Source organism: Camelus dromedarius, chromosome 11 (assembly GCF_036321535.1).
Source record: "Camelus dromedarius isolate mCamDro1 chromosome 11, mCamDro1.pat, whole genome shotgun sequence".
Taxonomy (NCBI): Eukaryota; Metazoa; Chordata; class Mammalia; order Artiodactyla; family Camelidae; genus Camelus; species Camelus dromedarius.
In genome coordinates, this window is record NC_087446.1 from 20655953 (window position 1) to 21789533 (window position 1133581).

At 35.3% G+C, this 1133581-nt stretch overlaps 3 protein-coding genes, 1 long non-coding RNA gene and 1 other non-coding gene across 8 annotated transcripts; 2 read left to right on the top strand and 3 right to left on the bottom strand.

The window, feature by feature from the left end:
• Positions 1–46095: 46095 nt before the first annotated feature.
• LIN7A (lin-7 homolog A, crumbs cell polarity complex component) lies at positions 46096–252441 on the bottom strand. The gene is made up of 15 exons (XM_031463079.2): positions 252342–252441; positions 243212–243326; positions 237703–237817; positions 236110–236326; positions 235860–236010; positions 233816–233930; positions 223434–223536; positions 165927–165982; positions 165512–165547; positions 161075–161510; positions 124004–124122; positions 84891–84962; positions 82434–82643; positions 53695–53913; positions 46096–46221 (listed from the first exon to the last, which is right to left on the bottom strand). The coding sequence occupies exons 10-14, from the start codon at positions 161154–161156 to the stop codon at positions 53695–53697; spliced, it is 702 nt and encodes a 233-aa protein (XP_031318939.1). The 5' UTR covers positions 161157–161510; positions 165512–165547; positions 165927–165982; positions 223434–223536; positions 233816–233930; positions 235860–236010; positions 236110–236326; positions 237703–237817; positions 243212–243326; positions 252342–252441; the 3' UTR covers positions 46096–46221.
• LOC116156456 (uncharacterized) lies at positions 236094–241626 on the top strand. The gene is made up of 3 exons (XR_004140274.2): positions 236094–236138; positions 237286–237410; positions 241510–241626. It is a non-coding gene; the product is annotated as an uncharacterized LOC116156456 (long non-coding RNA).
• A 129-nt stretch (positions 252442–252570) lies between the features above and the next one.
• ACSS3 (acyl-CoA synthetase short chain family member 3) lies at positions 252571–386074 on the top strand. The gene is made up of 16 exons (XM_010975095.3): positions 252571–253033; positions 284106–284250; positions 303822–304010; positions 307652–307786; positions 312253–312393; positions 320804–320884; positions 320969–321064; positions 336868–337019; positions 345000–345103; positions 360037–360132; positions 362896–362959; positions 370950–371031; positions 372666–372788; positions 383827–383926; positions 384009–384184; positions 385036–386074. Exons 1-16 carry the CDS (start codon positions 252726–252728, stop codon positions 385102–385104), a joined length of 2061 nt encoding a protein of 686 aa, XP_010973397.2. The 5' UTR covers positions 252571–252725; the 3' UTR covers positions 385105–386074.
• Positions 386075–387940: 1866 nt separating this feature from the next.
• PPFIA2 (PTPRF interacting protein alpha 2) lies at positions 387941–777781 on the bottom strand. 4 transcript variants are annotated; one of them, XM_064491562.1, is made up of 33 exons: positions 777665–777781; positions 776842–776948; positions 772357–772607; positions 704043–704096; positions 555446–555547; positions 542081–542245; positions 536009–536083; positions 506606–506722; positions 488903–489124; positions 480550–480696; positions 479412–479546; positions 473988–474071; positions 473420–473551; positions 471778–471840; positions 467608–467699; positions 463136–463271; positions 461162–461382; positions 456616–456853; positions 454887–454916; positions 451536–451666; positions 449144–449298; positions 442643–442736; positions 419472–419553; positions 416044–416244; positions 408265–408327; positions 406991–407020; positions 405280–405473; positions 401638–401735; positions 396917–397092; positions 395962–396030; positions 392648–392807; positions 391360–391451; positions 387945–389338 (listed from the first exon to the last, which is right to left on the bottom strand). In XM_064491562.1, exons 3-32 carry the CDS (start codon positions 772603–772605, stop codon positions 391393–391395), a joined length of 3774 nt encoding a protein of 1257 aa, XP_064347632.1. In that variant the 5' UTR covers positions 772606–772607; positions 776842–776948; positions 777665–777781; the 3' UTR covers positions 387945–389338; positions 391360–391392. The 4 variants fall into 4 exon arrangements, with proteins under 4 accessions (XP_064347633.1, XP_064347632.1, XP_031318930.1 ...); XM_031463070.2 differs by lacking the exon at positions 777665–777781 and having other exon boundaries at positions 405280–405455; positions 776842–777147; XM_031463072.2 differs by lacking the exons at positions 391360–391451; positions 777665–777781 and having other exon boundaries at positions 776842–777147.
• Positions 777782–1016307: 238526 nt separating this feature from the next.
• On the bottom strand, positions 1016308–1016379 carry TRNAI-AAU (transfer RNA isoleucine (anticodon AAU)). The gene has a single exon. It is a non-coding gene; the product is annotated as a tRNA-Ile (tRNA).
• Positions 1016380–1133581: the final 117202 nt, after the last annotated feature.

Genomic DNA, 1133581 nt, shown 5'->3' on the forward strand with positions numbered 1-1133581 from the left:
GCCAACATTTTTAGAATCATTCTTGATTCCTTCTTTTCCCTCAAAGCAATTGACTGAGTTTGTCTAGAACATAACACAAGTAGGAATTGTAAAAATAATAGTAATAGCGATAGAAACAACAGCGTATTTCCTCAAGAAGCATGATTTTCCACACTGTAATCTAGGAAATCAGTCTGAGTTTTATAGTCTATGCCTATCTTTCCTCAAAAAGTTTCAAATTGAACATCTTATAATGAATGGGATTTTACGGTAAAGAAAATGTTGACCCTGAATGATGTTTAAAAAGGGACATTTATTAATCACTTCTTTTATACTAGAAACTGAGTTTTACAGGTATTATTAATGGTGATCATGAGTAGATAAAAACAGTATCTCTATTCATAGGGCGACTACTATGTTTCCGGAACAGTTTTCAAAGTCTGATAGGCATGAAACATAGCTAAGCATCAAAACAGATCAAGGAGTTGAGTATTACCCACTCCAGGCTGCACCTGAGGAAGGCCTTACACAGAGAAAGTAAATAACATGATCACTTTATAGGTGGAGTTTTTGTAAGCTCTCTTATTGTAGACTCATGCAGCAACGAGAGAGTTCAGTGAAACCCCGAGGCCAGGAAAGCCTCTGGAGCAAGGAAGTAAGAACTTGACAATGGTGTTTCAGTATTCTGGTTGTCGGGAATGGAGAGAAGGTGAAGTTAAGAAAACTAATTAGGGGGATATCATAGTAGCCCATAGACGAGGTGACGTTTCCCTTTAGTCCTTGCTGAGCTGTCCAGCACAAGGGGGGTTCTCAATGAAAGCTGTTGACGGACTGAACCACGGAGGTTGTGTCTGCATGATGCCAGACATCTGGATATAAAGACTAAAACCCAGTCACCCAGATGTTGAGGTTACTTGATACACGGCCATCAAACATTTAAAACTTTTAACTGATTGACTGCCTTTTTTACTTTTTGCCCAGATAAATGACATTGAGTTAACTCAGCTTGAGCCTGGACCGATTGCTATTCCTTGGTTTTTTTTTATTAAGGAATGGTTAATCAGGTTATCAATGCTGACGAATCACTAAAATAGGAATGGCACTCTAGGAGATAGGTTAGTATCAAAATAAGTGAGAACTGGTAATAATGAAGAAAAGTGAAATCTTCATATTATCAGAGATGCATTTTAAATACTTTTTGTGGTTACCCTATTTTTATTCAACAGATTTTCACTGGGTTGGGTGTCTCAAGCTTACAGCATTACAGTTCTCTAAGTAACTATTATTTTTTTCACATCAAAGCTGATTCCTTGAAAATATTTCACAGACAATTAAATGGTAACACTTTCCTTCTGTGCACAGTAAAAATGTGATATAAAAGTGAAGCACTTTAATACCATATTCAGTTCAGTAAAAGGAAATTTTATCTTCCTAAATAACTGTATTACATATAATAATGTATTTTAAAAATCATACTGTCACAATTAAGTAATGACAGTAATAGAAATATACCTTTGTTCTTTGAAAAATTATCTACAAAGTAAATATAACTTGAAAATAAAAATATTAATTTATTATTGAAGATAATGCCTTTTACTCAAATTCACTCTGTCCAAACGCTAGCCTGGCTTGTTGACAAGTGAAAGTATGAGTAAAACAACTGGTTAACTGGGTGGCTTGTGTGAAGGATGATAAAGAGATGGACTGTTATGGGGTTGGCCCTTTTTTCCTTCTTGAAAAATTACTGATTTTGAAGTTACTTCTTGAATCACCTGACTGGCTTCACATTTTGTGAGTAGGGACAGTGCTACCTGGGAAGACCGGCTTTCTCCACAGGAAAGTGATCAAAAGAACTGAGATGATTTCCTGGATAACTAAACCCAAATCTCCACTGATCTAAGCTGTCAATATTTTTTTGGAAGGAATGTGTGTTTGTGGCTAAACAATACTAAAAGCACGTGGGTTTTGTTTTTCCTACTAGGTTATGAGTTCCCTCAGTGTAGGACTGTTCTTTGTATCCCCAGCATCTGGTCTTACTTCAGGCATGCAAAGGATATAAAATAAATGCTCATTAAATAAATGTCTGTATTCTCATATCAATCTGTATACTTGTGTAGAACCTCTACTGGAGGCATTCAAACTTCTTTCCATATCTAATTGTAGATCAGAACATCTATCCTGTTTTAAGTGTTATAATCTCTTTCAGAAAGACAGGATATACGATATGAATAGTCTCATACAAATTTAGAATCAATTCAACATGAAGAAATGAGTATCCACTACAAAGACATCTCTTTACAATCACAGGCTTAATAACAGAGCTAGAAATAATTGCATAAGAACAGATTGCCAATATTTGAATGGCAGAAAGAACTATTTTTAAAGTTACACAAAGAATTTCTAAAGTCTTTCAGGCTAGCTGTGCTGGAAGGATAAATGTCTTTTATACTGACATATTGCCAACTCAAAGCATCTAAGGGCCCTTTCAGAACTGCATATAAACACGAATCGAATCATTTCACCCACCTCTGGGCTGGAATGTGACAGCTGGTTAAAGTGAGCATAGCAACACCATGCAACAATGTCAAACAGGATGAATGGCTTAACCAATCAAAAATAGAGCATCAAAGTGAAACTGCTCAAATTAGACTTCTGGCCAGGACAGAAAGGTTAAATGTTCTGTACTGGTATAAAGTCGCCGAGATCCTTGATGACCACAAAAGTCATGTTAGTACAACCAACTGAATTCAAGACGTGACTCAGCAGCTTAAGAGTTCTTTAATACTATCACATGGGGGCTTTTTGTCATTTTCTAATTCAACGGAAAGAATGTAGAAAACTAGGTGTGTGGTATAGTTAAGGGAGTGACCTGTGAAGTAAGGGCGACCTTGGTCAAGTCACAAGTTCCCAGTTAATAAGCGGATCAAACTACTTTCCCTCTCTATGCTCTCTTTTCCTCAGTCACAACAAAGTTCTTAACACCCATCTCCACAAGCTATGTTTAGGGTTAGCTATATACATGTGTATGAAGCTCTGAAATCAAGTCCTAGGACACAAACACACACCATACACAGAGAAACTTATTTTGCCTATTAATGGTCAGCAGAATTCAGACAAAATGCTGGGGAGGAGATTATAAGAATGATTTTCTAACATACTAAATTATTCTTAACCTAGGGATGTGACAAGTTGTTGACTCAAGAGGTAGTCTGGTTTAATTTAAGCCATTACAGGAATATTGATAGATTAAATACTATAGCCAAAAGTTATGTTTAGGTGGAACTAGAGAAAACATAAGCATACGAAGTTTTTCCTTTTTTGTTTCTGCCTAGCAATAAATATTAATCAAATTTGATTAATCAAGTTTAATCAAAATTCCAGAATGAATTATTTTAAGCTCAGTCTGACAAACTGCAGGATTTTCAACATTGATGTTTACATCGGAAGTTACATAATGCTGTGATATTAAAGCTATTCAAATAAATTACCTAAAATTATTATTCCTTTTATTTTGGTTAATTTGCAAGTTCTAATAAAATCTACTTTCAACTCCAGAGTCTTATTAATCTTTTCCATTTCATTTCCCTTCTAAACTAAGGTCTTCATTCTTTGCATGAATGACTAAAGCTATAACTTTAAAATGTTTTCACAATATAAAGTTCTGAAATATGAACAAATATATATGAGCATATAATACAAAAGTGCTACAAACACTATTTTCTACTAATCCTTAGAGAAAAAACACCTGAGTTATATATTGAAATCATATACTAAGAATTGGCATAAGTGAACTATAGTCATATTATAATCACAATGTTCTTCTATATATGTAGGTTAATATGGTTATTTCACCATATATGAGATCATTTTTAATTCTTACTTGATTGTGGTAGACAAAATCATCCCCTTTTAAGTCAATGTATAATAAAAGTTGAGTGGCAAGACTTATAGCTCACCAAAACTAAAATACGTAGGATTCTAATTATCAGTCTAATCCTCTCCGGAGGTTAACTCTTAAAATCATGGCTATCAAGTTTCATGTGTTATATTTACTGTGGTGCTTGGGAACATTGACAAAGGGTTGAGTATCTCTGGTATGTCCATTCTAGCTTTACTCACTGAGCCATGTCACTTGCTGGTAAGTTATATAAAAGACTTCTATTTTTATGGGGGGTATTTTTTCAATTACTTTATATATTAGCTCCCAGTAAATGTTCAGTCAACACAATGACATTTTATAGAATGGCGCAAACTCTTCCACTGAGTACTTGCAGTACAGATTTCTTTGTATTACTGTACAAAGAGTGACAATGTTTTTTGATGAGGGAGCTATAAATTTAATTGCTTCATTATTTTTTCCTTTTTAGCTTTTTCCAAGTTTTCTAAATGGACACTTTAATTAAAAACAAAAAGCAAAACAGTGCACAACAACTTATACGAACTAGTCTCATATCAACATTATCCAATCTGTAATTTCTGTTTTACAGAGTTAGTCAACTTTTAAAAGCACCCCTAATACTTCCTGTGCTGTTGGCACGTGGATACAACTACTCCCATTAGATTTGACCATAAGAAGGAAGAATGGGTTGGAAGAGACAGAAGGTGCACATGAGGGCAGGTACTGGGATACTTACCCAACTGCTCAAACCCATGAAGCTCATACTGAACTCTGACAAAAGGCTTTGTGAAGGCTAATTGGAGTGTATGTCTTTCCGTACTGCCCCACTGATCATTCAGACGCCCTATAAAATTGTCCCCACCATATATTATTTATACTCAAGACATCTTTGAGAAAGATCATGCTAATTTAAAGACACAGAAAAATACTGATTTCAATCCAAGAGCTCATCCCAAGTCTATTTCAGGGCCAAGAATTGGTGCTAATAATTTCAATTTCAGTCCTTCTGCTTCTCACTGACTAGCTTTTAGCTTTTAAATACAATTGTTAGTTTTAGCTTACTGCAGTATACAATAGCTTATGTTAATACCTGTTGCATAATTTGTATTAATTTTGACAGTTATAAAACAAGTCTCACTCATATAGCCAATAATTTAATCAGCATTCAGATGTAGGTTTATTACCAGTATATCCCTAGTATTTTTTTATTTTCAATAGATAGAGCCATCTCCCCCTGAGAAAGACAGGTGCTCAAAGTCTTTTGGAGGATATTCCAGAAGTCTTAGGAAAAAAATTAGTTATTACTGAAGACTGGAAATGAAGGACTTGTAAATACTTCATGAAGTCCCCAAAATAACATGAAGATGCACACTTTGTGTTATTTTCTCTAACAGGTTTACAGAAAATTTTCTAATGAAAATGATGGTTTGGCTATAAATCAGTGATGAAGAAAAGAGAAGCTGAATGAAGAAAATGTTTTTGTGAGAGCTTGCTCAAGTGAAATATAGGGGATTACCAGGGACAAAATCGTGTGGCTTCCATAGAAAATCTTACCAGAGGTGGGAAGGGACACAGAGGCACCTGGACCACATTTCTTCACTGTTCTCCCCCTCCTAATCCATTTCTAGGTCTTTGCTCTTGATTTGACTATAGTGGTATATACCTTCATATTTCAAATATTCTCTCTGTGAATTATGAACCCCAAATAGCTGTGAGTAATGTCTGTAATGCTTGCCTTCTAAAGGACTTAAGAAGGCTGCATAGTTTATAGCTGATAAACTGGGAGTCAATCTTTCACTGCAATGATGTATTCACTGCACTAAGAACCATTTCCATTGTAAATTAATTCTCGAAATGTTGGACCATAAATGTCACCAGTATCATTCCCACTCTGCTCCCAGAAGCAGCGGCTCTGTCAGTCTGCTGCAGGTGCTGGCTTCTGAAGGCAAGGTGCTCCAAACCAAACACATTAAACCATGACTCCATTCTTAAGGGCAACTCCTTTCAAAGGCCTCTTTACTTTATGCCTCTTGGCAAAGAGATTAATGGATGCCATTTCTGATATGCAACTGGCTTTGGGGTTTTCCTTTTGCCCTTTCAGAATGAGGTACCTCTGAGTGCCCCTTCACAAATATATTTCCCAAATGTGCCTTTTTGAGAAGGTTACCCTAGTTCAGTTAGTATTCACCCTCTTTCTGCCTCTGTTTGGAATATATGGACTTAAAATACAACCAGCTGTCAGGTCTTTATTGAGTCATCAGTCTGCAGAGAACTTACGTGGAGACATAAAAGAATCAAACAACATAGGGCTGCCCTTGAGGCGTTTAGGTTTTTGTAGGGTGAGAAAAAATTCTACCATGATGAGTCAGGCAACAAATAATATATGAAGCCAATTTCAGGTATTAGTTACTTAGGGCCCTCATTAGGCATTTTGCAGTGTTTACTAGGGGGAAATGTTCTTGGGGAAACCAGAGCAACATGGAGGTTTAAATTTCTGGCAAACATTTTGTTGACTAGTACATCATTTGGAATATTAAATTGATTCCACAATTGCTATGTAGAGTAGAGAAGAAATGTAAAGGTAGTTTTCTTGTTCGTCTTTAGAAGATGCTCTTTCTTTTCAAGCTGTTCAGATTGATTCAGTGGAGTGTGTCTAAAATCTAAAGCTCAGGATGCATCAGTCTGGTGAGAAACTGCAGGTGCTGTCAAAGAAAACTTATTTCTTTAATCTATCTTCTGATTTTGTATCCCAGGTAGCACTAAAGAATTGTTCTGTTCCTTTAAGAAGTCGATAGGGAAATTTAAAAAGAAGAAAAATTACCTGAAAGCCAAAGTGTGACTGAGCAAGTCTATATTGGTGTATGACCAGTTTAAGTAATGAGTGGTTAACTGGAGCCCCTCAGCTCCTGACATCTATCTATATGGCTACCACCAGAAGGATTTTAATGTACCACCTTGTTTTAATACCAGGTTTTTAATGAAATTTCACCTAAGGACAGTCACTGCAATCATTCCTTCATATGCACTATTTTACAAATTATGAAACCATGTGAAGTTAGATTAAGAAGTTTACTCAAATGTTCGACTAGCATTCAAGCTCAAGGTGTATGAGAGAATCGTTTCCTTTTTTCCTACAGTTAGACTATCTATATTAAAAAGAAGGCAGAGTAAAGCTAGTTACGGATTATCTAAAGAATCTATGTTTTGTCTTTTTTTCTTCCACCTTTCCCAGTTCTGACCTCCTCCTCTTCATCATCTCCATCATCTCATCACTATTAATTTAACAAGTCAACATAAGTGCTATGTCAGTACTACTCAAATTGTGCACACCATCAGTGAACACATGCAAAATAAGTGCAAAGGAAGAATTAGCTGTCCTGAGCACTTTTTTCCTAACAGATTAACACTATTTGACTGTTAACAAATATCTTATGAACGCTTCCAGAATGAACAAATTGTGGTACCTATTTTCAAAAGGTTTACAATCACATGTGGAGGAAAGAAACAGACATCTTTTGCTTTTGAGCTTCATCCTGATTCTGACAATGTTCTTCAAGCTCTAATTACTGAGCTCACTGATTAATGTCATTGTAGGAAAGAAGGATCCTTGAAGACTGCCAATATTTAGGCATCAGGGAAAGGAAGAAAAATTGGTGAAGGAGGTTGGGAAAGAGCAGTCTGAGAAATCTGAGAAAATTAGAAAAGTGCTGTATGGAAGCCAAGGGTCCAAATATTATACATGAGGTTGCTGTTACATGTTTGGTTTTGTGGCAAGCAACAGTATCAGTTGATCTTGATTTGATGGTGCAGTAAAGATGGCGTTATTTACTACCAAAGCTTGTGCTCAGTAATGCCTCTAGATAGTTGGTATTCAAGAGGTGATCCTTTATAAAATGGGTGGCATGGGAGTGAGTGGCACAGGACTCTAAGGAAAGGAGTTGGACTTCTGGTTTCAAAACCTTGGAAGTTATCCACCTGTCCTTTACTTGCACAAATATGATGGCTGTATATAAATCTTAGATGTTATATAAATTATTAGAGCTAGTCAGAGTTCAGGCAGGTGGCTAACTGTAAGATCAATACCTGAAAATTCCTTACTTCTTGGGAGAAAGTTATAAAACTTTATTAAAAGACATTCAGAAATATCTGAATAAAAATAAAGGTATACCATATCCATAAACAGGAGAATGTGATATTTCAATGATGTCAATTTTCATCAAATTTAATCTCTAAATTTAGGACAATGTCATTGGAGAATATGACTCTAGCATTTGTTTTGAATAACTGGGATACAACTGAAGCAGCCAAAGGTGGGGTTACTTGCTCCAGCTGATAAATACTATTTACTATGGAAGTTATGGTAATTAGATAGTTTGATATTGATTCAGGAACCAGTAGAGAAGTGGGGCAGAGGAAGAGGATAAAGAGCCCCCAAATAAACAGACCCACTCATATATGGACGCTTAATGTATTACAGTGATGGTATTCGAAATTCAGCGGTCAAATTATGGCTCTTCAATAAGTTGTTCCTGGACATTTTATTATCCTAAGAAAGAAATAAAGAGAGAGAAGAAGGAAGGTAGTGGGGAGGCAAGGAAGGAAGGGAGGAAGCCTTCTAGGTAGAATGTAAATCGGAAAAGCAAAACTTTTAGAAGAAAATATAGAAGAATATCTTCATGAAGTTCAGGTAGTGATGGATTTCTTACATAAGACACACAGCACAAGGAACAAAAAGAAAAAGTGATAAATTTTTCTACATTACAATTTTAAGAATATTTATCAAAAAACATAATAAAAAGTGAAAATATAAGCCACAAACAGGAAAGTTTTACATCAACCAACAAAGGATTGTATCTAATATATATAATATGTAAGTGTATATACGTATATATATATCCCAAATAATGAAAAAGGCAATCAAAAACTGGGCAAACTATGTAACTCAGAAAATTATTTTAAAAAGGAAATGGGAAACATGAGTGGCCAATAAACACATAGAAAGTTGCTCAACTTAATTTGTAATCAAGGAAATACAAAATGAAACTACAATTGGCTCTCATTTTATGCATACCAGATTGGCAAATGCTGAAAAATCTGACAATTCCAGGTACTGGTAAAGATGTGGACTAAAAGGAGTCTAACACACTACTGGTGGGAGTGTAAATTAAAGAATCATTTCTCCTTAATTAATAATGTTGATTGTGCACATAGCTATGACAAAACAATTTCATTCCTAAATATATAAAACCTAGGGCAGAAGTCTTCAGACCAAGTTACTCGTATGTCTCAAAGTATACAAAGACTTTCCAAGATAATTTCAAAGGAACAGATTTTCAGATGCTCACTTCCTATATGCACACTTGCTTAAAACTGTGAATATAAGAACACGTCTCAGCAAGCCTCTTACCATCTACCCCCTCACAATAGTCTTTCTTCTATTTAATGAGTCAAAGATACCCTCTCAACCATCCTGAATCCTACTAGGGTTCACTGATCCCAGGTGTAAAAATCACCAGGGAGCCAAACAATGGAACACATTTAAATATTGGTGTATGTATTAGGAAAGTGAATGACTGTAATAACTGACGAACATAGCTTTATGATGACAGATGGTTTCTAATCGTCTTCTTTCACTTATTCAATGGAAGACCTAATCAAGGTATTTACTAATGGGTCATTAAAAATAATGTTTTATTGTAGGTCACTACATGATTCTGACATGTAACTCAAACAATTCAATGAACTAAATGACATTAGTTAATAGTCATTAGTTATCTTCTTCCATTCATACTTGTGAATATGATTTCTTAGTGCTTATTTGTATGAAAAAATGGATCTGAACCATATTTTACTTTAACCACAACTAATGGTCATTCTTGGATACATGAATTGACAAGGAAGCCTGCCTCCAGAAAAGTATGTATTTGGGGAGAGGATATACCTCAAGCGGTAGAGTGCATGCTTAGCATGCAGGTCCTGGGTTCAATCCCCAGTACCTCCTCTAAAAATAAATAAACCTAATTACTTCCCCCATTCCCACCAAAATAAAAAATAATTAGATAATACAATGACAAAAAAGTATGTATTTCATTAAAGGATATTTCCAATATAATTTTACTTATGTTTAAGAATAATTATCAAAATGTGTAAACATTAGTTATTTTGATCAATTATGCACTACTGATAATTGTAAAATAGTAACTTAATCTGAAAGAAATTTTTAACACTTAAGATTTTATAGTCAAAGGAAGTTTCATTTTTTAAATTTAATTTTATATGTACCTTTGTTGTAGGAAATTATAATAGTGAGATCAATAAAAGACACTGAGTCATAAAAATTATAATGCATTAAGATTACATGAGCAAAATGAATAGAAGACAAGATTGAGGAAAAGGGCTATGTTTTAAAGTTAATGTATTTTAAGTAGAATCAAAATATGAAATGGAATGCAAAACATCAGATCATATTATATGTCGTAAGAGTAAGTATTGTTTCTTAAAAATGTTATTTCAGTTATATATGTGTGTATATACAACTGTGTAGAAATGTGTAGGCATCTATGCATATACCATGATGTAAAAATAATTTTCATGAGAGTAACAGCAAAATCACCCCACCCCAGGTCATTCTGATGCAGCAATCTACATAATCAGAAACAATAACTTAGGAGCAGTGAAGGTAAAAGAGAAAGGGTTTAAGACTTTTTCCTATCAAACAGATATTTTAACATAGATGCACTTAAATGTGCATGTATATATAAAAATTATTTAAGGTCTCTAAAATACATAATAGGCAATCAGACCTGAACTCTTGAGAAAGAACTCGTAGCAAAGAATATAGTTTTCAGGAGGATGTAGAATGCTGGCCACATTCACTAGCCAGAAGAACCCTGAATCTTAGAGATGAATTTCAAGAAACAGAAACAAACACACAAATATACCACAGCATGAATTAGGTAGATGGGGAGGAAAAAAACACAACCCTTACAGGCTCACAGATGTGAGTTGGGGCTGAGTTTGGAGAGACTCTTAAGCTATAAAGAAACTGATGAAGATCTATTCCTTCATATCTTAGGTTAGGAAGTTGGCATCCCCAGAAGTAAATCTCAAGATGGGGATTCATGTGCAAGTAGTTTACTAAAGGAGTGTTCCCAGAAAAGTCTGGTATGAGTGGGTAAATCAAAACAGGGAAGGGGAAGAAGCCAAGAAAAGAGGTGATTTCAGACAAAGCTCCAGCATCAGCCAGATTTCAGTGGATTCTATCTCAGAATTTGTCCTTACTGCAGGCAAAGGATCTAGGATTTTGTATTTGAGTATCAAGTCAGTCATTCTCTAAGGGCCCTGCTGGGGACCTCCCAGGAACTTCCTGCCGTCTGCACTTGCAGGCAAAGTGGCTCTAGCCAGGGTCAGTACTTTGTGTAAAAACAAGGCACACAGAACGTGCAGGTGGACACACAGACAAGATCAAAGGGATGTGAATGGACCTGCGCAGAGAGCACCAATGACAGGATCCACTACCCTTTGAAAATGTTTTCTCTCAGTAGGAGACAATGCTATAGAAAGGACCAGTCAGGGTCTATCAGGAGAGTAACATGGATCATAGATAGGAAGGCTTCCAGGGGCTCCTAGGACGTTTAAAAATAAAATCAACCAACTACCCCCCAATCAAATAATTTTTAAAACATGAGAATGGGAACTGGGTTAGAGTATTTAAGGATATATTATTCTCATCTTTTATATTTTCTTTAATAGTGTAGGAATGAAATAATTTGGCATGCCAGTCATAATACATAAGCATGGTTTAACTACAGTGCATTTTATAAGCTTATAAAGGAACTGTTTGGCATTATTCAGAGGTAAAAGGAGGCTACAGGGGAGAATGTATATCCTGAGTCTAGCCTGAGTCCAGCTATGATGAATCTGCCAGTTTGCAACTAAATCTCTAGCTGCTGTATCTCTACCTACAAGAAAACAAGACATCCAGGAAAAGTATGTAAGTGCAAATGTTGATTTTTTCAGGTTTATTGAGGTAAAATTGACAATAAAAATTGTTTATGTTTAAAGTGTACTGCTTGTTATTTTGATGTATGTATACATTGTGAGGTGATCACCACAACAAGCGAATTTAACATACCTGTCAATCCATCACCTCACATAGTTACCATTTTCTTTTTTCCTGTGGTGAAAATCTACCTCTTAGATTTTAAGTTTACAAACATTTCTTGGCTGCTTTCAGCACCAGGTGAGAGAAATGCAAGTCTGGAATTCATGTCTTCGTAAGGATGCAGATATAAAAGTGAAACACCAATAGGAGTTATAATCCGGTAAAGAGGAAGATGTGAGTAAATAGCAGTTTGATCAAAAGGTTTAAAAACTAATTTTCTTTGGAATAATCAACTATTATTTTAAAGTATCAAAGTTGATCCTTCCAATCATATATCAGCTAGAAATTCTTTGGGCTGAAAGTAACAAAACACTCAACTTACAATGATTAAATAACTATGATAGTATAGTGGTCAAAGAATAGGTTCTGGACATGAATTTTGTAGATTCAACTCCTAAGTAATAAACCCAAGCAAATTATCTAATTTTTCTGTGCTTCAGCATCCTCATCTAAAAATGGGGACAATAATAGTATGTACTTTATATTTAGTTGTGAGAATTAAAGTCAATACATGTAAAGTACCTGAAGTATACATGTACATAAACCTGAAATACAGTGAGTAATACATAAATAACTTAACATTTGTTTTGAGGTTATGTAAGACAATAGAGATGGTTTTCTTGTTATAGTTTTTTTATTAATCCCTAGAGTAAGTTACCAAAGGAGGTAGAGACTGTGTTCCCTCCGCCACCTACAACAACCCAGCCTTTATTTGTAGGAATGGGATAAATCATTCCGTGCCTGTTCGTTTTTTATACAAGTGGAATACCATCTATTTTTTTTTGTCATATACCTTGCTTAAAACAAAAGTCCATATAAGCACATGTAGGTCTCCCTCATGCTCTTTATAATCAGTACAGTATTGCATTAATGATGGTCATATAATACCATCATTTACTTTACACTTTCCATGCTGATGAGCATTTGGGTTGTTTACAAACAACACTGCAATGTATATCCTTGTATACCTGTTTTGGATATTTATATGAATATATTTGGATGGTAAAATTAAGAGATAAAGCATTTGATGTGCCCCTACTCTAAGCAGACTATTATGGTAAGGATTAAGAGGAATTCAGGAAGATGAGAAAAATGATAAAACATGTTAAAACCAGAAATTTAAATACATCTCATATGATTAAGAACACTCTGCAGTTAAATCTAAGTAAATGTGTGCTAAAAACTGAGACTGAACACTTTAAATTCTGACTAATTCTGTAAGAAATCCACTGTCAACCAGTTCTTCTTGTGTACATAGAGCTTCTGATCAGCTTTTCAGAGTCGAGCTTCTAAATATGAGCAGACAACTAAGAATCAGCAGATGTACAATGAAAGAAGCCAAAATAAAAAGAAAGTAAAATTTTGGAGGAAACAGACACTATGCAGAGAGAAGAAGAAAAAAAAAAAAACCTTCCTGAAAACCTATAAAAATAGTCCCATGGAGAATCATTAAGCACATATTTAAGGGCCTACTGTGTGCCAGGCACTAGGGATGCAGCAGTAGGTGGAACAGATAAAACACTTAACCTTTTTGATGCTTAGGAATTATGTACATTGAAGTAAGAAAGAATCCTTAAAAAAAGGAATATTTGGAGAGCAAAACAGAGATCATGGAACTATAAAATATAACAACGAAATAGTCAAGAGAACTGAATAATAAAGTTAAATATATCTCCTAGAAAGTAAACAGAGAGAACAAACAGCAGAAAAATGATGAGACTTTTTATTGGACCAGGCCAAGTGGTTTAACATCCAAATAATAAGAATTCTAAAAGAGGAGCATAAAGAAAGCAGTAGAAAGAAATAATTTTAAAAATTCAAGAAATTCCCCAGAAATAAAGAACAGAATTGTCAGAATGAACATGTCCACTGGGTGCACAATGGGTGAATACTGACCCAAATCAAATAACATCAGTATGCAGTTTCGGAATATCAACGACAAAGAGAAGATTCTAAAACCTTCCGGAGAGAACCAAATTTAGACACAGGATCACCATCCGAAAGGCAATAAACATTCAAGAGCAACTGCAAGATAGAAGAAAGCAGAACAATGCCTTCACAATTCTGTACAAAAATCATTTTTGACCTAGACTTTTTTCAATTAAGTGTGAAGGCAGAAAAAGGACATTTTTAAAAGGTATGCATGGCTTCAAAACAATTTACCTTTTTCAGAAAGTTATTAAAGGATTCATTTCACTAGTAGGAGGGTCTTACAAAGAACAAGTGAGACATACAATCCATGAAACGAGAAAGCAAACACCGGAATGGGTCAATGGGAAATTTCAAGGGGACAAATGTTAGGCCAGTCAGATTGGAGCAAGACAGAATTCACCAGAATAAATCTCTTCAGGAAGAGAAAACTGAAGGATACCTTCTGTTTTTAAATGTATCAAGAGGCAGTAACATGAAAGACAGTAAGGGGATGGACTTAATATAAACATACCAAAAAATGCACACAACAGTGAAGGAAACAAAAATTAATTCTACAGAAAACAAAAAGTTGTATGGGAGTGGGAAGACTAACCCATACAATGCATGGCCACTCTGTGAGTAGCATTTACAGACGCCTAAGACCTAAGACTGGGAGTAATCCGGGGATGGCATCACAGGCTGCTCAGTGGATTTTAATTCAGACACTTGAGGTCAGTTCTCGACTGATTTTCATCACAAAATATCAAAGGTTTATTAATTGGTTAGGCGGACTGAAAACATGGCCACAGTATTTGGCCACATATGAACCGTGGGCTGATCTTGTGGCTTGCTCTGATGAATAAAATGTGGTGTTAGTGATGTGGCACAGGTTCTTGAACCTAGAACTCACGAAGCCTTGCAGCTATCACCTTCCCATACTTGGAACTCAGACCCTGTAAAGAAGCTCAACTGAGCCTTCTTGAGGATAAGAGTACAGAGCAAGACCCTGCCGTTCCAGCCGCCCCAGCTGAGCACGCTCCCCAGGCAACAAACCAACTCAACACAGTCCCGTGAGAAAGCTCAAGTGAGACCAGCAAAAGAGCCACCCAACCAGCACAGAGAATCATAAAAGTAGTGAATTTTTGTTGCTTTAAGCTACTAAATTTGGGGGCACACTGCTCTCACACGGCCACACAGCAACAGACAATGGTTATAGTAGATGTAATTAACTTGCCACTTCCAGGGGCACCTCTTCCCTTCCCAGCTCAAGTTTATCAATCTCACCATGAACACTGCGAGCTGCTGCTTTTCCTAAGACACTTCCTAACAACAGAAGTATTTCCACTATTAAAGCTTAAAAAAAAAAAACTTGTTTGCTGTTTGGTTTCATATTGCCTCCTAAAATATACCTAGTACCCACTGTGGATCAGGCTTTTATTTTTTTTTCCCTCTCCCATGAAATCTGGCCTCTGACTTCATTTCTGACCATTACCCCCTTTCCTGGCTTGACCTAGTTGCAATCCTCCAACTGTAACATTTATGTCACACTTCTTAGTCCTGAAGACACCGTTCCCTTTCTCTGGAATAATTTTCCTTTCTAATCAGCCTGACAAATGCTTACCTAGACACAAGGTAATATTGCTATTTCCTTGTAAATTTTAAAAACTTGCAATGTGGGATTCCCAGTGACAAGGTCTAATTTGTTTTTGTTCAGAATATTCAAAACATCTTTATTTTCATCTCCCACTAGACTCTGTGCCTCTTGGGCTGTGATTCTGAGCTAATTGACAAAATCTCCAGTTTCTCTTGGGCACAAGCATAGTGGCTGCTCTTACTGCTTTCTCATGGTACTTTTGTGGCTTGTGAAACCAGCAGGGTTGGGAAGGTTTTCAACTGATCACCACAACCGTTCAGGGGCAGAATCACCCTAAGCAGATTCCTGAACTGATGCTGCTGTCGAAACTGTGAAGCTTGTGTCCCAGGGTCCAGTAAAGACCAGTTCCTCTGCCATGTACTCCCCCAAGACATTGTCTTCCTGAAGCTTTTGAAGGTTCCAGATCCTTCTCATGCATATTTTTTACAGAACTGTGATATTTTCTTTATGTCCTGTTAATATTCTCCTACTCTTCTTACAAGAGTCCAGCTCAGCTTTTATGGTCTACCTGATCCTTAAACTGCTCCCTTTTCTAATTTAGTTAGATAGAACTAGCACTGATGGTCAAATCTGAACATCTCGTTCTTTCCCTTCCTTTCTTTGTTCTCTGGCTCAGGCTTTATTTTTCTTACATATTCCTCCAGATTTCTGTCTTATCGGTGTCTGCCAGAGACAGAAATATGAAGTGTGTGGGGCTGCTAAAAGCTTCCACAATTCAAACAAATTATGTCCACCTTCATCTTCCCCAAGCCCGGTAATCTCACCTGGGAGACACCCTTCTATCAGACAAACATTCAGGTCAGGCGTGGACTCCATTCTTGCTCTGCCCAGTTTTGTTTAAGTCTCATCTGGCCTGTGCCTTCACTTGGACTCACAATGTCAAAACTTCCTGGACCCTTCACAGTCACCTTGAAAGTTTACCAAGCAAGCCCTGAGTTTCTGCATCAATGTCCCTAGTTCGTCTTTCTTAATAGGTCCAGATTCTCTATATTAAAACTGTATGATACAGGTATTCAAGGGGTTTTCCAAGTGAGCTCACTGTGGCTCTGCAGCTCTACTTGAACTAACTGCGTGGTTCAAGGTTAGTAATTTCCTGAATCCTGTTCTTCGTGCAGCATTTTAACCTGTTCCTTAAGATCTTGCTTCTCTTCCTCTACGAGAAGTTATTGGATCCCAGTTATTCTTTGTGAACAACAGGAATAATTCCTTTATTTTATATGTTTTTTTAAAAGAAATGAGATCTGGAAGCATTTTCTTTTTCTTTTTTAATATCTGTTATACTGTAGCCTTGAGGATCTAATGCTGCTTTTTCTTCATATCTGTCTAGATTAACATCCACAATCTTAAAATTAAGGAATGCTTTCACTTCCTCAAGTTTACTTATTTGCCCTCTTTTATTTTTATTCTTCTCTTGCTCCTTTCTGAGTAGATGGCTAAAACCTTTGTTTCCAAATCATTTTCTAACGTCTTAGGAACTGTGATTCCAAGAAATATGTGGTCCCAGGTACAGGCCTCTTTAATTACTTTCATAACCTTTAGTTTTGCAAAGTTTCTTTGGGTTGTTTTCTGCCTCTAACCAAGAAGGAATATTCTCTTTATGGTAAGGAACTACATAAATTTTTTTTTTCATGATTTCCAAAATTGACCAACCTAATATGAATAAAATTACAGTTTGGGCCCCTGAAATTTAAAACTAAGGTCAGAACTTACGTAGTGAACAAAGCCACAGCCATTCTGAGACCCTGTGGTGATGGCAGTGGAGGGTATACACGCACGAACGTGTGGACAGGAAACAGGAATCAAAGGGGGTAGCTCTTACTTTGAGAAGAATGCAGTTAAAGACAACAAAACGAAAGATGGAATTCCAGGCAGCTGACCTAGCTCTGTCTAGGCCTGGCATTAATAATTCTAAGTCTGAAATTCACGAGTGGAGTCCACTTGGAACTCAACAGCCTCTGCTCTTCAAAGTCCCAATCCGAAAGCTTGGCCAAAAAAAAAACCCAAAAAAACCAAAAAACAAAAAAAAAAAAACAACAAACCAGAGCATAAGCAGCAAATATTTCTCTCCCTATCAATGTGCAAAAAGAATGAACCCACTTTTCTGTCTCCTTTGCAGAGATATGACAGAATACAATTTACAGTCAAGCGACAGCAGCTTGCATTCTGGAGCCCAAGCAGCCAACATCTGCCAAGGCGATCATGGTCCGTTTTTGCTGAGATACAGTCAATTGCCTGAAGATAAAGCCACCCTAAGCTGATGACCTGTCAAGGTCAAAATAATCACGTAGCTTGTAGCTTGCACTCACAAAATCCCACATTCCAGAGCCACCCACCTAAATCATGCCAGTTTCAAGTCTACTACGCAACCTTCATGTAAAGAATGCCCTGTTGTGCAATTCTGACTATCAGCTAGGTTTACAGAAGAAAAATGAACACTTAACTGAGTAAACCACCACTCTAACTTCAAGCCCCAATTGTACTACCAGAAGCCTGAGGGCAGACCATCATATATTCTCTGGGAACAAACAGATTCCAAAGGGAATGTAGAAGGCACAGGCTCTGCGCCTTAGTTCTTTCCCTCAAAGTCTCCAAACAGCAAAGTCACTTTTCCTTCCTAAGAGGCCCGGAATCTTACTCTTTATCAGTCACATTCTACTGCTAGTTCTCAATGGGGACACTTTGGCCCCTGGGGCAGTATCTGGAGAAAGTTTTGGCTGTTAAAATGGAAGGGTGTTACTGGCATCCAGTGGGCAAAGACCAGGGATGCTGCCAACCATCCTACAAAGCACGGGACAGCTCTCCAACAAAAAAAGGCCAGATTCAAAATGTCAGTGGTGCTCAGGCTGAGAAAGACTGCTCCATATAGAAACGTAAAAGTTGGGAAACAATGTTTCTCCCTAATACTAAATTTGCCATCTCACCTACATTATGCACCAGGGAGGTAGACCTGGAACTCCTTAGGGTAGCAGAGTGCTGGTAGGAAGGGGAAAGATACCAGAAGATAAAATGACAAATACCCGTTTCAAAATTATATGCACTTGCTTGAATTTGGAATTGTTAAGAGTAACTGTCTGCATGGCAACAGTTTAGGTGATTTTAATTCTAATGTTTCTCAATTTATAAAAATATAAAATTTTATTTGTATTTAAAATTTCCTCCAATGGTTAATTAATATTTCTGCAATGATACATTTTAAGGAGACAGTCACTTTCTCTACTTGAGACATCCAGTCTGAGGCCAAGACAGGGGAAAGAGAACATACCCTGACATGATTCTGAGCCTCCCAAAGACACCAGGGAGCCTGTATCCCCAGGTGCAAGATTGCAGAAAAGTACAATTCAGATTCTGACAGCCCTGCTGGGAATAAAGAAGAACATATTACAATTATTATTATTTATCTTTCAAGTGGCAACAGAATTCTCTCTGCTCTGCAGAACATAAAGGAACACATGACTCGGCAAATTTTTCATCATGAGTTCTCCCTTTTGTGTGGCATAACTGGGAAGACAGAGTTGCTTGATTCTTACCATATTATTAACTCTAAATCACATCTGAAACAGGAGCCCTGCAAGGAGGATTCAGATAACGGCACATCAAAGAATAAATGCAGTCTAAAAATATTTGGTTCAAAATCTCATTCACAATGTGCCAAGTATTATTTTCCTTGACATGCTCTCTTGCCTGCCTTTGCAAAACTATAATCAGAATAATTTCCCACCCATATTCAGTGGGGAAGTGGGTGGGGATTTCGTGATCTGGCTGGCAAATTTATAGAAATTGAGGAAAGTCCAGCTCAAAGAACTCTAGAATCATAAATTTCTAGAATAAAGAAAGTGATGGTTATCCAAACTAACTTCTCTGTTTTTAAAAACACAGAAACTGAGACCCTCGGATGGCATGTATCTTGCCAAAGATCACACAGCTCATTAACATGAGAGCCAGACATCCTAACTCCGATGGCAGTCCTTTCTCTACTCTGTGGCATTCTCTCATCTACAGCATTATCTTTCCATCAGATATTCACTGAACATCATGATAGGCCCTTTGGAAATCCAAAAATGAAGCAAAGAACTCTTCTAGAGCTAAGAGTTGAGTAAGAGGAAGAACTTGGATTGATAACTACAAGAGGAGACATTCAGTGACATACGCCCTAAAAGATACACAGGCACTCAAAGAGAAACCAGAGAAATGAAACTCAAACTTCTATAGAAACTAGATAGATAATGTAAACATGTGAAAGAGTCTGTGTGTGATTAAAGGGATTAGTGAGGATTGGGGCAAACAGAGAACCCACGGAGCTTACAGTGCCGGCCCTTGCAATTTAATTACCATCAAGAAAGAAGGCAGGCCCAAGTTTTCTTAAGAGAAACTAAGAATCTCAAATTTTGTGTAAAACTGTTATATTTTTAAATGGTGTCAACAAAATAAAATTGTTTTAAAGTTCCTAATTTTGTACGTGTTCTGCGGGGAAAGGGAGGAAGGATGAGGAAAAGAGAGAAAAGGGAATGAACTGGAGATGATTAAAGGCCATGGGGTTGAGATGGCCATGACGGTAGGATGCTAAATGTTATGTCAGTTTATAACTGACCTCGTCCCAGCAATTCCTCTCCTTAGGGGCCTGTTCTATTCCATATGATTTTTGTGGTTTTGTCTTAGAGTGAAGGAACTATTGAACTACGTGTTTTGGATGTCTTTTCATGATCTCCATAATAACTGGCACATTTTCTGACTAACAGGCTTCCTATGTTCCCTGGGTACTAGCATTTGCATTTTTCTTACAGATTGAGATGTGAAACATCTCCACAGCTTTTGTGCTACTCCTTTGAACCTTAGGTAGGCAGTGAATCTCTTCTGTGACAAGTTCCTACTGAAACTACAAAACAGATGGGAGTTGGCTAGAAACCATAAAGAACAGAGAGAAGCTAGCCATGAATTATGATAGCCAAGAAATCCTCCAAAGTAATTCTGAATTAACTAGCATGGAATATACTGAAGACCCAGGATACGGAACGAGTAATTGAATTTACTGTTTTTGCCGAACAGTGAAAGCTTTTCGATAGGTTTTAAGCACCTGCTTTCCTTCTCCTAAGACAGAGGTGGGTGATGAACTCCCTTGAGACATGGAGGGTCTGGGCTGGGAAACTGACTGGTATTCATGTCCTTCTCATCATCCATAACAGGAGCTGCTGTGCCATCAAAATGTGAAGTGTGATGCAGCAATGGCACCACATATAAGACACAGACTCTGCCCTATAAGATATTTAACATAGAATATGTGTAGATGAATGCTATTCGGCCATGTGTTGATACAGCAGGAGACAGAAATTATATAGATCTTAAATCAAGGTAAGGAGAGCACAGAATAATTCATTATGGATGATGGATGATTTTTTTAGTTTCCACAATTATTCTGTTTTTCAGTGAAGAAACCATACAACTATTGTGGTAAATATTTACTGAGTACTTACTATGGGCAGTGTATTGTGTCCTTGCTGGGATTTGTCAGATGAACAACATAGCTCTCAACACGTGCCAGGCTCTATTTTAGCTTTGGAGTTGCTGTTTCTTCTTCCTGAAATGCAATTCCCTTCTATTCACTCTTCAGATCTCAGTTTAAAGGATCTCTTCTCTAGGAAGCCTTTTCTGCCCCTGCGAGGCTGGATTAGTAGCTCTTTCCTATGCACTCGCAAGAAAGCCTGTGGACATCTCTATTACGGTCCGGCACTTCCTGTCTCCTCTCCAGACTACTGCAAGCAGTTTTCTTCAACCATATAGCCTCGTCGTTTCTCAGAATGTTTAGCATCCCCCACACACTCAGTGAATGATTGTTGCAGGAATAAATAAATGAGTGAACGAAGGAATGAACAAACAAACGAATGACTGGCTGGATGGATGAATGAAATATACTCCAGGATAACTTACAGAGGGAATGACTTAACAGAGAAGATAGAAATATATATTGGGACTTCAAACATGTTTTAATTCCTTTAGTAAAGTTTTCTTGGGGGTCTACTCAGTGCCATATGCTTTTCTAGGTAGTGGGAATACAGTTCAGAAAAAAACTGTCAAGGACAGAGTAGAGCTAAGGAGACTACAGACAATAAACTAACAAGCAAATAAATGATAAGCAATAAAATAATAAGCAGGTAAATAAGAACATTTTAGGTAGTGATAAGTGCTATGATGAAAATAAAACAGCATTACACGAAAAGGCACAAATAAGGGCAAAAATGAGTGCAACTTTTTCAGAGTCTAGCTTAATTAAAGCTTTATAATTTTGCTAACAGAGTCTGCTTGACTGTCAAGCTTGCTGCTTTCTCGCAGTGAGAAAGCTGTCTTCTGGAAGGCACGCTGCCCCAGTGGGGCAAGATCTTCAGTTCTTTGCTGTTCCTAACTCTCCCCACTTCAAACTTTCTGCCCTTTGCTACCCCACACTCGACAAGACCCCTTCCTTTGACTCATTTAAGCCTAAAATCAACTCCAAGTCTCTTAGCCTACAAGTTGTACCCCATTTTGTCTCCCTACCCAAATGATCCAAGGAGAAGGCAAGGAAACAAAGAAAAAAGTGGGTGTTTGGGCTTAGAGTTAAAAAAAGGGGGGGGGGGGTTGTGGAGGTGGGCAGTCAGTAGGCACTGAGGCAAAAATGTCTCCTCTCAGACAGGAAGAACAATGCTGTGGTTTTCCACGCAGATATGTAATAAATCTTTGGGCAGCATGATATCAATGGCAATCCAGAATTCTTCTGCAAGCCTATTTAACAATAATCAAGGAATCTGGACGCTGGTCAGCCCAGAATATATATTACAATTTAAAAATATCTAGTGGAAGCATTGAAGTGTCAACAGAGTTGTCAAAATTCTCTCTTTGATTGAATGTGAGCATATTCGATTCAGGCATTTCATGACTCATACCCACAAGCATTGTGGTTATGTTCTATAAAAATCCCAAAATTCATTATAAGAACTATGGATGAGTCAAATTCCACTCACATTTATTTCTTGGTAAGCTGTGCTCTTCCAAAAGTAATGCATAGATTTTAGAACCTAGACTGACAAGAGGTCGTATTTGTTGTCTGAAAGCTCACTGTGCATGAATGACAAGTATCCATTCTCCAAACTTCTGCATCACTAAGGTAAAAAATTCAGTTTTGTGGTAAATGTGAGATGCCTATATTACATGCAGAATTCCTCAATGTAACTTGCTCTTTTCAACTTGGATTTTTTAAGTGAAAAAAATAAACATTGTAAGAAAGCTGTGCTAAGAGATTAGATCTTACAAGTTCTCATCACTAGAAAAAATGTAACTATGTATGTAAATGTAAGTTATAGACTTACTGTGGTGATGATTTTGCAACATATACATATACAAATATTGAATCATTATGCTGTATCCCTGAAATTAATATTATATGTCAATAAACATAAAATAGGAAGAAAAGAAAAAATGAAAAATGAAAAGGAAAAGAAAGCTGTGCTGTTCCACTAAAACCCAATGACAAGTACTTTCTGTTTATTAATTCATTCAACAAATATTAATAAAAACCTACTAGGTAACATGGCATTGTGCTAACTGCTGGAATGCAGTGGAGTGTACTTTCTAATTGGGAAGGTATTAATCAAATAATTATTCAGATAAAAGTTTAATTACAAAGGATACAGTCGTTAGAAAGGAAAAACATATGGTGCTTTAAGAGCAAGAGATACAGTCTGCAGAGTCAGGGAATGCTTCCCTGAGAAAGAAATAAAATGATGGGAGATTTAAGGGAGTTAACTGGGTGAATGGAGGGTAACTGGGCAGTGGGTTTAGGCAAGAGATTTCCAGGCAGAGGGAGCTGCATACAAAGTCCCTGCACTGAACAGGGGTTCAATCAGTGTGGATGAAAAGGATTATTTTGAGATGAAACTAGAGACATGCTGAGGTCAGACCTTGTAGGATCCCTGAAGCCACTTTAGATATTTCGGTCTTTGTCTTAAGAGTGACAGGAAGCCCTTGAAGAATCTGAAGCAGAAGAGTGATAATAGGGTCGGTCATGGGTCCTGTTTGAAACAATATTTTAAATATGTCAAATATGCTTCATCCTACAGTTTAACAGAATGAATAAAAATCTGTTTTGCTGTGCTTAAAGTGGTAAACAAGCTTACCCACCAAAAGTGGTTTTTTTTTTTTTTGCTTGGAAACATGTTTCTCTAACTAGTTGTTAAAGTTATAAACATGTTCACTCTATTTCAAATGAGCAAAGAGCACCTTAGTCAAAGGAGATAAACACCTGCTATGCCTCAAGGATGTAAGTACATTTTGAAAAGTAAATAAAGGAAGTTCTGGACTATATTCATAAGGAGTGACACCACTTGCAAAAACTTTCTATAATCAATGATGTAATAATGGCTTATGTAACTTTGGGTCTAACCAATAAAGGAGGCTGATACAACTGCAAAGCAACCAAATGGGAGGCCCTTCCAGAGTGCCCAGATTCCCCAGTTAGCGCCTGGGTCTGCTGGCCAGACGGAGAGGCACTGAGTCCCTGAGAGTGTGCAGAGCTGCCTGCAAACTGCCACGTGCGGACAGACTATCAGGTAAGCCTTGCAAGTGAGACGGAGAGACGCACCTGCTGGTAGTGAGCAATGGCTGAGCCGGAGAGAAAGACTGTCAATCACTGGACATGGACTCGTGCCCTCTACCCCCATCCTATTTTGCTTGCTTGCAGATGTCCCTTAGCTTTTTATGAAATTTTTTTTAAAAAGTGAAAGCTTTTTAAGCTAAGTGATGTTCATGTGCAATTTCTCCTGATCTCGTCAACTCATCCATCGTTGTTTTGACCTGAGGTGTATTTCTGTAAACTGAACAAGGCATGTCTTTAGAAAATCTCTCATAGACTAAATGAAGAATTGCCTCCCTGGACACCCTTAATTTTTTTTTTTTTTTGCTATTTTTTCTTCATCTCCCTAATCTAAAAATGTTAGGATGACTCAGGCATCAGTGTCTTATCTGCTACACTTATTCCCTTAGTGAAATCATTCAGTCTCATGGTTTTACATATTACCACATGGTGAAGACTCCCAAATTTATATCTCTAGTCTAGCTTTTTCCCTCTGAACTATAAAGTCATAAATCCAATTGTCTGATCAACCACTCCACTTAGATGTTTAATAGGCATCTCAAACTGCACGTGGGCAAAACTGAATTTTTTTATCTTCCCTATGCAGTAAATGACAATTTATTATTTCAGTTGCTCAGGCAAAAAAAAAAAGAAAAGAAAAAGAAAAAGAAAAAAACCTTTGTGTCATCTTTGACTCTATTTCATGCACTACAATGATTTATCAAAAAATTCTGTTGGCTCCACCTTTGAAATATATCAAAAAACCAAAGAACTTCTTGTCCCCTCCACTGCTACCATGTTGGTTTAAACTACCATTTTCTCACATAAGATTACTGCAAGGCTCACTTACCTAGTCTCTCTGTTCCTGCCTTGCCCTTTTCCATCAATTCTCAGTATCAGGAAGTTCCTGATGGAACATACATCTGATCATGTTATTCCTCTGCTCAAATACTGCAATAATTTCTCATCTAAATTCAGCACAAAAACTAAATTCCTTGAAGTGATCTACAAAGTGCTAGAAGAGCACTCTCCACATTCTCTCCTCTCACCTGCACTGTTCTTTCCCTGGTTCACTCTGCTCCAGCCCATCGCCTCCTTGCTGTTTCTTGCACACATTTGCTCCCTCCTACCTCAGGACTTGAAACTTAGTCCTGTGCCTGGAATGCTCCTCCTTCAAATACCCATGGCTCATACCCTCACTTCCTTCAGGTCTTACATGTCACCTTCTCTGAACACAGAGGTGTTCCTTGACATCCTCAATACCTTGCACACTTCTTACACCTCCTTTCCTGCTTTACTGTAATTATTACCATTCAATATAATCTATATTTTACCTATGCATCTTGTTATTATGTCTCTACCACTAGAATACAAGCTTCTGAGGGCATTTTTGTTATTTTATTTGCTCTTATTATCTCCAATGGTCTAGAAAACTGCCTGATCCTTAGTTGCTGGTCATTAAATGCACACTGAACAAAAGAATTCGGGTTCATGGCATGATGAGTAAAAGTGCAGCGAATGCATTCAATAAAGTGCTAGGCAGCAGGCAGGGGTCCTTAATTAGATGCAAGGACAGCATCCTGGATAAATCTTAAAAGCATAGTATTGAATGAAGAAAAAATAAGATACAGAATATAATCTTTGCATAGTAACATTTATAGTTTTAAAACCCATTATGCTGAAATAGTATCATATTTATTAACAAGTATATCTACCTCCATGAATAAGCAGAATGAGAAGAGGAAAAATGGGATGGGAAATACAGGGAAGAAATAATAAACTGTAAAATAAGAGAAGAACACTGCATGGACTGATGATGAAGTGAGCCATGAGCTGAGAAATATGTCACCCGACTCTTAACGCCTGGGACCCCAGAAGAACCACGCAAACAAATAGGAATCACTCTTAAAGCGGAGAACGACTTGTAGGGGGCAAGAGTCAATGTAAAATATCCAGATACGAACCCACTGTGATTTTCCAGGTGAGATGCAGTGTTTGGTAGGTTGGACTAGAACAACAGTGGAGATGGAGAGAAGTAGATGAATTTGAAAGACACTGGAGAGGTAAAAATCTGTAGGATCTGCTGCAGTATTGGCTATTGGATGAGAGGAAAGATAGGGAGATTTCAAAGCTAATTCCTGAGCTTCTAATTCTGATGTTATTATTCTGATATAAAAGAGCAAAAATTAGTGAAGGAGTTTCCTCATCATTTTTGACTTGGTTGTGTATTTATAATTTTGATCATCTACATAAAATACAGCCAGATTGTAGTATTCATGAAGGTTAACACTACAGCATTCTTCTATTGATAGATGCTTGAATTGTGTTTTATGGAATTCATACTTCAGATTCTGATTCATTTCAACTTCAGACAAAGAGATGAATTAAATCGAGTCCAGTTAGCACTTTAGATCATGGGAAGTTACTAGATTAAAGAAATAATCTTTCAAGCTCCCCAATTCAAGGCTTTGTACTTTGCACGCGGAGCATTACTTAAACAAACTGAGATTGTGACAAATGAAGAGCACAGAACCTGATAACATAAAACAAAACCCACAGCAATTATTCGCGGTTGACTGAGGTCAATTTAGTTGAGCACCTTGCAAGAGATAAACACACAAGCAAATTTAAACTGAAACTTAAAAGTGAGTATCTCTAACTATTGGAATGAATCTTTTCCATTCCCATCTTTCTATTGTGCTCCGTACCTTTATGATGGCATTTACCACGTTCTGCGGTGAATTATAATTATCGGTGCTACATATTTTGTGTCTTCTACCCAATTATAACCTCTGACTAGAAAAGGACAAGGCTTCACTTTTTGTATCCCACTCACCTCTCACACATTGCTTAGTGCATAATGACTGTTCAATCTATGTTTGCTGAATTTAGGTATCTTTTAAGTCATCAGTTTTAACTTCTGCTGAGACTTCTTTTTAATAGTTGGATCCACACCAGTTTTCCTAAGAAAATTAAAATGACTTGACAAGCATGAGCTTATATTTGATAAACCCAAACTGTGGACCCTGGAACACTGTAAGGGCTGTGCTAACATACATTTTGAAACTCCATCCAAAGAACTCATCATGTTCTTTTCTTTTTAATTTTTACCCCCTATTCTTGTTACTGTTATTGTTCTGACCCAATTATATACAAAGAGGTGACTATTATATTTCAGCATCTACTCCTGGCATCTGAAAAGCAACTCCTTGGCAAGAAATGATGATACAAGTCTGTGTCAACAGGGGTTTGAATTTTGACAATCTCACAGAAAAAGAGGAAAACAAGGGAATTTGTATGCGAAAGTGCTTAGAACAGTGATCAATAAATCCTCTACGTGTCTTAACTCTTCTCTACACACCACCTCTCTCCCCCTACTCCAATTTACTCATTCAGCAAATTCAGAGCATTTTAGGTAATTGGGACACATCAGTAAATAAAACAAACCCAAATCCCTGTCTGTGGAGCTTATATTCAGGTGGATGGGAATAGACAAAATGAAGTAAGCAGCATAAAAGATGGAAAGAGAGCACACTGACACACATAGATGTTGTTGGGGGTGATGAGTACTAAGGAACAGGAGACTGAGTAGAATAGGGTAACACGGGCTGGGGATGTGCGGAGTGTGGACAGGCAGGCTGCAATATGAAACAGAGTGGTTAGAGTAGACCACGCTGTGAAGATAAGGCCTGAACACAGCTTTGAAAGACCTGCAGGAATTAGTCAAACAGCAGTCTTGGGGGAGATCATTCTGGGCAGAAAGGCCTGAAGGGAGACATGCCTGGCATTTTCGAGGAACAGCAAGAGGCCAATGTGACTGGAGGGGAGTGAGCCTGTGGTGGGACGTGAGGCAGAGAAGTGAGAGCTGGGTTACAGAAAGCCTTGAGGGACGTTTAAGAACCTTGGCTTCTACTTTAGATGAAGAGTCATGACAGAGTTCTAAGCAGAGGAGTGACACAATCTGAGTTGTATTTCTAAAGTACCTGGCTGCTATGCTGAGAACAGTCTGGGGGTGGGGATGTGGAACCAGGGAGACCAGTTAGTTATCAGAGTAATTCAAGGGAGAGATGGTGGCTGGGACCAAGATGATGGCGATGGGATTAGTGAAAGGTGGTCAGCTCCTGCATATATTTTGAAGGTTGAGGCAACACAATTATCTAACAAACTAGATGTTGGATGTGAGAGAAATAGTGGAGTTGGGGGTCACTCCAATGCATATGGCTTAAAAAACTGGCAGGTTGAAGCTGCCATAAATTAAGATTAGGGGGCACAGAAAAGGGGGGTGAGGTGGTCAAAAGTTTGACTCTGGATGTACTAGGTTTGAGAGGTCTATTAGTCATCTGAGATCTTACCTTTGAACTTAGTTGAAAAAGAGCTCTGCGACTACAGTAAACACAGTATTTGACTGTCTGGGTTCATTTGTAGAAAGGATCGGATGCCTTGCACAGGGCGACACAGCATGACAACTGTTGCCATGAACAGTTGTTTTTTCAAACTGCAATCTAGGCATTAACTCATACCCACGCTCAGAATCCTCTGGCCTATTTAAGGGAAAACCCGAGAAGGGGCTTATTAAAAAACCTCCCTTGTAATGAAGACATACAACGAACACTCATTAAGAGATTGCATCATGCCAGACTTACTGTCCCATGATCTCACTTAAGGCTCGCAGCAGCCCCGTGAGCTGGTCCTGTACCTCCCTCCCTTTTCTCACATAAAAGGCAAAGAAATCATACAGAGGTTAAGCAATCTGCCAGTAGGCAGCAGAGCTGGAATTTAAACCCAGCATTCTGATTTCCTAGTCTAAAGTTCTCCCTTCAGCTTAAATAGTCAAGCCCTATAAAAATGCAGTCGGTGCTTGGAAGGGTAACTTTGAAAGCAGGTCACCATATCTTTTATAGCAACTGAGGCTGTGACAACAGGTGTGGAGAAGGGGAATTAGGGCCAGTCATGTGAACACTCAGCACTCAGGGAAGATGGAGAGTTACAGAGAGTGTAAGAGTTAAAGACCTGGGAGAGCGATGGTTAGAAATCCCAGATTTCACAGACAAGTTTTCCAACTTAATTCTTCCTAAGACTAATTATCCTTCAGAGAAGCTTGTTTAAATAAAACCCAGGGGAGGTATTTATAACATTAAGTGATTACAGACATACCTCAGAGATACTGCAGGTTTAGCTCCAGACCACCACAATAAAGCAAATATCTCAGTAAAGCGAGCCACAAATTTTTTGTTTTTCCAGTGCCTATAAAAGTTACATTTACACTATACTGTAGTCTACTGAGTATGCAATAGTGCCATGTCTAAAAAAAAAATGCATATATCTTAATCAAAAAATATTTGATTGCTAAAAAATAGTAACCATAATCTGAGATTTCAGTGAGTCATAATCTTTTTGCAATAGTAACATCAAAGATCACTGATCACAGATCACCATAATAAATATAAATGGAAAAGTTTGAAACTGTGAGAATTACTAAAATGTGACACAGAGACACGAAGTGCAAATACTACTGGAAAAATGGCACCATTAGACTCGTTCGTCTGGCACCATTAGACTCGTTCGTCTCAGAGTTGCCTCACGTTTTCAATTTGTAAAGGAAGCAGTATCTGCAAAGCACAATAAAGCAAAGAGCACTAAAACGAGGTATGCCTGCACTTTAAATTAAATGAAAAGTGCACATCTTGTTGATCTTGTGTATGAAAGAATAATTTGTTCAAATTTGCCTACAAACAAAAATTTTATACTGCGATTTTTTTGATTTTGTAGTTGATGGACTGGAGTTTAATTTAAAATGTGCCAATGACTAAACTAAACTCTGATAGCACTTACGTACCAGGTTAAATTGAGAACTCACCTTTTTTTTCTTTTTTACAGCTAGCTTTCCTGTGACTAAAGAGAATTTCTAGGGAAGTCTCTGTCAAATAGATTAACTATGGTAACATTTCACAGTGTTCACCTTCTTTAGACAGGTTATCTAGTCAGGTAACTCCAGGAAACAGGTGGTGTACATGCGGACATTTCTCCTCTTCTTACTACTTGCTCACTTTCAGTGAAAGGAGACCCTGCCTCTTCAATCCAAACCCACAAAGTAATTGATAGTTGATAAAAACTTTTAAGTATACTGAGATGGAAAAATGGCTGAGATGTTTTATTTTAGCATATGCCTTCTGACATCTTTTATTTTTAAAAAGAAAGAACCAATGTGCTTATCAATCACTTTCTTTGGCTTAATTTACATTCCTTTTGTTGTAAGTTCATGACATTTTCAGGTTCGAGTGATTGAAGAGCCCTTCTTGCAAGGCATTTGTCTGCTACCTGGTGGTCAGATAGAAAATTGCACTTTCAAGCACGGAAAAATCATAGGTCTATTTCTGAAGCACATTAAAAAATAATAGTAATAGTTCAAATTGGCATTCAGAAGTCCATTGTCTCTCATTTTATCATGAGGTTAAATCATTGTTTTCTTTTCCTAACATTTTGTTTTTTATATTTTATTTATTTATTACTGTATTATTTAATTATTTTGTTTTGGCAGTGGCGGAGGGGGGGTAATTAGGTTTATTTATTTTTAGAGGAGATACTGGGGATAGAACCCAGGACCTCATGCATGCAAAGCATACACTCTACCACTTGAGCTATACCCTCCCTCCAAATCATTGTTTTCTTAATTTCATTGAGGCTTTAAATATTTCTTTTATTATGATAGCCTAATATTTATACAGAAAAATGTTTCTTTGCTTAATTTCTAGTATTCAGAGCTATAATCTGGGACATCAATCATTAGGGAACAAAAAAGGAGAAAAGTAAGATTAAGAGTCACTCTTGGAACTAGGAGGGAGACTGGTGTTTCCCAAGATGCTTCTGAATTGCTGGGATGACAGGTAAGACCAAGGCTCTCCTCTCTTACTCTTTTTCATAACACACACACGCGCGCACGAAGAGGACAGGCTTTTCTTGGCAGTGATTATTCGCTTTTTATAATTTTCCATTTTGGTATCTAGCCCCAAAGCGGTGTGGTAACTGCTCAGTCCAACCCAGAATTCCTGGAAAGACAACTGCTCAGCTTCTCCTCTCTAGGTTTTCTCTCCTGCACGTTAAGTCCCCAAATCCCCTAAGACATATGCACACCCAACAGGAGGTAGGTTTACCCTTCCCATCTGTAAGTAGCTCTGCAAATCCATAAGCAGAAGCAGGATGACTGTGAAACGAATGAGGCTTAAGCTCTGGGTTCCTCACTGGCAGCAGCCAGCCCTGTAAGAGGCCCTAGCAAATGTTTTCACAGCATCATATGTTTCGATATGATTTGTAAAAATAAAGTGTTCTAATGTAATCTGTCAAAACCATTTTTCACTACGACTGGCCTTTCTTTATACTTCCTCTATGGTGGCCTTGGGCATTTTGGGTTTGGGACAAGGGCACGCTGAACAGCAGATACTCCATCTTAATTGTAATTTATAAAGACAGTTTGGAATGTTTCAGTAAAACAAATGAGAAATTATAAGCTCTTGATGTAAAAACATGTGGATATTATTTTGCTATTTCAAAATGTATTTAATAATGAACCAAGAGAACATTCAGATTCATATGAGGGACATATGAAAAGAAAAGATCACAAAAATAAGTGACAAAATTAATACAAATTAATCTGATATTGAGGCATAACTTATAACAACGAAAACAACAAAAATCAGATCATATCCAAAAGAGTAGTCATTAAGAGGAAAAGATAAGCTTGAATCAAAGTAATAAGTAGGCTCCTAGTTTGATAGATTATCCAAAGGGAAGTATTTCCTATGAACAGAGTGGGAAAAGATAAACATTTCTTTCTGATTTGAAAAGAAATACTGACAGAGGAAGAAAATCATAAAAACTGATCATGCATGATCACTACAGTAAGGACATCAGTAACAAACTGTTTAGAGAGTGTTGACCTAAAGTAAATAGACTGCCAGATTATTTCTCTAGCAAGGTTTACTCATATCAGCAGAGAATTGCAATACGGGTTCTGTAACCACAGAGAGCCACGTGCAAGTCTCTGCATAGCAAGGGAAGAACACTTCTATAGAGAGGAAAAGGAAGTTGGGAGGCTGTACCAAACAGAGTCCGTGGCTCTTCACTGGCTGAGTCCTTGCCAGGAAAGAAGAGGAGTCTTTCTTCCTCCTGTTGGGCTCCTTCAGGACATAAGACCTCTCTATTCTGGTCTCTCCACTTTATTTAACTGAGGTTTCTTTTTATTAATTTTTTACAAGTATTGTCGATTCAAACAGAATTAATGTTAAGAGAAATCACTGAGCAAAATCTGTCCTGAGAATTTTTAGCTTATATATGACAGAAGGTTTTCCAAGTCTAACCATGGTCCTAAAATATTAATTTGATGTCCCAAACATCACGTTATGAAGTTGTAAGAAACTCTTCTAAACCACCAAAAATAAAAAGCAAAGTTTAATCAACCAGTTTAGAGGAGATTGCTGAGTTTTCTATCTATTCTTTCCATGGAAAATGTTATAAAATCAATGTTGTATCAAGAGGCAATTCAAAAGCAAACAGCAAAAAGAAAGAAAAGAACATGAAAGGGAAAGTTAGGGAAAAAAATGGTCACTTCAGGTCATTTATAAATACAATTATATAATATCTGGATTTTGTGGTATTTATCAAGTTGTGAAAATTTAGAATTTCTTATGATTCTAGTCTCACTCTAATTGCTCAGTTTTTCCACCTATTATTTATTTGTGATTTTTCTTAAAATACTTCGTTTTCTATCTCCCCTCAGTATAAACTTCAGGCCCCTCAAAACCAGAATCTACCCCTATATACACCTTCACTGTATCTGTTACCAATTGTGAGTCTCTTCTCAACTCTTATAAAGCAAAGTCTCTCTCTGTCTCTCTCTCTCTTTTTCACATACACAAACACACTCAATTGTGATTCAGTTTCCTCTAAGGATAAAGACCTGGGGGCTTTCTGAAAGTTATCTCATTAACATAACAAAAAGACACCTTTCTTGCTCTCAGCACAGGAAATACCAAGGGCTTTAGGATCTTTGTGCTAGGAAAGGGTTCACAGAACAAATATAGTCTTCCCCAGGTATTCAGGGGGGATTGGTACCCAGACCCCCAGGGATACCAAAACCCAAGGATGCTTAAGTCTCAAATAAAATGGTTTAGTATTTGTATATAACCTATGCATCACATCCTTCTATGTACTTTGTCATCTCTAGATTACTTTTAATACCTATTAAAACATAAATGTTACGTAAATAATTGTAAATAAAATGTAAATGACATGTTTGCATGTGGCAAACTTAAGTTTTGCTTTTTGGAAATTTCTGTAATTTTTTCCCCAATATTTTCTATCTGAGGTTGGTCAAATCCTTGGATGCAGAATAGGAAGATACATACGGCTGACTGTATTTTTGTTACAAATAACAATACCACCCAGGGCTGTATGGCAGGACCCAGCAGTAAAGTAAGGCTAAGTAAGAACCACGAGATTGGAGATACACAAAGTGCAGTGAATATTCAATTGACAAATCACTCAGTTTATGGCACACAATCACACAAGACAGGCTAGTCATGTAAAGAAGAAAGAGAAAAGGAGGTAACGAACCACTCTGCAGAGATCCAGGAAGGAGGTGTCTCAGCAGGAGAGGTGGTCCCCCAGTCCAGCAGCAGGTCTCAGGATCACTGAGAAGTTGCCTCTGCTCTCTCAGAGCAGAGCCTCCGGCGTGGAGACCCGCTCTCAACAGCTTAGAGTCCGGTCAGGTATCTCTTGGTCTCATTTAAAGCAGTCTGCTAGTCGGGTGTAATAATTATGCCCGGTGGGGTCTAGTCTTCATGGGATCTCCTTCTGGTCCAGAGAAGTCGTTCCATTGATATTACCAAACACATTTCTTATCTCAGGTAAGACTTTAACATTCTCACAGTCCTATACCGGATGTTTCAAAACATCTAATATGCAAATTCACATTGGCCACCGCGACTCCATCTTGAAGTACTTAGGTTAAACGCTATGAGTTTCATACACGATGAAGAGAAATAACACAAAAGAAATCGCATCACAGCAGGCTGCTGGTAACCACCGTACCAGCCCTCAACTGACCTTATTCTGTTTGTAACAAGATACTGAGTTGTCTTTCAGCCGCGAAAGAACAAAACCGCCAAGTCATGCAGCCGGAGCATGCGCAAGAGGGAGAAATTCTGACAACACCCGGAACCAAAGTTTCGGAGAACCAACGGACCAGGCCGTGACCGGAACCTGAATGCAGGAACACTTTCAGAAGCTAGGTCTCCGCTGTCCAGGAAGGTGTGGTTCTTTACCGTATCTTACCGTAAAGGGCCGAGTTTCAAAGCCCTCCAAGGAAACCTGCCCTGCCAGTGCTTGCACATACCAAACCTCCTCCCCTAACTCGTAAGAGCTTGACTGCCTCCCAGATCGGGACTGAGATTTGAGCTGCACCTCTCAGCTCCTGCAGGTCGCTGTAGTACATTGGCTTCTCTCAGCTTGGGGCAGCGAGCCCTTTGCTAGGTCACACTGCTACCTGACTGGTCAAATTTTGAAGCAAGTCCTTTGCGGGGGTTGGACTTTATTCACAGGTAAGCACTCACAAAAGGAAACCGTAAGTTTAAAATTAGAATGTAAAAGAATTATGATAGGTTTATGGGTTTATTGAAGAATCTCTAAATTTTGTGGGTTTTGTTTTTTTGTTGTTGTTTTTTGGTTTTTTTGCTTTTTGTTTCTAACCTTTTCCCAGCAATGCTTTGTTGAGTACCCCCCACCCCACCCCCGCAATCATGGCAATACCATGGACAGTTTCCACAATTTTCTGGTAGCTTATTTTATTGAAATTAAATCTGATTCTATTTAAAACTACAATCTTTATGTTTGATACACAGTTCTTCTGCACAGTGTACATAAGCTGTGCTCTTCAAAATGTGGTCGATTAGACTTAATTTAACCCACAGGGTTTGCTACTCAGAGGCAAAATAAGTGAGAATGAGCATTTAGAAGCTTGTACAGTAACTTGACATTGATGTAACATCCAAGCCCCTCCTCTAAGTTCTGTATTCCATCACACGGACACAGTGACACTTCTGAGGCCCTCATCTGTGAAATCTGAGAGCCACAGGGAATTGGAATGAAGTGATTTGTTTCCATCTTCTTCCCATGTACCACATTCTCTTCAAGCCTTGCTGGCACAACCCTGCAGAAGTTCTCCCTATCTTCAATCTCTGTTCATATATATCCCCACACCTCAAGGGATGTATTTCAAAGCTCTCCTAAGAACCATCTCATGGTACTCAGCTACAGAACCAGTGCAACATCAGAGAACAACAGATTTCTACAACTCAGCAATCATTCAGCTGAGGAGTGGGTTTCTAGTGATGCTTTTTTTTCTTAAAGTCATCTTTGCATCTTTATGAGAGATTGTATTGAAGCTACCCTCTCTCACATGGCTTGGCCTAGATGGGAGTGAAAGTGGAGATGGTAAACTCTGTCTCCAAAAACTACATTCTCTCTCTCTCTCTCTGTCTCTCTGTCTCTGTCTCTCTCTCTCTCTCTCTCTCTCTCTCTCTCTCTCTCTCTCTCTCTCTCTCTCTCTGCATTTGTAATGGTATGAGAGGTATTGAAGTGAGTTGACAGCCCAAGGCTTTCTTTAGATTATGGGAATAATGGTAAATTCTGATTTCAGCTTCAGACCTTGGCCAGAATTCTGGCCAATAGAAAAATAATACTCTCAGTTTTGTATTATATCTACCTCAGTAGATTGCATTCTGTTTGAGAGGAAAAGATTGAAACCACCTGTGACGCCCAGAAGAGACCTGGTAAAATACTGTTTCTGGGAGGGATTAGTATTTGAATCAGTAGACGGAGTAAAGATCACCCTCACCCCTGCTGGTGGGTAGTCATGCAATCCATTAAGGGCCTGAATAGAAGAAAAAAAAAAGCAGAGGATGGGTGGATTTACTCATTTTGCTTGGGTTGAGACATCCATCTACTCCTACACTCTGACGTAGATGCTCCTGGTTCTCCAGTTTGCAGAAGGCAGATCATGGGACTTCTAGGCCTCCATAGTCACACAAGCCAATTCCTATAATAAAGCTCCTCTTATCTACTTCTCTCTCTAAAATATATCCTATTGGTTCTGTTTCTCTGGAGAATCCTAATGCATCATCCTATTAGCTGTCACATTCTACACAGGCAGCTGAGACCCCACGCAGCTACTATGCAGGGCAGGGCAGTCTGACTGATGAGGGACAGGAGCCCAGAGTTCAGGAATTCCTGACTTTGGACTCAGCTGTTTCCTTTCCTAATAATAAGCCACATGTAGACTTCCATATGCAGGTAGTCTTTCTCTGTAATGAAAGATGTTGCAGGAATTAAAATGTGTTAATATACGTGAAGCTCTTAGAACAGAGCTTGGCACATGATAGGCACTTTATAAATGTTAACTGTTAACTATTACTTTACCTACCTAGGATGCTTCCCCATTTTATTTCCATAAAAGTACTTATAGAATGTGAAAAATGCATTTTTTTCTTGTCCTCTTTGCAATGAACTTCTCCTTTCAAAAAATAAAAACATTATCCCACCCCCCCACCCCCCCACATTCTTGAATCTCGGCTCGCCTTGTGGCTTGTTTTGGTCAATAGATTGTGGTGGAGGTGACACTGTGTCAGTCTGAGCCTAATTCTCAAAAGGCTTTGTGGACTTTTGCTTTCTCTTGAATCCCTTCCCTTTGCCATGGGAGCAGGCACCAACCAGCCTATTGGAGGAAAGACACCATGTGTAGGATTGCTGAGGCACCTTGGCTGGGAGTCTGCCAACCTAGCAGCTGAGCTGCTGGTGCTGAGCTGTTATGCAACTGATTATGGACACACGGGGAAGCCCAGCCAGCCAAACCCACAAGAGCTGCCTGTTTGAGCCCAGCCTAAATTGGCGAGCTTCAGAATTAAGAACTAAATAAACGAGTCTTGTTTTCAGCCAAGGTTTGGGGTAGTACTCCTCCTCCAATCAATGTCTATCTTAACACTCTTCTAGACTCCTTCCATATTTGTCAAATCTCATGCAACGTTTTACCATCTATTTCAACTAGTATCTCTTCTAAGATTTTTCTAATTTCTTTGGGTATCATATTATCCATCTGTAATTGAACTGCCTTTTTGATATCTGTGTCCAGTTTGTAGTTCTCTTCCTAGCTTGCATTGTAGTAGAACTGTTAGTGTGTGACTCTTCATGGTTTCCCTACAGCTAACAATGATGCTTGGTAGACATGAGGCTGTGATCAAGCCTGGCCACTCATGCCGTTTTTTCCCATAGTGCTTCCCTCAGAAGATAAGCACCAGAGCCAAACAGGGCCATTCAAAGGCTACCTGTACAAAATCGACTCTGAGAAAAAGTCTAATTTTCTTCTTAGATTAAGAGCTATAAGGATATATATCTGGGGCTGCAAGGACTAGGAGAGGAACAGACAAGTGAGAGAAACTGACAAGCAAGGAGATTAAGGACCACAAACCAAAAGAGGAGACAAAGTTGAGCTGACAGAGAGAGGTAAGAAGAGGTGAGAATTCTATCAACATTGAGACCCTGGGTCTGGCCTGATTAAGCAGTAGTGAATTCTCTTTTTTACTCAAGTTCTATTGAGTCTTGTTTTGGTGCCTTGCAGCAATATGGAATCCTTCCAATCATCCTGTGAACTGAAGAAGGTTAATAGAAACCATCATCCTAGAACTTTATCATTTCCAGGTAATGTGTTATCTAAATTGGGTACTTCTGAGAGTTAAAGGGGGTACTGTTTAGTAATTATTCTGAGAAAACAGGTGTTAGATGAGAGTGTCCCTGGGTTTCCTAGAAAAAACAAATGAGCCTGGATCTGCAAAGCTGAGGACCGGAAGCTGGAAAGTTCTGTTATAAAAAATTCAGATACAGACCCTCTGTGGGTCTCCTTCTGCATAAACCAGTCAGGCTTTCACACTTGTAGCCTTTTTAGATACAAAATGCAGTTAATGTACAAAAGCCCACAGGAAGCAAGATTTATTGGGCAGGTAGCAATTAAAGTCTTTGAAATTATGTTGTATTCACATGGGATATTTCTTAAAGTTCTGTTTGTGATCATTCTAACTTACAGAATGAAAAAACAGTACAGGTCTTAGTCTATGTGTGGAGAGTTTCCTTTAGGATATTGTGTTTTTTGCCCTTGGGGCCGGGGGGTGCTAAATTAATATCATGTTGAACATGTTTGTTATATAAATGTCATGCTCAGGTAAAACTTTGTGTTGGCAACACAAAAGAACACAATGTGTGACTAAGGCTTAGTTAAATGTTTTGGCTTCAATTAACTCTTATTTTTCTATATAAGCTAAAGCAGTGGAGACAATAGTAATTAGTTTGCAATCTCCCATTCCTCATGCAGTGGCTTAGCGGGTATTGGGGGAAGACTAATGAAGAGTGGGTAGTTTGTGTTCTGTGGGAGAGCAGCAATAGACAGGACCACCACACAGGACTGTTGTCCAGTTGAAAGTAATATTATGGTGCCCGTCTTGTTTGTCTGACTGCTGGCTTGAAACCCAACTTTACCCTTCATCGTTTTTCCCATGGAATAAGCAACCAAGTATGTGGGGATAAATCAGCAGTGATAAATCAGTCTATGTGTGTAGAGGTGGTGGTGGTGGTGATGGTGGTCTTCTAAAATGTTTACATCAACCTTCACATTCATCCTGAGAATAAAAATCAGATCAGAAAAACCTAGGAAATAAGTGATAAGGATTACCACTTTTATCTTTATGTTCTTTTTTTTTAAATCAAAATACTCAATAATTAAGGCTTTTTTTCTCTTCAAAAGTATCTGGTATTCAGTTCTCTTTTCAGATGAACTTCGTGGGTGAGCTACCGAGAACTGAGATAGACCCCAAAATAATCCAGATGCCATTCTGTGAAGTTGACAAGTGAAAGGTAATTCCTTTTATGAAATATTAAGCGCCCACTCCATATGTAAGTACTAACTGCAGGGGAAATTAAAGTGGTAAAGACACAAAAGGGTATATCATAAGACAAGCTAAGAAAAAAGCTAAGAAGGCGAATAAAGATCACAATGGGATTTGATGATGGAGTTGATAACTAACATCAACCTGGAAAAATCAGAAGGAGCTTCTTGGAAGAAAGGACCATCTGAAATGGGCCTAAAAAGTTGAGGATTTTTTTCAGGGGAAGGAAAGAGGCATTTCAGAAATAATCAAAAGCTCAGGGGAAGAAAAGTTTAGGATAGTTTCCAGGACTAGGTAGTGGTCAACTTGGATGACAAGATAGAACAAGTTTAAAAAAGCAGTGCTGTACAGTCACGAAATACACATTTCCAGCCAAACTTGTTCCTAATGTTAGCCTGTTAGTCCACACACTATGTTAGCCCTGCACATTCTCACACACGCACACACCCTATCCCAAACAAATACTTTGGAATTGGTGGGTCATAATCGATACTTTCTTGTATCTTCAACACAAACACTGCTAGTCTTTGTATTCAATTTCATCCTGAAGAAAAACTTGCGATATTTCTCCATGTCATGGAACCCTGTAGCTTCTATTTCACAGTCCACGTACTGGAGTTCAGCATCATCACATTTCATGTTCTACATTTTGCCCTTGTGAATAGGAGGGCAGTATAATGTTCTTCTGCAACATCATGTCAGTGTTTTGGTTCAGAGACTCTTGACTAGAAATTTTTTTTTTTTTTTTTTTGATGGGAGACCCTTTGGAGGATTTTGAGCAAACTCATAGCTTCAGGGGGAGTTATCAAGCATCAATATATAGGAAAAAATATTTATGTGGAGGCATGGTAATTAGGAAAAGTTAAAAGTTCACAAAAGTCCTAGTAAAAATTACTGCGGTTCTTTTCAAAGGTAGCAACAGCAAGAAAAGGTAAGAGAAAATAGTTTCAAGAGACTTTGTCAAAGTAAAATCTAAAGAATCTAAGACCTGATGTGAATGGCAAGTGAGAGAGATGACTACATTTGAATAGAGAATGGTAATACCATCAGTAGAAATAAAGGAGTCAGAGGGAAGCAGAGAAAAGCAAAGTTTGATTTTGGACAAAAGGCATATGAACTTATTCACTGGTGTATTCTGTGTAAAGCTAAGCTTTCCAAAATGTTAATTATTTGAAGGAATTAATTAGTCTGTCGTAGGAAAGAACGATGACGTAATAAAAAGTTTTCTTAAGAAGACTCCTTTCTTCCACCAATATGAACCAGCATTTATGCTGTACCACGTGCTACACTATAGCTGGGAGGGCAGGAGACAAAAAAAATTTTAATAATGAGTATGATTTCTCTTTGTTAGTGAATGAGATGAAAGCCATGAGTTTACTGTTCCCACAGGCGTGGACACTGGTCTACCTGATTGTGGTAATCATGTGAGACCAATCTCAATTTTTGCCTTTCATATTGTTTGTTTGTTTGTTTTGTTGTTGTTGTTGGGGGGAGGTAATTAGGTTTAGTTATTTATTTTTTAAATGGAGGTACTGGGGATTGAACCCAGGACCTTGTGCATGCTAAGCACACACTCCACCACTGAACTATGCCCTCCACACCCCCAACACCCCCATATTGGTTTTAGAACCTAACCCCCCAATAGCATGTGTGGTCTGGAATGGAGAAACACAAGGAACTTCACATCCAAATATTCAGGTGCCTTCAGCATCTGGAAGTTTCTCTATCTTCATGCTTTAAAAGAACTTAAAGTCATTTGATAATGAAGACAATACTTCCAGTCTGGTATCTGATACTTTTACTTCCCAGCAGCATAATACCACTTTGGTCAGCTTGAACCACTGCACAATTTTGCAGCTCTTTCAGAAAAATAACAAAAACAAGTAGACAAGATCACATGCAATGGTGAGAAAATAGTACTATCGCCCAATCTTTCCCCATAAATGCGAAATACCCTTGATTCATCTCCACACTGTGTATTTATCATAAGCCCTTACAGCAAGGGATTTTGTTTCTTTCCATTTTTTTTTGTAGCACCAAATAGACACAGTGGCTAACAACAAATAATTCTGAAAAGTCAATGCAATATTTATCACGTCAGAAATTTTCTAGATCTGTACTTTTATCCATGTCCCTGGCCTGAAATAGTCTTCGTGAGATTAAGCTGTAACGTAAGATTGAGATCTCACTCTGTTTCTGCCACTGATGTGGATTGTTGATCATAATTTACTAGTATCTTTTTGTATTCTACTTTACAATATCAAAGTACTTTTACATACAGTGACACTTATTTTTCTGACATGTATTTTAATGTAATGGTGTCCACCAAGCCACTGATGATGCTTATACACATGAGCTCTTGTGTTATACTGTGTGGGGTCAAACCCCAGTTCCATGTGCTAACTCTGTGACCTTGGAGAGGTCACATAGCTGTGCTTGTTTTCTTGTCTATAAAACAGGACCTACTGAACAGAGTTGTTGAAGGGATTCAGTGAGATAGTCTACGAATGGACTGAGCACAGTCGAACCTCGTAAGAGCTAAGTGAGTATTAGTTATGGATAAGCTGTCACTGGGGTGTGACTATGGTGTATGGATAAATGGAGCAGCATTCTTGAGTAGGGTGTTTAGAAATGCAGCCTTGAGTAGATATGCACAGGGAGTCTTTTATGATTTCCACAGGATCGGGGATTTTATTTCTTCTATCAGCTGTGAAGAAGGACACAATGGACAGTCAACTCCAGTTACCACTAGAGTAAATGTTGAGGAGTTCCTCATGGCAGACTCCCTGGGGGCACCATGTCTGTCTTGTTGGCTATTCTGTTTCCAGAACCTAGCATGTACCAGGTGCACAGTAAGTATCTGTTAGATGAATAAACACATGGAGAAGTCTTAACAGCTTTGTGATTAGGTACATTCTAGGAAGCAAATAAGAAGTGATCTTTTGAAAGCAGGAGAGGATTTAGAGATGGTGTCTCCAATTATGATGAACTTAGAAGTTGCTAATAAACATTGAAGGGGATGTTAGTAATATGCATGATGATGTGAATTTTCTTTTTTTTAAAGATGAAAACATAATAGTTCACAAAATTTATAAATGGAGTTCTGTGTTTGGGTCATCCTTGCATGTAACTCAAGGGGCTTTCATAAATAACTAGAAAGGCTGAGTTTTACTCACTGTAAAAACTCCGAATCCCCAAACATTATTCCTTATCTAACTGTCCTCAAACCCTTGTTAGTAGCCTTTGAAGTAATTGGTTCCAAATTCAAATGTCTAAAAAGTATTTATGAAGAGTCAATTCTAGTTCTAACTATATAACTCAGAAATTATAGTGCCAATCAGTGTAAGTTGCTGAAATTTTTCAGATTATCAGAAGACAAACTTCATTTACTTGTCTATCCACCTATTTAATTGTTCATTCATTCAACAAATATTGAGTGCCTATATTGTGCGGGGCATTATCCCAGATGCCAGGGATACAGCAGTCCACAAGGCAGGTTCAGCCCTTTCTCATGGATTTTGACCTAGAGAGGGACGAGATGAATAGGAGTACCCCATGTTTGGGGAGATTTTGCCTTATGTTGGCCTCCCTGAATCTTTAGACCATTGAGTTTTACCTCACATTGTTGTTAAAGCTGGTCTTACTAACAAGCTGTGTCTGTGTGATAAACACAAACTAGCCCAAAGATGAGAAGTTCAGGCATTATCCACACATCCACAAATATCTACGGATGTTAAAAATAATGCAGGTAAAGTATCCCAGTGTCTCAGAGTCCTGCAGGCACAGCCGAGTGAAATGAACTGAGATCAGATCACTTTGATTTTGCCATGGTTGAAAACTGCATTTGTAATTTGGTGTAATCCATCTCTAACCAAGTTCTTCAGAGACAGCCTTGAATTCTTAAAAAGCCCCTGAATGATAGATTTTTGCATTTAGATCTCAGCATTGTCTTAAAAGATAGTGGTAGCTCGCATAACTAGAGAATTTCCTATTGATTACGTGATTGAGGAAGCACAAAATCTGTTATTCTTTCCAAAGTCAATTGTAATTTAAGCTCATTATCTCTCTGTGGATGTTCTACTTCAAATGGCAACAGAATCAAAATGTAAATGCCTCAGTGAAGAGGTTGGGGTATTCTTTTACTGAACTATGTTCTGTATATTTGCCTTCAAAATCAGAGCAGGAGAGCGTTTGGAAAAATCTGGGCACTAACCCGGCCAAGGGAAAGAACTAAAATTTACCAGGGTCACTGATGAATAAATAGTAACGATTTTTCCCCTAGCTTTTAATATCTCATTTGTTTGTAGTATTAAAGATTGAGCTTCATGCAGGAGCAAGCTGATACATCTTTAATGTGATTTTGGACATGTCAGTGGCTCTAATATGATCATTAATAATAAAAAGCATTAACACAAGTTCTGGTAATTTTTTTCTTCTTCCCTCTGGCTTCAGTGAACCTTTAGAGAACCACATGGGTCCTCTCTAAGTCTTAGGAATGGCTACTTTTGATTAAAACTTCAGGAGAAGGCTTACATTTCAATAACTACATTTTACTGAAGAAAACTGGCCATTCAACTGGTCATTTGTATGAAGGGCCAGCGTGACATGTAATCTGTCCTTAGATGCCTTAGGTGTGATGGACTGCCCCTTCACTTGGACAAACAACTGGGCATACATTTATTATCACTTAACATTATGCAGATGAAGCACAAAATACAGACATCTAGAAAACACAAATGTATTGTATCTGCGCATCTGATAGTTGCTTCTTTAAAACCATGACAATATTTATATTGACGTGAAAACATATAATTTAGTATTAAGCAACCACTTAATGGCTAAATGAAAATATACCTTAAGCTTCAAATTTATACAATGTATTGAGATGTGTTGAAAAGACCATTTTCTCATTACAAGGGTGCCATGATTTCCCTTTATGAGAATCTGTGGCATAGCCTGAATAGCTTTAATATTTTTCTGTTACATGATAACTAAAATATATGTTTTATTAAATTTTTCTTATAAAAATGAGAACTACCTCTTAGAAACTGAATAATACTCACATATTGTCCATTCATTCCTTTTAGTCATGCTTATCTCTTTTGTAAACCTATTTTTACATAACATTCAGAGCCCTCTCCCACAAGTTCTCATGAGTAAAAAATGGTATGTATTCAAGGATGGGAATCTGTTACCACAGCAGGACGCTGCTGGGATTGGCGTACCTCCTTGGCTCCTTGCTGTTCGTCCTACGCTGGGTGAGGGGCTATGAAGACTAGGCAGAACTTGGTATTGACAATAATACCACCTGACAGGGCAAAAGGAAATGCGCGGGGTCGCTTATTTTATTCCCAAGAAAACAAGTCCTAAACTGAGCTTCATAAATTGCTAATTTGGGGACCCATCTGAAATGGGAAGTTTATTGTATCTTGGGGAACCAATTTCTGGCTTTGAGAAAAGGGATTGTTCAAATATTTGCCTCAGTTTTAATGATCTATCTAGAATGTTTCAACTGGACATTTATTTTTTTTTTCAGGTACACTTGTGTGGTTAAGGTATTTAAGTGCCCAAATAATTATTACTGCCTGTTAATTCCATAAAGTAAAATCAGATTTATGCTCCTAGATTAGCCATAAGTCAAAAGTTATAAACAGTATCAGCAACTCTAACAGATAATTTTCCAGGAAATGATACTCTTCTGAAAGATGATGTCTCATTGTCTATTTACCTATGTGAAATATGTGTAATGAAGTAGGTATAGTTTTACCCTAGAAGCAGCAGCATCTCTTCATTCACAATATTAATATCACTGGTTTCCGTATGCCTAATTTTAAGAGGGATAATATTTTTGATCTTAGATTGCCAAAAATATCCAGTGTATATTTGGGAAAACTGACCTAAACTTTGAATGACATATATTTGTGTGTGTGTGTGTATATATATATATATATATATATATATATACACACACATATAATTTAGTTTTGTAAAGCCCTCAGCTTTAAAATATCAAAATTTAACTTCTATGACAGCACATCAGTGTAGGTAAAAAGAGTTTAGAATTCTCTAGAGTTTATCAATCAAAAATATAAAACTCAACTAAAAATATCGAGAGCAGGGTTATATATAAATATGAGGATGAATTCATGAAGCTAGGTCCTTTCATTGTATTCCCTTTCCAGATTCCTAACACTTGGTTAAAAAAAAGACCTAAGTTTGTTACCAAACTCTGATAATATACATTTTGTGGAATAAATAAAGATTACATTCTGTTAGAATTAATAAGAATAGATATGAGTAAGACTTAAATAATAAAAAAAAAAAACAGTACCAGAGTTCTCTATTCTTGCTTCTAACCAACTAAAAGTTGAGCTGAAATTGCCCCACTCTGTTCATGCATAATAAAATTCATGGAAACAGAAAATAAAAAACCAACTGCTTCTGGAAACTGAAGCGAGTATAAATATAGTGTAACAACTTGCCGTTTTCAAGAGGGGAACAGAGGTTGAATTTGCAATTAACTCAAATTCTAATTCAGACAACTCAGCAATATGGATGTGGAACAGGTCAGGGTGAGGGGTAGTGTGTAGGTTTCTTTTAAGTGGCGACAACCTTGAACTGATGCAGTTTGAACTATTGCCTAATGAGGGATCCATTAATCTCTGTAAAAGCTATAGACCCAAGATTCACTTAACCCTGGCCCTGGTGATTTATGTGAAAGTCATGGACTTTATTCTTCTTATACTGTTTCAGTCTGCAGACTGGAAAACCTCTCCCTTTACACACTGAGAATTCCCACTGCAGCGAATGGAAGGTCTGTGTGCGTAAAGAGCTGGTGAACGGTGGGGGGTTTAGCCCCAGAGAAAGAAGGTGTCGAGTTGCCTTGGCAAAGATTTTATACACCACATGTTCACAGTTTCTTGACAGGTATAATTATCAGTGTTGTCTTTTCCTTTACTATGTGCTGGGATTCTGAAGCACGGTTTCAAATTTGTGACTATTGGATGTTTGATCAAGTAGCTTTTCTTCAAGGACCTGGAAGGCGGAGAAGAGCGAAGAGAAATCGGTGATTAGTATTCATTTGTCAACTACAATGTGCTAAAAATATCAAAGGAGCATGTGCTATGTGAGAACAGCAAGGTTTATTTTGGTCTTTATCATTCATGCAGTCTTCCACATGTGAAAAAATTGTTCGATATTTGCAAAGGAAGTAATTATCAAATGAGGATGGGAAAGACACAGTTATTCCCTAAAATTAAATAAAAAAACACCAGTTTGGAAACATTTTAAATGTAAGACATTTCTTCCTCCCAATTCCAGATGACTCTGTTTTTCTTCGTGGAGTCAAAGGAGAGAAAACCTTTACAGTATGACTCTTCGGATGACCGGTAGCGCTCTTGTTGAGGTACATGTAAGCAAAGCCTCTCTTTGATAGGCTGGAAGCACCAATATCCCTTCCGTGAAGCAGATGGTAGGCTCATTTCCTCTCCCATGAGGTCAGCCTGACATGGAGCAGAACAGAGTAGGCAGCTGCCCTGTACGGTCAGATTTGGGGGAGCAGTCTCCCCAAACACTCCCCCAGACCTGTCACTCTTCCACCATTATAGAGTCATTTCTTTCAGAAAGAACAGCTTTCGCTCTTTGTTTTTAAAGCTGCAGATGTTTTTATTTCAATGAATGCCGAGCACCATATACAAAAACATTTTATTTAACAAATTGTTCCAGCTGGCATGAAAATGGGGGGAGGGGAATAGGTTTGCAATCTACCACCTCTGCATCCACACTCCCCAGTCACCAAGCCTTCTGAAGATTTGCCTAAAAGCACCTTGGGCCTGCAGAGTGGAGCTGAAAGTCATACATGAAGTCATTGTCCTTCTTCAGGGGTCACCTGACAGGATACTGCATAGAAGTATCATCTGTCGTTACTACTCTACTATGCTGCTGTTACTATTGAGTGTTCACTAATTGCCACATATTTTGTTAAGAGTTTTACATATTTTTTCTTATTGAATCTCCGTAACAGATCATCTGACTGAGTCGTATATTGAATAACTTCCTTCAAGTCCGTTAGCTACCAAGTGATTGAATTTTAATAAATTAATGCACCATATAGTTACATGGGAATGGGACTCAGAGCAGGTGAATTTCAGAAAGAGTCTCAATCTCTTCATCCATCCAGAGGAGGAGTAGGCCTGCGGGATATGCCAGCAGCTGAGAGCACCAGGCATCCAAAGCGTGCGGGATTGAAATACCCACTGGGAAGAAGCACTGGCTCCAAATGTTCTCATTATTCCCCTCATTCCCATGACTTATAATTCAACAGATTAATAATTTTTTTTTCCACATTAGTTTAAATTTGTTGATCAAATTGCTTTGCTAATTTCTAAATGAGTCATTGTGGTAGACAGAAGTAATGCTCCCCTCCCACAACATGTCCTTGTTCTAATCCCTGGAACCTGTGACTATGTTAGATTCCATGGTAAAGGGAAATTAAGGTTGTAGATGGAATTAAGGTTGCTAAACAGCTGATATGGAGAGGATCCTGGACTGTCCAGGTGGGTCCAATGTAATTAAAAGTGGAAGAATGAGAAAGAAGCAGTCAGGGAAGGAGATGTGATGATGGAAACAGAGATCAGAGCAGTGCACTGTGAGGGCTTGACCACCATTGCTGGTTTTGAGGATGGAGAATGGAACCAGGAGGCAAGGAATGCAGGCGGTCCCTAGAAACTGAAAAAGGCAAGGAAATGAATCTTTCCTAGAGCCTTCGAAAGCCTAGTGAGACTGTCTTGGACTTCGGTCCTACAATATTACAAGAAAATTAATTTGAATTCTTTTAAGCCGCTACAATTGTAATTTTTTAGAGCAGCAGTGGGAGAGCTGCGATGATGAAATATTCTGAAGCATGGGGTGCTGGGAGGTCCATGGTAAGGGTTAGCACCAACTCTAAGCAGAGACTGAATTCCTGGAAAGCTCATGTGAACATATCTATGAGGAAGGACGGTTAAGGGGAAGATGCTTTGAAGCCCACACCTCTGGGTTTGTATCATGGCGCTATCACTTGCTAGCTATGAAATGAGTAGACTTTAAAAAAATCCTACATAACTCAGTTTCTTCTTAAAAATGAGATTAAAAACAGTACCTAATACTCATAGGATTATTGTAAAGATTAAGAAATTTAATATATGTGAAGCACTTAGAAGAGTTCCTGGCACATCCTAATTGCTCAATAAATTTTATCCAGTATTATGATTATTATTTCTGGTTCAGTTTTCTGCTTGATACTCTGGAGTTCTTGAATTCAGTTTTATCAGAGTCATCCTTTAGGAGCTCTCAGTAAATGGGCTGGCAGGTTCCCTGGTTCAGGTCATTAGGCCCCTGGTTGTGGCAGTGTTAGTGAAAGGTACAGAACAGTAAGTAATGGACAAAATAAGGGAAATGAGGGCCTGAAGAGGAGAAAAAAGAAAGTCAGTGAGGCTACCGGCAAAGGCCAGCTGCTTCCATAAACCTGCTAAGATCCAGCCTGTATTTGAATGTAAATGAATTCTTCACCCTGGATCCACCAATAGGAGGTCAGAGAAATTAAACAAACTTTAAGTTTCAACTTCTTCAGATTGCTGACATCTCAAAACACATCCCTCTTCCTTCTTACTTTTATTCTTTGGGAATCTGAGTGAAATATGGATTTATATAAAGTCATACTTTAAAAAATGAGATGCTTATAGGGTGGGGGCTTATTTGGGCAAATTAGGTGAAGAGGATTAAGAGGTACAAACTTCCAGTTATAAAATAAATAAGTCAAGGGGATGTAATGTACAGCATAGGGAAGAGAGTCAATAATGCTGTAAGAACTTTGTATAGTGACAGGTGGTAACTAGACTTGTGATAATCAGTTTATAATGTATATAAGTGTCGAATCACTATGTTGTATGCTTGAAACTAATATTCTAAATCAACTACACTTCTTGAAAAAAAAAGAACAGAAAGAAATCCTTAAAGCTGAATAAACATAACACTTTCAAAAAAAGTGGCTATAGCATTAAAAAAAACCTATATTCATATCCTCTGCTTAGGTTTCTGTAATATAATATATAGTGATCATATTTACTGCCTTTTAGAAAATGTAATCTATTCTTCATGATTAATAAGCATGGAAGTTAGGGGAAAAGACAACTGAGATTTACTTCAGTAGAGTTTAAAGGAGTAGGCGTAAGATGCATTGTCCACACGTTACTTGCATTCAACCTATTTTCCATCTGTATGTGCAACTGACCATTGTGCATTACTTCATAACCTCTACCATCTCAGATACAAAATATTATTTCTAATTTAGAGAACAGACATTATATTTCATGTGATAAACAATAAGACAATATCTGACAAGCATTTTTGCTTTACCTGGTCTTTGCTTGACTTGTCAAACTTAAAAAAAAAAGAAATCAGAGATCTGTTTAAAGTAAATAGCTTCAGATTTTTTCCCAGTCAAGATGGCAGAGCAGTAGGACCAAGAGCTCGCCTCTCCTCGCAACTACAACAAAACCACAACTGACTGCTAACAACCACTGGAAAAACAAGACTGGAACCCAGCGAAACATATTTTCTTCAGCTTAGACATGAAGAAGGAACTACAGTGGGACAGTAGGAGGAGCGTGCTCACCATATAATTGGGCCTCATACCGCCCACAAACTGAAGAATTAAGTCTCAGAGGCCCTCCCACAGGAGTGAGAGTTCTGAGCCCCATGGCAGGCTCCCCAGCCGGGGGTTCTGACGTTGGGAGGAGGAGGAAACCCCAGGCCATCTGGTTTTGAAGGCCAGTGGGGCTTAACTCCAGGAGCCCCAAGGGACTGGGGGGAAACAAACACTTCACTTTCTTGGGAATCATACATAGAATCTCGCGTGTACCAGGTCCAAGGGCAGAGGCAGTGTTTGCATAGGAACTTGGGCCAGGCCTGCCTGCTAGTTTTGGGAGGTCTCCTGGGAAGGTAGGGGGCAGCTGCAGCTCACCCAGGGGACATAAAAACTGGTGGCGGACATTCCGGGAGTGTTCATCTACATGAGCTTCCCTGGAGGCTGACATCTTGATTGGATCATTAGCACCCAGACCCAGCCCCACCCAACAGCCTATAGGCTCAAGGCTGGGATGCCTCAGGCCAAACAACGTACTGGGTGGAAACACAGCCCCACCCATCAGCAGACCTCCCAAGCCACAAATGCCTCTAGACATGGCCCTACCCACCAGAGGTCCAGAACGAAGCTTCACCCCGCAGTGGGCAGGCACCAACTCCTCCTGCCAGGAAACCTTCATAAGCCTCTAGCCCAGCCTCATCCACGAGGGGGCAGGTACCAGAAAGAAGAAAACAACAATCCTAAAGCCTATGGAAGGAATCCATAAACACAAGCCAGACTCTACACTGGGACCAGCTGGACCCTGGCCCTTGAGTGACAAGAGGAGTGTACTGCTGGGACGCATAGGACATCTCCCACAGAGGGCCACCTCTCCAAGGTCAAGAAACGTAACTAACCTACCTAAAAATACAAATAGAAAGATAGACAATTTGAGGTGGCAGAGGAATATCTTCCAGGCCAAGGCACAAGATAAAATCCCAGAAGGAGAAATAAGTGATGAGGAGATAGGCAATTTATCCAAGAAAGAGTTTAGAGTAATGATGGCGAAGATGTTTAGAGAACTCAAGAGGAATATAGATGCACAGAGTGAAATTTTTAGCAAAGAGTTGGAAAATATAAAGAATACCCAGAGTTGAAGAATAAAGTAAATAGCTTCAAATCTCCTCTCCAAAGCAACCATAGTATGAGTCAGCAAGTGTAACAAATCCCATTTAATCCTGAAAAATCTAATTAATTAAAAGTTGAACAAGAGCTAATGTAGGTCTCTTTGACTGAATACACCATAAAATCCATGGATGTCATGACTTGGTTGTACTTTGCTTATACTTGAAATGGTCACTACAGTTTCATCTCATGGGGCCATGATCCTGGGTATTGCAAGTGCTCTCTTGGCAGGCATACATATACATTTTGTGTTCACTTAAACAGAGCTTAACTATATCCTGTGTAAGAAAAAAACATGGGGGTTTTAAATGTCTTTTATTTAAAATGTTAGTCTTCGGTAATGAGATAGTAGGAAATTCTCAAGTGATTTAATGAAGACTGATGGAACAGAGAAATGGAGTTGAGCCCAGCAAATTATTTATGACCAAGTTGTATACTTCCAATGATGACTGAATGAGCATAATGTTGGAAGCTTACAGTAAGACCTCAGAAGTCTAAATGGCAGCATATTTCTTTCAGAACACTTTTACAACAATTTTACCATGGGCCAGTGTGGTAAAGCAAATAGGAGAATTGGTTCAAGACTGTGTTATTGAGAATGGATAAAAAAAAATGAGTTAATGAAAAGAGTGTCAATGTCTGACTAAAGAATAGTAGATTGTTATTATTAGAAAAAGACCTTTGAAAGGATTCTGAAAGTACAAATGTAAAGGGCCTTTACATTTGGGATAGATAAGAGAGGAGAAAGACAAGGAAAAAATGACTTGTCCACATGCATCCAAATCATTCCATCATCCCAGTCCAAGCCACCATATCTCTTGCCTGGATGACTATATAATAGCCTCCTAATGGGTCTCTTTTCACATTTACCCTCAATAATCTATTCTCCCCACAGCAGCCAGAGTGGTTCTTTTATATAGATAAATCATATCATGCCACCCCTTTGCTTAAAAACCTTCGATGGTTTCCACCGCAATAAAATCTAACTTCCCTCAGTGCTTTAAAAAGCTCTCTGTGCTCTGGCTCCCATCTGTCTCACTGCCCTTCTCACTCTTTATTCCCTAACCACCTCGGCTTTCTATGCCTCAAACATCAAATAGCTCACATCTGCCTTAGAGCTACTCGACTGTCTGTTTCCTCCTCTTCTTATGCTTGTTTCATAGCTTTTCCCTGTCATTCAATCTAGCTTAAATGTCACCTCTTTTGAGAGGTCTCCCCTGATCACCTCATCGAAAGTCATCACCTCGCCAGTCTCTATCAAAGCGCCCTATATTTAAAAAAAAAAAGCACCCTATATTAACTCTGCAAAGTATTGATCTCAATAGGATATTCTTATCTACTTGTTAATTAACTATCTCCTCCAACCAGAAGGTAAGCACCATGAGAACAAGGACTTTGCTTGGTTCATGCTGTTTCTACAGACCACTGAACAGTGCCGGGCCCATCAAAGTCAGAAATAAATATTTACTGCTGAATAAATGTAGTTTTTAGAATGAAATGTAATTTCATATAAAGACACCAAACTATGCTATATATAATAAAACCAGCAGGTTATAAAAGACAAGTAGATAGTTGAATTCCCAGGCCTCTTGGGGGACAAATCCCAAACTCTTTTACTTCTCCTTTTCATGAGTGCCACAAAAATTTGAAAATCTCTTCTCACAGCCACTGTTTCTGCTTGTGCAAGTAGTAAACTGATACTGAATGAGTTTAAACTACCATCACCCGTTGTTATCTTCCGAAGAGCATCTGAACCTCATTTCAAATACACATTTGCAGACATCATAGTATCTAAGGATATGAACTGTCTCTTCCAAAAAATAGCAAAGAAGATGTAATTTCTGACGTTCTGTTTGGTAGAGTAAGAACGAAAAATAATTCTATGCTACTTGTCAGAGTGGTTTTGGGGGATCCACTGAAGCTATTGCAGTTTCATACCATTCATCTAAAAAGTGGTGTTTTAATGATACTTACTATGAAGGGTTTTTTGAGGGTTAGGGATACCATGTGAGAAGGACCTAGCACATAGCAAGAACTTCAAAGATGGCGATGTTTAATATTTTTCCGAGAATTTTTTTTAATTTTCTTAAAAATATGTAGCAAAACCTGACTTAGCATTCATTGTCACAAAGTGGAATTTAGAAAAAGGTAGGTACATCTTAAGACACATTTTAAGTGAGCACTCAAAGAGAATTTCAAAATCTCTCAGCACATAAACACTGGCAGGTCTCTACTTCATTCTTTTCAATGGAGTGGTTTTCTAGTAAACTCTGTTTCAGTATTCTAAAGGGGATCATTCCAGGATCAGCACTGTATGGTTGCTTAGTCTGTACACTGTGCAAAGGCAACTGGGCAGGAATCCAGCCCGCACCTGCCATGTAGCCACGCGTCTGACAATCTGGGTTCGCATGGATGCTGTATTTTCGTAATTTATATAAAAGCATCGTATAGTCTGTACCTGGCCCTCCCAAAGTATCTTGTTTTCTAAACCATCTTATATTTGAAAGGAATATGGCTGAATGACACATAAAGTAAGCAACTGTCTTGTTTAAATTTTCTGAGGTCATTGTTCTTTTATGTAAAATACCTGATTGATTTTGTTTGGATTATTAAATCTAATGATTATGTTCCAGCTGTCAAAGAAACTATGTTTTAAAAAAAATCCAAAACAGACTTGCACGTGCAGGGGACTCTCCTTGTAAGAAGGCGGCACTCCTTACCTACGACATGTGGTTTTGCTGTGTCTGTTGCTGCTGCTGCTGTTGCTGCTGCTGGATTAGCAATTGCTGCTGCTGCCGACGCCGGGCTGTCCGTAGCTTTTCAAAGCGAGCCTCCATTTCTTCCAGGACTTTCGGGGTGTACCGGACCACCAGCTTGACGCTGTCCTTAGCAGCCTTGAGTAGTTCCACAGCCTTCTCATGGTGCTCTCCTTCCACACTCTGAAAAGACAGTGGTGTCTCTTAAAGGGAGAGCTTTCTTGTTCTTTTGAGAGTCCAGTGTGACCTTAGGATCACAGTACAATCCCAGTTTGAAATGTCAACAAGATAATGGCAAATGGGATTTACTGCCATTGTTGTTATTATTTGTTACATCTGGAGTTGAACCATAAGCAAGTTAGGCTGCACTAGGGCGGGTACAGGATGGATTGAATGGAGGTTCAAGTTAGGAGGGTGAGAAACAATGAAGACCTAAAAGATAACACTACCACTTAGAAGGAAATGTTCAAATCTCATCTGGCAGAGTGAATGCTTTAGTCAGAAAACTTCAGAAAAAAATTTAAAAAGAGCAATAAAGGGTGACTTTTCCTATCAGATATGAACGTTTATTAAGAATCTACACTGATTAAAGCAGTGTCTTACTGGTGTAGTAAGAGATAGTAGAACAGAACAGAGTCCAGAGGCAGATCCATCATATTTAAAACTTTATTATATGATAAATGTGGAATTTAGACCAAAGGAGAAAAGGATTGTTAAATAATGATGCTGGAACAGATAATTAAATGATACAAAATAATGTGGATCCCAATCTCATAGTCTATGCCAAATATAACACGCTGATTAAAAATTTAAATGTAAAAATAAAACCATGAAACAATTAAAATGAAGTCAATGTTCATCATCTTGTGATGCAAAAACAATTCTTAGAAAAAATGCCAGGAAACCACTCCCCACCCCAGTCAGATTTAAAAATTGTAAGTTTCTGTATCTCACACACCATAAAAAGGTCAAATAACAAACAGAAAAAAGTATTTTAAATATATGACAGTCAATCTGTTAATAGTCTTCGAATGAAGAGCTCTTACAAGTCAATAAAGATTTAAGCAACATGGGCAAGTGAACTCACAGACAAATAATTTTTTTAAAATGGCCAATAAACCTACGAAAATATATCCAAGCTTCCTAGTAATCAGAGACATACAGATGAAAAAAATTTCACTTTTAATTTTAAAATGGTAAAGATGTATTTTTAAATATGGTGTATTGACAAGACTATAGGGAAAAGGGATTCTCATATGCCACTAATAATGTAACAAAAACTGGTACCATTTTTCCGGAGAGCACTATTGTTATGCATTGACTAAATCCTTTATAAATGAAGGCTTCTACTTTTGGAGAAATTTACTAAGGATATAGTCGGATATGCACATATACCTATAAAACAGATATAAGAAAAAGCAAAAAACTAAATTAATTCTTGGTTTCTGAGTTTCAAAATACTTTTTTGAACATCATGGCATAGATAATAGTTGGGGAAACTATGTTTACTACAAGTAAACTCCAAGAGGCTTCTCCAAACCTTCTCAAGTTGGGACTAGGGAGAAGCAAAACAGAAGAAACTTGTAATCAGACATTATAGAACCTTGAGAAAAGGAGATAGTCCATCCCTCTCAGCTGATGCACAGGGCGGATGACATAACCCCTGTTTTATAGGATCCAAGTGCAAAGGCCTTTTGACTTGCTTCCTGGGTAAAGCCCAGAGAAGAAAGGTGTATGTGATGTGACAGAGGACTGAGACAGGCTTAAACACAGCCAGAACACGGAGAGTGCCACTAAAGTGGCAGAGAAGGCCGCCTGAAACTGGTTGCGATTACATTTTCACAATCCAAGCAGAAGGGAGACTAAAATGAATATTATATTGAGTTACAAAAAATAATTTGCATTTCAAGCATGCTTAAATTATATCTTGAGATTCATTAGTGACTATTATACAGATTTGGAGACTTAAGAACTGGTGTTACATTCTTTCTATCATTTGCTTCAGCAAGGTGGGTGTGGATTGAGAAGGAAAGAAAAAAAAAAACAACTTTGAATTTTGCAATGAGACAGTCATCAGTGGCCTTCAGTCATCTGTCTGAAAACCAGGCAGATACTAGGGGTTTCAGAAATGACTACAGAGAGCCCAAGAGGCAACTTATATAACGACTCGTTTGCCAAGTCTGGGTTAAGTAGAGACCAAGGGGTTATAAATAGCTGATGAGCCGAGTGCATTTTTATCTGTGGCTGAAGCCTAAGAAAATATGCTTATTCATTGATTAACTCATTCCTTTAATTATTTACTCAATCATTGACTTGGTCACTCAACAGATGTTTACTGAGCATTTATTCCACTAGTTACATTCTACTAAGTTGTTCCGAAACATGGAGATGGGAAACTTTGACAACTTCATACCATGTAAACTCTGTTTTCAGTGTCCTGGCAATTTCTTTGTAATTTGCCCCAAGATGAATTGTTAATGTACAGAATTCTCCTTTAATTCTGGGTGATTTGCTCATTCACACCCTTCTCTAATTTCTTTCCTAATATTAAAACTTACACATTTGTATGTTTTAATAACAATGGTTCACCCATTTTCCGGGCCAGATGATTAGTCTCCAGACATCTTTTTGGCTTTTGTTCTATTTGCTTTCATTTATTAGGGTTGGAAATTCTAGGCCAGACCTTTAGAGGCCCATTATCCCAGATTAGGCACTCTGCCTGCAATTTAGAGTTGCCACAGGAGGGCTGTGGTACTAATACCCAGGACCAAGAGGCTCTCACCACAGGGAATGGCTGAGAGAAATATGGCTGGTGGGGCATACTCGGCCCTGCAGGGTTACCTCTCCCATCCCCTCACAGTTAGCAGTTTATAAAAAGCAGACTGCGCAGTCTTTGAATCCAGAATTTCTGCCTCAATGTTCTATCTTTGGTTTAGACCACGACTCAGATTCTTCTGGGCTCAGCAGAGTTAATGGGTCTCCTGGTCTGACTCTACCTGTCACTCTGTCTTGCCCATCAGGGCACAGAACCCACATGGGATCTGGTCATGCTTTCCTCATTTCTACTACTAACAATCCTGTGTTGAAAACAACACAAATTCGATGATTAAGCAGTATAATAGAGACTAAAAGGTAACTCCTAGAGATTTGAAGAAATATAAACATGTTTGTACAATGTATCATTTCAAACACTCAACTTTGATTTTTTAACTATTTTCAGAAAAATACCTTAATTCTCATCTCAAGGATTGTTCTGTGTAGCTCTTCTTTCCACTGGCTTTGCCTACTTTACAAATACTTTTGAGGGCCTATGTTTGTCTTCTTAACCTACAGTTTATCTCTGTAATGCTTTTAGTCCTTCGGTAGGAATTTTTAATAAGAAGAAGGCAGTTTTCTTTCCTTTCTTTCCCTTTTAAGGTAAGAACAAAAGAGCAGAAGACTCTACCATGGAATCCTTGTTCCATGCTTAAACTAAAGCCAAGCTTTCTGCTCAGTTAGGGTATACATTTTCATGTACAAACACTTGCCAGTAGGTATTCCTTTAGCCCTGAAAGTTTATCATTTATTCCTACTTTTAACTTGGTCTGTTTCTCACTCTTAAGGAAAATATGCCTTATATCAAGCTAAATATTTAAAACATGTTTTGAAATGTAATAGTTTTTTGTAAATAGTTCAGCTGTTTCTATCACAGATATATATATATAAATAATATAAAATATAAATAATACAAAATATATATAATATAAATATGTATTTATATTTGAAAAACCCTCCTGATTCAGGAATTGTCCTTGATAACAATGAACTCAGCTGAAGCAGTCGCGGAAACCTGTAGCACCAGCTTTCCACATAGGATGAAAATGTGGCCCTTATGTGATTTGAGGAGACCTAAGAAGACTTCCAATTTTAAAGTGAAATCCCCATCTCCATTAATAAACCTGAAATTCTGTATTTTCTAAAAGAAATTCTATACTTTTAGATTTCATCATCTTGCTTTAAGAGTTCTGTTGTACCTGCTGCAATCTGAGGCAGTCATTAGCATGGGTTAATTTAACAAGGCTTTCCAAGAGACATCTGGTAAAAGCTGGATGTCATTAAGGAGGAGAAGGGTGGTGAAGAAGGCATGGGGGGTATACAGGGCATCCAGGAAATACTTAGAGCAAAGAGAAGTGGTCCTAAAAGACAAAAGCCCCTAAAGAGAAATATTACCCCACAGTTGTGCCTAGTCTGGCCATGAGCCTTCACCAAAATGAATTAAAATGTACAAGGAAGAATGGATATTCCCATCCTGAAAATATTTCTTTCCCCTGCTAAATTTTTTAAAAAATACACGGAGAAATCAATATGAAAACGAGAGTTCAAATGTTCTTATTATCATTTCCAAATGCATAAATACAAACTAAAAAAACACTAAAATGATTTTAAAAAACCATAAGAAATGAATCTTCTATAATGTTAATATATAAGACTATATATTTTCATTCAAGAAGCCGGGAAAAATTAGCTTAGTTAATAACCAGATACATACTTGTTTATTAGTAAATTCATGCAGGAAGTAGTAAGCTCCAGGAAGCTTTAAAGTTAATTTGAATGAAGTTTAGCAAACCAGCAGCTGGTAAATGAACTAACTTTTAAACATGACTGCATTCTGATCTTTCAATCTTTTTTTATTTCTATGTATTGAGTTATCAAAATGGCTGCTGTTTCTTGGTATGCTCAACATCCTGCTTGATTAAAAATCCTCTCTAATAAGAGAGAACTTTGGATTACACTGCATATCTGAATTTGCTCATGATCTGTGCTCTCTCCCCTGCTATTGAGAAACTAGTTGCTAAATTTTGACCTTGGCTAGAACTCAGATGGAAGAAATGCCTGCCCTGAAAAGGAATCTTGTTATCTGTGCACAATCAGTTGCCAAATGGCTGTTGCCTAGGTCTTTACTGTGGCTCCTTCTCTATGAGGATTACACAGACATAATCCTGACCCAGTTCACTGATAGATAAGTTGCTTAAACACTGTTGGATAACCAAGAGCTGGCTCTACCTCTCAGTTATTATTGTATGAATATCTAGAGCCAGGTTTATGCATAGGCTCCTAAATGACAGCAGTCATTCCTCTGGATTAAGGACCAAATAATGTTATCAGGGAATAAATGATACCAAGGATATTGGGTTATGATAACTTAGTGCAGTTAAGTAGCTCAGAAACTCAGAACATTATACCTGTGAAGGTCCTTAGGGACAACTTTGTTTATCTCCTTGCATCTTTATACACAAGGAAATAAAGACCAAGAGTGGCTGTGATCTGGTCCATTTTATATACTGGTTAATTGCAGGGCTGGATTAGAACTCATTATTATTGATGACTGCTCCTTTAACAACTTCATTCTGCTTTTCCAGATTAAATAATTCAGACCATGGTGGATCAGTTTTTACATGATGTGAGAGGACAGGAACTAACGACAAGGGTAAGATCTGTTAACTCCCAGCTCTAAAGGGTATGTGTTGGACAGTGAAGCAGCAGCAGGAGGCTACATGCTCACCATTAATGGGTTATTATTCTCAACTTGGAAAAGGCCCAACATAGCCAAATACAGACCTACTCCTTTCCCACAAAGGCAATGGTGACTGAGCATTTTTTTCTTATAATAGTTTTGCTCTTACTCAATTAAGGTGTTTTGATATTATTTTAAGAGTGTGCATGTCTGTACACATGTGTGTGAGTGTGTACTCTTAACATTTGTATGTGTGTATGCTAACATTTATTGAGCACTTATTAAGCACAAGGCAATGCTAGCTGCTTTGTGTACATTATATCTAATCCTCATAACAACTCTATACGGAAGTTAATGGAGAGCTTAAGAAATTTGTCCCAGGTCCCCTAGGTAGTCAGTGGAACAGACAGAATATAACTGAGACCTGTCTGTTTCCAGATATCAGGCTTTTACCTACCAACCCATAGTCTTAAACAAGATAATAAGGAGAAAGTAAATACCATATAAGTGGCTTTCCTATGCATGGGTATTTTTAGACCAGTTGTTTTTAAACATGGATGTACACAGAAATCAACTTAAGCACCTTTAAAATATAGAGACCTAGGCTGAATCCCAGATTTACCATACCAAGACCCACAGCAATATGACCCAGGAACATATGACATTATAAAACTCTGATAAAGCCAGCCAGTCACTGATGTGCAGATTAGTGTTTGGACACAGTGCTCCAGACTGTAACTGCCCCAAATAGTAAATGCCACCTTAAGAGTTTCTCCACTCCTGGAGAGTTACTCCAGGAAAGGGGGCTGGGTAGGTAGGTAAGGGAGGTCTTACTGTTTTGCCTTGGTGTAGCCCTACAGTCAGAATTTGTGGTCATTTAAAGAAAAAAACTATATTGATTAGGTGTTTAATTAAGAATGGAATATCTCTGCACGAGTTACAGGATATATTCAGAAAAAAATCTTTATGACTCTTTGATCCTTTCCTTTTCTCAAACATGTTAATTTTCTGTTCTAAATGTATTCTCTTTTGCCAAAGTAAAGTGGCAAGTATAAAAAGTATTACATTTATCCTTTGAAAAAAATATGCTAATGCTCTCCCATAGTACTTTGTTCCTGCCTAAATGCTAACATCTATTTCAGTGCACTGTAATTTATCAGTTTACAATCATTCTGCTGTCACTAGACTCTCCAAGGGCAGGATGCATCTTGTTTATCTCTGTGCCCAGCATCTACTGTGTGCTCAATAAATACTTAGTCAATGAATAAACCACATGCACACACGCACACACATATTTTTTTTTTTCTGTTAGGCTAAGGACCCAGTACTGCTGGGTTTGAATTTGAGCTTCTTCACTTATCAGCTTTGTGAGCTCAGACAAGATGCGTAGCATCTCCGAATCTCAATTTTATCATGTGTAAGAGGGTATCAGAGTAATGATTCTACTGTATAGAATCATTATAGGCATTACATTTAATAAAAACAAAAGCAATTGGAAGAGTGCCTGGCACTTAAAATGGGTCCAACAAATGTCAGCTCTTTGTTGAACTATTTCCTGTGTGAGCTTGCTACTGTAAGGCTTCAGGTGCTTATAGACAAAAACAGCAGCAACAAAATACAATTTACTTTAGGAATAGGTAAAAGTTTCCTTTATATTATCTAGGAAGCAAAAGAAAATGTATTTACTAAGTAAATTAATAGTGTATGGAGTTTGTTGGAAGAAGGTTTAAAACTATTTAGGTAAATCAACTGCTTATAATCACAGTCAAGTAATTTAGAAGAATCATTTCCATACATACAATTGATATGCTAATTACAAAGAATTATTATTTATTCATGAAAAACTGCTCTCTCAGTCCCTCCACAGTGTCACACTTTGTTAAGGAAAGGAGGAATGTGCCGGAGATTCACTTGATAGGAGCATGCATAATGTGAGCAGACTTGAGAGGGAAAATCATCAAATAACCAAACACTACAAGACAGCAAGGAGGAATGGGGAAAAAGAAGTGTATAAAATTACACATATTTTTATCCTGTGAGAGTAGTTACATAAATAAAAGTTTCTGAACTATGAAAGTGGAGAATGCAGAGCACTAGCTGTCGGCCCAGGGGGCAGAAAACTTAAAATGAGCAAAAGCTTTAGAGAAAAAAATCAGTGCTGGAAACTGCAGATCTAACATTTGGTTGATCTGAGCCCACCAATCACATCTGGAGACTAAAACTGGAAATAAACACAGCTACGACATCTCAGTTGTGATGCTTTATAGTAACTCTGCTCAAGCTTTGATGATCCGGCACCAAAAGGAGGGGAAAAAATTCCTGATGGTTGCTAGAATAGATTCACACACACACACATATACCTGTGCATATATACTCGTAAGTATACATACACACACACACATACACACGTGCACACACATATACACATATGCGCACACACACGTACACACAGGGTCATCTTCAGGAGTACAAATGTGAACGCTAGAGATCTGAAACCAGAACAGAGCTATGTGGAAAAATATTCCTAGAGAATGAGGTCTTTAAATTGGTTTGTTAACTTTTGAGTGGTAGGTTTCACCTGGTAAACTGATACGACAGGAAGTCTTTCCAGTCATGATACACACTGATTTGTGCTTCTAAAATGCATGCTCGACCCACCCACACTCTCCCAAGCCATGACACTCCATGACACTAAACCCTCAAGGAGACTCCTTCAAATGTTCAGAAGCAGGAATATCAAAATTGCCAATTCTCAATATTTGCTTCCAGGTCTCGTTTGGCATAAGGGAGGGGCTATGGAGGTAGGGATAACCACCACCCTCCACATACTCACCACTATTCCAGCTCCACTTAAACATACAGATACATCTCAAAATCTAGTGTGATTCCTTAATCAAATCATCAAACCTACCCTTAGCACAGTCAGCATGACAGAGCAGAAAGGCCAGGGACTGGGATGAGGAAGATCTGGGCTGAGTCATAACATATCACCACTAAAGAGTGTGACATTCAGAAGATGACCTCTCCTCTGTGTCTCAGTTCCCAGATGGACACTGTCCTGGTTTGAGCACTGAAAGTCCCAGAAAATGCCTCAGCCCTGGGCAAACCTAGACAGCTGGTCACCGATTAAGACACAGGAAAATGTTGCAAAGACTGAAGAGTGTGTAGTAGTGCCTGGTACATGATATCCCTTCAATACATGTTTGTTTCTGCAGTAGCCCTTGAAGAATTCGAATTTCAGTGAACATGAGGGTGAGCAATCTTATCAAAGAAGGATGGGTCTGTTGAACACCAAAGGGAAGCATAAGGGGGAGGGAAGGAGAAATCAGAGGTAAGAGAAAGGTTTGGAAGAGTAGGTTCAAGGGCACGTGAGTCATTTTTGCTCACTCTCTAATTCTGCCAACACTCTAAAGACAGACCTAGCTTGATGGAGAATTATCTTCTCCATCCCAAGGATGATGAAACCTGGCTTAAAATAGCAAAGCTAGTTTAGAAGGAGTACCTAGACTCAGGTAAGGCTTTTCAACATTGCGGAACCAGTGCTGCGTACCTGGACACTGGCTGAGATCCCTGAGGACAAGTACCAAAGCCCATTCTTCAAACAGTTCCCACTGATTTTTGTGGCAGGTGGGTTATGACGTGATGGGGACAGGACTAACACTGGAAGGTTCTTTGAAAGATTTTGCAACCTGGAAAAAAGCTTAGCCTCTAGGAAGTTTTTGGGAGATCTTCTTTCACTAAGCAAGGCATACATCACCCTATCTCCGCTTCCTAGATGTCAGCCTGTATTGTGTGCAGTAACATCAGGATTCTCTCAACCAGAATCATTCTTTTAACCCTCAGTCTCTTCCTCTGGTAATCTCACAGAAACCACAGTTTTCTAAGCGGTGCCATACAGACAAGAGTAGGTCCCTACAAGTATTCAACCCAACACTTCAAAGGACACACTTTATTATTTAATCTGTTTTCAAATCCTGGAAGCTCTACCAGTTAATATAAAGCATAAGAGAGAAACATAACAAATCTAGGCAGAAGTTGTCTGGGTCCAGAGCTGTCAAATGTATTTCTTGTGAAGAGTAAAGCAGGAGGGACTGTTATGTTGCTCTTTACCATGAATGATAAACATTAATAACAGCTACAAGGCTTAGTTTAATTACAGAGATTCAACATTACAGATGCCTTCCTTCAGAAGGAGTGAAAATTTAAGGGCTATTTCAGGTTTACTGTCCAATATCTCTCCGGCTCTACGAATACATGTCTTTTCCAATTAAAAGCACACCCATGGAAAATTCCTTGGATTTTTCACTAGTGGCTTACACTAAGATTTTTCAGGTACTTCCACAAAAGAAAATGCTACTTACTTTAAATGCTCTAACTGACTCTAACCTCCAAAGGGTCTTTCCATCCCTCCCCTCTGGTTCCAGCCACCACTAGCCACGTAGCCACCCAAACTAGGCATCCGGGGGGCATGATTAACTCTCCCCTCCACCCATACCCAGTGAACCATGGAGACTGCTTAATAGTCATTCCCCACTTACCATCCCATCTCATCCTCTGCTCCCTCTTATTTCTTATGATTTTAAAATATCCTCTAGCTTCTCTCTTGTCCAAATCCTTCTCCAGATTCTAGCCTGAGTCACTTGGTCTTTCCCCCTTGCTGACAATCTAGTGAAGGGCAGGAAGAACACAGCTCTGGTCGACACTGTCCTTGAAGGCAGGGACTGTGCTCCATTGACTGCTTCTCCCCGGGACCCTGCACAGTGCCCAACACCCATTCAACCAACGTTTACTTAACTGATCTGGGGAGCACTGGCTCTGAGGCTTGGGCCCCAAGATTACTATCTTTATGACTTAGGGCAAGTTGTTTCATTCCCTAAGCCTCAGTCTCAACATGCAAAACAATGTGAGTAACTTTTCCTTTAAAGAGGTCATTTAAGATTTAGTGACCTGCCCCCTCATTCATACCCAGAGTTACACTGGAGTTCTTTTTTGTATTGTATGTGCCTGGTTCATATCTGCCAGGATTTTGTATGACTGGCTCTCTCTCATAAAGTTCTCACATAGAAGATGTTCAACTTCACTATTAGTTAGGGAGATACAGATTCATTCCAGAAAGGAATAAAAATTGTTCACTTATTTTAAATATTGATCATGTATCACCAAGGATTTGGTGAAATTTTTATTTTCATACAATGTGGAAATAGAAATTGGAGGTCGATTTGGCAGAATCTAATAAAGTGTGCCCATATCCTCCTACCCTGGTTTGCCACGTATCGGTATTCACCCTAGAAAAACAGTCATTCATATACATAAAATTTTTTATTGAAGCTGTGTTCACATTAACAAAAAGAAAGAAAACAAAACAAAACAAAAAACAATTGGGTAACAAGCTAAATGTCTATCGATAGGGGAATGGTTGAATTAATTATGGTACCCACATACCGTGGGATACTACACAGCAGATTAAAAAACTTATGTGCTGAGAGGACAAGGTATCCAAGACATAGTTCTTAGAAAGCAAGTCATAGAGAAATAAGTATATATGAAAATATTAGTGTATTTAAAAAACTTAAGAACATTCATTGAGTGTTTACTATCAGGCACTGTTCTAAGTGCTTTAAATTGATATAGATAGCTACTTTAACAACCCAGTGAGGTATGTAATGTTACCATCCTAATCTTATATACGAAGAAACTGAAACACAGGAAGTTTCCACAAGTGCACCACTGATGGATGACAAATCTGGCTCCAAGTCTGGTCTCTTAATCACTGCTCTACATTGTCTCATACATTTTATATCTAAAAATAAACAAACAGTTGAATAAATGTGTGTGTGTGTGTGTGTGTGTGTGTTATTGAGGGCAAAGGAAAACATCTGGATAAATACTTGCTATCCATGTTTCCTCATGGAGGCAGAGGAAGAAAGAGGAAAATGATTAAAGGGGCTTTTTAAAAAATCTGAGTTCAGTCTTTCCACATTGAATTCTTTGGAAATTTTATAAGGATGCATTCACATATTTCTTGCATAATTTATTTTAATACAATAGCCCAGAATCATCATGAGGAAAGTGAGAGGGAAAGTCATTCTAGAACAAACTGAAGAAGGTTGGACAAAGGACAATGTTGCTTAAAAAGTGCTTTGAGACACAGCTTTGAAGTAATCTGAGAAAAAAATAAATTATAACTACAAGTGCCTGGGTAATTTAGGTGAAAGGAAGGGCTTTTAGCTACATCACCTCAGAAGTTATGGATGCGGAAGTGTGGTTTGTGGAAGCTTCAAACCCCCAATTACAAGGGATCGGCATGGAGATTCCATTTGAATGACCCTGACTGAATGCTTTTTCTCCTGGTATGGTTAATTTGCTGAAACCTGAGTTTCCCTTTCCTCCATCTCCTCCTGGTTGTTTATTTGTCCGAGCTGGCATTTGAGCTAGACGGCGTGCTAGATCACTCGCGTTTAAGTGGGAATGCTAAAAATCCAGGATGTTTGACTGAGAAATGGTGAGGAAGAATTCTGAAATACTGCACGTTCACATTTTTGTTTTTCGCTAATGGCTCCTGAGATGAAAAACAAAGAAAAACCTGCAGTGATTTTGAGCTTGATAGAGGTGAGATCCCAGAAAGTTACAAATCAGTCAACCTAGAAATTCTTTTGAAAACGAAATGGGTCGGTTTGATATTTCCTCTTTGGTATGATTATTATTGATCCTCTCCTCCCAGTTCCCCAAAGAACAACGTGTTGTAACAAAGAAACACAACTTTCCCTGCATAACAGATTCATAATGAAATCGGTTTCTTCTCTCATTAAACATGAAGTTATAGCTACCCCTGGTTGCCCTGCCTCAAATTCCAGCCCCTTCTGGACCACTCTTTACATTGAAATCATAGTAATCCTTCTAAAATGCAAATTGGATCATGTCACCCTCTTGCTTAAAATCCTTCTGAACCCCCATATTGCTCAGATAGAGCCCTGAGTTTTCCGTCCAGTGTTCCTTATTACCACCCGGCCCCTGCTTATCTTTTCTGCCTCATTTGCCAACTCTTCAGGGTCCACACAGAAGAACTGGCAATTTCCTGCAGTGTCTGGACTCTAGTAAGGTTCCTCTAAGGCGGCTCCTTCATCTTCCTCGCTGCCTCCATTCCCCTACCCAACACCGCCTGACCTATGAGCTTTCTTCACAGAAGGGACCACCTCTGGCCCTCCCATGCCTGGCCTAGATGACCCGTTTAGCATCTCCCATGGAACCCATGCTTATCCTTATTTACAAAGTAACCTATGTTGCAAAGATAATCATCCTCCCTGCCTATTTCCTCCTCACATCTATAAGCATGAAATCAGCGGTGTTTACTTTTTATTTCACCCGTGACTAAGACAATGCCAGGTCCAGTGATATTTTGTCAAGGGAATGAATGAATAAATATCTCAGTTTTATGGACTGGCTAATATTCACCAACAAATTTGTAACTTAACTATGTTGTCACTTCTCTGAGAAATCATAATGACTTCTTAATTTAAACCAATGGCTGCAGTCATCTCTATTTATGAAAAACGTAACTTGATGCTTCTAGGAGAATTAGATAAAAATAAGTAAGCTCCTTTAGGGTAAGATCTATGATTTGGTTAATGTTCATCAATAAATTTGTAACTTAACTGTGTTGTCACTTCTCTGAGAAAACATAATTATTTCTCATTTAAACCAGTGGCTGCTGCCTTAAAGATGAACTAGTATCAACCAGCACGACTACCTGATGTAGCACCTACTGTGTGTCAGGAACTGTATTATAGTACTTAAGCACCAAAGCAGAGAAACGAGGTGGTCACTGTTGTTATCCTCTCTTAGCAATGAGGAAACTAAGGTTCAGAGAAGTTACCACATTGCTCCTCAGACTCCATAAATTACACTGAATTAGTTTGTGAGAATGAAATGGCCCAGTGCATTTAGAGTGCAAAGGAGATGCCTGTCCTGTAAGCTCTCAAAGGAAGCCTTTTCTGTTACTTCTGTTATCAATTTTGTTACTATACTTGAGGGGGTGCCTGCTTTATTTCTAAACCTATTGTTTGGGGATTTTTAAATTACCATTCCAATGTAGTGGAATCTACATTGAGCAGAAGATAACATTTCTGAAAAGTTGCATTTTTTTTTAAATTAGCAAAAACTTCCAAAAATAAAAAAAAATTTGTGAGCTACCATCACTGGATTCATCTCTAGCATCCTTGTTGCTTCCTCCACATGCCAGTGCTCCTCCATCGTAGGGACTTTGCAGTGACTCTTTTCTCTGCATGAAATGTTCTTCCCTAGACACTCATGTGGCTCATCCCCTCACCTCCGTGACTCTTCTTCTAAATATCACCTTCTCACTGAGGCTACTCCACCCTGCACTGCACCACCCCATTGTACCTGACACTCCCTGTCCTCCTGCCATGGTGTTGATTTCTCTTTTTTTCCTTAGTTCTTGCCACCATCGAACATTATATTTACATATTTATTTATTTTGTTCATTGGTTATCTGCCTTATTAAAATATAAACTTCATAAAGGAAAGACTTTTTCTTTTTTTTTTCACCAAAGAATCCAGACTGTCCCAAATAATGCCTGGTACACTATGAATGTATAATAAACACAATAAAAATAAAGACTGAATGAATGAATGAATATTAGGACTATGTCCAGGCAACATGGATGGACCTGGAGATCGTCATTCTAAGTGAAGTAAGCCAGAAAGAGAAAGAAAGATACCATACAATATCACTTATACGTGGAATATAAAAAAATGAGACAGATGAACTTATCTACAGAACAGAAGCAGACTCACAGACATACAGAACAAACTTATGGTTACTGGGGGGTAAAGGGGGTGGGAAGGGATAAATTGGGAATTTGAAAATTTGCACCTCTTGGGGAGTGATGGAAATGTTAGCTATCTTGATTGTGGTGGTTTCATGGGTGTACACATCTATCAAAATTCATCAAATTGTACACCTGAAATATGTGTAGTTTACTGTACAGGAACCATACACAGTAAATGTGCTCAAAAAAAAGACTATGTCCAGGCAACATTATATAACCTTCTTTGGCCACATATGTGCTCCAGATACAGGGCATTTACGTACATTTTGTCCGCATATTGCCCTATTTGATATCTCTCAAACTTAGGGTTTGGTGGAATAGCTGAGCAGATAATCATGGTTTGATCTAGGCACGGCAACACAAACAAGAGAGTTAAAGCTGAAAGTTTGACTCAAGTCCCCACATTCCTATAAGTAATTGAAAGTGCATCAGAGAATTTTAATGACTATATTTGACTTGTTTTAGTCACAGAGTAATCAAACATGCGCACTAAAAATTGCACATAATTAAACTCTTGATGACCTTCTTTAAAATTAAATAAATTTATTAGAGGCCAAGCAGGTTAAAGTAATTGGACTTCTTTGTGGAACACTCAATGTGCAAAATTATATTCAATGCAACTAGAGGAAATCGTATTTTTATACCTATAAATGTTGATACCATAAAATGATGTGTGGTCTGATAACTAGCATCAGACAGTTTTGCATTCTCCCTCCTGCCAGTTTCATCCAACAAAATAGGATCCATGTGAAATGGTGCATACAGCAGGTTCCTGTGGTAATTAGCTGCAAGTTGGTACAGCCTGGTCGGCAGTATTTAAAGTGGCTTTTTACATTGTGTTAGAATGAACAGTAACATAATGATGATCATTTAATATAAACTTTTAAAAGTTCAAACAGATCATGGACACAAAAATAAAAGAGAATTTCATGATTAGCAGCTGTCCCCCTGCCAGCCTTGCGGCCAGCCTCACGCCAGACCCACAGTAAAACTCAGGTTCCCTGTAGACCTCACTTTCAGACTTTACTGAGTAGACGAATACATACTGTGCCTTCTAGACTTAGGCTGCAGAGAAAAGTGGCGAAACCTTATGACCTATCGACACAGAATTTCTACAAATCACCCAAAGCTAAAGCTAAGACCTATTATGAGGAATTGCAGTCATCTCTATTTATGAAAAACTTAACCTGCTATTTCTAGGAGAATTAGATTATAAGTAAGCTCCTTTCGGGTATGATCTATGATGTGTTTAAATGGTCTCTTTCCCAGTGCCAAGCACATGGCACATGGTTAATCATTCTTTTTTTGGCCGACTGATTGAAGTCTTTAAAGTGATATTCTTAACATACTGTTTGCCTGTAGAGACAGGATCAATAATGGTGAGCTGTCAATCTCTTTGCCTTTGTTATTTATGGTATTTAGGGTCAACTGCAGGGTTCCTCCTCAAAGGTTCTTGATTCAGAGACAAGCCTTGGATAAAGTCTCTTCAAGAATTGGCCACATCTGTAGAATTCCCTGCATGCTATGATTTGGTAGAAGTCCATTCTACTCGCATACACCATACAGAGTAAAATGTATGCAATTTAGATTTTAATGGTGCAGCTAATACTTGGTTTGTATCAGTCTCCATGAAATTGGACAAGTCTCGTTTAAGATAATGGTTCTGAACCAGGCATGATTTCACCCCTTAGAGGACAGCTGGCAACGTCTGGAGACATTTTTAGTGGTTACCACTGGAGTGGGGAGTGTGACTGGCCAGGGATGCCGCTGAACACCCTACAATGAATGGAACAGCCTCTCTAACAAAGAATTATCCAGTTCAAAATATCAACTGTTCTAAGGCTGAAGAACTCTGGTTAAAACATTAATTTACTGAAAAATGTACATGGTAGGATTTTTCTTTTAATAAAGTTTTCTTCTTTAAAGTGCTGTCAATTTGCTACAGCTCAGTAAATTCATTTAAAATTACCCCCTGCCTAAAACCTCTGCCTTTCTCCAAAACCAGATGAACTTGTTCTATTTTGTACACTTTACATGGATAACCCACAGACACCACAATTTGCGGAGTACTGGGCTCCTCACTTTCCTGCCTGAAACATCATCTCTCCTGTATCAACAGGATGCAGGATCTATCCAGAAACTTGAGACGTCCTTGGTAATTCCCTCTCCTCTATCTCTCACATCCAGTCAACCATCAGGTCTTGCTAATAGTAGCACCACCTCTAAAACAGTTTTCAAATCTCTTCCTCTCTCTCCATCCTAATTCTTTTCTCTCAGGTAGAACCTTCATCATCTCTCTCCAAAACTCCTGAAAGTTTCCAAGTTTATCTCCTCACCTCCCGTTTTCTCTCAAGTTTTCCACACACTCCCACTCCGACATGCTAGCAGTTACAAGAACAACTTATATCCAAATGCAAATAAGACCATATTATGTTGGCCATTTCCTACCACCTTCAAATGGTAAGTCCAAGATCCTTTTCATGGCTTATGGGGCACGCTATGACATGGACCCTGACCATCCCTCCAAACCCAATCCCACCAGACTTTGCCTTACTCTAGCTCCACACATCATGCTGTTTCCTATATGTTTGTGCATGTTATCGTTTCTGCCTGGAGTAACCCTCCATCGACCTACTCACTCTGACGTTTTCATAGATAACTACTATTTAACCTTTTAAGATTTTACTTCTATATCATCTCCTCCTCAAAGCCAGAAGGTGCTTTTTGGTTGTTTTTGTTTGTTTGTTTGTTTGTTTTGGTTTTGGTTAAATACTGAACTATCTGCCAATACTGTCAGGATTACCCAATGGTAATAACTGGCTAGAACTGTGATGGGGCACTTCCTCTCTAGATTGGTACTTGGTCATCTCCATTCACTTATATAATCTCTTGGACCCACTGTAGTCAAATTTATCACTCCTACTTCAAGACGAGCCCTTATAAAACCAAATCTACTACAACATTGTGCTCCTTTGGCTTTCTAGAGGTAGAAATTTAGAGACTGTCTAGAATCCTCAAATTTTCCAGTGTCACATTTTACTAGATTTCTGAACATGTACTGACTACTGCATATGTAGTGATGAGTTCAGAATGAACAATTTGAGTTCAGATGCAGGTGCTGGGTGATAAGCTCAGGATGATGCTAGGTCAAATCTTGTACAGATTTAAATTCACGGTCCATCAAAAACATAATTGCAACCTATGTAGACTTTAACTCCAGGATGTAAAGTCTCATGCTTTGCTTCATATTCAAAGTTACATTCCTAAGTTATGCTATATTTGCATAGTCGCTGGTGATAACAGGCACATCTATGAATAGAAACATGACTTCTCCTGAGAAGTGTTTAAGTGACATGGAAGGGCTATAATACAATTTACGTTTCAAAGTAAAATCAGCAGTGATAAAATGACCAACTAATGATTCTGTATCTATGAGAGAAAAGAGAGCAAACCAAGGAGGGAAGGCCTATGGCTCAATATGATACACTTATAACTTCATTAAAACTGGCCAAAGCCAATGGCTAAACTTAGAAGGGTGTGGTTCAGGCACCACAACTGCCAAGACTCTCTCACTGAATTTCCCGTATCTGAGGCTCAGGAATTAACATTTCAGTTAAAGTTTGGGCATCTTACATGAACCTCCCAGTAATCACATGTAGATCATCAAGTGTTATTTGATTCCCATATGAATCAATGTCTTCTTTCTTTAAGTACGTAATCAAGAACAAGACAAACTTATGGTTACCAAAGGGAAAAAGATAGGGGAGGGATAAATTAGGAGTCTGGGATTAACAGATACAAACTACTGTATATACAATAGATAAATAAGAGTTGTATAGCACAGGGAACTGTATTTGATATCTTATAATAATTTGTAATGGAAAAGAATCTAGAAAAGAATATTTATATATGAATCACTTTGCTGTATACCTGAAACTAACAGAACATTGTAAATCAACTATAATTTAAAAAATTTACAAATTTAAAAAAGAACAAGACAACTTCAAAATCCATTATAGGAAACCAATTCTGAGACTTAACTTGGTTTGCATTTCATTAGGTATACCTGTGGAGCTGGGAAATATTAGCAACACTCCAACTGTGCTTAAGGCTGGTACCAGCAGTCTCTAGACCGACATTTAGTAAGTTAGAGGAATGTTCCTTCTCAAGCAAGTTGGGCTTAAATTGAATTATACAGCATAGCTGTTAGGCTTCTCCACTAATGGTTAAAACAATAACTGGTAATTGGGTTTGGTGAGTTCCACAAAGTGTAAATGATGCCAGAATATGACCGAGAACAGAATTTGAAGACAAACACTGTATTCCTTTGAGATGAATCACTTATTCCTCAGCCAACAGAAGAAGGATCCTTACTCTATTTACATTTCCTGCTTTTATAAATAAAGACTTGGTTGTAATAAGAAATTTGAAGACATCCATCTGGGGGTTTAATGAAAAGGCTGTTCAGTAATAAAATACAGCAATAATGCTGTATTTTTGTGAAAAGGTAAAGTCTTACTTTTGCCTCTGCTGTATTTATCAATTCTCTTTTTTACCTTCATTAGGAAAGGTAGATAGAACAGGTGGTGTCACATCAGTTTTGCAGATGTAAGGACACAAAAAAATCCAATGACTTGTGAGTAATCAGCTAGCACATGAGTGAGATCCAGCCACCTCTGGAATTATATTTAATGAGGGACTTTTATTTTCTCTTGAAAATAAATAGAGAGCAGAGGAAACGACTTCATCTGAACTGAAAGCTTAAATCTACATGCAGGCAAAATTGTAAGAAAGGAAGGAGACTGTTAACCTGCCCTAAGGAAAAAAAAATTACATTAATAGTGAATAATTAATAGCTAATAATAATTAGCAGTTATTGGGTTTTCAAAAGAGATCTGTCACCAGTGGCAGATACTTTCACATACTCTTTCTTCAGATCAGCCATGTGAAAAGTGTCATCTCTGTCTTACAGGCGATGAAAGAGTCCCCAGATTGTAAATGATCATATTATGGCTGAACTATCCTTAAACTCCTTAGACGCTCTAAGAACTTGAAACTTAATGACTTATTTGAAATGCTGAAAATATCAACTGACAATAATGTATAAGTTTTCTAATTTCCATTAAAAGTAGCAATAAAAAGACAGAAAAAGACTTCTAAAATTGTTATCAGATGCCGGATCTTAGATAAGTGGTTTAAGGGTACAAAAAGAAAACCTCAATACACAAAAAAATAATACTACCACACTAAAACAGAGACAAAGTACAATATACTTCACTTTGTAGTGACTAGTCATAGTAGGTATCGGTAATTCTTAGCATATCACCAGACTTCAGAATTGACGGACATCAAGAATCCTATTGCACAATAAAATAAAATAAAATAAAATAATCTTTTCAGCTGCACCTTTAAGAACCTGCCCCATCTGGCTGCCAACCAGCTCCTCTTGTCCACCTCTCCATGCCCTGGTCCCTCTGCTTTTTTCAGACACTCCTACATGACAGGTCGTGGACTTTCTTGTCTGGATACCTTCACACAGGTTCTTCTGAGGATGACTGACTCTTCCTTGCCCTCAGTCTCTGCTTAAATGTCACCCTTCAGAGAGTCCAACCCTAACTGTTAAAAGTAGCCCCTCTTATTCTTTTACACAGCATCTTGTTTCCATTTCCTTTTTCCCCTTTAACACTTGTCACAGTATTTAATTATGAAGCAGTGTTATATTTTGAAGTATAAATCTGTGGGGTTTTTTTGTATTCCCCCCTGCCCCTACTTCCTTCAGTTTACACCCAGGGAGCAAAAAAAGAATATAGCTCAAAGCCTTTGACTGTAAGGCAGAAGGAGATGGTTGCATTTTTTCTCCCCATTATTCAAAGACTAGATAAGATTGGGGCCGAGGGAAGGAAGAAAAGGATGAGAAGCTTCACTGACTGTCTAGGCAGAAGTAGAGGAGAAAAGTACCCAAAGTGGGAGGGGAAAAAGGAACTTACATTGTCAGCACCAGCAGTACGGTGGACAATACTCAGTACATGCTGTCCTGAGAGTGGAAAACCATTGTGCTCATGGCCTGTGGGCATCTGATCCCTTTCCATTGCCCTGGAAATTTATGAGCCCTCTGAATTTAGAATGATGGTCCTCAAAGACATCAGGTCTTATTCCCTGGAACCTGTAAATGTTGCCTTATAAAGAAAAAGGACCTTTGCCAACGTCCTTGAGATGAGATAAGGAGATGATCCTGCATCACCTAAATGTCCTAAGTGCAATCAGAAGTGTCCCTGTAAGAGAGAAGTAGAGGGAGATGAGAGATTTGAGGGCACAATCAGGAGTGGCCGACAGACACCGGAAGCTGCAAGAAGCAAGAAGAGGATTCATTCCTAGAGCCTCTGTAGGGAGCACAGCCTTGCTGACACACTGGTTTGGGGTCATCCAAACTAATTTCTGACTTCTGGCCTCTAGCACTGTGAGAGAATAAATTTCTATTGTTTAAGGCATCAAGTAGGCAGGAATTTGTTACAGCAGTCACAAGAAACTAATACACACATGGAGTAAAAATCTCATGACTCTGACCAGCGTGGAACTGAAGTGAATCCCTGAGGGAACTTCCTTCATGCCGGGATAGGTGGTGGCAATGCCAGTTACATGTACATTTATATGTGGACAGGTATACCTCAGAGATACTGAAGGTTTGGTCCCAGACCACCACAATGAAGCAAACATCACAATACAGTGAGTCACACATATTTTTTGGTTTCCTAGTGTATATAAAAGTTATGTCTACACTACACTGTAATCTATTAAGTGTGTAATAGAATTATGTCTAAAAAAGCAATGTGTATACCTTAATTAAAAAATACTTTATTGCTAAAAAATGCTAACCATCATCTGATAATGCAGAGCTGCCAAAAACCTTCAATTAAAAAAAAAAAACCCTCAATATCTACAAAGCACAATAAAGCAAAACACAATATAACGAGGTATGCCTGTTTATTTATTATCATCCTCATTAATTTCTTACTCTTTACCAGGAAGAAAGTTCCAGGAAGGTTACAACTCCTCTTTTGCTCACCATCTTAGCCTAGCAGCTGTCACATAATAAGTGCTTTATACATAGCTGTTGAATGAATGAAAAACACAGCTAAAATAATAGCACAAAATGAGAAAAACACAAGCAACAAATGGTTAAAATAACCATGAAGAAGACTGCACCAGAAGATAACTGGGTAGTCAAATACCCATTACTAGCAATTACTAGAGATTTAGGTCAGTCTGACCCCATGCGTGGGAACATTTTCCAGCATCTAGGGACTTGTACTTTAACACTTGCTAATGTGAGTGTGTTCTGGCACTGACACAGTTTCAGCGGATTTTATCAGTACAGCCTCAGCTCAAGTTGGTGCAGTAACGTCTGAGGGCTAACGTACCGGTGCCCATTACTGTAGACTGAAATCAGAGGGCGGGAATGCAGCAGTTCTAGCCTGTGAGCTATTGTTACCTGTTCAATTGGGACAGCGCAGTATTCCCTTGTTCTGCTTTTTGACTGAGAAGACCTCAGATCATGAGCCGATTCTGAATGAAGAGGTCTAGAACATACCTGTTCGGTGTTGTAAAATACCCTGGATTATGCTGCCTTGTTTGCGCCTTGCCTAAGGTGACTGGGATAAAACAACATAATTGTGCTTCTCTTGGTGCCTCACAATGGTGAGTGGGATGTCACGTGATGTTGTTCAAAGAACAAAAAATTTTCGTCACTTAACTGAAGTTCCAGCTTGCACTCCTATTTAATTATAACCCAAACTGTCTCCCACTCAGCTACCCAGAAAGGTAGAGAATCTGGTAAGGACTCATAGGTGGAGAGAGGATTTGAGAATAGCTTTCCTTGAGGCCTCTCAGCCTAGAAGTTAGTTGACGATGCTCATACAAGGCCTGCGAGGGACCCGCAGGCTGAGGCCCTGCCCTGCCTTCCCCGCCTTTCTGCCTGCACAGCTCCACTCTGACAGCCGCGTGGACCCCGGGAGAGGCGGTGGCTAAGGGCTGTAACAGGCGGCGCGCACCACGCTCTGGCCCTGTGGTTTCTAGGCCTGACACGAGGTGGAGGGATATGTTAGGCAGGAATGGCACCATCAAACAACACTCACCCCCTCAGTACCCTGAGCCATTTGAATTCAAGTCAATGCCTCTGTTTTCAAAATGTTACTGTCTTTAGGAACGGTTCTTAACTTTTTAAAGGTCAAAGACCTTTATAAAAAACTGAAGGAAACAACAGACCCTCTCCCAACCAAAAACGCACTTATGTAAACCCATAAATGCTAAGAAACATCGGTCTTTTCTACACCATATAGGAAAATACTGATATTTTAAGGGCTAAGATACCTGTATACCCTTAAATTAGAATGAGTAAGGCCAGACTGCCCCAGTTAGGCACCGCAGCTCTTTCATTCAGTAGCTGTATAACCTTAGGCAAGTTACTCCAACTCTCTCTTCCTCAGTTTCCTCATTTGTGAAATGAGAGTGATCATAAGAGCACCTACTACAAAATATCATTATGATGGTGCCTGGAGTTAAACAAATACATACGAAGCTTTGACTATGTGTAGGGACTGTTCTAAGACTGAAGAGAAGGCCATGATCAAAAATTACTGCTGTCAATGGGGCATGCATTTCAATGTAGAGCTTAAATTTTCATAGACATCTGATAGTGTATTTCATTGTAATTTAAAAAATCTATTTATATTTTCTCTTTGTTCAGGTAACAAATAAGATGTAATACAGATTTCCCATCTGGGATGCTGTAGCTTCACAGAGCTCAAATCCAGAGAGTTCTAATTTTTGTTTCATCCTCATTCCACACCTGACAGCCTCTCTGCATAAATAATTTTGGCTGTGAGTACTCACCCTTAATTTGGCATGGGTATTTATAAAATGGGAAAAAAGCCAGATTCCAGGAAAACAATTTATTCTGTTTCATCCCTAAACTTTTACTCATTCATCTGTTATGCTTAAAAATCAATTAGCACTGTGCATACACTGTATCAACAGCTTTATTCAGGATTACCTACAGAGCTGGGTGAATTTAACCGCAATTTTCCCACCAATGATGCTCTAAAACAATGCTTGGATTTCAGAAGCTAATGAAGGTCTCTTTTCACTGTGACATATTTTTAAAGTTCTTGTGCTTGGATTTTATCTTTCTGCCCTCTGCCTTCCTGTTCCTCTCCTGTCCTCTCTCCCATCAGTACCAGAGAGCATATTTCAGGTGAATTCTTTTGGATTTTCTCCCTTTTATAAAATTATTAGGAAATAATTATTGAGTCACAGGAAGTTGCAGGGAAAGAAATGTACAGGAAGTCCTCTGCACACTTTACCCAGCTTCTCCCAATACTAATATCTTGTAAAACTATTGTATAATATTAAAACCAGGGCACTGACATGGGCACAATCTATGGAGCTTATTTGGATTTCCCTGGGATTGACTTTTTAAAGAACCAATTATTATATTTAGCAAGCACCAGTTAGGATCACAATAAAGGTTGAAATTCAGTTCATGTGTGTGTATTTGGGTGTAGGTCTGTGTGTACATTTGTATTAGAAACATCATAGGTGGACTGCTAACCCTCTTCAGCCTTCTTCAGTAACCACACTTTCCTATCAAAGGTGCGGAAGATCAAATTATCACAGGATAATTCTCAACAGATATTTTGCCTCATTTAAATCTTCATCAGTCTTTTAAATTAGCTACTGCTCCCTATATTCATTTCTCTCTGTGTGTGTGTGTGAGTGTGTGAAAGAGAGAGAGAGAGAAAGAGGAGAGAGAGAACAAACTGTGGCCCTATCCATTTCATGAGACTTTTCTGAGGAACAAATGGGAGAATCTCATGTAAATATTTTTTATAAACTATAAAATAGTAAATAAATAAAAGTATTACGTTGTAGATATCTAATCCTTCTGTTCAAGAAAAAATGTCTCATCAGTAGAGTACAGAGAGTAGGCAGAGCCTACTTTTTTGTATAAGGAGTGTGTGTGTGTGTAGGGGTATTTAAGAGCCTCAGAAAAATCCCATCTGAAAACACAGAGTCACAGAGTTAGAATGGACTGTGGGGCAAATAGGTCTCTGATTAAAACTTCAAGTGATGGGCACATACTGACTTATGATTCAGTCTTTCCCTATGTATTTAAAGGCTCTTTCTTACCATAAACTGTAATCTGCCTCCTCTGTGGCCTTTACCCACTGGTCTTGGTTCTGGCATCTGGTACCTCACAATGGAGGACAACTAAAGGCAGCCATCATTCCCCTGAGTCATTCTCTGTCCTAAACAAGGCAAGTCCTTCTTCCTATACAAGGCTGCTTGTTTCTGGACGAGCTTATTGTTCTTTGCCAGGATGGAGCCAGGATCATATCAGAGTACAGTGGGGTGTGAGCTGAACATCACACTCAAGAGCTGGACCAGTCTCTTCCTCCTTTGGTGTCTGTACACGATATTTGGATATTTGTATTAATGGCTCCTACAACCACATTAACATTTTTTGTGTGTTTTTCTTTCTTTTCCCCAACCTGCTTCATACTCCTCTTGAAATCCTCCAGGTTTTTTCCTTTCAGATTTTGATATTTAGCCATTCCTTCCTGATTTTGCACCTTGGTAGCTACTTTTCTGGGTGAATGAGCAGGACTTCATGTAGATTCTTATTGAATTAGGCTATTGTACCATTCTATGGAGTTTTTTTTTTTTAATATCCAGACTCTCTCATTAAATGTATTTACTATCCCTGCTGGCTCCACATTGGCTGCAACCTTTATAAACAGTGTTTAGTTCTGTCTCAAAATTGCTGATAAAACACTTAAAGATACAGATAAACAGATAAAAGGTGAAAAGGAGATCATTCGAAAGCTATAAATTCTAACTGTTACATTTTGACCTTGTGTTAATGTTAAATTTTAATTGAGCATTCAGCTCTTAAGTTTTTACTGACAGTTGACATTAGAAGTAGCCATGTGCAAAATGCCTCTGCATTTTCTATAAAATTGTATGAGGTGATTCAATGTCTCATTTGTAAAAATCCCACGGGAAATTTCTCCTGGAGCTCAGGGATAGAGAAAAAAACACTCTCCCAATGACAGCTGAGCTGGTATGGGCTTCCTTCTGTTTGGGTTTCTAAGATGCTAATGGAAAAAAAAAAAATCACTTGCTCAACTGCTGTATCTCTTCTTGATTTCTAGTTATTGATTTTCTCCCTTTACATCCCACTTTATTGCCTAATATACCATGTTAACAATTCTGTATTACCATATTTTACTTTTTACCAGGCATCATGACATATCCTTCCTAAAAACAGGCAGGGAATAAAAACAAACATATATAATTAAGACATCCTTTCAGGTGACTTTTCAGATGTTTAAAGGTCCATGCAATAATTTTTTTTATTTTTTAAGTAGAAGAGTAAGAAATCTTCCCCAGAGTACTTATACTGAAGTAGTTAAGGTTTGTTTCAGCCCTCCAAATCACTTCCTTCCAAAATGTGCTTTAGAATGGCATGTTCTGAAAATCTTCCATATTAATTTCCCCAAATGTTACTTTATTTTAAAGTGTGAATTTGATCATTTGCTAACATTTTTTTTTCTTTTTGGCCCTTCCATTACAGTGTAATTTTTTTTTTTTCCATTAAGTGCTGTGCCATCTCCCTGGAGTCAGTCATACTGAAAAGAGTCTTGGATTTGGCAGTCAAACCCCAGCATTCTTACCTTGGATTAACTACTTTCTGTGACTACTGGAAACCCACTGGGTCATAAAGTTTCTCATTTACAGAAGGAAAGCTACTTTTGATGAATACTTCATAACTATTAGGCACTGTTAAATGTATATGACTTACTTTTAAATACTTTAAAATAGGTAATTTACAATGGATCGTTTGACTGTACAGGTGTTAATATTTTAAACTTCAGGAGCTTAAACCAGTCTAGGTGGTCCAGCAAAAATTGTATCAGAAAGGCAACACTCTAGAGGTTGGTCATTACAAAAGCATTTGTTATACCCATTTCAATGAACAATGCTTTGTTTACTAGCAACAATATGTCAGAAATGGATTCTCACTGGCAAAATTAGCAAGTCATTAACTAGCATGACAGATGGAACTTAACTGACAAAATTAAAGGTTTTAAATCTTTAGGAAACTAAAGATTTTGGAGACATTCCCCACCTTTGCATGAACAGGTTATAAAAATCTTAAGGAGACCCAATAGCCTGCACGAAAGTATTAGTGGCCTAAGTTTGATCACTAAACCTTATTTCCAACTGTCAGTTTAGTAGAATTTCTGGTTTTCTAATGCTGAATATAAAGATAACAAAGTCCTGGCTCTGGAATGCTGTTTTATCTGCCTCAAGTAAACCTTTTTTTCAAGGTACTGACTGTCAACAGCTGAATGGACAGAGAACCAGGATGTCATCAAACTTCTGAAAGAGGGTTATGAGTCTGTTAAAACCTCTATGCTAATAATGTTTGCTAAAATATGCCTATATGTGTAGCAGAATTTGCTTTAAGACTTACTTTTAACATAACTAGCATTAGAAATATCACAGGAGGACTGCTAACCCTCTTCATCCTTCTTCAGTAACCATACTTACCTATCAAAGGTATGTAAGATCAAATTATCACAGGACAATTGTCAACAAATATTTTGCCTCATTTTAATCTTCATCAGAACACTTCAAATTAGCTACTACTCCCTGGACTCAGATTAGGAAATTCAGGTTTAGAGGATATTAAATCCATAATCATAATGATATTTAGGGCCTAATATGTCTGTTCAATACCCTCTGCAGCTTCCCAGGTAAAGTGACATGGTCATTGTAAGGAATGGATGAGTAATTATGAAATGCCAACAGCTATGTTCCTTGCAAATTTTGGGTTGATAAAAATAGGCTCTTGAGCCCCCTGACAGATAGCTTAAAGTCAACTACGTATTAAACTGATTTCATACATATTTATCATTGCTTTATATGACAATTACTATTACTATATTTTTAGGTTTTTTTCTCTTTTCATGTTTTAAAATCTATACTCTCATTTGATCTACCCAATATACTCAGAGACACTGTAAATTCATACACTGAGGCACAGGTTACTTTGTGACATAATTGCATGGCCTGCTCCAGAGCCCACTCCTATAAAATCTGACTACAAAATTATCAGTTGAAATATGCTTTGAAAAAGTCATAGTTATCTAAAGCTCATCTCAAAGCATTGTTGCACAGAAAAAAATCGATGAAATGATAGTTTTAGCATGGGAATGCTGAAGGTATATAAAATATTCATGGATTGATGATTTTGATGTACGTCAGAGATCAGCAAAGTTGAATGAATAATTTTGGGTTCTATAAAATCACCAGTCAGGCAAAAGATAAGAAAGAAACAAACAAAATGCAAGATACAAATACAGAAGGATTTACTCCATAGTTACCAACAAAAAATCATATTTCAAATGCATTTATTTTGGCTATTGCCTTCATAGTAGAAATTAATATGGCCACAAAAAGCCCAAATCTAGCTTATTTTTTTAAATCTTAAGCTAAGAAAAAAGATCCTAGATGAAAATTAAAGTAAGCTCAATATGTTCCTATTTATACTTCTGAAATTTATGCTTTTAGATGATTTATTTTTGATGTAAGTAGAAGTTATGGGCAAAACTTATTCATTTCATACGAAGCCATTTCATTAGCAACTCACTGTATGTGGAGGTAATGGCATGCAAAGAATATGAAGTTATGAAGAAATGTATGTTAAAATGTTATTTTAACTTCATGTGAAAACTGAAATATATATGATGAATAGATAATATAACCAAACTTTTTTCTGGAGAGAGGCTAATATATTTTTATTATACTATAGCTCTATATCTGGCTTAAAGAAATATCTGAGCATTAGCCTTTTCCCTGTGTGTTATTATTATAACACATATTAAAATTATCCTTCCTCTCTAATGAAAATAAAAAATATATACAGTGAGGAGTTTTAGGTTTTTTTTAATGTACATATTTGCTTATAGTCAGTTTGAATAAAAGTGACTTAAAATTACATTCTTCTAAACATTAATTCAATTAGAGTATTACATGGGGGAAATTCTACTAGTTGGGATAATATTTTGGGATGATCTTCCCACTAGGTCACACTTATCCCTGAACAGGCCAAGTGAGAGATCAAAAGTATAAGTTACTGCTTTTGTAGGCTTAATATCCATCAACGCTTAGGAAGCCATTTGGACACAAAATTAAGATTTGTTTTAGGATTTCAACACTGACTTTGGTGAGGGCAGCGGGGGAAAATAAAAGAATGTGCTTAGAGAGAAAAACCTCTGGTTATGTTATGAACATACCACTCCGTTCACTGACAGCAGCTGGTCTCCTCTCTTGAGGCCTCCATGTCTTTCAGCCACCCCTCCAGGAATGATGCGAGAGATATAAATGGGGGAATTTTGCTCCTTTCCTCCCATCACGTTAAAACCAAGGCCTTCATCCGTCTTTGGCAGTTCGACTACCCGGGGGTGGGAGTGGCCTTCACTAGCTGCAAAAGCTGCAACTGTGGCCTGAAAGAAAAGATAGTCATTTGGTAATAAAATGAGGGAAACGAAGCTAATCATACGACTTGCAGTGGGAAGATCAGGCCACTCCTCCTATTTTATAGCACTCTCCTGTGAAAGAAAGAACTCGAAAGGGGCGTGGGGGGCCTTTCCTCACTTAGATGTCCTCCATGGTTCCTTTCTTTGGTAAAGCGCAGCCCAACTATTTCTACCTTTCCAGAACTTAGCCATCAGGATAAAAATTTCCCTTCCTCATAAGGATCTTTCCATATACATATATTACATATATTACCTAACATACAGTACAGATGCCATTATCACTGTATATATATATTATAAATGTTGACCAGGAGCACATGAAGTGCTGAGATTGTGGCTCCCACTTCTCTGTATGACACACAGTCTATCCCAATGCCTGCACATTAATGTTCATACCTATTTATGCAATCCACTGAGGAGCACTTCTACGCATACATACTCACGTATACATCTATAATTTTGCTAGTACCAAACCACTGGCTTAGCAAATTTAGTACTTTTTTTTAATGGAAAATGCCTAAAAGAAAAAAGCTAAAATAATGATTCAAACAGATTATAATTATTTCACATCAATATTCCATATTATTATGAGAGGTCCTCTTATCTGTCACAGATTTTTTCTTCTACATTTTTACACTAAGATTTCAATGACTACAGCAATGTAGGCAAAATGAGCAGTCTGTAGTTTTATACCTAGGTGTACAAAATATCATTTAATATGGACACATTACTGTAAAATTGATATCTATTAATATTTTAAAAATAAGTTGAAGGAAACAACTTACCATTAGTGTTCACCCCCTCCCTCCCCACGGAAATAAGAGCATTTAGATAGTTTCTATTAAGAAAAGATTCTCTGCCTGCTCCTTATTTTCCACCTCCAGCAACCTGCCTTCACCACAGCTGATTAGATGCCTACTATAAAGCGATTTACTCAACACTGAAAATATCGATTCCCAACGACTGTACATTCTTTTCCACACACAGCATTATCGCATCAATTTAGCATTATGCTACTGTCTGCATTTAGTGAAAGGTAGTGAATGATATGGAAATAATGGCTTGTCTTTAGCTACATGCATTTGCTCATGCACCTTGTTGTCATGCATAGATTCTAATGGCTGACATGGATGCAATGCAGACAGCCCAGAAACAACCAGAAAATATTGTGCTATTGCAACATTATGCTGCTATCCTGCTGTTCTACATGAATAAGAAATGAGAATGGTAAAACACTACGTAATTCACTTTCCCCTTAATTAAACCATGTAGGGATCATTTTTCGGTGTGTGTTCCACTTCAGTATAAGCAAAGCATGATGTAATGATAATAATACCCTTTTTGGCCTGGGTTAAAAAAAAAAAAAGACAAAAAACCCCCCCAAAACTCACAAATCTAAAATGTTCAGTTACAGAATGAAAACTAAAAAAAATCAGGAGAGAAACCAAACACAAAGGGATGTAACACAAAAGAATTAAATGGAAAATTCTGATTATTTTCACCAGTTTTTATTTCTTATACATCATTAGAAAGAGAAAAGCTTTTAAAAAGCATACATATGTCTATAATAACATTTCTGTATTTGTAAAATAAGATTTGCATCAGTGATTTCAGTTTAATGCAATTATTTCCTAATGGCCTATTTTCCAGATAATTTCATGATCCTATTGCTGTAACAGTTTCATTCGTAGCGTCTCTGCAATCTCTGGATTTGAGTTTTTCAAGAGCAGATGTGGTCACAACCACAACAGGTCACAGGCTTTCCTTTTAGTTAACACCATATTCTTTTAAAAAGGTAACAACAAAAATCCTGCATCAGTGGGTGTCAGCTGAGTTCTCCTCATATCTAATCTTTAGACTTGTGCAAATAAACTTTTCTGCATTGAACAGGGAACAGGGTCTTCTGGATCAGAGGAATGTGTCAGAAAACCAAGAAACATTGCATACAGTGAAGCAGTAGATTTGCTTGTGCCAAATGAACATTTAGTGAGTTTAATGACATCATTCTCCTTTCTTAAGCTACAGAAGCAGCAGACACGTTCAGTTTTCCATTAGGATTTTTACCTGGGAAGTAGTACTGGTTCTAGACTCTGGGCTGCCACTGATGTCTAAATTCTCTTAGTGTACACACGAGAACACCTGAAACACACACGCGCACAGTCAATTACTAGGTCGCTGGGCTTGAGTACATTTTTAAAGTTACTCAAGTCTTACCTTTGCTGTGGCCCTGGCACGGAATTCGGGACAGCCATTAACAGTTATCGTTTCATGCATATATTGATACACCTAAAATGTTCACATAAAAGAAAAGAATGTGTAAGAACATTAAGAATATCGGTTTTTTCATTGCAGAACAGGACAATAAATTTTCACTGCAAGACAGACGTTCCCTATCACAAAGTGAAATAGGTCTCAATTATCCTGATGATTTGGAACAAAAATCCCGCCTAATTTTTTGTGGTGAGGAGAGAAAGGAGGGTGGGACAGAGAAGAGATAGCAATCACTTTTATTACCTATAAAAGTCTCTAATTTGGTTATCTGTTTATCAAGTAGTAAAACTATTTTGCATTTGGTTTTATAAAAACCACTGTTGGTTAAAAAAAATACCATTATTTATAGTTCTCTCTCTTAAATATGAATAAAATGATGTATATAGCTATCTCCTGAATCTAGGTAACACTTTAAAAAGTTTACTAGATTAATACTCCACAAAGCTGGGATAACAATATCTCTTCCTTGCATGTTGGAAAGTATGTGTGTTGGAATGTGGTATTGATACACATTCATGATTAGTATCTATAGAGATGTAGGAGCAAAAAGACAAAGTAAGAGATTCTTAGAATTAGTAACAGAACAACATATCAACTATGGGTTCATGTTAACATTTAGATAAAATAGAAAGAAAAGGGGTAAAATCTGGACCCACAATGATGTTACAGGAAGCACACAGGTTTCGTGGACTAATGGACCTACGTTTGAGCCTTATAATATAATACAGCTGGAAAACTATGAGGTCTCGGTTGAATAACTTCACCACTTTGCTCTTTTTTTTTCACCCATCTGAAAAATGGGTAAAGAGTATTTATTTACTATGTTTTTTTTTTAATTTGACTTTCAAAACACATCCCCTAACAGGCACTCCTTAGACAGCAAATATTATTACTAATTATGATTTTAGACACAACTATAGAAATTGTTGAAACATAATAGAAAAACATTTTTCCTCTAAACTACCAGGGACGGAATTACAATCAGTGGTAAAATAATTTTAAATAAACTGAAGTATAGAGAATGACTCTTAAAGGGCAGTTTAAAGAAGATATTTTGAAAAAATAACAAGATTAAATACGGTGTATTATACGCTCATTTTTCAAATTTAAATAAACAAGTTGTACACATCTACTGCATAAGGCACAGAGGTAAAAGTCCATTTGGTATTATGCTGGAGTATTTTTCAGGAGTGGCCCACTAGCTATTTCAGTAAAAGATGAAATAGGAAAGTTTCAGTTGAAGATTTTTTTTCCTTTCTATTAAATCTTATTTTACATGCTTAAGTCAAAAGTTATTAAAGTGAATTCAAAATTTTATTAATTCATCCATTCAACAACCATTCACTGAGTGGCTGGGGCTAATTTCACAACATTTTTTAATTGGGTAATTTCTCAAATACATTTGGGTTGAATCTCCACTAATGCTGATCCATCTTTCCCAGGTGACATATTTAGAAGGGAAGGGACAAAGCGGTCTTGGCTAGAAGGGTAGAAGGACTACTCAGAACCTACGTCCTATCCTTACACCTCCACTAAATAACTGGGGTGTTCAATTTCCATAGGAAATCTGAATAGGGAAGAGAACACGTCTCCAGGAGAGCATTCTGTGGAACTGAGATCTGTTAATACAAATTCTTCAGGTTACCAAAATAACTGCTAAAGATGTTCCCATGTTATTTCCTTGAAAGCACATCACTTTGTTTTGTAGAGATAGCCCTTCCACAAATAAACGCTACTTATTTGCCTTACAGTCCATTTATTTAAGAGAAGGATTTTCTGTAGCCTATTTCTCTTGTTAATAAACTCTCTCAACTCTGACCCCTTTGCTCCATCCTAGCTCACTATCTGTTGCTCGAAGCCCTGCCATTAGTGTCTTAATCGGGTCTCTCCACCACCAAACACTATAGACTTTTGTTATCATTAAGTACCTACCTGACCATGGTGCTACTGTGCTTGTGGCTTTCTGCTCCCCTAACAGTGAAGATTGCAAAGTCAAATACTTAGAAAAGTCAAGCTATTGAAAATAATGGAGAACCCACCCTTCTCTTTAGTCATATTTTCCTACTTCCTTTCCTCCTCCCTGACCATTCCCCAAACATATCACACCCTCTGAGTTGCCCAGGCCTTCACACATGCTTTATGTTCTGTTTGGAATGCCCTATCCCTGGGAAAACTCCTATTTATCCAAATTTAACCCAAACATTAAAGGCTTGATTCAAATATCATTGTCCCCGTTAAAAATTCTCTGCCTATCCCAAGCAGAGTAAATCTCTCCTTCCTCAGTTCCTGGCCAACTGAGTTTGTCTGAGGTGACTGTGGTCATCTTTTCCAGGGGACGTGACATTTTGTTTGCATCCAAGGATGTTTATAAGAAAAATCACTTAGCAAATAATTGGGGGGTTGTCATCAACTAATTAAAACAAAAGCTATTTTTATTAACCAAAGAGGTGAAAGACCTGTACACTGAAAAAATAGTAAGACACTGATGAAAGAAATTGGAGAAGACACAATTAAATGAGAAGATATTCCATGCTCATGGATTGGAGAAATTAATATTGTTAGAATGACCATACCCACCTAGAACAATCTACAGATTCAATGCAATCCTTATCAAAATTCCAATGGCATTTTCACAGAAATAGAACATGATCTTAAAAATTTATATGGAACCACAAAAGACCCTGAATAGACAAAACAAACCTGAAAAAGGAGAACAAAGTTGGAGGCATCACACTCCCTGTTTTCAAAGCTATAGTAATCAAAACCATATGGTACTGGCATAAAAACAGACACATAAGTCAATGGGCCAGAATAGAGAGCCCAAAGTAAATCCATACATACATGATAAATTAATTTATGACAAAGGAGGCAAGAATACACATTGGGGAAAGGAAAATCTCTTCAATATGGTGTTGAGAAAACTGGACAGCCACATGCAAAAGAATAAAACTAAACTATTACTTTAGACCAGGCATAGAAATTAATTCAAAATGGATTAAACACTTGAATGTTTGACCTGAAACCATAAAACTCCTCGAAGAAAACACAGGTGGTAAGTGTCTTGATATCTTATCTTGATATCTAAAAGTAAAGGCAACAAAAAATAAACAAATGGGATGCCATCAAACTAAAAGCTTCTGCACAGCAAAGGAAATCATCAATAATACGAAAATGCAACCTACTGACTGGGAGAAAATATTTGCAAATCACATATCTGATAAAAGGTTAATATCCAAAATATATGAAGAACTCATACAACTCAACAGCAAAACTAAAAACAAAACAATCCAATTAAAAAATTGGCAGAGGATCTGAATAGACATTTTTCCAAAGAAAACATATAGATGGCCAAAAGGCACATGCAAAGATGATCAACATCACTAATCAACAGAGAAATGCAAATCACAATTACAATGACATATCACCTCACACCTGTTAGGGTGGCTATTACCAAAAAGACAATAACAAGTGTTAGAGAGGATGTAGAAAAAAGGTAACCCTCATGCACGGCTGGTGGGACTGTAAATTAGTGCAGTCACTATGGAAAACAATACGAAGTTTCCTCAAATAATTAAAAATAGAATTACCATATGATGCAGTAATTCCATTTCTGGGTATTTATCCAAAGGAAATGAAAACACTAATTCAAAAAGATACACTCATGCCCATGTTCACTGCAGCATTATATACAATAGTCAAGATATGGAAACAACTTAAGTGGACATCAGTGAATGAATGGATAAAGATGTGGTATATACATACAACGGAATACTAGTCAGCCAAAAAAGACTAAAATATTGCCATGTGCAACAACACAGATGGACCTTGAAGGCATTATGCTCAGTAACATAAGTCAGACAGAAAGATAAATATCACATGATCTCATTTATATGTGAAATCTGAAAAAAAACAAAACAAACAAAACCAAGTTCATAGATACATAACACAGATTGATGGTTGCCAGAGAGGGGAGTTGGGGGTGGGCAAAAAGGTACAAACCTCAGTTATAAAATAAGTCATATGATATAATGGATGGCATGGTGATGGTAGTGAATAATACTATATTGTATATTTGAAAGTTGCTAAGAAAGTAGATTACAAAAGTCCTCATCATAAAGAAAAAAAAAATTGTAACTGTTCATGGTGATGGATATTAACTGGACTTACTGTGGTGATTATTTCACAATGTATACAAATATTGAATCATTATGTTGTACATCTGAAACTAACATGTCAAATATACTTCAATAAAAAGGAAATATAAAGAGGAAAACTGAAGCACAAAAACAAAACCTAATTCTGCAAGTGCATGAGATAAAGTAAATACAAATTAAGAATAATTATCCTTAATACCACAATTTGAATTGTAAATTTTATAAGCGGGCTATGCAAGAAGTATTACTGTATATAGACAATTGCACAGGCTCTGGAGATGACTTGGAAAGAAATCCTAGGTGACTTATTAATTGTATGATCTTGGTTAGTTACTTCATTTCTCTTGAGCTCAATCTTCACATTTGAAAAATGTGATTAAAGCAGTTATCTCACTTCTAGGTCTTTTATGAAGATTCAATGAGATTAAGAACAGTTTGTAGCATGTACTAAGTGTATAAAAATTACCTCCTCCTCCTACTACTAGTATTATTTACTATTTCCCGAAGTATTTGACCCTGGAATCTTTGGGGAAGACTCTCCCAGGACTAGCAGTCTGTGAACACTTTTAGAAAGAATTGATCAAAGACTGTAGTTCTCAACCAGGGGTGATTTTGTACCCCTGATCCAAGACATTTGGCAATGTCTGGAGACTTTCTGGGTTGTCACAAGTCGGAAGAGGGATGGTGCTACTGGCATGTAGAGGCCTGGGATACTGCTAAACATCCTACAATGCTCAGGGTAGCCCTCCACAATAATGAATTATCTGCCAAACTGTCAGTGCTATTGAGATTGTGGAACCCTGAACTCACAGATCAAGCCAAATGTTCACTTCTCGTGTGTAATAATTAGTGAGCTGTAAAACAACACCTGTATAGAACTGAGTGACAGGTCTTGTAAATGCTCAATGAATAATTTTTGGTGTCAGTTATCATGATTCTGGTGTGTATTTAATGAGGGCTTACTATATAGGCCAAGCGTAATGCTAATAAGCACTTTATATTTATGAGTTCACTCAATTCTCACAACTTTGATTCAGGCATTCTTATACACAAGAAAACAGCCATGGAGATGGTAACATGCTCATAATTGCACAGCTAGTTAGTGGCCAGTTTGGTACAGAGATTCATATCTAATTGCCTCCAAAATCTTTCCTCTTTTAACCGCATCAGGTTTTCTTATATTGAGACAACATCAGATGACGACTATTTTGGCAGGATGTGTTGAAACAGATGTGCCGATGGGCAGATGTCACAAGTATTTATATTTAGAATAAAGGTTTCTGGGTTTTACATGGTGTTTACCATTATACAAGCGGTGGCTACAAATGTACAATTCTGAAACCAACAAATGCGTCGCTCCAAGTGAAAGTAAAATAGCATTTGAATCCTCTTTTATGACTATAACATACTAAGATTAAGTGAAGTAAGACCACTATTATTGCCAGTCTTTTTTCCTATAAAGTACAATAGATTCTGATTAGTTGGTTTTCAAAAGTGGGCTAAAAAGCTCATGGTCTCGTATAGGGTCAACTCAAAGCTTGGAGATATCGATTCTATTTCCATTAGCTGTGCCATTGTATGAACATTTCTTACCCCTTTACTTCCTAAGGGACAAAACCTACCCCTGCCTATCTAACTTTTCAAGGACAATTGTAAAAGTATAAAATTTTGAAGAAGGTTGTTATGGGAAAGCTGAAGTATTTTACCAGATACTCTAGATACCCTGAGAAATTTCCTAAAGGGAAAAAGAAAATGATTGTACAAGTTTCTGCAAGGGACAATGCCTGGGGTTTATAGTCTTCTGAACCTTTTGGGTCCCCAAATGTCGGGCAAACTTCAGCTACAGCATTTCTAAACACATTCTATTGGGTACAATGGGTTTAATTCCTAGTGAAAGTCAAATAATTTATAAAAATTTTTGTACAGAGTTTTAGCTTACATTTTATCATCAGTAATTTTCTAACCTTGAATAAATCCCACAAACCCAATAGCATTATGAATATTTAGAACTTGAATATTCCAAGCTATGGAAAATTTACAAATATAGATCATTTCAATAAAGGCAATGGAAATGTAGTGAGTTGGCTCAAAAAGACTAAGTCACTCATTCATTCAGCTAATATTAATTTTGAAGCTATTTAGTCAGTATGTTAGGCACCTGGGCCAAAATATGGGGGGGAAATGGTTGTTCTAAAACTTTGATTTACATTAATGTTCACTATAGAAAGGCTATTTTAAAATATTTTGAATAAATAATTTAAATTTTACTTTTCTTTATATTAAGAGCAGATAGACTACTTTTTCTGAATGGAAATTTTGTCACTCAGAAAATAACAAGTGCAAAAGTACTAAAAGCTTCTCTTGCTTACAAAGTTTACAACAGATAGAGTTCAGACAAACAGCTAAAATCCTAGGGCAAGAGGATATTTGCCCTGGGCTTTCATTTATCACAGACTATAGATAATATCACAATATAAACTTACCTTGAACCATTCTTCTTGTTCTTGAAAACCATGATTGCTACAGAGAGGCAGGAAAAAGATGACAAATCTGTATCATGAATTTCCTGTCCTTAGTCCCTTTTCTCTGTGACTTTAAAGGACCTACTCTCTATACATTCTATTTCTCAAATATGTAAAACCCTATCTTCAAAAGTCAGCCAAAGAAGATTAAGTATTGGCTTCATGAGCCATAACTCATTATTCTTATACTTTTACTGTAACAGCTGTTATATTTCTATTACTACTACTATATGCATGCTTAAGATTTGGATAGAATGATGCCTTTAGAATTTGGTTGCTTGGCCAGTGGTGTGGAAACAACTGAGTTCAAAGCTAGATTCTGACTGTTCTGTCTTCTGCTTTTGCACATAGTTTTACTTACTTTTGTATTTTGATGTTATTTTTAAACTGCTGTGTTAGGCAGACACTGGGTAGGCTCACCTTAACCAACCCCCATTTTCAGCTCCTTCCTCCCAGCAATGCCTGGCCACCTGACCCAGTTCTGTCCAGTGAGAATTCAACAAGAAGTGGATGAGAGGCTTCTGGGAAAGTGTTGCTGTCTTGCTACAAGTCCTGTCCTTTTCCCTCCTCTATTTCCTGTTCTGAGTGTGGATATTATCAACTGTAGCAGCAACCTTTCACTGCAAGAGAAAGGCCAAGGGAACACATAGACATCAGCTCTGATCACATGGAGCTCCTGAATCCCCGAAAGCAGCTGCCTATCTCTCAACTTACTGTAATGAAGAAAAATAGTCTTATTTGTTTAAGCCACTGAAGTTGGATTTTCTGCTACTTACAGCCAAAATAATACCTCATTGCCATATTATTCAAGCAAATGTTATACAGAAGTATACTATCTCTAGAGTTTGTTTCCTTCTAGCCTCTTCCGATTCCAAAAATTATATTATAATTTGTTCATTAGAAATCAGAGTAAATTTGTTAATATGAAGGTATAGAAACTAAGAGAGGATAGACTAAAGTCGTTATTTGTTTTTTTTTTAAAGAGAGATACAGAACCTAACTCTTAGTTAGGGCACTACTAGGAACATGAAAAGACAAGCTGACTGAGAGAAAATGTTTGCAAACCATATAGCTGATAATTGCCCCATATCCATAATATATAAAGTGCCCTCAAAAGTCAATAACAAGATAAATTAATTAAATTCAAATTAAAAATTAAAAATTAGATGAAGTATTTGACCAGGCATATAATCAGGGAAGATATATGGGTAACAAATATGAAAAGATAATCAACATCGTAAGTCACTAAGAAATTCAAATTAAAAACCATAAGAACATGTATACATTTATTAGAATGTCTAGATTTTTTTAACATACTGACAATAGCTAGTATGATCAAGAATGTTGAACAACTAGAACTCATATATATTGCTGGTGGGAATGGAAAATGGCATATCTACTTGAGAAAAAATAATAGTTTTCTACAAATATAAACCTACACTGAGTCACTTATCTATATTTAGCTATGTCTCCAAAATAAATAAAAATGTATATTCATATAAAAAGGGGATGCAAACACACTTTATTCATAATTGCCACAAACTGGAAACAATTCAATAGCCCTCAGCTGTGAATGAATACTCAAATGGAAGCACATCCAAACCATGGAATACTACTAGGCAATAAAAAGGAACAAACTACTCACACATGCAACAATGTAGACGAACCTGAAATGCATGTTGCTAAGTGAAAAAAAGCCAGACTCTGTGATGATTTCATTTATGTGAAACCCAGGATAAGGCAAAATTATAAGGACATAAAACAGATCAAAGGTTGCCAGAAGCTGGGGGTGGGGATGAATTGACTACCAGGCATAAGAAAATCTGAAGGAGTGTTGGAACTGTTCTATACATCTTTATTATAGTTATGGTTAACATGTTTGTGTGGGATTATTAAAACTCTTAAAACTGTACATTGAGAAGGGAAAATATTGCTCCATAGTAATTACATTTCAATAAACCTGACTTTTAAAACAGCAGAGGGTATTCTGGGTATTTTTTAAGAGATAAAAATATTTGGAAACTAAAACGTGATTTTGGAAACTAAAGACTTTGAAACATAAAGACCTACATATATTTAAGAAAAGTATTTAAAATAATAAAAAGATGACATTAGCCCCCATTCCTCAAAGTTTATATATGTGGAAAGCAAGATATGTATTTTAATGGATGGTAACATCTTTCAAACATAAGATGCTCCAGTTTCTCATTATGGATAGGCTAGCCTCTAAAATGTCAATAGAATTATACTCAGGTTAAATAAACTCCTCTATATCAGTGACTGGAAAAAAGAAATCTTTCAATAACATTGTGAAAAAGAAAACGACTTTAGACCAAGTTACCTCGAGAGGAAAAAAAGTAGAAAGACATATGATCAGAATTATTAGAGCAAATGAATGAGAAACAAAGTCCAAATGGGAAAATTGCACAGTCCAAATCCTACCACATTATAATGTTCTTAAAGCTTGTTAAATGTATGGTTTTCATTAAAAAGCAAGCAAGAATGTACTTTTTTTCAAAAAGAAAAAAATGTAAATATTAAGATTGATATTTAACTATAGCTACCTATAATTTTTAAATGAATTTATGCATTTTTCAAATTTGGAAACTCAGATAAGAGGTGAATAAAGAAAAGCTATTTGCTGTGGAATCTGACTTTACAATATTTAAATATTTTTATAACATTAAAAGTGACAGTTGAGCCCCTTCATATCCTTTTATAATTATAGGCCACCTGGGAAGCTGGACCACATTCACAATATTAAGCCATAATGTATTTATTGTAATGTAATAAAAACTAGGCAGTTTGTCTGAAACAACATTTCAACCAAGGGAGGTATCTAAAATAAATTTGTGGTTCTAAATTTAGTTGCATTTAGTGGAGTCCATGCGTGCAAAAATCAAGAGCCCTGATGTGAATGTGCATACTGTACTTGATATGACAAGAATAAAACAGAAATAGAGCTTACGTCACCAAATACATGGTCTACTTATTTTAGGAGGGTTTGTAGAAATAATTCCAGAGCAATTGAAAATTGGCTCATCTATTACAGAAGAGATAGTCCCAAAATATCTAATTTTTACCTTGAATTTCTTCTTCCATTTTGGAAAAATGGCACCCATAAATACATTTTATGCATTTAAAGGCATAGCTATCCATGTATCTATATAGTTTCCATATGCTTTTCTAACTGTGGAGACATTTTGTTTAAAATTGCAACATTACAATTCCTATTAAAAAACAAAATTTAGGGTATGAAATTTAATGTCTAGAACCAACCATCTTTTGAAAAAAAGAAAAGAAAAGAAAAGAAAATGGCATACACTGGCTACAAGTCATGTCTGCTACAGTAAGATCATTAAGGGTCAAATCAATCCTGTGAAAATCCAAGAATAAAATGTCTTGAGTAATGCTTTTTTTTTTTTTTTCACATCTCTCTATGGCCATCAGCTTTGATGAAAACATGCCACCCACTGGACAAGAAAAATATTGACAGAGAAAAGACCATCCCTATCAGTTTGAAATGATTTAGAAAGGAGGGTTCAGTCATTAAAGAAGACATTTGATGGTATCACTGATGGAATCAATATGGTGACTGACATTCCTTTCAGAAATGGACCATGGACTTGAACAGGAAGCATTCCTCCATGGTTTCAGTGACAACTGTGACAATATAACTACTGTCTTCAAGAAATAAAATCGGCCTCAACCTCAACTGTCTCCTAACAAGATGCATCTGACAACCAGGCCATCGGTAAGATGACATTACTTAGTCAAAAACAAAAACAAGAAAGCACTGAATTTGAAGATTGAAAACAAATGTGGCATCTTGGGACTAAACACTTCTTGCCCTCCCTTTCTCATGTTAGCCTCTGCACACCTGCTTACGTATGGTCTCAACATCCCCAGGGAAGGAAGCCCCATCTGCTCACGTGATTGGTCAGCACCCAGGAACTATACGGGCCTCAGTTTTACAAGGATTACTAATAGCGTCTCTAAAAGTTTAGTAGCCATGAGACATGTCTTCTTCTCTTTCTGCACCCATGTCAAAAAAACTCAGGCAGGGGCTGCCTGCTTGTAGAAGATGTAGCTGATCCTCTTGTTTTCTCTTCTACCTTTTTAAACCAAACCTGATGTCTCAGATTCAGACTGGAGGAAAATCAGGGTTCACTTACGACATCTGGGCCAAACTTCACTCTCCAATCCATATTTCACCAGAAGAGCTGTGCTAGAGAGGATCTGGGTGTTTTCCACGCTAATAACAAAGTGACTATTAGTTTCCTATTTGGCTATGAGCCTTTCACCTTGCTTCCTTGGTGGGTAACTCCCTGACAAGAAGGATGGGAGTTAAGAAGATCTGAGTACTCCAGGACTCAGAGTACTGGAGAAAGAAGATCTGAGTACTCCAGGACCACTAACTATGATACCACCTTAACAGCACTAAAACCCTAAGTCTACCTCTCACAGCCCATACATGTATTTCCAAGCTCAACTCCGTGACTCACACCTACTGTTGCAATGTGATGCATGCCATTTATGACTTGCTGTAAAGGACATTAAGCAGTTAAAAAAAAAAAAAGCTGAATTGAAATGGTGAATTTGTGACCTAACTCGTGTCTTAAAGTGAATTTATGAAAATGGTACTACTAGAATGAAAAAAAAAAAATACAGTCTCCAATTGCAAGTGAACACCAGTGCTTGGATATGAGGAATATTTTGGACAAATTGATACCTTTAAATATCTACTCATCTGTCTAGCCAAGTTACAAAGGAACGGGGACATTTTTTAAAATGTTGTTCCTGAGCTAATGAGAAGGGCACATTAAGAAAGTTCTCCAGAACTACTTCCCAAATGATGTGGGAGGGATGAGAGGCCCCTCAAGGAGAGTATTCTGGGATCACTTGCCAATGAGGATTAAATGCCCCTTCATGCCTGACAATAAAGGGCACAGCCTTTTTTTTTTTTTTTCCAGTTCTGTAGAAACTCAGCAGGGAAGCATCAGGACTATTGATATGTTACATACCACAGTCTTCAAAATCTCCATCAATTATGAAGTTTCCAAACTTCCATCATTTGTTATATCACCTGTTTTAAGTGAATTAAAATGAGTCTGCCATATACTTAATTTTCCAAAGGAAAAAGAAAATACTTTGTTCAGTTTTACAGTTTCACCACTAATTATAATTATTCTGTTATATAAAAGCAGAACTATCATTTGTGAAACTATAAAACTGAAGGATGACTATAATTTTTAAAACTGTGCCGTTAACCATTAATTTCTCTTATTTTTATAATTGGCTTATATTTCCTAGTGGGTTCTTAACACATATAGCTTTCATAAGGTAGTACAAATTAAATACTTTGTACAAATTGTTTAATGACTGCAAGGGAAAAGATGAGATCACAAATAAGAGAGCATTTCCACAGGGTCCCCATGGCAGGTGGCCAAGCCACCAGGGAGAAATCTCTTTCCTACGGTTGTCTAAAAAAGAATTCCCTTAAGGCAGCTGTTCCTGTTCTGTCCTTGTTACACAGCCAGAGTCCCCTGTAACAGCAAACGCCTGAGCAGAATTTTGGGAAGATGTCATTTCCAATTAGTATAGCACCATTCAAAAGAGCTGGATTATCTCTATTTGCTTATTTGGGGTAAAATTCAAACAAGGTTTGGGGATCAAAATCTGTCTCTTTTTCTGACTGGATTAAGATAATATGAAATCTCATGAAGGAACTCAAAATTCCAGGATATTGGCTTATTAGCAGGGTTGAAATTTACCAGTGTACTTAAAAATTTGCAAGCATCGTAAAATCAATTTCTCCTTCTTAAAAAGGTATTTATCAGGAAAATAAACTAACCATTTTGGATCAGTTGGTATATATTGTCAATGTCATATGAATCATATCAGCTAGTTAAATGAACACTAAAGAAAAGATTTAACTCAGTTAATAAGAACAAACCTAATTATCCAGTTGACTGAATTAAAATTATGGCTAATAATAAAGTTGCCAGAAGTGGCAGTAAAAATACAAGAGGCTCCGTTAGATTGGCATCTCAGATAAACACTGAATCAGTTTCTAGTTTAAGTATGTCCCATGCAATATTTGGGACACAATCAATGGGTTATAGTTGAAAAGGAGACTAATAGTAATAAACCATATTGTTCAATATAGTTCAATATTGTTTGGCAGGCAAGAGATGTTGGATATAATTTTGAATGGAATCGTAAATATGATTAAGGAGTAAATGGAACAGAATGTGGTGGTGGTGGCCTCTGAGTGAGAAAAGATGGAAAGAAGGTTAGTCTTGTGGTGTAGGCAGGGATGCAGAATAATGAATTTGACTTTGGACAACGTTTGAGTCACTGTGTGATCTCCAAGAGATGTTCAGTAGACAGCTAGACATGTAGGTCTGAAGATCAGAGAAGAATATAGCTTGTAAGATATGATTTGTGAGTTATCTATTTAGTTGGCAAATGAAGTCATTTGTTTATATGTTACCCTCTGGGAGAAATTTAGAGAGAGAAGATATAAGGATCTTGAGGGGTTCCAACATATATTTATGTAATTTATAGGCTGAGCCTTAGTTTTATATTTAACCTGTAGAGCTAAGGCATCTTTTTTTTTTTAAATTTAAATAACTCGTATGTACTCCTTTTCAAATAAAATATATTCAGGAGAAAGGGAACACAAAGAATTAAATTTTTCAAAAGTGAATTGACAAAACAAGTAATTGATATACACTATAGAACATTTGTACAATAGAGAACTGTACAAGCAAGAAATTAAAATCATCTGTAATTCCATACCAGGATATGACCACTGTTAACATTTTGGGAGATTTATTTCTAGTCTGTTTTATTTATTGATTTTTAAGAAATAAATATCAATTCAGTCAAAACATACCTTTTATAATCCGAACTTTCACTTAAAATATTGGGACAATTCTCCCCATGTATTAAACACTTTTCTACATTATTTTAATGGTGCCAGCACATTTAATCTTACAAATGTGCCAAGAGTATTTATGAAAAGATTGAAAAATGAAAGGTGCTCTAAGTATTGATCTTATCACCTGTCCATGTGAAAGACTGTATACATCAGTTACCCTTTTCATTGTCACTTTTATGATTCACACTTGACTATTTTTAACTCTTCTCCCTTATGTTCAGGTAGACTAGTTACTGGTAACTAGAAGTCTGTTAAAAAAAAAAATGGAAGAAATGGGATAGGGTTGATATAAAAGAGAAACAGACTACTTATAATTATTTCCTGATCAATTTCAGGATGTTCACTGCCAAATTCCCATTAGACTCATTCTGATTTTCTTTAACTCTTGAGCATTAAAGTATATACCATAAAACTTAACTCAGTATTTTACCAATTAGGTCAGAGCCAGATCATTAAAATACAAAAAGACTGTATATATAAGCATTATCCATCAGAATCCTGGTGGCACAGACATGTTAAAGAGTGGGTCCTGATTTCCTAAGAAAATGTGGTTTAAAAAATCCTATTGGAGATAAACAATGATTTTTTAAACCACAGAATTTCATTCCTAAAGCAAAAAAAAAAAAATTGAAATCAGATTGTGTGGACTTATTTTTATATCTACTAATTATTTTGTTTTACTTTGCTTTTTTGCTTTCCATTTTGACTACTTAAAAGTTGACAGTTAAAACTGAGTTAATGACAGTTCAATAAAAAGAGAAGACATTAACAAGTTATAGTTCAAGTAATTCCCTATCTAGTTTTCTACCAATTTATGTGGTGTAGACAAAGTTCTTTTACACTTAACTACAGGAAGCAATTCTTCCTATAAGGTAGATTTTTCTCTAACAATTAAATGTGAAAATTACTAAAAACAGGTATTTCTGAAATTAGAATGACTGTTTACAAAATGAAGCTTCAGAGTGGAATAGGTTTCAGATACATGTTGGGAAATGAGTTAAAAAAAAAACAACCCTGACTTCTGGTCTGGGTTTTAAATACAAAATGACTGCAGTATTACTTAAATTTTTCAAATGTTCCATAGTTCCTCCTACTATTTAGAAAGTGTTTTTAAAACATGTGCTAACTCACCATTTAAAGACTTTTTTAGATAGTGGTTTTGCAGCCTTCAAAGCAGATCTTCAAAATAGAGAAGCAGATTTGGTGCTTTTCCAAAGAAGTTATCAAATGGCAGAAGTTACAACTGTCTCAGCTATGACCAAAACCCTCAGTTTATACTAATCCTATGTGAGGTACATTTTGGTAATCTCTGTGAAACCTATAAAAAATAGTTTCATTGTATTTTACAATGTCTAGGTATCCTGGAAAACTATGAATTATGATCCTTTATATTATTTAACTGCATTCGGAGGCCTGATCGCTCTTCTTGAACTGACTATATTGAAAATGAACACTACTACTGATTCGTGTTTGTTGCACCAGTTATGGCCTATAAAGTTTCTGTAAACATTGAATCAGCAAATGTTGAACCACTGCTTCTATGGAAAATTCAGAATTAGGTTCCTGCAAACCTCTGGTTACAACAGTTCCATCAATAGATCAACTTATTAGTTTGTTTTATGTGTGTTTTTGTTTAAAAACACCTTATCCAATACATATTGTTGACCATAAACCCAGGACTCAAGGCCAACATCACTGTAACTCAGGCTTGAACAAAGTTAATCCAGCAAAGCATTCTCTCTGAAAGGTATATCACAGTCTTCTTGCCCTTAGGAACACCAGACAGCACCCACCTATAGGTGCACAGAAACTTAATCAAGCTGCAACTAATGACAGATTTCACCTGGCCTGAATTATTCAGATTGCTTAGGTCCCTTCCCATTTCATTCTGATGAGTCATTCACTTATATGTCCCAATGACTATCACATCACCCCCAAATAACTAACAACTTCTTTATTCATTCATCTGTTGATGGATGTTTAGGTTGTTTTCATGTCTTGGCTATCGTAAATAGTGCTGCTATGAACATTGGGGTGCATGTATCTTTTCCAATTAGAGTTTTTGTCTTTTCCAGATATATGCTCAGGAGCGGGACTGCTGGATCATGTGGTAACTCTTATTTTTAGTTGTTGATGGAACCCCTCTGGCGGTAAATAAGTCATAAAATGACTTATTTGATGAGGTCCATCTGATGTGGCATTTTGACATAGTCCTCCTAACAAAGACAAATAAATTTAAAACACTACTTTTTATGACTAAGATATGGGCACAGTAGACTTCTCCAGTCCTCATCACATTCTGTACCTCATCTGGTGGTGTGCGTCCAGCTTGTGGTGAGGCTCAGTAATAAGACTGTCATGACTTTCAGGGCATGCATGATGCTTAAGAATAGGGTGAGTGCTAATATCACTTCAAGATCCTAATTTCAATTCTTTTGGATAAATACCCAGAAGCAGGGCTGCTGGATCATATGAGAGTTCTAGTTCTAATTTTTTGAGAAAACTATACTGTTTCCATAGCAGGTGCATCATTTTGCATTCCCACCAGCCCGCCAGCAGTGTGTAAGGGTTCCAGTTTCTCTATATCCTTACCAGCACTTGTCTTTTTTTTCATGCTAAGTGAAATAAGCTAGTCACAGAAGGACGAATACTGCATAATTTCACTTAAACAGGTATTTAAAATAATCAAATTCATAGAATTAATGAGTGGAAAGGTGGTTGCCAAGGATGGGGTAATGGAAAAATGGGGAATAACTAAACAATGGGTATAAAATTTAAATTAAGCAAGATGAATAAATTCTAGAGCTCTGTTGTACAACATTGTGCCTAGTTAAGTGTGTTGCACACCTAAAATTTGTTAAGATGATGTATGTCTTATTATCTTAATACAATACAATAAATTTTTAAAAAAATACGGTAAGGATATCTCTTGTGCATTGAGCTAGAAATTCTTTTTTTAAAGCTAACTGATGAAGGGCTTTTTTTTTTTAGAACACATTAAAAATGTTCCTTTGAAGAAAGGGCAGCAGCAAACATTCACGTAAACCCAAAATGTATCTAGAGTTCAGTTTAGAAAAATCTCAGCTGCATTTTTGCAAAATTTCACATTTTTAAATAAAAAGACATTAAACTATATGTCAATTATACCTTACTTTTAAAAAGATTTGTTTAATATTATTTACACAGATCTTTCATTATTTCCTTCTCTGTCAATCTCTAATGACAAAGTTACACTCATAAGTTAAAGAACATAATACTTAGAGCAACTGTATTTCTTTCTTTCTTGAAACCAAATGAGCGTACATAGACATAAGGTTCAAGATGTCATGGCAAATCAGTTTCAAGAGCCAATTCACAAGGCTTAACCTCTGTGCTCTAATTATTACCTTACTGCTCTAAATATCCCCATTCCACTTGGAATCCATATAAAATTTTGTAAAAGTTGCTTCCATATCAAGACCAGAAAGAAAAGTTTAAAAAAATCAATTTATTGCTACAACAGAACACAGCAAAAACAATATGAAGAAAATAATGGACTGTTTACATTTGCCATCTTACAATGAAGGCATTTGAATTATGTTGTTTTGAAAAATGATTTTTTTAATTTGCCAGGAAGTAGGCATGTGTTTTCATTAGGGATAATGTTGGAAGATTCCCATATAGAAAAACATCTGCATCATTATCACTACTGTCAGAAAAATTCTCTGGCATGCAAAGCAGTGACTGTCACTTGTCTCAGGCAGCAGAGATGCTAACTCATTAAAAAGCCCAGACCTGAAAATGAACTAAACTTCATTTAACTTTTGGGGTGATGTGCCAGGTTTAATTATAGAATGTAGAAAGAAAGACACCAAAATGCAACATTTTTACGTGAAAATATTTCATAAGATTTTTTCTCTCAGAAAGAAAAAGTAGGTCAGTTTTATCAATGTGGAAGATGATTTGAATCTGAATGCATTATTAACCTGTCCTTAGGCATGACAAAAATATGCCTTTGTATTTCAGTATCCTTCAAATTAAATCGTATAAAAATCTTAGTTTTGAAAGAGGGGAAAAAAGCTCAGAAAGTTTTAATTAGGTTAAAGTGCTTCCTTACAACGTACCCTCAATCAGGTGAAGCGCCATCAGTTCAGACTGATGCAAAGAATCTCTTTCTCTCAGCCACCGATTATTCCTGTCACACTGCCCATTCATTTTTATCAGAGATAATTGTCAGTATAACCCAGCATTAAAGGAAAACAACCTTCTCATTCCATGCCTGTTTCAAAGTCTACAGTGTCCTCTTTAGTTTCTTACTGCCTATGTAAATGTGTATTTTTAAAAGTCCTTACTTAAAGAATAAGATTGGATAGTTACTCTTCTCATTTGTTAAGCAAATCATAAAATTAAAGAAATTCTACATTGATACAACCAATGAAACGAAAAGTCCATTTATCTGCCAATTTGTCAGGCTTGTCTTTTAAAATGAGTGGCCTATCCTGTCATCTAATGAGACTAGGGATGACTACATACTGTATAATATCTATCCAGTTTTTATTACCCTACTTGAAGACCAAGTAGGAGATGAAAACCCCAGTCCAGTGACTGAGAGATGGAGAAGAGGAATGGAGCAATGATGGCTGTGTGGTATTAAGAACATCGTCGAAGAGGCTGTAAGTTTCCTCCGGCAGCTGTCATATTAGATCATGATGTAGTACAATCACAAGCAGTCAGGATGGAGAGTACCAAAAATATCTATTCTTGCACAGCAAGGTGACACAGAGATTCTCAGCAAGATTCTGAATACACTGCATAGTGTGTTATGAAAGTGTGAGGAGAGAAACAGGTCACTGTCCTCTCTTGGCTCTTAGACACAGAAATGAACTGAAGAGTTACTGCACTGTGATCTCCACCCTGATGAGGAGGATGACAAGAAGCTGCCCTCCTCAAAATAAGAGGAAGGGCAGCCTTCCAGAGAGTGGAAAACGTTTCTTCTGTAAAATGGTTTGGCCACAGAATTGTTGCCATGTTTCAACGTGAGCTTAGGATTGTTGTCTGTGTCTCTCTCCACGTGGAACATAAGTCACTATGGACCATTTCTTAGATGGTTTCCTAAATGAAATAATATGATAATCATGGACCAGGCAAGTAGGTAAGCTATCAAAACGCCTTAAACTAGTTCAACAGTGGCTAAAAAAAAAGTATGTGTGTGTGGGGGCAAGTTGGGGGTAGGGGGATTTGTAACAGTTGACAAAGATAATAAATCTTCCTTTCTTGAAATTATTTATAATAAAAGCCAATATTTGTTTCTGTTATGTATGCATATTTTTCAAAGACCAAATTTAATGAAGATGAAAGGATTCTTTCACTTTTAATTATTTTACATAAATTAAACTTCAGGTTATTAAATAGATACAAAGCTTTATAAAGGGAAATAATCAGTAAGACTACTTATCAAGAGTAGTAGGTACTTGATTACATTTGAATATAGTTCAATTAGATTGCTAAGTAACTGACTTAGAGTTCCCTTTAAAAACTGTTAAGCATTTTTCTTACTTTATTATACTTTTCTTACTAATATTTCTGTTTTTTTAATCCAGTGTAGTAATTAATACAAATAATGTATTTGGTTTCAATTTTTTTTTTTAATTTAAATTCTGTTGTTTGAGCTAAGGAGCACTCAGATGGTAATAACAAAAGATGTCATTCAAAATGACTCAAACCAGATGGTTCCCAAATGGTGCTACACAATAGAATCACCTGGGGATCCTTAAAATATACTGATGTCTAACTCCTATCCAACATTCTGATCAGACTGCAGGGGAGTGAGAGCTGGGTATTAGGATTTTTAAAAGCTCTCCAGTTAATTCTTATGTGTAGCCATGTTTGGTAACCATTGGCTCAAAAGGTAAGGCAAATCTAGACAGCTGGTTCAGAGATTTCATTGGGTCATCAAGGACCAGGTTTTCACTCCCCTGGGACGCTCAGAATGTCAGCTTTGTCTTTGAAGGCTTGTTCTCTTCGTAGTCCTTGGATGGCTCTTATAGTTTCAAATATTATATCCAGACAGGACAACATCCAGTAGAAATGGGGGAATTAACTATTTTGATGTCTCTTTTTAATAGCATTGATATCTTTCTCAGAAACTCGTTATTGGACTTCAACCCATGCTGCATTGGCTAGATGAGGGTGACTTCCCCAACCTGCTAACCCAATTACTCACAAGAGGAATGATACATGATACCTGCCTTACATTAAAGCCATCTGATTTACCCTTCTAGCTTAGGCTAGGGTCACCCTTCCCTGAGTCACGATGGGGCAGGGCTGAAGAGGAAGGGGGTGTAGCACCTGAATGAAATCGTATTTCTGCTAGTTAGAGAGACGTAAGGGAAGCTGTTTGATAGGAAACCTGGAGTAACTGCTCTATTCCTTTTGTCTTTTCTACTCCAGAGACTGCCATCTCCCTGGATAGGTTTTCTCTTATGAAAAACTTCTGTGAATTTTTTTCTTACACTCTTCTCTTTAGATGAACATTGTGCTCCATAAAAATGAGAAATCGTGAAGACGTCAGGGCTAAGAGGAGTTATCAACAACCTGATTCTCAAAGCTTGCTTCCTTGGTGGTAAGGTCTCTTTATAGTAAATTTTAGGTCTTTTTAATTTACACTTTGCTAGTATTTGCCACCCATCCCCTTCACACCTAGAAACGCGTAAAGAAACTTCCATTGCATGTGTTTTATATTGCCAACTTAACATATTAGTTGATTTTAATTTTCATTTGTGTATACTTCAGATTTATAGCCCACAGGAAGAAACTTTTCTTTGAAGTGTTACTACACTGATGGCAGAGCAAAGAGAAAGCTGGAAGCAGCTATTTTAAGCCTCCCATAGTAAAATAATGAATGGTTAACAACTTAACTGCACCTTGGTAGCTTTTCTTCCCTCTGATAATGCTGAAGGTGCCTTCCACTAGAGTGGAATAGTAATCAAGGGGGGCCAGGCACCCAGAAGCAAGGTAATCACTCACAAAGTTCTTCCAACACATCATTGGTTGTCTACTCAAGGATAAAGAGACACTAGCCTGCTGGTAAGAGAGGAAAGAAACTGACAGGAGTGATGTATTTCTTCACAGTTGCATGTTGTCTCTTGGTATCATCTGGGTCAAAGTGCCCAGGAACTAATTAATTCAGAAACCAAGAAGTGGCTAGTATCTCATTTAACTGTACCCTGACAAGACAGACCAGAAATGCTACCTGCTATGCTGCTCAGCAGACTTACTGCTCAGCTTTAATTAACTAAGTGAGAATATACCACCTTTAGGATAAGATCACTGGAGGTCAGGACATGCCTCTGGGCTGGTTTCACAAGGGGCTCCTCCTATCACCCATAATCACTATCAGGTAGCAGGGCAAGCGCACCCCTGAGGAAATCCTAGAGCAGAGACTGCTTTCCAGTGTCAAAAACCAACCTACTGCATCTCAACTGCTCTGCACCTGACACTTAAGGAAGATGGATAAGGATGTGATACCTAGTCTAAATGATGACACAACTGGCATCAAAGCTGCAAGGTAGAGCATGAGGTGAAGTTAAGGTGGCCTAAGTTTTGGCTTAGGTGGAGACCGGAGACACTGTCATTCAAGTTAAACCAAGGTATTTTAATCTTCATCGAAAAAAAAAAAACAAACAGTCCTTTAGTTCATGAGACAAATGAGCAGAAGTCTACAAAGCTCCAGAGAAGATCTCATGGGAACTCACTTCGGTATTTAAGATGCCTATGTTTTCTGGTCACACACAAAGAGAGCATTCAATCCGAAACAGAGGGTTCCTCAGTGGGGGGAGTTCTGTGGACACCTGGACATGTCTGTCCTTTCTACTCAATTCAAACTGCCTGGTTACACTGTTTAGTTGGCTACGTGTGGGGTCCTCTTCAGGCCGAGGGCACTGCACTCCATCAGAGCACAAGGGAGAAGCCTGGTAAAGATTCCCACAAGTTTGGGCTGAAAACCGTGTCTGTTGGCCCCTTCTGATTTTTTAACATCTGCCTCTCAGATGTCATTAGAATAGACACATCCTTAATTTTAAAACTGTTGGGAATCATTTCACTGAAAAACACGTTTTGGAAGATTCTAAGAAGTAGACGGCTATAAAATAGTCTATGTATTGCTAGAAATTTAAATGACTATATAGCCACTAAGAGCTCAACTCAACTGAATTATCCCTTAGGTAACATTTTTTCTTGCAAATTTTCTTCTTTTCCATCTATGAGAAGGTCACACTTGAATACTCTTAAATGTGGCCCATGGAGTACTGAGTATAAGTGGACATGAATTATATAACAGTGTTGCATACAAACCAATCATGCAAAATATAAAATTATAGAGTCAAATATTTCCAGTAAGTATTTCTCATGAACTTTGGAGTTCTTTTGTGGAGAGGAAGGTAACTGGATGACTGAAAGGAAGGGAAATCTTGCTGCACGAGGGAAGTTACAAAGTATGAGGATGTTTAAATCAGGGAGAGGAAACTTGCTGGTGGCAAGGCTCCAAGAACTTCTGGAACTTCTGCTAAATTCTAATAGATTTGGGGATCTTTTAGAATGGCAGGGTACATAGGATCGCCCCTCTGTGATAAATGCACAAAATGACAAAGAATGTTATGAGAAATCTAGTTCTATACTTAGCACAATTGGTGCTTCTATGTTTATTAGAAAAAGCTGGAGCTTCCTCAAGACAGAGACATCTGCCAGGAAATTGTAATAACAAACATTCAGATTCAGAATGACCACAGAAATGAACGGTGTTCCTAAAAGGTTCAGTGCACAGTCTCACTTGGTACCCTTGAGAAGTTCAAAGGAATAACTAGTGTAAATATACTCTCCTTTTTAATAAAAAGAAAGGTGAATCCTGCTAGTCCCCATGATGAGAATGGATGCCATGTACAAAAACTGGGCAAGCCCTAGGCAGAGGGTGGAGGCTAAGCAGCTGCTGTAAAACAAACAGAAGCAGGGAGCACAGCAAGCACAGAGGACTGATGCAACTTTCCAAAGGCGCACCAAACCGTAACTATCCTCACAAACACCTACGAGGTTTGGCACGATCGTCTACGGCTTACTGGGAGGCCACAAAGGAAGACGGTCTCATGTAACTAGGCCCTACGAGCAGGAGGAACCTCTCCAAGTTTCCACTGAACCTAGACTATGGCCAGACCAGGTACAGATGAGTCGCGAACTTCACCAAGTGCTCCTCCAGGTAGTAGCTGCAAATTGAAAATTAACATTTCTTTGTATCAGGTATAGTATTTTTGTTGTACTATTATAGGCACATCCCGATTCACTAATTTGGGGCCGAATTTACCATTGTACTTGAAACCTGTAAATGTGATATGTTTTATCATTTTTAGCAGCAAACAAGGATTCTGAAGAATTACTTGTATACCTTAGGAAAGGTCAATGGAAAACTCTGCTATAAATGGGAAAAACATTCACATAGAAATGATCTAAGCCCCGAGGTCATAAAACTAGTAACTGCTACTACTTCTTCTTCTTTTTTTTTTTTTTTTAAAGAACCAACATCACACACAGAATGAAGGAATCTTAGGCTGAACGTGGGTGGGTGGGGGATGCATCCATCTCATTCAGCTTTTTCCCTCTTCTAGACACAAAAGGGTAAAGGCAATGGGAGGAGAAAAGGTAAAGAGAACATATGGGTGGTTACTTGGTTTTTAGGGGCCAAGGGAAATGAAAGGTGATGGAGAAGAGTGCGAAATAGGAAAAGGCCCTGAGTTAGCACAGCATATAATGAATTTATTTCCTAAATAACTTGCTACATTAAAACAAAATTGTATATTTTGAATTGCAGTATCTGAAGTGCTATCTCTAAAAGGTTATTTCTCTATCAGGAAAGTAAGTCAACAAGTCTAATTCCAATGCAACTGCTTCTAAATCCAATTAAATAATTTTATATATTTAAATTAGTCACTGTATTGAGGAAAACTCTCCTTTTACTCTTTTTTCTAGTTGCTAATAGGTACATCAACACCAAATATACTGAAATATAGTTCAATAAGCACATGTTTTTCTAACAGTTGTTAAACATCGCTTTCCTCAAAAGAAATCAATATTTGTAATCATGTGAATATTTGGCATTAAATAAATAAAACAGCCAGATAGATGATAAACTGAAATTTTTGCTTGTAAACTCATGTTTAGTCAAGTATCCACTGTAAAACATCTCTCAAAGTTAAATATAAGTATTTGATGGTCTGGAATCTTATAATAAAAGAACAAATGTAAACCTTTATATCACTGGAAATTCAAAGAGAGGAAAATATCATTTTATCTTCTACAGAATGCAAATATTTTATAAAATATAATCACATCAGTTAATGTTTCTTTTTCTTATGATTAAATCACTATAATTAGCTAACTAAAGATAGAAAAATGTTCTGAGATTTTTTTTAAGCTATAGCCTAACAGTGTCCAATTTTCATTATATATGAATTCAAATTGGGGAAAATTCATACGTGTAATCACATGTTCAAATATGTGGACACTTCAATGTGTCTTTGCATTTGGCAATGCAAATATTTTAAAGCCCTAATTACAACAGTCGATTTAATTTGTTTTTATTTTTATACCATGATGACTAAATCATGTTTTAAATGAATTCCTTATTATCCAAGTTTATCCTTTCTAAGATGAAAATCTGAACATCAACTATGATTCAGTGATTCTGTTACTTTCAGTCCTTAAGTCATGGAGAGCTTAAAAATTTCTCCCTCCCCTAGATGTAATCATGTGGCACAATTAATTAAGGCAAATGAATATTCTAAATGAACTTCTTAAGTATTGTTTAAGTAATTGCCTAAGCTTGACAAGGTATTTTGCATGAAATATCAACAACGGATTTGAATCACACTCGTAATTACAAACTCTTCAACTGTGGTAATTAATAAATTATTGTCCTCTCATGGGACTATCTTCAAACATTTAAAATATTTATTATTGAAAAGTTCTGTTGAACTATTATGGTGCCTTCATAATTTTCTATGACTTCAATTTTCTTCCAACTGAATTATTTGGCCATATTATTTATTGAAATATAAATGACACAAATCTTTGTCACATCTCGAGGAAGGATCTATTTTACAGCTTGTTTAGGAAAGTCTAATTTACTTAGCTAATGTCTAGCAATCCCAGTTCTCCCAAGGTGCATCGGTAGTTGGTTAAGCGCTATTCTGGACACAGAAGTAATTGCTTGCCCATCTGTGAGGAAATTGAATGATTTCAAAGAAATTTTAATAGAATACAGTTACAATTCACTTTATAAAATAATAAGTCAAAAATCTCTCTCAGTTAAGCAGGTGGTCATCGAGTAAATTTAACAGAATATTCTTTCAGTCAGAAACTCCAATGGGTAGTATCCTTTAATTTCTCTACACAGTCAGTAAACATTCCAACGCTGACTCCATATGGGTTTATAGTTATCAGAATAGTTAGCCTTGAGTTTTCTTTAGAAAGATATGTTTTAGCACGGTCATCCTTGTCTGGCTGCATGCCTAATGATATTTCCAAGTGGGTAGGACCTGAAAATTGTGTAGGAAGGTATGTAAAGAAAATCGTATCAAAGGAATCAGTGAAAGAGAAATAATCTTTCTATTGGGTGTTCCAGAGAGACCAATTTTCCTTTCCTTTCTTGACCTTAGAAAAAGAGAAATATTACTGCATTTAACACTGAAGATACACATCTATCCATTGTCATCAAGGTGATGCTTCTGTGGCCTATCCAGACTTCCATGATTTCCCTGTCACTGGTGTCCTTGGCAACTTGACCCATCTTCCCAGAAGCAAGATGGAGAGGAAGAATATATGTCCCTGCTGGGCCCTAATCCCTCACTCGGTGACTCTAAGGTAAATGGTTTATTATGCTGTTTTTATTGTTGTTTCATTCGTTCTTTGTTTATTTTTTATATTTGCTTATGTATTTGCATAGCACCTGAGAAACTTGGAAAGATGCCTTTAAAAACGACTGCTGTCTCTTGCCTATTAACTGGTGGGACTGGATGCTATGACTGCACCTCCAGATGCTAGCAATTGGGGAATAGACAGAAAAGGAATTCTAAAAATTTAGTCAGTAGGACAAGTCTGGGATGCACTACTGCTGACCTATGGGAAACAGCAGCATGGAGACACTTTAGTTCAAAAGTTTCCAAGTATCAGGCTTAATAAGTATTGGGGTCTTTTATTGTATAGCCAACAGGTGGACTTGAGAAGTACAAGGCAGTTTTGGGACACATTTCTTTTCTCTTTGTCTAGGAGAGCAGGCCTTTTCCCTAAAGTTGTGGCTACTGGTTGAAATGGTTTCCTTGGCTCCAGAGCTAACTTACTAAGAAAAGGATGACGGGCACCTTTGAATAGATATTTGCGATAAATCCTGAAACATACTTGCTAAAGCTTGGCCTTAAAAATACTAAATTAAAACAGGAACAGACTCTAAGATCCAGAAAACAAGCTAGCAGTTACCAGAGGGTAGAGGGGTGAGGAGAGGGGCAATCTAGGTGAAGGGGACTAAGAGGTATAAACTACTAGGCATAAAATAGTCACAAGGATGTAATGTACAGCACAGGGAATACAGCCAGTATTTTATAATAATTTTGTATGGTGTATAACATATAGAAATATCAAATTACTATGTTTTGCCTCTGAAACTAATATAATGTTGTAAATCAACTATACTTCTAAAAAAAACCTAAACTTTTCATAAGGGACTAAAATTTTCTGGAAATGTCATATTTGTTTTGGTGATATAATGCCAATTATACAATGCTTAGTAACTAATTGTTTTACATTGCCTTCTGGAAATTCGGATAACAATTATATGATGCAGTATATTACTAAAATGCAATACATTGTCTTGTGTTAAATGAGGCAAAGAAAGAACTCAAAGTAAAAATTTTAAATAATGCTGTTGGTATACTTGGAACACTGATATGAACAGGAATTCTGGAAATGGAATCATGATGCAATTTTCCAATTATTTTAGCTCATTACCTATAAGTAGTGAAACAATGTTTCATTGTTTCCACATTTCAGAATGTTCTATTTTTGCCACTGTCCATAACAAGTGGAACCAGAACTAGACTAGGATTCAGGAGACTTTGATTCTGTACTAATTCAGACACTAACTAGCTTGAAAGACCATGTAAACTTTCCAGAGCTTATTTTCTCATCTATAAAATTAAGAGGTTATGATAAATCAAGATGCTAAATGGATCAGTTTCAGAGGACTTACCAGCCCCTGAGCTAAAAAAAATTTTTTTTGCACATGTATGTATTCTTGGGAAAATGGTGCATAATTTTACCAGATTCATAATCACCAGAATTATAAAGAAATTTATAACTCCCCAAAGGTAAGAACACAGGCCTAGGTGCTTCCCAAGGTTCATCTTACACCCTATATGTACTACTTAATTCATGTCAAACACAATATATATACAGTTACTACATGATAACCCACATGTTACATATTTGTACCTTCCCACCAACATTTGCATATATTTATACAAATACATAAAGAACCCTGAGAATCTGATTCTAATTACAGGTCAGTTTTCAAGATTGGAAACAAGTTTTAAATGTAAATAAAATTTTGGTTCTAATTACGGGTCACCTTTCAAAGCTGAAGGGCATTTTAATGTAAGTAAGATCTTACTCTGAACTAGAGGGGTTATCATGTTCTGTCTGTGTTTGTATGAATTCAGTCCCATTTGAAATTCAAGACTTACGAAAATCAAATATATGTTTGCCTATTAATGAAAATGAGACACCTTAATGAATTGCTTCATGCATCCAACAAATACTTATTAAATGCTCATTATTTGGCAGACACTGTGCTAGGTGCTAATTTTACTCTGATTGAAATGGACGTTCTCTCTTCAGTCCAGTAAGACAGATCACTTTACTTAAAACCTTAATTAACCTTGATGAAAGAAATAGAAAGAGACCCACAAATCATGAATGTGAAACTATTCTCTGTTTAAGAACATTAGGCTATGTTCTTTTCTTTTTTCCCTTCCCTCCTTGGACCTCAGGTGCAAAGAACAGAACTGGAGTTATCATAACCTTTAATTCATGGCACATACCATCACTGTCCACTGATCCATGACTGGCTTGCTCTCATTAATTTACTTCTACACACACAGTAAGCACTCAAGAACCTCCTAATGAAACAAAAGCGAGGATCACAACTAGGTAAAATTAAAACTATGCCTCGCTCCCTCCCTCCCCCAATATTCATTGCCTTGGACTCTCCCAAATGAGATAAGTAGGGAATTAATAAACGGAGAGATAAACTGACCAATTATTCAGAAAACCCAGAAACAGATCCATGTGTATAGTCTTTGGTGTATATTAATGTGACAAATCAAGGAGGAAATTATGGATTACTTAATAAATAGAGCTGGAAATAAATAGGTACCCTTACAGATAATAAACAAAATTGGACTCCCAGCTCACACTATATACAAAAATCAACTCCAGATAAATTAGGGACATATTATAAAAAAAAAATTTTTACTTTTAGTAGAAAATATAAGTGAGTATTTTCTAGACTTTGGGGTAGGGAACTATTTCTGAGGTGAGACACCAAAAAAGCATTGACTATTTTAAAAATGATTACTGTGAATATTTAAAAATTAACAATTGTAAGACATCTTAAAGACAAGTTATAAAATAGAATATATTCACTATATACACAGCCAGTAAAAAAAAATGGTAATAAGAATAGATTAAAAAAATATATATACACACACATATATAAAAGCACAAACTAGTAGGAAAATACATGAACAGATGTTTCACAGAAAAATAAATATTTAGGGCCAAAAATCAAAAGAAAGCATATTCAATAATTTAGTGATCAATTAAATGCAAATAATTACTGCAATAAGATACCATTTAAGTACATTCAATTGTTAAAAGCTTAAATGTCTCATACGTCAAGTGTTGGAGGTAATGTGGGTACACAACTTCCATACTGCTTTTTGGGGTGTAAATTAGATCAGCCAAGTTTAAAAACTGGCGTTATCTCTTAAAGTTGAGTACTTTTAAAACTTATGATACAGAAATTCCACATCTATGTATATATCCAAGAGAAGTCTTAGTTATCTTACTAAAAAGTGCATGTATGTTAGTAGCAGCACCAATGATCACAGTGAAAAGCTGGAAACAACTCAATGCTCACCAATGGGAGAGTGAGTTAATAAACCGCAGTACCCGTTACACAATGGAATATCACACAGCAGTCAAAACAAGTGAAATATAACACAAAAAAATATGTTATCTTAGCAGTATGATATTAAGTGAAAAAGAATATCCCTGAAGATTTTATCAGCATGGTATCTTTTTATAACATTTTAAACACATAAAATTAAGATAAATATGTTTAAGGAATAAACACAAGTACTCATAAGATTACATAAAAGTCAAGGAAATTATTAATACAAGATGTAGTAGTCAGTTTCCAACCCTAAATCTTATATGAAAGAAAAAAAGGAAGATAAGAAGAAAGGAAGAAGGGAAAAAAAGGAAGGGAGGGAGGAAGCTGATAATTGCCTTGCATATACTTGAAGTATAAGTGGTACTAATTCTATTTCCTTTTGTATTTGCAAATTACACTCAGGGATAACAACAGGCTGGTTTTAAAAAATGCTGATTTGCAACCTAACATTTATTTTAGATGGCTTGTAAAAATGGACCTGTCTCCTCATATGTTGGCAATACTGAAGCAAGAAAAGGTTAAATGACTTGTTCACGGGGAGAAAAAATGTTGTCATCCATGGTGCCAAAAATAGAAGTTCTGATTTCCAGTCCTATGATCTCAACAGAAGACAGAATGTTCACTTTATCTGACTGATATAAAACACAACTTCTCTGGGGGCTCTATTATTCTGAACTGCTGTGAAAGTACATGTAATTACAAGCTTCTGGAAATATGTACTGTTTATTTTATCATTTGTAGTAGCAAATAGAAAAGCTGGAGCTGAGTATTTATCCAACAGTGATGCTAACAGCTTCCAGAGTCCTTATGGACTACTGGTAAGGGTCTGTTTAGATATCTTTAAGATCAATGACCCAATAGTGCATTTATAATCTAAGATGGTTCTTGCCACAAAGACCCTGTTCTTGCTACCAGAAAGTGACATGTTGATGTTATAAACACTCCTCACATTGTTAAAAATGCACCTTCTCCCTAAAAAAGATGCAGGAATAGAACTGTAACTATAGTTTACAAATTCTGTATCCAGTGAGTGATTCAGTCATTCTGTTTTTGTACATTTATTTTTGTTATTATTGTTATCAGTTTAAAAATCTTCACAGTATCTGCCTTCCCCACCCCCTTCATACAGAGCCTCCTACAGTCACATATTCCTACCATGCATATATGCTGAGCCTTACATAAATCCATGTAATCTACATGAAGAAAAACGTTAATTACTTGCTACATAACTATAGATTCATAGAATTGGAAAGACCTTATAGTTAGACACCAGCTAGTTATTTCGCACTTCTCAACTGACACCATCATCCTTGATTAGGGATTTTTCTTCATTCTTTGAGGGATGAGGGTGGGAAGAGATATCATGGACCCTTCTGTGAATCTAATGAAGTTATGGTGTTATCCCAAGAAAAATAAACTTGTGTGTAAATGTTCATGCCATTTTTTGCCCTTGACATTGAGTTATTTCATAAATTACAAAGGATTATGTGACTTTTTTTGGTAAAAATTAATGGTTGCTTCCTGGAAATATAATAATCCCAAATTAAACCAATTACATAAAAAAGAAAACTTTGCATCTGCTTAAAATATATTTCAATAAGAAGGGTGTGTTATTTGGTTTGGAAGAAGTTAAACTTTGGAGTGATCTTTTACATAGAAATATTTATATCATTTTTAGTATTCAATCAATTTGAGTCTGTTTTAATAGCAGCAAGTGCTCAAAGGTGCAGCTCATATCACTTTCGACAGCAGTCAACTTCTTTATCAGAGCAGAGTAAAGGTATGTGGACTCCTGAGCTTTCTCTAACACACTTTCAGCTGAATTCAGGTTCTACTCAAATCCTTTGTCCTCAAGTCAAATGAGGTTATTTTTGGAAAGGTTGGTGTCAACAATGCAGCCTCTGTCAGTGAGGAATGACATTTGAATCCTTTTTTTTTTTCATTGAAATCATCTAAGCACAAGTAACCTTTAAGAGTTTTGCTGGCTTTTCAGTTGTTGCAGATCTTCCCCACGGATAAACTGACAAGTCTTTCTCTGTTCAACTCCCTTTCCCTCACAGATTATCTTCCTTTCTACACAGGAAATGTCGCAATTCTGCCTCTAATTTCTCCCTCCAAAATGGCAGTGTTTCCAATAGCAACCATACCAGACCAGCAAATCTGGAATCAAAGGACTAGCCTTCTTCTTAGGGCCTAGCATTCTCTACAAGTCTGTGAATGAACTTCTCTTGTCAAATTTTTCTAAGACACAGCAATCCTTTACTTTAAAAAGGAAACAGAATGAAGTGTCTGACCTAAGTTCAACCAAGCGCATTAACACTTATCCTCTGAAAAGCCAAGAAACTTTGACAATAAAAAACACGTTTTGTTCCATTTTTAAATAAAAACTTGAAAACATGGGTTCCAGGCTATAGCTGTGAAATTACTAGACCACTCTGCACAGAGCAGGCAAGGCATCTTTTAGGATAATTGTCAGAGTGCGTGACACTAATGCACCCTAATGTTGAAAGTAATAAATCTCCATCAAAAGTAGAACGTCTGTCTTCTTCACCAAAGTAATCAAGCTTGATGTTGGACCCAGAAATTCCATATATAATCCACGTGTACACACAGTATTAAGATTTGTCTTCCATTAGAAGTTTTGCTTGACAAAGAAACATTTCACTGGTGGAACAACCTGACCTTTAAAATATCCATGAGGTGTCTCTCTCTCTCTCTCTCTCTCTCTCTCTCTCTCACACACACACACACACCCATAGGACATCAGAATTCACACGATAAAAATCAGAGCTTGACTGAAACAGCCATGGCTTTCACCCAATTGCATGCCAAGTGGGAAGGGCACAGCTATTATTTTCACCATAACTAGCTTCAAAATATATGCAAAATGCCAAAGTTCAGAAGTAGGTTATATCAAGTGAACAGAGGCACTCTTTTAATTTTGTTGTTGTTCTGAACAACCCACCAGTTCAAACATTTCCTGACTGCACGGTCTGGTCAAGCTTTCTTCAATTACTTATGGTTCTTTTTGCTTGGAAACGTTTCAAGACACATTGGGGGCAAATATGTTGAGCAAATTATCACTTCTTAAAATTGAGCTTTTTCTGCAGAAAATAAAAATTCTGTATTGTGTGAAGTATTTTCAGGATGCTCAGAAATAAGCTTTTCTTGACTTCGTGCTCTTGTTGGCAGGAAACTTACCACCCAAGAAACAGTCTGGCTTTTGTGTCCCAGCACATTTAGCAATGCAAATAAAATCAAAGGAAATCTAAGAGCCACCAAGATTTCTTTTCTTTGTCATCTGCCAACTTAAGCTAACTTCAATATGAATAGAAAGAGATATGCATAAACATCATGTCAGATACATTTTGTTAATTTTAATGAATATAGCTCTATTCTAGATGCCATTATATAACAAGGATGATAATTTTACACAATGAATCCATGCCACTCCCTCCACGTTCAAAGTAAAACATTAAAAACACATTTTGCCATAAAAGTATTTGCACATAAAAGGAAGGAAACAAAAATTACAAATTATGTATTTGCTCTTACTTCACCTACAACGTAAGGCCTATATATGACCTCAAGTTAAGAACTCTTTGTTCTAAAGTGATCTGAAGTACGACCAACTAACCTCTGTTGCTATTAACTTCTTATCATATGACAGACTCCTTACTTATACTGGTTTATCCTAAAACCACCCAACTGTAAACATCATTCTTAAAATGTGGAGCTTCCTATTAAGAAAAAAATTCTACATTTGTTTGGACGTTTATAGCTACAGAACTATTACTCTCCACATTTGTAACTAATATTTCTATTAGAACATATTAAAATTTTTGTGTCATCACTAAACCACTAAATTTTTCAGCAGAATAGGTACCATTTCCCAACTACTTACTCTCTTAGCTAGGGACTATATTAGTTAAGGTTATTTTACACTTTTTATCTCATTTGATCTAATCTTCCCTACAGTCCTGTAGATTTGTTATTTAATGTTAAAAGAAAAAGGATCTACCAAACCAAGATCATAGAGGTTAAGTAACTTTCACAAGAACACTTAAGTGGCCAAGCAAGGATTTGAATCCATTGTCAATGTTCTTTCGCTCTCCATCTACTGTTTTTTCTTTCCATTATAATGCATTATACCATGATTCAGCTTCAACCACCCTTCCTTCTTTTTTTTTCTCTTCCTTTCTTGCGTTTTCTTCCTTCCTTCCCTCTCTCCCTTTCTACCTTCCTTTATTCTCTTTCCCTTCCTCCAATTCTTCTTTCTCCTTCCATGTATCCTTGTTTCATTTCATCTTGTCACTACTGATCCAAGTATATGTTTTCTTAAGGTAATTAGAGATCTATATTCTATCAAACAACCAATCATTAGCTTTTTCATAAAACTAATTACATTTGCCATCTGTGTTTCTGTCCACAAAAGAAATTACGATGTACAGAACAGCATCAAGAACAAGCACTTGTGTCATAATGCTATGACCCATACAATTGTGGAATTAGGGTGCAATAGCTCGATTTATTTTGTTTTAATGAATGATGGCGAGGCAATGAATATGTCTGTTAGTCTTATGGGCTTTCTTAGATCTAGTCTATGGAAACTACCATTTCTCTTCCCATCTGTTATCCATTACCTGACTTACCAATACATTATACCTAGTGATAACTGGGACCCTATGCTTTCATAATAATAGCCCTCGATTGTATAATTATTAGCTGCTAGACTCTGTACTAGGTGGCTTTACATATATGATCTCTAACGGTCTGAGTCACCTCAAGACTGATGTAGTATTACACCCACTATTAAAAACTGACAAATAAAATTTAAGTAGGTGAAAAATAAGTAGCTAAGTTGGGATTTGGACACTGGTGCACTTGACTCCAATGCTGATCTAGTGACTTTGCTGCTCCCTCTCAAATGACAGAATGTCTCACAGTGACATTTCCCACATTTTACTGGTGGGAGACATTGTGGTGATAATTCCCAATCTACAGATTCCTCCAGGAAAAAAATCTCATCGGAGACTGAGAGCACTTGAATAGCAGACTGATATATTCCAATTATTTCTTCTATCTTGATTATACCTTTATAAAGAAATGATGTGAGGCTGAGATGGGGTGGGAGGTAGGACTGGAGGGTTAATGACCTCCATCCTCAGAAAGGAAAAAAAAAAAAATGAGAGTAGGGGCAAATGGGAGATAATCTAGAAGCAAACAAAATCTATGACCAAAGTGTCTCAAAATTTAAAAATTTATGAACCACCTAATGGGCATTAGTACTTATATCAAAAAACAATTTCACATAGTTTTAAGAAGATATGCCACAGCCTACTGAAAATACAACATTGTTCTTAAAAATTAATTTGGTTTTACAGCAGTAAAAAGCTTGTTACTGCTTTTAACCTTTTTCTAAGGTAAATTTGGCTTGATGACTGTTTTATTATCGGTCAGGACAGCTTAGGTTTTGCTGTGGTATGATAACCCCAACATCTTGGGGGCTTATAGTAACAAAGACTTATTTCTTGCTGAAACTACATGTTTATTAAAAGTTGGCTAAAGCTTATAATTCTCATTTTCGCACTCTGCAATCCAGGCTGATTGATCACTTATCATAGAAGACATCACCAGTCACAAGGCAAAGGAAAGGGAACACAGCAAATAATGCACTGACTCAAAGGCTTCCCCAAGCAAGTGGTACACATCACTTCCACACGCAATTCCTTAACCAAAGCGGTTGTCATAATCACACGTAGCCTTAAGGAGGATGGAGAAATCCAACTGTAACATGTGCTAAGAAGGAGAGGAGAAATGGAAAACTTTTCAACAATCCACCATCACAGAATGATAGTTTCTATGGAGATAATGATAGTGAACAGATGGCTAATTCTATTTTTTATTATTTTAGTTTTAGAAAGAATTTCCTTGTATTCTGGTGCAGAAATTGGATGTCCTCTTAAAATATGACCATTCATATACTATTGACTTCTTTCTCCAAGGCACTGAGAATATAAAGTGTTGGGGAAAAGCCCATCTCTTGGCAATTGAGCAATTTAATTCTCTTAGGAAATTCTCTTATCCAAAAATCAACATTTTATAATCCTTATATTTCAATCTTTATTTTTCCTTATATTTTGATTTGTAAGTTTGGGTCATTCAAGCTAATTCATACAGTGATGAACTAAAACTTGAGGAAGCCACTTAAAATTGCAGAATTGGCTTTTAGCAGAAATATCAGTACCCTAAATGTTTCAGTTTTATCTCTCATTCAAAAATTTGTGTGAGCTTTCTTCTATCAGCCAGTGTCTCTCACTTTGGAAAAGCAGTATCATGTCTCTGCCATGCACTCCAAAATTACTTGCACCACATAGGTGCAATTTAATTATTAACCACATTCTTTAAGACCATTGGGCAAAAAAAAACAAAACAAAACCACCACCACTAAAAAAACCACACACAATCAAGATAAGTATTGCCAACTACTATCTGTATTCTGCAGATAAAACTGGGTGTGGATTGTCATTCAAGGGCAACTTGATAACATATCGATGCCTTTCTTAGTGGTATACATAGACGGTCTTGCTTTAGTACTGAACACAAAAATTTTCAGTCTTTATTACAGATTACAGAGAAATAATTAAGTAGAGAAAACACCTAATCTCTTCTAATCTCTCTTCATTAAAAAACAAAGTAAAATTTTACTATTCTCTTCCTATAATTGCTGCACGTATGCCAGGAGGTGATTCAGTGGTTTCATCCAAATGTGAAGCAAAATATGGGTGTGCTCAACACGAAACAGCAACTGCAGTCACTCTTATGTATTGCAAATAATAATAATAATAATAATTAGCAATAGCTTGGCTTGCCCTGCTTTCTTTTTAAGCATAATTTGGCCTTTGTAGTCTTGTTGGCAAGGGTGTGACCTGTACCTGGCTCTTGCTCTGGGGAGTGCAACTAAGAACGACACCTCCGTAGTTCTTGTTCATTTCTCCACCTGTCATGACAACACTGACAACTTTCACACTGGAAAGTATTACCTGGCAAATATTTCTGAAAACCCAAGTAACTTAACACCAGAGATTCTGCACGTTATCTGAATAAGAGACAAAAAACTTCAAAGGTTTCAGACCAGCCTAACAATCAGTACCCAAGAGACTAGGAGTGAAATAAAACAATTTTCAGGTATTTATCATCAAACAGCTTCATACTTCTAAGTTGTGTTTTTCTTTACTGGCTTATGGGCTCACCTGTCTGGCCACATGTATTTATCCTTTACATTTTTATTGAAGACCTTTTCACTAGATGGATTCAAAATATTATTCTATGATTCAAATTTGTTGTAGACACACTGGCTTACTTTTATCACTACTTCCCACAGTGTATGTAAAACAACACTGTAAGAATAATAAAAATTCCAAACCTAACAAAAATAAACAACACCATGCAATGGGTATGAAATGTGAGCCAAGATGAAGGGACCAAATCAATTTCTATGTAACATGTATTGCCTTTAAGAACAAAATTATTACTAAGACCATTACTCTGAACATAAAGGTAATCTTATTAATCTTATCTACCTTATAAAATGTAAGGTAGATATGTCATCTTTTCTTTCTCTGAAATTTTTGGATTGCTTATAGTTATAGATTTCCATGCACCGTTAATGACACACATAGTGACAGAGTTTGTAAAATATATTTATAATACCTATATAAGCTCTCCATATTTCTTTGCTTTTTTTTTTTTTTTTTAAATTCTCATTCTCTTTTTTCCTTAGCAAACTCTTTAAAGAAAAAGGCTTGTGTGTTTATCTGAGCTGTAAAGTATTTACATCTCCAGCACCAGCTTCTCCTCTGAACTTCAGACTTAAGATGCCTGCTGGACAGCTCTCCTTGGATGTCTGAAAAGCATCATCAGTTTACTACATCCAGACAGAGGTCTTGGATAGTCTTCTCCAAACTGGTCCATCCGCAAAGATTCCCAAATCATTACATCACCATTCATCTGACTGTTCAAGCCCACACCTAAGAATCAATGGAGACTCCTCTCTCTCACCCATGTATCTGATACATCAACAATTCCTACTGTCTTTATTCTCAAAAACACATATATTGAATCTGACAACTTCCCACTACTCACACCGTTGCCACCTTCATCCGAGTTGCCACCTTCATCCGAGCTGCCACCACCTGATCTCTTACTTGGCCAACTCCTTATGTTGTTACTGGTCTCTCCTGCTTCCACTATTGGACAGACACTTGTATTCTCACAGCAGTCAGAGAAACCTTTTTGCAAAGCTAATCAGGGCAGGTGAAAACTTTCCAAGGGCTTCCTATCATGCTTAGGATAGAATCTAATGTTTGCACCACGGCCTGAGAGGCCTTATGTGATCCTCTCTCCCACTGCTTCTAAGCAACCTACCTTCCTTATTTCACTGCAGGTGTAACTGGCTATTGGGTTGTTCCTTCTACAGATTAAGGTCATTCTTGCCTCTGGGTTTTTGCACTTGTGGTTTCCTCTGCCTGGAATACTACACCCTCTTAGTATCTGTGAGACTTATTCCACTACTTCAGTTAGATTATTTTCTGACCACCTTAATTTAATAGAGCCTTACCCATACTCCCCTAATCCTACTTCATTTCTCTCCGTGGTCTTGTCATTTTCTGATATTTTGCTGTATATTATTTATCATCATTTTTTCACTAGAATGTAAGTTCCATGAAAGGAGAGACTTTGCATTGATTACAAGCCAAATTCCCAGTGAGCTGAGAGATATATTTGATGGTTCCTATTCTTTAGTTCTGTGGAAAGCAGAAAGGTAATAGAGTATCTAAGATGAAAAGCCAGCCACCAAATCTCAGGGGAGGAGCACCCTGTGAAGGAAGAAAAGAGTGTACAGGGGATTTAGCTTTGGTCTACCGAGTGACTACAGGAAGCCCACGGGGTTTCTACACATCGTATACCTTTCCCGCTGCGCAGCCAATGGCCAAGAATTCATACACTTTGAGAAATTTCCTTTGAGTCTTTAGTCAAACTCAGACGTTAAACCTTAGAGCTAGAATTATGATTATTTCCTTAAGCTATGTTCATTACAAACAAAAATTAAGTAGTGAACTTCACTTGATAAAGACTTAGCACAAGCAGTCTAAGTCAAATCTCAGCAAAATCCAAATATTAACCGCACTGGGTAGGCTCTGGTTTAAATATGCAGTGAGAGAGGTTTTGTATGTCTCTACTGCAGTCACATGAGTCCTTTTCACTTAGTGACAATTCACACTAGAACTGCTGAGGCATAAAATATTCCTTAACCACAAGTAGAGTTTCAAAGAGTAAGGGAGGTTGATACAAGCATCCCTTGAGAGGCGTGTGCCCTCTGCTATAACAAATTCTCTGGCAGTCATTGCTGGGGACTTCTAGAAGGACAATATGCTGGATATATGGACTTTAGGTTGTAATTAATAAATTGTTATTTAGCATCTGATAGGCAGGGCGCGATGGGCTTACTGAATAAAACAATGTAGTATGTATATATCTTAAGTGAACTATCTTGTAACCAGTGAAATTCATTAATTGGTCAATTCCACCCAAGGCAACATGAAATTCAAATAGTCATTTTACACACACGTGATTCACCACAGGCTTTTTGAAACCACACAAATGAGGAAAGCATTATAAAGATCTGTTGAAGGTTATATCAACCTGTTCAATTTCCCATTTATTGCACTAAACAGTAATGTCTGGATTACTACACCTTTAGTCACTAGGAAGTTACTGTTTCAGATGTACCCGTGAAAGATTCAGTTGAGTGTTCTTTTAAGAAAAGCTCAGCTCCTATTAATTATGACTATTTCTACCTAAATTTCCAGATGGTTTCACGTGACTACTACATAGTTTCGACATGTCACAGGCATCTGCTGAGGCAGCCACTTCATTGGTACCATAAGATTAACATTTGGTTTTATATATGAATGCATAAATCCTAATGGGTTCTAACTTCAGAATTTAGAAGACTATATTTTATCATCTGTCTAAGCAGTTAAAAACAGAAGGCTAAGATGTAGTTATAATCTTAACTATTTCTACTGTTTGTGTGGAAAAGACATGCTTTCTAGTCATAAGACATATGGCAGAATATTATTATTATTAAAAGTATTATTAAAATCTTAGTGTCATACCTCTCGAATAGCAGTACAAAACTCACTCTGAAGGACTTTTTTGAGAGATTGTAGCTTGTGCACTGGTACTTCTCCAGATTCCTGTAGTTTTTCCAGTAATTCAATTGCTCTGGCAACATCTGAATAAAAATAAAAAAGGAGAGACATGGAGTAAACTGTATTTCATCACCAAAGTACCATCATTCCAACTGAACGGTGACAATGAAAAATAAGTGGTAGTAATTGCAGAAATCAGAATTTACAATTCATAGCTTATTGATCTCATCTTTTGGTAAAAGGTCATTTAAACCTGTTCTGCACAATTTGTCACTTAATACATCTTCTTCTCATATGTTATTTCTGTCACACAAATTAGTTTGAATATTCTTTCAGGAAAGTAGGGCAGGGAACATGTCTTTGGTAGATTCTGAAATCCCAGTAACTAAATGAGTCCTGTCAATTTTACCTCTGAGATTTTTTTTTTTTCAGTTTGCCTTTTCTCATTCCACATTTGTTACATCTGCATTTTTACACTTATTAGTATGATGATTTGATTAACATGCATCTCCTCTACCTTCTATAAACTCCTTGAGGGTGGGAACTTACTTGGGTTTACTCACCACTGCATCCTCAGAGTCTGGTGTACTACAGTGAATAAATATTTGATAAATGAGTGAATTAATTAATTGGTTCTCTCCATTTCACTCTCATTGTATTATTCTAGACCCTAATCTCCACCTCTCCTCTGTCCAACTGGAATCACTTTTTCTCCTCCAGCCTCTTGATACAGTTCATAAAGTTATCTTCTTAAAATAAAAATGATCATGTACCCACCTACCAGTTTCTAGGACAGTACCAAAAAGAAAAGAGTTTTCAATAACAACTAACTGAAACACTTCCCTTTCACTTGACAGAATCAAAGGTTAATATATCAAAAAACATAATCTTTTATAGTCATACTTTTCAAATTCCCAGGGTAGTTTTGTATTGCCAAGAAAAAATATAATGAAGGCCATTTAAAAAATACTTACGGTGATCTCTTCTACCTCCGTTACTGTAGTCAATAATTCACTGAAAAGTCACCTAGGCATTTATGTATAGGATAGAGATTTTCAATTCCTAACTGACTAGTTCCAGAAAGTATTCTATATCCCTGCTATCAAGATTATAAATTCATTCATTCATCTATTCATCCACTAACTTCTGTTTCTGTTAGATTTGGCATCAAGCTTAATAAAAAGAATAAAACACATTTCCTTTCTGAACTCACAATCAAATGGCAAAAAAATACAACAGCATAGCTACCTGTAATAAAATTGTTACCACCTCAGAATCTGAGTGGGGTTGGCAGAGGTGTAAGTATCTAGCTAAAGAAAATAACCAAAAAGTGGCTTTAATGGAGACTCTTCCATGAAGTATTGCCAATTTATTGCTGATTGTGGTCCAAAGAAGCACAAATCATGAAATCAATACGACACTGACAATTTCAAAAGTCTGTCTTTTTTGTATATAAACTAGAAGTCAACATAACCAATTGGACAACACCAGCCACAGTCACAATCAGTAAGATACCGAGCTAATAATTTTATGGATTTCTAGCTGCAGAAAAGACTCTATCTAGATGCCAATGGGTACTTGGAACTCTCAACATGTTTAAAACTGTGCACATTATATTTTTTCCTGAAACTATCTCGTCTAATCCCTATATTCCCTATTTCCATTAATAGCATCTCCACCCATCCTGTCTTTCAAGCTAGACTGTAACATCATCTTTCACATTCACCTCCACATGCAATTAGTCAGCAAGTGCTGTTGATTCTATCTCAAAATGCCTTTTGAATGGAATCCCTTTGCTTCGTTATTTCAGGGAAGCCTCTATTATTTCTCACCTGGGTTACTGGAACATCTCCTAACTGTTCTTTAAATGGCTTTTCTTTTTAAGTCCATCCTCCACGTTGCTCCCAGAGTGATGGATCTCACTGCATAGAACCCTCTCTGGCTTCCTCCTGCCTACAGGGTGAAGTTCAGACCACTTAGGGGTACATACAAGACCCTTAACAACAGACCTCTTCTAACTCATCTCTAGAAACCTTCTCCTGCCCATCCAAAATTTTTGCTACTCTAGGACATGCCACGGGTCCCTATGACTTTGTACATATCATCCCCTGTTCCTGGAATGCAATTTATTCATTCATCCAATAGTGCCAGGCATAGTGCTACACGTGGGAGACACTGTGGTAATGGAGACAGCCTTGAGTTCTTGCTTTCATGACACTTACAGGCCTGAAGGGTCACAGATACCCATTAAGTGGGTGTGAGCTATAAAAGAAGCACAGGCCAGTACACGGATGTCTAACCAAGACTCGTATCATCATCCAGGAGGTCAGGGAGGAACTCTGTGAGAATAACAGCTAGGCAGAGCCCTAAGTACGAGGTAAGGGTGAGGAAAGGGGGGGGGGAAGTTCCAGGCAAATGAATGCAGACTGAAGTATTGTGGGGAATTTAAAGAACTGAAAGTTCAATATGGCCGAAGCTGAAACCAGGACAAGAGTAGCAAGAGAGGCAGAAGAGAGAAATCACATCATGGAAGCCATGTTAGGCCATGTAGGGAAGACCTGGCTTAAACAACATCTCCTTAGACATGCCTTCCTTGACTCTCCAAGGCAGATGTAGTTGTTATCACATCTGTGTTTCCACAGTTCTTTGTTCACACATCCACGGTAATAATTACTACTCTCTGTTATACCTCTTTTTGCATATATGTCTCCTTCCTTCACCCTTGCAAATCTATAAGCTTCTTGAGAGTTCAGGAACAATATCTTATTTATCACTGTATCCATAGTTCATTGAAGAGTACTTGACAAATATTAGGTGTTTAAATATATATTTATTGAGTGAATAATGAATTAATTAATGAGACTGGCTAGAAAGGCAGGGTTTAGAGGTCTATGTCTAGTTGGACATACAACTTCTCATGAGACCAGACCTCCAGATGACTGCCAACCCTGGTCAAGACTGGCTTGGGTCTGGTGTTGGGGAAGGATACAAGCCTGAACCTATAGGCTAAAGGCTGTTGAGTGACTGACTGTACTGGAAGAAGTACAGAAGAGTTGAAAATGACTATTCAGTTCTTACCCTAGGCTGCACTTTAAAATTATCTGGGGTACATTTAAAAATTATTTATTTATTCCTCCCCCTCCTCATTTTATTGATATATAATTGACATATAACACTGTATTAGTTTAAGTTATATAAAATAATGATTTGAGCATATATATATAGCAAAATGATTACTACAGCAAGTTATTAATGTCTGAGACTCACCCCAAATGAACTAAACCAGAATATATAAAACAGTGGTCCTCAACCTTGGCTGCAGACTGGAATTACCTGGGGAGTTTTTAAAACCATGGATGCCTGGTCTCACCCCAGAGATTCCAGTGTGATTGGCAGAGGGTGGGGCCTGAGTCTGGGGCTTTTGAAAGCCCTCCAGGTGATGCTGAAGTATAGCCGTGGTTGAGAATCACTGGTCTAGTTGGCATGGGTATTTTTATAGCCCAATGTGAAATGTGCACGTAGGACTGAGAATCTCTGCTAGAAATTAATGGTTTTAAAACATGAGTGGGCCTAAGAATCACCTGGGGAGATGTATTAAAATGTAGGTTCCTGACCCCCTACCCGCACTTGAGGGACATGGATTCAGGAAGGAAGAGAAAAAGGACCAGGAATTTGCCTTTTAAACAAATGATTCAAGCGATTCTCAAGTTGTTGCTTCACAGATCCCACTTCAAGAGACAGAGAACAAAGTGATAGTTCACGGTTTTTTTCAGCCCCAGTGTTCCAGAAACTCTTGCATGTTCTATGATCCTCTGATACCCTGTGTAACAGGGTACTGAATGGGATTCTTCTGGGAGTCTCAGAATTATTGATAAAAGCCCATGAACGAAAGTAATTAGTGTTAAGTACCAGCCCCATTCCGAAACAGTGCTTCTAGCAAAGGCTGCTTACTAGAAACACCTGTGGAAGTTTTAAAACCAGCCGGCTTCCCCTGACCAATTAAATCAAAATCTCTAAGAGATCCAGTCATCAGCATTTTTGTTTTTGTTTTTAAGCTTCTGATTCCTATGACCATCCAAAGTTGAGAAATAGTGTTCAAAAAAGATCTATCAAGGAAACTAGACCCCCACCCCATTAAGACTTATTAAGCTGCACTAGCCCTATTAGGTTACACTATTGGCCTTTTCCCAGTCCTTATTAAGAGGTAATTGTGAGATGAAAGAAAATTCGTGAAGAATTGTTAAGTCACTAACTTTGGACAGCATACTAAGTCTTTGGCTTCTCTTCCATTAACTAAGCAAGGAGTGTACCAAACAGAACCGACTGGAGCTGTTGGGGGTGCCCGCACAGGGAGACCAGACTCCCTTTCCTGGGTGCACAGGCAGCGGATTTGGTGATCAGCCTGTCCTCTGTGCCTGTCTGTTCAGAGGGAGAGAACTGGAGAGCAGTGCCACTGGAGCTTGAACCATTTTGCTGGCACCCACCCACGGGAATCCAGCCGTGTGAGGTCACAGGGGATACAGCAGTTAGTAAAAGCCAAAAGAAGTCTAAAAACCAAAGGTGGGAGAGATCAGATCCCTTCAACCCAGGCCTAGCTGGTGCTGCAAACAAAGATGGGTTGAGCGATAAGCTGGATGTTAGACTCGAGTTTCAAATGAAATTCTGATTCCCCTTAGCTCTACAAAAATACCAGAAATCTGCAAGGCCAAGATCTAGAAAGAAGCGAAAGAAGCCTGTAAGTAAAACGCTCATTCTTAAAATGACTGCAGTTAAGTGTGTGTAGTTTATTTATGAGTCCCCTCAAGGTTCTTATTGAGAATCTCCATATACTTATTTTATGGAAATATTCTACAAAAGTTGGTTACTAGCACAGAAGTCTGGGTTTACTAGGATAGCTAAGATTAGAAGGAGTATTAGATAAGGACTGTGGAGGCTGCTTGACAAACACGATGAAAACAAGAAGACGTCAGAATTTTTTCCTGAGAGACTCTTGTCTGCCGACTCTCAAGTTCATACCTCTACCATCTATCCCATTATCTAAACAAAATACTTTGATATTACCTTTGCCCCCTCACTTTCCCTCACACCCTGCTTCCCATTAATCCTCACTTCTAAAAGCGACCATAACAATAAACTTTTACTTAAGGTTTATGACGCAGGAGTCATTGTATGCTGAGAGCTTTACATATTTTAGCCCCTTTTATCCTTATAACAACTTTATGTGGTAGTCAATATCCACATTTTCCAATGAGAAAATTGAGGCTTATAGAGAGTTTAAGGATCTCATTAACAAATAGGGGATCTGGGTTTGGAGTCTGGATCTAAGTGATTGTAACCCTGTACCTTTTATTTTTATTCCAATAATAGCTTTTCTTTTAGCAGCTTTTCCCTTCAACATTCAGTACTTGTATAACATCCCTGTGCTCTGCAGGATTTCTTGGTCAGAGGCCGAGATCTTAATCATATGTCTCTCAATAAAGATTAACCTCTATTCCATTTACCAGGATATCTCTCTCAGTAATTCTCATTGACCATCAGAATTATCTGGAGAGCTTTTAAATGATAGGGAAGAGTGTTTTTCAGCCTTGGCTATCCACTGGAATCACCTGGGTGAACTGAAAACAAAACAAAACAAAACAAAACAAAACAAAACAAAACAAAACAAAACAAAACAAAACAAAACAAAACACAAGATACCTAGATCCTATCTACATATATTTCTGATTTCACTGTTCTGGGATATGGCCTGGGCATCAGGACCTTCAGAGCTCCCCAGTGATATAATGTGAAACCATGCTAAGAATCAGTGATATGGCTTGTCAAGGTACACCATGGGGATTCTAATAACACTGTTACTTATAATACTAATTGCTGTCACATATAGTGTTTAGTATGGCATGGATTTTCAACATTTTACTTCTCTTAGCACTATGAGGTATCTCCATTTTATAGAAAAGGAAACTGACACCCACAGAGTTAGAAGTATTTCTCCAGGGAAAGAGATAGTAAGTTGTAGAGTTAGGATCTGACTCCTGGCAATATGGCTCTAGAATCTGAACTACATTCGATACATGACTCAGGAATCCACATTCTTAAAATCATTCCCAGCATTTCTTCTCCAAGGTTGTGAACAGAGATTAAGCTAATCTGATCAACAAATCCTTGCTTGAGAGCTGAAAGCAGTGGTTCTCAAATATTAGTCAGCTAAAAATTTAACCCTGGACCATTAATTAAAAATCGATATTAAAAAAAGGAGGCTGAGGGTGAAGCCTTGAAATCTGCCCTTTCATTAGTCATCACAGATGGTGCTGATGTAGAAAGTGGTTCACAAATGCACTTTACAGATTACCAATAGTTTAATATGTGATCCAAAACAAAATGAGTTAATGGACATCATTTATTCAGTGTTTACTTGCCTTACTTAAGTCATCTTATAAAATTCTCACAAATATATAAGGATTACTATTGTTTCCATTGTACAGTTAGAGAAAAATAAAAAACAACTAAACCTCAGAAAAATGAATTTTCTGGCTCAACTAGTAAATGGTAGGGCCAGGATTCAAAACCAGATGTGTTTGACTCCAGGGCCCATGCTCTTATTTATTTCTCTATCCTGCTATGGAAAAGGGATTAGAAATAAAACAATAAAGGTATAGGAAACTTATTTTTTAAATATAGCATCATGGAATGGACCATCGCAAGGTAAGGCAAACAGATACAATACTGCCCAAAGCTGTAGATGGTAACTCTTTGATTATAGTATAATCAGTGTGTTCATATTGATAACATATCTTAATCATCAAAATGATCAGATCATCAATTGCCTGACAGTAAGATAATATATTTTGGACAGACTTCCTTTAAAATACGTTGAACAGTATAACCAAAAACAACAATAAAATACTGGAATTAAAGTGAAATGAGCCTCCAGTGATCAGGAATAGTTCAATTTTCACATATTCTATCCTTAATGATAAAGTTTTATTACCTGAGCTGACATTTAGACTGCCAAGTTTGACCCATGATTCATTTGCATCTGGAACTTGGATGAAGATGGCACTGGGTCATTTAAAGCATACTGCACCCTATTTCCATAAAAATCTATTGAGTGCTATGGAAAACAATGTGAATTACCTACCCCCTAGCCATCTAAAACCCTCATATTCCTTACCTTCTACCACAGAAGCTGGGAAGCAAACATACTTCCTCTTTCCAGACTCTTGTCATTTGGCTAAGTTGCTGTGTTAAGTCTCTGGCTATGGCTTCCAGGAAGGCTCTATGATGGACAAACTGCTGGCATATGCTTCAGTGTTTTGGTCTTTGCATCCTTCCTCCTTCCCCAGTCTCTTGCCAGCTATAATGCTTTAATGTGCCTAGAGATGAATTGGCCATTGTGTGATCATGAATATGACTGTCACATGCTAACAAAGGTGGAGTAGGAAGAAGGAAGGAGCGTAGCCCTTGAGGGCAACACTGCCCTGTGTCCTAGCCTTGAACTCAGCAACCCCATGATCCTTGTCTGTGAGGCAAATATATCCTTTACTATTTGGTTTTCTGTGACTGGCAACCAAATACAAAATAACTGATACAAGAGGACATGACTTTAAAGGCACTATTCTGAGGTTGCAGGGACAAGGCTGATATTCTTGAGAAACTGGAGTCACATATGGTAGTCCTTGTTAAGATAGTCATGGAAAGCCTCTCTGACAAGGTGACTTTAGGACTGAGACTTGAATGTTGAGAAGGAGCCAGCCAGATGAAAACCCAAAGGAGGGGCATCCAGACAAAGAGAACAACAAGGGCCTAAACTGAGCGGACCGAGCCTACATATTAGAACAGAGAAAACCAGTGTCAGTGAAACACAATGAGGAGGGCAGATTAGCAACAGCAAGCACAGTGTGCCAGTAAATGATTAACAACTAGCTCTTCAAAACACAGGGACAAAACAGAAAAGGCCCTGATTTGTAGCATTTGCCGATTCTGTAGTGTAAATATTCCTACCATGGCCAGTTTCAAGCCACCAACGTGGTATCACTGGCTTGCAAAATTCTCAACAATCAGCAATCCCAAGGCAGAAAGTACCATTCCGAGCACACCACTGTACAGGAAACAAAGTCTGAGACGTAAACAGGGGCTAGATTGGGTGCAAAGATTTTGTAAGAAGATTATATGTTAGTGTAATTACTAAAGAAAGCCACTGGAGAGTTTCTGGAAGAAGAATGGTATGATTTGATTCACATTTTATAAGTATCACCAACTATTGTTTGAAATACTAGATACTGTGGATCAAAGGTATGTGCAGGAAGCCAGCTAGGAGGAAGGCTGTTATAGTGGCCTGGGTAAGACATGGCGGAAGCTTAGACTCAGTGGGGGCAGTGGGGACAGCAAGATATGGACAGCACAGGTGGGGAGAAGAATTAGGACCCCAAGGGGGTGCACAGGTCTCAACAGATGTCTCTCCAGCAGAAAAGGACTGACTAGTGAATACAGCCACACGACTTAGCCTGTTTCATCAATATTTGTGGCTGCTGTTTTACTTATTTAAGCAAATGGTGTCAACAAATTTAGTAAGTAACAAGAATAACCATGTAGAAGAAAAGTATCACCACCTCAAAGATAAAAATTATTTTAAAAGAAAATAATAAGAGGGTGACACTTTTCCCTGTTTATTCTTTTCCTGTCTAAATAAGATCCCTCCATGCAGGATTTATTAGGGATTATATAAAGTGATTTACCATTGCACCAAGCAGTTGGAAAATATGGATATAAGCTAAAAGTGAGACCTGGGAATATAAAATTTGGTAATAGTGATTTTATACAGTTATCTTGAGGTATGAATGAGAATATAATCATAATGAGATTTGCATATAGAGTGCCTGGCACATGAGTTGTAGGTGAGATCAATACCTACCATCTTTTCTTATAACCTTTCTTTCTGTGAGTCCTCACTTCCTGTTCTATCAGTGGCAATGTTTGAAAAGGAAATTAAAATTATAGGAATGGAATTATGCTACTCAAATTTCCTTTGATAAGGTGACTAGGTGGTCCTCTTTTTAAAGACATACTCTCATACTTGAATAACTAAGTTTAAGTAGAATGGCTATGAACAACAAAATCTAGCCATAGGTCAGTATTTTATGTACAGTACTGTACAAGTCATTATTAAGACTACATTTTAAATAGTGTACATGAAATATTGACTTATTGCTAGCTTTATGATGTATCTAAAAATTGGACCAAAGAATGCTCAGTTTAAAAATCTAATGCTGCACAACAGAACATGTGTACCAATAAATTAAAATAGCCGATTATTTTTTGCACTTCTATTGCTGTGATAGGAAAGGAAACTGTCAATTTACAAGTTACTGAGACATGACAACCAGTGTGTCCTTCTTATTCAACAGTCATCTCCGTTTTGTTCCAGCCACAACTTGCCACGTTCCTTAAATGCAGACCAACTGAAGAGCGAGGTCAATTTAAATGTGCTCAAATTTAAAACTTCATCTACTATGCTGTTAAAAACAATCCCACTTCATGTGTATTATCAAATGCTGAATGACTTTTCTTCCTGGGATTTGGGATGACACTGCAGTGTATCACAAAAAGTTTGACAATACTAGAATTTTTAAATCATGAATTTATAGAATGAAAAACGCCAGCCCAGACTCTGCTCAAAAAGTGTTTGCCAAAGCTACTGCAACCAGAGCAACACTTTATGCTATAAAGGGAAAAGCTGTAGTTGCTAAGAGTCTCTGAAGTGGTAGGTACCTGTTTCATTTGAAAGTGATTAGGTACCCAATAAACAAATCTTTAGGTATACAAAGCTTAAGATGGCTTTCTTTGTTAAACAATTCCTGTTCCGTGGTTGGAATGAGTAATGTGTTCCCAGTTTTTCTAGGAACTATATTCAGTGTTTTCTTCTTTCTCTTTTCTTCTTTCCTTAAAAAAATGTCATCTAATTTTCCCCAGCAGCTAAAATTAAAGCTTGATTTGCCCACCATTACCTGAGATCTCAGGAAATCAAAAGTTTCACTTTTTTTGTTTGAGCTTTTAACTCTATTACATTTGATGCCTTTCCCTTTCTTCTATATTTTCACCTCACTTTTCTTTTTAATCTTGCATTTATGTCTCTCCATAATGACAGTCAATTATAATTTTATCCCTAAGAACAGTGAAATTTCTTGTTTTCAACCTTCTTGGCATCCATGCAAATGAACACCTGACTTGACTGTGTTTGGGGAATCTATGAGGAATTAGACACGGCCAAAATCTGTTTTTGCACGTCTGGAAGAAGTTGAACAACCTACTGCCCTTTTTAATGCTAAATACTAAAACACTTGTGTCCTGTCAGTTTTTGTATACTCCATTGTATGCAACACAGAATCATGACAATTGGGAGCACTTAAAAATTGTTTGTTGAATAGAAATGCTTGTATGGAATTAAATGTTATTGTTATATTTATATAAGTATTTGTATTCACTAGTTAACAATGGTACTACATCAAGCCCTATTTGACAAGATTTAGATTTCTCACAAAATGTGAATTCTGAGAAATGAAGATTTAAGGGGCTGGACTCCATCTTTTTATAATGATCAAATTTAATCTTCTACAAGTGGGTGAAGTAAGAACCACGGGTATGACTTGGAAAGTGGATCAGAGTTTATTTTAGCACTTGTGAAAATGTTTAGGGAAGGCTTATTTTAAACTTTCTGGGGAGGTATTTTGAAGTACACGGTCCAAACTACACTTTGTAGGCAAAGTGTGAAATTTCTCAGAAAATGAATATAATGAGCACTTCTTCATTAGCCAATGAAGTACCGAGTGTACAGCTGTAGGTATACAGCCCTCACGCACAGATGAGCAGCGTGACACTTCAACAGTGCATCAGCAGCTACGCAGCTTCTCCATCCACATTCCTCCTTATTTACACTTCACTTATGACCTCAACTGATTTTAGATGCAGTTGGGTGAAAAAACACCTTTCACAGAGCTTTAAATTTAACTTTAAATTGAAGTCTATGCATTTATCTTCCCTTTCATAAACTTCTTACCTGTCTAATGTTTTCTCAATAAAAGTTAAATAATTATTGTCTGGTATCTTATAATACTAGTCTCAAAAAGATAAAGATTCTTGGGCTCCATGCGTTTTAGCATTTCCCCAGATTAGTACCCAAAAAACAAGCAAGCTTTTATAATGGTAGTAATTCCACCTATGTATATTGTAAAATTGGGATTGTTTTCCTGATTATTATGGGTACATCCCAATTTCCTTTTTCATAGTGCTCAGGAAATGAGAAGGGAAAGATTTTATCAGGAAATTGCTGGAGGGTCTCCCAATCAAGTTGAGTGTTTTCAAAGAGCTCCTTATAAAGAAACCTTGTAAATTTAACTTTTCATGTCCTGGCATATCTCCTGTACTAGAGAATGGATGAATGTTTTTATCTAAACTGACACTTTGATATATTATTCTGCTATCAAGCTACTTAATAATATGTTTCCTCTGTTATCTTATCACTACTATATCATACTGTCATCAGTCTCTTAGATACTTTGAGAATTGTATGCTGAGGTTAGTGCGGTGCTATCTGTCTTTAAAAGTTGATTAGAAGACAAAGTGAAGCTTGGTGTTGGCAGAAATTGCTGTGGTGAATAGTTTATGTATTTTGTTGAGAACATTATTATTATTATCAAGCTGTATAAAAGATGATTTAAAATTCCAAGCAAAAATTATAAAATAATGAGTTTCTCCTCATTATGTTAGACTCCCTGGGGCTGCTTTGTCAGACTTTCTATTGATGTTTCTTTTATAAACCAAATCTTGGGAATAAAGAAGAAGGAAAAATAATTGTTTAGTAACTTACTGCATTTGCAAAGCAAACTAATATTGACTAATGAAGAGTTATTTGGTTGTACAATTACATAATGTATTAAATAAAATTTAAAATTATAAAAAACAAACTTGAATACTTTTTTTCCCTAATTATAAAATAAATTCGTATCTTGGGGAGGTTTATAAGGTAAATGTGAATTCCAGTCCTTTACTTTACTTTTTTTTAGTTTAAAAAAATATGTAAAACTTTTATTTATATTATCAAGACTATTTTCATACATTCTTTCTAAAAATGATTCAAAATAATTTAGCTAAATGAATAGCTTAAGACTGAAGTAACTATTTTACTTAATTTTCTCTAACTCCTCAAGTTCACTATTTTACTAAGAATTTTAATCATAGGTATTAGTTGATTTCATTTCTTTACAATTTAGTTTTCTGATGACTTTTCTTTGTCATCAGATCATTCTTTATATTACAATTAACAGAATTCTATTTAGTATTTTACTTACTGAGTTACCAAATATGTTCCCATTATTTTTAACATAAGCTCTGGAATAGTTAAAATATTTTAGAAGTGCCTGTTATTTGAAGAACAGATCTTTGTACCTTCATCTGGACATGAGGCCTTCATTAAAGATAAGTTTTAGCTTTTTTTTTTTTCATTTTAATTTCCTCTGTTTTGGGGCTATTATGATTTTCTACCAGTTTGTGGTCAGTTTAGAAAATTTCTATGGTTTTACAATGTACATTTCACCTAATTTTCTTTTTTTTTTTTGCTCTAAAGTTGTATATATTACTTGATACTTTAAAAATATCTCTTCAATATCTATAGTTATGTTCTAGTTCTCATTTCAAGGTTATTTATTTGTATCACTATTCTTTTCCTTGATCAAACATGAAAATATATTCATTTTACGTCTTTTCAAAGATCTAGCATTTGATTTTATAAAATATATTTTGTTTTATTGCCACTTATATTTAGTAACCTGCTTTTATTCATATTGCTTCCTTCTTTATCATTTGCTTAGATGTGTGTGTGTGTGTTTTAATGACCCTATTTTTTTCTCAGAATCCCACTGTAGCTGTATCTTGCTTCTTTTGATGGATCATTTCTTTGTAGTCCACCATTTAATTTTAATTTGTTAAGGTAAATGTTGTTTAGAGCAAAACAACTTTTTCTAGGGGCATGTTTTTAAGAGGATTATACCTGTATTCTTTACTTTTGATGTCATATATTGATCAGAGAAAATTGCCCTGTGAGTTTTCATTTTGGATTTTAACAATATTTTTGGAATCATACATGATAAATAATCCACAGATGGCTGAAAACAATGGATACTACAGATACAAACATAAATAAAATGTGTGCTCAAGCTTAAGTGATTTATTGAAATTTCAAGTAGTTTTCCTTTTTACTGTCTATTAACTGTCAATCTCTGAGAAAGTTGTGTGAATTGCTGATTTTTTCCACTAACAGTTTTTGCCTCACACACATAATTTCTAAACTGATGGTAGGTACAGAAAGGTTTAGGATCCTAATAGTTTCTTAGTAATGTTTCTCTACTAAATATCACCCTCTGTCACACTTAATTTTGGCTTGAATTCTATTTGAACTGATATTTTAATATTATTCTGCTATATTTTTGTTCTGACTTTTCCCAGGTATTACACCTTCCATCTCTTTTATTTCCAAACTTTCTCTTTGTGATTGTCTCTTTTTCTTATCAGCTTATTATTTTCTTGATTTTCTCTGATACTTTAATTAAAGCATGTATTCTATTTATTCTAGTAATTCTACTTTTTTCTGAGGTACTTTTTTGAGATAGGTGCCTTCATAAAAACAGTTGTTCTCAAAGAATGGGTGTTTTTTTGTTTGTTAGTTTTTATCTATTATTTAACTTCAGGATTTAGATTAAATTATACACTTCCATAACCAAATAGGTATTCTCATCCAACATTGAATACAGTTTCTGATAATAGAGCCTCGTTTCAGGATATGGTATGCAGGTGTCTGAGAAATGGCCACTTCAGCAAGGAGGAAAAAAGATGCTTTGTCACTGGATGTGATGGTTCATCATATTTAAGACTTTGTAGTCTGAAATGTCAGTGATGAAGCCAGAACTAGGACTAAGATACTCTGAAACCCAGACCAGACTTTTTTCTACTACACTACTCAATATTTAGTTGAAATTGTTCAGACTTGTTTTTGTCATTGGGTCCTAATTAAAAATAGTTTGCTGTATACACAAATGTGTACCAATCATAAAAATGTTTCCAACATGTTCTAAATCAATATTCACATCTCTACTACATCTTTCATCTTCATATGCTGACTTGCCATCTGTACATCTTCTTTAGTGGAGTGTCTATCCAAATCTTGTTTATTTTTTAATTGGGTAATTTATTTTGTTTAATTGTTGAGTTTTAAGAGTTCTTTACATATTCCAGATACAAATCATTTATTAGATATGTTTTGCAAATATTTTCTTCTATTCCTTGGCTTGTCTTTTAATTTTTTAACAATATCTTTTAACTGCAAATTTAACAATACCTTTCTTAACAATACCAACAATGTAAAATTTATTATCATTTTCTATTATGGTTCATGCATTTTCCATTCAGCCTAAGAAATTCTGGATTAGCCCAAGGTCTCAAAGAGTTTCTTCTATACTTTCTTTTAAAAGAATATAGTTTTAGGTCTTATATTTAGACTTAGACCCATTTTGAGTTGATTTTTGAGTATGATGTGAAGGGTTAGGTTCAATTTTCTGTATGTGAGTATTCAATTTTTATAGTACCATTTATTGACAGGACCAGCCTTTCCCCATTGAGCTTCCCCAGCACAACTGTTGAATATCAATATACATTTGCGGGCCTATTTCTGAACTCCATCCGATTTTTGATTGATCTGAATATCAATACTTGCACTAATATCACACTTTCTTGATTTACTATATCTTTATAGTCAGTTATGAAATGAAATAGCAACGTAAACCCTCTAACTCCATTCTTGTTTTTCAATTTTGCTCTTCTGCAACCTCTGCATTTTCAAATAAATCTTACAATTAAGTTGTGAATTGTTATTCTGCCTAAAAAAGACTGCTAACATTTAAACTGGAATTGTATTGCATCTATGTAACAATCTGGGAAAAACTGACATCTTTACAGTGTTGAGTCCTCCAACTCCAAGAACATAGTATACAACACCATTTATTTAAGTTTTCAATTTCTCTCAGCAATGGTTTGTAGTTCTTAGGATCTAATTCTTGCACAAATTTTGTTAAATGTGACTATTTCATGATTCTAATGCTATCATATTACTTTTTAAAATTTTAGTTCCAACTGTTTATTGCTGTTATATAGAAATATGATTGATATTTTCATGTTAACCTTATATCTTGTCTCCTTACTAAAGTCATTTATTTGTTTTAGTAGCCTTTTTGGTAGATTTTGTAGGATTTTCTACATAGACAGTCATTTTGTCTGTGAACAAAGACTAACCACGCCAGCATCTTCTGACACCATGTTCTATTCTGAACTTCTATTACAGAATCACTTTTTCATCTGCCATGGTCTATCTTGCCAAAAAGCCTTGTTTTTATTTTTGTTTGAGACCCTCTTTCCTATACTCTTTACCAGCTGAATGCTTATTCATGCTTCAGATCTCAGCTCAAACATAACTTCCTCAGGGAAATGTTCTCTAGGATAATTTTCCATGTTATCCTTTTCATTCAATCATTTTTCACTAATCTGGCCAACAAATTTGTTCCTACTATTAAATTCCTACCATGTGCCACGGTTCTTTCAGAGTACCATCTGTCTTTGTTTCCCAGTACTTACTGTTACTGTAATTTTACATCTATCTCTATGATTATTTGACTATTGTCTCTCTCCCTCTCTCTCCTAGAGACTGTAAGCTTCATGAGAACAAGAACCACGATTGTTTTTGGTTCTCCTTTGATGTCCATGCCTTGCTGAAGGCCTGTAACTTGACAGGTATTCATTAAGTATTGACTGAATTAAACAAATGAGTCAGAAGAAGATACCTGTCCAGAAGATGGAGGAAATATTTTGGAGCAGAGTTGACTTGCTCAATGCTATTCAACACATACTGCTCAAAAGACTGTTCAGAACTGACTCTAAAACTGTAATTCAATCTCTGTACACATAAAAATGTTATCAGAAACATTTTTTAAATGTAATTTTAAGGGAGTTCTAGGAGATGAAGTTTGGAGGCTGGGTTGTAGACTCTAAGCCTGAGGAGTCAATTTTAAAATTCACAACTAAAACCTTCAATTGGGTAAAAACAGATGCTGCAACTTCAAATTAGATTAAAAATAACTTAATATAGTCTTGTCAGAGGAAAAAAAATGTAATCCCATAGACCACTAGATGTCCTTAAAATTATACTTGTACCTTTTCTAGTTCATGAGTCATTAGGATCTAATTGACTCAAAACAAACAGGCAAATGCAATAAACTTGAAATGATTTGTTCAACAAGCTCTTGCATTTATAGCAAATAACTGGGTTTTTTCCATTTGAGAAAAGATTAAATAAGCTTAGCTTTGTTTCATCTTTTGAATAAGATAATATCCCAACACTTAAATCTGAATATGAACTCACATTTTTAAATGCAAAACAAATTACTCATAAACAAGTTTAATTTGAAAGGCATTATTTTTCAAATGGCATTAACATAAGCCACTCCTGCCATAATTTACTGAGCAGATATTTTATATTATCTTTAATTACACACATGCTGAATACCTTAACTCAGGTGCAAGAACTTCATCACAGTTTAATAATGCTTTAAATCCATTTATTTTTGTTACATTTATCAAGGCTATCTCTGACAGGTAAAGAAAAAGACTAATATGTCTCTCTCAGGGATCCCTTTTCTACATGCATCTCAATATCAACACATTAATGCATATAAACGATGCAAAAGAAAGAGGAAATTATTGTGTTGGTTTGTTAAGCACTGATAGATGTAGCCTTACTATTTTTATCTGACATTTTGATAGTAGAATGCCAGTTCAAATGCCATAGAAGTTCGAAAGCAGTGACCGAGAAAAACCACATTGTTTACTTAAATCATGGTGTATTTTAAAGGCATTATATTCTTTTTATGTATGGGGGTGGATGATGTACTTAACATGTGACTGTCACATTCAAGAAACATTTTAAACTAAATGAGCTATGAAATCAATATGGCTATTTTTATCATGAATCACAGCTCTCCTTTAAAAAATACACCCTATAGAAAACATACATACATTTTTTAATTGAATTAGTTCTTTAAAATTATCAAGCCAGTCTCCTGAGAAGCGCAAAAGAAAATCCTTTATGGGAGTTCAACTACTATCATACCAGGCAATCAACTGTAAAATTCAAATAAGCATTTTAGGAATTTCAAAATATCAATAAATGTTATTTCATCCCCAGAAAAAATCAGAAACATGAGGGTTTTAGGGGTGGAAAAAAATCAGGATTTATTGTTTTTATTTGCAATTAAAATGTCAACTGCAAGAATTCACAGAGCAGGGAGTGAGCTGAAGAAAACACAGGTGCCTAATTCACAAACTACAAAAAAAAAAAAAAAAGAAAACAGTATAAAACTGACCATCTGGGGAGAGCTGGCTGACTTCATTTTCCTATGAGCTTACCGTCTGCTCCATCTTTTTCTTCCAAACTCTACATTCTGACCTTGAAAATGCATCTACATGTTTGCTACGAGCATTTCCTTCTGCACATAAATGCAGGTAGACTTAATTATGCAAAGGATATTAAACAACAAAGGACATACTGTATTGTATTTTATTTAATCTCAGGTTTCTGATTTTTTTTTAATGGTTCTATTTCTGGTGGTGATGCTTTTTCAGCCTTTCAGCCATCCTATAAATTCCTCCACTTTTCATGATTTACCTGCAAGTGCTTACAAGCACATTTATAAGAAACAAGTGCTTCTTTGAGAGCAATGGAGGCCCCAAAAGTAGACCTCTGAGAAGGTCAGGGAGAGGAACTGTAGGATTGTGGTCCCGATGTGCACACAATGGCTCTTCATGAAGTAATACTCACAGGACGGATGACAAAACTGAACTAGTGAGGAACTCCTGACTTGTCACAAAACACTGACTGCCCTAAAGTATGCTGAGGATGTCAGGATTTCTGAAGGAGGTATCCCACTTTACTGACATGGGGAATTAATATGCTGAGCATAAGAACAGATTTTACATTGGTTTTCTTTTTATAGCTCAGTCTGAATACTGAAAATGATGCTTACTTTCAAGTACTTGTTGCCATATCGTTTCTAAAACTAGTCTTTTGCTCTAGCCTGCATTTTTTTCCGGGGTGGGGGTGGGGGATCTACAGCTACCTTTTCTTCAACATCCCTAACTCATGCTCGAATCATTTCCAGATTATTCTCCTGCACTATATACTATATGGTGTCTGTGCTTCTGAAACTTGTTTCCAGCCTTGAACGTTTCCCAGGTTAAAGCCCTAATTTATACTTGGTTGTCCTCCAGCATCTTAAAGTTCGTTAAGCTAAGCCAAGCTCATCAAGTTTGTGGACCCACGTGCTTCCCCTGTGACTTTCTCCTCTCCCTGTTTTCAGCACCTATTAGTCAATAAGGCATGCTCTTTATTATCTCTTCCTTCCTTTCCATTCCCGTAACTCCTCCTCAAATTCAGGTTAGGTCATCCAGATTACAATGATAATACAGTTCAAAGCTGTCAAACTGTTTCAAAAGAATAGGGTTCCTGAAACAAAGAGTTCCATGATCTGCATATTCCATACAACTTGGAGATTCACAACATATATCACAGGCTAAAGAAACATCTTACAGTTTTTTTCTTAACCTGATGTTTGGGAAACCCAGTATTTCCTAATTCATTTTACCATCGAAACTTTTTCAAGGAGCATCCAATAAAATCTCCCACAGTTATATCTGTAAAACACTCGTCTTCCCCATGCATTCAATCCGGCAGCCAACTTCATATTAGTCAATAAATATACAGTTCAGGTGATTTCACTTCGCTGCTCAAAATATTCACTCTCGATTACCCATCAAAGCTAATCACCTCTGTCTATCTGCAACCTGCATGTTTAATCTTATCTTTTCATGATTTCACTCATCTCTGTAGTTCACCAGATGTCAAGCCTAAGTTCTACGGTACTACAATCACTCATCCTCAAACCAAATAAATGTGTTCCACCACTTAGCAATGAGTCAACCTTTCACACAAAACTCTGGTACTCTGCACATCTTTTTAAATACTTAATCGTTTCCTGATGCTTTCCAAACTTAAAGTCTACTCTGCTAACGAGAAATACATTTACTTTCTTCTCTCCACAATCTGAAAAACTCTGCTGTAGATAATGAAAGCTACCTGCACTGAAGCTTCTTTTTTAGCAAACTGATTTGTCATTATTGCATGGTTTTCTTGAAATAAAGGTGGTATGTGGTGCTCAGCGTAATTGAGCCAGATGGGAAATTGGTGAGTGGATGTGAAATGATCCTATTATCTGTGATCACTTCATTTGTTCTTGTCCAATTAAAACAAAAAGCAACATCTATTGAAATATTTCTAAACATTAAAAAATTATAGGTTATTATTTTAACTCAAATGGTACTTATTGTTCCAGAAATATCTAATGGTGCATCTGCTTTGGGTCAAGCATTGGTACTAGGCAAAAAGCAGTCAACAAGCTGAGCACGTTTGTTATGACACTGTAGTTCTATCATTCTTACAGACACAGGAGTCTCAAGCATGCTGAGTATTACATCTCCCTCCAGCTACTATGCTATTCTGCTCCCTTTGAAAGCAAAGTTCTTCAAAATGCTGTTCATAATGTCCCTAAAATACCTGTTCTCACTCTCTGTTTTTCTTATTTTTTTAATTGAAGTCTAGTCCGTTACAATGTGTCAATTTCTGCTGTACAGTATGTTTCAGTCATACATATACATGCATGTATTTGTTTTCATATTCTTTTTCATTATAGGTTACTACAAGATAGTGAATATAATTTCCTATGCTATACGGAAGAAATTTTGTTTTTTATTTTATACATAGTAGTTAATATTTGCAAATTTCGAACTCCCAGTTTATCATCCTCCCTTGAGACTACACCAATAAAGCTTTTAGCTACTATTATAAAAAACCGTCAGGACCATCAATGACCTTCACACTGCTAATCACAATGGTCAATTTCCAGACAACGTCTTTCCCCACCTGTTACCATTTCACACAGATAATCCTTCCTAGCGTCTTAAAAGATTTCGTTTACTTGGCCTCTGATCACCACTCTCTTGTCTTCCCTCCCTGGCTGGTGCTTCCTCATCTTCTCAACCTTTAAATGTTGGAATTACCCAAAGCTGAGTCATCAAACATCACATCTTTCCATCCTCCAACTGGGCTTTAAATACCACCTATACGTTAGTAATTCCCATATTTTATCTCAATCCTGGCCTTTCCCTTGAGCTCCAGAATTTTATATACAGCTGCCAACTCAAACTCTTCATTTGAGTGTCTAGTAGATATCTCAACATGTCCAAAATCTATATTCCTCCTGGACACGACCCCTCCCGCCCTCCCTTTTAGAGTCTTTCCCACCTCAGGTGAAACTTCATCTTTCTAGAGTCTCAGGCCAAACACCTGACTCACCAGCAACGGCTTTGTTTCTCCTACACCTTATATTCAGTGTTTCATCCAATCCTGCTGGCTAAGCCTTCCAAACGTGTCCAGAATTTGACCACTTACCACGACCGTTTCTGTTACCAGCCGGATCCCAACCACCGTCATCTCTGACCCAGATTGTTTTAATGACTAATTTCCCTATAGAACATTTACTCCTACCATCAACATAGCAGAGAGAGCCCCTTCCAACGAAAAACCATTCTTCCCGCGGCTTTAGTATCTTAGAGTCAAAGCCAAAGGCCTCAAAATAGCAAGCCTCAGCCTCATCCAGTCCGGGGGCGCAGGGGCCTACCTCGAGTGCTCGGCTGGGCTCCCCGAAACCGTCCACGTCGCTGTCCTCCTGGAGGCGGCGAAGTGGCCCTGGGCAGCCGCTGGCACAGGGCCCGGCGGCGGATTCCTTACAGCTTCGGTGTAGTGACCGGGTTGCTTGGGCCCCCCCCTGCCCCGACCGCCCCAAGGGGCTCGGAAAGGAGCTGGGCGTGGACCTCTGCCCCGGTGGCTGCGCTGCACCCAGTCCCCCTGCAACAGATGGGCACCACAAGGAAAGGCCCCGGGCTCCGACCCAAACCCCTCTGCGGCTCGAGGGAAGGGGCTCCTGAGCCCGCCAGCCCTGGGGAGGGCTGGGCCTGGCGTCCCGTGGAAGCGCCTTGACGCCCAACTCCCAACTTCCGGCCCCACACGCTCGGGCGTCCTGTGCAGACTGGCGCCACCTCGCGGCCCCTCCCGGGGATGCACCTGCAGCACCCGGCGTTCCGGGCCGATCCAGCCAGAACCCACAGCCAGTGCCTCCCCGCTCGGTCCTGCCCGTCCCAGTGGGAACTGTAACGCCTAAAGCGAAATCACCTGTCACAAAAAAAAAAAAAAAAAAAAAAAAAGCCTATCTTCGTCTCTTTCTACCCTTTCACTTGTTCACACGGGGCTCATTGCTGTTTCTACAAGACTTTCAGAACATTACTGCCTCAAGGCGTTTAACCTTGCTGTCCACTCTGGGCTTTTCCCCTATTATCCTCAGAGAAAACTCCTAATTTACTTACATCTAATGCAGGAGGACTTCCCTGGTCCCCTGTATAAGACAGCCCCACCCCCTACTCTGCCTGTCCATCTCTTCCCTCTAACCAGTCTTCATGTTTCTTCTCGTCACTTCTCGTCATAGGAAGTACTAGGTACTTACTTGTGTAGGCTTTGTCTGCCGTCCACCCCTATCCCACAAGAATATACGCTTCACAAGAGTTGAAATTATGTCTATTGTGTTCACTACTGTATCCCCAGGGTCTAGAAGTGCAGTTGGGCATAGTAGGCACTCAGCAAATATTGATTGAGTGAATAATTGAGTGAATTTACAAAAGGGCATTGTTAAGTGCTATGGAAACATAAAACCAAGAGATCTAAACTAGGCTCAGCGAACAAGAAAAGATTTCTTGAGGAATCTGAAACCTAAATGCTAAGAAGACAAGTAGGAATTTGCCAGGAAAAGGGAGGAAAAAGAAGGGAAGAGCTTTGCCACAAAGAGGACAACACTGCCAAGACCCCAAGTTTATCTGTTCACTCAACAGTTTTTTTAATTAAATACCTGAAGTGTACCAGGCTGTGTTCTAGGGATTTGGGACATAAGCGGGGAAAGGGGAAAGACTATTCAGAAATAATTTTTAGCATATGATCAGTTAATAAAATTAAGAAAATATGGAGATATTTTAAGGAATGTTAGAAAATGAAATCACTGAGGAGTATAATTCAAGGAGTGACATGATCAGATTAATATCGCAGAAAATCAAAACCAAACATAAGCCTCACCCCCAGTTCCTGGCTGTATTAATACTTAAACAACAATAGCTTCCTTTCAGTTTCCACAGTCATCTCTAATAAAAGCCTACAGCATCAGATAACATGAAGATGGTGCTAATTTTTTTCTATATGTCAATACCTAAAAATGGTCTTATAAAGAGAAGTTTTCAAGTTTTCAAAACTTTAACAGAATTTAATGTCATTTGACTTTTAAAAATCTTCTTTTAGCATTTTTTTCATATTTTTCAAAAATCTTTTTCAAATTTACCTATTATTTTTCAGTGTCATGTTCTTTCCTTATAGTTTCTATTTTTAAAGTGCATTTTAAAATCATTATAAATATGCTTATTTTCTCATCTCTTTCTGATTTCTTCTATATCAAGATCTTTTAGTTTTTCTTCTACCGAAACTACCTTCTCTCTGAATTTCTGTTCCCTCCGCCCGAAACACAGGGCTCACTCACCCACTGGTTTGTTGTCAGCACTGACTCACTTCAACGTTCTCTCTCCTTCTCATCAGTTTCTACCGTTTAATGGTGAGCTCACCTTTGGCAGGGATGATTTGTTCTATAAGAAACCAGTGTAGCTGGATGCTTTCGTTTTAGTTCCTCTAGCCTGTCCCAGGCTAGGACGCATTTTATGCAAGTTTCTTGAAAGTTCCCTGAACCAACTCTGTGGTATATATTCAGACTCTAAGCTAAGTAATGAGGTTTAGAGTATGCATATAGTGAAGATCTAACACGTCACCCCCAGTTCCTGCTTTGCCCACAGCCATAGGGCCTCCTTCTAAGTCTGGGACCACTTGGCATCCCTGTCATCTGCCTCAGTCCACATCTACCAAGATGTCAGCTCACTATCACTGCCATTCCAGCCTCTACTTCCTCTTTCATTCCTGGCACCTGGCAACGTGGATTATGCTATTTCACGTGCAATCTAAGATACAGACAGTTTTTTAATTGTTAGATTTTACCTGGCACATTTTGATGTTTGTAATGGGAGAGGTTCTATGTTAGCTCAGTCTGACAGATTACAGATTCACTCAAATTTAGTCTCTAAATTGGATTTTAATTTGAAGTATGAGCAACAGCATAAAGACAGTCTGCCTAACCAAATAGTTGCTCAGATGTGCAAATAAATGCCAAAAATTAACCAGGCTGCAAAAATGCTTTCAAAGTCTGTCTTCCCAACTGGGAGGACAATTTCTTACTCAATTAGGTTAGTGTGAATTATAGCTCACATAGGATGAGTTAACTTTGCAAAACAGTAATAGTAATGGATAGAGAAACCCATCCAAGCAGAGAAGGGCAGTGAGCCAGGCCCACTTACAGCAAGGGTCCCTTATCTGTGGCCGAGCATGGGCCGAAGAGACACTGGGTACAATACAAGTGGGTTAGGAGAATTCAGCTAAAATGTTTAACTGAAACAGTTGATGTCAATGTTTGATAAAAGTCCAAATGTGAGCTAGCATGAGAATATAAAACCTCTGGGAGTAGCAAAAACTCACAATCTCTTTTTCACAGACATTTACTGGGAGCTCATGAGAAAGAATGGATCAGAGTTCAGAGGAGAGTTGAAGACCCACTCAACTGGGAGACGGATAAAAGCAAAAGCCCTGTACCCCAAGGGAGAGGGGCAGGGAGGCAGGAAACAGTCCCAGTTCCAAGATCCTATACCAATACTGTTAGAGGTCTCTTACCACCGGGGGACGGGCAGGGAGCTCTTCCACACAAGACCCTCCAACGACCAAGGCAGAGTTTAGTCTGGTTGACCAAGGAGAGGCCGGATCACTGAGAAAGCTCCCGGCACAGGGTCTTTCCGAGACCTAGGCTGGGCCAGGATAACAGAGAAGCTCCTTTGTCCGGTACCCCGGGCAAGTAGGTACCAAGAAACAAGCAACAGTGCTCTACTCCCGGGGGATGGTAAAGAGTAGAGATCAAGAACCATCTAGGGCACCAGTGCACAGGGAAGACAGGCTGAGGGCCGAGCGACTCAAATGGTTCCACTGAATGTAAATATGAAAGACGTTTTCTCTTTTCCATTTTTTTTAATGCTCTAAAAGCAGAGGTTGGCAAGCATTTCCTGTAAGGAGTCTGCAAGTAAATAGTTTAAGCTTCATAGACCAAATGATCTCTGTTGCAATTACTCAACTCTGCCATTGTAGCCCGAAAATGCAGCCACAGACAATGTTTAAATGGATGAGCATGGCTGTGTTCCAATAAAACTTTACTTTTAAACACGGAAATTTGAATTTAATACAATTTCCATGCGTCACAAAATATTTGATGAGTTTACTGATCATTTAAAATAATGTAAAAAAACATTCTTAGCTTACAGGCCAGATTTGGTTTGGGGGCTTTACCTTGTGAGCCGTGGTTAGAAGCACAATTAGCAGCAGGGATGATGGGTTTATAGCATAGATACAGTAATAGCATGACAAGCAGGAGGAAGCAAGTGTAAATGTATTGTTTGAAGGAAGACTGTGACCAGTTAAAGGTACACACTATCAACCCCAGCCCTCCTCCCCCACTACAAACAATGAAAGAAAGACTTACAGCAAAATAAGCAGAGGCCTACGTCAATACTAGGTCAGGAAAGTATTGTTTGAATAGATGGCAGTTGATTAGTTACAGCTCCTTTACCTTTGGAAAATGTACAATTTACAAATAAAAAATCTCATCTTGAAAAATATCCAGGAGAAACTTCTAAGACAAATATAATTAAATATATTTAAATAATTAAATGCATTTGAAAATAATGGAGCGCAATTCAAGAGAAGCAGTTTTGAAAATGTGTTCATACAGAGATTTTTAAACCCACAGGCAGGGGGTGTGGTTGGGGGAATGAAACTAAGCAGGAAATTGGGGATACCTCAATGTGTATCTGTGTACAACTAATCCTGCCCGTAGCTAATTTGCTCAACTACTCAGGATCACTGAGGCCAAGATCATATGGTGACTGCTATACTGTCTTAGCTCAAACTGCTATAACAGAATGCCCTGGCTTAAAAAACAGATGTTTTTTTCTCACAGTTCTGGAGGCTGGGAAGTTCAAGATCAAGGTGCCAGCAGGCTCAGTTTCTGGTAAGAGTGCCTTCCTGGCTGACAGTCTTCTGCCTTCCGGATGTGCATTCACATGGCAGAGAGAGAGAGAGAGAAAGAGAGAGCTCTGGTCTCTCTTATGAGGACACTAATCCCATCGTGACCCCCACTCTCAATGACATCATCTAAACCCGACTACTTCCCAAAGGCCCCACCTCCAAACACTATCACACTGGGGGCCAGGGCTTCACGGTGTGAATGAGGGAGGGAGAGACACACACATGCAGTTCATAGCATGCAAAGTCTTAATACTTTGCTATTGGAAGTTGTCATTTGAATGCCAAGCTATCAGTGCTTGGATAATGTGTGACATCAGAAGAAATGAGTGTCCAACGTGATCCAGAATGCCTTATTCATCCAGAGGTGTGTATCTGCCAACTTTAACTAACTACAACAGATCTGAGAAGCTGGAGCGATGCAGAATTTCCCTCTGAGCCACCCAAATAAATACCGCATCATGCCTTTAGTAACTACCTTACTTATTTTATCTTCCACTATTCACTTACAAAACCCCCATTTTCTACAGAACGTATGCTGGACCAAAGAAGGAAAGGAAATGGATCCTTTATTTTCTGGTTAAAAAATGGTTAAAAATGAATAATTTTGGCCCAAAGCAGTCATTTTCAGTTATCTGTAAGGTTTACTTAGGTGGACCATCTCTCGCACGTTGAAAGCTAGACAAATACGCGTTGCTTGGGCTACTGAAACACACACTAAAACCTCAAGGCATTTATTTAATGATCATGGGTAAGCACGGTGTGTTTTGCCCTTCGGGACATATAGAGCCAATGTTGAAGGAGGAAAAGAAATCACAATTTTCTCTTTGTTCCTGAAACTCAGGTTCTGCCATAGGCCAAAATCCCTCTCACTTGTCCCACTTAACGGCAAAGGCTGCAGGGAAAGGGACTTGGGGCACTATTATCACATTCTCAACTCCCTCCTGTGAGCCTGTCAAAATTCCAGGTTTATGAAGAAGTTTTATCTGCATGTGAAGATCACTGAGAGGGATCCGAATGTCACAGTCATTATCTCTTGGTTCACTGGTACAGCATGGGAAGAAGGAACAGAATATTGCTAGTACTTCCTTATAATTCAATATATGTGTATTTTGATCTTTCGTACTAAGAAATAACCGTGATTCATCATAAGCACAACCATTTATTAAACACCTGCTCTTTTCAAATAATTGTGCTAGACTTTTAAAACACATCACTTAAATTAGTCTCTACCAGTATCAGTATACATCCCTTTTATAAGCATTGGATAAAGTTCTTTCTCTTCTTTCCAGGCAACATACTCTCCTAGTGGTGCCTCCTACCTATCTGCCTGTTCTTTGAAGCCTTTGCAAGCACCTCTGTGTCTGCCATCCCTTACAAGTCCAAGTTCCTCAAGGCTTGCTACAGACCCATGCTCTTGCTCTCCGCAGTGCAGCACAGTCATTAAGCTCAAGGCCTCGAATGTCAACCAGCCAGAGCTCCAGTCCCTTTATTTAGCCTCTTTCTGCCTCAGTTCCCACATCTTCAAAACACGAATAGCATCTGCCTCAAAGGTCTGCCGTCAGGACTAATTGAAATGAAACATGAAAAGCACAATGCCTGGCACGTAGTAAATGCTTAATACATGCGAGCTGTTGTAATACTCAGACTACGATGTCATAAGTGATCTGCACGCTCCACCCCTAGCCCTCGGCTTGGCACCTGGCACTTGGTGACTCCCATCCACTCTCCCTTGAGTGGCAAAGTGAAGGAGGAGCCAAAGGACTGTATCACCACACAAAGTGGGCATCATTATTCCTATATTAAGAATGAAAGAAATAGACCGTGGAGAGAGTAAACAGCATTCTAAGCTTCCACAGATAGTAAGTGGCAGAATTGCAATTCAGATCCATATCTGTCTAAATCTGAAGCTTGTGCGCTTTTCGTTTATTGCACTGGGGAAAACATGCCCTGGGGAGAAGAGGTGGAGAATATTCAGTACTGAGTACTGCCTGCGGACCTGTTCAGTGTTCATAGGCTTATGTACATTTGCTCAGTTGATTTTTACAGACAACTCAAGAGGTAGATACTATGAATATTTTCAATGTTATAGGTGAAAAGCAAAGAACAGAGAGGGGATTATTAAGAGGCCAAGGTTACAGAGCTAAGGAAGAGGCAGGCATAGGTAAGATTTGAACCCAGATTTCTACACCCGGTGCTAACACCCCTGACTGGCAGGTGTATGCCTCTCTGTGCATCATATGATGCTTCACAATTAAACAGCACTAAACAGGAGTCAAAAAGTCACACTCTTGGTTACATTCTCCCCAGGCAACTGTTTGGTACACTTTTGATTAATGCATATAAATAGAATCAAACAAAACCGCTGAAATCTACACAGACTCCAGTCCCTGTCTTTAACAATGACTGAATCTTCAAGTCCATCTGTAACAGCTTTTCCAATTTGTCATTCAAGTTTTGCCCGTACATTTCCAGTACTCGGTAATGGGATGTTCTGGAATTCCCGGAAGGCACCCCTTCTAATTTTGAGCAGAATACATGTAGAGAATTTTTTCTTGAATAAAAAATCTGTCATCTTGTATCCTTTGTGACATACCTAGTTTTGCCCCCGAAGCAGTATTTGAAGAAAAAAACCACTAATATATTCAGCACACATTTGAGCACTTATCTTTCAGACGCTGTGGTAGGCAATGGGTACACAAAGGTCAATATAAATAAAAAGAAAAAAATCTGTATTGTGTTTTAAGCACTCTAGTACAATTATGGGGTGGAGGGGAACGTTATAGAAGCATCAAGAAAGGAGTGACTTGGGAAAAGAGTGAGCTGGCAAATTAGATGTTTATACAGGAAACTTTTTGTTTTGACCTCCAGGCATCTCATCTCCAACTACTTCCTGCTTCTACAGAATACCAAAATAAACACTGGTCGTGACCTCTTAATATAGTTTGAATGCAACAAACATCTCGGGTCCCTGCCCCCTGGCAGGAGGGTCGGGATACAGCTGGCCCTCTGTAGCCATCAATTCCACATCCACAGATTCAGCCAACTGGGGATGGATGGTTGTTGAATCCGAGAATGTGGAACCCAAGGATATTATACAGATGACTGACTGTACTACACCTTTTCCTGTAAGGGACTTGAGCATCCTGGGATTTTGGTATCCGCAAGAGGTCCTGGAACCAATCCCTTGTAGATATCCAAGGGCAACTTCCCTGACTTCCAGGACTGGGGGAAGAAGTAATCATCAATATTGAGTGGTGACTAGGTAGGTGCCAAGCCTGTTCTAAGTACTTCCTACATATTAACTCGTTTAAAGTCAATATGCTATGAGGTCAGTGCTATTTTTATCATTTCCCATTTTACAGACAAGAAAGCTGAGATTCAAAACCATCCTAGTCACACTAGAATTTGCAGAGCTAGTAAGCAGAAAAGCTAGGGTTCAAACCCAGGCGGGCTGGCTCTGGGGTGCACGTTTTAAGTTCTGTGCTAAGCCACCCCTGTCTCAGCCCAGGACTACTAGAAATCCAAGAGTCACATACCTCACAGTTTCCACAAGGCTTCTGTGACAGCTGCAATGGTTTGAGTTCGTAGTAAGGCTATGGCGCATGCCTGAATTCAAGAAGACCTATTCTTAGAGACCCCGTGTAGGCTCTGTGGGATCACTACTTTCTTTTTTAAAACGCCAGTATCACATTCTTCTATGAATATGCCTTAGATTTTTTCCCTCAGGAGGCAATAACAAGTAGATTGGTCTATAGTTTCCCAAAACATCTTTAACACTTTTTTGAAAGGCAAGATATTTGTCCATCACCAATTACGGCTCTTCTACAGTTTTCCTCAAAAATCACTTTCAGTGTTCTCTAAGCCATATTCTCGAATTCATTACCATTAGGTAGACTCAGCTGTGATTTAATGGAGTTCTTTTTCCCCCCTCATCTAACTTGGAGGTTTAAATTTTTTTGCCATTCTGTGATCCCCATTATTCTATTCTTTTTTGGTGAAAGATGATTCTTTGATAGAATAAAAAGATTTTATACTGAAATATCATAGCTATCACCATAGTAGGCAAGTAAACAAAAATAGCAGAACTAGTTGGACTTAGAATAGTTCCTGTGTTTCTCGGGGAAATTATCACTGGTTTAAATTAGAAGCCCTCGTTTTCTGTCCAAGACAGATACTATCTGAGTATAACTTCAATATAAATTTCAATTCAACATAATTTCTTTCAAGTAGTCTTTGGGCATATTGCTTTTATTAGGCGAGTCTTCAAATTCAGCTAGCATGTTACTTAGTAAAACTCAGTCATGGGGAGGAAACAAAACAAAACAAAAAGCTATCACCTAAACCAGAAAGTAAAGCCTTGATGCAATCAACATGACTTTTTAAGGTTGTGTTTACATTGGCCAACACGGAGTGATTTCAAATTAAATCCATATTAACTTGTTAGTCAGGACATAACTCTATCATTCATCCATTTGTGGTTTTTTAAAAAAGTAAGACAACGTAGCTTATTTGTGCACACATGTGTGTGTTAGGCCCTCTTCTTTTTTTTTTTTTTTTAACCTTTTCAGTTTTATTCTGGCACTAATTTGCGTGGTTCAATTAAATTAACCAGTTAAAATAGCAGGTGGATGCAGGCAATGGAAGTAGAACTACAAGTATCAACACCAGCACCTCATATCCTTTCTTGGCCCTGGAAAGTATTCCACTTTTAGGTCTGCTACACACACACAAAGCAAACTGAGAAAGTAAGGTAGCCACTGCTTCTACATATAGTGAGTTAGAAGGCTTTTTTTTCTTTGTCTTTTCTTTCTTTCTTTCTTTTTTTTTTTTAGCAGTAAGAATAACTCCATGATAGCTAGTTTGGCTAAGTCAGTTTCATTCACTCATTTATTCAATCAATCAATCAATATTGAGTGTGCCAACTATAAGCCAGACAATGTGTTGGGCTCTATGTAAACAAATCCAACATAGTTTCTGACCTGATAAAGACTATATCCTAATAGACAGATGTCAGGACAGAGAAAAGAACTTTCTCCAAGAGGTATTGACTTTGTATCTACAATAGCATCCCTAATACTCAGTACACATATCTTCCCATTTGGTACTACTCTCTAAATGTTCCCTTTTCCCTATTAAATAGCTAAGCCCCCTTTGTAATTCTGAAAAAGCACCCAAAAGTAAAAGAATTAATTTCATTGATGACCAGAGCACAACAAATACATCTCAGAGCTTGGATAGCTGACACATCAAACTAAAAGGTATTCACCAAATTTCTTTTTCTTTTTCTGGATGCTCAATCATTATTTTTTTTTAATTGCAACTTTAAAATTGTGTGTAAAGCTCTCATTAAATAGAAAATATGTTTTTCCTAATCAAGAATACGTATGTATATATGTTTATATGTATATGTAACTGAATCACTTTGCTGTACAACTGAAATTAACACAATATTGTAAGTCAACTATACTTCAATTTTTAAAAATGGACAAAAAAACTCTTCAGAAATTTGGTTCCTTCTCTTTGCAACTTTTCATTCTCAAAGAAAAAGAACAGGTGAATGTGGCATGATTCTGACTCTTGGAAAATATTCTGTAACTATATAGTGCAAAAAGAAACTCAAATATTGATCTGCAAAAGAAAATTCAATAAAAATATATTTTTAAAAATGTTCCGTGAAGCTTACAGAAAACAGGAGAAAGAAAGCAAACACTCAAAGTTTGTAGACTGAAACATCTGGCTGCTGATGTGAAAAGGCTTTAGGACAAGAGTCATAAAATATAGTCAGCCTCTCTCTCCTCCCCACCAGGGCATACAACTTTAAAACAACATAAAGAGTGGCTTAATTTTTACTTTCCTTCATCTTTAATCTCTCCGTATGCCAAATAAATACATAAATACATAAATTAATAACAAAGAGAGAGAAAGGGAAAGCCTCTTTGGACTATGAACAAAAGCAATTTTCAGGCAAATGCAGATTTTATAAAAACTGGTGAATATAGTTGATAAGAAAAGCTATAGGCTGCCCAAGGCTTGAATTGGGAAGTACATAAAGTAATAAGCTCTGCTTGCCCTGAAAATGGAAAAGAGAGACATTTTTAATGTATCACAAATTCTGTGAAAAGTTTGGCACTCATGGGACTTCCATTTGCATTCAACTTTTGCTCTCATTTTTTTTTTCATAAGGTTGCTATCCACAAAACTAAAAGCTCTTGGCTTTATATTAGAATTTTTTAAAGGGCGAACATCTTAATGTTTAAAAGGGAAAACACAAGATATTTTTCAATCAATATTTTAGATTATGGCTTCTTTTAGAATCCAAGAAATCAGGATTTCCGTTTACATTTTTGCAACGTATCCAAGTTGAATTTAACTCAGAAAAAAATTAGGTGACTTTGACATCAGCATTCTACTTTATATAGGTGCCTGGATACAGATTAGAAGATACTGATCATGTTATAAGCAAAGTCTCAAGTACTTTAAATTACACGGTTTCGATTACTCTCAGACATTGTCTTAATTATTCATTTTCTCCAAGAATTGATTTTGTAAATCTTCTTTATAAGTCATATAAAGACTTCTTTATAAGTCATGATTATTTAAAAAGCTATTCTGCTTAAAAGCAGGGGGAAAGGTAAGCAGAAGCAAAATTTTGAAGAATTCTGTTTGTATTGTCTATTCTGACCTTGAGATGTTAAATGAAGGAGACTTGGAGCTGCTGGACTTAAGAAAACTGCCTAAATCCACGCCGTCTTTAACATAGTGGAATATTTCAATGTTCTCTGTTATAAGGGTATTAATTATCATGGATTGCAACCTGCTTTGTTCCCTAGATTTTAGCTGAAGGTCATTCCTGGTTTTAGAGATTAAAATTGGGCAAAAGTGTAGGGAAGAATTGCTCTGAACATTTTAAATATTGAGGAGAGAAGATTCCACCCTTAATCTCCTTATTAGCATCTTCTTGCCACAAGGGTAAGTTACCGGTACTACTTTCTATATTATAATCTAATATAAGGTATTAGACTGAAAATGAACATATCCCATATTATGACCACTTGGGTTCAATAATGGCATGTAAATTACAACACTCAGTATATCTTTGAAAACCTAATTATAATGTATGGTGTTTTAGTCTAGCAATAAGAAGGAAAAAGCTTGGTCTATAGATTTTCTTCGTATACTTATAACCAAATTTCTACCCCAGATGAACACTTAGCATGTTGTTATTTCTCAGTAATTTTTCTTTTCAGTCATTTGCTTGGTTATGGATGTATTCGTGGGATGGTGGCCAAGTTGTACATGGGGAACCGCTTTTATGTGTATTCTTTCCTCTGTCCAGGCTGCTTTCCCTCAGGATCTTATTAATACATCAGAATTCAGTTTAAATGTTGCTTTTTCAGTGAGCCTTCCTTGACTAATGCCATCTAAATAGATGCTTCCCCATTATTCTCTAGCCTCCTGTCATGTTTATTGTTTTCAGAGCCCTGCATATTTTTAACTAATCTAAAATCGTGATTATAAATTACATCACCTGTCCCCTAGTGACCAATTCACAAACCCCATCTTGCGCCACTCTTCCCCGGGATCACATTTTCACACTGACTTTCTTGATGCTCCCAGGATGCACATGTGAAGGCCCTTCTCCAGAGCACATTCTTCCAGATACCTGCAAAGTTTGCTTCCTCACTTTTGTCAGGTCTCTTCTCCAGTGTCACCAACTCAGAAGAAAGGGCCTTCGTTGACTATCATATTTCAAATAGCAGCCCCTGTTACTCTACTTGATCTAGTCTTAGTTTTTCTCACTAGCACTTATCATTGTAATGGATGTGTTCAGTGTGTGAGTCTCTCATTAGGGTGTAAACTCCATTAGATTTTATCTACTTTGTTCATTAGGACTGCCACATTGCTTAAAATGGTGCTTGCCATAAGGCTGGCACTCAATACTTACTAGATGAATGAATGAATGAATTCCTTACTTATTATGTTTCCCCCACTTGACTCTTAAGGACCATAAAAGCAGAAACTTTGTCTCTGGTATTCCTGTAGCATCTTGTATATAGTTGGTGATAAATGAATATTTATTGAATGAATGAATGAATGGTTTGCATGAGTGTGTATCTGTGTGTTTAATCTCCCTCCTGCCCCCTGTAGGCTCTAATTACCATGAAGACTGTGATTATGTCTATTTAACTCACCAGTGTATACCAATCCCACAGTAGGGTCTGACTTGTAGTAGGCACTGAACAAGTAAATGATGAATCCCAAAGATGGGGCCAGAGTGAACAGGAACCTGCTCTCACCATAGCCACCCAGAGGCCTCCACAGGCTTAGTCTGAGGTCTTTATGGCAGACAGAAAAGAGTTTAGGATACACACAGAGAACTGAAAACTTAAAGACACCCATGTTTGTCCTATCAGAGCCCAGGCTGGTTCCAGCAAAGGCTTGCTTCCCAGACAAGACCTAAGAAGCTAGTGCAGACTTCTGAGTTTCTTACTTTCAGATAGTATCTTTTGAATTCTGAGACAAGTCCATCTTAATTTCGATCCATAATTTTCATTTGTTTGCTTAAAATCTCTGCCCTGAGGATTCTGGATGAATCAGTTTATAATGCCAAAAGGTATCAAACAAGAAAAATTGATTTTAGCATAAAATTTCCCACTAAGTAGTAGAGTACCCTTGAAAACATCTACCACTGCTTCATTCATGTTTTTCCTTTGAAAGATGAAGACTCTAGAAAAGAACCAGCAGAATACATATGGATTCAGGTTTGCTTGATGAGATGCCCTTGGGAGTCTTTATTCAGCATCTTCTTTCCTTTCTCTCCTTTGCCTACCTGGCCCCACCCACGCTGGTTAATCATCACAGCTTAGTGAGCTATGGTTCCCATGGGAATCCTTCAAGCGCATGGGGGGAATAAAGGTTAAGAACTCCTGGCTTATGTCCTCCCTGCCATTCTCCTCAGGGCCCAAATGATGTGAGTCTATGAGCCGTAACTCGGTTCACTATGAAATCCCCATATTTTAACAGCGCTTAAGTTATTGCAGTCCTTAGTTCACTTACACTCGTTTACATTCACTTTTGATGTTCTACTGTGATCAGGGACTATAGCGGGCACTGAGAATACAAAGAAGAGTTTGGGAATGGCTTCTTCCCTCAAGGAGCTCTGTTCAATAAAGAGATAGCTGGAAGAGAGTTCGAGAAAGGCTTTGATGAGGCATACGCAGTAGGTGACCTCAGAGCACACCTGGAAGAGGTGGGAAAGGAGGTGATCTGGAAAACCTCCCAGTAGGTGACTGGAAACTGAGTCCTAATTTTAATTCATTGATTTATAGACAGTTAAAGCTGCACAGTGGCAGAATTATTTAATCCAAACTCCTTATGTGGCACGCAGGAAAACTGATGCTGGAACGGACTAACCAACTCATCCAGAGTGATCATCAGAATCACATCTAGGAGCCAGGTAAGTACTACTGGGCTCTCTCTTTTAAGAAGTTTTTATTTTTTGTAGGAAATTTTTCATCAGTTTATTTCATCAATTTAATGATGAAATTAATCAATTAATCATATTTTACAAATGTGGAGAGAAAATTGTTTATATGTATTGATTTTATGCACAGTAATGATGCCAATAACCCACAGACTGGGCAGTGAGTTGCTGGTGAATTTATTCCGATACATCCCCAGTCCCACCCAACTTGCCTCTTGAGCTAACTCCATACACCCAATTACAACCGGGAAGGACAGGTACAGTCTGGCTGTGAACAAGAAAAAAACTTTAAGGATAGATCTTAGTCGGATTACATTTCCTATCCACAACTGAGCCAGGCATTTAAGAGCTAAGGCAAGACCCCCAAAGTGAAATATTTTCAGTGCTAGTAGTATCTAAAATTGCTCAGGTATGCAATTTTCTTGGAGTTCGTATTCTCTCCTAATGTAGTCGTTTTACTTGGGATGTTTAAAGACTGGGATTTAGTAATAGGACAATATAAGAGCTCATTACATTAAAACAGAAATACTTGGGAAATCCACAATTTCTAATGGCTTGCCATCTGTTCGGTTCTTAGAAGCAATGGATTTATCCTGCTTAGTGCAGATGATGATATTGGGGTGAAATCGTGGATTATGCAATAGATTTCTGACCTGTTTAACTACTGTTACTAATTTACTAGTTTGCAAACTGTTATTTCCCAACATAAAATCAATTACTTTATTTTATTTTTATTTTTCAACTCACCCCAAGTAAGGTTGCTATAGGCACCACAGAACATCTGTTCGGCGCCAACAGATTGCGTTAAAGTCACCCACAGTCTCCAAATTAAAAACCTCACTGAGTATTCCCTGTTTTTTTTTTTCCCCCACTGTACTCGCAGCAGGATGCTCTTTTGCCTTGCCCCATAGTCCACTTTAATCCGCTAGAAAGAAATTTTTAGAGGCACATCGGACTAAATCATTTTCATCTAAGTACACCATTTCCAAATGGCCGCCCAGGGTCCTAAATCCTGCCGCTGCAGATCAGGACAAGCAGGTGTCCTCCGCTGCAGAGTCGTGGGACTCCAGTGCATCCATAATTGGACGTTGGAAGCCAGAAAGCAAACTCGAACACACAAGGACAGGTATAACCCCCGCACGGGTGCACAGGAGAGGGCCGCGATCATAGGGGAGGATTCCATCCTTCGGCTTGGGGAGGTCCTTGGAAGGAAGCAAACACTGCTTCCCCAGTCAAGTCAGCGAGCAGGACGCCCCGGGTCGCAGGTCAGAAGTTGAATTTCAACCCAGCCTGCGTTGCGTCCCAGCGATTTCCGCAGCCCGGGAACCACGGCGCACCGGCTGGGAGAGAACGAGGCTGGCTGGGGCAGGAGAAACTGTGAGTTGCTACTGCCAGAGAGCTGCCGGCGGCGGGGGCAGACGCGACTCCCGCCGCCTTCGGAGCGCAAAGCCGGGTAGAGCGGGCTCCGCGGCCCCGACGCTGCACCCCTGGCCCGGGCGCGGCTGCCTGCGCTCCGCGTTGCCCTTTCGGCCGAGGGCATCTCCCCGTCACGGCAGCCCAGCCGCCGTGCGCCGGGGCACGGGCCAGCCCCGGGTACGCCTTGCCCGCCCGGGGCGGTTGCCAGGGCATCCGAAGCCGAAACGACCCTCGCCCTTCGGCGCCAGGACAAACTTCCTTCCTCCCGGCCCCCGGGCGCGCTTGCTGGCAGGCAGCTCCGTCTCCAGGCTTCCCCAGTCTGTGGCTGCAGGCGCCCTCGCCCGGCACGGCGAGCTTCCTCCCTGCCCCTCTCCAACCCCCGAGCTCCGGGAGGGCGCCTAGCGGTCCCCGCGCCTCCGCTCCAACAAAGCCGGCGGTCGGGAGGCGATCCTGAGAGGGGCTGGGAGTGGCGGCGGGGGCGCCGGAGCCCAGCGCAGGCACCCCTGGGCCGGGCGAGTACAGCGCGAAGGGGCAGCAGGGACGTGGCGGGCAGAGAAAGGGGAAGAAAGTATCCTGCTCTCGGCGCGAAAGGCTTCTTCGCTCGTCCTCGTTGCCCTGCTCCCCCTGCCCGAGCGCGTACCGCAGCCCTGGTGGGAGTTGGCCGGGGCAGAGGGGGAGGCAGAGGGGACGCAGTGGCCTGGAGGGCGAGACGCTCCCTTACCTCTGTCCAGAGTGAGCGGCTGGACCACTGTCAATGTCGCCATGTCTGCCGTGGGAGCCGAAGTGACGCTCGGCTTCAGCATCAGCAACCGCTTGTAGTGAGAAAAAGAGGAGGAGATTGGGGGCGGGGGTGGAAAGGGAAGACGGAAAGGAGGGGGAGGTGGGGGGAAGGAGGGAAGGTGGTGGTGGTGGAGGAGAAGAAAGCTTGGGTGGGTTGGCAGCCAGATGGAGACGCAACTGTTCCGCGGCGGGCAGACCTTCAGATGCGGCGTGAAGCTGAGCAGGTATCCGAGAGCGAATGCACCGCCGGCTCTGGGAAGGAAGGCTCTGCCCTAGAACTTTGCTATTCCACCCCAAGGAGCGCTGGATGGGTATAGCTGGTGTGTTGCTTTCTTTCAACTTTCCACTCAAATAAAATGGTCAGAGTATACGTATGTCTGGGGGAAGGGAGACAAATAAAAGGGGATACGGGAGCGAGAGATGAAGAGATGATTTTTTTTTCTTTTCAGATAAAGGGTATTGGTCAACCCAGTAATCCCATCCCCTAGAGAGAAAATGCTTCTAGTTCAGAAATGTTGGGATTTAATTGCAGTTGCTGTTAATTTCTGTTAAAGTTTATTTTGGAATGTTGACTTGTAACTGTACACAAGATAACTGACTTAAGGCCAAGGTTCCATCACTAGGTCTCCATTAAGAACTTGGGTATATTGCCTAGAAAATAACTTTCCTTAAAAGCAAACTTCTTAAAAATGGCTTTAAATTAAAAATCACAAAGAGACAAAGAAGAAAGAAAGAAAGAAAGAAAGAAAGAAAGAAAGAAAGAAAGAAAGAAAGAAAGAAAGAGAAAGGAAGAAAGGAAGAAAGAAAGGAAGAAAGGAAGAAAGGAAGGAAGGAAGGAAGAAAGAAAGAAAGAAAAGAAAGAAAGAAAGAAAGAAAGAAAGAAAGAAAGAAAGAAAGAAAGAAAGAAAGAAAGAAAGAAAGAAACATAAAGAGAAGTTTCTATCACTAAGTTTGAAAAACATGTCCCTAGCACTTTTCCAGGTTGATAGATACAGTCAGTGGTTACTCAGAGTTGCCACTTACTGATTAACATATGTGACAGAAATTGAAGGAGGCCACCGCCTGACTTAGGGGATTCAGTACAGTCCCTGCTTTCCAGTAGCCTGAATCTGCTGAGATGATGTTATTAAAAGGGTGACTTCAGAGTCAGTTGATCAAGGTGCAGTTACTAGACTCTTCAGATATTGGCTGAGACCCCTTCACCCCAACAGACTGCTTTCACTATCTTGCCACTGTAGGGACTCTCATTTTTTGATCAGGAAATTAAGAAGCATATAGAAATCTTATATAAGCAGAATGATGATGACTTTGGGTTTGGGACTGGAAGTGACAAAGCTTCCTCCATCCCCTTCCCCTTCCCTATGACAGAGCAGAATTATTTTGGCTAGCAATATACTCTTAAAGACAAACACTGTTTTACAGAAATATATTTGCATATAATCTATGTCATTGTCTTCTGGTTACCATATGGATGCTTTCTGAAGATCTTTTCCATCTCATGGTTTACATTTGAAAAAACAAACAAAGATTTCACCAATGATTTGAGAAAGTCAAAAATGACTGGCGAAACACCCTAACAGACCATAAAGACATACCTAAAATAATAATTCAATATTTTCATTTAGTGTTTGAGAAAGAACCCCGATCTTGAAATTCAAGTCTTAGTTATGTGCTCTTCAGAAATCATTCTCTCACCAATTCCCCAATTTCTTCATCTGTCAAACAAGGGCATTCATAATTTTCAATCTCATTGAGTGTCTTTAAAATATGAGAACTAATTCTACCCTGCAATCTTACCGAGTTTTGTGAGGGTCTGATGAGATCATGCACATGCATGTGCTTTTATATGAATACAGGTGTATTCATATTACAAACACACATCCCATCCAAAGATAAATGTAGCATGGCCTTTTTTATGGACAGTGCTCAGTACAAGTTGGGAGACAAATAATGAACAGGCCATGAGAATATGAGCAAGGTCTGAGCAAGAATAAGAGTGGTGAGTGCTCTAAGTACTGTAGAAAGAAAGTGCTGTGGGAGAGAGGAAGAAGCCACAATTCTGGTTGATTATAGTTATTCACATCCCCTAAATCAAACAACAGGGAGAAGTTGAATTGTGCACAATAACAGCAGAGTATGTGCCTAGGTTTTGCACAAACTATCAAACTTCATTCAATATTTGAGGATGAAAAGAACATACAAATCCCTTGGCCACTAACGTAGTTCTTAACAACATACTTTGTTATGAATATGTATTGGAGTGATTTGATTCATAAATCTAAAAGCCATGATTTCAACACAAATCCCAGGTAGTGAGGTCCGTGAAGGTAGGGTTTTTGTCTTTTTGTCTCCTGGTGTATCCCCAGCACCAAACATTTAATAGCATGTTTCTGGACTTACGTTTTGAGCTCCCTAATCGAAAATCTACTCAACCATTCTCCCTCTGTGTTGACTCCCTTTGTGTTGTAGGGTTTTTGTAAGGATTGAGAGAGAAAGCACAAATCACTACATATTCATCAGTTATTATTTCTAGTAGTGGCAAGTTCCATGTCTTTAGCTTATGTCTGTACAGGTGTAGAAAATGAGTAATAATACATTACCTGTTCAATTTTTTAAAATGAAGTATGAATAACAAACTACTGTCTCTCCAAATACATTTGTGAATTTCTACTTGAGACATGCAAAAACATAAGAAAATGTCCTTAATCTCTTCTTTTGCTTTGGTAGATATGACTACCCTTATGTCTCTCGAATAACAGCCCGAACTCCTGTACCAACCACAATGTTTCATCAAGGTCAATATACTTGATCTATTCATATGTGTGTTGCTTTGCTGATCATGTATCAGTCAGAGAATTGTTAAAAACACCTGTTATTATACTTGTAGCTATTTGGTTACACAACCAATGCAATTTTTCATTAAATGATATATAGTAATTTAGTCTTGGTACCTTTGTTTTTAAAAGAATTCATTAATTCAGTAAATACTTACAGAGCAATTTATATGTGCTAGGCTTGGTGCTAGATTGGTTTCTCTTGTTACCCATTTTATAGATAAGTAAACTGAGACTCAAAAAGTTTAAGCAACTTGCTTAAAAATAGTAGCACCTGTATTCAAGAGCCCCTGTGCTTTCACCTAAGAGACATACCTCATTTTGTGTTACTCAAGATTTAGTGATGTCAGGCCTTTTATTTCAGAGTTCCATATATATATCCTTTATCTTTTTTTATGCTTCAGATATACTTGAAGAGAGAAACGCATGGAAGAAACTTAGGTCAAAGGAGAAAAAAAACTATGATACTGGGTCCATTGTATATAAATACAGGTTAATATTAAAATGACTACCTACTTTGAATGTAAAATCTGTTCTTCTTAAAAATTTCATTTGAAATTACGTTAAGGTCTGTTTCACTTAATTGAATCTTTGTGAATTATATGACAAAAATCAAGAGAAGGTTTGCATAAAGCATTAGCGTACCAAGAAAATGTGTTTAGTTAGATTATAAGTGGAGTATATTAAGTACAGTTTCATATGAGGAAAATAGCACCTTCAAACTAGAATTCTTTCAGCCTTGGGTGTTAGAAATTATTTTTGACTGATTCAAGGTATCACGTTATCTTCTTTAATTCTCACAGCTTTGTCAAAATAGCACTAGATTAAAATGAAGTTCCACCCTATACTTTGAAATATAAATGTGGGTTTTCTGAATAATCATAGAGACTCTTACTATGTTAATTTTATTCTTAGATTTTTTTTTAAACCTAGCGACAAACACATCCATGGTAAAATATCTGAGTATCTTAGACTTGTTTTGGTAATTAATTATTTGTCTGTTCATTCAACAAATACTGTGCTTACTGTATCCCAGACGCTGTTCTAGGCACTAGGATATTGCCGTGAACAAGAAAAAGCCCTCTTCTTACTTGGCTTATAGTCTACCCGAGAGAGAAAGACAATAAACAAACTGACAAACAAGAAAGAGATCATTTAGTGACTAAGTGTTGTGCAAAGAATGAATAATTTGAGGACTGAATTGAGTCTAGAATAATGCCAGGATTACAAAAGACAGAGATAAGGGAAAAGGGCATTCTGAGAAGCAGGAGAGCAAAGCCAGGGATGGGAGAGCAGACATGGTGTGTGTTTGGGCAAAATAGGCAGTTCAATTTGGAGCACAAGAAAAACAAGCCTAAAGAGGGCCATTGAGAGTCAGGTTGTGAAAGATAATGTAATTAACAGAAATGTAATGAACCTTTTATGAATTGCTCTGCACACATCACACAATGAAATGGACAAAGACGATCTAGGCTAAGAAAAAAACATTGTGTCGTAGCATCTACGTTCAAAATTACTAACATCAGAATGAAATGAAGACTTACCAATTCAGAGTTGGATGTTAGAAAATTGAAGATGAACTAAAAACATAAAATGTCAATTTTAATTATTTTTTATTACTTTCAAAATAAATTTCTGAAAAATTTGAGAGAAAGAAATCTGAAATCTGAATAATGAATCCTCACTTGAAGGGTCTTATTTGCATTTTTTTTACATTGCCTGTTATCATGCAAACAGTAAGTATAATAATTAACGTTTGCTATATAGTTCTGCCATAGGCAATTGCACATATAATAAGTGCAAAGTCTTTCTGGTACTAGAGTGTTTTATTTATGCTGATTTAACTAATAGACTGTAAAATGATGTTTTTGTTTCACTTTGAAATGAACACTTTTCTATTTTCACAGTTGGAAGTTATGATTGATCTTTATATAATGAAATTTTAAATTCAAAGCTTACGATTTTCTTCTTTTTCTTTATGCACTCCAACCTCATATTTACACCATTGGGGAAGCCTGATAAAAACAAGAGAGGCAAGATAAAATGATTTTTAAAAGTGGTACTGGACTCATCTCTTTCTCACATCTACTCAGGAGATATTTCTGAACTTTTAAAACCCACAAACTTTAATGGTTTTTACATTAAATATTTTTATTACCATTGCATCTTAAAAAGTTTAGTATAATCAATTTTAAGTCTGCAATTATATCTTTTCTAACAAGTATTTATGGTGCACCTGCTGTATGCCAGGCACGGTTCTATGTTCAGTGGTAAACATGGAGGGAGCGCCTTTTCTATAGAGCTTAGTTTTTATGAAGGGAGACAGACAAAACACAAATAATAAATCAGGTAATCTCTTAGGTAGTGGTAAGAACCTCCAACAGTGATATACCAAAGCTGTTCACACTGTTATGTGAGACCCAACTATGTGCATCTTGCCCCAGTATCAATTTTAGTGACATCACGTTGTTATCTTCAGATTGGCTATGGTGGGAGTATTTACACGATGGGTATTGGCAAATACTACATATGAAAGTTTTATTTTTCCTCTGAAAAGCCAGTTGTTGAACATTTACCAGCATATCACAAAGTCCACAAAGAAAATAAAATAGGAAATTGTGATGAAATATGCAGCAGCGAGCAAGCAACATTAGAATGGTCAGAAAATAAGTCACATTGTATTTGATAGAAACTTTGTTTTTTCAAATAAGAAAACTACACTGTATTTGTTGGAGTACTGACTAGGACGCTGGACCTGGGATGGAATTAGAAGTAGGAAACAGTCATATTATTTTTGAGGAGTTTACAAAACATTTTGGGAAGGAGATAGAAGCATCAATGAAAAGGCATAGAATGAATTACAAAATGATGTATCAACAAGAATGATGCTGTAAATCTGTATGTGTTAAAAGCATACAAAATAAAAGGAAAGTCTAGAGTCTGTGAATGCTTTCTGGAGATAGTTTACATTCACTTTTAGAGGAAACTGGAGAGAGATTTTCTTTTCTGCACGTAGATAACAAAATGTCACACCTCTGAGCAGAAAGCTACTCTTTGCAATTTTGAATCAAAAGATTGCTAACCAAATGGACCAAGATCTTCTAAGAGATTTCATGAGAAACTAAAGAAAAGGAGGGACATGATTATTATAATTGGGTGCCTATGTTGCTAAGAAATCTTTTCATGGTAAAGTGAGAACTCTGTTACCTTGATCCTTGAGAAGCACACTAATGATGGTCAAGGGTTATTTGTTTTAGACTTTAGCTTCATTTAAAATATGATTTTCTCCTGAAAAGCACCTTAATTCCTGACTTTCATTTTTTCCCCTTAATCCAGGCCAACTTATTTATTTCTCTCGAATTCTGGTACTATGGAATTAATTAAGGATGTTAGGGAGACACAGATGAAAAGGCCTTCAAATTCTTCCCAGATTGTGACACAGTACAGTAATTGAGGCACTAACTGAATTTACCGTAGGTGTGCTGAGGGCCATACAGCCAGTAATTAGCAAGTTTGGGAGCAAAATACATCATTCGCATGGACAGCACATTCAGAAGAGAGTTATAAACTCTTGTTTTTATCCTCTGGTGCTCTAATTTAAAGCAAAAATTACTACTAGCTTAATTGGTTTGCATTTCAATATGATCTTTCTGGGCCCAACCTGAAGCATAAAGTATCTTAAAGCATAAAGTATCTTTTCAATAGGAACAAATTATGCTCTTCTAAACTCAGTGCCTCACTCTCAGCACCTCTGCCTCCCCTGATTTTCTGGTCCTGGATGAACCCCTATCTCCTTGCCAACGTAGGTAGATCTCTCTGATGCTTATAATTGTATTGTGCCATTCCCTGAGTCTGCAGCTGTGCAAGGTAGATCTGCTTCCTGAAATATAGTGTCTCCAAGAAATTTCCTCTTTAAAAGATTTCCTAATTTTAATTCTTGCTTTACTTGCATAATAAACCCAATGATGACTTTATTTTGGCCTCAAAGGTTTAACTAGAATAAATTAAAAAGAAAAAAAAAACCCAAGACAACACAACATTGTAGATCAACTCTACTTCAATAATAAATAAATGAATAAATAAATAAATAGGGGAGAACCCAAGAAAAATGAAAAAGGTTGTAATTCTAAGTATCTTCAGGTTCCTGTCACCTGGAATTTTGCATTGATCAGCAGTGGCAAAACAAGCCAAATCAAAGCAGTCTCAAATAAATGGAGAAAAGTAAACAAATCTGTGCCATTTTTAATCTGGGACAAGCAAGTCAACTATTCTATTAAATCTTTTCTCTACACATTTTCTTTTTAATGGGGAATCTTGTTTCGAAATTTTAAGTGTAAGACAACGCACAGGGAAAAAGAATCTCAGTGGGTATTACAAAAGCTCACTCACCAGAAGTAACCAATGTTAACCAGGGATTTTTTTTAAACATTTTTTTTTAAAATGAGTTATAGTCAGTTTACCATGTTGTGTCAATTTCCAGTGTTGAGTACAATTTTTCAGTTATACATGAACATACATACATTCATTGTAACATTCTTTTTCGCTGTGAACCAGGGATTTTTTTCATTTGGTGTTATCTCTCAGAAAGTGTATATATACATATACATGTGTATACACACACATACACACGTGTTCACATATTTTTTTAAAAACTCACATAGCATTATACTATACACCCTGATTATTTTATCTAGTGATACAATCACTTCATATCAATATATTTTATACATAATCCTTTTTCAAAACATTCTGTTGAAATCATCTCTTACAGATGAACTCTCAGTTTGTTTCTAGGTTTCTGCTGTCTCAAAAACTGTTAAGAATGAAAATCTTTCTTGTTTATATCATCTTTATGAACATGAATTCCACTCAGTTATGGCTCTGTGCTGTATAATCCAGTGTTAACAGTGGCCATTTGCCATTTTCAATGACATGCTTTCAGATTATAATACCTGTGACCATTTAATTCCTGCTTCATTTATGCATCCTCTCACATGCCAGTTGATACCTCTCATCTATTGAAATGTCATATTTAATTGAATTTCTAAAACCTAAGATGCCAAAATTTTAAAAATTAGTTGCCACAGATTGATGACTATTTTTTTTTCTATTTAACATATGTGATATGATGATGCACTGTCCAGCAATCTGGTAAATCGCTGATGATGACCACAACTTTCAACTAAGAAGCTAACAGTGTATTTGTCTAAAGCAAGTTAAAAGTTAAGAGCCTTAAAAAATCCACTTTCGGATATTTGTTTCATTGAAGATTTTATTTCTACCAAACAAAGAGACAGGAACACAATGAAAACACAAGATGTTTATTTTTCAAAAAAAGTGATGCATCGATTTACTAATTGGAGAGAACTCTAAGTAAAATTTAAAATGAGAAATACTATTCTTTCATTAAGTGTTGTCACTAGTTAGTAGTCAAAAGAGTATTTAAATCTTAGTACATGTAGCGCTCTCTACTGGTCATATCTTTACTGCAACTACACTCAGTCTCAAATCTGTATTCACATCAAGTCATAAAAATCATCTCTATCCCAAAAGACTACTAGTATTTGTATTTTAATTTCTGCTTGGTTTCTACTTTTAACTGTGTGTGTGCATGCACACAAATGTTCATTTTGGAATTTCTATACTGAAGTCAGTTTTGAACTCTGCAAATGAATTGTTAGCATATATTATAACAATTAAGTGATAAAGAGATCAAAAAGATGGATATAGAGTTTTAATGCAAGGCATAATGTTTCTGTGTACCTTTAATAGGCAGTGGCTGCATCCAAGGTGCTTGCTTCCTCTGACCCCTGGAGAAGACAGGTAAAAGCCTCCCAGGGGAATACTGAATGGCTGTGCATATTCAGCAGTTCACAGGAGTCCGTGACCACCATCACGAGCTCCTTTCCTCTCTCTCTCTACGACTTCTTCCTGTACCACTCCTCAAGTATTAAAAAAAAATCATCTTACTGGTGCTTTTTTTGAAAGCTTAGGAGGAAATTTTATTACTAGTAGTGAGGAAAGCCATTTGCTTCAGAAGTGTGTGTGTGTGTGTCTGTGTGTGTGTGAGACAGTGAGAGAGAGAGAGAGAGAGAAAGTACATTCATTCATTCATTCTATCGTTTCATTTCAAGTGGCTACTGTGCACCAAGCACTGTGCTAAGCACTGAAGATAAAGCAGTATTCAAAACCACCAGCCCCCTACTGGAATTGCTGGTGTTGGTAGAAATATTTCTCAATTAAAATAATTATAAATGCTGTTAAGGAACATACATGGTACAATGGGCATCTATAACTTAAACCAGTCTGGGGGATTCAGAAATGACTTCTCAAAAACGGAACATTTATGATGTGTTTAAGAAGAGACTTGAGCATGTTTAAATACTAGCCGACATGGAGGGTTGAAGAAACAGGAGAAGCAATGATAGATGGCATATGGTTACCAAAAAAGTGAGAGGGAACCAGAGGCATCCGGGGAAAAGCTGGCGGGATAGGACGTGGTGAGAGGAAGATACTTCCTTCTGTGGAGCCAGAAGATGAGAGCATGGACACCGTTGCAGGTCAGTTTGTAGAATGCAAGAGGAGACTGAGGGAGTTACCACTGGAAGGCTTATTATTTCAGTGATGGAGGCAGCAAGGCTGTCTGCTAAGACTCCGAGTGGGTCTGAGAAGAGCAGAGAGTATTAGCAATAGCTATTTCACAGAGTTGATAAAAGTGGGCCGAGACCCAGGGTTAGTCAGTCCTGGAGGGGTTTTCTACTGAGTTGATTGATTCTGTCTCAGTCACGTAAGTTCTTCTGCTTTCAAGTCCTTTAAGTGTCTAACTGTGGACTCTGTGAATGACTTTGTGAAGTATTCTCTTTAATATTGTTTACAATAAATCATAACACTCTATAGTCTAGCTATTGTTTCTTCTTAAAGCACAGAATTGATTTAGGAAAGTTACCATTTCCATCATAACTGCCTGACTGAGTGAACACAGATGATACACTCATAACTCCTGGAAACTTCCTGGTCAGGATTTTTCAGTATGGTCATCATTTGTCAAAAGCAATACACATTAATCCTGTATTTATTATTGACATTTTTGTAAATAATATTAGGCCTCCTAAAATATTTTTTGAAGCTGATTTCTATTTTTTATGACTATTTGATATCACTCAGTAAAATACCCACACATGCTGTTACTGTATTTGGTTCAAATAGAGAGAAAACAACTTAATTCTAACAAAAAGACAGCACTGATATTGACATAAGTATTATTGAACACGTTGCACTCACCCAAATGTGTTCCTCCAGAGTAAAAATAAAATATAATGATATTTTTGAGCCATAAAGGATGTTAAAGAACAGCAAATCTAACCAGCAGTAGAAAATGAGATCCAGAGAGATTATATCAACTGCCCAACTTTTCCTAGCTAGTGAGGAATGGGGCTCAGACTCAAACTCAAGTGACAATCAGTTTAGTGCTTTTTATATTACACTATGTTATAACACTAGATTGTTAACTTCATGAGCAGAGAGACAATGTTTGGTTTGCAACTATATACCCTATATCCATTGCTTGGCATAAAACCAATGCTCAATAAACATTAGCGAATGAAAGAATGAGTAAAAGAATCATTTTTTTTCCTACAAGATAAACTTCATTTAAATACATTTTAAAGTGAAAAATTAGTTCAACTATATTTACTGATTGCTTAATTTGGTACAAGATATTTGTTCTACTATGTTCTATGGAGATTTACAAGAAAAGGGTAAATAAAATGTGGCCCTTCCTCTACAGGAACATATAGCAGTCATAATTATCTCCAGAAAAAGGTAGGGCTTGGTAAATGACACAACGTTAAAATATATGAACAAAGGATTACATGGAACATGAAAGGCATTGTGCTAGGCAGAGATGGCTTTTATGCTAGGTCCTTAAAAACATGAGGGTTTTTTTAGATGGAGGTAGAATTGAACAGACATTTCAGCTGAACTGCGGAATGTATGAAGTCAAGAAGCAACGGCATGTTTGTTCTTATTGAAACAGTTCACTTGACTGGAACATGGAAGACATGAAGGAAATAGCAAAATATTAAGATCAGAAAGAAGCTGATAGGGAAGGGGAATGTAAGGGGCTTTGGGAGTTAAAGAATTTATTCAGAAGTTTAAGGAGTTTAGAATTTATTCAGAAGACTATTAAAAGGGTTTAGAATTTACTCAGAAGGCCATTAAAGCTTTCTGAGCAAGAAGGTGAAATGAGGTTCTTCCTGAAATAGTGTATTAAAATTTATTACAGAAAAATGATTACAAGTTCTAAATAGATTTAATAACAGGAAGTCAAAATTATCCCTATCAGCTGATGATGTTCTAGTCACGTGTGAAGAGAATAGATTCACTCTGAGGTCACACTGATAGGTCTTCACACCAAACTATGGCTTGGTTGTTTGGCTGGATAATAGTCAATGCCAATTTCTTCATCATCCATAATGGAAGATATGAAAAAAAATTACTTTTTTGAGGATTTTGATTCTGGCTACAGAAGTATTGCTAGTAGACAAAGGAAATTATGTGGTGGCCTAAGTCTGAAATTCTGAGGACTCAGTTTTCTTAACACCTCACAGCTTTCCTAAAATGTCACTGTGTATATATCCTCAAATAACTCTCTGCTCTTTTGTGAACTCCTACTAACTGCAGTAGCTTATCTTATCTCTAGGTAGTATAAAAAGAACAATGAAATAATGCAGGGGAAAGATGAGAGGTTTTGTTACGGACAGGATGTAACAAAAATACTGCTATTATATCAAGAATAAGGTGTTCATTAGGGGAGGTTTTAAGGAATGAGTGAGGAAACCTCTTCATTCCAAGATAAGTTTTGAAATAATGATAATATGTTCATTTAGTCAAAATGTTTTGAAGAAAATGAACTAGATGAGGACAGAGAGGGGCTACAGAGATTTAAATGGAGGTGCCTACACTGTGTCATTCATGCCAGTTCTAATTACTATTAACACCAGTTTTAAAATTAGAGGCAAAGCCTGGAGAAAAAACTGGAACATGTTACTGAGCCTGTGGAAATTATATTATCAGATGAGAGGAATCTTCTCTACTTACTTCAAGCCTTTTTTTGGACAACTTTCCCGCCCTAAATTTTTAGCGCCATGTAAATCTTAGTCCATAGTGATTGGCATTTTTATTCAGGCTAGTGGTCATGTAAGACAAATTTTCATATGTGTGTAAGACATATTTAAAGCATAGACATGAGATTTTTATCTTTCATTTTCATATGGGATGTATATAAATGTTACAGCTCTTGGCATAAAGTATCTGCATTTGATGTCAGTGGACCTTTCACATCAGGAGAGAAGATAAAATATTTAGGGACTAGAAGAGATGGTAAATGAGCAAGTTAACACTTTTGTGTTATGTGCAGCTCATAATTGTAGCTCTGTGAAGAGCTCCCACTGAGCCAATGGGAGGTGTGGGTGGAGGTTAGAGCCAGGTTAATTGTTGTATTCAGCATCATTCAGGAGAAAAAGTGGAGATAAAATTGCAGCATTTATATTTCTGCCCTTCAATTTTCCTTCATCTCTATACTTGTATTTTCTTTGCTTGTTATTATTTATATCCTACGTCTGAATTTTTTCCTCCCTTGACTCCTTGGGTTATTGAAGAGATACAGTCCATAAAGTTGACTTTTCAGGCATTCTAAAAACAAAGAAAATGCCATTCATCTATGCATTTTTAATACAGAGTTGGAAATATAGTTCCTTGGAAAATATTGCCAGGTAATCTGATGGAAAAATAGATTTTGTGAGGAAAGAGGTATTTTACTAGATGTCTCCCCGGCATGCTAGGGACTGTGTACACCATCAGTGCTAAGCCTGCAGGTAATTTTAATTATCATCTGACAGGTCGTTTTTCTTTTTTAGTAGTTTTCTAGTCCTTTGGGATCCACCAACTCAATGACTGATTAGTTTCTTCTAGGTCAGGAAAGAACCTCTGACTTCAAATATGCAGCTTCAATAATTTGGCTTTCATATTCTCTGAGTCCTCATCTTCACACTGTGATTTAGATCTGGGTTATAGTATAATCACATATCAAGAATACCACTGCCTAACAACCACCAACCCCGGGGAGAAATTCTCCTCAAATTTGAGACTTTAAATTCCTATCCACATTTTTTTCACTACTTCGTTAATTTAAAAGTTAACATTCATGCAAGTTAAAGAATGCCTGTATTTTGCTTCTCATCTTCTTAAGTATCCTTTTATTCATCTTCTTACTCTTCAAATCTTCCACTTCTGTTTGTTTTTATGTTCATCTCTTTTACCAATATTAATACTGCCTTTCCAAATTTTTTGAGACATTCCATTGATAAATTTGGAAGCATTTACACAAATCCTGAGGGAACTGAAGGTAGCAAAAAGACATATAAAACAACTCTTTGTAGACTGTAAGTTGTCAAGCTTATTAAATGCAAAAATCCTTTTTAAAGAGGAAATAAACAAAACTTACTTTTCTTTTGTGTCTTTGCCTTTCAAAGAGAGCTCTGGAAAACAACTTTCTATCAGGCCACACATATTATTGCATAGTTTAGTGAAACAAACAGTCCAACTAAATTTGCAAGCTTTGGTCATCATTTATATGTATAAAATGATCATTACCTTGCTTACCTCACAATCTAAGTTTTTTTTGACAGAAAAAGACTATTTTGATTTTAAAAATCACTTAAATTATCTTTTATATTTTACAAACCTGAGTGCATTCTATGGTAGAAAGACATCTTTGTTTCAGAGGCTTATTGGTGATTTTTATATTTCTTTTAACTGTATAGAGAAAATGGGTCATATATTCATTTTCCTGGATATACAAAATACAAGTTAATTATAAAATTTAAACAAATATGTTAAGGTGTTTTTCTAACACTTGGCAATACCTCCATCAGGTGAGCTCTTCTCAGATAGGCATTACCTTATTGCATAGAGGGACTATAGCTGTGCTTCTTCCAGAATGTGGTGTAGGTTGAATTAGTTCATCTTATTGGCTTGGAATCTCTGCTTCCCACAGGATTCATTTAATAATATTCTGGATTTAGAAGTTTTCACTTGGATACAATAGCATTTGGGCATCAAATTTGTCTAATTCTATTTGTATCAGTGGAACATTTTGGAAGTTAAAATCCAGGAATTTTTATTAAGAGAACTTTAAATGTAGAAATGTAAAAATAGAATATAGACAACTGTAATTAGTCCCCCAGCTGGATAACAGATGGACATTTTTAGACCTAAACACATTACTTCTATTATCCAGCAGTAAAAGAAAGTATGATGATGATAAACAAATGCATTTACCAAGTTCAAATGAGTCTTATCATCCTTATCTTGTACCAGAATTTTACCTGTTAGAGTTCTAAAATATAAATATGAAGACATAATTCCACAAAATCAAAATTTTTCTATGGTTTCAGGCAAAAGATCGAGTTCCTTTTATTAGCACTGGGCATGCTTCTAAGAGGTAAGCCAATACTGAGAAAAGTGGAACCTCCTTATTCTTTTAAAGGGCAAAAGCTGAACATGGACAAGACCATGTTTTAGTTTCATTTTGTTTTGTTTTGTTTTGTTCACACACCTAACACACAGTAGTGAATGAATAATGAACAGATGGAAAGAAAGGCAGGAAAGAGAAAAGGGACCAATGAATGAATGAATGAATGAAGAGTGATTAAAACTTGTCTGAAGAGGTAACACTGCTAATAAAAATACATTTCTATGTATTTATTTTATATCTTGAATGTCATATACTAACTGCAATACAGTAAGCAGACTAGTGTTACCTAAGAACTTCTGAACCCTAATGAATAGATAACTTATCTGTAACTAGCAATCCCAGCACCCTGTTAGGGAGGGCTGGCTTGTACTTGCATTGCATTTGCTTCACAGGCTGCCTGTGATTTTGCAAATTACACTGAGATTGGTTCTTCCCAGGGTTAAGTCCTAAAGTCAGCTAGTAAGGCAACAATCACCCTTGAAAAACCCCTTCTATCATCTTTAAAACTTGGTTTGGGGTCTATACCCTTCTATAGCAATTCTTCAGCACATTAAATTTGAGGAGTACTGTGCCAAACTTGAGACAAAACAAAGTGGAAATCCTCCAGAGTGAGTGACTCAGTGCTTGGTGAGAGAATGGCTTGGAGATGGAGTCCCTGCTGTGAAATCAGCCTGCTGAGTTTGAATCCTAGATCCAACGATTAGAACCTGTGTGACCTTGGCTAAATGGCAATAGCTCTTGCTCTGTTTCCACATCTGTAAAATTGGATTATAATTGTACCTATGGAATAGGTTGTGAAGATTGAATGAGATAATCCGTGTAAGCCGTTTGAAACAGTGCCTGGCATGCACTAAGATTATTTGCTCTACTTCCTGACTTTATGACAATCATAAAATTCCTAATAGAGAACAAATGATGGATGAGAATTATAAAATGTTTCTGTTTGCCAGGAGGATTTACTCTATTCTGTTTTAATAAATCAGCCTCTGTAAACTTAATGAAAATAAATAAATTGTTTCCTGGGAGACAGTAACAAGATGAAGTGTCACTGGCACACAGTAGGTAATGCTTACTGGATTTCAATCTAAATCTTGCATGTGAGCAGATGGATATGGCATCCTATTCTTGGAAAAGATACGGAAATGACCTTGACTGCTTACATCTTTCTTTCCAGACTGTCAGTACCTTCTGAGGCCTCACTGAATAGGAATCAGTCTCATGCTTTTGGGCATTAAATGCAAATTAAATGAGGGTTAGGTTCCATCTCCCACTCAAAAGTTGTGTTCCTATAATGTAACTCTACTGTATTAAGACCTACTAGTTCACTCCTGCATAATTTTTTTTTTTTTGGCTTCTTGGCCAAAAAGCCTCCCTTATCATTATACCTGGTCAAGTTTCAATCACATATGTAACCCCAGGTAGAATTCCAAAGAAATGCTTTCTCTAGGTGCTCTGCCTTTAAAGCCTCTGATTCCATTATCTACTCTGCACTTCCCTGCCTAACACACACACACACACACACACACACACACACACACACCCCTTCTGTAGTTGCAGTTCCTTAAACTCCTACCCCTTTGTCACCATCACCTCCATTGAGCTTTTGTCTGGTAGAGTCATCACATATGGGGGTGTCCCTGCCTCTCTGTGTATAAGGGCAACTTGTGTCCTTTGCTACTGAAACATGGTGGCAAGTGTGTTCCTTGCATACCATAGTCTGAGTATCTCATTCATTCAACCAGTATTAATTCAGTATTGAAGCATACCAGCTGTTGTATGATGCACTTAAGATACTGGCAGGTGAAGAAGATACACTGATCTTTTGGCACCTCTGAGCTGGGAGGGAAGAATGAAGATTCTATGAATGAAAATTTGCTGTAATATATGCCACCAATGCAAAGCTGAAGCTGACGATCTTTTGTAGGATAGCAAGGTCAGAATCCATCCTACATAAGTATGAATTACCTGTGAGCATTCAGACAGATGCCCTATTTGTATATAAGTGACAAGTATAGTCATTAGAAAAATAATCATTTTTCCCTGCTCTACTTTTCATCTGTGAAGAAGAGAAGGTCCAAAAGAGTTTGACATTTTTCTCATTCTAACAGGTATGATTTCATTTGAGATGAATATTTCTTTCTTATTTTAAATTGGAAAGTGACGAAAACACTGTTTCCTAGACACTGTACTTCATATTTAAGTAGAGATTATTATTTTTCCATCACTTTTCCTCATGCATACTGAAGCCAAGTTCTTGAAATACAAAACTGTTGGCAAAATCTGATGTCAATGATTTATAAACATCTGGAATTTTTATAATGTCACAACAGTGTTGCTTTTTTTTCCAATGCTTTTTATTGCTATGATATAAATTAAGATTCTATAATAGCAGATATAATGATAGTTACAGTGATTGAGGGCCCATTTACATGGCAGGTACACCCAGAGTGCTAACTAACACTTTTTTAAAATTAATTCTTTCCTGAATCTCTAGGAAGAAGATATTATTATTCTTTATTTACAGATAAGAAAATCAATACACAGAGAAATTAAGGAATATATCCACTCTCCCTCATGAACCTAATTTCAAAGCTCATCTTTTTTTCACTCTGCCCTACTCTGACTTCTCAAAAAATTACATTTAAAGACCCACCATGGACCATATCAGCCTTTCATCCACTGTTCAAAAATGAATTCACCTATCACCATCCCAGTCTGTTTCTTGTTGATAGTTTTTATGCTAGTATTCAAGGCTGGCAATTATTTAAATGCCAGCGGGTTACCTGGCCAAGAGGATTTAAATTCACATGAACACATCTTAAAATAAAACTCTAATGTGGACAAAGCAGATAGAGACACTATAAGTTGTATAAGACAATGAGAATTAATGAGGAGATTGTTTTATTTGATGCTGCAGTATTATTTCGTGTATTCCTTGCAAAAAAAAACCTAAAACACTCAAAATGTGGTTTTCAGCTTTTCTTACAAATGTACATAATTGGTCCTAAGAATTGTCTGGTGGCTTGAATGTACCACATATATAAAGAGAAAGGTTTTTTGTTTTCTTACATTTAGATCTCTTTTCTTTACCCAAATAAACTGTGCCCATCTCTAGATCTCTTGAAAAAACTTCAGGCATTCTCAAAGCACAGAACCAATGCCTTAAAAACTATATGCATTTTGCATTTGGCTATTTCAACTACTGAGAGTAGCTCTGCTTAGTTTTTGCTCTGTCTTTATGCTTTGTTCTGTTACCCCAAAGCCTTTGAAAAGTCTAGAAGTTTGGGAAACAGCAAAGGACCAGATGCTTTAATCTTCTTAGCTGGCTACTTCTATCTTAATAACATTGCTTGCCTCGTTTCAAAGTAACTTTTGACATATTTATGTTCCCTAATATGATAGCTTTAAGCCAGTGTAAAGCAGGGGCATACAGATAATGTCTCCAAGATGTTCTCTGCAACCATTTCCTCATAGAATCCTCGACCCCAGATCTCTCCTACTTTACTTTTTGCATTCTTTTTAAAATTTGTAATCTGTAACTTCAGTATTGATATGAATGCACTGAATGGGTTTTCCCAAAATTCAAATGTTGAAATTCTAAACCCGAGTGTGATGGCTTTTGGATGTGGGACATTTGCGAAGTGATTAGGTCATGAGAATGGAGTCCTCATGAATGAGATCAGTGCCCTTATAAAGGAGATCCTAGATAGCTCCCTTGCCTCTTCCACTTTGTGAGGACACAGGGAGAAGATGGCCATCTGAGAACCAGGAAATGGGCCCTCACCACACAGAGAATCTGCCAGCACCTTGATCTTGGATTCCCAGACTCCAAGACTGTGGGAAATATATTTCTGTTTTTATAGGTCACCTACTCTATGGTATTCTGTGATAGCAGCATTCATGAACTAAGGCAATTATGAAACTTTATCACCATATCAAAAAAAGTTAACAGAAAACCTTCTAACTTGTATCCAAAGTGATTATCTTTCTTCCTATAAACATCAAACATTGAAAATTATCATTTCATCCTTTTTTTTTTTTTTTTGGTAAGATTCTTGTTGAGCTACAATTCACATGCCATAAAATTTACCCATTTGACGTATACAATTAAGTTTATTCACAAAGCTGTACAGCCATATCTGCTATGTAATTTTAGAATATTTTCATCACCCTAAAAGGAAACACCATACCTGGTAGCATTCACCCCTTGTTCCCACTTCCCCCAAACCCTAGCAACCACTACTCTTCTACCTTTCTAGATATCCCATTCTGGACATTTAATCTAAATGGAATCATATACTACATGCCTTTTGTGTCTGATTTTGTTCACTTAGCATGATGTCTCATGGTTCATCCATGTTGTAGCATATATCAGTACTTAATTCCTTTTTATTGACAAACACTATTCCCGTGTGTGTGTGTGTGTGTGTGTGTGTGTGTGTGTGTATGCCTTATTGTTTGTTCATTCCTCACTTAATGGATATTTGGGGTTTTCCCCCCACTGTTTTACTATTATAAATAACATTTCTATGAACATTCAGGTATGCATTTTTGTGTGGAAATAGGTTTTCACTTCTCTTGGGCATATACCTGGGAGGAGAATTTCTGGGATCCTATGGTAAATCTATGGTTTACAAGTTTAGGAACTCTCAAACAGTTTTCCAAAGTGGCTGCAACACTTTACAACCCCACCAGCAAAGTTGTATGTTGAGTGACTTTCTTGGACTAATTTAGTCTGTGTTCTTCATTGTGGGCAGCCAATGAATTCTATTCTCAGTTAACTTAGTGATCAGCTAATGATTAGATTTTCTTAACGGCCCTGAACTGGTAAGTCTCCCAGTCTTGCTGAAGGGCTCTGTTTGTATGTTAGGGTATGCACTCAATGCTCCAGCACACAGTTGAAACCCTGCCTTAGTCTTTGCTTCCTACTGAGGCAGAGCATCAACATCAGCTAAAGGTGAGAGATATAAATTTTTGGGTATAAAATATGCACACCCCTGCATACGAGCATCACCTTCTAGATTTTCAGGAATAACATCCCCCAATGAACATCTCACTCCCCCATTTCTCCTTTTGAGATTTTCAGTCAACTTCTTGTTAGCGACAAGTGGTATCACTGCCTCAGGCAGCTGCAATGTTAAGTAATTACCACTAACTATTTTCTACAATTACCCTGGAGATGAGACTCACACATAGGGAGCTCTGAGTTAGGTCAAAGAACAGCAGGTTCTAAGAATGAAGCTTTACCTAGGAGCTGCTAGCAAAGTCAAATAAAGATATTTCTCTGGAGATGAGACCTTAAGTAACTCCAAAGCCACTCTGTCCCTCCGGTATCTGCTAGGCTGCTGGCTGTTACAACTGTCTAGCTGTGAGCCCATGGGTTTTCAATGATGCTATGGAGGTGGGAAGAGGATGATGGGAATGAGGCAAGTTAAAATGCCACAGTGCTCACTGTTCTTATTGAGATTCAGCCATTTTTACTACATAAAGTCTTCTCTAATTGTTGTAAGCCGTTAATTAATTTCCAGAGATTTACAAGTTGATTTTGACAGTTATTGCTAGTGTTCTCATTGTTTTTATGATAGGGGAGCAGATTTTTGGAGATCCTTACTCTGTCGTTCTAAAAGCACTGTTCAGGTCAACCCTCAAGAAAGTGCCTCAGTGGCATCTTAAAGTCAACATCCCAAAATGGACTCATCAATTCCACATCATATTTCCCCACATTTTAATAATCTTCTTTTAAACTCTGTCTTAACGATAGCTCCAATACCCATTAGCCAGAAATCTCTTTTATCTAGAAATCTCTTTTATCTCTCACCCCTGTATTCAACCCATAACCAAGTCCAGTTCATATTATTTCCTAAATGGCTCTCAGACCTATCTACTGTTTGGCATTTCCAAGAAAAACATCATGACTCAGCTTCTCAAAAACTGACTCCTGACTGCTGTAATAACTCTTGGACTAATCTGTCTGCATCCAGGCCAGCCTCATCCTACCATTTATCCACATAATAGATTACATGACATTTTTAAAATGCAAAAATAGTTATGTCACTTTAGGTTAAAACTCTTAAATGCTCTCCTACTCTCTTAAAATAAAAGCATTTTTACTATGGTCTTCAAAGTTCATTCATGGTCCAAATTATCTTTCACCATAAGTTAGTAGCATACATTCTAACTCTTTATATCTGAACCCAACTGTGAATCTCAGAGAAGATTTTTCCAAGTCTGACTAAATCACATAGCACCAAGCTCTTGTCCTTTCTAGCAGTTATTACAAGAGCAATTTCACATTTGTTTATATGATTATCTAGTTAATCTCTCTCTTTTTCATTAGACTATAAGCTCCATGAGGACAGAGACTCTTTCTGATTTTGTTTACAGTTGTATCCCTGAAATTTTAGCACAAAACCTGACACAAATTTTGCGATCAATAAACATTTGTTAAATAAATGAATCTTGATAAATGGCTTGTGCTAAGGCTATAATGGAATAAGCAAAATTAATTCCTTACCCTTTAGCCAAGAAGTTAAACAATGTAACTGTCAAGCAATCAAAGGAATCAGTCTGTCTGTTTCACCTTTACTCATCATTAAAAAAAATAATAGTTGCTTCTGAAAAAAATGTTCAAATTATAGACATCAGGCCAAAGCAAACATGTGTAGAATTTATATATGCAACTTGGAGTAAACCAATAAAATCAGATTTTGAAAATTATTTTGACAATTAAGTTCCTAACAGTACAATGTACAGATTTTCTGTATTTAAGTATTAGCACATAGTAACTCACAGCGAAAAAAGTGTGACAATGAATATATATATGTTCATGTATAACTGAAAAATTGTGCATTACACTGGAATTTGACACAACATTGTAAAATGACTATAACTCAATAAAAAATGTTTAAAAAAGTATTAGCACAGAGTACCAATAAGTTAATAAATAATTTTCTGTGTAACAGGTATTCTCAGATCTAGCATGATGAAATGGATAAGTTAATTGCTTTATTATCTTGAGCTGCTTGAGGACTGTTTTAAAAAATAATTTGCTAGGCAAAGACAATGGTTCTAAACATTTTTTTTCTGTTGTATTAGGAGAAACAATTCAAATCATTGATTTGTGGTTAACTACGTTCCTAATGCGTCTTTCAAAGGGAATATCATAGGTCTTCTAAATGACTGCATTGCTTCCTTATCTTCAAATAGATTGAAAAAGGTATTTCCTTAAGATTAAGTCAGGGTGTATCACTTTGCTTCTTGCATTAGAGGCCCAAGGTATTTATGATACTGTATTCCAACATGACATGACACATCCCTTGTGAAATATCAGTTTCTCTTTCAGTAAGATCCCCAGTATGGCTTAATTTGGCTTAGAACCATCATTTTACAACTAAGCATGTTGTCATGGATTTAAAATGCTTCAGATGACAGCTTTAGATTTCCTTGCTTAACTGTTTAAAGCATTCAAACTTTAGCTATCTCCGCAATGAACTGGGTGTCAATTTTAGATGTATTCTTGGCATAGATTGCCCTTGCATTTCAACCTGCACATTATAAGCCGCACATTTTCCACCTGGGAGATAGTTATTTCTTTGGGAAAAATGTTTACAGTGTGGAGTATTTTTTTCCCTTTAAATGCAGGAAAACTAGTTTTCTTTCTCATTATGTTGATTTTTTTCCCCTCCAAATATACAAGTGAGCTGCCATTCTATTGTATTGCTCACCCTGATTTCCCAGACGTTGTGCTAACTCTCTTACTGCTTTTGGGTAGTTTCCAAAATGCAATACTTGAATTAAATATGTCCCCAGTAGATTTTACCCTTTAACTGTGTCCTTCATTCTCTTTTGTACTGCTATTGTATAGAGCCTCTGAATGACTTTATTATATTTCAGAGTATGGCTGTTATTTCCTGCTAATTTTATCTTTTCTCCCTGAAATAAAATTTCTTACTTCTTTAGCATTTTTAGGATCAAAGCCCATTGTTACATATGCAAAAGGTGCAGACATTTTCAAGCAAAATATTTTAGCATGGTATATTACTGTAAGATAATAAACATTTGGAATCTTTCTTCATTTTATGCTGCTCTGTTGGATCTATGTGATGAAATAAATTCCACATCTAACTGTGTAAGATATGGTCATCCAAATATGAAAACTTTTCAAGTGTTTTCTGCCAAATACTTAATAAACACTTTGTTTTAGAATAGTTTTAGATTTACAGAAAAATTACAAAATAGAACAGGGTTCCTATATACACCAAACCTAGTTTCCTCTATTGTTCATATCTTATATTAGTATTATACATTTGTTATAATTAATGTAGCAATAAAATTGAAACATTATTATCATCAAAAGTCTACAGTTTATTCAGATTTTGTTAGCTTTTACCTAATGTCCTTTTTCTTTTCCAGAATTCCACCCAGGAAACCGCAATACACTTAGTAGTTACGCTTTCTTCTTAGCTTATTTTTGGCTGTGACAGTTTCTCAGATTTCCCTTGTTTTTGATGACCTTGACAGTTTTGAGGCATCCTGGTCAGATATTTTGTAAAATGTCCTTCAATTGGGGTTTATCTGATTTTTCTCGATTAGACCCGGGTTATATATTTTGTGGAGAAAGACCACAGAGGCAAAGTATCATTCTCATGACACCACATCAAAGGTACGTACCATCCACCTGACTTATCACCGTTGATGCTGACCCTGATCATCTGGTTGAGAGAGTGCTTGTCAGGCTTCTCCATGAGAAAGTTACTCTTATTTCCCCTTTACTGTACTGCACTCTTTGAAGGAAATAGCTATGTGCAGCCCCATTTAAGGAGTGGACAGTTATGTTTCACCTTGAGGGAAGAGTATCTACAAAAAGTATTTGGAAGACTTCTGCACTGGAGAGTTTTCTATTCTGCCCCCATTATTTGTTTAGTCAGTCAGTTATTTATATCCATATGAGTGCAGGGAGATTTGTTTTAGACTTTGGGTTAAAATCCAATACAATTTTTAATTTGTTTATTTATTTATTTACTCACATTGTTCCAGCTTTGGACACTGGGAGCACCTTCATTTGTCTCCTACATCCTGTTGACATACCTCTATTTCTGTTTGTTTAGTTTATTTTTTGCGTTTCTTTGCTTTCTGGCACTACAAGATGCTCCAGGCTCCTCCTGTGTATTTCCTGCCTCAGCCCTGGGATCAGACAATGCTCCAAGGAGCCCTGCTTCTTTTTATTAGAAACCAAGGTCTGGGCACTAGATGCTCTGTCATATTTTTTTAGCTTAAGAAATGGGACTAAAATTCCTTGAGCTTCTACTGTTATCTAAGCCAGAGATCAGCACAATATTTTCTGTGAAGGTCCAAGTATTAAATACTTTAGGCTTTGTATTTGTATTATCTCTGACAACTACTAAACTGCCTTTGATGTAAAAAAGTGGCCATAGGCAATATGTGAGCAAGTGGGTGTGGCTATTTTCCAATAAAATTTTACTTACAAAAATAGGTGGCAGGCTGAATTTGGGCAGCAGGTCATAATAACTGGCTGACTTTTGATACAAGCTGTAGGTATGGCTTGTGTGGCGTGTGTGTATGAGGAGAGGCAGAGGGAAAAGAGAGAGGCAGGTAAATTAAGATATGAATTCATTCTTAGAGTGAAGGGTCAAGGACTGAGCTTAAGTGGTCTGATTACAAAGCCCTACAGTCTTTATTTTGCCCTACTGTCTTCTAGTCAATGATTCTTCAAATCATATTGCAGCAGTTCTTTGTATTTTCTTTCTCCAGCTTTTAGAAAGTCTCCCATGTAGACTAATCAGATGTCTCCGGTGGTATCACTGTAACAAAGATGCTAGTGCTACAGGTTACACCTGCATATTGATCTTATTTACTTTTAGTCACATGTTGTATAGTTATGGACCCCAGTTTACTAATAAAGAGATCAACCTAGCCAAGGAAGCTGTTTGCTGAAATAAGCCATTGGAAAGAGTTGTTCAAAGGGAAGCCATTTTCCAGCTAATGTGGCCCATGGCCAGCTATACTGTGTAACTGTGTAATGAGGAGTCTCTTGTCTGCCAGCAAAAACCAGAGCATGGAGAGGACACATTCAACAGTAGTCTTCTCCAGAGACTAACGGAGGAAGACAATGAGGAAAGACAAGTATGAGAGGGTTAAACCCTTAAAGAAATGGAAGAATTAGAACCAAGAAAAAAATGTGAGCCAGACTGATCTCTCAGTAAATTTTAAGCTCAGTGCTGAGCCAAATACTTTCTTTCTATATCAATTCTGCCTTTTCCAGACCATTTTTTTTTCACATTATTCCCCTGTTTTAAGACCCCACATTCACAGATCCTTCTATGAATTTATAATTAGGGGTGCTAAATTCATTGATCAGTTTCCCTTACAAAGGCAGTCCAGCTATTGGAAATAAACTACATGGCTTCAGCTGTGAAACAAGGTAACCTGTATGGTATATATTTTCTCCTTCAAACTGTTAGAAGTCATGGATAATCAACAGAAAGCTGAAGAAAGATAATATATTGAAGATAAGTCACACAATATTTCTAGACACGTTTGCCTTATGTAGAACATAAGAACTCTCCTATTATTGATTATACATTTTTCTAATTGTTCAAAATCTGTTCTCCAAAATAACATGATCTTTCTTAGACTGGCGTCAAATGAAATAAATCTCTCCCCCCACTAAGCCATAGATCAGTGATAGATATAAACCTATAGCGGTGTATTTAAATGATACACCAGTTCATATAACTATTTGATCATTCATTACATATTCTTCTGCATCAAGAATGAGGGAAAAAGGACTAGAGTAGTAGATTGGAAAAGCTAGGTAGGAAGGCTATATCGTTAGACTTTTTGGTTCCTAGATAATGTTTCAGAGAATACTAATAATAGTATTAATATCATAATTGATATGAATAATGGAAGTAATATAATAAAATAATAACAGCTGTGTCCAGATACTTCAAGTGTAAAGGGATTTACTGCACAGAAGTAGCTCCAAAGTTGTTGGAGAGGCTGAAACACAGAGTACAGTGCTTTATCTGTTGATCTAGAGCTGGTACCATTGCTGGACTGAAGCCCTGCTTTGGCACTACTCTGCTGGAGGCTCTGTCCCTGCTGTTATTGTAGCTGAGTGGGCACCTGGGAGCCACACTCCCACTGAAAAGCCTATATGACACTATTGCTACTACTTCTGCGGAAGGCATCTCGAAATGCAAGGAAAGACAGCATCTCTCATCCTCTTTGCGAAATTCTGAACCCGACTGACAGGGGAAATATAGTTTGCAGGCTACCACTTCTACAATTCAAAAGCAAATGCAGGAAGGCAAGAATAGACCTTATGCCAAGAGACAAACTGCATACAATATGATAGGCACCTACTTAAGTATTTGAAGATAGGTAGGTAGATAGATATTCACTTCGTTCTCCTAATAGCCCTGTGTGGAGGAACGTTTTATACCTATTTCACTGATATGGAAACTGAGGCAGAAAGAAGCTAGGTAATATCAAATTCATATAGCTATTAAGAGATGGAATTAGGATTTGAACCCAGATAATATGAGTTCATAGCTGCAATCATTGTACTACAGTTCAGTAAGCACAGGTGCTCTGGACCCTGTTACATATGTCTGAAGGAAAAAGCTAGTCTTTTCCAGGGCCCCCTTCCAAGTAGTTCTGATACACACCTGCCCAGGTATTTCATATGACCTGATCTTCACTTGCCACTAGTATTGGCCAAGTCCAATCAATATAGCTCTTTCTTTTTGTATAATCAACAATGTCAGTGGTAAGTAATTTCATGTAGGTTCTCTTTCTGGTCATCTTCCCTTGAGCCACTGATGCGATCACAATACAGGCTTCAGTGTGAGGAAAAACGCTGCCCCTCCCCTTTTTCTCCATGCCTAACATGAACACCCACCGAAACATTAAACAGACCCCCTCCTTAAGTTTCCAAAACACAGCGAACTATCAGGCTACCACTTGGCTGGATTTTACTGAAGGCTAGAGATAAAGAAAGGATTTGAAGACACAGAATAAATTACAACTGCAATAAAATAAAGTTGCTCTTGGAGCATGCCAGTCCAGGCCCATCCCTGAAGTGTCCCAGTCACATAGGGTACCACTTGTCCTGGTTTCAGACCTGCCTGTAAGTGGCCAGGGCCAACTTCCTCTTACCACATGGTATGTTTCTGAGCCTATCTCTATTGCTCAGAGTCATGGCCCACTGCCCCAGCTCCAGTTAGAGAAGAAGTCCCTCTCACCCTAATTTAAGACTGAATTTCTCAGCTTTTTTTCCCCTTTCCCTTACTAAGAAAAAGTATCCAAAACTTGGGAGACAAAAGGATGACAACACATCCCTTCCGTGACATACTATAATACTGGTTAATCGGTCTGCTCAAGGCTTACCTAATTCTCTAAGAGGACTCAGTTTTGTCTGATTTACTATTTACTATTGTTAAAGTTCCAGACACTATGCAGTTAGATGTTAACCTTTAGATGACTGGTAAATTGTAAATGATTTTTGTCCAGTTGAGATACAAATGATTTCTGTCTGATAGAAAAAATAATCCCAAAGGTTACATTTTATGGCCCTGGAGGCTATTAAACAGTTTTGAACTTCACTTAGCAATGTCATTGCAGCATTTTTTCTTTCTCTGACTGTAGTACATACACTCGTCTTTCTTATACTCCATTGAACCAGTTTAACCTTTGGCTTAATCTTTCATTAATGTGTTTGACTTGAGCTTACTTTTTGTTTTTTTGTGAGTTACATATTTAACATTTAGAAAATTAAACTTTGATACTCTGGCTTCTTCACAAGACTGGTAAAACTAGAAACATCCACTTTCTTTACAGTAAGTGTGATCCCCAGGTTTACACCTAGTATTTGTGGAACTTGGAAAAGATTACAAAAGTAGGTCCATATACAGTAAGACTAAATATTTGGAAGTTATAACTATGACTACAGGCTATTAAATGAAATATATTCCTCTCTTCTATCTTGACAAGTATCCCTTCATAATGAACATATAGAAAAATATGCATTAGGCTTTGGTAATTTTTGTTACCAGTCAGCAAAATATCAAAAGTGAACCAATTTAAGTATTATGACACATACTTGGTTATTCTGTTGAAAGGAGGAAAGTATTTGGATGAGACATAAAGCAAAACAAACTACAAATTATATATTTATTTCATATAATTTAATTTTTTAGCCTTCATTTCAGCAAAATTACTCATTATGTTGTTATAAAGATTTTCACATAATTTGTATTCTATTGACAGTATGCTGAATTAGAACTTTGCCAAATCATCATAGTGCTTAATTAAGTATGTCTATCTTACTTTAAAAACTTCAGTTTGGAAAAATTTGCCTGGCATTGTTTATAAAGTTGTAATGCTGGGTCCACCATTTAATTGCTGGTTAAGGGTCACATACTGTGGACTTTAAATAACTAAGACTCAGCTCTTTTTATTTCAAGGGTAACTTCCTAAAGAAGAATATGCAATTTTTACAAAGGCAAATACTTTGCCATTGCATGGCATCCTGCTGCAAACTTATTCAAAACAAAACAAAACAAAACAAAACAAAACAAAACCAAACCAGAGAGAGAGAGACATTTCAGACAAAGGAAAGAACAAGCAGAGCTCTGATTTAAAAGGTCCAAATTAGCACCCGTTTCCTTCAAGAACAAAGAACAGGAGGCAGAGTACTTGCTTATGAATAGCCCAGTAAGGTGTTCCTCCTTCCCCAGTGAAGCAATCTATCTTTTTAAGAACTATTTAAATTCCATCATTTTCTCCCAAGTTCTTTTCCAAGCCTCCTTTTCTGATTTTACCTGATGTCAGAATAAAAGAGTAACATTTTTTCACATTGAGATTTAAATTGGTTAATGAATATTTTTTTAAGTCATTCATTCATATAAGCATATTTAATACTACATTTGTTTCATTCCAGCCACTATTCTAGTTGCTGGGGGTTAAAGTGCACATTTCATGCTTTTGCTCTTTTAAAGAATATAGCCATTGTCTAGTTTATTTGTTTATCCAAGTGAAAATATTTCTGTAGGCAGGGTGCCTTGGGAGCACAGAAGAGGGATCTATTAGACAGGCAAGCATAACATCCATTCCCAGTGCTATTTCTCCAGAGTAATGAGAATTAAATTCAATTCCCTATATTAATCTGCATTCATTTTCTGACTGTTAATGACCTTGAAATCATGAATAGCCACAATTTAACTGGACGAAGGAGGTTGGAGAGCCCAGCTGGGACTCCCCTCCAATAATATACTAAAGCCATAGAAAGAATAAATCCAACCCAGTTACAGCCATATTTTTACAATCCCCACGACTGTCCACATTGCACACAACTGCTTATTCTGCTGGAGGGATCAATGGATTATCTGTTTCTGATAACTTGCATCATTACTCCTCTCTATGGGTAAAATGGGGGATGGAAAATAGCACAATTAAGATTAAAGATAACAGCATAATAGCTTTTAGAAATTATCGTGAAGAATGTTAGAACTCTAGATAGCCACTGACTAACTTTTATAGTTGTAAACAGACTAGGAAGGTGTGTTTCTGAATTTAGGCTCACCAGACCAGAAAATGTGTCAGTGAGTAATGGCCCATGAGGACTTACTAGAGTGATCAGAAAAAAACAAAATCAAGAGGAAAAAATCAATAACATTTATTTTGAATCACTTGAATTAGAGGATGTGGTAAATCACTGGTTCCTTTATTGAAGTATGTTGAGTATTTTTATGAAATTTTATTTGAATTAAAGTATAAAAATCTTATTAAGTGTTTAGTCTATAATTCCTCAACAACAATTAATATTAACCACATTCTAATTTATATATATATATATACATATATATATTCTTTCAAATCAATATATGTACTCTTTCAAATAGCCCAGAGCATGCTCACATATATTATTCCATTTATCTTCATAATGGCCTCTACGAGATACAGAGGGGTTATTATTATCACCTCCCTGGAAATAGGGAAGTGAGGGAACAATAGGTTAAATGAATAGAGGCAAACATAAACTGATTTATAGCTTCAAAGCCCTGCAAAATAAAATCATGCTTAGTTTACAGTTTATTTTGAGAAATTATAGCTTCCCAGGTGTTTTAAAGGCAATATTTATCACCATAGACTTTTTCTGATAATTGTAAAATGTGTGGCTTTTCCATTACCCTAGAGGCTCATATTTTATTTCAGGAGATGCACCTCACATAAGAAAAAAATGCCTGAATGATGTGCATCTAAATATGAATAAGATTTTGGTCAATAATTAACATCTGAAGAAAATTCAACAATTTCTCCTTATGCATGAATGCTTGAGTAATTAATTTATGGATAAATGTCAAAAATGCAATTCACATTTCCCGGTATGGCTTTACGATTCTAAACATACCTCATATAATCATTCACTTTCAAATGTGTCATATTGAGAGATTTCATGAGGATATAAAATGGCTAATATACAATTCAGATCACTTTTATAACCTTGGCTCAAATGAAAATATAGAAGAAACAGTCCATTATGCTTTAGTTACAAAAATAAACAACAAAAACCCAGACAATAAATAAGACAGTTTCTCAACCTAGCCTTAATAGGCAGTCGGCTCTTGTAAGACAGCCCTTGGGGAATGGATTAATTTATGCCCTAGCCTAAGGGGGTACCCTGCAAAGGCTCTCAACCTGCGTTCCAGTGTTTGGTTCTTCCCTTCATCCCCTCCCAGTATAGACATTATCTTTTCTTTGCTGATTTTACTGTATAAAAAGCTAGGAAAAAAAAAAAATCAGAGGCAAGATGATAGAATCCTTTGTTTACTGTCTTTCTTTGTTCTTTCTATTCTATCCTTTTTTTTTAATCAAAGAAGTTGTGCAAGTATATTTCAAATATGGTTACAGCACAGAGTTCTCCATCTTTTAGATACAGTCTCTAGGAGGGGATTCTGTAAAAATGCACCTTTAGCCTTCAATGAGTTTGCATTTACTTGTCTTGTGGGGATATGCACCCTGCTCTCCTGCACTGATAAACTATAGCTGCAGCCGTGGAAGCTCCACGTCTGTATCCCAGTAAATGTTGCAGAATGACTTGAACATAACTGAAGAATGTATATAAGGACCAAGGTTAATGCCCTGGTGACATGTTCCAGTTGGAAATGGAAGGGTACCTGGAATGAGGAAATACATGTGAGGTATCTAGCACATTGCCTGAGTAACCACCAAAAGCATGAAATAAACTGTGGTTACCTTTTCCTTCTTTTCTTCAGCTTGTAGGTGTCAGTTAAATGATTGTCCAGCTTATGTGGAGTCACCCTCTGCATTAGCATGAGTGAAGAGCCCAGAGGGAGAATTTTTAGCTTTCCTGCACTGAGGCTCAGTAACTGCCCTCCTAGTCCCCAGGGAAAGACTCAAATCACTGTGCATTAAGCCTCCTTGACCATCTAATCCACACATTGTTAGTTTTCTTAAATGACTCTTTCATTTGCTGTCAACAAAGCACAAAGTATCTTTGGTACTCCAAGGCACTTGAACTTTTTCTCATTGACTCTTTAAAAAATTTGGTTTTGATTAGAATAATTTGCCTTTTCATATCTGTCAATAAAAGCACTGTGATAAAAATGAGGGTGTTTAGTGAATATAATACTGATGATATTTTCAGATCTGAGTGAATTGGCTTTACATGTCTCCATGCCTCAAGCATCGCTCAGAGCCAAATGCAGAGTCAAATGGCAGCGTGATTCACCACAGTCACAAACTCCCATCCTGATCTGACGGAAACTGTTTTGACTGGATTTCAATCAGGCCTGACTGCTGGAAGTGGGGACGGGATAAGCAGTAAAACAGAGGGAGCTGATTAGTTTCTCTGGAGTCAATTTGGTCACCACTCTTCCCCAATTCACTAATACCGTGCAGGGCAATTTTCTGTCTTCTACTATTTTTGTTTTTGTTTTTCTTCCAGGTGTACGCTCACCTGGAAAAGTTCGCTAATAAGTGATAAATCACACTGATAAAGTAAGGAGTCCTCCCTGACCACCCAAACTAAGGTGACTCACCTCAGGCACCGCCTAGTCCCATATCTGTTTAATTTTATTTGTAGCCCTTATCACTTATCTGACACTTACTGGTTCATTTCATTTCCTGTATACTGTCTGGTGTCTCCATGAGGGCAGGACACCCAGTACGTAGAAAACTGCCTGCACTACTATCATCATAAAGTAAATATTTGTTCAATGAATAAATAAATGAAAAATGCTAAGGTTCTTAAGAGTTTCCTCATCAGGAACGTAATTACTGTTGTCAGGCTGATGTGTTTAATTTAGTTTAGAACTACAGACACATCGCTGGGAAATAATGAAACAGTTCTGCTCCAATCAAACCCTTGATTTTTCCTGAAACAAGAAAAAGGAAACCAGAATGACCCAGCCTCCTACATTTCATAAAATCTGTGAGTAACTCCAGCTGACCTTTATTACTATGAAACAGCAACCAAAGGAATGCTGGACTGTATCAGATCTCAGGAGTTAGGCTGGAACTGAGTATAATTAGGAATACAGTGAACCAAACAAAATTGGATTAACAGCAATCATTTTTCAGGAGGCAGAACTTATTTGTAAGAAGGGTGTTGGACTAGGAAAGAATTCTTTGAGTCATTTGAATCAACCTTTTATCAGGATAAAAGTTAAAATAGAAATAGTGGCTATTCTACTTGAAGTGGCTATTCATTGTAAGCCAGAGATTTTTCTATGTTATTGCTTCAAATGGGGCATGCAACCTGGAAGCCCTTCCTTTTCACTCACAAGTACAGAGATAAAGAATTTCTGCCAAGATCCTGAGAGACTGCCCAGTAATGCTGTGAGGTCAGACTGAAACTCATTGTAGCTAATAACTTGTGCAGCCCAAGTGATCAACCTTATGAAAAAGAAGTGTATGTCTAGGAAGTTCCCTCTATCTATGGTCTGATAGATAAAATGGGGTCTTTTACTGGCCTGAAAGGACTGATGTCTGTTTCCAATCCATGTGCATAAAGAAAATGTATATTTGTATTATTCAGAACACGCAAGATTATGTTACAATAGTAACATCTTGGTCGCTTAAAATAACATTTACCATTTATTTATGTTATATATGAACTTGGATTAGCCAGAAAGCTGTGTAGATCACGGTGACACAAGGATCTGCGAGTTCACAAGTAAAGGCACTCTTTCAACATGGTGCTTCCACATGTGCCTTGGGAAGGAGAGCATCAAAGTTCGCCCTCTACTCGGCAATGCTTCCATCCAAAATAAACAAAGAGGCACTCCTTCCCGCTGCTCACAGTTAATGGACCTAAGCAAGTCACGGAGGCATTTGTGACTTTAAGAGGTTGTGTTTTCTTCTTGTCTATCCAGGAAAGCGCTAGTTATGTCTTTCACGGCAGCTCTGGGTAGAAAACAAGGGTTACAAATAGACACTGGCTGCAGCAGGGTAGTATAATGCAAAAGGGTGTGGAGAAAAAAAACTTTTTAGTAGAAAACATTCCAGAGATATAGGAAGCAGGAAAATGAAAAAAAGCTGTGGTGTAGTCAGTAAAAAGGAGAAATGTCACCTCCAACCATCCCTTCCTTTTCCTTCCTTTCCTTTCTTTACCTTAACTTTCCTTTTCCTTTCTCTCCTTTCCTTTTCCTTCCTTCCTTTCTTTCTTTCCTCCCCCTCCCTTTTTTTCTTTCTTCTTTCCTTCCTTCCTCCTTCCTTTCTCTTTCTTTCTTTCTTTCTTTCTTTCTTCTTTTTTTCCTTTTATCTTTTACTCAGTGTCTGGTTTGGGACCAAAATACTGCTAAGAATTACGGTTATAAAGATAAAGAAGATAGTGCATTAGTAATGCCGGTTTGTCTCAAGTTCTTTTTATGTTTTAGGATGACAATGTCATGACAGATTCACATATACGTACTTATTTTCAGTCTAAGAACCTGAGGCCACTTTACTATTGGCTCTGACTGAGGACACACTGCCTGAGCTCCACTAACAGAGGGGAAGGAATTAGAAGTCTGCCTTAACAGTCTGTGAGTTCCACTGTATCCTCTTCTTCATTTTAGTGAAGAGATGGTACCTTCACCAGCACGCCTGGGTGGCAGCCAACAGAGCAGGCAAAGAGCTTGTGTGGCTTTATCAAGCTGCCTCCCAAAGCAGGCTGAGCATCACTAAATTTTAAATAACTGAACAAGTGAAGTGATGGTTCTTTTCTGCCATCACCAGAGATCCTCGGGTCCACTTTGATTCTTCCCAAGCATACTATTTAAATACAAACCAACGTGTACATCATCATAGCAAATTACTTCCATTTGAAGGCCTAAAGTCTTTCAAATTTGGTTTGGTAACCAACTACACAGTTTCAGCAGGAGGTAAATAATAGCCAACAAGCCATGCCTAGAATATTCCCAGGGCCTTCTCTCTGGTCAGAAACACAAACACTAAGTAGAAGAACTTATTGTATAAAAGGTAGAACAATAAAAAGTGGATAGCTATAGAAAAAGTAAATAAAATTGCAATGCTCTAGTTTTATGTTTTTGGATAATGCTCAGTAATAAAAATGCAAAAGTAACTAATATTTTGATGAGCATTTACTGTGTGCTAGGTGTTCCATTGGGTCTTGTACATGGATAATCTTATTTCATCTTTACAATAAACCTACGACTAAAGCATAATTTCCTCAGACAAATATGCAAGAAGCAATGAGAGTAGAGGTGAAGTTATGTCCAAGTCTTCCTGAAGAAATTAAGTTTATAAAACCTTCACAGAGAAGGTGAGGTTTGGAGGTAAGGCTTGAAGAATGATTATGAGTTTCCAGTCATGTAAGCATTCCAGACAGAGGGAAAACATGTTACAATAACATACAGTTTGGAGGAAATAAGGGGAACTAAGACTCAGTAGGTCCTAGGGGTCAAATCAGCAAGTGGCTTTTGAGCCATACTAAAGAGTGTAGGAGGTAGGGAACCACTGAAAACTTATGAGCAAAGGTGACTATATGATTTGCTTATAAAAGCCAAGCACCCGTGGCAATGGACGGTGGATTGGAATAATACAGAAGAGAGATATAAACTGCTATAATATATGTACAAATGTAAGTCACAGCATTGACTGACCTAGAAAATATGGGCTTCAGGGCTATACAGACCTGGGTTTGAAAACCAGTTCTGTGACATAGTAACTCTGTGATTGTGGGATATTATTTAATCTTTTAAAGTCTGTTTTTCATTAATAAAATTGAAATGATAAGAGTACCTACCTCATAAAATTAACAAGACAATAATTACAAACTCCTTAGCATAGTGCCTGGTGTTAAGGTAGTGTGCACTAAAAGTGGTAGCTCTTTTTAAAATAAAATCATCGTACAGAACCTGGAACAGAGTTGGTAATCAGAAAATGTAGTCTTTAGTGGTGTATTTATAGACATCAACACCTCCATCAGTCTCCATTATCTATGCACCTCGGTTGTAGTACCTGAATGTATTATACAGGAGGGAGTGGGACAACCAGCTGAAAAATAAAATGAACAGAGAACAACACTCTGGGAGCTCTTTTTCCAAGATGAAAAATAGAAACCAGGGCTCTTCTCACTCCATGCACTCCCACAAAGACTCAGTCCTCCCATAAGGAATCAGAGAAGGTTCTACACGTTGTCCATGAGGAAACATCTGGTGAAAATACGAAGAAAGAAAATAGGAAGAAACTTTTGTGGGCTGTGATTTTCCAGGGGACAGAAAGTGGAGTCCACCCATTATGCACAGGCCCCTCAGCAAGGAGCATGAGTGGAAAACTTTCCTTTTTGGAGATATTCCAGACGAAGCCCCAGCAATATCAAGGCAAGGGAGATGGCAGCATGAGAAAGCCTCTTACAATAGTTAAGGTTTCCAAAAAATCTGTTAAACGTGTGGATACAATTTTGATTCCATAGTACTTAAAAATATGTGTGTAGCATATCCTCAACATAAATATATCAGTTATACTTCAAAAAGAAACAAAATTGCTCTAAATAATCCAAGAAGGAAGAGATTTAATACAAAGAATTGGAAGCCTGGAAAACCACTGTGTATGTTGGAAGAGTAAAGGTAAGGAAAAGTCATCATAACTTTCAGATTCACTGCTAGCTTTCTGAGACTCAGGTCATTTCAGAAAATGTAGGGATACACTGTGCATCTTTACAGGTGCTTGAAACTCCAAGGCAGATAATTTTCAGGGAAATTCTCAGAGGCTATTGCAAAACTTTACATCTGCTGAAGCTCAAATATATCCTACTGTTGACCGAGAGCAATGCTTTTTGTTTCTCACATGAGTGCCTTTGATTGGTAAATCTAGGCCATAATCCTGTTGGCAAGGGAAACAGACACAGAATTCAGGAATGGTTGCTAAGCTGCCAACAAACATAGATAATAGAAAATAACTTTTATACTAATCCAGGTAGGTACATGCAGAGAGAGAAACAGTCATAAAAAATTTTAACCTAGGTTTTTAAAAAAAATTTTGTCAAAGAGGAGAGAAATTTATTTATTCTGATATATATTCTTTCAGTGTATTTATTTATACTATTATGCTAAATATATACATATTTCATAGATGAGAAACAAATAGAAATGCTAGTTATAGACATCGACAACTGGGATAGTCTTTTCAATAAATAATACTGGATATCCACATGCAAAAGAATGAAGCTGAACCCCTACCTTACACCATATACAAAAATTAACTCAAAATGGATCAGAAACCTAAATGTAATAGCAAAACCTATAAATCTCTTAGAAGAAAACATGAGTAAATCTTTCTTATTTTGGATTAGGCAATGGTTTCTTAAGTATGACACCAAAAGCACAAGCAACAAAAAGCAAAAACAGATAAATTCATCTTCATCAAAGCAAAAACTTTAAACTTTAAAAAAGCAACATCAATAAAATAAAAAGACCTTCCAAAGAACGGAAGAAAATTTACCAAAGGGAAGAAAATTTGCAAATCATATGTCTAATAAGTGACTTGGATCCAGATATACAAAGGACTCTTACAACTCAAAAACAAAATGACAAATTATCTAATTTAAAATGGGCAAAAGATGTTAATAGGCCTTCCAAAGAAAATAAACCAATGGAAAACAATACACATGAAAAGGCACAACATCAGGGAAATGCAAATTAAAACTACAATGAAGTGTAAAACTACACTTTTCACACTAAAGGATGGCTAAAACAAAACAGACATAATATCAAGTGCTGGTTTGAGTGTGGAGAAATAGGAACCCTAATACATTGCTGATGGGATTCTAAAATGCTATAACCACTTTGTAAAACAGCTGCACATTTTCTCAAAATGTTAAACACAGAGTTACTATATGATGCAGCATTTCATCTTTGAAGTATATATATACCCATATATACTATGAAGTATATAAGACAATTGAAAGCACAAGTCCACATAAAAACTTGTGTATGAATGTTTAGTGCAGCATTATTTATAGTAGACATACTGTAGAAACAACCTAAATATCAATCAACTGATGAATGGATAAACAGAATATGGTATATTCATATAGTTCTATTTGTCCATAAAAGAATAAAGTACTGGGTACGTGCTACAATATGGATGAAACTTGAAAATATCATTGTAAGTGAATGAAACTAGATCAAAAAGACCACATGTATGATTCCATTCATATGAAATGTATAGAAAAGCTAAATTCCTAAGGACAAAAAGTGGATAGTGATTTCTAGGAACCGAGGTGAAGGAGGAATGAGTAATTATTGCTATCAGGTTTCTTTTGGGAGTGATCAAATGTTCTCAAATTAGACAGTGCTGAATATACTAAAAACTACCAAATTGTACACTTTAAATAGTTGAATTTTATGGTATGTGAATTATATCTCCATAAAACTGCAATTTTAAAAAATAGAGCTGAGATCTGAAAATAAAACAAAACAAATCTAAGAACAGAATGCTAGCGATTTAACCTCTTACGTTGACAAATACTTAGAATTGTAAGTTATAAAATACAAAACAAGCTATAAAACAATGAAATGACATTAAAATCATTTTATTCACAGATGTATAAAATGAGGAGAGATTCAGAATGTTTTGTAAATTAGATTATAAGTTACCAGATGAGAGCATTTATGCTTCATACTGGAGTCAACGTGACGTTAATCCTGCTACATGGATGCCTAACACAAACTTTTAATGATGCTTCTTTCTCGATCCCTTACAGAACTGCCACATTAAGAATGTGGAATGCTGACAATTTAAGACTTAGTAAAATTAAAGAATCTAGACATATATTCCAATTTTTAAAAAAATCTGTTAAATGTACATTACCATAAAACAAACGTCGTAAAATGTGAAAGTTAAAATACTAAAAGAGTTATTAAATAATGTTAAACTAGAAGAAATTTGGGGGGAAATACATGTTTTTGTATTTATTAATGTTTGAGCTGAAGCAAAGCAAGCTATTTCTAGAACCAGCAATATCATTCTAATTTACAGCAGTAGCATGAAGGAGACCAACCTTACTAGGAGAGAACAATACTAAATTATTCAAGAGAAATACTTAAATTTTTTTTCAGAAGAATAGCAACCACGAAAATGAAAATAATGAATCAGCATATTTGAGTTTTAAATATCTACATAAAGATGAACATTGGGCACAATTAAATTTCAGATAGAATCTACGTTTTTTCTGGCATCAGCACTGCAGCAAAATGTTGTTTTTCTTCTATACCAGTCATATATGCTTTCACCACTGTGGATATTTTTCTTTCATAGTTACTAATTTAACAAGAGAAATACTTATGGTGGACAGAATCACTCATGAGTAGATCAACCTAGCATTCTTTGCAATCATTGTTTTATTTTTCTTTACCGTATCTGTACTTGTGTCTCATATTCATTAGCTCACTAAAATTCATTTTTAATTTCTAACTTCTATCCTACGATCCCACTTTGCCACTTCTTGACATTTTACATGATTACTTATTCTTTTTACATAACACTCTTATTTTTGGATATCACTTTTATTCACCAGCTTTGTTTCATAAATCTGCTTATTAGATATGAAAATATTTTTCTTTTCAACCAAGTTTGAATCTTCCTAAAGCAGTCACTCACATAAATGAAAAGCTTTTAGTCTCTCTTTGAAGTGAAACCCACAAAAAATATTACTAGTAGCAGTTTTATTTCACCTACCAGGGTTATTTTAATTTTCTGACTCACCACAGGAATTCTCTACAGGACTCTTAAACATCTCTTCAACTCATAGGGTTTGGGGTTTAGCACACTGAAAATATCCTCTTTAGATCCGGTTGTCAAGAATCAACAAATACCTCAGATGCCTTGGCATGACACACAATGTGCCAGAAGTTGGGGAGTAAGCTGTATTGATTATTTTGGGGCCTGCTATCTCAGTGAAGTTTCCAAAGTGCCAGTGGCCTAGGTCATGCTGACATATTCCCTCCAGAGTAAAAGACAGATTACTACACCTTACACCTCACCCCCTGCAATAGAGAAAAAAAACAAAACAAACAACTTTAGATTCTGCAGGCAACACACATTGCCACCTCTCCCTTAACATGCATTGCAACTTCATGGGGAGTTTCTTATAGCCAAATGAGTAAGAAAGGAAACTTTCAGGAGTGGCTTACACGTGAAAACAGATTTGCAACCAGTTAGAAGTACACAATATAACATAACAACTCCACTCAGTCAGGGTCCTGGAAGACAGTGGGAAATCTTCCTAGTGCGCAGGACCTTGAGCAGGGCATTTAGTGTTTTACTTTGCTGGTCATGAAGATGACAAGATATGTGGATAAAGATCTTCCTTGACTTACGATAAACCCATTGTAAGTTGAAAATATTCTAAGCTGAAAATACATTTAAACCCCTAACCTTCTGAACATCATAACTTAGCCGAGCCTACCTTAAACGTGCTCAGAACACTTACACTAGCCTACAGGCAAATCATCCAACACACAGCCTATTTTACTACAAAGTGTTGAATACCTCATGTAATTTTTGAATATTGTGGTAAAAGTGGCAAACAGAATGGCTGTACAGGTACAGAATGGTTGTGGATGTATTAGTAGTTTAACCTCGTGTGGCTGGCCAGGAGCTGAGGCTCACCACTGCTGCCCAGAATCACACGAGGGTATCATACAGCACTTCACTAGCCCAGGAAAAGATCAAAATCTAAAACTTGAAGTACAGCTTTCACTGAATGTGTACAGCTTTTGCATCACTGTAAAGCTCAAAAATCGTAAGTTCAACCATCAGAAGTCTGTATATACCCATTAATAGATGGTTTCAGTGGATTTACTGAATACTGATGAACATGGAAGAGATTTGGAGCATTAGTGACAAGGAAGTCAGAGGAGGAGGTCAATGGGAGAGCGACAGAAGAGGATCTTTTAGGTAATTACTGAGTGTCAGGATACTTGTATCTCATATATATACTGCCTCATCATGGGGCATACACTGCAGAGACTCTCAATAATCCAGTAGGGAAGATGACCTGACTTGTGGATGTTAATCAGTCTCTTTCAACAGCCACTCCAGTGTTTGCTCAATGAATTCAAGAACAAAGAGTCGAAGGTTGTTTAGGTGGAAGTTGTACAAAACTTAAGCCACATGGGCGTATCTTCTCCACGGCTAATCTGGCCAATGAACACTATTGCTACATACCCAGTCTGTCAACACTTGGAATGAAAGCTGAATCCCCAGCATGGCACTGTTCCCTAGAACCAGCCGGTCAGCAGGTGGCAAACCGATACACTGAATTTTTATATCTTATGAAGGGTAGCAATTTGAGCTCTGTGAAATAGATACTATGTACATGGATATTCCTTCCCAGTCCCATAATCTTTTCCCAGAAGCATCCACCTTGGACTCACAGAATGCCTTACTCACTGTCATAGAATCCCCCCAATTTTTTCCCATGCAGTAAGTGAGGCAATAAACTGATACCCTGGGATGCACCTTCACCCAGTCACCTAAAAGTACAATCAGAACACATGGGTCTGGAATTAAGGGAATAGGGGGAGTGATTCATCTCCTTATTATTGTTGTCTCAATTCCTATCCTAACAACTTTGGGCTCCCTGATTCCAAGGAAGGAATACGCCTACCATGGGACCAAACAAAATTTCTCTAAAACCAGAAGTTGAGATGGCCAATGAGCCAACAGACAAAGAAAGCATGTACTGAACAGTTTGGGGTGAATGGTTCTCATTACTAATGAAAACAAGGTCTCTGATACACAATGGAGTGGCCTGTGAAACAGAGGGGATTCTCTGGGAAACGCTCACTGCTTCCATCTGTGGTGGGAGAAGTTAATGGAGGACTGTAGCCACCAAATGCAGGTGGAACCACTGAAACCAAGGGCATTCCAGCAGGTAAAGAACCACAAACAGCTGAGGACAAAAAGAACACAGAAGAGTTGTCAGAAAAAAGGAAGTTTTAATATCAACTACTGATTCACATCCAGGTGCAGACATCACTATAGTGCCCAGATATAGTTTCTTCCTTGATTTCTTATGAACATATTTATATATATTAACCTACATTATTTTTCCTTCTCCTATTTTATACAAAGTAATTTGGTGGTGGTTAACTTTATAATTTATTGTTTAGGTTAATGTTTGCTCAAAAGGGATTGTGACCCAAGTAGAAAGATTAAGTATATCACCCTAATTTGGATAAAGTAACTGATGGAATTTGGGATCTTGCCTTTATAGGGAGAGAGTGAGAGCACTTATTTATTTGAATAAGAAGTAATTGGAATACATTAGATTTAAGAGTGTTATTTTTAAATTGGAATTTAGGTAGAAGGTTCTATGTGAACGCTGAACTGTCAAAGGAATGACTAGGTTGCCTATTATTTTCTTTGAGACCAACCAGCCTGAACCCTTGTTTATTTCCCTTTCTGTCCTCATATCACACAGTCTAGGAACTGCAAGTCCAGGAAATACATTTCCTAGAATCTCTTGCCAGTAGGTTTCTGGGATTAGAGTCCACCAAACAAAGGCCACAAAGTTTGAAATATCAAAGAGAAGCAGATATCATTATTCTTCGTCCAGAGAGGAGACCCCATGGGCTTCAACAGATGTGTTGCTTTGCAGCTCATTTGGATCCCCTGAAAGTTGGTCATCAGGTGTAGTGGTGAGCTGAGATCAGTGGTGGAACTTTCCTGTGATTCCTGCACTTCCTAATCCTCTCAAGGCTGGTGTTACAACTCAGTAATAGCGAGTAACAGTGAGCTCTTTCCACAGTCACTGCTTCTCCAGCACCTCCTGTGTACTTTTCAGTCACTAGTTCACTGTATTAAATGTATTCCTGTTTGAAATATCAGAGTGGTTTCTTTATTTTTTACAATTGAATCCTGACTAATACCATGGAATTGCTTAAATCAATCCTAAAAATCTGAGATTTGGCAACACTGCATGTTTTAGCCTAAACTTTTGAATGAAAATTTGATAGATGAGCTCTTGCGACACTGAGCAAAATCCTTAAACAGGCTTTATAGGATAAGCCATGAGAGGACACTATTGATTCTGGGGTAGAACATCAAAAATCTATGATATCCTATAATGTAATTATAATTCATTAACATTTCTTAAGTGTTTAACTTGTGTTGGGCTGTGTTCTGAGAACTTTACGTACGTTATCTCATTCAATCCTCACAACCCTATGAGGTAGGCACTATTCTCACTCTTGCATTAAGGATGTAATAACAGGCTCGGGGAGAGGCAACTTGTCTGACATTGCAGAGCTTGCACATGGTAGAGACTGCATTTATATCCAAGTATTGTGACTCCAAAGAACTTACTTTTAAATATTGCAATGTGCTGCTTTGTAATGCAATAAATAAATAAAGGTCAGTCCAAAGATGCATAGTCAATGAACGTGGTTAAAATGTATAATGTGGGTGAACATAGGTTTTATGTAAATTAAAATGTTTTCAGAGGCTGCCTCTGTAACGTGACTATGTTTCTGTCTCTGTCTATCTTTCTGTGTCTCCCCTTCCCCCTCTCTCCCCACTTCCACCACTCTTCTGGTATTGGCTGTTTGTAAAAGATAATAATGATGGCTATGTTAATAGCTAATGCTCATTGACCGATATTGCCCAGGCACTGTGCCAAATACTTCAGAAATACATTTTATCCAATCTTATTGCTCACATTTTACGGACTGGAAAGTCGAGGCCTAGGTGATTGAGTGGTTTTCCCATGTAGGTGACAATATAAGTAATAACTGAGCCTACTCTCTCCAGAGCCTGGCGCTTAACCCAGCTGTTATGTTTAGGAAGCTGTCACTACGAAGGAAATACATTCATGTCTCTTAGAGAAAGCCCTGATATCTTGAAGGCATTGGAGAAATTCAAATTTAAACTCCTCTGTCTTTCCTTCTTCTCTCTATAAATACCTCTGTGAAAATAAACTCAGGCCCAAGAACCTAAATTAAACGAAAGTGGCAAAGAAAACGAGGACACTAGCCTAAAAGAGAATCTACTTTCTGCTTTGTGGATAGTGGATTTTTATGGCACTCTGCTTCTTAAGGAAAATTCTGGATTTATTTACTGTAGGTAGGAACTTTCATCCTTTTAGTTTAAAAGGAAGTGAAAGTAACCAGAAGGAGAGGCTGCACACATATAAGGGAGAGTTTTGCAGATATCTCAATGTTTGAAGCAACCAGAAGGCATCTGCCTTTTCATTCCTACGTTTCTCAAGTGATATAAACACCTATTTGGGACTGGTGAGGGGAGGAAACCTGGATCTAAGCCCTTTGAGGTTTCAGGTTCCATAACTCCAAGAGGAAACAGGGATTAACAAAGCGTTTTGATGTCAGCAGACTGGCACCCCACACATTACCCTGAGCTTCAGTTTGGTCTGCTTTAAACATCAGCTGGAGAAGCTCTGTACTCTGTCAGCTGCCAGCCTTAGAGTGATGCAGATTTCACCTTTAGCATGTCTCTGAAATATACATTGCCTCTTTCAGAAGCAGGTATCTGTCAGGTGCTTCATTATGTAATCTCAAAGCCACCCTATTAGACTTTGTGGCACTTACCACAATTGCTGTGATATATTTGTAAAATTATTCTGTTTATATTTGTCTTCCTCTTTGCCCTGGAGATTGTTTTATTGTAGACTAAAGAAGTTGGTTTGTTGTACCTGTTGTACATTAAAAATCAAAGCCTTTAATCGCATGGTTAAAAATAAATAGGGAGAAACAACTTTTTCAAGAGATAAACTGGTGAATGTAGTTTCATGTTTTAGAACTTTGGTGAATATATATGTAATTAAGCAGAAAAATAAAAAACCTCAGGTTTAGAGCAGGCTTTGACAATAATTCTAATTCTACTAACATGTGAATATTTGGGGTGTGAGCTGACAAACCACTGGGTTAAAAGTAAATGTACTTTGGAGAGACTAACATATAGATCTGTTACGATGTAAAGAATCAGGAATTTTAGATTAGGAAGCAAGCCAAACAACAGTGAAATGTTCTGATTTTACAAGTGAAGAAGGTAGATGCTCAAACCCACACAGTTATTTAGTTTCAAAGATGAAATTAAAAGTGGGAGTATTCTTACAAACATTAGTACCCTTTCCAATCAGTTAAAGACATTACTACATTTCACAAATCTAAATCAGCCAGTAAGCACCCTCTGTTGTGACTCTGGTTAAATTCAGCAGAAATGAGATTTACAGGTAATTTCAGGAGTTACAAAATAAAATCACTATGAATTTGGCTTTCATTGGGTCAGCCAAGAGGCAGACTTTGGTCAGAACTCCACCAACCCTCTGACTGTAATAAACTCTCATTCTTACTGGCAGATTGCAACGGCAGTCTGGGATACTGGGAATTAACTTGGGTCAGTGCACCAAGTCCCTGAAAGGTCTGAACAAGTTATATGGGTAACTAGTCACAAGTCATTCTAAGGAAGCCAATAATAAGCCAATAATGTCAGCTGATTAAGACAACACACCGAGTCAAGACTCTCTGAGACGTGTGCTCATATTGATACCTTCGGCCCGATTTCAGATTATATTACTCCCTCTTTTGTGGCACACCCTTGGATTCTATTTTCACTCATGTTCCCACACATTTATACACATATGTGTCAGAGTTCTGAAACTCTGAGCCTGTAAGATACATGCTGATATATGGCCCTAGAGGAAGCCTGGAGACCTTGAAGGATGGACCACTGGATATGAAGGAAATCGGCTTAATTGTCTACATAACAGTCTCATGCAAGGGAGTTATAGTGTTTTAAGTAAATGGAAGGGAATTTCTTTATCTGGTTAATGGGATTGGACAATGAGGGTATATTTTCAGACCCTAAGAATTTCACCCCTATAACCATCCCTGTTGTCTCCTCACTCTCTCTCAACCAATGTCATAAATTGTGAACCAGAAATGCTAGTCTTCTATAATTTTAAATTTTCTAGAAGTCACATTATAAAAAGTAAACACATGAAATTAATTATTTTATTTAATCCAATGTACCTAAAATATTATCATTTCTACATATAGACAGTATACCAATTAGCAATGAGATATTTTATACTGTTTTGTTCCAAAGCAGTAAGTCATCAAGTATCCAGGGTTTATTTAGCGGTATGGGGATAGTGGCTACCAAACGGACAACACAGGGTTTATCTTCTTTCTCTCTCTGTAAGCTTTCCAGTATAAGTAGCCACTCCACCCTACAGTCTTGAATCCTTTACACCTTATGTAACCTCATTGCCAGATTTTTCACCTATGATTAGAAAAGGATATTTTCATTCCCCTTCAGTTTTAGGCCAAAGGTAACCCAAGAATCCTCACTTCACTAAGCATCTGCTATCTACAATCTACTCCCAAATACCAATGTCTTAACCAGAGTTGTTATCATAAGCAACAAGACCAACTCTGAAGAACTTAAGGAGAAATTATTTTCCTGAGTGAATAATGATTAGTAAAACACACACACACACACACACACACACACACACACAAACACACAAAACCCTTCAGTTAAAAATCTGGAGAATCAGATTAGGATTCAGGGAATACAGTCCAGTTCCTTCTAAGAATACCTCTCTTGGCACCTCTGCAAGCCTCGTGACACTGCTATGCTAATGTCTTCAAATGCACCTGCATCTTTGCAGATTTCAATACCAAAGCTAAAGAATTTCACTGGTTCAGCATCAGGAGCCAGTGCTTTAAGGGAACAGGGAGAGGTGATACAGAAACCCTTCAGTTTCTGTAGCAGAAGACAGAACTCTCTTATCACTTAAATCAATCAGGGGAGTTCTTCCTAAATAAGATGGGCACTAGGATGATGCATGGTGGGATAATGGGCAGTAGGATAAAGTAGTCAATGGTCCCCTAAAAAAACACCAAGAAAATAAATACAGTGGAATAATAAGTGCATTTTCTTGTTTATGACAAATTTATGGACTGTTATAAATGCTTTCAATAAAAACTAAGGGCTTACTAACTTCTTTGAAGTGAGAGTTTATCATTTTTTTTGTGATCAAATTTATGGTGTCAAATATTTTTAAATTAAAAAAATAATATTTCTGGTTTTAACAAGTCAAATTTTAAAAAGTTATAATCCTTCCTAAGGTAGTCAGTGTTAATAGTTTGGTGCTTTGTTTTGTTTTTCTGTGCCAGGAGTAAAATTTTAGAGGCTCTCTGACTGAATCATCTTGAAGTGATAAAAGCCTTTATCAACTCTTTATAATTGTAATACTGATGTCAGAGTTATAAAGTCTAAGAAAAAAAATCATTTAGTGCTGAGAACAGCTTTTAAAAAGCATTAAATTTTTTTTATTATTGTATCAAGGTAGTAGTATTCAATATTTATTTTTGATGGAAGAGGAAGACAGTCACAGAACTCAACATTTACATTAATTTGAAAGTCACTATACTAGGATAAAATGCATTTTTATTGCCGTTTGTCATGTCATCAGTTTCAAAGGTTAGAAAAATGATGTATATACCATGCCCTAATCTTTCCCATGTTTCATTTTCTCTATGTAATGAAATGTGAAAATAGCAGGACAGTAAGCTCTGTGGGATCAAGGGACTGTGTAAAACCTCATCACAACCAGCCAATAGAGCCTCTTAATCCAGAGGCATGCATGCAGGACAGAGCACAGCTGAATTGTGATTCAGGGGCTGGCAGATATATAGCAACGAAGAACTAGGGAAACTTAAAAAATGAGTTGTAATCTAATTTTGACTGCCTCTAAATGGAAAATGACACAAGGAAATTCAGGTGTTAAGTGTTACAGGTTGCGATCTGTTTTCCCTGATTTTCTCCGCCTTAGCAGAGATTTTAGGGTAGTGAAAAACATTCACTGATAACAGAGTTTATGATTAGCACAACATTTCAGAGTGATAATGTAAAGATAAGTGTAACATTACTGCAAAATCAGCTATGATTTTATTTGTTCTATTTTTTTCCCTCCGTATATAATGGTTAACATTTTCATTAAGTGCCTGCTACGAGCACACAATGAACACATAATATTATACCATATAACTAGGTAATTAACACAACTTCCTTATAATGATTTAAAATGACAGTTTGGTAAATGTGCCCCGGGTGATTATACTGGGAGCAGTTTGATGCAATCAGCCAGCTAAGTGACTTATCTCCACCTGGCATATTGCTACTTTCTTCCTCCTGCATCAGACACTAGTGCCAGAATGAGATATGATGCCAGCTGCTTTGGTATTGATGCCCCTACCTACTCAGTTATAGAACACTTTGTTTCATTAGACACTGAGGAGTGCCTTAAGTAGTAGAGGAATCAACTATATTGGGGGTCTTTGTTTCCCAGAGTACCATGTATTTCAGAAGACAAGAAAAAAATCAATAGAGACAGAGCTGTCTTATATTTTTCAAGCAGAGTAGTCTTTACAGTGAGAAGCAAGTCACAATGAGGACGACTGAATGAGACCCAGCTTCTGAATGGAAATGGAAAAGCAGAAGCATATGTGATTCAGCTTTCTAGCTTCTACTAGATTCCTCATAGCACATGCTCAGCTCATCATTTCACTACTAATTTAACGCCTTTACTGTAAACATGAACCCAGAGTAGTAAGAACTTTATTCTTATTTTCTATCTCAAGATTATGTCAAATATTACTTTTTTTAACACCTCTGGCATTTTCTATATATCTTCTCCTATAATGTCTATATTATTCTGGGTTTTGTTTTTTGTTTACTCAACAAATATCTATTGAGAACCTACTACATTCCAAGAACTATTCTAGTAGTAGCAAGTAGAGCATGAATAGGGTGCATAACATTCCCAGTATCAGAAAGTTTGAATTCTAAAGAGGAAACGCAGACCATGAACAAACAAATAAGTAAAATACAAAATATCAGAGGATGCTAAATGCTATGGAACAAAATAAATCAACTTAGAGACTAGGGGACATTGGAGGTATATTTTTAAATGGGATGGCTGGAAAAGACTTTGTTAAGAAGATAACATTTGAGTTAAGACCTGAAAGAAGAGAAAGATCAAACTTTGTAGATACCACAACTAAGTTATTTATAAGGAAATGGGTGTGTGTGGCTGGAGGTGGACTACATAAAAATTCATTAATTTAGGTATCATAGAAATTATTAATACAGTAACCACAGTGCTGATCTAATACCTTTGACAAGAGTATTCGGTTTACTTTTAGAAGTAGATTCCATACAGCACCTGTAAACTATTAATCAAGCAACAATAGAAGAATTTAATCAAAATTGTGAAATAAGTGTTAAAAAATACATAATATGTTGTGTTCAAAATTGTAACCAAAATACAGTGTTGGAAATTAACCAAGTAGAAGGTAGCAACTTTTAAAAGTAATGATACATGATACTTTGAAATATACATGCAGTTTAACATTATGAGAGAGGTTAGTCCTCATTAATATAAATCTACCACTGGAATTTTTAGAGACAATTTTGTTAGCAGGAAAAGAGACTATGCAATTGTGGTAAATAATAAGTTTACACGTAGAAAGCTTACATGAAGCTTCAGTAAAAGTGGATCTTGTATATAGATCATCATTTAGAACCTATTACTAACAACATGAAAATTAGGATCTTGATAATTCTTTTTTCATGGAGAGATATTTTAAAAATTACATTAACAAATATTAATTTGCTTCCTCAATTTAAAAAATCTAGATGGCCTTGCATTTTATATTTAAAAGCTAAAAGACTCTAAGACACAAGTTGATTTGATCATATCATACATACAAATCAAACTCACAAAATAAGTCACAGAAAAGTTCAATAGGTCATATGAATAATAACGCCAGGAAAAAAATAGATTATTCTAGCAATTTACCTAGTTTTCCAAGTATTGAAGACATTTAAATAGGCAGCTCACTGTTTTCTCCTGAATTCATTTTATTTTTATCATTATTCTACAAAATACCTTGTAATTCCAGCTACCACTGTTGGTATAATTCCCTAGGTATAAACTCAATTTAGCTTTTAAAATGTTAATCACACATTCTTTGTAGACACCGGATGCCCGAGCATTAATTAAGGTTAGATTAGTTGATGAAAAAGTTTAATTTAACATTAACTTTAGTAGTGATGAGATGCTATAAAAAGTATATTCATATACTCAATGAGCAGAGACTTCAGCGGAGAGAAGACATCCTTTCTGCCACAGCAGATTTATTAAGTCACTATAAATATTTTACAAATTCAGTCTTCAAAAAAAGTAACAATGGCTTAGTTACTTATCTTCCCATTGCTCTCCAAGGAACTACACACAGTACCAAATGGAATGGAAGGGGAAAGAGGGAGACTCACAAACTATATTTTCTGCAAAACTAGGAAGCATAGAAATTCTGGAAACTATATGTAAATAAAACAAAAGCATATGAGACCTGTATAATCTGTAGGAGAAACTGCTGAGTGCGAGGTGTCAGGGAAGAATGGCAAGTACTGATTGGCAAGTATCAGACATTGATAGGAAACAATCTCTCTCGGGAGAGAGTCCTACACAGAGTAAGAATTTAAAAAATTTAATTAAAAAATTCCCGAAGTAATTATTTGTTCAAATAGAAAATTACATCTACATTAATAAACTTAGATATAAAGGCAAGAAAAGTGAGAACTTGGGGCATACAGCCAAATGTAGACTCAGAGGTAAAGTAACATGCTTCAAAGGGGGCATCATGTTAAAGAAAAGAAGACAATAAATTATTCAAGTAAAGCACACAGAAAAGATGAAAATAGTTTACAGAAACATGAGGATGATGATAAATGGGATCAAAGTAGAAAAATGGCAATTTTTAAAAATTAGGAGAGAAACATAATTCTTAAATAAATTTAAAAATTGTGATTGCTGTTGTACTTTGTTTTTGCATGTGTGAACAATGGGGGTGGGAGGAAATGTGATAAAATTGAGTATAAACTCTGACAAATGTGATAAAAAAATTTTAGACATAAAACAGGAGATAAAACAAGAGATATGAGTTTTAAGAGACTACTTTTCATAGACACACTAATAAATTTGAAAATATTGTTGGAATAGGTAACCTGAAAAATCATCAATATTGACTCAAGAAAAAAGTTCTGAATAAAAACCATGGACAAATAAAAATATATTAAATTTATTAAGTAACTTATTAAATGTATTAAGTAATTCTTCATTTAATGGCTTAATTGCAGATGCAACTAATTCTATACTACAGGTTAGAATAATAGAAGGCTTTTTCTGTCATTTTCGAAGTTAACATCCTTCTGAGGTCAAAACATAGCAAAGCTCTCTCTCCCTCACTCACTTTAGGAAAACCTGCTTACGAATATCTAGAATGAAAAAAAAAAAAAAACTTCTGGGATTGATCACAATAAACTAATAACCACATAGAGTTATTCACAGAAATTTAAGGATATATTAATATCAGGAAATATATTGACATTATATCATCAATGTATTACAGAAAAAAAAAAACCCAACCATTTCAATAGACAACCAAAACAGTATATATTAGAATGACATATTTAGAAGATGACAAACTAAGAGGAAAATGAGGCAAATATGGTATTACAAAAACTTAGGGGAAAAAAGTTTCAGTGACAGGTTGAGTGCTGGTTCTAAGAGCTGGAATATGATGAAGACAGAAACAAAGCCATTGCTTTCATATATTGAAGAAATTTTTATATTGCTTTTCTTTTTTCTAACTATGTTTTATAGAAGAAACTCTGGCTGAGAAATGTTAAAAGTGGATTTGTTAATGCAATGACTGTATTTGCTCCTTCTCTACTGTTGTTTCATTTGCTCATTCAACAGACATTCTTTTGTGCTCTTCTTCATTGAGAACTAAAAATGTGACAGTTCTTTTCTTAGGGAGTTCATAAGCTAGATGGAAAATGGTATGTATTAATTACACATAATAAAACGTAATGTACAATGAGTACGTGAGGGAATAAAATGAATCACATTTGAAAGCATGCACGAACTACTTGGCATATATTAATTTGAATTAAATGAAACTGCCAACATTTTAATGGTTTGACTTTTTAAATGGCAATTTTATATGATTCAAAATAATAACAGATAATAAAAAATACATTCCATGTACCAGAAAAATATGTTATTCAGAAGAGGGGAAAACTTTCAACCAGAATGAGCAAATAAAGTTTTAGAAAAAGAGGCAATTGGAATAGATTTGAAGTAGATAAGGGAAAAGCAGTTCAAAACAGTGATTCTTAAAATGTTGTCCCACAGTCTTAGATGAGCATAGAAAGTAATGCTCAAAATACAGCTAACTTGAAAGAATAGTGGTCAGGTATTTTTTTTAAAAACAGTTATTTTATTTCATTGACTTTATTTTCCGCATTGTATCCCACTGTCTGAAGTTGGAAGAAGGAAGGAAATTGCTCAAGACAGGGTATCTCTAACTAGTGAGATAAACATTCTTATAATTAGTAAAATATTATAGATCTAATATTTTATAAATCTAATAATTTAAAACATTTATTCTATGTGTTTTGTGATAATACTCACCCCCAAGATAATTTTTACTTGAAATAACCTCTAAAATTCCAAGTGACTAAGCTGATTTCATTCTCTATTGTGTGGCACTAAAATATTCTCTGTTAAGTCAGAAGAATTTAAATTTATTTTCTTGATCTGCTAGACACTCACTTAGTGAAATGCAACAACACACTTTTCAAGGAGTCAGCTCTTTGTTCAAAATAATTCACTTAATGAACAGAAGGATAGGATACCAGAGCTGTAGGACACTCAATTCTTAGAGCACTGCATAAAATTAAAAACACTGTATCAATTTAAAAGAAGGATTTTCAGTAACATTTTATGCTTTAAAGTGCAAGTTACTTGAACTTTCATTAAAGTTAGACTGTTAGTATTTCTCACTTGAAGGCTTGGGTTTATGCTTTTTTAAAATAGAAGTTTCTAGTGATGTGTGTTATTTCTGGTAACTCCACTTAGCCAAGGGAGAATGAGAATTTTGACTGGATTTCATATTAATTTGTATGCCTTTAATATTGATATCATTTCAGCATTTCCACATGACATGAAAATAAGGAAAACCACTACTCAGTTTTTGAACAAAATATATACTAAAAGAATGTACTTTGTCTAAAACACTTATTCAAAGATTACTCCAACATGGTAACTAATCTGAACATTATTCTTTTTACAAATATCAGTTCTATTCCTGAAACAATTATAAATAAAAATGAATATGTAAGGAGACAATGGCATTTTGATGCTATGGAGTAACCTCTGAACTGAGATTTGGGAGATCTTTGTTCATCACCTGGGAAATAAGGGGTGTAAATTAGATTGTGTTTATCAGCTCTAAAGTTCCATGATACTAATAATTAGATTCACAGAGATTCTGAAACTGCTGTAACAAGGGCTTAATGGAAAATGCAAAGGGTTTGCAGAAGATAAGCTATGTGTCTTGTCTTTTTTTCCCTCACAGTTTAATCTCAATCTGTACACATCTCCTGTGTTTAGGGGGGAAAAAGTCTTTTATACTCTTTTAAGCAAAGAGGAGAGATATCTGTTTAATTGAAAACACTTCCAAATATAGCAGAAAGGAGAAATAACTCTTCTCTGCATTTGGATAACCCATATGAAAGGATTAAAAATATATTCTGCATTTTTTTATCAAAGCAAAATAAGTATACAACATTTTGCAAAATGAACCATGGCAAATCTGGGAAGAATCTATAGGAAATCATCTTCCTGCACCCCAAACATTTCACCTTCATGCTGGGCTCCTGCTTCCATTATCCTGATCTCTTTTCTAACCTTGGCAGTTGTTCTTTTTGCCCATTAATACTGAAACTAGTTTTCAATTGATTCTTTCCTAAGGGCAAGAGGTTAGTAGTGCAAGGTATGACCCTACCCAATAAAAAATACATGGATTTTAATACTGAGAACACAAAGGACTGAACACCTAGGTGAAGAAATCTCAATATTATAGTATATTTAAGCAAAGTTCTCATCCATCAGACTGTCAAGTAGATACCTACAGGGAAAGCTGGTCATACATTTGCACCTCTGTATTAAATACTTACAGATCTGTTTCCCTGGGTTTTGGGCACAAACTCATATTCACATTGGCATAAGAAAATAAATGGTATAAGCCATTTAACCTCTCTAGAGAGAGGCCATCAGAGGGATTTGGCAGTAAGAGGAAGGAGCATTTGTCATGTCAATTGAGCATTCACAGGAACCTACCCAGGCAGAGGGAGAGGAGAAAGCAGCAAATGCACAAGAGGAGCGGTCTTCTGTTGGGCTTCTGTGCAAACACTGTATATTTGGTGTGTGAAACATTGATGACGCTTAGCACACAGCTCAGAATAATCAGCTTATACTTGTGCAACACTGTCCTTGTTTGAGCATGCATGCTCTCTGCTGGTCCTTCACTAACCCGACCAGTAACTTTGTATGCCCTTCCAAGAGTATTCAAAACCAGGCAAGAGAGTGAAAACACCAATCAACCAAAGAACAAAATCAAATAATTATTTGCCTGATTTTTTTGTGACTTTTAGGATGGTATAAATTGAAAACTTTACCTCTTTATGTTTGATGAAAATATCTCTGGCTGATTAGACAAGAAGAAGATACAGTATTGTAAGTCTAGTTTCAAATAAGTAAAATTTTGGTAGAATTTTAAGTGTCTGTAATAGGTAAAAACTATCTAAGACATAATAAGGAAATAAAAGTCAAAATTCCCAAATGTTTAGTCTAGTATTTCACAGATTAATGAATTATTCCCAATCTTTTAAAAAAATTTAAATATATTTTATATAAGTATTGACTATATCATAACAAATTCCATATTCCCCCAAATTCAGGTATATTTGCTAATACCTTAGTACCCAGGTATTGAAGTGTCTTTAGAATTTCTTGAAAATATATATCCATATAAAGAATGAAATGGTCAAAAATTGTGTATTTTAGGTACAAGCTATCAATATTCAGATGGTCACTTGGATTTTCCACATTCTATTATGATGTTCTGACATTATTAAGACATGAATAAGTTCATTTTTATTATAAAACATAGCCACATCGGTGACTTATTGAGGGGATGTTTAGATGACCAATTGGTGACAAATTGCAGTGGATAGAATCACATACTAAAAGGAGCCTTCAGTCTTTTCAAACTTTTTACTAGCTCTTTCACTTCAGCTACTGAGTTTTCACTAGCAAAATTTATAGAAACCAAAACCTTTCAGAGAAAATGTATTTAAAAGACACAAAATACAAATAAACATTTCTTGATTATTGGTTATGTTTGGTTGGTTATGAGAAAGATATGGAAAACTCAAATATATCAATCATTATTACTTAGTAAACTTATTTAACAATTTCAAAAGAATTTCTGTTAATAATTAACTTACTCTGTCATTGGTAGCTGAGTGGGGGTGGAGATTCTGGAAGCCTGGCCTGAGACCAACACAGAAGGAAGATAGGATACACGACTAGAAAAATTCCTTAAGAAAGACAACTTACCAAAAGTGACATAATAAAAAGTGATGTCTGAACAGTTCTGTATCTACTGAAGAAACTGGATCTATATCTTAAAATCTTCACAAATGATAAAATGCCAGCCATTACTTGTGAGTTTTTCTAAACATATAAAAAATAAATAGTACTAATCAAAGCAAAACAAAACAAAAAAATTCCTTGGCATATAACAAGAGGAAATACTTTCCAATGTATTTTAGAGGTTAGAATAAATCTGATATTAACAATCTGATAATAAATCTGATACCTAACAAGGTAACATAAGAAAGCAAAATCACAGGCCAGTATCTTTCATGACATGTAAACAAATCCTTACATAAACATTAGCAAGTCAAATAAAGTAACACATAACATATATGATGTGTTATCATGATGAGTAGTGAGTTCTATGTAGTCAAGAAATAAATACTGATTCTTGACCTCTGAGGGCAGACCTAAAGTAGAAAGAGACCCAGGCCTCAGGTTAATGGAGAGAAATCACATAACCAATGAGCTGATGAGAAACTTCATGGCATTTATCATGTTTAATGCAGGGGTCAAGTAAATGTTATCCCCTCAATGATCCAGGGTACAATCAATTTCCAGATTCACCCTGCACAGATAGATAGTCCAGTAGTTTCTAGGGCTCATCAAGAGCATTGAGGCTGATGTGTTTCATGTATTGGGTGCCTTTGACCCCTGTCCATCAGTCCTGATGACAGTGAGGCCTTGGGTTACCAGCTGCTTCACCAGATCATGCAGTCCATCTTCCAGGAAGTTAATATTGCCCCTCAGGTACTTGTACTGGAAACATAGACAGCTGAAACTATATGAGCCTCACCACTGGCATCTCCTTGTTCAGCCCAGTCTACCTCCAGCCTCAGGGCTTCAGTAGAATCCAAGGAATCAGCAATACAATCTCAGGTCAAGCCTATGAATCCCATATGAAATTTATTTTTGAGTTGATCTAAAATATTGACACAGGCCTGGGGCCAGTTTTTCATGTGTACAAACTGTTAGGTTGAAGAACCAGCTGGTTTAGGTGTATATGATCTTAGGCCAGGACTAACCCAAAGGGGAAAGCCAATGTAGGTGAAACTTTTGTCAAAACCACATTGTAATACATTGCCCACTTGCTCACTCCTCAACTCAACCAAGAACAAGGGAGTGAGGGAGGGCCAGCAGGAATCTGGTTCTCCCTCCTCCCGATTTGACTTCTCCATCCCTTGACTGCCCTCCTATCTTAGAAGGTATCTGGCTTGTCTGTCTTATTCTGGTTATTTAACTAAGCCACCCACTAGGCCTGACTTACCAAATGTAGTTTTGAAAAATCTCAGCCAGGCTTTACCTGCTGGAAGTGTTTAATTTAAGACACTCTCCTTGGGCTGCTTTCTCCAGGGCTTAGATATTTCTTGCTGTAAATTCCTTTCCCCTTCTCTTCTGCTCCCCATCCCCTCCTCTCCCCTCCAATTTATTTTACATCTGGAGCAAAACAGTCCAACTGTGATTCTACTGTACATATCACAACAATTAGTCAAATAAAGTGAACTATGCAGCAGAGAGGAAGGAAGGAAGGAAGGTAGGAAGGAAGGAAGGAAGGAAGGAAGGAAGGAAGGAAGGAAGGAAGGAAGGAAGGAAGGAAGGAAGGAAAAGAAAAGAGAGAAAGAAAGAAAGAAAGAAAGAGAGAGAAAGAAAGAAAGAAAACTTGAATGAGAACCCTGAGTTTCAGATCAGATTCCAGACTGACAATTTGACTACAGCCTAGTGAGCCCTGACCCTGTGTAGAAAACCCAGATAAACTATACCTAGACTTTGGATTATGGAAAATGAGATGATTAATGAGTGTTGTGCTAATTCCCTAAATGTGTGGTAATTTGTTACTCAGCAACAGAAAACCAAAACACTAAAGATTTTAACTTACTCTATATTCGACAAAATTGCAATCAAAACCCCAGCAGATTTTTTTAAAGATGAAAATTAAGAAGAAAATTCTAAAACTTCATGAGGAAATGCAAAGAAGTTATATGAGTCGAGGAAATCTTGAAGAAGAATAAAGCTGGAGTACTTATATTCCTATATATCAAGATTTATAAATCTATAGTACTTATGAATATGTGATATTGGTGCAAAGATAAACATATAGATTAAGAAAACACAATAGAGTTCAGAGATAGATTTCACACGTGTGTGTTCATCAGTTTTGTGATAAGAATACCACTGGCATTGTACAAAAATAATCTTTTCAATCAATAGTGCTGGGTCAGTTGAATATTCAAAAATAATATGGATAAATCTTGACTCATAAAAATTGACTTGAGATGTATAATAAATACAAATATAAAAAATAAAGTCATAAAGCTTCCAGAATAAAATACAGGAGAAGGTCTTCAAGTGTTTGAGGTACGCAAAGATCCCTGAAACAGTTCACAAAAAGCAAACAATGAAAGAAAAAACTGATAAATTAGTTTTTATAAAATTAAGAATACCTATTTCACAAAGAACGTTATTTTGAGAGTGGAAAAATAAGCCACCGACTGGAACAAGATGATTGCCTCACATACATCCAACAGAAAGCTTGTCTTCAGGATACATCTTATTCAAAAGATAACCAATCCATAAGATTAAGAAAGTCAATCTATAAGAAAAACATAGACCCCAATTTTATAAATAGCGAAAAGGTAAAGGTGCACAAAATAGAGGAGATTCAGGTGGCCAAAAAACAGGAAAACATGTTCAGTATCATCAGTCATCAGGGGAATACAAATTAAAACTGTAATGAGGTGTCACTGCACAGAAACTGGAATTGTTAAAATTAAAAGACTAGTAATACCAAATGTCTTCTTTAAAAGAACCTGGATATGAGGTAAGATTCAGATTCATGATTTGAGATTAAGTTTGGATTGATAATGCAGTATCTTTTTCTTTCTTTTACTCTACATGTTAATAATTCACAGGGGCTGTCACAAACTAGCTAGCTTCTTAAAAAAATAAATAAATCTGTGGTTCTTCACATTAACAAAGAAAACTATGGTGCTTAGTACAGTGGAGAGAAAGGGCGAACATACCAAGAAGAGAGAAGCTCACAGACAGCTTCTGACCAGAACTCAGTTAAAGCGGGACTCTCTATGAAATGATGTGAAGAGACTTCTAGAGACATCACGTCCAGGGAACTGATCACTGCAGTTGTTTTTTGTTTTGCTTTGTTTTTATAGTCTCCTTCACTTCTTTTCTTGTAGAAATAGCATTTAAAAAAAGAATTACTATTATGGCAGAATACTTGCAGACAGCAATGTCTGATTGCTGCAGTATTCTACAAGTTTTGCTACTTAATGTGTTCTGCTCTAAGTATATGTATCTTAACTATAATTTCTGAGGGAAGTCCCTATTTCAATACAACTTCATAATAATATTAGGAAGGTTGCTTTGACTCAAATTATGAGAAATTGAGTGAGAATGATTCAGCTCACAATGCAGAGAAAACCAAGTGTGTTGTGCAGTTAAACACAATTAAATAACTATAAATAATTCATACATTTACCATACTCATTACTAAAGCACTTGCTCAGATCCTTAGGCATAAAGCTAAGAAACTTTCTCTCTACAAGGTATCTTTCATTTTCTTTTGTACACCATCTGCTGATCTTTGTATTTCCCAATTTCCTCTAATCCTGCTAAGCACAGATATAAAATTGCTTCCTTTTATCAGGGACATTATTACTCATAGCAAAAACTGATGGGTCTATGATATATTTTATCCTTCTTTTCCTCCTCCTCTTTCCTCTTTCTTCCTCTTCCTCTTCTTCCTCCTCCTTTTTCTTTCCTACAAGATTCTTCCTCCTGGATATAGACTAGTGAATCATTTATGGACACTTGACCCTAGCTGGGCCAATCAGGTATCTTTTCTACGATCTTGAAACTGATTCAGCAACGGGTAGGCAGGCTTTATGTGTGCATGAATCCAAAGCTGTAAACTCAGGAACTATGGGGCTCCTATGTATGGAGACTCATGCTAGTTAAAAAGCTCTAGACTCAGCACTTAGTAGGGATGGATGTGTATGTGTGTGTGTGTGTGTGTGTGTGTGTGTGTGTGTGTGTGTGTGTTTTGATGGATGACTATATAAGCATTCTTTCTTATAGTGATTTATTCAAACTACAAATATAACTCCTTAAAGCATATATTACTACAAAAGACAGACATACTCAAAGATCTGCAGTAATAGTGGGTGCTGCTGCATAAAGGATCATAACAACCCTGCACCATTTTGAGGATTAAAAGAATTAATACATGTAAAAAACTTAAAACAGTTTCTGGGAAGTTATGGACACTCAATAGGTTTTAGCTATTATTATCATTATGGAAAGCTGGTTTTGGAGAATCTCTTACAAGAAAAAAAGAGGTAAAAGGAAAGGGAAGATAAAAAAACAGATATGACTTTTTTTTTTTATCAGAACATGCATGAAAACTTTGTCTTGCAAGTTCACAAGAGTGTGGTCAGAGTAGAAAATAAAACTACACAGTGGTTCAGCTCTGAAGAGCATAGCTGAATAACTGTGAAATGAGGGGATTTCTTCCCTTCATTTTTCTAAAGTGTGCTTTAAAAAAATCACCCACTTTCTTTTAATCCCTTTAAGTATTCAGGCAAAATTGGTGCATTCGAAAGTATACAAGCACATGCAGCTTGAGAACCAACGGACTAGTTAATGAAGCTATTCTACTGTGGTTTTTATTGCCAGATCAACTGTTGCTGAAAGATTAATTTAATTTATAAATATTTTTCATGGAGAAAAATTAGGCAGGATGAAAGCAATGAATTGCTTAAATCAAGATATATGATTTGGTTCTCTTTTAAACCCAAATTTAGCACATAAAATAACAACAGTCTGATTCAGTTATATAGAATTATATCCTAGAACAGTTATTTCTAAGATACTGTATGTAATCTTTCTGTCAATATTTTTGATGGCTTACTCATAAAATTATCAAATAAAATAAAAGCATTAGAAGAATAATATTATCTAGTATTCATGTACTTTTTACTGTGTCAGAAGCCCTGCTGGGTGCATTATATACATTATTTCCTTCACCCTACAACCACCCTACAAGGCAGGCTGCAGAGGACATTGATTTTGGCATTGTCAACTGCCCTTTCTGTCTCTTTCCTCACTGTGAAGCTGCTGCACGGTCTGTTTAAGACTGAACCCAGTCCCAGATCAACAGATTGGCCTAAATCAGTGAGAGTACTCTTTGCCATTCTCCCTGCTACAGAAACAACTTTAAAGAGTAGGCATGAACCTCTAGACGATTAAATCCAGATGAAGCTTGAAGGGCTTGTATTTGACATTTGTGGGACGAGTAGGGCTCTCCTTCTCTGGAGAGAACAGTGTGAGATGGGAGGCTGCAGATTGCAGACATTTGGCCAACCCAAAGTAAGCCAATATTGGCACAAACCCTTAGAAAAATGGAGCCAAGGTGGTGATCAAAACATTCTTGAAACTTCTGAACTCTTAATTTACATGGGCTAATGCATTTTGATTATTTAAATTTGTTTTGAAGTTTATAATCAAGCATCCTAAATGGTTCTTGGGAGTGTTATTAGCCCCATTACACACAGGGGGAAAATTAGATTAGCTATGCCATCACTTAAGGAAATAAGTTCTAGAATTAGGATTTGGATTCTGGGAGTCAGAACTCTAGAGCAATGGTGTTCAACTGTTAAGATAGACGGCCTTCCTAAATAATGATTGGAAACATTGTAGCATTGGCTATTATCACATTCAAGAAAGTTTATAGGAATGTCCTTTATTATTTCTTCATCTAATTGAAAAAATTTTGATGATGAGTTTTTTTTTTTCCACTTAATTTCTTTGAGCAAAGTGAAAGAAAGGACTGAGATAATGATTTTGATGTTTCGGAGTCCAAATAGTTGGGTTACTCTGTATAAAAAAGAAATTTTGAAAGTATGATTTTTCCATTTTGATAGAATAATTATTGCTCACAATAATTGTTCCATTTCTCTAACTTGGAATCATCGTTGGGCTCTTGAGTGCCCGCTCTATTAGATGTATTGAGCATTTAGCTTAGAGTAGCGGAAAGAGTATGAGTTTGGAGGATTAGACATATAGAGGCCTTACATTAAATTCTGATGAATCCTTGAAGGGCTCTATGATACTGATCAGTCTTTAAACCTCAGTGTCTTCTATAAAGATTGGTTAATAATACTTTCCTCACTGGCTTGTTGAACAGATAAAATGTGATAATAGACCCATGACTGGCAGAAAATAAGCCTTTCATAAATGCAGTCTAAGTCACAAAAAATATTTTTGTAAAGTTTATATCACTATGGGGGCATTAGTAGTAGTATCCAATATTTTAACATTCTCTAAGGAGTTTGTGTTCCTTAGGTAAATGGTGTTGGCACATTTTCATTCCTTCTCTACAACACAGAAGAGCACTAAGAGTACACTTATGCTCTTATTGGACACATTTGCACATCTTATCACCCTTAGTCAAAATTCTCTGTTTACTTCTCCTTGTTGCATGGTATGTTGGATAGGATATTGACTTCGTAGTCATACAGACTAAAGTTCAAATCCCAACTCTGATCCTGATTCTGATACCAACCATGCAAAGTGAGCACTCGCTAACTTTTCTCAGGTCGTTTGCCAAAAAGGAAGAATACTTTTTTCTTTTTAATGAAATAAATGCATAGATTACAAGAGACAGCATCAACCAGTAATAATATAAATATATGTGTAAATTAGTCATTAATCATTAATGTTCAATCTTATTTGTCCCTCTCTCCTATCTCCTTCCTCACTGTCACCTAAGAACCACATCAGAGTATTTTTTAATGTGTGGTATTATCAGCACCTCTCTGCTTTAATGAGTAAAATTTATTCTCTTTGAAATCCGAGGAAATTGGGAAATTTAGATATTCATCTTAAAGTGCTAAATATAGTTCAAAGTGATCAACAATAAATCAAACAGTATTTCCCCCTATGTTTCAGATAAGTTAATAAATTCCTTCTAAAGACCATTGGATAATATTGTTTCAAAAACTTCACCTGGCTTAAGAAATTAGGGTTCTTTGGAAATCTTTTGTTTCATTTTTACTGTAAAATTAAAGATCGAATTTTTCATAAACATTAGAAAATCAAGATTATAATTCTGTGTATTTCGCTGTGAATGCATATGCGCATGCACACATACATAAAGAAACTGTACATAAACTAATGCATCTAAATTATACAGATCCAGAATCTTTCTCTTTTTACTTACACATATATTGGAATTTTTAATCTAAAAAGCATGAGCAATTGCCTTAGTTCTCCATTTTTATGTGCTTCATAGATGAACTTTAAATTTCTCTCTCTTAAATTAACTTTGCTTGCTGTCCCCATAGACTAGCACTCCACAGCATATATTAAATATGTAAAAAAGGTGCTTTATAATGCATTATCTTCACCAAAGTAAATTAAGGCTCTCTTTCAAAGAAAAAGAATGTCTGTGTAGAATGTTAATAAGTTAAATGTTTATTTTTATGGCAACCGTTTCTATTATAAATAATAATGGTTCTTAAAAAAAAAAAAAAGAAGGGAAAAAAGCAGCAGAACAAAGCAATAGTCTATAAAATAAAACCTGAGCAGGTGCAGACAAATACAGTATTTAGAGTAGAGTAATGGTAACTTCTACCTTTGGGTATTTGTCATTTATATATTTAGAATTAGTGTGGTGAAGAGTAGGAGATTAATTTATACAAGGAAAGCCAAATTGGAAGTAAAGGCCTTTCTAAAGGAAATGTATCTTGTGTGGGGACTATCTATCATCTTGTGTTCTGAGATTGGTTCTAACAGGGGCCCATATTAGTATGCAGGCACTTACATTTTATTCCTTTTCCAGTTTTTGTTCTTGGAATGAGGTATCCCCATGAAACTCATTAAACCTCCTATTTCTGCAGCTGACACTCCACTCAGGCATGAATAATCTAAGGGGTAAACAGAAAGTTGATATAAATATGCAAAGATTTTTGATGAAACATAAAATAATAGGTAACCAAAAAAACTGAAAGTGATTCACTGGCACAAACACACACACAAATTTATCACTTTTATTAATATTTAGTTATGAGAAACTCTAATCAAATTTTAAATTCTTGTTGAAACATATGTTAGAACTCTTTAAAAAATTGTCAAGTGCTCAGGCAGATATGTTAGTAGTAGTATGAATATTTAAAGCATAAGGATGAGAAAATTCAAATAAATAACTACAAATTCTTTTTCCTTGATCATCTTTAAGATAGTGTCTTCATACAAGGTAACAATAGGGGGAAGGAAGCATTATTTAATACATTTTTGGGGGGATATTGGCTTATTGCTCTGGAAGAAATAGGCTAGGATTCACAAATCATGTAAGCTCATAAAATAGTCCACTTTGAACAAGTAATTGTAAACAAACTGAAAGAACAAAAGCTTTGCAAAATGACTGCTCAGAACAATTAACATTCATCAGCTTGGCCCAAATTAATGTTTGATGATACTCACAGGGAAGTAGAAATCATACTTTACTGGTGATAGGGTCAATCTGAAAATTCCCATAGGAGAATATTTTTGCAATAGCTAGTGAGTATGAAAATGTGCATACTCTTTATCCCAGTATCTCTATTCTAGGTGCTACCATAGAGAAGCAAGTGCTCAGGCACACAGGGATGCCAGTGATGTCATTGTTCGTGTTAGTGAAAATTGGTTTCAATGTGGTTATTGATCTACAAAAATAAATCATTAGAACCATACCTCACATTACATCTAAGATCTAATTCACATGGGTAAAAGACTCTAATGTAAAAGCAAACCTTTATAAAACATTGAAGAATGTATAGAACATTTATTTTTCTTACTGGGGTAGGAGAGAAAAGAAAGCATAAAAACATTATGCCACCAACCACGTATGAAAACTTACTGAAATGCAGACTATATTAAAATTACAAGTTGTGTTTTGAAAAGAGATATTGTAAACTAAAAAGATATATCTAAAACTTAAAAAAAGATACTTAAAATGCATACAATACAACAGAGTATTGTTTTTCAGAATAGATGGAAAAATTATTGTGAATCAATAGGAAAAACAAAACCAACCCAGAAGAAAATAGATAAAGGATATGAGTAGGTAATTCAGAGAAAATTTGATAAAAATTACATTAACAATCACAGAGACAAATTTTAAATAATATTTTGATGCCATTTCACACCCAATAGTTTGGAAAAATTTAAATAGGCTGACATTATAAAGGTGGGTGATATATAAAAAGCTGTTGATTCTCCTAAGATATTGGTAGGAATATAAAGTAGCATATTCATTTTAGATAGCAATTTGGCAATACTTAGCAAATTTGAAGATCTATACATACTTTGGTGGGCAATTCTACGTCTAGGCTTATTCCTCAGTGAAACTCTAGCACATACGTTCCAAGTTAAAGGTACAAGATATTTATAAGAGTATTTAAAAAATAAAATCTGAATTTTTTGAGTTTTGTCATATCATTGCTGAGTCTAATTCTGATTTTTATGTTGTATTTTTAAAGTTTATTTCCTATGTCTTTTTCTTAATATCTTTTAGCTCACTTTGAAATAGTTATGGTTTTAATATTTATTGGTCTATCATCTATCTATTAATCATATGTCTTTTCTGGGCTCTTTTAATTGTGTGGATGTTCTTCTGGTCCTTATTTTCTCTTTACTTATGGGATTCAATTTTTTTTTTAATCACTTTTGTGTGATACTAGTTTTCCTGAATTTTTAAAGGAAGTTTGGATTCAGATTTGTTTTCTAATTTCATAGAGCTCCCTCATCTGTCCTTTCCTGTAGTAACTTGCTTCCTGAGATTCCTAGCTCTGCCCTCTCCCCTACTATTACCTGAGTGTCCAGCAACACTCCCTTTCCTTCCTTTGTTACCTGTGTCATGCTAAATTTTGATTCCACTCCCAGCAGTTACTCCCTGGGGCCTGCCCTGAAAGTTGGCTTTGGCGTGTCAATTTCAAGCCTTGTTAAGGCTAGAATGTCCCCACTCTCAAGCTTCCTTACTGCAAGCCTTTGTATTTACCTACATTTGGAGCATGCCAAAACTCCTCCCAGTGTCAGTTCTGAATGCTATTGCCTCGCAGTGTTTTCCAGGGACCATCTATTGGCTGTGTGCGTTCTTTTCTTACACCCATCTGTGGCTCCACTGTTTTCTTCTACTTCTGCCTCCCCTGGCAGGGTCTCCCTTCACACACACAAACACACACATGTATGTGCACCTATTATTTTATTTCTTATACTTTGTGACTCTTTATTTACATTGCATTCTCTCACAGAGCCCTTGCTCTGGAAGAAGCAAGCTGTCATGTTGCTGGCTGCCCTATGGAGATGTCCATTTGGCAAGGAAGTAAGGAAGGTCTCCAGGCAACAGTGCCTGAGGAACTGAGGACCTCGGTCTAAAGGTCTCTGAGGAACTGAATCTTGACATCACCTATGTAAGTGAGCTTAGCAAATCCTTCCCCAGTTAAACCTTTAGACCAAGACACAGACCTGGCCAATCCCTGAAATTAGCCTTGTCAGACTTACTGAGGCAGACAAATCTAGCTAAACTGCCTGCATTCTGGGTCCACAGAAGATGTGAGATAATATTTACCAATTTAAACTGCTAATTTTTTTTTTACTGTAATAGATAACTAATATTATTCACATGTACAAAATTATGTATGTGTGTTATATGTTGTTCATTATTTGTAATTACTAAAAAATAGAGATAATTTAAGTCCACATCAATAAAATAGTAGTTAAATCATTCATAAAATAAAACATGACACTACACTAAGAAAGGATAAGAGTGCTCTTTAATGCACTGACATGAAAAGATAATGTTTTTATTAAGTAAAAAAGAAGTGTACAAAATAATGCTTAGCATGGTAACATTTATCTCTAGAAAGATACAGAAAAAACTAGTAACCATGGGTACCTATTTTGGAAGACGGAGGTGGATGGCAACTGAGTAGCTTTAAGTACAGAGGTAGGAGGGATGCTTTTAACTCTACAGTGTTTTATGCTTATTGATTTTGGAGCCATAACAATAAATTAGCTGTTTCACAAATTAATTAATTGCTTAAATGTTTTAAGGGAAAAATAAGTAAAATGTTTAACAGACTTGCATTTCCTTTTTTGAAAACAAAACATAAAGTTGAGTAAGAAAAAGAAAATTGCATTCTGTGTGGTGCATGTATATGTTTTTTACCATAGGCAAGTTAGTAATATATAACTTACTGATACTTGCTTATGTAATAATAATTTTAAATACACACGAGAATGATCTGTTCCAAATTTAGGCTAATGGTTATTTCTGGAAAGAGAAAGGTGTGAATAAGATTGGAGAAAAGGAAGCTAGGTGGCTTTGTATCTTCCACATTTTTATTTCAAATTAGGTCACATAGATTGAAAAAGTTCAGAGAAGGGCAGAAATAAAGAAATACTTGAAGTTTTCAAGTAAAGGAATTATTTTAGGAAAGTCATTTAAATATTTTTAATGACATTAGCATGAACTGGAATTCTATTAAAAAATCACATGAAATTTAAAGATGCATATACATTGAATAGTCATTGGACCTATTTTGAGAGGGTTCCTACAAAGAAACATAAAAGATCTTGTATCTAGTTTTGATATTAGGAACTATCAAAGTAAAAATACATCAGTCTGACATATAGAGTGAGAAAGTGAGCACTGAGCATCATATGGGAAATTTTTTCAGCAGCTACTCTTTCTAACTATATTTGATTGATTGAACTCAATCAAATAGGCATGTAATTCAGTTTTGTGCACAGGGAAAAAAATAAATGAGATTTAGTGGATACATGGCGTTGTCTCTTCTACAAGGGATGACAGCTTCTCAGCATGTGGGAATGTTGGCCCAGTGATGCCAGAGCTTTGAATTTTTTCACTTTTTTAAATGTGACATTGTCTGATTTTTAAATGTTGGCAGCTAATTCATTCTTTTAATGATCTTATATGAGCCAAATAAAATATGTCTACAAACTAGATCCAGTCTGTAGGCCAATATGCTGCAAACTTTGACAGTACCAAAATATCCTACCCGTGATCAGTGAGGGAGATCAGGGTTCGAGATCTCTTTTCTTGTGGACTGTGGGAACATAGTGTTCTAAAACTAACACATTAGTTGATACTCATAGGAAGAATTGGTGAGTTGTGCCACAGAAGCCAAGGGGTGGGATGAATTTTTGTAAACAATAGTGGTCAACAAGGTTACAGCTAACAAATTAAAATGAGGACTCAAAGGCCATTTGATCCACCAAATCAAGAACTAGGGCAGCCACAACCCTGTAATAAAGTTATGCTCCCTGGCATCTTGAAACTGGCAATGCAGCTGAAGAAAGGCTGCGTAAAAACAGAAGTGCCTATAATATAGTACAGTTCAGACTTTGTGGTATAGAGGGAATACATCAAAATTCAGAGAGCTAAAGCATCATTTTGAGATGTAGTTGTTAGGAAAAGCTTTGTGAGGTAGGGGAGACTTGAAGTAGGGCCTGAAGAATGGAATAATAAAGAACCTTGAGGAGATTCACATAGTACGTGAAAATGTGAGAAAGAATGGAGTTGAACTAACTCTCAAGGTCTGCCTTAACTAGGTACCTGAGTTCAGAGATTTATTATTTTTTAATTACTATTATCATTTTTTACCCTCATATTTTAGGGGGACATAGAGCTTCGTTGCCTTTAGGTCTCATCATATGTCTAAATTCTAGCTAAGGGCTGTGGGAAAATAGGGTGTGTAGCTTCCAGAAGATGCTTTTAAAGAGGGTCCTTTTTATTCCTCTCTTCTTCTTGCTGGTTAAAATAAGCATCTAAATTCTGACTCCAGCAACTATCAGTGACCTTGAGGTGGCTTTGGGAATGGAAGTCCTTTATAGCATAGTAACAAGATAGGAAGTCTGGCCCTGGAAACCTTTGAACTCCTTGGATGTGAGAGAGAGATAAACTTCTCATTTATGCCCTAGGTATTCTGCTTGTTTGCTGTGGTTTTCTTGAAATGTTTTGCTTTTTTAAAAAATAACTCAAAATTGAACATATTATTTTACCTCCCTGAGATTAAATTTCCTTAAAATGAGGGAGATAAATTTGTTGAGACAGCCCCATTGATGTCTTCATACTTCAAGATTCTGTATGATTCAGAAAGAAATTTTTAAAAATCTGTTTGAACAGTTGTGCCATGTCACCATTTACATCAACACATCTCACATAAAACGTGAAAAACTCAGCCACTGACTCAGATATTTTCAAATGTATAGGAGTTTCTCTTCAAGACATACCTGATGGCATGCATCACATCTAAGATGGAAGATACAGTGTCCCCCGCTTTTTGAAAGTTCACTTTATGGCACTTCCCTTTTGTGAAAGACATACATTAGTAGCTATTTTCACTAACTGAAGGAAATCTTAAGAGAATTTTTCCTTTTAGGAAAAAAGGTAGAAAGCAACAATAGTGTTCAACTTTTGTTTTGCAGGGAATACTACCTCCTGCAGTGAGAGTGGCACCTCCAAGCTCTTTCCCCAGGAAATACATTCAGCATCCCAGCATCTCAGCATCAGGTGGCCATAACTTTGAATTGTGCCTGTGAGCACCTGCACTTTATCTCAGCTTATTCTCTGTGTCATTAGCAAGATGTGTCCTAAGGTAATTGCTTCTTCACTTTACTCCATTTCGGCTTACCAAACTTTTCACAGGAACACTCTACTTTCAGATAGCAAGGGAAACCTTTATTCCAATAGAAATTGGAATGGAAAAATATTCCAAATCTGCTCATTCATTAATATCACACTTCAAAAAAAATAATTATGCCATTAATGATATTATTGAAATTTTTATAATTGACTCCTTAAAACGGATGGTTCACATCACCTTTCACCTGGTCATCTTTTCCCAAAGGATAATTTCTTTGAATAGAAATCTTCATAAGAACTCAACAAAATATGTATGCTGGGGTGAACTAAATGTTTATACTACTTCTATCTATATTTCCTTTTCAGAGATTCACCGACCTCATTAGGGGAAATCCTGAGCCATCTCAAACAAGCAGATAAACAAAAACATTTATCTTTGTTTAATCAGCTGTTTCTACAATGTCTTTGCCAAAATAATATTTTTCTTCAGAAGAGGGCTTTGGAAAGAGTTCTAGATGGTAGACTTTTCCAGAATTCTTTCTTTTTATCCTGCTGTTTCTCCATTTAGGAAAGTAAACAAAGACCCAAGGTAACTGGTAAGTTAAATTCCTTTTGCTATTTCACAGCATATCCCACAAGAAAACTGTTTGTAAACCACAGCTTGAGGTTCTCAGAGGAAAAGAAGAATGATCAGTGAGCTCAGTTTAGACATTGCACATTTAATTTTGCCTTTTGGGCTCTGCCTCTGGTAGTAAAGCTCAGCTTTGAATCAGAAGTACCATTATCATATTATGAGATTTTAGTAAGACACTTGACATTCACCCTGGACTTTATGTTCTTGGTGAGAGATTCAAAAAAGACAATTTTAGCGGCTGCTTCTAGAACTTTCATTGTCTGTAAACCTTGTACAGTTTACATAGGCAATAAATATTTGTTTTTTTAATACCAGGAAAAATAGAAGCAAGAGACTAATCAATGAGAAAAGTGTAATACAAAAATAAGCAGTTAGTACTTGGAAATGCTTCCTTTTTGGTAGAGCAAAATTTTTTTGTGTGTTCTTTTAAATGTTTTGTCTACCAAGAGAACAAAAATCTTATACAGGGACTAGGAGATACCATCTGGTGATTTTATACAATATTACTACCAAGAAAGCTCTATTTTCGCCAAATGTCATAGATTTAAAAACTCATTCTTTTGAGATTTCTGTGATAGTGCCCTGAAAAAAACAGATTCTTCTTTAATTTTTCAGCTTTCAAGAAAATAAGCTAAAAGCTGTTTTTATTACTTAAATAGCACCCCTATAAAATGAGGACTAGAAAGAAAAATTAGCATAGATCAAGAATCATAAATTCATAAAATTGCTGAGAATCTAAAATATTTTGAGAAGTATAATAAAAAATTAACTTAATATATTTCTTCTGGAAAATATAGCTATCAAAAGGCTACAAAGGGTCATGTTACAAACACATGGATTTGGAATAAACAGAACAGATGGCAGGTTTTCATTTTATTCAATTGTTTTACAAATGGATGAATCAAACCTCAGGTAGAGTTTTTATTTTTATTTCGTTTGCACTTATAACTCTAATTACATATAATGGAGTGTTAAGAACAGTTAACAGAATGCTTTATAGAAACATAATAACAATGTAGGATTATTAATTCAAAACTGCCATTTCTGGGAAAAACCTAGACATTAGTAGGTGGCAAGTAAAATATAAAACATTTGCTCAGAAACAACTGTCAGCTTTACATTTCAAAATACATGGATGGTCATGCCTATCTGTTTTTGGTAATGACTAGCACTGATGTATGGTGTTAGCTTAAAACAATAGATATTTTGTACAGGGAAGAAAGAACAGCTACAGAAGATCAGATAGGAGACTGCCAATTTTGGTTTTTAGACAAATGAATTTCACTGGGCTGTTAATAACTCGATTGGAGGTGACTGTGTTTATTTTGGGAATCTGTACATTTTATATGATTACAAAATGTGATAATGCATATGTAACTCAGACTGAAAAATACATGACGCTGTAGACCTGAGGGATATATTTTCAATTTTTTATTTAAATGTTTACTTGTCCACAGCAGTATTTTATGAAGCCCTTGAACTTATGAACCCATGCCATTCTACATGGCTGGCTTAACATGTGCAATGCTTGATTGTTTTTCTGAATGATCACTAACACTAATTTGTGTACATAATTCCAAATATTCCATTTTGAAATCCAGTATAACATTTCATTTCAATCTACTGATTTAGTCCTCTCAGGAGGACAGAGACTATTAAATTTTCAAAGCTTTTCAGTGCTATTCCTGTATCTAACAGAAATACCCAATTGAAAATCACCGCTGTGGTTTCTCCAGGGAACCTCGCTGTACCTTATTTCACAATGTCCATTTTCTGAGACAGAATGTAATCATAATTAATCTCAAGCCTATTAAATTGCTGGACTGGCCATTAGAGATGACTATTTTTATGAGAATAAATTCTAAAAATTTCTAAAGAAACAATGAGGCCCTAACTGTTATTACTGCCACACACTCACTGCTGTTTGAATTACATTGTTTCCACAAATGAATTTCAGATAGCAAATTGTTTAAGTATCAGGGATAACCTTTAATATGTATTTCAAGTTACAATCCTACTAAAATGAAGATAAAATAAAACTTACTAAAATAAACACACCTGCATGCTAAGAAGCATGTTTATGAAAAACAAAATATCAAGCATAATTTAGCTCTTCTTTCAACAATTTAGAGTCATTTTCATGACCATCAGTTTTATGCTTGGCTTTAGTATCATTGCTTCTCTGTCTCCTCCCTTACTGTGATTTGGTTATTATATAAAAATTTATTTTGTCAGTGAAGTGCTGAATACATGGGAATTTAAAAAAAAATTGTGCAACGGATAAACAAATTTTCAAATGAAGATTTCAGTGCTCTTCTAATATGATGTGGGCAGAGAAGATACCCAAGTGTTAAAAAGGTGCATTCATTATATATAATATCGAATCAAGGGTCTACTCAGTAGACAAGATGCATGAATCTTAGACTCCTAGGTATTTCAGTGGGTCAGAACTTTCTCAATCTACTACCAGGTTCTCAGATTTGTTACAGATACTGAAGTTAACAAAAGATGAACCACTGAATAAATCAGATGTTATTATCAATGAGAAAATGACATGTGGAAATAACATACTGTGCTCTTGGACAGTACTATTATGTTAACAAACATATGCCTTGCCTTGAATGGTTTTTATATTTAGCTATTGGTTTAGGTAGAGAGGAAAAGTCAAATATTAACTTTAGAATCTGCTGTCTTCCCACACGTGAGGCCAGAATCAATTTTAAATAACATTATCCTGAGAGAATCATGTGGCATAAGCTGAAAACTGCAAGACTAGTGAGCATTCCTTTGTGAACTCCCTAGGTTTATTTATATATTTCCAAACCGTTTTCTGTGATTTTATTCTTACCAATATTTCCTGGGCTGAATATATTGATACCTCGCTATATCTACATTATAGAGGACTTCTATGTATCTCTAAAAATCATTTGTTTTCATATACCTGGAGTCTGTTCTTGGACCCTAATGATGTTAACTTGATTAGGTTATTGATTAATTAGAGAATGGTGGCCAAAAACAAACAAAAAAAGCAATGTTGTTAGATAATTATTCTTAAAACGTATTTGGATACTAAATCAATAGTTTTTTTCATCCAGTTTGTTGAAATCCTTATAGAATATAATTTAATTGGGATAATTATATTTCTATTCATGTTTTTTTTCTTTTCTTCTAGCTTTGGTACATTTATTCTTTATAAAGTGTTAAAGAATTGATTGACACTAAAGTACTAGAAGTTGTTCTGAATGTTAACCTAAAATGCTGATCGTTATCATCTTAATTTTTATCATGATTTTTCCTGGAATTTCTAAACAAAATGGCAGATAATTTAGAAATAGGCATAACTATTTTAATTTTTAAATGTATCTCAGAAAAACCTATTTTGTGAATAGTAGTACAGACTTACTCTATGGGGACTGATGCAGTCTCCAGTTCACAGGCTATCTTGGATTTAGATGGCACCTAGCGAGAAGCTAGACAGCATGCTGCTTACAGAGACTGAAGTTGGGGTCTGCGGTCCCCTGGACCTGAGGATGTATTCTGTGGATTTTACAGTCATTTCACTATACAGTTTTTAAAATTTGTGCTTCATTCTGTGTATGTGTGCTGAGTAGTAGTTTTCTTATTAAGCCTTAAGTTCAACAACTAAAAACCCAAGACTGAGAAAAAAGGAACATCAATTCTCTGTATTTTAAAAAATGCTGAAAATAATGAAGAGGCCTTGAGCTCCCTGATGGCTGGTTATAAGACAAACAGATAGCTCTCCCATCCCGTATCACTGCCCTAGTCGCTATCCCAACTCCAAGTCTGTTTAAGCAGAATCCCAGGAAATAGGGAGAGCCGAAATTTACTCAAGTTGCACATGACCCTAGGGAAGAAACTATGGGTTTTCACTTCCTTGCCTTAAGAGTAAAGAAATAGTGCTTACCAAATCCAAGGGAGGGCCTCAAGAAATGCCACCACCAGAATTAGAAGCCAATGTTGGTATCTTACTCCACAGGTGCATTTTTTCTCATGCAGCATACTTGTTGATTTATGCCTGTCTATTCAGAGGTAACAATTAGATTGTGGATATGAATTCAATGTGGTTTATTAAAAATTTCCTATAATTGTAGATTTAATATACATTTTTTCTGGGCTGAGTTATTTCAATATGTTCTTTAATTTATCAAAACACAATAGCTAAAAGTAAAATTTTATTATAAATATATAATAATTCATTAGAAATTAATCCCTTAATGAGATTGAGTTATTGTAGAGTGTTAATTAATGTATGCAGAGATGAATGTATCTTATATTCCTTAGCATTAGAATGCAACAAATTCAGGGTCAGTTTTATTTCTATTTTTAATTTTTACGGTTGTACGGATCAAAACATATGACTTCATAAATATTCTGACAGAAATGACAGTAGCTTTTAGTATAAATATCACTCAATTATTTGTATTCTTTTCATAAGTAAAAAATAACATAGTAATCTATCACCAAAAATTATTTTTAATAACCTATTTACTCATTGCTTAATTAAGTACTCCCTCAGTTTTGTCAAAAGCAAAGAATTTGAAAACCACTGATTTGCAAAGGGATTTGGTACCTAGTGGTCAAAATCATTTACTCTCTTTATTTCTTGGAAGTTTATTAGGAATACTAATTATATTCCTAACTGTATTATGAACTATATGAAGTTGATTTCTTTATAGTTCAAAAGTGGTTGAACACAGAAATTTCATACACTTTAACTTACCTGTTAACCATTTAATCCTCATCACAACCTTATGGATAGGTCTTGTTGATAGCCCACTTTAAAGATGAAAACTGAAGCACAGAGGGGTTAAGTCATTTGCCTAATATCTCTTGCCTAAAGGTGAAGTCGGGATGTGAATTCAGGTCATCCTGCTTGGTCTGTTCTCTTATCTACTAAATTAAAAACTGCTCTTCAATGTACTCAGAAAGGTTCGAAAGATAAAAGACATTCCAATTTCAATACCAATATATTTACCAATATAATATTTTTATAGTATGTTTTTATCTTGCCATGCACTTTAAACAGTCAATAGAAACTCTGAGCTGCAGATTTAGCTAAATTTAGTTACCATGCAACTTAATTGGTAAAGCCAGTTCTCGTTATTAAACCAAAAGCTATTATCAAAAATATTTTCTGACAAGGAAAGTCTAGCTTCATTTTTCTACTCAAATAAGCATGCTAATACTCATTTTGAAAAGTATTACCAAACCACTGAGAAATATGGTATAGAACATGTAAGATAGTGTCCTCTGAAGATTATTTAATGCAATTTTATAACTTACAAAACAAAATTATAGATCAATGTGCTATTTCTCATTACTTATTTTTAATAATGCAATGCAGTACATAGCTCAGACCATAAATCATTTACTTACCCTTGTTAAATGTGTGTACATACATGTATCAAACTCTGATGCTTGGGTGGGAATAATTAAATTAAGTAATGTATGAAATCATAAAAGAACTCAATTTTACTTGCTGTTATGATCAAACTTTTCTTGTACTTAAAATAGAGAAGAGAAACTCTTCTACTGCCAAAACTAACAAGTCTGACTAGCATGTATTTTTACTTTTTGTTAATAAAAGCTAGAAAATATAGTCATTTTATAAGATGAAAGAAGAGGAGGATTAAATAATTAAGTATTTCATGATATGACTTGATAAAATAGATTTTAACTATATTGTTGAATAATACATTCCAAATCTGAAAGAAAGCATAAAAATTTTACACATGAGTTTTATCCAATGTATCTTAAAAGTATTGGCGGTCTCAAAAAATATTCCAATTATGTTAAAAAGACCTACTTCATTAACCTATACTGCTTCAAATTTTCAAAGTTTTTCTTTTTAGCTAATGTCCCAAAGAGGAGGCTTGAAAATACCTCAAAAGAACTGCTTATATTTAAATACATGAAAGAAGATGTTCTCAATTTTTAGTATTTCTTACCTGTATGTTATTTGCTTTGCTCTTAAGGAACTCCTTCAAAAGTGACGCATTCTTTGACAGTGTGAAAAGGTGGAAAAGGTGAGATCTTTAAATAACAATTATCAATACCAGTCCATTTTAAATGCCAGTTTTTCACTTTTAACAGAAATATCTGTAAGATAGAAAAAGATACAAATCCTAAGGTAGTTTATATTTCCTTGGTTATCCATTGACACTGGTTTGTTTTCTTACCACAGTATTTTGGAGTTACCTTGTTTGATGTCTGGAGAGATTTTTGAGGTATGTGTCTTTCTTCTGTGAAGCAGAATAGAAGAGATGGGGAGAGGGAGGCGGAAGGGAGGAATCTGCCTCTTCCACAGCTTCACTCTTAGCTGCATCAGAAAGAACACATCTTTGCTCCATTATTCCTTCTAAAGTCTTGGTGTAGTGGTTTGCATACCGAGGTTTAAAAATTGCTCCAAAGAGTACTGTAAAGGCAGTGATTAGAGAAAACTGAAACTTTCTATTTGTATCCACCCAAGTCCAGACTCTTCAGTAACTGAATAAATAGATGAACAGATACATAGACATGCGTGTATGTATACCACATGTTTTAGATCATCTGATAGATTGTTTTATCATCATGCAACTGCTTTGTACTTTCTATGTAAATTTGTGTTTATGGTTTTATTAGATCAAGATACAACATAATAAGACTATGTTTAATATTTAATTGTAGTACTTCTCAATCTAGGCCATAGATGCTTAGGGATTCACAGATATATTCTCAACAGTCTGCATGGTCTCAAGTCTGAGATATTCTGGTTAATGGACTTAAGTCATTAAGAGCTCGGGCCATAAAAGCCAGTCTCATCTGGGTCAAATTGCAACTCCCCCACTTACTAGCTGTGGATCCTTGGGGAAGTTACCTTTCTTCTCTGAATCTCAATTGTTTCATCTATAAAATGACAAATAAAATGCAATATAAAATGCTCACTTCCTCTTAGGTTGGATTAATTAAGATAAATATTTCAGTCACTTATAACATCAGTAAACCAACAATGCTATTTCAGAATAACGTAGATTCATTATTCTGATGTTTGGGTTCTGGGTATAATTAAAAATAATGTACACTACTTCAGAAATAATTGTACTACTTTTGTTAGCCACCACAATCAAACTTTTTTAGTGCATTTAAAGAATGAGAAACGTTATATTGCTAAAAAATTAATCAGTCTGGTAGCTAGCATAGAATTTTTGTCTTTTAAAGAGGAAATATATTCATTTTATAAGTTGAAATAAGATGAGGATTAACGCAAATTGAAATAAGCACTTCATGATTGATTTGATAAAATGGGTTTTAACTGCCAATAATCGATTTTCATTAAATCATTAAAACATAAATCAGACTCCCTAGAATTCTAAATTGTTCTTTTTCTACTGATAGAAAATTACCTAATAGAAGAATCTTAGCAGAAAATATGGACTTTGTAGGAGAAGAAAACATCAATAATCATTAACAAAAGCATTTCAGTGTTTTGTGGGACAAAGGGAGAATACTTCAGCTCTTTGGTAAGTATTGTATACTTTTAATTTAGACCCACATTTCTGGTTGTAGAAATGCTGAAAACAATTGATGAACAGATTTTACAGCAGTATCTAGATCAAAGCCACCTTTATTTAGACCAATTTGCACACGGTTAATAATAATATGCAGCAAGGTTGAGGATGTTCAGAGGAAAGCATGAGACAAGTTTGGGGTTTTCCTCATGCCCTCTGTATTATTCAGGTTAGACTATCTATTATAACAAACTATCTCTAAATCTCAGTTGCTTAACACAATAGAGGTTTATTTTTTACTCACCTCGCATCTAACCTAGGAAGTGGCAGACTCTGTTCTTTATAGTTTATCAGGGACACAGACTCCTGTCAGGTAGCTCCACCATTTCCTAAGGTCTTGGAGTCTTCCACAGGATTTCCTGCAGCCAGATGGCAGAGGGGTGGGAAAAAGTACCTGGAGATCTTATCCAAGGGTTTGGGGCCCAGCTCATTCATTCAAGACCACATTTAAAAAAAAAAAAAAAGACCACATTAACTGGCCAGAACTTGGACACTTGGCCCCACCTCATGGGAGCCTAGAAATGCAGTCTAGCAGTACACCAAAAAAGAAGAGAACATAGGGATTGGTCCCAACTGGCTGGGCTCTCCCAATCCTCTATAGGAATTCAGGAGACTTGGTTTAAAGTCATAGATTCTTGCTGATATGGTAATGACATTTTTTTAATAAATGTTTCTGTTACCTTCATACACTATTTTCATTTAATTATAAATGATGTTAATTCATTGATCTCTAACTCCACGAAACTGAACAATCTTGTATACATACTGACTTATTTCTATGGTAAAGAAATTGCATCAGTTATAACAAGATCAATTGAGTTATTCCAGCATGTTAAATATGAATAATTTAAAATCTAGCTTCCTTAAAAAATCCACAAAGATTAAGTACAATTTTCTGTATAACAGTCAAGTAAACAAGCATCAAAATGTCAAGTTTAATAATAAAAATATCATAAAACTAAAATCTCATAGGAGATCTTCTTGCAAATAAATTGCTACATATATGGCTGATAAGATATAAATCTTATGACAAGATCTAACAGGAAAGGGACATCACCCAAACCTTGCTAATGTTGTATCTTAGTGTCTTTGTAGGTATTTGAGTTGTAAATGTTCTTCAAACTTCTATCATTTACTAGGTATTAAATCCTAGCCCATTTCTTTGTATTTTCAAAATACTCATATTGAGAACTTATTTTCTTAAGTTTCTTATTCTCTCAATACTCTAATTACTCAAGCTTGGGGGTTGTCACTTACAATCTATTTTAACTGATGTGCATTAAAGATATTGAGATTTCGATTTTTAAAAATTTCCACTGTTAATGATATGTTTGCTCTGAGAAAAACTGGGCAAATGCTGCTGGTCAAAAATGCTATTTATTTATTAGGAGATGCAGGATATCTGGAGCTGAATTTCTAGCTCTCAGCTTTCCCATAGTGAAATAAATCACAACCACATGACCCAGGCAGAAAAATGTATGCTTTACCCAAGATTTAAATAACAGGCCACAATTTTACACACATATATTCAAGCATTAAAGAGTATAATTATTATATCATGTCCATAAAACATGGACATCTTTGGAACATCTTACACTGACATCAAAGGTGACCATGTTTATCTCACTGTAAATATCAATGCAAGTGAGTCTACCCAGTAACTTATCTTTTTCTATAATCCTTTAAAATATTTTCGTACTTGCACTTTACTCTCCAATTCAAAATCTTACAATTTCTAATTTGATTCTAATCCAAGCTCTTCTACATACTATCTGTTTAGTCTTCAGCAAGACATTAATATTTCTGAGGCTTAAATTCCTTGCCTACAAAACAGGGATAATTATATCAATTGAGCAAGATTTTATGAGACTTAGATAAGATAATAATGAGCCATAAACAATTTGTAAGCACTATGGGCAAAGCACCAACCAGTGTCTTGCTCTTCCTTCTTTCTTTAATCGGTGCTCTTGACAGTTGGCTGGAGTTTTGACTTTTGTTCTGTGTGTGTGTGTTTTTGCCTTATTCACCCATCACTCTTTAGGTCAACTGGCAAAAAAGATACAGTCTCCAACAAACACTTATTAAGTGCCTACTAGAAAACAGTACTATGCTAGATATCATGGATATGAAGGTAAGCCAGATCCTTACCTTCACAAGCTAGAGTTTCTCTGTGTAGAAAGTAAAGTGTGGTAAGTGCTATAAAGTTGAAGAACATAAGCAGAGGCTCTTACTGTACTTTGAAAAGGCTTTCAAGAAGAAGCAATGTACAAGGAGAGATCTGAAGGCTGAGAGGGAATTATCCAAGTGAAAAAGAAAAGGCCGGTCCAGCAAAATGAAGCGATGTGTATTAGCAGAGGAGGGTGAGAACCAGACATAAAGAAACTGAAACTCCAGGGAGCAACTTGGGAATGTGGTAAGAGACGAGGAAGGGGAAATAAAGAGAGGATAGATCATGGAGGGCCTTGTAATTTAGATCCAGGAATTTGGAGTTTATTTGGAATGCCACAGGCAAATCAAAGTATGTTCCCAATTTCTCTTCTGTCTCTGACCTACATGGTCCATTTCTTGGGTCATAATTTGGCATAAAGGCCTCTGAGATGTACACACTTTCTCAGTGTATAGTCATGCTTCTATTATCACTACTGCCATCACTGCTGTATCTTTTGGACTGCACATTCTCCACATTCCTTCTTACTAAACTGTAAGTTCCATGACATCAAGAATCTTGTTCTTCCTATATTCCAGTTAGCCAGCAGAATGTCTGGCTTATCCATGATGCCTAATAAATACACGTTGAATGAATAAATGGAAACAACCCATGTTTAGTACCTACTGTAAATTAAACACTGTACTAAGTGCTTTATACACATTGTCTCACTTCAACTCCCCAGTGTTATTCCCATTTTACACAGGAGGAAACTGAGTTTCAGAATAAGAGACTAGCCTCAAATTACACAGCTAATAAGAGACAGAGCAAAGACTAAAATCAAGGACTATCTGACTCAGGAGCCTGAACTCCTAAACTCCCTACTATAACAATTTCTTCCCAGTTTTCCCTATTATATTTACTCCTTTGTTTTTGTGGGCCTGGAATTTACAAATTGTTTGGCCTATATCAAAGGCTATTGTAGGAAGTGGAAAAAAATCATAGTTTTTAAATGTTAAGTTTCTTTCTCCATTTCTCTCTTCTTTTCGATAAATGTTAGCTACACATGCTCATTATCATTGTTTCCTCATGTGTTTTGATCAATTGTATTTTCAAAGTGTGGACCTTGAATTTTGTTAATTTGCCTCTACAGAATGGATAAAAGGTCCCTTCATTCTTCTTTTTAATATGGGGGGAGGTTACACATAAGCTTAGAGTTCAAATAGTTATGCTCTTTTGTTTTTAATTAAATCTGTTTTAAATGCATGACAATGGTATTGTTATTCTTAAATGATTTTTAACCTACGTCTCATCTCCAAAGAGAAATCTGAAGTGGGTTGTGTTATTTCCTTGGAATGCTTACTGACTTTAGTTTTCTAACCTAAGCTGATTAAATGTATTTTTGAGAGATGAAGAATAATGCCTACAAATCCCAAGTCTCTTACATGGAGATCTTGCATAAAATCTTGATCAAATTACCAAAAGTAAAATTGTAGCAGTTCAGTTAAACAGTCACAGGATTCTTTATTTTGAATTAATTTAAATATACATTACAAAAAGTCACTTGAATGTTATTTTCCAATGATATTTGTGATGATATTTGTGAAGAAACAACTCAACTTTGGTGTTACCATAACAATCACAAAAAATCTGATTACCATTCAGTTATACATAACATAACTAAATCCTTAGGATAGATTTAATTTAGTTTTACTTATTTACTTATTGTAAACTAAATTAAAAGTGAGTAAAGTCTTTGCTTTGCTCTACTAATTATTTTGGCTTTCATAAACATTTAAGAATTTTGTTACATAACTTAATTACAACTAATATAACTATTTGGTCTTTTTAATTACCACAAATGCATTTACAATGTTGAGATTCAAATTTCTTGTCTTTCTACAGACTTACAGAGCGCTGTTACATGCAGCATTGTCAAAATCGATGAGCACCGTACATGTGGTAAGAAACAAAGATGTATACAGGGAAAAGTTAGGCATTTTTCTGTTATTGCTCATCTAATCCAAGAAGAATAAATATCCATGTTTAAGGAAATTGCATGTTTTTTTAAGCTAAATTTTTAATTCAAATATTGATTGTGGTCTAAGTGTCGTTCAAAACAGTGTTACTCAAAGACTGCAGACTTCACTGAGTTCTGCCTCCACTGTACTGGTTTATACAAGGTAATTCTTGTGTATTTTTCATGTTTACCCATCACAGAGAACTTACATGGGAAAAGCATGGTCTTGATAATATCTCAGAGGACATTTTTTGAGGAAAGGAGTGAGGAATATCACTTAAAAATGACTGATCTTTTATCTAAGGTTAGTAGGTTAAGAACTTTCTTAAGCTGACTAGATGTCCTGAATCTGGAAGAGCCATTCAGTGTACTCCAGTTTGGAAGATGGTTATCAATTACGACAATAAATGAATAAGGGGTATTTGGCATTATTTGGCAGTGTTAAAATTGTATTGTTTTGGGGGGGAACATAATCCACTTAACTTTTCTTGAACCTTATGAAGCCCAGAAAAGTGTTTAAGATGTTGAAGTTTTGGAGTTTTGTTCGTATTTTCAAGGAGAGAGGGTGAAATTTCCTTATAGCTCTCTAGTATGGACCTGACCAGGGAATTAGCAAAGGCCGAGAGTGACTGATGAATTAACTGCCTGCCTATAAAACGGGTAATACTGAATATAATGTCTAGGAGAAAGGGCTTCCTGAACTTGAGTCAAGGTGGAACTCACTACTGAAGTTCCATGAAATGTAAACATTGTAGATAAAAGAGACAGTGTGCCCTTAGCAAACCCCCAATCACCTCTTTGAAAGCCTTTTGTTACATATGTCAGATTCAGGAACTGATGGTTATGGTAAGGACCAGAACAGGAGGCTCAAATCCCCCAAATTTTATAAGCATAAATCAGATACACTTCTGTTTTTGAAATCTATCCAGGAGCTCTAAACTGCATTTAGAGTAACATCTAAATGTCTTTCCATAGTCTACAAGATCCTTCATCATCTAGCTCCTCCAATCTCTTACACGGCATCTCTCAATCTTTTAACATGCTCCAGTATCACTTGTTAACTTTCTAACTCCCATATACACCAAGCTTGTTCCAACCACAGAGATCTTGCACATGGTCCTTCTGTCCCTCTATCTAAAGTTCTCTTCCACAAATATTCACATTGGTAACACCCTCCTATAATTCAGGCCTTGGTTTAAATACCACCTCCTGAAGGAATTCACTCACTTGCCCTTTACTTTGTTTTATTTTTTATCATAGCCCATATCCTTATCTGAAATATTATTTGTTGTGTTATAATGTGTTAGGTTATTATTTTCTATATCTGACAATCAGAAGGTAAATCTCATGAGATCTGACAAAAAGTGTCTGTCTTCCTGGCCTCTGTATTCATATATGTCTGGCATATAGTTGATTTTTTTTTTTCAGTAAAAGGCATTTTATTGGGGCAGCTTAATGTGGAGTGGCCTCTTCTGGGCTGCAGACCATCTAGGAGTAGAATGCACATATTCAACTATATGTCAGACATATAGTCTTTTTGCTAAAAGGACTATCTAAATACATGAGTAGACATGAAACTATTCGTACCTCCAAGCAGAGTATCAGAGGAGTTCTGGAGCAGGTGAAGGTCCAGGAAGTCACTCAATATCTGGAAGGTTTAGCAGAAGGTCGTCAGGGCATGACCATGACTGGCAGGTTGAATCTGTCACAAAAATGGACAAGCCTGGAATCTAACACCAGAAGCAACACTCCAAGCCCTAGAAGGCCACTAAATTATTCCTACGTAGCATAGGTGCTTCAGTTAATAAGCTACTCCTTAGGTTAATGCGGTTGGATATTGCATTAGCTCCTTTAGAAGAGTATACTTCAGTCTTCAGAGCTTCAGATTGCACTTCCCATAACTTGGCCCATTTGGTGCTTATAATAACTCTTTTAGGAAATCAACCTTTTATCCTATTACTGCAGATTCACTTTAATAAATTCTAATGGCTGTAATATAGCACATTTAGAATTTATGTTAACTCTTTGAGTTCAACAGTCAAACATCATTAAATGCACTGAGACAGGATTATTCTTTCTTAATTTATATTTAAATTCTTTAACATGAACATTTTCTGAAAAATAAGTGCATTAATCAGGTAGCGCCCTCTAAAATTGATAGACACAATCTATGAAAATATAACTTTTGGTTATCCTTTTGGCAAAGATGTAAAACACTTATTTAAAAATAGATTATGAGAAGTAAAGGCGAATTTGCACTTTAACAGGAAACAAATGGAACAAAGCAGAGTCTGGATTAAAATGGAGCAAGTCAGTTGTTCTCAAGCTTTTACATTCTACAATTTTCTCTTAAGTGGCAGCACCTTTGTATACACATGTACACAAACACAGACAGCATACCACTAATTTGGTCATTCATTCACTATCTTGCATTAAGAAGTGTTTGCTATGTGCAGGGACTGAGTAAGGTACGGGGACACTGAGACTAAACTAAGATTATAAAACATTCCTGCAGGGTCCACAGTTTTCTGGGGGAGAAGGGTTGGTAAAAGTAATTACAGCAGTGTGATAAGTGCTATAACAAATATAAGAATTGGAAAAAAAAAAAAAAGCAAGAGCTCATCTGCTTAATGTGATCGAATGCATCCAGGAGATGAAGGGATTTGTACTAAATCCTAAAGAGACAGTTGGAGAGGTTGCCAAGGTGAAGAAGGCACTGCAGCCAGAAGGAAGATTTGTGCAACTCGAAGGAATAGGATTTTACAGGGAATTGCAAGAAGCCAAATACAGAAAGAGTTGGGTGTGTGCGTGTAGGAAAAGGGTAGTGTACCCAAAACATAGCAGAGCTATTTGGCAATACCGTTGGCAGTTTTGTGAGGGGCTATGATTCTTTCTTACACAAGATTTTAATATTCTTGGTCTTTGCTCATGTTAATAGCAATCTCCAGCCATTATGACAAACCAAAAGTATCCTTACTTTTGGCAGCCAGCCTCCAAGATGGTCCCCAATCACCCAGACTCTTCCTATTCACAACCTTGTATAGTCTCCACCCACATTGTACCAGAATTTGTCTGTGTGACCAATAGCGTAAAACAGAAGTGACAAATTTGCCCTTCTGAGATGAGATTGCATTACGAAAGATTGTGGAGTTTGTTTTGGTCTCTCTCTCTCTCTCTCTCCCCTCCGCACGCACACACGCATACACACACATACACACACACACATACACACACACAACCACTCAATCAATTACTCACTCTCTTATCTTTCTCTGGGGATAGCCAGCTGCCATGACCTCTGAACAGCCCCATGAACTGAAGCCTCCTGCCAACGGCCATGTGAGTAAAGGTGAACCAGATTCTCCTGCCCATTGAGGTGACCATAGTACTGACCACTTCATTAGAGGCAGAAGCACCCAGCTAACTAACTCATCCTGATTCTTGATCAACAGCAGCTCATATGAGATAATAAACATCTGTTGTTTTAAGCTCCTAAATTAGGGAATAATTTATTAGACAGCAATAGATAACAATACACTACTTATTTATAAATGCCCCCTAGGGGAGCAGAATAGATCCCAAGTGAAAATGACAGGTCTATTCTAAGGGCTTTGGGCATTGGGTTTTCCACTATAGGCAGTGGGAAGCCATCGACAGGTTTTAGGCAAGAGAGTGATACAACTAATTTATGTTTTAGAATGGTTACTTGTGCCTTAAACTTGGAGTTTTCCATTCCATATTTTGGTCCTTCACATTTGCTTTTTCATCTACCTCTAAAAGGCCTAACAAACTATATGGCACTTGATGACTTGTTTTCCTCCTAATGAGACTGAGCTACCAGGACATATTTCACAGAACTAGAACAAATCATAATAAAATTTATATGGAACCATCAAAGACCTAGAATTGCCAAAGCATTACTGAAGAGAAAGAAAGAGGCTGGAGGAATAACTCTCCCAGACTTCAGACAATGCTACAGAGCTACAGTCATCAAGACAGCATGGTATTGGTACAGAAACAGACATATAGACCAACAGAACAGAAAAGAGAGCCCAGAAATGAACCCACAAACTTTTGGTCAACTAATCTTTGACAAAGGAGGCAAGAATATACGATGGAATAAAGACAGTCTCTTCAGCAAATGGTGTTGGGAAAACTGGACAGCAGCATGTAAAGCAATGAAGCTAGAACACTCTCTTACACCATACACAAAAATAAACTCAAAATGGATCAAAGACTTAAACATAAGACAAGATACAATAAACCTCCTAGAAGAAAATATAGGCAAAACATTGTCTGACATACATCCCAAAAATGTTCTCCTAGGGCAGTCTACCAAAGCAATAGAAATAAAAGCAAGAACAAACAAATGGGACCTAATGAAACTTAGAAGCTTCTGCACAGCAAAGGAAACCATAAGTAAAACAAAAAGACAACCTACGGAATGGGAGAAAATTTTTGCAAATGAAACTGACAAAGGCTTGATCTCCAGAATATATAAGCAGCTCATACGACTTAAGAAACAAAAAACAACCCAATCCAAAAATGGGCAAAAGACCTAAACAAGCAACTCTACAAGGAAGATATACACATGATCAATAGGCACATGAAAAAATGCTCAATATCACTAATTATCAGAGAAATGCAAATCAAAACTACAATGAGGTATCACCTCACACCAGTCAGAATGGCCATCATTCAAAAATCCACAAATGACAAATGCTGGAGAGACTGTGGAGAAAAGGGAACCCTCCTACACTGCTGGTGGGAATGCAGTTTGGTGCAGCCACTGTGGAAAACAGTATGGAGATTTCTCAAAAGACTATGAATAGACTTACCGTATGACCCAGGAATCCCACTCCTGGGCATATATCCAGAAGGAACCCTACTTCAAAATGACACCTGCACCCCAATGTTCATAGCAGCATTATTTACAATAGCCAAGACATGGAAACAGCCTAAATGTCCATCAACAGATGACTAGATAAAGAAGATGTGGTATATTTATACAACGGAATACTACTCAGCCATAAAACCCGACAACATAACACCATTTGCAGCAACATGGATGTTCCTGGAGAATGTCATTCTAAGTGAAGTAAGCCAGAAAGAGAAAGAAAAATACCATATGAGATCGCTCATATGTAGAATCTAAAACAAACAAACAAAGAAAGCATAAATACAAAACAGAAATAGACTCATAGAATACAAACTTGTGGTTGCCAAGGGGGTGGAGGGTGGGAAGGGATAGATGGGATTTGAAAATTTAAGAATAGATAAACAAGATTATACTGTATAGCACAGGGAAATATACACAAGATCTTATGGCAGCTCACAGAGAAAAAAATGTGACAATGAATATATACATGTTCACGTATAACTGAAAAATTGTGCTTTACACTGGAATTTGACACGACATTGTAAAATGATTATAAATCAATAAAAAATGTTAAAAAATACTTAATAACAGAGATAGATTCTTAGCAATTTATAAATAATTCTTTGTGTTCCTAGAAGGCTGCTGAACATGGGGAGAGGGCCTTAGTAAATACTTGTGGATTAACTGAGTGATAGGAGGTAGGTGAACAGGCTGTTAGATTAGCTCATCGAAGCAGCGAAGAAAGAATGAAATTTACAGATGTTAAAGGAGGATAGCAGAAATTAGTCATTTCACACACATCCACACACATACATGTATAGTCATTATTGCAGGTGTAATCTATCAAAAAGCCTTTGCACTTTGTTATGGTGTTGTCACAGCAGAGAGGAAAGGAGGAGATGCCAGTAGCTGGAATAGTCTGGCTGAGCCCAGCAATATTACTCGAAGTTCATAGGTATAAAACAATGTTACAAAAAAAAAAACACAAAAAATGAAAACACTAATAACACTTCTCTTACTCTTTCAAAACTGATGTGTCGGTTTATACTAGGCTGACAAAGGTTTCAATGGGAAGAAGCAATATAATGTTACAGAAAAATAAACTTTATCCCACATAGAGTTATAAGTACATAAATATAAAGAGACAAACTTTATATACACACAAGGTACAAGAGTATCTGGGTTAAGCAAAAAAAGCAAGTGCAAGCAACTGACAGAGAAGTCCATTGAAATCCTTTTAATACACAAAATATCTTTACTGGAAATTCTAAACACACTTTGGATCTCTAAATAGTTAGGTGTTCAATTCTAAAAACAGGTAGGGATCTGTATCAACAGGTAGAACATAAAGGTATCACAAGGGTCATCTAAGCATCTCATCGTTCAGAATGATGGTTGGAAAAAGTGTCCAAATACTCAACCTATATTCCATACTTTAAAATTTTCTTGTCCATAGTGCTTCCCATAAATAAATGAGATACCTGTTTATATGATCTACCTAATGTAAGTCATTTCTTTGTCTCCAAATTTTCTTTAATTTTAAAACAGTACTTCAGTTGAAATACTTGTGTTTTCTTTAAAACTCCAAAATGATTGCCCACTCCCTTGTTACATAAGAGCAGCTCTTTTGGTTAACTGGACTTGTTTCATTTTCTAGTTTAATTTTGTATCTTACTACCACACACACACACACACACACAAATTGGCAACCCAAAGTAATGTTAGGTAAAAACTACAGTTTGTGAAAAATTTTATTATAGAAGATATTTCTTTCCTTTTTCACCTTTTTTTCTCTGATAATGAGATCATTTCTTATATATTTAAAGTATTATAACAAATAGTTGAGTAAAAAACAGTGGTTTTGGCTTAGGAATGCAAAACAGAAAGAGAAAAGTTTTCTTAGGAATTATATGTAAGGAAGAATTTAAAATGATTTCTCAAGGATGTTCATGTCTGATTAAAATATTAGCCATTCTGTGATTTTTCCAACACAACTGTACTGATGAGATTCCCCCCTCAACTGTAAATTGCTATACAGAGAACAATCAAACCAAAAAACCCACCAGAAAACCAAAAAAAAGACAAAAACAAAAACAAAAAACTCAAGAACTTGAAAAAAATGATTGGAAATATTTGCCTAGGTTGTTTCTTTCCATTTTTTTCTCAAATAAAAGCAACTGTATTTTTATTAATACTTACTGACTAAAAATAAACTTTAGGATTTTTTTAAGAAATAAAAATAAGGCTAGTGAATGAATCCCATGCCTTATATTTGGTTGTCAGAATGAACTGAAGTTGTAAAGTGTCTTTCCACTTGTTATTTATTTGAAAACAATTCTTTTATTTGCCTTTTTCTCTTTGCCTTTATTGTAATTACTATGTGGGCAAAAAGAAAAATGTTTCAAAATAGGAGCTTAAAATTACATTACTATGCGCTGTATCACTTTAGAAGTTTTAAAAATATTTACTAAGCCGTGAAAATCAGCATATTTTCCAGAAAGTCTTTCCCAAATCAAAATAAATCTGCAGTGTTTCTGCAGGCTCAAATTTCAGCTCAGTGTGTACCTGCTACAGAGATAAAGTAATTTTTGCAAGTGTTTCTATATGTACTTGCCAAGTTTTCATAATATCCAAGAAATTCAATATATGAGGCCATTTTTAGCTTTTGTCATAAGTAAAATTCTTAGTAGTTCTAATACTTACCCAAAGTTAGACATCTGACTCTTAACAGATTTATGTGAAAACATGAATTCTGTGGCCAGCAGAATAATGTAATAATGACCAGGGTAATCCACACTTAATTTCAAATTGTACATTTTTTAATCCCTTTTACTCTCTCTGTTGGCAAAAGGTTGGCCTGTACTAAGAATGACCGCTTCCAGGCAAAAATTGTAAACAGGGAAAAATTAAGATGTAGGATTCCTTTATCTTTTTTCTCTTTTAAGTCTAATTCCACTCTGCTCTCCTGCTAATTTTCAGCATCTTTTTCTTAGGCATTAAGTATTCTGACTCCAGTTTCCTCCCTTCCCTTCATTCTTTCTCTTTTATTTCATCACTGTTCGTCATTGTGCTTCTTCCATTTACTAGAAAGTTTCTCTCAGATAATCTGATCAATCAGTCTGCTTAAGGTGTTTAAAATGTCATCTTGAATAGCATGTTAAACATACCATTTATTGACATACAATGAAATACTGTACTTATTATAAAAGTTGGAATTTTAGAGGGCTTAAATATTGAAAAGAATATGAGTATCCTGTCCCCAAATTAGCTAAAAATATAATTTAATTTTTGAAGCAGGACAGAACGTACATGCATGCCTAAATTAATTTCTTTCAAAGCTTTCTGGTTGTAAAATTTTAAGGATGTTAATGAAGCTGGAGGTTTGGGGGTTGATTTTTTGGATTGGCTGTTTGTTCATAGCCAATTGTTTAAATTTGCTTGGTTTGCTACTGCCTTGGTGCTAAGCAATTTACATATATTTAAATCTTGCAACACTCCTGTGAAGTAAGGATTATCAACCTCAGTCTCAGTCACAGTGTAGGGAAATTACACAGTGTAGGGAAATTAGTAAGGGGTAGTACTGGGATTCAATGGTTAATGATTTTAAGCTTTTCATATGTTTAATTATTAGTTCACAAGCTTTTAGTGTAAAAAAGGTCCTGGCTTGTATTTGACTATTTTGTAGCTCCCTATCTGGCTCTAGTAGAAGTTTCTAGTCGTTTTGTGCACTCTAGTTCTATGTGTATACTATGCTCCTCATCTGTGCTGGACTTACCTTCACTCATGCTCTTCCCTTTGCTTGATATGGAACTTATATTAACAATCTTTTTCATACAATAACTTAAAACAAGACAGTACTGCAGGGTCCAAAGAAAATGGTTTTATCCAGCAGTGTCAGGGGTGGGGGCCTCACACAATCTTTTAATTAACCCCTTTGCTTTTAAGGCCTTAACCTTCATTCTGAACCTTCAGAGGAAACTGGGGTCTCCAAATCCTAAGACATTTCAGGTTTCTGATGAGGAAATCCATTTGCTCCTCTAACAGTAGTTAAATTCAGCTCCCCCCTCCCCCTTTAAGTCATATACCAAATTCATTTTCTTTCCATTCTCTCATTTGGTTTCTTGTCCTCTCCTGTTCTCTTTGTTCTTGTAGAATTTTTACCACCACCACCCCACTTTGATTCTTTTTCTTCTAGAAGAAGAGGAACTGATGTGAGTACACAACTTGTCATATTTTATTGGAAGTCTAAAATCTTTCTTCTTTTTGATAGAAAAATAATTAGCTTGGTGTGAAAATCATGGATCTTGGAGTCAGATGCCCCACCTTAATCAAGTTGGGGCACAGAAAGAAAATGATAATCTTTGTACAGTAATTTATAGAGTCTGTTGGGGTGAGTGGCAGGTGGAATGGGCTGTCCTGGAGGAGCCTGTGCACCTTGAATTACAGGTGTGCCAGGATACAGCGCCTCAAGGCGGTCAACATGGGACTTATAGCTCCCACTTCTTCATATTCCTTTAGGAATCACAGGAGCTAACATATTCAAAAGTGCCAGCACAATGTGGACACGCAGTAAGAACCTTTAACTGTCTGCTTGCCCCCTTCATATTCCCCCAACAAATCACAACCTGCATACATATTCCCTAAGCAAACGACTGAGGTGGACATCACTGTAATACAGTAAGGGCTGATTTGAGGTCACAGGATCTTGTAGACCAGATAGCAGCCTTAACACAACTAGGCAGAGGAAAGGAGGGGGCCAGGAGGTTAAAATGGTTGCATGGTAACTTTCTCTGGATTCAAGTAGTGGCAAGTGCCTTTTGCTCGTGGAAATCATTTGAGGCAAGGCCTTTGGAAGAGGGTAAGCTGCAGTTGTTAGGGAAAAGTCTAGGGCTTTCTTCCTCAGTTGAAAGGGAAGAGCTGAGGTGATTATTTTAAGAAATGTTCTTTGTTTTGCATTAGATTTGTCTCTGTTCTGTTTAATCTTTATCGCCACATTATTTATTTTTTCCTGTAGAAAAATCTGTTTACAGCTTCTCAATTTTACAGTCCTTCCTAGGGTTGGGGCGTTATTCTTTCTCATTTCAGATTTGGGAACAGACATCCTTACATTTAAAACTACAAATACTGTCACACCAAGCAGAATGTATTTGGCATAATATAAGACAAAGGGGATCACATCTGAATTTCACTAACAGGTAAAACACCAGTGAAGGAGTCTGAAGAATGTTAAACTCAGTAATTTCTACCGCCTTTCTCTCTGAATTTTCCTCAGCCTTCTCTTTTTCTCTTTTGATTCATTTCATCTTTCCTTAGCTCTGTCTTTTTGGCATTAAATAATAATTTTTTTTTTGGCTCATCCAAAAATGGGCCAAAGACACTCCAAATTGGAAGGGAGGAAAAACAAGTTGTTCTGTTTTCTGCTTAGATCCTGCGGGGAATCCAGTCAGCAAGTGAATCCTGGTCCCCATGGGGCTACCTTCCCCACAGGGCCTGTCAATCACCCCCACGAAGCACTTCCCAATTCGACTGGGCCACCTCCCTCCACTCCTCCTCCTCTCAGCTCTCAGGAAATCCTGGAGCAGTCCCTGCCCTGCCCTGGAGTCGCTTTTTTTTTTTTTTTTTTTAAAGTAACCAGTGATTGAGTTTGTTTTCAAAAGAAATAAACACATAAAACGTGACACCTGTGGGGCCTCGGCCGCAAAGCCCAGCGGGACCGACTCCCGCCGCCCGCCCGAGGCGCGGCCTTCTCCCCCGCCCGCTGTCCACAGACCCTCCGTGAGAAGCCGCGCGCAACTTCTGTGTCGGAAAACTGAGAGTGACTGGGTCCGTCGGCCTCACCTTGGGGTACCTGTGTGTCGGCGCGGGGAGGGCGCTCTCCCAGGCGGAGCCGCGGAGCCGGAGACGCGCGACGACGTCGGACTTCAGGCGGCGCGGCGCTCGCCCCCCTCGGGGCGCTGTGACCCCGCCGCGACCCCAGCCCCGCCCCCGCCCCGCCCCCACTCCAGCCTGTTGCTTCCCTCCCTCGCAGCTCCAGGTCGGTTTTTCCCGGCGACTGTAGTGTGACTTCCAAACTCGCGGGCTGCGGGCACACCTCGGAATTTGTCCCCGCCTCCCTCCTGCGCCCCTCGGACCCCAGCGAGTCGCGAGCGCCCCAGTGGTCACCCGAGGCGTGCACTCGAGCCCGCGGGCAGCGCAGCCTGCAGGCAGGGACCGCTGGCGGCGATGAAGCCGTCTTGGCTGCAGTGTCGCAAAGTCACCGGCGCCGGGGGACTCGGGGGGTCCCTGCCCGCGTCCTCTCCCGCCCGGGGAGCCGGCCCGGCCCGCCGGGCGTACATGACCCCCGGCCCGCGGGGCCCTTTCGGCGGCCGGGGCTGCCGGGCGCTGTCCTCGGGCGGCAGCGAGTACCAGACACACTTCGCGGCCTCGGTGGCGGACCCCGAGAGGTTCTGGGGCAAAGCCGCAGAGCAGATCAGCTGGTACAAGCCCTGGACCAAAACGCTGGAGAACAGACACCCGCCTTCCACCAGCTGGTGAGTGATTCCTTCCCCGACTCCATCAGTCTTGGGCGCCAAGGCTCGACGTCCCCTGCACCGGAACCTGGAGTTCTTTTGGGAAAGAAAACGAGACTGGAGATGTGTTCAGACCTCTTAATTTGTGTTTAAATTCAGAGTCAGCTGTCTTTCCCTGACTTGAGGGATTTGGTTTACCTTTTGTGAGGCCAACTTCTTATAGACCAAAGATTTACCTGTATGGCAGGGCTCTGCTTCGCACGGGGATGTTAAGCCGACTAAAGCAAGAGCCTGTCACCAGGGACAGCACAGTCTAGTATGGAGACAGCCACTTAAACAAATGCAAGCGAACAATAAACTAGGGGAGTATTACTAAGTATCCACACACTGGGGAGGAAGAGGATGACGAAGGACTTCAATAAAATCACACCTAGTAGGGTTTGGAAGGATGGATAGGTCCTCTCAAAGTCAACAAGATCCTAATTATTGAAGTCCAAGTCCAAGATCCTAATTGTTAACAGATTGAAATTTGACTATTAATGTGGTTGCCAATAATTGTGTTCACTGGAGAGATGGGAGAGGGTGAGGCTGGATTGGAAGGGATTTATGTGTCATGCCAAGTAGATCAGATTAGCTCTGTAGTCCTGTCCTGTATATGAGGGTGCACTATGGAGTACCCCAGAAAGAATGCACGTAAAGACAGGTGATGCTAGTAATCATGGTAGGAATAAAGTCTTTTTCTCCTGGATTTGCAATTATAAGCAGTTATAAACATTGTTTTTATATTACAACAAAGAGTTACATTTGTAGAATAAATGCCAAACTTGCCAGAATGAGTCACACAGTCTAGAAGAACTCAAAAGTTGTGGCTGCTCTTTGGGCTATGTGCCTAGCAGCCATTAAGAGTGTGGTTGCTTTTATCTGCCAGCCATTAGGGAGAGTTTCCTCTAAAAGTTTGTGAGACACTGCAATTGGGTTTCCCCTTACCATTTCCAAGTTGCCAGCAGAGAGATGGTAGAATGACATGGTCAGATTTGCATTTGACAGATGTCTCCTTGTTGAGCGTGGGGATACCTGGAATGGAGAAGGGCATCTCGACCAGAGCCTGTTCTGTGTCCCCACCATGCCCTGTCCTTTCCTGATTGTTTGGAGCTATTGGCATGGTTTTTGCCTTTAGAATCTGAGTGAGCACCTTTCTCCATCCAGTTCACTTTTTTCAGTAGCGTTTGACTGATCCTCTTTTACGTTGCCAGCACTGACCTAAGCACTGGTATGCACTATCAAATAATATATGGACTTATGTCCCTTGCTTTGGGGGACTCATGATGATTAAGAGCATGGTCTCTGGTGCCAGAATGCTGGGCTTGAGTTCTGGCTCTCACAGTTACTGGCTGTGTGTTCATAGATAAGCAAGTTACTTAATCTCTCTGTGCTTCAGTTTTCTCATAGATAAATGTGGGACTAATATGAAAATTAACTGAGTAAAGGGTTAAGACCAAGTCGTGAATGAAACAGACTCTATAAATGTTAGAGGAAGAATAGCTCTTTGCACTTTCATACCACAATTATTTTAGGAGAAAACCTTCTTACTGTTTCTCTGATCAAAACACAGAGATCGTTGCCTTTCCTAAGAGTGTATTCTCAAAGTTCTGTGTCCACATATCTGTCATAAAGTATGGTACTGAAATTATTTATGTGACCGTCCTTCCCACAAAACTGTGTGCAGAGAACTGAATTAAGAAGTCATGGGGATGTTCCAAGTAAAAACAAGTGAGGGCCAGACATAAGGCAATGACAGTGGCAGTGGAAAGGAAGGGGTAGATTTCTGGAGGGTTACTTGAGGTCGGTGAGGGCTCAAGGGAGTGCAGAGAATGAGGCAGTGAAAGTGTCCATCAAGTAGACATTTAAGACCTGGAGATTTTCTCTCTAACTTGTTTTCTTAATCTCTAGTTGCTTGCCTAAATTTTCTAAAATTGTAGGTATAAAATATTTTTAATGAGAGTTTTTGCCAAAGGGCCTTTGTGTATGTTTTTTAAAATTCAGTATATTGTAGATCACTGCCACTTGATAATGCTGTGTCTGAATTCTTCATCTTTGAACTCTTGGAATCACGTGGCCATCCCTGTTTTATAACAGCCTAAAAGATCAAAGTGAGTAAGAGATCTAAGTCTTTGAGTCTGTATTGCAGCAGTGTGATTCACTAAGAAGTTTGATTGGCAGAGCAGAGTTGGGGAGGCAAGTCGAGATAGGAGACCATGTATCTAACCTAAAACTTTACTCAATAAGTGGTTTTAATTTGAATCCATTGCTGGGTTGGGCACCTATTTGTAGATACTCTTCATTGGTTAACACTTTTCTACAAAGGTAAGCTCAAGGGCAGGGCAAATGTCTTTTTTTTTTTTTTCCCTTTAGTCTTTATATTCCTAGATTCTAGGTCAGAGCTGATAAATGACACTACTAAAAAGTGATAGATAACAGGCTACGTGGATTTAATTTTTGCCTCAGGATGTCTCTGGGAGGTGGTAGGTAGGTATGAGCACAATGTGATGTGAAGGAACTTGGCTCACTTTCTTTGAAGTTGGATGTGAGGAAGAGAGATGTTGACAGTATGTCCTTAAGTAAAATGAGGAGAGGTTGCTCCAGCTAATTGTTCTCTGCCAGATGGAGCTGGCATACATGTAGTCAAGATCTCTGAGGCACTTTGGCTTCCCAGAGGCAAGAGGGATTCTCTTTCATTATAAGCTTATCTATTTATTCTTCATGAAAGTAAACTCCCCTCCCAATCTGCAGGCCTATCAGAAACACCAATACAAAAATATTAATGCATATTAGCTTATACAATGGCATAAACTGCCCAAACAGTAGTTTGCATATGGAGTAATGAACTAGGAATCTTTAAGGGTGATATACTGAAGGGAGTTTCCACTGTAGTAGGTAGCCCTGGAAGGTACATTTCTAGGGCTGTAATCTCTGAGCTCTTTGAAGAACAAATCCCAGTTCCATACAGGTGCCTTAGAAAACATGTAAGGATCCACCTTTCCTCACAGTTTCTTGGTTAATTCACATTGCTGACACCTAGCTTTGGGGGGAAGAAAGTCCCTGTTACAGAGACGTCAGCGGAGCACCGCGGTCTGAGGTGAAGCAATTAGAAGCCCTGGTCATTTCTCTAATCCTGCAACAGCAGAATGGATGTTAGAAGTTATTTTCTCCTAATGAATTAGACAAACTGCTGCCCATCCTGAATTTGAAATCCAGCTGCCACTTGCTGAAGAATTAGGAGATTCACTTTTGCATTATGCATTGTGGTGGACCCTTCTGTCTGGGTCATCAGTTTATCCCTTTCTCTGGAAACATGGCAATCCTATTTTAGCTTATTTTTATTTAAACAACATTCAGTGATCAGATGCTCACATATTATTTGATTTAGAATTTAGCATATATTAACAGTGACTCTAAGCTAAAAAGTAAAAGCCTCTGACTAAATGCAGATTACTAGAAAGTGATTCCAGCTTGGTTAACATCTCTGTAATGGAAATCATGTAGGTTTTCTAACATGCAAGAGCTCAGTTTCTTACTAGCAATGAGGTAATGGTTGTTTAGCACCTCCAAGTCTTAAAATGACTCACTAACATTGAAAACATCAATCATTCACTCACTGTATGTATAGTGTGTAGTACAGAGAAAATAATGAAAGAGGTGGTGAAGGAACTCACTGCAGAGCAGTAGGGGAGACATAAATTAAATGAACTTTTACAAAGCTATTTGTTTAGAGTTGCAGTAGATATTGTGAAATACAGTGATTAATGGGGGTCTTACCATAGTCTTCTCTAGAAGGATCATGAAAGGAGCCTTGAGGAAATGATGGTTAAACTAAGATCACAGTGAGTGGTGATTAGACTTCAGAAGGGGTGAACAACATTCCAGGCAAAGAAAACAGCACATATGAAGGCCATGAGGCATGAAGTAGCTCAGTAAATTCTAGAAACTGAAAGAAGACTAATGTGGCTGTGGCTTAAGGAATGACAGGGAAAGTATCAAGAAATAGAAGAGAGCCATATTGTGAGTGGTCTGGTGAGTTATTTTAAGGATTTTTACAGTTTTTCCTGGCACAAACACATGTCATATAGTGGATGATCGAAACTTAAATTTCCTACTCTTCTTCCTGCGCTGGAACAAGAAACAATTGAGTTCAGCCCCAGCTCTGCCACTTACCTTGGACAAGCTTCAATATCCTCATTTATAACATGAGGATAACCATAATATCAATTTCTTAGGATTTATAGTGGGAGGGGGAGGGAGCATGTACCATGTCTAGGACTGTGCCTGACCCACAGGACTAGGTACTAATGTCTTTGGAATATGGGAGCGATAGTCCCATAGGCTAATATGGTCCTGAAAGTTTTCAGAGAAACGGTAGCATTTGAACTCGATCTTAAAGTAGGACTTACAGAGGAAGAAAAACACTTTTGGGTGGAAACAAACATGACAGAGGTATAAGTATGAGAAAGAACAAAGTGTACTTGGAAGGGAGTATTGTAGGCCAGTTGGCTTGTAGCAGTTACTTTGAATTCAGGAAGTAGTTTCAGGATGGTTTTAGGAGAAACAGCAAGCTAAGGTATTTGCGTTCACTTTTTAGGCAACAAGTCACAATTTGACTGAAAGCCTGCAGATAGGTTTGTTTGACCCAGGTGCTTGGCTTTTTGTTAGTTTGTTTTTAAAATAGTTGTCAGTATTTAAACATTGGAAGATTTCATCTAAAATTTAAATTCCCTTTAACAATTCTATTTTTGAAACTTGTTTTGAGAAAAAGCAAAATATCTGTCAGCAACGGGACAGCATTTTTCATGGCAACATTTAGCCAGAACTGAGTAGCTGCTGACTCAGGCTAAATTAGACATAACGGCTGCCCGGCAGTGGGTTCAGGGAAGTAAAGAAGTTATGGTAACTGAAAGAATTTGACTCAGTTATAAAAGTGGAGGAACTTTGTGTGAAATTAAAGACAATGGTTTAAAAACTGGGCGAGGGCTTGATGTAGAATTATAGATTTGACTGAAATTTATAAAGAGGCGAGAATTAAAGTTTGGTAAATTCTGAGTGAAGGGAGAGAGAGACAAAGAAAGAAAGAAAAAGAAAGAAGATAAATACTGAGAGCGGAAAAAGAGAGGGGGAGAGAGAGAGAAAGAACAAGATACTAAAAACTAAACTTTGCAGACAAGTAGAAGGAAAAATAAAACTATGAGAATGGATGAGACTTGTTTAAAGAAGCAGGAGAAGAAAGAGCAGGGTATTTTCATGCAATGGAGTAAAAGGGAGAGAAAAGATAAAAATAAGGCAAGTCAGTGAGAGTCTAGAGATGCTCTAGAGATGAAGGCCAAAGCCTGAGTCCTTCACCACACAGTGAACTGCTGGTTGGTGGAAACAGCCCAGTGGTATTTGACAGTGACAGGAGGGAGGAACGTGGAGGTGTCTGGACTACCTGAAAAATAGTTTCCTCGCTGTCTTTACTTTCCTCTCCTCCCCCTTTAGGAGACATCCATGTTTGCAGAAGTAAAGAAATCTGTGAAATAGGAATGAAAGGACTTTTGCTTATTTTACAACCTGTTCCTCATCAACAGAACTTTTATAAGTTGAACTCTGTATGGTTTCTTATCTTTTTTTTTCCCTTTAAATACCAAAAGTTCATGGAAGAAACAAAATTAAAAAGTCTAAAAGATGGAATACAGAGCTATCAACAGATCTATATGTTCTTGTTATATATTGCAAAGATGCTAGTGAGCTAGATTTCTAAACATTTGGTTGTGAGTTTGACAGAGAAGATAAGGAGACAGTTGGAAAAAGATGGAAGAATATTTGTTGGTTTGTTAAATTATTCTGGGGTTTCAGATAGCATGTCAGTAAGTGTTTCAGAGGGGGAAAAGGTTGTCTTCTACTTGTAACTTTTCTTTGATTTTGACATTCTTTCAAAGGAAAACAAATAAGGAAAATATAATGTGAATTTTATGTAACCAGAAAGTAATTTAATTCTGCTACTGAATTTTGATTATCTGGCAAACAGTTGGTCAGACACATTCAACTGTTTGGGAAACAGTTTGCTTACTTGCCTACTTGCTTCCTTGCTTGCGTTCTTCCTTCCTTCCTTCCTCCTTCCCTCCCTCCCTTCCTCCCTCCTTCCTTCCTTCTTTTGAAATTGCCTTCATATTTATCAGATATTATTAAAATTATATTTAATTCTGGTTTGAAAATGAGAGTTTTATCTGAAGATGAAAAAATCTGTCCCCTTTTGACAAACTCTAAATGAATTTATTCATAATATTGTGCACAGTACAGATATATTTAAATTTTAAATTATCATTTTTTATAAATGAAAAAATATTTTAAGAAGGTACAGGATCAGTAGGAAAAATGGCCTGTTAGTAATACTGTCCCTCATATAAACTCATCAAGAAAGACCAATTTTAAAAGATGGGCCTTATTTTATATCCTGAAGGTCAACAATTTGGTGCTGTGCTGTATCCGATTTTCTCAGTCTGTCATGCTGTTGAACTGTCAAGACGGAACAGAGTGAACTACAGGAATGCTGGGATTACATAAGCAAGGATGGATTGCCTGACAAATGGCACAATCAATGAACAATGGAAATTCAATCAACTGTGACCTATCAATTACCAAGTTGGGGGAAAGTCCAAACTCTTAGCACTTCCTGGAAGGAGGCTTACTTTTCCTTTGTTCATGCCATATACTGTTAGTTGAGAAATAAAATCCAGTGGTTAAAGGTATTTACTTTTTTTTTTTTTTTTTTAAAGAATTTCCACTTTGAGGCAGTGACTCCATAAGGGAGATCATTGCTTTCCATTGTGGTGTGACATTTGCAAGAGAAATGGGGGTGGGGGTGGCTAATGAATCGTTGTGATAATGTATATTCATGTAATAACCTCTTTAAATTACAGTTTGATTGTAGAGCTCAGATCCTTTATGTAAACCATGTGGTTCCATGTGGTTAGAGAACTTGTTATGAAAGGTATTAATTATATGTGCTTTTGCTGATATTATGGCCAAATGAGGCAAGGGACAGTGCATAGAAAGGAAACATGTTATTCTTATAATATCTAGGAAATTTGAAATTTAAGAATTTTGAGTTTGAAATAGTCCAGATAAAAGTCTTAGGATAGTTGAAAAAAAGAAGCTTTTTCAAATACTACTGTTAGAGAAGGATAGGGGTTGATTTATGACTTTTAGTAAGTAGTGAATTTTACTGTTTTAAAAACCTGTATTGCTCTAAGTGGAAGAAAAGCATCTAAAGTCTGTTGGTCTCTGACTGAAGAGATAACTCGGGACAATAGGAATACATTCTTCATAGGTTTAGATGTTAGAATAACAATATTTTTCAAGTATAATATTTTAAGATGTTTCTCCTAAGTGGATACTCATTAAGTAAAATAACTTCTGAAAGTTGAAGGAAAAAGAAAGAATGCTCAGTGTCTGCTTTAGACATGATCAATATAGACGTTTGTACAGAGAAAAATTGGTGCAATAGAATGATAAAGAATTTAGTAGCTGAAAGGACATAAAACCATTATCATTGACTCCTTGCTAAAATAATCGTAAGCAAAAGCGTTGGAGCTTAGAAAAGTCTACCTTTGCACTAATCTCACTTTGCTTTCTCTCTGCACTTCTTTTTTTTGTAGCATTTCATTGATTCCCAATTGGAAGTTAAGTGCTTTTCTAAACCACAAATGCCCTAACATTGCTTTCCTCCCAACTCTCCCTGCTTAATCAGGTCCAATGAAGTTTGCCACTGTTACTAATGGGAAATTTGTGCAAGACCCTGTTTTGGTGGGTAGGAGAAAAAAATGTTGAGGATCATTATTAGTAGAGAAAACAAACTGATTTCTAGGTTAAAATTTAAGTTCCACTCTTTGAACGGGACATTGTCCCAAATAATTATAAAATGAGGGAATTATAAAACGGGGAATGTGATGGGTATTATTGCTCAGCAGTGTCTGTTCTTTACTTCAGAGCCACAGGAGGATCAGATTTCCCTACCCAGGCATGGTCATGTGATTAGCTTTGGCTAATGTAACCAAAGGAGTAAGGCATATCACTTCCTGGTGAAACATTTAGTTGCTAGAGCTTCAATCCTTAGTCCCCTCTGGCCTGTTTTATGGAAACACTTGTAGCCTGGATTGTGGAGCAGAAATGCATAGATGACAGTGCTTTGAGGAATCTGCTTGAAGCCACAGTAAGGTTGCACGAGTGAGAAATAAACATTATTTTTTTCCAGTTCTTTGGAGTTTGCCATTATTACTCTGTGCAATCCAGCCTATCTTTATTGATTGTGAAATATAACAGTAATTTACAGGGCTGTTGGAATGATTAAGTGTGCTAGTGTACATAAATTGTGTCCCGCCTACAGAGAAAACAGCTGAGCTTTATTGTATCCGTGCTTTGAGCCAGGTATAATACCAAGTGCTTAAATTTATTTAATATTTCTAACAACCCTGTGGGGTAGGGTCAACTTTTATTTTCATTAAGTGGGTGTGGAAATGGAGATACAGAGAGTTTAAGAAACTTGCCTAAACATATAAAACTAGTAAGTAGCAGATTAAGGATTTGAACCTGGGCAGTATGAATTTCATGTCTCTACTCTATCTAAATATTTATCATGTTATACTGTTTCTATAATAACTGTCTCAATTAATTTCAGTTTTTCTTTTCTTGCCTCTTCTCCACTGAAGCCACTAAAAGTAATTTAAAAAATCTGGATCTATATCTCAGAAACATTTGGAAAATATCCATATTAGATCTAGAATAGTAGATTGATGTTCTTTGGGAAAAAAGCATGTTATATATATAAAATATTTAAATTGTGTGCAAAGGTCCCAAGAATCAGGGGAGGGAGGCTTTATATTCATCGTTACCTACTTTAGAAATGTTTCTTGAACCAATACTATTCCCCTCTTAAAAATGCTCTGTTGTTGTTCCAGCTTAAGGAAAATCTGTAATGACCACATTATTCATTGCTTGTAGTATACTTTTATATTATTTTTATGAGAACATGGTGATAAATAGCCTAATTAATTAATCTAGTTATGAATATTTGAAAACTTTCCTTCCTTCCAACCTCTCAGTAAAAGAAAATACAAGGACTTGTTATATGTTCATCATTATGGAAGTGGTTGATTTTAATTACTTTTTGTGCATTCATGTATGGTATCCTTTGCTGTTTTGCTTTCATTTCTTTTCATCTTGATCCTAGTGTAGGACAGACCTTGATAAATGGCATATGTTAAGTGCAGAGATGAGTTTCTTAGGATTTATGTTGCATCCAGCTCTCTCACTTCTAATACGAATATCTTGATTTTGAAATCCAGTGCAAGGACAATGAGTTGTGGGCTCTCTCACTTACCTGTGTTATTTCATAGGTGTTGCCAAACTTTGGGGAACAAGTGATTGAAAAATATTAAATGCTTCCTTTGAGAGTTTAAGGGGTGAGCCACAATAATACTTGGAGAGTCTGTATTCGATTGAGAAGGAAACTCACATGTGATTATTCTCCAGCTCATGACTGAACTAGTGTCTTTCTTTAGAACTTTTGTTGCATTGTTTCTCAATAATGATGGTGATAGTAATAGTAACAGGGATGACAACCAAGGCAGTACAACAGCAGTCACAGTGGTGGAGCGCTTGCGGTGAGCCAGGCCCTGTGCTAACACTGTATATATTCTTTGAATCCTTCCGACGCCTGTGAGATAGGTATCTTTATAATGCATTTTTATAACTGCGTAAACTAAAGGGCAGAGAGATTAAGTGACTTGTCATAGAGTGGTAGACTCATTTTTCACACAAGCTGGGTCACACTGGAGAGCCCAGTTTCTGTAATGGGTTGCAACTACACTCTTTAACTTCTTCTGTCTGGTTGTCATGACTGTACCTAGAAGGCACAAAGGAATGAAAAAACAGTTAGAAATCTAAAACTTTTCGGTCGGAGATGTAACATCCCTTCTCTTCACTAGTCACCTATGTTTCTATGTGTCTTCTGCTCTCTCATTTTAGTGGAATGTATATCTTCATTGTTTTCCCAGAGTCAATTTGTACATGTCTTCCTGACAAATGGTCCTCTCCTCAGAAGCACGTCACTTGAATTTTATTTCCCTGTAAGGTAGTTTGGCAGAGAATGCTCAATTCTCATCTCCATTGAGTCACCATGCATTAACTACATAAGCTTGTACCCCACTGATACTTATCTCTTACTAGAAATTTAAAAATTCTCAGCTAGGTGATGGAAGGACAGGGATCAGGTCTCAAGTCACCTTTGTTACCTCTGCAGCAGAATGCACATACCTTGTACATGTCCTTCAAACTGATTTTAAGACTTCACCACATGCATGTGAACCTTCTTAATCTATCTCCTAAATCTGGGTTCCTATATAAATTGCAGGTACGTATTACCTGAATCATCCATCCCACCAGAACCCAAAATGACCCATGAATCTTCTTTGTATCAAGGCATCAGAGAGTTTGAAATTCTCTTCTTTGTGAGTCTAAATTTTATTATGAGGAAATCGTTTCCCTTTGCTCCTCTTTAGCTGATGTATTTAATTCTCAAGCCAAAGACACACATAACTGCAAGGAGGGAAATACTTTACTTACATGGTAACAGCCCAAGATTGCACCGTGAGTATGGACTGGAAATGTCTCTCTCCACATACCAGATTCCAAAAATTTCAGATTTAAGAGTTGTTTCAGTATCAACTCTTGGTACCAGATTGTCATTCTTTAGTAAATATGTTAACCAGATAAACCAAATTTTATTTACCAAATAAAAACCACTGGTTAAAAGTGATAAAAGAAAGACAAGTACCATATGATCTCACTTACACATGGATTCTGAAAACCAAAACAAACAACAAAACAAAACAAAAACGAAGCTCAGATACAGAGTACAGATTGATGGTTGCCAGAGTGGAGGGTTATGGGGGTTGGTGAAATGGGTGAAGGGGATCAAAAGGTACAAACTTCCAATGATAAATAGGTCCTGGGAATGCAATGTACAGCATGGTGACTGTAGTTAATAATGCTGTATTGCATATTTGAAAGTTGCTAAGAGAGTAACTTTAAAAGTCCTTATCACAGGAAAAAAGAAAAAAAATTGGTACTATGTATGGTGATGGATAGTACTTATTGTGGTGATCACTTTATAGTGTGTTCAAATAACAAAATGCAATAATAATAGCAACAATAATACACCTTACCATATTTCTTTAACTTCTCAAGAGCATCCGTTCCTAAAGGAGGATTTAGGGAAAGTTAAGAGACTTGCTCATGTTCACCTAACATGCAGGTGGCAGATCTGGGGTGAAAAACCAGATCTGTTAGAGTGTATCAGCTTCTCACTGTGTCATATTTCTTCTCCAGTTAATACTGTTTTATCCTCATAATGCCGGTGTTTCAGATTTAAAAACAAGTTGGTGCATATATACATATGTATACACATATATATGTTTGTTAGCCTTTTGTATTTGTAAAATGGAGTTTTTTTTGGCTCTAGAATTTATTCATTACTAACTCATTTGTTTCTTCATTTATTCTTTCCTTCTTTCTCTTGCTCATTCATCAAATGTTTATTGATGGTGGGAAGGTACAGTTCAAATGTAGAGCACATGCTTGGCACGCACGAGGTCCCGAGTTCAATCCCCAGTACCTCTTCCAATAATAAACAAGCCTAATTACCTCCCCCCACACCAAAATAAAGTAATTAAATAATACAATAATAAATAAATAAAATATATTTTTAAAATGTTTATTGAATGCCTTCTACATGCCAGGCAATATTCCAGGTGCTGAGTGAGAGTCTGGATAGAGTATAATTGAAGAATGATTTCATACGTTAAAGGAAAAAAGTGTTTTTGCTTGTAGTAAGATAGCTTTCATTTTCTTGTTTAATAAAAGAAGAGTAATCGAGTGATACGGACTATCTAGTTATTATTTTCTGAAAATATGAGTAATAAACTTTGCTTTATTTTATAATTAACTCTACTCTGAATTGCTTTGACTTTTGAGATGTGAGTGACTAAAGCATACAGGTTTACATTTTGGTGAACAGTGGCCATTTTCTGCCTAATAAATCCTGTAATAAATAAAAGAATCGACCAATTTTAGTTTTATCCCTCTATGCAGCCTCTCATTTTCTGCTAGAAGGTGAGAAAAAGGCAAGTAACAAAAAAGAGGATAAAGAGAAGTAATGGGTTCAGTTAGTGCCCAGAGAGACCAGCCAGATAACGAACTCTTGGAAAATTGAGCAAGCTGCACTGTATTCAGGTTCAAATCATGAAAATGTTAATGGAAGATCTTTGATCTGGGATGTGATATGTAGATAATGGGGGAATGGGCCAGGATAGAGCAAAGATGTAGTTTATGACCTTGTTATTAGATCATGTTGAGGATAAGGCTAGGGAAAAAAGACATAATAAAAGTTTTGTCTACTTTTCTTAATGTTTTAACTTATGCTCAGTGGTACCTAGTTAGTTAAGTTGATTTATCGTTGTAGATATGTCTATGTTATGTTTCTTTCTGTGTGGGAGATTGTTCTGGTGAGAGGTGAAGCTGGAAAACTGGACGAGATACAGTGTGGTTTAATTAAAAGAGCAGAGATTTTATAGTCACAAGGCCTGGGCTTGAGGCCTAGGTTTTCAATTAATTTTCATTGACATTTCTTATTCAAAAGTAATTCTGATTGAAATTTAAGTTTATGCTTTTTCTCCCAGAAAGAAGCAGTGTTACTTCAAATTTTAACTAGGTAATCTCAAGAAAGCCAAAATAAGTGGAATATCAGTTATAGTTCAGTATCTAAATACATTCTTAGTATCTATCTTGGTGTAGTTTGTATATTTCCCTTCAGTCTTTTATTTTTTTTTCTTTTAAAATTTTTATTTTGGAACAATTATAGACCCAAGAGAAGTTGCAAAATAGTACAAAGAGGTCATTTGTACCCATCACTCAGCTCCCCCAGTGGTAACATCTGACATGACTGTATTATGTTATCAAGACCAAAGTTGACAGTGGATTAAAACAATTAGCTAGACTACAAACCTTGTTCAGACTCACCAGGTTTTGCACACACTCATATTTTTCGTATGTGTATGACTTTTGCTTTTAAAAACATCGATAAACTATGTCTGTCTGTCCGTTTGTCTCTCTATTTTTATTCTCACAGAAAAATGGAATTATACTATTCATACTGTTTGATAGCTTTTTTCCCACTTGGAATAAGTTGTGATTTTTCCATTCCTCTATTCTAGTCCATGATTTTTAATGTATGCAGAATATTTTAACATATTGGGTGAATGTAAAATTATTTATTTCAGTCCCTTCATGTTGATATTTAGGTGGTTTCTCTTTACTTGTAGGAATACTTCCTTCTTTGGACACAGCATTCCAAAGATTTCTCTCTCTATCTCTGTCTCTGTCTCCATGTCTGACTGTCTATCTGTCTGTCTCTTTCTTTCCTTCCTTCTTGCTGATGAATTTTTAGAAGATTTCTGGGTGAAAGAGAAATGATACACTTTCTGATGTATATTGTCAGGTTTTTTCTCCAAAAATATTAATAAAAATTGTGAATAAGGCCCCACAGTCTTTCTCCTTATGAAATATTTAGAGTAAAAGTAAAGATAATAATACAGGGGAACACTGAACACTGGGCTTTGTAATATCTTATCATTTTGTCACATTTGCTTCAGATCATTTTATTTTAAACAATAAAACAAACAAAATTGATGTTCCCTGTGTATCCACCCCAATTACAATCTTTATAGAAATAATCTCAGAATGATTTATAAGACTCAGTGGGAAGATAAAGTTTTTTTTAGACATTCTAGAATGATTGATTGTATTTCTCCTCTTTAATAAGAGCTTGTATAGAACATCTCTCTGTGGACATGAGCCAAGTGTTGTGCAGAATGAGTTAATGAGCGTGGTGTCTGCCTTCTGGGAGCCCGCTGTAGAGGGCAGTTTCATCAGAACCGTATAGTGTGTCGTTCTGCATGAGATACAGCCTTAAAGAGAAAGAAATGGATTGCTAAGATGAAGATGTAATGAACATAGAAAAGAATATACAGTCCTCAAGTCCTCAAGTTTAGAGCACTTTCGTTTCAATCCTTACCTATTTCTCCCCTCTCTTCTTCCCATTTCTTCTTTACCAGAGCAAGGTAACACCATGTGCACAAATTGGCTTTCTTCTGCTCTGGGTGGTGCTGGGACTGCTCTCTCTTCTCCTTTCTCCCTTTCCCATTTCCCTCTTTGTTCCTTTCACCACTTCATCATTGCTACCATCAGGATGCAGTGCTTAGAGGCGTCTTCTCTTCCCTCCAGCAAAGCCCTGTTGGCATTGGAGAGTGTGCCTCCTCTTCTGCCCCTTCCTGATTCTCTGGGTATTTCTGAGGTTTCAGGGTTACCTGCTTAGGGTCCCCGTGGGCATCCTGGTCTGTGGGTCTGGGTTTCTAAGAATCTGCTCTGAATTGAAGTTTGGTTTATGAGCTCCTCATGGCTGACTAATAAGTTGGTTGATCAAGGACCACTGCTCCTGAGTGTCCTAAGTAGCTGTCTTAAAAGGCGCTGACTGATGAAGTTTACTTCCCTTTAGAATACACTTCTAAATGTATACTTACTGGGGATTATAGTTACATTTTAATAAATTTATGCATTGAAATTTAAATGTTGAGACCTTATCTTTTCTTTTTGACCTTTAATTTTAATGAGTTATAATTTTATATTTTTCTTGTTTCTATTAAGCTGAATCCTATTTCCTTTTGCTTCAATTCTTTATTTTACCTGCATTTCCTTTAGAATAATAATAAAAATAAAACGACTAGGATAAAATGGTGTCCTCACCTTCTGCTTTGAATTTAACTGTCAGGCGTGACTCACAGCCTGAGAATTTTAAGATCATTCATTCATGCCTTTTCTCTCCATTGACGGTGGAGCCAGTTCAGATAACAGGTATTGATTTCTTGAAAACCTTTCTTTTTTATTCTTTTTCCTGTTGGCTGCATTTTTCACTATTGGCATTTCACTCAGTTTTAATCTGAGATGGTCTGGCAGGGGAGCAGATGTCCAGGCTATCCTTTCATGCTGAGATGGGGCAATCTGTGGCCAAAGCTGGTGGGAGGGAGGCAGGTTCTGAGTGTATGTACTCATGTATAAAGTATCAGTAGGGCTAAAGAACATCTCTCTCTTTGTGTTAGGTTTCTGTGTTGAAATATTGTCCTATAGAGAGATGTGCTTTCCAACTCCTTTTATATAAACAATACTCCTAGTGGTTAAATTAACATAAGGTTATTATGCTGCCCCAAAGAAGTAGTTACCTAATTTGGAGGATTTCCTGGAACAGTCAGTTGATACTGCCCAAAGCCAAGTACCTGTAATTTAGATGGGATGTCAATGTGCGAACAAAGTGATATGATGCCCTCTTAAAAATGCTTAAAGCCTTCTCTGTTTGTGTGTATTAGTAGTCTTTTGATCGAGTCATTGTTTTTGCTGAACATTTACCTCATGAGACTCCTTTTCTTATTTGTGCTAATGTGTCAGAAGAGTACTACTTCAGTTCACATTCATTCACACTTGCAGCATTTATTTAAAAATAATTATTGAGCACTTGCTGCGTGCCATTGATGAACTAACACATGGTCTCTGCCCACAGAAAACAGTATCTAGTGAGGGTACAGGAATTAAATAAGCACACAGACATGGAAAACTGGGACTTCACCACATTTTCCCTGGGTTCAGAAAGCACCGGGTTCCAGTCTCCCACATGTTAGTTTGATGATTCTGGAAAGTTACTTGACCTCTATAAGCCTCATTTCTCATCTGTAAAATGGGAATATCGTTGTCTTCCTTAGGGGAGAGTGCGTGGATTAAATGATTTACCAAACTCAGTTTAAATTACCAAGCTCAGAACCTGGCACATTGTTGGTGATGGACAAAATGCTGTTCCCTCTCATATTTCAAAATTACTTATTTTTCTTTCCTATTTCAAGTCTGCCTTAAAGAGAGCGTAAACTTGACACCCAGAGATGATAAAAAACCTCAGTTTTCTTTGAAACCACTTTTTCTCCTACTTCTAGCTCCTTTGATTTGTTTCTGCACCTCCCTTGCATTTTCATTACATAGTGTGACTTCCTACCTTAGTCAATAGATCCTACTTGATTCTATTTCCTCCTTTATCTCTCAAGTGTGACCTGAAATCCCTTTCAGAATGGGGCATTCCCCTTTAATGACCTCCCCTTAGCAGGGCATTCATGGCTTTTAAGATAAGGCTTACACTGGTCTTTCTTGCTTTGGCTTTTGTTCTGCTCCCACTACAAACACACATCTTGTATTTCAGCTGCCCTGATGTGCTTGCATTTTCAAACCAGAACCTGAACTTTGTGTTGTTTTTTTACTGTCCCGTTTGCCAATGCCATGAAAAAAAAACAAAACAAAACAGTATTGCCATTACTTAAAAAAATTTTTTTTAACTTATTTATTTATTTTTTCTTTTAATTGAAGTACAGTCAGTTACAATGTGTCAGTTTCTGGTGTTCAGCACAATGTCTCAGTCATGCATAAACATACATATATGTTTTCATATATTTTTTTCCATTAAAGGTTATTGCAAGATGTTGAACATAGTTCCCTGTGGTATACAAAAGAAACTTTTTTAAAAATCTGTTTTTATGTATAGTGGCTAACATTTGTAAATCTCAAACTCAAATTTATCCCTTCCCACCCCCTTTCCCCGGTAACCCTAAGATTGTTTACTATGTCTGCAAGTCTGTTTCTGTTTTGTAGCTGAGTTCACAGTGTCCTTTTTTTTTTTTTTTTTTTGGATTCCACATATTAGTGGTATCATATTGTATTTTGCTTTCTCCTTCTGGCTTACTTTAGTTAGAATGGCAATCTCTAGTTCCATCCATGTTGCTGCAAATGGTGTTAGTTGATTCTTTTTTATGCCATTCCTTTTTAATCCCTCTCCCCTCAGCTACTTTCACTTTTCACCCTTCTCTTTTAATAAAAGCCAGCTGAAAGCTTTGCACCAGTTGAGAGAGGCAGAGCATCCCCATTTTCTTTACATCCCGACTTCCTGGCCATGTTGTCCCTTCTCTGGGTCCTCCTCTCCCTTACACTCCCGCAGCCTTTGAAAGGTAGCCTCAGGCCTCGTCACTCTGCCCCAATTACCCTCCCAAAGAGCATCAATGTCTATTTGTTTCTTAATTCTGTGGATTGACTTGAAGTCCTTACCTTGTTTGGTGTGGGGACCACCTCTACCTCTTTGAAATTCCCCAGGACTATGTTGTCTAATATGGTAGCCAGTAGCCACGTGTGGTTATGTAAATTTAAGTTTAATTTAATTAGAACTAAATAAGATTTAATTTACATCAGTTAATGTGGCTGTTGAGTCCTTGAAAGGTGGCTAGTGTGATTGAGGAACTAAATTTAAACTTTTATTTACTTTTAATTAGTTTGAATTTAAATTTAGCCAGTCACCTGTGGCTAGGGGCGGCTACCCCGTTGTGCAGTAGAGATACAGAACTTCTCCATCATTACAGAAATTTCTATTGGACAGGGCTTCTCTGGAGTAAGGATTGGCAGAATTTTCCTTTAAGGGACAAAATGGTAAATATATTTGGCTTTGCAGGCCAGGTAGGTTCCATTGTTGCCACTCAGATCTACTGTTGTCAAGCAAAAGCAACCACAGAGAATATATAAACAACTGAGTGTGGCTGGGTTTCATTGTGACTTTATTTGCACATACAGGTGGTGGGCCAGATTTGGCATGTGGCTCTGGCTTGCTGACCCTTCCAGAGCCCTGGTTTCTTTAATAGACACTTTTTTTCATCCTCTTCCTGCTTTTCTCTAAAACTGTTCTTTTTCATTCTTCTGGATTTCTCAGATCTCTCCCTCCTTTCTATCTTTATCACCACAACACTTCATTATTGCAAAAAAATCTATCAGTCATCCTCTCCTTGTGTCCTGCTCCAGCTCATTGTACCCATTGCCACAAAACGTTCTTTCATAATTTGTCTGAGCCAGGTCCTGATTTGTAAATGAGCGTAGTAGTAATAATCGGCTGATAGGCTTATTGAAAGGAGCCAATGAAATGTGTATATAAAATTAGGCTCACGGAGAGTGTAGCGTGCTCCCATGTTAACCCATCAACATAGAACTGGCTGTGACTAGGAGCCTGACCACGTGACATCCAGCCCCTGCTTGGCATGCACCAGTGTGGACCTCAGATAGGCCCCATAACCCTTCTGTACCTCATCTTCAAATGAGAAGGATATTAGCATACACATAGCTGTTATGAGAATTAAATAAATTTGTATTAAATGCTCATAGTATTGTTTTGGCCCAGAGTGAGTGCTATGTTGTTGGTTTTTGTGTTTGTTTCTGTTTTTCACAGATGAGAGAAGAAAGACCTACTCCTGTTAATTTGTCTGCAGTCATGTGGCTTGTAAATGACAGGTCTGAGGTTTGAACTCTGGTCTTTGGACCTTAAAGCGCAGGCCTTTACACTACATTCCTTTCAACATCTGCGGGCTCCTTGCTGCATATCCTCAGTTGGAATGCATCTCTTTTTTGCTGTGCTTTCATCATACTTAGTTTTTACTTCTGTTGGGAAATTTGCAACATTTTACTTCTTATTATAGTTATTGCAAATTAATCTGCCTTTTAGAGTGGAGAACATATACCCAGTTATATTTTTTCCCCTTCCTTTACAGTCTCAGGTCTAATCAACAACAAATTCTTCATTGTTAAATTGGTTGAGTAGAAAAATGTTTTAAAATTATTATTGATAGTCAGTATAATATTGGAGTTGTAATCTGCCCTAGCCTGCTTATAAAATAGTGAATTATTTCCTCTAAAGATTATATGTTCATCACTATTTCAGTGTGTAGATTTAATGTTTTAATATACAGGTAACCAAACGTATTTATCATCTTTGAATTGTTTTCAGTATATTGGCCTTAGGTTTGTTTAACTTTTGAAAAAGAGTTTGGAGTTTGTTTTTACTTTTTTTCCCCTGAAATTGTGTTGAAATGAAGACCCACATAGGAAGTCATCAAGGAAGGAAATTATCATCTAATCCGAGGAAGTAAGCTCGTATCAAAAGGTAACTTATAAATTGGACTTTCTAGTTATTTAATAATGAAAGTGAGCAGAGTCCAGAAATCAGTAGCTGAAAGTAGTACAGGGAGGGTTCCAACACTGTGAATACTAAATATGGTGCTGGAAGAAATGTTCAACAGCTATTTCATGCAAATTGAAATATGGCAGTTTGGGAAAGGGTTTCATAGGGCACACTATTGAAAGTGTATTAAATACATTAAATTCTTGGCACAGGAGGGGGTGGTGGGATTGAGAGGAAGCATTTTAGACTTTACCAATTTAACTTTCCATAGCTGGATAATCAGATTCAGAGTACATGCTATCAATTTTCACCTCTGAAAGAAGACATTTTTTGAGTGTCAGAGTTTTATTTCCTTTTATAATGCTTGAAAGTTGACCTAATACACACATGCTTAAATAAGAAAATTTAGCTCTCCACATAGGAAAGGTTGGTGGTGATGGGTATTCAGGGGAAGAGAGGAATTATGTGAATGTTTGCCAGTAACTTTTCCTGGCATGCAGACCTCAAGACCACGGAGCTTGTCAGGCTCCCTACCTCTTAAACATCTTTCAGACATCCACCCACATTCACTGACTTAGCCCCGCGTGGGGGCCAAGTACACACTCCAGTGTAACTCATTTGATGATGGAAGCCCAAGTCAGATACAGCATAGGCTAGAGTTAGATATTAGGAAAGACAGAGAAGATTCAGAGTAGGCTAAAGTGAAGAACAGAAAGAACACAGCTCAAGCCAGATTTTTTTCTTAAGAGCTGAGTCCAGGTTTTTATGCTAGATGTAAGCTAGCATGGGTTGAGGAGGAAAAGGCAAAGGGAGATAGAAAATTATGTTTAAGAAATTTAGATGGAATTTCAAGACCTTTCTTCTTTTCAGAGCTCCTTCTGAAGACCCCCAGTCCCACCTCTGCAAGCTCAGACACTGACTCCTTTGCGAGGAATCTAACATTACTGTAGTGACTATGTAATGACACCTGCTGAAATCCCTCCCATTTTGTTTGCCCTGGAACACATCCTTTGGCCGCTTAAATTATGAAATACAACAATTTTAAAGTTTCTTTGAATTTGTGAAAATTTACGGATCTTAAGAAATTTTGTATCAGGATAAATTAGGTTATGCTGCAGAAATAAACAACCCTCAAATCTTCCTGTTTTAATATAGCCCAGCGTATCTCACTCATGCTTCAAGTTTATCTTGGGTTACCCAGGAGATTTACTCCATGTCGTTATCCTCACTCAGGGACATAAGCTGCAAGTGCCGTTGCCATGTGTAATGTCCTTGGTGCAGGGAGAAGTGGTCAGCCTGCATTTGCTGCCAAAGACTCCTTGCATTACTTCTCTTTCCATGTCATGGGTCATATCAAGCCACATGGCCACGCCCCATTTCTAATGGGTGCGAAAGTGCAGCCTTACAACTGCCCGAAATGAGGACAACTAAAATCATAGGAATGATGACCACAAATTTATAGCAGATCTCTCTATGTGATATGATGGTTCTCTGTAGCTATTTATTATTGACCATTCAGCTACTTAAGGTTGATTCTGGTGAGAAAAATAAAAAGGAGAACAAATTTTTTTATGGCCCAAATTTTAGTTTCTTGAAAGTGAGTTTAGATGTATCCCAAGTATAAGAAATGCTTCTTTTTTACCACAAGTATCAGAAGAATATTTTAAAAAAAGATGATTTTATTAAATTACAATACTTTTTGCTAGTAGTCATTATACTGACCAGTTATACTGATTATGGAGTTGATGATTTAGATCGTGAGGCGAGCCATCTAGACTTGCTAAAATTTAGTGTTATTTAAATATATTTAAACTGTCCATTCAATATATAAATTATGCTCATACAAATCAAATAACACAGGAAGGGTTTATCATATAAAAATATAGACCATCCCTTCTCCATACTGTCCACTTACTTTCTCTCACCCGGAGTTTACCACTGTTAATATTTTCTGATCCATTTTTCTAGACTCCTTCTTGTCCTTTTATAAAACACAGAGATAAATACATAAGCAACTTTCTTTAGCTAAGTTAAAAGTACATTTTGGACATATATATATATATATATATGTGTGTGTATATATATATATATATATATCCTCCTAAATTGCTAAACTAATTTATTTGCTTGCCAACATTATATGAAAATGCTGGTTTCTTTTCACTCTCACCAAAATTGTATTGTATCTTTACACACACGCTCATTTGAGTTTCAGGATACGGCAAGTAGCTGAGTAGAGTACCTTTCAAGATCCAAGCAAGGATCCTTGTTCACTTGTCAGTGAATACAGATTTTGATTGCTGGAGTCTTCCCTCAGTTGTTTGAGGGATAAAGGGGATTTCCAGGTGGCAGTGGTGTGTAGGATTTCTAGACCTCCTGGAAGTTACATAGAGTTTGCTTCTGTTCTGTAGGTCTTAAATCGTCAGGACAGTCATCCATGCAGAAATTCTACTTATTTCAGAAAGTTAGACTATAGGCAGTTAAACTTTTGCATGGTATGTGTGTGTGTGTGTGTGTGTGTGTGTGTGTGGGTGTGTGTGTGTTTAAGACTTATGTCTTAATTATCCATCTAAATTAATTATCCATCCACCCAAGGTCTATTCTTTATTCCTACCTGTCTCTGATCTGGGAGTTATTGCAGAGTTTTATTGAGAGCATTTTTTTGGTGAGCCTTTGTATTTCCTGCTTAGGGTTTATAGGTTCCTCATGAACATAGAGTATTTTGTGGTCCGGTTCTTTAAATTTCTCTACACCTTTTCCCCCTATTCTTTAACTTAACAGTACATAAAGTGTCACGGAGTTTTTCAGTATCAGTACCCTTGGGTCTGCTAAGGGTTAATGGATGATTTTTATGATTTCTCGTTTTAGCAGTGGCTCTGCTCCTATCCATTTTATATATTAAAAACTTTTTCCACTGTTCTGATCTGGTGGTAGCACCATTTTCTGTGGTTCCATGTTGCTATCAGCTTTTTTTCAGTTTTATAGTTTTCTGTTATTCAGGTGGCCTATGGGGTACATTCAGGTTGCTTGCAATTTTCTGTAGAAGGAATTTGGCACAGGAATGGGGTAGGATAAAGAATATGAAGTTATTTCCTTTCTTCAACAGAACTAAAAGTCGACTGAGTTTAAAAAGAGCTATTCAAAGATTCTACTGGCAGAAAATTCGAGTGGTTATAGCTAGAAGTTATACAGCCCTGACAACGATGCTAATGTGTGTCTTTCTTTATGTATAATACTAATACATACAGGAAGGATGGAGCATCACAAATGAAGGTGAACAGTGAGGATTGGTCAGAAAATAACGCTTGGAAAACTGACTACTGATAAGTAAATGAACATGATTGTACTGCTACATCATAATATGTATATACACACATATATCATACAATACATAATATATATACATACACATACATATCATATAATTGCAATATATAATATATAACAGATATTACATTCAGATTTTATGCATATATGAATAAATTATTGGCACATTTAAGGCATTAATATAAAAAATTGAAGCCAGAAGAGAGTAGTACGAATTATCTTAGAGGAAAAAATTACAAAAGAAAATGAAGAGCTTATTTGACTATGTACAAATTCAAAAGATGTTTATGTCAGGAAATACCATGAATTAAAATTAGTGAATAAACTGAGAAAATAATTTGTAACCATGTCAGACTTAAGTTCAATGTCTTACATAAAGAACTTTTAAAAATTGGTCAGACGTTGTATTTAATACTAGTAATCAAATAAACCAAAATTAAAACTATTTTTCACTTCTAAAATTGAAGAAGATTGAGAGTAATCTGTGTTTAGAGGAGTGTGGATAAAATGGATTTTCAGGTAATGCTGATGGTAATATAAATTGATTCAATATTTCCAGAAAGCAATTTAATTATTTGGTGTGTATATATGTTTGATTGTATGAATCTTGCTCTCAATTGTAATAATAAAAAAACCAATGTGACCAATATTTCTCTGCAAGAAACATTATCCCAGAATCATTTAAAATGATGGCAATATTGTGAAAAGCAATTTGCAACAATGCAGGATAACTTTGTGCTTTAATAGTGTTGTAGAAGCTATTATTGAATAGCCTTTCAGTGGCATATTATGCCATCATTATACATGTTTTTTGAGAATTTTTCAGGTCCGTAGAGAAAACTCATAATGTACCCTAAAATATAGAGGCAAAATATTTACATATTAAAAAAATAAAAGAAAATACTCCAAAGTGTATTTTCTCAGTTTTCTATAGTGAGCATTAGTTATTTTAATAACCTGGGGAGACAAACCATTTAAAACCTGTTCGTGAATTTAGAAGGGGCAGTGAAGAGACAGCACATAGAAGGCATTTAATTGACCTTTACTGAAATGATTTGATTAAAAATGAAATAAGAATCTTGTCATAGTAGAATAATCAAATCTTCGAGCTGGGAGGCCCTTTGCAGGTCACTTAGTCCTGCCATCTACAATAGACCAGTCTTTAAGTTTAGTCAATTTATAGCGGTATATTCATAACCTGTAACCACCTCTGGAACCATGCCAATCAGTTACTTCCTGCAATGCTTCTTGCTTAACATTGCTTGCAGGCCCTTCCCTCTGAATTTCCTTCTTATTGTCCCAAAGGATACCCTTAAAATTCTTTAAATTTCTTAAGAGCATGCTTTAAAAAGAAAATGCTAGGAGCTAGTAATTTAAATATTAAACCACCCCAAATTTGCAAACAATTGAAAAAACATCTAAAGTTCTTTGAGTGTTGCCTGTAGAGGTAGTGCTGTTTGATGTTTACTGGCTTGGTTCTATTATAGGCTGCCTTGAGCAAGTTACTGTCAGATGAGTCTCCTCATATGCAAAATGGAATTTACAATAGTACCCACCTCATAGAGTAGGGTTTTTTTTTTTAATTTAAATATAATTGATGCACAATATTATGTTAGTTTCAGGTGCACAACTCAGTGATCTGACAGTCAAATACATTATGAAATGATCACTGTGATAAGCCTAGTAACTTGTAGCCTTGTCACCATACTAAATTACTACAGTATTATTGTCTATATTAGATTCTTAGGCTGAATACTATATCCTTGTGACTTGTTCATTTTATAACTGGAAGTTTGTATCTCTTAATACACTCCACCTATTTTGCCCAACCCCAACCCGTTCCCTCTGGCAACTACCAGTTTTTTCTCTGTATCTGTTTGTCTGTTTCTGTTTTGTTGGTTTATTTGTTTTGTTTTGTAGATTCCATATGTAAGTGAGAACATATGGTATTTATCTTTCTCTGCCTAACTTATTTCATTTAGTATAATCTACTCTGGGTCCATCCATGTTGACCCAAATGACACAATTTCTTTTTTTTTTTATGCTTGAGTGATATTCCATTGTGTATATACCACATCTTCTTTATCTACTCACCTATTGATGGACATTTAGGTTGCTTCCACATCTTGGCTATTGTAAATAATGCTGCAGCGAACATAGGGGTCCATGTATCTTTTTGAATTAGTGTTTTTATTGTCTTCAAGTAAACATCCAGAAGTAGAATTGCTGGATTGTATGGTAGTTCTGTTTTTAATTTTTTGAGTAACTTCCATAGTGTTTTCCATAGTGGCTGTACCAACTTACATTCCCATCAACAGTGCATGAAGTTTCCCAGGGTAATTTTTTGATTAGAGGAATTCATACACATGAAATATTGGTCTAGAATAAGGGATCAAGTAATATTACTTAGAGACTTCTAGTTTCAGGATAAGATGGATAAAACGCACTTTTCCTTATTCATCCTGTTAAATACAGCACAAAACCTAGGATATAATATATATAATAAGCTTAAGAAGACTCTGAATGGAAGAGAGAAGAAACCAAATCAGCTAGGAACTTTGGAACATGAGAAATGACATTAAAAGAATAGGAAACTAACTAACTAAGTGGCTTCCCTGATGCTAAAGCTGTTTGCTGATTCATTGTGACCTGAAATTCTTGCAACTTGTTTTTCTCTTTTCTCTGACAAACCCCCACCTTTGCTTCACTTGCTCCCAACCTTTCCTGTTTTTTTGTTTTTTTGTTTTTTTTTGCTAAACAGCCCCCTACCTTTCCATTACCCTCTCCACTCCCTATACATTCTTTACCCAGAATAGCTTATTCTTTAATCCAGAAGCTGTGCTCCAGGAAGGTGGTCATGGGCTGATAGCCTCAGAAGAATGAACAGACCTTCTGGAGTTTCTCTGTGATGCTAGGTGGATTCATCAAGATTAAGAACAATATAGTACCCTGGAAAATATCCTGATTGTTGTCACCTTTCTGTTCTATCTGGTTTTTCTATAAAACCTCAGGGCACCAACCCCCAGAGGGATTCACAGTCTCTAGGGCATTAGCCTGCTGTGACCCGCCCCTTGCCTGGCAAAGCAATAAAGCTGTCCTTTTCTATTTCTCCCAAAACTCTGCCTTCTAGTCTCAATTTGGCTATCAGGGTTCAGAGGCCAGTTTTTCGTTAACAATATGGCACTGAGTTCATTGGATTTTCTTTTTTATGATCCTTTTTTTTTTTAATGTTTCTTTTTTAATTTCATGGGGGGGGTAATTAGGTCTATTTATTTATTTATTTTTACAGGAGGTGCTGGGGATTGAACCCAGGACCTCTTACATGCTAAGCATGCACTCTACCATTTGACCTATACCCTCCCGGATTTTCTTTTTTGCATTATATATCCTAGACTGAGTCCTGGAGAAGCTGGCAACTCAGAAACATCAGTGGGTACAGGAAAAAGAGAAGTCCCAACAAAAGCCTCTCTTTGGGCCTCTCCCAAAAAAGGGGGGTGGGGCAGGGTGCCAGGATAGAACATTTTTGGACAGTAAGCACCCTAATCCAGTCAAACACCACAGAAAACTCCTTGGCCCCAATTCCATTCTCACCAGTATTAAGGTGGAGTTTGATTCTCCATTCTGGTGGTGGAGAATCTAGACTTCTACTCTTGCCAGGCTGTAACAAGTTGCCCTAAACATTGCCACCTCCCTTGGTGGTGTCAGAGAAGGTGGAGTCAGAGCTTTCATTCCAGCCAAGATAAAGAGGTGAGGAGGCCCTTGCACCTAGCAGTGTCAGTGGAGTTCATGTAAGGAGTCATAATGAGGTACTGTTCCTCCTTCTCATTTGGGGCAGTGTCATGGAAGCCTAGTGAGATCCTGAACTTTGGCCCTAGCCCAGCACTAAAGAGATACCCCTCACCCACATGAGTGTCAGCAGAGGCCTAATGGGTAGCTGGAACTTACTCCTGAACTTGGCAGTAATGAGTTGTCCCACTGGCAGAGTGTCAGAGAAGAGCTGCTAAAACAGAAGATTTGAATAGAATCATTAAATAAGCTCCAGAATCTCATAATAAAATACCTACAAAGTCCAGGATACAAAGGAGAATCACTTGTCATATCAAGAACCAGGACAATGTCACCTTGAATGAGAAAAGCACTCCATAGATGCCCCTGAGACAACACAGAGACTGAAGCTATCAGGATTTTAAAGCAGCCATCATGAAAATGTTTCAACAAGCAACTTTAAACACATTTGAAACATTTTTTTAAAGTCTCAATAAAGAAATAGAAAGACTCAGCAAAGAAATAAAGATATAAAGAAAAACCAAATGGCAATTTTAGAACTGAAAAATACAATTACTAAAATAAAAACTCACTAAATGTGTTCAACAGCAGAATGAAAACCAAAAAAGAATCAGTTAACTTGAGGATAGAAAAAATATATTATTTATAAACGAATGAATGAATATGGTATTGTGGACTAGGGCACCAGTCTGGATGTCTACAGACTTGGATTGCAGGTATGGCTTTCTCCATTTCTTAGTCAAATGTCCTGAGCATTATTTTTTAAAGTCTCTAGTCCCTCAATTTTAAAATAAAATAGTTAAAAACTACCCTTGCAAGTATACCTGGATCCTAAATCCAATGCTTGTTGAAAATTTACTAGTATTTTTGTTTATTCATTTATCAAATATTTATTGGATGCCTAATATGTGACAAGAGCTATAACTGATCCTCATTCTACAAGGAAAATCTAACAGTCTCTGCTCTCAGGTAGGGTGCAGTATAATGAAGGAAACATTTAAGTAAGTGGACCAGTTATTAATGCAATATGAGAAGTACTATCGTAGAGATACTGTAATCAAGCAGCACCCTATGGAGCCTTCCCCATGTCTTCTGACTGTGTCTTGTTTGTAGAAAAGCTATAGTCTCCCAGGCCTTCCCTGAGTTATAAGAATCTGGCTCAAGAATTAGTGATTGAAAGGATGTAAACATGTAGTGACAAAAGTAGCAGCTGGACCAGGAGAGTTGGTAATAATTTAAACAGTACAGCTAGAGGGCAGTCACAGAATCTTTAGTTCCTCCCTGAAGTATATTGATAACAGTATCTAATGGACATTCCTGAGTTGTTTTAGATACTAAAACCCCAACCAAATGGAAGAAGTTAACTACTTGACAACCATGAGTACATAGTCCCCAGACCTACTGGAGCCTGAGGATTGATAGTGTTGACTCCTGTGACACTGCTCTGTTACCTCACCATTAACTGGTGCATGAGCTGATCACACACCCTATTGCTCCCCTCCCTCACCTTCACCTTAAAAACTCTTCCCTGAAACCCATCGCGGAGTTTGGGTCTTTTTGAGCATGAGCCACCCATTCTCCTTACATGGCTCTTGCAATAAACCTTTTTCTGCTCCAACTCTGACGTTTAGGTTTGTTTGGCTTCACTGTGCATTGGGCACCCTAACTTGGGTTTGACAATGATATGTGCACAGGGCTTTGGAACTACTTGGGAGAGGGTGGTGGTAAAGGAGAAGGACAGACACAGAAGTAACAGCTAACTGAATTTAAGGAATTGCACATTTTGTAATTCAGTACAGCTGGAGTGTGGGAAGCTGGATGAGGGGAAATGAAGCTGAATAGATGAATGGGTATTGCATGTCATCTAAAGATACATAGTTTTTTTCCTGCACTTTATGGAAAGGTATTAAATGAGTTTGAGCACCATTTGATGTGATAATATTTACTTTGAGGAAAGACATTCTAGTAGCTTAGAAATATGACTTGAGAGGATAGGGTAAGGCCTAGGGCAAGGAAATTGATTAGGAAGTGGTAATTGTAATCCAGATTATTAATGCGAGAACTGAACAATTACAGAGATAGATGTGACATTACATATAATTGAATAAATGTAGATAAAGAAGGAATCAAACTTTTGAGTTTCTAAACCTTGCCCTGGGTGCAAGGTGGTCCCTTGAAATATGGAATACAGGAGGAGGAGTGAGTTTGCAATTGGGATGGGGCTGTGGGTTGGAGGTGGGGTGAAAATGATTATAATTTTGGACATACATTATTTCCAAGTAGAGATGTTTAACAGGCTATTGGCTATAAGGGTATGGAGTTCAGAAAGGAGATCAGAGCTGGAGCTAAAGATGGAGGTTGACATCACAGAAGTGTTGAGATCACCCAGGGAACATATGCAGAGTGAGCTAAGAGATGGAAATAGAATGTTAAGAATCACTGTCTATTAAAGATTTGACAAAGGAAGATTTCCTGAAAGACGTTGGTTTCCAAACTGGCCCCCCTTCATGGAGGGCAAGGAGAAACCAAAGAGAGAGGTGTGCCCCTCCAGAATGGCAGGTGGCAGGTTTAATAAGCAAGGAAGCTTGCATATGAGGCATGTCTTGGTTGGCCACAGGATGAGCAGATCTCTGCACTCACCTACCAGCATCTTAAAAGTAGGGGCCTTAACTGGATTCAGTCAAGTATTCAGTCCAAGTGGTCTCAACAACACATTGCTTTCTCAAGGTTATGTCCTTGAAACAACTACTAGTGTGGGGATAGTAGGTGGGACACACTTTCCAAGGACAGGAGGGGCAGTGGGGAGCTTCCTACTGCCTGTCTAGCTCTCAGGTCAACCTGGGGTCACATTCTCTATGTAACCTCCTTCAATAGATATTTAGAAGGAACAAGTAGGAAGTTGGAGAACAATCAGGCAAATGATAACGTGAGTCCTCATGAATGTTTGGAATTAAGTGGGATTTTTTTTTGGTGAAGTGTTAGGGGCATAATTAAATATTGAGCACAAGGAGTGTAGAGTAGGCATTACAGATAAAGAGTGTAATGATATCATCAAGAAGTGCTCTGATGAGTCAGTCTTGCATGTGTCTGAAATGTGTTCTTTTCAGAAACAGAAAAATCAAAACCGAAAAACAAAATGCAAGTAAATATTTTGTGGGGAAATTCTATGAAATATCTCTCCTATTTTTGCCAAAATGTTGTGTCAGATTTACATTTTTCTTGGCATATTAGTTACTTACGGCCACATTTATGCTGCATTTCAAGTTACCATAAAAATCTCCAAATCATAAGATATTTATTAATTGGTTAATCTGTAGGTTGTCATGGAATCAGCTGATCTGGGATGGGAATGGCTGAAACAGTTGCTCTAAGACATCTCTCTGGCTGGGTTGGGCTCCTTGCTTCTTTTGGACTCTGCTCCCACCTGCAAATATCCGTCTGGGCACCAGGCTGAGGAGGAGGCAGCAGTCATTTCTGGGGTCTCCTCTCCTGGAGAAAGTGGAGGTGCAGGAGAGCAAGCCCAATCGCGCTAAGAGCTTTCAAACAGGTGCATGCATTGTCTGCTGATTAGCCAAAGCGAGTCACATGGATGACCCCCAAATCAAGGGAAGTATTCTCCACTGATAGAGATGGAGGCAAGAGGAAGAGACAAAATATTTTTAATAGAAGTAGAGGTGAGGGGAAAAGACAGTGATTTTGAATAAACATCAATCTATCACACTTGGCAATTCAGAATTTTTACATTAATTACTTACTGTGCTGGATTGTAAAGTCATCATATTTTCTGTTAGTGGAGTGTGTAAGGTCATTTGATGCTGGTTAATTGATCCTTCCTCCTGCTGCCTTCTGTATCTATTATTTCTTAATGCTGCCGTTTGTATCTATAGGTGTTCTTAATTCCCTGCTTCATTTCACACAGGGCTCTTTGAGTAAAGACCCGAAGGTGATACTCAGCTATTTAACAGGACTTTTTCTTATTGCTTCAATATTTTCTTCCTGTTATTTTGAAATGTTATAATATTTGCTTGTCTGACATTGAGACAAATGGTATTTTTTACCTAATACCCTCCTCCTAAAGAAAAGTGGCAAATTCAAAACTTTTTCTTTCTGGAAAATGAGCTATAATTTTCTTAAAGATGATCTCTTTCTATCTACATTATGTTTTTTATTTTCAAAGGGATGCATTCAGAAATTAGGAGATAAAGAGTACTGAATTGAACAGTTTTTAAACTTTATTAACATTTTATGTGCAGGTTGATTCTTTACTCAAATTATGAAGCATTTCAAACATGCAGAATAGAACTTACCTATTCCTTGTGAAATTGGAGGCATCATATTTAATTGAAACAGACAAATAAGACATATATATATCTTTCAAAAAAGAAGTGATTTTTCCAGTAAGTTTTTCTTTTTACAGCAGGTACTCAGACTTCAGTCATGCATCTACCGTTTGCCCTCCTGGCTTAATGCGTCTGTGCTGCACTTCTGTGCGATTCGTTCCATCCATGTAAAGTAGATTCTTTGGTGCTGTGTGCTCTAATTTCATCCTCAGTAATAAAATCCAAAAAAATTGTCACCTTGAAGTGCAAGGTATATTTTCTTCCTGCGCTCATGAAAATAAATAGATATTTATTAAAATTAAGTTGTCATTTCTACCTTCTTAAATAGTTTACGGCCATAATTACCTGGTAGAACATTCCCCGGGCAACACTGTTTTTAAGGGCAGCTCTGCCAAAGTAGAACAATAAGAACCTAGTTAAGCAACAATATATTTTGAAAGGAGTCGCTAACGTTTACTTTCCAATTATTTTTCAGGTTTGTTGAAGGGATGCTTAACATCTGTTACAATGCCATCGATCGTCATATTGAAAATGGTAAAGGAGATAAGATTGCTATCATTTATGACAGTCCTGTCACAGATACTAAAGCCACTATTACCTATAAAGAAGTCCTGGAGCAGGTAATATCATAAACTTTCTATATATGCTATTTGGAAATCATACAGAAATTATTTAAATGGCATATGTTCTCATTGAATAACCTTAGTTCTCTTGATTCATTGACATGTTACTATACTTTTGGTGCACACTGGAAATAAACATAGGTGTGTTCATACATTTAAAGTGTTTTTATCCCTTCCATTTATATTTTACACTACCAGAAGATACTTATTTTACAGAGAGAGGTTAACAAATCTCTAAGAACGTGCTTATATTCTCAGTAGCTTTTGTTTTCCATCCACATTGCCGTCACCTTTGTCCAGCCACTGTTTATGGCTCTTGTACTATTGAAGCAGTCTCTAACTGTCCTATAACCAGGCTGCTCTTGTCAGATCGTCACCTAAAGTGACACTGGGGTTTTCGTCCAAAGAAACAACATATTTCTCTACCCCACTTAAAAATCTTTTCCTTAAGTTTACTGTTATTCAGAAAGCAAAATCTGGACACCTGTGATGAATAAGACACTTTGGAATCTGATCACAGCATCCTTCCAAGCTTCATTTCCCGACATTCTTGGCCATGAACACAACTCTTTTTGACCCTAGATGTCCTGTCACTCCCTCAGGCACTCCTGGCCCTTTAAAGCTCTCTGCACATGCTCACTTCTTTCCCTTATTTGCTCATTTTTAATTCTTTCCCATCTGGGTAGTTCTCAGGTGAGTCATGATATTGACAGATGAGTTATGAGATTTTTTTTTCTTTTAATATTAGGGTAGAAATGAGATTTCATAAGTAATTATAAAAGTATTTGAGTATTGTGGATGTGGGAGAATTATTCTAGCTCTGTGAGGACACTTATTTGTATATGATTTGAGGGGAGGTATATATAGTAGAGGGCAATAGCCTTGACACTGTTGACATTTTAGGCCAGGTAATTCTTTATTTCAGGGGACTGTTATGTACATTGTAGGATATTTAGCAGCATTCCTCATCTCCACCCATTATACCCATTATATGCACTACTCTTCCAGTCATAATGATCAAAAATGTCTACAAATGCTGCTGAAATATCCCTGGGGTGGCAAGGTCACCACTAGTTGAGAACCACTAGTTGAGCAGAGCATGCTAGGGTTTAGAAGCCTTTGCTTTATGAGAAGGCTTTTTGAATGAATTCTTTTATTTTGCCTTATAAAAAAAACACATTTAGGGTTGCCATTCAATTTTTAGAGCATCTGGTCAACTCTCCTGACTCTCTGGAGCTATATGCATTTTGCATCAGCAGTATTCCTCTTTAGCCTGCTAAGAGATTTCGAGAGAGGCAAATGAGATGCAGCAATTACTGCCCCAACCCTGAGTTGCTACAAAACAGTCAAGAAAGAAAACGAGGTGGTTTTGCTCAGGCTGGGTATCAGCCTGGCGGCAGCAACAAATTCTAACTTCAGCTGATTTGAATATAAGAGGAATTTATGAACAGGGGAGACTTAACTAGGCTGAAAGAAAATGGCACACCCCAAGGAAGAAGAGGCAGTGGTGGAGAGTTAAGGAGAACCCGCAAATTGTCTGGTAACTAGACCTGCTGACTTGACTTCTAGATTGACAGAGTAGGAACATCTAGTTGGCTAGATTCAGGTTTCATGCCTAATGTACCAGACACTGGGGAGGAAATGTCTTGTTGTGTTTTGATTTCATGGTAGGAATGGACTCCTCCTAGGACTCATACTAGGGGAATTCTAATCCAGCAAGAAGGGAGTTCAAATGTTGGGCAGCAGACTACAGAACAAAGGAAAATTAATGTGGCAAGTATACTGTTGGGAACTTTTCGTTGTTCTGTAAGTGGGAACTGTGTATTTTCAGGATGAATTATACAGAGAGAGAGAGCTCACACTGGGGCTGAGGAGGAAAGAAACTGTTACCAAGTGACCTTGTTATTCATCTGAGGCATGTTTTGTTATGAGATAGCATTAATTTCCTGATAACTTGTTACACTTTGTGTTTTATTATAGGTTGCATTTTTAGCTTTAGGTAACTAATTTTAGTCTATGTTTAAAAGCTTAATCCTATGATTTGAGCATATTACCACAGTCACCTTTATTAATAATTAAGACAGGCTAATATTAAGATACTGGATTGATATACTGATTAGGAAGCTTATTGATATATTATAAAAATGGTGTCTATATCACCATATTGAATTTAATGATGTTACAACCAAGCATCAGAGTCAAAGAGAATGCTTTAGAAACATAAAATAGGAAGAGTTAAATAATGGTTGTTGCTATTCTCATTTTCTGTTGTTTTCTTTTTAATCAGTATGTACATACGATAAATACACCATCTATTTTGCTTAAAAGCCATTCTGCTAACTCATCTTGATTTTCTGATATTGAGTCTAGACTCAGACCCTTTTGAGGTTTGTGCTGGTTCATTGGTTTCAGTTTAGCCTGACATCAAAGTACTTAAAAGGCCTGTTTCTCTCACCTGCTGACAGCTTCAGATTCCCCAGGCTTTTCTTCTCTAAAGTACTAAAGGAAGGACTGTTAGGAAAGAGGGAGGCATTGTGCTCCACTTTGATCACCTCTCCTGGTTCCCTGTGGCTTTTATTTTACTAAGTAGAGAGGACCGAGAAAGAAAGATTTAATGGGTAATGCTGTTGAGAACAAACAAAAAGAAGTGCCTTTGTACTTGTGTTAATCTCCCCTGTCTCATTTCTGTTGGGAGTTTCTGCTTAGGTAAAACTTAAGTTAGCATTTCTTGCTTAATTAGTGAACCAAGAAATTTTAGGCTAAAGTGTTTCAGTGGCGTGAAGGATCTGGTGATTTTACAGAATGATACAGAAGTAGAACTTTTCCCAAACTGTCATCTTTTTATGCAAAGCTGATAATTAAACCACCCCTCTATTAAGATTTTTTTGTAGAGAGATTTGGCCTGGTTCAAGATCTCTTGCTGCATTCAACACAAACTTGTTTTGTACCCAAACCCTGTTAGGAACAAGGGGTCCGGGTAAATGGGCTCATTGTTTCTTTTTAAGGAGCTAAAAAACCATGAAAACCTAACAGAGGTTCTGCGGGGTATTGTTATATTGTGTGTTACATTTTGTGGAAACACATGGGAAGGCACCCAACTCAGAATAGGGCATGGGAAGGCTTTTGGGAGAGTCAGCGTCTAAAATTAGCCCAAAGCACCAAAAGTGGGGAGAGACACGGTGAGGAGAGGGAGGGTCCTGGGGACAGAAGGAATGGCACATGCAGAGGTACTGGAAGGAGGGAATCCAGGGCCTGCACGGTGGCTTCAGCATAAGCGCAGCAGCAGCGGGGGAAGGAGACTGGGCTCCAGCGAGCCAGACTCGGGGACTCTCAGTGCCACACTATGGATTTGTACTTTATCCTAAGGGCGGTGGAAGGAAGAGAAAAAGAGCCAGTGCCCCTCCCTGTGAGCTGTGGTTCTGTGTGGTCTGGCTCCCGTGACCTACTTCCCAGCCCCACTGCACTGCGCACCCCGCCCCCACCTCTTGCCGTCCGCTCTCCCCGCTTACACCCCTCCCACCTTACAGCCCTTGTACTTGCCTGCCTTCTGCTTGGGGTGGTTCTTCCAGACATCTTAGGGTTCCTGGTACCCGGATGCTGCTGCTTTCTCAGTGAGATCTTCCTTGGCCACATTAAATACAGAGGTTCCCAGCCAGACTTCATGCTTCTCTTTTCTGCTTTCTTTTAAAAATTTAACCGTTTATTTATTACTCAGTCCCATCCTTTGTATTTTACTCATCTATCTTCTTTAGTGTTGTTTCTTCTTCTACTATGTCAGTTCCATGAGGGTAGGGGATTTTTGTTTGGTCACAGGATAGTGCCTGGCATGTAGTAAACGTTTGTTGAATGATGAATGAATGAATGAAATACCATTTAGAATTTCTAAGTGACTCTAGCTTCTTTTATGGCAGGAACTGCTTATCTTTGAATGGTGTCAGTAGCAGGACTTGATCTTCTTTCCCAATAGTTTCTCACTTCTCACCAACTGTGAAGAAATTGAGTTTATTTATATTTCGCTCAGTAGATCAAGATGAATATTTCTTCCTTGAATTTCCCGCACCTACAACTCAGATCTGCATTCCAGGAGACATGTGTTTATTGTGTTCTTCTCTTCACTCTTTTCAAGTTAGTTGTTATATCAAACCTCAGTGAAATAAAGGAGTGTGGGTAAGTTTATGTTTGCAAGTGTGTGTATAGATTGTATACAGTATTCATCATTCATCATCATACAGTATTCATCAAATTCCTTCTTTGAGTTTATTTTCTCCATATCTAATTTTGTTTTGAATTTACCTCTGTATGTGGTGAGTTTGCTTTTTCAGGTATTCAAGCAATTATGAATTTTTATGTATCTATTCACTAAATAAAAATATAAACCCCTAAAGGGCATTTCAGAAATTTTCATGAATATATATATACACACACACAGGGAAATTTGGTGAAACTTACTATGTACTAAGTTGTCCTGATTTAATTCAAACTGAAAGTGTCTATTATCTCTATTAAGGTAATTTTTGAAATATAATTATGGCAGTGACTGTAATTATGAGGACTGAATAATTTAGAGAAGAAAATTACTCTGAAATCAGGGGCCATGACCCATGAGAAGTCCTTTCTCCAACCCCTGCCCTTTAGGGAGCTCTTTTCAAAATGTGAAGTCCATCTTGTCAGAAACATGTCAGGGTAGGATAATCTGATATTTTTTTGTCTGTAACATCATCAATATTTACTGAGGCAAAACCCTAAAACACAAAAATCAGAACATGTAGACATTGAGCCCCACCAGAGTTTGCCTTCTTGAGGAGAAAATGTACAACTGTGCATATGATTAGTTTTCTTTCCTTAAACTTCCTAAATAACCAATAAGTACTTCAGTTGTGTTACGCCACTGCGCCACTAAGAAAGTGGTGTCTCTGTCAGGTAGATTACCTTTTCCATGCTTGGCAAATCAATGAATGAGGCTAGAATGAGATCGAATTTATAATGGTTTATGTGTTTTCCTAGCATGCAGTTTTTAAAATTTATATTGAAATGTAATATACATTTAAATGAGTGCACAGGTCATCGGTATAAACATGTTAGATTTTCACAAACAGAACACATCCATGTCACCAGACCAGGAGACAGAATATTCCCACCTTGAGAAGGACTCACACCTCCTTTTGGTCATTTCTCAGCACTCATGTGGTTGTTATTCAGACATCTAAACACCATCTGTGATGAGGTTTACTTGCTTTTTAAAACTTTGTATAAACTGCATAATACTATGTACTCATTTGTGTTTTGCTTTCTTTTCATTCAACTTTTTGTTTTTGAGATTCTTCCATTTCGTTGCAGGAGATTATATTTTGGTCACTTGCGTCATGACTAGTTTGGGGACTATTACGAATAATGCTGATATGAACATATTTGTGTACAAAATTTGGTGGCAATGTATGTGCATTTGTTTTGGGGATGTACTTAGGAGTGAGATGGCTGACATATAGGGCAGGCATATGCTTGGTTTACATAGATAGGGCTAAACAATTTTCCAGAGTAGTTGTACCAACTTACATTCCCACTCATGGTGTATGAGAATGCCAGTTGCCAACACTTGGTGTTGACAATACCAAGTCTTTTTTAATTTGAGCCCTTCGAGTGAATGTGCAGCGCTATTGCCTTGTAGCTTTAATTTCCTTGTGGCCAGTGCAGTTGAGCTCCTTTTCCTATGCTTGTGGGCCATTTGTTGTTCGACTTTCCAGAAGTGCCCATTCATACCTTTCATCCATTCTTTTTCCTATTGGATTGTTACCATGTTAGCAAGTTTTGGTGAGAGACTTTCTCACAGTTGAAGAGGATACCTTATCAATATTTGGAAACCTTAAGGAGAAAAAATGAAGATTCTTTAAGTGCAAGTGTTGTTGCTTAAGTGGTTTTAAAAATCTAAAGATGAGGACATTGTCCTCTGTTTTAAAATTAATTAATGACAAAATCTACAGTCTTCCAGTCTTGACTAGATATCCTTGGAAGGAAATTAGGAAGCAAATGCCTTCCAGAAGAATATCTTAAAGCAGGAAGCATGAGCCCCAGGGTTAAGACTGTAAATGATCTAATGAAGGTGATGCTGTGTTGTTAGTACTTTTATTAACTTTAAAAGTCTGTAGTTATGTTGATTTTTGAGTGGTCTGTCTTAACCTAATTTTCCCATAAGCCTCATTATTTTTGTGAGCTAATTTGTACACTGCAAAGCAACGTGATGTGGTTTCCCAGAAACACATTTCATTGGAAATTGAAGATGGGTGTAAACCAACTGTTGATTCAAATTTTAATCAAAATTGTAACTGGAACCTTATTTGAGCAACTTTTCAATTAATGAAATTTAAGGTAAATTCTGAAAGTACTCCATATAAAGAAGATAAGTATTCGACCAATTTAAATAGATAGTAATGGAAGGAAAACATGAGAAAACAACATCTTGGTATTTCCTAGCTTCCTTTTTCCATGTTCACAGCTATGTATTCAAAACGAAATTGTCTGAAGATAGTATTTGTAGCAATTCAAAATAGCAACAAGACAAGCAATCCCCTTGAATTTTCTCAGTCAGATTTTTAGAGAGATTACGTTGTTTCTGAAAGCAGGATTACTGTTTGAAGTGTAAATTCACTTCTTTTCACTTCCCCTAATGCTAGATGTTATCTCACCAAACTTTGAAGTCCAGACTACTTTACGTATATACTTACACTTTCTCCCAGCACTGGCTCATTCTTGCCTTCTATATTACTTAGTGTATTACTATAGTACTCAGTGTATTACTTAGTGTATATTATTGGTGTACCTACTTATTTATTAATGTACTTCCTGACCAGAGTAAAAGCGCCGAGAGAATAGAATATTTAATTAATTAATTAATTTGTTTGTTTGTTTATTTTATCTATGCAGTGCCTAATACAGGCCTCAGAGCATAAGCTCATACTACAGACTGAATGAATTCACGAATAGAACATTTAATAGCTCTTTCATTCAAAAGTAAAAAAAAAAATTTAATCCTTGTCTAAGAGAAATAATTATTTCCAGAAATATCACTTGTCTCCACATTGCAATTTTATTTTTACGTTGGGAAATTTAAAAATTTTAATAAGGTGAGAATATTCCTTATTTTCATGCATTATGTGGCTGTGAAGGCTTATATCTTTCTGCATCTAAAGCTCTGCTTCAGCCATTTACCTTACTTGGCCATTTTGGAAACGTGGAAGTCCAGTCCATAGTTTTTATTCTTTACGTTTGCTTAATGAATTTATTTCTGTCATTTATTGTTAGGTTCTTATTGGATGATTTGTCTTATCTTTGGGCTGGTTCACCTCTGACGTTTCTGAAAGTTAACTCGATGAAATCAGAAGACTATATGCTTTGAATTTATTTTCTTGGACTAGAATGATGATGGGGCCAAATTTATTTATTTATTTATTCAAAACATACTTTTAGGACACCTAATAGATATCGACACTACTGGATGCCATGGATTGCAGTAGTGAACAATACAGTCTTTGCCCACAGGAAGGTTGCGTTCTAATTGGGGAGATACGTCATGAATAAAAATATGATACAATATAAGTGAAAATATAACACAATTTAAGTGAAGAAAAATAAAAGGCGAGAGAGTGACTTGGGCTGACTTTCTTTATAGGTTTGTAGAAAATTCACTTATCCCTGGGGAGATGACCCAGTGAGATAGACTCAAATAAAGGCTGGGAGGGACCATGTGAACATTTGGATGAAAATTCTATTAGAGAAAGGGTGGAAGCAAGAATAGACTTGGACCACAGTGGAGAGCCAGCAGGCTGGTGATGAGAGAAGAGTGGTAGAAGGTGAGAATGGGGAGTATATAGAAGTCAGGTCATGTAAGAATTTACAGGCCATAGTGAAGACTATATTTTATTCTAAGTATGACTATAGGTTCCATATTATTAAAGGTATCACTCTGGTGTCTCTGAAGGAGAGGAGAGCATAGTGGGCAACATTGGAAACCAGGAGATGACAAGTGGTCCGGGAGGGAAATGAATGGGCATCACTTAGCTTAAATCCCCTTAACAATAGCAGCATGTGTCTGCCCGTGGGCAATTAAAGGTTAAGATTGGGTTTGTGCCATAGGATTCTGGAAGCTATTCCATTTATGTGTTTTATTTTGGATCTCTGGCTACACCTACTGGATTGAGAAAAGTCTGGTTCAGCCTACTGGAAAGCAGTCACCGGTAGATACTCTGCTTGCTCTCCATCTTTTGAGGTGCTTTTGTGTAGTACCATGAGGGGAGGTTTCTGTATCATTTCAAACAGAATTCTGGGAAAAGAAGACTCTTTGTTAGAAGTGCTTTAGTTCTCTTTCTTTCAGTTATATTCCCCCCAAAAAGTATTTGAATAGTTATCATCATTAAGCATTTCCTAATGATTGATATATTAAACAAAAATCTTTTAAATTTTAGGTTGAAGGCTAAGCTGATGAAACAAAGATACTAAGTAATATAGCGACTTAAAATTTTTAAAATACATTTCTTTCAAGAGACGATGAGTTTCAGTTTGTCATGACTCAGATTAAATGTTACTGCACCTTCATTCCCTGGTTCATTGCCCTCATCTGCATCGCTGAAGCTGAGGCCAAGGCATGTGTGTCCCAACTCTTGGGATGGTGGAAGAGGATGTAGAGGATCAGACCTTCTATGTTTTAAAGCCCATACTCAGAAATGTCATCCATGATCTCCCTGTCCATCCTATTTGGTGACCAGCTTCAAGGAAGCCTAGACGATGTAGTGTAGCTGGATGGGTTTAGATGACCAATTAGGAGTTTCTACCACAAATACTTTTTCATTTAGTAGGCAAAATAAATACCAGATTTTATATGTAAATAATTGTAACCTGTTAATGTCAATAAATAACTGACATTTTATTTGACAATAAATAATTGTTCAGGGAGACAAATAATAGCTGAAAACAAGGTCTCATAGGTGATATGCAAGAAATAGAGAAGGAAGACATACATTGAATGTTTCTTGTATTAGGCAGTGGGCCAGAAAGATGAATAAAATATGATTTCTGCCCTCCAGGAGTTCTTAGTTTGCCTGGTGAGAAAAATGCAAAAGTAATTGTGTATAATATAACAATAAAGCTTTGTGCATTTGCAGTACAGAGGAAGGAGAGAGCAACCTGGCCCTGGTGGTTCAGAGAAGGCTTTGCTTGGGAAGTGATGCATTAGTTAGGTCATGAAAGAAAGACATATGGGCCCTCTATACAGGTGGCATCCCTACAGGTGTCCCTGAAGGGAGGGATTTATCCAAGAGTTGGATCTGACATAGTTAGTGATGCAGGTGAGCACTGTGAAGGCAGAACTGTCTTTGTAGGTCTAAATTAGGCCAACAAGATGAATTAAATGGGAAACCAAGTAGAAAGATTGTTGAAGAATAAAGGAGAGAGAGACAGACAGTTATTAAAGTCAAGGAGGGACAGAGCAGAAAAAGAAAAAATATGTTTCTACAGGTGAAAAGTGTGAGGAATTGGTAACAATTACTATTTGTCTGTTGAATGGCACCTGCACATGTTGTATGTACGGTCAGCAACTTGAGGACAGCTGAGTACATCAACTTTCAGTTTCTGACCTTTAATAATAAATGCATGAAACTAGAAAATTACTTGACCTGACATAATTTTCATAGCAAGTAGAGGATAAAGCTAATTAACATAAATTGAAGGCATTAATTGGCTTAAGTGATGCAAATACAAATATGAGGATAGACTCATATTTCAAGTGTATGAGATGAAATATTTTTCATATAAAACTTCTTGAAATCCATAAATGTATAGACATGGGAAATAATGCTATTAATATTAGTTTAATCCATTTGACAGTTTTATGCTCACATTTTTGCCATTTGTAATAATTATGTAAAATATATTTTAGTAAATCAATGCGTGTTGCATTCAGTAGAATTATTGAGAAGATTAGAGATCTTGGGGAAATTGTTCATTTGCTCATGCTGTACTTGATATAAGATAATTTTGTTTCCATTACAAAGCTGAATTATGTTACCTTTATCATATATAGTTTTATGGGAAATTTGATCTATTTATGGATATTTATGATAAATTCTTGGCTTGTGTGATGATCTATGTTGCTGTGTTTATTAGTTACCATTGATACATTATATTTGTGAATTTTTGATTTTTTAAATATTTGTATGGCTCTTTTATTTTGAGTGATGTTAATACTGTTGGGAACAGACCCAACCATTGCAATAATCTCATGTCCTTATTCCGCTCCTAGGGTATTTAGCAATTTCTCTGTGAGACTTTTGTGTGTATTGATTGACTTTTTGGATATAATGACCAGCAAAACCGTAAAAGTTAACAGGACACAGGCAAATTCTGGGAAGTGGGATTGGTGTACCCAGAGTAGTTGTCATGTTTATGTAATAGCTGTAAAAATGCTTGGTGTGTTGATTTAGTTGAAGTGTCGATTAAATCATCAGTGCAGGATTGATCTAAATGATGCAAGGTTCCTGTTGACATCTCTTGCTTCTTTTATATTTGTGTTTCTTTATGAGAAAATAATCAAAGAAACCATTTTTTTCCCTCTCAAAATTGTGAGACATAAAAACAATTCAGAAAGAAAAAGCATTCTTACATACTTTTTGTATTGACTTAAATCATGTTTATTTTAATCTGCAATTAAAACTAGGTTTTAATATCCTCTCTTTACAGCTCAATACATATATAAAGCCTTATATGATTTATAAATAGGATCAAAACAAATCTACAAAGTCAGTCAAGCTAAGATTGACAATATTGATTTCATATAGTGAGGGATGTCAGGGTTGAACTAAATGGCTGATTGCAACGTGCTTCTGGTTTGAGTGCTATGGCCTGGGGTCCTTTGAGTTTGGCAGCATGTTCTCTGTGATGCCTCAGTTTTCTAGTTACATAGTAGTGCTTTTGATTCTGTAAAGCCTTTTATTATATAATGCACTGTGGCATCTGGCTTTTACTTAATATGCATGAGATCATAAGAAAAAAAATACAAATAAATACAGTGAAATTGCATGAGTTCTCATATAATCCAGAATATGCTTTGCTTTATTAGGTTTTAAAAGTTGTCAGCAAAATTAAAGCACAAAGTTTAAAAATTCTCATAGAGAACTCATGGACCCTGAGAATATTTCCACAGGCCCCAGTGTGAGAATCACAAACATAAAACAATTTATTAGACCAAGAGAAAGGACTCTGGCTTTATTGACAGCATGACTTAATGCCACTTAAAAAATATATTCTCCACTAATTTTTTAATATAGTGTTTATGGCAGCCACATAGTAATTGTTTTAAAATAACTCTGTTTTACAGTTTGCACTGTTTATAATTATATGAGCAAATAGATAGAACAATAATTGCTATCATAACCTTTATGTTCACTGAAGAATACAGCCATAATTAGATGACTTACATTAATTTGTATTGAATTAAATGTTCCTTATTAATAGAGCATAGTAGCTCTGTATCTTTTTAAACATAAACTTGGAAAAATGTGTATGTGGTTAACATCCACATTATGCTAGATTTTTTTAGAACTTCTGTATAAAGACATGTGAGTGCAAAATTGTGAAAAGTGACTTCTCTAATAGCGAAATTTTCTATTCCACTTTAGTCTAGGTAGGTTATATTTCTGAAAACATAATAAAACTTGCTTCAGGACTTGGCATATTTCCTTTAGAAATGCTCTAGGAAGCATACAGAAAGTAATCCACTTTGAATGGAACTATGCTTTAACAATTCCTTTGAGAGCCCTTTAATTGAAATCCGTGTGGTGGTTCCCCATATATCTCTGAGTGGTTCTTTTCTGAGTGGTGCTTGTGTTCCCATCTAGCTACCAAAGCGCTTAACACATAACATAGCTGGAATACAGTACATTAGCAGAGAAAAATAATAAAGTCAATATTCTTGTAATACTCAGAATTCAGGAATTTAGGGAGGAAAATAAAATGAATACTATTAAACTAAAAGTTGTTGGAAATATTGGTGCTAGAGAAAAGCAGGTTCAATTAGAGGAAGATGGAGGGATGGATAGAGACCAATGAGTGGATTTTGAGAGGTCTTTCTGAGCGTTTTAAAGCGTTCCATAGGTTGATGCTACTGTGGAGGAGGCAGGTGGAGGGGGTCTGTAAGGAAGAGATGGGATAAGCTGGGAGGTGGGGTGAACAGAGAAGGGAAAGGGGACATCGTGTAATGTCCCAAGGACAAAAGAGGACCTGTGAGGAACAGCTGGAAATAGATGCGTGCGGGAACTCTGGAGTTTGGCCTTTTTTGGTGGTTGGAAGGTGGGGAAAGGGTCAAGATCAAATGTAAATTGGGGCTAATAACTTTCAAAGTGTCTGTTTTAAAGCTCCGGTATTTTCATACAATGCAACCAAACCACATTTTCAGACAGTCTGCATTTTTAGACACGTCATTTTAATACGATAGTTTTAAATGGTTCTGATAGTGTGTTGTCACTACTGAAGGGTTCCTTCTGTTTTTACCGCTTGGCTATCTTGGTTAGATTCTTTACTTGAACAACACAACTCTCTTGCTAATATCCTTACTTGTCTTACGCCGTCTTATTCCATCCCACCTCTGTGGCAGAACTCCAGATGTGGGTCAATCCAATTCTTTACTGTTTTCATTCCTGTATCTTAGTATGGTAAATTCTGTTGGAGAAAAATCACTTAACTACAAATATGGGTTTACTGTAACTGCACAGTCCCTGGTAGCCATTGGGACTTTGGTGCCGTATGTTACTTCTTTTTCTTTTCTTTAAAAAAATTTTGGGGGGTACGTAATTAGGTTTATTTATTTATTGTAATGGAGGTACTGGGATTGAACCCAGGACCTCATGCATGCTAGGCATGTGCTGTACCACTGAGCTATACCCACCTGCCCCCTTAATTTTCTTCTTCAGCATTTCTTCAGTAAGTTTTGTCTTTTGCCCTCCAAAGTCTATTTTAAACTTCTGAGCTTCCCGTTTCCCTGCCTCAAGCTTAGCAGGGAATATTAATTCAATCCCAGGAACCAACTTTGTGAATTAAGTCACTTTCCAACCAGTTGTTAAAACCAAAACTTTGGACCCATTCTTAAACTTCCCTTCCTCCTACTACTCCCTGCATCCTTCAACTGTCAGCCCCAATACAGTCTACACTAAGTATTTCTCAAATCATATCATTTACTTTTATACCCATTGTCATAAATGCTAGATCTTGCAATAAACGTTGCATTGTGAGAATAAGGAAAGTACCTACTCTGCAGACGACTTAATGCTTTTGAATTATTACACATTGTTCTTAGGATAAATCTAAACTTAACAGAGCTTAACAAGGCTCTAAAGGATATATAATGCTGAGTCTCTATACCTTTCCAGCCCATCTCACAACCCTCTTCACCCTGAATTCTTCCTCTATGCATTCTGAAATGCCTGTACTTTCTCAGGCAAATGTCTGATCCTAATAGCAAATGTCGTGAGGATCAGGAACTTTGGCAGAAACTATAAATGAGTAAAAGCAAGAGGAAGTCTTTATTACTTGACCATTATTGCCTAGAGTGGAAAGAGGTTAAAGTGGTAAAATGTGGAGGCAGTCATTAATTATTCTTTTCTATATACTCTCTTTCCTTTTTATTACACGCGCTGTAGTCATGTCATGAGTAAATGGTCGGCATCAGTTACAGTTTCCATTCTTTTAGACCTTGGACTTCCCCTTGATGTAGTATTATTTTCTCTGTCAACAATGGCCTGACTGTTAAATACAAGTGCTGTTTTAAAACGAGCAAGGCATCTTTTTCAAGATGTGATAAATTTTGATGATCTACTTGTAAATCGTAGCATATGAATATTAAAGAAATGGAAGAACATATTTCTTATCAAGTCTATGAGTGCATACGCATAGAGAAATGTAGGATTGAACTAATTTTCTGTGAAATATAGTTTGAAAATCACATTGCTCTTGAAAGCACAGAGATTTTTGAAATTGTGGTTATTCTGAGCCTGAACTAAATGGATTAAACAATTCTCCATTTCATGTTGCTTGCAAATACATAGTCTTTAAATGACCAAATATTGATTGAAACCTACTTGTGAAGAAAAGGGGAATGAGAAAAATGATTATTCTGAGTAATGATACTTACTTCTTCATTTGGAAGACTTATTTGAGAAGAAAATGTGTTAGTAAATGTTTTCTAGCTCACTGTCAGACAACTTTTGAACATGAGATACTATTTTTCTAAAACCTAATAGAATTCCATTTTAAAGTATGAAACATATTCTTCTTTGTTTTAGATAGTAATAATACATTTTACTCGTGAATATAAATGGTACACTTTTATCTCTTGAGGAAAGATTTCTCTTCTTTTAATAACATCTACTTCCTACTTTCCTGTGTTGAAAGGCCTGTCTCTCAACTAAATGAACTTAATATAGCATCATATTTAAATGAAAATTATCTCAATGTCATATCCAATAAATTGTCACCATCTTAAAAAGTTACATTTCTAGAAGCTTCCTATGTTATATGAAAATCTTTGCGTTCTTGAAAGATCCCCCTTCAAGAAAGATAGTTGTGGCATTATTTCAGATTTGAAGCAGTTTTTAGTATAACTGATTCTTTTCAGAGATATTTATTTACCTGGACACACAGTGGGCACATGGCCAAAGGAATAAACTATTGATTACAGATACATTTTTATCTTTTTGGTGCAAGTAAAAACAAAAACAAAAACAAAAACGTGTTTGTGTGTGTGTCTATAAATATGTGATTAACTTACATGTTTAAAAGTAAAATGCGGGTATTTTAGGTAAATATCGCTTTCTATGGGAAATGCTATATATTCTGAAGAACAAGTCCTTCACCCCCAATTTTAGTGAACTGTTTCCTCAGGTATTATAATTGGGTTTTAAATTAGTTATATTTTCTGTGATTGACTTGACCAGGGTTTGCAGAGTAACATCAGTGCTGCTTAAAAATATGTTTTCTCTTGTCTTCTTGTTCAGGGCCCTGAGGTTGCCTCTGATTGTTACCTTTTTACTATAATTTGGACACCAATACTGTCTTTGTCATACAAACATGATTTTCTTTAGATGAACACACTGGCTGTTTGTGAAGCAGGTGCTAATTTACTCCATAGAAGCTAGTCTTTTTTTTTTTTAGAGGCTTTTATTTATTTATTTTTAACTTACTTTTTTATTTTTGAGGGGGAAGTAATTAGGTTTTTATTTAGTTATTTATCTTTAATGGAGGTACTGGGGATTGAACCCAGGACCTTGTGCATGCTAGGCATACACTCTACCACTGAGCTATATATACCCTTCCCCCTAGAAGCTAGTCTTTGATTAGTTTTGACTAACGTTTATATTTGTGTCATGGGCTTTTGGTCATGAAATTCTACTAACTCACACACTGCTTTTGAATGAAGATTTTCCAGAATGAATATATAAATATTTTATTGACTTTTTAATTATTTATGCTTCTGTGTTTTCATTTTACAATTCTAAAATTTGAAGTTTTTACTTGTATCTAAATCAAATGTATATGTGTTATATATAAATCAAATATATGTACGCTATTTTATATTATATAAACATCTATTGTTATATCTTCTTATTTTATGATTATTATTTATGTATGATTTTTTTTTCCTGGATTCTGAATTTCTTTGCTTTAAGGACCATATCTTCCTCATTTTTTGCATTTGCAGACTTGACCTCAGTATGGGCCACATTGCAGATATTATGTAAATTGAATCAGTGATAGTATACTTAGATATTAAAATAACTTTAAATTTGTACCAAAATAATGCTTAGTTCGTATAATAAACATCTAGTGGGAAGAAGCAAACACTGTTGTATCTAAATGAATATATAAATTTGCTTTGTTTCTTCGGGCTCCCTCCTGGCTCAGTTATCCTTATGCTAACAGTATCATGACCTGAGCATGATTATATGGGAAATGTGTTGCCCTTGACATCAGAACAAAAACCAATTTTAGTGATGTATGCCTGATATAAACCCACTAAATTGTTGATAAATTAAAATAATTTTAAGAAGGAGAAAAGATGAATATGGTTTAGGCAAATGGCACATTATTTAAAAACTACAGGTTATAGGAGGTATATGTTAAAATTTTTTTCCTTCGGATAATAATAGAAATTGTAAATCTACACTCAGATGTCTATGGTAAGGTAAGAATATAACATTGAATAAAAATGGTATCTGTCTTCCTTTCCTTTGATAATTTTCCATCTGAAAGTCAATGAGAACAAAGTAAACCCTGAAATAACAATAATCAAATTGTCCTTTGTGTTGGTTTCATAGAACTTTGAGTGATTATCAACTCTTAGGTGCCTAGGATTTCTAGATCTTTCCTCTGATTGCTTGCTGTTGCTTATGCTTATCTTCAAAATGATTTTTTTTTTGTATCTGAGATAAGGCTATTCAGTGTTCTGTTCAGAGGTTTCCATATTCACCAACTCTAGATTTAATATTAATGAATATTTTTTAATGAGACATTCTCAGATATTTTCATTTTAAATCAATGTCCACTTTTTTGTTATGAGCTAATATTTTGTTTTTCATAAGCTTATTTATTGTAAGTCTTTTCAGAAATATATTTTCCCATTCAATTTCATATATAAAAATATATTAAATTTTAAAAAATGTATTATTTTAAATTTGCAAGTCACAATGGAAAATTTTACTGAAGTGACATTTATCCCCAAATAGTACTGAAAAATATATTTTCTTTGTTGAACATGTAAAACTTTTGTCTTCAGAGCAACTCAGGCGTGGTTAGGAAAGTATTAAACATTGAGGAGTAGCTGCAAGAAGCAAGGTTAGCAAGGCCAAAATGGGCACCATCTAGTGGTTGTTCAGACATAGTGCAGCCTAACTTGACAAGTCTGTCTTCAGAGCGGCAGTTAAAATTCAGATGCCTACAGGAGCCAGGCAGATAATGTAAATGGGAGAAATGGTGGGAGAAAAATCAGTTATCAGTATATATCACACCTCTATGGTTGCGAGACTGTGGTTAAGCACAAGACAAAATAAATAGCATGCAGAAGAATGTATTTTACAGTCTGAATGGAAAGAAAAATGCAAGCTCTGTGATTAACAGCCTCAGGGAATGGCAAGTTCAATGACAAAACCAGCAGCTGATCAAGTTCAGTTGATTGTTGTCATTAAAGAACCCAGGCCCTGTGTGGCTAGACCCTCCAGGTCTTCAAGGGAACCTGGAAATCTGGATTTGGAGGTGAAGTCTAATTTTGTGAAATCTAATTTTAGTATGTTGGCTCATTTTTTTAGGTGTGATATGGCCCCAACTTTAGTACTCCTTGGGGCCACATTGAGCCATTGTGAGATCTTTCTTTCCAAAAAAAATCCTAAATTTATTGATTTGATTTCTTTCAGAGGACAGAAAAGTTTTGGACATCTTCTAGTACCATTGTGGGGTGAGGCTGGATTGTAAAGTTACTGAATCATTGCTAGATTGGGTTTTGGTTGAAGATTTGTTTTTAACATTTACTTAAGATGCCAAGACTATAACTCTAACTCTATGTAGGACAGACTCTTCTCATTGGTCTCCCCCAGTGCTGACCCTTAAATGGGACACCTGGTATGTAATTGCAGAGCACGGCCACTTTCCACAGGGATTAGTGCACTGAGATGGTGAGGTATATAACTTTTAGTGTTTAGCTTGGTTCTTAAGCTCTATATAGAATTTAAGTTCATAATTTATATTACTTTGATTTATCTTTCTTGTAACTTTCTGCTGGGCAACTTGGGGTTCTTCAAATAAATAGCACGGATTATACTTTGCAAAATATAGGACAGGATAAAACACTGAGATAGTTGTTTGTTACTTTCCAGCTTTCCCCAAAGCCCTTAACCTTGACCACGTCTTTCCCCATCTGCACAGAGGAAGTGAATAGAGAGAAAAAGGGAGAATCATCAGGATTCAGAATCCTTTGAACTTGTTCAAAAAAGTAGGAGAGGCAGAGTGAAATGAAAGGAACCACAAATAGCAGTGTGGCCTAATTCCTTCTCTCCGGCCTCCTCTGTGCAGTGTCTTGAACCATCACGTTCAAAGGCAAGACATAGCCCTTCCATTTTCTTCCAGCTCCCTGCAGGCCCTTAAGCTCTCTGACCTGGTCCATGACCGCTTTCTCACCTGTTCTCTCTGTTTCATCTCCCCTGGTCCCCTGGCTGTTCCTCAGTCACATCACATAACCACCCCGCTCACACCACTGTACTGCTGTTCTTTCTGCCTAAAATTGTGTACTCACAGGTATCCACTTATTCCCCACTTCTGCATGCCAGTGCCAATGTGTCACTTTCTTCGTGAGGTCTTCCCTGATCGTCCCAGTGAGAATTACATCCCCTGCACACCCAAGCCTCTATTTTGCTGTACTCTCCCCTGACACCCAGCCGAATAGCATTGAATACCTTTTAACATAATACATGATTTACTTAGTACATTTATTTCATATCCTCTGCTAAAACATAAGGACTCTTAGGGTGGAGATCTTTGTCTTGTTTGGTTTACTGATGTGTCAGAAAACCATATGTGTGATGAACTGAATATAAGTCTTTTAAATTAAAGAATGTTGAACTTCTTATCTACTTAGGTCTGGGCATACCTCCCACAGCCTGCTATAATCGCTTAGGAGAGGTTTCTTGCAACACATTTTATCATGTGTCGGCTTGTAATCTATTTTGCCTTTATTACTAGAAATTGCAAAAACGCATGTTAAGGGGAAAGAGACATTTGTTTGTTCGGTTCGCAAAATGCTTGTTAAAACTAAAAAGAAGTTTGTATGCATGCTCTCAGTACAAAGGGCAGTCACTTTGTATAGATAATTAGTATAAAGAAACTATAAACGAAATATAATTGGTTTGAAGCAGTAGAAAGGGCAAAGAATATGAGGTCAAAGACTTGAGGTGGATCCTGGCTACACCATTCAGTAGCTCGCTGACCTCCAGTTAGCTGTTAACCCTGAGCCTCAGTTACCTTATATATAAAATAGAAAGAAGAAGAAGAACAGAATCTGTCTTATTTACCAGTGGATAATGATGTTTTCTTTCTTAATACACATGTTTCCTTCAACACGTAACCTGGTGTATGTCTAAATGTACAATTATTTTATTAAAGCTCACTCGACAGATTCACCCTTTAGCATAAAAGCTCCATAGGGACGAGTCTGTGCCTTTGTTTGTGTTCCCAACTCTAAACGCAGTGCCTGGCGCATGATAGTTGCTGAGTAAATATGTTGTTGAATGAATAATTAAGCAAATTTAAGCCTTGTAGTTCATATGGCATAATAACAGTGTCGGTTTGTAGTCAATTGTTATAATACAGGTGTCTGTTATTATTGTCACTGTCGAAACTCTTATCATCATCTTCAAGTTCATATTACTCAGGTTTCTTTAATCCACTACCGAGGTGGGTGATCGTCTTCTTGCTTTACTGCCATAACTTCGAAGTTTAGTGAACTAACACAGAAACGCTTTGCTGATGTAATGATGTTGTTACAGGTCTCTAAGCTGGCTGGCGTTCTGGTCAAGCATGGTGTCAAGAAAGGCGACACTGTGGTGATCTACATGCCCATGATCCCGCAGGCGATGTACACCATGCTGGCGTGTGCAAGGATAGGAGCCATCCACAGTCTCATATTTGGGGGATTTGCATCCAAAGAGCTAAGTGGTCGCATTGATCATGCAAAGGTAAGTGCTTTATTTGGAGAAATCAAGTAGTAGCTACGTATAGTACTGACATATACTGAGCAGTGGATGACTCATCCAAGAGTGATCTGTGCTTGTTAGATCCTCCTTTCAAATGGAATAATTAAAGTTTACTTTTTATTTGGCATACACTATTAACCAAAGTTTTATTTTCAAGTCAGTCCTATGTGAAAGACATCTTTCTAGGTGCTGTGAAGAGTATGAAGTATAAGGTGCATGCCTTTCAAGTTAGCGTGCCATATGTTTGGGTGTGTAAGATGTTTAAGAAAAATAACTGATGACTAATTTGTTCATTCAACATACATTTGCTAAGCTTCCACTGTGTGGCTGTTACTGTCCTTGGAACTGATTAATAAATGATACTTATCAAATTGCTGGGACAAATGACTAGTTTTATAATCTACAAACTTCCAGGAATGGTGGTATAGAGCACAGTGGTTAAGAGGGAGTGTCAGGGAGGAGTGAATTACAAGTTACGTATTTAGACAGGGTACTAATATCACAAACTTGAAAGGCTGTTGTGAAATATCATTGAGATACTGAATTTAAAACACCTAACATAGTGCTCATTAAAAAAAAACAAGTTAACTGCTCTTGTTCTATGAATTTACAGCAAGGATCAGCAGACTTTTTTTCTGTAAGTTACCAGATAGTAAATATTTTAGGCATTGTGGGTTACATGGTTTCTGGTGCAGCTACCCAGCAGTGCTGTTCTAGCCCAAAGGCAGCCTCAGACACCACAGAAATGCAGGGCAGTGTCCCAGCGTCACTTTACAGAACATGATTTGGGAAGCTTTAGGCTCTCACCCATAGTCTGCAGACCCCTGATTTAGAGGCAGGAATATGGCATAATAACAGTGTCAGTTTGTAGTCAATTGTTGTAAAACAGGTGGCTATTATTATTGTCACTATCGAAACTCTTATCATCATATTCAAGTACGTATTATTCAGGTTTCTTTAATCCACTACCGAGGCGGGTGATTTCTTCTAGTTGGGGTGGCAGAAGGAGGCTTCCTGAAGGAGGTGAGATTTGAGTTAGATCTTAGCTAAAATTCAGCTAGTTAAAGAGAATGATGCTGTGGGATCCAGAAGGAGAGGAAAAAGCAGTCTAGCATTAGAGGCAGGAAAGGGTGGAATTCATTCGAAGGACAGGGAATAGACCAATGTGATTGAAGAGGGAGAGAAGATGAACTTGCAAAGGTAGTTTTTGTCTGAACTGGATCCTGTAGACCTTGACAGGTAAAGTTTTTGAGCAGGTGACTTTCGCGTTTTAAGCAATGTTAAGAGGAGGCAAGTCTTGCAGTATGAGGTGAGTAGGGGAGAGATTGGAACGAGAACCTTCGGTAGGTGGTCTGTTTGTGTAGCAGTGGGCAGTGTGCGAGAGGGGAACAGCAGTGGGAAGATTAAAGAAAGAAGGTTGTTATGGGAGATGGGGATGATTGACCTTTAGAGTTTTACAAGCCCAGGATGAGTCAGTCTTAACAAGGAAGGGAACTAATATATATCGAGGGTCCCCTGAGTGCCAGGCATAAAGTGAGGTTTTTGCATATCTGACTTCATCTGGTAATAGACCGGTTATTAGAACTAACAAGCTGGTTTGCACGCTGACTGGCTGGATTCTTTTTTTTTTTTTTTTTTCTCCTCTTTTTTAAAACATGTTGAGTGAGTGCTTACAAAGGGAAATCTAGGAGAAATTATCAGTCACTGACTGACCTACAAATCAGTGGGCAGTGGGGGACTTCTTTCAGAAAGCTGTAGACTTGAGTTTTTTAGCTACAGAAATCCTAAATACCATTTGGGCAAAGGTATGATATGTATTATTTCCTTTTTAAAATATTTTATGTGATGTAGGAAAATTTATGTATCTATATGGATTTATAAAACTTATGCCTGTACCACTGGAGAAGTTTTCATTCATAACACACACACCCATGCCTCTAACCTTGTTAAGGAGTTTTAGGCAATATGTTCATTCTTATGGGCATGATCACTGAACAGGTCAAATTAAAGGTGAGAAGATGGAGATAGAGATACGTATCTGAGATATTTGGATAGAATTGGTGGCTGAAATTAGGGATGATTTTGATGTCATGATTTTCAGCTACGTAGGCTGAAGAAAAAGTTTTATTTTAACAGATTAAGATGGGAAGAAGTCAGCTGAGATGGAGTAAAACCTCCAGTAAAAGTCTGTTGATAGAAATGTTGAAAAGGATAATTTTCTAGAGGAAGAGTCTAATTTTGATTTTATTACACTATTCTACTTCGGATATATTCTATATATGTTTTCAATTTGGTAACTTACTTTCATTTATTCAGAATTCTCATCTTAGGAAATGTTATCTAGAGTTATTTTTGTAAGTATTACATATATTAAAATGTGAATTGTATTCAGATGTCTGACCTTTAAAATATAATAAAAGGACACAAGACTAATTTTTTCATTTCTTTCTTTTTTCCCTCACAAAAGGCAGCTTGATATAGTGGAAAGAGAAAAGTTCTGAAATCAGAACTGGCTCTCTTTCCGATTCCACCATTTTTAACCTGGGGCAAGCTACGTAACTGCACTGCATCTCAGCTCCATGAATAGTAAATGATACTAAAAAGCAGAAAGTGCTATATATGCATGTATTTGGCATAATATAAACCTTCTGTAGATGAAATGTATTGTAACCAGAAATCAGAATTCAGGAATAGATGTACTACCTTGGATTCATTATCTGTCTCCTGAATAATTTATTGTCTGTCTCCTTTGATTTGGATTTCTTGGTGAAGGAACAGTATACTTAAAAGAATAAAGACATGTTTATTTTGCAAATTAATGAGCATTTTGGTTCAGTGCCACAAATATTTATTAAGAGCTTGTGGTACAGCAAGCATTGTACCAGGTGTAGGAAATAGGAGAGTGATGGGGTCCAAATTGGCCTTGGAGAGCATCCTGTGCAGTGGTGGGCATGAAGGACATCTGAAGCCTGCCCAGAATCTACCAAGGGGGGAAGATTGACCCTAACTTCTTTTGGCTACACCTGCACTTATCTTGAAGAATGACTAGCAAGTGATCAGTTTAAAAATAGTGCAAGTATCTCTTACTGATGGGGACCGGTTCAGGCTTTGTGGAGTTTGAAACTTAAATCATTTGGGGACCCTTTTAAAATCATTTGGGGGCGCTTTAAAGAAAATTATGACAAAATTACAAATATTATATTTGATGAAAATAAGCATGTATTTAGAATGAAAAAAGAATCATAAAAGAATTATTAGAGATTCGGCTCTCTTCCTTCTGAGGTCTCTTTAGGCATTTAAGCAGAGATGCTTATGGAAAAAAATTTTTTAGAAATACTTCCTAAATTTAATGAATTCTTTGGAAATTAATGAATTTTTAATAGCTCATATATATTAGCCAGAAGCATTGTTATGCATGGAATTCTGAGCAGGTGAGATTTATGTGGAAGTGGTTAGGTCTGTAACATTTTAAAATGGTTTGTTGGTTTTCAGGCCATTTGTTCAATATAGATGCAAGTTCTTTAGAAATGTTAAACTGTCGGCCTGCATCTGAAGTATTATGATTGCCTTAATTAAGATGATTAGGCTTTCTCTTGTTATTATTTATTTATTTTTCGTTGTAGCCCAAGCTGGTGGTTACAGCATCGTTTGGCATTGAACCTGGAAGGAGGGTAGAATACGTACCACTTGTAGAAGAAGCACTGAAAATAGGACGACACAAGCCAGATAAAGTTCTCATTTATAATCGTCCAAACATGGTAATCTGAGTACCGAATTTGGTTCTTGCTTATGGTGATTCACTAAGGATGATTCTTGTTGACTGTTTGAAAGGAGCGCTTGATTTATAAACCGTTCAACAACTTCTGAGCATCACTATTTTTGGCAAAAAAATATGAATGATGTTTTCTGTCTTTATTAAAAACTAGCTTAAATCCAAAAAACTGAAGCACAGAAATACCCATAATATTAATGAATTCGATTCTGTGTATAATCTACTGTGGTATCATTTATTAATTTAAATTACAGCTATAATGATAATGCAGTTGATCCGTGAACAACACGGGGGGTTGGGGGCACCAGCCCCCACACAGTCAAAAATCTGCGTGTACTTTTTACTCCCCCATAAACTTAACCAATAGCTTGTTATTGACTGGAACCCCTACTGATAACATAACTGGTCAATTAGCATGTGTTTTATGTGTTATGTGTGGTATATACTGTATTCTTACGGTAAGCTGGGCTGGAGAAAAGGAAATGTCATTAAGAAAGCCATAAGGAAGAGAAAATACATATGTAGTACTGTACTGTATTTATCCACACTGTTAAGTTTCCATAGTCTGTTAACAAGATGAATCTAGTACCTGCATCAGTATTGTCTTGTATGATACAACACATTGCAGGTGTTGTACAGATTACTACCACTAGACATCAAAAATGAAAAGATAAGGTGAAAAATAAATTCATATTTATTTACAGGTGTAATGATTCATGCATGGATAGTGAGGAAGCAGCAATATGGTTGCTTTGTGGTCACCCAGCCCGTACCCTAATGAATGACTTGCTAGACAGTGTTTACGGCATGCAGTATACACTCATAGTCATAATACAATACTGGGGATATTGTTACATTTTTAAAAACTACTTACGTGTGATGATAGGCTGATCTGCAGTTTTTCCGATTACCAGAGGGAGAGGCATACTGTACAGTAATTTTCTGAAAGCAAAGTTATGAACCAGTGAGAAAACTAACACATTAATAATTTCTTATTATATACCACTCACCTTATGCCTATGTAAGGATAAACTAGTATCTACATATATGCATTCATGACATGACTTTTTCATAATTCTTTTGGTATTTCTAGGCAATGTGATTTTCTGTGAGTTTTTCAAATCGCTAAAATCTCCAAAAATATTTCCAGTATATTTACTGAAAAAAAAATCAGCATATAAGTGGGCCTTTGCTGTTTAAACCCTGTGTTGTTCAAGGGTCAACTGCACTAAGAAACACTGGCAGATTACCATATGATTTTTAAGGCACTCCATTCATGGATAATTTTTAAAATCTTACCGATAACTCTATGAGTGAGGCACTATTCCTATTTTAAAGAAGAGGAATCCAGTGAACAGAGAGATAAAGTCACTTGTCCAGCTAGTGTCAGGGTCATGATCGGAATGCGTACACTTGATATGCATAATCTCTTGGCTACCCAGCTTTGTGGAGAGGTGTGATTAATTTGCATGTAAAATGTCTTTTAAAAACTTTAGAAAAGGTATTTGGTCTGGAAATAATGTTTAGGAAAACGAAATATGAATATTCTAAACAGATAAATTATTCTGTGATCAATGAAGGAAAAAAAAAGCTGTCTAATGCATCAGTGATGGTATTTTACAGTGCTTTTTTTAGTAAATTTGCCCTAATGAACACCTCATTTCTACGTCCAAGCAAGTCTCTAGCTATTTATAATGGGACCAACTTGGGTTTCTAACACATTAAAAGTTTTTGCAGAAGTAAAATGGCAAGTGGGCAAAGAGTCATGTATAATTTTGTGGACTCTTGAGAGGTTATCTGTGGAAAACACTTAAATGACAAGATATAAGAGCAGAGAGCATTAAAGCTATGTCACTTTGATTACCACCTAGCAATTCCCATTACCACATTAAATTCCCATGCAGAGGTTTAGTAGTCTGTGATTCATGAACTACTACACTCAATGATTTTAATATTTTTACTGTTGAAGAATTTTCAGTTTCTTTCAGGTGACCTCCAGCACATTTAAAAAAAAAGGCTTGTTGCTGTTCAATCAGGGAACGCAAAGTCAGCAATAAAGAAGGCTTGGGGTAAGAGGTTAGAGGAAGCGTAGGAACACATACACACACACACACACACACACACACACACACAAGTGTTTATGTGACTGTGTATGCTCTGTGCACACATACATGAATTCATGTAGAATTTATAAGAACTCATGCTAGGCCCAAGTTAAGTACTTTCAAATACTCCTTATTTAATTCTTACATTCTTACAAACTAGTGAAGTAGATGCTATTACTAGCCCCATTTTACAGGTGAAGAAACTGAGTCACAGGCAGATCATAGCCCAAAGCCATAGCTAATAAGTGGTGGAGCTAAGATTTGAACTCAGTTTCATGGCTTTTAACCAACAAGATATATCCTATTTCTTTTACTTTATAAACCATCTAGATATGGACATGTGAATGTGTCCTGTTCAGATGTTTCTAAGGCACATATCACCTCTTTCTTCTTCATAGGTAGCCATCCACTCCCCCTACCCCACCCATAACTGGCTCACTTTCCCTCTTTCTTTTTCTGGAGACCTTTCTCTCTGCTTTTGACTTACCTTTATTTTAGATGGATGTCTCTTGTCCTTCGTATCTGACCAGGGGGTGAGGCAGTAATTAAGCCCAGTGAGTTGGCTCTGCTTTGAGTTTAGAGAGATACAAAATTATCAGGTTCAGTGATGCATCTCATTAACCAGGATTGCATTTTGCCAGAGGAGATAAAAACCTGGCTGCCACTCTGAAGCCTCAGGCAAGCAATGACAGCATCCAGGGCAGGTCACATCAGTCACCCTTGATGCTCCCCCAGTATAACATGTAAGAATGGTTAACAACTAGGAAGGACATGTCTATAGAAGTAAATGAGTATATGTAAAGCTAATGTTGATTTTCCCCCTCTCTTCCTTTCATTAGATCTCCTTTACACATGCCTCTATTTCTTAGCCTGAGGAGTAACCATTCATTCAAGGCCTCATGTCTTTCGATCTGTAATTATTTTCGAGATTCCTCAATTGACGTTTTTTATTATACAGTGTGATGAATTTTTATAGGTCCTATAATTGTGATGTCAAAGTCTTGCTAGTTTGAAATTAGTTGTGTTCATTTAATACATAAAAACAAATGGAAATGTACAATTAGGTCCCAGTGAACTATTTTTATGTATCTAATTGGCACATCCAGGGAACTTCCAGGGTGAGGCCGGAGAAACCAGTTGGACCTAAAACTTCTTCTTCATGGAGGTCAATTCAGGTTGTTGTCTCTCAGTGTGCTCATGCATAGAGACGTCATATTTGTGATGTTATATTGATCTGTTAGTTTGTAAATGTACTCATTTAAATATGTGACCATTTTTTACAACCCTGATTAATATATTAAGGGACCTGAGAATGGAAGTGGCCTGGCTTTTCTAAATCTCTGAGTGTCAGGGGTCACCTAGATGAGATGAATGGTTACATACATTCTCTAGGTGGTAAACTTACCTTCACAGAGGGCTGTGTAGTCTTGCCTGTGCCTGTGTTAACAGGCTCCCCAGCTATAAACTTCCCGATGTGTCATCTTGAGCTTGTCATCAGAAAATAACTAGACATGTACTGGGTCTTAACTCTAAATAGCTGTAACTCCTCATTAGAGTAATTTTTCCATAAGCTACTTACATCATCTAGCTGGCTTTTGAAGAGGTCTGTCTAACTTAAGGTGTATCTGTCTTAATTCATGGTTCATTATTATTGTAAAGTTTACAACACAGAGCTTGGTTCTAGTAGCAAAAAAGAAAACAAGCATTTCTACCATACTAATCAATAACCTAGATGGAGGAAAACTCGGATAGTATTTTAAATACGTCATATCCTGTCATTAATTTTCAAAATTGATTTTTGTTCTCGAAAAAGCAAAAGAAGATTTATCCCTCACTCCTGAAAATGATTTAATACTCTCTCAGTCAGAAATATGGCCACAGTATTACTTCTAAATGGCCCTTGTATAAAGAGAAATTTTAATGGGTTAGTTGAGATTTCACTGTGAGGACAGTAGATTCCAAAGTAAAAGAAATAAGTTATGAAAAATACAAGTTAGTTTATGACGTTAATAGTGTACATACATCTATAGAAACATGAACCTCTGTTAGGTAAGCGCTGACTTGATGGAAATGTGCCAGCATCACACTGAATTTTTTAAGATTATCCCTAGGTTTGAATAAAACATTTTCTTTTGTAAGTTCATTTGAAGCCAACATCAAATTGTTGGATTTTTTTATGAACATTTATCTTAACTCAAACCCTGAGATATTGAGTCATAAGTCTGATATTTAGTGTTGTATAGGCCTAGATTTCAGTCAGATGCTCAGACTAATGCAGATTTAGCTACTCTCAGTCTTCTGATTTAATCTCCTTTGCTCAGTACATATTCTTGTTTTTGTTTTTTAGGAGCCAGTTCCTCTGGCTCCGGGTCGTGACCTTGACTGGGATGAAGAGATGGCGAGAGCACAGTCACACGATTGTGTTCCTGTTCTTTCTGAACATCCTCTGTATATTCTCTATACATCTGGAACCACGGGGCTGCCAAAGGTATTCACTCTCCCAGAGATAATTATACTGGCGGATTCTTTTGCACCGAGACTGTTTGATTACTGACTGAAAATGTTTGCAGACTTTACCTTGAGGTTTAGACTTAGGTACTTTTTAATCTTAAAGAAATGTTGTATCTGAATATAGAAAAATATTAATTATATTTAACGTTAAATGCTTTTTCCCTGTTTCTTTCAAAATCTTCACAAGTATCAGCGATACTCAGTTGCTTTAAGTAAGCTAATAAAATGAATATAATTTGATTGAATATCAGTTGGTTTAATACAAATTTATAAAATGTATTTTAAATGAAATATTTTTATTTTTTCAACTGAGGTACGACTTTCATACAGTATGAAATTGATTTTTGATTTAGGGGAATCCAATTCATCATTATAAACGCAAGTTCGAGAATTGGCCTAGACAGTTTGAACAACAGGCAATTTATCTAGAGTATTGAACTATTTGATTTGCAGCGCTGAAGACACTCAAGGATTTTTTAAATCTTACCACGAAAGGTGTTTTCACAAAGCAAAGTTAAAAGCATCAGTATTCATGAATGTGTCAGATATGAGACAAATGCTTCTTTTACCTGGTATCTCCAAACAGTACTGTTTCTCTAGACAACTTCATAAAGGCTTGTGATACCATCTTCCTATTCATCTCTATTCAGGAATCCAATACACATTGAATCATAGAAGGTTAGCGGGGAAACAGGCTTCCATAATCACTGGAATCCTGCAGGGCATTGGCCTCTTTATTAATATTAGATCTCTGTAGCATCAGAATTCTGAAACACAACCTGTTAATAATCTTAAAAGAGTGATCCTATTAGTTTAGATTTTAAAGATGAAAATTAAGATGCTTTATATAAAAACTTGCTTGTGAAAAAGAAAACATTTGGTAGGGGACTATGTTCTCTCTGAGTACAGAGACCATGTTTTATTGCGTTTTGGTCTACCATAGTGCATTGTGGGTAGTTGGTACTCAAATTTTTGTTGAGTGCGTAAATAAATTAATGCATATACATAAAGGTGTTTGTGTCATTGTAGAATCAAAGCCCTGTGATTGTTTTTTAAACAACTCTGGTCATCTGAAAAACAAATATTCCTTACGTTGAAGACTCTTAAGATTGTTAAGCAGTCCAAATGATCTGCTGGATGCAATCCTTATCCTTCACTTTTTGCAACTCTGCATTTTGCACCAGCCACGTAGAGTCCAACTGAACATTTAGCTGTAAAATAAAAGGGGACTCAGCAGGTTATAATCTAATATAAAAGTATCAACATGAGAGGAAACCACTGACCCTGAAAACATAGTACAGCCTAACCAAATAAAAAAAAAAATCACTTGAGCTCCTTAAAAGCCTGAAGGAATCATATGAAAACTTTCGTGCTACCTCAAGACTTTAAATCACTCTGAAATTCACTGTGGCCTGGGTGGGGAGCCACATGAGAGGGCAGAAGAAGAGCCTGCCATCAGAAATAGAATTAATATACAGAGCATTCAATCCCAAAAGTGGTGGTTCCAAATAAGGAAGAATCCTTGGTGTTTCAGGTTTTCTCTGGGTCAGGAAGTTCTTTTCGGCTTTCCTAGATGCCCAAGCTGCAGATCATTTGACATTTCAATCATCCTCATTGTCTTTCTAATTTCTGTCCTGAAGATAATCTTTTTCTATAGATTGGAGAAGGCTTTAATTGTTTAGGGATTTCTAATCACATTAAATTATCTCAATTCAATATGCATTATTGAATGTTCCTTAGTTGCTAAAAGAGATTAAAAAAACCATGAGTAAACCACTGTCCCTTCAGTGTGGTTGGGTTGAAATGTATATGAATACAGGTAATGTAAGGTAGACTGTGATCTTTGCCCTAAGAGGGCAACACGGTTTCTCTCTCTTGAGGAAAAGATGAGATTGAATAGTGTCTGAAGGTTTAAATGTCATTAATTCAACCAATATTACTGAGCTTCCTTTTTAGAAATATGTCTCTGGCTTTCTTTTTAGAAGTTTACGTTCTATGGCTGGACATAGGCACTAAACATATAAAGAGCTGTGTAATATGTGATGGGTTATGGAGAAGAATAAAGCCAGGCAAGGGTGATGGAAAGAGTGGGAGAGCTGTCTTATCAGGGAGATGTCAGGAGGAACTCTTGACCGGCAGACATTTGAAGGATGAAGAGTACTTCTTCGTAAAGTGACATCATGGGGAGGAGGGCATTCCAGGAAGATTGAGTCAACATTAGCAAAGGCAGGCGCGTGTAAGGAAGGTTCCAGGATGGCTAGTGCGTTTGGTACAAATGAAGAGAGAAACGGCCAGATACATAGGTAGGGGCCAATTGCATAACATTTAGACAAGAAGTTTTGGTTACATTCTGTATGTAAGGAATGGAGAACACTAATGCTTCTTAAGAAAGAGAGAAAAATATGAAGGAAGGTTAAGTCCTGCAACATTGTGTTGGGAACATAGGCAAATACACACAGTGGAATGAAGGAGATTAATTTTCAGGCTGTGTTTAGTTTAGGACCTTACTGAGGCCAGCAAGCTTATGAGGGAGCAGTCAGATCTGGTTCAAGGATAGGAGTAAAGCAGCGGAGGAGTCCAAGACTTTGAACCTGAGAACATAGGAGGATGGTTTTGAATATTTTACTAAACTAGAACACAGGAGAATGGTTTGGGGTCGGGAAAACTGGGAGGTTTTGGACGTATGGCCTATAGTGTGTCTTTTGGACATTAACACAGAGATGCCCAACCAGTAGTTGGAAGTAAAAGCTTCTGTCCAAGAAGTACATCTGTGGTTGGAGAGAGACTCTTAGGAAGTCAACAGTGTAGAGCACTGGTGTTTAAATCATGAGAGTGAGTAGGTTTTGCAAAGTAGAACATGCAGAATGACAAGAGAAAGTAGTCATTCCTCAAGGTCTTTCAGAAATATCTTCCTCATCTCTTAGGTGGACTTTAGAATTTCAATTGCATTGAAATTGTGCATTGCCAACAAATCTGGATGCCACTTGTTTTATTTTACTTTTATGCATACTACTTTTAACTTACTTATCTTCATAACATTGCACATTCTGGGAGGTCTTAGAATATATTTCATATGTCATTGAATCCACTAGGGCACTAACCTTAAAATTGGGCCACAGTAGGTCCCCAGAATGTTTGTTAAATAGTCTCTTACTTCTCCAGTGAGCTCCCAGGCATCTCTTTATTCGTAAGTTTCTTCCTTTATTTTTGGTAGGTATAGTCAGGATTAATAGAATCTGAATTTTTAATATTGGGATTCCCAGAAGTACAGGAAAGGTGAGCACAGAGCACACCTGCATTTATGAAACATTTAAATATACAATTCATGTCATCATATAGTTTGTTTTCTTGATCTTTGATCTTCATGAGGAAAAATAATATTGTGAACCCATAAAAATATTCTTAAAATCCTCATTTCCCATAGACACATATAAGCCACACATAACACAGTCTGTTCTTTGGTTAGAATTTGCAGGTATATTAAGTGCGTATTTGCATCTCTGCATCTCCCAACCCTGGATTTGTCAGGTCTGACAGGTTAATCTGTTAACTGCTGCAAATATTCCAGCCACCACAGCTGAGCTGCTTTGCAGACACTTCTGTCTTATTGTGGGCTTCTGTCCTTTTGGTTTGGGTCCTATATTCACATTACTTCAGAGAACTACACAACAGAAGACTCCCTCTTTGTCCAGATGGGGTGTTGTTTTGGGAGTGGGGGATTTACTGTTGGCCATATTTATTTTCTTCCAGTTTGCTATCATGGAGGCAGGGTGAACCCCCCCCCCCCCCAAATTACAAAGGAAAAGAAACCAAAAGCAAAGGATTGGGAAAAAAAAGCATGACAGGAAGGTTGTAGGCAAAGTCTTTTGTCCTGCTGTGTATTTATATAACTTGCATTATCTTTTACTCTTAAATGTTAGATGACTTATTCATATCCTAGAAAAAAATAAGAGAAAGTCAAATAATAATTTCAAAAACCCTGTAGACTTTTTTTTTTCCAATCTGTGGTGCAGTTCTCGCAGTTAAAATGCTGAACTTGCCACACCTTTGCCCTTCATCTCACAGTTGTTCAGACCCATAAAAAATTATACGGCTGCTAAAGTATCCTCCGCAGAGGCAGCTTCAGAGCCGTGGGGAAGCCTGCAGCAAGAGGCTTGACGTTTGATGAAATATCCCCAGTGGAGTCATTCCATTTCTGCTAATATCCATTAAGTTCTGTGAGTTTCAAAGGCTTCTCTTGAATGAGAAAGAATAGTTTTACAAGTTACGGTTTTCATACCTGTGCTTATTCACTCATTTAATTGGTCAGCAAATGTACTAAATGCCTATTCTGTGCTGAAGATACAAAGTCATTCTTCTGGCACCCAGAGTAATGGAGGAGACTTAGCAGTAGGTAGGCATTGTTAGTGCCCCGAGGCTCAGAGGAAGTTTGCAGGTCCTGGGGCCATGGAAGAGGAGGGGAAGGCTTTTAACACAAACCGTGGATTTCGACAGCTTCCAGGAGGTGGCACTTTCACAGTGTTGTTAAGTACTCGTGTGAAGTAGGACTAACCAGGTGTAGTAAAAGGGTGGGGGTTCACTCTAGAGAGTGGGAATATCATCTGTAAATCCACTATATAAGAACAAGAATATTGTTGATGTGTTGGATTTTTTAAGTAAGCAGAATCATGCCTTACATTTTTCAACTCACTGACTCCAACCATCATTTGGTGATGAATCTCTTTCCTCTGGGTAAAATTTTTATTTCCCCTTCTTATTTTGCTTTTTCTTAATTTGTTAGACTGAATTGAGATATATATACATATGTGTGTGTGTGTGTATACATATATATAAACATACATCCATACAAAGCATATGCATGTATATACATGTGTACATATAGACAGTACACTTGTATGTCAATGGATATATATTTTATGTTTGTGAATATGTGCATTTGTCTTGCACAAGCCTTTATTACAGAGTAGGGTGATAGAGGGGTTCAATTTAGGAAGTATGAAGTTTTGTTGTTTATCTAGACATCTTTTTATCCGAGTATTTACAGATTTGCCATTCAGATTTTTATAGATCAATTAAAATAATTTTTTTAAGGTAAGACAACCAAACTCTTAATCTTTCCACATACCTCAGTCTTCCTTCCTCTTCTGCTACAACCCATGTTATTCCAACCATATTTTTCTTAATATTTTACATTAATGGCCCCATTTTACATTAATGGCTTTCCTTGTCTTCAGAAGCAGCTCATTAAACTGGAAATCACAAAGCACCAGCTGCTATCACTGTCCTGCCATTCCTGAGTGATGAATCATCAGCCTTTAGTTTTACTTGTGTGGTTTGAATTTTTAAATACCTGTATATATTAAAAGTGTTATTTTTCAAAGAGCACCTTCATACTGTCTCCTTTCTTATATCTGAGATAGAATTCACTGTCATGTCTTTATTTGGGGCACAGAGTGTTATTCCCACCTGGGTGTCTTTCAAGTTCTCCAGAATACTAAGTATTGTGGCTGATCCTACAGAAGCCAGGATGGTATATTGGCAGGTCACAGGGCTTTTCGGAAAATACATTAGGTCATCATCTCATGTCTTTACTTTTAAGGTAGAGAGGGTATAAGTACATAAAGCAGGTAACAAAAGATTCAGAACAATAAGATGCAGCATGCTTGTGTTTTAGGGGTAAGCATTGTTGAATTTTTGGACAATTGAATAATTGTATTTTTATCTCATATTCAAGATTTTGAATATACTTTGAAATGTCATTTTTTGTTTCTGATTAATTTTTCCTACCTAGAATAGTTTATTTTATTTTATTTATTTTTGAGCATGGTTTATGTGTTTTTGAAGGCTAAACAGGGTTTATCTTTTGTATTTTAATGATCATTACCTGTAAAATGTGATTATAAACAAGAAACTTTATCATCTCAATTTTAGTCACATATTAATATTATAATAAACTATTTTTAAACTAATCTTTCAATTTTGTTACTCTCAAGCTTCTTATAAAAGATCTACATTGAGAATATGAAATTGTGCAGTTTTTTTTCCTACACCATACCAAATACCCAGAAAATTGAAAACTGCCATCTGAATATTTTAGAAGCAAGACCAGATTTCATGAATAGAGTCTAGATTAATGAATGGAAAATGATGCTCGACAAAAATCTTTATACTCTTTCTTTAAAAAAAATAAGTGGTTATCAAAGACCAATGAAAAGAAGGCGTTATGGCTTTTCTGTCTCCTTTAACTCAATTTTAGTTATTTTTAATGACAATCTTTGATGATAACCTCTAATTATTTTGATGTTTCTGCCTTTTGTGTGTTATTAGCACAGGGAAAAATTAAAAAAAAATTGCTAGAAATAAGGAAATAATTTTGTTAATAAGACATTAAATTCTAGCCTGTATAATTTTAAATGCTTTTTCATGCATGGTCTCATTTTATAAGTCTAGCTTTTTTGGGGTCAAATGGATTTAAGTAGCTACCATTTTATAGACAAAGCAACATTGGTAAATAACCTCTAAAGAAGTATTCACTTGAGAGGTAAACAGAAATTTGATAACCTATCTTTTAAATTATCTCCTGAGTTTTACAAATAAATTACTACTCATTTATGTTCTCATTAGGCTTTTATTCCTTTCTGTCCCTTCCAGTTGGTTAATCTTACCCTCTGTATTATTTAATCTAAAAATTTACAGTTACAATGATATTTAGAATTATTGAAAAGAATGACCTCTAAATGAAGGGACAGGCAGTTGGAGAGAAAATTCTAAAATATCTTAAGTGAAATAATGAATGATTTTAATTATCACTGTCTGCCATAAATATATGAATAACGTATTATCTGTGAAAAAAACCTCACTTTTTATCTTCTACCAAATGAACAAACATTTTTAGGAAAGAGTGTTTACAAATTGATTTGATATCAATTTCATCAAGGTATTGAACTGTAGGAAAAGATCTCAACAGGGCTGACAAATTAGCAAAAATCATGGAAGACAGTACAGGTATAGTAGGGAAAGAGCTGCTCAGTTTACATGGGAAAATGCATGTGTGAAATTTACTGTCAGGGGCTTAGGATTTCTAATACCCCTAAGGTGATCAAAAGAGCCAGCTGCATGCTAACCATGTCATACAACCTGGAAAGTAACTATCAAATGCCAACAAAGCTGCATGTGAAATATGCCAAGAGACCAGGTGTTCTGCTGGTAGATAAAGTGCATTCCACAGCTTGATGCCTATGTTTTATTAGTGGTACCCGAGGAGAGCAGCAATTTTAGTAACAAACAGAAGGTCAACTTCTTTTTTCATTCTTCTGATTCATGTATGTGTGTCATAGTCACAGAGCTGTACTAAAAAGGTACAACTAGTAGCACCTTTATTATTTAGGACCATGTGTGCCCTTTTAGGTAAAATAATTATTTTCTTCACAGAGTAATGGTAATTGCTCTAATAAGAGGTGATTGAAAATACGTGTGAGTGTCATATAACTTATTTCTTACCAAGCATTCACCTTCTCACTCTGAATAGTCACATCATAAAGTCTTTTTGAGCCAATGATGATTAATGTTTATAGTGAAGCAATAAATGAAATTAATTGTTGCATTTACCATCAGTTCTTATTTATGATGACTATTGTGCCTAGTTTTCAAATATTAATCTTGTATTAACATTGAATATGTTCACTGTCAATGATAGCTGCTAGAAACAGATTCGTGAAAGCTATAGTACTATGGTATAACAGTCCTTCCTTTTGCCCAAAATGTAATGTAAGGCAAATCTGTCAGCTTCAGATCTAACTCATCAGGGTTGATTCCTCAGAGTTTCAGAATTCATCAGTAAAGAATTGCTCAGCTCTAATCCTGTGGTAACATGACCCCAGGGTAACAGTGTAATAGGATCCAGTTAGAATGTGACTGTTTCCTCTAAGCATCCTTTTATTATTTAATAAATTAAGGAATAAACATCCTTAGTCTGTATCTTAGGCACACAACTGCCTTTGACCTTTCTGTGCACTTAATTTTGAGAGTTACCATTTTTGTTCTGGAAATATGTGTGAAGAACGTAATGTTGATAATTTATGTTGCCACTGGAAAAAAATTTTATTGCCTGTTCTTCTGGGAAATATCATATTTTCTTTAGAAAGTCCAGAATGGTCTGTGAGAATGGATTCTACAGATGGACTGATATTGTTGAATTGTTCTGTGTTTATTACTGGAAGAGCCAAAGAAATAGTGATTCAGATAAAATTATATGAAAGCCAAATAATCTGTAACCTATAGAATAAAAAATACTTTAACAGGAACTTTTCTTAAGTGGATAGTATGAAGATAGAGAATCCTTTAACAAGTTGTTTATTGATTTTAACTTCACTTTTTCTCTCCTTTAGGGTGTGGTGAGGCCCACTGGAGGATACGCTGTCATGCTAAACTGGACAATGTCTTCTATATACGGACTTAAACCTGGAGAGGTGATCCCGGTTTTAAATTCACATTACATATCTTCCCTCTGATTGAGATGTAATTATGCATTTTATTACCTTCTTATTGTTTAGGTGTGGTGGGCAGCTTCTGACTTAGGCTGGGTCGTTGGACATTCCTATATCTGTTATGGACCTCTTCTACATGGAAACCCAACGGTTTTATATGAGGTAATAATATAGAATTAATACCACGTATAAATAATATTTATTTTACCAACAGTTTTTGAGAAGTAGTCCTAAGTAGGAACAGAAAAATATGGATTGGGGCATGGAGCATTTTTATACCTTCTTTCAGTTAAAAGTATGATTTCATAAGAGAAAGGCATATATAGCAAAAAATAGACAACTGTCTAAATTGTGTTGAACAAAGCTATAGAAATTATATTCTGGAAAAATACACACTAACAAGTTTGATGTCTATCCCTTTCTAGAAACTATTATTGAACTGATACTGATTTTAGAATCTTACAAAACAGCCATCATAAAACAAACAACAGAATTCACCTTTTTGTATTCTTGTAGGATTAATGGATTTTCAAATATATGTTCTTGATTTTAGCTAAATATTTTTGGTAGTTTCTGATGATAGCTGTATGTATAAGGGAGAGAATAGTAGACTGACCAGATTCATAGCTGAATAAATAACCACTTTAAGATTCTGTTGCATAAAAAAAAAGATTCTGTTGCATGGACTGATGTTATCCAGGAATAATATTTTTGTGTGTGTGTTAGAAATCTCTGCTCTTACGCCTATTCTATTTAATTTTATCAATGCCTTGTACAAATACTTAAAACACATACATAGCAGATTGTAGGAGATCAAAATTTGAGAAGGACAGGTGGTAGTTTGTTAAATCAGTATATGAAATGATCTTGGACTTTTGGGGCAAAACACACAAGATGGGAAAATATAGAAATCTTTACAATCTTATATTTATATTAAAAATAATTGCAGAAATGAAGTAAAGGAAACAGGTTGGTTGCAGTTTATGTGGTTAAATCCCTGTGTTATTATAATTGTCCAGAGTTCAAACACGAGTGGTTGGTAGGATTGCTTTAAAAAAAATACACACCATGTGCAATGTTCCAATCTTATTTTTTCACCTTTGGAAATTTGTGTTCAGTTTAATGTGGAGGAGGAAACATCAGTAACTTACTAGAAAGCACCTGGATCAAAGGGACTAGGAGGAAAATGTCATACAAGGAAGAGATGAAGGCATTATGAATGGTTAGTCTGAAAAAAAGAATATATTTAGTGCCCATATATGGTAAGATATTTTTTGATATTTAAAGAGTTGCCATATATAAAGGGAGTAGTGTAGTACTATGGAGTTCCAGAGACCTATATTTTGGAAATAATCAGAGAAAATTTAACTGTCTTTAGTTAGAATAGTAGAATAGGCAACTTCTCAAATAGAAGGCTCTCTTAGTGTCTCAACATCAAGCAAGGAATTTGGAGAAGGGAATTTTGTATGTGGGATGTGGATAATAGTATTAGATGATGTCAACGTTTTTTACTATCTTAAAATTCTGCAACTCTATGATTCTGAAAAAAATTAGAGACTATTCTTGGTCTTCGTGGGAGTGTCCTAGTCCTAGTCCTAGTCACCGTTTAAGGCATTAGCGTTCCTTCATTTTCAGCTGACTGGTTTTCTGTCTCTGAAGGCTGAGAGATATTAAAGCAGACTTTGACACAAGTATTAAACCATCAGGCACTACTCCACATCTTTTACACTATGCCTTAGTCCTTTGTAGACTCAACATGCATTGTAGTGTTTGTAATAATTAAAACATAAAATAATCTTGACAAGTCTGTTCCGTACCGAAGTCCTTGCAATAGAATAACTATTTTTATTAAAGCGGTAATTCCCCTTGAAGTAAACAAAATAAGCCTCAACACTGAATGTTTATAATGAATTGTGATATTGCTAGCACAAATGTGACAAAGCCAAAGGTGTCATTATATTCATTAGTATTTATAAGTATTAATCTGCCTGTAGAACTGAAGTACATATAATTTTTGTGCATTTACCATTGGCCTATTATTGTTTATCAGGTTTATTACAAACATGATTTTACCATAAAAGAGGCTTGTTGTTTGTCTTGATGTGCTCAAGAACAGTGTAGATGCTCTATAAATATTTGTTGTACAAAAGAGTGATTTTTTTTAACTTTTAAACCTTATCTGTGCACCTTGGTTTCTTTCCTACTATTTGTAAACATCTTTAATTCTCTCTGATCACAAAACAAAGCCTTTTATTTAGACTTTTGCACCTTTCTGTCTATCCCATCTTTATTTTCTTCTCCAGTAAGCTCCTTGAAAAAACATCCTTTCCATACTGTCTGAACTTTATGTTCTTGCAATTACACTCCATCCCACTGAAGTCCAGTTTCTCTCCACATCACTTCATAAAGCTGCTGTATCAGAGGTCAACAGTGACTTCATAACTGACAAAGTCAAAGGGCCTTCTTCAGTCTGATTTTATTTTCTCTCTTAGTGGCATCTACCTTGCTGACTGTTGCCTGCAGGTAATTCTCCCTGCTCCCTTGAGCTCCTGGCCCTTTTGTCGGTTTCTTTTGTCTGGCATGACTTTCCCTCTGTCTTTGTCTGGTTAATTCCTACTATCCTTGAAGACTCTGATTAGATGTAATCATCTCTTGAAAATTTCATTCAGTATAATTTCTAGATTCATAAGAGCTATCTGCTTGAGACAATCTATGTTTCATCATGGAAGCATACAATGGATATTTAAATAAGATTTTCTTTTCTATCATAGACATACAGCTTTACATCTTCAGGGTAAAAACATATTGGAAATCCTGGTTGTCTGCTTTGGTTTTAGCTTCCTGAAAATTACCAAATTTTCAACATAGTCTTGTTTTTCTTATTAAAACAAACAAACAGCAACCAAAAAACCCCACAAAAATCTTTGATTCTTTTATCCCCTTGCGGTTAAAATACCCTCTCTTCATCTTTGAAGGCTTGCCTACACCCAGTAGCTCCATTTTCTAACCTAGAACTTTGCAATCCTGTCCGTTTGGCCTCTGTCATCATCACGTCATCATAACAGATTTTGATAATCTCCCTAGTGATCTCTATTTCTTCAAATGCCAGTGGACATTTTCAGTCCTCACCATACTTGGCTTCTCAAAGTTTGAAAGTGTTGCCTATTCACTGTATCTTAGTCACTTTCTTCTCTTCTAAGGCACAACAGGCTCCTACTTTTCTGGTTATTCTTGTGCTCATTTCTTGCCTGAAATTTGCCCATCTGTTGCCTGAAATATGTTCCTCTTATCCTTTAGAGCATAGCTCAAGTGTCCCTTCCTCAGGGAAGCCCTCCTTGACCTCTCTGACTAGGTCAAGTCTTTTTGTAGTCTCTCTTAAGCACCCTGCATTTTTCCTCTGTGGCTTATGTCATAGTTGCTGTTACACATTAGTTTATAGGCTTCTTTGATTTATTCACTTCTCTCTGCTCTAAACTCTGAGAAGGAGGGAATTATCTTAGTGTTTTTTCATCATCACTTCTCAACTCCTAGCCTTGTTCATGACACATATTCGGTTCTCAATAAATATTTGTTAAATAAATGCCTGAATGAGGATATCAGAAAAAAAACACACTTGATTTGTGAGTACATTCTTTTTACTCTAAGAGAGGAAAAAGTAACTCTAATATTCTCTTTACCAGAGAACTTCATAAACAAGTAATATGTTATATATATTTTAATAAGCAAAGATTTATTTTTATTCTTTGAACTGGCTGTATTTAATGTATGCAATTCTGGAAGCCAAATTGGACTTACCAATTAAAATATGCAAAGCAACTCTGAATAATTCAGTTCTCATTTTTGAGAGGAAGAAAAAACAATACCTTTCTAGAAATTTATTTTATTAATAGTGTGCTGACTGAAACAGACTTATCTCCAACAACATATGGACAAAGACATATTTGGTAGAGCAGTTTTGTCAAAGAAGAGGAATGAAACACAGTACTTTAATATAGGAACTTCAATGTGTAAACAAACTTGGGAATCTGGTATGTATATGCAGGCATGTTGTGTGTTGGTAAATGATGGTTATACTCAAATGTTTTCTAGCCTCTCTCTTCTATTTTGTATCTGCTTTTTTTTTTTTTGCAAAAGGTCTACCATCTGCTGAATCAAAATCCAACCCTTCTTTTCAAGGTCAAACAAATGTCCCTTGGCCCTGCCTTTCTCCTTACCTTTGCTTAGGTGCTAATGTACAAATGAATACGTATTTTAATTATATAATATAGTGGAACTCAGGCTTCCACAATGGCTTGATGTGGCTGAGCAAGAAATCAACTTAGTTGACAAGCATGTCCTCAGAGTAGTCCCTTATGATTCTTTTATTATCTGAGGCATCTGTTATATTGTCTTCTCTTTCATTTCTGATTTTATTTGTTTTTCCTCTAGTTAACCTAGCTGAGGGTTTGTTGATTTTATCGTCTCAAAAAACCAACTCTTAGTTATAATTTTTTCTATTGTTTTTCTCTTCTCTATTTGATTTATTGCTACACCAGTCTTTACTATTTCCTTTCTTCTCACTTTAGGCTTAATTCTTCTTTTTCTAGTTCCTTGAGGTATAAAGTTACTTTATTTGAGATCTTTCTTTTTTTTAATGTCAGCCTTTATCAATATAAACTTACCTGTTAGTATTGCTTTTGTTGCATTCCATAAGTTTGGCATGTTGTGTTTTCATTTTTGTCTTCTCAAGATAACATTAAAAATTCTCCTTTGATTTCCTTATTCATCCAATGGTTGTTCAAGAGTTTTCATGTAATTGTGAATTTTCCTATTTTCTTAATTTTATTGATTTCTAGTTTCGTTCTACTGTGGTACTTGGATACTTGAAAGGATTTCTGTCTTCTTAAATTTGTAAAGCCTATTTTGCGACCTAACATATGATCTATCCTATAGAATGTTTTGTATGCACTTGAGAAGAATGTGATTTTTCTGCTGTTGTGTAGAAAGATGTTGGCCAAGGGGTACAAAGTTTTAGTTACTCAAGTTGATTAAGTTCTGAAGATCTGATGTACACCAATGTGACTGTAGTTAGCAATACTATATTGCATACTTGAAATTTGCTAAAAGGGTTGATTGTAAGTGTTCTCACCACACATGCACAGAAAAAAAAAGAAAATGATAATTATGTGAGGTGATGAATATATTAATTACTTTGATTGTGGTGATTATTTCATGATATAAACATATGCCAAAATATCAAGTTGTACACATTAAATACATACTGTTTTGTCAATTACACCTCAGTAAAGTTGGGGAAAGTTATGTAAAACTGCTCGTTTATAAAAATAACACAAAAACATATTGTACTTTAAATAAAAAAAGAGAAAAAGTGATCAATTTGGAAAAGTTATTACCTAGGATAGAATATTAGTTATTAGTCACTTTACATCTTGGCATTAAGTTATAAACTGATTTTCATACTTGACCTTAATATGGCAATTGTCATATTTATGTAATATCAATCTCTTTGAAAGTCTTCAAGGAATGAAAACTTGCTCTCATTTTACATCTGTTTGCATTTCACAAATTATTTCATAGCAGCAAGCTGTTTTAATAAACTTTTTGATATCCTTACTAGATTAACCAGGGCAGATGGCTGTCTATTAATAATTCAGCAATTAACTGTGAAGATATGTGCTACATTCAGCCTTCTCAGGCAATAAATTAGTTAGTGGAAGTAGAGGATTTAAGACTGAATTGTGTTGTAGGAGCATGGTTGCAGGACTAAAATACGAATATATGTGTTATTTAATCTTACTCTGCCTTCATCCACCTGTATGACCTTGGACCAATGAATTCAACCTCTTTGGAATCCATTTCTTCATCATTAAAACTAAAAGGTTGACACGTGTACTCCTAGTTCTGCATTTCTGTGAATCTTCTCCAAGTCAGTTGTTCTTTTTCTAGGATAAATATATTACTTGGTCACATGTTTTAATTGTTTAACTGTGGAATTAATTCCAGTTTCTTTTCATAGTGCGTGATGCTGACCTTCCAAACACATTTACTGAAGAAAGACTTCATTCTAATTTAGTGAAAAATTTCAGTGTTTGTGTGGAAGCACAGCAGTTGAGACTCTGATAGGATGATTCCTGAAACTTCTATAGTGGCCTCAGACAAGTTAACTGCTCTCAGCCTCAGTTTTCTCATCTCTAAATATCACTTATTAATAGTATCTTTCTTGCGTGGCATTAAATTGATTAATCCATTAAAAGCCCTTAGGAGAATTGCCAGGATATAATATTACAATAAATTCTGGATGCTATAAGCTACTGTTATCATTCAAAAATATGATTTTTTTTTCTTTCCCAGAGTAAAATTCTACACTATAAACACCAATTATTCATTCCCATGCAATCTGGTCATTGTAATGCTTGAATTTTCAGGCACCCTACGTTTCTTCTTTCAAAGGCTGTTGTCCTCCCAACCCTGAAGCAGTCATCAGAGCACTGGAGGCAGCTCCCTTTGGAGCCCATTAGTTCTATTCTAAGTACCGGGCAAAGGAATCAGCACACAGGGCTGTGTTGAGCCTGCCATGACCAACTTTGAAGAATAAGCAGCAGAAGAATGATCTGTAAAATAACCCAGTGGTCTTTCCCCTCAAGAATCTGTCCTTTAGGGTAGAACCTGTGAGTGAACTGAGAGTGGCCTTGAAGTCTTTCATCTGCAAATAATACAGTACATTTCATGGTTCGTCATTATCCAAACATTTATAACCCTTCACCTCTGTTTTTTGATGGGCTTTATCATTACTAATTTTTAAACTACATATTTTTGAAACTTCAGAGTATTCAGCTTGGTGATGTCTTACTGAATGCTCTTTTCCTGAATATATAGCAGGAAGGGAGAATTGAGATACCGCTCTCTTTTCTTTACAGAATGATTCGTGTAGAAATGAGCTCTGCACTGTCCTTTATTCGTATAAAAATCAGATAAGATAATGTAGTGAAATCAGTTTGAAAACTTCAAAGAAATATTATGATATGTGTATGCATGTATGAAGTAGGACAGTATATGCAATATAAATCTCTTAAAATATAAGAAAATATTGTAACTTTATATACATGGATAAAAATGTTAAGCCATTTCCCAGCATAAAAGTCGCATGTTTGAGAATATTAAGGATATTCCTTTGAACTACTTTCAGATTATTTTTGTATTGATCACTCTTGTTAAATCATCCCCAGTGTTTCTTCACTGTGCTTGTCATCTAATCTGTGCTGCACTGGATCTGTAATCTCCATGAAGATATCCTGTGATGTATTTTCTATACGTGGACGTTCTGAATTCTTAGCCCCTCCCAGGCTTTATTTTACCAGTGTAACTCTTCCTTGCATGTACAGAATTATCTTCTATTTACAGGAAATCTGTGCATTCACCTATGTTCACCTGTTTTTCTCTATTGATTATTCCTTTTTCAAGGACAGAGATTTGCTTCTTTCAAGCATAGAGTATGTTACTTCTTTTAGGACTAGTAACCAACATGTTGCTAACTAATACACTCAGTAGTCACACATCAGTCTTTTTTTAATTTAGTGGAAAATGACCTTTTTCCTTGTTTTAATCTAGTATAACAGCAATGTCCTTTTATGTATGTTTGGAAGGAGAAAAAGATTCAGCTATTGCTCTGATTCAAGTTACCTAATTAGATCTTCTCAATTGGAAAAGATGGTAAAGATGGTGACAGCATCCTCTAGGTCTCTCACATGACTAGTTGTTAAGAGATTTTTATTTTTGAGTTTATTTTTTCCTGTGTGTGCCTGTGTTTTATGGTAGAGCAGGCAAGTACAGCTATCGTCGCAGCTCCGTCAACAGTATTTATTGGTGCCTATTGTGAGCTCAACATCTTGCTAGAGTTGATAGGGAGACAGAGAAAGTATCAGATACACTCCTCGCACTAAAAGCACTGGCAATATAGTCAAATAATTAAGATTAATTTAAAGGACAGAAAACAAACAAATTGAAGATGATACTACCTAAGAAATTTCTTACAGCATATAGAAGATATGAAAGCTTTTTTTCAGAAACTACATTGAGCCATTGCCAATGATAAATATTCTACGTTTATTTCTTGCACCAGTTTTGATGCAATTTTCTGATGATAGAACTAAATGAGGATCAAAGAAATTAAGTAAGTTGTTTCAGGCCACGTAGCTTGTAAAAGGCAGAGCTTGGATTCTATCCTGAATCAAAAATCTGTCCACTAGTCCCTTCAGGGAAGTTAAGGACTAGAGTAGATGTGAAAAGCTTTGTGGAAGAGACAGTACAGGCAAAGATAATAGCTGTGATGGATTGAGTGTTGGGTGATAGAACCTCTTCTAAGCACTTTATATCCTATGTCTTAGTTAATTTTATCTATAAACCCATCTGGTAACTGTTTTGCATTCCTGTTTACAACTGTAGAAACAGGATCAGAGACAGTAAATAACTTTACCAGTGAGTGGTGCAAGCATGGGGGAGCTGGGATTTGATGCAAGGTTTTCTGGCTCTAAAGGCAGGGGGTTCTAGTCATAATTTAGAGACGAACAATTGGGAAACTGTTGAGTACTGCAAACTGTGTGACCAGAACTAGGGGATCAGTGATCTGAGCATTAAGGGGAAGTCTGGGTATTAGGGTGTCAGGTGGATATTGTAAGACAGAGGTGAAAAAGGGAATTGAAAATAGCTTTTATGTCTTCAGCTAGGACAACTGAACAATGGCAGTAATCCACTGAAATACTACAGTAGGTGCAAGGGCTCTTGTGGAGGAGAAAACAGTACTTTTAGTTTTGGTAATGTAGAGTTTAAAGGAGCTACTCAGACGTTTGTAGAATATTGGGAAGTCAGGTTTGAAATGCAGAAGAACTTTCAGAATTAGAGGTGTAAAAGAGTTAATGATTTAAGTCCCTAAGGTGATTAAGATATGCAGAGAGGTGAGGATTGAGAGAGGGAAGCTATATAAATTGAGAATAAGAAATTGGAGAGGCAATGGGAGAATCAGAGAAGCGAAGTGTCCTGAAGAACGTGGAGGGGAGGCTTTCCAGAAGATGAGGGATCAGCAGTGCCAAATGCTACAGAGAAAGGTCTGGTAGGACAGTGACTGAAGAGAGATTTGGCAATTACGATGTCATTAATCACCCTATGAGAGCAATTTCATGGGAAAGCTTGTGAGTTCATTTCAGTTTTTAACATGGGGAATATGAACATGTTTGAAGGTTGTTTATGGTAAATGAGTGTGTGTTATGGAGGATTCAGGCTTTGTGCAACCTCAGGTTGAATTACAGTGTATACATATGGAATAGCCACACTTTATTTTCTGGGTGGAAATCTGTTAGTCTAATAGACCAAGAAGGCATTTAATTTCTCTGCTTATAGAAAAGTCTGACTATTCACTATGAGTAAAGAAAGCTTTAATTTGTTCCTCCAGTACAGGAAGTACAGGATAGCAGAGTGGTTACTCATCAGCATGGAGGAGTTTAGAGGTGAAAGTAGCCCTGCCAGAAGCCTTGAACCACCAGCTAGCCTACTGATAAATGCCCTCTCTGACTGCCGAGAATGGTAAATATGTCAGAGTCCCGAATTAGTTCAGCACTGGGTCTTTAGAATTACCAACTCCAGTGCTCAGCCTCATTTACTTGTTGTTAATACTGTTGGAGGTCAGCCTCTTTTTAGTACTTAATGACCTATGTGAAAGCAATGGTTTATTCATGGGGGATGGGCTCATCACCAGACTCAGGATGGTCAACTCTCAGAGCTGGGAAAAGGCAGAAGAACCAAACCAAAAGGGATAGATCTATTTGTAATGTTTTTGAACTTTACTGAGGTATAATTGACAAATCAGACCGTAGGATATTTAGTATACATCATTTGATGTATGCCTATATTATGAAAGGAATCCTCCCATCTGCTTAATTAACACATTCATCACCACCTATGTTAATCTTTTTTTTTTTTCTATTGAGAATGTTTAAGTTCTACTCTCTTGGCAAATTTCAATAGTACAATACAGTGTTATCAACTATAGTCACTATGTTATACATTAGATTCTCAGACCTTCATCTTATAGCTGAAAGTTGGTACAAGAGGGACAGTTCTAGATGGAGTTATAGGTAGACATACACATCCTTGATATAGTCATGGAGAAGTCTTACTTTTTCAGGCTGGTAGCTAGAGCTTGTCCTGAAGGAGAGGAAGGACTCAAGCCTGAGGCGTTGCAACTCTGTAGTATCTACCACAGGAGATAGTGAAGATGGATTGTCAAAATACCATGACTGTAGAAAGCATTAATTTGAACTATGTGAAACTGCTGATACTTGACTGGTTTTGACTTAACAAAAATGGCAGATTCTTACCATCACAGTAATAGGAGGGAAAAGAAGACAGGTTGGTTGGGGACCTCACATATGCCACTAAGTTTGATTTTTGAGACTATCTGTAGCCCTTTGATAGAAGTGAATTAAAAGGGTAGTACAAGGGAGACTTCTCCACCCTGTGGAGAAGAAAATGAACAGATGTTATGGTATCTACCTGTCCATCTGCCTTCTAGCTTCATCCAAGCTGTTTCCCAGAGCAAAACAGAAACTCTTTGAAGAGATTTTACCTAGAAACCTACGTATATATGTAGAAACCTTTTGGTTATGAAAGGGATTTCAAACTCTGATAAAAGGAACGTGAACATATACACATTAAAAAAATACGGAATATTTATGAACTCCCCTGAAGTTCAGGTCAGAAACCCTTCGTTTGAAAGATAAAGATATAATCCTTTCAAGCAGTGACACAACCAAAGTAAAATCCTAAACTAAGACTTAATTTTCAAAGGTCTCTGGGCAGCACAGAAAAAGCTGCTGGCCTGGGGACTAATGCTTCCATCTTTGGTGATAAGGAAGTTGTACTTAGGGAGCTAGGTCTTACAAATCATGATGTGTATGTCCTGTCTGAAGTTTGACTTACAGATGGAGGCATAAAGAATTTAGAGCAATCAGGCACCTCTTTCCAATTATTTTCTTGGTTAATGGCCCCCTGTAATCAAATTTCAGTTATCAGTATATTCTTTATTAATACTCTGATTGGCTCATTTATTTATAACAAGTGGGAAAAGGCAGCAAAGCTTAGCGTTAAATTCCAGGCCCACGCACTTGGGTAACCAGGCAGGTGGGTATTGGAAATAGCCTAGCTTCGGGTGATGCTTAATATTGAGGAATTTGGCATTGGTTCTCAAACCTGGCTGTGGATTATAATGATTTAGGGGACCCCTAAAACATAACAGCTTCCAGCCCCATTTAAAGACTGATTAGATCAGAATCTCAAGGAGTGGGGACCAGGCATTGGTACATTTCAAAAACATCCCAAGAAGTTCTAATGTACATTTAGGGTTGACAGTCACTGGTTTAGTGTAAAATTAGATGGTGGTAAGGGTACCATGAAGGAAGGCAAGATGGCAGCTTATTCTCACAGGTGAGGCCCATGGAACGATGGGAAATCTCTAGCAAATAATCAAGAAAGTCGGTTGATATAAATTTGTAGTTACCAAATTGTAGTTTTAGGTAAGTTTTAATTCCTTAAAAGGGAGTGTGCTGTAGTAACACAAGATCCAAGGGCTGAGGGTCTTAAGCAATTGTCTCCTCTGGATTTAAAGCAGCAGTGATGTTTTCAAAACTGGGACAAGATGAGTTATCAAGAGCGAAACTTTATGGAAGAAAAATCCATTTGTAAAAAGGTTGGTGCTTATTTCAAAACTCACAAAAGAAATAATATACCCTGGAGAATTGCTCATGTTTTAACAGGTCTCAGGTTCAGATGTTGCCTGCCCAAACTCTCATCCCTTGATAAAGGCACCAGGCATGCAGTAGGAACTCAACAAATGCTATTGCCAATTTCATCACTCTTCCAAAATAAATAAGCCAACATTGCTGCACCTGTCTGCTGAAATGAAAATCAGGACTAGTCCATAAGGGATTTTGCTGTCTTCACCGTAGAAATGCAGTAAAAACATGCCTTCGGTGACATTCTCAGAAGCAGTGTTCAAAAAGAGAATCCAAAAAAGGCAAAACCTACACTTGGCTCAAAAATTTTATGTCAGAGTCTGAGAAATCACAAGTACCCTTGACCCCAAGCCTTGAATAAACTCAAATCATAAGATTAATAATAAAGACAGTGCGGTTTGGGTTTTTTTTTTTTTTTTTTTTTTTTTTTTTTTTGCTTAAAGATGTAACTATAATGCTTATATCTTTTTTTTTTCCTAGTTGCTGTATTTCACTATTTTCTGTGTTGAAAACTTAACCTCAGTGGAAATTACGTGAGAAGCTGAGACATCATATGATTTTCTGACTCTGAACTTGTATCTGTGGTCTGCTAATATTAACACAGGGAAGCATTAAGTGGTAGACAGTTACAAGTGCAAGTTAATTTTATGATATTTGGTATCGTAAAGAGAACTGTCATATTCTCTGTGCTTTGTACCATCAGTAACTGCACTATAAGTATTAACAATTGATATTTTATAAATCTCTGATGTTAAAAATTCATGATTTATAACAGCTGAAAGCTCATAATCCCTGCTTTGCTGTTTAGGGGTTTCTTTCTGCCTTTGTTTTCTGGGCAGTGACTAACACTGTGGACTTTAGTTTAGAGGAAGGGGATCAAAGCAAATGGTAATGACATCGATTGAGTTTTCAAGAGATTGTAAGTCATTGTTACCTTTTACCTGCATCACTACTTTAGGTGTGTATGTTGTTTGTTAAAAATCCCTATCATCTTAGAGTCTTCTCATTTGAGAACTGAATAGGTTTGGGGCTATTGCCCTTTACTGAATATGCGAGTTCTGGAATCTGTCAATTTTTCCAAGCAGGTCTGCATACTTAGTGTTTTACTGGTTACTTTTAAAAAGCATTGTAAAGGGGTTATATTGCTTATGTGTGTGTGTGTACCTGTGTGTGCCAATAAGCCTGTGATGTGCAGGAGGGCAGGAGAGAAGAGTGTTCAATCAAATCAATAAGCCATTGAGTCATTTTCATTTAGAATTCATGATGAAAGAGGCCTATTGGCTTTGCTTCAGTTCTCTGAAGCTACTAATGGAGATAGGTGCTAAGAACATATAGGTCCCATATTTATTACCACAGTCCTTCCCTTTAGTAGGCGCAAAGTAGCTTACAGTATCAGCTGTGTAATTTTTAGTAATATTACTGTGCACACCCCCATAATTACTAGAGTATTAGTTCCTTTAGAGCAGGACCTTACATGGCTTGTTCAAAAAAATTTTCCCAGAATTTAGAATAGTGTTGAGCCTATAGTATCTGGCCAATAAATATTTATTAAATCAAAGAATATATTAGCACTGCCTAGTGTGTTATGATTGTTTGTATGTGAACAATGGCTTCTGATGCAAGATCTGCTTCTGCGCTGTCTTCTGTTAGCTGAAGTGTTTACATCGTTCAGATCCTAATGATTGTGTTAATCAGTAGGCTGTTTTGATGAACAGTAATTTCTTTGATATATCGTAACTTATGTTTCAATTAAGATTTGAGATCAGTTAGACGTTTTAAGAAAATAAAAAATAAAGAACATAAGTATTAAAGTAATTCCAAAAAAGGGAAATATCATTCATTGCTTCAGACAGTCTTCTGGGGAATGGACAATAAAATGCAAAACAACGGAACCTTTCTTAGTTCAATTAACTTACAAAAAAACATTGTGAGCTTTTATGCATCACTTCTATAAGTGTCCTAATTGTAATGCCATGCTATCATGATCTTTTTTATGCTAAATAAGTATAATATTGATGTAAATTTGTTTTGTGCAAGGTCAGAATTGCAACAGTTCTAATTTTGTATTATCTATAAAAAGTGTGGTACAGTTTTAACTAAAATATCTAATAAACTATCGTCATTATCATTAGATATAGTTAATTTGAAGGCACTGTAAAATACATCAAGTTGTGTCTTATATGTAGGTAGTCATTATGGTGTAGCATTTTCATTATAACACTAATATCACTCTTGACTGAGTATATTATTGTCCCACGACACAGACATTGTAGTGGAATTAAACTCCAATTGGCTGTGAAATATTTCATCAGTGGAGGTCAAACCACTTTAAAATGTTATATCAGTGCTTTTAGCTTATTGAAGAGATATTGGCAAAGTGATTTATTCTTATTTAATAGGCAGGAAAATGGCAGCAAAGACAGGGCAAGTCAATTGACAAATCATTTTTATGTGGATGAGATCAAGTTTCTAAAGTCACAATCCAGTACACAGGGTAATGAGTGCCTAAGTCAGATTAAAGAAGTAAAAAAGTCAAATATTTACCTCTCTTGATTAGAAATAATAAAGTTTGTGCTGATGTACTCAAGACTTCAAAATTTGTGAGTCAAATTATATGCATGAATTGACAGATTGTATTTGGCAGCTTTTTAGACTATGCCATTGTGTTCACCTATATGAGGTAATAATGAAATAAATTGAAATCAAGCGTTTTGGGATAGTTGTGATAATAAAAATAAATTTCCAGTTGCAGCATATATCTTCTTTGGTATTAAAAGAGCAAGAGAAAAAGCAACAGAATATAAGAGAGAAGTTTCTTTAAAAAAAAGAATATAATTGTATTCAAGAATATTAAGGGCAACCATTAAAAAATAAATGTAAAAACCAAATAGCGCCCTAGCAAAGATCCAATTAGAAGTAGATAGTGAATGTAAAATATTAAACAGAGCTATGGTCGACCTCATGTTGTCATCCACTCCTTTATTATTCCTTGTTTAGGGAGACCTCTAAGTTTGCTACTAGCAAATTCTATCCTTCCTTCCTTCTTTCCGTCTCAACCATTCCTCCCTCCCTCTTTCTTTTCTTTTTTTTTTTTTTTAATACCATAGTTTAGTGTTTCCCAAGTGTGTTTTCCAGAATATAAGACCTATGGAATGCTTAGATAGGGGATGTGGACAGAGAAGTTTAGGAAATGTTACATGGAGTCACTCATCTCTTAGAAATTCCTGATGTACTTTAGCACTTTTTAGTCTTCAAGAAATGGTCCAAAATAAGAAACCGCAAACCCTTCCAAAAGAATTGGACTGTGAAACATATATATATTTTAACATAATATATATGAACATTCCAGGCACCTGACCTTAGAAACAAAGGAAGAAGTACCAGTGATGAGAATGGATTGAGGAATGAGCGCCTATGGCTGATAGATCTTATGGGACACTTCGAATTTTTGCAGAATTACTGATTTATTTATGCTGTGCTTATTTTCCACTTTGTAGAAACATCAGTTAAAAATGCTTTGTGTCCTTTTGAATTGTAGTTTGTAAAAATTGTTATATTCTTATGAGTGGATTGAACATGTGTAATGTCATTTTTGAGGCTGTGGAAAACCTACATTTTGAGATGCTTTATTGGATTTTTCTTTAAATTCATAGAAGTTGCTTTTTCTTGGAGTGAGACTTTTAATTGAAAAGGTTATTGCTCAGAAATCACTGTGATTTTAGGTTTTTCTGTCTTCTCATATATTTTGAGAATTGCAATTATCATTTAAAAAGCAATCACATAAAAAAAGTTTAATATTAGAAATTCATAGCAGCACATTTCTCATTTAGTCTGCCACACAAAACAACGTATTTAATTTCTTGGCAAGTAGAAGACTTTTTTTGTTACTAATTTGAATGTGAGATATATATATATATTTCCTGTCCTTTTTCTTTCAAAACTTAAGGAAGGAAAAGTTGCATTTTGAACAGCTTTTAGGATGCAGTTTTGGAGCAAATGCCCTCTCTGATGTCTGGGCATTTGGTTTGTTTTATTTATAATGGAACATGGGAATATTTTAAAACTACAATATGTTGAGAACTCCATTTTGTTAATATTGCTCTGTTAAATGTGTAAGTATTGAACTGTCAATGAAATATGAGACGTTTTACCCAGTGACATTTTAAATGAATCTCGTTGCAGGGGAAGCCTGTGGGAACACCAGATGCTGGTGCTTATTTCCGTGTGCTGGCGGAGCATGGAGTTGCCGCCTTGTTTACAGCGCCGACTGCAATTAGAGCAATCCGTCAACAGGACCCTGGGGCAGCCTTGGGGAAGCAGTACTCTCTGACAAGGTGAACGCGAGATGCACAGGGCAAATTACATTAAAAACTGCAATCAGAATGAATAACGGAACCTTATATAGTTTTTCTGGCACTGCAATACCTCCCTCATGGAAAAAGCCAGAGGTTCTGAATGTTAACAATGACTGTTCTAAACGTATCTTTGAAATATTTGGAATTTCCACTATACTGTGGGTATTTTTAAATATCATACCATTTTTAATTTTTAATTTAATTATAATATGGTATCATTTTTATATCATATCATTTCTTTTCATTCAAAACTTACCAAAATATTTCTTTTTTAAACTACCCTGCTTATATTTTCCTTAAAGTAGGGTGCTAATTATGATATAAAATGCATTTATGTATAATAAACTTGTTAGCATCTAAGTATCTTTTGAAAATAGAAGGAAGTCCTAAATAAAGAGAAAATATTATTTGATTTCATATATACAGCTAAAACATGGAAATTATAGTCCAAATTACTTTTGTGGAAAGAGTGAAGGAAATTATTTTTCTGTTGTTTTGTAATAATATGCACTGAATAGTTTATATACTTTTGTGCTGGTTTATTGACATTCATGTTAGTTTAATGATATGTATATCCCAAGATAATTATAATAATTTGTGTCTTCAAGGCAATTTCCATTATCAATTCTTACTGAACCTCTTTGAAATAGGTCACTGCTAGTATATACTAAAAGGATTTTGTAGTTTCTTCAAGTCAAAAATGGGTTTGAATTAAGTCAGTTTGAATTTTTTTAGTTAAATGCCAGATGTTATGAATTTTGTGCTGCTGTGCCCCCAAGAAGGAGTTTACAGTTATCATACAGCAGTTGCAGTTAAAGCAAGAAACTTCCAATTTGGGCAGCATCAGTGGTTTTATTCCTTTTTCCTCTATTTTTTATTTTATGAAAGAAATAATCTGGATTTACATAAAATGAACATAAAATGTGTTCATAAAATGAATCTTCCATTATAATATTTCTGTTTACCCTCTATTTGTTCTTTTCCTTAACTGCATTTTAATTTAGTTTCCTCCATTTTTAGTTGAAGGATAGAAACATAGATTTTGGTAAAAACATCTTGGGCTATGTATAGTCTTCATGTGTTAAGACAATTCCAGGGGTTTTGAAGAAACAGTATCTGTAGGTTTTGCAGTGTCTCTTTACTGACAAAAACATTCTGATTACAGTGCTTGAGTTGTGTGACCAGCAAGGTCTCCTATTTGCTGCATCCTCTTTTCCCATTTGTACATGGGTTTAAATGTTTAGAAAGGCAGAAACCATGTCTGATTTGCCTGATGTATAAACCATCAAACAATACTGAAGGAATACCCATTAAATCACTGTTCTCTCAAACTCATAGGTATAGACATGGAGTATGAGATTTTAGGGTAAGAGAAATTGCAGTAAGTTCCTCCTGGTCTTCCCTCTTTGTCTTTAGGCACCTAAGTTATTCATGATGATGGGCACCTATGTTTTTAATAAACCTTTAGGAATGCAGACTCTGCAAGCACCCTCAATTATTCAAATTGCTGCTATTAATAAACACAAACACTTGCTGAGCACCTCCTATGTGCCAGGTGTAAGCAGTTAAAGTCTGTTATCTCATTTAGTCCTCACAATAAATAAGGATTGTGATTATTCTCATTTTACAGGTGAATAGATAGGACCAGAGAGTTTAAGTAACTCTTTGGAAATAAACTAACTCAGGCCATCTGAATAGATCCCACACTCTTAACTAAATACCATAGACATATTCTTCCTATGATAGGTAAATTAGGAAACTAACTTGACCCAGGGAGTTTTGTCATTCATGGAATAAAAGCAGCTTTTGCTTTTCATTTATATTCTAGTCTATGCAAATCATACCTTCAACTGAACTACTTTAATAGATTCTCACTTGTGGACTAAGAGAATGTTAGAAACAGAAGGAACCTCAAAAAACCCAACTATCTCCTTAGGAAACTGAAGACCAAAAAAGTTAAGTTTGGGAGAAACATAATAAAAACCGGAACCCATGTGTTTTCATACAACTACACCTTTAATTTTATATTTGGATTCCAGACATTTCATACTTACTGAATGGGTATTTTGCTGGGTATTATCATTGCAGGTTAATGATTAATTTACAGTTTGCTTCTCTCTCCTCTTACAGAACATTTTAAGTGATGAAGTTTTCTTTTTAAAATGTGTTAGGTACCTCAGTAAAAATTATCTTAAATATATATTTAATGATTTGCCCCAAATTTCAGCCCCCAAAGTTTACGAGGGATACTGTAAAATAGGGAACTAACCAGAACTGTAAATTCATTTTATCATAGATGACTAGAGTTTGGAAAAATAGATGAGAAGTCATCTAGTGTAATCACTTCATTTCACAATAGAGAAGACTTTGCCACAGAGAGGTGAAATTACATTCCCTGGATTACATAACTACTTCGGGGCAAAGCCAGGACTAGGCAGTATGGTATGGTGGTTTAGATTCTGACTCTAGAGTTGAACTCACTGGGTTCAAATCTATCATTTACTTACTGATTGTTTGACCTTAAAAAAATGATATATTCTTTCTTTCTCTCTTTCTTTCTTTCTCTCTTTCTTTCTTTCTCTCTTTCTTTCTTTCTCTCTTTCTTTCTCTCTTTCTTTCTTTCTCTCTCTCTTTCTTTCTCTCTTTCTTTCTTTCTTTCTTTCTTTCTTTCTTTCTTTCTTTCTTTCTTTCTTTCTTTCTTTCTTTCTTTCTTTCTTTCTTTCTTTCTGACTTTAAGAACAGTAATCGTACAAGATTATAATGAAAATAAAAGATACATAATCCATGCAAAGCACTTGGAACTGTTCTTAACATACTAAGTCTTAGCTATTATTACCACCTTCTGCTTTTTAATTCACTGCTCTTTTTATCACATTGTAGTGATTTATTTTCCCGTGATCTTCTAGTTCAGTTTTAAGAAAGTTAGAAAAAATTCTGTACTGAGATTTGCATTCAAGATAGCACACTACCTCATACTTTGATGTAGCTTTTCGTTTCCAACTACAGAGCAATGAGAGATAATACAAAAAAGAAGAAGCAGAGCATCAGAACTGAGATGAAAAATAAACATTTTTGTGGATTGGAAATGGATTAGATTTGCAAAGTGGTAAGGGTGGCTGAAGCCAGAGACTTGCTAGGTGTACAAGCAGGCATTAGAGGAGTAATAGAGACTCAGTATTGCCCTGCTTATTCAGGTCATGGAGTCAGAGCTTGCTTAGTGATTGAAGGTGGGCTGGGCTGTTACTCGCCACTCAGAAAAGGAGGCTGATGTTAATGGCTGTCAGTTGTTTTCTGGGACTGTGACATATAGCGTGCTTTGGTCTAGGTCTCTGAATGAGGCAAAGAACAGCCTAGCAACCAGAGACTGAACCAAACTACCCATCTGTCATCCTGGAATAGGATGTGTGACATTCTGAGTATCACTGTGGGTTAATAATTCTGAGCCATCATTATGGCATTGGACTTCTAGAGGATAATTGTATCACCTACAAACCTTCAGAGAAGGAGAGCATAGGAGAGAGAAAGTTAAAAATAAAAACAAAGAACTTCTTTTTTGACAAGAGAGTGAGAAATAAAATTCTAAACACACAAAGAACTCTAATGCTAATAAAGTCAACAGTTAGAATGTGGATTCATTCCAATTGAGATTATTTTTGTAATATAGTCAAATCATACTTGACAATAAGTCTGTTAAGAATAATAAGTCATAAACTAATTTTACATGAAATTATTAAATATGTAATGGGTATGAAAAATAAAAAACATTCAATGGATAGTGTAAACCAAATAAATAAATAAAAGAAATAGATGGGCACAATCAAGTAAGACTGATTAAAATTACAAATACACAATACAAATAGAATTGAGGATATTATCCAGAATGCAAAGCAGAGAGAAAAAGCAAAAAAATCTGAAAGAACCATTTAGGGACTTGGAGGGAAGAATAGGAAACTACAAATATATCTAGTAGGAATTTCAGAAGAAGAAAATGGAAACATTATTAAAGAAATGACAACTGAAGAGCCAATAAATGAATATGTTACAGAATTGAAGAAAGATGTGGCTCCCAGATGGAAAAAGCCATCCAAGTACTAAGCAGGTTGAATATAAGTAAATTCTCATTGGACAGGTCATTTGAAAACTGCAGAACATGAATTGTAGCTATAGATTAAAAAAAAAGAAGAAGAAAGAAAGAGAGAGAGAGAGGGAGAGAGAGAGGAAGGAAGGAAGAGAAAGACAGAAAGAAAAGAAAGAAAGAAAGACAGAAAAGAAAGAAAGACAGAAAGACAGAAAGAAAGAAAGAAAAAGAAAGAAAGGAAGAAAGAAAGAAAGAAAGACTATCAGAGAGAGTCAACAGAGCACTGAAAAGGAAAATCCAAACTGATGCCAACAGATGCCAGATGACAAGAGGGAAAGGTCTTCAAAGTTCTGAGGGAGAACTGTCAAACAAGAATCTTTTATTGAAGACTGAGGCTAAAATAGAAACATGTTCATCCAGACAAAGCCAAGAGAACTTAAAATCCAAAGGCTTTCCTGAAGGAAAAATGAACATAGGGGGAATGATACGGGAGACAAAAAAAGCAGCAGCAAAAACTGATGAATTATGTTGTTGAATTTATATGGTCTGTTACTCTTATAATGATAATTGGATATTGTGTTTAAACGGAAGCCAAACAATGCAATAAATAACAGTAACAAATGGTGGAGAGTTTTTTTTTTTCAAAAGGTAGTTTAAATTTTTTTAGTGGGGATCAATGGAAGAAATAGAATTAAGGAAAGATGGAGAGAACTACAGAGACCTTGAGGGCAAAGATAATGATGCTCTGTCATGTGAACTAGAAGTTGACGAGGTGTCACTGAAATAATCTATTTTTATTTAACTTCTGTTGGCACAAGTGGAGAGTAATTTTCTCTTGTTTGCTAGTTTATGGACCTTGAAAGAAATACTCATTTTACTTTTCTTCTACCCCTACTTTATTACCTGAAAATTCTTCACCAGAATTTATCTTTAGCATTTTATCCATTACCGTGCAGCTTTTCTGTGTATTTTGGAATAAAATTAGCATAACCATTTTTCTGTTTGCCTTTTTGCTTAATTTTCAACTTCATTTGAGTCTTGAATTGTACTCAGTTTTATATAGAATTGAGGAAAGGTGTATAGGTCTCATTCCCGTTATTTCTACTCTGGGTAGTGTATATTGTCATTCTGTTTATCCTTTTAGTATACATTTGGGAGTAGATTTATCTTTCCACGTGTTACCATCGTCAGAATATCTCCCATATATTGAGTGAGTCTGGAACAATCTAGGGCACACTATCCAGTAAAACCGAACTCTGTAGTAGTAGGTACTAGCCACATGTCCCTACTGAACTACTGAACTCTTAACAAAGGGTAATACTATGAAGAAATTGATATTTTTGTTTTTTTTCAATTTTAAATAGCCACAGTAGCTAGTAGCTACCATATTGTGCAGTGCAGATACAGGATATATGTAACTAATATGGATAAATTTACCCTCCAGAGAGTCCAAATCACTGTGAAAAAAATATCTAATTTTCACTTTTACAAAATATATTTTTAAATAAAAATCCATTTTTGAATTTTTAAATATGAGACATTTATCTCTTTGTATTATTAATAAAATAATGGCAAGGTCCTTAATGAGAGATTTCACTGTTGAAAATATTTCTATTCCTTTTTTGCAATCCTGAAGGACTAAATGTCCTTTAAAAAATAAGAATACACTATTGCCCTTAGGCATGAGTTTATCTTTAAATTATATTTTTCAATTTTAGATTTATACTGAGATTTTTTTCAGTAATCATTTGATTATAAAAATTAAAAATTACATAACATGGTTTTATTTATTGTGAGGAATTAAGAGTTAAATAATATTTGATTGAATAGTTATTAAAAGATTTTAAATTGTTTCATTAGTCATCTTATTCCTAAACTTGTCTTTGTTTATAGTATGTTTATACTCAGGTATATCAGAGTTTGTATTTTTGGCTTGTTTATTTGTTGTTGTTGTTGTTTTTACAATGACATACAACTTATTTCTGAAAAGCTTTCCAGGGAAATGCAAATTGTCATAGCAGTAAGTCCTGCCACTCAGACCTCCTGGACAACCCCCCATCTCCACCTCCACCTTTTCCCCCGGGGAGGGGGGGCTGCCCAGGTTCCTGTCTCACCTCTTCTCCATGGTGGTGACAGCCTCCAAAGTCAGGCCCCTGGGCTCCTGCCCTGACCCTCCTTTTATCCTCCACACCTCTGCCAATGGCAACTTCCTAAAGCAAGCATCTCATGGTGCCACTCTCCTGCTTAAAACCTTTAATGGCTTTAATTCGCTTCTCATTGCCTTCATGATGAAATCCAAATTCCTTAGAAAGCCCTACAGGCCCCTCCGGGACAAGGCCCAGGCCTGCCGCTCTAAACGACTTCACTTGCTCCTCGTTTACCCTAGAAATGCATAATATTCTTAATCATGGAAGTTTAAAAAAAAATCAGGAAGCTGATTGTTTGAATAAGATAAAAATAAAATATGGCCATATTTTTCAGCGTTAGGATTATCAACAATATGGTGCTTATATTTTTATTTTGTCTTGTCTTTACATAGCATCTAAAATCGTAGCTGTATCAACCTCATTTTACATTTTAAAACTTTACACTAACCTTCATTATACTTGAACCTACTTTTAATGACTTAATGCATTTAATTCATTCTGCTCTAACGTTTCTGTCTGATGAGGACATAATGATAATCCAAATTTTAATTTCAAGCAAGTTATAAATGAATACACATTTGATTACATAAATTTTACCTCAAATTGCAAATATATATGTAGTTTGTTTAAATGTTTAACTACCTAAAATTCCCAGGTATTTTGATTGGTATTGCGATCATAAAGATGAATGTTCCTAAGAAGCTCACAGTCCATTGTGAGAAATAGGCAGCAAACAATTACAGAATAGATACATGTTTATAGCAGAAACAGGAAATGCATGTTCTTGGAGCATAGAGGGGAAATATTTGAATCTTCATGGGCTCTTCATGAAATGATGTAAGTTAAGGGAATGGTAAGAAATATTCTGTGGCTCTATTACATTGTTCAGGGTAGGTAGGGTTTATTTGTTTGATTGGGTTTTATTTCGATGATAATGAATTGACTTTTCATATGTATATTCTTTGTTTTGACAGATAGGCCATGGGGCCATTGATAAGGGGAGAAAAATAGTCATTCTCTTAATGAACCGCCAGTAGTGTTAACCAATTCTGGTTTTTCTATTTCATCCTTCCTGTTCTGTGGCATGGTGCTCTCTGCCAAAAATTGTTCATTCCTTAGTAATCGTCTGTTCCTTTTGATAAAAGCCTTTTTAACCTGGAAAGCCACAATGGCATTTACTTTTTAACTACCTATCTTTCCTATCTATATCCTTGGAATAGGAGAAATATGTGTTGAAATTAGAGTAATCTTTAGCAAAGTAACTCAGGAGAAGGATCAAGTGCATCATATTTATGAGCATATTTGTTGCCTTAGCTGTTACTTGAGAGTGTATTTCTGTGTATAAGCTGAAGTAGAATACAGCAAACTTGGAGCTAAAATTAGCAGAGGTAATGTCAAGGAGGAAAAAGGTTTTTCCGTTTTGATCATTAGGTGAATAAGACAGATAGATTACAAAGCTCAACTCAGTTGCTCTTCTCAAAACTGAGAAGCTATAGATGTGAATTCTACTTTTGAAGCATCTCTTTCCAATGCTATGATATGCATGTAGTCATATTTGGGTCAAGAAAAATAATGCCTCTGACCATTCTACAGTGTGTTATACTGGTGGTATGACTATTTTCCTCTGACAGAATTAATGCGCTTGGATTGTACAATGTTTAAAAGAAGGTAGATGGAATTCTTTCAATTTTTTTTCAGGGAATAATTTGAATTCACTCACCCTCTTATATTCAGGTTCAAAACATTATTTGTGGCTGGAGAACGATGTGACTTGGAGACCCTGGAATGGTCCAAAAAAGTCTTCCGAGTACCCGTCCTAGACCATTGGTGGCAAACTGGTGAGCATTTTCCAAACATGTGCATAACTATTGCAGAAATGTTCAGAAACTCTGCAAGGATTGGAGGAAATTCTGAATCATGATGATCAGGCACAGACTCAGGAATCAGGTGGTTCTTGTTTCATTAGAAATAAGCAATTCTTTGAACATCCTTTTGTTAAAAACATCTTCATAAATGACATTGATGCTACCATCCTCTTGGTCCTTACGTATAAAGCCCCAGAGACCTCTTTTGCTGCTGCTTCTCTTTGTTTCCCATATCAGGTGAGTCCCTGAATCTCAGGTTTTCCTTTGAAGTGTCTGTTGGATTCACTGCACCTTCAGTGCTCCTATTGCCTTTGAGCTGCAGCAGCTACCTTAACATCTGCCCTGATTAAATTATCCTCATCCCCCATCTCGGTCCTCTCTGCTTCCCTGTACACTGTACACGCTGCTCCCAGAGTACCTTTTTTTGGAAAGCACTGTTTCTTTAATAGGATTTCCTGTGGTTTTCTGGCTCCCTTCTGATGTTCAGACCTCTTCTGCCTAGCACTCAAGACAGAGAAATTTATTTTTCACCAAAAGACTACTATATATGTAATTTATTTATTTACTTATTTATTCTCTATTATCCTTCCACTAAGTGATCCTTGGGAACAGCTTGTCATATTCAGTGGTTAGACTAAAATTTTGGTACAGACTGAAAAAACCTTTCTGCTGCTTCTTTTGAAGGATGATTGCATACATATGTGAAAGTAAGTAGATTATCTGGAATCTGTTTTCCTCATCACTGAGTCTGGTGATTTTGTTGGCTTTACTATTTGGCCCACTGAGCATAGCTATGAGTTATGGGGGCCTTGTGGCCTTCATATGTACATATTTCAGTTCAACCTTACTTGGTTCAACTTATTAGGTTAACAATTGTGTATTAGCCTTTTCAGAATTTCCATCTCCTGAGCAATTGGGGCAGGATATCAAATTTGGATTAAAAAATTAATAAAATTTCTTAGCAAAAATTAGGTCTGATTTTTAGAATGATTATTTCTAGAAGATCGAGTGGCTAAAACTGAATTTCAGTGTCTAATATTTTAGAACTCTGATTCTAATAAATTATACTTTTTACATTATTTTCTTGGATATTACTCTTTTAGAAAAACGTGTTTTCTATATCATTTGTAATAAAAAATATCAAATGATCAGAACAGAATATACATGTTCCTTAAGTAAGGTGAAAATCAGAGTTTCTGTTTTCTCATATATGATTTGCTAAGGGAGAAATTTTTTAATCTAAATTCAGATTTGTAGCCATTTGGGAATAAAAAAGATAAGATTGAATTTGGAGAAAGAGCAATGCTATGTGTAAAATATAAAAAAAAGAGTGAAAAATTATGACCCCTGCAAGGAAGAGTATTTATAGAATTGATGCATACCCTGTTCACCAGGAAAGTTCTAACACTTATTTTCCTGGGCATAAAGAGGAAACTATCTTATCACCTTTAAGATATTTTCCAAGATGCTTTTCCTTTCCTGGTCAAAATGGAGACTTGTTGCCAACACATAAGTGACCTTACACAAATGCTTGTAGAAGAGTTTTGTTTCCCCCCTTTCCTCCTTAAAGGTGACTATGCTAAAGCTTGTTGAAGGAAACCAACACATTAATAAATAAAATTATGATTCTTTTACTTTTTCTTACTGATGTCTTTGCAGATTATAGCCTGTGCAGATGTAGTGCATCCAGGCTTACAAAAAAACGAAAAAAACCCAAAAAACAAAAAACTCACTGAAGCCTGAGAAACAAGCATATGAGGTCTCTAGTGGGTACTGAATTCCATGTGAATTTGCAATTTTTCTTTAATGTGTTGTTCAGAGGGAATTAATAGCCACATTATGTCCGTGTGCTGTCACTTTAATCAGGCTTGAATGGCTGCTCATTACTGTGGAAAACATAGTGGATTTCTACTCAAAATGACTGATTCTTTCCATCTGCACATTTAATTTTACAGCATTGATATTGTGTCTGATTAAAGTACACAAAGACATACACATGGATAGGTATGTAGGTAGGCAACTAGCTAGCTGGATAGGTCGGTGGTTTTGTCCTTATTTTTATAAAGGAAATTTATCCCAGGTGGTGCAGATGTCTGCTACTAACAGAAAATTTAGTTAGAGTCTTTATTTGCATAGAAGAAATCAATTTGCTGTTTTCAAAGTTGCATGTTGTGGTAAATAATTGCAAAGTGATACTGAAGTTTAATATTTGCAACTGTTCAGCTTTCTTAAGGTGATATCAGATTAATGGGGGAAAAGACACGTACTTCATGAGTTATTAGTAACTCTTAATAACTGAGAGAAAAATTTGCTATTTCTAGCACGTTTATGAATTTCCTAATACTTTACATATCAAATAGATGTCGGTGCGCTTCCCCAAGAGGTATGTCAATAAAAAATCTGATAACGTTTGAGGGAAGGTTGAGCTTTGCCCAAAGGAATATTTTTCTTTACTTCAAATTTTCTACAAGGTTGCTCTTACTTGTTATTGACTTAGAAATTGATAGTATTTTATACAATCACACACTTTTATGAACCTTCCATACAATGGATAATTTATGAACGTGCTCTCTGATTACATTAATATACGTGTACAAATGAGCTGTTAAGAAACTATGATGTATAATTTGGAATTAGTGAGGAATATATTAAATAACTAAAATGTATAAGTGACAATTGATTAATTCCTGGGACTTGAGTTATAAGAAGCCACTCTGCAGTCAATCCATTTATATTACCATGTTGTTTTTGTTACCCAAGTGAAATTTGTATTAGCAACAACAGATCTCTAGTGACTAACATCCTCTTTGATCCATTAATATCAACACTCTTTGATGTCTGATTTAAATAATACCTAAGATTTAAAATTGAGAACTAATCTGTGGAAAATCCGAGAGCAGATCAACTCCTTACAGAGATTTTAAAAAAGAATCATTGCTGTTCAACACCACTGAAGCATTAAACCCTTGTTTTGGATTGTAATGAAGTAAATGTTTGATGCTCTCATGAAAGCAATTGGTTTTGCCAAGTCTAGGTAGGAGAGTTATATGTATTTGATTCATAAATCTGAATAACAGATGAATTATCATATACCCAGATGCTTTATCTTCACGGTAACTTATCTGTAATATGATTAAAAGCACTTGGATTATTGACTGAACTTTTTTTAGATAAAGGTTGAGAAACAGAGGTGCTGCAATTATGATTTAAAAAGGGAAAATTAAGAGAATTGATAATTGTTCCCTTAAGACATGATAATCCATGTACAAAACTAAGCAACCAGAACTTCGTTATCTTTCAGTTGTACAATCACCGGATAAAACACTGTACTGTTATGGATCATTTTTAGTACTAAGATGAGCTTTTCCAGAAATCAAACTGCAAGCACGGTTTTACAAAGGAAGAACTGTCAATGCAGGGCATGGTGTCCTTTGCAAGATTTCTTTTCTTTTTTCTGACTTAAGATTAGTGTAAAAGTACTGTTTTCTTTATGAGTGAATCACCTAGTACAAAAAAATGATCTTTAAATTTAAGCAACCAAGCACCAAAACCCAAAACATAATAGACCTTATTTCTTTTTGAAATTTCCCCTTTTCTTTTCCCCTTCTTTCCTTCCTTCCTTTCTTCTTACCTTTCTTCGTCTTCCTTTTCTTTTCCCCTCCCTCGTTCTTTCCTTCCTATTTATTTCCTTCCTATTTGATACTAGTTTAGAAATTATTGTGACAAAAAAGCTTGACATCCCACTCTGTAATGTTATATAATCCTGGGTAGAAACACTTTACTCTTTTGCTTGCTATTGGTCAGTTAAATAAAGATGAAGACTGCAAGGTTAGAACACTCGAGTTGCACTATGGCTTTTATAAGGGACAAGGGTTTAGATCAAAAGAATCCATGGTTCTTTCCACCTGCCGGCAGAACATATATATGTGGTTCCCATCAGAAGATACAGAACTTACGTTGAAAATGTTTCAAGTGTCCTTATGCCCCGGTCGTGACGAAATACTTGAAATGAGATAATGATTACCAACTTGAATGGCACTGGGTGATTTTGGTGTTTGTTTTGTGTCCATCTCTTTAATGGAGGAGTCAGATTCTTTATAGAGTTTTTAAAACCCTAAAGAAAGATTTCAGTGAGAAAACGGTAGTCTCCTAATGTATTGAGACATTGGTGCCGATTGAAGTTATTGATCTTACCGTATCTGCCTTGAGCCACCTTTGCTGAGTTATTATATCTTGGAGTAATCACAGCATTTCTCTCCCTGTTTGATTGAACTGCCACAGTTTTAATTGCAATTGCAAGTTCTGAAGTCACTACATTCTATATACAGCCTGAATCTTCTTCCTTTGAGGAGGAATCTGATAATTCTGGATTTTTATTAAAGTAGACCCACAGGCTCCGGCAAACTTCAGTCATGCCGGTTCTTAAATCAAAACCATTGATCCTAAAGGCACACACACCCTAATACCATATTATTAAAGTGTGTCAAGGCTGTATCACGATCTGATAATCCTTATTTTTGTACTGTTTGGTGGTTTGTACTTCTGAGAATGGACAACAGGGACAAGGATTTTAACCACAAAAATGGGTTAGGCTGATCAAATCCAGGCCCAATGCTTAGGTATAGTGAGAGAAGAGCCACTAGCCTAAGATTTTTTTAAAGGCAGTGTTGCCAGTAGATGCAACCGGTGTTCCAGGTTCTTGTCCCGCCCCAGAAAGAATTCAGAGACAGGATTTAGAGGTTAAAAAAAGTAAAAGTGAGGATTTATTAAAGGATGGATAGCACACTCTCAAGGGGACAGTGGGCAGGCTCAGGTGAGCGGCTGCCCTGAGTTTGTTTGGCAAGTTAGCTACATAGGGTGCAAAAATGAATGGGCAGAATATCATTGGGTTTGGGGTCATATTCCCTGATTATCATCCCAACTCCACCTTCCCAAAGGACGAAGGGCTTTTTGTCCTTATTTAGTCTGGATTGGAAGTCTCATGGCGTCGGTGCATGATGGGTGCTTCTGATCTGCAAGGCTAATTTTACTGAAATGAGGGCATAATGAGCAAAAGGTTACATTTGGACACTGGAAATTCCTGCCTTTTCTCACCTTTCTTTGTTCTTCTCCAGACCACTTGTCACCCCAAAAAGCATGATCCCTTATCAGCCCAAAGGTTCCTGCTTTTCTTTCTCTGCCCAGGGAACCCTGCTGCTTACATGATGTGTGGTTTCCTGCATTTGGCTTGTGCCCCTCCTTTCTGCCCAATTCCTGCCATTTGGTCTGTGTCCCCCTTTCTCTGCTCATATCTAGCTATCTGCCTGCTCTAACAGCAGCAATACATTTTATTTACAACATGGAATAATTAATTATACTTTAGTAACAGTCATTCCAGCCTGAGATCTCTGTGAGAAATGGTATGGGCTCAGATACAGTACTGACTCATTCCTCCTTGGTAGACTGATTATGAAACCCACAACCAGGATTGGAGACTGCATGGGGAGAGGATCAAAGTTGAAGCCACGCGTTTTTCCTGGATTGCCCTCTTCCTCGGTTACCTTTGCATTCTCACACATTCCACTTCTGTGCATCTGAGTTGATACATTTATATGCAGAGGGATTTCAGTCTGTCAGACTGTGGTTCTGAGTTAATCTGTGATAGGGAAGTTTCTTCATCCCTAGAATTGCACAATGAGAGTTTTATGACCCTTGTAATGTATGCTTTTTTAAAAAAAACATGTTACAACTATATGGTAGATGTGTGACTTTCTTCCAACTTAAGCATACCTAGTCTGTGCCCTATGCAAAATCCTGTATGTTTTTCCTGTTTTTTGGGGCCAAGGGATAAAAGGCTCTATATAGTTGACATGACAGTGAGGAAAATATCTCTTCAGTGACTTTACCTTGATGACTCTATTTTTAATTATTTAAAAATCTGTTCTCTTTGGTTTGGGTACCAGTAGCCACTAGCAAACGTTCCTTTGGTTGCAGATCTTGAAGTAAAATATTTCTATGTAGAATTAAAATGCTGCCTTCCTAGGCTTTACTTTTTAACTATCATTCCCTGCTTTCTGGGTTTTACTTAATATTTTCTGAGCTCATCAGATTTGGGCTATAGTGATAGTTTTTTTTTTTTTTTTCTAAGTACAGACCTATATGTTCAAAGACAATGGATTGAACTAGACTTTTGAAATACACACGGTAGAACTCAGAGAGCTGATTTGGACTGGACTGGCAATGCCACTGCCCCACGAACTGGGTGGTCCCATATATATTCCCTGTACTGCTTTCAAATAGTACAATGCAGAGTCTTTAGTAATATGAGTGAGTCACCACTGTCTGGTGCATTTTTGTTTTTCTCAAAACATTTTTTTTCTCAAAAATAAATTCGTCTCTATTTTTTATTCATGGGAAAGAGATTTTAGGTAGTTTGACATGAGAAGTTATGACTGGGGAAAAACAGTTATATAGACACAGTGTCATTTCAGCAGTGTTCAGTGAGTGATGCTGTGATGGTGTTCATCTGGTAAGAGACGAAAAATATCTTGATGGCATCTTTGTTGCCTGGCAACAGAGTTTTTTCCTCATTTAGAGCAAGCCTTCATTAGTCTAACGTAGGTAATTTTTACTGATAGTTGGAGAAGCAGGGACTTAGAGCTAAGCTACGTGAATTTGGTTTGTGGAAGGAATAATCTTTTGTCAAATGCTAGGCTTGGTGAGGCTTTCTCTTTCTGAAAGTGAATAGCTGTTTACTGATTGTTAATCCATCTGAAAGTGAATACCCGAGTTAAATAGCAGTCATTGAATCACACATTTTCATCTTTATAGCATTATAATGTCAGAAGAACACCCACATTACAGTTGGTACTTTTTTCAAATATGATCCATGAAGTAACTCAGATGTGTAAGTTGCTTTTTAGAATCTCTGTGCTCATTACTATGCTAGTGATAATGTTTTGATAAAAGAGTAAACACTAAGAAATTGATTAATAATATAGTATTGGTTTGGTCTTTGAAATATCATCTATTCTAATTCTCCTTCCCTTTGCAAGAATCACATTTAATCCCCTCTAGAAAGGCGAAAACGTGTCATGTTTTAGTAGATCTTTACAAGAAAGAGTTCGTAAACCCTCCCTTGACAAAACCTTCTGGTCTGGAAATTTGATTTCCCCTGGTGCATGCAATTCTCTGCACGGTGGGCCCACTGGCCCCATAAGAGTAATTCCCAGTTCCTCTTTTGCTATCAGTTCTAATTTGGAAAACAACAGGTGACTAATGCTCCTTGGAAAAGCAGTGTGGGCAGGAAAAAGTGACGCTGACTCCCAATAAGACCGTTTAAATCCTGGTTTAGTTACTTCCTTCTGTAGCGGCTGACAAGTCCTTAATCGTGTGCCCGTGGGTTTTCTCACAGGCTTGTAGAAAGCTTGAAATGAAGTGAAACAGATATGTATGAACAATTCTGCAAGTTCCTGGCCTATAGAAACACTCAGTAAATGTTTTTCTTTTCCTTTCCATTCTATGAATAACCCTGCACAAATATAAAGACCATCTTTAGCATCCTGGTCTGTAGATAGTCCAGACTCAAGAAAACTTAGAACAAAGGGCTCAATTTATACATGAAAAAATTCATCACAGAGAATTTAATTTCCCAGAGTCAACGAACGAGTCAGGATTAGAACCGGAACTGTCATTGCTCTGTGTTGTCCGGAGTCCTTTCTCCATATGTTTTATCTTACTCTTTCGTTAGTCCAGCATTTCATATCTAGTTCAGCTCTAAGTTATTTATGAGGTTCTCTAAGGTAAGAGGCAGTGTGCTGGTAAGAGACCCGGATAAGACCAGTGTCTCGCAGCTTGAATTAATGGTCTGCTTCCAGTACCAAAAGTTAAGCTGCTTTGAATTAAGTATTTTAAACTGTAATCGCACCATCTCGTGAACACAAAGATTACATTGATTTTCTTTCACCGGTGTACGACTCGCTGTTTCTGCTTTCTTTTGGCTACCACCATTCAAGTTATTTATAGCTCACTGTATAGATTTAGAGGTGTAGAGAATGGTTTCTTTACAGATTGCTTCTGTGCCCATCATGATGCTGTGATTAATACGACTCAGCGGCCCTGGGCCACTGAATTGATTTATTTCTAGGGTTTTAGCTCTCTGTATGGGCCACCAACTTCTGAATCCATATTGCTTAAATGTTGTGTTTCTAGAACCACAGTGGGAACCCACTGGCAGATTTCCAGATACAGCTGGAGCTCTTATTTATAGAGCTGAACCTGCCACCATGTTCTTCCTCTTAAGCCTGACTCCCATCTCCTCTTCTTTCTGTGTTGGCTTTCATCTGTGAGCCAAAACCCTGGGGCTTGTCCTGGATTTCTTCCTCTTGCTCTGTCCGCATATCCCAGCAATCACCAAGCTCTTCCGATGCTGAGTGTAACTCACATTCGATCTCATCATCTTCTACCTGCGCCTGCACCAGACCACCACCGTCCAATTTCTTGCTCTAGGTTGGGATCCTCAAATTAGCACTCTAGTTCGCAACTGAACAACTTTTTCTAAGTTGTAATTCTGAATAAATTGCTTCTGCTACAGCCCCCGAGTCCCCCAATGTTCCGAGAATAATATCCAAATTCCTTAATGTAGTTTGGGAGACACTTCGTGATCTGCCTCTGCTCTCCATGCACATTTTGTTCTTTATTTATTATCTCTCAGTCCACCCACCACCCCCACGCTTTGCTCTACTAAATAACTTGGGGTCAGTCCCTTGGTGGTCTAACTGCTCAACTTTGTTCTTGCTACTATTTCTGTTAGGCATGTCTTTCCACCTTTAACACTCCCTTCTTTGCCAAAAGACATGCATTCAGTGCACAGGGTATATTCAATAAATATTTATGGAAGGGCTGACCTTTGAATATCGTTCTTGGAATAAGAAAAAGATCGTAACAGAATTACAGCAGTAACATACAGTTTTTTCCCTTTCCTGAGTCCTCTGTTTCTCTTGCTCTCTGGTTCATTTTGGGGTTGCATTGTGTGATTTGCTGTTTATTTTTTTAAGATCCCTGTTCTTAATAATGGGAATCAGAGCCTAAAATTATATAAGGATGCATTTACTAGTCAGCGAACATTTTCTGAGCACAAAATGTCAGGGATTGGACGGTGTTCGGTCCTGCTGATACAAATGATTCTCAAAGCGCACTAGAAGAACCTGATTTCAGCTGTTGGCTAGGGGGATGTTTTCATATAATTACATGCACAATTCCTTTTTGAAAGATTTCTGTAACATTTTTAATGGCAAGTATTCCAGTGTCTTTTGCTGTGAAACAAACAAACAAACAAACAAACAAAAAACCAAAAAAAACCCAAAAAACAAAAACCTCTAAAACCTAGTGGCTTAAAATAGCCACCATATCTCAGGATTTTATGGGTCAAAAATACAGCAGAGATCAGCTAGGGATTTAGTACTCCAAGTGTTGTTGATTGAGACAACTCAGACAGTATTGTGTGGTGAGTGAACTAGTCTGGAGGGTCCAAGATGGCTTCACTGTCATGCCTGGGACTGGCCGAAGGCTTGACTCATCTAGGACTCTGTCTGGAATGCTTGCTAGTGGCATTTTTAGCTTGGAAGACTCAGAGTAGCCGACCATCTTCTATGGCGGCTCATGGGTTCCTGAGAGTGTTCTGGTTTTCTTAAGACCGACCTGTGCCTAGAAACTGACAAAGTATCATTTCCACTCTTTGCTGTTACTCAAAGCCATCAAGAGATGACCCAAATTGAAGTTGAGAGGACATGGAACCCACCTGTAGGTAGAAGGAATATCAAATTGCACCCACCTTCAGTCCTTCACCATGGACAGATTTAAAGGCTATGGATGTAGCCTTTGAACTCTTGAATATAATTTCCCCTCTGCTCCCCATTCAGAAATGGAGTCCAGAAATTCTGCTAATATTTTATATGTATCTTGCCAAGATGTTTATTTTGCCCAATGTATGTTATTTACAAAAAATTGTATCATGTTGTACATTTTGTTTCATAACTTTTATCTAAACAGTATTTTGGTGAGAATCATTTCCTATCTTGGCTGGACATTTTTCTATGGTGTTTGAATGCCTTTGCAGTATTCCTTAATATGGAATAATTCCTATTTTTTGGACAATCTTTTAAACTCTAATATAAATAATACTATGACAAACATCCTTGGCACTTGATACGTGTGAACTCTTACGAATATCTCATTGTTCACATCCCTTAAAGTGGAACAACTGTATTAAAGGCTATGAGGAGGCTTTAAAGGTTTTTAGAAAAATTGGCATTTTTAAGGCTTCTTATAAGAATTGCAAAATTGCCTTTTAGAAATGCTGTATTGATTTATAGACACACTAACACTTATATAACAAAACTGATTGTCTTCGGTTTGTGTGGGCAGGCTGTCTCCCATCTGCCACCTAACTGGGCTCTAGTCTTTTTGTCAGTCTAGTGAATTCTCATGTGAATGGGTTCCTACTTTCAGGAAGACAGGTTCCTGTCGTTACCCAACCATTCCAAAACAGCTTCCACCTGTCCATATTTCCCCCATATCTCTCTCAAAACCCCAAATAAAATAAACCTGATCATAGAACCTAAATGAGGCTTAACTATTTAAGTAAATTTTATTTGCATTGTTATGGTTCATCAGCTTCTTTGTTCAGAAGCCCTCATTAGCTTGCAGAGTCACTCAGAAGAAAAACTTAAGGTCTTACGAGGACTTTGAAGTAGTTTTATGCAATCTGTCTCCTGACTACCTCTCTGATCGTATTTCTTATCAACACTTTCCTCATTTGTTCTGCTTCAGTCACACTGGCTGCCTCACTGCTCCTTAAATACTCTAGGAATAAACCTACCTCAGGATCTTTGCATTTGCAGTTCCTTCCTCTTGGATTCTTTGTCCCTAGATATGTATGAGGCACGTGCCCTCACTTCTTTTAGGTCTTCACTCAAATGCACTTCTCAGGGAGGTTTTTTCTGGTCACCCAATCTAAAATTGCAATCCCTTCCCTTCACATCCTATATCCTGTCTGTGCTTTATTTTCTTAGTGGTTATCACTTTTTAACATGCTATATGTTGTACTTTCCTGTGTTGTTGTGGTTTGTTCCCCTAGTTAGAATGTGAGCTCCACGTGGGTAGGAATTTTGGGCACTTGCATTTATTGCTCTATCCAGTTTGAATGACAGTACCACATAATAGCTGCTCATAGACATTTGGTAATAAGTGTTACGTATCACCATTCCTTCCATTTGCGTGTGTGAGAGACTGGGCTCACTTCCTGTCACAAGGGTTTTTCTTTCTCTGCTGAGATGCGGTCTGGGTGAGTTCCATTTCCTACTCATCGTCTGTATTCTACATGAGAACCTCACAAGGGACTCCTCATCTGTGCCATTGTTCTCCTTCTCTGAAAACAATGTGAAGCAAGGGAAATGGCTTAAATTTTCTATCCTAGGCCTCAGGAATTCTCATCTGGAAAAAAATAATATTTCCTTTTCTTCCTGTTGGCTTAAATGCAATAATATAAACAAAAAGCACTTAGCACATGGTACAAGGCATAATTCATATTTGGAAAAAATATGTGTATTAATTCTCTTTCATTTTCTTCCTTTGGAGTTAGAAGTTTTAAGAAAAATTCATTTAGGTTACAGCTCACTAATGCAATAAGGTGGGGTGAGGCAGGAAAAATACTAAAAAAAATAGTGAAGTGTCTGTATTAGCTTCTAACGCAGTGTGAATATAAACATACCAAAGTAGCTTATTCTTCGCAACCTTCAATTTCCTGCTGTCTGCCTCCCAGTTGTCTCTTCCCTAACGAAATTATGCTGGAAAATTGCTGAATATTGTGTCTTTCTCAGGTTGGGCACCTTTGGAAAGATTTCTTCAAATGAAGTGTCCAGTTCTCCTCTTCAAAGAGAATGTTCTGGTTTGTTCAGTGTAGCTATTTCCCAGTCAAAACATGACATCTGGATTTCCTGTCTGCCTAGATAACTGCTAGCCGGTTAATTACAGCCTGGGCAGGGTGAGGCAGATGTTTTTAGAGCATCTTTGAAATGGGGCTGTGGGAGCCCTCTGAAGTTTGATTAAGGAGCGCAGCATGCCTGGGGCTTTCCGGGAACGGAGCCTGCCCTGCACGTGGAGCAGCTGGAGAGCCTGGGGTTGCGCAGTCTGCGTGCCTGAGCGTGCGAGCGGGCGTCTGTGCGCCTGTGGCGCAGATGGATCGCTTCTTGGGTCTTAGGACGAGCAGAGGTATAAAGAGAGGAAGCCAAATGGCTGTCTCTGTAACAACCATTGTGGTCTTTCTCATCCCACTTTTGTCGCAACTGTGGCTCCTTAGATTGCTTAGAATCCTAGGAACTACCCTTTCGTCTGACTGTATCCTTTGTACGTGTCACCACCAACAGTTCTTTTTCTAATCCCCTAAATGAATGTCAAAATAAGGTCAACGAGATACTCAAATTGCATTAAAGTTCAAAGTATAAACTTACCTACTTTAAGTAACTAAATGGATACTGATTGTTGTGACTCTTTTTTTTTTTTTTTTTTTGAGTAAAGGTAGATTTATTTGGAGAGATACGTACTACATAGAATGTAGGCTGTTTCCGAAGGTGCGAGAAAGGCCAAGAGGTGTGGGCGTCGGGTGCTCAGATTAGAGTAAAAGTGGATGGAGTGACAGAGTGTTGGCCGTCTCTGAAGATGAGGGAGCGAGGGGCGGCCTCATTTTCATGACTCTTAAAATTCATGGTGGTTTTACGGTCGTAAACTACAACAAAACAGCTGAAGGCTGAAAGATTCTTAATGTGTAATCACTATACGACGATGCTTAAGAAGATCAGCTGAGGCAGTAGACACTGACCGCACTTCACTTTCTAGTGTCTTTAGCTTCATTTCATTCTCACTTCCCTCCTCCCAATGTTACAGGAAGAACAGAGTGCAGCGTCTTTTATAAGAATCCACACTGAGATGCGATGAAGCGGGGTGCAGTTGGTTTCATGTTGTGGGTTGTTTGTTTGTTTGTTTTAGGCAGCAGGTACCAGAACCATTGATAGGAATTAGAATCACCAGACGGTACATTTGTAGGTTCTGGAGCCGTGTGGTGACAAGTGGCTGAGAGGCCTTATGGTGTTAAGAAACGTCGAGAGCTTGAACTTTAAGTGATTGGAGTGCCCCTACTGATCAACTAAACTTGACAAGATATACTTTAAAAATAGCAGATTTACTTCAGCAGCTGCTTCTCAGCTGGGAGGGAGGGGGAACAGAACCATCTTGAAGGTGCTATCTCCTTTCTAACATGTCCTGGTAGCTTCTCTTTCTGTGGTCACCCTGTTTTATCCGAGTACCTTCCTCTAAGCACCTCTCTCTGCAGGACTGCTTCCTCTCTCACCACTGCTCTTGTCTCTCTTACCAGTTTTCAAGGCTAGCTAAGGTGTGGGCTTAAGGCATTTTCCCAAAGGCAAAGGGAAAAATGATGTTAAATTTCCAAACATGTGCATTTCCTCCCATGCTTTGCTTATGCTGTAGGGAGAATGCTCAGGGTGTCCCGTGGCTGTTAGAATACCATTTCACAAAATCCCTTTCCATTTTTTGTCATGATATGAGAATATTTGAGAATTCTCCATTAAACATCAGCTGCCTGCTCTGGTTACTTGCCACTTTTCCTTAGCGGTGACCATCTGGCTTAGCACGTTAAGCTCTGCACCGTGACCTAGGAACCATGTTTTAGTGTTCAAGAGTCCATCTTCTGTTATTGATGTCAGCTGAGCCACCATCCATAACATGGGGATAATAAACTGAACTACTCTGGAAGGTAAAGAACAGTAATAAATTCTTCTCATCACTTGAAAGTGATGTAAATATATGATAAATTATGGTGGAGACCAGACTGGAGGAAATACATTCTGCGTCCTTAGGAAGATAGATGTTTTTAATATTTTGGATTACTTTTGACCTGATTGGTTTGGCAATTAATCCCTTAATACTCACATTTATATGTATAACATTAAGCCTGTAGTTATGAAACTTTTCACTGTCAGTGTTCTCTCATCCTGCCCCTCCACAAATACAAATCTCATATTTAAAATACTCTGTTAACTCCAAACTTGTTTTTGCTAATAATACAAATGCATTCCTTTATAAAAATTATCACTCTCAGAACTTACGATTATCATGTAATAGCTATTCTGTTACAACTTGAGACAGAGAAGACAGGTTTCACATTTGCATTAATCAATGCACGCTAATTGTGGATAAGTGTCTGGTCTTAAGGAAGTAATCAGCATAGCATAAATAGCTTCCTTCCTATATTTTGGGCCTTCAAAAATCCAGGAGCAACAGATTAAGAGCAATTTGATAAAGCATTGATAAATTCAGCTTTAGATGTGAGGTCTCTAGGCAAATGTAGTTCTTAAAATTTAGAGTATGGTGTTTTCACATACTTTAAAAAAAATCTTTGGGTTACCTATTCCAGAGACTGAGCTAAAGGTTACAGGAATATTTTGCCCTTTGCTGTTATTGACCCTGATAAAATAACTTTAGGCAAATTAAGAAAAACCATCTTTTATAGAGATTTTTTAGTTTTTAACATGTGTTGTAAAACTCTCACAGTCGCATAATTCTCCGTTCTTCATGCCTGCTGCTGCACAGCTGGAAACACTAGAAAAGCCTTTCTTTTCTTTAACAGAAGCAGTTACTGTATATATTATTCTGAATTTGTGTCCTTAAGTTTTAAAAATGTCGATGTTATATAAATTACTGGATTTTTTGCACTTTTAAATAGTACATTTGCACTATTTATCTGTTCCTCATGCAGTGAAATTCTGTGGAGGGAGAGGGGCAGTGCAGGCACTGAGGAAACATCATGATCTCGAGTTGAAACGTTAAATGATAAATAATATTTATTTCTCCAGAGACTGGATCCCCAATTACAGCGTCATGCGTTGGATTAGGTAATTCTAAATCACCTCCTCCAGGGCAAGCAGGAAAAAGTGTTCCAGGATACAATGGTGAGAAATGACCCTGATTACTTGAAATATATAATGTTAACAAAATATGGTATCTTTCTGTGTTTACTGTGAATCATATTGCTTGAAACATACTAGGTACTTAATAAGTATTTGACTCAGTGAATACCTTGTATTAAAAGTGTAAAACCTTTTATAATAACTTTTATTGTGAGCCAATTTGATCAAAAGTAAGTTTGTAGACTTCTAAGGACATGTTCTAAATGACTGTCACAATATAAGGCACGTTAAGGATATGGATGTGAGGTTAATATGTATGGAATGCCTGCTGGGTACCAAGTACTATGCATACATCATTTCAATTAATGCTGAAGTATATTTAATTTAGAGATATTATTCCCATTTTAGAGATGAGTTAGCTGGTGCCCAGAAAGACTAAATAGCTTTCCTAAAGTAACACAGCTGGTTAGGTCCTAAAGATAGTGCAAACCATTGTGTTTTATTTTGTTTGTTCGTTTCCATTATAAAATCTGCAGTTTTTCCCATTACATATGCTACCTTTTAATTTAGAGTGATGATAAGGCTTTTGAACCTTGTTAGCTAAAAAATAAATATAAAGAGTAAGGGTTCTAAAAAAGAAAAATAATTTTATCCATACTGGCACTATGAGATACAGTATCTCTTCCATATTTGTTTTTAAACTATTGGTAGTGATAATAATAGTTCAATAATTTCCCCTGGATTTCACTTCTTAGTTGTACATCTTGTATAAGGTGACTTGTGTAAGTTATACATGGTTATACAAGTCAAACGTTGTTTCCTTAGTTCTTAATGGGAATGATAATCTTTATGCCCTTCATAGGGTTGCTGTGTTGTGATGAAACACAATGAAGCATTAGCACAAGCGCCTGCTAGCAGGACTGGACTAAGTCTTACCTAGTAGTGTTATGAATATTTCAGAGAAGCCAGAGGGACTGACCTGATTTAGATTTACACATTCATTTTACAGACGAGGAAAATGAGGCACAGAAGTTATGTTATTTGCATAAGGTCACACAATTTAGCTTCAGCTCAGCTTTGGGAAACGGGATATGATTCCTGCATGCAGTTCCTATTTGCATGTAAATTATCAAATTTAGTGATTTGTCACTTGCTTCTCTAACAGAAAAATATATTTTCCTTCTAGGACAATGACTGGTTAAGGATCATTTGGTTTAGCCTAGCAGATACATTTATAAAAAGCCACTTAAGATCTTTTTTTAAGAGCAAAAATAGACATTCTGTGAAGTCAGTGACTTCACCAGGCATGGGGAGTTGAATCCAGCTTTAGTGAAATCCTCCTGAGCAGTTCGGTCATCTCGACTCCTTTGATCAGAAAAATTACTTTAGTGTTGAGCCATTTTTAGGGGCTGATGACTGTGGGAGATGTTAAATACATTTCCCTTTCAGTGTTTCAGGATCATTTTTATATCCAGTTGTAAGAAAGAGTTAAAGCTTTAATGCTTCATGGAATTTCAGTACAGAAGTTTCTCATTGTCTGAAAGCCATTGGTTTACAGACAGCACAGCTTAAACACTAGCACTAAAGTATTTATGACAAAGGAAATAATGACTTTATGACTCATGATTTTTATTTTGTGGCTAGTCAGAGATTCAAAAGTATAATGTAACATTTAATATTATAATAAAAAGCAGTATTCTTTGGGGAAAGGAAAGAAAACCACTTTGGTGTGAAAAACACTCAACGTAATATAACAGTTAATTTCACATTCATAGAGTACCTTGTTCAAGGTCGTCACTGTATTTTTTTTCAAGTAATTACTGTACAACACTGTGAGGAGGGAATTATTTCCACTTTCTAGATGGGGAAATCGGAGGGTAACAGAACCAGAACGTGTTCAGGGGCGCATGGTAAATTGGCCACTGTACTGGGCTTTGGGGAAACAAAGACGAATTATCATGACCTCCACCCTCAACGAACTCACAGCCTACTGAGAGTCAGATATCTACAGCGTTCATAATTGTCAGAATAGAATTTTAAAACAAATTGCTCTGGGAACACAAAGATGGGAACAATTAATTTTTTCTGGGAATAATACTCTTCTTTCTCAGAACTTCTTTCAGTAGAAAAACTGGGACAGATGAAGTCACATAAAGGATCTATTAAAGCTTAAAACATGATGATATAGTCTCATTTCTGGTTTGTACTTAAGGGTACTGCATGCGGATACAAGCCTTGGTCTCCTAACATCTTTGAGGATTTTGACAGTATAGCACAGAAAACATTGGAATAATATTTGGGAAGGTTAAATTGACCTTTAAGGGTCATAAGTGGATATTAAGCCTTAAATCAGAAAAAAAAAAAAGGTTTTGCAGACTTTTAAATTCTTTATTTGTATTGCTTGAAAAAACTTTTGGTGTATTTTAAAACTTTGTTTTCTTTAATTTTTGGCAGGCTGAACATATATTTTTATATTTTTGACAGAATGGAAAGATATATTTGAATAGATATAAACATAGATTTTAAAATTACCAGCATGTCTGAAATACTGTTTTTATTGAAAGGAGGTTCTGAAGGAAAATTCTTTATCTTATTAGAAGTCAAAAGTATGTAGTCCTTATATTTTCTGTGATACATTTTAGCTTGTTTATATATGTGCATGGTCTCACAGGAATTAAAGGATGCCTTTTTTAAGCTAGAATTTTGGGGGATTGAATATGGAAAATATGGCAACGTTTAAGCCTTAAGGTTGTTTATTTTTATTCAATTATTTATCTATTTATTTATTTATATTTTACTTTGCAGTTATGATTTTGGATGACAACATGCAAAAGCTGAAGGCTCGGTGTTTAGGAAATATTGTGGTAAAGTAAGCAAAATTTGCAATGCTGCTATTTACAAGAGCAAGAATTGGTATATAACATAAAGAAAAATGAGTGGTTGCAATGATATTGCTAGTGAGGAGGCTGCAGAAGAGGCTTGTGTGTTGTTTGAGAATATTCAGTGTCAACTCTTGTAATTTAAACATGGAAATCCCATAAAATGGAACCAATTAAGGTACAAGTTTTTAAAAAGAGAAGTCTTGCATCTTTAAAAAGGTTTCTGATCATAGGAGCAATGCATTCATGATGAAGGTAACTTCAGTACCAAAAATGTAAAGAAGTAAGTAAAGTTTCTGTACTCCTACCCGTCGGCAATACTGTTAACTTTGTAATCTATATAACTTTACATTTTGACAAGCATTTTAGGTTGTTGAAAAAATCTGGCTTACTCTCAAGTATTCCTTTTTCTCCTTAGCTCTGTCTCATAAGCATTTCAAATTTTACTCTGTTGAAAATATTTATCAACCTCTTTTTAGGCCTCTTAGTCTTTTTTATTTATGATTATAAATAATGCTCTATTGAATATCCTTTTTGTGTTGTCTTTTCTTCTGATAATTACAATTGTAGAAATTTCTAAAAGTGTAATTACTGGGTCACATAGTAGCATAATATATAACCCCTAACTCATCAAGGACCACAATTCCTTGCTAACAGTTTTCATCATTGTTCATTTGGTAGATAAAGGGCTAAAATTTGAAGTAAAAAATATTCCGGTTTACTTTGATTAAATCAATACTTTAAAACTGTTAAGCTAGTGGAAGCTGAAATGGAAGTTGAGTACATTGGAGACACACAGGATGTGACATTATTTTAATGATTGATATAGGGTGTTTTAGTGCCTCTGGTTAGCATAATATTGGCATCTTTACCAATATGTTTTAAGGTAGTAGAATTTGCCAGAATGAGCTATTATGAATAAAGAACATTGCATGTGGTTTTAAAAAAGTTTTATTTTCCTATTAATTCAAAAGAATTCTTATTACTTATCATTCTCATATTGGTATAAAATTTTTCTCAGGTTGATAAAACATTGTCATTTCTGTGAAAATTAAATGAAAAACAGTAATTTTAGAAAGAGTATGTTTTTTTCAGGTAGAATTATTTAACCTTACAAAAATCTAATAGAGGAGATGCACTTCTCAGATTCTTATTGTTCTCAGTAAACGTGTAATCCCTTCATAATGTCTTTTTAATTTAAATTTTAAGACATATAGTTGGCAAATGAAAAAGATTAATACTGAATATGTCATTTGAATTTATATTTTTCTGACTCGGAATCCATATTAACATAGAGCTGGTTGAAATCTTTCCCCTGTTGGGGGAAATGTATTGGGGACAAAGGGAGTGTTTGTTGAAGCATTCATTAAACTGAGCAAGATTGTGGGTGGATGTTCAGGGAAGCACATGGTTTGTAAGAGCTGTTAAAAGCACGCTCGGGGCTTACATTTTTATATAACCCCTAACTCTAAATGAGTCGTTTATTTCATAAAGCAATGTTTGCAAGATCCCAGAGGTGGCATTTGATGCCAGTACGGTTTTAAACCCCTCATGCATCCTGCCACTCACATTATTGGTGGCATCGCCCCACATCCATTCAAAAATAATAAAGCACATAAACTGTAATTTTTTCCTCATAGCCATTATTGTTACTTCAAGTACTTGAAAATAACACAACTATTGCCTTAAAGCATTTTGTGGTTTAGATTGTCACCAATTCAGAATGATTTTCTTCTCTCTCTGTTCCTAAACAGGGAATTTTATGGTACAGATCCAGGACTCTGAAATTTCATTATAAATTATTTGACGATCCAATATATTATGATATGCAGTGGACTTTGATTCCTCCCTTAAGTTAATAGTGAAACTAGGTATTTGAAACTAGGTATCATTGTATTCAAAAGGTACGGATTAGAAATAATTTAAAAAAAAAAGTTACCACCAAGATCTCTCTCTTTTTTTTTTTTTTTTTAAAGAGAACAGTCTTTAATCCTTATTTCAGAACTCATTTTTATCTGTGAGAGCCAGGATTTCCTTTTGAAACCCTCATCTCCAATAGCCATTCTACTCTGACTGGTTGACCTGAAAATTATTCATGCATCCCAATAGCTGCTTGAAGTACACAGAGGATGCTTTCGTATTTAATATCTATCAAGAAGACTTGTTTGTACTAGTCTGTAGTGATTTTGTGTGCCTTGAAGGGGACACGTCATTCATATGGAAAATGGCTGATGGATGCTTTTTAATAGCACATAAGACATATGTGTTTAATTGAGTTAAAGGAAAGGAAAAAAGCACACCCTTGACAATAAAAATTACTGTGGCTTAGAAAAAAAAAACAGTGTGTAATTTGAGTAGAGAATCATTTTTTTCCATGTAGAACATATTCTAAAGAAGGTCTGTGGTCTGAAAAGCAGCATCCTTTCCAGAAACCAACTACCTGGGGCCCTAGAACCACTTGGTGACCTGTAAAAGGTGTTTGATTAGGAATTATATACAGTGTCCAGGGTTCACAAAATATCGAGAGTCTGACCTTTAAGAATTGTAATGACCCCTAAATTTGAGAAATGTATAATCAAAATGAACATATATTTAATTGAATGAACATATATTTAATGGAATATCATAACAACTCCATTGTCCATTTAGCCTTCATAGTTTTTTCATTTTATCTGCAAATAATGTTCAAGTTTGATTCCTGAATCTGTACAATGATTGTTGAGAAATAATAACTAATGGTAAACTATGGGTGTAGTTTCTTTCCATATGTTTTCAAAAGCAAAAGTATAACCTTTTTCAGAAAAAGTTCAAGTTTACGTGGTGTATTGCCATATTTTACTATTTTTGCATGGATATGAGGTAAAACCACCAATAATAAGAATGACTCTGTCCATGAGGGGCTTAAAAGTAAGCTGGCATCAAAAGCTACCCCTGGGAGAGACCAGCAGACAAAGAGATAGATGTCCATTCTTCTCAATTATTCATGCCCACACTTTTCCTTATTACTTGTATAATAATTAAGTGGACTGTTCTTTGAAAGAACAATATTCCCTAATGCTATTTACGTTCACTAATTGTACTTGTAGTGATTAGAAAGAATAAGGGGGAAAAATCTGCTTGGAATATTTGAAATGTTTGGGGCTCAAATTACGTTAAAATAAGTCAGTAAAAAAAAATTATGTCTCATTGTTTTAATCCCAGATTTGTTTGCTTTCTGTAAATACAGCTAGAGCTTCTTGTTTCACTATAAAATCCATTAGGAATAGTGTAAATGACATTGGGAATTATCTGTCTCTGGCAGTTTCTTTAAAATCTCAAGCTGTAATCATATTTCCAAGCTTTACAATGTACTAAATGTAACGATTCATTTTATCACGTTACAGTGACTCATCCCCAAATCAGAAATAGTGGTATGTGGTAATTTTGAAAAAAACAAAACAAAACAAAACTCTTGATCCACTCTGGGGTTTTCTTTAAAACTCTTTTGTTAAGCTTTCTAGGAATTCCTGCTTTGTTCTTCAGGGGATCCCTTAATTAGAGGGTAGACATTTTAGTGATTCCTAAACCACTGTGGACCCTAGGGTGTAATACACATGGACCCTGCAGTCCTCATAGGTTTCTTGCCTCCAAAGGATTTATCTTTCTAGATGAGAAAACTACCAAACTGCATGGAGGCAGCAAAGTCTTTTGATTTTGGAACTTACTGCGGGCAGTTAATTTAGCAGGAGAGTTTTGATATCTGAATTGCTATGAATACAAAATGTTCATGAATTTTAGACGGTGCTCATGTAATTGCATGCAGAGATCCCAAGAGCAGAAATAAAACTATGAGTCAGTAATTTCCAGGCAACACTGTGCAGGGCATGAGAGAAAATTTTAACTGCAATTGCCTTTCTCAGTCCTCCAGTGCTCACTGTTATTAAAGCCATAGGTCTCTGGCTCTTCCTGGCTCGTGGGCACACATTATTCTGTGACCAGGCACGCTTGTTGCTGTTGGAAGTGCAGCTTGTCTGCTTCCTGCTGTGTCCTGCTGGCCTGTCCCTGCAGGCAGTGATGGGGTCTGAGGGAGCTGGAGGGTGGTCCTGTCTGCGTGGCTTTCACCCTGGTGCCTGCCGGTTTCTCAGCCTCCAGATATTGAGCACTTGGTCCTTAATGATGTTTGTTCACATCTTTACAATTTTGCAGGAGTGATTCGGTCACTCACTGCGCTGCAGTCTTGGGGGAGGATCAGGACAGCTTTCCTTCACCACTTTATCCTTTGAATAACCAAGGATGGCAGGTAACTGTAATCCCGTTCCTTTCTAAATCTCCTCTACAGATTTTAGTAGGGTCTTTTATTAGCTTTACAGCAACACAGTGAACTAGGCGGTGGGACAGCTATTATCTCATTTTCGACATGGGAATCTAAACATCATTAGAAGTTACACAGCTAGAACTCACATTTCTTACCCTGTCTTGTGTCTGCCCACTGAGAAAGAAATTATGGCTAATCAGCCTCTTCTGGGGAGATGCAAAGTATATCTTCCTAGGAAGATCTCAAGCGAAGCCCAAAGACCTCATAGGAAATACTGCAAGTGCAAAGTCGGGATCTAACTCCAGAATTCTGTAGGGAGCAGGAATTAAATGTCTTCAGGTTATTTCTTTTACCATGGGGATTCCTGCGGGAGCAGTGAATGTAGGCCATCCTTTACCTGGGAATTCTGTATGTCACATGGAAGGAATGTTTACCTTCCACGGTGATGGATGTTCTCTTCCTTCATTAGCTGTCTAAGGACTTCTCAGCACTGTGATGCCTTCCCTTCCACACACACACATGCACAGAGGAATCACTGCTGCCTCTGTTTTCCTTCTTCCCTCTTAAGAATGTTCTCTTTGGAAAGGATACTTTCTAGGAAGAACTGATTCACAGCTGGGTGGGTGGTAATAAGACTCCCCTTTCACTCTGGTAAGAGTTGGAGCAGTATCACAGGGTGGTAACATTTGATCTTGTATTTGAAGGATGAGGATGGACATTAACCAGCACACTACTTGGTATTTCAACAAAATTTCCTCCCTTCTGCCGGTCCAATGATTTTTTATATTATTATAACTATAGAAAAAAAGTGTTTTTTTCCCTATGACTTCAGAAAAAGAGCCCCAGTGCCTTCACTACTCCAGAAGTAAAACCTTCATTTAATATAGAATAATCATTAGGATAGCAGCCAGAGAGGTGGTCATTTGGAACGCTGCAGAAATGGTTCTGCTCTAGCTCATACACACCCAACTCCTCTCTGGAGATTTGTTGCTTCCCTTCTCACATGTTTCACTTCATATATGTATACAATCACAAATACTTTCCATTCTGGAACCCCTCCTTTCTGCTTTTCTTTAGGACCATTACATGGCATCTTCCAGGGTTCTTTCCAAAGTTGCTTCTTCCTATCTTTTCAATATTTAGATTAATTCCTGCATTTTTAAAGATACCAGACTTTATTAGTGACGAACAGATAGCATTTTCTTATTTTATGCTAATGATTAGTTGGCCCCTCTTTAGTATTGGCAATTGGCCTTGAATTTCTCCTTCCTAATCTGCACTCTCTCCCTGGATCATATACTTGCTGCTATGTTATTCTTAATTCCCAAGGTCTATGCAGAGATAGGTCCAAACCTACACAGGCCTTTCTCACAGGGATGAAAGATGACATACAAATGCATATTTCCCCTGTTCTTCAGAAAATTTACACAGATATTTAAAGTTTCGTGCAACAGCTGAGAAAGCTGGTGTTCTTAAAGCTGTTTCATTTTTCCCCTGGAGGATGGCTACCTGTATTTGTAGTCCTCTAGACGTTAGTAAATTATAAGAATGGAATCTATATGTTTCTATGTTGCTACTATATGTATATAGTACTAATTGCTAGTACTATTTTTTTTAGGAAATAAAGTTATCAGGGCATCTTCTTTTAAGAATAGAGATTGCAAACTTAACCAGCTTCTGAGAAGTGAGAGATGTACCCTTTCTCTCCAGTAACACTCCTACTGGAAAATGCTGGGCTCTTGGGCCCATGTGCACACAGTGAGTTAGGTACATTCTAGGCCACCAGGAAACTCAACTCACATTCCACACACTAAGGGCTAACTCATTTGGATTATTGTTGGAAACACTCAGCAGTCTCTCTTCACTGTGAGGAGGCAGTGTGTGGACACTGATGAACCAACACCTTGGATTTGCGGTCTGTAAAATGCAAGAGCCACTTCTTTAACAATGTGCCCTTCTAGATGCTGAGCTCTTCGTATGGGCGATGGTATGGGTTTAAGGATTTGGATCTGTCAAGCGTATTGTTCTAATGGTATATTTCAGGAATAGTTGGCTTCACTCATTAACGTTATCTCTTCTGGCCCATGTTGGCTTTTGATTTGTCATCTCTTCTGAGTGTCCTCTCCATCTGTTTATCCTCAGCATCCTGACAGTGCTGCTAAATAGGTGATTTTTAGTGGCTGTAATATTCATATTGTAGTTCAGTATTTAGTGATGATTTTTACACGTTTTAAAAATGTTAACAATTAAAACAAACTGATAAAGTGAAATCATATACATGGTTATTTTGAAAGATTAACAGAAAAATTGGTTAAAAGGACCTGAAAGGGTTATCTGCGTCTGCTTGCTGCCTTTATGTAGGTTTAGTGCTGAACAGGAGGAGTAACACCATCAACAGCAACAACATAGCGGCATCTCTGTAGTTTTTTTTTTTCCAGATTAGAAAATGCTTTTGCATGCATTTTATGTAATAACATGAGGTCCACAAATGCTGATGTAGCCTTTTCCTCCATCTTAAAATATGACCAAAAGAGAAATATTACAAAATATTTTATTACAAAGTAAAATATTGCATGGGCAGGCTAGACATGGTGGAAATAGGTGATCACAGCTGACCCCACTTCTAATAGCATTTTCTACCTGACGGAATGTGAGAATACAATTCAGTGCCTCAAAGGTCTAATATTTACGTGGAGGGTGTGTGTTGTGGCCTCACGTTGGCAGTGACCACATCTATTTCATTTTCAGTTTTCTCAGCATCAGTGCTGTGGAGTCACCACTTCACTTGGTATTATTTGTGACTACAGGAGGGTAGGGTTTTGAAAATCCTTAAGTTGTACAGTATCTAAATTTCCAAACTACAAAACATCTAAAAGAGTTCTGTGTCCAGAAAATGCACTGAGTGGTTATTTTTGTTAGGTGATACTTCGTACAAGGAGCTGATGTGAGAATTTATTCATTTATTTATATACAGATAAATACACAGATAAAAGCTAAGCCCTTGTCATGTGTATAACACTTGTTTCGTACTCTGGAGGCAAGAAGGAAACCTAAGAGGAAGTTGAGGGGGAAGAAGGGATGTACACCACTTCTGTTGTATGTGCTCACATATCTTCACGTGTTCATCGGGGTGAGAAATCACATGGATGGTCATGAAAAGAACAGAAGAGGGGACAATGGGAAGGAATTCCCAGAGTGGAGAGGCACATTGATTGTGAAGATAAGATTGTTCATGGGATGTTTAATTGGTACATTTTATTACACACAGAGACTGGCAAAGGTGTTACCTTAATACTTAAAAAAAAAAAAGTTTATTTGCCTATGGTAGAAGCCTATTTCTCTTAAAAAGTAATCTGATGATGCATTTTTGGTTCCTTTTTGCAGATGTTATGCTTCTTACTGAAACAATGATTGCTGCTAATAACGATTTAAATGCCAAGTGTGTGAGCCTTTAGTGCCCTTCCCAGAAACTACAGTCATCCCTCCGTGACTTTGCTATGTATGTCATGAAGTGGGCAACCACTTCAGCCTCAGTTAGACACCATCCGTCCAGCAGATTTAAGGGTTACAGTTCAGTGTGGGATTTGAATTGTAATTATTCATCACAGTGGAAAATTATCTTTTCTAATCAATCTGTCTTTATTACCACTTTCATCATAATTCTCACTGCTTTGTTTTCGTATAAGGTTGCCATTACCACCTGGTGCGTTTTCAGGACTCTGGAAGAATCAGGAAGCATTCAAGCATTTATACTTTGAAAAATTTCCTGTAAGAACTTAATTATACTTTTTGCTTTTACCATCTTATGCACTTCTTTGTAGTTCTTGCCTATTAAATTCGATAACTCGCTCTTAGAATTCTAGAGCACAAAGCAACTTTTTAAAGATTATCTGGACCAGTTTCATGATCTCAGGGACGAGAATGCCCAAACCTCAGATGTCCAAATGAGTCATTTTTGTATTTATTTATCCGTCTCTGGACACTGAAAGTTCTCAGTTTCTCTTAGCAGCTTCTCGTGAAATTTAACAGCTGTTCATATCAGGAAAGTTTTCACTAAGTTAAAACTTTGGGGGCTTTCTGTATGCTTTCCTGCATTGGATTCCTCCACACAGACTGAGAACACCTGGTCAAAACTGGATGCTGTCATGAGAACCTCTTTACCTCCTCTACTCCTGTTTATGTGAGCAAAATTTGGGTTGCCAGAACTGTATTTCTTTTATCCTTTTGCCTATTTTTGATGTTCTTTCCTGAGCATTTGCTGAGCTCTTTTTATTTTAAAATTCCATTTTAAAATACAGGTACAATATAGAGAGAGTGTTCTCATCACCCAACCTCCAGTGCCCTGGATAACAGGAAGTGTCTTCCTGTGTTCTTTTTGGCCATTTCCCCATTACTCTGATTCATGTAGTGAATCTAAACTCTGTCTTGTCACCCTGACCTCAGCCCTCTCATCTAAGGGCTTATTAACAACACAGAAGGGTTGAGTAACTTGCCCACAGCTTAGAAATAACAGAGCTGACATTTGGACCCCATATAGTCTGGCTCCAGTATCCACACCATATCGAGATTGTCTCTCTGACAGTAATTGCAGGAAGAGCTGCCGATTATTGAGGGCTCGTGTTGGGCCAGGGTCTGCCCTCCTTATACGCCCCATGCCATGAATGCTTCTCACAGCCTTATTGCGAGGTTCATCACCCCCTTTAATAGATGAGCATACTGAGTCTCAGAAAGATTAAGAAACACAAATAGTGACTCACTTGGATTTGTCCTGAAGCCCATGCTTATAACATAGGTATTAACATGACTCTGAAGCATTTGGGGAAATAATATTTCTTTTTACTCCTCGTTCTTGATTCTTCATTAAAGTGTGACTTCTGAATCAGTGAAGACGTGCTGCTTCTCTGAGTTGATTAAAAGTTATATTTTATACTTACTATCTAACTATATTTCACTGAAGCTCGAGTCCAATCCAAATGAGCAAACTAGTGGTCTCTTTTGTAATTATCCACAGAGAGCTTTAAAGCTTTAAAAAATTAAGACAATTAAAGAAGAAATCTAGCAAAGAATTGCTTTGCAATACCAAAGTATATTGCAAATATTGAGCTATTACTTCTCCATTAAAAAAAGAAATTGGGTTCATAAACTTTATAACTCTAGGTTCAAACACTTAGCTTGAACATATATAAGAACACTTTAATTTATTCCTGGTTGTTGGAGGAGTGAAGAGATTCTAGTAAGCTTTCAAAATCAAAAGCAATTTAATTTCATAGGCTAGTTATGAAAAAAAAGTCAAATGCATACAGTAAACCCCTTTCTATCACATTTTATATTTTACCAAGCTTAAAATGATTGCATTACCTAATGCTACATGCAAACCAGACATTATTTCTTCTTGTTTTCAGGGATACTATGACACCATGGATGCTGGTTACATGGATGAAGAAGGCTATGTGTATGTCATGTCTCGGGTTGACGACGTGATAAACGTTGCAGGTCACAGGATTTCTGCAGGTTCCATCGAAGAGGTATTGATAAATACTGGTCTTTTCTTCCAGTTTCTTCTCTGTGTTTAGGCACAGAGCTGAGCTGAAGTCAGTAATAATGAGGTTAAGTCACTGCACCTAGAAAATTGCCAGGCCCTTCATCTGCAGCTTGGGCTACAGTGGTTATGCTGGTCTCTCTCACCTCACTTTTCTCCCATGTGGATTTTCATACTCCCCACAGTCCCCCAATTCCTGCCTGGGTGATGGTGAGGAATGTTAGGCACTTACCTTTAATTTGTTATTTATGGGAGAGTTTACATACGTTTGTTTCCTGATACTTGCTACTTGATTGCTTCTAGCTTCTTGATTTGCTCCTCCTTGATAACTAGGTTTGCATGTAAAGTGGTGTGAGATTGAACATTTTATTGTACTCTTAAATCCGGAGAATTTTCTTCCAGTGTAAATTACACAAATTTCCCAGAAGAGTTTTTAAAAAATGTTTCCAACTTTTTGCCTTTAAATAGAGTAAAATTCACTTTTTTGTTGTTGTTGTATAATACTATGAGTTTTTTACTTGTAGTATAGATTCTTGTAATCATCACCAACAGACAGGGTACAGAAAAATTTCAACACTGCCAAAGAATTTCCTCATAATGTCACCTTTGTATTTGGACCCTCCCCTCATCCCTAACCCCTGGTAGCTACTAATTTTTTTCCTTTCTCATATTTTTGCCTGCTCTGCAATGGCATATAAATGGAATGATACGGTATGTAACCTTTGAGACTAGGATATTTCATTTAGGAAAACGTGTCTGAGATCCATTCAAGTTGTGTATATCAATAATTTGTCCTGTTATGTTGCTGTGCAATATTCCATTGTGTAGACGTAGTAACCAGTTTATGTTTCCTTCACCCATTAAAGGATATTTGGCTTGCTTCTAGTTAGAGGCAATTATAAATAATGCTGTTATACAAATTCAAGTACAGGTTTTTATGCAAAAATTAGTTTTCATGTCTCTAGGATAAAAACCTGTAGTGAGTTTGCTGGGTTATATGGTAAGCACATGCTTAGGCTTATAGAAGTTGCCAGGCTGTTTTCTAGTAGCCATGCCATTTTTCATTCCCACCAGCAATGTTTGAGGAGTCCTATTTCTTCTCATCTTCATCAGCACTTGGAATTGTCATTATTTTTATTTAAATCACTCTAATAGGTGTGTAATGCTATCTCGTTGTGCTTTTAATTTGCTAGTCTGTAATGACTAATGATGTTGGACACCTTTTCTCATGTTTATTTACTATCCATATTATCTCCTTTAGTGAAATATCTGTTAAAATCTGCTATTTTTTTTATTATTCAGTTTTGAAAGTTCTTTAGATATTCTGGATACAAGGCCTTTGTCTGATATGCAATTTGCAAATATGTATTTCCTTCCAGTCTGTGACTGGTTTTCTCATTCTCTTGAAAGTGTTTCTTACAAATCAAAAGTGTGTTAGTGTGTTTCACATTGATGAAGTTTAATTCACATTTTTTTTTCTTATAGATCATGATTTTGGTGTTTAAGAATTTGTTCTTAATACAAGGTCATAAATATTTTCTCCTTTGTTTTCACCTAAGAGTTTTATAGTTTTACATTTAGTTTTATTGTTTTGTATTTCGTATCAGTTTACATTTATATTTTGAGGTGTTTTTTTTTTTTTTGCATGTGGTGCACGATGTAGGTTGAGGATTTTTTTAATATGGATGCCAGTTCTTCCAAGTGTCATTTGTTACAAAGGTTGGCCTTTCTCCATTGAATTGCCTTTGCAACTTCCTCAAAAATTAGCTGATAATATTTGAGTGGGTCTATTTCTAGAGTATCTCTTCTGTTTCATTGATCTGTGTGTTTATCTTTTCACCAATACTATTCTGCCCTGAACTGTAACTTTATACAATGTCTTAAAGTTAAATAGTGTTTTTCGAAATTGTTCCACTTTTTCAAAATTGTTGTAGATGTGCTCGCTTCAGCAGCACATGTAACAGTGTTGTAGATGTTCTGGTTTCTTTACTTCTCTGTATATATCTTAGAATGAACTTTTATTTAGATAAAATAAATCCTTCATGTGTTTTGATTGGGATTTTATTAAATCTATAGATTGATTTCAGAAAAATTGATATCTGAACTATACTGAACTGTCCAGTCCCTGAACTTTGTATGTTTCTCCATTTATTTAGGTTTTTCTGGTATGTTTCACTGACATTTTATACTTTTGCGTATACAGATTCTGAACATATTTTGTTAGATTTATACGTAAGTATTTAATTTTTTTAGCTATTGTAAGTAGAATTTTTTTAAAATTTTGGTTTGCTTTTCAAATTTTTATTGCTAGTGAATAGAAATACTATTGATTTTTATGAACTGATAAGTACCCTCTGATCTTATTAAATTGACTTAGGAGTTGAGGGGTGTGTGTGTAGATTCTTTGGGATTTCCTATGTAGACAGTCATGTTGTCTGTGGATAGAGATAATTTTATTGCTTTCTTTTTAATCTGTCTTTTATTTATCTTTCTTATCTTACTAAATTGGGTAAAACTTCCAGTATGATTGAAAGTGACAAAAGTAGGCACCCTTCTCTTGTTTCTGATCTAAGGGAAACGTAGTCAATATCTTACCATTAAGAATGATGTTACCTATTGTTGTTTCTGCAGATGATACTAAATGAGGAAGTTCCCTTCTAGTCCTCATTTACTGAGTTTTAAAAAATTTTTTATCTTGAATGAATGTGAAATTTTGTCAGATACTTTTTTTTGCCTCTATTGATGTGACCATGTGGGTTTTCTTTTTAAGCTTGTTAATATGGTAAATCATATTAATTGATTTTCAGCTGTTGGCCCAGGCTTGCACTGCTTGGAGTAAACCTCATTTTTTTGCAGTGTATTATTGTTTTAGTATATTGACTTTTTAAAAAAATCTATGGTAATTTTTCTTGATCTGAAGTTGGCCTTGTGTGGTAATCATACAGCCATTCTAGGTTTTCTTAAACAGTGTTTGTGTCATTTATCTTCTTCATTCATTCCAAGAGTGCTTGTCCGTACTTTTTGGATCACAGTTACTGTGGGGTTTTTAGTATTAACTTTGTTAATTTTCCTGAGTGTGCAGTTGAGGAGTTCTGGGTCAAAGACATGTATCTTAGTAACAAGTGTGCCATTGCTCTCTTAGCCCAGGTCTTATCCCTCGGTGATGCAGAGAGAGCAGATGGGAAATTCCCTACGTAAGTAGCCAGACACATCATAGATGAGAGACAAGGAAAATTATTTTTCTCTGCTTATAAAGAGGAAGGAGACAGCTCTCTTTCACCCCTCCTAAAGAGGTCTCCTCGGAAACATAATGGCCTGCAGCCAAATTCCAACTCTGGTGTGTATATAACATCTCTTTGATGTATGTCTCAACTCTTACAACCTAGTAATGCTTCCTAGTTCTAAGGCTTTATCTTTTTATGTAAATACCTAGGAAGGTAGTGAGCCAGTCTCTCCAGCACCTTCTGAGTTTCACCTAGGGATCTATCTAGTCTAGGCTGTAATCATTTGACCCTGCCAGAGAAATTAGAAAATTTTATTATCCTGTCATATCAGAGCAATTAACTAAGCAAATAGCTATAGATCAAATTCTTATGGCATTTGAAGAGTCTCAGGAGAATAGGGATTTTTACAGGAGCAATAAGAAATCTAGAAAAGTTTTATTCCCCTACAGATGTAATCGCTACATTAAAATATTTGTCTGATAATTCTAACATTTGGATCATTTGGGCTTAGCATCTGTTGATTATCTTTTTTCTTAAGAGTTGTTTAGGTTTTGTTTTTCCTTTTTGTGTCCAGTAAGTTTACATTTTGTCCTGGATATTTTGACTGTTACATTATGAGATTCTGGATCCTTTTTAAATTATCTGGATTTATGTTCATGTGGTTGTTTATTTTAGCAAGTGGCCAACCTACTTAAGACCGGACTACATGTCCTCACCCACTTTCTGTGGACTGTGGTTCCAATGTTAACTGTGTTTTCAAAATCCTTACGGTGCTATTCTGGTCTATCTCGCTTGTGTTTCTCCCAGAGGCCAGTCTGAAACTCCAGTTAAGTGCGAAAAATCTTTGTTGTGTTGATTCTGGTTGGATTCATGCATGCACAACTTCCAGGTGGCTCAGGACTTCATACACAGATTTAAATTATCCTCTTCTCCAGCTCCTTCCTCTCTGAGATCTACTCTTCACTTTTTGATCCCCAAGTCTCCCTATTACTGCTCTTCTCAGTGGGAAGTCAGGGCTTTAGTCTCCTGGTACCCCTCCAGGGGTCAGTCCTTCCAGGTTGACCTGCACAGTGTTCCTGGGGAAGGGAGGGGACTCTGTCTCCTTGCTAACACTTGCTAGTACAGGGCAGGGCAAGTCAACAGGGAACCACTCTCAAGGACTAGATGGCTGCTGGTAGGGAGGGCAGGTGACACTGTCTCTTTCCAAGCTCTCTTGGTGTAGAGTTGGGAGAACCCAGGGCTCCACCCCCAGGAGGCCACACCGTGATTGGGGGGAAGGTAAAGAACTCAGCTCTTTAGCTGGCATTTACCTGGTGTAAGGCGGGGAGAATCACGAGGTTGCTACAGCTCCAAGGGAAAGAGGGGCACTGCTGCTCTGTTGGTTTCATCCGGAGTGGGGAGGATGACATCAAAGTGATGCTGCCTCCCAGCTGCTCTGCTCCTTCTCCTGGACCTCTGGGTAGACACAGCAGGCATTTCTTGGGGCTTTTCCTGCCCGCACTTATTGGCAGTTACTTTGGACTGCCCTGGAACCCAGGCAGTGAATGAATAAATGAAAGAAAATGCCTAAGGTAGTATGATTGATAATGCAGTGGGATAAAACAATTGCAGAATCACAGTTTAATTCCCTTTTCTCTAATTAAAAGTGGTCACCTTGTCTAAAGGTTGTCTTTACCTTCAGCAGCAAATTAATGACTTAACACTTCTTGTCACGTAGGCTTTTTTTTTCTTAGTGACAGTTGGTATGATATTGAGTAAAAGGGAAGAATTTTTATAAAATATTTTGAAACACATGACTGTTGCTTGCTACTATAATATTATCTTTTTAACCAACTGAATCTTGTGATAACCTGAAATTGAAATTCATGCTTCATGTATTTTGGTGTGTTGACAAAAGGTGGTTCTGGGTGCATGAACTTTTAATTTCTTGCTTGTAGGAGATTACTGCCAATATTTACCTGCATTTCTGGTAGACTCAGCTAATCAAAATATGGAGATTACATGTGCACAGCTCTTATTATCAGTCAAAATTCTTAGTTCTCTTTTTTGTTTTTAGAGTGAAAAGCGTCAACCTATTCAAATATATACTGTGCTTTAACATGTTCCTACTGACGTCCTTCTCACCATATGTAACAGCAGAGGGAGGCAGGCAGAAGACAGGCAGTTAAAATGGCAAAGTTGAAAAAAAAAAAATTGTGCCAGAATCCATGGCACCTATCAGGAATTTTGTCTCTGGGTCTTAGAGAACCAGCACACTCTTGAGAGCAACTCTCAGCCTTCAAGCTGTCTTGAAGTAAATGCCTCCCTTTATATGAATTAAATGATTAACTCTTTATTGTATATTTATGCCTAATAAGGAAATTCATATCTCATTTTGTACCAGGTTTGTCTTTTCCATATTGGAATCTGTTAGGGGATTGTGAGCCAGCATTTACCAGTATGATATGGAAAAGTTCCCAACTCCTAGCAAAATTGCTTAACAAATTGGTAATTCGTATTTATATTGATGGCATAACCAGTTTTTACTAAAGTGCCCAGACCTTATTTTATATGTTAATGCTTTATCAGGATTCTCAATAACGAATGCTGGGCTCCACTTTGACTTTTTGAAATGGGACTTGAGATTGTTACTCCATTGAGAGTCTTATTTGTGGAAAATAAAAATAGACTGAATGTTGTTTATATATATAGTGAAAATATCTGAGCTTTTTCAGATAATATCTGAGCTTTTCCCAAAGTAAGACTTGTGGATTTATTACCTTACATAAGACCAATTCAAGGAGAAACTATTAAAATTACTACATTAAAACCATTGCAGGAAACTCAATGTTCGGTTATCAACATAAGAAAATGGAGTCCTAGCATGAATGTTAAGTCCTTTTATAAATTTAAGAAGACAATATCCTTGAAGATCCCAACACATGTGAGAGCCTTCTGTAAATATTAACCATCAAATCTAGTTGAGCAGTTGGTTAATCGTTGAAAGCCTAGCATCTAGCTAGGCACTTGGGACACTCTGGTGGATGTTCAGGATATTCTTAAGAAAATTGTGCCCCAGGCCTGCCAGTTGCAGTCTTGTGAGCCAAAATCACTAGAAGTCCGTGTGGTCCTTTTGCTTAGGTCTCTTTCACTGTTGCGGGCAGATCTTTTCGTACAAAGACACCTTCAGGGGACAAGTTGGGCTCCCTGATTTCATTCTTTCACCAGTAGCTTAAGTTTTAGTTTGTTAAGGAATCCTACTAGTATCCTTGGGAACTTGGAAATCTGGTGTTAAAATACTGCACTGACAGCCTAGGGCAGTGTTCTTGTGTAGTTTGCCCTTTTGAAGGTTGTTCTGAACAGTGCATCACTGTTTTCCAACTTAGTTATTTTGCTCGCTGTTTTAGGAGTGCTTTCTTCAAGATTGAATATATTTCCATAAAGTGTGCGTTCAACAAAGATACCTTGCAATTTTGTTTTCTACCCAATGTTAAATGACTACTGGATTTAAACAGTTGTGAAATTGCTGAATGTTTTCCTGGGCACTGATATGAATATTGATGGAGATGTGGAATCTGACAGTTTCTTAGATGACTCCAATGTCAGAGGAAATAAAACAACATTCCTCCTCTTCCCAGTGCAGAGACAATCTCCCACTGCAGAGTGGCTTCTTTACAGCTTATGGCTTATGAGGGCACTTGATTTAAACTAATTTTTCTGAAATTTGCATACTTAAAAGATAATTAAGAAACCTGTGTAATTCAGCCCACTAAAGCCATGAAAATATTAAAATCCATTAGAATTTACACAAAAATGGCAATACTTCAGAAACAGTGAATGACAGATATTTGCCAGGCCTGTTACCATACCATTTATATACTCACTTTTGGGGAAACAATGATCTTTTAAGTTGTAGCACTTCTTTGGGTACTTGAATACCAGTTAACCACAGATGCTTCATGGATTTCAGATGGAAGGAATGTATGAATGTGGCTTTTGATTTCTCCCTGTAGGACATTTGGTTGGCTTCTGTCCCTCATATGTTGCCAAGACATATTTTAATGCTTTCCTTTTTAACAATTCAGTTATTGGACTCCTTATTTGGCATGCAAATGTTGTTTGTGGAGCCAACATAGAAGGCTGCCTCCCTTCCTTTATGGCATCTTTTTAACGCTGATAAATTAATATAATGTTTTATCCACTATAATGATGAACTTCATTTACAGATGGTCCAGCATTCTGGAAATGATCTGTCCCTCACAGATTTTTAAGAATTTATCTTCAGTTGCCAAAAATGGGAAACTTGGATATTATACAGAATTGTATATGTATTTCTTCTGATTTTAAAATACTCTCTGCCCTTATAGAACACCAGTTAGCATTTTCCCATCCGCTTCTAAGAACACTAAAACCGAGGATGGAAACATGGCAAAATTAAAATAACAAGGTGAAAACGTGGCAAACTAGAAGTTCTGATGTTCAGTTCAGTTAAAAGTACAGTCATACTGGTTAGTGGGCAAAATACCTGGACATACTTTTGTTTTTTTTTAAACAGTGATTTGAACAGATACCTTGGCACTTAAAAAACTCAAATTTAGAAGGCATGTGGCACCAGGAAGAACTTTAATAAATGGGTTTTTGACAATTAAAACTCTGGTTAGCCAGGTACAAGTGTTTTTCTCTACTAATTAAGGGAATATTAAATCAGAATTAAAGAATTGAACCCACCAAGTCTGTGTCCTATCTGCTGTAGACAAGGTCTTCTCTCACATGGACTGGCTTGGCGTCTGAGTACTAGCTACCAAAACAAATCCCTGGCAATAAATTTGTCTCTGCTCTCAACATATGGACCTGAAAAATAAACAAGACCTTAAGAAATGGGAAAGCTGTTGGAAACATTTTGAGGGTTCACATTGAAGCAGTGAGAGAAGGTGGTATCCTGTGGTCTGTGTAGTAATTGTTTTGCGGAAGCTTTTAGTCAGACCCAGCTAATGGAAAGAAGGCATGGGTGCATTTACCTCAGCAGTGAAGTTACTAAAACACATAGTACAAAACCATTTATAGAACATGTACTAGTCTCAGCACTGTAGGAGCCAAAAACTATGTGGATGGCAGCCCTGACCACTGAGGACTTCAAGTCTGATGCTCACAGTAGGCTGTGGGAGGAATCCTGATTTGCATGCTTCATTAGGGGCAGGGCGAGTTCGTACACTGGTTTGTACCAAACATGTGAGCAGTCCATCGAGTCTTCTAGGAGTTCAGAGAAGAGAAAGCTCATTTTCAACATGACTTAAGTTTTTTTTTAGAAAGTTTGGAATTTTTAGTGGCATATTTCAAATTCTGTTTTTCTCCCCCCTCTCTGGCTATGCCTTTTTGGTTGAGTTTGTCAGCTGTTCCTTTTTCATATGGTCATTAGATGTTGGAGTTCTTTACGGCTTTTACCTTTCCTTCTCTTGTCTTTCTCCCTAAATAATTTCATCCATGTCCATAGCTTTCACTATCTTCTGTACATCAGTGACATTCAAATACACATCTCCAAAGTAAGACTCTCCTCAGATCCAAGTGCCTCAACTGGGATGTGTAAAAGGGACGTCAATGGAATAGCTCCAAGATGTAACACATGATCCTTCCTCCCAAGCCTAGCCCACAATCACATTTTCTGGCTTAGAAAATGACACCACTATCCAATAACCTACTCAAGCCAAGAACCACAGGGATCTTTAACTCTTCTGACTTCTTGCTTCATATCTATCATCAAATTTTCATTTTACCTCTAAAGAAACTGGGATCTTTTTATACCCACTACCATACCTTAGTCTACTATCATAGCCTCTCAGGTGGTCTCCCTGCGTAAACTGTGACACCCAGCTTCAGCAATCCTCTAATCGTCACACTGAGACGAAAGTAAGTTTATGCTTTTCAAAATCCATTCTTCAGTGGAAGAAGTCAATCTGTAAAGGCTGCATACTGTATGATGTCAACTATGTTAACATTCTAGAAAAGAACTTTGGAGACAGTAAAAAAAAAAATCAGTGGTTGTCGGGAGTTATCTGGAAGTGACGGATGAACAGGCAGAGTACAAGGGATTTTTTGAGCAATGGAACTATTCTGTAAAATACAATAATCATGGCTATGTGGCATAAAACCCAAAGCTTGTACAACACCAAGAGTAAAGTCTAATGTAAACTGTGGACTAGGGTGAGGATTCTATGTCAGTGCTGGTTTTTCAGTCCTAACAATGACCCCACTCGGTGAGGGATTTTGATGGTGTGCAGGCTGTGTGTAAATGGGGGCAGGAGGTGTATGGGAACTCTGTGTTCTCCGCTCAGTTTTCTGGTGAATCTAAAACCACTCTGAGAAGTAAAGTTTATTTAAAAAAATCCATTCTGATGATGCATCGCTCTTTACTTCCTGAAAGTGCTTTGTTGCCTTCCCAGTGCTGCTAAAGTAAGAGTCGGATGTCCCGAGCGCAGCCCTTCTCTCCCTCTGTAGCCTCATTGCCTCTTGCACCATTCCCACCCTTGCTCTCTGCTTTCCAAGCCACAGTGGTCTCTCTTTGACTTGAGTGGTACCTGCCCAGTCTCTCCACGGGGCTTTTGCTTTGCCCCTCGTCCTCGCTTAATCAGTGTCTATGCAGCCTTTACGCCTGTGCTCACCGTCACTTCCTAAAGGCAGGCTTCTCTGAGACCCATATTCTTCTGCTGCCAAGTTTGTTGCTTTTGCTAAATCTCTCATTTAAAAATCCAAGTTATTTCCCCAGAGCCTGCACTGCTTGTGTATTTAAACATCCATTCTAGTTAAATATTCATTATTATTAATATTGCCCTCCCCCACTAGACTGTAAGCACCATGAGGCAATACTCAGACTATTTTTGCTCACCGCTGGAGCCTAGGGCAATAAAGGAGGTTGGAAGATAGGAAGTATTCAGTGTTTGTTGAATGAATGAATGGAAGAAAGGATGCGGACTGTCAAGCTAGTTCTTGGTTACAAGTTTGCTCACTGTCTTCCCCAGCTGTTAGGGGTTTGGAGTCACTGACATATATATTAATCTCTCAGAAAAGAACCGTTTTAACATTCATTTTTAAAAGTTTCATCACAGCAGAATTTTTTTTAATTCTAAGCTTCTGTATTTCACGTGGTTATTCAAGTCGGTAGGTTCTATGATTCCAGACAGAAAGCTGCTTTGCTCTTTAAGACATTTAGAGCTTAGGGTGAACAATATGAAAATGGTTCCTCAACTGTGGTGATTGTCTGATATCTGGGCTTCACTTCGTGTCCAGCCTCTTCTCCATGTTGTGGAAAATCCTCTCTGGATGGGCAGTCACTCAGGAAAAGCTGTGTGTTCTGTTCATTGCTCAGGAACAGAGGCAGAAGTAAAATCACTATTTATTGGTGGGGCTGCCTTGGGTTCCTCTGTAGGGTATCCTTACGGTAGCCAGCACTAAGGCCACATCACTGTTTTCAGAAGTTCCCTTGTGGGTGATTTCCAAGTGGTATCCACTGCTTATTTTCCTTGACTTCATTAATAAACAATTGAGATGAAGAAACAATTCCCTTGCTTTCCAGGTAAGCTAAGCAATTGGTGTTAATTACTGTCAGCCCTTAGTGAGTGACCACCACGGGGAGCCCAGCCATTTACCTCAGTGATAATGATGTGAACGGTGAGGTGGTAGTAATTTTCACACAGGCAGCTACGGGTTTTTGAGTTCTCTGACATGGACTTTTTCTCCCAATTGAAATTATATATACTGTGTGTATATATTCATACATATATATATATATTTTTCACATATATTCTAAGTGAATTTTTTTCATTACAGTCTGTTCTTTCCCACGGCACTGTGGCTGACTGTGCCGTTGTTGGCAAGGAAGATCCTTTAAAAGGTCATGTCCCGTTAGCACTCTGCGTGTTGAAAAAAGGTGAGCGATCTCTGGTCCTCCCTGTTTGGGCCCTGAGTGATTCAGGTCAATTCAGAGCTTACCATCTGAACTTTCTCCCTAGATTTAAACACAACAGAGGAACAAGTTGTAGAAGAAATTGTGAAACACGTTAGACAGACCATTGGACCCGTGGCTGCTTTTCGAAAGGTGGTGTTTGTCAAACAGTTACCCAAAACCAGATCCGGCAAAATTCCCCGCTCAGCTCTGTCTGACCTTGTCAATGGCAAGCCCTATGAGGTAAATTATCAAGGATATTTAATGCTCAGTTCTGAAGTGTTTTCCCCTATTTCTTTGGCATCAACAAAGCTCTTAAAAATAGTTCTCAAGCATGAATTATATCCCTAACAAACACGTAATAGTACTTTTTTTTTTAATGTTAAGGGGGAAATTGCATACCCATCCTCTGTGTAGGTATGAGGGTTTTGGAGAGAAACACAGATTAAGACTGTGTGTTTTAATGTTAAGAACCCTTTTGTGAAAATATATTACTATTAGTAAACATATCAGTTAAATTCAAACAAACTTGTGGAAACTCAATCTTATTAAATTAAAGATAAATTTCCCTTCATTGCAGTCATTAGTGACTATTAGTGAGAAAGCAAAAAGTTGAGGCTGCTATAGATATTTTAAAGGTGGCAATGGATGTATATACTCATTATATTTCTTGTTTTGAGTGAAAAGTATTTTAGGAAATTCAAGCATATGCATTCTTTCAATTTTGCGCACATTACACGTGCATAGATGTACATATTTTTAATCATCAAGATCTAATAAACAGTGATGTAACGAACAGTAAAGAGTAGTTGTATGAGCAAATGCAAAAAAGAAAATTCTTTCGACAGAATCAGCATATTGAAAGACCCATAAGAGAAAGTACCACCTAGGACCAATAGTTTTGCTAACTGAACCATTTCTTTTCTATAGATACATTTTAAAATTTAAAGTTCAAAGTTCCCTATTTTCGAACATTTCTCGATGAGTATGATAAGATATGGGGAAAACAAGATTGCACATAATTGTTTAATTGTATAGAAGAGTAGAAGGGGTTCAAGGAAGAGCCTTCATCTGACTCTTAATCTTCTTTCCAGGTGACTCCTACAATTGAAGACCCCAGCATTTTTGGGTACATAGAAGAAGTACTGAAGCAGGCATCATGACTTCTTTTGTTTTTTTTCTTTTTTTTCGAGTCACTTTTCTAATTAGAGTCAAGTTTTTGGAATTATTTCCCAGAAATCATTATTTACATAGAAATTACTTGCAAACTGTGAATTGTAAAGCTTGGTCTAAGAAAAATCTACTTGAAGACTGGTAAGAGACCTGTGCCTTGTATTTGATTAGACCAATTAGCACCATTACCAGTTGCCGGTAACATGACTCATTACAGGTTTTCCAGCACTTCAGTTTAAGAAAGATATATCCAAGGTATGATTTTAAAAAACTGTATCCCCCCCCAAAATATTTTAATTGAAAATGACACTAATATCAAGCCACTTCCTGAAATTAGGACTCTGCATGCAGCTTTGACCAAAATCTAAAACTCAAGTTGAGTCAATTTTCTTATAGAAATTCTAAAAGTTTCTAATATTCTTGAGATGCCCACATGCATGGTTATTTAAATGAAATGAATGAAATGGGAAGTTTTAGGTAATCATCTAGACATGATTTCCTAGATAGGAAAATCTATTTAGTCACACATTTCCTGAGGGAAGCCTGGGTACCAGAGTTCAGCCCTCTTTTGTCTTTTTGTTACTTATTCAAGGGAAATCAACTTGCCTGACAGCCTAGAAGTCAGTTAATCCAATCTCGTCAGAGAGATGAGGGCTCCTTGGAGCCCCTCCCTTGTCAGGTTCTTAGTTGACTGTGTACTTCTTAATGATTCCAGCTTCTTTTGGAAAGGGAATGATGTAGAAATGGGTACACTGGCAAGGAAACCTCCTAAGAAAGAAATGTCAACATTTTTACATAATGCTAAAGACCAGGAAGTGTTTTAAGAGAAACCAAAAATCCAAATGTTATGTGAAATCTCTAATTTTTAAATAACTTGCTAAAAAAATTGTCCCATCCAAGCACATCTTTTCATGTAAACGTCTATGAAACTATTGAGCATTAAAAAATAATAACTGAAAATGAGTCTTTGTTAATGAGCTTATGGTAATGTGCCAATTAAAAGAGTAGATACAGATATAAATTTGACTTACTTAAGGGTCTACATGATATCAGTTATCAAAGAATGCATTTAAACAAAAATATACCATACTCACTGAGTCCTTGATGGTTCTCAAAGTAATCCTCTTTCAGTCCATCAGGAACATTATTTTTAAGAGCAACTCTCCTAATATAATAGTCTGGGTGCATGAAAGATGTATGAGACATAATAGATAAGAGCTTATTTACTTACTTGTTTCATAAAAATTGCTGACAACTTGTATAAAGACATTCTGAAAATGTTAGGTTCTTTTGAACTGTAGGCTATAAAATAACTGGCTTCTCAAATTACAATGTTATTTGCTTAAATTGACTTTTTGATTATTACACCTGAAAAATATATTCATCTAGTTGTTCCCTTTAATTATTTTAGTAGCCTGAGTTAGACCATTTAGATAGACTTTCAACTTAAAATTTGAAGCTGTGGCATTCCTTAAACTCTCTCTTCTTTTGGGTACATTTTATCCATTATCACAACTGTAATCTTAAGAAATAATACATTTTTTAATGTCTTAGCATTTTTTTTTTCATTTAAAATTCAGTTAACTTGACATGGTAGATTCTTTAGCTGAATGTGTATCATTGTTCATTTGCAAAGTATAAACTCAGGCAGATCCAAGAATTGTGTAAAGGTTTTTACCTCTTTGATCCTCTTGCACATTTTTCCTGGTAATCAAATCTGAAGGGACTCTTGAGCAAGCAGGCTTGAGTTATTTTCTAGCTGAGTAGGACTGGAAAACAGTGCACAAGCCTGGGGAAGTGGCGTTTTCCTGTATCTGGCTGAGGAAATCGATCTCCTTTGCAGGGTCAGAGAGAGTACTGTTACTCTCATAAGAGTAAATGTGGAGCAAGAAAGACACAGTCAAGTCATCAGATTGCTTAAATTTTTGAAGGAAAATAAAAAGAATTTTCTATTTTAATACTTACCATAAAACACTTTCACTGGGTGGTACTTAACATATTTTGAATTATATGTGTCTTTAAAAATAACAATGTTACTAAAATGTAATCTTGCTAAATTTGCTGAAATAAATTCTGCAAGTTCTTCTTACAGTATTTTCATAGAATGTTTTACTGTAAGATATTGGAAAAATTAAAATATAAATATTTTCAAATCTATAGAAAAGTGTTTGCCAATTAATTGAGTTGTTTTGCTTGTGAAAATGCATTAAATATATACAAATGAGAACTGCTTTACATTTAAAAACAGTCTTATTTATAGAAAATTATATTTGTAAAGTCTCTGATTTATAAAAATATGAAAATGCATAAGGCTGATAGAGGGTCAAAAGGAAGAAAAACCAAGGTTCTAAGCTTAATCCATTAAATGGATATTAGAATGTGGCAGAAATGATCTTATACATTGAAAAATATTTTATGGTCTTTGAGGCAACTAGCTGGATCTTTTATATCCCTATGTGTTAGAGTCTAGTAGAAAAGATTACTGTTTCTTACTAGGTGATCTCTAAAGGAGAAGCACTGTTTCTGCAATTAATTTGTGCATAACAGTAGATGTAAATCTATTTTGTATTATGATGACACCATTGTTTTATATTAATTTCATTTCTGTAAGTAAAGCTCTTTCCCATTGCTTCTAATCAGGCAACATTTTTAGAAACTTTAAAATCACTCTTATAAGCAAGTTCAGTGCTCCCTCTTGAGGCAGACTCACTTTTGAAGACAAATATTAGATTGAGAATCACTAAAGGCATGATTTTCATTATAGTTTAAGTAATTTTTAAACTGGATGTGACTAGAAAACAAAGCTTAAACAGAGAACTGTAAGTATCTTTTTTTTTTATTGACAATGGAGAAGGTTTCTGTTACCATTACCTTTGACTGAATCTGTTAAACAAAAATCGACATCAAAAACAAATGTAATGTACGTGCAAACATAGCAAATCAAATACAAAAAAGGAATTACTAGTGACAGGTCTTGCGTTTAATAAGATCAACCAGCAGAAAATCAGCAGTTAGATAAATGTTGTTATTATTAAATAGGTTTTCCTTTAAGTCTCCCATATAAACAAAGAATAAACAACAGTAACACCACCAAATAAAGCCACAGGGAAGAGATTACTCCTCTATATTTTTGTACATTATATATGTTGATCATTCTGTCTTTCTTCTATTTCCTCTGATAAGACTGACTTCAGGGAAGTCACAAGGCCTTCTCAGCTAAAAGCATATAACGTTAGACATGAGTCTGGCTAATGCCCTGTTACACTGACAAAAGGGAAGGGTTTCTGGGTTTTTTTTTTTTTTTTTTTTTTTTCCAGTGGAAATGACCTCAGACTCTGCAGTGGTTGATATTCACTGAACAGTGCTGGCTGGCAGTTCAAGATGTTTGGATGGACATGTCGTTTTTAGTAAAGAAGTTTTTTTTTTTCCTTTAGTCCACAGGTAACAAGAGAAGATAATATTTTTTTTCTTTATAAATTCTTTTTTAATAATTGCTTTTGACTTGTAAACAGTTTGGCTTTGTTCTGTATTGAAAAGGAGATCGAGCCATCACAGTGCTATTTCTGAAGATATAGGACATCCCTGATTGCCTTTAAAGGTCTATTTTTGGCTCCAGTTCCAGGTTAAATCATTCTTTTTTACATGATCAGAGGCAGGTTTTCAGCTTTAAGGATTGACAGACTTGAAGGAGAAACATGTGGAAGCATAAGACATGCTTCCTGGAAACATCAATTTGACTGTTACAATTCAAAAACTGTAAAAATGGTGGAATGGTAAAATACAAACAGTACTTGGAATTGTCAAATGTTTGCACTCAAGACTTCATGAACTATATATTTTATTTCTTTAAAAAATCATATTTATATCCATTTACATAAGACTTACACATTTAAAAAGAAATACATACACAGTAATACATAAATGCCTAGTATATTACAATAAAACATGTAAAACGCGTGGCTCCATTTCATAAAAGCATCTGTTGTACAGAATTTATGATGTGGATGGTGCTTATTATCCAAATGACTTAAGTATTTTCTTACAATTGTAGTAAACTAATCAAACTTAATATCTGACTCCCCCCCACTCCCAAATCACATTTTCAGCTTAAATGAACCATGAGTTGTGGTTATTTCCTTAGAATTCAGTCTTCACAAAGGTTTTCACTGCTTGTCTTCTTGGACGGTAGTGCACTTTAGGTAGAGTAGACTGAAAAGACGACATCTAAAATACGTAACGGACAGCATTAGTTGACTGAAAGGTTCAGACAGGAAAATCTCCCTCTGCTAGTCCTGGTGCACCTCCATGCATCCTGCCTACTTCTGTCCCAACAGACAATGAGGAGGAGATCATCTCGGGTCTAACCAATAGCTCTATGTAATTAACATTTGCTCTTCTCCAATTTTGTGCAGGCGAGCTTCATAGATAAGATTTGCTCAATTTTGTCAAGGAAAGTGTGGCAGTGATATAAACACAGATAGATATTCACAGAAAATGTCAGCAGTCCTTCTGAAAAATGTCCAGCTTGCTCAAATGAGTTGAGTTGACCTATTCCATGGAATAGATTTGTATTCTAATTCATATATTTTAGAGCTCTTCAAGAGATACCTTTATTTAATTGTGACAAAAACATAATGATAATCATAACATAAAGAATTTGGGTCAGTGATGTGGTGTCACTGATTCCTTCCAGTCATAATAAATACACTTATGGAAAGATCGCAATTAGTATCCTGATACAAGAGAAATCATAAATAATGTGTTCTGAATTATTTTAATTGAAAAAAGTGCTAGTGTTTCATCAAAATATAACTTTGTTGTCCCATATTAACTTACTGGAAATAAATACCTATATCCCATTTAATGGTAAAAATTAGAAAATAGGAACTAGAATGCCATGCACAAAATACAGATTGCAAATAGTTAAAAGAGTCATTCTACCCATCAGTCAAGAGCTAAGAAGCAAGCACTACTCAAAATATTAAATAGTCATCTGTAACTTAGTGAAGTATTCAGTTCCTGGGAAATTATCATGTCATGTGTAGCAGCTATTACAAACAGAATTTTGGAAAGCCTCTTATTTAGCCAAATTATTACATACTTTTAGATTACGCCTAATGAGATGCCGAATCATATACCATAATTAAAATTTTAATGTTAGGGTTTTACATTCTGAGATGAAATCTCTTATCTGAAAGCTTTTTGTTGTATCAGCAGCAGCTTCATATAGTGACCCAAATAAGGCAGCGTATCAGCTCCTGTATGAGGGTACAAAGACCATCCATAAACTGTGTGGAGCTTTTAGTTCAAGGCAATGAATAAACAGCACAAGATGAGCTGTTCCTCTCTCCATCCCTGTGCACACATTTGGTTTTAAATATTGCTCTAAAGAGTGTCTTTTTTTTCCAAAATATTAATTTGTCATAAATGTTAGAATATTTTGGTAAAGCACAGTCTTGGGTTAAAAAAATTTTTTTTATGAGTTCTTAACATTTATAATCTAGGAAAACAACAGTTTTACTAACACTGTTTTTCAACAAAACTCCATTTTCATACGGATTTGGAAGTAGATTCCATCAATTAATATTTTTCTAAATGCAAATGCCTTATATCTTATGATTATACAGCAAGGTTTTCTGTTAGTTCTGTCTGCCATTTTTATAAAGTGATTTCACTTTGTTCTTATGCCATAATACTTAGAATTCTTTTTCATTTTCAACAAATATAAATCACATTGATGAAAAACAACATACTAATAGCTCAGACTTTTCAGTTATACTTTTGATTTTCATATGAAATCATTTCCAAATCATTTTCCTGTCTCTGCCACTATTTGACTCTGTGTACCTGCTAGAATTCTGTCTGCCTATTTCAGCTTCCCCTACATAGAATACTCACCTAAAAGTGTATTACTCTGTAAGTGCCAAACTCTCATCAATAAAATGCTATGTGCATCAATATAAAATGCTACTAAAAAGTAGAGGCCAGCGTGGTAGCAGCCTGTTGACGTGTAATAAGATAGTGACAGGCCTCCAACAGACCTTAAACCAGAGCAGACAGACGGTGATCGGAAATCCTAGATGAAGAGTTACAATATAGATTCCTTTCCACCCTCGAGCAATTCAAAGGGGTTATCTCACTCTGTACTGCTAGGCCATCCCAAAAAGTCTCGTGTATATTACTAGTCTACGGAGGTTCCATTTTTTTGGCGGTTTGTATTTTGTCAGCCAAGGAAAGCTACTCACAGCAAGTCAGTGCTGCCTCCTTTGAGTGCCTTGTCAACATGAGTATGTGCGAACAGTGGAGCTGTCTAACCTCTGCAGTCTTGATGAGGCAACTGCAAACGGAGAAAAGGGCTTTAGAGGGACTCGGATGATTGAGTACAAAATTTCAGATGAGAAAGATTTCTTTTTCCCTGCAGAAAGGGATCTAAACGTATTAAAAGACCTTCTTTCTCTCAGATAGAAGCCACTCGTCTTCCTTTTCTCTAGACCAAGTTACTAATGAAAATTTATTCCAGTGTGATTCAACTGAGCTTTCAAGTTGTACATTCCTCCTTGGATGAAATCTGTAGCAAGAACAGCTCCCCTGGGTGCTCTGTTTTTGAAGCAAAGATTGCTCTTCGAGAATTCGTTATGATGGATTTTTCCCCCTCCAATATTGAAAAGCTTCTACACTCATTTTAATCGTGTTGAACTCCTCATGAATTTTGCTAACGTGTTAATAATATTAACAAATTAGAAGAAATGTAGATCAAAAATCATGGTTTATATTGGAACCATGACAAGTATAAATGCCATGACAATATCACCGTGAAAAGAAAGAATGATTCTAGGTGACTGTCTCAGTAAAGAGAGTGGGACTTTTTTGCTTAATGCCTACCAAACAGAAATAACTTAGTGACTGCCATCTCAAAGTTGTCTCTCCTCCAGAATGGCTGTTTTCCTTTGTGACGTATATAACACAAGTCTAATGTCCACAGAAGGAAATACTAGTTGGGAAATTACTGTTGGTTTTGTGTTTGTTTAGTTCTCTTCTCATAGTTGTGCTTGTTTATTTAAGGCCTTCTGCCTTGGTCAGAGGTGAAAATATCTGATGAGTCTGAGTTTCTAAGATGAAATATAGAACTTGCAATATTCGAACATGTAGGGTGGCAGTGGAGTTAATTTCCATTTACTAAGGACCTTTAGTCCAAATTCAACTTCTAAACAAATTATTTACTTGGCAAATAGAAGAGTAAAGAAACACAAATCATGCAGATGTTTATTTTTCTTCCTAGATGTGGACATTAGCCAAATTTGTCCTTTGGGGGGGTATTTTAAATTATTTTTTTTTAATGTGAATAAAGTGCCATGAGTTCATGCATTAGCAGTTTACAAAAGAGTATGGTCTAATGAAAGCAAAGTAAACTTCAAGCAGAGCAAACCAACTCAAGACAAGAATCAATTCCAGAAAGCTGTGCAAGATCAGAGAATGACAGCATTTGCTAAACAAGCTTTATACTTTATAAGCAGAAATGCAAAACTACTGTACCATCCGTTGTCATTTTCCTTGACTGCCCAGAAGTTGTGGTTAACCTAAATCCAGCCGGTAATGTTTCTGAGGACCCAGGCATCATGCTGATTCCATGTACTTCACGGGGAGGAAATTGCCTTCTCCAGGTCGACCCACGCCTGAAATTCTTGTCATCACTCTGCCAGTACAGAGTTATTATTTGATTCAATAAAAACAGGTAAACTAGCCCAGGAGCTTAAAACTGTGTGCTTAGAAACATGTAATATTGATTATTTGCATGCAGTCTGGAAGCTATACACATGAAATTTTATGCTTTCTTTTGAGTTCTAGTGATTCCAAAATGAGAATGCAGGAGACTTGAAATATAAATGTTTTTATTAAAAACTCATAAGATTTCAAATCTAAGACATATATAAAAGTAAAATCTTTTACAATCTAAAATAAAACCCTAGAGTTTTTTCAAAAAGAATATTAGACGTGTTTTGTTCCACTTAATGCCAACTGGTTTTATGGTAGGAGATGATTTACTTATTTGAATAAATGTTGGGTAAACTCTATTTGACTTACACACTTAAATATTTCATGATGTTTGCTTTTATGTATACAAAAGATATATGTTATGGGAAATCTATATTTGAGACAGCCTGGCTCAAATGGGATACTATATCTTATATTTGGTGTAAGAAACTTAATTTGTCATTTGTTAGATTTCAACTGATAACAGAATTAACTTGTAATTTTTTGAAAAATCTATGCAGGCTGGTCACCGTCCTTCTAATAAATACATGTGCCCATTAGATGCCACTAAAAGCATAGTGTAACTCTGGTTGCTGTTTTACAGTGTGATTCTGGTTGCTGATTATATTATGTCTTAATGCTAAAAATTCTTCCCTCTCTGTGCATACACAAAGTACCTGCACAGAGGCAATTATTTTCTCTGGATTGGTAAGCAACAATATGTAATTTAGCATTTAACTGATATTATTCTCTGTATCTAATCTAAGGAAAATATTTATCATTCTATATAGATCTTCCCTTCTTACATCATACACTTACATACATACATACATACATACATACATACATACATACATACATAGATTTCACCTTCTTATACCAGCATCTCATAATAGGACTGTCAGTTCCCTAAAGGCACAGCTAAGTATGCGTGGTTGACCCTGCTAGCTCAGATGACATCATTTTGGCATATGGACTATAGATATTCAGCCCACATTATCACTGTTATACATAAGTAACACTGTAAGGTATTCATCATCATAGGCTACTAATTTGATTAAGTAACAGGCAAGGTCAAGCTGGGAAAAATAAAATCATTTATGTGATTACATTTATCTACCAGGTTCTTTTAGAATCCTTATTATCAATATATAAATTTTGTTTAGATGTGGTAGCCATTTTATAGTTTTGAGATTTCTCCTGCTCCTCTTCTCAACTGCTGAGTTTTGCATTGCCCTGGACCTCCCACATGGGTACAAATGGAAAAAGGGAGCAGAATTTCACAGCTGTGGCTTCCCTGACTTCTTTCATCTGGGAGAAGTTGCTGCATGAACATAAATATTCTTCAGTACTACAAAACACTACAGTACGTTGTAGAAATGTGTAACTCTCAGAATGTGTGAGTTAAGGGCTCCAAAAAATGCCAGTAATTTGAGAATTTAAATCGTGATTCCTTAACTTATGCACTTTCAACATAATGTTGCAGCAAAAAGTTAATAGGAACAATAAGCAACAACATCACAGGAAGAGGTTTCGATGAGATGAGGTTAAAAGACACCCTTGCATCTAAGGATATCCTCTCAGATGAGTCTGCAGAAGCACTGAGCACATCTCAAATTATTTCAGTGGAACCTGAATGTGATCAACCCCAGAAACAAGTCTCCTCTGGCTCTAGGCAAGAGGTTTGGCTATTTTTGTTCACACTCAAAAAGCAAAAGCAAAAACAATGCAACAAGCAAAAAACTAAGACAAAAGAGACTAGAGGTTTTGAATGATGAAATCATGTGCTGTTTCTAATAATAAGAAAAAGACAGAAAGTCACATTCTGTTTAGACCTTTCTGCTCATTCATTACTTCCAGGAAGCAACACTGTAACCCACATGGACTTGCATCTCTACCCGGACCTCTATTTCAGGTCAGTCAGCATTTTAGAATGTAGCAATATGACAGATCTTTAATCATTTTTATTAAAATTCCGTTTCCAACTTTTAAGTTAGGAGAGTAATTGTATTTAAAAGTCTGTATGGGTTTATGCAGACTATCTTTTTGATTCAACAATTAAGAATAAGGATTCAAAAGATTATCAAACAAGATATAAAATTAAAATCAGTTAAACATTAATTTTAAAACATATGAATCATTATCCTGATTGCACAGGAATAAGCATTTACAGGAAATTAGCTGAGGTCAAGACTGTAGAGCATATATGTCTATAAAATCACCTCCTCCACCAAGGACAGCTTGAGTTTTGTAAAACTAAGCTTCTCTGCTCTGCCCATCTGAATGTGGAATTATTGTCTCATTTTAGGATTTGGGTTCATTCACAGAACTATTTTAATTCGCTTTTATAGCCAGGAAACACCTCATTATGCAACACAGAATTATGCATCTCTGTATTTTCCACTTCATACTCTGGTTTCCTTCCCATTTCTTCCAGAAAGACCCTTGAAAACCTCAGAAGGACTATTAAAATCCACAGTGTTTCTCAAGGCACAGAATGCACTAACGCCCTCTGTTTACTTACTTACCTACATGTTTACTATTTTCCAAATCATTTAAACATTCATATATTATGTTTAGAGATTCTTACAGCTTTCAAAGCCTATGACTACTAAAATGTTATTCATATGTTTTTAAGGCAAATTCAATATTGATATCTAAAATAATGAAAAGCTTCCCATTTATTGAAAGAAGGTTTTTCTCTTCATTTTAATATCCTAAAATTTCCTGTGAAGACATACTGATTATTTAAGAAATAAGCACATTCTTTATTAAAAAGTTGGATTTATCAAGACTAGTGTTATCATTGCTTATAATTTAAAAAAATGTTGCTCAATATTATTTTGCTGTCATAGCTTCATGAAAAAAGTCATTTCAAATTACTTCTTAGGGTTTTTAACTTCTGATATGATAATATTTATGAATTCATAAAGTTCGTTCTCAAATCAAATGAGTAATAAAATTAAATATTTAATACTGGGTAACATTCTAGATTTTATCCACAGAATAAGTCTCTGCTTAATTTCTCAGCACTAGTGATTGAAAGCCATATTAGTTGTACTAAGATCCCTTTTGAATGAGAGATAAGGACTTACTTCATCCAGTCGCCGTTCAGTTCCCAGAGCCAACAGGTTATTGTATTCCCTTTCAAGAATCTGCCTTGCCTGTTGACATCAAATTACAGTTACTATCACTGAAATCACATTTTGATTTAAAAAATCATACAGAATATAGTTACCCTAGAAAACATTCCAGTACCCTGTTTTATTTATGGAGTCTTAATTTTTTCATCCTCCATGTCTATAAGCCATTGTAAATTTTAGCTATAAATACAAGGTAGGGCAATTTTCTTTGGTCTGTGGACAGTGGAGAAATTGCCTCACATAAATGTCTGAGGTCAAGGGACTTTGACCTCACTTTGTTACTTTATTCCAATGAAATATTTTAATACATACTTTGAACCATATAAAAACAAAATAAAAATACAGTAAAGTTAGACTCACTTTTTTATCAAGTCTATGCAGGTAGTTCTCAAACCTGGCCAATGATCATCATTTGGAAAAACTGCAGCTAATTAAGATTCCTGTGCCCTCTCGATATCTGATTTCTTAGGCCTGTGATGTAGACTGCAAGCTTTATTTTAAATTTTAAGGAACTCCAGTGATTCAAATAATTATCCAGCCTTGGGAATCAATGGCATACCCAAAGCTCAGTGGCTGTATAATTCAGACACGTAAATAGAAATGACTGCCCCTCAGAGACACAGAGACTAAAGGCCATCTGTCAGGGACATTGTTTTGGGGAATCTGGCATTCAAGTGGGAGGTTGGACCACATAACTTCTAAATCCCTTTCTGCTTAATTTTATGATTTCGTTTTGGCTAGAAATCCAGTAGCTTGAAATTAAAGCCCCAGTGACCTCTTTCAAAGGTTGAGCTAAGTCCCATTAGGAATCGTGAATACATAGCCAACTTTCTTTTTTTTTCCTAAAACTTTACTCTGTCTTTATATAAACTAGGACATAGTGCAAATGCAGAACAGAGAGGCTTGCCTGGGTGTTCTGTGTTGGAATTTGCAGTAATAAAGCTAAGCTGCTGTAGTCAAAGTTCTCATCCAGTGCTATAAGGGAGCCATGCACACCACTTTCAAGAATATTATTCGCATATTCTCGAAGTCCAATTGCTTGTATCCAGCGAATAACTCGATCATTGCTCCAAACCAACACATCTAGGAAAAAATGTGCATCATTTTAGGCTGCAGTATTTTGCATAGTAAACAAAACTACTGGCTGAAATGAACCACAGGTGTCTGGTCAGGCCAGTATTTATGCTGACTTCTTTATCCACTTTGTAACGCACTTGGCCCCCTTGTGTTACATGCATTTACTATTCTAATAAAAAATCTTTTCTACTTTTAGCCCAGGAGGAAGTTGTCATTTTAAAATTGTGTTTGTAATCACTGAAATGAGAGCATTTCCATCACATGGAACATAATGGCTTAAAATGTTTCTTGTTTCCATTCTAGAGCTCAAGGGGTCTGGCTGACATTTAAGGTTTTTACCACTAGATGGGGACATTTCTTATTTGTGTCTTGATACACAGATCTTCAGTTAGGACAGCAAACTGAGAATCTAACCTGGTTCTTCATCAGAGTGTTTTTAAACTACCCCCTAAGTACCGCATATAGACTAGGAGAAACTGCTTACACCTGAAGCAGTAAGTCAGAAAACAACAGTAAGATAGAACAGACACTCGCTATATTAGTTCTGTCTTTAATATTAAATGGACATATAGATTTTTAGGTGAAAAGTCAGTTTCAATCAGCATTTTAAGGATATCATTCTGTTTTCCTCTGGCGTTAAGTTGTGGAGTCAGCTCTCCTGAGCATCTGAAATAAATGTGGTGTCTGCTCTGGAAGATTCTAAATTTTTTTTTTTATTTTTTACTTTTTTTTAACATTTTTTATTGATTTATAATCATTTTACAATGTTGTGTCAAATTCCATTGTAGAGCACAATTTTTCAGTTATGCATGAACATAATATATTCATTTCTAAATTTTTTTGTTGTTGTTTATTTATTTTGTCTTATTTTTGTCATGGTTTTTAGCAGCTTTACTTTATCTAGATGGGTTCTCCCAGCCCTTTTCTTCTGAATCTTACTTGGCATTCATAAAGTATCTTGAACCTGTGGCTTGTTGTTTCCATTCATTTTTTTCCCATAAATCTCCACCAGTATCTTTTCAACTATTGGCTTCTTCCTCATTCTCTCTTGCCTCTCTTTTTGGAATTCCTAGGCACGGAAATTACACCTAAACTAGACTCCTTGTTATGTCCAATGTCTCTAACGGTCTGTTTTGTATCACTCATCCTTTTGCTTCTCTTCCTGTGTCAGGCCAGATGTTTTCAGGTGACCTGTCACTTGGAATGCCAGGCTTATTTATTTCCCTCTTCTCCAGGATTTTGGTTCAAGGCCTGGAAGCTTTGGCACCTCTAAATTACAATTTTTCCCTACCCTGCTCTGTAAAACAGGGACAAGCAGTAGAGAATACCAGGCTCACCTCTCAACATGTTTCTCTTTACACCAGGACCATGGCCTCTCAAGACCTAGGTGTCTCAGTTGCTTTCTACAGCCATCAAACAGCTGCTTACTGATTTACCTAGCTTTTCCATTTGTTCTTGGTTGAAGACTCGTCTGATTTAATGTATTCCATTACAGTCAGAAGTAGACATTCCTCAGAGTAGTCTGTGCTCTTTTTCATCTCTGCCCATCCACTGCGATGGTAAAGCATTTGTATATGAATCTGGAAGCCACATCTACTTCACAGCTCCCTACTTAATTCCTGTTGTGGCTTGAACAATCTTACTTTAAAGAAAGGCTCTAGGTCTTTCTTTGGATTTAGTTAATGAGAAATGTGAAGAAAGACTCAAAACGCCCATCTCCCTTGGTCATATCACTGGATCCTGCTCCAGCCAAAGCAGAATGAATTTCTTCAGGAAGTAGGGTGTTTACTGTCTCCCTCAGAGTTCTGGCTCTTTCGTTCCCCAGGTCTTCAGCAAAGCAAAGGACCTTTACTATGTACGGAAATTGTATATTATAGGTATTCACTGGGTCTCCCTGGGTCAGTTTAAAGTAGATACCTTGCTCTGAGTTTTCATTAGCTTGTCCCACTGAGGTGTTAGACCTCAGAAAATAGGATGTAAGTCAATTAGTATTGTATTTTGGTTATATTAATGAGCTGCTGGTGATAGCAACTGATGAGTTCTAACTACTGGTTTTACCACACACTTCAAAAGTTGGGCAAGTACGTTTGGCTGATAGTAACAGTTCTCCAATTATTTGTACAAAATGCAACATTTTTTAAAAGCTAATGGGACAACAGTTCAATAAAACTGTCCAGTTTTCTTTATGCTAAATGGATTTGTAAATAGGAAGTATCTGCTTTTTTCTAGAGCTGGAAATCTGTATCTATATTTTGATAGCCTATGGTACATTATGTAGTCACCACATTTCTGTAAATATATGTCTATCAAAAATTCCATTGCCTCACCAGTAGTTATTTGTAAAATAAAAAATAAACAGTAATACATTTATTTACAAGGTGAAGGTATGTAAGACACTAATCCCAAATTTCTTCTTTAGAACAACATAGGTTTTTTTTTTTTCACTTTGTAAATCTGATCCCTTTCTATAATCTGTTTCCAAGCAAAATTTATGCCCTAACTTTAAAGCTTTGTAGGGATCCTCTTGACCTAAACAATAAATGGCTAAAGATCAGTGTTGACTGTTTCCTAGCAACAAATTAAATGCTTGTAGACTCCTGATTTTCACTTGTCACCTCACAGCAGGAAGCTGTTTATTAAGGTGAAGCTTAATTAACACTTCAGATAATAACAGAGACCCCTAGTCACAGCCAAGAGTTATTCCTGTTAATGTCATCAGGTCTGTTATAGGAAACGGGCTATTTATGATCTCACTCGAGCTACGTACGTAACACATGGAGTTGTCTGCGTATAACCACAGTGAATCTGGTAGGTTTCTCAGAGCTGCACTCCAACTAGCAACTGCCAAATACTAATATAATATTTGACGTAGTGCCAAATGGGTAATTTCTCTCCTTTTCATCTATGTATGAAGCATTCCATGTGGTGAGACCAAGCACAATAAAATCTAATTCAAAAAACACTTCAAAAAGAAAACCACAAAGGGGTTATCACATGGATAAAATCTATTTATGTGCTACAGTATCTTTTGTTAGATCCAGCACAGAGTTCCTTTTGGGGTCTGTCTTTGGCCAGTTAGTCTCCAAATTTCAATTCAACTGAATAACAGTGGTCTGAAAACAACTTGCAATTTCCAGGGTCCCCAAAATAAAGTGAAATCAAACAACTCAATTTTGAATGATGGAAGAACACTTTCTGGCTCCAAAGTAATGAGTCAAATGAAGTATTAGAAAAAAATCCATTGTGCGTCTGTCTACTCTCCAATGAGCCATATATAGAAAAATATTTTTAATCAATCACCTTCACAGGCATTCAAATCCATTCCACTATAACTCATCTACTGGCCAAGAACTACCAAAGATAAAAGTTATTTCTAACAATGTTTATCACAAGTGAAAATTACAGAAGTCTAAGATAGGTGATCTAAGTAAAGAATAAAACAGTGCTAAACTTTAATACAGGAAGGAAAGGTAGCATGTAATATATACTATTTTCATATATAAAGTAAGCCCTAAAGGAAATGAAGATGAAACAAAGAGACTAACTTTGAACAATTAATGTACAAACACTTGTTTCATTTGATGAAATGCTTCTGTATATCAGCTCCTGGGTAGTAGCAAACAGAAATAGAACTTACAAAGAGTTTGTTTTGTTTGTATGCAAAATTTTCCTTAAAAAATGTGAGCCCTTTTTCCATTAAAAAGTTTAAAGGAACGTAAAAGGATTTATAATTTTTATTGAAAGAAATCCTGCAGATACCTACACTGAACAATTAAATTTTCCTTCAATGACAACAGTAAGAAAAATAAAGTGGTCTCTTAACAAGTATAGGATTTAACATATTGTTCCTTTTAAACAATTCTTTCCCCTGTATATTAAGGTATTTCTCAACATTTAGAGAGTTAATTATTAAATACAGTACTTTTCTAATAAGTCTGTAATAGAGTCTTTTCTTATCAATCAAATCAAACATTTTTGTACAAACGACAGTTGCAGCAGTTAGCAAAGCTTCTGAAATCATTCCTAGCTAAAATTAGTAGTGGGCTATTCTCATTTACAGGGGAAAAATTCCTATGTAATGTCTATATAAAATCCCTGTGTAATTTCTATAACTATATTACAAAAATAAAATTTCTGGGCACTGAAATAAAATTCAAATGATATAAACAGAAGAAGGACTGCTATAAATAAATTTTATGCCATGTTTCTCTGAGTCAAAATGAGAATGTCCTATTAAAAGTTTGACAAAAATAGCTACGTGGAGGCATCTTTAGGATAAACAGAATGTATAATTAATAGGTTCAGAGGAATAAACCTCAATTCAGAAAATCAAGAATATGCCTCAAGTGGAATATTCATCTTATAAATTGGCAATACCCTTTTCCAAGTTTTAATCAGAAAAGTAATGAGAAAGAAATAGTGACGACACTATGCCAGCTGAATACTTACGTTTACTTAGTGACAGTTGTGACACACACAGTATTTTAGGTTCATAAAAGTGAAAACTAAAAACCCCAGAAAAGAAGGCAGTTGGTAAGAAAGACATATTACCTTTTATTTCATGTTGGCTTGCTTCTCGTCTTCTTTCTAGTTCTTTTCTGTCATAATTCAACCTTTTTAAGCACATAATTCCATACTGTAAACTTGTTCTGTTATTAAAAAAAAAAAAGAAGAGAACACATTGAGTTTACTCAGTAGATGATTAAACAGAGTCAACACTATGCACTACTTCTTCGGGCAGCAGGTTAATAAATTACATTTGTAGTCAAATCCTTTAGTATTGGAGGGAAGTAACGATTATAGTTATTCTAAGCACACAATCTTTCTAAAGAGTAAAATATATATACATATATTTTCTAAATAAGAAAACCAGTCTTAAAAATAATCTTGGATCATGTTGTTCATCCATATGTCTTTGTCTTCCATTAGGCTATTTTGACATTATTTGAAGACAAGTGAACATTGTACTCATTTGAAAAAAAATTAAGGAGTCACTATTATGGGGATAAGAAAGAATTTATAAGAAATAGATACTCTCCTTTAGAGCTGAGGAGAAAAATAATATAAAGACACGAATAAGTTAAGTAACATCACACAGAACCAAATATCAAAATGAACAGCCACCAACTCTAAGTGACACAGAAGTATGCGAAAGGAGCAAGTCAGCAGACACTGAAACTCCGTGTGGAAGGGATATTGTGGAAGAGAAGAAAATCGACTGGTCCTTAAAGGATCAGGCAGAGAAACGGTTATTAAAGGATATGGAGCACCATGAACATAGGATTGCTGATGGAATGTTAAATGTGTGGTAATAGAGACACCCACTGTCCAGAGATGGAAATCCATACTGGGAAGTAAGGAGGAATATGATTTCATATGGAGAATGGGGTCACATTAAGGAAAGTTTGCATTCAGAGTAAGTGTGGAGTATGTCAAGAAGATAGAAAATAACTGGACAATTTTCACGGGAGAAAAAAAGAACAATAAAAGGTTTTGGTTAAAGCAAGAATAATCTGGAAGCAAAATAGGAGTTGGGGAAAATAGGTAATTCTAGGGGACATGCGAATTGGTTAAGGAATAAATGCTGTCAAAAAAGGATTATAATAAGGACCAAAAAAAGTGTGAAAAGAAAATCCAGAAAACAGAGATGTTCAGAGAGAATAAAAAAGCCTTAGTGATTGATATTACATATAAAGGATGTGGAAGATTATGATAGGAAAAAAAGAATCTCTAGGCTTCAAGAGTCAAGAACATTGATTATTAGTGATTTATTAAATGTTTAGAATTATAGATAAATATAGACACTGGTCAGGCTACCCTTAAGTGCAGGATGCATTTCTAAGCCCTGCATTTTAATAGGAACAATGCTGAATTCAAATATTTAAGAATCAGAGGGAAATGGAAAGAAATCTGCATTCACTGCTGTTATGGGCTAAATCGTGTTCCTTCATATTCTTATGTTGAAGCCTTAATCCCCTATACTTCAGAATGTGACTGTAATTGGAGACTGGCTCTTAAGGAAGGTAATTAAGTTAAAATAAGGTCATCAGGATAGGCTTTAATCCAGTATGACTGCTGTCCTTATAAGAAGAGGAAATTTGGACACACAGAGAAGCCAAAGGAGGGCACACACAAGAAAGAACATGTGAGGACAGAGAGAAAAGGCAGCTATCTGCAAGCCAACGAGAAGAAACCAATAATGCTGACAACTTGGTCTTTTTTCTAGATTCTAGAACTGTCAGAAAATACATTTCTGTTCTTTAAACCACCCATCTGTGGTATTTTGTTATCCTAGCCAGAGCAAACTAATTCAGTGGGGTATCAGATAATATTGATGTAAAAACCATCATAGACATTAACCAGCCTGAGCTTAAATCACTGGCTCTTGCCTAATTTCTGCCAAGTTTTTATATGTAATATAAAACTGTGCTATAAAGAGGATATATACTACTACAACCATGTCTGCGAGAAGAAAAACTAAGCTGTAAAGACAATGGGATATAGTACGCAGTTGGGTACTACCTGCTTTAAGTCAGATCGAAGCAGAGCGTAAAGATGAAGCTTGTGTATTTCCCAGAACAAAAAAGAACTCTGCCATTAGAGTAACTTTTATTTTTTCAAAAATAAGCTTGATCATTGGATTAACCATTTCCACTATAATAATAAAGCAATTAAAAGTTAATCTAGTGAAGAATGGAAAACAGGCACAGTTGTGTCATCAAAAATTCTAGTATTCAAAAGTCTAATACAACCACACAAAATCTGAGAGCCTAAATGTTCAGTGACTGGAAACTCACTACTTTACAATGCATAAAGTATAGACTAATTGAGAGTGATACAAAGCTGCTTTTCCTATTGAACATAAAACACGCACCCTAGTGTCTACAACTATTTGAACTAGAAAAATACATGTTCAACAGAGCAAATATTATTATTCTATCACCTAATGATATTAAAACACAAGAAAATTTATCTAAACTCTTCCCTTGCCCAAGCTAAATTTCTTTAATTTTTTTTCAAACTTCCCCAAGACTTTTCCTACTTCATCAATGAAAGTTTAACATTCATAAATTTATACAGTTTCTTATTGTCATCTTGCTACATGGTAGGACTTTTATTATGCCTACCAATAAACACTATCTAAATATGTCCTGTTATTAACTAGAACTGAGATTTTTGTGTCTACTATAAATCACTTATCTTTTTCACTTGAACTGCTTTTAAATCATGGACTTCCCATCCAGCATTTTAATGGTTTTTAAAAACTATGTTATACTTAGCTCTACTAAATTTAATCCAACAGTGTCAACAATTGTATTAAGATTCAAAATATCTTGATAAAGTTGATTGAAGAATCTCAATTATCATCTCTCTGTCCTAACTTTATGTCATCAACATATATGATTTTTATACTATTTTCATTTCAGTCAATAATTAAATATTGGACAGGATGTGAGCAGTTTCCCAAGCCAAAACTGTCTAGATTTATATTTATTAATTTATTCCATTAATCAACTATGCATGAAATAATCATAGTCCAGCTGATAATTTTGCACAAAAGTTATAAAAATATTAGGCTACAATGTAACATTATGACATTATTACAAGCCTTTTTTATGCCTTAGATGATAAACAATTTGAAACAAGAATTTTTATTTGCGTTTTATTCATCTGTGTTCTTACCATTGTCTCATAACCCATTCAGTACTTCCCCCCCAAATTAATGTACAAATAAGCAAAAACATTAAAAGATTTATACAAAAACAAAAATGTTCTTCAGAGAATTTCTTCTCAAAATTTTTTCTTGTATAGCCCTATTATATAATTTATAACACATATATTTATGGAATTGAAATTGAACTAATTTATCCTTAATAAACAATTTTCTAATATAAAACATACACAGATACAAATCACAAACATGAAATTTCTTAAAGGTCCAGGGGGAAAAAAGATTTATGTTGTATGAGAATTTTGTACTACCTAGCTCCGCAAACTTTGGGAATGTAATATGCACCCAGCTCTACATTAGATAATCCCTGTAATTTGCTGCATAAAAATACTTTGCCAAGTAGATGTACACAGATGTTTTGAAGAGCACATTTTCTATATTTCTTAAGCATCTCTTTATGTTCAAGTAATATATATACATATTTATTGTTTCACTTTACTCACTCTTCGGAAAAAACCTACCGATGGAAACTATCCACCATTTTTAAATGGACACGGAGATCTTTTTTTGTTAGGTGATCTAACATTCTTGCATCTACCAAGCATTCCATAAAATAACTTCTGTACTGAGGTAACCCCAGGCTGGGAAGCCATTCGTTTCCAATCCACTCGTGGTTCATATCTCCATATGCCAGGGTCTGTAGAAAAACCGGACACTAGAACTGTTTTATAGCAGTCAAGTTTTTTAGCCAATATAATGAGATGGTAATTGGAGGGTAGTGCCTATTGTTACAACTGGTATTTAATTGCTATGATACATGTGAACAAAGCAGAAATAATATTCAGCCTCTAAGTATCTGATTTACTTTGGAACAGAATGGAACTCTGGGTACACGTATCACGGTACTTGCATTATTTTCCAAAGGAATCACATTTTATACAAACATGCCTTTTTAAATTAAAAAAATTAGAATGAATGGTATAATACAAAATGCTGAGCTTAAAGATCTTTTCTTTGTGTGGCTAGATTTATTTAATTTAACTTATTTTTATCTGTCAGCTAATCTCCATCATTTCCTTCTCTTCAATGCTACTATTACATTGCTGTGATGTAATGGCAAATCTTTATGTGAAAATAGAAACCTCAGTAAATGAACAGAGAAAGGCTAGAGAGACAGGATGTGAAGCTTTCTGTGGGCATTGTTGTTACCTAGTGAAGTATGCAGTCAGTAGTCCATAAAAACCACTGGAATAGAGCTTATTTTTAGGAATCAATCAATATAGACTCCGTACTTAAAGAAGTGGAGCATAATCAAAAAGTAAGACATAATCTAATTCTTTAATATAACAATATCAACTGATCTTACCAAACATTAGTCATAAAAGCCAAAATGAAAACCAAAATCAACCATCAACTCTAAGGCAATTTTTTAAAAGGACTATTACTCTCTATTGATAATGTTTTCTATTTTGTTCCTTATCAAACAACAAATTCACGCTTATAACATGTATTTCTAATGGAAAATCGAGGTGTTCTCTTTATTTTCTGTGTTCTTAAAAAAGATAAAATTCTTATAAAAAATGAAAATCTAATGCAACCCTAACTGACTAAATGTTTAAATGTAGGTCCTAGTAATAACTATCAAAATTTTTCTCTGGTCAAAGTTTGAATCATATTACCTATAACACACATTCATTCCTTGATTATACAACATGTGGAAATGCTGAAAAATGCACTGCTTCCTTGCAAACATAAATGTTCAGAGTACAGACGCTTGGTTCAGACTGCCATCTCAGTAAACAGGAGTGACTTCTGATTTGTAGTCACAAGGCTAACCCATGTCCCTCCAATCTCATTTCTCACACACTTTCCATTATACTTTAAAGCATCTGCAATTCCAGATAAGTTTTTAAAAATATCCCCCTCCCCCTTACTTATATCCAACATGAATGATTCCTCATGAAATATATTTGGGGGTGATTTCCAAGAAATTTAAGTTACAGTTCATTCTTTTAAAGGAGAAAGAAAATTTTCCTTTCAAAAGAGGCCAGGTATGAAATAAAAATCTATGGTGACTTTAAAAGACCTATGTAGTATTAAACACAAGAAATTCCAATAAACAATTAGCCTAATCTTATATATATTTTTATAATATTATAACATATAATTTTCTTACTTTATATCCTTATAGCCTACTAAATGATATTGCTGTAAAGCATATGAATTTCCTACCTGAGCCCAGCTTCCTTCCTCAGATTCTTTCTGTGTTAGCAGCAGGAAATGATTAATAAAGCAGATAAATACAAATTAATCTCAAATTAATGTAGTAAATTTTTTCCACTAAAAGCAAAATTGTTTGTTATTAAAAATGTTAATTAAGACATAGGCAGATAAACACACAGCTCCTTATTCAGATCCACAGTAATCAGTTCAGCACTTCAAGGGCAACTACCAAGGCATCTACGTAGTTTCTAGTCAGTTCTAATTAAACACATACACATATGACATACGGAATTTTCATGATACATTTGCTCTAGCCATTCTAAACCTTCTTCAATTCTTAAAAGTGGAATTTTCCAAATGTAATGAGTAATAATAAAAATTTCTGATTATATACATACAAACATACAATACACAAATGTGTATACATACATACATACATATGATGGAGAAATCTTACATAAATTAATGAAGTGGACAAAGTAACTTCTCCTTCTAGCAAAGATTTGTGGCAAATAGATTTCAACAACAACCAACAACAAACAAAACTAAACAAGGCAAAGACCATGCACAACAGACTAAACTAGAAATGAAATTAGCACATGACACTGGCATTTTTATTCATCAAGAGCTAGGCAATCGATTTTTCAAATAGGAGTACAACTGAAAGGAGATTAAAAGAAGTTGCTAAGAATAAAATGCATATCATGCCCAACTTTGTTACTTTAAATGAAAAATGACTATATACAATATTATACTTTCAAAAACTGACAATGACAGAGTCACCACAAATTTCTTTAAGCCTGTGCTTTGAATGTGAAATGAACAGAACACTTTGCATGGGGGTAGGAGGAGGAAGCTCTGTATCTGAGATGATAAAGTACAAGAAAATAAATGATTATATTTAAAATAAGTATTCAATCTAAACTTTCTATTGTAAGTTTAACTGGGCTTGGCAACATCATTAACTGTGAATATGTCCAATATTAAGTGATATTTGTTATCAAAAATTTTCAATGTTGCAAAATGGATGTGTCATTAAATTCTTATTATTTGTATATTACAAATTCTTATATTAACCATATCATGACAATCTACTACTGCTTCATTTAAAAATGTCTCAGTGCAGGGAAATAAAACCATAATGAAAAGTATTAGTTATCACTGCATATCACTATGTAAACGTAACTCCATTACTCTGATCTATCGTCAACAAAATAGCTTCCTTCATCCAAAGAGCAGCAAAATAACTTTTCTTCATGTTCAACAAAGCCATAAAGACTAACCGTTTTTGCTGGAGCTGCAAGATTTTCCATCTCTTCATGGGTCACCCAAACGTTGCCTGAAGGCTAGTGAGGAGGCCCACAGGGGAGCAGTGGGATCCGTGGGACGGAAGCAGTGGTAAAGAAGAAAGGCAGCACCACTGTGAGTTAGCACCACAGTAACACGACAGCTCTGGCTTCTACAGCATGCACGAGCGATAGCATTGCTGGTGTACTCACAGCTCCCTTTTCCTTCTACTTAAAAAGATTAAATAGAAAGAGGCATGCTGTGACACTCGTGGGATAGATTTTAAATGATACTTCTGTACTGCAATTATTAATCAGGAAAAAGCCTTAATCAAAATTTGCATTTCAAAGGTAAGAGGCTATTGGATCCATCTTTTTGAACCATGGAAAACGGTATAAATTTCATCTGTAGAAGAATGTATTTTTTTCTTCAGTAAACAAAGGTACATGTATTTTGTTGTGTTATTACCAATATGTTGTTCACAAAGTTTTGATTCTTCAGTGTCCTTAGAAAGAGAAAAATGCTTGTCAATACCCAAAGCGGAAAGCACTATTATAACCTGTCTGGAAACCAACATCAGCTTTTTGCACATGACCTCTTCCTTTTACAGTTCAGTAAATGTTGTTTTCCTATATTCTTATAGAGAAAAAAAAAAGTGAAATGCTACTTTTGATTTCATAAAAGGTATTTTCCACTAAATATTGTCAGAAGTCAGAAAACCTGATTTTTCATCAGCAACCTACACCATTATAGAGAAGAACATGATGTAAAAGGAGATTTTCCCTATAGCAGGCACTATTTTATTATAAAGTGTCATTTGCTTATTAAATAAAACAACCCACGATATTTGTTTTATACACTGAATTACATACAATTTTAAACCAAAGTCCACTTAGTAACATACAGATCACTGGGAACCACTTTCCATGAAATTCCACCATTTCACTGGGAAATCTTTATGAACATTATAACGTTGTCCAAGAACATCGATCTATAGTTATGGTGGAATTTATATCTTAAGTATTGCTTGCTACTTGTTTTGTAAGGGGTCTAGTTTTAAAGAGTTGGAATAGTAAAGTTGATACCCTGACATAAGTCATCACCATAATTCTCTCTGGTCTTTTCTATTAACACATAGTAAGTACCATGTTGACTTATCTTCTATTATAAATAATGCAATTTAATATAATTTGAAAAATAACTACATATAAACTAAATTGACTATAGTTTAATATGAGATAAATCTCATGTATAAGAGAATTACTCATATATACATATATTTGAGTAACAAGAGGGAGTTGAGTGGTAAATATTCATAATTATAAATAAATCATATGGGTATACAAACCCCAAATGATAAACATCATACATTATGTATAGATTTCTCATTCTCCTACTGTTTTGGAGTTTTGAGAATATCCGAATTTTTCCTTTAAGATAAAACTGTGCACACCTGTAAAATATATTCAGAATACAGCAATCATCCATGTCATTAAAAGTCTCTCTCTTCTATTCTCAGATTCTGGAAATGGTGCTCATTATGAACAGAAAGTTGCATATGAATATGTGAATCATTAAATCATTTGGCAGAAATTGCTGTTATTGGCTTTGTGAGGAGTGCACGATGCTAAAGAGAACTTCCCACTCATCTCTCGTATCCCTCCATTTACACCGTGATGACAGTGCTTTGCCTGAGTAGCTGTAGTTTGTTCCAAGTGAGCTTCAGTGACTATTACCTGAGAGGAAATTCATTGAAGCCAGACTTGTTTTTTATAACGATTTCTCTAGATTCTACCTTGATTGTGAATCCAAATAATGAAGATTTCCTTTCTTCTATAAGTAAATTGACCAGTATTACCTCATACTGGAATACATATATGTATATATAATCTCTTTCATAGGTTAAAGTCTGTATTTGCTCGTCTGTCACCAAACTCTGGGGTAAGCAGAATGCTGGAAGCTAAGATTTTATCTATATCTTTACATGCAAAATGAGTATACATCCAGGGCAATTTTCTAAAGCATGGTTGGCAAATTTTCCAAAGATGTAGGTTTGTTGTTCACTTTCACTCTGCAGTTATACTTGTGAAAAGAACTGCCTGTTTTAGAACCTTGTAAAATAATCCATAGAATGACTTCCATACAACCCAATCAATTCAGCATGGGCTGAGGTTTTGACAAATTTGTTTTATAAGCAAGCCCATGTGTAGTAAGTCAGTTATTCAGAATTCTTTCTTTTCACCACTAGTTTAAGTGACGGAACTTCCTGGGGAAGTCATTAAAGGGGTGATTTAGAGCATTTCAGCAAAGAGTGCATCTTAGAGAATAGCTGGAGTGGGATGCTGTGAGCAACCAAGGACACCGGTGCCTTGGGTCTGAGAATGAAGTGCAAAAAACAGCTTTGAAAAGCATAAAAGCCAAGTATCATATAATGTGGTTGTGGTTTTCTAAGAGCCACTTGAAAATCATTTACTCACTGCCCTTGGCAGTCTATGCTGCAACCCCTGGTAGACATTTGTGTGTGTGTGTGTGTGTGTGTGTGAAATACCATCTGAGTCTAGCAGATGATTTCTAAAATTTTAACTATCTGGAAGTTTACCAAATTACAATCAAGAGGTTTGAGTTCTAGCAACACCACTTCTCAGTAACTACCCTAGGACATTTCCTAAACCTCTCTACACTTTAGATTCTACATCTGTTAAGTAGGCTAAGACTATATACTCCTATTAAGAACAATACTGATAATATACAGTTATGATGTAATATATTCTGATATGGGACTGGGACTAGGATGAGGTAGGTGAGGTGTTAAGGGGGCTAAATTTAAGGAAGCACTCACTTTCAGGACCATGCAAGTGCAAGATTAGTACTAACAGTGAATGCCTCCTTAAATTCTGTATTTGAGGGGCCCTGCTAGCCTCACCTTAGTCTCCATGAAGTAGAATATTCAGATAGTATTATCAAATGAAATCTAGAAGGAAAATTCCTAAAGGATGCCAAGAATTAAAGCACTTACCTAATTAAATCATTTTGGAGAGAGTTATGATATAAAAATAAATATTAAAAAGAGTTTAAGGGATAACTTCATGAAAATTTATTGGGGGAAAATAATTAACTCTCTTGTTGTCAGAAATACAAAATAAGTAAAGCAGCTAGACCTCAGAATAATCCTAAACTTCACCTAGCTGGAAGTAACTTCTGTTACTACATAGATCATTTTGAAGTATTTTTTACTTTATAATTGAGTTATAAAGTAAATTAATTTGAAATTTAGTTTTCATATTCAAAATAACCTAGACTCCACATTTCTCCCTTATCTGAATTTATGTATCTTAGCATAATAAGAGGAAAATTATTTCTCATTGTAATAAGGCTAGTTTTACACAATTATATTTCACCTTATTTACATTAAAGGTTGAGGCTTAGGAGGCTAGTAATAATGAAAAAGGGAACCAAAGCAGATTGGAAGAATGCTGGAAAAAAGAATGAAAACTCGCAGAGTGTAGGCAGCAGCAGAGTGTACTTGTTAGGAGCATAGACTATGGGGCAAAACCACCTGGGCCTGTGGCATTAGAAAAATCACTTGACCTCTCTGTTTATCAGTTTTTCTCATCTGTAAAACAGGTATCATAAAGGTACCCATCTTATAGTGTTGTCATGAGTTTAAATGAGTTATTACATGTAAAGCACTCAGAACAGGGTCTGACACTTAGTATTCCACTGATGTTGCTGTTACCATAATTTCATTAGAAATTTTGTTAAGCAATCTCTACCCAAGTAAATCTAGTCTAATAAATGTTCTCTGTTTCCCCTGTATATTGTGCTCACACTTACCTTATGCCTTACAACTCTGCTCAAATTTGCTGAATTATATTTCCCAAAGATCATTTATATTTGTTCCCATTTATTTCCACTGTACTTTCTAAAATTAGGCTATTTAAATAAATATTACGTAAAATAAAAAATAAAAGAAATTTGGCTCATGTGTGAACACTAGGTTGAATTATTTGGAAAGACGAGGTCAAGGAAAATCTTCAACCACATTATCAGTGAGACACAACTTTGTCAAAGTTTGGGGAAGAAATTTTGAATACCCAGGAGGATTCCGCACTCACACAACTTTCCGAGGATCTTCAAGTTAACACTTTAAAAAGAAACTCAAACTAAAAAAGTTGAAGATGTTTAATGGATGAAGTTATCAAATAAAGATAATATGAAACTCCAGGCACTGGAGTTGTGCACAAAGAAAAGCCCCAGGTGTTTTATCTAAATTTGCAAGTGCCTGAACAGTTATGTATTTTTTACTTAAAATATTTAAAGAATTGACTTATTACTTATGACACCCCTCTTTAACTAAATCTTTCAATTACCGGATAGTGCCATCTCTATTCTGTTATGTAAGACGCCCTCTACAGTAGCAGTAGTTTAGGAATAAGAAACAGAAAGCTGCAAGACTAGAGCCGGCTCAAAGAAATAATAAATGTAAACATTAGATTTTCCTTTTGGTGGTTTAGTGCATTTCATCTAGACAGAAAAGGAGGCAGAATCAGAGTTCTGTTTAGTTTAAAACAAAAAAAAAAGTCTAACTATCTTGTTTTTTTCTTCTTAGAACTTGAGTGAATGAACAAGATATACTTGGTTTAGGAACTCAAACTCAAACCTAAACACACAAGACAATTCTGTATAATTGGAACTATCTGCAGTGTTCTAGGAGACACGATAACATTTCTTTAAAAAAGAAAAAAGCCCATTTTGCATTTGCAAAGTGTGAATCCTAATATATAATTTTAGGTGATGACTTTAAAATGTTTTAATCTTCACTTTATATAGAGGATTAATTACTAGAAATTCATAGGTAACTTTTTTGCAAAGCAAATTAGATTTGAAATATATTAAAAATAAGTAAATGCTTCCAATCTTGATGGAGTAAAAGAAATAAAAAGTACTCAGTAGATAATTTTTAAAGCAAATAGAGACAACTTATCTCTTATGTAACTTGCACCAATATTTGGCAAAGGGCATATGTCCTCTGTGAACAAAGAGCTTTTACACGTTAGTAAAAAGATGATTATTCTTATAATGCTATAGAAAAATGGAAAAAGTTATGAATAGGTAATTCATTTAAATGCTAAAATAAATAAGCATATGAAAAAAATTTAAATTTACTACTAACTTTTAAAATGTAAATGTAAGCAATGGAATAATTAACACTGACCAAGGAAAGAAAAAAGACTACACAATACAATTTGGCAAATAAGGTTTAAAAGTACTAAGACTATAAATGCCCTATATACAAATATTGCATGGAAATAACCACACTTAATGCAATAACATAACTACATGCAAATCCACTATGGTATTATAAATACAATGAAAATTATGAAATAAGTAAAATGTCCAATGTTAGGGACTTGGTTAAATAAATTATGGTATTTTCATTAAGGAGGTATGCAGTGATAAAAATGACAATTGCACATTTAATAAAATGAGGAAAGTGTTTGTGCTATATTACTAAGTTTGAAAAGTACAAAATAAAATATTATGTGAAAATAATTCATCTTTATAAAATGAGAAAGAAAATCATATGGAAAGGTCTCTATCAAAAAGTTAATAGTGAAAATTTTAATAATTTTGAAAATTAATTAACAATATATTACCTGTCTTTCAAATGTTAATTCCTCTTTGAAGCCTTATTCAACCAGAACTGATTTCTGCTTCCTTGGAATTCCACCACACTCTGCTTCTATCTCACATTTAGGAATTAAACTACGTCGTCTTCTACTAAACCTACAGGTGAACACGTCTTCCTTTTCTTAGTACAGGTACCCTCTCTGAAGTCAGGGCCATACATATTTCACATCCTCTGTACTGGTGGGTAGAATGACTTGTGCAGTCATGATTTTAAGATGCACATTTACTATCTACAATTTGCCAGGCACTGAATTAAGGACTGGACACTACAGAAAACCTGATAATATACCTGCTTGGCTTAGTGTGGGATGAATCAAGAAGAGACAATGATAAAATAAGTTTTATAAGTATACAGAGTGGTAACTTGGGAAGGGAAGCCAACCCAGACTTTGGGGCTTCATGAAGACTTTTTAGAGGAAGGACATTCAGGAATCACTAGATAAAGGATGGGTTGGGGAAGGATGGTGGTCCTGGTGTGAAAAGAATGTTCCAAGCAAAGGGAAGAGCAATTGAAAAAGCTCATAATCAACCAAAAATCATAGAAATCTAGAAAACTTAAAGTAGTTCTGCAATGTTGGGATCCTGACCGGAAGGAATAAAACCTTTGAGGTGAACTGAGACTAGATCAGGAAGAAGTTCATAGGTTCTCCTCACATTTGAGAGTTCTTCGAACAACTGAGTGCACTCTTACCTTTAATAGTTTCTGATTTAAGTTCCTTCAGTTTGCTTAGACATTTTTAGAAAAAATAGTGCTTAATTATTCTATTTTCCTTTAAGAAATAATAGGTTAGGGTACTAAATAGAAACAATAAATTGTACTCTATTTTTCATCTTAAAGTTGAGACGTCTATTGCTCTTACTTCTCCAAGATTAGGAATTTTAAATATTTTTGTCCAAATTTGCTGACATAAACTAGTCATGACACTCTTACTTGGGAGTTATGCAGGAAATCCATCATCAGATCTGAATTCAGATTACATAAACTATTTTAATGACTTACTCAGTTTTTATTTTAAACATATTCTGAATTGTTTTTTAACGTTAGTAATATTTTAGAACAATATACATTTATATACATTTAAAAATGTTATACAAGTTATATATAAGAACTTGTTAAGTATGTATTTTTTCCTACATGTTACTTAGGAAGAAGTTAAAATGGAATTTCACAAGCAATATAAAAGCTTTATAAATTTGGCCTTGTATTTCTAGCATTAGAATCTAGTATACTGGGAAGGAATTTAAGGATATATGCAATAAAAATGAAGAAAATTCTCTAATTTATGTTCCATGTTTAAGACCATGTGTAAAAAGCTATATCCAAACTAGCTTTGTGCCTGAAAACTACAATACTTTTCTTTAATCTACTATTTAAATTTATCTCATTCTTCAATATTTTATCATTATATATAAGACACAGGAACAGAAAAATCCAGTTAACATTAGAAATCATATCCTTTATCAGCAAAAGATACAATTTGGGAAAGGAGTAAAGAAAGAATTAGTATTACTTAGGAGTTTTTCTTAGTGTTTGAATGTGTCATCTGGCATGCCTTTTTAGACATTTTGTTCTTTCCTAATATTAAGAAAAGGACAAAATTATGAGAGGAATAGGGATTTATAAAAGGTAAACAGATTTTGAAAGAAGGTATTCTACTTGGTATTTATAAAACATCAAATATCTATGTACTTTCATAATTATGAAAACTGCTTAAGAAGTAGTGAGTTTAGTATTATATCTTCAGCTCCAGCTCATCTCCTGAGATGTTGGATTACATTTAAAAAAAGAAAAAAAAAAAAAAAGGAGAGACATCCTAAAAAAGAGTAAACTCGTGGTCTTGTTGCTTGGGAGAAAAATCTGAACTTTAGGTCTAGTGACTAGTTCAAAGTCTATCTTGGTTGCAGCCTTCACTTCTGATAGGAGAATTAAAAGTAGTAGCAAGGTTAATGAAGAGCAAGCTAAGTCTCCTCACAATAATTCACGCTGACATTGAAATGTGTGCTGCCACAGGTAAGCTCTGTGGACCTGGAGATGCTGCCATTCGCCCAGCATGGGGAGAGGGAAGGAGCACAAACTGACTCACAGTTCTGGATGTTGGAGGAGCCGAAGGACTGGTTAGGGAAACCATCTCCTGGATTGCTAAGCGGAGCTTTAAGCGATGCAGAGGATTGCTGATTCCAATTTCTCTCTGGATCTCGGTGTCTGATAAGGCAGACATGATGGCCCCGCTCTTGACGTTGGCTCGGCAGGCTGCCACGTACCAAGCAGGCATTCCCAACCAGAGCTGTTGCGTAAGGAACAAATCCACACACCAATTAGAGTAATAGTTGACGTTTCAGTGTCTCTTACGTGCTAGGTGTTATTCTAAGTACCTTTCTGTATGAACTCATTTACTACCACAACCCCATGAAAAGAGACGCTATTACTGTTTTCCCCAGAAGAGATACATGCACAGAGACATTAATTCATTTATTCAAAAATGCCAGCTAGGCAGTAATGAAAATAAAGATTGGAAATCTAGCCTTCAGGGTCTGCAATTTAAAAACTAATTTATATTATTAGGGATAAAAAAAAATAATAGCTGCACCACACCATCACCTCCTGGGTTTGAGGACAGGAAAAACAGCCACAACTGCATTTGGTAAAGACGCCATCAGTATTTGTTTAATGTATGACTTCAATTTATAATTATCTTTTAGAATAGTGAGTACAAAGAAATTCTGTCACAGAAAGACTGATTTTGATCATGGGCTGTAGTGTGGTGAAGCCACATTTTCCATCTACTTGGCTACACTGTGACAGTCAGAGGAACTCAATTAGATGCTTAATGTGAAAATAGTTTTTGGAGAATGAAGTGATGGGCTAATGGAAGAGGCTAACGTTATAAACATCTGGAAGACTTTAGCTAAAGAGAGTAACAAAATAAATCATGCGTTAGAACTTAGGGACTCCTAACTGAATCACTATGCTTTACACCAGAAACTAACACAACATTGTTAATCAACTAAACTTCAATTAAAAAAAAAAGAAAGAAACCAGGGTTTCTGTTTTTCAACCTTGCTGTGAGGCTCTGGAAAGACAACTGAATTGGTAGAGCAACGAGCACAGCACATGTCTGGCACACATCGAAGCACAGGGTGAAGCACCGACTCACACGCAGCGTGCTGTAGCATCTGAATTACTGACACTTAAATAGGGAACACTCTTTCCATCCCTCCCCCTCCCCCACCACCTCATTAGCTTTGAGTAGGAAGCAGGGCACATGGAAGTGAGCGGTTCAGATCTTGGTCTTTAAATGTCCAAAATACTGATTTTTTTTTTTTTGGCTGTTTTATTTGTTGATATGAATAGATTGAGTAAAAGGAGAGAGAGCATGAGAGTAAGAAAAAGAGAGAGTAAGAGAACAAAGAAAAACTATAAATCGGCAGTATTCTATGTCAAGGGCTCTGGACCAAGGATCAAAAGGCCTGGGCTGTCTTTCCTTCCCAGTCATTGGTGAGTTTTACAAGTCCTCTAAACCTCAGCCTTACTTTCCTCATTTGTAAACTGAAGGGATTCAGCTTTTTTATTTCTATGATAATTGTGTTAAGCCGCTCCCAAGCCAGTTCCCGATGATCTCACTTCCTGATAACCTGTCCTGCATAATCCTCTTCCTTTGAGTTTGGGCTGGACCCAGTGACTAATTTTAATGAAAAGACTATGATAAAAGTGATGAGTGTCACTTTCCAGATTATGTTACAAAACAAGACTGCGGCTTCATTCCTGCCAGTCCTCTTCCCCCATGTCTTCTCCGAGCTCTTGCTCCGGGGGAAGCCAGCTGCCACGTTGTGAGCAGTACTGTGAGATGCCCACGTGGACAGGAACAGATGTGTCTGGCCAGCAGCTCCAAGGAACTGAGTCAGCCTGGAGTTGGATGTTCCCTAGGCCAAGCCTTGAGATGACTGCCACCCCAGCTGACACTGTGCCTGCAGCCTCGGGGGAGACTTCGGACAGAGGTGGTAGCTAAGCCATGTCCAGATCCTGACTCACAGAAGCCATGAGGAAAATAAAAGCTAAGTTTGGGGATAGTTATTTATTATCATGTAACAAATTAACAGATTTTTTTTTAATTTAAAAAATTCTGCCATATTAAAAAGTTGTTTGCTTCTGAAGAGGAAACAAACAAAAGGCCAAATCTTTCAGTCAAGGTGGCCTGGGCAGTGACTGAGATAAGAAAGAGGAGGGAGGGTACCCAGGTACCATGTATGACTGAAGAGTTGACAGGATCCCCCACAGGTGAGGCACAAGGAATTGACCTTGTCATGACAGATGTGATTAGATATGAGAGAACATGGAACCTAATTCATAGTTTATAAACTCAAATTGTTCAAAACAACCAAACACCAAAATATACCTTCACCGCACCCTAGTGATTGTTGCCTTCTCTATGCTAAGAAATTTGCGTTTCCACACAGGTTAACATTACCCAAATGCTCGCCGATACATTGTTACCAAAGTCATCCTTGATTAGACTTTTTAAAAGTTTTTGATGTGGATAGATGGTGTGTGAACCATCAGAATTATTCCTACACATCACTCTTAATGGGCTGTGCCCTCAAGAAGATGCTAAAGGAGGTGAAAGTTAAGAGCTCTCATTCACTGCATCAGCCAGCTCATTCATCTTGTTTATTCCATTTTATAATTTGAGTCACTTTAGGGAGCACATTAGGAGCAATTTCTGTGTGCTCAGGATAGTTTTAATTAGTACAAACTTCACTACCTGTCATTTCCTAGTCCCTGAACCCCAGTAAATCTTTTTTTTTTTTTTACTATAAAGAATGTGTTCATCACTTGCCAGAATAGTAGCTAACTGTCATTTCCTTCACTGTCCCAGTCTGCTCCTGCTGCTCAGGTATTCATTTTTCCAGACCCTTGTGTTGTGTAGGAAACGCTGAACGTAGTTCTTGTTTTATTAAAACATTCGGGTTAGACACAGAGGGAACAAGGAGATGTCTTCTCCTGGATTACTCCAATTGTCTAAACCTAGCTGGCCCCTAGGCTCTAGAGAATTAGGTTCAGGGATTACACTGCAGGCAAAGAAGTGGCTCTCTTGGAATCAGTTTGGCAGTGATATCTTGGATAACATGTTAAATACGGAGATGGCTCTTCTCTGTTAACCTGCTGGTGAGGAAGGACTCTAGACTGATGTACTGCGACAGATGTTTTCTTGCAATGACAGAACTGTCACTCAAAAATTGTTTCTTCTGACTTACTCTAGACATGAAGAAGATGGAATTTACCAAAATTTCTTTATATCCCACTGCCTGCTTCCTTCTACCACAATCACAAGAGAGCATCTGAGTAAAATTGCCACAATGCCCATGGGTCCCAAGTTAAAGTAAGTATTCCCTTTATAAGCTATTCCAGACTATTGGAAAACTAGGACATCAGGAATCTGTCTCTACTTGTCTCTAAAAACACTATCAAATTAGCAGGGATTGGTTTAAGAGCCTTTTGGTTTAATTATCTTACCTCTAGCCATGCGACTACAGTGGGACCATCCCACTGGGCAAAAGGTAATCCCTTCCTCCGAGCTTCTTCTAGAAGTTCATGCCTGAAGTACACAGCAAAGATTATGAGTCAGCTACAATGGGAAAAGATGGCAGTGATTATTTTTAATGACAGTATTTAAAAAAAGCCCATAATCCTTCGTAAGCTTTTCATGAATTAATACAGAATAACAGAATTCCTTCTCCTTTGAATAATACATGCAAATCATCCACTGATTTTATTAGAAATGAAATAGTGACATCTAAAAATAATTTTCTCCAACACGTATTCACTAAAATTCAAACATTAAATGTTAATGGACTAAGAAGCTGAATTTTATTATCAGCAAACAGCCCTTAAACAAGAAAATGGCCCACATATGCATATTCAAGCATGCCCTATGGGGTCTGCCTTGCCTGCTTCCCCTTATTATTTCAATAGTAGATAAAGTGCCTGTATACAGAGGCAGAAGATAAAGCTGGTCCTTTTAGCCCCATTCAAGTGATGTGCTTGATTTTCGCATGCTCTCTGGGTCTAGGGGCTATCGTAGGAGTCCATGTTTTGTCTCGACTACATTACTTCTCATTTGAAGAAAACTCCAAGGCAAGTTGACTTCCATCACTACAAAGCAATGTAAGGTGTAAAATTCAGCAGTACACTTAATCTCATTTATAATCACTACTGGTTTTAATGAAACCAAAACATCTCAATGGCAACCAATGGTTGTTTCTGAAAACAAGAAGATGTAAAGAGCCTTGACACATGCATCTTTAATCATTGTCCCTACTGCTGATCCTGACATCCATTTACAAAACCAATATCAGATCACTCGTTACTGAACAGCAAGATTGTGTTTTCTTTGAATCTCAAATTGATAATATACCTGGCCAAGATTATATTGGAAAATATATTCTCTGTACTTTAGATGCATAGATTTTATAGATCTTACACACACACATTATATATGTATATAATGTATACATATAAATATACATAAAATTGTTTTATTTTGAACATGTGCCTGTCTTGCTTAGGAATCCATCATTAATATTATATATGAACTCCAGATGCAGCATTTGATTACTTCCTACTACTAATTGATTAATTGATTATTGTGGTGAGCTGTAATATGTTAAAAATACATAATAAAAATGCCTTTTAATCCAAAAGCTTTCTCTTTCCGTGTTGGCAATGGTTGTTACCAAAAATGCAGTGTGAAAAAGAAACAAGGAGGCAAAACAAAAATTAAAGTTTTCCAGTAGCTGAGAGGCACATAAAGCAACTCCTCTTTCATTTGATGGGATAGCAAAGAAGCATGTGTAACCTGTTCAGCACCTGGGCAAGGGAACAGGAACACTGGTGCCCTGAATCCCAGGTGAAAACTAGAGGGGCTCCCTCACCTGGCTTGCTCTACCCCCACCCATTTGCTCAGGCTTCCCAATGACATTCCTTCACTGAAAACCAGATTTGAATAGCCTAGTCTCTCCATGACAGATAAAGTGACAGAAATGGGTTTAAGGGTTAAACAACCAACCATCAGATACTTATTGAACAAGCACTTATTTTGAGCTGAGACCTGTGGAAATACAGACATGCACCCAGTTTTCCAGGAGCTCCCTGGTTAGACAGAAAAAGCAAACACATAAAACTGTCTAAGAACATAGAACAACGCACAAATAGAAGCTAAAACTCAGTGATGCACATTCTGAGTGTGAGGATTTTGGAGAAGGGGTTAGTAGCAAGGGAAATGATCAGTGAAGGCTTTGTAGCAACAACTGGCCATGAAGGGTGGGTGGGAAGGAGGCAGGGACTACGTCCCAAGCAGGATAAGCAGTTAGGGTGGAAGGTCAGAGGCAGGACTGAACACAGAAGACCTGCAGGAAAATTTAAAGTAGGCCTCCACAGAGCCGAAGAGCATTACTGAGAGTTGTAACATTATAACCATCAGGCAAAGGAGCACTTCCAGTATGTGACGGGTGAGTGGCATTAAAGAGGAAGAAACAAGTATACATTTACAATTGGTTTTTGGTACGTTTAGCAAAAAAAAAAAAGCCAGTCAATAGGCAAAAAACACCTAGGAAGAACACAACATTTTCACAAAAGATAAACATGAGTTGTACGTAAGCCATTTTTAAAAGCTAGAACATTTTAATTGTGAAAATTCTGACCAGTTCCCTAATAAAAAATGCACCACACAAGCTGGAGAGATCCTGTGAAAATTTAAGTCAGAAAATGTGACTTCTCTGCTCACTTCCAGTTACTCCCTGTCTCACTGAGAGCAAAAGCCAAAGTAGCTGTTCCGATCTACCCTACCCTCTTCATCTCTCTGATCCAAATCCCATCTCAAAGAAATAGTGACCTGAACTATTTAGGCAATCATAAATAAAAAACTGACTTGGCACCAACAGGCATTTGGGATACACTGGTGTCTCCTGTTTGTCCAGTGCATGTGTGGAGATGTATGCATTCTCTCTGTATCCCAGAGTCCACCTTTTCAAAGGTTAAGTAACAGTTCTTCCAGAATGATGTCATGGTCACTTTCCCCAGGACAAATCTGAGTCTAAAATTACTGTCTTTCTATTTAGGCCTGAAGAAATACTTTTGTCTTTCTTTTTTTCCCAGAAAATCTAATATTTAACCATCCTTTGCCCCCAGATCACTCATATATTACTACACGGGCACCTACACTATACATTACAGGTACCGACTTCTGTTTTAAGTTTTAGACCAGATTCTTAGAGGACATCAGTAGCACTTTCTTCTAGGGGAAGTTTCAGGCACAGAATTGTATCTGCGTGGAAACTCACACACACACGCACACACACACACACACACACACACACAGATACAAGAAAAGTACTAATTATAAGGGAAGGTCACTTTTAATCAGAAAAGCCTCTGAGTCATTGAGGATTTTTACGAAACACATTCTCATCCACAGTAAAGAATGCCATTAAGATTCTCCCAAAGTCCTCAGACTCGCTCAGTAAGGGTGTCAGTGAGCTACTGTAAACGGGACGTGACACATGACGAAGGCCCAAGGCGTGGGGAACACCCCGGTGTGTGAGTGGCTTGCATGTTCATGCAGAAACGTGCAGAGGGAAGCTTGCACTTGCTGTGCCTGATCTGAAGACAGGAACAAGGCGCAGGCACCCTAGTTACGCCTGGACCCAAGGATTTCTAGGTCAAGGATCAAGAGTGTCTAAGAAAGGTAAATAAATCAAGAACATTTGCCAGGGTTGTGGTTTCTAAGTCCTAACCCAATTAATGTAAGCAAGTATGACTTTGCTTAAACGAGCCAATCCAAATGGAAATCCTCCTTTTTAGGTTTTATGACTTTAACTGTTTCAGCTTTGACCTCGTTGGTGGGGAATGCTTATGTTTCTAAGCTACGTTTCTTTGACACTAAATAAAGTCCACATGCCTTCCTGCCTTGTTGTTCCACTCACTTTATCTTGATTTTCAAGACACAACAAAAATACTTCCTCTCTGAAGCCATCCCACCCTGGACCTAGAGGCAATATTTACGACTTATTTTTCTAGGCTCCTTTGTACTAAGCAATTTTCCCAGAATATCTTTAACATTTTACTGAGTTAGAGCTTTGATCAATTTTATTTTTTGTTTGGAAGACAAAAACCCGACACATAGTAGGTCTCTAAAAATCCAATGACTGAATGCCTAACCTAGCCTCAGGGCATACAAAGTCCCTGTTCTCAGGCCCTTAGAGTTTGGAAGAACAACTTGTAAATAATAAATTCAATAAGATGTTAAACTCTGAGAACTGAAATTTGTTAGTTACTCAAAAATTCATAGAATGTGAGGGCAGTAAAGTCTTCTTTTCCAAATTTTTCCCAGTGTGGATGATTCACTGCTGTCAGTGAAAAGAGACTTCATTCTCAGACCACTTCACCTAAGATGCTATTTTGAGACTGCCAATTTGTGATATGACTGTCTAAATACCATGCAGTATCATCACCCCTGTCACTCAGGGTGGCCACTTCAGTCACCTTCCATTTAATGCCTGTCAGTTTCCCATTCTTACTTTCTGTTTCATCTTCTTTTACTTTCTGCTTTCACTGCCACTGTTCTTTTTTCTCTCAGCGTTTTAATTGGCCCCACTCTCCAGGCTTCTTACCCTTCCAATACACTGCCATGAAAAAATCTGCTGTCAAAGCAGTGCAGGTAATACAGTGGGCTCCGAAGTCAGAACGCTTGGGCTGGATTCCTGGTGCCCTCCCTTCTTAGATCTGCATCCACAGACAAGTCACTTTACCTTGTTGTGCCTCAGTTTCCTCATCTGTAAAATGCAGCTGATAGCAGAACCTACTTCAGAGGGTTGGTATGAGAATTGGCTAAGAAAATATATGTAATGTGATTACAGAAGTGACTTGTACAAAGGAAAAAGTCAATAAATGTGAGCTATTTATCATCACACTGTCCTCTTAAAACCCTTTGATTGTTCCTGAAATGCCTGAAGAATAATCCTCAACCTAGATTACAAAGCCTAAAATTGGTTTAGTCTCGATTTTCCGTTCTAATCATCTTCCCTTCCTTCTAACCAGAACTGAGAACTGACATTGGCAAATCATTTGCAACATGAGTAATTCCATCTTTGCAAGTACCATTTTCCAGAGCTGGTAAGTGCTTTCTCTTCTTCTTTGACTATCAAAATCTTACTGCTTGCCTAAATCATAACACTTCCTTTTATTTTGTGATCATCCTAGTCCACAATGCCTTTTTTAATCTGGAAACTCATAGTGTCAGCATCACTCTTAAAGACTGGTGACGGACACCACACGCATAAGCTTCATCTCCCACCCAAGATCCTAAAGTACTGGAGATGAGAATTCTTCCACTGCATTATACATTTTTCTTTGCATGATCTAGCCAAGAATACCTTTTGAAAGACTGCTATTTTGCAATGCACGAAACTCTCAGGGTTGACAACCATCTAGGATCCCTGATCAAAAGGCAATTTTTAAGTATTCTATGTTTTTGTTAAGATCCAATTACTTATTGAATCTTAAAAAGGAGTTAGAATTTTGCTTAGCAGTTACACAGATTGGCTGCAGAAAGAGATAAAAGTGCCCTCTCTAACATTAAATATGACATTTTGTAAATTGATCAAATACTATCAAAGCTTTTGTTCAAACTCTCACTTGTAGACATGGCAATGAACTCCCAGTTTGTCTTTCCTTTGGTACTCCCTCCCTCCTATCCTTGTTCCAACTTTCAGAAAGACCTTTCTAAGCACAAATCCTTTTGTAAGAGATGCCTCTTAGAAACGCCCCACTTGCCCTGAAAATAAAAGTCAAACATCTTCGCATAATTAAAAAGACCCTTGGTGATCTGGCCCCTGGCTATCTCCCAGCTTATTCTGTTCTATCAATACTGAAATACTTGCCGTTTTCTAAATACCTCATTCTATCTTACCCTCCATGACTTTGTAGATGCTTTTTTATTCTGCCTGGAACATCCGTCTTTGCATCATAATTGTGGCAAACACACTCATCTTTCAGACACAGTTTTTGCTTTATCCTTCCTGTTGAGATTCCAAGATCTTTCCCAGACAGAATTAATTTTCAGTTCTATACAAATATTATAACTTGTACATACTCTGGTTATTGCACTTACTATACTTCCCATTTAAAATTTAAAACTGTATTTAAATGTAATTAAATAAACTGCATTACAGTTGAATACAGTGAGGACTACCACAGAGCTTTATCTAATGTGCTCTCTTCTTCATCTGAACCACTTCATATTCTTCTGAGATATAATACATGGTTTGAAAGATCAAAGTTTCTATATGTAGGCAAATTAAGTTTGGACCCAAGATAATAATAGCTGACATGCACTTATCACTTACTATGTGTGAAGCACTATCCTAAGTGATTTATATCTATAATTCATTTAATCTTCACAACAATCCAATAAGACACACACTGATACACATTTGTAGATGAGGACACTGAAGAAAAGACTACTTGGAGCATAGAGTCAGTGAGCGCAGAGTCAGAACGTGAGCGCCAACAACCAGCCTGGTCAGTCAGCTCGCTTAACCCCCATGCTATCCTTTAGCTAACTAACCTCTCTGAAGTTTCCATAAAGTAAAAGAAGGATCATAGCAACACCTCTTTGTTAGAATTAAATGCAATGACAGTCTCCCACCTTTATTTCTCTTCTTGTTGTTCATTTATCTTTTAGAGATGGCATACATTTATTTGACCTCATGCTAATATAGATAGTTTTATCTTCTCACTATCACACATTTCAGCCCCCAAAACTATAAGAGGAAAAAGGAGCTATGATTTTCTTTTCTTGCTGTTCCCTATTGAAAACAGGTTCTGCGTCTTGGCAAGAGGAAGGTTAGCTCCATTTATACAGCCAGGATGAAAAAGCTGAATTTGTTGTAATCTGTTTCAGTTCAATTGATTTTGTGTTATTGTGATACAAAGGAATTCTCTGGTTGGAAAAATTATCTTTAGGGCTCATTTGTGTGCTGTGGCACACAACAAATACTTCCTTACTGATACGGCCAGAACAAATAAATACATGGCTCCATTAGAACCAAGAATGAAACATAAGTCAAAATAACTTAACAAATGAATCTACTTCTTAACACAGTAGCACAGAGAATAAATCTTCCCTCTATAATACTAACAGTAAATTTACACAGACCTCACATTATTATTAATTATAAAATGTATCTTGTTCCAATAAACTTCAACAGTCAGGAGGGCAAACAGAATATGATCTCCTCAAATTTGAACCAGACAATGGGCTATAATTCCATCATGCAATCTATATCTATTGGTTAATTCTATGAAAAACAAAATTATGTATTTCAGAAACTGTTTGAAATTCTGGTGAGCAAATGTGAACAAAATATGGTGCCATCTCAATTTTTTTAACATCTGTAAGCTGAAAATGTTATGTCTTAATTAACATAATTATTCTAAAGAGAAATGCATTACAAATTCCAATCAGCTGTTCCAGACATTGATTACCTAAATATACATATTTAGCACCACAAAATGAAGAGTTTTAAATCCGACATTAGCAAGGTTGACTTGATTTCAAAAGCACAGCGTACTGTGATTTGTCTGTGTGAAGTGCACACGTGTGTGTATCTGTGTATCCTGTTATGACACAGTTTTCACATGCCATGCATATAAAAGTCCACTGCACATTTAAGTAGTATTTCATTTAGATTCTCAATTTAAGTAGCATTTCATTTAGATTCTCAGAACACATGCTAGGTTGCTTGGAACTGAAATTATTTGATTACATAAAACCGAAGTTCATTCATATTGAAACCTTTTTACTGCCAGCTACTTGAAATGGAGGGCCTAGTCTCAGGAAATAAATTTAATTTATTTGTGAATTTGAGTTGGGATTTACATAATTTCATTCGTGACTTTATTTTGAATATAATCACTTTCAATACCATTAAAAAAGGTGTAAACACACAGAACCACACACAAATGTAATGGAACAATACAGTAACTCGTGCTGTTGTTGAAAACTAGAGGGGCTTGTATTACTTTCCAGTAAACAATTTCACTTTTGCAAGACCCTGTGGAATGTTGTTCCCGGTCCCTTCCTGATAGTAAATTGGGGACTTACTGAAGGAACACTGGTAATTTTTTTTGTTTGTTTAGTTGGATGCCTTTTAGACTAGATTGCTTTAGTAATTCACTTAGTTTTGAGCCCTTTGTAACTCAGATTTGAAGTTTATAGTTTCCATGCTTCTTAGGTTATTCCATAATCTTGTGAGTATTAGGAAGTTGACAGTAATATTAGAAAGTGTACACTATACAAGTCAGCCACTCAAAGATATGCAGCAAATGCGTGGGAAAGTTGGGGCTTAAAATATCATCTTCTGATTCACAATTCAACTTTCTTTCCCACATCTTTACTATGTTTGTACTACCTTCTCCTGACATTTTAATCTCCTAAGCTTTCTTTTAGCAATTGCATGAAGGAAATGATTTTGAGGTCTTAAAATGTTTAAATTTCAGGAGCACATGTGATAAGACAAGAAATTGAATTTTAGAATTAAGGTAATTATATCAATTTCTTAAAGTCTACAAACATTGATGTATTATGCATTTACTATTTTTCAATATTTCATTCAAAAGGGGATGGAGGAATGAAGTTTATTCCTTGGGATTATCTTCCTCCTGAAACTTAAATATCATTAGAAAATAGAAGGCCAAAATTGCATGATAACATGAAAATAGTGTTTTAAAAATTCAATGTTAGAATATTGATTATTTTTTAAAAGTAGGAGCTTACAACTTGCATTTGGCCAGCATAGTTGAATAGTACCCTAACCACAGCTTGCCTTGCATTTTCAAGAACATGTACTAGGACTTTCCCTAATATCATAAGTTATCCCAAGTCAAGTTAGTACTGCATTGTTAAATAAGTTGGTAGTAGTAACTAGAACTTAAAATTAGAGTAGAAAAATATAACAAATATAAACCATACTAATGAACAAAGCACATGACCTTGGTACATACAATATCCATACAGCCAATCAGTGACACTCTCCATAGCTTCCTGAATAATTTGCATCTCATTGGAGCCATTTCCTTTACCCCCTCAAAATGTTTTGTTTTAAGGGTAAAAGCAACACCTATCCCCATCTAAAGTGTTTTACAACTAACCATGTTACCAATGCAAATGTTTACACCACGGTAGTATTCCATAATATTAAGCTCAATTTGTTTTACTTTGAAGCCCAGCTGGTTTTGGAAATAAATAACATATTCTAAGTTGAGTTCAAAAAGTAGGATTTGAAATTTGAAGCAGTAATTTGAGTAACATATATTTTTTTAAACTCTACAAATTAACTGGTAGTGTAGGAAACAATGGAAAGTAGACCCAAAACCAGAGGGTCCAACCAAAACCAAGGATGACTTTGGAATCTAAGCGTAGAAGTTCTGCTATGAAAGACCCAGCATTTAACCCTCTTCATCTAAGCGCAGTCCTAGTAGCTGACAAATAAATTTGTCTCATGAATATAATGCTGGTGGAGAACCACAAAGCACCAGGAAATATCCAGGTAGACTGCCAGGCAGCACCGTCAGAAGTACTCAAGTGACTGCAACGATTAGGTGTCACTAAATGTCACACTAACCCCTAGAGAGGGACTTGAGCACTAGGGGAAATGACATCTGGATTGTCTTTTGACATATGTCTAATAGAACCAAAGAAATTGAAGTGCCTGAAAGGCCAACTTGATTAATTTGAATGTGAACATTTCTCTGAACCAATGATTCCTTTTATGCTAAGAAAATGAATACACTTCACAATTTTCATTTTAGGTCAGAGGCAGTGCAGCTTGTGTTACAACTGAAAAGAGAAATACTAAAGATAAAAGAAAAAAGAAGATGGTGCTGAAAACAGACATATTCAGCAGCCATTGTGATTCAACTTACCCTGATGTGCTTTTCATGAGATGGAGAAGGACGGATGGAAAAGAAAAGCACACAAATGTTAATGGATACATTTCAATCCAAAGAAAGTCATGGAATAAAACAAGAGCATCATTTCAGATGTGCGGAAGCTCAGATACGAGAAAGACATGGTGTTTTGTTTTGTTTTGTTTTCACCATGACATACATACTCACTGTGTCCAAAAGCATAATCAGGCTGAAAGCAGTTTTAATAGTTGACCAGTAAGTCTGTCTCTTGAAAATGAGCCACTCTGAAACATGCATGACCACATTTTCCCAGCCTCTAGTAAACCCAGGGAAGAAGTCAGGCACCTTGTTAAAGAATATTCTTTATTTAAGGCCGCTCTTGGGTTATTTCACAAATCGGAGCAGCAGTAACTTACTAAATGGTGCTAGATTCTCATACAGATTTGTAAGTTTACTGTTAGAGCTCAAGACAAATACAGCAGACTACTTGAAAGGAGCAGCTGGAAGAAAGCACTGGTTTGAGGGTCAGAATATCGGTTCTTGTTCCCATACACGATTTAGTCAAAGTCACTAGCAGGTTCTGATGTTCAATTTCCTCATCTTAATTTGACACAAGAAGAAATGTGTGCATTCCAGTCCCATAATTTTATTATTCTAACAAGTGCTATAACAATAATAATTATTATAAATAATTGTGTGCCAGTAATCAGAAAATATAAAAAATTCTATCACTCTTCTCCCTTTGCCATACTAATTCTTTCTCCTCTATTTGAACTGGCAAAATAAATGTTGAGCTTGTGCCAACTGAGTGTCTTTTAATGGAAACATTTATTTATTTGGACAGATGTTTATAAATGTTGCTCTGAGGGAGAAAATGAACTAGATTGGTTTACTAATGTTAGCAGAAACATCACAAAAAATTGATCTAAATGTAATGTTTGGAGTAGCCCACTTGTTCCCTGGATAGAGGAGAGGCGCTGGGAAAATATGGAATTTAAATAATTCAACCAAAAGCCATGAAAATATTATTTTAAGTTTTCTACACTAGCATAGTGGACTAATTCTTAGAAAAATAAAACTCTTACTACAGCTCATAAAATACATTCGATATAACAAAACTATGAAGCAGAGATTCCTATCTAAGCAATTAGTCAAGTTAGAGAATTTCCTTTTTTATTGCACAATTATTGTAAAGAAAAGCTGGACGTGCGACAGAACACCCTGCACGTGCCTCCGCTAAACGCATTCATTCAGAGAAACTGTGCATTTCTTTATGAAATGACATGTTGCAGAAATGCATGTCCTTTGACCTTAGCTGCAGAATAGCTGTGCCAAGCTGTTTAAATTTTTCACATAAACAAAAACATAATTGTCCATACAAATTGGCATCACAATGTCCTAAGAAATTTAAGGCGTATTTCTTACATCACACATGCAACAGAAAAAAAAAAAAAATTAAGACCCAAAAAGATAAATTCTAGGCGGCTAAAATGGTTTTCCTATCAACATAACTGTGAACTCTTTGATGTCTAAAAAAAGGGCAGTTTCTGAGCTCTTCATGAAAACTGCCAGAAGTAGTTGAGACCAGTTATTACTATGGACAAAATTATCTTCCTCAACCTACCAGCTAACTAGGAATTGCTCTTCAATAAAACAAGTTGATTAAAACTGCACACAGTGGAAGATTAATATTAGTCACATATTTATCATTTTCTAAAACAGGAAACTTGTACATATAAAAATACCTTAAATATAAAACCTAAGAGAAATTATGAAAATAAACAGGAAACACAAATACAAAGATACCACTCAAAAAGTATTGCTTAAATTTCTAATATATTTATTCTCAAGGTGTATACATTATCTGACTTCTCATAATTTTTATGAACTTTTGTCTCCTCCATAGTCAATTAGTTTAAGAACAATACTGAGCAGCTATCTCACTTAGCCCACTTAGAATATTAAGTATTTCAGCTCACAACTTTCAAAAAAATATGTTCTGCAAAGGACAAAAAGCCATAGTTGTAAATGACGCTAAGAGATTTTGTGATAATATATTATAAATCCATATCAGAGGTAATATATATTTGCAGAATTTTTTTTTGGTCTGGATACAGTGTTTAATTTGTCCTATAAAAACTGATACTCTTTTCCGCATGCAGTTATTTACAGTAACATGTAACCTCATTCTTTTTCTTTCTACTTCAGATTGTCTAGGTGATAATAATAGCAAGAAAGATTCTGTCAAGAATTAATGTTTTTTGCAGGGAGGGTATAGCTCAAATGGTAGAGCAAATGCTTAGCATGCATAATGTCTTGTGTTCAGTCCCCACTACCTCCTCTAAGAATAAATAAATACTAACTAAGCCTAATTACCTCCCCCCACCAAAAAATAAATTAATTAAATAAATACACTTAAAAAAATTAATGTTCTTTAAAGATCACTTTAACAATAGGCAAATAACAATTTTCATTGACCTAGAAAAAACAGGTTTTAAGTTACCTTCTAATGAATAAGATCAAAACCAATTATTGGTACAGTATCTTTCTTGGGGACATCAGCATACATCCAGACACAACAAGAGGACATCATCAACTAACATCTGTCTTATAGTCCAAAACAGGATTCTTACATGTTTTAGTTGCCTCACTTTAATCTTCTAGATCTCCTCCTAAAAGAATAGGCCTTCTCCTGTTTATAACTAGTCAACTTCGAATGTAAAGCTTCATTTTAGAAATAATTTACTAAAGGAACTTTGTATGTGGAATATGGTTGCCTCTTGCTTCTTAAGGTTCAAGTTGGTGACTTAGCAATTTTTAAGATCAATCAACACCAGATGGAGGAGTGAACAGGTAATAACTGAAGTGGAAAAGTGAGATGAAGAAAGGATTCCTTTAATGGGTGATACCTGACAATATTTAAAGGCTGATGGCCACAACACAGAAAAGAGCAGAATTTGACACTGTAAGTTCTAGTGGGAAATTGGCAAAACATGGCTGAGAAAATGGGGAGGTATGGTCTAAAGAAGAGACTAAACTAGTTTTCTGTAATAAGGCAGGATGGGGGCAAGTGTTAGTGTGAATTTGGCAGCAAGTAATTCAGAGGACACAGATGGTGTCGTTATTCTCTCCCTCTAAGGTGGAATGTGAACACATCTGCAGAAGATGCAGGGTGAGGACAGTGGAGGTCTTCGACAAAAGTTGCAGAGAGCAGAAAGAAGATTAGTGAGAGAAAAATATTGTTATTACTTGTTGGCAGTGTCGAATTCCCAAATGAAGGTGGTCCAGATTCCCCTGTGTTAATTTTCCCCAGCAGCACAGAGGTGCCCATGCAGACACGGAGAAAGAAAATTCACTGGTGACTGTGGTTATGACATGGATGTGACCAAGTGAAAGAGAAGTGATAGGACGTAGGAATGGTTAAGTGTGGTGAAATTCTGGATGTAGAATCCAAGCTAAGTACAGAGAAAGAAGAGGACAGAATGGGGCTGATGCACTGGGAAAGGACAGAAGTTTAAAAAAAGATGAGAGGAGAAGAAGTTGATCAAGCAAGTTGAAAGAAGGAGACTATGGTTAGGAAGGACTGATATGATTGAATTAGTAATTTCCTAATAAGAATGATTTGGGGGGTGATGACAAGATTCTGAATATAACGTGAAAAGTGTCTGACTAGGAGTAGAGAATAACACTGGAAGTGATAAAGCCATGAACTTAAGTTGTGAATGGTTGATCTATGTGGAGCACCCAGGGTGATGGCAGAAATTGCTTTGTATATAATGACAGATGATGGGATACAGATAAAAAATAAATAGCCAAGCATATTTCTAGTGATCCTTATAAATGAAAGAAAATGGTTAAGGAGTTTTAAATACAGTTCATCATCACACTTCTTCAGAAACACTTTTTCCTTTTTTAAGTTCATGTTGACTTCAAATAGCTTAAGTTTTGGAGACTCTTTAAAAGTGGTTAAGAAATCTTTAATTCTTCCAAGACTTTTGTTATTCATTTGCCTAGCCAATGTATCCCAGTCAAGTCCAAAATTAAAATCTTAATTATGCAGAATCTGAAATAAAGCCATTTAATTGTATGTTTGTATATATATGAGCATAAGATATAACATACATGCACATACTACTTACTTTTGAATGAAAAGTCTTTTGGTATGGAACTACTTTTTTAAATAAAACCCTAGCAATAGGATATAGATAATTACTGCCCTTCTTAGAAATGTGGAAACAAGGGAGAGATGCTTGCTTCCTGAAAGGCTAATTTTAAATACTCTGGGGGAAAAAAGCACATCTTCAAAGACCTTAAAAAAAACACTGTACAGAGCTAATATAAGATCTGACATTTGTGGAAATAAATATGGAGAACACTTTCCATATTAAGATGTCAGTCAGTATTATATTTAAATGTACCTTAATTAGTGACTTTCTTCTTCTAATAAAGGGACTTAATTATCCTTGTTATTAGGCAGTGACTTTGAACATTTTACTGGGATGAGTAACATTAGACTAATTCAAGCACACATTTAAATTTCTTACATAGCTTATGTATTAGTGATCATTACTAATCTTATATCAAACTTTGGGATATTATGTATGGCTAATTATATCAGAAAAAAAGCAACTTATAAAGCAACTACACCACTTTGAAATTACCTCCCTTCCCATTCTTAAAAAAGGTGTTTGATTTGAATACATTTGTTGCTCATTTTGAAGGATGGGATGGGGTTGGATAAGAAACTAATTATTATCAATGGAAAAAAATTATGGTACTCTTTTCAAAGTATAAAGGTGAGAGATTCTTTGTTGCCTCTCTATGTAGACATTTAAAATTAGGTAGGGTACCACAGGTCCAGCTGAAAGACTGGGCTACATGCTCTCTATATTGTGACTTTACCCTCATATCCTAAGCAATTCAGAGAAAATGGGGCTCAGGAGGTCAGCACTTTTATGTACCACGGTGCCTAGAAAGCTGTTTCTTCATGTGTGGAAGGAAATAGCAGTTTCTACCTCAAATGCTTTTTGAAAATTAAGAGAGAAAGTACATGCCAAATGTGTAGAAAAGTGCCTAGCATACTGTAATTACTCAATGTAATTATTAAATATTTATTACATATAAAGTAGATCATTATTATCATTACTACACAAAGGATGAGGAGGAAAATGGAACAGGAGCTTTGCACACACAGAGATAGTAGTCATAAACAAGAAACAGATATTAAGTACGGTAAGAACATAACATGCAAGATGAGAAGTAGAGAGAGAAAGCTGGTGAGATACAGAGGGACCAGATAATGTAGGGACTTACGGGCTATCTAAAAGCATTTGACATTTATCCTAGTGATGCTAGGAAATGATTGAGGGATTTTAGGCAAGTTTAGAAATATGATTCAGATAGATCTCTTTAGTTGAAGTGTGAAGAATGGATTAGAAGAAGGCAAGACTGGAAGAACCAAGATTGTTTTAGCATGATGGCCTCAGAAAGAAAAGAAGAATATCAACACGTTTGAGAGATTTTAAAGAAATAGTACCTTGAGTGAAAGCATACAGAGGTGATGGTGATAGTGGATGAAGGTGTACAGAGGAAGAGTAAGGACAAGCAGAACGACGGGCAAAGATGAAGCCCAGATGTCTGGTTTGGTCATCTGAGTGGGAGTCACTGTCCTAGTTCCTGTTCAATATTCTTAAGTTTTCCTCTTCACCTGAGAGTTATTTTTCTACCTAGCTTCCACTCTTGTATTCAGTTTTTTAGAACATAAGTTTTGAGTACCTACACTATGCCAGGCATCTCAAATGTTTACAAGAGCAGAGGTTCTCTGAGTCCAGTTCTCTGAATTACGTAGAGAATCATAGAATCGCAGGGCAGGGACAATTTAAAGGGCATGCAATCCAATCTCTCAGCTGAAATTTGAATCCCTCACATAATAATCTTGTACATACACACGTTTGGCAGATATATAGTGGATATAATCATGAGGAACAACTGTCTTTCAAGAAGGTCAATTCTTCTCAGATCTGTGATTGTTAACATTTCTCACTTAGATGCAGCTCAAATTTATCTGTAACAACCTCTCACTTTTGGTCCAAGATCTCACACAGCCTTAAAGAACACAGCTGTTTCCTCTAAGCAGCTTTTGGATCTTGTGGTCCACACTCCACACATTCCTAATTACTTCTAGTGCTCCTTGAAGGCATGGTTTGGTATCATCTTGCTATACTGGGCATGTTCTTCTGATTATATATGGATACATCTTCCAGAAATTAACACAATATCCAGCCATGATCTGGTCAGTGCATAGCATTTTGGCCTTATCAATTGCCTCTTGGATATTGAAATCGTTAACTTCTTTATCAGGCATTGCTAATTTGCCTTTTTTTTTTTTTTTGCAGAAACATTTTTTTTTTCTTAGGAGCTGCAGTTAAATGATACATATCCCCCTATATACAAGTAATCAATATGTATGGTCATGAAATTGGAGGCAGATTTATATAAATGACCCTGCTAAACTTCGTCTTGTTAGATTTGCATCTCTCTGTAAAGGTTTTCCTTAAATAATTTTTAATTTAAAAATTAATTATGTCTTCTAGCTTCATGCTTTCACAAATCTGATATTCTCATTTAAATCAATTATCAAAGAGCTGAGTCCACCACCTTCCATTTCACTCAGGCATCATCAATTCTACTTGTTCAGCCCCTCTGATTGCAATGGTTCCATCAGTTATATTTCCATGTTGTTCATCTCATTCCAAACTTATGTTCATTTAGAAAGTAAATGAAATACCTTGCTAAACTCAATATATGGTACTTCTACAGCAGTTTTCCTCATCTACATGTGTAGAAAATGTTTGAAAAGTTCACGGGCACAGCTTATTCTTAAGGATATCCATTTACTCTTGGTGGTCAATAATGTCCCTTTTTATTGTTCAGAAATAATCTAGTAAGTGTTTTACATTTATTTTTAGAACTAAGAGTGAGATGACCAGTCTTCAGCTTGGAGAACATCCTTTAAATAAGAACATTAGGTGGCACTTTTCTCATTCTGTTCAAAGCCAGTGACTTAGAGAAATGATCATGGCAACTGAAATACTTAACTGCAATAATTTGTTTTTCGTGACACTCTAAAATCTCTTTGAAGAATGGAACTGTAAAATTCAAGTATCAGTAGTTTCCAACACAGTTCTTGGGACATAATAGGTACTAAGTGAATGAGTCAAAAGTTATCATTACCATGTTCCATTAATCCAGGATTTACATTAATCAAGACAAACAGTATGGATTTATTTAGAAAAGGAGGTCATTCTTCCAGTACATGTAACTATCTTGAGTTTTCACTTCCTGCTGTTAATCCTTATTTTATTCTTTTCATTTTTCATGGGCAGAAAATATGGACACTATACAGGGCTTCTGGTTCTACTTACTCTCTAATCTATTGACATTGTACTGTAGGCTCAAAACAGCAGCCCTGTTCCTTCCATGTTCTTTTCCTTCCTCCAAATATATATATATAGATATATAAACAGCACTTTTGTTTTCCTTAGATTCATTTTTCCTAACAAATTTAAATGGATTTGGGCCTTTAGCCTCTGGATATTATTATTTTTTAGGTTCAGGGAATTCTTAGAATTGTTCACAGCTGGAGCTTGGCAGGGCTGTCCATGATCAGAAAGCAAGGCAAGGCAAGCTCCAGCTCAGTGCAGGCAGAGAAGATAATCTCCTGGGTTTCCAAGTAGAAAATTGGGGCACCTTTTCCCAGATAAACATTGAGAGCACTGGATTTAGGTTCTGAAATATTCTGCTTTATTAGATCTTTTTGAACTGGTTGCCCAGGAGTGTTCCCCTGTAATCACGTCTATACTAAGTGAACTCTTGACTACAACTAATTGATCCAAGTACAGATATCTCTGCCACATTAGGCCAATCAGATTCTTTCACCTAGGAATTCAAAAATGTGAAATAGAAAAGATGAGTTGTTGACAACACTCTAGGGAAAGACTTCACCATCTGTTAAAGGTGAAATTCTGCAGTTGTCCTGGCTCTGTTGCTTCTGCAGGCTCTGAGACACTAATATCCCACCGGTGAATTCCTCTTTTTGCTTCATCCAGCAAAATATAGTTCCTATAACATGTTTACAAAATATATTTTGTGGAGGAAGCAAAGACATTTCTCTTCCATATATATGATACTACTTACAAGGGAAAATCTATTCAAACCTTCTCACACATGTCTTCTAAATTAACCTCTGGAATACAACTTATAAGTATAACTTGGCACATAGGCACTTAATAAATATTTATTAAATGAAAGACTGTTGTGTAATCTGTGATACTTTTAATTATGAATATTTCCAGTGACATTTATTTTGCTTGGAGATATGCAAACTCTGAAACTTCCAAATGCCAAAGATTATAAGTGTCGAGTTTCAAAACACATTAAAGTTTATGCATTGAAGAAGCCCCTTAGGATTGCAATGGAAATAAATTAACTAAATCTATAGAGCTTCACTTTTATGCCTTTGAAGTTCTAACATAAAGATCCATCGGTAGTGATTAGCTGTGACTGTTATGCTCCAAGGATAAAACTGCTTCTCTGGAGGATGCTGCTGACGGCTAAGATGGAATGTTAATTTCACTTTAATGATGTTGAAAAATTGATTTCAAATATGAAATCCATATTCACTTAGCAGTGATATCCATTCAAGAGAACATAGCAAATCTAACATATATTATAACTAAAGATTGAAAATGATAAATTAATATGTTAATATTCTTATAGTATCTTTCAATTTAGTCTTAAGATACAGAAGATTTCAACATACATATATGTTTTAATAAAAAATTATACAGTGTTAAAAATGCAGGAGGAAAACATTAGTAGATAAAAATTGATATAAATATTTCAGAATTTATATTTCTGGAGCTAAGTAACTGTTCACTGGGTATTCTGTCAATTTTAATGCATTCACTGCCTATCAAGGACTATCATGAGAGTTAAACAGGTGTATTACTAGTGAAAGACAACTTCATCTTTAATCCCATAAGTCTCAGTAAAAGTAAGCTTCTTAGAATCAAAGTTAAGTCGAGACACAAAAATGTTTTAGGTCAATACTTGTAAGACAGTCCAGTCTAACAAGTCTTTAGACTGAAAGTATAAAGTAGAAAAATGAAATATATTCAAAAATGAATACAAATGTACTTTTGATATTTCTGAATCCCAAAGATAAAGGGAAAACTCTTAAGCTTTCTGAGAGAGAAAGGAAAAAGAAATTCTGTATGTCACACACAAAAGAGTGAGAATCAATTGAAATTAGACATAACTGGAAGCCAGAAGAGTAGTACCTTCAAAATTTTGAGGAAAAATTATTTTAAAACAGTAGTTTTACAATTGTCAAGTAATTTTAGGTGTAAAATATATTTACAGATCTCTAAGAATTTGGAAAGTTTGTCATAAACCTTATCAATACATTTTTAGAGATGGTGATATGGGAAATTGGAAATTAAATGTATTCCAGGAGGAAGAAAAAACCATTAGAAATCTGAAGAGATATTAATACAAGTACATTCATTGTTGATACTTCCAAAGCTCTTCTTTAGGCAAAGATGCTGATGACATAAAGTTTCATTTCCTTCCTTGTGAGTTCATAGTTCTTGATTCTAGAGTAACATATTTATGGAATCATAATAGTGTAGGCTCTATTTTTAAGGAGAAGTGAGTCTTACACTTGTACATCTTGGAAACCTGTGAATATCCTGCTCTTTCTGTGTCAGGTAACTTTATCTAACTTGGGGGTTCAGTTTCAGGAACACCCTTTTCCATATACTTAAATCACTGTCCCAACAGCAGTTTCAGTAATAAAACATTTTGATCTCTTATTGTCTGATTCCTTTGTCCATCTTCATATAAATTCTAAACTTTGACAAAGAACAGAATTTCTATTTATTGGGTCCTAAAATACCCACATTTAGATTGTAAGTGAGGTTTGGGGAGTTAGGGAGTTAAAGAACATTCAGAAATTGAGGTTTTTTTGGTCATCCAGACCAGGTACAATTTTGACATTACAATAGCTTTTATTATGATGTGTAGTTATTTTTTGGGGTTGTGTAGTTGACTTTAATTGACCACCCTGAGCAAAGCTTTAAGGTTTAGCTTTAGGTTTTAGCCTAAAACATTTGATGGAGAGCTAAGAAAGAGAAATAAGTTCTTGAAGATCAGGATGACAGGTTTATAAAATAGAAGAGGTGAAGTTCTAAGGTTTAGTCTTAGAAATGGGAAAGATGTTCAGTTTGTCTTAAATCAGAAAAGGTGCCTGCCGCCCAATGAAATCAAACAACGGATGCTGGAAAAGATCTCAGATAGCAGTGACACATTGAGGAAACTGTGGAGAATCATAATGTTAATAAGGAGACACATATTGAGAAAAAGTGACTCAAATCCTCAAAGATTTGGCAAACTATACCCCAAGGCTACAGAAAAATTGGTCAAATTTTAAACGGGAAGGCCAGGCAAATTAATGTGAAGTATTCAAAGAATTGCAAGATGCGTTTCAGTTTGACATAATTACTGTAGGTATTAACTGTATTCTACATTAGTCTGCTGAAGAAATTTATGGAGTTGAAGCTTTAAAAAAATGACAGCAAAGATAAGAGGTGGTAAAAACGAACCTGGCAGAACAACAGTGGATTGACTTTAGGCCTTAAGGTTAGATGTTGTTCTGATGGAAGAATAGCACCTGCCTGATGATATACAACTCAGAAAGATAATACTCAACTCAAGAAGTTTTAGAACAGTGAGTGCTTTAGCAGATTCAGCATTGTTGATTTCCTATTTCTCATCATAGGACAATAGCTAGAAATGTAAGAAAAACAAATGTCTGCACCAGAAAGCAAAGTAAAAGTAGAACAAAGCAGGAACACACATCTAGTAAGATGTTCTAATCTATGCATGTTTAATTTTGCTGGATGGTAAGTTTACCCCAAATTAGACCTTTGTTTGGGACTGCCAGCTTTGCAAATTTCTGAACTTTGCAAGGATCTGGAATGTCTTGAATGCTGCTCTCTGAAACTATTTCCCCCATATGGCTTTTAAAAATGTGTCATAAGTAACTTATTTAAAGAAGATTTCTCCCAATTAAATTTAAAATCACAGATTGTCAATTGTAGACACCTGATATCCTAGTAAAGTTAAAAATAAGATTTTTCTTCAGCTCTGCTATTCCCACAGAGACTAATGAATCACTAGTATGAACTCTGGGATCATGATTATAGGTCTAAATACTATGTCCTGTACACATCATTTGTCTTGGCCAGTGGGTAGAATGTAGAAAAGCAACTGGTAGGAAACCACAGTCATTGCAACTACGCATGTACAACCTATAGTGTTCACCATTTTGAAATAGTTTCCTCCATTTTTTGTGGTTTTTTTTCAATAAAATGTACTTAAATTTTTTTTCCATCTAGAAGGTAGACAATTAAACATGAAATTTGAAAACAGAAAAGAGTATGATTCCTAAAGAAAATTGGAATCGTTTAAATAAAATTTTAAATACTTAAAAAAATTTGAGAACACATGGTTAATGCTTAGTCATAATTAATAATAGGTTTGATAGAAGTAAAATTTGAAACTATATCATTTAAAAATAATTTATCTTGCTTACCTTATAAAACCCAATACATGAAGACACTCCACTCTTTGGTAACCCAGAAGCCAAGGCATGGTGCCACAGAACTTCTGAATAAATGTGAGCACTCATCTGTGTATCTTACAAATAAAGGCTCATACATATGCTTATGGGGCTCTTGCTATGAGATAGTCAGAGAAATACTTCTGACCTTTCATTAATTAACAATGCCTTGCATTGCTGGATCCATTTTAACCCAATACTATTATTCTACAGGAAATAGTTGGGCTAAGAAATGTTAGCCTTTGTTGTATTATAGATTGTGCTTAATATTCTTCTAAATAGTCAAATATTCTCCTTACTACATTTAAAAATTATATTTTGCCAAAACATATTGCAAAACAAAACAATAAAGTCAAGCATAGTAAGACCTTCAAACTAAATCAAACTAAATCCAGAACTAAAATTACTTTCTGACTATAAGGATACTTAGGATTTAAGAAATAATTCCATAAAATTAATATCAAGAGGGTCAATCCAATGGTGTGTAAAGTTAACAATTACAAACTTCAATTCTAAATATACGATTTTGTTAAATCATTGTATAATTGGAGTTTTTAACTTTTGTAGCTGTTAAAAAGGACATTTAACTTGGTCCCACAAACAATAAAAGAACTATGTGAGTTATTGCCTCAATATCAGCTTATATGCAATATGAAAACTGTCCAGGTTGCTATTATTTGTAAATATTTCATTGTGAGAAATATGAGAATTAACTTTTAAGGGAAATAAACCAAGTCCATTAGCCAGGCTGGGTTTGATTATTCTTATCCCTTTAGATGTAAAGTTATCTTAAACAAATTGAAATTCCTTTAGACTTCAAATAAATTTTAGAGTCTATCAAAGGAGAAGATTTCTTTCTCAATACGTAACCATAAAATATAACGTTCATTGATAGGAACAGACAGATTGTGGTAACATTTAAATATATTTTCGAGTTATCAGTAACTTAAGAGGAAATATTTATTAGTATGGAATTTGACTGGGCATGTAATTGTATTCCAGAAATAATGCTTTCAAGGTCATTTCTTCTTTCTGCACAGTATTTCTACCAAATTTGGATATTCGTCTAATTTTAGTAAGTAGAAAATTAATGAAACAATCAGAGTAGTGAACTCTTCCACAACTTCCACAACTTCATTATTAGAAAACATCTGCAAAGCAATTGGGAAGGCAAAATATGAAGTAAATTAATAGCCTAACACAACCACGTGCACGTGTCTGTTACAATGATGACTAGAGCAATGATCACTGTTTCATAGGAAAGAAGGTAAATGTGAAAACTGTAAACACAATGTAATAAATATTTGAGAGGAAGGAAAAGGAGTAACCAGCCAATAGATTCTAGAATAAAGAGAAATTTTTCGGCTTTTAAAGAACATTGTCTAAAGGTTCTATTTCATCATTGAAAATGTTACTATGCATTTAAAAAGTATGTTATTTATGGACCCACTTGCTTTCTAACAGCTGCTAAGACTCCAAGATTGCCAATTTTGCAAGTCATTTAAATGTTCCATATTATATGTGAATGAAAAATACACTGTTTCCTGACAGATGCAAAACAATCTGCTGTGAGCCTAAAATAAGTTTTTATTCAATCAGTCAGAGAAATGTTCCCCTTTTAAATACTCCATTTTAAGAGGAGGTCCTTTAACTATCATGAGAAGAAGCACAAAGTTGGATGGTATATTCTCTTACTTTATCATATCAATTCAGTACTGAAGTTAACATCAAATGGAATATTATATTATTTGTAAGGCTACATTTAAATATTTTAAATACATTTGAGTTTTGAAATAAATGCTTTGATCTTTTAGGAAAAACTGTTTATTTCAACTATGGGCCAAAGATTTTTATTTTAATAGTTAGCCCATCATAGCCATGAAACTGGGGCACTGAACAGTTTTAGGGAACACCAGGACAATATTGGCCTCAGTCTATGGTTTTGTTTCCAATTACTCTCTTTTTAATGCCTCACGAACAATGATAAAAAGCAACTAAAAGTTAGAAAAAAGAGGAAATAAATCTCCAAACCTACTTTTTCTTCAGTCTTCTATCCTTCTCAGCTTGAGTTCCAAGTTTGCCTAACCCCAGGGACTCCTGAGCTGCAGCTTCAGTCTCCATGAAGCCTCCTGTGAAGAAGTAACTATTCATGTTAGGTTGGATACATCGTGCAAATTCTGACATTAAATTCTTAAAAGTTTATAGTATCACACTTTTCTTCTTTTTTTTTTTGCCTGTTTTTGTATTTTCAATTCAACATGCAAACAATGGCATGGGTACATACAAAAACATAAACTGAGAGAATGAAAAAGAAAAAGGTACCTACTGGGATACCATTCAGTCCTATCAGGTAGCAAAGTAATACATGTGGCCTGTATACAGACAGACACTTGAATATATAGTCTGCAAGCTTCAAGGTCTACTTTTCTACTTTTTTTAAAAAAGAAAAATGAGAGCAAGTATCTGTGCAGTATGTGAGATCTTTTTTCAAAGTTTGCAACGATATTGCATATTTAATGGGATAAATGATAGCCCAATGAAGAGAAACTCAGGTACATTTCTTCAATTCCAAGTTGAGAGAATGGAGAAGCATTTATTGAGTTAAACCTTTTCCTATCCTGTTCTGGAACCCTCTTCCGCTTACCAGGCTCACTCCTATATCCCTCAGTACAAATCTGTCTTCCAGAACTTCCTGTGTTCTGGCAGGTTTGATTTTGTTTTGTAATTTTTATAATAATACCTGAAAAAAAAAACTCTAAATCTTATAGCACTGCCCAACAGAAATAAAATGCAAGCCACAAATACAAATTACATATGTAATTTTTAATTTTTTAGTAGCTATATTAAGTGAGAAGAAACAGATGAGATTTATTTTAATAGATTCCATTCAGAATAATTTATTTCATGTTGGCCCTTGAGATACAAATCTGTAGGAATTTCTGGCCAAAACTCACATTGCAAGGTCTCTCCACTTGTCCAGCAGAGTTCCCTGCTGATCAGTAGTTCCATCTTTCCCCCACTTGCTCTCTCTTCTGTATTAATCCACACCACTTGCTTTGATTTTAAGCACGCTAGAATTCATAAATGATTACCTAATTGTTTCATGACTGTCTGTTAGTTTCATGGAGAATGCACCTAGGCACAGTGCCCGGCTTATAATTTAGAAGGCAAAAAAACCCTTTTGAAATGCATTGCTTCTCGTATGCATTTAAAGAAAATTCACAAGAGTAGTTTTAATTTATTTTTTTACTCAAAAATATATGCATTTTTATATATCTGTAATTGGATATTCTGCCTGGATAACTTATATATATATATATATTTTCTTTTCTGCTGTTTCTCATTTTCCCATAGCTTTCCTGTATTTTGATTAGTTCTCCATTCTTGAAAATCTCTTTGTCTTTAATTTTTGTTTCCCTCTTGCAATGTCTGTCAATGGCCTCTTTTCTTTATGCTTACCATTCACTGTTAATTAACATAAGTTAGGGTGGTCATGTGTGCTCTGTTCTTTTTTCTTTACAGTCATTATTATTAGAGCTCTCTGAAGACTTCGGAGAGCTGGTGTTTCCCGGGTAGTAAATGTGTTAAGATCACATGGACCAGATGATTCCCCTAGAAGTAGTAAATGTTTTAACATCACTACCTCTTCACACTCTATTACCATTTTTGTAAGCTGGTAAACTGCCTCCGAAGCCTCATACTTGATTGCTCTGTTTCCTTACTCTCACTTCTGCCTCGATACTTGACCCTGGAACTTAGATAATTTCATTTGTGTGCTGTGTCTTCTTCAAGTTGCTGCCTCCTAATCTCTGCATTTCCAGTCTCTCCACTGCTGGAAAACTTGCCCTTCAATCCTTATCACTCCTTTTGTCTGATAATTTGGTTTCACACTCTGACCCCAGCTAGTACCCACTTCCTAACTAATCATAAAAAAGACCTAGGTTCCTTTCCATCATTTTTCCCTCAGAGTTTGTTCTTTCATGTGGCTTTAGTAGCCTTTTTTCAGAGATAAATTCTACTAGAAACTCGAGCTTTACACACTTAGGTGTTCCTGGTAGAATCAAACATATCCAGGCAAAGAAAAATTAATAATTTGAACTCTCCTGACATTATGCCTGTGTTTTCTTCTTGTTTTCTCAAGTATTATTTCCAATAAAGATCTTTATTCTTGGTTTCTCCAAGAGCTTTGATCTATACTTTGATCAGTATAGCTTCTTTATATCTCCTTAGGTATAAATTTTGTCCGTCTTCCTCAACAGCATTGTAGTCCTTGCTATGCTGCTGATACCGGCTTTGGCTTTGTTTATCTTCTACCTCTGTTGCACTACAGAGTAAAACAGAATTGCTAAGAGCTCAGCAATCTTCCCAGGTCTGTAATGTGATCCTGAATAACTATTCCTATTTTCTGACTTAGATGGAGTTGATAAGAACGTAATTGTAACTGATTCCCTTCTCATCTATTCTGACATCGGGGCACACAGTCACTGAAAATAGGTAAAAAAACTAAGTTTCTATAAGGCTCTATATTTCTTTACACTTTATATACTGTTTTCCCTGATTTTGCCTGAATACTGTTAGAAAATTCTTAATGAGTCAGTAATTCTTCATCAAAGTTAAACATAAAATAAAGACGAAAATCTATGCACAAAGGCAATTAAATACATTTTTAAAAGGAAAAATAAATTATAGAGCCTAAGGTGAGCATGTGTTGAATAAGAATAAGTGAAATGATTACTATGTTAGCAAATAAATATTTAAAAATAACTACCCATACTATTATAAATTACACTATAATGTATTGAAAATGACAAATAATTTGGTAAGACTATATGCAGTTGTCAAATAAAATGACACAAATTTTAAAACTGTCTTGGCATGTACATTTTATATCCCCCAAATAATAATCTTCTCTTTTCTTTCCTCATGCAATAATATTTTTTTATAGCCTAGGGGGTTCCTCTCCTGAGAAATATAAATCCAGGGAGGATTTAATTCTGCTGAGTAACACTCAATCACACAACTGACTGCCCATGTGTCATACACATTGGTTTCCAATGGCTTCTAATGTTTTGTATGGGTTTCACACTGTTGGGAAAGATATTTTTGAATAATACAGCAGTTGTAAATCTGGAAATATAAATATTATTTCAGGAAATTCTTGTGGTGCCCTTGCAGGAAACTAAGTCTGGGGGTAAATAACCACTTCTTTGAGAAGCCAAAGGGAGTGCTAAGAAATTTGTATCATTCTGTTCATCTGTTGTTACCATTGGAGGTAGGAACTAAATCCTTTTCCCCTCTAATTTAACTCTAGTTATAAATTAAATAGAAGGAGAAAATAAAAGCTATATACGACAAACTTACAGCCAGCATAGTACTCAACAGTGAAACACTCAAAAGCTTCCCACTAAAATCTGGGACAAGACAAGGATGCCCACTATCAACACTCCTATTCAACATCGTCTTGAAAGTCCTAGCCACAGCAATCAGGCAAGAGAGAGAAATAAAAGGGACCCAAATTGGAAAAGAAGAGGTAGAAGTGTCACTATATGCAGATGACATGTTACTATATATAGAAAACCCTAAAAGGTCCACACAAAAACTACTAGAGCTGATTGAAGAATTCAGCAAGGTAGCAGGTTACAAGATTAATGTTCAAAAATCAGTTGCATTTCTTTACACTAACGATGAATCAACAGAAACAGAAAGTAAAGAAACAATCCCCTTTAAAACAGCACCCAAAGTAATAAAATACCTAAGAATAAATCTAACTAAGAGGGTGAAAGAATTATACACAGAAAACTATAAAACATTGATAAAGGAAATTAAAGAAGACTTTAAAAAATGGAAAGCTATCCCATGCTCTTGGATTGGAAGAATCAATATAGTTAAAATGGTCACACTGCCCAAGGCAATCTACAGATTTAATGCAATCCCTATCAAATTACCCAGGACATATTTCACAGAACTAGAACAAATCATAATACAGTTTATATGGAGCCATCAAAGACCTAGAATTACTAGACCAAAGCATTACTGAAGAGAAAGAAAGAGGCTGGAGGAATAACTCTCCCTGACTTCAGACAACACTATAGAGCTACAGTCATCAAGACAGCATGGTATTGACAAAAACAGACACACAGACCAATGCAACAGAACAGAGAGCCCAGAAATGAACCCACAATCTTTGGTCAACTAATCTTCGACAAAGGAGGCAAGAATATACAATGGAATAAAGACAGTCTCTTCAGCAAATGGTGTTGGGAAAACTGGACAGCAGCATGTAAAGCAATGAAGCTAGAACACTAGAACACTCTCTTACACCATACACAAAAATAAACTCAAAATGGATCAAAGACTTAAACATAAGACAAGATACAATAAACCTCCTAGAAGAAAATATAGGCAAAACATTATCTGACATACATCTCAAAAATGTTCTCCTAGAACAGTCTACCCAAGCAATAGAAATAAAAGCAAGAATAAACAAATGGGACCTAATGAAACTTACAAGCTTCTGCACAGCAAAGGAAACCATAAGGAAAACAAGAAGACAACCTACGGAATGGGAGAAAATGTTTGCAAATGAAATCGACAAAGGCTTGATCTCCAGAATATATAAGCAGCTCATACGACTCAATAAGAAAAAAATAAACAACCCAATCCAAAAATGGGCAGAAGACCTAAACGAGCAATTCTCCAAGGAAGAAATACAAATGATCAAAAGGCAAGTGAAAAAATGCTCAATATCACTAATTATCAGAGAAATGCAAATCAAAACTACAATGAGGTATCACCTCACACCAGTCAGAATGGCCATCATTCAAAAATCCACAAATGACAAATGCTGGAGAGGCTGTGGAGAAAAGGGAACCCTCCTTCGCTGCTGGTGGGAATGCAGTTTGGTGCAGCCACTGTGGAAAACAGTACAGAGATTCCTCAAAAGACTAGGAATAAACTTACCATATGACTTAGGAATCCCGCTCCTAGGCATATATCCAGAAGGAACCCTACTTCAGGATGACACCTGCACCCCAATGTTCATAGCAGCACTATTTACAATAGCCAAGACATGGAGACAGCCTAAATGTCCATCAATGGATGACTGGATAAAGAAGAGGTGCTATATTTATACAATGGAATACTACTCAGCCATAAAAACCGACAACATAATGCCATTTGCAGCAACATGGATGCTCCTGGAGAATGTCATTCTAAGTGAAGTAAGCCAGAAAGAGAAAGAAAAATACCATATGAGATCGCTCATATGTGGAATCTAAAATAAAACAAACAAACAAACAAATCATAAATACAAAACAGAAACAGACTCATAGACATAGAATTCAAACTTGTGGTTGCCAAGTGGGTGGGGGTTGGGAAGGGATAGACTGGGATTTCAAAATGTAGAATAGATAAACAAGATTATATTGTATAGCACAGGGAAATATATACAAGATCTTATGGTAGATCACAGAGAAAAAAATGTGACAGTGAATATATGCATGTTCATGTGTAACTGAAAAATTGTGCTCTACACTGCAATTGTAAAATGATTATAAATCAATACAAAATGTTAAAAATAAATAAATAAATAGAAGGAGAAGAGGAGGGAAAATGAAGATGCAATCACAAATAACCAAGATGATGAAAAGAGATTTCAGGAGGAAAAATAAATATGTAGGAAGACACCAAAAAAAAAAAAAAAAAAAAAGGGTGGGGTCTTAATATCATCATTTCAGGAAACTTACTTCACATATTCTTTTTGTTTTAGACTATATATTGATATATATTTATCTGTATATTCATCCATCCATCTATCCATTTATCTGTCAACCTACTGATGTATTTATATATTTACCTAGGGTTATTTCAAATGTACTGATCTATATTTGTATTCAATTAACCTATGATTAATTCTAACACAATCCCTGTTGCCCTATTCCTTCCTCTGTCCCCCCACCAACATGCTATAGTTTGTTAGTGGAAAGTTGTGATAGTGTAAAACAAAGAAATCTTGTCTTTTACATTTTAAGTACTTCATATTATAATGCTTTGACCTAAAAATATATTTTTTAAATTTTTTGTGGGTTTATGAATTTTTTCAACAGAAAAGCTTTTAAATTCACATAGCTAAGCTCTCATACACATCTATGCAGTACACTCAATGGTTTTAAGCTAGTTTTGAAACATAGCCCTATGATGAATGTTTCAGCTCTGCAAATTACTAATATATTATTTACTCATCAATAATTAAGGATGACAGTAATGACACTGGACTCAGAGGGTCCTTATGTCTATCGCAGTGTTAACATTAAATGAATTCTAGTACTGTTATTAACAGAGAAGTCAAAAGGACCAAAAGTTTTACAATATTCTTCCTTGAAACTTCTGTCAAGCATTATTTAGCTACGTTGGATTTAAAAAGCTGATTAAAATAGAAAATTTGTCAGCTAGGAAAAAAAATGAAATGAAAAACAGATGGATACTAAAAAGTGCGGAATATGAGTGGCAGTGGGAAGTCAAACAGAAGCACACTTACGGAGTTGCCCGAGTCGAGCTTTTTCTTTTTTACCAAACAAACGTCCTATTGAAGACTTGATTCCTTTCTTCTTGGGAGCTTTGTGAAGAGAGTCTTGGCTGCTGTTGGCACTGCCAAGCCCAAGGCTTTCGGGCTCAAGGGAGGCAGATAAACTACTGCAAAACATAAAAGAGGGCAAAATGCTTGCTTTGATGCAACATCCACAAGGTACACAAGACTTAATTCCTTTATAAAACTACAAAAAGAGGAATAAGTAGACTCTGAATGTTATTTTCTCCTTTTCTTCCCAGGTTTCTTCTTAAGCATATTCAAGTATGATTTCCTTATCCTGAGGGAACTGAGCTCCCAAATTTTCTCTAGAAAAATTTCTATTTTCTTCCAAATAATTTTTCCCTTACTTTTTGTACAATCTCAAACTAATCAATGGGCATAAGTTGGTTTATTAAGTACATGTTAAATGACCTTCTATAATTTAGCCCTTGACCCTTTACCTTTTTCTTTTTTTTTTTTTTTGAAGTTTTTTATTGAAGTGTAGTTGATTTACAATGTTAGTTTCAGGTGTACAGCAAAGTGATTCAGTTACATATATACATACATATATATTTTTTCTTTTCATATTTTTTTCATTGTATGTTATTACAAGAAATTGAATACAGTTACCTGTGCTATATACAGTAGGTCCTTGCTGTTTATCTATTTTATATATAGTGATGTGTATCTGTTAATCCCAAATTCTTAATTTATCCCTCCCCCGCCCTTCCCCATTTGGTAACCATAGTTTGTTTTCTATGCCCGTGAATCTATTTTTGATTTGTAAATAAGGTTTATATCATTTTTTTAAAGATTTCACATATAAGTGATATTATATGGTATCTGTCTTTCTCTGTCTGACTTACTTCATTTAATATGATAATCTCTAGTTTCATCCATGTTGCTGCAAATGGCATTATTTTATTCTTTTTTATGGATCTGAGCATAACGACCTATGACAATAAATTTAATTATAACTAAGAAAGTTTATGCTTCTATTCTAGGTCATGGTTTTACTGGATTTTTCTCTAGCCATCTTTCTCTCTCTCAGTTTTGGGGCATAATTCATTGAATTTTAAATTACCTGGGTGGGATTTTGAAGAAACAAATCATATACCCCAGCAAATCACTGCATATTTTTTCTTACAGTTCTCAGGGGTTTTTTTGTGTGGGTTTTTTTTTTTTTTTTTTTGCATCCCTGGGTGGGCACAATCAGGTATTCTTTTAAGAACATGATAAGTTGAAATGACTTCCAGTTTGATTTAGTTTCTATTCCCTGCTGAATGTGTTTGACACTGTACTAATAGGACAAGTTCAATGATGTTACTGTTAGTTTTTTTTTTAACAGCTGTTACTTTGACAATATCATGATGAATTATTTGACTTTACTTAATTAATCTGAGTTCACATTCTCTAAACTCCAAAAGCTACTGCTTTTCCTATGTTACAATATAATTTACTCTTTTTTTTTTGAGAGTGGAGGAAGTATATATTTTGAAGCTAGAATAACCTTTTTTTCGCATTAGAAATCAAAAATAAACAAAACAGAAAGAAAAAATGTCTGCTGGAACAGAAAACTCAGCTTGCAAAAACGTTTGTTGTAAAACATACTTTTTAGAAGATAGAGTCTTACTTAAAGTATTAATCATTAAGTCATTATGTTATATCAGTTATGTGTTCAGAGAGGTTGTAATTGATGACAGTGGACAAACATACATTTAAGATGTAAATTGCATGTTTAGATATATTTATGCCATTAATTACTACAGAGATCTGCTTCAGTTTTTTTTAGACAGTATGAAGAATTGCTATGACCAATGGGGTATTTCCCCACGTAAATTCATCTTTTCTTTGAATATTCTGGTGAATGTGTTTTTCCTTTCCAAGGAAGAGTTGTCAGCTGGCAACAGCAGCACCCGTAGGGTGACGGACACACATGTCTGTTTAAAGTAGTTGGGGTGGAATCATAAACTTTTCAGACCTTAATTATCCTTACCCTAGAAGTCAAATTTATTTAGAATCCCTTTAGTTTTTTGTGACTATTCCTAATAAGTCCTTCCTGTAGCCTGACTCCATTTTAATAGGAAATACCTGCTAAAAATAGAAAAGGTATATTAGCTAGTAACAAGACCATAAATATACAGTTAATTTTGAAACTAAGAAATTTGATCTCCGAATGAAAATTTTTTTTTCACCAGTGATACTGTGGAGAGACAGCAGGACAATAAATATCCTAATGGAGAATTATAGCTCAAGTTAAAATTTTTATATAAATGTTTAAGCAGTCTATTTGGTAACACTGAAAAGAAGAATAGTTTTGGAAGGAGAATATACAATGCGCAGTGTGCTGGAAGAGCCGTACCTCCGAGCCTCATTGTGGTAGGAAGAAGGGAGGGTGTGAGTCATCCTGACGGCTCTAGGGGTAGGGGGAGGAGAAGTTTCACATTTAATTGTTGCTTTATCCTCCCGACCATCTTCTTCTACTACTGCAATCTAGAAGCAAAAACAATACCTTCAGATGAACTCTTTCTAAATTTCAACTGAAAATGATGAAAATGGAGAATCATTACAGCAAAGCTATTTGAGTAATTGTAATAAAAATAAAACAAGAGACATGAGGGTGTATAGGTCTTTCATATATAAATTCACATTACTAAACAGCGTGAATTTCATAACTGTTTAAAACTGAATACACTGCAGTTTAAATACAGACCCCCCACACACACATAAGGACTGACTACACAACAATATTATTTAAGAGTAAATAAACATCACAGATCAATATCCAACGACTATGATTCACGCTACCTTGGTATCCATTTCAATATATTAGAATGTAAACACTTTACAAAAAGTTATTGAACACATAATGGAGCTAATTCACTAAAAATTGCCAATCTAGGTTATCATAACATGAACAATTTTTAAGTGGGAGATTTTTGAACTGAGAAGTTGACAAAATATAACTTTATCAGATAAAGTATTTTAAATCAGGCTAATTAAATGTGTTTCAAGATGTTTAAAAAAGTTGCAGTTTATAGGGAAAAAGTCTTTAATTTTACAGTGAGAATAATAAAAGGTAAGAACATAATGTCTGCAAACTTTTTCATTTTACTACCTCTCATGGGCAAATTAACAAAGGCACACAAAACACCATTAAAAGACTGGATAGAAAGGATTCTTTTACAGAATTTAATTCAGAGTCCAGAACAATTCAGGATACCATAAATTTTGTCAGGGGTAGACATGTAGAACTATATTAAAATAAGACTTTTCAACAATCAAGTTGATTGTACAATCAATAAAGATATTTTTAAAAACAACACTGCATTTTTTTTCATAGCATCATTGTGCATTTGTATATATACATAAGTATGTGTATGTATATATATATAGAGAGAGAGATTGTGGAAAGCATAGCTTAAAGATATATGGTTCTAGAAGTTCTGATGAAAAAGTTCTATGGTTATAGAAAAGTTATATGGTTATAGCTAAAAATTTTAAGCTGTGTTCTCGTCTTACGTTTTCACAGCTTCTTGTGTGCTTCTATATTAAGCTGTTTGGCATAAATGTGTTTATATATGATAAAGACTTCACGCCTTGAAGAAACTTAATGAAATTGTTTTTCTGGGCTCTTGTCGTTCCAGCTTAGATTACTTTTAAAATCTTATGCAGGCATCTTAATAGGATCTTCTCTCTCCATTTCAATTAGCATAATGCCACCAGAAGAATATTTTTCAAGAACTGCTTTCAGCAGGTCAACACTATGGAAAACCCCTTCTAAGCTCACATCTTATCTAAATTCATAAAGTGTGTTTGTAACTCTTCCTAATATGTACTTATATTTTCACAGTTCCATGATCTAACCATGATTGTTTTCCACAATTGTTTCTGCTAGGCTCAATTACTTCTGTTTCCAGATTTTTTTTTTCCTGAAACACCCTCTTCTAAAATGCCCTCCTGTCTCCACACTGCCAGTCATATTAGGCCAACTTTCAAAACAACGGCTCTTTAAAAAAATCATACACAAACCATTTCTCTGAACCATTTCTTAGAGCTCACCCTATATAAACAAAGTAGAGGAGAAAGACTTTGGAATCAGAGATGGATGTGAATCCTGGCTTCTTTTATTTGTTGAACAATATGTGCTAATTACTTACCTGATCTAAGATTAAATTTCCTCAACAGTAAAATGGAAGTGATAATGCTTAGTTTAATGTGTTCTTTTGAAGTGCAAATAAAATCATGCATGTAACTCCTTACCCTGATATACAACAAATTTTAGTTTGTGATCTTCTTTCCGTGACCTACCTTTCTTACCAATCATCTATTTACTCCCTTAATTCCCTGAGGCTATATTTCTGCACAGGACTTTTCTTTTTGATTTTTTTTCTTACACTCACTGAAATACTTTTACATCATCTACTCATATTTATTTCTATATTCCAAGTCTAATCCTTTTAAGTGGTGGAGGAAGTCAAAGACAAATAATAACAACATTATACATGGTAAATTTGACAGTTGAGAACTAACTAGTAGTGTCAGGAAGATACTAAAAGAAGATAGACGGTGGCTCAGGGAAAGAAAAAGAAAATTTAAATGATCTAGGTCATGTAGGCATAATATGAATTCCCTTAATTTATAAAGAAAATATTCTCTCATTCCAGAAGTTGGGCATAGGCTGACTACCACACTTTGAAGATGCTGAAAAATGGACTGATGCATTGGATAGTAGGTTGAATCTTTGAAATCTTTCCCATCTGATATCCCATGAGTCTGAGCTCTGCAGTTCTCAATTATCTAACATGTCATTTTGTGAATCAGAATTGCAGTCCATTTTGTTTCCCATATCCAGTATTTGTTCTCTTGGCTTAATTCCAGGCAGGAAAAGCAGTATATTAATTATATTTTCTGTATTTTTGATGCTGTGGCACCTGGGGCCATGGAAACATAGGCGATAATGCCCCTCCAATAGCTAGCTAATTCATAGAGGTAGCACACTACTTTCCTTGAGTGTGCCTTCCATGTGCAAAGCAACCAGTCTGGACAAGTACTTCAAACCGTCTTCTCTATCTGGCTCTCAGCACTCCAGGAGGCAATATTCCTCTGCCTTAATCATTCCAGGCCAGGTATCAGACAACTAGAGAAAGCCCCTATATACTAGGACCCACTAAAATTGTTCGAACTAGCTAATCTTAAGTGTTTACCAAGCCTTTTCTTTCCCACAACAAAAAGGATTCCCACCCATGTTTTTCCCTTACTCTTTCTGCCTCCTGACCCACCCTGGTTCTTCCCCTTGGCCTGGCCTAGCATGGCATGCCCCTCCTCTTGGGAAGCATGAGTAAAAGGTATGGTTTAGTTAGTAGTTGTTTCTTGATCTGTTGGTCTCACATATCTGAACAGTGGTAAAACCTACATTTTAAAACAAGCAGCACTGTTCATGTATTGACAGTAAATAAATTCTACCAACAGAGGTCTAAGAATTTTGTGGAAAATCAGGACATTTAGTCCCCATAGTCTAATCATTAATCTAGAAAGCAAAAACAATTTTATTTTGAGACAGTAGCTCTTACGATCATATTTAAACAATTCAAAAACACTTAAATTCTTTTTTATGTTAACACAATGCTTCAGTTAGAGGAAATACACTTTTAAAGCTTTCATAGAGAAAACAATATTCAATTAATAATCATGTAAAAGAAATGTACAGTACCTTTCTCCGATGTTTCCTTAGATCACTTGGCTGTGATTGGCAGTAATAAAAGCAACATAAAACAGAACTAATTAATGATTACCGTTTGACCATTTTACAAGTTTAAATAGTATCTATAATGTAACTTTCTCTCTTTTTCCACTCCATTATTTTCTAAATAAATGTCTTTTAACCATTGTAAAAGCATTCCTCCAGGGAGTTATTTTAGAGAGGAAACTTTCTAGATGGCATGGGTTGGGGCAGGTCTTAATGATGGGATCATGTGTACATGAGATGTGAAACATGGATCTTAAGGAATACAGAGCTCATAAGGAGTGAGGGAGCCAGAGATACATATGGGACTATAATATATCCTCCTAAGAATATATAGACGGGAGTGAAGAAGATCATGTGTAAATGAAGATCCAGTGCATGTGTATATAGTTTATAAACACTTTCTTTTAAATCATCTATGCAGGGCCCTGGGCCTCCTTTGGGCAGATATGCTGTTTGATATCTCTCTCTCTCTCACACACACACATATGCATACACACACACACACACAAACACACACACACAGATGTAGGCTTTGTGACACTTTTTATAACAGCTTCACAGCCTCCTGACCAGAAACACTATATACACTTCATACTCCACTCTAGTATTACTAATTTCCCTTCCATTTGTTATATTTGTGCTAGATTTTTTAGTGTATAAAGTATTGTTTGACCTATTTTAAATTTAATTAATCTCTATCCCTAAACTTTTATTTTTAATTGGAATTTTAGTTTCAATAATAATAGTTTTAATACTCATTACAAAAACATAGAATTTTACCTCCATAACAGTTTAGAACATTTAAACCTTCATTACTGTTGTCATTTCAACATATTTCCAAGTAATCACAGAAAAAAAAACACCCCAGAATAGTATATGCTTTTCAGTTAGTGAATTTGAAGAAAAATCCAGTTCCACTTTACTAGCTGTGTTGAACATGGACAATTAACTTATACTTTCAACATTTCAGTTACCTCTGCTCTCTACTGAGATAATGCCCTAAGATTTTCAAGTGTTATCATGAGAATCAAATAACTAAACATTATAGCATTCAGTAGTCATCTCACACATATTTTCTAGAAGTTTTTCTATATTAATTTTTTAGCAAGGAGCACTTTGATTTTTTTCTCTATTATATTAAGGGTACTTCTTAATTTAGATTTCCAACTTTTAATCCCAAATGAAGATAAATAAAATAAAGAATAAAGAAGGATGAAAATGTTGACATGAAATTACAAAACACGACTGGGAAATTGCTACTGTTGTTGATAGCTCTTCTTCTAAAATTATATTATGTATATTATAAAATTATACCATTCTGCTTTGGTATGTTGAAGCAATTATTATAGATACTTCTTATATTTCATTTGTGTTAAAAAAGTCCAGTCCAAATTTATTTCATCAAGATATCATCAGTAAAAACGTGCTTAATGGTTTAGGTAAGTGAGATTTCTGACGTGATATTTAGATCTGCTCTTTTATTTATTACGTGACCTTGGGAAGTTCTACCTATGTAGGCTACATTTCCTCATCTCATAGCGCGATTATTATTTGTACCCACCGCACAGGGTTGTTGACAAAAAAAGAAAACAAAACACACAGAAAGCTTTTAGACTAGAATAAACATCCAATACATTTTAGGGAATGTAGTATTAAAACTAATGGGGGCAACGGGTCGCTGGACATATCATACCAGTGTCATGACTCCCATCCGATCCATTTCCCGGGCAGGACTTCGAGGGGTGAGCTTTGGCGTTGAGTGTCCACTCGGGGGAGATGAACTGGCCAGCGAAGAAGCTGTAACCGAGGCAGTGATGGAGGTACCTGGGTGGACCCTCGCTAAATTCAGGCCTTCCAGACTCACACTAGCCACTCTATTCTCAATTTCTTCAGCACGTAATTCTGTAGATTCTTTTTCTTCCTGAATTAGCCTGAAAGATACAGTTTAATTTTGATACATTATACACTGTTATAATGTTAATTGGAAATCACAAAATAAATAAATAAATGTTTCGCAAACATTTTATATCAAATCTAATATTTTCTTTTTTTTTCTCTAGGTAATATAACTTTCAATAAATTCCAGAGGCTTCTTGGCTGAAATTTAGAAAATCCTTCTTTTCAAATGATATATAATTCCTCCCCACTTGCAGTTTGACCTCTTTTCTATATTACCCACCATTAAAACTCTTTTAAAACCTTGCCTGTCTAGTTAATTTCTGCCACGAATCCTAATCCTATATTTAAATCCAGGAACCAGTCAGTGAGACTTTTAGAAACTCAAATCTCAACAAAATCATTGAATCATACTTCCTACCCATGAAAATGTATAATTGATAGAATCCTTGATAAATGCTCATTCATAATTATCATTTGGCCAAATAAAACCCTGAATCTTTTTCATCATCAATGCCAATTTAGCTAAGGTGCCTTTAAATAAGCACCAAGCAATTTAATAATGTGGAGATGATAGATAGTCTAAACTTAAAAAAAATAATGTTGATATAAGTGCTTTTGAGAAGACAAAGCACTATTACTCTTTTTTTTTTTAAATGGGGAGAAGCTTCAAGAATATGTATAAATTAGTTATTACAAAGACACAAAGAGTAAAGAACTTTCGCTTGGTTGCTTAAAGATCCTCTTTGAGTTGAACCGATACACATTTTGCATACTGTTACAATAAAACTGTGTATCAGTACAGTTTGTTTGAAAAATGGGGGTTAGAAACCACCCCTCTTGAGATATTTTCCTCTTAACTACAAACGACTTACTGTGATTTCTTATGATATATAACGCTAACTTCAAGGATCCCTGCAAAGTTTTCTTTTTACATATTTACTTTGGAAAAATGTGGAAGTTTCTTATAAACCTAAACATATTCTTTCTATATAATCTAGTAACTGTGCTCCTTGGTATTTAACCAAAGGAGTTGAAAGCATATGCCCACACAAAAACCTGCACACGGATGTTTAGAGCAACCTGATCCATAATTGCCCAAACTTGGAAACAACCAAGATGTCCTTCACTAGATGAACAGATAAATAAACTGGAACATTTAGACAATGGAATCATATTCAGCGTTAAAAAGAAATGTGCTACCAAGCCATGAAAAGACATGGAGGAATGTTAAGTGCATATGACTAAATGAGATAAGCCAATCTAAAGAGGCTATGTGTTGTATTATTCCAACTATATGACACTCTAGAAAAGGCAAAACCATGGAGAAAGTAAAAAGATCAGTGGTTGTCACTGTTGGGGAAGGGGAGAGGGATGAATAGGCAGAGCACAGAGAACTTTTAGGGCAGTGAAAATACTTTGTATGATATCATAATGATAAATACATATCATAATACATTTTATAAACTCAGAATGTACAACACCAAGAGTGAACCATAATGTAAACTATTGCTTTGAGTGATATGATGTGTCAATGTAAGTTCCTCAGTTGTAACAAATATACCATTCTGGTGAAGGATGTTGATGGCGGGGGAGGCTATATACATGTTCGGAGCCAAGAGGAATATGGGAAATCTATGTACTTTCCCTCAATTTTGCTGTTAACCTTAAACTACTATAAAAAACAAGGTCAATAAAAATACTAAGAGGCATATCTATTCTTAATTATAATTTTTCACTTTCACAAAGAATATGAATTGTTCTTTGAAGTTTATTTTCATGGGTGCATTTTAACTTTACCAAAGATCAGAATCCCAAGGACGATTTAATCAAGTAACAGCACAACATTATTAATGTTTTAAAACACATTCCAATGGAAAAACTGCCTCCTCTTTCAAAAAAAAATAATTTTGTACTTTTAAAATGATTAGTGGGAAATGACTCCTTCAGAAAAACATTCTGTTGAGAGGCAACATAGCTCTGCTGTACAAAAAACAAAAACAAAAACACGTGGTTATTAACTCTAAGTATTCTATTAATTGTAAAGGGAAGTCAAACCTAGAGGAACTACTTGAGTAAATGGTAGATTGGAGTCTAATCAAATAATAAATCCAACGCTACCTAGATGTTCAGGTTTTTTTTTTTTTTTGTAAAAATAACTGACTACCCGTTGATTTGTAGGATCCTGATGTTAACATGGAAGGCAAAGAAAATAGCAACAAAACATGTTCCTTTTAGTCCTACTGTGTTAAGAAGGAATTCCCTTAGGAATCACAGAGAAGGATGAAAGGACAAATAAAACTACAAAAATAAGGCAGGCAAAACAGTAGCTAACTATAGATGAACAGATGAATAAACATTGTGGTGGCAAATGAGCTTGAAGTAATGTGCATCAGTGAACTGTGAAGAAGCCAGAGAAGAGGCATTGTTTTAACAGTTAAATTTGTTCATGGGAAAAAAAAGAACAATCTTACCCAGAGGTAAATTCTGGTTGGTGTTAGCAGATCACCACAGCTTTTTAACAAGGTGTTTTTTTTTTTTTTTTTTCTGAGCGTGAGTATGTACTCAAATTTCATGTACTTCTTAATATTTTACAAATCAGCCATATTAAATACATTATGGGAGACAGGGAGGAAACATACTGAAGGACATTAGTTTGAACACATTATCTGAGTATCGGTCAGTCTAGGCCAAGATTGTGACTGGGAATCACCACCCTAATGTCACAAAGCTAAGAGCCCCTGGGGAGATGTAGGTTGTTCTGGAGGGTGTGTGTATATGCTTTTGGTGAAAATAAATATCACCGAGATACACACTTGATTTCAAATCCATTCAATGAGTTTAACAATTATCTTCACAGCATTAGAAAGTGTTCTTTAGTTGGAAAAGATGTTCTATGTTATTTTTAATATGTATACAGTAATCAAATATTTGTGAAGCACTTTCTGTTTATCAAGCAAAATGCTAAGATTTGGAATTAAAACCATAAGCAAAACCAGATAACGTTTCTCTCTAATGATCTAGTGAAGGTAAAGAACTGAAGGACTGAAGGACGACAGTAAAATGAACTGAAGAAGCGATGGCAGAGCTGTTCGTGGTGGGTAAGAGTAAAGGTGGGGAAGTGTGTGGACTAAGGAGAATATTCCAGAAGAAAGGAACAGCAAGAGCAAAGGAGAGAGCATGGGTATTGGGAGAACTGGAAGTCACATGTAATGGGACACTGAGTCTGCAAGTGAAGGGGAAGAGAATGTTGACGAGGTGGGGCATTGTGGACCACATGAAGGACTTTGTTCTTTATCTAAAGAGCAACTGATGTGTTTGAAACAGGGAAATTATATCAGCACACTTGGGTTTTGGAAAGTCTGCTCTGACTGTGATGTTAGTTTGGACTAGATGGGGAGTCCATGTACTACAAAGAGACCAAATAGAAACTATTATGGTCATCCATTTGAGAAAAAATTGTAATATGCAATAGGGTGATGATAGCAAGGAACTAGGTAATCTGAATCATATTAAGAGGCCAACAGATTTAGCGAGGGCCAGAAAAAATAATAGGGGTGTTCAGAATAGTAAAAAACTTTTCATCAGTTTTAAAAAAAAGGAAAGTTGAAAACAGTTTCTTGATGTTCTAAAGAAAGTAAATCCACCTGACTCAGTTGGGTTCCTCAATGGTATTAGCCAAATTAATGACAGATAAAGACTATTAATATCATTGGGATTCATGAAAGTATTAAATTCAAATTGAAATCATCATAGTGACAACACTCAAAGTTTGAAATATTAAGTTATACAATTTCAACTCTATAATGTTAACTATTCTTTGGAAACCATCTATTATCCACCATCTAGTATGTATGGTGATAATATATTTTTTCATATCTACAATGAAATAATTCAGTCATAGTTAATTTCACTACAAGGTTTAAATACTTTTTAGGAGCTGGCAGCACATTAATTTGCATATTATTTAGTACTTTTACTTTACGGTTAAATTACGTTAGGTATGTACCTTATCACCACAAATATCATTTAAACAGTAAATTTTTATTTTAAAAGAGCTTTAAAATTCATCAGCTACTTCCTTTACCTCATTCTTTCATATTTCTCTAATATCAATCATTAGTCTGTACCTTTTTCATGTATGTTTCTTACAAAGGCTGTCCTAATTTTATCCTGGAAATCTGTGACAATATTCTGATTCTGTAGCTGTGGGGTGAAGTGTGGAGTGATTCTGCAGTTCTGGTAAGCCCCACTGATGACACCAATGCTTCTGATCTGATGATCACACTTTTAGAATCAAGCTCTTCGAAACCCTTGGGACCATCAGCGATAACTGAACTCACCTGATTTCTTTGTTGATGGCATCCAGTTGTTCTTGAAGCATCATGGCGAGAGTCTGGGCATCAGAATGACCACTTGGAGAGAGAAGATCCATTGAGCTAAAGATCGTTTCTCTGTCATCATCGTCAATGTCAGACATTTCTGTGTCACTTTCAAAAGGGTGGCTGCTTAGCACTCCCATTTGCTGAGTTCTGTTCCACTCATGATCCCCAAGAGATTTCACCTGGATGGTAAATGAACAATTACAGTATTTATCATATTGCTTATTATCAAAGCACTATTCTGAAAATAAAAATTAAAAGCACACATAGCTTGCCTGGTAAAAGTACAACTGATTATTAACATTTTCATTTGTCACTTCAATGAAATAGTTTCTTGATATCTTAAATAATGGCAGGTACTAATTTTCAGCATAAACATCGAGATTTTGAAAGGAATAAAGATGATAAACTTCTGCATGATTTTTTAGTTCAACCTCAATTCAAGCTAGCAATTACTTTAAAGCATCTATGTCTGTAACATGTTTCCTCATTTCTAAATATAACACTCTCTATTCACTTGTACTTAAGCATTTCCATCTCTTGTACTAATTAGTCTTACCTAGACTTTTTTATTATAGGCTGAGACTACAAATATTATCACACAACAAATTACACAAGAATTCTTTCCCCAATATTCTAACAAGGTATTAATAGAAATATTGCAAAGCAATTTAATTTCACCTCCACTGCTCTGGTCACTTAAATGCCTCATTGATTTCTTAAGCCCAAGGCATACTAATTTTCATGAGTATATTTTTTAAAATAGTATAATAAATCCTCCATGGGAATGAAAGTCTTGAATAACAGTGTTTTTCAAGCTGTGACCTGAAAGTAGGAGACGGTTTAGAGTAAGAGAGAGGCCCTAGAGTTTTCTGCTTTGTAAAAAATTGGTTTTCATATTCGTGATGATATAAAATGACTTCTGGTGGGACTACATGATATTTCCCTGAGTGTTTATTTAAGATTTGAGGATCTGAATAAGCAGTCGTGTTACAAATTGTTTTAGTGTTAAGCGCCCTGATTTATTTGTCACATACAAATGAGAAAGATTTCTTTGTTGCTATTCATTCTTCATTGTTCATTTATTTACTTATCCATTCAAAAAACATTAAAGGCCTACAATGAGGGTTTAATCTGTACACGACATGTAGGTGCCAATTAAAACACAAAGGGTGTCAAGAACCTGTACAAATAAGGACACGTAGGTTATCTAGTATTTTGGACACATAAAAGAGATTGAGGATAACAAACTATACTTAGGACATAAAGGAACAATATTACCTCTCTATGAAATGCAACCATAAACTTACTCAACACACATAGCTTATAGATTTTAAGTCATTGACTGAATGAAAGGCTGGCACTGCATTTTATCATGGACAGTTCTCTACAGACACTTCTCAATTTCCTCAAAGTGTTATTAAAATAGTAATTATTATTTAAATATTTACTTAATTGTAATTAACAATTATGAATGCCATTGCTTAAGTGCTCAAGCAAACCAAAAGTCCATTTGTTTGGAATTATGGCATAATGGATAAAACCACGGGATTTGAAATGACACCAATACAGGCTCAAGTTTTGACTCTATCACATTGCTGGCTGTGTAATGTTGAACACTTACAATTTCTGAGCTTCAATCTTTTCATATCTGGAATTAGTACAAAAATAGTACTCAATTCATAAGGTTATGTGAGTAAAATCTTGGGACATGCTGAATTCAACTTCTAGCATGTGGTAGAAGCTTCACGTCAGTTATAGTTTTAAAAATACATCATATGTTACACTTGAAATTTTGTTTTAAAAGTATGTCACGTGTCACACTTGAAACTAATACAAATGCTGGTTTTTAAAAATTCTCACAGTATAAAAATTCTATCCAGAATGAAAGTGTATTTACTTAACACCATCAAAGACTTAAAATAAATATTTAACCTTTGGCTCATCTCTCCGCACACCCATGCGGCCTCTCCTTGGTCTTCTTATTACTTTAGTTGTTCTGTAGTCAGACTGGCTGTCCACCAGGGATCCAACAGAATACCGCAGCTCAGCTGAGGTATCTAGATGAGTTCTGGAAAAAATCGAAAACATGAAATATGCCCAATTTCAAAAATTAAACTTAGCAGCACATCATTATCCACTGCTTAACTGGCAATACATCTAAACTCAAGGGAAAAAGAAAAAAACTTTAAGGAAGAAAACTGAGGAATACTCATGACTCTTAGAAGTCTCTTCAGAGGCTTATGTCAGAAATTCCAGTCTCAGGTTCATTCCAAAGGTCATTTATTTTCTCTTTTTAGAATATAAAAAACCTTTCTTTTCATTGACTATCATTTTTAAATGGAGTAGTACAATGAAATATGTTAAGGTTGACAACTAAGATCCATTGGCTTACATTTGACAACTTTATTTAGTTTGAACTATTTAGTAGATATTCCAAAATATGCTATTTATTACTGTATATACTTTAAATATTCCTTATTAATCTAATAGAAAAAATGTGTAAACTTTTTGGGTCCCAGAATTATCTATTTTCCAACATTACATTTTTTCAATTTAGAAAATCAGTGAGAAGGTTAAAATCAGATTGACCCAAGGTTAATAATCTTATTTTTTTAATAAAATAGGATATACCACCAGAACAGTTTTTCAGCTTTTGATAAGACATTGTTTCAAAAAGATAAAAATCTTTTGATAAGTGTATTTAATTCCTAAATCTGCTTAGAGATTAAACAGTTGAAAAATTCCAACTGGAAAAAATAATCAGACTGATTTTCAAAAACATGATAATAAAGTACACTATAATCAAAGGGCAGTAAAGGTTTCTCCAGGTATGTTATTTATATATAGGTTTATAGAAAATTCAGTTCACTGCTACAAATAATGATGATGATAACAACTGCAACATGCTGTCCTAGAAAATGATCCACCATCAGTAGGAAATATGCTTGAAGCTGTGTTTTTCTCTTGAACTTGGGGCTCCTGCTGGTCTACTATGCTCTCACCCCTAGTTCTCTTTGTGTACAAAGACAAACATCTCCAAATATGTGGCAAGATTAGAAAAGGTTCAGTGAGGTCTAGGTTTCTGAAAAATTAGAAGACACCGACCTAACTGATGCAAGTCCTTGTTCTGCCAAACTGGACATTAAAGCAAATGAACGGAGGACTCACCCCCCAAAGAGATGACAGCTATTGTCTTTACAGCAGTGAACCTGAGACTTAATCAAACAAAATGGCTCTATTATGAATTAGTCACTTATTAAAAACTAACCAACCAGGCCATACTCATAAAATGGCACAACTCTCAGTCTTTATTTATAGCAGAGGGTATGTTTCATGGAGACAAAGATCAGATTTTAGTCACCATCATATGCTCAAGGAGGTATTCCTAGCATATAATAAGGACTTGATACATATCTACTAAGACAATGAATGAATGCAGTTGATTATAACACAGCCTGAACTTTCCAGCTCAGAAGGTTCTAGGGACCTTTCGTCTGTGGCTGCCTAGGGTGATGCCTCTGTGTACATCAGGGTAGAGGTTTTAAAATATAACTCGTCATTGTTAGCAGTATTGTTTTCTTATTGTTTTATCTGGCAGTTCTAGATCATTCATAAAAGCATGAAACAGAAACACAGATCTGATGCCCTACTCAGCACCATCAATGCCCTACTCAAAACTCATCACTGTCCTTCCAAGGCCTTCTACCTGGGCCTGTCCTACTTCCCAGCTTCACTTCTAGTTACTCTCCGCCTTCTCCCTTCGTCAGCTGTGCTTTTATTTTCTTCAAGCTCACACTTTCTTTCCCTTGAACCTTTGCGTATGCTATTCTTTCTGCCTGAAATAACCTCTTCACACATTTATGTGGTTAACATTCTCAGAGTCGGCTTTAAAGTCTCACTGTCATATGCTATTCTAACTCCTGATGTTCCCTCTGTTAGAACAGTCCTCAAATTCGTAGTCCTGCACTTTCCACCTGGAACGTGTATTCTTCATCACCATTATCACTAGATCTCCCATGTCACAGTGTCCCACAAGTAGCAAGTACCTAATCGATCTCGAAAGAACAGATTTGAATCATCACTAATTGCAGGAGAGCCCATTGCCTGTACTTCATCTAAAGCAGTTATTCTTCACTTCTCTCCCTTATTTAACTCTGTGAGCTCTCAGAGGCAATATTTCCATATATTTCAATTTTTAAATTATTCTTGTTATATAATATTTTGAGAGACACTTGAAGATATGTTACAACACAGTCACTGGTTCAAGGAAACTTGTAGCTTTCCCGCCCAAATCTCCTGCATATAATCTCACAAAAGAACTTCCATAGATAGAGCTAGTATGAATTTTCTTCGGGAAAGCCTGTTACCCATCCCTCTGCTTCCTGGAATGCCCTCCATTGTCCTTTCCAATCATCCAGGTCCTACCCTTTCTTCAGAGCTGAGCCAAATCAGGCCTTCATCCCCTTTCCTCTCAGATGAGATACTAGTAGAGGATGTTAGTTACTGATATTCTCTCACTTTAGCTCATCTCTTCCTGCTGCCCCACCTGTAAGATCAAAAACTAGTACATAAAGTTCTCATGCATTTTCGTTTTCTTTATTGTTTCTTTATCAATTGTGTGCACTCAGATATACGAATGTTGAACAAATGCTACTGAATAAATATTCAGTTACCTGGTAACTTATAAAATTAGCGATCTTAATAATACCTGTAACACTTGTGATGTGATTTATTATTTTTAAAAAAACCCTTTTTTACTTGTCTCATTTTATCTGCAAAATAAGCTTATGAGTCATAAAATATGATTTTATATACAATTCATGTAAAGTATACATGAGTTGAACTTACTAAGAAAAATTGGGTTCTCCAAAATCAAATAGCTAGTAATTGTATGTCTAAGACTTAGGAATGTCAGTCTTTAAATTTTCAGTCGTGTTGTTTTTACTACAATCTGTTATATCAGAGAATAATTGTTCTGTATGTAGTTCCCAAGCTTCCCTGATGATCCTTAATTGTAGATAAATATCACATTGTTAAGCTGCCATGAAAACTCACTACAATGACAGACTTTTACACAACACTTCTACAACTCTGTATTTCTAAGACATAAAGTCAAAAAGACATTGAAATGGCCATTTTTTCCTATTAAAATATATTTCCTTTGTTGGTTAGATAATACTAGTTCTTTGTATTTACTCTGTTGATATTTGATCAGCTCTTTTATCTTTCTCCATCATTATCATCATCATGATATAAAGGCACATCACTGAATTAATAATATCAGTTCAGATATGTAAATCATAATAAAACATTCAGAAAAAAATTTTTCAAAATTAAAGACCTACATATTTAAAAGTTCCTTGGGTGTATTTATGTCTGCAGAACTGTGTTTCTTATAGTAAACTGAAGGTGGAAATACTCACAATACTGAATTTTGTTTTTATTAATACTTATATTGAAGAGAATGTAAGAACCTTTAGGATTTTTTTAAAATTAGGATTTTTTACCTATGTATCTGAAAAATGCTTTACCAGACATGCATTCATTCAATAATACCTATTGAGAATATACTTACTATATACCAAGTTTTTTTTTTTTATACCAGGTGCTAAGATCAGAGTAATCAAAACAGACAAAAATTCCAGCTTTTGTGGCGCTAACATTCTTAGGATAAGCATAAGACCAAGAAAAATGCACCTCCAGAAGTCTGTGGTGGTCAAAAGTTTCAGGTAGAGGATATTGTGTTGTTTATCAAATAAATACTCAGAAGAGTGAACCCCTCTAGGGTTCTTATTAGTTTTTAAAAAAGACCTTAAGCACACAAAATTATATATGAATTATCAAGTTAAATCTGTCTAGAGAGTAAACAAGCTTGTCACTTTTTTCAAGATGAAGTATTGAGTCAAAGTAGATGAGAATAAATACATTTACTTGAAGTTTTTTTAAATGTGTAATTTCTCCTTCCTTCTTTATTGCAATTACTTTAACAAAATAGGTAGATGCTAAGTGACCATAATCCATGATATTTCTTCAGTAAAGTTAAGTACTGAAAACATTCTGCATATAGAGAAAATGGCTGATACTCCTTTCTGGAATGAGAGGTAATCTTGTTATATACAGTTTTATTTTTTCATTTAAGGCTCTTTTTTATATATGCCCATCCATGTAATTAAATGCAGAATACAAAAGGTAATAATTTTTACTTTAGTTGCATATTTGAAGAAAGGATTACTAAATTGGAGAATTATTTTTAAGTGTAGGAACTGTAAATCAGTAAGGAGCCAAAATACGGCAATGCTTGCTGAGCAATAGGAGGTACTTATTTATTTGAGGAGATATGAAATCATAAGGAAAGTCATATTGATTTTCAGTGAACTAGAGATAAGTTTTCAATTTAATGTTACCTTGATATTGTGGGTTCAATTAAAGAGCCAGTTCTCATTTTCAACTGGTCAAGTTCAGATCTCAGCTTTTCAATTTCTTCTGCTAATCTTTCCTAAAAATCAAACAAGTGTTACTTAGATGATATGCATACGTCAATAGCACCACCAACACTTAATTATGATAAACCAAGCTACCAAGCTTAATGGCTTTTTAAAAATGGAAAACTGATTAATGTATTTTGTTAAAGATTGTTAGACATGATAGTAAAATACATGTGATTTTCCCCTCAAAATGAAAATGTGAATGGCAGAAATCAATTTATCTACATTCCCTGACATTCACAAACCTAAATTTTTGCAAACATATGGGAAAGCTAAGGTCATGACCAGCTATATACACATTATTTCAAAATGCAGAGTAGAAAGCATAGCAATATAAATAATAAAGAAAAGGTCTTATTTCTATAGTAAGTGAAGAATTTCTACTATCCTGTAAGGATTGAAGGACACATGGGTGAAGGAGAGGGAAAATTGGATTAAAAGGATGAGGAAAAATCATCACCTAATATGAGTTAGAATCATTTGCTTAATATTGGTACAATTATCTGTGCATCTGATAACCTTCTGATTGGATTATCACCTTCAGTCTGTAAATTTATGGAGATAGAGGTTATCTGATGGCCCTTAATTAAATGTTCATGTAAGCATTTAATTTTGTTTTTATGATTATAAATTTTATAATGTTATAAACATTTAACTATAAATGATAACGTTATAGACATTTTCTACTGCTGTTGTTTTCCCCCCTCCTAGTGGCCAAGGCTTGACATTTTACTTGACTCATACGTCTTTTCTCACCACACTTCTTTGTCAGTGTGGCCTTTGCAATGTTTCTCTTATCTGCCCGTTTTATTCTTACTGTCGTCATCCTATATTACACACATTCTACCTTGTCCCTGAATTATTTCATCAGCTTCCACAGAGGCACTGCTACCTTCTCTCTTTTCCCCACACATTCCTCTGCTAGATGTATCCTTTTCAAGAACATGTATGGTCAAATAACATATTTGCTTTATATTATTCAGTAATTCCTTTTTGTATTTATTAATCCATTTGCTCATTATTTCCATAAATATGCATTGAGTATCTCTTGTGTCCTAGGCTTTAAAATAAAGTAGTGAACTAACAAATTTCCTGCCCTCATGTAATTTACACTCTAGTAGAGAAGACAGTAGACAATTTGGGTTGGTAGGCAGGAGAAAGTAGAGTCATGTAAAGGCTCTCCATTAAAGTGACATTTGAGTAAAGACCTAGAGAAAGGGAAGGGGTTAAAAAATACCTTAGGAAAAAGAATATCGGAAAAAAGGGACAGTAGGTGTAAAAATGCCCCTTAGTGAGTGTATATTTGGTGAGGGAAAGGACAAGGAGGCTGGTGTGGCTGGATTGAAGTGGTTAAGGACAAAGACTAATAGGGAATGGACTTAGAAAAGTATGGGTACAGGGTTTGGGAAGGGTAGTCTGGAAGGACTTTGTAAATCATTTTAAAGTCTTTGGGTTTTATTCTATAGTGAGATGGGAAATGGCTGGGGGATTTTTGAGCAGAGAATTTTTATGATCATTATGATGGCTTTGAAATGGATTCATGAATGGAATTGGGAGGCAGAGAAGAAATAAAATTATTACTGTTCTTCCAAAAACAGGCGAGAGAATTATGGCTTGGATAACAATGGTATTATGGGGAGAATGGCAGGGGTATTGGTTGTATTTTGAAGATAGAACTAGCAGAATTTGCTATTGGATATGGGGTGTGAGATAAAGGAAAGGATCAAGAATAGCTCTAAAGTTTTTAACCTGAGTAGCTAAGAGAAAGAAGTGATTTACTGAGAAGACAGCTGCTGGTGGTGACTAGGTTAGGTGGTGGTGGTGTTTAGGAGGTTAGGAAGATTGACTTGTTACATTTGAGATGACTATGTGCCCAAATAGAGATACTGAGTTGGCCCTTTGAACTCCCTCAGGGGAAAGAACTCAGTAGGTGATCTAAATTTAGAAGTGCTCAATTTATAGATGGTATTTAAATCCATGAGATCACCAGCAACTGAACTTAGAGAATTCCAAAGCTGGTCCTACGCACTTCAAATTTGAGAGATCAAGATCATAAAGAGACACATGGAGAGAAGACTTTGAGTATACAGAGGATTTTGCTAATAATGGATTGTGAATTACAAACTGAGTGGAAATTTGAGGAGTTACAGGAGATGTGGTTAGATTAGGAAGTGTGCTCAGCTGTATGGGATGACATTCAGAGTGTGACATGTGATTTGCTTCCTCTAGTGACTGACATGAACAAGGATGCAAAGCATGGAATGATTAGCATGGCCAGTTGCTTAGGCAGACTGTTGGAGCTACAAGACTTGGGTAGGTGGTTGGGGAGTGGGTTCTAGGGATCTTGCCAGAAGCACACAGAGCTTTGGATAACATAACATTCCATAACAGGATCCAGTCCAAAATTCACGATCTGGTCACATCCTGGTTCTTTAAACCCATACCAGTGACAGCAAACTTTCGGTGATTCAGCAAGTCAACCATCTTTGTTTTCTCTGCACTATTGCATAGGTTTTGTCCTCTGCCCTGCTCTTCTCTATTTGTTAAGATCCTATGTGTGTCAGTCATACGTATGTATACACATATTCCTTTTCATGTTCTTTTTCATTATAGGTTACTACAAGACATTGAATATAGTTCCTTGTGTTATATTGTATAAATTTGTTGTTTATCTATTTTGTATACAGTAGTTAGTATCAAGCTGTACACCAGAAACTGACATAACATTGTAAATTGACTATACTTCAATAAAAAAAATGGGAAAAAAAGATCCTATGTGCCTTCAAGAGACTGATAAAATGTCATCTTCTTCATGTAGACTTTCTGAACTATGTCAGAAAGAATTAGATGCTATATTCTAAGTGCTATATTGTGTTCTCTAGTAGTCCTATCTTTCAGAGGATAAGGATGTGTACACCCTGACGATGGGACTAAATAGTTATTTTAAAAATTATCATCAAAATATATATCATTCAATAGGGTTAAATGCACAATTGTTCTTTCTTTTCTTTATTCTCTCATCTTTTCCAGTACCTTCCATACACCATACTGTTGCCAGATCTCTCTCCCTCCCTCCCTCCTTCACTCCCTTCCTTCCTTCTATTACTCCCTCTCTCCCTCCCTTTTTCATTTCTATTCCTTCCATTATTTGTTCAATACACATTTATGTCACTTAAGTTAGTGATTGTATATTATTTCATTTACCTATGCTGAGCAAAATGAAATCACAAAATTGCTAGCAAGAATTTTACATGCTAAGAAAGGAGGAAATGACATTAGCAATTACAGCTTTTAATATTTCATAATCTGGTCCTTATCTGCCTATTCTATCACATATCCTACACTAAGAATAACTGATTGCAGCTAAAATGTTATGTCCATTATTATTTGAGATATCAAACTCACTACTCACTCCCTCCCCACTCCAAGCAACTGTGATCATGGCACACGCATTGTATCTGAAAGGCTTACAAAAGTCTTACCTTTCCCTAAAGCTTTCTGAAGCCTTCTTTATAACAGCAATATATGGTTATCTGTACTACCTCTAATTCTTATCATCTACTTCACTCATTTAACACTTGGCATCTGCTACTCTGCAACTCATTGCTTTGTCAGATGTGTCAAATTCTTTCCTCAATTCAATTTTTTAGATTACTTTAGAACTAAAATTATGTTCACAAATAAATAGCACAATTCTAATACATAGTAGGTATTTAATACATTTCTGCTAAAATATGTCAAACTAGAGTACATACAATTTTATTCCACTTATATATAGCACAAAAAAAAGTCAAAATTATTTTTTTTTTCTGTTAGAAGTCAAGATAGTGATTATCCTTTAGGATAAGTGTAGTGATTATATGCTAACAAAAAGGGGGAATCCCAGGATACTAATTTTTAGTGTGTTTGGTTTGTAAAATTTCGTCAAACTCTCCCTATGTATGTACACTTTTCTGTATGTATAATACAAAAGCTAAAATATTTTTAAATGATAATATCCTAAAATTATTTCTTATCAAGTTTGTTTTACAACAAAACATTCACCACTGTGAAATCGAAAAGTGGGGAAAATGTAAGCTTCCATAATACCTTATCATGTAAAGATTCTTCCAGATTCTTTCTGAAAGTTTCTGATTCTTGAATTAAAACATTCTATGGAAAAGAACAAACCAGAGAAATAATTAATAAATTAAACAGAAAATAATTATATACATAGATTAATTTTTATCACTCGGGAATCTTCTTTGTTTCCTCCCTTGGTGCATCTATTTTTTGGTTTCCATGGAAACCAAGTTTCAATGAAATCTTTAAATAAGACACCTTAACATTTTGAGAAACACATAATTTAAATGGGAAATGTTATTTTGTAAACACTTGGATTGACAAATAAGATAAATATTAACTTTTAAGCTATTTCTGTCTGCCTCTTCCCAGTCTTTTTAAATTTGAAATAATTAGGTTACTTTTCAAATGAGAAAAAGTGAGCAAAAAGCAAAATGTTATTCAAAGCTGTCATAGAGAAAGAATTCAGATGAATTCATTTTTATTATCTGAAGAAATAAGAAATTATAAGATTATATTTTTAAAAAGTTCAATTTCTGGACTTTTATTTCAAATACAAAATTAGTGATTTCTAATAATGGTTAAATTATTAGAGAAATAAAAATAAAATTTAAACTATTTAAAAAACTAACGTTACGTGTCATGATGTGGAAATAACTTGCATCTTAAGTATTTTTTAAAATCCTTGCCATGGAAGTATCTCTGTGGTAAAAGTTTCATACTTTTCTTAAGAAGAGTACAACAAAGCATGATTTAAAATAATGAATGCTTTTCAAATTTTGGGGGTAAAATTAAACTTCAGAGTGTAGTAGTAATTGGCATGTATTTGGAGTTGAATATGGAAGAAGGCATGCCATATGACATCTTAGTGGGTAAATTAATCAAACTACTTTAACATTTCAATGAAACATTTTTTTCTATTTTGTTTTTTCCTATGGAGCAGGGGGCAATGTCTAGCTTAAGCAGTGATTGGCATTCAGTCTAAATTTCCAAAATGATTTGTTCACTGGGGTTTTAGTCCCTGATTTTCTACTATACTTTGAAATTGGCAAGCAGCTCACGTAACTCTTGCTAGTCTGGTAGTCACCAGCTATCAATGAGACATATGTAATTGTGAACGAAACTGCAGACTACCCAGAAGTACTGTTTTGGAAACAGTTTAGCTGAAAGTACTACGATCTTAAACTCTGTGGTGGGATTGACACTAGTTCTATTGGTGATATAAACTCACTCGCATTTTGGCTTTTAGACTAGTAGTAGATTCAGTTACTTGAAACATTTGAATGGCTCAAAGCAAGCCTCCCCACACACTCCAAAATACTAATTTTTGTCTTGCTCTTCTTTTTTTGCATACCAGGTGAGAGATATAAACAAAATATTTTTATCATAAAAGTATGCCACATTTTAACACATTTATCTCGTTATCATGCTAATGTGCAAGATTTATATACTATGTAACATTTTTATTTACTTAAAAATTGATGTTAAATGTTGTTACAGAAACTATTTGTTCATTTTTTCACTTTTAAGACTAAATCAGGTTTTTTTTTAAACTAAAGAAAGTAAATGGATCATCTGACCAATACATTGATTGCAGCTGAGCATAAAACAAACATATCACTAAGGACATGGCTAATGATCACGTGATGCTGCTTTTCCATCATTTTACCTTCTCTTCCAGAGCAGCCATTCGTTCCTTAAGATGTAGCTGTAAGCGTTCATTGGATTCGGTCAGAAGTCTGTCCACAGTATCGGATAGTCTTTTGTTGTGCTCCTCATTCATTTTCTCTCTTTGCCTAGCCTTACGTTCAAAAAATAAATAAATAAATAGAACATAAAAATCATTTTTAAAAGTATTTGGCTTTGTTTTTATGTTTTTCCTAGTTTAAAATTGGATTTAATTTTGTCTGTTTTGATTAAATTGGCAAAAACTTCTTTTTCAAATGCACAGGGCATATCCATAACATTTTCAATATAACTCATAATCAAGAAAGATGTTAAAGAAAAAAAGGACATTATGAACTCATCTACAAAACAGAAACAGATTCGCAGACATAGTAAACAATCTTATTGTCACTGGGGGAAACGGGGTCGGAAGGGATAAATTTGGGGGTTTGAGATTTACAAATGTTAGCCACTATATATTAAAAAATGATTAAAAAAGATATTCATTTCTTATGTGTAGAATATAAATGCATAAATTGATGCTTGAGATGGATGGTTCTTAATATACATACTCTTTGAAGTTCTTGATTTTTCTCTTCAAGTTGACCTTCTAGATGTCTCATACGTTCTTCAATGTTTCCATGTCTCTCTTCAGCCTGTTAAGAAATATGAAGAATGCACCTGACATGTAAGATATGGTTAACACTTTTCCTCTAAATAAACTGAAATAAAATGTAAAGCAAGCTACTACCAACCGCAAATGTAGTTTTCAAAAATAAACTTTCTTTAAACAGGCAGCTGAACAGCATTGCTTGAAATGTGTCAGCTACGAAGGCCTGTTACATCCAAGCATCAGCAAAACATTGGAGTTATTTATGAGCAATGAAATCAGCCAAATGTAACATGCAGACTGTGCATGGTTTGAACACAAACCTGCCATTGTCCAATCTTAAGCTTCTGAAGCACTGAACTGCACAGATGGTCGATTATCAATAAATAAAAGTAACATAATTTTTATAAATGAAAAGAAAAAACTTAGATGAATTCTATTTAGCAATAGAAAGTAAAGTCCAGTAGGACTACCTTCCTACGTATGGAGATCATTTCTTGTAGTTTAGCTTCCATAACATATTGATAATCATCAGATGAGGTAGAAGAGGTTGGATCAGACTAACAAGTCAAGGAAAAGGAGAGGGACAAAATTGAAAAATCAGAACTAAAGACACTGACACTGAACAGAACATAGCACAGAATGCTTAAAAGAAAAGTGTGACAGCAAATTTAATACTCTAATAGACAGAATTTTATGTAGAAAGAACTACACTGATACCTGGTGAACATGATGCAGTTGATGGTCATAAGTGGAAAAACAATGGTATGCTCAAATAAAAAGCTACCAACCTAAGGTATGGAAGGTTAGTAATGGCTGGCGATGAAAGACTACTACAAATGAATTAAAGCAACTCTGAAAGAGTCATGTAATAACTGGAATTATGGGAAACCAAACACTAGAATATGTCTCTGACAGATTGTTAAAAGTTTTGTATTTTGGTTCACTTGTTTTTTACCGTATTACTTACAAATCATGGGGAAAATGTACCTCAATGTTGAGAAGTAGACTAAAGTAAGGACTCAGGTGAAATAAATTTGGAACAAAATTCATTACAAACCCAACTCTGTAGAAATCAGAGAAAGAGCTAAGCGACGGGGTTATTATGAGTATTCTCCAATTCCAGCAGGATTGAGTTTCCTCAGCAACAGGGGCAAACTTACAAAATGACTTCTGGTCTCGGAAGACACTTTATGGCTGCAGGTCTAGAACCTCAGCGCCTATTCTCGGATACAGTCTTAATTCGAAATTTTAAATGAAAATGATATAAAGCCCTCAAATTATCAAGGTGACAATAACGCTATGAGGACAAGAATCTATTTGTGAACCCTCCTGAGTGACACTAGGGAGCACTCCAAAACTGTTGTGCATTGATTGTTGCTATGGAAACAAAATAGTGCCCTAAAGTGAACAGGCAGCACAGTGCCGTTGTGAGTGACTGCCCAGTGCCAAGGTTAGTTACATGTCTGGGAGGTGACGGTCAGTTACCACAGATGCAGAGTGTTCAACACATGTGACATTGCTGATAGCTGAATTGTATTAGTACGTTATGCACACATTACATGTAAAGTTACATCAACATTTTAAACATAATTACAAGTTAAATAATTACAACAGTGAAAATAACCTTTATCTAGATGACAAAGTTTAACTCCAGAGCATATTCTATTATATTTTATAAGTTTATTCTAAAACAGTGAAACTTACTTTATGCAAATATAGGACTATATATAAATATGTCATGCAGTACCTGAAAAGAAACAGTAACCTATTCATGTGTTGGTTCATATGCATATGTACTATTCTATGCAACAAATTCCAATTAAGTCAAAAAAATATTTAATATTTAATTGGTGTGTTTATGCAAATTATAACCCAACATTTACATTTTGTAAGATTTTTCTTCTGGTATTCTTATTTCATAAACTGGAAAGATAATGCAGAAATAACAAATAACCAATTTCTTTCCCTAAATGTGTAGAAGCAACATAGAACGCTACCAACGTCTCCAAATGCCACAAAATAATTTTATATTACTTAAAACCTAAAATTCAACTAAGGATACAGTTAAATGGGTCAAAATATTGCTGAAATTATGCATTTTAAATTGATAAAGGTATCTATAATCTCTCAAAAGTTCATTTTAACAAGCCGTGAGTGTTATGAAAATTAATCAGGTGACTGATTCAAGGTAGCTAAGGCATGAACATCTCAATTTCCAAAGCCCGTTACTTCAAGTATACAAGCAAAGTCAGCAGATCCTTCAAAGATCCTTAAAATTATTCCAGCTGAGCTACTGAAAACACACCAGACATTGTGAAAGTTCACTTCAGAGACTAAACAAGAATTCTGTCATGTTTAAGTCACTATGTTATTGTTGATAATTTCTATTGGTACTAAAAATAAATGAAATACCTTATGGAATTCAAGATGAATTAAGTCCTTGCTGAGGGAATATGCATTTTAATTAAAGAGGTAAACATCATAAATCATAAGATTGGGAGCCCAAAATCTTTATTAGTTGTGTATACACTCAACAAAGCCAAATTTTTAGTTTTATCCCTAGCCATTATTCAATACTTCTAACTTTCTAAAAGCCTCAAATGGGCTATTTTACTCACCTATCTACATACAAGCACGCACGCGCAAACACATACACACACACATACACACACACACACAAACACAATAGAAGAAGAAAAAGACAATCTTCGCAATCAAAGAATAAATTCAGACATCATCTCTAAACAAACCTGGGATAAATTTGCAACTACTATTGATTGATATCCATCTTAACCTTATGAAGACTGCGATTGAAGCAAGTGGTATAAATACAAGAGTCACCCAAGACCACTTGGTATTCCTTGATGGGGTACAGGGCTTATTCCGGTTTCACCCTTCAATGTAACAAGGCGATTTTCAAACAAGCCAAATATTTAGAAGAAATTACAGACAGAAATGATTTTGAGAAGAGTGTGAATATGTTTGCAAATGGAGAATAAATTAAAATTAAAGAGAGGAAGTCCAACGAGAAGAAAAAAAAATAGGTAGCAGATAATAAAAGTAGAAAAAAATACATATAGGCTAAATAAAATACATGAGGGATTGTTAACAATACCATTCGAAATGCAGGAGAAGGGAGCCTAGGTTTAAATTAAGCCTAAATCATAAATTAGTAGTCAAAAATATTAAGAAATAGAAAGACTATGAAGATCAATAATAGTGAGATATTAAAAACAAATTGAATTTGAAACAATAAATAATAAAGCAGGTTCTGGAATCAGGCCCTAAAGATCTTGAGAACAGGAGATAGAAAATGGTCAAAATCATCTTAACATTAAAACTTGGAAGAACAAATGAAAGAGTAATCTTCACATGTTATAAAATGTTACAAGCAGAGGGAGTACATTGAGAATAAAATCTCGGCACCAGAAGAGTGTATATTGTGAATTAAATGACAGTAACATAGAAGCTGTATTATCTGAAGTAGAGTTGTTGACACAGAACCAGTCAGAAGAGAAAGCAGTAAAAAGGACAAGCAGAGTGAATTCTAGCAATTTTGACACTTTTTAAGAAGGATAAAACTGCCAACAAATGAGGAAAGCAAAAAGTCTATGAGAAGTGTAATTTTAGGAAAATATTATTAGGTAGTAGTAAACTGAAGAAATTATTTTGGATGCATAAGTGAATATATATATCAAAATAAGATCTCAAGAGCATAAAATGGAGGGCAAAACAGATGAGAACCTATTTCAAGCTTTTTTGTTATATTCTAAATTAAGGATACTTAGGAATATTTCATTTAAAGCCTCATACATCAAGCATTATATTTTAAAATATGTTTTATACTCAATCCATCAGAGGTTAATTTGGGGCAATTTTTTGCTAAATTTTAATTTCTGTTTTGGGAGTAGAGATCCCAGACTTCCTTGTATTTCACTCATGACAATATTGATGACTATTTTACACTTAAATATTACAAAAATTAATTTTATTATCTAGCCACTTGCCTAAGTCCCCCTAAAATAATTCAATAACTCTTTATAGAAAAGTATTTTATGTTCCTCAGATATAAAGCCTAAGTGAACCCATCTTAATCCATATTACAGTAATTTAAAATGTATTTGCAAGAAAATAGAATACTACTAATATATTTGCACTTTTATATAATTTCTAGAATATTTCTCAAATTAAATGATAATTTTATCTTTATCTTCAAAATCACACATTTTTGAAATTGCCAGAGCAGTTTATGCCGCAATCTGTGACTATAGAAGGATACAGATTGTAATGTCACCCTAATCAGATTGTTTTATTCAGCTAGTTAGTCCAATAATCTATAGACAATCAACTGTTTCAAAGCTTTCTACTTTGTCAACTGTTTTTCTTTTCACTACCTGATTAACTACCCTATTTTAACCAACAGGCATCAGTCTACTGTTCCTCTTTAATTATTTACTTTTTCTGAGAAGTAACTATGTATACCTACTTTTATTTAGCTGCATCCATTGTTTTGGATACTCTTTAATGACAGAATTTATAACTTGAAGTTCACATATCTATCTGACCCATACTGCAGTGGTGTGGAAAATAGCACACAGTAATGACTGTGTGAACATCTAGTAAGAGTGCACATTTTTTAATTGATATTAAATGTCAAACATGTTTTAGTGACAGAATCTGGACTTTAATTCTAGTGACATGCATATACACTTTGAAGTAATGACATTTCCATTTGACCGTGACAATTAAGAACAGTCATTTTTTACATTACAATGGTTGCAAAATTCTAAAATATGCAGATAATTGCAGAATCTAAGGGCCATAACAGCAGATAATTTTGAACATTCTTCAGATTATTACTGATTTTAACCGGTTCAGAAGAAACTGCAACTATTAAAACCACTTTCTGACTATTTATTGGCTTTGCACTTTAGACTTCTACAGGTCTAACTTCCAATTTCTAACAAATTTTTTCATGTTACAGTTAAAAAGGAATCAACTGCTTATGATATAGCCTACATTTCTAATACACTACAATGTAAGTTAAGCCTACTAAATTATTATGTCTCAAGTATATCTATATTAAATATAATCATGTGTTTATATTTGGTGATTATTCTTACATGCAAATATTACCATGGAAAATTAACTATAGAGACATGAAATATGGTTTATTTTTATTAATGTTTAGATAGACAAAGAGATCATCACATTTATCATTCATCATATGTGTGATATAAAAAATTCATGTAAATAACAGACCAATATAATAAGATTTAATAAAATTAATTTTCGTAAAGTCTAAAGAAAATGTAGATTCCATTTTGATTACTAGTTATTCCTATAAGTATATCTAGGCTGACCAATTGTTTTATTGCAGTACCTTTGTCAGGGCTGCAATTCTCTGAGCCAGTTCAGCCTCTACTTCAGGTAAGGTCTCAGCTTTTCTCATAGTCTGCTGCAACTTTTGTTCAGCCAGCTCAAGACGCTCTTGTAACTGTCTGTTCTTCTCCTCCATCTGAAATAGGGATAGAAAAAGAGCCACTTAAATTGTCACCAGGCACTAGGGGCTGTGGGCATTAGCTATTATTCTAGACTTAAAATCAGCTACTACTATCATGCCTACTGTGCAAAGAGATGATTGTTCTCGTATTTTCATATGTTTTTACTTGTACATAACCCTTAATAAAATTCAGCACATTAAAAGAAACATTTTACCTATGGCAGCAAAAAGAAGTTAATAGTGAGTGTTAACTTGGATACATGGAATAAGACTTCAGATGCAACATGATAGGAGTATACTGAAAATAATAGCACTAATTGGAGTAGGGGAAGGAATGTAGCATAATGGTTGAGAGTCTAGGCTCCAATGATTAAGCTGGCAAATGTTTTCGTGAAAGGCCAGAGAGTAAATATTTTAGATTTTGTATATCATAGTCTTTACTCCAACTAATCAGTTCTACTGTTGTAACACAAAAGCAGTCACAGACAATGATTAAATGAATGGGTATGACTATGTTAAAATAAAACTTAATTTATAAACCAGAGCCATAGTTTTGGCACATGGGCCATAGTTTGCCTACTCCTGCTCTAGATCTGAATAGACTTGGGCTTCCATTATTGACTCTGGCAAGTACTATATGTGTGACCTTGGGGAAGTATTCATGTCTCTGAACTTTAGTTTCCTCAGTACAGTAACTTTACTTCACGGGTGGTGATTGGGTTTAAGTGAGGTAATACATTTAAACTGTCTAGCACACTTTCTGGTTAATAATAAGAAATAATAATAATAATAAAAATAATGACCAGATCCAAAGTAAATACTAGTCATTATTTTTATTATTATTAAGCCAGATTTCTAGATTACATATTGAAAATCACATCTATTTAGTTACCTCAATTCTAAATTTTAGACAATGATTGACTGCCAAGAAATACCATATTTTATTTATTTCAAGTTTTATGAGAATTGTGAGAATACACACATGAACCAGGACAAAACCAAGATAGAGATACTGAACCTGCCGTAGGATGGCCTCTTTATTTGCTAACTCATTTTCCAGCTTATCATTCATGTCATGTATGGAGGTAGATTCTCTCTGAGCACTGAGGTAACGCTTCTCAAGGGTCGTGATTCTTTCTTCCATATCCTCCTTCTGTGCCATGGCCTACAATTAAAATTATTTAAAAAAATCAAATCAGATTCTCAATTTATATACTGTCTTGTTATTTAAATAAAATAGTAAGATATTAAAAAAAAACTATTGCTTTCTTGAGGTAAATATTCATTCCTTTCTTTTCATGGAAGGGATGCAAGATTTCATGATTTTTCTCAACTTATCTGTCAGAATTCTTCTTACGTCTTGGGTTAGCTGAAAGCTTTCTACCTCTGAGATGCAATAGAGTACATTTTGAAACTGCCCACTGTAGAATTGGTATTCTTAGAAAAGAAGTGGCAGATAAATTAGCTCATTACACATTAGAGATGAATACAATTATGGGCAGAGTTGCAAACCATAAAATTGGTGACTGTATTTCCGAACTGCAAAGCAATCTTCAAATAAGGATAACAAATATCTTCAGTATCCTTATCTTTACACATAAGTAAGAGTAACTGAATGATTAAAAGAGAAGGCAAAGACAAAAAAAGAAGTAAATTTGAATCATAGCTGCAAATAAATTGACCAATCTACTTTAAGACAAACATTTATCTTGTTACATATATCATATATTCCAATTAAAAAAGAATTGAGAAAATTCAATGAACACATATCTCTAGGGGAAAATTAACTATCAGTGCAAATGCCCCAATGTTCATAGCAGCACTATTTACAATAGTCAAGACATGGAAGCAATCCACATGTCCATTGACAGATGACTGGATAACGAAGATGTGGTATATATATACACAATAGAATATTACTCAGCCACAAAAAAGAATGAAATACTTCCATTTGTAGCAACATGGATGGACCTAGAGACTATCATACTAAATTAGACTGAGAAAGACAAATGTCATATGATATTACTTATATGTGGAATCTAAAAGATGATACAAATAAACTTATTTATTCATTATTATTATTATTATTATTAAACAGAAATAGACTCACAATCAAAGAAAACAGTTACCGAAGCGGAAAAAGGTGGAGGGATAAATTAGGAGTTTGGGATTAGCAGATACAAATTACTATATACAAAACAGATAAACAACAAGGTCCTACTGTATAGCACAGGGAACTATTATCAATATCTTTCAATAACTGATAACAAAAAAGAATCTGAAAAAGAATATATATATATATATTATATACACACACACACACACACACACATATTATATACATAAAACTGAATTACTTTGCTGTATACCAGGAATTAACACAACACTGTAAATCAACTATACTTCAATTTAAAAAATACTATCAGTGAAAATGGAGTAAAACTATGGCATTAATAAGACTGTAAGCAATAATTTTAAACCATACAATTCATAGATAGCATGGAGATGATTTTATCTTCCTCATAGCTTACATGGGAATTTATAAGTAGGTAATCTATATTTTTGAGATGTTGGGAAGTCATCTACAGAGGTGATAATGTGTGACGCTTCTTTGCATAAGGATCCTGCAATCGAGGAGATAGTGGTGGCTTCCATATATTACTACTCAGATTTATCTGATCACTTATTCCTAATCAGTCTCTTTGTTATTCTCCTCCAGAATCCAGAGTCAATCCTGCCACACCCACAGAACAGATAAATTCTCTTCCAGTTTTCCAGAAATATTAGAATGGACAGGACTTCAGCTTCCTGATCTTCTCTCACCAACATCTACAAATATAATCACATGCACACAAATCCTTAACCTCTATCTTTCAGTTCAGAACAGGTGTTCTACCTTCCCTCAAGTTTAGTCATTATCTGTATTCTGGCCTTTATGCTGCTTCCACTTTAGGGATCTTGGTCACTTTTTTCTCCTGGATTTTCATGGTGGTAGGAGAGGTAAATCCCATAACTCTAGCTGAAAAGAATGAAACAGGCCTATGAAAAATTTGGTACAGATCTGAAGGAGAGGGCAGAAGAAAAAGGGATGGTTCAAAGGAAATAAAAGTAAGAATGATAAATTATCTGCTTGACCAATGTCCATAACTGAACCGAAATTATGAAATTTTACCAAACTGTTGGAGAGAGTGGGAAGGTTTACTTAGTTTTAAGCATAAGTAAGCAAATTAATTTATCAGGTAATTAATGAAATCCTGGAAAAACATAAAGCTGTACAAAAGAAAATATTATCATTGAAAACTACTCCTTGGATCATTTGTGAAAACTATTTACTTAGTCATAATAACTGTAACACTGAATGTGATTTTGAGATAATTATAGTGGAAGGTTGGGAGGAAGAGAAAGAAAGGGAGAGAATAAGAGAGCTAAAATCCTCATATAATAGAATAGCAAGACATAAATTAAGTTTAAATAAGAGAGAAAATACCATAAATAATGGCTAAGAGTGTTGAAATTAAGAATCTGAGGGAGGTGAAATGGCAGGTGGATGGAGGCTTTGTGTACATGTATGTGTTTTGTGGGTGTGCGTGTTTAGCTTTGTATACTCTTGATATTATTTGACTTGGAAAAATTATGTACATTTACAAAATTAAAATTAATTAAAAAGTCATATTCTACAACAAAACTCATCATGCTGTCCTCATTCTCTCTTGGTACCCCTGCCTTGTATTACTTGACTAAGGAATGACACTACTCTGTACAGAAATTAAGCATCATCCAAGAAAACTCCTTCACTTTAACTCCTAACTTAATAGCCTAATCTGTTGTCTTGCTATGAGTCTGTTTTCCTCCTTACTTATTCCTAACCTGTTGGCCAATCTGCTTCTGGGCTTAAATACCTTTGTTGTTCCCCTCCATCCTCAATGTAAAATCTGAGCTACAGGGCCTTGAAAACAAGCAGCTTCATGGCCTGACACTTATCTGTCTTTATGTACTGGGTTAAATAGTGTCCCTAGCAAAATTTATGTTCACCTAGGACTTAGGAATGTAATCTTATTTGCAAATAAGGTTTTATAGATGTAATCAAGTTAAGATGAGATCATACAGGATAGGGTGGGCCTTAAATCCTGTGACTGGTGTTCTTACAAGGAGAGGAATATTTAGGGACAGAGATATATACAGAAAACTGCAATGCAAAGAGGGAGGTAGAGATTGTCATACTGCCACTATCCAAGAACACCAAGCATTGCCAGCAGTATGTTAATACTGATGATCAAATGTATGAAACTCAATTAATCCATCAATTTGGCAAAAATTATCCAAACTAAATCTTTTTTATCAAAATTATATACATACTCCTAGCTTTCAGCCATCCAAACAAAAGCTACTATTTAAAAATCTTTTATTTTAAATTTTGAATTTTTCTATTTTCTCTATTTTTTATCCCAATGTGGTTACAGTTTTCAATCTTAGAGGATTCCTTCAGAGTTCTTACAATTGTTAATATTGTATTGTTAATTTCATTTTCATACAGAACTCTGGGAATGTTATGTCGGCTTTGGTAGCCCAAGGGAAAATTCTAAATCTAGCCTACAATAGATAAACTTGTTACAAAATTATAAAATCAGTAAATTTGTTAAAGGTATACACATATTTCTTCAGATCATGAGCATGAAGAAGTGCATACTTGCTTTAAATCCGAGTTGTTGATACTTATTAACTCTGTTATGAGCAAATGTTGCTTAACTTTACTACATTTCACCTTCTTTCTTCTTTCTTTTTTTTTAGTTTCTGGTTGGGATGTGAACATCTACTACATAACATTGTTATGATATACTATTTGAAGTGCTTTGCATGGTGTCTCGTGTACAATACACACTCAGGAAATAATAGCTTCTGGTCTATCATTAATTACTATCATACCTATAATTAGCTGACCTGACTCTATGGCATACCTTACACGTAGGAGTCACTGGATGTGACTTTGGTATTGCATTTTTAATTCAGTGATTCATGTGGGAGATTTAGTTTTTAACTGCAGGCCGTATTGCCAAAAATAAAATTTGAATTTACAAGTTGGAGCAGTATCTTTTCCCTGTGTGTCACTTGGAAATTCTAAAACAGAAAGTTTTTTCTAGTTCCTGAAAACTGCTGCCTAAAAAAAGGGGGGGGGGGTGGGAAGAGCTGCGTGAAGATTTAATTTTCTCTTGACCTGAAGTTTATGTAGAAACTGAATTTTATTGTCAAATGAATATCATTCTATAGTAAGTTAAAGTTAGTAAAGTGAAAAACGTAACTCCATGTTTCAGAAAAGACAAAATTGATACGTATTCATTCACTGAATCACCTAGTGAACATTCAAAGAGCTCTTAATAAGAAGTTGAAAAGAAAAGCTGATTTTATTCACAAAGCAAAACAGAATTGAAATACTTCACAGAAAATTCTAACTCTTTGCATATATACCTATTTCATGAGATATTAGTATCCAATACCTAATTAGTGGCCTTCTTGATTAAAAAGTAGAGAGCTAAACTAAACCTCTGCTATGAGATGGACTGTATTTTGCAATATGTGTACTATGCCAAGCTTTAATCCAGCCCTCTACTCCAACAGGTCACAGTCAGTTGTTGGGGGTGGGGGGAGTGTGAGACAAAATTTCAAAGTACATTTTGAATAGATTTATTTCTTGACAAAGAATAATTACAATAATGTACTCTGAAACCATTAATGAAATATATTTGTAAAATTTATTTTAGATATATTAGACTATGCATATGCATAGCAAAAAGCATTTCAGTTTTTAATTATATGATCAGGTTTTCCTGTTCTCTAATTTTTCCCTTAATTAATTCAATACATATTTATTGCTTATGTTATACATAAATGATACAATGCTGGAATGTCATAGGGGAAGCAAGAACAATCACCTTTTTTTTTTTTCCTATAGAAAAGCTTGCAATCTAGTAGACTTTGTGTGACCACAGCCCAAGAAAACATTATTGTTCGAGAAAATAAAAGCAGAGTCTGGAGTTTTGAGTGTTACATGATACCTTTTTAACAGATATGATTTTCACATTTTCTTGCTTATTGGAAAGAAAGATCAAAAGACTGATTATTTAGGAAGGAGTCAGAGTGCAGCAGCAGTTTTTATGAGAGTTGCTATCTCTGAATAAATGGTTGTATCTTGTTGACTTTAGAAACTGCTTGTAGTGGAAGAAGCACAGGTTTTGAAGTCTTGCTAATCCTGTATTCTTCCTGGTGCTGGGAGCGGTGAGGGAAGTGGTGTGCTGGGGACAGTAGTGGATAGGCCTTGGACAAGTCACTTTACCTAACCTGAGAAAAACTGGGGTAATTACAAGTACCTTCCTTAGAGGACAGAAGAAATTAGATAAATATAATGCACTTATAATAGTTTTCATGGTTGGTCCTCAAGAAATTTCTAGTAGCAAGCCAAGGTCCCACGGCCTGTGACCTGAATATTTTATTCGGCTTTCACAATGTCCCTAACACAGACACAGACACAGACACACCCAAACACACACACAAATGTGATGCATCCAGACTATACAGGCAGGCAGAGTAGCGCAGGCTCCTTGTTCGGGTCCTGTTAATTTTATCACTTCCTACTATGCATTTGGCACTTCCCACATTTATATTGCTTGCCTGGCTCTGAAAGCATTTGTGTTTGCATCCTCCCTTCAGAGGTGAATGATGAGAGATATTCTTCTCCTAAAATATAACTACACAGAAATTATAGACCTGATGAGAACAGTTATATTTTACAAGAATTCCTTGTGAAAGCAGAACACTTTACCTATTAGAAAGGATTCCTAATAAAAGAACTTCTGGTATCAGATGACTGATATTTCCCATCTGATTTAGCTGGTTGTCACCTACACCCAAAGATTATTAGAATCAAAGGGTCATTTTTACATAGGCAACAAGAAAGGAGAAGGTGGAGACACTGGGCTCTACCTGCAAATGACACTGGATTAAACAAGCATTAACAGAATAGGTGAGTGTTAAGTAAAAGAAAAACAGCTAAACCTCTAGGACTAAGAATGAAGAAATAGAAAATGAGCAAAAGCTCAAGAAATGGTCCTGGTGGTCTACTAGCCAAAAATTCTAGTTTTCCTTAACAGTGATATAGAAGAGAGATTAAACTTCATCTACTTTATAATTTCTCTGAGTTTCGTTTGTGGGAGGAGTGAAGATGAGAGATACTTCCATGACCTATTAATTCACATAAAGGTGTAGATCTAGAGCACACTACCATTACCTGTGCAGCCGTAGAACATTATGCATCATCTATCTCATTCTGAGATAGCAGGCTTTGTTTGGGTACATGTTCTCATTTCATCCAAGTCCATAAATATCCATTCTTTCAACAAAGGGTTTTGAGTACCTATTATATGCTCAATAGTTGTGTAGGGGATCAAAACAGAGCAATGAACAAAATGAGACAAAACAAAATATCTCAGCTCTTACGACTTTTTATGCACAGTGGAGAGGGAGGTATACAACTAAAAAGTATGTCAGTTAAGTACATATTGTGTCAGATGGTTGCAATTACTGTGAGATTAAAAAAAAAGAAAGAAGAGGGAGAGTGCCTGTGTGTAAATGCCATGGTTAGGGAACATGGAGCAGGCAACATTTGAGCAAAAGTCAGAAGAAAAAGAAAATGCAACAAAATAGGTCCGGCTTAAGAGGCCACAGTAAGTGAACAGAGTGGGCTAAAACAAAAGAGTAGCAGATGAGCACAAAGAGGTCAGAGGGTGGCAGTGGGGATCATACGTGGCTGTAGACTATGGCAAGGACTTTGATTTTACCGTGAGTAGAACAGGTCGCCACTGAAGTTTTAAGGAGAAAGTGACTTGAGCTGACTTACACTGTAACAGCTTACACAGACATCTGCGTTGAATACAGATTGTTATAATAATCCTATGAGAGATGATAGTTGTGTGGAATACGGAAGAGCCATAAAGATTGTGAGAAGAGGTCATATGATGGATATATTTTGAAGTTGGAAGTCATAGATTTATGGATGAATCAAAAGCAGTGTGTGTGAAAGAGAGGCACCAAGGACAGTCCCAAGGTTTTTGGTCTGAGCGCCAATAACGAGTTGCCATCAGCTGAGGTACGTAAGGCTGTGAGTTAAGTCTGGCTTTTGAGGGGAATATCAGGAAATTATTCTTGAGGATGTTAATTTTGAGATACCTATTAGAGATGTAGACACAGGCATCTGGAAATCAGGAGAGAAGGATAAGCTGGATATAGAAATTGGGAATCATAAACATGGAATGGCATGACTTTACCAGTGGAGTTAATGTAGATTGAGGAGGGAAGGCACTCCAAAGTTGAGGAGGGGAAGAAAAGCCAGTGAAGGAGCCTGAGATGAGGGTAGCAAACAAAAACAGAGGAACGTTAGGAGAGTGTCTTTATTGTGCTATTAGCCAAGTAAAGAAGTACACCCGGGATGGTAATTAGATCAAAGGGCTTCAAAGGGCTGAGAAATAACACTTGGGATTTAGCAACCTGGAGGTCACTAATGCCTTGGATAAGAACAGTTTTGATGGGATTGTGGAGGCAAAAGTATGATAAAATGGGCTCAAGGTAGAATACGAAGAATTGGATACATAGAGTCAAATCCAATAACTAGTTAATGATGTACACAAGATAAAAAATAAAAATATGATTTAAAAGAACATGTAAAAATGAAACAGGTGAAAAGTCACAAAATATAATTTTCATAAATATAGATAATTTTCTTTTTAATTAAATAGAGTGATAAAGTGAAAAGACTTGAAACTTTTCACCTTAGCTGGTAAGATGATTCAGAAATGTTATGAATAAAACATCTCCTTGTAACTTTTGTAATAACTTCTAAGTACCCTGTTTTCAAACAGGTGAAGTGATGTTAAGTTTAGCAAGAACTGAATATATAAAGGTTCCCACTTTCACAGATATACGTTCACATTCATAAACACAAAATCAAAATAAGAGGGAAAAATTTTAAGTTATGTCTTTGAGTATTCCCATATGCTAAGAGTATAGCAATTCATTATTCATACCCAAATAATCTAAGGTTATTTAAAATTAACAGTTTAAAAATATTAAAGATTCATTAAAAACTGTAGATTTTATTACATCTAAGACTTGGTACCAACATTTTCTTTGCATACATATTTAAAGAGGTGATGAAGGAAACTATTTTTGCCTTAGCGAACAAGTTTCATGACTAATATAATGCATCCCAAATATGATCTTTTGAGAAAATCTGAAGAGTATGTGCCATTAGGGGAAATTATAGCAAAAGCATCTCAGAGGCAGAATTCAGGAAGCAAAGACTGAAAGTGTTACGAATCACTTACCTCCCTAATGTCCCTTTGATACTTAGTGTTCATTTCTTCGGTTTTAATGAGATCCTTCCTTGCTGTCTCTGCTTCCTGCTCCACCTCTCCCACGCGGGAAGAAAGGGCTGCTAAACGTTCTTTCATTTGGGCCATTTCGTAGTTTTGTTTTTCAAGCAATTCTTGTAGCTCAACTATTTGACTTGTATCATCAGTGGAGTCTATAGAACCATTGGACAAACGCTGCAGGAAAAGAAAAAGAAATGGCACTTAGAACTTTCTTCATCTTTACAATTCATGAACTTAAAGAAATGAGACAGAAAAAGATTTCACACTGAGAAATGAAACTTCTAAGAGAACTCGCCTTAGAGGAAAACTAAGTTTCTGAGAAAACTCCTAATTGATATTAAAACATATAGGTAGATCCGTAATTTTCAAATAGGCTAATAGATGCATTTGAAGTGGAAGCTACTGTATGTACATTATACACAGTTTAGCAGAAAACATGGGTGTATCCTAAACATTCAATAAGTGGCAACTATTTTTTTATCAATTATATATATAATTTATTATAAAGAAATAATACTGTATTTATGTAATACAGCATATTATTACTAAATAAGGGCCCACAAACTATATAGTATTTTCGATTTTTGTTCAAGATCCTTTGTGTATTTGCAAGTCTCATTTTCAATGATACTCAGCAAAAAATCTTACACAGCACTTTTCTTTTAAAGAAGGTTATTCCTGCTGTGAATCTGACCCAGCTAGTACAAAGGTATAGCATAGAAAAGTCTCGATTTCTATATTGCTATCAACATAAAAGTCATGAGTGCACACAATCCAGAGGAGGGAGGCTAAAAGAGTTTAAATAATTTGAGATTGATTTTTCTCTTTGAAAGGGCTGCCTGGAAACCAGAGTGACCCATGTCTTCAGAAGGATGCACTACAGCCTAGGTGAACTGGAGAAGTTTTGCAGTGAAGACAGTGCAGCAACTAGGGAGAAACAGATGCTAAGAGAAAAAGATCACAATCAGGGAGAAACAGGAAACTATAGAGAAAAAGCAAAAAACAAAAGTACAGTCAATTTTATTAGGATGCTTGTTTAGAAAACATGAATTTGAAACATGATTGATACATTAAGAAATAATTTGAACATAATTTAACTTTTGTGTTTTCTTGTGTATGATTTCATTCCTGAGAATCAGCCGCTGAACACAGAAAACTGGACCTAGCTGAATCAAGCAATGTAGGAATATACAAAATGCACATATGCACACTTCTCAAACATCTAATGCCAGTTTCACATTTCATGGAGAGCTCTGAGTCAACTCACCCATTTCTGTGTTGTACCACCTGCCTGATTTCAGATACTCCTCTTTTCACCACTCCACAATAACTCACAGCTATAATCCTTCTGACACCCACTTCCATAAGCAAAGTCCAGATCTTTTTAAAGGTAAAGAGTTGAATTTATATTAGCATTTATGTAATTCTTAACCATTCAACATGTGTAAAACTGTGCAATCATTTTATTAGTTTTCTATCTTTTTTAAAAAATTGAAGTATAGTCAGTTACAATGTGTCAATTCATGGTGTACAGCACAATGTCCCAGTCATACATATACATACATATATTCATTTTCATTTTTTATTAAAGGTTATTAAAATATATTGAATATAGTTATCTGTGCTATACAGAAGAAATTTGTTTTTTTATCTATTGTTATATATAATGGCTAAAATTTGCAAATTTCAAACTCCCAAATTTATCCCTTCCCACTCCCCTTCTCCTGGTAATCATAAGATTGTTTACTATGTCAGCACTATATACAATAGCCAAGACACAGAAACAACCTAACTGTCCACTGACAGATGACTGCATAAAGAAGTTGAGGTATATTTATACAATGGAATACTATTCAGCTGTAAAAAAGAATAAAATAATGCCATTTGCAGCAACATGGACAGACCTAGAGATCGTCATTCTAAGTGAAGTAAGCCAGAAAGAGAAAGAAAAATATTATATGATATCACTCATATGTGGAATTTTAGAAAAGAAAAAAAAGGAGGACACTAATAACTCATGTACAAAACAGAAACAGACCCTCAGACATATCTCTTTTTTAAGTAAGTGATAAAGTTTGTAGTGTTGTGCCTCAACACCTTTCCCCCCATGAGCTCTGTGTTTTTTATTATGCGGTTTTGCATAACTCAGTATTTTTAGGAACACAAATGTCATATTAGACAGAACTGACTGTAGAAGAAAAGGGGGAGAATAGAAAGCACCACAAAAGCAATGAGAAAGATAAAACAGAGAGAACGGGAACGCAAACTAATGGCAAGGGGTGTTGATAAATCCAGTCACCTAAAATGTGGAGAAACAACTGGGCAAATCAAAATTACATGAGAGTCAATCTTGAGATAGTATCTTGAGATATCAGTTGGATCTGCAGACCTAATACTTTGAAGATACTACTGAATTTTTGTATTGCAGGTGATAAGCTTCTAATTACATAGTAAAAGAAGTATTACAAATAGGTGCAAATGTTGGAGAGGATCCAGAGATTGGTTGATCAGATCCTCCTTCAGTGTCTTGATTCCTCTAGCTGCTGGGATGGCCGCTTGCTGAGGGATCAGAGCTGAGAACTGGCCTGGGAATCACTCTTAGTGGAAGAGAACTGCCCTTGCAAAGTTACTCCTCTCCGCTGGGACGAGCAATACCACATACAACTCAGAGCAGTATTACTGTGAAGCTAATAAGGAAACAACATTTTGGACAGTTTTTGTGGACATAAATCTCAAAAACATTGATAGTGATCTTTATATACGACACAATTATCTGTACATTGAATTGAGAAAAGTCAATTTATATTCATTAGACAGCAACTGAGAACTGGTTTAGGGAGAAAGGCTAGAGCCAACTGCCAATCAATTATGTCCAAGTTTGGGATAACTGAAGAATGATATTACAGGGTTTCTGTAATAATAGCAAATACCTTCTAACTCTGTATACCACTCATGTGTAACAAAGGAAGCGTAAGCTTTAATAGAGCTTCTACCTCCTCACATTGAGAATTTTCTCTAGTCAACTAAAAATGGCAAAGTTTTAGAAACTACAATAATCATTAGAAAATAAATGTTTGCTTTGAAAAATGTTTTATGTGATTGAAAAATTACATGTAACATTTGAATCCTTAAGAACTTCAGAGAAACTTAAACTTAGGGAATTTCCATGAAGCTGATTTGAATTAAAATGCAGAATTTTGAAGTTCCAACTCAGTCCCTTTACCATATTACTTTTAATTGGAACATATAAATCAATAAGATAAAATAACATATGCTGTATGATATAGACAAGTACCAAGAACGTAGTGTGTGTGTAGATATGTGAATATACATACATATGTATACATACACATATATAAATTCTACAAATATTTGTTCAGTGCAACTGAATGATGTTCATTTTCTAATTAGAAAAATGATTATTCTAATTTTGTGCACCTGAGGTCCATTAAAATCTAGTCTAAAAATTGCATATTTTTAATGGGCTCAAGGTAAGAGAAATTTAAGTAAATATAAACAGTAATGAGACAACTAAAATAGAACACTTTCAGAATGTTAACCTCTTCAATACCGTTACATAATTGATGTGTACTATACTGCATAATCTTTATGCTACTTTGGAATTTAGGACTATCCATGGAAAATTATGAACTCTCATTTTTTTCTGAAGTATATATTAATATTTTATGTTTAAAAATGTGTAATATTTCATCCACTTAAATCACTGTAAATACATTTTGTGGTGAGCTTAGTATGTTTTCATAATTTCAGAGTAGAACAGTCATATTAAACTTGTGATCTATATCTCAAAAAAAGAATATATAACTTTTGTTCCAAATCATTACTATTTTGATATGTCTTTAAAATAAATTATGGCATTTTAATCTAACTGGTAGATGAATGAATTAAAGGAAAACCCAATGCTTATTTTAACTAGCTTTATCGAGATCTAATTTACATGCCATAAAGTTCACGCATTTAAAGTGTGAATGTCAATGGTGTTTAGTAAAGAGCTGTGTAACTATCAACATAATCTAACTTGAGAAAATCCTCACCATCCTTAATAAAAACCTCATGCCCATTAACAATTACTTACAGCAGACCCCCAACCCCTAGCCCTAGGCAACCACAAATCTACTTTCCTTCAGTATAGGTTTGCATATCATGTACCTTTCACAAAAATGAAATCACAGAATAGTCTTTTGTGACTGGCTTTATTCACTGAACATTTTTGTTTTTGAGAGTCATTCATGTTGTAGCATGTTACCAGTATTTCATATCTGTTACTGCTGAATAATATTTTATCATGTGGATATACTACATTTTATTTACATATTCACCAGTTAGTAGACATTTAGATTGTTTCCACTTTCTGAATACTATGAAAAATGCTCCTCTGAACATTTGTGTACAAGTCTTTGTGTGGACATATGCTTTCAGTTCTTGTGGGTAGAGTCTTGGGAGCAGGATTTCTGGATCATGTAATTCTATGTTTAATATTTTGAAGAAATATTTCCCAAAGTGGTTATACCATTTTACATTCCCACCAGTCATCATGACAGTTCCAATTTCCTATATCCTCACCAAAACTTGTTACTATCTTTACTCATTATAGTTATTCTTATGGGTATGAAATAGTATCTCCTTGTGGTTTTGATTTGCAGTTCCTAGAGACTAACAACGTTGAGCATCTTTTCATGTTCCTGTTAGCTATTTGTGTATCTCCTCTTGCGAAATGTCCGAAGTATTTTCCCATTTACTAATTGAGTTGTTTGTCTTTTATTATTGAGTTATGAGAATTCCATATATATATGATACAAGTCCTTTGTCAGCTATAGACTTAAGAAAAATTCTTTCCAGTTTGTCAGTTATCTTTTTACTTTCTTGATGGTGCTGTTTCAAATGTAAGTGTTTTTAATTTTAATGAAGTCCAATGTATCATTTTTTCCTTTATGTGCTTTTAGTATTGTACCAAGAAATTATTTTCCTAAGACAAAAGACTTTCATTTTGTTTCTTCTAAATTGTAGCTGGATACACTTAAATTGTTAGTTTTCAAATGTAATAAAGGCTCAGATGGTAAAATTTTTTAAACATATAATTTTATTTAATCAACAAATACTTATTGAGCACCTACTATGTGCCAAATGGAAGGTATTAGGTTTTAGAATTTTTTAATATGATGATATAATGCTGACATTAAGAAAATTTCCATCAAGTAGAGAAGTGGCACAGAAATAAGCAACAATTACGCACTGCAATGAAATATCACCACAGAGTTATTTTTTGCTTATATATTTGCATTACAGGAGCAGAAAGAAGATATTTTTTGTGATACTCTTTGAGTTGGTCCTTTAAAAATAGATAATTATATTTCAAGTGAAGTAAGAGAGAGGGCAATTATTCCAGGAAGGGGAAGCTACATGAGCAAAGGCAGGGAGGCATTCTCTGCAGGGGCATTATGAGTCATCCTGTGCACACAGCAGAAGACACGTGCTGTGGAGAAATGGGAGGATATGAGACTTGAAAGGGAAGGCCAGCATACATTAAGATGTCCTTAGGTTTTCATAGGAAATAGAATGAACTTTGTGTATTAAATAGAATGACAGAGAGTCATCAAAGGTTTTTGAACAGGGAAGTAACATGTAAACATTTGCTGGCAAACTGTTAATCTCACGATCCTGGTGATTTATGTAAAGCCCTTCTTAACCACCTGTAGTGAACAATTTACGCTTGCCTGCTCAGCATCCATTCTCCTTCCCATTTCCCTACAGATGGAGTGGCCAGATGAAATACAGAATCCTGAGTTAAATCTGAATTTTAGATAGACAATGAAAATTGTTACAAGCAATATTTGGGTCAAGCTTATAGAAGGGAATTAATTATGGTCTGCACCACGACCCAGAATGAGAGCATAAATTATGTGCTTATCTGACAGAGGGAACAGAAAAAATCAAAGGTTGGGAGACACAAATAGATACAGAATTTTCAAAAGGACCATGTAGCTAGAATTGACTAGGCTACAGCAAGATGAGAGTGGGTGTGGATGGGAGGATGGCATAGATTCTTGAGATAAGGTGGGTTCTTGAGATCACTATAGGACTTTGGCTTTTACTCTGGGTGAGATGGGGACCTTATGAAGGTGCTGAGCAGAGGAGTGGCATGATCTCACATTTTCAAAGGATCCCTCTGCTTTCTTGTGAAAAACAGACTGTAGGGATCAAGAATGAAATTAAAGAGATGAATTACAGAGGTTTTTGTAATAATCCAGGTGGATGATAATGCTGGCTAGGACTAGGGTATTGGCAGTGAATGTTGTGAGAACTGGCCATATTCTTTCAATGGATTAGATGTGACATGTGACCAAAAGCATGGACTCAAGAATGACTTTAAGGTTTTTGGCCATCAATTAGAAGAATAGTGTTGCTATTTATTGAAATGGGGGAATCTTTAGGAGAAACAGATTTGGGATTAGGATGGGGTAAAATCAAGTACTGGGTTTTGGAAACAAAGTTTGAGATAACTTGTCAAGATGTCAAAGTGAAGATGTCTCATAGGCTGTTGCATGAGTCTTCAGTCAGGAGTAGTCAGTGCATGGATATTTTATATTAAAAATTATAACACTGGAGGGGACCACGATGGAGTAAGAGGGGAGGATCATCAAAGGTGACCAAGAATGTCTCTTTAAGGATCTCTTCAAATGTCACTTTATCAGAGAGGTCTTTTATTCCTTCCATGTAACATATATTATGTTTGTTGTCTGTCTCATCCACTAAAATATGTATTCTTAAAATTTTCTTTCTATTCCAGGCTTAAAGCTTAACCTGTATATTCTTGCATATTCAACTGCTACTCATTTTTCCTACTTAAATATCAAAACATTCCAACCAAACTAAAATTCAGAAACAAATTCCTGTGCCCCTTCCTCAATTCAATTGGTAAAAACACCATCTTTCCACATGCTTCCCAGGCTGAAAAGTTTGGAGTTATCATCAAATCCTTTCTTTATCCCCCATCTCTCACTGAGTCTATCAGGAAAATGTGTTTGCTTTACCTTTGCAATAGATCTAAATATAACCCATTTCATTCTCTCCTATTTGCTACCTATTGGGGAAGAAGTCTTCATGCAATCTGTCTATCTTCTCTGGGATTGTTCAATCAGTGCCCTGAGTCTGGAATACTCCCTTCCATGAAAGCTTCATGTCAAGCTATAACTTGGCCCCAGACTCTTTTTCCTTATAGGATAAATCTTTCCTCTGTTCTAGGCATGCAGTGACCTTCCTTGTATTGCATGTGCTATACATCACCTGGCCAGCTCCACCAGTTTATCGGCCCCACTATGGGAAGGGAGCAGGTTGCAGCCTGAGAGGGATGCGTGTAGTCCATTGTCCTACCTCGACTATCAGGAGGGACCAACCCCCTGGCCATGGGCAACTTGCACATGCTACAGATGCTGATCTTGCTGCCTCTCTTCTCCTTTCTGTTAGTAAAGTGTTGTTCCAGTTGGAATGATCAAAGGTTGGGAGGCACAAATTGGTTTAGGATTTTCAAGAGGACCTAGTGCAGCTAGAATGGAATAAGCTACAGCAAGAGAATGGGATGGATATAGATGGGCAGATGATATGGGTTCTTGAGATCACTGTAGAACTTTTGACTTTTACTCTGGGTGAGATGTGAACCAGAGGACGATTCTATGAGCAGAGCAGTGGTAATCTATTAGAAAAGCATGTTTGCTTTACCTATGCACATTTAATATACATTAACATAAATAATATGGTCAAAAATACACAGCCTACATGAAGACCAAGTGGAATAAATAAAACCCCAGAAGTCTCACCATGTCACAGTCATGGTGACTTTTCTCATGAGAAGCAGCCAAGAATTTAAACATGTTTTTCTATACTATCCCAGGTTAAAAATGGAAATAAATCTCTCTTTGTATTTTATACTTTTTGGCAAAATGACCTCGCCATTAATATCTTCCACTCTACTTCTTGTTTCAGCACGTATTAGAGGATACTATGACAGGTTTGAAAAAACAACAATACAAATTACTAATGTGGTCATTTTCAGTCTGCATTTTATGGTCCCTTAATGGTTATTACTTGTTTGGAACATATATTTGTGGTCACATATTGCTCTTCTACCAGAGAATAGCAGTTTATTAAACATAATAATGAGTAACTTTTCACATTTCTTTAAAGTCGTAAAATAATGCCTCTTGAGTGTACAGAATAGAGGGCATTTAAATTGTTATATTAAGATAACTTAATAATTGATTTCCCCCTTGGATAGACATTTCTTTACATGCTATTCCAGACAGTTTAGGAACTGTGTTAATTTTAAGTTTTTACAGTTAGATGGGTGCTACCCATACAGAATGAATATTTGGTTGATCTCAATCTTTCCTTTTTCTAAGAGCTATAATACTTGGCAGCTGATAATTTTCCCCAGATTTATTGAGATATAATTGACATATAACATTGTGTAATTTTAAAGTGTACAATGTGATGATTTGATATATATATAGCGATATATAGATATACATATATATACACCACAATAAGATTAACCTACCCAACACCTCACATAGTTACCATTTTTATTTAGTACTGAGAATATTTGCGATCTACCCTCTTAGAAATTTTCAAAAATATAGTACAATACTTTTAACTATAGTCACCATGGCTGTCTAATAATTTAAACTGCCATATTTCTATACTTAAACATATTTCGGTACTTGATTTGTACATTTTTGACAACTCCTCATATTTTCCACATCTAAATCATAAATCCTAGACCAGATGATTTCTTATAGTTACTTTTCCATTAATAATTTTATTGTTCAACATCAAGATTTGCAAATTCATCATAACACAGTAAATTCCTGATAATTTTATTTAATTAAAACGTCTAGCAACAGAACTTTACTTGTCAGTTTTTTAGTTTAATTAATCAATACTGTTTTGTTAATAAGTATAAATAGATTTATTATTTTCACAGAAATTCTAAGCCATTTAAAAATATCCACCCAATTTTCAAATAATACTTTCATCAAGGAGTCTGTTATTCTGAAATGCCAATATTCTCATTTTAAACTAGAATACGTATCATTCACTATATCTGATGTGTGTCTTGATAGAAATATACTTCATTTTATAGTGTCTTAAAGCTAGATGAAACATGAGAAATTTCTAGTCAATGTTCTCATAATCAATGTTAGTAACATTCAGAAATGTAAAAAGCTATTTCCCATATTACAACATAAAAGAAATATATTTAATAATTAATGTGGAAAAACATTCATTTGTAAGGTTCTTAAATGATCTGTATAGTTAGAAAATAGAAGGAGATGAAGTGTGTATAAGGAGTATTTTTGTTTGCTTTTGTTTTTTATTTTCAATTGAAGTTCTTCAAATGTTTCTTTGTTCAGATATAGAAATAAAGAAGTAGCACTGGAAAAAAAAGGAGCATATAAGAGGATCTTTTTAGCTAGAAGAATTACTAAGCAATTCTTTTAGATATGTAAATATAAGAAAAGTATATACTCCCTGACCCCAGAGAAAGAATATTTAATGGGACCTTTACAAATTGTCTCTTCTTTTGTGTCTTGAAATGAGATGAGGGTGCAATTTGCATAATTACCATGAACCTTCAGGAGAGAGGGGGAAAATGAGACTTCCAATTGCTTTCCTTTCAATTGTGAAGTTCAATATTATTCCAAATTCTCCTACAGACTAAGACAATTGACTGGATCAGAAAGATCTCCAAGAGCTCATGAGGAGAACCTATCATAAGAGAAGTAAGAGTAGTGACTAAGACCTGAGTCCACTATCCAGTGTCAGCAGTGGTTCCAGCTTGTTGCGTGGCTGAGTCTGGAAAGAGCTTCCTGGCTCAATCATCTTGATGCCTTTGGGAACTTAAGTGTAAAACTAAGCCTCAATTGGGTACAACTAGGAAAAGGGAAAACACTCTGTTAGGGAATGACACTACTGCTGGTGGAACTTCAAAACTAGGTCAGTGATTGGTATAGAATGGTTTCATTTAGTCTGTATGTCAGTGGGTTATTGCAAGGGTCCATGGATGGCACTTGATTTTGAGGAGCTACTTATTTTCAAAAGTGATACTTTGAAGACTATAAAGGTAAGGCATTCTGACCCATGCTATTCAACATTGTATTGAACCAATATATAAGAAATAAAATAAAAATTGAGAAGGAAGAAAAGAAGAGAGAATAAAACTCCTTATTTGTTTAACTACTTAGAGAAGTCCAACGGCACAGTTCTTGGAACTACTAACAGGTCAGCAAGTTTGCTGGCTGCCATACTAGTACTGGAAAGTCAATCACATCTTTATATGCCACTATTAATTTATTAGAAAAATGAAAAAGAAATAACAATCACAACAGCAACAAAACTATAAGTGCCTAGAAATAAATCTAACAATCTGAAAGACCTCTATGTGAATAATTAAACAGTTTTATTGAAGAACATAAAGCAATACGCAAGTAAATGGAGACTCAAACCATATTATAGATGGTAAGGCAATATATCATAGAGATGGCTACTCTCCCCAAATTAATTTATTACTTAAGTAATTCCAATGAAAATATCAAGAGTTTTAAACTGGGCTTCAAAAGCTGATATTATAATTGAGCTCTAAGAATCAAGATTTAAAGTTATAATAGTCAAAATAATGTGGTATTCACTTATTTATTTATTTTACATATACTTAGTAGCCACTTACCATGTGCCAGGAGCTGTTCCAGGCACCTAAATCTCATCAGGAATCAAACAGAGATTTTTAACCCTCATGGAATTTAGCTGAGGTGACAGAAAATAAATTATAGATATTATAAATAAATGAACTATACTCTACATTAAAATATTTTAATGGTATTTTAACAAAGGCTTGATGGTAGTAGCAGAGATAGCCATGCAGATATTTGGAAGGAGGGTGTCCTAGGCAGAGGGAAGACAAAGTCCAATGTCAACAGGAGACCAGTGTGGCTAGTGTGGAGTTGTAGATAAAGTCAGAAGATAAGGAAAGCCAAATCATGTAGAGCCTTGTGTAAATGGGAAACATTTGCAGAGTTTTGAGCATATGATTGACATGTTCAGATTTATGTTTTAAAACATCATTCTGATTCATGCTATGTTAAAAATAGACAGTAAAGGCTCATGAGAAAGGCAGAGACTTGGTAGTATGTGATTACAATAATCTAGGTGAGAGATGATAGTGGTTTAGACCTGAGTGCTTACTGGAGGTGGTAAGAAGTGGTCAGATTCTGGATACATTTTGAAAGTAGAGCAAATAGAATTTCTTTACAGTTTAATGTGGGGTGTGAGACATAGGAAAGACTTGAGGATAGCTCCAAATTCTTTAGATTGAGCAACAAGAAAGGTGAGGTTTCCATCATCTGAGATAGAGAAGATGCAGTGAGTTTGGGAGGAGTAAGTTTCTGACATTTTAAGGTTCAATGTCTTTTGGAAATACAAATGGAGATGTTCAATAGGCAGTTAGATAGATGTGCTTGGTTGTAGGGTTTGAATTAGAGATAAAGCATTAGCATATGGAGAGTATTAAAGCTATGAGACTGAAATCACTGAGAAAAATGAAGGACTGAGTCCTGGGTCACTCCAACATTAAGAAATCAGGAAGAAGACAGAGAATATAGATAATATTTTATAAGAACTCTAAATGGAGTGTAAACTATAAAAATATTGAATCACTATGTGTACATCTGAAGCTGATATTGTAAGTCATCTATATTTTTAGATACATAGATAGATGAAAGAAAGAGAGAAAGAGAGAAAGAGAGGAAGAAAGGAAGAAAGGAAGGAAGAAAGGAAGGAAGGAAGGAAGGAAGGAAGGAAGGAAGGAAGGAAGGAAGGAAGAAAGAAAGAAAGAAAGAAAGAAAGAAAGAAAGAAAGAAAGAAAGAAAGAAAGAAAAAAAGAAAGAAAGAAAAGAAAGAAAGAAAGAAAGAAAGAAAGAAAGAAAGAAAGAAAGAGAGAAAGAGAGAAAGAGAGAAAGAGAGAAAGAGAGAAAGAGAGAAAGAGAGAAAGAAAGAAAGAGAGAAAGAAATAAATTGGATTAAGTTCTGACCATGAGAATATAAATTTCCTGGAATTTGGAGAAATCTTGGAGAGGAATTTCCATGGGATGGTAATATGGGTTTAAAGCAATTTTAATGTAACTCTCAGGATAAAATAATCTCATTGGACATGAAGTAAATATCTAATGCCTAAAAAAGGAAGTCAGGAAGAAGAATATGATCCAAGAAAGGACCCTGATACAGAGCCACTGGTGAGATAAGAGAAAAAAAAAAGAGAGAGAAGGTGGTTTCCTGAATTACAAGTGAAAACTGAAAGTGAATTGAGGAGGAAAGAGTGATCAACTACGACATCAACTCAAGAAGGGCTGAGAACTGGCCATTGTATTTAGCGACAGTGAGTGAAGATGGTAACAGGAGAGGTTCCTGGGGAGTGGTGGAGCAAAGACCTTCCTGGGATGGGTTTACAAAGAATGCAAAGAAAGCAACTGGGGACAGTGAGTAAACAACCCTTTTGAAGAGTTTTGCTGCAAAGAGGAGTAGAAAATAGGGCAATAGCTAATTGTAGAAGTAGGAGCAAGAGAGGACGTCTTTTAAGTTGGAAGAACTTTGAATGTTAAAGGAATGAGATAGATAAGGAAAAAAAATTGATGACAAAGAACATAATAAAAATTGCTGGAGAAGAACACTTGACTAGATGATTGCTGAAGACATCAACACAAGTTTACTACAGTAAAGTTGCCAGTTCAAAATTGTATAGCATATCTTAATATTGTCATCCTGGAAATCCTTTTTTTGGGAGGCATGGATTCTGTAAAACTCCCATTAACTCCTGGGGAACTAGTGCTTCATGAGAAATATTAAGATGGATAAACTGTACCAAAGAGAAAAATAAAATTAGGTCATTTGCAGAATATCTAAATGACAGACTTAAAAATTCTCCAGGATTGGCTTAAAGATCAGACAGATCAATATAAAGGGAAAGAAAAGTACTTGTTTTTGTCTAAATCCCTAAAAGAAGGCAGAGCCCTTGGCACAAAATAGACACTTAAATTATGCCAATAGGACAAAGATAAACAAACTTTCTGTCATACTCTTTTGAATCAATCAGCCTTTTAGAGTCTGAAACTAACCTAGTTCAGCAAAGATGTGTTTACTCTGCTTCCCTCAAATCTGGGCTAATGATATAAAAGATGTTAAATCTGTTATTAAAGATAGAGGAGCCAATTCCACTTTCATTTCCCATCTATTAAAGCTATAGCCAAAGCATAGAAACCAAGTCACTACATTCAGAGAGAGATTTGTTTTGAACTTAGGGAGACCCCATACACCAGGAAATTTTTATTTCTTATTTTTGCCATTGCGTATAGAAGATGCCTTTTGGTCATAATCTTACTCTTTAACTCAACTCCTATTAAACTGACATGGGCTAGCTGCATGCACATATGGATGACCCATGAAACAGCTTAACCTTGCCCCTTCTGGGCCCTTTTCCAGCCCACTGTAGACCTCTAGGCCACTCCAGCCCCATATAGCTAGGGCTATACTTGGACCTTCCCTTTCCTGGGAGATGTGCCAACCCCAAAAGGGCAAATTCATAAACCCGATTCTCCTGTCTGGCTTCATTGCTTGAAAATTCAATTGAAGAATAAAAGAAAAGCATACCTTTTATTATCATGTTATTATGAGGAATTAGATCATTATACATGGGATCAATGCATAGAAGAAACTATCCTGTTAGGGCTATTCAGATGTAAATAAATTCAAATTATAATTATCTTTGATTTAGAGGAAAAATTGGGGCTTAATCAATAATACGTACAATTAGCCATAATTAAGAAAAAATGAATTTCTGGATGTATAGTTATGGCAGCAGTTGACATGTAGTGAGGAAGGCATACAAAAATGGGCAAAATACAGTTAACACACTGGAACATCCCTATGGATGAGGACTTTCAGCTAAAATGTAGCAGAGATCTTTAAAAGAATGGCATTTGTGATAAATTATGTTTATTAGTATTTTTAAATAGAAATGTGGTGTGTTCATAAATCCAACATTTAAAAGTACAGCTAACAGGTTTGTATGAGACTATGCAGAACCTGCATATTATGATATTTCATAATACGACACAATAGCATGAGGAAATAAAATCCTTTTGTCATCACTGACGATCACATTGCTCACATAGATAAACAAACTTTTCTAGGTCCCCATTTCTGTTATTGTTGGTTCAGCCTAAAATATAGCATTATATTCCTAAAAATTCATAGAACCCTTAATTCTGGTAAAGGCACATCCCATATTTCATCTTTTATACAACACTTCAGCTCAATGTCCTTCCTGCACAGAATCCTACAATGCAAGCATGAGACACTTAATTACCAGATTTTCTGATCTGAGAATTATTCTTGCCACTTAGTTTTACATGTTTTATTTAGTTTCATTTCTTCATTTAGTTTTACATGTTTTTGGCCATAACCCTTTTGCCTATCTGGCAGGAATTCAAGAATTGGAAAAATGCAAACAAAAATCTATTTCTAATTTTGTATTTATTCAGCTTGTACATAAACATATTACTGTTGCTCAATTATTATGCTGCATTTCTTTTTAATTTAAAGAACAGTCACAAAGCAATGTCAAATTCTAAGAGGAGAGACTAACAAAAGCAACACTTTTGAAAAGGGAAGCACCATCTCGGTTCATTCAGAGTACCCAAGTTCAGAGTCCTCCCCACCCACCTTGCACCTGCCCATCAATCACTTTCACTCCCTTGTATGTGCGTGTGCTTACTGCCTATGCCCTCATCCACCTTGTTCATCCTGCCACCTAGAATGGGACCAATTTCCTGGGGCCTTCAATAAGGTCACCACTAAATATTTATTGAGAAATGAATGACCATAAGAACACAGTATTAATAATTATTATAACCACACTATTTATTGCTCATAATCAGTGTGTCAAGAATTTTGTCATTCATAGTGTTTCTACTCTTTACAAGGAAGCTGTGAGTTAGGCATGACTATTTACCTGTAACTGATGCTCAGGGAGGTTATAACATAAGGACATACAGCTAGTAACCAGCAGAGACAGGATTCAAATCCAGGTCTACTGACTTTAAACAAATTACCATTCCATGTTGCCTCTCTGACACCTCCAAACAATTAATGTATCTGTCTCACCTTCAAACTCTAGCATCATTTTTGTCACTACTTTACTCATCATGTTTTGCAATATTAAATTGGGTAGATTATTTCTCACCCTAGTTTCTTAACAAATTTATTACAGGGACTGTCTTCTGAATCTCTACCACTGTCTAACATTCTGCTTATTCAAATCACTTAGTAAACATCTGCAGTTGGAAAAAATAATTGGAAGAGCAAAATATATGAGTAAGGATTACTATAATCTCCTTTACAAGACCAGCATGTTTATGAAGAAAATTTCATGAGTCAGCTCCCCTCTAGAAAGCAACAGGAAGAAAGTTACTGATCCTAGTCCTGAACTTTTAATGAGGTAAAATTCAGTTTCTGAAAATCTGTATTATCCTATGACTATTTATGTTCTTCTAGAACAACTGATAAAATATATAGCACATAGAAACAAACTTATTTCAGTTAAGCCTATTTTTTCTTTTCAATTTTTTGTTTTTAAAGTGTTTGTAATAATTACACAACTTTTCTATGAGTAATAGGCCTATTTCAGAGTGTGCTTTTATGAGACTATTTTTATCAACTATTTTGTCAACAGAGTTTTCAAGCTGCTGATGTAAAACATCTCCTGTTGGCAAATAACCTACCCTGACTATGTAATTTAAGTAACTTTACTGCCCTAAACAAAGGGTAATCCTTGTGACTAGGATTTACAAGTCACTTTCTGACAGTTCCATAGTATTTAACAATAGTTTTGTGTTTTTCTCCTCAAAAAACACTTTGCAATGTATGCATTAATACTACAGTCATTCTACACTGATAATCTTCATTACATAGACACTCCTCAAAATGATTTCCTCCTTTTCTTTGCTTGAATATACCTTTTAAACAGTTCTTAATAAAAAAAATTAAGTGTTAAGATTTAAATTACAATCCTATAACACTTGCTATTCAGTAGTATTGATATACTTTAAAATAATCATGTTAGAGCGAATAATTTTGAAAAGATGGTTTATAATGTTCATGTATATAATTTAGCAGTATTTATGTAAGGATGATAAAAATAATAATTAGGATTTGTTTCATCTTTTATCAAGAAATGTCATAAGTTAGAAGATGAATAAATTCTGGGGATTTAATGTACACCTGGTGACTATAGTTAACCATACTGTATACCAGAAAGTTGCTAAGAGAGTAAATCTTTAATGTTCTTGCCACAACACACACACACAAACAAACACAAGGTGATGAATGTGTTAACTAACCTTATTGTGGTAATCATTTCACAATATATATGTATACCAAATCATCACATTGTACACCTTACACAATCTCATATGTCAAATTATATCTCAGTAAAGCTGGAAACAAAAGATATGTCAGGCAAAGAAATGTCATATAAATAAATATATATTAGAATATATTCTATAATATATATTGACCTTCTTTTGCTTTTATATTTGAAAGAAGAAACATAAGAAGCCCCTCCATTTATTTCAAAATGGATAAATGAGGAAGTGCTCAATTTATTTTCTATAAGAAGTCTAGTGCTATTTGTTTTGTGGTCCAGTCACTTGCTCCTAATCTCTTTGTTTTAAAAATTATTGATATTCACAATGACACCAACTTAGCAACCTGATTCATGCAGTCTTGATGATTAAGGAGCTCAGTCATCCAAAGATATAACTTGTTAAAGGCAAATATCCAGGAGATTGTCTAAGCCTCATGCACAGAATGTGCAAATGCCTCTGTAATCTTAATCCGATTCCAGAACTATCTACCAGCAACTGACCTTCCTTGTCTTGTGCTGGGAATAAGTAGTTTAGTACAGAAAAGGGCCAAACATATTTCTGGTTTCCTTGACCTGGACCTAAGCCCCCCTCTAAAAGAGAATCAATTCTTTTTTTAAAAAACTGTAATAAAAGTCCCATGACTTCAGATATTTTATTATGTAATTTCTCATTAGCAAGAGTACTGCTGGGGCTTTCCCAAACACATGGAAAGTACTAAGTCAAATAAGAGATTATCAAAACACTTTTGCAGTGATAAGTCACAGATTAGTCACCAATTATACATAATACCACTCACAAATCAAAGTTATTATTATTGTACTTTAAACAACCCTATATATACATTATTAATGTATCTACATAGATATGTTTGCTCAATTATAGACATTTCCAATGGATATATAATTATATTCTTTCTAAGAGAATCAAGTTAAAAAGTAATGAGAAATGCAAATATATATGTGCATAAACATACACATATATTATTTTTAGGAGAATAAAATTAGGAGAAATTAATGATATGGGAAATCATGATGCATTTTTGGCCAACAAGTGAAAAAATAACAAAGAAAGTTTATTACATGGATTTCATATTTCATATTCCTGTCAAATGATATACAGTAAGTAAACATTTACATGTAAGAGCATGTCATATGTGTCATACCTTTTCATGGACCTTCTGGCCAGGTTCCATCCCTTCAAGATGTTCTGACTCTGTGGACCCCTCACTTGATGCCATTTTTCTTTGTATATGAACATTTTGTTCACGCAAGGCAACAATCTGCAAAATAAAAGCGCTATGCCTTTAAAATCTAAAATAGAGCGTAAGGTATTAAAAATTTGAGTTTACTTGAATGTAGTTAGGAACTAATGAATACAAACAAATAATCATAAAACAAACACTAAACTTTACTCAATTATTTCAAAAAAATGTTTTTAAATCTAAGTTAGCATTTTGAACAATATTTATCATATTTATAGGAATGTGAAATTTACTTAAGAAAATATTCTCTAGTTGGAAAATGTATCTATCTTTTTAACTTTTTAAATTAACTTTTGAAATGTAATAAAATTTATATTGGTCTGAATTTTCAAAGTGTAAAAGAAACATAAATGAAAAGATTGAAGACTGAAGACTCAGTATGAGCACATTAACTTACCCTAAGAGACAGCACATCTACAATTTAAAACAGGGCAAATACAAATACTGGAATTAAATCATTTTGTGCCACTATCATGAACACTTAGAATTAAATTGGTCTCATGGTCATTATTTTAATGGTCATTATCTTGGCTTTCTAGTCCAAATATAGTTAATTTACAAAAAAAATTCTCAGAAAGTAATTAATTCTAGCAAAGTTTTAGCTCAATTTTATAGACTTGATACTTTAAACTAAGAAATAGATTATCAGATAGTGTAGTTTAAGTGATCTTAATAATATACAGAGTGGAAAATAGCATTCTAGTATTTTAAATGGTGTTGTAAAATATATTTGCTACAACAAGGACCTACTGTACAGCACAGGAAACTATATTCAATTTCTTGTAATAACATAATGGAAAAGAATCTGAAAGAAAAAATACATATATATGTATGTATATGTATAACTGAATCACTTTGCTGTACACCTGAAACTAACATTGTAAATCAACTACATGTCAATAAAAATTTTTAAAAATATAAAATAAAGTATGTTTGCTATTTACACATATTGTTTTGAAACTATTTTATATTGCATTACGTTAATGCCATAAATTGTCTCTTGGCAAGTTTCATTACATTGTCAACTCAGATACTGAGTCAGTATTGGTTCTAGGGGAAATCAATGTCCATAGTATTTAGTACATAATAAATATTGAATCACATTAAACTTATATGTTGAAATTATGAGACCAACATGTCACACAGACAAATAATCACAATATATGTAAGAGATCAAGAGATTGTTTGTCCTGCTGCCTGCCACACCTGTGTGCCCAGATGACAATGATGTGTTCATGAGAAGTGATCTCGCATATGACCTCCAGCATTCAAACACACGATGTATCACTATCTAAGGGCAGATCGCCGCATAATGGAGAACTCTTGCAGTAATGCAATCCCAAATAATTGGTCCCCTTATTCCTATTCGTGTCCATCTACAGTCTATTATCCACAAAGCAGTCAGATCCGTCTTTTAAACTTAAGTTATATTGTTTTACTCCTCAGCTTTCTAAAGAAGCTTTGTGTTTTCCCAACTTATTTAGTGCAAATTTAAACTTAACAAGGTCTGTACCGCCTACAAGAACCCTTCAGCCACAATGGCCTTCTTTCTATCCCTCAGATAGACCTGGCTCTTTCTCACCCAGAGCTGAGGAACTCGACGACCTTCCTGCCTGAAACAGTCTTCTCCAGTTCAGACCACCACTGACGCAATCCCAGTTTTTAAAACAATCAACTGAAAAAAATCACACTCCTCAGAGAAAACAAACGTACCTTGTCATTGTACTTACTATAATAATCTGTATTTATTTTTGTGTGCATGTTATTCATTACAATCTACTATTTTATTCCTCTATTTACTTACTTTGCTTGCTTACGTACCTAGCAGAAGTCCTAAGGAGATCTCATGGGAAATTAATTTTCAAAGGAATACCTTATTGAAAACAACAGTTTCATACGAAGCAGCACATCATATTATTATGTGCAGGGATTCAATACAAAATGTTGAATTAAATAATAACTGGATATGGAAAAACAAAGATTGAAAACCCACTCCATTCAGAGGCAACAAAAGATAAAGATTTAGAGTGCAGAGACATTCCTCTCATGTTAGTGTAGAAATGAATTACATCAAAGGAACAAGAACGAAATAGCCCCTGATATATCCTTTTCATATGACATTTTTAACATCTATCTCTTACATTAAGCAATGAGATTTTACCTTCAATACATCAAAATTTTTATTATGAATTTTAAAAAACTGAAGTAGTATATGCTGATTCCACTAAGAAAACATCTATGACTTAACAAGTATGTTAAGACAAAGGTAACAATAAATTTAAAAATTCTATGCGTTTTCTTTCATTATTTAACTTACTTAGAAGTGAAGAGAGATCTTTTTAGAAGATATTTAAGAATCAAATTTAACTCTCAGTTTACAGAATAACTTCCATTTGCTTAATAATTTGGATAAATATTAAATACATTCTAGTACCTAAAATAAAGCAGGCCATCTATGAGGGTTCACTGAATGACTCAGTGAAAGGATGAATTAATGCCTTTAAAAAAAATCAAAACAAGAAATCATATGGAAAATACCTTATGCAAATATATAGTTGTGCCACTACGTTAAAGTACTACAAACTTCAAGTTTTTCATGAAGTATTGACATGCAGGCATTTGTTGACATACATGACAATTCCAAGAAAAACAAACTTTTCAGCCACTAACATGCAAACTCTACTCTTTACAAAAAATCAGTCCTGCAAATTAGATTTCTGAAATAAGAGAATGGATGCAGAAAACTCTATATTCTCTATCATTATTATATGATTTTATTCTGTTCTATTTTTGCCCAATAACAAATTACCATGGGTAGTTATGAAAGCAAAGCTTTAGCTTCTGATTTAATTCTAAGTGTTAATAAACTTCCTTTCACACTGGGAAGTGAGAGGTTCTCTCCTGCGAATGCAACTTTGGGGATTGGGCCTGCTCTTCAGTGTGTACAAAGGGGCAGAGAAGGTCACCTAGGAATCTGAAGCTGAAGGTAGCACAGGCCTCTTTAGGAAATTCTCTCAGCTGGCTTGAGAAGTAGTTTTCAAACCGCAAGTGGAATGAAAAGAAGCTGATGGCGTTAAAACATTCTCTGGGCTCTCACTGACAGAGAACGCTGTCAAAGGCAGGGCTCAAGAGACTTGTCTGGAATACCAAAGTAGGACTGGACCCCTCACTGCTAAACAGCGTGATCTACTACAAATAGGATGGCATGGTGGGTGGGAGGATTCCTTCTGGGGAGTCTCTGTTGCTTACCCAGTTGTTACATAACTGCAGGAAGGTACTGGAAATCCACTATATGCCAAGCACTGTGCTAAGCTATTTTACTCTGCAAATTAGGTCATATGATCCACATTTAACAAGTGATTAAACTGAGATAAAGAAAATTTAATGAGTACTAAGGAATCAAAGTCCCTTGCTTTATGCTTTATACTCTGTCACATTGTCTCACATGGCTTTGCATTTGGGCTCTGTTAAGCCAGGGGAAGTTAAGGGTGGGTGGGCGTGAGGGGAAAGCACTTCCTTTCCAAGTAATGCTACCCTCCAACCTCGTAATCTTTTGTACGTTAAACTATGGACTCCTCCCTGGAGAGATTACCATATAGGCAGAATTTTGCATACTTTCAGCATATCAATCCACTGAAGGCCCATGGATCTCTGGTCAAGAGAAACTTTCAATGATTATTTTAACTGATCAATCATGATTTGTCAAATATTTATTGACATTTGTTTTTAAATGCCCAGCATTCCTTCATATTCTTTTTGGTGACAATATCTTACATTTTCACTGGGGAATTTTCCTTCCCTTTGCTAATGCTAGACAGACTGTCAATCAGAGTCCAAAGCTCATGGCAAAAGGGCAGGCACGTGATCCAAGCCAGGGCAATCAGAACATTCCTTCACAGATATTTCTGGCAGAGGTATGGGGAAGAGTCTCTTTCTACTATGGAAGGTAAGATGGTAGGATATAATCAGGGTAGGTTTGCCATCAGTTCCTCCTTGGGAAGAAAGCAGGTGGAAAAGATGGAGCCCTGATGACTCACTTTCTTGCTGATTTTAGCCATTCTTAAATCAGCTCTATCCCTGGCATTTCAGTAAAATGAGCCAAAAATTTCCCTTTTGTGGTCAACTTGGCTTGGGTTGGTTTTCTGTCACTTGCAACTAAAAGAGTCCTTGCAAATATAGCAGGGACCATGGAAGGCAACACAGTGCATGCAATATCTAAGTGCGGATTTGCAAAATAACTAACAGTTTACCAGGGGGACAGTAGGAGACAACTTTTCAGGTAGACAGAAGAACATGATCTCTTTGTGTTCCTAGTACTACACGCTGTTTAATATTCCCGTGGCAAAAGTATCTGGAAGAAGATAAAAGAATGGCAGGTGACTCAGAAAGCTAGAGTACTTCAACTAAAATTCTGGCAACTGTGTGATCCTCGCTCTCTGGCTTATTGCCTTGCCTTGACCCTTCTTTGTGTTTCCTGATAGCTCATTAAGCTTCTGAGAGCCTGACTCACTACTTCTAGGCACTTCCAAACCCATTACATTCCCAAGGTAGTCTTCCAAGTTTTGTTCTTCAAACTTTTGCCTCTGTCAGATTATTTTTGGCTCTTATCAACCTCTGACAAGTTCTGACCTCAGACAGTGGACTACTGGTGGTCTTAATGGCCGGTCTTCCAGTTAGGAAAATTCCCCACCCTACATTCCGTTTTTCTACCAGACTATTTCAGGGATCCTACCATGTCTTCCAACAGACTCTCTTCCATCCTCTTCCACTGAACAATGGTTTTCTTTGATGGCCTGGAAAGAGTCATTCCTTTCACGCATATTACTGAGTACTGATGATGTATAGGGTATTAGGAAAATACAATGAGAGGGGGAAAAGGCAGAAATTCTTGCCTTAATGGAACTTTCATTCTTGTTGAGGGAGAGAAACTACAAACAAAAATATGTAGAATACATTTCTTAAAAGGTGGTAATTGCCAAGGGAAAATTAAAGTAAGGGAAGGGTGTTGTGAAGTGCAGTTGAATTAGGAATTAATTGATTTCTGAGTATAAACCCGAGGATGAGATGGAGGAAGCAATGTGTGTATCTGTGAGAAGAACTTTCCAGGCAGACGGTTCAGAAGATGAAAATCATGGTTGAAAACAAAAGTTCGAGACTTATAAAAAATATTTTAGTGAATTCTTCATATGATGTAAAATACCTTCTTCAAAAGAAAGCTAAAACACCAGTGATAGTTGATGCCTTAGAATCTTCAAAGGTCAGGAAACGTACAAAAACATGTGATTCTTAAGAGAAATGTGATTTAGGAGAAAATAACAGAATCTATTTAATAGCTGTATATTCCCACATTTTGGGATTCCTCAAGTGTTTAAACCGTACTAATCCCTTTAGTCAAAAAATATTCATTGATCACTGTTCTAAGTATCATATGCCACTGGCAAAATGCAGATCAAATCCTCTCAAGGAGCTCACATTCTAGTAAAGGAAGGAAACAAAGAAATAAACGGCATGACAACAACAAAATAACAATCATTTAATGAGCTCTTACAACGTCCCCAAAACTGTTCAGTATATTACATAAATTTGCTTGTTTACATTATCTTTTCATATATACTATCTTTTTTTTTCCAAGTGCAAGATTTCTCAATAGCAGACTCTGAGACAAGTAATTGCACACAAGTAGTTTATTTGGGAAATAATTCCCAGAAGCATAGCATTTTTAAATATCCTTAAAGGCCTAGGATGAGTCCTGGCCCTTCCAGGTGTTACTGATTGTATGACTTTTGTACAAATTTCTTAACCTCAAGTTCATGTTCCTCTGCTCTAAAATGAGGGATAATAATATCTAGTGTGTTTGTACTGTAAAGTACTTAGTCAAATATGATGTACATTAAACATGTATTATGTGTAATGATAATGATGATCATTCATCTCTTCAACTTTATCTTATTCATACTTTATGTTCTAGCTTACAGAAGGACTTGTAGTCACACACAATCAAAATGCAATCTTGGCTGTGAATTTTTCTATTCATTTGGGATGCCCTTTACGAGATAATAGAAAAAATATATATTGGTCTCTGCCCCAGTTTATGCCACAGAGCTCCTAAAACCCTTGTAAATTCCTAAGTGGTAACACCTCTCAGAGCACCTTCTGTTCTAATGGGGGACCCTGAATAGGTTCCTGGATGAGGGTCCATCACCAGAAGGACCAAGCCATGATTACAAGCCTGGAATTTTCAGCCCCATCCTTTATTCTCCAGAGAGGGGACAGGCACTGGAAATAAAATTAATGATTGATCATGCCTTTGTAATGAAGACTTCATAAACATCCCAAAAATACAGGGGTTGGGGAGGTTCCACACACCAGATCCACAGTGACAGGAGCTCCTAAGCTTGGGACCCTCCCAGACCTCACTCTCCATATCTTTTCATCTGGAGTTCATCTGTATCCTTTATCATACCCTTTAATAAATTGGTAAATGTAAGTAAGTGTTTCCCTGAGTTCTGTGAGCTGCCCTAACAAATTAATACAACCCAAGGGGGTGGTAGTGGAAGCCACTGGTTTATTATGCCCATTTAGTCAGATGCACAGATGACAACTTGGACTTGCAAATGGCATCCAAAGTGGATGGGAGTGGTCCTTTGAGACTGAGCCCTTAACCTGTAGGATCTAATGCTAATTACAGGTAAACAGTGTCAGAATTGAGTTAAACTGTAGGACATCCAGCTGGTGTTGCAGTGAATTGCTCAGTAGGGGAGAAAGTCCCACAAACCTGGTGTCATAAGTGTTGTGAGTGTGGCAGTAGTGTGAGGGCAGAGGAGAACCACAGGAGGTAGTTGAGAAGTTTTCCCTACACACCCTTCCTCCTTCTTGACTGACTATCAATCATCTTTTAGGTCTTAGCATATATGCCACTCATTTGGGGATGGGTTCTGGGACCATCCTCCTCCCAAATATTCAGGTTATATAACTCCTTAGCATTTTCCAATAACTCCTGTCACACAAATGCTCACTAGGACAACTGGCTGTTAGCCCATTTTGACACTGAGTGCCTTGAGATCAGAAACGGTATCTGATTATTTATTCCCAGTTCTTAGTATACTAGCTGGCAAGTAGAAAGCACTCTAGAAATATTTATGGAATGTTGAATGACAGCAGACTATATTAATGGAAAAGATCTATAGAGAGTTGTAAAAATTGGATGGAAAAGTACCTGAGAATGTATACAAGGAGAAGAAAATTAGTTATCCACGTGGAAGACGGTATGAACTTGAAGTCTTTCCCAATGTTCATATTACATGATTTAAGGTTAAAAAGGAGCCCTGGGCATGGAAGAGCTCACTGGGGAAATAAAGAAAGAAAAGAACAAGACATATTGACATAGCCTTGTAGGATATTCATAACTCTTAGTGTGAGGAGACAAAGCAGAAGGCACAAAAAATTGTAAAGGAGGAGAGGAACAGGCTCACGGATGGGCAGCTTAATGAAAGTCTACAAGGGATATTCTGTAAGTATAAAGTGATAGGCAACTTCATTGTGTCTTAAAATATTAAAAAATATTTACAAGTATAGTGTACTCTAAATAATGATTCGGGTGCACTGAAGTATACACTGTGTTTATATGCTTTAGACTTAGAATAGATCAACATTAGATGGAAAGTGGAATTCTAAGGGTATCTAGAAATTTATTACTGCCAAGAAAGTTCTTAAAGTGGAAACAGCGAAGCAACATAAATTAGTTTAATTTTCACTTTGTTTTTCTCTCCTCATCTTTCTGAAAATGTTAATACAAGGTTCCATGAAGCTAGATAAGGAAGAAGACAAATAAACAGGAGCTTAGAAATTAGATTTCTAATTAAGAACCGCTAGCAATAACAATAGTTGCTGTGTGTTGAACACCTACTATATGCCACATACATGCAAAGCAATTTACATATGTTACCTTATTTAATCTTCCCAATAACTTTATAGATTGGGTATTATTATTTTTATTTCACAAATGAGGAAACTAGTATAAAGGGAATAAGTAATATATTTGAGGTCATCCAGAAAAAGATACAACAGAGATAGGTTTCCAATCCAGGTCTGGCACCTTCAAAACTTACGGTTCTTAAGAATTATGCTATAATGCCTTTTGAAGATTAATGAAATGATTCACTGCATACAGAATGCAAATATTTATTTAGGTCAGGACTACAGTTCTGAGATCTGATGATAGCAAGGGAATTTACCTGCCCTGATCTGTCAAAATGATTTAGACACAGATGTCTTCAATTATTTTTAGGAATAAAAATCATGCTGTTTACATTATTTATCATTTTTATTTATAACTCTTTTGTGGCACAGGCATTTCAATTTACCTTGAAAATTTCCCGACTACTTTTTAAAATAAATCATGTCTACCCCCTCATGCTAATTCTCCAGGGATTTTCATTCTGATGTTTTTAAATTCATATTTGCTTTTACTTATCTAACAACAGCTTCCAGACAGTGCCCACATCTAATTAACAGATTCTTTTCATCTATTTTTACCCCAAACTCAATTAACAATTCCAAGAGTGAGTCTTACAGAAGTCTCACTACACCAACACATAATTTGCTTCTACACAGATACTTATTCTAATTTAACTGAATTCCATGCTTAGATTTCACTGAGGTTACAACATGAAAAAACAAAGAAAAGTAACTAGAAGAACAGTAGGGATTTACAATTTACGCTTAAGCAACTCTCCAGACACAGTAATTTGGATTTGTGTTGTTATAGATTAATTGGGAAACCATAAAGACTGAGACATCTATACAAACAGAATTAGGGACACCAAGCCAACAGCTATGTCACTTTCCAACTCTGGTTTTTGCACATAAGATTTATAAGCATCACTGAAACATATTAAAACCAGTAAAGCAACTTCATGTAGTCTACTGCAGTTTGATCAGCTCATATGTAACATTCATTTTCAATGTTTTCAGTGAGAATGGATAGACTTTGAAAGCTTGTGAAACTGAACTGGTCAAATGAATGATCAAATTGTCTTGATATGAGAATCAGAGGTTTGCACTGTAAGGATTCACCTCTTGTCAAGTTCAAAAAATGGTTATTTAATTAATGGTTTAATGAATGAATTCATCTATCCTAATGAACGGCCAAATAGCTCAGAGGTGGGAAGTATAGGTTCACTTGGTGGTTGTTTAGAATTTTTACCACTACACTATCTCTATTCAGTCAACAAGTATTTATTGAATGAATGAGAACACACTACATACCTTTATTTTTAATCTCCTCCACTTTGGCTGACCAGCCTTCCCAACTCCCATTAGATGAACTGACTGGGTGCTAAAATTTAAATGCACGTCACCAGTAAGTTTCTGGTGACCCTTTGATGAAAAATATAGTACATGAACAGTATATGAATTTTGGCTATTTCCAAATTTTACATCTGAACTGATTTTGTTTATACCTAAAGACATAAAGTTACCTTGTCTGACCATGGAATCTAAGCTTAGTTTTTAATAATAAAAAAAATTCTTTTAAAAGTAATATTAAAGATTTTTAAGACCATTCTTAAAGCAATAACTGGCATGCAAAACTGTTATTTTTAGTTTTAACTTTAAAACAATGGTTGCAAGAGCAATAAAATTTTAAATGTTTGCTTAGATTTGCTTTTATACTGGATGGTTATGATCTCTATTTCCAACATTAACTATAACATTCAACAATAATAATTTCAACAATAGCTATATTTTTAACATGGTTATCAATACGTAATTCTAATAAAATTACAACTATCTACCAAATATCTCTATTTTGTCTATCTCATCAGGATTGCAGTCATTACATTTTTGGACTTCATTACTCTTTATTTTTATTTCCACTATTCAAACAGTTCTCTAATATTGTAACTAATAATACAATCAAATGCTGGCATTTTCATTAAAAGCATATAAATGGCTTCAGAAAATACAAAACAATTTAAATTGGACAGAATTAGTGGAAACTGTTAAGGCTTATACTGCTATTATAGTGGATTAACAGCTAAGAATGGGATAAGATGAAAAAATAGTAAGAAACATGGCCAAAGGAAAGCTGTTAATGTGGTAAAGTACAAGAATTAATCCAGAGAACAAAAGAAAAATGAAGTCCTAAAAGAGTTTCCCAGAAGAGTCAATAATGGGAAAACACACACCGAACAAATTTTATTTTTCACTGCAAGAAAGCAAGCTTCAGTTAGAAATATAAATAAGCAAACAGATAAATGAGGAGGGTGGAAAATATTCATAGAGGTAAACAAATGACATTGAGACACGCAACACCGCGTGTCAAACAATAGCAATAATTCAGTGTCGAGTGCCCAGAATGGTGGCCACAATTTAGTTGAAAGTTTTGTATGTCATGGAAAAAGCACATTACAATCTGCATCACTCAGGAAGATGCCGTTGCTAGTAACTTCTCCCCTCCCCAAAGAAGACAGCAGAATCTTATATACAAATAAACTAAGTGTCTATTTAATTAAACAAGGAAGCCATTAGACTGAGGTGGCTCTAAAGCCAGGGTGACCTACAGAAGCAAACCAAAATCTAAGCCTGAAATGCCTCAAGGCTGGGAAACCAAAACGCTGGGGGCAACCAATCTCAAACAGCCAACCAGGCTTTCAGCTATAGCCACTCAAATCTTTCCTTTTCTTGGCTTTTGCAGAGTAGACAAGGCTTTCCTCTAGCTCCTACGGCAGAGCACTCCTGACCACTTCTGGATTGGCATTGCTTGATTTGAATTGACTTTTTTTTCAAATAATCTCTTACACATTTTTAATACGCCTCAGTTTATCTTTTAATACTTGTCTCACAATGAAGAAAGCAAATAGGACTTAGGAAAGGTACTGATTATGATAAAGTACTTCTTGACAAAGAACAAAGGCTTCCTTCCTCATAGTGACTCCCCTCAACCACTGCTGCTAAACCCCTTACTCTCTAAAGTCAGAATAATCAGAATATGCTAATTTGGTTTGGGCTTCAGCTAAAGGCAGAGGGACAACTGACTGCAGTAATTATCCCTTCTCCTCCAAATAAATAAAAAAGAAAAGCACAATAAGGAGACCAAGTTAGACTGAGAAGAGGGTCACAGCAAACTAAACAGTCTAATGAGACCGTACATGATCAGTTTGCAGAGTAGCAAGTACCCTTTGTGACAAAGAGTCTCTGTCTTCAAAAGTCCCAATGTTTTTTTTTAATGAATTATGCTAAGACATGAATAAAAGTTTCTTCTTTAGTTACTGCATGTTTTACTAAGTAGTATTAAAATTCATCAAGCAAATACTGATTATCAAATTAATAAAGCTAAGTCTACATAATATTAATCACATCTCTGTCATCTGTTTATTCAAGCGCAGCCCATCGGCTGTCAGGAAATTTGGGATGTTTTGGAATTGACATTCTGTTTTAGTAATCCAAACATGCTATAATTCCAACAACAAATATTTGAATCTTAAAATATCACATTAAAATTCATCTCTGTGATCTGAGTACTAACCAGGCTTAGGCCCTGCTTAGCTTCAGAGATCAGAGAAGACAACCGGTGCATTGGGGGTGGGGGTGTGGCAATGGGGAGTTGTGGCTCAGTGGGTATGAAGTTTCAGTTATGCAAGGTGAATGCGTTCTAGAGATCCACTATGCAACATAGTGCCTGTAGTTAACAGTATGGTACTGTGGACTTTAAATAAGTTAAGAGGTGTTGAAATAACTTTCTAGGCCCAAGACAGAGCCACATCAGCAAACCAGAACGGAGGTAACTTTTGTGTCCCTGTAAATGCCCTGCTTGACAGAAAAGCAGTATATGCAGTCTGCCCATCCCCAAACACCAACCTAACTCTGGACCTTCTTACCCCAAACAAGGTGAACAGTGTGGCCCCAGCCAATCAGATAGTTTCCATTTTTCTCTTCCTTGTTCTTTATTCCTTATCTTACAAAAGCTTCTTGCCTTCATTCCAGTTTGCACTTCTCTGAAAAGAGACTGTCCACTTCATGAAGTGTTTAAAATAAAGTTGGTTTGTATCACCTAAATTGTTTTCTTTAATAATTTTTTAATGGAGGATAGATCGCATCTAAGTGTTCTTATGACAAAAACAAAAATAAAAACAAATCAACAGAAGAACACAAAGATATTTTTGGAGGTAATATGTATGTTTAGCACTTTGATTGAAGTGATGATATCATGAGTGTATGCATATGTCCAAACTCATCAAAATGTATACTTTAAATAAGGGCAATTTTTGCAATAACATATAATGGAAAAATAATCTGAAAAGATATATATGTATGTATATGTATAGCTGAATCACTTGGCTGTACACATGAAACTAACATTGTAAATCAACTGCACTTCATTAAAAATTTTTTAAAAATAAAAATAAAAATAACTTGAAAAAAATTTAAAAACAAACACACTATACTAAAATCATGCTTAAAAGTCAAAATGGCCAACAAGCATATGAAAAAAAATAAAATTAATCTCTTTGGGGATGGACTATACTGCCGTTGTAGCATGTAAGATTTCACCTCCTCAGCCAGGCAGGGGTAACACTGTAAGTACACGCTCAAGGCCTTGTGGTTTTTTTTTTCCCCACTCCAATCAAGGCAGAAGTGAAAAAATTGTAGGCTGTGTCCTGGAACAATTCCTTTTAGCTCTGTTATGCTAAGAGAAAGAGTCTTAAAGGAAAGAAAAGCATTTTAAAGTGCTTGAAAGTACTTAAGAAAATGTAGAAGGCAGAAACAATATCCATTAGTCACTCTTGCATATAACAAAGCAAGCCAGGGCAATAAAAAGGATTTATCCACTTAGCTCCTTCCTTAGAAATTACAAAAGCAGCACACTAAACCCATTATTCTGAACAATTTCTTTTAAAGTAATCCATGTGCTAGTTTCTAGTGGTAATAATCTTAAGTTATATTCATTTACCCACATTCCAATTTTATTTTTATGTGATTTTTTATATGTGTACATAGTATAAAATGTCAGAATGGGAAGGACCAGAACTTACATGCTCTTTATACCTTATGGTCATGGGTGAAGGAAAGGAAGTTCACAGAGAATGAATGATAAACCTTTTCCCCTGCCTAATAAGTTACCACCTAGTCAGTCCCCCTCGGAACCTCAGTTCAATCATCTTAAAAATGAGTCAAACAGTATCATGGTTAAAAAGATAAACGTCAACATCAATAACAGTAATATTTACTGAAAGATATGTTTATGCCAAGCACAGTTTTAAGCACTCTACATATATTAACTCACTTAAACCTCACATCAACCTGAGGAGGTAAACTCTATCAGAGTTGAGGTAATTGAAGCAAAGAGGTCACAAGGAAATGCCTGTAGTCACAGGGCTAGTCAATGGCAGAATCTCCCCTGGGTGGAGATTACAGCGCCGGTTTGGCTTATTCCTTTCTTTTCTTGTCACCCCCACACCCAGGGTAGAATACATCCACAGCACCTGATTCAGTAATCTACACAGAATGAGGATTTTGTACTTGTCACTTTCTCCCCACGTGCCCACACTAACTTCTAACTGCTCTTTACTGTCCAGTTTTCACAGAACATTTCATATTTTTGCCTCCTTCTTTCTATTGTGATACATATCTCACTGTGTTGTAATCTACAGTGTATTGGTTGGTTCTATGTCCTACATTTATGTCATATTTAGATCAAGATTCTTACTAGCAGTTCAACATCATCCATGATGGTTCTTAAAAATGCAGATTCCATTTTAATGAATCTGAATTTTAGTGCTTTTCCAGGTGACCCTTATACAACCCTTCAGTTTGAAGACCAATGCATATGAAGTCTTCACATACAGAAGTTTTTTTCCTTGTCTATTGCTATTGCTCTCTGCAGGAAGAGGCAGCAGCCCAGGGAAAGGCTGCTGAAGGCTTGTGACGGAGCACACAACCTAAGTGATCATGGCGCCCAGGGGTGGCCAACTAAGCCTGTCAGGCTTGCAAGCTAAAAATAGTTTTTCCATTTTTGAATGCTTAGAAAAAAACCAAAAGAAGGATAATACTTTGTGACACATAAAAATGATAAGAAATTCAATTTTGAGTGTCCATGATTCCATTTTTATTGGGACAAGGGCAAGCTCGTTCATTTACATAGTCGTCTGGTCACTTTTGCTCTGCACTGGTCGAGTAGTTGCAGTAACGAGCTTCTAGCCCACAGAGCCTAAAATATTTACCGGCTGGCCCCATAGAGAAAAGTCTGCTGATCCCTGGCGTAGTGGCTCATATCCATCAGCCTCTTTCTTTAAAAACTTTTCAAGTGGACGCAGTGAAAGTCAGAATTGAACTCTACTTCCTGAGTTTTAGACTCATTCTTTCTATCTGCTTTCACATATTCTTTCTAATTTCATTTAAGTCAGTAGAAACATAGGATAAATTGTCCCTGAAATGCAATGACTTAATGAAGTGAATTTTTTTTCACATACTCTTCGGTATACATGTCTCTAAATAAGAATGTCTTAGATAACACTGGTTAGTAATATTACAAAAGAACAGAGAACAGAAAAAAAAAAAAAACCTTTAAAAATAAGCGTGGATTATACTTGCAATACTTTCTGTCCATAGCTCTGTAATTTGTTTTCTAGAATTTTTCTACACCTAAAATTATTTTTAAATTCATAAATTTTCCAGTATAAGCCCTTTGAGGACAGAGAGTTACTTCTGACTTGGTCACTGGCATGTCCTGAAGACCCAAAATAGTGCTTGGTACTGGTCCAGTAGATTATAGAGAGGACTAATTAAGAGCATGAACTGTGGAGTAGAATTCTGGTTGTACCGCTTTCCTCATCTCAACTTAAACAAGTTATTTACTGTCTCTGGGCCTTAGTTTCCTTTTCTATAAAATGATAATGTTTGTAAAAGTCATATAGCTTATAAATGGCAGACTAAGGTGTCCAACTCATGTCTGTCTGCCTCAAAGCCCATGATTTTTCTCTACTAAATCCTTACTCTCATTCTCAACTATAGGCTCAAATCAGAATCAAACTATATACATAATTTTTTAAGTGCAGATAGCCAGGTCATATGCTAACAATGAATCAGAATTTCTGGATACATTTGTGTTTTTCAGATGCTTTACAGGTGATGCGGTGTACAGCCAAGATTGAGAATTATTGCACTATTGTGGACTACCTCTCTGTTTCTCCTCTTTGGTGAGAGGCTGTTGTGTATAAGAAAGAATCATTTTTTTATAAAAGGATTTCAGTGGATTTCTCTTTTTCTAATACTGAAATATTCACTTATTTTCCTCCTCCAGTCCTTTTTATTCTTGATACAATGGAAACAATTGCAAACCCATCCAATTCCTCAGATAGAAAATAGCTATACCTCGGGAATCATTGGGAAATAATGAATACCTTGTGAAGAATTTTTAAAAGGAGGGATTTGAAGAAATGAATAGACTCAACAAAAGAGCAGTTGCTCAATTATTTGCTAGCTGTGTATTTCAGGTGAGTTACTTCAAACTTTAGAACCATGTTTTCTGCATCTTTAAAATAGTGACAGGCCATATAAGGTGATGAGGCAACAGCAGGATCTCAGTATATTCTCACTGCTAATAACAGGGTTAACTCTTGGTGTGGGGATCCATAAACCTGATGGTGAAGAGAGGTAAATGAAACAGCCTGGAAGTGTGAGAAAATGCAGCACTTAAGTGCATGACCTGGCCCAGTGCCTCAAAACAGTTGGTTCCCCCAAAACATTTCTGACACTATAATCTAACTGTATTGCAATTTTCTCTCAAGAACACTGTATTTTCCCTCTCGCTCCCACCATGCATCTCTCTCTCTCTCTCTTGCTCACGCTTTTCTAAACTGATTTTATAAAACTTCCTCAACACATTTCCTGATTCCACTTACAGGTTTTTTCCTCCTTATCTCCCAATTACAGTGTTTTCTGAGTGTAAAACAACATATTGGCTTTATCAACAAGTTATTAAACAAGGAGATATTATCAACACTATGTGTTCATTAAAAAATCTTCACTTAGGGTAGACAGTTAAGATGATCGGAAGTAGTAAAGAATTCGGCTTTGCCAGAAGAGAGGTCAGACCTTTGCCTTCAGCTTCGAGGAGGTAATCTGTGTCATACCTGATAGGAATGTCTTTGTTTAGGATGAGGTCTGGCTACAGTGGATCTTCGGATGGGGCTGGTCACACTGAATAGTCTTAAATTGGAGACTAGTTATTCCAGAAAGACCAACCATATGATTTAGGAAGCTTTGTGTTGACCTGGATGGCAGCTGAGCTCAACCAGGTGGACAATCAATCAATTATCCTTATGGAATGAAATTTCCATTAAAAACTCTGGACACTCAAAGCTTCAGTGAGCTTCCCAGGTTGGAGAATTATCACACATCAATTCTAGGAGAGTAATGTATCCTGAGGACAATGGAAGCCTAGCATTTGGAACCCTCCAGGATTCTGCCCTATGGATTACTTTGGCTAATTTTGATTCCTATCATTTCCCCTGTAATAAGCCATAAATGTGACTGCAGTAGCTTTCAGTGAGTTCTGCGAGTCTTTCTAGTGAATTATCAAAACTGAGAATGGAATTGGGGACCCCATAAACTTGCAATTGGTGTCAGAAGTGAGGCCAGTCTTGTGAAGAACTGTGCCCTTGGACTGTGCAGTTTGGCTAAAGGCTAGTAATAGAGTTATGAATTGAATGTTTATGTCCCCCTAAAATTAATATCTTGAATCCTAACCTCAAATGTGATGGTTGTAGGAGGTGACACCTTTGGTGGATGATTAGGTCATGAGGGTGGAGCCCACATTAATTGGATTTAGTGCCCTTATAAAAGAGACCCCAGAATCTCATTCACTCAATCTGTCATGTGAGGACACAGCAAGAAGGCACCATCTACGAACCAGGAAGCAGGTTCTCATAAGACACAAACAGGCCAGGTCCTTGATCTCTGATTACCAAGCTGCCAGAATTAAGAGATAAATGTTGGTTGTTTAAACCACTCAGTCTATAGTTTGTTATAGTAGCTCCAAAAGACTAAGGCAAATATATAGTATGTGATAAATACCAGCTGATCAAATTTGTGATGTTTTCTGCTAACAAGTTTTAAAAAATAAAATCTTAAGCAATCCAATTACTAATTACACACACATTTACTCATACATACTCATACACAAACAGAGAAGAGCAGTTCCTGCATCCTTTCTGTCCATACTTTTCTTTTTAGTCTCCCCAAAGTTAACCTATTTGGAACTTCAAATCTCTCAGCACTTGAGATGCACTGTTCTTCCTTGCCAAAATGAAATGGGAGTAGAGACGTGCCGCAGAAATCCTCTCATTTTGTATAACTTGAGATCTCAGAATTTCTACACTGAAAACACAGGGACCAAAACAATGCTCTCACATTGTTTACTTCAGGTCTCTACGCAGTTGCTGATACTGAAATCTACACCAAGGGAAAACATTTAGATGCAAGGTTTAAAATCCAGTAAACAAATTTATCCAAATAGCTGCAAATGGCATCTAGATGTTTTAATGTATTTTTTCTATAGAGTAAAATATTTAATTTCAACCCAATATTTGGCAATTTAAAGGGAGGCTGATTTAATTAATTGACTTAATATGTCTTATTAATTAAGTTAACACCTGTTTTATCTGTTCATATAATGACCCTTAAAATAATCCACAGAAATTTAACAAAGAGGTCATGATGAATTCAAATACTGGTAGAAGGTAAACTGTTGATTTAGAGACACAGATTTCATATATAGAGAAATGTTATTAAGAAAAAGACCAGGCAGCCTTGTGGGATACTGTTATACACTCAAATTTGGAGTCAGATTTCCTGGCCTTCGGTTCCTGCTGACTAGTGATTACATGCAAAACAATACACTTGGTTCCTTGAAGCCTCAGTTTAGTTTATTTGCAAAATGCTAGTAATAATTACATTTTTCTCATAGGTAATGAGTAACTGAAAACTGTGTGTGTGTGTGTGTGTGTGTGCACGTGCGTGCGTGTGTGTGTGTGTGTGTGTGTGTGTTGGGAGGGTATGTATAGTACTTAGCATCGTGCCAGACACACAATAATCTCCCTCAAAATTGCAGATGCTATTATTTTTACAAACTGCATAAATAAGTGAACTGAAAATTCATTTTAAAAATGCATGTAGTGCTACAGAAGCATCCCATGAACAAATAAGGTATCTGTTTATCTAATGGAAGGAACTTTAGTTGTCAGTATAAAATGAAGTACTGTTACATTGTTTTATCATCAAGTCCAAACTGTCCACAGAAGAGTGTTTATCTACTTAAGTAATAACTAGCTGATATTCACCTTTTAAAACTAATAATAGCAATACAACTTCAGTACTTCAAGTTTACGAAGTGCTTTCTCATAAACTATTTCACCTAAATATCATGACTTCTTTGAAAGATAGCTTGGTCCAAATTTATTAAAATTCCATTTCACAGATGAAAAAGCCGAGGTGCAGAGAGGTTAAATAAATTATTAAGTGATAAATATAGGACTCAACTCAAACTGAAATCTTTTGACTTGAATTTAATACTCCTTTTTCTTTACTATGTGCCTTGCTAAATCTCAGTATTCCATTTAATTTTTTGAAAAGATAAGTAATCTTTCTCAAATTTTTAACTTTAAAATTAATGAGAATACTCTAGTAAACACATGGGTAAAATGATATGGGTCAATTTATGATGCTTATTATCAAAATATTACTATAAAGCATAATCTTGCTATTAGTAGAAAGAGAAAAAAACCGGTTCACAATCTCCAAGTGCAAAGGTAAAACAACCAAGCCTCCTATTACAAGAAAAACAAATCTTATACTTTCGTCAAAGAAAAAATTCTAACCAAAACAAGAAAGAGTCTGAAAAGATTTGCAAACAGATTTCAAACATTTCATACACAACAGGAGACAATTTTAAACTATATTTTAAACAACTGCTTCACACAGGTCTTGGAAATGATAAAAATAGTGGAAGTAGCAAACAGCAATTTCTTTAGCTCTTTTTCATTGTTGGGTTTTAGCATATGCCGTTGTAAGACATATTGATTTCCTTCCATTTGGGAAAGATTCTTTGTACTGGAACAGTACAATTATCAACAGCAAAAAAGACTTTTTTATTGGTGATAATAACGAGTAATTTACAGTTTCTATACTTATCTTTATAACGCAGTATCATCGTAAAGGAAATTCTAGAGGTATAATAAGGAATTGGAGGCTTTTGTGAATAACTATGGGTTTGACAATGCTGAAACTTTGAGCTTATCAATATAAAGCAAAAAAGGACATCCTTCAACTACAATTAAACTCTTCTATGAAGTAAAATCAATTAAAAACTATACAACTTTCTAACCAAAACTGATACAATTCCAACAGGAAGAGTGGGTTCTTAATGACTGGGTTTACTGGAAACTCAGAACAGTTTTCAGCCAAGCTAAGAACATCATGTCAGAGAATTTTAGACTGTCTCCAAGAGATTTAAGTTAGAAGCTGCAAGGATGCCACTGCTTTATGCAAACACTGTTGTCATTTAAAAAATACTATTTTCTGATAAGTTTAGCCATGTGACTTGCTTCAAATGCTAATAAAACACGAGAGCTGTATTTTACTTTCTGTTGGAATGTTAATTCAAAGTTGGTCATGGAATTTACTAATAATGAAAATAGTTTCATTCATTTACTAATGATGAAAATAAACTAATAAGCTGAATTAGGATATGTGGTACATATAAACATGCAGGAAAAGAAAGCTGTTGTAAGATCAAACATTTTTATAAAAGCAGTGAGAGACACTCTGCTTTTATCTCATAGAACTGGGAAAGAGAATTAAAAGAACAAAAAATGAGTAATTGGCAAAGGGTCTATTAAATTAAATAGTTATCAGTTTTAGGATTCTGTAATAATTAAATTCAAGAACTTTTTTAGTGGTGTCTTTTTCTGTATCTGGACAGTTTTTATTTGAAGAGAAAAATTACTTGGTCATTTCATTAATTCTGCAAATAAGTTATCCTATAACTTTACATGAATATTGCTATTAGTTCCCCCAAGGCAAATTTTTCTAGTAAGTACTACTCAGCAACTTTTCCACTTTCCACATGTTTTTCTGGTTCATCTTCAACTATCAAATTTCCTTCTAACTAGTTAAATGTAACTGAGATTATAGAAGCTTCCTGATTTTTATCCCCGTCAAATTTCAGGGAAACATTTCACCTCTGGGTCAAAGTTATTGTTACTTTCATATTTATAGCTCTTCCTTTCAAATTATGGTGAATAACAGAACTTCATAGATTTAGATAATGAAATATCTTGGTGAATCCACATAGTTTCAGTTCATAAGTGCTTTATTTAATTTTCTGGGGTAACTTAATGAGAACTTCCTCTGGGTCTACCATCCCACACTAAAAAAGCCTTGCTTAGTCTTATTGGCTCTTTGCCATATTCTCCATTACTTTATTTTTAGTCTTCCTAAACTGTTAGAAGTTATTCTGTTCTCACTTCCCTTAGCAGATAACCCGTTTCCTTGGGAAGACCCTGATATAATTCCTATCTCTTCTTTCCTTTCCAAATCAAATCTTCATTCATCTCTACACATTCCCTTCCCCTTCCTGCATTTCTCAGCAGAAGGAGTTCTACTACTTGGCATTATCCTCTTCTGTGTTGCCCATCAAAATGATCCCTTCTCCTTTGCTTCTTCTTTCTCTGCATTGGCTATAAGCATTTCCAATAGGCTGTCTCTCAATATTGCCGACTTGTTTAGCTTTTAGCCTCATCTCCCCTTCATTGCCAAACTTCTCAAAGGAATATTACTTACTGTCTCCCCCTTTTAGACTTCTAATTGATTCAAATTCTTTCCATCACAGCTATACTCCTGTCATTATAGTTTATTGTTTCAATAAACTGTCTTTGCAAATATTTTCAGGGAGCTTCTAATTGTAAATCTCATCACCTCATACTAGACATAATCCTACATGCCTTTATGAAACATTTGACACTATTAACCACATCCAGTCCTTACACTTATAACTTTCTCTCTCTCCCTCTCTCATCCTCTGCCTCCTCCTCTCCCGCTTTCCATCTCCATCTCTACCTCTATCTTTATCATTTTTTTGCTTCAAGGACTCTTAACTCACAGGAGTCTCACATCTCCCTTTGCTCCTTCTCAGCCTTTTACTTGCTTTTTGGGGGTAGGGTTCCACCTTTGCCTGTATCTATCTTTTCCACATTTCCATGGATTCCACAAAGTACTAGTTCTTAACCCAACCCAAAGGATGGCTGTGATGATTAAATGCATAATGTATTTAAAGCAATGGTCATGTTGCAAGGTCTTATAAGACCCCCAAATATGAATTTGCTACCTCTAGCTCCTCTCATCATTCTGATCCAATATTCTTCTGAATATTAATAACAACTGATTTGCCTATAAATGTTCTTTAATTTTTTTCTTAGGAAATTAGACTTCAGGAATAAGGCTGGTTTTAGATGAAGTAACATGAAATGCTAATTTCCTTAAGAAAATTCTAATTGAAAGTTGATAAATTCAGTAGTTGGAATAAACATAGAATGAAAGCAACATAAAAAATATAGTTCATCTAAATGTGCCAGTTCTTTTTATTTATAATGCAATCATGTGAAAAGCTTTTAAAATAAGCACACCTGTGTATTCACTGAAAACTAGTCTGTCAATTGAATTTTTACTGTAGCTCCTGAATAATCCATTTTGTCTGGTTTAATTAAATAATGTAAAAAGTATATGGGCTTCTGCTAAAGGAGAACATATTGTTAGGATGTAATCTATTCCTCTTTGCACATCCCTTTACTGTACTTTTTTTGTGGTTTTCCAGTTTTAAGCAGTAACAAAAATATTCTGCAAGAAATAAAGACTTTATTGTATTTTCTGTGTCTAAATATGCTGAATTCACTTTTTTATAACAATGGCCTGGAAAATGTATTTAATGTTAACAATATAATCTGCCTGTGGGGAGCTATTCAAAGAGGCATAAAATGACAGCAAATTTTTCATTATGTATATTTATTTATTGACAACATTATTTTGATTCTTTCATTTATATCTATATTTTTCATTACTAAAGAACATAAGAAATGCCAGACTGGGTAATGCCTCTGTTCTACAGAGCTCTGCATTTTGCGATACTAGTCCCGTGTTTGTTTCAAGAAACTTGATTTTTCACAAATCTGAACTAGAAACACGGTACCTTGACTATCATGATATATCATATCACATCAAAAATATCATTTTGTCTTTAACTTTTGGACAAAAATATCATTTACCTTTAACTTTTGGAGGTGCCAGTGGTCTGCAAAATTAAAAATCTGACTATATCTCTTCCCTTTTAAGAAATCTTTGCTGACTCACCATTGTATATAGGATGAAGTTCAGGCTCTGGCCATCCCTGACTCAGACCTGCCTTTCCCTGAAGCCTTGTCTCCATCTCTACCACTGCCTGCTTCCCTTTTCTTCCTCCAAATCCACCTCCTAAGATCTTTGTAGTCACCCATCAAATTTTAGGTAATTTTCTTTTTCCCTAGGAAGATTTTAAACTATCTTTTCTAGCTTTATTGAGGTAAAATTGACAAATAACATGTGTAAGCTTAAGGTATACAATGTGAATGTATATGTATATATTATGAAATGATTACCACAATAAGGTTAGCTATCATATCTATTACCTCACATAGTTAACGAGGTTTTTTGTGTGGTGGGAACGCATATGACCTACTCTCAAAGTAAAATTTCAAGTATAGTATACTATACAGTATTGTTAACCATAGTCACCACACTGTACATTAGATGCCCTAATCTTACTTTATAACAGAAAGTTTACATTCTTTGACAAACATCTTCCCATCTTCCCCAACTCCCCACCTCTCCCCAGCCTCTGGCAACCATGAATACACTCTGTTTCTGTGAGTTTGACATTTTTAGATTCTGAATGTAAATAAGATCATACAGTATTTGTCTTTCTCTGTCTAACCTATTTCACTTAGTATAATGCCCTCAAAGTTCATCTTCATTCATGTTGTTGCAAATGGCAGGATTTCTCTAACATTTTGTAACACCATCTACTTTTCCTCATTCATGCCTGTACAATTAATTACTCTCTTTTATAATACTACTAAAACTTATACTTTTTTCATTCATTGTGGTAAAAGGTGTATAACATAAAATTTACATCTTAACCATTTTTAAATGTACAGTTAAGGGGCAATAAGTACATTCACATTGTTATGTAACCATTACTGCCATCCATCTTCAGAATTTTTTTCATCTTCCCATAAACTCTGGATCAATTAAATAATAACTTCCCATTATGGTTACTTTTTACCATGTCTGTTTCCCATAAGAGACTTGAGAGAAAAACTACTACTTTATGAATGCCTGAGTTTTATTAACATATTTATACCCAGTACTTAATGCAATGACTGGGAAACAGAAAATGCTCAATAAATGTTTGTTGAATTGATGTGTCATGATCAGAATCACATATCAGATTATTATGTTAGCTAGCCATATCGGTCGACTTTCCAGCTCTACTCTACCCTAACCCCACACTTTACAAAAAGGAAAAAAAAACATATTTTCAGTGGTTTTCAATTCACCAAAACAAAACTCAAAACCTAAAAACAAAACAAAACAAAACTGTACCTTCAGTACTTTCTCATTTCATAAATTCCAAATTCTGAGCATGGTATTCAGGGTTGTCAAGAACCTGAGTCCTTTCAACCTCTCTCTATCTTCCTCTTCTACATCTTTTCACATCTTGATTCTTACCAATACAATATCATCAATTATTTTTGAAACAGGCAATTTCAGTTTTTGTTTTTGTTTTTTTAAATCATAGTGTTTGCTCAGCCCAGAATGTTTCCCTACAGTTTTGAAACCAAATCACCCTTTTCCTTCGAAGGGCAAAGAGAATGGCGAAGCCTTCTCTGACCCTTTGGTTCAGAATAAAGACCCTTCTTCTCTGCTCTTTTGCACTTTGTTTGGGTCCCTGTTTTGTACTTACTTAGTTTTGCACTAAATTACATCTTACTTATATGTTTATATGTCTGCCTCCATCACTAGAGGACAAACTACATAAACATTATGCATAATATTTCACCTATCATTTTGTTTTTTATTATTTTTTCCTGTCAGAGACAGAATTTTCTGCTCAATAATTATATTTTGAAAGAACAAACATTCTGATAATTTAACGCATCTAATCAATGTATTGCTGTTTATTGAGCATACCTAAGGTTGTTCAGACTATCTATTAAGGGACTAGCCAAGGAACAATGTGAAAACACTGTATAGAATGAACTCTATACAATGCAATTTGACAGACATGCATTGATCACAACGCTCATATCACTGTACTGAGTTAAACACAAGTGAGCCAGACATAGTCCACTTTCTCAGGGAACTTAATCTAGGCTTAGATGGGTATATAATTAACTCTAATACTTGTTGAACAGTCATATTAAATGCTGAAGCAATGCGATTAAGTAATTTAAACTAAGAAGCAATAACTTCTAATAATAATCATAAAAGATTTCATTAAAAAGGTGATGTCTGAACTTGAGTTTAAATGAGAAAGAATGTTTTCAAAGGGTGAATTGAGGTTGTAGAGGCATTCCAAGAGAGAAATTAGCATAAGTAAGATTTGAGTCAGGAAAAATGTTGCTCCTTTCAAAAACAATGAATACTATAATTTAACAAGAACTTCGAATGACTTAGGGCAGTAGGAGTAATGGGAATTAAAGATGATTTTTAGGTTAGGACTACTGAAGAGGTCCTCAATAGTATATTACAGGTCTAGTAATAAATATAATTATGTTACTAGCATATATAAATTATATCATTGTGTTATATATACCATATATTAATATGGTATATATTACATTACATATCAGAAAATATTATTTAAAATAATTAATACAATTAGAGCCTTGCTTAGCAGGCTTAACCTTGAAGAATTATATAGCAGAAAACCTATGATAATATCTCAGTTGAGAATAGTGAAGATCTGAACTATGGTGGTTTTAATGTATAAGAGAAAAGATGAGAGTAAATACACGTAGGGTAGACTGTGGACATAGTTAAACGTATGCATTGCAACCACCTGAATGTAGAGAGTTAAGACAAATTCAAAGATAATCACATTTTCAAGTAGGAGAGGACAGTGGTATTTTAGGAGAAATAACTTCTCTGGGCTCACTTGTAAAATAATAGTAATACCTAACTTTCAGTATTAATCAGCAGACAGATGTATATTTAGCCTGGAGCCTAGAGATTTTAAGTACTGAGTAAATATTAGCTGTTGTGATTATTAAGTAACCAATAGAATAATCTAATATGAAAAATGGCATCTGACTCTAAAATATCTTTATTATTTCATTTGTTTATAAATATAATGAAATTTTTTAAAATCAAACACTACTGAAATATATAGTACATATACTTGCACATCAAAGACAAGTAATAATAACAGTTTGGCATTTATACCTAAATTTTTTTTTCCTAGTCCCAGAATAAAGTATTATTATTATTTGTATTTGTGCAAGATTGGGAGCATTCTATGCAACTTCATTTTTTTTGTATAGTACAACGTTTTGGATCTTCTCCTGAACTGAACAGTTATCTCATATTCTTTTTAATAAGGCTGTCTATTTCACTGCATTTATGTGCCATGGAGAATCTAAGGGGACCCTCGGGAAAACTAGGTGGACATCCAGGCCCATCAGCACATATGGTGCCTTCTTGTAAATGAAAAAAATTGGCCCCTGTAGGAGGTTAATGTCCCTTTAATGCAGGTCTTCATTATCAGACTCTAAACTGGAGTTTAATCCTCGATTAACCCCTGCTGGACACCTGTGACAGAGAACAATCTGTACGACCATTAGCAAAGCCCAATGTTTAAAATCGTTTGTGGAGTTCAGAAAAGAGCATAAACTCTGAGCTAGAGATTTGGTTTCTTTTTCACAGAAGTCATGGTAGAAGCTTTGGATGGGTGAGAAATGGATGAAGTCTCCCTGGGAGAGCTTTTATATACAAAAATGTTAAAGGGTGATAACTCCAAAACTGTGTGTGAGAGCAGGATAAGGGGTGAGAGAGATACAGGGAGACAGAGATGGAGATGGAGATAGAGGGAGACAGAAAGAGAACAATGATACATAGATGATAGAATAAACTCTATTAAATAGTATACTTATGGTAGAATAAACTCTACTGGATCATCTTTCCTCTCTACATATGCACACACATATATATATATAGATGTATATATATGTATGGATGAATATATCAAGGTATTACTTGCAGTCCAGAACTCCTGCTTTCTGATTACTCCTTTATGAATCTGGAAACTGAAATAATTCAGAAAAATGTCTGAATAAATTCCTTAGTGTCTGAACTATCATTACCACTAGCAGAAATTCAGGAATCAAACTGCTTCTGACAATGTGGATCCCTCACCTCCACATTTGCTATACAAATTCAGGAAACAAGTAGATTTGATACATTTTACATGATACATGAATACATGAATACATTTTAACTTTAATTTAAAATGTGAACCATGAAATAAAATTTTCCACAACCCTTTGCTTAAATACACATATGCAGGACTTTTGCTGGTACTGAATTGTTTTTGTCTATGTTACATATTTTGGTTTGGTTCTTAAGAATGTGCTCTTAAATCATTATCATTTTTTTCTCCCAAAATTTGCTCTTTATTTTCTAAAATGTTTTCTTCAGTTACTTCCTCTATGATCCACACTCTATCTAGTTCCCTTTCTAAAGCTGCAAATGGTATGAACTTTTCTAAACTTATTTTGTCAGGATTCTAAATGTATCTTGTTATCATCAGTACAAGATGACTTAGAGATTTCTTGTAACAATTGCTGTTACTGTAGAGAATCAACTCAAACTGCAGGTGTCTTCTGATTTTTCTTATAATTCATTTGGAAATACAAATTTCATTATGAAGGAAAAGTTAACTTCTGCCTATGTACTCTCTTTTTAAAAAGTCACTAATTATTTATAAACAATTTATTATTAGAAAGCTCAGGTTAACTTTGGGGTTTTTTTTTTTTTAAGTTTTTTTGCTGGATTTTTGATTTCCTAAATAGAGATTTGGGTTAAGCCACATGGGAATTTATTATAATCAACAACAACAAAATATATTAAAGTTAATATATGCTTATTTTTATACAGTGATTTAAAAGATAACTGAAAGCATTCAGAAAGGCTGCAGTAGCTGCACTCATGTTAATGATTCAGAATTTATTTAATCTATGTAGAAGCAGTGAAATGTACCATACTGCCTACTAGGGACTACACTAATATTTGAGGGCTAAACTATATTAAAGACAACAGTCAAAAATCTTTCCTCCACTTTTGTTCTCCAGTTTGTTTCCACATTTTAAGTTGAATTGAATTCTTTAGTTGCTGTTTCTGGAGCAAATTTTCAGAGCCTCACTTAACCTTATGGAACATTTTTATTTCAGCACTTTAGCCAAGGGGTCTCGACACTTTTGTTCATGACAAATAGAAACTTCATCACTGCCATATTAAGCGAGGTTTTTATATTAGCGGTCACCAAACCTTCTGTTTATCTTTAGCAATAAAGTATTTCAAGAGATGCACTCAAAAGCAATGTAAACATCCGGGAAGATCAAAATTAACAATGACAAATACAAAATGAACCAACATTTAATGTTTTTCTTCCTGAACATTCCAGGAATAAGCATATCCACTCTGTAGATAATTTATCTGTTCTCTTTCATGAAAGAACTGAGTCCTCCTTGTCAATACTCATTATCTCAGCAGTTTTTCTCTTCTGTGATGACTGAGATGTACCAATCTACCAATTTCTTATTTCCATTTAATTTGTTTTTAAGCCATCCCGTTTGCTAAACTGATTTGGTCACCAAAAAAGCTTTGTCTCTCTGTCTCTCTCTTTTTTTGGCGGGGTAGGGGGAGAAAGATTATTAGGTTCATTTATTTATTTTAATAGAGGTACTAGGAACTGAACCCAGGACCTCCTGCATGCTAAGTGCGCACTCTACCACTGAGCTATACCCTCCCCATCTAAACTTTCTCTCTTTTTAAACTGCTGTGTTGTGATGAATGCTTTTAACACTGCTAGCCTTTAATTCACATGAAACCCATTCTTCCTGTTGTTAAAAGTCCATTATTTCTAAAGTTTAAATTGTTAAACCTGGAACAAACAAAAGCATTATCTAGCTTATCTGACTCATTAAATTGGCCTACCTTATTTTAAAACACAAGGGATTTTGCACTAGATAACATTTTTTAGCATGGTTGAGAATGCGTATTTGTGTGTGAAATGTAAATGTAGGTATTATTTTGTTAAGAATCCCTTGGTAAGACTTATAATTAACGACTTTAACCTCCCACTTCCTTAATTATTTAAAAGTAGGAAGATTTTGCTAAATAGTTTTAGTATGTCCTCTACAAATAATATCTGTAATTACATTCCTGGGATAAACTTCTGGAAAAAAGGTAGCCTTGTAAATAACTGTCAGAGAAAAGGAAAGAGAGAGAAAAGGCTAGTTTAGTGGCCTAAACACATTTAATTTGAGATCGATCGATCGATCGATCGATCGGTCTGTCTGTCTATCTATCTATATCATTTATCTCTATCAAGTCTAATGACCCAAGTTCATGTATATACAAATAACGAAAAAGTAAAATCTTCTAGAGAAGAAAGCAACTCTTTAAATATCATAGATGATTATAAAATACTTCCTTAGAGTCATGAATGAGAGCAAAAGAGTAGATTCAATGATGCCACTAATCACAGACACAATGCTTTTTTAGAAGACAAGAAAAATAAGGACCTAAGGGAAATATATTTATATCTCAAATGAGTTAACTTCATTTTAACACTTTGTAGATATAACAGATATTTGACATGTTTTCCAGTTTGGGGGCTGTGTTTTACTTCTCACAAGGACTGGCATTCTGACTGCAGTCTTTCTATGTCCCCATCTCCCTAACTCTCATGTTATTAGCTCTGGATGATTTTCCTTTCATCTCTGGATGATTTTCCTTTCATCTCATTTCAGTTCTGAATCACTAGGAATCAGAAAACATGACTCTGGCAACTAGTTTCAACAGTCCTTGTTCAGGGCATGTACAGAATGTAGTTTATTTTTTGTGACAGTTCTAATAAAAGTGACGTGAAACACAAGGGATAGAATGTTAGCGATATTGCACCTCAAAAGAGGAGAAAGTTTGGTATGTTACCTCCTGATTAGCAGCAGCTAGTTCTTCTTCCAGTGCAGAGACTCTTTCTAAAGAAACCCTCAGTCGCTCCCTTACCTAGAAGAAAAATCAAAATATGTGCAGTAATGTACATCCCATACATATTAAACTGTGCTGAATCCATTAACATTATCAAAAGTGGTCACATTTGGCAAATTATTAAAGTATTTACAGCCCTAAGTGCTCAGGAATACTAGGACTACATTGTCACCTCATAGTATCATTGTATCAAGGGATTTTCTTGTAAGCAAGTCCTTCTAGTGCTTCAATGACAGAGTTTCCAAGGGGGCTGAAGATCTGAATTCTGATTCATAGTAAGTGGAGGCAAAGTTCAAAAGTTTGCTATGAATTCATCTGAAAAATAGTCACTGATTAAGCATGAGACACAGGCAAAAACTTTCTACTTCTCTAAAATAATATGTAAGTTTTCCTTTGACATTTAGTATCTAACTTCAAAACTCATTTGTCTAAAAGCAAAGGATTCTTAGAATATGAAAAATGTGATCCATTGCTCACAAAATTAATTTTGTATGAATTAGAGGTCCACATTGTTATTGAGGGATTGGAAAGTACTTAATCACTCTGGAATTCTTAACTACTTTTCAGATACCAAAGGTTAAATCATTATATTTTGTGGAACTAAAGACTCTGCACCTTTAGTTTGAAATTAATGATGATTTCCAAATGTTTCATACATAATTGAAACTCAGAGAAGTTTTCCTTTGATCTTTGTTTTCTTAGAACTTCTAAAATTGTTTTAGCTATTATATGTTCAGATCTATAGATAAGCTCCATATTAAATTTGTCAAAAGAAGAAAGTTCAGAGAAAGAAATTGGGATAAATGATTATAGCAGTTTAATTGTCCTTAAAAAAGTCAACAAAATTTATAGCTTCAACTTAAGATGGAATTCATGGTGAGTGTTAGATTATTTATAAATTAACATAGATTTTCCATGAGATTATTACAGTATGCATTTTAATATATAATTATATAAATAAATTATTAAAGTGAACTTCAGTTTTATTAATTCATTAATAGTATATTTTAATTAATAGTCCTTTTCTTTTTTTGAGAGATTTAACTGGGAATATAAGTTAAATACACAAAATATCTAAAAACCTAGATACATAATAATTTTAAAGTTGGAGTTATTTTCTAGTTAGCAAACAAAGAAAAAACAAATGATAGCCTATGAATTTAGAATCTAATTAGAAATTTTTAAAAATCTCAATTATTTTAGTTGTATAATTATAACTGAAATATATTCAGGTGACTGGGTGTACTTAACTCCTGAAATACATCTTGAATAAGAAAGAATAAATGCTTGAGTGGTGTTTTAATATTAATTATACTTAGCTATGTTCAAATCCTCTGAATATTAGTAATACATACATAAATGCACATTTGATATCAAAGATAATCATGTATGTCTTTCATGATATATAAGTATGCCAGATGGGCAGCCAGGTGCCAGTGCTGTTAGACAAATATCCAATTGCTCACAAAAATGCATAAAGCTAATGCTGATTAATAACTGAACAAGAGCTACACAGAAGGAAATCTTTGATGATATGACTTAAGGCAATGCTTTTTTAGAAATACTTGGATACATGCAGACAAAGCAAATATCCCAAAGGCATGAAAATGAGGAGGACTGCTGATTGTGGACTGCAGATACCAATAAAGATCTTAGTATATGCACTTAATATTTAACAGGGATGACTATAAAGTTTTATGTCCATTTCCTAAAATACTGGCTATAAAATATGGGTGTTCTGATAAAAATCTAGAAGTCCTAGTTGATGAGAACAGCAATATAGAAACAGTGTAAATGTAAATTAATCTCAACATACACAACGCTAATCAGATCACACTCAGATTGCAGTAAAGAGGTTGAGATACCATATTTTAAAAGACATGCTGAGACACTGAAATGTTCCAAAAAGAATCATATAAGCCACGTAAGGAATGGCTGAAACAAGGCTATATTGCAGTTTAAATGCCCTCCTTTCTTTGCTAAACTGAAAATCATAGAAGCAGTTCCAAACTATTTTGTATTTACCAAAAGTTAAGCATGTATATTCTTATTATATTGAGCCCTGGAGAAGTAAAAATTAACAAGCTTTTCAAACAATATGAAAAATCACCCATCAATAAGTTTATAATAGCATTTACAACTTGAAATTATATTATCCAGAAAGTACTGAACCTAAAATAAAAAATAAAAACAATTCCTGAGTGTATTTTGAATTTATGCTATAAAAGAAAAAACTGAAGCTGCAAATATCAATATATTTATGATAATGAATGCTTTATTCATATTTTATATGACAATGAAGTGTTCTCTTTGTATTTAATTCTTGGGTAGGACTCAGATAAATGAAATGAATTTGCTTCATCTTGCACTAATCTTTGCCAAACTTGATAAGGAAAAAAAAAAAAGTGAGGATTCAAAGGAGTAATCTTTTTAGAGTATAAAGAATTTTAATATTTTATCTTGTCTACATAACTGGAATTCTATTGGTAGGAAAAAATAGTATCTCTGACAAGCTTTGTAGCTTTTTGTTCTACTGAGCAGCACCAGCAGAATGTCATAATTACCTTTATTTTTCTTGCTGAATTTGGTGTTCTTTTGAAGGTGTCTAATATGCCATGAAAAAAGTATGGTTTTAATTTTTTCTCTAAATATACACAGTTGATAGCCTTGGCTCTATGCTGAACTTTTTCTGACTTTTCACTGTTTAGTTACATTCTATTGTTCATATAGTTTTTAAGCTAAGATATAGTGATTGCTTGTTTACAGAGCTGTAGTATAACCCTCCAAATATATTTATGTCCATCTAGAATTTTTAATTTCTAATTTCAAATGTTACTTTTCTTCATAATGGTATGAAAAATAATCAAAGAGAAGTTTTTTCCCCCAAAAAAGATGTTTCAAGGCCAGAGAAATATTATCCTTGAAGATTAAAATATCTGTCCCTACAAATGATGAATATGTTGTTGGATAAAGAGGAACTTTGGTGGAAGAAGCATACATTTCAAATTGAAATTAAGGTTTGGCAGTGATTTATTTTGGAATGATCAATTCTGTAACAAAAACCATTGTGAAGAAATCTTAGATCAGACCTTCAAGTCCAGTTTTGGCACTGTGATATTAGATCACAGAAATATATATGGAGGGTGTATACACACACACACACACACACACACACATATGTAGCATGTTTTTGGTTACATTTCCCATGCATGTCCAATATATCTTTTAAAAATACTCAGTGATATCTGAATGATTGAAAAACACACGCATAACTTCTCATTTCCTCCAGCCCACAGAATTGGTAAACATATTGGAGAGTTAGGTCAAAATTACTGCTAGCCTTAGCTAATTGTATAAATTCTATCCTACAACTCAGTGGACATGTAAATAAGTCTCCAACGATGAAGACTGCCAATCATAGTAACGGTCTGCAACTATGATGGATCTTTTGCATTTTATTTAGCTTTTCACATGTTCTAAACCTTCTGCGGTAAAGTTGGTAGCTTCTTGTCCTCAATATGATTAGCTGCATCTTCTGATCTTCCACATGTTTTAACATAATATCCATAGCACTTAAAATAGAATATTGTAATTACTTGTTTATATATCTGTCTCTTCACCTCTCCTGATCTCCATGAGAAGCTGTGAGCTATTTTTGGTTAGGAAAATTATTTTTGAAGGTGCTTAGGCACATATTAACCCCTCAATAACTAAATGAAATGCTAATTTAAACAAGCCTGTGGATCAACAGTGATACCAACATCTATACTTAGTTTGAAATTTTTTGTCAAAGGCTGAAATTTATTGATATTAATTATAACATTCATTAACATTTACTGAGCATTTGCCATATGCTAATCTTTGGCTAGGAGCTTTGCACATCAAGCAACTCTGCGAGGTAGGTATTACTATTCTCCTCAATCAAAGTGGAGGAAAGAGACAGAGAAATTAAGTTACTTGTCCATGTCTAACTCCAGCATCCAAGCTTATACTAGTTTTCCTTCAGGCTGTTTAGTATTACTTAGTTGATCATCAGTTCAGTTGCTCCTGGACTCACCAATGCCCAGGGTACTTCTCGTGAGTTATTAAGTCCAATTGCTGCTCCTAGGGTCACAGTATGAAGTACTTCATTTAGTTATGCTAAGCTCACTGAACATCTACATAGTAAATCCCTTTTAGATTTTAAAATGTATACTACCATTTCTTCTTAAATGTACTCACCCCAATTAGGTTATTTGTCCTAAATGCTGTTCATTGCCTTCTAATTCATTTTTTTTTTTCATAAAAGCATTCCTTATGTAAGTGATGTGGGAATGTATCTAAGGGAACATCCCAAATCACACATTCTCAAGTTCCTCATTCAAGTCATTCAGAACTGTTAAATCTTCTCTGAATAGGCCATGTTCTCTTTATAGCTCTGGGTTAGTTCACACATTGATATATTGCTTAGAGCATCTTTATTTCTCTGCTTAAAAAACCCTTACACATTTTTTAATGCCCAGATCAAACGTTACCCCCTTTGTGAAGAAATATTGACTTTCTCATCACTTCTTCAAGCAAAATCATTTACAACTTTTTTTGTGACTCTCAACATTCTCTGTTATTGACATGTAAACTCCAACATTAACTATGAACTCCACATTTGTGAGGAGAATGTCTTATTTATCTTCCTGTGCCAAACATCTGCCAAGGAGTCTGACATATAACAGATACTATATAAAGTCTTACAAATTCTTTGTAATGCATTTTTGTAATAAGAAAGGGAATATAACGTGAAAATAAACATTAGATATATTAAATTGTTATTTGATACTTGATATTAGTTGATATTATATTTATCAGGAATTTTTATAAGATATCCATTTCTGTTTTATTCAAAATTACTCATAAACTAATTTCCTCTCATGCTAAAATTCAAAATAAGATACAATTTCCTCTTAATAATTTAGAAGACAGAATTATACTTATCCTTATGCACACACACCACATAATCCCCTGTGCTGAGAACATCTGAAAGACCAATGATAAAAATAAATATGTATATAAATATTAAATAGAGCAGAAGTGTCTGTATGCTCAAAACCTATATATAACTGAGTAATACTCTCTAGTTTGGACTTTAATGCTCCTAACTTGTCAGATACTTTACAATAAAGTGCCCCAATTCCCACTCTAGAAAATCCTAGAGCTTTATTAATTTTAAAAAATTCATTCTTTGAAATTTCACAAAATTGAAATCATGTCATAAGCTTTTCTAATCTCCAAAGGATATTGTACTCATATTGGCTTATTTATGTCCGTAGAACTTATTTGAGTAACAGCTAAGAGAAACTTACAGTTACTTTTAAAAAGCCTAAAGCAGATTTTCCTACTAATATCTTATGCTGCTACATGCAGAGACTCTTAAAAATGTGTGCTCAAAGCTAAGATATTAGAAACCCCCAGAATAAAATTGTATGACTCTAATAGAAATCTCTAACGATAAAGTACATCCAATATACACTTCAAGATATGTTTAATTGTCCATTAGCAGTGTCCTATGTTGGTATGTGTAGCCATGCACTTCAGAGGGGTAGGGAGAAGAGAGACTGTAGGGTGGGCAGAGAAAAGGAGAGAGAAGGAGAGAGAAAGGTTGAATGATAATATTAAATTTCAGATAGCCATCTGGACTAGGACTATAATATGTCATAATAGAAGTCTTGATTAACCATAGATTTAATGGTATTAAAAAAGATCATGTTTATGCATAGTACCAACATACATGCAACAGTCCAGTTGCATTTTTAAAAATGATTTTTCCTGTAACTCAAATGTGTCCCTCTGAACTAACTTACTTCAGAAGTCAGCTGAGTCACGGATGAAGACAAGGAGCTTGATGCTAATGACAAAAGTACAGTTAAGCTTGAAATCTTTTGTAAATACTATACCTTCATTTGTCAGTAATTAAAAAAAAATCAGCTTTATTGCGGTATAATTGACATATAAAATTGTAATGATCCTTTCACAATACTGTACCTTTTCATCCAAGGCTTTGTGGTGCTCAAACAAAGATTTCAGCGCCTTGAGAACTTCAACTTCGCTGGACACTCCCGAGGGGGACTGGGCTTGTCGTTTTACCACCGTCATTCTTAGTGACCTTTCATGCCGTGACACAAGGCACTCCAAATGCTCCAGTAACAGCTGTAGGGTTTAATAGAAACTGTAATTATTTTATGGATACATGTCACTAATACATATAGATGACTTCGATCTTAGTAGATTGCAGGTTTACATAGTATTTAATGATAACCTCATTACACTACGGGTAGCATCAATGAAACACAAACCTTAATGCATGAGCTGTATTAGAAGTACATTGCATTTCTATCACATAACAATTGAATGATATAAAATATAATGTAAATTACACACATTCTTTTTGAAGATTTAATCATTTCAGTTTGGATTGAAGAGAACTATAATACAACATAATACGTACGATCCAATAGGGATAATTTCTGAAGAACATTGTACAAGGCATGATGATTTCATTAAGAGAATAGCACTGAAAGTCAAAATTAATTTCATTTATATTTGATCATTTAAAAATTTTAAATAGAAGGAAATGTGCATAGTCATCATGTTGCTTTAAATATGTTTATAGTGATAGTCACATGTTGCTATAGCAATTATAGCAGTAACTAATTATTTTATTCACAATTAATTCTTAGATTACATAATAGAAAAATATGTGCAACCAACTGGAATATAATAACTGAGACTAGCAATAGTCATTTTAGGAAAAGAGGTTATAGAACATAATTTTTAAAGTCTCTGGAACCTACATTTGCCCAGAGTAGCCTCTGGTGCCATGATAGAGGTTAAGGAAACATCCAATGAACAGTGTTTCAGTCTGCTTCAGAGTCTATGCTCTGACGTTTCCCAGACAAATTTTGCTTTTAAATGTTTTGTGAATTGGGAGTTTCACCTTTGTCTCATTTTATAAGGCAGTTCTGCCACTAAAAGCAAGGATATATGAAAAGAAAATAAAAAACTTATCAGTTATTAAAATTTTACTACTGAAGATCAATATAAGACTAATAAAAGGAAAGATTTTTAGAAGACTAATAAAACAATAGGCTGACAAATAATGTCTTGGAAAATAAGCAGAAGTTACTGAAACAAAAGAAGAAAATGCAGATATAAGATATAAAGAAGTAAAGAAATAGTATTCTTTCAAGATTTTTCCCAAAGCGTATGAAAAATTTTGGTTTTCACAATGCCACTGTTAATTTCAGTGTCACATATTAGTATCAAGTTTGTTAGCACTTAAGTTAATTTTTATTCATTCGCTGTCACTAATTATGGTTTAAACTGTCAGAAAACTGCCATGCTTTTAGCACAAAAGACTAAATATCTGAGATTCTAAAGGTATGTAGATCAGTAGGTAGGAGTTATATTTAAGGATCAGAATAATACTAATAGTTCTTCAGTATGAAGATGATACCATTAATATTTTCAAAGAGCTTTTCTTTATTAATCTGATTATATTCACAATATTCTACTATCTTGAATTCTATAGATACATGTATACATTTATTAAATGATGCTATTTCATATATATATATATATATATATATATATATATATATATATATATAGGTTATGGAGCTTTGCATGAACTTAACCCTATTTTTCCAACATTATCTGGTATTAAGTCTTTCTCTGGCAAACTCTGCTCTAATCACACCAGCCTACTTTCAGTTCCTCATACGCCAAGCCTTTGGATATGCTGTACGCTCTGCCTGGAATACCCTTCCTTTGGCTCTTTATTTGCTCAGTTCTTTCTATTACTTTAAGTCACAGTTTAAGTATCACCTTTTCAGGAAAGCATTTGCTTACTATTCTATGTCAAGTGGGTCTCTCATCTTCTAAGGCCTCATAATTCTCTATTTCATTCTCTTGCTTCATCTCTTCATATCATGTCATGATGTGTAATTTCTTAAAAATAGTTTTACTAAATTTCATTACATTTCTTCACTGAAATATAAGCTCCATGAAGATACGCACAGTATCTGTCTTGATTGTCACTGTATTTGGGTGTTGGCTCAGTTCCTAGCATCTATACACATGCAAAAATATTTGTTGGACGAATCGGGGAAAAAATGATAAATGAGGTAAATTATCCAGTGTACATTCTGGCCTATATCAAAGCTAAATCTGCAGCCATGGTTAACTGGCATTATTTCCTAAAAGCTTAAGCTAATCAACATTGCTATGTATATATGTATGTTTTAGATAGATGATACACTTACAAAGAAACAAGACTTATAATGCAATGTAAACTGGCTTCTCTAACTATAAATTACAGATATCTTGATTTATACAGTAATCTAGTAACTATTTGAGCATCTAATATTGCATGGCACTGGGTAGGAAACAAATTTGTATGAGACATAATCTGTATCCTCCAGGAAAGAAATACAGTGTGAGTATTATAGTGAAGCCATAAAGGACATCTGTTATTGGAGACTACCTAAATCTTTTGATCACACTGTTTACATTTGGCAAGTTTCTCACAATGTTCATCTCACCTTCCCTACATAGAGTACAAAATACTATAATTCTCAGTGTTTGGTGCCATGTATGTTCTATTAATTACACACATGCAAGACATGAATGGTATAAATACGTTATAAGCCATATAAATAAGTTGGTGAAGGCATCTATTTTGCTCAAGGGAAGGTGGCAAAAGAATCATGATTTTATATGAAAAAGGGGAAACAATCCCCTTATCAGCTTTGTAATGAAGTTATAAAATTTTCTTCTGCAAGGTTAGGCGACAGACTGCTTTAGGTAAGAATTTCTTAATATCCATTAAGTGAGTGAATTCTGTTACTGGCAACTAAAGACGCTGTGACACTCAGCACATCCAGTCATACCTACTGCTACCTTTCCTCAAAATGGTCCTCTGCCATGCTCTGGGTCACTCTCCATTGCTCCTTGAGTATGTTAGCAACTAGACCACTGTCACTCTTTTCAATGCTACCCCAGCCATAATTTTTGGTGATTTTTATTACTCGTTTAGATGATTTTTCCAGCATGCTGGAATCTAAATTTCTAGACTGTGTTCTTCAATGGTCTCAATTTCTACTCTATTTCAGTAACTCACAGTTATGGTTTCACTATAGACACTACTGTTATCAATAAATGCAACTCTTCCATAATTGAGTTTTTATTATGTAACTCACAAATCATTACAGTTTAGTTAAGATATTTAAATGCTCAAACTGTAAAGATACTTGCACCCTCAATCTCTTTATCATTGAATTTATTACTGCCTTTCACCATATTCATTCCCTCACTTTCTTCTTACCCATCTAAAATTTTATAGTTCATTCTCTAAAATTAGTCCTTTCCATATTCTTACAACTTCTAGACTCTGACCACCTGCCACTATATCCACTGCTACCACCTGGGTCCAAGACCCAACATCTCCCCTGAATTATTACAATTGCTTCTTAACTAGTCCTCCTGCTTTCATCCTCCTATCAGGCTATTTCTAAAACACTAAGTTAAAATGTAAGTTAGGTCATCCATCCCTCTGCTGAAATCCTCAAGGTCTTCTTATTTGGCTCAAGTAATAACCAGAGTCCTTACAAGTACAAAAGGGATCTAAATTCTCTGAACTCATCTTTTATTCTTCTTGCTCATTCCAGTCTAGCTGATTTGGCTTCTTTGCAGTTTTGCTATGCTTTATTAACATATCCATCATCTATGATCTCACATCAGGGACTCTGTGCTTGTGATTTTTTTCCCCTAAAACATTCTCTTCCCGATAACTGCATGACCATCTCATTCTACCATCTCTTTCATAGTTTTCCTCAAATCTCACCTTTCAACAAGGCTTTTCCTGGTCACCACCTGCACTAAATATCCCCTTTCCAGTTTGTTTTTCCTCCTTAGCATTTGTCTGTATCTAATGTACTATTTATTTTATTCATTTATCTTATTTATAGTCTGTCTCCCAAAAATAATGTAAGGTCCATGAGGAAAGGAAGAGCTTTCTTTTGTTTCAAACAAACAGGAATCCAGAATATCTGACCCGGATAGATTTGACAAAGTAACAATTAGATTAACATTAAAAGAAGAGGCATTGTCTTCCATGGTACATAAAGGCGACGTAGTTACTTAAATGGCCCCCTGAGTTCTCCTGAAATGGGGTGCCTCTGAAAGCAAGGCTTTGATGGACTGAGTCATAGCTACCACAGACCATTTTGAAGGGCAGGAAGAATAGAAGGACAATGAGGTCAGCTGGAAGCTTTGAACTGCATTGAGGAATTTAAAGAAAGAAAATGACAAGCTTAAGGTTTTAAATTTTAGGGCAAGGCTTGGAGAACCCAAGAGTGGCTATGGCTGCTCATAACAGCCTCTTATTGAGGCTTTAAGACATAACAGAAAGAAGATGAAGAGCCTGATCTAGGAGAGGTCATTGAATTACAATGTAGGATGAACTCAGAGCCTTTTTAGGTGTCTTATGTGGAAATCTTGGCACTACTCTGAAAATAAAAAGGCACCCCAAGGACTAGAAAAAGGACATTTAGAAGGATTCCGATAAGTCTGAGTTACCCTTACCCACCAAATCTTCACTGCTTCACTGAAGAGCCTCATCTTGTTTGTCTTGCTGACTATGTAATGACTGCACTTAAAGCAAGCTACCTTGTAAAACAAAGCTGCTGCTTCTCATGTCCCTCCCTTGAAACCCTTTCTTGCCTCTAGGCTTCTACCTGGAACACCAAGGGATGAATTACAAAGTCTAACCTAAATCAAGACTTGTATGATTTTGCTAAATTGCAATCTCAGAAATCTGGAAATACATGTAGAAATAGATGCTACTATAATTGCACTGGAACAAGAAGGGAGAAGCAAAAAATTCAGTCTGGTTAAAATAGTAAGTCTGACTATATTTATCAGAGAATATGGATTCCACTTTGATGTCAAGCAACTAGGAGTGGTTGTAATCGTTTGCTCCCCTGGCTAACTAAAAAAGGAAGTCAATGGTGGCCTAAAATGAGGCTGTATTAGAATATGTGAAGATGAGAATCCAGAAATTACTTGGGTATAAGGTAGAAGAAAGAAACTAAGGATTTCTGGAGTCAAAAATGGAGAATTTTGCCTACCGTTTAACCATTTCCTTTGAGATGAGAATGACGCTATTTTCACTCAGCCATTAAGAAATAGACTAGTAGGAAGAGAGCCCAGAACCTATGAAGTCCCCATAGCAGTAGCTCTGTACTGTCAAGGGATGAAAAATAAGAGATGCTGGTCCTAAAATGGACTCTTAGATTCCCCCGCAGATGACAGAATCCGGCAACAGCAGAGGCCAAGTAACGATACGTAATCACCTGGGATACAGTAAGTGAGGTTACTGTAACAGGCAGAATGGTTGGATCCACTGGCATCTTTGGTGATGGTAATTCGTCATAGAATCCCTAACAGGCCAGTGAGGACCAGACTGTATTAATAAAGTGATCATATTCATAAATAATTATTAGTTATAGTAGCTCTGTGTCTGGAGGGCTGAGTCCAGACTTGAGTCAACTGACAAAGTGTCTTGGCCTTCTCCAAATCTCATACCCGAGTCACTTTACAGTTTAAATAAGGTGAGGTTGTATATTTTTTTGGGGGGGGGGGAAACACAAGTAGCTGCTGTAACTCTTTATTATATCTATTCGTGATGATTTAAAAAAAAAAAAAAAAAGGCCCAATTTCTTTGGCACTCCTGCTAGTGAGAGGTGGAGTCCATGTTCCCTCCTCTTGAACTGGTACGCCTGTGGCTGTTTTGACCAACACAGTATGATGGAAGTCACAATCTGTGATATTTGAATCTAGATCCTAAAGGGCAATGCAGTTTCCATCTAGTTCACTGGAACACTTGCTCTTGGATCCCTGAGCCATGACGTAAAAACCCACTGCTCTGAGACCACTGTGCCAGGGAGGTCATATGAAGGCTCTGGGATGTAAAGTCCCAGTTGAACCTGCCTGTCCTTCAGCCACCCCAGCCCAGGTGCCAGACATGAGAGTAACAAAGTCATCTCACAAGTAGATCTTTCAGCCTCCAGATATTTGAGTCACCACCTGCGAGTCACATGCTAAAGCTGGCCCATACCATCCCGTGGGAGATGACTGTTAATTTTCAGAAATCGTGTGAGCTGGTAGTTAAACAGTCATTGCTAAAGCTTAAAGTACGTAAGCTTGTAATTAAATAGGACATTTTTAAAAAGTAGTAAACACTCACAATGTATCACTTCCTAATTATCTTACTGTATTTTACTATTACCTGTGCCCAGTGTTGTATGCTCAATTGTATTTGAATGATAGAAACACTACATAATGGTTCACTACTGTGTATATTTTTTCAACTCTGCATTCAGTGACATCATGTTGGTAGCTTGAAATAAGCTACCGTGGGAGTATTTACACCATTGAAATTGACAAACACCATATTTCAGTGCTTTTTTCTTTTTCTGATAAAGAGAAATCATTTACCAGTACGTCACTGTCACTAGCCATTAAGTCATCCCAGCTGACTTATGGAGCAGAGAAGGGCTGTCACCATTGTACCCTTTCTGAATCCCTGACCCACAGAACTAGGAGTATAGTAAAATATTATTTGTGCCTTTAAATTTTGGGGTGGTTTGTTATGAAGCAATAATCAGAAAATGTTCCCTAAAGGGAACTGCAACCATGTAGCATGGTAACAACTAAGGAAAAGAGAATACCAAAATTTCTTGGATATTAGCTCTAAGCTAGGACTATTTCTTTGGTACTCACTGGTGTAAAGGCTTTCAATAATCTGGTAAGAAAAAAAAATATTTATCTTATAGGAGTTATTCATTGACCTGAACAAATGGGCTTCTCATCATTAAAGCTGCTAGGATTACCACTACAGCTGAATGGCCATCAACCTTAAACCGCTGACATAGTACAATACACCTGGAAACCAACTATCCATCTTCAGCAAGCAGATTATATCAAATCCGTTCCATCAAAGTGGAGTCAGCTGTCTTTTCTTTCAGTAATAAATACTTTTTTCTGGATAATGGATTTGCCTTCCCTAATGGCTATGCTTGTACCAGTGACACCATCCTACTAGATTTTCACTTATAGTCTTGTTATCATACACAACATGACTTCTGCCCCCCCAAACTCAAGTTACAGTGAAAGAAGTAATGAAGTCGACTGATGCTCCTGGCCCTGGTTTCACCAAGCTATCGCATCAATCAGAAGCAGCTGATCCTATAGAATGGCTAGATGATCCCAGGAAGAATCTGTTTTAAATAAAGCAGAGAGCTAACACATTGCTAGGTTGGGGTGCTATCATCCCGGCATTAGTATACACTCAGAATTAGTGATGAAAGTAAGGTTCAGTTTCTCTCAGAATATATATCCGTCTGCATACATAGGTCCAGGGATCGAGGTTTAGAACTGGAATTTATAACTGCCAGTAGGACTTTTTGACTAGTTAGTTGGAGAAAAGAGGATCTTTCTATTTTTATTGTATCATATACATAATATATATTAAATTATTTTCCCATTTTTCTTGTTACATTTTTACCCTTTTACTCTGTTTTATATTGGGTATGCTGATTCTGATGAACATTTAAAGTAGTCCATAGGTTACAGAATATTAAGAGAAGAATGAGATTTAATGAGAGCAAGAATGTACACCCTGGAGAACCCTATACATGAGGCTGGACGCAGCAACTAGAGATCATAAGCCTTCTTTTTTGAGAAAAGGTGATTTTATTTTTGTCTAAGAGGTATATTTGTGTTGTTGGCTAGATACATATCAGTATTGCTGCATTTTGAATTTTAATATGAAAAAGGGTGTGATCAAATCGGGGTAATAGTGCAGACTGCCATTTCTGGCTGCCCCAAAGCTTCTGAATATACCCTCCATGTTTGATAGGTCCTCACATTCTGAATGCCACCTGCCTAATGTAGGAGCCAAGAAAGAGTTCTCAGCCATGTCTACCACTAGGTGGCAGAAATGTGACTTAAGAGTCAGCTAACCAGAGCCACCAGGGCAGGACCAATTGTATGGGGAGCATAAGGCGTCCATTGCTGGCACAGGGAATAGCAGAGGCTGCATGTTTCTGGGACTTGGGGTGTAAGAAAAACTTACAAGGCTAAGAAATGTGGTCCTAGAAATTATGCCTGGAAGCTCACTTTAGAGATTTCTTACATGCCTTAAAGCCTTCTTGATTAAAAACAGCTGAACTGTACTATTTTGTGCAATTAGGAACTGTCATCCATGTAACAATAAAACCAACTGTGCTTTATTAATATAAAACAGACTCCTTAAGGGCTTAGCAATTTAACTTATTCTGAACATTCCTCAAGGCCTAGGAAAATATTCTGTATGATAGATGCTTGGAACTTCCTTGCTGAGCGGAAGCAATAATGATTGTAAATTATCTATCTTGGAGAATGTGGCCAAAAATATTCTAATCTAGCATATATCTATGGTTTTTAAGCTTCAAATGAAAAATAAAGAGGAACTTATCTAAGATGTCACTTACAATCTACTAGCTGTATAACTTATTTGGGAGCCAAACTTTAGTCTCATGTTTAACAAATCTTGCAGAAGGCACTATTTTTGATATACTACTCAAAGGATTGCAGGAACTATGTGAATGGCTATTAATCTATGTTGGAATTCCCTTTAAATGATCACAGCTTATATGTGTATACACACAAATACATCATATGATATATGCATATATACATATATTGCCTCCTTGGGAATTTTTCAACTAAATTTCTAAAACTATACATCTTTCTATTAGACCTAAACTCTATATAACCTTGTGTGCAATTATTTTCAATCACATATGGCATTCAAGTAGTACATTTTGCTCTGTAAACTAATTTAGCTTATGTAGTATGGTCACATAACACAATACTAAAATCTGAAAATGAAAACCTTCCCACAGGTTGCTTTTATCATTAGTCTACTCAATATCCTCTAGTCTCAAATATTGTTAGGTCCCCTATGTATCTGATGTGCGTGTTTGAGTCTCACACTGAAACAGCTGTTTGGAAGGCATATGTCCTTTCTTATTCACTCTTATATTGTATTCATCATATACTATCATAGCACTTACATAAATATGGATACATGAACCCACACACACCCACACATGTATCTTCATCTGCTTCCAACTGCTAGGGTCTTCCTTTTCTCAACTGGATTGTACTTTCTACACATTGGGGAAATATGTTTGGAGGGGTTTTGTTAACTTGCATAAACAGAGGTTTGTCAGGAATGGGAAGCTTTTCTTAAGTAACGGCAGGTGTCTGATTGTATTGGAACATTTATTTGGCATGGCTCTTTTGGCTCAAAACAAAAGTAAGGGCATAGGAAGGAATGTTTCAAATTCAGTCTTTAATTTGAACTAAAGATAACTAAGTCTTTTTAAATTGTTGACCCATGAGATGAAATTACAGTGTTACTGTCTATAACGGACATTAAGACTAGCTCTTGAAACCGTAACTTCTTTTTCAAAGTCATATGACAGCTGCATTCCAAAACACTGTTAATAATATAAACAATCCTTTGAGATCTTCAGCCACAGAAACAGTTGAAATAGTTTCAAAACAACAATGAAACTTCTCTACTCTGATATCAAGAAATAATGACTATATTAATATTTCTAGTTTTCCTTTACCCTTCCATTAATTCAGATAATTCTGCCAAAACATGATAAATTTGAGCAGTCAGTTTGAATATGCTAAAATAATCGCAGGAACGCTATTTTAAGTTTAACTTGCCTGCCTATGATCAGAGAAGTTTAAGAGTAACAAATTTTATTTCATCATTTTTCTACTTTTTGTCAGTGTGGAAACATAAAACAATACACTTGTTTGAATGTTTCCGTAAATACCCACTACAATTTTTGAACTTTTCATACAATCACAACATCAGGACGCTTTTACTTGGATGTCCTCAACTTAATTACTTGAAGCAGTTGGATTTAAGAGCAACTCTAGTGAGTACTTTGGTTTTTCTCATTCACTTATATTTTTGGGCCAAGGACCAGATTTATCTGTATCAGTGATAAGTGGTCACAGCTTTTACCTGTGACATCAGAATAAATACCTAGTACATTACTTTTCATACAATTGATGCAAAATAAATCACTGAGCAGATTGGGACTGAATTACCAGGAACTGAACAAACTCTGCTCTTACCTAAATACAATCCCTTGTATCACATATGGCTTGTGAATGACAAAGGGATGTGATTTCTTAAATATATAGCCTGTGGTTAAGCCAAGGGGTGGATTCCCTGATGTGTCACTCATAAACTGTGTGGCCTGGGGCAAGTTACTTACTATGTTAGTTTTCTCATCAGTTAAATGGGGAAATGGGATTGCTGTAAGAAGATTCTAAGTTAAACATATAAAACATTTATTTAGAAAGATATTTCACATTCAATTAATATAAGTTACTATATTATTAGTATTATTTGTTATTATTGTTTTATTATTATTATTATTATTATTATTACTTGACATATTAGATAAACTTTATTCATTCATTCCCCTCTGAAAAATTGATTTTCTATTTAGGGGTTGATATAATTCATTCAAATATCATACCTTCCCGATCTGTTGTTTTTGATGATTCTCAAAATTAACATGAAAAACTCCATCCACTCATGAATTCTCTTTGTGAACTGTCTTTTCTATGTTATTTATTTCAATTCATGAGCATATGTAAACTATTCAATATGGAAAGAGAGAGTCACAAGTTTATCAGAATCCTGGAAATTGAGACCCTCAGTTCTGACTTAAACTTTCCCATAATCTGACACCAATCAAATTTTCTTTAGGTGCCAGAAGGAAATGCTAGCTTGTTGCTCTCTATAACCAATAAGTAGGTGTTTATAGCAAAAAGAAAAACACAATGTGTAGGAAAAACTATTACATAAATCTATAAAAAACTGTTATATTTAGCAACATTTAATGGGACACTATGGGGGAAGAGAGATGATTATCTGATTTTCATCCCTGGATATTTTTGGGGGGGGTAGTACAGGAGGTTGAGAGGTGGTTATATGATTTAGGAAGTTGTTATATAATCAATACTTTGCACAAGGAAGTTTTCATAAATCTATTTTCCTTGACATATCATCCATAAATACTCTCCACATCACTGCATTAAGGAAGGTGAAAAAAAATGTTTTCCAGCTTTATTCATGTTTTCAAAGTAATTATGATTTATGTTTAAAATAAATGGCTTCAATTTCTGTTCTCCAAATTGAACTTAATATTTATATTTTTCTCACTTTGACTTCTTTCAAGTGTAGCTTGACTTATTCTCTTTGTCACCCAAAACTTCTCTGCGGATGCAATAGCCACAGGTATTTCTGGGCTTCATGGGGTTATAATACGATGATAATTGTGTAGATGCTGTCCCCAAATCTCCCAGTCTCTGAAATTAGTCACAATCAAGGAGTAACATAATCCACACTACAGTGGTCTACTAATAGGCAATGCTCCCCCTAAACTGTGGTCAATCTTTGAGTTTCTTCGTGGATCTAACTTCGAATAATTGTGCTGATGGCCTCATGGCTCAGGGCACAGGATCTGGAGTTAGACCACTCAGCTTTCAAATCCCTTCCTGCTGTTTACAATCTGTGTGACTTCTGGTAGGTGGTCTGCCGTTTCCGAGCTCAACTGTCTCATCTGTAAAATGGGGAATGTAACATCTACCTCGCAGGGCTGGAGAAAGGAGAAATGCATACGCAGCTAATAAAAGAGCTTCTGGTACTTTTTAAATATGTAAATTAGTTAGAAGTCTACCAAGATATTTGCATTTCCCTCCATTTTTAGCTTCCTGTTTCTATTTTTACATTTGGCTGCACTGAGGTTTATCAGGGAATGCCGCCCAAACATTAAAATAGAAAATAGTGAAATACGGTAGAATAAATCTCATGGCAGAAAAACTTTAAATTTGCATGAAAAACAGTGTAATTTAAAAATCAAAGATGGGAAAAATATAGAGAGGGAGAGAAAAAACAGAAAAATTAATTTGTCACCTGATAACGTGATCTAAACTATCTTTGTTATGTCTCATTTGAGACAGTCCATGTTACTGGCTCACCAGTCTCAATGAAAATCAACTTCTATGTGCACACCATGTGAATTCCCTTTACCATAAAATAAGAGCCTGAAGAATAGGGAGATAAACTGAGTCTGATCATATAGCTCTCAAGCATGGAAAGGTACCTCTCATTAGAGGCACAAGCTCACTGTTGGTGGAGCTGTCATTTTTGTATTCCTCTCTAAGATCAAGCATAAAATGAATACACTATTAACTGTGCCTTATTTTCTCAGCATTAATCTACCAGAGCTCTAACACTTGAAGTATTTTCACTACCTCGTATTGAAATTAAATACAGTCACACCAAAGTAGTTTTTCTCTAAGTTCTTCAAGTAAAGAAACTTCTCTAAGTTTATGGGTAACATGGCAATTTATAAATTTTATAAAATTTAATGACTTTTTCTTCTGAGCAAGAAAATGTATCATCTTTGGTCAAATTTACTTTTTTGAGGGGGTAGATAATTAGGTTTATTTATTTAATGGAAGTACTGGGAATTGAACCCAGGACCTCATGCATGCTAGGCACGCACTCTACCACTGAGCTATAACATCACCCTGAAAATTTTAAATTTTAATGTTACTTAGCATGTCATGAGATGGAACAAATACATGGGTTTGGAAGAACAGAACACTGTAAATTCCACCAGGTTCATGAAATCGGAATATTAAAACTGGAAATCTCCTTGAGGACCTTCTAAAATAGAAAAGGATGCCTCTTTTAATTAGGAGGGTCCTGTTCCAGATGTTTAGGTTTTTAGCACCTTTTAAAAAATATTTTGCTGGAGTGAGGTGAGGATGAATGCCAGGCCATGCCCTCATAGCACTACACAATCAAACTCATGCTTCCCTCTCAAACCCAGTGCCCTCCTCCATTATCCAACATCAGCCTCTGAAGAGCTGCCCACCTATTCTGATACAACAGTTTGAAAAGCACTACTGAAATCCAGCTTTTCTTTTTAAGGTCGAATAAAGCAAAAGAATGAAGGAACAGCAACATTTTCCAAGGCAACGTAGTGACTTAGTCGCAGAGACTGTAATTTAGGTTTCCTGTCTTCCTGTTTTGTTTTGTAGTATATTCTCCTTTACTTTAAGTAACAGACTACAAGTTGGTGTCTGCTTAAAGTCTCCCTCAGGTTTTGAAAGGCTCATATTTTTACGAGTATATTAGAGATGAGGCACTCAACTATACATGGAATTAATTCTGAGAAGAGGCAGTTTTATACTTACTCTTGTGTTGTTTCTTTCAGCCTTAAGTTCAGAAATTTCTTCTTCCTTTTCTAGAAGTTGTTCCCTACAGGCATTTAGTTCTTTTGTCAGTGCAGCAAATTCCTGAAAGGGGAATAAAAATATTTGAAGACATATTCCTGATATAAAAAATAGATCCCAGTAGGAAGAAAAAAATTCAAATGATAAAATTTGAGTTTAAAGAATGGATGAAATGACCCAGTTGACTATACATTGCTGTTATTAAATTAACTTGGTTTCAATGTTCAGAAAATGCTAGTCCATGATATTTAACATACACATTTTTATAATATGCTGCTCAGATGAGTATATAAAATATATTTCAAAATGCATCAGATACATCATATTGAACTTAACATTAGTATGATAACATAATGATAATACAGAATAATTTAAATTTGACTAATTTTGTGAACAACTCCAAAGATCTCACATTTTCATTCTTTTATAGGAATGTTTAGATTGAGTATACGAGATCACACAAAAAAAAAAATCAACACCAATCCAAAACAAAATATGCCATTTAGAGATTAAAATATTTACTTATTTAATGTTATTACTTAATTAACAAATATTTCACTGAAATTTACTGTATGCCAATCATTGGAGACACAGAGATGAATAGATCACAGTCACTGCCTTTTAGGAGTTACACAGTTCTATGAGAGTGACAGATTTATGAACAAATAGTATATTCCAACAGTACAGGATAAAATAGAAATACATACATGTTTCTTTAGGGGAGCCCAAAAAAGAAAGCCCCTAGACTAGGCTATCAGGGTGGCATTGTCTGAAAAGATGATACTCAAGCTGAGATTTTAAAGTCTAATAGGAGCTGTCCCCGTAGTTAGGTGTGAATGAAAGACTTCCTCAGCAGAGGAAATAGTGTGCACAAAATCCAGGAGATGAGAAAGATCAGAAACCTCCTAGGAAACCATCTGACATGGCTGGAGCACAGAGTACGATGGTGGGCAGATGAGAAAAATAAAGGGAAGATAGCGAGAACCTTCCATGACACACCTAAGGAAGTTCAGATTTTATCTGGTAGGCAATGGGAGTTTTTAAATAATATCAGGCAGCAAAATGAAAGGATAAAATGTGTGTTCTCCAAAAACACTGGTTATGGAGGGTGAACTGGATTGAGGTGGGGTGCAGGCACACACGAGACCAGAATTAGGGTTTCCTTTGGTAAAATCCATTCAGCAGATGGTAAAGATATGGAGTAAGGCAACGGTGATGAAATTGGAGAAGAAGAGGCACCCTGGAGGATGTGGGAGGTCAAATTTACAAGAAGGAGGAACTGATTAGGGAGGAGAGGCAGCGGATGCCTGGCTTAGGGCACCAGATGAATGGTGATTAATCGTGAGAGGAATAAACAAAAACTAGGATGGGTTCCTTGAATTTGTGGCTGGTTGAACTTCAGATGATTATGGTCCTATAGGAGGAGAAAAGCAGTAGGTAAAAAGTTGTTGAAATGTTGCTTCGCATTCACTTAAACCTATTTCATTATGAGAAACCCACTTCATAGCTTGGGTCAAAAGGTATGGTATGTTTCCAATACATTTCTAAGGTTCCTGAGAATAATAGTATATTGTGTACAGTTCCTCAAATAATTTGCCCAAATAAAATCATGTCTCATGATTTAAAAAAAATTACTTATTTGATACAATGAAGAAAGAGAATGCCCCTAAATCTTACAAAATAATAAATGTATCTAAGACTTGATGACTTATTTGAGATTCTCTTGCTAATTTATGCATTGCTCAGTCTTTCCCTCTGATATGTAAGTTCTATGTGAACTTGGACTTCATCTGACTTCATTGCTATACTCCCAGTGTCTAAGATATAGTGGTGCTCAATTAGTATTTATTTTCAATAAATAAAAATGGGTAATGTGTTCTGGAGTAACCCTTTTTCCATGTGACAAATGATATTTTGGAATTATCTTTCATGGCTTCCTTCTCCAAAATGGGATCAGAGATTATATAATGTGGGTGTTTTTACCATTAGGCAGAGTGTTAAGACAAAATGAAGACTGCTTAAGAAGAAGATCAAGACACTTAATTCAACTATTCTGTTACTCTAACTTAGAAACATTTTAAAATAATATTGAAAAATAGCAACAGATCCATGTCATCATCAATTTCTTTAGAGTGATTCTCAGTAATAAAAATTGATGCTAAAAAATAAAAAAACTGTCAAATATGTTAAGTATTTGGGACAACGTGGCTTCAGGCTGAGAAAGCACTCTCGGATGATCAAAAAGAAAAACAAAAATGAGGAGACAGGTTTGGTTAACCTAATCTCCACAAAGGCAAACTTAGCAAAAAGTAAATGAATATGATGATTATGCAAAGCTGGAGGAGGTTTAGGGTTTATATTTTTGTTTGCTTCAAACCACTTATTCTGCTGAATTTCTCTGAGTGGCTTCAACCCAAGTGGTACTTCAAAGACCTCAGAGTAGACTTAGAGCTTAGAATCAAGATGAAAGAGTTCATTGTTACATTTGGCTGGCATTACAGATAAATGTTTTCTTCTCTGATTGCTTCTTGCTTAAATGTTGATATTTTCTGAATATATTATATAAGTGGAGAATGGAAATAAGCAACAAGCAGAGAACAATAAACACTTCCACAAAAAATGAAATCTTCATATAAACTGCATAGTCTTCATGCAGAAAAGAAGAAAGTAACAAAGATTCTGCATTGTATATTACTAACATAGGTATTTGAAAGTAATCCTATACACATGAATATTTTAAGACAAAACATAAATCAAACCTGTACATTTAACATCATGCCATTTTTAAACAAAGCACATATCTGGTTTATCTTTGTAGATATTTAGCTTGCTATCTACAGAAAGGAAATATTTTGGAATTTTAACATTACATATCTCCAGGTAGAAAATTATAAGTGAATTTTGTTTTTTGGTTCCTGCTATGTATTTGTCATCAGAACTCTCTATAATAGAGAAGTATGCTTTTATATTCAGCATATAAAAGAAAATATAAATCCATAAGTGCACTGAAACAATCAAGTATTCAAAACTAAGGACAGAAATTAGCCAAGATGTCATTGGTGACAGATGACTTCATATTTTTTTTATCATTATGGCACTGATTCTGAGCAAGCTGTTTAGTGATTGCATGTATTAAGATTAGCCTCACATTATTAACTTTCTAGAAAATTTCAGGCACTATTTTCACACTCATTATCTCATTTTGCTCTCTAAATAACTAGTGAAGGAACGTCATTCCAACTTTATGGCTGAGGAAACTGAATTACTAAGATTTAAGTCCAAGTTCACGAAGCTTACAGCACATCAAGAGTGAGTTATGCTGTGAACACAGTTCTCCAGACTGTGTGTCTAATGCCTTTCCCCTATACCATTTGACCCTAGCTGTTCATCAGGTTTATATGGTTCAGATGTGGAGTGCAGTTAGCAATTCTCTTTTTCCTTATCTAGAGAATTAAATAACCATTACTTATAATTACCTTATATGATCTTTCTTAATTACTCCAAAAAGAGTGTGGGGAGCTAGGAGGTGAGGTCCTCCTTCCACACAGAGCAACAATGTTAGACCAGCACATTCTACATATCTCTGCATATCTAGGAGGCAATATCATGGAGCCAATCATCAAGTGTTTTTACACTTTTTATCTGACATTTCTCTCTTCTGTACCTACTTCTCCATCCATACTGTCAACATGAACTGAATTTTTAAATCAACTTTTCCTACATAATAACAGTAAAGGTAATTAACATTGATTGAGCCATTACAATATGCCAGGTACTCTGCCAGGCAGTTTATATTGATTACCTCATTAATCCTAATAAAACCCTGTAACACATTACTAAAATCTTGCTAAACAAAACTAAACACACTTACCATACAATCCAGCAATCTCATTCCATGATATTTACTCAAAGAAGTTGAAAACTCTGACCAAACAAAACCCTGCACACGATGTTTACAGCAGTTTCCTTCATAACTGCTAAAACTTGGAAGTGATCAAGATGCCCTTCAGTAGGTGCAGGGATAAATAAACTGTAACTCATGTAGACAATGGAATATTGTCCAGGCTAAAAAGAAATAAGCTATCAAGCCAGAAAGAAACATGGAGACACCCTAAATGCATATTACTAAGTGAAAGAAGCCAATCTGAAAAAGGTTACATGTTATATGATTCCAACCATATGATGTCCTGGAAAAATAAAAATTATAGAGACAGTAAAAAAATGAATGGTTGCCAGGGGTGTTGGGGGAGTGGAGGGGATGAATGGACAAAGCAAAGAGGATTTTTAGGGCAGTGGAAATACTCTGTATAATTACAGATACGTGTAAGCATTTGTCCAAACCCATAAATATACAACACTCAGGGTGAACCATAAGGAAGACTATCGAGTTTGGTTGATAATGATGTGTCAATGTAGGTTCATCAGTTGTAACTGATGTACCACTCTGACGGAGGTTGTATGGTTGCATATGGAGACCATGCATATGTGGGGGGAGATGGAATATAGTAAACCTCTGTACCTTCTCAATTTTGCTATGAACCTAAAACTGCCTAATAAATACAACATCTTAAAAAAAGTTTCACTGAGGCTTAGAGAAATTAAGATATTTTCCAAAGTTAGACACTTAGTCAATGACATAGCTGGGCTTTGAATCCAGACAATCTGTTTTGTACTGGATAACTACAATAAAGTTTGTTTTGTTTTGTTTTGTTTTGTTTTTCCTCCTGACCACAGCCTTTCCTGTCTAATTTGCCCTCCCTCAGTCCTTGGTAAAATTGTATTTTCCTCAAGCTCACAAAGCTTTTCAGATCTTCCTAATTCTAAGCACATCAAATTTAAACAGATTTTAACTTTTAAAATCCAAGCCTTCCAAAATATGGCCCTTTCACAATTAATTAGCTTTATTTCTCACTGAACAATAACAACTACCATTCTGAGCAGGAGCCACTTTGCTCTGCCCCGAACTTAGAATTTTATATGAATTACTTTATCTCTTCCCTATTTTTCAGATGCAAATACTGAACTTAGCATAGATGAATAACTTGCTCAAGGTCACACAGCTAAAAATAATCCACATTGGTTCCAAAATGCTTTAATTTCTGCAACAATGCTTCCTTGTCTCTTAAAATAGAAAATCACCAAATTCTTTGACAGTAGCAATTAATACAGACGTATCATCCCTCTATCCATCCATCCATATAACATTTATTGTGCACCTACTACATACGAGACCTTGTTTTATGTGCTGAACATATAGAGATAACTTAGACACGTTTGTTGCACTTAACCTCATAGGTCTCTTTCAGAATTCACATTGGCGGCACATCAGGGATTTTCCTCACTAATAAACACTCAAAACCTATCACTAAACTGCCATACATGAAGTACTATTAGTTTATGTGCATGGAGACACTGTTGACTTACAGGTAAGTTTACTCTATAACATCTCCTTTTTAGTGGTCTATCTCTGCATCCACCACAGATTTCCCCTTCCTGTTTCTATTGCCACCTTTCCATTTCCTCATCTCTCTTATTTTCTTTTTTATTTCACACTATTCCTATACCTGGAATACTCTTCCCTATTCTCTCTGCCTAATTTATTTTTAAAGCACCAACTTGCCTTGTTAATGATCTATAATACCTTGTTCAAGATCTATCAATGCATTTACTGTATTATTTCATAATAATTGAATTACATGCTCATCTTCTCCAAATAAACACATGATCCTTTAAGACAATGTTGTCATCCTGTTTATTTTTATATCCTCAGGGCTTTGCAGAGTTTCTGATTGTAGGTATTCAATAGACCCTTGCTGTAACAATAAATTAATGATTTACTTTCCCTAAACTTTGACTTTAATACCAAAACAATTTTAAAAGGCATAATTAATTAGAGTTATTTCTTGTCCTCAGTGACATTATTAGAATTTGCTCAATATAGAACATATCTTATACTTTTTGCTTTGCAGCTTTTGTTTTTGCCTGTATCTGAAATAATACCATACTACATTCTACACAGCAATGGCATTATTGTCTGCTATATTTTATTGCATGTATGTGAAGTAATACTATTTTTCTCAATAATTCATGCATTCAGACATATCATTTGTTCTTCGAATATATTATTTTGGTCTTATTAATTCTCAAAGTAAAAATGCATATTTAACCCATATGTTACTTCTCTAACATAGAGTTTCTCAAACTACATTATACAAAAGAGTATTACCACAAGATTCCCAGAGGAAAAAAAATCATAGCCAAACAGATTTGAGAAATGATGCATGGTGTATATTTTACTTTTGGAAATATATCATAGACATCAGTATATAAGAGATTTTGACAAAAACTGGTTTTGTGGCCAAGAATTGGGACAACTTAGATTTCCATCTATAGAAAAGTGGATGAATTTAAAATGGTAAATATAGTAGATATAGTAGATTCACATGATGGAATATTGTGTAAAAGGCAGAGTAATCTGGCTAGATCTTCATATAACAACATGGAGAGATTTCAAAATTATAATTTTGCATGATAAAAGGTAAGGAACAGAACATGATGTGTAACACAGAGTACTGTCAGAAGCTGAAGGCAGTGAGGGATAAATGTTAGATGGAAACATGCTTCACCAGGTCTGATTCAAAGGAGTCTTTAAGAGCCAAGACTGCTGTGAATCACTGACAGAACTCGTAGATCGCTTACCCATTACCAACTGTAGTCAGCAACTTTCCAGACCAGTCATTTTGTTCCCCAAACATAGTCTGCCCAAATTTTTAGTTTTCCCAAGAACCAAAATGACTTTCCCAACTCTGTTTATTTTTTCCTTGGAATTTTAAAGAGCAGTTAGGACACACAGTACCATATAAATATCCTCAGACAGAAGGGAGTGCCCTGTTTTTCCTTAGTATGTACTCACACAAATCACATTACACACACACACACACACACACACACACGCACATTCATTTGAGCGCGCCCTGTGTCCTAGGGAGATGTTAGTGAAAGAAGCAAGTTAAAATGTCTATATACATTCAGGCATTTAGCACTCAAAGTACTTTTACTCAGGAATAAATCATTTCTAGCTACATCCTCCTCAGTACTAACTCAAGTCATGATATAGAGCATTAGTTCCTTTAAAAAGAGAGTAAAATAAAATAAATTTCTTCCTGTTAGTATCTTTAAACAAATTGAAGGTATCATTTTTTACAGGCCAACACAAGTTATCTAATTTCTGAGCACTCTGAAATTACAAATCCTGTAAGTTTCATAAAAAGTAAAGTTTCTTTATTGTCAGTTTTTAATACTAACTTATTTTTTTAATTGAAGTTTAGTTGATTTACAACATTGTGTTAGTTTCTGATGTACAGCACAGTGACTTATTATGATACATATTCTTTTTCATTTTAGGTTTTTATAAGATATTGAATATAGTTCCCAGTGCTGTACTGTAGGACCTTGTTATCTATTTTATATACAGCTAATCCCAAACACCTAATTTATCCCTCCGTGCTTAACGCTGAGCTCTTGGTGTTACCTCTTTTCTCTCCTGCCCACCTCATCCTCTCCTTAAGCTGTTGTTTCCTGAGCATTCATTATAGCTTAGGGGTATTGTTAGGAACCTTACATTTGTTATATCATTTATTCAACATGACAGCCTTATTTTTCCCAGAATACAGATGAGAAAACTTGGATAAAAGAGATTAAGCAACTCCAGCAAGGCCCATGCTCTTACAGGACAATGTCAGTGCTGGTATCGACATCCCCTAGGCTTGTCAGATCCCAGGACAGAGGTAACGTGCCTTAGTACCTTAACAGTGCTTTCCCTCGTGCATGCTGGCATGTGAGCTAAGGGGGAACTTGAGTAATTCAGTGTCTGAGCTGCTAATATTTCAAGTAGTAGCCCTTAGGTCAGTGGTTGTTCTCAATCAGTTTTTTTTTTGCTTTTGCAAAGAAACTTCTCTTGGTTTGGTCCCACCAGGTGTATTCTCAACGTGAAAGATACGTGTGCATAGTATATACTGACTCAGTTCCCGTGCCTACTGATGTTCTATAGAGATAACCTGGTCAGGGGAAGAGGGCATAGATTCAGAGCTTCATCAGGCCTTCCTTCCTCCTGTCTTCTCCTCGTGCTCTTTCCACCTGGTAAAGCACCGCAGCCTACCAGGCTGCCCATCGTCACACAGAGGCAGAGCATTCTATTTTTATACATGTTCCAATGCATTTTCTGATATTTAATATTAGACATAGAGGGACTGAAAGAAACTGCTTATTTCCTTGTCTCATTTCAGGATGGTGTCCTTACTTGAGGAGGTTTACTTGAAAGAAATAAAGGATATAATTTCTCATTAACTAAATTTGGGAAGACTTTGACTTAATAGATGAGTCCTTACCTCAGAAAAGCAGGTCAGGAGAAGCTGCATGACAGGAGGTGAATTCAACCTTTTAATTTCAAGTCACTGACTCCAAGGCAGCAGTCTCCAGAGGAATCTATGACAATCTATTCATCATAATTACAATTTTAACACTCTTTACCTTTCAATTAAACCTGCATTCTGTGGGCCACTTAATTAATGAACTGACAATGGCCTTATTTCTGCAACCATATATCTGAGTAAGTCCCGGCTGAAGAATCATGAGTGCAAATCAGTCAGAGAGAAGAGAAAAAAATAAAGGGTGAGCTGGGATTCAGCTTCCTTAAGCACCACTATCACCCTCACAACACAAAAAAGCATCTTTTAAGTTTATTCTCCCACCAACACTTGTGCAAATTAAAAATAGCTCTGAGGAAAGCATATGGCATGAAAGCATGCTCACTTGACCATCTAACATTTAAATTAGACAAAATTAACTACTTCAACATGTTTTTATAATGACTTCCTTAAGCTGTGACCCCTATTTACTGTATATTTGTGTCTCCTCTTTTAAAAATTGAAAATTCTTCTAGCAATTTTATTTGTAATACTTGGTGGAAAGCTTTGGAGTTTAAATTTATATTTATTTGGATTTAACTGGTCATAAATTTACATATATAAAAATACACATCTCTTTCCCCACACCAAAGAACAAACCTTCTAGAATTAACAGAAGTATTACACCGGAGAGATAAAACAAGGCAGCTGGAAGACTTAATATATTCCTTAAATTTTATATCTATGAATCTCTCAGAATATTAGTCTTTATAAATTCAAAGACTCTTTATAAATTTAATTTAGAAATCATTTAGTTTGGAAACAAAAATTCATTTGTTTCAATAGAAATCAATATCCTCTCTCCCTCTCTATGTATCTATTTGTTTTCCTGCTTTATTATGTTATGTAATCAAATGCGGTGTTAATGACCTCTGGTCTTATAATTGCCTCCTAGCCTTGCATGAGCTCAGGGAAAGCTGTCATCCAAAATTACTGTGTGAAACAGCCATGTCTCATGGTCAGCCCTGGGCTAGACAGCTCGAAGGCAGAGTCGCTTGCATAACTAATACAATTTGACAGGCACAACTGGACTTTTAAAGTCTACACAGAAATTGTTGAGTAAGGCTGCTCAATTTAAAAGGAAAATGAGATTCAAACTCTATGCAAATAATACTTTGTGTCCCCTTGATTTTTTAAGTCTCCATATAACAAGACAACTGCTTTGACCTTTCACAAAAACTACATAGGAGAAGATTATATTAACGCATTTTGGTGACCTGAGAGATGCAAGTCTGTCTAAAATCAAACACGCTACAAGAAACTTTTCATGGTGGATGTGGACATAGGTACTGGGTAACTTTGTTTTCAGAAATCTTCTAATCAAAGTAACAGGCATCACCCAAAAAGTAGATGTTTGCTGATTCAAACTTGGGTGCTGTCATGTAGCGTCAGGCTGTCTGACCATCACGTTGTGTTTCTATCACACCTCACTTATTACACTCCTGCTGAAATGTGCCCAGCTTCTGTCTTATCCCTGCTCTACTTTCTGGACTTTAATTTGTCAATGTGTGTATAGAGTTGCCCTGGGTATCAGGTACTGTTTAACAGCAGCTGTTGGAGACGATGTGGCTTTGTTGCTGAATTCTGGAGAGCAGGCAATGTTCTCATACATCAGGCAGAGAACACATGTAAAGGCACTTAGTTTTTCAGAACCCCAAAAATTGGCTTCCCTGCCTGCACTGCATTATGATGTCTGTGGCCCTAGGAATTAATTTTGCCTTTGTGGGCCCCTTGGTTCATAAAAGATATTAAAATCTCTATGGCTATTATGATATAAAGATTAATATAATCCAGACTGAATTGTATTCATTCTTTCTTTTAATTTTAAAAGTAATTGAAATAATTTCATGGGTTCCTAAAAGTATCATGAGTCCTAAGTAGTGCTTTCACTGTGCCCAATGGGTAAATTGACCTTATACTCAGCCTTACATGAAAGTCATGTGTGGCTTGGTCCAAACAGTACCAATTTCAGAGTGTAACAGAGCTAGGTTAATATCTAGACCAATAGCAGTGAACTTTTTAAGCCTCAGTTGTCTATCTGGGAAATGTAGGTGGCGATGCTTTCTTGCTGGGCTGGTATGCATAAAAATGAGGTCATCAGTCTGTATGATCCAGCAATCATGCTCCTTGGTATTTACTCAAAGGAATTGAAAATTTGTATCCACAAAAATCATTGAACATGGATGTTCATAGTGGCTTCATTCATAATTGCCAAAACTTGGAAAGAACCAAAATATCTTTTAATAGGTGAACAAATAAACTGTGGTACATTTATACAATGGGATAGTATTTGGTGCCAAAAAGAAATGAGCTATCAAGCTATGAAAAGACATGGAAAAACTTGAAGTTTGTATTTCTAAGTGAAAGAAGCCAATCTGAAAAGGCTACCTACTGTATGATTCCAACTATATGGCATTCTGAAAATGTTAAAACTACGGAGACAGTGATACTTACTGCCAGTGGTTGCCAGGGGTTGAGGGTTTGGGGTGAGGAGAAAAAGTACAGAGGATTTTTAGGGCAGTGAAAGTACTCTGTTTTGATACTTTGATGACAGATACATATTATACATTTTCCCAAACCCACAGAATGTTCAAAACCAAGCATAAACCATAATGTAAACTATGGGCTTCTAAGTGATAATAATGTGTCAATGTAGGCTGATCAATTCTACGAACCGTACCATCAGATGGGGGCTACGTTGATAATAGGGGAGGCTATGCATGTTTGGAGGGTACGGGTACATGACAAATCTATGTGCCTTCTTCTCAATCTTGCTGTGAATTTAAAACTTCTCTAAAAAAAAGAGTCTAAGAGTTAAAAAAAAAAAAGCTAGATCATTAGTAAAAATGTGAATAGCAAAGGTCCTGGTTACAAAAGATGTCCATAAATGATATAATTTTTGAGCTACATGTAATTATTTGATGTATATTTGTTTTCTTCCAAGAAATTTCCATAGTAGAATGGGGTATTTCATTAGATGCTTCAGGAAATTATAAAAAATCATGTAGTTTTTTTTTTCTTTGATAAATGACTTGTAACTGGAGATAAATGACTTGAATAAATTACTTACATAAATCTCATTACTAATTGTCCATCCCCCTTTGGGGGAAGATCCTAATAATCACTCTTAATAATAAATCAGGGACAGCAGGAGTGCTCTCAGGAGTAACAATAAAGAAGAGAGGGCCCCACTGTATCATTAATGAGCTAGAATGGTAAAAATTATCAAAAGTAATGTGACAGCATAAACTCAGCACATTTTTATAAGAGAACATGGCTTGTTATACTCCGTTGTTCCTTTGCACTTAGTAATTCTTGCTGATCAGTTAATTCGGTTATTATTGCCTAAAACACACTGAGTAACACTCTATGTTCTCTTATTAAAATAAGCCATAATATTAATGTTCATAATGATATAAACTATGAGGAAATTATATGGACATCATAAAACTGTTCTTTAAAGTTCCCTAGAACACATGTCTCTGAACTTATCTGCTATTATTCCTTCTACACTTCTCAGATTGCATCTATTACCATTACCTTGGGGCTCACACAACTCTCAAGATGTTGTCTGGCATCTGAAGTGAAATGACAGGATAAAGGATATTTGAGGAGCTTGCAGTGAATCCTTGTGTTGGCTGCTATGAGATGCTGTCTGAGAGGCGACCAGCTGCCTCCAAGAAGTCTGGCCAGAATTCAGGGTCACAGTTTAAAGCCTTTTATAGACAGATTTCCTGACGCAGGTGATTAGGAGGAACCATGTTGAATAAGGACCCTCACTCCCACCTTGGGCTCTGACTCTAAGTTTGAGTAGCTTCCTTAAGTCCTCAATCCTGTCCCTCTGCCTATTATTAGTGGAATGAGAAAGACAGGCAAACACAATGGCTTAGAACCAAGACTGAAATTACCCACTTCAAGTATTCTTTCCCTTTAACCTCCTCCAGCTACTCCTGTACTTTTAGCCAAATAAAAGAGGCACTTAGGCCCAGTCGTATTGTATCAGATGCATGGAAGAGGAGAGAGGGGGGTCACCAGGGAGAAATCCTAACATCCTAACAGAGGCACCAAGCCTTCTGGTTCCATAACCCAATTGCTATTCTTGTCCTTGATCTTCACTCATCTTTATGGAAAGAAAGGGAAGGAATCTTTTATCCCTACCAATGTCCAAAATATATTTTTGCTAATTTTATGCTTGAAGAATTTGGAAATTTATTAAAACTCAACATTCTAAATACATTAGTAAAAATCACCTGGCCCAGTAAGCACTGTAGCTAAAGCATGTCAGGGCTGAGTCACTGCCAACCGAAAACCTTGTTGGCAGGAAAAGCCAATTTTCAACAGCTCTGACAGTGTAAAGCAGGAGGCATGTTTGACAAGATGCCGCGTATTAATTTAAAAGGCTTTAGCATCTGGTTAGGTAACACCTGCTGTGGCAAACACTCCCAGGCACACAAAATAGCATTCAAGCTGAATATTCAAATCGCCCAACATAGCCCAACAAAGCTCTAAATCTAAAAAACAAAAACTAAAACAAAAAAAAAAACTAAATCATGTCTCTCTAGCAATCAACAGAGTTAAAATTATATAACCAAAAAAAATTCAGGCTACGACATTGTTTGCTATTCACTGAGCTAAAATGCTGTAGTGAGTGCTATGGAAGTTACAAAGTATATTAAAACATATTGTCCTTCCTTCGAGACTTTCACTGTGTGCAATATTTACAAGACGAACATGGCTCAGAGAATAACACTTTTGTCCTATTAAGGTGTATTCATATATAATTAAAGCATAAATTGTCAGTGAGAACGGGGAGAGGATGGCACCAAATAACAGAGAAAAACAAGCCACAGGAAAGAAAGAGCAGGCAGAGGTTTTCTAAGTACTCCCTCTTTAAAGGGAGTAGAGGCTCAAAAATTAGGGTCATCCCAGGATAGGGAGAGAGGCAAGTATATGTGTGTTCTGGAATTGTCAGGACACACTAACATGACATGGTGCCACTAAATGTTCAGTAACATGTTCTGAGTCTGTGGATAGCAAGAAATATTCTTAGAATAATTGAATTTTCTCTGCTGTTTCCTGCAGTGAAGAGACTTGCCCTTGCCAGCCCAGTTTGGATACCAGCCACTTGACAATTCTGTTTCTCACTACAAATTAATAAATTGACATTTTGATAATTCCTTTATTGACTCCACAAAATGTTATTGAATGCCCAATATGTAGGAGAAGATTCTGTAATTTTTTTTCAGATATTATAATGTGTACAATGGCGGCAAAGACATAGTAAACAAAGGTAGCTGAAACAATTACAATACGATGTGGTAAATGCTGTGATGGAGCTATAACCAGGGTAATCAGCGTGCACAGGCACAGTTAGACTGACCCCTGGAGAGGGGCTGCGTATGGAGGAGCATCTAAGACAACATGTGTAAAATGAGTAAGAATTAGCTGAGCAAAATATCTGTTGAGTAAAACCATTTCCAGATCAAGAGAACAGCTTAAACAACTTCCTAAAGTCCCAAAACCCTAAGTACATTAAAATTATAACACTCTTAGAAAAAGTCTCAAGGGAAAATTATAATCTTGGATTAGGCAATGTTTTCTTAGGTATAATACTAAAAGCTCAAGCAACACAAGAAAAAAAAATAAACTGGACACCATCTGCTATGGCCTGAATTGTGTTCACTCAAATTTATATGTTGAAAGCCTGCCCCACAATGTGATGGTATTTAAAGATGGAGCCTTTGGGAGATGATTAAATTTAGATGAGGTCACGGTAGTGGGATTATTGCTGTTATAAGAAAACGAAGAGACAGCAGAGCTTTCTCTCTCTGCCATTTGAGGAAAGGCCAGAAAGCAGATGTGTGCAAGCCAGGAAGAGGGCCTGGCCATGCTGGCACCCTGAACTCAGATTTTCAGTCTCTAGAACTATGAGAAAATAAATCTGTTTAAGCCACCAAGTCTACAGTATTTTGTTATGGCAACCAGAGCTGACTAATACATTATCAAAACCAATGATGTTTGCTCTTCAAATGAAATCACCCAGAAGGTGAAAAGACAACCCATAGAAGGAAAGACTGTTTTTGAAAATCATGAATCTTATAATAAGTACTTATTTCTAGAGTATATAACTGTTACAACTGGATAATAAAAAGACAAATAACCCAATTAAAAATGAGCAAAGAATCTGAATAGACAGTTCTCCAAAGATACACAAATGGCCGTAAGCAAAAGAAAAGATGTTCAACATTATTAACCATCAGAGAAATGCAAATCAAAACTACGAGACACCACTTCACACCCACTTAGGATGGCATACTCAAAAAGATAAATAATAGGTGTTAGCAAGGATGTGGAGAAACTTTACACACTGCTTGTGGGAATGTAAAATAGCACAACTGCTTTGAAAAAGTTTGGCTGTATATTAAATGGTAAAGCATAGAGTTAGCACATGATCCAGCAATTCTACTACTAGGAATATATCCAAGAAAATGGAAACATATGTCTACAGAGAAACTTGTACATGAATGTTCATAGCAGCATTGTTCATTATAGCTAAAAAATGGAAACAACGCAAGCCCAACAAGTGAAGAATGGATGAAAAAATGTAGTACATAACATAAAATGGAATACTATGCATACATTAAAGAAAGTCTTGATACATTTTATATCATGAATGAACCTTGAAAATGTTACGCTACATTAAAGAAGCCAGCCACAAAGGACCATGTATTGTATAATTCCATTCTTATCAAATGTCCAAAATAAACAAATATATACAAGTAGAACGTAAGTTAGCGGTTGCTAGCACTAGGGGAGAAGGGGAGATTGCAGGAGGTGACAGCTAAGGAGTGCAGGATTTCTTTGGGTTTATTTGTGGGTAAAAATAAGATATTCTAAAATTGATTGAGATGCATGTACAGCTCTGTGAATCTACTGAAAACCAATGAATTGCATTTTCAACAGGTGAATTAAATGGTATGTAAATGATTTTTCAATTAAACTGTTTTAAAAAGGCAGTTCAGTATGGATTCAGTGTTAAGCTATGTTGATTATTTTGGTCTTTGATAAAGGGTGATGGGAGCCATGGAAGGGATTTAAGTAGGTGAATGACATCATTAACTTTATCTTCCTTCTTATGAGTTTAGCAACCACTCAAAGATTGAAAACACCACAATTCTGGACTTGCCAAACTAAGGGTAGGATTCTGGGCCTTATTAAATTTATCAAGGTAATAACACCCTATCATACTTCTTTTAATAATCATTCAGTCTTCTTGTAGACACCTAATTATTTCCACTCAATAGCATTTGTTTATTGTTGCCATTAGAAAATTTCCCATTCCTGTCTTTTTGACCATCTTGATGTGTCTTCTCCAACAACAAAACAAAAGATGTTAAAACAACACTTTATGTAAGACATATGCCATTTTCTCTCTTTGCCATTTTCCCTTCTCTTTTCAGAAACGTCCTCTAACATATGAGTATCTTTCTGGTCAACAGAAGCAGGAAGAATCTCAGAAGACTGTCCTTTTTAAGAAAAGTTTTCAAGAAGAAAATGTATGGAAAATCACTCATATATTTTTAATCTTTTCAACTGCTCATAGGAAATCTGCAAAGACTTAACCAAAATGGAAAAACTCTTAAGTTCCCTCTATCCTATAGATATTTATTACCCTGCTCCCAGCATGCTCCACTGACATTCAACCCCAAGTGTTCAGTTCCTGGGATCAGCAAATTTCTTCAGGATGCACAAGTCTTCAGAAAACACTGTACGGGTTTTTCAACAGCCTATATGTTACATTTATCGAGGCTTTTGTACTGTGGAGGTCTTTCAGACTTTCATATTTGCCACAGTGGCAGAAAGTAGAAGTTGAACACGATAAAATATTTATGGATGTTGATTTCCTACACTGAATTAACATTAAATATATTTCAAGCTGTCAGGGAACTATCCTTGGGAATTTTTTTTTCTCTGCCAGTTACCTAGTTTGTGAGACATATGATTAAATGTGACATAAAAAATTAATAAGCTCATAAAAGAAAAACAGAAATCTAGGTTTATATCACATAAATCTGAACTATATTTAAAATAATTTCAGAAAACAAAAAAATTCACATTTCATCATTGAAAGTGCTTTCAGCTAAGAAGTTTGGTCTGAAGAAGAAAAACAAAAACTCAGAATTGAGAGGAGAAGAGGGGATGAGAGCTACCTTCAATTGTTTCACTTGGAAGAATTGCATCCCAGACAGAGAATGGTTATAAGGCAATCAGAAAAATAGTTTTTTTTATTAAATTATAAGTTCACATAATCATTTATTTATTCAACATTTTTAAAGTGATTGTCCCGTGTCAGAATTGTGCAGTCATCACAAAGATGGATGAAATGGGTTTCAGCTCTAAAGTTCTGCTTACAGTCTAAGGAGGTGACAGACATGTTCCAGATATACTGTGATATATATTATATTGTGATAAAAATTGAAATTTATTCTAAAAAGTGGAGACAGGATTTTTCTGCAACTCAACTGCGCATCATAAAAAGTTATATAAAACCTTCGTTCATCATCGCCAGTGGGATTGCAAAATGGTGCAGTCACTTTGGAAGACAGTTTGGCAGTTCCTCAAAATGTTAATCATAGAGTTACGATATGACCCAGCAATTCTATTCCTAGTCATATACCCAAGAGAAATGAAAACATATCTCTATACACAAAAAAGTTGTATATGAGTGATCATAGCAGCATTATTCATAACAGGCAAAAAATGGAAACATCTCAAATGCCCACCAACTGATGAAAGGATAAACAAAATTGTATACCTTGGATGGTAGATCCATACAATGGAATATTATTTAGCAATAAAAAGAAATGAACTATATTGATACCTTTTTTAATATGGATGAACCTTGATAAGTGAAAGAAGTCAGTCTCAAAAGATCACATATTGTGTGATTCCAATTATCTGAAATGTCCAGAATGGACAAGTCCAGAGATCAAGAAAGTAGTGTTTCAGTTGACAGAAACTTGGAGGAGAGGGGAATGAAGAATGACTGCTAATGGATACATTTTTTTCCCTTGGGGGAGGATTATAAAAATGTTCTAAAATTTGATAATGGTGAAGTTTACACAACTCTGTGAATATGCCAAAAAAAAACCACTATAGTGTACACTTTAAAAGAATTTTATGGTTTGTAAATTACATCTTAATAGAGCTGTTATAAAAAACTATGAGGGAAAGAAAATTATAGAAAGTATTTAAAAATCAAAATGGAAAATAACTTTCATAGAACAGTTTTTCCAGTTTTGAAATCTAATATTTTCAATTCTACAGGATATAGATTCCAAGTTTAATTTAATAACTTGCTGCACACTTGGGAATTTATAATATTATAAATGTAATAATTTCAAAGTACTTGACAGTATAACACTCCTTTTTTTTTTTGGTTAGGTAAATATTTAAAAGTAATTTAGTTCTTGTCTTTGTGCAAAAACTTGACATGTCTTTGGGGTAGGAATCACTTTTTAAATGCCCTACTGCTTCAGTTGTGGTAATATATTCTTAAAGGACACAAAAAAGTTAAATGTCATATTGCCTGGGCCAAGGTCACTGCCTTATTAACAACTTCCTTATATTCTAGTAATTTTAATTTCATTTTACTGCCCTATCTAAGAACAAATAAAAGGCCTAAAATGTCACTGGGGTAAGAGTCAAAAGCTTTTGACGTATAATGCATTAGTCCACACTGTTTTAAACCCAGCTCTAAGCTAGACACTTTTGAATAGAGACATAGTTTCAACAACATTCATGCAGATTCTCTAGTGGGGAAAACAAAGCAAAGACTTCAGAGGGGCAGGATCTTGTGATAAAAGTATGTAAAAGTGCTATAGAAACACTCCAGAGGACTGGGATTAATGATGAGTGTGAGAGTCAAGGAAGGCTTTCAAACATATTAATGTTTTCATTTTGTCCAATGAATGTTTTCATATTGACAGGCTTTATTTGCCATCATGCTTTCACACTATTCAAATTCATACTTTCTAATTTAATTAATACTTTGATAAGTTGAAATAATAGCAATATTCTTTATGGCACCTTGAAAATAAACAAGCATTACAATTTGGAATACGCATCATAGTAGGCCACACCCTTATTTTAGCAAGAAAAGCATTAGACCATAGCTGATCTTCTAGCTTTAAATCTCCAGTTTAATTTTCCATTTGGGCAAAATTTAATGTTTTCTCTATTAAATATCTTCCATTAAAATGTAAATAACATTGCTAATTTTAAGTGCTAATATTTTTATTAAGGGGATAAGCTTTAATAACTACCTAATGGTTGAAAATTCTATTTAAAATGTCACTAGTTCAATGGGTCACAGATTTTTTTGAGTATAGGTTTGCTTTGTTGGGCAAAACTTGCTGCAATGGATTAGACGAGTTATCAGTCAAAGTGCTTCATTTATGATCACATATTTTCTTTTCAGAAACTAGTTAATACATTAAACTAATTCAAATTGTATCCATTACAACTGTGCAGATTGAAACAACAGTGAATTAGTTATCTTTCAATATCAAGATTTCCTAGGGAAAAAATGACCTTCAATACCAAGCTTTTACTGAATAAAATTCAACATTCTGAAAGAATATTTCCTCTTGAGGCTTCAGTTAGTTCATTGTACATCATCTGTGTTATCAGACATTTTCAGGGTTAGAAATTAAATTAGTTTTTAGACATAATACAACTTGTAGGATCAATAATAATATCTAACAATAATTTTCACTGTATTTCAAGCACTGTTACAGTCCCTTTATGTGTGTTGACTTATTTAATATTCACGATAACCATTTGGTGTTGCTACTACGAGTATCTCATTTTCTATCAGGGGAAATGGAGGCACAGAGAATAAATGTAAGTAATTTCCCCATTGTTTTGTATTTCTTAATGTCTTATATGGAGAGGTTAGTACTTGAAGCCAGCCATCCAGTGTCAAGGTTCTGTTTTTAAGGACTACACTGTAGTTCCACTCTCATTCACTGTTACATGAACAGTGTAACACCATCTAATATATAGTACAAACCAGAGAACTTTAGGACATAAGCTCAGAGAAGGGAGAAATAACCATGGCATTTCTAGAAATGATATTATCAACACATTTTTTCAGTCACAACTGCCTAAGAAAAATTCTATTATAAACATATATCAATATTTTTAAATTTCAGATTCCTAGTGACAACTCTATTCAATAAATGTACACAAGTATTTTCAAACTTGGTTTCTTAATCCTTAAATCATCTAGTGATTTAAAACTAATAAATATCTCATGCTTAATTCACATGACTCTTTCTAGTAACCCCAGGGAATTAACCCTACATCTTTAATTTAGAAGAATTGTACTCATATTCACTCTTGGCTAATAGTAATCATTATAATAAAAATGGGTAACATTTTTAGTTTGTCTATTTTTACATAACTGTCAATTCCAATTTGTTGAGAAAATGCGAGTGAAAATAAAAGAGAAATATGTCATCTTTAAGCTAAAAATTAATTTTTATTTTTAAGTAAACCTGAAAACATACCCTACCTAGCAATTTCATGTCCTTCTTATAGTCAATAATGAATCATGTAAAACCCTGGGACCAGAGTTCTTTTAAAAAATGTATATAGTAATTCCTTTATTCAGTGGATACTTGTATTTTGTAAAACATAATGTGATTTCTGATCTTTGGGAGCTTCCCTTAGGGATGAAAAACATGTGAACATGCACAGCACAGTGTGTTAAGCTTGAAGCATCTGTAACCTCAACTGGTCATGACTGCGCTGGTCTAGGAAGTCTGCTGGGGGCAGGTCTGACATTGGTCTATTCATAGGGAGAAAGGGGGCTTCTGGAAAGCAAGTTAGGGAAGTGGTTAAAGTCTCCAGCTCTGGAGGCAACTGCTTGTGTTAGAATCCCAGCTCCATCCTTTAGCAGCTGTGCATCCTTGGGAAATTTACATTCCTGTATCTCACATTATTCATCTGTAAAATAGGGATAAATCACAGAACCAATCACACAGCCTCCTTAGGTTGCTGTGAGACTTTACTAAGTTATTCATACAAAGTGCTTAGAAAGTGTAAGTACTTGCTAAGTGCTAACATTATTATTGTTATTATTATTATTATTACTATCATTGGAACAAACTCATGGCGTGTATCTTTAAGAATAGGAAGCTCATGTCGCAGGTGATTCTAGGACTAAGTTGTACATCCCCAAGCCCCATCTATCTATAGGGACAGACGCTATCACATTAATCATGTTTCCACAGCTGGTATTTCACATCCATGCTCTCAAGTCCACCCTCAGAATTCTATGATAGTTAATTTCAGTTGTTTCTATTATGGAGAGAAAAAACCGTGGCATTTGGACCAAGTATCGTAATAATGACAGCTGTTTGATGGCCAGCCTGATGTTTAACGGATCTGGACAGAACTAGAAAGAAAAAGTAATTAATACAAATGGTCATAGAAGGCAAAAGATAAAAAAAAATACCATACAAATAATTTGGAATGTGTGTGAGGGTAACAAGTCCCATTAACTGATCTTTTATTAACATTTACATTTCTATTTAAATATTTGTTCATTTTCATACTTAAATTAGTGATTTAAAAGACATATAACATGTTAAATAATCTGTGAATACATTAATCATTGCTGAGAATTCTAGCACTTGTCCAAGGACAAGTTCTGTTATATATAAATACTACACAAAATAGATTAGAGAATTTTGATAATTTATCTCTCGGTGTCTTTTTTTGTTATTTTATTATTCCAGGTTTTCAAAATATTTGCATTTGGAGAATGGGATCAGACAAATGTGAAACATCTGTCAGATACAGAGGGTATGGTCATATTGAAGCCAGAATCCACTCCAGTTTTTACTAGTAAATGAGTAAAATGCACTACTTTGTCATCTGTTTCCTCCCACCACCACCACTACTAACAATTCTCATCATCTGACATTTTGACATTTCAGGATTTTTAAAAATTAATGTATAATTAACATATAACATTATATTAGTTTCAGGTGTACAATGTAATGATTCGGTATTTGTATATATTGTGAAATAATCACAGTAAGTCTAGTCTAGTCTACTGTCTTAGCAACTTTCAAATATGCAATACAGTGATATTAACTGTTTTCACCATGCTGTATGTTACATCCCCATGACTTATTTCTTTTATAACTGGAAGTTTGTACTTTTTACCCCCTTCACCCATTTCACCTACTACTTACCCTGTCTCTGGCAACCACCAGTCTGTTCCCTGTATCTATAAGCACTTTTTTTTTTTAAGATTCTACCTATAAGTGAGATCATACATTATTTGTCTTCTCTGTCTAATTTAATTTCACTTAGCATAATGCCCTCAAGGTCTATTTATGTTGTGACAAATGACAAGATTTCCTTCTTTCTTATAGCCAAATAATATTTCATTGTACATGTATACCATCTTTTCTTTATCCATTCATCCATCAATAGACACTTAAGCTATTTCCATATCTCAACTATTGTAAATAATGCTGCAGTGAAAAGGTGACATACATGTCTTTTTGCAAGACTGGCTCTTAAAGATCATGTACTGTACCTCCCTACTCTATCATAACAGGGGATTTCACTAAAGTTACTACCAACACACACACACATAAAAGAAATGACGAGAGAGTGGCCAGAAACAGAGGAGAAAAAGACATAGAAATGTTATTACTGGAAGGCTGGAAGATGTTTCAAGGAGAGAGTAATCAACTCTACCAAATAACTCTGAAGACTAAAAATTTATTACTCAATTTGGGAACAGAGAGTAATGATGTTTTTGATATTATTGGCTTTACTGGAAAGATGGGAGCAAGAGCCTGAGAGAATTAGAAGAAATTGGAGACAATGAACATTCACAATATTCTGAGACATTTTGCTATAAATGAAATGAGAGAGACTGGGGTGGGGAGTAAAACTAAAGGAACAAGTGGAGTCAAGAAGATTTGTAAAAATATTTCAATTAGTTTTGGAAAAATAACAGAATTTTGAACGTTGTTGGAAAAGACAAGGAGAGAGAAGGAAGAAGATTACAGGAACTCTCGCTGAGTATGCAAGAGGGAGCTGAGGAAGGGACTGGCCTTTGCCAGGAGTAAGGTGGGTTTTTCCAAGGTAACAATAGGGAAGAAAGAACACAGAGGCATGAGATGCAAGTAGGTGGGGAGATGTGTTGACGGGAACTTCTATTTTCTCAGAGTATGAAGCAGAGTCAACAACTCAGGATGAGAATGGGAAAGGTGATGTTGCAAATTTGAGATAAAGTGGATGTGTGAAAATGTTGTTTGACACAGGTCTTCAAATATACTTGTTCAATTATCCCCTAAAAGAAATTTAGAGAATATACATCCTCGCACATCTTTAAAGTGACATAAAATTTGTTACTCTATGTTAAATTGAAAGCAAATTATGCAGTTTCTGATAAATCATAATTTTTGGCACATTAAAATAACACTGTTACATCATTCTTTTAAATACATCAAATTGAATCATAACACCTTTGCAATTTTATATCACCATTATCCACAAAACAACAAAAAACACAAATTCTTCCCTAAGACAGAAATTTTGCATTTTTCTTCTTCCTAAATTGTATTTCCATTTTATTTCTCACCACATGAAATATATTTTTAAGCTTAAAATCACTTATTGATCACCTAACATAACTGTCTGCAATAAAGATATTTAAAGAAATTGAATTAAAAATGTGTAATAAGGCTCCAATTTTTAAATCTTTATTCTAGTTTGAACTCTCATAAATTGTTATTAGTCAAAATTATTAGTCGTTATTTTCAGTAGAAATTATTGACTAATTATTATTAGTTAAATTCCTATTCAAAGAAAAGCAATATGTAAATAATACAATGTTTAATTATAAAATATAGGAAGTAAATTTTACTTGAATCTATGTATTGTCTTATTGTTTAATGCCCCAGGAGTTTTTATAATTTAGGGAAATGTACCATGAAAAATCTGGGGTGGATGAAAGTGATGCTTTGCCTCTCTCCCTCCCTCCCTTCCTTCCTTCGTTCCTTCCTTTCTCCTTTTTTCTTTCTTTCTTTTATATAGAGGAAGATAGGTATTTGTGAAATGGGATATGAGAAAAGAGAATCAGCTTGATTCTTCAATAAGCAAATTAATTTTAGGAAAGGTTGTTTGTGGAATATCCAATCACGGATCAGGGTGTGATCCTTGATTAAATTCTGGACTGAATAAAAAACTACAAAGAATAAGAATGTTTTGGGAGAACTGGAGAAGAAACAAATATAGATTGTTTGTTTTGTAATTCCATTGTATCATGTGAATTTCCTTGTGTGATAATAGTATCACGGTTACAACAGGAGAAAGACATGCTAAGCCTTCAGGGGTGAGGTATCATGTTACTTTCCACTTACTTTCTAATATTTCAGATAAAAAGTCAAAGAAAGAGATGAAACAAATGTGCAAAATAATCATAAATCTAGGTGAAGGGGAAAAAATAGATAATAATAAACTTTGACTCCACACACTTTGTCAGCTTTAATATACAAGATCAGAATTCAGTGTTTTTAGCATCTAACCCTCTGGGATAGTATGGGATAATTCAACATACAGAAATGAAACAGAAGGGATGTGTCAAGTATGTATGTATCATGGGATGTTGACGATATTATGTTTATATGAGTAAGACTAGAGGGATGGTTTAGTACTAGAGAAAAGGAGACAGCTTTGAGGCATAAAAATAAATCTGAGAAGGTGGGTATGTTATGTAAAGCACCACAGCCTACCCCTCTTGACTATACGGCATGCCTCAGAGCAAATAGAGCTGACTTAATAGACTTTTAAATGGCTTTAGCCCTACTGAAGCACCATCTCCCTGGAGAGTGAGGTTACCAATTGTTTTTAAAAATTCAACAATCAGTAACAAAAATCTGTCACAATTAATAGTCCCAAATAATAAAGGTCAAAATATATGTTCTAACCCGTGGTTAGTTACTCATGTCTATGAGCTGTTTGGCAGAAGTCCCACTTCCCTAGAGACAACCAAATGCTGTATTCACCAATGACAGTTGTGACTACAGAAATAATCCTCTTAGAGATTGTTCTTTGTGATTAATGAAAATGAAAACAGAAGCCATTGCACCGAGGCCACAGTTTCAGGTCATTTCATGATTATTTTTGGCTCAACAATATTGAAAGTTGAGGATTAAAATAAAGGTGTACCTTTGAATTCCTCGATGAGACTTGTGACTTAATATCTTTCTTCCCAAGAAGATCGGTAAATTAATCTTATGTTAATTTTCTTTTTATTGGAATACAGGTTGCCCTGTATGTTTTTGGCATATGGGTTATATAAGAAAACGTAATAGGGATGAACTATAAAAGGGCCTCCTCTCTGCCCTCATGATGGTCATGATGGTCCTGCATCTAAACAAGTCCCCATATCTCCCTCAAGTTCTAGTCCTAGTTTCCTTTACATTTCATGGGCAGTGCCCGTGGGAAAACATGGGAAGTTTTCCATAATTTTTCCTTTCCCAGGCTCTTTAGCAAAATTGGTTTTGAGGAGTAGGCACAGTATCCCAAATACTGCTAATATAAACAAAAACTCAATAGCTGCTTTTCTCACAAATTCACATAAAGTTGGCTTGACTGGAGAGATCACACTGTGGTATGTGCCATAGAGCTTATTTAAATGTGGTTTGAAATATTTTTTCTACATGTAAATATTTTTTCCTTATATACATTTGTATTCTGTATGTGTATATATATACATATTTTTAGAACAGTTAAATTTTTAGAACAGTTTTAGATTCACAGAAAATTGAAGATAGTAGAGAGATTTCCCATATACCCAGAACCTAGTTCTCCTATTATCAACATTTTACGTTAGTATGGTACATTGGTTATGATTAATGAACTAATATTGATACACTATTATTAAAGAAAGTTCAAACTTTATTCAGATTTCCTAGGTTTTCCCTTTAGTTTCTCACAGATTTTTTTTTCTCCTTTTCTTTTTCCTGGATATCACACTACATTTAGTGATTATGTCTCCTTAGGCTCCTCTTGGCTTTGATGATTTCACTCCTCTTGTTTTTTGTTTTCGTTTTGGTAGTGTTTTTGTCTAGTTATTTTTTTTAATTAAAAAAAATTTATTGACGTATAGTCAGTTTGCAATGAGTCAATTTCTGTTAAACAGCATAATGTTTCAGTGATATATATATATACATATATTTGTTTTCATATTCTTTTTCATTATAGGTTACTACAAGATACTGAATATAGTTCCCCGTGCTATACAGTAGAAATCTGTTGTTTATCTATTTTAATATCTATTGTAGTATCTGCAAATCTCAAACTCCCAATTTATCCCTTCCCGTCCTCTCCCCTCCTTGGTAACCACAAGTTTGTTTTCTATGTCTGTGAGTCTGTTTCTGTTCTGTAAATACGTTTATTTGAATCCTTTTTTTATTCCACATATAAGTGATATCATATGGCATTCTTTCTCTTTCTGGCTTACTTCACTTAGAATGACAATCTCCAGGTCCATCTATGTTGCAGCAAATGTCATTATTTTATTATTTTCATGGCTGAGTAGTATTCCATTGTATATATACATTTAGGTTGTTTTCCATGTTAAATAATTTTAAATTTACAGAAGAGTTACCAAGATAGGGATGATAGTTGCCTTATATCCTTTACCCAGTTTCACCTACTGTTAACATCTTACATAACCATGGATCATTTACCAAAGCTTAGAAATTAACGTTGGTACAAAACTGTTAACTAAACTATTCAGATTTCCTAAGTTTCTCCACGAACATTCTTAGTCAGTCCCATGATCCAATCCAAGATACTATGTTGTAATTAGTAATTACGTCTTCGTAGGTTCCTCTAACCTGTGACAGCTTCTCAGTCTTTCTGTGTCTTTCATGAACTTGATATTTCTGAAAATACTGGTCATATGTTCTGTAGAATGACCCTCAGTTTGGGTTTATCTGATATTTTCTCATGATTACATGGAAGTTATGAATTTTTTGTAAATACTGAGATGATGTGCCTCTCTCATTGCATCCTCTTAGGGGGTACAGTTATAGAGATTTAAAAATGCATGTTTCCTCTTGGGAAAAAATCACTGTGCATCAAGCAATGGGAGAATGAAATTATTATGATACTCTTTCTCTGCTGGCATTTTTGGCCTCCTGGACATAAGCCAATACTATAAGTTAGCAGGTAGGGTGCTACAAGAACTCCAGTGCATCTCCCACATTAATCTTTGCAGGCTCTGCCACCCCTGCAGTGGACTCATGGAACATTCTCCCTGCCAGGACACACATCCTGTCTCTGTGCCATGCCTCTGTCATGCCTCTTCGAAGGGCACACCATTCCATGCCTGCTCTCCACCTTCTATTGTCAACAACTATGACAACAAAAGGAAGTCCCTGTTACTTTTTGTTGTTGCTCCAACTGAGAAAATTGCTGATAACTTCAAAAATGGGCCATTAACTTTCATTCTCTTTTTCATTTTCTCTCTCTCCTCTCTTTTAATCTACATTGGAGCAGAGAGGCACAGTCGAAAGCAGCCCCAGGGGAGTCCACACTCTTTCCTGAGTTAATTCTCACCTTGGAGGTAGAGGTTCAGGTAATAGTAATTGTATTGTTGAGGAGCAGGGAGAGGGGAAAAAAGGAGGCGAGTCACTATATATGTACCATGCTCAGCACTTTCCCTCAGATCCCATTTAAATCTGAGATACTATGAAGTGAATGTTATTTTATCTGTTTTACAGATGAGGAGAGTATAGTTGAGTAGGATTTAAATAATTCTTCTAAGTTAGCCAGAGAGTAAGGAGTAAAAACTAAAGTTTTCTCCCTCTCTTATCTGGAGGTATAAACCGTGCACACTCTCTGAGCCCATGGTTAAAAGGCATACATCTTCCTGATATTACCAATCAAATCCAATCCTGATCCCATTCTCCTGGAGGGTGGGAGCTCCAATAATCACTCTGAGATAATTGGTAATGGCTATTTCTGTGGCTCTGATACCTTTTGAAAGGTTAAGATGATATAAAAAATAACATCCACAACACACAAGTATTTCACAAAGTTCTTATTCAATCCTATTCAATTGTATATAGATTGGACCCTGTTAGAGGTCTGAGGTTTTTGTTTATCTCCCTCAAAGAGTTTAGTGCCTCCCCTTTCACATCACTAGTCTTGCTCTAAAACCAGTGAGTAGTTATAGATCATGGAATCCCACAGTACAAAGAAAAATATTTTTCTGTTTCTGATGGCTCCCTGTGTCACATTCAACAATAAGAATTATTTGTAGGAATGTAGCCGAATAAGAAACTAAACACAAAGGTTCTGACCTTTACTCTTGGCTTTAAAATTATTTGTCAGCAAAGACCTTGAATTTGCAGGACAAATTTCTTTATGCCCAAGGCCTTAGGGCCGCCTGTTAAAAATGAGAAGGCCAGCTCATCACATAACTAATGGAGGCATGGGCAGTCCAGCACTTCCTAGAAAGTTTTCATTTTATGTGAGAGTCTGTGTCTGAGTCCCTGATCATTCCCCATGCCTAAGTGCCTATTTGATAATTTCTCCAGAACACTACAGTTCCAATATTCGGCATTGCTATTTCCAGCCCTTATCAGGAACAATTAAATCTAAGGACATGCTCCTCCTACTCTGACTTACTTCAGTCAACACAGCTCTGACCAGTCCCTCAAAGCAGGGAGCCAGCTGTGGCTGTCATCAGAGATGCTCACAAATATTCCAGGTCTTCTTCTCTGGGTGCAGAGCAACATGCACTTCCTTTCCCCCTGAAGTTAGCTGCGGTGTTCAAATCCTAAATCTTCTCTTTGCTAGTTAAGTAACCTGCACAAGATAGTTAACATCGCTGAATCTTACTTTCATGTGTGACATGAGGGACACACACCTAATTCAGAGAGCTGTTATAAGGGTCAAGTGAGTGTGTACAGCACCTAGAATAGATACTTGCAGGATTTTCTTTTCATTTCTCTTCTCCTGTTACTGCAAACAGAATTAACATTTACTTTCTTTCCGTTCCAGCCTCAGGGCATATAATTTACAGGTAGCTTTAGGGAACACATATTCACACAGTTTAAAGTTGATTCTTACAAGCTGTTCTTTCTCAACATAGCAGAAAAGGGTGGGCAAAGATTATTTCTTATAAAGGTTTGCATTTTCAGTTCCAGCACAGTTCCAGGATATAGCGTACATATGATAAATGCATATTTCATTGAATTTTTTTCATTGAATTTATTTATTTTGGGTCCATTTGCACATTTTACCCAAATCTCTAGCCATTTCAGACTGGAAAGCTTCCAAATCAAAGAGCACATTCTACACACGAACACTACTTTTGGCAAATAGCATCCAACATCTTGTCAATGTAACAACGTGTCTCCACTGATGCACAGTAGCAGCTGCTCAATTTCTATTTCTAAAAGAATACTATAGATTATTTGTTTTTAAAACAATAATTTAAATTAACATAATCAGATTTTTGTGTTACTTGAGTATTATGTTATATTAAATAGCACTTAATATGCTATTTATAAAAAATTGCATTTAGGGTGTCAAATGGTCATTCATTCATTTGCGCTAATGATGTTCAAATCCCGACCTGCCATCTGAGCCGTATCTTTGAACTGTGGGCTTTTCTGAATTTTATCTGTTAATTTGAGCCTGATTTCTCAACTGCTGTTTCTGTTTGTCATGGACTTAACTCTTATACTCCTGACTTCTGCTTCTCATAATCAGATTAATTCAGATAAAGCTGCTTCAGGGAAGAGGTCAGAATGATTGCCAATAATAGCAGTTGCCCTACTTCAGTCTACTTTCAACACAGTAGCAGGGAGATCCTGTTCACGCCAAAGTCAGACCAGCACCCGCCCCCCTGCACAATCCTTGAATGGCCTCTTACCTACAGTAAATGCCAAAGTCACCACTATTGCCTACAATGTCCTACACTACCTGCACACCTCTCCTCTGATTTTATCACTGATTCTTTCTTAATCCATTCTGTTAGAGCAGAATTGCCCTTTTCCTCAAACATACCAGGAACACTTTCACCTCGGGTCTTTGCACTTGATATTCCCTTTGCCTTTTCCCAGAGTTTCTCCCTCATATGAGTGAAATCTTCATTCAAATGTCCCCTTTATGTCAAGGCATTCTCTGCCACCTTACTTGAATTTGCAACACCCCTTTGTTGCTTTATTTTCAACCAGGACATGTATTACTATCTAACATACCATATATTTGCTTAAATTGTTGTGTTTATTTTCTAGTCCCCCTGAACTCTACGTAAGCTCCACAACACAGGCACATTTCTCTGTTTTGAGCATTTTTACATTATGGTTAGCCTAGAGAAGTACCTGGCACCTAACAGATTCTCAAAATATATTTATCTACTTAGTGATTGAGTGAATAAATAGACATACATAAAAAGCCATTATCAGCTTTTGCAAATGTCTGAGGCATGGCTTATTATTACTAAATAACACTAGCCACTTTATAGAAGCTAATATATTATTTTACTAAATCTTTACATTTATTATTAGTATTTTCATTTTTAAATGAAAATTTTAAAAGAATATGCTAAAAGCAGTATTATTTCCAAGATGAAGACTGGCTCTTAAGTATATTTAGTGCTTCTAATACTGCTATTGCCAACTGGCTGCTAAGATAGATCAAAGAACAAGAAACTTTGTCAAGGATGCACAGAGTTAGAGACATTAATGTGTCTTTGAAGAGGAAGAGACCTGAGGCCCAGTACGGAGAGGAAATTACATAATAAGGAACATTTTCTCTCAGAAAAAAAGGATGTGCATTTTGGGGACACTTCTCTGTTTCCCAGTGGAATACCATATTTTCATGGAAGCCATGCCTTGAACTGATTTATAATTTTAAGAAAGTAGATCAAATGACATTTTCTCATTATAAGCAAACCTTTCCATCTTTCTTTCTTAGCCACAGCCCTTGAGAATCTAAACTCAATTTAATCTAAATTTACTTTTCATCATTTTCTCAATAATATCTAAGATCTAGTGAAACTAGGCCACTGTCTATTACCTAATACAATTTATACTGCTCTCTCTACTTAGAAAGTTTCCTCTAGGAGAAAGCACAGCCTCTATCAAAAGTGATCTGCCTACAGGAATTCTATAAAGAGGAAATAAAAAGAGACAGAGACAGAAAGACAAAGGCAGAGAGAGAGGGAGGAAGGAAGAGAGAGAGAAAGAGAATTTTCACTTTGTCTTTGAGATCACACAAGAGCTCTTCAATTATTTTGAAATTCTGTGTATAGTTTTGTTCCCTAGACTAAATATTCCCACCAGCCATGACCACTTCTCTCTGATTAGTTCTTTTCTCTCATTCTCTCCTTCCCACTGCCACAGGCCTGGTCCAGATCAGTTCTGGCAACAACTATAGGAACAGCCTTCTAACTAGTTTCCTTTCTAGAATCTTTACAGTCTAGACAATCCTTCAGGATTCTCAAAATATCCCTGAAACTCAGATCTGCTCATCACACTGTTAGAAAAAAAAAAAAAATTCCCACTGTCTGCATGATAAATATGAAAGGTCAAGTGCTGTAGCACGGCATACAGGTTTCCATAGCTGGACTCTGATAAATTTTCTGGTGCAGCTCTAAGTACAAATACATAGGATTGTTTACTCTTTTGATGTTGTATAAAAAGAACAAGCTTTACTAGTTGAAAAAAAATAAAACAAAAAGGATGCAAACACTTTCTGTCATTTATGTAGTTTTTGATAATCTTTTGGTAAAATATGAACTAAAATCTACAATCTTTGTACAGAAATTAATTTTTCTTGATCCCTGGTAAGCTGAGTAGTTTGTTAATTTTTTCCTATTTATAAATCTTACATTTAAAAAATTGATGTCAAAGTCTAGTCACGCAAATGCTTATGCATAAACACAAAAAAGTTATTTAAAGCAGAATCTACAGTGTACAGAAAAGTGGGGTAAACTGCTAAGTAATGCTTGGTTTAAAATTCATCGAAAAGAAAATCTTTTGGATTGTTACAGTTTATGAAAAAGATACAAAGAAGGTAATTTGAGCAAAATCATACTATATTTAAAATAAGACTATTAAAGATAGTGAAGTTCTGGAGGCAGATTATTATCATTTGTTGTGAGATTCTTTTATATGCAGTTTCATAATTAATTATAAACTAATTACATATAAATTAGGTATTTCTCAAGTATTTAGAAGTCTTATCAGACTAGAATCCTCTTTCTCATAAAATTTATAGGCTCAGAAGCAGGTTGACTATGGAAAGGAAAGAGAAGAAAGAGCCAAACTATTAAAATGCTATAAAGAAAATACACCTGAATGTGTTGAAAGTATGGTAGGGTAGCTGTTACACTGCATCTTTGTAAATAAATTGAAAATCTTGGCAATTAATCAAAAAACCAGGGTCTGGCATTCTATTCCCTTTCGCCAAGTGTTTTCCCCAGGACAGTTTTTATTTAGTGTATTTGTTGAGCTCTTGCTTTCTAAGCAGGTTGGTCTGATCTGTATCTAGAACTATAGTGATGGCCAGCACGTCTGATCTGTATCCAGAGCGACAGTGATAGCCAGCAGTTAGTACTTGTTTTCTAGCATCTGGCTGCAGGCTTGCCCATCAAGTTTGCAGGGCTTAAGACAAAAGTATAAATGGAGGTTTATCATTGTTTATTTTCTTGTAGGTTTTAGTAAGAAAAACTCCCCTGTTTTGGATTGATAGATTTTTAGCAAAGTAGCATTTTCCTCAATCTATATCTATAAAGTTCATAGTACAAATCCTGTATTTTTTCATGTATTATTTGCAAGAATCAAATGAAATTAACTCAAAATCAAGCTAAACATAGTTAAATACAGTTAATAAGCTGAATACAGCTAAAACCCGGGCTGAAATTCTTATTTAAATATCTGGGGAATATTTTTAATTGAATTGTACATGTACCTGTGAAGTAATGTTTTAGTACTCAATACTTAACCTAAGTTTTTTTTTAAGGTATAGCCAAGAGCAAAAAACTTGAAATTACCCTTGATTTCTGTCTTTCATTTTATTTAATATATTAGAAAATTCTGATGGCTCTACATTTCAAAGTACATCCAGAATATAACCACTTCTCATTTCCTTTCCAGCAACCATGCTGGTCCAGGCCATCCTTATCTTTCTTCTGGATGATTGCAATAGCCTTAACTGATTTCTGCTTCCACTTCAACTTTTTCTACTCTCAGCATAGTAGCTAGAGAGCTCCTTTTAAAACATAAGACACTCATGTCTCTCCTTTGCTCAAAACCCAAAGTATAATTAGTTTTAGATGGAGAACAATCTATGAGAGGGTGAGGGACCAACCCAATCTCACATAGACTGTGGTAGGTCTGAGACTAGAACAGAGGACATCTGGCATTGAATTTGCAGCCCTGTCAGCTAACCAGAGGTTCCTAAATTTATATCCATATGCTGATGGATTTCTTAGTGCTAGGAATTTTAAAAATAATAATACCATGGCCTTTATTCCTACTAGTGACATAAATAAGTCCTAAGGCCCTTAGATCTGGATTCTAGTCACGCACTATTAAACTTTACAGTATGGTGTTAACTTTATCATCTGTGTATATATATGCTTTTCATTTCTGAAATAAAGTTCATTATACAAATCCTATATTTTTACATATTATTTGCAACAATCAAATGAAAAACTATGGTAGGGACATTTTAAAGATTAAAAAATTACAAATAACAAGAGTATATTTTATATGAATTTTAAAGAACAGAAACAAGGCCACTTCATTGGAGTCCAAACCAAAGCAGAGCTATCTGTTTATTAATACCTAGTGAAGTGTTGGGATGTATGGATGGTGGAAGTCTGGGTAGTGTCCCTCCACAGTGGTTCATAGCCTTCAGATATTATGCAGGAATTGGAAAATTGTAAAGAAAGAAGGTTTTCACCTTAGTCCTCCTGTTGATGAGGGAAGACTTCCAAATTATATTACTAAGGGTATCTATTCCATCATCCTTTTCTCCCACCTTTGGTCTGAGAACACATACCAAGGTCAAAATTCTAGGTCTCAAGGATCTTAGGACCCATATGGCTCCCACTTAACCATGTCCTTTCGCTTCAGGGAATAGTTCCAGGCCTTGCTTTCTGAACCTGCTCACTCTATCCAATTCCATCTAAGGACCCTCCATCACAATTTTAGCTCTTGATTCCCAACTTTCTCTTTAAACTTGAAATTGTATAAAGTCTTCTGGTGTGAAATTCAGTCTTTGGTTTCTCTCTGCTCCAAGCTCAAAGCTCCAGGTCACCTCTCCTCACTCCCACAATCAAATGTGGCTTCTGTGGATTCTGGACAGGTCAGAGTTCTGAAACGACAGCTTGAACAAAAGAGGAAGCCAGACACCACCTTTAAAGAAAATATTCTCCCTTTTCCCTGACAACAAAGAACTTAAGATAGTTTCTGTGAAACTCAACCTTGTCTTTCTTCATCAGATGTACTGTGAACATTTTTAAAAATTCAGAACTATTATATTCTGTTAGATGTAAAGAAGACTAGAAGAGGAAAAAAGAAAGGTACGTATTTCACAGATAAAGTGCTACCTGACTATTCCAACCACCTAATTGCCTGTGCTTTATTATTTTAGTTTCTTCACTAGGCAGATTCCAAAAGTTATCTTCACACACATTTAAAATCTCAATTGAATGTGTAAGTGTGTGTGTATGTACACATATTATGTATATATAGAGATAATAACTACTCAGAAATATGCTCATGAGCTTCAGGTAATTTGAACCTTAAACTTGTCTATGTGTTAATATTTCAATATTCACATAAAAATTCACATTTGTTTTTATGTTTGAATTTGATACTTTTAACTTTTAGTTTATCAGTACAGCAACAATCATTGATAACTGAAATCACTGACTACTGAACCAAATTTTAAAAGAAAAATACATAATCCTGTATTTAACATTTATTAATCACCTATTAGGTACAAAATACTATTCAAAGCTCTTTATAGATTGTATGTGTCTAGTTCTAAAAACAACACCATGAGATGTTTCATGATTATGCCAGTTTTAATGAAAACAGAAGAGGCACAGAAAGTCACAAATGTGTGTGGCAGGGATTTAAACACAGGGTGTAACACCAGAGTCTTCACATATACTATTTGTTTTTTTTTTCAAATCAGTGTTTATGATGAACTAATTCTGTATAGTCATTATAAAAGAAAAAAATCTTTAAAAAACCTGCTATTGCAAAGAAAATATGACTCAAAAGAATAAAAAGAAGGTCAAGTCTTATTCAGCTCCAGGGTGTGACTATTAAAATATTCTAATAGGCTGCCTTTTATTTTTTCCCTGTTTTTTGTCTTCATCTCTTTCATAATCTTCAAATGGAAGTAAGATAGATGTGCAGTTGTTAAATCTACAACAATAATTTACTAGGAAAAGGAAAACTGTAAGATTTTCATTATAAAGTAAATGACAGATTTTCTGAAAATAGTCACTTTTAGCAATAAAAATTTTTGAAAAACTTTTAAGCAAAACAATGAAAGCTGAAAACTCCCTGGCATGCAAAGAAGATTCTGAAAAATTCTGGGGGCAACTTTGTCACCACTTTGACCTATCTTTGAACACTTTCCAACAATACGTCAAGACATAAAATTTACATTCGAAAAAAAAAATTATAAAACCTCTCATCACTGCTATCCAACACTTTGCTAATGGGAGTGTTAACTGATACAACCCTGTGCAAAACTGTTTGTTAAGCAAATAATACATCCTCCAGGAAATCATTATAAGGAAATAATCTGAAATGCAAGGTCAAGATTTAAATGCAATTATGTCCATAATTAAATTTGATTAAAATACAATTTATAATCATGTAACTTAAATGGTAAAGAAAAATATTCCTAAATAATATTGTTTTGTAAAGCACTGGAAAAGAATATTTTGAATACACAAGACTACACTCGAAGTTGCATAAAGCTCCCCTCTATACTGGAGCATCTATGAGGGAAAGAATTGTGTTGTTCACTTTCATGTCTCCAGCACCTATAAGTCAGTATCAGGAACATAATTAATGCACAATGCAAAAATTAAAATTATCAAATGAATGAATATTTACAGTTGGATACCTGGTAAGGAGTCCTTTAAGGACCTACCATTTCCAACTCCTGAGCTGGTTGTTTATCTTGATAGATCAAGCACACCTACACAAGCAGACATTCTCTATTCAAAGGAAGGGTCATTTGCATTCTCTTTTAGTAGTGCAAAATTAAGCAGTAGACTATTTTTATTTGCTCATTAAAAAAAAAAGAAAATAGACTATTTACAATCTCACAGGATTCTGGTGCAGCTCAAATAAAACAAGGCATGAAAAGCATTTAAAATGAAAACATACAGTACTAAATAAATAAGAGCTACAATCACTGTAGTACAGCTATCCCTCAGTGTCCTAGGGGGACTGGTTCCAGGACCCACACAGATACCAAAATCCGAGGATGCTCAAGTCCTTTATATAAAATAGCATGGTGTTTGCAAATAACCTAGGCACAACTTTCTGTATACTATAAAGCATTTCTAGATTATTTATAATACCTAATAAAATGTAAATACTATGCAAATAGTTGTATATACAATGTAAATGCCATGTAAACCATTGCCAGCCTGTGGCAAATTCAAGTTTTGCTTTTTGGAACATTTAAAAATTTTTTTTTTCCAAATAATTTTGATCTGCCCTTAGTTGAATACTCAGAAGTGGAACCTGAGGATACAAGGGGCCAATTGTAAATTGAATCCTGTAGCTGCCTATTGAGATGCACAATGTGATTTTTTGGTTTTCTGCCTGCTTTTTGTTCTTTTTTCTGTAGTGTCCATCAAAGTCAGCATGTTAGCTAACAACGTGTCTAATACTTAGTAGATGTTGCCTTACCATCCCTCACTTGAAATCCCTTAACGTCTCCCCAGTGTTTGTATAACAAGATCTAAACTCTTCATACTGCCACAAAAGACACTAGACAGACTGGCTCATCTCCACTTCTCCTGTCCCAGCCAAACCATTCCTTGAAATGTCTACTTTATAGACTTGTGATGCTATACCCCAACTTGGAACACAATTTTCCCTTGAAATGACTTCTAATCTTCCTTTAAACTTCCCCATAGTTGTCACCTTCTCTAGGAAACTTTTTTTACTCTTTTCCAGTTGGACCTGTGGTCCCTTTCCTACACATGCCTCTGATGTCATTACAGCTTTCCTCGACTGACTTCCCCCTAGACTGCCACTTGTTCAAGGTCAGGTACTGTGTTTTAGTGATTTTTTCCAGTGCCCAGCACAAAGCTTAACCCAAGTTAGAGGCTCAATACATAATTATGGTATGAAAAAAATTGCCTAGCAGAGTTTATTCAGTTGGCTTAGTATGGACACAAAAGCAGAGCTTGTGAAATCATCTGTACACCTTAAACTTACACACTGTTATATGTCAATTTTATTTCAGTAAAGTTGGTGGGGGAACTTACAGTGATTTCTATGGAGTAAATATACTAAAAACGGATACATTTCAAGATGGGCTATTATGCACATGTATTATAAGTGAGTTGAAAAGAGATTGTACTGATGTGCTAGTACATGTAAATATCTAGAAATTGCAGTATTCAGTTTCAAAAACAAAAAAGGCTTAAAGTTTCAAAGAATATTTTAATTATTTAAGTTAGGTTTACCAAAGAGGACAATTAATAATAAACGCACATTTAACATGGACCGAGTTTTCCAAGGTGCCTTGCAAATTAGCAATGAACCACTCTATGTCCATGAGCTTGTCATCAGCATGCTTCTTTTTCTAATACAGTACTTTATTGTTATGGGCTTTGATCATCTGCTTTTTTCCTTCATCATGAGTGTAAGTGTAACTTTGTATGTGATAAAGGCATTTATCATATTTCAAATACCATCAAGGCTCCTTTCCTAAAATAATCTAACAGCTAAGATGGGAAGTCTTAATACTTTCTTTCTAACAAAATAGAATATGATATTTGAAAGTATATGCATCTTACTCCTTAATGTCTTCGAAAGAGACTTGGGAAAAAAAATAAAACCCAGAAACCAAAAAGCCAATGCTCTGATTCATTTTTGTGTGGGGCTGTGTAAATAGTATTAAAATTTAAATAGACACAAAATTCATTGTACGTTATTTGCAAACAGTGTAAGTATCTACCAATGAAAAAAAAGGGTTTGGTAAGATTAACTCAACACAATGAAAATTTACAAATAAATTTTTTGAAGCATGAATATATTGATTTTATTAAAAACTAACCCAAATTTGTTTTGTAAAACTGGGTATCAGGCAGAAAAGAGAGTTTACCAAGTAACACAAAAGGGCAATAAACATAAAAATAATTAACCTAAGTGACTAGAAATACACTTTACTCATTTGTAAAAGGAAGCCAATGTTTCCTGATAGTGTCATAGATTTCATATATAAGGTCATAAATGTCACATATATCATTTATAAGGTTATTTAAGCAGAGTAGGCACACATTCAACTAGGGAAATGTTAAGTCACACTTTTCTTTGGAAAGCAACTTGGTAATATTTATCAAAATTCAAAATGCAGATACTCTCTGACTTAATTCTGCTTCTAGGAATTTATCCTACCATATATTGTTAAAATTATTTAAGTTATGTAAATGTATGCTCACTGCACCACCGTTTGTGTCAGCAGAAAAACACAGAAAAAAACTGCATGCGCATTAATTCATGTATGATTATATACATTATTATACATCCACACAATAGAATCCTATACAATCGTTAAAATAAATAGATGTGTGTGTGTTTTAGTTTTATTGAATTTTCTTGTATAATTTTAGCTTTTTTCTAAAATGGTTTGCTTCCTTAACTGTTTACTATGAAATAATTTTAGATTTATAGATGGGCTCCTTCCATGAACATGAACTATTTCTCCATTGATTTGGTTCTTTGATTTCATTCATCAGTTTTGTACTTTTCCTCATACAGATCTTGTATATATTTTGTTAGATTTATGCCTAAATATTTCATTTTGGGGGTGTTAATGTGAATGGTATTGTGTTTTTAATTTTAAATTCCACTTGTTCATTGTTGGTATACAGGAAAGCAATTGAGTTTTGTATGTTAGCCTTGTAATCTACCTCCTTTCTTATTAGTTCCAGTTTTTCTTTTTAATGATTTTCTATAGAGACTATTATGTCATCTGTGAACAAAGACAGTTTTATTTTCTTCTCAAGGAGTTCTAAACATATAGTTCCCATATAGCCTTCATCCTGATTTTCTTAATATCAACATCTTACATAGTCCAGTACATTTATCAAACTAGGAAATTAACATTTACTTTCATTTTAAAATTTTATGTATTTTTAAGAACTTATGTCATTTGAAATAGATCAATAACATAGTAAATGTAGAATAACCAAGCACAGATAGGTAGGTGAGCTTTCAAGATCAGTTTGCCACTAGCAATGTATCAAATGAATCTTGAGTTACTTCTCATTTGTGACATTTAAATAGCAATAAATTAGCAGCCTATCTTATATATGATTTTTTCTCTCAGTACCAGTATTAAACCTCAGTACCTCTATAAAAAACAAATGAAAGAAACAACAATAAAATAAAATGTGATATGAAAATATTAGTTTCTCTTCTCATTTATTTATATGATTATTTCTTGAAGACACCCTGAGTCAGTACAACATGAGCAGACTGAATTGGAATTGTGAGAACAGACAGAAAATCTTTGTAAGTCTGTTTTGATAGAACTCCTCGAATCTAAGTAAAAACTGTATCTATTAACTGGCCCTATGCTTTTCCGTCCAGCCCAGATTCCTCCCCTAAATCCTTCCGTACAAACCCAGTGTGTATAGTCAGTGCAACAAGCAGACCTGCCTGCTCAGAAAGTTGTTTCTTTCCTGTAAGCCCTACCCACGTGTACACTCCTACTGATGCTGTCATCTAGAACACCTTCCCTTCCCTTTACCCTGGGAGCAGACTAATGTAAGTAATTTGCAAGGAGCAGAATGAAGGCCTTGACTTCTACATCCTACGATAGTAATTCACGTACTGGGTTGCTGTATAATGACAAATGCCTATAACTTCTCTTTTGCAATCATCAGAGGAAATGAATTAACTTTAAGTTAGGATACGCTATTTTAACTCTTTCAGAAGTAGTTTTTTAAATGAGCCCTTTCACCCATAGAAAGTTAGGATCTTTTTGGAGGAATGAACTCTCTTATAACTTATTCACATGTAAGTAGACACTTTATTAAGTCCATGAAATCAGGAAAAAAAAAACCTTTAGGAATGGTATTCTGATACAACTAAATTCTACATTACTGACAAAGTTGGAAATTCAAAATAATTATGTATATACAATAATAAATTTGATTTTTTATTTCTTATAGTAAATATACTAAACTATCCAGCATAGTTTAGCCTTTTTCCTTTCTTCAACCCACTGTCCTTTCCTTGATAACAGATTGTAGAAATAAATTAACTCATTTGTTATTCAATGACATTTTACCTTTAAGTTGCCACTTAAGCTTTTGTTTAATAAAAATAAAGAAGAATCGCTTATGGATTCTCAGTGTTTTTCTTCTTATGCATTTTTGGGCATTCCTTCAGTGTTTTTTCCTGCTATTAACTTTAATCTGTGAGATCATAAATGTGAAAGCTAAAAAAAAATTAATGAGAAAGTATAACATGTTCCCATTACTGACTCCTCCATGAATTTTATAACACTAGTTTGCTTCTAAGTATTTTTAAATCATTATAAAAATGAACTGACAATTAAAATTATACTTTATTTGTAATAAGCAGTATTTGGCACTTGAAAAGTAGTAGATAATGCTAACTCAACAGTAATGGAGTCGACAATACGGCTACACACCTCTTTCCCACCGGCTTGTTGTACTGAATCACTGACAAAAAGTAAATCGTAAGGTATCTTATAAATAGGGCAAAACCTGTTGTTTCTCAGAAATCTTCAGGATTAACCAACATGTATATCAACACACTCTAATGAGTGCAAGTAATACGTTAATCCAAATGCTTATTATTTATATTGATCAACATACTGTGCTTACATAATTAAATTAATTATGTTAATAGTAAAAAATTCTAAATATTTTGCTACAATTATTTCAGGTTCATCATCTTTTTCTCTGATTTCTGACTCATATTTAGAATTGGCTGCTCTTCAGTGTTTACTCTGATGCTCAGTCCAGGCCTCTGAAGACTGTCATTGGCTTCTCCCATCAACATAGATTCTCATATTTGAACTTCCTTGTGCACATCATGTGAATGTTTCAAAGTCATCTCAAACTCAATGTCCTCAAAATTTACCTTCTCTATACCTTCTCTTTTTTAAATGGTTCTATGACATGTGGATGCTTTCATGACTGACTTCCTATTTTCAAATCAGAAATCTGAGACTCAACATTTTTCTCATTGCTACATATCCAATAAACCATGCATATGTATAAAATTTACCCCAGATATATGTCTGAGATCTTATTCCTTCTCTCTTTTCCCAGTCTCCTCATCATCTCCTACTGAAACTCTTACCAAAGTTTCCACCACACCAGCATCATGTACCTGGAAGGACTTTAAATTACCAGCATACCAAATTTCCTGTCCTAATGAAATAATTCTTACAATATCATATCTTTTCATGAAGATTGTGAAAATCCAAGAAAGGATACTTTCTAGATTTATAATTCTTATGTAGATGCCTATTTTGGGAAAATAGTATAGAAGAGTAGAAAAGTGTATTGGATTTGTTTCACATAGATTAGTTTTAGAATTTCAGAATTCAAATACTGTCTTTATGTTTGTTTAACCTTGGCCAAATTATTCAAATACCTGGAAACACAGTCTAGTCACTGACAAAATGAGGATATTTCCTACCAGGGTCCTTATTGAGATTGAATTAGTAAATTACTTAAAACATACAATGTCCTTGTCTCTTTATCAACTCTACTATATACACTTACCTTTCAGTTACCAGACATTAATATTTTTATTTGGTTATTGTTACGGGTTGAATTGTGTTCCCCCAAAAGATGTTGAAGTTCTTACCCTCAGTACCTATGAACGTGACCTTATTTGGAAATAAGATCTTTGCAGATGATCACACTAAGATAAAGTCATTTGTTGGGCCCTAATCCAACATGATTGTGTCCTTATAAATAGGGATAGAGAGATAGATTCTTACAGAAGAATCACAATGTGAAGACACAGGAAGAAAACTGTCTAGAGCCAAGGAATCCCTAAGGCAACAAGAAGCATGGATCAGATTCTCCCATACAGCTCTTAAAAGGAATCAACCCTGCCAACAGCTTGATTTCAGACTCTGAGCATCCAGAACTGTAAGACAACACATTTCTATTGTTTAAGCCACCCAGTTTAATACTTTGTTAGAGAAACCTCAGCAAAGCAATGCAGCTGTTTTGTTGTATTTTATATAAATGTGTCCTTTCTTGTGTTAACTGTTTTAGAAGGTTAATTAAGAAAAGACATGCACCTGGAAGATGTAGATCACTTAATATGTCTCTTAGTGAAGTATACAGGTAACTAGATCATTAATGAATGATATTTATTTATAATGCCAGACATGAAATTCTACCAAATGCAGAGGAAAATATGTTAAAATAATTACCCTTACATTTTGTAGAGCCAAAAGGAAGGCTTTATGATCAAAAGAGAAGCTAAATGAAATAATTTATGTAACATTTTTTCTTTAACTCCTCCCTGTATAGCTACCATGTGGGATTCATCATAGTTAGACATTTTTCTATTAGAGAGGGTTCTATTAGAGAGGTCAGAATCCACTCTAGTTAGTTAGTCACAGCATATTAAGTGATTGAGTTGCTAGGGGACGGTGGAGATAAAAAACTAGACTTTAGGTTAAATGTTTAGTAATTAATCTTAAGGCTATCCCACAGAACAAGGATACAGGAGACCTGCTGTCTTTTCCCCCAACAGGACATCTCCAACTTTCAGACACCTCTAATGTGGTCAGGAAAACAACAGCAGTGGCAGCTCCATAAGCACAGGGTACCTGCCGCAGCTGAACCAGGGAGATCTGTGCTGCATGCCCCGTCTCTCAGCTTCCACAAAGTGGTCAGCAAGATGCTAAGACCGCTAGCACTGCCACAGAAGCCCTGCATACCTCTCTGCTGTGCTTGTCAGCTGAGCCACAGAAAGAGAACTTGAGAGGTCATGAGACTGAACCTAAATCAAATAGCATCAGGACCCTGGCTGCAAGAGAATCTTGAAAATGTAGGTTGTAGCCACCCACATTCTGCTACTCAAAAAGGCTCATTAGAAGGAGGTTGGGATGGTGTTGTGCACCAATCCGCTGTGCCCACCAGATAAACTAGTAATGATGGTTTGTTATGGAAGTACTATAGGTGCCCCATGAAATTTCTAGTATAGGAGTTCCTACTCTTCATTGCCACTTCCAGACTATTGCCTTCCTGAAAAACTTCCAGTTTTGAAGCCCAAACTCTCAGGCTACACTGCCTGCTATCTTTCTTTGTTGTAGTAATTTAAAGATGTGTTTTAACAACTTTCCCTCATACTTTAAATATTTTAACATCTGGCTCAAAACCACTGTATTTTTTCCGGTGAGAAGTATTGATGATTCAATGGTCATACAGAAGAATCCTGACCTTCTCTTTCTCAGTGATTTGATCCTAAACCACATCTTAGCCACCCACTTTCAAGGTCCTGCATGTCCGGCTAACATCAACAGCAAAACCCCAATTACCATAATCTCAATTGTAAACATTTCATCTCTATATACCATCTTCTGTATTTCTAAATATTCCCTCAAATACCAAAACTAAACAATTCTCCAGAGCTAGAAGGACCTACATCCAACATAGATCATCTCCTCATTCTCATGTCCTCACATCCCTAGTACCCATCTTAGACACTATAACCCATCCTTATAATCCTACAGACATCTTCACCTTTCTAGGCATCTCCTTCTCTTCTCCAGCACTTTCTAAATCACTTTTCCTGCCTTAAAATTTTCCATAACACCTATCTATCCATCTGCTTCTTTTTTCACTTGACTATAATTTTCCTGAGGCCAAAGACTGATTTGTTCACTGTTGTTTCCCCAGAATGTACAGTATTGTCTGTCATGTAGTACGAGTTCAACATATATTTACTGAGTAAATAAATGACATAGCTATATTGTAATAATTCCTTAATTTAACTAGAACACTGGCTGTCACATTATAGGTGCTCAAATACGTTGCTGAATAAATGAGTCATCTAGAATTGCAATTCTAAGACAAAGCAAACCCTTACAATTATCCACTAAAGGTAAATGAAAACATCTATTTTGTAAAGTCAGTCATGCACAAGAAATACAAAGGTATACTGTTCTTTTTGTTATATATCATGGAATTTGAATGTATATACTTGAAATGCTTCCTCTTTTTAATTTTTCCTCATAAAATGTCCCACCACTTAATGATAATTACTTTAATTAGAGTAAGAATATACTTTCAGAAGATTAAAAATATATGAGATAATTAATTGAATGAATTCTTAAATTGATCAATTAAAATAACTACAGGTTATATTAATGTTATAGTGGAACTCTTATTCTCTTCAAATTAATTCTACTCTCTTCAATCTGTCTTTAAGAAAGGAAATTAAATAGCTTGAAAATATTTAAAGATTCATTTTAATGATGCCTTTCAGCAGTCAAAATGTAGTTTCCAAGCTATTAATTACATCAGGTAAGTCAACTGTGACAATCTATTAATAGGAAATGGAGAAGAAAATTAAATTAGTAAGAACTACTTAAACTGATTAGCTAATTATAGACAGACTCACACTACAAAGCAGGCAGTAGGAGAGACTGTATCCGTACACTCACATGCGTGTAACTCTGATTGTTTACGGTGACGTTGCTTTCACTGCTATGATGAACCATCCAGAGACCTACAGTATGTCCAATCGCATGAAATAGTATATTTAAAGAAATATTTCAAGACCTTGTATAAGTAACATTCTCCTTAAACCTGTACAATTTTTAGCTGTAGGTATATATCACACAAAATGCTGTTTGGAGTTTATCATAATAATATTTATTATGGATTACTTTTAAAATGGAATTATCTGGGTTTGTGTATTTGTAACCTCACACAGTATGTGATAAATAGTGCCAAAGTCAATTGCTATTTCCTTCCCCTCTTCCTTTCTGCCTTCTTTCTTTCCTTCAACAAATACTGTTTGGTCACCTACTATGCATCTGACAGTTTTGGCAGAGTAACGATAAGACAGACAAGGTATCTGAGGTCTGAAGGATTAGAAGCACTCAGTCAAGAGAACAGCTGTGAGGGAGGGGTCAGGATGCTTTCCTGAGAGCATCCACATAACTCCACTCTGGTGGGAAGGGTACAGTATATTCTAAGGACCAGTGTGTCGGGAATAGAATGGGCAACAGTAAGTGTGTGAGGAGAAGAGAGAGAACAGGTGGGCAGGGTTTATGCCATGCAGTGTCTGGTAGCCCAGGGAGAGTTTGGATTCTATTGCTAGTGCAATGGGAAGCCATTACAGTGTTTACATTATAAGGAGGGAAGATGGGTAAGTGTCAAATTATCAAAGTATTGTGAAAGATAATAGTAGAAACTTCCTTTTATTTATATGCTGCCCCCCTATTTTGTGTAGAGTGGTAGAGAATCACACAAATCCACAACCCACAATACCTTATTTTTTTAAAGAGTGGTGCTAAATAGTCATAGAAAGATCGCTAGAGCGTAACTAAGTGGTTACCACTAATAGAAAACAATGTATTCTTGACCCTTAGAAATTTAAGGAGTCACATGACAGAAAGAGTGGGCTAATGATCACTAACAAAAGATCAAAGTGAGTTTCGTGCCTGCTGCATATCCTAGATAACTACCCTTAATAAATACACTTAACGCAGTTACCATGGTGAGTGGAAATTTGACATATGTAGTCATCTAATTGAGTGGATGGAGGTTTTTTCTAATCTTTACTAATCATGAATTCTCTGGAAAAGAGCCAGGATATTGCAAGCTCCTGCAATGTATGATCCACAAAGGCTAGTGCAGTCTATAAATGCAGTAAGTGCTCAGTATGGCTATCTTCTTAACTGAAGTATGATTTGAGTAGTGATGGGTCATCCAAATGGAGAGACCCTGAAATGTGAATAGACTTTTGTTGAAACCATTGCACATTTTACATACAAATAATTTTTTTAATGTTATGAAAAAGTTAATTCATATCCAGGGCTGCTTGATTTTGTATTGTGAAGTTTACAATTCTAAAACCTAGCTTCCAGTTTTGTTTTGTTTTTTAAATGTATTTTGACATAAATACGTGTTCTTTACCTTCCACCTCTCCTGCTACTCGTATTCATGGAAACGTCTGTACGCTGCTTTGTACTTTCTTGTCATTTGAACACTTGAGTAACTGTAATTCTGGAATATGGCATCCTTTTTCTCATCTGCGTGCCTCTTGAAAATGTTATTCATTTTGGTAAAGCTATATTTACAAGAGATTTTTTCCTGGCCTTTCCTTCCCCAGTCTGGGGGTGGAATCTGTACTTTAGCTTGTCTAAGAAACTAGAGCTTACCTCTGTAATGTGAAGGATACTGAAAAATGAAAAATTTCCACTCATTTCAGCAAGAGCTTAGTCTGAATTTTTCCACCCACATCTCTTGCTAAATCCATATTGGCCCACCCATAGCTGCTAAACCATGGCCCCAGTGCTGCTCTCTCTACATCCAGTTCCATGGTTAAAGCAACATCAGTTTTCACATACCTTCCAAAAATACGAAAAATGAATAATTCTCAAAACAGGACTGAACTTTGACACACTGTCCTTGATTTATCTTCTAAAATTTTAAGCATCTTAGTCCCCACAAAACTCTCTTCAAGTGTTCTAAAATTGCAATTATTTTAATAAAGTTTTAAAAGCAGATAGTGGTTGTCTTTTCTCCTTCTACAGTTAAAACACTTACTTATTATTATTATTATTATTCTGATAGACTTAAATGCATTAAATTGTGATTAGTCCTTTGTGCTTTTTCCCTCTTCCTGTCACCCAAAAAAGATTCTTATTTTGTCTAATCTATTTCTTTCTTTATGTTGTCCCATGAGGAGATTTCTAACTTGTTAGACCTGGTTCTGCTATATTTTAGTGTAAAGAGAAAAGAGCATGAGGGGTGGGGATATGGAGAATGTGTACAGACTTGGGCTGACTGATGAGTTTTTCCAGGTAGTTTACAGACAGAAGGATGGAAGTGACTACAGTGTATGCGGACAGTGGGCGGGAAAAAGGAACAGGAAAAGTTTAGGAAACATGGTCACAAGTTTCATGCTCCCTTCTCAATTTCAAAAAACATAAGTAAAGGAACTGAATAATTTTGAAATCATTTTGGCTGCTGAACTGTGTACTTTGGATGGCAAAGTCTCTCTGGGGCTGGACCAGGTAAGCTACAGACTTACAACTGTGTCATAGTCACATTTATACAAGTTGCTAAATGAACTTTATTCATTAGTTACTAGAATGCAAATCATTGGTGGCAGGAAAGATATCATTTACCCTCATATCCCTGGCATCCAAGAGATGCCTTACACAAGGTACCAATTTGTAAACACTGGTGGATGAATGAATGAATAGATGCATGGACAAAAGTGAAAATGCCTGTGATCATTCTCCACTGTCTACAGAGAAAAGTCTAATCCTTTTATGACATATTATGACATGGCCATACATGATCAAAGCTAAAGCCATTTTTCCTTTTCAACATTTTGGCTTAATCATATTGGACTATTTCTTTATTCCCCATGTATTCACTTCTAAAACTCTATACTTCTCTATAGAACTCTATATAGAACTATAAAACTCTATAGAAGCCTATACTTCATTTTATTTCAGTATCTACATGCTCTTCTCTCCCTTATCTGCCTAGAAATATTTATTTTCTGTTACCAAACTCACATTTTACCCATTGTTTGAAGCCTCCCTTAATAATCCTCTTCCCCTTTATATAGAAGTAATTTGGCTCCTTTGGTGTATGCCTCCTAGGAACAGGGTCATGACCCTGATTTTCTTGTTTCCTCTGTTGTGCTCCTTCTGTGTATCCCCTACCTTGAGTGTGGACAGGACCTGTGACTTACTCCTAGCCAACAGAAAGCAGCAAAGGTGAAGAGATGTTGCATATGTAATTGAAGTTCCAAATTAACTGATTTTGAATTAATCGAAAGTATTATTATCCTGCATGGAGTTGGCTTATTTAGGTGAGAATTCTTAAAAGAAGAACTGCACCCCCTAACCCCCTTGGGATGAATGCAACTCTCTGATAAACTTGAAGGGAACTGTAGGTGGCCTCTAGAAGCTGAGGGTCTTGGTACTACAATCACAAGGACCTAAATTCAGCCAACCATACTGTGAGCTTGAAAGAGGATCCCAGGCTCCAGATGAGCACTCAGACCCCACTGATGTCTTAATTATGGGCTTGTGAGACCAAGCAGAAAACCCAGCTAAGTTGTGCCCAGATTCCTGAATCAAGTCAACTGTGAGATAAGTGTATTGTTTTAAGTTGCTATATTTGTGGTAATTTATTATTCAGCCCTAGGAAACTACAACAGATCTTTTATACATGTTCTCCTAGCACTGTGTACTGACTCGGTTACAATATTTAACATGCTATAACAGTGGCTCATTCATGTCTTTCTTCTCAGTGAGACTCTGAGTTCATTGAAGGTAGGAACCATATTGCATCTATAAAAGTTAATAAATCAGTAAATATTTTATTGTTGAATTGAAAAACATAGTTACACAGTAAAAGTCCTATAAATTTCTCCACTACACTTGTCTAAGAAATCTGGTCATTGATAAAACAAGAAAAATTTAAAAATCAAGAAATTCTTACAAAAATTTAGGTCTCAGTAGTGGACACTGCTAGCTCCTTTCCTCCGAATGTTATAAATATTCAGATTTTAAAAGTTTTTTTTTTTTTTTAACCCTTCGCATGCAACCCAGGCAGTCTGAGAACAGCTAATTAATCTCTCAACTTCAGAGAACTTTTCTGTCTTGCACTAGTTAGCATTGTTTATTTCCTTGTCCTCAGACATTGCCCTAGGGATGCACCATCAGTGACTCTCTTAAAATTTTGGAAACAGAAAGAGGTCTGTCTCCTACTAGATGTGAATAAGGATACATGTAGCCCAGGTTGCTAAAGGAAGCCAGTTTGTGGCTGTGAGTTTTGCCTGTTTAGAGGTGGAGATGACATTTCTGGAGGGCAGAGCAGAGAAACAGAAGAAATTGTGTTCTTGATGACATAGTTGACCACTGTACCACTTAGTGCTGAATCCTGCCTTATTTTTGGATTCTGAATTATGAGTAAATCTCTTTATGTTTTAAAACTGGTTTTAGTTAGGACTTTGCTGCTTTAAGTCTGAACTGATACAGTTTCTAAAGATATATTCTCAAGGCATTACTAGGACTCAGTACAAAGTAAACATTTAGTCATTCAACGAATTGTTAATAGAATGTCAAATAATTGAATTGCTATTTTTAATATGTTGTTAATATAGTCCTCATATGATAAAGCAAACAGAAATTAGTGTATTTCTTAGCTTAATGTTAAATTTAAAAGCTAGAAGTAAATTACATCAGATATTTTAAAATACTTAACATATTTGATTTCTTAATTATACTTATCCCTAGCTACTCATACCCCAATGGTTCTGGGTAGTTTTAGTCTACATAAAATTTATATTTGTCTTAATTGACAGATATAGTTATTCATATTTTGGAATTTCCATAATAAAAGTGTCCTTGTGCTTCTAGATGAGAGTATGACCTAATGGCTAAAATACAGAATTTCTCCCCATAAGAATTTAAATTAGCCTTTGATCAGAGCCAAGGCTAGGACATAATAGCAAAACTGCTTGGAAATTCAGTTAATTCTGTAAAATAGTGATGGCAAGGAGGATTAATTTTGGAAAATCCATGCCAATTATATGATCAAAATGTTTGTGTTTTGATGCATTTTTCTGAACCATAATGTTTTATTTGCCCGTAGGAATTGGGCTAATCAACATCTAATTTTAATAGGTGTCAGTACTGCAAGATATTAAAACAGACCAAGAAACCAGAATCGGGCATCCGATGCATCATTACTTTTCTCTTTCCACTGGACCATTCCCATCAGCACACAGATATGCTATAATTTTGTCCTAAAAAACTCATTACTAATCGTTTCATCTCCTACTTGCTACTATCCCATTTTTCTACTTCCCTTTAGAATAAAATTCTTTGAAAAAGTTGTCTCTACTCATGGTATTTACCTCCATTCTGTCTATTCTCTCTCAAACCCTCCTGACTAAAACTAATCCTGACAAGGTATACAGTGACCCTCTCCCCACCCACTCTCCAATATTTGCATAGTTCCCCCCCCCCATCTACTTTAGTTTATGTCCAAATACATTATTCTCAGATTAGCCTTTCCTGATACCTCCAGTGTCCCCTGCTTTGCTTTTCCCTTTAGTGCTTAATGATCACCTGGTATACCAGGTATTTTATTTATGTATTTATCATCATCAACAGTCACTCCCACTAGAATGGAGGCTCCACAATGGAGAGTCTTCTATTTATTTTCTATACTTCAGTATCCTGGTTCTTAGAATAGTGTCTGGCCACTACTAGATACTTAGTAATTTTCGTTGAATGAATGAGAGAACACCATCGATCAAGTGAGCACAGATTAGGGCAGCCACCATTAGTAGCACAGAGGATGTCAGGGTACAGTGCTAAAGCACATACTGATTGAAAAGGATCAAAACCTCAGGCACTGATGTAAGTAACAGGAATTCAGATTCAACAAAAGAGTGGGTAAAATGCACCTTTCAGAATAGAACTAGATAAAGCATCTGCTTTCTATTGAAAAAAAATCCATACATACTTCATAGAGTCTAGAGACAGAACTCGTTTTGAACAGAGTCGATTTATAACTGGAAGCAGACAAGCATAACTTCTAGGTGTGAGATAAAGTAAAATGAGTTCATGATAATGAGAGGGAATCTGCATTTCATTCAAATTACTGAGTACCTACTTCTTCAGTCTTAAGCAGTAGTGCCTTATAATCATCTATGTTCACAAAATATAATTTAAGTTCACAAATTTGTAAATAAGTAAGTAAATAAACAGAAATATTACACCAACAACACAATCTATAAAAAGCATCATTAAAAGTATTTCCACAGCAACATCGGAATAATTATCTCTATATTCAGTAGCAGAGGAAGTGTGCTAAAGCCAGGTTTTATTTTTCTCAGAATCAAGGGACTGCAGTGCTCACCCACACAACAGAATCAACACCATGAAGAACAGAAAATTATATTTTACGCATAAAACAGTCATTGTACACTCTACAATTATACATAGACCAATGAGTACAAAAAACATATTTTATAATAACAGCTATGGAAAGAAACAATTGTGATATTTTTCAGTATCAGTAAAATGTATCATGTGCTAATTTTGGATTATTTTTCTAAAATTAAAGCACTCCAGGAAGAGTTCCAATTTTAGAAGAAGAAATGCAAGAAAACAAATATCTTCTTTTATACCTCATTAATGAAACTATTTTCTTCTCAACACAAAGAGGAACCCATCTGAAAGCAAGGAAGCCATAGACTATCAGAGTAAATGTGTCAGAGGAATTAAAAAATGACAGTCAAAAGGAGAAATACTTTTAATTTAATGGACTACATTAACAAAGAAAAATTTTTTCTATGTTAAATAAAGATTTAAGAAACAAAATATAAAAATGAGGTTGTTGTAGATTTCTTTAGCCAATCAAAAAGGACTCCTGGGCTTTAGGCTAATATTTAGAATATAAAATTCTAAAAATGGGATAGACTGTATCCAAAAGAGTTGTGCTTCTGTTAACTAGATATTCACAAAAACCTGGATTTTCTTTTGTACATAGACTAAGAGAAAATCCTAACTGCATAGTATCTTCTATGTTTGTTTGATTATTGGTTTATTACATTTTCCATCCAGTGCTTCTTTAGTTGCAAGCAACAGATGCATGTGAACTAGATCAGTAACAGGGAGTGTAACGCATAACAGTTTAAAGGACCTCACAGAATCCAAGGATGGGAGTGAAAGGACCTGACTTTATGAGAACTGGCAGGCCTTCTGGAGCTGAGTTGCATGAACAGTCTCTCAGGGACTGCATAATTCTATCTCACTTTCCTTTTTTATGTCTGTTATCCTCTTTTCTCTACAAATTGGCTTAGTCATCAGTTTGCAGAATCCTGAAAATATCCACCAGAGAACCTAAGGGTACACAGTTTTCCAGCTGTAAAGTCTACAGCTCACTGGTAACAATCCCTAAATCTCTAATTTGATTGGATTAACTCATCTATTCAAGCCAAACCACCGAGTCATAAGGTTCTCTCCAGCAAATGTCATGGCTGCTTTTATTGCTATTTTTGATCAAACTGTGGCCAAAGGTTGTGGCTCAGGAGACAGGACTGAATTAAAGATAACGCTGACCTTTTAGGAAACTGAGCAGCACAATTCCCAGGAAATATGTCCATTACATTTATTTTCTTACTTAACATCCACCTAATTAATTCTCAGTTATTTCCAGGAGTGGTATCATAAACCTGGGAGTTGATCTCTGAGTTTCTTTCTAATTTTCAGCTTCTGTTGTTCTCATTATTTCTTACCAATCTGATTATTATTCTAGCTGTTGAATTCACTTCCTTTCTTCCAGTCTTACTCCATTTCAGTCCACCCCGTTGTGTCATTCTCCTTTAAGCAAAGCAAAGCAAAGCAAAACAAAGCAAAACTTTAGAACCTCCCCAGTACCCTCAGGAGAAAATCTATCCCTCTCATATCCTACAAGGTTTATGGGAGTGTAGGTCTTCTTCCTTTCTGTCTCAAATCTTGCCATATCCTCACATGCCAATATGTCAATCATTCTGATCACTTGCTGGTTGCCAAATATTGTTATCATCTCCCTCATCCTTTGTTTGTTTTGTTTTGTTTTTCTGCAGTTTGACTAAAACTGATCCATCCATAGTCTAGGGAACTCTTCATTATTCAAAATTCCATCCAAACCTTAATTTACCCTGGAAGTTTCTGATCCTTTGATGTTGCATTTTGTTTCCTTTTTCTGTGATTTCATGGTATACTCTGCTTACACTATCATCATATCTTCTCTAGTGTAGTTATTTCATTATCTGTCTCTCCTGCTATATGATGGTTTTCTGGAAGTCAGGGGCGTTATCTTATACCTTTGACTTTGTAGTTGCCTTGTTGAATACCAGGCACATTATAAAATAATTACCTCCATTTCCTGGATACAAGAAAACTGAAAAATTTCCCTTGGTGAAGGATATAGTAGGAAAATAATTCAACTTATTTCTTTGAAAATTTTTTTTATCTTTGACCAAATAATTATAACTTTTTGTACTTTAGACTTTTTACCCATAAATGAAGAACAAGGAATAAATACTCTCTAATAAGTCCTCAACACTAAAACACTTATGTTATAGAAACACTTATGACTTTTTAGTGTTTACTCATCACAAATATTGCTATGGTAAATCAAAATTATATGTTGATAATTGCAGTCTAGGCTTATCACCAAACTAATGTAAATACATTTGAAGTACATTAAAACAACAACCTGAAGTATGACATACTTAGTTGAAATCTTCAGGGCAATGGGCACCAAAGAATGTATAGAAGTTGTGAGAATGCTGGTAGATTTCAAGAGGCCTAAGTTAAAGATAAGAGTGTCCCAGATTTTGGGCAAGACCATGTCTACTTTCATCAGCACTGTGTTCCAGAACAAGATGAATAATCAGATGGGATCAGCCACACTGTAATGGACACCAGGTCATGGTGCCCAGTTTTCTGGAAGGTAAAATTTCACTGTAGCTGATGCCATGAGATTATGATGAGAAACCTAAAATGAAGAAAATCTAATTCAATGTCATAAAAATACCTAAGATTTCCTCTCTATCCAGATACTATCTTGGCAAGGAGGTAAGAAAGAAAGTTCATGAGCACAGAGCCCCTCTCCCATCCCATCTTCCCAAAAAAACTGAATAATTATGTGAAAGTTATTCATTTTGGTCTTCTTTATGACACTATCACATATTACTTCAAACGAGGGAATGAAGACTCAAGAACAAGAAGACATTCATTGTTAGGAAATAAGGAAATTTACAGAACTTATTATTCTCTTTCATATTTAGGAATTGTATGAAAATTTAAGTTCTATGATAAGACTTATATCTTGGAAAACTCTTTCATTCATGTGGTCCTTGTTGTAGCTCAGTATAAATCTATCTTTTATATATGAAATCACACCACTTCATACTGGAACACCAGAGCCCAGTCCTTGGTCACCTGGTGATTTCATCAAGTGTCATGCAATCTCATGGCTTTAAATGCCATTTGTAAGTCAAGGACTCTCAAATATATATTTCCTGCCCAGATTTCTCTCCTGAACTTCACACATACAGCCAAATGCCTACCCAACCTCTCAAATTCTGTTTGTAACAGGTATCATATCTCATGCTTGACATGTCCAAAAATAGAACTCTTGAACTTTGCTTCCAAACTGCTCCCCTTAGAGACTTTCCCATTTTAGTTGATGACTCTTCAATTCTTCTAATGGATTAGTGTATAGAGTTTTAAATCATTCTTGATTTCTCTCTTTTGTACAATACAATCCATTCAGAAATCTGACCACATCTTACACTGTTACCATCTAGTCTGAGCAATCATCTCTCATCTGGATTATGACAATAGTCTTCCAATTATCCACTCTAAATCCCTCTACAGTCTGTTATCAACGCGGAAGTATGAAGTAGTGTGGAGAAGAGGACACACCAGGAAAAGAAATTGAAAAGGAAGAATCAGTGAAGCAAGAGAGAAACTTTAGCAAGGTTTTCCCTCAACTAGCACTGACAGCATCACAAGGGAATTCCTTAGAGATGCAATTCTTTGGCCCTACCCATGCCTCAAGGAATCAGTAGCTTCAGGGTCATGCTCAGCAATTTGAGTTCTAGTGACTCTTCCAGAGGATTCTGATGGTGCTTAAGTTTAAGAACAACTGCATAGATGGACTGTTGGATTTGGGATAAAAATGAAGGACGTTGCATTGATCCTCTTACATGTTCAAAAACACTGTGAAGAACCCGACGCTTCACTAGATATAGCACTAAATAGTCACTCACATTCTAGTGCTCCAGGATGCTACCACACTTAGATGAATGCCTTTATTTACTTTCATATTCCTTATTTTCTCATTTTCCATTTCTTTTAGGCATGACTGCTTGGAGCAAGTTTTATCCTCCCAAGTTGATTTCACTAATTTCAAAGTCTTTCCCTTAAATCTGATTAAAGCAACTATAATTTAACTAAGGTTTTACCCATCCAGGGATAATTAGCATTTCAAAAGAGTGACTTGTTTACCCAGATGAATTCCCACTGTGAGGGGGGGGGGCAGGAGGAGAGAGAGGGAGAGGGAGAGGGAGAGAGAGAGAGAGAGAGAGAGAGAAAGGAACCAGTAGAAGTTTGTGCTAATTGCCTTTTTTTCCAGAGGTTCTATACTTCTCATCAACTACCACTCCTGCCTGACTAAAGCCTTAACAAACCAAATAAAATGACAAGAGAATAAACACACAAATAAGGGAGTAAATACCTGACAGACTTTTTGAAGTTCTCTTTAATTTTTAAGGGAGATAAAAAGATTTATTATAAGGGTTAACAATTAAGAATGGAAAAAAACTGTGTTTGATTTTAGCCCAACATCCAACTTGGGGAAAGTGATTTATTGTGTCAGAGCCTTCTCATGTTCAAGAATAAGTATGCAGACAACTAGAAACCCTTCCCTGAAAACTCAACATAAGGGCTGAGATGGATCTCTTACATGAGACAGTGCTCTGTCAAACCAAGAACTAGGCAAAGGTTAAGTTGCTATTAAAAGAGACAGAAGAAATTATCTCTTGCTAAAGAAATTTTGAACAGGAATTTATCAACCATTTAATATTAAATAAGTATAGCTCTTTAACAAGAGTTAAAAGTATAGGATATTATACTTTAAAAGTATAGCTTTAACCAGTGCCTGGCTAGCTCATTCGCCAGAGCATGAGCCTCTTAAAAGTATAGCTTTAAAAATATTTTTAAGGGCATAATACATATGTTTATCTAGTCCTTTGTGTGATCATTGATAAAGACAGGGAATGAGATATTCAAAAAATTTACATACTCCAATATCCATATTAAAAATTTTAATATCTATATTAAAAATTTATTACATTTTCGAATTCTAAGATATTTTGGTGCATTTTGACAAAAGTAACATATAGAAAAGTGTAGAAATATGACAGACAACCTGTACCTATCAAGGTTTTAGAGATGTTTCACATTTCCAGATTAACTTTAGATCTCTTTTGGTAAAATAATTACATGTCACCGATATGATTAAGCCTGTACCTCCACATCTAGTCTTCCTTTGTCTCTTTCTCCAAAGACAACCACTAACCTGAGGTTAGAGTATATTATCCCCATAAGGATTGTTGCATATTATACACGTAGGTATATATTTATAAACAACATAAAGTATCATTTTGCATTTTAAAATTTGCATAAATTAGTTTTTTTTACTTAAGTTTTTGAAATGCATCAGTATGGATACTTGTAGCTGTAGTTCATTTGTTTTAATTGCTAAATAGTCTTTTATTACAAGAGCAAAACAGTTTATTTATTCTTTTACAGAGACATCAGGCCCTTTCCACTTTTTTTCCCCTTGCATTATAAACAGTTCATTGGCAGGCATTTTCTTTTTTTAGTGAGTGCTATTCAGATGAATTCAGCTGTAGGAAATTGTCTATGGCATAGTCAAATTTGGTGATTCTGTCCATGAGACCCTCCTCAACAGCTGTCCACACTAGTACAAGATAATTTTATGTAAAAATTAATGTTTCTATAAGAGGTTCCTACGAGAGGAGTTGTCTTTTGTGGTGGGAAATTAAGTGCCAAAGGAGAATCATAAACTCCAAGAAGAAATATACAACACAGTAAATTTGTTTTGGTAGCTTCTCATGTGATCTTTACAGTATCTATGAGAATTGGAAAAAGGCTTTATTTTCTTTTGTAGAAAATAAAACAGACTTGAGGGGAAAAAAAGTTATTGCTCAACAAAATAGCTTCCTTTTTAATATTAATCAGATTTTGTCCTTACACTGATCAAATAAACAAAAGACTAATAGTATCTTGAGTATTTAGTATATCTGTGATCAGACTTTTGGCATAAAAAGGCACTTTTTTGTGAGTTGACCTGCTCAGGAGTTGACTTTCTCCAGGCTACAAGTTAACGATTTTGAAACCACTAGATACATAAAGCAATTGAACAATTAAGTAAATAGATGGCTGATGGTGACAGGCAGGTTTCTTTCCCAGAGGTTATAGAGAACCAAGAGGAGAAGAATAGAATAAACAATGTGATACTGAATCAGGGTTAGAAACCAGAATGAATTCATGCTTATCTTAATATATATAGCGAGAGCGAGAGCGAGAGCGTAATGTTGTAGTGGGATAATTAATGAGTCCTAAAAAGATGTGTTCGTCCTAATCCCTAGAATCTATGAATGTTACCTTACATGGCAAAAGAGTGAATATTACCTTATTGGGCAAAAGATGTAATTAAGTTAAAAAATCTTGAGAGGAGCTTATTCTAGTTTATTTTGGTGGCCCTAAATGCAATCACATATATCGTAATAAGAAGAGCAGAGGAAGTTTTGAGGCAAAAGAGGAGGCAGCAATGAGACCACAGAAGCAGAGACTGATGTGGCCAAAAGCCAAGGAATGCTTAGAACCACCAAAACCTGGAAGAGGCAAGGAATAAATTCTCCCTTGGGACAGAGTGTGGCTCTGCCTCAATTTTGAACTTGCCTCAATTTGGGACTTCTAGCTTCCAGACTGTGAAAGAATATATTTCTGTTTTTTTTTTTTTTTAATGCCATCCAGTTTGTAGCAATTTGTTATAGCAGCCACAGGATACTAATACAGGTTTATCTATCTACATTATCTACCTATCTAGCTAGCTAGCTGTATTTCTCTAGGTGGCTATCTAGATAGATATCTTTGTGGATAGATAAATTAGTGTACATATATTTAATTGCTCTTTTATCTCAGAAGGACTAGAAGTAATGATACTCCAGTAGTAAACAGAATACTGACCAGACCCTATTTTATTTGAAAATATTTTGGAAAGCCTAACTACAAAAGATTTAAGTCACCAATACAACATACCTCATAATGTCACATACACAAAGAACCTATATATAAGAAAGGCATTTAATAAATTAATTATACCTGGACATGCCTGAACATTTACATATTAATGTATATGCCATTTATTATGCATTAACTTTTACATTTCTTTTATCCATCAGTTCGAGTATTATATTGACTTTTTAAAAACTACATATTTATATGTTATTATATTCTATATGAATTTCACTTTAGAAAGTAAAAAGAGCATCACATTGGAAAGCACTGGATTTATATAAGTCAGGGTTGTAGTGTCTAGGAAGTTTGAACACCAACAGTCCAGAAGCTTCTGAGCCTGCAGTTGCTTTCTTCTGCAGTATGGAAAGAGTTAGCAGGTTGTGACTTTTCCATTCCTAATCAAGCCTGGCAGTGAGAAGTGTGGCAGATGCTGGGGGTGGGTGTGCTGGAAAGGAAAAGAGAATAATATTTTCCAGTGCCTAGATTTTGGTGTTGGCAGTAAAATTATTTGTCCATGACAAACTGCATTTATCTTTTATGGAAATTGTGCTCACTTTACGGAATTATGCTCACTTCAAATTAGCTACAAATCTAAGTTATACTGTACAAGTTTCATTTGCATTTTATTTTATTACCCAGAAACCTATTGATTAATCATACATTTTGAATGATATCAAATCTAGGTATCAAAAGTCTACTTCTGGGCCTCAGTCTAAAACAAAATTATATACTCTTCACTTTACGGTAACTGTTAACTTGCTGACTAACTTGTAAATGAATCAGTGACATGGTTAATTAGAGAGGTAACAGAATTAGAGAAAGAACAAAGAGAATTGTAGATGTGAGCTATATTCCACCATGATTTTCTATAAGATTCTTTGACAAACTATGTAAATTCCATGTGACTAATGTTTTAATAAGGAAAATAGGAATAATAACTTATCTCTAATTAAAGCAACAATAACAAGCACCTAGGAAATGTGTAATAAGGAAATGAACCAGAACTCTGTTATGGTTTTTAATCTAGGACTATTCTCACTTTAAAAAAGAAATGAGAAGAGAATTAGGATATTTATTTTCCTTTAAACAACAGCAACATTAATTGATGACTTCTGAAGTCTCAGTTAGAAATTATGAGAGCAGTCATTAAACTAATGTTACGATAGATAACATGATTTTACACAAAGAGCCTGCAGGTGCTTATTATAGAGCTATACTATTACAGTTGCAAAGAAAATATTTGTGTCATTCCAAGGTTTAGTTGGTAAGCTTTTTATTAGCAAAACTATAAGGAAGCTTGATTTCCCACAAGAGAAATAAATAGCAGGAAATCAATGTCTCTGAGCCATAGCTTGCCTCCACACAAGTAGTGAATCATATTCTCCCATCTGTCCCAACCCGACTGCATCCTTTAAAAACACATGCCACTCTGGAAGGAGAATTGCCACATATATTTATTATTGCTTTCATTTATATATAGTTCTAGCTTTGCCTCTACCTTCCTAGACCCTTCTGTCCTTTAAAGATGTTTCATGAGAGTGATATGCTTTTGGAAAAATACCAGTCACTACCATTCATATTTGGAAATAGTATTTGAATTTACAAGTGAGGAATTAATGCATTCTAAGAAAGAAATTCAATGTTTAAGATATCTAATGATATACACTAGACACTAGAGCAACTGACAGGAATTTTAGCTTGTATAAAAATATGACCTAGATGTCAACTGAAGTCTTTTCCACTTTGAGATTTAAAAAATATTTTTAAACATTTTTTATTAATTTATAATCATTTTACAATGTTGTGTCAAATTCCAGTGTAGAGCACAATTTTTCAGTTATACATGAACATATATATATATATATTCATTGTCACATTTTTTTCTCTGTGAGCTACCATAAGATCTTGTATATATTTCCCTGTGCTATACAGTATAATCTTGTTTATCTATTCTACATTTTGAAATCCCAGTCTGTCCCTTCCCACCCCCCGCCCCCTTGGCAACCACAAGTTTGTATTCTATGTCTATGAGTCTGTTTCTGTTTTGTATTTATGCTTTGTTTGTTTTGTTTTGTTTTGTTTTGTTTTTAGATTCCACATATGAACGATCTCATATGGCATTTTTCTTTCTCTTCCTGGCTTACTTCACTTAGAATGACATTGAGATTTAAATAATACTGATGGTTGTTCCATATCATGTCCTATGGGAAGTCCAACACATTCCCCCTTGATGTTTTTAAAAATAAGAGATTGTTCATTCTCACAACAGCCTCTTCACTTCAAAGTTTCGGTCTCACTGAATCCTTGAATGTGGCCCTTTTCCCTTAAATAGTCTTAAAATATCATTCACATAAGGCATTTGCCTGTTTAATGGATAATAATAGTAATCTCAGAATAAATAATAGTAATGCATAGTAACAACAGAATAAATAATAGTAATCTGAGTATAAAGCTTTCTTATTCTGAAATGTTATTTTAATCACTACTTCTCCACATCATTGTGAATTTGTTGCTGACCAGCTGACCATTTTCCTGCTGGGGTCTCTGTTATTTTCTCTCCACACCCACAGATCTCAATTAACTTATTATGTAAATCAATTTACTTGTCTCTCTCAATCCTGAAGCAGCCTTAGAGCATTTTATCTTAACAAAAAACTAAGCCATTAAGATACATTCTGAAACAAAGACAGTTTTCTTTCTGATACAAGTTTGTGAACCTTGGTAAAACAAATAGTTTAGTATAAAAACATTTTAAATCTTTAATCCTCAGTAAATAGACCAATTAATTATTACTAGACAAAGGAGATGATACAGAGTAAATGACAAATTTTTGCCCTTTCAAAATTCACAGTCTAGTCATGAAGATAGAGAAGTGAAAAAGATTACATATGATGCACTGAGTGCTGTATTAGGGCTGCATGGAGTGCTTAAGAAGCAGAGAAAATCCAGAGGTCATAGAGCTCACGAGGTCAAGGGGAGGATTCACAACATAAGGAAGTATCTGATCTGAGCTAAGTCTTCAGGAATGGGTAAGAACTTGTTAGGCACTTGGGTGGGAAGTTAAGGCATTCCAGAACTAGAGAAGAGCATTTGTAAAAGCATGAAATTAATTATTTGGAAAAATAGTAATGGGATATCTTTGACAAGGTATATACATAATAATGTGATACAGTTAGCCGGAAGGTAGGGGATTAAAGTGATACATTTTGAAGATCTAAGTAGACAGTGGAAGTAAACAGTACTTGGAGGATTCAAAAAGAAACAAGCTTCCTGTTCAGAATTTGGTTCCAATGAACTATGAGGATTCTGGCTGAGGTAGCTCCACAGTGCAGTGTGAGAGTACTATTTAATGGTGGTTTTTAATTAGGCATTTAAATTGAGCTAGTGTTGATATGCACATGGGATAGTTCTTCAGTAGAACTGAAAGTTAGAAATAAAGTCAAGAAGCCTTTGCTATGTCATTTGTATGTACGAGGGAGTGAAGGAAAAAATGTGAATAAACATATGAAGAAAGAACATATAACTGAGTTGATACAATTGTCCCAGGTCTCATGCTATATGTGGAATTTCTCTCTAAATTGGTTGATTGCTATTGGTAAGGTTTTTGCTTGATGTCTTACCAGTCCTGAAAACTAGTATAGGGGTAGATAAACTGAATCAAACAACCTTTAAAAGCATTCATTAAAAGTGGTTCATATTTCCACACTTCTGTTTGATGACAAACCCCTATCAAGTTACTGATTTGCTAATTTGTGCTCTACCTTTTTCTCATTCTTATTGTCATTTATGAAATTGTTATGTTTTGTGTTTTGCCGAATTATCAGTGAAAAGATTAAATAATGGAAAACCATGACTAAAGAACTATACAAATTTTTTAGCACAATGACTGAAGATTGTTTGGAATGTATGCCAGGGTTTTTCTTGTTCAGTACCATGTGAGTTCATTTCAAATTCTTAGTGATAAGGCTGGGTGGATATTCAAGTAACTAAGGCTCTTTTCCCCATCTTTAAAGGTAGAAATTCTTTGGTAAATAAGATCGAAGGCTATGGTTTATGAACAAATCTTAAGGGAGTGTATTTGAATTAGAATAGCATTTCCCAAAGAATGCTCCTCTAAATAGTTTAAAAACACAGGGTTTTGCAGTCATGTAAATTCTGAAATGTTACATTTCTGCTTTTTAGACATTCATTAAATACACTAGAAGATTAAAAGCTCTGAAAAAAATCTCAATCTCTATTTATATATATCTATATCTATACCTACCTATATCTATATAATTTTCTAATGTATTTGACAAAAATTTTTAACACCCTTTCTAATATCCTGTGCTACATACTACATGTTGTGAGAAATGCATATAAAATAATCTTAATTGAAAATCCTATTTCCATGATTTCAAAACAGAAAGGATTCAAATTAATTCCAATTTAGACTATATGGTATGTAACATAGGATAGTATTACAGTGTAACGTAATAATGTATATAAAATCATTATCACATGTTTTTAGTTAAATGAAATCTCATTGAATATGATAACTACAACTAAGGAATAACATTGGCATTAATTATTTTCCTATTTTTCCCAAAAGGGATTATGCCTCATTAATCTAAGATTCTTTGAATTGATAATCTATAAATCTTAACAGGCACAATTTTCAGACAGTGAGAGACTTTCATTAGGAGAAAACAAATAGTTCTTTAGTCATGGGTTTCTGTTATTTAATCTTTTCACTGATTGTTTGGCAAAACACAAACACTACAATTAATTTCATAAAGGACAAGAAAGAGACTAGAGCCCAAATTAGCAAATTAATAGCTTGATGGAGTTGAGCTATTTTTCAAAATAGATACATCTTGCACTTCTTGCATTTATATTTGTATTTTCTATTAGCACGAATATGGCAGATTATCTAATTTTCATATTGAATATAATTTTGAACCAGCAGCTCTTAATGTTTTAAACTGCTAAAAAAATTTTTATATTTATATAAATGACCTAAGTTACCCTGATGGCTCCTACTTTTTAAATTTTTTCCTCAATGAGATTGTCAAAAGACAAAGAAGGTATTAAATAAGAAGTGGTTTATCAGGTCTCCGTGACTCCAAAAGTTATACACACACACACACACACACACACACACACACACAGTCTTTTTCACAAAATAAAGTTAAGGTTATCTAACCATTTCAATGTAAATCCTAACTGAATATTCTTGCAAACTTAGTTACTCTGATTGATAAGTTCCCATGCCTATTCACATTTAGATTTTCATCCCTGGTAATATCAACTCAATTTACCACTAAATTGTGATTACAGAGACTGCTAGAGAATTATGAGAAACTAGATTTGTGGTCAAGAGGAATATAATTATGTTCATCTATGGAAGCCTTTTCTACTCCCTCTCCAAACAAAAGGAAAGTCATTCTTATATGCCTTTACAGAACTGTATATTCTTCCCTGATCTACAGGTATACATTATGTAGAGTGATTACTTGAATAATATTTGCCAACTGGACTGAAAGTGAGTGGAGGAATCAGATCTGTTTCATTCATCAGGATATTCCCAGATAAGCACAGGACAGACTCTCAAAATCCCCCAATCCCAAAACCTCTAAGGAATATTTAAAATCCCATCTGCTAACAATGTCCAACTCACTCTGGTTAGAATAATTGTGTATTTTCTTTTCTGCTTACCACAGTAGAGAGGATCTTTAAAATTGATCTGCCTTAAAAAGTTATATAATTGTTATAGTTAATGCTTTCTTATTCAAAGATCTTATCACAAAGGCTATCAATTATTCTAGGAAGCAGCATTATTTCAGCAATTTCCACTAGCTGTCATTAAAGTTAGTCTTGGCATAGGTGAATAGCTGTAATAATTTTCTTTCTCTATTATTTAAGCTAATTTCTGAAAATACAGAAAGTCTAGGCCATCACTCAGAGCTAAATAATTTCAGATCATAACTGAGACTTCTCAAATTACACAGCATTTAGCTCACTAAATGGGTAATTTACTTAAAAGTGTTAATGGTCTGAGAGAATTAATACTTTTGCTAAAATGTACTTACAAACTCTCTGGCCATAAATTATGTCTCAAATATCACTGGGGGTTCAGGAAAGGTGTCTATAGGAAAGCCATAGCCTAATTTGTATGAACGTTTATATGAACAATTTATAAATTTACTAAGCTGCACACATTGAGATTTGACTAACATACTATGTTCCTGAAATACCAAATGAATTATCATTGGACAAAGAATCAACAAGCTCCTTGAAGGATGGTGGGTTTCCAGTTATAAATCATGTGCTACAAATCAGTAGCTCTGGATCATAATTTTAAAGTTACATTGTAATTCCCTTCTAATTTCATTTATTTGGTCCATATAATATGGTTGGGTGTGCAATGTGATATATTCTTTCACTTCATCAGAGATGGAACATTTTAGTGATACTGTTGAAAAGTATGTTTAAATGTTTCATGTATGTTTTTAAGAATTTTAAATAACTAATAAAATATAATATACATCGTAATTTTCTATCTTACTAACCAAAAGGTGGCATGGAAATTTTCTGATTTCGTTCTCCAAAATCTAAAAGGTAGAAATATGAATCTATTCCTGAGTCAAATGTCATCACAGTTGTTAGCACAGTTCTTCCTTAATTGAAGAATTTGTTACATTAATGTGTTTATAATTCAATTTTGCTAAAGCACTAACATATAGAAGTATAATGCTATAACATTTTCATTTATTTTGAATAATAAAATAAATGGTTGTTACTGGAGTAAGAAAATATATTTATTTAATTATCTGACTCATCTAAATTTATGCAGACTTGCAAATATTGGTCGTATAATAAAATTATATTGCACATTTTATTGATGCTATCTGAAATAGCATGCAAATAAATAATATTTTAATATAAATCAGTATTTCATTTTTGAAATAGTCAAAATAGAATGTTCTAAGTTTCAAATATGTAGGTATATATATATACCACAGAAATACATTGTAGAATGGAGGGAAAATAGTTGTGGAAGCTAACTCACTCTCACTGATAAGAATTGAATATATTTTGGTAAAGAATTTCTTAAATAAGAGCCATACGATATCACAACTATGATTTTCCCTGGAACCAAATGGTCCTGTCTGAAATCTGCCATTATAGTAGGAATAATAATAACGTTTTAAAAGTTTTTGAGTTATATTGTTATTCTAAAGATATCTCTTTTTTACAAAATTACCCTAAAAGATGAGATTCTACCAGGTTTATCAAGTAAAATTTCTTGATTTCCCCAGATTGTGGCTCATTCTCAAAGAGGATATAGATGATTCACTCTGCTTTATAATTAAGAAATATTATTGTATCGTGCCTAATTCTTCTTACAACTAAGCTGAAATAGATAGAGACCGTATTCATGGTTTTCCAAAGGCTATCTATACTTCTCAATTTGTGGAGCTTGGACCTTAAAACAGTATTTAGAACAAATGGAGGACAGATGTATAGTTAATGTGATCTATATTTCTTTACCTTAATGCAAATATATTTTTTATAACTTATAATTTGATGTAAGCTCACTGAGAACAATCAGGAAATCCAGACAAACAAAACATAAATCACCAATAGGTGGACCACCTACAGAGAGCATTCTCCATGGACTATAGCATGGCCCTGGCACACTGGTGGTGGTGGAGACAAGCCCATTGGAGTGTGATCACAGAGCTGTAGAGCAATACACATCAGAGAGGCCAGGATGGTCAAAGAAGCCAGGACAGCCAATGCAGGTAACAGAAGCTCAAAAATTTTGTTTAGGAGGACTCTTGAGACCTCTCTGGAGATTTGTAAAATCCCTGGAGACATGGCTGGCCCTAAGCTAAGTATTTAAAGCCCTGCAATGGCAAGTGAGGGCACAGCTAGTGAAATATGGCTTACTACTTGCCAATTTACACTTGCTGTAAACATGCATTGCAACGCATGTTATGAATATATGCATGTTTCCATTTGGTTTAACACAATGGAGTTAGTGCCATTTCTAAATGAGTATGTTGTGAATTTTAAAAGCTGAAATATAGTCCTTTTTACACTAGAAACAGTATACAACTTGTTTTTATAAGTTCTTGAACTACAATATAGGGCTATTTGGCTAGCTTAATCCCTTTTCTTAAATTCATTCCAGAGTTAATAGTCTTGAAAATTAAGAAAATTTAAACTTTTTGAAAATATTGTATTACATGAAATAGTTGAAACAATTTTAAAACACAAGGAGAAAATGCCATCCTTTATTTCTCTAGAGTCAAGAATTGCTTCAGGATACTCTAACTGGTACTCTTATGGGTACAAAATCCAGATAATAGCAGCTAACTACATTTCAGAAGTAAGTGTTAAAAAGCCTTGTTTTTCTTTTTAAAAAAGGAATGTGGGTTTAGTGACAACAGTGTGTGTGTGTGTGTGTGTGTGTGTGTGTGTGTGTGTACCTATGTGTGCGTGTGTGGGAGCGGGCACATATTTTAGGTGGTAAGAAAATTAAAGGGCAAGAAAAGATGACGCAGATTGGAATTTCATGGGAGTTGTGTGTTATGGGTTTCCACAGTTGTATTCATTTGAAAGGAAAATCATTTTTATCCCAAAGTTAAACTAGTCTTTTCCTGTTGCATAACCAAAATTATGACTTCAAGCTAAGGAAATTTTATAAATATATGAAAATTTATACCCAAGATGCCATTAAAGTACTCTTTCTTAGGGCTCAGAAATTCTAGACTTAAGAATGAGTTCAAGTGCTATTGTATCAGAGTTCACAAAAACATCAAAAGAAGACACTTTTATATTTAAGTGGGATGCTGAGACCTCTTTAAAATTGCAAAGCAAAAATAATTATTAAATGATTTTACATTTTTTTTTCTCTTATCCAGTGCTTTTCCTATGATGCTAAGATCTTTTGTAGTCTTCTGGCTCATTTATTTCTTCAGAGTGATGTTGACATACATCTGCTCAAATTAATTAACATCCTATCTCAGTAGTCTCATTTAGCCAGAATAAAATGTTCAAATGCTAATGTGTGGGCTGACCTACACGGCCTCTTCCAACCAAAGTAAAACATTTTATTATGCTTCACACTAGCAGAGGCAGAAGAGCTGTGTGCCTTCTTTCTTGTTTTTCTCTTTTTAACTGACATTTATTGGGCTCTACCCGTGAGGAGTACAGGTACCAGAGACTGAAATGCCAAAAAGGTTGAAAATATGGTACAGAAATCAGACGTAGTATAAGATGTGTAAAATACCGTCAAAAATACTTTTTAAAAAACATAACTCTGTGTATGCGTGTGGGTCTGAGAGAGAGAGGGGAAGAGAAAAAGAAAATCCTTTAGCATTGGGTGTAGAATTATATGTGAAAAGTAATATGTACTCACATAATCTAACCACAGTTGGATTGTTTATATAAAGTATTAGCAAACAATCATATGTATTTTGAAAAGAACTAGATTTATCAGGATGTCTTATTTATTTCTTAAGTAAAAACTGAACTGACTTTTTTTAATGAATGTCCATAAATGTCCATTAGTGCCTACTGTTTATCAGGCAGAAAATTGGGCTCTCTCTCACAGAAGTCTTTTTCAGATCTTAAATTTATAGCTCTAAATATTTTAATTTAGCCTAAATGTGTCAACAATTTGTTTTTACTATGTTTTTCAACATCAAGTAACTTTATATTTGTAAGCAAGAGAAAGTGTAGGATAGGAGAAAGAGGTTATATTTGGAATCACAGAGACCTAAGTTGAGTTTCAGCTATAGCATAGGTACCCTGGATTCTATCATTATAGGAATGACTTCTTGGTGACTATAGAGGCTTAAATTTAGAAAATTTAACAAAATACATCTATCTGAAAATAGCTGATAAATTTAATCAAGTGAGACTTCTGATCAGGAAGGACAAGACATCAACAAACCACCTGTCATACAAAAGACATTCTGCACAAATTACAGTAAATTAGCTTTGATACAAAAATGCAAAGCTAATTGCTTATTTCTATTTATATATATATATCTCCCTATTTTAATGCAATGACTTACTTAATTCACTAATAAATTTAAAAGTATATTAACATGCCAAAATTATTCCTATGATTCATTTAAGATGACAGCGTGTATTTCTACAGGGGCTTACACAGGAAGAATGACAGACATGGAGTGTGAATATTACATGAGATGGCAAAGAACAAAATGCATGAGCAGAATGTCCTGTCTTCTACATTCTACAGTTCCCTTATGAAATTGCAACTAATTTAATCTCACCAGTTTGAGGCATAACATTTCAATTAGAATATAAGCTAATAATTCATAAAGTAGTTTTGGGTGCCCCCTATGTGACAGGTAACTATGCTAGCATAAACAAGAGTAAATTACACACAGCTCATGCTTCAAAAATTTTACATTTTCTTTGGTAGAGAAGTAGAAATAATAAATTGAGGATATAAGTGCCAAGACCGAGATGTACATATGATGCTATTGGAGGACCAAGAAAAATATGTAATCAAATCTATGGGTATGGTAGAAACACTCTTGTCCAGGGGCTCATTCAGCAATCATCCCACTCCCCATCCTCCCTTTGAACTAGTTAAAGTCAACTTTTCTTTTTAGTTCTTGACTTCCTCAGGAAAGTTTTCTCTGAACCTCATCCCTTTACTTCATGGCTTCTTATGAATTTTGGCATTTATATGTATTTGGGTATTTGATAAATATTTGATTCTTCATTGGAAAGGAGGCCCTAAGACAGTTGTATTTTTTCTACTTTTTCTTACCATATAATTAGAAGCTACTCAATTAAAAAAACAAAATCACTTGTTGGATTAATTGAATACAGAGGTGAAATCTGAAGAACTGTTAAAGGTTAAATAGATTATCCTGGTAAAAAAGAATAAGAACCAGGCTTTAATGTACAGGAGAACTAACTAAGCATAAAGTCAAGGTAGACATCAGCAAGAGATGATACCAGAAAGCCAGACTCTAGTGTCATCTAAGTTTAAAGTACTAATTCTGTCTCTAAGCAGAAAATTTAAGTATTTACAAGGGTATAATTCTTTTTTCTCTCCTTTTAAATAGAATTTGTATATTATACTAATCTATATAACATTATATATGTAGAACCTAGTTCATACTTTTAAAAGTTTATAAATGTCAAACATAATATAAATGTTTTTTCCACATCTACCTTTTTCATATCATATTTCATCATATTTTATCATATTTTCACTGACCTACAAATAAGGAATGCATTTACAGAAATCAGAGTTAATGGATAAATTTTCTTAAGTTTCTAACTTAAGAAAGCTAAATTATTAGAAGGATAATGTGTGTCTGATAAAATTCAGGGATAGAAACTGAACTGGGTCTCAGGAATGAAGAAAAGATAAGAGTACTTGAATGTCAACAGACTGGCTCTTTTATCATTGGTATTCCTCTTTGTTAATCTTGCTTCTTTTCTCTTTTACCATCTGAAGTTCTTTCTCTCTATAGGTCCCCTAGTTAAAAAAAAATGGGACTTTACACCGCTCCCAAACTTTATGTGGACAAATACAAAGCTTTCTCTTTTCCCATTTCAACTAAAATTCCCTAGAAAGAGCTCACTGATGAGTTTAGATAAGGTGGTCACCACTGGAACTAAGTACAATCCTCCCTTGATAACTGTAGGGGACTGGTTCAAGGACAAAGCGTGGATCCCAAAATCTGCTAATGCTTAAGTCCCTTATATAAAATGGGGTAGTACAGTCGGCCCTCCATATCCAGGGTTCTGCATCCAAAATTTTTTGAACTCACGGATACATAAGGCTGACTGTAACTGAGTTGGGGATGGGAGTGGTAGAGGAATGGATGGGTCTTGATGGTAGGAACATTGGTATTTCACTGCCAAAAGAGGCTTACCTGGATTCTTAACAACTAGGACACAGGTACATTCAGCCATTTGGAAGCTTCTACCTGAGGTTTACAATCTGAAACATGTGATAAATAGCCACATGGATGGAGCCAATTCTTTCTACCAAAATGGTGGCAGTAATATTCAGCATTCAGTGACAACCTTTTAAGTCCAGTGAATTCTGGCTATTTTAACTGTAACAAATACTCTGTGTTCACTTTTTTTTTTTTTTTTTTTTTTTTGCTTGTGACAGAAAACAGAGATGTCATCAAAGATAAAAATCACTTAATAAGTTAATATTAACAGGACTTCTTTAATTCTAAAGCTTTCTTATCTCATGAGAAGAGGATGGGCCTGCTTGTTTTTCAGACCTAGTTCTATAGCAGTTATCTGTTGGCAAGTATTGCAAAAAAAAAAAAAAAAACACAACTTAGGAGACAGGAGGAGAAAATTACAGCAAAACAGTGGAAGAAACAAAAACTGAATGAATCTAAAAGTAAGTTACTAAGAAAAATAAAATAAGCTAATCTAAGCCCACGGTTAATTGTAGATATTCTCGGCTCTGCTCATAAAATTAAAACTTAAGTAAAAATAATTAAGCCAGCATATAAAACAAAAATAATTCAGAGAAGCTTAGTGTGTTGTTTTTTACTGCCCATCAATGATTTGTCTTTCTTTTAATTGAAGTATAGTCAGTTTACAATGTTGTGTCAATCTCTGGTATACAGCATAACGTTTCTGTCATTCATATATATATGCATATATTTGTTTTCATATTCTTTTTTGTTATAGGTTACTACAAGATTTTGAATATGGTTCCCTGTGCTATACAGAAGAAACTTACTGTGTATCTATTTTATATTAAGTAGTTTTTATTCTACAGAAAATTGCAGAATAATACTATTAGGGAAAAACAATGACAACTAGTGTGTAGTTAGGACAAAACATGAGAGCTGAAAAAGGTTCACTGAGGAGTATTTCAACGCACGTAGCTATTTTATATGAGAGTTTGTGCTGACTGTACAATAACCTCTTGCTCTGAAGAATTCCATTATGGTAATACGAATATTCCTTCAGGGTGTTAGGCAAGGAGAAGTATTCTTACAAGTCATTATTCCCGGCAATGGACAATGAACATTGTCTACAAAGAGAAGTCATGGTCTCTATGTTTAGTTTTTCTTATTTAAAAGTAAACCTCTTTATCTTGCTGTTTTTTCAATACACATTCATTTTCTTTTTGAAGTATTTTTTACGAAGAACTCAGCCATCTATCCCTTTCCAAAGATAACAATTTGCCTATGACGTTACTTTTATCTTCTCTACTTCCTCTAATGTGCCATTCCACTGCTTACCCTGGGTACTCTCTTTCCCCAGCATTGGCACTGTATCCCTCAGCAAGACCTTCAAACATTATACATCACTGATATATTTAAGGATTTTAAAACAATAAGTTTAATATATTTACAACCTCTATTCTATTGCCTTAGATTTCTCGTTTTCATAACTATGCATCTTAAGTGGTCTAACTTCACTGCTTCCATTTGGTTTTAATTTGTTCATTGCAATCTGGCTTCATTTCTGATGAATGGAATCCAATGATCCTTTTAGTCTACTTCTAATAATCTGTCTAATATTTGACACAATTTATTGCTCCTTTCTTTAAAACTGTCTCCACTCTTGACTCCTATAATGAGACACTCTTTGGTCACTACTCATTAATTTGCTCACTTAACAGGTATTAAACCATCATCATTTGGCAGGCATCACTGTAGAGGCTAAAGTATAAACCTCTGTAAGATACAGTCCTTGAACTTTTGAGGGAAAAACATACACAAATAGTGTTATAAACTGTGATAAATGCTATAACATAGATATTTATATTACAGTGTGGTTTCATGGGTTTATTTTTAGAATCTTTAATAGAAATCACTGTTTCAAGTATATAAAATCAACAAAAATTACTCTATAAAATCTCTTAAATGGAAATAAAAGTGGTTTCTAAAGAATTCTGTTTGAATGACATAAAGCATTATTCATTTCATTACTTAAGTATGAAAAGCAATTATTTTGAATGATATTAGTTCTGATTAATATTGTGAATAGAAAATAGTATCTTCACTGAATATTTATAAAATGAATCATTACACAAATGGCACTTCAGATGCATGGTGTATTTGAACAGAGGAAATGTATAAAAATACAGACTTTTAAAGCTGAAGTAGTCTTAGAGACCATTTAATCCAAACTTATTTTCTGAAGATAAGACTCTCTGGAAGATCTTGCTCTAAACCACACAGAATTGTAGAGGTGTAATTGAATTAGAACCCAGGATGCTCTGTTCCAAATGTCTTTCTACAAAAAGGCAAAGTGAGCACAACTGTAAGACCATACTGTGAACTGCACACACCCCTTTCTGAAAGTATTTACAATAGTCTAAAGGAAAATATTCTAATGAGCAGCATATGTGCTTTCCCACCCCCTCATTTACTTCAATTATAAAATGATAGACCAACTCCTAAGCACACTGTTACACTCCCAGGAATCCTCAAATGGTTGTTCCTTAACATAGCTGAGACTGCTGCCCCAAGAAAAAGAATGAGGAAATCAGATTCCTAAAAATGTTCCATATAACAATTAAAAGCTGTGCCTCACAAAATGGCATATATAATGCAACAAATATTTATTTCACCTGTCATCTGACCACTTTATTTTGGGGCAAATCTACAACTATTCACTTCCTTTTGAAAAAATTAGTTGCCAAAGGCAGACCTGAATATGGTGTCCCTCAAACCTGTCACATGTAGATGTTTAAGGAGAAATCTCATCTTCTCTGTGGGAATGGTTAGGTTTTAAAAGTCAGCTCACAAGGCAAAAATCAATTTATTCAAAACCACTCTAGACAATCCCTTAAGGAGGCATCACACTGGAGAGCAACATTCTACATCCCACTAGGTCCACTCCAAGCAATTTTCCTCCCAAATTAGAACAAATCACTCCTACCGGGGAAGAGCACCAGATGGATGACCTGCCTGCCATAGGGCTTTGTCGTATGAAAAGTATGATGTGTATTTTGTAATATATGAGAAGTATGTTTAAATACAGGGGTTGCATTCAGCATCACGAGGTGCTCACACCATGAGAAGCAAAGGAGTGACTTCAGAAATTCCTCAGGTTTCCCGTATCACATTCATCTGGGGGGACATGCTCATTGCATGGAATCTGCTGCAACATTTAAATGGTTATTTGTCTCCCTTTTTGTTGTTGCAGTACATGAAGAGCTGAATTTACATAGGATACTTGTGCAAATGGTGCCATCACACTTATTACATACTCTTCCTCATAGATATATATGAGACCTATCTATATATACTCTGATATATATATACATATATATATATACATCAAATATGTATTTGTATATCAGTATTCAACTATACACATATATGTAGTGTAAGAAATGTTTTGATGGTATCAAAGTTCGCTCAGAAAACTACTGAATTTTGTTAAAATTAAATTCTGACAATAATACAATTTCTAAACTATATAAACTACAGTAACCATGTCATAAACTATGCTTGAAGGTACAGAATGAGTTGTTTGTTTGTTTACTATGTAATTCACCTAATTTTCCTCAAGAAACTATATACCCTGGGTGGTGGTTAAGAAATGAACTTAATCCAGTCTGATAATTTAAATACTCTCCTTAGATAAAGTTCTGATTCCCCAGGACTTCCATATTTTGTACTCTGGTCACCATTGCCAGCCACCTTACCTGTACCTAAGCCCCAAGCTCCACTGATCTTCCTTGGATGGGTGATCCACCCCCTCCCCCTTACTGCTGGGTCAAATTTCTTTTTTCCATGGCTAGCCCAATTGCAAGCCCACAGATACTCAAATCAGCTCCTTCCAGAGTGTCTGCTCAGGGAAATTTAATTTGGGAACTCACAGGTTTATACATCCCACAGGGAAAACAGGCATGCTAAGGAAACCAAACTCCCTTCTCCCTAGTTGAAGGAATCTGATCTCAGAGTACCGAACAGAAATCCAGTGCAGTCAAATCTTCCATCTGGCTTATATGCATTCCTTTTGCCTAATATATCCTTGACCTGCTCAATTCCTGTTCATCCTTCCTCTTATTTCCTCTCTTACCAGAGAGGGTCAGGCTTTACCCAATTCTTTACATCATTTACTCAGTGTCAGAGGTCAGAAGCTACAAATGAAACTGTGGCTTAATGGGGATATTAAACTAGTTTAACTTTTTAAAAAATATTATCCCTTGTTAAACAAGAATATAGATTTATTTTTATTTATTTAAAATAATAAAATGTGTATGTGGCCAAAATAGAAAATCACTGTAAAACAAAATTAGGTATTTTTTTTATACCTTTCTTCATAATGATACTCAAATAGAATTGCTTAAAACAAACCAATATTTGAACTATTTAATTTAGTCACCAATATGCATTTATCTTTAATCATGCTTTTTTATTAATATGCTTAAAATTTACCTACATGGTATCATGATTTGTTAAAAATCATGTCATTTTTCTATGCTTCAGTTTTTCAGATTTACTCAGGTCAGAGCCAAATGATAAACAAGCTCACAATAATTGTATTTAGACCAAAGGCATGCCTTGTGGATAACAGGGTTGTTATATTCTTTTATCTTTAACAAATAAAAGATATGATAAATGTCTAGCATAAGACTTCTCATGATTTGAAAGAAATTTGTACCATATTTATTAGCTCTGCTGTATAAGGGAAAAATTTAAATGATATTTTAAAATGAGCATTGTCTATTAACTTTTATCTCCCTAGCAAAAAAGTAATGTATTTTTAGTCTAAAACAATTTGACTGTACAAATAAGCAAAAGCAAAATAAAATCACCTAAAATCTTACAACTCCTACCAAAAAAAAATCTTTAATATTTTCCAATATGTAAAATCACTTAAAATCCTACTGCTCATGAAAGAAAAAACTGGTTGTAATGTCTTTCAGTGTCTACTTCCAGAATTATTAAAACACATTTACTCAAAAACATTTATAACAATAGGATCACACTGTATGTGTAACACTGTGCCCTACATTTTTAATTTAACACCAGATAGTAAACATAAAATTAGAATATTAAACAAGCCTGGAACATTACTATTGTAGAACTAAGGAGAAAGTAAATAATATCACCAATAACTTTCACCAGCCCTTAATGAAAACAGAAGTTGTGCAAAAACTATAAATTCGATTTTATTTAACACACAAAACCATGATATGAGCATTTTCATTATTCCTTTTATTTAATTTTTTAATTGGTTAGAAGTGATTAAGTCAACTATTCAAGGTTACAGAGCTGGTAATAGATCGTGAAAGTGTCTGAAGGCAAGTTCACCTTCAATTTAAACTTGAAGTTTGAAGTTGGGGTTTAAATTGCATTCCCTAGTGAAAAACAATCCTGAGAGAATGAGCCCTGTCTACCAGCTCTTTCTCCAAGTCTCTAAATCTAGACACAAATTAGTCAGTTATCCCCAATTATCTCAAAACTTAGCAAAACAAATGTTCATTCTTTACCTTTGTTCATCCCCCTCTTTGTTTCCAGCCCATCACTACTACTTCCTGTTTCTCAAATCTGTGATAATTTTCTGTATAATTAACATCAGGAGCCAAAAATAACCTATCAGAGAACAAGACTGTTTTCACTGAACCCAGTAAAAATACAATGAGAGATGCTCTATTTTAGCTTTATAATTGCATTTAATATTAGTTCATGTATTTCCCCCAAATGTTTATAAAATTTTAAATTAAGATTTTCAAAACTCATAGGCCCCACTGATACTTTGCAAAGTCCACACTAAAGTTTGTTGTTTTTATTTTTTCCCTTCATTTCTTGCCAACTTAAATTTGGAGAAAGACAACTGCTGTGTCGTCAAATCATAAAATATGTTTGGGCAGGGTGATGGGAGTTGAATTATGAGCAATAAGAGACACTACTATTTTTGACAAGACAAATACAGAACTCATGACTCATTAAAAATAATCTTCTGTGTACTTTTTATACTATCATATTTTATTTTCAAAAACTGATGCATTCATTAGTATTCATGAATGATAAACACTTTTGTTAAATGGGGAGAAATTTTGTCCCATTCATTTAAAAAAGCCTACACCTATTGATGTAATTTAAAGTTACAATTTTATATGTTAATTGCAACATAGTAAACTAGAATGCAGATTAAAAAATAGTTCCACAATGTCTACCAGGAGGTATCACCCTATCACAGAAAGCCAATTTGAAACACACTGAAGATAAATTTGTCTTGCTGAGTTTGACTACCCTACAAATCTCGATTCACAACGTTTTTTTCATTTACATGGCCTACTTTAAATTGCATCCTCTAGTGAAAAAAAAAATCGTCTGGAACATTCTTTGTTTTCAACAGAGAATTAATGCAAGTTTAAATTTTTTTCACATTGAGGATTTTTTTTTTTCACTTTGCTATGCTATGATTACACAAACCAGCCATGATATCAGCATTTGCAGAATCTAATTAGAATGTGTCTTATGTTGAGAATGATTCCAGGATTAAAAATTCCCCAAGCAGAGAGCTGTAGAATATTCTTCCATATCATCCCACATTTGGAGTTCCATGTAGTAACTAGTTGCTGCTATTAACAGTTCTAAACTATATTTTGAGCACTGAACTGGGTATTGGGGATAGAGAAAAATAAAAAATAAAGGGAAAAAATTTAGTAACTTAGTAGAGACATAAAGGCAGAATATTAGAAGAAAAAATATTTGTGTATACTACCAACTCCCTCTCTCCCTGCTGTACCTTGCTGCTAGCAACATGGCAGCTCAGATTACTTACAGGAGCTCTAGCATATTGGTTCAAGGACTCGGAAGCAGACTGCTTAGGTTGAGATCCCAGCTCTGCCATTTACTAGTTATGTGACTTTGAGCAATTCATTCATCTGAAAATGGGATAATAGCACTACCTACCATCCTGAATTATTATACAGGTAAACTAGCAATATGTGAGTAAACTGCTTAGGACAGAGCACAGAGTGTGCACTCTATATGTTGTTAAAGATAATAACCTGTTCCCTGTACTTTATAACCCATGATAATTATATCGATTTAATTTTTTTCATTCACTTATTTCAAAAAGATTTACAAAATACTATAACTGTTTCTTAATTTTCCTAAGCCTAGACCATTTTATCCAAGATGACAAGAAACAATATTTCTTGATACATTGTAGGTATTAAGAACTTAATAGAAGAGAAATCCAATGTATTGCTTCCAATTTCACATGTAGAAGTGGCCTTCCAGATAAACAATCTCTATTCTGTTAATGAGCCAAACTGCTAAATTCCATACTGGATTATGAATCTTGAAAGCTAGGGAAGCTATAGAGAGAATTTGTTTTAGAGCATCCCTCAGAACATTCCAGATACGCAACTCTGTCTGACCATGTCTGATCACTCTGGTTCCAGCCACACTGGTCCCCTTGCTTTCTTAGGACACCTTAGACTATGGTCAACTTCAGATTTATATTTGCTGCTCCCTCTGTTTAGAGCACTCTCCCTCCTCCCTTCCAATCCTGCCACCCCACAACATATAACCTGCTTGGCTCACAGACTCATCTCCTATGTAAATTATATATTCAATAAAGAATCAACACTTAAAGTGAATAAAGAACTCATACAACTCAACACCAAAGAAACAGACAATCTGATTAAAAACTTGGAAGAGGATCTAAATAGACATCTTTCCAAAAAAGACAAACAGATGGCCAACAGGCACATAAAAAGATGTTCAGCATCACTAATTATAAGAGAGATGCAAATCAAAACCACAATAATGTCACTTCACACCCATTGGAATGGCTACCATCAAAAAGTCAAGAAATAACAAATATTGGAGAGGATGTGCAGAAAAGGGAACTTTCTTACACTGTTGGGGGGAACTGTAAATTGATGCAGTCACTATGGGAAACAGTACAGAGATTCCTAAAAAAATCAAGAACATAACTACATAAGACCCAGTGATTCCACCTCTGGGTATTTATTCAAAGAACATGAAAACAGTAAGTTGAAAAATAAATGCACCCTGCTAATAAAAGAGACACAAATTTTTTTGATTGGCTCCTTCTTCAAAAGAAAAAGAAAGTCATAAAACATATTCTTGGAACAACTGGACTGTGTATTAAATGATACTGATATGTACTAGGGTATTATTGTCAATATTCTTACATGTGATGTGATTGTAGTTATAGAAGGGAATGTTTTACCCTTAGGAGTTAATGCTGAATTTCAATGATGTAGGTAACTTATTTTGAAATTATTTAGGAAAAGACAAATGACATAATATAAACAAATACTGAAAAATATTTACAGTTGTGAATCAAGATACGGCGATTCAAGTCTTCACTGCACCATTCTTTCAATTGTACTGCATTTTGAAAGTTTCATAACAAAAGTTTGAAATATAAGTGGCAAAGCTTGGATGCTCTGAAATTGGCATAATGATAATAAATAATATAATTTTTGTATGTGAATTAGAAAATGTTGATGAAAATTAATTGCTAATATCTGTGGAATAAAACATCTTATTCAAGGTTTCTTAGACTTGGCACTAGTGACATTTTGGATAATTATTTGTTGTGAGGGACAGCCCTGTACATCGTAGAGTCTTTAATAACATTCCAGCTTCTATCCACTAGTTGCTAGTATTGTCCCTTCCTGACAGAAAAAAAAAAAAAACCAGAATGTCTATAAACATTGTCGTATGTCCCCTGAGGGACCAAAATCTTCTCTGGTTGAAAAGCACTGTCTTACATGTTGAAATATTTTTAGGGGGCCATTCCCCCAAAATGCTACTTTTCAGATATTTAGAAAATAAAAGTTAATTAATCATTAATATAAATTACATTTGTTAAAATCCAACTCTTCCCATTAAATAAACTCCAAGTATATGTCTCTATTCTGATACTCAGGGATAAAAATGGTTGAGAGGATCACTAAAAAATAGTATTTTAAAAAATGTAACTTGAAAATATTTTATGACAAAGCCTCTAGCAAATTTTTAAAATAAAATCTTACCATTTTCCGTACTATTATTGCGAATAAACATTAAAAAAATTTTTTTTCACCTGGTAGTTTAAGTTTTGCTCTTTCTGGTAAGAGATATCAAATTTGTAATTTGGTCCATGGTATATTTACTAGGAAAAAGATACATTCACTTGAAACAAAAATTACCACCAAAACTATACAAGAAGGTTTTAATAACCGTGTTATTAATACATAAAACAACTTGGATGACTCTTTAAAGGCATTAGGTTGAATGAAAGCAGGTAGTCTCAAGAGGTTATATTATGATTCCATTCATATGACATCCTTGAAAAAAATAAAAGTAAAACTGTAGTGAAGAAGAACAGATCAAATTGCAAGAGGATAGAGACAGCGGGCAAGTATGATGACATAGTGACAGCAGGAGGGAATTTTGGGGGTGATGGAGTTGATCTGTAGCTGAACTGTGGTGGGTGGTTACATGAATCTACATGTGTCAAAATTCCTGGAACAAAAAAGTCAGTTTTACTGTATGTTAATTTATAAGACAGAATAAAATAAAATAAGGGTTTCCTTAGAATTCTAATTATAACCATGTAATAGAGAACAATGCTTAATAGAGTTATTTTTCTAGAAAAGTCTATTTTTTGTTGTTTAATACTAAGGGTGAATTTTTAACATATCATACATAAAGGAAATAGGTAAGGAAAATTAATAAAAAATTATATTCTAAATTTTTTTTGGATTTTTTTTTAACATTTTTTATTGATTTATAATCATTTTACAATGTATATATCCTAAATTTTGAAGTACTTATACAATATATAGTAGGAGCTAATATAGCTTGGTTGATATCAAAAGAAGGCAACAATAAGTTTGATTAATTAATTAGTTAATTAATTATTGTTCCAAATGTCAAATATGATTATCTTTCAGACTATCAGATTGTACTGCAGATTGGTGGGAAAAAACAGGACAGATGTATGTGCTGTAAGTTCTCCAGTAACATGGTGACATTCACAGGCCTTAAGAAGAGAGGGGCTGCCAGTCAGAACAACAGCATATCTTGGCCTGTCTTTTCTTTATCCATTAATATCCTAAGGATGGGTACACAACTGCCATAACATTCTCGGTAGTAGTGAGAAAATAGCCAGTCCCTTTCTAGTAACATAGCAGTGCTATATATTTAGAGCTCATGTCACCCTTCTGGAAGGCCAGCATCCTATGCACATCCATTTAAAAGGCATTTACAGTTACCCATTCTGATTCTTGACTCAGTTTGGCTTTAGCAAGACTACATCCTCCAAGGGGAAACAGCAGAGTCAATACCTAGGTTCCACAGAATGCCTCCATTTCTAGGTTCTTTCTGGTTAACGTGAATCCACAAATTCCAGTCTCTGCCTCTGATTTCAGAGTTTTCTCCTGGTGATTCAGATCTTGAGTTTGGTCAGACAACCACAATCACCATTGTTTCTTCACCTCCCAGCTAAGAATACATAAACCCTTTAACGAAGACAGAAAAAGAGCAGTGCGGTTTCCATCACTGATGCTAGAAGCTTCAAAACTGTTAATTAAAATGCTCCTGTGGAATAGCGATTAACAATAGTCCCTAACTGTATGAAATTATTTCTGAAGTATCTATCGCTGTTACAGAAATTTTCATTGACCCCAAGTTCTAAAGTGGTCAGTATTGCTTTCTAACTTATAAGCAAAAAAGATAAGCAAAAATATCCTAACTGAAAGAAAAAAATAAATCCAATTTGAACACTGTTGTAGGCTGGAAACATTCTCAGTAGGAACTGCACCTCTGACTCTCACCCTCTAATTAGAGCTTTACTTAATATGTCTGGTCTGTGACCATGATTTTGGCTTACAATTAGACAGATGGTATTCAATTGCACATTTAATGTTGCATTTTCTAATATTGCAATACAAAAATAGTTATGATGGGCTGCATATTCATTTTCTGTAGACACCCAGGAAAAATAACTTTCACATTTCCTCTTTTATCATCCACTTCTGTGCAGCCAGAAGGTTGCACACTCCGCCTTACCATCTGTTGATGCACTGCTTGTTAATATAGTTTTGTTTTAATCAGGGAATTAATGGAGAATTCTAGATAATACAAGGTTCTATTTGATACCAGTTGATGATCATTTTTTTAAAGAATTAAAATATATCTAAGACTACATGAACCATTCTTGACTTTTTTCTTTGTTTCAGAAGGCCCATCAGAATTTTTAAATCTCTTGTATTTAAAAAAAAAAATGGCTTATAGAAATTCCATTAAATAGAAAGTGGCCAGAATTAGAACAAGATGAGTCTCATTTCTATGCATCTGTGTTCTTCTTCCCAGGCATAAATGTTTGCATCCTTCTATTAAAACTAAATGAATGCAATAATAACAATTTACACAAGCCACCAATTACTTATTTAGCAATATAAGCCTTACCATACGCTTTGACTTTCCGAGTTTCATGAACAAAATATATGCAAATGCATTTTCTATCTGTAGTTACCATGGTGCCCCTATAGAATTTTTGTGTTCTTGGGAAAAAAAGCTTTACTCTCCTGAGAAGGCTTGCATTCACGTCCATTTATAGAAAAAAAGTCCCAATATTGGTCCTTTTGTGGTTCACAATGCTCTTACATTTGCCAAGTTTAACTGCTGTGGAAAGGCTTAGTGTTACCTAAAGTTAGATGACATGCAACCCAAATTACTCTGATATTTTCTGCTCTTTTCATAGAATTGTAACAAAAGTAAGTTTAAAACTAAATAAATTGATATTAAAATGTGGGGGTTTTTTTGGTTCTGAAAACTGGCAGAATACTCTGTCATGAAGTAAAAAACCATGTATAAACTAATTTTTTCTAAGTATGTAAGAAGTTGAAGAATAATCATTTCAAAAGGATATCCTCTAAGTTTAAAGATATGACATTTGTGAGATCACTGATTTTAAAATCACCTTAAGATTGTTAAATTTCTATCTTGCTATAGATTTGTAAACATACACGTAATAATTACTTTTCAATATTCCCATCTCCACAATGGAAAGGGTTCCTGAAAGTAAGGATGAGTGTCATTAAGACAACTGGAAACTGAATCTCATCACAGAGTGATGAGGACAGTGAATTTCATCATCCCAACAAAACAGAGTATTTCTCACCCCACTCATCTCACCAAGTCTTGTGACAAAGTAGATAGCAGCAAATTCACTACTACTGCTGGACAACCAATACAAACATGGACCTCAGTATTTTATGAAAAATTTGAAGTCCCATTTAAGTTCATCAATCTCAGCTCATAGATATTGACCTTGTGATTGTTCCTTATAGAACAGATAGCTTATGAAATATTGACTTTGTGGTTAGCACCATGCTAGGCTTCCATGAATAAAAGTGAGCAAAAACATACATGGGCCCTGCTATCTAGAGTTTCAATTAAAAGAGAAAAAAAGGCAATATATATAAATATGTAATTATTTACTGAGATAACTAGCATGAAAGAACAGAGTATGGTCCTATAAACATATAAAACAGAGGAACTTGACCTTATCCAATGGGTCAACAATAGTGATTAGTTAGGATGAGGCTCGGTTGCATATAAAAATCACAAAATAAAAGTGACAAAAACAAAAGAGAAGTTTACTGCTGTCTCATATAAAAGACTATTAGATACATGTGGTCCAAGGCTATTTATAGAAGTTCCAAGTTGACAGAGGCTCGTACTTTTTCTGTTTTGTTTCTGCCAGTTTGAGTATGTGCTTCTATCTCATCATCAAAGATGGCTGCCTGAGCTCCAACAATCAGCTCTGCATTCCAACTATCAAGAAGGAGTAAAGTGGGGAATGGTGCCTTCCATCTCTTTTAAAGAGCTTCCTGGAAGTTTTATATAACCGGTCCCCTTACATTAGTGGGTGAGATTAGTTATATAGCCACAGCTAACTATAAGGAAGGATGATGCAGTCATGTTAAATGTGCCTAATTTAGAATTAGGATACTTTAGTAGAGAAGAAGAAAATAATAGATATTTGAGGGCAAGTAGCAGTACCTACCATAACTTGCCTGAGAAAATGACTTTAGATCTGAGGTTTGAAGGATGAATAAGTGTTAACCAATGCTGGGAGGAGGTGAAGAGTGAAAAGAATTCCAGACAGAAGCACAATCCACATGACTAAATCAGCCTCCAGTGCAGCTGGACATGGACCACTTGTATTCAGTATTCTTTTACGTAGGAGAGAACAGAACTTCTCTCTTGTTACAGTCAATGCTATTTTGAGAATTTAAAATATGCAATTCAACTGAATCTTAACTAATCCTACTTAAGATTAACCCCTTGGATAAGGTCTAGTTTCTCTATTTTACTATTTTTCTTGAGCATGGTACATGATTTTGTTTGTTTGTTTTGTTTATTAATAACAGTAAATTTATTCTTATGAGCTTATGCAAGCAGTTAATATTTTAACAGAAACACAAGTAATCTCTCCTATCAAGATCATATGTCATTAGAAAATATATACACATATTTTATAAAAGCTACTTGAAGTAATTTTTGATGAGCTAAAGCAAAGATTTTGAAAAATTTTAGATAATAAAATGTCATGTTTTAGGAAATATTTCTCTGAAAACATATTTTAAAATAAGCCAATTTAACTGCTATGCCTTCATCTGGTATATACATATAAACTCTGAAAATATCCACTGCTCCTTTATTTTTTGAGGATAAGGGATTGGCAATTTATCCAAAACAATTTCAAATACTTTTAGACCAGTCATTTGTTTTTTGACAAACTCAGAGTTTTAAAGTACAGCTGAAAATACTAAAATTTCATATAAACATTATCACACCCCAAATATGAGAACTGATTTTATGCTAAATTTTGTTAGGATAATAAAATGCATTACTAACCAGGTTATTCTAATCTGTAAATTTCCTTAATGGGGTTCAAATTCTTTCAATGAAAAGTAGTATTTTATTCAAGGAGGCTAAACATCAGTATATCCTGTCTTTCATAAAATAATTATTTTAAATATCCAGATTACTAAAATTAACATTTCTCTGCTTAGAAGAAAATTATAAATGATGGTAAAATTATCCACTTTAAAAATCCTATATGGGATTGCTTCTTTTATTTTTTAATTCCAAATTTTCTCTTTAGATTGGTTATTCCCTGTCTGAAAATCTGTCCTGTGCACAACCTTAGCAAGTAGACATGACTTTCAATCACATGCTTTTTTGTTTTTACTAAGAAAATGCCATTGGCAAGTACCAAAATATATATATTTTTTCATTTAACCACCATAAAATGAGATTAGACCATATAAGATGCCAAAAAAAAAAAAAATCCAAAGAAAAGTTAAGATACCTGCTGACAAGCAATTTATAAATGTACTGTGTAAACATCTTATAGACTTTCAGGAAGAAAAGCCCATAAAATAGGTTTCATGTGAAAGATACTGATTCTCTAAGATTGAAGTATTTATGAAGTAAAAGCAGGGAGGTAAAGTGGGGAGCAAAGATAAATTAGGTGGAGAAACAGCAGGTTGGTTTCGCTAGGAAGGCTACATCACGAGTAATGAAATGCCTATGGACAGAATTGGTTACCATGAACTTGCATAGAGATGACAAGGTTAACTTTCAACCTTGGCAGTTCTATAAATTACCTATTGTTCCATCCAAATCCCAAAATTTAGTGGCTTACAACAACAGTGATTATTTATTATCTCATTGATTTTGTGAGTCCGGAATTTGGGGATGGTTCAGTTGGGTAGTTCTACTATGGGGCCTCTTAAGAGGCTGCAGTCAGTGATTGATTTGGGCAGCAGCCATCTAAAGGCTTGACTATATTACTAAAGGATCCACACCCAAAGTATTTCACTTGCATAGCTGGCAAGTTAGCGCTGGCTATTGGCTGGGAGCCTCAGTCCCACTCCATGTGGGCACCTCCACAGGGCTGCTGGAGCATCCTCACAGCACTGCAACTGGCTTATGAGTAATTCCAAGAGAGCAAGGTAGAAGCTGCAATGCCTTCATGATCTCATTTCAGAAAGCACACATTTTCACTTAAATCATATTTTATTCACATAGGGGCAGGCACAGTTTAATGAAGGAGAGGTCTATACAAAGGCACGAATTTCAGGGGGTGAGAATCATTAGACTGGTGGTTATCCTGGAGGTTAGAAACCAAACCAGGTATTATTAATATTATTATTACTACTTCACTATTATCATAATTATTTTTACTATTAAAAGCCTACTATGTACTGTGAGATAGGTTTTATTATGCCCATTTTACAGTGAGAGAACTAAAATTGAGTAAACATCTTGCCCAAAGTCACACAGGCAGTAAGTAGCAGGATATATGTTGATCTGACTCCTAATCTTACACTCCTTCAGCCATGCCATGATGTCTCAGAAAATACTGTCTGCTCTGGGATGATCCTGTTAGATGTTAAAAATGTCTGCATAGTGACTGCTACACTTCTGAAAAATAGCTCAGTGTGCAGGAGATGGAGACATTAATCAACACTAATAATTCAGGTACTTTAAAGTATTTTTCTCCATAACAGGTAAAACATTTTAAATAATGATGCTTATTTTGTACTTTTAGAATAAGATTTCTCTTCTCATTGAAGCTAAATTCAAAAAAAAAGTCTTTAGACAAGCTATTAGTGAACTTATAACCAATCAAAAATGAGTGCTTTCTTCATGACTATTTTAACATTATAATTTTCCTATGAACTTGTTGTGATTTTGAACTTGCAAATGTATCTTGGCATAAGGGCAGATACTTTATGAAAGCAAAGTGACATCCCATAGGCCTTATTACTGAAATTCAGCTGACGGCATTAAGATAATGATCCTCACACAAAAGGGATTATTCTCGATGTTCAAGAATTGTGTAATCCAGGAATAGCAACCACATAACACCACTTTTCTAGAGAACACATTACTTTAATCAAGCTCTAATTTGAAATCAGAAATTTTAAAACAAACTGGTCACATTTACTGTAATACATAATTTAAAATGAAATTTCATTTTACAAGTTTCTGGGTGACAGATAAATCATTAATTAATAGCAGATTTGTATCGTTCTTGACACAGCAATATATTAAGTCTGAATTTGGAAATTCTGTGACAAACATATGCCCTAAAGGAAGGATAAGCTAAAGGTCATCATTACTGAGGGTTAGTCTTGATTTAATTAGCTTATCTTAATGCAAAGAAAATGATTTGGAATCCTGACAATTCATACATCAACTGGAGTTAAAATTTTGCCCATGAAAGAAATAACTAAATGACTTCATCACAACAAGTTAAAATCACATCTTTCTAAAATAGAATAATTATTTATAACTAGAGGAAGGTCTTGTGAATATTAACCTTCTACATACCAGTTATCCTTCAAATAGAATGTACCTTTTAAGATGCTAAAAATATTCCATCTCCTGTCTACTGTTTCCCAATTTGTGACATTTCTGCATAGATGTCACCTGGAATCCTGCTTAAAAATGAAGATTCCTTGGCCCTCATCAGATTTTCTGATTCACATCTGAGGGTGGTATATGGTAGCTTGCATTTCTGGATAGTTATGTATTCTAAAGTATGACAATTCATATAACAATTCTAAGGATATTTTATTGTGATTCACCAAAGAGAAAGGATAAAATAAAATGATTAATACTCAAGTCTGTCTGACTTCAAACTGCTGTATGATATCACTATAGGTTGAGGATTTAATATTCAATACTGATAACCTTAGGAAAACATTAGATACTAAAAGAAAATTGAAGCTGATTCATACAGCGTCGTAACGCAGAGTGTCAAAGAGATTGAAATGGAAATATCTAAGTGTTATATGGAGTTCACATGACATGTACAGCTCCTGATATCATTTAGTGGCTATTAAGAATAAGTATATTTATTTAAAAATTAGGAATGCTTTAAATGTTTGCTTTCAAAATTCTTATAAAAATCATTTCCTTAATTGTAACTTCCCTCCACCGAATAAACAAAGAAAACAACATCAACAATAACACACACACACACACACACACACACACACACACACACACACACAGGCAAGATAATGGGGTTAATCAACTACCTTCTGTTGGATAATTTATATTCTGTAGTCACAATGTCCAGTTTGATTGACGTATTCTCAACATAAAGCTTGGTATAAAAGGAACCTTGTGATTTTGGGGATAATCACATGTATCCTTTATATATTCAGACATTTATGGAGCACTCACAATTCATTTGCCTAACAAATATATATTGTGCCCTTAATGGGAAATCAGACATGCCTACTTAAATTAGGTTGGTGATAATTATTAGGATAGAGGTAAGCACAACATTTAATGGGATCTCAACAAGGAGGATGGTGAACTTAACTGGGAAGTGTGACATATTCATGAGAGACATATATTGCACTGGGTTTGAAAGAATGAGTGAGAGTTTGGGGCATAAAAAGCAGAAAATGGGAAAAGGAAGCTCTAGGAGCAGTGATGAATATAGAGATGAAATGGATACTTTCTCCTGTTTCAAAGGAAGGCTAAAATCTGAGCAGCACAGTCTGTCTGTAAGGCACCACATTATAGTAAGGGGGAGGGAGCTGGGACAGAGGTTGAGCAAGCCAGGCAGTAGGCAAGTAGAGGATGGCACATTTATGATAACATAAGGTCCAGGTTGGGCCAACCAGACTTTCTCTTGAATTTAACTCTTAATAGAGGGATGTAGGTAGAGTTAACCTGTCTGGTGACAGCACTGTGAAGAGATTTGTTCTAGTACAGAGACCCAAAGCTGTTCTGACTCCTCCAGGTCTTCACTCAAACGCCTTCCCTGTCCAATGTTCCCCATCCACTTTCTATGCTCTGTATTTATCCTTAGCATTTATCACCATATGAACATTTCAAGCTGCAGATATGAGATGCAAATCTATCTCATCTGCACCTTGCATTTTGCACTCTGCCTTGTCTTGAAAATCCCCAATATAAAAATTCCATTGAGATATATTTAATGACTTCTCACTTCAGTGTTTTATCACGCCAATAGTCATAGATTCTTTTTCTATATCCAACTGAAACCTCTTCCGTTTTTCTTCAGACTCATGTATTCCTGCAGGTTTCTCACCACATATGCTGAACGATTACAGTGTATTCAAACCAAAAGAACATTTCTTTTCAGTGGGAGAAATTGTGTCTCTCTTCCATATTCCCTTCCCTGGGCTACATAATGTCCACAATATTTTCCATCTTTTCTTCACATCTATTTTTCATTTAGTAAATTATGTTGGCAGCAGTCCATATTAAAGATGTCTCTCTATATTTTTGGAAAAGGTGATACACTAACAGGCTATATTAAATGGAGTTAGATTAATGCAATGTGAAAATCCAGGACAATTTTCTAGACAATTAGTCTGCGGCATTCTATTTGAATGATTGCAAGTTGACCTTTCCCCACAAAGGCACAGACTGTCCTTTGGTTTAGCTTATAATAAGCTATGACTACACCCTTACCATTACGTACAATGTTTGATGCGTTCATATTTCCCTAAATACATGCTGTATCCTGACATTTATTATTACATGCAGGCAAAATATTAAAATAAATTTGGTAATTACCTACAAGTACAAGTTTGGTTTCAGTTATCACATTTCATGAGGTTAAGAAAACTTTAAATTTATATTATTAAAAATAGCTATTCATTCTACACAGATTTTTGTAGAGCTTACTATATGCCAGACATGATGAAATGTTCTGGGAATCACTGTTAAATAAAATACATTTTCTTGGAATTTATATCTATAACATCATATTATAGAAGTATTAAGAGTAATTTTCTAATGAGTTTCTCTTTCTCCCTTTTTTAAAAAAGTGAAATATAATTTTAATCAAAAATATTACTTCCTGTGTTCATTAGGACTAAAGACTGACCCATATTCAGATGTTCAACCTTAATCTCGTTAGCACTTTTGATTCCTTGCTTCCATGATTTTTTGGTCACATTTGCCAATATTTATTCCCATTCCAATTTCCATTTAGGGAGATTAATACAGAAACTAACTTCTTAGACTGATCCAAACCTATGCTTCCAACCCCAGCTCAACTCTCATTGCTACTTGATACCTCTTACCCTGGACACAGCCATCTTTCTATCTCTTGATCCATCTTCACTCTTTGAATTTTTTTTTCCTAGAAGATGAAGCATTCTTCCTTCCAAGGCCAACGTTGCAGCTCTTGCTTCAGCCTCACTATTCTTGATTTCTCAAGCTTTCTCTGCCCTCTATTGATACATATGTTCTGGGTCAAAGGAAATATGTGGTTTCTTTCTGGTTATGCAAAATTATTTTTTCTTTGCATTAAAAAAGAGTAAATGTTGACTATTTAAAATTTAGTAAAGCAAATCAGTCATAGCTCTTTTCAGAATACCATGCTAGTTCAGGAACCAGCCTGTTTATAAAAGCCTCTTAGCAGAAGCAGAATTATTTCCTCTTCATGATCACCATCATCATAAGGTTGCATTGAATGAGTGCATCTGTACGTGCAGGAGACAACATAGGCAGAAGGAAAGGAAAACTAAAAAGACACCGTCTATAAGCAAGCATTAGGCTAAGTGTCAATAAACAAATACGAGTAGTTAAGTAAAATAAACTGTATGCTTGACTTCAGGAGTTCACAGACTAGTGGTGAAGAGAGAGAAGTGAAAAACTAAAAATGGTATAATAAATAATACAATAGACACACATCAATTACTTTGTGAAAGTGTAAGGACAGGAGGGTTTAACTTGAATTAAGGTTCAGGGATGATAATCAAGGAGGGAGTTAAAAGGAAATGTTAACCTTCCAAAATGCATTTACAAAATAAAACAAAGACAGCCATAAAGAGGTAGGAACATCTAAACTGAATTAGATTCAGAGGTGATATTCAAGGAGAGGTGATTAGGAAAAAGCTTCCAAAATGTGTTTGCACAATAAACCAAGCACACACAATCCAAATGATAATAATTCTGTAAGTCAATGTGTCCAAGGATTTCCTGCCCAGCCCCACTCCCCCACTTTCCTCATTCTTTGCCAAGGTCATTTCATCCACTTCCATAGTTTTCCCTACCCATAAGAATATGGAATTTGGGGTTCCATAATCCCAAGTTTCAGACAGAAATTACGTTACTTACACCCTGCATTATTAACAACTATTTGAATATATGTTTTGAGGACCAGTTTTTTTAATCTGTAAAGCAGGGAAATCATGATACTTCAACTGGAGCTTTTGGAAAACCACTGAATAGTTCTCTCTGTCCTATTAACCAGCCAAGGCACAACCCAGTGTTCTAAAGAAACAGCAAGTTGAAATCTGGTCACTCCTCACTGAAAATCCTTGAATCCTAAGTTCAAGTTCCTGAGCATCTGGACTTGACATTCAAACATGTTTATATTCTAGAGTTTACACACTGACTATTAGCCATTTCCTGTCCCCAGCTTATGCTCCAGTTACACTAAACTCTGCCTTTTCCACACACCAATAACTGCCTTTAAGCATGTCAGTCTACCTGCTTGAAACACTTCTTGTGTTACCTCTACCCCTCACAATCATAATCAGCACTGCACACGATTGGGTGATGGAGAAAAACCTCAATTCTCTCATTAATGTGGGAATGTCTGCCTGTATTACTATGTCACCCTGGAGCCAAGGGGTCTGTCTTTCCTATCTCTATTGGACTACTTTGCTTTCATTCTCTTTTTTAAATGCGTAACATGTGCCAAGCATTCTGATACATATAGCCACTGCATTTAAAAAATATCAACAGTAAAAAGTTATAATATGCTCCAAATAATAGAAAAATAATGGTGAATTCCCAGATAGTAACAAAATGACAGAATATAAAAAAATTAGGTTTTTTTTTTCTGAAAAGCCAAAATTACCTCAACCTCATATGATCACAAAGATATGGTGCCCCATCTTATTTATCAGTAATATCTTTTAAGTGAGATTCTTCATACAATTGAGATTTCGAACTTGCCTATTAGTCTTGTATATGTTTCAAGTAATAGTATCTGCTAAATGAAAAATTAGATATTAATCAAATTTTAAAGTTCTCTTGATAAAACATGAAAAGCCCCAATTAATACAGAAGAGTTAAGTGGTAAAAAGAAAGTCTCAAAAAGGTTTTGTTTCGCTGTCATAGAAATCTATTTTAAAAAAAATAAAGTTAAAGCTTTTCTGAGATTATTCATGTAACTGTTACCTACTTGGAAGAATTCAACAGTTGTATGCAAAGGCTTAGTATTAAACAAATTTACCTTTATATGTCTTTATTTTCTCAGGTATAGTTATACCTCACCAACAGCTTACATAGTTAAAATTAGAATAATGTGAATTTTCATATTTTAATCATTTACCTTCCAAATACATGCCCCCAGACAGAGACATTAGCAGTATCCATGTGCTAGGGACGCATACTGGTAAAATGTTCTTGGGGATTAAACAAAGCATAAGTGCTTCCGTAGTGGTACAAACAGGCAAAGGATCAAAGGAAAGGCACTTAATGCAGCATGCAGGAATCAGGTGAAAGAGAGAAGGCTTCATGGGGGAGGTGGCATTTGAGACATCTTTAAGTAAAAAGAATTTTCCAGTGGGCAGGTTCAGGGAAGAGGCAGACAACAGAAGGACACTTCTGGGAAACTTTCTGAGAAAGCAGGTAAAGCCTTATTTTGCATGAGCTCCAGACCAGGAATTCCTTTTTTTTTTTTTTTTTTTTTTTTTAACGACAGGCTAAGGAAATGAATTTTATCCTTTAAGGACAGGGGATACACTAAGTATTTTAACTATGGAAATGGTAGCTGATTGTGTTTCCATACTTTGTGACCAAGTGTCTTTCTCTTGTTTTCAGTGGGTACCACGGAACAACAGAGTCAGTGACTTTTACATACAGTGTTGGCAGTAAATGTTACCAATGCTAGGATTAAATGGCAAAGAAATGTATTCTAAGGAGAAGCAATTCCTCCGTGGGTTCAATAGATAAAATTGCTCCTGTCAGAAACAAATTTGTTTGGTCTGAGGAGGTGATTTACAAGCCACTTTTTTTTTAATGGAGGTACTGGGGATTAAACCCAGGACATTGTGCATGCTAAGCATACACTCTACCACTAGCTATACCCAGCCGCCTGCAAACTACGCTTGTTTTGTTCTTGATAGTAGAATGCTACCTTACTGTTGTTCATGAAAGCTTGCATAGAGCTCCAGTGGCTAACACAGGTAAATGCAGAAAAAAGACATATGAAGAACCTCTAAAGATTGTAGTCCTCTTCCCTACTGTCTCTAGCAACTACTGATAAACTCCCATGAAACCTTAGGATTGTGCAGATAATTTGGAAATTACCAGGTAAAGATATTTAATCTCCAGGAAACGAGGGGGTTAGTAGTGTGTTAGTCATTAATACCTCTGGGAGGGTTAACACATTAAGTCATGATTAGCTAATCGAGAGGTTTTGTAAAGCATATAAGATAGTTTTATTTGCAAAACATAGAGCTAAATGTGAAATGATGTTGGGACATCATTTTTATGAGACTAAAATTGAAAATAATTTACTTCATTCATATATATATATATATATGATTTAATGCTGTTTTAATGTAGGTTTCCTGTTTGTACATATTTGAGTCCCATAAATTGACAGTTCTAATGCATATAACTATTATAATTAATTTTAATTTTTGTCAATCAAAAGTATTGTAGGGACCTATACTCCAGAATTATTTTTTGGTGATAAATTATTCACTAAATATATTGTGCAAATTGGATGTTGGCATCATTCAGGGTCCAGGAATCTCTGAATAGGAAAATGCAGACACAAGTATATTCATCATACATAGAAATGAGATTTCACTCATAAGGAAATTAATTTAAATTAAATGTTAAGTAGTCTATACAAAACAGTATTTGCATGTGTGTGTAGAAGTATGGATGTATTTGGCTAAACTAAAATGCAGTAAAAAAGAAGTCTCATTATTGGAATATCCTTCAGCTTCTTATGTGTTGCCTTTTTACCTCTGAACTGTTTAGGTCAAATATATTCTAAGTCTTACTCTTAAAATTTGATAACATACAATTTCAGCAAAAATGACAGGGCAGTTTGAACATTTGATGAGAAGATGGAACTGAAACTCAGTATTATTCATGCTAAGCTATCTTATATGTTCTGCATATGTTAACTCTAGTGCTAGAATAAATTTAAGAAAGTAAACATTAAAATCTCAATTACTTGATGCAGAATCATTTCAGAAATGCATTTATGCCATTCCATAATGAGAATCATTTTTGAAAATTTAACTAATCATTTCTACAAGATACATTTTTGACAAATGGTCTGCTACTTTTACAGCATCTCACTTCTCATAACAGTATTTTCAAACAAAGATAGCATACTGCCTTAAAATAGGTTAATGTATATAAATTAAAAAATCATGTTAAATTTTGTCTTTTGAAAATAAAAGCCAAGAGTCAACTTTTATAAACCTTTACCTTTAGGCTTTAAAACCATCTTTCTTTTTTCCTTCTCTTCTACCAAACGCAAAAACAAATAACAGAAACAAAAAGTTAAATGCACATTGCCTGTTTTCACAAATGTCAGGATCAAATATCATCTTGTAAGATTAAAAATGTAGGAGAATAGAGTTCATATTTGCCAACATTTCTATTTTATCTGAAATTCTGGAGTTTTTACATGAATTGTTATGACTTCAACAACAAAAAAGTGTTTAAAAAATCATTCCAGTGTGTATTCAAAGAAAATCACCTGCCAAGAAATGTGTCAGCAAGATCTACTGAAAGAATTGTAAAAAGCCTCTGTTTTGAGGCTCTGTCATGACTGAGCATATGGAATTTACTGACCCTTAAACTTTAAGAGATGGAAGCAGAATACCCAATGTCAAAAGCTGCCCCTAAGAGGCAGCTACAGGATATTGTAAAGAGTGTTTATATCTCAGCGTATGAAGAAGAAGAAAAAAAAAAAAGAGTAATAATTCTGTAGAAAGCCCCAGGGCAATTGCATTTTGAGTCACTGCCACAATAAGCAGATCGCCACTGGGAAGCGAATATATTCTGTAACAGCACAGACTTGCACTATCAGTAGACATCAGTGTAAAGCAGGAGAGGCAACAGGATTAAAAATAGAAGCATAAGAAGGGGGAGAGAGAGAGAGAGTAATTATATCTACTGGTATAGTTTGCAAAGGCAAGAGACTTTAATCAATCAGATGTGCATTTATTCAGAGCTCCCTTTTTAAAGAATTCATACTACCTCTACTATATTACTTCTCTAGGTCTTTACATTTATTTTTTCAGAACATTATAACTATATAGCTAAAATAATTAAATGCCAGGCTGTTTATATTCCCATAGTGTAAAATATACAAAAAGAAGACATTCATTTTCCCTTTTCATCTAATGATGATACAACTGAATTACAGAGTAAACCTTAGTACTGAAAGATGCAATTTGATGATAAAAATTAAGTAGAATATGATTTACTTTAGACTTAACCATTTTCTAGATTGATGACTGATTTATTCACAGGCAATTGAAATACATTTAGTAGCTAACAGCTTTGTAACTCACATTTACATTTATATTGTAAATCACTTTGACTTTTTGATAACACAGAAAATCTTCCATCTTAATGAGTTTCTACTTTACCTCAAATTGAAAAGCATACTAAACATGGTACTTAAGCTCCTGTATTATTGATTGCTTGTATATTGCAAACATAATAAAATAACAGGACTTATGTTAAGCTATGTATATGAAATACAAAACATTTTTCTAAGCCCAGAGAACATAGTTTCCAAAGTTCTATAAAATGTCTTTTAATTCTACCCTCTCTGTGATATGTAAAGGAATTAACTCTACAATTTTCATCATAATATAGCCGTAAATAATAATTGCAGGAGACATATCCCATAAACCCTCAAAGATGTAGCAGATTTAAAAATCCTTGTGAAAATTAAGGGTTCACTATTACTTTGCTTGAATTCACAGAGAATCTTAACGCCATCTCATTTCCATATTTAAAAAACAGTTTAAACTGACATGCACATTATCTATATCTTACATCTTCTTTAATACTTTCACACTTTGCAGTTTCCATTGCCTTATTTTTCTCTTTATTAAAAGTTTGACTATATATTAACTTCCTAAGTAGTGAAGTCATTTAAAGCACACTTACTTGAAAAGTGTAAAACCGGGTCCCATTAGGAGGATGCACTTTAGGGGAGCCAGAAACGGTGTTCATATCCGAGAAAATCATTTCTGATCAGAGAGACAATATAATCCACAAGGAGCTACAGATGCAGAGCAGGGAGCTTAGCGTACAGATAAATCCGTGCATGCATTGAGGGAGGCTAGAGGGTAAAATGAAATCTGCCCCATCCTTCTTAGATACACAGTGACAGCATTTTGAATCTTTCTTCTGCGTTTGAAATCTAAGCTGAAAGGTCATCAGCTACTGGCCTTTTGTGCAGCTAGTTCTTTAGAACATACAGTGTTTAAAAAAAAAATTAAAACACCGAAGGAAAAAAGCAAGAACCAACAATAAATGGAGCTTGTGCAGAATCTGGCAGTGCTGTGGACCTGCCCATCTGTTCTCAGTGATAATCACCTCCCTCCACCACAGTCTAGCAGAGTGATTATGCTAAATATCCTGGTTAACCAATAACATACAGTTTCATTTCAGGGAAGCAGGCACAGTGTAATTCAGAGGACCTCTTCTGACTAAACTGAAGCATGTTTCCTATACTGTTTAAAGCTGTATTTAGTAACAAATAATTGTTCCACCACTATTGTTTCTGTATGTTTCTAAATCTCTTTGTTACTCCCAGTCTTTTCAACAGGATTTTAAATTTTTCACAAAGCCTTTGTTTTAAGTAAGCAGTTCTTTTTTAATATACAGATCAAATCATATTATAGCTGGTTAGGCCATTCTGTGGCAAGGCATATAATTCAGTAGGCTATATAATGATAGAAATTTTATCAAATAAAATGCATTAATTATTTTTACTTTTCTGAATTCTTAAAGAATATCATGAATATGAATGTAATCATTATTTTCTTATTTCTCCCATCTTATCTCAAAAAAATTGTTTCACAATCAATGCTTTAAAAAGTTCCATTCATTTAAGTAATTACAACTTTATCTCACATGTATAGAAAACAATAAAACACATTTTAGATACATGAACATTTTTGAATCATGATCCAAAAATACTGATTATAAATATTTAGGCTGTGTTGCAAAGCATGTTCATTTTCTGTCTTTAAAACAAACTATTCAGTCTCTACAAAAGATCATATTCAGATGACTTTACACTTTTTAGAGGTAAAAATAAATGTTCCATTTACACGTGGTTCGAAGGCAGAGATTTTAGGACAGAGATTAAAACAAACCAAAAGTGGTGTCTTTGTGAATGTATCTAAGATGACACAGTTATTCACAATCAAGAACCAGGAATCACATGCTTTGAACATGAAGACTATAAAAATATAATGATGGTGATGAGTTCTTAAAACTTAAATTATTAGTCATTTGTACTTTTTCAACTCAATCATTTTTCCCTTCTGATTTCTTAGCCCACGTGGGATTTATTCCACTGATCCTCAAATAAAATAACTATATATTCATACCAAATGTAGTGATCAGTGATGTATATAAAAAATCTTGGTTCGGCCCCTTAAGATAAATGTTGGGATCTTCCCCTTTGCAGATAAATATGGGGATATTCCTCTTGTGATTGACAGAGCCATGTAACTCGAGCTCCCCAGGAGTTGTGAGTAGAAATAGCATCTCAAAAATAAACCTAAAGCTTCTTGGGAACCCAAATTCTAAAGAAAATTTTTGTTTGCCAAATAGATCATTATGGTACAAATATAATCTCTAAACATTTTTATGCTTACTCATAAATTGGTTCTGACATAATTTAAACAACTTCCATATTTCATATTATCATTGTAGAGGAGCCAATAAATCAAATATTTCTGATATAATACCAATATTCCTGGTATTATCTCACATATTTGCTAAATTTGCATCACCCAACAAACTATGTTAGCTAGGAAATCTAAAGCTTTTTGGCCAATAAGAACACATGTCTTTCTTTTTTGTATTTCATTTGTGGAGGGGAGGAACCAGTATGAATTAATGTTGAAAGAAGCAGGAAGAAGAACCAATATTAATATATAATTATTTTAAGTACACTGTTTTATTCTAAACATTGTTGAAATTGCCAAAGTATACATTCTTCCCCAAACTTTTTTTTCTATGTAGGCTTTTATGACAATGACATTATTTTATTGTTCTGAGGTCTACTTGGAGACAACTCAGCTTTCTCTCTCTGCCTGGTAGCAGTACTGAAGATGGTGTCCAGGTCCAAAAATTGCTGAGGATATAGAATCTTGACTTGTCCATTGTGGTTATAGAGGCCTGAGACTGTTTCCAGTCCCTAGAGGCATAATTATAAAAAAATATAGTATCTGCCTTCAAGGAACTTTAAATTTTGTGGAAGAAATATCAACTAATCAGAGGTAGTTAACTAGCAAGATAGCTGAAATACAATTTAATAAATACTAATGACTAACTTAACCTAAAGGAGACTAAGTGAGTTCATCTGAAAAGCAGCAATTCAAGGGATATATTAGAGAAATTTTGGCCGAAGTAGAAGGTAGAAGACTTTCCAAAGAGAAGAATGCATGTGTGCAAAGATATGAGATGGCAAAGATTGGTGGGGGAAATACGGTGAAAACATTTCAGGGCATAAGAGGGAATTGTGCTAGGTGTTTTTTTTTTTTATATATATATAAACATTTTCTCAAGTGAATTTAGTAAAGAGAGTTAATCTAGTCAACAACCTATTCCTATGAAATCAAGTAAAATTAGAACGTACTTGTGTTTAAAAGTATGTATGAAGTATAGAGATGCAGAGTGATATTCTTATTCTTTTGGTTAGCTTTCCAAATTCCAAGGTTATTATGGCCTGTCAAGAAATTTCCTATTTGGTTTGGGTGCTTTTCACTTATAATTAGACTATTTAAGTATTAACTTAAAAGTAAAATGAAGTGCAACATTACCACGTAAAACACAATTTAATATGCTAATGGTAGCAATCATTGGTTTCTAGGCAATCAACGGTTTCTACTCTACCACAGGAAGGGTAAATAATATGTCTATTTCAATTGCTAGACACAGACCACTGCCCAAAATATCTCATAATGTATCTTCTACCAAAGAGAAGTAAATTAACAACATGAACTCTAAAAGGTTTAATACCAACTATCTCAACCACTTGAATTTTTTACAGAAACTGAATATGAAAAAGTAAAAGAATAACTAAATTATACTTTTAAAAAATGGGTAAAATAAAAGTCCTGAAGCCAGACACTTGTTTTTAATAGACTTACACAGAAGATTCTCAGAAGTCATACAATACACCCTTCTACCTCTGGGAATAATTACTCTTAAGCTTTCTGAAATGTATATTATCAGTTTGGTTTTATAAAAAGTTCAAAAATACTTTAGGGCTACTATTTCATATTGTGTCAGGAATATTAAGCACAAATATATTTTATGTCCCTTCAACATAATTGTTTACAACAAATAACTGTTAAGATATATTCTGCTTCAAGACAAGCAATTCAATATAGCTTTTCTTTCATTTTTTATGAGTAATGGATAACAAGCTCAAAAATGTACTAGAGTGATAAGAATTGGGGGAGTTAAAAGAATATGCTGAAAAGAGCTGCTCATTTGCTATTAGTTTCTAATAAATGCTCAAGGGATAGATGTTTAAAAAGGGTGAAGAATAGGAGAGAGAGAGACAGACAGAGAAAGAGAGAGAGAGAAAAGGAAGAAGAAGATGGAGGAGGAGGAGGAGCAGGCGGAGGAATAAAGAGGAGGAGGAGGTGGAGGAGGAAAGGAGAGGAGAGAGATATCAATACAATTTACATCATAGCACTATAGGATAACAATTTCCTAGGCAAGCATTCAATTAGAAGCCATGCCAGATGGAGTGATATTTACAGCCCAGACGGGAAATACATCCTAGTGAATCCATACGGATGACATATGGAAGATAGTTAAGTATATACTGCCATCTATCTATCTACCTACCTACCTACCTATCATGTATCTGTCTATCTAAATATATAGTCAGATTCATGCACCTCTCTATATATCTGTACACTTGTCTTTATATCATTAATTCTTTAGGATGCAGCAAAGATGACCCTGTATAGATAGTCAAAACTCTAAGTTGACTTTTACATCCTGCTTCTGAGTCTTCTAATTTCTGACACTTACAGCTGGCTGTGCACAAGTTTGCAGGGTTTGTTCATTCATTCATTCACCCACTCATTTATTCAACAAATCCTTATTGAAGAGAAATGATGTGCCAGACACCCAGTACAGTTAGAACAGAAATGAAGGGCAGGTGAACTGAGGGGGAACACTGCATTTTGTAGCATGCCAATGAGATGCTTGATCCAACAGGTGTCATCAAGTCTAGCACTGAGATCATGCATTAAAGTATTTCAATTAAAAAAGAAAACCTTCTAATGCCTCAAAGACTTTTTTCCAAGGTCAAGAGATTTTTTAAAGAATTAATCCATTCATTGAGGGTGTCCCAAATAAATCAAGGCAATTCCTTGAAATCCTTCAAGATTTTTGGCCATTTGTAGACCAAAATAATTATCATCATCATCACCATCATAAAGTATACTGAGATTGAAATTCACAAGCTTCCATTTATAATGAAAGAAAATTATTAAATTTGGCTTTAACTTATATTTTGATAATGATGTGTTGTATTGTTTACATTATTTCATAAAATTTTATGTATGTCTCTATATATATGTATGCATGTACATGTACTATGTGAATTATACACATATATATGTGTGTGTATATATATCCATATACATACATACCTGCATATTACTGCCTTCAGAACTCGAATTAGAAATTTTTGAAACACTATCTTCTTTTCATATTTTTTCTGCTCTTTCACTCTGTTTTCTTTTTGCTTGAATCACATTTTTCACAAATGTTTACATTATGATGATGATAGCCTATGCATACTTCTATGCTTAAGTTACAAATATCAATTGTATGAAATTCAGGATTGAGTTTTGTTTTGTTTGGTTTGGTCCTTTAACAGAAAAAAATATTAGTTGATAAGAACTCTAAATTCTACAAGTCAATAATGTTATGTTGTCATTACATTATGTTAAGTTTATGTTTTAAAATATATGTCATCAGCCTGATTTTACAGAAATCATATTAAAGTTTTAATGACATGATGTTATTTCCTCCTCTACCATTCTGGATACCAGATGCCTACATAGCTCAGGTTTTTATGATAATGTTCCAAAAGGTTTCAGAGCTCTGACTTTTATACACATAAAAATTGTTAGTTGAGAAGTAGTGAGTCCATTCTACGGCATGAAAACTCCACATATAGTGTTATACATTGACTATGAACTTCGTTTTGCCCTACATGCTCTACTATATAGTATACTGTTTACATTAAGTTTCATTTTTCCTTAAAAATTAGTAAAATTCTTAGCCATTTGTGACCAAACAGAATACTTCCACCCTGGACAAATCTGTATTCTCTACTTATTTACTGTCCAGTTTTCATATATGTTCTTGGACTGCACTGGAATTATTTCACCAGGAATACAGAGAATTCTCAATTGCTCACACAGAATTTGGATTTTTTTTAAAACTGCAGTATAGTTGATTTACAACGTTGTGTTAATTCCTGCGTACAGTAGAACGATTCATATATATATGCTTAAAACGTTCTCCTCTGGTTGTTTTGCTTTTCTCTTTTCATGAATTGCATTTTAATACTGATTATCTCATTTTGACTGGATGACTAGTCCTGAGAATTCAGAAATGCTTATTCTCATTCTCAGAGTCTTATTTAGAGTAAATATGTGGTATATTTAAAATTTTTCATGCTGAACGCACTCTTTGGTACATAATAGGCAAGTTTTTGGTGAATGAATGAACAACAATGAAAAAAGAATGAACAGATCCAGATATTCTATCAAGTCATATTGCTTTTATTAAATAATGCTGTGTAGTGGTTTAGAAAATAGACTTTAAAATATATGTTGAGACACCTCACTTTGTACACTAACATGTGTCCACCCACCCAAATGTACACATAGATAAACTCTTCTCATGCACACATTCGTAGAGCTTTGAGAAAAATACCACATTAAAGAAAACAAAGGGATATACCAAGCAAACGAAGCAGACGTTCTAATGCTTTTTATCCAGTTTCACTAAATGCTTTGTTTATACCATCCCAGAAGAAATAGATTCAAAGGATGAAAGAAATCATGTTGGTAACCAATTCTATGCAAGGACTTTTAGGATAACATTTCCATATCTAGGTGGGTATAATAGCTTGGAATAACAGAACTATTTTTCTAAAAATACATTAACTTATATGGATGGACACTCCATTCATAATCCCATGTTTAAGATGAGAAAGATTGCAAGATTACAGGAACAAGAGCAATGTTAGGCAAAACTGTGGAGTAGACTAAACCAATCTTTAGATTATCTTATTTCTTATTCTTCAAGATTTGTACTGCCACAATTGCCATGGTAGCAAGTGCATTATTTCCTCCTTAATTTTACTTTTTCCAAGAATTTTTCTCTGGAAACCAAAGCCAACAATCACTATACTGTTTTATTTTCTAGTAAGAACAAGAACAATGGCTCAATAGCTACCATATATTGAATGATATTATATGTCAGTCATAATGTTGCCTTTTACAAAACTCTCTAAAGGAGATATTTTATTCCTCAGTTACATTTAAGAAATTATAATTTGTTTAAGGTCACACAGCTGGTAAGTGAGAAAATCACATCATCTGAAATCAGGTTTTCTGATTTCAAAGCCACACTACAACTCAAATTTGTATCTTGGCACTGCTTTATCCACCAATGATTATAATTCAGTACAGAATATAAAAATGGATTAATAAATAACTGATTGATTTTATACATCCAAGAATTTTTAGGTGATTGGTTATCTGATGAACTATTTATTTTAATTTTACTGAAGTGTTCAGATTTTCCTAATGGGTCAGATGTGGGTTGTGAAAGACAGCAAAGGACCCAGGATAACTGCAAGCCCTTTGACCTGAGCAGTTGCTCAAGTTTTTGGCCTGATCAATAGAAGAATGAAATTGCTGCCAAATGAGATGGAGAAGACTGCCAGAAAAGCAGGTTTGGGAAAAATACAGTTGTTCAGTTATGCACCTGTTGAGTTTGAGTTTTCTACTAAACATCTAAACAGAGATGTCACAAAGGCAATTGAATATACAAGTCTGGAGACCAAATTAGTATACAGATAGAAAGCCAAAAGCCTGAAATGAGGTTGTCAGGAAGTGATGTAATGGAGAAGAGAAGAGGTCATTGCCCTAGTGTACTCCAACAATAAGAGTCCTGGGAGACCAGAAAACGAGTATGAGTAGAAGCAATCAGCCAAGTAGGGGAAAGACCAAGACAGACATGTTCCGAAAGACCAGTGATTAACATGACTCCAGGAGGTACATATGATCCTCTGTGTCAAGAGCTGACAGATCAACTAAGCTGAGAATTGGCCCTTGGATTTAACAGTGTGGAGGCTGGCTTCAGTGGAGGGCTGGAAGAAAAGCTGATTGAAGTAAGTTTAAGAAAATAGGAGAAGAGAAATTGAAAACTGTTTATACAACACTTTAAAGCAACTGTTGCAAAGGGAATTAAAGAAATGGGACAGTGGCTTGCAAAGAAGGGAGAGAAATAAGAACACGTTGTACTAAGATAAAAACTCAAGTAGCGGGTGAAAAATTGATGATGTAGAGGCAAATTTCTGGAGTGATGTCCTTGAGTGGATGAGAGGAGACAGTATCTATGTGAAAAGAGATTGGCTTTAGGAAGAGAAAGAGGACCCCATCTTTGAAAACAAGTGGAAGGCAGAGTATGTGGGTCCCTAATGCTGGTAATTGTGGGGGTGGGGGTTTGCACAAGGCCTCAGGAACTTAAGAAGCAAGGACATCAGCAGAGGGTAGGTTAGAGAAGGGTGTGTTGAATGTTTGAGAAGTGAGACAATGGTATGAACTAACCATGAAGGACAGAGAGGGAATATTTTAATATATTAATATATTAATATATACTATAACCAATATAGTGGTAGGGGGAAAATGGTTACTATGGGATTATAGGAAATCATGTGTATAAAACATCTGAAAATGGTAAAGCACTGTAGAATTGAAAACAACACAGCTTTGATATGTGAGTGAATCAGTTGGCTTTACCTCCTTAAATTAAAGGCTTTGACTGCAGATGAGTGGGTTGAGAGAAGCTACAAAGTTTACAGCATGGCAAAAAGCAGCTTGGAATGCATGCTCACTGGAGGACTGATAAAAGAAGGAAGGGGAAAAATGAGCCACGCACCCCAGTTCATTCTCCAGACTGGCTTACCCAGGAAATCATTTCTTCTTGGAAGAGTACAGGTAAGGCCAGAAGTATTACTCTAATGGGGCCCCTGCCAATGAAGTAGAGGGGAATGTAATCCCTAGAGCAATCACTCCTCATCATCCTATTCTCATATTCTATTATTTCCACTGTATTTTTTCTTGGATATCATGAAAATAGACATCATTTGACCCACTTTATCAGCCAATTCTTATTTTTACTCTCTTCATACCTAACCAAGAATCCGTGGTCTATTATGTCTTCCATTCTCTAGCTAGTACCTCCATCCTATTTTCCTAGTATATTTTTACTTGATCCATTCAATAAAGAATTATACTAATCCATCCATTTGGATCCAAAGATGGAACAGTAGTTTTACAGTGAAATCCCTTTTCTTATGGTCTTACATGCATTTGCACCTATGCTTATCTCTTTTTCTCTCATCTCAAAGTCTGAGACTGATACTGTCACTTAAATTTTGTTACAAGGAGAAATAATTACTTCCTGGCAATTTTAAGTCTAGAAGGCGATCTTCTTAGGTATCATTGGCAATGGCTTACAATCTCTTTTCTGGGACTGTCTCTCTTACGGGTTTTCTTTGATTGTCCCTTTAAGCATCCACATCATTCACTGGCTCCTCCCAACTTAGGGTGCTATAGACTATCTTCTAATGCCATTTAAAATCTTAGATGGTTAGGGACACAAAAGACCCTAGCAATTATCTAGATTTTTTCAACATTAGAATTCTCTACAGTGCTTTAAAAAAATACCAATATTTAGGTCTCTCTTCTCATGATCTTGGTTTAATTATTTTAAGGACACCAAATTAGCATTTTTCTAAAGCTTCCCTGGTGTTTTTCAGCATGCAAACATTGAAAAGGATTAAGGGATCACTGACACAGTGCAATTCTTTTCTTTTACAGTCAAACTGAACATAAGAGAGGTAAAAATGTCCCACTCTTCTTGGTCATACCATGAATCATTCTGAGCTAACTAGGGCAGAATTTCCCAACTAGTGTTTTGCAAATAGGTTGTGAGTGTGCTGCAAACCAGTCTCTCAGCTTCAGGGTGACTCCTCAAAGCTGGGACTTCCGAGCTCTTGATGTTCTCAATTCTAGGCTTGAGCAGCCTCCTCTGTCTACAACAGTGTGATGTAAAATGTCATGATTTTCTCTTTGTGAGAGAAACTGAGAAACACTGATCTGTTGTACCCTTATCCTAAAAATTTTCTGCCTAATATTTCCTCTTTGATGAATTTATCTTTTCTCCATTTTCTCTTAAATTCCATTTTTATGTTGACCTCTCTTCTAAATCCAGGTCATGTGACCAGTTTTGCTGGTATCTTCTTCAGTCCATAACCAAGGACTGAAAAGGTTAAATGCCATTCAGACAGGGAATGACCTCAGCAAAACTTCATTTTGAACATACTGACAGTGAATTATTAAATCCTGGGTCGCCATGTCTTAGCTGGAAATGTAGGCCCCGTAAACAACTGATCCAGTCACAATTTTGTAGCTTGTTGATTAGGAGCTTGGAGCTCCTTGTGACAGAATTAAGAGTTTATTTTCTCATTATAAATTGTGGGCATACATTAATCTCTTCAATTTATCTGCCTTATACTTGACATTCACTACACATAAATAATTGAAAGGAACATAAATTGACATTTCATAACAAAAGCAGAAATTCTTATTATAAATGTTTTGCTTTAATATCAAAAGAGCACATAATCAGTAACATAATTACAGTGCCTTGGATAGAATTATATACACTGGCAGCTCCAGTCATGAGAAAAAATTTTAATTGCTTGAGCTGATTAGATGCAAGGAATTGGGTATTTCTTTGAATTATGATCATATTATTATTAAATCATCAACTCAGTACATGGGCTCTAGTGTCAGACTCAAATCAAATCTCCATCCTTCTACTTTCTTGACCAATAAAGCTTTGACCTAGCTTCTCTGAGCCTCAGTTTTCTTTCTCTGAGAAGTGGGGATTAAACTAGGTTTTAACACATTGAGAGTGTTATAAAAACTAAGTGAGATAATGCATGCAAAGCACTTACTGTCATCATTATCCTCAGTCACTCTGAATTGAAACCTACTTTCTAAATGTCTTTTTTTCACCAATTGATTGTGTTGCATTTATTCTTTTCTCAATTGTTTTGTTACCCAGAATTCTCTTTTTACTCAAATTTAAGATCCAGCTTCAGTGCCCCCTCTTCCATGAAGCCTCACCACTCTGGGGTCCTTTTTATTTTCACACCACTGGTTTGTACTTCAGCTGTAACCCTTATTAAGGTCTGCAATAGGTGAGTTATTAGCATATTGGTGCACCTGTACACTCAACTGGGAGCTCCTGGAAAATGGTGAATTCTTTTCTCCATTCAGCAGTCTATAAGACCTGTAGACATGTGAATCAGACCTTTCCATCCTCTTATTCTCAATTCTTCAATACTTTCCCATCACACTTCAGAGAAAATTCAAAGTCCTTTCCAAGCCTACAAAGCCATACAATATTGATCCTGGCCCTCTCTGTCCACGTCATGTCTATGCCCCTACACACTATCCACTGGCTTCACAGTCTCTTTGCAGGCCCCAGAACAGCATGTCAATTGAGATAGTGAAGATCTACCGAGTAGCGGCTATGAGCCAAATGCTATTCTACACATTAGGGTACACTGGTGAACATAATAGACAAATGCCCTTTTTCGTACAGCCTCCATTGTGATGAGAAGTACAGAAACCACTAACATAAGTAAGTTATTTGTGTGTCAAAAGGGCATAAGTGCACAGGAAAGAAGCAGAGCAGGGGAAGGAACAGGAATTAGAGCAAGGGAAGAAAGGATCAGTTAGTTGTGATTTCAAATCCCATATTAAGCACGTTCTCCCCTCGGTATTTGCAACTGCTATTCCTTTTGCCTGGCTTTCTCCCCAACCTATCCAATATTCATATGGTTCCCTCCATCAGTTATTTCAGTGTCTGCCTAAATGTCAACACTTCTGAAAATCCTTATATGAAGAGAGTATAAAAAGTATGCTCCCACTCACACACTGCAACTCTCTATTTCCTTAAACAGCTCTATTTTCTTCACTGCATTATATGTTTATATATTTATTCATTTTATGATTGAATATATATTTTGTTTTATGAACTGTTGTATTTCCAGTGCTTAGGGCAATATTTGCCATAAAGTTGTAATAAATATTTATTAAATAAATGAATGCAGGTATTAATTAGCTTCAGTTAATGGTTACTAAATGTGAAAGACAGAGCTAAGAAAACAAATTTAATCAGTGATATATTATTTCTCAATAAGTGGGAAAACATTTTATATTTAAAACGACTTTGGCACTCCTATAGATAACAGTGACTGCCAAACTTCTCTAAATGAGATCACTCATTCATTAACTCAACAATTGTTAATTGAGTGCTTATAGGGTTCTATCCTTTGTACTAAGCACTGGAGATACAACAATACAGAAGATGGATATGATGATTTTTTTAAAATGCATCTTGGGGGGGAAGGTATAGCTCAGTGGTACAGTGCATGCCTAGCATGCAAAACGTCCTGGGTTCAATCCCCAGTACCTCCACTAAAACATAAATAAATAAACCTAATTACTCCCCCAACAAAATTTTAATTAATTAATTTAAAAATAATTTAAAAAAATAAAAAGGCATCTTTAATTATTAACAACTCTATGCACACACATATATATAATTATAAAAAATAAAACACAAAGATTGTTTTTGGACATCATCACACTGCTTCTTTGGAGTTAAATCACCATTCAAAAATGGTGGGTTGAGAATAAAGCTTGGAGAGAGGTTGTTAGAGTGGAACAAAGGAAACAAACTAGGAGTTTTTGCAGGTGAACGCTGATGGTGGCTCAGACCAAGGTGGTAGTGGTGAAGCTGGGGAGACCTAGCTGGACTCTAAAAATATTTTGAAGGTAGATTTGGAAGTGAGGGAAATAGGAGACATGCAAAACTCCAAGAATTTTACCTACACAAATGGAAGGATGGAGTTGCCATAAATTGAGAAGTGAAGACTATGGTTGGATCAGGTTTGGAAGGACAATCCAGAGCGTGGTTCTCAACGTGTTAAATTTTAGATATCTATTAGGCCTTCACACAGAAATGTCAGGTAGGTAGTTGGACATATGAGCTTGGAATTTCAATGGAGAGTCCTGGCAAGAATTATACATCTGGGATTCTTCAGTGTATAGACTTAGGGGAGTACAGGCAAGGAGAGAAGGAGAGAATTCAACAACTGAATCTTCCAGCACCCCAGTATTATCGAATGCAGCGAAATAAGTAAGGGCCAGCAAAAGAAGCTAAAAGGAAGCACCGGTAAGCATCGCACTAGGATTCTTGTTTCACCAGTGGGGCAGCCCACTCTTAGCCTCCTGTCTGAAGCAGGAGCCTCCTACCTAGCGAGGGCAGTCTTTTGGTCCAAGCTGATAACTTGGACAATAAGCCAGGTGAATTAAAAAAGGAGGTGGTTTTTTCCTGGTCAACCAGGTCACCCAAATCCAGTCTGGTAACCAATGAAGTGACAAATTACCATATGATTATTATTCCTATTCTGACTTTAATGCAAGGTCAGAATGGGAATGTAACAATAAACAACATGTGCTTGCAATCTAATACAGGGCTCAACACCAACACCCAAAATAATCTAGAGGGTTAGATGTCAGTGTTAAGGGGTACTGTGTAGAGTCTTCAAGTAAAAAGTTGATATAATCCAGTAAATGGTAATTTAAACATTTTTCTAAACAGAGTATATGTTAAATAAAATTATATGTGGAAGCCCACGATACAAGATATATAAAGTGGGATCCTTTGTTTGAGGCAGAGGTAACAGAATTGGACACCTCCTTGTTCAGAGTCCCTGTGAGACTGTCCTTGAGGCATCTTGACACAGTCCTAGAGCCCTGGTAAACATGGCTTAAAAATAACATCAAAAACTTAAAAAGAAAGCAGGTCAGAGATGAAAATAATTAGCATTTGAAGCACTCAGGGAAGGTCTGGGAAAAATAGACCAGATAGAATAGACTGAGTCCAGGTTGTCAGTCTTTGGTTCCCCCCACAATTATGACATCTCAGTACAAAATCTCCAAACCATGGAAAACATACTGAGGCTGACCAGGGTCATCTAGCAATAATGTTAAATAAATTATAATTTAAAGAAAGGGAGAGAACTTATAGTCTAGAAGAAAATTAAACTGATGTGAGTAAGAATACACGTATACAGTGATGTTTATCCATTTCAGGAAAACATTAACTCTAAGGTAAAGGGATAAAATAAATGCACTTAATTCAAAAAAAAAAAAAAAAAAAGAGAGAAGAAAAGAAAAACAAGATAGTGAATATGCTCTTCCACAACTACCTTGGGAAAGACAGAAATTGCAATGAAGAGCACGCACGATAATGAACCTACAAGTGCATACAATATCAATCTATTTTAATCAAACAGGAGATTAGCCTTCCTGCCAGCACTAAGTGGAAGTGTGAATAGAAAAGCAATCTTGTGGGGTCCCTCAAGAGGATTATTCCAACTTATTTAGAGGTGTGAGACTTTCAGGAGGTATTCAAAACAGTGAAAACAGAGACTCTCCAAATGCATGGACTAATTTAAAACAATAGATAAAAAGGAGTAAGTGTCATGAGAAATACAAACTGGAATTTATAAATGCTCATTAAAATGATGAGGAAGTTAGGCACTTTTAATGACCTAAAATGACACAGCATTAACTTCATCCACCTACTATGTAGAATGGGGACATTATTTTTTCTGTCTGAGGCTGAAAGATGTATCACCAGTTTACAAATGTGAACAGGGAAAGGATCTGTCAAAGATGTCAGAGTAACTTACATTTACAGTATGAGTCCCACTTCCACCGGCTCTCAAACTGTATATGCAGTCTATCCACAATGCTATCCTGTGGGTGTGTGGGTAGAGTTCCTAAAACCAGACATTCAAAAGAACAAATGTCCTGATGATCAACATATGTAACTGGACATATTCTTATATAAATATGATACAAAATGAAGGACAAGGAATGAAACTAACTCATTTCCTCTTCTGATTAGAATTATGTACATTCTATAATGGGAAGGAAATTTATTTTGCTCATTGTTGTAACCCGAGGGCTTAGAACAGTGCCTCACATAAAGCAGCAACTCAATGAATATTTATTGAATGAATAAAAAACAGTCAACATACACAAATCAAAGTAACACCACTGTTCCTTGGAAGTCAGTATCATGTCCACTTTTTAAAAAGCTACTTTGCATGGCAGAATTGTAGATTTGCACAGATAGGAGGCCCTAAAATATATATCTATTCTTTGGGAAAAAAACAATAGTTGTTCCCAACATATAGATCATACACTGAGTTTTTGTGAAAATAGAAACTTAACAATATTTGGTAATCAAAACAAACTAGAGGAGTTAAGAAACTGATATTTCTAATTTTACCTAAACTGATAATCATCAGGGGTAATTAGGGAAGGAGGAAAGCCTTAAAACATGGCTAGGTGGCATAAAGTTTTTCCACTCAGATTAAAAGTAGGCCAAAGTAGTTAAAATCAAACCAAACCAAAAAGTATACAAACAAGAAGAAACACAGGGTAGTTAAAATTCAGCTTGTAGGTGACCCAAAAGAGAAATTAATATACAACTTTGAATTCTTACAAGGGCCTTGTGTCTGTGTGTGTGTGTAAATGGGAAAGAGAGGAGGAAAATCCTGTATCCTAAATCAGTTTATGACAGTTGTAATCAACCCCTGTGTGATAACCATGTTGCAATCATTCATTTAATATAAAATATAAATGTTCATATAATGATTATTCATTCTTAAATACCTCTAGCTACAATGGTATAATTTCTCCCTCTCGAATACTCCCAGATGATTCTGTTTATAGTTTTACTGGAAGGCTTTATAATTGTATTTCTTACATTAGACTTATTCATATATTCATCTCCCTCAATTCACTGTCAAATTTTCTTAAACAGCATGTATAATGTCTTATTGACATTTAGCACTAATATATTGACAGTTGAATCACAAAACATGACAGACAAATCTCTATTTTTGTATCTTCATCTATAAGTTGAGACTGTAAGCCTCATGAGAGTTAAAGACCCTTATTCACAACTATATTTCCTATGCCTAGATGTTCAAAACAATATATACTGAATGATTAATTATAAAGATTTCTAACCTTTGTGTTGCTATGAAGAACCGTAGACAGGATAAATTGCCTGTAATACTGTGATACATGTTAGTTTGGAAAAAAAAACTTGTACAAGAATACTTAAACAAGTAGAATTCAAGTTTGATAAATCAGGACACCGGGAAATTTTTTTTTATGGAAATGAAAATTATTATGTGCTAGCTAAAGATATCATGCCTTTGAGTTTGGAGTCTATTTTGAATAGAGCAGTGTTAACCACATCATTCTCCACCCAAGATGTGATGAAAGTAAGACTGTGATATTGGGGTTAAAAAAGGCAATTTTTACTGAGTACTCTTTTATCTCCTGTAAACAAGTCAGCTCCATTTTAAGCACTACTCAACTAGCTGAATAAAAAGGAACACACACATGCACACAACAAAAAACAATGTCCACTACTTTCTTGATCAGAACATTATGTCAATAATTCTTTAGTAAATCACCTGCCATATTATTTTGTACTGATTGGTTATTGTGATTAATATATCTTCCTCTTGCCAAGGGAAAAGATTTCATGTGAAATCGTTAATAGGAAGGAACAGTTTCAAGAGACGAGTGGGTTGAAAAATGGATCTTCACATCCAGGGGCACTAAACATCAAAATACACTTCTAGAGTAGTTGACAACCATGTGCCAACTTGCAAATCCAAAAAAAATGTAGAGTAGATACATGTCTGTTACTTCTTTAAAATCCCACTTTTTAATTATTAATTTCTTAAATTCAGAGCCAAGCCAATCCTATAATCTGTATGTTACTTTAGCACTTGTCCCAGGTCACAATCTTATCTACATCTAACCATGGTAAGGATGACGATAAGATATCTTAAAGATTTGCCCCTCCAAATTTTACGATAGGCAGCAAAGAGAAATAAAACAATGATGTATTTTTTATCAGTTTTGGCCTTTTGCAGAATTTTGACAGAAGAAATAACTTCTAAGTTACAGATTAAATAAATTTAAAAATCTTTCCATATGTTAAATATGATATCAACTTGTAAAAGTGAAGGTTAGGCCATCTAGGAATGAATTACAGTATTAAAAACATTTCAGAATAACTTAATTAAAATGTGAATTCTCAGGCAAATTTCACGTAGAATGATGTTAACTTAGTTTGTTAAAACTTAAGAGGTAATGATCCTATGATGTTTCTTATATAAATTAATCACTTTTACTCTCCAAAGTGGTACCAGAGTTTACCCTATGCTCACCACGTCTTGCAAAGAGTTGTTCTGTGCCATAGAGAAACTTGGCTCAAAACTACAGTAATTTAAATAAAAATTTATGATAACATGGGACATGTCACTACTGTGTAGTTACACACTTTAACTAGGGTCATGGTTGGGACCTAACCTTACTAACATCAGTAATTGTTGGTGTCAAGGTCAAGGATGTCTATAGTATATCCAAATTGGTCTAAGCAGCCAATTGGAAAGAGCTGCGGATAAGAAATTCAAATCCTATATTTACATCCTGAAACAAGAAATTTAGCAAGAAAAATCATGCTTGTCCTCAGACACAGGACTCAGATTCATTACTGAAATTTGAACACCCTTTGGATGGCACCCCAAGAAAATAGGAAAACAGTGTGACATGAAAGAACTGAAGGCTGTGTACTAAAATCCATAACTGATGTCATAAATAGTAATAATAAAAAAAAGCCCAAAAGAGTTTTAGAAATCGGGCCAAAGGTGACTGGCATAGCTGTAACATCTGGGAGGAAGCCTTATCACATTTGGCGAGTGGGTGAGATGCAGCTTGTACACAGAGCCCAGGAGCTGATGGCACATGTGTAGAGCAGGGTTCAGGACAGAACGCAGCTGAGTGAGGCATATGTAGAGAGGTGGCCTCTCTCTCCCTATTATGCTCCCAGATATGCCTCTCGGATGCACGGCCCAAATTTCTTCATCTCCATTACTAGTAAACTTCCTTTTCTTCGCTTTTACTTTATTTTTCCTCCCTTTACATTCGTTCCCTCTCTGTCTCTTCTTTCTACTAGGCATTATGAATATCCAGGCAATTTGCCGATCTCTACTGTTCTGGTAATTTAGTGATCTCCAGTAGAAAATTTCACAAGAGAGAAAACACACACACACACACACACCCCATGAGTTGAATCCTGGCTCTGCTACTCTGTATATTGGCTATTTTGTGTCCCTGGGCAAGGTTCTCATCTTTTAGAGTCATGGTTTCTAAGTCTGTAAACTAGCTATTACACAAAGCTGAGAGAGTTCTCGAGAAGATTGTACTTGAATATCTTATTTGAAAACAACTAGCATTATAGATAATAAAATAAAAGGTTTATTGATTTCATTTATATGTTCCTTCTATCATTCTTCACCATTTTTCTAAGCATTATTTCTATTTCCTGGTTCTTTTCTTCTCTTCTACTTTTACTCCTTATAATTCTTTTATGTGCTGTATCTTAGGAATTTATGATAAAGAGAAAGATGATACTAAGTACAGAAAGAGGGAAGACCACTTCTCAATAGCAGTCATTCTCAGATTTCATTGAGAAAACAGAAACTTACTTAATTGATGGAAATGGCCAGTTTCCAAAGAAGAATATATAAAGCTAGCTTTTGCTACTCCTTCTTTAAGTTTGATTATCAACTCATGCTGATACCATTTATAGCAAGTTTGTCAATATAATTTACACATCCCACCTATTACAGGAACATTGAAGCCACTGGAGAGGACTCATCCTAGGTCAAAAAGGACTTCAAAGCAACTTGAAAGAATTTTTCTAAATAAATTGAAAAAAGAAGCTATTTTCAAGATTTTTCCATTGCACATCAAAGGGATGTTTTCTACTAATGTAGGCTATTTCAACTTATAAAATCTCAAATTTAAGGGTACATTACATGGTGTGAGGAATCACCAAAAATATAATTCCATAAAATATTTAATCCAGTGTTATTATTACAACCTTATTACATTCAAAAATAGTATAATTTTAGAAATTAAGGCACATAACCAAATAGACACAATGCTGGATATAAATAGAAATTCTCTCTTGAGTTGTTTGAGTCACCCTGCAGTATGTCTGGTAGGATGGGCAGAGTACTGCAAACAGTAATAAAATTAATGAAACTGGAATTGTGTGCTGAACACTATGTTCTTGGCAGGAATTAAGGTGATGCTATCATAAAGGACACCTGCTTCCAGAAATTCAACTGGGAAATTCTATTGCATTATTTCCCCGGGAACAAAAGCAAACATACATTTTGGATGACATGTGCCATTTAGGGGATTGTTGGGGTGAGAGGTTAGCGTGGGCAGAGATTTTTGAAGTAGTATATGAAATCATTCTTTTTTCCTCTAAATATCTTTTCCTCTTTGATCCTATAAAAAGTAATAATTTTTATGCTACATTACCTTGAGTCACAGGGATATAGACAATATTAATAATCAACCTACTTTTACCTATCAGAATAGATATATAAGGGATCCTTTTTTTGCCTTAGGTCTTATATGAAGTTCTTGAAAGCAGGAAATGACATTATCAGTGATTACACAAGGGTTACCAAGATCCATGACAATCTAAAAATTAGAGTCATTTTGATCATTGAAAAACTGTCACTCTCCTAAGACAGTATTGATAGTTCATTACATCTGTTTTTCCGATAACATTACTACAAGGTTATAATTTTAATTCTAGTGTCACACTTGGGATGTACCTATTGCATAGCTGTAAATATCAGAACCTGAAGGAAAGTGTGTAGCTTAATTTGCCTTCATTTCCCAGTTTGGAAAAAAATATATCATGTAATCAAAATGGTACCCTTTTACATATTCTGACAATAATGCTAAATTCATAATCAAAGATAACTTATAACATCCACACATTAAAAGCTGCTGAGATGGTCCTTGGAATTTCAATTATTTTCATAGATTGCCCTCTTGTGGCCATCTATGATGCTACTAACAACAAAATGAAAATGTTAACATTTGTTTTGTTCTATCTAGTAAATGTTTTGAGGTTTTAGTAATATCTGAAAATTCACTTCATAATATATAATTATTTAAAAACTATGAATATTCTTCAATGTAAATTATAAGCAAAATCTTGATTTCTGAAAAATCAATATTGGCTGCAATAAAACTACTCAAGAAAGATAATAAATAAGTAAATAGTGTGCTATGGTTACTTATGAGGCTTAAACCATGAATATCATTGATCCATAAACTAATACAATGGTTTAATTTTATAAAATGAAGTTTTAGTGCTATCTTTAATATAATTTTCAGGAGAAAGAGAAATTTTAGGATATAATACTAATATCTAAGATTAGTATTAGAAAAGTACTAGTATTAGTATTAGCAAAGAATTTCTTCCTGACTGTCTCACATACTTAAGAAAGGACTTTTATTCTCAAAGACACTTAAGAAATAATACCAATACAATCAGGTACTGAAGCTGTTAAATATGTATTGATCCTGAGCTAGTTATTTAAGCTTTCTAGGCCTCAGTTTCCTCATTTACAAAGTGAGATATTTGAGCCAGATGATCTTGACTAAGTCTGTTTTAGGTGTGTTTACGTCTCATTCGCAAGAACCAACTAGCAATCAACAGCTCTGTTCCTGTTTTCACTCTCTCCACCTGATTTCTAGAATGCAAATTAACATCTACTGAGTTCTGTTTTTTGGAGCTGCTGCCTCCTGAGTCACATTTGTAGGCTTCATAGATAGTTCTCTTCAGTGCAAAGGGATTCAAGGACACTAAGACTCCTGTTGTTTTCAGTGCTAGAATAGCAAGGAGTGGCCCAGAGCCAAAAAAATGAAGGAAGAGGACCACAGTCCGAGAGAGGCTGAGCAGGCTCCCCTGGGTAAACTAAATTAGTTGACCTTTCTACCTCTTCCAGAAGAGACATGTGCCAAGAAGAAAGGTAAAATAAGCTCTGTGATAACATCACAATAAGAAATGGACATAAATTAGATCATATAAGCTTTGTAAATGTTTACCTACCATAGATCTAAGGATATACCTCTATCTATAGATAGATAGATATAAGTTTTATAATGTGTTGATTACATCAATAAGATTTATATTATAGTGAATGAGCTTTGATAGTGTGATTTAACTAGATAGCAACTTAAAACCTATGCATCATTAAAAAAAAACTGTTTAGATGAAAAGCCTTTAAGATTAAAAACTAATTAACCTCTAGTGCATTTAAAACTCCTAGAAGAGAACATAGGCAGAACAGTCTGACATAAATTGTAGCATTATTTTTTTGAATCTGTCTCTTAAGGCAAAAGAAGTAGAAACAAAAATAAACAAATGGGACCTAATCAAACTTAAAAGCTTTTTCACAACAAAGGAAACCACTGACAATACAAAAAGACAACCTAATGAATGGGAGAAAATATTTGCAACTGTTATGAGTGAGTTAATAAAATCTAAACTACTTAAACAGCTCATATAATTCAGTATTAAAAAAGGTATGGAAGCAATCTAAGTGTCCATCAATTGATGAAGAAGATGTGTTATATGTTACACACACACACACACACACACACACACAATGGAATATTACTCAGCCATAAACAATAAGATTTTGCCATTTGCAGCAACTTGGATGGAGCTAGAGAGTATTACACTTAGTCAGATAAGTCAGAGAATGACAAATACTCTATGTTATCACTTATTTGTGGAATCTAAAAAATAAAACAAATAAATGTATATAACAAACAGAGACAGACTCACAGATATAGAGAACAAAGGAGTGGTTACCAGTGGAGAGAGGAAAGGGGGTAAGTGCTAGATAGGGGTATGGGATTAAGAGATACAAACTACTATGTATAAAATAAATAAACAACAAAGATATACTGTACAGTGCAGAGAAATAGAGCCTTGATTTTTTTAATAACTTTAAACAGATTATAATCTGTAACAATACTGAATCACTATGTTATACACCTGAAACTAACACAATATTATAAATCAACTGTACTTCAATTTTAAAAATCTCTAGTATATTTATTCAGTAAATCAATGATTAGCCTTGGTCATCAGCTGGACACTCTCTTACTTATTTTTTTGTCTGTTAGTTTTGTTTTGTTTTGTTTTGCCTGGATCTTTTATTTTCAAACATTAGCTATCTCATCCATATTCTCTATATGCTCTGCACTCTCTCTCCCATACAGGCAGGATTCTAATTAGGCAGAAAATAAATGTATGGAAAGGGTATCTAATAGCTTGTAGAACCCCCCCCCCAAAAAAAGGCACCTGATTTGGAAATACAAAGAAAGACCAGAGGTTTGACAGTAACCGGGACCAGGCCAAACATTAAACTTCCAACCCAGGATCCATCAAGTGAAAACACTGTTGTCACAGAACACTGAACGCTTAGATGTACAGCTTCTACTGGACTCCAGATGTCCCCACTAGGATCTAGGTCACTGCTGCTTCTGGTGAGCCACCAAAAGAATTCTTGTGATAGGCAGAATAATGGCTCTTCAATGATGTTCACATTCCAATCTCTGAAATCTGTCAATATTTGTTTTACATGGTAAAATGACTTCACAGATGTAATTAACTCAAGGAACTTGAGATGGAAAGACTATCCTGGATCAGTGGCCCCAAATTTAATCATAAAAATCATTAAAAGAGGAGGGCAGAGCACTAGCATGAGAAAGTGATTTGCACATGATACATTGCTGGCTTGGAGATGGAGAAAGCCACCATAAGCCAAGGAGTACAGGTGAATTCTAGGAGCTAGAAAAGACAGGGAAACAGATTCTTCCCTGGATCCTGCAGAAAGAATACAGCCTGGCTGACACCTTGACTTTAGCTCAGTGAAATCAGTATCAGATTTCTGACCTCTGGAAAATAAATTTGTGTCATTTAACCTACTAAATTTCGGTAATTTGTTACAGTGACAGTAGGAAACAAATACAACTCCTCAGTGCAGATGCTTCTTTGATCTCTAGCTCTCAATCCCAATTCTGGCTGGGTACATGAGACTTGCCAGGTCAGGGCAATGCAGCTACAGCCTAACCACATGAAAGCCAAAATTTTTCTGCTTTCTATAGGGCACAAAAGCTCTACTTTCCCCTGAGATATATGGTGAGATAAGCACTCAAAGCAAAAATAAACAAGTGGGACTACATCATACTGAAAAAGCTTCTGCACAGCAAAAAGAAACAGTCAACAAAATGAAAAACCAATCTACGGAATGGGGAAAGTATTTGCAAATCACATATCTGATAATGGGTTACTATCTAAAATATATAAGGAGCTCTTACAACTCAATAGCAAAAAAAATCCAAACAATCCAGTTTAAAAATAGGCAAAGGACTAGAATAGACATTTTCCCAAATAAAATATTTAAATGGACAACAATTATACGGAAAGGTACCACACATGGCTAATCATCAGGGAAATGCAGAACAAAAAGCACAGTGAGATGGCAATTCACATCTGTCAGTATGGCTATTGTCCAAAAGACAAGAGATACCAGTATCTGGGAGAAGGTGAAGAAAAGGGAATCCTTGTGCACTCACTGCTGGTGGGAATATAAACCGGTGGAGTGACTATGGAAAAAAAAATTAAAAATAAAAATTCAAAAATTAAAAATAGAACTACCATACGACCCAGCAATTCCACTTCTGGTCATATGTCTGCCAGAAATGAAAACACTATCTCAAACAGATATCTGCACCTCCATGTTCATAGCAGTAGTATTTACAGTAGCCAAGACATGGAAACAACCATAGTGTTCACCGACAGATAAATGGATAAAGAAAAGGTAGTACACGTACACAATGTAGGAAACATTTGCTAAACCTGACACTGGAGTGATGTCCTGGGTACTGGGTTAGGTACAGGAGATTTGGTTTAAAAAAAATTTCTCATTGTCCCCACCTTTTAGTTTCTGACAACCTTGCGGAGAAGCAGATACACAGACAATTCTAATATAATGTGATACAAGATATTCTGGAGATCACCTGAGAACTCAGGTCAGAGAACTAGGGCTGTAGTCATGGTAAGGTTAGGGTGTTTTTTTCCTCTCATTTTTTTCTTCTTTCTGCAGGTCAAGAAAATACCTGCAAAGATTTCCCCAAAGGAGGTTACTTTTAAAATGGTTCTTGAGAGCTAAAAAGAGCTTGCCAATGGAGAAGAGTATAGCAGATGTGCAACAGAGCATTCCAGGCAGGAGGAATTTTATGATCAATGGAAAGAAATCTTAATAAACTAAAGAGCACACAATTACAGAGAAGAAAACAGTATAATTAAATATAAAAAGATAATGAGAGTAAATGAAAACTATTAAACAAGATAGGAGAGTATAAAATTAGCCATAATCCCTCATTAGGATGATATCTAAGGTAAATTTATTTTTGTTTTGTGGGCGCATGTGTTGGGGGTAATAGAGTGTTTCTATTTTTATTAGGAGCTTAGGAAAATATATGCCAACAATAAGAGATCCGGGTACTTAAAACTCTGCTGGACTCTTTGGCAAAGCTTGGAAGTAAAAAAAAAAAAATCTATTTATAGGTACTCTCTGTGTTAAGCTGTGAATTCACTTTGTAATGGCTTGGAATGTAAGTAAAATGTTACCGTTTTTTGGTATTTTTTTTGTTTTTTTTTTTCCAGTAAAGCAGTTTTTGTCCCCTCCCACACCAAGTATGAATGCAAATAAAAGTAGGAGCTTCCTGCATTTGTAGAAATGTCTGTTATTTTTTCAATAGCGGGTTTTGTTCTCATGAACTGCTCTGTATAAATGTTTGGTTTGAAGGTCAGCATCTTTTTGTAGCTGGCAATATGAATTTTATACCTAAGGGTTTAAAGTTGTGGATAAGGCGGGAAGTCTCCAGTCTCTCTTTGAATGTTCCTGCTGCAACTGACTAATCTCATTTTTCATAAAATTGGAATGATTCTGTAAGCTGACTTTGTGGAATGAAAAAGTGTTTAGGCTTTTCCTTTTGTACTCTTTAGAGCAAAGGGCCTATTTCTGGCCTTCAAGTGACTTGATGAAGTGCTCCAATCCAATCGTAACTTTGCTCCTCCCCAGAGCAGGGAAGGCTATTAATAACTTTCTGAAATTGAGTCGTTTTCCTGTCTTACACATTAATTCTTCTTGGTTAAAACAAGTTCCTTCCCCCAGAGGCTCTTGCAGTGACCTGTGTGGAAAAAAGTAGAATATTTTTCCTATAAGGAATATGCTGTACATTATAATACAATTTTCATAGACATTACTTGTCATCATTATTAGTTTTGAGAACCACATTAGGTAGTGTAATAATTTTTTATTTCAACCGTCAAGTATAATTATGAAAACTCAAGAGGAAAAGGAAAGTCTATATTTATGCCCCTTCCATGTTTTTTCTTCCTTCCTGATGTTCCAAGATTCCTTCTTTCATCACTTCCTTTCTGTTTAGAGAATTTCCTTTAGACACAATTTTAGAGTAGGACTATTGGTGCCAAATTCTCTTGCTTTGTTCTTTTCTGAGAATATCTTGATTATCCCCTGCATTTTAAAGGATGTTTTCAATGCATATACGAATCTGCATTGACATTTCTTTTCTTTCAGCATTTAAATAAATACACTTTCTTCTGACATCTAAGGTTTTTGATGAAATTCCACTGTCATTCGAACTGGTTTTCTCCTATAAATAATGGGTCACTTCTCTCTGGTTGCTTTTTAAGTTTTTTGTTTTCAGAAATTTGACTAGGATGGGAAAATGGGAAATCTTCAGCTGTTATTTCTTATACCACTTTTCCAGCCCATACCTCCTTCTCCTTTCTTTTTTGGATTGCACAGATATGAATGATAGAGATTTTCTTTCAGTTCCATGTGTGTGTGAGACTATTTATTTTTCAGTTTATTTACTCTTTTCCCCCAGATTACGTGATCTCTGTTTTTTTTTTAATCTCCAAGTGCAATGATTCTTTCCCCTGCCTTCTTCATTCTGCTGATGAGTCCACCCATTGAGTTTTTATTCTTGTTATTGTACTTTTTAGTTCCAAAATTCCCATTTGATTCCATTTATATCTATTACTTTGCTGAAACTTTACATTGCTTTGCTGAGACTTTATTTTTTATTTGTTTCAAGCATGTTTATAGTTGCTGATTGAAGCATTTTAATGATGGGTGTTTTAAAATCCTTTTCAGAGAATTCTAACAATTGTGCCATCTCAGGATTGATATCTGTTGATTGTCAATTCTCATTGAGTTTGGGCTTTCCCTGGTTCTTGATATGCTAGTAATTTCCTATTGAAACCTGGACAGTTTGGATATTATTTTACGAATCCTGGATCTTATTTAAATTTTAAGTTTTCACAACTGACTACTCCAGTAGGTGAAGGGGGGTGCTGCCTCATTAATTCCAGGTAGAGGTAGAAGTTCAGGTTCTCCACCTATTCTTATTGCCATTCTTAACGGCTTGAAGAATCACAGGAAATTCATTCAATAGACTGCTTTTTCAGTTTGCCAGTCTCCTCAGCTCCATTAGTTTTTCTCTGACACCCACGTTCACGGCAACACCTTGATGTTGTCATCATCAGTAACAGCCTGATCTTCTAAAGCTCAATTTTAGGAATCTAATTGTGTGAATACCATCCCCTGTGCTCCAACTCACTTCCTCTAGTATTTCATTGCATCTATGCTGTGATCAGATTTGCACATCACAGAAGTTAAAGAATAACGTGAGGGAATACTGTGTGTAAGGAATCTTAACGAGGAGGCTGTAGCAGAGGTCGGACTGAGAGACAGCAGTGACTGGGACCAGGGCTGTAACAGTGAAAAGAAAAGAAAATGTTTGGGTTGGAGATCTATTTTGAAGATTTAATTGATGGAAATTGGAGATTACATTGGTGGAAGTTGGTGATGGAAGAGTAGATCAGGAAAAAGAAAGATTCAAGAATGATATTCAAATGTTGAACTGGAGCCCTTGACTTGGTAGTAGAATCATTTACTGAAATATAAAATACAGGAGAAAAAAAATGAGGGCAATACTGGATTGGTACCTGAGGTGTTTATATGACACTCAAGTTGTAAAGTGGATCTAAAACTCAGGATAAGCATAAGTAATAAATAGTATATGCTAAGAGATAAATTTCTTTATGGTGATAGATAACTTTTATAGCTATACCTGGAGTCACACGTTTGGATGATTTTATTGAGAGAGACAAGTAGACAGCCGAGGACGGATCTTGGAGCAATATTTATCTAATTGATTTCACCCACATATGACCTATGCAGGGTGATAATCATTTTATAAATCTGAAGTCTTTATGAAAGGATTTATTAGAGCTCCATATTTAATATGGTCAGATGGAAAAAGCAACTCCAGTTTTTCTTTTTGTGTGTCTTAAATTTTCTTTCTCACTTCAATATATTTTGGAACCTTCTTCCCAAATTCTTCTCATGTTTCCTGTGGCTTTTCTCTTCTCTCCTTTGAGGGAAGTACTTGTTGTAAGGGAATTGTCAAAGCCCCTAGCATATTAAATAGAAAAGCTAATAATCTTGTTCTCCACTCAGTACCTGTCTCATGGGGAAACAAAATAAAACTACAGAAGCAGTAACAACCACCAGATGAGTAGTGTAGGAGTAGGTTTGACTGATATCAATTTTCCCCCACTTCTTTTTTCTCTTAAAGCATGTTCCTCTGGATCAAATTTCCAAATACCACATGCAACAAAAACAACATTCAGCACATCTCTGACAAAAGAAAATAGAAACTACAATAGAACATTCACTCCCAAGTCTTGAAATAGCCCCAACATATCAACATACCACCTACAGCCTAGAAAAATAAAACACAACCACCTACCTCCCCTCCCACACCCAGGATGACTCAAACACACACTTTTCCCTTAACCACACTTACAAAGAATGTCTACTCAGTTGAAAAATTTAGTTTTCCTAACATCAGCAATAAAATATATTATGCAGTCACAATAGGTTTTACCAAAGCTGAAAAATGTTTTTGAATTTAAGCTAAGAAAGTTAAAATATGTGTTTCACACTAACTAAATGTTTTCTTAGTTGATAAACATCCTTCCTTCATAGCACATCCTTCACAGAATATATGTTAAGTAAATGTCTATTGAATAGAACTGAAAAATGATGTAGTATTTCACACTAGATTCACACTAAGATTACAATACTCAAATATACAATGGAGGCCACAATTGTTGATAATCTGGCCAATGTTCTGCCCTGTGGTGAGCCATTAATAAAATGAATGGGAGGTTGTTTTTGAAGGAAGCAGATGATTCATGGTTTCTTATACCAATTGCAATTAGTAATTACCATTTGTACCTCGTAGTGCTAATTTTATACTCAACTATCAGGGATAACTATTTGTCTTCTAAAAATATTTGAGTTTAGAATTTAGGGGAAGCCTATGACTGATGATCATCAAATGTGAACATGATTATATATAAATATCTATGGTTAGATATATTTAAATTTAATGTTTATGCATTATGAATGATTATCAGAAAATTTTGGAATTTTATTTATATTATGAACCTTGCACCTTCTCTTTCATTAAATTAAAGTATTTCTTGATCTATTATGATTCATATATACTCTGCTTCAGGCTGAGATCATTCAGCTTGGAAAGCAGGGGCTATATGCAATATATCTTTACAGAGGAATAGGATTCTAACAGTTGGCGATGATGTCAGTGATTGGAAACATGATGAGCAGAAATTTAGTGCCAGAAATGCAAACAACAACAAAAATATCTTCTTATCCTATATATTTGATCAAACTTGCTAAGTTAACCATAATCTAATCTTCTAAATCCCTAAATATTTAGTTTTGGCTCCCTGCTCTTTTTCTTGTACAAATTTTCACTCCAGATTTCCTTTATTTCCAAGGTTTCAACTGCCATCTCTATATGGATATTTCTATCTGTGATTTCCATCTAAAACTCCAGTTTTAAATTTTCAATGTCCCAGCAACTATTTATTGACCATGGAATCAAACTTTGTCCAAAACGGAATTACTTTCCAATGGAGTTTTCCTTCTGATATGTATTTTTCTTGTAATCAGGATACTATTTATAATAGTACTAAGAAAAATACTGTCTACAAATAATATACTAATGGCATTTTTTGAACCCATACTATAGCAAGCATACAGCTATGTACTCTACTTCAAGATTTCATTTAATCCAACCAATCACCTAATGAGGTAGATATTATCATTTTCAGTTTTCTGCAAATGAAAAAACAAATGAAAAATTAAAGAAAATAAATGACATATCTAAGGCCAGTTTTTAGGGAAGGGAATTGGTGATAAAATTGAACAGAACTTTAATCCAGGTCAACCTTACTACAAATCTTTAATCACATGAATTATGTTGCTTCTCAAATTACTTAGTTCAAATGATTTAACTTGCCTTTTCACCCTTCTTCAATTATTTCTCAGATTTCAGTTCCCATTATTATCTTACTGAAACAGAGATGGAAATTAAAACCAAGTTCCTCTGACAAGTTTATGATTAATCTCTCTTGTTTCATACCTGTTCCTCCTCAAGACTGAGGAGTATCAAAGAGAAGGAGGGGGTGGGGAGAGGAATTGTAACCAAGCAAGACCTTATTGTCATCACTGGTGACCATCTGATACCTGTAATGGTGTTTATAACTGCTTAACTGCAATGCCTCACTGCAATGGTTTAAAGGGTTTTTCTCATGCTCTTGCTGACTGACCCAGGGTTAGGCTGGAAAGGAGGAGGCTTGGGTGGTCTGCCCAATCTCCTTGAGGTGCTGGTGCTGTGTGCAGGGATCAGGCCCAGTGCCCTGCTTTTGACCCCTCGTGGTTTTCTTGTATCCTGTCGTTCAAGCTGCAGGCCTCAGCCTGCAGCAAAGGCCCCTGGTCTCAGCCTGATTCAAAGGCTAAAAGCATTTCTCAACCTGACTTTAAACTGCACAAGTTTTTCTTCAGAGCTCTTTGCCAAGGAGCCCCTTCCTATGCATCCTTTGTTCTAGGTACAAGAATATTGAGTCCCAAAGACTGAAGTGAACTTCATACCCAGCAGAGGGAAGAGAACCCCTGCAACTGTAAAAACAAGAACAACTTTGTGACAATCTGTTACCCTGTGTACGATCTCTATGGAAACTGCTCTGCTCAGCAGGCCTACAGTCTGAGAGGCATTAGCCCACTGTGACCTCCATTGCCTGGCAAAGAAATAAAGCTGCCTTTTCTACCTCACCTAAAACTTCCGTAAGTGGGGTACGTAGGTCATGTTTCAGCAACATTACAATCTGTATTGCAATATTGTGAAAAATGTATTATTTGGTCATTCAGATGACCGAATATATTTATCGCTTACAGCTGGTCTTTGTGTGGTTCCTGGCTCACAGCTCCCCAAACCTTTGTAATTTTCTAAGTGTGGAGAGTAATTTTTAAAGTGCTTTTGTTATGCTAATGAGATGATATTTGGATCTCCTAAGAAAGTAGGCTGGTTGCCAGTGGAGCCAACCAAGTAATTAGAGAGTCTGAACTTTCAGTCCGGTCCACTGACCTCCAGGGAGGAGAGAGAGGTTGGATATTAAATTCAGACATCAGTAGCCAATGAATTAATCAATCATAACTAATAAAGTCTCCATAAAAACCCCAAAGGACTCCATGTGGAGAGCTTCTGGATTGGCGAACAGGTGGAGATTCAGATGGCACACCTGGAGAAGGCCTGGAAACTCCACACCCTTTCTTCATGCTTTGCCCTACGCATCTCTTTCATGTGGTTGTTCCTGAGTTATAGTCTTTTATAATAAATGGTAATCTAGTGAGTAAACGGGTTTGCTAAGCGACTACAGCAAATTAACGAAATTCAAGGAGGGGTCACTAGGACCTCCAATATGTAGCCAGTTGGTCAGAAGCACAGGTAACAGCCTCAGCTTACAACTGACCAGTGTCTGAAAGTTTATGTGTGTAGAGGGAGGGGGTGTCTTGTGGGACTGAGCCCTCAATTTGTGGAATTTGATGCTACCTCTGGGTAGATGGTGGCAGAACTAAGTTGAATTATCAGACATCTCCCCTGCCACCCCAACTCCCCAACACACACACACTGGAATTTGGTTCAGGAAGCCAAAAAATTTACCATTTCCATTTCCATGGCTACAGGTCTGGTTGTGGTAGATTACAAAAGTGAGCACAATTTTTGGCAGATCTACCCACTAACAAGTGGAGTACAGTTACCTACTCCTTGAATCTGGGCTGGAATGTGATTTACTAAGGACCATAGCATGCTCCAGAAATAAGGTTGTATGTGTTCTGAATCAAAGTCGCAAGAGAGTTTTCGTGCTTCTGCTCTCCATTTTGAGACCAGTGCCACTGCTGCCATTTTACCTTCTGATAGGACATTACTGCAATTGCCCTACCCTTGCAACTTCAAAAATCGGAGATCATATATATATATATATACATACATACATACATACATACATACATATATATATATTTTGTTGTTGTTGTTGTTATAGTAAGACTAACATGAAAATTGCTTGTATAGTTGAGTTAAAGAGATACAACAAAAAAGGTAGAAAAATAGAAGATTAGCTCTAGTTGTAGAACAATTTCTGTACAGAATTATATAGGAATTTATATAGGTCACTTTATTTCTCTGGCCTTAGTTTTTACATATGTTCAATACTTATAGCCCTCTGATCCTTCTGTATGCTACAAGGTTTTCTTGGGGATCTGATAATGATAATGTTAATAAAAACTGCAAGCATATTCAGCTCCTTCTATATGCCAGCCACTATACTTTATAGAGAGCTTTATATATATATATATATATTCATTCATTTATTGTAACATACATATGTAAGTTATTCAAAATGTCATTCTAAAATATACTGTCATTCAATGCTCTATTCATATTGGCTAAAAAAGCAAAGGAATTATAATTTGAATTTATTGAAAATAATTTATTGTCACACATCATCTCTCTGAAGGATGGGTTTCTAACAAATATACCGTATAAGAACTGAAAGAAAAACATCAAAGACCTCTCAACCACTAAAATACCTTTACAGACTCCTGTCCTAAAGCTACTAAGAATTACCCTGTATAATAATGTCTGAAATCATGCAAAGTCCAATAAATCTGCCACTACTAGTTCCTCAGAGTCATATTTTTATTATATATAATAAATTATGAATGAAAATAACTACAAGTAAAGCATTTATGTGAATTACAATTGGTTATAAGAATTGAGAGATAAATATTGCTATAGCCCAAAACTCCTGGTGGTATAATTATCTGAATTGAGGCTCTTGGAGAAAAAAATAAGGACATGCAGGCTGGATAATGTGATGGTGAAGATGGTTTCTTATCAGAATCAGTAACTGGATTGGAAATCACCTGAATATAGGTCACCAAAAATAAGACTCAAGTTCTTGTAACTGACCCCTTATAGTTCGCTGCTATTGAATATCAAGACACAGAGGTACATTCACAAATTATATTTATCACTCAAAGTTAGATAAATAAGAAACAAAGGACAGAATCATGATATATAAAATTCTAACAAACTGGAAGAATGAAAGCCAGGTTGCTTAACCTTACTAAAAATAATTGCCCAACTCAAACATGTTAGAAAGGGTAGGGAAAACCTGGCTTAAGAAAACCCATGTTTAAACAATAAACCATTAAAAAAAAAACAGAATAGATTTTATTCTTCTGCATTTTTCAACACAGAAGAGTGATATAACGTGTTATCAAAAAGTAGTAAGGTAATTTGGAATCCCAAAGCATAAGCACAGTATTTGATTTTGCAAGATGATGAAGCCTGTAGTTTTTTTAATATTTGGGAGGAGGGCTACTTTATAGCTTTGGGCTCCCCACTTTAAGAGTATCATCACCAAATTTTAGTCGAATCTTTGAAAATTAGTTGGGATGAAATAATGTCAAATGTGGAACATTTAAAAGAACCAGAAACACTGTAATCCATAAAAATGCTAAGGTTTTTCAAGTCAAGTTCCAAGAAATCCTAGATGTATTAATGACCTAATGTTAAAAAAAAATAAGGATAATGCACCACAGAAAGATTCTAGAAAAATGCTCATTATTTTTAAGTAGACAGTTGTATATTATATGTTATGCAATATTTTATTATGATAACATTTTGTTAAGCAATCTATTCTCTAGTGCAGGTTAATGAAGTATTAGTATCTTGTAATAACCTTTAATGAAAAAGAATATAAAAATGAACATATGTATGCCTGGAACACTATGCTGTAGCCCAGAGATTGACACATTATAACTGACTATATACTTCAATTAAAAAAAATTAATAAAGCTACTTGAGAAATGTGAAAAAAATTACTATACTATAAATTACAAGTACTGTATTTTTAAAATGAATTATTATCCCTTTAATATTCCTGTCTTCCATTACATATAAGCATATATTCCCACAAGGTGGTGCTCTTTATTTAAAAATTCCAACAGGAAGCAGTTTTGTTTTATATTTGCATAGTGTTCAAAGACATGATACAGACTTCAGCAAACTGTAAATGATAAGATGAGCAGTGAAAATGCATTTGTTACTTAAAAATTATTTTTATTGATCACTTCATTCCACTTATTAAAGTTGGATTTTCATTTTAAAAATGTACAAATAAGTTGTGGTAACAATTTAGTTACCAAAATTTAGAGATTAAAAATTAAGTGTTAAGATATGAATTGGAAAATGCATTCTATTCATAAGTGAAAACACAGAAGGGAGGATAAGAACATAAGCTTGTCTGGAATAGAAGTCTTCTCTGGAAATAAAGGGAAGCTAGAATAGAGATTGGAAACACTATCTAGAAAATCTTTCATATCAAGCTAAGTAAATTTAAGGAGTCAGGTATTAAGCACTTTTAATTAACTAGGATTCAGCTACTGGGGAAGGAAGGAGGAAAACAAAAAGAGAGAGAAAGACAGGTTGAGAGAAACAGACAGAAAAAGAAAGGAAGAAGGAAAGAAAGAAAAGAACTTGGAAAATGATAATGATTTTATCCACCATTTCTTTCAAAAATCTCATTTCTTGATTAGGAGGTAGGAAGTGTGAATTTGCTATTTCTTCAGTCCCCTTAATTCCCTCAAACCTGTTAGAATGTTACTACCATGATAGTGTTCAAAATGTTATATTATTTGTTCATATTGGTCATCATACAGGCCAGAGAGTTTATCTAGTAACCAACAAAAGGAAGAATAATAAATTCCAATACTGGATGAAAATAAATTGGTTGATGAGTTCTATTTCTACTTAGGACAATACAAAGTGTTAAGAGAACACTGCTCCCATGCTACTGATCAGGAAAAAAAAAAGTGATCTAAAAAACATCTAATGTTTTTCTTTAACAATCAGAGAACAATCAGAATGCAACGCATTCAGATGAACAAATCCCCAAAGTTGACAAGCCCCTCTGAGGAAAGACAGGATATGTAAACTGTTTAATTATTGCTAGAACATGAGAAACAAGAGAAAGCAGTCATAAAAGTAGGTGAGAAAAAACAAACTTACATTTTGACACATTTTTAAAAGTTTAGTGTGGGCTATCACAGGAGAGCAGAATTCCTGGGAGCCCCACACCAAGGGGAGCCTGCACCTGCTCCATCACCGGCTCTTTTATAAGATGGCCTCAGCTGCTGCGTGAGGAGAGGCATGAACAGAGAAAAATATGTTTGCCACTAAGGAAGGGGCAAGAACACTCGTAGCATCTAACATCTTGTCCTGCTTTGATAAGAAAAGTCACCTGTCTGCAAGAGAGGAAGGAAATCCTGCTTAAGTCCCAGGCAGAAGTTGGCTGCCACTAGGGAGAAAACAGGGAATCCTCTCACGTCTTGCTCCCAGGCCAAGGTCAGCTGCCAGAGAGATGGAACAGAAATCCACCTCCTCTAACCATCATGGCCCGTAGGGGAAAAAGCCATCTGCCATTGGGAGAAGAGCAAGAAAACTACCTGAACCCAGGACTCTGCAATGATACAAAAAAAAGATTTTCTGCCATGAGGGAAGGGCAGGAGACTAGCTCATGGAAATACTGATTCAGGACAGAGGTCAGCTGCCCTGGAGGAAAGGTAGAGAATTCTAGGCCGACTTGGGAAGGAGCAGGAAAGTGGAGAAAGACCTGGTCCTGAGGCTTAACACTGAGGCTGGAGGAGTAGAACTATGAAATCCCAGTCACTCCTCTCCTGGCTCTTCCGAGAATGAGCCACCGTAGTCTATTGCTAGGGACAGCACAAGAACGCAAAGAGAGACTTCCCCCACCTCTTTGGTAGCACAGGCATGCAGAGTCTTCTGAAAGTTGAGAATGGAACAGGAACATTTAGACAATCCTTCTGGCATTCCAAGACTTATCCGAAATACACCATAGGTGAAGCTCAAAAATAGAGGCATTTTAAGCCTGTGTTGCACTGCAAGTATCACTAAGGCCCAAATCAAGCTCAAGTGCTAACTACTGACTTAATCCCCAAATTAATGGCCTGATAAAGAGACGTGACCATTTATGCATATAAATATAATTTGTCAGTTTCTTCCTTTTTTTACACATTTTTTGATATTCAATCAGTAACCACAAAACATGCAAAAAGAAAAAAAAAGTACCATAGAGCCAGACACAGAGAAATGCAAGTTGTTCACATGTTGGAACATTCAGGCAAAAACTTTAAGATAATTATGACTGCTATATTAAAATACCCAGTAAAAAATAGTGGAGCACAAGTAAAAACAAATAGGAAATTTCAGCATAAAAATGGAACCTGTGACTAAAACAATCCAATGGGAATTACTGGAAATAAGAGACATGATATGAAAGATTAAAAATTCCTTTGATGGGCTTAGTTGCTGACTGGACAGCAGCAAACCAGAGAACTTGAAGATAGGTAAACGGAAGTTACACACACTGAAACATGGAGAGACAAAAGGATGGAAAAACAAACAACAGAACATCCTAAAGCTGTAAGACATTATCAAGTAGTCTAAAATATATGTAAATTTTCCAAAAATAAATGGGGGAAAATTACATATTCAAGAAGTTCAGAGAACTTCAAGAAAGAAATAAGAGGGAATACATGAATAGGTAAATCATAGTAAAACTAAAAACCAAAGATGAGGAAAAACTCTTGAAGGCACACTTAGAAAGAAAAATACATTATATACAGAGCAACTGTGATTAAATATTAAAGGAGAATTCCTGTCAGAAAATATTTAAGTTAGGAGACAATGGAGCAACACCTTTAATGACAGAGGGGAAATTTAAATCTAGAATCCTATAACTGATGAAAATATATTTATCCAAGATTGTATAAAAAGTATAATACCTCATGACCCAGTATGTGTTAGTACAAAAATAAGTTTATTCAACAATTAAAATCAATTTATATAATTCACTAGAAAAAAAATCACATAATTTTCTCAACCAATAGAAAGTCAAAAATAATTTAATAAAATTCAAATTAATTCATGACAATAAATCTTAGACAACTAGAAATAAAAAAAGATCTTCCTCAATTTGAAAGGGAAACTTTATTAAAGTAAGATTAAAAAAGAAGAAAATCATATAACTAACATCCTTCCTAATAGAATAATGACTTTTCTCCCCCTAGCACCAGGAACAAGATAAGGACGTCCGGCTCATCGTTTCCTTTCAGCATTGCTTGGGAAGTCCGAACCAGATAAAGTCTGTCTTTATTTTCACACAATATGATCATCTACAGAGAAAGCTACTAGATTTGGTAATCAGGAATGATTAGTAAGGGGAAGGATAGGGCATAAGTTAAGAAACCTCTTCAATATTCCTTAAACAAGTATTTCTCTTTAACTTCAAGAGGAAGATTAGAGGTCAAAAGTGACTTTAGGCCTGGAGACAGAGATTTTTGATTTAGCTACATGTCGGGTAAGCTACGCTAGTTCTTGACCACTGTAAAAATGTGTGTACAGAGAGAAGCATGTGACCAAGGACTGAATTTTAGGACATGCTCACTTGGATACAGTGGGAGAAAGGAGTCTTTTGCGGCAAGGACTGAGCAGTATCAAATGCGAGAGAGCGAGCAAGGAAAATGGAGAATGAAATTAGGTCACTGGAGTCAATTATTACAGCTCCAAATATAATTTTCAAACATTTTGTTATAGTTGGGGAGCAGAAATAATTTCACAGAAAATGAAGGAGAGAATGTGCTAAGAAACTGTAGTAGGAGGCATTAAGTACTAGTTTAATAACTCTAGTTGTGCAGAGGAGTTAGACAGTCAACATAGAAAAGATATCATCTTGAAAAAAAGGGTGTTAAGCGCAAGAGCTAATTGAAAATATAGAAAGGGAGTCAGTGGAAAGGAAGAGCTTGCTGGAGGAAGGAAGAATATCTGAAGGTTAAAGGTCCCTAAGGTTAAAGGTTAAAGGAGCTAGGAGAGAAAGGAGAACAATAATACAGGTGAAAACCAAGAGAGATGGGAAAAAAGTAATTTGTTAAGATAGGTGGTTGAGATTTATTCCTGTTGTAGGGAAAATTTAAAACATTTTTTCAAAACACGCCAAAAAGATAGTTAGTCAATGTATCAATGTTGTATGACTAGAACTTTAAAATGCTATTTTCTTTTCTTTCTTTTCTCATTATTTTCTCTTACTTCCCTCTACTTGATTCTTCTTCTCAAGGCAAGCTTCCAAGGTGATGATTCAAAATTGTCTTACTTTAATGATGTTAGGACTGAAGGCTACAAGACGCTCAGAATCTTAATTATAGTTACTAAAGGATTATCCTAAATCCTCACATAATAGTGAAATGCAGGTTTAATTTTACAGATGAGGAAACTGATGCTCTGTGAGAATAAGGAGCTTGTCTAAAATCAAAGCACTTATTAAAGTGATAAAATTGGGATTAAATCCTAGGATCATTTCTTAAGACTTTGTTTCTATCTCATATAATCACAGTACTTAATAAATACTGTCTTTTGTTCATTCCCTCAGTGAAACTAGAGTCTATTCTTGCCTTTTGAAGATAGCATCCCCTTGTGATTAATTCCAAAGAGGAGTTACCACAGTTACAGTTTTGACCAGACAAAAGAAAATCAGTGATCTTACTTTCACTTCTGCCACTAACAAGATATGACCACAAGCAGAGTATTTGCCTTTCTGAATCTTGATTACCTTATTTGTAAAGTATACAGCCATACAGTTTGTCAGGTCAATTCGAGTTCTATAGTTCTAAGAGTATAAAAATAGACTGTGAAAGAGCAGTTCTACCATATAGATGAATCAAACTTTGGATTGGCTATAGGTTATAACCTCCTTTTCCTCTACTTGAATTTTACATAGAAGCATTTTTTAAGTTATACTATTTGATCTAGCTGTGAAATTAATAACAGAATGCTATTGAGGTTTATTGCTCATCAAAGCTATCAAAAGCAACGTGAACTAGGTTAGTGTATTTACAAAAAAAGCATTGGCAATTTGTTTCAGAATTCCTTATTCCATCTTAAATAGTAAACAAACAAACAAACAAAATAAAACAGTAGCATAAAGACTAAAATCATACAAATGCCAGACTTACTCTGAATGTATTGCTGAGAAAAACTTTTCTCAAGATGATAGGCAAACAATCTTGAACTTTAAATCATTTGACTCATGAGTCCTTTGTTTACATACAAGTAAGTCTGTTACATCCACTACTACAGTGAGGCAATAGAACTTGATTCCCCATTTACCTCTGTTTCCCTTTATAACATAACATTCATAAACTTTCCAACAGGAAGCTCCTTATTTAGTGTCCTGTATCGCTTATTTTCCTCTAATTTGCTTCAGTGCTGGCTTGGACTTTTTCTAACTCTCTCCCTAGATGACCTTAACTATTCCCATGCCCTTAAATATTATTTACATACTGGAGTCCCTGAAATATAAATCTCAATCCATGTAAAGAACTCACATATGTCAAACTAAATAACATTCTCATTCCTCGCTCCCAAATTTTTCTCTTCCTTGTGTTCTCTGTTTTGGTAAATGTCATGAACATCATCCAGTAACTCAGCTTAAAACTTGGAAAGGCATTTTCAATCGTCCTCAACATGCACTTCCAATACATAAGTAAGACATCAATTCTAATTTTAAAATATATCTCAACCTGCTTTACTTATCTGTTGCCACCACTCTATGCCAAACTCCCACCATCTCTTACCTGGACTCCTATGGTAGTCTACCTCTTCAATTCTTGTCCTATTCTACTCATTTTTTAACAGCATCCAGCATATTATTAATTTAATGATCCAAGCGAATTTACTTTGCCTTCAGCTCACTAAACTTTGGCCACTTTTATGTCATTTGATCCCTGTCTTAGTTTCCTAAGGGTACTATAATAAATTACCAAAAACTTGGTAGCTTTAAACCAGAAATATATTCACTCATAGTTCTAGGTGCCAGAAGTCTGAAATCAAGTTGGGCAGGTTTGATTCTTTCTGGAAACTCTGATGGAGAGTCCATTCCATGCCTCTCTCCTAGCCTCTAGTGATTGTTAGCAATCTTTTGCATTCTTTGATTTATAGTTGCATGATTCCAATCCCTGTTTCCATTTTTACATGACATTCTCCTTTATGTGTCTATGTGTTCTCCTCTTCTTATAAGGACACTAGTCATTGGATTTAGAGTCCATCTTAAATCTGGGATGACTTCCTCTCAAGATCCCAAACTAATTATATCTACCAAGATTGTATTTCTAAATAAGGTCACATTCCAAGGTTCTGGGTAAATATGAATTCTGGGGGGACACTATTTAACCCACTATACTCCTCGTCTTACTATATCTGCCTAGATCATTCATCATCTACTCTTCAGGTAGCTGATCTTTTTAAAGTCACTTCCTCAAGAATAGTTTCCTTGAACTTGTCTTTCATTCTTAATAGTTCCTTTTTAAAAAATATGTATTTTTATTGAAGTATAGTCAGTTTATAATATTATGTCAATTTCTAGTGTACAGCACAATGCTTAAGTCATACATGAACACACATATATTCGTTTTCATATTCTTTTTCACCTTAAGTTACTACAAGATATTGAATATAGTTCCCTCTGCTATACAGCATGAACTTGTTGTTTGTCTATTCTATATATATCAGATAGTATCTGCAAATCTCTAACTCCCAATTTATCCCCTCCCAACCACCTCCCCAGTAACCATAAATTTGTTCTCTATGTCTGAGAGTCTGTTTCTGTTTTGCAAATAAGTTTGTCTGTCTGTTTTTTTTTGTTTGTTTTTAAGATTAACATACAAGTGGTATCATATGGTATTTTTATTTCTCTTTCTGGCTTATTTCACTTAGAATAACAATCTCTAGTCCACCAAAATTGAATCAAGAAAAAACAGATCATTTGAATAGACCAGTCACTAGAAGTGAAATAGAATCAGTAATAAAAAAAACATCCCTGCAAACAAAAGTCCAGGATCATATAGCTTCACTGGGGAATTCTATCAAACATACCAAGAAGAGTTCATATTGATCCTTCTCAAACTCTTCCAAAAGATTGAAGAGGAGGGAATACTCCCAAACTCATTCTTTGAAGCCACCATCACCCTGATATCAAAGCCAGACAAAGACACTGCTAAAAAAGAAAACTATAGGCCAGTATCATTGATGAACAAAAAGATGATTATTTTTTAAATCTTCATTCTGGTGCTGGTTTATCTTTCTATATAATGAGTGTAACACTATTTTTTATATTTTCCCATAACAACTTTAAATATGCATAAATACATTCATGTTTGAAATTTTTTTCATATTCTTAATTATCTGGGAAATATATATTACATAATTTAATTTTAATAATCTATTCTTCTTTCCACTTTTACAAAATCAAGTTAGGGTGAAAGTTACATTCCTTGATGATTTTTTATTTCATTAATTTAGTATGGTTAGTTGAGAAGTTAGTGTATGTGATCTAGCCATTAAAAGGAAGTAATTATATTAAATGAATTTTGAAAGTTAGACACATCTTCAGCTGTTAAATACAGAAAGATCTGAAAGAGTTTCTATGTTTGGTTAAATAAAAAGGAAGGAAATAAAAATAGAAGGGTAGGAGAAAAATATTTATTAGATTTTTTTTAGGAAAAAATAGAAATAAATCCAGCTGTACATTATGATAAGTGTAGAGTACTTTGTGTGTACTTTTGATGTGTAAGTACTTTGATAAGTAAAGAGTAATCTTCTCTGTACAGTGAATGTGCATGGAGACCTGCCAGTATTTTAAAGGAACACATCCTCATGAGTGTGAGTGAACAGGGAAAATAGTTGAGCTCCTGGCAGATATTAGTTGCTCAACAAATATTTGAATAAAATAATGACATTGACTAATTAATAAGGAAGTTCACTTTTATTCCTAGAATGTTGACATTTTACCATTAAAAATAATCATTATATTATTAATATGTAATGATATTAAATAATTATATGATATTAAATAATTATATGATTATTATATATGATATAAAATATCATTATAAACAAATGCTGAATTTTATCTGTATTTTGTCTGCATCTATGTAGATAATCATACGAATTTTTTCCCTATTAACATGGAGAATTACATTCACTTAATTGTAAAAGTAAAAATAATCTTGCATTTCTGGAACAAAGCCAACTAGGTCCTGATGTCATATCCTTACTCATTGGTTCACTTAATTAACTAACATTTTAGGTTAATATTTCAGGCTTTGCTTCAAGGTTATTTTTTTTGCCTCATGTGGCAAACAGGCCCAAAGGTGGCCTCCATTTTCAACCCTTCCATAAACTCCTCCCTTTGACAATGGGTAGGGCTTGTGATTTGCTTCCAACTAAATAGAATATGGCAAAGGTAATGATAATTCATTCCCATCACTATAAAGGTATGTGTATATATGTGTACACACACAAGCACACACACATACATGTATACATAGACATACATACCACTTATCACGGGAGCTCGAAAGGGGACCTTGAGCTCCAGATCAAAATGCCACCTGGCCCACACCTTGATTGCAGCCAGTTAAAATGCTTAGCAGAGGACCCAAGTAAGCTATTTTCAGACTCCTGACCCACAGAAACTGAGACAGTAAATGTGTTGCTTTCAGTCTCTTAGGTTGTGGTAATTTGTTACACAGCAAAAGAAAACTAATGCATCTCATTAAACAACTTGGGAAGTGCTTCTTCGTTTTAATTGTCTTTTAGAGCTTTTAATAGTTGGTATAATCCCTTCCTTAAATGATTGTAGAATTCACTGGTGAAGCCATCTGGTTCTAGAGTTTTCTTTGTGAGAAGATTTTTAATTGAAGATTTCATTTCTTTCATCTGAAGTATTTTTTGCACTTTTTATTTTTTGTGTTATCTTGGTAAAGGTATGTTTTTCTAGGAACTTCCTCATTTCATCAACTTTTTTAAAATTCATCAGCATAAACTGTGTTCAGAATATCCTCATTATTTTAAATTTTACCAACCCCTCAGAGATTCATCAGTTAACTTTTTTAAAAAAAAATTTAGCTTTATTTATACTCTGTATTAAATATTTCTATTTTATTAATTTTTGCTGCTAGCTTCATTTTTCCCTTCTTTCTATATCCTAGGTTTTATTTGTTCTATTTTCCTAGCTTCTTGAGATGATGCTTAGATCATTGATTTTCTTAGCTTTCATTTTTTCTAATATAAATTAATGCTATACATCTCTAAGTGGGGCTTAAACCACATCCTACATCTTTCAAGATGTAGTATTCCAGTATCATTGAATTTGACTTTTTTTTCTTATTTTTTATTTTGAACTCTCTCACCAATGAATTAAGTAGAAGTATAAGGCATACTTTCCCAACACTTCAGTACTTTCCATTTATCATCTTTTAATTTCATTTTTTCTATTAATTTCCATCTGAACTCTGATGTAAAAAAACATATTCTGTATGATTTCAGGTCTTTGAAATTTATTGTCTTCTTGTATAACCCATATTTGGGCAATTTTTAGAAATAAAATGCAAGATTATATATCATGGAGGACATGCTTATTTATCACATTGCTCAAATTATCATTATCTTTAAAGATTTTATCTTCCTATTCAACCAGGTATTGAGAGAAGTATTAAAATGTTCCACCATGACTGAGGGTAATTTTAGTCTCCTTTTATTTCTGTTAACTTTTATCTTCTATATTTAAGTGTTTGCTATTAGGAACACAAGCATGTAAAATTTCATTCTTCCATTTTTTTATATTTCAGTATCTCTCTTTTTATATTTAATATTTTTTCTGAAAGAATACACTTTCTGATGTTAATGTAGCTGCATGTGCTTTTATTTTTTTTTATCTAGTATTATATGGTATATCTTTTATATCATTTTAGTTTCAGACTTTATTTCCACATTTTAGATTTCTTTCATAAACTACACAAAGTTTTTAAAAAATCATTCAGAAAGTCTTTCACAGAACTAGAACAAATCATAATAAAATTTATATGGAACCACAAAAGACCTAGAATTGCCAAAACATTACTGAAGAAAAAGAAAGAGGCTGGAGGAATAACTCTCTCAGACTTCAGACAATACTACAGAACTACAATAATCAAAACAGCATGGTATTGGTACAAAAACAGAAATATGGACCAATGGAACAGAATACAGAGCCCAGAAATGAACCCACAAACTTTGGGTCAACTAATCTTCAACAAAGGAGGCAAGAATATACAATGGAATAAAGACAGTCTCTTTAGGAAATGGTGTTGGGAAAACTGGACAGCAGCATGTCAATCAGTGAAACTAGAACACTCTCTTACACCATACATAAAAATCAACTCAAAATGGATCAAATACTTAAACATAAGACAAGATACAATAAACCTCCTAGAAGAAAATAATAGGCAAAACATTATCTGACATACATCTCAAAAATGTTCTCCTAGAACAGTCTACTCAAGCAATAGAAATAAAAGCAAGAATAAACAAATGGGACCTAATGAAACTTACAAGCTTCTGCACAGCAAAGGAAACCAGAAGTAAAACAAAATGACAACCTAAGAAATGGGAGAAAATTTTTGCCAATGAAACTGACAAAGGCTTGATCTCCAGAATATATAAGCAGCTCATACGACTTAATAAGAAAGAAACAAACAACCCAATCCAAAAATGGGCAGAAGACCTAAACAAGCAATTCTCCAAGGAAGAAATACAAATGATCAAAAGGCACATGAAAAAATGCTCAATATCACTAATTATCAGAGAAATGCAAATCAAAACTACAATGAGGTATCACCTCACACCAGTCAGAATGGTCATCATTCAAAAGTCCACAAATGACAAATGCTGGAGAGGCTGTGGAGAAAAGGGAACCCTCCTACACTGCTGGTGGGAATGTAGTTTGGTGCAGCCACTGTGGAAAACAGTATGGAGATTCCTCAAAAGACTAGGAATAGACTTACCATATAACCCAGGAATCCCGCTCCTGGGCATACATCCAGAAGGAACCCTACTTCAAAAAGACATCTGCACCCCAATGTTCATAGCAGCACTATTTACAATAGCCAAGACATGGAAACAGCCTAAATGTCCATCAACAGATGACTGGATAAAGAAGATGTGGTATATTTATATAATGGAATACTATTAAGCCATAAAAACTGACAACATAATGCCATTTGCAGCAACATGGATGTTCCTGGAGAATGTCATTCTAAGTGAAGTAAGCCAGAAAGAGAAAGAAGAATACCATATGACATCGCTAATATGTGGAATCTAAAAAACAAAACAAAAACAAAACAAAAATAAATGCAAAACAGAAACAGACTCATAGATATAGAACACAAACTTGTGGTTGCCTGGGGGTGGGGGTGGAAAGGGACAGACTGGGATTTCAAAATGTAGAATAGATAAACAAGATTATACTGTATAACACAGGGAAATATATACAAGATATTATGGTAGCTCACAGCAAAAAAGAAATGTGACAATGAATATATGTATGTTCATGTATAACTGAAAAATTGTGCTGTATACTGGAATTTGACACAACATTGTAAAATGACTATAACTCAATAAAAAAAAGTTAAAAAAATCATTCAGACAATCTATTTCACATTGACTATCTTTCAACTTATATTTCATGCAATTACTTATATACCTTTATTTAAAAGTTAGAATAATGATGTTGGTTGTAATGTCAAATTTTAATGAATTTCCTGGCCTTTTAGGGAATGGTGATGTAATTTAAATGAAACCCAGTGTTTTTGTATAGGAATATCAAGGAGGTTTTAAATTTGTTTTCAAAAAGTGTTGTCCATAGAAGAAAAAGAGTCACTCATATGGATTACCCATTTTAATCTATGATGAGGAAAAGTAAAAATGGAAAAAATAACTAGCATTACCAAAACGCTTTCTACCACACTCCAATAAAAGTATAAATGGTTCCTAGTTATAAAATATAAGAATAAGAATACCTAGAGAATGTGTTATATAGCCAGAAGATGATTTTGCAGCTTTCAAGCTTGATGAATGCTTTTGGTGAAATATTAAAATTTTAATATTGTAACTGTTCCACTTTTCCTATAACACTTATAACATTATAAATATGCTTCAATAGCTTCAAATATCTTTTGAAAAATAATTTAATAGCATATCATAAAATCTTTAAGGCATATTCTTGCTATGTGGTATTCTTGAAACAACATAGATTCTAACTGAAAGTAAAAATTCTGCATAATCTCAACTTTATTATGAATATAAAATCAGATTCCTTTTTAAAGTGCCTGTAGTGGTTATAATTAATGCTAAGTGAAAAACAGAATATGCATGTAATTTCAGCATTTACATTTTGAGGATTCATGTTTCCCTGAGTGTGCATTTGAAAAAGACAATCTCGTTTCAGAGAATTAGCTAGAGAAAACTGTTTACCTTCCAGATACATGTGTTCCTTCACAGAGAAACTCATTCTTAGGTAGGGCTAGAGGAAAGTAAGCCCTAATGTTGATTTCTCTGGAAGCCCAAAGAGGAAGAAGAGGAGGATCCCAATCCACAAAAGTTTGCAGTGTCTTACCCAGTCACACTTTGATGAATACCAATGGTAGAAAGGGGCAAATCTTCAGAACACTAGCTTCTTCCTCATTTCGCCAAAGGAGGTAGAGCATCACCTCTTTGGGATCTCAGGAAAAGCAGCGGCAGCAGCCTTAGATCTGTGCAAGTCCTGCTACCTCAGGCTATGTGGGAATGGGCCATCAGACCCTCCTTCTTTGAGGGCCCACTGGGTGCAGTCATGACTGTTTTCTGGAATAGCCAAATAAGCACTGGCCCATAGCCTAATCTCAATAAGGCTGCACAGGTGTCTAGCTGTTAAGCTCCACAGGCACATGGAGAGTTTCTGGGGTTTTAGAAAGAAATAACCCACCTTTACTTTTTAAACAGATATCCTCAAACTAGATTTAATTTTATATTCTAAATAACTTCAGCAATTAAATTTCAACTGATGTACTTTAAGATGCAGCAGCCAGTTTTACCAGTTGCTAAAGTTGATAGAATTGAAATACTTTTGGATACAAGGTAAGGAAAGACCCTTGATTTCTTCCCATCCAGAATAAAGGCTCTAATTTAATGCAAGTTAGATCTTGAAGACCTGGTTCAACATTCACCTTTCAAAACAAGTCTTCCCCCCAAATAAATTCAAATCCCTTCAAACACACTTACTATAGTTATTACCATATAATACATATGTAATTATGTATTTATATACCCATTTTTTGCACTTATCAATCATATTTTAGAAGAAACAAATGCTAGCCAGTTAGAGTATAAAAATCTATAGCACTGAATTTATGTCTTTCATTTTTTGCTAAGGTACCCAGAATAGCACTATGAACATCATAGACATTACAAATATGTTTCTTAAATAAACCTTTATTCTTACTTTATATTTTTGACATTTTAATGAGCAATTATATGTACAAAGCTCTATTCATCCATCTGTCTTTTCAGATAGACATCCTAAATTATAAGCATCTTTGATCAAGAATAAAAATAGTCCACTTTATTATGTTGGATATGAACAGTCTAATTAGAAACCAGCCTCTTGTTTAGTGAAGAAACTAAATAAATCTGCCTTACTTTTTGTAGGATGAAATGTATATGTAAATATACATAAAATAATTACATATATGTTTTATCCTTAAATGTGCTTATATATGCTATATATAAATACACATATATATACACAAATAAGCAAATTCATGTATAATAAAAATGAACAGAAATAGAAAAGAAGGTGGGAAAAAAGAACAAAATACAAATATGTACAATGTCTGTAGTTGAAATTATATTACTATTTAGGACAAAATTATAATAGGGATTTTGAGGAGCAAAGATAGTTAAAATAACATATTAAACTTTATATGATCTGAAAACAGTATATATTAATATATAGTTCAATATAGTATTATCATTATTAACAAAAATAATATATCTTTGCAATAATGCAAGTTCCTAATTTATTTTGCTTATTATGCATTTTTTAATTAACATAATGATTTTCCCTCAAAAACTTTCAAGTACCTTTATTCTTATAGATTGATTAAAAACTGACAATAAGTAACAAGTAATACTCTATTTCTAACAAGGAGTTATTACTCTCAGCTTCCCAAATAATTCACCTATACTGGTGAATCATTTCTAAAATATTTCCTATCACATTGATCACGAGTGAAACAATATACTGAGAAATCTCAAAAATGCTTCCATATTCAGTGTTATTCTAAACCCAACCTTCAGACGTTAGTTTATAATTCATATCTCTTTGCTCACTTTCATGTTTAACATAATTTAAGTTTTTGAATGTAGGAAGCCATATTTGGAATGTGCCCTCTAATTCAGTAGTTTATGTTGAAATATAGATGCTTAAATAGTTCTAATCAGTAATGCATTAATGAATAGGAAATAACCTAACATGGAAATCTTTTGGTATCATATGTGCTAAGCATTACATGTCTTTCATGATAAAAATCCCTGCATATAAACCATCTTTCATTATTTTGGTTACTTATTTATGGCACCAATATTTTAAGTACCTATTTTGACAAGTTAAAAAATTAATCAATTAATTGATTAAAATGAAGTTGTTGAGTCCTTTCTTCCCTATCCCCTACCCACACTGGCATATAGGAAGCAAACATCTGATTCAGCTGTTATGTGCATCCCCAGACTCGAAGGGATACACATTAATTTCTTTCTCCCCTAGTCTTACATATATTTCATGGAATCACCCACTGACAGACCTGCTGAATAAATACCCAAACACTGGGGATACCACTGCCTTCTTCTATGAGTCACTGCTTTGGGTCCACCCTCATCTGACTTAGGAGAAGCATAAGGTTTTTTTACTGCACCACTCTCTACCAGCTGAAACTCTGCCAATGAGCCCTTTCTGATCTTCATTGAGAGAGGCTCAAGGTGGTGATTCATAGCAGCAGGACTGATACTACTCTCATTGTTAATTCGTAAATCTGTGGTATGTCTAGCACTCCTCCTCAGAAGGTAGAGGTGATGCTTATCATCAATGGTACCAAGCTTTGAGGCTCTAAGTAAAATTTTGAATCAGCAATGGAAGTTCCATTTCACATCCTTTACTCTCTTATTTATTGAAAGCTTCAATTTGTTCCACCTGAAGACCTATTAAAATTATTATTAAAATTCTTCTTCTTCATTCATTAATTATTCATTACTCAGTTGCCAAACTAGAAAGTTCAAAAATCAGCCTTGAGTTTTTAAATAAGTCTCATTCTCCTTCCTCCAAATAACCCCCTATTCTTGTGTATTGCTCATGAATCAGTCCATTCCTCTCCATTTTCACTGTCACTTGATAGGCTCATACTAAAAATTTAATGTTTTACTCAAAATACAATGTTGACTTTCTGCTAAAATACTACCTCAATGAGTTTTATAACGCAGTGGGACTGGGGAAAAAAAAAAAAAAGGTCACCATCATTATTTTCATCACCTCTCCTTTGGATGACTACAAGAGTCCTTTTCACTGGTTTCCCTGCTTGGACTTTTACCTCAATCACTCGTCCATAGAGCCAGGAAAATGTCTCTAAAGGACAGGGCAGATTAAATGACTCTCCTTTTTAAAGACTTTGATGGATCCTCACGGTCTTTAGTATACATCACAATTTTTTTTTCTATGAAATTTCTTATCTCTTCCTCTGGTTTAACCTTTTTTTCTCTATCTCACTGCTACTTTCCATCCTCTAGCCACTCTGAGTTATTTTCTCATTTTTTGACTTATGCATACACTATTTCCTTGTTTAAGATGCCAGGCTTCACCTTCCTCAGCTGACAAACTTCAACTCATCCTACAACTAGACATTAATTTATTTTATTTGCCTTCTTTGATCCTCCAGACTCTTTCCGTTCTCACCAGTTGGGTTATGTGACCTTCTCTCTTTCATCTCATCCTGTGCTTACATTATACTGTAATTACTTTTTACCAACCTGTCTACTCCACTATATTCTGAAAGGAGAAACTGAATTGTTTACCACTGTATTTCCAAAACCTAACTAAATGTGTAGCACATAGTGTACACTCAAACATAATACTGAATTCTGACTAAACAAATTGGAGAATGAAAGCAAGTGATACAGCAATATGACAGTCAGGTTGAAAGAGATTAAATTAGATAACATTTCAGATTCACATTTTTTTAATCCCCTTATCTTTTGAAGCAAGTGTGTAGAACATTGATCTTTTTTGAATAAGCAAATTAAAATCAGTTTTGGAGACTTCGACTTTTTCATGCTGTTCACAATTTGAAAAATATATAACCTGGTCTAAACAGCACTCTCAGGAAATTGAATTTGTTTTAAATTCTGTGGAGTGTTTACTCAACTTGCTAAGAACCATCAGGAAGACCATTAAAATGAGAACAGAAAGTACAAAAATACGGAATGTACAATTCTGTTTCCTCAGTGGGGAAAAAATTAATAGAGCTGGAGAATGTTCAGGACAGTGTGCACGTCAAGCCCAAGGATACGGACTAAATTGGTGTTCACTTATTCACCACACTCTAGAAATGAGGAGAACCATTATCATTTGAATAAAGGAAACTTAGAATAATCAAAATGCTAAGATGTGTAGGAACCAAATTTATCTTATTACTCTGAGGTAACAAACAAAGAAAAACAAGAGAGGAACTGAATAGCCCCAGTGGCATTTTTGCTCTAAGTTCTGGATGAGGCAATGAGGTGGACTGAATTCAAACACTGATAACAGCACTCTGAAATATCAGGACACTCTGACATTTGACCAATGTGTTCAGAAATTTGTTTCATATAGTCTAGAGTTTGTCCCACCTAACTCCTTAATAGATTTTGTCTATATTCACCCTTAAAAAGAATCAGAAATAGTAAGACAGTGAATAGCTAGTTTATAAATAACCAGAAACTTTCTTAAACCAATACAAAGGGAAACTCCCCTCCTTGTGCACATTAGTCTGCTTGGGTCTGTGTCACTAAACTTAACTTTTGTGGCCAAGCTATGCTACTAAATCCCGCCAGCAGACTTAGACCTAGCTAACAGTCTGAGACAAATCCTGGCTCCAGGCCAAGGGTTGGCCAACACCTCTATGACACTGGCTCATGGGCTCAAGACAGGACATGATCTATCACACTGCTGGTTCTGCACAGACCTGCATATCCACAGCTCTCTAGATACCAGTTTAGCTGGTATAGCAGTATAACTTTTCATGCTTTATACCTGTTTTTCAGTATCCAAAATCTGCTTGGCCATCAGAAGCTGAGTTACTTAGACCTTACCTTGGTCTTCCTAAGGCTGGCCTGATGGCCTGACAATGTGATAACCTGGGACACCCCTGATATCTTACATTTCACAAGGTTTTGATATTTTAATAATGTTAATATTTTAAAGTTAATACACTATGACAAAATGGTGTATTAAAAAGCACTATTTAACTTAATAATTATATTTTACCCTTTAGAGTTTAATTATCTTTCTTTCCCTTTATTTTATATGTAAATATATGCTATGTTTTTAGACTGGAGCTTAATCTGTGATCCAGTTTTTGTGAATGAAAAATAAATGCAGAATGTAGAGTATCTTTCATATAATTTTTCAAAGATGATTTTAAGTTAACATAACAGGCAATATTTTTCTCAATGATAGAAGAGTTTATTTTCTAAGATAACTATGTGATTTAGAAAAACCTATAAGTTCTATTTACAGCAGTGACTGATTTCCAGTTTATGAATTTAAAAACATAGTGTCTGAAATTCTTTTCAGAAGAAAGCGATTATAAAACTTCTTGAATGGCCCCTGAATATAATTAATGAGTGATTCTCTCTTTCATTATTAGCATTAAAACTGAGACTACCTAAATTTTCAAAAAACCTACTTAACATTTATTGTTAAAAATATTAATGCAGACTATATTCATGAGTTCAAATTTATTACCAGACATGCAAATTTGCAAATTTATAATGACATTTGCAAATTTGACACAACTTTTTATACATGCTTGCTATTTAAAAAAATGTAAAATTCACTTTTTTTAATGCTTCAGAAATATTTATATCTGTCCACAGAAAAAATTTCAAGTTTTAAATATACCATTTATATTTAAAGATATATGTGATATTTCTATTATATGGGTAAAGAAATTACTCCATAGCTATACCTCCTTGTGAGAGACCATTCACTCAACACTTTATAGATTCTGTTCAATGAGTGAAAATTATAGGACCTTGAAGATCCTACCAATGAAAATTTCATCACAGAATGGGTTTAGTAATTATAAACATTTATATAAAATATATAACTTTAGAAATGGATAATGAATAACTGTATTTAGATAATTATAAATATCTTTTTCAAAGAAAGGAAAAATAATATGAAACCTCAAATGGACTTAAGTTATACATAATTTACTCTGACTTTCAGTTTTCTAATTTGGGGGCAAAAATAAAAGCTTCATTCAGTCTTATTCTTAAGTGACTGAAGCAACTCTAGATACTACTACCATTTCACCGTCATACTGTGACTACCTTATAAGCTTTATGGGGGGCTAAACAGTGGTTTTATTACATAGCTCTCAGTAATATGCTGTTGATAGCTCTTTAACAATGGGAGACACTAAATACATGTGTCCTGTTAACACCCCAGATTTTCTAAGCTCTTATGTACTCTGACATTTGCATGATGTCTTTCACTTTACAAAAAGTTATAAAACAAATGCACAACCATTGAAGCAGGAAAATGTAGACAGCAGTATAAAATACCCATCATCATGGTAGGGGATGGCCAAAACAGAAATTTTATCTTCACAACATTAGAAATTATATCTAAAGAAAAAAACCACATATATGTAGTATAAAAATACAGACACATATACACACTTATAGGTCTTGGGAATGAAGTTGACTAAGATTGCCTTCAGGACAACCTCTATCCTTTCAGTGACCTTTTACCCCTGCAAGGGGTTTCTTTCAATAACTAGGCTTTATGCTGACTTAATCTTCCATGTTTAGAAACATGCCTTCTTGAAAGGATATGATAAACACTACCATATCCTTTATTGTTAATTTATTTTAACAGGTAAACAATGGGCAAGAGTTTTATGTCCACTTGCAGAAGAGAGGTGTTTTGTTTTGAACAAGGGACAAATCCTCTTAAAACAAACATCTCTGACTGTAGAATTTTTTCAGGAATTAGTAAATAGTGAGGGAGGTATTTTGAAGGAAACAGTTTTATTCTTCTAATAAAAGCTGAATGCTATGCACAAACACAGTGCAAGGCAGCAGGGTGAAATGACATCACAAAAGCAGTCACCTACACCACCCTACATATAAGCTGGTCATAAATCCTGTCACAGTATACTTGCTGGACTGACTGACATTTCATCTTGTCTTATGTTGCAATGTAATAGGTTCTGGGACTAAATAAAAGCGGCTATCTGAGGACAACACATTTTTTTTCCTGCATAAATTCAGACAGTGAAAATAAAGGGAAGGGAAAGGACTAAAATGTGTTGTTTCACCTAGTTTAGGAGCAATTTGATGAAGACTAAACAGAATCATGAGACACACGAGAATGAGACAGGAGAGAAAGAGCTACAATTGAAGGTTATCTTTTTAACATCTCACCAATATTTTAATCTAAGTATGTACTTCACCTCGATACCCGGATGAAGTATAGCTAAAAAATTGATAACACAGGGTTCTGCGTGTTCCACACTAAACCTCACAGCGCTAAGTACAAAGCAAACAGTGACAAAATTTTATGCATTGACTATTTGTTGAAATAAATTTAATCTTATTACTTTAATATACACCATGAACTCATGTTTGAGCCTCAAGCATGAAATCGCAGGAATCTTAATTTATTCAATGTTTTTTGAAATCAGACATCACAAAAAGGACAAAGATGCCAACACTAGACCATCAATCTTGTTATAGCTTAAAAATGATAATCTTTTAAAATTTTAGAGCATTTTCTCTAATTTTCTAGACGCTTCCTGGGTAAAGCATGGAAGAAACAGCAATACCAAGAATCAATACTGTGAAAAAATGGGCTGATAAAATAATTTTTGTCAGTAACTAGAAAATATATTCCAACCAAAATCTTACACATACTTAAAGTGTTAAACTCTCAAGTTCCAAAAGGTTTTAACTTTTGGTGTAGTACATCAGTAGGACATAAGGTACGTACATACTCTAATGAAGCTTTTATTTTTATTGTTAGAGTCAATATATGGAAATGAATTTTATGACTTATTAAAACTTTTTAAAACATCAAATGACAGCTTAAAGCAAGTTCACATTTTTGTATTAGTTACTGCAATAGCTACAAAGTTTTGAAAGAAACTATTTCCAAAAGTTACCTGTATGACAAATGTATACAAGTAACTGTCTAATGATCTGGTATGCACATAATTTAACTCATCAATAGTTAAATTTAATGAAGAATCTAACTTACCGGTGGATCAGCCCCCTTAGAACCAGTCAGCCCTCCTGTTAGGGATTCGATATCCTGAAAAGGGGAGAGGTGTTGATTGTAAAATGCTACTCAACAGCATGGAGAATTTCCCAGTCCCACAGTGTTTTATTTTCTTTAGCTTCAAAGTTAGGGCACTCAGCTACATTTGTTTTGTTTTGCTCTGTTTCATTTTGTTTTGTTTTGAGACAATTTTGCACACTATAATGCTATACAAATAGCTGCATAAAAAAATCTAGATAGTTTCTCCAACTCTGTACAACGTATAAATTTTAAAAACACACACTAATTATTCTTGAAATATACAAAGAAAATGGCTCTATGTGGGAAAGCAGATGTTTCGTTCTCTAAGGAGCTGAAGTGAGGGCAGAACAGGAAAGAAAAAATAACAAAACTGCAATTTAACATATTATTTGCAAAAATATTAAACCCATGGAAAATGTTTAACCTACAAAAAATTCTAATTATCTATAGCAATTCTATTACTATACATGGAAGATAAAAACATAAAACAGATATGGGTAGATTAGCTATTCTTTTACAAGGATTGATTTCTAGTCTTGAGTCAGCAACCACAGTAGATCATCCTGAGTAATGACTATAATAGACAAAGGTATCATAAATGGAGAAGACAAAGGTATCATAAATGGAGAAATGGGTGATGCTGTGACAAACTGGAGAGCAAGTGCCTGTTTATAGGGAAAACTACAACTCAGCCTTATCAGTTGTAGGGTTTTGATTTCAGGGTTACTAATCATATGACTTTTTCAAAAGAAGCTAGAATTCCAGATTTTTAATGTTGGCAATTGTTTTAATTTTTAAAACATCCCCACTCTCCCCAGATCAAAACAAAAGCAAAAACAAAAACTGCTCATAGGTAGCTGAATAACAGTTTGAGGCTACATTGAGAAGTTACACTTTTTTTGCTAAAAAGTTTCTTTCTTGTGACCCTGGTCACTTATCTGTTTGCATCTAGCTGAAAGAATAGAGTTGAGGAACCTGGGAAAATACAGTTGCAGCAAGAAATCAACGATGAAAGAAAGATGATTGAGCAAAGATAGAAGGAAAAGAAATTTAAATATCTATGATCAGAGAATCAGCCAACACCTGGATATCATTAAGAAGACTCATGCACTGATTCAGTTGGGACTTAATTACATCGTTATTCTCTGGTATCTCAAAATGGGGAATCTTAACGATAAACGTGGGGCTGAAATGAGCATATGAAGGACAGTAAAGGTAGGGCAGTGAAAAAGAAAGGGATAGTGTAGTGAAAGTGTCCACCTGAAGAAGCTGACTTTGAACAGGTACTCAATGGGTGATGATACATGCATTTATTAAGGACCATAATTAATAAGACAATCACATGGAATGCTTGCCAAGAAAATTAAGTTGTCTTTTCCATAATGGATATACTGTATATAATATTTTCCCTATCCAGCATCCCTTTGAGGAACTTCCTCCCTCCCCCCAATTCTAGCTCCAAAAGAAACATAAAAATTGCTTCAAATGTTTTATGAGCCTGCCAGAGAATTAAGGCAATATAGATTCTAGAAGATATAATGGTAGTCTCAAGTCCTTGACACTATCATTTGAGCAATGTTTGAAACTAGATGTTCTTCCTGCCTCCAACTTGAAGTTTCTGGCTCTCAAACATTCAAAAATCCTAATTAACATGTCTCTAAGTCTGTTTTTGAAAGGCCCTCCCTCCCATCCTGTTGAAATTTTTTATTCCAACACCATGCATACCATAAACAATCAACCCACCTAAATCATTTGATCTTACATGTTCTTTAACATTTCTATTAAGTAATCTAAATAAGTTATGTCCATATATAATAAAATTAAGCCTGAAACGTATTTGTAAATTGGCAAAAAATTAGTATTATTTTTGAATCCAAAGATAAAATACAATTTAAAAATTTATTTTAGAATTTCATGGAATGAACTGACAAGATTTGGTAATAACATGGCTAAAGTATTAGATGCACAGAAAATAAAACACACAGCCCTTTGCACTATTTGATAACACTCCTGTTATGACTGAGACAAAAATCCTATTTATATGAAAGTTTTCTTCCAAGTACATTTTAAATGGAAAAAAAAGGTGTTTAGTACATTTTGAGTTAATACATTTTGTTCTTCATACAAAGGCATAGAAATTCTATTAACAATAGAAACTCATGATATTATCAGAGATTATAGAGAAAATTCAGAGGGAAAAACTTAGCAGTTTGGTTGATGCATTTTGTCATCTTATTAAAATTCTACCATGACGATTTCTTGCCATCACAGAAAAGTTGGGCCAAAGCTCAGATTTTAAAAGTTTAAGCTTTTCATGATAGTCATGGTCTTGAGAAGAATAAAGGAACAATAGAATTCAGAAGATGAATGGAAAAGGCATTGGTATTTATGGTTTTTAACATGTTGAATTAAAGAAATTATGAACTGGGCTCTAAAGAGAATACAGATGTATTATTTTATTCTGTTTATTCTTTTAATTAAAAACAATTTTTTGAGTTTATGTTCTATTTTGAATGTAAGTTGAGAGAGTGTGTCTTACTTGGACAGATGCCAAGTTAAACACCGCTTATCTATCACTTGATGCAAAAAAGAAATTTTCAGATGTGAATGAGCATGAATTCATTTATGCTGTAAAATTAATAGGTGAAATAAATCCCTTCAGAAACTCTGAAAATTGTTAAAAGTGAGTCAATCTTTTTGAAGATTGTTGAATATTTTATCTATGAAATAATAACTGAAATCTTTGACAAGTGTTTCTACCTTGTTATTTAAATGTCTTTTTATATAGGTAACAAAAAGGGAGACACTAAAAAGTAAAAACATGGATATCCTATACAGTTTTTAAACTTAGTATTGTAATAGTATCATTTATTTGATTAAAACATCTAAAATAAAATCTGATGTTTTACTAGGTTATGGAATTTTTAAAAAGTATGTTATACAACATGTTCATTTAGATTTAAAAGCTAATACAATAATTACTACTTACTGAACATTTACTACACGTAGGCACTCTTTAAATACTTTATATACATTATAGACAGTTTTATAAGGTAGTTATAACAACCTTATAAAGTAGCTATTTCTTTTCTCACTTAACAGGTTAAAAGGTCTACATAACTTACCCAATATCATATAGCTATTAAGTAGGGGGGGCACAATATCTATCTATCTATCTATCTATCTATCTATCTATCTATCTATCTATCTATCTGCAAAGCTATGTTTTTAATTACAGTTGTAGTGGAGCAGATACACCCTGGCATCCTGGTGACCTTGCACATATCCACATGGCCATGTAGGCATAGCTAAACTGAAGGCTGGCTCAGGTCTTGGTGGAATGTTTTGTCAGCCTCCTAGGAACATGACAAGGTAGGCAAGTCTTATGAAGAGCTTCCACATAGCTGTTTTCTCATTCTCCCTTGCACCAACGAGGCATAAAACTTTACACTTCTCTCTCCCCACTTCAGATCCACCAGCAGGATATAAAACTGTTAAGATGGTATGGAATGAGCTCCTCCCCAACAGAGCAGCCCACCACTCTTATTGTCTGTCATCTGGCTCATCCAATTCAGTGTTGTCCTGTGGGACTAGGGACCAGGGCCAGGACTAGACTTAGAGAAGCAATGTGACTAGGGTGTAAAACTTAAGGAGGCACTCATTCTGAGGGTCATACAAGTACTGATCCTGCCCTCACATGATCCTAAGAGTGAGTGCCTCCTTAAATTTTATACCTTAGGCATCTTATTCTTAGACACCTGCAAAAACAAGGCTGGCATTCATACAATCCTGAACTTGAACGACTCCTTAAACTTTGTGTCCTAAGCACCTTACTTGTCTCACCCTAGCCCTGGCCCTTCTAGAAGAGCTGACACCATGTGACTCTGTTTATGCTGTACATGTAATATACTCTTTAAATCCACTTGGACTTAATGTCTCCTTCCTAATCAAATCTACGGACTTGTGACAAGCCAATCTGGCACCTGCCCACACGCTGCTGCTCAGGGAAGACTTGCTGCTTAATATCAGCATTACATGGCCTCTTTTATATGGGTGGATATTACCTACATAGAACCAAATAAACTGGAATCTATTAATTATGTAATCAACTTCATTTCTTAAAAAGGAAATTCAGGTAATGAAAGTTTCATTTCCTTCTCCAAGGTGTCAAATATCTGAATAGGATTATTAGCCAGTCCTTGACACAAGCTGTGTAGCATCAATCTCTTTTAATATGGGGGAACACTGCACCTGAGATGGAAACCTGGTAATCCAAGGCTGACCTGTGAATCAGAAGACTTAAGACTTGGGAATGTAGAATCACAGATGGAGAGAAGCAATCAGTGCCAGAGCTCTAAGCAGAGTGAGATATGAGGGCAACCTGGAGCATGGGTATCAGTATCAACTCAGCTCTGGTATAAAATGAACTCCACATTGTGCTGCACTGATGCTGTTGGCTGCCCAACTGCACCCCCTCTCCATGCTCTAAAAGTTGACCTATTTTTCATTTGACAGACAATTTGAATGATGGAGCTATAGGGATTAATCATGTGGTTTTCCGTGTAAGACATTAAGTTCAGATGTTGTAAGTTCTACTTCCTCTGTGTGGAGGTGGGAAAAAAGAGGGCATTGGGATTTGAGGTTTCACTCAGCGCTATCGCTGGATCCTTATTTTTGTCCTTAAAGAGTAGAATCAGCCAGTTATGGTCAAGGAAAAGATGTTAAGACAGTTTGGGTATCAAATATACTAAAAATGAAGGACATAAAATTCTAAAAGTCAGTGGAACCTAACATTGCACTTGCTGTAAGACCCAGGACATCTTAAAACTAATAGTTGCATTTACAGTTAACATCAAGTTTTCAAGTATTACTCTTTAAAAAAGTCACTTTATATAATATGAAAATACTTAATGCATTACAATATTATTACCAGCTATGAGTATTTTAAAATTTGATTTATGCGTATTTATAATTTGGGACTATTTTGGAAATTTTTTGGAGGAAAGTGATTATATTTCAATATAGAGAGCATTTTCATGTGCTAAACAATCAATCAAAAATATATTACTACAGGGAAATTAATATAAAAGAGTAAAATATCAACCATTTAAATTAAATGATTGTATTTAAAACTCGTTTCTTTAAAAACATATGGTGGGATATTTTTTATTTGTAGAGAAGTTTACAAAATTCATATATTAAAAATATCAAAATTAAGCATTTCTCTCATCCCTTTTATGGAAAAATTCCCCCCTAATGTCCTTTGTGTTCTATTCCCTCTTGATCCAGGCTTTCGTCCTCACTCTATCATTGCTCTCTCTCTTAAAAAGGTTGCCAATGACATCTAATTGGCTGAATCAATTGTCAATGTTCCATCATCACTTTTATTGACCTCTATTCTAAGGCACATTCGACGCAGTTAACTACTCCATCCTTCCTAAAATACTTCTTCCCTTAGTTTTCATTGAGTTTCACCTTCTATATGATTTTATGTAATACCATGGCTTTAAACACCATGTATGGTAATGAATTCTGAATTCCTCTTATCTTCTGAGATTCACACTGCCTACTCACACCTCCACTTGGATGTATTACAGCCACCTAAGTCTTAATAATGCAAAATCAAACTTGAGTACCACCTCAAGCCCTCCTCCAAATTTCCATCTTAGTACTGTCTATCTTGACATCCCCATTTACCCAGTTTCTCAAGTTCAAATCCATCAGCAAATCCTGCCAATTCTATCTTTAAAATATGGCTTGAATTGTACTATTTCTTATCACTTACATTTCTACCATCCTAATCCCTTGGGCCATATCAACAATATTCTCCCTTGGGGTAAAAAATTATCTTCTTGATTACTGTCCCTGCATCTGTTTTTGTCTCCCTATCCCCATATACCCTTCACATAGCAGTCAGAACTCTCCATTTAAAATGCAGATTAGGTCAGATTACTCCCATGATCCAAACCCCTCAACAGTTTCCCATTAATCTTAGAATAAAAGACAAGCTTGTTACTATGCCATACAATGCCTTGTGATGATCTGGCTTCAGCCATCTCACTGATCTTGTCTTTTGCCATTATCTCTCGCTCTCATGCCACCCAGACACACTGGCTCCATTGCTGTTCCAAAAATAAGGCAAATGTAACTAGCTGTCAAAATCAGTGAAAGTTCCACCCAGAAACAGAAGGAAAACTCAAAAACAATGTAAAAGAGCGTTTAATCAGAGGATATTCTATAGAGGTAAGGGTGGTTTAATGAATCCAGGGGAATGGTGAAGCACAGAGACTAGCAACAGCTGGAAGTCATCACCACCCCAAGCCCAAAGGAGTAAGGTAAAAGAACAATACTGTCAAGAGTCCAACAGGTGCTGAATGAATAAAGCAGGTAATATCATTTATATATATATATACATATATATATATGTATATATAAAAGGCTTATATATATATATATAAGGCTCAGAATATTTAAATAATGAAGTACTTCTGATTTCTGTATAAATGCATCACTTTGAAAACATGGCTCAAGGCAATGGTGTTTGCATAACAAATCTTTTTAGAATGCTTGAATGAACAAACTAATGAATGACTTGCCCAAGATCAAACAGCTGGCAAATGCTGGAAAGAAGCTTTGAAATCCCAGGTGTTAAAACCCCAAGCACAGTGTACATTTTTTCCACTATAATCTCTAACAAAATAGCCTCCTTGAAAAAAAAAGGCACTTAACTCTATATCATCTTATCCTGAGGCAATACATTTTTATATATCCCAGGGTTTCTAGTTCCTAAGAAGGAAAATATGCAAAGTGATTTAATAGATAATAAATAATACATTAAATTTATCTTCTGGTGAAATACTGCCAATACTTCAAATTAAAGACCTGATACCATAATCATTTTACAATAAATAAATCAATGCTTGAAAACTTTAATATATGTGCTGAGCATTAATAAACAGTTCAAATACATTAAACTAAAAATCAATAATGTTTATTTTTATGTAACATTTCATAGTGTGTAGGTACATAGCACTGGGAATGAGTAACAGTCAGAGAACAAAATTTCTTTTAAAAAAAATCAGCTTTTTTACATAAGGCTTATTGGAAACAATCTTTCATCACAGAACACCAGCTCCTTGAGGCAAGCATCCAAAAAATGAAGCTGAGTTTATTAATGAGGCATCTTCCTCCTCTACCAGACTTAAGCTGTTAGTGTTTCCTTGGCAACTTTACAGGGTAAATTTCCTGGGAGGCAGAGAAGAAGCAGGAAACACACAAAACCAATTGTATAAATCTTTCTTACGGAAGCTAGAAAGAGTCCTATGTAGTCATTCTTTAAAATTAAAAAAAAGGGGGAAAATATCTACACTTTTACTTTGAGCATAGTCCAGCCCAAAAGTGAATTTTCCTTGAACCGCACAATTAATTCCTTTAAGTGAGAATGACTGAGCATCTGTTGTGACTGAGGCACTGTGCTGGACATGGAGAGTATGATGTTGAATAAGTCAAGGTCACAGCTTTCAAAGACTTCAGAGTCTAGTAGGGCATCCAAATGACAAAGACAACTTAGTTAACAAACATATATTGCATGCAAAATATGCACAAAGCAACACACTGAAGCTGGTGTATGGAATCCAGAGGCTATGATATGCTCTTTGACTTCAAGGAACTTTCAGTAGGAAAGGATGTCGATCCAGAGAACAAGAGGAAGAATTCAGAGAATGAATGTGTTAAAATGACAACATACAGGGGTTGTAGGTGTAAATTTTATAGGGTGACAGTAAGTCTGAGTATTTTACATTGCGAATATTGTATTTTGTTTTTGAGTGCATACTAGGTAAGTCTCTCCTAAGACCATGGTTGGGTAACATAATTATTAGCATTTATTGAGCGTTTACCAGATGCCATGCTAAGAGCTCCATTGCCTCATTAAAAAGCATCCCAGCTCTTTTAGCTGTTACTGTTTTCACCATTTTAAAGATGATGAAACTGAGTCTTCAAAGAGTTTAAATGACTTGACAAAGGTTACACAACTAATAAGTTTTTCAAATCTACACAGGCTAACTACAGGGGCAATGATTTTTAACAGTTATGCTCTTCTAAGTGAAGACGTGGAAAAAATGTGGAGGATATCTTGGCTTGTTATATAGTGACTTGGGAGAAAACATACTTATTCAATATTTACAGAAGGAATGAATAAAATTGCAAGCAGAATTTTTCTGAGGTAACGTGGATATTCTCTGATGGAAAAAAGAATATCCTTATTTGACTTACAGATATGAACATTAATGCCACTGGATTTAGCCAAAAATTAAAATTCCAAAGACTTTTGCTATATATTTCTAATTCCAAAGTATTCTCCTCAAACTCAAACCTAGACAGTAAATCCATTACATATCAAAAACATAATTGTGACAGTGTTGCATGGAATAGGGTTTTCTGAAGAAAGTGCTAAAGAGATTCAAAGTTCTGCCTTTTTCATGGCATAGCCTTTTTGAAGCAATTGCCTTTATGATTTTTTTGTGCTGTTCTTTTTTTTTTCTTGTCTATTCCCTTCCATATGGCTGAGGTGATAAAGGGAACCTTTTGCTAAATCCTGACTCAGACACTGCTCCTCTTTGCCAACTTTTACACATTAATGGGTCCTTATTATCTCAAATTCAATATGTCCAAATCAGACATCATCTCCTCTCTTCCTCTGTCATTACTCTGGCCAACTGCCTCCATCCAATTTCTTCCACCAGCACTTATCTCTGTTGGCATTTCCAATAAACATTCAATCACCCAACTGAGATTCTGGAGGTCAATAGAATCTTCTCTCACTCGGGTATTCAAATACCAAGTGAGTCAATTTTTCCTTCTCAACATCTGCTTAGCTCAATCTACTACCTGTTTTCAGTAGCCACTGCATTCATTACCTTAGTTCAAAACCTCATTTTACTTTTCCCCAATTCTTGGATTTCTCCAAAATAGTATCTGTTCTGAGTTCATTCTTCTACTCTTGCCCTTATATGATCTCTTCAGAGAAGTGGTTCTCAAAGTGTGACCTGGAGACCAGTAGCATTAGTGTCACCTGGGGACTTACAAATGCATTGGGCCGGGGGGGCTTTACCCCAGTCCTGCTGAATCAGAAACTGCATTAAACAAACCCTCCAAGTGAGTCTGATGCAGGCTAAAGTTGAAGAACCACTACTTCAGAATGATGTGTTTCAAATCAAATATATATGTATGTCACTCCTGTACTCAAAATTCTTAATAAGATCCCATTCTTCTTAGGAAGAAAAAAATATCAAGCATCTTTTTGCATGGTCTTTCATTATACAATTTTGTACCGCTTTTCTTATTTCACCTTTCACCACTTCCTCGAAAGAAACCTTATACTCCAATCATAATGATCCTGTACTTCCTTTTTGTGTCAAGTGTCTTCTTACTTCTATGCTTCTGCACCACAGACCCTTCTGCCTAGAAAGCCACACTCCTCTTCTGGATTAATCTTACTCACCCTTTGAGACTCAACCCAAGCATCACCTCGTCTCAGGAGACTTTCCTGAGGCCCTTGAGCTGGGGTAATATTTCTGCTGTTACTTCCACAGCTTCTTGTACTTAATGCACTCGTAACTCTACCACATCATTTTATAATTGTCATTTTACTTATCTGTCTCTGCCATTCATTTGAAGGTTAAATTAACTCAGTGGGGCATTTATCAGCTCTATTTCTTCAATAATTACTAGAAAGCATGACCAATGAATATTGAAGGAATTTGATAAATTTATGTTGAATTTAGCCTTCCATGATCTCCTACAAAGAGAAGACAAGCTGACTGGCTGACAATAGTACTCTGGACTACTGAAATGCGCCTTATCCTATATTAATAAACTTTCATTCTGGATATATATGGATTTGGTTAGTGTATACCAGCCACTGAGAAGCTGATTATCTTTGAGTTTACTGCTGAATTTCAGCTTCTGGATAACAAGACTGATGATCAGATATTTTCATTAAAAAGAGGTACCATCCAAAGAGACCCTGGCTGAGGGATAGTCAGCAGCCTTTTAATTCTACCTCAAGCCTACAAAATGTAAAACACATGCAAGAAGAAATATCTTAGTGATCAAGAGAAGTTTCAAGCCTAGCTTAACTACTTATTAGCTGTGTGACCTTGGAGAAATTGCTTTATGTGCCTCATCTATCTAACAGCCTTTGCTGGTTCAGAGTCAGAGGCTCAATTACTAGGATCTTAATTTACAATTAAACCTTCAATTATTTGATGCTTGATCTTTCCCTATCTGACTCACAACACAAGTAAATAAGTAGGAAAAAATACAATACCCTACCCTTTTTAAAAATCAGGTTTTAATAATAGCCTAAAATTTTTAGTCGGTTAAAAAAAGAAACTGGAAATTATCCTTAGGTGACTTTTTTAGAGGAAAGGATAAAATATATCTGTCTTTCCCAACTATTATCTGCAATACCATTGACTTTGGTTACTTAAAGCAATGAATCTTTTTAATTTATAAATAACTGCAAGGAAGAATTGCTTGTGAACTGAAAACAAAAACAGAGCAAATAGTTTATTTAAAATATGTATGTATAATAAACAGATATTTCTAATATATATCTAACTATGTATCTCTCTTACTAAATGTTATGTATTAAGCCAATTAACATAGTTTTAAGGTAATTATGAGAAGCTGGTAGGAAAGCAGAGGAAATATTTTAAAATTCATTAAATTCACACTTCCAGAAAAGTTTGGCAAAGGATTTTCAACTAACTATTAAGTATTTCATGATAATACCTTAATTTTGGAAATAGTAGCCATGGAGGAATCTGGTAGAGAAATTGATAAAACAGTAATGAGAAGCATTTTTCTAAAATCAGATATGCAAAAATTTCAGAAAGATGTCTAATTTGAATCTAAGGAATGTACTGACAAATTCCCTTTACATTCCTATTTTCTTTAAGAAAAAATTTGTCAAGTTCTAAATCTCAAGAGGTAAATTTTAAGTTCATTTCCTATTTCTTCTGTTTTCGAAATAAAGAATGACAAGTATAATGGTAACCAGAAATAGCAAGAGGACATATAATTTCTCTATTTTTCTTCAAAGCAGCTCTGTGTCAATTGATGCTACCAGGATTCTGATATGAATCAATATTTGCAATATCAATATCACATTCTCAAAATACTATTAAATAAAAGGAAATGAAACTGACTGAAATAAGAGCATAAAATGCACTGATCTTATGCTACCAAACTAACTGAGATTATATAGCATAATATGAGAGTCTTGCAACCTGGAGATTTAGAGTCAATGACAGAATGTTCTGTAGTCAGCATATGTTCTATAAACAGTCTCTTTTTCTTCTTTTGAACTGAACAAGTTTCAAAAAAAAAACAAGTTTCAAAGTTTATAATAAATATGCTTTGATTTATAAGATACAGTAAATTAAAATATATATATATTACATATATATAATAAGATTGGAATATTTTATATTCAGATCTCTCCTTTCCTTAGTATTTCTGGAACCGATATCTCCTTATTTATTATTCCTCCCAGATGTAAATGAGAACATTCAACTGAGCCACACAGCCAGGTAAGAATTCCAAATCTTGAGATGAGTGCAGTGGCAAAAAAAAAAAAAAAAAAAAAAAAATGACTCACTCTCTTAAATGAAGCCACCCAAACAGCAAATGCAAATAGTCCTCACTGTGTTAACCAAATCTGGTGAGTATAAGAACCATGTCCTGGTTTGCAAAGTTCTGTGGCAACTCAGTTGCTGGGTAAAGCAAGGACACAGTTACTCTGGTTCTGAGATGCACTGGTTTCAGTTAACACCATAGCATGCAAAGAACTGCTTGCAGTTACTTTTTAATTGTAGATTAGTTTTTACTCCTTTGCCTCCAGCATCCTCAAAACTAGATTGTGAATTTTGAATACATAATGTAGTAGCTATATATAATCTAATATTAAAGTTGGAATTCTTCTCAAATTTAGCTTGGCCCAAAGGCCAAGAACAATGCTACGGTGACAAGCATTCCCACATCCTCAAGCAAAGAACTGCACCAGGTCTTGCTAAAATATTGCAAAGAAAGGTTCTGTCAGAATTGAAAACATCTTCTCTTAATGGGGGCATTATTGACATATTAGGTAGGAAAAAGTACATATATAATTATGTATACATATAATAAGCACATTTAACATGAGATCTATCCTCTTAATAAATCTGTAACTGCACAATGCACAACTAACTTAATAGTTAGATGAAAATCCTTTGCCAAACTTTTCTGGAAGTGTGAATTTAATGAATTTTAAAATATTTCCTCTGCTTTCTTACCAGCTTCTCATAATTACCTTAAAACTATGTTAATTGGCTTAATACATAACATTTAGTAAGAGAGATACATAGTTAGATATATATTAGAAATATCTGTTTATTATACATACATATTTTAAATATTTTAAATTGTAACTTAATAAATTTGTAACTGCACATCTACTATTAACTGTAGATGCAATGTTGTACAGCAGGTCTCTAGAACTTACTCATTTTGCTTAACTGACACTTTATACCTATTGGTTAGCATCTCCTCATTTCCCCCCCTCTGCAGTCCCTGGAAACCACTACTTTCTGCTTCTATGATTTTGACTACTTTAGATACTTCATGTAAGTGGTATCATGCAGAATTTACCCTTCTATGACTGGCTTATTTTACTTAGCACAATATCCTCAAGATTCATCCATGTTGTATTTTGCAGGAACATTTTAAAGGTTGTATAACATTCCATTGTGCATATATGTGTGTGTATATATACGTGTACACATATTATTTTCTTCTTTACCCATTCATCCATTTAGACCTTTTCCACATCTCAGCTGCTGTGAACAGTGTTGCAATGAACATGGAGGTGCTAAAATCTTTTTGAGGTCCTAATTTAAATTCTTTTGGATAAATACCTAGAAGTGGGATTGCTGGATTATATGGTACTTCTATGTTTAATTTTTTGAGGAATCTCTATACTGTTTTTCACATAGGCTGCACTATTGTGCATTCCCACCAACAGTATACAAGGGTTCTGATTTATCTATATCTTCATCAACATTTGTTGTCTTCTTTGTGTATAGCACAGTATCTTTGTTTTTCAAGATATGTGGTATCTTCAGACATGGGAACCAAAGATCAGGAATTTTCTCACTTCCTAACCCCAACACACACACACACACACACACACACACACACACACACACACACACACACACACACACACATTCTGAAGACCAGATGTGGGCTACACAAGAAGAAAGGCAATCTGAAATGTTGTTGACCCAAGAGGACCACCTAGAAGGTTTAAGATAATATAGCACCTGGAGGTATATGAGGTGAATCCCAGGGTATAAAGAGTACATTAATTTCCTATGGCTGCTTTAATGGATTACTACAAATTCAGTGACTTAAAACAACACAAATGTATTTTCTCACAGTTTTAGAGGCCAGAAATTTGAAAACCAAAGTGTTGGCAGGGCTGTGTTCCTTCTGGAGACTTCAGTGGAGAATCTATTTTATTGCTTTTTCCAACTTCTAAAGGTAACCTATGGTCCTTGGCTTATGGTCCACTCTCCATCTTCAAAGAGCTTCACTCTAATTTCTGGTTATATTTTCACATCTCCTTTTCCTGTCTCTAACCCTCTTGCCTTCCTCTTATAAGGACTCTTATGATTACACTGGACCCACCCAAATAACTCGGAACAATCTTTCCATCTCAAGATCCTTAAATATGTCTATAAAGCCCTGTTTACCATGTTAGGTAACTTATTTGCAGGTTCTGGGAGTTAAAACGTGAACACCTTTGGGGAACCATTATTCAACGTAGTACAACAGGATATTAAAAATGTAAGCCAGAGAAGGCTTGCCTGAATTACAGGATCTAAAGGGTATCACAGATTCAAAACAACCAGTGCTTTCTTGACCAGCTCAGCCAGGAGTGATTTCTCTATCCACTGAATTTCCATTATATTTATTTTCACATATATATTGCCTTATATTATCATTCTATGTGTTTTCTTCCCAACTCCCTTAGTAGAGATTTATCTACCTCTCTCTGTTCTGTAGGTTCTCAATAAATATATTGATTCAAAAAATCCCCAAAGCCATGGAAGGAGGCTTGGAGTAGACAGTTGCCTACATGATGGTAGCAAGGCCTTCTGAAGACCTCTACTAAAAAGTAACCCCTTTCAGGTCCCAGTACCTGATATTCTCCCATTATATATTTTTCTTCTATTCTAAAGCACTGAAATGTAAGGCATAATTAAAAGATAACACATTATTGGAATTAGTCACTAACACCAAGTGAATCATTTCCACAAATTCTACCCAATCTTAAGCATCTCAAGTGCAAACTCAATGGGAAGAAGTACATTAAGTTACCCATTCTTTCATTGTCCTCAATGCATTTGCCAAATGTCTTGCTCATAAAATAAGATTACTTTGACAAGTACCTATTGGTGGATAATAGCCCAAAGCAAACTTTATTCAGTCGTGAGAAGGAGATGAGTCATTTCAGACCAGAAGTAACACCCAAGGAGAGAATTCTATAAAGAAGGACATTATCAAAAATGGAAAGAGAAGAAAAGATACTTCTCATTTATTTTGCAATATTGTTTAAGCTATCTTTGAAAACTGTGGTAGAAAGAATCTAAAACAGCTCTCAGTGATCCCATCTCCTAAATTTCATGCCCTTGTGTAATCCATCCCCCTTGAGTGTGGGCTGGACCTAGTGAAAATATGGTCAAAGTTGATGGGATGTCACTTCTATTTTTATTTATTAATTTTTTTAAATGGAGGTACTGGGGATTGAACCCAGGACCTCATGCATGCTAAGTACATGCTCTACCACTGAGCTATACTCACCCCTTAGGGATGTCACTTCTGAAATCAGGTTAAAAAAATTGTGACCTCTCTCTCTCTCTCTCTCTCTCACTCATACTCTCTCAATCCTCTGGGGAAGCTGCCATATTACAAATATCCCTACGGGAAGGTCCACATGGCAAGAAACTAATGTCTCATGCCAACAACCAGCCAGGAAATAAAGTCTGTGAGCTCACGTATATGAACTCAGAAGCCACTCTTTCCCTATTTGAGATTGAGATGGCTGCAACCCTGAGCAACACTTTGCAGCCTTGTGAGAGACCCTGAGTCCGAGGACACAGCTAAATTACACTAAATCTCTACCCACAGAGACCGTAAAATAATAAATGTTGTTGTTTTAAGTCAGTTGGTTAGATGTTTTACAAAACTATAATTGTTTATTACAGGAATAGATACTATAAGAACTAAACTTATCATATATTTCTAATAATATTTTCCATATAATGGCTCATTATAAAATACAAATATTTCACAGAATTAAAATTTTTACACCAATGAATCAACAAAAGAAATAAGGATTTTTCTTGTTCTGGTTTTTAAGCATTTGTACAACTCTAATTATATTTCTAAAAGCAAAGGGATGTTGGGGGAAAATACCAAGTTATCAACTGATTGCCTGCATTGTTATGAACAATTATCAGTATGAATCATAAAAAAGTTTGCAGAACTTACAATATATCTTCTTCCACACACATTTCTGTTGTCTTGGCCATTTCTGTATATTTAAGGATCCTTAAATTTCTAAGAAAATCACTTTTGTGATGATTACTACTATGTTGAGTTTTGATACCTTAAGTCATGTAACTATCAGTTATGATATGGAATCCTATAAAGAAAAAGCAATTATGTATGAATGACTCAGTCATACTGACACAAACGAATGTTCAAAAAGCACTGTGATTTTTAGCTGCTGAATCATCATAGCAGATGACTCACACTTTATTTTTAACCTATTTTACAACGCAGATTAAAAATACTCCTCATTCAATGTCTGACCACATAATAAAAATATGAACATATATATCCAATTCATTTCTACCTAGTGGTTTAGTAATAAATAAGGCAATTTAAAGGCATCCTTTTGAGGAGGCACTAGAAAGCATATGATATTCTTCAAACCCCATGGAAAGAATTCCCCCCATAGGAGCATTTATAAATGATCCAGTCTCAATCTGCACACACATACATGCTAGTCAAAAATATATTTTCCTTAGAAAACGTATCTTTCTGCTCAAGTGATCACCACTACACGTCCATTGATTTGTTTCCTCTAAATGGTTTTGCACTTTATATTCTTCAACTCTAATTTCCTTAGGCAGCTCCCTGACCTCATTCCTAATTCCCAGTGTTGTTATATAATTGTCTGAACAAGCAGGGTCCGCCAAAATGAAAAAATAATTTATCCAGAATTTTGCAATCAGAAAACCAACAAAGAAGCTAATTTAATTTCAAAACATTGTGGCTTTGTGTCATACAGTTTTGTGTTAGTATTAATATATGGGGTTACATAGCTTATTTAGAAATATGAGCTTTAAAGCCAGAATACTTAGTTTCAAATGTTGACTTTACCACTGATGTAACATTGGATTAGTTACTTAACATTTCTGTGTTTTAGTGTCTCATATATGAAACTCATGCGATAATAATACCTGCCTCACATGACTGATAGGAGCGTAAATGATTGCACATAGCCAGTGCAAATAAGGGTTAGCTGTTAGTAGCATTCAGTAGTAGTAGTAGCAACAACAATAGTCATTGAAAATTGCTTTGATGTGTTTTGTTTTATTTTGAATTACATATTGTTAAGGGGAAAAAAGCTGGCTTTTCACTTCTACCAGGTATGTGGCCTGCAGGTTCTCCACTCTCATAATCCAAACACAAAGAATGTGGTAGCATAATTTCATCAGGAGACATTGTGACTGAATGAATAGTAAGGAAAAAGATTTTGCAAAGTGCATATTTGCACATCAATCTTGCGTATTTGACTTATAAAACCATGAAGCAACCAGGCTTCTCTTATTAAGCAGAACATAAATCAAGGTGAACAGATCTCACAATATTTTTGCAGGTTCAATTGAGACCTATAATTAAGTGTGGTCTTTTGAAGTTTTCTTGTATATATTGGCTTCAACAAAACTTTTTGCTTATAATACATATTTACTGTATTTTTATTTCTTCAGAATTCATTATCGATCAAGGAATTTATTAAGCCATATCATGAACTCTTCTCTCAGGAAAGGAATTAAAGATTTTATGGACAGATTATTTTTTTTTTAAACAGGCAATAAAAAAGTTAACCTATTAAAATGGGGTCCAATTAGTCCTGTCCTATTTGATCTCCTGCTGGTTTTCTCCCACTAGCTGAAAAGATACTCTTTTATCCTAAAACTTTATACACTTAAAAGGAAATAGAGTTCTACCATTTGACCTTGAATATTTTTTCTCTTAAGAAGCAAGTTTTTTTGTATGTGAAAGTAAGTGATTTTAATCTTAAATCTGGGTTTATTATGAATCTAGAATCACTTTTTTTGTTGTTATTAAAATAAATCATTGATATTACCTAATGAGAGAAGTAGCAAGCTTACATAGAAAATGTAGATTTTCCTCTGAATTTCTAAATTTTATTTAATGAACATGTTTCAATTGTATAACAAATTAAACATAAAAAGGAAGATCTGTTTTCCCCTCCCTCTCAATTGGAAGGTCTTGTTAGAAAGTGTACATTCCAAGCAAGATAATTTCTCAGTAAATACTTTTTTAAGACATTAAGCTATTCTGATTTGCTAAATGCTATGCTATATGATAAATTATTTAAAAACTGATTGACAAAATATAATTATTTATTCTAGTTACAATTCTCTTCCCTTGTAACAACTCTCAGCTCAGACTTAGGGAGACATATCCAGTTAGTTTGAGGAAGGAAAGAAAAAGGAAAGCAAAGAAATTAAATAAGTTATATTTATAATTATGAAGAATTTATAGGCCACTCCCTCTGAAAAATCTATACATAATTGTATCACACTATTGGATTTAGATTTACATTATTTAGAAAAAGACAATTTACACTTTTCAGTAATAATATTTACTTAGAAACTCTTAAGAATACATGGGTTCTCTTTAGTAAAAAGAAAATCAATCAATAAAAACTTCCAAAATGTACAAATGCTCTCCCATTTACTATTCAGGGTGTTACCTCAAGGCCAAGACCTTGTTTCATTCACTGCTCAATTTCCAACTCCTGGATCAATGTCTACATATGTTAGGCACTGAATAAATATGAGTGACTGGATGAATATACTATTTTAGTTCAAATCAGGTTAGAATAATCAATCAAGGAAGTATCTGACACTAATTTTTTAAACAAATTTATGTATATTTGGAACCTGCAATACCGAATACTGTAACCAATATGATAAGAATAATCCTATTCAGATAAATTAGTTGAGGGACATTTTAAAATAAGTCACATAAAATATATTTACATGAATGCCAACACGGATAACCGTATTCCAGGAGGAAAACATGAAGATGACAAAAATTCAGAGTTTCTGATTTAGTAGGCCAAAGGCTGAAAATATTTGCTTCTAAGAGAGGAGACATTTTTATGTAGGATTCTTGTGGATAAAGCATCAGAGGAAGGAATATGAATATTTAGGACCCTGAGGGAAAAAAACATTTTCTTTATAACTTGAGGTAAATTCTTTGTTGCAAATTAATTTGCATAACTTTTAGGCATTTTCTGTGCCTGTGGAGGGGTGATGTATGGAATGTACAGTTTAGAGGTGTTATTAATTTCAACCTACCTAGTCCTTTTCATATATATATGCACACACTTGTACACACACACACACACACATGCACACACACACACACACACAAACACTATTATGGAAATAAAGATTCATTCTTTTTCTTCTTTAAAGTAGTGCCTTGAGTAGTCTGGATGTAAGTTATCTAAAGCATGTTCCATGATAATTACCATATATTGTAAGAAAATACCTTTGAGCATAGGAGAGTTTATTATAAATATTCGTAGAGCTAAGATATTTGCTATCCTTAAGTAGTTTTGAAAAGCAGAGTTATTTCTTCTAAGTCAGAAAAGCCTTTAGATCAGACATTCTACTGTCAAAGGATATACAGAATCAAAGCCACAGAAATAAAACATTACAGGATTCAAGAAACTATAAGTTACTATATAGTGTATAAACCTTTTTTAATGGGCAAATTCATCCTCAAAGATAAAACAGGACCAACTGACTACTGATTTGAATTTGATTTTTCTGAATAGCAGTTTAAAAATGTAGGGTTATCAGACCCTACTCTGTTTATGTTTTTAAAAATAAACATAATAATATATAAAGATTATTTACATTTTTAATGATTTTAAAATTATGTAAACATGCCTTTTGGCAGAGATATTTTCTTCTTGATTTAAAGTTTTTTCAATATTTATCATGAACATTTTGTATAACAAAAATTGTGTAATGGTAAAATTACCTTATTCATACTAGCAACATAAGCTTTTGTAGAGAATGTATACATTAAACATTATGAAATAGACCCTAAAACAAAAGTCAGCTTCTGCTTTGATTATTAGAGTCAGGTGTAGGTTAGTTAAGTGCAATTAAAATGAAAGGAAAAACAAATTACTGAATTCTGAGATGATTCTATAAACATAACAGCTTACTTTCAGTGAATTTTATCATCACGGTGAGTATTAGCCTTATAACATTAAGGAATATTAATTATTGTCTCTGAATATACATTTGTTAGCCTTGAATCATCCCCCAGGTATCTCCCTGCCTCTCCTTCTATTTTTAGACCATCTTATAGGAATAGTACACATTTTTCTCTCTCCATATCTTTACTGATCATTAAATTCCAAACCTGTTTCTGCTTCTACAATTATGCTGAATCTTATCTTGTCAAGGGCACAATGATCTAAATATGTTGCTAAATAAGATTATTCTTAGATGTGAATATTGTTATAACAGGGGTGAATTTTCACTCCTTAAATTTTAATCCATGAAATTTTTTTTCCATAAAAATACTGGAGCTTCTTCTAGTTCCACTCTTATCCCCACGATCACCCCTTCTCAGACTTCATGGAGGCCCCTTTTCCTGAGCTCCCTTGATTTTCCACAGGATTCGATCCTTGGTCCATCTGTCTTCTTGTTCTGTGATTCCTTTGGATAATCTAATTCATCTATAGAGCCACAACCACCAACAATAATATATACTGATGATTCCTAAATCTTGATCTGTCCTGGTGCTTACTATCACCCAGAAATCTCAAACATAATATGTCCAAACTGAAGTGTTCATCTTGCCTTTTCAATTGTCCCTCACACCTCAGTTCATAACACAATCCTTCATCACCCCAATCAAACCTTGTGGAATCCCTGGACAATTTCCTTTCTCTGTCACAGCTAATCAGTCACTCAGGCCTGCTAATTTTACCTTGTTAGTCAGTTTCAAATCTCTGTGAGCAAAGAGTAGCCTGGAAAACTGATTAAAAAGCCAGATCCCACACTTCATCCAAATATTTCTGATTCAGAGGGTCTAGGAATGCAAATCTGCATTTCCAGCACCAGAGGTTTGTTTTTCAGGATGGACAAGATCTGATCGTGTTTACAAGCTGAATATAGTCTGTGGATAAGGAGTCACCAAAGAAGAAAAGCGGGAACCAATAATGTTGTTTAGCATGTAGGCATCCCCTTTGCTGGGAAATCAGTCCTATAACACCTGGTAATGCCCAGCACTTGAAAAGTAGTGGAGGGCGTGTAGGAAGTATAAGCATAAAGGTCCCGTTATTTTTGCCCCCACGTAGTCTATCTTAGCTGTATGAGAGTCAGAAAAATATCTTTTCCTGCTTTTGTTTTCCCAAGTTGTATTTCTCTACTTAATACTGCATTAGAAAAGAATTATATATCCTTTGTTTAAAACAAGACAACAGGCCTCAAATGGCGTCGTCTAAGCTAAGCCCGTCACCAAACTGAGGAGACTTAACTTAGTGTTGGCTCTCCCAGAGACGGTATCTTAGACCAGTCAGGAACTGCCCGATCAGCCTTAGTTAAGTAATCTGCCTGAGAGATCCCTGCCCTCCCTTAAAGGAAAGTAACTCTGCTGCAACTAGTGTGGCTTCGGCCTAGTTTATTCAACTTGTTCCCGCTCCCTTCTGTCTATGTCTCATTTTGAACAGCTCCCCGGAGCGCCTTTCTAGTTTGCTAGACTGCATGCTGCTCCACTTGAATCGACTTTTGCTCATACAAACTCACATGTTTGGTATGCCTCAGTTTATCTTCTAACAGCTCTTAGTGTGAGAAGAGGGAGCCAAAGGAGACCCCTGAGGGCCCAGGAGCCAAGAGCGACCAGCCGGGGTACCTGCTGAGCCCCTGGGCTCGCTGCCTCCTCGCCGCCTCAGGAGCCTGCGGGTCGTCCCTCCAGGAGCCTCCGCAGCTTTTTGCCGGAGGAGCTTCCGGACGGCGTTTAAATGCATCTCAAGTGTCGAGGCTCCGTCTGGAAACCTGCTGAAGCCGGACTGGGTCCAATTTAGAAACGGGGCCGAGTGCAGGGTCAGACTGGGTCCCACTTAGAAACGGGGGCCGGGTCCAGGGTCGGACCGCTGAGGCGGTAGAACCGGGACTGGTTCCGGGTCAGACGGGGTCCGGCTTAAGCCGGACTTGGGTCAAGCATGAAGCGTCAGGTGAAGAAAATTTTGTTCTGAGGCTGAACAAGCAGGTTAACCTTTACCCGAGATAACCTTGAATTACGGCGGCCACAGAGAGAACTTTCAACCTGGATACACTTTTCCGTTTACGAGGCGTCCTAGAGAAAAGGGGGCCTCGGGCAAGCACTCCCTGAAAGGAGTCGAGGGAAAACCACGTTCCCTCCTCCTCATGCGTTTCTGGAGACCAGGACAAGGCCAGCGGGGGACATCCCACTTGTTCCAGAGCCTGCAGAAGCCTGGGGGAAACTGGCAGAAGACAGCAAACGGTAAGATTTTTTTTTATCAAAGACAGATTTCTATCTGTGATGCCTGGTGGAGAGAGGAGAGTAAAGCTTCAGGTTGTCAGACTGGCAGGCCAAAAAACAAGTGTGAGAATTGAATCTTTGAACTGACTTGTGAATTTGCTTTCGAGTACTGATTGATAGTTGATCCTTTCCCAGGATGGCTTTTGCCTTCTTAACTGTCTCTTGTGTCCTAAGAACTTGGGTTGGCAACAGTCAGGTTGGAGGGCGACAAAAATATGACTGGACAGAAATGTGAGTGGCACTCCGTTGGTGGCCAGGGTCTTACCAACAATTGCAGCTCTCAGGGGATTTGTCTGAGTCTTTCTTTCTTCTGGTTGTTTTTAGAAATGGCTCCGGGTCTTGGGAGGGTGATGTTTTTTGCACTCTTTGGGGACACCTCTTGTGTCCACAGGGTTGTTCAATGCTGCCAGTAAAGTCCCTGAGTAAGGGTCAAAATGACAAGAAAAAAAAAAAATTGGATGTCCTGTCTTTGCTGTCTAGTTAATTCTGGGTTTGCCACAAAAATTATTTGAGGCTAGTCTGTAAGAACCACAGTTACCTCATTTGAAAAGCAAAGATAAACTTATGTAACGGTAAGAGTAACAACAAAGATCACACTTGACATGTAAGTGAAAATGTTTTGAAAAATTACACTTGTTCATTGAAGGCCACGGTCTACTCACTGTCTAGCATTTGCAAATTTTAAAGAAAAGTTCAAATTCCTATTTTTAGGCTTTTTAAAGATGTTTTCTTCTGCCAAATATAAAATTTGTCATAGCTTGTGAAAAAGTAAATGATAAGCTTACTTCTATAAGGAATAAAGGTTCTTATTGTTTATAAGAATAAAATATGGAACCTGAAAATGTTCTCTGTCCAAAGGTTGGTTTGTTTTTTTTCACATTTCAAAGTATGGTTCTAGAAAATGTGTTTCAAAACAATTTGTATCAGTATATAAAAAATTACTAGTTCCACTTCTGGTACTGGACATTATGTTTAAGATTAAATCAAAATGCTACGAGTGGTTGGGACAATTCTGGCACTTAGTCACCATTCAGCAAAGTTCAGCTCTTACTAAGTGCAGCTTCTGTAGCTGCTGCTATTACTACTGCTTATAAGTGTTAGACAAAGACACGATTCCTTCCTTTTTGGGGCTTGGGTTAAACTGATCCATGCATTTAGAAGGATCTAGGGCACCATCTCTGGGATGCTGGAACTCTGCTTGGACATTCATCCATATCATTTTTTGATGCCTCAGCCTAGGCTTTGGGTCAGATTACTTGAGTGAACTCCTGTCTCTGAACTCCTGTCTCCAAGACTTCTAAAATGTACGATCTTAATTAAGTCACTTAACCTCTTTTTTTATCTATAAAATGAGGATGAAAATAATAGCTGACTTAATGGGTTATTGTGAAATTTAAATGACATATTTCACATAAAGCACTTACAACAGCATATTAAATATAGTCAGTGCTCAGTAAATAAATATCAATCACTGCCTAATCTACCATTTTTCTCCTTCAGTGTTGTAAAAATAGAAATGAGGTTATCCATTAAAACTATCTAAATAGAGGCTTATTACTTATGCTTCATTTCATCGCGTAACTGTTCTTCTGATAAACCCTGAACTGAAGTCTTTTTCTGATTTCAATTAACCTCACAAGAGTAAGCTGTATATATTCTAGGACGGTAAAAAGAATACAAAAGAATGTGGCTGAAAGCTTAGATTTACGAGAGTTGGGTAAGTAAGGAAAGAGAAAGAGAAAAAGCATCAGACTGGTAACTTGAGAAAGTGAGAGAAAACGTGGGCTGTAAGCAGGAATTTCCTATCACTTGCTTCTAGCAGCTGGTCGCTGGGTAAGAATAAGAAAAATAGGGCAGCTGGCAGACACCTGGGCTGCTGCAGCTTCTCGTCGGAGACCACCCCCACCAGTCCCATAAATGGCACTGGGACTACTCTTGTCTAGTGAGTGCCACACTCTAGCCCAGATTTTGCAAGCTGGTGTAGTTATGCACACACAGACCTTTGATGGACAAACGTGCTGTAGCATGTCCCTGCCTAAATGAATCTTTCCTCAGTCCATTTTCTTTCCCAGTGACTACTCTGTTTCTCTCTTGCCGTTGACAGCCAAAATTATAATGTCGTCACCACTAGTTCCCGCCACCTTTAAGTACAGCCCAGTCCACTCCTGCCTAGCTTCAAAAACTACCACTCTGGGGAAGCCAGTCTTGCTGACATCACCAAATTATTTAAGTCCATTTTACTACCTGTCAGTAGCATTTCCTGGAGTTGTTCACACCCTTTTTCAAAACACTGAGATTTATAGAACACACTAAGGATTTGGGGGTTTTAGCCAAGGTACGCTATAAAACCACAAAAAAGGTTTTATGGGAGGGAGGGCTCTAGTGACACTACGGTCTCTGGGTTTTATTCCTATTTCTCTAGTTTATCCTCGTCAAACAAAACTCTAAAGGCCAGTTGTTATGAACTGACTGTTTATGTCACTCTCAAATTCACGTGTTGGAGTCTAATCCTCACAGTGATGGTATCAGGAGGTAGAGCTTTGAGGACATGATTAGCTTTGGATGAAGCAAGAGGGTGAAGCTCTCATAATGGAATTAGTGTCCTAAGAAGAGGAGTAACACCAAAGCTCTCGCTCTCTCCTCCCTTTGAGGACACAGAGAAAAGGCAGATGTCTGCCAAGTCAGGGAAAGGGCCCTCAGCAAGAACCAAATCTGCTGGCATCTTGATCTTGGACTTCCCAAGAAATAAAAGAAATAAATGCTGTTGTTTAAGTCACCCAGACTATAGTATTATGGCAGCCTGAGATCAGACACAGGGGTTCCCAGGGTTCAGTCTGGAGACCTCCTCCTTCTTTCTCTACACTTTTTCTCCAGGGGTTTTTGTCCAATTCCAGTTCCATAACTTTTAAAGACTATCTACATGCGTCAATGAATTCCAAATTTGTACTTTTCACCTTTCAAACTTCCTCTGAGCTCCAGATTTTTATAACAATATACTTATCCTACATTTTACTGGCATCTCACAGGCACCTCAAACTTAAGCTTAAAAATTCTTTTTTATACCCTCGTAATTGAGTTTCACTCTTACTCTTGCCCATCTAAAAAACAAACAAACAAAAAACAACTTTAGCGCCCACAAATTACAAAGCAGAAAATACCTGTTAGTCATTCTCGATTCTTCACCCTTCCTTAATCCTCCAGACTATCCCTTAAGTCTTCTCTATATCAGTCCCAAATACATCATCTTCTCTTCCTCACCATTGCTATGACTGTGGCCCAACTCACTGCTGTCTATTCTAGAAACTCCAATAATGTGCCCCTTAGTCTTCTTATTCTGTCTATCCTCTTGTCCTCCTCCACTTGTTTAGCAGGCACACCTGTTAAGCAAGACTCCCTTCATTACTTAAAATCTTTTAAGTAAAATGCAAATCCTATTGTGGCCTGCCAATCTCAACTTAACCCTGTACCTTGCCTACCCTTTCACCTTCATTTCATGGCACTGGGGACTTGCTGCAGTGACCATCCCTTAGATCCCAGCATGCCCCCTGTTCTGTCTTACCCACTCTATTTCCTCTCCTGGGAACTCCCTTCCTCCTGATCTTCATACAGCGATTCTTTCTTAATTCTTCAATTCCCAGTTTAAGTGTCCCCTACTCATGGAGTCCCTATTCACTTCATCTATATGAATCCCTCTTGTTATTCTCTGTTTCTCAACCATTTGTTCCTCATCGAATTAAAAAAAAATTTTATGTACTTGTTGCCTATTTACTAGGTATCTGTATTTTTAATTACACTCTAAAATACAAAAAGGTGAATTCCTTGTATTCATTAATGCATGCTCAGTATCTAGCACATTGGCTGGATTTGTAGCACTCAATATGACGAATGAACTCAAGTATGAAATAGGCATTCAACATGCACTTAAATAGTTAAGTAGGGTTTATTATAAATTATACAATATAAAAATACTTAACTATATTGCTATTCAGTAACCTTTAAGTATTACACGTAATTGTTACGTGGAAGTTTTTTGAGTTCACCAAGTTTTTATTGAACCCAGTATCTACTTTATGCCCAGAATACTGCAGGATATTATGGGGAGAGCTGAATAAAAATAAAGATAGACATTACTCTTAAAATAAAAAAGTTACAATCTTGAGGAGCTAATGTTTAAATATACAACATGAAAAGGATATATACAATGATTTCATGATGTGAAAAAAGGCTGTAAAATATTTAATGAAACTTAATGAGTCTCTTTGATGAAAAGCCATGGCCCTCCAAAAAGTGAGCACCTGTGAGATGAGATAAAGTAAATAATAGCAGGTCCCTCTAAAGTTGCAGAATTGTATTACATATGTGTGTGCACATGCAAAGTTCATGTGCCTTGGCAATTTTTAATACCTGGAGATAATATATAAGAAAAATTCAGAATTGTAGTTATCTAAAAAATGTCAAAGTGCATAATACTTTGGGGTAGTAAAATATAATATACAAACATTTATTAGTAACCTACCTTGTGTCTATCCTCTGGCTGGTGTCAGACTGGCAAAAATTAATAATGTTTAGTGCCTACTCACAGTGTGTCCATAGTCCAGTTGGAGGGAGAGGGAAGTAAAATAATCATATAAATACCAAATCAATACACAGTTCAACAAGTGCTATAAAAGAGATGTACACACAGAGATGCTATGGAAGCCTCACCATTGGGGAGTCAAGTCATTTGCTTGGTGGATTCTGAGCTAGATTTACACAGGGCATGTAATTTGAGCCAGACCTTGAGGACAAGTAGAGTTTTGACTGTTCATTAAGTGGGAGTAGCTTATTCCAGACAGAAGGAGTAACTTGTTCAAAGTCATAAGCCTGAGAGAAAATGGCGTGTCTGTGGAATATGGAAAGGAGGACAGTCTCAGTGAATTAATACTGTAGAGTCTTGGAGCATACAAGACTTTGCCTACCCAGAGCCGAAACATACCACTTAAAGGTAAAAATGCAAAAACCCAAACCAAATAAGGTGATACAGCGGGTTGTTTTGTCATGACGCAAAACTGCCTAATCAGTGCTTCAACTTTTTTCCGCTGTGTTTTCATCTTTGTTAAATGAGAAGTAGTTTCTCTTTTGGAGAAACTATAGTCTGTAAGGACTCAAATCATAAATCAATGCATGTTCTAAAGCTTTACTGCCTGGTTTGGAGCTGCAAGGCACACGTGGCAACTGGACACTGGAAATGTGGCTACTACCACATGTTGAAATGATAATATTTTTGGATACATTGGTTTACATAAAACACATTATTAATATTACTTTGCCTATGAGCATACCTCAGAGATATTGCTGGTTTGGTTCCAGACCACTGCAATAAAGCAAATATCAAAAAAAAGTGAGTGACACAAGTATTTTGATTTCCCAGTGCATAGAAAAGTTATGTTTACACTACTGTATTCTATTAAGTGTATATTTATCAATATGTCTAAAAAAAAGTGTACCTTAGTTAAAAATACATTGTTGCTTAAAAATGCTAACCATCATCTGAACCTTCAGCAAATCTGAGTCTTTTTGCAAGAGTAACATCAAAGATCACTGATCACAGATCACATAATAAGCATAATAATAATGACCAAGTTTGAAACATTGTGAGAATTACCAATATGTGACACAGAGTCACAGTGAGCAGATGCTGTTGGGAAAATGACATCGATAGACTTGCTCGAGGCAAGGCTGCCACAGACCTTCAATTTGTAAAACACACAGTATCTGCAAAGGACAGGAGGTGAAGTGCAATAGAATGAGATCTGCCTGTATTTATTTTTTCTATTTTTAAATGACTTCTGGAAAGTTTTAAACTACATGTACAGTATTAAAGAGTACTGTTCTAAAAGGATTATAAAACAAGTTAATGGACAACACCAATTTAGAAGATTAGGGATTATTCCACACTGAGCCCATAAAATCCTCTCTATGTGATTTAAATGAAAACCATAAAAGTTTAGCATTATAAGACACAGAAGTATTCTCTTATATTTGTGGAAAAGCACTGAGTTTTTTTTAAAAATGTAGTTTCACCCAAAGAAGCTGTATTTTATAATTTTAATTAAACCTGGAAAGCTTCTACAGTATTGTGCTGCTTTAGTGGAGAAATTCATGACCACCTTTTTTTTTTTAATGAGACTATTTATTGTGTTACTTTTGTTATTTCCACAAGCTTAGAAAATTAACATACAAAAATACTTTTCTGATGCATGTATATTGCCCTTCCTTTGAATCTGCTGATTTTAGTAGCATTTGTACGTGTTAAAGCTAAAGATAAAAATAAAAATCAGGTAGAAATATATAGCAATTATATTTATTTTGATTATCTTTTTTAAATTTTGAGAAATATAAAAGTACAGAGGAGGACAACATAATTCAGAATCAAATTGAAAATGGCTTAGAATGGTCAAAATCTTTTGGCCAGAACTAAACTAGAGATTTGGGGAACCATCCACCAATTACTCTAAAATTAAGGAAAATACATTTAGCAATTACTTGGAAGTTGATAAACCTCATATAAAAAGTTTTCTGAGGTTATTTTCATAAAATTGTTACTTGTGGAAAAATTACAAGTAGTATTTATTTAGTTGAATTAACATGAAGCAATAGTGACAGTCAGTAACATTAAACTTTATAACAGTAACAATAAACATTCAACCACATAGATCCACTAATTTCTGTGAAGTGCCTCCAAATAAAATGGATTATTACTAGCTACTGTTAGTTTAGACACTCAGTTTACAGCCTTCTTCAAATGATTGGGAATAACGCAGCTGTTAAAATGCATGAGATTACACTGTAATAGCATCCTTTACCTAATAACAAATCAGGCCAGAAATACTAATAAACATAATCACTGGCCCTTAATGGAAGATTTCTGCTAATTTTGAAAGCTTTACAATTAGCTGTGATTCAATGAACCTGATTCCCTGTTAAACTGTTAGGGAAAGCAAAACCAGTTGTCTTAGGAAGGCGATGCTTAAGATTCTATGTGAATTTTTACTTTCCAAGGCAAGGTAATTTTAAAAATAAAATTGTGTCATTATTTTTGTAACTATAAAAAATTCATGCATTGCACTAAGATTAAAATACACTTCTTCTTTTAAATACTCATGACCCACCAGGGCCATCAGGTTACCAACATCTCAGACTTTCTCTCGCTCTTCTCATTGTGCAGTTACCCCCATCACATCAGCCTTCTTTCTGCTCCAGCTCTGCAAGCCTTTTCTGGCCTGAGAATCCTTTGTCCTTGCTCTTCCCTCTTCCTAGAAGGCTATGTTCAGTCCTCTCCTAACTAGCTCCTTTTCTTTTAAGTCTTGGTTCCAACATTTCTACTTCAAAGGCATCTTTCCAGAGCTCCCTTTTTAAGTGTGAATCATTTCCCCTAATGCAAGAATTACTTTTCTTTTCTTCAGAACAACCATCACATTTGAATTTATCTTGTTAATTCTTGTGCATAGTTGTTTGTTGTTGAACTTGCCTCTGTAGAACATATACTGCATGAGAGCGGAAACATTTTTGGCTTGTCCACCTCCGCTAACACACTACCATTAATGAAGTAATGGTATACATACACACTCACATACTGCACCCATTCAGAGACTCGTGCATATTTTTAAATATATTTCTTTATTGTCATATTTCCTCTTGATATTTGGAAGCCTTTTTTTCCATTAAAAATCTATTGAGAGTTTTCAAAGTCCATAGGCATATTTCTGTAGCATATGTTTTAATGATTAAAAGAGTATTCCACCATTTGAATATTCTAGACTTTGTTATCAAATCCCCTGTTGTTGGGTAGTTTAGTTTCCTACCATTTTTTCATTATTATAAGCAATATTTTGATTCACAGTCTTGTTGGTGGATATTTGAACACTTGCCTGATTATTTCCTCCAGATATATTCTCCTAAGTTAAATTGCTAATAAAAATATAAATATTTAAAATTTTGACTCGTATTACCATAGTGTCCTCCAAAACTGTTTTACCAGTTTCTACTTACATCAACATTATGTAAAAGACACTATTTCTCCATAGTCTTGGCAATATGAAAATTATCAATACTTGTCAATTCCATAGAGGAGGATATATCATTCCTTTTTGAATGAATTGTTCATAGCTTTTGGAACATTAGAAAGTTTATCTTTTTCAATGATTTTTAAGATATAGTCACATATTAAGATTATTTAATCTGTAGTCAAATAACTCTGTTACATATTTTTTTTCCAATTTTATATATATTTTATCTTTTTTGTGTGTTTAGCTATTTTATAGTAACATCTATTTTCCCTTCAGGATTTTTATTTTTAGTATCAAGTTTTAAAAGTTACCACTTTAGCCCAAGACCATGAAAATCACACACACATATACACAAATATACATACATTATAATCTGTATCACACATGTACATGTTACATATAGATCTCACTTTCATCTTTAACATTTAACAAAAATCTACAAGTAGAGAAATCACTTTACAAGTTTGAAAGTGTTAAGGCTTATACCAGGGTACCATTTATAATAGTCTGATACAAAGTGCTTAATATTTTCTGTTGATCTCAAAGAGAACCTCACAAATAATGTTGTTCCTGGATAGGACAAAAATGCTAAGATCTCTTAACTGCAAATGTGTCTTTCCCAACTGAATTTAACTTTCGTTTATAAGGGGCTGCCTAAACTTCTACATAGACTTAGAAACTTAGAGTATGAGTTTAGTAATAAGTGTCAGTTACAGAGATTACATGTATTCAAATTGCATTTCAGTACCAAGTAATGTTTTCAGTTATGACTAATGAATAGCCTACTCTCAAATATATCCTGAAGGTAGCTAGAGTTTGGAACATTGTGATTTAACAGGTGGCTTACTGGGTGACTCAGCCCCTTCACTCTGGCTCTAACAATAACATAAAGGGACTTTTTAGTGGGACATCACTGTTCTTTCTTTCTTTTTTTTTTTTTTTGGACATCAAGCACACAGAAAAAAGACTGGGTTATACTTCCAATTGTGCTGTCTTTAACTTGGACAATGAAGCTACCATCCTATCAGTGCCTAAGTCTTCCTTAAATATTGTTATTTTCAACCACATCTCCAAGAGAAGTGATGGTGTGCCTAGAGTCCCACTGAGTAAGTAAAGTTTGCTTTTATTATAAACTCATTATTCTCAAGGCAGTTGCTGAAGCCTATTTTTGAAAGCCTGAAATATTAACTTTATTTTCTTGCTCTTTTGTGCAAAAGAGAAATTAATAATGACACATTTTCACCTGTATGATACATGGCAATGATTAGTATTTCTATGGTTTCCTTTAGTATTTCAGTGCAAATTTATTTGAAAATACCATAAATAATAATAAAGCTGTTGTGAAGACTGACTGTATGCTAAGAGTTTTGAGTATATTAATTAATTTAATCTTCGTAGCAACTTTATGAGGTTAGTACTATTTGTATTCCTATCGGACAGAAAAAAAAAATTGACTCACCGGAAATAAAGACACTTGCCCAAGGTCACATAGCTAGGAATGGCAGAGCTAAGACACAAAGCCAGGCAGACTGCTTCTATAAACCCTCTCGAAGAGTATACTCTCTACTGCTTCATGTAACTTTCACTCTTCTCCAGCTTCCATAACCTGAAGTTTTGTCAGGGTTACAATGAAAGGGATAGACAACATTTTGTTGATTCAGCAAGGCCAATGTCTACAGTTCTGCAGCAACCCAATTTCAATTACTCCTGACAAGTTCTGGAAATCCTAATGTGTTAGCAGTATGTCATAGGCTTGCCAGTGTATTTAGCCTGTACCATATTTCCCATGCCATTACCATGAAGTTTCCTACTGTCTAACTCTCAGATCAGCCTGATTCATTTATTCATCAAAACTTATTGAATACTTACTATGTGTTTGTTACTGTTCTATTCACTGGTAAAATAGCAGAGAATAAAACAAAATCCTTGGTCTTAAGAAGCCTATATTCTAGATAACAGTGATGAGTGATAAATAATTCATCTGTTAGCACTAAGGGCTATGGACAAAAAAGTCAAAGATGGGAGAAGTCATTTTATATAAGATGGTGAGGCTAGGCCTCCACAATAACATGACATCGGATTAAAAACCTAATGAAGTAAAGTAGTGATCCATGTAGACCTCTGGGAAAAGAACACTCCAGGAAGAGTTCTGAAGAACATCCAGAGTACCAGTGTGATTGGAGGGAAGAAAACAGAGGAGAGTAGCATGATCAAAGAAATAGAGGGGAAGAAGGAATGGAAAATATGTATGTGAGTATGTGCACATGTGTGTACATGTATATATACATGCACACATTTCTATGTATTTCAAGTAGAGCCAAGAAGGTTAAGTGCTGGTTTTCATGGGTGTATGAGAGAAAGAAAATTAAATATAAGATGACTTCAAATGTTGAGCCTAAGCAACTGGAAGAATGGAATCTATTAGAAAGATGTTGAAGGCAGTTGGGTAAGCAATTTTGGGGGTGGGGGTGGGAATTTGATGTTCAAATTATAGATGTATTAAATTTGAGATTCCTGTTCAATGTCAAAATGGAGCTATTGAATAACCAAATGTGGTTGTGAGTCCTCCTTGAGAAAGTGTTACTAGCTAGAGATGAAATCTTAGAGTTGTCACATTATGAACTATATTTAATGCCATGAGGCTGGATGAGATCACTCTCAGAGTCCATATGAAAAGAGAAGACAGAGGACCAACTTTGGTGTCTGTTGACATTTAGAGAGGATACATTGTTTGAATCAAGAAAAAGAATTAGAATATAAAATCTGAAGGAACAGAGGATCTGAATATCCTTTAGACAATAGTGTATGACAACACTATATTTTGCAACTCCACTTTCATAAAAGATATATAGTAAAGTTCATGTAGATACTTTACTTGAATAAGGGAAGAGACTTTAGCTTTACCAATGAACCAATAGGCATATAAAGTTGATATTATTTTATGAAAATAAAGGCAATGAACAAAGGTGTATATGTTAATTCTTGGCATGGATTAGGGCCATGAGCACATGCCAACACTTATCATTTAGAACAGGTAATGATGGAGGCCTTGTATAAATATCTTTAAATAGTCAATGGATGTTAACAAAAAGGAAGGTCTGTTTACAAAATTCATGGAGTCATTCTTATTATTATTAATCTGGCACACAGTAAGAGGTCAAGTGTTGAAAAAAAATAAAAGTGCTCCTTGGCTCTAATCTCAAAATGGCCCAAGAACCCTGGTACATATATGCAGATAATTTCCTAATATACATAGTGGAACATAGAAATAAGACAATTTTTACATAGACTTATAATCCTGGGAACATTTATGAGACAGAATTTTTTTAATCTTCATTCATCTATTTCCCCCTTTTACTAATATTCAAAGAACTTAATTATATTAAAATTGAATTTACTATGTATTAATCGCTATATATGAATTGCTGAATCTGGTACATATTCTTAAATTCATGCTTATGCCCTAAGTTTGATATAAAGAACATTTAAAACAATTTTAAGTAGGGGATAATTAATAAGTATACTTTTTCTCAAATAATTTTGTGTTGAAAATGAGAAAAGGGTACTGGGAATGGGCATATTAGGTAATGGAAGATATTATGTGCTTTTTCTTAGCTCTTTTTTTTCACAACATTAAGGTGAGGGCCATAACATTTATGAGAAGAATGCAACATTTGCTCTCAAACTTTATGAACATAAACTTCAATGCTAGAGTGAATAATGAAAAATACATTTGTAATTTAAGTATAATGCTTTGCAAGTTGGATATACAAAACTTAGGCAAAGAAATCTGAATTATATAAATCAAATGAACAACTACTGGCAAAAGTATAATTCAAATGAATTTAACAGAAGCTAATGGGTTATATGCTCTTGATCTCATTTTACTTTGTATATTTTACTGTTTAAAAATAATTTAAAGGATGCAAACTTAAAGTTATAAAATAAATTATGGAGATGTGATGTACAACATGGTGACTATAGTTAATAATACTGTATTGTATATTTGAAAGTTTCTAAAAGAGTAGATCTTAAAAGTTCTCATCAAAAGAAAAAAATTCATTACTGTGTTGATAGATGTTAACTGGATTTATTGTGATCAGTTCACGATATAGTATTCAAATATTGAATCATGTTGTACATCTGAAACTAGTATGTTATATATCAATTATATCTCCATAAAAATAATTTAAAACAAAATTGAACATTTTATTATTAACACAATTAGAGCTCAATCCATATGATTGACTTTAATATACAGACAAAACTTAAATTTTTGTCTAGCCTTATTGAGATATAATTGACAAATAGCATTGTTTCAGTTTAAGGTGTACAGTGTGATGATTTGATAATTATATCTAGTGAAATGATCACCACAATAAGGTTAGATTAGTTAATACATCCATCACCTCATGTAGAAACTTTTTTGTTGTTGTTTGGTGAGAACATTTAAGATCTACTCTCTTAGCAAATTTCAAGTATACAATAAATACAATATTAGTAACTGTAGTTACTACACTATGCATTAGATCTCCAGAACTTACTGATTTTATAACTGAGAGATTGTACACCTTGACGAATATCTCGCATTTTATCCAACCCCCCACTCCTAGGAACTAGCAGTTTACTCTCTGTTAACATAAGAATTTTTTTTAGATACCGCACTTTAGTGATATCAATTTGTCTTTCTATCTGACTTATTTAATTAGCATAATGTCTTCAGTTTATTCATGTTGCAAATGAAAATATTTCCTTTTTCTGGCTGTATAATATTCTGTTCTGTATATAAAACTACATTTCTTTATCCATTCATCCATCAACAGACACTTAGGTTGTTTCCATAACTTGACTGTTGTGAATAACTCTTCACTGAACATGCAGGTGCAGTTATCTCTTTGAGATAGTGATTTAATTACCTTTGGATATATACCTACAAATGGGATTGCTAGATCATATGGTAGTTCTATTTTTAATTTTTTGAGGAGTCTCCATACAGTTATCCACATTTAGTTTGCTTCCATGTCTTAGCTATTGTATATAGTGCTGCTATGAACATTGGGGTGCATGTATCTTTTTGAATTAGAATTCCCCTTCAGATATATAGCCAGAAGTGGGATTGCTGGATCATATGGTAAATCTGTTTTTAGTTTTTTGAGGAATTTCCATACTGTTTTCGATAATGGCTGTACCAAACTACATTCCCACCAACAGTGTAGGAGGGTTCCCTTTTCTCTACACCCTTCCCAGCATTTATTGTTCATGGATTTTTTGAATGATGGCCATTCTAAGTGGAGTGAGGTGATACCTCATTATGGTTTGATTTACATTTCTCTAATAATTAGTTATATTGAGTATTTTTTCTTGTGCCTATTGGCCATTTGTATGTCTTCATTGGAGAATTGCTTGTTTAGGTCTTCTGCCAATTTTTGGATTAGGTTGTTTGTTTTTTTGTTATTAAGTTATATGAGCTATTTATATATTCTAGAAATTAAGCCTTTTTTAGTCACATCATTTGCAAATATTTTCTCCCATTCTGTAGGTTGTCACTTTGTTTTGCTCATGGTTTCCTTGGCTGTGCAAAAGCTTATAAGTTTAATTAGGTCCCATTTGTTTATTTTTCCTTCTATTTCTATTGCCTGGGTAGACTGCTCTACGAGAACATTGCTAAGATTTATGTCAGAAAATGTTTTGCCTATACTTTCTTCTAAGATATTTATTTTTAGTAAGTGTAATCCATGGTTACTGTTTGAGATTCTATTTCTCACCTAACAGTTATTCAATAGATAATAAACTACCTTGGTTAGAAAGCACCAACACATACACATACACATACATATACACACACACTCACACTCACATTCACACATACATGTACTATCTCTTCTTTCTATACTGCTTGTAGGAAAAAAAAAAAGACCTGTTATCTAAGAAATGCACGTTAGAGGAGATGCAGATAAAATTAGTTTTATTTGGAATGAAGGATTATGAGACTTGCACCTGACAAGTAATAAAGACTTCTTAAAAGAAAATTGCCACAAATGGGAGTCTTCTGTTGGGTTTTCTTGTGTTCTATTTTTTTTTCCTATGTCTATTAGCAAGACTTATGCTAAGAATGTTTTCCTGGGTAAGACAGCAAATGAACTCAGAGAGAGTTGTGAGTGCTTTGAATAACTAAGAAACAATACTAGCTAAACAAGTAACAGCTAGTAACCAGGAACATAAAGTTTCTTCCAAGAAAGAATAGCTTGTCTTAAATGAAATTAGTCAGAAAATGATGATGATATGGCAGAGTATGTCACAGGTCTTGTTAGACTAGATACTTCATGATGTGAAGTATGCTTATAAGACTCAAGAGATCGTGGGACATTATGGGAATCAAGGTCTGAAGAAGAAGATCAGCAAAGCTTTTCTGCGCTGAGCCAGAGTAAAATGTTAGGCTCTGTGGGCCATATAGTCTCTACTGCAACCACTTGAAAACTCTGGCTTTGTAGCATGAAAGTAGCAATGGACTGTGCATAAGCAAATGGTCCTGGTTGTATTTTAACACAGTTTTACTTGTGGACATGAAATTTGAATTCCATGCAATTTCCATGTGTCACAAAATAGTATTCATCCTTTGATCTTTTGAACCATTACTAAATGTGAAAAATGTTATCTTGTGGGCACAACAGGGCTGAATTTGACACACAGGTCATAGTTTGGGCTAAATCATCATAGAATTTCAGGAAGTCCAATGTTGGTTGATACTAATAGTAAAGATTATGTTAATGGAACTCATTTTAATTGAATTTTAAGATGATTGCAAGCTGGTAGATGGACTTTGTTTGCTTGTATTCACCCAATGCACAGTGAGTGCTCAGTGCTCTACGGAGAATAATTAGGGCTTTTAAGACTAAGACAGTCATTCATAATTGCTTAAGCACGTATAATGCCAAGCTGGGTGCTGAGAATGTGGCAGTGAATAAAGGAGAAAAATTATGTAACCTTGGGAGCTTATATTCCAGAGTGGTGTCTTGGGTCAAGTTCTGTAGAAGCAAAGTCTGAAGAAGAGGGGAATGAAGATTTGGTAGGAAGGTAAAAACTCAGCAAGAATATAGTTTTAGCTGGAGACTGGTTTAAACTTGGTCCCATGGAGAAAATTTGAAGTAGGAATGCACCACAATTAATTGCACCTTGAGGGAAAGGACCTGGACTTTTGTATTCCTGTCTTGGGATAAGCATGGCTCACTGGAGAAACACTTCCTGTTACCCTCAGGGCAATTCTCCCAAGACAGGGATATAGGAACATCTGGGATAGTTCAGTAGAGGGATCCCACCAGGCACTAACATTATCCAGGACGGGGGGAGACAAACACTAAACACATAAACATTTAATATGTCAGGTTCTACATGGTTGTGTGGGTGGAAGAGGACAGGGAGTAATGTGGGTAAAAAGAATGCTTTCAGAAGGGATGGGCAACGGAGGCCTCTGTGATAATGTGAAATTTGAGAAGAGATATGAGAAAATTAAAAGTTGTGGTCATGCAGTTATCTGGGGGAAGAAAGACTTTAAATCAAGATCTATCTTGCAATGTTCTAGAAAGAGTAAGAAGATTGGATGTGGCTGAAGTAGTTAAGGAAGGGTAGAGAGGTAGGAGCTGAGGCTGGAAGGGAAAAGGGTGGCGACATACAGAGCCTTGTAGATCATTGTAAAGTGCTCAGAATTTACACTAAGAAAACAAAAGCACCAAATTCCACAAGATATCTGCATCATACTTTTAGAACCAGAAGGGCTCTCAAAAGCCATCTGGTCTAACTCCTAAATTTTAGAGAATTTCTACAGTGGAAAAATCTCATTTAAGCTAAAAAAACAAGGCTAGAATTCCTAAAATATACAAAAAGCAAATTCCCATTTAATAATCTGAAGGAAATTCTGCTACAAATGTTTGAACTGTTTCTATATATTAGGTTCCATTTGTTTAAGTCCTGAATCTTAATGTTATTCTGTCAATGGCAAAACTGTGAGAGGATGAGAGTTAGCTGGCTGATATACAGGGAGTGCATGCTCATAGTCTGACATCAGCTTGGCATTTATTCCAGATGTAATTTTATTGTCATGGGGAACAGAAGTGGTAACAATGGCTTCAAGCAAGTCAGCCATATTTTCCTTGCAGTGGTCAGCTACTGCCAGAATAACTAGCTCTCCATCCATTGTCAATTGTACTAGGTCCAATGCAAAGTATTTTTGGTATGTTTAAGCTGAGGAGTGGAGAACAGCAGACCATCCTTGAGGGATAATCAGTAAGTAGTTATAAAGTAATTTGAAAGCAACATTGTACATGAATACCCAATAACACCAATGCTATCCTATAGTTTCTATTAGTTTGAGAAAAATATTCCACTTCATTTTACTCTTGGCCTTCACAGAAATAGTTATTAGTGGCTTCAGCCCTCTGATGTTTTTGTTTTTGTTTAATATAGTGTAACTATATCCAATCAGAATTCTTATATAATCTCTAATGTAAAGCCATACCTTGTTTGTTTTATTGAAACATAGTTTTTTTTTTTAAGTTTCTGGTTTTACGTTAAATAGCCCATATCTTACTCTGATGTCAATTTTCCCATATACAAATTTTTGATCTGAATAGTGCTTCCTGATTATTTGCCATGAAAAACTTCTCAGTGTGGTGATTACCCCTTACTGAGGAGATATCCTTGAAATAGAAGCCTAATTTTCATACCTGTGTCACACTTCTTGTGCTTCCTTTTTCTAAACATGTTGAGATACCAATGATATCAAAGAGGAATTTAAGTCAAACTGATACGTTTGGGGAGTTAAAGTTTTTAACTGAACATCTTTATCTATCTTAGTTTAATTAAATCAGTATTTAAAAGAGCACTCAACCATAGATCTTAAAAGGGTCACTGAATAAAAATTCACTATTTTCCTGCAGCATAGTAAAAATTATATGTATTTTAACATCTTGGTGGAACAAAGTCATTTCAAAATAGTGTATATGTCCACTGACTTTTAAATAGGGTATTTCTGATAACATCATGACACACTTAGCTTAATTTATTTAAATATCCTTGTTTTAAATATTTGAGTGAAAGAACGTTTATTTTATTTCCTTCCAGTTATAGAGTGATGTTTTATTAATAAATGGTAACCATTTTAAATGTATTTAAAGTAAGCCTCAAGAAAATGTAATGTAATTTAAACATAGTCTGGCATTTTCTACTTCAAGAAGTCAAGTATAATTCTTGTAAACTAATCTATGATATAACTGGTGAGAAAGCATGGCCTACATATGCCCACATCTTAAATTTCAAATAGAATCAAATCCCTAATTGTTACTTTCTTCTGTGCAGACAGAATTCTCAACAGAATTCTTTAATTAGGAAGAGAAATGGTTCTGGAAAAAGTTCTAACATTATAAAATATTTTGGGTGGCAGGGTGGGATTGGTTGAAATTACAGGCACTAAATACATTTGGGTCTGCATGACAAAGGCATACACGAACTTTATTCTTGTATGCCTAAGAGCCATACATATAAATGGACCTAAAATGGATAGAATGCAAGACTCCAGCAGAAGTGTCATCTATGGGTTTCCCAGCACAACACTTACTCCCTTTTACTGTTAATGAGACCTCCACCTCCTTGGAACACTACCCCTCTCCATCACATACATGTGGATCATAAATTAAAGTGTTGCTCCCTTCTGGCCAAGATGTGAGCTTGTGACTCATCTTGAGTTGCTTTAATTCTTTTACCTGGGAATGTGAATTTTGAAGAGAGAGCCATAAAGCACGAAAAGAGCTGGAGGTGATACAACTCATATGCAAGCACCCCATTGACTGTTCTTTTATTCCTGCTCACATCCTTGGATTTTCCTTGGTCCTTATGTTTTCTGAGACCTATTTATTGGATTTCCTTTCTGAGACTCTGCTCTGCCTTGCATACTTCTAAGTTCTTTTTTGGCTCTAGTTAGCCAGAATCAACTTCTGTTATTTACAAGTAAAAATCTCTGGCCAATGAAAACTCACAAAATGGTAACATATTATTTGTTCAGAGAAAAATGAAATGTTTCTGTGTGAAAGTAATACCAAATAAATTAGAATTGAAATATTAAATGTGCCATAAATCTTAGTTGGAAAGAGTAACAGACAGGAAGGTGATTAATGAATAAACTAACACCCTAGCAAGAAAAAAGAATGACAGTTTTTATTGCCTAACTGCAGCTATTAGAAATTACATTAGGATTACAGTAAAGTAAAAAGTGAAATGGGGGAAACAGGTGTAGATAAGACCAATTTTGGAGATTCTTTCCTGTTGATCCAAGAGATTTTCCTAGAAAAATTTCCCTGATCAATTTTGCTGCCCCCCAGGACTATATATTCTGTTTTGCATGTGTTCTAAGCTCTTTTCCATTTCTTAATGAATTTTAAAGCTGAAATTGGGCAGAGCTTGTGGTTACTATGTTTTCTGTAACTGGTGGAGTGAATTCTGCGGAATTTTTATTCTGTTAACACATGACTTCATTCCAGTTAATAAGCACACACACACACACACATTTAGTGGCAATTTGATCTCTAAGACTGCCCTCAATAATTAGGTAGCTGCTATTGAGACACAATTTCAAAAGAATTTGGGGTCTCGTCAAGTATACTGTACCCAATTTTACCATTAAAATATTATTTTACTACAAGTCTTTTCTAAAAGCAGCATTACCACTTTCTTCATAATCTCATGATATAGCACTGATACTATTCCATCCACATATTTTTAGCACATAAACTTCATATACTTATGAACAACAAGGCAGAACTTTAGAAGCTCTGATACTCTTCAGTGCCAACCTATTTAAATACTTTATGACAAAATTTTATGTCTGTTTAAAACCCAAGATCTTTATGCAATTACAGAAGAGATTTAGCACAGTAGTTAAAAAAAAAAAATCTTACAAAGACTTTGACATTCCTAAAAATAAATGCACACAACAAATTAGTGAACTATGAAGATTAAAAATCAATACCAGAAGGGAAAAAAATTACTACTCAGTCACAAACATCATTCTGAATATCCTGGAAATCAAAATAAAGAGGAGAACATGATCACTTTTACTATTCAGGGTCTCAACTCCCCTGAGCATAAGCAATTGTGAGAGCCCTGCTGAAATGTGTCTAAAGGGGCAGTTGCTACTCAGCTCACATCTACTGGTTCCGTGAAGAATTGCAAACTCTAGTCACCAGATTACCCAAGTTTTAAGAGAAACTATAATTTCAGATTTTATGTAAAATCTCCCAAATTTGAAGCTTGGACATTAATCTATAGTTGGTAGATTAACATAAAAAAAATTGGCTCTGGGATCAGACTGCTTGAATTTATGGTTTGGCTTCATCACTTACTGTTGTTTTTCCACCGACATGATAATCACTCTTTCTACACCTTATGTGGAAAAACAATAATATCAGTTTCATTGAGGTTTCATAAGGATTTCAGTAAGATAAAGTGTCTGATATAAGAACTTAAAACATGTTAGTTATTTTTACTACTTAAGACAATGTGTAGTAAAACCAAAATGTATCTGTAGTGATAGAAGATGGTCACTAGTTTAGACCTGTGATTTATAATTGTTCCTCCTGTTCGGAAGGGAAAGCGCATCCATTTTTTGTCAGAGAAAACTTTGTCTACAGCATTTATCTCTAAAATAATATGTTTTTCATGTAGAACTTCATATAGATGATGCAATATATAGAGTAGGTTATAACCCAGACAGAGTTTTGCAGTATGACATACCTTTACTCTCTCCCACTTTCCAGCAAAGCTTATTTAATCTTAACCAAAAATCAAGTGGTATTTTAACCATGCAATAATATTAAAATACACTAGTTAACAATCAACAATAAGAACTTGCTTTTATGTATATCAATCTGCTTCTGATACAGATTTTTTTCTCCAAACAAGATTCACTGTCCATCAAGTCATATGTTTATGAGAATTCTCATAATGTGTATGCAACGTATAACTTATTCCCAAATCTAAACTGGTCAGATCTGAGATTAAACTTTCTGATATATTTGTAAGATAAAAGATAACCTGCTTCTTTGGTTTCCTTCATAAAAGATTTTTTTAATTCCTCACTTATCAACAAAGTGTTGTCTAACGTCACAGAACCCCGTGAGAGAAAGGGCACCTAGCTCACTTCCTTTACGAAACTTCAGCTTCCCATGGCAGAATCCTTTGAGGAATAGTTACTATATTTTCTTCTCCTTGCCTTCCCAAAGACAAATCAGGACATGACTTCAGGCAAGCTCTGGTTCTACAGAGGAAGTTTTTCATTATTCAAAATTTAGGTCTTGGGACTGATATTAGAGACCGCCTCATTCCAAGCCTTCTAAGGAAGATTTCTGTTCTGAAAAACCTGCCCACTTGATCCTTATCTAAACTGGTCTTGCTGCTTTGCCATGACATGATTTATTTCCAGATTTCTCTTCTGTTAGTTCACAAGTTGCTCCATGCTGAGCATAATGGACACTAATTACCTTTTCAACTTGTCAGGTTTCCGAAATACATGAATTCCACATCCATTGGCATTACATAACACCAAACAACAGAATCCATCCTTAAGGTATAACCTTCTATCATCTGTGCCTAGGCTCAATTAAAATTTAGTTGCACACATGTGCAGGTTAAAGCATATAGATAAATATGTTCAGGAACATAAAGGTTACGAATATGCTATGCCTTTCCTTTACTCCTTCCTATTTTACTGCTCCACTAATTCCACGTAACCCCTTGGAAACCTATAATTAACACCTCAAAATACTGACTAGTTCACTGCACTCTTTCTGCTTGCATTTGAAAACATAAGAAGAACATATGTTGTCAGCTTAGAGAAAATACACAGCTAGGATTGCACAAGCTGCCTCAGTTTATGGTGATGATTAATTGAAATGATGTATGATACATGTACAATTTGTTTTAAATATATAAAGTTAAAAGAATGTGAATAAATAGAAAGTTAATGATTTGTTTTTTTAGTTTCTTAAAAACAATGACCAAAAAGGATCACTCTGTAGAAAACTTTCCATACTGAGGTACTTAGGAGAATCAATGAGATACAATCTTAGCTATCAATATAGTCAGCTATTCTGTCCTTGGTATTTTAATTCTAACACATTCTCCAGGTGTCCAAGAAAATAATTATTCTTCTTCATAACTTCATAAAAATAATGTCATCACTTAACACAATACAATTCCCTGTACACACTGAAAAGATTCCAGTTGAGTGCATGAAGTTCTTGCAAAAACATCTATTATAATGCAAATGATGAAATATAAAGACACTCTAGAATTTCTATCTATAAAGCTAGCTCATTGAGAAAATTCTGCATATTACAATAGAATAATTTGCCCCACCTAAGGTGCTTTCCATCTGAAGGCACAAATTAGAGGTTAAAATTAAAAGACATTTCTCAATGAGATAAATTATAAGTGGTATTTTCTGTTAATTGTATCTAAATTGTCAATAAAATGTCTAAGATGGAAGCACAATTTAGAGAATTTCAAACTGTTAGTATTTTGTTTATTTTAAATAATTGAGCAATCTGCAAATACTAGAGGGAAAAAAAGTATCCCTGTTTCATATGAGAGTATTTCCAGTCATCTTTTGGTTTGGTAACAAACTTTTATTTCTAAATTGAATAATCTTAAAAATAGCACTAAAGATTAGTAGAATATCTTCTTTTAAAAGATTGTATTTGACACTATTAATAGTGATTGTTAATTGTACTTATAACTTTCAAAATGTCATTATGTCATATATGGCTGATAACTTGAAAGCTTTGTAGTTATAAGAAATGACAAAGTGTTATTAAATTTCCTATATAATTAATTCAGCTTTTTCTCAGTTCATGTGAGATCAATTGTACCAAAATTAAATAACAATTTAAAAGAACTGCATAACATAATAAGACAGGTCTACATGATATATACATTAAATTCTACCTGGAAAAACAGTATTTTTCCCTAATTGCCTTAGAGAGTTTATAAAATTTAGCATATTAGAACATAAAAAAATCAGTAATTTGAAAATTGGCACTAGTAGAAACCATATTTTCTGATCAGAATGTATTAAAGATAGAAATACAAATAAAATTGGAAAAGGAACCAAAAATATTTCTTCATCTGAAAATTTCAAAACTATTTAATCAATTACTCAATTTTTAAAAACTTCAGAATATTTTAGGTACTATATTTCAGAACCTATTGGAGAGAAACCAAACAGTTCTCAGAAAAAATTAAAAAATCCTTAATACCCATATTAATGAAGAAGAAAAGCTGAAAATAAGTGAATTAAACATCCAACTAATAAAGTTCAAAAAAGAACTAGATGGTAAATCTATGGAAGAGTATAGAAGAGAGAATAATATATTTAAAATGGTAAAAAGAAGAAATTGATGAATAAGGAAACAGTATTACAAAACTGATAAGCCAAATGAAAGTAAGGTTAAAAAAAAAAGATAACCTTGTGAGTATTCTAATCAAGAGAAAAAGAGGGAGGCAAATACATAAGTGCACACAGTGAAAAAGAAAAAATAACAGGTAAATAATAGGTACTAATTATAATAACTTAAATAATTTATAGTTATAATTTATATAACTATAAATAATAACAGGTAAATAATTATAAACAAACCTTAATAGGACCCTTAATGCTTTTTAGCAATCATGCTCTACATCCTAATTCATTTTTCCTTCACTCTCTTGGAAAAGTATTCCAAGTCTTCTCTTCTACCCCCAACTTGTCCTCCATATTCAGTCTCAGCTGATGCCCTTGCTCCCTACCAGAGGAAGAAAACCAAAGCAACCAGCAGAGAACTTTCTCAGGCTTACCTATCATGTCTGCCCATCCACTAGCACCTCTGCTGACATACCTTAACATCTCAGTTACTATCACAGAAAAAAACTATGTATTCTCTCATTCCCATTACGTTCCCTATCAAACTCTTCAAAAATGTAACTCCAGGAAGCCCCCCCCTTCATACATCACAAATTTATGGAGATTATTCCCATCAGTACCAACAGTATAAAAACATCCTGTTATTCTATCTGGAAGAAAAAGAAAACATTTATTTCTCTTGAGTCCACTTTACTCATCAGCTACCACTTGTTTGTATCTTCCTACTTAATAGCAAAATTTCTTGAAACATATCTTTGTACTTGAAATCTCTAATTCTACTCAATTCATCTTCTCTAAAACTCACTGAAACTCGCTTTTGCCCACCCTCCTTCATCAAAAATTTGCAAGAAAGTTACAATGTACTAGATAATATACCGTGTTGGGAATACCCAAAGGTGAATCAGATACAGGATTTGCTTCTGAGAAGTTTCTATTGTAAAATAGTCATGACTTTCCCTAGGGTTATAAATAATTAAGATAAAAAATAGACACCAGCAACTAAAATAAAATCTTTAAAAAGCACAGTGAAATTGTTATACTCTCAAGTGGTATTCTTTAATGATCACAAAAAAAAAGTCAGCATTCTCTGTCGTTCCTTACACCCTGGTACAGCTAACTCTGATTGCAACTGCCACCACTTCTATATGCTAACACGACTGCCAACACTGCTACGAAGCTCAGTTGAAATGCAGTCTTTGCCTTTAGAAGTTCTGCTTTTTGGATGCTGCTCTGATAGGTCAGTGCTGGTTGCTCAAAAATGCTGTCTTCTCTTTTATTGCTCTATTTTTCTTATTCAAACCTAGCAGTTAAAAGACTGTCTCTGGTCTGTCTGGGAGAAGTAAGACTGGAACCATAACTTTCCAGCGTGTCTGCATTTTTCCGTGACAGTGTGAAATAACTTGAATCTGAAGGCTCAGTCCTTTTTGCTAATTTTTCTTGGCTATGGATGTGAACTTAATTAACTCTTCAATAATGAAGAATCTGTAGTGAAGAGGTTTGATAAGTTGATGTAACTTGAAATCTCAACTTCAAATTTCATAGGCAATACCTTTTCTTTGTATGTCAACGTCTAGAGCCTGAGGACCTCAGTGTCTCATGTTTCACAAAATGGCTTTATTTTCCTAATATCTTAACAGAAAGGAAAACATTCCCTTTTAGGATATTTCAGTTAATTGTAGGATACATAAGTTTGAAATAGTATTAAAAATTGTGTACTGGTATATGAGTATACCCGTATAGCCTGGTGGTCAGTGTGAGAGTTCAGAAATCTGACTTCCTTAGTTAGAATTGGAACTCTGTCATGTACTACTTTTGCACCCTGGGGAAGGTGAGTTAACCCTTCTCCATGCCAGTTTCCTCATCTGTAAAAGACGAATAATGATAGAACCTCTAGTCCACAGAGTAGTGGTTCAGATTAACTGTTATATATTTAAAGTTCTAAGAACTGTGTCTGGAACACAAGCTCTCAAATAGTAGCTATTATTTCTGTTTTTGATTCTAGTCACTATGAAGAGTTCGTGGTGCTGGGGTGCATGAAGAGCAATCTAAAAAAATTTAGAAAATATGATGAAAAGATGAAAGTCAATTATTATAACCAATGTCACAACATGATATGAGGAATTTAAGTGAAAAACATGGAATTTAACCAATTTATAAAAAGTCAATAGAAACTATAATATATATAAGGACTCAGAAAATATACCACCACTCCAATACCTTTCCTAGAAAATTTACTTAAGGTTACATACCATCTGGCCTAGTGATGAAATCAGAGGTTGAAAATATAAAAATGGATAAATGATGTATACAAGAATGATACAAACATTCAAACATATTAAACAGAAGTGGCTTTTTAAACAGAAGTAGCAACCCTGAATGCAAGTATAGATCATATATATTAGAGTAAAAGTAATGTATAAAAGTTTCTAATAATAAGTATCAATTTATGTTAAGACAGATGGGAAAGTTCAATATGGGAAAAGAGTAAGAATAGAGAAGTATTTAATTCTTCCTTTTTAGAGGCTATGCAAAAAATGATGCAGTTACTCTCCTGATTTTGCTAAAGGAAATTAGATGATTTTTTTTCAGAGAGAAACAGGAACCACTAGTTTAATTACAGATAATTTATATTTCTTACATATACTTCAGAGAGTAATGCAAACAAACCCAGATCAACAGCCAAAGCAAAAAAAAAAAAAAAATAATAATGGTATGAAAAATTACTCAAGATATGTTAAACGAGAAAAGCTGCATACAAAATTACACATAGTATGAGTCTAATTTTGAGAAAAGTATCTCTCCCCTAGCATAAGAGATGATACAGATCCATTTAAGTTGAACTTTAAGTAATTGTAGGTGTAAATACTAAATACCTGAACATTTTCTGCAAAGCACAAAAAAAAAGCAATACACAAGAAAACAACTTCCAAGAATAAAAATTGAACAAGGTCAGGATGTGACTCAAAATGGAAAATCAGCAAAATGTGTCACAAACTATGTTGAAAATCAGCTGAGAGCATCAGAAAAAAAAATTCTCTGATCTGTTACATCTGATCTGTTTTTTACAAATTTCTTACTGAGATTTTATGAATCAATATAACAATCTCTATGAGACCTCTATATAGTAGGATTATATGCATTATATTTGTTTATGATGATGAAATATATAAAATTCTGGTTCTAAACTGTGAGTCATCATCCTTAATAATCTTTTCTTCTTTGATAAACTTTCATGTTAAGTAATTTCTCAAGAATTATAAAACAGTTATTAAGTATGAAGTATTTAGTATTGTTCTTGACTATCTTTGACTACCTTTGGCTCTAAAATTATAAGTGCTTTAAGAGAGATTGCATTTGGAGGCAGGGATAAATTAGTTTGGGATTAACAGATACACGCCACTGTATATAAAACAGACAAACAACAAGGACCTACTATATAGCACAGGGAACTACATTCAATATCTTGTAATAATCTGTAATGGAAAATAATCTAGGAAAGAATACATATATATGTATAACTGAATCACTTTGCTATCCACCCAAAACATTGTAAATCAACTGTACTTCAGTTTAAAAAATGCATTCTTTAAAAAAAGAGAGAGATTGTATTTTAAAGTACAATGGTATAAAGTTTCAGTTATGCAAAATGAATAAGTCCTAGAAACTTGCTGTACAACAGTGCGCTTATAATTAATAATTCTGTAGTGTGCATGTAAAAAAAAACTAGGAGAGTTAATCTCATGTTAAGTATCCTTACCATAATAAATAAAAATTTTAAATAGATAAATATAAATAAAAAAATAATCAGGGAAACCTGCATTTGAATCCTGCTTCTGACACTTACCAGTAATGTGAAAGAAAAAGCATACTTCCCTGAGGTTTTATCTTACTGTGTATAAAATAGAATTAAAGAGATAACTTTCAGGACTCTCATGAGGACAAAATAAAATTTGAAGGAGTCAACTAATATAGTACTTGGAAATAAAGTATGTGATCAATATGCTTCTTCTCTTCCTCCATTCCACTACTCTGAGCTCTTGTTCAATATTTGCATACTTCTATCAATGTTAAACTTCTATCACATATAATCATAAATATAGGTTTAATCATTAGTCACCTCAAAAAAGCTAAGTATCCCATGAAGGGAGAGGCATTTTTCGTCCTTTTCATTTCATAAGCAAAATACAATAAACCCTCATATTAACATAAATGCCAATCCTTTGTGTTCCTTTACTACTAGTCAAATGCCTCTCTATAGCATACACATTTTATTATAATGTTTTGATTAGGGATCTTTGTCTTCTGAAAATATGTAAAATCACTGAGGAATGCAATGTCTCCCAGCTTGAAAATAACCAGTACTTGTCCTAGATAAAACTATGGTCTCATGATACCACTGTTTTCTATTTGAGGGTGCATATTGACACTCACATCTGAGAATGCTGTGGTAAAAATGATGGGTGCTCGCCCTATGCATGTGATGCTCATAGTTTGAATTTCTCTTTAACACCAGGTGAACCTCTTCAAACATCTAACAACTTTTAAGTGCAGATAAAACCAGACTCAGCACTATGTTAGTAGTTTTGGGAGATACGGAAGTTTAAGACAAAATCTCTATATTCTCAGAGATTACATTGCATTTGGAGGAAAAAAATACATGAATTGACACTGAGGAAGACATAATAAGTTTATTGTATCTTGTATTTTAAGTTCTGAGGCAGACAGTGGCAGAATATGAGGAGGAAGAGAGGCAGATTTGAGATCAGATTTAGAGATACAGTAAGAAGATTAATAATTTATTTTCCAGATTAGTGTTTTCCAAATCTAATTATATGAGTTATCCAAAGTGATTGTTAAAAATATGAAAATAAAATAAGCAGAGAAGATGATGTCATTGTCAGCATGCACTGTGATTCTTATTTTCAGTCAAGTTTGTGAAAACTGTCCTAGATGAAAGACTGGGAGCCATGGGAACGTATTTTTCTAACATTTTCATTGAGTAATACCTTAAACGCCATAAAATTCATCTGCTTGAAGTATACAATGCCATGATTTTACTAAATTAACAAAGTTATATAATTGTCACCAAAATACAATTTTAGAATATTCCTGTTACCCCAGGAAGATCCCTAGTGCTCATTTTCAGTCACTTCATAGTCCCACCTCATCCCTAGGAAACCATTAATCTACATTCCATCTCTATAGCTTTGCCTTTTCTAGGTATTTCATACATACGGAATCATACTCTATGTGATCTTTTGTGGCTGACATCTTTCACTTAGTGTGATGCCTTTTAGCTTCATTTATGCTGTAGGATCAGTGGTTTGTTAATGGTATTGCTGAACAGCATTTCACTGTATGGATATACAGTATTTCATTTACACATTTGCCAGTTGAGGGATGTTTGTGCCACTTCCATTTTTGGCGATTATGAATAATGCTGTTAGGAACATTTGTAAACAGGCTGTATGTGGATATATGTTTTCATTTCTCTTGGGTAGATTTCTAAGAGGGAAATTTATGTTTAACTTTTTTAGGAAACCATCAAAATGGTTTTGATAGTGGTTGCACCATATTAAATGGCAATTAATTTATGGACGTTCTAGGTTCTCTACAACATCATCAATACTTGGTATTGGCTGTCTTTTTTATTATAACATTCTCATGGGTGTAAAGTACAATCTCATTTGGTTTCAATTTGAAATTCGTAGTGACTAAAGGTGCTGAGTATATTAACATGTGCTCATTGACATCCATTTATCATGACTGGTAAAACATCTATTCAAATTTTTTGCCAAATTTTTAATTTTCCAGTATCTATTTTTTCCAGCTTTATTGAGATATAATTAATGTATAACATTGTGTAGCTTTAAGGTGTACAACAAGATGATTTGATACACTTATACATCATAAAATGATTACCACAGTAGGATTAGTTAACACCTCCATCACTTCAAATAATTACCATTTATTCCTAGTGCTGAGAGCATATAAGATCTACACTCTCAGCAACTTTCAAGTATTTAATACAGTATTATTAACTATAGTCACCATGCTATACGTTAGATCCCCAAAAATTATTCATCTTGTAACTTGAAGCAACGTCTCCCCATTCTTCCTCCACATACCATCCCCCAGCCCCTGGCAACCACCATTCTACAGTCTTTTTTTTTTTTTAATTTTTGGCTTTTTTAGATTCCACATGTAAATGACTTCGTATAGTATTTGTTTTTCTCTGTCTGGCTTATTTCACTTAGCATAATGCCCTCAAGTTCCATCCATGTTGTTGCAAATGGAAGGATTTCCTTCTTTCTCTCTCATGACTGAATTCTTGTCCACTGGAAGCCTGTACTTCCACAAAGGCTCTCTCGATTGTGGGTGATTGTCTAAGGCAGTGTCTTCCAGAGGCCCCTGGACCACAGTCAAGAGGGGCTGGTGACAGTTCATGGGCCACTGCAGGATCTACAGTTGGGACCAAGGTCTGTATGCCTATTACCCAATGTGCAAGTGGGTGAGATTCCTTCCAGGTCCCTTGGCATATGGTACTGGATCCCACAGCTTCCACAAAGTCACTTTAACCCACAAATGGAGGCCAAACTGTCGTTGTAGATGGGGGATGTATGAGTGAGGGAATATTAGTGGGACATGCTGCTGATGTTACTTTCTGTTTAGGGATATTTTAGTTATGTTCTTATCATTGACCTGTGAGAGTTCCTTGTATATTCTGAATACAAGTCCTTTAACAGATAAATTATTTGAGAATACTTTCTCCCAGTTGTCTTTGTCTTTTTATTTTCTTAATTTGCCTTATAAAGTATAATTTTTTTAAATTTTGATGAAGTACAATTTATCAGTTTTTTATGGATTATGTTTTTAAAGGTCATGTATCTTTGCCTAATCCAAGGTCTGAAAGATTTTCTCCTATTTTTCTTCTTCTAAAATGTGGACTGTTTTACTCTTACATTTAGATCTCTGGGCCATTTTGAGTTATATTTTGTGTATGATATGAGATAAAAACATGAATGAATATTTTTATGTGAATATCTAATTATTCCAGCATCATTTGTTTTTCTATCTTTTCTTTCTTTTCCACATTGAACTGTCTTAACATTTGTCCAGCATCATTTGGTGAAAAGACTATCTTTTCCACATTGAACTGTCTTAACATTTGTTAAAAATCAATTGACCATAAATCTAGGAGTTTGTTTTTGTACTTTCTCTTGTTTTCCATTGTTCTATCCTTATGTCTATACTTAATCTATTTCAAGGATGTTTATCTTTAAGATATCTACAGCACTTTTAGGATAAGTTGTGAACTTAGTAAGTATAAGTCCTTCAACTTTGCTATCACACTTCAAGATTGTTTTTGCTATTCTAGGTCCTTTGCCTTTCCACATAAATTTTAGAATCAACTTCTCCCTTCCTGAAAAAAAGCCTGCTGACATTTTGATAGGAATTGTGCGCAATCTATAGACCAATCTGTGCATATGTGCTATCTTAATTTTGAGTCTTCTAAGACATGAACGTGGAATGGCTCTCCATCTGTTTAGATCTCCTTTAATTTTTCTTAGCAATATTTTGTTATTCTCAGTGTGTGTTTTCAGTTTGAAGTTTTAATACGTAAAAGGTTATGTATTTTGTTAAATTTATTCTCAATTATTTTACTATTTTTGATACTACTGTGGTTGAAATTGTTTTAATTTGTTTTTGATTACTTTTTGATACTATATAGAAACACAACCAATGTTTGTATCTTCATCTTTTAGTCTGTGACCTTAATGAATTAGTTTATTGTTCTGAGTAGTTTTGAGAGGTTTTTTGTTTGTTTTGGGGGTTTTTTTGTGGGCACGGAAGCATTTTAAGAAAGGGAGTAGCATAGTCAGATTTCCTTTTTAAATAAATAATTTTGAAGCTGCAGGGAGAATGTATGTGAAGGAGGAAATGCTTGAGGAAAAACATATTATTTTGAACACTGTTGGAATAGTTATTGACATACAGAATCCTAGCAGGAATAGGTAACAAGACTAGGAGTACATCAGAAAATGAATTAAGAAAAATAATTGCTTATTTTTTCACAAAAATGGACATGTTTATTTTAAGAAAATTGCTTTAAGCTGTCTTTTTGATTAATTACATTTACCAAGCTCATTAAAGCTCATAGACTTATGGCAGACTGTGCAAATTGGACCAGCTTTATTGATCTACAAATGTTCCCTAATTTTTAAATTTTAGATTCACTTATAACCTAATATAACAAAAAAAAGATAGTGAAGGATTGGGAGTTTAGGGTTGGGGGAAAGTTACGCCTCAGACATTTAAGTTTTCTCTTTTCCTAATTTTAGAGGGGCTAGCTTAGCACACTTGGCAGCTTCATGGAGTTAGAGGGACAGGAATTGGAGTCAATTCCTGTCAAGATGGATTGGCCCTGGTGAATCCTCCTCATTTGTAGTTGAGACTCTGAAGAGCTGTACTCTAGAAGAAACAATCCCTGGATGATGGATCTTTCCAGGAATTATTTGAATAGAGGTGATTAAGGATTGTAATTTTCCTCAGCCACCTGGCCAAAACAAACAGATGTTCCCTTTAGAGAAAAATAATAAAGCTCTAGAACTAAAATGACTTCCACTAACAATTTTACAAATAAAATGACTGCCACACAGTCAAAAATAACCATGCACATGAGATGTGATAGATCATAGGAGTTATAGATATTGAAGTTATCTAAAAGACAAAATAACTGGGCCTCCAGTGATCAAGGTGATAAAAGATAAGATTGTAAATTTTCACAGGAAATTGGAAATTAAAAAATGAAACAAGTGGAAATTGTAGAATTGAAAAGGACAGTAAACAAAATAAAGAACCAAATAAATGGGCTCATCAGTAAATTATATACAACAGAAAAAATTAGTGAACCAAGAGATAGTTACGAATAAGATTCCTAATGAATCATAGAGAGACAAAGAGAACAAAATGCAGAAAAGGGCCAAGAGGCATAGAATATAAAATGAGAAGAATAAGCATATGGGAAGTAGAATTCCAGAATGAAAGGGAAAACAGAAGGCGACAGTAGCCAATATTTTTAAAAATGAGAAAAATTTTCCCAAACTAATAAAAGGCATTAACTGACAATGTCAAAAGTCCCTATGGACAAGAAAAAAGAAAAATAATAAGAAATACATTTAAGCATATGATAGTAAAACTTCCTAAAAATAAGTCTTTAAAGCAGCTAAAAAGAAAAACAAACAAAAAAGTACCATTTACCCTCAGAGTCAACAAGTAAATTGGCAACTGCCTTCTCAATAGTAACGATGATGGTCAGAATAAAATTATATGTTAAGAGTCCCAAAAGAAAATAATCACTAACCTAAAATTCTATATCCAGTGAAAACATCCTTTGGGAATAGAAGTGAAATAAAGGCATATTCAGAAAGTCCTAAGCTGAGAAATCAGTCATCTTAAGACATACACGAAGGAAATATTGAAGGCTTTTCTTCAGGAAAAATAAAAATTATCTCACACAAAGATTTGAGATCCAGAAGTGATTAGTAACACAAATGGTAAATATGTTAATAAACCTAAAGAAATATTAACTGTAGACAACTACAAAATAATATCTGCACATCACACACATGGAAATATAAAGCAGGAAAAGTACACATTAATATTACACTTTGGTACACTGAGGATGGACGTTGCAATTTGTACATTACCTGTTAAAATAATGGCAAAAGGGTGTAAAACTGCCAGAGTAATAGAGGGGAAAAATTCAGTGATTAAAAAAAAATATTCAATCAATTCAAAAGGAGACATGAAATGTTAGTTAACGATAGGAATATAAAAATGCAGGGAAAAGAGAAATCCCTTAGTGAGATAGTAGATTAAGTTACTAATGTACAAGTAATCACAGTAAATATAAAGAGACTAAATAATTAAATGAGAAAGACTGATAGACTGCTTTAAAAATAAAATCTAGAAACTGTTTGCTATTTGTGGGTGATACATGGTGATACATGTAAAGACACAGATACACATACTGAAAGTAAAAGGATAGAAAAAGGTGCCCAGTGCAAACACTGACAAAAAATAAATCTGTTATAATACTATTAAAATCAGACACAGTAGAATTTGTAAGACAATGCCGGGCTAGGATACTTCATGATGACATAATGTTAAATTGGCCATGAAGAGAAAACAGTGATACAGTCTAATACAACTAATAGTCTCAAAACATATGCAAAAGTTATTAGAATTATAAAGAGAAGTAGAAAATCTATCATCACATTGGGAGTCATTAAAACTTGTGATTATACCAAACATAAAACTTTAGACTAGCAATTGGAAAATGAAGTTACATTTTTAGAAGAAAAATTAAATTTACTTAACAATGTTACTTAAAAATGTGATTTTAGAGATCATGTCTCTCAGACTAAAAAAGATACTAGTAGATAAGTTTCTTCTCACTCTAGCAATGGATTGCCATGGATTATTTTGTACAGCTTGAATATAGTTCATAGGACCATATTCTAAGAAAAGTATATACCAGACAAGAAAATGCTTTAAATGACATTTTAAATAAGAATTGTTAAATAATGTTTCCCATATACAAAATAAACAAGGGTAAAATAATCTTGCTATTATTTGGAACTAATTGATCCCCTTTATTATAGAAATGGATCACTAGGTAAGACCATCATAAAAAACTTTAAAATTAATAACCAGCATTTTTTTTAACTTGGTCAATTAAAAATCTGTTGTAAGTCACCAAAAGATAAATGTCTTTTCTAAACTCTCACTAGAATAGATAAAATTTTGAGCCAAAGTTTTACATATCTTAATTAAAGCAGATTACCCTAAACGTGGGCATAAAAAGGAAGGATCATAGGTAAAAATAATCCAGAAAAATTAGTTTACTGTAGAACAATGTAGTGTCAAATTCTAATGACATCCATTTTTGAATAATTTCCTCTAATTAACATCAAACATAACAAGGTTGCAAGCAAAGAAAGCTTCAAAGCAGAAGTCATCTTCTGCCAAATGCACTAGGAATATTTGTCAATCCAGATAATTTGTTTTTGAAGACAACCTGACTACCTCCCAGGAAGTGTAAGAGGAAGGGATGGGAGCCAAGAGAGATGAGATATACCTTATTTCCATAGCACCCATTCTGAGTTCTAGTGTAAAGGATCTGACATCATGAGAGGCAAAAAAAAAAAAAAGATTTAAAATTTTCATTTGGGGGAAAATGTGTCCTAATTCAAGGAGAAAGAAATGACCTATCATTCAGAATCTTACTCAATAAATTCTGTCATGTTTGGAGGAAATTAGAGGACTTTGATGTAAAAAAAAATTACTAGAGTCACAAATAAAATTTGAATTACAATTCAGAGAGTAATTTAAAATTCAGGTCCTACGTACCTTTGGCCTGCTAATCTTCACTAAGATTAAATCGCATAATCTTTATGACTTAAGTGATCAGACAAGAAATATTAAGGACTTACTAAGGGCCATGCAGCATAAGCCAATACAGAGTCACTGTTTTATAAACTTCATTTCAGGGATCAATACAAAGATATATAATATAGTTAGCTAGGAGTGGATAGTCATGTTTTAAAAGAATTCCACAATGGTAGTTCTAAACTCTGTTTTCCCAAACTAGACATTTTTTTGGTTGCTACCTAGCTTTAAACCTTAAGGCTCTGAAGAGAAATATCCAAGAAAAGTAAAAAATGTGAATTTTAACATCTCTGTTACTTAATCTAGAATTTCTCTTCAAAGATTAGCAAAAACAAATGAATCATATGTATGATTAATAATTAATATTAAGTATACCAAATTAGACTATAAAATTTAGTGGCAAACAGGTTAGAAATTCATCTTGAGGATACAAATAGCTGTGTTTCTCTTAATGTAATTCTTTTTGAGAGAATGAGAGTGAGAGTAAGCAATAAAAATAATGATAATAAACTGCTTCAAAAATAAAAATGAACCAAAATGTTCTATTTTTATTTTTGTTTTTTCATAAAATGAAAGTCAGATATAGATATTAAATAGTGGTAGTGGTATTATAATATCACAAAGCTCTTTATTCCATTTCTTTTTTGAAAACTGGCTTAATTTAAGAAATAAACTCCTTAGTAAAAGGACATAAAAATTGTGAAAAGAAATGGAATATGAAGTCAAAAAACTTGGATTAATATCTCTTATTCATATCTTCAAAGTAAGTCATTTACATTCTGATCTTACATTGCTCTGATTTTTAAAATATTCAAAATGTCACCACATCTTGACATAAAACCTACTTCATTCTAGAAGGGGCTTTGAAGTGCAGTATCAACATCAGCCTCACATATATTTATGACTTTAGCATTATAAACACTTTAGCCATAAAACTATAAATTGTATATGTTCTCTTATTTTATCAAGATATCTAACAGATTCTGTCTAGTATGTTTATGACTATATAACTTGTCAAATAAGCACAGAATATAGAGAATGTGTTCAACAAGCAAAGGAATAATTTTTGTTTTCATTTTATTATTTAGTATTTTTGAACAACTAAATGCCAGATACTGTTGTAGGCAGAAATTACAGCTGTGAACCATTAAAAAAGAATCCCTTGGCTTCAGGGCAAAGAATCTAGTGGAGGGAGAAAGAGATAATAAACAAGACAAAGAAATAAAATACGCACTGTGTTGGATGTTTATAAGCGCTGTGGAGTGAAAGCAGAGAAGGCCTGGGAGTATTAAGGAGGGGCTGTTATAACTTTATAAATAGGTGATCAAGCATGGCCTCACTGAGAAGGTGATATCTGAGTAAGGCCCTGAATGAGCTGAGCGAACATGCCACATAGTTTTATGGGGAGCAACTTTCCCAGGCCTAGGGAAGAGCCAGTTCAAAGTCTCTAAGGCAGGTGAATATCTGACATCTTGAACAGCAATAAGATCAGGATGGCAGGAGTAGAGTTAGTGAGCTAGAAAACAGCAAAAGATGATATCAGACAGGTAAAGAGGAGGGGCAGATGTTAGACCTCTGAACCAAAGACCTGCGCTTTTACACTGAGATGGAAAGCATTTCAGAGATTTGAGCAGATGTGGAACAAAATCTGACTTACCTTTTGTCAGAATCAAGATCTCTCTTGCTGTTCTTTTCCCAATAGACTGATAAGGTGCAAGGATATGAGCAAGCAGACCAGTTAGGAAAATCCTGGTCTCCATCTTTTAAGATGCAGTTGTAGGGGATAAATTGGAAGTTCGAGATTTGCAGATACTAACTACTGTATATAAAATAGATAAACAATAAGTTTATACTGTATAGCACAGGGAACTATCTTCAATATCTTGTAGAAACTTATAATGAAAAAGCATATGAAAACCAATATATATATGTATATATATGACTGGACTACTATGCTGTATACTAGGATTTGACACAACATTGTAAATTCACTATACTTCAATTTAAAAAAAATAAAAGAATAAGGTGGAATGGAAAGTGAAAAAAAAAGATGCAGTTATAGAGGTGATTATGGTAGTTCAATTCTACATATACTTTGAAGACAGAACAAGAGGCTTAACTGCTATATTGAATACAGAATATAAGAGAAATAAAACACTGAGGTTTTGGCCTAAGCCAATCTAAGATTGACATTGCTTTTAATTGAGATGCAGAAGACTAAGTGAAGATCATGGACTCAGTTTTGGATACGTTAAATTTCTACATTTGATAGTATCAGTCTAAAAGTCAGAGGAAATGTCTGGATTAGAAATGTAAATTCCAGTGTCATCAACATTTAGATGGTATTTAAAGGCCAGGAGATGGAAGAGATCCTCAGTGATATCAGTAGAGATTAAAAGAGAAAAGGTACAGGAATTGAGCCCAGAACTAATCAAGTATTAATGAGCCAGGAGGATAAGGAGTAACTAACAAGAAAGACTGAGGAGTGACCAATGAGGTGGGAGGAAAACGAGGCAAGTGAGCTGTCCTAGAGCCTAATGCAGAATGTGTTTCAAGGAAGCAGGGGAGATCCTGTCCACTGATAAACAAAATGGAAACAGAATTGATTACTGGATTTAGCAATACGGAGGTAATATTAATGCTTGCAAGAACAGTCTAGATGAAATTGATGTAGTGAATGCCTGAGTGGTGTGGCTTCAAGAGAAATGATGGGAGAGAAATTAGAACAAGTGTAGGAAAAAAAATTTAACTCTTGCTGCAAAGGGAAAGATAGACAAATGGGTGATAGCTTGGTAGGACAGGGTTGTTAATAGATTTTTTAAGTGGGAGAAATATAAGAATATTTAATGGTATTGGTTATAATCCATTAGAGATGGAAATATTGGTAACATAAGAAAAAGAGGGAAAAAAGTTTTGTCCTGGAATAGCAAGAGGGGATGAGATCTGGAACACCAGAGAGGGAACTGGGCTATTCTAGGAATATGGACAATTCATCACAGTAGAGGATAAAAGACAATGAAATAGCTAGAAATAATGGTCAGTTTCAAAGAATTTATAAATAAATGTAATATTTATGGAATTGTAGGCATTGCCTTCTTATTACCACAACATATGCCTAAAAACCATATTTGGCCAAGTTCTTAAGATTATATACATATATATATGATGCATATATAATATATGAGATAAGATATATAACATATATTGTATCATATCATATATAAGATAAATAATATATGTGAAGCAACACTCTACTGTAAGCACAGAACCTAACACAGAGTAGGCCCTAAAATATTTCTTGAATAAATAATAATTGTTTATTAAATAGCTCTGACTAAATTAATAAAGGTAAGGTGTATGCCCTTTATAATCATTTGAAATTGGCAAAAGTGTATAACATGTTAAGGGTATAGAATTCACTCTTTTATAAGTAAGTTAACAGAAGTGTAAGAAGTTCAGTGGTTTTCTATTGTCACAGGGTTTGGCAAAGTTGAAACTGATATCCAGGTACTATAATTTCTAGTTAAATATTTTTCCATGGAACCTATACTCTCTTCCTTATTAAATGGACTTAATGGACTATAAAGTACACTCCATACATAAAAAGGCAAATTCATGGTATCATAAATATGAGGATTTGGGATCCTTAAATAATTGTGTTCAGTGTAATTATACTAAGTCTAATAATCATTTCACATTTTCATTAATAATAATTTTGTTTGCTTATTAGAACTTGGGAGTAGTCATGAGAAATTCTTTCAGTGGCCCATGTCTCCTAAAAAAGGTTTCCAGAGAAGCTTAATAGTTCTTTAAATCTAGATTAACATAATGAGATAAAGGATATGGATCAGAGTAAAACAAAAGTAAGCCATAAATGGAATCCTGGTTGAACAGATTACTTAACTTCTCTGTGCCTCAGTTTTATCTTCTGTAAAGTGGGAATAATAGTGATAACAAATTCACTGGAATGTTTTGAGTGTTAACTGAGATAATATATCCAACCAGTTTAATGAATGAGCTGGATTCAGAAATTAGCATTATTACATCTCCTCTGATTCCCTCAGGTGAAGAAATTAACCCAAATGAAATCAGACAGGTATCTTAGCTTTTCTGCTCATGCTTAGGAAATAAACTATGTGTCCTTTTGTTTTGAAATTAAAAAGTCTAACGATTTCATGGTTCTAGTTCAATATGGGACTGCGTAATATACCAGCTGTGAGTTCCTATCCAACCTAAAGCTTTCCCCTCCTTGCACACAGTTCAGGCTTGTTTCAGGCTTTGTGGTAAGTCTGCACTGGAGGAATAGGGCATGGTAGCCTCTCTTAACTCTGACATCCCCCACCCAAAGCAACAGTTTCTGACCCTTGTAGAATGAGGACCTATGAAGCGGAAATTTGAGAGAAAGATCACAGTGGTATGTGGGTGACCCAGTTGTCATCCATGGTCACAGCTTTCTAAATGGCAAATACACAATCAAGGATCCTCCTGCTAGAGTGTGTTTGTGGCTTTCTCCAAGAACCACTCTGTAGGTTTCTCCCCACTTTTACTTGATTTGCTCTCAGTCTCTTCTCTGGAATCCATCTCCCAATTTGTCACTCATCGTTCACCATTTGGAAACCTGGGCTTCTAACAGTCTACTTACTCTGTGGATTTACACAAAGATAACCCTAAGTAAGCTCCCCTTTTAAGGGTCCCATGTTCTCTTCAAAAGATCACCAACTTTTGTCTTGATATTGGAGGAGCTGCAGCTTACCTGACATGCAGCTCTGGCCTACCACAGAGGCAGGGGCATCTCCAGCCAAAACTGTGGCTTTTAGACTTTATCCTCTATATCCTTCAACTTCTGGAGGAAACACATCAAGCTCTCTGAATGTTTTCCCTGAAACCCTTCTCACTTGGTTAAGTTTAACAGGAATCACCCCATGCCTTATATACAGAGTGGTAGATTATGCATAGCAGACCAACAGCTTTCCAAAACAATTCTCTCTTCTAGCTTTACCAACCTTTGTAGAGTCTTAAAATGGAGTTTGAACTAATGCTGGACTTACTAGTTTGATTATATCTTAGCACCTCCTGCAAATAAAGTCTTGTACCTCACTTATTTAGCCTCCCTTCAAACAGAAAGACAGACTCCCATTTTAATATCTGGATGCTTACAGGAAACATTGCCTGGAATAGGGGAGTGAACTATTACTATCATTCATCTTGCATTTATCATTTAACATTTAAAAAGTAGCTAGATGAGGAATTGCCTACAGGAAAAATAAATAGGAGAAAACAGTAAAAAAATGACTTAAGAATGAAGACAGTGTGGTGTCATAAAAGTTAAGAGAGTAAAATGTTTTGTTTTGTTTTTTGTTGTGGGAGGTGTTTTTTGAGAAGGGAATAAATCACAGTATCAAATTTTGCAGTGAATTTTAATAAAACAAACCTACCGCATTCATCAGTTGGTTACTGGTGACATAATTTGCAGCAGAGAATTAGAGGGAAAGCCAGACTCAGTTGCATAAAAAGTGAAGCAAAAACAAAGAAATTGAGACAGTGAGAACAGACAAGTTAGGAAATAAAGGAAAAGAAAACATAAATTATTAGCTAAGTGGAGACACAGGTCAAGGAACTTTTTTATTGGTATTAGACTTGTCATCATTGTGCTTTTAAAGAATAGACTTGAACATGTAACGAGAGAGAAAAGTTGAAGATATTGGAGACAGAAAAAAATAAGCAAAGGTGGAGATGAGAAGGAGGGGATCAAGGACTTAGAGGGAAGCATCATTAGTCTTAAACAAGAAGGGCAATGCTTAAGATTGAAGAACATAGGTACATAAATATGACTATGACTATAAGTGTATGGGGTGAAAATATGAGAATTGAAGAACAACATACCTTGTAGCCTAGAAAGGGAATGGTTATGAAGAGTTAAGTACATGGGGATTTCAAGATGAGATAATTAATAACGTATCTTGGCACAGAGATGCCACAGGGTATGAAGAATGAAAGAATCACTAATTTTGCAAAATATGTATCCATTGGTGGCATACAGGAGTATATTTTTAGAAGAATGGTAATGATAGAAGCCTGATCATAAGGGTTAAAAAAAGAAAGAGGTACAAATAAACAGAAATAAAGGAATATAAGTAGTGGGAAATGAAGGCTGCAGATGAATACCATTTCATTTAGTCAGGGGAAAAATAACTGGAAGAAATAAAAACAGATTAAGAAAAGAATAACTATAGTAAGAGGTAGCAAAAGATTCAGCATCTTTCTCTCACAGATACACGGGCGAAAACAAGGGTGGTGGCATTAGGTTTCATTGAAAAGGAAGGTAATCAATCCAGATGTTTTCTTCTCAGCACAACAGGAAGGGTGTTGTTTGACTGAATCAAGGGACATGTAAGATTGGCCGTATAGGAAGTGGAGAATTTGGGAAAACCATTTAAGAGAGTGCAGTTAAGATTTTAAAAAAAAGTAAATCAAAGGATTCCAAAATTTAATAAAGATTGCAGAGAGTAAGGATTTTTAGTGCTTTCAATAGTGCAGTTAAAGTTGACTGAGGATAATGATGATAATATCTATGGTAATAATAACAGCACCAATAGCTGCACTTAAAATTTATTGAGCATGTACTATCTGTGAGTCACTGAATTGATCATTTGACATGTTCCAGCTTACTTATTTCTCATAATAATTGTATGAGGCAGGTTCTGTCATTATTTGAAATAACTTCTTTGACCAAGGTTATTGAGCTAGTAAGTAGCAAGCCAAAAAGATACCTAGAGTGTCTCCAGAATAAAAGGGACTTCTGTCACTCTCTGTAAGTTTCACTTAAATATTTTGCATTTTAAATATGAAAATATAAATGTATTCCTCTTCTCCACAGGTAGCCTCTTTTAACTTAATTCCTCATCAGTGTGTATACTGACACATACCAAGTTTTGAAAAATACCACCTGACTTTTTTTTAATGTTCAGGGTTTCTGAAGCACATACACACTCTTCCTTTCAACTACTCCTAGGGTAGATATTATTCTCTCCTTCCAATTAAGGAAACAGCTTCAAAGAAGTCAAGTTACTTACCAATGATTATTCAGTTAATAAGTGGAAGAATTCCAATTCAAATTCAGATCTTCCAACTCTAGTCCAAAGTCTTGCCCATTTAGTTCATTATCTAGCTATGTCCATACTTTCTCCTTAACATTCTTTACATTTACATGTCTTTCTTAGTTTCAAGGTTCACAATCCTATTTCAAATTCCCACACCTCACCAGAACTCTTACCTTACCACAGTAAGCTCTACTACATAATAATGACCCAAATGACATTTTTAGCACCTATTTGTGATATGTCAGTTGCACTAACGTTATTACCTATGCTTCATCCTTCCCTGTAATTTTGCCATGAAATACTGAGCCCAGCCAAGATCAACCAATCCAGGTCAGCAGAATTACATAAACCAATCTTTTTGCATGACACTGAGGTTTTGTGTTCTTTGTTACATAGCATTATTTTAGCAACAGATAGCTGAAACATAAGTATTATATACTCCATCCTAAATTAAAATGGCAGAATAATATTCCTTTGTTATTACCTTATCATGTTACTAGTTCACTCAAATTTATACTGATTATCCTGTATGTAAACGTCTATCCTTAGCTTTTACCACACATATGAGCAGGCTACATTCTTCCACTGTCATTATACAAAACTTCATTCCTACCCTACAGCCCTTCAAGAAAAACAGATGTTAGTTACGCTCCTTATTTAATTCCTATTTAGTCTTCTTTTTAAACCAGAGACACTGCTAGCTCATCTGTCTCCTTTATGAGAATTAGGAACCCCAAGCCTAGCCTGGAAAGCAGAGCATAGGCTGAATTCCAGCCCTTCACATGTCCATGGCAGGGTCATGTCTGCACAACTATATGCCTGAAATGGAATACCCTCTAGACCTTTCTAACCTTTTCTTAAAAAATCTCTCTTTCATGTCACTTTCCACATGAAACTTTCTGAAGTTAATCTCATGTCATATTATGGTGCAAATACTTTCAGTACTTTTATAATCTTCTGGTACTATATTAATTTGGATCCATTTATACATTTTTTCACAGCAATTCTATTTCCTAAGTTCTCTGGGAACCAAAATATGTTGCATCTTTTTCTATCTCCTATACAAACATACATAACCATTTAAATACACGGAAGACCCTCAACGATTGCTAAATAAGGTGCTGAAAAGAAATTTTGAACTTTTAAATCTAATAGCCTTTTGCAATGGAACTTTCACTCCTTTCATCTCTCCTTTAAATATTTTTAATAAGTATATTAATAATTGGTAAATTTTTGCTCTGTTTTCCAAAATGTTAAAGACTATTTTATCAGTATTCCTAGCAAATTGTTCAAAAATATATAGAAATTAGTTTATCTTTCGGCATCCTGGATAAAAGAAATGCAAGCATTTCCATATTTAATGCTTTATAAATCAGTTAGTTTTTACTTATATTATTTTTTAATCATCACATACTACCCTGTGAGGTATTAGTATTAACCACTTTTGTAGCATGGAAATCTGAAGACCTGACTCAAGCTGATAATGTATGTTAGAAACACAGTACAAACTACATCTTCCTTATATCAAGCTTTTTGCTCTTTCTACATCAAGATGTATACACATTTAATTTAGTTTTACTTTAAAAGCCCTCACTATGAATCTGGTACTCTCCTGATCCAGAGGGTTATAGATGATAAAGATACGCTCCTCTTCTCAAGGAGTTAATTGTCAAGGGTAGAAAACAGGCACGTAAACAGATAATAGAATGAGAAAATAATAAGGGTAAGAAACACAGAGGACATATCTTGGAGGTTCAGAAAAGGCCTTCTAGAATAGATAAAGTCTTGGTGAGAACTGGAAATGAACAAGACAGAGACACTGAGGAAGAACATATGAGCAGAGAGGAAAATACATGAAGGAAAAAGAATGGAATATCATGAAGTTTGTCAGGACACTGCAAACAGTGTGTCATTATTCAAGCATATAACATGACACATTTACAAAAGTGGAAATGGTAGGACAGAGAACAGAAAAGACAGTGAGAGCCCAGTGCCAAAGAACAGAAAAGAGTAGAGAGACTTGAGATTTATTTAAAAGGTAAAAACAGTATGGTCCAATGATGAGTGAGTTCAGAAATGAGGAAGGAAGCCTCAGCTGTGAGGACTCCCAGGTGTCTCAGGGAGGAGTTAGAGCAGATTTAGGCAGGGAGTGGGAGGCAGATGAGGACTGAGTTTAGGCATGTTGAACCTGAGATTCTGTGAAATATTAAAATGGATCTGTGTATTAGAAAGGTAGAAAACTGAGTGTGTAACTGAGAAACACCAGGCCTAGAGATGTGGAATGATGTGGAATTATTAATACTCTTTTAAGCATAGTTACACTCAATCACATAATGGAAAAATAAAAAATATGACTACAAAATATATGGTTAGGATTGTTAAATTCACTGCTGCATTTGTGCATAAAAACTGATAGGAGAGAAAGTGACTAAAGCAAAGCACTAAATCATCAACAACTAAAAAATATTGCGTAGTAGGCAACTGAAAACATGCTATGTCATAAAGTTTGACTCTAGTCTGAATTCTACCCCATGTTTGCAAAAACAAATTTCATTTTATGTTATTGTAGTTTTCAATTTTACATGCTTTACTTCTGCCTCAAGACTTAAGTTATGGGAGTCATTTTCTACTTCCAGGTAAATGTCAAATTCAGTGCTACCAAGCAGTGCAGGTACAGTGCTCACGAAGTATTTAAAAAGTTTCAAAGATACCAATGAAAGAAGAATATTCCTCTCTTACTTGCAGAAAACTTATAGCCCTAAAGTTACAGATTAGGTTATTAAATACTTGCTTAAAAAAAAGTGTCAAGACCATCACTAGGTCTTTAAGAACCTATGGATTCCTAGGGGTATTAAATATTTCTAATAATAAAATACAAATAAATATTGAAAAATGTTAAAGTATTTATGAAAGAGCTATGTTATGAAACTATATCTCTAAATACATAGGCTCATAATCCATAATCTATAATTCCAAAACTTAAACACTCTGAAAACTGACATTTCATTTGTGAGTATGTTGCAAACTTGATTGGTGGCAAAACCAGACCTGTATTAACATGAGACCACTTATATAGTCTTTATGTTTTCCATGCAGTAGGAATATTCATAGAATTCTCTTCAGAAATATGAACATATATAATTATAGGGTGCTGCACAGAATCTGGCTGGAGGAGTGTTCTATAATAACAGATTACACACATACAGAAAATCGAGAAAATTCTGAACTCTAAAACACAAAGTGTTTGGAAGATGCTGTGCACCAGTGTAATTAAAATTTTAAAATTTATATGTATTATAATCTATATTTTCAATGTAACTGAATGCAAGAATTAAAATGTTTCATTTCTGTACCTTTAAGAAGAAATTTACCTACACAATATAATTATGTATGAAAACATCTCCAGTTTTCTCCTTTTCCCCCAATATCTTATTCTAGTATTTTATTTTTACAACATACTTATAAATTACTCACCCATTTTCTTATGAATAGAAAAAAACTCAAATTATTCTTAGAATCACTTTGATAGTGTTAGGATCCCAAATTGACAGCATCAAACTTGAATAAAATATAAAAAGATATCTGTAGGCAGGATACATGTAAAGTCGTACACTTAGGAAAAGAGAGTCAACTTCCAAGAAGAGTGTGGAGAATATGGGGAACACACAATCATTATGTAATTCAATTATAAACTTCAGATGACTGCTGTTAATACATAATAAAAGTGTGTTGAACTTGCCCCCAACAAAATTATGATCCTGGGTTTCTTAATGAAACACTCTGTCTAAAAAGAGAAATGATTGCCCTATTCTGTGCCTGTCACAGAAGGTAATGAGTAGTGGGATTGGTTCCACTTTAACAACAGCATTGACCAACTCAGATAATCTTGGAGGGGAGTAAGCATGACGGTATTCATTCTATGAATATTCTTATGAAAAACAAAGACTGAAATGTCTCACTTAAAAAATATAATCTTGGTGACGATATGATAGTCTTCTTCTGAAATGAATCAAAACATTCTTTGTGATTAAACAAATCAGTGTACCAATAGGCTAGAGTTTTACTATTGCATTATTGCATCTCAACGCAAGACAAACAGTGAAAATGAAAAGAACTGGGAGAGGAGTAATCTATACAGAGTTACGGAATTACCTAACAGGGATGTGACAGAGCATTCTAGGTAATCCTTTCAGAATATCTGAGAGTCACAAATATCTCAACATCACACTCACACTGCAAGCCAATAGTATAGCTGGGTTTAGAATTTTATCCACTTTGAGTATGTATTTTCAATACTTATGAAAAGATATTTCCTAGAAGATGTAACTTCATGGAGAGAGGTCAACTGTTCAACTTTTGCTCTACTGTCTTTCAAGTAGAGGGCCAATCAAACTTGTATTTAAAAGAAAAATATAGTTTATTGGGAAGTGATTATTCAAAATCTCACTCATATTCTATTCTTTTGCTCATACCCAAAATAAATATAGTTATGCTATTCTTAAATAAGAGAATTGATTTTCATTATTAACTCTGTGTATAAATTAGCTAAAAATCCTTAAAATGTTCTATTTTTGTATAAAATAAAATACTTGACAAAAATATATTAAAAAGATCAGTTATTTTGTATAATAATATTACTACATGCAACATTACTATTACTATTTAAGTTTATGAGAATAAAACTAAACTTTTGCCTTTTCTCCTATTTCCAAAATATTTAAACAAAAGAAACTGAATTTTTTTTTTCAGAAGAAAGGGTAATACATCAATAAGTTCAAGAATTTTAAGAAGGTGTTAGGCATTTTTAAAGAAAGACAAATAAAAAATATTGGCCAGCAGACTTTCAAAAGTACAATCATTTCCAAAGACAGACCACATAACTGAAAATTTAAAACACGTATTTCCAAATGTCGTGATAGTATTTAAAAAGTAAGAAAGAAAAAACTACTTAGTCCCACATTCTGATGATTAAAAGCTGAACAACAGGTGGTTTTCTACCTCCAGCAAAAAACAGTTTTCAAGAGAAAGACCAGATAGGAACTCACACTTCACACCACCCACCACCAAAATACCACAGTTTTGTTTGAGGCAAGGTTTCATGTGAACTAGTTATCTATTCTTAAATTTTTCTTACCAAAATTTGCATATTCTGTATGCTAAGGGGAAAAGCAGTTGCAAGAATTGGAATTAAACAAAGCTTATTTAGGTCTTATCTCATTTTCAATTGCAATAGGAAGGACAGATGCTCCCAGGAGGCATACCTGTGGCAGGGCTGAATTGAGCTGTCTCTGGAGCGAATCTCTGTCATAGATGACATCCTGCAGTCTTTGCTGGGCAAGTGAGAGGCTTTCTTGGGTCTCTCGAAGGGTGTCTAGAAGACGATCCCTTTCATCTAGCATATTCACCATCAGTTGCTCAAAATGGGAGTCTGAGTCCGAGCCACTGCTTTGGGACCCCCTTTGGCTCATTGGGGTGTCCTCATTAATCGTGGGCATCACTTCACACATCATTGCTTAAAGAAAGTAAAGGGGAGGGAAGTCTTAGTAAAGAAAAGGTTTCCAATATTGCCACCTGACCCCCAACTCACCAGACTCTTTGTAGTTCATCAGCCTAATTGTCTCTCCTCTACCCACTGCCCCAACTCCAACCATGCTAAAAAATTTGACCTCAATGAAATATGGTTCACTGACTTCCTCCAAATAGCATGCTTTCTCTTTTTATGACAACATACAGATCTCCTGCCTACAAAATATATCTTGATTTCATCTAGTTCTCAAACTCTTTTTTTCATGATTTATCCAATCTAATTCAATTTATAGTAACATGTTACTACCTTTATTACACCTTTCTTCCCCTGCAACTATACAAATACCTTATAATTAATACCTCCATCTTACCCTTATTTGTTATTATATTGAACAGCAAGCAGTGTCTGGCATTTAACAGGTAGGAAGTAAATGATGTTTGTATTACTTAAATAATTGAATGAATTAATGTTCATTCTTTCATTTAGAAAATCCACAAATAATTGCTCATTTTATAAAATAGTCAGCTTTTACTTTTTAATTTTATCAACAAATTATTTAATACTAACTTAAAGCTACTAGACTTTACAACTTCCATTTTATTATTTTCATATGCTTTCTTCCTGAATTCCTACAGTAGTCTATGCAGAGAGGTAAGTGATCCTGACTGACTTAGACGTAAGCATTATGAAATAGACTCAGATACATAAATTTGTTTAGGCTATTATCCTACTAATTACACTTAATATTCCTTTGTTTCCTGGGTGCTGTATTGTCTGGTTTCCATCCAAACAATATAAACTAACACTCTTTCAAATATTCCATAAAACAGATGCCATAAATTACATTAGCTAATGTAGTAACTTCACATCCTAGCTGCTATTCAGAAGCAACCAGTCATAAAATAAATGAACTGTTCAGAATATTTTTAAATTGTTTATTTATTTAAAATAGACAACACAGACATAAAGGTGTAACAGTGACTTATTGTGTGGCATTTTGAAAATCAGAAATTATCTCATTTTCTCTCTTCAATCTTATGTTAAAAAAAAATCAAACCCATCTCAATTTCAGTTGTTGTACTGAGTCCAGCAGCTATTAATTAGAGGGCTTGCTTTTGCAGAAGTCTGTTGTGGAGAAAGGCTGGTTTGGCAGGGTTGTTGATCCTGAAGAATTCTTTGGTTTTATAATGCAAGGTCAATTCATTTTTCTTTCTGCATATTTCTGTCCTTGGGGAAAATATTTCTCATGATATTTTCAAATCAAATGCCAAGACTTAACAGCTCAATAGTTAATTACTTTTTTCTGATTCTTCATATAAATTGGGTTATTGAGGAGAAAAATTCAATTATCTGTAAATTATTTGGTCAGAGCCAACTGAAAACTAGGAGAAACTTTTGAAAAGGCAAAGAAAGGTATGTTGTGACTGGTAGTCTATACAAAAAATAATAATAATAATAATAATAATAATAATAATAATAATAATAATAATAATAATAATAATAATAATAATGTGGAGGTAAATTATAGGACAATTCAAGATAATGCTTTGAATTATCAAAGCATCATTCAAAACACTGGGCTACCCAAAGGCAAGAACTTGACTTGTTCAATTTCTTATTCCCCCTAAAGTAAAGCACAGAGCAGATATATATCATGCATTTAAACACACACACTCACATTCATACATTTGCTATTAATGTTAACCATTTAATGAATGAAAATACACTTTTTGTATCTTTTTCATTTTGAATTTCATTCAAATGATATATCGCAAAAAAAGGGGAAAAAAAGAGACTATTTTCTAACTGCTACAAATTTTCTTTGCATTAATTAAAAAAGAACTAGAAACAAAAAAACATGTTCCAACACATTTGAATATTTAAAGCAATTAGTTCACATGCCATGCATGAAATCCACACACTGAACAGCTGTGTCATTCTGAGAAATCATGATCAGGAGCCAATGTGTTTCTTCTTGACATTTAAAGTTAAAACAAAATACTGAGGGAGGAAATGGTAGCACTGTGACAGTCTGTGCCAAAACACTTACAAGGTTTAAACTTAAGATCACTTAAACATTCTTAAAACTATATTTTAAATCACATCCTCCCTGAAAGAAAGCTATCAGCCCATCTCTACTCTGAATTACTTACAACAACTTTAAATTCCAAGGAAAAATATAACTGCACTGATTACCTAAGCTACAGTTTTCTTCTGAATATACTACCCTAATTCTAACAAACGTTTGTCATCACTGTGGGACATTAGACATTTCCAAACTTTAGGCTCTTAGATCAGTATAAAAAATGGTTTTTGATTTAGTTAGTTGAAAGATGCTGTGATGAGAAGCAGCTAAGGGATTTAGAAGGTCTATTAAATCTACACCAGAAGAACTTGATTCAATTCTACTCCTAAGGCATGTGAACCAGGGCAAGTCACTTCACATCTATAAACTTCAATTTTCTCTTCTGTAAAGAGGAATAATAATCCAGGCATTTTTTTAAAAAAGCCTATTGTAAGCTTCCAATAGGATACCTGACTGAGAACACAAAGTAAAATTATAAACAGCTATTACAAATTCAAGTATGTATCATAAAATTATCAACATTCATCTTTGCAGAAAGTCTGTTTTACCTTTATGATTCATACTGCTTCCATGCCTAAACGTTTAATTCCAGCGGGTACTACAAACTTCTAAAATTCAATTGAAAAAAATCAAACTATGCAAAAGTTACTTAGGAAATAAGATGAATATATGCTTCATTTTCCTCACAGTCAACTCAAATGTTAAATCTAAAATCTTTTCGTCAAAATTAAAAGGAAAGAAATCTGTCTGTGAAAAATAAGGCCACTTTAAAGAGCTAACTTAGTTTCTTGCTAAAGACTGAGATTCCGTCTAATATAAATTACAAAATAGTTGTATATTTCTTAAAATATAGTATAACTTTTTTCTTAAATGCACATTTTGGGTATTAAAAGCAATTAAAAATCTGTATTCAATGTAAGAGTTAAACACCCTCTTATAGAGTGGATGACATCTGAAGCAACTTGCATAGTCCAGAAGGCTGTAGTCATTCAATCTCAAGTCTAGTTCATTCTCGTATACTACTCTTTAGAATCATTTTCAATATTAAAAACTGCATAGATCACATGATTCTTGAAAAACTAGAAAAGGCATACATTAACAATTTGCTTTGATAATTTCCTTTTCCTCATCCTCTCCCCAAAGCTAATTGATTTGAGTTATACTCTTCTAGATGTTAATGCCCTGTTTATTAAATTACTGAAGGTTCAAGGCCTAGTTAAAGCAATTGTTTATTGTGAAAAGAAAAAAAAATAATAAACCTAGTTGGTTTAATTATCTCAGTGCTTAAATTGAGCTTCGAGAATTTTATACCAGGAAAACCAACTCCTTTATTCTTAACACATAACCTTGACTGTCTTCTAAATCTCTCAGATTTCAAAATAAAAGTTTTGAATGTCCCCTGAAGTCATTACCCAAGGGCTTTCAAGATCCAATATGTTTCTTAGCAATATGTGCTGTTCAAATAGTACCTATCCACATATGACAGTGTAATAAAAGGCTTTTTTTTCTGTCAATGAATCACTTTATTCAAACAAATCATTAGGATTTGGATCCTGCTAGAGACAAAGATGCAGTTATTCTCTGTAGTTAGTTTCTTCTGCAAAGATTTAGTGTTAAGAATCGACCTATCTCCACCTCAGTTAACCCACAAGGAGTAATTCGGTGAAAGAAATTCTAGCCATTGTCTGATTACATTACATGAATATTCCTCCTCCTATTTAACTCTTTGAGGTCCCCTGTCCTCAGGAAGTATTATTATCACCTCTAATGGAAGCATTTTGCACTTTCTTTACCCCAGTGCATTTACAGATGGCCGAAGAGCCAGCTCACCCCACAGGGCTGGACAGTTCTCTCTCAGCCACACCCCCCCACCACCACCCTGAAGAAGTTGACTTCATAATTTCCACACCAAAATTCTTCATCCTGCCCAGTAGGAGAGAACCAAGTGGGGAGAAGGTAGAGAAATAGGAGAAGGGAGAGGATGAGGGTGGAAAGCAAAAGGTACAAACAGTAATTGACAGGGAATTTGCATATCATCTTCCCTGGGGGCGGGGTGGGGCCAGGGGAAGGGGGAGGGGGTAGGAAAAAATAAATCGGATGGGAAACCGTGTAACTCAAATACAGTTTCTGTACCTAATGTCTGTAATTTCGGATTCTGCTTCTTCAATTGATCAATGACAACCGCAGTCTCCGGCTTGACGAGAGGGGAGGCTCACACCCGGCACTCCTGGACCATTTCCCTAGCAACGGGAGTAGAAAGGCAGCTTAGACACTCGCTTGCCCGGGCGTCCTCCCGGAACGTGCCCCGGCTGGGTGGCGTGGCAGAAACTCGGCATCTTCCCGCGGCCCCGTTAGCAGCCAAAAGGAGAAGCGTCCATCGGAAAAATGGCATATTACAAATTTTGCTTTGGGAAGCAGAGCTCGGTTCAGACCATTGTCAAAGGGAGGAGAGGGGGAGGCGGCTCTTAAAGCAGCAGCGGCCCGATTGCCGGAGCAGCCGCAGCTCCCCGCGTGCAGCTGGAGACCTGGGGCGGGGAGCTGGGAAGTGGGGACTGGATTTGACTTGTAGAAACTTAACCAAGCGGCGCTGCTCCCCCTCCGCGTCCTGGCCACCAGAGGCTGTACCCCCGAATGTGAGCTTTAGGAAAAGGCTTGAGGAGTATCTGGAAGGGGATTTCTCCACCAGTCCTCCACCCGGAGCTCCTCCAGAGTTTATGGCTACCGCTTGGAGTTGCAAAGCGAAAGAGAAGCGAGTCCCCAGGGATGGGAGAAGCAGGACAGCTCCCCTCCTGGCCCCCTGCCCAGTTACAAGCTGGGGTGTCTCGTTTAACTTAAAAGAGGTGCTTCTTCCCCAGAAAGGCAAGCAGTCACCCCTCCCCACCCCCCTCCACCCAGTTTCTGCTCCCAGCCTCTTTGTAAGCCTCTTTGCTGGCATCAGTTGGCCGGGAGAACCAACCTGCGGGGCGCCGGTGTGGATGCTATAGCATCTTCTCTCCTCACTTGCCTCGTGCTGTTGCTACTGCTGCTCCTCCTCCTCCTCCGTCTCTACCCCCTCCTCCTCCTTGGCAGCCGCCACCTCCTCTTCCTCTGAAAGGAGGGCTTCCCCTGGAAGCTGCTGCAGTGGTTTCCACCGGCCCTTAAATAAATTCTGAAGTAATCACGTCTTTGCTCTCCTCCTCACGCACACGCGCTCACGGATACTCACGACTCCCCCAAAGCCGCTCCCGGGCTGTTGAGACTCGCGCTGGTCCCAGTGCCCCCGGCGAAAGCAGGGCTGGGATTGGGCAGGTGTGGGAAGAAGGTACGCTCTTCCTTGCCTGGGCTTCCCACAAACAATGGTCTCTACAGGAAGGCGTGTGTTGACCCGCACTGCTGGGGACCGGAACGGGCTTGGGCATCTTCAGGCTTTCTGGCCTTCCGTGCTTGTCGTTTCTTTAAGCGGCTTCCTTCTCCCAGGACCAGGGCACGGTAGTCATGGTTGTAGAGACCAGAGCCAATCTAGGGTGTGGCAGCATCTGTCACTTCTCATTACCTCTCCAGCTCTTCTCTAGTCTTTGCTTTGGCAATGAGGATTGTGTGTTAAGTACGCTCTGCCTGAGTAAATTTTAGCCTTGAGCAAAGTCTGGTGCCTTAATCTTTTCCAGTTCCCCCATACCTATGCATTCCTTTACTATTCTCCTTTCTTTCTGCCTCTGCTGTCCATTCATATAAACCCATCAGAGATAGGGAAGGAAGCAGAAGACAAAACCAGTACCTACTCTAAGCAAAAAGAGAAGGTTTCAGGGAGGGAAATTAAGGTATCCTAGTTATAGTGAAAAGGAAGAGGGCATGCAGGAGGGATTTAGAAGAAGGGTTCAACATTGGGTATAATTTGGAAGTTTGTACAAATACCCTTATGATTTAGTGCAACAAATCCAAAAATTATGTTTCACTTCTGTTGTAAAGCAGAGTCCAAAGCTAACTATAGAAATAATATTCAAATTCCAGCTCACTTACATTAACTACAGTTGAGGAAACAGACTGTTTCATTTTGGGGAGTAACATTTAATTCAGTTAACGACCTCAGTAAAATATGAGGTCAGTCTCATGCATTTACCACCCTTCTCTTCTAGACTGTTATACACATTCTGCATCACAACATAATCCTATGAAAATTAAGTATAAGAGTATTATGAAGATTCATTAGATGTTAGCTGGAGCACTGTTTCTCAAATATAGCGTACATATAGATCACCTGCGGATCTTGTTAAAATGCAGATTCTGATTCACTAAGACTGGGTTGGACCCTGAGATTCTGCACTGTAACAAACTACGCCCAGTGAAGCACACTTTGAGTAGCAAGGATCTAGACCCCCCAGTCAACCTACCATTTGATGTTGGCTTAATCTCTTAACGACAGGAAAACTCATTGAGCCATAAGGCATCCCAGTCTGTTTTCAGATAGATCTAATTTAATAATAGGTTTATCCTACTAATCATATGTGAGTACTCATAACTTTCACTCTCTGGAATTCCCTAGAAGACATTAAATGTTCTTTATACCTCAGAAACCTTCATGTCTTTAAAAGACAGTTAATATTGTCTCTTTGTACAAGAATTCCTTATTAAACTAATAAGGAATTTCCTTGGTAATCAACATTTGCCAAGTAATGTTGCTAGTATTTCCAAGAAAAGTCTTGATTTACCTTACTCCTATTCATACAACGAATGAAAGTATTAATTCTAAATATAATGCCCACATGCAATTGATAGTAGACAGATTTAAAGACTACCTGATAGTTGATATTACAGAAAGAAACAATTTGATAATGGATGGCAGAAAGCAGTCATGGAGCAAGGAATATTTTAGTTAAGAAGATATAATCTTCGTGGTCATTCTCATCTTAGATTACTATGTGCTCTCACATTCTGATGCTTAACACCACTGCAGAGTGTAAACAACATTTCCCATCAAAATTAAGGCATTTTAAGAAGGAATATTGCAGAAAGTATTAGTTCAACCTATTTACATGAAGAAAAGTCACCCCCCTACAGGGGTTCGTCTAGTATAGTGGGTCTCACGTTTAGCATGCAAGAGAATCTCTAAAGGGTTTGTTACAACACAGATTTCAGAGCCCCATCCCCAGAGTTTCAGATTCAGTAGAGTTTTGGATTTTGTGGAATGGTCAAAGAATTTTCCTTTCTAGTAAGTTCCCAGGTAATAGAATACTCTGAGGTCTGGAATCTCACTTTGAGGACACTAATTAAATAAAACTGAAGAAATTTGAGCATAAAATAAGTACAGAACAAGAAAAACAGCTGATATTTTTCAGTCTAAACAAAAACCTCTTAAACAATACAAAATCAATTATTATGATGAGATTATCTTCTGTTCTTAATGGTTTTTGAAAGCCAAGGATCAATGATTAAGATAAAATATGCTTATTTACTAGATATTCAACTAAGTTTAGGCAGAGGTAGTAGAAGCCACCTCTTTCATTAGTTTTAGTGCCTAACATCAATGAAAAAAAAATAATCCACAGAGACACACAATATTAATAGCTACACTTACTAATTCTTCTGCACGTTTTATTTCAAATATGGTCTTTTTATCTATATACTCTTTTAAGAGGAGCATGACATACAACTATGGCTTTTTACTATGATGGCCTATCTCTTTAGGTATTCTGAATATCACATAGTATGTTAGTAATATAATGATAGTAATAGTAATAAAAAGTGCTTGTTCTATTTAAACCAAGGATGGTTTTGTATGTCAAGATAAAGTGTACTAAGACCAGGCACCAAAGAAAATGGGTAATTGAGTATGGGCTATGACAATAACAAAGATTTAGTAAGTGGCAATAATTTGTCCTTTAAATGCAAATATAATTTTGATACAAAAGGAAGCAAATATTTACAATTGTAACAGACATTTTAATCTCAGTATCACCTCATTTCAGCTATCTAGTTATCCATTTATGAAAATATTTTGCCTATATTCACAAGTTTACAGTAACATTATTAAAACAATTAAATTACATTTTCTGCACTTATGTTTACTATTGAATTTAAAATTTAGAGTGGATTTGAATAGACGATAGAAATAACTTCCATCATACACTTTACCTACCTATAGTTTTGTGGGAATGTGTGTTTTATTTCATTTCCATTCAACAATAAAGCTGTACGATATTATTACACTGTATTGTTTAGGACAGGCAACAAAACAATCCCAAATAAATAATGGGTCCCAGACCCATCTGAAGTTTATTTTTAATTTTTTCGGTATTCCAAGGTGAGTATTGGTCAGTGGGCCACTTTCTTCCCCACAGTAATTTAGGTTCCCTTCTTGTCTGGTATCTATCATTTCTTTGGGTTTTTCACCCAGATGGTGGGAGAGGAAGCATATCTAACTACTTCTAAAATCCTTGGTGCAGAAGTGACACACACTTTTCTCATATGCCACTAGTGAGAATAACTCACATGACAACATCTAATTACAAGAGAGGCTAGAAAAATATTCTAGCCTTAAGGCTGGAAGAAGAATGAAGAGGCTTTTTGATAAAAGCTTAGCCATTTTCACATACAGTTTGTGAAAGTGATGATGAAAATAAAAGATATGTAGATAATATGTTATGTTTAAAATTTCTGTTATGGGTATATTAAAAATATACATGCAATTAATTGGAATCAATGGTCATAAAATTAATACCCAATTCTATCACAAATAGTAAGCATTATTATAGGGGATTCATGTAACCTGTTATGTTTATGCTACACACTATTCCTCTTATCTGTCTAAAAACATGAACTGCAGAATATGACAGTCATATAAGCACATGGGCACTGACTCTTGTGCTTCCACACATTTGTGTAAGTATCAATTTTCACGAGGCATATTTTGTGAAGTCTACATTAATCAACCTTTACCTATACATTTATATGTGATTACTGTAATATGAATCAGTTTGACAAATAGTCACTGAGTTTTCACCTTATAACTAAGGAATCTTAGTGTTCTAGAAGAGTGAAAAGTGTTAGTTGTTTTGGGTTATAGCAGAAAAAACGAGACAAAAAGAGAAGTGAAAGAAAACAGAGAAAATTTTTCTTTGCTTTCTAAATAAAAATGCATTAATTGCATAAATGTTATAAATAACTATATACATTTGCTTAAGCAAGTTATCAGGAATGTCTTCCTTTAAACCTCTGTTTCTCTATAAAATAGAATCCTGTAATAAGATATTTATTAAAACACCTTCAGGATTACTTGCAGTTAAAACCTTTGCATCATTAGTGAGAATATTTTAGACTGATTTTTAATTTCACTTTAAAGTTATTAAAGTCATAAATAAAAATTGTTAAGAGTATTTTCAAATTTACTACTGAAACTTTTTGAGATCAACTGAATACATCTGTAAAGCAGATTCTGCCTCAGTGAGAGCATTTTATGTATTTTTTTAAATTATTATCAATTAAGTGTAGCACATTCAATTTGAAATGAATTGGCCTTGAAACTGGCAAAATTAGATATCAATCTATGCCTTAGTCTGATAACTACAATTAAATTTACAATTAAATTCCTAAATACCCTACTGTGTACCTTTTAATGCAATTTATTTAGCTCCTACTATATCTCACTATGAAACTTAATGTAGCCAGAACCAAATTTCTTTCTTTTCTTTTTTATTCCTTACTCCTCTCAGTGTTCCTTTTCTCTGGAGATGTGATACATCCATCCTCCCAATAACTAAGGGTCATAATTTTGGAATCGCCATTTATTTAATTCTGAATTTTGATCCTGAGTCTAATACAATACTAAGATTTGTTGAGTTTTAACTATAAAACATTTCTCAGTTTTTCTCCCTTTTTACCATTGTGACTCAATATCTCATGCCACATTATTATAGAAGTTATTTAACTGATCTTTAATAATCTTGAAAGAGTTCAGCAAGTTTAGGAGGAAGTCAGGATATAAAGAGCGCCTTGGGACAAAAAAACAGGCAACAAGATGTACCATTGAGGTGTAGTGATAAATTATGCACAAATATTCTAATAGGGAGATCATCTGAGAATCATCATGTCCACACATAATAGGTCAGAATCAAGCAGTCAAGTAGGGATAAGTAGAATGCCTGGCCACGTGTGGGCTTTACTCAGAGACACAGAAACAGAATTTCAGCCCATGAGAGGTTGAAAGAGCAAGGGAGAATTTCTACCCTAAGTAAGGAGATATAGTACTAAAAGCATCATCTAAGTAGACTGTCAGGTTTCAAATCCTATCATATGCCAGGTGACCTTAGGCAAATTATTGAAACTCTATATTTCCCATTTCATTATGTATAAAATTGGGATAAAATAGTATCTACATCGTAGGCTAAAGGAGATCATTTATACACAGAGCTAAATAAATTCCAGCTATTATTAGCATTAGTAATTCCAGACCTGAGAAATCAGGCAAAACCTAGTATTTGCAGCTGAGATAAAAATTAGAGGTCACACACTGTAGAACAAATTTGTATAAGCAGATAAAAGTCAGGGATGGTCTTGATAGATAAACATACCTTGCTCTACTCTCTCAATCCTGAGGTTTCATCTCAAAAATACATAACTAAATTATATAGAATTTATGTTAAAGCCACCAACATTCCATTTAGTTTATTAGTGAATTTAAAAAGTGCTTTCAAATATTGTTATCATTGCCTTTTTATCAGAATAAGAGCATTTGGTTTGGTTAGATTTTTAAGGTAAATATAAAAATCCTTTTTATGTTCATTTTGGGGGTAAATGCACTGGAATTACCCTTTGAGGGGTTTCAAGTTGTTCCTAAATCACATGGTATGAAGCTAAGACAACCTATAAGGCAGCACTAAAAATAATTTCCTCAGATAATACTGATTCTCTTATAAGGCTGTATGATAGCCAATAGCCAAGATATGGAAATAAACTAAGTGTCCACAAATGGATGAATGCATAAAGATGATGTGGTGTAAATATATACACAATGGAAAACTCCTCAGCCATAAAAAAAGAATGCAGTCTTGTGACAACATTATTGGAGCTTGAACATATTATGCTAAATGAAATAAGTCCAAGGGAAAAAGAGAAAACAATATGATTTCACTCATATATGGACTATAAAACATAAAATAAACAAAGCAAAACAAAAGCAAACACATAGCTTCAGAGAACACATTAGTGTCCACCAGAGGGGAAGCGGGTTGGAGAAGAGGTTAGGGTGAAAGGAATACAGGGGGTCAACTGTATGGTTACAGATGGAAACTAAACATTTGCTGGTAATAAATAAATAAAATAAATAATCCAATAAATATTATGCCTGACACAGTAGATCCAATAACAAGTGTGACATACTCTTTTTGGGCAATTACTGTACTAATTGTTAAATTCAGATAAGCAACTTATCAAAAGCAAGCAATAGCTACTGAAACTATTCTGAGGTATTTTTACTTTAAAAAGGTAAAAAGCTGTATGTGCTTAAGTAGAAATCTAATAATGTGTAAAGTGGCTGACAAACTGAACTTACTCAAGGAAGGAAAAGAAATGACATTTTTAGATTTTAAACTGAAATATTCAAAGACAGATTGTTCATTTGAGTAACTTTTTGTAACTGCTTTACTCTAGGTCAAACTCAGTTTTATTTGTTTATTCCTCCTACTTCACCACGATATCTTTTATTCAATGGTCTCTGGCTAATTTCTGGTATCATTAAGGATAGCAGTTAAGAGAAAATATTTTCATCTCCAAGTGTTGAGATTTTGTATTTCTTTAGAAGAAACCATTTTCAAAATCTTGAAATGTGGGCTACTAAAAATAATTACCTCACAGATACTATTTTTATGGTAAATGTGACAAAATCCAAACAGAAGGCATATTTTAGGAAAGTCTCTTAAGTACTCTAAAATAATTTTGAGTATTTAGGTTAATATTATCAAAAACTTAATATTAAAATTATATTGAGATTAAAACTAGCAGTTTGTTTTTCTAATACAGGAAAATATAGTTTAGTTTAATTTCTTCATTTTACTGCAAGAATAAATTCAATATTCCTGTCAGTCAGTGGTTAAGAATATCATTATATCCTGTTATTTTTATTGCCATAAACACTACATTTTAAGAATTTAAATGTGTAACTTATGTTTTGGTTCATTTTAGGAAAGGTATTACATTATACTTATATCAAAAGCTCCAATTTTAATGAATAAATTATAATATTCTATATGAATGTACTCTAAATGTAAATTCAAACTGTACGTAAGGCATTTTGCACTCTGAAAATTGGCTAAATAATTGAAGATAATGACTAATAATATAGGTGCTGTCATAACATTTTAAAATAAGCCTACAGCTAAAGGATGATGTCTTTCATTTAGCAATTGCTATCTCCATGGAACGCTTTATACCTAGTCTCTTCATATTTAAGCAATTGCTGTTTTAACACAGTATCTTTCTACTACCTGTCTATCTATAGCTCTATTAGTTATATTACATTAATGAGATGTTATTTCCTACATGCACACTTAAATTAGGTATTTAAATTTAAATCTTGCTTTATATTATGCAAATCCACATTATATTACTTGAAAAATTTCCCAAATAATATTTGTACTTATTTATTTTCTTATGTTTTGAATAATAAGGCAAATTATTATAATAAGAAGAATAATGTATTTATCAAAATTGAAGCCTGCTTTTCTGTCTAAAATTCCTTCAAATGATTGGATTAATTGCTTTTCTTTATCTTCACTTACTCAAGTGGGAAAAATATCAAGGCTCCAGGGTTGCAATGATGTCACCTTCTTGAAAAGCTTTAGAAAAGCCTATACTTGATGAAGGAAGACTACATTTTAGAAAAGACTAACCACACTGGCCAATTTGGCTAAGATTAATAAAACACCATAGCATAATAGGCTGCATGTGTTCCTGGGGGAGCACCACGTGGACATAAGCAAGAGTAATCTAGTATTCTTGTCCTTTGTCACTTACCTATCACAGGACAAAGGAACTCTGCAGATGGACAGGGAGCTTTAGTTTAGACTAATTTACAATGATTATTTTGTGATTACTTAGACAGTGAGTGTTAGATCAAGTAGTTTGTCCTTTAGAAATTAGATCAAGATATTGAGGATAACCTTCAGATAGTGACCTTTGTTCCTTTCAACTTTGGCTAATTATAGGTCTTGGTTTCAAGGTTAATGACATGCTATCCATTATACTGTCAGTTTTCTAAGATAAATCAATTCCTAAATGATATCAATGTAGTGCAAATTTTTCACATCAGGAGCTATTCTGACCATGCACTTCACAATTTAATTACTGTAAAAGGAAAATGCATTAAAATGTAGTATTTTATATGACACCTTTAAACAGAGCCCTACCACTATACTTTAATTTAGATCTTTGAAGTCAAGAGTCATTTTAAAGGGGAGGGTTATAGCTCAAGTGGTAGAACACATACTTAGCATGCATGAGGTCCTGGGTTCAATCCCCAGTACTTCCTCCAAGAATAAATACATGAATAATTATCTCCCTCCACCAAAAAAAAAAAAAAAAAAAAAAAAAGAGTTAAGTCACTTTAAAAAATTATAACTTAAAAATTCACAAAACACACAGAATAAAACATATCACTTATCATTGTACCATAGATTGAAAATTTTATCTAAAATTTATATGTGTATACTTATACACACATATATTTGTGGAAGACAGTAAAACTATACAGCACTTCTTCCAAAAATTTCAAGTATGATCAGGTAAAATGGTAAGTAGTAAGTATAGTGCTTGGGGCTTGAAATACATTTGTAAATTTCTAACTCCTTCATGTGCAAATAATTTATTTACATGTAAGGAACTTGAGAATAATATATGATTTCCATGGTAAGACTGCTTCTTGCCTACCACAACATATTACATCATTCTGTGATCCCATTGTGAACTAAGAAAACCCAATCTTTGATAGTAATACTAATAAAAATAATAAAACCTTTCCTAGAAGGTAATCAGACCGTAAGTATTAAATTACTTTTTCATTTTATACAGTGCTTTAGAATCAAAGCTAGCTGTAAAATAAAATATTTATTCCTATAATCTGCATCTCTGATTAGTTGGTAAATGTTTTCCAATACTACAAAAAAAAATTTTTTTAATGGATATGGAAAGTCTGTAATAGCTCAAAGTAAGTCATGGAAATTTAAAAATGCCACACTGAGATCTTTTTGAAGAAGTGATTTAACTAGTCGATCATTAGATCATCATTATTAAATCTCAGTTTAAAGAATGTATACATGTTTTTAAATATATGCCAAAACCGAACTAGGAACTATATCAGAGTGCTAAAAGATATGATAGGAGAGTTTTGTTTATTTGAACATAATTTGATGAGGGTAAGGGCAGAATTATCAAAAAAGGAGCATCTTCTGTGTGTCCATCATTGTTTGGCTTACAAGTCAAAGGAAAGTTATTTTATTATCTTTGAAGGTTTTGTTCTGGGAGTTTTTAAATTTAAACTTCACATTACAACCATTAATTTAATCAATTGTGTCACAGATCTGGTTCATCAATATAAATGATTTATAATTTAACTTCACCATCACATAGTTTTGTTTCGTATTATTTACCAAAGGAGCTAACGTTTCTTATTTTGCACATTTTTTAGAACATTTACTCTCTTCCAATTAACATGTGAAGCTGGTGTATTGTATGCTTGAAATTTCCCTGCCACTGCGTGAATTAAAAACATAATCTATAATTTTCATCTCCAACATTTTCGCCACTGGTTTGCACACCTTATTTTTTTTATACACAGCAATCTAACAATGAAAATATCTACAACAGATACATAAATCACAAGTCTATTGATTATAGTGATCCAGTGTATACCACATTTTAGGGACTGTATTATTTGAACAATAAATTTACCAGCAAGCAATTCAAGCAAAATGATCTCTGCCCTCAAATAGCAACTATAATCACAACATTTAAGCATCAGTACTGACAGTTGGCTTTAATGTTTCATCATGCATTACACTCTTCACAACACATTGTAGTTTAAATTAGAGGCATTACTTGGGCACAGAAGTCCATATTACCCTTTGAAAATTAAGATATGTATTTAAATCCATACTCACATAAAGCTCAGCTATCTTCCTTTTGTATTATATTCTGTCATTTTACATTCAGATTATCCTGATATCAAAAAGTCCTTCTGTTTTGCCTTTCTCCACTAGAATAGGGAACTAACAATAGAAATGTTCAATGATGAAACCATGGTTACATTAGAAGTTCTGCATTAGTCAGAGGTTCTATTAATTTGTGTATGTCCATCATTTGACGCATACTTCAGTATTTTATAGCAGCCTTTATTCATGAGAGAGATACAATAAGAGAGGGATTTTAAAAGACCAACTACTTATATTAAACAATATTATAGGCTTCTAAATACAACAGAAATAAACGAAGTATACTCTCATTTAACATGTGAAATTGCATCCAGCAGATAAAAATAATCATCATGTAAGTTTGGTAATAGCACAAAAGCAAAAATACTTCTCACATAGCTAGAGATATCCTTCTTCATATCCATAGCAAACAGATACTATTTTCTTAAAATATTATAACTATACATTTTAAACACACAACATATATTTAGTATATTATGTTCTTTACTTTAGGAAATACAAGTAAAAATAATCAAATGCATGTGCTCATTTTTGTTGTACATATAAAAATTAAAAAGTTGTTACATTTTAATGGGATATATATACACATTTATAGATAGATACTTAACATTCATATGTGTAGAGGTAGACTATAGATATATAGTTAGATATAGATATAATTACATAATTTATTTTGAATTCACACATCTGTAATTTTAAAAATAACGGCTTGATGCATAGTCTTCATGACATTGTGAACATACGAATACTCATATTTACAAAAACAGGATAATTTAAACAATAACAATCATAGGTATTATTTACTTAATATGTGCACTTAAAATAAAGATTGTGTTCTAAAGCCGCACTTTCTAAATTCAAATCCAAGGTAAATTCCTTGTTAGATAAATTAACCTTCAACATTTAAAGTCTTAGCTCCTTCATCTTTGAATTTAGGGGATTAGGATAACAATGACAATAATACAAACATCCATATAATATTTTCTATGTTCTGGGCACTATATAAGATATACATATATACATACCAACTTATGAAGTTGTCCCCATTCACAGAGCTATTGCAAAGACTAAAATAGTTCACATAGAGTTCCTAGAATATGTGACACATGGTGCGAAGTCTACATATTGCCTTTCATTACTAATGACCTAAGCAAGTCCTTTTGGTTGGTACATTACATTCATCATCTTATTTAATCCTCATGATAGCCCAATGGATCAGACAATATCTCCTTTATTTAGAGATGAGGCAGTTAAGACTTAAAGAAGTTAAGCAATTTTCTCATAGCCACTCTTGTCGATGGTACAGCTGAGACTCAAGCCCAGACTCAGAATCTGTAAGTTCAAGTGCTATGATTTCCTGCCTCCCACATGCAGCTTAGCATTTGGCAGCTTGTTTTAGCTATACCAAACAATATGTATTTTCTAGGGTTCTAGCTGGCTACCTAGAATAATTCTAGGAGGGATTAATAAAGGGACTCCATAAAGTTACGGTTAAGGTGAAGGAAAACCACAAGAATAGTGCTGTATCTTCAAGCCAGCAATTGCAAGGACTAGTAAGGAATGAGACGGCACCTTCTCATCCCCCTGACCTGAAATGTTACCGAAACACAGGCAGAAATAGAATGGACAGGGTAGGATTGCATCATAGGAAACCCCTAGTCCACTCTAACCTTAGTGACCCAGCAGGGGTAGGATGGTGGAGAACCCTTACTCTCCTTCTTCTTCCACCCTAACTGGAAACCAGAGGTCAAGGTAGTCTATAGGTAGCACTTTTACAAGTCTAGGTAGCACAAACTTAGTGGAGACAGGTGGAGATTAGCTCTGGGAGAGCAAACTGACATTATCCAGAAATTCTCTTTGTAACCACATTCTTTAAAAACCTCACAGAATATTACTTGTATTTTAAAACCTTAACTTTTTTATGCAGTCCCTTATAAGTGATCATTATTATAAACAATGACTACCTTTATACATATATTGTTCCAAACTTACAGAGGTATGATAGATTTTTACAAGTGGAATTTCTAGCTTTTAAAAAGTTATCTTGACTCATTCTGATGGCAAGTGAAAATTGTTTCATTAAAAATATTTGATCACTTTAGATAAAATAGTAACAATAATAGAATATATCATTGATAATCGTAGTATTGTTAAAATGCTGTGGATGATTGGATGGCTATGTTTTTTGCAGAAAATTGTTAACTCACTCAGTTTTGCTTGCAACAGTGAAATATTTAAAAAGATAGGCTTATGTTTATATTGTTACCCAATGAGAAAGTCACTTCTTATAATACAACATAGGATTTCTCATTTTTAGGTTTTTACTAAAATCACTATATCACGTACCTTAATAATTAACAACAACAACAAAAAAACTTTATCAGCTATACCATATAAACAGGTATTGATTTCTTTCCATTTTGGCATAAATAATGAAAGGATGGAATGACACAGCCAAATGTAGGCAATAAACTGAACCTTTATCGAGTTATATTATTACATGAGAACCAAAGTTTTTAAACAAATGGATTCTTTAATCATATGGATACAGCAGCAGTTTCATTGGTTTTCAACTCTTTATAAAAACAGAGTTTCAAAAGTTCTTATCTAGAAACTGTAAAAACTATTACATAGAACTTTAGTTTCCGTAAAAACATTTAGAGTCAAATTTTATGGAGATTCAGGATGATAAATGAAAGCTTATTATTTTGAGCCAGAATTATATTTATCTGAGTACTTTAATAACATCCTTGTTATAAATTCCAGGAATATTTTGAATCTCTAAGGATGATTACTCAATTTCCACTTGAAAATTCTGACCTAATTATCACAGCATTTCATAAAACTTAAAACCCATTACTGCCATGATCAACTTTCTTAATATTTTTTCATTTATTTAATGTATTTTATAAGGAAATTCATTTCAAACTACTGAAGGTTTATCTTCATAACTTACTATTTTATCCCTTCTTAATAAGAGTAATTTTTCTGTTATTTCTGTTGGTTCTAATTCCCTTTAGGTTTGTTTCATACAAGTACAAATGAACTTTTTATAGACTGTTCAAAATTCATTTAAATTGGTTTCAAATATATGCCTGTGCTCTGGAGCTCTCTCCACTTTTTGTTCTATTGATTTTCTCTCACTCTCTTTTTGTTGTCAACCTCTTGCTTTCTTTTGACTCCATATTAGTACAAATATATAAACCTACTCAAGTCTCAACCATCCTTTAAATCCCCCCTAGGACTCACCTGCTCTACCAATCACTATTCTCTGTCTCTTCCCATTTACAACCAATCTCCTTGGATGTACTCATCCATGATCTCTCCTTTTAATTAGCTTCCACTCATTCCACAACCTACCATAATACTCTCTAAGTAAGGTCAACTCTGGGCCTCAGGTTGCTAAACCAAATGGGCACTTGACAGGCTTTTATCTAACCAGAATGATGGTATTTCTTGGTTTGCTCAGGAGAGACTGGAATCATGCTTGCTATTATGGTGTCATATCCAGTTTTATATTTGCCCAAGATTTTTCATTTTGAAATGAAATCTAACTATTAACTCTTGCATTAAGTATGGCAAGATGTGTTTGATAAACCACTACTGTAAAATGTCCAGCTTCTGCTGTAACCATGCCTAGCATATTAAAACAAACAAAACAAACAAACAAACAAAAAAATACCATGGGCAATACACAGATCTGTCATTTTAATATTTTAAACATTTTATTATATTTCATATTAAAATATCCTTGGGCATGGTCTCATATAGTCTGTAGATTAAATTTATATTCACAACATATTTGAACAGACCATAAGATAGAGATAGCATGGTTAGTCTCTAATCATTTCTGCACCCTCCCCAAATAGGATGTTTAAACTCTTAGCAAATGTAGTATTAGCTGAAACCTCAGAATCATTGCTTTGAGATCCACAATGTTTTACAGTAGTTAAAAAATATCATTTCCAGTGTTATTTTTACCTTAACTTTTAATCTGTACTAGATGCTTTTCTTTCCCTTACACACGGACAGAGAGAGAGAGTAAAATGCTCTCTATTTGACTTGTTTTTGGTTTATTATGCTTTATCACTGATTTCCTATAGTTGAAGAGCTGAATCATCCACTCAGGGTAATACTTCTTAAAAATATTCATTTCCTTGTCAAGAACACTGGTAGATACATTGGGACTTGCACGGCTCATCTTTATTAGAGTTGATGATGAGCGAGATGTATTTGTCATCTTGGGTGTTTGTCCTTGAGCACACTGTGTTTGAGTCACTTTTAATACTCAGATAATACTTGTTATTCTCAGCGTCTGAGCTTAGAGTCCTGGAAACTCCAATCTTTTTCTCTATAAAGATTTATAAAACCACATTAATGCTACACTGATGCACTCAAGAAGTTGGATTGAGATATAGGGGGAAATGTTACTGTTTTCTCTATTGCCCGGAATCTTCAAGGCCCTATTACAAACACTTCAGTTTGGTTTTTTAAACAAAGTCCAGATTCTTCACACTTCCATTTCCTTTCCTACCAAGAGACATAATTACTCTGACTAAACTTCTTGTATTTCCATTCATCTAATATCTCTAAAATGATTTGAAAATAGAGACATTTAAAGATTTTTTATCTGACTCACAGAAAGTCCTCCAATAATATGTGAACATTGTACAAGTTTTCAAAATAAATTTAAAAATATCTTTACAAATTTAGGAAAGACTGCTAATAAAAACTACTGAAAATATATGTGATTGTACTTTGACAACTGTGAAGTACTAAGCAAATGGAGAATAATGCAGTTATTATCACTCTGTTAGGCACTAGAATTCATATCTTTTCTACATCTATATGTAGGAGACCAAGAGTGAAGGGGGAACTAAGAATTAGGAGGGGAGCAAATCCTGAGGAGCATTCTGTAGATATTACATATCCTTCTGAAGAGGTCTGGATAAAGCCCTATGTGGCGTCCCTCAGCTCTGCAGCTAAGCTTCGTGCTTCAATTGCCATAGCTTCTTTGGCCCTGCTTTATTAAATTCAACACTAGCACCAGGGTGTGAAGTTGCTAGGGAAAAAACTTGGAAAGATACTTATTCATATCCCCAATTGGTTTTCTCCGGATTAATGAGTAGCTCAATGCAATTTAATTCATTTCAAGTCAATGATGCTACCAATCTATCTGTGGAAGAAAATTATGCTTATCTCTGTTCAACATTTGGTGAGCGAATTACCTACTTGTCCTGCTCGCTCCTCTCAGTACTCAAATGTTTTTAATTCTAATGTAAATAGAATTATCTGTCTATATAATTCTGGCCTTTAATACTTTGTTAAATTTTTGCAATAGCTTTCTAACTTTCCACAGCCACTTCTGGTGTCTTGGGGCAACTGCTGTCAAGAGAACCTGCCTAAGACAGTAATTTCACTGTGGTGCTTTTGACTCAGAAAAGGTCACTAGCTTATGAATGTCACAGAATCTTTTGCTTGGGCTTTTTAAATTCCCTAGTAGTGATCATCCCAACCAATCATTTGGCAAAATTATGTACTGTATTGTAATACTAGTTGTGTGTGTTTGTGTGTGTGTATCTCGAATTATATTCCAAGGTGCTTAAGGATAGAGACCTTGAATTTTACTTTTGACTTCTATCATTTAAATCATACCTGCTGTGTTCTAAGAACATTGTATATCTCATATCTGTAATTACATAGCACCTCCTGCTAGGTATCGTTATCACCATCTTATATTAGGGAAACCAAGTCACGGAAGATGTGTGACTTGACTAAGTAAGCGGCAAAGCCACATTCAAACTTAAGACCCTTGGCTCCAAAGCCCTCTCTCTTCATACCATAATATACTGCCTCCTAGTAATCTGTGTTTATTTTTGATGATATGTGAACTCAAGAAAACAAAATTATCAACACAATGATACAAGCTGGATGAAAGAAAAGCTACTGAGATTGCTGCAACCTTCACTGTTTGCTTGACTATTAGAGCAAAGTAGAAAAGAAAAGTGAAAAATCATGAAACAGATGGCAGGGAAAACATTCAGCAGGACTGGAGACACTGCACATTGCTCTTGTATGACACATTTTCTCTGATTCAGTAAAATATACAGAAATAGTAATATGCCTGCCTTATTTAGATGCTAGTTTGTAAGGTAATTGAGGAGGAAAAAACACAAAGAATTGGCATTGAGTGTTAACATTCTCTCCAGACTAATGAAGAGTGAAAGAATTTTCAGGTGACCTTCTTTGAGTGTTGAAACTTACACAGTTTAACTTTTCCAGCAAGAGGTGCCACTGGCTGCTGGGAATTTTTGAAAGTTGTTGTTTATGGGCATACAGAAAGCAGTATATATAGAAACAGGACTTTCCTAAGTCCTAGGTCATACTCCTCAAAGGAGGCACTTCAACAAATATTTCCTTTGTGTCTGTTGAATGTTTTGCCTGACTTCACGTGCAATCTATTAAAATAAAAATCCCCTCATCCCACTGGCAACAGAGTAAAAATTGTTTTCATTCTGGAAGGTTGTAGATACGAATTCCTTAATTTAAAAAAGGAATCTTCTCACACTCAGTTTCTGTGCTACCTAATCAGCCCTTGACGGCCAAAGACAAAAATTAATTATTTTTCTTGGTTGAAGATACCACACAAAATGAGTTACCTGTCATTTTATAAAATGTTGAAATTAACAACATTTAAAGTTTACGACTTTGACAATCTTTGTTGAAGTCTAAACAAACCATTCCATCAAGACTCCAGTTTTGACACTCAGGTTCTCTGTAGAAATCATCTTCTTTTTTGACCTGCCAGACGTTGGCATCCCTCCCCATTAGATCAGTTCTCACCAATAATAACTTTAGCAGTACAGAGGATTCTTGTGAATGTACATGGTAAAGAATTGTACATGTGTACAAAATTGTAGACATCTCGAAATTCTTTTGATAGTAATTTCAAGTGAAAGGTTTTCTTTTGTGGAAAGGAGGGCAGGAGTTATCTGTCAGGGATAGTAGTTAAGGGAATTTTATCAACTTCTAATACTATGGGAGAGAAAACATTAGAGAATCAGGTAGAAAAGGAAAGTGGTACACCATAATAAATTACGGTTTTTAAACACAATAGTACTAACAGTCCCCTCCAAGGGTGCAGCCCTCGGTTTTCTTCCCCAAAACGAAATGTCAAAATAAAAGATAGGCAATTATTACTATTACTATTATTTCTATCAGTTTTCTTTTTACTGGGCACAATAAAACCATACTTCCTCTTAAATTATGTAATTGGATGGTAAAAACAAAGATATGGCCAAAATATGTCAAATAAGACAGAACCTACTTTGTAAATACAAACTGGCAAGTGACCATTTATCTTACCAATACAAATTTAATTCACAATAGGAATATGATGTAGCAAAACACAAAAGACTAATTTTCATAGGTAAGCCCAAGTCAAATATAGTCTGGTTTAATTGTCACATGTCCATAATTTAGAGGACTGTAGTGGATTGGAAATACGATATAATTTTATTTGCTGCAATAAATACATTGTTGTAGGGCTATAAATCATTTTTCTATTGTTAACTGAAAATGCGACAGAAAAATAGCATATTTACACTGTGCAGATATTTAGAACTGGGGGTAACCTAAGTGTGATGGGGTTCTATCCCATGATCAGCATCTCATTTATTTGTACCCTCACTGAGTACATGGGAGGGTATGAGCTTTTTGCAGACCCCCCCTCAAAGTAGATAAAATTCTGGAAAGCAACAATTTGCAGTGTAGATTTTACTGGAAATGGTGACTTAATGGTGACCATGTTGCAAAACTTCAGAAGCATCTTTCTAAGCACCTTCTATTCCATCCTCCTCCTCTAGGGCTCTTTTTCCACACAGGCTTCTCAGGGCTACAGCTTTTTAGCCTCTGGAATCTGCTCTCAGGTTCTCTTTATTTCATAATTCTTCTTCAGCAGAATTCAGTTATCCCTTAGTCTTGAAAATTTCCTCATTCTTATCATCCAACTCAACACATGTTCCTTAGAAAGCTTTGGGGACTTGAAGTATTTAATATTTTCCCATCACAAATGTAGTTTTATTAACAAGTGCAATAGGTATCTGAGAATAAAAGATATTTAAGGATCAGGACAGGAGGGTAAAAGGAATTTGCAGCACAGATTTACAGGAACTTATGGGCACAAATTGGTGAAATAGGCCATCAAAAAAAAGGGAAATGCCGATGAATGAGATAGAAAAAGTCTTATAGAAATTTTTATTAAGTTCTGCTGCATGGTAGCAATGTCTCCAGTTGTAATACATTTTTATTAAAACTTACTTATCAAAAGACACTGTATATCCAAGCTTCCGAGAGATGATATTTGTAACACTGATATCTAAAGAGAACATTCACTCAGAATATTTCAAAATCAAAAAAATAAAACAAGAAAAAGATAGATGATCCTTTCAAAAAAAGAAAAAGATAAGAAAATGACTTGATCAAGCTCTTCACAAAAGAGGAAATTCAAATGGCCTTTAGGTATATGAAGAGGTGTTGCACATCCTTCATCGTCAGGGAAAAGTAAAATGAAAACTATCAATGAGGTACCACTCTATACCCAGAAGAATGCCTTAAAAAATAGCTGGCAATACCAAGTGCTGATGAGGATGAGGAACAATTCGAACTCTCATGTTCTTCTGCTGGGGGATAAATTGGTACAATCTCCAACTGTTTTGCAGTTTCCAACAAAGCAGGCTATAATCATCTCTTCAGGTACATACTGTATACAATATACAGTAGAAATGTGAACAGAAATTTGTAATATGGACACAATGCTACATATTCATAGCAGCATTCATCATCATAACACTAGAAACAACCCAAATAACCATAAGAAGTAGAGTAGGTAAATAGTGTTACATTCTTAAAATGGAATTTTGTACAACAATGATAAAAAATCACTGCCTCATAAAACAACATGGGTAAATCTCAGATGTATTATGTTGGACAAAAAAATCTAGGCCAAAAGGAACATGTACTATGTGATTACACTCCTGTAAAATGCAAAAAGGCAACAAAACTAGTTTGTGATGATGCAAGTCAGAAGAGCAGTTATCTGTAAAACCAACCCTGGAGGGACACGGGAGGGTGGCTTCTCAAAGTGCAGGGTCTCTATTATATGTGGAAATAGGTAGGATTCCACAGCTGTGTTTATTTTAGTAGTTAATCAAGCAATACAATTATGACTTGTTCACTTTTATGTATGTACAATATGGTTTGGTTTTAAAAGTTTAAAAACATGAATTCAGTGACCTTTTGAATTTCTTTCTACTCATGTCATTCGAACAAAAGCAAACATGAAATGTCTGCTGCTTCAATTTTCCTGTGTTCAAACTATAAATGCTTCAGTTTATTTACTTGTTGCTATTGTCTGTGTTTATTTGTGCTCTAGTATCCAATTGAAATTGTAAGTAATTATAAGGGAGAAAGCAGAGCCCCCCAACTTTTTCCCTTTTCCCGCTTTTCTTTCCCTATAAGAGTGCCAAGCACAATAGTAACATGTAGAAATTTGTCTAACTACAGAATAAGATGTTGCATCTTGAAGGACATTAAATATTAAGCACTTTAAATCATTGCATTAAGGATGAAAAACCATACACCCACAGAGACAAAATGAAGGGACATATTTCAGTCTTTAATATTTGTGACTAACATGCAACTTTCAGGATGAAGGCATCAAGAAGTGATGATGTATCAGAAACCCATTTTTTATTGAAAATATTGAAATGGGGGGTCAGGAAAATTGTAGACAATTAATTCACTGTTGGTCACTTATTGTACAAAATCATAGCTCTTCTCTACTAAGACCTGCCTTTGGTGGGGTCACCCACGTGATACATTAAGCCTGTGTCCATGTTGGTGAAGGGAACAGCATTATTAAAGCTCTGAGAGGGAACACATAAGCATTGTGGAGAAAATCATCGGATTTGTTCGAAGTAGAAGGGAGAAGACATAGAGGGTCCTAGTAAGATCAGGATCAAGAAAGTCAACTGGGCTCAGATCCTGGAAGATCTACAATGGTCATTAAGGAAATTGTACTTCCTTTTTTGTTTGTTTTGTTTTGTTTTTTAGTTGGGGAGTCATTTAATGGCTGGAAAGGAGAAAAATCTCAGAGCTACATTTTAAGATGATCATTCCGGTATTAAAAATTGACTTGATTGGAATAAAGAAAGGCTAGCCATTCCTAAAAATCACTCATTTTGCAGGAAAGAAGAACAGATATTCCCCATACACCCTCCAGTCCCCCAAATAGCTATCATAGAAGATACATAACCACAAGGCATTTAAAACAAACTCTCTTGTCAGTTCACATTCACATCCTAAGAGTAATTATTTGATGGCAGAAGAATTAGACTGATGCTTTCTCTCCCATCACCATATAATTTCTAATTTAAAGAAGATCCTATACAAACTTTCAAACACCTCTTAAAGGAGATGATTCATATCATGAGTATACAGTTGTCTTTCAGGCTTATCTGAGGGACTGCAGAAAGCTTTAGTCCCCACATAACCCCAAAAAACCAAAATATTTTAAACTCTCACCATGATTTCTTGATGTATTAAAGACTTACCAGTTTTTTACAGCCTCCTATGAAAATGCAAATCTACTAATAAAGGAAGATATATATGTGTGTATATAAATCTATATAAAATATTTAAAACAATTAAACCAAAATCCTCCTAATGGCAGAAGAGGAAAAATAAGGACCCCAAAAGTATGTGGAGGTCTGTATTAAAGGGGTCATGCCAGGGGACATGATTTCTTTGTATTATGATCTATGTAAAAAAAACCATGATATTTTTGTACTCTACTGCACAGTGCATCATATCCGTGTTTCTTTTAATGTGCACTTTAATAATCTAAATTACTTAAAATTTGCTTACCAAAACTTTAATGCAAATATTTTTAAACTGCTTAAAATTGAGTAAAATTGATACCATAAAAGAAGTATCCCACGAGTATACCATAAAAGAAGTATCCCACGCTGATAATGCGTACTCAGTTTTGATTCTTTGCTTCTGCCTTACAGCACAACTCTTACTTTGTTTGTAATAGCAATGTGTCAGTTAGTTAGAAATATTCACCACTCTAGACCTTCTCCCCATTAGGGGAGGACATGTGACTCATTTCATTTTAGTTCCATGTGTTTTAAGGACTCTAGTAGTTGAGGATTCTGGAAGAGCTATTAATTTTGTGAAGAAAAAAGTGGGGAGAGAATCAGCTGTAATCAGCTTTTTGACTCTTACTCTTTCCATTTTTCCTGCCTGCAGCCTTAGCATGAGGCCTAGGGGTGGGACAAACACTTTGATCTGTGGACTTACGGACAAGAAAACGTGATGAATAACCTAGTAAGACTCTAGAATGAGCCTGAGTATCACTAGCACAAGGACTGCCCACCTCTCCATTGCTCTCAGTGGAAGTTTCTGCAATGTTGTGCCCTACCCATTACAGTAGCCACTATCCCCATGGAGTTATAGAGCATTTGAAATGTAGCTAGTAAGACTAGAGAATTAATTTTTAATTTAATACATTTAAAATGTAGTTTTAAGGAGCCATATGTGGCTAGTGGCCACTGTATTGGATAACACAGCTGTATCTCTATTTAGTTTAGTATTCAGGTAGGTTTCTTTAAAATGCAATTGACTGCACTACTAACTAAATATACTATGTTTATTCTGGAGCTTCAAGGTCTCCCTTTACCTCTTGGCACACACACCCATACACACACCTTTTCTGAAAGCCTGTCCTGTATATCACTATCAGATCTCATCTTAGTGGAATCTATCTACAGATAACTGAGAATTTCCTTATAGCGGGACACAGGATGGAGGAAAACATTGGAAACATGGAATACTGGAAAGAGACTGATTTCCACAGGCCAGCTCCAATACCTGGAGGAAATGTGCCTCTTCCAGAACGTAATCAAGCCTCTTCATCCGCTTTTCTCAGTGCAGGCAACTAAACAACGCGGAAGGATACATGCTCCTGGCAGGTTGTGCCTTTCCTTCTCAAAGAAAACTGGGGCTCTGCTTCCCCTCAAGGGATGTGTCACATCTTACATGTTATACTGCTGTGACTTAACTCACTTCATATACAGATACAGTACCTCTCCTGACATGGGGTTTGTTTTATATTAGGGTAAAGAGGATAATGAATAGGCAGAAAGCCTTGACTGACAGTAAGCAATATACATATGTTCAGTTTCTCCTTATTTCTAAATCATTCACACAGACCAAAGGAAGACTAGGGATCAGTGTGACAACCACCGGAAGAAACGGAAGGCTAACTTTGCACAATTGAAAGGGTTAGTTACTGTTGCCATCCTGTAAGCAAGAAAGAACATGTATAAAAACATCTTGTCTTTAAATACTGTGAAAATGGAAGGATCTGAGTCTTAGAATACCAATCATAACCATAAATATGACTTCTGTGAACAGAAAGTATTATGAACACTGCTGTGGTGGTCATTTTCACCCTAGGTTGCTAATGGCAATACAGCCTGGTAGTGTTTCATGTGGAGAAATTGTTAGATATCCTTTGTAAAAAATGCCTTAGTATATTTATGAAATCGATCATTACACGCTTTCATTTTAAACATTGGAGGATTTAGAAGCTACCCTTACTAACTATGGCCTTAATGGGTGTCTGATACTAACTGAGGCCATGTTATTACATTGAAATTGCTTATTTTCAATCACAGGATTTCACTTTATATACTCATTATGTAAGAAATATTAGAGAATAAAAACATTTTAAAGGTTTTTAATTTTTTTTTTCGAGCAGAAACTATGGCAGACAGTTACAAGGGGACTTAGGAGAGCATGTTTCTTTTCAACAAACGCAATTCTGAACCTGGCTGATTCACTGCAACATACAACTAAAGGAACTTAAATGAACGAAGAAAACATAACCTCTCCTTAGCATGTAAATTCTAAATCATTTAATGATATACTGATATTTAAATTGTACTGGAAATCATAGTAAGTAGATATAATAAACCCCAGGAAAATATCAAAGCCTTAAAAGAAATCCAGATAATTAAATAATTTGCTTTAAAGGCTTTCTTAGCTGTAGAGTGAATAGCAGGTCACTTGACATCTATTAGCCACTTAATAAATAATGATAGTGAAGACTTATTGAGTACTTACTATGTACCAGACCCTGTGCTAAACGTTTTATATTTATTGTCTCACTTTCTCCCTTTCATCAATTGTTACAAAATTGAATATGATCAAAGCAATATTTTATTAGCTTTATGAAGGATTCATATTATGTCATAGTTCATCAAAAATATATTTCATATTAATTTCTAATTATTATCTATAACATGAATAATAACCTCCAATGAGATAATGAGTATGTTAGTAAGAATTTTGAACTGTAAATCTACACGATTAACATCCTTACATCCACTTTGGGCTCTACCACTGATTTATCAGGCAGATGGCTATGAGCAAGCTGCTGAAACTGCCCCTACCAAGTGGCCTTATAAGTTTTGAAAAATTGTTTCAAGTAAGTACAAAATAATAGCTGGATAAGGAAGAGGAAACAATATAGAAGATACTCGTGAGTGAAAAAATTTGATCCAAGAGAACAGGAACAGGACTTTGTTATGTGTGCCTTTTAAAGATAAGTGAAGTAAAAGAAGGAATAGAAAATGATTCAGATGTTTTCCAGAGTGAGTGTGAATTTTATCTGGACTTTCATGAAGAAAAGCATTAGCAACTAAGGAGGGGTGGATGGAAACAATGGAGCAAAATGGTAAGAGATGAAAACCTGTCAGAGTCAACTTATAAGCACTTACTACGTGTCTCATGATGACTTCACAGTGCTGGATTCTATGAAGAAGAGTAGATAGGAAAAAGAACAAAGCATGGACAAGAAACAGGCAGAACTTCCACATTAGCTTGCCTAAAATCATGTATTGCAAGAACAATTCTCAGGGAGATGGGTTCAAATGAGGTGTCACAAATCCGTAAATCTTTGTAGTTTGTGTAATACTAGAATTCTTAAACAAGTTTATGGCTTTTGTCATATGTTGGTGACTAACAATGATTGGCTCATCCACCTCCTCTGCTTTCTCCTCAAATTACCCATGAAATCACGAGTGTTCGAGTTTTCATGGCCCTAGAAGGGAGAGTATTGTTTCTAATTTGCCACATTCTGGGAGGTATTTCCTCTACTACACAGCAGATGTACCAGATGCTGCAGACACTCAGAGCTGCTCTATATTTTGGCAAGTAAAACAGACATTACCATGTGGTGGAAGTCCTGAGTGTGCGATTAGGTACAATCACATGGATGGTGCCCTTGGAGCAACAGGATCTGCACCAAAACTCTGAACCTGCTCTTTCTTCAGTGCTAGGCCATTACTAGCCCCCTCTATACTTTTAGCATTTGCCCTGGAGACTAAACACCCAGTAGTGTAACTTGGCCAGGTGAGAGCATTTCCAAGCAGGTATGTCAGTTCTGGGATATGACAGGCACCGCATGTTGGGGCAGCCATTCTGAGCCTGGAAAAACAACAGCCATTTATTTCAAAGTATCCAGGAGGAAAAAAACCAAAAAACCCATCCTTCAGAGTTAGAAGAGAAGGCAAAATGAGAAGGACAAGATCAATCCTTAATCTTGCAGAACCACATTGGCTAGAGGCTGCCAGACTGGGGAAATTTGTACATTGAACTACTCTCAAGCTGAAGATCTGAGAGGAGTGGTCTAGCAGCATCCAGGTGGACCTGAAAATTCCAGGGGAAAAATGCACATCTTATCTGTGCTGAACAGCAAACTACTAAGACAGAGTGCTCATTATTCAAGAAAAAGGAAACTAGAGGAAGTGTTGAGGGAGGGAAGCGGCCTTAGGCTAGTATAAAAAGTACTGAAAGGCATAATGGAAACATTGCCTTAAAAATGTAGCAGAAAGTTGACTCTTGAAATGTAATACCACAAGAAATGTTAGAAACTGTTAGACTGCATTTACCATGTGCTGTCATTAAAATACAAGAAAAGCACATTCTATTTGAAATAAGGGAGGGAAAAAGGAGGAGAAATAAAATGGAGATAGATCAGCATGATGATAGCTATATGGCATTTGGAAGTTGAAAGTTTGCATTCAAATCCAGTCTTAGCCTCATCACTTATTAACTCTGTGATTTTAGTTTGTTATTTAGCTTTATAGAATTACAAGCCTCTTTGTAGATAATAAAGGAAAACTAAAATGATGGGAAATTTTACAAAGATGATACAAAAATTGCAAAAAGAGAAGAACAGGATAATATCTATAATATAGGCTTAATTAAAAGCTTTAATAAGAACTACCAAGAATAAACCAATATATGACACAGCTACAAATTTCTAGCTACTTGAGAAAAAAATAAAGTTATATTCTAACCTTACACCATATAAAAATGCCAAGCAGTTTGAAGAATTATATACAAAACATACAACTGCAAAGGAATAAGATGGGAATTTAGGGAAGTGAGTGTGTGTGATCTAGGGGAGAGAGATAATAAAGGTTATTATCTAGAAAAAGTACAAATGGATCAATATACTTAGAAACAAACTTTGGGTGTAAGATAGGCTACAAGGATGTATTGTACAACATTGGGGATGTAGCCAATATTTTGTAATAATTTTAAATGAAGTGTAACTTTTAAAATTATATGAATAATTAAATTTACAATAATTTCATCTTCATTGTGAATTGCTTAAAGTAATATTCTGCATTACCTATCAAATTAACTGAGAATAAAGAATAATAGTGTGGGTGAAAGTGCACAAATTAAGCACGCTTACACCTGCTGGGAGTAAGACACAGAACCACCTTTCTGGGAAGCAATCTCTCATATATTAAAAATTATCTTTAAAAATATTACATACCCTTTGACCTAGTGCATTACTTTACACTATTCTATCTCGAGGCAATAAAAATCCTGACAATGATTAATGTACATGTATATTCACTGTGGCATTACTTTCAATGACAAGATATTGGAAACAACCTAAGTGTTTGATGTTTGGAAAATGATTAAAAGCACATTGGTACATCCATCTGCTGTTGGGAGATTAGGCAGGCATAGATTTAAAACCCGATTCTCTCCTTTCTCTGTATCTTTTTTCTGAGTTAGCTAACTTATATTAATCTTTGTTTTCTCAAATGCAAAATGGGGTTAATAATATCTATCCCAGGGTAATTTTGTCAAGAGTAAATATGATGCATTCTAAGTGCTCTGCATGTATGGGGCACTAGAATGTTGTGCTTAAGAAAGATACCAAAAATAATGTTTTGGGGAATTAAATTATATGAACTAGTCTGGACACTTCTGAAGAAAATTCATCCATAAAATTCAGGGTATTATTTTGTTTGCTCCCCCCCCAGCCTTCCCTTCCAATGCTGGTGTGCTTGTGTAGGGTGCTTTGCTCCTTCCCCATGCATGACCTGAATTTGGAGCCTGGATACTGTAAGCTGAGCTCCATTAGGTATTTGGCTGGGAGTTGTCATGACAAACAAGGCTCCTTTCCCAAAAGTAGAAACGTATTTGCACACAAGTGGCAGGCCTGAGGATGTTGCCCCCAGGGAAGCTTTCAGAATTGCAGAAGCTTCTTTATTGCCAACCGCCAACCGCTTTACAAGTGGGTTAAGTAAATAGGCTACCTAAGAGGGGATTTTCCCCACTGATGTATGGGATCCAGGCAACACAGTGGTGTGCATAATGTTGTGACAAAGGGGATGTGACAGGCTGGAAGACACAGAAACACAATGTCAGTTTATTCAGTTTTTTTTTTCCACTGCCAGTTGAAAGAAAAGCACATGATCTGAAAGCTGTAAGTTAGGTTTTATTTGGGGACCTTACTGAGACTATAGCCTGGGAGACGCTTTTCAGATAGCTCTGAGGTTACTCTGAAGAGATAAAGGAGGAGCCAGGATATATGAGTTATTTGCTGGGAAAATATATATATATAGTCCAGCATCAAAAGATTACTGCTAATCGCAAAGAATGGAAATCTTGAGTTAATAATTTTAGTGCTTTTCTATGTGTGGGAAGATGCAAGAATCTCAGTTCACGGAAATTATTCCTTAGATACACATCTTAACATTCTAGGGCGAGTATATTAAGCACATAACGCTTCCTGTTTTTCTTTATCCTGAACTCCTTCAGGTGCACTGTTGGTGGGCAACACTAGCAGTGGCTAATGGCTTGATCCATGTAGAACTGGGATGGCAAGCAACATGCTTTGTTTATAGTACCCATAACAAACATGACTCTACAAACAGAAATGGTGAGACCCTCAGTGTGGTAAGGTAGGGAATTTAAATCTTTAATAAATAATACAAAGTATTAAAATTTAGCAAGCTTCTAGGTGCAAGGCATGAGTCTTCACACTTCCATTCATGAATTCATCCAGTAGTTACAACATCCCTGTGAGTTGGTTCTGTTATTAAAACCATTTTATAAAGAAAGAAACTGAGACACAGGGATAATAAATGACTTCTTCAGTGTCATACACCTGATGTCTATCCGAGCCAGAAACCAGATCCTGGCTGGGAGTCTGACATCAAAATCTGACCCCTTCATTACTATGCAGCTGTCATTCATTAATAACTCCATTGATAATAATATTAATAATAGTAAATAGTAACTAATGGCCACCTTAATGTTTACTATGCACTATGCTCTGTACTAAGTATTTTATAAAGCTTCTCCTTCAGTCTTCACATTATCAACTCTGATATGCATGCATTGTATTTTCTAGCACAATTTGTAATCAAATACCAAAACCTGAGTTTGGAAACCTCTCAGCTACACCTCCTTCCACTTAAGTCAAGGAGTCAAAATCATACCTCTAGTAATCATAGGTTTGGGGGTAAAAAAAAAAAATAAGGATAAATATGCATTCTTACTTACACATTGAGCTGGTGGAACATAGAGTTTGTTCCCTGGATTCCTGAAATTTACACAAAGATTAATGATCTCCTGTAATTTCCCAATTGCGGAAGTTTAAGAATAAGCTACCATGTAGAATGTGTGATTGATGAGACACCAAAAATTTAACTCCAAGTATCTACTATGATTACCATTATTATATTATATTTCCATTAGAATTATTCCTATAAGGTAAGACAGTGCAGGTCCCCTAAGAATCATATTAAAATGTAAATATATTGTCTCATATATTAATTTTCTATGGCTGCTGTAACAGATTACCACAGGTTTGGTGGCTTAAACCAACACACATTTATTTTCTTAAAGTTCTGGAAGTGAGAAGTCTGAAAACTGGGTCAAACTCAAGGTGTTAGCATTGCTGTGGTCCTTTCAGAGGCTCTAGAAAACAGTCAATTTCCTTGACTTTTCCAGCTTCTAGATCTGCTTTCCTTGAATTTTTTGGCCCATGGTCCCTTCTTCTATCTTCAGAGCCAGCAGTATCTTGTTTCAGTGGTCACTGCTTTCTTCTATGTCAAATCTCCCTCAGCCTTCCAATTTGGCGTTTTCTTTAGAGCCTCTTGGACAATCTAGGATAATTTCTCCATCTCAAGATCCTTAATTTAATCACACCTGGAAAATCCATTCTGCTACACAATGATACAAACGTCCCAAGGATTAATACTTATTTATCCATTTTTCAACCTTAGGGTCCATTATTATACTTAGGGTCCACTATTCAGCCTATCATACCTGAGAAATGTGATTGCTTTCAGTAAATAGCAGATAATGAAATAAGAGCCTAAAAGAATGAGAGACAAAATAAATGCACACTATTTAATAGTTACAATACATAATAAAACTGCATGGGTCAGTTCAGAGTGTTACAGTAAGATGAGGTCTTGAGGCTACTAAATACAAACTTGGTTCGGGGGATGCTTGTCTCTAAGATTACCTTTTGAATTTAAAAAGCTTACCTTTAAACATTTACATTGTTGGAAATTGGAACCCTTGTACACTAGTTGTAGAATGTAAAATGTTACATCAACTTTGGAAAAGTCTGGCAATTCCTCAAAAAGTTAAACAAAGTTATCATATGACCCAGTAATTCTATCTATATTTGGGCATAGATATATGCCCAGGAGAAAATAAAACACAAAAACATGAACATTAATGTTTATGGCAGCATTCGATTTATAGTAGGCAAGAGTAAAAACGAGTAAAATATAAATCGACTGATGAATGAATAAATAAAATATAGTATATCCATACAACAGAATATTATTATATGGAAATGAATGAAATGAAGTGGTGATAAATGTTATAACATGGATGAACCTTGAAAGCATTATGCTAAGTAAAAGAAAGCAGTCACAAAGGATCACATGTTGTGTGATTCCATTTCTAGTAAATATTCAGAGTATGCAAATCCATAGAGATAGAAACTTGATTGATGGTTGCCTAGGACTGGAAGGTGAACCTAGGGGAGTAAGTGGCAAGAGATTGCTAACGGGTGCTGTGCTAATAAGTACAGGGTTTCTTTTGGAGACAGATAAAAATTGATCATGGTGACGGTTGCATACCTCTGTAAATCTAATGAAAATGATTGAATTGTACACCTATAAATGGAGGAATTGTAAGTTATGTGAATTATATCACAATGAAGCTTTTATAAAAAAGAAAACTTGCTTTGACTTTCACTTGTATCAAAGCCTACAATGTCAGCTTGTCCTAGACTATTTAGAATAAGAATCACTTAAATTTTAAGAGTTGAAAGAGATGTTAGATATTTTTGTATTCCAACCTCAGTTTATGTATCATAAAGGACAAAATACTCACTGTCTCTCCCAGGTGATAAAACTATTCTTTAGAACCAAGGATTATTTTCTCCCACCTTGCACTCATTTTGTATGGTTAGCAGACACTTAATTCCAACAACCTTGGTTTATGCACTCTTTAGGAAGAAGGACTTTCAAATCCAGATGATACCTATCTGATGTGATTTAAAAAAAAAAATGTACTTCAATCCATTTCATTCAGCTCTTGGCTCAACCATTTACTCAGGGGCATTCTGTGAATACTCAGTAAAATAGTTTAATAGGTACCATGTTTATTTGTATATTATTCATTTCTCTTACCAGAATATAAGCTCCACAGGGTAGGGTGTTTTTTGTCGTTATCCAACCTAAGTTGATTTGGCCATGCACAATTTTTAAGTTTTATTTTTTTACTTTTATATCTAGATTACAGCAGCTGGCAAAGAGGTCTTAGGGAACCTAGCCCTCCTCCTCAGCCTTCCTTTTCTTCTCCCAGGTCTTTGTCCTTTTAGGGGCTCCAAGCATACTCTGCACAAAGGGCAGATAAAACAATGTCCTGGCATACTTATGGCCATCTTCAAGTGGCAAATCATCCCCCTGCCTGAGACTGAATGTAGGATACAAGATACAGGATTTGCTGGATTTGTCTGCTCTATTGTACAAAAGAAAGGAAAAGTTCTAAAACATTTTAACCAATGGATATTTCTTAAATATTTTTAGATTCTCCACTAATCCCCAAATGTAGTATTCATCATAATAGTCGAGTCACACTTTTCACTAATATAAACCCATTTCTGATGTCCAAGACGCCAACCAGAAAACCATCGGGTTTTCACTACATATCTGAAACTCTTATTATAGCCACCACCTCAGCCTTAGTTCTCTGAAACAATGGGGGCCGGCCACCCCAGAATGTGATTGATTACAGCAGCTGATGGCCCTTGGTTACTGGCCCTTAAACTAAATTTGCATAGTAATATGTTCTGTAGGCTGAACTATTTAAAGTATGTTTCAAACATCTTTGTATCTCTTTCATTTGCTACTATATTCTCATCACCTAGAACGTGCCTTAGTATAGTATAGACACTATAAATGTTTCCTGAATGGATAATGTCTACATATTTATCTAGAAGTTCTCAAAATTGTTTGTGATGAGTCTTATTTTAGGATATTTATGTTCTTATGAGACATTGGTTTCAGAGATTGGTTTTAGGCTTTTTCTGCCATAGAAATTATATGACTCACATATATCCCTCCATTTACATGAATTTCTTTCCCCATTGTTAAATATCCACCCAGTGTCTGTGATTGTGCAATAAATTGTTTAAGAAAAACTCAAGATGCCATCTGACCCTTATCCTTAAACTTCTGATCCTGCCATAGTTATAGTGAGTAATCAGATATAATACACCTTAAACTGTAACTATGATAAAGGACTTCCCTAAAGAAAATGAAAGGGCTAAATATGATGTTCTCCTGAATAAGTTCATCCTCATTCATGAGTTTTGCCTTTTCTTTATTATTTTTTTTTACTCCTTTGGGTGTACTGACCAAAGGACTTTTTCACCGAAGCTCAAGTACAATTTCGATTGAAAATCAATTGCTTTTGTTTCCTGGGCAAAAATTAATATTGCACATCATGACTTTTACAGTAACTGAAATTTGTCAGCTTACTATGGTTTTGATTGAGAACTTTTGTCTCAATCATGAAGAAACTTTTGATATGATAGATCAGAATTAGTATTAAATTGTATTATATGCTACATACCATGTAAAATGATACAGTCTCTAGTTAATGTACTTATTACACTAAATTATAAAAATCTACTATAAATAAAGCTTTATCATAGAAGTGCAGTTTATAATTATGAATTTAAATGGGGAAAGGTATTTTCAAAGTTCCATTAAGTTTTTCTTTCTTTTTTTTTTTTTTTTTTTTGATTGAAGTATAGTTGATTTACAATGTTGTGTTAGTTTCTGGTGTACAGCATAGTGATTCAGTTACACATATATATTCTTCTTTTTCATATTCTTTTTCATTGTTGGTTATTGCAAGTTATTGATTATAGTTCCAACTGCTATACAGTGGGACCTCGTTGTTTATTCTGTGCATAATAGTTTATGTCTTCATAGTATTCCATTGTGTGTGTGTATCTGTGTGTGTGTGTGTGTGTGTGTGTGTGTGTGTGTGTACCCCACATCTTCTTTATTCAGTCATCTGTCAGTTGACATTTAGGTTGCTTCTGTGTCCGTCCTGACTATTATTAATAGTACTGCTATGAACATTGGGGTGCATGTATGTTTTGAATAAGAGTTTCCTCCAGATATATGCCGAGGAGTGGAATCATTGGATCATAGAGTAAGTCTATTCTTAGTTTTTTGAGGAACCTCTGTACTGTTTTCCATAGTGGCTACACCAAATTACATTCCTCCCAACAGTATAAGAGGGCACTCTTTTTTCTACACTCTTTCCAGCATTTATTGTTTGTGGACTTTTTAATGATGGCCATTCTGACCAGTGTAAGGCAATACCTCATTTAGTATTGATTTGCATTTCACTGATAATTACCGATATTGAGCATCTTTCATTGCCTATTGGCCATCTGTATGTCTTCTTCGGAGTAATGTCTATTTAGATCTTCTGCCCATTTTTTTTTGATTGGATTGTTTGTTTTTGTTATTGAGTTGTATGAGCTGTTTGTATATTCTGGAGATCAAGCCCTTGTCAGTCTCATTATTTACAAACATTTCTCCCAGTCCACAGGTTGTCTTTTCATTTTGTGTACGGTTTCCTTTGCTGTGCAAAAGAAAGTATCTTTAAGTTTGAACTCATGCCAAAAGATAGCCTTATGTCAGTATGGCAAATACTGGCAGTTTGCTCACTCACAACTTACCGGAAACCTCTTTTCCTTCCTCTGCTTCAGAGACTGGGAAGCAAAGTACTCATTACTCCAATCTCTTTACAACGTCCTTACAGGTTTGATCAGGATAGATTTTTGGCCAGTAGAATGTGGAAGGATGCCTCAGGCTTTACCTCTTGAATGAAATGTCCAAATCTCTTGAAAATAAGGCTTTTGCCTTTGATTTTCCCTTATCTCCTGCCTCCTCTTTAGAATGTGAACATGATTATCAGTTCAGTGGTTTATAGTGGCTTTCAGTGGCCAGAGGTGAAAAGGTATATATTAAGGATGGAAGAGAAGGATAGAAGAAGCATGGTTCCCTAAAGACATTCTTGAGTATCTTTGCTAAACCTGGACCATGTAACCTCCAGATTTTTGACCATGAAAAAAATTAACAGCCTTGTTATCCTAGTAGAGCAAATATCTAACATAAATAGTTGCAGTGATTGAAAAAATAATTTTAAAACACAGAAATCCTCCCTTTCTTCCTATCACAGAAAATATGATAAGCTGAAGGAAATTCTTATTATGTTATTTTTAGGCATGTTATTTTAGACATCAGTATATTCTGTAAGAGAAATGTGGACTCTCTGTTACCATTTGGTAGTATAATTACATAATTTAACTAATTTTTGTTAAATATGTATTTAAAATAAAATACATCAGAAGTGTAATTTGAGAGTTTTGCTGTAAGTGATGACAGAGTGCTGATAAAAATGTGACCTCATTGTTTTTATTCATATTCATCAGAGTTTCAATACTTTTATATAGTTATTGCTTCTTGAACTTTGGTCATGAGAGTCTTTCATCCCAGGAAAATAAAATGGATAGTTTCAAGGGTACTAACAATAGGTGAGGCAAAACTCTCCTTTTTTTTAAAGTTAAAAATATCAATTTTCTATACTTTTCAGGTGCTTCAGGATTTGTTTTCATCATTTTTCTGTATTCCATTCTGAAAAGAAGGGTTATGAACAAGATAAGGGAAAAAGAAAAACTGCTATAGGATACAAGCTTGTGTATCATGATTAATATTTTGCAGATGATGACCCAAATGCATTTTAATATCCCCTTTAAATCACGTTTGAGTTTTCCACCTCCCACCTCCAGAACCAAGCCAGGAAGTTTATAGCTCCTGGGAAGGAGAGGGTAGGACTTTGCTTTCTTTAGTAAGACATTGGACATGAAAGAACCGGCTCTATGGAGAGAAAAAAATGACCAGACTGCTCCCATTTAACATTTTGAAGAGTAGTAGTAAAGGACATAGCCACAGCAAACTGAAAATGCCTCTTCCTCCTTTGACAGCTAGGCTTTAAAGCTTTCTGTTCTTAGTAGAAAAAAGTTAGGACATAGGGGATGGGACTAAGCAAGTCCTTCTCTGTTCCATGGGATTGTGGAACCAGGGGAGAGAGAAGAAAAGGAAACTGGTGAAACTCCTCTTCTGATTTTTCCTTTCTAGTCTTTGACATGGAAGGAAGAATCAGCTAAATGAGAGAGAGAGGATGTCCTGGTCCATTTCCTTTTCCATTATGGAATAAAGTTACCTCCCAGGTGTTACCTTCTCCTGCATCAATCTTGGTGTTCCCATATCAGAATAAGTGGTCATATGACATAGTTAGGCAATAATGGTAGGGTCTGACTCCCCAAGGTTCTTGCATGAATTGAGGTGGGACCCAGAGGGTAGTGAGGATTCTGGCTGCTGAGATTCCGAGAGTAGTTTTGAAATCACTTAGGCAGGTGAACTACCCAAGTGGGGAGTCACAGAAAGTACTGAGATGAGACTAAATCTGTCAGGGAGCATCATCAGGCTTTCCATACTGAAAGGAAAGAGATTATGGGTGTTACTGGTCCTTGATTTCAGTCCTAACTCTCAGTAGTATTGCCACAAGTTTGTGCTCTACAAAACAAAAATTCTTGTCAATTCTGTGTCAAGCAATGTCCATCATACATAATTGAGAGAGAGAGAGACAGAGACAAATAAGGGCTGACACAGAGCAAGAGGGAGACAGAGACAGAGAGGCACAGAGGCAGAGTGAAAGACAGAGAGACAGAAAGACAGGGAGAGAGACAGAAGTAGAAACAGAGAAGTAGACAGAGACAGAAACAGAGCGACTTCCTAGACAATTTTACAATTTGATAATTGGAAGAATTTTTTTTAACAGCTTAGCTCTGGCTCCATACATTTTAGACTTCTTTTTCTTCACCACTACTCCCAAACTGGTGGCCTTTGATGCCATAAAACATATTCATATAATATTAAGTCCTCTTATCCTGCATCCTCATATCAAGAAGCACAGTGAGTTATCACAGTAGACACTAGTAGTAGTTTTGGGAAGCCGTTGCTACACTGAGATGGCTAGCATGAACAGAAGTCTACATGGCAGTAAGGGTGACCTTCAAAAATATATCACACTTAACCCAAACTAAACATAATCCTACCTCAAATTCTCCTTCTTTCCTTGGAACCCCAAAATACCAGCAACCACTCTCCTTTCACTCAAGATGAGGAAAAGTGCAATGGAAGTATTGTTGGAGTAAAAAATGCAGCAGTCTTGGCTAATTAGAATTAAATAGAGTATTACTCTTAAAATTCTTATAAAAGATCAACCATGTTAAAATACTGCAAATACTTCATAGTAAATACTCTTCTGAATGGAAGATTAAAAAGTATGGGAGACTGAGCATTTTGTTTTAGTGTGTATGTCTCTTGATTAAAATATCTTAATGGGTGAGAATTACAACTGGATAAAACTAAAATGTAAAAATCTCTCCCACTGAGCAATGGGTGCAGAGTAAGTAATAAAACCAGGTTTGTTATAGAAAAAGAAGTCTACATTGTAACCTACATTCAAACTTTAATGTGAGTGATTTTTACATTAAATATACACGTGTTTTGAATAAACTGCCTGCCCTCCATCTTATTTCCATTGAAAACTTCCTCTTTCTTTAAGACGTGACATAACTGCCACCTCTGCTTTGAAGCCTTCCCTGATCACTAGGAGAACTGAACTCACCCAATTATGAATTCCAATGGTGCTTTCTTTGTTGTACTTACCTTATTTCCTAATACTAATTACTTACCACTTAATATTTTAGTTATTGGCTTATATGAATCATCTCTAGTGTGACTATATGATTTATTGACCTAACAAGACCACCTTTGAGAATGAAAGGGGCATCTTATTAATTAAATCAGGAACACAGGTATAAACTCTGCCCTGAGGAAATGAGGAAGAATGTTTTTTCTTTATCTCCTTTATTTGAAAGAAAGCTTTTGAAGCACATGGATTGGAGCTTTGATTTTTGTTCCTTTATGGTACTTAGTAATTTTCATTAAAATCCAAACAGAATAATTTAATAGAATTTGTCAGATGATTGCTTTTACTTGTTAGTTTTAGCAACATTCCCTTTATTGAATTATGAATAGTTTATCTTTCTGGTTTATGGACGATCAAGTTATGACATGGACATTTCATATAAATAAGAATCTCATAGGTAGTATAAGTTAATAAAAATTGTTCAGTAGCTGGTTCAAGTCACACCATTGGTTATTATTTCTCTTTCCTTTATATTCAAGTTTTCTCTTTTTCCAGTGTTTGCATTTAAACATGATCAAGCCTATAATCCAACAAGCAGCAAGCACAAAACCTTCTTGAACAAACATCCTTCTCTAGCTAACAACTTATCTTCTTCCTGCTTTTGCTAGGGTGTCATGGAAGAGTTTTGAAATTTAAAAAATGTTTTTAATCGTAAAAGCTATATAAAGGATCTCTTCAAATTGCATTAAGGGAAAAAAACCCACAACCCTATCATAGTATTTTTCTAAACTTTTCAACTGCTGAACTATACATTTCCTTGATAATTCTTTGGCATTTTATTTTAACTTAATGACATTTGTTTCAATATGAGTTCAGATACATTTTGAATTTCCTATTCTTACATATCATTTGATGAGTCTAGATATTCTGAGCATTTCCAACAGCACACTACAGAATCTATAATGGCCCATAAAAAAATTGCATCTCACTGGAACGTTTTCCAGTTTTACTATGGAAGAATTTTTGCTAATGAAAGAGTAATAAAGAAATATTATAATAAAGTAATAAAGCCTTGCTTACTGTAATAAAGATTTACAGACTAAAAAATGAACTGATCTTTATCTAACCCAACAAGAGCTCTCAAACAATATTTACTAAAATGCAAAGGACCTTCAATAGCAAAGATAATTTTTAGGAAGAAATTTTATAACACTTGAACATTATATGATTACAAGGATTACTATAATACTATAATAATTAAGACAGTATGATATTGGCATAAGGATATTCAAGTAAAGTTAAGTGACTAGAATACAGAATCAAGAAGCAGATTTACGTGTACTAAGTCATTTTATTTATAAATAAACATGCCAGTGCCAGTCAGTGGAAAATGGGTGGCATTTTCAATAAATGGTACCAGAAAATTAAATATAAATAAGAAAGAAATAAATCTCTACTACTATATTTACCATAATAAAGAAGAAATTCATTTTGACTATTGATCCAAAAGAGAAAGGTAAAATAATAATACCTCTAGAAGGAAATACAGGAGTATATTTTCACAAGAGTAGGCAAAGTTTCCTTAGGTAAGACACACAAAAAAATTACATTAACTGTACAGCATTAAATTAAAATTATCATCTGTTCATCAAAAATTATTATTAGGAGCATTAATAAGTAAGACATACTGGAAGAAAATATTCATAATAAATGTGATGGACAAAGGACTCATATTGAGAATATAAAAAACTCTACTAAGCAGAAAAGTTTTTTTTAAATCTCTATTTCAAAAAATAAATAAATAGCCAAAACCTGACCAAGCACTTCACAAAAGAGGATATTCAAATTGTCAATAAGCATATGAACAGTTTCACATCATTAATCAAAGAAATTCAAATTAAAACCACAGAACACCCACCACAGTGATTAAAATTGAAAGGAGAGAATGTTCCAAGTGTTAGAACAGAGGGAAAGTCAGGAAAACCTTTATACCTTGCTGGTGGTAGTGTAAACTGGTACAACCACTTTGGCAAACTTTTAGGTAGAATTTAGGAAAATTAAACCTACATTTACCTTTGACCCATTATTCCTACTATTCGATATTCCTAAGAGTGGATGTGTGTTACAGATGATTTGTTCTTAGAAGCTTTATTCACAATACCCAAGCTCTTGAAAAAACTTAAATAGCCATAAACAGGAGAATGGATATATAGATTATGTATTATGCATACATAGAGGAATATTACACAGCAATAAAAAAGAACAAATTACTAATAACCACATATAGGTTGATCTCACAAAATGCTGATTGAAAGAACTCATGCATACTGTACAACTCAATTTATATTAGCTTCAAGAATAGATGAAACAAATCTATGGTGATAGATATCAGAATATTGGTTATTTCTAGAGGAAGAACCCTGGGATGGAGCACAGAATGAAGGAATCTTCTGGAGTTCAATATTTTTATCTGGGTAGTGGTTAGATGAGTGTATTCATACTGAAAAATCATATGCTAAAATTCCTTCAGACATATGCTTAAAATTAGTGCAATTAACTGTATAGATGTAGGCTTCAATTTTAAAATATATACACACACACATACATGTACACTCACACAAGAAGAGATATAATCAAATGCTTTGAAAATGTAGAGGAGAAAGTCATTACTTTTAACTGTGATAAGTTCTGCTGAAGAGGTACCCAGAGATCCTATCTCATGCTTCATGCACAAGACCGAGAATAAGCAAGTCTGAAAAACATTCTGGTTAAATTTTTTACATCATGACTCCTTTCTACTTTCTTCATGCTTTGTAAGGCTTTGCTGACAAGATCGTGAATCTTTTAAAATTAGTATCATGACATGATGAATCACTTTTGAAGATGAAAGGATTTTTAAGGAAAATGTGTTTCTTCATAATGATTAATAATTTTATACCATTAACACTAGTACTCTTAAGTTGCTACTTCCTTTTTCCCTTCAGAAATGAGGCTTATAATTCACCTGGCTGTGGTTTTCCAATAGGAGTGTGGTGCAGAGCTTGTGTCTTCAGTAACCTGTAGTTTTCAGGACGCCTCCCATTCTCCTATCTACTCCCATATTATTGACATCTCTTGAAAAATGTTTATATTAGTTTATTTTATTGCATACTTAATTTTGTAGTATTAATAGACTCCTAATTAAATGACACAAATGAGTGAATTTAACATATTTCACACAGTATTTGATGTTAAAAGATTATTTATTTACCTGATTAAGCTTGTACTTATTTTTCTGTGTTTTGTGAGAAAAACGTTTAGCACCATGAGTATCAGTTATCAAGTAAAGTATGTTGAATTTCTTAGGTCCATGCAAAATCTATATGTTCTATCTCATATAAAATGTATGGCTTAATAGATCTCGTTTTCTTTGATATAATCAAAGTAAGAGGTTTTTCATAATAAAAGAATTTTAAGAAAATAATTATCACTAAATACAATTTAAAGGATAATTATACTTTTAAAATATTACTTTTCTGGTCATAACGTGCATGAGATGAGTTGAAAAGTAAACAAGTTTGTAAGTTATAAGTTACTTGAAAAGTGATAAATTCCATTTGAATACCAAATATAACCTCTTTGAGTTTAGCAAAAATAATTAATCAACTGGAATATGATTTATCTTCAGGTTTGTGAGCCAAAGCAAAAATCTACACATCCAGAATATCATTCAGGATTAAGTATTATCATCTTAAAATAATTTTTCTTACTACTTGTCCTATTTGTCACCTTACCTCTTCAAACTGTTTTCTCTTTCAGTGAAAAGTTTAAAATAATGATATAAATATAGTATTAATCCCTAACATTTATCATTTTTGTATATTTCTAAGCCAAAGAGCTTGTCAAGAAATAGAAATTAAGTGAAATTGATATGAGCAGTGATCTTAAGACTCTTGGCTTTGAAGCATTCACTATCTACTACTATTGCATTCATATTTCCTGCACCCATTGGCTATGGCCCCAGCTTATAATTCCTCCTCCCCTCTATTGAGAGTCTGCTTCTTGATTCTTTCTCCTTTGATGTTCAATACCTGGTATTGATAAGTGCAGATTTTACAAGTGGAGTTGATTCAGAAATCTGCTTACAGTGGGAGAAACAGCAAGGAAGAAGATCTATAATCAAAATGAGGAGAAAATAGTTGACTGAACATCTGTTCTGAACTTCAGCTTACTGTTTTTCTCTCAGTCCAATCTATTCACCCCAAATCATTTTTAAATGCAAATTTGATCATGTCATTTGAAAGATCTTCAGTGTTTTTGTTTTGATCTTAGGATGGACTTCAAAATCCTTTACATGGCCTGCATCATTTGGTCCAGGCCTAACAAAGCCCATATTCTACAGGCTGTATAGTTTTTGTTGTTGTTATTGTTGTTGTTTTCAGACATACAGATTGCGCTAATACTTGAGTGAAGCAAACCAATTAGAATAAAAGACCAGATGCCTTCCATATTCAGAGCAATACTAAATAAAGTGCTTTGAAATGGGGTGAGACCCCGACCAACTCTTCTTTTCATGCAAGCTTTAACCATGCCTAATCCTGCTGGGCTTCTGGAATTAAAATGTATTTAGCATAGTGAAGGTCTTAGGGCTATGGAAAGCCCTTCATAAATGGATGCTAAACAAATAAGGAAATTATTTAAATCAATTTGAGAAAAATACATATTTAAATGAATTAACTCCATGATCTATCATATGTATTCCATTTTCAACTAATAATTTATTTGAATGAAAATCTAAGAAAAATCTATATGAATATATGTGTATATATATATTTATTTAACATATATTTATTATGTATATATGTAAAGAATTGTTTCTCAGGCCACCTTTCCTTGCTAGTGTTCACAGAAGTATTCAAGACATAAGAGCTAAACATAGAACCAAATGACATCTCAATGACATTTATTCATGTCACCTATTAGCAAATATAGATGACTTAAGTCCTTCAGAATTCATTCAAGATTAAATTAAGCAATCCATTTTTTTATCCTTCCCAAATATTGTCTAAAATACACCTTTTGCTATTCTCCTGTGACTAAAATTTTCAGATTTCTTTTTAATGTTTGATGATACAGACATATTTTCCAACATCTCAAAATGTATTTAATACACCAGAAGTTTTCTATAGGTTTTAATAGGTGTTTTATGAAAAAAAAAAGTTAAATATCTTGGAAAATTCTGGTTAAATACAATTAAATAAGTTTCTCTAAGTTTCTCTACTGTAGGACTTCTTAGGTACTTTAATAGTCTAATGTGCATTGAAATTCAATAGAAGTAAAATAAAGTATGCTGCAATTGTCAAAATTATTTAATCAAATTCCTAGTGAAAAGAGAGAAATACTTCATGAAATTTTGAAAGGGCCGGTAAAGTACATTGATAGGTAATTTTCTTATTGTATTCTAACTTTCATAACTAAAACTAAACTTTGTTTCTCCTACTGATGATTGATTTAGTATCTGAATAGAAAGATCTTGTGACATGTTTTCTCTTCTCATTGAAAGAACTTGAGATATTGGAAACATCTTTTGTTTCAACTGGGACATTTTGGAAAGTCTCATCCTAAACATTATTTCTTTTGTGAGACTCTCACCATACAGTAACTACACAGTCAATCCTTTCTCACACCAGTTAACTTCTTCATAACATATGTATCCTCCCATCTGCCTGTTCCCACTAGAACTGTTGTCTGCTTCATTACTGTACTTCCAATACCCAGGCAGTGGTTGACATTAGTTAGTTCCCAATTAACATTTGTTAAATAAATGAATAAACTCATTAGGGCTTTATGGCTTGTAGACATTTAAACAAAAGAAAACCATTTTAGAGTTACATACATAAAAACAGTCTAAATCAGGATTAAAGGCTGCATGCCCTTCTAAAGGATAATATCAGTTCAGTTAAAGTTTTACCAATATTTGTGTGCTTTGAATTACTTGAAATTGGATTTGGTTACTATATGAAAAAAATTTAGTAATAGCAAGGAATGTCATATCTTCTGTTAGTGCTCCATCTTGAACTATATTTAACTTGAATTACATTAAAAGCAAATTGCATATACATTTTACATAGTAAATAGTTATGTCCTTTTATTTGGGGAACAAAAAACACACTCAACAAAATAGTTTCTTTGTAGACTGATAAAGTAGAACATATTATTATTAGTGTGATTATTTATTTTATTCTTCAAACTGGGACAATTTTGAGAGGACAAGGGGACCTAAAATCAAATCACATAATTTAAAATATTTATATATTGACTTGTAAAATTGTTTTATTATTTGTAGTACATTTATAAAATAGTTATAAGCATAGCTACAATCATGTGACTTCCTATATCCTCAACAAAAATTTTGAGTATATGTTTTCTAAAATATTCATAAAATACTATTTCCAATAGCCCAAATTGGAAATTACCAAAAGATGTCCATCAAAATTAGGATGTATAAATGAATTTTGGTATATTCACATACTGGAAATCTACAGAGCAATGTGAATGAATTAACCACAACTATAAATGTGAGTGACTCTGAAAACATAATATTGAGATAAAAAGCCAAATAAAGAAGACTACATAACATGTGAGTACATTTACATAAAGTTTGAAAACTGGCAAATCATATCTATAGCTTAATAGCAAGTAGAAGTTAGGTGTAAGAACGGTTTATGTGTTTTTGGTAATGTTCTGTTTCTCGATCTGTTTCCTGGTTACATCTTTGAGTTCAATTAGTGAAACTCGACAGAGATGTACACGTATTTTCTGTGAACTTGTACACATATACTTCAATTAATAGTTTTAAAAAATCACTAATGAACTCCCTAAGCAACATTATTCTTGATAAGTATGCATAAACTTTAATGAGTTTCATAAATGTATCCTGTTCTAATATCATGTCTGCTGTTTTTCTGAAGAATAAATGGTCCCATTATGTTTTTATAAAGTTGTCTGAAATTATCTTCAAAATTGCATTTATGGTTAGTACATTTGAAATGGTTGACATATTCAATTGAAACTCTTCTAGAGACCATAATCTTCTTTCAGAAAATAATCTCCCTGCAGTCACTTAGGTAGAGGAAACTCAGAAGATTCTGGTAAATGGAGGATACTCTCACTTCTATTTTTTTATATTGAAATAAATCATTATCTCAACCCACATATTTTCAGGTGTACTTGTCTTTTTGCCTTCACTCAGAACATTTTTTCTTACATTTCACAGCAAACTAAACTAAATTAACTCTATATTTGCTTTTTTAAATTTCACAAAATTTAGACGTTGCAAAATCATTGGGCTTCTCAAGTTAATTCAATTTTGACATAGAATATAAATTTATTCAATTAAGTATACAAATTCCCTCAGAGTCTTAAGACAAATTAGTATATAATAATAATTACCCTCTTTAAAAACAATATCTCATATACCATTTATTTTCCCATCATCTAATTTGTTCACTTCCTCCTTTGCTTTGGTGGGAAACAAATGAATTCCTGTTTGCAAGTGTCATTTTCAGTAATTGTAACTTACTAAAAGCTCCAAAAGCTGTAGATTGTTACTGCATCATTTATTGATTACAGGCTTCCAAATGATTTGGGGCTAAGTGCAACCAATTTAGAACACATTCATAAAATAAGCTCGGTATTCTTCTACAGCTCTTAATTTACAGGGTAGTTTCATCAAAGGCTCAACAATTTTCAAATCCAGTTAGTGATGGGTGGGGAGCAAGGAAAGCAAGCTCCTAATTCTATGCTGAAGTGTTAGTATTTAATATCAGCTTCACTATAAAAGTTTAACTAGGTAACAGTATATAATAAAAATACTTGCAAATATTGACAATATTATTTTGATTGGTAGAATATCATAGCTTGTTTCTATGCAATTATAAATGTGTGTGTGCACCGCAATCAGAATCAAATCACATTACTCCTCCAGAGATTCTTAATTTGATTAAAAAAACAGGTTTTCCATGACATTGTGCTCCAACAAAACTTACGTTTGAAGTTTCACCACAGACTCACTAATTTTATGTTCAATGTTGAAGTTTTAAACTGAATTTATAGTATTGCTCATAACAGTGTCAGATATTTAATCCTGTACAAAATTAACTTCCCAATGCTTTACTTTGATTTCATGAAATGAAAACTAGATTAACTCAACTGATTTTCTATCTGAGGCATCTGATAACACCAACAAAAAAGACATCATTGATATGAAGCATTAATTATCCTTTACCTGTTTCCATAGTTCTGCTAATGAATGAACACATTAACAGTGACTATTTCATTTTTTATACATGTAAAAGAAAATTTGGGGGAAAACATGAGATTAGCTTAGAAGAATAGTTATTTGCCATAAATAAACAGTCATGGTTCAGAGAGAGTCATAAACACATCTACAGCTACATGAGTTAATAATTCATCTTGCGGTGCAGCATTTTCTTAAAATGAATACTTGCATTGAAGGAGATGTTGATTCCTCTTAAGCAGATTTTCTGACTTTTTACTTTCATGGGCCATTGATATCATCATATGGCTTGTGACAGGTGTTAAATGTAAGCAAACAAAATTTCAAAATGTTAACAAACAAAATAAATGCATATTTTAATACTGTGTATGTACATCAAAGAATAAATGGCAAAACCATCGAAGCACAAACATTGAATCTCTATACACTCTAAACCAGGGGGCTTGGCCTCTATTTCTTGCTCACATTCTGCACCCCTAGCCTGTAATTTCCTGCTGATGCTGCTAACTGTTTTCACACAGCTTCGTGTATCTTACAGACTGTGAAGGGGCCACAGCACAACTGGTGGTCACATCAGTGCCCAGCAGGGTCCCAGAAGTTCTTGCTCTTAGTTACTGATCTTCATGCTGCCTGTGAAGAGAGGTGTTTGTCAGCTGGTGCCTGGAAAAATTAGGGAAAAAGAGATAGATTGTTACTTGTTGTTTTGCCGTTTTATGTGCATTTTGACGTGAAAACTCTGTGCACTGCACGTGTATTTCAGACACTACAGGAAAATATTATGTTAGAAACTGGGCAAAGTGGAATCAAACAACTGCATGTCCGCTAACTTTAATGCACTATTCGTAATAATTACAAAGTAAAAAGTCTGGGACATACACTAAACCAGATGAAATTCCAGGACAAGAGTTATAAATCAAGAAGAAATGTTTTGCTAACTGTGATCATGAAAGATTTCTTAGAAGAGGTGGCACTTAAGTTTGGGGTTTAAAAAATAGAGAAGTGTTTAACAGGCAGAAATAGGAGTAAAGACACTTCAGTCAGAGAGAATGGCTGTAACAAAAATTCACGACCTATTTTATTGTCAATAAGTAAACCAATTTTCTCATTTTCTATAACAATAACACAAAAGCTCAAGATGCAGTCAAATCTCCTAAGAAACACTAATGCTCTTCATACCAATAAAATCTTCAGTACATTTTCTTGATACATCCCAATTTGTGGATCATACTACTGGTGATAAAAGATGATTTTATTTATGTGAACACAATGTTAAAAATTAAATGAAATAATGAGACAAATATTCTCTTCAATCTTTCTAATTATTTTGGAAGGAAAATCTCACTTTGTTGCCTATTTGTCTTTAACATCTGTCTAGACTTGATATATATGTTTTTCAAGTAATAATTATCTGGAAAAATTTGATGTTTTTAAATAAATTAAATATCTAAAAAAATTGTTTATTTTATTTAATCATTTGCTTTAATTAATGTATTTTAATTTTAATTAATGTTTAATTGTATTTTAATAACTTATTATTAACATTTACATTTTATAGAAATTGATGCTTTTTAAAGATATAATATAAGGTTTTTAAAAATAAATCTCTGTAAGTTGAAAAAGAAATGTTAATTCAAATACAGTATTTATTGAATAATAGTTAATGCAGTTTACAAATGTTAAAACCACCAAAGGTAATATGTAAATTTGGGAAAATAGTATGTTTAAGATTTGGAAGCAATCTATAAAGAAAATTGTATATTCACCAACATAGTGACCAGGCATTTCAATCTGTCAAAAAAAGGCCACTTAAATTTTCTTTTATGAAGACATTACTTTTCCACATATCCTATATGAAATACAACATTCATTTAATTCCAAGGTTTGTCTCTATCTTTTCAACATGTGATCAACTTGGAAAATTTTAGAATGATTCATATAACATATCTTGATATTTCCCATGAATTCTACAACTGTGTTGATCATATCTGGTATCTGAACTTCCCCTTCCAAAAGAACACATTTAACACATTTGCTTATTTAACTCTATATTCAAAATATTCTATAGAAATTGGAGAGAAATGTTATGTAAAATATTTTTAGAGAATATTCAGGAAGTTAACAACTATACCTGACCATCAAAGTACTTTTAACTATGCTGTGTTTTTAATTACTACCTGCATAAAAAATTTGGTTCCTCTGGGTTGGAAAAATATTTCTATTGTTTTTGAAAAAAACTGACATAAATGTATAGCTGTTGTTCGTTTAATCAGAACTTCACGCATTTAAAATAATCAAGCGTTCTACAGCAATCATCCCTCTATTTATCATACACTATTAACATCTTATATAGAAAGGACCTTTTCAAATGATACAAAAAGAAAAAAAAAGTTTAATTATATTTTACATCACTTGCAGTTTCATTGGTTAGGTCAGAGATTATACGAGTAGTTTAACTTGCTACATTATAATTCATTTTTGAAAATTTGCCAAGACACTGAACTCAGCCGTCACTTCCATTCCTTTCTTACATCAATTCCTACCTCATGCCTTGTGTTTCTAAATTAGTTCAGATATTAACCTGTAATCAGACATTTAGATAAGATTTATTGAGCATTAATTATGAGTTGAAGTGATCTCAGAGGCACAAAATATAGTAGAGTGTTACAAAAATGGAAAAAGGCTGTCTCTGCTATTATATAAATGCTAGTTAGGGAAATAGAAAATATAACCATGAGAACACTAAGGATATTCTAAAAGCAACTTGCAATTTAATATAAATTAATTAAAATAGTAGTTGAGAATTAAGAGACAAGAAATAAAAAGGCTCTCTCTCAAATGAAAGTCTGAAATATATCACTTATTAGCTATGTAATCTTGAGCAAGTTTCTTAACAGTTCTGCAAATCAGTTTCCTCATCAGTAAAATGTGGATCATAGTATCATGTATTAGGCAGGTAAGTTAGTTGTTCACTCTCTTTCCTTATATGTTAGTCACGTTTTGCTGGGCAAGTTTTGCCCTTCTGTAAACTACATTTCTCAGCTCCCACTGTAGACAGATGTGGCCATGTTATTAGTTCTTACTGATGGAATCTGAACAGAAATGATTTTTTTCTCTTCTGAGCCAATATTATGAAGAGTGTTTTTCCTTCATGCTTTCTTTCTCATTTCACTTGCCAATGGCAGATGAATTATTGCATGGAGAACCCCTGCATACCTACCATGAATAATCCCTCTTGACTATTTAATTGAGCCATTGGGATGAGCCATTTGTTAAAATAATTTTCCCCAGTCTAACCAATACAACAGACCTAAGTTTGTTATGAGGAATGATTTAATATATAGCCTTACCCAGAGTAAAAGCTTAGTAAATGTTATCAGTAATGTTTTCACTGTGAAATATTTCTTGATATTTGCTTAGTTACCTTATCAAGCAGTTCCTTCTATAAGATAGCTGAAAAAAGTGTCTAACTTGAGAGAATTTAAATAACAAACCCAACTTGTAAGTCCATGTTAACAGTATGCAATTTGATTCAAGAAGTATTTCATGTTATCTGAAGAAAACAAGTTATTCTGTCAATTGTGAATCTCCAGGGTTTTGCACAATAAATGCCTGTTCTTTTATATTTATTACTGTAATTATTTCATAAATCAACAAATGAATGACCCAAATTGATAATCATCTCCAAAACCAGCAGGCAGCAACTCTATATATTGGCCTCAGATAATGTACTAAAAATGACCAGATGGGGGTTCAGCAATTGTTTTCCAGCCTTCATGTGTGTAGAAGAGAGTCAATATCTAAAATAACCCAATAGTTAATTTTACAGAGTGATAATACTACATTTTTCTGGTTGTCCTTTCAGTGGAGTCTAATCAAATCTTCAGTAATTCATTTAATAATCAACAGTCTATCAATTTTGTCAGATATATACATCAAATTTCATATTGAAGTTACTATTTGACAGCTTATATCAGACATGTTATTTCTTAGGAGTTCTCTTTGCCCTGGCTGTCATTTTCTCAGTCATTTTCAGAATATCTGTCATCAGTTTCTTGTTTTTCACAGTAGCACTCTTTTATGACAAACCATCATCCTCCAGCTCCTTACAGTCATATAGCATTTCTGTCATCCACAAACCAGTACTTTTCACTAGTTTAGAGTATTTCACAACCAATTAATTGGCAAATGATCTCTACTTTCTGTTTTATTCTATAGGAAGTATTATAAATCCAAGCCAGTGGTACTGATTGTAAATTTAAATTAAGGATCTGTTTTTGCACAGTAATGAACAATGTAACTGCACTATATTTGCTACTTTGACACTTTTTATAAATTAAAAAAAAAAATAAAACATATTCCCCAAATACACTCATGGAAGACAATAGTCTGAGGAAAGATAGACTGAAAATAAGCATTAAAAATTCTTTGTTCTGAGATAAAATTTGGGAGTTGAAAAATTAACTGTATTTTCTATCAATGATTAAGATGGTTTTGTCTGTAGAATTTCCAAAAAGATCTCCTTGCAGAAGAATATATTTAGAACTGATGGGGAAGGGTATAACTCAGTGGTAGAGTGTGTGCCTAGCATGTATAAGGCCTTGGGTTCAACTCCCAGTACCTCCATTAAAAGATAGATGGATAGATAGACAGATAGAAAGAGAGGAAGGAAGAAAGGAAGAAAGAAAGGAACTTAATTCCCTCTCCCCCAAAATATAAAAAAAATAAAAGGTAAGGTATTTTTAAAAATCAGTTTAAAAAAAAGAATATATTTAGAACTGGATAACAGTGTAAACTGAGAAATAATGACTTTAAAATGACAAATATAAGTCAGCAATTTTTCCAAAATCCTTTTGTAATTAATTTATAAATGAAGAAAAAATATAAACACCTCGGTAACTTAGCATTCTGAAATAATAATGGACTTTTCCAGAGACATATTCAAGAGTGAAGATTTCCTGACCAATTATGTTTCTACTACTAGGGACATTTGCTGAGAAATTTAAGTAAACTGCTTCATATTTAATATGACTGAAATATCCATGCATAAATTGAAAGATATAAAATTGTGTTTCCTTTAAAGAAAAACAGAAGTTATATTTCTTAAATTTTGCTTAATATCTTCACAATCACAGGGAAGGAAATCCCCAAATCCTTTTTTATTACAAAACACAAGACAATGTTCCTGAACACGAGTAGTACAGCCCTTTGGTGTTGATTGGGAATTTAATATGTATGCTTTCACTTCAGTAGTGAGTCTGTTAGATCCAATACTGATTTACCTAAGAGAAATGAATGAATTCTAAAACGAGAGGCCTAGAAGAGTTATATTAGTTAAAGCACTATACCTCTGATCAGATTATTCCAGTCTTCCAGTTCTTACCGGCTCCAAAATCCAATTACTTTCCCACGTGAAAAAAAAGTTTTGTTACTATATTCCAAACCACATACTCACATACTGTCTTTATGTTATATATTTTCAAAGTCTTTTGTTCAGTAGATCCTGTTCAATGCCTAGAACTAGACCTATATCAGGCAAACCAAAGCATATGGTCATCCCATCCATATTTCATAATGAATTTTTTTTTTAAATTGGAAGTTATGCTACTTGTTAATCATTGTTTTTATAGCACTTAAAAATCTATAATTCTAAATTTTTTTTCACTAGTTCCATATACTTGGGACTAACTGTATGGTACCTACTAAGTAGCAATGTTGAAAAACAATTTTCAGCAATGTTTGTTTTATACTTCAAATAAGCAGGAAAACGATTTGGCGGAAGAGCTAGATAGGAAAAAAAGACCAGAATTTTATGTTCCTTTTAGATATAAAGAAATTTCAGACTCTTAAGTAAAATTGTTTAAGTCATTTCTTTTAAAAGAAGTAGTTGAAAAACAAAATAGAGTGCTGTATGTAAACTTACATCCATTTGCAAAGGTCAATTGTCCATCTCAGAAATGTCAACATGAAACAGTACTAAAATATATCATCCATTCTTTTAACATATTTGTTTGGGACACACATGGAAGCTAATATTTTGGACATAGTCTAAATACTGCAGTATACATAGCCTCAATTATATAGAGAAATTGGTTTAACTGACATTTATTAACTCCCTACTATATGCCAGGCAGGTAAGGATTGTGAGGAGAAAACAGGCGAATTCTACTTAGGGGTGTATGTGGGGAAAGGGAGAAAAAAACTAACAATGTAAATAATCATAAATAATCACAATGTATCCAGATAGTAATAATTGCTATAAAAATACATTATTGAAAGTGACTAGAGGGTAGCAGGGTACTTTTATTGAGTTATTAAAGAATTTCTTTCTCAGGAGTAAAAATTTGAGCTCATATTTTTATTCTAGGAAGGACTCAGTCGTGAAAAGTCTGGGGGAAGTATATAATGCAGAGGAAAGAGCAGATTTATAGCCCTGAGATAGGAACAAATTTGGTAAGTGGACAGATGTAGAAGCCAGTAGGCTAGAGCGTAGGCACAACAGGAGAGCAGGGTGTCAGATGAAGTTGGGGAAGTCAGCCCTGGACAGAGCACCAATCTTGTGGACCCAGTACTTGCTGTGGGTTTAATCAAAAAGCAGTAAAATGCCTTTACAGTCTTCAGACACATCACTCTGGCTGTAGTGCAGAGAACAGATTGCAGGAAGGCAGAATGGAAACAGTGATACCAACTTGAGAGGTCCTCTGGGTAGCCAAAGAGTGGTTTAGGTCTGGTAGGGGGCTTTGAAGGTGGGAAAAGGTGGATTAATTTGGAATGTATTTGAGAATTAGAACAAGCAAGATTTACTGATAGACTTTCTGGTAGAGTAAAGAAATTACAACTCTTTTTTTTTCTGCCATAATTTTGGCTTAATTAATGAGATCAGTTTTTTGTTGCTTTGTTTTGTTTTGTTTTTCACTTGTTGCAAGATTCAGAGTCAATTAACAGATTTCAGGTGCTCAGTGAACTCTCTAAAATTGTATGCAAACTAATTGAGTGTGTTTATTTATGTATACAATTTTGAAGGGAAGTCTGTTAATTACTTTCATTGGGTGATCAGAGGTCCATGATCCAAAGCAAGAGAGGAACTATTGAGCTTATTTTTCCTAAGTATTGTATATATGCTTTCCCATGACCTGGCTAACTCTCTGCCTTCATCTCTGGCTACTCCTGTTGGTAATTTATGTAATAATAATACCGAACTACCTCTTCTATGATATTTCTTTCTACATTATCTCTGCTCATGCTGTATTCTCTGCCTCTTAGCATTTTGGTTTATCAAGCAATCCTCATCCTTCAGGATTGGGCTAAAATGTCAACTCCTGCACAACATATTTTCTAAACTCCTAAGCTCAACTTTTTTTCTCTGTATGTCCCCTGAAATTATTGAAAGGACATTCTATGTTTTAAACCTTTAACATTTGTATCCCCTTTGTGGAGCATAATGCCTGATTTGTGATAGACACTAAAGGACGTTAGGTATTATTTTTATTTACAGAATTCCCAAAGAGTAATATTTTATTTTATATTATTTATTGTTCATATATTAAATACTTAATACTTTAAAAATTAATTATCAGACAGTTTTGATATGTTTCCTCTTTGGTCTGCCACCATGGTTTCTCAATATAACTTTCCAATGTAGGCAATGTAAATAATCATAAATGTATTTAATATCACTTGTATTATATATTTTAAAATTATAAAAGTATTATAACCACATTACAGAATATGGAAAGAGGCAAGAAAAAGTTACTCAAAATGTTATCAATTTAATACAACTATTGTGACGTGATGTACATCAATCTAGGATTTTTTTTTCTTATTACATATTTACAATTTCTACTCCCTTTTTCACTTAAAACTCCAAGAATTTTCCTTTTTGCTACAAATTCTTCAGTGTTTATTTTTAATAGTATGCAATATTCTTACATAAACTATTATTTATGTAAGAATTCCCTTATTAGAATAGATTTATGTATATCAGGGTTATTTTAGACAAGATCCACAGTATGGATACTACTGGATCAAAGATCATTAACATAAAGATGGCTTTTAATACATATTGCCTAATATATTCTAATACAAGCATATAATCACAATGTCACTATCAGTGAAGGATAAAACTACTTTATATCACATTTTCCAGTATAAATATTATTTATTTTTCAAGTGCATAAGAAACATTTTTTCAGGTTGCCTTACTTTGCATTAACTTGATAATGACAGGTTGAATTTTTAAAAATGAACATTTAGGTACTAATTATATTTTCTCTTTTGTTTGCATACTTCTATTTTAGTTATAATTTATTTTATTTTTTCTCATTAATTTGTAAGAATTATTTATAAAACAAGCAATTATTTCTGCTATATTTGCAATTTTGTTTTAAAACTACTGAACACTTACTGAACACTAATTGAACTAGTCAATATCACAAGCACTGTGCCTAGGGGTTTACATACACTAGTTCATTGAATTCTCAAAACTAATTATGAGATAGGTGCTATTGTTACCTTTATTTTATAGATGGGAGCCTGACATATAAAATAGTTAAGTAACTTCTAGTAAGGACAACCAGAATCCTTATTAAAACAGACTGATTCCAGAACTCTTACCCCTTCCCTAGAAAAATCTAACTTCTTACAATTGACATATTGCTTTTGGTCTCTATTTAAACATATTTAAGGGTCTGACATGTAAGATTACATTGTTCTTAATTTGTATTTTGGTTCTTTGATTAGAAGAGGGTAAATTCTAACTCCAGATTATTTTTTCCTTAGTGAAATACATAGAAAAGGTATATGTTCCAGTGTTAGCTCATTGAAATCAAAAGTTTAAAAAGTATTGGAAGTATGTGTACAGAAGTTGGCATAGTCTGCAGTCTGAATAGTGCTCACTTAAGCTGGGCATGTACATCACCACGATCGCACACTGTAACCCTGAGTTGTTATAGCTTGGTATCTAATACTAACTTATAAGATTGAATAAATTAAATATTTTAACTTACATACAAGGTACTTTTAGTGCTGTCTTCTGGAATATTGAGATCTTAAGTATTATGGCACTAGATTGTGGCTGCTATGCTATTTGCAGATATAAACAGTTGTTTTGTTTCTCTTGAAAACATTTCTTAAAACAAATATGAGATCTACATATTAATTCCTTAACATATATAGTGGTTTAATCATGAACACATAGGAAGTCAGCATTACAGGCAAAAAAAAAAAAAAAAAAAAAACCCTCAAGCTCTGAATCAGAAAGACTGCATAAATTCAGATCTGTCATTACTATGTGACCTTGGATTAGTGAATACATTTCACTTTCCTTACATTTAAAATAGAAACAATAATAGCACCAGTCTTCTTTTAGGTATATTTTGGTGATTAAGTGTGATAGTTAATGTACCAGAAAAGCAAGTTAAAGTGTTTGATAATGTTAGCTATTACTATAAAATAAGGTCAGAAATGAGTATTAATCTCAGGACAATGCCTTTAAGTAATACCTGGCTACTGTCAATACAGAGGTTTTTGAGTTTTATTCTTGGGCCTCTGCATTAAGGCCCTCTGAGGTCTTCTTCACTTCAGTGCATATGCATACCAATAAATTAGGCCATTGTGAAAAATGCACACTTGACCTGGTTGTCAGTGAACTATAGCTTTTTTCAGTTGGGAGAATGTTTATTGCCCTCCCATTAATTCAGTTAAATCAAAATTGAAAAGATAATTATTTTAGTGTATTTTCCAGATTGCTGAAAGTGATGACTTCATTTATTATTAAGAGTAGCAGCTGGTAACATCTCAGAGCATGCAAATCAGTTAATCCACTATGATTTGGTTTTCTTCTCTCTTCTCAAGTGAGCTACAACTTTCTTACTGATCAAAATGGAATTATGTTTAATACAAGAAATAATCAGCAGATTGTTTATCAATATCAAATGGATTATGCACTGTGAAGATATAGAGAGTTTTGAGCTAATAGAATAAGAACTCCTAGTATATCACAAGAACTTGGATATTATATATTTAATAAAAAACATGAGAAAATACTTTCAATGTGTTAAATGATTTTAATGTTTCTTTGCTTACTTCTGTCATCTGAATTGATTATATTATAATAATCATCAAGGCTAATTTTGGCTAACATCTCTAGGAAAAAACAATGACAAAATGTATTTTATTTTTGAGCATTGGCTCCATGTGAAATGTTTAGATTATTTTTTTTTAATTTAAAATATGAACTCACTTTAATTAGTGGTCTAAAATCAAGAAGGAAATTTTTGCATGCAATTACTTAAATACTTAAAATCATAAACCATTTCCTAATTAGACATTTTTACTAAGCCTTTAGTGATGGTATTTATATTGTTATCACTGGAGACAGTTATTCATGTTCATTTTATCTAGTCCTTTTACAGTGTAAAGAACCAGGAAAGTGATAGAGTAAACTTTCTATCTCATTATGGAAAGCATAAAGTATTTTCTAGCGAAAAATCTTGGCTTTTCCCATTTATCATCTTCCCTTTGGTTACAAAATAATTATCATTGTTTTTACACAATTTGCTGCATAATGTTACTGCATGTTTGGAAAGCTAAGCATGTTTGGAAATGCAGAACTCCTATTATTCTCCTTGGACTCCTATGAATATTAGAGTATATTTCATGAGTCTCTTTCAGTAAGAAAAACATGGCTAATAATAAAGACTAAAATTCTAGGCTCTTTTCTAAATTATGCCTATTCTTTGACCTGGATTTTATTTTTCATTGGTTTTCTAGTGCACACATTCATGAAAATATTTTTTTAATTCTTATTTTCAGAAAGTGTTTTAGCTAAACAGTGTATTATCTTCAACATCATCACATTTACTGTGTTGTGTCTATAAGGTAAAATAAAATTCATAAGCCAAGATACTGTTGAATTTTAAAATACACATAAATATTTTAAAAGCAATAAAAGAAACATTTCCATTTGGAGAGCCAAATGAGAGTTCTTAGTGGCCAAAACATCCCAAATTAAATTTGACAATACTTCAAAGAAATTGATTTTTAAATATTATTCCATCATGTTGCTAGCTATTTTCATTTAAATTCATCTATGTAGTTACTTACTCGTATTTCTACTTTTTTCTAAACTATTTTAAAAACCAGAGAATCTGGTGGTATTAAAATTAAATTACTTTTGTTTTTCATTATTTTTTGAAGAAAGTTCTTTGCTGAACTAAATTCTCCTACTATGATATCTACATGCTGAGAAAAGAATTTCTACTTTTTGAAATTACATGACTAGGCTGATATTTGATATTCTGGGTCACACTTGAAGATTTGTTAATTCTATACCACAGTTACAACTTTACTCAAATAGTTTATTGAACACTCGTTCGTATGAGACCTGCAACACCCAGGACAGGGAGGTAAAAGATGATTGCCCTGAACATTCCTAGGTTTTCTAATGAGAAGAGAATGAAAGGAAAGTTGAAGCACGACGAAGGAAAATATAAACAATGTCTTCCCAAATTTCAAAGAGTATTATTCTTTTTTTTTCCTGTTTGGAACTTAAGTGCAGAGAATTAGATAAATAGCTTACTATAAAACAGCAAGTAGTTCACAGTACACTATTAGCATTGGTACATATAATCTTTCTGTCTTGTTTTCTTTCTTTATAAAAACAAATAGTACTATAAATCTAATACCACTTAAAAAGTAACATTAACCCTAATTTTTATTTACTATACATTCCTCCTCTAATCAAATCTGTATTCTGAGTTTTATATTTATCACCATATGTGGTCTGTTGAAATGGCATTTTTCACTCAACACAGTTTTATTGTGTATTTTTCTGTACTTAACTATCTCTTAGTCTTCCTATTTCCCAGCTTTTTTAGATATCTCACATAAGTAGAATCATGTGGTACTTTTCCTCCTGTAACTGGCTTTTTTCACTTGGCCTAATGTTATCCAGATTTATCCGTGTTGTTGAAAATAGCAAATTTCCTTCTTTCTAAGGTTCAGTAATATTCCATTGTATGGATATACCACATTTTCATGGATACCATTCACCTGTTGATGGACATTTGAGTTATTTCCATATCTTGGCTATTGTAAATAATGCTGCAGTGAACATGAGAGGGCAGATATGTCTTTGAGATACTGATTTCAATTCTTTTGGATACATACCCAGAAGTGGTATTACTGGATCATATAGCAGTTCTATTTTTAATTTTTTGAAAAAACTCCATTCTGTTTTCCATAGCAGCTGTGCCATTATACAAACCCAACAAAAGTGTACAAAGTTTTCAGTTTCTCCACAGTTTAGCCAACACGTTACATTTTGAGGTTTTTTTTTTTTGATAGTAGCCATCTTAAAAGGTGTGAGCTGATATCTGGTGGTTTGATTGGCATATTCCTGATGATTAGTCATGCTGAACATCTTTTCATATACCTGTTGGCCATTTGGATGACTTCTTTGGAGAAATGTCTATTCATGTCCTTTGCCATTTTAAAAATTGGGTTATTTGCTTTTTTGCTGTGGAGTTGTAGGAGTTTCTAATATATTTTGTACTGTATATATTTCCTAGTGTGAATGTGCTAAAGTTCCTTTTGGGTGTGTGTACTTGGAAGTGGAACTACTGGAGAGTATGTAATTTTCAATATCACACAATGTCAAAATGATTTATGAAATTGTTTAGGCATTTAGCAAGTATTTATTAGAAAGAATATTGTGACAATTTTGTATTCATGAAATACACCAGTGAATGGAAACAAAGAATATTACCTTCATGCAGTTTACATTTAGGTGGAGAATACAGACAATACATATAATATGTAAATTACAGAGTGTGCTAGAGCATATTAGATCCCTATTTCACAGCTGACAAATCAGAGACCCAAAGTGTTAGTAACTAGTTCGGTATCCCACAGATTATAGTGGAGCTAGAATGTGAATATAAGTCTTCTAAAATCAGACCCCAGAAGTTTTTCATGTAGTTCAATTTAATCCAATCAAGCAGCCACGAGTACCAGATACTGATTGATGTTCATTCAAAGTTAGATGAGAAGTTCTGTCCTTTTGGAACTTATGACTGGTTTGAGAAAAGAAAACTACAAGTTAGATAACACAATTCAAAAACTCACTTAGAGGCTTATAATTTTTTTTAATTATAAAGCACTATATATAGAAACAATGGAAAACCACTGTGATTATTGTGTGCAAATAAGGATTGCATGCAGTAAACAATATGTGGTAAACCCTTTCTAAACTGATTTTCTCTGATTTCTTTCCAAGCTTTTCCCCAAATAGTTTATAACTATATACAAACACTGATTAAATCATTCCTAACTTTGTAAGTACTTCCTCTAATGTGTTAAAGTCATAGAAATTCCATACATCAAAGTGGTATTACATAAATTTAGAGGAGTATATAATTATTCATGATATTTGGTGTAAGTACTTAATTGAAAATTACATGGAATTCAGAAATATCCCTCTAGTGTGGTAAAATTACCTTTGATATTTTAAGCCTTAACTGTCTGTTTTTAAGTTCTTCAGGGCATTTTATGGCATAGATGTATAGTAACATGCTATATATATATATGCTTTCAGGATGTGCAGATATTTTACATACTAAGGTACTGAATTAAGGAAATCATAGTCTTTTTGTCCTCTCCTCCTCCTCTCAAAAATTACTTAAATGTTATACTAGGGCAAAAGCTGATTATTTAGTATATTGTAGTATTCCTTGGGAAAAAGTTTAAATATATATTTTAATCTTGTTTCTTTTTTTATTGAAGTAGAGTTAGTTTGAAGTGTTGTGTCAATTTCTGATGCACAACATAATAGTTCAGTCATACATGAACATACATAAATTAATTTTCATATTCTTTTTCACTATAAGTTATTACAACATACTGAATATAATTCCCTCTGCTATACTTGTATCCTTGTTGTTTATCTGTTTTATATATATTCTTTAGTATCTGCAAATCTCAAACTCCCAATTTACCTCTTCCCACACCCTTCTCCCCCTGGTAACCGTAAGTTTGTTTTCTATGTCTGTGAGTCTGTTTCTGTTGTTTAAATAAGTTTTTGTCTTTTTTTTTTTTTTAGATTCCACATATAAGTGCTATCATATGGTATTTTTCTTTCTCTCTCTGGCTTACTTCACTTAGAATGACAATCTCCAGGTCCATTCATGTTGCTGCAAATGGCATTATTTTGTCCTTTTTTTATGGCTGAGTAGTATTCCATTATATAAATATACCACAATTTCTTTATCCAGTCATCTTTCAATAGACATTTAGGTTGCTTCAATGTCTTGGCTGTTGTAAATAGTGCAGCTATGAACATTTGGGTGCATGTATCTTTTCGAATTAAAGTTCCCTCTGGAAATATGCCCAGGAGTGGAATTGCTGGATCATATGGTAAGTCTGTTTTTAGTCTTCTGAGGAATCTCCATACTGTTTTCCACAGTGGCTGCACCAAACTGCATTTCCACCAACACTGTAGGAGGTTCCCTTTTCTCCACATTCTCTCCAGCATTTATTGTTTGTGGACTTTTTAATGATGGCCATTCTGACTGGTATGAAGTGATACCTTATTGTGATTTTGATTTGCATTTCTCTGATAATTAGTGATATTGAGCATTTTTTCATGTGCCTATTGATCATTTGTATATCTTCATTGGAGAATTGCTTGTTTAGGTCTTCAGCCCATTTTTGGTTTGGGTTGTTTGTTTTTTTATGATTGTTAAAATTTGAGGGAGATGTATAAATGGAGTTGAAAATTGTATTTTTCCTGAATCTTCACCACTGACTTTAACTTGATCAACAGTAAGTTAACCCTGCAAGGGGAATAGAAGTATGAAGTAAATTGATGTTAATTATGTTGAGTATAACACTGTATGCAGTGAGAAAAATAAGTGTAATGATAACATTTATTGATTGTTTACCATCAGCAACACACAGTGTTTGCTAAATGTGTCACATATATTATCTCATGTTTTCATATAGTTAATTATTTTCTCCATTTTATAGTTGAGGAAACTGGAGTTTACAGAAGTTAAATAATATACTCAACATATATGCAGTGGATAAGGGATGAAAACTCGAAATTCCGTAATTCTAGTACCTAATTTTTATGCTTTGATTTTACCACTTCATAATACCAGGGTGATTATCTTTAATACTGCAAAAAAATAAATTTCAAGAAAAAAGAGTTTTTCTTTCCCTAGAATGCTAGGACTAACATGGACAAATTGATGATACACAGAACATTTTGTTCTTGCCATCTGTTTCTTGGATAATTTTTGGTTAATAGATATCATTTTATTTCATTTTACTAATTTAAAAGTAATATTAAAATGTCCAGTCCCAGTTTTAAAATATTATTGTTATATAAATGCATAGCAGTTCTTTCTCTGGCAGGATTTAAGTTTTTGTTTTTTTTATCACACTTGATAACTCTATCTTCTCAAAGAGAATATATGCTATCCATCGAGTACTGCTAAAACAAATGAGGCAAATACTTAATTCAAGAAAATATTTTAAAATTAAGTTCCTAATCCAGATTATCATAAAAGTTTTATGGAGACATTTAATAAGTAATGCATATATCTGTTCCATTATTCCTTAAAAAAATTCTAGAAACCTTCACAGATAAATGAGTAATCTTGAAAGACATTAAGATGTAAGGAGAATTTCAGCTAAAGTTTTCAAATTATTTAAACAAGAAAATAAAACATTATAAAGGAAGAAAATTACACTTTTTAAAATGGTTCTAGGAAATACGAAGAGATAAAAGCAAGACAACATGGATGGGAATTCTCAAATGTATGTAATGAATCATGTCAGTCCTAATAAGACAAAGAACCTCAGAATCTTTGCATCTTTTTATTGATGAAATCAATTACTTTGTTTTGCCATGCGTGGTATGCTCTTTTTTTTTTTTTAAAGCAGGACTTTTTAACTCTTCCTTAATTTCAAAATTATACCTTCAATGAAAATATGCCTCTGTAATTTTCTATAGTAGCGTAGGATTTATGAAATCTTGTGACACTTGAAGAGGTTGGGCAAAAGAAAGGATCCAAGGGTTATTGGGCTCTGTGTTGGAATCCTTAAAATAATTTCCTCACTTGCAGTAGGCATTATTTTCCCTCTTCTGTAAATGAGGAAGCCAAGACCAGAGAAAGACCAGCTAGACCAATATAGCAATTATCCTGCTTCCTCAAAAAGAAGAGAAAGCACTGTGGTTTCCATTAGTAGTGTGTACACTTGTGATTTTTGAAATTTGCTTTCAAACTTTGAAAGTATCCTGGAAGTCTTTGGGTAGCATTCTTAACTTTTAATCTTGGATTCTTGACCACAATCTTCTGACATTTTTTTTAATACTCGAGGGGTCTCCACCATTATTAGATAAATACATACATGATTATGTATTAATTTGACTATACTAACTTTCAAACTGTATCAGGAAGTCTCTTTGATTCTAATTGCATTCATTATATTGTGCAAAAACTTTTTTTAAAATACTTAAACCATTTGCAGTTGGCCTTTTGTTTCCAATGTCAGAAGGTCTGCAAGAAAGAGACAAGTATTCCTGCAGGAATTTTACCACAAGAGCTACATATTTCCAGGATGCAATTACTCCCTTTTGTCACTTGCTATTTCCCTCACTTAGCTACCCTTATGCTTCAGGGGCTTGCATACTTCATGGGAACAACAACAAAAAATTATTTTACTGGAGGATTTGAACCTAAAAGATGATCTGATCAGTGAAGAGAAACTGTCTTGTTTTTTGTAGAAGGTGCATTAAACATTTGTTTCTATCCAAGTCATAAGCTTTTAAAAGGTATCTCTATTTTCTATGTTTTCTTATATACATTTTCTGCAGTTTGTTACACATGAAGCATTCAACTAATTGTTAATACAATTAAATTTAACATCAGTAACTAATGGTCAGGCTATTTTGAAAATGATTTACCATCTTTAAAGATGCTTCCTATGTTATTTGGAATAAATAGTGGCAGTTTTATTAGTTACTATAGCAACCTGAAATTCTGTTTAAAAATGCAACATTCCATTTTCTCAGAAGGCATTTTAATTAAAACATACTCAAGTGTTTACTGAAATGAATATCTAAACTCACCATCATAGCAGGAGGGCATACAATATAGCTGTGTCTGATATTATAAGGAATACTACAACTGAAAACAAATTGAATTTGGAAAAACATCTTTTTCTACCTGCTTAACTTTCTCATTAATTATCTTTGCTTAGTTCTAACACTACTACCTATAATTTAATACTCTTACACTCTTGACTTACTGAATCTATTGAACTTGCTGTTACTTGAATACCAGATACTACTTTATATTTCTTCTCCTTCACACTTGAGTCCTACAAGTCCATAAGGTAAATAAACATCTTTTATCTTCCAGACTCAACTCAGATTATTTTTCTTTAGGATTTTTAAACCATTTTCCCCCTTATGAAGAATTGTCCACTCCTCTAAGTACCCCTGGTGTTTTCTATATAGGTCACTAATATATTTTATATATATTTAATTCTGTTTCCTCTTCACTGAGTTGGTATGTCTCAAGGGCACAGCTACATTTGTTTCCCAGCATTTAGTTCTAGCACTTAAAATAATGGGCTCTCAATAATAGAATTAATGACTAATGTATACAAGCATGCAAGAATTAATGAAAATGAACCAAATCACAGATGGTAATGATTAATAAAGGCACGTATTGGAAAGATCTCATGAAAATATGAGAATAAATGTTATATATATGCAAGGTTTCACTGTCTCAACTAAAAAATTCTCAAGAGCTCTCTCATTGCAATTTTTCTTGAAAGTTGTTCTTGTGCAGTTTAGCACATACTGTTGTGAGAAAAGGGTAGTTACAGAATAGCATATATAACATGATATTATATAATATGCTACATATGGAAAGTGTGTGTGTGTATACTTAGAGATCTTAAAAGAGTTCATTAAAGTATTAAAATAGTTACATAAGGGTGTTAAATTTTATTTTACTTTTTCTTGTTTTAATTATTAAAATTTATTTGAATTTCTAGATTGACCAAATAAATTTATTTTAAAAATCCATTCCCTAAATGAAAATATATTAGCAAATATTCATATTAAATGAAAACATGGTAGTAAAATGCATATATATATATATATTCCACTGGAATTAAATAATTTCAAATAATAATAGTATTTTTGTATGTGAAGGAATTACAGTTGTCCTTTTTTCTTTTTTTAAAATATATTTTTCCAAATAATTATTCAAGCATGAAATTTCTTCAGAATGAGAGAATCATAAACTTTAAAATTAACACCACCAATAAAAACCTCAGAAATAAAACACCTTACCACATTTGAAAAGTCTCTAACTGGTGACTTCCAAGATTTTTAAAAAGGGCAAATAGTAATGTCAGGTAAAAGAGGGAGTTTGGCACACCAGTATTCCAGATTATTTTATAGATTCTAACAGTAAAGTCTCCAGGAAATATTGATGACAAATGTCTGTATATTGTTAATGTCTTCTGCTTCACACATTACATTTACAAGTGACTAAGTGTATTGTCACAACAGTCCAATTGTATCCTGAATAGAACACTTCCCATGAGGCATAGCTAGTTTCACAAGAGGTAAGGAAGTCTTTAATTATTCTCCCCATAGTAAAAAAAAAAAAAAAAAAAATTATCTGGTGCTGGAACAGTAAATGACCCTAAAAATGGGTTGCTTAGGGGACATTTGACAAAAATAATACTGCTGTGAGAATATTCAACCTTACATGAAATGAAGTGGAGAAGCAAAGTCTGTGATTTCCCCATTAACTACGATCATCAGGAGGCTGAAACAGTCTCAATCTAGATACTAGTAAATGTAGAAGTAAATTGTCTTAGGAAAAAAAGATTTCCCAGGTTGTGTTGTGCTAGATTCTCAATGCGTAAGACGAAGCTATAAAGTCTATCAAAGATCACCGAACGTTAAAGAAGTGAAGCCGCTGTAAGTCAGAGGAAACAAGGAACAAAAAGATTTGGATATTCAAATATGAAGATATTGAACTGCAGATACTAGAACAGCTACATATGAATTACTTTTAAACAGTCTGCATCATACATAAAAGCAACATAACAATTAGAAATTAACTTCTAGAAATAATCATATATAATGTTGAAAAAAAAAATCATCGGATAGATTAAACAGTGGATTAGAAAGAGCCAGGAAGAGACTGAATAAACTGGAATATATATCCCAAGAAATGACTAAAATGCCTCACAGAGATAAAGAGAATATATTTTTAAAATATTAAGAGTGTGGAAGACAGAATCAGAGATCTGGTGAGCTTCTGATTAGAGTCTAAGAAGCAGGGAATTTAAAAGTGTGAAAGTAAAAAAAAAAAAAAAAATCCAAAGGATATATCCAATACATACTAATTAAAACATTTGAATAGATAATGGTTTGGAGTTTTCTAAACTGATACAAAAATAACAAAATACCTATTTAGGAAGCATATTTTATTGCAAGCAATAAAATACTACTTACAAAGGGATAGTAATTAAAAGCAAAGCAACTTTTGAAACAAGATTAATAATGCAAGCCAGAAGGCAGTGAAATAAAATTTTCAAGTATACGGACAAAATTATTGTCAAAATAGAAATATATTAATGCCAACACTACCTTAAAAAATATGAAGCTGGAGTGACTTCACATAAAGCAAAAGTTAAAATAGGAAAACAGAAGATGTATTAAATATAAAATAAATGATCTTAAAAGGAAAAAAACTTTTTAATTATTATAATGAATATAACTTGGTTAAATTACCTAGTGAGAGATAAAGTCTCACAAGTGGAATTTTGTTTTTGTTTTTTGTTTTAGTCCTCAATAAATTATTAATATGAGATAATTCCTTAACCTGCTGCAAAACATAAAAATATTCCCTCCCTCTTTACCACCTGCTGTTAAGATCACGAGGCACCATCCTTCTTATGTATGTAACTGATATTTATGTCTATTAGGTTATTATTATTACCCTATTTTGCTACCTTCTAGTTTCAGGAGAATGAATTCAGCACCACAATACTCATTCCACCCTTTCCCCAATCTCCAAATATTTTTGAAGGTCACCCATGTGTACATGATTCCAAAGACATTCTCTCAAGTTCTTCTACTTATTTCCATCTAGATGTGAATCTCTTGTGGACACTAATAATGTTTCAATTCTCATGGTATCAGATCTGCAGTATGATCCTCACAGAAATTTAAATAAGACTACTGACCACTCAAGACCATGCTTTGTCTCCGAAGCCCTTAGACAGCACTGTATATTCCCTGTGTTTCTTAAATCCCTTTGAAAACATTCAACTTCACTTTGTAATTAGAAGACTCTTTTTAGGGATCTCAAAACTAGTAAATGGAAGCAGGTTTGAGCGTAAGCTACCTTGTGCTCTTCTTCTCCCCATCCAATTTTTCACTGCCTCCAGACTCTTCTCACAAAACTTCTTCTCCCTCCTTCACGTTAAATAGTATCTGGTTCCAGACCATATCGCACTTTAAAATAAGAAAATTAGCTTTATACAATGGTGATGTTCAAGATTTCAGCAGTCATAAGAACTGCCTGAATCATCAGAACACCCAGCTGGTACTTCATACTGGTATATACCTGCTGAATCATACAGCAGCAATACTACAAGTTCTAGCAAAGTTAGGTTTCATCTTATGTTGGCTTGAGCAGGTTGACGATGTCTTATTCTGAATAGTTTCTTCTTGTCACTGTTTATTGTTCAGTATCTGTCCTCCAGTATACTGTCAAAAACAGGAACTCAGAAGTTTTTGATACCTTGATGGTAAAGTGAGTTGTAGTCCTAGTAAAAACAAAAAAATGCTACAGCTTTATAGTATCTGCATAAGTGGAAGACTTGATTAGTTGGATCAATTTTATAGCTTCATATTTTCTGTAGAAACAAAAGACTAACACTCAAAATGGCCGCTGGCCTTTTTGCTTATTGCCAGTCCAATGTGTGATAAAATAACTTTGTCAATTCCTAATATCATGGTAAATAAAAATATTTAAAGTCTGGCATGGGCTATTGCCATTGTCACTTTGATATGTGGCATTTAAGATTCAAATATCACCCTAAAGATAGAGGAGAAGAGAAATGATACATCCATGTCATTTATTTCTAAGACAACTTCCTCATATCTTTTTGGACTACAACCATGTCTCTTGTTACAAAGGCAAAATTGCAAATACCAAGGGGTTGTGTGTCTGTTTACATGTGTATATATACATATCTGCATTCATTAAGAGTTTGAAACAGTCCTTGGGAACTAACACATTTCTGTATATGTGCAAACTGGGAGGAAGGCAGGAAATAGGAACAAGTTTCTTATATTGGAGCATTTCAGATGTCCTAATATAGACTCGATTAGGATATCTGGTTACCTTTGATGCCTCCATTTTTTATTTTTCTTTATTGTTAAGTTAACTTAGTATATACATAATTAAAGTTGGGAAATGGGTACAAGGAATTTTATTTTATTAATCTATTTGATGAAGTTTTGGAAATGTTCTATAATGAAATGTCTTAAAAATCAAAGTAGTATAAATCTATGCCAATTAACTTGAACACTTAAGTAAAATGGGCAGTTTTCCTAGAATATATCTTATTAAACCACATTTTTAAGAAATAAAAATCTCAATAGATATATAACCATTAAAGAAATTGAGTCAATAGTTTAAAATCTGCACACATACATACCTAAATCTACTGGTCTCAGATGTTTTTCTGGGTGAGGTCTATATTCAAGAAATAGATAATTTCTATTAATGCAAATTTTTTTAGAAGAATCATAAAGTGAGTATACTCTCCAACTCGCTTTATGAAGCTAATATAGCATTGATACCAAAACCAGAAAAGGGCAATATGAAAAAGCAAATTTATAGATTAATCTCGTGTATATCATAGAAGAAAAATTCTCAGTAAAATAGTAGCAAATCTTAATTAGCAATGCATTAATACAAGTGATCCAAAAATTTAGCATAAGAAAATCTCTTCACATGTTTTGCTTTAGTTGTAAGAGGAAAATACAACCATTTTAATTTAAAAATAAGAAAAAGAAATAGAATTGATTAAACATTATGTTTATAGTATGTTAATTAATAATAAACCCTCAGGAAACTAGAAATAGAAGACAATGCCTTAAACTCACAAATGTTCTGATACAAGCTCAAAACAAATGTAATAGCCAATGGTGAAATACTAACATGGTCCCTTTTATATAAAAAACAACAATATACCACAATCAACACTTTTACTCAGTATTTTTCTGGAAGTCCTAACCAAATACAGTAAAATAAGAGAAATAATTTTATAATGATTAGAAAGAAAAATATAAATATCCCACACTGTGTACAATATGATTGCCTAATTAGAACAATCACACAAATTTACAAATTATTACAATTAACAATAGAGTTTGATAAGTGTGCTATAATTTAGGTAAGGGATCAGCAAACAGTCTGTAGACCAAATCCATTTTGCTGCCTGTTTTTCCAAGAGCCATGAGCTAAAAATGATTTTAAATGTAAAAAAGTTCTTAGCTTTTTGGTGAGAACAGTTGCTGGACTTTGCTCCTTGGTTTGCAAAGCTGAAAATACTTACTAACTCATCTTTTATAGAAAGAATTTGCTAACCTTTAATTTAGGTCTACAAATAAAATCCATTTACAAACAAACAGAAAATGTAAATTATAAACAACATTTCCAAAAGTTAATATATAGGGAAAGACTAATACATCAAACGAAACGTTGAGACTTTTGTAGAGAAAATTATAAAACTTTGTTGAAAAGCATTAGATTAGCATGCAAAAATGTTCCTACCAGTCAGTTTTAAAAAGTCAAATATTCCAGTAGAAAAATAGGCAAAGGCGCAGGAAACACAAATGGCCTATGAACATAAAAAGTTGCACCCCAATGTATGTTCATGCAGCACTATTTACAATAGCCAAGACATGGAAACAGCCTAAATGTCCATCAACAGATGATTGACTAAAGAAGATGTGGTATATTTATACAATGGAATACTATTCAGCCATGAAAACCGACAACGTAACGCCATTTGCAGCAACATGGATGCTCCTGGAGAATGTCATTCTGAGTGAAGTAAGCCAGAAAGAGAAAGAAAAATACCATATGAGATCGCTCATATGTGGAATCTAAAATAAAAAAACAAGCAAACAAACAAAACATAAATACAAAACAGAAACAGACTCATAGACATAGAATACAAACTTGTGGTTGCCAAGGGGGCAGGGCGTGGGAAAGGATAGACTGGAATTTCAAAATATAGAATAGATAAACAAGATTATACTGTATAGCACAGGGAAATATATACAAGATCTTATGGTAGATCACAGAGAAAAAAATGTGACAATGAATATATATGTTCATGTATAACTGAAAAATTGTGCTCTACATTGGAATTTGACAGAACATTGTAAAATTATTATAAATCAATAAAAATGTTTAAAAAAGTTGCATATCAATTGTAATTAGGGAATTACATATTCAGACTATAAGTAGGTACTATTTTACACTCATCAGAACGGTAAAATTCATGTTTGACAATGACAAGTATTAATGAGGATGTAGATTGTTGTAATATTCTGATTTGATATTTGTGGAGAAAAATTTGACAATATCTACTAATATTAAAGATATGTAAACCCATTGCCCCAGCAATTCATCACTGGCAATTTAGATAAACTCATGTTCATTTGTAAAAGAAGATGTATTTGTACTAGAACATAAGCTTCAGGAGGATGGGGAATTCATTTTCCTCTTGAATCTTTGATACTTGATAAATATTTCTTTAACGAATGATAAATGAATGAGATAAAATAGATACCAACCCAATGTCTGTCAACAGCACAATGGATTCATTTTGGTATAGTCACACATAAAAATCCATACAAAAGGAAAAATAAATGAACTAGAGCTACATCAACCAACAGGATGAGTCCCAAAGGCATACTACTAAGTAAAAAAACAAGTTGTAGAAGGGCACATACAGCATAAATATAAAGTACTAAATGTAAAATAATACTATGTATTTTTTTAAAGATAGAAACATAGTACAAGGATAAAGACATTTTGAACTGGTTTCTCTGAAGTTTAAGAAGGGAGATTAGATTGGGGAGGAGTATATAATGAAACTCTGAGGACTTTTATTAATGCTTTATATTTTATTCTGGGTGATGAGAACATGAGTATTCATCATATTATTTTATAAACTTTTTCATAAGTCTAACAATTATCAAAGTGAAATAACAGCAGTGAAGTACTCTGGGAACAAAGAGGACAGCTTATAAACAAAAACGGAACCATAGTATTTGTTTGGCACAAGATGAAATGCAAAAACAGAAGGTTAATTTTTTTTTTTTTTTTTTTTTTTTGCTCTGCTCTCTGCCCTGGAAATAACTGCTAAATGGAAATCAACTTCATGAGAGTGGAATAAAAGTTTGGGAAATTGAATATTAGTTTAATCATGAAGGGTCTTGAATGCCAAGTTGAAGAGTTTAAATCAGTTTCTGAAAACACCTCACATTTTCTAGCAAGGAGATGACATGCTCAAAAAAGCATTTCAGGATAATGTGTTGAGCAGCAGAGTTTACTATATACAGAAAAAACAATATGGGGACCATTAAGATAGTCTAAATGTTACATTATGAAAATCTGAACATACACCAAAAAAATAAGATTTTGTAATCAAATCATGAAGGAAATAGAAAAGCTAAAGATGGATTGAAGTTTTTGCATCAAATTGAAGGGGTAAAAAAAAGATGGCAGCATTTCTTGGACAAGGAGCAGTCTCACTGAAGGGTTTATGTTGAATTTTTCTTTAAAAATGGTGAGTTGATTATGTTAAGTGTTGAATTTTAGTTTGCCTGACTTACAGAGAGCAGAATAGATCTAAGTAGCTATCATAATTCAGAAATACCACAAAGAACAACTATACCCAGACCTTATTTCTCTTTTAGTTGATGGCTAATATTAGCTTATTACATGAGAAGAATCATTCTATAAGCTTTACATTTGATTCTCTCAGTTGTCCTGTGAGGTAGTGTATCAGTTTGTTAAGGCTTCCTGAAGAAAGTACCACAAACTGGGTGGTTTAAACAAAAGAAATATATGGTCTCACAGAGAGGGTAGATATCTAGAGTCAAAATGTTTCAGATCTGCTTTCTTCTGATGGCTGTGAGGGTAACTCTGTTCCATGCCTCCCCCCAAGCTGCTGGTGTTGGCAATCTTTGGTGTTCCTTGACTTGTACATCTTTGCTTCCATCTTCACAGAGCATTTTTCCTTTGTCCATGGCTATGTCTAAATTTCCTCTTTTGATGAGGACACCAGTCATGTTGGATTGGGGCCCCGCTTTGCTCCCATATAACATCATTTAAGTAATTATATCTTCAGTGACCCTTTTTCCAAATAAGGTAATAACCTGAGGTACTGGGGGTTATGACTTCAACATAAGAATATTTGAGGGACAAAATTCAAGTTGTAACAGGTAAGTATTAATTGATTCCAAATTTTTACAGATGATTAAGCTGAAGAAGGGACGGGCTAAGTCTGTTACCAAAGGTCATCCAGGTAGAAAACGGTGGAGTCGAATTGTAGTCAAGCTGTCTGAGTTCATATGCCATTCTTTAGAAATTAGAACAAATAAAAGAACTGCCTTTGAGAGGAAGTTGTGTATATAGTGGACATACTGAGGATCACATTTTAGAGAAAAGTGATAAATTGGTCTTTAAACAGAGTAAACAAAGTATGTGAATAATCGGTGCTGAAGGGTGAGGGTGAAGAAATGGATACGGAAATGTGGAAACCTGACTCTTTCTCCAGAAGACTCTATTTGCCAACTAGCCACTTTCCCCAGATCTTCCCTGAATTTACTGACTTCTTTGCAAGTTATTAAAGTCAATGGGAATATTGCAGATGGTCTTTGACTAACTCAGTTTAACAATGAAATCCCATTCTTAAATATCAAAATGCAGATAATTCTAAAGGTCTATTTTAAAGCTCTACCCAGTATTTCAGGTCCCTATTGTTACCCATTTAAGACACTTCCAAATTTTTATATTCTAGATAATACTGTGAGGAGCATTCCTGTTACCATATCATAGTTTATTCCACATTATTTTCTTAGAATAACCCCCCTAGACACAAAACGGTACAATGTATTTATAACTTCAAAAACTCTTGGTATATATTTCCCAATTGCCATCAATTTTCCTTAGACAGTGATTCAGCATGAAACACTTCCAAATGGTCTCAATGCCCCTTTGCAGATTTATCTCTCATCAAAGTTATTTTCCAATTATGAGTTTAGTCATGGCTCCTTGAATCTGCTATGTACTTTTTCTATATCCCTTTGCTATGTGATAGTCCTATAGCCTTTTAAGTCCAATTCACAGTTATTGCTTTTGAGGGGAAACATTCTGATTCTCATAGCAATATTAATCTACCCTTCCCCTGTGCTCCCTCTGTGGCTGCCTCAGATCATTACAGTAGTTATCATGTTGTACTAGTTAGCTGTCTTTCTGCCTGGCTAAGTTACTAGCTTCTTGTGAACAGGAATTATGATTTTATGTGTGTATATGTATATATATACACATATATATATATGTTCTTGGCAAATAATAATGTTAAGTAACATATAATTTAGATTTTCATAAATGTTTTTGAATGAGTAAAAAGAGCTTATAGTCTGTTTCCCCAGATTAGACCCATATTCTCTGACCCAGTTTTTATCGTCCTTTAGGGCAACAAACCATTCTGACAATGGCTGACTGTGGTAAATCTCAATTCCAAAATTATGTGAGAAAAAAATCCAAAAAGTTGAATAGATATACAGAAAGAATTATGTAGGAATTTAAAATATGGATTTAATTCACATTTTATTAATAGCTGTATGAATGGTTTCGTTACAGTTTTAATGATGCTTATTCTTAAAGCAATGTCAAAAAATTAACTGCATGTGTCTTGAAGAGAAAACAGATTTCAAAATTATTTTTCATAAAAAGTAAGAAAAGCATGAGAATTAAAAAGCACTTATGAGATGAAAGGAACATAGACTATTAAACATGTTATATGCTGGTCTCTTTCTTTAAAAAAGATGTATATGTAAGCTCATATTTCAGAAGTCTACAAATAACTCAGAATTGCTCAAAAGCCAATGGGAGTGGCTTTTAAACCTACTGCTATTTGTGTTCATCATAGGTCAGGGAATTTTTAGCCATTAACTTCAAAAGTAAATTAACTCTGTTGCTTTCTATGAACTGTCAATTTTAACTCTCCTTTTCACAGCCTGATCACTCAGACTTTTGTAGACATTTGGTACCCATTGCTTCTCAGTGCATCCCTCGTGAACACTTACATATCCTATACCTCACCTCCGCTCAGAACTCTACTCCCTATTCGGGCATTAACAAACCAATCTTTGTTAATGTGAGAATGAAAGTATTAATCTCTCCCATGAGACACATCTGTTCTCTGCCTGGAAATTTTGTAGAACTTCATAAACCAAAAAAAATCCTTTATTTATAGGAATTTGGTGACATAGCAGGCACTTTGGGAAATCATTTTCTGTCAGGCAAGACTTTGGACATAGCCTAAAGAAGTGATCATAAATTCAAATTCTATAAAGTAGTCAGGCAAATAATACACATGAGCAGTGCAGATATTATGTGGCAAAGTTGAGTGTGAAAGCCCTATCTAGGGAGCCCTGCAGCTGCTCTGTTCTTGAAGATTTTTGTCATGCAGTAGAGCGAGAATGGAACCCAGAATCTCCAAATTCAGTTTCCTGTGAAATGAAACATTTTACAACTGTTGTTAAATAATTCAATATTTTTGAAACATGATGGCCAAAAGACTATTGAAGACCAAAAGAAACATGACTCTAGGCAGGATGTGACAAGTGGACACCCAGTGACTTAAACTGTGTCAAAAATATTCTGCCTTTGGGAGTAGAGGTTCTAAATTCCCAACCCAAAATGCCTTCGAGGTTCAGAAAAGTTCCAAGTGAAGTATTCCAGTTAGGAATCTAATGTAGCCGTAGATCAGATTATTCATAGCTATCCAGAAATAGGAAGTTTAAATTTTTTTGGAAATGCTCAAAGTGTGTTTTAAGTGGAAAAATTCAAAAAAAGAAGCGTTTCCTACAGAAATTTTTAAACAGTAGGTGAGAAACATTTTTCAAAAAATCAGTGAGGCACATTTAGCATGATCTAAATTATTAGTTCTCCCAGCCCCTGCTTAAATTATTATAGGTAATTTTCATCTTTCCCAAATTATATGGCTCTACTTTTTAATTGGAAACAAAAGAAATTTAATAAGTGTTATGTAATATTCTTAGGAGTTGCTATCAGTTTAATCATCAGTGATATTGTTTCTTAACACTCACAAATATAGGCCTTCCAAATTAAATTTTCTCTTTCATTAAATACATTTTTTCTGTTACAATAATAAATAAAATGTTACTTTAAAAATATGGAAATAAAAAATTAATAAAGAAGATTTGAAAGGTAATTATGAGTACTCTATGTATAGAAACTTCCAGGTTTATTGTAGGTATACACGTACGTATGTGGACATGGTTTTAGGTCAGTAAATATGGTTAGACAGTTAACCCCTGAACAGTGTGGAATTTAGAGGCACCAGTACCCCAGGCAATTGAAAATTAATGTATAACTTTTTTAAAAAATTGAAGTATAATCTAATTTCTGGTGTATAGCATAGTGGTTCAGTTGTACATACATATTTTCTCATATTGTTTTTTATTATAGACTCTTACAAGGTATTGAATATAGTCCCCTTGTGCTATACACTAGGACCTTGTTGTTTATCTATTTTATATATAGTAGTTAGTATCTGCAAATCTCAAACTCCCAATTTACCCCTTCCCACCCACTTCCCCTCCTTAGTAACCATAAATTTGTCTTCTATGTCTTTGAGTCTGTTTCTGTTTTGTACATAAATTTATTTATGTTATTTTTTTAGATTCCAATATAAGTGATATCATATGGTTTTTTCTTCTCTTTCTGGCTTACTTCACTAAGAATGACAATCTTCAGGTCCATCCATATTGCTGTAAATGGCATTATTTTGTTCTTTTATGGCTGAGTACTATTCCAGTGTAGGTATGTATGTGTACGTATATACGTGTGTGTGTGTGTATACACACACACATACCACAATTTCTTTATCCAGTCATCTATCAATGGACATTTAGGTTGCTTCCATGTCTTGGCTATTGTATATAGTGCTCCTGTGAATATTGAGGTGCATGTATCTTTTTGAATTAGGGTTTCCTCCAGATATATGCCTAAGATTGGGATTGCTGGATCATATTGTAAGTCTGTTTTTAGTTTCTTTAAGAATCTCCATACTGTTTTCCATAACAGCCACACCAAATATTCCCACCAACAGTGTAAGAAGGTTCCCTTTCTCCACACCCTCTCCTGCATTTATCATCTGTGGACTTTTTAATGATAGCCATTCTGACTAGCATAAGGTGATACCTCATTGTACTTTTGATTTGCATTTCTCTGATAATTAGCAATATTGAGCATTTTTTCATGTGCATTGGCCATTTGTATGTCTTCATACAGAGAGACACACACTGTACCATAATGTAATTATTTGGAGGCAAAATTATGAAACAGTAAGAGAAGTAATATATTATTAATTTTATATTAAATATCTCTCACCTAATGGCTATGTAAAATAGTTTAGTATCTACATATATTTCATGCATTCATGATATACCTAAATCTTTCTTAAATTTTTCCCAGGCTGCAAGGTTCATTTGTGATTTTTTTCAAATAGTCACAAACCTCCAAAAATATTTGCCAATATACTTATTGAAAGAAATCTGCATATAAGTGTTCCAATGCAGTTCAAACCCTTTTTGCTCAAGGGTCCACTGTATATTACTTTTGGAAAGGGCAAAATATCTAGATGTACCCTTATTTTTGAACCAAGCTCCTAAATCATATACATTTAGGAAATTTCTGATTTTCTTACTATTATAAACAGTACCTCCAAAAGTATACACTTGTATATATAACATGTTTTATTATTTCTTGTGGATAAAATACGGTAAGCTGAATTTCTGGACATTTGTATGGATAATTTGAAGATTTTTTTAATCTAAAAATATGTTTTTATTCATTGAGAAAATGTTTCTTAAACATCTAAGATATGCCAGGCTGTGCTAGGCACTGAAAATAAAGCAAGAAATAAGGTTGACATGGTAATTGCTTGTATTGAAAGCACATTTGCGAAAGGAGAGAGAGAAATACACACAAAAATCATCATTTAAGTACAATTTGATAGAAACTGTGATAGAATATTTCAACGTACAATGAGAGCCAATAAGTTGGAGATTAGGTGTGTCTCATTTTCACAGAAATTAATGGTCCTCAATAACTTACAATTGCATTTGATAAATACTGATGTATGTAATTTTGTTATTCAGTTTTGTCAATCAACATTTATTTTTGAGCATGCCCACATGTTTTTTTTTCATTTTTCAGTTTTATTAGGTAGAATTGTTACAATTTGACTGCACATATATAATATACTGCATTTAAATACATATACACGATATACCGCACATATTTTTAAAATTTACATATATGTATTGTTCATTGTTCTAAGAATGTTTAGAGCTTTAGCTTTTTAAACTTATAGTTATCAAAGGAATAAAGCCAATCACAAAATAAGAATTAAATCAAAAAGATACATATACCCTGCTATTAGCAGCTACATTATTTATAATTGCCAAGCTATGGAAGCATCCTAAGTGCACATCAATAGATGAATGGATAAAGAAGATGCAGCATATATATGTAATGGAATACAATGCACCCATAAGAAAGAAAGATATTTTGCCATTTGCAGCCTTTCATTCACTTTTTATTTTCACTTCAAAAAACAGAATTTTTAACTGTCATAAACATTTCCATCAAAAACAACAAAATACCTAGAAATAAACTTAACCATGGAGGTTACCTGTACTCTGAAAGCTGTAAAACATTGATGAAGGAAATTGAAGATGATACAAAGAAGTGAAAAGATATCTTGTGCTCTTGGATTGGAAGAATCAGCAGTATCAAAATGGACACTCTACCCAAAGCAATCTACAGATCTAGATTGTCAAAATACTCATGACATTCTTCACAGAGCTAGAACAAAAATTCCAAAATTTATATGAAACCATAAAAGAACTGCCAAAACAATCTTTTGTAGGTCCTTTTCCCCCCTTTCTTTTGTTCTGTTTTCTTATGGTTTAGTGACTAGAGAAGTTCCTTTAACATTTCTTGTAGCATACATATTTCTTTATTCAATATTCTGAGTATATATAAAGCCTGGATTTTATAATTCAGTTAATAAGTTATAAACACAATTATTTATTTTAACATTATTCTGTTTGCTAATTAATTGTTTTGGGCAATTTATACAGTGCAAAAGTAACAGTGGGTAAAATTATTGGTACCTTAGAATGGATCAGTCTGTGCCACCAAACTGTACTACCAATCATTGCATCCTTCACTGTCATGTACTTGCAGAAAAAAGTCAGTTTTACTTAAGAGTGTCTTTAATGAAACAGTAGAAATTGTTGATTTTATAAAAACGACCATCTTTTTAAAGTTTGACGCGATGAAGTGGAAAGTATGCTTAAAGCCCTTTTGCTGCATACCTAAACCCCATGGTAGTTTCAAGGAAAAGAATTTGTACAAATTGTTTGAGCTGAGAGCTGAAATTAGATGCCTTTTTCAAGAAGCAACATTTCTATTTGAAAGAGCAACTGGCAAACTATGGTTATTCAGACTTGGGTAATTGGCAGACGTTTACTTGAAAATTAACGGAGTGAGCCTGTCACTTCAGGAAAACAACTGATGATATTTGTTGCCAAAGATTAAATTTGATCCTTCAAGTAAAATTTAAAACTTAGGAAAACTGCTTCTTTTAAAAAAAGAATTTAATTGAGGCCAAATATTTGCTGCTTTTAGAATGCCTATAATTTCTCTTTGTCTCACTTAAATAATAATAAGTATTAGCACTTTATTTTTCTGCTTTACACTCATTTTTACAAAATAGGTTTAAATGAAATATTCAAATCATTGCATGAACCAACAATGGTTTACAGATAATAAAAAAAGTCCGGACACAACAGAACCAAAGACTGACAATGACTTCCTGGAAAGTGGGGAGTAGATTTGTAAGCTTGAGAAATTTTACTTTATTTTTAAGATGAGTACTTTATCATGTTAATTCTTCTTTCTTGACTATTATGTCTAGGCTATTTGAAATATCTAGATTCAAGCCTTTCTAGGTTCCCAACACAAATACGAAAATATTTGGTACAAACACATGTGCGAACATGATAATTAGAAGTTGTTTTTCTTCAAATAACCTCTTCAGAAATATCTGTTAGGACGTTCAGTGAGAGATTTCAAATGTGACAATTTGAAGTTTGAAATAATCCAGAATAAATAATGGAAGACTACAGTGCCAAATCTTATCAACACTACTAATGTATTCACTATTTGAAAGTTCCTTTATTATTTTTTTTCTGTGTACTTTATTTAAGCATTTTTAATTTAGGTATAGTTGTTTTATAATATATAAACTTCAGGTCTACAACATAGTGATTCACAATTTTTTAAGGTTATACTCCGTTTATAGTTATTATAAAATATTGGCTATACTCCCTGTGTTGTACAATATATCCTTGTAGCTTATTTATTTTATACATAGTAGTTGGTACCTATTAATCCCCTACTTCTGCTTTGCCCCTCCTCATATCTCTCTCCCCACTGGTAACCACTAGTTTGTTTCTGTATCTGTGAGTCTGTTTCTTTTTTGTTATATTCACTAGTTTATTATATTTTTTAGATTCTATATATAAGTGATATCATACAGTATTTGTCTCTCTCTGTCTTATTTCACTTACATAATACCTTCCACATCCACCCATGCTGATGGACTCTGTATCTTGGCTACTGTAAATAGTGCTGTTATGAACATTGGGATACATGTATCTTTTCGAATTAGTGTGGAACACTGCTATTTTAAATGGCGTGACCAAGGAGGTGCCCTTGGAAGAGTGACACTTGAGCAGATGACTGGAAAAAAAAAAAGTTATATGACCTGCTAGGAAGAAAGCTTTCTAGCCATATGAGTGGCTCAAATAAATGTATTCATAATATGTTTTCTCAGTTGTAGAAAATATAAATTACACACATCTTTTAAAGATTGGCAGCAAGTTTATGGGTTTGTGATAGCCCAGTGAAACATGACACTAATTGGAAAACATTTTTGATATGATAAAAACTGTTTTCTCCATTGCATGTATTAAGACCATGACTAATGCTATGTTGATGTGTCTCAGAATAGCTGGCAAGTTAAGTGGTCATTACGTCTGTAAGATAAACATCAACATATGCAAATAAGCGAAAGACTATGAACTAGCAGATTACAAAATTCCTATTAAATGTCAAGCATTCAATAAGTACTTTACATATCTATTGCAGTTGTTTATCCTAACAACACATGAAGTATTATTAGTTCCATTTTGCAAATGAGAAAGTAGGGTAGACAAAACTTAAGGAAGCTGTACCAGACCATTTAGACTGTGACAGATGAAAAAAATGGTATGAATCCAGATAAGAGTGACTCTAAATCATATCCTCTTTCTAGCTTGCTGTCTTCATAAAACAGAGCTGCGTCTAAAGAAAACAAACAGCTTATGCTCTCTCCATGTTTAAAAATTTTGAATGTCTTTTCTACTGTTCCTGGGACTGAAACTAAACTTAACATGTTTTATATGCACCTTTAGAACCTAGCCCTTCACCTGCTTCTGACAGGCTAGCACTCTCCCTTCATGTGCCGTGTTCGCAAATATGAAGCACGTTTATTTTCCTCTAATACGCCATGTTCTTCCTCTTGTCTTGGCCTTTTGTTATCAATTTAGTCACAGGCTGAGTTATAAAAACCAAGAAATCCTCATGGAGTATTTTAAAGGTAAGAGTTCCTTCAAATTTAATTAGTTTTGGATTTCAAACATCTTTTATTAATGGAAATAAGAATCAAGAGCCTTTGTAAGTCCAACTCTTGCTTCAGTCATCTTGCACCATGGAAGCAATATATTTGTTCATGGATTAGTAATTCTGTATTATTTTTCTAGGGCAGTGCTGTTCAATAGACCATTTCACTGTGATATGAATGTTCTGTGCAATACAGTAACCACATGTTACTGTTGAACATTTGAAGTGTAGCAAGTGTGATCAAGGAACTGAATTCTTAATTGTATTTAACTTGAATTAATTTAACTTTAAAGAGCCATTGTGGCTAGTGGCTCCCACATGGTACAGTGCAGGTCTAGGAAAATATGAGATAGACAGTTTAAAAAAGAACAGAGAGATAATCAGCATACGTATAAAAATATTAGTTATTTCTTTCCCTTTGCTTCAATTCTAGTCACTGAGAGCTCATGTTCTCTTTCTAGTTGACCTTTTGTATCCCTAGGGGATACAGTAAAGTCAATTACTGTTTCAAGTAAATAATCATATAGGAAGGAGACCATATTTGTCCTCAAAATTTTCCTAAGATATGCATACTTGAGGAAAAACCTGGTTAAGTGGGATATAATTTTAAATATAATTCCTGTACTTTATAAAATCATGGATGTGATGGTTAGTTTTACATATCAACTTGGAGAGGGGTTTTGGATGAGATTAACATTTAAGTCAGTAAACTGTAAGTAACCGGATTGCCCTCCATAGTGTGAATAAGCCTTATTTAATCAGCTGAAGGACTGAGTAGAACAAAAATAAGAGCCTCCCTGAGCAGGAGCAAATTTTCCAACAGACTACTTTTGGAGTTCACCCATACCATTGGCTTTCCCAGATCTTCATCTGTTGGCCTTCAGACTGGAACTGCACCGTCAGCTCTCCTGGGTCTTGAGCCTGCTGGTCCGCACTATATATTTGGACTTGCCAGGGTATGTAATTGTCTAAGCCATCTCCCCATAATCTCTCTATATAGATTGATGATAGACAGATAGATAGATTGGGAGAGACACATACATATTTATATACATACACACACACACATCCTATTGGTTCTGTTTCTCTACAAAACTCTAACTAATAAGATGGACTTTTAGCATTTTCCACTGGTGTGTCTTCTTCAGTATTACCCTTTGATATTTTATCATCTTTGTGATTATAGGCTTTCACCAGAGAATTCAACACATAACACATTTATGAAAAAGAAAAAAGTTATTTATGAAAAGATATTCAAGAAGGGAAATATAAATCACTGTATACTCAATAATGAATAACCTTTACATAGCCATAATAAATCTAAATATTGATTACTGATTTAACTAAAAGTTATGATTTCCACATTGTGTGGAAGAATGGGAATAACAAGGACACAAGGAAACAAAATCTTTATCTGTCATAAAAGGAAGTCAAAGTATATTGTACAAAGACACAAATTAAAAAATAATGACATTAACATGTTACCTAGAAATAGGAAGGTAAATATCACAGGGGACCACTGAGTGGACGAGAAGTAATTGTTGCTGAAGATTGGCAGTGGAGAGTGTGATTTTCAATATTATGTATTTTTTAAATGTATGTCCACATTAATTTGATGAATATTTTTATGTGAAAGCAAAAATTGGGAGTGGGGGAGGGCAATCAGTGGACACTATATACTCCAAATTGAGAATCAATGACAATTAGAAAGATTGAGTGTCAAGGTATTACCTTTTCTAACATATAAGAATATAGAAAATAAAGTTCCAAGCAGGGTAGAAATTAAGAAAAATTAGTATTGAAGATGCAAATCAATCTGGAAGTTTGGATGAATAAAATATAATTTTCAACATTTTTTGTATATAAAGAATATTGAAATTTCCAAAGAAATTTATTCATCATCTCATCCCAAGATAGCAATGACTTTTTTTGAGGTGAGATATTGTCACTGAGCCAAAGGTCTTGGAAGGGACAAAAATTGAAAACAGCTGGTCAGGTTCTATGTACCAAGAGTGATGAGGTGTCTGACAAATTGTTCAGTTATAAATCTGGGAGACAAATGTCATAGGTAGTTGACACAGAAGAGTTTGAATTAAAGGAATTTATGGAAGGTAGGGGAATATGAATTTTTTTGTCTTTTTTAGTCATAGAGGATATGAATGACAGAAATACAGATTCCATATGAATTTATTTGATATATCCCAGAGGACATTTGGCCTTTAACAATATCAGATTTATTTGGAATTATATATTTTGTACTGTTGATAAAATTAAGTGACTAGACTAAATTACTAAAACTAAAATTACCAACTAGGTAGTTTAAAATAGTAATCACAGTATAAAGTAAATTAATACTGTGGCAATAAAAGTAAAAATTTGTAGTTTTCTTTTTAATTTTATATCTTAACCAAATAAACCCTCTTTTGAATTTTATCTTCTTGGCAATGAAGAGCTTGCAGGACTCCCTGTGGATATTAGCATATTTCTTATCCCAGTACCTCTGTCTCAGCTCATTAAAGATCTTCTGGGATCCCATGTGTTGTCTTAGGGACTTCTTTTCACCCATGTGTGAGCTTAAGAGGAATTCCATACAGAAGACTTTAAAGTTGATTTATTCACCAGCAAAGAATTTTAAAAAGTCATAAACAGCATCATGTAGATGTACCTTCCTAGAAAAATATTATGCACAGACATTAAGTAGAAGAACATGGAATTTAAAATCCACCTTTAATTGTTGAATACCCCATAGCTTTTTATTTGGCATTTTGGATTTTGTGACTGTTGTCTCAATTAAGTAGAAATCAGTTGCTTTGCCACAGCAGTCTAAGACTCAGATTGCTGACAGGTAATCACTGGCTATTTTTAGAATCCTTGTTCTGTGATTTATCTTATTCTTGCCTGCATCATAAATTGAGCTGTATTTGAACTACACTATTGTACACAGAGGACTCACCCAGTTGAGATAAAACAAAGTAAATATATTTCCGCTACTGCATCAGTTTTGAAGAATGCACTTGAATTTTTATAAAATGACAATATATTAATCATGAAAACCGGTATTTAATGAAGTTATTACTATATTACCTTCTAGGAATTATTTTAACCTGAGAAAGGGCATATGGATTTATTAAAATGCTATATTATGTGCTATAGTAAATGCTAAAATGCTACACTATATACAAAATGCTGTACAGAATTCTATTAAAATGCCAATATTGAGAATAATTCTTGGCCTAGTAATAATAATTAGTACCATTTTTGAGTACTTACAATGTACTTAGAAATACACCACACTTGATATTCCTAGAAATAGTTTTGTTAACACTATTGTTTTCATCTTATTATTGAATACTTACTTCATCAGTCAGAATGCCTGCAGGAAATAGATGACTCACTCAAATCAGCCGTGAGATTTTGATGAAGGATAACTTACAAGGGGATAGGAAGGGTTGAAGGAACTAACAGAAGAGGATGAAAGCCTATGAATTAAACAAAAGACTTGTCCCCTGCAGGACGAGAACTGCTAGCAGTGACCACACCTGGGGATCCTATAGTCTTTGGAAAGGTGTTATGGGAGAGCTGCAGCCTTAAATATACAAACACAGCCACTACTGGGGTGCTGCAAAAGAAATAAATATCCACCCTAAATTTCCTTTCTCCTCTGAGTCTCTGAAAGTGTTTCCCACTGGCAAACTCCTGCAAATGTAAAGCCAGAGAGCAAGGGAGTCCAGACTGGCAATCTATAGAGGCCAGCCTCCCATAGAACAGAACAGGCAGGGAAGGAGCTTGGAGCAGAACCAGAATAGCAAATGGAGACTTTGTAGCGCTACATACCTACTCCTGGTAGGCTTTTAGTTTCCTTGGTATTACTAGTACAGAGAGAAAAGTGCCTGCCAGCAGGGAGATTACATTCTAATGGGACAGTGCATAAAATAAGTAAAATATATAGTTTACTATAAAATGATAATGGATATGGAAAAAAATAAGGCACTGAAAGAATAGAGCATACAATAAGTTGTGATAAAAGTTTTAAATTTTAAATACGGTTGTCAGGGAGGTGATATTTGAGCAAAGACCTTAAAGAAGAGGGAGAAAACATTTCAAGCAGAGGGACTAACAAGCATCACTCTCTAGGTAGGAACTAGATATAGGCATACGTATTTTATTGCACTTTGCAGATATTGTATTTTTTTTACAAATTGAAGATTTATGGCAACCCTGCATTGAGCAAATCTACTGGCACCATTTTCCCAACAGCATTTGCTCACTTGTGTCTTTGTGTCATATTTTGGTAATTCTTATATTATTTCAAGTTTTTTATTAATATTATTTTTGTTACAGTAATTTGTGATTGGTGATCTTTGATGCTACTATTGTAATTATTTTGGGACATCACAAACCATGCCCATATAAGATGGCCAGCTTAATTAGTAAATGTTTGAGTGTGTGTTCTGATTCATCTATTGATTGACTACTCTACCCGTTCCTTCATCTCTCTCCCTCTCCTTGGGACTCCCTATTCCCTGAGACACAATAATTTTGAAATTAGGCCAGTTAATAACCCTACAATGGCTTCTAATTGTTCAAGTGAAAGGAAGAATCACACATCTCTCACTTTAAGTCAAAGCTAGAAATGAGTAAGCTGGTGAGGAAGGCATACTGAAAGCTGAAACAGGCCATAAGGTAGGCCTCTTGCACTGAACAGTTAGCTAAGTTGTGAATGTAAAGTAAAAGTTCTTGAAGGAAATTAAAAATGCTACTCCAGTGAACACACAAATGATAAGAAAGCAAAACAACATTATTGCTGTTTTAGTGGTCTGGATAGAAGATCAAACCAGTCACAACATTCCCGTAAGCCAAAGCGTAATCCAGAGCAAGACCCTAAAACTCTTCAATTGTATGAAAGCTGAGAGAGGTGAGGAAGCTGCAGGAGAAAAGTTTGAAGCTAGCAGAAGTGGATTCATGAGGTTTAAGGGGAAAAAAAAGATCTCTATAATATAAAAGTGCAAGATGAAGCAGCAAATGCTGATGTAGAAGCTGCAGCAAGTTGTCCAGAAGATCAAGCTAAGATCATGAATGAAGGTGACTACACTAAACAACAGATTTTCAATGTAGATGAAACAATCTTATACGGAAAGAAGATGCCATTTAGGACTTTCACAGCTATAGAGGAGAAGTCAATGCCTGGCTTCAGAGCTTCAAAGGACAAACTAACTGACTCTCTTGTTAGGGGCTAATACAGCTGGTGAATTTAAGTTAAGGTCAAATCTCATTTACCGTTCCCAAATAGGGCCCTTAAAAATATGCTAAATCTACTCTTCCTGTGCTCTCTGTATGGAACAACAAATCCTGGATGACAACACATCTACTTACAACATGGTTTATGAAATATTTTCAGCCCACTCTTGAGACCAATTGCTCAGAAAAAGATTTCTTTTAAAATATTACCTCCCTGGCAATGTACTTGGTTACCCAAAAGCTCTGATGTGCAATGAGATTAATGTTGTTTTCACGCTATTAACACAATATCCACTCTGCAGCCCATGGATCAAGGAGTAATTTTGACTTTCAAGTCTTACTATTTAAGAAATACACTTCTTAAAGGTATAGCTGCCACAGATATTGATTTCTCTGATGGATTTGGGCAAAGTAAATTAAAAACTTTCTGGGAAGGATTCACCACCCTAGATATGATGAGAATATTTGTGATTCATGGCAAAAGGACAAAATATCAACATTAACAATAATTTGGAAGAAGTTTATTCCAACCCTCATAGATAACTTTGAAGCGTTCAAGACTTCGGTGGAGGAAGTAACTGCAGATCTGGTTGAAATAGCAAGAGAGCTGGAATTAGAACTGGAGTGAAGATGTGAGTGAATTGCTGCAATAATTCATGATAAAACTTGAGCAGATGAGGAGTTTCTTCTAATGGATAATCAAAGAACATGATTTCTTGAGATGGAAACTTCTCTTGATGAAGATGCTCTGAAGATAGTTGAAATGGTAACAAAAGATTTAGAATATTACATACACTTAGTTAATAAAGCAGAGGAAGGATTTGAAAGGATTGACTCCAATTTGGAAAGAAGTTCTACTGCGAGTGAAATGCTGTCAAACAGCATTGCATGCTACAGATAATTGCTCATGAAAAGAAGAGTCAGTCAATGTGGCAAATGTCACTGTTGTCTTATTTTAAGAAATTGCCTAGCCACCTTAGCCTTCACCAACCACCACCCTGATCAGTCATCAGCTATCAACATAGAGGCAAGACCCTCCACCAACAAAAACATCGTAATTCACTGAAAGCTCAGATGAAAATTAGCATTTTTAGCAATAGAGTATTTTTAAGTAAGGCACATATTTTTTAGACACAATATTGTTGCACACTACAATATAGTGTGAACATGACTTTTATATGCACTGAGAAACAAAAAAGTCTTTGTGCCTCACTTTATTGCACTATTGACTTTACTGTGGTGGCCTGGAACCAAACCTGCACCATCTCCAAGTTATGCCTGTGTACAGTATGTTAGCAAAGTGGTAAAGGAGCAAAAGAAAGCCAGCATGGTTGCTGAGAACAGCAAGGGGAGAGCATGGGGTAAGATAAGGCTGGCAAGATAGGACTCTTGAAAGTCATAGAAAAACATCCTGTTTTATTTTAAAAACAAAGGGAAGACACTGAAAGTTGAAAGAGGGGGTTGATGTGGTTGTTAGGTCTACATTCCGGAAAGCTCACTCCAGCTGTAGTAAAAAGTGACATGAATGTGTTGGTGCAGGAGGTGAGGAAAGGGCAAGGAGAAAAGATAGATGGTCTAGGCTATTGCAGTTATGTGGATGTCAAAGGATGCTAGCTTAGATGAAGATGGAAAGAAGCAAAAAGTTTCAAAAGATATAAAAGATGTAAAAGTCACAAGTCATGGGAAAAGCACTGGATATGGAGGATGGTGAGGGAAAGGGAAGTGAGCCTTCCACAGGACAGAGACCATTGGCAAAGGATCATGTTTGGTTTCAATTCGGCTTTAGATGTGTTGGATGCTTTTCAGACTCCCAGGAGAAAATGCCAGGTAAACTGTTGGTATCTGGTTTGGAGCTTACAGTATAGGCCTAGATCAGATTACGAACTGTGACTCATCTAACCATCTTCCTTCATGTGACTAAAAACAACAAACAACAAAAAGCCACAGACATAGATGAAATTGATTGGGAGAGTGTAGAGTGAGAAGAGAACAGTGGCATAGAACCAAACTTTGATGAGTTTTGCTTTGAATAGTTTCAAACTTAGTAGCAGAAAGAGAAGAATCAGCTTGAAAAGGAAAAAAAAAAAAGCATATATACATATAAATAAATATTTTAAATCTTTGACCTCATGCTGAAATGAACTATAATTTATATTCTATTGATTAACTTAAGCATGAGTAGCTATGAAACTACTGTAGTGTAAGGTTACACCTAGAGACTGGTTCTTGTATTAATGATCAGTTTCTCAGTGAGATGTAGACTGGACGTCAGGATTTTAAGAAAATGGCCTCTTTTCCCTACTTTCACAACTTGTCATCATAATCCTTTGTTGATATTTTTCTTTCTTTTTTTCTCCCCCTTAAACATTTGCAGATATTCTTTCTGTACCTAGTCATTCCTCTGTTTATAAAAGCAAAGTTACTCCAGATGTCTTCAATTCTAGCATTTTGGTCATATCTAAAAAAAGATAACCTTAGATTTGTCCTTTCTTTGTTAAAAAGATGACTCATTTTTCTCTGCTTACCTTTTTTATGGAATTTAATAGAATTATTATCCTTTAAATATTCTACCAACATAGTCCTCTGTGTATGTTCACCCAACTTGAAAACAAACAAACAAACAAATCTTTAGAACATAAATTACACATCAATCAGAAAAGAGAGATGAGAACAATTTTCTGGTAGATTTTCTTCACTGAATTGCCTGAAATATTTTTTTTGTCATGCAATGCTTGTTCATGCTTTGATTTACAATTTATGGTTATGCCAACCCTCCCATAAAGGAGCCCTGGTATATATAGTTCCTTTCTAGTTAATGTGCAGATTTATTACTTTTCTCAACAGTTGGGCTGCTCCTTGCCCCTCATTATCTATGACAGCAAGTTGGCTGCTTATTCAACTGAGATACAGTGTCTGCATGTCCCTTTGCCTGTTACATGGAAAACACAGTTTTATGAAAGCATTACTCTTTGAAGTAAAACAAAATGCACAATTAACTAAATTCCCCTAAGATCAAACATAAGATCAACTTTAAAATAGTAATGTGTCCCTAAATGCCTTGAAAGCACCAAATAAAAAATACATGATATTTTATAAAATCTTAATTTCAGGTCCAATAATTAGAATATTGATAAATTTGACCACAATGGCCTTTCCTTAATGTTCCCTTCAAGTTTAGCTTTACTAAACTTTAGCCAAGTTTCCTACTGAATATAGGGCCCTGACCTCCCCTTTTAGAACATTTAGTTTAGAAAACTTGCAATTGTAAACTAATTCTCTGCCCTTTGGAGGAATAAATCTTCTACAGTCTAAGAATGTCTTTCACAAGGACCTGAGATTCATTTTTTAATATAATCATCAAGAAAGATATCACCCCTGTGTCTCAGTTTCTGTGGGAGGGTAGAAATATAATTTCTATAAGCACCAGTTAGAAAACACAGATGGTCTAATCACATTGACTGAACCTCCACTCCCCTCAACGTCCTTCAGTACTTTTCCTCTTTTCCAACTTTTGTGGAGGAATAGCCATCATCAAAAAGTCTACAAATAATAAATGCTGGAGAGAGTGCAGAGAAATGAGAACCCTCCTACACTGTTGGTAGGGATGTAATTTGGTGTAGCCACTATGGAGAACACTATGGAGGTTTTAAAAAACTAAAAATAGAATTTCCGTATGATCCAGAGATCCTACTCCTGGGCATATACCCAGAAAAGAGAGAAACTCTAATATAAAAAGATACATGCATTCCAATGTTCATAGCAGCACTACTTACAATAGCGAAGACATAGAAGTAACCTAAATGTTTGTTGATAGATGAATGGATAAAGAAGTTTTGGTGTATATACAGTAGAATATTATTCAGCCATAAAAAAGAAAGGATGCCATTTACAGCAAAATGGATGGACATAGATATTAACATACTAAGGGAAGTAAGTCAGAGAAAGACAGATATCCTATGATATTACTTATATATGGAATCTAAAAAAATATACACAAATGAACTTACATACAAAACAGAAATAGACTCACAGACATAGAAAACAATCATATGGTTACCAAAGGGGAAGGGATTTGGGAGGGATAAATTTGGAATTTCGGATTAACAGATACAAAGTACTATATATAAAATAAACAACAGGGACCTACTCTATAGCACAGGGAACTATATTCAGTATCTTGTAATAATGTATAATGGAAAAGAATCTGAAAAATGGAAAAAAGAATTTTTTTGGTGAGAACATTTAAGTTCTATTCTCTTAGCAATTTAAATTATATAGTACAATATTATCAACTATAATCACCATGTTATTCAGTAGAACCTTGGATCTTGTTCATCTTATATCTGAAAGTTTATACCCTTTGACCAAACTCTCCCTATTTCTCCAGCCTCACAATCCCTGCCAACCACTTTTCTACTTTCTGTTTCTATGACTTTGACATTTTATTTAGATTCGAAATATATGATACCATGTAGTATTGGTCTTTGGATTATTTCACTTAGCATAATACACTTAAGGACCATTTACATTATCTCATTATTCACAAAAGCCAAGACATGGAAGCAATGGACAACTTGTGATTTACAAAAACAGAAATTTGACAGATATTGTCCATACTATAAAATCTCTGAAATCTTGTAAAATTTCACCTTACATTATCTGAACTTATTTCAAGTTAGAAGCAGACTTATAATGAAATGACAATTAGGTTAACACTTTTCCCTGTTGCACTTTTCCTTGCCTCCCCATCTACCATCCAGTCTGCCCCCCTCTGCCTTGGTTTGTGTTCCTGCAGTCTGACCTCTGCAGACTGCAGCCTCTGAATTCCAGTTGGACTATAGAGATAGAAGATGCCAGCAGGGGATTAGAAGATGATGCTTTTCTTGCACGCGCCTTGTCTCCGCAGCTATAGCTTCTTTCCTGTGACCCATTCCCAGCTGTCACAGATTCCAGAACACTGTTCCATTCCCTGCTCTCATTTCTGCAGGCCCAGGGTAATTAATATTAGCTCCCGTAAGTCCCTTAGCCTTCACCATCTCTTGCTTTCCTTCACCCTCAGCTCATATCTGTAAACAGTTCAGTCATTAAACTTTTGTCAGTTAACCCCTTTGAGGGTCTCATCTGTTTCCTGCTTGGTATAATATGTATCATATTGATGCTGCATGTGAACTGAGTTCAAGTTCCTGTCTTGGACAATTGAGGGAATTAAGAGCACATTTTAAAATAAGGCCTGTTTTAAATGTTACTCTTCAAAGACAGTAAAATATAACTTCACAGGTATCTTTATTTACTCTTTATAAATTTGCATTTATAAAATTTCTAGACATACACAATAGTTGAGTAAAATAAACTCCTGTGACTCCCATCACCCAGTTTCAAAAATCCTATATATTTTGCTGTACCTGTTTTAGTCTACTTTGTCCTTTTTTGGTGGAGGGATGGGCAGTGAGAGTGAGGTAGGGCAGAAGTTTTTTAAAGCTAATCCCAGACAGCCATATCATTTCATTCTTTCTCAGTATACACTAAAGGGAAAGAAAGTAATTTTCTTATGAATTCATAATACCATTATTACTATGAATAATTAACAAAGTTAACAATTTCTTATTATCATCTAAAATGCCTTTAAATGTCTCAAAATTTTCTTTTTACATTTGCTTTCTTAAAATTAGAATCCAATCCAAACAGTCCATTCTTTGTAGTTGGTATTGCATTTCCTAAATCAGTCTCTCTTTGTCTCTTTTATTTTTTTAATATACACAAGTCTCCTGTCCTCTTACTCTTTTTCATGTCACTGCTTTTTTGAGGAAATTAGATCAGTTATCTTGTAGATGATCCACAGTCTGGATCTGGGTAATTATTTCTTGTGGCATTTCACTCTGTGACACTGATATAAGTTATTAAAAACTTGATTCAATTCAGGTACTTCTTTTTTCTTTTTTGCAAAAAGGTTTTATAGGTGATGCTTTATATGTCGTATTACATCACTTTGGAGGCACATACTGTCCAATTGTCTATGTTCAGCGATACTGCTTGGCATATGGTTTCAGATGGTCGCAGCTTGATTCCTTCATTGCAGAGTTCTCCATCAAGGTTCACCTAATGGTTTTAGCATCCATTATTGAGCATCCTCCAGATCAGTTCTTTTGTTAGAGGTAGCAAAACAGTGATTTTTCTGATTATGTTACATCTGCATTTATCACTTAAAATTCTTCTCTATAAAAGATAGTTTTCTCCACCTACTAGGGTCTTTTTTGTTACTATGAATTAGTTTATGTTGGAAAGGGAGAATAACTTGTACTTTTTAAAGTATCATACTTTGAATTCAATTAGAGTGATTGCTATGCAGTCTATTGTGGTGTGCAGTGAGTTTTGTTTCTCCTTTAAAAAAAAGTACTGTGATAAACTCATGACCTTTAATACTCACTGTGTTTTAAACAAGTTCAATCTTTTTTTTTTTGAAACTAACATTGTCTTATCTTTGGTCAATGACACTTCCTGTGAACTTTGGTATCACCCCATTTGTTTTGTATAACTTACTGTCTAGCACATGATGTCCTAGGCTCATTTTGCACATTTTCTGACCCAGACTTGAAATCAGTCATGTTTTCAAGTAGACCTCCTTTTTACAGTGAGAAAAGTCATTTAGAGACCAATATATGAGTGCTAGAAGAGCTCAATACTGTTATGTTGCCATTGCTTCTAGGCCTTTTCAACTGACAGAGCATCAAGTTTTAAAAAGAAAAAACTGAAGTGGTCATACTGCTGTTTTCTATGAATTGTACAATTACAGGGTTTTTACTTACTTTCTGTTTTTGTTTTAATATCTGCATCATTTTACTTTATAATAGAAAGCTCAGGTAACAACAAATAAGTTACAAAAGGTAATATTCATTTACTCCCTTCTACAATACACATTTGATGCCTATGATTTTTTAAATTGATTAAATACCCTTCAGGAAAGGAAAGAGTTCTTAGGAGGGAAAAAAAAAAATCATGGCTCTGTTTTGGTTAATAATTTAGCTATAGAACTTTCACTTCCAGCTACAGTGGGGTAATTGGTACTGCACCTATCCTCTACCATAAATAATTATAAAACCAGGCAAAATGTATGAATCATGGTTTCCCTGAACCAAAGATCACGGACTGGAGTTAAGGCTGATTCAGTGGCTGCTAATTTCAGGGCTAATGATGATAATCCAGAAGCCTAAGTGGGGTTCCTTATGAGTCTTTGATCAATAACTGGGCTACAAATGCAAAGGACAAGACCTAGTGCTGTGTGGCTGAATGATGGTAATAGAGGACACACCATGATATTCCACCTTGACCAGAATGAAAACAACTTCCTTTCATGGCTGTCACTCGGGTGAAACCCCTGAAAGCCCAAGTCTTAATGCAGACCATGCACAGAGTAAGATCACACACTGGAAGTAAAAGTAAAGCTGAAATAAACTGTCCAGACAGAGAATAAAAGCTTTATGGGATCAAAAGGATCCACCTAAGTGCCTTTCAGAACAAAGTTCAGTACTCTTTTTTTTAAAAGTCAGCATAATCCAGACTCTGTATAGTGGACCACCCATAATGTTAATCGTAAAATAATTATCTAAATATTTCTAATTGTTGTAACATGTGTTTTTAAAAACAACAGACTTGTCTCATATGTCCTTATGCATTGTACTTTTTCTGAAAATTTTCCTTTTAAACAACCTTAACATTTTTAACATTTTCAAAAATCTGTTCTGTCTTGGTTATTTATTTCCATCATTCAAAAGGATGAGGGAAGTGGAGTTATATATAATATTAGTATGCTTCTTTGTGTTGTTTGTTTTGACTTCCAGTGAAATTATTTTGCATTCTACTAACTTTATATATAATAGAATCTCTTTTGATGATGTACCTATTTCTGAAATTTATTAATATTAGTAATAATTAGATAAAGCAGAATATAGCTTTCTTTTCTCCAATTTATAAAGATTTCTCAAGTACTGTTAAATTTCCCATATATGGGTAGCATCAAATATTTATCTGCTGACATTGCAGAAGAAAGAGCAGAGAAGCTTTATATGGTATGTACTTAAAAGGAAAAAAGAAAAATATCATTCACACTCCATAATTTTTATTAAAGTTAAGCTGTTGATTTATAAATGACCATATATACTAATAGAATGGCAGAATATACAACTATGTTCCTGTTGTAGCCAAATGAAAAATAATTACTGATATTCAGCACCAGGTGGACAGTTACTGTCTGACACTGCACTGTTTTTACAATGCAAGATATTTTACCTGAAATTCAGGACTTTGTGAAAATAGTGCTGGATTTTTTACATTAAGCATATATGGTGTGTTATAAATTTCAAAAATCATAAATAATTACTAAGCATCAGAATTATATAGCAAAATGGAGGAATTAGCAAATAAAGACTAATCTTGAGCTATAAAAAATACATACTGGCTTCTAAGCACCCTCCCTTATAAATTGTCTGTTAAGTACTACAAGAGTGCCAATGTGGTCTTAAGTCCTTTAAAACTGAAAATAAGGAGAGCTTATAATAATTGTTTCGGATCATTATCATAAAATTTACACCATAGGAAAGATTTTTAAAAGCATATTAGTATTAATTTTTCATTAAAATGAATTTGAATGAAGTTTCTTGCATGTGGTTTTTAATTATTCAGGCAATGATGGGTTATGGAAAGAACAGGGAATCTCAAGCCAGCCAGAACTTTGTTCTAAATCCTGTGATTTCTAACAGTGTATCATTTTGGGCAAATAGCTGAATACCTCTGTTTCTCAGTTTTCTTATCAATAAAATAACCACACTAATGCCTTTATTTCAGGAGTTTTTTTCATGAGGATAAGATGGGATAGCATAAGTAAAGTTTCTTAAGAGTGCCTGGAATATATCTCATATTCTGTAAATGTTGGTATCTTTCTTGTTCTTTTTCCATTTCTCTCATGAAATGAGAAATTTCAAAAATCAAACTGTTTCAGGATTTTCAAGGAGTAGGAAGTTGAGAAATAGAATCATCTTACTAGAACACTTTCATTCTCTCACTATACTTCAATCTCCTGCACTAGACTCATATTCTCTGCCTGACCTCCATTACAAGAAATGAATTACTTGTAGTTTTATCAAAGATTTATCTGCCACATCCCATCTGCTTTTTCATAGCCTATAGTTTCGCTCCCACTTGACCCCTTTCTATTCCTTTTTTACATCTCCCTTTCCTCCTGAATTATCTTTCTTAACATATAGTCATGCCATGTTTTCTTCTATCTTAAACAGAAATACATTTATCTTGCCCCACTTTCTCTTTCTGCACCATTTATTTTCCTACAAGTAAAGTCAAAACTTTACTATACTTGCTATACTGTAATTCCAGACCTCACCTAATTCAGGACTTCTTTTTATATCATCCTTTCATGTATAATTTATTTCTATTTTTTAAGAAAAGTATAAAATGCTTAGCTCATTCCATATTAAAATATACAATTTCTTAAATGGGGCTAGCTAAAATACACATGTGACTAGCATACAATTCTAAATTGTATCACTTTGAAGACATTATTCCACTGTCTTATGATTCCCATTAGTGATATAGAGAAAATCTTTGACAAGCAAATTAACATTTGTTCCTCTAGCTTCATTTATGATCTTGCCTTTGCCTTTAGTGTTCTGAATTTTCACTCTGACATGTCTGAAAATGTGTTTCTTTTTGTTTCCCCTATTTATGTTGAGCTTCTGTAATATGAGATAATCTTTTATCAGTTCAGGAAAGTTCATAGCTACTATCACAAGGACTTTATTTGTTTCTTGAACCTGGGAACTGGCAATAGTTTAACAGCTTTTTCTTCCAAGCCAGTATGAGCTGGCTCCAGCACACCACTGAATAGACTTTCAGGTGTACACTAATCTTCTCTCTTTTACATTGAAGCTAATAGTATACTTTCTGTTGATTTTTGATTTTAAGAAGAAAAGTCTACTGTTCAAAAATGACCATTCATCTGTACCTGGTCTTACTTTTCCTTTCAGCTAATTTTAAGATCTTTGGCTTTGGTACTCTCCAAAGTATGTTGAAGTATGGCTTTATTTTTTGTTTATTCTCCTCAGAAACTCATTGTGCTTCTTGAACATGAGGATTTATGTCTTTTATCAATACTGGGAAATGTTAAGCCTTTATTCCTTCAAATAGTGCTATTTCTCATTCCATTTGGTTTGTATTTATGCAATTCCTATTCAGTATATGTTGAATTCTCCCTCTATATTAATTTTTCAGATTTTTCTCAGTGCTACATTTTAGGTAGTTTCCTTCAATCTATCTTTTATTTTACTGATTCTGTCTTATGCTGTGACTAAATGGCTATTTAACCAATCTATTGGATTTTTAACTTCAATAACTATATAGTTTAACTCTATATGCTTTATTTTTTCTTTAAAAATCCATCCATTTTTATAACACATTGTCCCTTCTTACCTTTGAATTTTTATTCTGTATTTTATTTTAAACATATCTATTTAATGAGTATTTATTATTTACTTAGTAACATTTATTAAATAATAAGAGATTGTCTTCCCAGAGTCTAGGCTGAGACAGACCAACCTCCTTGTCATCTTCTTATTCTGGAGTGGATTTTTTTAGTTTATCTTTATAGTGATCATTACCAGCTATAGACAGGTATCTCACTATCACCTCCTCCTCAGTGCTTCAGCTCCTTTCCTTACATGAAATTTAAAAACTTCCACCTCCAGTGGAAGTTGAGTGACCCACATTGTTAGTCAATCAGCATATTTTGTCTTCCTTGCTCACAGGGGTTGGTTGGTTCAGGGTTAGGTTAGTCTTATCATCCAAATATGAGAATTAAAACTCAATACTAGTTCTAAAATTAGAATGCTTGAAATGCAGATTTTTTTTCTTTGTTTGCATCAAACTTGCCTGTGTGAGGCTCATGAAGTCCCGAGCAGTAGAGGAGCCAACAAGTGGTGAGAATGTTTTTAATTCAGATGAAAACAGATATGAAAGATGAAGATGGGAATCCAAAAATTTATCATTAGTTTTGAATCTCTGGGTTCAACAGCATCTAAAGCTAGCATTGTACTCAGATTTTCAATTTATGTAGTTGAAGACTGCTTGAATTGGATTTCTGCTTCCTAAACATGAAAGTGATCTTTAGTACACTAGCTTAATAGTTCTAGTCTTCCCTCATCTTTCTCTGCCTGGCATGTGGTAGGAAGTATAAATTTGAATGTAAAAGGTAGAGAACAAGGACTAACTTAACTACCCCATAGTGAACACTGTGATATCCAGCTCAGATACCCCTTAAGGACAGAAGGTTTAATGAACCAGCTACTAGACACTCTGCTAGTAGACAGTTTTCAGTTGTCAGCCTGTATCAGTCAGCGTTCAGAGAAACTGAATCAGTAGGAGATATATATGAAGAAAATTACTGCAAGGAAATGACCTACACAATTATAGGGGCTGGCAGGGTAAGTCTGAAATCTCTAGAGCCAGGCTATTAGAAAGGGCAGGCTGGACCTTTTGGGCTCAAGCTAAAGCTCCTTTTCTTCTAGAATTTCCTCTTTCTCAAGAAAGTCATAGCTCTTTTCTTAAGGTCTTTCAACTAATTGAATCAGGGCCAACCAGATTATCAAGCCTACTTCAAGTCAACCAAAATTACCTTCACAGCAACACCTATATTAGTATTTGATTGCATAACCTGGGGCTTAACCTAGTCAAGGTAATGCATAAAACTTACCATCAAGTAGCCTTCTTTGAGAATTACATAGTTGAAGAGTCTCCTCACCCAAGGCCATGGTCCCTTCCCAAAGTACCCTCCATTTAATGACTGGTCAGTGCAAGACTACTGAAGCCTGGCACTCTTGCCCTAACTAAGGAAAACTGTGAAGGGTCGTATCACCTTCTGGACTTGTTTTGAGGGTTGACTGAAGCCTTTGTTAAGATTGCATCACAGCTCAACTTCTCCCTTTGGCCAGTCTTCTTTCTTGCCTTCCTTCCACAAGTATGGAAATAGTTAATAAACTTCACATGCAAATCTCTTCTCAGAATCTCCCTCTTGATGAGCTCAACCTCTGACATATTCCAACATTTCCTTTACTTATCTTCCTGAAAAACACATGAACAATACTTTGTTTTCTTTTAACAAACTATTATGAAATCTATCATAAAATAATATGACTAATTCTCTGTAATATTTTAATGCTGAGACTTTATCCATGTAGTTCAGTTCTTTTATTTCAGGGGCACAGGCAGCATCTGGGATATAACATGCTCAGTAAAGGAATAGAAAGCATTACAATTGGTTCCCCAAATAGTGAAAATCTCTGTGCATAAACTTAAGAGATTGTTTTCATCAACATCTAACTTTATTAATATTGTACCATTATTTTACAAAAAATAAAAAATGATGTTCATTTTAAACTGAAGGAAGACTATTAAATATATTTTTTGCCACAATAGAAGTGCCCAGTATATTCCTCAAATTATTTTGTAGTGCTTTTTTTCAATTAATTTAAATTCTGGTCTGCTGGAGTGGAATGACTCTGAATTTAATGATGCCATTTTATTCAATTCTTTCAGTGCCTTTGTATAAATATAATAGCATTATTACTGTATTTCTATCATTCCTACCTGAATGAAAGAAGAGAATTATTGTAACTTTAAAAAGTGAGCATGCATATTGTTTCATCCTAGAAGTAATGGTGCATGAATATTGCTGGCCCAGTAATGCTGATAAAATGGCAAACATGTTTACACATTCCAAAAAAAAAATACTAGAAAAAAATTCTGGGTAAATGACAACCTTTAGGTAGATGCACTTGCCTCACTGTGTCATAATTACTATTAATTAAACAAAACAATAAAAACTGGGTGGAAGAAGTATTTATACCATGAAAATTGGCAAATGCTGTGAATCAAGGCTTTTCCCCAGATTGCTGGCTGTTCAGTTTACCAGCACACATCCTAATACTCTCCCAATGACTCAAGGACCTTATTCTAGCAATTTTTCTTTTTCCCCTTATCATTCAATTTTAATCAAATAAAAAATAAACCAAAAAAAAGAATTTAAAGGAATATGCAAGATAACTAAGTTTTCCAAGTTTATATTAATCTATTCCAGTTGGTAAAACAGTGTTCAAACATGTGGTGATTATATAACAAACTTGTAACTTATGTTCAGGCATTAGCATTGCAAGTCAAGGATAAAGTTGTTTTTGCTAAGGAGTTTGTAACTTGTGGAAAAAGTACAATATATCATTTATTTGGAAAGTTAAAACCAGAAAAGGTAACCTAATTTCTGTTTGTTTGTTTATCCTAGCGTGCAAAGAGTTTATTTTATTTGTGACAAGGATTATGGAAGCAGGGCACTGTTAATTCTGCTCCCACGCACATTTCTTTTGTGTTCAAAACCCTCCAATGACTAGTTTTCTTTCCAAGGAAAAATCTTTAATGGCCTTATAGAAGGCAGCCTCTATGAGGAAAGGGACTTTGTTTGCTTTGCTTGCTGCTATTTAATCAGCCTGTAGAACAGTTCCTTGCATGTTGTCAGTACTCTTTTTTTTTTTTTTTAAAAAGCCAACACTTAGGCCCAAATGACCAAAGGCTCAACAGAAGATGTGGATCTCTTGTAATTTTTCATCTTTGATCGTAAATTTTCTGGGGACATTATCCAAACAACAATCATAGTTGCACAGTGATTTCAGAGACATAAAGTATGTGTTCAGCCAACCCAAGGAATCTGAGTTGATTAATGAATATGTTGTGAAAGTAGAACCAATCTTTTTAATACCTGAAAAATTTAACCATTTCTTGGATTCTGCTGGAGAAAAGATGAAGTGAAATTAATACACATTAAAATAGATGGAGATATAAATATAGTTAAAAATAAAAGAAGTTTAAGCCTGGAATACTTTTGCTTTGGAAATCAGAGTAGTAGAAAAAGAGTCGATGCTAATATTTATCAAGTACTTATAATTTTTCTGATATTTTCCTAAGTAATTTGATTGTATCTTCTCATTTTTTACTCATAACAACTCTGTAAGTAGTTTTATTATTCCAAGTAAGAGTTAAGCTAACCAAGACTTAAAGAATTATAAAAACTTGCTGTGTCAGGGTTTTCCAGAGAAATAGAAAAAATATTATATGCACATACATATATATAAAGAGTTTATTTTAAGAAGCAGGCTCATGTAATTATGGGAGCTAGCAAATCTGAAATCTGTAGGGCAAGCCAGCCTGCTAAAAACACAGACACAATTTGTTACTGTAGTCTTGAATCTGAAATACAGGGGACAGAAGGAAACTCAGGCAGAAGCTAACACTTCAGTATTAAGAGAGAATTTCTTTTTCTCCAGGAAACGTCAGTTATAGCTCATGATTCTTTGCCTGGTGGCTAACCCAAACATTTATTCCTGAAGGGTCTGGCCAATTAATACTCCTGCCAAAACTGGGTTATTGTGGTGTTCCATTGACTTTAATGATAGGTCATGGTAGTAGTAAGAGAAATCCTTAAGGGATGTCTTATATTCCAAACATACTTTCCTCACCTTCACTGTGTAGTAGCAGTCCAAATTCCTCTTGGTAATCAAGATCACCCCAGCCAGTATAGTAACTTCTCTCATTGCCTATTGATTCAGAGGTATAAGGAACCCCAAATTTTACAACTCAAGGTAATTGTGGATGGTGCAACTTCTATTTCCACCTCTTGATTTCTGGACTCATGAATTATGGCTTTGTGGAAAACAGAACCATATATTGGATGCTGATTCAGAGCATATATAGCCTTCTGGAGAATATTGCCCCAGCCTTACACAATATTACTACTTACCTGGCACTATAACTAAGTCTTCAAAAGACTACTCTGCTATTCTATCAAGCCAATCGCTTCAGAATGATGGGAAACATGGTAAGACCAATGAATTCCATTGGCCTGATGCCACTGCCACACTTTGTTGTAAAGTGAGTTTTTTGACTATAAGGACTATGTGTGGAATACCATGACCATGGCTAAGGCATTCAGCATATCCTTAGATGATAGTTATGACAGAAGCATTATGTGCAGGGAAGGCAAATTCATATCCAAAGTAAGTATCTGTTCCAGTAAGAATAAAGCCCTGCCTAGTCCATGATGGGGGCAATACAGTGTAATAAACCTGCCACCAGGTTCCTGGCTGATTACCCTGGAGAATGGTGCCATACTGGGAACTCAGTGTTGGTCTTTGCTGCTGGCAGATTAGACACTTAGAAGTGGCTGTGTGATAGTTCTGTTTGTAACGTTTTGACAATACTCCCCACTGGTTTACACAGTGACTGACCATTTCACGTTTCCAGCAACAGTATACAAATTTTCTAATTTCTCTACAAAGTCACCAATACTTGTTTTCTCTTGGTTGTTTTTTTGTTTTGTTTTGTTTTTGAATAATAGCCATTCTAACACGTGTGAGGTGACATCTCATTGTGTGGTTGTGTGGTGCTGATTTGCATTTCCCTGATGATTAGAGGTGTTCAGCACCTTTTCACGCACCCTTTGGCCATTTATACATCTTCTTTTGAGAAATGTGTGTCTGAATGTAACTTCACCAAGAAAATTAAAATTCCTATTGTAATTTTTTCATCTGTGTATCTATTTTATCTTTCTCTCAAAATACATCTAAAGATTAATGATAGTTACCCCTGAGTAATAGAATTATGGGTAACTTATTTTCTTCTTTATTTGCACGTATATTATAAATATTATATGCAATGAATATGTTTTACATTTTTTACACAAAACGCCAAAAGACAGTAAATATTATGACAAGTTTAAAACTGTAATACATATGACATAAGACAGTTGGCCAACTGTTAGGAAAATCCTAATAAACGTACATTTTTAACCATAAACTTAAAGAATAAATAATAAATTCACATAAAAATAATATTCTAAGCTTTAGAAAAGAATCCAGTGATTGTTTAGCAAGTCTTATGTAAGCCTGGGGTGAAAGACAATGAATATGTCACATAGCGTCTTGTAGAAAATTAATTTGATTGTCAAAAAACTCTCCCTCAAGAGAATAAAAAGGCAATTCCAACAGAATTTTTTAGCAATGTTGATTGATGATGTTAAATAACTGTAGAAGCAAACCATATGTATAAAACTCAAAAACTAAGGGGGAAGGGTATATAGCTTAAGTGGTAGAGTGCATGCTTAGTATACACAAGCTCCTGGGTTCAATCCCCTGTACCTCCTCTAAAAATAAATAAATAAGTAAACCTAATCACCTCCCCCACAAAGAAATAATAAAACTTAAAAATTTAAAACTAATAAAATAACTTACTTCTGATGTAGAATATCAGTAACTATTTCCTCAACCTATATATACTCAATTACCTTTGAAGACATCTAATTAAAGATTATAGAAATTAAAGCCATGCATAAAGTGAGCACTGTAAGAATAAATTATGATAATTCTTTTTACTGACCTTGGTAAGTTCCAATAAATGCTGACAGACAAAACAAAAATTGCTCGTTATTAACGGTTCTGTGTAGTTCTCTATACCTCAATATTATATAATATGATGACAAAATTGTATTATAAATACTATATAAGTCATACTACATCCAGAACAAAAAAGAAAATCCTTGTAATCTAAACAAATTTAAATTTATTAAGATGAAAAATTACCAAATTCTATTTTTAGTAATGCAATACAATCTAATTCCACCACCCTGCCTGCTGAAGTCAACTCATGACTTTCAAACACATTTACCCAGAAAATACCTATGAAATTCAGAGGAATTCTTAATGAGTAAAGTTTTATAAAAAGAAATGTTATAAAAGAAAACAAATATTAGTGACTTCAAGAATTTATTTGTGAACTTACAAGGTAAAAATACAAATAAAAAATTGAATAGTATTTCATCATAAGACTTACACATCTTCATATTTTTCCCTCTCTCCAACTTGACGGTCCAGTCTTACTCTTGATCTATACAGAAATCTTTGTGAATTTGGGAGAGCAGAAATTATCTAAGTGAATAACTTGACTTTAACCTGTCTAGCTTTATACTTTACTTCCTCTCTTCAAAAAAAAAAATTCTAATATGCAAGATGTATCATGCTGTATTAGAATTTTGTGAGTCAGAATTGGGCTGGTAAACCCACTTCTCTGCCTCTTGGCTATAAGAACTCAGACAAGTTTCTCAGTGGAGTAATTCTCAATATCTTTTGTCTTCAAAACTGACTTAATAATAGCTACTTTGAAGAGTTGAAATGAAGATATATATACGTCTATGTCTATTTCTCTCTCATTCCCCCTCTCTCTAACCATCCATCCATTTGTATGCAAACACTGTATCAGGCCCTATCTTATCTACACCTTGTGATATATGTAGATAGTGCCTGAAATATAGTAAACACTCAACATCAGTTGCCCACTCCTCTCCCATGTTCTGATTCCACATATTCATTTATTTAAACGTTTTCCTCTTTTAAGACCCAGATAAAATCCTTCATTTTCCACTTGAATTTTGCCAACATTCCCACATCATAGTAATCTGACCTCACTTGCCGATTAGTTTTCACTTTGTGACACTGTTTTCTGTGTTTGTTCTGTTGAATATATAATCACTCTCTGAAATCCCTTCTCAGCATCTTGAAAAAAAGATTTATATATTCTAAAATGAGTGTAGCTTAATCTAGCATAGGACTTAAAGTAATTTCTCAGTAAATATTTAATAATTAAGACTGAATATAAAGAAAACATACTTATTTGTACAAAAGGATTATAAAGATCTCGGACCAAGATTTCTATGGCACCCTGACCAAGATCATGTCTCTCTTAACTTACCTTCTCGTTTGACCCACTATTTATTTAGTGGTTTCTAAATATCAGCAGAATGACACTAGTTAACATAGCTCCTACTATGACCCAAACCCTTTACATTATCATCTCATTTAATCATCACAATAATGCTGTGTGGTATAAATCATTAATCCCACTTGCAAATCAAAACTCACAGAGGTTAACAAAAATTCTTCAGGGTCCTTGCTAGTAAAACTTGAATTAGATCTAAATCTGCCTGACCTCAAAGCCCCGGTTCTTCCCATCATACTACAGTGTCCACTCACACTTTGATAACCCTACTGTTTTTCTTCCAGGTCTCTCACAAGTGTGATCTGCTTAGATTTCTTAGTTTTACAATTGTGCAGCTCTGGGTTAAATACACTTAACAACACACACACACACACACACACACATACACTCATGCAATGCACATTCCAAAAGGTAACTATTTGTTCTCAAAAACAATAGAATAGTAAGAAGATAAATATTTACCTGGAGAGCCCCAAAGTTCACGTGGAGTTAGAATTCATAAGTATGCAAATTATTTATACACAACTTGTAGATTCTCATTCTTGTTTCAACTAGTATTTCCTTGCCCTTGCTGAGAATGAGAAACAAGCCAATTGCTGAACTTCATCCTTCTTCAAGGCTACTCAAATATCAACAGAAAGTTCTAGTCAAAACTGAAATGATTATGCTGGTTCCACATCTTAGTATCTGGCTTACTTTCAGGTGTGTTTTGGGGAATTGGGGCTTACTGAACCCCTGACAACCACTGATGTTTTACTGTCTCCATAGTTTTGCTTTTTCCAAAATGTTGTATAGTTGGAATCATACAGTCTGTAGCCTTTTTAACTTCCTTCTTTCACTTAGCAAAATACATCTAAGGTTTCTCCATGACTTTTCCTGGCTTAATAGTTCATTTATTTTTATCATTGAATAATACCTCACTATTTCGATGTACCACAATTTGTTCATCCATTCGCCTATTGATGGACATCTGTTTTTCCATTTTTATTGAGAAATAATTGACATATATCATTGTACAAGTTTAAGTTGTACAACTGAAGGACATCTTGGTTGCATCCAATTTAGGGAAATTATGAGAAAACTGCTGTAAATATTCATGTGCAGGTTTTTGTGTGGACATAATTTTTCATCTCCTTTTGGGATGTGCATGCATATGAGTGGAATTGATTACTCATATTGTAAAACTATACTTAGTTTTGTAAGAAATTGTCAAACTGTCTTCCAAAGTCGCAGTACCATTTTGCATTTCCACCAGAAATGAATGAGAGTTTCTGTTGCTCCGCATCATCACCAGAATTTGATGTTGCCAGTGTTTTTGGATTTTAGCTATTCTGATGGATGTGGAGTGGTTAGATGGAGTTTTATATGTGTAAGTATATCTTTGTTGCTTACAGTGTTTTTCAATGTTATCTGCATTGTTCAGTTTCTAAAAATAGTTGTCTCTGCCAGTATCTTAATATCTAGTCCTGTAGTTTTTTACTTGCAGGCCTGGCATATTCTTTTTTTGAGCTTGTCTCTTTCCGCAATTCCTGGGCATATGCAGTCAATAACAACCAACATACACATTGGCATTCTGTTCTCTGACTTCTTCCCCTAAAGCTGAGAATTCTATGTGTACATGATCTGCCTCCCAAGTTTCCTCAAGAGACAGATTTATGAAATATTTTGCTACAGAATAACATGAATTGTCAGCACGTAACATGGATTGCCTTCTTAGCCACCAGCTGCTAGGCCAACATCATATATTACCTTTTAGTTTCTGTGGAGGGCCCCTACTACTCATGATCAATTCCTGTATTAGTAAAAATAAGCTGTTTTTTTCCTTTTTTTATGAATCCCCAAATAAGAATTTTTTAAAACCAGATTTTTTTTTCACTCATGTTACTTGTCCGTCTTAGTTCAGCAGGGGATTTTTGGTCTACTTCATCCTTTTAGGATTGTAGGCTGCTGGAGACTCCACCTCCTGAAATGTTGTAGTTTGCCACAACTGGAAGAAAAGAACACGGCAAATGATACATTGGTCCTCAAAAACTCCCACTGTCAGGTGACACGTCTCTTCTGCTCACACTTCACTTGCCAAAGGAAGTCAAATGTTCATGACTAGCATCAAGAAGGCAAGGAGATGAAATCCTACCCTGTGCCTGGAACAAGAACCGGAATCACTGGTAGACAGTGCCAGTTATAATCACAGAAACCTCGGCTAAATTTAGGGCATCGAAAAGCCCCACTTAAAATCATATTAAATATAATTTTTTAACTACAAATTTCTCTCCTTATCACAATCTTTTTTCTCCAATATAAAGGAAAAGGTATTAGTCAGGGTTCTCCAGAGAAGCAGAACTAATTGACTACATACAGATATACATATAAGAGGAGATTTATTATAGGATGGCTCAGGCTGTTATGGGAACTAAGATGTCCTATAACCTGCTGTCTGTAAGCTGGAGAACAAGGAAGCCTGGTAATGTAATTCAGTCTGAATCTAAAAGGCCAGGAACCAGCAGAGCAAATATGAGTCCTTAAGCCTGAGTACAGGGAGCTCTGATGCCTGAGGGCAGCTCAAAAGAGAGGGGAGAGAATTCGCCTTTCCTCCACCTTGCCCTTTTGTTTTATTCAGATCCACAAGGAATTGATGATGCTCGCCCTTGGAGGTGAGGCGGGTCTTCTCTACTAAGTCCATTGATTCAAATGCTAATTAGTTCCAAAAACATGCTCACAAACATAATCAGAAACAGTATTTTACCAGCTATCTGGACATCCCTTAGCTCAGTTAAGTTGACACAAAATTAACCATCACTGTAAACTATCCCTGACAGGTGCCCCATGGAAACCATATTACCGACCATAACTTTGGTTTCTGCTCTAAGCGTGGAGGCCAAGTGCAATTAAAGTAACAAAGTTATGTTTCTTTATAGCTACGTCCCTATATACTAAAGGATTCCCCAACCCTTTGCAATTTGAAAAAAAGATTTCTATGGAATTTGCTTTTTTTTTATTCATCAGAAAGGACCTATCAAATAGATAGAATTTTCCAAGATGGTGTAGAAATAATAGGAGAGATTAAACCAGACAGTGTGAAAAAAAATCAGGACCAAGGTAACCTATTAGACATACAATAAAAATAAAGCCCATCCTAGATAGTTGCTTCTGCCAGGCTTAGATTAATTTTCCAAGAGAATTAGCCAGTAGGAATTGTTTTCTGCCTGTTTTAAAGGAGAAAGGTATAGAAAGCCAACACTAGAATTTTATAAGCATGTGTATACATATTTTTCCTTAGAAAAAAAATCCAAAGGTGTTGATCAAACAGAGCCACATTTTAATTGTAGCAATGTAAGTAAGGCAGTTTGTTTCCACACCCAAGATACATTGCTTTAATAGCTATGCTTAGTATAAAACTTGCAGCTGTTAAAACCATGATAACTTACTTTAATAATGCTGGTTGTTCCTAAATAAGAAAATTGTATCAAACTACTTCAATTAATTCAGTAGGAATGAAAATTCAAGGTAAACATATAAAGATTTTCCCAGTTTTTATTATTCTTTATTCACATAGAACACTATTCTGAGAATTTAAAAGAACATCAAATATCTATTATCTGATTTTCTTTTTACTTTGTAGTGTGTGAGGCAGAATTCATATTGCTCCCTTCCCTGAAAAACAGGAAGTTTTCAGTAGGAAAAATGAGTTCCTCTTCCTGAAATTGCCTCCTTCCTCTTGTACTCTGGATCCTGGCCTCTCCCAGCTCACGTAAATCATCTACCTGTTCCATTCATTTATCCATCCTTTCACATATCCTGCAAAATTGTATTGAGATCCTACTATGTACTGGGCACTATGCCTGGCATCGAGAATACAATAATCCTAGAGAATATGCTTGCAAAAACAGGAGAAACTTGCCATGCAGTGAAACTTGGCAATAGGCTTCTGTCCTCCATCCAGCTCCCGTCGTCAAACTGGAGCAGATCAAAGCTTTTGTTTCCTGAGGGGAAGAGAAATATATGGAAGGGCACTGGAGTCAGGCAGGGAAACTGCAGGCACTGCAGATTTTTGTGTTTTCAGTATTTTTCAGTCCCAACCCCTCAAGGGCAAAATAACTAGGAATATTGGAATTTTTAGTGCTATCCTGGAAGTCACAGCCAGCTTCAGTCCTAGAATCATCTTCATGCATATTTAAGCCAGAGTGGAGAGCAGCTATCAGTACCCAACAACAGCCAGAACAAGTTGGATTTGGATCTTGCAGACAGATCCCTGGAACTCCAGATGGTAGCTGTGCAGGCTTACACTTCATTTCATTAATCTGACAGTAAAGTGACCCCCACGTATTAGGTAATTTAATTTTTGGATCCTGCTTATAATATTATGGTACGATAAATTACCACAGAGACACTTTTTCCATTGTGACACAGTGCAGAGAAAGACAAAGGAATGAACACAGATGCTGACAGTTCCAGCCTTAGTGGCAAAAACTTGAGGAATTTTCTACCTACTGAGTTTTATTTTCTCTGTGATTCAGGAAGCAAGTTCATTTGATGAGAATGGGGAGGCAAATATATTAAAACATACTCAAGTCTTTTACAGCTTAAAAACAAAACAAAAGCTTTCCCAATCCCTACGCTTTTTTCTCCTCAACCTTCCCCAGCAGGTGCTTCTTTCCATACTGAGACCCTTTAAACTCCTCGACTTTCTGACTTGTCCCTGGCTTTGTTTTTATTGAATTTGTTTTACTTGTTTGCTTCTACTCAGCCTGCCATGTGTGGTATCTATGTCTTTGAGTTCTAAATTTCAGTTTATTAGAAACAAGAATTTACCAGGGCCAGCTTGTTCAATTGGACTCCCCCGAAGCATTCAACAGCAGCCAGGAATCATCAACGCATAGAATCCTGATGGCCATACCTGAGTAGAGAGACTATTTCTAGAAAAAAGGAGAAATCGTAAATCGGATAGCCAGAAAATGTACATTGATGGCACACTCAACCTTTCACATGGCCTCTGTGTTCCTAGTATGCTTTATTCTCAGGTGATTCTTTCTCAGTCTCCTTGTTGGGTATTTTTCCTTGTTCTGAAATGCTAATGTTTTTCAGGATTCTCTTCAAGGTCCTCTTCTCTTCTCAATCTAGGACCCTCTCCTGGGTGATTTCATCCTTTCTTCAGGATACAGTCAACACTGATCCCATGATGATACCTAAATCTACACTTCTTTTACAGATCTCACTGCTAAGTGGCAGGCTTGTAAAACACCACCAAGAACAGAACCAAGAGATGGAGAGAGAAACATCTTGATGACATCAGAAATGTCAAAACTGAATTTAGCTGGCCTGAAACTAGATCTGTCTCTAGGATATTTTGTAAAAAGAATTCTTCTTGCTTAAGCCAGGTAGAGCTGGGTTTCTGTTACTTACAACCCAAAGCATATTTGACTGATTCAGGGATTTTTTTTTAGGCTGGTTTCTTCCTCAGTGCTATCTTTTCCCATTTGTCCACAGTTTGTTTCTTGATCATGTCTTTATTTTTCTCTCAAGATCAGGAACATTCTCACCTTCCCTACTGTAAAGATCCTTCTTTCCCCAATCAAAACAAACGTGCATACACACACAATGAAATAAACTTAAAATGCTAGTTGTCATTTACAGTTAATTAATAAACAGTTCATCTGAGAATGTGTAGCTATCAAAGTTAATCTAAACACAGTTCTCTGTTTCCACTAGAGAAAGAGATGAGGTTTCAGTATGACCTTTAGTAAAACAAAAACTCAAGAAACCTGAGTCCTGCCCCACCTATTTTGACATTTGACACCTATTTAACTGGGAAAACATATATTTAAAAAATATGTATTTCTACTTTTTTATTTCTTCCCTAATAAAAATTATAAATATCTATTCCTCATAGTGTTGTTACAAAAATTTAATTAGTAAGAGCTGTGAAATGCTTTGAACAATGAGAAATTGTTCTTCAACAATGACATCTTAAAAGAGGTAGATACACATTAAAAAGTAAAAGAAAATTAGGCAATATTAAATGAACAAGATCTTAAAAGAATTACACATATAAATACTTACCTATGTGCTATTTTTATTTTGACATATACAAGAGTATTTGTATTCCTGTTCATCTAGACCATAATTTTATAAATAAAACTTCACAAGTTCTTTTCATGTATTTACAAATATAGCAAACTGTATGAATTTCATATATAAAATAGCACCTTGACATGTGTACAAAGGATTTAATTTAAAGAGAAAGGAGCTCAGCCATTATTTAATACTATACAGATATATTTGTATCTCGACTACATGAATATTGATCTAGCTAGAATTGCAAAGTTGGACTGAGCATAAATATACCTGGTTTCTGTATATAGATTTATTTTATTTTTGATACTGAGTACAACATAATAATATGTTGTAAGCAGATCCAGAACAATGCTTTAGAGTATTCCCAAGCAATTCCTAATACATCAAGTAAAAATAAAATAGATACAAATTAAAAATAAATAATGCATTTTACTTCTAATATATATCTTGCATATATAGCATATATCCCAAAATAACCTCTCAATAAGGCTTACAATCTTCATAGTAGTATTAATTAATATTAATTTTTAATTAATTAATATTTATTTTAATTATTTTATTTAATATTAATTAATTTTTCATTTATGTAAAATACAGTAAAAAAGAGAGCTCAGTGAAATTAGGACTGGATAATAATTCTCACGTTTTAAACAAGTCCTTCTTAAAACTAATTTCATTAAGCTAAGTTTCTCACTCCTTTAAAAATGTATAGCTACCTTTAAAACAATCTGTTATAAGTAAGAATTCAGAAAGATAACACCAAAAGAACAAGTAGAATAAAAAGTATATTGATGTATTAGTTTAGTTCTTGAATGAGATAGCATTGTCAACTGAAAAAAAATAAAAAGCACAACCTGAAAGCTAAGAATTCTGTTTTATTTGGCTGACTTACTGAGGACTTATGTCCGGGATACCCCCTCTCAGAGAGCTCTGAGGGAGTGTTCCAAAGAAATAAAGGAGGAGCCAGGATATAGGAGTTTTTGCTGAAAAAAAAGTAGTCAAATATCTAAAGATTATTGTTAATCACAAAAACAGATATCTTGAGTTAATGATTTTAGTGCTTTTCTATATATGGGAAGATGAAAGATTCTGAGCTTATTGAAATCATTCCTTTGATATGCACCTTAACTCTAGGGCCAGTATCCTGTTTTCCTCCATCCTGAATTCCCCACAGGGTGCACCATCATGGGCAGCTGCAATGGCTGATGGCTTTATGGCTACAACATCCTTTATTTACTGAAATGTCAGGTGACATTCTTTGTCCACAGCTGTGTGACTTTGTCCTAGTCACGTGTCTTCCTTGGGCTTCAGTTTTCTTACCTGAATAAGAGGATGTCAGTTTTCAATGAGAAAACCCCTATTCATCTTAAGTTGCATTATGAGTTTGCCAATTATTATTTAGTGCAGTAGGGTAAAGAATTAATACATAATGAAAACATACGCTCAATCTTTGGCAACATTACAAAGAAAACTAAAAGATAAAACAATTTCCAAAATGAAGTCCACCCATCTTCTGAAATTATCACCTGTATTTATGGAAATGTTAGTTCCAGTTTACTCTTAAGAAATGGGAAACTGTGGTTTTTTGCACTTTGTGGATTATTTGTGATGTTCTGCTGTACTTTTCTTTACTGAATTATGTGCCTTTTTGTTACTCTTCATCTAAATAGTGATGGATTTAGGGAATTGGTCTTATAGTTGCAAAATAGGGAAAAGCCCTAGGTGACCTAAAATTGTTTAGACTGCATTTGGTTTCCATTTTAAGAAAGACAGTAAATCAAACACTAAGTAAAAAGTTGCCTGGGGCTACTTGAACTGATGCGCCAGTGGTACACACAGGAGTCACATGGTGCTTTGTATAACTATCATTTTTTTCTTTCTATTGAAAATCAAATGCAGCAGGATCCACTTAAACATTAGTTTCGTCAAATCGATGCTGGATTTCTCTTCTTTCCTGGAGGCACTTATACTAACAAAATATCATTATTATTGAAAAAGCTGAGACTGACTCTGTGCTCAGGATGCCAAAATAATTTACTCACTACCAAATGAATAGTTTGGCATTGTACAAACGTAGCTTTATTTGGACTAGTCTAAGTCTTTTGAGATTGTTCAGGAATAAAACATACACCCACCAGTCAAAAAAAAAAAAAAAATGAAGTCAGGCTTCAGAGCAAAGAAAGGTTAGGACAGTAGTCATCTGGGGATAGAATGACACTAAGCTCACTACTGAGAATTATTTTAAGAACAAAGAAAGGCAATTTAGTTCATTTAGTGGGGGAAAATGCTAATGAGACTTCAGTAACAGAAGAAATACAAATCTCCAGGCTTAAGCGGGATATTCCATCAAACTGATGGCAGTGAATTTTAAAGCTACATTTTCTCCACACCTGCTATCTTGCTTCTGTTCATTCACATAATAATAATGAAGCAGCTACTGTAGGCTAGATGCTGCTAGTCATATGGCAATGAAAAATGTAGCACCTGAGCTGTAGTTTGATAATCGTTGTGGCAGGGTTATGTATAGTTTGCTAGGAGATAAAAAGAATGACATTTGGCTAATGTTGGAACTTCAAAGTGGATGTCCTGGAGAAGGAAATTATTGATCTAAGCCTTAAAGACAGGTAGGAGTTAGGCCAGGTAAAGAAGAGGGATTAGGCTATTCCACAGGAAAGAACATCTTTCAGTAAATCATAATAGATTCAGAAAACTGCTGGAAGATGGGTTACATGTACAGGAGAGTGATAGATGAAGTTACAGAGGTAGGGGTCAGATCATGGGGGACTTCTAGATTAAACTAAGAGGCTTAAATTTTATTTTGAACACTATGGGGAGCCATTGGAGGACTATAAAGAAGCAGAATACCAAGATTTTGATTTTCTGAAACTTTCTTTGTGTGCAGAGTTTAATCTATTCATACATTCAGCAAATATTTGTGGAGCGTCTACTGTGAGAATGTACTGTATCAGGAAATGAAAATCCAGCTATAAATTAGAAAACTCCTCATGGAGTTTATAATTCCTCAACAGAGATAGAGAGCCAAATGCTTAGTATTTAAGAGGTTATTTCAGTAAACATAGTGAGAATGATGGGAGTCACAATTCAGTCAATAGCACAGAGGTAGAAAAAGAGTACAAAATACGAGAGGTAACAGGATTTGGTAATCCGAATGACCTAATGATAAGTATGTAGCTGATAAAGAGTTATCAGCTATTGAGTGGCTACTCTTTGTCAGGCTCTGAAACAAGCACTGTATTTTACTAAGTGCTCATAAAAGTTTATGTTGTAAAGTTTATAATGTTTGTTAATTTTATCAGAAATTGAGAACTATAGATTTCAAAAATAACCTCAATGCTTTGTACCTCCTCCTTGTAAGAGATGAAGCCTATTTCCCCACAGGGCTTGGTCTTGTTGCTTGTTTTGACCCAGAGAAGGCAATGGAAGTGATGTTATACCAGTTCAGAGCCTGGGCCTCAATCTTGTGTTCCCTCCTTCGTCCATATGCCCATGACTCAAAGCAAACATTAAAGATAACAAGACCAATGAACAAAACTGGTAATGGACCCCAACCACGAAGCTTCCCTAATTTTGGATTTCTCAGAAAAGATCCTACTCTTTGCACATATTTCCAATCTCATGTCTTATTTCTGGGCACATGTGTCACTCTACGACTTTACCACCATAGCATTCTAATTCTTTAGGCAAACTCAGAGACCGTTTGGGAGCAAATGCTCACATATATGAATAAATCAAGATTGACTAGCACTTTTTAGAATTCTCTGTCAAGTTCTTATGGTACAAGGTTTTCTCACTGGCAGTGAACCTCAGATAGTGTTTCATAGACATTTTTAAATGTAATTCTCGGGTCACATAATTGTTTACCATAATAAACATGAACCAAGAATCATGCCATAGAGTCATTCATGGAAGAGCAAGTCAGAACTAGAAGAGAAATTAAAGAAAATATATTATAACTTCTTTCACAGATGAGAAAACTGTGATGAGTTTCAGAAAACAGATGAGGTTTAGAAATAGTGTCACCAGCCAAAGTCATATAGTTCATTAGTTAGAGAGGTAGAATCAAATACAGGTCTTCCAAAGCACTGTCCAATGTTTCCAACTTTGAAAGGTTCTCCTTCAGATGATTGGTTAATAAAAGAGGAAATCAAAAGAGGCTGTTTTGTCTCCCTAGGAAATTTTCAAGTCCTACAACATTAAAGTGTAACTAAGCGAAAAGGGTCTAAACAACACAATAGACCATCGGGAAGGAAAACATGAAACAGAGTCTTTCCTTTTCTTGAAAGAAAAAGTCAATTTTTAGAGTTTACTAGAGAGGTAAAATTCAGTGAAGGCTATTTTTAAACAAAATTAAATATTCAAGAGTACAGTTAATATACACTGTAAAGAATTTTAAGAAATAAATGTTATAGAACAATAATTAGTGCCTAAAAAAGATTCATTATAGAAATAAAATGATTGTGATTATTATCTTTCCAAAAGTAGTGTAACCTGCAATGTTTAAAAAAGAAGTAAAAATTCACAGGAAGAAACTTAAAAAAATCCCAAGGAAATTTTACATTTAGAATTGATGTAATTTATTAAGATGAAAGAATATGAAGCCTAATGAACTTAAAGTTCTCCCCAATTTCTTTGTCCTTTTAATCTCTGCAAGATGAAGTCTTGATACTTGCAGCTAAAGTATCAGTTTTCATCTGTTGAGAAAATTATAAACTCCATAATACCAATAAAGTTGAGCTTACTTCAGCCAAGTCTCCAATGGGCCTATTTTAAAAATGATATGTGTCTACCATTACTATATCATACAGAACAGTTTCACTGTGATAAGTCCCCTATGCTCAACCTATTCATCCCTTCTTCCCTCCATCCACTCCTTTTTTTTTTTTTTTACTGTCTCCATAATTTTGCCTTTTTACATGAATATAGTATATAGCCTTTTCAGATGGTTTCTTTCACTTACCACTATGCATTTAAGATTCCTCTACGTCTTTTCATAGTTTGAGAGCTCATTTATTTTTATTGCTGATTAAAATTCCAATATATATATATAGCACAGTTTGTTATTCATTCACCTATTGAAGGACATCTTGGCCCAGGGTATTCTAATATCCAGTCATTGTTAAAAATCACTGCTATGAAAGACCTAAATAAACATTTCTCCAAAGAAGACATCCAGGTGGCCAACAGGCACATGAAAAGATGCTCAGTATCACTAATATTAGAGAAATGCACATCAAAACTACAGTGAGTGTGCCACCTCACACCAGTCAGACAGCTATCATTAAAAAGTCTACAAATAATAATTGTTGGAGAGAGTGTGAAGAAAAAGGAACCCTCCTACACTGTTGGTGGGAATGTAAATTGGTACAGCCACTGTGGAAAACAGTATGGCAATTCTTAAAAAAAACTAAAAATAGAGTTGTCATATGACCCAGCAATCCTACTCCTAGGCATATATCTGGAGAAAACTCTAATTTGAAAAGATTCATGCACCCCAGTGTCATAGCAGCAGTATTGACAATAGCCAAGACATGACAACAACCTACATGTCCATCAACAGATGAATGGATAAAGAAGATGTGGGATATATATATATAGATAGACACACACACACACACACACACAGTGTAGTGTCACTCTATCATAAAAATGAATGAAATAATCGCATTTGCCACAACATGGATGGACCTAGGGATTATCATATTAAGTGAAGTAAGTTGGACAGAGAGAGACAAATATATGATATCACTTATATGTGGAATCTTTTTTAAAAAATGATACAAATCTTATTTACAAATGAAAAATAGACTCACAGACAGAAAACAAACTATGGTTACCAAAGGGGAAAGAGTAGGGAAGGGATAAATTAGGAGTTTGGGATTAACAGATACACATTACTATACGTAAAGTAGATAAACAACAAAGACCTACTGTATAGCACAGGGAACTATAATGAATTTTTTATAATAACATATAATGGAAAAGAATAGAAAAAAAGTATATATATGGTTATATATTTATGATGAATCACTTAGCTGTACACCTGAAACTGACATTGTAAATCAACTACACGTCAATAAAAAATAAAATTAAAAAGAAAAATCACTGCCATAGACTACAGCAGAAATTTAATGGTTTTTGAAGGAAGGATAAGAAATGGGGAAAACATTTATTTTATCCATGGTGGAATGTCAGACACCCAATGTCAGTGTGTATTTAAACACAACTGTAAGAAACACAATTGGGAGAAAGTTCCCATTGTGGAGTTAATATTTTTTGCTAAATATTTCTTATTTTATTTGTGGCTGGGAAAGCCACCTACTCATGCTACCTTTTCAGGCTACCTTTGTTGCCTTCTTACAAAGTAAGAAATTTGCCCTGCTACCAGCTCCAGTCATTTACTCCCTCCCCTTCTAGTCTTTAAATATAATTCAATCCCTCATAATCCATTTATCTTTGAGGCTCTGTGCTTTCAAGCTATCATGTAAGCAAGCATTTTAGTCCTGTGCTTTGAGTCATTAAATAAGGGTAGAAATTTTTGAAATCTGTGGCATAAAAAAGGATTCATTCTTCCTTTCATTTGTTTCAACTGGAGAATCACCATCAGCATATATCTAAGGTAGAACTCCTCTGTTTTTTTCTGCAGTTTATGACCCCAGAGGTTTGGGTTGAACCAACTCCTATTATGTGACCCTCAATACATTGTCTTATGCGGCTTTGGAAAGTCCCAGGCCTTGTATATCATTGGTCTTTTTGTTGTTGTTGTTTGTTTTAAAACAGCTTTATTGAGATATAATTCACATACTGTATATTTCACCCATTTAAAGTGTACAATTCAACATTTTTCAGTATATTCACTAAGTTGTGCAACCATTGTGATAATTTAATTCAGAGCAATTTCAATCCCCCTAAAAAAAGTGTTCCCATTAGCAATCTCCATTCTCCCCCATTCAACTCCAACCCTAGGCAACCACTAATTTATTTTCTGTTTCTATAAATTTTCTTATTCTGGCTATTTAATATGAATGGAATCATCCAATATACGTTCTCTTGTGACTGACTTCTTTAACTTGGCATAATGTTTTCAAGAGTCATCCATGTCATAGCATGTATCAATACCTCTATCTTTATTGCTGAATAATATCCTATTATATGGATATACAAAATTTTATTTAACCATTTGTCAGTTGATGGACATTTAGGTTGTTTTCATTCTTGGCCCATATAATGCTGTTATGAACATTTATATACATAAAGTTTTTATGTGGACATTTATTTTCATTTCATTTGAATATATACCCAGGAGTGGGATTTTAGGTCATGTCGTAATACTGTGTTTAACTTTTTGAAGAACTGCCATTCTGTTTTGCAAAATGACTACACCATTATACACTACCCCCAGCAATGTGTGAGTTCCAGTTTCTCCACATTATCACCAAACTTGTTATTGTCTTTTTTATTATAGCAATCCTAATGAGTGTAAAGTAGTTTCTCATTGTGCTTTTGGTTGGATTTTCATTAATGATGTTTAACATGTTTTCATGTGTTACTGATCATAAGTATAACATCCTTGGAGAAAATGTCTAAATTATTTGCCCGTTTTTAATTACATTTGTCTCTTTATTATTGAAAAATAAGTTCTCTTTAAATATTTGGATACAAGTCCTTTATCAAATATATGATTTACAAATATGTTTTCCCATTCTGTGAAATTTATTTTATTTTATTGGTAGTTATCATTTGAAGTATGAAAATTTTAAATGATATAGTCTATTTTATTTTATCTTTTGTGCTTTTGCTGTAGTTTCTAAGAAACTATTGCCTGACTCATGGTTGTTAAAATTTACTCGTATGATTTCCTCCAGGAGTTTTATAGTTTTAGCCCTTATATTTAGGTCTATGATCAATTTTGAGTAATTTTATTGTGTTGTATTTTTTTTTGCATATGATTTGAGGAGGGTCCCACTTCATCCATTTGCATATAGTCATCTAATTTTCACAGCAGCATTCGTTGAAATGACTATTTTTTTCACCAATTTTCTTGGCACAGTTTTCAAAAATAAATTGACCATATGTTTATGGTTATGTCAGTACCACTGGAATAACTAACTGTCTTGATTACTGTAGTTTGCAGTAGTGTTCAAATCTGAGAGTTTAAGTCCTCCAACTTTATTCTTTAAAGATTTTCTTGGCTATTATGGGCCCCTTAAATTTCACACGAATTTTGACATTAACGTATAAATTTCCTCCAAAAAGTCAAGGGACTTTGATAAGGATTGTTTTGAATCTGTAGATCAATTTGGATAGTATTTCCTCTTAACAATATTAATCCTACCAAGTCGTGAACAAGGAATGTCTTTCTATTTATTTATTTAAGTCTTTTAAAGTATTTTTCAACAGTTTTATATTTTTCATGGTACAAGTCTTTTTTTTTTAACATTTTTTATTGATTTATAATCATTTTACAATGTTGTGTCAAATTCCAGTGTTCAGCACAATTTTTCAGTCATCCATGGACATATACACACTCATTGTCACATTTTTTTCTCTCTGAGTTATCATAACATTTTGTGTATATTTCCCTGTGCTATACAGTGTACTCTTGTTTATCTATTCTACAATTTTGAAATCCCAGTCTATCCCTTCCCACCCTCCACCCCCTGGCAACCACAAGTCTGTATTCTCTGTCTGTGAGTCTATTTCTGTCCTGTATTTACGCTTTGTTTTTGTTTGTTTGTTTGTTTTTGTTTTTGTTTTTTTAGATTCCACATATAAGCGATCTCATACGGTATTTTTCTTTCTCTTTCTGGCTTACTTCACTTAGAATGACATTCTCCAGGAGCATCCATGTTGCTGCAAATGGCATTATGTTGTCGGTTTTTATGGCTGAGTAGTATTCCATTGTATAAATATACCACATCTTCTTTATCCAGTCACCTGTTGATGGACATTTAGGGTTTCCGTGTTTTGGCTATTGTAAATAGTGCTGCTATGAACATTGGGGTGCAGGTGTCATCCTGAAGTAGATTTCCTTCTGGATACAAGCCCAGGAGTGGGATTCCTGGGTCATACGGTAAGTCTATTCCTAGTCTTTTGAGGAATCTCCACACTGTTTTCCATAGTGGCTGCACCAAACTGCATTCCCACCAGCAGTGTAGGAGGGTTCCCTTTTCTCCACAGCCTCTCCAGCATTTGTCATTTGTGGATTTTTGAATGACGGCCATTCTGACTGGTGTGAGGTGATACCTCATTGTAGTTTTGATTTGCATTTCTCTGATAATTAGTGATATTGAGCATTTTTTCATCTGCTTTTTGATCATTTGTATGTCTTCCTTGGAGAATTGCTTGTTTAGGTCTTCTGCCCATTTCTGGATTGGGTTGTTTATTTTTTTCTTATTGAGTCGTATGAGCTGCTTATATATTCTGGAGATCAAGCCTTTGTCGGTTTCACTTGCAAAAATTTTCTCCCATTCCGTAGGTTTTCTTCTTGTTTTACTTCTGATTTCCTTTGCTGTGCGGAAGCTTGTAAGTTTCATTAGGTCCCATTTGTTTATTCTTGCTTTTATTTCTTCTAGGAGAAAATTTTTGTAATGTATGTCAGATAATGTTTTGCCTATGTTTTCCTCTAGGAGGTTTATTGTGTCTTGTCTTATGTTTAAGTCTTTAATCCATTTTGAGTTGATTTTTGTATATGGTGTAAGGGAGTGTTCTAGCTTAATTGTTTTACATGCTGCTGTCCAGTTTTCCCAACACCATTTGCTGAAGAGACTGTCTTTATTCCATTGTATATTCTTGCCTCCTTTGTCGAAGATGAGTTGACCAAAAGTTTGTGGGTTCATTTCTGGGCTCTCTATTCTGTTCCATTGGTCTATGTGTCTGTTTTGGTACCAATACCATGCTGTCTTGATGACTGTAGCTCTGTAGTATTGTCTGAAGTCTGGGAGAGTTATTCCTCCAGCCTCTTTCTTTCTCTTCAGTAATGCTTTGGCAATTCTAGGTCTTTGATGGTTCCATATAAATTTTATTATGATTTGTTCTAGTTCTGTGAAATATGCCTGGGTAATTTGATAGGGATTGCATTAAATCTGTAGATTGCCTTGGGCAGTATGACCATTTTAACAATATTGATTCTTCCAATCCAAGAGCATGGAATATCTTTCCATTTTTTAAAGTCTTCTTTAATTTCCTTCATCAATGGTTTATAGTTTTCTGTGTATAATTCTTTCACCTCCTTGGTTAGACTTATTCCCAGATATTTTATTACTTTGGGTGCTATTTTAAAGGGGATTGTTTCTTTACTTTCTTCTTCTGTTGATTTATCGTTAGTGTAAAGAAATGCAACTGATTTTTGAACGTTAATCTTGTAACCTGCTACCTTGCTGAATTCTTCAATCAGCTCTAGTAGCTTTTGTGTGGACCTTTTAGGGTTTTCTATATATAGTAACATGTCATCAGCATATAATGACACTTTTACCTCTTATTTTCCAATTTGGATCCCTTTTATTTCTTTCTCTTGCCTGACTGCTGTGGCTAGGACTTCCAGGACTATGTTGAATAGGAGTGGTGATAGTGGGCATCCTTGTCTTGTCCCAGATTTTAGTGGGAAGCTTTTGAGTTTTTCACCGTTGAGTACTATGCTGGCTGTAGGTTTGTCATATATAGCTTTTATTATGTTGAGATAAGTTCCCTCTATACCCACTTTGGCGAGAATTTTTATCATAAATGGGTGTTGAATTTTATCAAATGCTTTTTCTGCATCGATTGAGATGATCATGTGGTTTTTGTTCTTTCTCTTGTTGATGTGATGTATTACATTGATTGATTTGCGTATGTTGAACCAGCCTTGTGTCCCTGGTATGAACCCCACTTGGTCATGATGTATAATCTTTTTTATGTGTTGTTGGATTCTATTTGCTAAAATTTTGGTGAGGATTTTGGCGTCTATGTTCATCAGTGATATTGGCCTATAATTCTCTTTTTTTGTAGTGTCTTTGTTTGGTTTTGGTATCAGGGTGATGGTGGCTTCATAGAATGAGTTTGGGAGTATTCCCTCCTTTTCAATCGTCTGGAAGAGTTTGAGAAGGACTGGTATGAGTTCTTCTTTGTATGTTTGGTAGAATTCCCCGGTGAAGCCGTCCGGTCCTGGACTTTTATTTGTAGGGAGGTTTTTAATTGCTATTTCTATTTCCTTTCTAGTGATCGGATTGTTCAAGTGTTCAGATTCTTCTTGATTCAGTCTTGGTGGACATTATGTTTCCAGAAACTTGTCCATCTCCTCTGGGTTATCCAGTTTGGTTCCATATAGTTTTTCATAATATTCTCGTATGATATCTGTATTTCTATTTTGTTTGTTGTTATTTCTCCATTTTCCTTTCTTATTTTGCTAATTTGTGCTCTCTCTTTTTTCTTCTTTGTGAGTTTGGCCAGAGGTTTGTCGATTTTATTTACTTTTTCAAAAAACCAGCTTTTGGTTTGGTTGATTTTTTCTATGGTCTTGTTAATCTCTATTGTATTTAATTCCTCTCTGATCTTTATTATTTCCTTCCTTCTGCTGCTTTTTGGGGCTTTTTGTTCTTCTTTTTCTAATTCATTCAGGTGGTGGGTTAAATTGTTTATTTGAGATTGTTCTTCTTTTTTGAGGAAGGCCTGTATCGCTGTAAACTTCCCTCTTAGCACTGCCTTTGCTGTGTCCCATAGGTTTTGAGTGGTTGTGGTTTCATTATCATTTGTCTCAAGGTATTTTTTAATTTCAGCTTTGATTTCCTCATTGACCCATTGTTTTTTCAATAACATATTGTTTAATCTCCATGCTTTCCTTTCTTTCTCCTTTGTTTCTCTGTTGTTGATTTCCAGTTTCATGGCATTGTGGTCAGTAAAGATGCTTGAGATAATTTCTATCTTCTTAAAATTGTTAAGGTTTCTTTTGTGCCCAAGTACATGATCGATCCTGGAAGATGTTCCATGTGCACTTGAAAAGAATGTATATCCTATTTTTGGGGGGTGTAATGCTCTGAAAATATCCACCAAATCTAGTTTTTCTATTGTAGTATTTAATTTCTCTGTTGCCTTGTTTATTTTCTGTCTGGAAGATCTGTCTAGTGATGTTAATGCAGTGTTAAAATCTCCAACTATGATTGTATTCCCATCAATATCCCCCTTTATCTCTGTTAGTAATTCTTGTATGTACTTAGGTGCTCCTATATTGGGTGCATATATATTAACGAGTGTAATATCCTCATCTTGTATCACTCCTTTAATCATTATAAAATGTCCTTCTTTATCTTTCTTTATGGCTTTTGTTTTAAAGTCTATTTTGTCTGAAATCAGTACTGCAACACCTGCTTTTTTAGCTTTTCCATTTGCATGGAATATCCTTTTCCATCCTTTCACTCTCAATCTATATGTGTCCTTCTCCCTAAAGTGGGTCTCTTGTATGCAGCATATTGAAGGTTCTTGCTTTATTATCCAGTCTGCCACTCTATGTCTTTTGACTGGAGCATTTAGTCCATTAACATTTACAGTAATTAATGATAGATGTGTGTTTATTGCCATTTTGAACTTATCTTTGCAGTTGAATTGGTATATTGTCTTTGTTCCTTTCTTCTTCCTTTTGTGGTTTGGTAATTTTCCTTTGTATTATCATGGATTTTATTTAATTTTTGTGACTCCCTTGTAAGTTTTTGGCTTGTGGTTACCCTTTTTTGTTAATCTATTAGCCCATTACTATAACTGTTTTTATTAAACTGATAGTAACATGATCTCAAACCCATCCTACTGTTAAAAAAATTTTAAAAAGAATAGAAAAAAAATATTCTATGTTTCCCTGCCTCCCTCTCCCACTCTCAGTGATTTGTATGTCTTCTTTTATAGTTTCGTGTTTACTTTATGTGTAATTCATGAGTTATCACCTTTCCAGTTGTGAGTTTCTCATTTCTGTAGCATCCTGCTGCTTTTCTATTTAGAATAGCCCTTTCAATATTTCTTTTAGCATGGGTTTAGTGTTGCTAAACTCCTGCAGCTTTTTTTTGTCTGTGAAACTCTTTATTTCTCCTTCTATCCTAAAGGATAGCCTTGCTGGATAAAGGATCCTAGGCTGCATCTTTTTTTCATTCAGGGCTTTGAATATATCTTGCCACTCCCTTCTGGCCTGTAGTGTTTGTGTAGAGAAATCAGCTGAGAGCCTTATGGGGGTTCCCTTGTAACTTACTCTTTGCTTTTCTCTTGCTGCCTTTAGAATCATTTCTTTATCCTTGACTCTGGCCATCTTGATTATGATATGTCTTGGTGTGGGTCTATTTGGGTTCTTCCTGTTTGGGACCCTCTGAGCTTCCTGTACTTGGATATCTGATTCCTTCTTTAAGTTTGGGAAGTTTCAGTCATGATTTCTTCAAAAACTTTTTCAATCCCCTTTGATCTTTCTTCCCCTTCTGGGACCCCTATTATGCGAAGATTGGGACACTTTATATTGTTCCATAGGTCCCTTATGCTATTTTCATTATTTTTTATTTGCTTATCTTGTAGTTCTTCTGAATGGGTGCTTTCTATTGTCCTGTCTTCTAGATCACTAATTCATTCCTCTGCATTATCTAGTCAGCTTTGCACAGCTATTATATCATTCCTCATCTCTGTCAATGAGTTTACCCATTCTACTTGGCTCTTCTTTATAGCTTCAATTTCATTTTTGACATATTTTATATCTCTAAACACTATCTCTTTTAATTCCTTCAGCAATTTGATCACTCCTTTTTTGAAATCTTGATCTAGTAGGCTATCGATATCTATTTCATTGATCTTTCTTTCAGGGGATTTCTCTTGTTCTTTTAATTGGGAAAGGTTTCTCTGCTTCTTCATCTTGCTCATACCTCTCTGGCACTGTGGTTTATGGAGTATCAGTTATCTGTTTGGTCCTTAAGGAGTTTATCTAGCTAATGCCTATTTAGGAATAGAACTTAGGAAAAAAAAGAAAAAAAATAAGAGAGAGAGAGAATTTTAAAAGAAGGGAGAAAGAGGGTTTGAAAACAGTGTATAATGAAGAGCGAGTTGAAGCAGAGTATCAATCGGGTTGAGACGTCCTTTTAAAACCTTTAAAAAAAAGGGGGGGGGGAGATGAATAGATGTATTTGAAACCTGTGTCTAATCAATAACAGGACATCAAAACCCAAGAGAAATAGAAATGAATTAAGAAGTAAAAATTAAGAGGGTAATAGAAAATAGAACAGGTAAAAACAGATTAAAAAAAGGGGGGGGGGGTTGTTGGTGTTCTCCTGGAGTCTGTGTGCTTTTAATGTGAAGTCTTTCTGTCTTCGTCCTGTTTTGGAAGCTCAGCTTGCTGTTTTCAGAGGCCCTCCGTTGGCGCCCTCTTCTGTGCTGCTCCCAGCACCTGTCGGCAAGCAGATCGCGCCTCCTCCTAACACTGGGTCAGGTGTAGCTCTCCTCTGCTGTGGGCGGGCGGGTCACTGCCCCTCCCGGGTACAAGTCTTATACTACCTTTTTTAATTGAATTTTTTTCTTTCTTAAGGTATTTTAAATGAAAATATTTTCTTAATTTCATTTACATTATGTTCACTGCTAATCTATAGGAACAATTGGTTGTTCAAAGAATTTATTTTGTATCCTGAAGCCTTACTAAACTCTTTCATTAGTTTCTAACAGACTTTAAAAATATTTCTTAGGACTTTCTCTATATAAAGACATGGAATCTGCAAATAGAGATGGTTTATCTCTTCTTTTCTCGTTTATTCATAAAATGTTTTTTATTCCTTTTTCTTGCCTGATTGTGTGTACTAGATTTCCAGTACAACATTAAACCAAAGTGGTGAAGTTGGATATCCTTGTCTGGTTCTTGATCTTAGTGTGACAGTATTTATTCTTTTATAATAAAATATAATGTTAACTGTGAGTTGTTTGTAGATGTCCTTTAGCAGGTTGAAAAATGAGCAAAATATCTTAACAGACACATTACAAAGGATAGACATCCCTGTCATATACACACACACACACAATGCTCAACATCACTAATCATTAAAGAAATGCAAATTTACCACCATATTATACCACCATACCTACTAAAATATCTAAAATTAAAATGATTGACCATAATGCTGATGAAGATGTGGAGGAACTGGAACTCTTCATACACTGGAATCTAAATGGTATAACAGCTTTGCAAAAGGTTTAGCAATTTCTTAAAAAGGTAAACATATATCAACCATATGATCCAGTTATTCTGCTCTGGGTATTTACCCAAAATAAATGAAAGTTTATGTCCATACAAGTCATATACACAAATATTCACAGTAGCTTTATTTTGTAACAAATTCTTGAAACAAACAAAAGTTCACCAACTCGTGAAAATGACTGACAAACTGTGGTGTATTCCCACAATGAAGTATGACCCAATATAAAAAGTAATGGCCTATTGGTACTTACAAATATGAATAAATATTAAATATTAAAATAAGTGATAAATTTCAAAATAGTATTCAGTACAAAAACTCAGACCCCCATCTCCTCCCAAAATAGTATCTCCTAGTTCCCTGATTTCATTTGGTTAAAATTTTAATTTAAATTAAAATGTACCTCACACCAATTGGAATGGCCATCATTAAAAAAGTCCACAAATGATAAATGCTGGAGAGGGTGTGGAGAAAAAGGAACCCTCCTACACTGTTGTTGGGAATGCCATTATGGAAAACAATATGGAGATTCCTTAAAAAACTAAAAATATATTTACCATAGGATCCAGCAATCCCACTCTTGGGCATGTATCCCGGGGGAACTTTAATTTGGAAAGATACATGTACCCCAGTGTTAATAGCAGCACTATTTACAATAGCCGGGATATGGAAACAAATTAAATGTCCATGAACAGACAACTGGATAAAGAAGCTGTGGTATATTTATACAATTGAATACTATTCAGCTATAGAAAAGAATAAAATAATGCATTTGCAGCAACATGGATGGACCTGGAGATTGTCATGCTAAATGAAGTAAAACAGAAAGAGAAAAAAAAATACCATATGATATCACTTATATGTGGAATCTAAAGAAAAGACACAAATGAATTTATTTACAAAACAGAAACAGACTCACACATACAGCAAACAAACTTATGGTTACCAGTGGGAAAGGGAGTGGGAAGGAATAAAGTGGGAGTACAAGATTTGCAGATACTACTACATATAAAATAGATAAACAACAAGGCTCTATTGTATAGCACAGGGAACTATATTCAATATCTTGTAGTAACCTACAACAAAAATGAAAAAGAATATGAAAAGGAATGTATATTTATGACTGTAAAACTACTTTGTACACCAGAAACTGACACAACATTGTAAACCGACTATACTTCAATTTAAATAAATAAATAAACAAATAAATAAATAACAACTCCGATATTTAAAAACCAAAACAAACAAACAAAAAAAAAAAGCCAAACAAAGAAACAAAATCTCTAGTTATAAAAACCAGATCAGTAGTAGCCTGTGAATGAAAAAATATGATGGAGGAGTAGAAGAAAGGAATTACAAAAAGGCACAAGTAAATTGTTGGAACTGATAGATATGTTTATTATATAGATTGTAATAATTTTATAGGTGTATGTATTTGCTAATACCTTAAATTTTACGCTCTAAATTTGGAGGTTAATTGTATATCAGTTATATCTGAATAAAGTTTTTTTTCAGTAAGTGAAAAACAGCAGATTCAACAATATCATTGGATTTTAATATAACAGGGAAAGGTTCAAGTTACCATTTGAACATGGAATAGCTTATAAACTTGTGTACTCCTTTGAGCATGTGTTATGAATGTGAATGTCATCTGTCATTTGTGTCTCAGTGGGAAAAGTTGGAACCTCTCTTTCAGGCTTATGCTTAGACTGGGGACCATAGACATGGTCCCTATGCTACAAAACTCTTATAAGAATTGCAGGCAATGCCACTTTTCTCATTTTATGTCTCAATTAAATTCTGAATTCCTCAAGGAACACAGTATTCTAGACTCATAAAATATTAGAGATAAAAACAATTTAAGTTTATGTAGTCAAGCCTAACGATTTTCAGAAAATGGAATTGAACTCACACAATAGTACACAGAAATATATTGGCATAGTTGGGACTAAAACCTACCTCTTCTGGCTCCCTGCCCAGGGTTTTCTCCTTTACATCATTTCCCTTTTACTGAACAAAGTCAGTGATCAATAAATTTGCCTACCAACTGATGATCACAATTGACCAAATGCACAGAGAGTCCTTTCACAGCTATATTCTGTTCAGGGGGCTGCAGGACGAATAGTTCACGAGAATAAGAAATAGTGGAAGATTCTAAACATTCTGATTCTTACTGTTTATTTTTTCATGTCCTCTTTCTTTAAGATTAGATATATTTACCTGTTAAGTGCTGTAAAATAAACAAACAGTAAACAATTAAGAGCCAATTCCCTGCAAATAATAAGAAAAATGAATTGCCACTTTGGTGGGAAAAAAATTTAGAAAGGACTGCTAAAATGTCAATTTATGAAGCAAGACTATTAGTAGAGATTAAATTAATTTGGTGAACAATTAGTGGAGAGCTTTGAGAAACTCCATGCTATTTATAGTAAAGGCTCTGAAGCTATGCTGTTCATTTATATATTAGGGAACAAAGTTACTACCGCAACAGAAGCACTTTGTAGGATCTGTGGGACTTGGCAGGAAGAGAGCATTGATTCCAAGCCAAGGAAATGACAACACAGTATAGCTGCTGCTGGATTGAAGGAGGAAAAGAAAAAGAAAATAGATAATAATAGATGCATATGGGCAGTGAGAAGAAGTGCAGTCAACTCAGATTAATTACAAGCTCAGTACGTGTGCAGAGACAAATTTGGAAGAGCCCAAGATAAAAGGGGATAAGCATGTAGGGTGTCTGTAGGGAACTGATACACTCCGGCAAGAGAGGGAAGACTCTACATTCACATCAGCTAGGATAAAGGACTTGTCACATAAGAGACATCATGAATGACTCTGTAAGCAGGAAGAGGTAATCACAGGCCCTGGCACACGGGGACACATTTAATCCGCTCAGCGGACTTACTCTTGTCATCATGGGGAAGTTCATTTTTCTTAGACCATTTTGGGAAATATATTGTGATGAACAGCAGTACTGATGACTTATTAAAATGAAAACAAGTACTGAAACATGTTAATAAAGACATACTACAAACTTTAATTTCTAACTGAGTTACACTATCAGATCCCAAAGTCATGTATTCAGTATATTCACCATTATAGATTACAGTCCATAGTTACAAATATTGAGAAAACAAACAAAAACTCTCCAAAATAGATATCACAAAATCCATGAACTCTAATCATATGAGAAACCCTCATTTACAGAGAACTCTTGTGTTACATTTGATTTCGGTAAGTTTGTGCTTTCCAACAGCAAATATATAGCAGAAAGTTCTAGAGGGAAGGGACTGCTATAAATAAGTTAATAGCAGAAAATGTATATAAAACCAAATAAACAAAGGAGGTTCGTAAAATTACGAGACAAAATAAATCTTAATCAGAGGTCAATTTATGTACAAATATACATTTCTACACCTCAACCAATCATGATACCAACTCATTCTATAATGTAAGATGATTTATGCTCAGAGTGATGGCTGAAAATCACTGAAATAATAAAAAAAAATCATCTTCAGTACACTCCACAACAGAGACATGAAAGTGAAAAGTACATTATAGGAATGTCTCCATGCAAAATTATTAAAATGAAAAAAATTATTGCCTTGAGTATAGAAGTGATCTGGAAAATCCCCTTATGTGAAACATTTCATTGGTCATGAGGCATTTTCTAGACAGGCCACAGTAAACTCACTGGCAAAGAAAAGAAATATATATTTGGCATATCCCTTTTGCTGAAATGTTAGAGAAACCCAACTAAAATGATTAAAGAATTTTTCAATTCATACCTGAAAAGCCTAGTGGTAGGTGTGTGTTCAAGTATAGCTGGATAAAGTATAAGTGCCAGGAACCTATTGTTCTTAATCTCTTGAGTCAATTCCTTCCTTCCTTCCTTCCTTCCTTCCTTTCTTTCTTTATTTTTCTTTCTTTCTTTCTTTCCTTCCTTCCTTCCTTCCTTCCTTCCTTCGATTTTCAAATAGTTTTACACGTACAGAAAATTTAGAAGACTATTACAAAGAGTTCACATATTATTCTTTATTCAGTATTCCCTAATGTTAACCATTTAGATAGCCATAATACAATTTTCAAAACTGGGAAATTAAAGTTGGTACAATACTAATAAGTAAACTATAGACTTTATTTGAATTTCACAGTTTTTTTTCCTCCTCAAGTCTTTTTTTTTTTTTTTTCCCCAAGATCCAGTCCAGACGAGTACCTTGCATTTAGTTGTTTTATCACTTCAGTTTCTTCCTTGCCTTTCATTACCTTCGTGCTTCTGATGAGTACTGGTCATTTATTTTGTATATGGGTCTCAATTTGTTTGTCTGGTGTTTCTTCTTCTTGTCTAATGATTAGATTGAGGTTATGCACTTTTCACAAGAATACCACAGAAGTAATAATTTTTTTTTCCTCTCTAAGTGCGTAAGATTGAAGGAACACAATCTCAATAAATCTTATTTCTGGAGATGTTAACCTTGATTGCTTGGTTAAGGTGTCTCTGCCAAGTTTCTCCATTACAAAGTTAACGCTTCTTCCTTTGTAACTGATAAATAACTTTGAGGAGACACTTTTGAGACTATGTGACTATCGTTTCTCCTCAAACATTCTCCCAATGACTTTATCATCCATTGGTGAATAATGTTTGCAACAATTTTTCTGTGATGTTTGCCTTGGCACTCTTTCTTCTTATTGGCTTCGATCTTAAAGGGGACAGTGCTAAGGAAATAGTGACTACAGGTAGCTCTCGAGCAATCCCAGTGAAGGGAACATAACTCTTTCCCTAGCTGTAGCAAAACACCTAGGGCTACCAGTTGTTTTCTTTGTCTGGGTCATATATTCATTGCTGAATTGATTGCCAAAGGGAAGGCGATTGTCATAGACCAGGCCTGAATCATGTTCCCACACCTGGAGTTGGGAGTATGGGTTGTCCCACTTTAAGCACTTGAACTGAGAATGAAGGTGAGAAGATTCCCCAAGATAAAAACAGAATGTTGTTACCAGAAGAGACAATAGGTGCTACACAGGCTAAATCAACAGATACCCACTATATTAAGGTACAACCAATTATTCTTGATGTTTTGAGATCTAAGTTTGTGAAAAATAATTGCTAAATCCACCAATACTTAGAAATGTAAACATTTACATCTACTTATTTATCATAATGTAGAAGACTGCAAATTCTTGGTCATCTAATTTAGTGTTTCCCAACCCTTATAGCTGCTATAATGTAAGACTTTCTTCTCCTCTGTCCTTAATATAAACAGAACAAATAACCATATTTGCCTCTACAATTAAAATAGAGCACTTGATACAGTACATGACACAGATAACTGCTCAAAATGTCATTGTTTTCATTATGATTGTTACTATTACTAAATATTCAACTTGATACATTTATGCAGTGCCTGCTATATACAAGATACTTCTAGATTATAGGAACTCAGAAATGAATAACGAAGGGTTCTTTTTAAGGATTTTAAGGAGCACAGAGACCAGTGTGGAAGATAAAGTTTGTACAAAACACTAATACCAGGCAGAATGTAACAAGTTTCTATAATAGTCATAAGTGATATGCATACAGTAAATGTTTATGTGTTTTAAATACTAAGCCCCTACTTAATTTCTTCTACAGGCAAAACAAAAACAGAAAATAAAGGACTACATTTTCATCCATCTTTTTCTTAAAAGATTAGGCTCTCCACATACACTTAACCTTTTGGATGTAAATTAGATGTCACATTAACCAGCAACTGAACAGAATGAAGAACAATGGACTTCATTGTTATTAATGTCTTAGATAAAAAGACTTAAAGATCACAACAAATAGTCTAGTCAGAATGTTATTTTTTGGCATTGAATACTACAGCCCTTTATGCATGGCAATAGACCTTTTTTCCATTTTTTCCTATACATAAAAAAAAATCAGACTATTTGACTTCTGTTTCATAAGAGGCTTTTAAATTTAGAGATCACATTTGAACTAAATGACCAGACTGTTGCTAAGCAACTGTGGAAATTGATTCTTAAATACAAAGATGTCTAAAATATGAGCATATAAGGCCTATGGTAATATGTCTGATATTTTTGTATAATCAGTCTATTATTTTTAAAATAAATATTTTCAATTCCCTTTCAAAAATGAATGCTTTGTGTGCAGGAGTGTGCATATTCAGAGAAAGTGAATAGATTGAATGTGGAATAGAAAGCAAAATCTCAATCCAATTGTGTTAATTTTAAATAATACTTTTTTCAGGTCTGCATTGGCCCTGTTGGCCTGCCAAGACATAGAATTTTTAAAAATACACTTGGTTTCCTTGTTGTAACTCCTGGAGTACTTCTAAAAAGACAATTCTGAATCAATGACTCTGCTCTAGAAATAGGGCATTTTACAGATATTATTTCTGGAAAAATACCAAGACAAAAATGTATTACCTGACTCCATATTCCAATTTAGAAATTATTACACAATTAATGTAACTTTATTACAAGAGTAGACACTAAAAATTCAGCAATCTATGACTTAATAAATGTAGATTTTCACTACTAATACTACAAAGGCCAGGAATATACTTGTCACTTCTTAAACAAAAAGAGAAAACTCACTTGTCATACAAAGCTATGAGTGGTAAGTCTGGTCCTTTGCAAACAGAGGAAGAGGCCCTTGAATTATTTTCCTGTGAAAGTACTGCTTTACTTTTACAGAATTAGCTCTACCTTAGGGCGAACTTTTGTCATACAAAGCTGTGAGTGGTTAAGTCTGGTCCTTTGCAACCAGAGAAAGAGGCCCTTGAATTATTTTCCTATGAAAATACTGCTTTACTTTTACAGAAGTAGCTCTACCTTAGGGCAAACTTGATGACTGATGAAGCCATTGCTCTGTGAGGAGCTAAGTTAGCCACGACCTCAGGATGTCCCCTGCGGTCCTAACTAGAGATTGTCAAACTCTCAGCCATTACCAGTAAACCATTTCTGCTTCATTCATATAAGAACATTTCATTCACAAAAGTCATGGACAAAGCAGAAATAAGAACTTACCCTGGAAGAGAAAGGTCGTTGAGTAATTTTCTTGCTAAGCTACTTTCTATAGAGGTTGAGTCCAACAGATGTTATTATCAGGAAAAACCAAGCTGCAATGAATTGTGACTAAACTTTTCTGTAAGAGACAAGGAGAGGCATTTGTTTTGCTCTTGAGAGGGAAGTGTTTGGAGACAAAGAACAGAGAGAGAGTCAGAAGACCCAGAGAGATGTGTGTGCAGGATAGCTGTGAGAAATATCCAGTAGAAATTATTTACTCTAGTTATTTCTGTTGCTTCAGTGTACAGCTTCTCCTCTCCCAACTCTAGCACCTTATCGTAATATGCTTCCCAATCAGTATTTGATGGAACTATCTCAGTTATGAGTGATTTTTTTGTAGGATATTTTCCCTGAAACATTGGGAATGGATATAAGTTTCACTTCTGAGTTGTATGAGGTGAAACAAAAGCATAAGCCCAAAGGTAGAGGGACCATAATCACAGTAGCTCCAGTAAATTCACACAATGTTAGAGAAAGGGCTTAGGTTTCCCAAGGTCATGTTTGGAAGTTTGAGCCTATCTTAAGTGATTTCAAAGGGGCAGGAGACTCCACCCAGAAGACAGCTGGATTATTGATATAATATAAGTGAGTGTGGCATTTTGGGCTATTTCATTTGCAGAATTTGTTGAACCGTCATTTTAAAAAATATGTAGAACAAATATAAATTGTCACATATCATCTTAAATATAAAACTCAGGCAGTATTATGTTTACTGCAGGAATATGTTATGCTCCCTTCCTCTTTGAGATATGGATCACTGCCTGTCCAAATCAAATAACATCAATCAGAACTCTAATTACACAATTATGTAATTCTCTAACCATGTTAAGGCCACATACAGATTGTTTTTTACACCAACAATCTTGGTATGAGTTAATAGGGTACTTTATACAAAATAGAAACCAATTAAAGTAGTGTTTAGTGACTAATAATAAAATAATAAAATTAGACCCATGGCAAAAAAAATCAATAAGCAAGAAAGAATAGAACATTTATTTATATTATTCAAAAAGACAAAAGCAAAACACTTTTGAATAATACAGCTTGCCCTAGTGATGCATTTCCTAACATAGGTATTGCTTTGGAGTGAAAGTCTTTCCAGACTCAAATATTTCCTCACCCAGAAATCAAAATGATACAGCGAAGATTATTATTATTTTATAAACCTTTTGCCACTGGAATCATATTCAAAATTGAAAATAAATTATAAGGAGGAATAATTAAATGAAACCTCCTGTTAGAGTATTAAGGGAATACTCACACCTTCATAGATTACACATTATTAACTATGTAGTCTAGCATCCAAGTCATGTGAAAAGAGATGTGACAATTTTTAGTATTTTAACAAATATGACTAATTATAAGGTAGACTTTTTCTGTTTAAGTCAGAAGCAAATTTATCACCACATCTCAGGGTATGATGTTTAAAAGGAGTTTAATGTAAACTATATTCATAAAGCCAAATTTTGCATTTGGTTCAATTCTACTACAAATTCACTGCGACTCTTGGAAACATTTTCAAATACAATGTGTTTCTAGGTAACTACAATGAAAGAGTTAGATGAATTTAATTTTATAGCACACTATAAAGTTGCCTCAGTGATACTGTCCTTGAGTTTGATGATATGAAAAATAGTGTATGTTCTTACTTGGCCAAATTTATTGGATATAGCTAAAGATCTTGAGACTGAACCTTTGTATGACTGTGTTAAATCTATTTAGGAAAAGAAAAGACTTCCTCATGAGGATTCACAATTTAATGCAGAGCAGTAGCTTAGCAGAAACCCTACAGTATGTGTGTATAGTGTAAAACAGGGAACCTGATGACACAGGGGAAAATATAAAGGTTATACACGGCAGTGGACACACAGACACACACACACACACACACACACACACACACACACACACACACACACACACACACACAAGCATAGGTCAGTGCAAAAATAATAGTGATACCTTAAAAGATTAGAATATTTTTGGTAAGTGATGGAGAAAAGAATTTCATCTCTGAGGATTATTTATTATCTTGCAAATATCTTCCCAAATTAGAACACATGAGAGAAATAGTCTCTAGCATGTAGCTTAGAAGAAGAATAATACAAAACAATTTAAATTTTTTAGCCAGATCTCATTTCTGTAGGCCTTGAATTCAGTTTTAACTGGATCTGTTGCATGAACTAGGTTTCCTTTTTCCCTTTTACGTTTGTACTTCCAGTTTGCTATACACAGTATAACAAGGCTCATTCTTGCTTACCCTGTTAGTAAGATTTATCTTCTCAATGTGTATCAGCTGAATAAATGACAGATACTCTGGGCAGTGTTTCCTCTCATTATCCTATTCTTCTTGACTGTGCAGATGGTAATTGAGGTAAAGCAGATACACAAGCCTCAAAACTACATCAGAAGGTGTAACAAATGTTTAACCTTGACACCTTCAGTGAAGCTCTGACAAGAAGCTATCATATCCTTAAGGGTGGAACCAACATCTGTCTTTTTCATTGATTTGTCCCCACTACCTGCTAAAGTAAACACACAGTAGATTCATAATAAATTTGCTGAATTATTTAGGAATTTACCTACTGGTTCAGAAAGAGGAAGAAGAAAATCAAAGAAGTATAAAATCATTTTCTTATGTATTTAATTCAAAATTTAAAAAACATAAGATTCACATTTATTTGCACTGAATGTTTAATAAACAAACCATAAAAAGATATTCAAGACCATTCTACTTTCCAGTTTGGGCAATCTCAACAAAATGCCTTTTGGAAGGCAAAAGAGACCTTCTTGCAGAAATACCATATTAGTTGAGTTTTCCACAGTTTGCTAGAAGCTCTAATGGCCAAGATACTATATTAATCGTCTCTTCCCTAGAAATGTTAACTTAAATATTCAAGTGCTCAATAAGAATTTGAGTAGAGAATGCTTTTTATTAGAATTTTATCGTTTACTCATATTTAAAACAATTCCAATTCTTCCCATGTTGCCTGCCTAGTGAATAATAAGATAATAAGTACAGTGTGGAAGATTTGAAAATGTTCCACTCTCTCAGAGCTGCTGCAGATGGTGTAATGGACTCTTACTTCCAGATGTTACATCACTGAATTTCCATGCTGTTGGCAACAGTATTAGTGGGCTCAGGATGCCATAACACAATACCACAGACTGGGTGGCTTAAACAACAGAGATTTATTTCCTCACAGTTCTGGAGGCTGGAAGTCCGATATTAAGGTTTCATCATGGTTGGTTTCTGGTGAGATCTCTCTCCTGTGCTTGCAGTTGATAATTTCTTGCCATGTCCTCATATGGCCTTTTCCTCTGCATGCACATGGAGAGAGAGCGAGTGAGCTCTGGTATTTTCCTCTACTTGTAAGGATACCAGTCCTATTGTATTAGGACCCCACCCTTGTGACATCATTTAACCTTAATTAAGCCCTGAGAGGCCCCATCTCTAAATGCAGACACCATGGGGGTGGGTAAGACTTCAATATATAAATTTGGTTGGGACACAGTTCAGTCCATAATAGCACTAGAACCCTCAGTGTGTCACTATTCCTCAATAAATCAATCAATTAATTGGTGGAAAAGTAAATACATTATTCTCTTCTCATGCTGAGAGAGGCTGTGGTTCGTCCTCATAGTGATAGACGTCTACCCTGGGTATGGATTTGCCTTACCTGCCTTCCAATACTCAGTCACCACCACTGTCCTGAAGCTTACAGAATGACTGATCTATGTTAAAATGCTTCAACATAGCTCCTAATCAGCAGACCCACTTCACAGGGAGAAAGTGTGGGAGTGGGCTTGTGACCATGGGATTCACTAGTCATACCATACATCTCATCATCCAGAAACAGCCAGTCTCATAGAACAATGAAACAGCCCACTGAAGGCACAGCTGAAGCTCTAGCCTGGGGGCAATATTCAGAGAAGATTGGCTGACATCTTTCATGATGTTGTGTATGTATGAAATCAGAGAATCCTATATGATGCTGTGTCCCCAACAGGAAGATTACATAGGGCTGGAAAATAAGAGGTGGAAGTATTAGTGACCCATCTTACTACCACTCTTACTGTCACTCCTGTAGACTTACTAGAGAATTTTTTTTCCTGTCCAAATCAACTCTGAGATCTGTAGTGTTGGACATTCGGGACCACAAAGGGGGCGTATTCTTGCCGGTGGAAACAGCAAGAGTCTCATTGAACTACAGTTATGACTGCTACCAGGGAATTTTTTATTTCTTGTGCCAGGGACCAAGCAGATAAGAAGAGAAGGCCCTGCTGCAGCAGAGGTAACAGACTGTGATCATCAGGAGGAAGTAGGGATGCTTCTCCACAGTAGAGACTGAGAGGAATAGATACAGCATCTACTTGGTGTTTCCTGTATTCCTTGGCCCCATTGTAACTGTGATCCACTTGGTGTTTCCTGTATTCCTTGGCCCCATTGTAACTGTGAACAAATACAGGCATCAACTCTAACCTGAGGAGGGCATGATTGTCAAGGGCCCAAATGCCTCAGAAATGCAGGTTTGAGTCATGCAAGCAGGGCAGCCACTTAGACCTGATGAGATGTTAGATGATAGCTGAAGGTGAGAGGAATTTAGAATGGATGGTGGAGGAGGGGGAAGAAGACCAGATTTGGCCTTTAGATCAACAGCAGGGTCACAGGCTGCAATTCATACTACTAACCTCCCTCTTTCATACTTCTTGTTGGGTTGAAAAATCCCTAAGAAACAAAGAGGAGCTGTTATTGGAATGCGCTTGGAGCAATAGATGTGTAGGGCATGGTGGCGTGGACCTTAGTGAACTTGGTAATGAGCCGCACAGAGCATCATTGATGGACAGGCCCAGTTTCTACCTCTGTGATCTGCCACTACATTGAAACTTGTAGAACTCCCCTATGGTTTGAAACTTTTCCTACCCAATCCTTTTTCTTTCCTGCTTTCCTTTACTGGGATCAGACTTGCATCATGATCTGAAGATTCCCCCAATCCTCTCCCCTTTGTCCTGACACAGGGATTTCCTTCAATAAATATATCTTGTATATCTAGCCCTATCTTGGCATCTGCTTCTAGAAAGACCTGAAACAATACATATGTGGATACAAAGTGTCTTAATTATAAAGGAAAGACATGGTAAGAGACTGGAAGAAAATAAATAATTATTAGCAATTTAGAGATTAGGGGATTTTTTTTTCTAATTTCATAAATACATTTTTACTCTTTAAAAATTGGTCTAGAATGAGTGAATATTTTTGTCATCAGAAAAAGCAAACAAAATAAAAATGTATAAAGAAGGATTGAACAACATGTCCAAAAGTAGTATGGGCAGGAGAATTCTGTGTAGAGGAAGGAAGATATTAGGGGACACCCCAAAGCAAAAGACATCACAATCTGCCTAGACTGTGATCCAGGCAAATAGCAAGTAGAGTATGATCTACTGGCTCCTCTGTGGAGAAGGAAGAAAATGCTCTTCTTTCTCTCTTCTGAAAGCCACAAAGGCCATTTGTCAGGTCACCTGGATGGAAAGCCTAGTTCCACCCTCTCTTTGCTCTTTGCCTCAGTCACCTCATTTGTAAACTAGAACTAATAATAGTACTACCACAGAAGTTTGTTTTAGGATTAAATGAGATAATGCATCAATGTGCTTAGAAGAGAAGTGCTTCCCACATGATATGAACTTAATTAATATTGTTTTCGCACTGTGGTTTTCCACAACTATCTTTCATATACTTTAAGTAAAAGAGCAGGTTAAATAATGAAACAGTCTTACCATCAAGTATGTGGTAAAACAAGAATAAAGAGTAAATAACTTGGAGTTTGGAAGGCAATTTCATTCTAAAGACTTTCTGACTTACATAATCACATTGTGTAACTCAGGATTTCAGGGTTTTGTGACCAACTTTAAAAGAATGCAGTGAGCAAAATATATTTAATATTTAATATATTTAAGAGATTCAAGTAAAAAGTACACAGTGTTTCCAAGTGAAACTACTGAGATTTGCCAAACTGAAAAGTAAATCTTACAGAATGCACTTTTGGCCATATATTTGAGCCTTCTAAAACAAATGAAAACAAATGGGGATATTTCACAGATCCCAATTTTTGCATGAAAAGAAAAAACAAAACACCGTCACTGAATGAAGAAATGTTGAGCATTTCTAGTACTCCTCGACCCAATCTCTGGAGAGTAGGGGAAAAAGACATCCCCAGAATGTCTATTCATCAACTTGATAAAGCACAGCTGAGGTTAATACCGAACACTGTGTAAGCCATTGCACTTTGTTTTTATTTCATTCATTAAAATAACAATACAGAGTGTTGATTGAGAACCTACTGCTTCCAGGTTCTGTCATAGAAACAGAAGATAAGACAATCAATATGACAAACTAGTTCACTCCCTCTAGGAGCTTACATTCTACTAATGGAAACCAAATAGTAAGTGAGCAAACTAATCAAAAAAAATTAGTGTAATTTGTATAGAATAGACAAAAGAATAATGTGATGCAGTGATTGGGCATGGACACAGGGAAGTAGTCTATTATAAACAATATAGGTTATTGTTCATGAAAGTCCTCTCTTCTAGGTTGTTTATCTATTTTGTATATAGTAGTGTGTATCTATTAATCTCAAATTCCAAATCCCTCCCCTCTCTTTCCTCTTTGGTAACCATAAGTTTTTTTTTCTATTTGAAAACAAACCATAAGTTTGTTTTCTATAATCTAAAATAATTTTTTTAGATTCCATATATAAGTGATATCATATGATATTTGTCTTTCTCTGTCTGATTTTCTTCACTTAATATGATAATCTTTAAGTCCATCCATATTGCTGCAGATGGCATTATTTCATTTTATGGAAGAATGGTATTCCATTGTGTATATATATATACCACGTCTTTATCTTTATCCATTCATCTGTTGATGGACATTTAGTGTGCTTCCATGTTTTGGCTGTTGTAAATAGTGCTGCTGTGAACATTGGGGTGCATGTATCTTTTCAAATTAGAGTTTCTGATTTTGTTTTCTGGATTTATGCCCAGGAGTGGGATTGTTAGATCATATGATACCTCTATTTTTAGTTTTTTAAGAAACCTCCATAATTTTCTCCACAGTGGCTGTACCAATTTACATTCCCACCAACAGTGTAGGAGGGTTCCCTTTTTTCTCACCCTCTCTAACATTTATTACTTGTGGATTTTTTGTTTTTTTGAATGATGGCCATTCTAGCTGGTGTGAGGTGATACCTCATTGTAGTTTTCATTTGCACTGCTCTAAGAATTAGCGATGTTGTACATCTTTTTGTGTGCTTGTTGGCTATGTGTATGACTTCTTTGGAGAAATATCTATTTAGGTCTTCTGCCCATTTTTTGATTTAATTGTTTTTTTTTTTTATTGAGTTGTATGAGCTATTTGTATATATTTGGAAATAATCCTTAATTGGTCACATCATTTGCACGTATTTTCTCCCATTCCCCATTATGTAGGTTGTCTTTTCATTTTGTTTATGGTTTCCTTTGCTGTGCAAAATCTTGTTAAGTTTAATTAGGTCCTATTTGTTTATTTTCGCTTTTATATCCTTTACTCTAGGAGACAGATCCAAAAAAAATACTGCTGCAGTTTATGTCAGAGTGTCTGCATGTTTTCTTCTAGGAGTTTTATAGCATCTAGTCTTACATGTAGGTCTTTGATCCATTTTGAGTTTATTTTTGTATATGGTTTTAGAGAATGTTCCAATTTCATTCCTTTATGTGTAGCTGTCCAGTTTTCCCAGCACCACTTATTGAAGCGATTGTCTTCCCTCCATTGTATATCCTTGCCTCCTTTGTTGTATATTAATTGACCATAAGTGTGTGGGTTTATTTCTGGGCTTTCTATCCTGTTCCATTGACCCATGTGTCTGTTTTTGTGCCAGTACCATACTGTTTTTTATTACTGTAGCTTTGTAGTGTAGTCTGAAGTCAGGGAACAATGATTCCCCCAGCTTCGTTCTTCTTTCTCAAGATTGTTTTGGCTATTCAGAACTTTCTGTGTTTCTATACAAATTTAAAACATTTTTGTTCTAGTTTGGTGGAAAATGCCATTGTAATTAGACAGGGATTGCATTGAATCTGTAGATTGCCTTGTGTAGTATAGTCATTCTAACAATATTGATTCTTCCAATCCAAAACACCAGTATATCTTTCCACCTGTTTGTGCCATTTTCCAGTTTCTCTCATCAGTGTCGTTTTCGGAGTACAGGTCTTTTGCCTCCTTATGTAGGTTTATTCTTAGGTATTTTATTCTTTTTGATGCAATGGTAAATGGGATTATATCCTTAATTTCTCTTTATGATATTTCATTGTTAGTGTATAGAAATGCAACACATTTCTGTATCTTGCAACCTTATCATATTCACTGATGAGCTCTAGTAGTTTTCTGCTGGTGCCTTTAGGATTTTCTCTGTAGAGTATCATGTCATCTGCAACAATGACAGTTTTACTTCCTCATTTCCAATTTGGATTCCTTTTCTTCTCTGACTGCTGTGGCTAGGACTTCCAAAACTATGTTGAATAAAAGTGATGAGAGTGGGCATCCTTGTCTTGTTCCTGATCTTAAAAGGAATATTTTTAGCTTTTCACCATTGAGTATGATGTTAGCTGTGGGTTTATCATATATGGTCTTTATTATGTTGAGATATGTTCCTTCTATGTCCACTTTCTGGAGAATTTTTATCATAAATAAATGTTGAATTTTATCAGAAGCTTTTTCTGTGTCTATTGAGATGATCACATGGTTTTTATTCCTCCATTTGTTAGTGTAGTGTATCATATTGACTGATTTGTGGGTATTTAAAAATCCTTGCATCCCTGGGATAAATCCCACTTGATCATGGTGTATGATCCTTTTAATGTATTCTTGGATTCCATTTGCTAGTATTTTGTTGAGGATATTGCAACTGTGTTTATCAGTGAAGGTCTGAGATTTCTTATGAGAAGTTATATTCCATTTAAGAAAGAGTTTAAGCCTCAGAAATTTAATGAAACCCTGGCTTGCTTATGATGTTCTCCTCATTATCCCTGTCTAGATGGAAGGGCTGCAAATTATTCTCTACAAACATCTAGGTTTAGAAGTTCAGATTATTTCTTCAGGAATTCACATCTCACAGAACTATCCTCACTCTGCTGAGAAACAGGGATTGAAGACTGTTAACCTCTGCAGCCACACTTCACAAGTTTTCTGTTGGTAGACACACCGAATTTCACTCCATGCATTCATTCTGCAATGTGCTTTCAATAAATGTCACCGTGTACTCAAGAAACAACTCTAAAATTAATCCCACCTGTGTTAATATGTCTTGGAATCAGAGAGGCTAAAGGCTGTCATAAAATCTTACATCATATTTAAGACTCTGATGTGGCATTCAGTGTAATTAGGAACTTGTTAGTTGGGAATGTTGACTTTATGTACAATGTATTTTTATGCTGCTTTGGTCCAGAATGTACTTTTAAGAGGATATACAATGAAAGACATTATGCCATATAACAAGATAAAATTAAATTCTAAAAGGAGAAGAAAAACAAGACAAAGAGAAAATTAGCATGAGGAAGTAAAATGGAGCCAGCATAAGGTTAACACAAAATAAATACGATTAACCTTTTTGGAGGGTTCACAGATTGGCTCCAAGCTTTTCAGAAGAATGGCGTTTCTTCAGTTACATTCTCAGCATGTTAAGATGAAAACAACTTGTTTCTCAAGGAAAGCAATAACTCTTCCGGGTTCTGAGATCAGAGTGATGTTTATTCTGTGGACCCTCTCAAAAGACCCTCTTTAATGCACTGAATGACATCCTCAGTAAGATTCTTATGGTAAATGTAAGCTTTGTGGCATTGTTTTTATAAGGAAATGGATAAGTGAGACTTCTATATCTATACATACTAAAATAATAACATTTCTTATTTCTTATCTTAAACTGCTTTTATCATTGATAATAAGCAATTAAGTAGTAGATTGTGGTTGCTAGGGGTTGAAAATAATGTCCATGAATGGGTCCCAATCTCTCTAAATGCTCTTTCTTCAGATGGACACTTAAGCAAAGAAAAGGTGAAATGATGTAATCATATATTTATTGAGTGGGACTAATTCTACAGGAGGAATGGTTGGTGTGTAGAGGGATGTGCAGGAAAGAAAATTTACTTCCCTAAATTTCTATAATTGATGGATGAGAAAGTCAAAGCTTTGAAACAGACAACACAGAAAAGTGCCCTCAGGGTGCTTGGGGCCAACTATATTTCCCTCATAAAAGTGGTTCTGAATCAGGAAAAAAAAAGAACACAAATTTTCATATGTATTTTCTGGGTCAAGGACACCTTTAAGAATCAGATGAAAATTCTGTACCTTCTCATTGGGAAAAAAGTAAAACACTCACTTTCTAATGTAATAAACATCAGCTCTTAGCCCACTCTAGCTTTAGAAAAATTTTGATGATGAGGTTCTAGGAAAACAATTCCAGGCATTTTTATTTTCTCAGCTTGCCAATCTGCAATAAGAAAAGAGCTGGCAAGTTGCAGGTACATACGTGTGAAAAGTATTTTGACTAAAGCAAAGGCAATGTAATAGTGTAAAAGTGACTTAGTTTTAGAGTTGAAATGGTGACACATATATAGTGGCGACAATAAGTCTGGGAAGGATATTGGCAAGGGCTAGAGAAAACCCGAAAGAGTGTATCAAAGGCAACTAGTAGAGAAGGGCTGCCTTTACTTGCCTCACTAGCTTTCTCCAGCTCCCTCTCATTTACTATCTTAGAGGCATTTTCTCTAGTAAAACCTTTGCCTACTTAATCCATTTTAATGTCCACTTCCTTGTGGACCTAGATTAATGTAAGTGATATCAGAAGTAGGGTGATCGAAATCAGGCAATAAGATGGGCACTTGGGACTGGCTCATCCACCACCCAAAAGGTGAAGTGTCCTTGTGGTTGATAAATGGGACATGAATAGTCACCTGCACAAAATGGCATTGTAAGTGCTGACAATTTTACCTGCAGTGACTTGGGGAAAAGAAGAAAGAAAACAGTCCCAATGGAAGCTTTCACTTGGCAAGTGAAGTGCTGTAGGCATTTGAAAACTTTGAGGGTGGGAAGATGCCTACAAAGACAGTGGAGTTAACTGGGTACTGCTAAATTGCACTGATACCTTAAAGAAAGATAATGAAAGATTGAAGGCTACTAAAAGGCAGTTAATGGCTAAGTGCTCAGGCCAGAGAGCCACTGTGATAGCGGTCCTTGTTACCTGCAGTGGAAAGACAGACACAGCATCGGTCTGAAGACTGTTGAAGTCACAAAGCCCCAGAGATATTTGAATGCTCAGTCAAGGTAAGTCTGCTATACAAACTTAAGGGCCTGGTAAAGAAAACCTGAGATGCTAAACTATGATTTTGGGGACATCTGGATGGAGCCTCCTATCCTGCTCAGACTCTGGTCTAGCAGAGAGGCAATCCACTCTTCTCTGGTAATAGCTAACATTTCACTCTGCTGGAATATGCTGCAGGAGCCTCTCTCTCTCATGAAGCATCAAGTGTCCTTCCATCTCCCCTCTGGGCCACCAAGCTGACAACTAACATTAAATCCCAACATAATCCAGCCAAGGATGCACTCAGTCTAATAAGGGAGGATAGAAAATATATACAATGAGGAATTGCAAGAATTACCAGAATTTACCGGCAAAGAGCCAGAGGAGTGCTCCTGGGACTGCATTTTAAGAGTGCTTGATCAATAGTGCCAGAATGTAAGCCTGGAAAAGGAAGAATTCATTGACTGAGGAGGTAGGGCATTTTCTCAGGACATGGATTTAATACTCTACCAAGAACACCATCAAATGGAGCAAAGTTCTTGCTGGAGTAGCTCTTAGAAGCCTGAGGCAAAAATAATAGTCGAGCCTAAGTGAAGCAGTGAGTTACTCTGGAAGATGACTGAGAAAGGAAATAAGAGGCTGAGAGAGAGTGGGCATGTTGAAACTGCTATATTATGGAAGGGCAAAAGATCCACCAGAGGATGATAATCCATGAGAAGATCTGAAGCACACACCATTTTCCAAGTCCTTCAGGAATGTGTGGTGGGTGGGGTACCATCACTAGGAAGTCCCTTGGTGGATATCCTCTGTAGTCCAAGGAAGATGGTAAGAGAAGAGGTCAGAGAGGTGCAGTTGCTAATGTTCATAAAATGATGGGGACCTAGAAATAATAGTGCTAGAGATAGTACTTAATTGTCAGAAACCAAGAAGCAGTAATAGGTGTAGCCACCAGTAAGGTCGGGAAGCAAATTGGCTGCATCAGCCCCATTCCATCCTAGAAGGACCAGTGGTTTCTCCTCACAGGGTGAGATACTTATTGTGGGTTGGGTTTGCTTTTCCTCCCCATAGAGCCTCAGCCAACACTACTGTGACAGGCTTATGAAATGTCTGATTCATAGGTGTGGATCCCACACAGTATAGCATCTGCCCAGGGGACTCCTTCACAGTGAAGGAGGTGTGAGAATGAGCCCATAACCATGAATCCACTGATCAGATCTTGTGCCGTGACATCCAGAAGCAGCTAGTCTCATACAAAGCTGCAAAAGTCTTCTAAACGTGTGACCGAAGGAAGCCCTCTGAAAAGATGACACGTTATCCCCTCAGGACAGCGGGTATTCATTCAATCAGAGACCACGGTAGAGTTTTATGACCTCAATGGGAAAGATACATAAGCCCTTCCAGGAAGCAGAAGTAATCCTACTTACTATCCCTTCCAAAGACACACTGGAGGAGTTTGTGCTTCCTGGCCCCATCACTGGGCTCATCAGCGCTGGAGGCCTCAGTGCCCAAAGGAGGCACAATCTTGTCAGGAGACGCCACAAGGGCCTGTTGAATTTTAATCTATGGCTGCTGTCAGAACTTTAGACCTCCTGTGTCATGGGAACAACTGGCAAGAAGAGTTCACCATTCTCCCTGGGACACTGACACCATTCAGCAGGAAGCAGAGTGCTGCTTTCACACAATGAGGGAGTGATCTGTGTGGACGTCAAATGATCCACTTGGGTGCCTTCTGATGCTCTCTTGTGCCACTGTTTCTACAAACAGACAAAAATAGCAGTCCTAAACTGGAAAGATACAATGATCAAGGGCTCAGAACCTTCACTGACTTGAAGAAAAGCAGGCTGGTAATGACTCGTCACAATGGACCTGAGCTGTAGCTGCATCTGGACACCTATAACTCTGACCTTATTCTAATCTTCACACGTGGTAAACATTTGCCCTGTACCTGAAATGCTCTTTCCTAGGAAACTGACACAAGTGTTTTCTCATCTTGTTTTTGTCTTTATTCAAATATCAACCTCTTACTAAGAGTTCTATGATTGCCCTATTTAAAATGTTACCATTGCTTCCTATGTATCTTTACTTCATTCCTTTTTCTTTTTTTCCCCCTTGCCCGGTTTTATGAGAATTTACTTCATAGTTCCAATAGTAAGAGATATTCTACCAAAGTTCAGTAGGTATTTTGTGTGAATGGTACCGCATGTAAATGCAGTTTTTGTTGTATTTCTGGAAGAGGGTGAGCACTGCGTCCTTCTACTCCACCGTCTTTGAATCCCGGACTACTTCATTCCTGCTTTATTTTTTCCTTCTTGGCACCTAAAATACAACATAATGCATTTTTTATTTTCATATAATCTATTGCCTCTCAACCCAAATGTAAGCTTTAGAAAGATTGGGATTTTTGTCTGTTCACATACTGCTGTATCTCTATCTACTAGGAGAGTGCTTGGTGCACGTTAGAAGATCTTATTGAGTGATGTGATGAATGGTTATCATTATAGGCAGCAATTGTTATATATATGAAGGAATGTAGGCAGAAGCTGGAATGCAAAGGTGTTACTTTGTAAGTGGATACTGAGAAAACATCCTCATCATCACTGATCACATCATTATTCCAATAGCTGACATTTATTGAATGCTCATTATGTGCTGTCTGTTTTACATGCATTTTCTTATTTAATCTTCCCAACTCTAGGACGTAGGTTCTAGTATTAGTCTTATTTTCTCTACAGCTTCAGAAAGTTAAGTGTCTTAATCAAGATAGAGATGTTATTCTAACTAGATCTGACACTAAAGCTTGCATTCATAATTTGAACTCTCTGGTGAACACAGAAATCACAGAGAACAGGTTTAAAACTTTATAGTACACCAAAGAAATGGAAAAGGACAGACATATTAAAATAATTTAGCAATAAGAAATGCAAACATTTTTATTTTAAAAGTGTGATTTAATAAAAAATGGATGTTTTTAAAGAGACCAGAAAATAACAAAAATTAAAAAATAGTTTTATGCTATTCCCTAAATATACATCATTGCCTTTATTCAAAAAAGTAGAAAATGATTTTGTTCCTCCATCAGTTTTATAATCAGCTTTAACAGAATTTTATTTAAGAGTTGTTACAATAATAGAGCAGAATCATGACAAAGACAAGCAATAGCAATATTCTACACTCAGCAAAAAAAAGATTTTATGAAGGCATAGGTAATAATATATGTCGTAGAATACCACACTGAATTTTCAAGTCAGTAGCTTTAGCCCACAGTACACACACATGCGCGCGTGTGCACACAGACACACACACACACACACACACACACACACACACACACATTCATGCACCAAGTGGAAATTTATTGAGCTTTTTTGGTTTTGTCTTTTGAAGTGTAATTGAGACCCAGGTGCAGGATATCATAGAAAATTCTGTTATCTCAGAAGCAGACAGTAAAAGAGTTCAGTTATTTTAAAAAACATTCTAATTTCAAGGAGAGTTTAATGAAAAGCATGTGATAACGTTACACAAAAGTAGCAAGTCATAAAAGAACCGCAGATATGGAAGGCATGTCGGTCAAGGCTAAGAAACAATGGTAGATATATGTAGAGACTAATCTCTGCTAACGTGGAAATAGAGGAAACATTTCTTTTGAGAACTCTCACTGCGTTTTTTTCATTTTTATCTATACTTCCACATTTGTTGAAAGCAATCTTTGCTACATGAAAACTTACAGGAAACATTTACCATGTTTTAATGTGCACATGTTAGAATTTTAATTTTATCACAGTGCTAGCTCATTTATTCATTTGTTTCTACACACACATTAATTGAACACCTCTTGAGTACTAGATATTGTTAGGTTTTGCTGAAGATGTAAACAAGAATTTTTCCTTGTCCTGAAAGCCAAGTTCTGGAAACGTACACACACTCTGAAAATTGCAATACAGCGTGAGAAGTGGTAGAGATCTAGGTAAAACCTGGGTCCTGCATGACAAACAGTTGATTTTAAAGGAAGGATTTACAGCCTAAGTAGAATTTCAGGAGTGAGAGGTATTAAGAGATGTTAGTCCATAAAAATCTTGAGAGACAGAAAGGGCTCAGTGAGACATTCGTGGGCTGTTGCAGTGAGGCCAGAGGTAAAGGATGGTATTGGAAAGTAAAATGTTTGCATCAAGTAAGAAGGAAAACTAAAGACATTTTCAACAGGAAGTGATGTAATCAGTTTGGTTATTTAGAAGACTAGTGTGGTGGTGTAGAGCGTATACTTGAGTTACTGGAGATGGAAGGCAGACAGCAGATGCTACAGGTGAGACAGAGTGAAGATACAGTCTAAACCAAGTTGTGAAAACTAGTCTCAACCAAGGTGTGACGTGTATGGGCTGTTTGTTATAAGTAGCAGTGAAGTTAGGCAGGTGCCATGTACGGAATTCATAAACACATTTACTATCTGATATCTTCCTTTTTTACCTGCTTATCTTTTTTTTTAATATATAAACATTTTATATTGAGTTACAGTCATTTTATAACGTTGTCAAATTCCAGTATAAAGCACAATTTTTCAGTTATACATGAACATACATACATTCATTGTCACATTCTCTTTCACTGTGAGCCACCACAAGATCCTGTGTATATATATATATTTCCCTGTGCTACACAGTACAGTCTTGTTTATCTATTCTTCATTTTGAAATCCCAGTCCCTTCCCACCCTCAGTCCCCCTGGCAACCACAAGTTTGTATTCTATGTCTATGAGTCTGTTTCTGTTTTGTACTTTTGTTTTTTGTTGGTTTTTTTTAGATTCTGCATATAAGTGATCTCATATGGTATTTTTCTTTCTCTTTCTGGCTTACTTCACTTAGAATGACATTCTCCAGGAACATCCATGTTGCTACAAATGGCGTTATGTTGTTGGTTTTTATGGCTGAATAGTATTCCGTTGTATAAATATACCACCTCTTCTTTATCCTGTCATCTGTTGATGGACATTTAGGCTGTTTCCATGTCTTGGCTATTGTAAATAGTGCTGCTATGAACATTGGGGTGCAGGTGTCATTTTGAAGTAGGGTTCCTTCTGGATATATGCCCAGGAGCAGGATTCCTGGGTCATATGGTAAATCTATTCGTAGTCTTTTGAGGAATCTCCCTACTGTTTTCCACAGTGGCTGCACCAAACTGCATTCCCACCAGCAGTGTAGGAGGGTTCCCTTTTCTCCACAGCCTCTCCAGCATTTGTCATTTGTGGACTTTTGAATGATGGCCATTCTGACTGGCGTGAGGTGATACCTCATCGTAGTTTTGATTTGCATTTCTCTGATAATTAGTGATATTGAGCATTTTTTCATGTTCCTATTGATCATTTGTATTTCTTCCTTGGAGAGTTACTTGTTTAGGTCTTCTGCCCATTTTTGGATTGGGTTGTTTGTTTTTTTTCTTATTAAATCTTGTGAGCTGCTTATATATTCTGGAGATCAAGCCTTTGTCGGTTTCATTGGCAAAAATTTTCTCCCATTCTGTATGTTGTCGTTTTGTTTTCCTTATGGTTTCCTTTGCTGTGCAGAAGCTTGTAAATTTAATTAGGTCCCATTTGTTTATTCTTCCTTTTATTTCTATTGCTTGAGTAGACTGTTCTAGGAGAACATTTTTGAGATGTATGTCAAATAATGTTTTGCCTATATTTTCTTCTAAGAGATTTATTGTATCTCGTCTTATGTTTAAGTCTTTAATCCATTTTGAGTTGATTTTTGTGTATGGTGTAAGGGAGTGTTCTAGCTACATTGACTGACATGCTGCTGTCCAGTTTTCCCAGCATCATTTGCTGAAGAGACTGTCTTTATTCCATTGTATATTCTTGCCTCCTTTGTCAAAGATTAGTTGACCCAAAGTTTGTGGGTTCATTTCTGGGCTCTGTATTCTGTTCCATTGGTCCATATTTCTGTTTTTGTACCAATACCATGCTGTCTTGATGACTGTAGCTCTGTAGTATTGTCTGAAGTCTGGGAGAGTTATTCCTCCAGCCTCTTTCTTTTTCTTCAGTAATGCTTTGGCAATTCTAGGTCTTTGTCGTTCCATATAAATTTTATTATGATTTGTTCTAGTTCTGTGAAATATGTCCTGGGTAATTTGATAGGGATTGCTTTAAATCTGTATATTGCCTTGGGCAGTATGACCATTTTAACAATATTGATTCTTCCAATCCAAGAGCATGGATATCTTTCCATTTTTTAAGTCTTCTTTAATTTCCTTCATCTGTGCTTTATAGTTTTCCGTGTATAAGTCTTTCACCTCCTTGGTTAGATTTACTCCTAGGTATTTTATTACTTTGGGTGCTATTTTAAAGGGGATTGTTTCTTTACTTTCTTTTTCTGTTGATTCATCATTAGTGTAAAGAAATGCAACTGATTTTTGAATGTTAATCTTGTAACCTGCTACCTTGCTGAATTCTTTGATTATTTCTAGTAGTTTTTGTGTGGACCTTTTAGGGTTCTCTATATATAGTATTATGTCATCTGCATATAGTGACACTTTTACCTCTTCTTTTCCAATTTGGATCCATTTATTTCTCTCTCTTGCTTGATTGCTGTGTCTAGGACTTCCAAGATGATGTTGAATAGGAGTGGTGATAGTGGGCATCCTTGTCTTGTCCCAGATTTTAGTGGGAAGCTTTTGAGTTTTTGACCATGAGTACTATGCTGGCTGTAGGTTTGTCATATATAGCTTTTATGATGTTGAGATAAGTTCCCTCTATACCCACTTTGGTGAGAGTTTTTATCATAACTGAGTGTTGAATTTTATCAAAAGCTTTTTATGCATCTATTGAGATAATCATGTGGTTTTTGTCCTTTCTCTTGTTGATGTGATATATTACATTGACTGATTCGCATATGTTGAATCATCCTTGTGTCCCTGGTATGAACCCCACTTGGTCATGATGTGTAATCTTTTTTATGTGCTGTTGGATTCTATTTGCTAGTATTTTGGTATGGATTTTTGCATCTATGTTCATCAGTGATATTGGTCTGTAATTCTCTTTTTTGGTGGTGTCTTTGCCTGGTCTTGATATCAGGGTGATGGTAACTTCATAGAATGAGTTTGGGAGTATTCCCTCTTTTTCAGTCTTCTGTTAGAGTTTGTGGAGGACTGGTATGAGTTCTTCTTTGTATGTTTGGTAGAATTCCACAGTGAAGCCATCCGGTCCTGGACTTTTATTTGTGGGGAAGTTTTTTTATTGCTAATTCAATTTCATTTCTAGTGATCGGTTTGTTCAAGTGGTCAGTTTCTTCTTGATTCAGTCTTGGTGGACTGTATGTTTCCAGAAACTTGTCCATCTCCTCTAGGTTATCCATTTTGGTTCAAATAGTTTTTCATAATATTCTTGTATGATATTCTGTATTTCTATGTTATTTGTTGTAATTTCTCCATTTTCTTTTCTTATTTTGCTTATTTGTGCTCTCTCTTTTTTCTTCTTTGCGAATTTGGGCAGAGTTTTGTCGATTTTATTTACTCTTTCAGAAAACCAGGTTTTGGTTTGATTGATTTTTTGTATTTTTTTTTAAACCTCTATTTTATTTATTTCCTCCCTGATCTTTATAATTTCCTTCCTTCTGCTGACCTTTGGGTGTTTTTGCTCTTCTTTTTCTAGTTCTCTTAGCTGGTGGGTTAGATTGTTTATTTGAGATTGTTCTTCTTTTTTGAGGAAGGCCTGTATAGCTATAAACTTCCCTCTTAGCACTGCCTTTTCTGTGTCCCATAAGTTTTGTGTGGTTGTGTATTCATTTTCATTTGTCTCAAGGTATTTTTTAATTTCAACTTTGATTTCCTCATTGACCCATTGGTTTTTTAATGGCATGTTGTTTAATCTCCGTGCTTTCCTTTTTTTTCTCCTTTGTTTCTCTGTAGTTGATTTCTAGTTTCATGACATTGTGGTCAGTAAAGATGCTTGAGATAATTTCTATCTTCTTAAAATTGTTGAGGCTTCTTTTGTGCCCAAGTACATGATCAATCCTAGAAAATGTTCCATGTGCACTTGAAAAGAATTTATATCCTATTTTTGGTGGGTGTAATGCTCTGAAAATATCTACCTTTACCTGCTTATCTTAACAGCACAGTTCTACCAGGCATTTATGTTTGTGAGAGCTGCTCTAAATTTAGGAGTAGCAGAGCATTAGAGAGATAGGGGCCAGAAGTCTTACTGCTGTCAGATTGTCCAACAGTGTATTTGTGGTGTTCTCATTCACCATTAATAAGCACATTACTGTCTTTCATAGTTTGGATAATAATATTTGAGCAATTTTGGAATTATGAATGTCTGTGACTATAAGGCCATTTTTAATTATAAAGGTTTCAATGGAATTTGCTAGTTGCAGTGTTACTCGTTCCATGAAGATTATCAATATTCTATTATATACCATGCATTTTATTCTTGGGTCATCTTTGATGTCTCCCACAATAGTCCACATTAACTATTTAGCATTTAATGTATAAACCACATTCTCGGGCTAACAATTACCAAAAAAAGCACAGAGATATGTATCCCAATCAATGAGCCAATTTCAGTTCAGGCAGTAAAATCTAAATATGAGAAATCAGTTGACAAGTTGAAGAAAACAGTGGACAGCCTAATGCAAGTTTATTTTACAATAACTACCGCGTACTTCACCGAGAAAGAGTTGAGAATTGTGGAGGTCATCACTAAAGGCATAACATTTCATTCATCATGCACACATTTTTTAGAGATATTGATTTTGATGGAAAAATTCCACAGCGTATTTTGAAACCAAAATTGTCCCCCAATAGCTCACTCTATCAATTCAAGAAATGGAGTGAAATGAAGCAAAGGCTACAGTTCTGTGTATGATCTCTAAACTGACAAAACAATTACCCAGCTATTTTCAGCTGTGATACTCTCTGTAGCTGCAGATGCCAATGAAGTTCTTTTGGCGGGGGGTGATATTTTTCACTCTTCTATTGAAAGAAAAAATGCACTTGTATTTCCTTTAGTATTATCACCTTTAACAAATATATACTTTGACAGTACTGATAGAGAGAGAATGAAGATGTTTTAGAAAAGGATGAAGTTGTGTCTTTTCACCAAGCACAAGATGAAAACATTATTTCAGCCTAAATTAAGTTGCTAACTGTATACATGCTTTGTTCTAATCACTAAATCCTTAATGTAAGGGAGACAAGAAAAAATATAATTTGAAAGAGAAGGTTGAGGTAACTGGGAGCTAAGACAATTTAGCATACAACATCACTAGATCTGTGGCATAACTACATGCTTTTAAAAGATGGTTTAAAGAGATTGACTTCTTACAGATGAAAAATGAGTAATTATTCAGTGTGTCATTAATCTAAAACAGGTCCTTACAATTTGTTCATGAACCTTCATGATATAGTGGTCCTTTTCTCTGTTCACTGAATAACTGACTAAATGTCTACTTCACTTTACATAGACATAACCTTAAATAACAGAAATCTACCATTTTAAGGCTGTGAAGGACTTTAAATTTTACAGTTGAAGAAGCTGACATATAGTCTCCTGAATGTTAATATTTGAAATTTATTGAAGCTTTTCTCTGTGGCCAGCACTTTACATGTTCTATCTCTAAACCTTACATCAACCTCTGATCACGTACCATTACTATTCCCACTCTACATTGGAGAAAATTGAGGAGAACTTAACCTACTAAAGGCCACAAAACTTAAAAGTGGCACAGCTAACATTTAATATATATAGTTTAATTAAAAATCTCATTCTTTTTTTTTTTGTAAAATGGGCTACTAAGGGATATTCTTTTTAAAAATTTGTTTATTTATTTTTCATTAGTGAGGTAACATCAATTTATAACATTTTATACATTTTTCTATTGAAGTATAGTTATACGATATTATGTAAGTTATGGAGTACAGTATAGTGATTCACAATTTTTAAAGTTTATACTCCATTTGTAGTTATTGTAAAATATTGGCTGTATTCCTCCTACTATATGGTATATTCCTGTACTTATTTTATACGACTAGTAAACACTAGTTTGTTCTCTGTATCTGTGAGTCTGCTTCTTTTTGGTTTTATTCACAAGTTTATTGTATGCTCTAGATTCCACATATAAGTAATATCATACAGTATTTGTCTTTCTCTGTCTGACTTATTTCGCTAAGCATAATAGCATCCTGATCCATCCATACTGCTGCAAATGGCAAAATTTCATTCTATTTTATGGCTGAGCAGTATTTGAACTAATATCTAACATATATATCATTGTATAAATTTCACCTGTACAATATTATATTTGGTTTCTGTATACACTACAGAGTGGACACCACCAAAGTTTAGTTTCCTTCCATCCTTCACCATATAGATGACCCCCTTTACCATTTTGCCCTCCTCCCTACCCTTCCCCTCTGGTAACCACTAATCTATTCCCTGTATCTATGTGGTTTTTTTTGCTTCACTGTGTTCATTTTTTAAAGTCTAAATTTTTAATTATTATATCATACTACCTCCCAGCTCACAATGAAAATCACAACAAACAATTCAATGGCATGAGTAAAGTATTAAAAATGTTGATATTTGAAATCTCTGTCGCAAAGAATGTTTCAATTATCAACATGTACTGATGAAAAGACTTGTAAATGAATGACAAAATTTTTACTTATAATTAATAATTAACAATTTCTTAGTTACCCTATGAGCTAATTAACTAATTGGAAGTTAGTTTTATTCATGGATATGCCTCATGGCAAGCTCACAGTATAAAAAACAAGGCAAATTCATTTCTAGTTTTATGCCTTTTATTCTACACTCAACCAACATTTTTATTGTTTATTTATGCCTTTTCAGAATATTTACGCTAGCTTACATACTTATATAAATGCAAGATACAAACGTTTTTATAAATGAGGCAATGTCTGCCCCAGCTATTTGATTATTATCAGATCTTCTGGGTCCAACAGGGGACCCAGATAAAAGATAGGATAGTGGGTGCCCCAACATATGCTTTCTACAGAGACCTTTTCTGATGGATCCCACTCAAAGCTTGTGGGTTACTCAGTGAGTCAAAGGTGGCCTCAGATACCACCAACATCCGAAGAGTTGTATTAAGTATAGAAATGTGTCTTTTTCTTTAAAGAGAGTACCCTGACATGCTGCAGACTTCTGGGCCCCTGGGAGCAACATAGATGTGGCAAGTTTCCTAGTTTGATGGAGTTTATCTCACATTATATGGCACTCATATTTTTTAGTAATTATTTAGATACTCCCTATTTCCTGTTTACCGGCTGTGGTGAATATAGGGAGTAGAGAAACAAAAAAGAGAAAATCCAGCATACTATAATAGGACTACTCTCACAGAGACAAAATTAAAATATGAGAAAAAACAAAAGGGAGAATGTCATGGTATTGACTTTACTGCAGCAGAAAGAGATCAGCAATTGATTTGATATCATACTTCAATTGATTTCCTACGCAAACCAGGATGCATAATGTGCAGTTACCCAAAAAATAACTTCACTATTGGTGCACTGGCTCAAATGAAATATTTTACTTTCTTTCTGGACAATAGAAATCAATAGATCATGCCTGTAGCTAATTCATGTCTTTTAAGACCAATGGTAGGTTGAAATGGTACAACTGATGAATGGATTCTGACCTGGGCTACATTTATATTATAATGTCAGGTAATTTTTACATGTATGACTGTGTTCCCTAATGAGTTTTCCCCACTATTCCCTCAAGGCAGGGTATAACACAAATTAGTAGAATATGATGGAAACTTTAATTCAATATATGAAATGAAACATTTTTTTTTCTTTTTCTTCTTTGGTGTTTGAACTTTTCTTTGTTCACATTTACATGCAGCCCAGTGTTACCAGACTAATATTTCAGAGTGCTATCTTGACTCTAAAAATCCAGGTATGATTTCAACTACATTTCCATTATATATGAAGTCTAATGATGAGCTAATTATTTTATCACTCATAAATCTGACTCAAAAACAATTTCAAAAAGGTACTGTAAAATATTTTAAATATGACATAAATTATAGTCACCAATGATGATTGTGTTCAAATTAAAAACTCAATGTAGCAATTTTAATTCTATTTTTAAAAGTCTTTTTTTTTTTAAAAGTCTTATAACTTCACCTCACTTTGTCTAGTTCATCAGGAAAAAAAATCAAGATCACAAATAAAACTGTTTGTGATTGCTGAAGAAGTCTAATGATGTTTTTAATTAGTTAAGTGAGTCTTAAGATATATATACATATTTACATATATACATATTTATTCATATATAGATATAATCTATACATCTATATATGGTTTTCCTAATGCTTATAAAAATGTAAAAACCAATGAAATGGAGTGATTCAGAGTTAAAACTCATCAAGCTAGTTCTTTCACTGCTCATAAACCTGACTCTAAAAACAGTATTGAAAAGATGCTCAAAATGTTTTATACAATAGCATCTTTCATATAAATATATAGAAAATAATATATAATTTTAGAAATGCTAGCCTAATAAAACCTAAGAATCTTGAATAATTTTCCAGGTAAACAAATACACCTTTATTAACTAGAAGCAAGCACTACTGTAAGTGTGGTATGATTTTTGTAAACTAAGTATTCTAAAGAGCCCATCCAAAATATGTAGAATATAACCCATAATGAAAATCAGTCAAAAATTAAAATAAACTTTGCAATAATCTGCCATTAATATTATGCAACAAGAATTGCTCATTTTGTTATTTTCTTACAATTTCCACTTTTAGTTTGTGAGTTAGCAGAACTCTATTTTAAGCTGGCCAAAGATATCTGTGAATTATTTATAGGATAAGCAGGCATATGACTTAAATGAGATATTTCCTCTCTATAGAATAATGTGCACCATTTATAGTACTTCTTAAGATCAACTTCCTTGTCATATTTAACAAAATTCTGAAACAAATGTACAGACAAATCTGAAACACTTACAGCACTATGTCCTTTTCCTATAAAGGACATGTGAGGACAGAGAAAAACAACTGGAATAAAATCTGTTTATAGTATCTTGACAAATAAATTTGAAGAGTGTATTTTTATTGAGTTAATTTGCAACATCAAATTTATCAGTTATTCTATGGAATAATAATTAGTTTTTCATTATGAAATCAAGGTCTAATATAGATTTTTTTTTTGTAAGAAAACTGTATACAACTTAAGAAAAATGATTAGAAACTAAAATATGTAAATGTGTTGCTAAGCCTGGGACAGATCGTATTCTACTCTAAAAAGAATTAATTTGAAATAGTGAATTTTCCCCCAGCTTTACTGAGGTATGATTGACAAATAAAACCATATATATTTGAAGTGTACCATCTGATAATTTGATATATGTATACATTGTGAAATGATTACCATAATCAAGTTCATTAGTACATCCATCACTTAACATGGTTACTTTATGTGTTTGTGGTGAAAATACTTAAGATCTACTCTCAGCAAATTTCAAGTAATATAGGATGCTTATTAACTATGCTCACTATGCTGTACATTATTACTTCCTTAGAACTTATTCATCTTATAACTGTAAGTTTGTACCCTTTGACCAACATTCTCCCACTTGTCTACACCGCCCCTGAAGCCCCTGGTAACCATCTATTCTCTGTTTCTATAAGTTCGACTTTCCTTGGTCTAGATTCCACATGTAAGTGATACCATATTTGTCTTTCTATGTCTAGCTTATTTCACTTAGTGTGATGTCCTCCAGGTTCATCCATGTTGTCACAGATAGCAAAATTTCCTTTTTTAAGGCTGAATAATATCCCATTGGTCATATATACCACATTTTCTTTATCCATTCAACACACCAAGTAGGCCTTCCTTTCTAGCTCACCATTCTTAATGGATTAAAATTGTCCCTTACATAAAACTGAATGTAAAATTCCATATAAAGGATCTTCCAGTCAGGTGGATAGGACTAACTTAGGCTTCTAGGCCAATATTAGAATAATTGTAGGAATATCTCTCTCACGCTGCAGCCCCCTTCCCTTTTTTTCTTTTTCTTTTAGATGACCCTTAATTCCTTATTAGACGTAATCTGATGGTTTCATAATTTGAGATATAGGATATAAAGTAAATACCTAATTACAGTGATAAGAACTGGATGGGATTTCAAGAAAGAAGCTGAGATCCTCCAAAAAAAACTTTCAAAATCTTAGTTATTTTTCTTTCAGCAATATTGTTTAGCTTCTGCTATGTAAGGACAACTGGAAACTGTATGTGGAAGTATTTTGGTCAAGCACAGCTGCACTCAGACACAGTGAGCAAAATGTTGCTATTGACGAAGATAATGTGGGCCAGTACTTCCACAATGATGAAGACTTTTTTTGTAAAATCATGATGACTCTTTTAAAGGAAGAAGGTTTTGTCCCAGAAGAGTGAACATAACACTAAAGGATTCTTGATTTTGATGGGAGTGGTGGGGAAGGTAGGAGAGAAGCTAGGAAGCAGAGCCCAATAGCTATTCAATGTCACACTGCTGAGGCGCACAGTGCTATAAGAGACAGAAAGTCAATTTTCACATGGATCTCCATTAGGCCAGAAGCTTGATGTTATGACTTAGACTATAAGATGAATCTAGCTCTTTCTGTGTAGCTGTCAAGACAGTCCCAGAGAAACTGTACTTCTGAGAGTTCTGTTGGAAAGAGTTAGGAATGACAGCAATATAGACTGTGGGAAGTAATTCGTGGAGAGTAGATTATGATGGAAGAAAAAGAGACTTCTCTGTCATTTGGGTTTGGAAGACAGAGAAGGAAAAATAAAGGAAGAACTATGACATAATATGAATTTTCTTTAATAGCTACATATTATTTTAAAATAATATTTTTAGATTAAGAACAAAAAAAGTAGTTCTCATTAAATATGGATAGCTATTATAACAACTGCGTAAGAACATAAGTCAGACTATCTGGATTAAAATTGAGCTTTTTCTATCTGTGTGCTGTGTGTTTTCACAGGTTACTTATCTTTCTGTCATTCAGTTTCTTCATCTATACAATGGAATAAAATTAGTAGGGTTTACTGTAATGATTAAATAAGCTAATACGTGTAAATAACTTAGAAGAGGGTCTGCTACACACTGAGCACTCAATTAATATTCATTATTGTTATTATTTAAGTTAATAATATCTTATTTGAGTAATACAATCCCTATAGGAATCTGGTAGAGTATTAAAGTAATTTACATGTAATGTTGAATTATTCTCAGTAAATTGACTCTAAGGAGAACTATCTACTGACAGTAAAATATTTTAAAATATATCCATTGGAAATATATCCACTGGTACTACTCATATTAAAACTTATGTATAGCATATTAATTAAAATTACTTCTCAAGCTATACTCCTATTTTACTTTTAAAATACATATTAATATATTTGAAAACACATAGACTATTATTTCAGGAAGGATACAAAAATCCTTTCATGATGGTTATCTCTAAGGAAGGTTGTGTAGTGGGTATGTAATGGAAAGAGACTCGATTTTCATTGTATTAGCCTTCGTGTTAGGATTATTTTTTAGTATGTGCTAGCATTTCAATAAAAAATATATTTAAATATTTTCTTTCCCCATGCAGAGCAATTTATTTTGCCTCATCATATGTAATTTCTGTTTCAATGAAGGTTTTTTTCTTTTGCTACAATAGGCACCACCTTGGGAAATCAGAAGGCATGTGTTGAATTATACATGAATGTTAAGGGAACTTTTAAACTCTCGCATTAGCAGCACTTCCTACTGGGGTAGGGCAGGAAAACACCCTGTTCATTGATGACCTGCCAGAGCAAGATTAACACCAGTGCACCTTGCCAAAAGGAGTACTCTCTATATTTTAAAATATAGAGTCTTCCCAACCAGAAAGCTACATTGAGATCCCAGTACCGTTTTTATCTCTGACATCAGTGAGTCCAAGACTGTTTGGTACAGATGCAAGTGACATATCACAAGGTTATAATGGAAGATTGTGGTTCAAAAAAGCTGGGGATCCCTAAATTAAGAGTACAGTTTTATCCTGAGGAGAAAGAAACAAAAAACAGCAGTTTTTTCAATGCAATTTCTAGGAAAGTTGTGAAGTAGCCTTCTTTTTATAACGTGTTGAAACTGTTGACTATGTATATTAAAGGAACACACTTTTTTCCATCTTTTATTTTTAACTTCTTTGCATCAACCATTATCTAATTTTAAACTTGTCATGCAGTTTTCTTCAAGGATAGCTGTTTTAAATCATTAGAGTTAGCCCTAATATTTGGGGATATTTTTACTTTTACCTATGTCCTACAAAAAGTATCTTAAGAGATATAAATTGCTATTTTGATAAATTCATTAGCCAAAACATTTTGTGGAAACTATGTGCAGAATTAATTGCTTTACTTCTCTCAGAACAATCAAGCTGTAAGTATGTTCATGAAAAACTTAGTGAAATTATTTCAGCAATTTTATAATTAAGCCAAGGCTGGAAAAAGATACTGTTTTCTGACTGTATAGAAATTTTAATACTCAAATTCCTTTTTTTCTTTGTTTAAAATAAAATTTACTTTGAAGTAAACTACATTTTAGTAAGTACAACATAATGGTTGAAATGTAATAATTTTTGTCTTTTTTTAAAAGACTTTATTTTCAAGAGCATTTTAGGTTTATAGCAAAATTGAGAAGGTACAGAGATTAACTGTATACCTTTGCCTCCACGCATGCATGGCCTCTCCCATCATCAACATCCCCCACCAGAGTGATGCATCTGTTACACCTGATGAACCTACATGGACACATCATAATCACCCAAAGTTCAAAGTTTGCCATACGGTTCATTCTATGAGTTGGACAAATACATAATGACATGTATCCATCATACAAAGTATTTTCACTGCCCTAATGTAATAATATTTTACATCTCTAAAAAGTTTGATCACAAGTAAGTTACATCTGATAATACTATTTGAAATACAAATTCCAGACTATTATTTATTTAATTAGCATATACCTCTAGCATAATAATAGTTTAAATATACTTCCCTGTGCAATACAGTAGGTCCTTACTGTTCATCTATTTTATATATAGTAGTATGTATCTGTTAATCCCAAACACCTAATTTATCTCTCCTTTCACTTGCTTTCTCCTTTGGTAACCATAAGTTTGTTTTCTATGTCTGTGAGTCACTTTCTGTTTTACAAATAAGTTCATTTGTATCATGTTTTAGGTTACACATATAACTGATAATCATATGATGTGTGTCTTACTCTGACTTACTTCACTTAGTATGATAATCTCTAGGTCCATTCATGTTGCTGCAATGGCATTATTTCACTCTTTTTTATGGCTGGGTAATATTCCAGTGTGTGTGTGTGTGTGTGTGTGTGTGTGTGTGTGTGTGTGTGTGTGTGTGTGTGTTTTATATATATATATAATAAGAAATCATAAACAAAATGAAAAAACAACCTTCCATGTCTTGGCTATTTTAACTAGTACTGCTAAGAATATTTGGGTGCCATGTATCTTCCCAAATTCGAGTTTTTGTCATTTCTGGATATATGGCTAGGAGTGTGATTGCCGAATCATATGGTAACTCTGTTTTTAGTTTTTCAAGGAACCTTCATACTATTCTGCATAGTGGCTGCATCAATTTACATTCTTACCAACATTGTAGGAGGATTCCCCTTTCTCCTCACCCTCTCCAGCATTTATAATTTGTAGACTTTTTTGATGATGGTCATTCTGAACAGTGTGAAGTGATACCTCATTTTACTTTTGATTTACATTTCTTTAATAATTAGTGATTTTGAGCATCTTTTAATGTGCCTGTTGACCACCTATATGTCTTCTTTGGAGAAATGTCTATTTAGGCCCTCTGCCTATTTCTTGCTTGGGTTGTTTGTTTGTTTTTAATAGTGAGTTATGAGCTGTTTGTATATTTTCAAAATTAATCCCTTGTCAGTCACATTGTTTGAAAATATTTTCTCCCATTCTTCATTATGTAGGTTGTTTTTCATTTTGTTTATGGTTTCCTTTGCTGTGCAAAAGCCTTTAAGTTTAATTAGGTCTCATTTGTTTATTTTTGCTTTTGTTTCCATTACTCTAGGAGATGGATCTAAAAAATCTTGCTGCAATTTATGTCAAAGAGTGTTCTGACTATGTATTCCTCTAGGACTTTTATAGTATCCAGCCTTATATTTAGGTGTTTAATACATTTTGAATTTATTTTTGTGTATGGTGTTAGAGAATGTTCTAATTTCATTCTTTTATGTGTAGCTGTCCAGTTTTCCCATCACCACCTATTGGAGAGACTGTCTTTTCTCCATTGTATGTTCTTGCCCCCTTTGTTGTAGGTTAATTGATCATAAGTGTGGGTCTATTTCTAAGCCTTCTGTCCTGTTCCAGTGATCTATGTGTCTGTTTTTGTGCCAATAGCATACTGCTTTGACTTCTGTAGTTTTGTAGTATAGTCTGAAGTCAGGGAGCATGATTCTCTGGCTCCATTCTTCTTTCTGAAGATTGTTTTGGCTATTTGGGGTATTTTGTGTTTCTATACAAATTTAAAAAATTTTTTGTTCTAGTTCTTTGGAAAATGCCAGTGAAAAATAGATAGATATTGCACTTAATGTGTAGATTGCCTTGGATAGTATGGTCATTTCAACAATATTGTTTCTTCCAATCCAAACATAGTATATCTTTCCATCTGTTTGTGTCATCTTCAGTTTCTTTCATCAGAGTCTTACTGTTTTTGGAGTACAGGTCTATTGCCTACTTAGGTAGGTTTTTTCCTAGGTATTTTATTCTTTTTGATGTGATGGTAAATGGGATTGTTTCCTTAATTTCTCTTTCTAATATTTCATTGTTAGTGTTTATAAGTGCAACAGGTTTTGGTATATTAAATTTGTATCCTGCAGCTTTACAGAATTCATTGATAAAACTCTATTTGCAGGTAGCATGATACTATAATAGAATCCTATTATATGTAGTATGGAATGTAGAAAATCCTAAAGATACTATCAGAAAACTACTACAGCATAGTAATAATATAATAATATCAAATGAAATGATTAATTGTTAACATCTTTGAACAATTGCCTCTGGATGAAAATTAGTGGTGTTACACAAGAAACTTCGTGGCACTGTGCAATCTAAGTCCATATTTAACTCAGACTTGAAGCAGAAAATTATTCTTCCTTCCAAAAAAGTTTTGAGTAACCCTTTAATCACCAGTATCTGCATAGTACTAATCACTGGGGAGAGAAAAATTATTAGATCAGAGGCAAGAATCAGTTATTAAGTGCACTTATAAGAAAGATGTTAATGTATTTATTGTGTATCCATTTGTGATAGCAAGTAAAGCAGGCCATTACTATTTTTGTATAGACTCCTGGAGGCATGTCACACTTCTGTAAAATCTGTGAACTTTGAGCATTTGCTGTAACAAAATCGGATAAGGTGTTAGCTGTAGGAGAATAACTCCACCATGGTGTCCTGGTTACCTTGCACATATCCAAACAGGCAGAGGTTTGAATCATTATCCTAGTCTAGGCAGTATGCTTTAAGATTCTCTTGCAATACAAGAGGATGGGATGCTAAAAAGGAGCTGCTATGAGGCCATTTCCTACTTACCTTTTTTTTCCCCTAGGAGGCTGTCTACAGAACAGTTTTTCATGGTCTCTGAGTTTTCATGAAATATGGGCCTTTCTACCCCATCACGCTCAGAATAGTGTCAGAATATAAACCTACATAGCTACAGTCTGTATTTGGTTCCTTAGCATTGGTGTGTCCAACTGACCACATTGTCATCATCCAGCCCCTTTTGTTGCAATATTATTCTTTTTGGTGTGTGGAACAAGAATCACAGGGAACTGGCACCTTTGGTTTAATCATCTTTCCATTGTCTATGTAAGTAATAAACTGTCTAAATCTATAAGTGGCTCATTGTATCTTTACCAGCTGAATCAGTCAGGTCTTGGGCTTGGCCTTGCCAATCTTGTGTTAGTTAGCTTGACAGGAAGAGGATCTCCAAACTGAGTTTGTCACGTTTAAGGACAGAACATGAGATGTCATGAGGAATGTGGAAGGAGTTCAGGAGAATTGAAACAACAAAATGATGAAGATATTTTGAATAGAGATCCTTTAGTGTTCATGTAATATATTCTAGTTGATTACAGACATCACTTCTAAATAATGAAATAGAAACCAAAAAAGAGGGGAAATGAAAACAGTATAATTATAGAAAAATCATATTGCATGGTATTTAATAAAGTTAAGCTAGCATACAAAACAAGTTGTTATGTTAAACTTATGTTTCAGTTATTATGTAAGTATCCCTCTGTATCAGTTAGCTATGGTCACAATGATTCTGCATTTTTTTTAAAAAGAAGGGGCTGGCTAAAGGGGCCAGGCAAGGGCTGGGTTGGCCTGGCCGGGACCTTCCCCTGGCAGGCTGAAGCTCCCCCTTCCCATGATAAAAACAAAAACTAAATCTCAGCAGCATACAATATTTTTTTTTTAGCTTGCAAGTTGTGAGTTGGCTAGTTTGCCTGTTCTAGTGTAGGCTTCACTGAGTGTCTCTGCTGGTCTCAAATTAGCTCATTCACTGGAAAGGTTGGGGTTGGCTGATCTGGCTCAAGCCGACTTGGTTGGCTCTGCTCCATGTATTTGTCCTCCTCCTTCTGGGACCAAAGTGCTGATCTGGCCTGTTCTTCCCATGACAGTGGAGAGGAGGCACAATAACACATATTTTTCATGCCTCTGTTTGCATGATACCTGCTAATATCTGGCCACAGAAAGTCACTTGCTGAATCTAGTTAAGAAATGGGGAAGGACAGTCTTCTCACAGTGGGAGAACACTACAAAGTTGCATGGTAAATCATATAGATGTAGAATTCTATTACTGGAGGGAGAGTGAAAGGCTGAAACAAAAATCCAGTTGGTCACATTCTTTCTAGCCAAAGTTTCTCTATCTGAATGTATGCTTCAGTGGAGTGCATCCATGTGAATTTAATTTTCTGTATCCAAATCAGAAAGCTTTATAATGAACATATATATATATGTATTAACCAAAATACAAATTTCCTATGAGTCTGAGAAGAAAATGTAATATTAACTTGTCATCATGTCTCAGCTTTTCTTCCAATAGAATCATGTTTTGTACTTCTGTCATTTAAATGTATTTGTATTTTGGCTATAATCTCCCCTACATTATTAAGTTAAAAAAAGTCTTTAAAATGGATAAAAAGTTTTAAATGAAATAGTTGAATTAAGAGCCCTAGAAAAACTCATGAGTTAGAAAAAAATTTATATTTGAAAGTTAAAGTTGAAAGTTATAAACCTTATAAATAGAGGAAAGCATATGAAAGTTGGAAACTTCTTGTAGGAAAATTAACAAAAATGATGGAAATATATTCTAGAAAGTTTTACCATGGTACCAGAGTACAATAGAATCTTATTGCAATAACTAGGGAACATTGTGTGCAGTGTGTTAATTGCCACAATTAGCATGGAATGCCTTCAAGCATCATATTCAGACAGCAGAATATGCTGAACATCCTCAAAAATCTGAGGAAGAAGAAAATAGAGGAGGGAATTGATTTAGTGAAGGAGTTGGGTTTCAAAAGAAAAACTGGATGGATAAAATACCCTAAGATACGTACAAATCTGTAAAATTAGAGGATCCTAGGTGAAGTGGCTGCTGTGGATAGTGAGGCAGGAAAATATTTTTCCATTGACTTACAGTAAACCTTTGAGAAAGTGATTACACTGCAAAGCACATTTTTATGCTTGTTATTGAGGTACTAAATCAACTTAATTTTCACTGTTGATCTAAAGAAGATCTAGGAATACTTTGCATCAAATTCTTAAAGTAAAAAAATATAAAGACAAAGTCATTTAAATTGCAATGAGAATGACCGTAACATAAGCTAAAAGCTTATTTTCAAAAACACAACTACAAGTATAGTCTCAGTTTATCAAGACTTGTATCAACAAAAAAAAGGATCTCAGAAAACCATTTTTTTTCTTCACATTGCTGTGTTTATGGCTTCAGATGATGGAGACCCAGGAAGCAAAGACTATCCATCAGATCTTTGAGTTTAATCACAGATGAAACTTGGGCATTTACTGTTTATTCTTCTTTTTTTTTCCACTTAAGTTATATTTGACATAGAAAATTATATTCCCTTAAGATGTACAACATAGTGATTTGCTATTCTTATACATTGTAAGATAATCACCACAGTAAGTCCAGTTACCATCTGTCAATGTACAAAGTTGATACTATATTACCGACTATATTCCCAATGTGTACATTATATCCCTGTGACTTACCTATTTTATAGCTGGAAGTTCATACCTCTTAATCCTCTTCACCTATTTTATCTGTCCACACACCCTTCTCCTCTCTGGCAACTACCAGCTTGTTCTCTACATCTATGAGTCTGTTTCTGTTTTGTTTTGCTTGTTCACTGTGCAGAAGACCTGAATAGGCATTTTTCCAAAAAAGACATACAGATGGCCAACAGGCACATGAAAAGATGTTCAACATCACTAATCATCAGAGACATGCAAATCAAAACTACAGTAAGATACCACTTTACCTGTCAGAATGGCTATTATCAAAAACACAAGAAGTAAGTGTTGGTGAGGATATGGAGGAAAGGGAGCCCTTGCATACTGTTGGTGAGAATGTAAATGGGTGTGCAACCACTATGGAAAACAGTGTGAAATTTCCTCAAAAAACTAAAACGAGAGCTACCATGTGATCCAGCAATTCCTTTTCTGGGAATTTACCTGAGGAAAATGAAAATGCTAATTTGAAAAGATATATGTACCCTTGTGTTCACTGCAGCATTATTTGCAATAGCCAAGATATGGAAGGAAATTAAGTGCCCATTGGTAGAGGAATGGGTAAAGAAAGTGAATATGTATATGTGTGTACATATGTATGTATATATATGTATGTGTGTATATATATGCAGTGGAATATTACTTGGCCATAAAAAAGAATGAAAATCTTGCCATTTACAACAACATGGATGGAACTTGAAGGTTTATGCTAAGCGAAATAAGTCAGACAGAGAAAAACAAATACCATATGATTTCACTCATACGTAGAATCTAAAAAATATTAATTGTTTCACGGGCTCCTTCACTAGCTCACTCTTGCTCATTCCTCAACAGCAACAGTGACTACCACCTCTATCTCCACCCTCTTACCTTCCTTCAGTTGATAAGTAGCTATCATTTTGAAATAGTCTTTTAAAATGTTTATCTTACTAAATATGTTTGTCTTCATCATGAATCTTTAAAATATTATTTCATTAATTGTTTATTTATATCACATTATGTTACATACCCCTTTCAGTGAAAGAGAACAATATAATTTGTACCTAAAACTAGGTAGTATCACTGAGTTTTTCCCCCAAATATACCTACAAAAGGAGTTTATTAAGTATTAAATAATTGCTTAATTGGACTCCTAAATGTGTGATGTTATACATAAGCTTAGTAGATTTTTATGTATTTTTAAGTTATTTGTTTTTAATAATGTTTGGCAAAATTGGGGGGGGTTGGATGGGCTGAGAAATTATTATCATTTTAAATGGTAAACTCTAAAATTCCTGCTATACAAAATTTTTTATATTAAACATGTTTTTTAGGAATGGGCTAAATTCCAGTCATGAGAGATGGCTGTATTGTGTGTGTGTGTGTGTGTACTTGACTGTGTAAGTTACTATCAAAACCAATTAGAAACCCGTAGTGTTCTCTTTTACTCAGGCATTAACTTGAATCTCTAAAAATAGGAAAGAGGGGATTGTCCATGTTGAATTCCATGATCTCATAATGGTATTTTATCCAAAATTTACAAAAGTTGCTTTTCCTCAGATGCAGAGAAAGAAGAGAAGAAATACAACAGGCTTTTGCTATGTACTTTTCAAATATTGTATCTCATTCTCACAGCTACTCTGCTATCATTTAGGCATCAGAGGCAATGGAATAGCCAGCAGGGACCAAGCACATCTCTTTAACTAGGAACTCACATTAACAAAGCATCTAAAAATTAAGAGTTTTGATAGTACCTCCATATGAAGTAATAAATAGAATCATACTTCTTGTATATAGTTTCTTGCAGCTGGCTTATGCTTCAGGAAGCTATAGTTATACAGAGAGAAAGGTCCTCAATGTAATTTGTTTAAAAATATTTAAGATATACCACAATTTCTGTAATCCTACTTAAGATACAAAATTTTGTTTATAAAACTTCGGATTCTTTGTTTATTTTAAAATATTTTAGAATCCTCAGAAAATGGAATTGACTCTGACCTCTCTCTGGCCCTCTGACATCTCTTGCCTGGGATTTGTTCACCTAATGTTACGTGGAGGGAAGATGATATGGAAGGGGTCACTCACATAAAAAGTTAACACAGTTCTTAGGCGAAGGGATATATAGTTCAAAACAGAAGTTTCTAATCCTAAAACCCATACATTTCCCATGATAAACCATTTAAAATCAATTTTAGGCATGCTAAAACTTTTCATAATCTTATAAATTTTGTTCTTTTGAAAAGTATATCTTTTTTAATGTAGTTAATGCCTTTGTAGCTTTAAATAATTGATGATAAAACTGTTCCACTGGAAAACTATTGTTATAGAGCAAAAGAGTAATCAATACAAATGATATTCTTTTACCTAACACAAGGATAAAGATAATACATATTGACAATTTATTTTCAGGTCCAATAGTAAGTATTACAACTTCCTGTTATTTATATCAAAATGCAAAGGTAACAGTAAGCTTTTGTTCTTAAAAGTCAAGAAGAAGTAGAACATAAACTTTTTAAAAATATATCGTTCATGAATGCTTAAAAACATCTCTCCACTAAAAATTTTGTTGATCTACATAAATCTTTAGTTTTCCTCATATTTATTCAGGTACTCGATCACTAATGAATGACAGAAAAGACTTTTTGGCCATTTTTCTGAAGTATCTTCAAGAGGCCAGGGGCTTCTGAAGCCTCTAAATCCTGTCCAATTGTGTAGTATTGATAACAAAATTGCACTATTAACCTTGGATCAATACTCACTCGATTTTTGCAGATTTCTTAACAAAAGTAATAAAGATGATTAAGATTAATCTGTTGTAACCAAGGTAGTCATCTGTTAGATCCATTAAACTACAACTTCCATAATAAATACTGTAACCTGCCTTCACTGATCAAGCTTGCTTTAACTGGTTTTACAAAAACTTGCGTATCCTCCAAGTGTTATATAGCCTAAACAGTGGAAGATGTTTGCCCAAGTTGTTTTTCAGGAAATTGGAGTTGGCTGTGCCCAGTTCAAGCTTGAGCCAGTTAAAGTTAAGACTGGTTGAGACCATCTCTCCCAACTAGGCATGCATGAGTGTCTGATCGGTGACCTTTTGACATCAGAGAGGCAAAACTCCACCCTCAAAACATGCCAGCACCTCCTTTTTCTAAACACGCATCTCATGAAGAAGCCAGTAGCTTAGCTGAGACTATGCAGACCAATTAGGTTACCTTTTTCATTTCTCCAGTCCTCTTGCCCCAGGCTCCCCATGCCCCAGACCACACTGCTTCTTAAGCTCATAAATACTGTGAGCCCCTCTCCTTTGGGGAAGCAGATCTGGTACTTGTTCTTCATCTCCTCACATGGCTGCCTTCTCTGCTGCAAACCTCAGCATCTCAGTATTTGGCTTGCTGAGTGTCTGGCAAACAAATCTGTCCTGGTAATACTCTCAAAATTTCCTCAAACATAGCCCCCTTAGTGACCAAGCCCAGGCAGTCTCCTCAGCTGCCATCAGCAGCACAAGATCACTCTTTCCCTACTTGCTAATGCTTTCAAATCTTCCATCAGCCTAATACAGGGCATTTGTAAATATTTAAAGGTAGAGCAAATTCAATGGTACGTTCCAAGATGACATTCTTGAAAAATTCCTTAATAAGTATAGAGAATCTACTCGGGATATAAATTTGGAGTGCCCTGCCTTAGTTCAATAATTTGGAATTTGTGTGGTAGTCTCTTGAAGCTTCTTTATGTGCTTCAGAGACGTCATGCTCAGACAGAAAGAAATGTCTTCAATATCCTTTAAGCTTTAAATCGATTCCAGCAGAATCTCCAGTTCCAGCAAGAGGCACTAACGAAGAACCAAGTTTCCAAAGATCAACAAGCATTTTCTCTCTCTCTCTCTGGCAATAAAAGGAAGTAAACTGAAAAAAAAAATGCTGTGAATAGAAATTTCAAGCGTATTAAAATGTTCACATTTCCCCAAGATAATTTTATTTAGAACATTGTAATTTGTATTTGACCATTTACCTATGAGAATTTCTGCTGTGGTCTATTAACCTAATAATCAGCTGGCTGCAAACTGAGAGCATTGCTTGCTCTAGTGGCAATCATTTCATTCTTAGAAAATCCTTAATAAATCAATAATTGTAATTGAAAACATTAAACTCATCTAAGACTCAACCTTATGTAATGGGGGAAATTTTTTTAATGGAAGAAATTTAGATTTATTGTGGATCTGCAATAAAAGGAAAAGTAGTTCTAACATTCCTTCTTTTAAGACTGCTTTTGAAATACAAGAGTAAGTCCTGTCTCTAGTTAAATAAGGTGCTCCCCAAACTGTATGGAAGCCTGTTAGAAATATGTATTTATTTTTCCTTATTTGTAAAAAGCTACTTGAAATTCATCACTCAAACCACTCAAAAAGAAAAATCCTCTTTGTTTGAAGAGAATTAACTTTAAACGTAACACTTGAAAGATTCCACTAGTTCCTGTGATGACTGAGTTACCAATATAGACTGTCACCTCCTATTCTACCAGTGATATCTAATGAAAACAATCTGAATTGTAATTTAATTCTTCACGTTTTTCACAATGGATGGCATTTCTTTTACTTTTGTAAATTCAATAAAAAGAAAAAATTCTTTACTGAAGAATATATTAACTCAAAAAATGTAAATGAAATGACATATTCCAAGTATTGAAGGTATCTGTATTTGAGACAAGATCTGCTGTTAGTGTCAGCACCTTGAGGGGAGCAGCACATAATTAACATACAGCACTTAATTAGCATTCAATTGATGTTAGTGGAATTGAAAATGAGCCACTACAATTCACCATTTTTTCAAGCATAATGATCCAGGGGAGAGAATAGTATTTAGAGTCAGAACGCCTAAGTTTGAGTGCCAGCTCTGATATTTACCAGCTTAGTGTTGTCAGTAAAGTCACTTAACCTCACCGAGTCTCAGTTTTTCTCTTACATATAATGAGGATAAAAATGATTTTCTAACAGAATTATTGGGAGGATTGATAAAGGTAAAGAATATGAAACTGTTTTATAAAATGAGATTTATCCAAATACTTTCAAATGTAGGTAGAATATAAATAAAACATGAAAAACAAATTAACCCACCAATATGATGAAAAACTTCTAATTAGTGTTACTATACCATTGGTGCTTGCCTTCTGTTGTACCCTGGAATAAGCATTACTTCAAATGATAATAGCTTGGATTAAATAACTGAGGAATATTGGTACCACAAGAATGCACTGCATTTAGATAACATAAAAATATTCGTAATCATTTGTCCTCTCATGGCAATTAGTTCATTCACTTCCCCTATTCTTTATTGGTAATTTTTCTATGTCATTTACTTTCATTCTTAGGACATTAGTGTATAATGAGATTTCCATTCATTAGAGAATATGTTGAGGTTGGATGAAATCATGTTTTGACTATGTTTAATTTTAGTTTAATTTTCATCTTGTATATTTCACCTATAGGGAAAACAGAAGAATCAGGGGGGCAAAAAAAGAAAATGTTAATGCAACAACTGGAAAGAGTCAATATTTGGTAGCAATGAGGAAACAAAGAAAAAGAGATTTCTGGGTAGTTTAATGTCTCATAGCAGCAAGAACATGTAATAGCAAATTAAATACATGTATTTAAAAATATCACATCACATTCTACATTACCAGGTAAATGTTAATATAAGCAGTTAATTAGCTTTGAACTATCCAACCCCACTGTGTATAATGGAGAATCACTGTTTTCCTGAGGCTCTTTGGCTAAGTAAATACTGTTTGTAAATAAAACCAGAAACGGAGAAAATTATGGCATTTCAAAAACCTCAAACAACCTTTATCTGAAGGCCATTTTAACATATGATATATTGCCTAGAAATTATTTTTAAATACTGTTTATAAAATACTTCATTTCCACTATGTAACTTATCAGGAAATAACACCCATAATTATAATCATCTTTGCAATTATTATGCCTTAATATTTTCTTCAAAAAATTGTAGCTTCAGTTTGCATGTGGCTCGTCTACTGTTTTTAGTCTGCCATACTTCTGAATCTCTATATTCATTCGGTCTCAAAGCCCTGCCAGTTCCCCCTTCAGTATCTTTCTAATTCGTCCACTTAATTGAGCTCTCTGCTTTAAATCTTATCATCTCCTCCAACCCAGTGCATCCTCCAAAGTGCAGCTAGTATTACACAGTTCTGAGCGTCACACTCCTCTTTGAAGTCTCCTAGACGTTGCTCACTGACTTCAAGACAGAGTCCAGACTTTTCAAAAGCTGTGTAACCAATTCTACTCCATGCAACTCAGGTCTTTTCTCTCCCCATTTCCTACCATACACCCCCAAGTCCCACTCGGTACCAGCACATACGTTCTGTTTCAGTAATTTCCATACTCTCCTAAACCTCTGAGCTTCTACATGTACTTTTTCCATTTTAAAATGCTCTTCCTCTGCTTTGTCTAGCTAATCCTCATTCATCAGATCTCAGTTTAGGTGTCACATTCTCCAGGAATACTGAAAACAGGAATGTGTTTCCTGCCTGTGCACCCCCATCTTACCCTCACTTATCTACCACCCTATCCCCAGTCTGGCAGAAAGACAGCAAAATGGGCAGTTAACAAATAGACACTGAATAAGTAAATGTTGAAGGAAATGGATAGTTTAAACAGGATTAAGTGTCATGTATACCAATCAAAGTGTGATTCTGATTACATTTTATTTTGGCGGGGAAGGCAGGAAGTAATTAGGTAGGTTTGTTTGTTTGTTTGTTTGTTTGTTTGTTTGTTTTAATGGAGGTACTGGGGATTGAACCCAGGCCCTCATGCATACTAAGCATGCACTCTACCAATAGCTATACCCTCTCTCCCTTATTACATTTTAAACTAGAATATTTATGAATCCTAAACTCACTATTTTATACCATGGCCTAGTGATAAAATAGAAAGATATGTACTGAAAAATTCATATCTTTCAGCCTTTTACAGGGTGAAAGAAGAAATTTTCTTTTAAGGAAAAAAATGGACTACGAAATTTGTGAGATATGTAATATAATTGTTTATGATGCTGCATAAGTGCAGCCAATATGTTAGAATTTTAGTATCAAATGGGCATTAAGGAAATAAAATAGTATACATGACTCAATGGGGCAGGGGCAGGGAGATCTAAAAAACTACTGTGGTGTATAACTGAGTGAAGAGGAAATGGGTTGGAAAAAATCTGAACCTTGAAGCCGAACAAATCTAGGATCAAATTTTAATTCTGCCAGTTATTAATTGAATGACTTTGGAGGAAGAAAATTCTTTGAGCCTCTGTCCCCTCATCAATAAAATGAGAATGATAATAATATATCCTTCTATGTAAAATTTGGAGAATAACTTGTCTTAAAGCACTTTTGACAATATCTGGCACAAAGTAGAAATGCATTTAATGTTAGTCGTATAGTTAATATTATGAAATGTAATGAAATGAATGAGATCACTACGACATACGGTCATGAGAGAAGACTTCATGTAGAAAATGATTTGATCTGGGCTTAGAAGATGGGTAAACATTGAGGAAGTGATAGAGACAGGATGGGTAAGCTGGATTTCTAATTCATTCATGTCTTTATTATTGAACATTTATTGCAGACTAGCTTGTGCCATTGTTGTTTGTGAATAGCAAGTTTATTCCACTACATTGCAAATTTCTAGAAGAAAGGGAGCATATTTTGACCAACTCTGCTAACTTCTTGGTAACAAACAGACAGTAAGTTCGTAATATTTTGTTGCTCTTATTAATTTAAATAGCTGTGTGAGTAAGGAAGAGCCTGACTGATCATTGAGGCAAAGTTGAAAAGTCTGAGTGAGGTCCTATTATAGAGGGCATTTAAAACCAGGCAAAATATATGCTCAATTTTATTGAAAGTCTTAAAATGAGCCCTGAGTAATTGATGAGTTAAACAATAGAATGTCTATCCAGTTTTCCTAAATTTATATAAAAGACCACATAAAAGAAGAAATACACAAGAATTAGCAGTCATTTCTTAAAGAAAAATCCTGAAAGTATACACTATTAGTTATTAAACTTTGCCATAAAGTAAATATAATCAAAACCACTTGACATAGACAAATAGATGGAAGAGTCTAAATCCCAGAAACAGATCCAAAAGTGAACTATTTTAGCCACATTCTGAAAGACTCTGAAGGTCAAGGACTAAAGGAAATCCTTTCAGCAGGCAGAATATTAGCCATATATCTCATTGGCCACCTTGCCTGCAAAGATAAATGGCCTGAGGGAAGGAGATGTACCAATTATTACTGGGCTGTGGCTAATGATCAGAGACTTGTAAGAAACAAGGTTAAAGATTTGTGACTAAGAACATTGGGAAAGACTCAACAAAACACTTCAACAGAGAATTAATAATCTGATGCACATATGCACCTACTCCAGATGTTAGTACCTTCCTTCCCAGCAACCTAGAGCTTCCTCATTGGGCTTTTAACAAGGTGGGCGACCTCGGTGGCATGGACATAAATCATGCATGGGCTGTCTTCATGAAGACTGATCTGTCTTCCACCACTGTCACCCAGTTTTCTGGAAGTGGTGACCAACTCTAAAATTTCAGCATGCTATCATGCTTCAATAAAATTAGCTAGCTAGATGGTGGCAGATTGACTACATTGGTTCTCTTCCATCATGAAGAAGGCAATAAAAAATTCTCATGGAAATAGACACTCATTCTGCTTTTGAATTTACTTTCCTTACTCATCATACTTCTATCAAAACCACCATCTGTGGACTTACTAATACATCAACATTTTGTCCCACTCAACACCTCTTTTAAGTATCAGATAAATGGCAAAAGACATAGCCAAAGAAAGGGCTAATGTTCATGGGATTTACTGATCTTATCACCCATAATATGGTAGAAAGGTGTAGTGAAGACTTGGTTGTGTCCTCAGCTAGAGAACAAAATATCAAGATATTGCTATCCACATAGTTACTTTTAGTAACTACTCAGTCTATAATTCTAACAGAATTAGATTCTGTATAGAGATTCCTTAGATAGGAGAGATTTAGTCAGGCCTATCTGGGACATTGTATCTATATTTCTCAATGTAGAGCTAACCCTAAGAATAATGAGAGAAAATGGATATAGCATCTATTGAGTACCTAATATGTGTTAGGCATAGTGTTAGGTCTATTTAATAGGTGAGGTGATAGGCTTATAATAGTTAAGTCACAAATACCATATATGGTTGAATGCAGATAGGAAACTAGCTGTGTTTTATTCCAAATCCCATAATTTTCTAGTGTACAATGTTGGAAGAAAGCTAGATAATCCCTTTACTAAAGAAATTTATACAAAGTTTCAAAAAATACTAAACAATAACTGTTTTTGCCTCTACTTCAAAGAATGTGTAGGCTCTCTCAGAGATAGAAAATTTCATTGTAAAAAGGTGTTAAGAATGAACATATTCAGATAAATACATTTTTTTGTTTATTCCTTTGCCTGCTTAATCCCCTTACCTTCTCTAAATGCTAATGCCTTGAGAAGCATTGTACGTTGTGCACACTTTTGTAGCCCTAGCTCCTGAGACAGTACATGGCACTGGACAGATACTCCATATGTATCTATTATATAAATGAATGAAACAAAACCCTGATTCCCAGTCAACTATCTCCCACCTTTCCACAGATTCCACCATTCTACAAATTGAAATTCAAAGAGTAACAACCTAAGAAGCTCTTTGGTGCATAATAAACCAATTTCATCTATCTGATGTTAGGATACAGTTGAAGGATTTCCTGTTTTGAGTAACGACTATATCTGTATATTTAAGAAAATGCATTTGGGATCATGAGAAAACACTGAATGTTAGGAGCTTGTGATTGACTGTTCCTAGGAAGCTGTGAGATCTTGAACAGGTAACTCAGTGCTAGGCTTTATATTTCTTTATCAGCAAAATGAGTAGGTTTAAGCAGTTGATCTCCCAAACCATCTCTGTAATCTAAAATTTAATCACTCAATAGGAGAGGGTCTAGTTCAAGTGGTAGAGGTTCAATCCCCAGTACTGCCTCTATAAACAAACAAACAAACAAACCTAATTACCTCCCCCCAAAAAAAATAAATAAAATAAAATTCAATGACTCTAAGAATTACATTGATAATTGTTTTATTTTTCTGATGAGTGGGCTATTTATTTAGCCTATAATCTAACATGTAAGCACATTGTGGAATAGAACGTATCTATTTGCACCCTATTTTTATTTATAGTGCATAGCAGTAAAAATATATCATATGTAAATATAAACTATGAAAACAGAAAATACAATAGAAAATAGTAGAAAACATAAGATTAATTTAATTGGCTAAGATAATTAACTTTTCTTTATTCTGATTATTTATTTTAGGCACGTATTTTGTAGTTTCTATCCAGAAAATTACTCTATAACAGAACTGCTTAAGATATTCAGTTTACCCTTAAAGATACGTTAAGTAGTATTTATGCGCAGTAGCAGGAAGCAAGGTCTTTTCACTACATCTTAGAGAATCACATAATACCTTCATTTCAACAAAGAGCTTGATTACTGTTATTCAATTGCTAAATTGATAACGTTTAAAGTTCCACATCATTACATTTTTTTAAAATGAATTAAAAATACATGGAAGATATTTTGTTTTTACTGACTTTACAAAAATCCCTGATTAACATGCCAGATGCCACAGCTCTTCAACCCTGGTGAAGGCTCCCTGGAGTTAATGTTCTTTCGGCGGTTGTTGCCTAAGAACTGAAGCAGATTGTTGTATAATACAAGGTTGTATAATCATCTGATTCTCCCTCTACTGAGGAACTACTGATACAAGAAAAATCAATTGCTTTGATGAAAAAAAGTTTAAAATAGGAAAATATCTGAATAATGAAAAATTCTCCATGCAGGTCAGTGGTATGGTAGCCTTTGACATTCTGGTTCTGAAGCCCGTATTTCAATTCCTTCACATTGAAATGAAAAGAATACATTTTATCATCATGGGACAAAAAGCTCTGCAGCAGCCTGACTGAAAGAGAGAGATGCTTTAGCTGGTACAGGTTGTATGTGTGATATAAATAAAAATAGGAGATAAGGAAAATTAAACTGCTTGAGAAACTTTATTTTTTAATTGAATTTTCACATCCTTTTAGGTTACACATTCATTAATTAATGCTTCATAGCAATCATGGACATGAATCAGTCGATGAAGCAGCACATTTACACCTGAGTACAGAGAGAGTCCAGCAACCTCTTCCACTGTGCCGCTTGGGTCAGAATGGCTAACTGTGGAAGACACTGTTAATTCTCCCTTCTTCTTTGCTAACAGAGCATGATTTTATTTAAGGAAGCAATATGGCACTGTAGTGATGGATCATGATAATCAATCATGACCATACTTTTCCCTGATTTCCCAATCTCCCCTCAAGTTAGGACGGCTGTGGAATCTAGCTCTGGCCAAAAAGACTTAAAAGGAAGTCTGCTGAGGGAGTTTCTGGGAAAGCTTTTCCTTTCATGATGAAAAGGGACTTATGTACCTAGCACAGTCGTTTTTCCTTCAGCCATTATCCTGCATCACTTCTGTGTTCAAGAGGAAACAAGCATGTGATTTTCCAAAGAACTGCAGGCACTGGTCTTTACATCACTGAGTTCCTGAACCAACTTAAGCCACCATCTACTTTTAGAAGTCTGTTTGTTAAAAAAAATATAAGCTAGACATTTACCACTGTAAGCTAGGTTTTCTACTACTTGCAGCCAAATGCCTTTCTAATTAATATACCAGTTGTTCAGAATTGTATCCAACTCTAGCCATCCTTATTAACAAGCCAGCATCTCTTGTCTGTTTCAGCCATATGATCAGTCTTATTGCCTCCATTTTAATCCATTTGCCATTAGATGATCTTTCTATAGTTCAAAACTGATCATTTATCTCCTCTTTAATACCCTTCAGTGGTTCCCTGGAATCCAAAAGCCTTATCATAACCTGAATGACTAGCTTCTCCAACTTTATACCTCTGTGTAGTTTACTTTTTATCACAATTTTTCATTCTTTGAATAGCCATAAGTATGAATCTAGCCCCAGATCTCATGTTAGAAGCCTTAACCAGCCAGCCACATGGGCTCTAATCTTAACTCATTATGTGTAGTTACCAAATAAATTCCTGTCTTGTCTGCATTGGAACTCAAAATAATTTCAAAAATAATTTTTAAAGTATTTCTATAACATATAGGAATACTGAGATCTAACCTGTGGCTCGTCAAAATTACAAAGCAATTATTGAGCTCCAGCCAAACCTTCACTTTCAGGTTTTCACTTGGTTCTTCATTCCCTATGAGAAACCAATAGCTTGCATGTAGAATTATTCAATTGTTCACTTACTTAACTAGCTATAAACAAAGTTAGTAAACTTTGTCGGTAAATATGGCTGCTTTTAGAATTGACATTTGTAAAACAGGAGGACAAAAGTACAAACATGCCATCAACACATTCAGTTGAAAGGAATAACTGCAAATCCATTTGAAATTAATCAAAGCAAATTATTCCCAGAAATGCACATTGGTAATACCTCAGCTAACATTAAGCAGACATCAAATGATACACATGTCTAAAACAAATTGGCAAATACAAGATAAAGTAAGCCAAACTGATATTGACACATATGTTTTCAGCAATTTATAACTGTTTCATCTACGTTCTTGCACTTCAGACAATGCAGAATGGTCACATTCTACATACTTAACTTGAAGATTATTATCCTTTCATAAATTTTGTATATAGAGAAGTAATTCAAAAATAGATTCTCAGTACAGGATATTAATACATGATACATGTTTAGAAAAAATTGAAATCTATGCTGTCTTGTAGAAACATGGGGATATTATCAAGCTAATATGTATTAAAAACTCATTTTGCATACAAAATGATAAAATCTACTTCTGTTCAGCAGTTTTATCCATCAACAGATACGTATTGAGCATCTGCCACAAGACCTACAAAAATCATACCAGGCCTTATATTGCCTGGTTCTATACAGTGGTGAAAGCTTTGTTTGCACTTGTTTTCTCTTTTTAGCCATACAACAAATCTGTCATTACAGATAGTCTTCTCCCTTTAGACTGGATTTCCCAAACATTTTAACAGAAGTTCCAAGTGACCTGGATCAAATGGCTTTCATACATTATGGACTTAATTATTTGATGGTTTTGTTGAGCAGCTTTGTATAATGTAAATCAGTCACTGGACTCAAGCATATCCATGTTTGCATTCTGGTTGTGAAACATTTTAGCTGCATGATGTCATCTAACTTTTCTAAGTAAAATGGGAGTTGGCAAGATTTGTTGACATTGTTGACAAGATTCAATTGCTTGTCTAGCTCAAGTCTTGAAATATAACAAGCATTCAGTATGCTCCCAGACAATCCCTCTTTTATGTCCTCTCTCCTTGCCTTCCTTTCTTTAAGACATGTCCATGGACTTAAGAAAAAAGAAAGCTGAAAAAATAAGATGACAAGTATTTTCTACTTCATGGAAAAAATGGCAAGTCTCTCTAAGTTTTCCTGAGTTTACCCTAATAACAGATTTCAGTCATTGAAAATTCATTGTGTTGAACCATGGGCTAGTTTCACCCAAAATCCAAAAGACAAAAATAATTTACAGATGTATTAGTTATCTATTACTATGTAACAAAATATTCCCAGATTAGCAGCTTAAGTTGACATGTATCTCAACACTGGTTAATGATGGTCAGGAATTCAAGCTGGGCTTGGGCTTAGCTGTGTGGTTTTAGCTCAGAATCTCTCATGAGGTTGTAGTCAAGTCAGCCAAAGCTGCTGTCCTCCAAAGGGGCTGAAAATCAGTTTCCAAGTCAACTCATGTGATTTCTGGTGATTTCAGTTCTCTACCATGTGGGCCTCTCCATAGAGCTACTCATACTACATGATGACTTTCCCTAAAGTAAGTGGCAATAAAGAGAGAGAGAGAGAGACAAATAGAGAGAAAGATCCCAAGACAGAAGCTCCAGTCTTTTACACATAACCTTGTGCTATACCATCACTTCTGCTATTTGCTGTTGATCACAGAGACAACCCTGGTGCACTGTGGTAAGGAACTATGTAAAGGTATGAATGCAGAGAGACAGGACTCATTAGACACCATCTTGGAGGCTGGCTACCAAACTGCTGTGATCCACTTTGTAAGCAGAATCCTACTTATCCCAGTGGTCCAGACAAGGTATGCTGAGCAAGCAATAAATTTTAGAGGCATAGGTTTTACCCTAACCTAAGAGTATAATGCTAAACCAGCAGAGATATCTGAAAGCTTCACTGTTGCAAAGTTGAAAGAGTAGAATAGCACAAAATGTCAGTTTAACACTATGTCATCACATGCTACCAAGTAAGTAAATATTTAAGCACATATTTTTTTTATACTGTCTCACATCCATTTAAATCTTGGGAGTTCTTCAGTTTAGTCATGTTTACCCTCTGGAATAAACATCCTTTCCCTCTCTGCCCTTTAAACTGATGAGTTACAGAATCCATCTTAGTTGTACAGAAATATTTCCAAACAATCATGGAATTTTTATTTCGGTGATATAACTTGTTAAGACTCTGGCTGATTTTTTAGTAGTGTTATATTTATATTCTGATTCAAACAATTGACAGTAGTGAGCACACAGTCATTGGCACATATTAGGCGTTCTAAATACTTATTAATTAAATAAATATACTTTTCTACTGCTTTTTATGTAAAAGAACAAAAGAAAATACAGTGCTATGTTAGATATTTTTGGTTAATATTTCAAAGGAAAATAGACCTTTAAAAAAACTATAAATCAATAAATATGCACATAAGTTTTAAAAGAAGCACATACCCAGGAAGCAAATATTGCTGTCAGACTAGAAACTTATATTTCTAAATACCTATAATTTGAGTAAATGAAAATTTGTTGGTATCTTTTTAAAAGGTCAGTATTCAAAAAAAACCTCACAACCTCCTTCCTTTATTATACTATTCATTATATATATAGATATATAGTTTCAATGAAAATTATATCAGGACTCAAAAGCTGAAATTAGAGTAATTTAAAACCACTTCAAAGATGTTATGAACCACCTCTTTTTCAGTCTTGTCTCATAAGTACTTCTATGCTATAATTTATAATTCATGATTCTAGAAAGAAAATGAAAAAGTGACTTTGAGGTATCATTTTAAAGACAATTTTAAAGTGACAACTTGTCCAAATATATGATTGAGGAATTTAAATATTCATAAATAATCTCTAAGATTTATTATTTTAAGTTATAATAACCTATACTTTAATAATAATCTGAACTATTCAAACACAATGAATAAAACCTAAAGTTAATCGCAGGGAAAGCTGCCATGACACATGGACCTGGAACTCCTGTCTGTTTTTCTTCTTGAGAAAATGGTGGTCATCTATCCAAGATTTGGTAGAAGGGGATCGTTGTAAGGATGACCACATTTCCTGTTACTGTTCCTGTTCTTATTCTCCTCAGTATCACCACATGGGGATATTTCAGTTATCAGACTTTCCAGTTGTCCTCTGGTTACTTTGTTACATTCTCTCTCTCGTTCTCTCCCCACCCCCATCTCTCCCCTCTTCTCCTCTCCTCTCTTCTCCTCTTCCCTCCCCACTCTGCACTGCTCCCCTCATCCCAACCATCACCCTTGTCTCATTTTCCTCCTCCCTCACGTTCTTATCTTCCACCTCCATCTCACCCTCTTCCTCCCGTTTTCACCTTTCTTCTCTGCTCTCTTTTACACTGAAATTCTCATTGATTTAGTATGGAGTACAGTTTAGCTATGCCTTTTGTCTATTTCATTATTGTATAACCTAGATTCAGCTTCCTCCGTAATGGGGTTACATCCCTCTAGCAAATTTGGAAACAAGAGTTTAGCTTCACATCTGCTGCTGAATCAGTTCCATACTGCAGGTGCTAATCTTACTGCCTAGCCCTCTTCCTCCAAGTGATGTTTCAGGTAGATATTTTCCCATGTAAAGATGATCTCCTTTTTACAAGCATCCAGGGTGTCCATGTTGCAATAATATTTTTTTTTCATCTTGACTTAAAAAAAATCTTGCTTTATTTTCTCTTTGTATATGTTACTATTGACCTTGATGTTATTCAGTCCAGTGCTTGCTCCTCTGTTTATGGAATCAGGATATTTCTAATTCTTATTCTACTTTATTTCTATACCATTATAGTAAGTGGTATTTCATATGCACTTATGTTTCTTGTTAAAGGAAAGCACAGATGATTTATTACATGCTTCTGGGCTCTTCATTTTCCTCCTAACTTTTGGCTTTGACAAATAGCATCAAGATTTAGCAATTATGGAACAAGTACTTAAACACAAAAAGGAAATGGGTCCTTTGCTAATAATTAGTAAATGTTATATCTAATTTTATAGTTTTACTTCTATTATATAATTATATAACATCTTTAACATGTCCTGAAATGGCAAGACACTGAGAGCTCAAACAAATTCAAGGTTATAATCTGTAGACTTGTCAAACTCATATCCAGAAACCAACTCATCATTTTCCACCACAAGGTGTTTTTCCTCCTTGGTTTCTGTGGTACCACCATAAATATTCACTTGACCAGTTGTAACACAGGGGGTTCATCCTTGACTTTGCTCTCTCCTTCACTTCTTAAATCCACATCTTCTCCAATGTCTGTCTATTCTGTTGAATATCTCTTGAACCTTTTATTGTCAATCTCTCTACTGATAATACCTTACAAAAACCTGCTAACTCGCTTCCCTATTTCTAGTCTTGATTCTGTTCACTCTGTTCTTCACATTGAAAGAGTGATATTTCTAATGTGAAAATCTGATTGGCTTCTTCCTCTGCTCAATTAAATGGTTCTCAGTTTCTTTTATTATACAGTCTAATGTTACATGGCAAGAACAACAGGTGAGCTGCTGATGCATTTGGTTTTCATTTTCCTATTCCCAAGACCCTAGTTTCTATTTGTTCCCTATGGTTTTAGGGATATTGATTCCATCCAGGCTCCAAGCATCGAATAGGAGACCTGGGTAAGGCAAGTCAGTCCATCCTAATACCTAGCTTTCATGTGACCTAAATTGACCCAAGCAAAGTGACTCTCAGGATTTTTCTTTAAATATGACTGACATTCTCTTTTTCTTTTCTATATTGTGTGTGCAGAGGAAACAGGTAGGTTTGGGGAGCTGCTGATAGTCACTTTAAGACTATCAGTGCAGGTGTTGTGTTGCCAAGAGTGAATCAGTGGCAAGGTATTGGATCTGAGAAAAGGAAAGAATAAACTGGATCCTAGTTTAATTGTTTGCACATCCAGCTAAGGATTTAGAGGTGATTTTTCTATTACTTGGTGCTAAAAGCATCTTAACTTCTACCTCTTAATTTACACCTTACAATAGAATTATATAGAATTTCATTCAGGTCATTCCTTCTCTCCTTTCTGGGTCATTGCACATATAGTTCTCCTATGTTGAACAGTTTTCTCTCTTTTATATCCTTCTTTTAAAAACTTGTCTTATCTTCAGACATTTTTAGTTCTGAGTTTTGATCTCAGAAAGCTTTCCTCCAGTTTTAGAGTTGGTACTACTGCTTTGTTTCCTTCTCTCACAGTATTTGTGATATTGCTTCCTATAATTGCCTACTTGTCTGTACCATGAGTAGAATTAAGTGCTTTCATTATGGAGGTCATGTTTATATTGTTTCTTACTGCAACTTTGGCACCTGGTTAAGTGCATGGCATTTTATAACTATTCATTCAGTCACTCAGTAAATATTTATAAAGTACCTAATATAAATCTGGGGCTCTTCTAAGATCTGGGTTTAGAATATATATTACAAAAAGAGTCTTCCTCTCATGGAGTTCATATCCTAGTGAGTGGACAATACTCCAATAAAACAATAAATATGTAATAGATTAGGTGGTGGTAATTGCTATGAAGATGAATGAGTCAAGGAGAAAGCAGAGTAAACAAATGAATAAACTTCAAGAAGTCAAGCTTTTGTTTTATGTTTATTATATTATATGTTTATTATGTTAATTTGAGAAACTTAATTGTTCTGGTCATTGTTGTACCAAAATAAATAGATTTCCAGGTATTTCTCTGGCAAAGATGGGTTTATTTGGGATCAGCAGAAAATTGCAGTTCAGGGCCTGCAACCATGGAGAGCCATGTGCAAGTCTCCGCACTGCCCCCCCATGGCAAGGGAAGGGACCTCTATTGAAAACAAGGATCTTTTGCAGTGTCTTTTGCTATCATCTTTCTTATTCATGGGATTTCAATACCTTCCCAAATATGACTGTTCTGTTAGAAAAGTAAAAAAATATATAATTCTTTCTAAATGCCATGACAGATCCCCATGTAATAATCTTTGTCATAAATCACTTTCAGAAAATGTATTAATTTACTTATTCATAAAATATGTAGTATGTATTTTTGTGTATATATATTTAGTGAAATATAGTCAGTTTACACTGTTGTGTCAATTTCTGGTGTACAGCATAATGATTCAGTCATATGTGAGCATACATATATTTGTTTTCATATTCTTTTTCACCATTAGTTACTATAAGATATTGAATATAGTTCCCTGTGCTATACATTATACACTTGTTGTTTATCTAGTTTATGTATAGTGGTTAGTATCTGCAAATACCAAACCTCCAATTTATCCCTTCCCACCCCCTTTCCCCCTGGTAACCATAAGTCTGTTTTCTAGGTCTGTGAGTCTGTTTCTGTTTTGTAAATAAGTTTGTTAGTCTTTTTTTTTTTTTTTTTTTTCAGATTCCACATATGAGTGATCTCATATGGTATTTTTCTTTCTCTTTCTGGCTTGCTTCACTTAGGATGACAGTCTCCAGGTCCATCCATGTTGCTGCAAATGGCATTATTTTATTCTTTTTTGTGGCTGAGTAGTATTCCGTTGTATAAATATACCACATGTTCTTTATCCAGTCATCCGTTGGTGGACATTTAGGCTGTTTCCATGACTTGGCTATTGTAAATAATGCTGCTATGAACATTGGGGTGCAGGTGTCATCCCGAAGTAGAGTTCCTTCTGGATGTAAGCCCAGGAGCGGGATTCCTGGGTCATATGGTAAGTCTATTCCTAGTCTTTTGAGGAATCTCCATACTGTTTTCCATAGTGGCTGCACCAAACTGCATTCCCACCAGCAGTGTAGGAGGGTTCCCTTTTCTCCACACCCACTCCAGCAGTTATCATTTGTAGACTTTTAAATGAAGGCTTTCAACTTTTCACCATTGAATATTATTCTGGCTGTAAGTTTGTCATAAATAGCTTTTATTACGTTGAGATATGTTCCCTCTGGCATTTTTAACATTAATGGGTGTTGAATTTTATCAAGTGCTTTTTTTGCATCTATTGAGATGATCATGTGATTTTTGTCCTTTCTCTTGTTGATGTGGTGTATCACGTTGATTGATTTTTGTATGTTAAACCATCCTTGTGTCCCTGGGATGAACCCAACTTGATTATAGTGTATAATCTTTTTTATGTGTTGTTGGATTCTGTTTGCTAATATCTTGTTAAGGATTTTTCCATCTATTTTCATCAATAATATTGGCCTATAGTTTTCTTTTTTTGGTAGTGTCTTTGTCTGGCTTTGGTATCGGGATGATGGAAGCTTCATAGAATGAATTTAGAAGTATTCCTTCTTCAGTCTTTTGGAGGAGTGTGAGAAGGATCAGCATGAACTCTTTTTTGTATGTTTGGTAGAATTCCTCAGTGAAGCCATCTGGTCCTGGATTTTTGTTTTCAGGAAGGTTTTTTATTGCTGATTCTATTTCACTTCTAGTGATTGGGCTGTTCAGATGATCTGTTTCTTCTTGATTCAGTTTTGGTGGACTGTATGTTTCTAGAAACTTGTCTATTTCTTCTAAGTCGTCCGATTGACTGCCGTATAGTTGTTTTGTAGTACATAATTATAGGGGTAAGAGCTGGTTTTAGCATGATACAGAACATGACAGACTCTCACTGGGAAACTCATAAATAAGATCTGAACATCCAAATAATATGATATTTTACAAGAAAAAAGCAGGAGAGTGTAGAAAGAAAGGCATAAAATACTCTGGTTGAATCATAGTATCTCTCTAAAACAAGAATGATTATAATATTTAAGACAGAAAATTGTTATGGGTATCAAATAAGATAATGTTTGTAGAGCACTTGGCACATATAATTGTTTAGTCAATTATTTTACTTCATCCACTTCACAGGTCCAAATATCCTAACTTTACAAATGAGGAAACAGAGGTCAAAATCATCAGGCCAGTAAATAGTGGAGCTGTACTCAGACCCATCAGTATAACTCCAAAGGTAATAGACTTAAGTCATGTAATATAACACCTTCCACATTTACTACCACTGTGCCCACAACGTCTTGCATGTGGCAACCAAGAGTTTTATTGACAGCTAACTGTTGGAAGAGACATTGATAGAGGGTAGAGGCTTTGAAGACATGCATTGCTGAGTAACTGGTGTAAACTAATTTTATCACCCCAGTGAACACAGTCACCTACTGGTTATTTGGGTCTAAACACAGCAAAATTATTTGCAGCAGATTGTGAATCTTAAGGACTCATGCCTTATTTCAGGTATGGAAAATAGGCACTGGAATGACCAAACCAAGTGAGGAATTAGACATATTCGATGGAGCAGGGTAAACCTATTACAGGCAGCAGTCAGCGGCACAGTCAGGCTGGCATAGCGTTCAAATAGTAACAGTTGAGTGGCAATTCAGGCAGGTGTAACCTACGTAAGAGGTAATAACAGATGTCATAAGGCAAGTGTAGAAACAGATGGAGAAATCCTGGTGGCAGGAAAAATTAAATAGTAATAAGAGTTAAAATATAACAAGTACCATGAAACTCCACCATAATACCATATGTGAAATCTGCAGAATGTAGCCTATTCAATGTGAAGTTACAATGCCTGAAATTAATGAAATGACTGTGGTAAGGCTACTGCAGAGAATGGGAGCTGATTACCAACCACGTTCCATCCAAAATGTCATTATTGCAGGGTACATTAATCTCAGTGTTTCATCACAGACCATGCTCCCAGAAAAATTCTAAGTGCTTTACTTGTACTAATTTATTTAATCATCAACAACTCTCTACCTAGTACCACTCCCTTCTTTGCACAGATGAGGAAAGTGGAATACAGTGAAGTTAGTAACTTGTCCAGGTCAATCAGCCAATAAAGGGCAGGGCCACAATTAAGATCCCTGCTGCCCAGCTCTAGAGCTCACACTCATAACCACTAGGCAACCTCTGCCTCTGCAAAGTCAGGTATCAACCAGTTAATATCAGAGAATCTGGCAGAGGGTGGCAAGACTCATGTCACAGGGTTGGAGATCTGAGATGTGGGGTCAGAGCTCTAGTCTTTATGGCACTGTAGATGTGAAGCAGTTGAATAGTGCCTGGCATATAATAAGCACTCAGTGAATGTTAGCTATGAAAATAATAATTGTTGCTATTGTAACAAGAAGAAAAGATGGGGACTTTTATAGGCTGAATTATGTCTGTTTCCCCGAGTTGAATTCCTAAACCCGAGTTACCTCTGAATGTGACTGTGTTTGGGGATAGGGTCTTTAAAGAGGTAATGAAGTTAAAATGAAGTCGTTAGGATGGGCTCTGACACAATATGATCATCATCCTTATAAGAAAATAGAAACAGAAACATGTACAGAACACAGTACAGAAGAAAGACCATGTGAAGATGTAAGGAAAAGACAACCATCTACATGCTAAAGAAAGAGGCCTCAGAAGAAACCAGCCCTGCCAACATTTTGATCTTGAACTTACGGCCTGCAGAACTGTGAGAAAATACATTTCTGTTGTTTAAGCCACCCAGTCTGTGGTGGTTTGTTATGACAGCTCCAGCAAACTAATACAGGGACCAAAACGTCCTGTAACCAGAAAATATAGTATAATATCTGTGTTAAATTTATTATGAAAGAGATTGGGACAAAAAATGTGGCAGCGACACACTCAGTAAAGATAAACTTGAGGCAAGAGCACAGATACTGGCTCTGGGGCAAAGATTAGAGCATGACTAACAGCAAAAGTAGTTGGATGCTAAGCTACTGCTTTAATGCGTCTTAAATATCCTTAAGAAGCTTAGAGATGGAGCAGAGATGTCATCAGGGTAATGTTAAATGTGTGCAGATACAACTGAAGAATCATGAAGACAGAAAAGCTTCCAAATTCTTATCACACACATCAATACCAAATTTATACAAGCAATCATAATTCTAAAATTTTTCCAAATTAAACATTAATATATGTTAAACCTAAACACGATTACTATAGCTGCATTGTAATCTTGCTTATTTCAGTGATGAGTGGCCTAAAATAGTGGTGAAATTTTTCTAAAAATAAAAGACATGTAGCATACAAATACCTACTTAGAACTTTTCATCTACTAATCTGCTTTAAGTAGACACTAGTTTTTGTTATTCACTTAGATGTTACTACTTTTTTGTAACTGTCCATATATCTTTAACAGTAAGCATGTCTAACAATATGCATTGGGTTGAATTGATGAAATTATTCTAGAAAAATGGTGTCAATAATTTTAGTTTTCTTTCTTCTTTGTCCCCTCCCACACACACCCACACTGCATCTAATAGCAATAGAACTCAAAAAGAAAGATCTGTTAGTGAGATCACTGCTTTCCACTCTACATTAATAGTTCATAATAGATGTACACAATATCAAAATAGCTCACATGAGCACAACTAAACTAAAAGTCTAAGATGCTACAACCAGTTGATCCTACTGACAGTTGCCATCCTAATACAATTTCAAGAAGAAGAAAAAAGAGGGCAGTGTGGAGAAACTGGCAGTTGGAAACATTTAGAATGTAGAGGCTTCTGGTTATCAAAATTCAACTGCAACAAGAAAAGCAGACAGAAAGAGCCAAAGAAGATTCTCCTTCACTTTTTGAGCATATTTCACCTTTACAGATGATTCGTGCGTGGTGTACTGATATTTTTCACAGGTCTGATGTGAGACAATAGAAACAAATCCCATTAGCCAAAAAGTGCTCTCCATTCCAGATTAATGAAACCTGAAAGTGATAATCATTGTAACAATCACAAGCATAGAGACCATTGCTGCTGTTCCAAGATTTCTAAGTAAGGAAGGCATTTGGGGAATTTTTTAAAGCTATATTATTCAAACAGTGGCTTTAAATTAGTAGATGAGGAATTGCTATGTCTGTTAGTCATTAGCCAGCTATGCATTCTTCATGGTGGAACTCATCTATTTTCCTTAGAAAATGAAACAAAGTAGACTCTCTAATATCAACCATATCATGGCAGTTGGCATGTTAATGTTCAGTTGAATATTTGTGATAAAAAATCATGACATGCTCTGGTGAGGACACTTTTGCACTTATTATTGAAGTTGACAGAATCTTCATGGGTAGTTGGGACTACAATGGAAATGATCAGATTCCTCAATTTATGTCAGAAGATCCTACTGACAGTTGCCATCCTAATGCAGTCTCATGTAAAGTGAGAAACATGTGGCCAACATTTTAAGATATCAGTTGTATGTCATTATATACTAGTGACATTTTAAGTACAAAAACATTGAAAAGAATTATGTTTAATTTAAAATAATTTTGGTTATTTTCACCTCAATTTCAAATAAGATTACATAGACTTTTTTTTTTTTGCTTCCAGAATATGCCAAACCTCTGCAGAGATGTTTCTAGCATTTAGCTACAAAGGAATTATACATTTTCTCAAACAGTAGTTGTTATTTTGAGATAAAAGATGCCAGAAAGTGAGGGTTTTACATATGCATGAAAGAATAATCTTAGTCTTCAAAGATTTTCCAAGGAGAGATACAGTATGAATAAGTCTCAGCATATTTTTATTAATATGAGTTAGAGTCTTACATATAAATTAAATATCCAACATTTTTCTCCTTGTTATACAATTTACATAACTTAAGAATAAAAGAAATACTAGCATTTTTCTGCGTGCTTCACAATATTTCACTTATGTTGTCTGTAATCTTTGTACCTTCGAGAGTGCTTATTTTAAGCAGGTAAAAAAAATGGAAGTCCTACAAGGAAACCAACCCCTCTAAATTCACTTCTTAGCTCTTCCGGTGGGAAGTCTCTAAATCTGAACATAAACCCAGATTTTTCTCACAGTCTTGAAGGTTTCTACACAGTTAGGGCAGGTAAGAAAATCCTCGGAACTTCTTTACAGACCCTGGCAGACTGAAAGGCTGAGCACCACCACTACAACCAGTTTTATTTCACACCCAGAAGATGATTAAATTCCTAACAAATAAAAAGTTGTCCAGTCTAGAATCTTGATAGAAGTAAATAAGTTTCCCCCTAAATTTTCCAAAGTCCTGCCATCATATAAGTTCAGGGTATGAATTATATATATATAAACAATAGAAGCAAATATATTCAGTTGAGTCCCATAAGATTCCCACAGATAAATCTGTCATAAATATAAGTATAATATACAAACTTCTATAATATAGGTGGAAACAAAACATTGTGAATGAGTCAGTGGAAGCAACACATATGGTAATTAGACTTGTGAATTTTAGATGATATACTCTTTAGTTAAAAATTATCAGATAGATATTTTTAAAATATATAGATAAAATTGAAAATAAGAGAAATAAATCTATAAAAAGCAAAACCAGGTAACTTTAGAAAAGAAGTCAAAGAAGTTATAGAATTTGAAAATCTATTCATTGAAATAAAAATAGACTTCAGTGGCTTGTTGAAACAGTAGACCAGTTGCTCAAGAGATAATTAGTTGTATAGAAATATCAAATCACTGTGTTGGGTAACAGAAGCCAACATACTGTTTTAGGTCAGTTATACTTCAAAAACAAACAAACTCTTACAAAAAAAAAGATCAGATCTGTGGTTACCTGAGGTGGAGGATAGAGTGGGGGAATTGGATAAAGGTAGTCAAAAGGTATAAATTTCCAGTTATAAGATAAATAAGTACTAGGGGTGTATTGTACAACTGATAAATATAATTAACAACACTGTATGAATTATTGAATATGAAAGTTGTTAAGAGTAAATCCTAAGAGTTCTTATCACAAGAAAAAAACATTTTTTATATTTCTTTAATTTTGTATCTATATGAGAGGATGAATGTTCACTGAGCTTATTGTGATAATCACTTCATGATATATGTATATATCATTATGTATATATAACTGACATACAGCACTGTGTAAGTTTAAGATATACAGCAAATCATTATGCTGTATACCTTAAACTTACACAGTGCTGTATGTCAGTTATATCTCAATAAAACCAGAAGAAAAAAGAGATAATTAGTAAAATGGAAGTTAGAACTGAAGAAATTATCTGAAATGTAGCAGGCAGTGATAAAAAGTTTTCTAAAAAGAGATTAAGGACTTAAAAGACAGAATGTAAAGGCATACATTATAAAAAGTAGAGAGAGTGGGGGAGAGACAAATTTTCAAGGAAAAACAATAGCTAACAAATATAAAGAACTGATAAAGGGTATAAAATTATCAATCAAGAAATATAAAAATAATTCAAGGAAAATGAAATAAAACCAAATACACACTTTGACACATCATAATGAAACTTCAACATGCTAAAGACAATGAGAAGCAACCAAAGGGAGAAAACAGATTTTCAATAAAATAAGTAAAATAATAAAAATTAGTAGATGACAGAACTCTCAACAACAACAGCAAAAAAAATTCATTAGACAAAGGTATACCTTTCAATGTCTGAAAATCAATTAACCTAGAATTTTATACCTAGCTAAACTATCATCTAAGAGTGCTTGTGAAATAGAGGCATTTTCAGACATATAAGAATTGAGGAATTACACCTTCCACAGATCCTCACTGGAGGAAATTATCTTTAGTAATGCATTTCAGGAAGAAGGAAATAGATTCCATAAACAAACAGAAATGCAGGAAAGAGTAGAACTCTGCCTGGAGCCAGCTCTAATCTATGATAGGTATTCAAAAATCACTTGTTAAAAAATGAATCCATTATTTTAATTTACAATTTGAAATTTTAAAAAAGTGTTAGCAAGTACAAATTCTTCAAGACAAGAGGAACATGACACATTTTTTAATTGCCAAATTCTGAAATAAAAATATTTTAGGTCAGACCAAAGAAAATTTATTTTTCCATTCTGCTTAAGGGTTTTCAGTTCCTTAATCTGGAAAAACTGGAAATTGATATGAGAACTTGTTATATATCATACTTTTATTTCTGTTTAACACACACACAAAGAGTCTTCAGACTGTCAATCCTCCCTTATCTTTTTCAGAATATTATCTGGCCATTTGTGTCAACACCAATTTATAACATTTGAATGGGTATTCCTAGTTAGTAGCCAATAATAAACATTCAAATCAAATCCTGGGAAGTTTTAATGTGTGTTAACTTTCCCCTTTCTGATTAAAGAACAGGATACTTCTGAGCAAACTTTTCTGTATCCTTGTGTAAGCCATTGTTGAAAATACTAAACAGAACAGGAAAGAGTCAATGCTTTTCTACTTCGTATTTCATGACTCTCTATCATTTAATATGATTCCTCAAAAATTGTGTTTGGTGCTTTTTTCTATAAATCCTCTCACTGCCCTAGCATATCATTCAGCTAGAGAAGGCCAAGACACAACTTATTTCGGCAGCTAAAACAATTAGTTCTTACATTTCCTGAATAAATTTGTTTCCAGTATGAAGATCGTTTATCTTAAAGGAAAAGTTCCCTTATCTCTTGGATATTCATTAATATTCTTCTTTTAGCTTGCTCCAAGCCTAAAATTCTCTATCTTCTTAATGAAAATGTAAATGTAATAGTCATGTGAGTATCTTTTTTAACCTTTCAGTTGTATCAGCTCATTTAGAGTATTGGTCTTCCTGACACTATTCTTAAAATTTAAGTTCCTAATAACTTTGTATATATATTCTTTAAAAATTTGAACTCAAGGGAAATTTTACCTGTACTTTTCATGCCTTACTTTGATCCTGTGTATAATTTAAATCTTATCAAGAAAATTTTCACTGTAATGTATAGAATGGCCCCCAAAGATGTCTATACACTAATCCCTCCCCATTTACATGAAAAATGGGACTTTGTAGACATAATTAAAGTTACAAACCTTAAGAAAGGGTGAGTACCCTGGATGATCCATGTGCATCCAATCTAATTACGTGAGCCTTTAAAAGCAGATAATTTTCTCCAGATGGAGTCAGAAAAATGCAGCAGAAGGAGAAGTCAGAGAGATTTAAAATGTGAGAAGGACTCAATCTGCTGTTACTGAAAGGAGCCACATGAATAGCAGAAGAAGGAACACAAGCAACCTATAAAAGCAAAGACTAGCCTCTGGCTCACAGTCAGCAAAAAAAATACAAACTTTAGTCCTATATATAACCTCAAGGAAATGAATTGGTAGACAACCTGTATGAGCTGAGAAGTGAAAATTTCCCCAGAGTCTCCAGATAAGACTCCAGCCCAGACATCATATTAATTTTGACCTTTTGAGCAGAGAATCCAGCTAGCCACACTGTGCCCAGGCTTCAAACCTTCAAACCTGTGAGATAATAAATGGGCATTGTTTTAACCCATAAATTATGTGGTAATTTTGTTATAGCAGCAATAGAAAACCAATACGCTCACAACTCTCTTCCCTTGCAGAGCTCTAGCTCATGGAAGTGAGCCTATCCCTGACTTTTATGGAGTGGGCCTTCACAGTATCTAGACCAGGTCAGTATAGGTTCAGCCTTCTCTTCATGGCTTCGTGGCACTCTCACTTCCAAAATAATGTTTCTTTTCCTCAAGGCTTTCCATCTCTTCTATCCCACCAATTCTTTTGAGAAGAGGATCAAAATTAGAATAGCAGTTTCTGTTCTTGCTTTCTTTGCCTTTTGGGAGATGAAGTCACCAGCAAGGCAAGTCAAGAACTTGTCAGATACTCTGATTTTAGCCAGCTGAGACTTCCAGCAGATGTCCAGAAAGGCCCTCATTTTGCCTCTGTGCCAGCTCTGTAGTTTGTGTCAAGAATGCATCATCCATTCCCTCCATCTGCTAGTCTGTCACCTTCAAATGTAAGGATTATAAAGAAGAAGCATTTACGTATTTGGCTCTGAGGTGGTATTGATGTTACTTCAGCACGTCTCTCCTTTTACCTTCTCACAGATGCTCCCTTATTTGAAGTGACTTTAACATCAAATCATAGAGACTTAGATTTTGCTAGGTCATTAATCCCACATGCCTGGTTTATAGAGCCTCCGTTCATCTTTAGTTCAAGTAATCGCACTGCCTTCCTCCAAAGGGTTCAATTCTCAATCAGATTCACATAGAACAAGTCTTACCCAGCACCGAGCTTTACTGCTGATTCACAAAGGTCACAAAAAAGGAGCCGCAATCTAGGATGCCCAAACCCCATCAGACCCACCTTCTTAAAATCGCTTATACTCTGAAATGTGTTTTACATTAGAGTGACCAGCGTTAACAATGACTGTTACAAATTTCAGAGAGAAGATACTTAGTTTGAGGTTTGCTCAGGTCTTATATTTTACTATTCATGCAGCTACAGAGATTATCTGGCTAATTTCTATTTTCCAGTGCAGTTGTGTCTCATAAATCCATTATAGGTTTATTTATAATAAGCAATCCTAAAAAAGCAGAAATTATCTGCTAAAAGGATACCTGGTTGGTACACAGCAGCTCCTGAAAGACCTCCATTTATATTCTAGCTGGTAAATTTCACCAGAATATTCTCGAGGAGACCTAGAGCAGTCAAAATTGCCTGCCTTGAGGGAAATGGGAGAAAGTGAGTTACAGACTCACTTTTCTTCCCGTTCCTAATTATAGTCAAAGCTATTGCTCTCTTCTGATGCTCAGAATTTTTCTTTCCTTTAAGAGAAGTCTTTGTCAGGTGCCAGACATTCCATTCCCACCCCCTACACCATTACAATTTAGCTTCTGATGCCTCCTGCTACCTCAGTTCACCAGTAATGCCTATTTAGCCAACACCCCAAGTACAGAAAAAGTCAAGGCTTATTTGATTTGAATTTGTTTCATTTTTCTGTAGTTGATGTTGTTTTCTTCAAGAGGCTTTTAACCCCATAAAGATGAATGGATGTTAAAAAATATACTGCCACTAGGAGGAGAATATAGTCACATCTAAGTACCAGTTACAGCCCCAATTCACTCAGCAATCCAGCATACATTAGCATGTCTGTCTTCCTGATGTTAGTCACTGCTCGTTCTCTCCTGATTTGTGTGTGCTTTTTTACTAGCTCTAAGTGCTTATTTCCTTTGTGAATCTATTCCAATAATTCTTTATGACTTCACTGAGGTTAAACTTTACTACTTTATGCAATAATCTCATTTAGTTTATTGCCTATAAGATGAAAATTGGTATATGATAGACATGTGAGACGATTGATTTTATTTCTTAGCCTCTTCTAAATAATTGTTTATGTTTACTAATACGCAGTATTTCTATTATCTATAGAGTTCTTATATTCAATTTTGTTCCTTTATCTTAGAATTTGAATCTCTCCTCACTATTCACTTTAGTTCATTTTTGGACAAGTTATGTAGTCTTCAGGCAAAAAGCTCATTTCTTAGCCAAAGATGTTATGATTCAGACTCCAAATGCCCTTTTTCAGTACCACTTGTAATATTTGAATTCACTTAAAAATATCACTTTTCCTTGAAGTACTTCAGTTTTCTGTTCAAAATCACTTTGTACAGTTCTTTAAAATTTGAGGGATCCCTCTTATGGAAATATCACTCACCTCCTTATATATTAGCAGGGACAACTAGCATTCAGCAGATTAGATGAAGGAGGGGCAAACTGTCTGTTACATCCCATTCTCAATGAACACATCTCCCAGTGGATTATGCTAGGTCTACAACCTTCAGATGAGATTCAACAATCAGCCGTAGGTTCTTTCCAGGAACTATACTGGATTCTTGAAATCAGTGGCACTCAGGGAATTTATTACACTGTTGCATTGGTTTTCCCAGAAATCTAGATTTCCTATAATAGAACACACTTACTGTTTTTAGAGCTCCAGTAAAGCTGTTTGTTTCTCTAGTCTCCTACTTATATCACTTTTCTGAACTCTCTATCTGTGTGGCTTTGTTTTGATTTCCAAATATTTTCGCATCCTATTTCACAGAGCACATTTTCTCCTGAGTGTCATTCTTGATGCAACAAGTATCGTATGTTATCAGCCTCCATTCTCTGAAAGAATGCTACAGGTTTTTATATATTCGATTTCCTTAGTCTCTCATACTATTTTTTCTTTACTGGTTACTCCATCGTATGAGATGAGTTGTGTTTGGCAAAATGAACACTTATCCTAGGATCAAAACTATGCAAACCTGATTTTTTTATAAATGTGGCAGGTCAAAACTATTTTGAGTAGTTTCTCTAAAAATGGGAATAATGATTTCTATGATGCAAAGTTATGAAGTAAAATAAGATAATACATGTGCTTTTTGAACTACAACACACTATAGAAATCCTTGGTATTCAGTTTGGTAACCATTCATTCATTCATTCATTCATCTTTTCATGTATTCAGAAACATACATTAAACTTCATATACTTTCACTCCAGTCCAAGTCCCCAATACTTCCTTATCTTAGAGATTTTTGCTAACCAAAACAGAAACTATTGGAAGACAGTGCTTTTTCCTATCTTAGTTAATAACCTATTTCATTAAAAATATTATGTTTTCTTATTAAAATACATGCAAATAATAAATGCTGGAGAACATGTGGAGAAAAAGGAACCCTCTACACTGTTGGAAATGCAGACTGGTACAGCCACTATGGAGACAATATGGAGATTCCTTAAAAAAACTAAAAATTGAGTTACTATATGATCCAGCAATCCCACTCCTGGGAATATATATAGAAAAGATGAAAACTGTAAATCAAAAACATACATTCACACCAATGTTCATAGCAGCACTATTTACAATAGCCAAGACATGGAAGCAAACACTGATGGAAGTGTCCATCAGAAGACAAATGGATAAAGAAGATCTGGTGCATACATGCATACACACACACACTCACACACACAGGAATATTACTCAACCATAAAAAAGGAAATAATGATATTTGTCATATATACAGAGAAAACTCTAAGTTGAACAGACGCATGCAATCCAATGCTCGTAGCAACACTATTTACAATAGCCAAGACATGGAAGCAACCTAAATGTGATGAATGGATAAAGAAAATGTGAGAGATATATACATATACATATATATATATATCATAGTAGTATCCTAGCGATATAAAGGCATGAAATAATGGCATTGGTAGCAACATGGGTGGACCTAGAGATGATCATATTAAGTGAAGTAAGTCAGTCAGATAAGACAAATATCATATGATATTACTTATATGTGGAATCTAAAAAATGACACAGACACTTATTTACAAAGTAGAAAGAAACTAACAGACATAGAAAACAAATTTAATGATTACCAGGGAGGAATGGGAGAGGGAGAGATAAATAGGGAGTTTGGGATGGCAGGTACAAACTACTATATACAAAGTAGATAAACAGCAAGGTTCTACTTATATAACACAGGGAACTGTATATTCAATGGCTTGTAGTAACCTGTAATGAAAAAGAGTATGTGTATATGTATATATATATTGTGTTTGTGTGTGTATATATGAATCACTATGCTATACACCAGAAACATTGCAAATCAACTATACTTCAATAAAAAGTGGGAAAATAGATAAAATTAAGAACTCTAAAATTTTTTAAAATATTGCATTTTCAAAAAGCATGAAAATAAAAGAAGATATTTCCCATAGACTAAAATAAATATGGAGGGCAGAAGGTGAATTCCATCCCTAGGTACTTTAGGGCAGTAGCAGGGTGGTTGGTAAGACTCTTAAGAACTACTTGTGCTATGCACCTAAAGAATAGGCACCCAGTGAGTACTCACCAGAGTGCTATAATGGATAATTTTATATGTCAACTTGAATGACCTAAGAAATGCCCAGATAGCTAGTAAAACATTCTTTCCAGATGTGTCTGTGAGGGTGTTTCCAGAAGAGATTAGCATTTGATTCAATAAACTGGGTAAAAAAGATCCACCCTCACCAAGGTGGGTGGCATCATCCAATCCATGGGGAACTGGAATGGAGAAAAAGGCAAAAGAAGGGCAAATTCACTCTCTACTTGAGCTGGGACATCTGTCTTCTCCTGGCCTCGGATATCAAAGCTCTTGGCTCTGTGGCCTTTAGATTAGGATTGAATTATTCCACTAGCTTTTTTTTTTTTTTTTTTTTTTTTTTTTTTGGTTCTCCAGTTTGCAGATGGCATATGGTGGGACTTCTCCACTTCCATAACCACATGAGCCATTTCCTATAATAAATCTCCCCACATATATCTCTGCTTCTCTGAAGAACTCTGACTAATATAAGTGCCAATCTTTCAGAGTAATTTTTAAGCATCAGAGGAGCCCCTGTATGCTAGATCAGTGAGCACTGTACCTTAATTAGCACTTACAGGGAGAAAATATCTTGATGCTGAGTTGGACTAGACACACATTGCCTGCCTGGGAAAAAGGGAAGTGCTAGTAATGACTGAATTTATCTATAACCCAGAAAGATATATGTAGATTAGACTCAGATTTAGTTATTAAAAAAATAAAGAAATGTTCATTTCCCCATGTCTGGGTTTTTGACTGATTAATATATACACTAAAAAAAACACATATGTCCTACAACATTAGACTTGCTTCTTTGGCTGCCTGGGCCCTCATTAGGCTAGAGTTATCAACTGAAATAACCTTATCTTACTGCCTTTGAGAATCACTCCTCCTGGATTCTACAGTAAATTTCAGGATAAATTGCCAGTTTGATTAAGTTTTTGCTCCTGATTATTTCTTTTTTTTTTTCTTTTTTCTTTTAAACATTTTTTTATTGAGTTATAGTCATTTTACAATGTTGTGTCAAATTCTAGCGTAGAGCATGATTTTTCAGTTATACATGAACATACATACATTCATTGTCATATTCTCTTTCACTGTGAGCCACTACAAGATCCTGTATATATTTCCCTCTGCTACACAGTACAATCTTGTTTATCTATTCTACATTCTGAAATCCCAGTCCCTTCCCATCCGCCATCCCCTTGGCAACCACAAGTTTGTATTCTATGTCTATGAGTCTGTTTGTTTGTTTGTTTGTTTGTTTGTTTATTTATTTATTTATTTATTTATTTATTTATTTATTTATTTATTTTTAGATTCCACATATGAGCAATCTCATATGGTATTTTTCTTTCTCTTTCTGGCTTACTTCACTTAGAATGACATTCTCCAGGAACATCCATGTTGCTACAAATGGCGTTATGTTGTTGGTTTTTATGGCTGAATAGTATTCCGTTGTATAAATATACTACCTCTTCTTTATCCTGTCATCTGTTGATGGACATTTAGGCTGTTTCCATGTCTTGGCTATTGTAAATAGTGCTGCTATGAACATTGGGGTGCAGGTGTCATTTTGAAGTAGGGTTCCTTCTGGATATATGCCCAGGAGCAGGATTCCTGGGTCATATGGTAAATCTATTCGTAGTCTTTTGAGGAATCTCCCTACTGTTTTCCACAGTGGCTGCACCAAACTGCATCCCCACCAGCAGTGTAGGAGGGTTCCCTTTTCTCCACAGCCTCTCCAGCATTTGTCATTTGTGGACTTTTGAATGATGGCCATTCTGACTGGCATGAGGTGATACCTCATCGTAGTTTTGATTTGCATTTCTCTGATAATTAGTGATATTGAGCATTTTTTCATGTTCCTATTGATCATTTGTATTTCTTCCTTGGAGAGTTACTTGTTTAGGTCTTTTGCCCATTTTTGGATTGGGTTGTTTTTGTTTCTTATTAAGTCATATGGGCTGCTTATATATTCTGGAGATCAAGTCTTTGTCGGTTTCATTTGCAAAAATTTTCTCCCATTCCGTAGGTTGTCGTTTTGTTTTCCTTATGGTTTCCTTTGCTGTGCAGAAGCTTGTAAGTTTAATTAGGTCCCATTTGTTTATTCTTGCTTTTATTTCTATTTCTTGGGTAGACTGCCCTAGGAGAACTGGTTATTTCTTAATACAATATACTCTATAACCATATGATAGAATACTGTAGTGTCATGAAAAATAATCCTTCTGAAAGCTAAAGTTGGAAAATGCTAAGCATTTATTTTTAAATCAATAAAAAGTAGAATTCAGAGCTGGAAAAATAGAATGATGTCAGATTTTGAGTAGAAGTGTTGGTAGTGGTGGTGGTAGTGGTGGAGGTGGTATATATGTACATATCAGGTTGTGTAAGGAAAGATAGATGATGCAGAGATGAAAAGTTCATAAAAAAATTTGCAAAAATTATGCTTTTCTCTGAATAAAAGGATTATGTTGAAATTCTTACTTTTTATCATATTTTTCATACTTTTTAAACTTACAGCTATAAGCATGTATCACTTTTTACAATCAAGCAAAAACATTAAATGTTATTTTTGCAATTCCCTTCCAAAGCTTTCTTATGCTATCTCCCTCCAGTTGTCAAGGAACAATTCATTGCCAAATACCAGGAAATTAACAGCAATTATCACCAGCTGGCTAGCTGTTAGGAGTAGTCGCTGGACTGTAATCCCCTCAGCAGGAGATAGAAAACCTTGAAGGAATAAAGTCGATGATTAATCAAACTTAAAAAATTAACTTCCTGGGATAGCATATATCAAGATGGCTTACTCATTGAGCACTGGACATCACTCCTGAAAGTCCTATTCTAATGACTTCAGCAGCATCAGCCCTTGAAAACAGTTTGCTAAGAGTCCACTGTCCAGAAAAGGAATTTCATGTATTTGAGGTAATCTAAAATTCTAGCTAACAGTGAAACATTTCGTTATCTAGGAGGTGACAATAATATTTATACACAGAGTTTCTTTAATCAGCATTGGGTTCAAGTGCACAAAGGGCATTACTTGATTGCATACTGACTATACAAAGATAGAGAACTATGGTCCTTCTCTCTCAATATCCTAAAATCCAGGCAGGTAGACTAACACGTGTTAATTGACTACATGAGAACATATATATTCATTTTGAGATTTTGAGGAGATGTGGGAATAGCACCCTTCTTTCCTACTCAAATTGTAATCAAGTTAAAATATAGACAAAATGTTAAGGCAGCTAGAAGATCAAAATCAGGGAGAACACTTCTGTTTGTGGAAAAGGAGGCTTTCTTACACTGACCCAGAATTAGACAGACACCAACCTTGTTAGAGGTAGCCTTAGTGCTGACCCTACCACAGGGGCAGAAGCTACTTCCACATAACTGTTAGTGTGGAGAAAGAACAGAACGTGTGCTCTCTTTGAGCAAAGTTGTGTTTTTCAAAGTGTCGTTCCTGGATTAACCGCATCAGCATCACCTGGGGATTTGTTAAAAATGTAAAGTTATGGGCCTTCCCTAGACCTACTGAGTCAAATCTCGAGAAAGGGGGCCCAGAAATGTTTTAAAGAGCATCTCTGGGGAATTTGGACTCAGCCTACAGTTTAAAAATCACCTACATCAGAGAGATAGAGAGAAAGAGGTTGGGAGAAAGAGAAAGAGAGAGAATGGAACTAAAATACACATGCACATTAGCTCTTGACAAGCTCTGCAATAAAATAACTCGCTCCACATTTGTGGGAAGAAATAGGTGAGGGGGAGTAGGAGAGGTTACACTATTGGAACTCCCTCCAGATAGAAGGAAATATTGAGTAGGGAAGAAGCATCCCCATACTAATCTTCTTTAGCTATTAATTCTCTTAACCCATTGAGTTTAAACGTTAAGCATATGGTTAAATAGGGTTAACCTATCCCTTTTGATGGAGATTACAGGAATCATGACAATTTGGTTTCCTCTTTCATGAAGTCACTTCTCGCCTTACCAAACTCTACTGCTTTTAGTACCTTCCTGGGGCCAATAGTGGACAGTGTAGATTTTGTTTCTCAAAATTTGTGAAGTGATTTAAAACACCAATTAATTAAACTGAGTAAAATTTTAGAATTATGAGTAATCCCTCCAAAATGAAAAGATTTGGGCTAATGTAATCATTCTGAAATGTATGGGAATATTTATAGACTGCTTTTGATGACAAGAAAGAAAAATGTTTATTCTTAGCTCCAGAAAATTAAAAAAAAAACTTAACCCAGAAGGTTTATCTAAAAGCCCCACAGTCAAACTTGCAAATCAAGCTTGAAGAATCTACTTTGCAAAATTTTGGCTAATGACCTACTTAGCCAGGCAACCATTCTTTTTTATTTAATCAGAGAAATGATCTATAGTACAAAATACTTCTAGCAGTCCAATCATTCATGTGATAAGTAAAATTATATAACTGTATAAAACTGCACAATGTCCAAACTGAAGGCAAAGGACCATCACAAGTTGAATGCGATGATTTTCTCCTTGTGTACAACTAATTACAGTGGAGGACTGCTCATTTCCTGTTCCACTAGGAATTAACTCCAGGGCCATTTTGTACTTAAAGCCAACAGGACACTTTCACTTCTATTTCCAGTCTCAAATTACACCCCTCATATTGTCCAACATAAACTATCTAAGATTCTGAAAATAGGATCAAATGTCAAATTAGGATATTCCAATAATAATAGCCAGCAGAGAGTCCCAAATGTGAAATAAATATTCTTTCCAAGGAATAAATTAGAAGACATAGATTAAATTAAAGACATCAAAATGCAAATGAATTAAAGCCTCAAATTAAACCATCTTGTTCTTTTTTAAGTAGAAAGCCTAAAGAAATAAAATTCTTCCCAAACTTCTTATCATATTAGGTCTTAGAGAGGGTTATTGACATACCTATGGAATTGGGGTTCCCTCACAGCCACCAAGGAAGTGGTGTAACTTCTTTTGTAATGTAAGTTGTCTCTCATAAGAACCATTTTTAAATCTCTAAAGAAATGTATAATTTCAGAAGGAAATTATTTATAATAATAGAAGGAAGTTGTACAATATAGCAGATATCTGAGAGGCTCTCTACTAAAAAAACACTTCTAGAGAAAACATAGTTTTTAGTACATTGTTCTATTTATAGGAACTGAGAGAAATCTCCATGTTACCTCTCTGACAAAATAAGAAAAAACAGTAACCCACGCGTTGAAAGCTGAATAGGGAGCAGTTAATGGCAGTGAAGGTGAAAGTGGGTTGCCCATGTATTTGTTTCGACCAGAACACTGAACTTTGGGTCCTTGGTGAGATGAGGGAGCTGAAATTGAGACACCTGCATTAAATCTGGGAACTAGTTCCAGCAAACCAGAGTCAAGTTTCCCTTTCCCTCAAAGAAAATAACTTCAGTTCTGGTACTTAGGATTTCCACTTGTTAAAAGCAATCAGATATGAGTTCGTCACCAAAGATGACCAAAACCAGAAGAACTCAGCAGGCATAACAACACAACAAATTTAGACCTACAACGACATCAGGGTTGTTTTTTCTTTTCAAATTCCAAATTTATTTCAATTATCAATTGCTGCATAACAAACCACTTTAACAATTTTTGACTTAAAATAAATCTGTGTGTGTGTGTGTGTGTGTGTGTGTGGAATTTGAGAAAGCCTTAGTGGGTTGGCTCATCTCTGATCTACTTGAAATCAGTTAGAATCACTGGAACTGGAGGAGCTACAAAATGTCTTCTTTATTCATACATCTGCTGCCTCAGTGCTCCTTGGCTTCTCTCCGTCCAAATGATGATGTCCCAACCTCCAGGGCCTGGCCACTCAGCTTGGGCTCAAGGATAACTTTTTCATGTTAATCACACTTCTGGTATGTCTGTTGGCTTCCAAGTAGGGTTGCCATATTCAGCAAATACAAATATAGGATATTCACTTAAATTTGAATTTCAGGTAAACAATCATTTTTTTTCTTTAGTATAAAATATCCTAAATATTGGCTGGGACACACTTATACTGAAAAAGAAAAATTAACCACTTTAATCACCAAGAAGAAGTAAGTGGAAGTCTTCCAGTCCCCGTAAAGTCCTTGCTCAAAATTGAAACTGTCATTTCCACTATAGATTATTGGTCAGAGCAGTCACAGTGTTCACCCAGATATGAGTGGAGAGACAGTCTCACTTCCTGGTGAGGAAGTGGCGAGATCACATTGCAGAAGGGCTTGTGGGATGGTATATATTATGGTGGCCGTTTTTGGAAAATATAGTCTGCCAAAAGAATAAGCATAAAACATGTGAGAAAGGATTTTGAAAATACAGTGTTCTAATGCTGGCCTTGTAAAATGAGTTTGAAAATGTTCCTTCCTCTTTAATTTTTTAAGAAGAGTTTGAGAGGGATTGGTATTAATTCTTTAAAAGTTTAGTTCACCAGTGAAGCCATCTGTTTATAGACTTCCGTTTTGGGGGAAGTTTTGTTTTGTTTTTTAACTTGGCATAGCTCTTTTTTATTCTTTTAGGTAGATACATACTATTTTATGATGTAGATTTATCATAGTATGTTAAGCCAAGTTCCCATTTATGAATATTCATTTTGTTTACAAAGCTTTTTGCAACCTCAAACAATGCTGCAATAAGTATCCTGTACATATGTCCTTAAGAATTAGTGCTTTATTTTCCAGTTCTGGAATTACTGAGTCAAAGGATACTGTTTATTTTAACATATGTTGTAAGATTGCTTTCCACAAATGCTATAAAACCTCTTTCCACTGTCAGTATATGAAAGTGCTCTGTTCCCCATAACCTGCATATTCATTTTGGGAGAATCAACATTTAACGATAAAAGGTTTTTCCATCCAAGAGAGTGGTTATCTTGTTTGTCTTTAATAATATCTCTAGTTTTTTTCATATTCTGCTTGTCCATTTCTTGTTAAATCTGTCATAGGTATTTTATAGTTTTTGTTACTCTTATACTGAAACATTTTCCCCATTTCATTCCTAAGTGTTTATTCTAGAATAAAGTCATTGATTTTTAAAATAATTATGTCAATTCTCTTTTCAAACTGTTTTTTAATTCTGTTTCAAATATTTAGTCACTGAATTGCCATTAAGAGATTTTTTAATCACTTCTTTTCATAGCCTCTGGAGGCTGTCGGCAAATTGCATTCCTCATGGCAGTTTTCTCTTGAAGGAGGATGTCGCACTTCCATGGCTGCTGCAGTTACTATTCACTCAACTTTCCTTCCATGGAATGTTTTTAATTTCTGTTTAACTTTCCTCCTTTCTCTACCTTCTTTTTTTGTAATTCTTTTGGGGATTTTTTGTTTTGATTTTTGTTTTTTTATTGAAGTATAGTTGATTTATAATGTGTTAGTTTCTTGTATACAATATAATGATTCAGTTATATATATATTTTTCATTATAGGTTATTACAAGTTATTGAGTATAGTTCCCTGGGCTATACAGTAGTTCCTTGTTGTTTATCTTTTTTATATGTAGTAGTGTGTATATGTTATTCCCAAACTCCCAATTTATCCCCCCCCCCATCATTTGGTAGCCAAAAGTTTGTTTTCTATATTTGTGAGTCACTTTCTGTTTTGTAAATAAGTTTATTTGTATTGTTTATTTAGACTCCATATATAAATGAACATATGATATTTATCTTTCTCTGTCTGACTTACTTCATTTAATATAATAATCTCTAGGTCCATCCATTTTGCTGCAAATGGCATTATTTCTTTCTTTGTTAAGGCTGAGTAGTATTCCATTGTATATATATGTAGTACATCTTCTTTATCCAGTCATCTGTCAGTGGACATTTAGGTTGCTTCCATGCCTTGGCTATTGTAAATAGTGCTGCTATGAACATTGGGGTGCAGGTATCATTTCAAATTGGAGTTTTCTCCATATATATGGCCAGGAGTAGGATTGCTGGATCAGATGATAAGTCTATTTTTAATTTTTTAAGGACTCTCCATACTGTTTTCCATAATTGCTACACCAAATTACATTCCCACCAACAGTGAGAAGAGTTCCCTTTTCTCCACACCTTCTCCAACATTTATTGTTTGTGTAATTTTTAATGATGGATATTCTGACCAGGGTGAGTTGATAACCTCATTGTAGTTTTGATTTGCATTTCTCTGATAATCAACTTTATTGAGCATCTTTTCTTGTGCCTATAAGCCGCCTGCATGTCTTTAGGGAGAAATGGCTATTTAGAACTGACCATTTTTTGATTGGGTTGTTTGCCTAAGCAAATCCATACAAGAAGGATCAAAAATGTGTGAAAATGAATGTCTTCTCATAAGAGATTTTAGATGCTATAACACTAGACCGGTCTCACATTTAAATGAGTACTTAGGCTCCTGAAGTGTGGGGCTCAAGGAGAAAATAGAACTTAATATGTATTTAGTATAATGATGAGGGAGACCCAGCAATTTGATGACTTAAGTTATAACCGTTAAATTTTGCAAGGAAGAGGTAGTAATAGCTTGTATTATTCCCAAATGTTTACTCCCACTTCCTGTAGGAAGGAAATTATTAATCTCATCATAAAACTTTCCATAAGACTCGCAGTGCCTCCAGTGGAAGATTTTTTTTTAAACAACTGAGATCATGGGATAGTTTGCTATAGCAGCAGGTTAAAGTAGACGCTGTGCCTGACACATCACTCATCATGCACAAACAGGTAGCCTATGCATATTGTTCCTAGGAATGATAATGGTATGATGCCATAATTCACATTCTAATGTGAGAATTTCCCTTATTATGTTTAGAGTCATAACCATGTCCCAGACTTGTAGTATAAAGTAACTAGGATCCTAGTGAGACTAAATTGTGGGGGTAGAAGTTTCCCTATTCTACTCTCTTGCACTCAAATAACTGAGGCTTTCCTAATGGCTTTGGCAATATAATTTTGTCTGGAATAACTTCTGTTGAATGGGGAGTGGTTACTTTTCTAAATTCAATAGGTTTGGGAGCAGAGCTATACTTATGTGTGTTCCACAAAGTATTTGGACTTTAAAAAAGTGAGGCACTTAGAGACTTGGCATTCAATTAATTAACTTCTGAATTCCCCCAGGGTGCAGCTGTTCAACAAAGTCCTAATCACCCCAAACACAGGAAATTCCCTCCAGCTGAGATGCAAAAGAGACAGAGACTTGGATAAACTTTGAATTTTAATTTCTTTGAAATTTAACAACCAGGAACAAGTATATTTGATATTAAACTTCAATTTCATTGTATTTTTGTTTGTACGTTTAACCTGTAAGAGGACTTAATTTCTTTGAATGTCAATTTCTCCCTTAATGATCCATAATATGAAGGGGTTCATGTTGAAATCTGGGGCATCTCTATGCTGACTCTTCATTATTTGCATATCTTAATATTGTAATTTGATGTTATCATGAACTCCTGATAGGCTATGTTGGAACAATCTGGGAAGAGAAATAGATAAGGAAATGAATTTTCAGTGTTATACCAGTGTGACCTAAATGTTAATTTAATATTAATTTTTTTGTCCAATTTCAGAGCCTTGTAGCAACAAAATTGTACCGCCCATTGCTAGTCTAAGAAAAATACCCAAAGAAGCAGTGGTTTATATAGAGGAAGTGGTCTCATGAAGGTAGAAACAGTACTGTCTTGTAGGCTAATGACTTCTTCCCTGCAAAGGAAATAGCCACAACACTGGCAATCCACAGGCTTATTAGTTAAACCCAGTAGACTAAGAGAACAAGATCGGTTAGATGTTAGGGGAGTTGAACTCTTCCTCACACTCTTGATATTTCTTTATATGTAGCAAGAGGTCCACTATTGCTATATTTCTTCACTCATCCCACTCCCTCAGGATGATCTGTGTATGAGTTGGGTGAAAAGAAATTGGGCACGTTTCGCCCAGCCTTTTGCTGTCTTTTCTCTCTACAGAAAGAATGTATTCTACTCTGCTGCCCTCTGTACGTTGTATTCAGGACTAGGTGGGAATGAGTTTTAGTTTTGTTGAAACAGCCAATGTTGAGGTAACAAAATCTCAGTGACTTCATATGTCAAAGTCATCTTGGATCAGCAGTTCTCCAGAGCTACTCACTTCCAAGCAGTGACTCAGATCTAGTCAGTTTACATCTTGTCATACTATTTGAGCATATGAATTTCTGGTGATGTTGCTAAGGTAAAGGCAAAGCATTGCACAGTAGATTTTAAAAGCTTTAACCTGGGAATGACATCTAGAACTAGTCACATTGGTCAGTTTAACTGCAGGGGAGCTGGCGAATATTGAAAGCATGTGAAGATTTGGTAAGCATCTGGTGTCTCTGCCACAGTAGATTTATAATAATCTGGTGAACACTGTTAGTAAACTCGTTTGCCCATAAGCATTAAGCCACATTTACTTACATCCAGTTTATCAGTAATGAAGGTGATTTTTTCGTACCCCCTGTCTGCCCCGTTTGTCTTGTTTTTCAGTTATTTCAAAATCTAGGGTGGGTAAAGGTGTGATTTTTATTGCCACCCTCAGTGTCCTCAACAATGAGTACTAAGTAACTAGTAAAGATAATACAGGATCTTAGAACAAAGAAAGATTTTGAAAATCAGACAAAAGATTTGGGGTATAGGTAGGACTTCGGATTTGAAAAATAAATGAGATTTAGAGTTTCAAAGTAGAGTTATAAACATTTTTAGTATCTCTCTTCTCCTAAGTAAAATCAGCAAACTGTTCAGCAAAAACTGGTTTTCTGACACTGTACCTTCTTAATGAAATATAGACAAAAGAGATATGAAAAAGTCAGTGAACTAATCCAGAGGTTCTGACAGTCTTGAAATGTTAAGTCGTGAAATGTAAGGTTCCTTGCTTCCCAGTAATGCAAAACCATTATTTTTCTTGATGGCTTAACAAGGATGTGCTGAATGTATTCCAGATCCATGCAAATACAGACATATTCCATTGAACAATGTGACAGTGAAGAGGCCTTGAATGAGATCCAGCGTACCATTATGTGCTAACAACACTTTAAGATATGCAATCTAATCCATTGTAAGGCTTCTTCTTCTAAGTCCTTTTGCTTGCAAGTGCACAAAGAAAACTGAACTTTGTCAGTTACTTTGAATGTCATGTTCTGCATTCACTGCCATGGTAGTAATCACAGATTTTTCCGTGAATCTTGGTCAATGCCAAGATATCTTCTTTGAAAATTGTTATCAGATAATTACCTCAGTCCACTTGGCTGTTGTGAATTTATGTCAGGTATTTTTAATCATAAGTTCAAGCCTACAAGATTCCAAATTTGGTATTTTTTACCCTTGTAAACATTAATCTGATGTTTATTGGGGGAAAATCAATGACTTTTTTCTTCAGTGATTGATTCTCATCTAAACAAGAAGCTATAATATACTGAAATTCAATAATGACATTAAATTTCAATTTATGTATTACCCAAAAGTGAATTCCTTGACTAAATGTTTATCACATAATGATTTCCTTCATAATAAGCAGAAATAAGTTCAAAAAGAGAGATAAATTTTCTTGTATAAGCAGGCAATGTTTAGGGTGATTTTTGTCCTATAAATAATTTGTATGAAGGTTACATATGTATAAAATACATGCTACTGTTTTACACGACAGATTCAATATTACATTTTTAAAAATTACCCCAGATCTTAGTGCTGTGTCTGTCCTGCATTAATCCTCATTCAAATCTTTTAAGTATATATTAAAATTATTATTGTTATAATTTCTTCATTAAAGAAGATCTTTGTATTGGTCAAATAGCAAGTGACAGAAAACCAGTTTAAACTAGCATAAATAAAAGGAGAGAAGAGAAAGAAAAGAAAAAGGAAGGAGAGAAAGAAGAGAGGGAGAAAGAGAGGGAAGGAAGGAAGAAGGAAAGAAAAGAGAGAGTAGAAAATTAATGGCTCAGTAACTAAATGATCTAGGGGTAGATAATGCTTCCTTCAGGCATAAATGGATTTAGGTGTTCAAATGTTATCAGATCTCTCTCTCTTTCTCTCTCTCTCTTTTTCTCTCCTTCCCTCAGCCCCTTTTCTCCTTGCTCTGCTTGGAAAATGGATACTAGTGGTGCAACACCTAATTTATCTTTAAAGTTTGAATCTCAGTTTAAGAAAAATAAAGTCCAGAAATAAAATAAGTCCACAGGAAACTCTGGATGGTCCATTTTAGGTCATATGTTCAAACTAACTCATTAGTGAAACAAGAAGAATGGAATAATCTCATTATGTAGGGTTGGCATCATAGACCCACCTCTGTTACCAGATTTAACAGAGAAGTGAGAGTAAAAAAAAACATGGTTAATAAGCTAAAAATAATATGTAACATCACTGCTTTATTTAGTGATAGGCACATTCTTTGGTATAATTTCAAGGGCTAATAGAAAGCCTAACTCATGAGCACTATTATTATCCCTCTTTTACAGGTGAGGAAACAGAGAGCAGAAGGACTGAGAAAGTGACAGAGCAATGAGGAGCAAAGCCAAGACACAATTCAGGTAGTCTGACCTTACAATACTACCATTGAATAAATGAGGTGGACAGATTTTATATATATATGTGTGTGTGTGTGTGTGTGTGTGTGTGTGTGTGTGTGTGTGTATATATATGAGTTTGTAGGAGGATGTGAAATATATTATGATGTAGGACCTCTGGTTTGATGCAATGCTATATGGGATCCTGTGCCAGAAATCAAATACTACCTAAACTCTCAGATAGTGATATTGGTTGAGGCTATGCAGGTAGGAAAGGCAAATCATACTCAGAAAATGTATTAATTCCTGCCAGAACAAATTGCTGGCCTTTCCAAGAAGAGGCCTCATGTAAAATGGTGCCTTATTATAGGCTCAAGTTTGGACTCTGCTGCTGGAAATTTGGACATTCATTAGTGAAATCGGACCTCAGTGGGCTCAAACATAGCCTCCAATATTGCCAAAGTGGCTTTTTTATTCATGCACTCACAGTATAGCACTAGAGTTAACCAGCAACACAGGCTGCCTCATAGCAGCTGGCTAGGTTATTTTGTCTACTTGGCTTAGTCTACTTGTTTAGTGCCTCATCCGTGGTCGATGCTCTCTTGCACAGATAATACATGACACAAAAATCTTTATACTTTCTTCCCACTCCCATATATCCATAAATATGCCTCTACCCCAGTCCTTTTTTGTTCCTTATCTTCCTATCTGTCTCCCTCAGGTCGGCCATTTGTCACTGCCCGTGAGTCTACATGTATTCTTACCTTGAGGCACGCACATGTACTGTGCAAAGCTCCACCTACTGAGAGGATTTTCTTTTGACTGTGGCCTTTCAATGCCACTCCTAAACAAGACTGTTGTGCTTGCTATCCACTTTTTCCTTACCCCCAGATGCCAAGCCAACTCAGCTCAGGAACTTTTCTTCTCTATCAGCTGCTTATAAGGGATCTCCTAAATAGCTATAGTTATTAGCTGAGGAAAGGGATCAGACAGCAGTGGGAGATGATGTGGGGATCCAGGCCATCTGCTCATGCAGTTGGCTTGTGCCATTGGGTCCTGCTCATGTTCAGTCTGGATTTATCGCTTTCACCTTATGAAATTAGTACCAGTCTTGCCTGACCTTATGACTTTGTGGATCTCTTAGGTCTCATGGTAGATAGTTCTGGATAAATGGCCATTTCATTTCTTATGGTTAGGCACTCTATCTTTATCAGGGACAAATGCACTTCAGAAACTACCTTTCAAAAGGCACATAATTATCTACTGCATATGGCATGACCTTCTTCCAGAACTCCAGGAATAGTTTGTGATTTTACAACTGCGGCTTCCCATAGACTCAACAGAACATCTTTTCCCAATCCAGTTCCCTTAATATCATAGGACCTGAATGTTACAAGTGTTTTTACTGTTTTATTTTTTTTCTGCATTGGTCCCTCTTGTTTAGGTTTTTAGTGTCACGCATTGTATTTGAAAAATAGTTGGTAGAAAAAATTTGTATCCTAAAGTTATCTTCTTCCAGAGAGAATTAAAGTATACTACTTCTAGTCTCCTAGGGGCACAGTCACACTGGGATCACCCAAACCCAATTTCAGAGATTAAGATCATTCAAAGCTAAGCTGCAATTCCCTGGAAGGATCTCTTTGCTTCCACTTTATCCTTACTTCTATGGCACAGCCCTTAGAAGTTCTAATGTGTATATAGGTGAGTTCAGGACTCTAACATCTTTTTCCATATCTCTGTATGTCTGTTAAAAGCTCCACTAAGCACCTCTAGTGCCTGGTAAACAGTATATACTCAATATGTTTATTTGTTAAGTGAGTAAATGTGTGAATGACTGAATAATGAGCAATTAAGTACTAATAGTGATAACTATAATTGATAAGAATCACTGACCAAAAAAGACAACACTTGGTCAAAATGTGTTTGTGTGTGTGTGTGTGTGTGTGCACAGGTGTGCATGTATGTATGTGAGAGAATTGCAATAATTGCATCAGTTTTCTCTGGGAATATTCACATTTTGAATAACTCCTGTTTAACCCTTACCACACCCAAAGACACAAGGCTCTCCCACCATAAAACACGCACACATTTCACTAAGAGATCTTAATAGTAAAAGAGTGAAAATAATACTCACTGAAATATTTGTATAATTATCTATCAATGTTGACTTTATCCATTCCATATATTCATTACAACCACAAATGCATACACATGCTGAGAACAAAACTATTAATATATACTCGATTGGAGGGTTTTATATATATTAAGTTTAAATTTGATGACTTAATGGAAATAACCTGGACTGTGAGTATGAGTGTGGTCAACCTCCACTTTGTTGCTGCAGAGTTCTAGGACTGAAGTCCGGTCACTTTATCTTCTAAACTTGTTTCCTAATCTATAAGATGAGAATGTTTGACTAGGTGACTTTTTATATATCTTCTAGTTCTCAGATGCTTTGATTTTTATCAAATTATATATTTCGACCCTGGCAACTTCTTACTGTAACAGTAGAAAATCAACTAATTATGAGTAACCCCTAGGTTGATGGGATTTGTAATCCTAGTTATTTTGCAACTCAAGGACAAAATGACACTTGCATAAATCAAAAGTCACAAAGGTGATTTTATTTTCCAAAATGCTACAGTATCATGAAAGAAAAGCATACATATGCCTTCCAGGTTAAAAAAAAAAACTGGAATGTTTTCCTGGTTTATCTTTAGTTGAAATTCTTTGGTTATTTCAGGTAGAAACTTTCTGAATTCAAATAACTTAAAGTGTAACTACTATGTGGGCAATGATATTTGTTAGAGACATATTAAAGAAACTGAATATAATTTCTTTGATGTATCAAAGATTAATTTACAGTGAACTTTTAAAAATAAGAGGATTAAGGTAGTCTATATTATGTTCAGAGAATGAATAAAAATCACGTAATACTCTACTGGAAGATTAACTTGAATGATTTGTGAGTGTTTAAGTGATGATTATATTCATATAGATTGTCATTTGCCACATTACTCATTCAGTTAAGACTATAATTCAACTTTTTATTCTGGTTACAAGGAATTCTGTACAATAACTAATTGAACCCAAGACCAAATTTGTGTATTAGGAAGAAAAACCACCCTAACATTTGATTTTTGCATTGATTACATTATAAGCAGGAGGAAAGAAGCAAAATAGACGTGCCTACATTACTTGTGTCTCCTGTCAATAAGTAATTGCCAGGAGGTGGGGGTATAGGTCAGTGGTAGATTGCATGCTTAGCATGCACAAGGTCATGAGTTCAATGCCCAGTACCTCCAGTGAAATAAATATAAATTACCTCCCCCTACAAAAATAAAAATAAAATAAATAAATAATTGCCCTTGAACATTCTTTGTTCTTAATTTAACTCAGACATCTTGACTAGCTAACTACCCAAAATCTCCATCAAACAAAACACCAAGAAAATACCCTCACAGGAGGAAAGAAATTATGTTTTTAGATCTGTTTAAATTTCTATGAAATTTAAAATTTAATTTATTCATTCACTCATTTATGCATAAAGTTTATTGAAAACTGTAGCAAAAATTGCTATATGCTCACCCATTTCCTCCTCCTCCTGGATATATGACTATGTCATATCGCCAAGACTCCCTTGCATTTAGGTATGACCGTATGACTGAGTTCTGGTGAACGGAACATGGACAGAAGTAATAGCCTCCTCTCCTGGGCTTAGAAAATTAAAAAGTTCTCCCGTATGATCCCTTTTTAGGGTCTCTACCTTAGGACCCACTAGAGAGAAATATGAAGACCTTGAGGAGGCAGGAGCCCAGAAAGACCACATAGAAGCTCACACGGGTGGAAATACTAACAGTGATCTAGGACTTGAATGAGAAATAAAGTTCTGATGTACTAAGACAGCGATGTCAGGGTCTATTTGTTAAGTCAGCTATGTTTTACCGTACCTCGTAGAAGAACTTTTCCTCCAGCTGTGAAGAAATAGTGAGGTCTAGGGAAAGAGAACTATAAGAATTTTTTGTATTTATTCATCCAAAAAAAAAAAAAAAGAGTTTAACAGTTTTGATTTGAAAGAATGGAAGGACTGAAAAATTTTAATCATGGCCCTCTCATGACCTTAGCCCCCGATTTTTCTTCCTCTCCCCTTTTGCTAAACTTAAGTTGCCCAACTCATAGCTGCTAAACCACAAGAATAATTTCTCATTCCTCCTAGAACCATATTTGACCATATGTTCCAGAAATTAGCAGAACTTTGGCTGACCCCTTTGACTATAAGTCTATGAAAACTTTCTGCCTTTCTTTCCCAAAATAGAACATGCCTTTGAAAGAGTTCTCACATTCTAACATTCTGAACAAAGACTTATAACTGATGTTCGTGACTTTCTTCTACACTGTTACATCCTTGTGCTATACCAGGAGTAAAATAATAAGTAAGAATTAGTAACTTCCCTCAGGAAGCTTACCGTCTATTGGGGGATGCAAACAAGACTGTATAATATGATTGCTCCTACACTCAGGTTACTTATAAATTATTACAGAATCATAAATGAGTGAGAAATTCATTACCCTGGGGCCCTCTGCCAAAACTATACTGAGAAAATGAGTCCTGAGGAGGGGAAGGTCTTTCACAGAGAAGAAACTGTGCAAAATAGCAAACAGCCACAAAAAATGAAATTGTTTCAAAGGCAGCTCAAAATTAGTGGCTCAAAAATCTTCATTTCAGTAGGTGGCACTCAGAACTGTACAAACCAGAGATCAGTCAGTCATCTTTAACTCTCTCTTGTCCTCACTGCCCACTACAACATGCTGTCCACTACAAAACACACCTCAGATGTATCTACTTAGCTGCACATCTCCTGACACCATCATAGTCCAAGCTATCATCATCTCTTACCCAGATTATTTTAATAAACCTACTGCTGACCTAATTTAATAGCATCTTTCTCCTCTACCCATCCTTCCTGCCTCACGATTAATGATCTGTTCAAGAAACAAAAGGATTTCTTCAAAGTGCCCATAGGGGCGTGTCACACCTCCTTTGAATCCTTTGATGCTTTTCTGATACATTTAGCTTAAAGATTAAAATCCTTAAAATGAATTACAAAGTTGTATACAATCTAAACTTTCCGTAACTGCCAAGAATCATCTCAAACATGATCCCATCCCCACATCCCAGCTCTCTAAGTTATAACAATATTAGATTCATTTCATATCTTTGAACAGGACAAGGTATCCTCCTACCCCAGGACTTTCACAGGTGCTGTTTCCTCTGCTTTTAACAGTCTCCACTGCACCATCACCATTTAACTAGTTCCTGAATGTCTTTTAGACAATGTGCACTGAAGTGAAGGGTGGGTGCTATGAGAACAGTCTGCCCCAGGTACAGGCAATAAGGGGTGCATTATTTATAGATAATTTAAAAATAACAAAAAAAAAACTGTCTAAAAGTTGGCCTACTTTTTATTAAAACTGCTCTGACAATTATAAACAACTTAAGTAATAAAATACTTCTCTCCATCAGTGAAGACCACTCCCCAGCAATTCATGCTACTCTTGGTATGTATGCTTTCAGGTCGTAGTATCCAGGCTACTTTCTCCAAAAAGTCTTTTATGATCCTATAGACCAGCTTCACTGGCATGATTCTCTGCCATTAGAACTTTCTGGGATGATGAAAACATTCTATATCTGTGTTGTCCATTTGAAGTAGCCACTGGCCACATGTGGCTCTTGAACGCTTGAAATATGGTCATGCATCTCAGAACCAAAATCTTTAATTGTATTTAATTTTAATTTAGATTTAAAGAGCTGGCTATGGTATAAGACAATACAGCTTTAGATTGAGTTAAATATTGTTGCTAAATGCTCCGTTATTTCTTTATGTTCTCCTTTGAAAAGACTCACTAAACTTAAATTCAACATTCAACAGATATTTCTTGAGCCTCTATTGCATCCATGTCACTGTTGTAGATGCTCACATGGAACACACATTCTCAGGATTTATCTGTTTGAGACATCTTCCCTTCAAAACCCTAAGCTCCATGAGGGCAGATACTGTCTTTCTTGTTTACAGCTGTCTTTTGCAACATAATTTATGCCAGTGTCTGCCATCTGTCAGATCACAGATGACATACAATAATTATTGATTCACCCATTTGTTGTATAAGTACTTCCATGTGCCCATGCTGTGGTATGAGGAAATGTCAGAAAACCAGGCCAGTTAGGTGTGTTGTGAAAATATTAAAAAATCTTTATCCTTGGGTAACTATCAAAGGTTTTTAAGCAGAAGAATAATGGGACAGATTTTAAAAGATGTTCTTGGCAATAATGAGATAATAACTAATGAGGGGCAAGGCCTCAGTTGTTTTTTTTTTCTTGAATTACTATGAGACTAAAAGACATACTTGTTTTTTTGAGTTAGAAATTTTGATAGTCTTAGATCCATAGAATAAGACTTCACACTTCATGCATTTTCTAAAGCCTAAATCAACTCACGTCAGCTCTCAAAATTCCAATGGCTTCTAAGAACCCTGAGAATAATACCCAATAAAATCTATGATAGAAGGTTCACACAGCCAATTCCTGTCACCTCTCTGACTTCACTTTCTTTGTCTCAACCTTTTGCAAAATGTACTCCAGCCAAGCAGAAATCATAGCTCATCCTTAAAACTGTGAGCATATTTCAGCCCCAGGGCCACAATACTTCTGTTTCTTCCTCCAGGAATGCTCCTCCTCATTGATATTACTTAGGATACAGTTTCAACTGCTGTAACGAAGACCCACACTTAATATCTTAAGCAAAACAGGTATTTAAATTATACGTCATGTCTATGTCCATGTAGAAAGTTCAGGGTAAGCATGCAACTCCACAATTGACAGGTACCCATATTGCCCCACCATCTTTGTACAGGTTCCATCCACCTGTCTAGAGTGACACTCCAGTTTACACCATCATAACTGCTTCCAGCAGCAGGAAGGGAAGAAGAGCATGGGGAAGGCACACACTTCCATTTTAGCACATGACACAGTAATTGGACATATTATTTCCATTCACAACAGTGCTCTGTCTTTTGTCACATGGTACATTTAGCAACAAAGAGGACAACAAATAAAATCTCCAACTAGGGTGATGAAGCATTTGACTACCTAAAATTCTACTACTGTGCAGTTAGGTAAAAAAGGATATTGGGAGCTAATTAGTAATCTCTTTCATAGTCCATGTTTTGGTAATCTAAATATCCATGTGCACCCTGCTTTCAGAAGACAAATTACACTTGCCTCATTCCCGGGAGATAACTCCCCAAATCCAATACATTTAGTGCATCCATCACAAAGTCTAGCCCCTCTGGTTTATTAATTTTTTCCACCACACCTGGAGGTGGCTCCACAGATTCTAATGAGGAATATTTTAAAGATCACCTACCTATATTTCTCAGCCAGATAATTAATATACAGTGGTGGAGTTATAACAGGATGGCAATAAAGAAAGCACCCATTTGGAAAAGGGAGCATGGAAAATACCAAGAGTTACTGGTCCACAGTGGTTATCAATTCCTCCTTTTCAGAAATTGCAGACTCCATATCTAGCTATGATGGAGTCATCACCTGGAAAGCTCATTTAGCATCTTCTACTTTGTGAAATTTCCTTATCACTGTCTTCCATGGCCCCTGGCTTTGCATTTAGAAGATTCATCTTTGTTTATTATCTTTCAAGGTCACCTATGAAATGTGCTTAGGAGCGTGTATCTATTATATTGTTCAAAAGAAAATATGTAGACATCAATGAATTACTTACTAAGAATAAAGCCTAGAATAGAGAAAACTCATGAGTCATTTTGATAAATTAGAAGATATTTAAAAGAAAGTATAGAAGGAGAAAATAAGGATACAGACTGAAATTTAGGAAATAGAAGACAAAAATTTAGAAAGGATAAATTAAAATCAAGGCTTTCTTATTTTTATTTTTGAGAAGACCAGTGAAATACTATATCAACCAAGTGGTATAAAAATGAGAAAGCAAAAAAAAAAAGGATGAAAACAAAAAAGAAAACACAACCACAGACGAAGAGATACAATCGTAAGTAAATACTATATATAAATATATAGCAACAAATTTCAAATTCAAATGGATTATTTTATAAAAAACTACACATGTATACGTGTGTGTATGTGTGTATACAGTAAGTAATTGGATTTGCTAAATCAGACTGGCTTTGGGTTTGATATGTATATATATACACACACACACGTACAAACTGCTACCCAAGATGACAGTGTCCTGTCTAAAATGCACTCAACTCTATGCCCCTTCCCTGCTTTATTTTCCTTCATTATACTTGTCATTGCCAGATACTGTGTTATACATGTATTAGTTTTTCTATTTATTATCTTTCCATACATATAAATTGAAGTTATCTAAATTTCATCTGTCTTGCTTTTTTTAGTGATTAGGAGAGTGCCTAACAGAGTAGGCATACAATGAAATACTTATTAAATCAATAAAAACATATCCTTTGTGTTTCCTCATGCATTTAAAAAATTATGTCCTATCTCACCAATTGACACTCCATAGACAATAGTTCATGTGCAATTTCAAAGCCTTGATTCTACAAAAACAACCTTCAAATTGTGACATGAAAGAAAATTAGGGATAGATTTCTTCAGTTCCCAAAGAGAGGTTAAAAATCATATTTTACTTGAATTTTTCCTCCCCTATATAGTGTAAGCACACTTTCCTACATAGGCCAAAGCAAGCTGTTTCACACCCCAGATTAGAGAATTTGGCCTATTTAAGGGAAGAAAATCCATTAAGTGAGAAAATTAGTATTATAAGTTTCATTTCTTCCCAAATAAAAATAGAACTACTATTAAAGTCTCATAGAAAGCATATTCCTAATAAGAATTCTACCAATACTGTCTTCCAAAGAATTCAAGGAATTTACTAGACATGGCCTTCACTATAAATAACCATTAATGCTCACAATTCAGCATTCAAATGGGTTGTTTGTAATATTTTTTCAAAGAACTGCAGCACTTAACTTTATCAAAAGGACATTACTTGAAAATAGAGATTTTTTTCCTACCTATTACAATGCGTAAAATTCCCCTTTTTTTCAGAATATCTAAAAATAGGATAAAGTAAGTAGACAACTTAATAGAAAATAGTCACTATCCTTGTACACACAAAAAAGCTGAAACAGCTACTGTTCTTTCTAAATGAGAGATGAGGAAGATGGATATTTCAGGCCTTGTCCAGCAAATATAATCCCTCTACTCCACGCCTCTCAAACCAAGTGGGTTCTAGTGCCTGGAGGAGGAAAACAAAGACTTGGGCACTGATGGGATCCTGAAGGAGAGAAATGATATAGACAAGGGTCGAGGTACGAGCAGTAGAGAATTGAACAGAGACTTGATTCTAAAGAGAGCCTGGCTTACACATAGTCATGCTAATGTTTATTCTTTAGAAAACAAGTTAATTCCCCCAAAGACTTGAGGAGAAGCCAGATGGACAAGTTGATTTATCTCTGTTATTGTCACTGAGAGAGTACTAGCTTTTGAAAAGAAAAGAGAACAGACAGTGAAAAAATTGCTTGCAAGTGAACCTGTAACCCATGAAACTAGCAACCCTTGTGCCTCTCACTGTAACTACCAGTGAAATTAAGGCACTCTGGCTATTAGACAAAAGGCCCAGAAACTGGAAAGTGATCCTATATCCAGACAGAGACAAAACAAACTGATCCTCAAATAATTTGGATTGCTGAAGTATGAATGCACTATCTTAATGCCATCCTTCCTCATCTCCTCCCCTAGATTTCTGGAAATTCAAGTTCAGCTGATAAAAATTTTTGGAAAAATAAAGCATATCCTAATTCCTGTTCAGCTTTGTACTGGCCAACATAGCCAGAGCACTAAGGCAAGAAAAGTAAATGCAAGTTATAAGAATAGAAAAAAAACAAAAAACCCTGAAAAATCAAAAAAGGAATATAACATTATTTGCAGATAACATGATAGTATGTTAGAAATTCCATAAAAATATATAGAAAAAAATTTAATCCAAAAATAAATTTATCAAGATTGCTAGATAAAATCATTTTTAAAGTATTGTATTTCTACGTGCTATCATCACACATTACAAAACAAATTTTAAAAAATAACACCACTTAGATCAGCATCAAAAGTCCACAGAATATACAGCATCAATAGTAAACTCTAATGTGAACTATGAATTTTGGATGGTGGTAATGATGTGTCAACATAGATTCATCAGTTGTAAAAACTGTACCACTCTGGTGCAGATGTTGATAGTAGAGGCTATGCATGTGTAGAGGCAAGAAGCATGTAAAAACTCTCTGTACTTTCTGCTCAACTTTGCTGCAAATCTAAAACTACTCTAAAAAATAAATCCTACTTTAAAAAAACAAGTAAATAAAATTATGACTGTTCAATTGAATACTTATATAAAAGATAACACTTGATTTTATCTTTACCTCTCACACACACAAAAAATTAATTCCAAGTGGTGGTACTTGTGAGATGTCAAACAATAACTCTTCTAGAAGAAAACATAAGAGAATATCTTTTAAAATTCAGATAGGAAAAGGCTTTTTAAAAATGAAGAAAAAATATTAACTATGAATGAAAAGATAAATGTTCCATGCAAATGAAAAAGGGCTTGCATCTAAAATAAATAACAAACTTTATAATTTAAAAAAAGTCAATCCAAATAGAAAAATAAGCAAGAAACTTAAATACAATATATAATAGGCAATAAATACATGAGATTAGACTTCAGGAAAATTCAAATAAAAACCTAAATGAAATACAACTGCACAAGTGCTAGAATGAAAAAAATTGAAAAGATTGACAACATCAAGTATTGGTTAGGTTGCAGAGCAACAGGAGCTTTCCACACTCCACTAGTAGGAATATAAATTGGCATAATTACGTTGGAAAACTGTTTGGTGGTATATACTAAAGCTGAACATAGGCATGCCCTATGGCAATGTTATTCTACTACTAAATATATATGCAGAAGAGATTCACACACATATACATCAAGGTACATATATAAGTACACTTATAACAGTATTATTTGTAAGAGTCAAAACTGGAAATAACTCAAGTATCCATCAACAGTAGGTCAGATAAATAAGTTTTAGTAAATGTATCCAGTGGAAAACTAGAGAGTGATGGAGGAAGTTATTAACAACACTTTAAAAGGAGCAAATAGATTCTGTATAGTATATTGTATGAATGATTATTATCTAATTACTAAACCTATAATATAATGTATCCAGTATAATCTGCTATTTTAAAATATTATATTTACAACATTACAATTATATACATTTCAAAGATAAGCAATAGTAATTTATCATGTGAGAGGCAATGTTAATAGTTCTACTTTGAGATAAGGAGGGTGTTATTGAGTGGGAAAGAGCAATAGTTGGGCTCTGGGATTTCAGTAATGTTCCATTCTTGACTTGGATGATAAAAAATGAGTGTGTTCATTTTGTGATAATTCATTAAGATCAAGCTGCATACATTTTATTTGTGCATCTTTCTGTACTGTGTTAAGCTTCAAGGAAATGTTTATTTAACAAGTACCATTATAATACTGGATTTCAAAATTTTTAAGATTCAGAGAGATCATGTAGACAAAAAAAAAGGATATAAAAAATTGAATAATACAATGAATAAAATTTGATTTAAAGCATACACATAAGTAGAATGTTTTAAAATTTGATCATATACCTGCTTGTGATGCAATTTTAATATATTGATATAACTATACACTTTAATATTTAGATTAGTACATTTTATATTAATACACATGTTTTATATGTTTATTGATATGTTTTTACATATAGGTATAGATATAAATTTATAGATAGAGAAAGAGAGCAATGAAAGGTACAGAATTCATCACCAGGATCTATGGGACATAGCTAAAATCTATATTTAAGCAAAAATTTATAGGCTTAAATACTTTTGTTATTTAGAAGAAAATCTAAAGTTAAGCAACTCAACACTTACTTTGAGGAATCTAAAGTTAAGCAACTCAACACTTACTTTTAGGAATTGAAAGCGAAACAAGAGAAAGTAAGCAGAGATAGTAAGTGTGACAGCTATAATTCAAGCTGAAATAGAATGCCCAATTATTTTTTAAAATTTGACCAAATTATCTTAAAGATTATGTAAAAATAATTAAGTATAGAAAATAGACAAAAAAAATGAAATAGTAACAGTAAGGGAGGATTAGCCTGACCAATTATTTAAATGATTATAATGCCTTACCAGATGTTAAAATTAATCTAATCAAAACTATGAACTGCTGGCATAAAAATTTGCAAATAAATCGATGAAACAAAAATAAAGGTCCCTAAGCATCCAGCAATAGCATCTTAATTCAGTGAGAAAGAAGTTAGATTATTTAATCAATGGTACTGGAAAATTGGCTTTTTGCCTTGAAACTCCAAACCACAACATAAAACAAATAAACAAAAAATGGATTGATTACAACCTTAAATGTAAAGAGAATACAAATATTAGAAGAAAACATAAAAGACTGTATTTGAAACCTAGTGTCTGAAAAGACTTTTATAACCAAAACAGGAAATGGATTTTTTGCAAATTGATATTAAAAAAATCAGAAAGGAAAGAGATGAGGTGAGATACCATTAAGCAGAGTTTCTCAAAATTGACACTCTTGACATTATGTACTGGATCCATTTTTGTTACAATGGAGGATTTTACCGATTAGATGCCAGTAGCACTTCCCACCCTTCCTGTAAGTCATACAATTAAAAATATCTCTAATCATTGCCAAACATGTATCACTGTGATAAAGCCATGTCATAGGATGTTAGCTAATCCCAAAAAGAATGCATTCGTTTACCTGATTGTTTTTAGCTGGCTTAGATGGATTATCACAGTGAAAAAGTACTGTAACATGACAAAAGATGCAGAAAAATGTACATAATATAATCTTATCTTGTATCAGAAAGGAAGAAATTACAGTGTGTATTGTTTTTTTATCCTTTATATTTCTATATTTTTATGTAACTGTTGAATTCTTTGTTTTTAAAATAAGCATAATATGAGATGTCAATTAAAGTTTCAAGGATATTTTTTAAGTTCAAAAAGGGGTTTTATTGAAGTTCAATTTTGAATAAATTGAGCATAAGTTCAGTAATAAAATACTAGCTATCTTCTTTAATTGGTTTTTGACACTAAACCACCATCTATAATTGGACAATAAATATTTTATATCCTATAGTCCCTGCAACAGTCCTAATTCCATTAATTTGTGTTTCTTTCAAACAAAAGATATTTAACTACTAGGTGTTTTGATACTTCAAAAATATTTTTTTTGAGATAGCCTTTTTATTAACCATTTTTAATTGAAGTACAGTTAATTTACAATGTTGTGTTAGTTTCAGCTGTATAGCAAAGTGATTCAGTTGTATATATGTATATATAAGATTCAATATATATATATTCTTTTTCAGGTTATTTTCCATTATAGGTTATTACAAAATATTGAATATAGTTCCCTGTGCTATATAGTAGGTCCTTGTTGTTAATCTGTTCTATGTATAACAGTGTGTATATGTTAATCCTCAAAAGACTTTTATAAATAAATCCACCATTTAGAGAAAACATAGCCTTTATCAAGGAATGACCTCTATTTGAAACAAGAAACAATTCTTAACTGAAATTATTTTAATGTATTTGTCAAAGTTCTGTAGGAAGACAATGAAACATTTGCTAACATTATCTGTGAACAAAGATATTCTTAAATTGAATGATTGCTTCAAATTGCCAACATTTTTAGTGTCTGTCATTTCTCAGAATATCTCCAATTTTCAGATCAAAAAAACTGAAATGAATAAAGGTTAAATAACTTACCCAAGAGCACATACTTAATAAGTAGAGGGATTGTGGTTGCAACCTAGTTCTGTCTGATTCTAATGCATAAGTCATTTTACTAAACCAAATATCCAGGCAACAAGCATATTAGTCAGATTCTTGGTTCTCACCCTGTAGGGACAGAACAAGATCCAATAAAAAAAAAAGAAATTTAAAAGAGAGGTTCCAGAGCCCTCAGGAACCACTCATTGTAGTAAATATTTGCTGAGTGACTTCCCAGCATCCATTCTTCCATTCCACCTCCTCAAAAGCTACTCATTTCTTTTAGGGAAGTATATTACTTGCCAATTGTTGCATTAAAAAAAAAAATGAATAGAGGAGAAGCTCTTCCAGAATGTCATTATTCCATAAAAGCAGTGAGAACAAAATCAGATATTGTCAGAATCTAAATGTTAACACTCCGGAAATTGAACAGAAGGCTTGTAATAATCCAGGGAGCATGTATTCAAGAAAAAGGGCTGAATCTCAGTGAGAACAGTGAGTTTTATGGGATCTTAACTAAACCCCATGATCCTCCTCTTAGTTTCACCACAGCCTTGAAACCAGCAGACTCACACCATGTTAGGTGTGAAAGCCAAAAGACTAGCAGACACTGTTGAAGGGGTGGGGGTGGGGGTGGAGAAGCATTGATTTGAAGCTTCCTCAAAAGTCTAGTTACCAGAGAATTGTCACTATTTGACATGTCTGGCATCTGCCTGGAAAAGCCCCATTTATAGGATTCATCTGTATTTTACCTGCACTTGCTCAGTGGAAAGAGTCCTGTCAGGGTGTTTGTCAAAAACAATCAAATGACGGTAGATAGTAACTCAAATCCACACGAAGAAATAAAGACCACTGAAGGCAACTATATAGGTAATATAAAATAGAGTGTATACGTATTTTTGTTTGCACTCTTTTCTTCTGCTATCTGACTTATAAGCTAACATAAAGCCATAATTATAAAAATTTATTTAATGGACTTATAGATAAAAAAGTAATTTGTATGACAAGAATAGCACAGAGAAGTGGGGTTAGGAAAGGCACTATTCTGGAGCAGAATTTTGGCATAGTATTAAAATTAAGTTGCTATTAATGTGAAATAAATTAAGATGCTAATTGTAATCCCCAGGGCAACTACTAAGAAAATAACTTAAAAATATATAGTAGCAGAAAGAAGGAAGTTAAATAGAACACCAAAGGTTATCTACGTAATAGAAAAGCATGTGATGACTTCTTAGATGTGTTCTCTTCTACAAGTTTTATAGTTTTATGTTTTACATTTAGATTTATGGTTCATTTTGAGTTAATTTTTGTACAAAATGTAAGGTCTAGGTCAAGTTTAATTTTTCTGCCTATTGATGTCCAGTTGTTCCACTGTCATTTGTTGAAAAGGTTTTTTATTCTTCCTTGAATGCTTTTGCTCTTTTGTCAAAAGGAAGTTGCTCATATTTATGTTTTCTATTCTATTCTATTACTCTATGACTTTATTCCTCCACCAATACTACATTGTCTTAATTACTGTAGCTGCATAGTAAGTCTTAACATTGAGTAATGGGATTCCTCCAACTTTATTCTTGTTTTTCAGAATGGTTCTAGCTATTTTAGTTCCTTTGAATTCCATAAAATTTTAAAATAAGCTTGTCTTTATCTACAAATAATGATGTTTTTAAGAGGACTTTTCTTTAAAGAGTGGAGGGGGAGTGTAATATACATACGAGCTTCAACATCTTGATGTAGAAAGTAGTATTGTACATGAGAAAGGGCTCTAACAAACAGCTAGTCAACTAAAGATTAAAATCTAGTTTTGTCACTTATTAGCTACCTGACTTTGGGCAAATAATTTACTTTCTCTAATTTTCAGTTTCTTTATCTGGAAACTGAGTTGGTGGTAGTAGGCTTAAAAAAAATTGAGCACCTTACATAATGGAATCAGTTTAAATAATATCTGTAGATTGATGGTAATCAGCAAGCCCTCACAGCAATGCTGAGGTCAGCAATAAGATGTATTAAGCTTGTATCAAAATATTTGTGAAAATATCCTGAAAAAATGTCCTGAAGAAAATAGATTGTGATTAGAAAATAAAAAGCAGCGATCCAGGCATGGAGGGAGGCAGATTATTCATGATTAGCATGGAGAATATTTGCATCTGGCTACCTGTACCTCATTTTATTGAATTGAAAATGCCAGTGATTGCAACAACACCATTAATTTTATGTTCTACTAAGAAAGAAAAAAATCCTATCAATTATAATTATAAAATATCTTGTAATTTTTTAGGTATTAAAATGTGGAGACAACATGCATGTTAGAATCAATGAAAGAGTACAGTTCCTTCAAGCCTTGAGGCCTGCTCTTATAGATAAACAGATAAATTAAAATCCTAGCTCTGCCACATTAAGTTGTATGACCTTTGAAAAGTTTTTTGATCTCTCCGAGCCTCAGTTTGTTCATCCAAAAAAATGAAGATAATGAGTAAAATGCTTCAAAAAATGTATAGATTAAAAAGTCAGTGCCTTCAAAATGCTGAATGTTGTATAGAGGTGTAACAAACAATAGCTAATTCACTGGTATTTTAAGGGTTATTATTAGAAAGAACCACTATTTATAGGGCCCTGGTACAGACTAGTCATTTCTCTTAAAGCAAAGCATGTTTTTCTATTCATTTATCTCTGTCAGAGCTCAGGACTCCATGCATATTCACTTCCTCACATTTGTATTTTGTTTGTTTCTTTGTTTTCCAGTTTCTCTCAGAAATCTAGCTACAGACTTTCAAACACTCTAGGTAAATACCTTAACAGCTTTATATTGTATCTCCTTTCAGCCTTTATTTGGAGTACTGTTTAGCCCTCAGTGAATACTCAGTGTACTCTGAGGTGTTTTCTTTACTGTACTTACTTGAAGCCTTCCTCCTATGCAGGAAGTAGCTCTGCAAGTAGTGCCTAGTTGATTGTCTATGCTGGCATTTCCTGAACAGTGCTCTTTTTACTCTTCCAACTTGCTAAAAATACAAATACGGATTCTGGGAGCACACTGCTTTAGCTGAATGGGATGAAACTCTAGACCTCTTCCTTTTCTGAAAGCTAGCCAACTGACCTTGCTATACAGCTATGTTTGGTAACCCCTGGCTTCGGCCTCCCCAAAATCTTCCCGTATGAGAGCCCCCGACCACTGGCATCACAGTCTCCTAAGCTGATAAGAACATTTCCAGGTCATAGAGTTGGCTTCAGAGCATGTACTATATTCTTACAATTGTGTATGTGTTAATTATTGCTTGCATATTGTATGTCTGCCCACTGGACTATAAGCTCCATCAGAATAAGGACTGCAACTGTTTTTTATTCACTAATATTTTCTAAAACCTTTGCTCTAAGGAGGAAAATGTATGGAAAGGGGATTAAAGATAGTGGCACAGATTACCCAGGAAATGTTTGTACATAGGAATCATTTTTTTTCCTTACAAAGAAGTCTGTAACTTATCACCATATAACTTAACTCAGGCAATGGGATATAATTTAATAATGTTAAATTAGGTAAGTCTGAAGGATACTTTTCTAAGAAGAAAAACAAAATTATTTACTATTTACTAATTAGGTCTCATGATAATAGAGTTTAGCAGTTAAGGCAATTAGCTTAAAATTAAAACAGTATATTTTGGTCACTACCACTCACCAGCAGTGGCCTTCCATATTGTATTTACTCTAACTAAGCCTGGGTTTGCATAGTCTTTAAAAAAGACCTATAGGATAAAAATCACATGATTCAATAGATGTAGGAAAATAAGAACTTTCAAAAAAATTGGTGTAGAGGGAACACATCTCAACATAATAAAGGTCATTTATGACAAACTCATAGCTAACATTATACTTAGTGGCGAAAACTGTAAGCTTTCCCTCTAAAATCAGGAAAAGGACAGAAATGCCCACTCTCACCAATATTTCAAATAGAAATATTTGACACAGTATTGGAAGTCCTAGCCACAGCAGTCAGCCAAGAAAAAGAAATAAAAGGCATCCAAGTTGGAAGGGGAAATGTAAAATTGTCACTATTTGCAGATGACATGATACTACGTATAGAAAACCCTGAAGTTTCTGTCAAAAAAATTATTAGAACTAATAAATGAGTTCAGCAAGGCTATTCCTCAGCCATAATAAAGAATGAAATTTTGCCATTTGCAACAACATGAATGGTCCTGGAGGCTGTTATGCTTGGTGGAGTAAGTCAGACAAAGATAAATACTGTATATTTTCACTTATATGTGGAATCTAAAAAATAAAACAAATGAATATAACAATACCGAAACAGACTCATAGATACAGAGAACAAACTAGTGGTTGCCAGGGGGAAGGGGGGAGGAACAAGGTAGGGGAAAAAATAAAAGAGGTACAAACTAGTAGGTATAAAAAAATAAGATACAGGAATATAATTATTTTTATATAACTTTGTGTATATAAAAATTATAGTAACTTTAAATGGAGTATAAGCTATAAAAATATCAAATGTGTTGTACACTTGAAACTAATAAAATGTTAAAATCAACTGTATTCAATTTTGAAAAAGTAAAAAAGAAAAATCCTATAAATGATAACTCATAGGCATGTTTTTAAAGAATCAAATAAAATAACACACATAAAGCACTAAATATAGTACCTGGCACATGGTAAGCTCTCAAATGTTATCTTTTATGATTATCCATCTTGGAAATTAACATATTTGACCATGCTGAAATTAAGCATTTTGGCCTTTATCTTATTTTGATTATTAGCATTACTCATTCTAATTGCCATCACAAGTGTAATTGAGTGGTGAAATTTCTGGGAAAAGAGTTAAAAATGCCAAGGAAATTTGAGATCACTTTTTTCATAGTTTGTCTTTTGAACTTTTTATTTATGTACATACTATTAACAGTAGAAAATTTGAAATCACTGACAACTTTTATTTCCTGGGAAACAAGAGAATTAGCCTGTCTGATCATTATCGCTGTTATAAACAATATTGTTCCCATCTGTATATGTGTGCTACTATGGAAAGAAAAAGGATTAAAAATTGAAAAGACAAAAAAAAAACAAAGAAAGACAGACAGAGATGAGGAAAACCTGTTAAGGGCACCAAAGACTTAGTGATGTCAGAATATATTATGAGATACTATGGATACGTTGTTGGAAAAACAAACTTCGTTTGTGAAAGACACTGTCTCAGCATGGCCACTGCATAGGAAATAATAACAGAAGCTTCACATTCTCATTTTACAACATACTAAATGGAATGAAGCTCAAATAAGTGACCAAAAAAATCTTATTCCACTATAAAAAAAATGCTTGATAAATTCAAGAGCTTGTGTTATGGGAATCAGCCACTGTAGACTATTTTACCAGTCACATACTATTGATAAAATTCTCCAAAGAAGATTAATTGATACTAAAATGTTTACAATTTATCAGATATAATGGATCCAAATATTTACCAAATCTCTTATTTTTATTAACCTTACATCCTCTAACTAGGAATAATTTTAAGAAGTTGAAGCTATCTGGCTGTGTAGCCATATAAAAGCAGCCACTCAGCTTCTATCTCATTGTGGTAGATGGTTACATAACCACTCCCAGTGAATCACACTTTCCAATATTCATAATCTTGTGTGGTCCCTTCCCACATTGACTCTGGGCTTAGCCATCTGACTTCTTTGGCCAACATCAGCAAATGTGACACAAGCAGAGATGTTGTACCTATGCATAGAGCTTCCCCTCTTGGAATGGTTATCTCTCTCATGAGACACACCAGCCTCTAGTCAGTTCTCGAGGTGAGTGCACTTAACATGAGTCAAACCACAAGGAAACCAGCAGAAGAACAACCCACTCAAACCACAGAATCATGAAGAATGGTTAAATTGCTATATTAAGCCATCAAGTTATGGAATTATTTATTTGCCTCAGTAGATTACTGATAGAGAATTTAGTACAGGATGTGGGGGGTCAAAACTTGGAACATATGGCATTTCTTTTGAGACTGGGCAGTGGGAATAGGCTGTAAAGGCAGCAAAGAAATGGTGTAGTTGAATGAGCCATAAGGAATCCAGTGCTAGAGACTGAAAGTATGGTGAGCTGTATTTTTGTAGTATCAAAGCAACTGATAAATTTGTTATCCATGGTAACTTTTTTTTATTGCAATATAGTTGATTTACAATATTCTCTTTATTACTGGTGTACAATATAGTGATTCATTTATACATACATACATATATGCCTTTTCATATTCTTTTTCATTATAGGCTATTACAAGATATTGAATACAGTTCCCTGTGCCATACAGAATGACCTTGTTGTTCATCTGTTTTATCTGTTTATCTGTTGCTTCCCCTCCTGGTAACTATAAGTTTGTTTTCTGTGTCTGTGAGTCTGTTTCTGTTCTGTAAATAAGTTCATTTGTGTCCACAGTAATTTTAAAGTATAAAAATTCCTAATGAACTTGATGACTTAGGCTGATCAATTTCCAAGCTGAATGTTGAAATTGTTTATTCACTTCTTCTAGCAACACATGGTAAAGAAAGAAAGAGAAGAGCCCAAGAAAGAACTGCTCAGTGGGTGAACAGAATTTGTACTAGCTTAACTAAATTATAAGCATGGGGTTAATGAATAAATTTAATTATAGCCCCAAATCCTCCTGAGGTCAGACTTGTGGTTAGGAATTCTTAAGAAGTACTTTTTTCCACTCCACCAGAACAAATTCCAAACAGGCAGTTATCATCAGTGCACCTTTATGTAGTATGTTTTTGATTTGGGGGTTTTTGCTTGTTTGTTCATTCGTTTTGGGTTTACACAATGAAAGTATATCACCTTTAGGGATCCTGACTTTGTGAAGGGATTTTCCCTATTTATTTCCCATCCAAAGTGTGCTATGTCTCTGCCCACCAAGGCCAGAGAGGATGCATAGATGTTTCCAGGATAAATTCTGTTTTAGTGGTATTTACCTTTCTGGACTGATGGCTTTTCCATGTATGTTACCTCTGAGATGTTTCTTTTATGTTCTCATTCACTCATCTGTGACTAGATACAGGGAAGGAGCACTTTTGTAGGACCTGAACATTGTATAATTTGGAGGAGATTTGTTAAGAAAAAGAATAGTAAAGAATAAATACAAATTTCCCCAGCGTTAGAAGGGGCCTTGAATCTTAAGCTTCAGTAAACTTTATGGTAAATCTCCCTCTGGCTTATATTTTTTAATATTTTATTTATAAACTTTAGGTTATATATGAAAAGGATTTCTCTAGACAGCTGACATCATGTAAGTATAGTTACTGTTCAGTATGTATTTTCCCTGTTTGAGTATATCTCTGTGAACACAGCAACTGGATTATCTAGTTTGTTGGTATGTTCTCAACATTGGATGCTCAGTAAATGTTTGATAAATGAATGTTTGAATTGACAATAATTTAAACTTCTTTTATTCATTAGTTTTCTCTATACAAAAAAATGAAATGACAAATAGGAGTATAGAATCAAATAAGCAAAGATAAAATTCATTCATTCAACAACCCAAAGGTAGATTATGCTAGCTAGAAAGTTGGCAGATTTGAGTCCAGAGGCAGTTCTTTTGAAATCAGATTGTTCTAAAGAGGGCACTCTTAAGTTCTTGGAATTATGAAGTCAGTCAATAATCCACTCCCTCAACGTTTCCAGTCCAAATTTTCTTCCATGTTATGTGATTAGGAACTCTTGAGAGTCAATGACAATATGCAGAGTTCTTTTGCAGAGAAAAATTAGGGCTCCTACCCATATTCATGACAAAATGAGCTGGCTGTTCAGATAAGAATATTAATTCAGGTTTTAAAATCATAGAAGAATGACAACTTTGCCCCTTCACATCTGATGGCTAAAGTTGTCAAGGGCACTTGTTAAAGACTACCTTAAAATACAGATATATGAGAATGACAGTTTCATGAGATGGTAAGTATCCATTCATCTGGCTTTGGTAAATTCTAGCTCAGTAATAAATTAGACATGGGTCACATAAAGCACCTGAACCCTAATAGCTTAGAGTCCCCTAGAAATGTCTTCACTGAGTTATTTGCTATTCCTTTCTCTGATTTAATGCTCTGCCTTCAACCTTTATAAGAGGTCAAACAAAAACTCTTTTATTTGGACAGTGTTTTTATTCCTTTGGTAGAAACAAAGATGAAAACATTATCAACTGTATAACAGACAGCCTGTCTGTTATACATAAATCTCCATGATATATGTCTCACTAAATTTATTTCCAAGAAATAATTTGCCTCTGCAGAGGAATTTTTATGCTTTTTATATTAGATGTGAATATTACTTAGCTCAGTATGTTTCTTTTTTTGCCTTAGCTGCCAGGAAACTAAGCCAAATTGTGTGCCCAGCAGTAGTAATGAGGTCATCTGAGAAATCTGGGGACATAAACTCCTTATGCTTCTCTAAGCTTGTTTCTCTTCCTTTTTTATTCTGCTATTGAATTTAACATAATTTAAAACTGTGTATTTCATGTTTAAATCATTTGAAAATAGGTGAGGTCGGAATGAGAAAATAAATAATATTCATTTTAAAGAACTATATTAGACATTATGTCTTCCATTAACATACACTACAGATGGAATGTGATCTATCAGTTAAATTTTTTTCTAGTGTAATTCAATTATACGTCTCAGATCTTTATATTATTTACCTATCAATTTTTTCAAAAATAATGAGTACCCACAACAGGCCTATTTAAAGGAGATTGTGCTGGATATTGTGGTGGGAAAATAAAGTATAAAAGTACTATTTGATCCCTTAAACTAAAAATCTAATCAGAGAGATGGCAATCTGAAATTTAAGTAAAACCAAAGGCGTACAACTATCAGCCAAAGGGCCAACGTGTTCCAGGAAATGAGAGCATTAATTCGGTCAGCTCTATATGGGGTCATTATTGCCCTGTCCCCATGGAGATGTATACCTGACACTGTGATTTATCCTCCAAACAACAAATTATGCTTTTAATGGCTTGTGGCTTTATCTTTTCAATATATTTTAGAATTGCTGTAATGATTGAGCCATTTAGGCCTAGAGTACTAGCCTTATTAACCTGTCTTGAATTAAAAGCTTGTCTGAAAGACAACAAGATATTAGCTGTAAAAAGAAAGACCCTAGCAGAATAAACAAACCAAATAGATTGGCAAGTGGCCTCTCAAACTGAGGAAAGCATGATATGAGTCATTGGCTCTCAATGAGGGAGAATCCAGATGGACTAGTACTTATTCTACCGTGCAGTGCTTTGATCAGGGTTGTAACAAATCAGCTCAATACCAGGCAGCATATAATGCAGTATGCCAACGTATGAGAGTATATGATGATATTTGATTGTCATTTATTAGCTTGCATCCCTGTCTCCTCCCACTAGAAAATATAAGGAGGGAGGAATTTTCCCCGGTCTTGCTCATCATCATATCCCTAGTGCCTAGAACAGTGAAAGATGAATAGATGGTAAATGTTGTTCATGGAAAGAATTACATGCTAAATGGTTGATACAAGAAGTAAACAATGCAGCAGTCTGGAGGAAAAGAGGAACCTACTATTCTAGAGTGTGTTCTTGGTTAGAGTTCCCCCATCTAGACAAGGATTTGAGAGTAAATAGTGCCTTTGAGGGGTGATCACAAGAAGCGCTGGTAAGGAGGTAGAGACATGAAATGGGGAAAAAAGGGACACCAATAAAGGGTATGTTATCCAGTGGGTTCCCATGGCCAGTTACCATTGTCATCAAGTGGGGAACTCTAAGGGAGGATAGACTACAACTCAGAATTATTCCGTCTGAGAGGTGAGAAAAACGTAGTCTTTATCCTCCAATTGCCATCCAACATTGGCTAAGGGTGGGTTCTGGGAATGGTAACCACCACCTCCTCCAGGACTTCATTTCTGCCCTGTGTGAACTGAGAGAGAGACCCCTGGCAAAGAACTGAAGGTTCTTGGACTAGGATGCTGTAGGCATGTATTGAAATAATGAGCTCAGAGGAGATATATGTGGTGCACTGACAGTGTCTACTGAAAATGTTAATGAAATAGAGGAGTTAAAAGTAGCAGTGTAAATTAACTATTTGACTTGAGTCCAGTTGGAAAATGAGTAGGATTCAGATTGAGTAAAGAAGAGGAAAGCAAGAAACATAGCACAAGTGAGACATATTTAGGAAACCAGAGAGAAAACCAAACCTAGTGGACTGGAGGTTTGGTGAGAATAAGAATTAAAGATCTGTTGGTTCCAAATCACAGGGATCTTAAAGGTCACCAAGGAACTTAAAGGTCACCAAGGACTTTGAACTTTATTTGGTAAACAAAGGAAACCCTGGAAGACTTTCAAATATAAAAGTAAAATAAAGAAACAGTATTACAAAGATTAGTTTGTCAGCTGTAAGTAGGAAGAAATGAAATATTGTGATCTTGAAGTGTTGATCAAATAATATTAGAATTCAGGTTTGAAGACCCTGGACTAGAATGATAGGATTAAGGCAGGAAACAACAAAAAGGTGAGTAAAACATAATGGATACACTAAAGGAAGAGTAGGAAAAGAGGAGCCCAAAATTGCCAGAATTCAAATTAGTTGGTCATGGCAATTGTGCTTTCATGAATTCATCCTAGATTATAAGACTAATTAAAAACATAACTTTCATATTGCATATTTTTTAGAAATTTTAGTAAATTTGTATAAATTACCTAGTTCTGATATCATTTCAAAAAGTTACAAGTGTGGTTTTTACAAATCTAGCAATATGACTCTGATAATTCACCATAATGACATAATTAAGAAAATTCTGAATACTTTTCTGTATTTATTTATTCTGCTGTATTTTAGTCTAGATACCTCTAGTGAGGAGTCTTGAGATGTGTCATATTTTAAAGTCAAATTATCTTGGAATTCTTGAATAAGATTATAAAACTCCTTGTACTTACCTTTTTCGTTTAATTGAGGGAGAACTTAGATTTTTGGCTTTCATAGCAGGAAACATTAATTAAATACCTACTCTGTGGCAAGCTCTATGCTAAGCTATAGGGTCACAAATTGCTTGCTTGATGAGTTGATTGGAACGCTTGTAGTTAAACACTTAAACACCACCCACTGAACAATTGGAAGCAACTATTTAGAAATTGCAACTAAAAATTCTCAGCCGCAAAACTGTGAATGGCAAATGCAGTACTGAATTTTTCAGATGTTATTTGGGATTGAGCAAAACAAATTGTTCTGGTTTTCCAAATGCTCTTTAAAAACCACCTGTTGTATGCATCTGTTATCATATGTGTATATTTGTACATTTATATGTAAATATGTACATGAAATACTTGTATGGACATGTTTATGCAAAGTACCTATAATCCTTTTTCTCATTTTTTCTTGTGCTTGTGAAAAAGTGAAACTAATAATTTTTGCTCAACTTACTTCATCTACCTCAGGATATCTAGAGGCTGTCATTTGGCTATGGTTTTTGTTTGCAGTATTGAAAATTTTCATTTTTCATTTCTGTCTGTATAGGTTTTTATAGAGAAGTGGGGAAAAGTTGCACTGGGCGCTTCTAGCCAGATGTCATGTAACTAGCAATTCTTTTTGCATCTCTTTTAAATCAAAGGAAATTTTTTGAATAAGGCAAGCATATTAAATTTTAACTTAGGTTCATATTTGGCATTAGTGAGTTTAGTCTGGGTGTGCATGGAATTATTTGGTACCAATCTATTGTATTATAAAAAGGAATGTTTTAGGGTAAATAAAGGATTATACTGTAAAACCCCTTTATATGACGAAGGTAAGTGAGTGATCCTACTGTGCTGTATTACTGCATTGTGGACTGTTAGCCAGCAGCCTGAACTATAGCGCTGAGGTATGGTACTATTTTGTCTGCATGTAAGACACAGAGCAGACACATTGATACCTCTCCCTTGACTGAATAGCTAGTCTTTCAGGTAGTAACAGAGAGCATGTCGTGAATGAGGCACTATTCTATACCTTAGACATATTAGCACATTTAATCCTCAAAATAACCTATCAGGAAGGTGCTATTGTCCTCACTTTATAGATAAAGAAATTGAGACAAAGAAATAAAAATAGGTTTGCCCAAGGTCACACAAATAGAAAATGACAGAATTAAAAGTAGATCACAGTCTCGCTCTAGAGCCACAGTCTCAACCCTTCTTCCCCTCTGCCTGAGCAAATGAGGTCTAACCCAGAGAAGAGTACTTGGTGAAACTCATTTTGGGTGTCCTCATATGACTGACTCCTCCATTTGTAATGAGAAAAATGTTGAAATTTGTGGATTCCATAAGACTATTATTGAGGAAGAAGCAAACATTGAAAGTTGAATCTCTTCTTTCTTTGAGCTTTGCCAGGTTTACACTGTTGAAGTGTTCCTAGAGTTTATTTTTTTCATCTTTTCTTTTTGAATTTTCCAATTTTCTAAAGAATAGTCACACATTTGACAGATTCAAGATTTAATAAGTCTGAGAGCTAAAGTCACCATTGGAATTTCCTCCAGCACATACATTTTGAAACCCCCAGATAAAGATGAAGAAATCTTTCCCCATTCCTGAGATCTACAGGTGTAAGAGGGTTGAACCTGGCAGAGTGATAGAGAAGATTCTTAAAGGCCACGGCAAGTAACTTTAAAATATAAAATCTATTTCCTAAGTCACTTTTTCTCCTCTTTAAAGGTTAGGAAATTGCTTTTGTTGGATTACCTATTTAGTAGTTATAATAACCTAAGCATATATTGATTTTCTTTCTAAAATGATACATTATGGAATGCTTCCCAGAGTTTGTAACATTTAATTTCCACTCATCTATTTTATAAATCTAAACTTTTAAAAAAGGCATTTGAAATGAAACTAGAATAAAGTCACACTTGTTACAAGATGACATACATCTGACACCTCCCTTGGCGAGTCTTACGCTGCTCCTTACTTATTTACATCTTTTGTTTTTCTTTACAAGATAACACTTCATGTTACTCAGCAACTATTTACTGACAAATACTATGGCCAGGTACTTTGGGACAGAGATGAGAGGATGAGTAGAACCCACACCCCACTTCCAAAGACTTCATGTTCTCAGGAAACATACAGACAAGTAAATACATGATTACAATACCCAATTATGGTAACAGAATAATGACTCCCCAAAGACATCCATGTCCCAATCCCAGAACCTGTGACTCTATTAGGTCACATGGCAAAGAGGAATTAAGGTTGGAAATGAATTAAGATTGCTAATACACTGACCTTAAAATAGGGAGATTATCCTGGATTACCCAAGTGGGCCCAATGTAATCACAAGGGACCTTGAAAGTAGAAGAGGAAGGCAAAAAAGGAGAGTCAGTCAGAAGTAACTACAGAAAAAAGGTATGAAGAGATTCAAAGATGGAGGAAAAGGCCTCAATCCAAAAATTTGGGGCAGCTTTTAGAAGCTGGAAAGGACCAGGAAACAGATTTACCCTAGAACCTCTGGAAAGGAACATAACTCTGTAGACACTTTGATTTTCACCCAGTGAGATCAGCATGGAACGTCTATCCTGCAGAACTGTAAGATAATAAATCTGTGTTGTTTAAGCCACTAAATGGTGGTAATTTTTTGTAGCAGCAATAGGAAACTATATACCATGAGAAAGTACTGAAAGAGAGAAACCTCCTATAATGCTAAAGCAGCCCAGGGGGCTGATATCAGTCTGGAATGAAAAAGTAAGTGCCCCAGGAAAGGAATACGGTAAAGACCAGATTCTTCACCTGGTCTTCAGAATGCCTGGTTTTCAAAATGCCTACATGGTCAAGGCCACGGAAGGAAAACCTTGAAACTTTTATGAAGGCCCTTGTTGGATTGTTACACATTTAAGAACAAACAGGAGAGCCAAAGCCAGACAGCTTAAGAAGTCGTACTCCCTTCTCTTTGGATCCCTTTTTTTGAGAAATCATGGCAAAGTATGTCAGAAAATTAGACTGAGGATGGAAAGTGATTTCAGTAGTGAAAGAATGGGTGAGGTTTTGTTTTTTTTTTTTTTTTTTTCCATTCAGTTAAATATAGAGAACTAGGGACTATTTTGGACATTTTAATTTTCTATATGGGGTATATATTTGATTTTGTGTTTTTTGAGATTTGATTTGATTTCGTTTTTAAGTTTACATTCCTTAGGCCTAAAACAAATACTAATTCAAAACACATAGGTTCTTACATGCCAATTCAAAGCACGTAGGTAGAGGTACACATGGCAAAAATGTAATCAGAATCCTCAAAAAATTAAAAATAAGAGAAGCAGCATTGTGACTAGCCTATAGCCCTACATGTATTCAGTGAGTTAAAAAGATTGTGCTTGAATATTACAGAGAAAGTCAAATGCAACTATGTCTATTATTGGCACATACCACAGTAATGCAGTAACACTTGCATTTGAAGAAGTCACATCTATGGGAGCTCAACTACATGCCAGGTAGAGTAAAGTGCTTTAAACTAGATGATAAGCGACGGTAAAGTAGCGGGAGATCTCTCTCTCTCTCTCTTCTCAGCACTTAAATAGAAGACACTATTTGAGGGAACAAAAGGGGTAATTCCTGTGGCACAGCCCCCTCAGCAACTCAAATAAAACACCCCGGAAAGAGCTGTAGGAGAGAACTGTAAAATGGCCTCCAGATACCAGTCTGTAAATTTCCGACAGTCTATGATCCAAGAGTCTACTGTCGGAAAACTGTGAAAGGCTTGGTGTGAATAAAAGGAGAAGAACTTGAGAGACTACTAGTGAATTAATGGTGGCAGCTGTATTTTTATAAGCCCCTGAGGTCACCTCTCAAAAAGAGCTATTAAGGAGGTCCTGTGACTAAAGATCTAAAGATTCCTCAGTTAATTGCCAGATAATTCCCATCTCTTCCACCAGATGAGTAGACCTGTGAAAGCAGTGACCTCAGGTCCTCTTCACCAGTGAATCTTCAGCATCAAATATACAACACCTGGCATATAATAGATGTTTAATCCATGTGTGTGGAATAAATCAAGTTAATTATTTAATTTTGAAAAATCTTTGAAGACATAGAAAATTCCTTTTGGGGAAATTTAATTTATTTCAAAAATATCAGAATTCAGATACTCTGTGATCCCAAATAGGTTAACACATATCCGCAGCAAAGAAATTCAAAATGTTAGCTGCAGATATTTCTGAGCAATGGGCTAATGAGTGTTTTGTATTGTCACTTTTATACTTTTTCTTTGTTTTCCAAAATCTTGGGAATGAGCACGCATTACTTTTAGAACCAGAATTTTTAAAGCCATTTGAGTTCAAATGAGATTTCCTGATAAGAAACATATGCCTTGACCTTAGAACCTCATATTATTATTTTGAATTTTTTCACCCTACATGATTTCTGGCCATTTTATGCAGAGGGAACTAGAAACCATTAGATTTTTATAGGATAAGAGAAGCAACCTCTTTCCCATCCTATTTTCTTTTTCCCTATCCAAGGTGTGATAACAAATTTACAGATTCTCACAGATTCAAGGCATTCTTTATACACACGAAGTTCTCAACACATTTTTGTTGCATAATTAAGTCTATGCTATTTCAAATTTTGGATTGTAAAATTTCTGAATTAATCCTGTTCAGTGGTCGTTCCATGACTTTAGAATTGTAGCTTGCTTTGCAGAACTTCATCTTTAGAGAGTGAATGAAGCAAGGGTGATGAGAAATGCCTTTGTAGATTGCATTTCTTATGAACTTAAAAATATTAGCATGCCTTTTGGGAAACCTAAGATGGAAAAGTAACTCAAATCAATACAATTAATTTAACTCAATAAGCATTTACTGTGAGATTTTTTAAACTATTCTGCTAGACGTGGTGGGCTATATGAGATACAAAAAATATTGTCCCTGCCCTCAAGGGATTCACTTTCCAGTGAAACAGATAGGAGAACCAGCCTATACAACTCTAACCCATAACATCTAAAACATGGCATCCTGTGGCATTGGAGATACAGCATAGCTGCAGGAGAGACTAATTCTAACAAGGCAGATCATCTGAGCTCATCCTTGAAAGATACATAGATTATTAACACATATATCAAAGATCCTGTAGTCCAAGAGAGTAATTATTTTCAATATGTTTCGGTGGTAATCTGAAAAGTTATTAGCAAGTGAGGGAGAAAAAAAGGAAAGATGAATGTGAGAAACTATATTTAAAAGTCCAATCTGGCAGGGGTGGGTATAGCTCAGTGGTAGAGCACATGCTTGGCATGCACGAGGTCCTGGGTTCAATCCCCAGTGTCTCCGTTAAGGTGGAAAACAAACAAACACAAGAAGTCCCATTGAGTTCCACTTGCTAAGGGTTTTAAATGACACACGAAAGTATTTGGACTCTGTTCTGTATGACACTATAAATGTTAAATGTTGATTAGCTTTAGTAGGAATGCTACTTGACGACTATGTGGCTATGTGGTAGAGACTGAAAAAGGGAGACACTGGGAGCAAGGAGACACCTGAGGACTTTGCTGCAATAAAGCAAAAGAATCTGAATACAGCAAAGATTATGGTAGCAGGAAAAAACTGAACTCTATTGCAAAATTAGAATTGGTAGTAATAGACAACAAATTGGTAGTAAGTGGTAATAATTGGTTAGGAAGAAAACATAAAAGTGAAAATTTAACATGATTCTTACATTTTTCTGCCATCATTATATTATCAAAATTCTCTTGTGAAATAGTTTTTTTTTTTTCCCTTTGGCTTTTAAAAAAAAATTGGGTGGGGGGAGGCGGTAATTAATTTTGGTTTTGTTTTTTTTAATGGATGTAGGGGGAATTGAACCCAGGTCCTCATGCATATTAAGCACGCACTCTACCACTGAGCTATACACCCTCCCCTTCTGTGAAATAGTTATTTTTTATTTTAGTGAAGAAGAAAAGAAAATAGTTGCTGAACATGTAACCATTTCTTGGACAGTAGGAATGTACAAGTTGAGCAATATTAGAGGAGGGATATAAGTTCAAGCTTAGCATATCAAACCACTGGGCCAGAAACCAAGGTCCTGGACCCCTTAGACAAAACAGCACAAGTTACACCTTCCTGCATCTTTATACCATGGAATTACTGCCAAATCATTATCAAGCATATGAGGCAAAGAAATCCACTCCAGGAGGCTTCAAACCTTAACAGTGCTTTAAAACAAATTATGCAAGGAAAGGCCAACTAAATTATAAGGTTTCTCCTTTGAGTGGGTAGGCCTACAAAAGCCAGTGTAACCCATGACCTTGTTAAATACCAAAATGAAAAATATTCTTCAAATCCTGGGTTAAACATACATAATATTTGACTTTCAAATCTCCGTATTGACCTCATAACAAATTCCAAAGGTCTGTGGAAATAATGCATGAAGACATGGGGATCTGAGGTCTTTGAAAATGAGGCAGTTCACACCAGAGACGAGGACGACTTCAGAAATGCCTTACAGAGATTGTGGAATACTTGAGAGAAAGAAAGAAATTCAGCTGAGTTCCTCCAAACTGACTTCAAGTAGCAGCAACAATCTACTTTAATTATAATCCTCATAAACCAAATCACCTTATCGTGGGAGTGAAAGAAACAAAAATCAAAATGAAACAAAAAAACAGGATCACAAAGAACCACAGTGTTTTCCTGCCTGCACGCAAACCTGTCCTTCTAGATTATAATAACTCCCCCACCGTCACCACCACCGCCACTAGCAGTAACATGCCTCTCATATAGAGCTTGGAATCCCTACGGGATAGCTCTTCTATGCTCCATGGACTAGTCCTCTTAGCAAGCCTGAAGCATTTTAGATTTTTCTCCCTTTCGGTTCTGACACATTGTGGTGACATCTCCTGTCACTGTCAAGAGTGAAGAAATCTCTACTGCTGCTGCCTGCTGCTGCCTCCACAGTGGCTCTCAGTGCCTATGTCTAGAAAACTCATAACGCTAAATCCTGTCTCATCCAAAGCATTGCTAATCACTGAGGAAAACACTCGGCCAGTCTTCTATTGCTTCCTAACCTCCAAGCACTGCTTCCTTGACCTAGAGCCACCTTTTGATAGCTTGAGTCCTCTGGGACCGAACTGAAGTACAAGTTAAATGACAGATTCTCTGCTTAACTTAGAATCACTCCTCTCCTCCATTCCTAGGCTCTAGTATGTATAATAAGACTGAGTAATTGTACTTTTGTGATGGACCAGGCACTCTGTCAGAGACTCTGAGTAGGTTCTTATTTAACCCTCATGACAATCCTATAAACTGGTATTATTATCCTCATTTTATAGATGGGAAAACTGATGTTTTTTAAAGTTATCACAGTTATTGATCAGTGGCTTAATATCCAAATAGTCTCATGCTAGACTACACTAAACTACCTGTGGTTCCTTAAGTAAAACTGGTCTGATTCTTTTTCTACAATGTACTGACTATGCAGTCAAGGACAGGTCCTAATTGACTCTATTGGGGCACAGGTAGGAAATTATGCCTTCACTGATCAATTGCATGGCCTTTGGAAAGGCCTTTCTGGAAGTGCCTAGATAACCAAAATGGTTTCCCTCTTTCCTGGATGGTAAGAGATTAGGTTTGTCTTTGACAAAAAAAAAAAAAAAAAAAGAATTAATGCATCCCAGCATGTTCCTGAAATGGAAAGCAAGTTTCTGTTATCTCTCCATTGATCCTTTTACTTTCCAGTGGACAGATAGGTGTCTGATTGCAGTGCTTCTATAAGTCTAGCAACCCTTTGACAGAATGGCTTGCCTTCAGTACTAAGGGCTGGTCTCTGGGTTCAAGATAGAAAGTAAGCATCAGTGAGCCTGGGATATGTGGGGCTTCTGGTTTCTGGAGAAAAGTCTCTGCCACAGAGTTAACCTACTGAATATGTAACAAAAGGGGATGACAAATTGCTCAAAACAGGTGTTCCTCCTTAAAAAACTGACATTACTATGTGGGTCTCAATAGCAGTGGTCTGAAAGAAAAGGTCCAAAATAAACGTAAGGAAAAAATATGAAAGAGTGGAGACAGTACAAAAAACAGAAAATGATTTATCAAACAAAACCTAACATCCTCAGAGAGATAACAGAAAATAATACATCCTTAAAGAAAGAACAGGATGGTATGATGAAGAAACAAAGCACAGGGAAAACCTCCAATTATACATATATAGTTGTATATGTGTGTATCTGAGATTTCAAAAAATCAAAATAACAACTCAAAAATCATGCTAAGAATATTTCCCAGAAAGCAAAGTGAAGGAAAATAGAAGAAGAAAGGATGAAAAAATTAAAGGATCATAGTGGTTGAACATCAGATAAAAGAAACACCAGAAATGGGGAATAGAAAAAATCCTTAAAAAGTAGCTTATCAAATAACCCAAATACTAACTAATAAATTTATCCAGAACTGAAGTAGCCAAATTACCTAATTAAATGGACTCATAAAATACAAATAATCTATGCCAAAATACATCATTATAACATATTAGAATATCAGGGATGGAACAAGGATTCTAAAAATGCTTTAAAAGTTAAAATGGGTGACTCAAGAAGGCATAAAAATGATTTTTTTCACTGGACTTTAATGACAGTAGAAAAATATTTGTGGTAATGCTTTCAGCATTCTGAGGGAAAATAATTTTTAATCTGGAAATACAGATGCATGTAAATATCAATCAAGTGTAAAAGACTGAAAATGAATTTCTCCATCCTAACCCTTTCCTAGGAACTTAGTAGAGGATGTGCCCCCTAGGAAAGAGAGAAACTAACAAAAGAGGAAAACAGAATTCCCATGATGAGGGCAAAGAGGTCCCAAAAGGCAGCTGTCATTTAGCCTCCATGAAAACAATAAGCTGATAGTGATTTGATGTGTTGATATTTTGGAAAACACTATCGATGTGTTTTGAAAGGCTCCAGTAAAGTACAGAGATAAAACTTAAGGATAACGACATAGAAAATCAGGCAAATAAGAAAAGTGTTAATTCTAAGAAAATCAAAAAGTTGCATGAGAAAGGGTATGTAACTACTTCTTGACTCTGCAGTGAAAAGGTCCTTACTTTGTTTTTAAATGTGAACAGTAATGAATGATGTAACCAAAACTATGACATAACCATATTAAGAAGAAGGTGAGAAAAGAATCAGTGTATAGAGAAGAGTTACCTAGCAGGGAGTTGATCTTTAACCCTCTGATCTGCAACCAGAGAGTGTTGATAAATTTGCAAAACTGATTAAGAGCAATATGAGAATGTTTGGAGGAACCGAAAAGATGAATTCCTAGAGAAATAAAAACAGGCTAAGTGTCTGACTCTGGGGAGTAAAATTGGAGGGTGACAAGAAGTGATATAGGATGTGTTTTTTTCCCTAGAAACCTCTGAGAATTGCTTAATTCAATTATGTGGCTACTGTTGGGAGACACAAGGCGCTGGTTGGTACACCGGCATTAACAGAATTTACCAAAGACCATGAGGGGTTAAAGAACAAAGGGAAAGTTTAATATGTACGCCACTACAGGCAACAGCAGGCCACACAGACAAGAGGTGATTGTGTGACCATGTGAACATGTAGGGTCTTTTATTGAGGGAAGGGGTTGTGAACACAGTGGGTGGGGGTTGCATGATCAATTCATGCACAGGTATCTGACTGGTTGTAAGATCTGTCAGGGGAATAGGTTTAAGACTCTGATAAGGGCAGGATGTGCCTAGAGACATGCTAGCCAGGCTATTCCCTGGGGTGGTTAATTTTGTTAGAGTAAACACACATCAAGAGAAGATGTTTTTATCTTGCAGAAATGCAGGTATGCAAAGGGTCCTGCAGTGGGGAGAGGGGTTAAGGTGTCAATCAGCTCCAGGTACTTGGAGAGCCCAGGAGTGGGGGTTTTATGAACTTTAGAGTGGCTTCAGAGAGTGCCAGCTGGCTCGACATTCCCAGAAAGTGCCAGCTGGCTCCACACCTACTTCATTTGAAAAAAAAATTTTTTTAATTTAAATAAAGTTTTTAAATCTATGGGTGGCTATGATGACTAATTTTACTGTTTATAACAGGCAAGCCCTTTTTTTTTAATACACTTTACAATGAGTGGTGTATTTAACGTTGCCTTAATTTTTTTTTGACTTTGAAGATTATTTTTGACCCTCCAGAAATTTAAAATTGTAAGTAAAAGATACTAAAACTGATAATACTTAAAAATAAGAGTTTATCAGGAATGGGAAAGCATCATTTGAAAGATGGCTAACTGGGGGCAGGGATAGCAGGAGGCCAGAGGATAAATACAGCAACTGTATAATATTCCAATATAATGTTAAGTTAATTAAGCAAAGAGGCCATCAGACTAATATGGCTTGATGTCTTAGTAGCCTCTATAAGCAAACCAAAATCTAAGCCTGAAATGCCTCAAAGTTAAGAGATTGAAACCTGAGGACAACCAATCACAAATAGCAAACTAGACTTTCCCAAACAATACAACGCCCTAAACTGTAACCCAGCAAATAATTTTCTAGCTTTTTTCCCCTTCTCTATAAAAGTCCTTCCACTGGCTCCTGTGGGTGGAGTGTTTCAAACCACCTCTGGTTTGGCACTGCCCCATTCAAATCAATTTTTGCTCAAATAAACTTAAAATTTTTAGCATGCTTCGGTTTATCTTTTAACAAGAGGCACTCTCATAATGTGTTACTCTGTCACTATCATGATTGCCATTTTTTTTCTATTTATTGACTACTCACATTATATCAGGCATCATACAAAACCTTTTACACCCATGATTCCCGCAATCACCAGAGATCGACACCTTACAGCCCTCCTCTCCCACTAGTGACTCTCCACCACATGATCTCCTTTTATTGTCTTCTTAGCAATTACAACTCTCTGAGTTGATATTATCCTTTTGTTGGAGGTGGTTTTTCCTTATTTATTCTCTTCTACAATGTAAGCTTTGTGAGAACAGAGACTTTGTGCTTTTCATTACCTGAAACATAATAGGTGCTAAGTAAAATTTTGCAGGAAAAATGAATGAGATTGACAAAATCAGTCTGGAGAGAGGTTAAATACCTACTTAAGATAAAAATTTTAAATAGAAATATATTCAGATATGGAAAGATATTTAAGAAAAATGAAAAAGTTGTTATTAAGTCATGTAAAATATTATCTGGTGTGTGTAAATATGTATATATATGAAAGATGAAATTTGGGGAGATATACAAAATATTAACATTACATATCTCACAATGAAGATTAAGTCTTTTTCTCTTTGCTGCTTATTCTAATTTTTTACATTAAACATAACTTGCATAGTAAATATAATAAAAGATTGTAAAATGTTTTAAAGGATCACATGTGACAAGATACCCAGTCCACTTGAGGGCAAATTGTGACACTACAGTCTCTTTATCCCAGCACCATTAATTAAGCATTAAAATAACATACTCAACTAAGCCCAAGAACTAAGCTCTGTTTAGTGATTCTTAAGACATGCTCAGGTGCCCAATGCTGAATTTAACTCTCTTATATGATTAAAATCACCTATGAAGTTTAGAACCACATGTATTATTTGGACTCAGAGGGCACAAATAGCTATGGACAATATTTTCCCCAAAAGACCTTGAAATACCCCAAAGCATTCCCTGTTCATATTCCATTTTCTCTTTTCAATCTAAATCCATTTGCACTAAGCTTTATTTTTTGGTTTCATTTCAGTCCTTTTGGTAGTTTGTTTTCTTTTTCTTGTACTTCCTTATTCTTTCCACATCTTGTTTACAAAACTGCCATCTCTTGAGACCTAAATGAACTGGTTAGCGTGGTCATGAAATTCCGTTCTCTCTCTCCTATATGAATCAATCTATTTCTCTATATAGCTATTTTTGATGGCCCAGATTTAGATCACCATACACTAATAGAGAGATTGTTTACCTAATGTACTGAAACATAATAAAAAAATTTCTCCTCACCTCATCTCATCTACAAGGAAGCTCTCATTTCCAGCTTTCACTTATTTGTATTGCTTTTTTTTTTTCTGTCTTGCTTGTAATAATACAAATCTGGTTATGAATAGCTGGTTTGCCAAATCCTGTGAAACTGTTCCATCTCATAACATATGTTTTTAGATCTTTAAACCAGTAAGAAACATTCACCTAATGTTGATGTATTATTGCTCAATTAATAAAATTAAACGTTTGAATGACAGAAATATGTATATAACCTGGGTACGGATGGGGAATACTACTATGAACTATGTTCAATTAAGAGCCAGGTATCATATAAAAATGTAACAGATGTATTTTTCATAATTCATTGAAGCTTATTTTCTGAGAGATACATACAACATCATATAAAAATGTAATATCCCTGAAAAAGCTGGGTGTGATGGCATAATGAATGTAGCAGCCTCTATTGTTATCCATGTAGAGCAGCTGTGTGATCAACTCCCCACCTGCCTTTTGGGAGTACAGCCCACTCTGAAACCAGGCGCACCAGGTGATAATCTAACAGAGGCAGCAGGACTCCCTCCCACTTACGGCGCTGAAACACAGACATCACGTAAAACCAAATGAAATAGCAGCCCGCGTGAGGAGAATGCTATTAAACAAGCAATATACAAATGACCCTCAGGCACCTTTTAGGAAGTCAGTATTCCAGTGGCCTACCAAATAGAGAGAAGTAGTGAACTGAACATTTTCCTTTTTTTGGTTTCATTAAAGTAGCTGCCTCTTCTCTTCTATTAAGCTATCAGCAACTCAGTCAAATCCTACATATTAAGCAACCTACATGCATGATGCCACATGTGGATGAGGTTTGCTTTCCTTACTAAATATTATTTAAGAGGAAATTAAGTAGGTTGAGGAGAATACAAATAACATGTGCATTAGGAGATGCAAGCTGCTGTGTATAAAATAGATAAGCACAAGAATACATTGTACAGCATGGGGAATATAGCCTTTATTTTGTAATAACTTTAAATGAAGTGTAATCTATAAAAATATTGAATCACTGTATTGTACACTTGAAATTAATATAATAAATCAACCAAACTTCAATAAAAAATAAAATTAAAAAAAATTTAATGATAATAAAAATATAAAGTGCATGAAAAAACAGAACAAATAACATGTGCAGAGAAGTAAATGTAAGACAGACCACTAGAAGCCCTAAATAGAAAAACGAACTCCAAGTAACATTACTCCATTCTTAGAAGCCAGAATGCCAAAGTTATTTTTTTTCCTGCTCAGACATTGATTCTCAGAATGGCCTATAGCATGTAATAACCTTTCTACTTTAGTATCCTTATGCAGAAAATTGAGATCGTATATTTTATTACTCTGAGTTCATCACTAGAGTGGTGAGAGGATTAATTAATTTATTCATAAATATTAAGTACATTTTGTAAAAGTCCTTTTGAAATTCTGCCAAGAACCAGACTTCTCATCTTTGATAATCAGTTGTTTTCACATGGTTGCATAATTTTAAATTTCTTTTATTTTTTTTCCATTGGTGAACAAAACTTCTGTAGGAAGATTTTGAATGTAGCTTGATGAAATCAGTGTTAATTTCTGCAAACAACAAATTTACTTAAATGCCTATTTTAATTTTTATTACAACATCATGTAAATTTTAGCAACTACGAATCACGCAGTCTGGAGATTAGTTCTGATAGATTCAGTACATTAATGGGTTCGATGCATTGTTCCTGCAGAAAGGCTGATTGTTTTCCTGGTATCTCGCACAGGCATACAGCTAAAGCTAGGATGAACGTGCAGTTTTCTGAGGCTTTCCCAGTGGGACAATGCGTATCACATAGCAGCATCTGCCAAGGAGAAAACTACACAGCCAGCTTCAGTTTTTTCCTCTTATAAAGATGATTTCATCCAGTTGCAGGAAATGTATGCAACATCAATACCATTTAAAACATACTTTACTATGCAAGTCTATGGTTATTTCATTGGATTCAGTAACCATTATCACACCTTAAATTTTGCATTTCCAAAGAATTTTCACATCTGCTTAACAACCCTGTTGGGGCAAGGTTGATCATTCGCCTTTTGCATATAGAGGAGCTGATATGTAAAGGAGATGGGTATCTTGATCAAATTTATAAGGCTGCCCTTGTATAGAACCAGGCCTGGATTCACTATCCAGTTCTGTTTTCATTACACCTTGCCATAGCTTACATACATGTGCACAGAAAGTAAAAAATACTAGAAGTACACAGTTGTACACTAACAGTCTATTTTATAATCTACTGGGTCATATTATGTATTGTGAAGGGAAACACTAGGTCTATTGATTGCTCTAATTTCTGTGTGATCATAGTGCAGTTTGTTTTTTGTCTTATAAATGATGATGGTTTGAAACTGCTGCAAATTGCTAATGTTCCTGGATACATTTGGCAGCGGCCTGAGGCAAGCAAATCCACAACAAGCAAATTAAATCCTTATAGTAATTTATCTCTAAGCACAGTATGAATAACAAAGGGATTGTGAATCTCAAACAATTTAAGTAAAAATATAAATGATTCTCTCTCCATGTATATTTATATAAGGAGATAAAGCAATTTAGAACATACAGTACAAAGGACAATAATCAGGAGAGTCCATCTCTTACTTTGAAGTGAAAAAAGAAAAACACCTGAATTTGAAAGAATTCAAATTTGATACCAAGGTAAAAGATTGACAATTGTACCAGAAATGCATTCCCGGGAGAGAGCATGGTGTGGGAGATGGAACAGAGGCAGATGTGGGATTAATGGATCAAGGAGTTTAGATTACTCAAAAGCTGTACCCCTTTTGTTAAAAGAAACAAACAATGGCCAGGCAAATAGGCAATACCATTATTCTCTGATGTACAGCTGTGGAGTCCAGTTGGCTACTTCGTATTTCACTTTTTCTTTCATTCATTTGGTCTATGCCATGCTTACCCTCTCCTCAAGGCCAACTACCCACGTTTGGTAATTTCTACCTCATGGTTCTAAGCTATCGGTGATGAGCCATGCATAAGGTAGACAGCTAAGGAAATAGCACAAAAAGAAATGTTTAAACTGTTAAAGAAAAAGTATTCATGACACTTGTTAAAGATAATAAGGCAGACTTTATTCAAGGGGACTATTATGGTAAGCAGGTGAACCACTGCGATGGGGTTTTGCAGTAGGGGAGAGATTTTGGACCCAATTCTGAATAGAAAGAGGAAAAATGGCAATTTCTAGCCAAAAGGTTGTGGGTCAGGGCACAGTGTCAGTGGATGGAAAATTACTAAAAGGAAACATCCAGGGTTGGAGATGATTCCGACTCTGACAATCTTAATCAGACTCTTGCTGAAGACAAGCCAGGAGGATTAGACATCACCTGGGGAATAATGAAGAATGAGGAACTTGATCAGATATTGAAGGTGGAAGATCCTGGCTAAACTGGCTTAGCAAGATTCTTGGTTAAACTGTACAATGCAGAGATGAGTGCAGAAGATCAAAAGTTAGAGCCTGTTTGAGAAGAGAGTTCAGAGGAGCCTGGCTACAGTTTGGTCAAGAAAGTACTCTTAGTCAACACACGCACGCGCGTGTGCGCACACACACACACACCTTCTATTCATTCAGTCCACAGACACTTTCCAATGCCATCAAGTGTGAATGCTACTGTCTTACCACACCCACAGTCCCCCATCCCACCCTTACACCTGCATGCACTTTTGCCTTTATCATGGTTCAAGGGATCTTTCCTTAACTCTCCCAGACTAGATACTTTCATCATCCCATATTTGTCATTCACAGCAGATAGTCATTATGTGATTGTATAATTGTAGAGAGTAACTGTATGTCAGTGTGATTCTTTAACAAATATCTGCCAATAGTTCAGTAAAATTCCTAAGATTTCATAGACTGTAAGTTCCGTGAGGGACAATGAAGGGTAGGTTTTGCTCAACGCTGTAATCCAGCACCTTGTATAGAGTGGATCAATAAATGCTTGTTGAATAACTGAGTCCTTTCCAGTAGTGATTCTCAAGTAGAGAGAGGGTGGAGGTGTAAAACAGAATGAACAAGAAAACTAGATTTATTCACCCATTCATACATGTTAAACTGTCCAGTCAATGGCTAGAATACTGTTTTAAATCTAGCAAGTTTTAATAGTGAGCCCCTTTACCTACTTCTTATTTAATTAAGTTCATTTGTAGGGCTTGGAGCATAATTTCCCTACTTTGCATGACTATGAAAGTTTATAGCTGTAGTATGCTAGTGAGTTTATTTGTTATATATGTTGTTTAGCCCTTGATTAGAAATAAAACCAACAATTATGGCATTGCTTCTCTGAAAAACATGATCTGTATAACTATGATCTGTATGAAAATGTGTTCTCTAGCAAGAACTTGCCTATTGGTAAGAATGCAGATTATCAACCATCAAAACAATGCAGAGTCCTTCAGAAGCCTAACCACTAGGACAACTAAGGAAAAGACAGGTAGAGAAGATAATTTGAGAAATTAAGGGAGAAGTATGAGACTTGGATCACATAGCTCAAAAACATGGATTGAGAAAGTTCTACAAATGAGTTTAAGTGTAAAAACCTCAAAGTAATAAAAGTACAAGTAAGAAATGAATCCAGAGGAAGTATTAGGTTCTTTTATATGCATGCTCAATTGGAATCATCTTAACCTAAATTGTTAGTGCAAGTTTGTTTAATGTATAGGGTTTTTTTTTCCTCTGAAACAGATCAGAATATGCTACCTCAAAATATGTCACTTTGGCTTAAGAATTATTTTGAGCTGAAGGCAATTAAGAAATAGTAGACACAACAGGGAATCTCTGCACTTTGCTTTTCTGCCTAAAATTAGGACATAAATTTATCTTAGTAAAGGTGTTCCCCTTCCCCTCTTCCATACCAGGAAGAGGATAATGACTCTTAAACACTGAAGACAACTCAACTCTTATCACTGGAGATGGCAATAACTCTAGTCTGCATAACAGACCTTACTAAACAACCTTTATCTTCCATTAGCTTTCCTCATATATTTACCTTCCCACAGTTTGCTGTCTATAGAAGTCTAAACCCCTTTTTCTTTTTTTTTTTTTTTACAGTTTTAAAATTTTTATTTATTAACACTATTTTTAGAGTATTATAAGGGTTACAGCAAAATTGAGCAGAAGCTACAAAGATTTCCCATATACCCCCTGCACCCACATGTGCACAGCCACCTCCATTATCAGCGTCCCCTGCCAGAGTGGCACATTTGTTATAATTGATGAACCTACATTAACATATTATAATCTCTCAAAGTCTATAGTTTATATGATGGTTCACTCTTGGTGTGTTTAGACAAATGCATAATGATACATATCCATCATTGTGGTATCATAAAGGTATTTTCGCTGCCCTAAAAATCTTCTGAGCTCCACCAATTAAACCCTTCCACCCTCAACCCTTGGCAACCACTAATCTTTTTTTTTTTCACTATCTCCAAAGTGTTACCTTTTCCAGAATGTCATATATTTGGAATCATACAGTATATAGCCTTTTCAGACTGGTTTCTTTCACTTATTAATACGCATTTAAGTTTCCTCCATATCTTTGCATTTCTTTTTAGTTAATAATATTCCATTGTCTGGCTATGCCACAGTTTATTTATCCATTTAACTATTGAAGGACGTCTTTGTTGCTTCTAAGTTTTGGAGTATGAATAAAGCTGCGATAAACATTCATGTGCTAGTGTTTGGGTAGATGTAAGTTTTCAACTCCTTTGGGTAAATACCAAGGAGCACAATTACTGAATCACATGGTAGACTACGTTCAGGTTTGTAAAAAATCACCAAACTGTCTGCCAAAAAAAGCTGTACCATTTTTCATTACCGCCAGCAATGAAAAAAAATTCCTTTTTCTTTATCATGTCACCTCTCCACAATTTACTGCCCTTTGTTAAAATGGCATGCAAGCCCTCAAGCCCAACTGTATCTTTGACTTTCACTATTTTTTTGTAAGGCCTCATGTGCATGCATAATAAAACTTTTCCTGTTATTCTATCTGTTGTCATTTTAATTTGCAGACTCCAGCTACTGAACTTAAGAGGGTAGAGGAAAAGGTTTTTTTCCCCCAACCTTACACTTCCCAGTTTTTCAACAAAAGAAATGGATATTCTATAAGCTGCCATCAATTAAAGGATCCCTTAACCTTAGACAATATTGTGTGGAAAGCATTCTAAAGAGGGGTATGTCATTCAATGCATCATTTATTCACTGAAAACATTTATTAGGCACTCATTTATGATATCTAATGTATAGATGTAAAAGTTTGACTAAGATAGACACAGTAACTGTCTTCACAGGTCTTATATTCTAGCAGGGAGAGACAGGAATTATTAACAATTTGGCAACAATAGTGTTAATGCTATGGAAAATAAGTAGAGGGTATTGTGAGAGTATAACTACTAAGAGACCTGATCTAAAATGAGAGGAGGGGATGACCCACAGAAACATCCTTGAGAGAGTTATATTTCAGCTGAGTGTGGACAAATGAATAGGAATTTACTAATATAGTTATTTGACCAGACAGCATCTAAATACCTTTTCTTAATTTGAAATTTTACCATTTAATTCATTTTTCTAAGGGCAGAGTCCAGTGAAAAGAAGTTAAAATTGCCAGATACTCATTTTCACAGCATCCTTTGCAGCTAAAGTACAGTCACATTTGCATGTCTGTGCCTTTAAGATACATATATGAAGACTGAATTGGGAACAAGTGACACAAAATGAATGGGAAGTGGAAGGAATGTTTTCTTTAGATATCAGCTGATGCAGCAATAATGAGTTGCTTGGGCAACGGACTTGGCAGGTAAATAGCCACATATGGGCTCGCGTTGAGGACCATGATGCCTGCACCACACCAAGCCTGGAGAGATTTGGGATGTGGTTCTGGCTGTGCGGCCACAAGCTTTGTTCTCCAGAGCCATCCCAATAATTCTGTGAGCCTCCAAACATCTTTTAATATTTCTTTTCTCTTTAAATTAGTTAGAGTTCGGTTTTGTTAGTTACAACAAAGGCAAGGAGTGGGAGAGAGTGAACTGGAGCTCCCTGGTGGAGGTGAGAGTGAATGAGCTGTCTGAGTTGCTGGAAGGAGAATGTGACAGATATGGCTAGAGAGGTGGACAGCGACCACTGAGACAGGGCACTGAGGCCATGAAAGGGATCCTTCCCTTTATTCTAAGAGCAATGCATATCAGTAAAGAGTTTTAAGCAGGCAGGAGACATGATAACATTTGCATTTTTAAAGGTCACTTAGTGATTGGAGACCTTATGCCAGAAATTACTGTAGCTAGATAAAGAATATAGCTGTGGAAACACAGATGAAAAGCTGGATTTCAGAAATGCTGTGAAGTGAAATAAACAGGTTTGGACATGAGGTCAGATGTGTAAGAGTAGAACATTTTACCTTCACAACAACTTGTTACTTGCTCAACAATAGTGGATAACAGATGAAGTAATTCCAATATACGTGCATTCTCTGGCTGTTCTGATTTACATAGGTTCTACTAAACCAAATACAGTGAATGGAAGCACATAGTTAACATGCATGACTGATAACTCTTTGCTCTGTTCTCTTAACCTAAAATGATTATATTAAGTTACTCCAATTCCATGTTCTTCAGTAGTTTATAACATTATGTCATCTCTTCAATATCAACTTCATCTTTTTTCATGCATTTTTGAAAGGAAATGAAAGCACACATTTGTTCTAGAAATGTTCAAAAGAAATTCAGAAGCTAGTTAAATATAAGGGTTGAGAACTAGTTTGGTTGACACAATATGTTACTAAACAATAAAATCCAATTATTCATAATAAAAGACATAAATTACTTATTCATACTATCAAGTAGAGTAAGCAAAATATTCTGGTGGCTGAAAGTTCTTTCTTGTCTTCTAATGAGAATGGTGCAGAACTCAACATCTTCCTGTTGAATAGGTATTTGCGATGGCAGTGGAGTCTAGTGCTTCGAAATGTTCCATCACATTTTTTTCATTTAACTCTGTGCCATCCTCTGTGTTCCCATAGAACCCCAAGCAAAACTCTAACACACTTACATAGACCATGATGGTGCTGGTTTAACTCAGTCTTCCTCTAGTGCAGGAATCACAGATCCTATCAGATAAGACTCAGCTTCTCAAACATTCATGGGTTCAACAGCCTTACTCCTTGTACTGAATGGTTCATATGTACGCACCCTGGGCTCACATTTCACACTCTCCATCATCATGTCTAAAATTGGTACCCTGCCTGTGCGTTATGACATCTCACCTACTATCTCCAAGTCTGACCAATGATCTGCTTGTGCTTGTTGCTTGGTACCATGCTTGCGTTTGCCAACACCAGTCTTGATCTAGAGTTCAATTCTCTGGCATGGATTTATGAAGTTTCCATGCAATTACTGTTTTAAGCCTTAGAGATTTAAAATGTTTAATTATTTTGTTAATTAAGTTATCCATATCCAGGCTACAAAGTTTAAAATGAACCAAAAAGATGTATTGTAAAAAAGTAACGTTCCATTCATAGTCTCAGGGGGCTGCATTCACATGGGAAGCTTGAGCTCCACCAGCGCTGCCTTACGAAGCAGGCCTGGAAGTAGGTCTTCAGTAGGTACCTATTATGTGAAATAAAAACTGTATAGTCATTGTTCCAAAGGGCAGGAATTATTAAGTGCATTCTTGTTAGCCTTTTCTAAAGAGAATAACATAAAGCTTATTTGATTCATTGTGTGTTTGAATCAACATCATTTTTATTCAATCAGTATAATGTGGTATATTGGGTCATTGCTCCCAACTCTTCATTACTGCCTTCTAATAGAATTGCATCCATTCCCTTTAGAGTGTGATTTAGGGTACCTTCCTTCGACATGGTACATATGTCCCAACCCCAGTAACATTTGGCTTAGGTGTTTGATCTGCCTTGGCAGGCGGGGCATAAGTAAAGATAACACACACCACATACTGTGGAAGGCTGTAGAGGTAACTGTATCATTTGACTTGGCCTCCTGGAATTTTTAGCCTCTGTCAGAAAAATGTGCCCCACCTAGCCTTTTCCCCTTTAGCCTGAACCCTGGAAATGAGCACGTGTCATGAAACTGAATCCAAACCAAAGCCAGGGGTTTAGCCTACACTAGCTCAAGTAAGATCAGTCAAACAGTAGTTGGCCTGGAGACCCATGAGGGAGAAAAATTAATGTTTATTGTTGGACCTTGTTGAGATATTTGTGGTTCCTTGTTTCCAGCATTATCTCAGTGAAAACAAATTCAAAACAAGACAAAGCTGAGTAATGTCAATCTGTGTTTCAAAAGTCTTAATAATAGGTAAAAAAAAAAAAAAAAAAAAAAAATCCATGCATTCTGCCAGTGCTACCAGAAATGTTCAATAGCTGAACATCTATCTTTAATTTTGATGAATTGATTTTTTATAGAATCTGCACATTCATTTTCAAAAGTAGGTCACTATCTCCCTGTTAATAAAATAAAACTTCCTCACCACAATACAGTTTTTCCAAACCATATCATTTTGAAGAATAAGAAACATTTTGAATGATCACACAATGTTCGTGTTTTAAACTACTTAGTCTTATCATAAGCTCCAGTGAGTAAAACATCACATGGATCTCAGATTTAGTGAAAACAGCAGTTTGGACCTTTCTGAATTCACATTGAATATATTTGCTCAACACATACAAAATAAAAGAATAAAATCCCAATACAGTTCAGAGTTGTTTATCATTGAAGGTAATTACCAGGCTTGGTATAGGCATAGAAGTGAAAGCCAAAATAACAATGACTTCCATTTACTGTGACAGGCAGTGTCATAAGGCATTTACAGATATTATTTCTAATGTTCTTGATATCTCTGCAAGGTGGGCGCTATTATCTCCATCTTAGAGATGAGGATACTGAAGCTCAAGGAATGACGTGATCTGCCTGAGAACACACAGCACTAGAACAGGCTTCAGACAAAGATTTGTCTGATACCATAATCATGGGGCTAGTCACACAATGTCCTGAGACCATTCATTTTTTAATACTCCAAATACCTAGATATTCTTAAAAAGGTTTGCTGAGTTGAATTGAGAAGGGATAAATATTTGATTCTACAAGGATAAGTCAGCAAAAGCAGCCACTGTGCCCCTATGTCTAACTTTCCTCTACAGCAAGGGTAAAAAAATTATTCCAAGAGTATCAAGCTGTGACCAATTTCTTTTTAAATTGTTTAAGAAATATAGGAGTGTTACTAGATCTTCAGCATCCAGACTTTAATGGCTTCTTGACCTTGATGTTTTTGCCCAGTGAGAATAGTTCTGCCACCCAGCATGGAATTATGATTTTCCAGGAGCAATCCCTTTAGACAATTAGAAACATCTTCTTTATGATTTTTTCCCCATATTACATGATGCCATATGGCAACAAGAATCCACCCAGCAGAGCATACGGAAAACTTGCCATGCCTGGGAAAACATTAAAGGAAAAATATGGAAACAAGAGATGCTGCCACTGCTCATACCACTGCATAAGAAAGTTGCTTGCCAGACATGCCAAAGCATAAGTAGTTGAACATATCTCTTATGTGTGATTTCCATTTTATGTTTAAGTCTGGCTTACCAAGCAACACCCTGCCAGTGTTAGTCCCTGTTTGGATGCCAGTTGGATAAAAATGGTTTTCTATAGAAGCAGTGATCTAGCACAGCTAATCCAGAATGTTCTCTGCCTCCCACCTTTGAACAGCCTTTTCTATTATTAATCTTCATTTCCATCACCATTGATTCCATTTCTCAGAGTAAATACTTTCAAACCAGTCTCATTTACTTCTTCTCCCTCACCTCCCACATCCAACTAGACAAAAATCTCATGGATTTTATTTAAGAAACACCTTTGAATCTGGTTTCTGTTTTCTATCCTCATTGCCTTTATATTTAAGCACAGATCTCTTCCTTGAAAAATGGCAATAAATGTCTCTGTTTTCTCCCTCCTAGGCCTGGATTTTCTTTCCATCAATCTATCTTCCAACTGCTGCTGGAGTTAACTTTCTAGAACATAATTCAGATCAGGTTATTTCTATAGTTCAAAATGTCTATGGTTTTGACAGAATAAAGACTGAGACCTAAACTTCTTAGCTTAAACTTCTTAGCTTTACAGTCGATACCAATGAGTCTCATTTTGATGAATGCCAGGCTCTAGCGACAGAATTTATTTTTTCACCTTTTTCTCAAACACATCAGACCCTTTCATATTTCCAAGTCTCTTGCAGCCTAATCCTCCTGCCTCGGAAGGTCCATCCCCCACCACCTTTACCTTCCCAATGATCACTCACATGTGAAATGTCTCCTCTAAGGCGGGTTAGTTGCTTCTTTCATGCTTCCAGAGCTCTCAGGGTATGTTTCTAAGTTTTAATCTCCCTCCTTACCAACAAGTTTAATAATGTCTGACACTTAAAAGACACTTAATAAATAATTGCTGAGTAAATGAAGGAATGAATGGTTCAGTGTATCTATTTTAGGATGATCCGATTTTCAACACATGTAGAGTCCTATAAAGTAGACCTTGAAAATTATAAAAGGGGCAAGTTTGGGGGGAAAAAACAACAACGATATAGGGAGAAATGTTTACATATGCAATTTTACATAAAAATTTGTCATAATAAGCTTAATTTCTGAAGTAAATTCCCCAAATGCAATTTACTATCAAACCATTCTCAGGATAGTCTAGGTCTTCCAGGTCTAGGCAGCAGTGACGGAACAGTCTCTTTCCTGATCCCTTAGGATTATCACATATTTTTTTGTCATCCTCTTATTTAATATGACAGTAGTTTTTGCAAGTTGGCTGCTACAGATTGCTGCAGTCTTTCTGCATTTCAGATTCAACTTCAAATATTATTTGTTGAATCCTTACCATATGTCCTACACTGTGATTACTATCTTCACATATATATTTATTTCAAGGGGCTGATATTTTTCATTTCTAGTCCTTAGTGGTTACTGCTGGTCTTATTATTGCCACTATCGCTGCTGCCACTGTGTTGCTCTTGCCACACTCGCTCGTTACCTGACTCCACAGTCCTGTGTGACACTTCCTTATGCTGGATATAGTTTCCCTCAAACTCTCATCTTTCTGTTTTGTTCCACAGGCAGTCTCAAGGCTACATGTTTTCTCTTTGGGCCATCTGCTCCGTCTAAATCCTCTCGATCCTCTAGAAAATCAAGGTCAGCCACATCCCCACACGGTTCATGATGTTCTCCATCATGTCATCCTTTCTGGTCTTGCTAACTACTCTGGCTACACTACCTTAACCTGCTGCTCACCAATAGCCTGGCTCACTCTGGGCTTATCTGTCTCACAGCTTGCTCTGACAGCATCCCTGACTCAAACATCAAAGACTTACTGAAATTATAAAAAAAAAAGCCTAAAAGCCCTTTTTAAATCCTTTAACTTCCTCCTTAATTCATACTAATCGCCTTCAATACATACATTGCATATGTATCTACCAAGTTTCTAATTTTCTCAGCCCATTTTCAGATAATCAACATTGATTAGCTGCCCTTAATAACTGATGAAAGTAATTGTCCTAAAGGAAGAAATTATAAACACTTTCTACATGCATTATTCATCTTTTATAGTTCTGTGTGAGCCTGAAGAAAGAGAAATAAATTGAGTCATACATAGAGAAAAGGGAGAAAAAAAAAAACAAAAACCAGGGCTGCATCAACCTTGAGGCTGTTAAAACAACTATCACAATAAATAAACGTCATTGTCTTCTTTACCTACTGAATACCAGTCTCTGGCAAGGCTGAAAGAAGACGCTCATGGTTTATATTTAACTATTTCACGGCTGTTCAAGATAGACTTCTTATTCTGAGCAAAATACCAAACAAGAAAGTTTATCAAAACTTCATATTTTCTTGACAAATCTATGCAGCCACTTATACTCATCATTTGTGAGTATAAGTATTTTCCAAAAGTTTGCTTATACCATGCCTATTTGGAACTTCATTTCCCCAGAGAACAAATGTTATGTCCACCTGAAAAAAATCAACTTTACCACAGTGTGGCTAAAGCAAATACTGAGAGCACTGATTCAACCCCACGAAGCCCTCATTCACATTATTTTTCATGGCAGCATACATATCAGGTTAAGATTCAGGTGACAGAAATATGTCTTCCCCCAAATAAAATACTGGTGGCAGTTAAAGTCAGGGAAGACAAAGCAACAAGCAGATGATCCTGGACCCCATAACATCTAATCTCTCAGGGTATACAGGACAGAAGGGAATCTGTAGATCACTCATCCTCCCAGGATTTATAAATTAAGCAACAAGTGCTTAGAAGTCAAAAGGCTTTCCTGATATTGCTGTGATTCTACTGAAAATGGATCACACATTCATACGTTTGAGGAGAGATAAGAGAGGCTTGTCTACTTGCTATTTCAAGCCAGTATTTTTTTTAAATGTTGGGAAAGTCAAATTGATGTTCCAAAGCCAGGCAGTGGAACTTTGGAAATAATTGGAGATAGAGAGAGAAAAAGTAAACCATAGGTCAAGTAAGAATCTTTTCGTCTGTCTTTATGCTTCTAGGTCCTACTTGATTTTCAAAGCCCAACTCAACTGCTAGCTCCCATTTAATTGTAAGGCGAGAGAGTGATATCTGCCTTCCTTGGCATAGAGTAGGTGCACAGTAAATATCTGATGAATGAATTAATTAATCTCCTCCCAAAGACTCTTCCAATCTCTAATAATTTCTTATTCCTCTAAACTTCCATAGTGTTTTATCTATACTCTTTTCTGTTTTTTTCACTTTCTATAATATGTTAGTTATTTATATACATGCCCTATGACCCTCATATATAATTTCTTTTGAACAGGGTTTATGTATGAGTAATTTTCACATGCACCAATCAGTCAATATTTGTGTAAAGAATTGGCATCTGGAAAATATAAGCAAATCAAGTTTTGTTTTGTTTTTAAATACTGGTGCATAACAGAAACATGGTAATAAGAATTTTCCACCCATAGAGCACTTTTTTCTGATTACAAACAGATCACTATTACAAAAGAAAGTTTTAAACATAAAATTTCACTTGCTAAGGACAAATAAGTTCTAAAGTAGCAATTTAACTCTCCAAAAATGCTTTGATAAACAGGTTATCATGACTTTTCTAAGAACTATAGAGTTTATATGCTTGCTTTTATTTTGCAGTTAAAGAATTGACACCTTTGGGAATGATAAGAAATCTCTCACAGTCTTTAAAAGAATTGGAAAAAGAATAAAATAAGAATTTTTCTCAGTATGTGTATGAGACTGGGCGTATTACTTGTTTGCTATATCTAGCATTAAATATAAAACTAGAAAGATGCAGGGGGAAATAACTCAATGTTAGGTCCCCAACTCACAGAGAAACTAGGCTGTAACTATTGGAACCAAAACAAAACATGACACATGAACTCAGTAACAAAACTGCAATATAAAGTCACAATTCTGTTTGTTGATAGTATGGAAACAGCAAGGATGTTTCATCTAGATAAAAATTTAAGAGCAAAGAAGTGCTATGGGTGTTAGGTCATTAAGAATTGTAGCATTACCATGTCACATTATGCACTAATCACCATCAACTCCTCACACACACACACACACGTGCACACACTAAATTGATGAGCACAAAATGTGTAACCTAAAAAACAAAATCTATGATGGAAAACTATATTATTACAATAAAATACTGTGTGGTGCACATATTTCTTGGGGTAGAAAATTTATTTAACTTGTTCTCAATCTAGGCTATTTAGAAGTTGATTATCCATTTTGGGAACTATCCAGAAAACTCCCTCCTTGTTTTCTTTGGTGCTTCTAGCAGAGACAGAAAAGGGGAAGGAGTGACCATGGAAAAAGGAAATAGTTCCACTTCGTTTCTTTGCCACAAATTTGTTAAATATTGTTGAGAGGGAAAATTGAAACTTGTAATTAAATTAGTGTTTTTGATTACCAGTGGATTTCATTTTTTTCTGACTCTGAACTCAATTATCATGGATAATTGAGATCCATCTTTATGCCATTAAGAAAAAGTGCTTCTCATCAGACAGTCAATTTGGAGGAGAGAAAACTGAGGAAATTGAAAGTCAATCTATCTCCAGTCCTCCCACTCAAGTCCCTGGCCTAGCCCTTTACCTTTATTCTTAGGAAGATGCTTGGAGCTTCCTCCCCTACACAAAGTGAGAAATAGAGCATGATAAATATCATCTGTGCACTTCAGAATTATGGGTTACCATAGTAGCAAAGCACTTCAGGTGTACTGATGCAATGTGTTTGAAATTGGAGTATTAACCTAAAGAACCTAATGCTATTTCTCTCTCAGATTAAAAAAAAAAAAAGGCTTGCCAATAAATGTATAGCTGCAGGGCTTAAAGTGAAAGCGTTTAGATTGTCTGCCTTGAAAACAATTGAGAGAAAAACCTATGCACTTACACCACCCCTACTAAGAAGAGATCTATGAACATTTAGTTAGTTGAAGAAAGCCTAAAACTGTCAAGAGAGCAGCTTTCTTTATGACCGTAATCCCTAGCTGGCTGAGAAATCCTGCAGTGCTTTCATCGAGGACATCGTGTTTTCTCATGTTGGGAACCATCCCACTCTGGTAATTACCTGCGGTGGAGTAAGTCCTCTGCATTTTACTCAAGGATGTCCCTTAAAACCCAACGAAGATGGCTAAAACAGGTTATCTTTTCGTCAGTGTGCTTTGAAAGTAATACATAACAAATTCCACTTACTAAGTTTTGTTTTTCCTGGGGAGATTATGCCTAAATCTAGAATTTACTTGTGGCATCTCCATTTGTAGAATAAGTCCATTTTTCCAAGAAAGAATACAGTAGATTTTGGGTTCTCTGACATTTTATTACAAAGAGTCTCTGTAGTTGGTGATATTGCTCTGAAAGATATTTATAATAGAACTCACTTCAAGAATTTTAGGGGTTTTCTTGATTGTAAAACAAACTAAATTATTTTAAAGAGTATTTTATTTTATTCTAATACTTTAAAATTGCAGAGGATCATATGGTTTACAACATAACGAGGATAATTAATTAGCAAAAGTATTTCATTTCCAACTACCATAGATAATACAATTTACTTAAATTGATTGTAATTATCTGTCTAGATTAGTCATTGGTGAGTTGATTAATAGCTAAGTTCTTAACCGTTATGATTCAGATTTGTTCAAAACGTTTATTAAATGCCTTTTATATGTCTGCTCTAATATAACAGAGAACACTATTATGTACTGGACTTTTATGTGCTAGGGCTTCTACCTGATAAGGTGAAGTTCTATTGGGGATATATTATTTCTTTTCTTTTGTTTTTTCTTCTTTCCTTTTTCCCTCCCTCCTTCATTCCCATCCTCTCTTTCTTTCTGGCTTTCATTCACATGTTCAAGGGAAGAAATTAGGCTAAAAGTCTATTTTCCAAACTCTAGTAAAGTTTAAGGATGCAAAAAATGAATGAAATCTGCCCTTAAATTTTGAGGTGTCCAAGGCTCAATGCCTGTGACCTGTGAATATGGTATCTAACATGGCAAACAAACAAACACACAAACAAAAAACTTGGCAAATGCAAGTATAAACCTTGAGATGAGGAGAGTCACCTGAATTATCTGGGTGGACACAATCTAATCACACGAATTTTCAAAGGCAGAAAACCTTTTGGCTACAGTTAGAAGTGTGAAGGCCTCAGGGAAATGGGAGTGAGAAGGATTTACCTCTCTGTCGCTAATTCTGAGATGTAGAGGGGTAGGAACAAAGGGCAGTCTTCAGCTGACAATCGGCAAAGAAAAGAGACCTCATTCCTACAGCTATACAAAAATGAATTCTACCAGCACCTGAATGAGCCAGGAAATGGGTCATCCCCTAGAACCTCTGGAAATATGCCGACACCTTGATTTTAGCTCTGCGAGAATGGTACTGAACCTCTAACATAATAAATTAGTGTTGCTTTAAGCCACGAACTTTGTGGTACTTTGTTATGACAGCAATACAAAACTAATACAAAGGCCATACTGGATAACAGAAATATAAGCACATTAAAACGTGATATGGCAAAGATTTCAGGAGTGGTATGAACAAAGCACTGTGGTATGTTACTTCGTGGGACTGTTATTACAGAGTACCACAAAGTGGGTGGCCTAAACAATAGAAATGTATTTTCTCAGAGTTCTGGAGGCCAGAAGTCAAAGACCAAGGAGTCAGGAGATTTGGTTTCTTCTGATGCCTCCCTCGTTGGCCTGTAGGTGGCTGTCTTCTCACTGTGTCCGCAATGGTTTTTCCTCCATTTGCACACGACGATGTCCTAATCTCTTCTTTTAAGGACCCCAGTCATATTAGATTAGGCTCCAAACATATAACCTCATTTTACCTTAATTACCTCTTTCAAAGTCCCATCTCCAAATACAGTCACCTTGTAAGGGTTAAGACTTCAACACATGAATTTGGGAGGGACACAGTTCAGCTCATAAGAGTGGGATTACTAAGGGAGGGAAAACTTGGAGAAAATTTTACAAAGAAGATTAGATACTTGAACAGGCTGCTATTTTTCAAGCAAAAAAGAGGTAGAAGAGCATTAAGCTTAGATGGAGAGCCATGTGCAAAGACGCAGATTCTTTAAACCTACTGCTTTTTCTTTAATATAAATATTTGATCAGAGAGTACTGGAAGAGTATAAATTTCAAATTCCAATTCCCTTCACATACTCTCTGCCATCTGACTTCAGTCAAGGATGTAGCCACTGTTAACATATTCTTGTATTTTCTTCCATATAATTTTAATTCACATCCAGGCATGTGTTTATTTACTGGGGGAAAAAAAAAAGGATATTGCCAGGCTTCTTGACTTTTATAATTTGCAAATATTTACTAGATATATTTTATGTGATTATAGTGACTATATAATATTCCATTTTAGGGATATACCATAATTTTCCAGTCCCATATTTATGGGCGAGTGTTGCTTCTCCAAATAAAGTTGCAATAAACATTTCTTATATACTCATCTTTATAAACTGGTTTATGAAATAGACTGAACTTAATGGATGCACACAGAAAGATTGTTTTGTTATTGCTGTTGTTTTGTTATGTTTTACTACTGCCTTTAACAGTGGTTCTTAATGTTTGTCATTTGAACTATCAACATTAATGTCCGTATCATCTGGAAATTTAGAAATGCAGATTCTTCGGCCCCAGAGACCCTCCCAGACCTACTGAATTAAAAACTCTGGGAATGGGACCTGTGATGTGTATTTTAATAAGCCCTCCAAGTGCTTCTGATGCAGAGTAAAGTTTACTAGTCCCTGCTCTAGTACCTCTCCCATGACTACTCCTTGAGGACACCTCAGGCAGATCTCTTAGCTTTCTCGTATCATTCCGTTTCACTATGTATTTTCAGTCATTAAAATATCTCATAAAGTTTAAATAGAAAATTTGATTTCACAATCAATTCAAGGCCCGAACCATGACTTAATACAGAGGGAAGGGGGAGATTATCTATTCTTCCACTTTTCTTATTTTTTATTCCTATCTCTTTCTGCTATTTTGGGTTCTCTTTCTTCTCTAAAATCCTAAGACCTGGAGAACAGTTGGGGAAAAGGAGAAACCATTTCTTAAATTATTAGTGCTGTTGTAATCCAGCCATCGGGATCCTTGATGAGTCAGGCGCTCATATGTGGATTTTCTGGAAGACCTCCACAGGCATCTCTCATTTGCACAGTTCCATGGGAGAGCTTGTGCACTTTCAGGTTGACCTCTTGTGGCTTATCACTCCACCAGCCTCATCTTCTTCCTCTCTGCCTGCACAGCCTCTTTTTGCTAGAATCCTTTTACCGCCAACATCTACCCTCTTGATTGACACTAGGTTGGGATGGCTCAACCTGGTTACATTCTCCATCAATTAATACAAGGTAAACTCATCATCTGTGTCATGCTGATTGTTGGGAATACAGACAGTCTCCTCTGCTATCTCCTCTTTTTTCCAGCTTTTGAGGGGTCCTAAAAGAAAGTAATCCTTTCTCCATCTGAAATAAAATCAAACTAGGTGATAGATACAGGGATCAAAAAAAAAATGGGGATGGAGATCAGGTATTAGAGTTATTGTTTTAAAAACCGTGTTTACAAGAAATGGCTTAGAACTGTGCACATAGTACTTGCTAACACATCATTCCAAATGAGATGGAATTAAGTACCCAGGATTAGGCACAGTTGGAAAACTGTGGAACTTTCCCCCCAGGAACAGGCTCCTTAATCTTGGCAGAAAAGCAGATGATAAGGCATAATTCTGGTGGACAGGTTGCTGCCAAAGAATGGAGAAAGGGAAAGACTGAGCCAGGATAGTCAGCTTCTCTTCCCAGACTTACCAGAAAAATTATCCTATTTCCAGATAAAGAAATGAATGAGTAACAAAAAGAGAAGCAAGACTTTAGCCTAGCTCAATATGTCCAATAGAAATACAATAGGAACCACAAATGCTAGTCACATATACAATTTTAAATAGTTCAGTAATCACATTAAAAAGAAAAAAATTTTAAACTGTGAAATTAATTTTAGTAATACATTTTATTTAATCCAGTATTCCAAAATATTACCATTTTATCATGTAATCAATTTCTTGAATTTGATGTATAGCACTCTTTTTTTTAATACTAAGTCTTCACAATCCTATATGTATTTAGCACTTTTAGCACATTTGAATTAGGACCAGCCACATTTCAAATGCTTAGTAAAGGCATGTGATTACAGGCTACCATATTGGACAGTGCAGGTCTGGCTTAACACTTTTTCTTTTTAACTGAAGTGTAGCCGATTTACAATGTTGCGTCAATTTCTGTCATACAGTAGCTTAACAGTTTCAACATTAAACATAACTAGAAATGGTAGCCTTCTCTACCATCAGCCAGCTTCCAGATTTCAGAATTCTCCAGGCATAAAGGAGACAGTGGTTTCTATGATCATGACACCTTTCACTACTACCTTTAACTCCACAAGTCATGAATTATTAACTCCCTCAAGTTTTTTTTTCTGTAAGATCTAGGATGAGCCTACAAATTTCTATAGCTCAGCAAGCATACTTCTGGGAAGTGAGATCTCAGTCTCCTATAATTTGAATTCACTCTGATCACTACAAGGAGATACAGTGTCTACATACTGTGTCCTAAAGCTGCCAGGATATATCATTAGTCCAAATTTTTTTTTGAAATACCTTAAATTATACTGATATAAATTTATAAACTGTAATAATAATATTTATAACCTAATGCTGTGCAGTCACTCTATTATATATTTGATATAACAGATATATATAAAAGTATCAGAGCAGCCCCTTTTAACACAAATATTGTTTATATGACTTGTCTTAGACAATAGAAAATAGGTGATTTAAAGTCAATGAATAACTTTGCCTATAAAAGTCCTCTAAATTTTCAAGGAATTTAAGACTCTACATACCTTGAGGATTTAACTTCTCTTAATCTTGCTCAAATAGGAGAAACTCCTATATTAATATTACTTGGTGTACCATGTTATCACTGCAAAATTTTAATCTCCTACAGGCTAAAAGTTGGACATTTTCTTGTTGCCAAGCAAATTCTTTTCACCTAATTAAATCATGAGGAAAAGTCTCTTTGTTTTAATGATCTTTATCTCACTTCTCTTTCGTTTGCTAGTTATGTATGAGCTGAAAATATATTCAAAAAGTTTACAATTGATTTATATGCTATTAGGCCAGGAGTTAAACTTTTACACAGTTAGTCATCATACATATTCAATGCACCCATATTCAGAGAGTCAGCATTCGTGTCTCATCTGTTTTCTAGCATACCCCATAAATATATGCAATTATCTATTAGGAGTATTACTATTTTCTTGGAATTGTGCATTATCGTATGTTAACAACATAATGCATAAATTTGAGATGTTTGGAATGTGATTCTTTTGAACGTGTGATAAGATTTTCCTAGCAGTGCCGTAATTATCACAATCAGAATTTCAGCCTAGGTGATTGTGATGAGCATGCAATCAGCAAAAACAGTGTAGAAATTGCCTGCTGTACCAACAAATGGTGAACCTAGGTAGTAAGTGGCAGGTCCTCTGGAATGTCTCTGTGAGGAACTCAGCCCATCTCTATAAGCCTCTCCTGCATGGGCTTTTGTTATTTCAGAACTTCCCTCAACTCTTGTACCCTAGATCACCAGTACTGGGAGCAGGCACGTCCCTGATGGGAACCTCAGGTTATAGAACAGTGCATATTCTCTTTCCTTCTTCCTCTTAGTCCTTTAGCTCAGGGACTGGACTTGCTCCCACTCTTCCCTACAAGGTTTTCAAAATCTCTGGTCCAGGCCTCTTTCCAATATTATGCTTTCAGAACCTCCATCGTATTCTTCACAGACTGAGTCCCCAAAGTTCTCCACCATTTAAAAATTCTTTTATAATTATTATGTTTGCCAGAAATGGTCTAAATACGATACGTCCCTGTTTAAACCAAATAACTTATTTTTAGCTGCTTTACTGGAATTACTGCCCTATTTTTTCCTATTTTGTGTTAATTCCCAACCCCCCCTCCTCTTTTATTAATTATAAGAAGCAGTAAGGTACAGTAGTAAGGAGTATCTGGGTTCAGATTCCAACTTGAATATTTATTATGTCTGATGACGGCAAAATTGCTTAACTTATCAGTAACTGTTTTCTCATTCGTAAAATGAGGATAATAATAGCATCTACTTCACAGATGCTATTTCATAGGGGTTTTTGAAGGAGTAAATGAGTTGATGCTTACAAAGCCCATAGAAAATATCTGGCATGGAGAAAGTACTCTATAATGTTACTTATTAATAATCTAACATAATATGAAACCAATCTAATATAATATGAAAGCCACAGGATGTTAAAATCATAAAAATGACTTGAATGAGGGAAAGGATGCCATGGAACTAACTGGAGAAGAAGTAAAAGAGGTAAGTGATCTCGGTATCTGTGACAAGGAAGATAAGAAACAGGAGGAAATGCAGTGGGTTGAAACTTTCAAAGTTGTTGTTTTTGTAGCTCAATTATTGGTAATTTCATATGGATCAACCATGTAGAAAAAAAAAAAAAAGCAAAAGGACTAGCTGAGAGATTGCTGGATAAGAATGAACACCACATTTATGTTGAGGCCATACACCTGAGTGAGACATAGAGACAAACACCTGAATGAGAAGATTATTCAAGGAATAAAGGAAAATAGTTTTCAAATACCTTAGATCTAATAAACCAGATAGGGAAAGGAGGGAAAATGGTGACCTGAATTCAAGTCTGGATACCACAATTTGACAAAGTAGATGAAAGCTCTTTGTCAGACAGCAAAGCCGTGGTATAAGATTAAAATTATCTTCTCTGGAAAGATGTTGGCAGCTCAAGACTGTGATAAACTAAGCTTATAATACACAATAAGCTTTCAGGAGAAGCTTATTCTTCCTACAAGTATGTGATTCTACAACCAAATAAAAGTTGGAAGAGCGTCCTGATTACCACTGTCATTTTCATGTTCAAATCAGAACCTTCTGGTGTTAACAGACTATTTAAGGCAGAGGGTAGATCAGTTTTAGCTCAACTTCCTGACCTTAAGTGTGTGACAGAAATAACCTTGCTAGTGTATTTTCCCACAGAACCAAAACTCCTTCCCCTCACTTTCAGTGTCCTTCATAATTTGACCCCTGCTTCCATTTAACTTTATTAACAATCATTTCTCTTTTATTTATCCCATTAGCTGGAGAGACCATATCATCTACTCTCCAAACTGTAACAATTTTAAGAGTGAAGATAGGTCTCTAAAAATTATATTAATATAAATATTTGAAATACTATTTGCTTGCTGAAAATTTGGTTTTATTATGCCGGTAGATGTATAAAATATATTGTAAAATATTTTCAAAATTAAAATTCTATTTAGATAGTAAACATGTAAATGTACAGTAAAGGGGAAAACTACTTTATCTTGATTATCTGAATATTAAAAAATTATATAAATAACAGAAATATTACTGGTACATAGGCAAATACTTTTAATCAGTTTCTTAGTTGTATTTGTCCCAACACATCACTGGCATTTTTCTAAAGAATGTATTTTTAATTGTCTTATTATTTAATTTTTTTTATCAAATTCTCTGCAATCTTCTTCAAAACCAAGTAGAGGGTTAATAAATTTGGTAGTGTTGATATCTTCAATACAATCTTTCCTGTAATCACAATACTTTTCAGTAAGAAAATAATCTCTCTGCAGAACTAGGATAACCAATAAGCTCAAAGAAATTCTGCTAAGTAGAGAATTTTGTCAATTCTAATTTTTCTTATTTAAATGAGTAAATACTTCATGGTAAAGATTTGCATAAGCACATCTTTTTTACCTGCAGTCAGAAGATTTATCTCTGACCAAGATTTTTACATGAAAAACTTACCAAGTAAGTCGTCTCTATTTATAATTGGTTTAGATGTTTCACCAAATTTATATCTTACAACATTATAGGCCTTCTTAGCATCATTCCATTCTTATACAGATTCTGAATTAGCCAGTAAAATACGAGATCTCCATCAAAATCAACTTATTGCAAATGCAATTTTAGAATTTCAAACTAAATTTTATACACTGTTTGAGCCCTCATCATTTAACTTGTTCTCTTATTCGTTTGCTTTTTATGGATAAATTTCCAACTCATTCTGTTTGTAGGCTTTGTTTGCAATAATTGCAATTCTCTAAAAGCTTCAAAAGATGGAGATGCTTGGCGTTCCAATTGTTGAGTATTTAAAGGTTTCTCATTGATTTTCAGTGAAAAGCAACCAAGATTTAGAGAAGTCACTTATTTAAAATTTTGATACCATAGTAAGATACTTACATTTAATTATGGACAGTTCTTCAAAGGCACAAACATTTTTAAGCTCTGTATGATGCTGAGCAACAGAGAAAAGTACTCATTGCCATGCTGAAGTATTTAGTTCTACTCAACATTAATTTTGTCATACACATTTAGTTATTCAGTTCGTGTGTGTGTGTGTGTGTGTGTGTGTATAAATTCATAAATTTTGACATTTGTATGTACCATAACAAATCCCAAGTACATTTCCACTTTGTAGGTTTCTTAATTTAGTTAATAGCAGTCTTCTTATGGCGACACTGTACTCTACCCAAAAACTTTTAGCTGCATTATCACCCGAAAAAATTTAAATTTAGGTCTTAGCTTTTAAACTAAATTTACAATAGCAATTTAACAATGTTAAACATATCACCTTTATCAGAATGAGTTTCCAAAATATTTACTTTGATTCCATGGAATGAGTGTTTTGTTTAAAAGCAAACCATTGTAAAATTTAACTGATTTCCTATTTTAAGCATCTAATGATATTTTTTGTGAAACTGACATAATTTAACTATTTGCTAAATTCTGCTGCTGCTAATGGATCTAATTTATTAACACAAAAATACATCATTTTTTGCCCATGAAAAAGAAAATCTGGAATTAAGAATGAGCAAAGTTAACTTAAAGGAACGATCATCTAATATAAATGTGCCTTCCACAGCATCAAGTATCTAAGTTTTGAAGCAGAGAATGATTTATGCTTTTTTAGCAGATTTAGGTTTTCTGGTTTCTGGTCAGATATATCATTATGGCCTCCATAATGGATAATAAATGTTGACAACATTTTGTATACTTTACATATTCCTCATTAACTTTTTAAACGAGAGACAGTCAAAACATAAGTTTTCATTATACATGCATTTTTTAGCACATTGCTACTGAAATGATTTATTCCAAAACAAAAAAATAACTCACCAAACAATAAAATAAATGGTGTGTGTGTGTGTGTGTGTGTGTGTGTGTGTGTAAAATATGCCAAATGGCTAAAGGGTTATTGAGAGAAATCTGGATGCAAATTACAAGAGGATAATCTCTAGTGCTTTTGAGATGATCCCTTGGTGGTTGCAGAGGACTTCAAGTGGAAACTTGCGAGTATTTTACACAAAATTAACCCACAACATTAAAGACAAATTAGTCTTTGTACTGAGCCAACACTTGGAGGTGAGAGAATTTTACTAAATTTCTGAATATGTCTCTAGTGCCTATCATTCTGTCACCAGTGTAAGAATGAGACATGGGCAATAAAAACCCAAGCCTCCTGGTCCCACTTCCAGATAGGTTTCACTTATGCAATGAGTTTACAACATGTCCAGAACATTGCTTATTCTCAGCACGAGCCTTGCTAAAGAGCCATGGCTCTGACAGTTGCAAAAAGTTACTTAATTTTATTTTTCTAGCATGGGGGATTCTAAACTATTTCTCCAGTGATAAAGGTACTCATTTTCTGTTATTACAGAAGTCTGAAAGACTTGTCATGTAATTTGAAACTTTATTGCTCAGATTACACTCAGTCCTTAATAAAGCAGAGAGATGCAATGGCATATTTAAATTCAAGTGAGCAAAATTAGCTGTTACTCTTTGACTTCACTGACTACGAATGTTCTCATAACCATTAAATCCACACCTTCTGAGACCCATCAGCTGTCACCATATAAAGTTATTGCATGTCACAATATAAGAGTATTTCTCCTCTGATGTTCTAGTCTAACTTAACTTTAGTCATACATCAGCACATGGCAAACTACTTCAAAGAAGTCATGCAGTATATTTAGTCTTATCACCAACACGTACAAGCTGCCTTTCCTTCACATCCTCTAAAATGTTACAGCGTAGAACCCAGAGACTTTATCTTCTGAAAAAGAAATAAGATGGAACAACTTTGGAAACAATTGTATTAGGTACTTTTAACCGCTAGCACAGCAATTAAAATTTATGGTGTAGATCGTTAGACTCACGGATCTCAGCTAAAGAGATGCAAAGCTTCATACTTCAATACCTGGACAGCCATTCCACTGAAAGATTTGAAATAAAGGATTCTTAAGAATACTTCAGAAGCAGATAGTCATCGGGAGGAGATTTCATCAGACCAAGAGCTTCATATCAAGAGGACAACTGCAGGATGAAAACAATATGCACCCAAAACCTGCAGGACAAGATCTGGTTCACCAGGGCTACACATTATCATGCTTAATCATCATGCTTCTGTTCTTTATTTTCCTGAATGACTTCTGTCTGCTGCTGGACCAAGGTTTTGGGTATTTACAAAAATATTACAAATGGTTCACTTTATATTTCTTTCCTTTTTTATTGAAGTACAGTCAGTTTACAAAGTTGTGTTAATATCTGGTGTACAGCATAGTGATTCAGATTATATATATATATATACACACATATTCACATATATATACACACACATTCCTTTTCATATTCTTTTTCATTATAGGCTATTACATGGTATTGAATATAGTGCCCTGTGCTATACAGTAGGACCTTGTTTTTTTATCCCACATTGCTTTTTGAATCTTCATATACTCATTGGTATGAGTCCCTGGTTGCAATCTTTTCATGATTCAAACAAAAGGTACAAATCATACTGACTGTTGGGTTTGCATATATTTACCTCTGAGTGCCAACCAGTTACCTTAAAAATCAGTCTTTTTTGAAAACACATTTGTTCTCATCAGTAATGGGACTCTAGTCCAATCTAGTAGATAACAGAATAGTCCAGTTAACCAAAAATGTAAAATATTCATAAAGGAAGGTTTCTGCTTCCCTTGAAACAACAGCCAAGATCTAGGTGTAATAAATAGACTCCATAACCAAACTTTCACAGAGTTAAGGCTCAGAAAGGAAACAGAAAATTGATGGCTTTTACTTTACCTGTACCTGTGTCACATTTACAGACCTTACAAAAAAAGAATTAATATGTACCTAAAGAATCTGATTCCCTATCAGATCTAACCATTTACCTATTTAATCATGTCTCCACTTTATAATCTCCTGCCTAGCATCTAATTATTTCTGAATGGGGCTGAAACCATGCAATAGAACCGAGATACCTCATAGAGGTATTTTAGCCAAGACAACATCATTGAAAAGACCCTAAAGCCTAATATTGAATTTATGGCAAAATAATATTAATAAAAATAACCTATTGGATACTATCAACAACCTGGACAGGGTCTAGTGGTCTCAGTAAAATGATGTCTGTCTTCAGGATGATCTCTGATATCATGTGGGGTCCGTTTTGGCCCCCTATTTTTCCTTTGAAAAAGAGCTCACTTTATAACCTGTACAAGGAGGAGAGAGACTGAGCTTCAGTTTGAGGTTCAAAACCTTAATCACTCAGTGGAAATTCTAGATAGCTTTCTTTTGTCCTCAAGACTTTTCATATCATGCTTTAAAGGAGACGCAGAATGTGAGGAAGCTCCTTCCTGCTGTGGTTCAGTGATTGACAGAGGAGCTAGACAATCTCGAGAAGAAGTTCATGAGACTGGAAATACGATGATTTAAAACAGAGCAGCCCTAGGAAGAGTATTGGCTTCCTGAGGTTGTCGATATGCCAATTGAGGGGGGAAAAAAACTGTTGTACCTTCAACTCTACAGACTTTTATGAGAACTTTAAAATTACTAAGAAGATCTGAAAAACCAATAAAGAAATTATGAAATTAATTGACTTGGCTAATACCACCATATCTGGTTCTGTAGGACATTCAGAATGAAGGTGGGATCTGTTCTCTGTGTTTAATTTATGCACTCTCGGACTTAGAAGTCTACAAACTCTGATTATAATTATTCTCCTAGTATTTGCCTGATGGCACAGTTCAAACGTGTGATCTCTAGCATCTTAAATGCTGCTGTATAGTCACTGCCCTGTCACGGGATCCCCCAAGATGATCATCTCGCAAAAAGAGCAAGAGAATTTGATATGTATAATAGTTGAAATGACTGCCACCAGCAACTTGCTGTGCAGCCATGACTTTCCAGAAGGTGATATAGGTGGACTGATCGCTTCCCCAGACAATAACCATCTATCCTCTAGCCTGAGCTGAAGAATGACAGCAAGTGGGAACTGAGAATTGAGGCCATCCCTGTCACTATGACTTAGAAGAGACTAGATCACCTATGTCAGCCTAACTTAGTTGTTAGTTCCAAGAAATTTTGCTGAGAAAAAAGTAAATCTGTGAACCAATAAATCACTTCACTGTTTGCTTCTGGAAACTCCCACAGATCAATTTATTGGAGTCTAGATAGCTCCCCTGAGAAAGCAGCTTGCTTATCAACCATAGTTTATTTATCTAGACTTTGCTTTATGACCCTTCTTTCTCCATGTCCACTAACCCTAAACTGTTAACATCACTAACTTTATTTAAACCGAATTAGTTTGTCATCTTTAAATACCCACCTAAAACAAAGTCAGCTTATACTACTGTGTGGTCAGGCCACTCAAGATGGCTGTTCTCTTGCTTTCTGTACATCCCCTGCTCAACCAGTGCCTGTCTCACCTACACCTTACTTACCTGACTACCCTTCCTATGTACTTGCCCCAGGCCCAGCTAATGATTTTTCTAGCTTTACATTAGAACATCTCCATTCTTATCAAAGGGGCAGTGAGGGGTGGGCCCCTCTGACAGTTTCCCTGGTAACCAATGAGCAAACCTGACATCAATTCTCCCAATAACAAGTAATCTCCCCTCCAGGAGCTAAGGCTGCCTACTCATCATGCCCGCCGTCCACCGGACACGATGGGGTATCGCTCCAGGACCTTGCTTCAAACATATAGGTAGGATTCCCCTATCCATAAACCATCCATGTCTCTGTCGCTGACTCTCGGCTCTTTGGTCTTCAAGCTGAATGGGAAAAAAGAAGTTAGATCGTAAGTTGATAGCTGTGGCTCTGGGCTGTCTACTGCTTTCTATGTTAAGAAAAGCCACAGATGTTGAGCTAACAGCCAGGTGAAGTTTTGGCATCCCAGCAGTGGGGAAGACATTCTGTTAACTGGCCAGGAAATGTTAAAGATGGCCTCTGTGACTAGCCACTGGGCCCTCCAGCAGTGCTTACACCTGGCCATCAATGAATGATCTCCCTCCTCTCTTGGGTAGTGGCCGCCTGCCACACTGCCAGGCCCAGTGAAGGAGATGTACCTATTCCTCCTCTCCACTGGCAAACCGTGGGATAACTGCAAGATGTGTTAAGAGAACTAGGCATGAAAGATGCTGCATATGCCCAGCCCTATCAGGGCCCAGACAATGAGTTACTGACAGCAGGAACAAAGGACGTGTTACTACAGCCCACTCCTGGATGATGGTATGAGGCTTCAGTTTCCATCCTGAGTCCCTCAGTAGGGCATCCAGTTGCTTGGGTGGTTCATAACAGACTTAGGAGAAACAGAAGAGATAATGGTGCTGGGGTGATCAGAGGTCTGTTCCATCTTGTAGTTCCCCTAGGGTATATTTTGCAAAACTGGGGGCTCTTCAGCTGTGCTCCCTTAAGTGAAAGAAAGTAATGTTTTTATTGTAACACTATTTGGCCTTAGTAGCCTTGAGATCTGGAGAATAATGCCCCTAATGGCTCTGCTATTACATCAAAGTAAGCTTTTTGTAACTAGTGTGGCTTTTATCTTGGGTGTGTGCAAGAGTGCCTCAGGTGCAAATTCTGTTCCCTCTCCCTGGTTTTGAGCCTCAGCAGGGGCCCGAGAACCTTGAATGCTGATTCATTCTCCTCTCAAAGTGAGGCATGTGAATGTGAGTAAATGAGTCTATTACTGTTATTTGTTGAAACTGAGCTGGCTACTTAGAAACTGAAAAAAAATTTCTGAAGATGCCCAAGATGGGACTTTTGACATTTTGCATTCGCTGTTGAAGGAAGTTAGCTTTCTAGAAGGAATTGGTATTTCTCCTCCTGTGCCTTTGAGATGTAAATTATCTGCCTGGGAATCTCAGGAATTTTAATCTAATCCCTGAGAATAAAGGGGGAAAAAAGATCTTTTTAACTCTTGGAGGAAAACTGTGAGATCTCTGTGTCTACATGGATATATGTGATTCCGTGTGCCTGCCGACATTGGTGTGTGGATGAGCTCTTTAGAATCATCGGTGTTAAGAATAATACTTCCATTTACTAAGTTTACTAAGGGCAAATATGACCTTGTTGTATCTGTTGAAAATGGTCAGGAAGGAAAATGACTTGATATAATGAAACTTTAAGTAAATGTAAATAAAAGCTTTTAGGTAAACTCTATAGGAATAATGTTTTGGGAATGTCTATGTAAAATGTAAAATGATCTCTCCAGATTTTGGTAACTTAAAACTAAACCAAATTAAATGAAAAGAATTCATTGACTATCTGGGTCATTTCAAATAAAATAAAATATTGGAATGTTAATTGCTGTGCTGGTCTAAATTTACCTACCTTCAACTGCTTAGGAGAGGAAGACTAAAGCATAAGTTTTCCAGTCAGGAAATGCTGGTATGATAAACAGTTCACAATTCCTTGTTTCTTGTTTTTTGCCAGATATTAAGGTTTTTAAGGGTTAAGATTATAGTCATAGTTCTAGTTATTGAAACTGTAAACTGAAATAAACGCACAGCCTAAAAGTTGAGAGTTATGTTTTATTTGGCGGACATTTCTGAGGACTCGAACCCCTTGGAGCCCCGGATGACAGCCTCTCAGATCGCTCTGAGGGATTGCTCTGAAGAGGTAGGGGAGGAGCTGGGATATATAGGAGCTTTACAACAAAGACCAGGTAGTGGGAATATTAAAAGATTACTTGTTAACTAAAGAAAACTAGGCATCTCAAGTTAAAGAATTCAGCGCTTTTCTATATATGGGAGGAAGCAAACATTTGGGCTCACTGAATTCATTCCTTTGACAAACACCTGGCTAAATAGGGCCAGTATCCTGTCCTTTTGTATTCTGAGTCCCTCGGAGTGCACCATTGTGAGTGGCTGCAGAGGCTGGGCTGCAGGCTTGTCTTCACTGGGGGGGTGGGGGCAGCCGCTGATGACTTGATGGTTTCAGCATTCTTTGTTTACTGATATGGTTTGCAGTATTTTTCGTTCACATAACCAAGTTTCTTTATCAATTGCATTGTAATTAGGTGTTTAACCATGCCTTTTAAAGTCTTTTGTCATTTATAGACAGCTATTCTTATAATCTGATGCTTTTGCTAAAGTGCTTCATCTTCAGTAAGAGTCATAAGAAAGACCTTTTGACAAGCACAGGTCTCTGATAAATTTCAGATCATATCACTGAACTAAGTCAGAAATTAAAGAATCCTAGTGGAAAACCTGATGGCTTCATAAAAAGTTAACAGAAGAATTGGTTACTGGATGAATGGGTGAATATGGTTATAATTTTTAGGGGTTTTGTCTGGAATATTACCGGGTTTGATCCATGTTTTCCAGATATGGGAAAGCCCTTCTCCTCAAGTTAATTATAATGTACAGTGATTTGGCAAACTACACCTGTGGGCAGAACTGAAGTATTTTTATTTTCTCTCTGCCTGATCTACTCACTAGTCTAGGGTGTCTCTGATGAATTTTTTTAGGGCCATGTAGCTGGTAAATGGCAGAGTCAAGATTTTAACTCAAGGTGAAATCCACAGTCCCGAGGCTTTCCATGACTTCAGATTCTCCTCCTCTCTGACCGCATTCTCTTGCAACTCTCTATTCTTTGCCCCGCAGTTTTGTTACCCTAAAAGGTAAAGACCTTGGTTCTTATCATACCTGAAAGACAAGTTTACAGTCTGGAGACAGTGCATTGTGTAACGAAAGATTTTAAAAGATTTATTTAAAAAAAGGAAAAGTGCACCTCCAAGAACAGGAGGTGGGCTGATCCAAGGAAGGTTTTTGTCTCCCCTTTTTCTCTTTTTTATTCCCCTTTCTCTTATACCCTGGCTTAGAGGTGGTCTTTTGACTGATTGACAGCTTTTGTCCCTGGAATGCTTAGTCATGTTTGGCCTATTTGCACATGTCCTTACCCATGGTTTACACAGAAAAACCCATGGGGAGGTAGGCGGAGCCTAAACCACAATGTTAATTATAATACAATGAACGTTGGGACATGTCTGGTTAGGTCCTTTCTGCTACCGCAAAGTCGTGGCTGTTGGGTTCTAACCAGTTTCTTGCTGGCGCTCATTTAGAAGAAGTAAAGTCCCTTTTATGCTGGAGGCAGGCATAACACCGTCTTCCGGACCATCCTTCCCCTCCTCCACCTGTCTGCCTGGTGCCCCCACTTATCTAACTACCGAACAGTTTTACTGGCCTTCTTGTTGCTTCTCAAGTACACTAAGCAAGCTCCTGTCTCAGGATTTTACATTTGCTCTTGCCTCAGCCTAGAGCCTTCTTCCTTAGAATCCTGCAGGATCTGCTCCCTTCCACTCTTAAGTTCTCTACTCAAATGTTACCTTAGCATAGAGGCCATCTCTGACCATTCTGTTAAAAAAGTGTTACATTCTTGCTGGCATTCTCTATATATTAAACGTGTTATTTTTACTCAGCATTAATTACTACTAGATATATTATACAACGATCTGATCTGTATACTTATTTATTACCTTTCTCCCTCCATGATAGCAAGAATTTTGTCTGCTAGTCATTTCTGTATCCCTCACATCTAAAACTGTGTGCTTGGTACACAACAGGTAAATAGTAAATGTGAGTAAATGGATGATGCTGTTAAGCCATATTTTCCATGATAATTCTCACTTATGTATTTTTATAAACAGTATTTCTGAAAATTTATTTTAAAAGTATCAGAGCAGAAATTTGTTACTATGACAATAATAATCTCCATTTATTTCATGATAGTTTCCATCACTTTTTTCAAAAGCACTTTATTCTGGGAAAAAAATACTATAACAAATAATGTTTATTAAGCTTCGAATACACAGGAGTTTTTCATCTGACTAACAACATTTGTTTACCTAAATAGATCATTGTGTTCTAGCCACAATAGTCATGTATTGAATCAGCAACCACTTGCTTACCAATAGAGCTACAGAATCTTTTTTCTTTTTTCCATCTATGAGGAGGAAAATAGAGAGAAATTATTTTCTAATTATTTTGAAGAGTCAGATTGTGACATTTATTGGCCTGAAATTTAACCTACTTGCTAGCTAACAAGTTTGCCTACCAGTTTACAGATGCTTACATAAGACACAAGACTTCTATTAGAAATTTTATTACTCACAGAAATGGCAGTAATGAAAGTAACAGCATTTGAGCCAGTTCTCTGAACCTGGGTTCCCAAAGAGGGATGTGAAGGGGGCCACATGATGCCTACCCATGCAACAGATTGCACTACAGAAGAGAACCCTAAACTCGGGGACCTTGAATCTTTGATAATGTGCAGTAAGCCAGCCTGACTTCTGTCCAGAGGGAGATATTACTGTACTGGACAATAAACAAACCTGTCCTTTGCTCCAAGAAGAAGATACTACCTCCATCTTGCAAAGCTGTTCACTGTACATACATCCTTGAAAAGACAGTCTAGAAAAATAGCCATCAATGTGTCTGCTCACAAGATGTACAGAAATGTGTAAGCCCCATGGAGAAGTGTCTCTCCACAGGCACAATTTGACATTAATTCCAATATGGCAATGCAATAAAGTTTTTTTTTTAATTGAAGTATAGGTGATTTACAATAGTGTGTTAGGTTCCGGTGTAGAGCAAGGACAAATGAAAGCAACATAACTGGCAATAAAGTTTTTAATTCACCTTGAGAGCTCTTCACTGAAGTCCTCCCCTTTTCAACATGACTCCATTAATACCTAATAATATTTTAGAAATCAGGTTATAAATTGCATCCTCTGGGAATCCTCCCATGGTCCCTTGAGGTTGAAATAGGTGCCCCTTGCTCCCACAGAATTCTGAACATCCCTTATTTTCCTATCACACCTTACTTTGTATTTTAATGGTCTATTTAATTGTCTTTTACCCCCTTAAGCCTTCTTAAGGGTAAAAGGCTTCTTAAAGGTAAAAGCTGTGATGTATTAATCAATGTGCTCCTAGGAACTTAGAAAAAGATTTGACCCATTGCTAATAATACTCACTAAATAGTAGATCTTAATAGTTTGGGATAATTAGGAGATTTTCATGTACTATAGAATTTTTTAACTCTTTATTAATATTAGGTATTCTGTAAAATATGTCCTAAAATGCATCTTGATAAAGAAGTGACTTTTTTTATTTTTAGTTAATTCAGAGAAAAAGGTAAAATTTTCAATTGAGAAGAATTAAATAAACCTGATTAAAAAAAGTTGATGCCACTAAAATTAATTATTCAGTTTAGCTTAAGAAAATACATTTTAATAGTCTGTCACAGTGCTCCATTAGTTAACTGGGAATCTTTGACAAGCAGATACAGATCTTGAGAAAACTCTACCTTTCAACATTAGACAAAATTTTGCAATTATTTTAAAATTAAAGAATGATCTGTTTTAAAACCAACACTCCAGGGCAGTCTTACATTTTCTGGGAAATATAAGGAGAAAAACAATTTCTGTCTCATATGCTCTTATATTTTTACTTAAATCTAGGCAACTATTCCTTCTTTTTCTTTTTTTTTTTTTTTGATTTCTCGTTTTCAAATAGAAATCTCACGTGAGTGTAGGCCCTATGGAATTAAGTATGTTACATTAAAGATAACTATATTGCATCCTAAGCACTGTAGGAGATAAAATTTTTATAATAAAATTTATACTCAAAACTAACAACACATCTATTTTCTCTATTTTTAAAAAATGAAGTTACCATAACAACAAAGTAATCTGATGAATCCAGTAGCTCATTATTTCAATTAGGTTTTTTTTTTTTCCCCAAGAAAACAGAAAATTCTGTTCTCCTTCAAGAATTTATAATGTACTGGGCAAAATCAGCTATAAAATTAGTTTAAATGAAAATATCCAGTTAGAAGAATGCATCTTTTAAAAATAACATCTGCCAGAAATTTCAGAATCCTACTGAGTCTGGAAATTATTCGTTCCTCTACTTAATCCCCAGGCATCTTGAATTTCAATACTTTTAAATAATTCCTCTGACAATGCCAAATAGAACTAAGGGTGAAATGGCAACAATTAGCTGTGAATTGGCATTTTGAATGACAATGCAAAAGCTGAACATTAGTTGGGATTTGGCCAAAAGATCATAGAGTAGAGAAGTGATATTCTTTCCTTATTAATTAAGTAGTTTTAATACTGCACACTATTTTAGAAATTTGAGTAATTATTTTTATTAAAAATGTTAATGCAATGCTGGTTTCTGAAGAGTTTCCCCACCAATATCGCTTTAAGTGCATGGTCATTCTAAAACTCCACACTGCTCAAAGTAACACTTAAGTAGTTTGAAATATAACATATTTTAGCCCACTCATTTGCGTTCTCAACGAAAGTATGCAAAGGTCATTCAATCCTGACAATTTTTTTAAAAATCAGAAAAAGTAATATTTTAGACATTTGTGTAACTCTCTTTTATCTGGTTAAATACACTGGTTTCTACATAATTTTAGCTAAGTTAACTCATTCTATGCCCTGGATTTTTGTAATTGATTCCCTTCATAATCCTTTTTAAGATTATATATGTATCAAATGTAGTTTAAAACATTAACAGTAATGAACCTCAGTAGGAAAAATTAAGTTGAGCCGAATTCACTACCTTTCCACACCTAATTAACATCACTCAGACACACTAAGAGTTTCTTATCAAGTTAATAGCTATCAGTCTAATTAGAGAAGCCGTTAAGATATGCATAAGGAATTAATGTAGACAATTCTAATTTACTGAATTTCATTTGTTATAAAGATGAGATTTAATACAGCTAGATAAATATTAATAGTTAAATCTGTAAATCTTACACAGAGATGTGATTTAAAAATTTGATGGCCAAGTTTAAATATACAATGTGTATGCAGCACTGAAGCTAACCTTTTGACTCTGAGCAGTACACATTGTTGTTCTAAGTTTCAGTCTCACAGTAGGGTTTATGCTGTTACTAGAAATTAATCTTTGGATAACAGTCAATGATACACTGTGTGCCAGGCACTGTAGTAAGCATTTTATAGACATAATTATACTTCATCCTTGTAAAAACACTAAAATGAATTATTACCATCCTCATTTTACAGGATTCTGACTGCCCCCAGGGTCTGGACTCTGAGCCACATACTGCAACCCACTGACTTAGTCGCTTCTCTCCATCTGTCCTTGGTTGGCATTTTAACGTGCATCAATCTCATCCTAAGATGGCTACTATGCTCAGAGCTTGACATTTAGGAGCGTTGGGGTGTCCTGAGACACCGTGGTCATGTGATCTGAGGCAGCACTGGGACAGTGACAGGAGGGGGAAAGGTCAGTGACTCTCCCTCCTCTTTTGGGTTGTCAGATTATCAAATAAGAATACAGGACACCCAGTTAAATTTGAATTTCAAATAAACAACAAATAATGTTTTAGTCTAAGTATGTTCCAGGCAATATCTGAAATTCAAATTTTATCTGAAATTCAAATTAAACTGGATGTCTTGTATTTGACCTGGCAACCTAGTCCCATTTACCCCACACACAGCTGTGAATAGTAACTATGGTTCAAATTCCAAATGAGACTTTGGAAAATACACTAACATCCATTTTTAAAAACCATAATAGGAGATATCAGGGTTGAGGAACCCAAGATCTATATAGAAAAATATTGCAAAATGGAAATAGATTACGAGTAAACTTAGAAAAAACATGAACTCATTTTACATGTACTAAAACCAAAAAAGTACAAAAAATAATTTTTTAAAGTACAAAGTCTACAAAAAAAACCCTAAGAAAATAGCAATAGGATGTTAAATATCTTAACTTTGTAACAATGCATATTGGAAAGTTGCTTTCCATTCATCTTTGATCTTGAGATTTTTATGAGAGGAAGGGGCCACTATTATAGCAGTATTTATAAGAGACAAGAATCCTATAAATTAGATTCCGTAAGTCCATTTTTGGGTTTGTGGCTTTAGCAGGCTTCTAACTATTGGCTTTTCTTAAGTTAATATACAGCAGTTGGCGTTATTCAGAAAACATATTCCTGCATTCCACTCATTCATTCATACTGCTTTATTTTTGAGGAAACATAAAATTTGAGCTAAGTACCTTTTCTAAAGGTCTCTTTATCCTTTTTATAAAGTTGTAGCAAAATGAATGCCTTTTCTGTAGGTTTACCCTTAGACTATGATTACACGCATGCTCAAGATACAAGCCTTTTGTACTAAATCTTTTTTCAGTTGATTTCGAAGAAAGGACTTTCTCCGCTTCATTATAGTCTCCCAAACCACATCTGGCTTCTTTTGTAAAGCTGCAGCTTGCTGATTTCTTTAATCTGAAATTCTCTGTGACTGTATTTTTTTCTGGAAGCTGAATTTCCCTGGCCATTACCACTTTAGGAAAGGAAAAGAAGTGTTTTTTTTTTTAATGTTCGTTACTTGTTTTTTTCTTTTTAAAATATTTTTACCACACAGAGTCACATCGTACTTGCTGTCCAAGAAAATATTATCTGGACCCATGATACTTCCTTTCTAACACCATTTACCTCTAACAGTAGCAGTTCTTGAAGACATCCTCCTCCTAATCCTTCCCTCCTGCTGACACACACATCTGGCAAAAGTCCAGGTTTGACTGAGCCGGATATCTGCCTTCTCCAAACCTGCCATCAAGAAGCTGAATGTTGCTGAGAAAGGCACATACCTGGGCTGACTAGTTTCACTTAAAATTCAGGACCCTAAACCTCAAATAAACACTCAGCTCTGCCTAGTCATCCTACTCTTTTTCCCTAGTAAGTTTGTTTCCCCACTCTGGAATTGGCAACTGTGTGCTCGACCCGCTCTCCTCAGATCTCCTGTATTCCTTTATTGCCCTACTTTAAACCAACAAACTTCATACCTCTTTCAGAAAATAGCCTTCAGACAAGAACGTCCCCATCCTCCCACTATCCAATCTGCAAGCCTACCACAGCAAAGCTTACAGCACAACGTGAGCAGTGTGCTTCCACTGACTTTCCTTCCTTACAAAGGTCCCTCCTTTTATCAAAGGCCAATTCTTCACCCTGGGCTTTGAAACATACAGCCTGTAACTTTCTCAAGATTTTGCTCCTGAGTTTATCTTCTCTCCTTCTTATTGCCAGTTTTCTCTACACGAATCATTGCCTTCAACATACAGGCTGTACTATCTCCTGTCTTCAAACAAACATTCCATAACAAATATCCACCTACAGCTATCACCTCATCTGTTAGATCTACTGCCAAAAAAATGTCTGAAAATATGTTTACATTCACTGTTTCCACTTCCTCACTTTTGGTTCAACTCTTCACCCGCCTTTCAGTCAAGTTCTAAATTGCAAGGTCACAACAAACCTCTTTACAACATGGTAAATCTAATGGACACCTTTCAATATACACCTGTCTTACACAATTTCATAATATTCAGCTTAATTGAACACTGGTCCTCCTTGAAATTTTTCTCTCTTTTGTTTCTGTATTAGTCTGTTTTGGCTGCATTATGCTATATACGTTACACTGTGAAATTGTATTGGCTTAAGAAAACAAAATGGCTATTCCTGATTCTAGTTACCTGTCAGCTTCTGTGCTTTGCGTGTCATAGCTCTGCGGCAAGTTGTACTTTCAGTTCATACCTGCTATAGGTGTCATCTCATTCTGGAACGCAGGTCAAAGGAGCAGCTTCTCTCTGGGACATACCCTTCCCTTGGCAGAGGGCTCAAGAGCAAAAGGTCTGGCCAAAACTTGCAATGCTTCTAAATTTTCTGCTCAGATATGGTGTAAATCATGTCTGCTTACATCCCATTTGCCACTGCAAGTCTTATGACTGAGTCCAAAGTAGTGCAGTGTGAAAGTATCCTTCTCTAAGACTTATATGGCAACAGGCAGGGAGAGTAATCCTCTTACAAGACAGAGAGTGGTTCCAGCTCTATGGTTCGTTCTGGCCTGTGGGGAGGGGACAGGAAGGGCTGCTGTGCAGGTGGGTGCCCAGAATGGGTTCTGGGACGATGGAGCTGGAATGAAGGTGAGGCCCCGGCCACCCTGTGGTTCTCCAGCACTGGCTCCTGCCCCCAGACAACCAGGTTTTATGCTCTCCTGTCACAAGTGCTGCACTATTGGTTCTCATTTTTTAAATCTACAGCTTCTAATTTATGTCTATGCAAAAAATAAATTATGCCCAGGATTAAAAAAAAATACACAATGGTACAATCTACCAGTTTCTGAGATACCACATTCTTCAGATTGTGTTCCCATTTCATTGATTCCTTTTTCTTAGTCTCTTTTTTTAGTTCCTCATCCTCTTCCTTTTTAACGTTGAAGAATTCCTAAGATTATTTCTGGGCAAACTTTTCTATATGTATACTCTCTTCCTATTTTATCTCTACCATTCCAATGGCATTTAAACATTAACTGTAATTGAATGACTCCCAAATCTACATTTCATTACTGATCAACTGCTCCCTTAACATCTACAAAACAGAGTTTTTGATTCCCACACACACAAATACAATATCTCTTATGCTTCCACATCTCACTAAGTAGTTCTAGTTGTCCAAGATAAAAACAAAGAATTTGTCTTTATCTTTCTTCTCATCTGTGACATCTAATTCATCAGAAATTTCCAACAGTTTTCCCTTTATATATGTTTGAACTTATTTACTTCTCTTCATCTTTACTACCTCTACCCCATTTCATCTCCAAGGAGCCAGAATCATAGTAGGTTTGGGGGCTATATTTTAAAAAATAGACAGAACCCCATTTCTCAGAGAGCTCTCAATTTAACAACATGGAACAACTACATGCATTTTTTTAAACTGTGAAAGATCACAAAGTACATGTTAAATTTAAGGAAAGTATCTTAGTGCTAAGGAACACATACACAAAATAAATTAATTCTGGTTTGGGTAGTTAGAGAAATTAACTATGAGGAAATTCTCTCTTATCTTTTTCTTACAGGATTGGTAGAATTTTATCAGGCACACTCTGATAATGGGTATATATGTGTTAGTGGAGAGGATTTTGGGGGAAGTGATATTAATACAAAAGATGGGAGAAAGAATCAAAAAATAAGCTTTATAACTAGGTGGGAAGCAGGTGAGCGATTCTGAGAACCTGAACTTGGGTACTGAGTATAGAGATTGAGACGAAAACAGGAATTCTAAGGGGGAAGGGTAAAGCTGAAGTGGTGGACTGCATGCTTAGCATACACAAAGTCCTGCGTTCAACCCCCAGTACCTCCTCTAAAAATAAATAAGTAAATAAGCCTAATTACTTCCCCTCCAAAAAAGTAACTTAAACATTTCTTAAAAAGACAAGAATTCTATAGGTAGGCATTTACCTCTTTTGAACAACTCAGTATTAATGATGAGAAGAGATACATGCCTTTACACCAAGATATGATAAGAAAGAGGTCACTCAAGATATTTAAAAATCTTGAGTGGCTTCCTCTAATACTGAAATTACATGATATATTTCAATGCCAGAATAAAACAATTAGAAGATATATTAGAAAGATATAGACAGATTGCTGTTCTAAAGTTATTTTGTTCCCTGTGTACATTTTTAGAATGCATCAAAAATTTCATAAAATGGGAAAAATCACTAGATATCACAACTATTTACTGAAGTAAGCATTACCTTAGTCTCTAAAACTCAGCATTTGTTTCAAGTTGAAGATCAATGGAAACATTATTGATCTAGCTTCTGAATATGAAATGTTGTAGCCTCACCCAAGCTATAAATTCAGAACTCAGATTATGACTGCCCTATCAGCTGAGAGCCAAAGATTGTTGAAAGAATCTGAAGATAAAATTTAAGGTAGACAAGATATGACTTATTCATGCTTTTATATTTTTAGTATCAGCACTGAAGCTGAAATTTTCACTATTTTGTTGGACTATCTTGGATGTATTTTAAGCATCAAGAAAAAGTGGCATATCCCATCAGTTATTTCAGGGCTTTAATCTATAAAATGCCCTGTGAGGTTCCACATATGTCCACAGAAAGATAGTAATGTGTTTTGATACATATGTAACAGATTATTCCCTTTTGTCTTCCACCAGTCCACTAAACAGATGCATCCTTGGCCTCGAGGGGTGTATGTGAAGTGACATGTTTATATATGCCTAGAATTCCCAGTTTGTCAAACCATTCTCTACACCTCCTAGCCTGAGGACAAGTTGGACAACTGGAAGGAGAAAAACTGCTGAAATCACTGTAAATATAAATAAATCTCACAAGTGTTTTGATTAAATGCAATGTTCTTTCCTAATTCTCCATTGCATTTCTGAAACTTTGCCTAAGTGCTACCCATTCTGAGGACAGAAGTCATGTGGGTTTTTTTGGCTTTTAAAATAAATGTTTATAGAACCCTTACCATCTGTTAAGTACTGTGCTAAATGGTTTACCTCATTTAATTCAATTCTTCCAAACACTCGGTGAGGTAAACCCTATTATTATAATCCCATTTTGCTGATAAAGAAATTGAGATTTAAAGAGCTAAGTGACTTGCAGATCATAAAATCAGGATACAGGTCAAGACTTTTTTCCAGAATAATTCCTAAATCAAAAGAATCATTGAAGCACATATTGAGGCATTCATTTTTTTCCCAAAGCTAAACATTTTTCATATTACAGTTTAAGAATTATCTCTTTTCCAAGGAAACAGAGATAGGTGAAGAGGAAGCATGGGAATTATATCTCCTTATTTGAGCATAAGGCAATTGATGTATTTTTCTCCTTGTGGAAGTAAATCACAATCCTCTGAAATTAATGAGTTGTCTCTATATGTTAGGAAGACAAATGACAATGAAAGAATAGAGAGCCCAGAAATAAAACCACAGGTATATAGTCAATTAATTTATGCCTAAGGAGGCAAGAATATACAGTGGGAAAAAGACAGTCTCTTCAATAATTGATATTGGGAAAATTGGACAGACATCTATATGCGAAAGAATGAAATTAGACTACTATTGTTGCAGAAAAATGTGTTACAGCTCAGTTGTGACAGCAACCTGGATCAAGGCAAGAAACCAAGCAGCACTCAGAGAGTTGGAGAATTCAGATTTATTATGCCAGCAGGCCCAGAGGAGTTAACACTCCAAGCTCTGGACCCCGTCTGTAGGTTTATACCGGCTTTTATAGGCTCCCAGTTTACACTTTGCAACATCATATGCAAATGAGGTATAATGAAAGTTGACTAATTAGGAACAAACTTTGTAGAAATGGACCAATCAGGAGGGAGAGAAATAACCAATCAGGAGTGAGGGAAGTGGACCTATCAGGAGTGAAGGAAATAACCAATCAGGAGTGAGCTCAGGGAACCAATAGAATTTTAGGGGTAAGTAAGCCATTTCAGAGACAAAAAGTGAGATAGAGCCTCTGGGCCAGTGAACTGGATGGTGCTGGCAGAAGAGTAGTGGCCCTGCCTGGGGGTTCTGCCTGTCTTTTTATGGGGCTTCCCACCTCACTGTCTTACACCATACACAAAAATTAACTCAAAATGGATTAAAGACTTGAACGCAAGACCTGAAACCATAAAACTCAGGAAACACCTAAGCTCCTTGGCGTTGGTCTTGGTGATGGTTTTTTGGTTCTGACTCCAAAAGCAAAGGCAACAAAAGTGAAACAAATGAGTGGGACTACATCAAACTAAAAAGCTGCACAGCAAAGAAAATGATCAACAAAATTAAAAGGCAATCTACTGAATAGAAGAAAATATTTGCAATTCATATATCTAATAAAGGGTTAATATCCAAAATACATAAAAAAACTCGCACTACTCAATAGCAAAAAAAATCCCTAAACAATTCAGTTTAAAAATGGGCAAAGGATTTGAATAGTTACTTCTCCAGGAAGACATACAGATGACAAACAAGCACATGAAAAGATGCTCAACATCACTAATCATCAGGGTAATGTAAATTAAAGCCATAATGTGATATCACCTCACAGCTGTCAGAATGGCAATCATCAAAAAGACAGGCAATAACAAGTGCTGGTGAGAATGTAGAGGAAAAGGATCCCTTGTGCACTATTGATGGGAATGTAAACTGATGCAGCAGTTGTGGAAAACAGTATGGAGTTCCTCAAAAAATTAAAAATTGAATTACCATATGATTCAGCAATTCCACTTCTGGATATTTATCCAAAGAAGAAAAAAACAGTAATTCAAAAAGATGTATGCACCCCTGTGTTCACTGCAGCATTATTTACAGTTGTCAAGATATAGAAACAACCCAAGGGTCCATAATTGAATGAATAGATACAGAAAATGTGATTTTATTTATACACACACACACACACTGAAGTACTATTCAGCCATTAAAAAAATGACATTTGTAACAACATGGATGGACCTTGTGATTATTAAGCTAAAGAGAAAGACAAATACTGTATGTTTTCACTTATACGTGGAAACTAAAAAACAAGAAAAACAAACAAATAAAACAAAACAAAATAAAAACTAAGCTCGTATACAGAGAAGGAATTGTTGGTTGCCAGAAGGGAGGGGTGGAAGGTGGGTGAAATGAGTGAAGGGGGTCAAAAGATACACACTTCTGGTTATAAAATGAATCAGTCATGAGGATGTAATGTATAACATTGTGACCACAGTTAATAATGCTTTATTGCATATTTGAAAGTTACAAAGAGAGTAAATCTTAGAAGTCCTCATCACAAGAAAAAAAATATGGTGACAGATGGTAACTCGGCTTTTTGTGGTGACCATTTTGCAATGTATACAAATAGCGAATCATTGTGTTGTATACCTATAAATAATATATTATATGTCAATTATACTTCAATTTTTAAAAAGGTAATTGATTCATAATACAATTTAGCAAAGTTTATATAGTCATTCCACATTTTATTAACTATTTTATTCATATGTTTAGGCCCTATCTCATCCTAAAAAGGAACTGAGTTGTTCATAAAGTATTAATTATGAAGTCAAACTAGTTCCCTCCTCATATAACCAAGGACTTTTAAGGTTGAAAGAAACCTGGAAGGCCATCTATGTCAATCACACATAAATTATTTCAATACTACATTGTATCTTATCTGGGTTTAAACATCTGGAGTGAGAAGAAACTCAGAATGTACAGAGGCAGATCATTTCTTTAGCTAGTAATTTATTTACATCATTTCCCCCATATTTTGAGCCAAAAACTGTTTTCCTGCACCTTCTATTTGTTTATCCTAACTTGGGGGCCATTTTTAACAAATATATTGAGATTCACATACTATAGGATTCACACACTTAAAGTGTACAATCCAGTCCTTTCACATATATTCATAGGGTTGTGCAGCCATCCCTACAGTCCATGTTAGAATACCTTAATCATCTCACAAAGAACCCTTGTACCCCTTAGCAGTCACTCCCTCCCCATATCTCCATTCCAATCTTCCAAGCCCGGACAACCAATAATCAATTTTCTGTCTCTGTAGATGACCTATTCTAGATACTACATATATATGGAATCACATAATCTCTAGTCTTTTTTTTTTTTTTGGACTGACTTCTTTTCCTTAGCATAATGTTTCCAAGATTCATCTAAATTATAGCATATATCAGTACTTCATTTCTTTCTATTGCTGAAATAATATTCCATGGTATGAATATGCCACATTTTATTTATCCTTTCATCAGTTGATCAATATTTGAATTGTTTCTATGTTCTGGCTATTTTGAATAATACTGCTGTAAATATTTGTGCGTAAGTTTTCTATGTGTGTATGTGAGCATGTTTTCATTTCTCTTGGGTATATGCCCAAGAGTAGAATTTCTGGGTCATATATTAATTCTACACTTAACATTTTGAGGTACTGCCAAACTTGGTTTGTTATTTTTCCTAACATAGCTCTTTGAGATATTTCATACCCTAAAAATTATGTAAAATATACTTGTATATTTTAAGGTATATTAATAAAACAGATGCCTAAATTAATCAGGTGAAAATAGGACATTAGCAACATCCTGGAAAGTCTGAAATCATGCCTTCCTCTATCATGTTCTCCCTCCCAATGGGAGAAACCAATATTCTTACTTTAAAAAATATATATATTCCTTGCTTTTAACAATGTAGTTAGTTTTTTTTTTTTAACTTTAGTTCAAAAGGTTTTGTGCATACTATTAAGTTACTTTTCTTGCTTATCATTTTATTTGTCAGATTCATTCATTCATTATCACATCTAACTGTATATTCAGTTTCATTGCTATATGACATCCCCCTCCCTGAGGATACCACAATTTTTTAAATACATTTTCCTGTTGATGAGCATTTGTGTTGCTCTCAATTTAGAGTTATTTTTAAAACCTGACAGCATAAAATTTTGTACAGTTATCTCTGGGGATAAACATGCAGGAGATTCTCTAGGGAATATATTAGGAAAAGAATAACTATTTTGCATGTCTGCAACTTTTCTAGATGTCATACGGTTTCCCAAAATATTTACAAAAAAACCTATACTTCTCATTCTTGCCACACAATTTTTTTTTAAATTTCATGTCCTCTAGTGAGTAATACCTAGTTATGACTTTAATTTATATTTCTTTAATAATAAATGAAATTGATCAGCTTTTTATTTGTCCATTGACCACTCAGATTTCCTGTTGTGTGAAGTCTCTGTACAAGCCTTTTACTCATTTGTCTATTGAAATGTCTGGTTTACCTCATTAATTTCTATAAATTATGAATATGAATATTTTATTACTTATATGTGCTGCAAATTCTACTCAGTGATTGTCTCTATTTTTTTGATGTGAAATTCTCAGTTTTAGTGTAGTGAAACTAATCATCTTTTCCTTTATGGTTAGAGGTTTTCATGCCTTAACATAGAAATATTTCTGTATATCAAGTACATAGAGATGTTCTTCTATTGATATCCTAAAATCTTAACTTTAAGTCACCTGCATTTCACTTTTGTGCAAATGCAGAAAATTGTATGAAAAACTGGTTATAATTTCTGCCCATTTCTTGACAAATATTCAATTACCCCACTACCATAATATGAAAAGACCATTTTTTCCTCTAACTGCAGTGCCACCTCTGTTAAATATCCCTGGATCTGTTTCTGGACTGTCTGCCCTATTCCTCTGGTCTAGGTATCTAAACCTTTTCCAAAGCAACACTTCATTTTATAGCTTTATAAGTCTTAATATCTGTTCGAGAAAGTTCACCAACAATCATGTTCTCTTTCTTCAAGAAAGTCTTGGTTTTTGGCATTTCCATAAAAAGTTTAGAATTAACTCCTCAAGTTCAACAATAACAAGAGCAACAAATCTATAGAGGCCTTAGTAATAACTGCACCAAATCTACAGATTAAATTGGGAAGAACTGACATCTTTACAATACTGTTTTCCAATTCACGATCGTAATGTATCTGTTTATTTGGACATCTAGTAACCTTCAAAAACTGTCATAATTTTATCTGTAGCAATCTTGCATACTTTTGTTAAACTTATTCCTAAATACTTGATATTTTTGTTGCTATTGTAAATGTTCTGTTCTAAAATTATATTTTCTGTTTGTGGCTGATATAGCATTGTATATTGATTTGTTGTTGGGTATTAATTTTGTATTAGGAACTTTGCTGAATTTTTTTTTGCATAATTTATGTATATAATGTGGAATGAAATTACTATTACTGGGCAATCAGGTTGCAGATCTTAAAAGAAAGCTTTCAATATCTCATGAAAAATTGGTATTTGGTAACACAATTTCATGAGCCTTACTCAGTGAACTAGAATGTTTCCTCCAATTCTGGCCTCTCCTAGAGTTTGCACAAGATAGCAATTGCTTCTTGTTTATCTGGTAAAAGTCATCTGGCTGTGAAGCTTTCTTTATCAAAAGATCTTTGGGTAATCAATTCATTTATGTTTATGGAATAATTCCTATTTTCTCTTACTTTCACTCACTTTGGGAAAGCTATATTTTCTTAGGATTTTGAACATTTTTCCATACTTTTATTGGCATAAACTAATCATAATGCCATCTATCTGTTTACTGTCTGTAGCACCTATGCTTATGTTCCTTTTTGCATTCTTTATAGAGATTATTTATGCCTCTTTTCCTTTTCTCATATTCAAACTTTCCAGAAGTTTGTCAACTGTAATTATTGGTCCTTTTCAAAACAGCTGACTTTTGGCTTGGTTTATACTTTGTCTTGTATATTTGTTTTCTAGATCATTAATCTCTGCTCTTATATTTATTATGTTCTGTCATATAATTTTGGGTTTTCTTTCCTATACTTTACTAAATTTTGGAGTCATATGGTTTACATTAATTTTCAGCCTTATTTTCAAAGGTAAGTATTTAAGGCTCCAATTTTATAATTATTGCATTAGCTATATCCCCTTAGATTTTCTATTTAGTATTGATTAAGTTTGAAATAGCCTCTAATTTCCTCCAATTTCTAGTCATAATTTCCACCTATGGTTTTTTTCTTCGAACCATGAATTATATAAAATTGTGTTTCCTAATTTCCCATTTTTTGGAGATCATATTAGCTTTTTAAAATTGCTTTCTGTATTTAAATGTACTTTGGTAAGAGAACATGTTGTACATAATTCAGTCCTTTTAAATTTTTTGAAACTTTATTTAGGGAACACAGTTAATTTTTAAAATATTCTTGTATATGCTTTAAAAGTATGTATATCCTTGAGTTTCAGAGTCTACTAGGTCAACATTATGCTAATTATCTTGTTGATATAATACTTATTTGTTTGGTCTGTTGTTTCTGTCAACTAATGAGAGATGTCTGCTAAAATCTACCACCATGACTAGAGATGCATTTATTTATTGTGGTAGTTCTAAAAATTATTCCTTTATATATTTTGTACATATCCATGTACATATATATGGATATCCGTATATATGTATAATTTTTATATCTTCCTTGAGAATTGAGTTTTTATCCTTTGAAGCGACTGGCTTTATCCTAGCAATCCTTTTATACACAAAGTCAGTTTTGTCTCATAGTTACACCTGTTTGCTTCTGGCTAGTATTTGCATAGTAAACCATTCATGATTGGAGGATTATTTTGTTGTTTTTGCCTTTCCTCCCAAAGTGATGAAAATTTTTCCTGTAACTCAAGTCAAAATCCAACATATGGCAATAATTTCTAAAGAGCATTTTTTCTTTTTTCCTGGTCTAAGTGGCAAAGAAACTTACCTCGTAAGACCCTGGGGCTCAGAGTGGGTAGAGACAGGTTTAGCATCTCATTCACACTTAACCTGAAGTTGTAGTCCTTTGTGGCCTCAGAATTCCAGCATTAATTCCCCCTCCACCCTTTTTTTTTTTATATATATCCTCAGCGTTGACTCCACATACAGTTCCTCAAGGGGTCATCACATTTGAAACTCAAAATTGCCTAGTTAGGGAAAAAAAAAATGATAGCCTTAGGCAGCAAAAGCCCTCAGGGCAAAACATCTTCACATCTTCGAGGCAGCCTGTCTTTCAAAGTTCATGGGATTTTAATTTGCCACTTGACACATTTGCTTTCCCTCTAAAAACTTTATAATTATTCTTTCTATATCTTAACTGAAAAGAATTCAAATGCTAAAGTCAAGGGGACCTGAATGAATATCTCAACTTAGCAGGTTAGTAGCAGTGAAATGTGGGCACATCACTTTGCCTCTCTGAGCCTCAGTTTACTTCGCTATAAAAATACAGGTACATATTGTTATTGAAGTGATTAAATGGGATCCTGGGCAGCACTTCACACTCAAGATTCATTAGCTCAAATGCTTTGGGTTGCAGGAGACAGAAAATCCAGTCTCAAAAGTCACTGTAGGTCACACATATGTATAAGTTTAGTTTATTCAGTAGTTCAAGGACATTATCAATGATCAGAGTCTTTATATCTTTCTTCCCTGTTATACTTCAGCATACTGGCTTCTTTCCTCTATGATCTCTTGATGACATTAGCATCTTCAGCCATTTTTTCCTTCATGGCAAAGTCCAAAGACCTTAAGAAACATTTTCCTTTTTATGTCTCTCAAAACCTTTCCCAGTCGACTCTCCTTACAGGTCAAAAATGTTCTCTCTTGACCATTTCCAATCATTGACAAAGTGGTACTGATGCAGGAAAATGTAGAGTGAGAGGATGGCTATGTTCCAGGTCTCAGTTGAGTCCCTGGGACATGCCCTGCCAAGTGTGGGTCCTTGGCTTCATGCAGGAAAGAATTCATGAGCAAGCCACAGTTGAGTAAAAGTAGATTTATTCAAAGAGATATGTACTCCATAGACAGAGTGCAGGCTGTCTCAGAAGGCAAGAGAAAGGCCACGAGGTGAGAGGTTGGGTGCTTAGTTTAAAGTAAAAGTGCATGTGAGAGGCCATGAGGCATGGGGATGGGTGTATAGTGTAAAGTAAAAGTAGCTACACACTCCATAGAAGGGTGCTATCTGTCTCACTCAGAAGGGAGAGAGGCCACGAGGTGCAGGGTTGTTAGTTTTTATTGGCTTGGTAACTTCATATGCTAGCAAGTGGGAGGATTATTCCAACTACTTTGGGGCAGGGGCTGGGTTCCCACGAATTGGGCCATTGCCTACTTTTTGACCTTGTATGGTTAGCCTCAAAACTCTCATGGCGCCTGTGGGAGTCATTTAGCCTGCTAACATACTATAATGAGCATAAATTGAAGCTCAATTTTGACTTCCTACTGGAAGTCAAATCTCCCACCATCTTGTGCCTCAAGGCCTACCTGGATTTGAATTTTCCACCATGTTGGTGTTAATTGCTGTGTCATTCCTTGAATGGCCGTGCCTTGCCCCCTTCCTTCCTGTCTCAGTATGGAGGCACAGTGATTGTCTTAAATCATGACTCTGGGGCTAGGGATAATGTTTTTACCCATAAACACATGGCTGCTATAGACTGCTTATAGCTGAAGAAAACTGTCATTTTGTTAAAAGGAAAAGGAGTGAGTTGGCTATGGGTAGAAATAAGTAGTCTTAAGTTTTTATTACATTATTATTATTATTATTATTAATTATTATTATTATCATTATTATTCAATACATTAATTGATAAAATGTATTCCACATGGGACAGCCAAAATGGACCTTGAAATATCTGAAATACACTGTTAAAATTGTTACATGTTTACACAACTCCATTAATCTGGACCCTTTGAATTGTGTTCCTAGGGCAATTATTTTTCTAATTCACTATTAAAGCATCTTTTTTTATAAAATCTTGCTCACAACTATAAGATAAAAGAGCTTGTCTACTGACTTACTAAAGTTCAGAAAGACTACACCTAATGATATTTGAGGGAGAGTGAGTTTGTTCATTAGTCTAGTATTTCTGTCAAAAAGAAATTTACTTGGACTGATATGATTCAGATCAGCCAGACAGAAATTCAATAAGGAAACACAGGCCTTAAATGACAGATAGACCAGATAGACTTAATTGATATTTATAGAGCATTCCATTCAAAAGCAGCAGAATACACATTCTTTTCAAGTGCACATGAAACACTCCCCAGAATAGAGCACATGCTGGCCCATGCCCTCCTCAGTAAATTTAAGAAAATTGAAATTATATCATGCATCATTTCCAACCACAACACTATGGGGTTAGAAATCAACTTCAAGGAAAAAACTGCAAAGTACCCAAAGATATGGAGGCTAAACAATATGCTACTAAACAAGTAATGGATCACAAGGAAATTAAAAAGGGAATCAAAAAATACCTACAGAAAAATGAACATGATAACATGCCAATCCAAAACCCATGGGATGCAGCAAAAGCAGTTCTAAGAGGAAAGTTTCTAGTGATACAAGCTTACCTCAGGAAACAAGAAAAAAATCTCAAATAAACAACCTAATCTTACACCTAAAGCAACTAGAGAAAGAAAAACAAACAAAATCCAAAGTTAGTAGAAGGAAGGAAACCTTAAAGATCAGAACAGAAATAAATGAAATAGAGACAAAAAAAAAAAAAAAAAGGAAAAGATCAATGAAACTAAATGCTAGTTCTTTAAAAAGATCCCATTACTTTTTTTCTAAAATTTAAAACTTTTTCCATGTATAATTATTTCATCACTGTAGCCACTTTTTAATACAGCTGTGGTTTTCATCATAATATGGTAGTCAGTGTGCTACATCATATGTCCAAGTTGTCATTTGTATTCTGTCTGTAGCTTTTTCTAAGTCCAGAGCATTTTTCTAGTCCTACCCAGATGTCAGTACACAGTTGTACTTCCTCCTACTTTTCTCAGTATATATACCTGTTTCTTGGTTCATCATAATAAAACATACTGTATCAATATTCATATAGAGCAATGTTAGCAAATCCAGATTGAGCCTCAGATTTCATAGGCAATATAATATAAATATCTTTAGAAGGAGATGAATAACATAATAGATAGAACTCTCAAGTTTCCTGTCTTTCTGTCTTCTCTCTTCATCTTCCCCCTTTCACTGAATTTCCTTGGATTTCTTGACCCTGACTATTTGATAAGTTTATATCCTGTTCTTAAGATGGTGGTGGGTGTATAGACATGTTTGAGAAATTAGTAAGCTATGAACCACTTCAGTTAAAAAAGTCCAGATATCCATATGTACACAGACACGTACACACACACACACACACACAGAGGCAACTTAAATGGAACAAATCACCTAGTTATCTCAATATTGTGCATTCACAATACAAGTATTATTTTCTCACCTGCTAATGAGGAACTTGGATTAGATGACCTCTAGTCTGGCAAGCTATAGAAAGAAAAAAGAAACAATTTCTCATTACATAAATTTCCCACATTTGGAGATAGGAAGCATTGTAATCACCTCTCTTCTCAGGGACTTTGAGGAAAGTGATAAAGAAAGTATTTATATCTGAAGGGATAACAATTGATGCGACTAGTAATTAAACCATAAGAGTTTATTTTTCTTTTCTCACTGTTTTCTCCCAATTAAAGCACAGTGACCCTCACATTGGTGTCATTTTGGTCTCAGATAATGGCCTTAATACTAACCAAGGGGGAAAAAAAGTACTAATTATGGAGAACATTTTTTCACTTTTTGTGTTCCAGTCTTAAACTTTATTCTATTGCATTTATTGTAAAATGGACAACTGCAGCAAATTCAGCATAGAAGGCCATGTCACATGTATAGTCCAAAATATGGCTTGCAAATTTTCAACTGCTTTGGTTTTCTTGTTTTGAAATGGGGTTTTCTTCTACATTTATTTTCTTGTCCTTCGATAAATTGAACTAAGACAGTTTGTGAAAGGCTACAGCTTTTTGCATACACTGCTACCAAGTTCCTTTCAAATGCCACCTCACTTTTCTTGATGGTAGACTATCTCGCAGGGTTTGATGTGTAGCCCCAACCTCTAGCTGTACGTTGAAGGGGAGGAACTGGTGTTGCATAGAGGATTACAGGGATCTCAAAGTCAGTATTCCAAAACAGGCAGGATACAATGAGGGAGTGAGAGAGGGAATGGGGTCATAGATAAAATACTAGAGCTGCGAGTTCAGTGATGACTAAAATCTGACCCAGTCCCTGCCCACCTAGAGCTTACAGTCAAGTTTTATAAAATACATTAATCAAATAATCATACAGCAAAGGAAACGTACATGGTGCCTTGATAGTTTGCAGCTGGGGGCTGAACTGAGAGTCCTGAGAAGGCCTCCCCGATAAAGTGATGTTTGAAATCTGATGGATGAAAGGGAATTAAGTGGGCAAGGGAGCCCAGGCCTTCCCTGGCTGCCCAGCAGCAGGAAAGAGACTCTCATGGCTCATTTTAGTAAATAAAAGAAGTCTAGTGTTATTGGAACAGAGGAAAAAGAGAGTGTGATTGAAACAGAGCCTGGAAAAAAGGTGGAATGACACTATAAAGAGCCTTGTGAATCCAGGAGAAAGATTTCAGTCTTGAACCACAAGAAAGCACTACATAGATTTGTGTCTTTATAAAGATGCAAAGTGGTGACATTAAAAGATTTACGTTTTGATAGATCACTCTGGCTGTACTTGGAGCACTATTCTGCTTACTTCTCAACTGTCTGCCCTTTTTGGAGCCCAGAGTTGTTTCTGCAGAGGATTAAAGCAAATTACTCTTCCATCACACTGAATACATCAGAGTACATAGTGACTTGTTTTTCACATCTATACTGAATTTAAGGTATTTATTCCCGCCTCTTATGCCCAAAGCTGTTTAAATTACCATGGAAATGGTTTGTCTACCGTCGTACCATCATAGTAACAAATCTTAACTGGCAGGCTTCTCTTGGTAATGCGTCCCTCTGGAATTTATTAAATTAAATTTATATTTTCTTTCTAAAAAAATAGAAATGCATATATTTATTCTGACACCTGCTTGATTATTGCATTTAATTATATGCAAAGTCCCAGTCAATAAACAGGCATTTATATGTACAGTAATTTTAAATTGTATTGCTATGACATTTGCACTGTTTTTTGAGATGTATCTTAATACATAAAAATGAGAAATAGATAATATTATCCCATGGTCAGTAACACACAAGATTTTTTTCTGAGATAAATGTGATTTATTAAGGCATCAATTCAAAGTAATGTATCATACTTTAATATAGAGCATTATCCTCTGCTCATATTAAACTCCTCTGAGTGATATTATTTCAGTAATCCATTATCACTTCCCCCCAACAAATCTTGGTGAAATAAAGACAAAAATTGTATAATTTATGTGACTAGAAAATTAATAAATAAGCTAAGGAAACATGTCAGAAAAAACACAATTAATTCTAGAACACTTTTTTCACTGATCCTCTACTTATAAGCTGAAGACATTTGAAGTAAAATAAAGCACTGACTGTCCTGTTTGGACAAGTCTTGCCAATCTGTCATATATCTACATCCCAGATGCCGTTTGTCATTTCTCCCCTCAGTCTGTGGAAGATCTAAAAATACAAAAAGACTTTCTAAGAATAGTAGTATTAATATCTTGAAACAGCCACACTATTTTTAAGTGTTGTTTTCCATTGCTCTTTTCTGATAAAACTAGCTCCATACTCCCACCCAGTGGGATACCTTCACAGAAGGATTTAAGAAGGAAGAGGAGAAAGGGGGGGGGGGGGCGGGGAGAAGAGAAGAATAATAAGAGAACTAGAGAAAGAGGAGGATGAAGGGAAAGAAAAAGAAAAAATACCTTTTCCTTTTAAATCTCACAGTTGGAAAACCTGGTTTTCCAACTTTACCTTTACCTTTGACCCCCCCCAATGCCATTTTCCCACTGCTAAGCTATACTCAAAAATGTCTCACCTCTGTTTAGCAAAATGTGATCTTGCTATGTGCATGAAACCTGGGAATACAAATATGTCTGATTAACAATGCTAATCCAGTGTTGCTTTTGACAATATTTCATTGTAATTCAGCCATCTAGAAAGATGTATATTTGAAGCTCCAATTGAATGCTGCTTGAAAACTGGAGGATGAGAATGAGGCCATTTGAGTGCCTTCATATTTTAAATTTTTTCAGGGGCATTATTTTAAATGGATTCAGAAGTTTTTCATATAGGAAGATATGTGAAGTAAAATAATTTGTATAATTTTCCCCATTAGAGGCAATTTAAGTGAATTTCCAGAATTGGCAAATCTGTAAATACCATCAATCATTTATTCAACAAATATTTGTTGATCATCTACCAGGTGGTGAGAACTGAGGGTATGAAGATGATGAAGAGTGTGCTGCCCTCACAGTGTCCTTTATTGTGAGGACACAGCATACAAATAACAGAATATAATGTCAGGTAGCGATAAACAGCTGAAGAAAGTTAAAGCATGTTAAGGAAACATGAATAAGTTATCTAAGGAATAGCTGTCTGAGGAAGTGACATTTGAGCAAGAAACAAAATGGCATAGAAGACTAAGATGCTGTTGAAGATCATTCCAGAATGAAAGAATACAATGGAAAGGGCTGTGAGGTGGGCATGTGTCTAAATAATGTCACAACACTGCACTCTTGTCAAGTAAGCATATAAGACCTAAATACTATCAAACATTTTGAAAGAAGTCTGATTTGTATAAAACGTAATTGTTCCGACTTAACCAAAACTTGGAGAACCATTCATATTCTCCTAATAAAGGTAAACAGCAAGAATTCAGTTTTATTTCAATTACTGTAAGATAGTTATGAATTTTCATGGCCATGTCTCTGGATATGCAAATTAGAATTTTTATTTTTCTATAACTCACCTTCATCTCCATTTTAAATCAACATTTTACCTGATGGAAAAACATAGTCATATTCAATTCCAAGTCAGTTATTTCAGACCTTCTCCCCGAATGACATGAATTCGAGAAGGCTTACACAACACCATGACAGAGAGGTAGAGGTTGGAGGTAGAGGTAAGAAATAGGAATGTTTTATTTTCTCATCTATTAAAGTTCATATCCTGCTGGGTCTTTTGATATGTTCCTTTTGTTACACTGGCAACTGCTGAGGGATTCTGCCTTCTCACTGGGTCAACAACAGCATAAGCTATGGTTGTTTTCTGCTCTGCAGCACTGTCGTCACCACAAGATCCTTTAGGTCCTCATCATTCTCATCCCCAAAAGAAAAACAGTGGCTACTTCCTGTATCCCTTGAGAGCTTATATAAATACAAGATGCACCTTCAAGTCAACTTTAAAAGGAAGGTGTAGGGTCTAGCCTAGCTGTTAGCGTTTTCTTGATTGGCTTCGGCTGCAGTAAGCTGCCTTGCCTGGGGTCACATGCATTGCTGGGTGGTCCACACCCAATGATAGAGCAAGGTGTAGGGATAGAGGCTCAGCCATTTCAGACAGCCTAGGAAACTGGCAATTCTTGTTCCAAAGCTTCCCATGAGGTTGGTCAAGGCTGTATCATGGTTGGACTTCTTCTATCCTATCCTGCTTTTCTCCCTCTTCCTTTTAAAGATGTTACACCCCTAATAAACATCTTGCACCCAAACTCCATCTTAGCGTCTGCTTCTGGAGAGCCTCCCTTGTAAAAAGGCTTAATTATATCAATTGAATGAGTCTACCGCACACTCTTTTGCCCAGGCACATGATACAATTGTTCCAGTTCTATTTTCCCACACCATGGTCATCAGAGGGACGTACCATTCTGCCACCCAGGTAACCCGGTAGAAAGTCCCCTTTTATTTCACATCTCCAGACCTAGTGTGGGGTGTTGATCTTGTACCACTCAGCTTGGAACTATGCCCAGAACAGGAGGCAAAGCGTGCGGGTCTTTCATTCATTCTTGGGAGTTTCTTTCTTCTCCAACTCTTCTCTCCCTCGGAACTGCAACTATAAAAACTGATAAAAATTAAGTTAGCAAGAGTTCTCCCACATATGTGGTCTGATGTCTGGATCGTGGCTTTTTGTCTAAGTATAACAGTAAAAATTCATCCTTTTTCCTCTATTCCAGAACAACTCACTCCTCGCCCCAGTCACCCAATGATGGATGAATCATGTTTAGCATCTTGAGCTAAAGGGAAGGGGAAGGTCATAGAGTAAAAGTAAATTCAAGACAAAAGAAATATATGTTTCCAATGAGACCCAACCCACATCCCTTTGGGCCAGGCACAGGACCCACCTCTGACCAGTCCAAGCCCTTCCCTGGGTGTTTTAGTAACTGGAGCAGAATGTGGGACAAAGGATTTTTACTATCTAATAACTAAGTTGCAAGAAGCACTAAAAGCTGCTAGGAGTCATGTACAACCCTCCCCTGCTCCTGGACAAAGAGTTCATTTGCATGACAAAATACAGAGGAAAAGGCAAGAAACAAAACCATCCTCTTGATATTCAAGACCCTGAATCAGTATCTATGGACCCCAGAATTGTCCTATTCCTGCCTTCCTGAAGCTGATGTTTAGCTCCACCTTGGACTCTAAAAACTTTCCCAGAATCCTTCCAATGTTTTTTTTTCCCATAAATTGATATAAGTGGGGTTCATTATATGCAATCAAAATAATACACCTTATAAAAATACATTGGAACACTTGTATATCCAGTGATGACCTTTGGCCTATGAAATGTACCCACAATTTGTCGAGGGTTGTTGTCCCCACTCACCAAACACACACACACACACACACACACACACACACACAGAGGCTTCTAGGCCAAGGAATAATCTGCTCTCTGAATGACAACTTAGTCAACTAAATATACTCACATGCTCTCAACTCAAAAATTCATTTCTGCCTGTTAATCTAGGTCCATTTGTCTAGGTCAGCATCATTTGCATATAAGATCTGAGCAAGATGTACTTAATTGACTAGTGTTGAGTGTCATATCTAGTTCCTTAAGGGAGTCCAAATACATCTGAAAAAAATTAGCATTATAGTAATTCACTTACCTATGAGAGCATTCAATGATTCCCAAAATCTCTGGTTTTTAATATTGGTTCTTATTTCTCATCTTTGACATCACCCAGTCCTTTTCACACATCCTCTGAATAAGAATTCATCATTTCAGTGATTCCTGATAGCATAATATATTCTCCAGTGTCTGTAATTTAAATTTCACTTTGAAAACTTTCTCAGCTGCTTGTGATTGACATTGATGGACCTAAATGACCATGGATGCTGTGGAGGCCCAGAGGAACTCTAAATTTTGGCTCCTGTTCCTCTGCATGTGATTCTTAAAGGAGCTCAGTCCCACAGAACACAACTATCTGCTCCATGTGGATAATAAAACCTCAAGAACCACATTTAAGATGGGATGTCTTTACCAAGAGGGCAGAGATATGTCACAGTATAAAAAATGCAACCTATTGCCACAGCTTAAAACTTCATAAATTGTGTAGTGAAGTGGTGACAAAGATGACAATTGCTGGTCTTTGTGTATCTCAACTCCAAGATTATTGATAAACCTAGAAATCTAACCTAAAACCTAGATATCTAAGCCAGATAGCGAACTTGAAAGCAAGAATGTCAGATTGTGCTGGAAGTACTAATCCCTAAAAATAGTCTCTGCCCTATTTCTGAACAAGGAATTCACCCTCATTCAGTCTACCTTGAACCTTACCTTTCCTCATGTAGCAACAATACAAACTGATCTAGCTGTCCAGCTGATTTGCTGATATTCACACTACTTCCTCTTTGCGCCCATAAACATATTCCGTTATTGGAATTCTTCAGTATGTGCATCTCTGTCCATAAGTCCTTTCCATGAAGGCCCATGGACACCTATTCTAGTGATGCCATAGCCTTACCTGGAGCCATTAACACATCCCACAATATCTGTCTGGATTTTTCCTCACTCATATTTGCCATCTGGTATTTCAGTAAGTACTAAGTGTGATGTCCATGCCTGAAAGAAAGACTACCCTGAAAAATTTCAAGGCTCTTCCTACTCTTCATGCCAACATACATGGCACAACCATAGGGGAACATATGAGTGAATTTAATCGCCTTTGTACCAGTATCATCATCAAGGATTCTTTCCACAAAATGACCCATTTGATTTGACCCATTTAAAAGTAGTCACCATAGTCAAAATTTTCTGTACTCAGTATGATAGACCTGAATACACAGCCTCACAAAGTAGATAATTAAAATTATAGGACATAGCCATTTTCTATTTGTGAAAGGCTCTCATAAGTAACCCCAAATTAAAGCTTCCCTGTAACAGCATAATGCCTATAATTTCTACCCTATACTAGGCACATAAATAATAGCCACTGCAAATGATAATAGCCATAGCAGTTATAATTTGAATATTCAACAGATATTTACTAATTGCCTACAATATATCATGCTAGAATATAGAGAATCAGTAATGAGGAAATAATTTGGGTGTCCACTTTCATGGAATTTAGAGACTAGCAAGAATGACCAATAAACTATCAAGTATAAATAAATGCTATTTTAGTGACATGATAGAGGAAATAAGAAGTATAGGATGCTATAAGAACATGTAATGGAAATACATGTTCTGGGGAGGGAGAGTCAAGACAAGCTCCTTGGAGGAAGTGATGCTTAAACTCAATCCTGAAAAATTAGACAATCATCAGTTGGGAGTTGGGATGAAGGAGAGAGATGAGAAAAAATCTGTGTTCTAAGGGGAGGGATCAGTGGGGTAAAAAGGGTGGAGGTGAAAACAAAATGACAAACTTGAAAAGGTTAAGGAAATTAATTCTAGCTGCGTGAAAACACTGCATGGAAAGAGAGAACTGGATGGGCAAGGAGGGGGCAAATAATGAAATTCAGTGAAAGACATGCTAAGAGAATTAGAATTTTTACCAAGAGCAGTGGGAAATCACTAAAGGGTTTTTAGGCAATGGCATAGTAAGATTTGTGATTTAGAAAGAATGGCATGGATACAATGTGGAAAATGTGCTATAAGAACTCAGAACTTTCCTTATCACTGCCATAACAAACTCTACTGCTTTTAGAATCCACTTTCTACTTTCCATGAGTGTAGGTGCATTTCTTGCAATATGGTAAACTGGAAAATCTATAAGCCCTCAAACTGCAAAATCCATAAGCACATTGGATAAATATAAGAAACATTTTTAAATACATGGTAGGTCAGAAGAAAGCATCAACATTTCAAGGAAATTTGAAAAAAGTAAAGAGTAATTCAAAAGTTAAGAGTGAACTAAAATCCAGAACTGTAAATACCATAAATACCAAGTTGGTGGGATGCATAGGTGAAGTGTACTGTTGCTCTAACCAAGGGCCTGATGGATTACCTGCCTTGAACTCTTGACCCTCCCCTGTAAAACTAGGATCCTCAAAGGGGACACCTTCACACAACACGGTAGGCTATAAAAATGCACCCACCAGAGGGAAGTGAAAAGGTAGCACATCTGTTCTTCTAGTCTGGTTCTGTGAGCGAGAGGAAAAGAAATCTCTGCTAAGAATTTGTAACCATAGTCCTGACCTCAGTCAAGTTTGGTGTTTGAATTCCCACAGGATGCTGAATCCAAATCTCGAAAGCTTGAAATTAATATAAAATGTTGGCCAGTGGCTAATAAATCTTTAAGACTCTTGATAGCATTAAATGAAAAAGTCATTCTTAAAGGATACACCCTAAACCCAGGCAATAAAAGACAGCCTGCAGAGGATAAGCAGTCCAAAGTTAGAAAGAATGTAAAGAAATCATCCACTGAGAGCAAGAATCAGCAGATACTATAAACAGCAGGTAAGACCTTCAAGACTTCAGAACAATCTTATATAAAATACTAAGTGTATTTAAGTGATTTAGTATATATAGAAGGGAATGAAAAACCTAAATAAAAATAGCAAATACAATCAGAAAAATCCAGGCAGATTTGAAAAAGAACCAAATAGAAGTTTTAGAAATTAAAAATTTAATCAAGAGTAAAAACAGAAAATTAAATGAAGCTGAAAACATGATTAGTGAATTGTTAGGCAGTGTTGAGAAAATTACCAAGAAAGCAATGACTATATAGAAGAATAATGATTAATTTAGGGGATATAAAATCTGTAGGTGGAATAGAAAATCTAAAGGTGGAACTAACAACATTTGATCACAATAACATGGAAAACATGATAAGAGTTAAGAAAGAGAAAGCATTCCAAGTCAGTTATATTGGTTGGAAAGGGAGCAGCAATTCTAATTTTTTAAAATTTGCTTAAATATATTTGTTTAAATATTAAGGGTAACAAAAGAAATAGATAATCTCATTTCAATGGAAATACATAATTTCCAAATGAATAAAGAGATTAAAAGACAAATTCTGTCAATCCAATAGAACACATAAGAAGGAAAATACAAGCACAGGAAAAACATCATTAAATAAAATGGTCAAGATAGATAAAAATTGATAATAATTACATAAGCATAAATGTAATTTTTAAATCCCTAAGACATATGGACCCCAAACAATTGCGGGTAAAAGGATAGGAGAAAAAAAAAAGATAGCAAATACTATCAAATACTACTAGTAGCAAATTCTAATCAAAAGAAAACTAGCATAAGACAAAACAATTTACAGACAAAAGAAAAAATATGTGAAAGTGTTATTAGACATAAAGAGTAATGGTATGATAAAAGGAAAGGTTCACCAGGAAGATGTTATAGTTATACAATAACTTGTGTGTACCTAGTAACATAACTTCAAAGCACTCTAAGTTCTCATTTTTATTGTCACAACAGACTCATGAACTGAGCATTACGATTATGTACATTTTACAAATGGAGAAACTTAGGTGCAAAGAGGTAGGTAATTTGCCCAGAATCACACATCTAATACATGACAGAGCTGGGATCCACCCATTTCTACCACAGTCATTCAAGATTCAAAAGGTCATAGAAAACATAGAGTTGAAAGCAGTTCAGCTCCTACAGCAGTGCTCTCCACTTCGCAGGCACTTTAGTGTTACCTATTTAATCTTAAATATACTACAAGGTCTTTGAGTTCACAAGCCATGCCTTAGAATTCTCTGCTGCATCCAGAGCACCTTATACAATCTATTATTCATAAAATACATATGACTCTTCCAGCCAGTGTCTGACAGAAAGTAGGTAATCAATAAATGTTAGCTCTCTGGACCTCAGAATGGGGTGGTAGGAATGAGTTTTGGAAGTCAGGCAGACAGGCTTGAATACCACCTCTCCTACTCTTAGCTATGTGACATAGGTCAGTTTTCTCAGTGTCTTTGAAATGTACTTATCTCATCAGTTAACAGTCATACAATAACACCCACCTTAGCACTACAAGCATTTAGTGAAAACAGTGTGTGAATAGACACTGACACATAGTAGGAGCTCATTTAATATTACTTATACTTTCCCTCCATTAGATAATTGATTTTATATGGTCTTGATCCTAGAGTTTTTCATTAGTCAGGGTTCTCCAGAGAAACAGAACTAAAGGAGGCTGAGAAGTTCCACAAGCTGGAGAGCCAAGAGGCCGGCGGTGCAGCTCAGTGGCTGGAGAGCTGGAGAGCTGATTATGTAAGACCTGAGAGCCAGGAGCATGAAGGGCAGAAATCAGTGTTCCAGCTCAAGTGAGGCAGAGAAAGACTGAATTCAACCTTCCTGTGCCTTTTTTTATTCAAATCGAGCCCCCAGTGGATTGGAGGACGTCCACCCACACTGGAAAAGGCCATCCACTTGACTCAGTTCACTAATTCAAGTGCTGATTTCTTCCAGAAGCATCCTCACAGACACACCCAGAAATAATGTTTAACCAGCTGCCTGGGCATCCTGTGGCCCAGTCATGCTGACACATAAAATTAACCATCACAAGTTTATTACAGACATTAGACCCAGAGTCAAAAAAAGTCCTGCGCTTGACTCTTTCTGAGTGTGAAATGTGAAACATAGCTCTCATCAACAGTGCAGTCTCAGAACATCAGTAACAGTCCATTAACACCAAAACGATTTTCTGAAATACAATTTTAATGGACAGAGTCTAAATTCAGAATGAATGAAAATAGTTATTGTGACCACTACGTTTTAGCAAACTGAAGCTCCTTAGATGGACAATAATAAGCAACTCACACAGAAAACAAGTGCTTCAGAAACATTAGAGGAATAGAATGCAAGAGGATGACTCAAACAGGTAGAGCACCATGCAGCCAGGTGAAGACCACAGCACCAGAAAGTTCTCCCTGGTGTGCTGTGGTCAGAAACCGAGTTACCCCTGTGTAAGTGTGTTTTAATTAGGGACATTCAGGCAGACAGTGAATATAAAATTAGGTTGTCAACACTACAAATAGCAACTTGTTTGAATAATAAGAAAAAAAGCACATATTTTCAAACTGGATTCCTTTAAGTCAGACTTCCCACAGCAAGACCACAGATTTACAGATTTTATTCTGAAAGAATAAACAATCCTTGTAATGAAAGAGGAGAGTCCTCAGGCACTGAGCCTTCTGACCTCTTTACCTTCAGCCAGATCCAAGGGGTAAACCAGAATCTATGAAATTTATTTGTACAGTGTTTGTGTCTGATACATCTTTACTGCCAGCACCTGGCATCATAGGTAGAAGGATGGTTGCTTCAGTATATGAGTGAATTAGTCTAATCATGTTAAAAATAAACATCTATACTCAAACCATTTGAAACTCAAGTCCAACATTAACTCATGTTTAACAAAGGAAAATATCTTAGAATCCATCAAGCCAGTTGGTTTATCAGCCTTGTGTTGGTGTCTGAAGGTTCTGTTTCTCTCTGATTTATCACAGATGCCAATCCTCCCTTTTAAAATATACTTCCACCAAAGTATAAGAAAAAAATTCTTATTTATGGAACTCCTGGCTCGATGGTACTTGAAAATCTCTCTCCTAGAACCCAATAACAAGGTGTTTTTTTGTTCACAACTTGCAAAGGTTGCTATGCAACCATATCGTGCCACAGAATATAGGCATGTGGATTGAAGTGTTAGAATAAAATCAGTTGAATCAGTTGAATGTGTATATGTGTATGTAGGCAAATACTGTACAAATTATCAAACAGTAATAAGCTGTAAGTACAAAGCAGTTTCTCTGTGAGGGGAAAAAAAAGTGAGCCAGAAGCAGCAGATTTTCTAGTTAGAATCTTACAAAGTTCTTACAGTTAATTAGACCTGTCTTTTAATTTGATCACTCAAACTGCAGCATAGGCGTAAGGCAAAAAGGAAAGAACAGTGGGTGGACAGTTAGCAGCTAAATTGGGCAGGCAGCACACACCAGTATAACTCTTTTCTTTTTCCATTGTGGGTGGGAAGAATATAAGAATATATAGAACCAGAGTTTGGGGCTAAACCATGTGTGACAGTCATTGTAACAAGATGGAATTCATGATATTCAGAACCTCACATTCTTAGTCAAGCAAAGTGTAAGGATGCACTTAAAAATATGTAGGTCTGTCACGGCAGAAGCAAAACGGAGGTGTCCAAATGGAAGTTTTTTCTCTCCTACTGAAATAGTCTCCCCCAAATACCCCAAAGCTGTAGGGACTAAAAAAGATCTTTTTAAGTCTTTCTCACTTGGGAAAGTAGTAGTATAAATGAAATTGTTTCCCCAAAATCTGGTTGGGCAATTGCATTGCCTTTATCATTGCCCTTCAGCTAAAGACCGCCGGAAACATCTATAATTGAATAAGTTGGGTTTATTATTCACTCATGAAGCAAAGGGGGAAGAAGCATGGGGAAATGTGGGCCATCTCAGGAAGAGGGTGGTAGAAAGAGCCTATAAGAGGATTGGGCTTTGGCTGGGTGCTTTCGAGGAGAGTCTAAGAAAGTAGAGGTTCACCCTAGATGCTGTCAGAAAGCAGGGACAATTCTGTGGTTGGGTATCTCAGTAAAGCCCATCTATATGGACATCCCATCAAAGAAAGGCTCCTGCTGTAATTGGTAATAAAGTAGCGGTCCCTTATGTCACCCAGGAGAGGGGGATGCTTGCTGTTTTGTAAATAACACAGTGATCTTGTTTTTATATGTGCTTAAAAAGTCATGAGGTGGCCTTGTTTTGTCACACTCTGTTGCGGTCTCAGAGTGGCCTTGTCTGATCTGGGGGTTTGATGAGTTGTTGTTTGATTCTTTCTGTCCAATGGGAGAATCACCAGCTGTAAGTACCAGGCCAGCACCAAGTAATTCTGAAACTTAGAGCTGTGTCACAACAATTTCCCAATGTCAGGGGCTACTTTTTTCTTTCTCACCTCTGAATGTTTTGGAATAATAAATTTTTTGCTTAATTGTGAAATTAAAAGGTACACATGAACTAAGGTTGAGATCTTTGGGTACCATGTTGGATTTACTACATGAAGTAAAAGGTTTACTGCCACACATTATATGATCTTCTTTTATTCACATTATCATGGATCTGTTTTCTCTGAAAATCAACACAATTTCCTCTGCTCAGTAACCAGGCTGCCCATAAATTATACAAGTGACACACTCCTACTGATTAAATTATTATAAAGTTGACATTTGTGTAGTCCGTATTTACAGAAGAGCTTTATATCATCCTGTCCATTATTCTTCACAAAAAGAAGACTATGGAAGACCTAAAGAGCACAGAAAGCTTTCTGAAAGGCATAGAGTAGTGGGGCCAGAACATGAAGTCATCTTCTGAACTGAGCATCCATTCCTAGTGTGTTCACCCTTAAATTTGTACAAACACTAAACAGCATGGCAGCTGAGAGCAGCTCTGAGACCAGGCGACTTCCATGCGTTCCCTGTTCTGCCACTTATTACCTTTGTGATCTTGAGAAATTTGTTTCACCTCTCTGTGCCTCAGTTTTCGCATAGTGTGAGCTAGATACTATGAAAAGAAGGTTTTTTTCATAGCATCTAGCTCATAGATTTGTTTCAAAGATTAAACAAGTCAGTACATGAAAAGAGTTTAAAACAGTGCAGACATATCATCAGCATTTATTAATTGTTAGCTATGGTTCAAGTACCTCAGAATGCAACTGAATTGGAGATTTGGCCATTGAAGAGTTAGTTAAATTAAAATGAGGCCATGAGGGTGAACCCTAATCCCATCTGAATGGAGCCCTTATAAGAAGAGGAAATTTGGACATTCAGAGAAACATCAGGGCTGTGTGTGCCAAGAAAAAAATAACTAGATGAGGACATAGCCAGAACGTGGCCATCTGCAAGGCAAGGAGAGAGGTCTCAGAAGAAATCAAACCTACTGACACTTTGATCTTGGACTTCTAGCCTCCAGAGCTTGAGAAAATAAATTTCTATTGTTTAAGTCACCAGCCTGTGAGATTTTGTTATGGCAGCCTAGTAAACTAATGTTAGCCATTACTGGTGGTGGAACAATCCCAACAAATTTCGGTGGCCAGCTCATAACATTTGTACACAAAGATATAGATGAGATGCTGAAAAAGACCACAAAGTTACTTTTTGGACATTTAAAAATAGCTTAAATCTTCTCTTAGATTTTTTTTAACTGTTGATTTTTTTTAAGCTTCTCATAAAAATCTTTCTTCCTATCCTCACTGATACTGCCTTATATATCACTGTATATAAAAGCATACATTTATTGTTTCATGCATTTTAATTAGTGTGTGATAAAATCCACAAAGTGAGGACATAAGGAGATCAGTTAAAGATGAATGGAAAGATGATAAAGCCATAAATAAGTCTGTAACTAAGCTGTAAATGAGAGCCAGACCATGGCCAGTCACCAGGAAAAGATCCTTCTGTTAGTGCTTTCATTTTGCAAATTAGCGAGATCCGGTAAAGAGATTCTTGTTAGTGTCAGGAGAGGCTGTGCTAGAGCAGGGCTTGCAGCTACCCACAGCACATACCTTAAGACACTCCCCAGCAGAGACCTTTATGTCTACTCTGGAAGTAGAAAGTTAGTCCATGCAGGAATTGGGAATGGTCAACCAGTTCTGACAACAAGAACGCTCCTCCACTACTGGCATATCTAAGAACAATTACTTCCCATGAAGCCTCTCAATCATGCAATCCTAGGTCACCTAAAACAAGCTCAGCTTCTCCACAAGTCTGCAAATCTCTTTATCCCTTGCTTTTCTTTGCTAATCTTCTAACCCTTCTTCCCTCAAGCTGTTGACTCTACTATTTCCAGTATTTCCACTGTACATTCTAGCACGTCACTCCATTACCATTTATGGGAAAAAAAAAGAACTTGGAGTCAGAGGAACCAAGTTTGAGAACTGGCAGCTTCATGAAATCATCTAAGCTAACTATTCCTTCTATTTCTTATCTTATTCCTCCATAAAATCAGGGAGTGTTGGCCAGAAAATAACTTAAGAACAGAAATATATTGAATGGGGAAAATACAAAAAATAATAAACATTGTATAGAAAAACATATTAAATATATGGTATACAAAAATGTAAATGCAATATATAGTACAAATATATATAGGAAAATATAAATTGTATATATTAAAAAGGCATAAAGTCATTAATTTCATATCTTCATCGGAATCTGTGTAAATCATCAGAGATTAAAAAAAAACAAAAACAAAGAAAGAAAATGTGTAGACCATGGAATACTTTGGATTCTTCTACTTGCAAGAGTAAGGCTAGCCAAAAACAAACATGAAAATCAATCAAGTTGAGCTAAACGTCTCTTGCAAAATTGTGATGTACAGAAGCCGCTCCTGGTTGTCCTGGCAATAGATACCAACCCTACTCCTAGCTATGGCAATAGCATTAAAATAAGAAAAAGTGCAAATAAATACAGCAAGCATTTATTAGAATTAGATCCATGAAAGGATGATGAAAGAACTGGGGAGGAGTGTGAAAAAGATTGTATCACCAAGACTGATGTCATTATGGGGTAGGATATGACCCATGGATAAACAGACTAACTTGAACCCATGAACTTGAGAAAACTTCTGGACCTATTCCTTCCCTCACTGTTATTTAGGCTGGGCTGCTAAAATAAAAATAATTAACAATAATTGAGTAGTATTAAAAAGACAAAAATGTATTGTTCTCTCAACTGATAGACTGAAAGCGCAGTCCAGGTCAGAAAGCTGCTTTGCTCCACATGTTCATTCAGAAACCCAGGTTCCTTCCTTCATGTTCCTTCACCATTCCTTAGTGCCTCATCTTTATCGTATGATTAAATTTGGGTCACTGTTACAATAAAATTGCATCTGACTAACATGCATAAGAGACTGTGGTGGGACCTACCGTGGACCAGGTCCAGAAGTGGCACACATCACTTCCATTCGCATGTGTTAGAGAAAATTTAGCCACATGACTATACCTAACTTGGAAATAGAACTAGTTGAAAAGTTGAGGGGTCTAGGGGGTAGAGAATGGAATCTGCCTCAATATCAAGGCCACATCATGATAAAATGACAAAAGAAAGATAAATGGGAGTTAAAGATGTATCTAACTTGGATTTTTTTAGTTGTCAGTGTCTTTTTCTTTCTCATTGAATAAAGTAGGTATAATATAAAAAATGTCTAACAATAGCTAATTCATACAAAGTATTCTCAGAATTCCCTAACAGCAATATAGAGCATATTCAAATTCTTTAGGGGAAAATGAGTAATACAGTGTAAATCATCACCATATGTTGTCTGGGATATTTAATTGAAACAAATTTTGTAATTATTTTATCTTTTCTAATCATGAAAAATGTAATTCAAAATCTGTTTTATGCAATTCTGAATCACTTTAAATCCTGTTCTCATTTTTCACATTGCAATAGCGGGAATCCAAAAGAAAACTTTTCATTTAATAAATTCAGTTCAAGATAATACATTTATGTGGTAACCTAGGTAATAGTTGCCATAGGTCTAGAATGCATAATCAGTTTAACATTATATTCATAATTGGTGCTATACTATAGCATCTGATTTCTATTTTACATAAAGTCATAAACAAATGTCTTAATCTTTATGTTACCTATCAGTACCAAATATGCCTATTTATTATACCACTGTCAACATTTCAAGTGCCAATTTAAAATTTGTTCTTCCTTGCCTATTCTCCTCAAGATCAAGAATTTTGCAAAATTTCCTAATTGTGTATATGTATGTGTATTGATGTTAAAGTTGCTAACAGCTATACAATTGAAATTCTGTAAAAATTAAGTATGTTTCTATGCTAAGAATATATACAGAACATATAAAAATATTTTCATATAAAATTCATTTCTACTAATGTGAAGGAAAAACTGGGCTGGTCTGACAAGATAACTCATAAGTCTAGGAATGTGAAGGAGAGGCTGGGCTGGGCTAACAAGTCTAAGTATTGGAATACTGATCTGAGTTCTGCTGGACTAACTTGTAAATCTAAGTTAATTAGTGTTGGTTTGCTGTTTATGTTTTTTTTCTAGCCAGCTGGGTTTTCAAAGATACATATCTGGCTTTGGAATGTTGGTTTGCTGCCTCCCTGCCTCCACCTTTGTGATGATAATGCTGCTAAAGCTGTTCCATGCCTATTGGCCGAATACCCCAAGCTTGTACTTTACCCTATAAAACCTCATGTGCACGTCTTGGAGGTGCTCAGAGCTTCGGAGTAGAAGCCCCTCTGAGCCCGCCGGCGTAATACATCTGAGTACTCCAACCCTCCGAGTGGTGCTTGTTTCTTGACTGGCCTGTCGTTTCCGTAACACTAATTAGGTCAACTCTCCTATTATTTAATTATTTAAAATTATTTAACTAACCACTATCTAGAAAAATAGAATATTTGGCCTTAACTTACATGTGTAATTCTTAGATCTTTACTGGGTTGTAATTCATTCTGAAGTCCTTTAAAGTTTTGATTGGCGTTGTTATCGGAGAATAGGTTCTTGCCTTGTTCAGGGAAGAATTCAAGAGCAGGCATAGTAAAGTGAAAGCAAGTTTATTTAAAAAGATACACACCCCATAGACAGAGTACAGGCCATCTCAGAAGGCAAGAGACAGAGGAACACAAGGTGCAGAGTGTTAGTTTTTATGGGCTTGGTAATTTCATTTGCTAGTGAGTGAGAGGATTATTCCAACTACTTTGGGGAAGGAGCAAGGATTTCCTGGAAACTTTTTGATCTTTTATGGACAGCCTGTGGGTGTGCCATGAGGCTCAAGGTCTACTGGAAGTTGAGTATTCTGGCATCTTGGTTCGAGATGATGCAGGAAAACGGATGTGGGTCATGAGAAGGGCCAAGTCCCAGGTCTCGGTTGAGCCCCTGGGGCGTGCCCTGCCAGGTGTGGGCCCTTGGCTTTGCACAGGAAAGAATTCATGTGCGAGCCACCGTTGAGTAAAGGTACATTTATTTAGAGAGATACACACTGCATAGAGTGTAAGGCAAAAGAAAGGCAAGGAAAGAGGTGTAGGAATTGGGTGCTCAGGTTAAAGTAAAATTAGGTACACACTCCATAGACACAGTGTGGGCCATCTCCAAAGGGGAGAGAGAGCGCAAAGGGCCACTAGGCGTGGTGGTGTCACTTTTTATGGTCTCAGTAGCTTCACACGCCCACAGGTGGGTTCAGTCCATCTGCCCTGGGGAAGAAGCTGTGATTCCCAGGAATTGGGCCACCGCCCATTCTTTGGCCTTTTGTGGTTAGCCTTGGGGCTGTCATGGTGCCTGCGGGCATGTTATTTGATCACCACGCTGTTACAATGAGCATATAATGAAGCTCAAGGTCTACTAGAAGTCAAACCTCTTAATCCTTAAGGCCAACCTGGAGGTGAATCTTCTACCATTTTGGTGTTAAATTGCTGTCATTCTTTGAGTGGTTGTGCCCTGTACCCTTCCCTCCTGTCTCATAACCACTTAGTGTCACACCAGGCAAAAATGATTGCCTCTTTTAAGCTGTTTGGTAATTTTAAACGAAGAAGTAGCATTACACAGCAGAGTAAGCAAGAGCCTAATGTCAGACTTGCAATCAAATTCCATATCTGAAAGTAGCTATTTTGATTTTGAGCAAGTTACCTGAAACGCAGCCTCACTTTTTTCATTTTTCACAGGATCATTTTCAGTATTAAATGTTGTCATGTATGTGGAAACAATCTAATAATAATGGCATGTGTGAGCCTGTAACAATTACTATAACTTAACTACCAGTTAATTTTTCCTTTACTTGGTTAATTATAGATGTAGAAATGTATATTAGATGCTGCTCCAAACAAAATATTTATGTAATTTATATTGATATATTTAGCTCTTGGCATCTAGGGTAGTAACTTTTTCATTAGCAAAATTCATCCAACTCTTTTTACCAAACAGTATTTATAAAGAGTTTAGCACTACCTATAGTCAAAAACTTTAGCAGTAGAACTTGACTAGCTTCATCAACTGACTCAACTGTATTTCAGATCTCTCATTTAGTGAGAGAAAAAAATATATAGTCCAAAGAATACAATATATTGTGCCTTTTAAAAAATAATGTCTTCTAGGGATAAAATGTAGACACACACACACACACACACCCCTTTGCATTGCTTCTTTTTTCTCAAGTTCCAATTCCCTTTTTCTTAACCTTGCTTTCAAAGAAGGCTTTCCTCCCTGCTGTGAATGTAATGAAACTGCTCCTGTCAAGGTCACCCATTGATTTCCATTTTACCATTTCCAAAAGTCAACACCCAGTTTTCATCTTACTTGACCTCTCAGCAGCATTTGACACAGTTGAGCATCTTCCCTTTGAAAAAAAACAAACAGCTCTGGCTTCCCAGGACACCACATGTCCTGGTGTTCTTCCTTGCACAGTCTGACTGCGCGTCTTCTGTCTCCTTTACTACCTGTTCCTCTTTATGTCTACCTTTGAATTGTGGAGTACCTTGGGACTCAATCAAAGGCATACTTCTCTATATGCACTCACTTCCAAAGGTGATGTTAGTCATTCTCATTGTTATAAATTTCACCTATACTCTTATGACTCCCAAATTTAATCTCCACTCAGCTTCTCTGAGCTTCATGATAATCTTAAACTCTTTACATGTCAACTAGGAATCTAAAATACACTTTTTAAATTTTTTAATTTTAATTTATAATTTTTTAATCAATTCTAACATACACATAGTTTTATTATTTTAACATCACTGAAATAAGGATATGTCTTACAACCAGTAACATGTTAGCTTAACTGCTGACAGTTTTTTTTTTTTTTTCCCTTCATTAGTGGTACAAAAATAACGGTGTGTCTTACAATCAATAGCATCTTAGATTTGACCAAATTGACCCCAGGATTATCCGAGAAAATCTAGGAAAAGCAATCTGTTTTTGTCTTGTTCAATATACAGGTTCAAAGAGTGTAGTGGTCAGTTTTGTCAATTTGGCTGAACTCTAGTCCTCAGTTATTTAATCAAACACTAATCTAGGTATTTCTGTAAAGGTATTTTGTAGATATGGTTAACATCTACAATCAACTGACGCTTTTTAAATTAAAGTATGGCTAGTTATGTGTTAGTTTCTGGTGTATAATAGTGCTTCAGTCATATATATATGTGTGTGTATATATATATTCTTTTTCATTATAGGTTATTATAGCTATTGAATATAATTCCCTGTGCTATATAGTAGGACCTTGTTGCTTATCTATTTTGTATATAGTAGTTTGTATCTGCTAATCCCAAACTCCCAATTTCCCCTCCCTCTCCCCCAACCCCTGCCGCTTTCCCCTTTGTAACCATAAGTTTATTTTCTATGTGAGTCTGTTTCTGTTTCATGATTTTTTTAGATTCCACATGTAAGCGATGCCCTATGATATTTGTCTTTCTCTGTCTGACTTATTTCACTTAGTATGATAATCTCTAGATCCATCCATGTTGCTGCAAATGGCATTATTTTATTTTTTTTCATGGCTGAGTACAACTTCTTTGTCCAAACATCTGTCAATGGACATTTAGGTTGCTTCCATGTCTTCAGCCACACAGACTTGTTGCCATGTTAGGATCTTCTCACTGCTGAACCCTATCCTGGAATATCCTTACCCCAGATCATCAAAAGGATTGAAACTAACTTCCAAATCTCTTCTCAATTATTATCTTATCAATGGCCTTCCTCACTATGCTATTTAAAATAAACCTCCCACTATTTCTTCTTATTCTGTTTTTATCTACAAAAATGTGAACAAAGAGATACTCCTTTCAGACCTTCCTCTGAGAAAGATTTGTTGCCCAGAAGTGAGGAGGGGGGTTAACTAACAACCCCACTACTAACTCCTTCAGAGCCTGCCTCAGTTTTGAGTGCAGGTGACACTCTTCTCTGGGTGACCTCAGCCAATGTGTCAATGTGAAGGAAAAGCTGGGCTGGTCTAACAAGATAACTCACAGGTCTAGGAATGTGAATGAGAGGCTGGGCTGGGCTAACAAGTCTAAGTATTGGAATACTGATCTGAGTTCTGCTGGACTAACTTGTAAATCTAAGTTAATTAGTGTTGGTTTGCTGTTTATGTTTTTTTTCTAGCCAGCTGGGTTTTCAAAGATACATATCTGGCTTTGGAATGTTGGTTTGCTGCCTCCCTGCCTCCACCTTTGTGATGATAATGCTGCTAAAGCTGTTCCATGCCTATTGGCCGAATACCCCAAGCTTGTACTTTACCCTATAAAACCTCATGTGCACGTCTTGGAGGTGCTCAGAGCTTCGGAGTAGAAGCCCCTCTGAGCCCGCCGGCGTAATACATCTGAGTACTCCAACCCTCCGAGTGGTGCTTGTTTCTTGACTGGCCTGTCGTTTCCGTAACAGATACAAGGACCCAGCCATTTCTAATGAGAACTCTTTGCTCTGGAGTGCCGCACTGGACTGGTGGGAATACTGTCAAGGGCAGCAGCATAGTTGACCTCTGCCCAATCCTGCTTCCCCCCTTTTCTTTTCACTAATGTTAGTCCCCAGTAAACCTTTTCACTCCTACGTCCATTTCAGTGTCTACTTTCTAGAGAACCCAAGAGACACAGCAAATTATATCATCTACTTATTTATTTATTGTATCTCTCCCTCAATAGAATTTAAGTTCTATAATAGGCAGTGAGTTCGTCTTCTCAACTGTGTATTCCCAGAGCTCAAGATAGAATCTAGGTTAAGGTAGGTACTCAGCAATTAATTATGACTAAAGAATGACTTCAAATGAGTTAATTCCCTGATACGTAAACAATATTATAGCACCATTAATAAAATATAAATAAAAGAGGAAAAATACCAACCACAATTTTGCAACTCCAATAAATCAAATCTTTAAACTCTGTTTCTTTTTCTTTAGCTACACCCTTACAAAATTATTTAGTTATATAATTTTAGTCACAGCATCACAGATACAATTTTTATTCTATTAATTTTAACTTAACACAGAATTTTTCTAGGTTGTTATAGCATATTCAGATTATACATTTCTAGTGTTGTTTATGTTCCATTAGAGAGGTAGAGAATGATTTTTTATTGTTTTTTAAATCAAATTTTTCAGTATTAGAAGTAACAGCACAGTAAATTTTCCTTAAATGTTTGACTATTTTAGCAGAGCTAGATTTGATATCATGTCAGGAACATGAGGTTGGGGCCAGGGAATAATCTTTTTATTATACAACACCAGTTACTGCACTTCACCAAAAAACAATGTGAGAGATGTTAGAAAAGATTTTCTCATTTTGAATGGGTTCAGCAAAAATAATATAAATTAAAGAGAGAATAAGAGTTTTGCATGACCTCTAGAATTGTCTTTGTATGACCTCTAGATTTGTTTTCTAAATAGACATGCAGACTTATAATTATGTTCTCAAGCTCTGTGCATACAAGGACAGATGCTAATAAGATGTAAATAGATGGTACAAGGTTCATACTAAGGCAATTTGACATGCCTGGTCATTAGAACACAAGCTACTTAATTTTAATAGCAAGAGACTTTAAATTTAATAATCTAATAATAGTCTCAGAAAATTGACAATGTGAAAAATTATATTTTGTCACATTTTGGTAATATACTGTGTAAGTTGTGATTTGAAAATGTATAATCCAATGGTACTTCCTAGTCCTTGATACAGACAAGTGGAAGCTTCTTGACACATGATGCAATAGAGGAAGATCATTGAGAATCTAAGTATATGCCACAGACTATAAGATCAGTCACTGGAATTATTAAATACCGTTTCACCAAAATTCTCAAACATTCTCCTGTTCTAGTGCTCCAAGTAATTCCTTGACCTATTTACAACAAAGCTTCGTAAGGACTTAAGGCTTAACCTGAAGTATAATTGAAATTATTATATTAAATTAATTCCATTATGAGAGCAATACATGTACTTCACTATATTTAGTTAAGTTAGACTAAGCTATGGTAAGAGATTCCAAAATTTCAGGAGCTTAAAACACCAGAGGGTTTTTTTTTCTCTCATGTATCAGTGTGGCTCCCCTTCATGCAATCATTCAAGACAAAGTTTCTTTCCATCTTAAGGCTTTATCATTCTCATCAGCCTCTGCAAGTAGCCAAAACAAGAAAGCAAGCATGGAAGGGGCCAAATTACTATTGCAAAAGATAAGAACGACGCATATTATTTCATATAATTATAAATTTCACATATTTAGCCATGTGACTACACGTTAACTACAAGGGAACAGGAGCTATACAGTCTAAACATGTCCATTACCATAGTCTTACTAATGTAGGAGAGAATGATTTTAGAAGAAAAGTGAGAGTCTGTTAAACATGTATACGAAATTAAAGCACTATAAAATCTACTTTTAAAAGTAAAAATTCCCCCTTCAAACCACTCCTCAGAGATAACTACTATAAAGGATTGTTACATATTCCAACTTACCATATTCCTATGTTTAAATATATTTTAAATGAGTCCATGGTGTGCCTAACATTTTTCAACTTTAGGATAAAATTAATAATTCTTAATATGGCTAGCAAGATGCTAAATAAATAACATCTTGGCTTCCTCTTCCCACACGTCACTGCACACCAGCCACATAATCCTTTCTTCAGTTCTTAGGACATTCCTATTTACATTTGAAGTTTTTCTGCCTGGAATCTTCCAGTTTTCTTTTTTTTTTTTTTTTTTTTTTGGACTGGAGCTTTCCCATTCTTCAGATCTCAACTCAAAAGTTATCTTCTTAGAGAACCCTTCCTTCAGCATAGATCTAAGATAGTATCTTCAATACATTGACTCTATCTCATCAATACATTTAATTCCTCTTTAGCATTTATCACAGTCTGAAATTATCTTGATTTATCTTCTTTAGGAGGTAAGTTCTGAAAGGAAAGGATGATCTAGCCTGAACTTCTTTACATCATGTCTGCTGAGATACAAGAACAGGAAATGGAAGCTGCAGTATCTCTCAAGATTTAAGGTGAAAATCCTAGAATGTCACTTCCACTGCATTCTGTTGGTCTAAGTAAGTCACAGTCCAGCCCACATTCAAGGAGAGAGAAAAATAACCCCCATTTCTTGGAGTCTATATGTGTACAGAGAAGGGAGAAAGTATAGACAGCTATATTTGGAAACCATATACCATACACTCCAGTATATGGAAATGCTGGCATAAAAGATACCAACGTTTTTAAAATCAATATCACCAAACTGTCTACAAACAAGCTGTAAAAATATTGTTTTGGAGTCTGCCATAATTCAATCATCCTCCCTCTCCTGGATGGATAGTACTTTGATTCTTACAGAGCAATGAAAAGGAGATTTCAAGTCATAGAAAAACAAAGCTAAATCAAATGTCTTCGACCTGTCCTTTAGCCCAAATTAAGCATAATGTACCTAAATTTGAACATGACCACTCTGATTTCAGATTTCTGAATGAAGGTAGGAGACCACTCCTCTGAAGTTTCCTGAGCTCCAGAGACATTAGAAGGCAAATAAGAAAAAAGGAGAAGAGGTGCTCTGATCCATTATTATTTTTCCGGGACGGAGACTGATGCTGCTGAGGAAATCTAGCCAGCATCCCCAGCCTTATTCCCTTTAGGCTTCTGCTCAAGCAAAATCTCATTAAACAAGCTTAGCTATGAGATAAATCCTTTTCTCTCCATTAAGTAAGGTAGGTTGGTGATTTTCCTGAAAGATAGAGACTCAAGAATGGACTTTAGATTTGTTATTTTCTCTCCCTATTAGGAAAAGTGAAGATACTATTTGTTTTCACTTAAGTACTTATAGAAGGGATCTCCATCTGGTATATATTAGGTTCCACGGGGAACAATTTTTTTAATTAGCAATGTCTAGGCCCCATTCCCAGAGATTTTTCATATGATTGGTTGGGGATATTTTCTAAAAGTTACCCAGGAATTTCTCATGTGTAGCCTGAGTGAGAACCTCTACCTTAGAGAAGAGTTTGGTAACTACTGGAAAATTTCACTTATAAACAATGTCTATAGTATTGTTTCTCTCCAATCCTATTAAAAGAAAAAAATTTACACAACTGACATTTTAGAGATTCTCCTGAAAATTCCCCCATAACAAATGTTTATGACTCCTACCCATGATGCAGACGGACGTGGGGCTTGAGGGCCGTGTCCCAGGTCGCGGTCGAGCCCCTGGGACGTGCCCCGCCAGGTGTGGGTCCTTGGCTTCGCGCAGGAAAGAATTCAAGAGCGAGCCACAGTTGAGAGAAGGTAGATTTACTCAAAGAGATACGTTGAAAGGCAAGAGAAAGGCCACGAGGTGTGGGGGTTGGGTGCTCAGATTAAAAGTAGGTACACAGTCCATAGACAGAATGTGGGATGTTTCCGAAGAGGGAGAGAGGGGCGGCCACAAGGCACCGTGTTGCTGGTTTTTATGGACTTGGTGGCTTCATATGCTAAGTGGAAAGACCAGTCCAAATAGCCTGGGGAAGGCGCTGGGATTCCCAGGAAGTTGGCCATTTCCCACTCTTTGACCTTTTGTGGTTAGCCTTGAGACTGCCATGGCACCTGTGGGCATGTTATTCAGCATGTTAATATATTACATTGGGCGTATAATGAAGCTTAAGTTCTGCTAGAAGTTAAATGTCTCATCATTTGAGCCTCGAGGCCTACTGGGGGGTTGAATCTTTCACCATTTGTTAATTGCTGTAGTGTTCTTTGAATGACTGTGCCCTGCCTCCTTCCTGTCTCACCTACAGTGTTTAAAACTGTCTATTTCCTCACACTTCTGCCAACATTAGTTATTATTAGTATTTTTTTTTGCTGACAAAGTTAAATTAAATAGAGACAACCACTTAAACATCGTTTCAGACTGAAAAGATGTATAGAAAATAAATACACATAATAATTATTTTGCCCGCTTAATTATTTAGGTTAAGGCTGATGCTACTAATCTTTTGCTTGCAATAAAGCAACATGATCTTAGCAAGTCACTTAAATGTTCAATCTCAAATTCCCTGTCTCTAAAATGAAGCTAATAATACAGATTTCAAAGTGTTGTTAAAAGCATTTAGTGAAATAATGTATGAAAAGTGCTTATCAAATGCCATACATAAAGCCAACACCCATTAAGTGGTAGGTGTTTTCATTCTATTATTGTTGTTACCACGCACTATATATATTATGAGACACGTTATAATTTGATAATTCTTTTCATGGTTTTCATAGGTAAACTCACCCTAGCCAGCCTTTGTCTCCACCATTCCACCTATGTTGTTGTTTTTATATACACATATATATATATTTTATTGAAGTATAATCAGTTTACAATGTTGTGTCAATTTCTGGTGTACAGCACAATGCTTAAGTCATATAGGAATACACATATATTCGTTTTCATATTTTCTTTCACCATAAGTTACTACAAGATATTGAATATAGTTCCCTGTGCTATACAATATAAACTTGTTTATCTATTTTACATATAGTAGTTAGTATCTGCAAATCTCGAAATCCCAATTTATCCCTTCTCACCCTCACCAGTGATATTTATATCAAAGTTACCCATGTCTTACATAACACCAAATCCAGTGTGCACTTTTCTGATCTTATCGTACCTATGCTTCTGTCCTCTTACCATATTTACTTTACTCTTCTGTGAATGAAAATAATGCAACCATATCAGTAAACAAAGAATGCTGAAACCATCAAGTCATCAGCGGCTGCTGCCACCACCCAGTGAGAACAGGCCTGCAGCCCAGCCTCTGCAACCATTCACAATGGTGCCCTCTGAGGGGACTCAGAATAAGAAAGGACAGGATACTGGCCCTAGGTGCTTCTCAAAGGAATGAATTCAGTGAGCCCAAATGTTTGCTTCCTCCCATACATAGAAAAGCGCTAAATTCTTTAACTTGACGTGCCTGGTTTTCTTTAGCTAACAAGTAATCTTTTATTGTTCCAACTACCTGGTCTTTGTTGTAAAGCTCCTATATATCCTAGTTCCTCCCCTACCTCTTCGAAGCAGTCCCTCAGAGTGATCTGAGAGGCTGTCATCGCGGCTCAATTCCTCCCGCCAGATAAAACAACTCTTATTAATTTTTAGGCTGCACATTTAGTTCAGTCGACACTTCTGTCCTCTTACCTCTTACTTTATTCTTTCCTCTGTCCTCTCCCCACACTGGTGACTCTGCCTTTTTTATGATCCCTTCTCCTCTATTGAACCTCTAAGTGTTAGGGTGCTTTAAGGCTCTGTTTCAAATCACCATCTCAATATTCTTATAAATTACTATTTCTAGTTCATCTCATACAGCCAGTGGCTTTAAATACCATCTAAATCCCCATGGCTCTAAAAACCCTATCTTCAACACTGACTTCTCTCTGGAGCCCCAGTCATCTACTTTGTACCTGATATCTTTATAGGGATGTCAAACAAATATTTCAGATTTAAACAGGAAAAATCAAAACTCCTGATCTAGCTTCCTAATTCCACCCCAACTACACCCTGTCCAAATCCTCTCCATTTCATAACGTAGAATTAACAACTTTTTAAATTAGATATTTACAAACTTTCCAATGGGGTCCCCTTCTACTTAAAAGGAAAATTCAAATCCTTTACCCTGGTTTACAAAGAACACACCATCGCCTGATTCTTTTCTTTCTCTTTGACATTATTTAATCATCCCCTTCACTGGTCCTTTACACTTCAGCTACACTGGCCTTCTTTGTACTTTGAAATCCAATGTACTCCTAAATTTTCACAGATTGTCACCTGCTCAGACAGCCTGATTCTGAAGTAGCCACACAGTCTCTGTGGTATGAGCCTGTTTTTATTCATTGGACTTAGACATTATTTTCCTAATTGCTAATCTGTTTATTTCCTCCCACTAGTTAGTGTAAGCTCTATAATAAAGTAGGGAACGTCTAACCTTCGTTCGCATCTCAAAGAACAGAGCCTAGTATTCAGTAAGAATTTGTTAAATGCATAAACAAACATATTATCTCTCTTTATGACAGAAAAAATACACTAAAACTTGAAGAATAGCTAGTATAAAATAGTTCTGGGGGGAAAAAATTAAAAGACAAGTAATCACTTTCCCTGAAACTTTGCATATATTCTGCAATTGCTTCTAAGGAAATCTGTCAATAAATTAATGTTTGTTAAATTGCTAATTAAGTGCTATCTGGGAATAAACAACAAAACATTGGGCATGATCTCTAATATCAAGACATTTTTAATTTAGATGAGGAGTACAACTGTACACATAAAAAGTTTAATACCAGGCAGCAAATATTAAATGCTAAAGAATGACAGAAATAGTGTAAGACTTGTTGACTGAAATAAACGCACAGCCTAAAAGTTGAGAGTTAAGTTTTATTTGGCGGACATTTCTGAGGACTCAACCCCTTCGAGCCCGGGATGACAGCCTCTCAGATCTCTCTGAGGGACTGCTCTGAAGAGATAGGAGAGGAGCTAGGATATATAGGAGCTTTACAACAAAGACCAGGTAGTGGGAACATTAAAAGATTACTTGTTAACTGAAGAAAACCAGACATCTCAAGTTAAAGTATTTAGCGCTTTTCTTTGTATGGGAGGAAGCAAACATTTGGGCTCATTGAATTCATTCCTTTGACAAGCACCTAGCTATCTAGGGCCAGTATCCTGTCCTTTCTTATTCTGAGTCCCCTCAGAGTGCACCATTGTGAGTGGCTGCAGAGGCTGGGCTGCAGGCTTGTCTTCATGGAGGTGGGGCAGGGGACAGCCGCTGATGACTTGATGGTTTCAGCATTCTTTGTTTACTGATATGGTTTGCAGTATTTACTGTTCACAGCTCAAATGCATTTACTTCACAGGATAATAGGCAAGAATTGTTATTTTTTTGTTTTCTTCATTGTTAAAACATAATTGCATTTTTAAAAAAGATTTTGATGCCCAACTGAATATGTCATCTGGTAACAAAATTTTGAGAAACTCTAAAAAAAGCTATTTCAGCTAATTTAGGAAAAATAATAACAAAAATTGAAGTCATTTTAGGAGGATTAAGTGTTTGGACAGAGGGGGAAGAAAACCTTTGCTGTTTTGGGCACAAATAGACACATTTGGTTGTTCTGCCTTGTATATGTATTTGGGGAATTATTTGAAAGCTAACCGCATTTCTTACTGGTAATTTTAAAATATAGAGCTAATTGCGTATTTCTAACTGCAGAGATTTCTAACACATACGTGTGTTTCCAAAAATAAGTATTTTTTTCTTCTGAAATAAGTATCTCTACAGTCATGACTTTTGAGGTGAGTCTACATAATGCAAATCAAAAAAGTGATATGATTTTTTAAAAAAAATCAGAGCATGGATAAGCTTATCAGGTTCATTTATTGTTTTTTAGGAAGGCCTGAGGTAATATAAGGTCATCAAATGCCTAGAGAAAAAGAAGAATGCTGTTACTGGGGAAAAGGTCACAGAAAAGGAAAATGTAAAGATGAATGTTACCTACTTTTATACTTTTGAAAACAGCCAGCCTGGGCATCCACCAACAACAAAATTCTTTAATTATTCTTAGAAAAGAGATGACAGGGAGGGTCATGTTTAAGTAGAATCTATCAGCAAAAGACAACAATCCTCAATTCTCCCTGAAAACAACTCAGCAAGATGTAGTCTTGAAGCCATCCTGTATGGCCACATCACCATGGTAACCTCCAGCTCAGGCTGGATGTTGTCTGCAGAGCAGTAAGAACATTCCTTTAAAGAGAGAAGAATGCATGTAGGTCAAACACACACACGCGCGCACACACGCAAATACGATGCAAGAGATTCATTTATGGGGCAGCGCAAGCTGCACGTTGTAGGCATGCAACATTTGACAATAAAACCTTTCTAAGTCTTTTATTATAGGAGACACGCAATAATTTAACCCCAGCTACTGAAGCTGGGAGCACCACTAATATGGCAAGAAAGAAATACTCAAATAAAGTGTGAGTAATAGGGTTTTTTTTTTTCCTGGCTACGTAATTCAGAAATTGGTTTTCCCCACCTAAAACTAAGGTGGGAGAAATCTCATTTCTTCTCCTCTGGAGATACAAAACATCTTTTTTGGAAGCCATGCACATTTATTACCAGGCATTACTGTGTAAAGCATTAGTCAAATATATTTGCACATAAAAAAAGATGCACTTCACTCACTGTTAACAATAATACATATATCTATGTGAGAAATAAGCATGGGCAAAAATAGTTAGAAATAGTAATATCAAACACTTTTATAATACTTATTACTTAATGGACACTTTACATATATTCACTTTCTTAATTCTTTCATCAACCCTGTATTATAGGTGCTATTATTTTCCCTCTTTATGAATGAAGAACTAAAACACAAATAGGTGAAGTAATTTTTTCAAGGCCACACACCTAATCAGTGACTGATCTAGAATTCAAACCTAGTTTGGCTCCAGAGTCTGTATTCTTAACCACTATGATAAGACTATATTACCAGGCAGAATTCCTTTTTCTTTAGGTAGAAATAATAAAATGTGTCAAGTCTGCTGTTGTGTTAGTTACCTATTGTTGCATCACAAATGCAGTGATAAATAAGTGTTTATTATCTCAAAGTTTCTGTGAGTCAGGAATTCAGGAGCAGTTGGGCTGATTGGTCCTGACTCAGGGTTTCTTATGAGGTAGCAATTAAAGTCTTAGTGAGGCTGCAGTCACCTGAAGACTCGGCTGGGGCTGAAAAATCTGCTTCCAAAATGGCTCATTTTCATAGCTGTTAGTAGAAGGTATCAGCTTCCTATCACTGGGATTTCAGCATCTAGCAGGTTGGTTAGCCTTACCAAATGGCAGCTGGCATCTCCAGAGTGAGTTTCCCCCAGAAGAGACAGCAAAGCAGAAGCCACATTGTCACGTACCATCGCTTCAGACATAATCTGTTGGTCACGCAGAATGCCACACACAAAGGCATGAACATCAGGAGCAGGGGGTCCCAGGGAACCATCCAGGAGACAGCCAATCATAGCTGTAATTTGAATTTCTTTGATTAATGTAAAGCAAGACTGGGACAAAAGCAAAACAAGTGAGGCGTGTATAGGGTAAAATGTAAGGAGGCTCCATTCTCAGGGGCAGTCGCTGCACTTGTGTGACCCAGAGAAGGAGTACTTCTGTATATTTTGCTTCCTAGGCATCTTTCTTACTTCACCCTAAGACCAGCCTTGGTACAAAGGATAAACACATTTCTTTAATATACTGTTTTTTCAATTACTTATTACTGTGGTTCACCCCCTCAGGAGCTTCCCGGGTGAGATCCTAAAGGGTCCCTGGTACAGAAAGAACAAGGAGAGATGGAAGAAAGAGGCAGCCACTCCAGATTGGTGGGTGGCGGGTTTAGTAAGCAGGGAAACTTACATAGGGTGCCACAAGCAGATCTCAGCTCCACTCCACCTGCCAGAATCTTAAAAGTTTATACAGAGGACTTAATGCAGTTCAGTCAGGCACAAGGTCCACATGGTCTCAACAACACGCCGCTCTCAAGGCTGCATTCTTGAAACTGGCTCCCACTGTGGGGGTGGTGGGGAGAATGTACATTCCAAGGACGGGGGGAGCTGTGGGTGCCTCCAGTTACCTGGGTCCAGCTTGTGGGTCAAGCTATGGTCACACCCTCTCCATGACCTCCTCCAAAAATTACAAGGTCAGAGTCATCACTCACTTACCTAGTGGAGTGTTTATCTTACAATTTTTTTCTCTTTTAATTTTAAAGATATTAAGCCTACATACGTTCTTGTCACGATTTTTCACGGTGAGTTTTACCTTTAACACTCGGTGTTTCTAATAGTCATAGATCTGTAACCTGTTTTAGAGGACTAGAATGGAAATTCTTTTTGAAAAGTGATCTTAACCTGGAGCCCTATGGGCTTGCTCCATAAACTCTAATATTGTGATATTTGAGTTACATTTATGCCAGTTTTTCTGGGGGAGAGGTTCATGATCTTAAACTCAAAAAGTTAAAATTACTTCTCCATCATAAGTTATAGCATCATTTTTTCAGACTTTGCAGTGTTTGCTCTCATTTGTCCTACAAAACTCTGTAATCATTTTTAAATGCAAAAACATGACCTTCATTACTAATTGTTGCTTGGAAATAAGAATGAGAACTAAATTTAATTTCTTGAATTTTATTTCACTGAATTTTATGAAAAAGAGATCTACATAACAAAAAAAATTAAGTCCACTTAACATCTGTTTTTGTGATGTAAATAATAGTATAAAATAAAGACAACACCAAAAAGTAATTTATCCCTACTCTAACATATAAATTTCTTTTTTAACCCATTTTCTTGTGGTCTAGCTGCACATAATAAATACCAATAGCAATGTATTTGTTTTGTTTTTCACTTTTATCTTAAATATTTATCTGTGTTACACACTAAACACCTCTCTAGGCACTATTACCACACAATCCTTATAAGTATCATTTCACATCTTGTTCATCTTGTTTTCAAAAGCTTTTTATTTCAGAAAATTACAATCATGTAAATGTAGAGATATTGGTATAGTAAACCCTTTGTACCATCACCCAGCTTTGACAATCATCAATCACCTAATCAAACCTAAATCAGAAGTTATTTTGCAGAGATGTGTTTTTATCTCTTCAAACTTCATTAAATGAGATTAGATCTTAAACATGCAACTGAAGTTTTTAAAGCATTTCACAACTCCATGAGAGACTTTCACTGTTTTTCTGCAACATATGAAGTAGCCTACATCAATTTGGAAGGATACTTTCCATGGACAGAACTGACAACAGAGATGAGAACAAACCAAACGTCTTTGAGTTGCCCAAGACACTGGACTGCATTAGAAAATTCTAGGCTGATATATATTTAAACAGATGCAAAAGCATATTAAAAGAGATTGAAAATGACCCAAAATTGAAAAACAGCAAAGCCTCAAGAATAATCAAATAATAATTATTTGTTTATTTTTTTTAATTGCTTCTTTGTTAAAAAAAAAAAAGAAGGTAATTTTTAAAGAAGAATGTTCGAAGTTTGAGAAATGATAAATCTGGAGGAAAAAAAGAAAGAAACAAAATGTATTTTGTTATCTGAGACCTGGGGAGAGGAGCTATTGACTGCTGAGTTCAATTAAATTTCAGAGAAGAAAGTCAGAATTAGCAAATCCTTAACAAGCCACTCTGGCAGGAAGTTAATTTTTGATTAAATAACATGATTATAGAGTGAGGGAACTTAATTCATAAGGAGATATTGGAAAATATCCAAATATATTACTTATTTCTAAGAATTAAAGAAGAATTCAAAATAGCATAAAATGATATTTTAAACAGCATTCAGATAACAACTTGAAACTTGATAGCAGCTAGTGATCTCTGGTTAATAGTTAAATATTAAATATTAGCATGGGTTTGGCAAGTAATTCATACTAATATATTTTTTAAATTTTTGTTTAAAATATGGGTAAAAGTCTCCATTGTTCTGTGATTTGAACACATATAAAATTGGTAACAATGAAGCCCACACTCCACAGAGTTGATAGCAGTAGTGAAAAGAAAACTGGACTAAGTATTAAAGATTTAGAGTCTAGCTTCAGCTCTTTCTCTAAATGCTTATATCTTTAGGCCTCAAAATCTTTTATGAAAAAAGTATTGAGCTGAACTAAGTTAAATAGATGATTAAGCTAAAATTAAAAATAAGAGGATTCTCTAACATATGCAGTATAAAAGGATCATAATTAAATGTAAATGGTAGTTCTTTTTAAGTTTCTATTTTCAGAACAGAATTATAGAAAAGCTCATAATAGCAAAAGTATTACCTGTGCTGAACTTATATTCAGACAGGGGTGAAAAAAAGGGTATGTTATTATAAAATAATGTTACTGTGTAACATCACCCAGGTAGGCTTTATTCCAAAGCATAAAAATGAAACTACATGCTCCACATAACAGAAGCCATTCTAGTGATCAAATCTGTACTAACACTACTTAATATACATTTTGTTGTAATTCCAATTAATATTCTCCATTTGGGAGGCAACACTTAATGAGCCCAGTTATTGAACTTTTGAGAAGCAGTTGTGACTGGCCTGGATTATTTGATACACTCAGGGACAAGGTCTATTTCATTACAGATCTGAGTAGGAAACAGAAAATACTCTAGATGTCAAAGTGTGGTCTCTGGTTTGACAATTGGAGAACTTCTTATACATTGATATTCTTGGATCCTACCCCTATGCCTAATAAATCAGAAGTTCTGGGAGTGCAGCCAGGTGATCTGTGTTTTAACAAGTCCACCAGGTCACTCTGAGGCACACTAAAGTTTAAGAACCACCGCTGGAGATATTTCACATAAGAATAAATTAAATAAGGGTTAGGGGCTTACAGAATCATTGAGAAGACCACAGGGGCAAGCTCTGAGCTGGGCCTCCAGAAATGAAGAACAGGATAGAATTGACCCACTAGGGAATTATCACCTCTGGGTCCACTACGCGAACAACTAATGTCAAGAACATATGGTGTAGCTGCAGAGGCTTCAGGATGCTGAGATTCAGAAGCCACCATTGTTGCTTCCATATATGTACCTTTCAATACCAGAAGTTGGAGAGTGAAGCCTGAGAAGCAGCAGCAGAAAGACCTCACATCTTCATGACTGTTTCTCACAGAATAACAGTCAAAGAAGACAAGAACATTGCTTCTCCCTCCCAAGTCTCACACCAGGGCACGAGCTTGAGAGATTCCCTCAGTGCCACCAGAAACATGGCTACGTGGGTATAGCTTAGTGCTGCCACTGGCATCCAATGGACAGCATAGTTCAATCACTACCTGGACGCAATCCATACTGTTTTGAAGTATGTAACTAGTATTATCATTTGGCTTCATCACTGTGTTGAAACACAATTTAAGAAATACTGAGGAAACAAAGGTTTAGAAGCAGTTATTTAAAAGGAATCATGACTCATTTGTTACATGTCATTATCAAGTTTTATGAATTTGCATATTCATTGGTGTAACTGAACTAGTTAAAATAATGCCCGCTATACCTTGGGAAAACACACCTCAGCAATGTATATAAAGATGACAGATAGATGACTGATTGGTATATAAATGAATAGATGGCAATAACTTATATTTCTATAATATAGTACTTTCCTCTTTATACATTTTAATTGAGGTAAGTAGAGTGTAATGTATGCATTTTCATATGAAGAAACTGAGTCTCAAAATTATAAATTTCCACATGTTCATAGCTGGATAATAAGGTAAAAGAATGTAAGTTTTGTAATTCCTAAACCATTGTTTATTCCAGTCCACTTTAATGCCCTGTCTATACATCCCCTGAGAATTCTTGTAGCAGCCACACAGCATGACAGAAGAAAATGGGTACTGAGCACTAGGGACAGGAAAATAGTTTGAATGCAGGGCAAACAGAAACAAAGCAAGGGCTTAGAGAGGAGTTTTAAATAACAGATCAAATCCAGATGAAAATATTGCAAGTCTAATACAATTCCAGGTATACTTGTATTTTGGTCAAGACAGGCTTACCTATGGTGAGATAAGAAATAACCTCAACATCTCAGTGATTTAAAACCATAGGGGTTTATTTCTTGCTCCATTGAGGGATGTATGGGGACCCTTATCTGGCGTATCTTCATTCAGGAACTACAGCCGATGAAGTAGCCATTAACTGTAATTCAGCAGATCATAAAGGCAGAGTAAAAGCACACTCTAGAGTCTCTTAATTGGTATTTAAATGACACACATCACTACTGCTCTCACCTCATTGACCAGGATACATCACATGGTCTCACCCAACTACAGTGGAGCTAAGACGTGCAATCCTATCACATGCTTGCAAGGTGGAAAGAAAGCTATGAACACTTGGGAAATAGCATGAATATCTACCACAGTGTCAAAGCCAAATTAATAAAGGACATTTTTATCAAGAGTTTGGAACTGAAGGTCGAAGACAGCCAATTAGGATAGATGAAACAATGTTGATATAAACTTGGTATCTGTGAGTAACCATTTTTCCACTATGGTTATGGAGAAGTAGAAGAAGCCAGTCTACAAAGAGAAAAAAAAAAAAAAAAAAGTGAGGCAGATGTTTAGAGCAAAACAGAGAAAAGAGACAGATTGTAGATTGTAGCCCTGGTGGCTTTCCTGATCCTCTCTCTAGTGATTTCAGAGCCCTAGGTGCCCTTGAGTTCCATTGGATAACCCAATATCTAACATTTAAAGTTGTTATTTTTCCTAAATTCTTTCAAATTGATTTCTGTTTGCAATCAACAGAATATTAATTAAGGCAAAATACTAAGTAATACTTTAATACTTCTCTATCAAATAAAATACAATATACAGCCTAACACAATATTCTGAAGTAGTTTCTCACATTTCTCACATTTCTCACAAAAGAGCCTTACTTTATTTTCCTGGGATTCAACATACTGGTGTTTGTTTGTTTGTTTTGTATATATATTTTATTGAAGTGTAGTCAGTTTATAATGTGTGGATACAACATACTGTTACAGAAAATTATTTTGAATTTAGAATTACTATCACAATATTAGAGAAAGGAAGATAACAGTATAAAGAATTTGGATGTTTTTCTCAAAGTTAAAAAGTTGAATCCCATTAATCTAAGTGGACTTCAGTGAAAATAAATTGTAAATTTTAAAGTTTTTTCTGAAACAGAAGCAAGCAAACAAAAATCTATGAGATTTTCAACAATCAATTAACTCTTAGATAAAATGTAAAATATTAAAATAAAATTCATATTTTTAAAATAAAATTCATAGTTGTTCAGAGAGCAAATTATTAGAATGTATAATGATATTCAGACAGAAATGGAAGACAAAACTTTAAAGATTGTTCAAATCAAGCAAACAAAAACAAAATGTTCAAATTCAGAACGAAATGTAAATTACTTCTACCAGAAAAAGTAGACTATGAAAGAGAAAGTTTCTAAAGTTCTTAACATGATTCTTCCAGGAATATTTCATATCAGCTATATATGACCTTGAGTGCAACTGTCATATTTCCATACATTCTCAAGTTGCAAAGTAACAATTATGGGACACAACCCTTCTTTGGTCAACTTCGTAATCAAGAAAATAATTTGATTCATACTGTGAAAAAATTAGACAATCATGAATAAAGGCTGTCAGGTTGCCCAAACTGTCAGTTTGGTTTAAACATTTCTGAAAAGATGAAGTAATTTGACCAGAACTGCCAAAAATATGCCAACTACTTTAGTGCATGCTTGAATAAACACAAAATAATATTTGGATATACTGATTAAAGATAAGGTTTTATGATATATTTATAAAATTTCATTCAGAAATGTTTTCTTTTAGTAGGATAACCAGTAATGCTTTTTAAATATCAAATACTGGAATCTATTTATTAGAAAATACAATATAAATAAGAGTATGATATTTTTCTCACAAAGGTTAAGTTTGGTAACCTGAACACATATTGCCTATAATAAGATTGTGATTTAATCATTATATATTCATGTAAAATCCCTCTAATTCTCAGGAGCAAAATATACTTATCCACACACAGTATTTTACAATATTTTTCTTTTCTATTTACATAGGTTATAATGATTGTGATTTTCTTATCATTCATAATCTCTAGTCTCAGCTAGGACAAACACTGTCCAGCCATAAACATTAGCAGACAGAGACCCAGAGGTAAGTTGCTATCTGCAACATGGTGGTATTGATTTATTTTAAAAAAAGTTGAGTGTCTGCTCGGTGCCAGACATTGTTTTAAATGCTTGGGATTCAGCTGGGAAGATGACAGGCAAGGTCTTTACTTTAGTAAATGTTAATAACTAGTTAGAAAGATATTTTAAAACAAACAAAAATATGTGACGTAAGTACTATGAAGAAAAGTTAAATCACATAAAATGGCAGAAATATAATGCACTGATGTCCCTGGATAAATCGGATATTCCAACAATCTCTTTTAATTTCATCTCATAACCTCAATATTACAGTATTTGTTTATTTATAAATAATTTTGTTATGTGTACACAGTAATAACTCTTCACACAAAACCATAGCTTAAAAATATATTAACATTAGCTTGGTTTTTCCTCAAAATGGATCAACAGCAGCTTTTTTATATCCTTTTTACAAAATGGAGGAAATGAGCCTCAGGGACCTTAGCGGGCTGGCCCAGGGCTATGTAACACAGACCTAAGTGCACTGAAGAAAATTTTATTGAAATTCTTTGATATGTCAGGCACACGATGGATATTATGACAACGAATATGGCATGGCCCTGACTTGAGTGTTTTTTCCAGGACATGGTTCACTGTTCTTCATTCCTGGGTGGAAGCAATCATGCTTCTTCTAAAATTAACCTAGGGAAAAAAAACCTAACCTGTGGAAAACACATGAGCCTGGAAATAAATCAGAGGCTTGGTCTTAGTCATTCTTCCTTCTGGTAGATGAATGTCTCCCTTTCAGAAGCCATCAGAAATTACCCGCAACAAATGCAGATTTTCTATCTTAAAATTTAGCCTTCTCTTTTAAAATTTACAAATATTATCTAAGATAAACGGAAGAACCAGAGAGTGAGCTCGAGAGCGAGCATGAGCAGAGACATCCTTATTTTCCTCACACATGACTGACCTACTCAAACTGGAGGACAGAGGTTTGGGCTCCCCACAGCCCCGGGGGTCATCAGCAGAGTTGTGCTCAGCGTCCTGGGCAGAACAAGGGAAGTGGTTCATCTTACCAGCTGAAAAGTGATTTGATACAAGCAGCTTCTCCAGGATCATTGAAGTGCTAAATGGCTTTTGGAGAAATGGACTTAGAAAGCTAATTAAGAGGCAATCCAGTAGATTTCCCTAGAGGTTCACTAGTAGATTTTCAAAGTGACAAAAAGGGTTGCTAAATTCCTGGAGGTATCATCTTTTGAGTAAGATTCAAAATGAAAGTGCTCACGTCGGTGCTAAAAGGCCTAATACTGGCTTATGTCCACAGCAGGACCGAACAATTGGCAAATTTTTTAAATGCTTTCATTTATGCCTCCAATAATGTAGGTAAGATTTGCAAATCAAATCTTCCTTGCTTCAATGAATTCATCTTTATTAATAAACATGAAAGCACACTTTTAAAAGTATATTTGACTTTATTGTACTCTCCATCTCAGGAAAATCTCTTACAAATATATCCCTTGTCAAAATATTACAAATTGCATGAAACATCATTTAACCATTAGAATTAAGATACTAAAAAGGGAATAACTCACTAATTTTTTAAAAACTTCTCTGTCTTTATCCTCTTCTCAGAATTATCTAATGGATATGGCCAGTCACTTTGGAGAATATGCTTCTACAGTTTTTTGGTTTTTTTGCACATAGGACCCTGGTTGTTGGAGGAGGTTATTGAGAGGATGTGACCACTTGTTGACTCCTACGTGGCCCCAGACAGCTGTAGGCTCTCTACCTGCTCCCTTGTTTTTGAAATGTACATTCTACCCACCATTCCCACAGAGGGAACAGTGTTCAAGGGTGAAGCCTTGAGAGGGCAATGTGGTGGACCATGTATGTGACCAACCCCAGTTAAAGCCTCTGTACAAATTTTTAAGATTCTGGTGAGTGGGTGTGGAGATCTACTCAACTTGCAGACACTCAAGACAAGCCTGATATGTAAATTTCCTTGCTTATTAAAATTGCTGCCTGCCAACCTCAGTTCTCACTAATAGATGAATGGAAAAGATGTAATACACACACACACACACACACACACACACACACACACACACACACAAAATAGAGCACTATTTAGCCACTTAAAAAAAGATGAAATCATTCATGTATAAATGAAAAATTGTGCTCTACACTGGAATTTGACACAACATTGTAAGATGACTATAACTCAATAAAAATGTTTAAAAAAAAAGATGAAATCTTGCCATTTGTAACAATATGGATGGAACTGGAGGGTACTTTACTAAGTTATGTAAGTCACATATGGTAAGACAGATACCATATTATTTCAGTCATTGTGAAACCTAAAAAACAAACAAACAAAATCAGTGAACAAACCAAACCAAAGCAAACACGTGGATGCAGAGACCAGAGTAGTGGTTACCAGATGGGGAAGGGCAGTGGGTGGGAAGGGTGAAATAGGTATGGTGACGGATGGAAACTAAATTTTTGGTAGTGAGTACGTTGTAGTATATACAAAAGTAGAAATACAATGTTGTACACATGAAACTCATACAATGTTTAAACTAGTGTTACTTCAATAAAAAGTAAATTTAAAAAAAAAAAGAAGCTGCTCTCCTACCAATTGGGGATGATCTCTTTCTTGGATCTCTCCTTGCCTGTGATTTCATCTGGGAAGCTCCTGAGGTTACAAATCAACACCAGTCAATTGAGATGCACGTAAATGAGGACAAGACCCAGGAATCTCTATAACAATTCTGTTCTCAACAATTTCCTCCAAGGCTCCTGTGCTGTCCTGGCCCGGGCCAGACCCTCTTGTGAAGCCTGCTGTGCTCAGAGGATGTGGCCCTGTATGTGTGCTGTGCAGCTGGTTCCCAGGGGAAAGCCCCAAACACAAGCCCCCTGCATGAGCACCTGTCCCCAGACTCAGGACTGATAATCTCCCAAATTCTAACTCACCCTGTGTACAGCTTGGCACTATAGGAGCACTCAATGAACACCAGTTTAATTAATAAATGAACAATAAGGGTAAGTGGCAGAATCTAAAAAAGTGAGCATGATTGTGTCAAATTTTAAAAACAAACAAAACAAGAAGAGTCAAGAAAAGATGATGAGAATTTCCTATTTAATATGCATTTGATGAATCATAAAATGTACAATATGCTCAAACTGGCAAAATCATGACGGTTTAGACAGATTGCAAGGGAGTCTACAGTTCATTAGCCCTACTCCCTTGTTCTCAGAAAGGTGAATTTCTAAGCTTTCCAACAGAGTGGTCTCTCATCTTTTGTAGAAAATCTTTGGGGACAGATAACTCCACATCCTCCTGAGCAGATTGACATAAAAAATTCATGGGAATAAACCTAATGGCATTAGATATAAAATTGGTGATTAATTATGGTGTCATTTTGAAACTTAGTTTTTCTTACTTTCTCAATAAATCATTTATAAGGGCTGTTTCTATTTTTATCCTAATAAGATAATTATAAATATAAAAATTAAAATCCATTTTCTTGGTAGAAATTTTGGAAAAATCTGGAAACTGAAGAGAAAAATGGACCACTTGTTTTCCTATCAGCCAGAATCCCAGCATTAAACTCTTTAACATCTTGGTATATTTCCTCCTGGATATTTTAAATTCACAAATTTAATTAAAATTAGGATTATTTACTTAGTATGTGTGTGTATGTGTAGCTATGTATCTATATACAAATATATACACATGTCTTAATTAAACATTACATCATGAACATTACTCAAGATTTTAAATAGTAACCAAACTAAGATTTTTAATAGAACTGTAGCAATGTGATATATTGTAGTGGGTTGAAGGGTTCCCCACCCCAAAAGATAGGTCCACCCAGCTCTATAAATGTGACCTTATTTGGGAAAATGTTCTTTGAAGCTGCATTTAAGGATTTCAAGATGAGATCATCCTGCATTAGGATGAGCCCTAAATTCAATGACAAGTGTCTTTATGAGAGAATAGAAGGGGAGGAGACCCAGGTAATGTGAAATTGAGGCACAGCAGTGCAGCAAGGATTGCCAGCAGCCACCACAAGTTAGGAAGAACAGAACGGATTCTCCCTAAGGTCTCCAAAAGGAACCATTCTTGCCAACACCTTGATTTCAGACTCTTGGCCTCCAAAACTGTGAGAAAATATATTTGTATCGTTTTAAACCACCCAGTTGGTGGTAAGTTGTTACGACAGCCCTAGGAAACTGATACACATGTAGCTAGACCATGATTTACTTAATCATTCCCAGACAGAGAGGAATTATTCCCATTTTTTCCCTTAGTTACCATAAATAAACCTGGAATGAGCATCCTTGACATTCATTTATTCATTTGACAAATATTTATTAAACACTTTCCCTATGTCAAATACTCTTCCAGATAATTGGAGGAACAGGACATCAGGAACATTGAGCTTCCAATGAACAACACACAGATTAAATACATACATTATAGAGGACGTTGGAAGATGTTATATGTACAATGAAAATTTAAAAAGAGCAAAATATAGAAATTTTGTATGGAAGGGTAGAATTTCCAGTTTAAATAAGTTGGTTAGGGAAGGTCTCATTGAACAGTTAAGATGGATGAGAAGGCAGTAAGGGAGTTAGCCAGTTATCCCAGGAGTTCCAGGCAAAGGGAAAAGTCGATGTAGAAAGCCAAGTTCTGAATATATCTTTAGGATAAATTACTAGCAATGGAATCACCAAATCAAAGTGCGTGGATTTTTTTTTTAACCTCTTAATAAATATCATCTGCCTAAAAGATTGCATCAAATTATACACCCACTGCAAATGCAGACAGGTAATGACTTCTCTAAATTTCAACACTTTATATTATTGTTTTTAATTGCCAAGTTGAAAGACAAAAACAAACAAATCTTCATTGTTCAAATTTGAATTTTCTGGTGAGAATGTATTTTTTCATGTATCTAGTAACATTTTATTTTTTTTTTAAAGAAATGCCTATACTTTGAAATGTATCCTTTTTTATTTTATTTTACTTTTTGTATATATATATGTATTTATTGAAGTACAGTCAGTTTACAATGTGTCAATTTCTGGTATACAGTATAATGCTTCAGTCATACATGAACACACATATATTCGTCTTCATATTCTTTTTCACCATAAGTTACTACAAGGTATTGAATATAGTTCCCTGTGCTATACAGTAGAAACTTGTTTATCTATTTCGTATATAGTGGTTAGTATCTGCAAATCATGGACTTCCAACTTATCCCTTCACACCCCTTCCTCCCTGGTAACCATAAGTTTGTTTTCTATGTCTGAGTCTGTTTCAGTTTTGTAAATAAGGTTTTTTTTTCAGACTCCACATATAAATGATATCATATGGTATTTTTCTTTCTCTTACTGGCTTACTCCACTTAGAATGACGATCTCCGGGTCCATCCATGTTGCTGCAAATGGCATTATTTTATTCTTTTTTATGGCTGAGTAGTATTCCACTATATGAATATATCACAACTTCTTTTTTTAAACATTTTTTTAATTGAGTTAGAGTCATTTTACAATGTTGTGTCAAATTCCAGTGTAGAGCACAATTTTTCAGTTATACATGAACATACATATATAGATTGTCATTTTTTTTTTTTTTTTTTTTGCTGTGAGTGACCACAAGATCTTGTTTATATTTCCCTGTGCTATACCATATAATCTCACAACTTCTTTATCCAGTCATCTGTTGATGGACATTTAGGTTGTTTCCATGTCTTGGCTATTGTAAATAGTGCTGCTATGGAAATTGGGGTGCATGTATCCTTTTGAATTAAGGTTCCCTCTGGATATATGCCCAGCAGTGGGATTGCTGGATCATATGGTAAGTCTGTTTTTAGTCTTCTGAGAAATCTCCATACTGTTTTCCATAACAGCTGCACCAAACTACATTCCTACCAACAGTGTAGGAGGGTTCCCTTTTCTCCACAGCCTCTCCAGCATGAAATTTATCCTTTTTAAAATATTGAATTGGGAAAGGTTATTCTGTGATCTATAATTTTTAATATATGTTCCAAATGTCTTTTCCTATTTGAAACTTGCCTTTTAAGTTTGATTATGTTTATTTTGACATGCATACATATTTTTCAGTTCATAGTAAAATATATTCATCTTTTTCTTTATGATTCACTTTGAGGTAATGCTCAATTATTTCTGATCCCCAGGAAAAGATGAATAATCAAGTATTTTTTTCTAGTTGTTTTATAAAAGTATTTTCATCTGAATATATTTTATAATAATATAACTTTCATTTTTCATAAGATGACTAGAAACTTAAAGGTAGTTAAATTTGTTTCTTGCAAAATTCAAAACTCAAAACTCATATCTGGCAAATTTTGAAAAAGGTGTGAAAAATTCAGCAATGATAATAGTTAAAATATACCATCCTAAATCTTTATTTCAAAATTTAATTATGGCTGTAAAACCAGCACATATATTTGAGAAATATTTATTTTAAAATAAATCTTTAAATTATTCTAACATATTGTACTTTTAAAAATATTTAATTTCATTTTAAATTTATTGTTTTGTGTACAATATATATATTTATGTGTACACGTGTATATACATATATGTGTGATATATGTATTATGTGTACATGTGTATTCTGTGTACATACTATGTTTATATGTGTTTTATATATATTTACGCAGCACATAATATATACTGACAACACATCAAAATGTGGAACAAAAATGAAATGGATATACCAAGCCCAGAGTAATACAGTTACTCTGATAGAGCATTAAATTTAACACTAAGCTTCCTGGCTTAAAAAATATTTGATACAACAGAATCAGGTCTATTCTGCTATCACATAACAAGTGGCCCACAGGGCTTTTGCAACCTTTGCTTGATTGAATTACTGCCACTGAGAGGTTCAGTGAAGCATTTTTACTTCATAGTAGTCTCCATCATTCTGATATTTATAAATATCAAAGGGCAGCAGCCTGCAGACAAAAACTTCCATTGAAATAACACAGCTTTTTCAAAATATCCAATATAAACTGGCCCGTTTATAAGTTCCTACTACATTGGCCACCCCCTTTTATATTATTGTACTTGCAGTGTTTTCTAATTTCTTGCACTTCAAAGAAATGAGCACATCAGAAATGTTTAGAAGCATTCGTCACTCAAGACTTTCATGTGTTTACCTGCGCATTCTAGTATTAGAAAACTGTGTTCATGTGATCAAAAATAAGTGACAAAATAACAAATGTTTATTAACTATTTTCTAGTCATTCTCTCTGAATTTTTCCTGAGTTTGATTTTCAAAAATAAGTTTGAATTACATTTCTTATACTGCATACATTATTTCAATTTATCTTATCTGCATTATATATGTAAGTTTATGCCCCAAATTATCCTCATTCAAAAGAAAATTTAGGTTCTTCTCTAAATTATGTGACTTATGGAGGGCCTAGAAATATTTAGGCAAGTTTTGATTATGTAGGTGCAGACTTCTATTAATCAAGGTATTTTATGGAAAAAGTATTTTGAATTCTTAAATTTATTCCCTAAATCAGCACAAGAACATGTTTAAATGATATTTTAAGTCCTCACTAGTAAAACAGTACCTTGTGCTCCCTCTGCTGGCCTGAAGGAGTTGTTTAACTTTTAAAAGATGCATATATATTTGTACAGTAATCTAGCCTAGAAAACCAGAAACACTTTAAATGTTACATAATGACTTCAAGTATAATAATAACTCAAGTAAAAATAAGCATCTTGATCCTCTTTCAGATTTAAAAAATTACAGTACAATGTCATAAGAAGTGAGTATTGAAAGAATATTATCATAAGATCATGGTAATCAAAACAGTTTGAGGCAGGCACAAGAAAAGACAAAAAGTATAGAGAGAGAGCCTCCAAAAGAGTGTATTAGGAATTTAATAAATGACAGACATGACAATTTAATCAAATGGGGAATGAGGACTTAGATAACAATGTTATCTACCTCAAACTCTGTATACAAAAGGTAAATACCAGGCAAAATTTTAAAACTTTAAATATAAAATTCTAAATCCATACAAACACTAGAATAACGTTTTGGAAAATATCATTTCTCTAGATGGGAAAAATCTCCCTCAATAAGAGAGGAGATCGAGAAGTAATTAGGGAAACTCCCCAAGGAATGACCCCTCCCCTTCCCACCCCTGCCTCGTGCTGTGAACTACAGCTTTACTGATCAGGTAGAGAAAACCTTCTCCTCAATTGCTTTGCAGTTTCACTGGGGGCTGGCTGTGATCACAGGTGCCAGCAATACTGACTCTCAAAATAGCTTCAAAATTATTCTAGAAAAATAGTACAGTACTTTTTCCTCTACTTTGGCTGCACATTAGCATCAACTGGGAAACAAACAAACAAAAGAATAGTGTGATCGAGTTAGTTGAATCCAAATCTTGGAATAGAGGATTGCTTCATCTCTGCTAGTATGTTTTGAAAGCTCTCTAGATGATCCTGACGCAGAGGGAAGGCTGAGAACCATGAACAGGGTAAGTGCCTTAAACCTGGTACTGATGCTTTTGGTGGAACCTGCAGCACGCCTCAGCCCAGCAGCCTGAAGGAGATGAGAAGATGGTTATGCTGCCAGCTAGAAGAACATTTAAAACCTGGAACTCTAGACACACTACTGTATGTTTTTTAGTTTTCATGATTAAAAAAAAAAACAGTTTATTGAGTTATAATTTGGAGGCTCTTCTGAGTAATAATGCTTCTATAAACATTTATATCCAAGTCTTTGGATAAGCATATATTTTCTTTACTTTTTAAGTAGATACCTTGGAATAGGCTCACCAAATTCAATGGTAAATGTATCTTTAACTTTAAAAAAAAAACTGCCAAATGTTTCTGAAATATCTGGACCATTTTACATTCTCACCAGTAATGTTATAGGGTACCAGGAGATAATTTTCATGAGCATTTCAGGTTTCTGCACATTTTGCAAGCAGAGGAATTAACTGATCTTTTGTTTCAGGCTATCTCTTCTTAAGTATCTTTGTATAGTGAACAGCCTTGAAAAAGCCAAGAGCATGTTCGCTTTTATTATCTAGTTTAATAAAGAGAATGTCTCCCTCTGGGGCAAAGGTCAGCACATTTGAAGATTCAGTTTCAGAAGATTCAGATTCCCTAAGCTTAGGGCGCCTCAGCTGTGATAAAACCCACTGCACACGCAGCATCCACCTGTCCCTCACCCTGTGGTAATTAGGGCTCAGGGACCCAGTGCAGTAAAATAATACTCTGGCTACTGCTATTAAATAATAAATTGTCCTTTGTCTCAGAGTTAGGGGTCTTGTGTCTTCTGCCAGCATCTACAAAATGCTTACAAAATAATTTGTTAGCTTTTAAGTTGGGTAGAATCTCAGACCTTTCACAGTTTTTGACAGAGGGTTCCAGTTTCTCCACATCCTCAACCCTTGGCATTTTCCCTTTTGGATTTTAGCCATTCTAATAGGTGTAATTTTAATTTGAATTTTCCTGAAGACTAAACTGGGCATCTTTTTATGTGCCTATTGCCATTCAAATGTCTTCTCTGGTGGTGTGTCTGTTCCAATCCTTACCCCGTTTTTAATTGGGTTGATTATTATTATTAAGTTGTGGGTGTTCTCTATGTATTCTGGACATGAGTCTTTTATCAGGTATGTGATCTACAAATACTTTCTCCCAGTCTGTGGCTTGTATTTTTGTTTTCTTAATGATGCCTTCCAAAGAACAAAATTTTTAATTTTGATGAAGTTGAATTTATCGATGTTTTCTTTATTTGATCACGCTTTTGTTGTTGTGCCTGAGTAATCTTTGCCTAAGCCAAGATCACAGAGATTCTGTTTTCCTCTAGAAGTTTTATAGTTTTAGCTTTTTAGGCCTATGAACCATTTCAAGTTTATGGTTGTCCTATTGGTCCAGCACCACTTACTGAAAAAATAATCCTTTCCCCATTGAATTATCTTGTCATCGCAAAAACAAAAACAGAAAAGTAATCATTTGTACGTGAGTCTATTTCTGGGCCCTATGCTATTCCATACATCCTTATGCCTATTCTTCGTCATTTGCAGCATCAAAAAGTGGGAATCTAGTTTCATGGTTTATTTGGTAATCTCTCCGCATGCTGATATTTTTCATTGTTCTATAAATTAACTACTTCCATTCATCAGTTTTATCATCAACTGATAATTTCTTCTTTCCTTTCATATTTTCTTGAGAGCTCTGATATACACTGCATAAAAAAAAAATGGAGTCAGTCTCAGAGACTCGTTGAAAGAACTATACCAGGTAATCTTTCTAGAAACAGACTCATGATTACAAGCCTTTGGTGTTTAAGTAGACATTGCTCTGACAATTTTCAGGGAGCCTGGAGAACTGGATTATGATTTCCAGGAGTCATTTTCATTCAGAAGCAAAATTTTCAAGAAACAGATTCAGAAAAACAGGATTTAATTACATATAATCAGATACACTAATGAGGCATATTTACTTGTGGTTATTTCTTTTGGCATACTCTTAACATTTCTAGAGATCTGTTTTCTGATGGATTCATGAGGATACCTTTCATTTTTTCCCCTTTCTTATTAATCTATTTCTAGCCCTCAATTTAGTAGACTATGGTTTCGTAAAATGAAATGAAACCTTTATAAAACATCTGATTTTCATTGATCTCTAGAGTTCAGAAGTAAATGCTTTTATTGAATCTTACTATTCATGAAATTCATTTATTTCATAGATTCAATAAAAATCCATCCTTCCTTTTACCAGAACATATTTGACAAATTGATAGTGCAGCCAAGGTTCTAATAGAGTATTATACTTGATAGTAAGTCTCAGGATCTCACATATGGAACCAATATACACAACACCCTCATAGCAAGCTGAACTGGTGTCTATAATACAAATTACAAGATCCCAGTCTGACAACTGATAAGAAAAGTCACTTCCTGTAGGCCAGGGCTCTCAGACTATTTTGGTGATTTCAAAGAGAGAATTCACCCAAATTCATAGACAGTGCAAGAAATCTTGTATAAAGAGACTTTTGTGCTTGCTTTTCTAGATTTGAAATAAAAGAGCAAATAAAGAAGGTTTTAAAAATCCAATCCTATATTCCTTATGAAATTTCTAGACAAAAATTAGTTTTTAGCCTTAATATACTCAACTCTGTATTCTCTACGAGGCTGGTGTTAATTAGCACTTCCCAGTGAGCGCATGTAAATAATGAGATTAAAACACAGTAAGACCAGCCATTTTTGTGGTTAGCCGTAATCTTTGGAGATTACTTATGATCATAAAAGAGCAACTCTTAAGAAAAATTATCTAAAATTTGGAAATAAAATGATGAGAGAGTAGTATATCCTTTCAATCTCATATTGGAATATTGAAGTTGGAGAAAGAAGAATTATTTCAATAGCCTTTTTATAGGGATAATTAATTTAATTTTTAATGATGACTGTGTTTAGCAAACAGTTTAATAGCCTTATTATAGGGGTAATTAACTTAATTTTTAATGATGGCTGTCTTTAGCAAACAGTTAACAAAATTCCACCCCTACAAGGCTGACAGCCTCTTCTATAATATATTTCTTAGAGCTTTGATGAAGGAAAGCTCAAGTATCCCTCGTTGGAGTATGGTAGGTAATTAGGTTTGTTTAATTATTTATTGTAATGAAGGTACCAGAGATTGAACCCAGGACCTCATGCCTACTAAGCATATGCTCTACTTCTGAGCTATACCCTCTCCCCCATAATATGGTAGAAAGGGGCTAAGCAGATTCATTCTAATGTTTCTACCTTTTTTAGTCTTTGTGCTTCTTCCTTTAGAGTATATCCGCAAAATCCAGGCATTTCCACACTATAAAATGTAAGTTATTGATGAGTCCAGGCTTCAGCTAGCCCACTTATCAGGTTATTAATGACTTTTCACATGCTTAAGCCAATATATTAAATTTCATATTCTGGGTGAATGCATCCATGACAAAGAATTCAAGCCAGTTATGCCTTGTATTTTATCCTCCGTGGTCTAACGCCTTAAAATCCACTCCCTCCCACACACAGTCTCTATAATTTCTTGCACATACAGGTTGGAGAGATCTGACACCCTTTGGGTGTGTGGGCCATCTCCTCTTACAGCAATCATTGTACTTTTCATCTGTGCTCGGTCCAGAAGCAGTGATGGGTGTCTTGTGAGGGGAATTTGTGAGGCAAGTGCAGTCATTAAAAGGCTTACATACAGAATAATTTTTTCTATTTGTCTTATAATTGAGTGAATTGATGGTAGGAGTGGGGTGAACATGAGTTCTCAGCTTCATCCATGCTGCTTAAATGTCCTTTTCTCATGATTTACAACTCTACCCCTTTGCCACTAATACTTTTCTATCAGTGTAAGAGACCTAGTGGGCTTGAGAATTGTTTGAGTTAGAACTCTTGAAACCCTCAGAATTGGACCCTGGACTTGGTTCTCACCCGTATCTTCCCTCTGGCCATAGGAAATGAGGGACTCCTTCAAGACTTCCTTTTAAGCTTTTTAATTATCCATGCCAGATATTTTTTGTTTTCAATTGCTCATTTTCCTTGTACACACTCTCTCAGGGCCATCAGAAGGAACCAGGTGACACCACAAACTTTATAATCAGTTTTTGCCACAGCAACTGAGTTTTAAGTTCACTTGAATTCCCAGTGCTGTAGGCTGCGTGTATACTTACTTCCTCACATGCTAACATCAGTGATCATTTGAGTAATCATAATGTCACCGCATGTCGGGGATTACCCATGTTCATTTCTCCCCAGCGCTCCTCAAATATGTGAGCAGTCCGGTTCCTGAATTTGTAGCCTCTGCTTCCTGAGGCTACTTTGGGCACCAGTTATTGCACTAGTCAAGGTCCTGGAAGGAAACACGTGACTTAAACTTGAAAAGAGGTTCATAAGGAAATTATTTACACGGGTATAGGGAAGGTGTAGGGAAATCACAGGATATGATATGATATCATTTCCAAGTTCTTACCCCTCCAATCCTACCCTTAGGACTTCATTTCACTGTGTCACACAAAATACCAATTTGGAAGTCATCCAAGATTATTCCTTTTCTATTATATCCCACTTTCAATTAATTAAATACCAAGTCTTAAATATACATCTAAAATATCTTCTCTTCTCAACAACATTGTTCCTACCTAGTGGCATCTTGGTCCAGTTCTTACAAAATCATTAGAATTTTAGTATAACATAAGTTGCATATACAGGAGCTGCAGGCTAAGACGTTAAAGAAATGAGAAGGAACTAGGTCATGGAGAAGTTCATTGCCATGATGAGAAGTTCGTTTTATTTCATTTATAGCAAAAGGAAAAAAATGGGGATAGCAGAGTCCTGTATATTTTTATATTATTGTGCTGTTGCTGTTGAACACTCAACTTGAGAAAATGCATTAATACAACATCAGCACAAAAGACGTGAATTTTATTTTGTAGCACATCCCATTATAGCACTACAAAGAGAATCAGGAGAAAAAGCAGCTATAAACATCCAGCTGCAGAGTTTAAGCAGCCTCATGCTGTGACTTTAGATAATGCAAATTTTATGTTCTCATCTCCTCTTAGGAAACAAAATGAATTATATTAAAGCCTATTCTATATTATAACCTGGAAATTAGAAACTTTAACACAATTCAAAGGACATATAGGCTTGGTTCTTTATTTTGATCAGTATTACTGGGGAAATATTAAGCTGTAGTACATGAGATGGAGAGGGCCGACCTATTTAACCGGCTCCCTATCTCAACTACAGTACCATTTATTAACTATAAAGTCTCAGGATTGAAACATGTCCATGTTTCTTTCTTCCTAGACTATATTGCCTATTTATTTTGTATTAACAATAAATAGTATAATATAATCTGTACCTATATTAACTATAAAACGAGAGGGTAAAGTATAACAATTGGTCGTCTACCTGTGCTGTGGGAACATTTGTTAATATAAACTGTGGATTGCTATAGTACTTGCAAATTAAATATGAGCTAAATTCATGGATCTTACTTATTACATAAGAGATTCTTCAGGCCAGACAGCTTTTACCAGTTGTGTAGCTTTGGTTCAGAGGAGATATCTATTAGAAAGAAAGAATATATGTCCCAAGAAAAGGACACATCAAATCTCAGGATGACAGCTGGACTTTCCTGTTATTCTGAAATTAATCATTGCATTGTTAATGGTTCTTTATATGCACAGGATGGGGAAAAATTGGACTTAAGAAATAGAGTCCAGGCCCCTAGTCTCCCTATATCTCTGGCCATCAAACCCACATTCTTAGGTTCCTCAATTTGGCTTTTCTTTTCTTTTTTTTTTTTTTTAAGATTTAAGGCACTTCAAATTCCAAAATATCATTTTGAGCCCTAATGTTAATTGCTTAAGCCAAACAAATTTTTTTTTTTTTTTTTTTTTTTTTTTTACTGAAAGCATATTTCCTTTTCTGGAAGATCTGAATAAGATGGAATCTCCTACAGAACTGAGAGTTTCTAAAAGCATACTACAATATATCAGGATATTACTGAAAATGAATATAGAAATTATTTTGCATCATGTTTTTGGAGCTATTTTTCCATGTTTTTTGCAGTCAATTGCATGAGTGATTTTTTTTTCTATCTCCCATTTGAACTACCATTTCAAATTAATTAAAATAAAATATCCTTTCTTAAAAATGGTAGTAATTATTATAGCTTTATGATAATGTAATTAGAAACTTTCATCTTTCGATAAACCTATGTAAAGGTTGGAAAAATAATCATATCTTTTCACTTTCAGATCTGGAAGATATATAATACTATTTTTCTATGTTTTTCTTTCCACTAAAATTGAATATAAAACTCTAAAAGAGTTTTTTAAAAAGCTTAAAAGGGAGTGCTTTGCAATATCCACCAGATATATATTTACAGTGATAGTTAAAATGCTAAAACTTCCAAAATACTTAGTTTACATGAAATGTGATATGAAGTTTTATATAGATATTGTATATAGGATACAGATCTGTAAAGAAAATTTTATTCAAAAAATTTTAAAATTTATATACATAAATTTTGTTACATTGTTCTTTAAGATTGTCATAATCTAAAAGGCAATAATTTACAATTAATTAGAAGATTATGGCTCAACACTATATTAAATATTGTTCAACTATAAATCATTAATATATTGATTTATTAAACTATTTAATGATATAAAAATATCTGTAATATAGTAAGCAGAATATATATACTGGGAAGATGTGTACCAATGCATTAGTAGTTCATAATTTTACACAATTTTCCTTTATAAAAAATATTATTTCATCTGAGTCTAATATTTAGGAAAAATATAATATTCATTTACATATGCATTTTAAAGTGTACTGCTACTCAGCTTATTCTTTAGCAGAATTAATACTGTGCAAAATTTTTTTGCCCACCAGATAGCTAAGAGAACCCTTTTGTATATATATTTGATACTGGAAAATAAGAAAAGGCAAATATTATTTGCTATTCTTTAAATTTTTTTGAAACATATTATATGTGAGTTTGATAACTTTTGAATATCTTTTCTTCATTTCTGTAATTGTAAAATTAATCCCTGGTTTAAAAGAAACTTTCATCAAATAAGTAATGAATATCATTCCTATTTGGAAACAAGGTGCTTGAATCAACTGAAGTTCAGTGTTGGGAATTTTTTTTCACAAAAATGATTTTGAGGAATTTAATTTGGGTGACTACTATTCTTTGTATGAAATATATGAAGCTTGGCTTGCATATCAATTAATTTATTGCATTTGATTAAGGGATTATATTACAAAGAATGTTAATTTCCTCAATGGAAAATGGAAATAATAATAGTGTTTATCAGAGGATTCTTAAGGGGATTAAATGAGATAATGTATATAAAGATCTTGGTAAGTGTTGAACAGCTGACCATATTTTATTAGAAAGATGGCTGAATCAATATGTAATATGTCAAAGAAAAAAATGAGATATTCAGTATTAAAATAATTAAAATAATAATTAGGTCACTTACTATCAGTTACCAGTCTAAGTGCTTTACATGAAATAACTTGTTCACCCACTTAAATTATCATATGATTTACATATTATTTCAGGTCTGTGATCCTTTACCTACAATTTTGAAAGGCAAAAGTCTCTGAAAACTGTGTTCTTTTTTCCACACAGGCAGAAATCTGACCTGAATTGATAAGAGGCTGTTTATATTCCTGAATTATCTCTTAGTTTGAGTACTTATTCATTTTGCTGCAACTTTAATATTTTAATATACTGCTTGAGACACCACTGGGACTATTACATAAATATACAGTATTTGCACTGCATTACCTATCTAAAATGCAAAACATTCTGAATTTGAAAGACCCTTGGACCCAAGGGTTTTGGAAAATAAGTTATGAACCTATATTATCATGCTCATTTTACAAATAGGTAAACTGGGGCACAGAAGCAGTAAATTATTTTGCAATATCACATAGCTTGTAAGTAGAAATGTGATTTATTTCATATAAACATTTCATATGTTTTTAAGTGTTTTCTCATCATTCTTTCCTTTTCTACTGACTCCAGAGTCTCAGACATGGAATGTTGGATGGACATCCATAGATGTGTGTCGTTTTTAAAAGAAAAAAAAACTAGCTAAGAAGTCATTTTGTATTCTAGAGAGGACATTGTACTGGTCAACCCAGGAGAGTCAGTTGAGACTAGGACATTAATTTATTTGAATATGTACATGTCATGGTTACTCTAAAGGGGTGCAAAATTCTGTGGCAGCATATACTGTCCAAAAAAACCCCAAAAAACTCACTGTGGATTACCATATAATAAGCAGTCTGAAGTGTAAAAATTACAGAGCAAGCACAGTTTTCAAAGGGCTTAAATATCTGTCTTGATTAAAATTTCACAGATGGATTTTTCTAGAGTTATCCATAGAGCATCTTGGGGTAGCTGTTAAGAAACTGAGTTTCTGTTTCTAGCTTGGAAACCACATTGTTGTGTGACCTTGAGTAAATAATTAAGCAGCATTTTACTTCATATATTCCCATTTCTAAATTCTAAATTGTATTTAGAATTCTGTTTCTCTGAAATCTCAGTGAAATAAATGGACATAAGTACCAATTGAGCCATTTTGAGAAGCATTTTTTACTATTTCAATGTGTTTGTCCCACAAACTGCCTGGAGCAGTTTGCCCCATTCTCACAGTATCAGAAGCCAAACTCGGAATTGTCATCTGCAGCGTGTCCCAAGAGAATACTTAAGCCAGTTCTCCAATTCTTTAATAGCTTTTATAAAAGTAGCAAAACAATGATAATTTTGTAATCACAACTCTAAACATAGATTCTATCCTTTCAGTCAAATTGAAAACATGTACATTGATAATTCAAACATATTTATTTCTATCACACTTCACATAAATTACTGTTTCCCAGCTTCAGCCATTTTGGGGGCAGTAGAATACTGCAAACTCTTGAACTATTTTAATCAAAAGCAAAGAGCTATTCTCTCCTTTCTCACTAGTTTAGTGGTTTCTAATTTCAAGAATACATATTCCGTTACTGCTAAAACCTCTTATGTACACAAAAAAGTCATCATGACTCCTGTGGATAGCTCACGGATGAGGCCTCTAATGCAAAAACATTCCTATTAAATCAAAGAATATGGATAAGCTTTTAGAGTTGATGATAGAATATACACCCTGTGAAGCATATAGAAATGTCCAGAATTATAAATTGTGTTAATTCATATTGCAGAATACATCTCAAAAAATAATTTTAAAGGGCCAGGCATGGGTTGCCGTAAACTGTAAGCCTCTCTTCTCTGATTCAAAACTTAGATTTATCTGTTTTATTAATTTGTTAATAAAGTACATCACAAATAAATTTGCTTGGAAAAGCAGACTGGGGGTAAGATTTATGTAATAGATGAATTTAGCAATAGTTTATCACTTTTTAATAAAGGAAACAGTTATTGTGAATGTTTACAATTGAAGATGATACATTGATGCCACACCAAATTATATGTAGATTGGGAAAAAAGAAGTCCAAACTTCTCTATAAGCAAGCATAAAATGCAGGCCACAGAAATATGCTAATGTTTTTTAAACAAATTCAGATTTTAATCTACATTTAAAAAGCACAAAAAGTCACCTACTGCTATGGTAATTAACTCAAGACAATTTTTAAGACTTTCTCCTAAGGATGGCAAAAGGGAGTGGATGGTATTAAAGATGACTTGACTTTTTCAACTTCTGTGAACTATTAGTGGCCTATTTAGATGTAAATCAAAGAAACTCAACAGTTTTCAACCCAAGTCAGATCCTTCCACCAGTTTCTCTATTTCTGTTATATTAGTATTATATATATATTATGTATAATAAAATAGTATATGATAAAATAATTTTTAGTATGTTTATACATAATAAGAGACCAAATATAAGGAGGCTCTCATAGGAAAAATTCGAGGGGAGAAGAAATGGAGTTAGGTCTTCTATAACCACGAATCATCTTTGTTCCTTATTACAAAAACTGGGTCTCTCAGAGATGTCCATTGGAGGGCTATACCTGGATTTGTGGGTTAAATAAGCCCTGGGCTAGGTGCTTATTTTAGGCTTATACCATCAAAGCACCTCTGCTTTATATGTAATTCCCCTAATTTGGGATTATGGAATTTGGCTGCCTCTGCTTTGTATGTAGTGTACCCAAGAGGTCTGAGTTCATCAGTCCCTTCTTGTGATTACCCCTCTACCCTAAAGGAGAAAGTTTGACCAAAAGGAATTCCATCTATTCTAGCATAGAATCGTCATTTGAGTGTCACTGTATATCGGAGGTTCAGCAATAGAGCTGATTCATTAAGATGCCAATTTTCTGAAACCTATCCAACTGTGTTGTATTGTCATAAAACACAAACGCAAGTAGAAATTTTCCTTGAACCAACCAATCCTTCCAGCCAGTGATGAACTGTTTTTGGTGGTTGGAATATTGCTTTGCCTTCACTAATGTATTCTGTACAATCTGCAAATCTGACATAAGGTAGGCTAAATTTCTAAGCCTAATCAGTTAACAGGTAATACATGCAATAAGCCCTAGTTTCACTAACCCATTATAGGGAAGAAGTTACTCAAAATCAATCCTTGGGAAACTTGCACTAATGACTCTTGGTATTATATCTTACTATCATTTTTGTACTTTTTTTTATCTCTTGAACATTGTTGAAAGTGACATGTTTATGTTGGTCATTATCTATTATTTTTTTTAGCCTCCAAAATTGAGACATAACAAAAGCTATCCCCACTTAGACCCCATGAGCTGTGTGGTTTTTGATCAGGTAAACTGGGCTTCCAGAGAAACACCGGAAAGGTTTCCCAAACCTCATGTGGACCATAGTCACTGAGGACTAGAGCAATCACAAATGCCTGCATAATAACTGGAATCACAAAATACTGGTAGCATGGAGATATCTTGTGTATATAAATAAGAAGTTCTCATATACCCAACCATTTTTTGCACTAAATGCAATTGCAAATGCACAGGCTAACTGTAACTATGTATTTTGAATATACCAAGAACTGAATACATGTGGTAGCTCACAGCAAAAAAAAAATATGACAATGAATATATGTATGTTCATGTATAACTGAAAAGTTGTGCTCTACTGGAATTTGACACAACATTGTAAAATGACTATAACTCAATAAAAAATGTTAAAAAAAAAAAAACTGAATACAGTTAAACTCAAATGTGCCGAGAGAAAACAATGATTTTGTGATATTTGTGTTAAATGACCAAGAATATATGAAGAGAACAGGACAATAATTACAGAAAGAGAATGATTGTTTTAAAGAAATTCATTCAGCTGTGTCTTCTTTTGTCTACCAGGCATTAGCTGTATATTCACTGTCATCCCCTTGGTTCAGAGTTCTTGGGAAAAGTGATTGCTTGAAATTCTCTGCTTCTGGAGACTTTTTTGATGTGGCCTCAGTTTAAGTTCTCATGTGAGTGGAAATCTACTGATTTGGGTTGGTAGTTTGTTTGCACTGTGACACATGAGCCCATAGTTACAGGAATAGATATAGTGTTCAGTGATGCTGAAAAGCATTTCCATGTTGATATGTGTTATGGGTTGAATTATGGACTCTAAAAAAAGATACACTGGAGTCCTAACCACCAGGACCACGGAATGTGACCTTATTTGGTGGTTTGATCTTTGCAGAGTAATCATGTGGAAATAAGGTAATTAGGGTGAGTCCTAATTCAATATAAGTGGTGTCTTTATCATAAGGGAAATTTGGGGAAAAAAAGACATGCACACAGGGAGCACCACAGGTGAAGACTCCCTTGGCTGCCACATGCCAAGGGACCAGGGCTGGGAGAGACCTGGAGCAGAGATCTTTCCCTGGTGCCTTCTCAGAGAGCATGGTCCTTCCAACACCTTGACTTCAGACTTCTAGCCTCTATCCGTTTGATGGCCAATTCCGTCTTTCAGAAGGTTGATGTGATTGCTGTGAGTCAACCATAGCTGGCCTAAATTGAGACAATTATCCGTCTGAAGGTTTGATGGGAAGGGACATCAGCTTGGTCAGGAGAGAAGCATCTCATACAGCTGGTGTGGTAAAGGCTACTCATTTAGCACACAGCACTGCAAGGGCATTGCTGTTGGCTTTCCGTCTGCCAACGTGCTTCTATGTTAACAACCACCGTTTCCTTGTGAGTTTTGAATAGCTTCCACTAAATCATTGATATCTTTCCCGTAGTTAGACTATCTGAAGAGGTCACAAATCCTCTAGGTTTCAAGACATCTCAAAATCATGAACAATTATAAAAGCATATCTTTTGTCTTTTGCTACAATAAAGGTTTCAGTCAGAGCTATTTAATCTGCCACCTGGGAAGACTGAATATTATGTAATGGAGCCACTTAATGGCTGCATTTTTCAGTACCCACAACAAAAGAGGATGCCTTTATAATTTCCAAAATAAAATCTAAAAAGTGTATTAAGTCAAGATTAACTAAAAGGGGTTCTGGAAGATCAACCCTGGGCATGCTTTCCTTATTTATTACTGCTATAGTCACGTGTTTCCCCTTCATCCTGAAAAGGGAATCAAGTTGCAAGAGCAAGGTTTGAATTATGTTAAATAGTGATATGTAAAAGAGATGATGTGAGAGCCTCATAAATGGAAAAGTTGCTGGTAGAGAAATTGTGAGTGTTGCCTAAAAGGATTGCTTCAGCAGGTGCAAACCACAGAGTCAGTGAGACGCAAATAACATACTGGTGGAAGTTTCAACCAGTTTGGCAGCTGCAGCCACCTCTTGAAAGCATAGAAATTGTGCCTCCATTCTTAAACCAGGGAACATGCTAAGAGAGGCAGTCGGCAGGCTCTGGTGAGTTGACACTCTTAACGCATCATCTTGTCTTTATTAAACAAGAGAGAAGGGTTTGTCAAGGTTAGGGGTTCCCAAAGTAGGAGACTGGTGAAAATAAAAGGTAAAAGAGGAGAAGGCTGTTTTTCTTTGTGCTTTCCGCAGAAGAGACTCAGGAGTTGTTGCCTTAATGAGCTCATGAGAGGACTGACCCATTTTTTAAAAATTGGGCATTTATTGCTTACAATAACCAGTCAATCCTCAAAAATCTTTTCATTCCTTTCTAGTTTAGAACTTTGGTAAAATGGAATCATCTCTGTTCTGGTGGAGGACAGAAAACATCTAGGGCTGACAGATTGTGACTCAAATAATTTGTATAATTTCTTAACAAAATTATGGCTTTTCTCTGCATGGTTTGTAAAGCTTTTCAGCTAATCTTGAAAAGAGCTGTATGAGGTCTTCCTGGGGACGAC

Bases quoted from the DNA above. Each gene is read 5' to 3' on its own strand.
- LIN7A (XM_031463079.2), bottom strand. From the start codon at position 161,156: ATGCTGAAGCCGAGCGTCACTTCGGCTCCCACGGCAGACATGGCGACA. The intron at 84,963-124,003 runs GTATGACACTAA...TGAACATTTTAG, and splicing joins TTTGTACTGCTATTCGAGAG to GTGTATCAATATATGCATGA. The intron at 53,914-82,433 runs GTATGTTCATAA...CTGTCTTTTCAG, and splicing joins TGCTGTCAGTGAACGGAGTG to AGTGTGGAAGGAGAGCACCA.
- ACSS3 (XM_010975095.3), top strand. From the start codon at position 252,726: ATGAAGCCGTCTTGGCTGCAGTGTCGCAAAGTCACCGGCGCCGGGGGA. The intron at 312,394-320,803 runs GTATTCACTCTC...TCTCTCCTTTAG, and splicing joins GAACCACGGGGCTGCCAAAG to GGTGTGGTGAGGCCCACTGG. The intron at 345,104-360,036 runs GTGAGCATTTTC...TTATTTCTCCAG, and splicing joins AGACCATTGGTGGCAAACTG to AGACTGGATCCCCAATTACA.
- PPFIA2 (XM_064491562.1), bottom strand. From the start codon at position 772,605: ATGATGTGTGAAGTGATGCCCACGATTAATGAGGACACCCCAATGAGC. The intron at 467,700-471,777 runs GTATTATGGAAG...TTTGATTTTTAG, and splicing joins AAGAATCTTTACATGATAAG to GAAAGATTAGCAGAAGAAAT. The intron at 392,808-395,961 runs GTAAGTCCTTAT...CTGTACTGGCAG, and splicing joins CTGAACGGCGACTGGATGAA to AGTGATGACAAGAATTTCAG.